This window comes from Triturus cristatus, chromosome 4_2, assembly GCF_964204655.1.
Source record: "Triturus cristatus chromosome 4_2, aTriCri1.1, whole genome shotgun sequence".
Taxonomy (NCBI): domain Eukaryota; kingdom Metazoa; phylum Chordata; class Amphibia; order Caudata; family Salamandridae; genus Triturus; species Triturus cristatus.
In genome coordinates, this window is record NC_140586.1 from 185,774,095 (window position 1) to 186,927,527 (window position 1,153,433).

At 48.7% G+C, this 1,153,433-nt stretch overlaps 2 protein-coding genes across 8 annotated transcripts; both read right to left on the reverse strand.

Moving 5' to 3' along the window:
- Positions 1 to 353,023: 353,023 nt before the first annotated feature.
- Positions 353,024 to 873,911, reverse strand: EP300 (EP300 lysine acetyltransferase). 7 transcript variants are annotated; one of them, XM_085601052.1, is made up of 31 exons: positions 872,836 to 873,911; positions 841,453 to 842,075; positions 803,554 to 803,730; positions 802,880 to 803,141; positions 693,390 to 693,503; positions 692,238 to 692,474; positions 691,930 to 692,023; positions 690,851 to 690,988; positions 659,711 to 659,828; positions 647,104 to 647,278; positions 608,691 to 608,768; positions 583,211 to 583,362; positions 520,486 to 520,641; positions 489,856 to 490,887; positions 488,997 to 489,173; positions 488,224 to 488,386; positions 436,146 to 436,264; positions 433,981 to 434,220; positions 429,253 to 429,341; positions 427,290 to 427,370; positions 424,473 to 424,529; positions 424,045 to 424,122; positions 421,229 to 421,296; positions 406,531 to 406,681; positions 361,566 to 361,712; positions 360,850 to 360,963; positions 359,418 to 359,583; positions 358,596 to 358,760; positions 357,979 to 358,140; positions 357,476 to 357,757; positions 353,024 to 356,490 (listed from the first exon to the last, which is right to left on the reverse strand). In XM_085601052.1, the coding sequence occupies exons 1-31, from the start codon at positions 872,927 to 872,929 to the stop codon at positions 354,229 to 354,231; spliced, it is 7,971 nt and encodes a 2,656-aa protein (XP_085457178.1). In that variant the 5' UTR covers positions 872,930 to 873,911; the 3' UTR covers positions 353,024 to 354,228. The 7 variants fall into 7 exon arrangements, with proteins under 7 accessions (XP_085457178.1, XP_085457177.1, XP_085457174.1 ...); XM_085601051.1 differs by having other exon boundaries at positions 357,979 to 358,143; XM_085601048.1 differs by having other exon boundaries at positions 357,979 to 358,143; positions 427,290 to 427,400.
- Positions 873,912 to 1,111,697: 237,786 nt separating this feature from the next.
- RBX1 (ring-box 1) lies at positions 1,111,698 to 1,125,543 on the reverse strand. The gene is made up of 5 exons (XM_085601054.1): positions 1,125,385 to 1,125,543; positions 1,118,248 to 1,118,326; positions 1,117,918 to 1,117,988; positions 1,112,623 to 1,112,708; positions 1,111,698 to 1,111,880 (listed from the first exon to the last, which is right to left on the reverse strand). The coding sequence occupies exons 1-5, from the start codon at positions 1,125,460 to 1,125,462 to the stop codon at positions 1,111,868 to 1,111,870; spliced, it is 327 nt and encodes a 108-aa protein (XP_085457180.1). The 5' UTR covers positions 1,125,463 to 1,125,543; the 3' UTR covers positions 1,111,698 to 1,111,867.
- Positions 1,125,544 to 1,153,433: the final 27,890 nt, after the last annotated feature.

Here is a 1,153,433-nt window from a genome sequence, read left to right on the forward strand (position 1 = left end):
CCCCCAGCGCAGACATCCGCGTTACTTTCACAAATCATTGGGATGCAATCCATGGAGGGGGGGTCCTGGAGGGTGGCAGGGGCTGGAAATCCGCTTCAGAAAATAAGGCGTTATTTTACGCCATTGGGATTCAAATTAGAGTTAAAAGATAGTTTTTTCTCAATGTGTACCGCATTATTAAAAATATTTTAGTTAATTCGATTTCCCCAGACTGACATGGAGAAACACTCAATAAAACGTCTAGCGGCATATAGTATGGGCCCATGAACACACCCAGTTCGCAGGGGAGAGAGAGGGTGTGTCAGTTTATGAACTCAATCTGTTTGTTTAGTAAAGCGCCAACTTGCGACAACAATAAGCTTGACTTTGGAGCGCTGCAAAGTAAAGTGGCTTTAGCAAAGGATACTAGCGACCCTTGGGAGCCACCCTGCAAACCTTCCCCACTGTCAAGATCTCCAGCGCCGTGAAGCCAACGGAGAGAAAGGGAGACACACACATACAGAGCGAGAGACAGAGAGAAGTGTGAAGTATGGGAGAGTAAAAAACAATATATACACACACATATATATACATACAAGCATACATGCAGGGAGAAGCTAGATAAAAGACAATTGTTTACAAGTCCACTCGAGAGGAAGTGTATTTTAACTTAAAGGGCGACCTTGGAGTAGCAGAGAAAGAGGGCAGCTCCCAGGCTCCTTGAAGGGCGCGTAGACCGGTTTTGGCGCTAGCACAAGGGCGTGCACGGGGATGGGAAAGTAAATGAATGAGCAGGGACTGGAATGCGTTACCGAAGCCTGGCGGTGGGAGGTGGGGGGGTGAGTAGTAGGTGAGACAGGGACTGAAGGAGCACTGTGGCAGTGTAGGTGAGAGTGGCACAGAGAGGGTTTTTGATGGGTATTTGAAGGTATATTTGGATTGAGAGAATAATGGTTGATGCCCGGGGTCCTACGTGAAGTATAGCGCTCTCCTCTTCAGATCACCGAACCAAAAAAAGAACAAGCATTTACAATGCAACGGTCTCGGCATTGTTAAAGTTAGAGCTATTGGCATTGCTCATGACATTTTTTTTGTTTATGTTTTTGTTTTTAAAACATGTAGAGAAACTGCATTGTTGTTTACAATGTCAATAGCTTAATCAGTGTGTGTGTAGGTGGCTCTGTGTGTGGGTGCAAATGCAATAGGTCTCGCATTTGAGAGTGATTAAGCTATTGACATTGTAAATAACAATGCCGTTTCTTTAAATGTTTTAAAAACAAAAACATAAACAAAAATATTGTCATGAGCAATGCCAATAGCTCTAACTTTACCAATGCAGAGACCATTGCATTGTAAATGCTTGTTTTTTCCTTTTTTGTATCTTTTATATAGCGCGAACTCGACCCGAAGGTATTGGAGCGCTGTACATAAGCACCGTATTTACATTACATATTCAGGCACGGGGACATTAAGATCTCAGGTAATGCAGTGAGAATCTGGAACTCGCTTCCTCCTTCGCTCCATGCCACCACCTCCATCCGGATCTTCAAAGCGGACCTCAAATCTCTTCTATTCTAAAGACACTTTCAGAACTAATTCCTTCATTCTCAGACCCCGCCAGGAAGTTCGTTAGTCATTGTAAATTTGTTATATTTATTTATTTTTTGTACATTCCTTGCTTGCTGTGTTTAATATTGTGTTCCTCTTGCCTGCTGTGTTTGATTCTGTGTCCTGCTATTTTTGTACGTTCTATTTTGTAACATTTCTCTCATGTAACGTAACTGGTTCTATTGTACAGCGCTCTGACACCTTCGGGTAAAGTCTGCGCTTTATAAAAATGCATAAATAAATTAAGTGATTTGCCCAGAATCACAGGATGTGGACGCGACCCCGAGGCTCGAACCCTGGTTTCCAGCACCAAAGTCAGCAGTCTAGCCAAGGGACCACATCCTCTATAAGTAACCCAGATTAAGTTCTCAAGTGGAGTATTCATGATGCGCAGCAACAGGATCACTGCACTAGAAAGGACAAGCGAAGCCCCAAGCATTCACCTGGTATGCTCCTAGGATGTACAACGCTATGCCAGTTCAGGTCTGCTAGGCTCCTTCTCTTTGCTATTCAAGCAAGACCTCATAAATGGGTGAGCACCTAGATTACCTCTTTCAGAGACTTCCCATTACCATACCAGCACTATTTTACTCCCCTCAGCTCTGCCACACCCCTGGCTTCCAAGCACTATATAATTTATTTGGGAGTTTCCCATACCCACTGCAGAGCACTAAACTTACAGAAACACCAAATCATTGCAGATTATCAAATCCTATTATGCGTGTAGTAGAGGATTGTGGCGTTACAGCCAGATCTCCTGACTCTGGAACTGGGTTCGAGTCTCGACAGTCATTTCAACATCCTGTAAATCTGGCCAAATCAATTATTCCTTCCGTGCAAAAAAAACAAACTTGTGTAATATCTGATGCCAAAACCTTAGGGTCGAGTTTGCGCTATACAAAACTTCAAAAAATAAAAATACATATAAAATCCAAAGGTTTCTACAGCTCAATTGCTATGAGGTTTAGGAAACAGAGAGAAAAGATAACTCTGGGTTTAAATGGAAACTGATATTTCTTCAGGAATTAAGTATGTAGCTGCAGGAACAGTGATCACCTAACGACAGTGGTCATAGAACCGAGGCATCTGTGCGTTTCTTATCTGTTGACAACATCATCAATTTTAGGCCTTTCTCGCGCTGAATGCTATGTACAATGGGACATAGCAGGCCAAAGCGATTTCTTAATGACAGCTTTACTTGCCACCAGACACATTGTTACCTGCCCATCCTTGTCTTGGCGTCTTCTGTTGAGACCAAGGCCTTCGCGTGGACCCAGAAGATGCCCTCTGTGTCATGTCTGGGGTGTGCCTCGTCCTTTGAGGAGTAAACCCCACTTGTGCCTCCCAGCAAGGGCGCGGGCGGATAGAGGGCACAGAGAGCGTGGAGGAGTACGTTTGTAGAGTACTTCATGCCAGACGTGTAGCCCCAAAGCACTTTCCAAGCAGTTACGGGACTATGTAAGTTTGAGGGAGTGAGTGCGCCTCGCTTTCGGTGGTGGTGCCGGAGTGGGAGGCAAACCTAAGAGGGGGGAGGTGTTGGGGTCACAGAGGGAGTTTACCTCACGTGTGTCATTCATTGGGTGGTGGGGGCTAGGGCAGAAGTGGGTGAGCGACAGGAGCCAATGAGAAGGGGAGAGGGGGGAAAGAGTGCGGTTTATGGGGAGAAATGAATGGGGAGGGTTGATACGGGAAGAGAATCGAGGGGAGGAAAAGGGAAGGCTTGAGAGAAGAAGGAAGCAGTCGGAGAGAGAGGGTGAGGGGACAAGGAATAGCGGGGTGTGAAAAGAAAAGGAAGGGGTGAGAGAGGAGCAGGTGGACTCAGAGAAAAGAGAGGTGGGAGGGAGAGAGAAGGCATTGATGGGTGAAAGAACAGAGTGAAGCGAGGTAGCGAGCATAAGCTGGAGTGGATGCAAGAGTGAGAGTCCTCCCCCACCCTCTGCAGGTGGACACGAGAATAACACAGGGAGCTGGAAGCGGGGGTGTACAGGGAGAGCCCAAGGAGGAGGGGGCAACACCGGTGAGTGGGAGAGTACGAATAACAGGACTCATCAGAGGCAGATGAAGGCAAACGCATCGAGAGAGCGCAAAATAAATGAGGGAGGAAGTGAAGGTTAAGAAATAACAGAAGAGGCGCAGGGACAGGAGGTAGAAAGGAGTGAGAGGCAGTGGATGGGGAGAGGGAGGGATGCTGGAGAGCTGTTTGGAGTCTGGGATTTTTAGAGAAGAAATGGGGCGCACCAGAGGGTCCTTGAGTCTGCAGCGCTTCTTAAGGTACGTAGTGAGAAATACAGTATTCATGAACACGGTCAAACTTTGCGATCTAATTTGAAGATTTAATTTTGATTGAAAGAGGGATAAAAACAAAGTTGAAATAAGCGTGGGCGGGAAAGCGACCATGCTTTGTTTACTTAGGAACATGAGCCAAGATCAAGATAAGGGAGGTATGCAGCTGGTACAATGTGCGCTGCTGCTCGCTCCAGAGACCCCTGGCCAGGGGAGAGAGAAGGCGGAACATGCACCCGCCTTTGGCCAATTGCGTGCTGTCTTTCTTAGAAAGACGCACGCAAAGGCCAATAGTGAGAAAGCAAACAAAAAGCACACGCACAAGCGTGTGCTGCGAGTTTAAAGTCCTTACTAGAAGCCTCGCAGGGCAGCACATGCGCGCTGGCTCAGGCGGGACCTAAAAATAGCTTTCATAAAACAATATAAAATTAATTCTAAAGTCTATTGCATAAACGTATAGTAGGAGCAGGAACACTTGGCAACAATAGGCTTCTGCAATCATGCTTAATTCAATTCTATTCTGGCATGCCGCAGCGGCCGGGCCTGAGTCTTGCAGCAGCTGCAATAAAGTTGCTGGCAGCGCAGCTATCTTAGCCCCCAGGCCAGCACATGTAAGCGTAATTTTCTGCACAGTGTGCAGTACTAGTCGGGGCACAAGTCCTAAAAACAGAAGTGGGGGGACTAACCTAGTTAATCAGAATGCAAGTGGCATCACCATACATGCCAACATTTTAAGACACGGAAGTGGGAGATTTTGAAATAGAAATAGGGAGAATGTAATTTACCAATTGCCTTCTATTGAACAAGATACAGTTTCAGGCGGGAGATAGTTCAAAGAAACACATTTTTGGCTTGAAAAATCAGGAGTCTCCCGCCTGAATCGGGTCTATTGGCATGTCTGCATCGTGACATCGCGGAGTGTGACATCATTGTGGAGCAGGTAGAGCAAAATTTTGTATACCTCCTCTATTTTGCATGAGAACGCTAACTATATAACCTACTGATTATAATTTTACTAATGGAGTGCAGTGTGAAACTAAACCAACCATTTGCAGACACCAATTACACGTGGGAAATTGCTATTTGCATGGCAAAATAACTCTATTAACTAAAATATGCACGCATATTAATAGTAGTACATGTGGTAATAGGATATCGCATGATTTATTTTGCTTATGTGATGTTTGCGTTCCTGTTTGGATCTTAAAGGTAAATATTATCACTTTAAATGTCGCTATATGCTAGGAAAATACTAATACATAAAGGGATTAGTGAGGGTTTAACCTTAGAATCATCATTTCTTTGTATTAATTATTCTTTTGTGTTTGTTTCGCTTAAGTTGACATTTGGGCCTACCGGAAAATGGCGTCCGTAATGGAGTTCAGAAGTGGCCACCGTCTTGTGAGCGCAATGCCTACTGCGCAGACTCGGATGGCTCCTTGAACTTCCTGACGACCTCAGCTCACCATGTTCCTGGTCAAGGATAGGATCTTGGTGGACTGACAAACTTCAGTCAGTAAAAACTGGTCTAAATGAACAATTGGATCATACAAGCAAACCTTAAACATTGTTGCATAAGGATAACATGAGCTACGGAAATGAACCAGCAAAATCCATGAGAACCTCATAGAATAAAAATCGGACGTTTTCCAATCAGCCAATCACAGCTCGTCGTCACCTAAAAATGTTTCATGTTATTCCGAAATTTATTATAAAAAAAGAGTAGTAGAATAGGGAGGGGCTGGCATTCAGCGGTTTCGATGACTGCACACCCACTTTGACCCCACAGGCGATGACAGATGCTTGCACGATTTCTGGTCCTTTGGAGAACTTTGAGACTGTAACGTGCTGAGCAAAGAACTTTGGACTTTGAGCTTTGGTTTGCTTTATTTGGACAATTAACGGCTAAATTCGGTTATTATTATTATTATTATTACAGTCATTTGTAGAGCGCGCAGCTACCTCCAACGGAGGTGTCCCGGCGCTAGCAGAAGAGCAGGGAAGTCGTTAGGGCGCTGCAGGGTACTAAATCCGGTCGAACAGCCATGTTTTCAGGGTTTTCCTGAAAACCCGTTCTGATTAGGATTTTCGCAGATGTTCTGGCATAGAATTCCATAACATGGTTGTTCTTACCGAGAAGGCCCTGCCTCCAATCCTAGATTTCTTAAAATGAGGGATTACCAGTAACTCCTGATGATTTGAGCGAAGAGTTCTAAGTTGGTGGTATTTCTGGAGTCTTTTCTTAAGGTATATTGGGCCCGAGTCTCTGGATGCTCTAAAGGCCAAGGTTAATGCCTTAAATTCAATGCGTCTTTTTACAGGCAGCCAGTGAAGGCTCCGGAGATGTGGAGATATGTGATAGCGAAAAGGGACATTCCTAATCAGTCTTGCTGCCGCATTTTGTATAACCTGCAGCTTTCTGACAAGATACTCTGGCATTCCAAGATATAGACTGTTCGCATAGTCCAGCTGGGAAATAACCAATGCATGGACTACTGACTTTCTACAGCTGATTGGAATACTACAATATCTCAAGAGGCATGTGCCCTCTGTGATCCTTTTACAAGAAACTCACTTAGTGGGATGCAGAGCCAAATGAATTAGAGGAAAATCCAGGTAGCAAGAATAGGTAAATATAAATGTCCTGCGATCTGTACTAATTGATTAAATTTCTAAACTTTGATTAATCATAATTGTTGAAACTAATTGCAAACCATATTTAGATAAACAAGTATTTGATTAACAGAAAATACGAGTTTGTGGTTTTTCTGAGTCTTAAATGTGTTTTAGCTGGTTCTAAATCACCATCAACCAATCCAACTAATTGGCCTGTCGACCAAGTGGGTGGAGTGCCTTGATGTTTAGGATTAGGAATCTATAGGTGGCGAATGCTAATGTATATTCTATAAAATACATTTTCTTCCCTATAGGTAATAAGGTACCCCCCCACATGTCCAGCGCTTGAATTATTCATCCCTCCTGTGTGCAGACTCGTGAATGGAGACGTGTGAGTGTTGGTGTTATGGGCCCCACCAATGACTGCGTGTGTGAATGAGTTAGTGTGACGACGAGTCTGCGACGCAGGGAGGATAGTTGTATATATATATATATTTGCTGCTTTCGCCCCGGTCTCGCACAGGATCAGTTTTTCTGGTAACAGAATGGTGGTTTTATTGCATTGGTTTGGTGATTATTGCTTATAGATTTGATCACTGCTTATTGATTTCTTATTTTTTTAATATTGATTATTGGTTGCGGATGTTTGGATGAGTATTGGTTTATGTATTAACACTCTATGTTGAGTCGCGTTGAGTTCTATGTTGTTTTTGAAGACTTCCTGGTTGTAGGAAGTCTGATGCCTGTGGCAAGAGAAGTCACATGGTGAATTGTTTGTTGCCCTGTAGGTACACGGGGAAAACGTGTGACGGTTGAAGTTGCACGACGCATTGTCTGGGTTCGATTTGGTAACATCATCGTGTGTTACTGTTAGGGACATTTCTGTGTGAAAGAGGTGTATGGGTAGCGAAGGCCACCTGTGAAATTTTGGTCTTAAGTACCAGGAGTCCACATGAACTCTGATTACGCTTATCACTGGAAAGGTAACAGGTGTTCCCTAAGCTTGATAGAAGGGTAAAGTAGATGCTACTTTATTAACGAGTGTAATAATTCTGTAGTAGGGCAGATTGTAGCGCTGCTCTCGGGAAAGACAGGATTCTGTGTGAATGAACTACATTTTCCGTATGAAAGTGTGAAAATGAAATAGCATTCAACTCACTTGTGAAACTCTGGTTTTATTTCTCAGGAGCAGAGCGTGTCCAACTAGGTGTCTTATTTCCAGAGAAACGGTTAGTTAATGCTTGCTAGAAGGGTAAGGTAGAGGGAAGTGCTACTTTATCCACGGAAGTAATGATTCCGTAGTAGGCCAGATTGTAGCGCTGCTCTCCGGGAAGATGGAATTCTTGTGAAAAAGGTCAAGACTATTCTTTTTGTTAGTGAAACAGATAATGGTGGCGTATTTATGTTGTTACTAACAGAATTTGAGTAAAAAGTGAATGTAAGAGAGTTTGCCGATACATTTTGTAAAGGGGGGGTCAGCAGAAGCAGGAGTAGCAAGAAAAGCTGACGTCAGAAAAGACCGCGCTGGGATTGGTCAGTCAGTAAGAAACGTAGACGCTCCTGATTGTGCGCTGGTGTGCACCGCGCTAGGAGTGGAGAATTGCAGGGTGACGTAGACGTTCTGGATTGGTGCGGTAGTGTGAGTCGCGCCGGGGTTGGAGAATTGCAGAAGTGACATAGACGCTCCGGATTGGTGCGTAAGTGTGAGTCACGCTACGATTGGATAAGACAACAGAATAGTCGTAGAGAAATCTAGCGATACTAAAAAGAGAAAATGATGTATTACGATCCACCAGAGAAAGAGAAAAAGTCCTGGTTCGGAAAGATCAAGAACTTATTTAAAAAGGACAAACCGATTGTGACTAGAGAGGGATAGTTGCTTCCTCCACCGAAATCACCTGCATCCTTTATGGTTGCGAAATATGACTATCATACATGTATTTGGTTAGACAATTGGGCAAAGTATACAAAAGATGATGGAGTTTTAGCATTTCCGGAACATGGTTCATTCAATTTAGCGGTATTGAGGAATTTAAGAGAAAGAATGACGAAATTAGAACCGAGACCTAGACCTACTCAGTTTGAAGCACTGACAGAATGGAAAGATGAGATGTATGACAGAGAACGGCAGCGGAGTGGCGGAAGGTACAAATATATGTTTGGTAGATCGTATGGACAAAAGAATCATGATGATAGAATGAGGAGATGGCGAAGTGAAAATATGACTGATGGTATGTTCCCTATGAGAAATGTTGAAGAGACTAGTAGTAGAAATTGTACAGAGAAGAGAAATAATACAGGATCGACAGGTTATAAGTATGGTGTGCATGAGTCGGAGGATGATGTTCTTGAGGATATGGTCTATAAAAATCCACCCCTGTATCAATCAAATTCCACATTGTTGACACCAAGTGCCCCAGTAAAAGAATCACCACAAAAGATAAAGTTCGAATCAATACAAAATGAGGTAGGAAGAAATAATCCCTTCAGAGAAGCAGAAAATACACAACCTGGTAAAATGGCAAATGAAAATTCAGCTGAATTAGCCAGAACTACTTTAGAATTAACTGAAAAGATTAGGGAATTGACTAAAAACATGGAAGCTGTAACTGTTCCTGTAACAATAGGACCTGTAATGCCAATTTTTGATAAACAAAAGGATAGTGAGCATTGTCTGACGATTCCATACAATAGTAATAGAGAAAATTAAATGCAAAGAAGAGGTTCAAGAGAAAATCCATGGGGACAAGCGGTAGGTATTTCTGAACAGAGTACTCCTAAAAATTTGACAGTAAATCAGAGTCTAGTGAATAGAGCAATAATGACGACAGAATCAGTACCAGGGTCACCAAAAGGTTTAGAACAAACACAAAATGAAATGATTCCTATAGGTCCTACTTCTGAATTAATTAAGTGAATGTTTAAGGAGTTTACAGCAAAAAGATACTGAACCTCGACCTCTAGATGTGGCTAAATTGAAAATAGTTTTGGAAGAATTAATAGTAGGAACTATTCCAACTGAAAAACTAAAAGCCTATCAGGATGAAGAATTAATGTTTCTATGCAAAAGTATAACATGGAGAGCAAGAAATTTACACGAAAGGCTAGAAGAAGTAGCAAGTGAAATGAGTATCGACTTTGAAAAAAAAAGTCATTACAAAAACCATACAGAGTAGACTTTTCTGAAAAAGATATTGAAAATTTGAATACTACAGGACGAACAACTCAGATTAAAGACTTAATTATTTTACTGAGAAAATGGGGCGATGTAGACAAATGGAAAAGTAGATGGTTTCGAAAACGAGACGATGCAACACACAAAACGTTTGCAGCTTATCCTGTAAGAGAAAAATAAAAGGTAGTGACTGAATGTCCTATGAGGGAAATTGCAGGTGGAGGCTATGTACATGTCCCCTGGACCAGACAAGATATTTTATCATTCACCAATGACTTTCCTCGTTTGTGCGAGAAGCCAGTTGAATGGTACAGGCAGGTAGACAGGTTTGTAAAATTATCAAAAGTACTATGGATTGATTTGAATAGTTTATTTGACATAATTGTACCAGCAGACCTATGGGCAGAATGTAAAATTACAATAGGTTGGCCTACTCAAGAATACCCTAGAGATCCAAAAACAGGTGCCCCTGATCCAGAAGTAATGAGAAAATATGAACAAGTAGTTACCTTTCTGAAAAATAAAGTACCTCCTAAAGAAACTGATTGGGTATAAATTGATAGAACTCATCAAGAAGTGAAGGAATCCGTACACGCATATTACGAGAGGTTGATACTCGCTTTTAAGCAATATAGTGGTGATGAAAATTTGAGTGAGAAGGACTTGAGTAATTTTGTATATCGATTTGTGTATGGGTTGCGACCTGAAGCAAGTGAAATGATTAAACAGCATACAGTAGAGTGGCAAAATAAAAAAATAGACGAAGTACTGAAACATGCAAAATATTTTAGTGATGAGATTGAAGCAAAGCAGCGTAAATTAAAAGAAAAAGCCATGTGGGCTCAAGTAAAAGTGGCGGAAAGACAGGCAGCTCAATTGATTGAACAAGCAAATGGTACGGGCATGAGAAAAAAGCCTAACATTGGGAAAGGGAAAGGACAGATTAGTTTAGACGAAGCCAAAAAGAAATGGCCATGTCACGATTGCGGAAGAATAGGGCATTGGAGAACCGAGTGTAAATTTTCCCCAAATGCTAATGGTGATAATGCATCATTGAATTCACAGGTGCAGAATGAGGTGAGTTGTCAACCGCAGCGACAGCAGCAGGTTGTTGCCCAACAGAATCAGGCGCCAAAACCGCCTTTTCCACAGAGAGTAAATCCTCAGAAATACAGTAATGAGACAGGATTCTACAACGAAGAACAGGTAACTAAGCTGCCGCACGCTAGTGCTGTTTCGCAGTATTGGCTACAACGCGATGAGAGTGAGTCAGAAGGAAGCTATTGACGGTGCCGAGGGGAGGAAGAAGAGTGCGTACTTGGCGCAACTCTAGAAGTAGACCAGACAGGCCCTTTTGTGGATGGAAAGGTAAATGACAAAAACATTACTTTCCTAGTAGATACTGGAGCTACTTGTTCAACTGTTAGGTCAGCTGATGTTAAAAATCTTCCTCTCTTGGATGAAACGATCCAAGTAGTTGGAGTATCCAACAGACAGATAAAAACGTATCTCACTGAACCAGTTAAAGTTAACATAGGGAAATTTTCTGAAATGCATCGCTTTGTCGTGTGCGATTCAAGCCCTGTAAATTTGTTAGGGAGAGATTTGTTGTGCAAAATGAATTGCACAATATTCTGTCCTCCTGATGGAATAGCTTTTGAGACTCCTGATGAGGACGTACTGTACAAAATGACCATAGCTAATATGGAACCTGAGATTACCGAGGCATTTGCTGTATTTGACCCTGAGGAATTGCCTCAGGAGTTGAAGAAAACAGTAAAGACAGAGGTATGGGATTTCACAGGAGAAGATGTGAGATTAATGAAAAATTTAGATCCCGTAAAAATTGCTGTAAAGGAAGGAGTAAGTTACCCAAATATTCCACAGTACAATTAACACCCAAGATAATTGCAGGAGTCACTCCTATAATAGAGAGAATGATTAAACAAGGAATTTTTGAGAGAAATAATGAGCAGCCTATGTAATTCACCAATTATGGGTCTGAAAAAGCCTAACGGAACTTTTAGAATAGTACAAGACCTGAGAAAAATAAATAAAATCGTTGTATCATGTTGTCCCATTGTACCGAATCCATCTGTGATTTTGTATCAGATCCCTCACGATACAGAATGGTACACAAGTGATTGATTTGTGTCATGCTTTCTTTTCCATTCCATTGCACCCTGACAGCCAACAGATTTTTGCGTTCCGGGTTGGCGAACGTATTTTGGTATGGTGCCAAATCCCACAGGGGTATACAGAGAGTCCCTCAATATTCAATCAGAGTTGCACGAAAGTTGAGTATTGGTCCAATATATCGATGACCTGCTTGTGGCATCGAGAACACAAGAAGCTTGTGTAGTGGATACAATTGCATTGCTGAATCATTTGGCAGATGGCGGACTTAAAGTATCCCCATCGAAATTGCAATTTTGTCAGAAAGAAGTACAATATTTAGGCCACAAAATTGAAAAAGGATTGAGGAAAGTAACTGCAGATAGAATCAAGATAATAAAAGGAATGAGAGCCCCATTGACTCAAAGAGAAGTGAGAATGTTTCTTGGAATGGTTGGATATTGTCGTCAGTGGATTAGTAATTTTTCCCTGATTGCAAAACCTTTGGTAAGTTTGACAAGGAGTGATGTAAAAGATCCCATTTAATTAAATAAAGAAGAGTTGAAGGCTTTTAAACAATTGATAGTTTGTGTGAAGCACCAGCACTTGGCATGCCTGACTATGAGAAAGAACTCGAGCTCTATTGCAGCGAAAGGAATGGATGTGCACTTTCTGTGTTAATACAGAAACACGGAAAATTGAGGAGACCAATTGCATATTTTTCAGCTATATTAGACCCTGTAGCTGTAGCACTGCCTGGTTGTTTGAAAGCTGTAGCAGCTACTTGTAAGAGTCTGGAACAGAGTGAAGGAATTGTGATGGGATATCCTGTGCCAGTGTTTGTACCTCATGATGTGGCAATCCTTTTAACAAGGAGCCGCACTCAGTTCATGACGCATAGTCGTCTGACTAAATACGAGAAAGTCATCCTAGGTGCAACGAATGTGAGCCTTGTGAGATGTCTGAATGTGAATCCTTAAACATTGCTACCCGATGCTGAGAATGTGGAAGTCAGAGATGATGTGGATCATGACTGTTTGGAAGTGCTTGATTTCTGTACCAAACCACGTCCTGATATAAAAGATGTACCTCTGACAGAAAGTGACTATGTGATGTTTGTGGATGGATCATGCTTGAGAACAGATGAGGGAATTCTGAGTGCAGCGTATGCAGTATGTACGGTAGCAGCTGTACTGGAAGCATCTTGTCTGAAAGGAGTAAAATCAGCTCAGGTTGCTGAACTGTTTGCATTAACAAGAGCATGCAAGTTGGGAAAGAATGTAAGAGTGACAGTGATAACCGATAGCCAAAACGACTTCGGTGTAGTGCATGACTTTGGGCAAATCTGGTCCCAAGGAGGGTTTTTGACATCGAGTGGAACTCCTATAAGGAATGCTGAAGTGGTTGGAAAATTGCTTGAGGCGATACAGCTGCCTAAGCAGTTAGCAGTGGTGAAATGTGCTGCACATTCTAAATCCAATGATTATATTTTAGCTGGCAACCAATTTGCCAACGATATGGCTCAGTATTGCACACGTAGTTAGAACTCAGTCAATCGCGGGAGAGAAAAAGAAATGAATTCATGTCCCTTGTTGTTTACTAACACTGTGAATACATGGGAAGAAGTGAGGCAGTTGCAGGAAGAAGCAGGAGATGAGGAAATGAGACAGTGGGTAAAAGCAGGATGTGCACCACGGGAAACAGATCATGTGTGGGTTTATCGGGATGGAAGACCAGTTATGCCTGATAGCATGGTTTCTACCATGGCACGGATGTATCATGGACAAGCACATGTAGGAAGAGATGCTATGATCAGACTTTTCAAACAGACATGGTATAATGCAAAATTTAGACTTGTAGCTGAAAGCCTTTGTCAAAGATGCCTTATATGTCAGCAGTTCAATCCTGGAAGAAAACAGTGGTAAGTCTGGGAACTATAGGACGAGAAGGAGGGCCTTTCACAAGAATGCAGATTGACTTCATTGAAATGCCCCCCTGCAACAGGTTGAGGTATGTTCTAGTGATGGTTTGTCTGTTCTCTCGATGGGTGGAAGCATACCCAACAAGAAGAAGTGATGGAATCACAGTAGCCAAGCTATTATTAAGAGAGTTCATTCCTAGGTTTGGTTTTCCAGTCACGATCGACTCAGATAGAGGAAAACATTTCCATAATGAAATCATGAAATTAATTTGTGAAGCATTGAATGTACAACAGAAACTACATTGTGCCTATCGCTCAGAGGCTTCTGGTGTGGTGGAACAAGTAAATAACACTATTAAAAACAGACTGGGAAAAATGTGTTTAGCCACAGGTTTGAAATGGCCTGATGTCTTGCCTCTGCTACTCATGACTATAAGATCTATTCCAGATAGGAATACAGGCTTGAGTCCCCATGAAATTGTGATGGGGAGAGCAATGCGACATGTTTTCATACCAGTCAACAAGCTATTGCCTATATCTGATGACTTGGTGTTGGATTATTGCAAGGGGTTGGCTGATTCCGTTCCTTCTGTGTTCCATCAGGTTGGATCGGATGCCACCTCTCTTGAAAAGAAGCCAGCTCATGATCTGAGCCCAGGTGACTGGGTGAGATTAAAAGTGCATAGAAGACAAAACTGTTTGGTCCCACGGTGGGGTAAACTATGTCAGGTGATCCTGACCACGACAACAGCCGGAAAATGTGCAGGAGTGAAGAACTGGATTCATGCTAGTCACACCTTGTGAATTCCAAATCCAGTGGATAACTAGGAAAGAGAATACTTTGAAGAATCAGATACAAGTTCTGAATCAGATACTGAAGAAGTAAGAACAAGACAAACTCCTGAAAGGGGGGAGTCAGAACCAAGTACAGCTATAACACCAGAGAATATTCCATTAAGGAGAAAATTGAAGATTTCTGACACCAGTTCAGAATCAGACACCGAACCAGTACAAGCACATAAGGGAAAAAATAAAAACAGTGAAGAAACTGTCAAAGAAATTCTTGATAAAGAAGTTCCGTATGAAAAGTCAAGAGAAATTGCACCTGAAATAACAGAAGTAGATGGTAAGGTACCAGATACAGAGAGAGAGGGAAAGATTGTCGCGGAAGACCCCCGAGGAGATGTAGGGAAATCATACATCCAGGTAGAAGAACGGACAGTTAGTCAGCAGGAAGATTGTGTGGAAAAACCACGAGGAGGGACAGAAGTAGGTAAGAAAAAGGAAGTGGTGGAAAGAAAGACTACTGAAAGTAAAAGTCAAGTTGGAACTGAATCGGAAGACAGTGACGAAGAAGTACCAGAAGGTCGAGTCCTGAGGAAAAGAGCATGGAGAACTGAGAGTAATGAAAAAGGAAATAAGCAAAAAAGGCCAGCAAAGGATGAGATTTGGCCAAACAAGTTTAAGAGATTGAGATACAGATTGACACGAGTAAATTCACCTAGAGCTGAACAAGTGAATGAGGTGTCTAACCAAGAAAAAACAAAAGACATTGAACAAACACCATCAGAAGAAAACAAGCGAACGAGAAGACCTAACCAGAAGTATAAGTCACCAGAATGGTTGTATGTGGCACTTCCTGAAGTACGAGAAGAGGCAGATAGCCGAGGAGATCTAGAGGTCACTGTACCAGAAGTGGTTGAGGAAGACGAAGAATCGGAAATCCTAAGAGTTATCTTGTCCGACATCGGGGAAGAGACGGATGTTCAGGAAATTCTGAATCAAGATTGTGAAAGAAAAGTGAAAGACGATCAAATGCCAAACTGAAGAGACAAAAGTGCTCTAAAAGGAGAAACTTGAAATCTACCGGAAAAGATATAAACTGAAAGAACCAAGTAGGTGCTTGGAGACTTGGGTTAGACAAAACTAGTTGTGAAGTAGAAGAGGCTAAGTCAAAAGACACTGATCATTTTTCGAAATGACATACACAGAAAGTAGAAATTCTAAATGTGTGTTCCTTAGAAGACGGTTCAAAATGTGTTGTTGTTGTACAGGATTACTAATGCTTCTGTGGAGTGCGTTAGCTTTAATGGTCTCATTTAAGGTTACATTAGAAACAATAGAAGGTCATAGGGAGAATAAAACTAATGTAGAAAAGATTCAGAAGATTTATCCGACTAAAATAGATAAAAATTACTTACATAAAGATAGGTCAATAACTGATTTTTCTAACAATGTTTTCTCAAACTTATTGTATGAATATGTTAAAACAATGGAGGTGAGAGACTGCTACGTCTGTATGCAGTTGCCTACATCTGTTTCTGAGGGAGTGACTTACCATCACCTTCCAGTGACATATGGAATAACATGTAGTGTATTAGCAAGTTTGTTTTACCAAATAGGGAACTTAGAATATTATTTTTCAGATGTAGATAACATTTTTTCACAAGTACCTGTAGTCAATAAACTGAATAAAGTAAAACCTGCTAAAGTGTTAGGTGAATTTTTCTTAGAAACTAAAGAATTTACATTAGAGTCCATATTTAGAAATACTCTAACTTGTAGTCTGAAAAGAGAGGAGAAGACTTTCTTAGATATGGTAGAAGAAAGGAGACTAAAAATGCAAAGGAAGGTACCTGAGGGAAAAGAAGAAAAGACAGTTTGGGATGTTGAAAGGGAAAAACATTTGAAAGGAGAAGCTAGTCCAACAATGGCTCTACATTGGCCTCAGAAAGGAAAGTTGTGTAATAGAAGAAATCAAACTGTATATGATAATTATTTTGTATGCACGGGTGATTGCCATGATACTTATAGAATCATGGGTGGATGGGGATTTAAAGGAGGAAATGATCCAGTATTTCCTGGATTATATTTTATCTGCGGGAACAAAGCTTATTATCGATTACCTGACCATTGGTATGGCACATGTTATCTAGGCCTGGTTTTCCCAAAGATATTTCATGTGGGGAGAGAAAAAGATGGTGCACATGAGATAGGCAGACAACTAACACGTAGGAGAAGAGAATCTTGGTCAGAAATTGTAGGAGACATTTTTGGAGCACTGATACCAGCAGTTGGAATATCTCTGAATGCACATAGAATTAGAAAATTATCAACGGTAGTGGATCGCTTGTCAACAAGCACTGCTGGAGGATTTTTATTGGTAAATTCCGAAATGGTTGCCATGAGAGCTATGGTAATGCAAAATCGACTTGCCCTTGATATAATTTTAGCAAAGGAGGGTGGAGTCTGTGGAATGCTGAAAGTTCAACATTGTTGTACTTACATTCCTGACGAAAGTCAAGATTTAAAGACGTACATAAAGAATATAACTGATTTGCATGAGGAGATTGTTCCACTGGAGGTTGAAGGTATTTGGGAAAAGATTGGGAAAAAGTTTTCTACTATCAAAGACTTTTTACTAAAACTAGGTAGTACCTTTATTGGTAAGATTTTATTTCCAGTAACATGTGTGATTATTCTAGTATTAATTCTGAGATTAGGATGTTTATGTAGCAAAAGAAGGAAAATACGAAATAACATAAAAAGAGAAACTGTAAAGTAAAAGAGAAAGAAAGAAAAGAAAGAGAATTTGAAGAGGTAGAATTAGAAGAGTGGAAAGAGAATATGTATAAAAAGACAAGATAAGAAGAAGAGACAGGAGAAACAGTCATGTGATCTAACAAAATATTAAGACAACTTAATTCCTTTCTATTTACAAATTTTATAAACATTTTAGGTAATGTGGTGATGTTAAAAATCACCAAAGGGGGGATTGATGGAGCAGATAGAGCAAAATTGTGTATACCTCCTCTATTTTGCATGAGTGCAGTGTGAAACTAAACCAACCATTTTCATACACCAATTACACGTGGGAAATAGCTATTTGCATGGCAAAATAACAATATTAACTAAAATATGTACTCATATTAATAGTAGTACATGTGGTAATAGGATATCGCATGATTTATTTTGCTTATGTGATGTTTGCGTTCCTGTTTGGATCCTAAAGGTAAATATTATCGCTTTAAATGTCGTTATATGCTAGGAAAACACTAATACAAAAAGGGATTAGTGAGGGTTTAACCTTAGAATCATCATTTCTTTGTATTAATTATTCTTTTGTGTTTGTTTAGCTTAAGTTGACATTTGAGCCTACCGAAAAATGGCGTCCGTAATGGAGTTCAGAAGTGGCCACCGCCTTGTGAGCGCAATGCCTACTGCGCAGACTCGGATGGCTCCGTGAACTTCCTGACGACCTCAGCTCACCATGTTCCTGGTCAAGGATAGGATCTTGGTGGACTGACAAACTTCAGTCAGTAAAAACTGATCTAAATGAACAATTGGATCATACAAGCAAACCTTAAACATTGTTGCATAAGGATAACATGAGCTACGGAAATGAACCAGCAAAATCCATGAGAACCTCATAGAATAAAAAGCGGATGTTTTCCAATCAGCCAATCACAGCTCGTCGTCACCTAAAAATGTTTCATGTTATTCCGAAATTTATTATAAAAAGAGTAGTAGAATAGGGAGGGGCTGGCATTCAGCGGTTTCGATGACTGCACACCCACTTTGACCCCACAGGCGATGACAGATGCTTGCACGATTTCTGGTCCTTGGGAGAACTTTGAGACTGTAACGTGCTGAGCAAAGAACTTTGGACTTTGAGCTTTGGCTTGCTTTATTTGGACAATTAACGGCTAAATTCGGTTATGCAGAGCCAAATGAATTAGAGAAAAATCCAGATAGCAAGAATAGGTAAATATAAATGTCCTGCGATCTGTATTAATTGACTAAATTTCTAAACTTTGATTAATCATAAATGTTGAAACTAATTGCAAACCATATTTAGATAAACAAGTATTTGATTAACAGAAAATATGAGTTTGTGGTTTTTCCATGAAGAGGATAAAGGATTCTGAGTCTTAAATGTGTTTTAGCTGGTTCTAAATCACCACCAACCAATCCAAGTAAATGGTCTGTCGACCAAGTGGGTGGAGTGCCTTGATGTTTAGGATTAGGAATCTATAGGTGGCGAATGCTAATGTATATTCTGTAAAATAACTTTTCTTCCCAATAGGTAATAAGGTACCCCCCTCACATGTCCAGCGCTTGAATATTCATCCCTCCTGTGTGCAGACTCGTGAATGGAGACGTGTGAGTGTTGGTGTTATGGGCCCCACCAATGACTGCGTGTGTGAATGAGTTAGTGTGACGACGAGCCTGCGACGCAGGGAGGATAGTTATATATATATATATTTGCTGCTTTCGCCCCGGTCTCGCGCTGGATCAACATCATAAGAAGTGACATCAGATCTTAAGAACTCACATGTATGTTTAGCAGGTCTATCATGAGTACATTGGAGCACATTTCGAGTACACAGGGAAACCCTCCTGATTTAGACAGAAGATTTACACTTTTGAAAGCTACACATAAAAACATGTTGCATTTTTGTCAGCGTAAACTTCCTCTACCCATTGTGCTTTACAAGTAAAATAAATTATTTCATAGCCTCCTCGGGGGTAGTAAGCACTATATAAATTACATTTATTTTGTGTAAATACAGAGAAAGCCCAACGCATCTGACATTCTTATCGTGCATGTTTATCTCCTAAACAGGGACTAAACAAAAGTGAAAAGCTGCCTCTCAAGTATGTGTGAAGTGCTAACAAGGTGTGAGCCTTTGTTTCCCCTCCGCTTCATTGGCATCTAGGTGTGAGGCTCCTGACTGCTCCCAGCCAGGAGACTCGAACAAAAGGAGGCCTGATGACCTCTCAGATTCGGCCCAACAGGAGTCTGAACTAAGAAAGCCCCCTCCCACCTGCACGTTGTTGCGATCGAAAGCAGACAACAACGTGCAGGTGCTGCTGAATGTGTCCCGGTGTTTGCAAATTACACTGGGACGAATTCAGCCTATTTTTCAGTGGGGCCCAACTTCTTGGCAGGGTGGACGGCATCCACCCTGTGAAAAAAGTGGGTGGACGCCGTACAGGTGTACCCCCCCGACTCGTGCCCTGGTACTAGTGCTGCAGTCGCACACTCTGCCAGAGCAGTCTACGGTTACTCATCATGAAGTGCTTGTGTCAGCATGTCGGTGCCGGTGTTGTGAGGAGCTATAAAGGCGTGAATCTGCATTTTAGTGCGGTGCTGCGGACTACCTCAATAAGTGTGTTTGCCTCACCCCTTATGAATGGTACTTGGCAGGGCTACCTGGAGAGACTAATTTGTTATGCAGGTGTCACGAAGAAGCTAATCGGAAGATACGATCACCTGTTAGTGATCTGAAAGTGCAAGCCATGGAGATCCGCAGGAGGTGTGAAGGGCAGAGCACAGGCTCTACATTTAACAGGTCTACAGTGATTAATGCTGCTGCATGGGCAGCCGCTGCCAAGTACCAGCTTCTAGAATTTTTTTCAAGCCCACAATAAATACAAGTCTTTTCCATATAGTTTTATTTAACTTTTCTAATGGCGTGGTAAAGTAATTTCACATTATCATAATTATAGAACTGAATAATTTTCACTATTATATACCACAAAGTAATTGTTGTTACATATTCATCTTCTGCAGCTAACAACCATTGATAAAGCCAATAGTCTGGGCCTGTTGTAAGTGCATGCCAGTTCTAGTATATATCTGAATGCAATAACAGAAAGAGGCAGCAAAATGACAGTCAGGCAGCAGAGATTTTTACCTTAAATGTTTAAGCCACACCCTTTATTACATAGGATACGCCCCTTTGAGAGACCCCCTCCTCCCAGTTTTTTTCAATTCAGTTAAAGCCCTAGGTGTACCCTTTACCTATTAAATTCACAGCAGACACCATGTGTACTCCTTATTTTTTAGGAGTGTTTACTAACACATCCTTATGTATATTTGTTATTAAACTGCTAACATGTTCTGACCAGTAGCAGTTTCTTTAAACTAGGGTGACCAGAATTTTAAAGTAAAAAACCGGGACATTTCCCAAAAATAAAAGGACTACAATCTTTACTTCAACCCAGCGCTCCTTAGCAGAGAATTACAGAAGTAGTCTGAACATACATAAATTGCCATTTTTTTTTAAATTCTTTTTATTAAACCAATTCGACAGTCAGACAGCAGATATTCATTGGCAGGCGTCGTCGGTTACAATCGGTCACTGAGTACACAACTCAATACATGTTTCAAACAGAGTTTTGTAGCGGTTAGGGGGTTACATGAGCCTCATCAGCAGTTACTCTGCTCGGTGGGGGACATACATCACCTCTATAGTGGTTCCAAGCTCCCAACACTTTACTCCACTTTCTGGGGCAACCCCTGGCCACAAACACCGCCTTTTCTCTCCACATGCACCAGTCTAGGTCCTCCCTCCACTTCCCCAGACCGGGTGTTTGTGCCGCGCCCCACAATTGCGCGATGTTTCTCTTCGCTATCATGAACGCCAGCGTAGCCCACTGTGTAGTGCACACGTTGAGGTCAGTAGGCTCCCAGACATTGAGCAGGCACCTACGTGCCTCTGGGTGGATGTTAACCCCTAACACAGCCCGCATAATTCGGTGTATACCTCCCCAATACTCTGCTATCCGCTGGCACTCCCAAAGGACATGGAAGAAAGTCCTTGGCTCTCCGCACCCCCGTCTACACTCCCCACTTTCCGCCCGCCCCAAACGAACCAGCCCGGGACCAGTTACATATGTCATATGCAAAATATTGAGCTGTACCAGCCTAAGCCGGGCCTGAGTTGCCACCACCCTGGGGGAGGAGACTGCCTCCTGCCAGTCTTCATCGTCAAGTTCGAGGCCTTCACTATTCCACTTCCCCCTGAGGCGCACCAGTGGATCTACCATATTGTTAATTAGTTTCTTATAAATAAGGGAAATGGTTTTCTCAGGGATATGCCCATCCAACACCCTAGCCTCCAATGGTGAGGCTTCTGGCAGTGACTCGCCCCCCGGGATCCGCGCTAATAACGCATGCCGGATCTGCAGGTACCGGAAGTGCTCAGCGTCCGCCATGCCATACTGCTCCTTGAGGGCAGCAAACGGTAGGACCGTGCCCTGTCCCCACATGTCTTTGATCTGCGCGATCCCTATAAGATCCCACCTATCAAAGCCCTTGGATTTCCAAAGGCTCCCTAATTTTTCGGATTCCCACAGAGGCGTTGCTAGCGTCAGCTTTCTGTCCCATCCCAAATGTTTGTTGACCGCATGCCATGTTTGGATTGCGTGTGCAGTAGGGCCTGTCAACGAAAATCTACCCGGCCTAGCATACAACGGCCTAGTATAGTCTCCCCCCCCGGGAGCAGCCACCTATCCATGGCGTAACCGGGATCGTCAGGGCTGCAATGCATCCCATGGTTAATCGCAGCCAACTGGGCCGCCCAATAATATTTCCGAATGTCAGGGAGACTAATCCCCCCGTCATACCAATTCAGGGTCAATTTGGTGAACGCAATCCGGGGTCTGCCATCCCAAAGAAGTTTCCTTTGGAGGCTCTCAACCTCTTTAAAGTAGGACCCCGGGACCGGATCCATCGTGTTATGGAGCATGTACAAGAAACGCGGAAGTGCCATCATTTTAAAGAGGACCGCCCTCCCAAGCATAGAGAGAGGAAGGGACCTCCAACGTGCAACATCCGCTTTGAGTCGCTGCAGGGGCGGGTCCAGATTACAAGCAAAGCACCGCCTCGGATCCAGGGACACATAAATCCCGAGGTAACGGAAGCCGTCTGTGGCGATTGTTATTGGGCAACCCGGCGGTACCGCCGGCGGTTCGCCTGCCAGCACATAAATGACAGACTTGGACCAAATAACTGTGTACCCGGAATACCTACCAAATATAGCTAACACGTCTAATAAGCAAATCAGTGACGCCCTAAGAGTGGCAATTTAGAGCAGAACATCCTCCGCGTATAGGGAGATCTTGTCCTCCCATTCATTGGTCCACCACAATCCCCGAATAGATTGGTCTTGCCGAATCCAAGCTGCCAGCGGTTCGAGTGCCAGCGCATAAAGCAACGGCGACAGGGGGCAACCCTGACGCGTGCCTCTGCTCAGCTGGAAATCCTTGGACTTCCGATTATTCACTACTACCCGGGCCATTGGGTCAGAATATAAGAGACGGATCCAGCTCAGGAACACCGGGCCGAATCCGAATTTGCGCAATACTGCAAATAAATAAGGCCATTCAACCATGTCAAAAGCCATGGTGACATCCAACGAAACCAGGGTCGCCGCTTCCTGTATCGTCGATGCCCTACTCAGCACCCCGTGCAAGCGGCGCAGGTTAAGGGCCGTATTGCGATGTGGCATAAAGCCCGATTGATCCGGATGCACAAGAGCAGTGATTACCTTCCTTAATCTCGTGGCCAACAACTTTGCCGGAATTTTAGGCTCCGCATACAGGAGCGATATTGGCCTGTAGGATCCGCGGTGTGTTTCAGGTTTACCCTCTTTATGAATGACGACTGTATTGGCGACCCGCTGATCGTATGGAAGCGTAAAATGCCATTTTTAAAGTCAGTAGCATGCCTGTTAATTAATTTGCTTTCTTATAACAGTGCTAACTATCCCTGCTTTGCAAAACATAAAAAGATACCTCCCACAGATTTCAGCCGACCCTCTCTGAAAACCAGGACATGTGCTTAATTTCCTGAAATCTGCCGGGACAGCTGGCGGAAAACCAGGACTGTCCAGGCAAATTCGGGATGCCTGGTCAGCCTACTTTAAACACCCACTCCCTTAAGCGTTATGTGAATAGGCTCTAACAAAACATGTGAAATAAGTCCTACCATTCCTTGCACATTCAGTCAGTTCTCAACACAGTTTTTGGTGTTTAGGCATTGTTTGCACACGTGCTATAATAACAATGTACAAAGAAATGGTCTATTTAACAAAAGAAAAGAGCTTGATTGTGCACAGCCGGTAGAAACATTCAGGAGTACACTGTAACAGTATCGGAATTGAGGGTTTTTTGCCCCTTCTTCCCTTAAAAGAACTGGCCAGGTTCGAGAAGCACCGGGTCAAATCTAAAGTTAAATTAACTACTAAGTTGCACTGGATTCCCATCCCAGGAACTAAATCCAATATGCGACTAGGGCAGGAGACCTCACATCCAACACGAGGCATCTTGAACTCTGGGACCACCTCTTACTAACTCCAAGGACACGCTGATGGCTGCTTACATGCATACTACCTGCAACGCAGGTGCGCCCTGGGGCAGAGCAAGCAAGAAAACCCTCCATACCACGGGCCTTACCTCCCACCAACCAACAGCAGTTCTCCCACACTATTGGGGGCAGGCCAGCCGCATTTAGCATGGCCATCAGTAAGTAAGTAAGTAATTTATTGACTGTTCGATTATTTAAAATCTGTACAGGAAAGCATATTAAAATCAGTGCCCACTCCCCTTGACTCCCCCCACCTATGGGCCATCCATCTGCCTGGACCTCTGTTTCCGACAGTCAGGTGCCAATTACGATCCTGTAAAAACCGGGTACGAACCGTCGGACGGAGCATATTCTCCGTCCGACGCGTACCCGGTCGTACAAAAATACAAACATGGAATTACGATTCGCACGGGAACACCATTTCCGTACGAATCGTAAAAAACCCCGACCGAACAAAATAAACCTACAAATGCGATCCGGGAAAGCGCCGACCTGACGTCGGGACGCTCGCAGCCTGCCATTCACGAACCAGGAATTACGATTCGCACCGACGTCATCCCGCACGGTGAATATTTTCCGGCTGCCAAAAACTGCCGGGAAATCAGGACGACGCGAACCAGGACCACCAGTACGCGACGGACAGACAGGACGACGCAAACAAGGAGGACCAGTACGCGACGGACACACAGGCGAACAAGGAGGACCAGTACGCGACGGACACACAGGACGACGCGAACAAGGAGGACCAGTACGCGACGGACACACAGGACGACGCGAACAAGGAGGACCCGTACGCGACAGACAGACATGGACCCGAACCTACGTGTCATCCCGGCCCTCATAGCAGTCGACCTCCTCTACAGGTTCCGACGCAGACGCCGCAGAAGGTAATAACAACTAAGGGAGGGGGGAAAGGGGGGTGGGGGGGGGGGGGTGGCAGGACCAGGGCAGGCCACAAACCCCCCACCAAAGTCACACAGCACACATGCCCTGGACATACCTGACTCCCAGGCCCTGGTCACTACGAGGGGGTGGGGGCGTGTCCAGCTAAGCCAGCGACCGCCACAACGGAAGTCCGTCACGACGCGAACCCGCAACACAACCAGACATGTACGTCCCGTACCCACGCCTGAAGAGCGTGGGTACGAGTCGTACCACGCCCACACCCACGTCACCCCAACAATGGCGGGACGGCTCGTACCCACGTGGCAAAGGCCTGGGTACGGGCCGCACAAGCATCACATAGCGTGGGGACGGACATGTACGGACCGTACCCCCACCCCGTATGCATGGAGCGTACCCCCACCCCAACAGTGTAAGTACGACACGTACCCTCAGCCGCGTACGTATGGAGCGTACCCCCACCCCCAACAGTGTAAGTACGACCCGTACCCACACCCGCGTACGTATGGAGCGTACCCCCACCCCAACAGTGTAAGTACGACCCGTACCCTCACCTTGAATGCATGGAGCGTACCCCCACCCCAACAGTGCAAGTACGACCCGTACCCACACCCGCGTACGTATGGAGCGTACCCCCACCCCAACAGTGTAAGTACGACCCGTACCCACACCCCGTATGCATGGAGCGTACCCCCACCCCAACAGTGTAAGTACCACACGTACCCTCAGCCGCGTACGTATGGGGCGTACCCCCACCCCAACAGTGTAAGTACGACCCGTACCCACACCCGCGTACGTATGGAGCGTACCCCCACCCCAACAGTGTAAGTACGACCCCTACCCTCAACTCGAATGCATGGAGCGTACCCCCACCCCAACAGTGTAAGTACGACCCGTACCCACACCCGCATACGTATGGAGCGTACCCCCACCCCAACAGTGTAAGTACGACCCCTACCCTCACCTCGAATGCATGGAGCGTACCCCCACCCCAACAGTGTAAGTACCACCCGTACCCTCACCTCGAATGCATGGAGCGTACCCCCACCCCAACAGTGTAAGTACCACCCATACCCACACCCGCGTACGTATGGAGCGTACCCCCACCCCAACAGTGTAAGTACCACCCGTAGCCTCACCTCGAATGCATGGAGCGTACCCACATCCGTGCATGTCATGAGCGTACATATCGTGACATTGGAGAGGTGGGTGCAGAGTCCTCCCAGCAGTGCCCTGAGACAGGAGGGGTGGGGGCCTATCACTCCCAGCAGTGCCCTGAGACAGGAGGGGTGGGTGCACAGTCCTCCCAGCAGTGCCCTGAGACAGGAGGGGTGGGTGCAGAGTCCTCCCAGCAGTGCCCTGAGACAGGAGGGGTGGGGGCCTATCACTCCCAGCAGTGCCCTGAGACAGGAGGGGTGGGTGCAGAGTCCTCCCAGCAGTGCCCTGAGACAGGAGGGGTGGGGGCCTATCACTCCCAGCAGTGCCCTGAGACAGGAGGGGTGGGTGCAGAGTCCTCCCAGCAGTGCCCTGAGACAGGAGGGGTGGGGGCCTATCACTCCCAGCAGTGCCCTGAGACAGGAGGGGTGGGTGCAGAGTCCTCCCAGCAGTGCCCTGAGACAGGAGGGGTGGGTGCAGAGTCCTCCCAGCAGTGCCCTGAGACAGGAGGGGTGGGGGCCTATCACTCCCAGCAGTGCCCTGAGACAGGAGGGGTGGGTGCAGAGTCCTCCCAGCAGTGCCCTGAGACAGGAGGGGTGGGTGCAGAGTCCTCCCAGCAGTGCCCAGAGACAGGAGGGGTGGGTGCAGAGTCCTCCCAGCAGTGCCCAGAGACAGGAGGGGTGGGTGCAGAGTCCTCCCAGCAGTGCCCAGAGACAGGAGGGGTGTGTGCAGAGTCCTCCCAGCAGTGGCCAGACACAAGAGGGGTGGGTGCAGAGTCCTCCCAGCAGTGCCCAGACATAAGAGGGGTGGGTGCAGAGTCCTCCCAGCAGTGCCCAGACACAGGAGGGGTGGGTGCAGAGTCCTCCCAGCAGTGCCCTGAGACAGGAGGGGTGGGTGCAGAGTCCTCCCAGCAGTGCCAAGACATAGGAGGGGTGTGTGCAGAGTCCTCCCAGCAGTGCCCATGGAACGCAAAGGGTGGAGTAGTCACATATACCATGCCCACAAATGTCAGTCAGGTGCACAAAGACCCTGCAGTACATGTACCACATGTGTGCGAGGATGGAAGTATACGCATGCATAGGGCCAAAAAGAAAACATGTACACATGAAGTCATGTCAATAGTCCACATACACAAGTACAATGACTACCAAGGATGCCACGAATGATGCAGCTGGAGAATGGCTCAGCATGCATGTGCCAAGGTGAAGGAGTCCGTCACACACCCAGTTAATGTACTCACAGCTCAGCACTAAATTTTGGGAACACCCTGCAGGGAAGAAGTCAGGGTACACAGAGGAAGGAAAACACATTGGGACAATTGCAACATGCAGCAACTGCTTACATGAATGGAGAAAGGTAGCTAACACCGTGTGAGGCACACTGATCCCAGGGTCCCCCCTATGAGCAGCACACCACTACATTTCCCACACACCCAACACATGACCAACACCCACAACCATGTAGCAGCCCCACCAACAGCAATGCCAGCAATGCAGGAGTGTTCCAAGGGCAAAAAATAAATTGGTTTATTCAGCATGAGCAAAAAACTAGTATGACGTAAGTCCCATCATAACAAAGGCCATAGGGCAGTCCAGGAGTCCGAGCTGGATGGGGGACACAGTGGGATGCGTGTCCCCTAGCTTGCCTGCACAGTTACGAGTCGTCGTCTTCCACAGGGGTGAGGGCATCATGTGGGGGGGAAGGAACAGGCACCGCAGGGACAGGAGGGCAAAGGGTAGGCGAATTGGGTGCAGGGATGGAGGACTCCACCACAGGGGGTGGGGCAGGGCCAAAGGTGGATTCTAGGATCTCACTGCACACCTTGGCAAGGTCCTCCAGGGACTCCCCTGCACCCGAAGGAACCACAGGCCCCAAGGAGGGGGGGGGGGGTCAGAGGGATGGGTCGCAGCGCCACTGGGGGAGGATGTGGACAGGGGGGGGACTCAAGCACCCTGACCGAGGACTTCCTTGACCGCTTGCGTGGTGGCGTCACTGTGGGGCTCAGGGACAGAGCGGCCATGAACGAGTCTTTGGGGGAGATGTGGCCAGGAGAGCTGAGGGGAGGGGATTTGGAGGGAGTGGATTGGGTGGAATGCGGACTCCCACTCTGGCTGTGTGTCACACGTTTGCCCCCCGACCCAGTGGGTGTGCCTACTGCACCCTGTGTGTGCGTGTCAGGAGGTGTGCGGCGGACCTTCCCTGCTGGTGTGGTGCCCGTGTCTGTTGTGGTGGGTGCATGCTTATGTCTGGGTGTATGGGGGACAGGCATGGGAGTGGGAATTTTGGAAGGGGTAGGGGGTGGGACGTAGCGCTGCAGGAGACCCACTGCTGCAGTCAGTGTGGAGTCTATGGACCTCAGCAAGTTGCGTTGGTCAGCCTGCGATGAATGAATGCCCTCCAAGTATGCCTCCATGTTGTTGAGGACCTGGCTGTGGCCATGGAGGACATTAAGGATCGCAGTCTGACCAATCTGCAACTGCCGCTGGATGTCCACAGACTCAGCATTGGCGGCAGCAGTGGAGACAGGGGCAGGGGGTGCGGTGCCTGGCAGGAAGGAGACATGTGGGGACCGGGCACGCTGGGAAGGGACACAAGCACGTGGGAGGTGGCTGATGGCAATGGAGGGGGCGGTGCCAGATGTAGGGCTGCTGTCAGATGGTGGTGCAGCCACCGCGCACTCGGAGTGATCCTCCTCGGACCCGTCGGCTTCATACCCTGTTGTGCCAGTCGACAGGTCCCCGGGTTCACTCTCCATCGCCTCAGTCCCACTCGAAGTGCCAGCCCCGATGTCACCGCTGGCACTGGTGCTCCGTCCCTCCGCGCCGTCTGTGTCCATGTCTCCCTCCGTGTCCCTCGACGATGCTGTGGGCAGGGTGAAGAGACAGAAAGTAATCATACACCTGTATACATATGTCACATGAGTCAAATCTACATAGGTTACAGTGCATAGCCTGATACAAAGGAAGAGTTACATCTACAAAACAAGGTACATATGTAGGGCATGCAAGACACAGTACCTCTACCCACCATGCCATGGAATAACTATGGAGAGCATGACACACTAGCAAATGAGATGATATGGAATTTTGACTGAGGAGCAAGGCCCTGGGGACAATCCAGCACTGCATCAGCACCACACAGCGTGGCAGCAAATAGGGATGAGCAGGGACCATAGGCAGGAACAAGAGGCACATGCAGCATAGGTAATACTGATAACATGCCCACCCTGACTGGCACACTGCACCTTGAGTGTATGTCCAGGCAAACATCACACACTGGCCAGTCCTAGCAAGGAGATGACAGGTCTTGACATGTAGGCCATGCCCGCACCACCCACCCCCTACATGAGACAAATCTATGGAGACACATGAAGCACGTACATCTCTTAGTCTGGGTGAAATACACATGGGATGCAAGAAATCAAGGTTGCACACCAAATACCCAAGGTGAGCCTGTCCAAAGAATCATGTACAAATGGGCATCATCAGATGATTGCTACAAGACACACAGGCAATGGCCACCGTGAGTATGTACTTGGAAAATCAGGTCAGGCTGTACAGTGGACACTTGTAATACATCGCACGTAAATATACATGGTGCCAGGGGACAATGGCACAGAGCACAACCTATGCTGTAGACACAGAGATTGTCGACATATTCGGATTGCACACATGATACCTAGGAAAAGATGCCCCTGGGGACAGTAGTGGCCACACAACTCCATGCTCCTGAATGGGAATGACTGCAACACACGCTATCATCCCTGCACTATGCGTAACGCACACTCATGCACATCATGTCACAGGCCACCACATAGGACATGCGTACTGTAAGGCCTCACACTTGAGAGACTAACTCCCATGTCTGGACTCAGCATTAGTGCCAACTGACATGGAACCCACAAGTCCAGAACTGTACAGGGCACAGGTAAGGTCCCAAATCCTGTTACACACCACCCCCAGACATTATGCTGCAGGCATTGTACACTTGTAGAAGGTGTCAGGCTACATGACCTTGTGATGGAGCGACTACACACAGACCAGGGAACACATTGCAAGGAGGGGAAGGGAGGCAGGAGAGCACAGCAAGTCTGTGGGGGATAGGATCAGCACTGCACCATAAACCCTGGAAGTGTATCCATGGAACATTGCACTTACAAATGCTGGTGAAACACAACAAACACACACATGTACCTACCCCCTTCCGGCTGCTGCATGTCCTGTAGACGCCTGTCCAAGTCAGGAAAGACCACCGCCAGCACATGTTTCTGGATGTGGGAGAGACGGCGGCGTCCACGGTTCTTGTGGCTCTCAGGTGAGTCCCCCAGCAGGACCCGTGCGATCCTCCGCGTCCAGCTCCGGATATCCTGCCAGCGTTTCCTCACCTGGGACATGCGCCGCCTCCGACCTTCCGCACTCCTCACGGCGCTGACGGCGAGGATGGACAAGTGACACTACATCAATACACCTGGCACATGTCACAGGGACACAGATTAGAACACATTCGCTGTTTACAACAAGGCCTAGTATGCATCCAACGCATTGCACCTTTGTCATAGGGACATGATCCTCTGGGGAAGGGCAACAGCAGTACGTGCCATTGAAAGTACACAGGTGGAATGAGGGCAACGACACAATCAAAGATCCAGGCTCACACTGTGCATCACACCCACCCCACCTGTCTCAGGGCACTGCTGGGAGTGATAGGCCCCCACCCCACCTGTCTCAGGGCACTGCTGGGAGTGATAGGCCCCCACCCCTCCTGTCTCAGGGCACTGCTGGGAGTGATAGGCCCCCACCCCACCTGTCTCAGGGCACTGCTGGGAGTGATAGGCCCCCACCCCTCCTGTCTCAGGGCACTGCTGGGAGTGATAGGCCCCCACCCCACCTGTCTCAGGGCACTGCTGGGAGTGATAGGCTCCACCCCTCCTGTCTCAGGGCACTGCTGGGAGTGATAGGCCCCCACCCCACCTGTCTCAGGGCACTGCTGGGAGTGATAGGCCCCCACCCCTCCTGTCTCAGGGCACTGCTGGGAGTGATAGGCCCCCACCCCTCCTGTCTCAGGGCACTGCTGGGAGTGATAGGCCCCCACCCCTCCTGTCTCAGGGCACTGCTGGGAGTGATAGGCCCCCACCCCACCTGTCTCAGGGCACTGCTGGGAGTGATAGGCCCCCACCCCACCTGTCTCAGGGCACTGCTGGGAGTGATAGGCCCCCACCCCACCTGTCTCAGGGCACTGCTGGGAGTGATAGGCCCCCACCCCACCTGTCTCAGGGCACTGCTGGGAGTGATAGGCCCCCACCCCTCCTGTCTCAGGGCACTGCTGGGAGTGATAGGCCCCCACCCCTCCTGTCTCAGGGCACTGCTGGGAGTGATAGGCCCCCACCCCACCTGTCTCAGGGCACTGCTGGGAGTGATAGGCCCCCACCCCTCCTGTCTCAGGGCACTGCTGGGAGTGATAGGCCCCCACCCCACCTGTCTCAGGGCACTGCTGGGAGTGATAGGCCCCCACCCCTCCTGTCTCAGGGCACTGCTGGGAGACATCAGGCATTCCCCCCCCCTTGGGACCCCCCCTACAGTACATGGCATGTGTGTCACACCTGGACACAATGGCAGGAATCACAGTCACAAAAAAGGGACACAGTCTGTGGCAGTGGACACTGCACTCACCTGATAACCTGGTCGCCCATACAGCATGGGGTACCGTGGGAGGATCACATCCACCAAAGCCATGTTCTCCTCCAGGGTGAATGGCTGTGACCTCTCCACAGCCCTTGACATGGTTCCAGGGAATCAGTAGCAGCAGCTGGGTCGTGGAATACAGAGATGTGCAGGCAAGTGCTCCCTCATGGGACCTGGCTGCCTTATATCTGTCTTGCTGGCCCATCTCATGCACAGGAGTACAGAGTGATTGGTCACTCACATTTGCATCCTATGTTTCCTCCAATCCCTTCAAACCTAGCAGTCTGTGGGTTCTCTATCGGTTTCATTCTCCTGCATGATGTCAGCCCCACAAACACATTGCAACAAAGTAGAAGTATTCCAACTGACATCTGCTGTGCACCTTCCAGAACAATTTCGAAATTTGAACTTGGTCTCCATGACAACCAGCATTCATGTAGGCCTTAATACTTGTCCCCTATGTAATTTTCTGCGTCACACACAGGTACGGTGCGTTTCTGGGCCCTAGGGCACCCCAAATGCATTGCAACGGCCCCTACACGCGTGCCTACGTTCACTATCATTATGGGTGTCCTCGCGTATGCGTACTCGTAGTGGTACGGGCCGTACACACGCATCTACGCTCACTATCAGTATGGGTCTGCTCGCATATGCGTACTCGTAGTGATAGTGAGCGTAGATGCGAGTGTACGGCCCGTACCACAACGAGTACGCATACGCGAGGACACCCATAGTGATAGTGAGCGTACATGCGTGTGTACGGCCCGTACCACTACGAGTACGCATACGCGTGTACACCCATAGTGATAGTGAGCGTAGATGCGTGTGTACGTCCCGTACCACAACGAGTACGCATACGCGAGGACACCCATAGTGATAGTGAGCGTACATGCGTGTGTACTGCCCGTACCACTACGAGTACGCATACGCGTGTACACCCATAGTGATAGTGAGCGTAGATGCGTGTGTACGGCCCGTACCACAACGAGTACGCATACGCGAGGACACCCATAGTGATAGTGAGCGTACATGCGTGTGTACGGCCCGTACCACTACGAGTACGCATACGCGTGTACACCCATAGTGATAGTGAGCATAGATGCGTGTGTACGGCCCGTACCACAACGAGTACGCATACGCGAGGACACCCATAGTGATAGTGAGCGTACATGCGTGTGTACGGCCCGTACCACTACGAGTACGCATACGCGTGTACACCCATAGTGATAGTGAGCGTAGATGCGTGTGTACGGCCCGTACCACAACGAGTACGCATACGCGAGGACACACATAGTGATAGTGAGCGTACATGCTCGTGTACGGCCCGTACCACTACGAGTACGCATACGCGTGTACACCCATAGTGATAGTGAGCGTAGATGTGTGTGTACGGCCCGTACCACAACGAGTACGCATACGCGAGGACACCCATAGTGATAGTGAGCGTACATGCGTGCGTAGGGCCCTATCACTATGGGTGTCCTCGCGTATGCGTACTCGTAGTGGTACGGACCGTACAAATGCCTGTACGCTCGCCATCACGATGGGTACACATATGGCAGCACTCCCATAATGATTTGGGAACGTACACAAGCCCTCTTAGCAGCAGTACGGCGATTTTTACACATCACAGTGGTGATAGGCGGCACACAGGTAGGAATAGGGCGGACATACCTGTCCATGGATGGACATCAAGCCATCGTCTGTGCATTACTACATGTGTGGGGCACAGGTGTGACAGGCTGTGATGTGGAACATTACTCCTGAGTGGAGAATGCACCAGATGTATGATGAGATGTGTACAGGTGTACTGTGTGACGGTGCAATGTGTGCCAGGCATGCCCTTGACTCCTTTGACATGTGTGCATGTCGTACTGCACCCTTGGGGTGAGCGTCAATGGCATGGCACGGACACCAACACACGGAAGTGTCCCCTGATGCCCGGTACAGGGGTTACCACACCTGCCTTGTCACTACCCATGGTGCACAATGTGACTATGTCATGTATGTGTGGGGGCTTCCCATCAGGTTGATGTTGGAGCACCCTCAAAAGCAGCAGCTGTTGCAGCAACCAACATGTGTCTGTGTGTAGATTGACATTGCACACTGTTCCGCACACCATGCCACATGTGGTATCGGATGTGAGGTGCACATGTATGCATGGGACACGGAGTAGCGTGACAAGGACATGTCTGCATCCTCACAATGATTGTGTGGTGAGTCATGACATGTGCACCTTCATGGCAAGGTGTGTGGGCTGTCCTAGTGTAATGTCATGTGACCTGTGGCTCTAGTGTTCCGCTGCCAGTCTCTGCAATCGGCATCCTACTTCTGCTGATGTGTCGGCGTATGTCACTCCTGTCTTGCGTCTGGCTGTTCACTTGCACTGGGACACAGCTATTCCCATGGCATGGCATGGGGAGGTTCTCAATCTCTGTGTGTAGCTGGGTCTTGGTAGGAGTGTCACCTGGCAGCCATACGTGTCCTGGGCATGTAGCACATACCTGACTCCCTATGTAGCATATGTGTATTGACAGATTAACATGTGCTCAGTACAAATGATTTGTTGTTGTGGTGCACTCACTCTTCCTTGTCACTTCCAAATTACTGCAGAGCGCCGCCTCTTCCCCGAGCAATGCCGGACTTGGCTGACATGCAGGAGAATGATCGGATCCGGTGCTACCGCTTCCCACGACGGTTGATTCTGGAGTTGACGGCGAGACTGGCACCACACCTGCAAACGCAGCACAGGTATCCTACGGCACTGACACCCCAGCTGAAGGTAATGGCAGCCCTACATTTTCTTGCCACGGGTACCTTTCAATATACCATAGCTCATGTTGGTGGCATGTCCCAGAGCATGTTCTGCCGTGTGCTGCATGCTAGAGGCCATGTTGATTCACCTGGATGACTTCATCAAGTTCCCAACCCCTGAACAGTTGACTGCGGTCAAGCGTGGATTCTATGCCCTGGGAGGGATGCCCCATGTCATTGGGTCCATTGATGGGACACATGTAGCTTTGGTATCACCACACGCACGGGAGGTAGCGTACCGCAATCGGAAGCACTACCACTCCATCAATGCCCTTGTGGTGTGTCAGTCCAACATGTTGATTTCACATGTCTGTGCTCGTTTTCCAGGATCAGCACACGATGCCTACATCATGAGGTGTAGCAGGATTCCTGAAATGATGATGCAGCTGCGCAACGAAAGAGCATGTGTTGTTGGTGGGTACAGTCTGTCAGTCCTGTATTTTGCATAGCCTACCAGTACGACCGCTTCACCAGTTCTAACGATGTCCATGTGCTTCCCATGTAGGGGACGCTGGCTATCCCAACATGCCATGGCTGCTCACACCTCTCCGCAACCCCATCACGCCGGCCCAGCTCCGCTACAACACCGCCCATGGCCGGACAAGGCGAGTGATAGAGAGGACGTTTGGCATGCTGAAGAGCCGCTTTCGGTGCCTCCACAAGACCGGCGGCGCCCTCCCATATGCCCCTGCGAAGGTCTGCAAAATCTTCATGGTCTGCTGTATGCTGCACAACATGGCAGTTGAGAAAGCTGTGCCACTCATCCTAGATCAACATGACGAGGACCATCCACCCGTGGAGGACGAAGGCCTTGGCAATGGGGCTAGTGATGTGGAGGATGTGGAGCCGCAGGAGGACATCCGGACTCGGCTCATACGCGACTTCTTTGCTTAGTGGTGAGTACCAGTGTCTGTGTGTGCACGCATTTGTCCCCGTGTGGCATGTGTTGTGATGTGTGTGTCCACCTGCATGTATGGCACGTGAGTCAGAGGTGTGTGTGGGTGTGTCACTGGAGTGATGGCGCCAGTGATGGTTGTATTTCCCCAGTCATAATTGTGACCTAGCATGTTGTCATCCTAACATGTGTCGAGTACATGCACATGCAAGTGGCTGTGCTTTTTGTGGCTGACTTCTTGTGTGTCTCTCTTCCCCAGGTACTTGCGCATGCCGTCTGCTGGTTGCATTGTTGTGGCACTGCTATTCCTCATGGACACGTCATCGTGGGCTGACTCAGCGTTACAGGCACGGACACGTTTGGAAGTCTCCATAGGGTAAGCGATGCATCAGGGGTGTATTGGGTGTGGCAGTTGTTCACGATGTATGCACGCTGCCCCTGTCGATGTTTGGTTCCTCTGCAGCCATGTAGCATCAGCATGGGACACGACATGCAGCTGGGTACACCTGAATAGATGGTCTGACTGATTGACAGTCATCAGTGATGGGATAGTGGATTGTGATGATGGCATCAATGTGTCTGACACTGCCCTCGGACACATACGGTTAGCATTGGCTTGACATGGTGTGGGACTTCCACATCAGCGGATCTATGGTGTATGGCAGGCTCTCCGTGAGCAGGTTGTGGGTGTTTAGCTGTTAGCCGACGCTTGTGTGCCAGTTCCATGGCTAACACGCATTTGTGCTGCAGAAGGGGGGTGCCAGTGTTGGACCCACATGTTACTCCACAAGATGTGTTCATGTGTACTTCAAGTTGCCTCTGCACTCCCGAAAACATGACTAATAAAGGTGTCCCTATGCCTCCAAGGTGCCTCTTCTCAGTCAATGCTGGTGTGTTGCCACGGTGCATCCAGCATATCTGGCATGGTATTCCCTGATTGTGGCTATGTGTCAATGTGTCTAGTAGCAAGATGCAAGCTGTGTGTGTGGGCTGAGACTGTGTAGTGGGCACGATGTCCATGACTGTGTGGGTATTGTGACATGTGCCATCCCCATGCATCCAACGTTGGCCAGGCCCCCATTCTCTGCATCCACCGGACTCAAGCTTGCAGGACATGGTTCTGCCACCTGTCTACACATACCTGGGTGCCCCCCAGGACACTCGACATGATCCCTGACCTCTGCGCATGTCTGTTGCTGTACTCAATGTGTCTGTCAGCACGGTTGTGCGGCCACCCCCTCAGCTGGTTGGGCCCATCACGGGTGTGTATGGTGCTCCATGTCTGTCTTGCCTAATACACTGTGACCCATGTGTCCTGTGCCAGACTCAGGCCCCAGGGTGTGGATGGTTGAAGACAAAAGATGACTCAGGCATGTTTAGACTTTACAAGACACATGTTAGGTAATAATGCAACCAGCAGGCATCTTCTCTTCATAGTGTGATTTATTATTGGGGGGGGGGGACAAAGTGAGGGGCTTTCCGGGAGTTTGGAATCCAAAGTTCAGTAGGGGAGTTGGTGTCCTTGCCATTGGAAATCCTCATAGTCCATGCCACAGTCTTTGTCAACATTGGTCAGACAGTGACCAGCAGGGCCATGTGGCAGAGAATGTCTCTTGATGCTGTGATGCTGTTGCTCCAGTGGGCCAGGTGCCAGGCCAGGTGTCCTGGGAGATGGTGATGTTGCGCCGACCCTCACGGTCTTTTCCGTGGACGACCCGCCCTCCTGCGGGGACCCTCAGAAGCAGGCCGTGACGACGTCTGGGATGCTCCATCGGATGTTTCCTCCTCTTCCTCCTGATCCCTCCCTGTGGGTGGTGATGTTCTCCGCCTTCTGGCACAGGGAGGGTCGGCCATGTTGTCGGCCATCCGACGGAGTGTATCGTGAATCCCCTGGAACGCCGTCACTTGCTCAGCCTGTCTGTCCTCCATCCTCCGTTGGTGTCGCAGTAGACAGGCATGTTGCTCCGCATGTTGCTGGGCCTGCTGGGTCTTTATCTCATCGAGGGTCCCCTTGATTTCATTGAGGGTGGACACAACCTGGGCCATGCCCGTGGTGTCCTGCCGGTATGTGTCCATGATGTTTCGGACATAGGCAAATACCGGTTCCCGAGCCAACTGGTCAGGCTCGCGCCTCCGCCGTCCTCCACTCCCACCACCCCTGCCCACTTGCACCTGGCCTGCCCTTGTGGGCACATCGGGTCTCCGGGACCCCTGAGGGGTGGCATTGGCGTTGTCGCCTGCCTCCTCCTGGGTGCCCGGGACACCGTGTCCCTCCTGGCCAGCCTGGCTGCATTGTGGTGTTGGGGCAGGGATCCTGGGTGTCTCCTGGGATGTGGCAGGAGTGGGGGTGGTGGTTGGCACAGTTGTACCTGACGCAGGTGCTGCAGGTGGTTGGACACCAGAGGGGCCAGGTCGGTCGGGGTCGTCCACAGAGTGGTGAGAGTGGTCGCTGCCGGTGGGATCGGGCTCCTGCAGATCCGGGTCCTGTGAGTCTTCCCCCCAGTGTTGGGGGGTGAACCACGACGTTGACCTGTGTGTGAGAGAGACAATGTTAATTTTGGTCCATGCAACATCCATGTTTCATCAGTTTCAAAGTTGGGACATTTCCTCTTGGAATTGGGATCTGTCTTGCATTCCACTCACAGTGCACTTGTGCATGGGTGTGTCCCTTGGGCACCACTTTGGCCCCTTTAACTATGTGTGGCACGGTCTTACTTGCTGCGTCAAGTGTGACTGCAGTCAGCAGTGGAGTGGGCAGGTGTGGCGAGCCATGCATTGGCGCCTTCCGTGTAGCACTGTACATGTGCACATGGAGTGGATCCACACACTTATATGATCCAGGTAGCTGTCGTTGTGCTCGTGAACAGGTTGTGACATGGCCCTGTGTTTTGCCATGGGGAAGAGGGGGGGTTCTGGGACTGGCCACCCTTGTCTACATGCACGCAGTCTACCTGCTGACGAGCAGACATTCGCACACGCCACACGGCTGATTTGCTCTCCCTGTGTCTCGCTCCCTCTCTGTCCCCCTCTCGCTCCCTCTCTGTCCCCCTCTCCCTCCCTCTCTGTCCCCCTCTCCCTCCCTCTCTGTCCCCCTCTCCCTCCCTCCGTGTGTCAGCCTCCTCCCTCTGTCCGTCTCCCTCCCTCTCTGTCCCCCTCTCCCTCCCTCCGTGTGTCAGCCTCCTCCCTCTGTCCGTCTCCCTCCCTCTCTGTCCCCCTTTCCCTCCCTCCGTGTGTCAGCCTCCTCCCTCTGTCCGTCTCCCACCCTCTCTGTCCCCCTTTCCCTCCCTCTGTGTGTCAGCCTCCTCCCTCTGTCCGTGTCCCTGTGTCTCCCTCCCTCTCTGTCCCCCTCTCCCTCCCTCTGTGTGTCACCCTCTGTCACCTCAGCCCAGCTTCCTGGGCACACACTGTTAGCAGATCTTTGAATGGCCCTTGGCTTGTTGAAGTGAGTTTGTTTCTGATCTCCAGGCACCCATTGGGTGTAGTGTCTGTGTGTGCGCTGCTGCTGTGGTGGTGTGTGCTGCCACTCTTTCACAATGTTGGCTGTTCATCAGCTGCTGTCATGTGCAAAACAGTGCCTTCACCCCCATGTGTTGATGCAAGGCATCCGCCATTTGCTGGCGAGTCTTTCCTGTGTGGGGACACAGTGTTTGTCTGGCTGTGACCTAGGCCATATGGGCAGAGGGCATTGTTGTCTGCTTCGGAGTTGCACTATGTGATTTTTGGGGCCCAGCCTCCCGCCATCCGGGTTACCGTGTCATGTGTTGGTGTCTTCTGTGGCCTGTGACTTGACATTGTCCAGCTGGGTGCATGGGGCATGGTGGCAGCAGTGGCATGTGCGTGTTCATGGAGTGTGGTTGAGTCATGCGATGGCTTGGGGTAGTTGCGTGCCTGTTAGTGATTTTGGTTGTGGATGCCGTTCCCCCCATGTGAGGTGCGTTGTTTGTGTACTCACCCGGGTCTCGGAGTCCTTCTAATCCGTCCACTGCCTCCACCGGCAGTATGGCCATCACCCTCTCCTCCCAGGGCTGGTAGTGTACGGGTCTGCGGGAGGGCCCTCCTCCAGTGGCGTTGGCCTGGTTGTGTTCCTCCTGCATCTTGGCTCGGACCCTCCTCCGCAGATCGTACCACCTGGATTGGCATTCCTGCCTGGTCCTTCTGGTGTCCCCAACAGCATTCACAGCATCGATGATGGTCTGCCACATGGCTGTTTTTGCTGCCATGCTGGTGTTTCTGACCAATGTTCCAAAGAGCTGTGGCTCGACTCTGAGGATTTCATCGACAAGAACCTCCAACTCTCGGTTACTGAACTTTGGATTCTTGGTAGTGGGCATGGTGAGGGGTGTGGGTGTGGATGGTGGGGGGGGTGTGTGGATGGTGGGGGGTGTGTGTGGATGGTTGTGGGTGTGTGGGTGTGGTTGTGCAGGTGTGTGTGTGTGTGAATGTGATGAGGGTGTGTTTGTGAAGGTGGTTGTGTGAAGGTGTGCAAGTGTAAGGTGTGGTGAAGCTTGTAGTAAGGTGCTGTAAGTTGTCTGTGGTGTCTGGCAGCAGTGAGTCTGTTGCAAAGGCTCATGGTTTGTGTGTGTGGGCCCTTTTTATTGGTCCATTGGTGGGTGTGGCTGTGTTTGAACTTTGGGTGGGTGTGTTATAAGGAGTGGTGGTGTTTAGGGCCTCTGTTTGTATTTGGCAGTTGCAGGTCAGTGTATGTGTTTTTTTAGTGTTTGTTGGCCATGTTTAGTGGCTTTGTGCCATTCGAATAGTGTATTCTTGTGTTGTTTTGTTTTGTCCTGGTTGTGTACGTGCGTTTTGAGCGTGTGTACGGTGTGTAGATGGGCCATTTGGTTGTACGGTGCTGTCCTTGTGTGTGGCTTGGTACGACTCATACATGCGGTTGTGATGTTGGGGCATGGGGTGCGCTCCGTACTTAGGAGGTTGTGGTGAGGGTGCGACTGGAACGTACTGGGGTGTACATAGACGGTGGTACGACACGTACAGGGGTGGGGGTAGGACTCGAACGTACTGGGGTGTAGGTACACGGGGGTACGACACGTACAGGGGTGGGGGTACGACTCGTACGTACTGGGGTGTACATAGACGGTGGTACGACACGTACAGGGGTGGGGGTAGGACTGAACGTACTGGGGTGTAGGTACACGGGGGTACGACACGTACAGGGGTGGGGGTACGACTCGTACGTACTGGGGTGTACATAGACGGTGGTACGACACGTACAGGGGTGGGGGTAGGACTCGAACGTACTGGGGTGTACATTGACGGTGGTACGACATGTACAGGGGTGGGGGTACGACTCGAACGTACTGGGGTGTACATAGACGGTGGTACGACACGTACAGGGGTGGGGGTAGGACTCGAACGTACAGGGGTGTGGGTACACGGTGGTACGACACGTACAGGGGTGGGGGTACGACTCGAACGTACAGGGGTGTGGGTACACGGGGGTACGACACGTACAGGGGTGGGGGTACGACTCGAACGTACTGGGGTGTACATTGACGGTGGTACGACACGTACAGGGGTGGGGGTATGACTCGAACGTACTGGGGTGTACATAGACGCTGGTACGACACGTACAGGGGTGGGGGTAGGACTCGAACGTACTGGGGTGTACTTAGACGGTGGTACGACACGTACAGGGGTGGGGGTACGACTCAAACGTACTGGGGTGTACATTGACGGTGGTACGACACGTACAGGGGTGGGGGTACGACTCGAACGTACTGGGGTGTACATACACGGTTGTACGACACGTACAGGGGTGGGGGTACACGGTGGTACGACACGTACAGGGGTGGTGGTAGGACTCGAACGTACTGGGGTGTACATTGACGGTGGTACGACACGTACAGGGGTGGGGGTACGACTCGAACGTACCGGGGTGTACATAGACGGTGGTACGACACGTACAGGGGTGGGGGTAGGACTCGAACGTACTGGGGTGTAGGTACACGGGGGTATGACACGTACAGGGGTGGGGGTACGACTCGAACATACAAGGGTGTGGGTACACGGTGGTACGACACGTACAGGGGTGGGGGTACGACTCGAACGTACAGGGGGTGTGGGTACACGGTGGTACGACACGTACAGGGGTGGGGGTACGACTCGAACGTACTGGGGTGTACATTGACGGTGGTACGACACGTACAGGGGTGGGGGTACGACTGGAACGTACTGGGGTGTACATAGACGGTGGTACGACACGTACAGGGGTGGGGGTACGACTCGAACGTACTGGGGTGTACATTGACGGTGGTACGACACGTACAGGGGTGGGGGTACGACTCGAACGTACTGGGGTGTACATAGACGGTGGTACGACACGTACAGGGGTGGGGGTACGACTCGAACGTACAGGGGTGTGGGTACACGGTGGTACGACACGTACAGGGGTGGGGGTAGGACTCGAACGTACTGGGGTGTACTTAGACGGTGGTACGACACGTACAGGGGTGGGGGTAGGACTCGAACGTACTGGGGTGTACATACACGGGTGGGGGTTCGACACGTACACGGGTGTACATACAGGGGGGGGGTGTACATTAACGGGGAGTACGACTCGAACGTATGGGTGCTGGGGGGAGTGTTTGGCGCGTATTCGGGCACATATCTCCATGGTTGCAATGGGAGTTCGGTGCGGACGGTGTTTTTACCATACGGTTGTGAGTTCGGACGCACGGGTGGGATCGTGATTCCTCGGTCGGACTTGACTTTTCACGTTTGTACGGTAAATCGTCCGAGGACGTGTCGGACACATTTTCCGACCCGAGGACGTGTGGGGAATAATTCCAAATGCGGTTCGTATGGACTTTTTACCATGCGAATCGTGATTGCCAGTTCGTACGGCACTTGTACGATTCGTACGGTAAAAAGACCGGATACGAGTCGCACGGGGAATTTTTCTACCGGATCGTAATCGGCACCTCAGTCTTTTGTTGCGAGGTCCCTTTTGCCATTGAGCAGGGAGTTGGTTTCATGTTACACAGATTTTACAATAAAACCGATTAAAAGTGACTGTCTGTCTCTTCTTTGCCCATTGATGTGATTGCCAGTCCCTTGTAGTCCTTTAAACAGTCTCTGAATGAAGTTCTAAGGGCGCGTGAGTTTGTACAGCCGTTCTATATGATAGTGCATTTATAAACTCACTTCTAAAGCCTGTCTAATCAAATGTATAAACTTTGCCACTCTTGCGAGAATATATGTTTTTGTTTCCGAGAGACACCAGTCTGATGCCTCCTTACACGACCTTATGCCAAGTTCCCTTAAAATGGGGCGAAGCAACCTTTGTCGTTCGCTGACCAGTTTAGGGCAGCAGCATAATAGGCGAAGCCAGGATTCTCTTTGATAGTTGCATTGCCGACAGGAGATTGCGCCGTCTTCTTGCGCCCATGCTGGGTTTAAGTTCGAAATTTTAAGGGCTGTGAGCCTCACAAAAATAATTTTCTTGTAAGCTTGGACCCCTAGTGCTTCCCGTAGGAACTGTTGGGCTTTCCCCAGAGTATACGATTCATCCAGTGCCGTCCTGATGGTGTTGTAGCGGAATGCAGCTCGATCCTTTTTATACGAGATGGAGTGGACTTGCCGCTTCATGGCATTTGACCAGGCCTTTTGTGGAATGTCAGGTATAAATAAACTATCTGCTTCAATGTTTAGGGTTCCTAGTGCTTTGCCCAACTTATTGTGCCAAGGGGAGTCCACTTGCCTGAAGATTGTTTCCAAGTGATGTTTAAGGGTGTTATTCGAGGCTTTGAGGACCCTGATGTAATACTTAATTAAGTCCCCCTGAAGGGCCGGGTATGCTCTGCGAAGCACTAATTCCAGTCGTAGCCTAGTGTTCCTTGCATGCCTGGGTGCTTGCAGCACAGTTTTGTAGGCTTTGACCTGAGCGGCTGCTATGAATTTGTCTAAAGCTCCCGGGAAGGCCAGGTGGCCATAGTTAATGGCCGGTATTAGTTTTGCCTTGAGGACCATCAGCATGGGATCTGCTGTCGGGCTTGACAGGTGTTGGCCTAAGTGTCTCAGTGTAAGGATTATACAGTTGGTTTTGGCGATATGTTTTGTGTGTATTGCAGGCAGGAGTAGCCCTCTCAGATAGCCAAACCCCAAGGTAGTTAGAGGCTGTTGTTGTCCCAATTTGATGGTCTCCCAGTTTCCAAGTAGCTTGCTTTTTGTTGGGATATCTACAAAATACCATTATCTTTGTTTTGCTCTGATTGACAGTCAAGCAGTTTTCCTTGTTGTACTTTCCCAGTTTCTTTAAAGCTCTTTGGAGACCCACCCTGATGTGATCAATCACGGTGAATGACCAAAATATAGAATCCAAAATATAGACAGGACAGAATATCGATTCTAAAATATGGATAGGACAGAATATCGAATTATCAAAATATAGATAGGTCAGAATATCGAAATTGGGGTATGAAATATCGATTTCCATAATATAGAATGTAAAAATATAGAATTCCATAATCTCGAATTTTAAAATATAGATTCCCATAATATCGAATTAAAAAATATAGATATCTATAATATCGATATTTTTTTGTGTTATGTATGGTAGTATATGTGTTAAAATTATGTATTATTTTTGTAATGTATGTTTAATTTTTTTAAACTAATGAATGTTATGTAATTTAATTTTTGCGTAATTTAATTCCGTAGCGGGTTGTGGGTTTATAGGGGAATAGGGTGGGAAGTAATTTAATTATGGCTAATTCAATATTAATTATATTTATATGTTTTGATAATTAATTGATTGATAATTAATTTTTAATTGGTAATTAATTTTTATTAATTGGTAATTAATTTATATTAATTGATTAATTGATAATTATGTTAATTGTATTTTTTAATATTAGGAGCGGGGTGTGGGTTTACAGGGGAATTGGGTGGGAAGTAATTTAATTGTAATAAAGTAAAAAAAAATTTTATTTTATGTGTATTGACAATTGATAATTAATTATTAATTGGTAATTAATTTGTATTAATTGCTAAATATGTTTTATTAATTTATTAATTGATAATGTTAATTGTATTTTTTATTATAGGGAGTGGGTTGTGGGTTTATTCATTTTTATTTATATGTATTGATAATTAATTGATAATTAATTATTAATTGGTAATTAATTTTTATTAATTGGTAATTAATTTTTTCAATGGTAATTAATTTTTAATAATTGGTAATTATTTTTAATTAACTTTTTATTGGTATTGATAATTAATGTAATCTTATTTTAAAATTAAATCATTACTTTCCCTACTTTTGCACTCTCAGGAGTGGGAATAGTATTTTTTACCCTCCCGCTATCCAACTCTTTCCCTACTGTTGCACTCACTGGAGTGAGAAGAGTAATTTTTACCCTCCTGCTATCCAACGCTTTCCCTACTGTTACACTCTTTGGAGTGGGAATAGTAATTTTTACCCCTACACTATCCAGCGTTTTCCCTACTGTTGCATTCACTGGAGTGGGAATAGTAATTTTTACCCCTACGCTATCCAACGCTTTCCCTACTGTTGCACTCACTGGAGTGGGAATAGTAATTTTTCCCTTCCCGCTATCCAACACATTCCCTACTGTTGCACTCTCTGGAGTGGGAATAGTCAATTTTATCCTCCCGCTATCCAACGCTTTCTCTACTGTTGCACTCTTTGGAGTGGGAATAGTAATTTTTACCCCTACGCTATCCAACGTTTTCCCTACTGTTGCACTCACTGTAGTGGGAATAGTAATTTTTACCCCTACACTATCCAACGCTTTCCCTACTGTTGCACTCATTGGAGTGGGAATAGTAATTTTTCTCTACCTGCTATCCAATGCTTTCGGTACTGTTGCACTCTCTGGAGTGGGAATAGTAATTTTTACCCCTACGCTATCTAATGCTTTCCCTACTGTTGGAGTCACTGGAGTGGGAATATTAATTTTTCCTTTCCCGCTATCCAACGATTTCCCTACTGTTGCACTCTCTGGAGTGGGAATAGTAATTTTTACTCTCCCGCTATCCAACGCTTTCCCTACTGTTGCACTCTTTGGAGTGGGAATAGTAATTTTTACTCCTACGCTATCCACCGTTTTCCCTACTGTTGCACTCACTGGAGTGGGATTAGTAATTTTTACCCTCCTGCTATCCAACGCTTTCCCTACTGTTACACTCTTTGGAGTGGGAATAGTAATTTTTACCCCTACACTATCCAGCGTTTTCCCTACTGTTGCATTCACTGGAGTGGGAATAGTAATTTTTACCCCTACGCTATCCAACGCTTTCCCTACTGTTGCACTCACTGGAGTGGGAATAGTAATTTTTCCCTTCCCGCTATCCAACACATTCCCTACTGTTGCACTCTCTGGAGTGGGAATAGTCAATTTTATCCTCCCGCTATCCAACGCTTTCTCTACTGTTGCACTCTTTGGAGTGGTAATAGTAATTTTTACCCCTACGCTATCCAACGTTTTCCCTACTGTTGCACTCACTGTAGTGGGAATAGTAATTTTTACCCCTACACTATCCAACGCTTTCCCTACTGTTGCACTCATTGGAGTGGGAATAGTAATTTTTCTCTACCTGCTATCCAATGCTTTCGGTACTGTTGGACTCTCTGGAGTGGGAAGAGTAATTTTTACCCCTACGCTATCCAACGATTTCCCTACTGTTGCACTCTCTGGAGTGGGAATAGTAATTTTTACTCTCCCGCTATCCAACGCTTTCCCTACTGTTGCACTCTTTGGAGTGGGAATAGTAATTTTTACTCCTACGCTATCCAACGTTTTCCCTACTGTTGCACTCACTGGAGTGGGAATAGCAATTTTTACCCCTACGCTATCCAACGCTTTCCCTACTGTTGCACTCACTGGAGTGGGATTAGTAATTTTTCCCTTCCCGCTATCCAATGCTTTCCCTACTGTTACAGTCTCTGGAGTGGGAATAGTAATTTTTACCTTCCCGCTATCCAACGCTTTCCCTACTGTTGCACTCTTTGGAGTGGGAATAGTAATTTTTACCCCTACGCTATCCAACGTTTTCCGTACTGTTGCACTCACTGGAGTGGGAATAGTATTTTTTACGCTCTCACTATCCAACAAAATCTCTACTTTTTTTTACATTACTTTTATTATGTTTACATTTTAAGCTTTTTTATATTATATTATGTATGTTTTATTTAATTGTTTTTAATATTTAATTACTTTTATATCATTTTTAATACATTTAAAAAAATCGATATTTTAGCTAACTATATTTTAACATGCTATATTTTGGAATCGATATTTTAGTACTTACCTGTTTGTAGATAGGGAGTCGATATTCTGTCCTTCTATATTTTGGCGTCGATATTTTGGGCATTCTATATTGTGTCCCTCGATATTTAGTCACTGAACCATCAATCACTAGTGTATTGTAAGCATACTGGATGATTGCCAGTCTCACTGTGCCCAATCTCGGGGAAACTAGAATAGCCACTTTCAGGTCACTCCCCCTGATCTGCAGTATAAAGATTGAATAATAATGGGGCTAGGAAGCAACCCTGCTGCAGGCTATTGTCGGTTTTGACTCTTGATGATAAGGCTGTGGGGTTTATCTTGACTTGGACCCAGGTCCCCTCATAGAGAGCTATCATTGCTTTCAAAAGCTTTGATGGAATTCCCCAGGTTTTCTGTTTTCCCCAAAGTCTGCCTCTATCAACTCTGTCAAAGGCTGTGCTGTAATCTATGAAACAGCAGAACAGCAGTGAATGCCTGTCTTTGACAGCTTGTTTAGATAGGTAAGCCAGGGCCATGATTTTATCCATTGTTGAGCTGTTTGCCCTGAACCCGGTCTGAAAGAATGGGAGAATTTTGTTGCTTGCCCAAATCTCCAACTCTTTCAGTAGTAATTTCACATAGGCTTTGGCTTCTACATCAAGCATGGCCACTAGCATGGCCATCAAAGGTAGCGCGTTCACGTTACAAATCATTGACGGCCCTGCTCTGCAGAATTAGGGAGCCGTGCAACACTTTGATTGGTGGTGGTGCCGCCGCATTCAGAATTTTTGCACACACAGGGCATAATAAATCCCAAATTTGTGCACCCCCGCCAGGAAAGTTATTATTGGCTCTCTGTCGGGAACAAGGCTGCTCAGTTTATCTTCTCTTCCCTTTTCTTTTGGCCTGGCTGCTTTGCTCATGTTCATCAGCTTTGGAGCGGGAGACGGACGCACCTGCACACGTTTTCTTTCACGCTGCATGCCGGTGACTCTCTGGCCATTTTGAATGGGTCTGCAATGTTAAGTTGAGAAGTAAAGTCTGGACAGAGTTCTAAAAGATGTTTTAACATTTCTTAGCTATGGAGAAGGGAAGTGTTAAGTCTATTAATAACAGGGCGGTGAGGATGATGAATGTCTTTGTTCTGTTTATTTAAAATTACAGTCATTTGCAAGGTTATTTTTTACTAATAAGAAGTACAATTTCCCAAGAAATTTAAAGAAATCACAATTGCAAAAAAATAACCTTATAGTCCCCCTGTCTCAGTAACCAGTCTTGTATATTGACCTCTGTCTATGCCTCGTCAGAGGCGTAGCAAAGATGCCATTGGCCCTCATGCCAGCAAGGAAAATGGTCACTTTGACTGCTGATGTGGTAGTGAAAAAGAATGATTGTCAGAGCTAAGTGGCCACGGTGTCACTGCACCTGCTGCACCAATGGCAGCTACGCCCCCTGCTCTTTATCTTCCTCTTCTCTCTCGCAAGGAGATTCAACCTCTCCTCTCACTAGTCATTCTTCTGATCCCAACCTAATAAGGCAATGCAAACCTGTCATCTAGTTCTTTCACTAAGCCTCTATTTGTTGGAAACAGCCCCACTCCCACTCCGCAGGGTGGTGGAGGGCCTTCCCGACACAATGGGGTAGCTTGGCTCGAGTGGTCAGGAAACAGGCGCAGTGCTAAGCATACAATATACCCGTACAATAACCATGCGTGCATCCGTTCCAAAAACGACTCTACACCGTAAAAATTATGAAAATATTCTTCTTTATCTTTTTCTCTTAGTTGCTGATTGGGAAAATAAATAACAATCACAATATACAAATTCTTAAATAGAGCAGGTCAAATAAATATTTGCTGTTTGCTGAAATAAATAGGGGTGATCATAAATAACAGGGCATAAATACAAGTGCAATATATACAGACAATTAAATACTTTGAGGTAATAAATACTGTACCAATAAATACTGTACCAATAAATACTGTACACCAACAAGTCCTGTGGACCTATAAATACAGTGCAGCATTAAATAGATAAGAATTTAATAAATACAGTTTCCCCAATAAATAATTAAAAGTATACAGTAACACTCATGAATCAGATGACACTTCAATACTTAAGGGCTGATTTGGCCCAGGCACAGCTTGTAGGGTGTGGAAGGCTTGGGGGGTCCTACTCCCTGGCTGAGGCAAAGGCTGAGGCCTAAACTGAGGTAGATCAAAGGGGGGAATTCCAATGCCCTGGCTTTCCTCTCCACACAACCTCTCTAGGTTAGTCCCAGTTCACCCCAGGCACAGTCAGGTGGGTTTCAGCACCTCCCTAGCCCCTTAGAGTAGTCTCTCAGGTCTCCACAGGGCCTTAGGCGCCCTCTACTCCACTTACTGCCCTTTTCTGATGTTCCGACGCCGCTGGAGTCGTGTCGACGCCGTGAGGCGGTTCCGGTTCGGTCTCGGCGGCCTCGGCACAGTGTCAGTTCTTTGTCGACGCCGGTAGGCGGTTCCGGTCCGATGTCGGTGACCTCGGTTCGATCTCGACCTCCGATTCGATGGCGTCGGGCAGTCTCTTCACGATGTCGACTTCGGGCGGCTCCGGTCCGATGGCGCTCTCGGCTCCGATGACGTCGGCCGGCCTGGCCTCGCTGTCGACTTCCGGCGACTCCGGGGTGCGATCCTCACCCCCGACCTCCGGTGCTCCTCCTCTCAGGTTCCGGGCGACTCCGGAGTGCGATCCTCACTCCCGACCTCCGGTTCACCTCTACCTCGGTCTCCGACGACTCCGGAGGGCGGACTTCACTCCTCTGATGACGCCGCTCGCTCGACCTCGGTTCACTTCCTCCTCGACCTCTGGTATTCCTCTCGACCCCCGTCGGCGCCCTCTCACGACCTCTGGCGGCTCCGGGTACGACGTCTGCTACTTCAGTCAGCGCCGCTTCTCCACCTCGGGCTCCAGGTCTTCAGGCTACTCGACGCCGGACTCCAGGGAAACCAGTTCTCAGGTCAGAAACTTGCTGTTTTCTTGGTTCTAAGGCCTGTTCCTGCTGTCCAGGTCCTTAGGATGGTTTTCTTCTGTCTTCTTCCCACACAGGGCTATAGGCTGGGATCCATCAGTAGGGACAAGTATCAAGGGTGGGTTTATGGACCCCACTCCAGGCACAAGTTTCCACCCCTGCTGCTTCACTCCTTCCTCCTTCACTGTTGTGCTCCTCTCCCTTCACCAGTCAGGTGCCAACTGCCAGCTCCAACTGCCAACTGCCTCTCTTATCCTCCCAACATTCTAAACCGCCTCCAACGGTCACAGGGTTCTGGAAGCTCCTGGAATGTTCTGGAAGGTGCTGGTAGGTTCCAGTGGATGCTGGTGATGTCACAGGTGGCCACCATTTTGTGCTTCAGGCCCACAGACAGAAGTTTCAGGGGTAGCTAAAATGGCTCCCTGAATCTGTAGCAACACGAAAAAGTCTGGTGGTTCCCAAAAAGGAAAAATTCAAACAGGGTTTGAGGCAAAAGTGGGACAAAATAAATAATGATGAGGAGGGACCACCCAAAGGGCTGACAGGTCTAACACGCGTCCCCCCCAGCTGAAAGTGGGGAGAGCTACCCAACCCCTTGGGAGTTCTCATCACTAAGGCGGAAATACCTTGAGAGACCGTCTGCATTGGCGTGGTCCACTCCAGGCCGATGTTCCACCTGAAAGTCCATCCCCTGTAGGGAAATAGACCACCTCAACAACTTGGGATTCTCCCCCTTCATTTGCATCAGCCAACGAAGGGGTCGGTGGTCGGTCTGAACCAGGAAGTGCGAGCCAAACAGGTATGGCCGCAACTTCTTCAGAGCCCATACCACTGCAAAGGCTTCACGCTCTATTGCACTCCACTTCTGTTCCCTGGGAAGTAGTCTCCTGGATAGGAAGACCACGGGTTGATCCAGACCCTCTTCGTTGAGTTGCGATAACACTGCCCCAATGCCATGTTCTGATGCATCTGTCTGGACAATGAACTCCTTGGAAAAGTCTGGGGCCCTTAAGACCGGGGCCTCGCACATGGCTTTCTTCAATCTCACAAAGGCCTGCTGACAGGCCTCCGTCCAGACTACCCGTCGAGGTTGTTTCTTGGACGTGAGCTCCGTGAGAGGGGCTACGATGGTACCGTACCCCTTCACGAAGCGGCGGTAGTATCCCGTGAGGCCCAAAAATGCTCGGACCTCAGTCTGAGTCTTGGGGGGTTCCCAGGCCATGATGGCCTCGATCTTCGCCTGGAGGGGTTGCACCGTTCCCCTACCCACCAAGTGTCCAAGGTACACTACCGACCCCTGCCCGATCTGGCACTTGCTGGCCTTGATCGTCAATCCAGCTTGTCTCAGGGCCTGGAGAACAGCTTGCAGGTGACGCAAGTGATCCTCCCAGCTGTTACTGAAGACGGCTATGTCATCCAGATAAGCAGCAGAGAAACTCTCCATTCCGGTGAGGATCTGGTTTACCAGGCGCTGAAACGTGGCAGGTGCGTTCTTGAGCCCAAAGGGCATCACACAGAACTGGTAGTGGCCATTGGGCGTGGAGAAGGCTGACCTTTCCCTTGCTCCATCAGTCAATGAGATCTGCCAGTACCCCGAAGTAAGGTCAAAGGTACTTAGATATTGGGCAGCTCCCAGCCGGTCAATCAATTCATCCGCCCTTGGGATCGGATGTGCATCAGTCTTTGTCACTGAATTCAGTCCCCGGTAGTCCACACAGAACCTCAGTTCTGGTTGGGCACCCGGTGGTGCAGCTTTCGGTACTAACACCACCGGACTAGACCAGGGGCTGCTAGAAGGTTCAATCACTCCTAGCTCCAGCATCTTAGTGACTTCACTATGAATGCTGGCCTTCACCTTGTCTGACATCCGGTAGATCTTGGACTTCACAGGTGGGCTGTCTCCTGTGTCCACGTCATGGACGCACAGGTGAGTCCTACCCGGGACAAGGGAGAACAACGAGGAGTACTGCCCCAGGACCTGGCGACAGTCCTCCTGCTGTTCAGGAGTTAGAGATGGGGAGAGAATCACTCCCTCCACCGACCCATCCTTTTCTTGAGACGCAAACAGATCAGGGAGAGGCTCGCTTTCCACGTCCTCTCCTCCGTCAGTCACCATCATCAAGATGACTTCGGGCCTCTCGTGGTGGGGTTTGAGGCGGTTGGCATGCAGCACCCGCAGGGGCTGACGAGGGGTCTTCAGGTCCACCAAGTAGGTAGCCTTACCCTTCTTCTCCAACACCTCAAAGGGTCCTGACCAGCGATCCTGGAGGGCGCTAAGCTCTCCTGGTTCGATCACCCACACCTTCTGGCCAGGCTCCAACTCCACCGGGTGAGCGTTGTGGTCATACCACGCCTTCATCACTGCTTGGCTGGCTTCCAAGTTGTCAGAAGCTTGCTTCCACAACTTAGCCATTTGGCTCCGGAAGGCCAGCATGTAGCTCACCACATCCTGGGGAAGCTTTCTGGGAGTTCTTTCCCATCCGTCTCTCACCAGGTTAAGAGGTCCACGTACAGGGTGCCCATACAGAAGCTCGAAGGGGCTGAAGCCCACTCCCTTCTGTGGCACTTCCCTGTAAGAAAAAAGTAAACAGGGTAGGAGGACGTCCCATTTCCTCCGCAGGCTTTCAGGCAGACTTCTGATCATGCCCTTCAAGGTTTTATTAAACCTCTCCACCAGACCATTTGTCTGGGGGTGGTAAGGAGTGGTGAACCGGTATGTCACTCCACACTCCTTCCACATTGCCCGCATATACGCTGACATGAAGTTGGTCCCCCTGTCGGACACAACTTCCTTGGGAAAACCCACTCGGGTAAAGATTCCCATCAGGGCCCTAGCCACAACAGGTGCTGTTATGGTCCTCAGAGGTATTGCCTCTGGGTACCGTGTGGCATGATCCACCAGGACCAGGATAAACCTGTGACCAGCTGATGTTGGTGGATCTAACGGACCCACAATGTCGATGCCCACCCTTTCAAAGGGGGTGCTAACGACAGGAAGTGGTTCCAGGGGAGCTTTCAGCTTCACCCCTGTTTTCCCACTGGCTTGGCAAGACACACATGTCCGGCAGTAGGTATCGGACGACACTTTCATCTGAGGCCAATAAAAGTGTGGGACAAGACGGGCGAAGGTCTTGTCTTGCCCCAGGTGTCCTGCCAATGGTATCTCGTGAGCCAACTCTAAAAGGAAGGCTCGATAACGTTGAGGGACTACCAAGGCTCGTGACGATCCATGTAGGGGTGCCTTGGGTTCACTGTAGAGGAGGCCATCCTCCCAGTAAACACTGTAGTTCCCTTCAACGTTCCCTGCTGCCTGGGCTTCGGCCTGTCGCCTCAGCCCCTCAAGGGTAGGGCACTCCCTCTGGCCCTGGCAGAATTCCTCCCTGGACGGGCCTCCCTCCACGTGCCACTCGGCCGGGATGGGTAGGTCCTCCAGGTTGGTAACGTCCCCCTCCGCAGACTCCTGGTCCACCACCTCCGGTGGCCTATCCGTCCTACGGGGTGGAGACGCCGAGGCAGGCTCCTCCTGTCCTCGGTTCTTCCCTTGACTGGCAGCTGGCTGGGCCTTTGTTCCAGGCTCCAGCCGGAATGAACTCCCTCTTCGGGTAGTCACGGACCTTGTGCTAACACAGGCCCAGTCAGGTGTACCCAGCATCTCGGTATGAGTCCGGTATTCCACCTCCTTCCAAGCGTTGTGCTCCATGTCATTGCCCAGCAGACAATCGACTGGCACGGCAGGGCTTACGGCAACTCGAAGTGAACCTGCAACCCCCCCCCATTCAAAGGGAACCTCAGCCACGGGATAGTGGCCGGTTCTGCCGTCAGCCATCGCGGCTGGGTGGAGTACATCGGGAATGACTTGCTCTGGAGACACCAGTTGGCTACGTACCATAGTCATACTGGCTCCTGTGTCTCTCAGAGCCTCCCCTCTTTGGCCATTGATGGTGATCCACTGCCCATACTTTGCAGTATTTGCGGGCACCTGGATCTTAGGAACCATCTCCCGTTCTCCCAGGGACACTAAAGTGACACCCGCCCACTCCCTTCCCCTAGTTAAGGGCATCTCCTCCCCGAGCACTACACTAGCTACTCCGGGGGGCTTTCCTCCAGTGGGAGGGGGTGAGCGTTTCTGACACTTCGGATCTCCTTTATAGTGTCCAACGCCACCGCACTCTTAGCAATGGACAACCCTTGGCTGCTGACTCTGGCCAGGATTAGGGTTTCTGGGTGGGTTAGCCTTAGAGGTGAATCCTGTTCCCTTCCCTTGGAAGTTATTTTGGGGGCCTTTGGAGAACTCCTTTTTCTTTTCCCCTCCTTCTTTCTTCTGGGGGGCGCCCTGTCCGGCCTTTTGAGTATCCCCTCCAGTCCCCCTTGTGGACACCCGGGTACTAGCCCAAATGTCCGCCTCCTCAGCAAGCTTCCGGGGACTGGTCAGCTTGCTATCCACCAGGTGTTGCCGCAGTTCAGGGAAACATTTCTCGAGTAGGTGTTCCTTCAACACTAGGTCAAACAGCTCCTCGTAGTTCCTTACTTCACTGCCCTGAATCCAACCTTCCAGTGCCTTCTTTGCATAGTCCAGGAAGTCCACCCAATTCTGTGTGCCCAGTTTGTGACTACCCCTGAACTTCTGTCTGTACTTTTCCGGAGTAAGTCCAAACTTCCTGATGAGCGCCAGTTTCATGGTGGGGTAGTGGGTTTGCTCATCCTCTTCGAGGGCCAATAAAGCATCCCTACCAGCTGGAGGCATGTATTTATACAGTCCCCCTCCCCAATACTTCGCTGGAACCCCATGGGCCCTCAATGAGACCTCATAGGCTGCTAGCCACTTGGCGATGTCGTCACCTGCCCCATAGCTCGCTACAATGTCCTTTGGCAGGTAAGGTTTGGATTCCCTGGTGGACTCTTGGTTTTGGCTGCCACCATTGGGAACAGGTTGTGCCCCGATTCGCAAAATCTGAAGATCTATTTCTTTCAGGCGCAATTCATGGGCCATCCTCTGCTCCTCCTTTTCCTTCTCCAGCTTTGCTAAGTCCCATGTGAGCTGTCTTTTCTCCCTCCGGTCTGCTAACTCCACTTCAGACAAGCCCCCGCTAGAGGCACGGCTGCCCCCCCTAGAAAGTGTCCTGGGCCCTGCGGACAGGTTCCCCACCTCAGGTTGGTACATCTCAGCCCCCTCGGGGTCAGGCTCTCCATCCCTGTCTTCTTCCTCAGCCTTGCTTTCCCTGCGTGCCTCCCCCCAAGCCCTTAAGCTGGTTTGAAGTGCACCCCTCTTTGCTCCTGGGGGACAGTACACCCCCTCTCGCTGGCAAAACTCCCTGAGTTGGGCCACAGTGTACGTGTCTAGATTTTCAAGAACAAACTCCATCTTGCCCACTCAGGTTAGAGGACAGGTTTTGTGCAGTAACAATGCAGGGGGGTACCTTTAGTAATACCTCCTCCCACCACCAGAGTAAATTTGGAAAAAACAAAAACCCACAATTAGGAAGGCCGCTGTGAGAAAACTCCCGGTGTAGGCCTATGGACTACCCACAGTTATTGTTGAGTATATGTAGGCACAGCTCTATCCCACCACTGAACACCAATTTATGTTGGAAACAGCCCCACTCCCACTCCGCAGGGTGGTGGAGGGCCTTCCCGACACAATGGGGTAGCTTGGCTCGAGTGGTCAGGAAACAGGCGCAGTGCTAAGCATACAATATACCCATACAATAACCATGCGTGCATCCGTTCCAAAAACGACTCTACACCGTAAAAATTATGAAAATATTCTTCTTTATCTTTTTCTCTTAGTTGCTGATTGGGAAAATAAATAACAATCACAATATACAAATTCTTAAATAGAGCAGGTCAAATAAATATTTGCTGTTTGCTGAAATAAATAGGGGTGATCATAAATAACAGGGCATAAATACAAGTGCAATATATACAGACAATTAAATACTTTGAGGTAATAAATACTGTACCAATAAATACTGTACCAATAAATACTGTACACCAACAAGTCCTGTGGACCTATAAATACAGTGCAGCATTAAATAGATAAGAATTTAATAAATACAGTTTCCCCAATAAATAATTAAAAGTATACAGTAACACTCATGAATCAGATGACACTTCAATACTTAAGGGCTGATTTGGCCCAGGCACAGCTTGTAGGGTGTGGAAGGCTTGGGGGGTCCTACTCCCTGGCTGAGGCAAAGGCTGAGGCCTAAACTGAGGTAGATCAAAGGGGGGAATTCCAATGCCCTGGCTTTCCTCTCCACACAACCTCTCTAGGTTAGTCCCAGTTCACCCCAGGCACAGTCAGGTGGGTTTCAGCACCTCCCTAGCCCCTTAGAGTAGTCTCTCAGGTCTCCACAGGGCCTTAGGCGCCCTCTACTCCACTTACTGCCCTTTTCTGATGTTCCGACGCCGCTGGAGTCGTGTCGACGCCGTGAGGCGGTTCCGGTTCGGTCTCGGCGGCCTCGGCACAGTGTCAGTTCTTTGTCGACGCCGGTAGGCGGTTCCGGTCCGATGTCGGTGGCCTCGGTTCGATCTCGACCTCCGATTCGATGGCGTCGGGCAGTCTCTTCACGATGTCGACTTCGGGCGGCTCCGGTCCGATGGCGCTCTCGGCTCCGATGACGTCGGCCGGCCTGGCCTCGCTGTCGACTTCCGGCGACTCCGGGGTGCGATCCTCACCCCCGACCTCCGGTGCTCCTCCTCTCAGGTTCCGGGCGACTCCGGAGTGCGATCCTCACTCCCGACCTCCGGTTCACCTCTACCTCGGTCTCCGACGACTCCGGAGGGCGGACTTCACTCCTCTGATGACGCCGCTCGCTCGACCTCGGTTCACTTCCTCCTCGACCTCTGGTATTCCTCTCGACCCCCGTCGGCGCCCTCTCACGACCTCTGGCGGCTCCGGGTACGACGTCTGCTACTTCAGTCAGCGCCGCTTCTCCACCTCGGGCTCCAGGTCTTCAGGCTACTCGACGCCGGACTCCAGGGAAACCAGTTCTCAGGTCAGAAACTTGCTGTTTTCTTGGTTCTAAGGCCTGTTCCTGCTGTCCAGGTCCTTAGGATGGTTTTCTTCTGTCTTCTTCCCACACAGGGCTATAGGCTGGGATCCATCAGTAGGGACAAGTATCAAGGGTGGGTTTATGGACCCCACTCCAGGCACAAGTTTCCACCCCTGCTGCTTCACTCCTTCCTCCTTCACTGTTGTGCTCCTCTCCCTTCACCAGTCAGGTGCCAACTGCCAGCTCCAACTGCCAACTGCCTCTCTTATCCTCCCAACATTCTAAACCGCCTCCAACGGTCACAGGGTTCTGGAAGCTCCTGGAATGTTCTGGAAGGTGCTGGTAGGTTCCAGTGGATGCTGGTGATGTCACAGGTGGCCACCATTTTGTGCTTCAGGCCCACAGACAGAAGTTTCAGGGGTAGCTAAAATGGCTCCCTGAATCTGTAGCAACACGAAAAAGTCTGGTGGTTCCCAAAAAGGAAAAATTCAAACAGGGTTTGAGGCAAAAGTGGGACAAAATAAATAATGATGAGGAGGGACCACCCAAAGGGCTGACAGGTCTAACACTATTATATAATAATTCATGCAGTTTCAAGAATAACAGCATTACCTGCAGTATAATCACACAGTATAATAGCAACATCAGGTTTTAGAGATAACAATTTAATCGAGGAAAATTACAAGTCTAATCACTTCAACATGAAGAAACTTACTCTTAATAGCATGATTCCTAGGAGAGAAGAATCTTCCTCTTTTAAAATATTTGGATGGCATAATACCTGCCTCCACGTCCTTAATAGAAATGAAGTGTTCTTTCCCAATAGCTAGTGAAGTTTACATTCAATATCAGGACCTGGGGCAAAGATAAAGCATGCTCAAAACCCACTTATTACCAGGGACACTGCCTCAGAAAGGGTCTTGAAACACAATTTCTCAAAGGTCGACCAATCCACAGTATTCATAATACCTACCAGTCTCCCTCCCACTAAAACTGCTCTGGATGCCATAGCACCTCACGCTGAATGTGCTCCAAAACATGACACATCTACACTTGTTTTGTGCACTATCTAGCCCATGTGGCGCTGGATGGAGAAGAAACCACTGTGAAAGGTTTCTTCAGGGCAATCAGGCGTTGCCTCTCACCCAGCTTGTCTGTGCGGTCATATTCTCATCGGCTTTCAGCTATCTAACCACACACAGCTTTGGTTTGTCGTCAAAAGGTGGATACAAAGTGGACCTGGGATTTGTCTTAGTTCTCCTGGAAATACTAAAAGTGTCCCAATCCAGCGTGAATCTAATCCCAGAAATAATCCAATGCTCTGGCATCACAAACCCTGCAACATGCCACTAGACATAACAACATAGGCAGTTTTGCTGATAACTCCTTTCTATATAAAAAAATATGTTGTGCTGCCAAGACAACAGCAGTTTTAGAACTTTGTCCACATGCCATAGAAATGAATATCTAAGTTCAGAAGGTTTCCCTAACCTGATTGATTTCATTTATCACTGGCCTAAAGGTATTTGCTATTTTATAGGGGAAACAACCTTTACAACGCAGTCATTACAACGCACTACCTTTACAAAGCAGTCATTACAACGCAACATCCTTTACATCGCATGCCATTACAATGCAGCCATTACAACGCATGTCACTACAATGCACGTCATTACAACGCATGTCACTACAACGCATGCCACAACAACGCATTATAAGGTAAGTAATGTGGAAACGTAATTATTAACCCTAAAATATCCAACACTTACCCTACTGTTGCACTCACTGTAGTGGGAATAGTAATTTTTACCCCTACACCTATCCAACACTTACCCTACTGTTGCAATCACTGGAGTGGGAATAGTAATTTTTACCCCTACACCTATCCAACACTTACCCTACTGTTGCAATCACTGGAGTGGGAATAGTAATTTTTACCCCTACACTATCTAACACTTACCCTACTGTTGGCCTAAAAGTAATATGTGTTGTAATGGTATGCGTTGTAATGGTATGTGTTGTAATGGAATGCGTTGTATATGTAGTTTCTAAAAATGAGTGGTGATGGCATGTGTTGTAAAATCATGCGTTGTAATGGATGTTGCGATGTAAAAACTGCATTGTAAAGGCATGCATTGTAAATGTTTGCATTGTAACGTCAAAACAGCACCCTGCACCCGTCCGCCATAGTGCCGCTGAGGGTGCACCTTTGGTGCTACTTTGTTTCTCCATTTGCGCTGTGCTAAAGTCCAGGAGCTTTACTCTCACAACCCAGTGGCCTGCTTGCCAGCAGCCACCAACCAGAGGCCCCTATCCCCCATTGGATAACATAGGGCCTCAGCACTCTGCACCCGGCTGCCCTAGTGCTGCTGAGGGTGTAACAAGAGTGCATCCTTGACCCTGAGGGAACCCTTATTCTAACCCCAGAAGCTCAACTCCAAAGAACGATTACCTACTGGTAACCGTTAACTTCATTTCTCTCCATAGGAATCCATTGACTGTTTTTTTCTTAAAAATGTTCTAAGTGTGGAGTTGTTTTGTATGGAAACCTGAAAAATAACAGTTGTGCAAAACTGATTTTACTTACCTTTCTCTAGGAAATGTCCCAGTGAGATATCTAGGCATATCACACTGAGTAGAAAAAGTAATCTAAAAAGTAGTCTCAAAAGTAACGTAAAAGTAACTTACCTGTAATTCTTATTGCAAAATCGATAATCGATAAAAAGTATAGGTACAACATTCCACAGTATTGCATTAACAATAATTCAAACTGTAACCATTTCAAAGTACATTTACAATTGCATTTCAAACTGTATATTTACTGCAAAGTATTTATCAACTTACCTGTGCCCGGCTTGCTTGGTTCTAGGAAATAAAATAACTAAAAGAATATTTTTTATACAAAAACAATTGGTCTGAAGTTCAGTCTTTGAGTGTGTGAATTCATTTGCTGACTGATTGTGTACAACAAATGCTTAACACTGTCCTCTGATGCTATCTAACTTTACCTCTGCCTACCTTTGGGGATCCACTGGAGTCTGTGCACACTCTACCTCACTTTGGTATAGTATATACAGAGCCAGCTTCCTACAGCTACTGCAACAAAGGACCGTTTTTCTACAAAACAGTTCCTCCCCAGCCAACAGGCCAGGAGACTCAGCCACAACCTGGAAGAGTCTTCCTAGTCTGTCAGGAGAGTAAGAGTGAGGGAACAGGCTGGATTGTTGCAAGGCCTACTCTGCCTTACATCCTCCTGTCTAGGTCACTTCCTTTGGGAAGCTAACCTACCTCAACAGTGTTAGAACCCCATTTAAAATGCACATGTCTGCTTCTTTAGTTTCCTCGCCCGTTCTTTTGGATTAGATGTGTACACTTCTGCCAACCCCTTCTTAGCCAAGCAACCCTCAGCTTACCGAAAGAGGTTATCCACAACCTGAGTTGCTATTTGACATGGGGCCAGTCCACCATCCCAAAGACAGTGCAGTCATAAAGGCTAACACCCAGCAGAAGCCGCTGACAGCTGTCAGTACCCAGAACCACACCTTTAGCTCTTCACTGACAGGTTAAGGAGCTAACTTACAGGCGTTTATGGGTTCTGGGGCCTGTCTGCTGTTTTTGAGTGGGGGATTACTACATCCTGTAGAAAACACCCTCCTTGCCCTCTCTCTTTTGTTAGTTGAGGAGCCATCATCTCATACTTAACAGTGGCCAACTATGGAGTCCTGGCCAGCTGGAGCAGGATCTCCTTGGCTTACTGGAACATAGGCTAAAAGTTGGTCTCCTTTCCTACACTTTCTCCTTCGGGGGCCTAATTGTACTAACTGCAGGTTCAGCACGTCTAGAATCCATGGGAGAGGACTGGCACTGGACCAGTACATCTTTTGGGCTCAGACCAACATCTGGGTAGTCATTTCCAAAGAGACAATCAAGGGGGAGATCTGTACTGACTACCACCCTTCTCCAACTAAGGGACCCAGTTATTTATACAGTTACTAAAGCCACAGGCCTATCAGTAACCTCCCCTGGGATAACCCTTACTCTTCTAGTATCACCTAGGATATCCTTGTTTGAGAGTACCAATCTGTCATGCACAATTGTGTGAATGGCACAGGTATCTTTCGGGGCAGTGGCTGGGATTCCGTTTACTAGTATGTGGTAGAAGTGTCTGCTTCCCTCTCGAATCACCAACTTACCTTCTGGTTCCACTTTCTAGTTTAGAGCCACAAGGACTTCCTCATCAGAGGAATCACCATCAAAGGCCACACAGGCAACCCCTGGGGGTACACTAGTGGGTTTGTTTTTAGAACAGGAAGAGTCCTTGGTCCGATGCCCTGTCTGTTTACAGTCAAATCACCAAGCCTTTTTGGGATCCCAGGCTTTACCCTGGTACCCATTCTTGTTTTGTGAGGTGTCTGGAAGCCCACCTCCTGGTCAGGTTTTTAGGGGCCTACATAGGACTCCTTACTTTTATCTTTAGAGTGGCCCACCTTTTTCTCTTGGGCTGGGGTGCTTCGCAACCCATTCCTATTGGTCACTCCCTCCATAACTCTTTTTGGACACTCTTATCTTGACTCAATGGCCAGTCTTCCTCCCCAACTCCTGGGGAGAGACCAAACCCAGATCCACCACGTATTCATGCAACTTTTCAGAAGTACAGTTTCTTAACAGATGTTCCTTCATAAGTAAATTATAGAGCCCATCATAATTTTACAACTGACTTCTTTTCAACCAGCCACCTAGTGTTTGTACTGAAAAGTCTACAAAATCAACCCAGGACTGACTCGAAGTTACCTGAGTCTCCCTGAAATAATTCTATATTCTTCAGTGGTGAGTCCAAAGCCCTCAATCAGGGTTCCCTTCATGAGGTCATAGGACTCAGCATCTGTCTCATCAAGTGTCAGAGACTATCCCTGAACTTTCCCGGTCGGATTATATCAACCCACTAGAACACATCCTCAGCTGGTTGGCAGACCTATGGGCCCAATCCCCTCGCCGGCCATCAGTCTGATACAGGGCGACTCTTGAGCTGAGAAGTTCCCTCACGCCCTACCGTCTATTCTATTAACAGAAGAGGCCCCTTCCTTCATCCCTATAACTTTGCCACCTGCTAAGCTGGAGACTGGACAACGGTCCTCCTTGGTTCCTGATCAGCCAAACCCACTCTCCCTGTGAACCACTTGACCGTTACAAGGTGACTCTTGAGCTGAGAGACCCCTTCACGCCCTCTCGTCTCTACTCCTAACAGACGATCCACCCTCCTTCATCCCTACAACCACCTCACCCGCTAGGCTTGAGACCTGGCATAGGTCCTCCTAAGATCTTAAACAGTCAAACCCTTCCTACCCTCATTTGACCACCCCCGACATACAGGCAACTTGCCCGCCTGTCCTCACACATTTTCCTGCCCCTCTTTGCAAGCTTTCAGAATCATCCCAAATTCGCAATGACCAACTCCCCCCCCGGATCTTAGTAGTACCACCTTAGACCTCTCTGGCTCCCCTCATGGACTCACTCCTCGACCTGATCCCCATACACATCCATTAGCCCTCACCCAACCTTTAGACCTAGCGGCACGCCTTGATGATTTATCTCTCCAGCTGCACCTTCTTACGGCCGAACTCCAGGTCTTGAAAGCCCTGTCAATCGAGCATCTCCCCTCGGACAGCTCCCTTCTCTCCCTCCGAAATTTGCCCGTAGTCCCCTCTAGCTTGATATCCCGCCCTGTCCAATATCCTCTCCTCTCCACATTTAATACCTTACCTCTCCCAAACACAGACTCCCGGCCCAGAAGGACGAAGACCGATCTCGCATATAAAGACATCAAGGATCTACTCTCTTTTTACTACCTTAACTTAGTCACCAACAAGACTCTTCTCGGTCACATTCAATCCATTCACCCATTCACCCTAACCTGAACAGAGAACCCCCACTCAACCTCAGAGTCATGAATAACGACAACCTCAAAAGAGTGAACATCACACAAAACACCCCCCCCCCCCCATTCACGGGGACGACTCAAATGTCTACTTCTCAACTGCAGATAAGCCAGTAAACACGTCTCGGATATCTTCGACCTCATTCAATATCAGGAGATAGACATCATCATCCTCACCGAAACTTGGTTGAATTCCACTTCCTCTCCCCCTTTCCATGACATAATTCGTTTCGACAGAGCGAAAAAGCAGGGCGGTGGCCTTGCTTGTTTTCATCGGAGCACTCTCTCTGTCTCTCACTCTGAGATCTCTATGCCTCCCCCAGTGAATACCTCTGTCTCAACATTTTAAGTAACCACCTCCCGATATGCAAACTACATACTTTCTATCACCCCCGGGGGACAATCTCTCCTTCATCAAACAATTACTGGAAATCATCTCCGGTAATGTCGATTCCGCAATACCCCAAATCTTCCTCGGTGATTTCAACCTTCATTGGTCTAATCCCAATGACCAAGCTGTTACATGCCTTAAATTCTTCTTAGATGATCACAAGCTGACCCAATACTGTGACAGGCCAACGCATAATAAAGGAGAAATCCTGGATCTCACCATCTGCAAACGAAACACCATATCACTGGATAACATCTCCCCTTGTTACTGGTCTGACCATCACATCATCCTCTTTTACATTAACCGGCAGATGTACGCAAGGAAGCCTCAATCGAAGAAGCTAAAGGTATGGAAGGGGGACCTTAGACATATCAATACAGCTGAACTAGCAACCCAATGTAAACTTGCCCTTTCCGTCCAAGTTGTCAAGCCAGAGGTTCACTTACTTACAGACTTTTACAACTCTACTATCTCAAGTATCATGGATTCTGTTGCACAAATCCAACAAAAAAATGCATAAACCAAAATCTCCAAACCATGGTTTAACGACAACCTAAACTCCGAACGGCGCAACCTAAGGGCAACTGAACGATCATGGAAATCCAATCCTTCCTCGGATCAGCTAAAAGTCCTCAGAATGGTAAGGAGCTCCTATAACATACAAATCAAGAGCGCCAAGGCGGACTACCTAAGATCTCAACTTAACCAAGCTTCAAACTGTCCCTGGAAACTCTTTGAAATTGTTAAACAACAATCATGTGATGCACCCACTCGGCCTGACCCAGGACACAGCCCACCCTCTTGCGACGCTTTGGCTATGTTTTTCTCTGAGAAATCGAGACTAATCAATATTGAATTGGAATCTAAAAAGGTCTCTCTACCATCCTATTGGCTTGCGCTCCCTCCATCCCTCGCAGAACAGCCCAAACCAGCTAGCCTGAGCACCAAAAATAATGCCTCTTGGGACACCTTCACCCCTTTTAGCGAAAGAGACATTAACAAGATCCTTCAGAGTATCAACCCATCCAATCACTTTAATGATCCACTACCACCCTCTGTCTTCAAAGAAATCAACGAAGTCATCACCCCCCTCTGGCCAAAGATTGTCAATGCCTCACTGTCTCAAGGTATGATCCCTGACTGCCTAAAAGCAGCTCAGGTTTCCCCTATTTTTTTAAAAACCTAATGCTGATAGTGCAGACCTTAACAACTTCCGTCCTATCTCCAACATCACTACCCTGGCCAAACTCCTTGAAAAATGTGTCCAATCTGAACTTTGTGCTCACATTGAAAATTTCCAACTCCTAGACCATCACCAATCTGGCTTTTAGAGTGGACACAGCACTGAATCGGCTCTCATTCATGTTTTCAATGACATCTTAAAAATGCTCGACCACAACGAATCCTGCCTCCTGATCCTCCTTGACCTTTCCTCTGCATTTGACACTGTAAATCACGACAACCTATTATCTGTTCTGGAACACAGGATGGGCCTTTCTGGTCTGGTGCTGCAATGGTTCTTGTCCTTCCTCCACCACAAATCCCAAAGAATAAAGGTGAACCACTCCCTTTCCCAGCTCACGCCTGTATCCATGGGTGTCCCACAGGGGTCTGCCTTATCCCCCATACTATTCAACCTATTCTTGGAACCACTTGCAAATGCACTAAACTCAATGAATATTCTCTTCCACATGTACGCAGATGACACACAACTTTACCTGAAAATCTCCTCCCCTGACAATCTTACATTACTCAACACTACCCTCATGAACACCCAAAACTGGCTAACGGAGAACCACCTCCTACTCAACACTTCCAAAACGGAATTCTTGCTCATTTCTCTTTCGAATCATACCCCCAAGGTAGACCACTGGATGAACCATCTCACTGCCTTCAATTGCCCCCCCCCCTCCATTATTGATTCAGCCAAATCGATCGGAATCACCCTGGACAAACACTTTAATTTGAAGAGCCACATTAGTAAGGTTTGCAAGGGAGTGAATCACCTGATGAGACTACTCAGGAATCTCAAACCTTTCCTACCACAAGCTGACTTCAAGCAGGTGGTTCAAGCGCTGGTTTTGCTGAGGCTAGACTATGGCAGTGCTACACTATGTGACTCCCAAAATATACCTTGGCCCCACTTAGGGCTGTATTGAATGCGGCGGCCAGACTGACCACTGGCACAAAAAGATCTGCGCACATTTCCCCAGTCCTAAAATCTCTAAATTGGCTGCCTTTTGAAGCAAGAATATAGCTAAAGATCGCCTGCCTGACTCACAAAGATTTCCATCTCAAAACCCCCAATTATCTATGCCAAAAGCTAGAACTATCTGGAGGTGGTAGACCCTTAAGAAGTGCTAACACCTTCCTTCTGAAACCACAGATATTTCGCAAAAAGAGAACTTGTTAAAGAGCTTTCTCCGGCTCCGTTCCACGGATCTCCCTCCTAAAGTTCGCAGACACAGCTCCACGGTTGCCTTCAAAATGGAAGTAAAACGATTCCTTATGTGCAAGTTCTTACCTTAATTGGGCCCCGATCACTTGCTTGAAGATACTGGACTTACACCTTCATCTCTTGTACGGATGTATTATTCCCCTTACTTAATCTTTTCTTCCCCTTCCAGTGCCGCTATTTTTGTTTGTTTGTTAATTATTGTGATGCTGTGTTACACCCGTTGTAACTGTTTCCTTTGATATGTATTTGTCGCCTGCCTATCCCTGATCATACGTAATTGTGAAGCGCTCTGATATCCCTCGGGATCATGTTCGCGCTATTTAAAACTTTATAAATATATAAATATATGAAAAATTCCTGAAACAGCTCCCAGAGTAGAGAGACCCAATCGTTTTGGTTGAGTTTCCTCATCCTACAGGCCCTCTCACATGCTGTACACCCTTTGGTGACATCATCACCTTCTGCATATTTAGCGAAAATCCCCTTTGGGGAATTTAGGGTCAAAAGCTACTTCTTTCTACCTATTTAATTTATCGCTGCCACCAGAGATGGGCAAAATTCTTTCTTTTTCTATAGCTAAGGGGTAGTCTTTTAGCTAAATTTTGACAATCTGCATCTTACTCATCTATTTCTTCTAGGGTACTCTTAGAAGTACTCCCACTATTAGAAGTATTCCCAGTAGAGGTATTGTCAGTAGGTGAATTGGAATCTTCTTCATCATACTCACTATCATCTCCCTCTCCTGTTTTATTTGCCTTTGTTTTCAGTGCCAATTAAAAAAAATATTTTGGAAAATAAAGTCAGGTGTGGATTCCTCTGTGGAATCACATTACTGACAGAGTGGTACAGTAAATACAAAGTATTATATCCCACAGTTGCCATCAATGTAAGAATCTGGTTCTTCATATAGTGGACCAAAAAGAGATACACTGTGTTAAGAGTCCAAGCAAACCACAACTGTTTCACAGAGGCACAAATGACACTCCAAATGCTCGGCTTTTGTGGTAGTTGGGCAAGCAGTTAGGCATATCAGAAGATAGTGATCTGCATTTACTGCACATCCAAAGGCAGTAAGTGTTATACACACTCAACAAAGAAATCCAACACAAATGTGTGTATATATATATATATATATTCACTGAAAAAACCATAGGTTTCACACACGTTATAGTTAGGAATTAGCATTTAAAAAACCTTGCAAATTCACTGAAAAAACCATAGGTTTCACACATGTTATAGTTAGCGGAAATTTTACTGATAAAAAACCAATGAAATTGCCCCGTTATAGTTAGTGCTGGCAACTATAACTCACGCGACCGCAATCCTCTGCTGATGCTAATACTGTATTTAGACACTTATTTGCCCATGTCTTCTTCCATACATTTTTAGCTATACATATATTACAAATATTTTTTTTTCATAAAGACACATATGTCATCAGCAGAAGATTGCGGTCGCGTGAGTTATAGTTGCCAGCACTAACTATAACGGGGCAATTTCATTGGTTTTTTATCAGTAAAATTTCCGCTAACTATAACATGTGTGAAACCTATGGTTTTTTCAGTGAATTTGCAAGGTTTTTTAAATGCTAATTCCTAACTATAACGTGTGTGAAACCTATGGTTTTTTCAGTGAATTTGTACGGTTTTTTAAATGCTAAGTGACTTTACGCCATTCGTGGCGTGCGCGCCCACTTAACGCAGTTCGTTCCGTGCGCGCACGGTGCGCTTCGCGCACCGTGCGCGCCGCGCACCGTGCGCGCACAGTGAGCACGCGGTGCGCTTCGCGCACCGCGCACCCACTTTACGCAGTTAGTGCCGTGCCCACGTTACGCTAGATGGGCCATGTACGCACGATGCGCTTCGCGCACCGTGCGCACATGGAGGACATATTATGCGCTTCCTTGTGATAGGTAATCTGTTGAAATTTTTTGGGAAATTTCTGTGCTCTGATAAGCCATGCACAAATGGTGGCATTCGGCCACCATTTGCACAAGGGGTGGAGAAAGTGTGGATAGTGTTTTTTTTATTTTTATTTTTTTACCGTACGCTTACGGTAAGCGTACGGTAAGCGTACCCCGCGAAATTGCCGAAAAAAAAATAATGCCGTTTTTGCTCTTGGGGGATGTTTGGGGACTCCCTCAACATGACTATGTGAGAGGGAGTTGTCAAAACATCCCCATAACATGTTTTTGGCCATCATGTTTGAAACATAACACTCAGTGCGGTAGACAAAATGGCGGACGCCGCTTCCTGGTTTCTGCCGATTCGAATGTTTACTAAGATCTAAGAGCCAATCAGAATCGCGCTCGCGCACGCCACCGTACGCTTACCGTAAGCGTACGGTAAGCGTACCGTAAGCGGGCTCAGATATATATATTGATTTAAAGGCTATTTTCTAAGAATCTACTGAACAGATTTACACCAAACCTACAAAAGGCACTTCCTTGACCTAGGGACTACCTCTCTGCCAAATTTCTAGTAATTCTGTTCAGCCGTTCGGGCTGTAGCTCGTTCTAAAGGTCCTATGGAAAAATGCATGGGAAAAACGCGTTTTGGGACCCCCCTTTTATCTCAGCCCCCGCTTGACGAATCCCCCCGAGACTTTCAGGGTAGGAGCGGAGCGTAGCGCCCCACCTATTTTGAGAAATTCGCGAGGATTCGTCGACCGGCGCCAAAGTTATTCAAAATAGAATGTTGAGGTTTTCCTATGGAAACGTGGTCCTAACTATAACTACCTACTGGCGACCGCCAGTAGGTAATATATATATATATATATATATATATATATATATATATATTCACTGAAAAAACCATAGGTTTCACACATGTTATAGTTAGCTGGACATTTTACTGATAAAAAACCAATGAAATTCCCCCGTTATAGTTACTGCAGGCAACTATAACTCACGCGACCGCAATCCTCTGCTGATGCTAATACTGTATTTAGACACTTATTTGCCCATGTCTTCTTCCATTAAATTTTAGCTTTACATATATTACAAATATTTTTTTTTCATAAAGACACATATGTCATCAGCAGAAGATTGTGGTCGCGTGAGTTATAGTTGCCTGCAGTAACTATAACGGGGGAATTTCATTGGTTTTTTATCAGTAAAATGTCCAGCTAACTATAACATGTGTGAAACCTATGGTTTTTTCAGTGAATTTGCAAGGTTTTTTAAATGCTAAGTTACTTTACGCCATTCGGGGCGTGCGCGCCCAGTTAACGCAGTTCGTTCCGTGCGCGCACGGTGCGCTTCGCGCACCGTGCGCGCACAGTGAGCACGCGGTGCGCTTCGCGCACCGCGCACCCACTTTACGCAGTTAGTGCCGTGCACGCACAGTGGTCACGCGGTGCGCTGCGCGCACCGCGTGCCCACGTTAAGCGGGATGGGCCATGTACGCACGATGCGCTTCGCGCACCGTGCGCACATGGGGGACATATTTTGCGCATCTTTGTGAAATGTATTCATGGTTAACTTCTTAGATGTTATATGCCATGCACAAATTGTGCCCTTCGGGCACCATTTGCACACGGGGTGGGGAGAATGTGGATAATTTTTTTTTTTTTTACAATTTTTTACCGTACGCGTACGGTAAGCGTAATCGGCGATTTTCCGAAAAAATTTTTTTATTTTTTTTTGGGCTTGGGGGTGGTTTGGGGACCCCTGTATCAATGCTGGGTGGTTAGGATCTCATGAAACTGCCTCTTTACACATTTTTGGGGTTCGTTTTTGCTGCCCAACTCAGGAAGCGAGAGAGAAAATGGCGGCCGGCGCTTCCTGGTTTCGACCGATTCGAATGTTTACTAAGATCTAAGAGCCAATCAGAATCGCGCTCGCGCACGCCACCGTACGCGTACGGTAAGCTTACGGTAAGCGCACGGTAAGCGCACCGTAAGCTGCCACAGATATATATATTGATTTAAAGGCTATTTTCTCAGAATCTACTGAACAGATTTACACCAAACCTACAAAAGGCACTTCCTTGACCTGGGGACAACCTCTCTGCCAAATTTCATTAAATTCTGTTCAGCCGTTCGGGCTGTAGCCCTGTTTAAAGGTCCTATGGAAAAATGCATGGGAAAAACGCGTTTTGGGACCCCCCTTTTATCTCAGCCCCCGCTTGACGAATCCCCCCGAGACTTTCAGGGTAGGAGCGGAGCGTAGCGCCCCACCTGTTTTGAAAAATTCGCGAGGATTCGTCGACCGGCGCCAAAGTTATTCAAAATAGAATGTTGCGGATTTCCTATGGAAACGTGGTCCTAACTATAACTACCTACTGGCGACTGCCAGTAGGTAATATATATATATATGTATATGTATATGTATATGTATATGTATATATATATATATATATATATATATATATATATATATATATATATATATATATATGTATGGAGGACAAAAAACCCAATACCACCATACTGCCCCATTATCCCCCTTTTCCTAGGTTTTTGCTGTTATGTACCGGGTCACCTCGGCCTATAACGGCTTTTATAAACCATGATTCTTTTCTGACCTGTAGTGACAATAATGGAGTCTTCCTTCATATTACCCCTGATATAGTCTGGATCTTGGAAAAATTATTTAAAGTTTTTTAAACCCTGAGGAGGCACAACCTAAGCGGTGTCTGGCTCCTTGAAAGCCTCACTTCCTTGGTCCAGAATGCTAGGTAGCACTGGAAGGTACTGGTTCTTTCTTTCAGAAGGCATGAGTGTTTCCAAGAGAAAACAGGATTCAGTTTGAGCCTTTTCTAATTTTAGCCCTCTCTAATTTTTGCCCCTACTTTTATGCAACTCTCTTGATGACTGCGTTGCATGTGGCAATGTCATCTGGTGGTGAAGGTGTTGAGGGTATGTGTTTATTCCCTCTTCAAGAGAATCTGTCTCGACATTCTGCCACCCTATACTTCTATTGACCTCTGTTCCCCAAAGAACGACCTGTAGGACTAGTTTTGTAGCTTGAAGAATTATATGGATTCACATGCTGTGCATTATTCTGCCATCTAACGGTTGGGTCAGGAATTCTCCTCTTGCATAGTAGGTTTTTTGGGGGCGGTGGGGAGCGTTGACATTCTTCACCACTTGGTGCTTATTTCAGCCTCTCCTAACGTCAGACGTCCTCCCCGAAAGTCTCCACATGTAATCGCCATCTTTGGATTCGTTTTTTGTTGTTGTGGGGGGGGGGGGCGATTGTTGGTCTGTTTAATGTCCTGTCTTGTGACACATTTGAATTGTCTGAGTTATCCACCTTGCAATGTTTTTCTTGGTGACTGGTTCGGCTTTGTTATTGTCTGCGAATGATATGAAGAGTTGCTTCCCCTTTTTGATTGATTTTGTTTGTTCCATTTAATACATTATCACCGTGCAGGTGTCCAGTGTGTTCAATATTCTTTCCGCTTAAGTAGTCTTTGGCTCTTGGGAAAACTCTGTATGTGGATAGCTTGGTGTAGGAAAGTAGGTTTCTGTTGCAGAACCTCCCCCCACACACTTTTTGCCAGACTACTGATGACTTGATGTGCCCTGGGTCCCTGCCATTCTGGTTCCCGGGGCCTGTGTTCTTTCCCCAAACCTAACCCAATTGGCATCTCTGGCCACAGGTCAGCCCCTGGTAAATGTTACCACAGGTACCCTGGGCACTGTGACCACGGAAGACCTCTATGGGCTGCAGCACTTATTGTGCCACCCTTAGAGGCCCTGTATCTTTACAAACACACACTGCCTTTGCAGGCTGTGTGTTTTGTTGCAGAACGAAGTGAAGACTCGACGTGGCACATATCCCTGTGTGCCATGCCTACAACCCACTGCCCTGGCATAGATCAGTCACCCCTCTAGCTGGGTGCCTTATACCAGTGATGAGGGTACACGTGCATGTGCCCTGTACTCCTACAGTGTCTAAGTCCATTCTTAGACATTGTAAGTGTAGTGCTGCCATTAAGAGTATATGGTGGTGTGCTTGTCATTACGAACTCCACAGCACCACAATGGCTACACTGAAAACAGAGAAGTGTGGTATCAAACTTTTCAGCACATTAAACCCACACTGATGCCAGTGTGGGATATAATGAAAAATGCACATAGAGGGCATCTTAGAGATGCCCCCTGAAAAACGACCAGCCTCTGGTGGCTTCCCTGACCGGTACACACCAGCCTGCCACCCCGAGACATGTTTCTAGACCCCTAGGATGGAAGCCTTCGCTCCCTTAGCCCAGAAACAAAGCCTTTCCTGGGCGGAGGTGTTCACACCTCCCCCAGGCCAGGAAGAGCCATCTGTGGCTGGGGAGATTCAAAGGCCTGGCAGCCTTTGTAATGCGACCCCCCAGCCTCTCCTGCTAGCAGGAGCAAGCCCCCTTCCTCTCTCCCCTCCTTTTCGGCGGGAAGACAGGCGGAAAAATCTATCCAGCCCAGAAGGTGTTTCCACCTCTGCCAACTCCACCCCTCAGGTGGGGGAGACGAGGTGAAGCCCTCTCTTCAGTGCTCGCCATTTTGCAGATGGCAGGCACTCCCCAATCAGGATAAGGGATTGTGCTCACTCCCCCACATGGGGTGAGCACACCAAGGGTGTAGTCACCCTAAGGTCAGTAGCCCATAGGCTACTGACATCAAGACCCCTAACACGCCCCCTAAATACAGTATTTAGGGGGTATCCCTGAACCAAGAAAGCAGATTCCCACAACCTAAGAAGAAAAAGGACGAAAGAAGACGCCCAGCAGAGGAGACTGCAGAGAACAACTGACTTGGCCCCAGCCCTACCGGCCCGTCTGCAGTTTCCGGAGATCCTGCGCCAAAAATCATCTTGTCCTGCAGCCAGCGACCTCCAGAACCCAGAGGCGGACTGACTGCCTTCAACAAAGACTGGATCTCCTGTGAACAGCAGCTCTGTTCAAAAGAAACACCAAACAAAGACTATGAGCCTGCTGAGGAAAAAGAAACCCGACGCCTGGAACCACCACTGCACCCGTCGCCTACAGCCCGAGTTCAAGTGGCCCACGGGTCCCAGCGAGGTCCCCCAGCGCTCCAGAGTCCGAGTCCACCGTGGGTTGGCCCCTCCAGGACTCCCCGACGTCGCCTGCAGCCTCTGCACGGAGACCCCCCCCAACCGCGAGTGGCCCGGTAAGGTGAAATCTGAACTCAAAGACACCCATGCATCCCTGGAGAAAGGAGGCCGAGGTGCACCTACGTCCCCGAACCCTCCAACTTACCTGCCCAGCTGTTGGTTTCTCCCGGAAGTCTTGCTGGACCAAACATGCAGCTGAAAAACAAAACTGAAAATCCCCATTGAAAACAACATTGCACCCAACGCCAAAACAGCACCCTGCACCCAGCCGCCCCTGCGGGTGCACTTTGCATGCTAAACAGGATCCCCCTTTGCCCTGAGCCTAACACCAGGAGCTTGGCTCCCACAACCTTGTGGCCTGCTCGCCAGCAGCCATCAACCGGAGGACCTCTTTCCCTCATTGGATAACATTGGGGCTCAGCACTCTGCGACCGGCCGCAATAGTGCCGCTGAGGGTGTAACGAGCCTGCATCGTTGACCCTGGGGGAACCCTTGTTCTAACCCAGAAGCTAAACTCCAAATACCGATTACTTACCTGGTAATCGTTAACTTCATTTCTCTCCATAGGAATCCATTGACCGTTTTTCCCTGAAAATTTTTCTAAGTGTGGAGTTGATTTGTATGGAAACCAGAAAAATAACAATTGTGCCAAACCGATTTCACTTACCTTTTCTCTAGGAAATGTCCCAGTGTGATATCTAGGCATATCACACTGAGTAGAAAAAGTAATCTCAAAAGTAATCTCAAAAGTAATGTAAAAGTAACTTACCTGTAATTTTCATTGCAAAGTCGATACAAAGTATATGTAGAGCATTTCACAGTATTGCATTACCAGTAATTTAAACTGTAACCATTTCAAAAGTACATTTACAATTGCATTTCAAACTGTATATTTACTGCAAAGTATTTCTCAACTTACCTGTGCCAGGCTTGCTTGGTTATAGAAAATAAAGTAACTAAAACAAAATGTTTATACAAAACCAATTGGTCTGAAGTTCAATCTTTGATTGTGTGAAATCATTTGCTGATTGAGTGGGTACAACAAATGCTTAAAACTGTCCTCTGATACTGCCTTACTGCTCGACCACACTACCACAAATAGAGAGTAACGTTCTATCTAACTTTGCCTCTTCCTACCATTGGGGATCCACTGGACTCTGTGCACACCATACCTCACTTTGATATAGTATATACAGAGCCAGCTTCCTACACTTGGTCTATATGGAAGTGGGATATGACCTTCAGTAGGAAGAATGGGTGAGTCATCACAAATACTCTGTCCTTGTGTATTTGAAGTATGGTGAGTGCTTGTAGTTTGCTTACTCTGTGAAGTGATGTCATAGTAACTAGAAATGCATTTTTATGTATGACGAATTTCAAGGTGGCCCTAAGGAGTGGTTCGAATGGATCTTTGATCAGTTGTGTCAGTGCGACGTTAAGTTTCCATGTGGGTGTAGGAGCACTCCTTGGTGGGGCTATCCTATTTGCTCCCTCCAGAAAACTTTTTATCACTGGTGCAGTGAAAAAGCTTCTTCCTATGCATCTCCTTGTATAGGCCTCTATCACTGCTAGGTGTACTTTAAGTGACATAAAAGTTAGTTTTTTTTCTAATAGATGTTTAAGGCATTTGATGACTGAAGTTTCCCGTGTCCGGTCCTGAAACAGTCCTAATCTCTGGTATCATTGTATGTATCTTTCCCATTTGGCTTTGTAATGTGTCCTAGTTTTTGGTCTTCTTGCTTTCCTGTGGTGACATTGCTTTCTCCGGTAATTCCAGATGACCAAATCCTGTCTTTATGAGCCATGCCGCTAGACTCAGTGTGCTTGGTTCTGGGTGAAGAACCTTTCCTTTTTGCATAGAAAGCAGGTCCTGTGACACTGGTAGTCTCCGTACATTGGGTGCCATTTCTATCAGATCCGAGAACCAACTTTGTCTTGCTCACTGGAAATAGATGAGTATCCGCGTCATCCATGGTTATTTTCATTTACTGATCACCATTGATAACAGAAGGATCAGGGGGAAAACATAGGCAAATATCCCTGACAAGAAAATCAACTGCGCATTCCCTAGAAAGCATGGGGGGGGGGGGTGGAGGAAAGTGCCCCTTTTTGACATGGTCACCCCACTTTTTGCCCACTGGTACGGAGGTTCTTGACTGGGTCCATGCTAGACAGGCCCCAGTGCTCTTTCCCAAAAAAACTACAATACGCTCAATTGTACCCCAATTGGCAAAGACTTTAGCACCCTTGTAAGTCCCTGGTACATGGTGTCTATGGTGCCCAGGGCACGGGTACACTCAAGAGGGTCCCTACGAGCTGCAGCCTGAATTATGCCACCCAAAGGGACCCACACCAATACTGCATGCGGACTGCCATTGCAGTATACGTGAAAGGGCGCAAGCCCTTCTGAAAACACAACATTGCACACTCCCTGTGTGCAACGACCAAGTACACTGCATGTCTTATATGTCAGTCACCTCTACAGCAGGCCTTAGAGGCCTAAGGCAGGGTGCATTACATTACACGTGAGGGCACCTCTGCATGAGCAAAAATGCCCCTGTGATGTCTAGTCCCATTACTAAGATACTGCAAGCGATCAGGAACAAATAGTTTCTTACCAGTAACTCAAGTTCTCTCATAGGGGAATTTCCAATATAATCATAAGCACTGTGCCCTTTAAGGTGCGCGCACGCACCTCTCTTCCCCCGAGCGCGCACTGCCATGTGTGGAGTGTGAACACACACACGACATCCAGCGAGAGTGTTCGCACCGATGCTTTCAAAAAGCGAGCTACGCGAAAAACTGGCATTTCCTGGTTGGGGTGGGGACAGCAGAGGAAGAGTCGGGAGCGGCAGATAAGTCTGTCTCAGCTCGGGGCTAGGGGCTGTTGGGCTGAGGGCACTTGCTGTACTCTTGTGTTACTAAAGAGCGGCTGCGGGGCAGATTGTGTGCTTTTTTTAAGTATTCATGTTAATTGCAGCACCTTCACGAGCTGTGATTAACATGAATACTTAAACAAAAGTCACTGGCTAAACAGAATTGGGCAGTTATTGCTTCACACTATCTGATGCACTGAAGGGAGTAATTGACTTCTCCCCATTAGAGATTCACCTCTATAATCTTTCTGTACGAATAATTGAATGTTCTTGCAGTATAGCAGTCTCTGCCTTTTTGACTACGGTATTAGTTCAGATAAATGTATTTTTTTTTCGGTATTGTGGGCTTATTTCTATAAACCGCACTTCAGTTCCATCTGGAGAAGATAGGCAGCATGTATTTGTATCTGAATTACATCAACAAGATGAAATATAAAAGGTCTGCGATCTGCCAATACCCCTCCAGCTAAAGAGGGTACCGATCAAAACGTATTTCCCTGTTCTTTTTGCATTGCTATTCATGTTAAAGCACACTGTGTGTAAAAAATAATTGCCTTTGCTGTTCTCTTTAAAGACGTGCCTAAAATTTCTGTTGTGTCCTCTTGCATGTGTGACTAACATGCGCAGTCGATGACTTTTAAATACATAAAAACTGTTACTCATTAGTGGAGCTTCCTTAGCATAAGGTGAAATTGGCAGCAGGATAGCCAAAGCAAACAGAAGGAAACCCCAATGGAGGCGAGCTACTCGGGCGAAGGCACGCATTTCTTGAACTGTTTTCTATGGCAAAATAAGATCAAAGCATCTCTGGGCAATGAGACCGTGCCACCAAAGCAAATTTTCATAGCATAGCAGGTCATTGCAACAGTAGGAGATCACACTGAGTTCATCCTGGCCACAGAAGGATAAATTACTTAGCTGTAATCCTAGTTCTCTTCCAGGGGTATTCTCAAAGTCATAAGCACTGAATAGTCCCGCCCATGTGCGGGGAACCCGGAGCATTAACAAAGATATATTCATATTCTCTCTCTCTCTCTCTCTCTCTCTCTCTCTCTCTCTCTCTCTCTCTCTCTCTCTCTCTCTCTCTCTCTCTCTCTCTCTCTCTCTCTCTCTCTCTCTCTCTCTCTCTCTCTCTCTCTCTCTCTCTCTCTATATATATATATATATATATATATATATATATATATATATATATATATATATATATATTACCTACTGGCAATCGCAAGTAGGTAGTCATAGTTAGGACCTAGTTTCCATAGGAAAAGCGTTTTTTGATTTGCCAATATCTTTGGCGCCGGTTGATGAATCTTCACCAAATTTTCAAAACTAATGGGGCGCCACGGTCAGCTCATGTCTTGACAGTTTCAGGGTGATTCATCAAGTGGGGGCCGAGAAAAAAGGGGTGGTCCCAAAACGCGTTTTCCCCATGTTAATTTCCATAGGAATTTTTAAACAGCCTACAGCCCAAATTGCTGAACGGATTTACACCAAATTTGGCAAAAAGGTAGGCCTTGGTCCAGAAAGCATGTTTTTTTTTTTAAATTGTTTAAATCCGTTCAGCAGTTGCTGAGCAATGAAAAAATATATATACCGATATCTGAGCACCGAGGAGGATTTGCGAACCCTCCTGAGCACGAGCTGACTTCTGATTGGCTGCCAACACTCCATACCAGGAAGTGTTGGCAGCCATCTTGTGACTCGGTAACCGAGTCACAAGAAAACAGAAAAAAAAGATGAAAAAAAAGAAAAGGGGGCAGATTAGAAACACCTTGACCCCCTAGGCCTGCTCATGGGGTCCCACAAGGATCCCCAGGGCCACAAAAAGCTTTTTGTTTTTTTTTAAATCATCTGACCGTGCTGGGTGTGGGAATCCGAAGCGTTGGCTCCCGCACTTTGTTATTGTTAAGCCCCCGGGTAGGCCAGGCCCCGTGGGCAATGAGTAAATATATAGCGGGGGCCCCCGCAGCCCCGGGGACAACCACCTCCCCAGGGCAATCTGTAAATATGGGCGGGGCAAGCCCCGGGGACCGCCACCTTCCCTATTGTAATAGGCAGAAATGAGAACTGGGTAGGTAGCACAAAGGTAACTTAGAGAAAGGGTGTTATCTACAGGGATCGGAAAAGCGTTAGAAAGTGAACAGGAACCAGGTGAGCGTAAAAATAGAAAGAGAAGGATGGGATGAGAAGGAGATAGCGACAAGGAGAGGTATAGTAACCGGAGGGCGCGACAATAGGAGAGTGAGGAGACGTTAACTCCAGACTTCCAGAAGCTCAACCTGTCTCCAGAGTGCTGAGGGGGGAAAGTCAGAGGGAGAGGACGGAGAGGAGAAGGTAGGGTGGGCTGGGGGCCCGCGCTCCTTCCATCCTCTGAAGATCGAGGCACCACACTGAGCACCAGAGGAGGGGGAGATGGGGCAGCAGATGCACCTCGCCCTGACCTCTCTCCTCTTTCTTCCCTCCCTAACCTCGGACAGTCAGACCAGGAAGGAGCGTCCCTCCGCTCCCACCACCTGTCATGGGAGTCGCTCCGAGGTGCGCCAGGTGAGCTTCAGAGAGGGCCGAAAACCAGAGCTGGACAGTAACACTTGGTTTCACTCCTCTTTTTGGGCTTTGCCTCTGCTGGGCAGTGGCAGTGCATCCATTAGGGCGCTTGGGCGTTGACCCACTAAGAGTCAGCAGCAAACAGTCAAGACACTCTGAAGGGGGTGAGGCAGCAGGGTTTGACTGACAAGTTCATGCATTGCAAGCAAGGATTGCTTGCAATGCATGTTGTCTTAGCAAGGGTGGTCTATCGCAGCAGCAAGACAGAGTGCGCATGTTCTGTTTTGGGCTGGTAATATTTCTGACCTGCCCGAACATGCGTATTAGCCTGCACATTAGGAGAGCGAGGGTTGCCTCATGCCGCAGCCCCTGGTCTCCTAATAAGCGGGGAGTATCCCTGCTCAAGCCAATCCTGGCGCTGCTGGAGCAGCGTCTGGATTGGCTGAGAGGCACGCGCGTTTGCCAGGCCTCTTCCGCTCTCCGGCACAGTCCTGAGGCATTGGGTGCCGCGCTGCACACGCACCTCGGCAGCCACAGCTCAATCCACTGAGCTGCATCCACTGATGAATCAAAAATGTTTCATTAATTATTTGGCATTAATTTACAACTAACTAATGTTTGGTGCATTGCGCAGCTCCCTCTGAGTGCGATGTCTCATTAGGTGCTCCACTTAAGGGGGTCTCTTTTTGGCGGGGCCCGAGTGCGAGGTGTGCGGGCAGAGTTAGGTTTGGTTCTAGGGCCTACGGGGAAGGGACGTGTTGATATGCGGAGAGGTTTTTGGTCTGAGGCCCGATAAGTGTGCCAAATGGTCGACTTAAATTGGCTTCCTTCTTTCATTGCGGCTAAAATGTAAGTTATTTAACCATTACCCCCAGGTCCCTCCGTCCTCGACACCGTCATGGACAAGTGAGATCTTCTATCATACTGACAGAAAAAAGAACGAAGGAATGCTGGACCTACCCTCCCCCTCCCACTGGGAGTACTTAAGGAGTACCATCCCAGCATTCCTCCTGTTCTTTTTTCTGTCATCCTGACAGTGTGAGGACGCGGCAGGAGCGTGGGCGCTCCTGCCTTCTTTCTGGATGTAGCGTTGTGGCTGCTGGGTCTTACCTGGTGCCGGCGGTCCTTCGCTGTTTGCCTCTCCCTCCCTGCTGGGCTTGGGGGGAGTGGCGCGGGCCTCTTCATTTTCCGGACCTCGCGGCGGTGTAATACCGCGTTGGTTCTCTCCTGGCCCGATGGCCGCCTCTCCCGGCCTGCTGGGCTTGCTGGGGGGCGCGGCCGCGCTGCTCCTCTGATTGGTTGGCGCTGATTCCCCGGCCGGATGTGGTCATGCCTGACTTCCGGTTTTTGAGCGTGGGGACGGAAGTCAGGCGCCTCGTGATTGCCGGCTTTGGGGAAACTCGTTTAAAAACGAGCGTTTGGGGTGAGTACCGCATAGCGGTTATTTTCTCTGGTAATATTGCTGTTGTTGGTGTGTTTTTGTGATGGGAAAGCATTCCAGGAAACGTCATCACCGGGAGAGGTCGTCCTCTTCCTCTAGTGCTTCCAGGTCTCCCTCTCCTGCCAGGTCCAGGCGCCGTGAGACTGGTGCTGATGCACATATTAAGCGCCTGATCAGGGAGACTTTGTCTGAGATGGGTGATGCTGGATCCCGTCGCAGGTGTCCTGCTCCTGTTTCTTCAGACTCTAGTGGCGATGAGTCTGCGGGTTTGGGAGAGGAGGAGTTGAAAGGCAAATATGTGGACAAGGAGACTATGTCCGCAATTGTGCAGCATGTTAAAGAGAACATGGGGTTCCCTGACGGAGACGCGCCTAGTACCTCTAGGGGCCCTTTGTTGCGACAATTTCAGAGTGCTGCCACTGTCGATGTACCTGTCCATCCCTTCATCCGAGATGTTTTGAAGCGCGAGTGGGCTGATCCAGATCGCATCCTGATTCCGCGATTCATGACTAAACTCTATCCTCTGCAGGATATGGCTACTGAACTGCCTGATTCAATTCCTATTGACTCGTTTGTGGCTAGTTTGGTGGGGCGTACTTCCCTTGCTGAGGATGCTGTACTGAAGGATCCGGTTGACAAGAAGGCGGATGTGGCGCTCCGTAAAGTGTATTCTGGTTCCCACCTGGCCTTACGAGCAGGCATCTACGGGACTTATGTGTCGCAGTCACTGTTGTCTGACCTGAAGTCCCTCTATCAGTCTATGGATAATGCCACGGACTGTTCTGGTTTGCTGGAGCAGATTGAGCGTCAGGTGGAACTGCTATCTGATGTCTCCTTTGACGTTGTGCGTGCTTCGGCTCTTTCCGGGGGAGCTTGTGTGGCTGCACGGCGCAGTCTTGTCCTTAAGGACTGGAAGACTGACTCTGCGCAGAAAGCATGCGCTTTGAGGTTGCCCTTTCAGGGTACTATGTTGTTTTGGGGGGAGTTGGAGGCGAAGTTACACAAATTGTTTAAGGAAAAGAAACATTCCTCTTCCTTTAAGATCTCTACTACTGCTCCTGTCCCTTCAAAACCCAAATCTTTCTTTCGCCCTGCTTCTCGCAGACAGTTTGTGAGAGGCCAGGGTAGGTTTGCTTCTGGCCGTGGTCGGGACCGTAAGGCTAAATCCCCTCCTCCTGCCAAGCCACGTTCCTGACTCTTTGGCGGTGGTTCCCGGGTTGTTGGTTGGAGGGCGGCTGCGCTTCTTCCTGGCTGCCTGGGTTCAGTCTTGTTCCGACGTCTGGGTGTTGGACATCATTCGCCAGGGTTATGTTCTGGAGTTTACGACTCCGCCTCCGGACTCGGGTGTTCGGCCGACTCCTTGGCCTTCGAGTCACGTAAAGCGGTCTCATCTCTCTCTCGGGCTTCTGGACCTTCTTCGAAAAGGTGCCATTCAGGAGGTTCCCCCGTTGGAGACGGGGTTGGGTTTCTATTCCCTGGTCTTTCTGGTTCCAAAGAACACGGGGGGTTTCCGCTTAATTTTGGATCTGCGGGTTATGAACAAATGGGTGGCGAGAATTCCTTTCCGCATGGAGACTTTACAAAGGATAATTCCGTTGGTACTGCCGGGGCACTTCATGTGTACCCTCGACCTTCAAGATGCGTACTACCATGTCCCGATCCATCCTCGGTCCCGCAGGTTTCTGAGGTTTTGTGTTCAGGGACGTCATTTCCAGTTCATGGTCTTGCCGTTCGGTCTCCGGTCGGCACCACGGGTGTTTACGAAGGTGGTGGCGCCTTTGGTCGCATGGCTTCATCTCCAAGGGGTGATGGTATACCCCTATTTAGACGACTGGTTGATCCATGCTCCATCTCGGGTCCTGTTGCTGGAGGCCAGGGAGGTGGTGTGCTCGGCGTTGCGGGCCCATGGTTTCCTGATCAACTTGCCCAAGTGTCAACTGACTCCGTCTCAGGACATGGTTTTTATTGGGGCCCGATTCCGTTCGGATCTGAACCGTGTGTTCCTCCCCGAACCTCGGGTGACGACGTTGGTGTCCCTTGCTCATCGTTTCTGGTTGGGGGGAGCCTTTCCGGTGCGCCTTTGGTTGCGTCTTATGGGTCTGATGGCGGCGACTGTTTTTACAGTAGCATGGGCGCGGTTTCATCTGCGCCCCCTTTGGGTGTACCTTCTGTCTCTTTGGGATCCCCGGTCCCTCGCTTTGGAGATTCTCATTCCTGTGTCTCCAGTGGTCCTCCCGGTTCTTCTTTGGTGGTCTGTGAGGGATCATCTGTCTTTAGGTCTGCCCCTGCAGTCTTCTCCTTCTCTGGTCTTGACTTCGGATGCCAGCGCCTTGGGTTGGGGGGCGACCTTGGGGTCTCGCTCCCTTCAAGGTCGTTGGTCCCTCCTGGAGAGCCGCCGGTCGTCCAACTGGAGGGAGCTCACGGCGGTGTCCCGGGCTGTGATGGGTTTCCGAGCTCTGTTGCTCGATCGGAACGTGTTGGTGCGGTCCGACAATATGGTGACGGTGGCCTATCTGAATCATCAAGGGGGGATTCGTTCGGCGTCTTTGAATGCGATAGTGGTGCCCCGGTTTTGTTGGGCGGAGGGCCATCTGCTGTCTCTGACGGCGGTTCATCTTCGGGGAGTGGACAACTTTGTGGCGGATGCCCTGAGTCGGTGCTTTCCGGATTCTCTGGAGTTGTCTCTCACCCCGGTTGCGTTTCGGCTTGTGTGCGGGAGGTTTGGGCGTCCCTTTCTGGACCTCTTTGCCTCCCGGCACAATGCTCAGCTCCCTCGGTTTTGCTCCCGGTTTCTGCAGGAGGGTTGCTGGGGGGTGGACGCTCTGTCTCTCCCGTGGCCGTCGCGTCTCCTCTATGCCTTCCCCCCCCTGGCGCTGGTTCCCAGGTTTCTGGCCCGGTTGTGTCAGGAGGATCGGGAGGTGGTGGCGGTGCTACCGTTTTGGCCTCGGAGGTCTTGGTTTCTGACGGTGCGGCTTTTGGCGGTGCAGGGTCCTTGGTTTCTTCCCCTGTCTCCGTCTCCTCTGCGGTCTTCCCCGTGCCTGTCTCTTCTCCGGTTGCGGTTGTCGGTGTGGAAGTTGAAAGGCAGGGTTGGCGAAGGCGCGGGTTTCCGGAACATTTAGCGATGGCTCTTCAGCGTTCCCGAAGGCCTTCTACCCTTAAGGCTTATGATCGGCATTGGGGTAATTTTAATCGCTGGTGTTCTGCGTTGGGTGTCTCCCCTTTGTTCTGTTCCGTGCCGGTTGTCCTTCAATTTTTGTGGGAAGGTTTCAAGAAGGGTTTGGCTGTTTCTACACTGCGTGCCCAGTGGGCCGCTGTTCGGGCTTTTCGTTCCCCGTGGGGGAATCTTTCGGATGTTGAAGATTTGGTTTCTCGTCTTCTTCGCAGTTTTACTGTTTCCCGGCCTGTGCCTCGCCCTTCTTTTCCCCTGTGGGACTTGCCTTTGGTCCTGCGGGTTTTGGTCGGTCCTCCTTTTGAGCCCTTGGATACGGTGGATTTAAAATTTCTCACCCTCAAGGTGGTTTTCCTGGTGGCTGTCACCTCTGCTCGACGTCTTGGGGAGTTGGGGGCCTTGATGGCTCGTGCTCCCTTTCTGTCTTTCACGGAGGGTGGGGTTGTCCTCCGCCTGGATTCTTCCTTTGTGCCGAAGGTTTCTTCGCAATTTCACAAGTGCCAGGAGTTGGTGTTGCCCTCCCTGGGCTCTGTCTTGGATTCTCCCGGTGGTCCCCGGTGGTCTTTGTTGGATGTGTGCAGGGCTCTGCGCATTTATCTTGACCGAACTGCGGGATTTCGCAAGTCGGACTCCCTTTTTGTCTCCTTTGGTGCGGCTTCTCTGGGGTGTAAGGCTTCTTCTGTGTCCATCGGCCGTTGGCTGAAGCAAGCCATTTCTTTGGCCTACTCTCTGTCTGGTTCTCCTCCTCCTTTGGGGGTTCAGGGTCGTTCTACAAGAGGGGTGGCTGCTTCTTGGGCGGAGGTTCGGGGTGTTCCTCTCTCTGAGATTTGCAGGGCTGCCACGTGGGCCTCTTCTAATACCTTCATCAGGCATTATCGTCTCCTCAATCTTTTGGGGGATGATGGAGGTTTTGCATTGGGGGTGTTGAGCTCTGTTCGCTCCTAAATGTTTTTTTCTGCTTTATTTCCAATAAATCTCTGGGTTTGTTTGCTATCCTGGTGGTTTGTTGTGTTTTCTGGTATGAATGCCGGTGTTTGCTTTGGTATTTCTCACTTGTCCATGACGGTGTCGAGGACGGAGGGACCTGGGGGTAATGTCCTATTACTTACCGGTAATCTTCATTACTCCGGGTCCCGTAGTCCTCGACACCGTCATGACTTCCCTCCCTCCCTCCCTGTCTGCCGGCCTTCATTGGTGCTTGGTATTTCAGGAGGAATGCTGGGACGGTACTCCTTAAGTACTCCCAGTGGGAGGGGGAGGGTAGGTCCAGCATTCCTTCGTTCTTTTTTCTGTCAGTGAGATAGAAGATCTCACTTGTCCATGACGGTGTCGAGGACTACGGGACCCGGAGTAATGAAGATTACCGGTAAGTAATAGGACATTAACCCTGAGTGTTTACGCATGTGTCCCAGCTTGGAATCGCAGGCTGGCTTTTGGACTGTTGTAAAATAATGTAACGTTATTAACCATGATTGGCAGAGACTTTAATTTTAAGTACAAATCCAGCTTGAATACGAAGCGGTGGAATCGTCCTGAATATGTAGAGTGGATTTTACTGCTGAAGTCATTTCCTGTCCTGTAAATAGCTCTCGGTGCCCGTGGAAGTCTGTTGCCAGTGGCACGTTTCTTTTAAACAGAACAGCGAGCTTTTTATCTGCGCAGCCGAACCGGCCGAACCACCTTTTTCAGATAGTGTATTATTGTTATTTTAGAAAGAAACTAAAATCCAGCACATTTTATGCCTGTAAAGTTATGTTTTTTTCCCTAAAAGAATCTTGCATTTCAGAGTGTTTAAAAGTTTTGTTTTATGCCACCGTTGACCTGCTTGTGATCTGTCTTTCTCTGTGTGTAACTGATAGCCGTGTTACAAAGGTGATTGTGTCTGTAGCAGGTAAAGTGGCCGGAGGGCTTTGAAAGAAAGGGGGAGTATTCCTCAGAGCACATTTTGAGTAACACTCCTGCGCCTTTTGCTGAGATGAAAACTTCTTCTCAGGCAGTGTTGGCTTAACTGCTCCTGTTTCCATACTCTTCTTCTTTATGGTGCCCATATACTCATAAATCAATGTGTGTTGCAGACATTAACCCTTTGGCTACTGCTGAGGAGACATTTCACTCCTTACCATGGACAAGTGCTGGTGTGTCCTTCACGGAGTTATCATGTGCTCAGAGTATTAGTCAGAAGTGTTCTTCACGGCACTATCATGGATATGCAGCCCCAATAGTCATCACACCACATTTCATTATCATACGAAATCTCTTTATTGATGTTTGTAAAAACTTAGGTTAAACTATAAATCTGAGGTCGAGAGACGCAAGAAGGAGCTGCAGCAAGAGGCCTGGGACAAATTGACCCAGGCTGCGGAGACGCATAATTGCGCTCTCTTCTGGGCTACAGTCAACTGCCCTTTCCTTAAAGACGATATGGTCCCTGAAATTACTTCTAATGTAAATAAGGCTACTTGGGTTGCCCATTTTTCTACCATCTTTAATTCTAATTTATTGCCTGAAGATAGTAGTGGCTTATGGCCATCTATCCCGCTGAATGTTTCTACCGCGGAGGTTATTCTGAGTATCAATACCAGTAAAGGGGTAAGGCACAGGGCCCAGATGGAGTCCCTATCAATGTTTATAAAGCTGTGCCTGACATGTGGGGACCGCTGTTAGCCAATGTATTTAATGCTGCTATTGGCGCTGGGGTCCCACCTACATGGGAGGAATCAATTATTATACCTATCTATAAAAAAGGTGACAGAGAGGATGCAAAGAACTATCGCCCTATCTCCCTATTAGATTCCTCGGTTAAAATAATGAGTAGGGTTTTATTGTTAAGGCTGGAACAATGGGCCGAAGATAAAGGGATTCTGGCCAGTACGCAGTATGGCTTCAGGAAGGGGCGTGGAACCGTGGACCAGTGTTTAAATTTAAACCTTCTTATAGGAAAGTACACTCAGGCCAAAACGGGCTCCCTCTATCTCTGTTTTGCGGATCTGAGTAGTGCCTTTGATATGGTAGACCACTCGATTCTCTGGACCAAACTGCTAGAAATGGGCGCGCCAGAAGGTATAGTGGTTTTTCTCGCCCAATTATATTCTAATCTTCGCACTTGTATTCGATATGGTCCCTCAGGGGAGTTCACGACAAAGTTTAGGATTCACCGGGGAATCAGACAAGGATGTGTTCTTGCCCCACTCCTTTTTACGCTTTTTATCAATGAAGTAGATGCTGTTTTAAAGGGAGTGACTGCAGATGTCCCTAAGATTGATGGCCTTGACGTACCGGTATTGTTATATGCTGACAATGCCGTGTTATTGGCAAGGACTCCACTAGGGCTCCAACGTTTGATGGATAGTTTTTCTATCTTCATTGGCAATAGAAAATTACTCATCAACAAAACCAAAACTTTTATTATGACCTGTGGGGCAGGGGCTAGGAGATCCCAATCATATTTTTTAGAAGGGGTCAAGGTCCAACAAGTAGATAAATTCTGCTATCTGGGAATTACTTTTGCTAAGGATAGCAGATGGACCCATGAAATCACCAATGTATGGACTAAGATGGTGAAAAGTGCCCATGGTGTTTTTAAGTTCGCGGCAAAATTAGGGGAAAGGCGCATCTGGGATATGTTACAAATTTATAAAGCTCGTAGATTGTCTACCGTCCTCTATGGCGCTGGGGTTTGGGGATATTCCCCTACCAGCATTTTACAACTAGAGGAAAATCTTTTTCTCAAAAGGTTGTTATGCCTGCCCAAATCCACCCCAAATGAATTAATCCATAGAGAGTTAGGGATTTATTAATTATCCGATCTGATTTCCTTAAAGCCATTGATGTTGTGGCGATCTGTTTGGTTGAAGGACGAGACCCCCTTTAATAGGGCAGTAATTACGGATTGTCTTTCACTTGATAAGTATTTCAACATTCCTTGGCTAAAATATGTTGTCTCTAGTTTTAGAGATATCTATGGATTGGACGTTATTAAGGATTGTCATGTTGCCTCAGTTTTGTCTAAAGCTGAGATGAAGAATATTTTCATGACTTATTGGGGGGACAAAAGGAAGGTGAGGGCTGATCTTTTAGTTACCAGCACTTTTTATGATAAACATGTGGAGGGAGAAGGGTTTCAATTATATCTAAGTAATGTTACCAGAGCTTCCCACCGGTTTGTGTTGACAAGACTAAGACTTGGTATCGTACACAACTTGGTAGCCTTCCCCTCTCTTAATTCACACCCGGTTGGACCCTGTCCCTGTGATGGCACTTCTGCACAAAGCACTTTGCATCTACTTTTAATTTGTAAATTTTACTATTACTTGCGAATTTACCTTTTAAAACCAATTTTTGTGAAATATGGTGTACGTACTGTGCACGATTCCATGAAATAGCTTTTTAATATGTGTGAAGTAGATATCTGCTTTTTTACTGCTACCTACCTTTTTAAATGTATCCAAACAAGGAAAAGCTTGATGTTTTATTTATTTATATGACTGATCTGTACCTCTGTATTCTGTATGATGTTTTGTGTTTATAAATTGTATGTGCTTTTATGGTCATTGATGCAATGTACCGAATAAAGCTTTATGAATTGAATTGAATTGATGTCATTCTTAGTTGCTTTATTATCTCAGATTTGCTTATAAATCCACCATTTACCCACACTTTTTTCTAAATTTTCTCTGGCATAGAACCCTCCGAACCTTCCTTTTGGCAGTCTGGGTTGCTCCCTACACTTGCTCGCCACCAGCCACTCACCCAGACCTTTTACGCCCCACCACTTTCAAATGTCACCAGCTGCCAGTGCTACTGGGCACCCCTCCTGTGTGTTCCCGGGGGAGGCAACGCAATACAGCAAAAAAGTGCCTACAAGAAAGTCCTCTTGGCACTCAGGGATGAAGAGGGAACGGTCTAGGTTTGTGTAAGGAGCTCTGTTGGGACGTTTTTGCACCCCAAGAACGTTTTCAAGGTGCGGGGTTCCCCTGAAGAAGAGTAGAGGTCTTCCGCACCCCCTTTGCTTGTTGTGACCCTTTGGGCTCTAGCAGAAGGGAAACAGATCTGTACGTGCGCCCCACCTGGCCAGCGCTCACCCACTGGGTGCCACAGATTGGACGCTGAGCGTGTCTGCAGCCCTTTCACCAACTTTGACCTTTAAGAGTTACAGAAGACTAGCGGAGCAAGGCTGTGCTGCTTTTGCGAGCTTGGTCCAGTTGGACATCGACCAGGGAGGGCAAGTGGCCCTGTTTGCCCTTGACTTGCTTGACTCCGTGGGCATCACGAACAGACAACCCCCTCTTCAATCACACCAGAAATTGGTCATTGAGAGCACCTGCTCCGCCGAAGCCAGCTTGGGCACTTTGGACATCAGAAAGGGGTTATTACGCGTACTCGGGTGAGGGCACTTCATGTGAAGCTGCGTCTTCTTCGCCAGCTTGGACACGTGGGGCATCACGGTGGGAAGGACAAGTGCTTTTGCCTACCCAGGGGCGTAACAAAGGCCCCCGCAGTCCCCGTGGTGGTGGTGGTGGGGAGGGGGGGGGGGCAAGGTCCAGGGGGCCCCTCAGCACATTGCAGACTGGTTCGAAATATGAGCTTCCACTACGGACCCGCCCACATCCCAGACATGACAAAACATCTCACAAACCTCAAGTAAAGGGGGAATAAACCTCTCAGCAGGCAGTGTAACGTTAAAACAAAAAAAGATGTAGCGAGGAAGAATACAACATTGCCAAATATTTGACTGAAATACGACTTCTACTTTTCGAGTGACAGATTGGTAAGAGTTGCAAGTTAACCCCTTCCATGCGGGGCGGATTCCCCCGCGGTGCTGACCGTTGCTTGCGCGGGCGTGGTCATGACGGAACGGTTCCGTCATGAGCACAGCTCAACCGACGCTCATGACGGAACCGTTCCGTCATGAGCGTCGAAGGGGTTAAACCAAACTTGGCAGCGTCGGCAACTGTGAATTTTAGGAGTGCTACGAGCACGCAGAGGAGCAGATGATCGGGTTTCGCTTGTAAGCCAGCATTACAGACACGTAGTATTACCAAATTATAAATGGTCACTACTTGCCATAGATGCCGGTTTACACTTTTCTGATCTCAAACGTCACGCTGTCCTGCAGCTGTGCCAGTATCAGTAGTCCGTCCTAAAACGCCCCTCCTGTTTTACAGAGCACCACCAGCGACTTACCTGGTATTTATGAGTACATACTGGGGGAAAATAGTTAGACTTTGATTACACAACATCAATGTTACACTTCCTGTTAGCGTGGTTTTACTGCCGCCATTTTCTGTGGCTCAGTCAGCACTCGCCCTCTCCCGCACCAGTTTTGTGTAGTGATTTCTGACCCAACTGAGTGACAGTTACTTCTTCTCTCAGGCACTCCCTCCATGGTCTGTTTTAGTGCCTCTGCTTCCTTTACTGGTGTCCTGTCCTCCCCATTTGGCGGGTACACGAGCATTGTAAGGCTATGCCGCCTTCCAAAGTACACCTCACCTGGTGTCCCAGTTCTACAGCTGCACCCCCATCGAGGCTGTGGTACTTCCAAACCCTGTGTAGCCTCCCACAAATGAGCCCAAAGCATTTTTTTACAACTACAACGGTTTTGTATCCCTCCATTACACTGCTGTGTACTTTCCATTATTTTATTTATTTTACAGATTTATAAATCTCCTAATCAGCACCTGGAAAGCAGTCCCGATACCCTGGTTCAGAGCAAGCCCAACTACAGGAACACCACTAAGCCAAGATCAACAAAAACCATACCAGAAGGCTGCAGACCATTCATAACTCAAAGCCCAGAATCCCTCTGAACCTCCCACGCCGCTCTCACACCAGCCACACCTGAAGGAGCTCCACTGTCTGCCCACACGCAAACAAGCACAATTCAAGCTCCTCACCCACACTTTCAAGGACGGATATAACACTGGCCGAGTATATCTCAACAATTGCATCGGCTTTCACTAACTGTCGGGAGTTCAACTTGCACGCACCACACGCATGTGGAAAGCATGATATGACATAGTTTTGGAGGAGTACAAGAGTTAGTGGGGAGGGCGTTTGAGGAATTGAGACATAGATATGGATCCAAAAAGGGTATAATGTGGAAGCATTGGGCATCATTTGGATCTTAGCAGGGTGATACAGATGACTTTTTATACCAGATTTTTTTGCAGTGGGGCAAAGTGGTAAGCCGTGGGTGGGGGGCCCCTCTATGTACTTTGCAGGGGGGCCCACTCAGGTTTCGTTACGCCACTGTGCCTACACCTTAAACACCTGGAGCCACTGGGCATTACAGAAGGAACATGGAATGAAGGATTGGCTGTTTAGGGAAATAGCAAGGTTGTCTGTTCCCCGTTCACCAGCCTGGACCTGCTGGGCATGGGGGAGCTCAAGACGAGGGCAGATGTGTTTTCTTCACCAGCGTGAGCCAGTTGGTTATTCTGAAGGGACCATACAATAGGTATGTATGTGGCTCCTTTTACCGTTTCTACACGTTTGGCATCGCAGACCAAAAATTAAGTGCGTCTGTGGCCACACCCCCATCAGCCTCCTGGACTTCCCACAGCAGAGTCGCGTGCGCCCAGATTCAGGTTGCATCCATCAGGTGTTCTAGAGGGCAGGCCAAGCACCCTTGGGTGCCTTTGCCAGGTTGTTTCCATCACCAGGATAAAGCCAAGCGTCTTGGAGCCGGCTGCTTCTCTTTGTAACCACTGGGTCAAGCGCTGCGACGAGGATAGCGCACAGGTGGGAGACGGAGCGAGAATAGCGCCTACAAGAAAGAGAAGACTATGAGTGACTCAAAGTGAAGGAGCGAGCGATCTCAAAGAAGGAAAGAAGAGGCAACACAACTTTTTACCCTGTAGCCTGCCCACTGAACACTGGATATTTGCCACTGAAGTGACTGGGAAAGATGCCCCACATCTTTGTAGCGGCTGGCATCACACTTGTCCACAAGCATCAACCACACAGTTCATGCCATGCTGCACACACGCCTCCTGTTATTGGTGATGGTAGTCCTTGCGCTGTGAGCAACCAGAGCTGCCAACACAAGCGGGCACTGGTGATGGGGGCAGACCGGAACTTGCTGCCTAAGGAGGGGGAATGCTGCCGCCTGGGGAGCAGAAGCAGGCAGCCTCCCCAGGCCCCCCAGCACCAGCCTTTCGGAGTTTACCCTAGAAGCCTTCCGTCGACACTTGGGGGCCTTATGAAGTGAGATGCAACAGGGCTGCAGAGAAGGGCATCCAAAGAGGAGTCACCAGTGGGAAATGCTCCCAGCCAGGGTCTGAGGAGAGTAACGAGAAATGTTCTGTCCATATGGTCCCTTCGTAGCGGAGACGGCGCATCTGCAACAAGTTGGCATGGCCACAGCAGATGAGGAAGCAAACACAGTCCTCTAAAGGGTCGCGCGCAAAGCAAACTGAGCAAGGGCATTGGCCACGCCAGCTTGGAGAACGGTGGAAATGGCGGGATTGGCAGCCAAGTTGTGCCGAAGCACATGACAATGAGCAAATTGAGGTATTTGACCCGTGGCACGAGACTCAGCACACTGGGCACGGACCTAAAGAGTGGGACGAGCCACTGAAGCTTTGGCAGCCCTTTACTTGTCCAGAAACCAAGAGGAAGTGCTAGTGGTGAGACCGGAAGTGCTGGACAGGAAGCTACCCAGACAGTAGTTCACAGTGGACGTCTGGGTTAAGCCGGAAGGAGGGAAGGCAACCCTGCCAGCATTGCAGGTAAGGCTTGTATCAACACGTCAAACATAGGCTATGTCCCTCCCCAGAATAATGCTCCACTTATCATGCGGCCCGCCCCTCCTTAACCCTACATTGTTACGAATACCCCTCTGTCCCTAACACCACAAGCACAGTTTACATTGCGGTCAAACGACTTTACGTCTCCAGGAAAGCATGCTCTAATCTTGCACATTCCTTTCACAAACTATTGTAATCTGGTACTTTAATCTGAATGGTTTGTGATACAATTTCACTTCCCCTAGACTGCGGCTGTCCGTGGCCCCCACAAGGGGCTATTCCAAAAAGGGCGGCCCTTTAGTGCCATTTGGGCACCAGCGCACCCCTCTCTAGTGATTGGGCTCCTGTAGGAGTCAACTCGCCAGGGCGCCATATGGGTGTTACATCCAATGCGCCGAGGTGGGGGGAGGGTATATTTTTATTTATTTTTATTTATTTAGTGCATTTTTATAAAGCGCGGACATTACCCAAAGGTGTCAGAGCGCTGTACAATAGAGCTAGTTACGTTACAAGAGAAAAGTGGTACAGAATATAACATTACACAGACTAAAAATGAAGGGTACACAAACACAAAGTCCAACACAGCACACAGGGGTGAGGAATGTACAGGAAAAAATACAAATTTACAACGAAGAGCGAACTTCCAAGAGGGGCCTGAGAATAAAGGGTGCACAAACACAAAATCCAACACAGCACGCAGGGGTGCGGGATGCACAGGAAAAAATACAAATTTACAATGAAGAGCGAACTTCTAAGAGAGGCCGGAGTATGAAAGTATTAGTTCTGAAAGTGTCTTTGGAAGAGAAGAGTTTTGAGTTCAGCTTTGAAGATCCGGGTAGAGGAGGTGGCACGGAGCAATGGGGGAAGTGAGTTCCATATTCTCACCGCTTTGCCTGAGAAGGATTGCGCCATCGATCTTTCCCTTTTGAAGACGGGCGGCTCAAGCAGAAGCTTTTCCGCATTACGAGAGGGTCGAGAGCCTCCGGTCAGTTTAAATTTATTTGCCAGGTAACGAGGGGAGGACGTGTGCAAGGCTTTGTGTGTGATGCAGGCAGTTTTGTAAATAGATCTTGCCTCAATCGGAAGCCATCGAAGAGAGGACAGGATAGGAGTGATGTGGACGCTTCGTTTAGACCCTGAAATGAAGTGAGCTGCTGAATGGAGGATGGATTTGAGAGGGGAGAGGAGGGATTTGGGTAGGCCCATCAGAAGAGAATTGCAATAATCCAGTCTTGAGAGAACCAGCGATTGTACCAAGGTTTTTAAGTCATTCTCCGGGAAGAACCGATGGATCCCCCATAGAAGGTGTAACTGGTACCGTGCGTTCTTGGCAATAGAGTTGATGTGCGAGATTAAGTTGAGTCTTTTGTCAAGAATGACACCTAGAGATTTAGCGCTGTCGACAATGATGGGTTTGTTGTTGAGCAGGTTGAGCTGATCCATCCACGATTGAACAGGAGGAGGTGAGAGAGAGGTCGAAAGGAGGAGGAATTCAGTTTTGGAGGGATTTAGAATGAGTTGGTGAGCTAACATCCAGTTGTGGATGGAGTTGAGAGTAGAGTCGAGTAAAGAGAGATCGTGTGCGGAAGACACCTTGAGGTAGATTTGAGTGTCATCCACATAAAGATGGTAATGGATCCCAGATTTGCTTAGGATGTTACCTAATGGTTCCAGGTAGAGATTAAACAGAGTGGGTGCCAAAATAGAGCCATGAGGGACACCTTGACCTACAGCCAATGGAGATGAAAGACTGTTCGCTATCTTAATCATTTGGGATCTGTCTGAGAGGAAAGAGGCAAACCATTTAAGCACTGTGCCATCCAATCCCATTCTCTGTTGAAGAGTGTTGAGGAGGGTGCTGTGATTAACAGTGTCAAAGGCTGCAGAGAGGTCAAGAAGAATCAGAAGACAGGATTCCTCGGAATCGAGTATATGCAACGCATCATCAATCACTTGCAGCAGGGCTGTTTCAGTGCTGCAATTTTGGATGAAGCCAGATTGGAAAACATTGAGGAGATTATTGTCCATAATATGTAGGGAAAGTTGTTTCGCAACACATTTTTCTGTGATTTTCGAAAGAAAAGGGAGGTTGGTGATTGGGCGGAAGTTGTTGAGGTCGGTTGCATCAGCGGAGGTTTTTTTTTAGAAGAGGGGTAACCTGTCCTGATTTAAGGGCAACAGGGAGGGAGACTTGACTGAGGAAGAGATTAACTAACCCAGTCCAGTAAGAGAGAGTATGGGTGTAGAAATCGATGGCGATGATGCTAGGGATGGGGTCAGAGGAGTGGTTGGATGGTTTGGTTTCAAGGATGCATTTGAGGAGGTCATCTTCCGAGATGACGTCAAAGTATTGCCAGGTGACTAAGGATTTCCGCTCCTCAAAGGGGGTGGGGTGGGCGACTTGATCCACCAGTGCTTTGACCTTTTCATCAAAGAAAATGGCGAAGTCGGCTGCTTTCTTTGTGGATGCCTCCCCCGCTCCTCCTGGCATCCTCTGTTGCTCCAGCCTTGCCGTCTCCCACCCCACCTCTTACCCGGCGGACAGGCTGGTGGACAAGGTGCTCAGAATGTTTTAATGTTTTCTTTTTGTGTTGCAGGCGGAGTAACAGGGTGATCTGGAAGGAGACTGGTACAGTAAGGATACCTCTGCAGCAGACGGGTACAGTAAGGGTACCTCTGCGTGGCACAGTAGGGGTGCCAAAGACCAGGAGCCTCAGGGCAGGTTCCTGGAAAACCGCGACGAAAAAGATGTAGCACTGACTGGGTGTCCCACAGTGCTGGCTCATCAGGCGGGCGGGGGCAGCATAGGTTGGTACAGCTGCCTGCCCTTGGATCGCCCGTAAGATAACCCACCATATTGCATACTTTTGTATGGAATAAACCTGCAGCAATATTTTCCCGTAACAAAAGTTGTCTTGTGTATTTATTTATGCATGCATGCTTAGACTGCGGGTGGGGGATGTTGCCGATAATGGCACTATGCCCTGGCCTGAATTAGTGGTGACTTGAGCCCAGAGATCTTCTAGCCTGGGATGCCTAGTTGGAGTAAGTAAAGCAGTGGTTGTACTGCATCGGCTCCCACAATGTGCGTGCAGGTTTGTCATTTACTATTCGACAGTCTTGAGTTTTTTTCGGACATCAGTGCTAAACATGCGGGTACGTTCCGTTTCACTTATTACATAGGTGAGTGCGTTCTGTTGACTGAAAAACCTAAGACTGGCTGCACGTCACCCTCGAGGCATGAGATCAGTTGACAGCGATGTATGCGCTACCTAAAGTCCACCTGTGGTAATTCTGGTGTGCTGGACGACCCTACCTTTTTCAGGGGTCGGTAAAAATTAGTGTAACACGATCCTAGATATCGGCAGCGTCGCGCTAACTGTATGCAGACACATACAGCGCTCGAGACAACGAGTATACACTGTTCTCATTTCGAATCTGAGTGTAAGGAAACTCGTTTACAGCGCCTTGAGGCGGTTGCGTTTGTAGCGCTCTCGACACTAGAGTGATAAATGCATACCATGGCGCAATATCAGCCGCTTTAACTCTGATGTACTTGGGGAGGAAAAGCCATCTTCTAGGAAATTGTGCACTGAACAAGGTGACCCCCAGTGGCCCGCGGAAAGATCGGGGCTGCACGTCTGAGTCACACTCATGATAAGGCTTCTTTTGTGGGAGGGAGATAGGTTGGCGTTAAAACGTGTGGACTATCCATAAGCACACCCCCAAACTGATGGATTGAACACCTTATTATAAAAAAATCCTTGTTATTTCCGAGCGAGGAATAAAGACAATGGGTAATAAAGTGATTTGCCCAAGATCACTCACCATGTTTAAGTGGGGAAAGCAAGATTAGAACAGCTCAGGTCTCTTGCTTCCATCAAAGTCAATAGGTTAACCAATAACGCACGTCAGCTTCCAGGACACACATGCACTACACTTTACTGAGTAATAATAATAACAGAACATTGTTTTTACATTGAACTTCATATCACCGTTTTATCGTTTCTAGGCGATATGAAAGGTGTTGCCATTACTCACATTATTTCAGTCACTTTAGAGACTGGTTTTGCACTCGTGACCTCGAGGTGACACCTGCTGGTCATGACTGTGTTTTCAGTGGTACCTTGCTTCAGTCCTGGGCTTTTATTTAAGAACTTCTAGAACTCTGTATTTTAGAAGATGCAGTCGTAGGTAAAACAATTGAAGCAAATATATAAAGAGCAATCCCAGAAGGGGTTGTAGAAGGAAAAGTTGTACTGGAATGTAGTGTCTCTGAAGACGTAGAGGAGGTATATCCAACATAGGTCCAGAAGGCTGGATCCATGACTGATGTTCACTATCCCTAGCCCCATTCTTTTTTTTTTGAAAATCTTTTTTATTTTGCAGCAACAAAAGAACAAATTGGTCACGTCATATACATCACTTTCAGCAAATCTCTGGTTACAGTTGTCGACAGATAAAGGCCAATATGGCTTGATTAATACTGTAGCGCAGTGTCCGTTCAGTCTTCGGTTCCCAGGCCAGATCGGCGGGCCTGCGGAGGCTCACATATGTCCCCTCTGAATGTGTTCCATTTTGACCACACTTCCCCCCATTTTCGGGGGCACTCCCGCACCGTATATACAGTCTTCTCCTGCAGCATACACCAGTCCATGTCTCTTTGCCAGTCAGCCAGTTTCGGTGGAGCCGATGCCCCCCACAGGCGCGCGATGTTTCTCTTTGCCACCATTTGCCCAAGTGCGACCCAGAGTTTCCCCCTTGCAGGTAAGTCCGTGGGTTCCCATATGTTCAGAAGGCATCGCTTGGCCTCTGGGCGTATGTCCACCTCCCACACCTCCTGCATACAAGACATCACACGCCTCCAGTACCTCCGCACACCCGGACATTCCCACAGTATGTGGAAGAAAGAGACAGCCTCCCCGCAGCCCCACCTGCAGAGCCCCTCCCCCCCCGTCCCATCGCCTGCAGTCTCGTGCATGATATATACACTCTGTGCAGTATTTTAAGTTGTATGAGTCAAAGTCTTGCCGATATCGCCACCTCCCTCGGGGACGCCAGCGCCTCCACCCACTCCTCATCGTCTATTTCGAGGCCATCCGCTATCCATTTCTCCCTGAGGGACTCAAGGGGATCAGGGGGATTATTGATCAGTTTCTTGTATGTGAGTGAAATGGCATGTTCCGGCATGTAGCCATCGAGCAGCCTGGTTTCAAGGGGGGATGCCTGTGGGGGCCTGGTCCCTAGTGGTATATTGGCCTGAAGGGAGTGCCTAATCTGCAGATATCTGAAATATTCGGTGGGCGCCTACTCATACGTGTCCTGTAGGTAGGCAAAGGATCTAACCCCCTCGGGCCCCCACAGGTCCTTGTCCTGCGAGATACCGATAAGGTCCCATTCCCGGAACCCCTTTGTATGTCCTAGGCTGCCCAGTCTTTCAGAAGCCCACAGTGGAGTTGCCATTGTAAGCGTGTCAGCCCAACCGAGCTTGCGGTGCGCCGCGTGCCATATCTGCACAGAGTGTTTTGTCGACCCCGTAAGCAAGTATTTACCGGGCTTAGAGTAGAGTGCAACTTCATAGTTCCCACCCGGGAGTAACCATCTATCCATCCCGTAACCGGTGTCGTTGCCGTCCCTATATGTCCCTTGGTTTATCGCCGACAGGTGGGCTGCCCAATAGTATTTGCGGATGTCCGGGAGGGCAATTCCCCCGTCGTACCATCCCAGTGTGAGCTTGTGCAGCGCAATCCTAGGCGTACCTGCCCAGAGGAGGGACCGCTGCGCCGCCTCTATAGCCACGAAATAGGAGTTCGGCACCAGATCTGGGTAGTTTTGGAGGGCGTAGAGACACCTCGGGAGCGCAAACATTTTGAAGAGGGCCGCTCGGCCCAGCAGGGACAATGGGAGTTTCTGCCAAGTAGTAGAGTCTCGTTGAAGCCGTTGCAGGGGCGGTAGTAAATTCCTCTCGTACGTTAGCGTTTTGTCAAGTGAGACAAAGACTCCAAGGTATATGAATCCGCCCTCTGCAAAGGTAAGTGGGCAGTCATTGGGAAGCCTGGGGGGGCTGCCATGAAGGACATAAATTTGGGACTTGCCCCAGTTGATGCGAAACCCCGAATTTTCCCCGAAGCTCGTAAATATATCCATGGCTACCACGATTGACTTCCCCGGTTTGGTTAAATAGAGGAGGATATCATCGGCGTAGAGAGAGATTTTGTCCTCCCAACCGTCTGCCCATCGCAACCCCGTGATGGAGATGTCTTGCCTAATCCATGCTGCGAGAGGCTCCAAGGTGAGCGCAAACAGTAGGGGCGAAAGCGGGCAGCCCTGCCTGGCCCCTCTTTCTAGAACGAAGACCTCCGAGACCCTATTGTTAACCACAACCTGCGCCAAGGGTTCCGAGTACAGCAGACGAACCAATGCTATAAAGAGGGGGCCGAAGCCCAGTTTACGGAGCACCGCTATCATATAGGGCCATTCGAGGGTGTCGAATGCCATGGTGGCGTCAAGGGACACCACCACCGCGTCCTCTCTTATGGTGGGGCACCTCCCAATACACCATTAAGGCGGCGGATGTTGAGAGCCGTATTACGATGGGGCATGAAGCCTGACTGGTCCGGGTGGACCAACGCGGGTAGGACGGCGTGTAGTCTATTAGCGAGAGTTTTTGCTAATATTTTCGGTTCCGCATTAAGTAACGAGATAGGTCTATATGAGGAGCATAGCTCCCTCGGCTTCCCCTCCTTCGGGATAGCCACAATAGTTGCTATGCGCTGGTCTCGCGGCAGTATTCCCCTATCTTTGCTCTCTTCGAACATTCGTTGGAGATGCGGACTAAGGGCGTCAGGTTTTAGCTTGTACAGCTCGATCGGGAGGCCGTTAGGTCCAAGGGCTTTGCCCGGGTGAAGGTCGACTATCGCACGCTCTAATTCGGCTGCGGCGAGTGGAGCCTCAAGTGCTTCCCTGTCGACTTCCGACAGGCACGGCATACGGATATCCGTCAGAAGGGCAATGGAGTCCTCCTCGGAACGGTCCGTCCCTTTACTGTATACCTGTCGGAAATGCCTCGCAAATTCCGCGGTGATCTCACGGGGTTCCGTAACCAGAGGCCCCGCTGCCGTTTTTATTTCCGGTACCACTTTTATGGCTCTCTGTTTTTTCTCGAGCCAAGCTATGAGTTTACCTGCTTTATCGCCCTGATCGTAGATCCTACCCGCCTTGTGGTGGGCCACCGCTTGGGCCGTCTGCGTGACCAGCTCCCTATATTCCGCAGTTTTGAGTCGCAACCGATGTTGCGCCTCAGGTTCACGATCCACGCACGCCGCCTCTTCCAACGCCCGTAGGTCAGACTCTACGGAGTTTAGTTGTGCCATCCTCTCCTTACGGCTTCCTGAGATGGCTGAGAAGGCCTCTCCCCTAAGAACTGTTTTAAAGGCTTCCCACAGAGTAATTGCGGAGCCCACCGATCCGACATTTTGTTCGAAGTATTGCGTTGTGGAATGGGTCAGATTTTCCCTGAGATCCTCATTTTTAAGGTACCAGGCATTGATTGGTAGCACAAATCCCTCCAGGCCCCGCCCCATCGTGATATGTATCAGGACTGGCGAATGGTCGGAGATTCCGCGTGCCAGGTGCGAGGCCTCCCGTATCACCATGTCGTGCTGTAGTGGCGCTAGTATATAATCCAGGCGGGAGAATGAGTGATGTGGCCCGGAGTGGAATGTAAATTGCCTGCCAGTGGGGTGCACTAGCCGCCATAAGTCCATGAGCCCAAAGGCATCGAGGAAGTCGGTCAGCCACTTCTGCCCCGGAGGCGTTTCCCTCGGGGGATGCCGGTCCAGAGTCTCGGAGACCACCGCATTGAAGTCTCCTCCTATGAGCAATTAACCCTCCGGTAGGGAGAGCAGGAGCTTACCCAGATCCGCGTAGGACTGCGTTTGGAGGCCTGGGGGGACATATGCGGATACAAGATTTAATCTACGGCCCTCCCACCTCCCTGACATTGCTGCGAAGCGGCCCAGCGGGTCCATCTCTGTGCGATCAATATGAAGGGGCAGGGAGCGACGCAGAAGGATTCCCACTCCCCTGGAGCCAGAGGTGAAGCCGGAGTGTACCGCCAGAGAGTATCCCCATCTGTTGAGGGCCTGGCATGCATTCCCCATCAGGTGTGTTTCTTGTAGTAACACTACATCAGGAAGGTGTCGTTTAATAAACTGCAGTACAATCGTACGTTTGAGCCCATCCCCCAGCCCGTTCACGTTCCAGCCGAGGACCTTCAGACTTTTCTCCCAGTTACTAGCCATAACCATTATTGTAGAAGCTAGCCAGCCCCTGCGCAACTCTGTAGCTGCTGACCCTGTAAAAAGTGCCAATGTGTGACCATAAAGCCGTCCCAACTCCCCTCCCTCCCATCCGCCCCCCAACAGTCCAAAACAGAACATAACATACACGGGACCCAAAACCTTGAATCTGGTCCCGACTTTCAAACAAGCCTGAACGACAAGTCCCGTCCCACCCTGCTCCCTAGGTTTCAAACTACCCACCACCCCAATTAGCAGAGCGCCTGTCGCCCAACCACTTCCCAGAGAGAGAGAGAGCCACCCCTCCCCTGGAGAAACATCTTTAAGGGGGAGCGTGAGCCGGCTCCAACTCCGATCGCAGTACCCATGTCGACCCAAACTGTAAGTCCCTTAAGTTATGAAGCGTTCGAGGATCAGTTACTGCCCCACTTAGGCGAGAGGCAGAGGGGTCCACCTCCCACACCGTTGACATTACCCCGAACCCTGTGCATGTCTCATACTTTACTGTTCGGAGAGACGTGGTACCGCATTCTGAGGCCTCCTCATGCTGCCGTGCCATGGGGTGAGTCCCAGCGGGGACTATTCGATCTAGAACGCCAGGTCCGTTGACTCCGCTCGTCGTCCACCGGTCTCCCCGTCATCGAACCCGGGGAGGCGGCCCCGTCCCGTCCCCCGTGATTGCTGGCACGCTCACTCTGCTCGTCCGCTGTCGTCGTGTCGAGCCACTCCTGAACCGCCGCCGGCGAGGTGAAGAAGTGGGACCTGCCCCCCGCGAGTATCTTCAGCTTGGCGGGGAAGAACATCATATACTTGATGCCCCGCTCCCTGAGCGCCGCCTTGACCCCCAGGAAGGAGCGTCGCTCTTGCTGGACTTTCAACGTGAAGTCAGGAAAAAACCGGATGGTGGCTCCTTCGCAATGCAGGTCCCCATGTTGTCTGGCCACCTGGAGGATGGCATCACGGTCTCGATAGTTTAAAATTTTTGCAATGATTGTTCTTGGCGGAGCCCCTGGTTTGGGTCTGGGGAGCAAGGCTCTGTGGGCACGTTCAATGGTAAAGAGCTTGGACAGTCGTTTCGGCTTTAGGTGCCTGAGGATTAAGTCTTCAAGAAATAACTCCACACTATGCCCCTCCATGCCCTCCGGCACCCCAACGACGCGGATATTTCTCCTTCGGCCCTCCCTTCCTGGTCCTCGAGCCGAAGGGCCATTTGGCGATACTGGAAGACGAGCTCGTTCACTCTCCCCTCGAGACGTTTTTCGGTGGCCTGCAGCGCCTTGATGTCTGCCTCATTGGTTTTCGATCTCTCCGTGGTCTTGCCAAGGTCAGTGCGGAGCAGATTAACCTCGATGGAGATCTTGTCCAATTTTGTCTCTAGGTTGGTGCCCAACGTCTGTATCGCGGCCATTATGGATGTTAGGGAGGGCTCCTTCTGGTGCGCGGCTGTGTCCAACGCCGCTTCAGATTGCGACGGACCCGTAGGCACCTCATATTTGTCCAGGTTATTAGTCTGCATTTTTGTTCCCACCTTGGGCCGCATGTTGGTTCTTTGGCTCCACACACCAGGGTTGGCCACCCAGCCCAAGCGACAACAGTAGTTGGCGGGTCCTCAGCACCACCGCGGCGCCGGGCCGTGCAGTACGTCCGGACCAGAGGCCAGGCTCCGCCGCCGCACAGGACGTTGCGGCACACCACCCCGTCCACTCGTCAGCCGCTCAGGGCACCTCTCGCAGCAGAGACGGGCTCAGCCCACAAGGCCGAGCCGGATCACAACTGGGGCCAGCGAGCCCTGCACTCGAACGGATAGCACAGCCCCTTACGTATCGTCGTACCAGGGCGCAATCCCCGGAGGTAGGCCTACAATCGGCCCTTCACAAATCCAATCCGTGGCCCCTTGGGCCGCGCCGCACCTCTCCTCGCCACCAACCTCGATTGGGCCTGCACAAAATGGTCGCCGGGGCCTCTCCCCCTCACACGGGTGACTCGGAGCTCCCGCAGCAGATCGGCCGCCACTCAGGCCGGGGCCCACGCCGCTCCTCCCGCAGGCCCCCGAGGTCTCTCTCCGCTGTGGCCGTCGGCTCCCGCGGGGCGGAAGGCAGGAGCGCAGCCCGTCCTCCACATCAGGCCCAGCAGCAATTATAGGCCTCGTCTTGGTCCCGCGCGAGGTGCAGGCCGCACCCGGCCCTCAGGCTCCAGGCCGTGGTCCCAGGCCGGCCGCCGTGCAGGAGAGCGCCGCGATCAGGCACCGTCGGACACCCAGACCCCGCTCAACTCACGGAGCGGGAGCGATGCAGTTAAGGGAGCTGGTGCTGCCACAGGAGTGCGTACCAGCTAGGATTCAGTGCCGCATATTAGGGAACAACAGCGGTCCCGGCGGAGCTCAGTTTCTAGGCGGCCATCTTCATCAGCGCCTGGCCACGCCCCCTCCCTAGCCCCATTCTACTACCATGATCCCCAGAATAACCCTTTCTAGACTCTTCCCTCCTCTGCCACTACTTACATCATCTCATACCTGTTTTACTATTTAGATCTCCAAATCAAGCCTTTTTAAACCCTTACCTTGGACTCTCCCCCTTCCACCTCCACTTTACTCATCCCAAACCTCTTATTATTACTATGAGCTCCACAAAACACTTTCTAGACCCTTCCCTCTTCTATCCCTACACTATCCTTTTTCAATCCAAATAACAAACTCACATGTCAACCGCTCACATTAATCTCATATCTCCCTATATTAATCCACCACTAATCCTCTTTGGGTTCCAGAGTTGCGTGCTACTCGCCGGAAAAGCACTTTGACGCCTCATCACAGGTAGTAAGCGCTGTATAAATACAATTACAATAACAACAATATCTGGATAAGATATATTTACGTGCAATCTCACCAGAAGTGATTTACATAACCAGTGGTTATTTAGAAAATCTAGATGCGATCCATCATGCTACGATCTACATTTAACACTCCTCCACACAGTGGTGTGGTGACTTTACCCAAAAGACACGAGAGAAAAATTAGCTCACTGAGCCATCTTGGCGGCAGAGCAAATGCAAAGGTCATTGCCTAACGAGAACCTGCGTTTGAGGGAAAATGTGCAAGCTGTCAACTGGCAATTTTCCCACCTGTGAATTATGCTCAGGTGTGCCTTTTTAGGTTACAGTGTTTTGCATGCCAGGAATTCCAGGCCCACACTGTTAATAGAATAATTCAAAATTACAGGTCCCACCATGCATACTACTACTGGCCACTACCCAGCATTGAAAATAAATATGTGGCTCAGTCAGGAAATGAGTCGCAGAAATTACCGTTCACTCACCAGAGCCATTGCATAAACAACGTCAGCAGGTGGGAGACTACGTCACATAGACTTCCACATGTTTGCGCTATACAACATCGATATGCGTAGTTCAATTAAACATACCAAGCCAGCTGCAGGCTCATACTGAGCTCACAGTTTAAAGTTTGTCTATGGTGTTTAAGCAAGCCGCTCTGCGCATACCGGGATATGTGGATCTATATTACCTACTGACGGTCGCCAGTAGGTAGTTATAGTTAGGACCTAGTTTCCATAGGACTTCCTCGCCCAACCAAGAGCGCGTTTGCACAGTGGTGGAGAAAGGGGCCTGTGTCCACCTCTCAGCAATCCCACTGTGTGGGGCCTACTGGAGGTAAGAGGTAGGCTAGTTGGCCCCTAAGGACCCCCAGCAGTGAAGGGGATTTCAATTCTCATGGACGAGTGCACCAGAGAGAGCATTTGCAGAGTGGTGGGCAAAGGGGCGTGGCCTGTTATGAGAACTTAGCAATCCTGCTGTGTGGTACTTACTGGTTGTAATAGTAGGGGTAGTTGCCCCCCAAGGATGTCCTTGGGGGCCAAGTACTCCTCTTGTTACCTCCAGTAAGTCTCACACAGTAGGATTGCTAAGACGTCTTCGAAGGCCATGCACCCTTTCTCCACCACTCTGCAAACGCGCCTCCTGGCAGACTACGGGATGGGGGATGAAGTCCACTTTACTCCCGAGGGACTTTGGGGGCCAAGAATCCCTCCGGGTACCTCCTGTAAGTCCTACGCAGTGGAATTCTAGAGCGCTGGTCGGAGGCCAAGCACCCTTTCTCTACCACTACGCAAACCCGACTACTAGTTAAAGTAACATGTTTCTGGACCTCTGACTTAGAGGTAGTTTTAATCCCCCTGCCCTATTATATACTAGGGCCTAACAGGGGAAATCATACCAATCATAGGGGTACCCCAACCCATAGTGTACCCTAGGGAATGTAGGCGGTTTCACTATATTCTAAGTGTCTTTTAGCATAGTACTGGCTCTAGGCCTGGTTAGTCAGAGTCAGTTACCACCAGTACTCAACAGCAAAAAGTTGAATGCACAGGATGACTTTGCAACAAGGCCTCTTTCTGTACCTCTGTTGGTTCTTTGTGCACATCTCTTGCTTCTTTCTGCATCTTTCTTTGTCTTTCTGGACTTCTGTTGCCTCTTTCTGTATTTCTCTTGATTCTTTCTGCGTCTTTCTTTCTCTTTCTGCACATGTCCTACCTCTGTAGGTATAGTTAGAAATTAGCATTTAAAAAACCTTAGAAATTCACTGAAAAACGAAAGGTTTCAGGGACGTTATAGTTAGAAATTAGCATTTAAAAAACCTTTGAAATTCATTGAAAAAAACATAGGTTTCAGGCACGTTATAGTTCGAAATTAGCATTTAAAGAACCTTTGAAATTCACTGAAAAAACCATAGGTTTCAGGGACATCATAGTTAGTTGGACATTTCACTTGCACAAAACCAGTGAAATTCGGCCGTTATAGTTAGTTCAGCTAACTATAACTCGCGCCCCGCAATGCACTGCTGATGACGTCACAGATTACGTCATTCATGACATGGTCACTGACATCACTGATGACATCTGGGGAAGAGAGAGGGTTGCTTATGACTTTGATGAGTATACCCCTGGAAGAGAACTAGGATTACAGGCAAGTCACTTATCCTTCTCTTCAAGAGGATACTCATCAATAGTCATAAGCACTGAATAGAGTAGCAAACCCCATCCCTGAACCCTGCAGACGAATACCTGCATATCAGCAAATTCTGAATAATTCAAATATCCAAACCAATTCCTCATGGATGCTTTCCCAAACTGAGCATCCGCTTGAGAATCAGAATCTAAACAGTAATGGCGGGCAAATGTGTGGACCGACCACCATATAGCTGCCTTACATATCTCTTGAATAGGTAATTTTTTAAGCAGAGATGTTGTAGCGGCTTTACCCCTTGTAGAGTGAGCCCTCGGCTTGCCAAGGAGCTGCTTGTGAGCTAGCTGATAAGCTAATGTGATGCAAGATACTATCCATCAAGCGATAGACCTCTTAGAAGAAGGAAAACCAGGTGCATAGGACCATAGTTAACAAAGAGACGGTCCAACTTTCTTATATCCTTTGTTCTATCAGATAGCATTTTAACACCCTTTTTAGATCAAGTGAATGCAATGCCCTCTCAGGAGGCATAGTAGGATTTGGAAAAAATGTGAGTAGAGTGATAGACTGATTAATGAATATCCAAGATCACCTTAGGTAGGAAACTCGGGTGAGTTCTCATAACTTCTCGATTAGCATGGACAACGAGATAAGGCTCTGTAGAACATAAGGCCTGAATCTTGCTTACCCTGCGAGCGGAGGTAATTGCCACTAGAAAAGCGGCCTTCCAAGAGAGGTGCTGTAGAGAAGCTTTGTGAATTGGTTCAAAGGGGGAGCCCATTAATGTAGAAAGGACCACATTAAGTTCCCAGGCAGGGGAAGGTAACCAAACCTTTTTTAGCTCTTCCAGGAAGTCTTTAACAACTCGCATTTGAAAGAAAGAAGCCTGAGTGGGAGACTTTCCATAGACTGTAATTGCTGCCATATGCACTCTGATAGAGGAAAACTTTACGCCTGGTTTAGCTAAGTACAGAAGATATGCAAAATAACCTGTTTGTGACCCATGATAGGGTCATGACCATTAGCTGTGCAACATAGATTAAAATGCTTCCATTTAAAAGCATATGACTTTCTTGGCGAAGGCCTTCTCGCCTGCGAGAGGCCTAGGGTGACAATATTGTAAGAACTCAGGAGCCATGCTCAGTGACGGGAGGTTGGGGTGAAAAACCTTCCCTCCTGACTTGGTTAACAGATACGTAAGACATGGCAACCTCCTCTGTGGTGTCTTGGAGAGGTGTAACGGGTCAGTGTACCACCACTGGCGAGGCCACTCTGGTGCAATCAGGATCATCTCTGTTCTGGATTTGTAGAGCTTGCTGATCACCAGTGGTATGAGAAGGACTGGTGGAAAAGCGAAGAGTAATTTCTCTGACCAGTCGATCAACAGTGCATACCCCCTGGAGCCTGGTTGAGGGTACCGGGATGTGAAGGTGCAGCATTTTGTGTTTGCCGCATCTGCGAATAAGTCAATGTCTGGAGAACCCCATCTCCGAAAGATGTCTTGTGCTATTCCGTCTTTTAGCACCCAGTCGTGTGCTTCGACAAAGTTTCGGCTTAGGTCATCTGCCGGTGCATTGAGGGCGCCTGGAAGGTGAACTGCAGATATGGACATGTGGAGGGGAAGAACGCTTTGAGAGCCAGATGCACAGCTCTGAGCTCTAGCATGTTGATGTGGTAAGTTTTTTCCTTTTCCGCCCACATCCCCAGCACCTGAAGTGATCCCATGTGAGCGCCCCAGCCCTAAAGAGACGCATCTGTGACAATATTCTGTTTGGGAATTTCCTGGTGGAAATGAACCCCTTTCAGAAGATGAGATCGTTACATCCACCATTTTATTGAGATTTGGACTGAGTGAGGAAGAGTTATGGTGTACTCCCAGCAGTTGGAAACTTGAGACCATTGATCCTCTAGAGCTTGTTGTAAGGGTCTCATCTGTAACCTGGTGTTCGGAACAATGAATATGCATGACGCCATCGAGCCTAGCAGAGAGGACACCTGCCCGCCGGTTGGGCGAGTTGTTCTTAGAAGAGTGCGACCTTTGTGGAGTATCGATAATAGTCTCTCCTCCGAAGGGAACGCTCTTGCGTTTGCAGCATCTAACATAGCGCCCAAGTAGTGAATCGTCTGAGTAGGGTTGAAGATAGATTTGAGGTTTACACACATGCCCAAATGGTTTAGGATTTGGATACAGTAATTCAGATGATCCTGCAAGAGACTGGGAGAGGCACTCTTGAGTAACCAGTTGTCTAGGTAAGGATAGACAAAGATTTTTTACTTTCTCAGGAAGGCAGCCACCACCGCCATGCATTTTGAAAAGGTGCAAGGGGCAGACTTGAGTCCGAAAGGAAGAACTTTGAACTGGAAGTGGTCTGATTCCATTCTGAATTGAATAAACCTCCGGCTCCTCTGAGAAATTGGGATGTGAAAATAAGCATCCTGAAGGTCTATGGAACACATCCAGTCCCTTTGATGGATGTGTGGAATGATTTGGTGTAAGACCAACATTCTGAAGCTCTCTCTGAGAACTTTTTTGTTTAGGAGTCTGAGATCTAGTATGGGCCTGAACTCCTTTTTTGGACCTTTCTTTGGGACCAAGAAGGTAAGGGAATAGATTCCCTGTCGATGTTGGTGCCAGGGAACCTTTTCAATGGCATGTTTTTGTAGCAGAATGGAGACCTCCCCTCGCAGCAGGTCTATCCGACTGACTGGGATTTTGCGAGGAGGTACAGATGGTGGCGGAGACTTGAATCTGATTGAGTACCCATTCCGCACAATATTGAGTACCCAGCTGTCCTGCGTTATTTTTATCCACTCTTCCAAATGAAATCCTATACGTGCTCCCATCGGAGTGGGTAACAGAGTTGGGGGAAGCAAGAAATCACTGCTTAGGCTGCTGTTTTGCTGCGGGGGGAGTTGTCTAGAGCACCCTCTTCCTCTACCAGGTCGTCGCTGGTGGAAAATCTTGCGTGGTGTTGCTTCGAAAAACAATGAGGGGTATGAACCCTCTGCTGGTACTGACTGTAGGAGAGTAGGGTCTGCTTTCTATGTTCACCCCCACTTTTTGCTTTTTTGCTTTACTGGTTTTCGACTTAGATGTGGCTGTGGGCCTGCTAATCAGACCCACAGCCCTGCAGTTCTCTCTCTAAATTAATACTATGTACTTTAGGTGCATAACCCATTTGGATAGGATCACCTTATTGGCCCCTGTACAGTGTACCTTAGGTACCCAGGGCATAGGTGTACCCTAGGCCTACCAGGGGCTGCAGCATGTTTTATGCCACCCCTGGGCTGGCCTTCCAGTATGACACAACTGGCTGATCACTCAGCTGGGGCAAGGTCGTGTAATCACCCCTTGCTTAGGTGTAGTATTTGTGGGAGAGTAGGGTCTGCTTTCTATGTTCACCCCCACTTTTTGCTTTTGCTTTACTGGTTTTCGACTTAGATGTGGCTGTGGGCCTGCTAATCAGACCCACAGCCCTGCTGTTCTCTCTCTAAATTGATACTATGTACTTTAGGTGCATAACCCATTGGAATAGGATCACCTTATTGGCCCCTGTACAGTGTACCCTAGGTACCCAGGGCATAGGTGTACCCTAGGCCTACCAAGGGCTGCTGCATGTATTATGCCACCCCTGGCCTGGCCTTCCATTATGACACAACTGGCTGATCACTCAGCTGGGGCAAGGTCGTGTAATCACCCCTTGCTCAGGTGTAGTATTCCTATACCTAACTTACATATAGACACATGTGTACCTATCAGCCACTCCTATGGCAGGCCTTAACAATCCTGGAGGCAGAGTGCTTGGTAACATGTGAGATAGTGCTCTAGCATGAGCTGAGCCTGTCTGCAGCTTTCGGAACCATGTCCTTATATCTGATTATATATGGTATCACAGCTGGCTTCACATGCCATTCAGAGTTTAGCCTAAGACTGCTCTTGTCCATGCTACCACTAGGATAGCTGGTCTATAAGGTTGACTTTACAACCAATCACCATAAGGGTATTTGGACTGATATAAGGTGTACACTAGAACTAGTGACATCATACATCAGGCCAACTTCTCACAGTATTCCTATACCTACTTTATATATAGACACATGTGTACCTATCAGCCACTCCTCTGGCAGGCCTTAACAATCCTGGAGGCAGAGTGCTTGGTAACATGTGAGATAGTGCTCTAGCATGAGCTGAGCCTGTCTGCAGCTTTCGGAACCATGTCCTTATAGCTGTTCTATGATATAGCCTACCATATACTCTTAAAGTGCCTTATAATCTTAAACGGTTATGGTAACTATGGTTTGGCTTTATCAAAACATGTCGTGTAAGGTGTCTAACACTTTGGAATAATACCCCCATCCCATTTCTGGGGATGAGGATATTATCCCTCCCTTCTAGAGGGAGAAGACATGTTGTAACCTACTTACCCGGTTAAAGTTAACAAGAGCCCCAGCATCACAAAATGGATGCTGCTGCCACAGACACGAGTCTGACCTCCTCCTGCTGGGAGTGATCCCGGCAAGGGAGGCTTGGACAATAGGTTTCCTGCCTTAGGAGGTGCGAGCACCACCCCAGACAGGCCTTAGTGTATTGGGGCAGGGAGGGATGAATAGAATGAGACATGACTGGGGCACACAAGGTGTCCCGTGCATAGTCCAGTTCAAACCGGTGCTGGGGCACTCCAGCCCCAGTCCTGGCGCGAAACTGGACAAAGGGAAGGGGGTGTAACCACCCCCCTCCCAGGTCCCACCCATAAGGCGTGACCTAGCAGGTATCCCAGCCCCCCAGATTAGTATAAGAGTGGGAGTTGGGCCTCAAGACTTTAGATTATCCTGAACCTACAACTTGAACAGAAACTCTGGACCTTCGACATTCGACGAAAGAAGAAGACTGAAGAATCTCCCTTGTGGCCAAGGAGTGGCTACCCTGTGCAAACAGGCACCATCAAGAGACTACCCTTTGCTTTGCTAAAGTTCTACGAGGGACCGACTGCAGAGCCCGACCAGAGCCTTGACTTCCAGACTTCTCCGACCCTGATCCACATCCACAGCCGTGCTGAGATCCGTGGAGGCGACGAGAGACGTGGGACCGGCTACCTGGGAAAAGTGGCTAGTATCTTCAAGCGCAGCTTCTGAGGCACCCTCGAAGTTGTGCACCGGGGATTGAGAAGCCCCAACCCCAAGCACCATCTGCACCGAAGATCAGCCCCCCACACTCCACGAGTCCTGCGTGGGGCCCTTCTGCATTTTCCTGCTTGCCGCGTCTGTCCGGTTGCTTGCCCGCTGGCTAGTGGCCTTTGAGACGACGCACCCTGAAATCTTCAGCGCTGGTTTGGCTCCTCCAGACTGGCTCCCGCTTCTTTGAAAAAGAGAAGCACCCCAGACCTTCCTGGTCTGCACCAGAAGCAAGTCCTCCGTTCTTCGTGGGTTCCGCTTGCCAAGGCTTGGTGAGTCCTAGTCCAACTTCGACGCCGCCGACAGCAAGAGCCTTCGTGGGACAGCTCGCCTCCTGGTCCTGGTCGTCCTCGACGTTCCCTGGTCCTCGTGGCTGCAGCGACAAGCTTCACCTCCACCTGCAATCTACACGACATCGCCTGGTTCCTTCCTGGTTCCACGTGGTCACTGGCTAGTGACCTTGACTCTGTCCCTTCTGCTTGCAGGTCTCCTCTCTTCTTGATCCCAGCCTTGGGATCCACCGGACACTCTTCACTGACTGCCTGTCAGCAACTTTCCTTCAGGCATCCATAGAAGTCCATGACGAAACCCGACGCAAGTTCACACCTATGCACCCACAGCCTGTGGGCTAGGTAACTTGGGTACTTCGGTGCTCACAAGGGTATTGACTATCCTAGGGTCTAGTTTCCGAGTCTCGACTTTCTAGCTATACCAGAAGTGTCCTAAAACTGTTTATTTCTAACTGCTAGTAATTCTATCGACTTTTACGCATTACGCGTGAGTGTTTCCACTCTGCACCTGAATCCCGTGGGCCTCCCACTTCCTAACTGTTGCTAGTGTAGTGTAGCCCCAGCGATTCCCTAGGCCTAGGCCTATCCTATTTTCGTGACAGTGGTCCTTATACCACTTACTTAGTATATGGTTTGCGTGGCCCCTAGGGCCTAACTGTATTACTTACCTGTGTGACTTAATGTATGCTTAAATAAGACTGTGTTGTACTTACCTCTAATCTCATAAAGAGTGCTGAGGGTTTGACTAGAATAAATACACTTTATTTTATATATATATCTGTTGTGGTGTCCTTTCATTTGGTATTCAAGGGTTTATATATGGTATCACAGCTGGCTTCACATGCCATTCAGAGTTTAGCCTAAGACTGCTCTTGTCCATGCTACCACTAGGATAGCTGGTCTATAAGGTTGACTTTACAACCAATCACCATAAGGGTATTTGGACTGATATAAGGTGTACACTAGAACTAGTGACATCATACATCAGGCCAACTTCTCACATTGGTGAGCAGCGGTTGGGATCTGAGCTTGCTGTTGTAATACCATTGTAATCTTGAGATACTAAATTGAAAGATCACACAGATATTGTCTAGGTACATATAACATAGATTATAATACTTAAGTCCTACTGGACTTAGTGGTTGTAGGTTGAAGGGAGTAACACACCCGGACTACAACTACCAGAGAGGTTTAGTAGAAACAACTAGTGTAGGTAGGTGCACACACCACACCCTCACTAGATCATGTCTCTGGGAAGAGATCAAGAAGATGCTCTCTCAGGAGGGGCAGGTCTGAAGAAGACCCCCTCTAGATATGATACCCTAACTTTTCAGGAGATGAGACAATTGTGTACCTCCAGAAAGTTAAAACAGGGTGCAAACCCTACCCTCCTTCAGCTAGTGCAACTCCTAGAGGAGTATGATGCTCTTAGGGCCTCAGAGGCCAGTACCCTAGGTACCAAGGAGGGTCTACCCACCACAGAGGAGTCAGATGGGGCTTCAGATGAAGAGGTAGACAGCAGGGCCAAGTAGGAAGACTTAGCCAGGCTAACCTAAGCTTACATGGGAGTTTGCATGGGGTCCCCCCATACAGACCCCCAAGTGGGCTTAACCAGAGAAGCAGGAGGGACAGATCCCCTTCAAGGGAATCCATCCACTCCCATGTCTCTAGCATCTCTAGTGTTTCCTCTCACAGGGGAATGACTTCCCCTGAGAGAAAGGAGCATGAAGCCAGAATGAGGGAAGCTAATCTGAGGATTCAGAGGGAAGAACTTGCCCTTGCCAAAGAGAAGCTTGCTCTGGCTAGAGAGCAAAAGTTAAGTGGGTCAGAACCCACTGGTGGCAGCAATATCCCTAAGGATAGAGACAGGCACTATGATAATAGAAACCTGAGCAAGATTGTCCCTCCCTACAAGTGTGGGGATGACATCCACAAATGGATAACTGCTTTGGAGAGAGCTTGCAAAGTACAGCAGGTACCCCAAAGTCAGTGGGCAGCTATCTTGTGGCTCTCCTTCTCTGAGAAAGGCAGAGACAAGCTCCTCACAGTTAGTGATGAGGATGCAGATAATTACACTGTCCTGAAGAGTGCTCTAATTGATGGGTTTGGCCTAACCACTGAACAATACAGGTTGTTGTTCAGGGATACCCAGAAGACAAAGACTCAGGACTGGACTGACTTTGTAGATTGTGCCACTAAGGCTCTGAAAGGCTGGCAAGTGGGAAGTAAGGTTAAGGACTATACAGGATTGTATAATTTGATCATGAGAGAGCAAATCCTTAACAACTGTCAAAACCAGCTACTGCATCAACACCTGATTGATTCTGATCTGACTTCTCCCCAAGAATTGGGAAAGAAGGCAGATAGATGGATCAGGACTAGAGTTAAGCAGAAAAACCAGAACCAGGGCGGTGATCAGAAAAAGGCAGACCAGAAGGGTAATGATCCGAAACAAAAAGACCAGAAGTCTTCACCAGGCCCCCAAAAGGCTCAGGGGGAGGGTGGTCCCAAAAAGGATAAAAAGAAAGATGGCCAAAAGAAACCATGGTGCAACTATTGTAAGTCCAACTCACATTGGTTTAGTGAGTGCACCAAAAAGGATAAGCCCCCAGCCACCATTGCCCCTAAGGCAACTGTACCCCCTAGTCCAGCTGTAAGTGGTGGTTCCCAGCAAAAGGGTGTAGTAGGGTTAACCCTGGGAACTGAGGAGGATTCTGGCCTAGTCAGAATACCTACTCAGGCTGTTCTGATCTGTGATGGGGACTTAGCTTTGTCCTCTACTGTAGGCCCCAGTAACCTGGGCAAGTACAGACAGACTCCTTTTATCAACCAAAGAATGGCTCAGGCCTACAGGGACACTGGGGCTAGTGTCACAATGGTGACACCTGCCTTTGTGGACCCTGGACAGATCATACTAGGTGAGAATTACCTAGTGACCAACGCTAGCAATGCCACTACCTCCCATAGTGTGGCTAGTGTTAACTTCTCCTGGGGAGGGGTAACTGGCCTCAAGAAAGTTGTTGTTAGTTCAGACCTTCCTGTAGAGTGTTTACTGGGCAATGATCTTGAAACTTCAGTTTGGTCTGAAGTGGGGTATAGGACCCATGCAGAAATGCTGGGGATAGATGCACATGTCCTTGCTGTGACCAGGTCACAGGCCAAAAAGTGCACCACTGAACAAGTGCTGGATCCTGAAACTATGGACCAGTCACAACCCAAGAGAAAGAGCAGTAGGGTTAAGGCGGTGCCTTCCCCCCTGCCTCAGGTGGTGGATCAGCCCTCCCAGGAGGATGATTCTGAGAGCCCTGAAGGAACTGTCCTAGAAGAACTTGAACCTGATCAGGTTGAGTTTCTTGGGACAGGGGGACCTTCAAGGGCAGATCTGAGGCAGGCTCAATTAGACTGCCCCTCTCTTGAACCCCTCAGACAGCTGGCTGCTGCTGAGGCTGCAGGGAATGCTCAAGGTACCCATAGAGTGTATTGGGATGAAGGGCTACTGTATTCAGAGGCTAGAGACCCCAAGTCTGGTGCGTCCAGGAGGTTGGTCATACCACTGAAGTTCAGAGGCTTCCTTCTTACCTTGGCCCATGATATTCCCCTTGCAGGACATTTAGGCCAGAACAAGACTTGGGACAGACTTGTCCCTCACTTTCACTGGCCCCATATGTCAGAAGATACTAAGGAGTTTTGTCGCTCCTGTGTCACCTGCCAAGCCAGTGGCAAATCAGGCGGCACTACAAAGGCCCCCCTCATACCACTGCCTGTGGTGGGGGTCCCCTTTGAAAGAGTGGGCATAGATATTGTAGGACCAATGGACCCACAAACAGCATCTGGGCATAGATTCATACTGGTGATAGTGGACCATGCCACCAGGTATCCAGAAGCTATTCCCCTGAGGACCACAACAGCTCCTGTTGTGGCAAGGGCCCTGCTTGGAGTATTCTCCAGAGTGGGCTTTCCAAAGGAGGTCATTTCTGACAGAGGTGCCAACTTCATGTCAGGATACTTGACTGCAATGTGGAAGGAGTGTGGTGTGAACTACAAGTTCACCACACCCTATCACCCACAGTGCAATGGGCTTGTTGAGAGATTCAACAAGACCCTAAAGGGAATGATAAAAGGTTTACCAGACAAGCTTAGGCGAAGATGGGACATCCTTTTACCCTGCCTTCTGTTTGCTTACAGAGAGGTCCCACAAAAGGGGGTTGGCTACAGCCCTTTTGAGCTTTTGTTTGGGCATCCTGTAAGAGGACCCCTGTGTTTGGTAAGGGAAGGATGGGAGAGACCTCTCAGACAACCCAAACTTGACATAGTGGATTATGTACTTGGTCTCCGCTCCAGGATGGCAGAGTATATGAAGAAGGCTTCTAAAAACCTTGAGGCAAGCCAAGAACTCCAAAAAGCTTGGCATGACCAAAAGGCTGTGCTGACTGTTTACCAGCAAGGGCAGAAAGTGTGGGTGTTGGAGCTAGTGGCCCCAGCAGCACTCCAAGACAAATGGTCTGGACCCCACACTATTGTTGAGAAAAAGGGAGAAGTCACCTACTTGGTGGACCTTGGGACTCACAGAAGCCCCCATAGGGTGCTTCATGTCAACAGATTGAAGGCATATGTTGACAGGGCAGACATGGGCTTACTCATGGCTACAGATGAGGGGCAGGAGGAAGAGAGTGACCCTCTCCCAGACCTGTTGACTCAGAACCCTGATGATGGCTCAGTTGATGGTGTGGTCTTTTCTGACAGCCTCACTGTCCATCAGCAACAGGACTGCAGACAAGTTCTGCAATCCTACAGACATATGTTCTCTCTGACCCCAAGTCAGACAAACTGGTGCACCCATGAGGTGGACACTGGTGACAGTCTGCCTGTGAAGAGTAAAATCTACAGGCAACCTGACCATGTCAGGGACTGCATAAAAGTTGAGGTACAAAAGATGTTGGAGCTGGGAGTCATTGAACCTTCAGAGAGCCCTTGGGCTAGTCCTGTAGTTCTTGTGCCAAAACCTCACACCCAAGATGGTAAGAGAGAGATGAGGTTTTGCGTGGATTACAGAGGTCTCAATGCTGTCACTAGGACAGATGCCCACCCAATACCTAGGGCAGATGAGCTCATTGACAGCTGGCAGCTGCTAAGTTTTTGAGCACATTTGACCTAACAGCAGGCTACTGGCAAATCAGACTAGCTGAGAGTGCAAAGGCCAAAACTGCTTTCTCGACCCCAGGAGGACATTATCAATTTGTGGTAATGCCCTTTGGTTTGAAGAATGCACCTGCCACTTTCCAAAGGTTGGTGAATCAAGTCCTTACTGGGTTGGATGATTATTGTGCAGCTTATCTTGATGATATTGCTGTCTTTAGCTCCACCTGGGAGGATCACCTGGTCCACCTGAGGAATGTTTTAGAGGCCCTGCAAAAGGCAGGCCTCACTATCAAGGCCACTAAGTGCCAGATAGGGCAGAGCAAGGTTGTATACCTGGGCCACCTAGTTGGTGGGGGTCAGGTTCAACCACTGGAGAGCAAGATCCAGACCATAAAGGACTGGGCTCCTCCAACTACCCAGACTCAGGTCAGAGCTTTCTTGGGCCTGACTGGGTACTACAGAAAGTTTGTTAAGAATTATGGGTCCATAGTGACACCACTTAATGACTTGACCTCCAAGAAGATGCCAAAGAAAGTTCAGTGGACAGTAAGCTGGCAAAAAGCATTTGATGACCTGAAGCAGGCCATGTGCAGTGCACCTATTCTGAAAAGTCCAGACTACTCCAAAGAGTTCATTGTCCAGACAGATGCTTCTGAGTTAGGTTTGGGAGCTGTTCTTTCACAACTGAATGTAGATGGTCAAGACCAGCCCATTGCTTTTATAAGTAGAAGGCTGACCCCTAGAGATAAACGTTGGTCAGCTATTGAGAGGGAGGCCTTTGCTGTGGTTTGGGCCCTGAAGAAACTGAGGCCATACTTGTTTGGCACTCACTTCAAGATTCAGACAGACCATAAGCCCCTCTTATGGCTAAATCAGATGAAGGGTGAAAATCCCAAACTTCTTAGGTGGTCCATTTCCCTACAGGGGATGGACTTCACAGTGGAACATACACCTGGGACTGACCATGCCAATGCAGATGGACTCTCCAGATATTTCCACTTAGAACATGAAGACTCAACTGGTCAAGGTTAGTTTAATGTCCCTAAGTTTGGGGGGGGGGGGTTGTGTAGGAGAGTAGGGTCTGCTTTCTATGTTCACCCCCACTTTTTGCTTTTGCTTTACTGGTTTTCGACTTAGATGTGGCTGTGGGCCTGCTAATCAGACCCTCAGCCCTGCTGTTCTCTCTCTAAATTGATACTATGTACTTTAGGTGCATAACCCATTTGGATAGGATCACCTTATTGGCCCCTGTACAGTGTACCCTAGGTACCCAGGACATAGGTGTACCCTAGGCCTACCAGGGGCTGCAGCATGTATTATGCCACCCCTGGCCTGGCCTTCCATTATGACACAACTGGCTGATCACTCAGCTGGGGCAAGGTCGTGTAATCACCCCTTGCTTAGGTGAAGTATTCCTATGCCTAACTTACATATAGACACATGTGTACCTATCAGCCACTCCTATGGCAGGCCTTAACAATCCTGGTGGCAGAGTGCTTGGTAACATGTGAGATGGTGCTCTAGCATGAGCTGAGCCTGTCTGCAGCTTTCGGAGCCATGTCCTTATAGCTGTTCTATGAAATAGCCTACCATATACTCTTAAAGTGCCTTATAATCTTAAACGGTTATGGTAACTATGGTTTGGCTTTATCAAAACATGTCGTGTAAGGTGTCTAACACTTTGGAATAATACCCCCATCCCATTTCTGGGGATGAGGATATTATCCCTCCCTTCTAGAGGGAGAAGACATGTTGTAACCTACTTACCCGGTTAAAGTTAACCAGAGCCCCAGCATCACAAAATGGATGCTGCTGCCACAGACATGAGTCTCACCTCCTGCTGCTGGGAGTGATCCCGGCAAGGGAGGCTTGGACAATAGGTTTCCTGCCTTGGGAGGTGCAAGCACCACCCCAGACAGGCCTTAGTGTATTGGGGCAGGGAGGGATGAATAGAATGAGACATGCCTGGGGCACACAAGGTGTCCCGTGCATAGTCCAGTTCAAACCGGTGCTGGGGCACTCCAGCCCCAGTCCTGGCGCGAAACTGGACAAAGGGAAGGGGGTGTAACCAGCCCCCTCACAGGTCCCACCCATAAGGCGTGACCTAGCAGGTAACCCAGCCCCCCAGATTTGGATAAGAGTGGTAGCTGGGCCCCAGGAGATTAGATTATCCTGAACCTGCAACTTGAACAGAAACTCTGGACCTTCGACATTCGACGAAAGAAGAAGACTGAAGAATCTCCCTTGTGGCCAAGGAGTGGCTACCCTGTGTAAACAGGCACCATCAAGAGACTACCCTTTGCTTTGCTAAAGTTCTACGAGGGACCGACTGCAGAGCCCGACCAGAGCCTGGACTTCCAGACTTCTCCGACCCTGATCCACATCCACAGCCGAGCTGAGATCCGTGGAGGCGACGAGAGACGTGGGACCGGCTACCTGGGAAAAGTGGCTAGTATCTTCAAGCGCAGCTTCTGAGGCACCCTCGAAGTTGTGCACCGGGGATTGAGAAGCCCCAACCCCAAGCACCATCTGCACCGAAGATCAGCCCCCCACACTCCACGAGTCCTGCGTGGGGCCCTTCTGCATTTTCCTGCTTGCCGCGTCCGTCCGGTTGCTTGCCCGCTGGCTAGTGGCCTTTGTGAGGACGCATCCAGAAATCTTCACCGCTGGTTTGGCTCCTCCAGACTGGCTCCTGCTTCTTTGCAAAAGAGAAGCACCCCAGACCTTCCTGGTCTGCACCAGAAGCAAGTCCTCCGTTCTTCGTGGGTTCCGCTTGCCAAGGCTTGGTGAGTCCTAGTCCAACTTCGACGCCGCCAACAGCAAGAGCCTTCGTGGGACAGCTCGCCTCCTGGTCCTGGTCGTCCTCGACGTTCCCTGGTCCTCGTGGCTGCAACGACAAGCTTCACCTTCACCTGCAATCTTCCCGACATCGCCTGGTTCCTTCCTGGTTCCACGTGGTCACTGGCTAGTGACCTTGACTCTGTCCCTTCTGCTTGCAGGTCTCCTCTCTTCTTGATCCCAGCCTTGGGATCCACCGGACACTCTTCACTGACTGCCTGTCAGCAACTTTCCTTCAGGCATCCATAGAAGTCCACGACGAAACCCGACGCAAGTTCACACCTATGCACCCGCAGCCCGTGGGCTAGGTAACTTGGGTACTTCAGTGCTCGCAAGGGTAGTGACTATCCTAGGGTCTAGTTTCCGAGTCTCGACTCTCTAGCTGCTTCAGAAGTGTCCTTAAACTGTTTATTTCTAAACTGTACTATTTCTATCGACTATACGCATTACGCGTGAGTGTTTCCACTCTGCACCTGAATCCCGTGGGCCTCCCACTTCCTAACTGATGCTAGTGTAGTGTAGCCCCAGCGATTCCCTAGGCCTAGGCCTATTCTATTTCCGTGACAGTGGTCCTTATACCACTTACTTAGTATATGGTTTGCGTGGCCCCTAGGGCCTAACTGTATTACTTACCTGTGTGACTTAATGTATGCTTAAATAAGACTGTGTTGTACTTACCTCTAATCTCATAAAGAGTGCTGAGGGTTTGACTAGAATAAATACACTTTATTTTATATATATCTGTTGTGGTGTCCTTTCATTTGGTATTCAAGGGATTATATATGGTATCACAGCTGGCTTCACATGCCATTCAGAGTTTAGCCTAAGACTGCTCTTGTCCATGCTACCACTAGGATAGCTGGTCTATAAGGTTGACTTTACAACCAATCACCATAAGGGTTGTTTGGACTGATATAAGGTGTACACTAGAACTAGTGACATCATACATCAGGCCAACTTCTCACATTGAGTATCCATTGTTGACAGACTATCTTTGCCAGTAAACTGAAAACTTGCATTCGATTCACAAACAGGTCCTGGACACCCTGCCAGATATACCAGAGGGGCCCGGACACAACATCCAACCTAGTGATTGGAGTCTTGTGCACCATTTTCAGTGGAAAAAGAGTTTGGAGCCGCACTGGAAGGGGCCTGAGCAGGTCCTTCTAGCAACATGTACGGCGGTCAAGGTCACTGGATGAAAGAATTGGATCCATGGCACTCATTGCAAATAAGTGCATCTGCCCTGGCCCTATGATCAGTGGGTGAGGGATGGCATTGGGGACACTGAGTGTGAGAAGGTACCACAGTTTGTCCCCCTCAGCAACACAAAGTTAACGTGGACCCAAACGGATGCAGAGAATGATGATGCACTAAATGCAGCAAAATCCAGAAATCCAAGCCATTAAGGAGCCGCTGTTTGTTGACCCCTCTGTGCCTGGAGTTACCAGGTACAATTTGCGCCCTCGGCTGAGGAATAGTGCACCAAAGGAGAAGTCAGATTAGTCAGGGATGGACTGTGTAAGTTAGGGTGTACTTTGTCATAGTATCAACGGTGTTAGTTCAGGGTGTCATGAGATTGGTGCACTGTTTTGACAATGAACAGGATAAATTGAATGTGCTCCATAGGAAGGGGGTACCTTATCCTGAGCGATGTGGGATTCATCATGAGATTAGGACTGAGCAAGCTCCACCGCCAGTGCTCAAGAGCACCAACGTTGATGAACAATAGGAGCCTGTACCAGTGAGGCTCTGACGGACACTGGGAACACTTACCTTTGCTATCAGTTTTATTGCATTCCTCTTCTTGTTCTATAATGTATCCGTGTGGTCAACCTATTGAGGAGGAGGAACAGCCATTTGCTGCACCGCTTTTAGCGCCGGGTTGGTGAACAAAGAGTAAAATAGTTTGCATAGTAATTGTTGCGATTATGCTAATAACAATACTTGGAATAACCTGGTTTCTAGAAGAGAAATATCCTGTACATTCCTTGGTTGGTACAACGCCCACTCCCCTGAACCCATTTTTCTTACTTTGGCCTCTCACAAAGAAGAGCATAGAAAGTCTTACACAGACAATGTATTTATGCAAATGTTGCATCAAGCCCATAATGTGTCCAATACAACTAATTGTTGGGTTTGTGGATTGCTCCCCTCAGTTACTCATAAGAGCGGAAATTTGTTGTCCATGCCATTGTCATATATTGGTAGCTGTGAAGGTTGGTTTGAATTGTTAGTTATGGTGCACTACCATTTTCAACTCTCTACTCTGGTTATGACACCTGCTGATTCTCGCACTGTGGTGGAGTATATAAGTTTTCATCACAGGTTTACTCCCATAGGACTGGCAGGACAAGGGACCTTCAGTACGTTGATCCCAAAATCCAGTATAAGCACATATGAAAAAGTGAAAAACTAAACATGGCTTCGAATGGAAATGGCTGATTTCCAAAGGTTCAACACCTCTGAGAATTTTCAATCTTGTCAAGCTCGCAACATAAATAAGGACAAACTGATGCCGGTGTCCGTGGTCAACACAACAGCTAGTTTCTGTGTCCATGGGGCTGGGGAGGTAAAGGTGGGGGGAGAGTAAATGCAATTTCACTTACAGACTGAGAACGATTAATAGTCATCCTTTGATCCTGCCCCATAATGTCCATTTTGTCTGTGGATTCCAAGCTCATGTCTGGCTTCCGAGGGGATGGTCAGGCAGTTGTTACCTCTCTTTCCTCCTTCCCCCTGTGTATGTTGCCCCATCCAATTATCATAAAGATCATCAGTTGCAGCATAGGAGTACATACATGCCCAGAGTAAGAAGGGTTGTTGACACAAAGGATATAGATCAGACAGTTACCACCGCACAACAGTTTGGGGATGCCATAGAGGGTTTCATACCTTTGAGGGGCACCATGGCTAATAGTCTTAAACTTCATAGGCTAACTAGAGTTGTGGATGGGGTTCTTAATACAACTGCTAAAATACTGACAAACATCACTGCTGAGCTTCAGGCTACGAGATTAGTCACTTTGCAGAACCGGATGGTGTTAGACGTCATACTTGCAGATAGGGGTGGGGCTTGTTGCGTCATTGGCAGCAGCTGTTGCGTTTACATACCTGATCACGCCGCCAAAGTGTATGCAGCTATACACAAATTGCATAGACTTTCGTCTGACATACGGACCCTAACGGGGTGGTTCTGGAATATGCTAACAACATGGCGTTGTGAGACCCTCACCTTTTTGATTGTGGTTGCCAGTATTATTTTTACATGTTGTCTCCCGGCTTGTTGCACCCATTGTGTAAATGTTCTCACCCCTAAACAGAAAATATCAGTCCATGATACTAGTGCTGTGATCATGTTGCAGAAGGACATTGAGGTCGTGCTGGGAGTTTGTCATTACGAACTCCACAGCGCCATAATGGCTACACTGAAGACTGGTAAGTTTGGTATCAAACTTTTCAGCACATTAAACACTGATGCCAGTGTGGGATTTAATGTAAAATGCACAACAGAGGGCATCTTAGAGTTGCCCCCTGAAATTCGACCAACTAGTAGTGACCTGAGTGAGTGGCTGCTTAGGCTGCCACCACCAGACATGTTTCTGGACCCCTGGGTCAAGAGCCTGCTGCTCTCGGGGGCCTGAAACAATGCACATCCTGGGACGAGGTGCCAAGCCTCCTCTCCCAGGATGTGCAGGGTTCACGAAGGAGAGGCTTCAAAGGCATGACGCCTTTGTGAGCCTCTCCAGACAAATTGCTGCTTTCAGCAACTGCTCCCCACTAGTTTTACCCCCCACTTTGGGCGGAAGAACCAGCGGGAAAAACAAGTGAGGAAGAGAGTGTTGTGTGCCCACCTCTGCCAACTCCACCCCTCAGGTGGGGGAGGCGAGGTGAAGCACAACCTCGAGTCCCGCCATCTTGAGGATGGGGGGACCCAGCCAACCAGGGACAGGCTTCTGCTCCCCTCCCACTGGAGAGTGGCACGATAGGGGGTGTACCCACCCCATGGAAGGGACCCATTGGTCTCTGCCCTTACCTACCTGTAACGCCCCTAAATCTAGTATTTAGGGGGCACCCTGAACCTTGCTATCTCAGATCCAGACAAGAAAAAAGATAAGAAGAAGGACTGAAGAGCCGTGCAGAGCTAACAAGAGGATGACGCCCACTGACTTGGCCCCAGCCCTACCGGCCTGTACCCCCCTCGAACCTGCAAAATCCCGGTGTGTCCTGCAGCCTGCAACCTCAAGAAACCCGGAGGACCTGCCTGCCTTCACTTATAAAGACTGCAACTCCCGTGAACACAAGATTTGTTCAAACTGCAGCTTCTGGCACCAGCCAGAGACCGCAAATCCAGCCCACTCAGCACCTCCCGAACCCGGCCCGAGCTCAAGTGGAAAAATACCACGAGGAGGTCACCCCGGCAATCCTGACCTGAGATCCGGTGACTCCTGACCTGCCTCAAGCCAATGTCTGCAGCCGAAATCCAGAAGGCCCCCCTAACCACGACCAGGAGCTGGTAAGAAGATCTGACCCCAAAAGGCACCCCTGCACCCGATGCCCCACGGCCCTGTGTGCCCAAACCGACTGTGCCTAACCAACCCTTAACTTCCCAACGTACCTCTCCAAGTGGTGGTCGCACCCAGAAGTCCTTTGTCTCCCTGCCTGCAGTGCTTTTGTAAACTGGAGGTTCTCCATAGAAAACAGGGCGCCAGATGTCGAAACAGCACTCTGGACCCAGCTGCCCCCGTGCCGCTGAGGGTGCACCTTTTGTGCTACTTTATTTCCCCATTTGCCCTGACCTTAACCCTAGGAGCTTTGCTCCCACAACCCAGTAGCCTGCTTGCCAGCAACCACCAACCGGAGGCCCCCTATCCCCTACTGGATAACATTGGGCCTTAACACTCTGCACTCCCCGCCCTAGTGCCGCTGAGGGTGCAACAACAGTGCATCACTGACCATGGGGAACCCCTGAGTCTAACCCCAGAACCTTAACTCCCACAGTCGATTACTTACTTGTGAACCATTAAATTGTTTTTCCTCCATAGGATAACATTGACAATTTTCTTCCAAAATGTTTTCAAGTGTGGAGTTTTGAAATCTAAAAATATTCTTTAAAAATCGCACAAATAACCAAAACGTATTTACTTGCCTGTTTACAGGAAATGTCCCAGTGCCGAATCCAGGTATCCAGCACTGAGTAAGAAAAGAAACCTACAAAGTAACCTACCTGTAATTTACTGAAAAAGCCAATTCATTTCAATGCACTGTTTTTCTTCCAAAACACGACCAAGTGTGAAGTTTTGGAATCTAAAAATATTCTTTAAAAAATCATGCGAATAACCAAAACATAATTACTTACCTGTTTCCAGGAAATGTCCCAGTGCTGAATCTAGGTATCTAGCATGAGTTAGAAAAGTAACGTAAAAAGTAACTTACCTGTAATTTACTGAAAAAGCCTATTCATTTCAATGTACTGTATTTGCTAAGTGTTGCAACCTACTGCATCCCCAGTAAATCAAACAAAGTACAATTGCTACTGCATTTTCAAAATGTTCTATATCCAGTAACTTATTACTGAAAAGTATTTAATGCTTACCTGTGCCAGGCTTGCTTGGTTCTAAAAATAAAACAACAGTATATATTTTTATACAAACACAATTGGCCTAGAGTTCCGTTATTGAGTGTGTGAATTAATTTGCAGAGGGTGTACATTAAATACTTAACACTGTCCTCTGATACTGCCTTACTGCTCGACCACTCTACCACAGTTAGGCAGAGGTGAAAGTTAGATAGAACCTTATTCTCTATCTCTGGGGTCACTTGGTCTCTATACACACTATACCTCATTTTGGTGTAGTATATATAGAGCCAGTTTCTTACATCTGCTGCTAAAAGGAAGGTGTTTTAGAATAAAAATGTCGTAGCTGTGTCGTTTATATTTTGTTCTGCCTAAGATTGCATTTACAGCACCATTTTATGTTTGGCCGCCATTTTGATCCATGTACGAAACTAATCTCTCTCTCTGCCTCTACGAGTAGCAGCTTTGGTAATTTTTCTTTTCTCCAAGGTTGGGCCTTGCTGCACTAATGAATACACTGTTCTTATTAGCACACACCTTTCCCACTAGATTGAGGCCTGCTCCCACTAGTCCAGCGATGGGAGCAGGCAGAAAGACCTTGGCATAGAGATAGTGTGTGCCGGTCCCAGGATCGAAACGGATACTTCTGTACCTCCTTTGTGTAGCTGCCTTCATCTGGAAATTTCCAGTCTGGGCGTGCCTTCATTGGTTCTGAATCGTACATAATGAATCACCATGCTTTCTGATGTCAGTCCTCTCTGCAGCACCCCTAAGCTACTGGGCAGGCGGGGCTTTGCTCGAGTGTATCTGAATAAATATATACTTGGTTTGTATTCTCTACTGTCTGACCAACTCTTCATTTGTATTGAAGGCTGAGAGGTGGTCGCAAGTGATCTGGGTGGCCCTAATCGGGTCACTTCCTTCAAATAGAAGGGTAGACAGAGGGCAGCCCTGCCTGGTTTAACAATATATGGGAAAGGGTTCGGAAATGGAGCCATTAATCCAAATACGTGTCATAGGGTTCAAGTACAGCAGGGAAAAGAGGGCAGTGAATCTATTGGGTATGCAGAGATTACGTAATGTCGAGTGGCGAAAGGGCCTTTCAAGAGAACCGAACGTCTTCTCTGTACCCAGAAGGGCAACCACCACAGGAAGTTCAGGGGAAACCCTATTCAGGACAGAGAAGATAGCCCAACGATTGAGTGAGGTGGATCTGTGTGGTTTGAACCTGGTCTCGATAGGGGAGAGCATTTGGTCAAGCAACAGTGATAGTCTATTGGCCATTTCTTTGACGAGGATTTTATCGAAGTTGAGTAAAGAAAGGGGTCTATTACATGAGCAGTGCGGGGGGGTCTTTACCTGTTTTAAGCAGTAAGGAGATCGCAGCTTCACCCAATGTGGGAGGGAGAACCCCTTTATCTAGGGCTTCGTAATAGACATCAAGCAAGTGTGGTATCAGAACGTGTTTATACACCCTGTAAAAGGCCCCCGGGAGGCCATCTAGACAAGGAGTCTTCATGTCATCTAGGGAGTCAATTGCTAGGGCAATTTCCTTGGTGGCAAAGGGCTCACTTAAGAACTGGGACTGACCCATGGTGGGCCACACCATGGCCACCTCTTCAAGGTAAACCTGGCAAGCTGCTCAATCTAAAGATAGTCAAGTAATATACAAAGGTTTATAACATGAAACAATTTCATGGATATCTTAATTTGCTGTTACCTAAGAGCAGCCGTCAAGGCTAAGGTTTGTAATATGTCCGGTTCCCCGTGGGGAGCAAAAAAGGCGAGCTAATGTCTAACCGGGGCGTGTTTACCTAGCAGACTGGCCTCTCTATCGACCAGTTCATTAAATTCTTCCATAAGGACTGAGCATTTGTGTAGTGATAGTGGGGAGGGTAGGGGGTATTTTCCCTGTTGATGGTTGCCAATTCGGTTTCCACCCGTGCTACACTGTTATGAAGATCTCTCAATACTCCGGTGCGTTTTGAGATGCAGACCCCACGGACATATGCCTTGAAGTTGTCCAATAGGGTGGTGTATTGGCTGACAGATCCTGCATTAATTTTAAAATATTCTATAATGATGCTGCTGATGGCATAGTCAAAGCGTATGTGGCAGCAACTGTACATTACGAAACCATGGGTTAGAGGCTGCTGAAAGGAACTAATAGTCCAGATGCGTCCATACTGAATGCGGGGCAGAGTAAAAAGTCTAGCCCGGGTGCTAGGGTTACACAGGCACCAGACATATTTGAGGATGTGCGTGTGGATGGTATCCTCAAAGCAACCCAAATAGCTCGGAAGAGCAAAAGATAACGGGATGCAAGACATCACAAAAATGTCAGAATGGCGCTACACCATACCTGTATAAGCATGAGAGGTAGAAACGGCACCAGCCATATACCACAACAAAAGAAAGAGAGAGGAAGAAGGACCACTCTCAGCTTAATGGCGCACTATGTGAACACCGACCAAAGGTTGAGAAGAAACATGGAGAGAGGCAACCAGAGCCTACCAGGCTAGCCCACGGAAGGAAGGCCGGAGAGGCTACAGCCAAGAACCAAAGGTCAAGCGTAGAAATCAGCAATGTTTTTAGAACTGTAGGCGGAGACAGGAAACACGCCAAGTGCACACCCAGTCCCAAAAGGGGAAACAGGGGCGAACAGTAACAATCTTAAGCACGCTGATGCAGGCCACCACAGAAACATGCCCAGAGCAAACAGCCACAGAGACCATAAGGTGGCGTAGCTAAAACCATAAGGTGGTGTAGCTAAAATAAGCATGAGGTTGCTCGACCAGGCAGCTGGAAGACCAAGGTGAGAAGCAACACACGAAATACATATAGGCAGGGTGTAGACGTAGGACTTTTGACACCAGAAGAGCCGTACCGCATGCCCAGCTGATGTAATATAGGGTGAACTTAAAGAAGAAGGCACATCCGAAGGAAGGTGCAGCAGAATTTCAGACCACACCCTCCGACTGGAAGGAAAGTAACCCTTGTCCAGAAAAGAGAATCGTTCAGTAACTGAACACGAAGAAGGGAGCAGTGTAAAACCGGGGAACCACCCCAGTAAGTGGGACGTAAAAAGGGCCTTATTGGCAATGCCGCATGCAGCACTGAAAAGTTCCCTGAAACATGGAGATTTCGGACCAGACCTTGCAGCCTCGAAGAGAGGTGAAGAGTTAGGAAGAAGAGTACCCATGGAACTTGTATATATACATAAATACATATATATATATATAGCAAAAACGGGTAAACCAGTCACGACTATGCAACATGGTTGTAGAGGAACACACCTGGTGCAGTAATCGGAGATGGAAGCTGCCTTTAACCCCTTGTGTGCCACGCCCTTTCCCCACCCTGTGCCGGGCGTTGCATTAGCGGGCGGGGTTCATGACGAGCTGGACTCGTCATGGTCACAGCGCAACCGCGGCCCATGACGAGTCCAGCTCGTCATGGGCACAGAAGGGGTTAAAGCGCGATGAACACCCCGAAAAACCTCCCAAGGAGGAGAATGAAGCAAATAAGCAAGATGACCCATGACGTATAGAAGATGTCTCCAAGGCACAACACTGAGCACTGTACAACGGCAGATAACATTGAGCACCGTACAACGGCAGATAAGAGCACCAGAGGACGCATAGAGGCCAAGGGATCTCTTAGGCCCAGTCGACATAAACAGAGCTATATAGTAGCAAACAAGTACCCCACACAGAGTATGCACACCCCAACAACGGGGAACACCTATTAGGACAAGCCACAGTCAGAGGAACAATCTGTGGAACACTGCCACAGTAGGTTAACTGCCAGTTTAAAACGCATAATGCATCCAAAGGATGCTAAATGAAAGGGTAATAACCCCTGACCATGCGAAAAGAAGACCTGAGGCTTACTACCAGCCTAAAACACGTAAAGCATCAAAAGGATGCTAAATGAAAAGGTACCACCCCAGAACAAACGCCTGAGGAACACAGGCCTAAGGGGGGAGGGGGGCGGGGGGGGGGGGGGTGAAGGTCCGCAAGGAGGCGCTGAACAGCCAAGTCGGTGTGAGCATCAAACAATAAAACCCCATCAAAGGGTAAATCAACAACTCTCCCGGATATTCTCCGGGAAGACGCTATCCCGTAACCAAGCATCGCGCCGCAAGGCGACTGAACCAGCCATAGCCCAGCCTAAGGAATCAGCAGTATCCAAGGCAGAGCGGATTGTAAACTCAGCAAGGTCATGGCCATCCCGGAGAAGATGAAGGAGGTCAACACGAGCGCCTTCAGTGCTGGTGGAGAGCAAAGACTCTGCAGAGTCCCACAGGGCAGAGGTAGCCCGAGCCAGGACACACACTGTATTTAGTGACCATAGTGCAACACTAGTGGAGGCAAAGATGTTCCGACCACATGACTCAAGCCATCTGGACTCCCGGGAGGGAGGAAGCATTAGCCGGGGCAAGGGAGGGAAGACAGTTTGCAAAACAAACCCTTGCACGTCTGGATGCACAAATAAGCAGACCGGATCATGTGGAGCAGGACGGTGGCGGTGCAAGACCGAATGAGCCACTGGATCACCAGAAGCTGGCCGAACCCAGGTACCCAAAAGGGCATCATAAAGAGAAGCTTCAAAGGGCAGAAGCGGCTCCCCATTCCCTGAGCCACGGTGAAGGACATCAAGTAAAGGGTCCACAGACAAGGGCGCTGAAGGGGGATGCATGTTCAAACTCCGAGTGGCCAAGGAGACCACTCTGAGAAAAGCCGCACCAGCCTCGGCAGCCCTCCAAGGAGGGGATAGTAGCTCATCAGTAGGTGAGGGCTGTAAGTTAACCCTCCCAAGACAGTGAGGGTGCGACCAATGACCAACTGACGGGAGCCCCATTGACGAATGGGGGTCCTGATGAGCCTCTTGAGGAGGCGAGGAGTCTGCTGTGTGCGGGTACACTTGAGGAGGTGGGGATCCTGCCGGATCCACATATTCTAAGGGAGTCACAGGCAAGAATACATCCGGCATCGCTGGACATGAGGCCGACGCCAAACTGTCTCCGGACGCTTCCGGAGAAGAGGAAACAACCCGGTGTCGATGCGGTGCCAAAACGACTTTAGTCGGCGCCAATCGAGCTTCGTCTGGTGCCGACTCGACTCCATCCGGCGTCGAGTCGGCCCCGCCCGGCGACGAATCCACGACAAGCTCCCCTTCCGAAGGAGAAGGCGCTGGAGCCGGGGATGCAAGACTCCGGGGCTGTACCGGCGCCGACTCAGCCTCAACCACAACTGGCTCCGAAGGAAGAAGCGGAGACAGGAAGCAACAAGCTCTCCTTCAGAAGAAGAAGGCGCCGGAGCCGGGGAGGCAAGCCTCCGGCGCCGACTCAGCCTCAACCACAACAGGCTCTGACTCCGAAGAAAGAAGTGGAGGCGGGGAGGTGAGTGACCCCGGCTCCGGACAGGCGGCCGCCTGCCCAGAAGGCCGAGGCGTGCACAAAGTGAGGCTTTGAGCACCAGCAACCGCCTGCGATGCCACAGGGAGCCCCACGGGACTATGCGGTGCGGCAGGGGTGCAATGGGTCGTAGAGGGGGACCCAGCCGGGCCACACCCTGACGACGCCATATGGATCATAGAGGGGGACCCAGCCGGGCTGCACCCTGACGATACCACATCTCCGACGTCCCTGGAGGGCAAGGGCTCATTTGACGACGGGGGCGAACCCACCGGCGAGTCCGTCGGGGACCCCACAGGTAGGGGAGGCCCCAAGGACGCCCCAGGGACAGGAGAGGACCCAAGGGAGGCCTGCAGAGCCATGGCATAGGCCTCCATCTGGGCCCGAGTCGCCCCTGCACCGGATAGGGCGGATAGAGGGTGGATGACTGCCTGGGGCACACGTCCGGAATATTCCGGGAACCAGTGCCCCTGACAACAGATGAAAGTGAGGTCGAGGACCTCAGCGACATGCGCCGCGACTTACCAAGAAGTGGTGAACGACGGCCCCGGGCCCCAGAGGGTGATCGACAACGGAACTGTGTTGAAGAGGCCGGGGGACGAGACGACTCCGACCGGGACAGCCGTGCCGAAAGAAGTTTCATCCGGCACTCCCGCCGGGACTTCGGCTTGAGGTGTTGGCAGGCGTCGCAGTCCGTGGAGTCATGGTGCTCGCCCAGACACCACATACAGATGAGATGTGGGTCAGTTGGGGGCATTTGCCGCGAACAAGAAGTACAAGATAAAAAGCCTGAAGGCATAGCACACTGTTCCAGACGCGAAGCGTTGAAAAAGGGTCTGAAAACAGGCCAGAGGAACCGCTCACTCCGGATCCGCGTTGCACGCAGAAAAGAAGGAAACTGACATCAGCGCGCCGGGAGGTACTTATATGACCTCGCTGACGTCACGTAAGTGGACGTCATCAGGGTGGGGTCGTGTGGCGCTGTCCTCCGGCGCGCAGAGGTGCTGCTGCAAAAAATTCCGGATCCAGTCTGACGCCTGGGGATATTCTAAGCTAAGGAATCTGCGGCTAGATATTTATCAGATATAGAAGTGCACTGTAAGGGCCATACTATATGTAAACCATGCTTGGTTTATATGAACAAATGGATGAACACAATACTGTAGTGTACTGTGTATGGAATAAGTGACCTCAGATAAACAGACACTAATGCTGAAAAATGACATTGTTACAATAAACGGATCAACCAGTTTATCATCTGTACTGACCCAACAATAAGTAAAATTGTGCAATAAGGTTACATTGTGGTAAACCTTATGATGCCATGAATATGTGGATATACATTCCTCACTTAACCCTGTGTGTATATAGTATTTTTCCCTTTTTTAATCATATTCTCTTTTTGTTCATCTCTTTTCTTGCAAGTGGCTCAAGAACTCTTTTTATATATATTTTCCTTATCTTTATTATTAAATCTGTGCCTCTTTCTTTCTATTTAATTAAACAAACAAACCCCGATTCCCGCGAATGACGACGCTTGCCATGTAACACTGTGGGGACCTGGCAGGTGTGGCTTCTTACTCACCTGAGAAGCGTGCGCTGCTGTCTAACTCACATTCTGCATTGACGGCTTCAAAGGAGAAGGGCGCATTGTCTCGCCCTCTCCCGGTTCCGAGGGCTGATTTCTGCTGCCACGTCCTGTGGTTTCTGGATGTCCGTCAATTACCGGTTAGCATTTAGTGCCAATACAACCTCTTGGCAGGAGTTTTCACTAACGGCTCATACCCGTCTGTCAATTTCATTTATGGCTACTGTATCGAGAAGATTGTTACTTTTCCTACCGCGGTTGCAGTTTACCATAACCTATTTAATTAAACAGTGGTAGCTCCCTCGAGTGAATGGTTAATAATTACTATCGTGGCTGACAAACACTGTGCCCGTAATAATTTAACAGTAGTTGCCGTTTGAACAATATAAGTATCACTGACAATCGCGGTTTATAACTACCGCTTCCTTAACAATTGTACAGTGGTTGGCGTATTTATAAATCAGTTACTATATTTTTTTTCTAGATTTAGGAATTATTTATACTAGGCAATCACATGTTGCCCTTAATCCCTTCCACAGATAATTATTGGAGGAATTATGGATCTATAGACCAATATCCTGGTATCAAGCTCTATCAGCCAGATAAACCACTTTGCATATGGATTAACATCTCCCCACTGGGTGATTGCAAAGGCTTCATTTCTCCCTCCTCTTTTAACAGCATCAGAATATTGCTGGAGCCTCAAGTAATAGCCTATTTCATCTCCACTTTTAGATGGACAATTGACACCTATATCGTGTACCAACTCCTGCATGGGAATCTGCGCCCACACGTAATAGGACTGTCGGCCTCTTTTTTTTCCCCTCCCTCACTTTGGGGTGAGTGAGTAAATTGGCTACATAAAACATTGCAATCATTAGCAATGGGGCAATATACTTAACTGTTCCATCTTCTTTCTCTTTCACGGACAGCGCCCGGCTGGGCCCCTCTGCGAGTAACCCGTTTTTCTTATTCTGGTCTTAAACCACACCTTTTTTGGTGTGCACCATTCACACGGACAGTCCATTGCTCTTATTCTAGGTAACTCCCTATCTGGTACTCTTCCACCAAATATGTTTTCCTCTTCCTCGGTTCCAGTTATTATACCTATTATTCTCTTTCAGATGTTTCGTATTGCTTGGTCTTGAGGAGACCCCTTAATTGCTCTTGGGGTCGAAACGCCGTCGACACTTGTAGCAAACGAACCACTCTTCCAGACTTTATCAATGTATTAGAGGACTGTTAACCCGTCAAATACACTTACTACCTGTGGACGTTTTGTACAACTGAAACCTTTTTTTATATGTCACCTACGGTCACTCTCTTCCCCCCTTTTTTTGGTTCTGTTCACTTGAGACACTGAGCACACGGTCTGATTTTATGATGCAAAAAGTAAAGGCTTAGTAAAAAATACCTCTGAAAATCTATGGTGCGTTATAATTTGACTCTCTAGCTGACATTCCACTTTTCTTATGCTGTCTTTGCACTTCTGGGCGGAGCTTGCCCTCACCAGCCAGTCATCTAAGTAGGAGTACACATGTATTTCCATTCTTCTCACATGCATGTCTAAGGCCCCCCCCTGTGAGAAGTTGGCCTGATGTATGATGTCACTAGTTATAGTGTACACCTTATATCAGTCCAAATACCCTTATGGTGATTGGTTGTAAAGTCAACCTTATAGACCAGCTATCCTAGTGGTAGCATGGACAAGAGCAGTCTTAGGCTAAACTCTGAATGGCATGTGAAGCCAGCTGTGATACCATATATAATCCCTTGAATACCAAATGAAAGGACACCACAACAGATATATATATAAAATAAAGTGTATTTATTCTAAGCAAACCCTCAGCACTCTTTATGAGTTTAGAGGTAAGTACAACACAGTCTTATTAATGCATACAGTAAGTCACACAGGTAAGTAATACAGTTAGGCCCTAGGGGCCACGCAAACCATATACTAAATAAGTGGTATAAGAACCACTGTCACGGAAATAGAATAGGCCTAGGCCTAGGGAATCGCTGGGGCTACACTACACTAGCGTTAGTTAGGAAGTGGGAGGCCCACGGGATTCGTGTGCAGAGTGGAAACACTCACGCGTAATGCGTAAAAGTCAATAGCAATGTTACAGTTTAGAAAACGGTAGATTTAGGACACTTCCGGAGTACCTAGGAAGTTGAGACTTGAAAACTAGACACTAGGATAGTCACTATCCTGATGAGCACCGGAGTACCCAAGTTACCTAGCCCACAGGCTGCGGGTGCATAGGGGTGAAGATGCGTCGTTTTCGTCGTCGACTCCTATGGATGCCTGAAGAAAGATGCTGACAGGCAGTCAGGGGAGAGTGTCCGGTGGATCCCAAGGCTGGGATCAAGAAGAGAAGAAACCTGCAAGCAGAAGGGACAGAGTCAAGGTCACTAGCCAGTGACCACGTGGAACCAGGAAGGAACCAGGCGATGTCGTGAAGAGTTGCAGGTGAAGGTGAAGCTTGTCGCTGCAGCCAGGAGGACCAGGAAGCGTCGAGGACGACCAGGACCAGGAGGCGAGCTGTCCCACGAAGGCTCTTGCTGTCGGCGGCGTCGAAGTTGGACTAGGACTCACCAAGCCTTGGCAAGCGGAACCCACGAAGAACAAAGGACTTGCTTCTGGTGCAGACCAGGAAGGTCTGGGGTGCTTCTTCTTTGCAGAGAAGCGGGAGCCAGTCTGGAGGAGCCAAACCAGCGCAGAAGATTTCAGGGAGCGTCGTCACAAAGGCCACTAGCCAGCGGGCAAGCAACCGGACAGACGTGGCAAGCAGGAAAATGCTGAAGGGCCCCACGCAAGACTCGTGGAGTGTGGGGGGCTGATCTTCGGTGCAGATGGTGCTTGGGGTTGGGGCTTCTCAATCCCCGGTGCACAACTTCGAGGGTACCTCAGAAGCTGCGCTGTAAGTTACTAGCCACTTTTCCCAGGTAGCCGGTCCCACGTCGCTCGTCGCCTCCACGGATCTCAGCTCTGCTGCAGATGTGGATGAGGGTCGGAGAAGTCTGGAAGTCAAGGCTCTGGTCGGGCTCTGCAGTCGGTTCCTCGTAGAACGGTCGCAAAGCAAAGGGTAGTCTCTTGATGGTGCCTGTTTGCACAGGGTAGCCACTCCTTGGCTACAAGGGAGATTCTTCAGTCTTCTTCTTTCGTCGAATGTCGAAGGTCCAGAGTTTCTGTTCAGTTTTGCAGGTTCATGATAATCTAAAGTCTTGAGGCCCAACTCCCACTCTTATACTAATCTGGGGGGCTGGGATACCTGCTAGGTCACGCCTTATGGGTGGGACCTGGGAGGGGGTGGTTACACCCACTTCCCTTTGTCCAGTTTCGCGCCAGAGCTGGGGCTGGAGTGCCCCAGCGCCGGTTTGAACTGGACTATGCAAGGAACACCTTGTGTGCCCCAGGCATGTCTCATTCCTTTCAGCCCACCCTGCCCCAATACACTAAAGGCTGTCTGGGGAGGTGCTAGCACCTCCCCAAGCAGGAAACCTATTGTCCAGGCCTCCCTGGCTGGGATCACTCCCAGCAGCAGGAGGTCAGACTTGTGTCTGTGGCAGCAGCATCCATTTTGTGATGCTGAGGCTTTGGTTAGAGATAAACAGCAAAGTAGGATTTTAACATGTCTCTCCCTCTAGAAGGGAGGAATAATATCCTCATCACCAGAAATGGTATGGGGGTATTATTCCAAAGTGTTAGACACCTTACACGACATGTTTTGATAAAGCCAAACCATAGTTACCATAACCGTTTAAGATTATAAGGCACTTTAAGAGTATATGGTAGGCTATATCATAGAACAGCTATAAGGACATGGTTCCGAAAGCTGCAGACAGGCTCAGCTCATGCTAGAGCACCATCTCACATGTTACCAAGCACTCTGCCTCCAGGATTGTTAAGGCCTGCCATAGGAGTGACTGATAGGTACACATGTGTCTATATATAAGGGCAGATATAGGCATACTATATCTAAGCAAGGGGTGATTACACGACCTTGCCCCAGCTGAGTGATCAGCCAGTTGTGTCTGATTGGAAGGCCAGACCAGGGGTGGCATAATACATGCTGCAGCCCCTGGGAGGCCTAGGGTACACCTATGCCCTGGGTACCTAGGGTACACTGTACAGGGTCCAATAAGGTGATCCTTACCAATTGGTTATGTACCTAGGGTACATGGAGTCCATTTTACAGAGAGAGCAGACAGCCTGAGACCCTGAATGGCAGGATCTCAGGCCAACTAAGTCGAAAAACCAGCTAGACACTAGGCAAAAAGTTGGGGGTAACCATAGTCAGATATCCACCTTCCTACACCCCCCAAGCACTTTCTGAACACTCTAGGAGCTGATTTTATGCCAAATGGTAGCACTCTGAATTGGTAGTGCACTTTCTCCACTATGAAGCACAAAAACTTCTTGTGATTCATTGGAATGTTCAGACAGGCGTCCTTTAAGTCTATGGTTGCCATGTAATCCCCCTGCTGGAGTTAAGGTATGACCTCTTGTAGAGTCGTCCATTTAATTTTGTGTTCTTTTTTTTTTGTTTAAACTTTTTTTATTATTTTCGTACCAACAACCAATACAATTCCCTCAGGTGCCCCAGCACCCCATCGGAGAGTGTTACATACAACAGTTCGACTATTTATGCATAGGAAAAGTTACCCTTCCCGCTTGGGCTCCCCCCTCCCACTCCCTCCCGCAACCCATGTCAGTGTGCCCCCATCTTCCTGTCCTCCCCCTGATGCGGCCTCCCCTCCTACTATGACTCGTGTAGAGGTGCTCAGACCCACCCATGGCAGCTTGGGCTTTCCCCCAGGGTCAGCCGTGTCGAGCGTGTCCACCCACCATCATGGCCCCCTTCCTACTCCCCACTGATGGCTTCCTCCTGTCCGTCAGGTATGTTCCCTTCTCCTCTATTGTCCGACCCCAGCCCCTGAAGTTCAACCACCAATGACTCCCATGCACGGGCCGATGCCAAGGCCTTTTCGTCGTTCCTCCTATGTGCCAACTGCAAACGAAGTGTGCCCTCCGCACCTGCCCATTTCACAAAAGCCGTCCTCCACCTCAGAAAGCTAGGCCCCGCCCTCGACTTCCAATGCATGGTTAGCTCCCTCTTAGCCATAATCAACCCTAAGTCATAGAACTTGCTAGTAACCTTCGTTCGGTGGGTGTGGGGGAACCAAAGCAACAGGCAGGCCCCCATCTCCGAAGTAACTGTGCGATCTGTCACGTGATTCAGGCAGTCGATGACGTCGTCCCAGTAACCACCCAACACCGCGCAGGACCAAAACATATGCCGGAAGTCTGCCCCCTCTCCCCCACAGCGCGGGCACTGAGCATGCGTACCCCCAAAATATTGCAATATTGTAACTGGCGTCAGGTAAGCCCTGTGCAGTGTGAAAAACTGAACTAGCTGAAACCGGGCGTTACGCGTTCCCTTCCAAGCCCACCGCACCAGCGTTGGCCACGTCGACGGGCTTCCCAAGGTCCCCTTCCCATTTATCCTTCAACGTGTCTAAGGGCGGCAAGCGCTCCATCGAGAGCCTCCGATAGAGGCAGGTAATAGCCTTGGACGTCCCTGCGGCCATAACCACGTATTGGCAGCTCGCGGCGACCGGCGGCTCCGAGAGCCCCACATTCCAATGCTTCTGGAGGCCTGCTACAAGGGCCGCGTGAAGTAAATAGTCCCCCCGTGGGAGCCCATAAGAGTCCTGCAGGTCTTGGAAGGGCAAAAGCACCCCCTCCCTAAAAAAGTCGCCCACCATTTGTATGCCGAGATCCTCCCAGGCGGCTAGTCCCGACCAATCGCCCCCATGCGGAAGCGCCGTGCACATTCCCAGGGGAATCTCCGGGGCATAAGGGTGGACTATGGCGGCCCTCTTCTGACACCGGTTCCAGCACAGCCGGAGGGTGCGTTCCTCCAGAGTGAGCTGGGCGAGGTCCATCCGCTGTTGGAGGACTATGAAAGCAAGCACATGGCGAGGGATCAACCTGCCCTGCGGGCCCTCTGGGCCTCTATATTCCCTTGCCACCGCCTGTGTGAGCCATTGTAGCTGTGCTGCCAGGTAATACCACTCGAAGTCCGCTCTTGGCTGCCGTAATGTGGTCAAAACCACCCGCCGCCTATCCGAGCCCCATATGAAGCTCGTGGACGGAGCACGAAGCCGCTCAAAAAACGATGCCGGTATCCATATGGGCAATGTACGAAAAAAGTACAGGAGGCGCGGCAGCGCCACCATCTTCAGCAGCGCTACTCGCCCAGCACTTGACAGTGGGAGCGTGCTCCAGAAGCCCATGCTGCCACTCAAGCCCCGGATTGCTCTGCTAATGTTCCCTTCCAGCAAATCCGGCTGGGTGTGATAGATATTAACCCCCAAATAACGCAGACAGCGGTCCTCCCAACGTATCACTCCCAGCGCTTGGGGGGCCTGTCCATTAGGCAACAACGGGAACAAGCATGTCTTGCCCCAATTTACTTTGAGCCCCGACAGGCGACCAAAGATATCCAGCAAGGCGGTCGCTCCGTGTAGTGCGCCATCCGCATCTGCCAAGAACATCAGCAGATCATCCGCATAAAGGGATATATAGTGAGCCTCCCCTCATAGCCATAACCCAGCATAGGAGCGCCCCAGTCGGGCATGAGCTGCCAATGGCTCAATGGCCAAGGCGAACAGCAATGGGGACAGCGAACAGCCCTGCCTCGTCCCTCGTCACACCCGGTAGGGCGCTGAGATGGTAACCCCCGTCTTCACGCAGGCTGTGGCATCCTTATATAGCAAGGTGGTCCAGCGTACAAAGCCGTCCCCTAGGCCAAATGCCTACAACACTCTAAATAAATATGGCCACTCTACACTGTCAAAGGCATTTTCGATGTCGACCGAAAGCGTTAGGGCCTCTGGGTATTCTTCTCGATCCACCTCCATTACCCGTAGTAGACGTCGAACGGAGGTTGCCGTGCTACGTCGGGGAATAAAGCCCGCTTGATCTGGGTGTATCAGGGCAGTCATGTGGGTCAACAGGCGCGAGGCTAATATTTTACTCAGGATGTTATAGTCCACCGTCAACATGGAGAGCGGGCGATATGCCGCCCGGGTACTAGCATCTCCTCCGGCTTTCAGCAAGGGCACTACAATCGCCTCTCGGGCGGAGGTGGGCAGGCGCTCCACTCTCCAGGCTTCACTGTAAAAGGCCTGCAGCTGCGGGGCCAGCAACTCCATATACGCCGCATAAAACTCAACGGGCAGCCCGTCCGTACCCGGGGTCTTTTTACGCGCCATTTGCTTAATCGCGGCGCGGATCTCGCCCAATGATATCGCGGCCCCCAAATCTTTCCCCAGCTCCGGGTCCAATAGGGGTAGCCGAGCCGCCAATAAAAAGTCGTCCAATTCTCCGGGTACAACCTGCATCGTGCTATCATACAACCCCTCATAGTAACTGAAGAACTGCCTATTAATTTCTGTCTGGGAGTAGACCGGGGTCCCCCCGCCACGGCCAGGGAAAGGACTGGGGTGCCTCGAGTTGTTGGAGACGCCAGCCAGGCCAGGAGAGATCCCACCTTATCGCGCTCCGCATGCGCCCGGGTAAGGTAGTCCTTATGATCAAAGCAGCGAAGCCTCTCAACTCGCACTGCCACTCCCTCACGTGCCGTAACAACCGCAGCGAACATGTCCTCCCCTGCCTGATGCGCGCGTTCAGCCGTACGCAGTCGGGCCTCCGCTCCCTCTATGTCCTTTAACAACGTCTTCCGAACCCCAGCGGTGGACGATATGCATGCCCCCCTAACGACCGCCTTGAACGCATACCATTCCAATGCCCGACTCGACGCTGTTTCCGTGTTAACCGCAAAATACTGCTCTATACAATCGCTGACCTCAGCCCGGAAGACCTGATCCTCCAGTAGCAAGGGGTTTAGACGCCAAGTAGGAATCGCCTGACGCTGCCTTGTCCATTGTAGCGCCACCAAGCATGGGTTATGGTCTGAAATAGTTCTCGCCAGGTACTCACTATGCCGCATCAACGCCTGGGCATCCTGCGAACACAATATGCTATCTAACCTGACATGCAGCTCATGGGGGGCCGAATAGAAAGAATAATCCCTGTCTGTTGGATGGTGGGTCCGCCAAGTGTCAACCAACCCCCAGGTGTCCTGCCAGGCCCGTCTACTGTTAGCCACCCTACGGACAACTGACTGAGCAAGGGGCGGGTGGGACCTAGCCAAACCAACGTCAGTCACCGAATTAAAGTCCCCTCCCAACACAACCGTTCCCGTCAAATACGACGCTAGCTTCCCCGATAGTCTGGAAAAGAAGGCGGTCTATTCTATGTTAGGTGCATATACACTGCATAACGCCACGTCCCTCCCGTCCAGGCGCCCCTGCACTACTACAAACCTTCCCTCCGGATCCACCAGCGTCGTCAATGGTTGGAAAGGGACCCCCGCTCTCACCCAAATCAAGGCCCCCCCGTGCAAACTTCAAGAAGGTAGTATAAAACAATTGGCCCCTCCAGCGCCGATGCAATGCCTTCCCTTCCGCTTGATCTAAGTGGGTTTCTTGCAGGAAGGCCACCTGTATCCCCCTCCGCACCAAGTATGCATGGACTTTATATCTCTTCGCCATAGAGGTGAGCCCCCTCACATTCCAAGTTATGAATTTCAATTTAGGTGGGGTCCCCATCTAGTAATCGGACCAAAATCCACCCTTTCCTGACCCTCCTGGGCACACTGACATCACCCACAAACCTTGCATCTACCCAACTCCCCGTACTCCCTCCCTCCCCCAGAACAGGTGCTAAACCGCAGTTACCCATCCAAATACCACCCCAATTAACCAAACACTCTGGTAGCCACCAGGGTCTCACAACGTCCGTGAGGTTGAGGTGGCGGCTCTGTGCCTGACGGGCTTGTCTACAGTCCCCCTTTGTGCATCCATGCCCAGTCTCTATGAATCATTCCCCGGTGTCCCTTGCCCCTCAGGCCGCCCGCCCCAGCGTCCAGATCCCCTCAACATACGACACCCGCATTCCTCTGCTATCTGCTTCCAGCACCCCGTTGAACACCGGCCGAAGCCCCCCTCCCCAGACGTCGCCCACACAGTTCGTGTCCTCCTTACGGTACACAGGCAGAGCCCGGAAGTGTCAAGCGTCCAACATTTCATCCGCCGTCCCTGGAGTAACATAAGGCAGCGACTCTGCGTCCCTCTCAGCGCCATCAGAGGGGGAAGTCTCAGATCCCTTCTGGGACCCCGAGTCCTCGCCGAGCTTGGAAACTGCTGCGCCGGAAATGACAGATACTGCCCGCAACGCTGCCTGTCGCTCCAGCGCCGTCTGGGATGACACCGGGGATCTGATCCCCACAGTCCGCTTCCTAGTGTGCCGGCTGCGGCGGGACCCCGCCGAGGCCCCTGACGTCTCCCCCCCGTCCGCGTGGGTCGCAGCTCCAGTGCGGTATGTTTCCAACCAACTCCAGGCTGCCTCGGGATCATTGAAAAAGGATGTTTTGCCGTCCAGCACGACTCGGAGACGGGCCGGGAACAGCAACGAGTACTGCAGGCCCTCGTCTCGCAATGATTTTTTCACCGCTTGAAATGAGGAGTGCCTGCGCTGGACTTCCATGGAATAGTCAGGGTAGATAGAGACTGAAACATTCTCAACCTGGTAGGGGCCCATTGTTCTAGCCTTCTGGAGGATAACATCGCGGTCCTTGTAATGTAGAAGGCATGCCACCACCGGCTGGGGGGGCCGCCCCGGGTCCGGCGGGCGAGCCGGGACCCTATGCGCCCGCACCAAGGTGTAAAACTGCGTGAGCCCCTCCGGCGCCACCACCTCTCGCAGCCAGGCCTCCAGATAGGCCAGCATGTCCCCCCTTCAATCTTCTCGGGCAGTCCCACCACTCGGATGTTGTTAATTTTGTGTTCTTATGAACTGGTTTACGAAGCGGAGGCTTAGTATAGGCCATAGCTACTGTCTGGTTTTGGTATCAGAAAGTATGTTGAGTAGATTCCCTGGTTGATCTCCTTTAATAGCACTTTTTTGATTGCTTGTTTTTGCAATTATTCTTTTGCCTCCTGTCAAAGACAGAGTTTCTCTTCTTCTGTATGAGTTGTATGGTTTTGGGCCACGACTTAGTGGGAGTTTTTCCAGCTCTATACAATAGCTGTGCTGGATGATTTTGATTATCCACTTGTCTGATGTGACCTACCGCTAATTCTGGAGGAAGGCCCCTATTCTCCCCCCCCAGTTGGTATGTGTGGGTGGGGCACCTGTTTTTGATGGTCACTTGGCTTGCCGCTGCCATCACTCTTGAAGGCTGTCCTTAGCCTCTTGCTCGTCCATGAAAGGGCTGTCTCTGTGGCGCCTACAATTGCCAATGCTGTGCTGGTGTTTGTGTCTGACCTATATGTTGGGAGGTTTGGTGTGTCATGAAGATTTGGAAACCTCCTCTCCAGGGTCTTCTAATGGAAGTGATTCCCTATCTCTACCGTCCTCTGAACTGTAGGGCTCACATCGACTTTGCTGTCTCATTATTCTTTTTGAGTTGTTGCAGTGGGTCATCTGCTGCACTACCGAACAGGTGTTCTTCTACTTGAATGGGGTGTTGATGTTGGCTTGAACCTCATTCTTGAATCCAGAGATTCGCAGTCAAGTGTGTCACCTTAGGGTTGTTCCTGTTACCAGTTGTCTAGCTGCTGTGTCTGTGGCAATCAAGTGCTGACTTTAAGCATGTGTTAGCTATGTTCTTCCCTTCTGCGAGGTTGCTTGCCCTCTTCTGATATTGTTCTGGAAGGTATTTAATTTGGCCATCTTCTCCCAGTTCGGATGGGCATATCTGGGTGTTGGAGTTGGATATGCACCACTATGTTGCTTCTCCTTGCCTGAATTTCCTTCCCACCATTTCTATCCTTTAAATTTCCTTATTCTGAGGTGGTTGGTATATTAGCTCTTACTGGCAGTTGCTACAATGATGGAGTTTGCCACCACATTGCCTAGAATGTATGCCGGGTCCTTTGAGAAATGCTTGAATGTTTTGTCGACCTGAGGGGTCACTGACCTGCAAGTTGCTGGCTCCTTAAAAGCCTCTTTCCATTGGTCCAAGATGCTTGGGAGCATCAGAAGGAAACAACTCTTACTTTGCGAGGGTAGGAGGGTTTCAAGAGGAAGCATGTCTGACTTCTCATCTAGTTGGACCCAATACTGTTCTTTGCCGTCTTCGGACCCCTCAACATACTGGTACTAGCCATGTGACTCTGGGTCGTCCTCTTCATACAAGAGTTCTTGTTCCTCTTCTTGCAGCTATAGCATTAGAGGGGCTTCATCCGCCCCCACCCCTCCCCGAGTCTCTCTTCATGTGTGTTTTCTGGTGAAAGTTTACACGGTATTCCAAATCCCTGGAAATAGGTGTGAAGTTACTTTTTTGTGGCCATTTTGGCTTAGAGCTGTCTTTTCTTGCAGTCTGTTTCGAGGGTTCATTCTTCGGCGTTTGTTATGGTCACCAATCTCTTCTTTGGTGTTGAAGCTTTGGCTGCTGTTTAAGGAGCTGCCGTTTTTAAAAATCTTTCTCTCTACCTCAATCCTCTTTTGACATCAGTGTCTTCTCTGAGGCTCTTCCACGTGTGGTATCCTTTGTATGGGACCCAAGTAGATCTTTTTGGCTCAACTTGCTTTTGGTCTGCAAGAATTTAAGCACTCAGGCAGTCTTATGTGGTCTAGCGTCTGAAGTTTTCAGCTCGACCGCTCCCATTTTTTCGGCGTTACCTGTGTGTGCTTCTGCTCGGGTCTCTTGAGCTCCATCTCAACGTCGATCAATTTTTCGGTTTGATAGCCCTCTCCTTTCGCTTCTTCGGTGACGTTATCCTCTTCTATGCTAGATAGTCTGAGGTCTCTCAGCTAAGTTGTTTCCTTCTGCCTCTGCATGGCGTAGTGCGAATGCCTTCGTTTTTCTTGTGCCTTCGACATTTTCAGTTTAAACTCTGCGCACGCCTTGCAGATATCGGTGTTGAATTGTGCACCTGATTGGTGTCCCTCTGGGTGAACTTGTGGTGACACTCCTGCAGAAACTGTTCTCTTCATCTTATTCAGAGCCGGAAGCCACACGTCTGTCCTTCGCTCAACGCATGTTTACTTCAGTGCTCTTTCCATGGAATTCAGTGGGAATCACTGGTTAAAACTCAATTGCTTTGTTATGGTGATCTTCTCTGTTCATCGGCAAACTCCTGATTTCTTTCCTCTTCTTCCCCTTGATGACTGGAGAGCTTCAGCAATGCTTCCAGACCAAACGGCGGGAAAAAAAAGAATCTGAAGATGGCAACCACACGTGGAGAATTCTGGGAGGGTGTCTGACGTCAGGAGGCTGGAATAACCACCAAATGGTAAGGACTGTCGAGGCCCCCCCCCCCCCCTCCTTTTAGGTGAAGTTAGTGCAGAGGGTTAATATGCCTGCTGCATAGAACGTGTACCAAGTAGATTATAGAGTGCATATGATGTAAACAGATCAGCAGATTACTGCTTTCAAAAGAGACATCCTTTTGTTACTTGCAATATATAACGTAAAGTCCTAATATAGAATAGTGAGCTAATAACTTTCATCCCAGAACTGCATACACACTGCAAAGTATACATTATTAGAACATTAATTAATGTTGCAAAATGTTGCAAAAAGGGTTAATTTGGCTAGAAATCGATTCTTATTATTAGAGAAAACTCCCAACTATGCTGTTTCTTTTTTGACTCTGCGTTTATGCTTCTCCACACCAAGCACTCTTAAACTATACTGCTTACCAGTATGGATTACATGTGACTCCTACACTTTCAGTCCTTTGGCTTATGTAACATTTCCTATACACTGATTTACACACGTATGATTGATTGTCTGTGTAATGTGTGTGTGATGCAAAGTGCTCGGACACCCTACACTGGCATGAGTGGCACTATATAACTAATTCAATGCATCTAATAGAGTGTGGTTATGGTGACTTGGTCACTGTTAAAGGGTGCTAGTGAGAGAATCCGTGGTGTAGGTGGTCATTGGGGGGCGCCAACAAACATTGTCGCACAGGGCGCCACCAGCACTAAAGCCGGCCCTGAACATGGTATAGGAAGCTGGCTCGGTATATACTATAGCAAAGTAAGGTATACTGTGCACAAAGTCCAGTGGATCTCCAGAGGCTTTACAGAGGCTATAGTAGATAACACTAATGCTCTCTTTTGTGGTAGTGTGGGCGAGCAGTTAGGCTTATCAGAGGGCAGTGCTAAGCATTTGTCGTACACACACGCATGCATTAAATGACTAACTCCGAGACCAATGGTTTGTAAAACTATTACTTTTAGTGTATATTCATTTTAAAGAACCAAAGATACTTTGTTGTATGCAACTAAGTTTTGCAGTACCAATGATTTTCAATGTAAAAAGTGTACACAGTGAATTTTTCAACAAAGCAATGTTATATGGGAGGAAACTAAATCAGCAATATGCAGGTAAGTAAACTATTTACGATTTTGAGTTTCTGGATAAAGAATCCGTACCAGGTAATTGACAAATCTGCACCACCAGCGGCACTGGAGCAGCCGGGTGCAGAGATCAAACTCGGAATGTGGTGCCAATGTTATCCAATAGAGAAAATTGGCAATCTAAATGGCACTACTTGCAGATAAGTAGCACGGTTTTGTAACCCAGTCTCCGGGGGTTAAGATAAGCACAGGGGAGGGCCACAAGGCATCACCAAACTTACATCTCCAGGGGCACAGGGGCAGCCTGGTGCAAAGTGCCAAAGCAGCGTCGGTTGCCCAATGCAAACCAATAGGGAACCTCGAAGTTGGAAAAAATCTGCAGGCTCAAGCCAGGGGGCTGATCGAAGGAGACCTACAGATGCACAGTTAGGTTTGGAGGTGCTGGAGTATCAGTACACTATTGATTGATCTCCACAAGTCTCAGGGGCTCCGTGTGCGGGGGTGCCCTTTGGCATTGGAAAACAACTTACTGGTGCATGTCATAGTGGGGGGGGGGTCATCGTGCAGAGGCTGCAGGCACCGACGTGAAGTCCAACATGGGGCAGCCCATGGTGGGCTCTTGCTCAGGAGCGTGGAGAACCTTTGTTTGATTTGATTTGATTTCTTATAGAGCGCCTAAAGCACAAGTTACTTGTCAGGATCCGAGAAGTCGCGCGCCACCTATTGTGTACGGCAGACGCGGTAGTCAGACCACGGCCGCTCTGAAACATCAATTCCCGGCGGGCGTTGCGGGAGACGCACCACGTGACTTACGCAACACCCGTCGCGAACGTAAAAAGGGGAAAGGTCGACTCCTTCGGAGCCGATAATTCCTCTGGATGAGACGTGCCAGCGATAACCCTGTGTTCGGAGTAAGGAGCGGAGGCTGCCCGCGATAACCCTGTGTTCGGAGTAAGGAAACGAGGGCTGCACACCCCTCCCAGGAGTCTTCCACACACCTGAGGTAGGCGTGTTGTCACTAGTTCTTCCTGCGGCTTCTTGGACCGTGTTCAGAGACCAAGAGTCTCAGAGAACCGGAGTGTTTGAGCGCCTCCCTGAGCAGCATAACGTTTGAACGATTACCGCCCCTCTGTTGGAGTGACCGGCTGGTCACGTGCAGTGGAGCAGTACTACCTTACGGCCACTTAATCCACAGTGAGTAGGTCTCAGACCTGACATTTCTCTCGTGGAGTGAGAGCTTCAGAACTAGTAAAAACCTGTTGCAAGGTTCCCTAATGTCTATTCACGATCTTGTGAGACAGTAAATACCAACTATAACTTGATGTGCATAGACGAGTGTGGGATTTCTGATGCATGTTTCATGTAAATACTGGCAGAAGCAAGACGTGCGAGAAGGCACGGTACCGCAGCCAGTCCTCATTATTGTTTCTTTTCTTGTGTTTCGTTTAATAGACATAGGAGAGAGCCACAACATGAAGGGGTGGTGACATACCCGCTGGGTTTGAGAATAATGGTTCAGACACAAGTGGGTACCTGCAAATGAAAGTACTAAGACATGTCGTGTTCCATGTGTTTTTCTCATTGACGTGTTGATCCATATATATGGTCTTTCTTTTTGTGTGTATTAGTTGCCTGAAACCTCTGGCCACTGCCTATTGCTCTCCCCTATAAGTGTAGCAGTACCTTCTTTGCTTTACAGGTGAGATAGCGCGCCAGAATAGGTAATGCTGGTGTTTATGGCTACAGCGCATATCAACATATATATATATATATATATATATATATATGGGTCTCATATAGTGTTTTGCCTGTTCTTTGCTTTTCAGATCTCCCTCCCTGCAGTCCCCACCCTTTCCTTCCCCCGCTTGATTACCCCAAAAGCCCGTGTTCACTCTCAAGCCGGACTTGGGGTTATCCAGAGGTGGGCCCCTTTAGAGCATCGGAACGGAGGAACCTGACAGAATTATCGGCCCAAGAATTCTCTTCTCCTCCTGGTTGTGTTGAAGGCTAAAGATGGCTACCTTGGATGACGTAATGGCTGCGTTAGCACAGATGCAGACAGAGCTAGCGGCATCCCGTCAGGAAACAGCGTCCTTACACTCCCGCGTAGATTACATGCAGAGAAACCCATTTAGCATGGGAGGCCCCTCACAACCAACTTCGGTAGTGGTGGAAGTACCATCCTCAGTGCCCTTGGCCCCACCGGAGAGGTTTCATGGGGATAGAAAAAAGGTTCAAGTATTCATGACCCAGGTATTGCTTCATTTCACCTGCAAGCCCAAAATGTTCGTTACCAACCAAGCCAGAGTCGCCTTTCTGATCTCGTATTTGGGGGGGGGTGGGGGGGGGGAAGCCGCCCAATGGGCAGTCCCTATCGTTAGGAATGACAACCCACTGCTCTACGATTGGGACGCCTTCAGAACAGCCTTCGAGAAGACGTTTGATCGGCGAGCAGAAACGTTCTCGGCAGATAAGGACCTCCTTGAGCTGCGGCAAGGATCCCTGGATTTGGTCAGCTACCTAAACAATTTCAGAAGACTGGTAGCAGAAACCGATTGGCCTGAAACCAAACAGTCGGTCATTTTTTATCACGGCCTCACAGAAGAACTGAAGGATGTCCTGGCCCAAATCGAGCCTCAACCCAGCACTTGTGCTGCCCTCATTGACTTGACGCTCCGGTTGGACCATCGGTTGAAAGAGCGAAAAGGAGAGCACGCCAGAAGAGAGAAGTCCAGCCCATGGAGCGAACGAACAGGGCCACCAGAGAAAACCCCTAACAAACCAGAGCCTATGGAAATCGGAGCAGTACGGGCATCATTAACCCTGAGTGAGAGAGACCATTGGCGCAAACAGGGATTGTGTCTGTATTGTGGCAAGAAGGGGCACTTCATAAGGAAGTGCCCGGTTAAACCCGCGTACGGGCGTTCTCGTCCTGGCCAAATGGTGACGGTAGCGACTGACAAGGGGGAGGAAAACTACCGCGCCTGAGAACGATGGAAGGGAAGCTCTCAGGCAGACGTACCATCCCTTCAGTGGATCATGCCATCTTCAGGGAAAAAGAAAATGTTTTCATAACGATGCACCTTGACATAAAACAAGTACGACGATCTATCCGAACCATGGTTGATTCCGGGGCTACCGGCTGTTTTATGGACAGACAAGAAGCAGCAAGGTTGGGAGTTCGGCTCATTCTCAAACCCACCCCGGAATTGTTCTATGCGGTGGATGGCAAGGAGTTGGAGTCCGGACCTATACAGCATCACACTCCTGAGTACGAACTCACGTATGAGGGGTATCACCGCGAATGGGTGTCCTTTAATATCATCCAAGCCCCCCAGTACGGAGTCATCCTGGGGCTCCCATGGCTGCAGAAACATGAGCCCAGCATCCACTGGGCAACTAAGACCTTACAGTTGAGGTCAGCATACTGCCAGGAGCATTGCAATCTGGAGCCAACCCGCCCGTCGAAGGTGTTAGCCACCTGGCATCGAATAGCAACCGCAGCCGAGAAAGAGGTAGAGTTAACAGAATATTACCGATCCTTTTTAGTGGTGTTCAGCGATGCTAAGGCGGAAGAGCTCCCTCCCCATCGAGAGTTCGATTGCCGCATCGATTTAGTTCCTGGAGCAGTGGTACCCTGCGGGCGGATATACGCTCTGACCACACCAGAAAATCAGCACCTACGAACTTACCTGGACAAATACCTAGGATTAGGGTTCATTCGTCCTTCACGGTCTCCCGCAGCCTCCCCACTTTCCTTCATTCCGAAGGCCAACGGAGAATTGAGGTGCTGCATCGACTTCCGGGCGTTAAACGCCATCACGGTAAAAAAACGATATCCACTCCCGCTAATTCCGGTTCTCCTGGAGCAGGTGAGAGCTGCGAACATATACACCAAGCTGGATTTGAGGGGAGCGTATCACCTGGTGCGGATGCGTGACGGCGATGAATGGAAGACGGCCTTCAAAACGCGGTACGGGCTCTTTGAATATCTGGTAATGCCCTTTGGGCTCTGTAACGCCCCTGCCGCGTTTCAATTCTTCCTCAACGAGGTGTTACGAGAATTCTTGGATGTCTTTGTAGTCGCTTATATCGACGACATTCTCGTATACTCCGTTACAGAAGAGGAGCACATCTTCCATGTGCGGCAAGTATTACAGGCCCTACAAGAAAACCGGTTATTCTGTAAACTCACGAAATGTGAATTTCACGTTACCACCGTCGAATTTCTCGGGGTCATGCTTACTCACTCCGGACAGGTCATGGCAGAGAGGAAGGTGAAGGCCGTCGTCGAGTGGCCCCGTCCTCACAATGTTAAAGACATCCAAAGTCTACTGGGGTTCGCGAATTTCTACAGGAGATTCATAAAAAACTTTTCCAACACAGTAGCACCCCTGACAAGGTTGACCAGATTGAAAGTACAGTTCATATGGTCCACCGAAACCCAGGAGGCGTTCGATCGTCTAAAGGAGGCTTTCACAACCGCTCCAGTTCTTGTTCATGCGAAACCGGAGTTGCCCTTTTTTGTCGAAGCAGACGCTTCCGAAATAGCGGTGGGAGCGGTGCTGTCACAGAGACACGAGACCACGGGGTACCTCCACCCCATAGCCTTTATGTCCCGGAAACTGAACCCGGCGGAACAAAACTATACTATCGCCGAAAAAGAACTCTTGGCTATCAAAGACGCTTTCCTGGAATGGAGGCATTGGCTTATGGGGGCAGCACATCAGATCACGGTATACACTGATCATCGCAATCTTCAGTTTTTACGAGCAGCTCGACACCTCACACCAAGGCCACTCCGTTGGATGCTTTTTTTTGCTGAGTTTAACTTTATAGTGACCTTCCGCCCAGGAGTGAACAACAGGAAAGCCGACGCACTCACTCGACAGGAAAGTCCTCAGCCCAAGGATACGGTTACTGTGAAAGCCATCATCGAACCTAACCGAGTAGTGGGGGTAGTGGCCACCGACAACTTCTTGGAAAGTACCAGACGAGGAATACGGACTGTAGAGTGGAGAACATGGCTTCGGTTCCACCCCGAATGGCGGTTACGTAAAGGCCTCCCCATGAAAGGCCGACAAGTACTCATCCCCACCAAATCGCTTAGAAAGACGGCATTTAGGTGGTGTCACGACCTTCCTTGTGCAGAGCATGCTGGACGTGAAAAGACCCTAGAAGAACAAGTTACTTACCTTCGGTAACGATGTATCTGTAAGAAACATTAGTTAGTTAGATTCCTCACCTTAGAATATCCCCAGGCGTCAGACTGGATCCGGAAGATTTTTGTAGCAATACTCCTTGCGCGTCGCTAGGCGTCGTCTGCAGCTCCGCGTCCGTCGTTGGCGTCGTGCGCCGGAATGACGTCGGAGTACTTAGACGCCGCCCTCGCGTGCTGACGTCAGTTCTTGTACATAGCTTTCCGCACCAGGAACGCAGAGCCATGCAAGAGACCGACACTGGTGCCAAAAAATCTAGGGCCCTGAAAGGGATAGCCTTAACCCTAGATGTCAGTTCGCAGAACGGGGAGGATGGGTGGGTCGGTGAGGAATCTAACTAACTAATGTTTCTTACAGATACATCGTTACCGAAGGTAAGTAACTTGTTCATCTGAAAGAAACACGTTAGTTAGATTCCTCACCTTAGAATAGATACCCAAGCAATACCAACCCCGGAGGTGGGTCTGCGAACCAAGATCACACCAGAAAGTCCTGGAGGACAGAACGGCCAAAGAAGCCATCCCTCCGGACTTGGCTGTCTAGGCAATAATGCCTGGCAAACGCGTGCAGCGAAGCCCACGTCGCCGCCTGACAGATGTCCTGCAAAGGGACTCCCCGTCCCAAAGCAGTAGTAGCCGCCGTGGCCCGAGTAGAATGGGCTTGCAGCCCAACAGGAGGGTCCTTTTTTGCCAAGGAATAACAGATTTTTATACCCAAAACGACCGACCGGGAGATGGTCCGTTTGTGTACAGCTTTTCCCTTCTTTGCACCCACGTAGCCAACGAAAAGCTGGTCGTCCACTCGGAACTGTTTTGTGCGGTTCAAATAAAAGGAGAGCGCACGTTTTGGGTCCAGACGGTGGAGCCGCTCTTCCTCTTTGGAAGGTTCCGGAGGCGGAAAGAAGGTGGGCAAGGTGACAGATTGCCCAAGATGAAAGGGGGTCCCCACTTTCGGTAGAAAGGAAGGACGAGGCCGAAGGACAACCTTGTCCGGATGAACAGATAGAAAAGGAGGCTTGGACGATAGAGCCTGGAGCTCACTCACCCGTCTAGCCGAGGTGATGGCTAACAGGAAAGCAGTCTTAAGAGTTAGAAGACGAAGAGGACAATTGTGAAGAGGCTCAAAGGGAGCACACATCAGGAATGTTAAGGCAAGATTCAAGTCCCACTGAGGCATTACGAAAGGGACAGGAGGGAACGTGTGAGTAATGCCTTTAAGAAAGCGTGACACTACAGGGGACTTGAAAAGAGAGGGCTGATCAGGAAGCCGTAAGAAGGCAGAGATGGCAGCAAGATAACCTTTCAAGGTGCCCAGGGCAGAGCCCTGCCGGGCCAAAGAAAGAAGAAAGAGGAGAACCTCAGAAAGAGGGGCGGAAAGGGGATCCACAGCCTATGCTGTGCACCATGCCACAAACTTGTTCCACCGGCAGGCGTATACCGTCTTCGTGGAGGGACGCCTGGCTGCCAGAATGACATCACAGACTTCAGGAGGCAAGTCAAATGGCATCAACTGCCGCCGCTCAATCTCCACGCATGGAGGTGGAGGCTGGACAGGTTCGGGTGAAGGACCGTCCCCTGCTGCTGCGACAGAAGATCCTCCCGAAGGGGCAGACGTATCGGAGGATCGGTCAACATACTGAGTAGCTCGGGATACCAGTACCTTCGTGCCCAATCCGGAGCCACCAAGATGACTTGGGCCCGGTCGCGCCTGATCTTCTTCAGCACTCTGGGCAGAAGTGGTATAGGCGGAAAGGCGTACAACAGACCGCAACTCCACTCGCGACGAAAAGCGTCGCCGAGCGAGTGCCGCCTTGGAAATTCCAAAGCGCAGAACTGCTGACATTGCGCGTTCTCGTCGGTGGCAAATAGATCTAACCAAGGCTCTCCCCACTGCTGAAAGAGACCTTGCGCCACCTCGGAGTTCAGACGCCATTCGTGATCCATCATGCACCGGCGGCTGAGTTCGTCTGCTCTGGCGTTCTGAGAGCCCGCCAGATGTTGAACCACCAGGGTGATGCCCTGGTGTTCCAGCCATGTCCAGAGGCGCAGAGCCTCCTGACAAAGGGTCCACGACCCCACCCCGCCCTGTTTGTTGCAATACCACATGGCGGTGGTGTTGTCCGTGAACACCTGCACGACACTTCCCCGGACAGAGGGAAGGAAGGGACCCAATCGCGGTCCGTGAGCCACCACTGCAACTGCTGTGCAGTGCCCTCCGAGATCAAGACATGGTCGGAAAGGTTGCCGTGATGCTGGGCCCACTGAAACTTCAGGTCCCACTGCAGAGTCCGCATGCGCCGCCTGGCGTGATGCACTAGTAGGATGCAGGAGGCCATCAGCCCCAGAAGCCGCAACACTAGCCTGACCGAAACCCAGGATAGAGGCCGAAAGATGGGAATCAGGGCCTGTATATCCCGGACCCGCTGTTCCGGTGGATGGACCCGGAACTGCGCCGAATCGAGAACCACTCCGATGAAGAGGAGCTTCTGAGAGGGGCTCAGGTGTGACTTCGGCATGTTGATGGAAAACCCCAGCAAATGCAGGAGATCCGCCGTAGTCTGGAGGTGGGAGATGACTGTCTGGGGCGAGCCCGCCTTCAACAACCAGTCGTCGAGATAGGGGAAGACTGGAACCCCTGATCTGCGCAGATGAGCTGCGACCACCGCCATCACTTTCGTGAACACCAGAGGGGCACTGGTAAGGCCAAAGGGGAGCACGGTGAACTGAAAGTGCTACCATCCAGTCTCCAGGGTCTAGGGTAGCTAGAACCTGAGCCAAAGTCAACATTTTGAACCGTTCCTTCCAGAGGAAGGCATTGACGTTCCTGAGGTCCAAGATAGGACATAGGCCTCCTTTGCCCTTCTTGGGAACCAGAAAGTAGTGGGAATAACAACCACAACCTACTTCTGGGCTCGGAACGCGCTCGACGGCCTCTTTGGCCAAGATGGCCGAAACTTCCTCTCGCAGGAGATTCAAATGATCCCCCGAGATACGGTGGTGCTGCGGTGGCATGGCTGGAGGGGTCGTCTCGAAGGGGAGGGAGTAGCCCCTTCGGACGATTTGCAGCACCCACCTGTCCGAAGTAATGGTACGCCAGTGGAGCAGGTGATGGCGAACCCGGCCTCCCACTGGCGAGGAATGGGCCTGAAAGCTCGGACTAGGAAGGCTTTGAGGCGGATGCTGCCGGGGTGGATGTGGACTGACCGCGGCGTCCTCCAGTACCGCCTCGGTGGAAACCACGTCCGCGACCGCGTGCAGGCTGGATCTGCGGCCGGTGGCTAGGCGGACGTGAGGAGGTGCACCTTCCTTGGCCACAAAAGGAGCGAAAAGCGGAAGTTTGTGGCCGCGGGGCCGAGAGGCCCAAGGACGTGGCCGTAGCCCGGGAGTCCTTGAAGCGAGCCAGCGCACTGTCCGCTTTCTCACCAAAAAGGCGAGCGCCATCAAAAGGCATGTCCATGAGTGTGCTCTGGACATCCCCTGAAAAGGACGTGGACCGTAGCCAGGCGTGATGTCGAAGCGCCACCGTGGTAGAAATCGCCCTACCCAGCGAGTCCGTAGTGTCGAGTCCACATCGGATTGCATGGCGCGCTGCATCTCTCCCATCGGCCAGAGCCGAGGAAAGCCGTGCCCGGGCCTCCTCCGGGCACAGTGGCAGCACGTCCTCCACCGAATCCCACAGAGAGTGGGAATAACGGTCCAAGAGACAGGCGGTGTTTAAAGACCGCAGGCCTATACTGAGCGAGGAGAACAGCTTCTTACCGAACTGTTCCAGTCTTTTGGAATCCCGGTCCGGAGGAGCGGACGGGAAGGAGGATTGGGGGGTAGAGGCCTGGATAACCAGACTCTCGGGGGTGGGGTGTTGGGACAGAAAACTGGCGTCGCCCGGAGCAGGGCGGTGGCGCCTGGCAACGTTCCTATCCACAGGAGGGACTGTGGAGGGCTTGGACCAGGTGCCCTGCAGAACGTCAGTGAGGGCCTCATTGAATTGCAGCAGAGGCTCAGTGGAGCATGCGGCAGACTGAAGCACCTCAGTGAGGATGTTAGTCCTCACAGCCACGGCAGGCAGCTCAAGCCCGAGGGCCACGGCCGCCTTGCGCAGCACCACAGAAAAAGCTGCACCCTCCCCCGAAGCCACAGTCGGAGGAGAGATGAATCCAGTGTCCGGTGAGGTATCCAATCCACTGGCCTCCCCCAGTTCATCTGCCCAGTCCTGCGAAAGTTGCCCTTGAAGGGCCATAGGGTCCTCAGACCCCCCCCAGTCGCCCCCGTCATCCGATTCCTGGTAAACAGGAGGAATGATCGGAGCCGGTCGATAGACATAATGTGTCTCAAGCGGCGCCGGATGCGGCGTCAGGCGGCGCCGCATCGGCGTCGGGACCGGACAGGGGCTGAACCGGGGATCGACGTCGACCGGAGTCGGCGTCGGAGGTGGCACCGGTGTCGACGCCGGCGGAGGAGGCGTGACGAGGTCGACCGGCGTCGATGGGGGCCCAGGCTCGGGCCCCTCGGGGACCTGCGGCGTCGGGGCCGGAGCCTCGAACGGGACCGGAGCAGCCGGCACGCAAGGTCGCCCAGTCGAGTCCGCGGTGCCCGAAGGCGCGCCAGCGGGCGTCAACGGCGGGGCCAGGCTCCTCATGGCCGAGAGGAAGGCACTGACCTCCGCCGGCGTGGCGTCAGTCCCAGGGACCGGCGGGTATGGGGACTTGCGCGGCACCTGCGGCTCCTGCGGAGCCGTGGGGGTGGAACCACCCTGACCCTTGGCCGAGTCGCGCGACCGGCGAGGGGAGTCCGAAGAGCGGTGTCGCCTCTTGGACTTCTTGGAGCGCTTCGACTTACCCGAAGACTTTGAGCCAGACGAGCGACGATGTCGAGTGCGGCTCCACGACCGATCCTTGGACCTCCTCCTGGACCGGGATCGAGAGGGGCGCGGAGCCGAGTGGCGAAGCTCGAGAAGCTTGCGGGACCGCTCCCGCCTAGCTTTCGAGGTCAGGGCCATACAATCGGAGCACGACTCCGCGTCGTGGTCGAAGCCCAAGCAGTACAGGCACCGGCGGTGATGATCGGTCACCGACATCAGTCGGTGACAGTCATCGCAGGCCTTGAAACCAGGCATCCTACCGGCACCAGAGTCGAGAAAGTGACCAAAAGAGTCGAAAAAGTTAGTCAAATATTGACTAAAGGGGTAGCTCTCCCGGATCGGCGCTTACTGGCGCGGAAAAAAGAAGAGAACTGACGTCAGTGCGCGAGGGTGGCGTCTAAGTACTCCGACGACGTCATTCCGGCGCACGACGCCAACGACGGACGCGGAGCCGCAGACGACGCCTAGCGACGCGCAAGGGGTATTGCTACAAAAATCTTCCGGATCCAGTCTGACGCCTGGGGATATTCTAAGGTGAGGAATCTAACTAACGTGTTTCTTTCAGATAGGGTGTTACGACACTTCTGGTGGCCTTCCGTCCGTCCGGATATTAAGACATGGGTACAGGAGTGTTCCATCTGAGCCCAAATGAAGACAGATCACCAATCGGCCCAGGGATTGCTACAAATGATGCCAACTCCCGAGCGACCCTGGGAAAGAATATCAGTGGACTTCATAGTGGGGCTCCCCCGAGACCACAGAATGACGGCAATCATGGTGGTGATAGACTATTTCACCAAAATGTGCCACTTTGTAGCCTGCAAACAGGCACCCACAGCAGGACAGTTGGCCGTTTTACTGCTTACCCATGTTGTCCGCCTACATGGACTTCCACAAGTGACAGTGTCTGATAGGGAGCTCAGTTCACTTCAGGCTTTTGGAAGGCTTGGTGTTCCAAGCTTCAGGTCACCTCTTCCCTGTCAACGAGCTTCCATCCCCAGACAGATGGCCAAACTGAGAGGCTGAACCAAACCTTAAAGCAATACCTTAGGTGTTATGTGGACTGCAGAAATTGCTTACAACAGCGCCTCACACTCATCCACTAAACACACCCCGTTTTTCTGTACGTACGGGTTCCATCCCAGGTTTACCCCTTTACTCCTGCCAAACACTGACACCCGACTTCCAGAACTACGAGAAAGGCTAGTGCTTATGCGGAAAATACAGGCGCAGGCTAGGGCCCATTTACTGAAGGCTAAGGACCAGTATAAAACACAGGCGGATAAACACCGCAGACCAGGTCCTGTCTACAAGCAAGGGGATTGGGTGTGGTTGTCGACCAGGCATATCCGGTTTAGGAAACACAGCGTGTTCAACCCTAGATATATCGGACCTTATCGGGTCATAAAGCACATAAACCCCGTAGCCGTAAAACTGCGGTTACCTACACACTTCAGGATACATCCGGTGTTTCATGTCTCCCTTCTAAAACCTTCAAGACGACCTATGAAGCAGCGTCCAGCACCTATCTTGGTGCAACAAGAACCGGAATACGAGGTGAAGACCATTATGGATGCCAAGACTGTGCGAGGCAGATTATAGTACCTCATTTCATGGAAAGGTTATGGGCCAGAGGATGATTCGTGGGAACCAGTGTCGGCAGTCCATGCGCCCCGGCTGGTTGCTAAGTAAGTTTCATAGGTTACACCCACACAAGCCCACCGACGGTCGGTGACCCTCGGAAGAGGGATGTGCTGTCAGGATCCGAGAAGTCGTGCGCCGCCTATTGTGTACGGCAGACGCGGAAGTCAGACCACGGCCGCTCTGAAACATCAATTCCCGGCGGGCGTCGCGGGAGACGCACCACGTGACTTACCCAACGCCCGTCGCGAACGTAAAAAGGGGAAAGGTCGACTCCTTCGGAGCCGATAATTCCTCTGGATGAGACGTGCCAGCGATAACCCAGTGTTCGGAGTAAGGAGCGGAGGCTGCCCGCGATAACCCTGTGTTCGGAGTAAGGAAACGAGGGCTGCACACCCCTCCCAGGAGTCTTCCACACACCTGAGGTAGGCGTGTTGTCACTAGTTCTTCCTGCAGCTTCTTGGACCTTGTTCAGAGACCAAGAGACTCAGAGAACCGGAGTGTTTGAGCGCCTCCCTGAGCAGCATAACGTTTGAACGATTACCGCCCCTCTGTTGGAGTGACCAGCTGGTCACGTGCAGAGGAGCAGTACTACCTTACGGCCACTTAATCCACAGTGAGTAGGTCTCAGACCTGACATTTCTCTCGTGGAGTGAGAGCTTCAGAACTAGCAAAAACCTGTTGCAAGGTTCCCTAATGTCTATTCACGATCTTGAGAGACAGTAAATACCAACTATAACTTGATGTGCATAGACGAGTGTGGGATTTCTGATGCATGTTTCATGTAAATACTGGCAGAAGCAAGACGTGCGAGAAGGCACGGTACCGCAGCCAGTCCTCATTATTGTTTCTTTTCTTGTGTTTCGTTTAATAGACATAGGAGGGAGCCACAACATGAAGGGGTGGTGACATACCCGCTGGGTTTGAGAATAATGGTTCAGACACAAGTGGGTACCTGCAAATGAAAGTACTAAGACATGTCGTGTTCCATGTGTTCTTCTCATTGACGTGTTGATCCATATATATGGTCTTTCTTTTTGTGTGTATTAGTTGCCTGAAACCTCTGGCCACTGCCTCTTGCTCTCCCCTATAAGTGTAGCCGTACCTTCTTTGCTTTACAGGGGTGAGAGCGCGCCAGAATAGGTAATGCTGGTGTTTATGGCTACAGCGCATATCAACATATATATATATATGGGTCTCATATAGTGTTTTGTCTGCTCTTTGCCTTTCAGATCTCCCTCCCTGCAGTCCCCACCCTTTCCTTCCCCCGCTTGATTACCCCAAAAGTCCGTGTTCCCTCTCAAGCCGGACTTGGGGTCATCCAGAGGTGGGCCCCTTTAGAGCATCAACACAGCCCTGGGGACATCGGAACGGAGGAACCTGACATTACTACTTGTGTAGCGATATATCTGTAAGAGACATTAGTTAGTGATAGATTCCTTACCATAGAATATCCCCAGGCGTCAGACTGGATCCGGAAAGTTTTTCGTCAGCAGTACCCCTGCACGTCAGTAGGTGGCGTTGTGCGCCTCCGCGTCCGTCGCTGGCATTGTAAGCGCCGAGATGACGTCACGGAGACTACTTAGGCGCCACCCATGCGCGCTGACGTCAGTTCTGCACACGACTTTCCGCGCGAGGAAAGCAGAGCCATGCAAGAAACTGACACTGATGCCATGAAACTAGGGCCCTGAAAGGGATGACCTTAACTCTAGAAATCAGTTTGCAGAACTGGGAGGATGGGTGGGGTGGTAAGAAATCTATCACTAACTAATGTCTCCTACAGATATATCGTTACACAAGTAGTAACTTGTGCATCTGAAAGAGACACGTTAGTGATAGATTTCTTACCTTAGAATAGATACCCCAGCAATACCAACCCTGGTGGTGGGTCTGCGAATAGATTACACCAGAAAGTCACGGAGAACAGAACGGCCAAAGAAGCCATCTATCCGGACTTGACTGTCAAGGCAGTAATGCTTGGTAAACGTGTGCAGCGAGGCCCACGTAGCTGCCTGAAAAATATCCTGCAAGGGAACGCCGCGTTCCAAGGCAGTAGAGTGGCTGCCGTTGCCCTGGTAGAATGGGCACGCAGCCCCACAGGAAGCTCCAACGAGTAACACGCTTTGATGCACAAAACGACCCACCGAGAGATGGTTCGTTTGCGCATGGCCCAACCTTTTTTCGCGCCCAAGTAACCAACAAAGAGCTAATCACCCAACCGGAACTGTTGTGTGCACTTCAGATAGAACAAGAGCGCACGTTTTGGGTCCAGACGGTGGAGCCTCTCTTCCTCTTTTGAAGGATGCGGAAAGAAGGTGGGCAAAGTGATGATCTGCCCGATGTGGAAGGGTGTGACAACCTTTGGCAAGAAAGAAGGACGGGTCCTTAAAACCACCTTGTCCGGATGAACAGAAAGCAAAGGAGGTTTAGAAGAAAGAGCCTGAAGCTCACTCACTCTTCTGGCAGAGGTGATAGCTACCAGGAAAGCTGTCTTTAGAGTGAGAAGATGTAAAGGACAGTTATGAAGGGGCTCAAAAGGAGCGCACATCAGATAGGTCAAGACAAGATTTAAGTCCCATTGAGGCATTATGAAAGGCACCGGAGGAAACGTGTGTGTAATGCCTTTCAGGAAACGGTTAACAACCAGGGACTTAAAGAGAGATGGCTGATCTGGAAGACTTAGAAAGGCGGAGATGGCCGAAAGATAACCTTTGATAGTGCCCAGAGCAGAGCCCTGCTGGGCCAAGGATAGTAGGAACAGAAGGACCTCAGAAAGAGTGGCAGAAAGGGGATCCACAGACTTTGCTGTGCACCATGCCACAAACTTGTTTCACTGGAAGGATACCGTCTTAGTGGAGGGCCGCCTGGCTGCCAGAATGACTTCACAGACTTCGGGAGGAAGATCGAAAGCTGTCAACTGTCGCCGCTCAATCTCCGCGCATGGAGGTGGAGGCTGGACAGGTTCGGGTGGAGGACCATCTCCTGCTGCTGCGACAGAAGATCCTCCCGAAGAGGCAGACAGATCGGGGGATCGATTGCCATGCTGAGGAGCTCGGGATACCAGTATCTCCGTGCCCAATCTGGAGCCACAAGAATGACTTGGGCCCGGTCGCGCCGAATAGTCTTCAGCACTCTGGGCAGAAGTGGTATAGGCGTACAACAGACCGCAACTACACTCGTGATGAAAAAAGTCGCAGACCGAGTGCCGCCTTGGAAATTCCAAAGCGCAGAACTGATGACATTGCGCGTTCTCTTCGGTGGCGAATAGATCTAACCAAGGCTCTCCCCACTGCAGAAAGAGACCTTGCGCCACGTCCGAGTGCAGATGCCATTCGTGATCCATCAAGCACTGGCGGCGGAGTTCGTCCGCCCTGGCGTTCAGAGAACCTGCCAGGTGTTGAACCACCAAGGTAATGCCTTGATGTTCCAGCCATGTCCAGAGGCGCAGAGCCTCCTGAAATAGGGTCCACAACCCCACCCCGCCCTGTTTGTTGCAATACCACATGGCAGTGGTGTTGTCCGTGAACACCTGCACTACACTTCCCCGGACAGAGGGAAGGAATGCCTTCAGTGCAAGAAGGATCGCCCGAAGCTCCAAAAGGTTGATATGGAGCCGGGACTCGGCCGGAGACCAGAGGCCTCTGATCTCCGCCTCTCCCAAGTGGCCGCCCCATCGAAGGAGGGACGCATCCATCACCACTGTGTGCTCCGGTTGGAGAAGGGAGAGGGTTCTGCCATTGACCCAATTGTGATTCATGAGCCACCACTGCAATTGTCTTGCAGTGCCCTCCGAGATCTGGACATGATCGGACAGGTTGCACTGATGCTGTGCCCACTGGAACTTCAGGTCCCACTGCAGAGCCCGCATATGCCATCTGGCATGTTGCTTGCACTAGCAGGAGGCCATCTGGCCCAAGAGCCGGAGGGTCATCCTGACAAACCCGGTATAGAGGCTGAAAGATCGGAATCATAGCCTGAATATCCCGGACTCGCTGCTCGGGAGGATAAACCCGAAACCGCGTTGAATCCAGAACCGCTCCAATGAAGGGGAGCTTCTGAGAGGGACTCAGGTGCGACTTCGGCACGTTGATGGAGAACCCCAGCAAATGCAGGAGTTTGGCCATAGCCTGGAGCTGGGAGACGACAGCCGGGGGCGAGCCCGTCCTCAACAGCCAGTCATCGAGGTAGGGGAAGATTGACACCCCGGACCTGCGTAGATGAGCTGTGACCATCGCCATCACTTTTGTGAACACCCGAGGGGCGCTGGTAAGGCCGAAGGGGAGCACGGCAAACTGAAAAGGCTCCTGGTCTACCGTGAACCGCAGGTAATGCCGTTGGGCCGCCAGGATGGGAATGTGAAAATATGCGTCCTGCAAGTCCAGCGCTACCATCCAGTCTCCAGGGTCGGGGGGCAGCCAAAACCTGAGCCAACATCTTGAACTTCTACTTCCGGAGGAAGCGATTAACGTTCCTGAGGTCCAAGATGGGGCGCAGGCGCCCTTTGTCCTTCTTGGGGAGAAAGTAGTGGGAATAACAACCACGTCCTACTTCAGGCCCAGGAACGCGCTCGGTGGCCTCCTTGGCCAGGAGGGCCATGACTTCCCGTTGGAGAAGCGCAAAGTGATTCCCCGACATGTGGTGGAACTGAGGTGGCATGGTTGGGGGGGTAGACTCGAAGGGGAGGGAGTAACCCATTCTGAACGATTTGCAGCACCCACCTGTCTGAAGTGACAGAACGCCAGTGGGGGAGGTGATGTTGGATCCTGCCGCCCACTGGCGTGGGATGTACCACAAAGCTCGGACTAGGAAGGCTTTGAGGCGGATCCTGCGGAAGTGGAGGTGGGCTGACCCGCACGCTGGCCCCCTGTGCCGCCACAGCGACCTCCACACCCACGGCTGCCCTGAGTTTGGTTCTGCACAGGCTTCTGGCTGAACGAGCATGCAGGGGCGCCCCTTCCGTGGCCACGAAAGGAACGAAAGTTAGACGTGTGGTGGAGAGACCCAAGGACTTGGGCGTTGCCAGAGAGTCCTTGAAACGCTCCAGTGCACTGTCTGCCTTATCGCCAAACAGGCGAGTACCATCAAAAGGCATGTCCATGAGGGAACTCTGGACATCCCCCAAAAACTCCAGTGGACAGCAGCCAGGTATGGCGACGCAGGGCCACTGTTGTGGAGATCGCTCTCCCTAATGAATTCGCAGTGTCCAGCCCACATCAAATGGCAAACTTCGCGGCATCCTTCCCCTCCGCAACAGCTTGGGAAATTATAACCCGAACCTCTTCCGGGCACTGGGGCAGTGGCTGCGCCACTGTGTCCCACACAGCGTGAAAATAGTGGCCCAAAAGGCATGCGGTGTTGACTGACCGCAGCCCCAAGCTGGCAGAGGAAAATAACTTCTTGCCAAACTGCTCCAGCTTTTTCGATTCCTTATCCGGCGGGGCAGTAGGAAACGCATTTTGGGAAGAGGAGGCCTGAATGACCAGGCTCTCCGGAGTCGGATGATTTGTCAAAAAGGCCGGGTCACCCGGTGCTGGGCAATGATGCCTGGCCACGTTCTTATCCACAGGAACCCCTGTGGCTGGCCTAGACCAGGTGCTCATCAAAACATCCGTCAAGGCCTCATTAAACGGAAGCAGAGGTTCCATAGAACTTGCCGCCGGCTGAAGCACTTCAGTAAGGAGGTTCCTCTTTGGAGTGACAGTAGGCAGATCAAGGTCAAGGGCCTCAGCTGCTCTACGGAGCACCACAGTATATGTGGAGCCCTCCTCCATGACAGCAGGACGAGACATAAATCCAGGCTCAGAGGAGAGGTCAAGGCCACCTGCATTCTCCGAGTCCTCCGCTCACTCATGTTCAGACTCGCACTGCCGTGCAAGAGGATCCTCTGACCACTCCCAAAATTGCCCGGAAACTCGGGCAAGGGCGGAGGTGGGACGAACAGAACCCATGGCGGCGCCAGGAATGGAGCCGCAGTGGGAACCGGGCCGGAGCCGCCGGCGGAGAACTTTGCGGCGCTGGGGCTGGAGCCACCGGTGGCAAGCAAGGGCCCTCAATAGGGACCGCGGGGCCCGAAGGCACGCCGGCGGGAGCCCTAGGCCTGAAAAGGCGGTCCATGGCGGCAAGAAACTCTTGCACCTGGGCCGGAGTCGCAGACAGACCCAGATAGGGCGGGTAGGCCGCGGGACTCCTAGGCTCCTACGGAGCCGCAGGGGAAGGACCCCTGGCCCCCTCATGCGCATCTGGAGACCGACATGGGGGACGTCAGAGAGCGAACACACTTCTTCGACTTTTTCTTGTGACGTCTCTTACCCGATTCCGAGGGTGAAGACTTTGACCCCGAGAAGCGATGATGATGGCTCTGCAGTCGGTCCCTTGAGCGACCCCTGGACCTCAAGCAGCACGGAGACGACTGCCTGGCCTCCATCAGCTTTCGGGACCGCTCCCGCAAAGCCTTCGGAGCCATGGCCAGACAGTCGGAACATGACCGGGAGTCATGGTCGCGCTCCAGACAGTAGAGACAGATGACATGGGGGTCGGCCACCGACAACGTACAGTGACAGGCCCCACAGTATTTAAACCCAGGCATCCCTACGCGGCACCAGGTGTCAAGTCTCAAGAAGTCAGTCAAAAAGTGACTAGGGTACGTGCTCTAACCGGATCTGCTCTTGCTGGCGCGGAAAAAGAAAGAACTGACGTCAGCGTGCATGGGTGGAGCCTAAGTAGTCTCTGTGACATCATCTCGGCGCTTACGATGCCAGCGACGGACGCAGAGCCGCACGACACCACCTACCAACGTGCAGGGGTACTGCTGACCAAAAACGTTCCAGATCCAGTCTGACGCCTGGGGATATTTTAAGGTAAGGAATCTATAACTACAATACTAAACTCCAACAACAATGGGATACTACCCCCCTCTGTAACGATACACTTAGAAAATTCCGCACTTTGAACCACCTCCCCGCCTCTGACCTACCTAACCTCTGTAATCCCATCCCCCTGGTCTTGGACTACTGGTCCCTCTTATCCCACAGGCACCTATCCCCGTGATCCTTGGGACTAGCAGAATTTCAACTTCCCCAGCTTCACCAAGACTTCCCCCATAATTTAGCACTATCCACTGCTGCCCCCGCCTACAACCAACCCTATACCCCTGACTTGCATGCTGGTTAACTGTCGCTCGGCTGTCCAACATGCGATTGAAATTTCAGAAACCATCCTTAGTGAATCCATTGACATAGCCTTTCTTACTGAAACTTGGCTTAAAGATCACTCTTCTTCCATTCTTGATAAGCTCTCTCCCCCTGGCTATTCCATCCTCAGAAAAGATAGACCTGTCAAAATTGGAGGCGGTCTAGCAATAATCTATAAAAACGAACTCCAACTCTCCCCTGTGTTTAATTCAGATCATTCTACTTTTGAATACCTTGGAGCTGAACTTAAAGTGCAGGGCTCCCCCTCCAATTCGACTACACAATATCTATCATCCTCCTGGCAACGCTCTTCCTTTTGTAGATGAATTGTCCGACCTCCTTACCCAATCCTCACTTTCCAACTCTAAAAACCTCTTTCTCTGAGATTTAACCTTCATTGGAACAAAAAGGACAATCCTATGGTTAACCTCCTCACTGATCTACTTGACATCAATGACCTAAAACAACTATGCCACTCTCCTACTCACTCCAAATGAGCCACTCTCGATGCTATCATTACTAGCAATGAGCTGGCCTCCCTTTCCTCCATCGTTCCCATCGACTGGTCCGACCACCACCTCATCCTTTTCTCGATCACTAACACTGTACTTCCCCCTCCACCCAAAACCATCAAACAGATGAAACTGACCAGGAATCTTCATCTTATCTCCCCAGGCGAACTTGAGACCAAAGTCAAAGCTCAACTTCGACTCTCCCCTCCCTCCCAAAATGCCAATGACCTCACCGAACACTTTAATAAATCCATCATTGAGATCCTTGACCAAATTGCCCTAGCCAGACTAAAACAACAGAAAAATTCCTCCTCCAAATCCTGGTTCAATCCAGATCTCAACAATGAGAGGCACGCACTTAGATCGACTGAACGCATTTGAAGGCAAAACCCTTCCCCCTTTAATCTCTCTACCCTCAGATCCGTTAGGTCCAACTATAAAAACCACATCCTCAATGCTAAGACTTCCTTCTTCTGCTCACAACTCGACCGAGCCAAAAACAGACCTGGGGAACTCTTCAGCATTGTTAAAAACCAAACATCCTCTGCACCCCCTGAGGTGATTGCCACCACTGAGAGATGCAAAGAAATTGCCAACTACTTCTCAGAAAAAAATCTCCAAAATGTATCAATCCTTCGCCCTAACTCCCCTCCCTCTTAACCCTCTTAACTCCCCGGACAATCCCTCCAACTCTCCTTCTCTCTCCACGCTTCCTCATGACTCCTCATCGTTCCCTCCTATCGTCTCTATTCTTGAACCCGTCCCCATCATACTTGAGCAAAAAAATAATGCTTCTTGGCACGACTTCCAACCAGTAACTGAACTTGATGTCCTTAACGTCATTTCCAGACTTAAACTGTCATCTCATTCTAAAGACCCTCTCCCTTCCAACCTTGTCCAAGATCTAAAACATATCATTGCCCCCGATTGGACCTCTATCATCAACTCCTCCCTGCTTCCCTCCAATTAGGACAAATCACTCCCATCCTCAAAAATCCTGCTGGTGACCCTAATGACCTAAATAACCTTCGTCCTATCGCTATCCTTCCTCTGCTCTCATAAGCCCTTGAAAAATGCGCCCTGCTCCAACTAGATAGACACATTGATTCATTAAATCTTTTAGACTCCTTGCAATCAGGCTTCAGAAAGGGCTGTAGTACAGAAACGGCAATGCTAAACATAATTGATGACATCCATCATGTCCTCGACAAAGGCGAATCCTCCCTTTTCATTCTCCTTGATCTCTCCGCTGCTTTCAACACTGTCAACCACTCTACTCTACTTAACACACTGAAAGATTGCTTTGGCCTCAACGGTTCAGTGCTCAAATGATTCACCTCCTTCTTCCGACACAGAATACAGCAAATTAAAATCCGTGACTGCCTTTCCAAACCTTTGCTCATCTACCTAGGGGTCCCCCAGGGCTCTATCCTATCCCCCTCTCTATTTAATCTCTTCATGGAACCCCTCACCTTTATCATTAAACAAGAGGGAATCAATTACCACCTATACGCCGATGACATCCAACTTTACTACAAGATTTAATCCCGCTCGGATGTTCTTCACCTCAATGATGCCTTGACTAAGATTCAATCCTGGTTCCACTACAACCACCTCCAACTCAACCCAAAAAAGACCGAAATCATTCTTTTCTCCTCTAAAAATAACTCGCTCCCCATTCCTTCATGGATCTCTGACCTTACCACACTCAACTGCTCTCTCACTATATCAAACTCAGTTAAATCCCTCGGTTTTAAAATTGACCAGAACCTTACCCTTATCCCCCACATAAAAAATTCCGCCAAAAGCGCTCTCTTCACACTCCTTCACCTCAAGAAAATAAAACCCTTCATTCCTGCAGACGACTTTAAATTAGTCGTCCAATCGCTGGTCTTGTCGAAAATCGACTATGGTAACGCCATCCTCGCTGGAACCCCTAAAGCCCACCTAGCCCCAATCAAATCTGTTCTGAACCTGGCTCCTAGGCTCATTACCGACCTCAAATGGTTCGATCACATCTCCCCTACACTTAAAGCCCTCAATTGTCTTCCCGTTGAAGGTAGAGCTTCCTACAAGACAGCTTGCATCACACACAAAGCCCTGTATCAATGCTCCCCGCCGTACCTCTCAGACAAACTTCACAAAGCTGGCTGCTCTAAAGCATTGAGGAGCTCCAACACCCTCGCTCTTGTCCCTCCTCTGTTAAACAAGAAAACCACACAATCTCGCTCCTTTTCCGGGAACGTGCCTAACATCTGGAACTCCCTCCCTAAAGATCTTTGTTGCAACCCTTCTTATATCAGCTTAAAAAAAGACCTCAAACTTCTCCTGCTCAACGAATATTGGGGTCCTTAATCCCTTCGCTGAGCACTCATCCCACCCGACCTCCCACTGTCCTCCTCCCCCTCTCTCATTTTCTTTCCCTCACTAACTCCTCCCACTAACCTTTCCCATATGACTTGCTTCTTCCCACTTGGCATTGCCTTAACCTCCCCCCCTCCTCAGCCTCGCTCCATTCCCATACCCTTCCCCCCTCTTCTCCATCCTTTCCCTCCCACGCTAGGCTAATCGCTCTGGACTTGTTGTAGCTCATTGCAATACATTTAATTTGATCATGTATAACTCGAGTTGTTTTTTAATTGTCCGGATGGGTTTTGAGTACAACCTCATTGTAATTCTGTTACATTACATTTAATTATCCATGTATAGCGGTATGTTATTGCCTTTAACCTACCCCCCTCCCTAGTCTCTCCCCATTCCTATACCCGACCTCCCTCTTTTCCATCCTTTCCCTCCCTCACTAGCCTAATCTCTCAGGATTTGCTGTAGCCCATTGCAACTTTTGTAATTTGATTGTGTAATATTTATGCTGTCTTCCTACTGTTGAATACTACCTCATTGTACTATTTTACCTTATTTGCAAATAACACCCATGTAAAGCGCTGATACCCTCGGGTCTAGCCAGCGCTATATAAAACCTTTTTAAATAAATAAATAATGTGTATCTTTCAGATTCACCCCTTCAGGGGTATCTCCGCGCTGTTGGATTGCTGCTACCAGTCACATATAGACCGAGTTAGAACAGTAGGGTTTTAAGGTGTTTTCTAAACTGTAAATACTCTGGACAGAGTCGAAGGTGCACTGGTAGTGCATTCCAGAGGGTTGGGGCTACATAGGAGAAAGCTTTTCCTCCCAGGCGCTCTTTCCTATAACGAGGAGTGACAAGGAGAAATTTGGATCCTGAACAGAGGGATCGGGTCAGCAGGTAGTTGGCCAACTTCTTCGTTAAGTAGCTGGGGCATTTACCACTCACAGATTTGTGCTTGACCAGTGAGACACTTGGACTCAGGCCGTGGACATGAAGTGCAAAGGTTTTCGGTTTCACTGTTCTACAGGCAGGCCTCTGTCTTTAAAGCTGGTTTTCTTTTGGACCGGTCCACTGTCAACGGGAGATTAGGAGTCTTTGTAGAAGGCAGGCAGTACTCCCAGGGTTCTGGAGGTTGCTGGACTGCGGGAAGAGTCTATCTTTAGCCGGATCTTTGAGGGCTGCAGACAGGTCAGTAGGGCTAGGCCAAGTCAGTTGATGTCTTTAGTCTTCGCTTCTGCACAGCCCTTCTTTGTCCTCTTCTTTGTAGATCGCCGGTTAATCTGAGGAGCAAGGCACAAAGGTGCCCTTAAATACTAATGAACAACTTACTCTACCAGATACATCGTTACCGAAGGTAAGTAACTGTTTATCTGATAGAGACATCTAGCCGCAGATTCCTTAACTTAGAATAGATACCAAAGCCATACCGCCATACCCCTAGAGGAGGCGGGACTGCGACTGAACCCCACGAAGGTCCAGAGAGAACCCAGACGTCAATAACATGACCAAAAGAGTGTTGTCAACCAAAGGGCGAAACACAGTGGGGACAGAAGTGACAGCGCAGCCAACCACCAGACCCCTAAGCCCTGAAGAGGACAGGGAATGAAGGGGAGGCGAGGGCACCACAGCCCATCCAGAATAACACGAAAACCCCCACATGTAGAGGAGATGAGAGAAGGAAAACACCAAGCCAGAATGCTTGTGCCCGATTGAAAAAATGCTGAACTTTGAAAGAAGACCAAGATGCATGAAGGATCCACAGTATCCAAGGTGTAGACAAGAAGGCAGAGCTAGCCCCATCTAAACAACTTGAACAGCTTAAAACACTGTTAAACCTGCTCCCATAAAGATACGAAAGCAGCAGGATACTGACCCACGCCCAGCATGGGCCAACATGGAAGAAAAACACACCCAGCAAGAAACTGGCATGAAAAGATAGTCCAGCACCTTGCAGGACGAAGAACTGAACCTTATGGCGCGAAAGAACCGCAGGATGCGGCAGTGGACAAGCCAACCCAAAGGACTGGTTAAGTGGTATGGTGGAGAGAACGCATAGCGCCCTCACATGTACCACAGAGGAAGAGCACTGTGGAAACCCTTGCCAGTCAGACATGTGGAGAGCATTGAAAGGATGCCCCTACACATCCCGAAAGACGCTCATACGCGGCCAGGAGGAACACCCGGAAGCAAGACAGCAGGAACAGCTGAGATTCGTCCAATAGCAAGGAGGCAACGGGCCGCACGAGCCATTAGGAAGAATATGACGCAGAAACAGCCTCAAGAAGATGCTGAAACCTGGACAAACCCAGGCACTAGGGTAGGCTCAAAAGTACCCGCAGTTACAAAGAAAGTGGAACTAGGCCAGGCTACAAGCAACGTCAGCCGGCAGTCCGGAACGGAGAGAACAGTCCCCTCGCAGGACAATTTAGAAGAAAAGACGAGCCTAACAAGGGTGTACTTAGGACCAACTAGATGCCAGGAAGGGCGGGGTTCAAGGAGAACCATCTCCACGAGTCCGCCACATTTAAGAATGCTAGTGGAACGTAGACATCCCTGCGCGAAAGCAGCGGGGATGTGGCGAAAACTGTTGGGGAATAAGCCAAAAGGCCATAACAACCTACAACAGAGAGATACACGGCAACTCCATACTTGGGAGAACAACCCAGTAGGGGCTGGCACGAAAAGACGGACGAGAGGACAAAAGCAAGATGCCAGGCTATGCGAGGTAGATACCACACAGCATAGACCTAGACCCGGAGTCCAAGCACTACAGACAACAGAGCGATGCGACCCACAGGAAACGCTGTAAAAGGAGGTATATGAGCTCCAGAGGGAGACCCATAATGGAAACTCCACAGACCCATACAAAGGCAGACACCTGCCACCAGCCAATACCCCACATAGGGCAAGGGTCAACCCCTGGCAAGAAGGGGGGTCCTCTTGGCAAAACAGACAGTCAGAGGACTTGAAACAAAAACAACCCAGCCATACGGCTATACAGACAAAGAGAGGCACCAACCTGCCTCTGATAAAAACTGGCCCGTAAAGGAAGACCGCAATGAAGAAGAAAAGTCAAGCAGTCAGTGGCACGGTAGAATTACGGTAGCCCTGACAGAAGCCTGTAGATCGCCAAATCAGCGTGGGACCCAAAAAGGTCTATTCCATTAAACGGCATGTCTTGGAGGCTCTCCCGAATATTATCAGGGAAGCGACTGTCACGCAGCCAGGAGCACAAGTTACTGCTTGTGTAATGATATATCTGTAAGAGACATTAGTTAGTGATAGATTCCTTACCTTAGAATATCCCCAGGCGTCAGACTGGATCCAGAAAGTTTTGCTAGCAGTACCCCTGCACGTCATTAGGTGGCGTCGTGCAGCTCCGCGTCCGTCGCTGGCGTCGAAAGCGCTAAGATGCCGTCACGGAAACTACTTAGGCGTCACCTATGTGCGATGACGTCAGTTCTGAACACGACTTTCCGCGCCAGGAACACAGAGCCATGCAAGAAACTGACCACTGTTGCCAAGAAACTAGGGCCCTGAAAGGGATGACCTTAACCCTAGAAATCAGGTTGCAGAACAGGGAGGACGGGTGGGGCGGTAAAGAATCTATCACTAACTAATGTCTCTTACAGATATATCGTTACACAAGTAGTAACTTGTGCATCTGAAAGAGACACGTTAGTGATAGATTCCTTACCTTAGAATAGATACTCCAGCAATACCAACCCCGGTGGTGGGTCTGCGAACAAGATTGCACCAGAAAGTCACGGAGAACTGAACGGGCAAAGAAGTCGTCTCTACGAACTTGATTGTCAAGGCAGTAATGCTTGGAAAACGTGTGCAGCGAAGCCCACGTAGCTGCCTGACAAATGTCCTGCAAGAGAACGCCGCGTCCCAAGGCAGCAGAGGCTGCTGTTGCCCTGGTAGAATGGGCACATAGCCCCACAGGAGGCTCCTTCATGGCCAACGAGTAACATGCTTTTATGCACAGAACAACCCACCGAGAGATGGTTCATTTGTGCACAGCCCGACCTTTTTTGGCGCCCACGTAGCCAACAAAGAGATGGTCTTCCACCCGGAACTGTTGTGTGTGCTTCAGATAGAACGAGAGCGCATGTTTTGGGTCCAGACGATGGAGCTGCTCTTCCTCTTTTGAAGGATGCGGAGGCGGAAAGAAGGTGGGCAAAGTGATGGTCTGCCCGATGTGGAAGGACGTGACAACCTTTGGTAAGAAAGAAGGATGGGTCCTTAAAACCACCTTGTCCGGATGAACAGAAAGGAAAGGAGGTTTGGAAGAAAGAGCCTGGAGCTCACTCACTCTTCTGGCAGAGGTGATAGCTACCAACAAAGCCGTCTTAAGAGTGAGAAGATGCAAAGGACAGGTATGAAGGGGCTCGAAGGGAGCGCACTTTAGATATGTCAAAACAAGGTTTAAGTCCCATTGAGGCATTATGAACGGTACGGGAGGATAAGTGTGCGTAATGCCTTTTAGGAAACGGTTAACAACCGGGGACTTAAAAAGAGAAGGCTGTAAAAAGGCGGAGATGGCCGAAAGATAACCTTTGACAGTGCCCAGAGCAGAGCCCTGCTGGGCCAAAGAAAGAAGGAACAGAAGGACCTCAGAAAGAGGGGCAGAAAGGGGATCCACAGCCTTAGCTGCGCACCATGCCACAAACTTGTTCCACCTGCAGGTGTATACCGTCTTAGTGGAGGGACGCCTGGCTGCCAGAATGACATCACAGACTTCGGGAAGAAGATCGAAAGCTGTCAACTGTCGCCGCTCAATCTCCACACTTGGAGGAGGAGGCTGGACAGGTTTGGGTGGAGGACCGTCCCCTGCTGCTGCGACAGAAGATCCTCCCAAATAGTCAGTCAGATCGGGGGATTGATTGCCATGCTGAGTAGCTCGGGATACCAGTATCTTCGTGCCCAATCCGGATGACCTGGGCCCAGTCGCGCCTCATCTTTTTTACAGCACTCTGGGCAGAAGTGGTATAGGTGGAAAGGCGTACAATAGACCGCAACTCCACTCGCGACGAAAAGCGTCGCCTAGCGAGTGCCGCCTTGGAAATTCCAACGCGCAGAACTGAAGACATTGCGCGTTCTCTTCGGTGGTGAATAGATCTAACCAAGGCTCTCCCCACTGCTGAAAGAGACCTTGCACCACGTCCGAGCTCAGATGCCATTCGTGATCCATCAAGCACCGGCGGCTGAGTTTCTCCGCCCTGGCGTTCAGCGAACCTGCAGGGTGTTGAACCATCAAGGTGATGCCTTGATGTTCCAGCCATTTCCGGAGGCGCAGAGCCTCCTGACATAGGGTCCAGGACCCCACCCCACCCTGTTTGTTGCAATACCACATGGCGGTGGTGTTGTCCGTGAACACCTGCACCACACTTCCCCGGACAGAGGGAAGGAATGCCTTCAGTGCAAGTCGGATTGCCCGAAGCTCCAACAGATTGATATGGAGCCGGAACTCCGCCGGAAACCAGAGGCCTCTGATCTCCGCCTCTCTCAAGTGGCCTCCCCATCCCAGGAGGGACGCATCCGTCACCACTGTGTGCTCCGGTTGGGGAAGGGAGAGGGATCTGCTATTGACCCAATCGCGGTTTGTGAGCCACCACTGTAATTGCCCTGCAGTGCCCTCCGAGATCTGGACATGATCGGACAGGTTGCCCTGATGCTGCGCCCACAGGAACTTCAGGTCCCACTTCAGAGCCCGCATATGCCATTGGGCATGTGTCACCAGCAGGATGCAGGAGGCCATCAGGCCCAGAAGCCGGAGGGTCATCCTGACAAACCGGGACAGAGGCTGAAAGATCGGAATCATAGCCTGAATATCCCAGACTCGCTGTTAGGGAGAATAAACCCGAAACAGCGTCAAATCCAGAACCGCTCCGATGAAGGGGAGCTTCTGAGAGGGACTAGAGTGCGACTTCGGCACGTTGAAAGAGAACCCCAGCAAATGCAGGAGGTCGGCCGTAGTCTGAAGGTGGTTGACGACTGCCTGGGGCGAGCCCGCCTTCAACAACCAGTCGTCGAGGTAAGGGAAGACTGACACCCCTGACCTGCGCAGATGAGCCGCAACCACCGCCATCACTTCCGTGAACACCCGAGGGGCGCTGGTAAGGCCGAAGGGGAGCACGGCAAACTGAAAACGCTCCTGGCCTACCGTGAACCGCAGGTAACGCCAGTGGGCCAGCAGGACGGGGATGTGAAAATATGCGTCCTGCAAGTCCAACGCCACTATCCAGTCTGCAGGGTCGAGTGCAGCCAGGACCTGAGCCAGAGTCAGCATTTTGAACTTCTCCTTCTGGAGGAAGCGATTGACGTTCCGGAGGTCCAAGATGGGGCGCAGGCCCCCTTTGTTCTTCTTGGAGGACTAGAAAGTAGTGGGAATAACAACCACTCCCTACTTCCGGCCCAGGAACGCACTCGATGGCCCCCTTGGCAAAGAGGGCCATGATTGCCTGCTGGAGAAGTACCAAGTGATCCCCCGACATGCAGTGGCATCGAGGTGGCATGGCTAGAGGGGAGGACTGAAAGGGAAGGAAGTAACTCCTGCGGATGATCTGCAACACCCACCTGTCCGATGTGATATCGCGCCAGTGGGGGAGGTGGTGGCAGATCCTGCCACCCACCGGCGTGGGAAGCACCACAAAGCTCGGATTAGGAAGGTTTGGAGGTAGAAGCAGCGGGGCGGAGGTGAACTGACCCCCATGCTGATTCCCAGACCTGCCCCTGCAGAAGTCGCATCCGTGGCCGCGCTGAGGCTGGTTCTGCACAGGCTTGCTGAAGAAACATGCCTGGGTGCCTCTGCCGTGGCCACGAAAGGAACGAAAACCAGGAGTGGCCGGGCTCTTTGCAGAAAGACCCAAGGACTTGGCCGTGGCTCGCGAGTCCTTAAAATGCTAAAGTGCCATGTCAGCCTTATCGCCAAACAGGCAAGTGCCATCAAAGGGCATGTCCATGAGCGAGCTCTGGACATCAGGCGAGAACCCGGTAGATCCCAACCAGGCATGGCGACGCAGCACCACATGCATAGAAATCGCCCTACCCAGTGAGCCCACGGTGTCCAAACCACACCGAATGGCGAACTTGGCCGCATCTTTACCCTCAGCAACAGCTTGGGACAGCACAGCGTGGATCTCCTCAGGACACTGAGGCAACACCTGCGCAACTGGATCCCACACCGCGTGGGAATAGCGCCCTAATAAGCAGGCGGTGTTCACTGACCGCAGCCCCAAGCTGGCCGAAGAGAACAACCTCTTACTGAACTGCTCCAGCTTCTTAGAGTCCTTAACCGGCGGGGCCGTGGGAAAAGCACTCTGTGACGTCAAAGCTTGGATGACCAGGCTCTCAGGCGTAGGATGAGTGATCAGAAACGCGGGGTCGCCAGGCGCCTGGCGATGACGCCTGGCGACATTCTTATCCACAGGGGCGCCTGTGGCTGGCCTCGATCAAGTGCCCAACAAGACGTCAGTGAGGGCATCGTTAAAGGGGAGCAGGGGCTCCGACGAAGTGGACGCCATCTGGAGCACCTCAGTGAGGAGATTGGTTTTGAGGGCCACCGTAGGAAGATCGAGGTTGAGAACCTCAGCTGCCCGACGGAGCACCATCGTGTAGGAGGCGCCCTCCTCCATGGTAGGCGGGGGAGAGGCAAACCCCGGGTCAGAAGAGACGTCGAGGTCGCCGGCGTTCAAGTCATCCACCCAGTCCTGCTCGGAGTCACACTGATGGGCAAGAGGGTCCTCGGACCCCTCTCAGTCGTCCTCCACCTCTGTTGCATGGGGAACAGACCGTGGTGGCAGAGCTGGATTCGGAGAAGGAACATACGGAGTCGGAAACGGCGCTGGCCGGGGCCGAACTGGTGCCGTGTCGCAATGCGGATCCCAGGTAGGAACAAAATGGTCCTGGAACCGGGGCAAGGGTGGGACAAACGGCACCCACTGTAGAGCTGGAGGCGGAATAGAGGGTGGCGCCGGGGCCGGAGCCGGCAGCGCTGGACCTTGTGGTGCTGGGGCCGGAGCCAACGGCGCAGGATCCTGTGGCGCCGAAGCTGGATCTGCTGGCGGCCCCACAGGATCCGGACACGGGACCTGTTACGGACCCCGGTAAGGTGGGTAGGTCGCGTGACTCCCAGGCTCCAAAGGAGCCGCAGGGGCAGAACCCCTGTCCCCTTCGTCCTCATCTCAGGACCGACGGGGGGACGTCGGGGAGCGAACTTGCTTCTTCGACTTCTTTTTATGTCGTCGCTTACCTGAAACCGAGGGCGAAGACTTGGAGCCCAAGGAGCGACGACTGCGGCCCCACGAACATTCTCGGGAACGGTCCCGGGACCTGGAACGGCGCTGGGACGAGTACCGGACCTCCAGCAGCTTCCGGCGCCGCTCCCTCAATGCCTTCGGAGCCATGGCCCGACAGTCCCGGCAGGACCGGGAGTCATGGTCGGTCTCCAGGTAGTAGAGGCAAACATGGTGGGGGTCCGCCACCGACATATTGCGATGGCAGGCCCCACAAGACTTAAGTCCAGGCATCCCTACGTGCACCAAGGAGAAAAGGAGACAAAAAGTCTCAAAAAGGGTAGTCAAAAAGTGACTAAGGTACGTGCTCTAACCAGATCAGCGCTTGCTGGCGCGGAAAAAGAAAGAACAGAACCTCGGTGCTTACAACGCCAGCGACGGACGCGGATCCGCACAACGCCACCTAATGACACGCAGGGGTACTGCTAGCAAAACTTTTCAGATCCAGTCTGACGCCTGGGGATATTCTAGAGTAAGGAATCTATCACTAACGTGTCTCTTTCAGATATGACGTCGCAAAGCCAGCGACTGTGCAAGAGCACGGCACACAGAGTCTGTGGTATCCAGGGAGGAGCGTATTGTAAAATTAGCCATTTCCTTGCCGTAAAGGACAAGACGGAGTAACTCAGGGCGCAACTCCTTTGGAAGGGAATGGAGAAGGTTAGCCATGGAGTCCCAGAGTGCAGAGGATGCATGTGAAAACACGAATGTAGTGTTTAAAGCGTGGATGGCCGCGCTAGCAGAAGCAAAAAGCTGTCTTCCACATGCATCCAGCCACCTGGATTCCCAGGTGGGAGGAAACAAGGACAAAGTGGAGGATTCCTGCAACCTAAAGGCCGCCTGAATTACCAGGCCCTGAGTAGCAGGGTGGAGGGACAGACAAAGAGGATCCCCCAGGGCGGGACGGTGCCTACCAGCAATGGTCTGATCAACCGGGGCTCCGGAAGAGGGCCGTGCCCACGCGCCATGCAGGGCTTCTAATAAAGCACCCCTAAGGGGTAACAAGGGCTCCACGGTAATGGGCTTGAGATGGAGCAGATTCATTAAGGGATCGGGGATGAGGGGTACCACAGGGGGCTGAAAGCCGAGGATAGCAGCTGCCCGGTTGATAGTCCGCGCATAGGCGGCCCCTAGCTCAGTGGTCACCCTAGGAGGGGACAAGAGGCCATCTGTAGGAGACGGTTGGAGGCTTATTCTCCCAGTTGCCATAAAGAGTGGGGCTGGGGAAGGACCCGAAGGCCAAGCCACACTAGGGACCTGCACCAGTGGCCCCCGACCAGGGGAAGCAGCAGCAGCCTCCGAAAAGGCTGTAGCGAATACCGGAGTCGCCCAACCCTGCTGAGGGGACAGAAACGAGGAATCCGGAGGGAGGTCAACCCCAGGTATGGACGCCGGCGGCGATGGATGCGTCGACAGCGGCGTCGGCTGGCGCCGTGTCGGAGTCGACTGGACATCGACGGCCTCCACGATGGACACTACCTCGACCGACGTCGGATGATGCGTTGCCCCAGACGTGGGATCAGGCTCAGAGCTTGGTGTGGTTTTGGACGTCAAGCCCGTAATTGGGTCCAACGTGGTGCCCGGTTCCGAGCCCGGCGTCGCTGATGCCGCTTCCGCTGTCCACACAATAAGCCACACAGGGCTATGCGTTGACTGGCGGTGTGAGCCTGGCGTCGAGCCCGGCATCGCCGACGCCGCTCCCGCCATCCGCGCAGGAAGCCGCCCAGGGCTATGCGCTGACTGGCGGAGTGTGCTGGAGCGACCAGGATGGTCTGGGCCACGGCCCAACGTCGCCGCCTCGGCTCCGGAGTCGGTGCACACAACCCTGGTCGGGGAAGGATCCGCCGACGAGGGCCCGGCCGGAGTACCCTCCGCCTCTGTGAGGCCCGAAGGCGCGCCAGGGAAAGAGGAGGACTCAAAGTAGGCCTGAAGAGCACAGGAGTATGCCTCCATTTGGGCGCGCGTCGCTCCGACTCCTGGAAAAGGAGGGTATGGAGGAGTTGACCTCCGGGCACCCGTAGCTGACCCCTTACGAGAGGAATGGGCGCCATTGGCACGCCTCCGAGAGGTGGACCTCAGTGGACGCTTGTGACTCCGCTTACCTATTTTGGGCGCCGGTTGCGGGAGCGGCCTCGGGAACGAGCTCCCTCTGGAGAGGGAGAGCGGCGACGAGAAGAAGCTGGGCCGGACAGCCGTGCGGCCAACAACTTCATACGGCGTTCCCGTAGGGACTTCGGCTTCATCTGTTGACAATCGCTGCATTGTTTGGAATCGTGGTGCACACCAAGGCACCACATGCAAATAAGGTGCGGGTCAGTGCCCGACATCTGACGCGCACAGGCCTCACAGGATTTGAACCCGAAGGGCATTGCACACTGTTCCGGTATGACACCAACGGTGCCGAGAAGGCCAAAAACAAGGCCAGGAACTGCTGGTTTTAAGGGCCGCGTCATGACGTGGAAAAAAAGAAAACTGTCGGCGTGCTGGGGCGGCGCATATATGGCTCTGCTGACGTCATGTCCATGGACGCTGTCAGGGCAGAGTCATACGGCACTGCCCCCCGGCGCGCAGAGGTGCTGCTGCGCAAAATATTCTGGACCACTTTGACGCCTGGGGATATTGTAAGTTAAGGAATCTGCGGCTAGACGTCACTATCAGATTTTAGAGGCGTTACAGTGGTCAGAAGGTAGTAGCCAATGGGCTGCTTACTTTTAGGGTGATTATACCCTTTGTATGTCCACACCCTCTGGGGAGGGTGCATATCCAAAACCCCATTGGCTAGAGTGCTCTAAAACAATATGGGGGATTCTGAAATGGGGTGTCACTTCAGCTCAGGGCACCTTAGAGGTGGCGCTGGCTGGGAGAGGGCGCACCTTTCTTGCTTACTAACTTTCCCACCAACCTTGCCAACAAAAATGGGGCTAGGTCAGGGCAGCAGCCATCTCCACTAGCTGGAGGCGCCCTGGTCAGCATAACAAAGGACTGGAGAAGCTTTTGAGGTCCACCGATGTTTTATGCTGTTCCTGGTTGGGGGTAGGTGTGAAGCATCTCCACCCAGGGCAGGCTTTGTTTCTGACCCACAACAGCAAAAGGCTCCCACCTCAGGGGGTCAGAAACATGTCTAGAGATAGCAGGCAGGTGGGGACAAGTCAGGGACATACTAGTGAATTGGTAGGATTTCAGGGGCCACCTCTGAGGTGCCCCCTGGGTGCATTTCTTAATAAATCCAAGACGGGCATCAGTGAGAGTTTATTAAGCTGAGATGTTTAGTACAAAACATCTTGGAATTCAGCTAAGCCATCATGGAGCTGTGGAGATCATAAAGACAAGTTTACTGGCTTCACTATACACGTATAATGCCCTAGAATTGACTTAGACACTATAGGGGCATATCTACTCATGCAGTTATGCCCTCACATGGGGTTCAGTGCACCCTGCCACAGGGATGTAAGGCCTACTGTAGGGGTGACTTACCTCAGCCTCCTGCAGTGGCAGTAGGCCTGGTACACAGGAGGGCCAGGTTGACTCTTAACTCATCTGCACCAAAACAGGCAGAGTGCAGTGGCAGTATGCCTGTATTTGGTGAAGCGTCTCTTAGGATGGCACAATACATGCTGCAGACCTTATAGATCCTCTCTGGTCACAAGGCCCTTGGTACCACTGGTACCTTTTACAAGGGACTTACATGTGTGCCAATTGTGTAAACAAAGGTACAGTTTTGGGAAAAAACACAAGCACTGCAAACCTGCTTGGCAAGAACCCAGTGCACATTCAGTCAAAGATGCATCAGAGTCAGGCACAAATTGGGGTGTGGGTAACCATGCCAAAAGGAGTACTTCTCTACAGTCAAAGTTGCATCAAGAGCCAGGCAAAAGTGTGTGTGTGTAGGGGGGGAAGGGGGTACTGCAATTGAAACCCATTTTCCTATACATGGTGCCCAACATGTGAGCATTAGTCAATGAAGGCTTGCTGAGGCACTCATCCAATGCTCCCGGGGCCGCTAAAGATGCCTGACGTTCACGGAAAGTGAGGAAGGGTGATGGGTGGGGTGGATAGTCCCAGGGACAGCTTCAAACATCCTGGTTGACGCATACAATGGGTGCATGATGGCAGTCACACTTCATTTATAACTTAACAGCAGGAGAGAGAGGGAAATTATTTGGAGCCACTCTTAGTCCCCCAGGGCTGGTATAAGTAAACAAAAGAAGAGTGTATCCGTCAAGGTTGAACAAGTGAAAAAGTGTTAGGTAAGGTGAATCACTGTGTTTTAAAAGAACCCTCACTCACCAACCTAGTTGGTGACATGCTTCATCATTGGGTTCCCACCGGAGAGACCGAATGTCTCCCCGGTGTGCTACGACGCCTGATTTACAGCGGAGCTGGTTTTTTGTGTGAAGACAGTGCAATCCGTGAAAGTGCTGGTTTAAAAAGGTGTCACAATTTTAACCAATAGATAGCTTTAATGGTGGTAAACTGGACACGGTTAAAAAGAGTGAGGTGGACGTGTGAACTCTGGTGGTAATTGGACCAGCTACGTCCTAATCAAGGTGCAATGTGGTCAACATGTTTCTGCTTCTAACGATACTACATGAAGCATTCTTCAGGACCTAATTGTGGACAACCACAGCGGTATACGCTTGCTAAGGCGCACCCTAACCAGTGGTGTCTAAAACCGCTAACACTTACGGTTATGGTAAAAAAGCCCTTCAGGATTTCTGAAAGCTTTCGGTTCTGTTGAAGCAAAAAAGATGTGAAGAGACAAAACAAAACAAACAGTGATTCACAACATACATGTATATTCACAGAAAACAAAGCATGGAGAAAATCCCAGTTTGTGAACGAACTTCATGTACACAAATGGTGAGTTTCCATAGTACCTGGACAGATGGGAATAAACACTCGTATCAGTCCATGCCGGTATAGTGAATTTTCGTGGTGTAACTGTAGTGATGCTAATAACACTAACAGGAAAGTAACTGTGCAAAGAGAGCTACACCCTAGTTGGCAGTGATTACGACAGAGGTGAAATTTTCACGTGGCGTGCACTCTATGCAGATAGAAATGGCCATCAGACTATGAATCAGTGACATACTCTGGCTGACTGTAGGAGGCAAAAGAAAACGCTTGGATATAGAAATGGAGGAGAAAGGCATTATCAAACTGATTCGTAAACACCAAAACGGAACAGTGAGTTTGGTAATTGGTGCTTACGTGATGTTGGATTCAACGTCACAGCATGAGTCCGGGTGGGGGGCGGGTCTTATAGTCACACTCTAAATAGAGAAGGGTGAATAGTAAAGTTAAACATGACTTACGAGGTAATGGTGAAACAGCAGGGTTAAGCAAACCGGAGCCTCTACTTACTACGCCAAAGCCTCTAGCCCACAGGAAACCTACTTATCCCTCCTTCGGACTCGAATGTTGTCGTTCGGCCCGTGAGCGATACAGATATAGGAAGTGCTTTGCCTCGGAGACACGTAGCATCATCACGCAGGTCACGTGGTGCGTTAGACGTGAAAGCAAAGACTAGACCGCTTAGGTGGCCAATGGAGGCAGACTCGTGATCGAGGTTTTGCTACCGTGACTGATGGAGCAATTAGACAGGAGGCGAAAGGAGTTCTATTCAGAACGGAGAAACACCAAGAGGTCTATGAGTGTAATCTTATGAAATAAGCATAACGACATCACGTTAGTAATGTGGTATATCTAACGGAAAATGACTATTGGTGGTAGTCTGATAGTCTGGGAATACCCTGCCAAGATTAATAAAGTTTTGGCAGTAAGAGGTGAAAAAAAGGGGTGTTTTTTCTTAAATGCAAATGAAGTACCAACAGGATCTGCGGCTATTACAAGCTTACTGAAAGGGCAATCATGAAAGGAAAAGTTTACACACATGATCGTACAAGTTAACGAAGGTCTGCGATGCTTCATAAAAGGTTAATAAAGCATCATGGTGATTTGATCCCTTTCTATAGGTAGCAAGGAGGATCAAGCTTGAAAAAGGTCATTCTTGCCAAAAGGCAATGGTATCATTAACGTGGGTCAGATCAGCCCATTAGGTTCTTGATCACATTATGAAAGTGTGTTAAATAATTTATCAAATTGGAAATGGGACTGAAAAGATGGAATTCTTTGCACACTGGTACCTATACATTTCAAGGTAGTGTAATGTCTAGCGTTTTAGCACCGTGCCCCAAGGGATATTGTCATTAAATCCCATAGTGTGAGTAGAAAGGCGGTAAATCCATCTTTGTTCTTTCTCAAACAAGATGTTCGCTGACCTATTGCCTGGTTTGATTTGTTCAATTACTGTCCAGTTTAGGTCGTCGGGGGTATGTTTGACATGTGCATAATGTTCAGTCAGTTTGGTGATATTTTTCCCACATCGGATGTTGCTCCTATGTTCGACAATACGCTGTTTTATTTTGCGTGTAGTCATACCAACGTATCTAATACCGCACGGGCATGTTAACAAATAGACTACGTTGGATGAGTTGCAATTTGTGTGTGCACGTTGAGTCCAAACTTTGCCTCGTTCAAGGTCTAGGGTTTTGCTGGCTTTCGTGAGGTGACAAACACTGCATTGACCGCATGGGAAATGGCCTGTCACTTTTGGGAGCCCCCTGGCCTGAAGTACAGAGGGAGTGTTGTCATTTAGTGCTGGCCTTGGTCTAGTGTGTACCAGGGCATCCTTGATGCTTCTTGCTTTCTTGAACGAGAAAAGGGGTTTCTCCCATTTCAAGTTGTTGCTTACAAGGATGCCCCTATGTTTACGAATGGATTTTGTCACAGCATTAGATGCAGTGCTGTAAGTCGTAACACAAGTCAGGGGGACTTCCTCCGCTGGTCTTACTGATTCCTCAAGGAGGGCTTGTCTGTGTTGGTTCTTTGCCCTCTTGCAGCTCCGTTTGAGGATTTTATCAGGGTAACCTCTCTTCTTCAGTTTCTTAGATAGACTGTTTGATTGAGAGCGATAGACTTCCATACGACTGCAGTTGCGTCTGAAGCGCAGAAATTGCCCAAATGGGAGATTTTCTCTCAGTGGTCGCGAGTGGAAGCTGGAAAAAGCTAAGAGATTGTTTTTCGAAGTTGGTTTATAGTGAGTTTTTGTCAGCAGTTTTCCTTCCCATTTGGTAATGACCAGATCCAGAAATATTATTTCATTCTGATCATAGGAATTGGTGAATTTTAAGCTGGGATCGCATTTGTTGATCCAATCGAAAAAATTCACAAGTTGGTTCTCGGGTCCTTGCCAGATCACAAGAATATCGTCTATATATCTTTTCCAGAAAGATATATAGGACGAAAATGGGTTGTTGGCAGTCAGAATATACTTTCGTTTGAAATCGTAGACGTAAAGACCTGCCACACTAGGGGCAAAGGTACTCCCCATAGATGTACCGGTGGATTGAAGGAAGAGGGTCCCTTTGTATTCAAAAAAGTTATTTTCCAGAGCAAGGGTGGCACAGTCTATAATGAATTGTTTCGATGTCTGGAACTCCCAGGGGGTAGCTTCCAAAGTATCATGAATGACCCTGATGGTGTCTTCCTGGGGTATGCTGGTATACAGACTTTCAATATCTAGAGAAACCAGAAAGGTTGGGTCGTCTGCCAGAGTTATATCTTGTAGGAGTACCAACAGACTTTTAGTATCCTTCAGGTAGGTTGGTGTGGCCTGGATCAATGGTTTGAGAAAAAAATCACAATAGATGGATAAAGGCTCCAAAAGAGATCCGATGCCTGAGACAATCGGTTGGCCAGGAGGTGGAATCTTGTTTTTATGAGTTTTTGGCAACGTATAGAAATGGGGAATAATGCCCTCGCTCTTAGTGAGAAAATCGGCCTCATGTCTACTTATGTACCCGTTAGACTCAGCATCTTCCACTAGATTGAGGATCATCGCTTTTTATTCAAGTGATGGATCAGTGGTTAACGGGGTGTAGCTGATTCTGTCATCGAGGAGGCGTCTACATTCTTTGTCATAGGCAGAAGCGTCTTGAATAACAAGGCCGCCACCTTTATCTGCTGGTTTTATAACAACCGAGGAATTTGACTGGAGTGTTTGTAGAGCCTGGAATTCAGCGGCACTCATGTTCTTAAAAGCGCCGGTATCTTCATACGTCTCGATGTCGTTGAACACTGCCTGCTCAAAGGCAATAAGTTCTGCCGGGACAGTGTGAGGGGGTGGTGTGAAAGTGGATTTCAGGCGTAATCCTGTATCACTATCTGATGTAGAAGGATTGTCAGGCTGTTGTTTTTCAAAGAAATGTTTGAGTTTTAGTTTCCTGAAAAAGTCCGCTAATTCACAATTTAGACGGAAACGGTCAAGACGTGCTGTGGGAACAAATCCTAGTCCCTTTTCTAAGACTTGTTGTTCTACGTTCTGTAAGTACAAGAGAAGACAGGTTGGTCACTAGGGTCTCTGATTGCTGGGCCCTGCTTGTTGTGCCCCTGATTTGCTCCTCGTGTTGATCCCCATCTCTTCGTCTTGTCCCCAGTGTACCTGGCTTCTTCTCTTTCCCCGGCCCCTTCGGCCCCTCTCTAAAAAAGGGGGGCGATACATATTAGGAGTGTAAGGGGGAATTGGCATGAAAGCCGGGTTCCAACCCATCATTGGGAACTGTTGGGGTTGGTGATATTGGTTGGAAAGATTTCCACCCTGATTGGGAAAAATAGGCCAGTTTTGCTGGTAGTGCTGGTATCTGCCCCTTCCTCTACCCCGTTGCCTATTCTTAAAGCTCCCGCCACTCGAGCCACTAGTAGTGGATGTATCATCATCTGAGGTGTTATCCGAGTAGTTAGAACTACGCTGAGGTGGTGTGTAATTTGGTTCAGCATAGGGGTAAACTTTCGTGAAGGCGAAGCGTTTGAGATCTTTCTGAAATTTTTGTGCCTTGGATTGTGTGAGATTGTCCTTATATTCGTTCATTTCTTTATTTAGTTCTTCAAGTTTTTTCTTGTACCCTGTCAAGGTTGTTCTGAAGTGGGTTTCAGTAAGTTGGATCTCGACCATTAGAGCTTCGGATAGTCTGAGGGCTGTCTTAATGATCAGAACCAACCAATCGCGGGTACAATGCCATGCTATTTGGGCCCACTCCTTTCTGAAGACAGAATCTTCCAAAAAGATATGCGGGGCATTAGTCACTAATAAACCTCTTGGTGCTATGTTATTCCGTAGATATTCAGTCAGAATAGTGCCGTGTAGAATAGTACGGATACAGTCACGTTTTTGCTCAGACAACTTATCCCATTCAGTTGTTTGTGAGATGGTCTGGGCAATGGAAGGATCTGAGAAAAGTGAGGGATCAGCCAAAAGGGCATTCACTTCCTCATCAGTGTATGATAAGCCTGGGTTCTCAGTGGTCACACTTCATTGACAGCACTGCTAGGAAGCGGAGGCTCCGCCCAACATCAGGGGACCCTACGTGTGCAGCAGCAGCTCACCACTGGACTTTTTTCTTTCCTGCCTGCAGGACTATTGCAGGGCCCCAGGGATTGTGGAGCACAATGCGAAGAGCCGCACTAAAACCAGAGGAGACGGCCGCAAGCCACAACATTCCCGAGCTTTGCCCTAAGACCCCTTTCTGGGTCCTGGTGACAAAGACACACCATCGGGTGCCTATATAACAGCAGATGCATCATCATCCCAAATCGGGAGTATGGCCATTGCATTCCAGGTACACACTGAGACCCAGGAGATGGGTGCACTTCAACAGAGAGAGCTATCATGATATGGCGATGAGGGGCACAAGTTGGCCCATTTCAATTGGGTGCAAAAAAACACCATCAAAAACATCGCAGAGGCCAGTGGATGGGGCCCCCTAGAAGTGGAAAAGTGTGCAGATGCGTAGGACCAGGGCCCAACACTTGGAACACTTCTCTAAGCTATTAAAGAATCCAGAATGGCACTCAAAATGAAACCAGACACAGTGGTGGTGGATGTCACCCTGATCCAGAACAACATGGATAAGATTGTGAAACAGATAACCATCGTAGATAACTCTCTGAAGGACTATGAGGCCTCCATTAAGAAGTTAGTCAGCTCAAAGAAATCACACAATAAAATGCCAGGGTGGGAGACATGGTAGGCAGATCCCGCCGTAATAACCCACGATTTGTAGGGATACCCGAGAAATTCGAGGGAATGAATGTGGAAAAATGCACTGAATACTTAGTGTCCACCAGGGGAAATACCAGCAAACTATCCCCATGCTTCACAGTGGAAAGAGCGCGCAGTGCTCAGGGTGCCACCCAAGTCAGATGTAAAATCCAGAGCTAAATAGCCCAAAGATCGAAATACACTACTCCATGCAGCTCATTAACAAGGCCTGCTACACTCTAAAAACCAAACGGCCATGGATTTACTGGACTTTATGCCCCTCTGTTCTCACTCATAGCTAACTGGGGAATGAAGGTGTTATACGCCGACGATACACAGCTGGTGTTTTCCTTCAAAGACCAGACGGAGGACTACTTCAAGAGTTTTAAGGGATGTCTGAAAGACATCGCCCAGTGGATGAATAACAATAAACTTAAACTTAATGCTGAGAAAACTGAAGTGTTGTTCTTCGGCAAGGATTTGCCACCAGCAGCTGATTTTTGGTGGCCGGCTGAAATGGGCCTGCCTAGCACCCCTGCAACAATGGCAAAAAACTTGGTAGTGAAGTGGTAAGCAGATCTTTCTTTTTCTGCTCAAATTCGGCAGGTGACAGCCTCTTGTTTCAGCAAATTGAGAAATCTGAGAAAAATTTTAATTTGCTGCCGGAGGATTGTCGCAGAGTCATAGTCCATGCCACGGTGACTTCTAGGCTGGACTATGCAAATGGCCTTTACCTAGGTCTGCCTGTGTACCTAGTCAGAAGAATGCAGATGGTACGGAATGCGGCTGCGAGATTGATTAGACGTGTACCATTTCGTCGTCATATCTCTCTGCATATCAGACAGCTCCATTGGCTACCGGTAGCAAGAATGATCGAGTTTAAGGCTTTGACTTTGGCATTTCGGACAATTCATGTTAAATGTCCTAGTTACCTTAAACTACGGCTATGTCGATTTAAACAGGACCGTTCATTGAGGTCTAATTCTCAAAACTTATGTACTCCACGCTTTGCTAAAGCTCGCTTAGGAGGTAGATGTTTCAAAGTGGGGGCGACTAAGCTGTGGAACACTCAGCAAACAATATTCGACAAATTGAATCAGAGCCATTACTGAGGAAGTCTGTAAAAACTTGGCTCTTTAGTCTAGGTTAGTGTTCTTGGGGTCTGCGTTTTTCTTGTAACTTTCCCATGCTGCCTACTGCTATAGTGCCCGAACACCTCTGTTTGAGGTAGCTGTTCGTGCTTCATAAATGTCGGAATTATTATTATTATTACTATGCAAGAGATACAGGCCAAAAGACGAATGTTTGATAAGGTCAAACAACAACTAAGGAAATGCAACTTGTAATATTCAATGCAATTCCTGGCACAACTGTGAATCCTGAACGATGGGAAGGTGCGAGAAAGTGCCCTCTTTCTTGCATGGTATGCCCCTCACTTTTTGCTGAATTGCTGATGTGCATTGACTGAGTGTGCCCTGAGTGTTAGACCTATGTCTAAGGGGGTAGCTTGGCTCAGGTCACTTGGCTCAACACTCCATTTGGCTTTTTCAGGCCTGCATCCCACTCAGCTCGCAATCCTGCGCCACATCACTCAAAAAGAACACTACACCGATTTTTGTACAAGAGTTACTGTAACTTTATAACATTTCTTTTCTGATCAGGATTCAGTTTTCAATTTGACATTACAATTGGAACCAGTTCATTTCATTTGCATAAGAACCTCTCTCTATTGTCTAAGGTCAAACCTGTACGTTACGGTTCTAGATAAACTTGTCTTCCTCTACAAGAATCCTCAATTCCACATGTCCACAATGTACCTTAAACTTGCAGAGGAAATAACAATTCACTCCAAACAATACGTTTCATACAGTAATCTTGGAATCGCCCTTTTGAGCTTCTCCCACCACAGTTAACAAGAGAAAGGGATACAATCCCCAATTATCGCTGGCTGAGAGACTTTCCCTCCCCACACTGAGCAACAGGACTGTATCCCCCAATAGTCAGTTCTAGTCACCTTCTTCGTGCTAGTCCGAGTGCTGGTGTTCCCCAGGAACTGACCTCCCCCCTCCCGGGATACCCTGCTTACTGTAATCGCGCTGACCGACCTGCGCGTAGTAGGGCACAATCCTGCACAAGAGGAACCAGTTCCCGGGTGGCTGTCCTTACAATCTCTGAAGGAGAATTCCTGTCATCCGGTTAGGGGGCGTCTCCCTAGGCACCTCCCCGCTGAAATACCTCACCCGGCGCTTACAGCGGATGTCCTCTGATGCCACGGGCCGTCCCTCGACGCTTCCTGGCTTTTTACACTTGACAAGCGCACCCGCCGCTGCCGACTGCAGTGCGACCTGCGGGGGCGCGGCCCTGACTCCGTCAGGCTCTCTCACTCGACAAGCGCTCCCGCCGCTGCCGACTGCAGCGCGACCTGCGGGGGCGCGGCCCTGACTTCGTCAGGCTCTCTCACCGCTGCGCAACTCGTGAGGGGTGCGGCCTCATCACCCGGCTGCTGGGAGGGGCGGCGCTTCTCTGTTGGTCCGGCACACGTGACCCGGGGGACAGCTTCACAGCCCGTCAGTTTCCTGGCCGCCGCTTCTTCAAGCGATTGATCGGCGCGATGACAGCTCTACACTCAGCTGACGCGCGCGATGCCCCATCAGAGTGTCCCAGCACCCCACCAGCCTTCACTGATCCCTCAGGACTCCACCGGGGTCTCACAGATAGGCCCACGCCTCCAATACACGAAGGTGAGGAACTTAGATCGGCCAGGCGGGCAGGCAGTGATTAAGGGGCTTGGTTCACAGCAGTTCAGACGGGCAGGACCACTAGCCCGGGGTGTATTTAGCACAGCTCCCTGCCTTGAAGTCCACGATGGGGCGCTGTCGCTGTCACCACTGGGGGGAAGTTTTGGATTCCCAAATGTCATCCAGGGAGGTCTAGGCAGTTCCAATGGCAATTCCCGCCCGGAATCCCTCTTCAGGCCTCCAGGTTACGTTAGGGATCCTTAACCAGAACACAATGCCTCCCAGGGTCGATGGCTGAGTTCAGGGATTGGTCAAATGATAGAGGGTGATGTCAACTAGGTAGGGGGGGTTCGCGCAGACCCTAGGGTCTGTCCTCTCCCAATCCCGCGCAATCACCTCACCACTCAGGTGCCTCACTCCTGACTACTCCACAGCCCAGCTTGATTCTAAAATGGCCGCCCTCCTGCCACCTCTATTTATCACCTTGGGCTGGACTTGCCAGAGGGGTCCAGAAGGTTCTGGAAGCTCCCATGGCAGTCATGGCCCAGGTGCTGAGGTGACAGTTGGAGCCACCATTTTGTGAATCCTACCTTCCTCCTTTATCTACCTCAGTGGAGCACCTTGCGCCTTTTCCTCATGTGAGGGGGAAAAGGCGCCCAGAACCTCTACATCAGCACCCCAAAAAGTTTAGTAGACAGAAAAAAAAAATGAGAAGGGGACAAAGGACAAAAATAATATGAGGAGGGAACTGCCAAAGGGCTGACAGGTCTAACACGCGTCCCCCCCAGCTGAAAGTGGGGAGAGCTACCCAACCCCTTGGGAGTCCTCTTCACTAAGGCGGAAATACCTGGAGAGACCGTCAGCATTGGCGTGGTCCACTCCTGGGCGATGTTCCACCCTAAAGTCCATCCCCTGTAGGGAAATGGACCACCTCAACAGCTTGGGATTCTCGCCCCTCATTTGCATCAGCCACCTGAGGGGCCGGTGGTCGGTCTGAACCAGGAAGTGCGAGCCAAACAGGTATGGCCGCAGCTTCTTCAGAGCCCACACCACCGCAAAAGCCTCCCTCTCAATTGCACTCCACCTCTGTTCCCGGGGGAGTAGTCTCCTAGATAGGAAAACCACCGGTTGGTCTAGACCCTCATCATTGAGTTGCGACAGCACTGCCCCAATACCGTGCTCCGACGCATCTGTCTGGACGATGAACTCCTTAGCGAAGTCAGGGGCCCTGAGAACAGGTGCCGCACACATGGCCTTTTTCAAGGTGTCAAAAGCTTGTTGACATCCCTCGGTCCAGATCACCCGTCGAGGGTGCTTTTTGGAGGTGAGCTCAGTCAAGGGGGCTACGATGGTACCGTATCCCTTGACAAAGCGTCGGTAGTAACCAGTGAGGCCCAAGAAGGCCCGAACCTCTGTCTGTGTCTTGGGGGGTTCCCAGGCCATGATGGTTTCGATCTTGGCCTGGAGGGGTTGCACCTTGCCCCGACCCACCAAGTGACCGAGGTACACTACCGACCCCTGCCCGATCTGGCACTTACTGGCCTTGATCGTCAGACCTGCCTGCTGCAACGCCTGAAGAACGGCCTGAAGGTGTCTCAGATGGTCCTCCCAGCTGCGGCTGAAGACAGCAATGTCATCCAGGTACGCAACTGAAAAGGCTTCCATTCCAGAGAGGACCTGGTTCACCAATCGCTGGAACGTAGCAGGGGCGTTCTTGAGCCCGAAGGGCATCACACAGAACTGGTAGTGACCCTCGGGTGTGGAGAAGGCTGACCTTTCCTTGGCTCCATCCGTCAGGGAAATCTGCCAGTACCCAGATGTGAGGTCAAAGGTACTGAGATATTGGGCAGCTCCCAACCGGTCAATGAGCTCATCCGCTCTCGGGATAGGATGAGCATCTGTCTTTGTCACTGAATTCAGTCCCCTGTAATCCACACAGAACCGGAGTTCTGGGGTAGTGCCCGGTGGGGCAGCTTTGGGTACCAGTACCACCGGACTGGACCAGGGACTTCCTGAAGGCTCAATTACTCCTAGCTCTAGCATCTTGGTAACTTCCTCATGGATGCTAGCCTTCACCTTATCCGACAGTCGGTAGGACTTGGACTTCACAGGTGGGCTGTCCCCTGTGTCCACATCATGGGTACACAGATGAGTCCTTCCCGGAATAAGGGAGAACAAGGAAGCAAACTGCTCCAGTGCCTGGCGACAGTCCTTCCGTTGTTCAGGAGTTAGTGACGGTGAAAGGATCACTCCCTCCACCGATCCATCCTTCTCTCGGGACGCAAACAGATCGGGAAGAGGTTCACTTTCCTCTTCCTCTGACCCATCAGTCACCATCATTAACGTGACCTCGGGTCTCTCTTGGTGAGGCTTGAGGCGGTTGACATGGAGCACCCGATGGGGCTGCCTGGGGGTCTTAAGATCTACCACGTAGGTAACCTTGCCCTTTTTCTCAACCACCTCAAAGGGTCCTGACCAGCGATCCTGGAGGGCGCTAAGCTCTCCAGGTTCCATCACCCACACCTTCTGGCCAGGCTCCAGCTCCACCGGGTGAGCGTTTCGGTCATACCATTCCTTCATGACCGTTTGGCTGGCTTCTAGGTTTTCAGAAGCTTGCTTCCACAACCTAGCCATTTGGCTACGAAAGGCCAGCATGTAGCTCACCACATCCGGGGGAAGTTTTCTGGGAGTCTTTTCCCATCCATCCTTCACCAGGCTGAGGGGTCCACGCACAGGGTGCCCGTACAACAACTCGAAGGGGCTGAAGCCCACTCCCTTCTGTGGTACCTCCCTGTACGAAAACAGCAAACAAGGTAGGAGGACGTCCCATTTCCTCCGCAGGCTCTCGGGCAGACTCCGGATCATGCCCTTTAAGGTTTTGTTAAACCTTTCCACCAGACCATTAGTCTGGGGGTGATACGGAGTGGAGAACCGGTAGGTAACTCCACACTCTTTCCACATGGCCCGCATGTAGGCCGACATGAAGTTGGTACCTCTGTCCGACACCACTTCCTTGGGGAATCCCATCCGGGTAAAAATTCCCATAAGGGCCCGTGCCACCGCAGGTGCAGTAATGGTCCTCAGAGGGATAGCCTCTGGGTACCGTGTGGCATGATCCACCAGAACCAGGATAAACCTGTGACCGGCTGACGTTGGTGGATCCAATGGCCCGACAATGTCCATGCCCACCCTTTCAAAGGGGGTACCAACGACAGGCAGTGGTTCCAGGGGAGCCTTCAGCTTCACCCCTTTTTTCCCACTAGCTTGGCAGGTTACACACGTCCTACAAAAAGTATCTGACGCAATCCTCATCTGAGGCCAATAAAAATGAGGGACAAGTCGAGCAAAGGTCTTGTCTTGTCCCAAGTGTCCTGCCAAGGGTATTTCGTGAGCCAGTCCTAATAGGAAGGCTCGATAACGCTGGGGAACTACCAAGGCCCGGGATGAACCATGCACCGGAGCCTTGGGTTCGCTATACAGGAGTCCATCTTCCCAGTATATGTGGAAGTTCCCCGAATCGTTACCCGCTGCCTGGGCTTCGGCCTGCCGCCGTAAACCCTCAAGGGTAGGGCACTCCTTCTGGGCCCGACAAAACTCTTCCCTAGTAGGTCCTCCCTCCACCTGCCAGTCTGCAGGGGTAGGCAAGCCCTCCAGGGACGTTACATCCCCCTCCGTAGACTCCGGGACCACCTTAGTGGCCCCATCCACCTTTGGAGGGTCAGATGCCGGGGCAGGCTTTCCCCGTCCCCGTCTACCCTTTCCGGCAGCTGGTTGGGCCTTTGTCCCAGGCTCCAACCTCTGTGAATCCCCTCTTCGGGTGGTCACGGACCGAGTGTGGGCACACGTCCACTCAGGGGTCCCCAACATTTCCATGTGGGCCCTGAACTCAACCTCCTTCCACGCCGAGTGTTCAAGGTCATTTCCCAACAGGCAGTCGACCGGCATGGCAGGGCTGATCGCAACTCGTAGAGGACCCGCAACCCCTCCCCACTCGAAGGGAACCTGGGCCACCGGATAGTGACCCTCTCGGTTGTCAGCCATCACAACCGGGTGGACTACAATGGGGACCACCTGCTCTGGGGACACCAGCTGACTCCTTACCATAGTCATGCTGGCTCCTGTGTCCCTCAGAGCCTCCACCCTCTGGGCATTGATGGTGACCCATTGCCTGTACTTAGTAGTATTCGAGGGCATCTGGGTCTTAGGAACCATCTCACAATCCCCTAAGGACACTAAGGTTAGCCCTGCCCACTCACCTCCCTTATCTAGGGGCAACTCCTCCCCGAGCACTACACTCGCCACCCCAGGGGTCTTTCCTCCAATGGGAGGGTGTGGTCTCTTGGGACACTTGGCATCCCCCTTATAGTGCCCAACCTCACCACACTCGTAACATCGGACAACCCTAGGCTGCTGACCACGGTCAGGATAAGGGGGTTTGTGGGGACCAACCTTAGGAGGGAATCCTACTCCCTTCCCTGGTGAACTCTTTTGGGGGCCTTTAGAGAACTCCCTCTTTTTGTCTTCCCCCCCCTTTCTTCTGGGGGGCGCCCTGTCCAGCCCCTTGGAAATTCCCTCCAGTCCCTTTTGAGGATACCCGGGTACTTGCCCAGATATCTGCCTCCTCTGCAAGCTTCCTGGGATTAGTGAGCTTGCTGTCTACTAGGTGCTGACGCAGCTCTGGAAAACTTTTCTCGAGGAGATGCTCCTTTAAGATTAAATTGTACAGTCCCTCATAGTCCTTGACTTCACTACCCTGCACCCAGCCCTCTAAGGCCTTCCTGGCATAGTCCAAGAAGTCCACCCAATTCTGAGTGGACAACTTCTGACTACCCCGGAACCTCTGCCTGAATTTTTCAGGGGTCAGCCCAAATTTCCTCACTAGGGCTATCTTCATAACGGGGTACCGGGTCTGGTCTGGCTGTTCTAGCGCTAACAAGGCATCCCTCCCCACCGGAGGCATATACCTATACAGGCCACCCCCCCACTGGGCTTCGGGGACCCCATGGGCTCTTAGAGAGACCTCATAGGCAGCCAGCCATTTTACAATATCATCCCCTATACCATAGCTAGCAACCACATCTTTGGGCAGGTAGGGCCTGGACTCTCTTGGGACTTCTCTCGGTATGCTGCCACCATTAGGACTGCTGGGGGTTCCAAGTTGAAGGGCTTTGAGCTCTAACTCTTTTAAGTGAAGCTCATGGAGGAACCTCCTCTCCTCCCTCTCCTTTTCCAACCGGGCCAGATCCATTCTAAGCTGTCTCTCTTCCCTCCGATCAACTAGGTCAGCAGAGGACAGGCTCCCCCCTGAGGCGCTACTTCCCACTCTTGATGGGGCCCTGGACCCAACGTCCATATTACCGCTCCCAGGGGGAAGAAGGACTTGCGGTTCTTCTAGGAGATCTAGTCCTGGTTCTTCTTCCCGTTTCCCGCTAGGGTGGGCCATAACCCAGGCTCTTAAGCTTGCCTGGAGCTCTGTCTTCTTCGCCCCCTGCTTAAAGAATACCTCCCGTCCCTGGCAGAACTCCTTCAATTGGGCCACTGTATACTCCTCCAGCCTACCCAATTCGAATTCCATCCTGCCAGATGGGACCCCAACACAGTTAACAAGAACTTTGCTCAAGAAAGGGAATCCACAGAACAATTTTAAAAACCTCCAATTAAGAAAACAATCTGGAGAAAACTCCAGTCAAAACAATACAGTGTAGGTGGTGATGCGCGCAAAACTGCTACCAAGCGGATGCAAGCACTGAATAACGATCCCACCGCTGCCACCAATTTGTTAGACCTACGTCTAAGGGGGTAGCTTGGCTCAGGTCACTTGGCTCAACACTCCATTTGGCTTTTTCAGGCCTGCATCCCACTCAGCTCGCAATCCTGCGCCACATCACTCAAAAAGAACACTACACCGATTTTTGTACAAGAGTTACTGTAACTTTATAACATTTCTTTTCTGATCAGGATTCAGTTTTCAATTTGACATTACAATTGGAACCAGTTCATTTCATTTGCATAAGAACCTCTCTCTATTGTCTAAGGTCAAACCTGTACGTTACGGTTCTAGATAAACTTGTCTTCCTCTACAAGAATCCTCAATTCCACATGTCCACAATGTACCTTAAACTTGCAGAGGAAATAACAATTCACTCCAAACAATACGTTTCATACAGTAATCTTGGAATCGCCCTTTTGAGCTTCTCCCACCACAGTTAACAAGAGAAAGGGATACAATCCCCAATTATCGCTGGCTGAGAGACTTTCCCTCCCCACACTGAGCAACAGGACTGTATCCCCCAATAGTCAGTTCTAGTCACCTTCTTCGTGCTAGTCCGAGTGCTGGTGTTCCCCAGGAACTGACCTCCCCCCTCCCGGGATACCCTGCTTACTGTAATCGCGCTGACCGACCTGCGCGTAGTAGGGCACAATCCTGCACAAGAGGAACCAGTTCCCGGGTGGCTGTCCTTACAATCTCTGAAGGGGAATTCCTGTCATCCGGTAAGGGGGCGTCTCCCTAGGCACCTCCCCGCTGAAATACCTCACCCGGCGCTTACAGCGGATGTCCTCTGATGCCACGGGCCGTCCCTCGACGCTTCCTGGCTTTTTACACTTGACAAGCGCACCCGCCGCTGCCGACTGCAGCGCGACCTGCGGGGGCGCGGCCCTGACTCCGTCAGGCTCTCTCACTCGACAAGCGCTCCCGCCGCTGCCGACTGCAGCGCGACCTGCGGGGGCGCGGCCCTGACTTCGTCAGGCTCTCTCACCGCTGCGCAACTCGTGGGGGGTGCGGCCTCATCACCCGGCTGCTGGGAGGGGCGGCGCTTCTCTGTTGGTCCGGCACACGTGACCCGGGGGACAGCTTCACAGCCCGTCAGTTTCCTGGCCGCCGCTTCTTCAAGCGATTGATCGGCGCGATGACAGCTCTACACTCAGCTGACGCGCGCGATGCCCCATCAGAGTGTCCCAGCACCCCACCAGCCTTCACTGATCCCTCAGGACTCCACCGGGGTCTCACAGATAGGCCCACGCCTCGAATACACGAAGGTGAGGAACTTAGATCGGCCAGGCGGGCAGGCAGTGATTAAGGGGCTTGGTTCACAGCAGTTCAGACGGGCAGGACCACTAGCCCGGGGTGTATTTAGCACAGCTCCCTGCCTTGAAGTCCACGATGGGGCGCTGTCGCTGTCACCACTGGGGGGAAGTTTTGGATTCCCAAATGTCATCCAGGGAGGTCTAGGCAGTTCCAATGGCAATTCCCACCCGGAATCCCTCTTCAGGCCTCCAGGTTACGTTAGGGATCCTTAACCAGAACACAATGCCTCCCAGGGTCGATGGCTGAGTTCAGGGATTGGTCAAATGATAGAGGGTGATGTCAACTAGGTAGGGGGGGTTCGCGCAGACCCTAGGGTCTGTCCTCTCCCAATCCCGCGCAATCACCTCACCACTCAGGTGCCTCACTCCTGACTACTCCACAGCCCAGCTTGATTCTAAAATGGCCGCCCTCCTGCCACCTCTATTTATCACCTTGGGCTGGACTTGCCAGAGGGGTCCAGAAGGTTCTGGAAGCTCCCATGGCAGTCATGGCCCAGGTGCTGAGGTGACAGTTGGAGCCACCATTTTGTGAATCCTACCTTCCTCCTTTATCTACCTCAGTGGAGCACCTTGCGCCTTTTCCTCATGTGAGGGGGAAAAGGCGCCCAGAACCTCTACATCAGCACCCCAAAAAGTTTAGTAGACAGAAAAAAAAAATGAGAAGGGGACAAAGGACAAAAATAATATGAGGAGGGAACTGCCAAAGGGCTGACAGGTCTAACAGTATGCCCCTCACTTTTTGCTGAATTGCTGATGTGCATTGACTGAGTGTGCCCTGGGCTCCTGCCAATCAGGTACCCAGGGCCTGTGTTCCTTCCCTAAAACTGCATTGAAGCCTAGACCCAATTGGCATCTCTAGGCACATGTCAGCCCCTGGTAAATGGTACCATAGGTACCCAGGGCACTGTGACCAGAGAAGGCGCCTAAGGACTACAGCACTTATTGTGCCACCCTTGGAGGCCCTGTACACTGAAACACACTCACTGCCTTTGCAGGCTGAGTGTCTGGGTGCAGAACAAAACAAAGTCTACATGGCACACATACCTGTGTGCCATGTCCACAAACCACTGCCCTGGCATACATCACTCACCCCTCTAGCTGAGTGCCCTATGCCAGTGGTGAGGGTACAGGTGCATGAGCCCTGTACCCCTACAGTGCCCAGGTCCATTCTAGGCCCTGTAAGTGCAGTGCTGCCATTAAGAGTATATTGTGCTGGGAGGTTGTCATTACGACCTCCACAGCACCATAATGGCTACAATGAAGACTGGGAAGTTTGGTATCAAACTTCTCAGCACATTAAACCCACACTGATGCCAGAGTTGGATTTAATGTAAAATGCACCACAGACGGCATCTTAGAGATGCCCCCTGAAAAACGACCAACTACCAGTGACCTGACTGAGTGGCTGCGCAGGATGCCACCACCAGACATGTTTCTGGACCCTGGGTCGAGAGCCTGCTGCTCTCGGGGGCCTGAAACAATGCACATCCTGGGAAGAGGTGCCAGGCCTCCTACCCCATGATGGGCAGGGTTCACAAAGGTGAAGCTTCAAAGGCATGCCGCCTTTGTGAGCCTCTCCAGATCATTTGCTGCTTTCAGCAACTGGTCCCCACTGGTTCTACCCCCCCCCCCCCACTTTGGGCAGGAGAACCGGCGGGAAAAACAAGTGAGGAAGAGAGGTGTGCCCACCTCTGCCAACTCCACCCCTAAGGTGGGGGAGGCGAGGTGAAGCACAACCTCGAGTACTCGCCATCTTGAGGAGGGGGGGACCCAGCCAACCAGGGACAGGCTCCTGCCTCCCTCCCACTGGAGAGTGGCAGAATAGGGGGTGTACCCACCCCAGGTAAAGGACACATTTGTCCCTGCCCTTTACCTACCTGTAACGCCCCTAAATTTAATATTTAGGGGCACCCTGAACCTTCCTTCCTCAGATTCAGCAACCACAAGAAAAGAAGAAGGACAAGAAGCCCTGCAGAGCTAACAAGAGGACGACGCCCACTGACTTGGCCCCAGCCCTACAGGCCTGTCTCCCCTCGAACCTGCTCCTGCAAAATCCCGGCGTGTCCAGCGGCCAGCAACCTCAAAAACCCCGGAGGACCTGTCTGCATTCACTTTCCAAGCTGCTTTTCCCGTGAACACCGGACGTGTTTGAACTACAGCTTCTTGTGCCAGGCAGGAACTGCGAATCCAGCCCACTCTGTACTCGCCGAGCCCGGCCTGAGCTTGAGTGGAAAAACACCACGAGGAGGTCCCCCCAGCGATCCTGACCTGAGATCCGGCGATCCTGACCTGAGATCCGGCGACTCCTGACCTGCCTCAAGCCTCCTGACGATGCCTGCAGCCTCAATCCAGAGGACCCCCCCTACCTCGACCAGAGCAGGTAAGAAAATCCGACGTCCCAAGGCACCCGACGGCCTTGTGTGCCCAACCCAGCGGTGCCTAAACAACCCTCAACATCCCAACTTACCCCTTGAAGTGGTGGTCACTCCTGGAAGATCCACGTCCCAGAGCCTGCAGTGTTTCTTTGTCCCGGAGAATCTCCATTGAAATCAACAGGGCACACAACCTCAAAACAGCACCCTGCACCCGGCCGCCCTAGTGCCGCTGAGGGTGCCCCTTTTGTGTAACCTGGTCCCCAACTTGCCCTGAGCTTAACTCTAGGAGCTTGTCTCACACAACCCCGTGGCCTGCTTGCCAGCAGCCACCAACCGGAGCCCCCCTATCCTCCATAGGATAACATTGGGCCTCAGCACCCGGCCGCCCTAGTGCCACTGGGGGTGCAACAACACTGCATCACTGACCCTGGGAGACCCCGGAGTCTAACCTCAGAACCCTAACTCAAAAGACCAATTACCTACCTGGAAACCAATAACCTCTTTTTCCTCATAGAATAACATTGACACTTTTTCTCCCAAAAAGTTTCTAAGTGTCGGCTTTTGTAAATTACAAATATTCTTTAAAAATCAGCCGAATAACCAAAACGCATTTTTTCAACTGTTTTCAGGAAATGTCCCAGTGCAGAATCTAGGTATCCAGCCCGGAGTAAGAAAAAGTATCGTTAACATAACTTACCTTCTAAGTGAATTTCCTCCCATAGGATAACATTGGTGATTCTATGTGAAAAAGTTTCCAAATGTCAACGTTTGAAATGCAATAATATTTTAAAATCGTACCTCTATCTAAAACGCATTTACTCACCTGTTTTCAGGAAATGTCCCAGGGCTGAATCTAGGATCCAACCCTGTGTTAGTAAAAGTAATCTGAAAAGTAATTAACTGCATTTTACTTAAAAAGCCAATTCATTTGAATGTACTATACCTGCAATGTGTTGCAAACTGCCTACTTAAAACTGTAACCAAAACCAGTACAAGTTATACTGCAATTTTGCACTGTGTTCATACAAGTCATTTACTACTGCAAAGTATTTATATGCTTACCTGTACCAGGCTTGCTTGGTTCTAGAAATAAAACAACAGTATAGTTTTTTTTTATACAAAACAATTGGCCTAGAGTTCAGTTCTTGAGTGTGTGAATTAATTTGCTGACTGAGTGTGTACATCAAATGCTTAACACTGTCCTCTGATACTGCCTTACTGCTCGACCAAGCTACCACTTTAGAAAGTAAGGTTCTATCTAACTTTAACCTCTGCCAAACCTCTGGAGACCCTTGGACTCTATACACACTGTACCTCACGTTGGTGCAGTATATATAGAGCCAGTTTCTTACATTGGTGGATCAGCGGTGGGATACAAACTTGCATTTCTTGGACTACTTGGTTACCATCTGAGCACACAACAGAACTCTTAAATTGCCTTTAGAATTCGGATTTTTACAAATTGGCATTTTTTTTTCCAAACTACTAAAAGTCTTGTTAAGGTCTGGCTTAAGTCCCTTTAGAATTGTAGAAAATAAAGTCACTATAGTCAAGGTTAGAGGGGTTAGAACTTTTTGTTAGAATGTCTTAAAAACAGAACCCAGCTATTAGTGAAGATAACCAAGATAACAGAGGACATGGTTGAGGAGCTCGACCTCACCCCTTACCTTCACTTGTCTTTCAAGGAGTTAAGGTCCTTATGTAAAATTAAAAATATACCAATGGGCCAGCATCCAACCAAACAAGGGCTCCAGGAGCTCCTGGCTGAGTATGCATAGGCCCACCCATCTGAGAATGGTGATGACCAGTCAGATTAGGAGAGGGATGAGGAGGACAGGGCTGGCAGCCCACCCCCAATAATCCCTAGGGAGGAAAGGGTCTCCAGACCCTTAACTCCAGGAATCAACCCCTGGGGACCTAGAGGCCACACAGGTGGTAGAGGTGCCAGTGAGGACATTGAGGGCAGCCTCAATGAGGAGGACAGCCTTTTAGCAAGGCTGGCCAAAAGATTGGATCTAGAGTCCAGACTCCTGGCTCTAGAAAAAGAAAGAAAGGAGATGGGTTTAGCACCCATCAATGGTGGCAGCAATCTAAAAACTAAGGACAGGGAGGAATCCTCTGATCCTAAAATCCCCAAAGGATTGTCCCTAAATTTGAGGAAGGTGATGACATCACCAAATGGTTCACAGCCTTTGAGAGGGCTTGTGAAATGAGGAAGGTGAAGAAATCTCTCTGGGGGGCACTCCTGTGGGAACTGTTCTGTGGTAACTGCAGAAACAGGCTTCTGACCCTCTCTGGGCCAGATGCAGGGTCCTATGATCTCATGAAGAGAACTCTGATTGAGGGATTTGGACTCACCACTGAGGAGTACAGAATTAGATTCAGGGGGGCTCACAAAACCCTGATCCAGTCCTGGATTGATTTTATAGACGACTCAGTAAAGACACTGGATAATTGGTTAACTGGACACAATGTGCATGACTGTACTGGACTTTACAATTTGTTTATGAAGAAACACATATTAAGTAATTGCACAAATGAAAAGTTGCATCAGCATTTGGTAGACCTAGGTCTAATTTCTCCCCAAGAATTGGGAAAGAAGGCAGACCACTGGGTCAAGACTAGGGTGACAAGGACAACCACTGGGGGTGACCAGAAGAAAGTGGTTACAAAACCTCCCCAGGGGAAAGGTGGTGAGAATCCCCAAGATAAAAAGTCTGAGTCTTCCAAAGGGCCCCAAAAACCTGCACAGGGGGGTGGGTTCCAAACTACTCCCTATGTGCCACAGCCCTATAGGGGGAAGAACGTTGACCCCTCAGAGGCCTAGTGTAACAACTGTAAGAAGTTGGGACACTTAACTGTTGACAAGTCTTGCCCTTACAACAAGGCCCCTAGTTCAACCAGTACTGCGACTCCTGGGGTAACAAGTCTACAGATGGGATCAACAGTGTGCCAAGAGCAAATCAGGATGCACACTGAAGCAGTTCTAGTTTCAGAGGGGGAAGTTGAGTTTGCCACTGTAGCTGTGTGGCCACCCAACTTAAAGAAATACTTACAGTACCCTTGGATCAATGAAACTAGGATAGAGGCTCTGAGGGATACAGGTGCCAGTGTCACTATGGTGAAAGATAGACTGGTTCCCCTGAGCAATATTTGATTGGACGTACTTACCCAGTCACCAATGCTGACAGTGTTACCACTAATCATGCAATGGCTATGGTGACATTAGACTGGGGGTGGGGGGGTTACTGGCCTGAAACAGGTAGTGGTCTCTCCAAAGCTACCAGCTGCATGTCTGCTTGGCGATGACCTGGAAACCTCAGGCTGCGCTGAGGTTGAACTAAAAACCCATGCAGCAATGCTGGATATCCTTGAATTGGTGTGTGTAAAAACAAGAGCACAGAGCAAAAGGCAGGGTGAAAAAGTGTTGGAGCCTGAAAGAATGGCCCAACCTACCAAGAGAAAAAGCAAGAAGACTGGGGAACCAGCTTCTGTTCAGCAACAAGATCAGTACCCCTCTCCTCAGGGAGAGGACTTGGACACCCCAGAGGGAACTGAGCCTATGGAGCTTGACCCTTACCAGGTTGAACTCTTGGGCCCAGGGGGACCCTCTAGGGAAGAGCTGTGCCAGGGTCAGCAAGACTGTCCCACTCTCGAAAATGTGAGGCAGCAAGCTGTTTCAGAAGCAAAGGGAGATGTCAGTGGTACCCACAGACATCCCCCTAGCTGGACATCTGGGCCAAACCAAAACTTGGGAAAGGCTAGTTAGCCACTTTTACTGGCCCCAGATGCACGAAAAGGTGAAGGAGTTTGTCAGCTCCTGTGTTACCCGTCAAGCCAGTGGCAAGACAGGTGGCCACCCAAAGGCCCCCGTATACCACTGCCTGTGGTGGGGGTTCCCTTTGAAAGGGTAGTTGTGGACATAGTGGGTCCACTTGAACCTCCCACAGCCTCAGGGAACACATTCATTCTAGTGGTAGTGGATCATGCCACTAGGTACCCTGAAGCAATCCCACTTACGACTACTATAGCCCCTGCAGTAGCCAAGGCCCTCATTGGTGTCTTCACCAGGGCAAGGTTTCCTAAGGAGGTGGTTTCAGACAGAGGTTCTAACTTTATGTCTGCTTACCTGAAACACATGTGAAAGGAATGTTGTGAAAGGAATGTGGAGTGCAGTACAAGTTTACTACACCCCATCATCCACAAACCAATGGCCTTGTTGAAAGATTTAACAAGACATTGAAGGGCGTGATTATGGGGCTCCCTGAGAAACTCAAAAGGAGATGGGATGTCCTCTTACCATGTCTGCTTTTCGCTTACAGAGAAGTGTCACAGAAGGGAGTAGGTTTCTCACCCTTTGAACTTGTTTGGCCATCCTGTGAGGTGACCACTTGGTCTTGTAAAGGAGGGCTGGGAGAGGCCTCTCCAAGAACCCAAACAAGATATTGTGGACTATGTGCTTGGCCTAAGGTCCAGAATGGCTGAGTACATGGAAAAGGCATCCAAGAATCTTGAGGCCAGGCAGGAGCTTCAGAAGCACTGGCATGACCAAAGAGCTGCACTGGTTGAATTTCAACCTGGGCAACAGGTGTGGGTTTTGGAGCCAGTGGCACCAAGGGCACTCCAAGATAGATGGAGTGGCCCTTACCCTATCCTACATAAAAAGAGTGAGGTCACTTACCTAGTTGACCTGGGCACTAGCAGGCCACCCAAAAGGGTTATCCATGTGAACCGCCTTAAGCTCTACAATGACAGGGCTAACATCACCATGCTGTTGGTGACTGATGAGGAACAGGAAGCAGAGAGTGAACCTCTCCCTGATCTCCTCTCCTACAGCCCATAAGATGGGTCAGTAGATGGAGTTGTCTTTTCAGACACCCTCTCTGCCCAACAGCAGACTGACTGCAAGCAAGTCTTGCAACAGTATGCTAAGCTCTTTTCCCCGATCCCTGGTCTGACAAACCGGTGTACCCATGATGTGGACACTGGTGACAGTGCACCTGTCAAACACAAGATCTATCAATAGTCAGACCAAGTCAAGTAAAGCATCAAAGCTGAAGTCAGCAAGATGCTGGGGGCACTAGGTGGTGCACATCCAAGATGGCCGCACACCTGCGAGGCTCGGGAAGCTTGGTGATCCTATCCACCAATTGTCCTTCCTTCTACTGCCAATTTAACGCTATGCCACTGGTTACATGCTCCTTGCACCTGTTGGACCACCTGTGACAAAAATCGCAGTTCTCCTAGCCTCGGAGACCGTCCGGAGCGACGTTCTGAACTTGGCCGCTCTGCGGGAGCATTACGCCGGAAGACCTGAGCGGCCGCCACTGTCACCAGAATCGCGGGGATTCCACGTGGCTGCAGGCCTGGATTTTACCAAGCCCGCTCCCTGCATGATAACGCTTGTGAGGAAAGACTCCCTATCGCTTCCTCCTACCTCGGGGCTGCTGCTGTACTAAGCAGGGACACATCTGCCTGTGTGAGAGCGACGTGGCGGAGGGCTGCTGATTACCTGAGAGCGCGCCATTTCTTCATCTTCTCCCTCTGCCTCGTGTGCTGCCACCAGCGTTGGCTTGGGTGCCCTCTCCGAGGCGGATGCTACTTGCTGTGCCCTTCTGGGACCCCAGTGCACCGGCGCAGCTCTTCCACCCCTAGGGGCCACCTAAAACGATCACCCGGGCCGCGAGACAGCTGCTGAGGCGCGCACAGTCAGCTCCGCCCGACCACTGCTGCCACCACCACCCCGGGGATTTTTCACACAGTTGCGAGCCCTGCTGATGCCGGGTCCGCTATCTCTCCGCTCTCACGGGCACCGACTACCATCCCCTTATGCCCGCCTTCATCGGGGAGTCTGGTGAGACGGCCGGGATTTTGACCATTGCATGCGTGAGTAGGGAGGATTCGACTTGCCATAAACTGGGGAGTTGTTTTCTTTTTGGCTGGTGAGACGCACCCCTACACTCTTCCCCTTAGGCCGCTGCTTCGCAAAAAAGCACCTGCGCGGGCGGGCCTGATCTTTGGGCTTGTGAGGCCTGCTGCGACATATCGAAGGGCCAATACCGGCTTTACACTACTGCGGGCAACGGCATACACTGGGACTGTCGTTCTACATACTACTGCGGTGATGGCACCATTTTGATGAGATGAAGGGCCGCTGCACGGTGGATTGATCGCTACTGTCTTGCTGCATTCCAATTTTGGTGAGTTCTTCCTTTGGCATTCAGCAGCCCTGCCTGCCTGCCAACACACTGGTGTGCCACACACCGCCACAGCCTTTACCGACGCTGCCGCCTGGGGCCCTAGAGAGACAGGGCCGTAAGCCATCCACAAGGGGCCACTCCACCCCTGGTCTGCATCCTGAGAGACCTCTGCTGAATGTACACCGCTACAGGAGCCAGTGCACACTAGAATTATTGCCTAACCGACTACAGTGATTTATTTTATTTTTTTAAACCGTTTTTATTGCAGAACAATATAATAAGCAGCTTACATACATAATGATCCTGCACCGCCAGTACCAGTGCCATTCCTTGCGTGGCCATTAGGCTTTCGCACACAGCTTGTTAGCCCACATCCCAGAGGCCGGGCAGCGGTGACAAGTAGGCCATTGTACCGAATCATAGTTCAACCTGTACTTTTGCTACGAACATAATAGGGTGTCTGCGTTCCGCTTTAAAGTTTCCTCCCCCCTTCTCCCCACCCCGTCACTTCCCCTCCCCAGTCCCTATCCCCCAGCCCCCTCCCCCTCCACCCTCCAGTGCCCACGCCCACGACTGTCCCCGGCCTTAATGTGTAGTCTGGGGTACATATCAGAAGTAAATAACCATCTACTGTGTGTGTGTGGTTGGGATGCTCCGGGGAGCAACATCAGGCTCAGAGGGCGCCTCGTCCTCCTCCGCCACGCTGCTGCGCAGGGCCTGTACCAACACATCCCACGCTGTGGCCGCCGCCAGTGCCCGATCATCAGCCCTACAGATCGCCAGTTGGTATCTAAGTGTACTTTCACTTGCCGCCCACTTCTGTAGTTCTTTAATCCACCTCCCATGTGTGGGGCCCACCTTCGACTTCCAGAGTCTCGTCACTTCTCTCTTTGCCAAGAGGAGGCCCATATCTATGAATTTACTTGTGGTCTTGTTCTTGGGTGTATGAGGAAACCAGTGCAGGACACAAACCACCTTAGTGTATTGCAATTCCCTGTCCGTTACCTCAGCCAGCGTTTCGCCCACTTCCCTCCAGTATTCGCGCAGGTGAGGGCAGTCCCATAACATATGTCCGAGCTCCACTCCCATAACGCCGCATCTAGGGCACGCCGCATCTGCCACCCCGAAATGCCTCCCGAGTTTACCCGGTGTGTGGTAGGCCCTGTGGAGGATATAAAAGTGTATCAGCTCGAAGCGTGCGTTTCTGGTACTTTTCCTGGCCCTCCTCACTAACCCCGCCCACGTGGTGTCAGGGATCTCCATTTGTTTTTATGTAAGATCCTTTATTCGATAAAAGTTCATCATAAAAGGAGACAAATACAATACAATGTTTAAGCAAAAGCACATCAAAACAAAGATAAAAAAGAGGATATCAAACACAAAAAACATCCAATCCAAAGCCCTATTGCTGTTAGGTGGCAATAGAGAGAGCCTTGACACGCCTCATGCGTAACCGCCAAGCACTACCTAAGAATTTAGCAACTCCGCAGACCATAGCAATGGAAGACGTATCGGTACAGAGTATCCGCAGAGCCATTTTGTGGCATCTAAGGCCCAGCCCCTTACATAGCGGTTTTAACCAAATCCTCCTGGGAACCCTATATGCTGGGCAGGCAAAGAAGAGATGCGCCACAGACTCAGTGGGTGCTGCGAAACCAGGGCATGGGTTCAGTAGGCCGACCTGCTTTTTCCACCCCGAAGTGAAATCATGAACTGGGAGGATCCCGAACCTAACCTTAAGGTACAGTGCTCTATCCAAGGGGATCTCAATATAATCCAAAAATGGTTCTAAGCACCTAATCCATTTGAACGACAAAAATCGCTCAGTTAGGGATCCCCCTGAACATCTGGTGATGGTCTCCGTCTGAACTAGGTCCCAGTACAGCTGTTTGATCACTATCTTGGGCGGTGGGGTTTGGCTTTCCCAAGAATCACACAGACCCAAATGAACAACCATCTGTCTCAGGTTGCACAACCACTTGATTTTGTTATTAGAGTTGAGCAAAATTAGTTCGTCCAAGGCAGCGGCGTACTTTTGGAGCTCCCTGGTTCTTCGCAAGCGAGCCCAAAACAGCACCGGGCGCAGGCGCACTAAATCCTTGAGCGGACGCCTGCCCAAATCAGCCCTTAAGGGGATTAGCGGAGTAGAGGCAGGAAGGGCAACCACGTCTCTCAAAAACTTATTTTCGCACCTAACTAGCTCAGAAGTGTCTTCGAACCCCCAAAGTTCAGAGCCATAAAGAGCAGACGGGAGGACTTGGCCCTCGTAAATAGCTAGAAGTGGTGCTACAGGCTTACTCCTGGACTTCCGGTGTTCTCTCATAACCGCCCCTGAAACTCTTTTATAGTTTAGCAACATCTTGGCCAAGTGATCCTTCCAGCTCATCCGATTGTTGACCCTAATACCCAGGTAATCGAAGGAATCCACCAATTCCAGAGGCTCACCATTAAGCAAAAAGTTGTTTCTAAATCTGCTAGATGGTGCTAAGGCCATGAGCTTTGTTTTTGTAGTGTTAATAGTAAGGCCTCTATCAGTACAAAATGTGCTAAACCGATTAAGGAGCTTTTGGAGGCCTGACGGGGTATTGGAGATCAGGATGGTGTCATCCGCGAAGAGGAGTGTGGGTATTTTTTCCCCAGCCAGGGATGGAGCATCGGCCGGATCCTCTCCCAGATGATCCACCTGTGAGGGAGTCACCACCATGTCTATTAAATCAACCCACAGTGTCACATCTATTAAAATATAATCAATTCTCGACGGGCTACTGAGCCTATTAAAGGTCATCTCACCGTCGGGGTCTGAGGGAGTTCTGCCGTTAAGAGCTCTAAGGTTGTGTTCCACGGTTAAGGCGTTGATCTGTATTACCTTTGAAGACCATTTTTTTATTGGGGATAGGGACAAAGCCGGGATGGACCATCTAGAATCTACCTCCTCAATACCCAAGGGATCGTCACCACCAAGGGGCTCAAAGGTGCAGTTGAAATCCCCCCCCCCACAATAATTTTGGAGGAGGGTAAGCAATTGGCTAAAGCCTGGTCTAGAATAGAAACTGTGCCTAAAGTGTTGTCTCCCGTGGTCCCTCTTGCATAAATATTAAATAGATCTATCCTGTTACCCTTAGATGGTCCCTCGAATGAAATATGTTGGATGTCCCAGCTCTCCGAGACATAATTGGTCACAACCCAATTCAGAGAAGTTTTTATCCAGATATGTAGACCCCCGGCTGGTCTACCCCTGCCACAACATTGAGCAGGTGAAAAAAAAGTGGTATATCCAGATTTGTGAATTGGGACTATGCTCCAGGTCTCCTGGAACATACAAACATCGAACTGCTCGATAAGAGAGTTCCACTCAGGGAGAGCCAACTTTCTTTGCAACCCCGCCACATTCCACGACATTATGTGAATAACCTTGTTATCTACTACGTGCAGACCAGAAGCAACCCCCATGAACTCATCTAAACTGTGTAGAGTAGGGGTTTTTATGCAATCTGAATGGTGTATTGGGCTTTGCGAAGAGAGATCTACAGTACTGAAGCACCAAGAGATGGATGTGGTGAGGGACGCGTTCCTACCAGAATCCTGGCCAATAGGTAGAGTTAAGCCCATAGAACCGGGGTCCAACCCTGGGCTCTCAATAAGCGACTCGCGAGTACTGGTCTCAGGGTTAGCCATGTCAGCTCGTCCCGTCAAACCCTGAGAGACCTGTAGTCTTCAGTCGCAGTCTTCCAAGCTGTTCAAGACCTCAAACCGATTCCCTACCTCCAGAGGAGTGAATGGCCTCGGGTAAGCCCAGTTCTTCGTATGGTTCCTGTTGAGTCTGGGGGGAACAAAGTTCCACCTTGAGGAGTCAGCTACCATTGTTGTATAAGGGTCTTGTGTCAAATGGCTAGATGTAAAAGCTCCCATAATATTGGGGTAAGATAGAGCCTGCTTAGTTGAGGAGGAAGAGGGGAACACCAAGGATCTCGGATAGAAATATGTTAAAGCACGTGGAATAATGCGGTTATTCTCATTTCCTGGGTACCAATCCAGGATGTGATTGTGATGTGATTAACCGCTCGTGGGTCTCTAAAGTTTACTAAAACAATATCGCCTTCAATGATTTTGGTTCTGCCACCCAACCAAGAAATGCGCCTAACGTGCAATATCTCCCCATTGATGTTCTCCTCAATCGGTCTATGGGTACTGAGCCAATGCGTTATTTTATTTTTCAACTGACTATACCCTTCACTTTTGTTGTTAGCCAATGGTGGCAACCCCGTCAGTACAACCACCAGTGGCGCTGCTTCAGGGGGCAAGTCGACTTGCGGCGTTATTTTTGGTAGGGGCCTATTAATACATGGTCTTTCCCTCTTTTCCCACGTGAGCCCTATAGGTGTAGTTTCATGTCCCTCCCCTAAAACGCTGGGAACAGACTCAGCCGGGATACTTACGGACGTAGGAAGAAGTACACTACGTTGGTTAGAAGCTAGCTGATTAGTGGGCTGGACTATAACCTTAGTAGGAGGGGGATTGGGGTTAGGTACCACCGGGATGGGTATTGAAGCACTGGAAAGGGTCATGTTCATATGGCCTGTAGTCGAGTCTGTTATTCTACTTATGGCAGTATCTATGACCGCGAGTCTTTTCTCAACTCTTAGTAAACTTTCAATTATGGGTGAGATGAGAGACTTTATCAAGTGACCCAATACGTCAGTTTGGACAGCAAGGGGAGCTGTTGCCAGTGCAGGATCAGCAGGGGAAGCAGCAAGGGAAGGAGGTAACACCATTTGTATGTCCAGCTCCCATTTGGCCTTTAGCGCCGCAAGCGGCTGCAGGGTTTCGCGCAACATTCTGGAGTACAGACAAGTCACCGCTTTATAAGTGCCGGCAGACATCATGGTATACTGGCAAGCCGCAGATGTAGGAGGCTCCAGGAGCCTCTCTCCCCAATGCGCCTGCATCACTCCTGTCACCGCCGCGTGCAGCAGATAATCTCCTCGCGGTAGATCGAACCGCTCCTGCAGGGTTTGATAAGGGATCAGCGCTCCCTCCTCGTATAAGTCGCCCAACATTTGGATGCCCGCCTCCTCCCACACCTGCAATCCCGACCAGTCTCCACCGTGCGGGAGCGCCGTCACCATTCCTAGCGGAATCTCCGGCGCATATGGGCGCCGCACTCCCGCACGACGTGGCGACCGATTCCAGCAATGCCGGAACGTCTGCTCCTCCAGGGACAAGTCTCCAACAACCAGCCTCTGCTGCAGCGTAATATACGCCAGCACATGGCGAGGGGTGCCTCTCTCCCTGTCCTGTTCCGGCCCCCGATATACTCTTGCCACCTCCTGTGTAAAGATCTGTAGCTGCGCCGCCAGATAATAAAACTCGAAGTCCGGGACAGCTAGGCCTCCCTCATCCTTTGGCCGGGTCAGAGTCACCAGCGCAACTCTGCGCCGTCCCGTGCCCCAGAGGAACGTGACTAATAGCGATCGCAGCTGTCGGAAAATAGAGCCCGGTATCCACACCGGGAGCGTGCGGAAATAGTACAGGAGACGTGGCAACGCTATCATTTTCAGCAACGAGATTCGCCCCGTGACCGAGAGTGGCAGCGTGGCCCAGAAGGACATGCCTAACTGACTACAGTGATGATAGCGTCATTTGTAACGAAATAAAACAGGTGCTGCATGGAGGTCTGACTCCTGCTACCTTGCCGCTTTCCAGTCCTGGCACGCACCGTCTTTGGCTTTTGACGGCCCTGCCCGCTTATCTCCACATACCATCACAGCCTCTACTGACGCTGGCGCCATGGGTCCTGGGGAGGAGACCTCGAACGTTTGATCATTGCCTGCCTCACATACCTGGGGACGCTGTCCACAAATAATCTATTTGCTCCCAGTCCGTGCCCTGGCCCTTCTGTCTGGGCAGACATAACTTGTGGATCGCCTACACACCTGTGACGTTGTGGCAGCTGTTCACCATGCAGGAAAATGGGGAACCTGATGGGCGACAACCCAGACTCACCTTCGAAAATAAGAAGGCTTCCACCAGATCCACCTCTGCAGACTCCGGGTCAAGCAGTGCGGAGCAGATACCGGCGCCCTCGACCTCCTCTGGAGATGACGTCAAGACATTGCTCCTGGCCGTTCAGCACCGCCTCTCTGACCTCTCCGGGAAAATGGATACTATGAACACTCGATTAGAATTCCTGGTTCAGAAAGTTGATAAGCACAACAGTCAGTTGAAAGAAGCCGAGCGTCGAATCTCTGAGACTGAAGATGCCACCTCGCAGATGCAACAACAGATGTCGCAAATGGATAAACTTCTTAAAATAATCACGGCCAAGAATGAAGACATCGAAGCGAGAAGCCGCCGGAACAACATTTGCATCATAGGCATTCCTGAGAGCACTAAGACAGGGCGCATGGAGGACTATGTTGAACGACTCTTAACTACTACCTTTGGCGCTTACTCCTTTTCGCCACACCTGGTGGTGGAGCGTGCCCATCGCTCCCTTGGCCCTCGACCGCCACCAGGTGAGAATCCCAGGTCCATCATAGCGCGGCTTTTGAATTATTGTGACCGCGATGCAGCATTAAAAAAGGCCCGAGAGCAGAAACCACAACAATATGATGGCACTACGTTTAGCATATATCCCGATTTTACTATAGCGGTGCAGGAGGCGCGCCGCAAATTCCTCCCTGTTAAACAAAAACTGCGCAAAGCCAATATTGAATAAGCCCTCATGTACCCTGCACGCCTACGGATATCGAGTCATGGTAAACATATCTTCTGCACAAATCCACAGCAGGCGGAGGATTTTCTGAAGGCCAACCAGAGGCGTTCCCTGAGACGGGAGGGCATTTCCCGGTCCTCTTCTCCATCCTTTGACTGACCAGCAGCTTCATGGACCTGTACTGCATTGACCCAGGGAATGCCTTCTCACCCTCGCAAGTTTCGCTATGGAGATTCCCGTTGGGGACGGAAGACATCGCCTTGACTTCTACATTGCCGGGGGCCTGCTTCGCTCCCACGCTGAGACTCCAAATCCACGAGATGATCGCGGACAGCTAAGTGCCCTGCTGGGCTTTGACTGCTTCTAATCCAATTTATGTTGTTTTCCTTTTAGTCCTTAGGTAGATTGGTACTATGTATCTCCAGGCACCCCCCCGCCCAGTCACTTCGCGGCGAATGGGGACTATGCAGCAGATGGAGCTATTGGGAACGGGAAGGTTTATGGCCCGCTGGTGCCCTCCCACTTATGGGAGATCCCCTGAAGTGTTCTGTTTTCCTCGTTTCTTATGCTCATTTACTCGTATTACTCCACTGGGCCTCATTGGCTCTATCGGACTGTCAACATAGTTTGATGGCTTTGGGTGGGTGACCTAATATCAGCACGTTTGGGGTGCTGTTGTGGGTGGGGGTGGTTTGGGGATTTATTGACTGCGCCAATATAGTCATTCAGACGATGCCGTCAGAAAAAGATGTGGTGAGAATGTCGAGCCTTCTCATTCTGTATCTCATGCAACATCATACACTCATGTTTATAATCAAGATTGCACAGATGTTTGGGTTATCATTGGGGATGGGGGTGGTTTCGTTATTAGCAGCTTGCTCTGACACTAACTCACTGTGGGTTTTAATATCTGTTTTTCATAGGGGGGGGGGGGGTGGCCCGACATGTCAATATCGTTATTGCTCAGCATACTCAATCGTACGTGAGAGGACACCATACTCTTCAACACCGACACCCTTGTCAAATACAATTCCACCCTTTATTATGACAGCATAATCTGATCGATCATGCATCAAAACGCTCACATGGAATGTCATGGGTCGCCGAGACCCGGGTAAACGGAGGCAGATAGCGTATCTGGACAGACACCACATACAAATCGCTATGCTCCAAGAAACACATATAGACCTTCGCCAACCTTCCTGCCATGGCAGTAGGCGGGCCTCTGCCTGCACATTCTCCTCCTACTCGACCTACTCACGGGGCACACACATACTAGTCATGCAGAACACACCATTCGTACTGGGCAGCACATACAGTGACACGGCCGGTCGCAGCTGCATGCTCTGGGGTACCTTGGGTACACAATCGGTCATGTTCGTCTGTAGCTTTGGCCCCAACTTAGATGATCCCGACTATTTCACCTCACTCTGGGGACAAGTACTCAAAATTGGCTCCACACATGTTATATGGGGGGACGATCTCAACACAGCTCTATGTCCTACTTTGGACCGTTCCAACCCCCTTCCTCACCACTATACCAATACTCGGGAGGCCTTATCAGGGTTAATTGCAGAACAGGGACTGGTGGATGCATGGCGTTATGCCCACCCCACTGATCGGGAGGGCACATATTACACAGCAGACATGCCACGTTGTCCCGATTAGATTACTGGCTTTGCTCACGTGGAGTGGCTCCCTGGAATCACTCAGTCAAGCACTTGGCCCGCACGTACTCTGATCACGCACCGGTTTACCTAGAATTAATTCCCCCTAACTCAATTGACACCACACGCTGCTGGAGACTGGTGCCTGAGGTGCTGTTAGATACCGTCTTCCAAACCAAACTAGGGGAAGGATTTCTTTGCCAGGAATAAAGGCTCTGTTGATCACGTAGGCATGCTGTGGGAGGCTTTTAAGGTCACTGTGCGAGGCATAGGTATATCCAAAAGTTTTGGGGTACTCCGTGACATTAGAAGAAACTTGCGCCGTTTGGAGACTGAAATCAAACAGCTGGAAGCTGACATGTGGTCTGCTAATTCAGGTGCTCAGCGTGCTGCGCTCCATGAAAAACTCACGAACTATACTGCTACAGGAGACTGTGAAGTGAGATTTATAGGGAAATATTTTGTTGCTCGACGCTATGGGGAGGGCGAAAGACCTGGCCGTGCATTGGCAAGCACTATTAAAAAACCACGCTTCTCCAACTACGTGTTGGATGTGATTGACAATGCAGGGACACATCACAGAGATAGTCTCGAAATTCTTAACACATTTGTCTCTTACTATGCGGATCTCTATAGTTCAAAACGTACCTCCCCTCCTGACTTTACTCCCTATTTAGATGACATAGCTCTTGGGTGGCTAGGTGACTCACAGCGCGAATTCCTGGCAGCGCCATTTGAAGATGATGAGCTGAGGGAAGCAATCATGCAGATGAAGTCGGGGAAAGCACCAGGATCTGATGGCCTTCCCATCGAGTTTTATAAGACTTACATTGACCAGTTGCTCCCAGTACTGAAAGAGGTATTTCTCGAAGCCTGGGAGGTGCGAATCCTGCCTGCCTCGATGAGAAAGGCACTATTCACATCATTATCAATACCAGGTAAACCCGCAGACCGCTGAGAGTCCTACAGGCCTCCCTCTCTTATAAACACAGATGAAAAAATACTTGCTAAATTAATAGCGAACCGCCTTAGCCTCCTGATGGATAAATTGGTCCTCCCGGACCATGCAGGGTTTATTCCCGGGAGGGCGACATCACACAACCTCAGGACATTGTTTTCCATCTTGTAAGCGGTAGATCCTAAGCTTGCGCTGGTAGCTGTATTCCTGGATGCCTCTAAGGCTTTTGATTCGGTGGAGTGGGACTATCTGTTCGCCATTTTACAAAACATGGGGCTCCCTGCGAGCTTTTTATTCTGGATCAGACTACTTTACACTTCACCAACTATGAAAGTCTTGATCAACGGACACACGTCATCCCCTATCTCTCTCTCTCGCGGCACTCGCCAGGGCTGTCCGCTCTCCCCTATCCTTTTCGCCTCGGTAATGGAACCACTAGCAGCCAAGATTAGGCAACACTATAGCCACGTAGGTCTACATTGTCTCTTTCATCCAATTCTAATTTCTCTATACGCGGATGTCACCCTCTACATCAAAGACCCCCACCAGAATCTGAACCCACTATTGCGCGAATTTGTTAAATTTGGCGGTCAATCAGGTATTCATATCAACTGGTCCAAATCACAGATTTTCCCGCTGACCAGCTCTGCCACTCCTTTTGAGCTTGACTTTCCCATTGTGTGGTGTGATGAAGATGTTAGATATTTGGGGATCCGCATAACAGCAGACCGAGAAGAGCTGATGCGGCTAAATTATGGGTGCGCAATGGAACATGTCACAGGCTGCATCAACCGTTTGATCACACTCCCCCTAACCATGGCTGGTCGTATATCCCTTATCAAAATGGTAATACTTCCCAAATTCTTATACTTATTCCTTAATATTCCCTATGACCCCGGAAGGCATTTTTTCGCTACCCTCCGATCGGAGCTGATTAGATTAGTGTGGGGTGGAAACCAGCCGTGTATCCAGTTGGACACGCTTGTGCGGCCTTATGCACACGGTGGCTTTGACGTGCTGAACCTTGAATTATATTACATAAGCGCTCAGGCACACTTCGCCCATTTCTGGTTTAACGCACCCTGCTATACTTCACACATTTCCACTGAAGATTGGCTTGCAGATCCAATCCCACTAAATGGCATCCTTCTCTCTAGAGTCGCACCCCGTGATCGATGCCCCACTTCTGTAGACTGCACGATCAGGGCCTGGTCCCACATCTTGGCTCGCACGCCTGAGTCCTGCCTCTATTCCCCTCTTCCACCACTCACCTATCATACAGAGGTGTTGTTGCTACAAGAAGGTATTTTTATGGTTTAAATCTTTTATTAATTTTCAAGCAAGAGAAGAAACAAGACCCCCAGCTCCATGGAATCAATGCAATATAGACAACAGGTGTCGCAATTGGTAGCATTACCGAGGTAATATGTGGGAATAAACAATGAAGGGGAAAAAGGGGAAAATCAAAAACGAACAACTGGAACCCAACATTACCACCCCCCGCCCGCCCCTTGTCCACCAGAAAAGGGGAAAAAGAATAATCTGGGAATCAACGTGGTGGCTTACGACGCCGTGAGGAATCAGCATGTGGGAGCTGTGTATCTGAAAGGTGGAGAAGTCTGAGGTATCGGGGCATGTCAGTTCTCGGAACTCAGGGCCAAGAAGGGCCGCAACATCTCTGGGAAGTCAGACCCCTTGCCAGCTAACGTGAGTGTTAATTTCTCCATACCTAACACCATCCAGAATCGCTGTAGCCATCCAGAAAGTGTTGGGAGCTGGGCGGTACGCCAGTGCATCAGGGTGTTCAGTGTGGCCGCACCTAATGCGATGGCAATCAATCAGCCCCTCCGGGACTTTAACGGATATGTTATGGGATCGGGTAAGCCCAGGAGAATGTATGTGGGAAATCTCGGGAGCTGCGTCTCAAAGTGGGTGTCTATTTCATCGAGCACCTGGGACCAGTATGATTGAATTCGGTCACAGCCCCATAGGATTTGCACCAGGGTGCCCACCTCCCCTCAACCCCTCCAACAAAGGGCGCTTTGTCGCGAGTCATATTGGTGTAAACGGTCCGGCGTATAGTACAGTTATGTGGCTATCTTAGTCAGTGTCTCAGTGAGTCCCGTGTGGTATGCTGAATGGTGGGCCCTTTGATATATGCCTTCCCATTCCTTGTGGCTGAGTGTCCTCCCTAGGTCTCGTTCCCAGCGCGCTCGACCGGCATTGTATGTATGCGTGGAGGATGTTAATAGCATTTTATATAGATCGGAAATGATTTTTTTTATCTAATGTGCGGGTGATGAGCCATTTATCGTAGGGGGTCAGAAAGTGCTGAGCTCCACGTTTGATGTGCGGATGGAGTGCCCAGTGTCGGAGCTGTAGGTAGGGCAGGCGCTCTGATTCAGGAAGGCCATCATCTGACTTGAGTTGTGGGAATGGGATGATCCCTTTCAAGCCGAAGAGGTGACCGAGAGACCGACATGAGGTAGAGCGCCAAGCAGTAAAGGCCTTAGTGTCCATGCCAGGTTGGAATTCTGGGTTATCCAACAGTGGCGTGAGGGGGGAGGGATAGGTAGTCAGGTTATGGGCAGTGTTGGTGCAATCCCAAGTCTCCATAATCGTACCTGTGATATATGATGCATAGAGACTGGGTGGTCTATGTGATTTACGGAGAAAGGGAATGCCCTGTAGAGGCATGGCTGCCACTGCCTGGTCCTATAACAACCAATGTTTCTCCAACTCCAGGCGGTGCCATTCCACTAAATACCAAAGCTGTGAGGCATAAAAATAGAGCTGGAGGTCAGGAACCCCTACGCCTCCCCTCTCCGGCGGAAGAATGGCGATAGCATGTTTAAACCAGGGTTTGCGGCCTTGCAATATGAAGTGTGCTAGGTCTGATTGGGTCTGTTGAATCCAGCCTGAAGGAGGGCGAAGGGGGAGGGTCTGAAAAAGATATAGGATCTGGGGGAGGATGGTCATCTTAGTGGCCGCTATCCTACCGAGCAAGGAGAGAGTGTAGTGCTTCCACTGGCCTAGTTCCTTACGTATGTGCGCGCGGAGTATGGGAAAACGAGAGGACGTATGGCCATTAACCCGAATTGTCGCCTTGGGCGAGCGGTAGCAATTGAGGATCCGAGTGCGTAGTTTCTCACCGAAGCCGACATGCGTCAAGACCTGCTCCAAGTAGGGCCAGTGCACCCTATCGAAGGCCTTCTCCACATCAATGGCCAGTAGCATGTATTCTCCCTGAGTGCAAGACGCTTTTTCGATTAGGTGCAAGACCCGTTTGGTGTTGTCACTCGTTTGTCTCTGCGGGATAAAGCCTGCTTGATCCGGCTCGACTAGTTGGGACATGTAGGGTGCGAGACGGGTCGCCAATATGCTCGTATAGAGTTTAATATCTATGTTCAGTAGGGAGATCGGCCTGTATGCGCCGCATGATGTCCTGTCTTTCCTGGGTTTCGGGATAACCACTATTGACGCTTCAAGCATCTCTTCCGGGATAGCCCCGGCCTGTGCAAAGGTGTTGAACAAGTCCCTCAGGAGGGGGGCCACCTGGCTGCAGAATGTTTTACAGAAGGCCGCCGAATAGCCATCTGGCCCGGGTGATTTGCCCAGCTTGAGGCGAGAAATCGCTGCTATGACTTCTTCTGTCCCAATGTCCCTATCCAAATAGTCGGCCTGTGCTTGAGTGAGGAAAGGTATGTGTGCTGGCTCCAGATAGTCGGCACTACGGTGGGCATCTAGTGGGTCACTCGAATAGAGCGTCGCATAGAAGTCTCAAAAGACTTCCGCAATTGCAGCATCGTCGTTGACGAGGTCACCCTTAGAAGAGCGTAAGGCTTGAACACCCTGTCCCTGCCTGGCTTCCCATAGTTTGTGAGGTAGGTGGCGACCACATCGGTCACCGCCCATGTAGTATGAGTGGCGGAGGGCTGCATATTCGGCCCTGTCCTGGTCTAATGCAGCGAGTTGCTTCCGCTCTATACACAATTGACGCCAGGCCTGGGAAGCGCCGGTCCGCTGGTGCATTTGCTCCAGTTCAGCAACCCGCTGGGAGAGTTTGGCCCGTTTACGACTACGTTCAAGGTTGTTGGCTGTGGAAATGGCTATAAATTCCCACCGTATAACTGCCTTCAGTGCCGCCCACTGTGTCGCTAGAGAGGTGTTGGAATTGGCGTTGAGGGCAAGGTAATTTGTGATAGCTTTCTGAATCTGTTCAACTACGGAAGCTTAATGGAGCAGTGTATCGTGTAGGCGCCAGTGTCTAAGAGGCTGCTGTGTTGGCGGGAGCTGAAAGGTGGCAATGACTGGGGAGTGGTCTGAAAGAGAGGCTGTCAGGATCTCGGTGTCAGTCGCAAGCGCGTGCAGTGAGGAAGAACTAAGGAGATAGTCCAGGCTAGCATATGTTTTGTGCGCACCTGAATAAAAAGTGTAGGCTCGACTGCGGGGGCGGAAGTGGCGCCAAAGATCTACAATCCCCAGGTCTTGAAGACGGGCCTGCCCAGCAGGCGAGAGAGAACCGGTCTGGCCTGTCCTCTGGCATCAGTGGTCACTAACGTTGTCGAAGGTATTCAGTCACTGGGCGAAATTGCCGGCGGCGTGGAAGCGTAATTAGGGCCAGGTCTTGGAACAGCACCGGAGAGTGTCCCTGGAAAGAGATGGGGTGGAGAGATCGTAACTTAGTGAGGATGGCCTCCTTGGTTCTAAAGTCCTGCACGCATACGAGAATGTCTGCTGGGGGAGCAGTAGGCGCCCGGGGTGGTCCGACCCTGTGCGCCCTGTCCAGGACGATCTGTTTCGTGGGAGGCACCTAGTATGTGATGGAATAGGCCCTTGGCGAATGCAAACAGGTCTCTAGTGTCCTCCGTTGTCTTCACTCCCCGGATCTTGTGCCTGCGGGACCTGTTTTCCAAATCCTCCAGGTGAGTTTGCATGTCAACGTGCTGATCCTGTAATCGGATTACCTCCTGCTGGAGCATAGTTGACTCGGCCACTGCAGTGTCGCTCTTCTCCTCAAGGGCGGCCACCCGATCCCCAACTTCGTCCACATCCCGTCGGATCTCCTTGATCTCTGCTGTGAGGTCATTTTTCACAGATTGCAAATCTTCCCTGAGAGTTAGGAACAGCGACTCCAGGAATGCCTTCGTGATAGGCTCAGCGCCAGTGCTTGCAGGCTGTAGTGAGGCCGCAGCCTCGGGAGCCGCAGACGCCATGTTGGGGATGGAGTGTGAGCGTCCAAAAATGTCCTTCAGGGGTTTCACCGTCTTCGCCCTGGAAGGGGACATGCTCATCGGGGGGACATGCTCATCGGGCACCCCCGACAAGCTGTGGAGTTATGTTATGTTAGTAGTACTTCTATAGCGCACGACTCACCCGGGGGCATCTCGGCACTTACATAGAGAAAGAAAAGGCTAAAAAGTGGAACCGGAGTCAAGATAACAACAAAGTTTAGAACAGGAAGGCTTTTAATTGTTTCCTTAAGATACTATATGAGGCACATTCTCGCAAGGCAATAGGTAGTTGGTAGTGAGGTTGGGAGTGAGATACGGGAGGTGGAAAGACCACAGCCGAGTAAGAGTGGTGTAGGTGTGTCAGATCAAAGTGGGCGCTAGGCGAACTGCGTGTGCTACCGTGACTCTGCCGTGACTCGACGTGTAGCTCCATTGCTGACCACTGTAAAGGTGTCCCAGAGGCGAAGGCAGGTGAGCGCACTCTATTCCGGGGCGAGAAATCCAGATATCCTCGCTGGGTCCAGGCACCCCGCGTGGGGCCACAGCGTCTATGGGTTGCCGTCTTGTGATATGGAATTAGGGCCCAAGGCATCCACCGCGAAGCCTCTGGAACACAGCGTCCCAGGCCAGAATAGTCCGAGGAGGCCCCAGCTTTCCAGCGCCTCTCCCAATGCTCAAGATGCGTGGTGCTCGACCCCAGCACGCCCGACAGCCACCGAGATGCCGGGGTAATCCTGTCGCAGGTCGCGTGGCCTCCCTCCCAACACAGCTGCAGAATGCGCGTTCTTACCGGGCATCAGCAGGTTGAAGCATCCTTCGGAGGCAGGGCCCACCTCCACATGCACTGTGGGGCGCAGGAATCGACGGAGGGCTTGACCGGCAGAGTGCGTAGTTGGGGGGCAGGGTCACGGGCTGCCCCCGACCCCAGAGCTGATGGCAAGGTGCAGGGCGATGCGGCCGCTCCCCGGGAGCCCCAAGGGCCCACCACCCCGGGCTCAAGGCAGCTGTGGACAAAGACTCGCCAGGGGGGCACTCCGAAGGCGCCCCAAGCCAGTTCCGTGCCCCGCAGGGAGTTATATACACTAATTTGGCGGACGGCGGGCAGGAGCTCTGAGCAATGCATCCTACCTCACCGCCATCTTGGCTACGCCCTGCCCAAGAAGGTATGCACAAAACATTCTCTGCTGGGGAGACCTGTATGTAGGTGGCAAGTTCCGCACTCTCCAACAACTATGTCATGACCCCCCACCTTGTACCATGGAAACTTTTTTATATGCCCGCCTTTGTCACGGCATCCAAGCGAGTCACTCCACATACCTCTCTGATCCAGCAACATTGGCCCCACTGCACCAGACCTTGCGCGCATCCTCTGCCTCACACTTAGTATCCACACTCTATCATAAGTTATATACGGACGCTGTCTATCCCCCCAGCGCAGCCCGTGCCAAATGGGCGATAGAACTCGGTCAAAACGTCACTGATGAGCAGTGGTTGTTCTGCAGCAAACAGATGGAACATGTCTCCTCCAATAGCAGACTTCGTATTATTCATTATCGATTCCTGCACCGCAGTTATTACACTCCAGTCAGGCTCCACAACCTTGGTTTACGGAACACACACAGATGCGATAGATGCAAAGCAGAACATGCAGATTTCCTATACCTTGCTTGGGGTTGTCCTGAGGTACTTACCTATTGGCGACAGGTCCTCACGGCCCTCAACTCTATGACGTCTGCACCTATCTCCCGGTTACCACTCATAACTCTCCTTGGGTACACTGAACATATCCCTGTCAAACATCGGACGTTTGTGTCCTTTTGCCTTGTGCTAGCTAAGTGGCGAGTGGTCTGCAGATGGGGCCGGGCACCTAAATTTAAGGACTGGCTGGGAGACCTGACTCTCTGGCAGGACCGACTCTGAACATATGCTGAATTACTCCCTCACTCCTCACGTCCCAGCGACATCTGGGGCCCGCTACAGACATACCTGCAAGAACACTCGCTTCATGCTATGGACGGGTCCTGAGAACTGCTCACACTGCCCCTCGGACCTATTCACATTTGTGCGCACTCTGACCTGTGCTCGCGCCGGCCTTGTGAGCTACGCCGTCTCTTCTCCAACCTCCCCCAGATAACCTGTGCTCGATCCCCCCTGACATTCCGCATATACTAGCACTTGTCCTGGTGACTCTATGAGCTGCTTCCTTATGCCTCCTTACTGGCCTCTGGCAATGTGCATCTGTCTCCATTGATTGCTGTCACTTGTTCTTATTCCTGGTGTCTTTTGATTTGTGATATTGTACTACTGTCCGTGTTACAGCTGTACATCTGCTGCACCTGCTGAGACCTTGATTGTATGTCATTGTTGATCATTTCAATAAAATCAATAAATTAAAAAAAAAATGTAGAGAACACAAACAATCATCAGCAAGATGCTGGAGTTAGGGGTTATTGAACTTTCTGAGAACCCCTGGGCCAGCCCAGTGGTTCTGGTCCCCAAACCTCATCCACAGTGTGAAAAGAGAGAAAGGAGGTTCTGTGTGGACTATAGAGGACTCAACTCTGTCACCAAGACAGATGCTCACCCTATCCCAAGAGCAGATGAGTTGATAGACAAATTAGGGGCAGCCAAATTTCTAAGTACCTTTGACTTAACTGCAGGGTACTGGCAGATTGGCATGGCCCCAGGAGCAAAAAAGAAAACAGCATTCTCCACACCTGATGGTCACTATCAGTTCACTGTTATGCCCTTTGGTTTAAAAAATACCCCTGCCACCTTCCAGAGGTTGGTGAATCAAGTCCTTGCTGGGTTGGTTGGAGTCCTTTAGTGCAGCTTATCTTGATGATATTGCTGTCTTTAGTTCCACCTGGCAGGATCACCTGCAAACTGCAGTTCTAACTATCAAGGCATCCAAATGCCAGATAGGGCAGGGCACTGTGGTGTACTTGGAACTCCTTGTTGGAGGAGGCAAGGTACAGCCCTTACAGCCCAAGATCCAGGCCATCCTGGACTGGGCAGCTCCAACAACCCAGACTCAAGTCAATGCATTCCTTGGCTTGACTGGGTACTACAGGAGGTTTGTGAAGGGAAATGGGTCCATTGTGACTCCCCTCACAGAACTCACCTCCAAGAAAATGCTCAAGAAGGTTAACTGGACAGTTAATTGCCAAAAGGCTTTTGACACCCTGAAAGAAGCAACGTGCTCAGCACCAATTCTAAAAGCTCCAGATTATGCCAAGCAGTTCATAGTACAGACTGATGCCTCTGAGCTAGGGATAGGAGCGGTCCTATCACAGACCAATGATGAAGGCCAAGACCAACCTGTTGCTTTTATAAGCAGAAGGCTTCTCCCCAGGGAGCAGCGTTGGAGTGCCATTGAGAGGGAGGCCTTTGCTGTGGTTTGATCCCTGAAGAAATTGAGGCCATATTTGTTTGGTACTCACTTCCTAGTTCAAACTGACCACAGACCTTTCAGATGGCTAATGCAAAGAAAAGAAGAAAATCCTAAACTGTTGAGGTGGTCTATCTCCCTACAGGAAATGGACTTTGTAGTGGAACACAGACCTGGGACTGCCCATGTCAATGCAGATGGACTTTCCAGGTTCTTCCACTTAGACAACGAAGACTCTCTAGGGCAAGGTTAGTCTCATCATCTTTCGTTTGTGGGGGTTGTGTGAGAAAGTGCCCTCTTTCTTGCATGGTATGCCGCCACTTTTTGCCGAATTGCTGATGTGCTTTGACTGCGTGTGCCCTGGGCTCCTGCCAATCAGGTAGCCAGGGCATGTGTTCCTTCCCTAAAACTGCATTGAAGCCTAGACCCAATTGACATCTCTGGCCACATGTCAGCCCCTGGTAAATGATACTAAAGGTACCCAGAGCACTGTGACCAAAGAAGGCCCCTAAGGACTGCAACACTTATTGTGCCACCCTTAGAGGCCCTGTACCCTGACACACACTCACTGCGTTTGCAGGCTGAGTGTCTGGGTGCAGAACAAAACAAAGAGTCGACATGGCACACATCCCTGTGTGCCATGCCCACAAACCACTGCCCTGGCATACATCAGTGACCCCCCCCCTAGCTGGGTGCCCTATGCCAGTGGTGAGGGTACAGGTGCATGAACCCTGTACACCTACAGTGCCCAGGTCCATTCCTGGGCCCTGTAAGTGCAGTGCTGCCATTAAGAGTATATGGTGCTGGTTTAACAGTGGGGGAAAACATGGCGGCCGCTAGCTAGAACGGTTCGCACGCTCCAAGCAGCCTCCTGAAACCCGCACCGCTGCATCACAGATCGCAGGCTATGCCGACACTTTCACTCGCGAAGCGCTTATGAGACGGAGTGCGGTTGTTCACGGAACCTCCTAAGGATTCAGTGAGACTTACAGAGAGCTCCTCACAAGAACGGAACGGCAGGTACTGGCGAATGTGCCTGCCGGCGAAATCCTTCTCTCCTGCTCCTGCTCCCGCCTTTCTCCCGTGTTGGAGATGGGCAGCCGTGGAATATAGGCGCGGCCGTTGCTCGAGGGCTTCATACTACCATATCAGCCAGCAGAGTCAGAGGGAAACTGACATAGAGGGATACAGTATTGCATAGGTTCCGCCTTACTGGAGATACACCGGCATCAGTTTCAGCTGGAGCTGGTTCAGAGGAGCTGGAAAGACCGGGACGACTTTCCCTCGGCTCGGGTGAGGCGGTTGATTTGATTAGGGATGGATTAAAGGCACTCAGCAGTAAAAATAAAGACCCTCAACTAGGAACCACAAGGAGCAAGACTGGTAATCGAGGTAAGGGGCTCAGGTTGGAAGAAACTAAACTACAACTCCCAGAGTTCACCTTGGTGCTGGCTCCAAAAATAAGTCAGGAGACCAATTCAAGTCCAATTGAGATTAAGCAAGAGACTGTGAAAGAGGGAAAAAAAAAATACTAGGCAAAAAAAGACTAAAAATAAGAATCTGAAAGCCCCAGGAGGTATAACTCCATCACTACGCTCTTACTTTAAAGTCTTGCCTCAAGTGTTAGAGATTACACAGGATATGGCAGCATTTAGGGGGAAAAGTTTGCAGCAGGATAAACAAGAAAAGCAGGGTATATCTAATGCTAATGCTACTGCTATTTCCAGCCCAATCTCCCCCTCTAATTCGTCCTCGGAAGTGGCAATGCCCGAGGGACCTCTATTACCTATCCTCCCTGACTCGGCTATGATCACAGAGACGGCTACTGTCAGCAAAATATCTAGCCAACAAGACAAAATACCTGATGAGAAGACACAAAAGGCAACAGCAGCAGGAAAGGCGTCATAACAGGATATAGTAGACCGGGATCAGGAAGATCTGGGAGTAGGTAATACACTTGAGGCCCTAGTCAGCTCTATTGCTGCAATGAGGGAGGAGATTAGACATGATTTTGCAGTCTCTAAAACTAACCAAAATGAAATAAGAGTAACTTGTGAGGTATTAGGTCAGAAGCTGGATGGCCTATGTGAAAGAACTGTAATATTGGAATCTTCCGTAGGTCTTTTGACCACAGACCTAGAGACTGCTGGATCTAAAATAGACACTCTCCAAAGAGATGGGGATAACATGAGAGAGAGGATAGAAGTTCTAGAAAATCATTCAAGGCGTAATAACATCAGACTTTTGAAAATTCCAGAAGGCAAGGAAGGTGCTGACCTTAAAGGCTTTATAATTCGGACATTAAAGGAATCCCTTAACCTTGAGGAGACAGTTGAAGAGTTAGACAAAGACATCCAGAGAATCCACAGAGATCCGTTTCGCATGAACCCAGCTAGAATTAAACCCAGAAAGGTGTTAATCAATTTCCTGACCTATGCACTTAAAGAAAAAATTCTGAATCTGGCTCTGAAAGCTAGAACAATGAAGGGCCCGGATTTCTCCTTTGATATACGTTCAGACCTTTCTAAAACCACACTGGATAGACAGTGGGAGCTTGGGTAGCGTATGGATAAATTTAGGTCATTAGGTGCCACAGTGCAGATGAAGTTTCCAGCATTCCTACGGATCATGTACAATAACAAGATGCACAATATCCGTTCTATTCACGACGCTGATGCATTACTAGAATCTATCAGAGGACACGCCCAGGCCCAGAGTGCAAAATAACTCGGGTGTGACTAGTAATATGGAAGTCTCTTTGGTCCCCAAAAAGGGAAAATCTACATAAAGAAGAAGAGGAAGGATGAGAGATGTAAAGGGAGAATAAAGATAAAGGAAAAAGGGGCGGAAAGACGAAAAAAGGGAGGAAAGAGGGGAAAAAAAAAAGAAAAAGGAAAAAAAGAATAGAATGGGAAAGAAGGAGGAAGGGAGAGAGAAGGGGAAGAGAAAAGGAAAAAAGAAAAAAAAAAAGGGAAATAAAGGTGAAGGTTGTGCATATTGGTTGGCAACAGCAACTTCTTACCTTAACATATAGCAGCGGGGGGGTCGAGGGGTAGGGCTGTAGGTGGGCGTAAATCTGGCCAGACACCAGGCCGGAATAACTAGGGGTGGGTTTTCCAGGGGGGGGGGGAAGGTTTTATAGCAAAAAATCCTCATTTGTCTAGCCTCTTTATTTTTTCAGGGTGTTCTTTCTTCCAAAACCAGATTTCTTACATGCTAAAACTAAGATGTCACCAAATAGGGTATAAAATAGTTTCATGACAGCTATCCATTATATGTCCTGGAACGTTAATGGTCTGCGTGTGAGAGATAGACGAGATTGTATCTTACAATATTTGAGGGATTCCCCGGCGCAGATCATAGCTCTCCAGGAAACACATCTCCTCAAAACAGAGGCCACTACCCTGCTTAAGAAACAGAGGTGGATTGATAAATTTTGTTCAACAGACCACAACGCTAATATCAGGGGGGTAATATTCATTTTCAAAAAATCTGTAAAAGCTCAGATCCTGGACTGTAAAGAAGACCATACAGGGAGATGGCTATTAGTGAGAGTCTCGCTGGATGACCAGATTCGTATCTTAGTGGGTTACTATGGTCCTAACTCAGATGATCCCTCGCACTTGGATGATGTTAGAAACCAACTAGTATTACTACAGGATCCAGTGATCTGGATGGGAGACTTTAACATCGTCCTAAACCCTAAGCTGGATAAATCAACGAAATCTAGAAACTGTAGTTCCGTCAAATCTAGGCAAACTCTTATTACAATTATGTCACAACTTGGCCTGGCAGATCTATGGAGAGAAAGAGTGGGCAACAAGTTAGGGGTGTCTTTTCGAAATAGTCGTTTTAAACATAAATCTAGAATTGATTATGCGCTTTTTAGCTATTGCTTAAAAGACACTGACAACGATAGAATATTTACCATCACACCTGTCAGACCATTCTGCATTAACGTTCACTTTGAGACCTGAAAACATCATCAAACATTCATCTTGGTCCTTCGACCGGACACTTCTGCTCGAAGAGGAAGAGGTAAAATTTCTGCTAGCTGAGTCCTCAGTATTCTTTGATATAAATAGGGACTCTGCAGGTTTGGCAGTGGTCTGGGAAACCTTTAAGGCCTTTTTAAGGGGTCAGATCACTAATAGAGCCTCATATAGGCTGAAAATGTATAGAGAGAAGGTAGCCACCCTAGAACAAGATATGAAAACCCTAGAGTTAAGGATTGACCCATCCTCAGTAACATCAGAGGGACAGGGAAAACTGGATGAGTTAAAAACACAATTGAAAAACATCTTACAGGAGAGAGTAAATAAAAGGTGGGAAGCGACTAAGATTTCCCAGTTTGAATTTGGAGAGGCCGCAGGGAAAGTGTTAGCATGGAAAATAAAAACAGACCAAGCCCTTAAATATATTAAGGAAATCAAGATAGAGGGAGAGGCGATGGTAAGATCCACTAACCTAGATATAGGTAAAGCCTTCTTTGAATTTTTTGAGGCAATATATAGGGAAGATCTCCCCAACGATCAACAGGCAAGGGATAGAGGGCTGGAAGCTATCACACTTCCAACCCTCTCACTGACACAGAGTCAGGCACTAGAATCGGAGATAACAGAGGCCGAGGTGAAAAACGCCATTAGCAAATCTAAAAAAGGGAAAGCGGCAGGCCCAGATGGGCTGCCGGGGGAGGTTTATAGATCATTAGAAACTGTCATTGCCCCCGTGCTGATGGATCTATTTAATGGCATCCTAATAGAAGGAAATTCACCACCTAAATCCTGGGGGGAGGCTACAATTGTACTCATCCCGAAACTAGGTAAATATCCCCTTGAGTGCGGGTCATATAGACCAATATCATTATTAAATAACGATTATAAAATCTTTACAACAATTATTTCAGCAAGACTGGCTAGTGTTATTGGTACTATAATTCATTTAGATCAAAAAGGATTCATTAAAGGTCGACAATTATCCGATCTAACACATGAACTGATAGGGGCTATAGATATCGCTACAGCCTTTTCCCTACCTTTAGCTACCTTAACCTTAGACGCAACTAAGGCTTTCGACAGAGTCAATTGGCTCTATCTGAATGATGTACTTAAAAAATTTAATTGTGGGGAGGGTTTTCGTAGAACTATAATCCTGCTTTACGGTGCACCTTCAGCCAGGTTATTGGTCAATGGGGTTCTAACGGATGCCTTTAATATAACCAGAGGCACAAGGCAGGGCTGCCCGCTTTCCCCTCTCCTCTTCAACTTATATATTGAACCATTTGCCCAGCTTTTGCGTGAGGAGGCTAATATTCCATCTTTTAGCTTTGGAGAGTGGGAAAGGCGGGTAGCACTCTATGCTGACGATATCTTGGTCTTTACATCTGATCCACTAAAGGCTTTTCCAGTCGTTATTAAACGGGCAGAAGAGTTCGGTCACATTTCGGGCTACGATATTAACTCGAGTAAAAGTGAAATAATGGTATGGAACCTATCAGATATACAACTGGGGGTAAACATCTCGACCTCCATGTGTAATCTTGGCATAAAAGTTACCCAAGAAGTGGGTAGCATTGGACAAACTAACTTGAATAGAATATACATTGAGACCAAAAGTCTGCTAAAATCTTGGACTCACTTGCCACTTTCTATAATGGGCAGGGTAAACTTGGTCAAAATGTGTATTCTTCCAAAGTTTATGTTCATTTTTAATGCTATCCCCATCGCATTTGACCTTAAAACAATCGAAAAATCTCAGCGAGAAATTAACTCTTTTATATGGAACTATAAACCCATCAGAATAGCATGGAAAAAGTTGAGGAGAAGAAGAGAGAAGGGTGGGCTTGCTCTGCCGGATCTATTGCACTATGCATGGGCCTTCCAGATGTCATTCTAGGATGCTTCTAAAAACGCCATCTAATCTTCCTACTGGGTCAATGTATAAAGCTATGTTAACAGGGGCGAATTTAGCAGTAGACGGATTTATGTTCAAATTTGGGAGTCAGAAATTCTTTAAAAAAAAAACCAAACTTAAAATTCTACAGTCATGGACCAAAACCTGGCTTATCATTAGAAAAAGATCGGGTTTGTCATACTACTCTAATTTCGCCCCAATTTGGGACTCACCTGGTCTTCCACTATGTTTGAGAGATAGCCTGTCTTCCATAATAGAACATGCAGGCATTACGAGATGGAGTCAGCTTTTTAAGGAAGGATCATTAATAGCTTGGGATGAATTATACGAGCAGGTTGGCCTTGGGCTTTCTAGATTCAAATACATTCAACTGGAAAGCTGGGCGAGATCACAACGTCGTATAGATGCTCAGCTAGGGAAGGTCAGCATACTGGAGCAACGGTTAGTGGAACGACCACCAGGAGGGAAAGAAGTAGCTATATGGTATTGGCAGTTGTTGGAGGAAATCGATGGGGAGTTTCTTCTTCCGGATGAACTCTAGGGGAAGGCGACTGGCCTCCAATGTGAAGAGATGTGGTCAAACTCCTTCGGCCTCCTTCATAAAATTGTCAAGCCATCATGGTTAAGACAAAATCATCTATTTTCAGCACATCGTGCATATATAACACCGTTGAAACTGTCCAAATTTCTCCCTGATAAAAAGTGCAACAAATGTAACTTCATCGGAGCATGTAATGTTCACATGTTCCTGGAGTGCCCGGACATTGCCAAATTTTGGGAGGAAGTGAAAAATACTTTAAATTCCATTTTAAATGCATCCTTGTCAATAACTCTAACACTTGTTATCTTTGGGCTGGAAGATACTATCATCGGCAAAGCAAGGTCCTTCCTCTTTTATGCAATTCTATTGGCCGGAAGGCAAATTCGTATACATTGGGTAGAGAAAATAGCCCCATCACACTCTGGGTGGCTTTCGTCTTTATACAAAACATCTAAAGCTGACCTTAATAGAACATGTAGCAAACGTAACTTGGCTTTTTGGAATCTGTTGATCGAATGGAGATATCCCGTTTTTTTTTTTTCTCCCCCGGGTCCCATGATTATGCCCTGAACACTCCTTGGACCGGGTCTAGCCTAGTTACGATAATGGTCCTGCAGGTTGAAATATACCTAGATGGAGTCAGCGATAGTCCTTCTGGTTTTGGGAAATGGCCACCACAATCATAACAACCCACGCCTCCGTGTTGTGTAAAGTGGTTGGAATCTCCCATACTGAGGGTAAGGCAAATGAGGACAAAAAAAAAAAAAAAAAAAAGGAGTATATGGTGCTGGGAGGTTGTCATTACGAACTCCACAGCACCATAATGGCTACACTGAAGACTGGGAGGTTTGGTATCAAACTTCTCAGCACATTAAACCCACACTGATGCCAGTGTAGGATTTAATGTAAAATGCACCACAGAGGGCATCTTAGAGATGTCCCCTGAAAAACGACCAACTACCAGTGACCTGACTGAGTGGCTGCGCAGGCTGCCACCACCAGACATGTTTCTGGACCCCTGGGTCGAGAGCCTGCTGCTCTTGGGGGCCTGAAACAATGCACATCCTGGGACGAGGTGCCAAGCCTCCTCCCCAGGACGGGCAGGGGTCACGAAGGAGAAGCTTCAAAGGCATGCCGCCTTTGTGAGCCTCTCCAGACCATTTGCTGCTTTCAGCAACTGGTCCCCACTGGTTCTACCCCCCCCCCACTTTGGGCAAGAGAACCGGTGGGAAAAACAAGTGAGGAAGAGAGGTGTGTCCACCTCTGCCAACTCCACCCCTAAGGGGGGGAGGCGAGGTGGCGCACAACCTTGAGTCCCCGCCATCTTGAGGATGGGGGGACCAAGCCAACCAGGGACAGGCTCCTGCCCCCTCCCACTGGAGAGTGGCAGAATAGGGGGTGTACCCACCCCAGGAAAGGGACCCATTGGTCCCTGCTCTTTACCTACCTGTAACGCTCCTGAAGAACAAGTTACTTACCTTCGGTAACGATGTATCTGTAAGAAACATTAGTTAGTTAGATTCCTCACCTTAGAATATCCCCAGGCGTCAGACTGGATCCGGAAGATTTTTCGTCAGCAATACCTCTTGCGCGTCGCTAGGCGTCGTCTGCGGCTCCGCGTCCGTCGTCGGCGTCGTGCGCCGGAATGACGTCGGAGTACTTAGACGCCGCCCTCGCGCGCTGACGTCAGTTTTTGTACATAGCTTTCCGCGCCAGGAACGCAGAGCCATGCAAAGACCGACACTGGTGCCAAAAATAAAATCTAGGGGCCTGAAAAGGATAACCTTAACCCTAGATGTCAGTTCGCAGAACGGGGAGGATGGGTGGGTCGGTGAGGAATCTAACTAACTAATGTTTCTTACAGATACATCGTTACCGAAGGTAAGTAACTTGTTCATCTGAAAGAAACACGTTAGTTAGATTCATCACCTTAGAATAGATACCCAAGCAATACCATCCCCGGTGGTGGGTCTGCGAACCAAGATCACAAAAGAAAGTCCTGGAGGACAGAACGGCCAAAGAAGCCATCCCTCCGGACTTGGCTGTCAAGGCAATAATGCCTGGCAAACGTGTGTAGCGAAGCCCACGTTGCCGCCTGACAGATGTCCTGCAAAGGGACACCCCGTCCCAAAGCAGTAGTAGCCGCTGTGGCCCGAGTAGAATGGGCGCGCAGCCCAACAGGAGGGTCCTTTTTTGCCAAGGAATAACAGATTTTGATGCACAAAACGACGCACCGAGAGATGGTCCGTTTGTGCACAGCTTTCCCCTTCTTAGCACCCAAGTATCCAACGAAAAGTTGGTCGTCCACCCGGAACTGCTTTGTGCGGTCCAGATAAAAGGAGAGCGCACGTTTTGGGTCCAGACGGTGGAGCCTCTCTTCCTCTTTGGAAGGAGGCGGAAAGAAGGTGGGCAAGGTAACAGACTGCCCAAGATGAAAGGGGGTCACCACTTTCGGAAGAAAGGAGGGACGAGGCCGAAGGACAACCTTGTCCGGATGAACAGAGAGAAAAGGAGGCTTTGAAGATAAAGCCTGGAGCTCACTCACCCGTCTAGCCGAGGTGATGGCTACCAGAAAAGCAGTCTTAAGCGTCAGCAGACGAAGAGGACAATTATGAAGAGGCTCAAAGGGAGCGCACATTAGAAATGTGAGAACAAGATTCAAGTCCCACTGAGGCATTACAAAAGGGACAGGAGGGAACGTGTGAGTAATGCCTTTTAGAAAGCGTGTAACTACAGGGGACTGGAAAAGAGAAGGCTGATCAGGAAGCCGCAAGAAGGCAGAGATGGCAGCAAGATAACCTTTCAAGGTGCCCAGGGCAGAGCCCTGCCGGGCCAAAGAAAGAAGAAAGAGGAGAACCTCAGAAAGAGGGGCGGAAAGGGGATCCACAGCCTTTGCTGTGCACCATGCCACAAATTTGTTCCACCGGCAGGCGTATACCGTCTTTGTGGAGGGACGCCTGGCTGCCAGAATGATATCACAGACTACAGGAGGCAAGTCAAATGGCATCAACTGCCGCCGCTCAATCTCCACGCATGGAGGTGGAGGCTGGACAGGTTCGGGTGGAGGACCGTCCCCTGCTGCTGCGACAGAAGATCCTCCCGAAGGGGCAGACGTATCGGAGGATCGGTCAACATACTGAGTAGCTCGGGATACCAGCACCTTCGTGCCCAATCCGGAGCCACCAAGATGACTTGGGCCCGGTCGTGCCTGATCTTCTTCAGCACTCTGGGCAGAAGTGGTATAGGCGGAAAGGCGTACAACAGACCGCAACTCCACTCGTGACGAAAAGCGTCACCGAGCGAATGCCGCCTTGGAAATTCCAACGCGCAGAACTGCTGACATTGCGCGTTCTCTTCGGTGGCGAATAGATCTAACCAAGGCTCTCCCCACTGCTGAAAGAGACCTTGCGCCACCTCGGAGTTCAGACGCCATTCGTGGTCCATCATGCACCGGCGGCTGAGTTCGTCTGCTCTGGCGTTCAGAGAGCCCGCCAGATGTTGAACCACTAGGGTGACGCCCTGGTGTTCCAGCCATGTCCAGAGGCGCAGAGCCTCCTGACAAAGGGTCCACGACCCCACCCCGCCTTGTTTGTTGCAATACCACATGGCGGTGGTGTTGTCCGTGAACACCTGCACGACACTTCCCCTGACAGAGGGAAGGAAGGCTTTCAGTGCAAGTCGGATCGCTCTCAACTCCAACAGGTTGATGTGGAGACGAGACTCCGCCGGAGACCAGAGGCCTCTGATCTCCGCCTCTCCCATATGGCCACCCCATCCCAGGAGGGACGCATCCGTCACTACGACATGCTCCGGTTGGGGAAGGGAGAGGCTCTTGCCCGTGACCCAATCGCGGTCCGTGAGCCACCACTGCAACTGCTGTGCAGTGCCCTCCGAGATCAAGACATGGTCGGACAGGTTGCCGTGATGCTGGGCCCACTGAAACTTCAGGTCCCACTGCAGAGCCCGCATGCGCCGCCTGGCGTGATGCACTAGTAGGATGCAGGAGGCCATCAGCCCCAGAAGCCGCAACACTAGCCTGACCGAAACCCAGGATAGAGGCCGAAAGATGGGAATCAGGGCCTGAATATCCCGGACCCGCTGTTCCGGTGGATGGACCCGGAACTGCACCGAATCGAGAACCGCTCCGATGAAGAGGAGCTTCTGAGAGGGACTCAGGTGTGACTTCGGCACGTTGATGGAAAACCCCAGCAAATGCAGGAGATCCGCCGTAGTCTGGAGGTGAGAGACGACTGCCTGGGGTGAGCCGGCCTTCAACAACCAGTCGTCGAGATAGGGGAAGACTGGAACCCCTGATCTGCGTAGATGAGCTGCGACCACCGCCATCACTTTCGTGAACACCCGAGGGGCACTGGTAAGGCTGAAGGGGAGCACGGTAAACTGAAAGTGCTCCTGACCCACCGTGAACCGCAGGTAACGCCGGTGGGCCGGCAGGACGGGGATGTGGAAATATGCGTCCTGCAAGTCCAACGCTACCGTCCAGTCTCCAGGGTCTAGGGCAGCTAGAATCTGAGCCAAAGTTAACATCTTGAACCTCTCCTTCCGGAGGAAGGCATTGACGTCCCGGAGGTCCAAGATAGGGCGTAGGCCCCCTTTGCCCTTCTTGGGAACCAGAAAGTAGTGGGAATAACAACCACGACCTACTTCTGGGCTCGGAACGCGCTCGACGGCCCCCTTGGCCAAGAGGGCCGAAACTTCCTCGTGGAGAAGATTCAAATGATCCCCCGAGATACGGTGGTGCTGCGGTGGCATGGCTGGAGGGGTCGTCTCGAAGGGGAGGGAGTAGCCCCTTCGGACGATTTGCAGCACCCACCTGTCCGATGTGATGGACCGCCAGTGGAGCAGGTGATGGCGAACTCTGCCGCCCACTGGCGTGGAATGGGCCTGAAAGCTCGGACTAGGAAGGCTTTGAGGCGGATGCTGCCGGGGTGGATGTGGGCTGACCGCGTCGACCTCCAGAACCGCCTCGGCGGAAACCACGTCCGTGACCGCGCGCAGGTTGGTTCTGCGGCTGGTGGCTAGGCGTACGTGAGGAGGCACCCCTTCCTTGGCCACGAAAGGGGCGAAAAGCGGAAGTTTGCGACCGCGGGGCTGAGAGGCCCAAGGACTTGGCCGTAGCCCGGGAGTCCTTAAAGCGATTCAGCGCACTGTCCGCTTTCTCACCAAAAAGGCGAGTGCCATCAAAGGGCATGTCCATGAGAGTGCTCTGGACATCACCCAAAAAGGACGGGGACCGCAGCTAGGCGTGACGTCTAAGCGCCACCGTGGTAGAAATCGCCCTACCCAGCGAGTCCGTAGTGTCAAGCCCACATCGGATAGCATGTCGCGCTGCATCCCTCCCATCGGCCAGAGCCTGGGTAAGTCGTGTCTGGACCTCCTCCGGACACAGGGGCAGCACGTCCTCCACCGTATCCCACAGAGAGTGGGAATAACGGTCCAAGAGACAGGCGGTGTTAAGGACCGCAGGCCCAAACTAAGGGAGGAGATTAGCTTTTTGCCAAACTGTTCCAGTCTCTTGGAATCCCGGTCCGGCGAAGCAGTCGGGAAGGAGGATTGGGAGGTAGAAGCCTGGATAACCAGGCTCTCGGGGGTAGGGTGTTGGGACAGAAAACTGGGGTCGCCCGGAGCAGGGCGGTGGCGCCTGGCGACGTTCCTGACCACAGGAGGAACTGTGGAGGGCTTGGACCAGGTGCCCTGCAGAACGTCAATGAGGGCCTCATTAAATTGCAGCAGAGGCTCAGTGGAGCTTGCTGCAGACTGAAGCACCTCAGTGAGGACGTTAGTCCTCACAGCCACGGCAGGCAGCTTGAGCCCAAGGGCTGCGGCCGCCTTGCGCAGCACCACAGAGAAAGCAGCACCCTCCTCCGAAGCCACAGTCGGAGGAGAGATGAATCCAGTGTCTGGAGAGGTATCCAGACCACTGGCCTCCCCCAGTTCATCTGCCCAGTCCTGTGACAGCTGAGCCTGAACGGCCATAGGGTCCTCGGACCCCTCCCATTCGCCTCCGTCATCCGAGTCCTGGTAAACAGGAGGAAGGTGTGGAGCCGGACGATAGACATAATGTGTCTCCAGCGGCGCCGTACGCGGCGTCCATCGACGCCGTAACGGCGCCGGGTCCGGACCGGGGCTGAAGTGGGGCACGATGCCGAGCAGAGCCGGCATCGGAGGTGGAACCGGTGTCGACGCCGGCGGAGGAGGCGTGACGAGGTCGACCGGCGTCGGCGGGGACGGGTCCCTCGGGCACTTGCGGCGTCGAGGCCGGAGCCGTCGACGGCGCCGCCGGCAGGCAAGGTTGCCCAGTCGGGTCCGCGGGGCCCGAAGGCGCGCCAGCGGGCGTCGACGGCGGAGCCAGGTTCCTCATGGCCGAGAGGAAGGCACTGACTTCCGCCGGCGTCGCGTCAGTCCCAGGGACCGGCGGGTATGGGGACTTGCGCGGTGCCTGCGGCACCACTGGAGCCGCGGGGGTGGAACCCCCCTGACCCTCGGCCGAGTCGCGCGACCGGCGAGGGGAGTCCGAAGAGCGGTGTCGCCTCTTGGACTTCTTGGAGTGCTTCAACTTACCCGAAGACTTGGAGCCAGACGATCGATGATGACGTCGGCTGCGGCTCCGCGACCGATCCTTGGACCTCCTCCTGGACCGGGATTGAGAGGGGCGCGGAGCCGAGTGGCGAAGCTCGAGAAGCTTACGGGACCGCTCCCGTCTAGCCTTCGAGGTCAGGGCCTTGCAGTCCGAACACGACTCCGCGTCGTGGTCGAGGCCCAAACAGTAAAGGCACCGGCGGTGATGCTCCGTAACCGACATCAAGCGGTTGCAGTCAGCACAGGCTTTAAAACCAGGCATCCTACCGGCACCGGAGTCGAGACAAGAGCAAAAAGGATCCAAAAACTTAGTCAAAAAAGACTAAAAGGGGTAGCTCTCCCGGATCTGCGCTTACTGGCGCGGAAAAAAGAAGAACTGACGTCAGCGCGCGAGGGCGGCGTCTAAGTACTCCAACGACGTCATTCCGGCGCACGACGCCGACAACGGACGCGGAGCCGCAGACGACGCCTAGCGACGCGCAAGGGGTATTGCTGACGAAAAATCTTCCGGATCCAGTCTGACGCCTGGGGATATTCTAAGGTGAGGAATCTAACTAACGTGTTTCTTTCAGATTGTAATATTTAGGGGCACCCTGAACCTTCCTTCCTCAGATCCAGCAACCACAAGAAAAGAAGTAGGAGGACGAAAAGCCGTGCAGAGCTAACAAGAGGACATAGCCCACTGACTTGGCCCCAGCCCTTACAGGCCTGTCTCCCCTCCAACCTGCTCCTGCAAAATCCCGGCATGTCCAGCGGCCAGCAACCTCAAAAATCCCGGAGGACCTGCCTGCATTCACTTTCCAAGCTGCTTCTCCCGTGAACACCAGACGTGTTTGAACTGCAGCTTCTGGTGCCAGCGAGTCCAGCCCACTCTGCACCCGCCGAGCCCGGCCCGAGCTTGAGTGGAAAAACACCATGAGGAGGTCCGCCCGGCGATCCTGACCCGAGATCCGGCGACCCCTGACCTGCCTCAAGCCTCCTGACGACACCTGCAGCCTCAATCCAGAGGATCCCCCCCCTACTGCGACCAGAGCGGGTAGAAAAATCCAACGTCCAAGGCACCCTGGCGCCCCACGGCCTTGTGTGCCCAACCCAGCGGTGCCTAACCAATCCTCAACTTACCCCTCAAAGTGGTGGTCACTCCTGGAAGATCCACATCCCCGAGCCTGCAGTATTTCTTTGTCCCGGAGAATCTCCATTGAAATCAACAGGGCACCTGACTTCAAAACAGCACCCTGGACCCGGCCGCCCTAGTACCGCTGAGGGTGCCCCTTTTGTGCTAACCTGGTCCCCAACTTGCCCTGAGCTTATCCCTAGGAGCTTGGCTCCCACAACCCTGTGGCCTGCCTGCCAGCAGCCACCAACCGGAGCCCCCCTATCCTCCACAGGATAACACTGAACCTCAACACTCTGCACCCAGCCGCCCTAGTGCCACTGGGGGTGCAACAACAGTGCATCACTGACCCTGGTAGACCCGAGTCTAACCCCAGAAACCTAACTCAAAAGACCGATTACCTACATGGAAACCGATAACCTCTTTTGCCTCATAGAATAACATTGACACTTTTTCTCCCAAAAAGTTTCTAAGTGTCAACTTTTGAAATGCAATAATATTCTTTAAAAATCGTACCTCTAACTAAAACGCATTTACTCACCTGTTATCAGGAAATGTTCCAGGGCTGAATCTAGGATCCAACCCTGTGTTAGTAAAAGTAATCTGAACAGTAATTAACTGCATTTTACTTAAAAAGCACATTCATTTGAATATACTATACCTGCAATGTGTTGCAAACTGCTTACTTAAAACTGTAATCAACACCAGTACAAGTTATACTGCAATTTTGAACTGTGTTCATTCAAGTATTTTACTACTGCAAAGTATTTATATGCTTACCTGTACCAGGCTTGCTTGGTTCTAGAAATAAAACAGTATATTTTTTATACAAAACAACTGGCCTAGAGTTCAGTTCTTGAGTGTGTGAATTCATTTGCTGACTGAGTGTGTACATCAAATGCTTAACACTGTCCTCCGATACTGCCTTACTGCTCGACCAAGCTACCACTTTAGAGAGTAAGGTTCTATCTGACTTTAACCTCTGGAGACCCTTGGACTCTATACACACTGTACCTCACTTTGGTGCAGTATATATAGAGCCAGTTTCATACAGAAGGAAAACGCTACTTACCCAGTATGCATCTGTTCTTGGCATGTAGGGCTGTAGAGTCACATCCTGTGCATAGATCGCCATCTAGTGTTGGGTCCGGATGTTTACACTTTGTTTTTCTTCATAGAAGTCTTTCCAGTCACAAGATGGGTGACTCCTCCTTTTGGTGATGGTGTGCATGAGCATTGACTCCATCTTCCGATTGTTTTCCCACAGAGGGCGAGAATGGAGTAGTAGTAAAGAATAGAGATGTCCATGCATATGTAGGTATAGTAAAAGAGAGAACCACAGCAGCTACAGGTACCCGGGGAGGTGGGTGGGCGCATGTGACTCTACAGCTCTACATGCCAAGAATAGATGCATACTGGGTAAGTAGCATTTTCAGTTCGAGGCATGTGAGCTGTAGATCACATGCTGTGCATAGACTATACAGCAGTATCCTCCGAAAGCGGTGGCTATCTTGTAGCAGTTGGAGTTGTCTGAAAAAGTGTTTTAAGTACTGCTTGGCCCACATTAGCTTGTGGTCTTGCTAATACATCCACACAATAGTGCTTGGTGAATGTGTGTGGTGTAGACCATGTTGCAGCTTTGCAAATGTCAGCTATGGGGATGTTACCTAAGAAAGCTATAGTGGCCCCTAACTTGCATGTGGAATGTGCTCTAGGGGGTACAGTTAGAGTCCTCTTTGCTTTTGAGTAAACATTTGAATACATTTAACAAACTACCTTGCAATACCTGATTTGGAGATAGGAATGCCCTTGTGAGGTGGTGCAAAAGCAACAAAGAGTTGTTTGGTCTTATGAAATGTTGTTCTTTCAATGTAATAAAAGACTGCTCTTCTGACATCTAAGGTGTGTAGAGCTCATTCTGCAATAGAATCAGGTTGAGGGAAGAATACAGGTAATTCAGCCAACTGATTTATGTGAAATGCAGATACCACCTTAGGTAAAAATTTGGGATTGGTACGAAGAACCACTTTATCTTTGTGTAGTTGGAAAAAAGGTTCTTCTACGGTTAGTGCCTGTAGTTCACCCACTCTCCTCAATGAAGTTATCGCAATGAGGAAAGCTGTTTTCCAAGAGAGGAACTGTGGTTCACATTTGTGCATGGGTTCAAAGGGCGGGCCCATTAATCTTGTGAGGACTATGTTAAGATTCCACGCTGGGGCAGGTTGGAGTCTTGGTGGTATGACTCATTTTAGTCCTTGAATAAAAGCTTTGATTACAGGCACTCTAAAGAGCGACAAATGTTGTGTATTCTGAAGATGCGCAGCTATTGCAGCAAGATGTAGTCTGATGGAGGTATAAGCCAATGCGGACTGTTGCAAGTGTAACAGATAATGTTTGGTATGGAAGCATCAAGAGGATTGATATGATTGTTATTGCAATAAATAACAAAACGCTTCCATTTAGCTGCGTAACAGACTCTTGTGGTAGGTTTTCTGGCCTCCCTAATGATGTTTCTACAGTCTGGTGGAAGATTCAGAGAGCCAAACTCTATGACTTCGGGAGCCAGATCGCGAAGTTCAGTTGTTTGGGATCTAGGTGTTTGATTTCTCCATGGCTCTGTGTGAGGAGACTGGAGGTTAAATGCAATTTTTGATGCAGGACCAGAGAGAGCTCCAACAGATTTGGGAACCAAGGTTGATGTGCCCATGTAGGAGCTACTAGGATTAGTGTGAGAGATGTTTGTCTGAGCTTCTGAACCACTAACGGAATGAGTGGGAGAGGCGGAAAAGCGTAGGCAAATATCCCTGACCAGTTCATCCATAGTGTATTGCCCTTGGATAACGGGTGTGGGTACCTGGAGGCAAAGCTTTGGCATTTTTCGTTTTGGTGCGTGGCAAACATCTATCTGAGGGACTCCCCAAGCTTGGAAGTATGGGAGGAGAACTTGAGGGTGAAGTTCCCATTTGTGTATTTGGTGCCTCTGCCTGCTGAGGAGGTCCACAATCTGGTTGTTCTCTACTGGGAGTTGTTCCGCTAGGAGATATTTGGTGGTGAAAGCCCACCTCTAGCTGTCTTGGGCTAAGGGGGACAGTTGGAGAGTGTGTGTCTCCCCCTGTTTTTGTATGTAATACATAGCTGTCATGTCGGTACGAACCAAGACAGTTTTGCCTACTATGTGGGTCTGAAAAGCTTTAAGAGCTAGAAATATTACCATCAGCTCTAAATGGTTGATGTGGAACAACTTTTGCTGTTGGCTCAATAGGCCTTGTACAGTGTGTTGGTGAAGATGAGCTCCCCAGCCAGTTCGGGATGCGTCCGCTGTTAGTATTATCTGTGGAATCGGGTCCATAAAGGGCCGTCCTTTTGATACATTTTGTGTGTTCCACCACTGCAGAGAGCGATGAGTACGGCAGCTTACCAACACTAGATCGGTTAATCGACCGTGTGACTGGTTCCACTGACTGGCTAAGCATTCCTGAAGCGGAGGCATGTGCAGCCTGGCATGGGGAACGATCATGATGCAAGATGCCATCATCCCCAGCAGCTGCATATAAACCAGAGCTGGAAGTGATGAACAAGTTACTTACCTTCGGTAACGATGTATCTGTAAGAAACATTAGTTAGTTAGATTCCTCACCTTAGAATATCCCCAGGCGTCAGACTGGATCCGGAAGATTTTTGTAGCAATACCCCTTGCGCGTCGCTAGGCGTCGTCTGCGGCTCCGCGTCCGTCGTTGACGTCGTGCGCCGGAATGACGTCGGAGTACTTAGACGCCGCCCTCGCGCGCTGACATCAGTTCTTGTACATAGCTTTCCGCGCCAGGAACGCAGAGCCATGCAAGAGACCGACACTGGTGCCAAAAAATCTAGGGCCCTGAAAAGGATAGCCTTAACCCTAGATGTCGGTTCGCAGAACGGGGAGGATGGGTGGGTCGGTGAGGAATCTAACTAACTAATGTTTCTTACAGATACATCGTTACCGAAGGTAAGTAACTTGTTCATCTGAAAGAAACACGTTAGTTAGATTCCTCACCTTAGAATAGATACCCAAGCAATACCAACCCCGGTGGTGGGTCTGCGAACCAAGATCACACCAGAAAGTCCTGGAGGACAGAACGGCCAAAGAAGCCATCCCTCCGGACTTGGCTGTCTAGGCAATAGTGCCTGGCAAACGTGTGCAGCGAAGCCCACGTCGCCGCCTGACAGATGTCCTGCAAAGGGACTCCCCGTCCCAAAGCAGTAGTAGCCGCCGTGGCCCGAGTAGAATGAGCTCGCAGCCCAACAGGAGGGTCCTTTTTTGCCAAGGAATAACAGATTTTTATACACAAAACGACCCACCGGGAGATGGTCCATTTGTGCACAGCTTTTCCCTTCTTAGCACCCACGTAGCCAACGAAAAGCTGGTCGTCCACCCGGAACTGTTTAGTGCGGTCCAAATAAAAGGAGAGCGCACGTTTTGAGTCCAGACGGTGGAGCCGCTCTTCCTCTTTGGAAGGATGCGGAGGTGGAAAGAAGGTGGGCAAGGTGACAGATTGCCCAAGATGAAAGGGGGTCACCACTTTCGGTAGAAAGGAAGGACGAGGCCGAAGGACAACCTTGTCCGGATGAACAGATAGAAAAGGAGGCTTGGACGACAGAGCCTGGAGCTCACTCACCCGTCTAGCCGAGGTGATGGCTACCAGGAAAGCAGTCTTAAGAGTGAGAAGACGAAGAGGACAATTGTGAAGAGGCTCAAAGGGAGCGCACATCAGAAATGTTAAGACAAGATTCAAGTCCCACAGGCATTACGAAAGGGACAGGAGGGAACGTGTGAGTAATGCCTTTAAGAAAGCGTGACACTACAGGGGACGTGAAAAGAGAGGGCTGATCAGGAAGCCGTAAGAAGGCAGAGATGGCAGCAAGATAACCTTTCAAGGTGCCCAGGGCAGAGCCCTGCCGGGCCAAAGAAAGAAGAAAGAGGAGAACCTCAGAAAGAGGGGCGGAAAGGGGATCCACAGCCTTTGCTGTGCACCATGCCACAAATTTGTTCCACTGGCAGGCGTATACCGTCTTTGTGGAGGGACGCCTGGCTGCCAGAATGATATCACAGACTTCAGGAGGCAAGTCAAATGGCATCAACTGCCGCCGCTCAATCTCCACGCATGGAGGTGGAGGCTGGTCAGGTTCGGGTGGAGGACCGTCCCCTGCTGCTGCGACAGAAGATCCTCCCGAAGGGGCAGACGTATCGGAGGATTCGGTCAACATACTGAGTAGCTCGGGATACCAGTACCTTCGTGCCCAATCCGGAGCCACCAAGATGACTTGGGCCCGGTCGCGCCTGATCTTCTTCAGCACTCTGGGCAGAAGTGGTAAAGGCGGAAAGGCGTACAACAGACCGCAACTCCACTCGTGACGAAAAGCGTCGCCTAGCGAGTGCCGCCTTGGAATTTCCAACGCGCAGAACTGCTGTCATTACGCGTTCTCGTCGGTGGCGAATAGATCTAACCAAGGCTCTCCCCACTGCTGAAAGAGACCTCGCGCCACCTCGGAGTTCAGACGCCATTCGTGATCCATCATGCACCGGCGGCTGAGTTCGTCTGCTCTGGCGTTCAGAGAGCCCGCCAGATGTTGAACCACCAGGGTGATGCCCTGGTGTTCCAGCCATGTCCAGAGGCGCAGAGCCTCCTGACAAAGGGTCCATGACCCCACCCCGCCCTGTTTGTTTCAATACCACATGGCGGTGGTGTTGTCCGTGAACACCTGCACGACACTTCCCCGGACAGAGGGAAGGAAGGCTTTCAGTGCAAGTCGGATCGCTCTCAGCTCCAACAAGTTGATGTGGAGGCGAGACTCCGCCGGAGACCAGAGGCCTCTGATCTCCGCCTCTCCCATATGGCCACCCCATCCCAGGAGGGACGCATCCGTCATTACGACATGCTCCGGTAGGGGTAGGGAGAGGCTCTTGCCCGCGACCCAATCGCGGTCCGTGAGCCACCACTGCAACTGCTGTGCAGTGCCCTCCGAGATCAAGACATGGTCGGACAGGTTGCCGTGATGCTGGGCCCACTGAAACTTCAGGTCCCACTGCAGAGCCCGCATGCGCCGCCTGGCGTGATGCACTAGTAGGATGCAGGAGGCCATCAGCCCCAGAAGCCGCAACACTAGCCTGACCGAAACCCAGGATAGAGGCCGAAAGATGGGAATCAGGGCCTGTATATCCCGGACCCGCTGTTCCGGTGGATGGACCCGGAACTGCACCGAATCGAGAACCGCTCCGATGAAGAGGAGCTTCTGAGAGGGGCTCAGGTGTGACTTCGGCACATTGATGGAAAACCCCAGCAAATGCAGGAGATCCGCCGTAGTCTGGAGGTGGGAGACGACTGTCTGGGGCGAGCCCGCCTTCAACAACCAGTCGTCGAGATAGGGGAAGACTGGAACCCCTGATCTGCGCAGATGAGCTGCGACCAACGCCATCACTTTCGTGAACACCCGAGGGGCACTGGTAAGGCCGAAGGGGAGCACGGTGAACTGAAAGTGCTCCTGACCCACCGTGAACCGCAGGTAACGCCGGTGGGCCGGCAGGACGGGGATATGGAAATATGCGTCCTGCAAGTCCAACGCTACCATCCAGTCTCCAAGGTCTAGGGCAGCTAGAACCTGAGCCAAAGTCAACATTTTGAACCGTTCCTTCCGGAGGAAGGCATTGACGTTCCTGAGGTCCAAGATAGGGCGTAGGCCTCCTTTGCCCTTCTTGGGAACCAGAAAGTAGTGGGAATAACAACCACGACCTACTTCTGGGCTCGGAACGCGCTCGACGGCCTCTTTGGCCAAGAGGGCCGAAACTTCCTCTCGCAGAAGATTCAAATGATCCTCCGAGATACGGTGGTGCTGCGGTGGCATGGCTGGAGGGGTCGTCTCGAAGGGGAGGGAGTAGCCCCTTCGGACGATTTGCAGCACCCACCTGTCCGAAGTAATGGTACGCCAGTGGAGCAGGTGATGGCGAACCCGGCCTCCCACTGGCGAGGAATGGGCCTGAAAGCTCGGACTAGGAGGGCTTTGAGGCGGATGCTGCCGGGGTGGATGTGGACTGACCGCGTTGTCCTCCAGTACCGCCTCGGCGGAAACCACGAGGAGGTGCCCCTTCCTTGGCCACAAAAGGAGCGAAAAGCGGAAGTTTGTGGCCGCGGGCCAAGAGACCCAAGGACTTGGCCGTAGCCCGGGAGTCCTTGAAGCGAGCCAGCGCACTGTCCGCTTTCTCACCAAAAAGGCGAGCGCCATCAAAAGGCATGTCCATGAGTGTGCTCTGGACATCCCCTGAAAAGGACGTGGACCGCAGCCAGGCGTGACGTCGAAGCGCCACGGTGGTAGAAATCGCCCTACCCAGCGAGTCCGTAGTGTCGAGCCCACATCGGATGGCATGGCGCGCTGCATCTCTCCCATCGGCCAGAGCCGAGGAAAGCCGTGCCCGGGCCTCCTCCGGGCACAGTGGCAGCACATCTTCCACCGTATCCCACAAAGAGTGGGAATAACGGTCCAAGAGACAGGCGGTGTTTAAAGACCGCAGGCCCAAACTGAGCGAGGAGAACAGCTTACCGAACTGTTCCAGTCTCTTGGAATCCCGGTCCGGAGGAGCGGACGGGAAGGAGGATTGGGAGGTAGAGGCCTGGATAACCAGACTCTTGGGGGTGGGGTGTTGGGACAGAAAACTGGGGTCGCCCGGAGCAGGGCGGTGGCGCCTGGCAACGTTCCTATCCACAGGAGGGACTGTGGAGGGCTTGGACCAGGTGCCCTGCAGAACGTCAGTGAGGGCCTCATTGAATTGCAGCAGAGGCTCAGTGGAGCATGCGGCAGACTGAAGCACCTCAGTGAGGATGTTAGTCCTCACAGCCACGGCAGGCAGCTCAAGCCCAAGCGCCGCGGCCGCCTTGCGCAGCACCACAGAAAAAGCTGCACCCTCCTCCGAAGCCACAGTCGGTGGAGAGATGAATCCAGTGTCCGGTGAAGTATCCAATCCACTGGCCTCCCCCAGTTCATCTGCCCAGTCCTGAGAAAGTTGCCCTTGAAGGGCCATAGGGTCCTCAGACCCCTCCGATGTCGCCCCCGTCATCCGATTCCTGGTAAACAGGAGGAATGATCGGAGCCGGTCGATAGACAATATGTGTCTCTAGCGGCGTCGGATGCGGCGTCGGGCAGCGCCGCATCGGCGTTGGGACCGGACAGGAGCTGAACCGGGGATCGACGTCGACCGGAGTCGGCGTCAGGGGTGGTACCGGTGTCGGCGGAGGAGGCGTGACGAGGTCGACCAGCGTCGACGGGGGCCCTCGGGGACCTGCGGCGTCGGGGCCGGAGCCTCCAACGGCGCCGGGGTCGGAGCCGCCGGCACGCAAGGTCGCCCAGTCGAGTCCGCGGGGCCCGAAGGCGCGCCAGCGTGTGTCGACGGCGGGGCCAGGCTCCTCATGGCCGAGAGGAAGGCACTGACCTCCGTCGGCGTCGCATCAATCCCAGGGACCGGCGGGTATGGGGATTTGCGCGGCTCCAGCGGATGCGTGGGGGTGGAACCACCCTGACCCTCGGCCGAGTCGCGCGACCGGCGAGGGGAGTCCGAAGAGCGGTGTCGCCTCTTGGACTTCTTGGAGCGCTTCGACTTACCCGAAGACTTCGAGCCAGACGAGTGACGATGTCGAGTGCGGCTCCGCGACCGATCCTTGGACCTCCTCCTGGACCGGGATCGAGAGGGGCGCGGAGCCGAGTGGCGAAGCTCGAGAAGCTTGCGGGACCGCTCCCGCCTAGCTTTCGAGGTCAGGGCCAGACAATCGGAGCACGACTCCGCGTCGTGGTCGAGGCCCAAGCAGTACAGGCACCGGCGGTGATGATCGGTCACCGACATCAGTCGGTGACAGTCGTCGCAGGCCTTGAAACCAGGCATCCTACCGGCACCAGAGTCGAGAAGTGACCAAAAAGAGTCGAAAAAGTTAGTCAAAAATTGACTAAAGGGGTAGCTCTCCTGGATCGGCGCTTACTGGCACGGAAAAAAGAAGAACGGACGTCAGCGCTCGAGGGCGGTGTCTAAGTACTCCGACGACGTCATTCCGGCGCACGACGCCAACGACGGATGCGGAGCCGCAGACGACGCCTAGCGACGCGCAAGGGGTATTGCTACAAAAATCTTCCGGATCCAGTCTGACGCCTGGGGATATTCTAAGGTGAGGAATCTAACTAACGTGTTTCTTTCAGATTGACTGGGTTGAAACTGAAGAACTAAAGCCGGACTGTTGCAAATTCTGGCTGCGTTAGGAAACGCAAGAGCCTTTTGAGTATCTAAAGTGGCTCCTATATAGTTCTGAGTATTGGCTGGCTGAAGATGTGATTTTGGCACATTGACTGTGAACTCTAGTTGATGCAGTAACTGATTGGTTATGGAAGTATGCTTGAGACATTGTTGGTACGTGTTGGCTTTGATTAGCCAGTCGTCCAAGTATGGGAAGACATGGATGCTTTGTCTTCTCAGATGAGCAGCTACTTCCACCAGACACTTTGTGAAGACTGGGGGCAGTGGTGACTCCGAATCGAAGTACCTTAAACTGGTAATGTTGACCTGCTAACACAAACCTGAGAAATTTGCGATGAGCAGGGTGGACTGGAATATAAAAGTAGGCGTCCTTTAAGTCTAGAATAGACAGAAAGTCGCCCTCTTGCAAAAGAGGTAGTACCTGTTGAAGTGTTACCATGCGGAAATGGTCTATGTAAAAATTTAGTTCCCTGAGATCTAATATTGGTCTGAGAGAACCGTCCTTATTAGAAAGTAAAAGGAGTACACGCCCGACCCTTGGTGTTGTAGCTGTACTGGTTCTATAGCTCCTTTTAGAAGTAGAGACTGTACCTCTTGTTTGAGGAGGTGTAGGTGGTCCTGTGAAAGTTTGTGTGCCTTTGGAGGAATGTTTGGAAGAGTGTTGATAAACTCCAGGCAGTAACCGGAACTGATAATCTGTAGAACCCACTTGCCTGTTATTGACTGCCAGGTTAGTAAGAAATGGGAGTCTTCACCCGGCAGGTGTTAAATGGTCGAGAGGAAGTATAGGTAAGTCACTGTTTTGTATTGGGGGGGGGGGGGGGTACGTGTGTTTGATCCTCTACCTCTGCCTTTGTTTCCTCTAAAGCCCCCTCTGAAGTGATTTTTAGAGCCAGAGGGTTGGTTATTGCCCTTGTAGGTAGATGTAGTGTCTGAGGAAGTATTTTTGGACCCTGCTTGATAGAATGAGGGCTGAAAGGAACCACAGCCTTGTGTTGACTGAAGGGCTCCCATGGGTTTGGCCACTTCAGCGTCCTCCATCTTTTCCAGCAAAGAATCTACCACTGGGCAAAAGAGGTGTTCCTTATCAAAGGGTGTATTTAGTATGGAAGTCTGGTCCCTTAGGTTTGAATCCAGATATGTGAAGCCAAGCCTGCCTTCTTAACAGGACACTGGTGTTTACCGCTCTGGCAGCTGTGTCAGCAGCATATAGGGAGCACCTGATTTGATTATTTGAAATTAGTTGTCCCTCCCTCACTAGGTCTTGAGCCTTATCTCTATACTCTTGGGTTAGAAATTGGATTAATTGTTCAATTTCGTCCCAGTGCGCACAGTCGTATCTAGCCAACAAGGCTTGTGTGTTAGATATGCGCCGGAAGCTTTCTGCCTGAGAGGCCACCCTTTTCCCAGAAGTATCAAGAAGCTTAGATTCTTTATCTGGGGGTGGGGCATCTCCTGTAGTTTGGGAGTTGGCCCTTTTGCGTGCGTTGGACACCACCAATGAGTCCAATGGTAATAGGCCCTTTATGTAGACTAGGTTGGATGGTGCTGACATTTTATCTACCCTAGGAGTAAGGATACATGCCCTGACAGGATCATTAAAGATATTGACTACATGCCTAGTCATCCCTTTGAGCATGGGTAACTTATGTGATGATTGTTGTGTACTGCTAAGGGTTTCAAAGAGGAAATCTTCAAGAGAGACTCCTTGTGGTGCTGCACCCCAAGGTAATTCGATGCCCTACCCAGCAATTCAATGTAGCCTACACGGTCGTCCAGTGGAGAGGGCTTGGTAGGGTATATGCCAGGATCATTGCCTGTGGGCAAGTTAGTGTTTTAGACGTCCCATAGGTCTGTAGGTATATGCTGAATATCATCATCATCCTGATTGTCCGGTGTAAGTGGTGGTGAATGTTCAGGTGAAGTTGGCACAGATAGAAACTGAGGAGAAGGGGGTGATGGAAGAGTAGGAGGAAGAGGAGGATATTCCTCTTCTGTATCAGTCCTTTTTGGAGTCACTTTTGTGATAATATGTCCAGTCTGAGGATTAATAAACACCACCGCCTGTTTCGGGTCTGGTTTATCGAGCGGCTTGTCGAAACGGTGCTTTTTTGGTGACTTCGCTGCATCAGTCTGTTTCGGCGTGAAGGTTTCGATGCCGACATTTTTAGAGTTGGTGTCTTCGGATCCGAAGTATGTTTCGGTGCCGAGTAATGTGGTTCGGAGCCGGACTTTGGGTTCGATCCCAAAGATTTCGGCTCAGTGCCTGATTTAGAATGGGGATTTTCGGAGCCGGAAGGCTTTTTTTGCAGGCTTCGGTGCCAAGCCCGAAGGTGGGGCGTCAGAAACGTGGTCTAGGGCCAACCGGGGCCACATGGCGCGGGTTGGTCCAAAGCCACCTTTTTCGGTTGAGATGGATGTCGGGGCGAGGGAGATTCTGTACTTACAGTACACTGTTCATGCGGGATGTCTTCATCCTGGTCGGAGCCGTACTCGGAAATGGAGATCGGTTCCGGTTCCTCTTTGGCCCCGATAGCGTCGCCAGCTTCTTCATCCGATTCTGGTCCGAAGAGGTCCTGAATAGAGCTTGTGTGTTAACTCTGCATGTTGTGATGTCGAGCCCAATGGTCGCAAAGCGGATTCTTGGAGTGGAAAGCCTGGCATGCATCGCAGCCCTATTCTCTGTGCACAGGTTACACACTCCGAGTGAGTCGGTGAGCGGGTACTTCGTGTGGCACCAAGGGCAGAATTTGAAGGGAGTTCGTTCCATCGACTGCTAGTCAAACCAACGGAGGTAGGCCCGACGACCTACCACAAGCTCGCCGAGCACCGGAGCACAGCGACTAACATCCGAACCCAATGGCAGAAAAAAATCTGAAGATGGAGTCGATGCCCATGCGCACTATCACCGAAAGGAGGAGTCACCTATCTCGTGACTGGAAAGACTTCTTGGGAAAAAAACAAAGTGTAAACTTCTGGAGCCAACACTAGATGGCGATCTATGCACAGCATGTGATCTACAGCTCACATGCCTCGAACTTCCTATTTTACTGCATACCACAAGGAGGCCTGCGACTGGCTGGAGGTCTGCAGCCCCTCATGTAAAACAGGGGAGCCCCGGAATTTCTCTACCACAGCGGACCACAAGATGGCACCATCGTGAGGAAAAAGCAAAACCTGGAGGGGAGACGGGACTGTCTGTAACTAACAGGATAGTCAAAAGCCGTGGTGGTAAGAGGTGAGAAACGTGCTGGGGTGAGATCACACATCAGACTTCGATCAGTCAGCCCAACTCTTGAGGAATGGGAAGGAGGGTGATGGACACTATAATTTACACCAGCAGGCACACATGTGGGGAGGCAGACAAGGGCAACCAGAGGACTACATATTGACCTTTAGAGAAGCAAAGGGGGACAGAGCCAACAACCAGAGACAGGGACTTACAATCCTCTCCTGGACGAGCTAGGAAGCAAACTTTAGAGAGGGGTAGTGTCCCATTTTCTGTTTAGACACAACCCGGACATAATACTGCTACAGGAGACCGATAAATAAGTGTGCCTTTCTGGGGAAAGGCAGATATATGGTCCTGGTGCATTTGGGGCTCTCCACTAGTTCCAGGGGCTTGGGTATATTAGCCAGGATGTCCGTCCCACCTACGGTATTAAGGAGGCCCCTCCTGCTTCTGAGGACGTCCCTGATGCTTATGGTATTAAGGACTTGGAACGACCTGGAGGGCAGGGGGGATATGGGGGGGGGGGGGGGGGGATTGCCTCATGATATTTCCCACCAGGATTCAAATCTCAGATGATCCAGAACATGGGGGACAAGGTTGGTGAAGGCCTGTACCACTATAGGAAGGGACCTCAATCTCACCATGAAAGTGGAGTTAAATAGGCTCTCACACGGCGATAAGCACCTGGGGGAGACACATTTGCATACATCCGCAGAGGTGATGGGACCACTTGACATATCGAGAAACACACTCCATGCAGCAGCACAACTCTTATGCAGCTTGGTCAACCGGATCGATGTCCAGATTGCAACAGTCCCATAGAACAGTTCAATAGGTTAGACCAATGGGAGTTGGGCCACGAACACTAGACAGCTGTTGACGACCAATAAGAGGGGTGGATTGAGGGGGGGGGGGAGAAGAGGTGTACTCTCTCAAGTCCTGTCCAGAATTCCTACACCGTATCACCATGGAGAAGCATAGATGTCTGGTGGTCCACACCACAAATTATATGAGGTAGGAAACACAGCTGCGAAGTTGTTAGCATGGTTGACGAGGTTGGAGGAGGAGACCATGGTAAGTGAGGTGTTGAACGGGGGTGTTTGTGCACTCCACAAAGGAAATCTCATGTGCCTTTGACGCTCATCTTGCGGAACTCTGGAACTTTATAGCTCTGGGTCAGGCATGAGGGGTGCGGACTTTTGGGAAGGACTTAGCTACCCCGGTGTTGGACTGGGATTATCCAGAGGCACTGGACAGAGAGATCACTATTGAAGAAATCCGGGATGCCAAACACCTACGAAGGGGGAAAACTCCTGGGCGAAATGGCATCACTCACAAGTTTATTTGTTGCATAGGGAGATTTGTATGTGACTCAATATGGAAGATGCTGTACAAGGACAGGGGTACCTTCCCCAAGATGCCAGTAAAAGCCACTATCGTCCTTAATCACGAGGAGGGAAAGCCACCAGATCAATGTGCTTCCTACAGGCCAATTCCTATATTAAACCGAGAAGTAAAAACCTGGCCATTGTACTGGCTAATTGCCTGATATAGGTGATTGATAAACGAGTAGCTCCCGAGCAGCAGAGATTAATGGCCATGCACTCATCCTAACCCGAGACGGCTCTTTGAGTGCCTGGCAAAGAGACAGACCCTGGGAGAACCCGCAATCTTTAAGGCTTTGGATGCTGAAAAGGCCTTTGGTTCGGCTAAATGGAATTGCCTACTGGAGGTGTTGGGCAAGATGGGGTTTGGGAGGGAGTTCATCTCTGGAAAAAGTCTTCGATACACTTGGCCAGGGGCTAAAAGTGTGGGCTATTGCGTTTCTGTCAGGGGAGTTTGCCTTGGGGGGAGGGACGAGGCAGGGATGCCCACACTCCCTTTTGTTGTTTGCCCTAGCGCCCCAGGCTTGCTGGGTCTGAAAGGGCACCCAGATTCTGGGGCTGAAGTGGAGATCATCTCCCTCTATGCGGATGACCTGTTACTGTATTATAGTCGATCTGTTGCATTCCATACTCAGAGCTCTGGAGGTTTTAGACACCTTAGGCAGGTACACTGGGATTTGAATCAACAAACATAAGTCGGTGGTTTATCCACTAGAGTCCTTCTGTGGACTGGCCAAACCAACTACGGTGGTCCCCAGAATGATTGACGCCTGGGGTTCCAGGTTATCTTGACCCCAGGAAATTCCAGAGGAATAACCTTTATTGAGTCCTTGATGAGTACAAGAGCGACATTTGGAACTGGAGGACTATCCCTCTTCCCCTGATGGGTAAAGCCACTCTGTAAAAAAATAGACTGTGCTGCCTAAGCTCCTATACCTGCTACAGAACACATTATACAAAGTGCCAGAAGAATATTTCAAAGCAGTGGACAGTGTAATCTTGTTTCTGCTGTGGGCTGGGGGATCCACGGTACTGCGCTCCAAACACTGACCAGGGGCCCAGAGGAGGATAGGGGTTGCAGGAAAGTGTCCCTTTTTAGGTCTCGCTGAGCCAGCGCATGCGCTGCTCTGCGAGAAATTTAGTGTGTGGGTTTTTCAAAGTGCTGCCACAGGCTTTTGGTGGCATAGCGCCTGCGTTCAGGCGAGCATGCACGTGCGCAGCCGCCATCTGCCTTTGATCGTGATCACTTTCACGGGCCGCGCGGCCGTGTCACTTTCGCGGGCCGCGTGGCCAATTCTTGTTATTGCTTTAAGCTAGTATATAACATCGAGGGAACTGGATAAGTCAGAGAATCGCGATTATAGGAGTTTGCTAATGAAACAGTTTTAGTAGCTGGCTTATTCTATTAAGATGCAATATAAAACAATACTTTAGGGCAATCCCAGCGTCTGTACCAAAGCCCTTCTATTTCAGCGACTCACCGTATATACACTCATTTTAAAATCCCAATTAGATTTTTAATGTAGCTGAAAAACAAAGGCTGCGATGTAGGCGTAAAGCAGGTTATTTTTGGTAAATACTTCTCAAGGCTCAGATGCAAGCAAGTACAAGTGTATCAGTCATCGCGCCTAAACTATCATTTTCAAAGCAACGTGACGTCATACAAGAAGTCCCGCGCGTGCGCCACGCTTCATTTTAAACCTCACAGGGGTTTATGTAATTCAATAAATCCCTCGGATGAATTCCACGAGTTTTAGCAATATCAGTGCGTAACCAAAAGGTTTTTTTCTTACTTCCTTTTCCAGTCAGTGTAGTAGAGCTACAACACGAACACTACTACAAAACAAGTTGCCGGACTGTGTCACCAAAAACACCAAAAAGTTGGTTGGCCTACGTTTGTGATGAGTACAAGTTGTATTAGAATATGCATATTTTTGCTCAAGCTATTAATTAAAGAAATGATGGCGCAATTACGTTTGCAATAATGAAACATCTCTGTAATGTAATTACTCATCATGATATTCCTGCTTTTTTACATACCACTCGTTCATCTCCTTGATAAATAGCTTAAGATAGCCTACTTTTTTGTTCCTTTTAATGGGAGAATTTAGTTTATGTGCAGGGGTGGGAGGCAACTATACTCAATCCTTCTGGATAATTCACAACATCCCCTCAAACCTTTTTTTTGCATTACTTTATTACCATGAAACCCTCCTTCCTCTCCACATTGAGAATAGAGAGATATGGTCAGCACCTTCTCAACTCAGTTACATAAACCTCTAAAATGTCAAATAATGATGTCGAATAATGCCAGCATTGCATGGGAGAAGGCAGGATGTGTATGTTTAAGGCTGAACTCCTACCTTCCAAATATAAAATGAACCAATGTAACACAGGGAGCAGCAGCAGTGCTGTACAAGCCTCCCTCAAACACACATTTAACTGCACAGCGTAAAATGACAGTAACAGCATAGGCAACCATGGCCATCACAAGGGCAGAGCAGGTGGAGTTCTTTACCCTAGGCCCAATCTTTTCAGGGACCTGTGCTTAGAGTAAGAGAGAACAAGCATTGGCATAGCCAATAGGTCTCGCTTTTGGGACCTTATAAGTATTTAGTTATGCAGCACAATATCCTTGGTGCAACAACATCAACTGTTGTATGGCTAAGCACTTATAAGGTCCCAAACGCGAGACCTATTGGCTATGCCAATGCTTGTTGACATGGTCACCCTCCACTGTTTACCCTAATACTGATGCCTATTGACTGAAATTGCCCTGGGTCCCTGCTAACCAGACCCCCAGTGTCCGTGCTCTTTTCCTTAAAAAGGTAAAATGTCTAATTGTAACCCAACTTTAGCACCCCTGTAGGTAGCTAGTAAAGGGTACCCCTAGTACCTGGGGCACAGGTGTTAAAGAGGATCCCCAAGGGTTGTAGGATGTATTCTGCCACACTTAGGAACCCAACACAGCATGCAGACTGCCTCTGCAGGCTGCGAGAAATGGCGCAAACTATTCCAAAAACAAGACATGTCATACTCACTGTTCACTATACCAAGGTACTCTGCATATACTATATGCAAGTCCCCCCTACAACAGGCCTTAGAGCTCTAAGGCAGGGTGCATTATATTATGTGTGAGGGCCAAACTGCATCAGCAGATAAGCCCCTGTAATGTCTAGTTCCATTACTACATATTGCAAGTGAACGGGAAGCCATCTTAAGGACATGCACTGGTCATCACAAGTTACTCAGCAACATGATGGCCGCACTGAGACCAATGGTGTTTAGTATCAAACACCTCATCTGAATAAATCTATACTAATGGCACTATCATATTTATTGGGACATGCACCCATAGGGCACCTTAGAGGTGCCCCCTGAAAACCCTACTTGACCTCTAATGTGATGGCTGACTGATGTTGTCCAGCCTGCCACCACAGACGAGCTTCTGAACCCCTGTAGGCGAGAGCCTGCGCTCTCAGAAGCCAGACAAAAAGCCTGCTCCGGAGGAAGGTGGTAACACCTTCTCCAACAGGATGGATAATGATTTAGCATCTCAAGGCCAGAGGCTACAAAGCCTCTGCTGCCTTTGATATGCAACACTGGCTTCCTGCAGACCTGGGGGAACCCTACAGCCTGCCCCGAGGCCCCTTTGGCAACAGAGCAGGTGTGCAAATTAGATAAGTAAGAATGTGTGTCACACTTTCAGGCTAGGCACACCCCTAAGGTGGGCCCTTTGAGGAACTCTTTACTCTAGACGACCATAGAGGTGAAGATGACAACGATCTATTATAACGGGAAATGGCCGCTAAGTGAACTTTTATTGAACTATGTGCCAAACCTGTTTTTGCGAGAAGCAGAAGGTAAGGTAGGATCTGTTTTGGAGAGGAAGACAGTGGATGTACACTCTCCTGATGGCACCAGATGCAGAAATGCTTCCACTTGAGGCGGTACATTTTGTTGGTACTGTCCGCCCTCGCTTTGGCCAGGATATCTCGGCATGCACTAGAAATGTTTAAGTGTCGGAACTCATTGTATTCAGGAGCTAAGCTGACAAATGCAGGCTCTTGAGGAGCGGGTGTAGTATCTGCCCCAGGTTCATGGTCAGGAAAAACTGGAAGTTTGAAGTGTGGGGCTTGCCTTGGAGAAGCAGTTCCATGTACCAGTGTTGACATGGCTATGCCGGAGCGATGAGGATCAGTTTGCAAGGTTCGATCTTCATCTTTCTCAGGACTTTTGGAATAAGAGGAATGGGAGGAAAAGCGTAAGGAAAGATGCCGGACCATGCAATTTTAGAGGCATTCCCTATGACCCCTGTTGGGGATGCCAACTTGCATAGTACCGTCATTTGCGGTTCTAGGGAGTTGCGAACAAGTCCAAGTCCGGTGTGCCCCAGCGCAGAAATACGTTCCTCAGGGTTTGGCGGTGCAAATCCCATTCGTGACACAATGTCAGTCTGCTTAGCGTGTCTGCAATCGTGTTCTGTCGTCCTGGAACGTGTTCTGCTCGGAAGAAGAGTCTTTCCGATATATGGCCCATTCCCACAACTTTTGGACTTCCTTGGAGAGATGGTGAGCTTTTGTGCTACCTTGCTTGTTTATATAGTGCATCGTCGTGGTATTGTCCGTTAGGACTAGCACTGATGAATTCTGTATCCTGGGAAGAAATGTCTGGAGGGCTAGATGCACAGCCTTCAGCTCTAGCAAATTCATGTGAGATTGAGTTTGAGCTTGATGCCACTTTCTGCTTACTTGGAGCTCTTGAAGGTAAGCTTCCCATCCCTCTAAGGACTCATCTGTTGTGATCACTAAGGGTGCGGCTTCTTGATGCAAGGACATTCCTACAGATAAATGGTCTGTGTCTAACCCCCCTCTAGGGCCTTCACCATACGTGGAGTTACTCTAAGGATGTCGTCAAAGGAGCCTACTGACTGTAATCACTGATTGTCCAGCTCCACCTGAAATGGGTGCATTCTGAGACGACAAAACTGGATCAGTGGTATGCATGACAACATTATCCCTAACAGGGATTTAAAAAGTCGGAAAGAAAGACTTTCTTTTTTTGATGGAATTTGCCAGAACGAGAAATCGCCACTTACGTTCCTCTGCCTTGTATGCTTTTAAACAGACCGTGTTCAATTGCGCTCCTAGGAAGACAACCTTTTGTGACGTATTCCGATTGGGATTTTGTTGATTTAAAGTCAGACCCAAACTTTTGAACAGAGTTGTGCAGGCCTTTGTGGACGCTCTCGCTTCTCGCTCGGACGGACGGAGACTTGATGAGCTAGTCCTTCAGATTCGGGAAGACTTGATGTTTCCGCTGTCTGAGAAATGCTGCAATCAGAGCAAGACACTTTGTAAAAATTCTGGCCGCAGACTTGAGGCTAAATGGGAGCGCTCTGAACTTGTAGTGGCATCTGGCTACCACAAATCTCAGGTATTTTCTGAGTTTTGGGTGAATGGGTACATGGAAATAGGCGTCTTGAAAGTCTAATGTCATGAAATCGTGTTGGTTTAGGAGCTTAAGTGCCTCTTGCAATGTTATCATTCTGAAATATTGTTTTTTCAGATATAGATTGAGATTTCGAAGGTCCAAAAATTGGTCTCCACTGCCTCAACTGCTTTTTGATTAAGAAAAGGGAGTAGAAACCTGTGCCCCTGCTTGAGAATGGTACTTTCTCTGTTGTCCCTTTGTTCAGCATGTTCTATACCTCTTGCTGAAGAGACCTGAGATGCTTGTGGTGGGAGGCTTGAAGGGATGTTGTAGGCGGTTTTGAGTGAATTCTAGTGTGTCCAAATTGAACTAGGTAGAGAACCCACTGGCCCGTAGTAATGATTTCGTGGAGGAAGTATGAAATGTTGCCTCCCAGGCTGGCAGGATGAGAGTGAAATGATTGGCTTGGTGAACTGAGAGTTGGAGCCGGAGCCAGAGGTATATCATGGACGGTGGTTAGTATCCTTGCCGGCCAGTGATGTATTTCCTTTATTCGCTCTGACATAGGATGCCTGAGGTGGTTTTCTTTGTTGGAACTGAGGTCTGTATGACTGTGACGTGGAAGAATATACTGGATAACGGTACTGCTAATATCCTCCTCTATAGGAAGGTTGACCTCTACCCTTTGACCCCCCAAAAGGGAACTTTTCTGAACTACAGCGTCGCCAAAGACTTGGCAGTGTCTATGTCTGCCTTGATGGTTTTAAGGGCTGTGAGAAAGTGCCATCTTTCTTGCATGGTATGCCCCCACTTTTTGCTGAATTGCTGATGTACTTTGACTGAGTGTGCCCTGGGCGCCTGCCAATCAGGTGCCCAGGGCCTGTGTTCCTTCCCTAAAACTGCATTGAAGCCTAAACCCAATTGGCATCTCTGGCCACATGTCAGCCTCTGGTAAATGGTACCATAGGTACCAAGGGCACTGTTACCAGAGAAGGCCCCTAAGGGCTGCAACACTTATTGTGACACACTTGTGGCCCTGTACCCTGACACACACACTGCCTTTGCAGGCTTAGTGTCGTGATGCAGAACAAAACAGAGTCAACATGGCACACATCCCTGTGTGCCATGCCCACAAACACACTGCCCTGGCATACCTCAGTCACCCCTCTAGCTGGATGCACTATGCCAGTGGTGTGGGTACAGGTGCATGAGCCCTGTACCCCTACAGTACCCAGGTCCATTCTTGGGCACTGTAAGTGCAGTGCTGCCATTAAGAGTATATGGTGGTGGGAGGTCGTCATCACTAACTCCACAGCACCATGATGGCTACACTGAAGACTGGGAAGTTTGGATGCACGACAGAGGGCATCTTAGACATGCCCACTGAACCTAACCAAAAACCAGCGTCCTGACTGAGAGGCTGCCTAGGCTGCCACCCAGCAGACATGTTGCTGGACCCCTGGGTAGAGAGCCATCTGCTCTCGTGGGTCTGCAACAATGCACATCCTGGGTGAGGTGCTTGGTCTCCTCCCCCAGGATGGGCAGGGGCAGCTTCAAAGGCATGCCGCCTTTGTAAGCTTCTCCAGGCCACTTGCTGTACTCAGCAACTGGCCTCCACCGGTTCTGACCCCCACTCTGGTGGGAAGATCGGCGGGAAAACCAAAGTGAGGAAAGAGGGTGTGCCAGCCTCTGCCAACCCCACCCCTCAGGTGGGGGAGGCGAGGTGAAGCACAACTCTGGGCTCTTGCCATCTTGAGGATGGGGAGCCCTACCCAATCAGGACTAGGCTCCTGCCCCCCTCCCACTGGAGAGTGGCAGGCTAGGGGGTGTACCCACCCCAGGGAAGGGACCCATTGGTCCCTGACCTCTACCTACCTGTAACGCCCCTAAATTTAGTATTTAGGGGCACCCTGAACCTTCCTTCCTCAGATCCCGAATCCGAAACAAGAAAGAAGAACAAGAAGAAAGAAGACCTTCTGTGCAGCTGCTAACAAGAGGACGACACCAACTGACTTGGCCCCAGCCCTACAGGCCTGTCGACCCTCGAACCTGCTCCTGCTAAAACCCGGCATCTCCAGTGGTCAGCAACCTCAAAAACCCTGGAGGACCTGACTGCCTTGCTCATCTACCAAGACTGGGACTTCCACGAGCAGTGGTCCTACTCAACAACAAGCAACAACCCCTGGTGCCAGCCAGGAACCGCAAATCCAGCACACACTGCTCCCGCCGAGCCCGGCCTGTGTCTGAGTGAACAAAGACCACGAGGACGTCCTCATGGCGACTGTGACAAAGAATCCAGCACCCAAGGACCCCCCCTCGACGCTCCTGATGACGCCTGCAGCCTCAGAACCAGGGACCCCTCCAACCACGACCAGCAGAGGGTAAGATTTCCCCGACACGAAAAGACACCCCTGCACCCGGCGCCCTGCGGTCCCCTGTGCCAGCTCCTGGGTGCCTACCTAACCTACAGCTTCCCAACTTACCTCTCTAAGTGGTGGTCGCGCCTGAAGAATCTCCGTCCCCAAGCTTGCAGCCTTTGTTCATCTTGTAGCTTCTCCACTGAAATACATTCAGCGCCCGACGGCTCAAAAGCACCCTACACCCAGCCGCCCGGGTGCCCCTGGAAGTGCAACATCTATCCTATCTTACTTCCCCACTTGCCCTGTGTGAGTGACCAGGAGCCCAGCTCCCACAGCCGCGTGGCCTGCCTGCTAGCAGCCACCAACCAAAGGCCCCCCTGCCCGCCATAGGCTACCATTGGGCCTAACTCTCTCTTCACCCGGCTGCCCCTGTGCCACTGAGGGTGTAACAACTGAACCTACCTGACCCTGGGAGACCCCTGAGTCTATGCCCAGAACCATAACTCTGCCAGTCGAGTACTTACCTGAAAGCCGATAACCTACATTTTCTCCATAGGGCAACATTGACTGGTTTCACTTGCAAATTCTTCTAAGTGTCGAGTTTTGAAATTTTAAAATATTCACTAAAAATCAGCCGAACAACAAAAACGAAATTACTCACCTGTTATCAGGAGAGATCCCAGTGCTGGATCTTGGTGCCCAGCACTGACCCTGAAGTACGAGTTACTTACCTTCGGTAACGACGTATCTGGTAGAGACGATTCTAGCCGCTGATTCCTTCACGTAGAATTATCCCCAGGCGTGAGACTGCATCCGGAAATCTTTTGCCACAGCATCCCTGCACGCCGGGGCGACATCACGCGACTCCGCCCAGGCGTCGTCCGCGTACGTGACGTCAGCGAGGTCACATAAGACCCACCCGGGAGCGCCCATGTCACTTTTCCGCACCACAACGCGGAACCACCAGATAAAAAACTGTGGGAGCATGGAAACAGTGTGCGAAGAGCAGAAAAATTGGAAAGAAACGGTGACTGACAACACCACCAGGGTAGTGCCAACACCGCAGACCCCAAGGGCAGGGAAAGAAGAACAAGCAGAAACATGCACAGCCACCCTGCCTGCACATAGGAAACCTCCCATCCCTATGCCCCGAAGGGAAGAACAGGCATAGAAGTCATGGCACACGTAGGAAGCCCATCCCCTCATCCTGAGCAAGGAATGGGAGCAGTCCCAAGACAGACAGGGACAACAAACCACCAAGCCACTCCAACCTAGAGGGCAACCACCCACAAGGGCAAGATCTGGCCAGAGGACCCTCAAACCAGAGGATATCAATGGAAGGAAGGGAGGGAGGGGAGGGAGGACAAGGAGAGAAGCCACCCCCCCCCAAACCTGGAGTAGCCAGAGCAGCAGGGTACCGGCGCACGAAACCCCATCCTCCAAAGAACCAAGGAAGGAAGGAACCGCCCCCCAGGCGGAGCCACCCATCAAGAACAAGGAAGGCACTCACAGGAGTCACAGCCCCCCACCGGGAGGCGAGTACCGAAGACCAACCCAAGGATCCTCGCAGAATAGGGGAGGAAGGGCAGGCCGTAAAGGAATCTGTGGCTAGAATCGTCTCTACCAGATACATCGTTACTGAAGGTAAGTAACTCGTACATCTGATAGAGACTACTAGCCGCAGATTGCTTAACGTAGAATAGATACCCTAGCTATACCACCTGGGAAGGAGGGTCTGCGAAAGGACCCCACCAGCCAAAGCAGAACAGAGGGCCCCCCAGGGGACCAAATCTGTGGACCAGGTAGAACCTTGCCCCTCCCAGGCCAAGGGAACCCCCACAAGCAGAACCCCACCGACCCCAAGGGGACGTAGGAGGGAAGGATTGCTACACTCACAGCAGAGGAACCAAGGGCAAGGACGGAGAGGCCGAAACACACCACTCCCTCACAAGGCAACATAGCTTCCGCCGAATGCCAAGACAGGAAGACAGAAGAAGAAGAAGAAGCCTAGAGGGCCCAAGGAAACCAAGGAGAAGGCGGCGAGCCCATTCCAGATGGAGAGCAGCCTGCCAGCCAGAACAATGCCGGCAGTCAAGGCCAGAAGAACAGCCAGAGGCCCCAGGAAGACCAAGTAGGCAACGCCTAGCAAGGGAGAACACAGGGACATCCAGGACCCAGGACCCAGGAGCAGGGAGAGGAGGAAAGGCCTGGGCCACCACCACGAGTCGCCGCGCACACGACCTCAGGAAGCAAAAGCAACCTACGTAAACACCATGGAGAACAGGTACCCAAAGGCGACCAGAACCCTCCAGCAGAGCGTAAGCCATATGACAGCTACCATAACCCCACATAGGGAACGCGAAGTCCCAATATAAGGGAACCCTCTTTGGAAGAACTTCCACAGCAGAGAAAGAAACAAAAGAACCATGGGGAAAAAAAGGCACCCCCGCTACAGACTTGACAGCAGCCCAAGCACAGCAGAAGGCCCAACCTCAGTGCCAAGTCTGCGCAACAACTCCTGCAGAACTCACATACAACAACAAAGGGGCCGTCCAGCAGCCAACAATGCTAAAGTCCCAAGGAAGGACGTAAATGGCCAAAAAAACATACTCCACAACCATAACCACCAGCCTAAGAAGGCCCAAAAGCAACCCTAACTCAGAAGTCATTGAGGAGGGGACGGAGGAGGAAGCCCTGCCAAGAGCCTCTGGATGGCGGAGTCGGCCGGGGCATGAAACAGCAGACTGCCATCAAATGGGAGATCAAGGAGCCTCTCCCGAATATTTTCAGGGAAGACGCCGTCCCGAAGCTAAGCATGGTGACGGAGAGCGACCGAGGAAGCCATGGCCCGGCCCAGCGCCTCAGATGTCCAGAGCGGAGCGGAGAATAAACGCAGCAAGCTCCCGGCCATCCAATGCATGGTGCCATAAATCCACCTGAGCAGACTCCTGGGACGCTGCAGACCCCAGAGACTCAGCCGAGTCCCACAAACAGGAGGAGGCCCTAGCCAGCACACACAAGGTGTTATGGGCTCGCAGGGCCGCGCTGGTCGATGCGAAAATGTTGCGTCCCCAATTGTCCAGCCAGCGGGCCTCTCTGGACAGCGGAGTCAACAGGAAGGGAAAAGCAGTCCGCGGAAGGGGACTGGCGGCTGAGGGGTGAACGGACAGGCACGCTGGGTCACGCAGCGTCGGAGGGTGTCGATGCTGAGGCACCGGGTCCCCAAAGGCAGGATGCCTCCAAGCCCCTGTCAAGGCAGAAAGGAGCGAACCTTCAAAGGATCCTTGATGAGAGCTGACACTGCTTCTTTGCTCCTGCACGCTGCTCCTTTGCGCTTTGCACACTTGCACATTTGTTTTTAAAATTGATAATTGAAACTGGTGCGGTTCATTCATTTTTAAAATCATTGCCATTTTATTTTACATTGTGGGAATGGAAGCGGGGGGTTGCTATTTTCGTCGGAAACAAGCGGGGCTTTTTCTGGGGGTGATTGGTGCCGACGACTCCATCGAGCCACAATTTTTCCACCTGTGAGCGGTCTAGACGCTCTGGAGGCTTTAAAAAGGACGCTGCACCAGCGCGCGCGCCGCTGGTGCGCCGATGGCACGCCTAAGGCAAGCCCGTCTGCGCCCGCCAGCATCCCGACGGCGCCCGGCGCAGGGAATGCTGCTCTCCCTCCAGGTAAGTGTCACAACGCTGAAATATAGTAAAGATCGCTTTACAATGATAGGAAATCAATCACTCTGTTGTGGCCCCATGGAATTAGCAGTTGCATCGGATAAGCTGTTGCAACATTTGCAACTGGAAGGCAGCTCCTTTAGACATTAAAAGAGAGATTGATGAAGGAAATGACCATACTCCCAGGACACATTCTCCACTGAGTAACATAACCAGAAAAAATCTTAAAGCCTTTCTTGTTAATGCTAGATCTATGAAGAAGCAGGCATTTCAATTCCATGATCTCCTTGTGGAGGCCAAGCCGGATCTTTTATTCATCACCGAAACTTGGCTTCACGAAGGATCTAATCCCACTCTTGCGAATGCTATACCCCCTGACTACAAGATCATTAGGAAAGGTAGAATCGGAAATAGAGGCGGGGGTAGCCATTATATATATATAAGAGCTCCCTTCTGTGTTCAGCTATTCCTGTGAACGATCTTGAAGGAGCAGAGGGTTTAGGATTTCGTCTTTCTATCTCTGCCCATCAGTCAGTCGCAGGGATGGTCATATACAGATCGCCGGGGCCGGCAGGACGCTTCTTAGAGTCTATCGGCCAGGCTACAGCATATATTGCCACCAGAAATAATCACGGCATGGTCCTTGGTGATTTGAATCTGCATTTTGACCAAAAAGAAGATCCCGAGGTCAAGAAGCTATGCGAATCGTTAAACATTTTTAGTATGACTCCGAATGTGACTACTCAAACTCATGATAAAGGTCATATCTTAGACCAGATTTTTTCTACACACAATATTGACTTGGAGAATCCTCGCCAGATTGTTTGGTCTGACCATTTCTTGCTCACCTTCTGGTTGTACAAAGAGCATAACAAGACTCGCTCTCATAGTACCAAACAAAAGAAGGAAGCTAGATCTTTAAGGCTATCACACCTGACTCTTTAGCAGAAATAATAAGCCATCATCCGATACCTGTGGAAGGGCCTCTAGAGGATGCAGCATTTGCTTTAGAAAGCTGGCTGCATAAATGGACATTATACCTTGCCCCTCCTAAGGTACAAAGGGCCACTCGGGGAAATCCTTCGGCTCCTTGGTTTTCCGGGGCGCTGAAGAAGAGCAAAAGTGCCTGTAAATGCCTTGAGCACTTATGGAGGAAAAGTTATGATCTTCTGAGCAAACTCAATTACAAACAGGCACTTAAAACACATTATTCGAAAGTGCGCGATGAGAAAAAAAGCTTTCTGGCAAAAAAAATTGACTCTGCGAATAACTGCAGTAAGGAATTATTCAAGATCGTGAAAGATTTTGTCTCCCCTAATGTTACCCAGAGTCTTTTTACTCCCACTCTAGAATGGACTAATCATATTGCAAAGCTTTTTTATGACAAGATAAAGTCCATCCAAGACTCATTTGATGTATCCATCTGTACAAGTCTGGCTGATGTACCGGACTCTATAGACCTTTTTAGGGCGGATGCCCTGCTGGAGTTTCTGCCTATCTCCTTGGATACCTCACTTACCATCTTGAGGGCGCTTAAATCTGGGTCGCCTACAGACCCTTGCCCTGCTAAAATAGTAGCTTCTGTCGCCGAGGTTTTAAATCCCGCCGCCAACCAAGTCATGAATCTTTCTTTGGTCACAGGCAAAGTTCCAGTAAGGTGGAAACAGGGTAAAATCCTCCCTCTTCTGAAGAAATCTACAGCTGACCCAGCCGTTGTTAGCAACTATAGGCCCATAACACTGCTGCCTGTTTTTGCCAAGGCGTTAGAGAAATATGTGAACTCAGTCATTACCAACTATATAGAAGTCACAAATGCCCTCCATCCCAGTCAATCGGGTTTTAGAGCTAATTATAGCACCGAAACAGCCCTATTGGAAATTACAGAAAGCATTAAAGTCACCCTAGATAGAGGAGGAAAGGCAGTTTTAATACTGCTCGATCTCTCGGCTGCTTTTGATACCGTGCCCCACGACCGTCTCCTTCAGAGACTTAGGGAATGTGGTCTTGGGGGCACGGTTCTTAGCTGGTTCGCCTCCTTCTTGAATGACTGTCAACAATCTGTCTGGTCCCCACCATTTTCAGCGGATATCCCCTCACTGAATGTTGAAGTGACACAGGGCTCAGTTCTGAGCCCGACTCTTTTTAATAACTATATGGCCCCTCTGGCTTCACTCGCTGAAAAATTTGGTGCCAAGATTATAACTTACGCGGACGATTCACAACTTCTGATCACATACGGAAAGGATGAACCTTTTAACGAAAGTGAAATTAACCAATGTTTGTCCAACATCTTTGACTGGTTTCGCCGGAATCAACTTTCTTGTAATTCTTCTAAAACCGAAATCATCTTTTTTGGACATACACCGGGTGATGAATGGAGGAACTGGTGGCCTCAGGACCAACCTTCCCCCCCCTAGCCGTCACCACTGTGAAGAATCTTGGAGTCTTACTAGATTCGGATCTCTCTATGAAGTCGCAGGTTAAATCGGTGACTGGCATGTGCTTCAGGCTCCTAAAAATGTTGAGAAATTTTCTCTCACTACTACCTCTGTCTCACAGGCAGACGGTAGTTCAAGCCTTGATCACTTCAAGGCTGGACTACGCCAATGTCTTGTACTTGGGCATCCCGAAATACTTAGTAAGTCGCCTCCAGCTGGTGCAAAATGCGGCTGCCAGGGCTATCTTGATGGTCGGGCCTAGGACCCATCTGGCAAGTCACCTGAAAGCTCTACACTGGTTACAAGTGAAAAACAGAATTAATTTTAAGGCGTTGGTACTAGCTTTCAAGGCCTTGCATGATAGCGGGGCCCAGTATCTCAGAAAGAGAATTTATCCCTACTGTCCGGGTAGGACGCTAAGATCTTCAACCCAACATCTGTTGGCGATGCCAAAATTTCTTCTAGCAAGGAAGGGAGGACGTTCCTTTCAGGTGACCGTAGGCAGATTATGGAATTCACTGCCTCTCCCCCTCAGACTTTAATCTGAACTCCTTAGTTTTAGACGCCAACTTAAGACCTGGATGTTCCATCAATAATCTCGCCGGGTAGGATGGAAGCTTGCAGGATCTCTCTTCTTTCGAGGTACTTCTTTAGCGCCGGGACACTCTTTTGAGAAGCCGTGTGTGAGAAAGTGGCTCTGTATATACTGTTCCCAAATAGGTACAGGGTGTACAGAGTCCACAGTCCCCAGAGGCTTGGCAGAGGCTAAAGTTAGATATAACCTTACTCTCTAAAGTGGTAGCTTGGTCAAGCAGTAAGGCAGTATCAGAGGACAGTGTAAAGCATTTGTTGTACACACTCAGTCAGCAAATGGTCTCACACACTCAAGAACTGAACTCTAGGCCAATGGTTTATATATAAAATATATATGCTTGTTTTATTTTAGAACCAACAAGGGGTATTAAAATATACTTTCTCAGAATAAGATGCTTTATATAAATACTTTTGCAATATGCAGTTGACTTTTGTAAACAGTTACAAGTGGTTGCAATAGGCAACACAATTCTAAACACAATGCATTGAGTTCAATGGAAGTTTCAAGTTATTTGTCACAGATTACTTTTAGGCTTACTTTTGGAATTTCAGGACTGGATCCTAGATTCAGTCCTGGGTCAGTACTTGGAATCAAGTGATAAAAGTCGACTTAATTACTGTGATGATTTTTAGACAATATTTTGCTATTTTGAAAGCTGACACTTAGAAAATATTTCATAGAAAACAGTCAATGATTCCCTATGGCAGAAAATTCAAATTGCAGGTATAGTATGTTCTCGTTACTTTTGTAATCCAGTACTGGGTGTCTAGACTCAGTACTGGGACCTTTATCCAGAACAGGTAAGTAATTACGTTTTCAGATATTGTACGATTTTTTTTTTTTTTTTTTTTTTTAAACCGTTTATTACAATCTCAAATATATACAGGTATGGGCCTACAACCTTCCGGCCGGCCGCTAAAGTGACAGAAATAAATGACATATATACAATAAGGCACTTGGCGTTACAGAGACGCTAAAGCAGGAGGTATCAACAACGTGGGCCACATGACTCTGAGCCCACAATACGGTTTCGTTTTATACAACACAACAACATAAAACCACACCCGCAAGGCAACCCGAGAGCGAAAGTGACAACATATGCTCCTCAAATGGGGGGACCCCAACCATACACTAAAATCGAAGGAGGGGAAGGGGAATAGGTCCGGGACTGGGAAAACACTGTGCCCGGGTTTGAGGGAGGGGGTCATCTAGGGGGACGGAGCTGGTGAAGCGGGAGGCAACAACGGCGGCTCGCAAATACCCCCGCGGTAGGCGTTCCAGGGGCCCCACACCTTCAGCCACGCCCCAGGCTTGCCCCGCGCCACATACACCACCTTCTCTCGGAACATGCACCAATCCATGTGTTCTTTCCAGGCCGACACTACCGGGGGCCTCTGGGATCCCCACAGTTGAGCGATGTCACGTTTAGCAATCATATAACCCAGCGTCACCCATCGCGTCTGCGGAACCGAGTAGTCGGTCGGTTCCCACACATTCAGCAGGCATCTCCTCGCTTCAGGCACCAGCGCGACATGCGTAACCGCTCGCAGGACCTCATGCACACCACGCCAGAATCGCTCCACCCTCGGACATTCCCACAGAATATGTAAAAAAGTCGCCAATGCACCGCACCCACGCTTACACAGTCCATCCTCGGCATAGCCCATACGCAGAAGCCCTGGCCCCGTCATGTACACCCGGTGAAGTATCTTAAGCTGGACGAAGCGAAGGCGAGCCGGGATGGCCACCTCCTTCGGGAGGCCACCGCAGAAATCCAGTCCTCGTCGTCCAGCTCCAACCCATCGGCAACCCAAGCCTCGCGGAGCCCAGTCAGTAAGCCCGAGCGGTCATTAATCAACTTCTTGTAGATGAGGGAGATCGTGCTGTCTGGAACGTGGCCATCTAGCACTCTATCCTCCAGTGGGGAGGACTCCGGGATGGCGGCCACGTCTGGGAAGACAGAACCCAGTGCGTGACGGACCTGCAGGTATCGAAAGTATTCACTGCCCTGCAGCTGAAACTCCGCCTGCAGTGTCTCGAATGTTTTGAATCCTACCCTCGTCCAGAGGTCCCCCACTGTACTAATGCCTATCGTGTCCCACCTATCGAAGCCCTTCGAGGTCCATAGGGAGCCCAACCTCTCAGACGCATACAACGGTGACGCCCGGGTCAAACGGTCCTTCCATCCCATAGCTGCATTGGCCGCGTGCCATACTCGCACCATGACACGCGTGGGTCCCGTCAGGCGGGAATCGGGCACGCTAGTGTAGAGCGCTCGATTGTAATCGCCACCGGGCAGGAGCATCTTGTCCATTTCAAATGCCGGGTTTAAGGCGGGCCCGTAAAGGCCGTGATTAATTGCAGCTAATTGGGAGGCCCAGTAATACCGCTTAATATCCGGGAGGGCAATCCCTCCGTCATACCACGGGAGCGTCAACTTTGCCAGGGCTATACGCGGCCTCCCGTCCCAGAACAGGCGGCGCTGCAAACTCTCCACCTCACGGAAGTAACGCGCCGGGACCAGGTCCATCGAGTTCTGGAGAGCGTACAGAAAGCGCGGTAATGACATCATCTTGAACAATGCCGCCCGGCCGAGCGGCGAAAGCGGCAAGCGCCGCCAGCGCGCGACGTCCTCCTTCAAGCGCTGGAGGGGGGGAAGCAAATTCCGCTCGTAGCGGGCCACCGGGTCCAGCGTAATATAGACGACCAGGTAACGAAACCCCTGCGAGGCAATCTGGATCGAGCAGCCCCGCGGGAGAACAGGAGCCTCCCCGGAAAGCACATAGACACAGGATTTAGCCCAGTTGATGACAAGACCTGAGTTACGGCCGAAGGAGCGCAGAACATCGACCAGGACAATCAGTGATTTACGCGGGGAGGCTAAGTACAACAGGATGTCGTCGGCGTAGAGGGACACGCCGTCCTCATACTCAGGGGTCCAACGGAGACCACGGATAGAAGGGTGCCACCGCAGCCACTCCGCCAGGGGTTCCAAGGCCAGTGCAAACAGGAGCGGCGACAGGGGGCAACCCTGTTGCGTGCCCCGTCCCAGCACGAATGGGGCCGAGACTCGACCATTCACCACCACCTGCGCCAATGGGTCAGAGTACAACAATTTGACCCAGCAGATGAATCCCGGGCCAAATCCAAATTTCGCCAACATCGCCCAGATGTACGGCCACTCGAGCGTGTCAAACGCCATGGTGGCGTCCAAGGACGCCAAGATGGCCGGCTCCCGCACGAACGGAACACGCGCGAGCACCCCGTGCAAGCGCCGCAGGTTAAGGGCCGTGTTGCGATGGGGAATAAAGCCGGACTGGTCTTGGTGGACCAGATCGCCCACCACGCCGACCAGCCGGTTGGCAAGCACCTTGGCGAGGATTTTAGGCTCCGCATTTAAGAGCGAGATCGGCCGATAGGATGTAACCCGGTCTCGCGGTCTCCCCTCCTTGTGGATAACCACGATGGTAGCTAGACGTTGGTCCGGCGGGAGGGACCCCCGCGAGTGGGCCGCAAGGAACATCGCGCGGAGGTGAGGTGCCAGTACATCCGGTCGCAGCTTATACAATTCGATAGGAAGGCCATTCGGGCCCATGGCCTTGCCCGAGGCGACCGAGCGTATGGCGAGGGCGATTTCATCCGAGGTGGGAGCGGCATCCAACGATTCCCTGTCCTCCACTGAAAGCGAGGGCAGCGCGATGTCCCGCAGCAGGGCATGGGAATCCTCCTCCGAGCAGGGAGAGACCGGAGAATATACCTCGCGGAAATAATCCGCGAAGCAAGAAACAATGCCGTCCGGCTCAGTAATTCGTACACCATCCATCCTCTCAATCAGCGGGACCACACGACTAGCTCTCTCCTTCTTATCCAACCACGCAATCAGTTTGCCAGCCTTATCACCCACATCGTACAGTCGCCCCTGTTGCTCTCTGCTAAGGCCCCTGGCCGCCTCCGTGACGAGGGCCCTATAGGCCGCCTGTTTAAGGTGTAGAACATGCAGCGCCGCGTCAGTCACCCCACTCCCCAGACCACCCTCCAATTCAGTAATTTCGGCCTCCACCCGGGTCACCTCCTCCTGTGCGCGTCTGCGGGCATGGGAGATAAAGGAGAGGGCCTCCCCTCTGAGAACTGTTTTGAAGGCTTCCCACAGGGAGATAGCCGACGGAACGGACCCCACATTCTCCTCAAAATACCGTTGCAATGATTTAATCAGGTCAGCACGAATAGTGGGGTCACGCAGGTACCAAGCATTGATTGGGGCTACCCTGCCCTCTCCCCTCGGGACGACACCCAAGTGCAACAGGAGCGGGGAATGATCTGAAATACCCCGCGCCAGATGGCGCACCTCTCCCACCCTCCCAGCATAGGCCGCAGGGACAAGGACATAATCAAGCCGCGAGAGGCTACCATGGGCACCCGAATGGAAGGTGTACTGCAGCTGGGTGGGATGCTTTAAACGCCAGCAGTCCACCAATCCCAGTGTGTCCAAAAGGCCCGCTAACCACGCCTGTGCCCGGGGGAGGTCCCTAGGGGGATGACGATCCATAGTCCCAGAAGCCACCGCATTGAAATCCCCCCCAACCACCAGAAGCCCCCCCGGGAGGTCAAGGAGGAGGCGTCCCAGATCTGCAAAGGTGGTGGACTGTAGCCCCGGTGGGACGTACACAGAGACAAAGACAACTACCTTGCCCTCCATCCTCCCCACCAAGACAGTGTAGCGTCCCCTCTCATCATGGCGCACCTCGTCTATTTCTAGCGGGAGCGAGGTCTTGACCATGATGCCTGTAGGAAGATGGATATCTGACTATGGTTACCCCCAACTTTTTGCCTAGTGTCTAGCTGGTTTTTCGACTTAGTTGGCCTGAGATCCTGCCATTCAGGGTCTCAGACTGTCTGCTCTCTCTGTAAAATGGACTCCATGTACCCTAGGTACATAACCAATTGGTAAGGATCACCTTATTGGACCCTGTACAGTGTACCCTAGGTACCCAGGGCATAGGTGTACCCTAGGCCTCCCAGGGGCTGCAGCATGTATTGTGCCACCCCTGGTCTGGCCTTCCAATCAGACACAACTGGCTGATCACTCAGCTGGGGCAAGGTCGTGTAATCACCCCTTGCTTAGGTGTAGTATTCCTATACCTACCTTATATATAGACACATGTGTACCTATCAGTCACTCCTATGGCAGGCCTTAACAATCCTGGAGGCAGAGTGCTTGGTAACATGTGAGATGGTGCTCTAGCATGAGCTGAGCCTGTCTGCAGCTTTCGGAACCATGTCCTTATAGCTGTTCTATGATATAGCCTACCATATACTCTTAAAGTGCCTTATAATCTTAAACGGTTATGGTAACTATGGTTGGGCTGTATCAAAACATGTCGTGTAAGGTGTCTAACACTTTGGAATAATACCCCCATACCATTTCTGGTGATGAGGATATTATTCCCCCCTTCTAGAGGGAGAGACATGTTAAAATCATACTTTGCTGTTTATCTCTAACCAAAGCCTCAGCATCACAAAATGGATGCTGCTGCCACAGACACAAGTCTGACCTCCTGCTGCTGGGAGTGATCCCAGCCAGGGAGGCGTGGACAATAGGTTTCCTGCTTGGGGAGGTGCTAGCACCTCCCCAGACAGCCTTTAGTGTATTGGGGCAGGGTGGGCTGAAAGGAATGAGACATGCCTGGGGCACACAAGGTGTTCCTTGCATAGTCCAGTTCAAACCGGCGCTGGGGCACTCCAGCCCCAGCTCTGGCGCGAAACTGGACAAAGGGAAGTGGGTGTAACCACCCCCTCCCAGGTCCCACCCATAAGGCGTGACCTAGCAGGTATCCCAGCCCCCCAGATTAGTATAAGAGTGGGAGTTGGGCCTCAAGACTTTAGATTATCCTGAACCTGCAAAACTGAACAGAAACTCTGGACCTTCGACATTCGACGAAAGAAGAAGACTGAAGAATCTCCCTTGTAGCCAAGGAGTGGCTACCCTGTGCAAACAGGCACCATCAAGTGACTACCCTTTGCTTTGTGAAACGTTCGACGAGGAACCGACTGCAGAGCCCGACCAGAGCCTTGATTTCCAGACTTCTCCGACCCTCATCCACATCTGCAGCAGAGCTGAGATCCGTGGAGGCGACGAGCGACGTGGGACCGGCTACCTGGGAAAAGTGGCTAGTAACTTACAGCGCAGCTTCTGAGGTACCCTCGAAGTTGTGCACCGGGGATTGAGAAGCCCCAACCCCAAGCACCATCTGCACCGAAGACCAGCCCCCCACACTCCACGAGTCCTGCGTGGGGCCCTTCAGCATTTTCCTGCTTGCCGCGTCTGTCCGGTTGCTTGCCGCTGGCTAGTGGCCTCTGTGACGACGCTCCCTGAAATCTTCTGCGCTGGTTTGGCTCCTCCAGACTGGCTCCCGCTTCTCTGCAAAGAAGAAGCACCCCAGACCTTCCTGGTCTGCACCAGAAGCAAGTCCCTTGTTCTTCGTGGGTTCCGCTTGCCAAGGCTTGGTGAGTCCTAGTCCAACTTCGACGCCGCCGACAGCAAGAGCCTTCGTGGGACAGCTCGCCTCCTGGTCCTGGTCGTCCTCGACGCTTCCTGGTCCTCCTGGCTGCAGCGACAAGCTTCACCTTCACCTGCAACTCTTCACGACATCGCCTGGTTCCTTCCTGGTTCCACGTGGTCACTGGCTAGTGACCTTGACTCTGTCCCCTCTGCTTGCAGGTTTCTTCTCTTCTTGATCCCAGGCTTGGGATCCACCGGACACACTCTCCTGACTGCCTGTCAGCATCTTTCTTCAGGCATCCATAGGAGTCGACGACGAAAACGACGCATCTTCACCCCTATGCACCCGCAGCCTGTGGGCTAGGTAACTTGGGTACTCCGGTGCTCATCAGGATAGTGACTATCCTAGTGTCTAGTTTTCAAGTCTCAACTTCCTAGCTACTCCGGAAGTGTCCTAAATCTATCTATTTCTAAACTGTAACATTGCTATTGACTTTTACGCATTACGCGTGAGTGTTTCCACTCTGCACACGAATCCCGTGGGCCTCCCACTTCCTAACTAACGCTAGTGTAGTGTAGCCCCAGCGATTCCCTAGGCCTAGGCCTATTCTATTTCCGTGACAGTGGTTCTTATACCACTTCTTTAGTATATGGTTTGCGTGGCCCCTAGGGCCTAACTGTATTACTTACCTGTGTGACTTACTGTATGCATTAATAAGACTGTGTTGTACTTACCTCTAAACTCATAAAGAGTGCTGAGGGTTTGCTTAGAATAAATACACTTTATTTTATATATATATCTGTTGTGGTGTCCTTTCATTTGGTATTCAAGGGATTATATATGGTATCACAGCTGGCTTCACATGCCATTCAGAGTTTAGCCTAAGACTGCTCTTGTCCATGCTACCACTAGGATAGCTGGTCTATAAGGTTGACTTTACAACCAATCACCATAAGGGTATTTGGACTGATATAAGGTGTACACTATAACTAGTGACATCATACATCAGGCCAACTTCTCACATTGGTGAGCAGCGGTTGGGATCTGAGCTTGCTGTTGTAATACCATTGTAATCTTGAGATACTAAATTGAAAGATCACACAGATATTGTCTAGGTACATATAACATAGATTATTATACTTAAGTCCTACTGGACTTTGTAGTTGTAGGTTGAAGGGAATAACACACCCTGACTACAACTACTAGAAAGGTTTAGTAGATACAACTAGTGTAGGTAGGTGCACACACCACACCCTCACTAGAATCATGCCCCTGGATGGAGATCACACTGATGCTCCCTCAGGAGAGGAGAATCCTAGACAGGTTCCCTCTAGGTATGATGCATTCACATTCCAGGAGATGAGACAATTGTGTACCTCCAGAGGAATAAAACAGGGTGCAAACCCTACCCTTAGACAGCTAGTGGAGCTTCTGGAGGCCTATGATGCTGAAAGAGCTGCCAGGGATGGTGCCATAGCTGTAGATAAGGGTCTACCCACCACAGATGAGTCAGATGGGACTTCAGATGGGGAGGTAGACAGCCAGAGCCAAGTAAGGAGACTTAGCCAGGCTAACTTAAGCTTACATGGGAGTTTGCATGGGGTCCCCCCATACAGACCCACAAGTAGGCATTCACAGAGAAGCAGGAGGGACAGATCCCCTTCAAGGGAATCCATCCACTCCCATGTTTCTAGCATCTCTAATGCTTCCTCTCACAGGGGAATGACTTCACCTGAGAGAAAGGAGCATAAAGCCAGAATGAGGGAAGCTAATCTGAGGATTCAGAGGGAAGAAATTGCCCTTGCCAAAGAGAAGCTTGCTCTGGCTAGAGAGCAAAAATTGTGTGGGTCAGAACCCACTGGTGGCAGCAACATCCCTAGAGATAGGGATAGGTCTTATGACCATAGAAACCTAAGCAAGATAGTCCCCCCCCATATCAGAATGGGGATGACATCCACAAATGGATGACTGCTTTGGAGAGGGCCTGCAAAGTACAGCAGGTACCCCAAAGTCAGTGGGCAGCTATCTTGTGGCTCTCCTTTTCTGACAAAGGTAGAGACAAGCTCCTCACAGTCAGTGATGAGGATGCAAACAATTACAAAGTCCTGAAGAGTGCTCTGATAGATGGGTTTGGCTTAACCACTGAGCAATATAGGTTGTTGTTCAGAGACACCCAGAAGACACAGACACAGGACTGGTCTGATTTTGTGGATTGTGCCACTAAGGCTTTGGAAGGTTGGTTAAATGGCAGCAAGGTGCAGGACTATACAGGATTGTACAACTTGATTATGAGGGAGCAGATCCTTAGTAATTGTCAGAACCAGCTTCTCCATCAACACCTGGTAGACTCAGATTTGACCTCTCCCCAAGAATTGGGAAAGAGGGCAGATAAATGGGTCAGGACCAGGATTAGGCCTAAAAATCAGGGTGGTGACCAAAAGAAAGATACCACCAAGCCTCAAGAGAAGGGTGGGGATAAAGCAAAAGAGAAATCTTCCTCAGGGCCCCAAAACTCCACACAGGGTGGTGGGTCCCAAGCTCCCTCCTCTACCACAGTTAAAAAGCCTTACTGCCATGTGTGTAAAACACCTGGGCATTGGAAAACTGACAGCAGTTGTCCACAGGCTAAAAACAAAACTGTTCCTCCAACTACTCCTGTCACACCACCTATTACTGTCAGCAGTAATCCCCCAGGTGGTGGGAGTGCCCCCAAAAATTTGGTTGGGTTTTCTTGGGGAACACAGGGGGATCCTGGCTTAGCCAATTCCCCTGCAGCAGCTACTCTTGTCTGTGATGGTGGCATGGGGTTTGCCAACTTCACTGCCTGTCCCAACACTTTGGGTAGGTACAGACAGGAACCCTACATCAATGGTAGAAAAGCTGAGGCCTACAGAGACACTGGAGCTAGCATCACTATGGTGGCCCATAGGCTAGTTCCCTCTGAGCAGCTTTTGCCTGGTTTCTCATACCAGGTAACTAACATTGATGGCAAACAGAACAGTCATCCCATGGCAGAGGTAGGTCTCAGCTGGGGAGGTGTCACTGGCCCTAAAAGGGTGGCAGTGTCTCCAACCTTGCCTGTGGACTGCTTGCTGGGGAATGACTTAGAACTCTCAGCTTGGGCTGGAGTTGAACAAGACACCCATTCTAAAATGGTAGGCCTTTCCAAAAAGGGTAGTGGGGTTGTGCCAGTCACAACCCCTGTCCAAGTAGCTTTCCTCCCTGAAAAGGTTGGAAGGGCAGTGGTAGCCACAGCCCAGGCACAGACAGACTTCCCTGTAGAAATTGGCAGAGCTGTGACAGTCACAGCTCAAACACAAACTGAGTGCCTTCCTGAAAAGGTTGGCAAGGCTGTAATGGTCTCAGCCCACACTCAGACTGATATAGGTGTAGTGAAGCCTGAAACTATGGATCACTCCACACAAACAGAGAGTAGTGGGGAGGAAGAAAAGTCTCCCTCTCCCCAGACATTAGGAAAAAGTCAGCCTCCTCAGGGATCTGACCTCACCCCTTGTGAAGGAACTGCCCCAGAGGTAGCCAGGCCTGGCCTGGCAGAGCCTCTGATGTCAGTGGCCCCTTCCAAGGTGGGACCCAGTCTGGTGCAGGTAGCCTGCCTCTCTCTACCCTGCCTCAGTCAGCCCAGGGCTGCAGAGGCCAGGGAGGCCAGTGGACCCCAAGAGGGCCCCTGTCCACAAGAACCTCCCCTTCAAAAGAATGAGGATTGCCTGGTTAGTTGCCCTAGCCAGGTGATGGGTAAAAACATTCCTGAGGGATCCCCTTCACAGGTAGTTAGGGACCTCCCCCAGAGGGATTCTGTTGGGCACAGGCAAACATGGGACCTTAGGACCCCAAACCTGACCTGTCCCTCCAGTAAGCCCACAAAAGGGACCCAGCCTCCAGCTTTAGGTAGCCAGAGGCTGACCCTGAGAGCACAGTGCAACTCAGTTAGAGAAAGAAAGGCATCCAGGGTGGAGGATGATTGGAGGAAGCTGAGGCCTCACTTGGAGGACACTCACTTCAGTACTCCATCTCAACACCAGCCTTTTACTTTGCAAAGACACACCAAAGGTAGAGATTCCCTATGGTGGAGACCCTATGATATCTTTAGGATGAGGGATTGCTTAGTGGACCATGAGACAGGGGGTAACCATGCCAGTGCTGGTTCTTCCTTATATGGCCACTCAGGCAATAGAGGCTTACCTTGTCAAGGCCAGCCTTATCTCCTTTCGTTTGGGGGGGGGGTTGTGTAGGAAGGTGGATATCTGACTATGGTTACCCCCAACTTTTTGCCTAGTGTCTAGCTGGTTTTTCGACTTAGTTGGCCTGAGATCCTGCCATTCAGGGTCTCAGACTGTCTGCTCTCTCTGTAAAATGGACTCCATGTACCCTAGGTACATAACCAATTGGTAAGGATCACCTTATTGGACCCTGTACAGTGTACCCTAGGTACCCAGGGCATAGGTGTACCCTAGGCCTCCCAGGGGCTGCAGCATGTATTGTGCCACCCCTGGTCTGGCCTTCCAATCAGACACAACTGGCTGATCACTCAGCTGGGGCAAGGTCGTGTAATCACCCCTTGCTTAGGTGTAGTATTCCTATACCTACCTTATATATAGACACATGTGTACCTATCAGTCACTCCTATGGCAGGCCTTAACAATCCTGGAGGCAGAGTGCTTGGTAACATGTGAGATGGTGCTCTAGCATGAGCTGAGCCTGTCTGCAGCTTTCGGAACCATGTCCTTATAGCTGTTCTATGATATAGCCTACCATATACTCTTAAAGTGCCTTATAATCTTAAACGGTTATGGTAACTATGGTTGGGCTGTATCAAAACATGTCGTGTAAGGTGTCTAACACTTTGGAATAATACCCCCATACCATTTCTGGTGATGAGGATATTATTCCCCCCTTCTAGAGGGAGAGACATGTTAAAATCATACTTTGCTGTTTATCTCTAACCAAAGCCTCAGCATCACAAAATGGATGCTGCTGCCACAGACACAAGTCTGACCTCCTGCTGCTGGGAGTGATCCCAGCCAGGGAGGCCTGGACAATGGGTTTCCTGCTTGGGGAGGTGCTAGCACCTCCCCAGACAGCCTTTAGTGTATTGGGGCAGGGTGGGCTGAAAGGAATGAGACATGCCTGGGGCACACAAGGTGTTCCTTGCATAGTCCAGTTCAAACCGGCGCTGGGGCACTCCAGCCCCAGCTCTGGCGCGAAACTGGACAAAGGGAAGTGGGTGTAACCACCCCCTCCCAGGTCCCACCCATAAGGCGTGACCTAGCAGGTATCCCAGCCCCCCAGATTAGTATAAGAGTGGGAGTTGGGCCTCAAGACTTTAGATTATCCTGAACCTGCAAAACTGAACAGAAACTCTGGACCTTCGACATTCGACGAAAGAAGAAGACTGAAGAATCTCCCTTGTAGCCAAGGAGTGGCTACCCTGTGCAAACAGGCACCATCAAGTGACTACCCTTTGCTTTGCGACCGTTCTACGAGGAACCGACTGCAGAGCCCGACCAGAGCCTTGATTTCCAGACTTCTCCGACCCTCATCCACATCTGCAGCAGAGCTGAGATCCGTGGAGGCGACGAGCGACGTGGGACCGGCTACCTGGGAAAAGTGGCTAGTAACTTACAGCGCAGCTTCTGAGGTACCCTCGAAGTTGTGCACCGGGGATTGAGAAGCCCCAACCCCAAGCACCATCTGCACCGAAGACCAGCCCCCCACACTCCACGAGTCCTGCGTGGGGCCCTTCAGCATTTTCCTGCTTGCCGCGTCTGTCCGGTTGCTTGCCGCTGGCTAGTGGCCTCTGTGACGACGCTCCCTGAAATCTTCTGCGCTGGTTTGGCTCCTCCAGACTGGCTCCCGCTTCTCTGCAAAGAAGAAGCACCCCAGACCTTCCTGGTCTGCACCAGAAGCAAGTCCCTTGTTCTTCGTGGGTTCCGCTTGCCAAGGCTTGGTGAGTCCTAGTCCAACTTCGACGCCGCCGACAGCAAGAGCCTTCGTGGGACAGCTCGCCTCCTGGTCCTGGTCGTCCTCGACGCTTCCTGGTCCTCCTGGCTGCAGCGACAAGCTTCACCTTCACCTGCAACTCTTCACGACATCGCCTGGTTCCTTCCTGGTTCCACGTGGTCACTGGCTAGTGACCTTGACTCTGTCCCCTCCGCTTGCAGGTTTCTTCTCTTCTTGATCCCAGGCTTGGGATCCACCGGACACTCTCTCCTGACTGCCTGTCAGCATCTTTCTTCAGGCATCCATAGGAGTCGACGACGAAAACGACGCATCTTCACCCCTATGCACCCGCAGCCTGTGGGCTAGGTAACTTGGGTACTCCGGTGCTCATCAGGATAGTGACTATCCTAGTGTCTAGTTTTCAAGTCTCAACTTCCTAGCTACTCCGGAAGTGTCCTAAATCTATCTATTTCTAAACTGTAACATTGCTATTGACTTTTACGCATTACGCGTGAGTGTTTCCACTCTGCACACGAATCCCGTGGGCCTCCCACTTCCTAACTAACGCTAGTGTAGTGTAGCCCCAGCGATTCCCTAGGCCTAGGCCTATTCTATTTCCGTGACAGTGGTTCTTATACCACTTCTTTAGTATATGGTTTGCGTGGCCCCTAGGGCCTAACTGTATTACTTACCTGTGTGACTTACTGTATGCATTAATAAGACTGTGTTGTACTTACCTCTAAACTCATAAAGAGTGCTGAGGGTTTGCTTAGAATAAATACACTTTATTTTATATATATATCTGTTGTGGTGTCCTTTCATTTGGTATTCAAGGGATTATATATGGTATCACAGCTGGCTTCACATGCCATTCAGAGTTTAGCCTAAGACTGCTCTTGTCCATGCTACCACTAGGATAGCTGGTCTATAAGGTTGACTTTACAACCAATCACCATAAGGGTATTTGGACTGATATAAGGTGTACACTATAACTAGTGACATCATACATCAGGCCAACTTCTCACAATGCCCACCCCCCGCGAGCCTGATGTGAAGCCCGAGTGGGCCACCAAGCGAAAGCCACGGCGATTCATGGCACAAAAGGAGTTACCAATAAGGTGTGTCTCCTGCAGAAAGACCACATCAGGCGAAATCCGTTTCAGATACTGCAGGACCACACCCCGCTTGATCCTATCACCCAGTCCGTTAACATTCCAGGACAACAAAGTCAAATCCCTACCCCCCAGCACATAACGAAGCCATCATTTGTCCCCCCCAGAGCATCTCAAAAACAACAATACAATAACGGGTTTGCCTTGCGGTAGAAACGAACCACACCCCACCCCAACCCACCCAACCCAACAGAACTCCCCCCACCCTGCACCCCTGCATGAGCCCAAACAGCCCCCCCAAAGTGCAGTGTGCCTGTCGCCCCATAGATAAGAAAACTAACTAGTCCCCCAGAGGAGGAGGGAGATCCCCCAAGAGACCCCACACGACCTCCACAGGAGGGGAACTTACCCTAACAGTCAATAGTGACAACAACGCAGTCCAGAGCAAGGCCTACCATTAGTCCCTCAGTCCTGATCCGGCGGGCCCTCCCCACCAACCGCACCCCCCCCACCCCCCCGGCCCCGATCTCCGGGCAAAGTGTCTAGCCAGTCCCCGGCCACCTCGGGTCGATCAAAAAAGTGCGTGTGGCCATCCACCTCCACTCTCAGCTTAGCTGGAAAAAGCATCGCATATTTGAGATTCAGGTCCCTTAGGCGACGTTTAACACCAAGAAAGCTCAGTCTCTGCTTTTGGACTGCCGGAGTGAAGTCAGGATAGAAATTGATGTCCATATTGTCAAGTTTGACCGGCCCTTGTAGCCTGGAAGTCTGTAGGATAGCGTCTCTGTCCCGAAAATTGAAGATCCGGGCGATGAGAGGCCTCGGAGGGGCTCCAACCTTAGGCCTACCCCCGGGGACCCTGTGGGCACGCTCCACCGCAAAGAATTTACTCAGCCCCCGAGGCTGGAGATGGGTGAGAACCAGGTCCTCAACAAATAGATCCGCCGCCTCCGCCTCGCGTCCCTCCGGCACCCCGATAATGCGGACGTTGTTCCTCCGGGCCCGACCCTCGGAATCCTCCAGCCGACGATTCATCAGGGCGCTCGCCTGGCCAAGCCTGCGCACCTCCTGTTGGAGGGCCGCCACGTCCGTTGTGAGGCCCGTGGTAGAGTGGGCCAAAGAGTCGACCCGGTCGTTGGTTTTAGACAAATCAGCCCTCACGAGGCCCACGTCCACGAGGACCGAGTCAATCTTCTGCGCCAGAGTGTCGAAGCGCTGGTCCACCGAGGCCTTCATCTCGGCGATGGCGCCCATGACGTCTCGGAGGGTCAGGTCCGTGGGCAGAGCGGAAGCATCAGTCGGGCCCGTAGGGGACCTACGCGGCGCCTCTGGGGATCCCTTCTGGAGGGTGTAGCGGTCCATACTGTTGGATTGCTGGGCAGCGCCACGGCGGGTCGATTTTATCTTAGCCCGATCGCCATCTTGTTTTGTGGACATGGTTTCAATCCCCAAGACGAGTCAGTCTCCTCAAGAAAGGGGGGGGGCCGACAATCCAGTTCAAGGGGTCCAGGGGGGAGCGACCACCGCTCCGCAGGACGGACCGCAGCTGGCGGACCGGCAGGGCACCCCAGCGAGACCACACCACCGCACACCGCCCCGCAACCCAACCTCGCCTGGCAGCAAGGAGGGCGCAAAAGCGAAAGTGAAAGTGCGGGGTACGCGAGTCACCCAGCCTTGCCCGCCGCTGTTGTTCACTTTGTGTCCGGATCGCCCCACAACTCCAGTACGGGGGGCCGGTGTGGAGAAGGCCGCAAACCTCAATCGATGCTCCTGCCGGTGTCCGAGGTCCGATTTAAAAACGGAAAACGGGCGTCACCTCTGCTCGGGCTCACAAATACAGTCCCCTCATCTGGGACAGGATTCTGTCAGGATTTATGCAGGAGGTCGCGGAGGTCCTCGGGAGCCTCGCACCTACGCGGCCATCTTGGTTGCGCTCTAGGCTCCTCCCTATTGTACGATTTTTAAAGAATATTTAAAGATTGCAGAAATTGACACTTAGAAGAAATTTCACAGAAAAACTGTCAATGATTTCCTATGGAAGAAAATTGGGTTACTGGTAAGTACAGTTGTAAGTATTTTTCAGAGTCAGTGCTGGGCACCAAGATCCAGCACTGGGAGCTCACCTAAGAACAGGTGGGTATTTTCGTGTTCGTTACTCAGCTGATTTTTGGTGAATATTTTAAGCTTTGAAAAATCCACACTTCGAAGGAATTTCAGGAAAAAGCCAGTCAATGTTACCCTATGGAGAAAATTGAGCTATCGGTTTCAAGGTAAGTACTCGACTGGCAGAGTTAAGGTTCTGGGCATAGACTCAGGGGTCTTCCAGGGTCAGGTAGGTACAGTTGGTTTAGCCTCAGCAACACAAGGGCGGCCGGGTGCAGAGAGAGTTAGGCCCAACGTTATCCTATGAGAGGTAGGGGGGCCTTGGTTGGTGGCTGCTGACTAGCAGGCCACGAGGCTGTGGGAGCTGGGCTCCTGGTCACTTACTCAGGGCAAGTGGGGAAGTAGATAGGTGTAGAGGTTGCACAGCCAGGGTCACTCGGGCGGCTGGGTGCAGGGTGCTTTTGAGCCTTCGGGCGCTCAATTGATTTCAATGGGAAATCTCCGGTTTAGAAAAAGACTGCAAGCTCGGGGACGAAGATTCTTCAGATGCCACCACCACTTCGAGAGGAAAGTTGGGTAGTTGGAGGATAGGTAGGTACCCTGGGATTGGGCACAGGGGGCCGCGGGCGCCGGGTGCAGGGGTGCCTTTTGGTGTTGGGAAATCCTACCCTCTGTTGATCGCGGTTGGGGGAGCACCTTGTTCTGAGGCTGCAGGCTTCTTCAGGAGTGTCGAGGGAGGTCCTTGGGTGCCCGACTCGGGGTCACAGTCACCGTGGGGTCGTCCCCGTAGTCTTTGTTCACTCCGCCACAGGCCAGGCTTGGCTGGTGCAGAGTGTGCTGGGTTCGCGGTTCCGGGCTGCTGCCAGGGATTAGAAGTAGATTTTGAGTAGAGCCTCTACTCGTGGGAGTCCCAGGGGTTTAGAGTCAAAAGGTAGCCAGGTCCTCCGGGGTTTGTGAGGTTGCTGGCCACAAGAGATGCCGGGTTGGGGCAGGAGCAGGTTCGAGGGTCGACAGGCCGGTAGGGCTGGGGCCAAAGCAGTTGGTGTCTTCCTCTTCTTAGCAGCTGCAGGGAAGGTCTTCTTTCTTCTAGCTCTTCTTCGGATTTTGGAATCTGGAATCTGGGGAAGGAAGGTTCAGGGTGCCCCTAAAGAACAAGTTACTTACCTTCGGTAACGATGTATCTGTAAGAAACATTAGTTAGATTCCTCACCTTAGAATATCCCCAGGCGTCAGAGTGGATCCGGAAGATTTTTCGTCAGCAATACCCCTTGCGCGTCGCTAGGCGTCGTCTGCGGCTCCGCGTCCGTCGTCGGCGTCGTCGTGCACCGGAATGACGTCGGAGTACTTAGACGCCACCCTCGCGCGCTGACGTCAGTTCTTGTACACAGCCTTCCGCGCCAGGAACGCAGAGCCATGCAAGATACCGACACTGGTGCCAAAAAATTCTAGGGCCCTGAAAGGGATATCCTTAACCCTAGATGTCAGTTCGCAGAACGGGGAGGATGGGTGGGTCGGTGAGGAATCTAACTAACTAATGTTTCTTACAGATACATCGTTACCGAAGGTAAGTAGCTTGTTCATCTGAAAGAAACACGTTAGTTAGATTCCTCACCTTAGAATAGATACCCAAGCAATACCATCCCCGGTGATGGGTCTGCGAACCAAGATCACACCAGAAAGTCCTGGAGGACAGAACGGCCAAAGAAGCCATCCCTCCGGACTTGGCTGTCAAGGCAATAATGCCTGGCAAACGTGTGTAGCGAAGCCCACGTTGCCGCCTGACAGTTGTCCTGCAAAGGGACACCCCGTCCCAAAGCAGTAGTAGCCGCTGTGGCCCGAGTAGAATGAGCGCGCAGCCCAACAGGAGGGTCCTTTTTTGCCAAGGAATAACAAATTTTGATGCACAAAACGACCCACCGAGAGATGGTCCGCTTGTGCACAGCTTTCCCCTTCTTAGCACCCATGTATCCAACGAAAAGTTGGTCGTCCACCCGGAACTGCTTTGTGCGGTCCAGATAAAAGGAGAGCGCACGTTTTGGGTCCAGACGGTGGAGCCTCTCTTCCTCTTTGGAAGGATGCGGAGGCGGAAAGAAGGTGGGCAAGGTGACAGACTGCCCAAGATGAAAGGGGGTCACCACTTTCGGAAGAAAGGAGGGACGAGGCCGAAGGACAACCTTGTCCGGATGAACAGAGAGAAAAGGAGGCTTTGAAGATAAAGCCTGGAGCTCACTCACCCGTCTAGCCGAGGTGATGGCTACCAGAAAAGCAGTCTTAAGCGTCAGCAGACGAAGAGGACAATTATGAAGAGGCTCAAAGGGAGCGCACATTAGAAATGTGAGAACAAGATTCAAGTCCCACTGAGGCATTACAAAAGGGACAGGAGGGAACGTTTGAGTAATGCCTTTTAGAAAGCGTGTAACTACAGGGGACTTGAAAAGAGAAGGCTGATCAGGAAGCCGCAAGAAGGCAGAGATGGCAGCAAGATAACCTTTCAAGGTGCCCAGGGCAGAGCCCTGCCGGGCCAAAGAAAGAAGAAAGAGGAGAACCTCAGCAAGAGGGGCGGAAAGGGGATCCACAGCTTTTGCTGTGCACCATGCCACAAATTTGTTCCACCGGCAGGCGTATACAGTCTTTGTGGAGGGACGCCTGGCTGCCAGAATGATATCACAGACTTCAGGAGGCAAGTCAAATGGCATCAACTGCCGCCGCTCAATCTCCACGCATGGAGGTGGAGGCTGGACAGGTTTGGGTGGAGGACCGTCCCCTGCTGCTGCGACAGAAGATCCTCCCGAAGGGGCAGACGTATCGGAGGATCGGTCAACATACTGAGTAGCTCGGGATACCAGTACCTTCGTGCCCAATCCGGAGCCACCAAGATGACTTGGGCCCGGTCGCGCCTGATCTTCTTCAGCACTCTGGGCAGAAGTGGTATAGGCGGAAAGGCGTACAACAGACCGCAACTCCACTCGTGACGAAAAGCGTCGCCGAGCGAGTGCCGCCTTGGAAATTCCAACGCTCAGAACTGCTGACATTGCGCGTTCTCTTCGGTGGCGAATAGATCTAACCAAGGCTCTCCCCACTGCTGAAAGAGACCTTGCGCCACTTCGGAGTTCAGACGCCATTCGTGATCCATCATGCACCGGCGGCTGAGTTCGTCTGTTCTGGCGTTCAGAGAGCCCGCCAGATGTTGAACCACTAGGGTGACGCCCTGGTGTTCCAGCCACGTCCAGAGGCGCAGAGCCTCCTGATAAAGGGTCCACGACCCCACCCCGCCCTGTTTGTTGCAATACCACATGGCGGTGGTGTTGTCCGTGAACACCTGCACGACACTTCCCCGGACAGAGGGAAGGAAGGCTTTCAGTGCAAGTCGCCTCGCTCTCAACTCCAACAGGTTGATGTGGAGGCGAGACTCCGCCGGAGACCAGAGGCCTCTGATCTCCGCCTCTCCCATATGGCCACCCCAACCCAGGAGGGACGCATCCGTCACTACGACATGCTCCGGTTGGGGAAGGGAGAGGCTCTTGCCCGTGACCCAATCGCGGTCCGTGAGCCACCACTGCAACTGCCGTGCAGTGCCCTCCGAGATCAAGACATGGTCGGACAGGTTGCCGTGATGCTGGGCCCACTGAAACTTCAGGTCCCACTGCAGAGCCCGCATGCGCCGCCTGGCGTGATGCACTAGTAGGATGCAGGAGGCCATCAGCCCCAGAAGCCGCAACACTAGCCTGACCGAAACCCAGGATAGCGGCCGAAAGATGGGAATCAGGGCCTGAATATCCCGGACCCGCTGTTCCGGTGGACAGACCCGGAACTGCGCCGAATCGAGAACCGCTCTGATGAAGAGGAGCTTCTGAGAGGGACTCAGGTGTGACTTCGGCACGTTGATGGAAAACCCCAGCAAATGCAGGAGATCCGCCGTAGTCTGGAGGTGGGAGACGACTGCCTGGGGCGAGCCCGCCTTCAACAACCAGTCGTCGAGATAGGGGAAGACTGGAACCCCTGATCTGCGCAGATGAGCTGCGACCACCGCCATCACCTTCGTGAACACCCGAGGGGCACTGGTAAGGCCGAAGGGGAGCACGGTGAACTGAAAGTGCTCCTGACCCACCGTGAACCGCAGGTAACGCCGGTGGGCCGGCAGGACGGGGATGTGGAAATATGCGTCCTGCAAGTCCAATGCTACCATCCAGTCGCCAGGGTCTAGAGCAGCTAGAACCTGAGCCAAAGTTAACATCTTGAACCTTTCCTTCCGGAGGAAGGCATTGACGTTCCGGAGGTCCAAGATAGGGCGTAGGCCCCCTTTGCCCCTCTTGGGAACCAGAAAGTAGTGGGAATAACAACCACGACCTACTTCCGGGCACGGAACGCGCTCGACGGCCCCCTTGGCCAAGAGGGCCGAAACTTCCTCGTGGAGAAGATTCAAATGATCCCCCGAGATAAGGTGGTGCTGCGGTGGCATGGCTGGAGGGGACGTCTCGAAGGGGAGGGAGTAGCCCCTTCGGACGATTTGCAGCACCCACCTGTCCGATGTGATGGACCGCCAGTGGTGCAGGTGATGGCAAAATCTGCCGCCCACTGGCGTGGAATGGGTCTGAAAGCTCGGACTAGGAAGGCTTTGAGGCGGATGCTGCCGGGGTGGATGTGGGCTGACCGCGTCGTCCTCCAGAACCGCCTCGGCGGAAACCACGTCCGCGACCGCGCGCAGGTTGGTTCTGCGGCTGGTGGCTAGGCGTACGTGAGGAGGCACCCCTTCCTTGGCCACAAAAGGCGGAAGTTTGCGACCGCGGGCCGAGAGGCCCAAGGACTTGGCCGTAGCCCGGGAGTCCTTAAAGCGATTCAGTGCACTGTCCGCTTTCTCACCAAAAAGGCGAGTGCCATCAAAGGGCATGTCCATGAGAGTGCTCTGGACATCACCCGAAAAGGACGTGGACCGCAGCCATGCGTGACGTCTAAGCGCCACCGTGGTAGAAATCGCCCTACCCAGCGAGTCCGTAGTGTCAAGCCCACATCTGATAGCATGTCGCGCTGCATCCCTCCCATCGGCCAGAGCCTGGGTAAGTCGTGTCTGGACCTCCTCCGGACACAGGGGCAGCACGTCCTCCACCGTATCCCACAGAGAGTGGGAATAACGGTCCAAAAGACAGGCGGTGTTCAAGGACCGCAGGCCCAAACTAAGGGAGGAGAACAGCTTTTTGCCAAACTGTTCCAGTCTCTTGGAATCCCGGTCCGGCGGAGCGGTCGGGAAGGAGGATTGGGAGGTAGAAGCCTGGATAACCAGGCTCTCGGGGGTGGGGTGCTGGGACAGAAAACTGGGGTCGCCCGGAGCAGGGCGGTGGCGCCTGGCAACGTTTCTATCCACAGGAGGGACTGTGGAGGGCTTGGACCAGGTGCCCTGCAGAACGTTAGTGAGGGCCTCATTGAATTGCAGCAGAGGCTCAGTGGAGCATGCGGCAGACTGAAGCACCTCAGTGAGGATGTTAGTCCTCACAGCCACGGCAGGCAGCTCAAGCCCAAGGGCCGCGGCCGCCTTGCGCAGCACCACAGAAAAAGCTGCACCCTCCTCCGAAGCCACAGTCGGAGGAGAGATGAATCCAGTGTCCGGTGAGGTATCCAATCCACTGGCCTCCCCCAGTTCATCTGCCCAGTCCTGAGAAAGTTGCCCTTGAAGGGCCATAGGGTCCTCAGACCCCTCCCAGTCGCCCCCGTCATCCGATTCCTGGTAAACAGGAGGAATGATCGGAGCCGGTCGATAGACAATATGTGTCTCTAGCGGCGTCGGATGCGGCGTCGGGCGGCGCCGCATCAGCGTCGGGACCGGACAGGAGCTGAACCGGGGATCGACGTCGACCGGAGTCGGCGTCAGGGGTGGTACCGGTGTCGGCGGAGGAGGCGTGACGAGGTCGACCAGCGTCGACGGGGGCCCAGGCTCGGGGCCCTCGGGGACCTGTGGCGTCCAGCGGAGCGGTCAGGAAGGAGGATTGGGAGGTAGAAGCCTGGATAACCAGGCTCTCGGGGGTGGGGTGTTGGGACAGAAAACTGGGGTCGCCCGGAGCAGGGCGGTGGCGCCTGGCGACGTTCCTGTCCACAGGAGGAACTCTGGAGGGCTTGGACCAGGTGCCCTGCAGAACGTCAATGAGGGCCTCATTGAATTGCAGCAGAGGCTCAGTGGAGCTTGCTGCAGACTGAAGCACCTCAGTGAGGACGTTAGTCCTCACAGCCACGGCAGGCAGCTCGAGCCCAAGGGCTGCGGCCGCCTTGCGCAGCACCACAGAGAAAGCAGCACCCTCCTCCGAAGCCACAGTCGGAGGAGAGATGAATCCAGTGTCTGGAGAGGTATCCAGACCACTGGCCTCCCCCAGTTCATCTGCCCAGTCCTGTGACAGCTGAGCCTGAACGGCCATAGGGTCCTCGGACCCCTCCCATTCGCCCCCGTCATCCGAGTCCTGGTAAACAGGAGGAAGGTGCGGAGCCGGACGATAGACATAATGTGTCTCCAGCGGCGCCGTACGCGGCGTCCATTGACGCCGTAACGGCGCCGGGTCCGGACCGGGGCTGAAGTGGGGCACGACGCCGAGCGGAGCCGGCGGCGGAGGTGGAACCGGTGTCGACGCCGGCGGAGGTGTGACGAGGTCGACCGGCGTCGGCGGGGACGAGCCCCTCGGGCACTTGCGGCGTCAAGGCCGGAGCCGTCGCCGGCGCCGGGGCCGCCGGCAGGCAAGGTTGCCCAGTCGGGTCCGCAGGGCCCGAAGGCGCGCCAGCGGGCGTCGACGGCGGAGCCAGGTTCCTCATGGCCGAGAGGAAGGCACTGACTTCCGCCGGCGTCGCGTCAGTACCAGGGACCGGCGGGTATGGGGACTTGCGCGGCGCCTGCGGCTCCGCTGGAGCCGCGGGGGTGGAACCACCCTGACCCTCGGCCAAGTCGCGCGACCGGCGAGGGGAGTCCGAAGAGCGGTGTCGCCTCTTTGACTTCTTGGAGTGCTTCGACTTACCCAAAGACTTGGAGCCAGACGATCGATGAGGACGTCGGCTGCGGGATCGAGAGGGGCGCGGAGCCGAGTGGCGAAGCTCGAGAAGCTTACGGGACCGCTCCCGTCTAGCCTTCGAGGTCAGGGCCTTGCAGTCCGAACACGACTCCGCGTCGTGGTCGAGGCCCAAACAGTAAAGGCACCGGCGGTGATGATCCGTAACCGACATCAAGCGGTTGCAGTCAGCACAGGCTTTAAAACCAGGCATCCTACCGGCACCGGAGTCGAGACAAGATCAAAAAGGATCAAAAAACTTAGTCAAAAAAGACTAAAAGGGGTAGCTCTCCCGGATCTGCGCTTACTGGCGCGGAAAAAAAGAAGAACTGACGTCAGCGCGCGAGGGCGGCGTCTAAGTACTCCGACGACGTCATTCCGGCGCACGACGCCGACGACGGACGCGGAGCCGCAGACGACGCCTAGCGACGCGCAAGGGGTACTGCTGACGAAAAATCTTCCGGATCCAGTCTCACGCCTGGGGATATTCTAAGGTGAGGAATCTAACTAACGTGTTTCTTTCAGATTACTAGATTTAGGGGCGTTACAGGTAGGTGAAGGGCAGGGACCTTTGGGTCCCTGTCCTGGGGTGGGTACACCCCCTATCCTGCCTCTCTCCAGTGGGAGGGGGGCAGTAGACTAGTCCTGATAGGGTAGGGCTTCCCATCTTCAAGATGGCAAGAGCCCGGAGATGTGCTTCACCTCGCCTCCCCCACCTGAGGGGTGGGGTTGGCAGGCTGGAACATCCCCTGTCCTTATTTGGGGTTTCTGGCCAAGCTTCCCGCCAGAGTGAGGGGTTGCAGTGGCCTGGGGAAGCTCACAGAGGCGGCATGCCTTTGAAGCTTCCCCCTGCCCATCCTGGGGGAGGAGATTTAGCACCTCGCCCACGATGTGCATTGTTGCAGGCCCAGGAGAGCAGGGGCTCTCCTACCCAGGGGTCCAGCAACATGTCTGCTGTGTGGCAGCCTAGGCAGCCTCAGAACAGACGTGGATTGTAGGTTAGGTTTTAGGGGGCATCTCTAAGATGCCCTCTGGGGTGCTTGGTACATTAAATCCCACACTGGCATCAGTGTGGGTTTAATGTGCTGAGAAGTTTGATACCAAACTTCTCAGTCTTCAGTGTTGCCATTATGGTGCTGTGGAGTTCGTGTTTGACGAGCTCTCAGCACCATGTACTCTTAAATGGCAGCACTGCACTTACAGTGCCCAGGAATGGACCTGGGTGCTGTAGGGGCACAGGGTTCCTGCTCCTGTGCCCACACCATTGGCATAGGGCACCCAGCTAGAGGGGTGGCAAATATATGCCTTGGCAGTGTAGGTGATGGGCATGGCACACAGGGATGAGTGCCATGTCGACTTTGTTTTGTCTTGCACCCAGACACCCAGCCTGCAAGGGCAGTGTGTGTGTGTAAGGGTACAGGGCTTCTAAGGGTGGCACAATGAGTGCTGCAGCCCTTAGAGGCCTTCCCTGGTCACAAGGCCCTGCATTTACTAGGGGCTGATATGTGACCAGGGTTTGCCAATTTAGGTTGTGTGTGTTTAGGGAAGGAACATAGGCCCTGGGCACCTGATTGGCACGAGTCCAGGGCACAGTCAAAGTACATTCAGCAATTCAGCAAAAAGTGGGGTCATACCATGCAAGAAAGACGGCACTTTCTCACAGCCACTGACCCCTGTGGCGCCGCACAGTCCAGCTGCTGCCGGCGCCGTAGCGGCGTCACCTCGGCCTTAGACAGGACCACCCTGCCAAGGGCCTGAGAGGGGCTTGGGGATGCGACCCGAGCCCCGGCGACCTCCCGCGACACCACAGGGACACCCGCGGGGGTTTGTGGCGAGGCAGAGATGCCGTGGCCTGAAGGAGGTGCTCCAGAGGAGCCGCATCCCAGCAGCACCACATCCTCCAAGCCTGGATCCGACCCAGTCGGCGCCGGACCCACCGGCGGCACCGCGGAGGGCCCTGCGCAAGGCGAGGGATCCGCCGACTCCCCAGGAGGGGAAGGAGGAGACGCCAGCGAGGCCTGCAAAGCCGCTGATTAAGTCTCCATCTGGACTCTCGATGCCCCAACACTGGGAAACGGTGGATAGGACAACACGCGGGCCCCCTTCACCCGCGGAGATTCCACGCCCCCGGTAGGCCGGAAACCAGCCCCCGGGGACGAACTGCGACGCTTCCCCACCAGGGAGCGACGCTCACGTGACATCGGAGAAAGGCGAGGACGGCTACCACGGCCGGATCTGAAGCCGTCTGCCGAAGCAGACCGAGGGGAGGACGTCGACCTGGGGAGACGCGCCGAGAGAAGTTTCATTTGGCGCTCCCGCCGTGACTTCGGCTTCAACTTTTGGCACACCGCACAATCTGAGGTGCCGTGATCCTCCCTCAAACACCACATGCAAATGAGGTAAGGGTCCGTCGCCGACATAAGACGTCCACAAAACGTGCAAGTTTTAAAGCCCGAAGGCATTCGCACACTGTTCCTACCAAAAAAGAATGGAAGAAAGGCCTGCAGCAAGGAACGGATCCGCGTTGCATGTGGAAAAGGAAAAAAACGACATGGGCGGGGCTTATGTGACCTCGCTGACGTCACGTACACGGACGACGCCTGGGCGGAGTCGCGTGATGACGCCCTGCCCCCGGCGCGCAGGGATGCTGTGGCAAAAGGTTTCCGGATCCAGTCTCACGCCTGAGGATAATTCTAAGTGAAGGAATCTGCGGCTAGTAGTTTCTATCAGATAAGTAATTATAACTGTACTTACCGATAACTTGATTTTGCTCCATAGGATAACATTGCCTGTTTTTTGCCAGAAATTCTTCTGTCGATTTTTTAAACATACAAATCTTAATCGCCTGTGTAACAAAAACAACTTCTTTCCACTGTTTACAGGAAATCCACCAGGGCTGAATCCAGGATCCAACTCTGAGTAAGAAAATCATACGCAAAGTAATTGAAATTGCATTTACTTAAACATTCCCATTGAGCTCAATGTTATAATTGTGTTTGAATTGTGTTGCCTATTGCAACAATTGTAGCTATTTCGTTTAAAAGTCTATTGCTTATTGAAAGTACTAAACAAGAGCATTTCATTCTGAGAAAATATTTTGATACCTACTTGTAATTCTAAAATAAAACAACTATATATTTTTATATACAAAACAATTGGACTAGAGTTCAGTTCTTGAGTGTGTGAGACCATTTGCTGACTTAGTGTGTACGACAAATGCTTTACACTGTCCTCTGATACTGCCTTACTGCTCGACCAAGCTACCACTTTAGAGAGTAAGGTTATATATAACTTTAGCCTCTGCCAAACCTCTGGGGACTGTGGACTCTGTGCACCCTGTACCTACTTGGGTACAGTATATACAGAGCCACTTTCTTACACTGGTGGATCAGCGGTGGGATACAAACTTGCATTTGTTGGACGACTTGGTTACCATCTGATCACACAACAGAACTCTTAAAATTGCCTTTAGAATTCTGATTTCCGAAATTGGACTTTCCAAAATACTAAAAGTCTTGTCAGGGCCTGGCTTAATTATAGAAAAATAAAAATCACTGTGGGCATGGGTAGAGGGTTAGAACTGTCTGGTTAGAATGTCTCAAAGAAACCCAGCTATTAGTGAAAGTAACATCATGCAGGACCTGGTGGAGGAGCTCGACCTCACGCCTTACTTACACTTGTCTTTCAAGGAATTGAGGTCCTTATGAAAACAAAAAATTTTACAAACGGGCCAGCATCCAACCAAACTAGGGCTCCAGGAGCTCCTGGCTGAGTATGCAAAGGACCACCCATCTGAACACGGTGATGACCAGACAGAAGAGGAAAGGGATGAGGAGGACAATGACCCCCCTCCAATAATCCCTAGGGAGGAGAGGGCCACCATACCCTTAATTCCAAGAATCAACCTCTGGGGACCTAGAGACCACATAGGTGGACCAGGTCCCAGAGAAAACACAGAGGAACTCCCCAGTGAAGAGGACAGCTTTTTAGCACAGCTGGCCAAAAGATTGGATCTAGAGTTGAGGCTCCTAGCTCTAGACAAAGAAAGAAAGGAGATGGGTTTAGCACCCATCAATGGTGGCAGCAATACGAAAACTGAGGTTTGAGCGGAAACCTCTGATCCTAAAATCCCCAAAGGGACTGTCCCTAAAGTTGAGGAGAGTGATGACATCACAAAATGGTTCACAGCCTTTGAGAGGGCTTGTGAAATGAGATGGGTGAAGAAAACTCTCTGGGGGGCACTCCTTTGGGAACTGTTCTCTGGTAACTGCAGAGACAGGCTTCTGACCCTCTATGGGCCAGATGCAGGGTCCTATGACCTCATGAGGAAAGCTCTGATTGAGGGATTTGGGCTCACCACTGAGGAGTATAGAATTAGATTCAGGGGGGCTCACAAAACCCAGACCCAGTCCTGGATTTATTTTGTAGACTACTCAGTGAAGACACTGGATGGTTGGTTAACTGGACACAATGTGCATGATTTTACTGGACTTTACAATTTGTTTATGAAGCAACATATACTAAGTAATTGCACAAATGAAAAGTCGCATCAGCATTTGGTAGACCTTGGTCTAAGGCAGACCACTGGGTCAAGACTAGGGTGACAAGTACAACCACTGGGCGTGACCAGAAGAAGGGGGTTACAAAACCTCCCCAGGGGAAAGGTGGTGAGAATCCCCAAGTTAAAAAGTCTGAGTCTTCCAAAGGGCCCCAAAACCCGGTTCAGGGGGGTGGGTCCCAAACTACTCCCTATGTGCCTCAACCTTATATGGGGAAGAACTTTGATCCTACAAAGGCCTGGTGTAACAACTGTAAGAAGTTGGGACACTTAACTGTAGATAAATCTTGCCCCCACAACAAGGCCCCTAAGACAACCAGTGCAGCTACACCTGGGGTGGCAAGTCTACAGATGGGATCAACAGTGGGCCCAGAGCAAATCAGGATGCACACTGAAAGAGTTCTAGTTTCAGAAGGGGAAGTTGAGTTTGGCACTGTAGCTGTGTGGCCACGCAACTTAAAGAAGTTGTTACAGTACCCCTGGGTTAATGGAATTAGGATAGAAGCTCTGAGGGATACAGGTGCCAGTGTCACTATGGTGAGAGACCCACTGGTTTCCTCGGATTAATAATTGATGGGGAAAACCTACCCAGTCACCAATGCTGACGGTGTTACCACTAATCATCCAATGGCTATGGTGACATTAGGCGGGGGGAGGGGGGAGGTTACTGGCCTGAAACAGGTAGTGGTCTCTCAAAAGTTACCAGCTGCATGTCTGCTTGGAAATGACCTGGAAACCTCAGACTGGGCTGAGGTTGAGCTACAGGTCCATGCAGCCATGCTGGGTATCCCTGAATTGGGGTGTGTGCAAACAAGAGTACAGAGCAAGAGGAAGGGTGAAAAAGTAGGATTGGAGCCTGAAAGCATGGCCCAACCAACCAAGAGAAAAGGTAAGAAGACTGGAGGACCAGCTTCTGTACAGCAAACCACTCATGACCCCTCTCCACAGGGAGAGGACTTGGACACCCCAGAGGGAACTGAGCCTATGGAGCTTGACCCATACCAGGTTGAACTCTTGGGCCCAGGGGGACCCTCTAGGGAAGAGCTATGCCAGGGTCAGCAAGACTGTCCCACTCTTGAAAGCCAGAGGCAGCAAGCTTTTTCAGAAGCAAGGGGAGATGTCACTGGCACCCACAGAGCTTATTGGATAGAGTGATTACTGTATGCTGATGCAAGAAGCCCCACTCCTGGAACCACCAGGAGGGTGGTAGTGCCACAGAAGTACAGGGAGTTCCTCCTAACTTTGGCTCATGACATTCCCCTAGCTGGACATCTGGGGCAATCCAAAACTTGGGAAAGGCTAGTGAGTCACTTTTACTGGCCCTAGATGCACCAAAAGGTGAAGAAGTTTGTAAGCTCCTGTGTTACCCGTCAAGCCAGTGGCAAGACAGGTGGCCACCCAAAGGCCCCCTGATACCACTGCCTGTGGTGGGGGTTTCCTTTGAAAGGGTAGGTGTGGACATTGTGGGTCCACTTGAGCCTCCCACAGCCTCAGGGAACAAGTTAATTCTAGTAGTAGTGGATCATGCTACTAGGAACCCTGAAGCAATTCCACTTAGGACTGCTACAGCTCCTGCAGTAGCCAAGGCCCTCCAGGGTGTCTTCACCATGGTAGGGTTTCCTAAGGAGGTGGTTTCAGGCAGAGGTTCCAACTTCATGTCTGCTTACCTGAAACACATGTGGAAGGAGTGTGGAGTGCAGTACAAGTTTACTACCCCATACCCTCCATAAACCAATGGCCTTGTTGAAAGGTTCAACAAGACATTGAAAATGTACAATGCACGACAGAGGGCATCTTAGAGATGCCCCGTGAACCTAACCTACAATCCACTTCATGTCTGAGGGGCTGCCTAGGCTGCCACACAGCAGACATTTTGCTGGACCCCTGGGTAGAGAGCCATCCGTTCTCCTGGGTCTGCAACAATGCACATTCTGGGCGAGGTGCTAGGTCTCTTTCCCCAGGATGGGCAGGGGAAGCTTCAAAGGCATGCTGCCTTTGTGAGCTTCTCCAGGCCACTTGCTGTACTCAGCAACTGGACCCTACCGGTTCTAAACCCCCACTCAGCTGGGAAGACTGTCCGGAAACCCCAAGGAAGGACAGGGGGTGTGCCAACCTCTGCCAACCCCACCCCTCAGGTGGGGGAGGCGAGGTGAAGCACATCTCCAGGCTATCGCCATCTTGAGGATGGGAGCCCTGGCCAATCAGGACTAGGCCACTGCCCCCCTCCCACAGGAGTGTGGCAGGATAGGGGGTGTACCCACCCCAGGGCAGGGACCCAGTTGTTCCTGCCCTTTACCTACCTGTAACACCCCTAAATTTAGTATTTAGGGGCACCCTGAACCTTCCTAACCTTAGATCCAGATTCCGAAACAGCAAAGAAGAACAATAAGCAATAAGACCTGCCATGCAGCTGCTAACTAAAGGAAGACACCAACTGCTTTGGCCCCAGCCCTACCGGCCGGTCGACCCTCAAAACTGCTCCAGCTAAATCCCGGCATCTCCCATGGCCAGCAACCTCACAAACCCCGGAGGACCTGGCTACCTTGTGACTCTAAGCATCTGGGACTCCCACGAGTAGTGGTACTGCTCAAAGCAAGTAACTGACCCTTGGCATCAGCCAGGAACCGCGAACCCTGCACACACTGCACCAGCCAAGCGTGGCCTGTGCTGGAGTGGACAAAGACCACGAGGACGTCCCCCCGGCGACTGTGACCCTGAATCCAGCACCCAAGGACCCACCTCGATGCTCCTGACGACGCCTGCAGCCTCAAAAACAGGGACCCCCCCAACCGCAATCAACAGAGGGTAAGATTTCCAGACACCAAAAGGCACCCCTGCACCCTGCGCCCCCCTATGCCCAACTCCTGGGTACCTACCTATCCTCCAACTACCCAACTTACCTCTCGAAGTGGTGGTCGCACCTGAAGCATCTTCGTCCTCGAGATTGCAGCCTTGGTTAGTTCTTCAGCTTCTCCATTGCAATCCATTGAGCGCCCGACGGCTCAAAAGCACCCTGCACCCAGCCGCCTGAGTGCCCCTGTGTGAGAAAGTGGCTCTGTATATACTGTTCCCAAATAGGTACAGGGTGTACAGAGTCCACAGTCCCCAGAGGTTTGACAGAGGCTAAAGTTAGATATAACCTTACTCTCTAAAGTGGTAGCTTGGTCGAGCAGTAAGGCAGTATCAGAGGACAGTGTAAAGCATTTGTTGCACACTCACAGCCAGCAAATGGTCTCACACACTCAATAACTGAACTCTAGGCCAATGGTTTATATATAAAAAATATATGCTGGTTTTATTTTAGAACCAACAATAGGTATTACAATATACTTTCTCAGAAGGAGATGCTTTATATAAATACTTTTGCAATATGCAATTGGCTTTTGTAGAAAGTTACAAGTGGTTGCAAGAGGCAACACAATTTTAAACACAATAATGCATTGAGTTCAATGGAAGTTTCAAGTTATTTGCAATAGATTACTTTTTGGATTACTTTTGGAATTCCAGGACTGGATCCTAGATTCAGTCCTGGGGCAGTACTTCGAAACAAGTGATAAAAGTCGACTTAATTACTGTGATGATTTTTAGACAATATTTTGCTATTTTAAAAGTTGACACTTGGAAAATATTTCATAGAAAACAGTCAATCATTCCCTATGGCAGAAAATTCAAGTTGCAGGTATAGTATGTTCTCGTTACTTTTGTAATCCAGTACTGGGTGCCTAGACTCAGTACTCGGACCTTTATCCAAAACAGGTAAGCAATTACGTTTTCAGAAATTATACGGTTTTTAAAGAATATTTAAAGTTTGCAGAAGGTTACTGGTAAGTACAGTTGTAAGTATTTTTCAGAGTCAGTGCTGGGCACCAAGATCCAGCACTGGGAGCTCACCTAATAGCAGGTGAGTATTTTAGTTTTCGTTACTCGGCTGATTTTTGGTGAATATTTTAAGTTTTGAAAAGTCCACACTTCGAAGAAATTTCAGGAAAAACCAGTCAGTGTTACCTTATGGAGAGAATTGAGTCATCGGTTTAAAGGTAAGTACTCGACTGGCAGAGTTAGGGTTCTGGGCATAGACTCAGGGGTCTCTCAGGGTCAGGTAGGTACAGTTGGTTCACCATCAGCGGCACAAGGGCGGCCGGGAGCAGAGAGAGTTAGGCCCAATGTTATCCTATGAGAGGTAGGGGGGCCTTGGTTGGTGGCTGCTGACTGGCAGGCCACGCGGCTGTGAAAGCTGGGCTCCTGGTCACTTACTCAGGGCAAGTGGAGAAATAGATGGATGTAGAAGTTGCACTGAATGAAAGTGTGGAAAACCACTACATCAAAATTAAATCAAAACAGAAAAGTGAAACAAAACCAATATCTAAACCCAATAGACATGTCTTTGGGCATATCTCTTTATAGGACGAAATCCCTCACTCACCAAAGATGACATGATTCATCATTTGGGATTCTCCTCCCAGAGGAAAAACCTAGTTCCTCTGGGGGCAACAACCCCCTCTCTGAGAGGGAGGAGCTCAGGGATGTTTTATAATATGGTATTGATTATGCTAAATCCACAAATGTAGAGCTAGAAGTATGAGTGAGGGCGCAGCGCAAAAATAAATATTTTGAAAAATGTGAAGGAGAGTGAAGTTTAAAACTAGCTCAGGAACGTAAAAGAACCTTTATTATAGTACGTTCTTGGCCAGGATTAAGAAATCGTGCACCAGCAGTCAAAAGATTTTTAGACCGCGGTGATGGAATAATTGCTCAACATGTTTCAGCCATATAGCCTATAAGAAGGCTCAGCTTTCGTCAGGACCTGTAATACTACTGCGTGCAAATGAAAAATATGTTATTGACACAAAGAAGGATACAAGGACATTAGTGGTGAAAATTACCTATAAAAATAAAAAACATAAATGTAAGAATAACAAACGACTGGTAGTGTTCCACAAGAAAAAGTCTTAAAAATAAAAATAAAATAGACTTACCCGTGAACCACACCTCAACCTGGCAACCGCTCAGGAAGGGAGCACCGCTCTAGAAAAGACGGTGGTAACCCATTGTTAATAAAGATGTCTACATACAAAAGGGGAATTATTATACTAATTTCTAAACCCTTTAGTGAGCATGTGAAAAGGAGCCAAAATTAGTGAAGGGAGACTGATATTATGTCAGAGAGGAAATATAAAGTGAACAGCTCATGTAGCGCTTTCAAAAGTGAGCTAAACACTAAGTTAAAAATACAAAACAATATTGTAAACCATGGAATAATCACATGGTTAGACATGAATAACAAAAACCATGTTCGTGTAGTTCTTTCAATAATGAGCTACACGCTGTATTTGCAATGAAAAACAGAGTTGGGGTAAAATAGATGTTCAAAGCCATGCAGTAATCACATGGTCAAACATAATCTGTCCATTGTCAGTAATGGAGGCTGACACCAGCAATATACCAACTCGAAATCAAGAATATAGTCTATATACCAAAACCTAATGTCGATTCAGCAGAAGACAAAGTTGCTTAAAATGAGTCAGGCAAAGAAGCTACGTGTAATGGTCAAAAATACAGGCTATACACGATTATAAACAGGAGGAACTAACAAGGCTTACCTGTCCGTCGGTGCCGTATTGAGCCTGAAGCCGGAGGTACCGAGACAGTGAGGCCACTTCCTCTAAAAGCCCCTCCTTGACAAAGTGTAACCAATCACGGCACAGAACGGCCATAGTTGCAGCGCATGTTAATAGCGGGAGACACTATTTGTTGAAGCATGCGCATTGTGATGAATGGCACGGGTGCGTCAACGCGCATGTGCAAAGATAAGACATCTCCATTAATGTCATTCGGTCTTATTATGCAACGTAGCGGCCACACCACAATAATTTAATCAACGAGAAAAATCATGGAAAGTATGTAAAGCACTGCTTGTAAATCAAATAAGTCAGCAAAAAAGGGGGGAACACAACTAAGTATATTGAAGGTGAGAACACCAATCGCAGGTATAACAAAGTTGTACTCTGTGAGCAAACAAATTTGTTCTGTAAAGATGCTTGGAAATACTCAAACCAAATCAACAACCACAAGACTGACGATGATCAGTGTGTGTACCATAAAGAATAAGACAAATGTTTCATAGTGAACCAGGGTCATCAAAGGTAACCACTACAATTCCTATAATCAGAGGATGAATCAACGGAGGGACAGACTGAACTAGAAATGTGGACAGATGTCTACAATAGCAACCAAGGAATGTCATCATTCAAACCACAAGTGTCTGTCTGTAACTTGTGTACCCACCATTGTTCTCGCCTAAACAGAAAAGCAGTAATGTCAGTGAGATGAGGCGGGATAAACGGTTTATCTAAAACGGTCCACTTTAAGTCACTGGGACTATGTTTGATTGTGAGAAAGTGGTTAGTCAGTTTAGTTGAGGCCCTACCGCAACGGATGGTTTGTAACCCACTAGAGGAACTAGGTTTTTCCTCTGGGAGGAGAATCCCAAATGATGAAGCATGTCACCTTTGGTGAGAGGGTTTTCGTCCTATAAAGGGATATGCCCAACGACATGTCTATTGGGTTTAGATATTGGTTTTGTTTCACTTTTCTGTTTTGATTTAATTTTGATGTAGTGGTTTTCCACACTTTCTTAGCATTTAATAGACTCCGGGGTTTCGTATTGTTGTTTGTCTTGATTTTGGGGAACAAACCCTGTGCTGTCTTTAAACTCTCCATTAGACCCTCCGGCTTTGAACCGTACATTGTTATGGTAGAAGTTGCACTGCCAGGGCCACTCGGGCGGCTGGGTGGAGGGTGCTTTTGAGACTTCGGGCGCTCAATAGATTTCAATGGGAAAGCTCCGGTTTAGAAAAAGACTGCAAGCTTGGGGACGAAGATTCTTCAGGTGCCACCACCACTGCGAGAGGTAAGTTGGGTAGTTGGAGGATAGGTAGGTACCTCGGGATTGGGCACAGGGGGCCGTGGGGCGCCAGATGCAGGGGTGCCTTTTGATGTCGGGAAATCTTACCTTCTGTTAAACACGGTGGGGGCACCTGGTTCTGAGGCTGCAGACTTCTTCAGGAGTGTCGAGAGAGGTCCTTGGGTGCCGGACTCGGGGTCACAGTCGCCGTGGGGTCGTTCTCGTGGTCTTTGTTCACTCCGGCACAGGCCAGGCTTGGCGGGTGCAGAGTGTGCTGGGTTCGCGGTTCCGGGCTGCTGCCAGGGATTAGAAGTAGATTTTGAGTAGAGCCTCTACTCATGGGAGTCCCAGGGGGCTTAGAGTCAAAAGGTAGCCAGGTCCTCCGGGGTTTGTGAGGTTGCTGGCCACAAGAGATGTCGGGTTGGAGCAGGAGCAGGTTCGAGGGCCAAAGCAGTTGGTGTCTTCTTTCTTCTAGCTCTTCTTCTGATTTCGGAGTCTGGAATCTGGGGAAAGAAGGTTCAGGGTGCTTCTAAATACTAGATTTAGGGGCGTTACAGGTAGGGGAAGGGCAGGGTCCTGGGGTGGGTACACCCCCTATCCTGCCTCTCTCTAGTGGGAGGGGGGCAGTAGCCTAGTCCTGATAGGGTAGGGCTTCCCATCTTCAAGATGGCCTGAGCCCGGAGATGTGCTTCACCTCGCCTCCCCCACCTGAGGGGTGGGGTTGGCAGGCTGGCACATCCCCTGTCCTTATTGGAGGTTTCCAACCAAGCTTCCCGCCAGAGTGGGGGGTTGCAGTGGCCTGGGGAAGCTCACAGAGGCGGCATGCCTTTGAAGCTTCCCCCTGCCCATCCTGGGGGAAGAGATTTAGCACCTCGCCCAGGATGTGCATTGTTGCTGGCCCAGGAGAGCAGGGGCTCTCCTACCCAGGGGTCCAGCAACATGTCTGCTGTGTGGCAGCCTCAGAACAGACGTAGGTTAGGTTTTAGAGGGCATCTCTAAGATGCCCTCTCGGGTGCTTGGTACATTAAATCCCACACTGGCATCAGTGTGGGTTTAATGTGCTGAGAAGATTGATACCAAACTTCTCAGTCTTCAGTGTTGCCATTATGGTGCTGTGGAGTTCGTGCTTGACGAGCTCTCAGCACCATGTACTCTTAAATGGCAGCCCTTGCAGTGCCCAGGTATGGACCTGGGTACTGAACGGGCACAGGGCTCCTGCTCCTGTGCCCACACCACTGGCATAGGGCACTCAGCTAGAGGGGAGGCTGATGTATGCCATGACAGTGTAGGTGGTGGGCATGGCACACAGGGATGTGTGCCATGTTGACTCTTTGTTTTGTCTTGTACCCAGACACCCAGCCTGCAAGGGCAGTGTGTGTGTAAGGGTACAGGGCCTCTAAGGGTGGCACAATGAGTGCTGCAGCCCTTAGAGGCCTTCCCTGGTCACAAGGCCCAGGGTACCATTTACCAGGGGCTGACATGTGGCCAGGGTTTGCCAATTTGGGTTTTGTGTTTTAGGGAAGGAACATAGGCCCTGGGCACCTGATTGGCAGGAGTCCAGGGCACACTCAGTCAAAGTACATTCAGCAATTCATCAAAAAGTGGGGGCATACCATGCAAGAAACACTTTCTCACACAACACCCCCTCCCCTTCCCCCACCCCCCCCGAAAGGTGATGAGACTAACCTTGCCCTATGGAGTCTTCATTGTCTAAGTGGAAGAACCTGGAAAGTCCATCTGCATTGGCATGGGCAGTCCCTGGTCTGTGTTCCACTTCAAAGTCCATTCCCTGTAGGGAGATGGACCGCCTTAGTAGTTTTGGATTTTACCCTTTCATCTGCATTAGCCATCTGAGAGGTCTGTGGTCAGTTTGAACCAGGATGTGAGTACCAAACAAATATGGCCTAAACTTCTTCAGGGACCAAACCACAGCAAAGGCCTCCCTCTCAATGGCACTCCAACGCTGCTCTCTGCGGAGTAGGCTCCTGCTTATAAAAGCAACAGGTTGGTCTTGGCCTTCATCATTGGTCTGGGATAGGACCGCTCCTATCTCTAGCTCAGAGGCATCAGTCTGCACTATGAACTGCTTGGCATAATCTGGAGCTTTTAGAATTGGTGCTGAGCACATTGCTTCTTTCAGGGTGTCAAAAGCCTTTTGGCAACTAAGAGTCCAGTTAACCTTCTTGGGCATCGTCTTGGAGGTGAGTTCTGTGAGGGGGGGGGGGGGGGGTCACAATGGACCCATATCCCTTCACAAACCTCCTGTAGTACCCAGTCAAGCCAAGGAATGCCCTGACTTAGGTCTGGGTTGTTGGAGCTACCCAGTCCATGATGGCCTGGATCTTGGGTTGTACTTGGCCTCCACCTACAAGGTGGCCCATGTACACCACAGTGCTGTGCCCTATCTGGCATTTGGATGCCTTGATAGTGAGACCTGCATTTTGCAGAGCCTCTAAAACCTTCCCAAGGTGGATCAGGTGATCCTGACAGGTAGAGCTAAAGACAGCAATATCATCAAGATAAGCTGCACTAAAGGATTCCAGCCCAGCCAGGACATGGTTCACCAGCCTCTGGAAGGTGGCAGGGGCATTCTTCAGCCCAAAGGGCATTACAGTAAACTGATAATGCCCATCGGGGGGGAGAATGCTGTCTTTTCTTTTGCTCCTGGGGCCATGCCAATCTGCCAGTACCCTGCAGTTAAGTCAAAGGTACTGAGGAATTGGGCTGCCCCTAATTTATCTAGCCGCTCATCTGCTCTTGGAATGGAGTGAGCATCTGTCTTGGTGACAGAGTTGAGCCCTCTATAGTCCACACAGAACCTCATCTCTCTCTTTTCACTTTGTTGATGAGGTTTGGGGACCAGAACCACTGGGCTAGCCCAGGGGCTCTCAGAGGGTTCAATGACCCCTAACGCCAGCATTTTGCTGACCTCAGCTTTGATGCTTTCCTTGACTTGGTCTGACTGTCGATAGATTTTGTTCTTGACAGGTGCACTGTCACCAGTGTCCACATCATGGGTACACCAGTTTGTCAGACCAGGAGTCAGGGAAAAGAGGCTAGCATACTGTTGCAAGACTTGCTTGCAGTCAGTCTGCTGTTGGGCAGAGAGGGTGTCTGAAAAGATCACACCATCTACTGACCCATCTTGTGGGCTGTAGGAGAGGAGGTCAGGGAGAGGTTCACTCTCTGCTTCCTGTTCCTCATCAGTCACCATCAGCATGGTGATGTCAGCCCTGTCATTGTAGAGCTTAAGGCGGTTCACATGGATAACCCGTTTGGGTGTCCTGCTAGTGCCCAGCTCAACTAAATAGGTGACCTCACTCTTTCTTTCTAGGATAGGGTAAGGGCCACTCCATTTATCTTGGAGGGCCCTTGGTGCCACTGGCTCCAAAACCCACACCTGTTGCCCAGGTTGAAATTCAACCAGTGCAGCTTTTTGGTCATACCAGTGCTTCTGGAGCTCCTGGCTGGCCTCAAGGTTCTTGGATGCTTTCTCCATATACTCAGCCATTCTGGACCTTAGGCCAAGCACATAGTCCACTATGTCTTGTTTGGGCTCTTAAAGAGGCCTCTCCCAGCCCTCTTTTACAAGACAAAGTGGTCCCCTTACAGGATGACCAAACAGAAGTTCAAAGGGTGAGAACCCTACTCCCTTCTGTGGTACTTCCCTATAAGCGAAAAGCAGGCATGGTAACAGGACATCCCATCTCCTTTTGAGTTTTTCAGGGAGACCCATGATCATACCTTTCAATGTCTTGTTGAATCTCTCAACAAGGCCATTGGTTTGTCGGTGGTAGGGTGTAGTAAACTTGTACTGCACTCCACACTCTTTCCACATGTGTGTCAGGTAAGCAGACCTGAAGTTGGAACCTCTGTCTGAAACCACTTCCTTAGGAAACCCTACCCTGGTGAAGACACCCAAGTAGGGCCTTGGCTACTGAAGGAGCTGTAGTAGTCCTAAGTGGAATTGCTTCAGGGTACCTAGTAGCATGATCCACTACTGCTAGAATACATTTGTTCCCTGAGGCTGTGGGAGGTTCAAGTGGACCCACAATGTCCACTCCTACCCTTTCAAAGGGTACCCCCACCACTGGTAGTGGGATGAGGGGGGCATTTGGGTGCCCACCTGTCGTGGCTGGCTTGACAGGTAACACAGGAGCTGACAAACTCCTTCACTTTTTGGTGCATCTGGGGCCAGTAAAAGTGACTCACTAGTCTTTCCCAAATTTTGGATTGCCCCAGATGTCCAGCTAGGGGGGATGTCATGAGCCAAAGTTAGGAGGAACTCCCTGTATTTCTTTGGCACTATCACCCTCCTGGTGGCTCCAGGAGTGGGGTTTCTTGCCTCAGCATACAGTAATCCCTCTTCCCAATAAGCTCTGTGGGTACCACTGACATCTCCCTTTGCTTCTGAAACAGCTGGCTGCCTCAGGCTTTCAAGAGTGGGACAGTCTCGCTGACCCTGGCACAGCACTTCCCTAGAGGGTCCCCCTGGGCCCAAGAGTTCAACCTGGAAAGGGTCAAGCTCCATGGGCTCAGTTCCTCTCCTTGTGGAGAGGGGTCCTGAATGTTTTACTGTACAGAAGCTGGTTCCCCAGTCTTCTTACCTTTTCTCTTGGTTGGTTGGGCCATTATTTCAGGCTCCAGACCTACTTTTTCACCCTTCCTCTTGCTCTGTGCTCTGGTTTGCACACACACCAATTCAGGGATGCCCAGCATGGCTGCATGGGCCTTTAGCTCAACTTCAGCCCAGGCTGAGGTTTCCAGATCATTTCCAAGCAGACATGCAGCTGGCAACTTTGGAGAGACCACTACCTGTTTCAGGCCAGTAACCCCCCCCCCCCCCCCGCCCCCGTATGGGATGACTAGTGGTGACACAGTCAGCGTTGGTGACTGGGTAAGTCTTCCCAATCAAATATTGCTCAGGGGAAACCAGTGTGTCTTTCACCATAGTGACACTGGCACCTGTATCCCTCAGAGCTTCTACCCTAGTTCCATTCACCCAGGGGCATTGCAAATATTTATTTAAAGTTGGGTGGCCACACAGCTACAGTAGCAAACTCTACTTCCCCCATTGAAACTAGACTTGCTTCAGTGTGCCCCCAGATTTGCTCAGGGCACACTTCTGATCCCATCTGTAGACTTGCTACCTCAGAAGTAGCTGTATTGGGGGCCTTGTTGTGGGGGCAAGATTTATCTACAGTTAGGTGTCCTGACCTCTTACAGTTATTACACCAGGCCTTTAAGGGATCAAAGTTCTTCCACCTATAGGGTTGAGGCACATAGGGAGTAGTTGGGGTCCCGCCCACCTGAACAGGTTTTTGGGGCCCTTTGGAAGACTCAGACTTTGTATCTTGGGGATTCTCACCACCTTTCCCCTGGGGAGGCGTGTAACCACCTTCTTCTGGTCACCCCCAGTGGCTGTCCTTGTCACCCTAGTCTTGACCCAGTGGTCTGCATTCTTTCCCAATTCTTGGGGAGAAATTAGACCTAGGTCTACCAAATGCTGATGCAACTTATCATTTGTGCAGTTACTGAATATATGTTCCTTCATGAATAAATTGTACAATCCAGTAAAATCCTGCACACCATGTCCAGCTAACCAACCATCCAGTGTCTTTACTGAGAAGACTACAAAGTCAAAGCAGGACTGGGTCTGGGTTTTGTGAGCCCCCCTGAATCTAATTCTATACTCCTCAGTAGTGAATCCAAATCCCTGAATCAGAGCTTTCCTCATGAGGTTATAGGATCCTGCTTCTGGCCCAGAGAGGGTCAGAAGCCTGTCTCTGCAGTTACCAGAGAACAGTTCCCACAGGAGTGCCCCCCAGAGAGGTTTCTTTACACTTCTGATTTCACAAGCCCTCTCAAAGGCTGTGAACCATTTGGTGATGTCATCACTTTCCTCAAATTTAGGGACAATCCCTTTGGGGATTTTAAGGTCAGAAGTTTCCTCCCTATCCTTGTTTGTATTATTGCTGCCACCATTGATGGGTGCTAAACCCATCTCTCTCCTTTCTTTTTCTAGAGCCAGGAGCCTGGACTCTAGCTCTAATCTTTTGGCCAGCCTTACAAGGCTGTCCTCTTCACTGGTGGGTCCCCCCCGTGATCTCTCTAGTACCAGAGTCACCTGTGTGATCTCTAGTTCCCCAGATGCTAATTCTTGGGTTGAAGGGTATGGGGGCCCTCTACTCCCTGGGGAATAGTGTGGGGGGCTATTATCCACCTCCTCTTCTTCCCCTTCCTCATCTGACTGGCCATCACCATGTTCAGATGGGTGGTCCTTAGCATACTCAGACAAGAGCTCCTGGAGCCCTAGTTTGGTTGGATGCAGGCCCATTGGTGTATGTATTTTTAAGTTTGCATAGGGACCTCAATTCCTTGAAAGACAAGTGTAAGTAAGGCGTGAGGTCGAGCTCCTCCACCAGGTCCATGTTATTATTGTCACTAACAGTTGGGTTTGTTTGAGTCATTATAACCTGACAGTTCAATCCTCTAGCCTGACTATAGTGACTTATTTTTCTAAAATTCTAATGGGACTTAAGCAAGGCCCTAGCAAGACTTAGTAATTTTGGAAAAGACCAATCCGAATTCTAAAGGCAATTTTAAGAGTTCTGTCGTGTGATCAGATGGTAACCAAGTAGTCCAACAAATGCAAGTTTGTATCCCACCGCTGATCGACCAATGTGAGAAAGTGGCTCTGTATATACTGTTCCCAAATAGGTACAGGGTGTACAGAGTCCACAGAGGTTTGGCAGAGGCTAAAGTTAGATATAACCTTACTCTCTAAAGTGGTAGCTTGGTCGAGCAGTAAGGCAGTATCAGAGGACGGTGTAAAGCATTTGTTGCACACACTCAGCCAGCAAATGGTCTCACACACTCAATAACTGAACTCTAGGCCAATGGTTTATATATCAAAAATATATGCTTTTTTCTTATTTTAGAACCAACAATAGGTATTAAAATATACTTTCTCAGAAGGAGATGCTTTATATAAATACTTTTGCAATATGCAATTGGCTTTTGTAGAAAGTTACAAGTGGTTGCAAGAGGCAACACCATTTTAAACACAATAATGCATTGAGTTCAATGGAAGTTTCAAGTTATTTGCAACAGATTACTTTTAGGATTACTTTTGGAATTCCAGGACTGGATCCTAGATTCAGTCCTGGGACAGTACTTAGAAACAAGTGATAAAAGTTGACTTAATTACTGTGATGATTTTTAGACAATATTTTGCTATTTTAAAAGTTGACACTTAGAAAATATTTCATAGAAAACAGTCAATGATTCCCTATGGCAGAAAATTCAAGTTGCAGGTATAGTATGTTCTCGTTACTTTTGTAATCCAGTACTGGGTGCCTAGACTTGGTCCGGCGACCTTTATCCCAAACAGGTAAGCAATTACGTTTTCAGAAATTGTACGATTTTTAAAGAATATTTAAAGTTTGCAGAAATTGACATTAGAAATTTCACAGAAAACAGTCAATGATTTCCTATGGGAGAAAATTGGGTTACTGGTAAGTACAGTTGTAAGTCAGTGCTGAGCACCAAGATCCAGTACTGGGAGCTCACCTAAGTGTTTTCGTTACTCGGATAATTTTTGGTGAATATTTTAAGTTTTGAAAAGTCCACACTTAGAAGAAATTTTAGGAAAAACCAGTCAATGTTACCCTAAAGAGAAAATTGGGTCATCGGTTTAAAGGTAAGTACTAGACTGGCAGAGTTAAGGTTCTGGGCATAGACTCAGGGGTCTCCCAGGGTCAGGTAGGTACAGTTGGTTCACCCTCAGCGGCACAAGGGCGGCCGGGTGCAGAGAGAGTTAGGCCCTATGTTATCCAATGAGAGGTAGGGGGCCTTGGTTGGTGGCTGCTGACTGGGAGGCCACGCGGCTGTGGGAGCTGGGCTCCTGGTCACTTACTCAGGGCAAGTGGGGAAATAGGAGTAGAGGTTGCACTGCCAGGGCCACTCGGGCGGCTGGGTGGAGGGTGCTCTTGAGCCTTCGGGCGCTCAATTGATTTAATTTTTTTTTTTTTTTTTTTATTTGAGTACAGGCTGAGGGATATAACATACATTAATACATGTATTTATCTTTACAATCAATAAGTTGTTTTCATAATTGAAGAAAGCATACAAAAGTAAAAAAAAAAAAAAAAAAAAGAAAAAAAAAAAGAACCAATCAAAAACAGAGGAGAGGAACCACACTATTCCATAAACGTGCCCCAGTTCTTTTTATGTTTGGTCAGAGAGCGTGCCCCCCTAAGATTTGCTAATGCTAACTCCATCGAGTGGATCTCGGTTACAAGCGCCCACCAATCCCACACCGTGGGTCGGGGCGAATCCAAACTCTGGCCAAAGTTAGTTTTGCACAAGACATGAGGATTGAGGCCAGAGCAGGCTGTGGGAAGAAAGTAGAACCGAAGCGGCAGAAAATGAAGGCAGCTGAATATGTTTGATTTCAAGAACCTTCTGAATGTCCCTCCAATAATCTACAAAAGTGGGACAAGAAAACAACATATGATCCAAGTCGACTGCAAGAGCGGAGCATTTGGGGCATTTTGTGCGCTCGTTGATAGAATTATTAGAGGACCATCTAGATATAATTTACACCGAAGGAGATAGAACGATCTTTTTCAAATATTAACGAAAATGTACGATCCTCAAGTTTAAGGCTACAACAATTTAGAACGAGTTGTATGTTGTATCACGCGCTCAATTGATTTCAATGGGAAAGCTCCGGTTTAGAAAAAGACTAAGCTCGGGGACGAAGATTCTTCAGGTGCCACCACCACTTCGAGAGGTAAGTTGGGTAGTTGGAGGATAGGTAGGTACCCCGGGATTGGGCACAGGGGGCCGTGGGGCGCCTGATGCAGGGGTGCCTTTTGAGGTCGGGAAATCTTACCCTCTGTTGATCGCAGTTGGGGGGGGCACCTGGTTCTGAGGCTGCAGACTTCTTCAGGAGTGTCGAGGGAGGTCCTTGGGTGCCGGACTCAGGGTCACAGTAGCTGTGGGGTCGTCCTCGTGGTCTTTGTTCACTCCAGCAGAGGCCAGGCTTGGCGGGTGCAGAGTGTGCTGGGTTTGCGGTTCCGGGCTGCTGCCAGGGATTAGAAGTAGATTTTGAGTAGAGCCTCTACTCATGGGAGTCCCAGGTGGCTTAGAGTCAAAAGGTAGCCTGGTCCTCCGGGGTTTGTGAGGTTGCTGGCCACAAGAGATGCCGGGTTGGAGCAGGAGTAGTTTCGAGGGTCGACAGGCCGGTAGGGCTGGGGCCAAAGCAGTTGGTGTCTTCCTCTTCTTAGCAGCTGCAGGGCAGGTCTTCTTTCTTCTAGCTCTTCTTCGGATTTCGGAATCTGGAATCTGGGGAAGGAAGGTTCAGGGTGCTCCTAAATACTAGATTTAGGGGCGTTACAGGGTAGGGGGTTGCAGTGGCCTGGGGAAGCTCACAGAGGCGGCATGCCTTTGAAGCTTCCCCCTGCCCATCCTGGGGAGGAGAATTAGCACCTCGCCCAAGATGTGCATTGTTGCTGGCCCAGGAGAGCAGTGGCTCTCCTACCCAGGGGTCCAGCAACATGTCTGCTGTGTGGTAGCCTAGGCAGCCTCAGAATAGACGTGGATTGTGGGTTAGGTTTTACGGGGCATCTCTAAGATGCCCTCTGGGGTGCTTAGTACATTAAATCCTACACTGGCATCAGTGTGGGTTTAATGTGCTGAGAAGTTTGATACCGAACTTCTCAGTCTTCAGTGTTGCCATTATGGTGCTGTGGAGTTCGTGTTTGACGAGCTCTCAGCACCATGTACTCTTAAATGGCAGCACTGCACTTACAGTGCTCAGGAATGGACCTGGGTACTGAACAGGCACAGGGCTCCTGCTCCTGTGCCCACACCACTGGCATAGGGCACCCAGCTAGAGGGGTGGTTGATGTATGCCATGGCAGTGTAGGTGGTGGGCATGGCACACAGGGATGTGTGCCATGTCGACTCTTTGTTTTGTCTTGTACCCAGACACCCAGCCTGCAAGGGCAGTGTGTGGGTGTGTAAGGGTACAGGGCCTCTAAGGGTGGCACAATGAGTGCTGCAGCCCTTAGAGGCCTTCCCTGGTCACAAGGCCCTGGGTACCATTTACCAGGGGTTGACATATGGCCAGGGTTTGCCAATTTGTGTTTTAGGGAAGGAACATAGGCCCTGGGCACCTGATTGGCAGGAGTCCAGGGCACACTCAAAGTACATTCAGCAAAAAGTGGGGGCATACCATGCAAGAAAGATGGCACTTTCTCACACCCTGGCAGTGCAACCTCTACTCCAATCTACGTCCCCATTTGCCCTGAGCAAGTGACCAGGAGCCCAGCTCCCACAGCTGCGTGGCCTGCTAGCCAGCAGCCATCAACCAAGGGCCCCCTGCCTTCCATAGGATAACATTGGGCCTAACTCACTCTGCACCCGGCTGCCCCAGTGGGTGTAACAACTGTACTTACCTGACCCTGGGAGACCCCCGAGTCTATGCCCAGAACCTTAACTCTGCCAGTCGAGTACTTACCCAAAAGCGGATAACTCACTTTTCCCCCATAGGGTAATATTGACTGGTTTCACCTGAAAATTCTTCTAAGTGTGGAGTTTCTAAACTTGAAAATATTCACCTAAAATCAACCGAGTAACGAAAACACTCACCTGCTATTACGAGAGATCCCAGTGCTGGATTTTGGTGCCCAGCACAGACCCTGAAAAGTAATTACAACCATACTTACCGCTAACTCAATTTTCTTCCATAGGAAACCATTGACTTTTTCTGTAAAATTTCTTCAAGGTGTCGATTTTTGCAAAATACAAATATTATTTAAAAATCGTACCAACTGTGAAAACGTAATTACTTACCTGTTTTAGATAGATGTGCCAGTACTGAGCCTAGGAGCCCAGCACTGGATTACAAAAGTAACAAGAACATACTTTACCTGCAACTTGAATTTCCTTCCATAGGATAACATTGCCTGGTTTTTGCTGAAAACGTTTCTAAGTGTCGATTTTGCAAACTTACCAATATTCGTAAAAAAAAAATCGCCTGTATAACCTAAACGCATTCTCTCAACTGCTAACAGGTGGTACACTAGTGCTGGATCCAGGATCCAACACTGAGCTAGAAAAAGTAACAATAACCCCCACTTACCTGCTAAGTGAATTTCCTCCCATAGGATAACATTGGTGATTTTATTAGAAAAAGTTTCTAAGTGTCAACTTTTAAAATACCAAAATATTGCTTAAAAATCACAACAGCAACTAAAACGTTTTTACTCGTCTGTTTCGAGTAACTGTCCCAGGACTGAATCTAGGACCCAGTCCTGGAGTTGGAAAAGTAATCTTAAAAGTAATCAATTGCATTTACTTAGAATTTCCCATTGAGCTCAATGTATAATTGTGTTTGAATTGTGTTGCCAATTGCAACAAACTAACTATTGTATTCAAAAGACTATTGCCTATTGAAAAGTATTTAACTAAAGCATCTTTCTGAGAAAGTATATTTTGATACCTATTGTTAGTTCTAAAATAAAACAACCATATATTTTTATATACAAAGCATTGGCCTAGAGTTCAGTTCTTGAGTGTGTGAGACCATTTGCTGACTGAGTGTGTACAACAAATGGTTTATACTGTCCTCCGATACGGCCTTACTGCTCGACCAAGCTATCACTTTAGAGAGTAAGATTATATCTAACTTTAGTCTCTGCCAAATCTCTGGGGACTGTGGAGTCTATACACACTGTACCTATTTGGGAACAGTATATACAGAGCCACTTTCCTACACATGATCATGGGGCTCCCTAAAAAACTCAAAAGGAGATGAGATGTTCTGTTGCCATGCCTGCTTTTTGCTTACAGAGAAGTACCACAGAAGGGAGTAGGGTTTTCCCCCTTTGAACTTCGGTTTGGTCATCCTGTGAGGAGACCACTGTCTTGTGAAAGAGGGTTGGGAGAGGCCTCTCCAAGCACCCAAGCAAGACATTGCGGACTATGTGCTTGGCCTAAGGTCCAGAATGGCTGAGTACATGGAAAAGGCAACCAAGAATCTTGAGGCCAGCCAGGAGCTTCAAAAGCATTGGTATGCCCAAAAAGCTGCACTGGTTGAAATTCAACCTGGGCAACAGGTGTGGGTTTTGGAGCCAGTGGCACCAAGGGCAATCCAAGATAGATGGAGTGGCCCTTACCCTATCCTACAAAAAAAAGAGTGAGGTCACTTACCTAGTGGACCTGGGCACTAGCAGGCCACCCAAAAGGGTTATCCATGTGAACCGCTTTAAGCTCTACAATGACAGGGCTGACATCACCATGCTGTTGGTGACTGATGAGGAACAGGAAGCAGAGAGTGAACCTCTCCCTGATCTCCTCTCCTACAGCCCAAAAGATGGGTCAGTAGATGGAGTTGTCTTTTCAGACACCCTCTCTGCCCAACAGCAGGCTGACTGCAAGCAAGTCTTGCAACAGTATGCTAACCTCTTTTCCCTGACCCCTGGTCTGACAAACTGGTGTACCCATGATGTGGACACTGGTGACAGTGCACCAGTCAAAAACCAGATCTATCGACAGTCAGACCAAGTCAAGGAAAGCATCAAAGCTGAAGTCAGCAAGATGCTGGAGTTAGGGGTTATTGAACCCTGTGAGAGCCCCTGGGCCAGCCCAGTGGTTCTAGTCCCCAAACCTCACCTACAGGGTGGAAAGAGAGAAATGAGGTTGTGTGTGGACTATAGAGGGCTCAACACTGTCACCAAGACAGATGCTCACCCCATTCCAAGAGCAGATGAGTTGATAGACAAGCTTGGGGCGGCCACATTTCTCAGTACCTTTGACTTAACTGCAGGGTACTGGCAGATTGGCATTGCCCCAGGAGCAAAAGAGAAAGCAGCATTCTCCACACCTGATGGGCACTTTCAGTTCACTCTGCTGCCCTTTAGTTTAAAGAATGCCCGTGCCACCTTCCAGAGGCTGGTGAATTAAGTCCTGGCTGGGTTGGAGTCCTTTAGTGCAGCTTATCTTGATGATATTGCTGTCTTTAGCTCTACCTGGCAGGATCACCTGATCCACCTTGGGAAGGCTTTAGAAGCCCTGCAAACTGCAGGCCTAACTATCAAGGCATCCAAATGCCAGATAGGGCAGGGCACTGTGGTGTACTTGGGCCACCTTGTTGGTGGAGGCCAGGTACAACCCTTATAGCCCAAAATCTAGGCCATCCTGGACTGGACAGCTCCAACAACCCAGACCGAAATCAGGGCATTCCTTGGCTTGACTGGGTACTACAGGAGGTTTGTGAAGGGTTATGGGTCCATTGTGACTCCCCTCACAGAACTCACCTCCAAGAAAATCAACTGGACAATTAGTTGCCAAATGGCTTTTGACACCCTGAAAGAGGCAATGTGCTCAGCACCAATTCTAAAAGCACCAGATTATGCCAAGCAGTTCATAGTGCAGACTAATGCCTCTGAGCTAGGGATAGGAGCGGTCCTATCCCAGACCAATGATGAAGGCCAAGACCAACCTGTTGCTTTTATAAGCAGAAGGCTTCTCCCAAGAGAGCAGCGTTGGAGTGCCATTGAGTGGGAGGCCTTTGCTGTGGTTTGGTCCCTGAAGAAGTTGAGGCCCTACTTGTTTGGTACTCACTTCCTGGTTCAAACTGACCACAGACCTCTCAGATGGCTAATGCAAATGAAAGGGTAAAATCCAAAACTACTGAGGTGGTCCATCTCCCTACAGGGAATGGACTTTGAAGTGGAACACAGACCTGGGACTGGCCATGCCAATGCAGATGGACTTTCCAAGTTCTTCCACTTAGACAATGAAGACTCCATAGGGCAAGGTTAGTCTCATCATCTTTCGTTTGGGGAGGTGTGTGAGAAAGTGCCATCTTTCTTGCATGGTATGCCCCCACTTTTTGCTGAATTGCTGATGTACTTTGAGTGTGCCCTGGGCTTCTGCCAATCAGGTGCCCAGGGCCTGTGTTCCTTTCCTAAAACTGCATTTAAGGCTAAACCCAATTGGCATCTCTGGCCACATGTCAGCCCCTGGTAAATGGTACCATACATTCCCAGGGCACTGTGACCAGAGAAGGCCCCTAAGGGCTGCAGCACTTATTGTGCCACCCTTAGCGGCCTGTACCCGGACACACACACACACTGCCTTTGCAGGCTGTGTGTCTCGGCGCAGAACAAAACAGTCGACATAGCACACATCCCTGTGTGCCATGTCCACAAACACTGCCCTGGCATACCTCAGTCACCCCTCTAGCTGGGTGCCCTATGCCAGTGGTGTGGGAGCAGGTGCATTAACCCTGTACCCCTACAGTACCCAGGTACAATCCTGGGCACTGTAAGTGCAGTGCTGCCATTAAGAATATATGGTGTTGGGAGGTCGTCATCACGAACTCCACAGCACCATGATGGCTACACTGAAGACTGAGAAGTTTGGTATCAAACCTCTCAGCACATTAAACCCACACTGATGCCAGTGTGGGATTTAATGTAAGATGCACGACAGAGGGCATCTTAGAGATGCTCACTGAACCTAACCAACAACCAGCGTCCTGACTGAGAGGCTGCCTAGGCTGCCACCCAGCAGACATGTTGCTGGACACCTGGGTAGAGAGCCATCCGCTCTCTTGAGTCTGCAACAATGCACATTCTGGGCGAGGTGCTAGGTCTCCTCCCCCAGGATGGGCAGGGGAAGCTTCAAAGGCATGCCGCTTTTGTGAGCATCTCCAGGCCACTTGCTGTACTAAGCAACTGGCCCCCACCAGTTCTGATCCCCACTCTGGCAAGAAAATTGGCGGGAAAACCTAAGTGAGGAAAGGGGGTGTGCCAGCCTCTGCCAACCCCACCCTTCAGGTGGGGGAGGCGCGGTGAAGCACAACGCCAGGCTCTCGCCATCTTGAGGATGGGGAGCCCTACCCAATCAGGACTAGGCTCCTGCCCCCCCTCCCACTGGAGAGTTGCAGGATAGGGGGTGTACCCAGCCCAGGGAAGGGACCCATTGGTCCCTGACCTCTACCTACCTGTAACGCCCCTAAATTCAGTATTTAGGGGCACCCTGAACCTTCCTTCCTCAGATCCCGAATCCGAAAAAAGAAAGAACAAGAAGAAAGAAGACCTGCCGTGCAGCTGCTAACAAGAGGACGACACCAACTGACTTGGCCCCAGCCCTACAGGCCTGTCGACCCTCAAACCTGCTCCTGCTAAAACCCGGCATCTCCAGTGGTCAGCAACCTCGAAAACCCCGGAGGACCCGACTGCCTTGCTCATCTACCAAGACTGGGACTCCCATGAGCAGTGGTCCTGCTCAACAACAAGCAACAACACCAGGTGCCAGCCAGGTACCGCGAATCCAGCACACTCTGTACCCGCCGAGCCCGGCCTGTGCCCGAGTGAACAAAGACCACGAGGACGTCCCCCCGGCGACTGTGACCAAGAATCCAGCACCCAAGGACCCCCAAAATCATACGCAAATTAATTGAAATTGCATTTAATTAAAAATTCCCATTGAGCTCAATGTTCTAATTGTGTTTGAATTGTGTTGCCTATTGCAACAACTGTAGCTATTGCATTTAAAAGTCATTTGCTTATTGAAAGTTTACAAAACACGAGGGAGGGAGTGGTGGTATATCAGGTAGCACATCAATTCTGTTCAAAGTGCAAGAAATCTATAATTATCTATGACTTTTTATTAATAATGGTGCCTCTCAAGGTGACAAGAACCCAACACCCCACTACCAAGGATGTCACTACAGGGGGTTTCAAAGAAATCCCCTGTTAAAGTGTAAACAACGCAATAGCACCTCGGCACTCTTGATTTAAATATTCCCATTCATGTATAGTAGAACATGTTTCAATTTCTGATTAATTTTACAACTCACAGGAAGAATAACTACAAATTTGCATTTATTTTCTATCCAGAAAATGTTGTCACTTCAAAAGGTGAAAAACAAAGATACAATATGCAACATAAACCAATTTTATACATGAAGATCTCAAATTCAAATCCTCTTGATTGACATAAAGGGATGGCAGCTGACACGTATTTCGTTACTAATGTAACTTCTTCAAGGCTTCAAGAGTGATTTAATATGTACATAAATATCACAACACAATAGCAATGATTTTATATAGTAGTGTGGACATCTTTGATAGATACAATTCACAAATCACCTTAAATTCCCAAACCAAGTCAAGATTAAAAGTGACATCGCTGACCTATGAAACATCACCCGAAAAAAGGAAGTGCCAGTGTATGTAAAGGAAAACAGAAAAGAAATTGTAGAAGTCATTAAGAATACCTAACAAGTTGTGATTTGACAATGTCTTACGAGTGCGAAACAGAACGGAATAAGCAAAAGGTGCAAATCAAGTCAGTGTATGGTTTAGCAGCCCATATGAGTCAGATGGGCTGTTACACAATACATACAAAATCACTAGGAATATGATAAAGATATCTAACTTCTATTCTTTACCAATTGTAAACTTGAAATGAGAAGGGAGAATTGTTGTACCAATTACAAGTCCTGAGAAAAGGAAAAAATATCAAGTATAACGAAAACTGTATTTGACCCAAAGACTCAATACCAACTAAGTTGTTACATAAATATATCTCCATTTGTTAGTATCCAAGCACCTGTTAATCCAGATTGCCAATGTCTATTCATACATTGAAGGGTATCCACGTCCCGTTGTAGTGGACCCTGAACACAATAAAATAAGCCTCCAGTATTGGGCAGATATTCCAGGAAGTTCTTATGGAAAGAAGAATAAGCGAAAACATAAATTTAAAAAGACTGTTAGCTGAGAATGTTCATCCTATCCATCTAGAAACATTCTATACCTTGTATGTAGTTCGTTCCTTTTCTCAAAACAGCTAGCGAGGAAAGGTTTGCAAGGACAAGTCCATAACATATAGGATGAATAGAATACACTGAGCCTGAGCGTGGAAGAGAACAAAAACGTTGGACCCAACAATGGGTCCCATGTAAATGAATGAAGAAACTGGACAGCTATTATGTTTAAAAAAATTATAAAAGAAATAAACTATGATTTATTAGTCTGTGCACCTGTTAGTCCAGGTAGCCAATATCCATTGGTTCAAAATGAATCATATATGTCCACTCAAAGTGGATCCTTGAGAATAAGGTAACAGGTCTCCAGTGTCAGGCCAATATTCTTTAGCGCACTGATGAAAAAAGATCTAATAAAAGTTATTTTATTAAAAGAATGTTATATGTATAACCATAATAGAGAAGAGAGGAGGAGAACCTATCACGTCAATGTAAAGTCAAGTAATACCTTTTACGTAGCACGTCCCCTTAATTTTTTATTTTTTAGAAACAGCCAGCAAGTACCAATCCTCAGGGACAAATCCGTGCTACAGCGTAAGTATATTGCACCCTAGTAAGAACAATAAAGAGTACGTTAGTGACCTTGTATCGGGTCCTATATATGCTAGCATTGCCATGTGTTAGACCAGAAGGGTATTGTAAAAATGCTCTTGCCAGAAAGCATGCAGACTATTGATTAAAAAGAAAAGAAAAAAGTAAAAAACAGAGGAGACTTCTCGTAAGCACTCACTTCAAATTCGATCTATGAAGGTATAAAGAAACTGTAGTGCAATCCTCCTAAAATAGTATAAAGAGGAATATAGGCTGTTGTATGCCCCTAGAGAGTAAAGAGAAATGCGGCATGTGTAAGTCAGCAAGTTTATTTCACCGAGATTGAGAGTTCCCAAACTAACATTATCCATTATTGAAACACTTACTTCCAATAAGTCATGGGTATGCGTGGGCTATGTCTCGCCTCTGCATGGAAGGGAAAGAGAAAAAGAGAGAAACATGCGCCCATAAGTATTAAGAGAAACGATGGAGAAAAAGGGCTATTTATTCTTGGTAAATTAATCTAAAAGCCTTCCTAAAAAAGGGAGGAAAGGCTGCTACAGTGGAGCATAATTTCAACCAACCTGATTTCGGCGGTTCCGCAGTATACCAGTGTCTCTTCTTAGGTCCTAGGGAAGTGAAGTGCGGTTCAGTTATATATACGCTGACTAATGTTCACATAATTATCCACAGCTATGCAGAAAACCGAAAATTGCAACCCATTTCGAGTAAACACAAACGAAGGAAGTAGAATTCTTCCTACGTAAAGCGTCCTTTTAAAATTAAAGCAGAGAATCCCAAAGTCTTTATAAAATGGAGAGTTGCCCAATATAAAAAAAAGGGGGAGTATCCTTAATTATAAGGTATTTCTACGTTTGCCCATACATCCGCTGTTCTCTCTATAAAGAAAGTGGCTAGTGAAAGGATAGTCCACCGATAGGTGATTATTTTCAATAGTTGATACACATTTATGTAGTGATGTCTTTGTCATACATATATATCACAAGAGTGTTCACAAAATTGTCACATATACACATTTAAGTTCTTAACAAAAATAATGGTCATTCATATACACATTTAAGATCTTCACAAAAATAACAATTATGGTGATGAATAAGTGACAAAGGGAACATAATTTCAATTGCAACCACCAAAACAGCATTTCTGTATTATTCTATAGGAATACATGCATCTCCCTATCGATATTCAGACCCAGCTCTATCGCACAAAGGCGTAGAATCCATTGTGTTTCAGATTGTCTCAAAGCCAAAGTCCTATCCCCACCCCTGGGATCACAGTATGTATGTGAGATTCCATGGCTGGTTAGGGTCATGTTTGGATGATTGGTATTGTAATGAACGGCTAGGGGATAGCTGGTGTCATTATTACGCATTGCACAAATGTGTTCCTGGATTCTCTTTTTTAAAGGGTGTATAGTGCTCCCAATATAGATGAGCCCGCATTGGCAGCGAATACAATACACAACAAATTTAGTATTACAGTTTATAAATTGTAGTATCTAATATGTGGTGGTGGTGTATTTAAATTCCTTCATCTTATTGCAGGCAAAGAGGCACATATTGCATTTAGTACATCCCTTGGGTTTTTCCGATAACCAAGTGCCTACTGGTGCTTTAGGTGGTAAGTAGCTCGAGCAAAGGATGTCCCTGAGAAGTTTCCCTTTCCTATAGACTGTCCTCGGTTTTCGTGGAATGTATTTCTCTAATGTTCTATCCATCATTAGCAAATGCCAATGTTTCAGCATTATTTTGTAGATAACATGACTGTATGTGTTTTAACCAGTCATAAAAATCTATTGTTCCTCTTCTTTTCTTTGCTTTTTCTTGCCCTTTTTACAGCCTAGTAATGCGTGTCTAGATGTCCTAAGGATTCTTTTTTTGGATTGGTCAAGAACTGAGGAGGCATAACCCCTATTACTGAAACGGTGCTGTAGCTGTTCTAGTTCCTGAAGGAAAAGGAGTAGTTTCTTTTCTGTAACTCCAGTTCTGTAGTAGGAGTATCTCTGTTATAGTCATAATCTAGTGAATAGTCCCGCCCATGTGCGTGGACCCCGGAGCAATAAAAATAATCTCTTAAGTTGTCAAGCCATGCAGACCTGCATCTACACTTGAGAGAATTTCAAAGACAGATAATGCAGCCTATATGGATTAGTTACTTACCTGTAATCCTAGTTCTCTTCCAGGGGTATCCTCATCAAAGTCATAAGCATTAGAATATTCCCGCCCATGTGCGGGATCCCGGAAACAGTATATTATATGTGCCCCACATATACATATCCATACATATATACCTATATGTATACACAAGCAAATGCAGCCCCTAACACCCTAGAGCTGAATCATGCTGTAAGGAATTTCCACTACACATTAGAAAAATAGCATTAGAAACATGAGAAACAACATTATAACTTGTTTGGAAACTGTTTTAATGCTTAGAAAACAGCAGAAATTCTTAGAAAACACTGAAAGCATAGGAAGCTCCCAGGCTGCATTGCAAATACCCAGTCTAAAAAGACTGAAAAGCTAACTCATAGCTGTATAGTAAAAACTGACACCGTGCCTTTAAGGCACACCTGACCCCCACCTTCCCATCATGCCTCAGGGGTGACAGTTAGGTCAGTTGTTCTTTGCGGAGACTGAAAAGTCATGGCACAAAGAAAATAATAACCTCTGAAAACTATCACACCTTTGCCCGGGGAGGCGGGAGGGTTGCTTATGACTTTGATGAGGATACCCCTGGAAGAGAACTAGGATTACAGGTAAGTAACTAATCCTTCTCTTCCAGGGGATCCTCATCAATAGTCATAAGCATTAGAATAGAATAGCGAGCCTCACCTCATCTCCCTGCGGGCAAAGGAAAGAAAAAACAGAGAAGGGACAGTATGCTCAGATAGCTCAGCTACCCAAACAGGTTCCTCAAGGAGGCTTGGCCTACTTGGGCATCCGCCCTGGAATCGGATTCGAGGCAGTAGTGCCTGGTAAAAGTATGGACCGATTTCCAAGTGGCCGCCTTGCAGATCTCTGCCATAGGAACGTCATGCAGGAAAGCTACTGTGGCCGCTTTCCCCCTAGTAGAATGGGCCTTAGGGGCCAAAGGTAAGGGCCTTTTCGCCAGCTGGTAGGCTAGGGTAATGCAAGAAACAATCCATCTGGAAATGGATCGCTTAGCTGCTGGGAAGCCTGTTCTCATGGCGCCATAGTTGACAAACAGCTGGTCCGTCTTCCTAATGCCTCTGGTACTTGCCAGGTAGAATTTAAGTACCCTTTTGAGGTCTAAGGAGTGGAGCGACCGCTCAGCCGGGGTCGCTGGATTCGGGAAGAAGGATTGCAGAGAAATGGACTGATTAATATGAAAATCAGACACTACCTTAGGGAGAAAGGATGGATGTGCCCTTAAGACCACTTTGTGCTGGTGAAAAACTGTGTACGGCTCTTTAGTACACAGAGCCTGGATTTCGCTTACTCTGCGTGCCGATGTAATGGCTACCAGAAAAGCCGCCTTCCACGACAGATGCTGTAAAGAAGCTTTGTGGATCGGCTCAAAAGGTGGGCCCATCAACTTGGATAACACTAAGTTCAACTCCCACGGAGGTGAAGGGTTTCGAACAGGGGGGTAAACTTTTTTCAACCCCTGCAAGAAGTCCTTGACCACCTGCATCTGGAAAAAAGAAGGTTGACTGGGAGACCTCCTGTAAGCTGTAATGGCAGACAAATGGACCCTGATGGATGCATACTTCAAGCCTGATCTAGCTAAGTGAAGGAGGTACGGAAGGATGACGTCCTCCTGCCCCTTTGTAGGATCATGGTGATTCTCCCTACACCAAATGAAGAACCTCTTCCACTTAAACGCATAAGACGCTCTTGTGGAGGGTCGCTTCGCTTCCTTGAGAATATGCATGCAGTCAGGAGGTAGACCTAAATGTCCGTATTGCAGGACCTCAGGAGCCATGCCGTTAAGTTCAGTGAGGGAAGGTTGGGATGCAGAATCCTCCCGCCCATCTTGGACAGCAAGTCCGGCCTGCAAGGCAGCCGCCTGTGAGGTCGAACCGAGAGATGAAGAAGGTCCGGGTACCACCACTGGCGTGGCCAGTCCGGAGCTATGAGGATCATCTTCATGTCGGATCTGAGCAGCTTGGATACCACCTTCGGAATCAGAGGCAGGGGCGGAAAGGCGTAGGCAAATGTCCCTGACCAGTCCATCAAAAGAGCATTCCCCCTGGTCCCTGGACGGTGGAATCTGGACGCGAAGGCGTGGCATTTTGAATTTTCGTCGTCTGCAAACAGATCGATGTCTGGACGACCCCACCAACGGAACAGGTCCGCCACCACGTCGTCGTGCAGCACCCAGTCGGGCTGATCTTCGAAATGCCTGCTGAGTGCGTCTGCCTTGATATTCAATTCCCCTGGAAGGTGTACTGCCACCACCGAGAGGTTCCGGGCAAGCAGCCAGTGCCAGATCGCCTGCGCCTCCAGGGAGAGGGGCCGTGACCGAGTCCCGCCCTGTTTGTTCAGGTAAAACATGGTCGTGGTGTTGTCGGTCTGCACCAGGATTGAGTTGGTCTCGATTGCTGGGAGGAACGCTTTTAGAGCAAGGTGGACTGCTCGAAGCTCTAGCATATTTATGTGGTAGCCCTGTTCTTTTGCAGACCACTGACCTTGTATCTGGAGGCACCCCATGTGGGCTCCCCATCCTTGTAGCGACGCGTCTGTCACCACTGATTGCACCGGAAGTGGCTGGTGAAACGGGACTCCCACCAACAGATTGTTCTGACGAGTCCACCATGTTAGGGAAGATTTCGCTACCTGGGGGAGAGAGATCCGATCTCCCCAACGACCTGTGGACTGATCCCATTGATCCTCCAGAGCTTGCTGCAAAGGTCTCATCCGCAGCCTGGCGTGGGGAATCAGAAAAATGCAGGACGCCATGGAACCCAGCAGAGATGCTACCTGCCGAACTGACGGCCTCCGAATCTGCTGCATAAGCCTGCATTTTTTCTTCATTGAAGACAGTCTCTCCTCCGAAGGATACGCTCTTCCCACGCTTGTGTCCAGAACGGAGCCAAGGTAGTGGATGGACTGAGTAGGCCGCTGCACGGACTTCGCCATGTTGACGTGAAGGCCGAGAGCGTGCAACTGCCTTAGACAGATTTGGAAGTCTTTCTTCACCTGTTGCTGGGTTGGAGCCTTCAGTAACCAGTCGTCCAGGTACGGGTAGACGAAGAGACCCTGCTTGTGTAGGCAGGCCGCCACCACTGCCATACATTTGGTGAAGACTCGCGGGGCCGACTTGAGTCCGAATGGAAGCACTTTGTACTGGTAGTGCTTGTCTCCAACCACAAACCGCAGGTACCTGCGGTGATGCTTTGCTATTGGAATGTGAAAATACGCATCTTGGAGGTCCACCGAACACATCCAATCTCCGACTTGTAGATGTGGACATATTTGGTGAAGCGCCAACATACGGAACTTCTCCTTGACGATGACTTTGTTTAGGAGACGAAGGTCCAGAATCGGCCGAAACTTGTGCTCTTGATCTTTCTTGGGCACCAGGAAGTACCGGGAGTACACTCCTTTTCCGACCTGTGAAGGAGGAACCCTTTCTATGGCATGCTTTTGCAGAAGGGACCTCACTTCCTGCTTGAGTAGGTTTAGGTGGTGAGGACGGGACCTCTTTGGCGGGATGTCTCTGGGAAGCGCTCGAAAACGTAGCGCATATCCATGACGCAGTATATTCAGCACCCAGCGATCTTTTGTGATGCTGACCCACTCTGCTAGATGTTGCGACGCACTTCCTCCCACTGGAGTGGGCAACGGTCGTAGAGGAAGCCACAGCTCATGACTTTCCTCCTCTTGTGGCAGTGGAGGACTGTTGTTGGTGTCCACCTCTGCTTCTGCCAGACTTTCCGCCTCGAAACTGGGTTTTCCCTTGGGGTTTGCTCTGAGACCACTGAGGGGTTTGAACCCTCTGTTGAGGCCCCTTGCGTTGGGTGGGTCGAAAACAGCGCTTGAACTCCTTTTTCTTCTCCAAGCCCACGGCTTTGAGAGTGTCCAGCTCAGTTTTCATGCGCCCCATCTCCTCATCCGTGTGAGTGCCGAAGAGGGAGTTGCCAGAGAACGGGAGGTTTAAAATCCGTTGCTGTGCGTCTGGCTTGAGCCCTGTCAGACGCAACCAGGACGACCTCCTGGCGCAGACGCCGTGTGTATAAGAGTGGGCTGAGATTAGCGCACCATCCGCCGCTGTGCTAATCGACTGATTAGCCACCAGTGCCCCTTCAGTAACAATCTCCTCAAAGTCCTTTTGGTCCTCCTTGGGCAGCTTGGATTTGAAACGTTCCATCGAATCCCAGAGGGCCCTATCGTACCTGCCCAGAAGCGCCGCCGCGCTGGAGATCTTGAGGGCTGCCGCCGCCGAAGAGCAGGTCCTGCGTCCCCATGAGTCCTGGGTTCTGCCCTCCTTGTCTGGAGGGACGGAGGAGGAGGCCGACGCCGTCTGACCCTTCCTGGCAGCTGCCACTATGACGGAGTCCGCAGGTGGGTCTGTCTTTACAAAGACGGGGTCAGAGGTAGCTGGCTTGTATTTTTTTAGGATACGAGCCGGAACGGCTTTGACAGTCGCCGGGGTGAGAAAAGTGTCCATGACTGGTTCCATGATTCCTGGGACCAAAGGCAGCAGCGGACGAGAGGCAGACTTTTGGTGAAGTGTTTCAAAAATCACCGAGGTTGTGACTTGGGGGACTGACATCTCAATCCCCAGCTTCAGTGCTCCCCGCTGCAACACTTCCTGGTAGGTGTTGATGTCGTCTACGGGAGAGACCCTGGACACTGGGCTGTCCGTGAGCGTGGGAGAATAGTTTCTGATGGAGGACTTGGAGGACGAGGAAGAGGACGATGATGGAGTCCTTTTGCGCTTCCGGTGATGATCACGCGCCCTTGACCCAGGTGAACGCTCCTCCCATCTGGGGGAGCACGATCTGCGTCGCCTGTAGTCCGGAGATCTCGGACGTGCTGGCCTGGGGGGACTAGCTCTGTCCACAGCCGCCACCAGGCGTTGCAGCGGAGAATCATGCACTGGGCTGATGTAATCCCGCATCCTCCTTGTAGGCCCTGAGTCTAGCCAATGATGTGCTGGTAGTAGCCATCTGGGCGACAGAGTAACGGTCTGAGTCTGAGGAGAAGACCTACGGGGTTGAGCTGCAGGTTCTCGTGGCTTTGCTGGTCGTGGAGAGGCCTCTGAGTGGGAGGAGGAGTGGCGAGAAGCCGACTCCGTAACCAGGACCACCGACTTGTCTGAGGCCTGTCTCGACGTCGAGCGCGGTCTTGACGACGATCCGTGGTGTCCTCTCCTGTCTCGCTGGGACTCTCTCGACGTCGAACGCCGTCTCGACGTGGACCAGCGGCCATGTTCCGTGGGCGAAGCCTGCCGCCTCGACGTCGAGCGGCGATGTGAAGCCGACGACGGAGGCTCTCTCTCCCTCGACGCCGGACGCCGCGGGGACGCCGGCGGAGATGCTGCCACTCTCGACGTCGATACCGATGCCAACCTCGACGCCGAACGCCGCTTGGAGGATGACGGCGGAGGATCCTGCTGCTTCGACGTCGAACGTCGATGAAGCCTCGACGACGGTGGGGATGGTGCCCTCGACGACGGAGGGGTGACACTCCTCGACGCCGGTCGTCGCCTGGTTGACGACGGCGGAGGGTCCCTGCTCCTCGACGCCGATCGACGTCGAGATGTCGACGGCGGAGGGTCCCTGCTCCTCGACGCCGAACGCCGCTGGGTTGGCGACGGCGGAGGCTCTCTGCTCCTCGACGCCGATCGTCGCCGGGTTGACGACGGCGGAGGCTCTCTGCTCCTCGACGCCGATCGTCGCCTGGTTGACGACGGCGGAGGTTCCCTGCTTCTCGACGCCGATCGTCGCCGGGTTGACGACGGCGGAGGGGGGGTGTCTCTCGACGCCGAACGTCGCCGGGTTGACGACGGCGGAGAGGATCTGGATCTCGACGCCGCTCTGGATCTCGACGCCGATCGTCGCCGAGTTGACGATGGCGGTCTGGACTTCGACGTCGACGTCGTACCTGCTCTCGACGGCGAGCCCGCTGTCGAGAACTTCTTTTTCGAAATATGACCTACCGGAACATCTTTTCCCAGCGCCGAGCCCGACGCTGAGGCGGAAGGACGAGAGGACTTGCTTCTAGATGATTTTTTATGCCTCTTGGAGCCCTTCCTCACCGGAGATCGGCCTCTAGATGGTTGTGCCAGGCCATAAGCGCGACTTCGCTCTCTGTCCTTCAAAGTTCTTTTGGACAGGCCCTGGCAGTGAGGACATGTGCTGGAATCATGGTCCTCCGGCAGACACAGGATACAGACCCTGTGAGAGTCAGTCGCGGCCTTTTTCTTGCCACAGGCAGGGCAAGGATCGAAAAGAGAAGGCATTTTAAGTGGAAAAAATGCCCAAAAAAGCCTAAAAAAAGGCAGCCTCTTACTGACTTAGCTGTGAAACGTCGAAGTAAGGGAAAAAGAATTGAAAAAATAGACAATATTTTCTGACAAACTCAGAAAAAAGTGGAGCTCTGTTGCCAGGATCCTTCCAGAAGGAGCCGGAAAGAACAACTGACCTAACTGTCACCCCTGAGGCATGATGGGAAGGTGGGGGTCAGGTGTGCCTTAAAGGCACGGTGTCAGTTTTTACTATACAGCTATGAGTTAGCTTTTCAGTCTTTTTAGACTGGGTATTTGCAATGCAGCCTGGGAGCTTCCTATGCTTTCAGTGTTTTCTAAGAATTTCTGCTGTTTTCTAAGCATTAAAACAGTTTCCAAACAAGTTATAATGTTGTTTCTCATGTTTATAATGCTATTTTTCTAATGTGTAGTGGAAATTCCTTACAGCATGATTCAGCTCTAGGGTGTTAGGGGCTGCATTTGCTTGTGTATACATATAGGTATATATGTATGGATATGTATATGTGGGGCACATATAATATACTGTTTCCGGGATCCCGCACATGGGCGGGAATATTCTAATGCTTATGACTATTGATGAGGATCCCCTGGAAGAGAACCACAGGCTACACTGTCCAGTACTTCAACTAGAAAAAAATCCACCAACAAACACCAACAGCACTGCCTGCCCAGCTTTTTCCACAGAGAAAAACCTGCCTCTTCCAGCAAAAACCTCTGGAATGATAGAGAGGAAGGAATGGACAGACAAGCCCCACAGGCTGCCATTATGTGGCTCAGAACAGGATACTGTGCCTTTAAGAAAACTTTCCAGAACTTTTCCAGTATCCCAGAATGCACAGCAGGTCCCTTTCACTTTCAGTTCTTTTTGAAGGCGTAGCACGCCAGACCTGTAGCATTCCTTATATTAACATTCATCTCTCCACCGGGGAGGAGGGCGGGCGCTTATGACTATAACAGAGATACCCTACTACAGATGAACAAGTTACTTACCTTCGGTAACGATGTATCTGTAAGAAAAATTAGTTAGTTAGATTCCTCACCTTAGAATATCCCCAGGCGTCAGACTGGATCCGGAAGATTTTTGTAGCAATACCCCTTGCGCGTCGCTAGGAGTCGTCTGCGGCTCCGCGTCCATCGTTGGCGTCGTGCGCCGGAATGACGGTGTACTTAGACGCCGCCCTCGCGCGCTGACGTCAGTTCTTGTACATAGCTTTCCGCGCCAGGAACGCAGAGCCATGCAAGAGACCGACACTGGTGCCAAAAAATCTAGGGCCCTGAAAGGAATAGCCTTAACCCTAGATGTCAGTTCGCAGAACGGGGAGGATGGGTGGGTCGGTGAGGAATCTAACTAACTAATGTTTCTTACCGAAGGTAAGTAACTTGTTTATCTGAAAGAAACACTTAGATTCCTCACCTTAGAATAGATACCCAAGCAATACCACCCCCGGTGGTGGGTCTGCGAACCAAGATCACACCAGAAAGTCCTGGAGGACAGAACGGCCAAAGAAGCCATCCCTCCGGACTTGGCTGTCTAGGCAATAATGCCTGGCAAACGTGTGCAGCGAAGCCCACGTCGCCGCCTGACAGATGTCCTGCAAAGGGACTCCCCGTCCCAAAGCAGTAGTAGCCGCCGTGGCCCGAGTAGAATGGGCTCGCAGCCCAACAGGAGGGTCCTTTTTTGCCAAGGAATAACATATTTTTATACACAAAACGACCCACCGGGAGATGGTCCGTTTGTGTACAGCTTTTCCCTTCTTTGCACCCACGTAGCCAACGAAAAGCTGGTCGTCCACTCGGAACTGTTTCGTGCGGTCCAAATAAAAGGAGAGCGCACGTTTTGGGTCCAGACGGTGGAGCCGCTCTTCCTCTTTGGAAGGATGCGGAGGCGGAAAGAAGGTGGGCAAGGTGACAGATTGCCCAAGATGAAAGGGGGTCACCACTTTAGGTAGAAAGGAAGGACGAGGCCGAAGGACAACCTTGTCAGGATGAACAGATAGAAAAGGAGGCTTTGACGAAAGAGCCTGGAGCTCACTCACCCGTCTAGCCGATGTGATGGCTACAAGGAAAGCAGTCTTAAGAGTGAGAAGACGAAGAGGACAATTGTGAAGTGGCTCAAAGGGAGCGCTCATCAGGAATGTTAAGACAAGATTCAAGTCCCACTGAGGCATTACGAAAGGGACAGGAGGGAACGTGTGAGTAATGCCTTTAAGAGAGCGTGACACTACATGGGACTTGAAAAGAGAGGGCTGATCAGGAAGCCGTAAGAAGGCAGAGATGGCAGCAAGATAACCTTTCAAGGTGCCCAGGGCAGAGCCCTGCCGGGCCAAAGAAAGAAGTAAGAGGAGAACCTCAGAAAGAGGGGCGGAAAGGGGATCCACAGCCTTTGCTGTGCACCATGCCAAAAACTTGTTCCACCAGCAGGCGTATACCGTCTTTGTGGAGGGACGCCTGGCTGCCAGAATGACATCACAGACTTCAGGAGGCAAGTCAAATGGCATCAACTGCCGCCGCTCAATCTCCACGCATGGAGGTGGAGGTTGGACAGGTTCGGGTGGAGGACCGTCCCCTGCTGCTGCGACAGAAGATCCTCCTGAAGGGGCAGACGTATCGGAGGATCGGTCAACATACTGAGTAGCTCGGGATACCAGTACCTTCGTGCCCAATCCGGAGCCACCAAGATGACTTGGGCCCGGTCACGCCTGATCTTCTTCAGCACTCTGGGCAGAAGTGGTATAGGCGGAAATGCGTACAACAGACCGCAACTCCACTCGCAACGAAAAGCGTCGCCGAGCGAGTGCCGCCTTGGAAATTCCAACGCGCAGAACTGCTGACATTGTGCTTTCTCGTCAGTGGCGAATAGATCTAACCAAGGCTCTCCCCACTGCTGAAAGAGACCTTGCGCCACCTCGGAGTTCAGACGTCATTCGTGATCCATCATGCACCGGCGGTTGAGTTCGTCAGCTCTGACGTTCAGAGAGCCCGCCAGATGTTGAACCACCAGGGTGATGCCCTGGTGTTCCAGCCATGTCCAGAGGCGCAGAGCCTCCTGACAAAGGGTCCACGACCCCACCCCGCCCTGTTTGTTGCAATACCACATGGTGGTGGTGTTGTCCGTGAACACCTGCACGACACTTCCCCGGACAGAGGGAAGGAAGGCTTTCAGCTCCAACAAGTTGATGTGGAGGCGAGACTCCGCCGGAGACCAGAGGCCTCTGATCTCCGCCTCTCCCATATGGCCACCCCATCCCAGGAGGGACGCATCAGTCACTACGACATGCTCCGGTAGGGGTAGGCTCTTGCCCATGACCCAATCGCGGTCCATGAGCCACCACTGCAACTGCTGTGCAGTGCCCTCCGAGATCAAGACATAGTCGGACAGGTTGCCGTGATGCTGGGCCTACTGAAACTTCAGGTCCCACTGCAGAGCCCGCATGCGCCGCCTGGCGTGATGCACTAGTAGGATGCAGGAGGCCATCAGCCCCAGAAGCTGCAACACTAGCCTGACCGAAACCCAGGATAGAGGCCGAAAGATGGGAATCAGGGCCTGTATATCCCGGACCCGCTGTTCCGGTGGATGAACCCGGAACTGCGCCGAATCGAGAACCGCTCCCATGAAGAGGAGCTTCTGAGAGGGGCTCAGGTGTGACTTCGGCACATTGATGGAAAACCCCAGCAAATGCAGGAGATCCGCCGTAGTCTGGAGGTGGGAGACGACTGTCTGGGGCGAGCCCGCCTTCAACAACCAGTCGTCGAGATAGGGGAAGACCGGAACCCCTGATCTGCGCAGATGAGCCGCGACCACCGCCATCACTTTCGTGAACACCGGAGGGGCACTGGTAAGGCCGAAGGGGAGCACGGTGAACTGAAAGTGCTCCTGACCCACCGTGAACCGCAGGTAACGCCGGTGGGCCGGCAGGACGGGGATATGGAAATATGCGTCCTGCAAGTCCAACGCTACCATCCAGTCTCCAGGGTCTAGGGCAGCGAGAACCTGAGCCAAAGTCAACATTTTGAACCGTTCCTTCCGGAGGAAGGTATTGACGTTCCTGAGGTCCAAGATAGGGCGTAGGCCTCCTTTGCCCTTCTTGGGAACCAGAAAGTAGTGGGAATAACAACCACGACCTACTTCTGGGCTCGGAACGCGCTCGACGGCCTCTTTGGCCAAGAGGGCCGAAACTTCCTCTTGCAGAAGATTCAAATGATCCTCCGAGATACGGAGGTGCTGCGGTGGCATGGCAGGAGGGGTCGTCTCGAAGGGGAGGAAGTAGCCCCTTCAGACGATTTGCAGCACCCACCTGCCCAAAGTAATGGTACACCAGTGGAGCAGGTGATGGCGAACCCGGCCCCCACTGGCGAGGAATGGGCCTGAAAGCACGGACTAGGAAGGCTTTGAGGCGGATGAGGACTGACCGCGTCGTCCTCCAGTACCACCTCGGCAGAAACCACATCCGCGACCGCGTGCAGGATGGTTCTGCGGCCGGTGGCTAGGCGGACGTGAGGAGGTGCCCCTTCCTTGGCCACGAAAGGAGCGAAAAGCGGAAGTTTGTGGCCGCGGGGCCGAGAGGCCCAAGGACGTGGCCGTAGCCCGGGAGTCCTTGAAGCGAGCCAGCGCACTGTCCGCTTTCTCACCAAAAAGGCGAGCGCCATCAAAAGGCATGTCCATGAGTGTGCTCTGGACATCCCCTGAAAAGGACGTGGACCGCAGCCAGGCGTGACGTCGAAGCGCCACCGTGGTAGAAATCGCCCTACCCAGCGAGTCCGTAGTGTCGAGTCCACATCGGATTGCATAGCGCGCTGCAACTCTCCCATCGGCCAGAGCCGAGGAAAGCCGCGCCCGGGCCTCCTCCGGGCACAGTGGCAACCAGTCCTCCACCGTATCCCACAGAGAGTGGGAATAACGGTCCAAGAGACAGGCGGTGTTTAAAGACCGCAGGCCCAAACTGAGCGAGAACAGCTTCTTACCGAACTGTTCCAGTCTCTTGGAATCCCGGTCCGGAGGAGCGGACGGGAAGGAGGATTGGGAGGTAGAGGCCTGGATAACCAGACTCTCGGGGGTGGGGTGTTGGGACAGAAAACTGGGGTCGCCCAGAGCAGGGCGGTGGCGCCTGGCAACGGTCCTATCCACAGGAGGGACTGTGGAGGGCTTGGACCAGGTGCCCTGCAGAACGTCAGTGAGGGCCTCATTGAATTGCAGCAGAGGCTCAGTGGAGCATGCGGCAGACTGAAGCACCTCAGTGAGGATGTTAGTCCTCACAGCCACGGCAGGCAGCTCAAGCCCGAGGGCTGCGGCCGCCTTGCGCAGCACCACAGAAAAAGCCGCACCCTCCTCCGAAGCCACAGTCGGAGGAGAGATGAATCCAGTGTCCGGTGAGGTATCCAATCCACTGGCCTCCCCCAGTTCATCTGCCCAGTCCTGAGAAAGTTGCCCCTGAAGGGCCATAGGGTCCTCAGACCCCTCCCATTCGCCCCCATCATCCGATTCCTGGTAAACAGGAGGAATGATCGGAGCCGGTCGATAGACAATATGTGTCTCTAGCGGCGTCGGATGCGGCGTCGCATCGGCGTTGGGACCGGACAGGGGCTGAACCGGGGATCGACGTCGACCGGAGTCGGCGCCGGCGGAGGAGGCGTGACGAGGTCGACCGGCGTCGACGGGGGCCCAGGCTCGGGCCCCTCGGGGACCTGCGGCGTCGGGGCCGGAGCCTCCAACGGCACCGGGGCCGGAGCCTGCCGGCACGCGAAGTCGCGCCAGCGGGCGTCGACGGCGGGGCCAGGCTCCTCATGGCCGAGAGGAAGGCACTGACCTCCGCCGGCGTCGCGTCAGTCCCAGGGACCGGCGGGTATGGTGACTTGCGCGGCGCCTGCGGCTCCTGCGGAGCCGCGGGGGTGGAACCACCCGGACCCTCGGCCGAGTCGCGCGACCGGCGAGGGGAGTCCGAAGAGCAGTGTCACTTCTTGGAGTGCTTCGACTTACCCGAAGACTTCGAGCCAGACGAGTGACGAAGCTCGAGAAGCTTGCGGGACCGCTCCCGCCTAGCTTTCGAGGTCAGGGCCATACAATCGGAGCACGACTCCGCGTCGTGGTCGAGGCCCAAGCAGTACAGGCACCGGCGGTGATGATCGGTCACCGACATCAGTCGGTGACAGTCGTCGCAGGCCTTGCAACCAGGCATCCTACCGGCACCAGAGTCGAGAAGTGACCAAAAAGAGTCGAAAAAGTTAGTCAAAAATGGACTAAAGGGGTAGCTCTCCCGGATCGGCGCTTACTGGCCCGGAAAAGAATAACTGACGTCAGCGCACGAGGGCGGCGTCTAAGTACTCCGACGACGTCATTCCGGCGCACAACGCCAACGACGGACGCGGAGCCGCAGACGACGCCTAGCGACGCGCAAGGGGTATTGCTACAAAAATCGTCCGGATCCAGTCTGACGCCTGGGGATATTCTAAGGTGAGGAATCTAACTAACGTGTTTCTTTCAGATCTTTCAGATCTGGAGTTACAGAAAAGAAACTACTACTTCTGTAGTAGGGGATCTCTGTGTATAGTCATAATCTAGTGAATAGAATGGCAAGCCCACCCCCACACAAAAACGGCGGTGGAGAAGATTACAAAATAATACCACTACTGTGCGAACAAATTTCGCAGCGAAGCCTGCCCAACCTGAGCATCTGCCCTGGCATCCGTGTCCAGACAGTAATGCGCAGCAAAGGTATGGACCGACTTCCAAGTGGCCGCCTTGCAGATTTCTGCAATCGGAACATTACGCAGCAAAGCAGTCGTGGCAGCTTTGCCCCTGGTGGAATGAGCCTTAGGTGTACCCCCTAAGGTCTTATTAGCCTTTTGGTAACACAACTGTATACAGGACACAATCCACCGAGAGATGGACTGTTTGGAGGTAGCAAGACCGGTCCTGACTGATCCATAATTGATAAACAATTGGTCTGACCTACGAATATCTTTGGTCTTATCATGATAAAACTTCAACGCCCTCCTAACGTCCAGGGAATGCAGAGACCTTTCCGCTGGAGAAGAAGGATTCTGAAAAAACGTAGGTAAAGTTATGGTCTGGTTGACATGAAAATCAGATATAACCTTAGGAAGAAATTTAGGGTGAGTACGCATAACAACCTTAGCAGCATGAAATACAGTATAAGGTTCTCGGCAACACAACGCCTGAAGTTCACTCACCCTGCGGGCCGATGTAATGGCCACTAGGAACGCCGCCTTCCAGGACAGGTGCTGCAACGAAGCCTTGTGAATAGGTTCAAAAGGCTCCTTCATCAATCTGGACAGCACCACATTCAATTCCCATGAAGGCGAGGGAAGTCTGACAGGAGGGAACACCTTCTTCAAACCTTCCAAAAAATCCTTGACCACAGGGATCTGAAAGAAGGAAGTCTGTGAAGGGCATTTCCTGTAAGCAGTCAAAGCAGCGAGATGAACCTTAATGGAGTGGAAATTAAGGCCAGACTGCGCCAAATGTAAAAGATATGGAAGGATGACATCTTCCTTACAGGTCGTCGGGTCAAAGTTCTTGGATTTGCACCAGATGCAGAATCTCTTCGACTTGTAAGCATAGAAAGTCCTAGTGAAAGGACGTTTAGCCTCCTTCAGTATGTCCATACAATCTTCTAGTAGATTCAAATGGCCATATTGCACTATCTCAGGAGCCATGCCGCCAAACTCAAAGACGAGAGGTTGGGATGCACCATCCGCCCCCCGAACTTCGTGAGAAGGTCCCGCCTGCACGGCAGCCGCATGTGAGGAAGGAGAGACCGGTGAAGCAGGTCCATGAACCACCACTGCCTGGGCCATTCAGGGGCAATCAGGATCATCCGCGCCCCGGATTTGGACAGTTTGATGAGCGCCGCCGGAATCAGGGGAATGGGTGGAAAAGCGTACAGAAAGCTGTTCGACCAGTCGATTCATAGCGCATTCCCCAGCGTCCCCTTCTGGTAGTACCTGGATGCGAAGTCTCGGCATTTGCTGTTTTCGGCGGTGGCGAACAGATCTACGTCTGGAGTTCCCCACCTTGCGAAGACTTCTCCTAGTACCTCGTCGTTTATGACCCATTCGTGGTCCTCCTGAAGCAGCCTGCTCAGTGCGTCCGCCTGAACATTCTGCACCCCCGGCAGATGCATGGCCGTGATCATCAGTCCTCGGGCCAGAAGCCAGTGCCAGATCACCTGCGCCTCCTGCGACAGAGTGCGCGATCTAGACCCTCCCTGCTTGTTGAGGTAATACATCGTGGTTGTATTGTCCGTCTGTATCAGCAACGAGTTGGTCTGGAAGGACGGATGGAAGGCCTTTAATGCCAAGTAAACGGCTCTGAGTTCCAGGAAATTGATGTGGTACGTAGACTTCAACAAGGACCACGTTCCTTGTATCTGTAAGTCTCCGGAGTGCGCTCCCCAGCCTTGGAGAGACGCATCCGTCACGATACTCGTCTCGGGAATGTCCTTGTGGAAGGGAACCCCCCTGAGAAGATTCTCCGCCGAACACCACCATCTCAGAGACTGAAGAGCATGCAGAGACAGCCGTATCTTGTCGTCCCAAGAACCTGTCCTCTGATCCCACTGATCCTCCAAGCACTCCTGCAGTGGTCTCATGTGCAGCCGTGCGTGAGGAGTGAGGCCATCGACCCCAGCAGCGAAGACACCTTTCTCACTGTCGCCGATGGAGCGGCCATGAGGTCCTGAGCCTTCCGAAGGAGCGATAACCGTCTCTCCTCCGAAGGAGACACGCTTGCTGACCGTGTATCGATGGAGGCCCCCAAGTACTGTATGCACTGGACCGGAGTCGGGACAGATTTGGACATGTTGACGTGTAACCCCAGCTTGTTCAAGAGAGCGCACGTCCTCCGGAAGTGCGCCTGCGCTTCCGAGAAAGATGAGGCCTTGATCAACCAATCGTCCAGGTACGGGTAGACAAACACCTTGCTCCTCCGCAGGTGCGCCACTACCACTGCCATGCACTTCGAGAAGATCCTGGGCACAGACTTTAGCCCGAATGGCAGTACTGTGTATTGATAATGATTGGCGCCGACTTGGAATCGCAGGAACTTCCTGTGTTTCCGTGCAATGGGCACATGGAAGTACGCGTCCTGTAGGTCTATGGCACATAGCCAGTATCCCCGTTGCAGCGGATGGTAAATCTGATGCAACGACAGCATGCAAAACTTCTCTCTGCGAATCCATTTGTTTGCTTGCCACAAATCCAGAATGGGCCTGAACTCGTTCTTGTCCTTGCGAACCAGGAAGAACCGAGAGAACAGATCTCTTCCCCTTTGAGACAGAGGTACGTCTTCCACCGCCTTTTTCCTCAACAGGATGTCTGCCTCCGCCTGGAGCTCTCGCAGTTGATACCGCGAGCTTACCGGCGGAATCACTGGAGGCGGCCTGATGAACCGAAGACTGTAGTCATTGCAAACAATATTCAGCACCCACTTGTCCGGAGTAATTTTTCTCCACTCTGCCGGAAAAAATTCAATGCTTCCCCCCACTGGAGTGGGTAACGGTTGCAGGGGAAGTAGACGCTCAGGGCCGAGACCCGGCCGGGCCCTTGGTAGCAGTAGCTGGCCCCCTCTACCCTTCTGGCGTTTCTTGAAGGGTTTACGGAACTGCTGCTGCTGGTGTTGCTGCTGTCCCGAGGCCTGCCCACGCCCCCTGCCCGCAGACCCGAACCGTCTCTGGAACAGGCGCTTCTTCTTTTCGGGCTTCTCCAACCCGACAGCCGTCAGGGTCTCTGCCTCCGTCTTCATGCGGGCCATTTCGTCGTCCGCATGCTGGCCGAACAGGGTTTCCCCCGAGAAAGGCAGATTGGCCACTCTATGTTGAGCCTCCGGCTTGAGCGAGGTAAGGCGAAGCCACGCGTGACGTCGTTGGTGGACGCCATGACAATACCCATGCGCCGCCAGCAGAGACACATCCTCTGCCGCACTGATAACCTGGTTGGAGACCAGCATCCCCTCATGCAAAGTCTCCAAGAAGTCCTCCTTGTCGCGAGGCAGCAGCTCCGCGTACTGCTGGAGAGACTCCCACAGGGCACGGTCGTAACGCCCCAACAGAGCCCCGGCACTTGCCGCCTTCATGGTGGTAGCAGCCGTCCCACAGACCTTCCTGCCCGCCGAATCTAGCCATCGGCTCTCCTTGTCGGGCGGAACTGTCGATGAAGGGGTGGTAGCATGCTGCTTCCTCGCCGCCGTCACAATGACTGAATCCGGCTTAGGGTCCATCCTCAAAAAGGTCAGGTCCGAGTCCAGGGCCCGATACTTCATGAGCCAGGAGGGGGCGGATTTCGTCACCGCCGGAGTGAGGAACAACTCCATAGCGGGCTCCACCAGTCCCAGCACTAGAGGCAGCAGGGGGCGAGACAGGTGCTTCTTGTGCAGCGTCTCGAATATCACGGACGTCGTAGGTGTCGGTACCGTCACCGTGATTCCCAACTTGGCTGCACCCCTCAGTAGTACCTCCTGGAAGGAGACTAGATCGTCAACCGGCGACACCCTCGTCCCGAGCGAGTCCGACAGCGTCGGTGAGAAGTCCCTGGCATATGATCGAGTGCGCGATCTGGATCTGCGCCTCCTGTGGCGTCGCCTCGATGTTGACGACGAACGCCCACGGCTCCGCGATCTTCCACTCCGTCCGGAGCGGGAGCGCAATCTCCTTGGCTTCGGTCTGTCCGCCGGCCTCGGCGGGCCTGGCGACGGTGGCTGACCCTGGCACCGCGGCCTAGGCGTTCACTGCGGCAGCGTCGGATACCTGGGCAACGAGACCGATCGTGTCGGAACCGCTGGTGGGCCCGAAGGCCTGCGAGGCGGAATAGGAGGAGGAGGAGGAGGTGGCAGCGGCGGTGGAGGAGGCGGCGTATACACCACTGAGTACCCCGAGCCCGGGGACTCCGTCGAGGGACTCCTGGTGTCCGGGCGCCCCCTGCGCCTCCTAGACGTCGATGAATTCCTCTTCGACGTCAATCGCCTCCGTGACGTCGATCGCCTCCGTGACGTCGATCGCCTCCGTGACGTCGAACGCCTCGACGGCGAGTGCCTCGACGGCGACCGTCTCCTCTACGGCGACAGGCGACCTCCCCTCGACGGTGAGCGCCGACGCCGGGCCTGATCTCGACGTCGATGACTCGACGGCGAAGTTGACGGCGTCGACGCAGACGATGCCGAAGTAGTCGACGGCGGCCTGGTCAGCTCCCTCGACGTTGAAGTCGCTTCTCCCCAGAGCCCTGGGGAGAAGGTGAACAGACCGTAGTCATCCCTCTCGACGCCCTAGTCGACGTCATCGACGGAGGTGGATAGTGGGGGCATTTGCCGGTCTTCCTGCCCCTGGTGAGCCCCCCAGAGGCCTCAGCATGGGCAGAATCAGCCCCTCCTGACCCACCTTGTGCCTTGAGCCTTCTGTCCTCCAGGACTTGGAGCCTGATCTTCATTCTTTCTCTCAGGGTCCTGGCTGAGAACGAGTGGCAGATCTCACACTCTTCCGGCACATGGGACTGGGGAAGGCAGACGATACACACCCTGTGTGGGTCTGACTTAGCCTTTTTCCTATCGCACTCTGGGCACTTGTCAAACAAGCCAGGCATGTTGACAACACCAGAAGGAAGTTCCCCAACACTAAAACACTTGAAAAATGACAAAAATCACCAATAAACCCTTGAAAAGGGAGAGCTAAGTGCTCCAGGATCCTGCTAGCAGGAGCCGGAAAAAAGAACTGAAAGTAAAAGGGACCTGCTGTGCATTCTGGGATACTGGAAAAGTTCTGGAAAGTTTTCTTAAAGGCACAGTATCCTGTTCTGAGCCACATAATGGCAGCCTGTGGGGCTTGTCTGTCCATTCCTTCCTCTCTATCATTCCAGAGGTTTTTGCTGGAAGAGGCAGGTTTTTCTCTGTGGAAAAAGCTGGGCAGGCAGTGCTGTTGGTGTTTGTTGGTGGATTTTTTTCTAGTTGAAGTACTGGACAGTGTAGCCTGTGGATATAGGCTGCATTACCTGTCTTTGAAATTCTCTCAAGTGTAGATACAGGTCTGCATGGCTTGACAACTTAAGAGATTATTTTTATTGCTCCGGGGTCCACGCACATGGGCGGGATTATTCACTAGATTATGACTATACACAGAGATCCCCTACTACAGAACTGTATCTTCACTACAGTTTCTCCTTATTCTAGTCATTTCGCCCAAAGGAATAGCATTGATTTGTGTATTCGGATGAGCACTGGAAGCGTGCAGTATAGAATTGCACACTGTCGGCATCCTGTATAGGCGTGAGATGATCTTTGATGTATAATGTCACATCCAGAAATTCTCTCTCAAATCTATTGAAATTAGAAGTGAATTTCAAATTGTAACTGTTTGTATTGAGATACTCTGTTAGACTCATGAACTCCGTTTCGTTGCCTGCCCAGACGATGAAGACATCATCTATGTACCGACCCCAATATACTATCTGTCCTGTTAAATGGGGTGGTCCATAGATGTTTTGACTCAAATCTACCCATGTACAGATTGGCATACGACGGCGACAACTTACTGCCCATCACAACGCCCATAACTTGTCTGTACCATGTTCCTTGATGTAGATGTAGGAAAACATTGTTTTCCAACACCAGACGTGTGAGATCTAGTATCATTTCTGTGTGCTCAAATAAAGGTCGCATCCCTCAGAGAGGGTGTCTGAGGGTTTGGATGCCTAGTTCTAGAGGTATACTGGTGGATAAAGAACGTACATCTAAGGTTGCAAAGGAGAATTCTGCATTCCACTCAATGTCCTCCAATTTGTTCAACAAATCCCCAGTATCCCTGAGGTATGAGGGGAGATTGATAACCAAAGGTTGTAAAAAAATGTCAATATACTCCGACAGATGTTCCGTCGGTGATCCTATGCCGGAGACAATTGGTCTCCCAGGAGGGAAAGGGCCTGGTTTGTGTATCTTCGGAAGCACATGTATGCAAGGCGCCCTTGGTGAGGAAATAAAGAGATATTTATATTCTATTTCTGAAATGAGGCCTTGTTGCTTCCAAAAATTAAGCCCGAGTTCGATAAGTTGTGTGAACTCAATCAGTGGGTTGTCTCTAAGTTTGATATAGGCCATATCATCTCCAAGCTGTCTCTCTATTTCTTGTATGTAGTCTACATCTTGCATAACCACTATATTTCCCCCCTTATCAGCTTCTTTGATAACAATATTGAGGTTATCAGCTAATGACCTTAGGGCAAGATGTTATTTTCTAGTTAAGTTAAAGGCATGTTTGTTAATCACACCACTTTGTTTGTCCTCTAATGTCTAGAGGTCTTCGGTGAGAGCCTTGTAAAAGAAATCTACAAGGTTATCGGACGGTAATGTGGGAACAAATTTTGATGTGTGTTTAAGGTCACTGTCAGTGTTAAGGTTAGGTATCACCTCTAAGTCTGTCTGTGTGTCCAGAACAGTGACTGTTTCTTCTTCCAGTGACAACAATAGATGAACATTTTGTATATCACTTATGGTTTTATTGCATAATGGTACAGGAATAACTGCATGATGGACAGGCATTGGATTCTCCTCCAAAAACTTTTTCAATTTGGCAAGACGAGTAAATTTAAACAGATCAATGTTTAAATTGACAAAGTCTGGTGTGGTTGTGGGACAAAAATTGAGGCCTTTAGTAAGAACATTGGTGTCAATCTGAGAAAGAGCAAGATTCGACAAGTTAACAATGTTGACATCTTTTACAGGAGTCATACACAAAGAATCCATCCCACATAGTTTAGTGTTTATAGCTGCACTCAGTTTTTCGCACCCGGGAAAAGGACCTGGTGTTTGTTGCACCCTCCCTTGCACTTGTGGTGGCGCCCGCCCCGTCTTGTCTTTTTGGGTTGGCCCTTGTGAAATTGTTTCTGGAGCCTTTGCGAAAGCGTGTTAGCTCCTCTAAAAAAAAAAAAAAAAAAGAGGATGAGGAGGGATCCTGTGCAGTGCAAAGGTTGGCCATTTCTAATGCACCCCCTGCGATGGCTTCGCTATGAACACTCAAGATATCTGACTCACTTGTGGAGGATGCAACAGCGGAAGCAATAGTGTTTCCGCTGAATAAGGGTGCTCTAAGCTTTGCCTCATCAAATCGTTTGGCAAAGGTAAAAATTCTTCAGTTTTTGTAATCATTGTCGTCACGTTTTAATTTGCCCATCTTCTTCTCTTTAATATAGACCTGATGTCTATCCAGGACATCCTTCAATATTTTGATATTTTCTTTTTTTTCTTTTGAAATAGGATAGTCTACAGGAGAGGGAAAACTCTCAGGGACATCCTTTGCTCGAGCTACTTACCACCTAAAGCACCAGTACGCACGTGGTTAACGGAAAAACCCAAGGGTTTTTAGAGATGTACTAGATGCAATATGTGCCCCTTTGCCTGCAATAAGATGAAGGAATTTAAATACACCACCACATATCAGATACGACAATTTATAAACTGTAATACTAAATTTGTCGTTATTGTATTCGCTGCCAATGCGGGCTCATCTATATTGGGAGCACTATACGCCCTTTAAAATGGAGAATCCAGGAACACATTCGTGCAATATGTAATAATGACACCAGCTATCCCCTAGCCTTCATTACAATACCAATCATCCAAACATGACCCTAACCAGTCTAAGTTTCCATGGAATCTCACAAACATACTGTGATCCAGGGGTGGGGATAGGACTTTGGCTTTGAGACAATCTGAAACGCAATGGATTCTACGCCTTCGTGCCGTAGAGCTGGGTCTGAATATCGATAGGGAGATGCATGTATTCCTATAGAATACAGAAATGCTGTTTTGGTGGTTGCAATTGAAATTCTGTTCTCTTTATCACTTATTCATCACCATAATTGTTATTTTTGTGAAGAACTTAAATGTGTATATGTGACAATTTTTTTTAACACTTGTGATATATATATATAGGAAATATGACAAAGACATCACTACATATATGTGTAATGTGTATCAACTATTGAAAATAATCACTTATCGGTGGACTATCTTTTCACTATCCACTTTATTTATGGAGAGAACAGCAGATGTATGGGCAAACTTAGAAATACCTTATAATTAAGGATAATCTCCCTTTTTTATATTGGGGAACTCTCCATTTTTATAAAAACTTTGGGATTTTCTGCTTTAATTATGAATTGTTCTACATCTATTTAGAACTTTGCATATTGGGGAACTCTCCTTTTTTAAAGGAACTTTGGGACTCTCTGCTTTTATTTAGGAATCGTTTTAAATCTATTTAGAACTTCACGATTATTCCAAAAAGGCCACTGTTTTCGAATGGCATCTCTAATGATATTCTCTTAGTCCTTCAACTGTTTTTTTAAAAGGACGCTTTACGTAGGAGGAATTCTACTTCCTTCGTTTGTGTTTACTCGAAATGGGTTGCAATTTTCGGTTTTCCGCACAGCTGTGGATAATTATGTGAACATTAGTCAGCATATATACAACGCTGTGCAGAACCGCACTTCACTTCCCTAGGACCCAAGAAGAGACACTGGTATACGGTGGGACCGCCGAAATCAGGTTGGTGAAATTATGCTCCACTGCAGCAGCCTTTCCTCCCTTTTTTAGGAAGGCTTTTAGATTAATTTACGGAGAATAAATAGCCCTTTTTCTCCATCGTTTCTCTTTATACGTATGGGCGCATGTTTCTCTTTCCCTTCTATGGAGAGGCGAGACATAGCCCACGCATACCCATGACTTATTGGAAGTAAGTGTTTCAGTAATGGATAATGTAAGTTTGGGAACTCCCAATCTTGGTAAAATAACCTTGCTGACTTACACATGCCGCATTTCTCTTTACTCTCTAGGGGCATACAACAGCCTATATTCCTCTATATACTAATTTAGGAGGATTGCACTACAGTTTCTTTATACCTTCATAGATCGAATTTGAAGTAAGTGCTTACGAGAAGTCTCCTCTGTTTTTTCTTTTCAATCAATAGTCTGCATGCTTTCTGGCAACAGCATTTTTACAATACCCTTCTGGTCTAACATGGCAATGCTAGCATATATAGGACCCGATATGGGGTAACTAACATAATCTTTATTGTTCTTACTAGGGTGCAATATACTTACGCTGTTGCACGGATTTGTCCCTGAGGATTGGTACTTGCTGGCTGTTTCTAAAAAATACAAAATTAAGGGGACGTGCTACATAAAAGGTATTACTTGACTTTAGATTGACGTGATAGGTTCTTATCTCTTCTCTATTATGGTTATACATATAACATTCTTTTAATAAAATAACTTTTATTAAATCTTTTTTCATCAGTGCGCTAAAGAATATTGGCCTGACACTGTAGACCTGTTGCACAAGTTACTACTTGTGTAACGATATATCTGTAAGAGACATTAGTTAGTGATAGATTCCTTACCTTAGAATAATCCCCAGGCGTCAGACTGGATCCGGAAAGTTTTCTGCTTAGCAGTACCCCTGCGCGTCAGTAGGTGGCGTCATGCGGCTCCGAGTCAGTGGCATCGTACGCACCGGAATGACGTCACGAAGACTACTTAGGCGCCACCCATACGCGCGGACTTCAGTTCTGTACACGACTTTCCGCGCCTAAAAGCAGAGCCATGCAAGACACTGACCATAGGTGCATAAAACTAGGGCCCTAAAGGGATGACCTTAACCCTAGTAATCAGTCCGCAGAACGGGGAGGATGGCTGGGGCGGTAAGGAATCTATCACTACCTTATGTCTCTTACAGTGATATCGTTACACAAGTAGTAAGTTGTGCACCTGAAAGAGACACGTTCGTGATAGATTCCTTACCTTAGAATAGATACCCCAGCAATACCAACCCCGGTGGTGGGTCTGCGAACAAGATTACACCAAAAAGTCACGGAGCACATAACGGCCAAAGAAGCCGTCTCTCCGGACCAGACTGTCAAGGCAGTAGTGCTTGGTAAACGTGTGCAGCGAGGCCCACGTAGCTGCCTGACAAATGTCCTGCAAGGGAACACCGCGTCCCAAGGCAGTAGTGGCTGCAGTTGCCCTGGTCGAATGGGCACGCAGCCTCACAGGAGGCTCCTTCTTGGCCAAGGAGTAACACGCTTTGATGCACAAAACAACCCACCGGGAAATGGTTTGTTTGTGCACAGCCCGACCTTTCTTGGCACCCACATAACCAAAGAGTTGATCATCCACCCGGAACTGTTGTGTACGCTGCAGATAGAAAGCAAGCGCACGTTTTGGGTCCGGACGGTGGAGCCGCTCCTCTTGACTGGAAGGATGCGGAGGCGGAAATAAGGTGGGTAAAGTGATGGTCTGCCCGATGTGAAAGGGCATAACAATCTTTGGCAAGAAAGAAGGACGGGTCCTTAAAACCACCTTGTCCGGATGAACAGAAAGGAAAGGAGGTTTGGAAGAAAGAGCCTGGAGCTCACTCACTCTTCTGGCAGAGGTGATAGCAACCAGGAAAGCAGTCTTGAGAATAAGACGCAAAGGACAGTTATGAGAGGCTGAAAGGGAGCACACATCAGAAAAGTCAAGACCAGATTCAAGTCTCACTGAGGCATTATGAAAGGCACGGGAGGAAACGTGTGTGTAATGCTTTGAGGAAACGGTTAACAACCGGGGACTTAAAGAGAGAAGGCTGAACAGGAAGCCTCAGGAAGGCGGAAACGGCAGAAAGAAAACCTATGATAGTGCCCAGAGCAGAACCCTGCTGGGCCAAAGACAGAACAAACAGAAGAACCTCAGAAAGAGGAGCGAAAGGGGGTCTACAGCTTTCGCTGTGCACCATGCCACAAATCTGTTCCATCGGCAGGCGTATACTGTTTTAGGGGAGGGACGCCTGGCTGCCAGAATGACATCACAGACTTCGGAAGGAAGATCGAAAGGGTTCAACTGTCGCCACTCTATCTCCATTCATGGAGGTGCAGACTGGTGCAGACTGGACAGGCTCAGGTGGAGGACCGTCCCCTGCTGCCGCGACAGAAGATCCTCCCGAAGAGACAGACGGAGCGGGGGATCGATGCTCATACTGAGTAGCTCGGGATACCATACTCTTCGGGCCCAGTCCGGAGCCACAAGAATGACTTGGGCCTGGTCGTGCATGATCTTCTTCAGCACTCTGGGCAGAAGTGGTTTAGGCGGAAAGGCGTACAACAGACCGCAACTCCACTCGCGACGAAAAGCGTCTCCGAGCGAGTGCCGCCTTGGAAATTCCAACGTGCAGAACTGATGACATTGCGCGTTCTCTTCGGTGGCGAATAGATCTAACCAAGGCTCTCCCCACTGCTGAAAGAGACCTTGCGCCACGTCCGAGTGCAGACGCCATTCGTGATCCATCATGCACCGGCAGCTGAGTTCGTCCGCCCTGGCGTTCAGAGAACCTGCCACGTGTTGAACCACCAAGGTAATGCCGTGATGTTCCAGCCATGTCCAGAGGCGCAGAGCCTCCCAACATAGGGTCCACGACCCCACCCCGCCCTGTTTGTTGCAATACCACATGGCGGTGGTGTTGTCCGTGAACACCTGCACTACACTTCCCCGGACAGAGGGAATGAATGTCTTCAGTGCAAGCCGGATTGCCCGCAACTCCAGGAGGTTGATATGGAGCCGGGACTCCGCCGGAGACCAGAGGCCTCTGATCTCCGCCTCTCCCATGTGGCCACCCCATCCCAGGAGGGACGCATCAGTCACCACTGTGTGCTCAGGTTGGGGAAGGGAGAGGGATCTGCCACTGACCCAATCGCGGTCCGTGAGCCACCATTGCAACTGTCGTGCCTCGCCCTCCGAGATCTGGACATGACCGGACAGGTCGCCCTGATGCTGTGCCCACTGGAACTTCAGGTCCCACTGCATAGCCCGCATATGTCATCTGGCATGCGTCACCAGCAGGATGGAGGAGGCCATCAGGACCAGCAGCCGGAGGGCCATCCTGACCGAAACCCGGGATAGAGGCTGAAAGATCGGAATCATAGCCTGAATATCCCAGACTCACTGCTCGGGAGGATAAACCCGAAACAACGTTGAATCCAGAACCGCCCGATGAAAGGGAGCTTCTGAGAGGGGCTCAGGTGCGACTTTGGTACATTGATGGAGAACCCCAGCAAATGCAGGCGTTCGGCCATAGCCTGGAGGTGGGAGATGACAGCCAGGGGCGAGCCCGCCGTCAACAGCCAGTCGTCGAGGTAGGGTAAGACTGACACCCCGGACCTGCGCAGATGAGCTGCGACCACCGCCATCACTTTCGCGAACACCCGAGTGGCGCTGGTAAGGCCAAATGGGAGCACGGCAAACTGAAAATGCTCCTGGCCCACCAAGTACCGCAGGTAAGGCCGGCAGGACAGGGATGTGAAAATAAGCGTCCAACGCTGCCATCCAGTCTCCAGAGTCCAGGGCAGTCAGGACCTGAGCCAGAGTGAGCATCTTGAACTTCTCCTTCCGGAGGAAGCGATTTACGTCCCGGAGGTCCAAGATGGGGCGCAAGCCCCCCTTGTCCTTTTTGGGGACCAGAAAGTAGTGGGAATAACAACCACGTCCTACTTCTGGCCAAGAAACGCGCTCGATGGCCCCCTTAGCCACGAGGACCGAGACTTCCTGACGGAGAAAGGGCCAAATGATCCCCTGACATGTGGTAGTACCGAGGCGGCATGGCTGGAGGGGGAGCGAGTAACCTTGGCAGATTATCTGCAGCACCCACTTGTCCGACGTGATCTCGCGCCAGTGGTGGACATGGAGGTGAACCCTGCCACCCACTGGCGTGGGGTGCCCCCTGAAGCTCAGATTAGGAAGGTTTCGAGGCGGAAGCAGCTGGGGTGGAAGTGGACTGACCCACACGCAGGTTACCAGACCCACCCCTGCGGAACCCAAGTCCGCGGCCTCGCTGAGGCTGGTTCTGCATAGGCTTGCTGGAAGAGAGCGCCTGGGTACCCCTGCCCTGGCCACGAAAGGAACAAAACCCCGTTGTGGCAGGGTTTTTTGAGGAAAGACCCAAAGACTTAGCCGTGGCGCGAGAGTCTTTAAAGCGCTCCAGGGCATTGTCACCCTTATCACCAAAGAGGTGGGAGCCATCGCAGGGCATGTCCATGAGCGAGCTCTGGGCATCGGGTGAGAACCTACTGGAACGCAACCAGGCGTGGCACCGCAATGCCACTATTGTGGAAATCGCCCTGCCCAACGAATCAGCGGTGTCCAAAACACAACTGATGGCAAACTTCGCCGCATCCTTGACCTCTGCAATCGCTTGGGAAAGGACAGCCTGGACCTCCTCAGAGCACTGAGGCAGAACCTCCGCCAGCGAATCCCACACTGCGTGTGAGTAACGGCCCAATAAGCAGGCAGTATCAACTGACCTCAAACCCAAACTGGCTGAGGAGAACAACTTCTTGCCATATTGGTCCAGCCTCTTAGAGTCCTTATCCGGCTGAGCCGAGGGAAAGTCACTCTGTGATGTCGAGGCCTGAATGACCAGGTTCTCAGGCGTGGGGTGAGTGGCCAAGAAGGCGGGATAACAAGGCGCCGGGCGATGACGCCTAGCAACGTTCTTATCCAACGGCGCGCCCCCGAGGCTGGCCATAACCAAGTATCCAAGAGTACTTCGGTAAGGGCCTCATTGAAAGGGAGCAGCGGCTTCGACGACGTAGACGCAGTCTGGAGCACCTCCGTAAGGAGGTTGGTCTTCAGGGCCACCATATGGAGGTCGAGATGGAGAGTCTCCGCGGCTCGATGCAGCACCATAGTTTAGGAAGCACCCTCTTCCATATTAGGCGGAGGCGAGGCAAACCCTGTGTCAGAAGACACATCAAGTTCACCCGCATCTTGAAGGTCATCCACCCAATCCTGCTCTGAGTCACACTGCCGCGCAAGGGGGTCCTCGGAGCCGTCCCAGTCCTCATCCGGCTCCGGGGTAGAATGAGCTGGCTGCGGCGGTAGGACCGGAGAGGGGGGCAGCGGCGCCGGCCGGGGCCGACCCGGAACCAGATCTCAATGAGGATCCCAGGTCGGAACGAAATGGTCTGAGAATCGGGGCAGGGGCGGGATAAATGCGGCGCCTGTGGTGGAGCTATGGGCGGCGCTGGGGCCGGAGGCCTAAACAGGCGGTCCAAGGCAGCAAGAAACTCTTGCCTCTGTTGGGTAGTCGCCGACGGACCCGGGCATAGTGGGTAGGCCACAGGACTCCCAGACTCCAGAGGAGCCGTAGGGGCGAGGCCCCTGTCCCCCTCGTCCGCCTCCGGGGAGCAACGGGGGGGTCATCGGAGAGCGAACACGCTTCTTCGACTTCTTATGGTGTCGCTTACTGGAATCTGAAGGTGAAGACCTAGAGTCCGAGGAGCAACAGCTCTGGTCCCACGAGCGGTCCCGCGAACGGCCCCTAGACCCGGAGCTGCGGTGAGAGGAGTGCTGGACCTCTAGCAACTTTCGTCGCTGCTCCCGTAATGCCTTTGGGGCCATGGCACGGCAGTCCCGACAATCCCGGGAGTCGTGGTCGTTCTCCAGGCAGTAGAGGCAGACATCATGGGGGTCGTGCCACCGACATATTATGGTGGCACGACCCACAAGACTTAAAGCTGGGCATCCCTACGTGCACCAGGAGACCAGAGAAGGAGACAAAAAGTCTCAAAAAAGGGGTAAAAAACATGACTGAGGTACGTGTTCAATCCGGATCTGCGCTTTCGGCATGGAAAAAGAAAGAACTGACGTCAGCGCGCATGGGTGGCGCCCAAGTAGTCTCCGTGATGTCATTCCGGCGCGTACGACGCCACTGACGGACGCGGAGCCGCACGGCGCCACCTACTGGCGCGCAGGGGTACTGCTAAGCAGAAAACTTTCTGGATCCAGTCTGACGCCTGGGGATTATTCTAAGGTAAGGAATCTATCACTAACGTGTCTCTTTCAGATACCTTATTCTCAAGGGTCCACTTTGAGTGGACATATACGATTCATTTTGAAACAATAGATATTGGCTACCTGGACTAACAGGTGCACAGACTAATAAATCATAGTTTACTTCTTTTTAAATATTTGTAAACATATCTTTGCAGTTTCTTCATTCATTACATAGGACCCATTGGTGGGTCCAACATTTTTCTTCTCTTCCACGCTCAGGCTCAGTGTATTCTATTCATCCTATATGTTATGGACTTGTACTTGGAAACCTTTCCTCGCTTGCTGTTTTGAGAAAAGGAACGAACTACATACAAAGTATAGAATGTTTCTAGATGGATAGGATGAACATTCTCAGCTAACAGTTTTTTTAAATTTATGTTTTCGCTTTTTCTTCTTTCCATAAGAACTTCCTGGTATATCTGCCCTATACTGGAGGCTTGTTTTATTGTGTTCAGGGTCCACTACAACGAGACTTGGATACCCTCGAATGTATGAATAGACATTGGCAATCTGGATTAACAGGCTCCTAGATACTCACAAATGGAGATATAATATTTATGTAACAACTTAGTTGGTATTGAGTCTTTGGTCAAATACACAGTTTTCGTTATACTTGATATTTTTTCAGGACTTGTAATTGGTACAACAATTCTCCCTTCTCATTTCAAGTTCACAATTGGTAAAGAATAGAAGGTAGATATCTATCATATTCCTAGTGATTTTGTATGTATTGTGTAACAGCCCATCTGACTCATATGGGCTGCTAAACCATACACTGACTTGATTTGCACCTTTTGCTTAGTCCGTTCTGTTTCGCACTCGTAAGACACTCTGTCAAATCACAACTTGTTAGGTATTCTTATTCTTGATGACTACAATTTCTTTTCTGTTTTCCTTTACATACACAGGCACTTCCTTTTTTCGGGTTATGTTTCATAGGTCAACGATGTCACTTTTAATCTCGACTTGGCTTGGGAATTTAAGGTGATTTGTGAATTGTATCTATCGAAGATGTCCACACTACTATGTAAATTCATTGCTATTGTGTTGTGATATTTATGTACATATTAAACCACTCTTGCAGCCTTGAAGTTACATTAGTAACGAAACACGTGTCGGCTGCCATCCCTATATGTCAATCAAGGGGATTTGAAATCGAGATCTTCATGTATACAATTGGTTTATGTTGCATATTGTATCTTTGTTTATCACCTTTTGGAGTGATAACATTTTGTGGATAGAAAATAAATGAAAATTTGTAGTTATTCTTCCTGTGAGTTGTAAAATGGATCAGAAATTGAAACATATATGTTCCTCTATACATGAATGGGAATATTTAAATCAAGAGTGCCGAGGTGCTATTGCGTTGTTTACTGCTTATTGAAAGTACTCAACTAGAGCATTTCATTCTGAGAAAGTATTTTGATACCTACGTGTGGTTCTAAAATAAAAATATATTTTTATATACAAAACAATTGGCCTAGAGTTCAGTTCTTCAGTGTGTGAGACCATTTGCTAACTGAGTGTGTACAACAAATGCTTTACACTGTCCTCTGATACTGCCTTACTGCTCGACCAAGCTACCACTTTAGAGAGTAAGGTTATATCTAACTTTAGCCTCTGCTAAACCTCTGGGGACTGTGGACTCTGTGCACCCTGTACCTACTTGGGTACAGTATATACAGAGCCACTTTCTTACAAGGGCTTCCTCGAAATGGCTGCCAAAAAGAGCCTCTCCATCATATGGAAGGTCCAATATTTTGTTTTGAACTTCAGGACGAAAAGGAGGTGGCTTTAAGCTAGCCCTGTCTTTGTATAACTGCTGCTCCAGCTAGTGGTCTAAAACCTTTTACAGCAACATCCATCACTGAATTCATTGTCTCGTTAGATGTTCTCTCTCCTTCATGCAATATCTTTTTTGGCTCCTCTTTAACATCTTCCGGCAGTTGATTAATATAAGAAGCGATGTCAGACAACATTTGTCGATCATAGCGCCTTAAGATCGCCACGGAGTTTGCTGCCTTTACTGTTAGAGCCGACATTGATGAGAATCTTTTTCCAATAGAATCTAGACGCCTGCCCGCTCTATCTGGAGGCGCAGAAAGAAGTACTGTAGGATTTTGTGAGCGGCCTGCATCACTACCGAGTCCGGTTTGGAGTGCCCTGTGAGGCACGTTGGGGCGTCATCAGTTGTCTTATATTTTGTATCCAGACGTGGAAGCACCGCTGGCACAGAGGCTGGGCTCTTCATTATTCTAACACCTTCCTCCCAAATATAATGAATTATGGGAATAGCTCTGACTTACGAAATGTTTCTTTGAGGTCATAAGAAGCAGTCCGCTTGCTTAGAAGGCATTGGTATGGCAAACCTTTTTGCTGCATGCTCCAACAGATCGTGAAATCCCCCAATAGCTTCTGGTGGGGAATCTACCGGAGGAGGTATTGGTAAAGCTGGTGAAAACATCCTGTAGACATCCCATTCTGAAGCTGTATCATGAAGTTCCCCTTCCTAATCCAAAGAGGCTGGTACCTGGAGGGGAACAGGTTGTGGAGTATTCGGCACTGAAAGCACCGTAGGAGCACTAACTCTTGCTGGCAATGTCACCGGAGGAGGTGTATTAGACGGGTCTGAACGGAAGTCCTGCAGCATAAATTGAAAATCAGATAGTAATGCAAATGGCATTGTGACCATTTCTTTATGATACTGCTGATGTTGTTCAGGCTGGGTAAAATATGCTTGACCATAGCATTTCTGGTCATCATCATCTGGCTGGTACTTGACGTGCAATTCTGACGGGCTATATGTGTCCCTAAAGAGACTTTCTTCTTCTTCCTCCTCTTCTTCGAATCTCCCTCCTCTAAAAGGTGAGTGGGTAAAAGAGGAGTAGTTTTACTGGGTGAGGTGTGTTCAGGCGTGATTTCCGATGCCAGAATCTTTTTGGGCGTAGCCAGCTTTACAGATATAACTTTCGTCGGCTATTGCGTTGACGGATGCGTCGGCGACTTCTCTTCCACAGCTTTAAATGTACTTGACATAGGTGATGTCGTAGACTATGAGGATTTCGTCGAAGGGGACTTCATCGACACATGTGGAGTCGACGGTAAAGACTTCGTAGAGGCCAGTGACTTTATCTTCGTCGACAGCAACGTGTCCGTCGACGGTGTTGCACTCGACGACGATAAGCTCGCCGACCGCTGCTGCGTCAATCTTCTTTCCGTCTGCGGTGGCTATGTCGACGATGACCTCGTCGGCGGTATTTTCTTAGACTATGTAGTCGACTTGGACGTCGACGATGTGTCAACCTACTTGTGTGATATTAAGGAAATGGTCGATGAATCCGGATGTCAACGTCGTCTTCGACGATGAGAGCCATAGAGCATGTCGTCGACGTGCCAGAAATGCATCCTCTTGTCATCAACAGTGCTGGGATACTTTTCTTCACTGATTGAGAACTGCCTAACGGAATGTCAGAAGTAGTTTTTTTTTTAAAAGTCAGTTTAAGTGCCACAGGAGGTGTTTTTGGTTCATAAACATTCTTTGATGGCTGTTTTTTTTTATGAGAACCTTTGTGCTCAGAGGAAGAATCAAAAGAGGACTTTTTGGCGCATTTTTTTTTAGCAGGCTCCTTATCAGACTGTGATTAATCTCTTGCCCTTTACAGATTTTTGCAGAGGTAGGCTGGTCACTCTTGGGAGTCTGACACAGGGTCTGATCTAGTTTTCAATTTCTGAAGCCAGATGAGAAGACGCCCTTCCCTGTATTTAAGGGTCTTATTTGAAAAAGTAGGACAAATCTTGCATTCTGACGTCTTATGAGATGGATATAGGCAGTAAAAGCAAATTTTGTGAGGATCATCAACGTAAAGTCTCTTCTTCAGGCAAGTGGCACATTCTCTGAAGAGAGCCTTCTTAGCCCTGTCGGACATAGTCCAGATAGAATGAAGACCCACCAAAAGTAGGAAAAAGGAAGATGTCTAACAAAAGATCATACAATTGTACTTTTCTGTAGAAAAAGTCCAAATCCATCATCAGATGAGAAAGCCGAGCAGAGCTCAGAGGAGACTCCCTTGCACAACGTGCGGTAGAAAATCTAAGGCACTGAGCATCCCTCAGGAGTGTTCTAGCGAGTGATTGATGCGGATTGGTTGGGGCATAATTTTGGCCTTTTTCTTTATAAAGACTATGATAGGTTATTAAACTAAGAGGCCTAGGCCTTCTTTAGTCTATACCTATTAGTGTATTACGACTATTTAAATCTACTACTACTTTAAGTACCAGGGACTCCCATCAGGACGACGAGGAATAATTCAAGAATGTGAATCTATGAAAGTTCCAATACTGGAGTAACAAGGCTTGTTGCGTGTCCAGTGCGAACACCACCGACTCCAACACCGACCCGCTGTTGGGGGACTTCAGGATCCATGAGGCCTTCATTCAGTGGCTCTGATGCCTTGTTTTCTCCCCTTTCCAAGTCACTAAAGCCAAGTGAGAGCCTCTAACTAAAGCAAACCCACCGGACAAAACATTTATGCACCACACCCCCCAGCCGAGGTTCACGTAAACACATCTCCACAAAACCTTAAGAGTTGAGACCATTCCCCCTCCCCCCCCCCCCCCTTGTCCTTCTGCAGGACTTGTCCCCAAATCCAACACTTGGAGCCTTTCTTTTGCCGGCACTTTGTCCATAGGCTTTAAAGTATAGCGCTCAAGGCTACTGATGCAACCAGCACTTCCGCACCCGGACACGCCAGATAAAACTGAACTGCTGGTGGTTTCATGGACTTTGGCCCTAAAAGCACCTTAAGTTTTAGAAGGCATCCTTCAAAACCATTTGCAAGTATATTTATGCAAGGTATGTTTCTCCCACAGGTTAACATTACCCTGTTCGAGGTTCATACTTCAAAAGTTAATCAACTGTATTTTTTTATTGCTACAATAATCCATAACGCCAAAAGAACTTACATGATTCATATGATCTTGGGTGTCTAAAATTATATAGAAATCTGCGTTATTTTTCCAAATTGGTCTCGATTTTCTTCGAGTGTGTCTCATTTATTGACTCTGTGTGTACAACAAATGCTTAACACTACCCTCTGATAAGTCTAAACTGCTCGACCACACTACCACACACAGAACACTTGGGTTTATTAATTTAAGCCTTGTAAACCAATAAGGGTCATCTGTACTTTCTGCACAGTCTCTCCTTACATTGGCACTACTACATAAAAAGCGAGCTTCTTACAGAGGTGACCTCTGCTTATATTATTGGGCCACACAGCCACGACTTGCTCCCTTATAGGAACCCTTCCATCCCTTAAGGCAGACAGGCAATTCCAGGAAACACATGGGAGTATAAAGAAATGGTATGACAGAACCAGGCCGGCCCGTCATCAACCTCTCACAGACCTGGTGGTCAAGCAGCAGTCACTGGAGAGCCCGCTATGGAAATCTGCTGTCCGGCAGGACCTCCAGGGGCTAGAATGTAGGAAACAGTGGAATATGACTGGATAACAAAGGTGGGTGACCTTTGAGGTCCACAGGATCTCCTTCTATACATGGAGATGCAGGGTCAGTATGACCTGGCCGCCACACAGCTCTTTAGATACGGGGACGTTTAACACGCTCTTTAGGGGAAACAAGGATCTGCTTCACAATGTGGCGGACTGTTAGCAGCAACCTCGCACAAACATGCCATTTCACAAATTTACCAGACGCTGGTGACCATCAACCAGCCAACCCTCGATGCATTACAGGGTACATGAGCAGGTGACTTGGGTGTACTGTTCGATGAAGACTGGAGGTGGCACTCCCATTACTCCAGAGAGGCTGCCATTAAGTCAGGATTTATGTTAGTGCAACAAAAAATACAACATTGTGCATACTATACTAGCACCAGACTTTTTCACATAGGTTAGGCAGAGGATTAAAGGTGTTGGTTGGGATGTGGGCGGAGTGGGACATTGTTACATATCCTATAGGAGTGCTCCAGGTTACAACCACTTTGGTCACAGGTGGATCATGCCTCTCAGCAGTCACTGAAGAATCAGTGGGATTAACCTGAACCTGGCCAAGACTAGGGATGTGGGAGATCATACCATGCCCAAGTACACTGATCTGTTTTGTAACATAGCGCTCATGATGGCCAGAAGGGATCTCCTGGATGTGGGGAAGCAAAGAGCCATCTTACGAATCACAGTGGATGTCCGGGCTGGACTGGTGTATGCAGGCAGAGCTCACAGTATACAAGGTCATGTGCTGTTCCAAGAAAGTTGATGAAGTGTGAGGTCAATGAAGGGAATACAGGGATTGGGACTGATTTCAGGGGCTGTCAGTGCATCTGCTTATTTTGAATTTCAACAGTGAATTGCAATCTAACTGGTGTCATGCCAGTGGCACAATTTTTTCTGTTTTCTTGTTCTGTTACCAACAAAATAAAAAGATTTCCACAGTTTATCAACTGCCTCTTATTCAGGGTTGAATGTTCAGTTTCACGGATTTTCTCCTCTCTCCCATGCTCTCGATCACCTTTTGGAGTGGAAGCCGCATTTGAGGGTGTGCAGTCAGCAGTATCCACTGCTTTGAATCATTAGGGTCTTTGAGTTTTAGTTTCCCCTAGACAGCCAAAGCTTTCAGAGACAGGGTGGGCTTTGGAGTATTTCAACGCAAGATTGCTTGGCTCAATGCCTAAGCGTTGTCGTGGTGCTGCCTTAAGTTTGCTCCCATGGGTTGACTTCTTCAGCGGTTTCTCACTTTCAACATGGACTTTCTTAGACGTCTGAAGATTCTCCCTATGCCAGCTCAGTTCCCTTCATGTTTTTTTCCTTACAGGAGATTCTAGCTCTTCCACAGGAGTGTGCGTCTGTGCCATCTCATGATGAGCCCACCTTTGTTTGCCTCTCTCCTTCAGCGTCTTGGGCTGATATTTGCAGCCTGAAGATTGACGGTCTCATGGCAAATAGACGTAATAGACACCGCAGCTGTTCTACTGGGATTTGTGATGGAAGTTAGGGCAGGACCAGAAAGTGGTGTGCTTGTTACCTTTTCTTTTTCTGACCCACGTGGTCAATGTCCTTGTGGGCACTCCGAAAGTATATGGTGTCTTCCAACATTTTTCCTTGACGTCCATTGTTAAATGCTGCATCTTCACCGTAATCCAGTGTATCCTCCCCACTGCCAAGTGTTTTTTCAAGCTTTTGGCTCTGGATCGGCTATTGAGATTTCCAGACCCAACTAGGGAAAAAAAGAATCTAAAGAAAAGCAACGGAAAGGGGCTTCGGCGTATGTCTGGTGTCATTGAAGTAGGGACATATCACCAAATGTTCGACATCTATAAAAAATAATGACTATTCCAGATGCAACCCCTAGATGGTGGAATAATGCACAGCATGCAAATCCAAAAAAGATACATGCTGCAAAACTGAATTTGCTCACGAACACCAATATACTTATTAGTTACCAAAATCCAGGCTCCAGGAACTCGTAATATCCACTGCACTTCAATGTCTTGGCATTGCACAATTTCCGCACCCACACCAAAGGCACAAAAATAATATTGGGGCAGTCAGGGGATTGGGGGGGGGGGGGGGTTGGTGTTCGAGCTGGTTGATATATTTAAGAGGTCTGATAACAGCCAAGCCCTGAATCAATACCCCAATAAGACACACACACACAAAAACTTTAACTCTTTTGCATTCACCCAATGAACAGTAGGATTATGTAAAGCAAGCAAGTCTTTACCAAATCTGCAACACCACCCAGAGATCAGACCAGTTCTGTGAATTCCAAGAGAATAGGACTACACTAAAATAGTCACAATGTGCTTTGCAGGACAGAGGCTGCAGAGAAAGCAGTAGTACTTCAACACTTTCTGGTAGGGGAGGAAAAGAGGATGTCAGTAACTGCAGCAACGGGAGGGGAAGAAAGACCAGCGTCATCCAGAATTCGATCTGTCTCACACAGTTTATTTAGCAATAGGTAATAAGAAATCAATTGTAACATCTATACAGTGATTCAAAGTTCATATTTATAAGTAATCGATCGCACTGCATGATTTACAGCTGGGTTAGGCCTTGCGCCTTTTATTTAAGTTTTTTTTTTGCTTTCCAAGTTCAAGTTTTTCAGAAAGTGGAAGGGAGGGGGAGGGAGTAAGGCTGAAATGTCCAACAACCCTCCCTTGGGCTCTGCCCATCTCCCCCGAGGATTTTCCCCCGAAAATCCATTCCCTCAGGATCCTTTTTACCCCCCAACCAAACTCCGGCCCCTCCACAACCCAGATCTGGGGAGGGAGGGGAGGAGGAGGGCGGACTTTTTTTTTTTCCTTTTTTCCTTGTTAGATGTAAAAATAACAAAAAAAAATATCTGCAAGAAACAGAATGATCCACAATATATATATAGACTCTCCATTGGTTTGGCAGCTGCCGTAGTATTCCAGAGGACTTTGAGGAAGGGGTCAGGAGTCTTCTCTACATTTACAAATTTAATACTTCACACTTCATTCTCAGACAACTTTATATAGAAAATGCTCAAAAAAGGATGGGGAGTGGTGTATCCGCGGTGACTTTGCTTGGCCAGTTGGGTTTTCTGTGGGGGGCAGATTCGTGTTTATTCTGTGTACAGATTTTGCTCGAGAGCTGACATCATTTTTTCCAACCAAGAGAAATATTCTTTGATATAAATTTATACATATATATACTGTTTTCCCCTTTCTTTCTTCAGAAAGGCTCTTCCTGCAGCAACCGTGAGGGAAGGGGTGAGGGGGGGGGGGGGGGGGGGAGTGGAAATGCGAGGAGAGCAAAGGATGGGGGGGTGGGGAAAACCCAAAATATTTGTCAAGAGACAGTCCATAAAAGCTATCGATATAACATTTTTTTCATTAATTTAAAAAAAATATATAATAATAAGTAAAACTTAACAAGACATGGGTAAACAGGAAGAGGTCTGACAGCGAGGAAATCTGAGCGTGCTCTCAAACCCGCCAAGCACCCCACCCCCTCAAAAACAAAAAAAACCCTTTCCAAGTGGGTGGAGAATCGGACTCCTACCGACCAGTCATAACAAAAATAAGACTCTTTGCGCAACGGTCTGCACTGGAGGGAGTTTTCGCCGCAAATGGGGCCATCTCGGCCTGAATCAGTTGCGGGCTGTTCGGAGGTACAAGAGGGAGGTACTTTGGGGGCAGGTGTGACAAAAACAGAACGTTCTTGCACATTAATGAGTCCCAAAAAAACTGTCTTCGGTATAAAAAGTTTTGAGAAGAACAAGGTTTGCGTCTCAGTCTGCTCCTCCTACACAGAGGGTGCTCTTAATGCCGCCACCTGCCTAGTGTATGTCTAACGTGCTCTGTGAAAGGCTGGAATTCAAGTCTGAGTTGTCCAGTTCAGAGGGTCCAGGCCCATGCAGGCCAGCCATACCAGGGTTACCCGCGAGCTGCGAGAGCATTGCATTCTGGTCTGGGCTGACAAAGTGTCCTTGATCCATGGAAAGACCCTGGGCTGCAGCCATGCCTGGGTGGGGGGAGTTTGTCTGTGGGGAAACGTGGTGGGGCGAGGGCTGAGGTTGCATCCTTGGCGAAGGGCTGGAATGGGGAGGCTGCGATTGGGGACGGGGCGAGGGCACAGGCTGAGGAGAGCGCACCTGGCTGGTGAGCGAGGAAGGAAGTTGCTGGCCCTGTAGGTGGGGGGACTGTGCCTGACCGGACAGCATGTGCTGCTGGGGACTCATGGGGTTGGGCTGGGCCGGGGATCCCATCTGCTGCTGCAGGAGCCGCTGTTGGAATGCCTGCTGCAGGCTGGCATCTGTACTCATGCCTGGTGGCAGCTGCCCCATTTGTCCCATGCTCCCTTGTTGTTGCTGCTGCATCTGCATTTGGTGCTGTAGCCGCTGTTGTTGCTGCTGCTGAGAGTAGCTGAGGCCCTGCGGCTGTTGAAACTGGCTATGGTTCGGGATCCCGGGGCCCAGCACTTGTCCTGCTCCTTGTTGCTGATGTTGTTGCTGCTGTTGATGTTGTTGCTGCTGTTGCTGCTGCTGCTGCTGCTGTTGCTGCTGCTGCTGTTGCTGCTGCATCATCTGCTGCCGACGCATTAAAAGTTCACGAAACTGCGGTGGCATAGTAGCATGGTTCATGCTCATAGGCTGGCCTTGGGGATTCATACCTGCCATGCTCTGCTGCGGCTGCTGCTGTGGCTGAGGCTGCTGGGGCATGGTGGGTCGCTGTACTGCTGCCTGCATGGGGTTCATTCCCTGTTGTCCCTGCATGGCAGTCTGCTGCTGCAGCCCCGGTGGCATGCCTTGAGGCATTCCCTGAGGCATGCCCTGTGGGTTCTGGTTGCCCACATACTTGGCAGCTCGCTGCTTAATGAAGGCAGCCAAAAGCTGTGGGTTGGAGTGCAGGATGTTGAGCACTTGTTGCTGCTGCATAGGAGAGCTGGGAGACCGGAGAGTCCTCAATAGGTTCTGCAGAGCAGCTTGTGGCACAGAACCGGGCTTTGGTTGGCCAGCCCCAGGACCCATACCCTGCTGTTGGGGCATGTTCATTGGCTGCCCCTGAGGGGGCACCATCATGGAAGATCGCTGCATGCCCTGTGGCATCTGTTGAGGCTGCGATAGCCCTCCCTGTACCCATTGCGCCTGCTGTTGTGGCTGTTGCTGCTGCTGCATCATTGCCTGTGCAGCCATTCCTTGCTCGACATGCACAGGCCCCCGGGGTGGTTGTGGAGGATTCATGCCAACCGGTGCCATGGTGTTCATGTTTGACATCTGGTGTGCGTTCATGATGGGCCTTGGGTATATCTGCCCATGTGCCATCTGCCTCTGGGTTTCTGCAGCTCGTTGGATCTGGAGTGCCATTTCCACAGCAGCAGGTGGTGGGCCCTGCACCTGCGATACCTGCGGAGGCGTAGGTGGAGTTAGCTGCCCACCAGCCTTACCTTGTGACACAGGGCCTGCAGGCTGAGTCCTCTGCATAGCATAGGGAGGCATGGTATTAGGCGGGGGTGGCTGCGATACTGGCTGAGGTTGGGAAGGAGGCTGTGGAGTCTGTGGCGTTGTAGGCTGCTGGCCCGTGGGAGTGGTAGGCCCAGCAGATGTGGGTGATGGCAAACCCTGTTGTGGAGGTTGCCCACCGATGCCTGTCCTTTGCATGCTGGCCATGCGCCGGCGGAGCATCTGAGCCTGCTGCAGACGGTGCTGTAGCTGTTGCTGCCGAAGTTTGTGTTTGATGTTGAGGCAGAAGGGCACAGGGCACTTGTTCTCCTGGCAGTGCTTGGCGTGATAGCAGCAAAGTGCAATGAGCTGTTTGCAGATGGGGCAGCCACCATTTGTCTTTCGCTTGCAGCCCTTGGTGTGCTGTACCACACGCTTCATCTTCTGACAGGACGGCAGTGAACAATTGGCATTGCGGCACTGGCAGGCATGCACCAGTGATTGGATGCAGCGCTGGATGCTGAGGCGGCGCGAGTCGCCAGGGCTCTGTGTTGCAGCCGCCTGCTGGTTGTTGCTTTCATCATCCAGGCCAAGGCCGAGCTTTTCCATCTTGTGCTCATGGGTCTTAGTGTTGTAGCAGGTGATGCACAGGTCATAGTCCTGTAAGAAAGAATAGGTATGTGAGTAGGGTAGTGGCAATGCTTGTGAAGAGGGGACGTTATAATACAACAGCGAGTAGATAGGAGCAAACTAGTCAATGCCAGCCGGTAGGGAGGAAGAATGGGCAGGGTCATGAAGGGGAGTGGTATAGTTAAGTCCATACAAAGGATAGCAGGACAGGAAATACAAGAGACTGCATGATGGGTGGTGCTCAGAAGAGCGACAATGTGCAGTACTTCAGAAAGGGAGCCCTATGGCCAATGGAAGCAAGAGAAAGTAGATCGGGCAGAGCAATTGAAGGACCAAGAAGAACCAATAATGGCAGACAAGGTAAGCAGAAGAAATAGTCCCAATGAATTAAAGTGAGGGACAGAAGAATTCATAACAGCAGGGAAGAGAAGAGAGGAACAACAACAGGCAAGGAATGAAAAAGAGAGCACAAAAGAACTGCTCAATGGTGGTACAGAGTAAAGGTAACAAGAAGGGGCAGTGCCAGTCTGTTAAGGTGCTAATCACAGTATGTGTAGAGCAACAGCATCCATTGTTTTCACTGAAGTGGCTACAGGTCTATCAGCAGATTGGTTTATAGTCTGAAACGCCACATGATACAACTATACATCTTACCTCAAAGGCTGTGGAGTAACTGGACAAGTTACAAGAGGGATAGCAGATAAGACATGCTACGTACCCCAGATAGTGCTCAATTCTGTATTGGAGGGAGAGTACATTTAAGGTAACTTACGGCACAGATTTTGAAAATCCTGTACTGTTGACAAATGGATGGAAAAGACCGTTACTTACTTTACAGTGTGTGTAGCATCTACACACGGGACAAAAAGGAGAGCAAATACAAGCATGACTTGTGCCAACACTGGGAAGATGGGAATGGAGGGCAACATGGACAACACTGACTTACGTCACCAGATCCCATAATACCAGCACTCACTGGTGGGAGACAGGATGAGCAGACTAGCAAGACACTTACCTCGCAGACCGTACAGTGCCAGCGCGTCTCCACATGGTGTTTGCACTCATTGCATGTGTACACAAAGCGATCCTGGCTCTGTGTGTGCAGTTCCACCAGCATGCACATGGTGGACCACTTGGCTCGACGCAGGGAAGAGAACTCCAGGTGCTTGTCGCGGGCCAGGGTGAGGAAGGCATCCCGACCATCCATGAGGTCGCAGGGGATAAGGGGATCTGGCTCCACTATTGGTGGCAGAGAGTTAGCAGTAGGGCCAGCAATCAGACGGATCACGAAGAAAACCTGCAACAAACATGACAAGTAAACAAATAGGAACTTGTAGCAGGAGCATGAATATGAGCAAAGAACTCAGACTAAAGAGTAGGTATTACTGGCAATGCACAGGCATTACTGGTAATGCGGAGAACAAGCGGGTACCATTGGTAAGTAATGGAAGACTGTCTACGGAGCTAGCGGGTCAGGCTAGAAGTACAGGCTCACCTAGCAGTAAAGTGCGTTCTCACCTCCTTGTGCTTCTCCATGGTGGCGTACAGCTTCTGGGACAGGTCGTTGGACACGTTAGGCATCCCTGGCTTCTTTTTATTGCCTCGGCTGAGGCTACTTTTGTTCTTACTCGTCTTCTTGTTGTTCTTTTTCTTAGCATTCTTACTATCGCCCTTGATCACCTGCTGAGCAGCATGAAAAAAGGGTTTCAGAAACCTGGATTCCATGGGGCTGAGATTTCACCTTGATGTAGCAAAGGCAACTACATGAGTGTTCAATTCAATAGCACTTTGGCAAAAAAAGGTGTTTTAACCCCATTTGAGCTGGTTGACTACAGTAGCCAGGAGAGAGCAAACCCAACCAATGTCCCAATGTACTCTGCAGACCCAAACTACTTCACAACACTGTCAGCACCCCAACACCTCAATAGCCCAACTTCATCTTGAGCACCCCCACCCTCTCGCTGACCCAATGTCATTCCAAGCACCCCCAAATCACTATCAATTACTTCAACATCACCCCCTGCATCCGCACCATCCACACTAGTGTGTAACCCCCAAGACACGTGTCTCCTGTGCCTGTTCTGTACTGCCGTCCAAATGCACCTTTGGGCCACACCACTGGCTCCCCCTCTTACATCAATACTTTCAATGCTGGTGTTCTCCTCCCGTTTCCTTTCTTCCTCCTCCTGTTCCAACTCCTTGATGCTCTCCTCAAGCACATTGGGCCAGAAGTCACCCTCAAAGTATGGAAGCTCATTAGCACTAGTCAGGCGGTCCTCAGTTGCTTGTTTAAACACATCCTGGCAAGACAAATCGAACATGCGGTCAAAAACAGGTTGAGATGTCAAACATCATCAACAACAGCAATCTGCTCTGTGCACAGAGGTTAGCACCAATACATGGTGTTACCCTAGTTCCTCCCAAGGACAGTGCCTCGACTTCATCTACCCTCAAAATGTTCCCTTTGTATAACCGCACAGTAGAAGCCTATGACTCCAGTAGCAAACCTTTGAGTGTGTTCAACTGCATCTAGAAAGTACTGGTAAGAGTGACACTATACAATGCACACCAGCAGGACTAGGATACATGTTAAAGATGTGACATCACGTTCATAGCACCCTAAATGGTCACGTTGAAGCAACAGCTTTTTTAACAAAATGTTACCAAAAGGTATGACAGTTTGCGGTTATAATAAACCCTAAAATATTTTTTTTAAACTAAACCGCTCTCAGGAAATCAGCATCACCAACATAGGAACTGACAGCAAAGGTACCAGCAGCCATGCTGAACCAGAATGAACCACAGAGCGAGATGGAGGTTCACGGCATCAATGTGGTCGCCGGAAGAAATACTCCAGAGATGGATGCAAGCAAACACACAAGACAAACCTTACAAACAGACCACATTATCAGAAACACACAAGTCCAGCACCATCCTTAAATCAAATCAATATGTACCTTGTAGTCATGAACAATGCGCTCAGACACACACTTGTCCAGCATCTTCTTGTACCACTCCTGCAGTCGCTTTGGCTTGGGGATCTTCTGATCCATGGGGTGACAGTGGAAGATATAATCGTCTCCCTCACTGGGCGGGCAGGCCCAGATGTGCCCGGTGGTGTACCTGACGAGAAAGAAAGCCTTTAACATCTTTAAGGGAAGAAAAATATTTTGCATCTCACTGACCAAGCAGAAAACTAACAGATGATACGGAAGAAAGACCAATGGAGGATTTGACTGCTTCTAACTCTGGTTTTTACCTCAACTACTCAGCCTTCTGTGGTGACAATATAGGTACAGTTAGCGAACACACACAGCTCTTCTCTCCGGCTTAAGAACTCAAAACACAAATACTTTTAAAACATCCCCGCCCAGAAACGGACCAGTGCAATGCCAAGACTGTACAATCCGTAGTTGCTTTGAGCCACTGATTCCCTTAGGGTTTTCCTACTACAGCCATATCGCTCAAATTTTCTCAGAAACATTTAAAACAAGCTCCTTCTTGTGTTACTGCAGTTGTCCAAGTTCTGGAAAAGATATTAAAAGATCTATATATGAAAGACAGACTGTTAGAGGTCTCAGATGTCTACTGCAGAAAACACACAAGCTAATCACAGCACATGTTACATAGGAATTACACCTCAAAAACACAAAAGGTGACAGGAAGAATGCTTGCAATAACTCTGACCACTGGCAATCACTTGGGGTAGAATTCCAAAGCCTTTGCTCTTTTGCTCCCCAGACCGCCTTAGTATGGACCCAGCCACATTCAAATCAGTCTTGACCCTACTCCAATAGGAACAGTCTGGCCTGAACTGCCAAGCCAGGTCTTCTACACATGCAAACCAAGATTATTTTCTCCCTAATTGGAGCTCTTCAGTCAGGTGTAGATTGGTTCCAGAGGCACAGTGAGCAAGGGACCCACGTCTGGGCATACCCTTGACCATTTATGGGTTTACATCAAACACGCAAAAGGTGATCAGAGTAATGCTGGCTCAAGGCGATAGTTGGGGGAAAGGCTGGGTTTAAGCTGATCAGAGCAAAAGACACTTGTCCCAGTGCAGAAGCAGTTGAAAGTAGGAGAGACTTACAATGGGACACTCACTGCAGAGAGCAGGAGGTACTCGCTAAAGAGCATACACAGAACAGCAGACATTCATCCCATTGCGGACAATGGCACAGAGTAGACTTACTCCCTCATTTCAGATGATGAATACACCACAAGGGACTCTAACTTTTTGCTTTCTCCCAAGTGGTGCTGAGCAGGGGAGAATAATCCTGGGACTTAAGCTGCACGGAGCAGAAGCCATGTCAAGGCAGATGCTACATAGAGCAAAATACATTCTTATCCTTTTGAGTTTAGTATAGGTGAAAAGCAAAAGTTACTCACCCCAACCTCTTCACATACTCCAAGTACCCGATGAGGATCTCGTGGTACACCGCAGTCCGCAAAGACTTGGGGCGGAAGAAATGAACACTGTCAAGGTAAGAGATATAGACCCGCCTAGAGGGAGACAAAGAGGCAGAACTCAGTGAGAGTAGAAACGGTGCAGGCTTCAAATGAACTTGGGACAGCAGAGGCGGCTCCTAAGGAGGGCAGTCACAGCAGAAACTAGTCTTTAAGAAAAAAGGAACTTATCTCAGAAGGAGAAAGGCAGAACAGAGGAGCCAGAGTTCAAGAGGAAGATGTGCAGAAGAAGGAGAGGGCTCGATTATAGGAACATTTTTGGACCTGGAGGAGGATGGGAAGAGCAGTAGGCAGAGACTGCAGTAATGGTCAGGCGGTGATAGGACATAAAAGATTCCTCACTGTGATTGGTCAACAAGTTCACATGAGGGGGAAGTGACTAAGTCAGGGGAAGCATTAGGTGATAAGGAGAGGATCTGAACTTGAGGAATGCTGTGCGGTCATCAAGAGGGTTGCACTTAATACAAGTCCTGGGAAGTTCTGTTCTTGGGTTGGCAGTCGAAGTCTGAGGGAGAAAAGTGGATAGTTCTCACTGCTGGCTGAGCAATGGAGTTGCACAGGATAGGGGCAGAGGTGGAATCTCATCTGATTGAGATGTGGCACCACTTGGGAGCATCAGGAGGACAGGGCATTCTCACCTCTGGTTAGGCTGCGGACAGTCAGACCCGTATTCCTGCACATGCATGCCAAAGAAACACAGCTCCACTCCATCCACCTCCTCGAAGGCAAAAAGTGCTTTTGTTCGATAAGGGAAGGATTCAGGCATCTCGCCGCTATCTACAAACCTGGAAAGAAACACAAGACACAGTCAATCAAGTTCAAGAACAAGCATTTAAAGTATTGAATATGACCAAGTTATTTGTGTGCAACAAATAATCAGATGCTTGTATATGGCTCTGCACTCAACTAAACAAATAAATGCTTTATATATGGATATTAGTGTCTATAGTCCGTCACACAGGAATAAAGTGGTATCTGCCGAATGAAACACATCGTTAGGCGTCTTTGCTGGAAAATATGTTTTTTATTCTTCTATTCAATGGAAATTCCGTAAACTCACAGCACACATTTGACAGCTGACGCGTTTCGTCCCTCTTGGGACTTCTTCAGGGCTTAGCATGTAACAGACACGTTCCACAAGTTCTTGACGTTTCGTTTTAAAATAGCAAGAAAGGTTGTAAGATGAGTGAATCTTGTGCAGCCTCTGCCGGGAGCTGCTGTCTCTGTTCGAGTGGTTGCTCCCGGCAGGTTCCCTAACAGGGCACCAGACGCCAAAACAGCACCCTGCACCCAGCTGCCCCTTCGGGTGCAGTTTGAGTGCTAAAACCAGACCCCCCTTTGCCCTGAGCTTGGCTCCCACAACCTTGTGGCCTGCTCGTCAGCAACCACCAACTGGAGGCCCCCTATCCCCCATTGGATAACATTGGGCCTCAGCACTCTGCACCCGACCACCCTAGTGCTGCTGAGTGTGTAACGAGAGTGCATTCCTGACCCTGGGGGACTTGAGTCTACCCCCAGAACCTCACTCCCACTACTGAATACTTACCCTAAAACCGATAACACTATTTTACTCCATAGAATAACTGACTTTTTTTCTTGGTGTGGAGTTTGAAAACTTAAAGAAATTCTTTAAAATTGTACTATTTAACAAAAACGCTTTTACTTACATGTTTACAGGAAATGTCCCAGTGTAGTATCCAGGTATACTACACTGAGTAAGAAAAGTAATCTAAAAAAGTAACTTACCTGGTATTTTACTGAAAAGCCCATTCAAGTCCATGTACTGAATTTACAAAGCATTGCATTTCTCTGAAGTCAAAACAAAGTACACTTACAATTGCAATCCAAACTCTGTTACAATCTGTATATTTACTGCAAATTACTTATCACTTACCTGTGCCAGGCTTGCTTGGTTCTAGGAATTAAAATAACTAAAAGAATATTTTTATCCCCAAAAATTGGTCTGAAGTTCAGTCTTTGAGTGTGTGAATTAATTTGCTGATTGAGTGTGTACAACAAATGCTTAACACAGTCCTCTGATACTGCCTTACAACTCAACCACACTACCCCAAATAGAGATTAAGGTTCTATCTACTTTTACCTCTGCCTACCTTTTGGGTTCCACTGGACTCTGTGCACACTATACCTCTCTTTGGTATAGTATATACAGAGCCAGCTTCCTACACACAAACTAGAAAAGTAACCAGAAAGTAATCTAAAGTAATTACAAGTATTATAAGAGCTTACAGCCGATTTCCATTTTTGTTTCCTACTGCAAAAGCAACTTGTATTCTTCTACAAAAGCAGTATGCACCGTATCTTTTCAAGTATTATTGTACTGAAAGTATCACTTACCTGCTACTGGTTTTGATGCTGCCTTGGTTTCCCCTTTATCCTCACATAAACCCCTAAAGATATTCGCTCCAGCCCCATTGGCCTGCCCATGGGCAGCCCCATTGGCTAGCATTGGCCCAGTTACAGAATTTTACACTCTGTACCCGGTCGTCCCAATGTGCCGCTGGTGGTGCAATCTCAGTGCAGAACCAAACCTTGCTGAACCCTGGTTTAGGACTCAAAAGTTATTTACTGTAAACCGTTTTACTTAATCTGCAATTGCTAACTTAATTTTCCCCATAGGTTTGCATGGTGTAGTTTTCGTTTGAAAAATTTTCTACGTGTTGACTCTTGTACTGCAACAAAGTAACTTAGTGTTTTCAAAAGAGTTAACCTGCTTACGGATGTACTGTGATGGCTAGACTGTTATTAGTTTGTTTCACTCAAACTAGAAGAGTAACTACAAAGTAATTAGAAAGTAATCTAAAATAATAACAAGTAGTATAAGAGCTTACAACCCATTTTGTCTACTGCAAAGTAACTTGTATGCTTCTACAAAACCAGCTTGTACTGTATTTTGAAAAGTATTATTGTATTGAAAGTATCTCTTAACTGATACTAAGTACATCTTGGTTCTAGTTATAAAAATAACTAAGTAACAACTTGTTATACAAACAATTGGTCTTGATTCAGTCTTTGGGTGCAACATCATTTTTTGCCTGAGTCTACAACAAATGCTTAACAATACCCTCTGACAACCCTAACTGCTCAGCCCAGCTACCACTAAATTGAAAATAAGGTACTATCTACTTTAACCTCTGCCATACATTTGGGGACTCACAGGACTCTGTGCACACTATACCTTACTTTGTTATAGTATATATGAGCCAGCTTCCTACAGAGGCTACATTTATTTAATGTGGGATTACCAACAGTAAATCTCAAGCAGTGTTTACCGAGAATTGTCCCTAAACGAAAAATGGGAAAAATACAGCACAAGTTTTCAAAACCGTGAGCAGTGCAAGCTAAAAGACAAAATGTAATCCATTAACTGTGACTGTCAATTAGACTGCAGTTTGCTGCCTGGCTAAAGGATATGCAAGAAGGAATATGCTACTGAATATGCTACTTACCAGTATGCATCTGTTCTTGGCATGTAGGGCTGCTGACATTCATATCTGTGCATAGATCGCCGCCTAGTGTTGGGTCCGGATGTTTGCACGTTGTTGTCCTGGAAGAGTCTTCGAAGTATCCTGAGATAGGTGACTCCTCCCCTGGACCACAGTGCGCATGGGCATCCTCTCCATTCTCAGATTGTTTTTCGCCATTGTGGCAGTGATGGAGTAGATACAGAAAGTGATGACCATGCTTACAGTAATTCTGAGAGCTGCAGCTGCTACAGGCGCCGGGGAGGAGGGTGGGCGATATGAATGTCAGCAGCCCTACATGCCAAGAACAGATGCATACTGGTAAGTAGCATATTCAGTTCGAGGCATGTGGGCTGCTGAATTCATATCTGTGCATAGAATATATAGCAGTACCCTGTATTAGCGGCGGCTACCAGTGCCAGCTGCAGCGGTCTGAAAAAGAGTTTTGAGAACAGCCTGTCCTACAGCTGCCTGCTGTTTTGATTGCACATCTACACAATAGTGTTTGGTAAATGTATGTGTAGTGGACCAGGTGGCTGCTCTACATATATCATGCAAAAGAATGTTTCCCAGGAAAGCCATGGAGGCCCCTAACTTACGTGTTGAGTGGGCTCGTGGGGGAATCGTTAATGTGCGTTTAGCTTTTTGATAGCAAATTTGAATACATTTAACGATCCATCTGGCTATACCTGCTTTGGAGATGGCGTTACCTTTGTGGTGTGGGGCAAAGGCAACGAAAAGTGGTTTTGTTTTCCTAAAGACTTTAGTCCTGTCTATATAGTACATGAGGGCTCTCTTTACATCCAGTGTATGGAGTGCTCTTTCTGCGACAGTTTGTCGGTTTTGAAAGAAAACAGGCAATTCAATAGTTTGATTCATGTGGAACTGCGATATCACCTTGGGCATGAATTTGGGGTTGGTACGTAGTACGACCCTGTTGGCGTGAACCTGTATGAATGGCTCTTGAACGGTTAGTGCCTGGAGTTCACTAACTCTCCTCAAAGAAGTGATCGCTACTAGGAAAGCTACTTTCCAGGTGAGTAATTGAAGCTCGCATGAGTGTAGAGGTTCGAAGGGTGGACCCATCAGGCGTGTGAGGACCAAGTTGAGGTTCCACATTGGAGCTGGTGGGTGGCTTAGAGGAATTACACGTTTGAGTCCTTCAAAGAATGCTTTGATGGCAGGCACTCTGAATAAAGAGAGGTGCTGCCTGTTCTGGAGATAGGCTGATATTGCGGTCAAATGGACACGTATTGAGGTGTATGCCAGATTGCATCGGTATAGGTGTAAGAGGTAACAAATTATGTTTTGGATGAATGCGTCTAGCGGGTTAATGTCATTGTTATTGCAATAAATGACGAACCTTTTCCATTTGGCTGCATAGCAAGCTCTGGTAGTGGGTCTTCTAGCTTCCTTAATGATGTCCATACAGTCAGGTGGTAGGTTTAGGTAGCCAAACTCTAGGACTTCAGGAGCCAGATTGCCAGGTTCAGCTGTTGCGGATCTGGGTGCTGAATCTCTCCATGGTTCTGCGTCAAATGCGCGGGTTTGATCCGCAGCCTTTGATGTGGCACCACGGAAAGTTCGAGAAAGGTGGTGTACCATGGTTGGCGTGCCCATGTTGGAGCAACCAGGACGAGTGTTAGTGAGTGTTGTCTGAGTTTGCGTGCCACCAGCGGTATCAATGGTGCTGGGGGAAAAGCGTACGCAAATCTGCCGGACCAGTTCATCCATATCGCATTGCCCTGCGACTGCGGATGTGGGAACCTGGCGGCAAAGCTTTGGCATTTTGCGTTTTCGCTTGTGGCGAATAGGTCTATCTCTGGATGACCCCACTGCTGGAAGTACGGGTGGAGTACTGATGGGTGTAACTCCCACTCGTGCATCTGGTGGCTGTGTCTGCTGAGCAGATCCGCCATCTGGTTGTCCTTGCCGGGGAGGTGTTCCGCCATGAGGAACATGTTCCTCTGAATGGCCCACTTCCACATGCTCTGAGCCAGATGAGACAACTGTGGAGAGTGTGTTCCTCCCTGCTTCTGTATGTAGTACATGGCAGTCATGTTGTCCGTCCGGATCAACACGACTTTGTTGCACAAGTGTACTTTGAATGCTTTCATTGCCAGGAAGATTGCCATCAGTTCTAGAAGGTTGATGTGCATCTTCTTTTGTTGTATTGTCCATAGTCCCTGCACTGTGTAATTGAGTACATGAGCTCCCCATCCCTGGAGAGACGCGTCCGCTGTCAGTATTATTTGTGGAACAGGCTCTTGGAACGGTCGGCCCTTGCAAAGGTTTTGTGGATTCCACCAATGCAGAGAGTTGTATGCACGACCGCTCACCAACACTAGGTCTTTTAGTTGCCCGTGAGCCTGATTCTATTGACGTGCTAAGCACTCCTGAAGCAGGCGCATATGTAGTCTCGCGTGTGGGACTATGAAAATGCAGGAGGCCATCATGCCTATCAACTGCATGAACACTCGCGCGGGAAGGGAGTGTTGGTTTTTGAACTTGGAAATCAGCATTTGCATGCTGTTGATCCTCACTAAATTTGGCTGAGCTGTGGCTGCCAGAGTGTCTATGGTCGCACCTAGGTACTGTTGTACGTGTGCGGGTTGGAGATGTGATTTCGGGTAATTTAGTGAGAACCCTAGACTGTGAAGAAGGTGAATGGTGCGGGACATGTGGCTGGCACATTGCTGGGCTGACTTTGCCTGAACAAGCCAGTCGTCCAGGTAAGGGTAGACGTGAATGTGTTGCCTCCGTAGATGTGCAGCCACAGTAGCTAGGCACTTTGTGAAAACCCTGGGTGCTGTTGTCACGCCGAAGGGAAGAACCTTGAATTGGTAGTGCTGCCCCTGAATAGTGAACCTGAGATATTTTCTGTGCGAGGGGTGAATGGGTATGTGGAAATACGCATCTTTGAGGTCTAGCGTGGCCAGGAAGTCTCCCTGTTTGAGAAGCGGGAGGACTTGTTGTAGGGTGAGCATGTGGAAATGCTCTGAGAGAATGTAGCGGTTGAGGGGTCTCGGGTCTAGTATTGGTCTGAGTGACCCGTCCTTTTTTGGTATTAAGAAGTACAGGGAATAAACCCCCGTACCTTGCTCGTGGACGGGTACGACCTCTATTGCGCCTTTTTTCAGCATACTTAGCACTTCCTGCTGTAATAGCGCTAAGTGCTCTGAGGACATAGGACGGTGTTTTGGCGGTATTGTGGGTGGAGTGGAGGTTAATTCTAGGCAGTAACCGTGTTTGATAATATCTTTGACCCACCTGTCCGTGGTGATGGAGTTCCACGTGGACAGGAACCTTTGTAGCCTTCCCCCGACAGGTGTTATGTGGTCGGGAGGAAGGGAGAGGGCATCACTGTTTGTTCTTGGGGGAGGACCTGGTATTGCCGTATCCGCGTCCTCTGCCTTTTGTGCTGGAGCCACGATATCCACCCCGGGTGTTTTTATCGTAGGTACTTTGTGTGTTGCCCTTGTTGTAGGTTTGCTGTGACCCCTGTCCTCTACCTGCTCCTCTATTTCCGGGGCGACGAAAGGAGCCACACCGAAAGGTCTGCGTTTGGAGAGCCCCCATGGACTTTGCAGTGTCTGTGTCCTTTTTTATTTTTTCTAGGGTGGTGTCAACCTCTGGTCCGAATAAGTAGTCGGGGTTGACCGGTTGATTGAGAATGTTATTTTGAACCTCAGGTTTGAATCCAGAGATTCGTAACCAGGCGTGTCGTCGTAACATGACCCTGGTGTTTATTGCTCTGGCAGCTGTATCTGCGGCATCCAGTGCACACTTAATGGATGCGTTTGTGAGGAGTTGTCCCTCCCTGATGAGGATCTCTGCTCCCTCTTTGTATTGGTCAGGGAGATGTTGGAGTAGGGTTTCTAATGTGTCATAGTGTGCGCGATCGTAGCGAGCTAGGAGCGCCTGGGTATTGGCAATACGCCATATGTTAGCTGCCTGGGCTGCAACCCGTTTGCCGGAGGTCTCTAGCACCTTGGACTCTTTGTCCGGGGGAGGAGCATCCCCAGTTGTCTGCGAGTGCGCCCGTTTGCGAGCATTTGAGACTACGATGGAGTCCAGAGGCAACTGGCCTTTAATGTACGTAGGGTCCCCAGACGCCGACCTATATTTCTTGTCGATCCTGGGGTTTATTACTCTTGCCCTGGTGGGTTCTTTGAAAATGTCCTTTGCTGGTTTGAGGACACCTTTCAACATGGGTAGAGTTTTGATATTCCTTTCTGAGGATGCGAAAGTATCCATTAGAAAATCGTCCTCGATTGTGTCAGAGTGGAGTTGCACACCATGATTGGCCGCAGCACGTTCAATGAGGGCGTTGAATGCGGCAGTGTCCTCTGTGGGGGACGTTTTCGCGCCATATAGCTGCGTGTCCTGTGTATCCATAGGTGCACCCGGGTCTACAGGGTCATCCCAAGCCTGGTCAGGGTCCTGTTGGCCTTCAGGGTCCATCTCTCTGGGGTAGGGGACGTCGTCACCCATGTAGTCCTCCAAAACGTCGGTTTCGGAGGGTGTCGGAGAGAAGGACTGTGGATCTGGGTAAGAGGTATGGAGACGTTCGTAAAGAACTGGTTCCGAATCCGCTGGCAGCTTTTTCTTTAGCGGGATCCGGTAGGAGTCCAAAACTTGTTCGGAAGATATTTTCCACTTGTGGAGCATAAGTCTGCCGGTGTCGGCATCGATGATGTGGGACGGTGACATCTCCGTAGGAGAGCGTTCGGCAGGTGTGATCCTAGTTTGGGTGACACGTGTTCTTATTTCAAACAGTTTGGGCGCCGTGGATGGCGGCAGGCCAAAAATGATGTGGGGTGGTGCTGGAGAAGCTTTTTGAGCTTTTTCGGCTCGGAGCCTGACGTGTCCTGGAGGGCTGCCTTTTCTTTGATGCGTTGCAAGGACGCTGCAACTTGTCGCACCTGGAACGCCGACGGTTCTTTGGCGCCGAGCGGTTCTGTAGAGGCAGGCGTGGACTTCTTTGGGGCCACGAGGTCATCGAGTCGAGGAGAGGTAGTAGCTGTCGAAGGCGTCGATGATTGGGCCTTCGGTGCCGCTTTCGAAGTGGTGTGCAACGCAGCAGCCATTTTGACCTTTGTGGCCGGAGCAGATTGTTTCGGTGCCGGGGGCCGAGGCGGTTTGTCGGTACCGATGGCCTTTTTCCGTGTGTCGGCGCCGACGTCGGCTGCTGCGAGTTCGGCACGAAGTCCCGTTTGGTGCGGTCGGTGCCGACGGGTTTAGCTGGCGTCGAAGGTGTAGTGGGCTTCGATCCGACCAGTGTCACTTTCAGTTTCGGTTTCTGTGGAACCGATACGACTTTCGGTTTTGGTTTCGAGGAAGGGAAACCAGTCGTTTTGGGTACTAATGGCTGTCGCTGAATGTCCGAGGCCGGGCCCGAAGAACTGCGGGGTAGGTCTTGGGTAAGGCCCGAAGGCGATCCCTCGACCGGAGCCATAGACTGACGCACGGGGATATCCTCCGTCTGTACGGGTAGGCCTTGCTCGTCACCGGAGCTACTTTCTTCGGCCCCTAAGGCCTCATCGTAGTCTCCTACCTCGGTGTCGGCTTCATCCCTGTGAAAGAGTTGTTCTTCGATGTCTTCCGATCCGGAATCGTGTTCGGAAGCGGGGCTGGAGGGTAGGTTCTCCACGCCTTCCACATCTTCGTCCTCGGCGCTGAAGATGTTGGTCGGGGCCGGTGCCGCTTGCTGTGCTTCAAGTCTCGCAGCTCGTCGATTCCGGAGAGTCTTTTTGGATCGGAATCGGGCACAGGCCATACATGTGGATTCGTCGTGATCTGGTGAAAGGCATTTGTTGCACACCGGGTGGACGTCGACATGGGGATATTTCGCATTGCAAACAGGACACCGCTTGAATGGTGTCCTCGATTCCATCGTCGATGTGGGGTCGATGGTCGGATATGATGCGAAAAAGTTGTATTTGAAGTCAGTAAACTAACAAGTAACTGTCGATACCGATCGGGAACAGTACCGACGCGAACTAAAGGCCTTTTGGCCTGAAAAAAGTTTTCCCTAACTTGAGTCAAGATAAGCACATCCGAACCCAATGGCGGAAAAAAACAATCTGAGGATGGAGAGGATGCCCATGCGCACTGTGGTCCAGGGGAGGAGTCACCTATCTCAGGATACTTCGAAGACTCTTCCAGGACAACAACGTGCAAACATCCGGACCCAACACTAGGCGGCGATCTATGCACAGATATGAATTCAGCAGCCCACATGCCTCGAACTTACCAGTATGCATCTGTTCTTGGCATGTAGAGCTGCAGATCTACACACTGTGCATAGATCGCCATCTGGTGTTGGGCCCGGATGTTGCAGTTGTTTTTCTCTTGGAAAGTCTTTGGAAGTCACGAGGTATGGGACTCCTCCTTTGGATCGTATTGCGCATGGGCTTCGGCTCCATCCTCAGATTTTTTTTTCGCCAGCAGGGAAATGACGGAGCTTTGTAAGAAACAGGAAAGATGTCCATGTGTGCTGTATCTAAATAAGATAAACTGGAACAGATAAAGGTAGCCGGGGAGGCGGGTGTAGATCTGCAGCTCTACATGCCAAGAACAGATGCATACTGGTAAGTAGCATATTCCGTTTGAGGCATATGTGCTGCAGATTACACACTGTGCATAGATTGTGTAGCAGTACCCCCTCCTAGCGGCGACCACCAGTATCTGTTGCAGTCGTTTGAAACAGTGTTTTGAGGACAGCCTGGCCCACACTAGCTTGTTGCTTAGTTTGCATATCTACACAATAGTGTTTAGTGAACGTGTGCGGTGTAGACCATGTAGCTGCTTTGCAGATATCATATAAGGGGATGTTCCCTAAAAATGCCATGGAAGCCCCTATCTTACGTGTAGAGTGGGCTTTAGGGGGAACAGATAGCGTTCGTTTTGCTTTGCGGTAGCAAATCTGTATGCATTTAACAATCCACCTAGCTATTCCAGATTTGGAGATGGGGTTGCCTTTGTGTGGTGGTGAGAAAGACATGAATAGTTGTTTGGTGTTGCGAAAAGGTTGGGTTCTCTCAATGTAGTAGAGTAAAGCTCTTTTGACGTCTAGGGTGTGTAGAGCTCTTTCTGCAATGGTTTGTGGCTGCGAGAAGAATACGGGCAGTTCCACAGATTGATTGAGGTAAAAGGGAGAAATTACTTTAGGAAGGAATTTTGGATTAGTGTGGAGAACAACCTTATTATGATGCATTTGAAGAAAAGGTTCTTGAATGGTGATTGCTTGTAGCTCACTGACCCTTCTGAGGGAAGTAATGGCTACAAGGAAAGCTGTTTTCCATGTTAAAAATGTAATCTCACTTTTATGTAGATGTTCAAATGGAGGCCCCATTAGTCTTGTGAGAATGATGTTTAGGTTCCACACCGGTGAGGGTGGCACTCTGGGAGGAATTGTTCTCTTAAGGCCTTCTATGAAGGCATTTATGGCAGGTACCCTGAAGAGTGATAGATGCTGTCTATTTTGTAGATACGCTGCTATGGCAGCAAGGTGTAGTCTAATAGACGTGTAGGCTAGGTTGCATCTTTGTAGGTGTAGTAAGTAGCCTATGATGTGTTGGATAGACACATCTAAGGGATTGACATTATTGTTGCGACAATGAATCACGAAACGTTTCCACTTGGCTGCGTAGCAAGCTCTAGTGGTAGGTCGTCTAGCTTTTTTTAGGACGTTCATACAGTCAGGGGGAAGATTAAGGTAACCAAATTCTAGGATTTCAGGAGCCAGATCGCAAGGTTGAGCTGAGCTGGGTCCGGGTGTCTGATCTCTCCATGGTTCTGGGTTAAGAGGCGTGGAGAGAGGTGTAATTTTTGGTGCGGAACTACGGAGAGTTCCAGCAATGTGGTGTACAACGGTTGTCTGGCCCAAGTTGGAGCAACTAGGATGAGAGTTAGGGAATGTTGCTGTAGTTTGCGCACCACTTATGGAATGAGTGGGAGAGGCGGAAAAGCGTACGCGGACAATGGGTATGGATATCTGGCGGCGAAGCTTGGGCATTTGGCGTTTTCGTGGGTGGCGAAGATGTCTATCTGTGGTTGCCCCCACGTTTGAAAGAATGGTTGAAGAACTTGTGGATGAAGTTCCCACTCGTGGATTTGTTGCGTTTGACGGCTCAACAGATCTGCAATGGTGTTTTGGACTCCTGGGACATGTTGTGCTAGGAGAAAAATGTTTTGAGGAATGGCCCACCTCCATATGGTCTGTGCTAGCTGAGAGAGCTGCAGAGAGTGTGTGCCGCCCTATTTTTGGATGTAGTACATTGCTATCATGTTGTCTGTGCGGACTAAGACAGCCTTGCCTGAGACGTGTGTTTGAAAGGTTTTTAGGGCTAGAAATATGGCCAGTAACTCCAGATGGTTGATGTGGAGTAACTTTTGTTGAGGTGGCCACCTGCCCTGCATGGTGTGATGTAGTAGATGAGCTCCCCAGCCGTAGAGCGATGCGTCCGCAGTTAGAGGAACCAGCTCTAGGAACGGTTTCCCTTTGGAAAGGTTTTTGTTGGTCCACCACTGCAGAGAGCGATGGGCACGACCGTCTACCAACACCAGATCTGTTTGCTGACCATGAGCCTGGTTCCATTGGCGTGCTAGGCACTCTTGGAGAGGACGCATCTGGAGTCTTGCATGAGGTACTATGAATATGCAAGAGGCCATCATCCCTATAAGTTGCAGAAACACTCGGGCTGGAAGAGAGTGTTGTGGTTGAAAATTGGTGCCAAGAGCTTGTATGCTTGCTATCCTGGCAGGGCTGGGGTAGGCTAACGCTCTTGAGGTGTCTATGGTGGCACCAAGGTATTGTTGTACGTGGGAGGGATGCAGATGGGACTTGTCGTAGTTTACTGTGAAGCCCAGGTCGTGAAGTAGTTGGATAGTGGCGTGAGTGTGTTGTACACACTGGTTGTATGAGCTGGCTTTTATGAGCCAGTCGTCTAGATATGGGAAGAGGTGGATGTGTTGTCGTCTTAGGTGTGCTGCCACTACTGCTAGGCACTTGGTAAACACTTGTGGCGCTGTGGTGACTCCGAAGGGGAGTACTTTGAATTGGTAGTGGTGACCGTCCACTACGAATCTGAGAAACTTCCTGTGAGCGGTGTGACCGTGAATGTGGAAATAGGCGTCTTTGAGGTCTATGGTGGTCAGGAAGTCGTTTTGGGAGAGCAGAGGAAGCACCTGCTGGAGTGCGACCATGTGAAAGTGGTCTGAGTGTATGTATTGGTTTAGGGGTCTGGGATCCAGAATGGGCCTTAGAGAGCCGTCTTTCTTTGGTATGAGAAAATATAGGGAGTAAACTCCCTTGTTGGTGGGTATGAACTGGTTCTATTGCATTTTTTTGTAGGAGGGAGATTACCTCCTGCTTTAGAAGTGACAAATGTTCCTGTGACATTGGGCGCTGTTTGGGTGGAATGGTTTGGGGGGGGGGGGGGGGAGGTGTTAGCTCATCTGTCTGAGGTGATGGTAGCCCAGGCAGGAAGGAATTTGTGGAGTCTGCCCCCTACTGGAGTGGAATAGTCTGGGGGAAGTGGAGGGAAGTCACTGGGTGGGGGTGGAGGCAGAGCGGGAGGTGTTAGTTTTGCCTCTGCCTTTGTTGTTGTTACCCCTGTAACTGCCTCTTTGGTAACCCCTAGTGAAGGTGGATTGGGTAGGGGTTTTGTAGGAAGTGGAGGCGCTGTCGGAGGAGTAGCCTCTAGTGTCGTTTCTAAAGGAGGAACGGCGAAAGGAGCGCCTGGGAGCTTGCGACTGCAAGGCTCCCATAGATTTTGCCGTGTCTGTGTCCTTTTTCATTTTTGAGGGCTATATCGACATTAGGGCCAAACAGATGTTTCTCATCAAAGGGGTGGCTGAGGATGGAACTTTGAACCTCAGGTTTGAACCCTGAAATGCATAGCCAGGCATGCCTACGCAGAAGGATGCTGGTATTTATTGCCCTGGAGGCGGTGTCAGCTGCATCGAGGGCACAACGGATGGAAGTGTTCATGATGGTTTTACCCTCTTGAATCAAGTCGTTGGCCCTATGTTTATATTTGTCAGGGAGGTGTTGCATTATTGAGTCCAGCTCATCATAGAGGGGTAAAGTTCATCCTGCGAGACATTAGGGACGTCTGGAATGTTGTAGCCGTCCCATGGGTCTGGGGAGCCCGTAGGAGTAGGGTCCCCTATTGGATGGTCATCCGTTCCGTCCCCTGTGTCGTAGGGGATGTCAACATCCTTATCTGGAGATGGTGTGGGAGAATGATGGGGTGGGGGGGTGGAGGAGGAGGAGGGGGTGGAGGAGGAGGAGGAGGAGGTGAAGGACTCCTTAAAGGGGAGGTGGCGAAGTCTCTCCTTTTTGGTGGTGGAGCTGGTGCAGGCTTGTCCAGTGATCTTTTTCTGGTGCAAAGCGTTAAATGCCCAGTCTTAGGATCCTTTGCGACGGATTTTTGGTAAGGATCGGGGCGAAACAGTTCCTCTGTAAGGGGCAGATCTTTTGGCGCCGATGGTGTCGGAGCCGTGGGTTTTTTAGGTCCTTTGATTTCCTCGGTTCCTCGGTGGGTTTCGGCTTCGAGGTTTGGGAGTCGAGGCTTTTGGGCTTCTTGCTCGGTTTCGAGGATGTTATCGGTGCCGAGGAGCCAGTGCCAGTCTTCGGCGCCGAGTGCTTCGGTGTCAAGCTCGGCGCGGACGAGGAAAGGAGCGTTTTCTTTTTGGGTGCCGATGTTGAAGCGAGGTATGGGAAGCAGTCTTTTGGTGCATACCTAGGCCCGAAGGCGTGACCGAAGCCTTTTTCAATGGCGTGGAGGGGGGTTTAGGGTCGGGGTCAACGTCTGTACTCACGCCCCTCTGTGCCGGAGTGATGTCCTCGACGGAGTAGCCAGCTTCGGAGCCGCTGACTAGGCTCTCTTCGGTGTGCTGTTGTTCCGGAACATCGACGCCTTCTTCGAATATGTCGTTGGGTATCGAAGTAGACGAGTGAGCCATTGTTCTCCTTGCTTGTCGGTCCCGGATCGGCGTCTTTGATCGGAAGGAGGCGCAAGCTGGACAGTCCCTTGCCTCGTGTTCTGGAGAGAGGCATAGGTTGCACACCTCATGGAGATCGGTGTGGGGAAACTTCGACCTACATCGAGGACACTTTTTAAATGGCGTCCTTTCCATCAGCCAGGACCGGAGCCCAGGTAGGCCCGAAGGCTTTCGTCGACGACCAGAATCGAAGACTTCGATTGTTGAGAGTCGCGTCGAGTGTGGTGAACGTGATCGAGACAATACCGTCGAAGGGGGAGGATTGCGCGCCGAACAGGAAAACTGGAACAGTTCCGAACTGGAGCGCGAAGAACACATCTGAGCCCGATGGCGGAAAAAATCCAATCTGAGGATGGAGCCGAAGCCCATGCGCAATATGATCCAAAGGAGTCACATACCTGGTGACTTCCAAAGACTTTCCAAGAGAAAAACAACTGCAACATCCGGGCCCAACACCAGATGGCGATCAATGCACAGTGTGTAATCTGCAAATCATATGCCTCAAACACATATTTCTCACTGTAGAAAAGGAATATGCTACTTACCAGTATGCATCTGTTCTTGGCATGTAGAGCTGCAGATCTATACACTGTGCATAGCTCGCCATCTGGTGTTGGGCCCTGATGTTTGCAGTTTGTTTTTTCTGTTGGAAAGTCTTTGGAAATCACGAGTTCGGTGACTCCTCCTTTGGTTCGTATTGCGCATGGGCTTCGGCTCCATCCTCAGATTGTTTTTCGCCAGCAGGGAAAGATGGAGCGTAGTAGTAACAGTAAAGAAACCCATGTGTATTGTATCTAAATAAGATTAGACTGGAACGGATACAGGTAGCCGGGGAGGCGGGTGGGCGTGTATAGATGTGCAGCTCTACATGCCAAGAATAGATGCATACTGGTAAGTAGCATATTCCGTTCGAGGCATATGAGCTGCAGACTATACACGGTGCATAGATTATATAGCAGTACCCAACCCTAGCGGCGACACCCGGCATCCGTTGCAGTTGTTTGAAACAGTGTTTTTAGTACAGCTTGGCCCACACTAGCTTGTTGCTTGGTTTGCACATCTACACAGTAATGTTTTGTGAAGGTGTGCGGTGTTGACCATGTCGCTGCTTTGCAGATGTCATCTAGTGGTATGTTCCCTAGGAAAGCCATAGAAGCCCCTATCTTCCTTGTAGAGTGGGCTTTAGGGGGAACAGATAGCGTTCGTTTTGCTTTATGGTAGCAAATCTGTATGCATTTTACAATCCACCTAGCTATCCCTGATTTAGAAATAGGGTTGCCTTTGTGTGGTGGGGAGAAGGAGACAAATAGCTGTTTGGTTTTCCTGAAAGGTTGTGTCCTTTGGATGTAGTAAAGTAAAGCATTTTTAACATCCAGTGTGTGTAAAGCCCTTTCCGCAACAGTTTGGGGTTGCGAGAAAAAGACTGGTAATTCTACAGACTGGTTTAGATGGAATGGAGAAATGACTTTGGGTAGAAATTTCGGGTTGGTGCGGAGTACAAACTTGTTCTGATGCATTTGGAGAAAAGGTTCCTGTATAGTGAGTGCTTGTATTTCACTAACCCTTCTGAGGGAAGTGATGGCTACTAGAAAAGCTGTTTTCCATGTGAGAAATTGCAGCTCACATTTATGTAATGGTTCGAAAGGGGGTCCCATTAACCGTGTGAGGACTATATTCAAGTTCCAGACAGGTGAGGGTGGTACTCTGGGTGGAATTACTCTTTTTAGGCCTTCCATAAAGGCTTTGATGGCAGGCACTTTGAAAAGTGAGAGGTGTTGCCTGTTCTGTAAATAAGCAGCAATTGCAGCGAGGTGTAACCGAATGAAAGTATATGCTAGGTTACACCTTTGTAAATGGAGTAAATAACATATAATGTGCTGTATGGATACATTTAAAGGATTGATTGTGTTGCTGTGGCAGTAAACAACAAATCTTTTCCACTTTGCCGCATAGCACACTCTAGTAGTAGGGCGTCTAGCTTCCCTGATAATGTTCATGCAATCAGGGGGAAGGTTAAGGTATCCGAATTCTAGGACCTCAGGAGCCAGATCGCAAGGTTGAGCTGAGCTGGGTCCGGGTGCCTGATCTCTCCATGGTTCTGGGTTAGGAGGCATGGTGAGAGGTGTAGCTTTTGGTGTGGTTCTACTGAGAGTTCCAGCAGTGTGGTGTACCACGGTTGTCTGGCCCATGTTGGAGCTACTAGGATCAGCGTTAGGGAATGCTGTTGTAGCTTTCGCACCACTAATGGAATTAGTGGGAGAGGTGGAAAAGCGTATGCAAATTTGTTTGACCAGTTCATCCATATCGCATTGCCTTTGGACAATGGGTGTGGCTATCTGGCGGCGAAGCTTGGGCATTTTTTGTTTTCGTGGGTGGCGAATAGGTCTATGTGTGGATGCCCCCACTTCTGAAAGAACGGGTGAAGAACTTGTGGGTGAAGTTCCCACTCGTGGATCTGCTGTGTCTGCCTGCTGAGCAGATCTGCCACGGTGTTTTGGACTCCTGGGACGTGTTGGGCTAGGAGAAAAATCTTTTGGGCAATTGCCCATCTCCATATGCTCTGTGCTAATTGAGAGAGCTGTGGAGAGTGTGTGCCCCCTGTTTTTGAATGTAGTACATGGCAGTCATGTTGTCTGTGCGAATGAGGACTGCCTTGCCTGAAATCTGCGTCTGGAAGGATTTTAGGGCGAGGAAGATTGCCAGTAACTCCAGATGGTTGATGTGGAGTAACTTCTGTTGCGGCGTCCATGTGCCTTGTGCTGTGAGATGTAACAGATGAGCTCCCCAGCCGGAGAGCGATGCATCTGTTAGGATTATTTGTGGGACCGGGTCCAAGAACGGTCGACCTCTGGAAAGGTTTGTGGTGTTCCACCACTGCAGAGAGCGATGGGTGCGACCGTCTACCAACACCAGATCTGTCAGTTGTCCCTGGGCCTGGTTCCATTGGCACGCTAAGCACTCTTGGAGTGGACACATTTGGAGTCTTGCATGGGGCACTATAAAGATGCAAGAGGCCATCATCCCTATGAGCTGCATAAACACTCTTGCTGGGAGAGAGTGTTGACATATGAATTGTTGACGCAGAGCCTGTATTTTTGCAATCCTGGCAGGATTGGGATAGGCTATGGCTTTTGAGGTGTCTATGGTGGCTCCGGGGTATTGTTTTGTGTGTGATGTTATCAGGTGGGATTTTTGATGGTTCACCGTGAAACCTAGCGGGTGAAGTAGTTGGACCGTAGCGGCGGTATGTTGCACACATTGTTGGTAGGACGTGGCTTTTATTAGCCAGTCGTCCAGATACGGGAAGACGTGAATGTGCTGTCTTCTGAGGTGTGCAGCCACTACTGCTAGGCACTTGGTGAAAACCCTTGGTGCTGTTGTTACCCCGAACGAGAGCACCTTGAACTGGTAGTGTTGTCCGTCCACCACAAATCTGAGGTACTTTCTGTGAGACTGGTGTACTGGGATGTGAAAGTATGCGTCTTTCAAGTCCAGAGTGGTGAGAAATCGTTCTGGGAGAGGAGTGGATGAACCTGTTGAAGGGTTACCATGTGAAAATGGTCTGAATGTATGTAAGTGTTTAGAGGTCTGAGATCTAGGATAGGTCGTAGAGTCTCGTCCGTCTTTGGAATCAAAGTACAGGGAGTAGACCCCTAAATTTTGTTGATTTATGGGGACCTGCTCTATTGCTCCTTTTTGCATGAGGGAGATCACCTCTTGTGTAGTAGCGCAGTATGTTCTTGAGACATAGGGCGGTGCCTGGGTGGAATGTTTGGGGGGGTAGATGTTAATTCTAGGCAATACCCTGACTGAATAATTTGTGTCACCCATCTGTCTGAGGTGATTGTCTCCCAGACGTGAAGGATGATGTTGTATTCTGCCTCCGACCGGAGTGGAATGGTCTGGAGGGAGCGGGGGAAAGTCATTGGGCAGGAGGTGTGGCAGAGCGGGCGGTATTTGTTTTGCCTCTGCCCTTATTATTATTGCCTCTGTATCTGCCTCTTTGATAACCCTTTGTGAAGGTAGATTGAGGAGGGGATTTGTAGGACGTGGATGCACTATCCGAGGAGTAGCCTCTGCCCGTGCCCCGAAAGGAAGAGCGGCGAAATGAGCGCCTGGGAGCATGTGACTGCAGGGCTCCCATGGATTTCGCCGTGTCTGTATCTTTTTTCATCTTTGAGGGCTTCGTCTACTTTGGGGCCAAATAAGATGATCTTGGTCGAATGGGTGGTTTAATATAGAGGCTTGTACCTCCGGTTTAAACCCTGGAACTCTGAGCCAGGCATGGCGACGGAGAAGGACACTGGTGTTTATGGCCCTGGAGGCTGTATCTGCTGCATCTAGGGCACAGCGTATCGAAGTATTAGTTATTGTGTTTCCCTCTAGAATCAGTTCATTAGCCCTAGTATTGTACTTTTCAGGGAGATGGTGCATGATGGTCTCTAGCTCATCATAATGCGCCCTGTCGTATCGGGCCAACAGTGCTTGCGTATTGGCGATATGCCATATATTGTCAGCTTGTGACGCAGTGCGCTTCCCTGACGCGTCTAGGAGCTTGGACTCTTTGTCAGGTGGTGGTGCTTCGCCGGACGCCTGAGAATTTGAGCGTTTCCTAGCTGTAGATACCACTAGGGAATCCAATGGTGCAGGGCCTTTAATGTATGAAGGGTCTGTGGGGGCGGCTTTGTATTTCTTCTCTATACGAGGGTTTAGGACCCTGGCCCTGACCGGGTCTTTAAAAACCTCAGGTGCATGTTTAATTACACCCTTTAACATAGGTAGAATGGCAGTAGACCTGTGTGCATCGTCAAAGGTGTCTAGGAGAAAATCTTCCTCCACTGGGTCAGTATGTACCTTCACTCCGTGGTAGTGTGCCGCCCTTTGTAACAAATGGTGAAAGCCCAAGGAATCTTCAGGTGGGGATGGCCTAGAGGGGTAAAGGTCATCCTGTGGGACATCTGGGATGTCCGGATTGTTATAATCATCCCATAGGTCTGGAGATCCAGTAAGGGTGGGGTCTTGTGACACATCTGCTGGATCATAATAAGGGTCTCCCAAATCGTCTGGGACAGGAGACAAGGTGGGGGAACGATGAGGTGGAGGGGGTGGAGAGGGTGGAGGAGGTGGAGAAGGCACCCTGAAAGGAGAGGTAGCAATGTCCTTTCTCTTTGGAGGTGGAGGTGGAGCTGGTTTGTCCAAGTGTCTCTTTTTTGAAGACAATGTCAAGTGTCCAGTTTTTGGATCCTTGGTGAGTGTTTTTTGCAGAGGATCCGGTGTAAAAAGTTCCTGCGACACTGGTTGTTCGGTCGGCGCCGAAGTTTTCGGGGCCGACGGCTTTTTAGTCTTATCGAAGCCGTGCTTCTTTGGAACCTCCGATTTTTTGGTCGGTGCCGAAGAAGGCCTCGGCACGGGAGTGTCGGTGCCGAGGGTCTTGTGATGTTTGGTCGGCGCAGGTTTCGACACCGAAGACTTGGGTGCCGGGTTCGGTGTGGAGGTGGAGGCAGATTTTTTCTTCGGTGCCGAAGGGTGTTTTTCAGCACCGGTGGTCGGCTGGCTCGAGCCCAAGCTGCCGGAAGGCTTAAAAGGCTTCTTTACCGGGCCCGAAGGTGGGGTGTGAGAAGCAGTGTCCTTGGTCTTACCTAGGCCCGGAGGCGAAGGTGTGACCGAAGCCTTTTTGGGTATCGACGTGGGAGGGGGTATAGTACTCACGACCCGCTGCGCTGGGGTGATGTCCTCCACATCTGAGTCGTCAGCCTCGGAAGCGCTGACGAGGTCATCGTCCTCCTGTTCGATGTCCTGCTGTCCCGGAGCTTCGACGTCGTCCCCGAAGATGTCGGCTGGAGCGGAGGTCGAGGAGTGCGCCATGTTGCGTCTAGCCCGATCTCGAATGGTCTTTTTAGAGCGAAAAGACTTGCAGGCGGAACAGTCTCGGGCCTCGTGTTCTGGGGAGAGGCAGAGGTTGCACACCTCATGAAGATCGGTGTGGGGAAACTCGGACCCACATCGAGGGCACTTCTTGAAGGGAGTTCTTTCCATCAGCCGAGACCGGAGCCGGATTAGGCCCGAAGGCCGCCGTCGACGACCGGAATCGAAGAAGTGCCGAAGAGAAGGTGAGTACGATGATTTATTATCTGAAGAAGCTCGAGGAGCGAGGATTTTTGCGTCGATCGTGTAACTGGGAAGTTCGGAACCGGAGCGCGAAGTATTCCATCCGAGCCCGATGGCGGAAAAAAACAATCTGAGGATGGAGCCGAAGCCCATGCGCAATACGAACCAAAGGAGGAGTCACCGAACTCCTGACTTCTAAAGACTTTCCAACAGTAACAACAAACTGCAAACATCCGGGCCCAACACCAGATGGCGAGCTATGCACAGTGTGTAATCTGCAGCTCATATGCCTCGAACACATTGTTAAACCCACCTTAACTGTTAAAAAGGGAGCCAGGTAGCTTGGCTATATACAAGCATCTCACAAAAGCACAGAGAAAGGCCAGGGCAACAGAACCCTGCACCAGTCGTTTACTGTGTCGTGGCTATAAGGGTGAATTCAAACGTGGTGCAATGAGCCGGGGATGTGACCCCTCCTAATAATGGTTTACAAAGGCACTGCAGGCTTGGGGATGAAGGTATTCTGGGTGCGACCACCACTTCGAGAGGTAAGTTGGGATCTTGGGGGTTGGTTAGGCAGCGTCGGTTTGGCCACCCAAGGCCGTAGGCCGTCAGGTGCAGGGATTACTTTTAGGGTCGGATCTTCTTACCAGCTCCTGGTTGCGGTTGGGAGGACCTTCCGGTTTGAGGCTGCAGGCTTGAGGCAGGTCAGGGATCGCCGGATCTCGGTTCAGGATCGCCAGAGAGACGACCTTGTGGTGTTTGCGCACTCGAGCTCGGGCCGTGGACGGCGGGTGCAGAGTGGTGCAGATTTGCGGCGTCTGGCCTGAGCCAGAGGTTGGAGATGAACAAATCCGGTGTTCAGGAAAGAGACACAGTCTTTGTGGCTGAAGGCAGGCAGGAGCTCCGGGGTTTTTTCAGGGTTGTTGGCTGCAGGACACACCGGGATTTCGCAGGAGCAGGTTCGAGGTGGAGACAGGCCGGCAGGGCTGGGGCCAAGTCAGTTCCTCTTGTTAGCTTCGGCACGGCTGTTTGGTCCTTTTCTTGTAGTTTCTTCTGGTCTGAGGAAGCAAGGTTCAGGGGCGCCCCTAAATACTAGATTTAGGGGCGTTACAAGTAGGTAAAAGGTTAGGACCTATTGGTCCCTCCTCTGGGGTAGGTACGCCACCCTTCAGTGGAAGGGGAGCATAAGCCTTTCCCTGGTTGGCTGAGTCCCCACATCTGCAAGATGGCGTGGACTGAGAGTTGTGCTTCACCTCTCCTCCCCCACCTGAGGGGTGAAGTTGGCAGAGGTGGGCACACCTCTCGTCCTCACTTGTTTTTCCCGCCAGTTCTCCTGACCAAAGTGGGGGGGGGGTCAGAACCCGTGGGGACCAGCTGCTGAAAGCAGCAAGTGGCCTAGGGAAGCTCACAAAGGCAGCAAGCTTTTGAAGCTTCCCCTTCGTGGACCCTGCCCATCCTGGGGGAGGAGGCTTGGCAGCTTGTCCCAGGATGTGCATTGTTTCAGGCCCCTGAGAGCAGCAGGCTCTCGACCTAGGGGTGAAGAAACATGTCTGGTGGTGGCAGCTGAAAGCAGCCACTCAGCCTGGACACTAGTGGTAGACGTAGGAAACTGGCTCTATACATACACCACCAAAATGAGGTATAGTGTGTATAAAGTCCAGGTGACCCCAGATCTAGGCAGAGGTTAAAGTTAGATAGAACCTTACTCTATTTGTGGTAGAGTGGTCGAGCAGTAAGGCAGTATCAGAGGACAGTGTTAAGCATTTGATGTACACACTCAGTAAGCAAATGAATACACACACACTCAAGAACTGAACTCTAGGCCAATTGTTTTTGTATAAAGAAACATACTGTTTTATTTTAGAACCAAGCAAGCCTGGCACAGGTAAGCATTAAATACTTTACAGTAGTAAGTTGCTGATTGTAGAACAGTTTGAAAATGCAATAGGAATTGTACTTTGTTTGATTTACAGGGGATACTTAGCAAATACAGTACATTGAAATGAATAGGCTTTTTCAGTAAATTACAGGCAAGTTACTTTTTACGTTACTTTTCTAACTCAGTGCTAGATACCTAGGGGAGGCTTTATATTTTTTGTCTACCCTAGGAGTTAAGGTGCGGGCTCTGATTGGGTCTTTAAAAATCTCATCAGCGTGTTGCATCATGCTTTTAAGAATGGGAAGTGTTTGTGATGACCTGTGTGTGGATGTTGACGTTTCAAACAAAAACTCTTCTAGTGATTCTTTCTGCAATGCCACGCCATGATATTGTGCAGCCTTGGTAATGAGTTGTTGAAAGGATGCGTTGTCGTCTGGAGGACATGGTTTGGCTGGGTAAAGGTCGGGATAATTATCACCTGGGGGTTCAATTGAATAATCTGTCTAAGGATCTGTTGGGAGATGTATCCCTGCATTATCAGCATCGTCATCCTCATGGTGGGATTGAGGGGAATACGGAGGTGTAATTTGCAAGGGGCTCTCAGGTGGAGAAGGAGGTGTTGGAGACATTGGTGATGGTAGATGAAAGACTTGTAGCCACAGATTTTTTCTTTAAAAGGATCTTGTAAAAAGTGTACTTATCCTGAATCTTGCGTTTTTGAGGCGGCCTAGTCTGAATATGGCCAGTCACGGGATTAACATATATCTTCTTTTGCTTAGGATCTGGAGTTAATGGAATAATGTCTGTAGTAAGCTGGCTCTGTATATACTATACCAAAATGAGGTATAGTGTGGGTAAGCAGAGGTAAAAGTAGATGGCACCTTACTCTCTATTTGTGTTAGTGTGGGCGAGCAGTAAGAATGTCCACTTTCAGATCGGAAGGGGTCTCTTTCTATTTTGGCGCCTACGTTTTCGGTGCTGGTGTCCTCGATGCCGGAGGAAGCTGGCCTTTATGCGCAGAGGGTTTCGGCTCTGAAGGTTGCTTGGTTTTTGACACGGAGGATTTCGTCTCATAGCTAGATTTATGTTTGGAACTGGAGTGCTTTGGTTCCGAGGAGGACTTTTGACGACTGTACTGAGCCGGAAGGCTTGACTGGCTGTTTCAGAGCAGAGCCCAGAGGAGGGGTGTCGGAAGGCAGAGGTGGTGCCAAAGCCTTGTGTTTTTTCAGAGTTTGTAGGGGCAAGGGGTCTTCTGTACTCACGTCACCTTATCCCTGCGGGAGTTCTACGGCGTTGAGGTCTATCTCGAGCTCAGATTCAGAGTCTAGTTCAGAGAATGCTTCCTCCTCCTCTGCCGCTGATGTATCGATGTCTTCTTGGCCAGACTCTTGGCTGAAGATGTCCGGTGCATCTTCAATGATCTGAATCTCTTGACGTCGAGCCCGACGATCGCAAAGAGTTTTCTTTGATCTGAATGATCTGCAAGCATCGCAGGATTCTTCTTTGTGCTCGGGTGTTAGAAGGTGGTTCTGACACTATTGGTCGCCCGGATTTTTCGCTTTTTGAGCACCTAATAGTTGAGCTTTTACTGTGGGAGAACCTCATAAGTTGGGACTCACCCACAGTGAACTCAGGACGAAAGAGACTGCATGGGGATTTTACTGGTGTCCCCCTGGCTTGACCAGGCCACTGCGCAGCAGCTGGAGTAAGGGACACCGGGCTGGTTACATGCAGACACAGGTGTACATGCGTGTGCACACGTGTAGGGGCTGCACAGGGGAGATTCCAAGCGTGCGCAGTCCAGGAGCAGCTACCAAGTGAATGGTGTGGCAGGACTTATGCAGAATTGGGTGGTGACATGGAATATGCTTTATACACTGGGAAGGAACATGCCAGGGAAAGTCAGTGCGTTTTACTGTTTTTCACTTCATTATTCCCCTACGGGGGATGTGGAGCCAATGGGCTAGATTAACTTTCATAAGGCCTACGGATTCCAGACACGCACTAAAGTCCACTGTAACGGATGTGGGAAGGAGTATTCTGCAGAGTCCAAAGTCATATTTGTACTGCTTTTGGGTCATCCAGAAATGTCACATTTCTTGGAGTCAGTCATGACCAGGGCCTGGCTGAGGGCTGACCTCAGCAGGATGGATTGATAACCTTTCTTCCACAAGCTAAGGCCTCCTCTCCACGAAGAGAAGATGGGTGGGGCTACAGGTTCGTCCATCAGCAGCTATCACTGGGTGCCAGGCACCAGGGTGCACCAAAGAGGGAAGGCAGCAAGGGGGGAAGGGGCTTTTTCAGAGACCATGTGGCAAGAGACCCTGGACAACGCCATTTTGAACAAACCCAGAGACTGGGCAGGAAGGAGGGAGCAGGGGCAGTGAAGTGATGTGTCGCTGTTTGATAGGACAAACTGAGACTTCCTGCCAGCCACCTACTCAACTTTTAAAAAGTGCTTGCACAGGAAGAGAAGCCCTCTCTGGGGTGTGGTCTGCTGAGGCAGAAGGTGCTGGAGCCTGGCGCAATGGGCAGTTGGAAGGAGGAACCCCTTGACTGCCCCCAGGGTCCTGAACAGCACCGGAAGAAGAGTGCAGGACCATTGCACAACAGCCTCTGTGCAGGGAGAAGAGAGGCCCAGGAGGAGAACAGGCGAAAGGCTGGCACAGGGAGCCAGTGAAGACCGCTCCCTGCAGAGTGCACCCTCTTGGAGACAAGGAGGGCGAAGGAGAGTGCTCCCAGTGGCTGGGGGACACCACCAGGAGCAATAAGAGGCCAAAATGAAGCCGATTGGACCCCTGGGGGCCGAGATATGCCCCCTGGAAGGTAGGCGACCTTTGACCCCTAAGAAGACAGACGAAGTACGTGGGGCTCCGCCGCCGGTGTCAGGAGTCCAGCAGGGGGTGCGGGGGGGGGGGGGGGGAGGTGCAGTCGCCCTCCCCGTGAAGGTGACCAAAGGGGCCATACCCGGGCCCCGCAGAAGAGCCAAGTCGGGGATCGCCATCGCACTCCCCGGGAAGAGGACACTGAGGAGGAGGGGGGGGGCACAACGTCTTGCTACCCCCCGCACGGCCAGTAAAGCTGGGGAGCACCGTTGCGCTCCCCGTGAAGAGTGCCCAGGCGGAAGGCCAGGAGCCCACCCTGGCGCGAAGAGTGAAGTCAGGGGGGTGGCGGGGTTTCCTGTGCCGATTGCCCTGGGGCCCGGGACCCCATCCGCGGGTCCTGAAGTGAGGAGGAGGTGGGGGGAGTGCCGTCGCACTCTCCTGAAGAATCGTCAGCGAGGGAGCAGCCTCCGCGTCTGCCCAGGCAGAACAGAATGCACACGCCGGCTCCCACAGCCGCACACGAGAGTGCGGGTCAGGAGGGAGCCGGCAGTGGGCTCCCTGGACTGCCCTTCAATAAGAAGGCAGGCGGGGGTCCCGGGTGGGACCGGTACCCCGGAAACCACAGTGGAGCACCCCCGCGAAAAGTAAGTGGATCGACAGGGTGGGGGCCCCGAGCCGCGCACTCACCGCCCAGGAAGGCGGCGAAGCGCCAGCACCACCAGCGCGGCTCTCTCCGGCACAGCGGGAGAGACGCTCATGTGATATTCACGGAAAGGAGCCTGAAGCGCCCCCATAATGCCTTGCAAGGCATGGGGAAATTCATCGTTTTTGGTGCCTGGTGGCCCCCAGAGGAGGGGGGGGTCACCCTCAATTGTGAAAAAGGTGCTGGGGGAGCTGCTGGAGAAGCACAGTCTCCCCCCCAGCATGAAGAGAAGTCCCTCCCTAAGTCACCTGGGGACCTGAAAAGAATAACCCCTCAAGGGCTCAGCCAGCATTTAACACTTTCTGGGCTGGGACTTTTGTTCTACAGCTGAGGGTGTATAGAGAAGTGCATCAAGGAGTGAAGGGCCGAGTTGGGGATGTTTGGTGAAGGGCATCCCCTGGAGGTGAAGAGGTGTAATTGCACCAGAAATGCATTTACTGAGGTTATTGCTTTTAGAGGGACTGAAGGTTACATGTGTAATGTGAAGTACCTGTGTGAGGTGATGTCATAAGTGGGGTTATGTTGTCAGACATTCCTGCTAGGGTGTCTGGCTGTATATGCGTAATCATAAGATTTTATCTGTGAGGCCTCTAGGGGCTGTAATTGCAATGCATTCTAATGATGCACAAATGTGATGAGTACTGTCATTCTAAAGTGATGCTTAAACATGTATTCTTGCTACTGCGCTTAGGTGAAGAACACAGACTGCTGGCCCTTAAGATGTAGAGGTGTATCCTTCATGGTCAGTAGGAAATGCTCAGTCAGAGTTGTGTGTCACCAAGGCAGGGTTACCTATTTTAAATGCTTGTTGAGATAAGGGGGGGGGTCTCCACTGGGATGGTGCCAGTGCGCAGGGGCCTCGCTCCAGATTATATTCAACTAACTGCATTGTGGGCAAGATGATGTGCATACATGGGAGTGGTGGTATTAGACCCCACCCCCCCTGCGGGAGGGGTAGAGATGTTATGCAATGTCACAAAGTAATTCCAACAGCTTATGTATATCTCTTAAATTGGTGCATAGTATTGAGTAGTGTTTGTGTTTAATACATGTACTCTTACTTTTATAAAGCAAAGTACAGACTGGACAATCAATTATTGAGTGTTATTTCTGCGCGCATGCAAATGGCGATTACTAGCCCACACCACCCCCCTTGAGTAAGCCTCAGGCTGCTCTGCAACGCTACCCTCTTAGAGTCAGGCGCTACAATTGGGTGTTTGGTTCCCAGTGAAGGACAAATGTAGTCATGTTATTTGTGCAGGCCTCACAGATACTACCTCGTTTTCCAACATCGGGAAACAAGCACAAGTTGCACACTTCGTGTGAGTCGGTGCGCGGATACTTCGTGCGGTACCGAGGACAAAATTTAAATTGAGTCCGATCCATTAACTGAGAACTGATTCAGCGCGGTTAGGCCCTAAATCCGTCCAAAAAGCCTTCTGTGAGAAAGTGTCATCTTTCTAGCATGGTATGCCCCCACTTTTTGCTGAATTGCTGATGTACTTTGACTGAGTGTGCCCTGGGCTCCTGCCAATCAGGTGCCCAGGGCCTGTGTTCCTTCCCTAAAACTGTATTGAAACCAAAACCAAATTGGCATCTCTGGCCACATGTCAGCCCCTGGTAAATGGTACCCTAGGTACCCAAGGCACTGTGACTAGAGAAGGCCCCCAAGGGCTGCAGCACTTATTGTGCCACCCTTAGAGGCCCTGTACCCTGACAACACACACTGCCTTTGCAGGCTGAGTGTCTCGGCACAGAACAAAACAAAGAGTCGACATGGCACACAACCCTGTGTGCCATGCCCACACCACACTGCCCTGGTATACCTCAGTCATCCCTCTAGCTGGGTGCCCTATTCAAGTGGTGTGGGTACAGGTACATGAGCCCTGTACCCCTACAGTACCCAGGTCCATTCCTGGGCACTGTAAGTGCAGTGCTGCCATTAAGAGTATATGGTGCTGGGAGGTCGTCATCACGAACTCCACAGCACCAGGAGGGTGTAACTACTGTACCTACCTGACCCTGGAAGACCCCCGAGGCCATCCCCAGAACCTTAACTCTGCCAGTCGAGTACTTACTTGAAAGTCGATAACCTACATCTTCTCCATAGGGTAACATTGACTGGTTTCACTTGGAAATTCTTTTAAGTGTCGAGTTTTGAAACTTTGAAATATTAACTAAAAATCATCCGATCAAGGAAAACGAAATAACTCATCTGTTACCAGGAGAGATCCCAGTGCTGGATCTTGGTGCCCAGCACTGACCCTTAAAAGTAATTACAACTTTAATTTTCAGATAACCTGATTTTCTCCCATAGGATAACATTGCCTGGTTTTCACCAGAAATTCTTTTAAGTGTCGATTTTTGCAACTTACAAATATTCCTTAAAAATCGCCTGTTTACTACAAACTATTTCTTTCAACTATTTACAGGAGATGCACCAGGGCTGAATCCAGGATGCAGCCCTGAGTAAGAAAAACATATGTAAAGTAATTGATATTGCATATTACTTAAAATTCCCATTGAGCTCAATATTATTGTGTTAGGATTGTGTTGCATATTGCAACAACTGTATCTATTGCATTGAAAGGAATATGCTACTTACCAGTATGCATCTGTTCTTGGAATGTAGAGCTGCAGGGCCACGCACTTAGGATAGTAGATTGCCATCTGGTGTTGGGCTCGGATGCTTGCAGGTTGTTGTTGTCTTCGGAAGAAGTCTTTGGTCACGAGATAGGGAACTCCTCCCTTGGACTACAGTGCGCATGGGCATCAACTCCATCCTTAGATTGTTTTTCACCATGATGGGAAATGATGGAGTTTGTAGAAAAGAGATGTCTATGTGTGATGTCTAAGTAAGACAATGCTGGAACAGATACAGGTCCCGGGGAGGTGGGTGGGCGCGTGTGGCTCTGCAGCTCTACATGCCAAGAACAGATGCATACTGGTAAGTAGCATATTCCGTTCGAGGCATATGAGCTGCAGATCACACACTTAGATTAGACTATATAGCAGCGTCTCCCCTAGCGGTGGTCACCTGTATCGGTTGCAGCCATTTTAAATTGCGTTTTAAGGACAGCCTGACCCACAGAAGCTTATTGCTTTGCTTGCGCGTCATCACAATAGTGTTTAGTGAAGGTGTGTGTTGTAGACCATGTGGCTGCCTTACAAATATCTTCTAAGGGAATGTTTCCTAAGAGTGCCATGGAAGCCCCTATTTTGCGTGTGGAATGCGCTCTAGGAGGAACTGTTAGTGTGCGTTTAGCCATATATGGATACATTTAACTATCCACCTAGCTATCCCAGATTTGGAAATGAGGTTGCCTTTATGTGGTGGAGAGAAAGCAACAAAATTGTTTTGCGGAATGACTTGGTTCTGTCAGTGTAGTAAAGAAGGGCTCTTTTAACGTCTAAGGTATGAAGAGCTCTTTCAGCTACAGAGTCTGGATTTGGGAAGAACACTGGTAACTCTACTGATTGGTTAAGATGGAACGGCGATATGACTTTTGGAAGTAATTTCGGATTTGTTCTAAGAACCACTTTGTTGCGGTGTAATTGTAAGAATCGTTCTTGTATGGTTAAAGCCTGGATTTCACTTACCCTTCTGAGAGATGTGATAGCGATAAGGAAAGCCACTTTCCATGTGAGGACCTGTAGGTCACATTTATGCAGAGGTTCAAATGGGGGTCCCATGAGCCTTGTAAGAACAATGTTTAGATTCCACACTGCAGAGGGTGGTAATCTGGGAGGCATAATCAGTTTAAGTCCTTCCATGAAGGCTTTGATCGCAGGTACTCTAAATAGTGACAAGTGTTGTCGATTTTGTAAGTAGGCTGCTAATGCTGGTAGGTGGAGACGTATGGATGAGTATGCCAAATTACATCTTTGCAAGTGCAGTAAGTAGCAAATGAGGTCTTGGATGGATGCATCCAGTGGGTTTATATGATTGTTAGTGCAGTAAATAGCAAATCTCTTCCATTTTGCAGCATAGCAGGCTCTAGTGGTAGGTCTTCTGGCCTCCTTTATAATATTCATGCAGTCTGGTGGCAGGTTTAGGTAACCGAACTCTAGGACTTCAGGAGCCAGATGGCTAGATTCAGTTGACCTAGATCTGGGTGTCTGATTTCTCCATGGTTCTGGGTTAATAAGGACGGGGGAGGTGTAGTTTTTGGTGTGGAACTAGCGAGAGTTCCAGTAGTGTTGTGAACCACGGCTGGCGTGCCCATGTGGGAGCTACAACGATCAGTTTGAGAGACTGTTGCCTGAGCTTGCGTACCACTAATGGAATGAGTGGGAGAGTGTGAGAAAGTGGCTCTGTATATACTGTTCCCTAATAGGTACAGGGTGTACAGAGTCCACAGTCCCCCAGAGGCTGATAGAGGTCAAAGTTAGGTGTGACCTTACTCTCAAAAGTGGTAGCTTGGTCGAGCAGTAAGGCAGTACCAGAGGACAGTGTAAAGCATTTATTGTACACACTCAGTCAGCAAATGGTTTCACACACTCAATAACTGAACTCTAGGCCAATGGTTTATATATATAAAATATATGCTTGTTTTATTTTTAGAACCACAAAGGGAGTAAAAATATACTTTCTCAGAATGAGAGGTTGAATATAAATACTTTTGTCTTAAGCAATAAATTTGTGTAAACAGTCACAGTTGGTTGCAATAAACAATCCTATTTCCTAAACATAACAATGCATTGAGCTCAATGGTAAATTCAGGTTATATGTAATAAATTACTTTTCAGATTACTTTTGGAATTCCAGGTCTGGCTCCTAGAACCAGCCTTGGGTCAGTATTCAGAATCAAGTGATGAGTCGACTTAATAACTGTAATAATTTTTAAATAATATTTAGCTATTTCAAAAGTTAGCACTTAGAAAATATTTCAAAGAAAACATTCAATGGATCTCTATGGCAAGAAATTCACATTGCAGGTAGAGTACTTTATCGTTACTTTAGTAATCCAGGACTGGGTGCCTAGACCCAGGACTGGGGTCCTTATCAAAAGCAGGTAAGTAATTTCGTTTGCAGAAATGGTACGATTTTAAAAGAATATTTCAAATTTGCAAAAATAGACACTTAGAAGAAATTTCACAGAAAAGCAGACAATGGTTTCCTATGGGAGAAAAATGAGTTAGAGGTAAGTATAGTTGTGAACACTTTTCAGGGTCAGGGCTGGGCACCAAGATCCAGCACTGGGAGCTCACCTAGGAGCAGGTGAGTAAATTCGTTTTTGTCACTTGGCTGATTTTTGGTGAATTTTTGCAGTTTTGAAAAGTTCACACTTAGAAGATTTTTGAAGAAAAAGCCAGTCAATGTTGCCCTATGAGGAAAATGAAGTTAGCGGTTTAAGGGTAAGTACTCGACTGGCAGAGTTGAAATTCCGGGCATGGACTCAGGGGTCCCCCAGTGTCAGGTAGGTACAGTTGGTTCACCCTCAGCGGTTTCAGGACGGCCGGGTGCAAAGAGAGTTAGGCCCAATGTTATCCTATGAGGGATAGGGGGACCTTGGTTGGTGGCTGCTGTCTGGCAAGCCACGCGGCTGTGGGAGCTGGGCTCCTGGTCACTTACTCAGGGCAAGTGGGGAAGTAAGTTAGTGTAGAGAGGGCACTGCCAGGGCCACTCGGGCGGCTGGGTGCAGGGTGCTTTTGAGCCTTCGGGCGCTCAATGGAAATCAATGGGAATGTTCCGGTTTGGAAAAAGGCTGCAGGCTCGGGGACGAGGATGTTTCAGGTGCCACCACCACTTCGAGAGGTAAGTTGGGTAGTTGTAGGTTAGGTGGGTACCCCGGGATTGGGCACAGGGGGCCGCAGGGCGCCGGGTGCAGGGGGGCCTTTTGACGTCGGGAATCTTACCCTCTGGTTGATCGCGGCTGGGGTGGCACTTGGTTCTGAGGCTGCAGGCTTCTTCCGGGATGTCGAGGGGGGTCCTTGGGTGCCGGACTCGGGGTCACAGTCGCCGTGGGGTCGTCCTCAGGGTCTTTGTCCACTCCGGCACTGGCCAGGCTTGGCTGGTGCAGAGTGTGTTGGGTCCGCGGTCCCGGGCTGCTGCCAGGGGTTAAAAATAGGTTTCTTGAGTAGAGCCTCTACTCATGGGAGTCCCAGGGGCTTAGAGCCAAAAGGTAGCCAGGTCCTCCGGGGTTGGTGAGGTTGCTGGCCACGAGAGATGCCGCGCTGGTGCAGGTTCGAGAGTCGACAGGCCGGTAGGGCTGGGGCCTAAGCAGTTGGTGTCTTCTCTTTTTAGCAGCTGCAGGGCAGGTCTTTGTTCTTCTTGCTCTTCTTGTAGTTTTCTATCTGGAATCTCAGGAAGGAAAGTTCAAGGTGCCCCTAAATACTAGATTTAGGGGCGTTACAGGTAGGTGAAGGCCAGGGACCAATGGGTCCTTGTCCTGGGGTGGGTACACCCCCTATCCTGCCTCTCTCCTGTGGGAGGGGGGCAGTAGCCTAATCCTGATAGGGGAGGGCTCCCCATCTTCAAAATGGCGAGAGCCCGGAGATGTGCTTCACCTCGCCTCCCCCACCTGAGGGGTGGGGTGGGCAGGCTGGCACATCCCCTGTCCTTGTATGGGGTTTCCGGCCAAGCTTCCCGCCAGAGTGGGGGGTTGCAGTGGCCTGGGGAAACTCCAAATGGCGGCATGCCTTTGAAGCTTCCCTTTGCTCATCCTGGGGGAGGAGATTTCTCACCTCACCCAGGATGTGCATTGTTGCAGGCCCGGGAGAGCAGGGGCTCTCCCACCCAGGGGTCCAGCAACGTGTCTGCTGTGTGGCAGCCTCAGAGCAGACATGGATTGTAAGTTAACTGTAAGGGGGCATCTCTAAGATGCCCTCTGGGGTGCTTAGTACATTAAATCCTACACTGGCATCAGTGTGGGTTCAATGTGCTGAGAAGTTTGATACCAAACTTCCCAGGCTTCAGTGTTGCCAATATGGTGCTGTGGAGCTCGTGTTTGACAAGCTCTCAGCACCATGTACTCTTAAATGACAGCACTGCACTTACAGTGCCCAGGAATGGACCCGGGTACTGTAGGGGCACAGGGCTCCTGCTCCTGTGCCCACACCATAGGCGTAATGCACCCAGCTAGAGGGGTGGCTGACATATGCCTTGGCAGTGTAGGTGATGGGCATGGTAGACAGTGATGTGTGCCATGTCGACTCTTTGTTTTGTCCTGCACCCAGACACTCAGCCTGCAAGGGCAGTGTGTGTGTAAGGGTACAGGGCCTCTGAGGGTGGCACAATGAGTGCTGCAGCCCTTAGAGGTCTTCCCTGGCCACAAGGCCCTGGGTACCTAGGGTACCATTTACTAGGGGCTGACATGTGGCTAGGGTTTGCCAATTTGGAGTTTGTGTGGTTTAAGGAAGGAACATAGGCCCTGGGCACCTGATTGGCAGGAACCCAGGGTACACTCAATCGAAGTACATTCAGCAATTTAGCAAAAAGTGGGGGCATACCATGCAAGAAAGATGGCACTTTCTCACAACACATCCCTGTGTGCCATGTCCACCACCTACACTGCCCTGGCATACATCAGCCACCCCTCTAGCTGGGTGCCCTATGCCAGTGGTGTGGGCACAGGAGCATGAGCCCTGTGCCCCTACAGTACCCAGGTCCATTCCTGAGCACTGTAAGTGCAGTGCTGCCATTTAGGAGTACATGGTGCTGAGAGCTCGTCAAACACCAACTCCACAGATCCATAATGGCAACACTGAAGACTGAGAAGTTTGGTATCAAACTTCTCAGCACATTAAACCCGCACTGATGCCAGTGTGGGATTTAATGTACCAAGCACCACAGAGGGCATCTTAGAGATGCCCCCTGAAACCTAACCTACAATCCACGTCTGATCTGGGAGGCTGCCTAGGCTGCCACACAGCAGACATGTTGCTGGACCCCTGGGTAGGAGAGCCCCTGCTCCTGGGATGGACAAGGGGAAGCTTCAAAGGCATGCCGCCTCTGAGCTTCCCCAGGCCACTTGCAGCCCACACTCTGGCGGGAAGCCTGGCCGGAAACCCCAAATAAGGACAGGAGATGTGCCAGCCTGCCAACCCCACCCCTCAGGTGGGGGAGGCGAGGTGAAGCACATCTCCGGGCCCTCGACATCTTGAAGATGGGAGGCCCTGCCCAATCAGGACTAGGCTACTGCCCCCCTCCCACAGGAGTGGCAGAATAGGGGGTGTACCCACCCCAGGACACGGACCCATTGGTCTCTGCCCTTTACCTACCTGTAACACCCCTAAATCTAGTATTTAGGGGCACCCTGAACCTCCCTTCCTCAGATTCCAAAATAGAAAGAGCAAGAAGAAAGAAGACCTGCCGTGCAGCTGCTAAGAAGAGGAAGACACCAACTGCTTTGGCCCCAGCCCTACCGGCCTGTCGACCCTCGAACCTGCTCTTGCTACATCCCGGCACCTCTTGTGGCCAGCAACCTCACAAACCCCGGAGGACCTGGCTACCTTTTAGCTCTAAGCACCTGGGACTCCTATGAGCAGAGGCTCTGCTCAAAATCAGCTTCTAATCCCTGGCATCAGCCCGGAACCGCGAACCCTGCACACTCTGCACCCGCCAAGCCTGGCCTGTACCGGAGTGAACAAAGACCACGAGAACGACCCCCCCGGCGAATGTGACCCAGAGCCCGGCACCCAACGACTTCCCTCGAAGCTCCTGACGCCGCCTGCAGCCTCAGAACCAGGTACCCCCCCAACTGCGATCAACAGAGGATAAGATTTCCCAACACCAAAAGGCACCCCTGCACCCGGCGCCCTGCGGGCACCTGTGCCCAACTCCTGGGTACCTATCCAACCTCCAACTAACCTCTCGAAGTGGTGGTGGCACCTGAAGAATCTTCGTCCCCGTGCGTGCAGCCTTTTTTCAACCTGGAGCTTTCCCATTAAAATCCATTGAGCGACTGAAGGCTCAAAAGCACCCTGCACCCAGCTGCCCGAGTGGGCCTGGCAGTGTAACCTATACACCTATCTCCTTCCCTATTTGCCCTGAGCAAGGGACCAGGAGCCCAGCTCCCACAGCCGCGTGGCCTGCTAGTCAGCAGCCACCAACCAAGGCCCCCCTGCCTCCCATAGGATAACATTGGGCCTAACTCACTCTGCACCCGGCTGCCCCTGCGCCGCTGAGGGTGTAACAACTGTACCTACCTGACCCTGGGAGACCCCCGAGTCTGTGCCCAGAACCTTAACTCTTCTAGTCAAGTACTTACCCAAAAGCCGATAATGAATAGTTTTTTACCTGTGGGTGTAGTTTTGCAGCTTTAAGATCTTTCTGGATTCACTATGCTGTGCATTATTCCACGATCTGGTGGTTGGGTCCGGATTCGTAGTCTCTTTTCTTTTTTTTGTAGCCCAGGTGGGCGTCGACGTCCCACCATTTGGTGCACCTCTCGTGACGCCGTCGTGCTTCCTGCGGAAGTCCCACCTTTGGGGCGCCATCTTTGGGTTCTTTTTTCCTCTCGTTTTTTTTTGTTTTTTAACCCTAGGCGTTCTATTAATTTTCCTTTTCAAATTTCCTTTAGTATTTCAATTATTCTGTTCTTCCTTGTCCTTCCACCTCTTTCTCCAGCCTCATCTTCCTGGCGGAGGTGGGTGGGTTCGCTAGTGAATCCAGAAAGATCTTCAAGCTGCAAAACTACACCGACAGGTAAGAAACTATTTGTTTTGCAGCGTGAATCTTTCTGGATTCACTATGCTGTGCATAGACTTTGTAGCGGTTTGTTATCTTTGTGGCGGCTGGGTGGTAGAGGAGTGTTGGCCGTTGAATATATGTTGAAGCAACTTCTGTCCTACCTGTGCTTCCTTGTTCATCTGTATGTCCACGCAATAGTGCTTAGTGAACGTGTGCATTGAAGCCCATGTTGCCGCCAGGCAGATGTCTTGAATGGGCGTATTTGCCAGAAAGGCAATAGTTGCTCCCTTCTTCCTTGTGGAGTGGGCTCGTGGCCCATCCGATAGCTCCTGCCCTGCCTGTTTGTGGCAGAATTGTATTGTCAGTGCGATCCATCGTGCAATGGTGGCTTTTGTCACCGGTCTACCCAGGAAACTAGTTGCAAAGGAGACAAAGAACTGCTTGGTCTTCCTGTGCTCTTTGGTCCTCGTAATGCACTGCCCTTCTAGCGTCTAGAGTGTGCAGTGCCCTTTCTGCGCTTGTTGTGGGGTTTTGAAAGAAACTCGGTATCTGAATTGTCTGGTTCATATGGAATGCCGACACCACCTTAGGCATGAAGTGTGGGTCCGTTCTTAGAACCACCCTATCCTTGTGTATCTGGATGTAGGGCTCTTGCAGTGTCAGTGCTTGCAGCTCGCTCACTCTGCGCAGCGAGGTTATCGCTACCAGGAAGGCTGTTTTCATTGTCCGCATTTGCAGCGTGGCCTTGTGGATGGGCTCAAACGGCGCCTTCATAAGTTCGGTTAGGACCACGTTGAGGTTCCATGCCGGCGGCGGCATCCTCTTTGGTAGCGCAATTCTTTGCGCCCCTTCCAGGAACCTCTTTACTACCTGTGACGTAAAGAGACTTCCTCCTCTCTCCCCTCGTGTGTAAGCTACGATTGCCGCTAGGCGTACCCTTAGGGAGGATGACCATAGATTACTTTTTAGTAGGTGTGTGAGGTATCTAAGCACCGTTGACTCTCATGTCATTTTATTCTGTAGTTTATTTCTGCTGCACCATATTGTGAACCTTTTCCATTTCTCCCCATAGCATTTGCGTGTTGTAGGTCTCCTTGCCTCCCGCAGCACTCGCATAGTGCTTGGAGGTAGGTTCAGGTGCGCAAACTCTAATTCTTCAGGAGCCATGCCGCCAGGCTGAGGCTCTCTGGCTCTGGATGCAGGACCTCTCCGTTCTGCATGGAGAGCAGGTCCTTTCTTCTTGTGAATTTGTGAGGAGTGCCTTGTGCCATTTCCACTATTTGAGAGAACCATGTCTGTCTTGCCCACTGTGGTGCCACTAGGATCAGTGTCATGCTGGTCCTGCACTTGTCGAGCACCCTGTGTAACAGCAGTATCGGTGGAAAAGCGTAGGCAAATGTCTTTGACCAACTTATCCATAGGGCATTCCCTTGGGATTGCTGTTCTGGTTGTCTGGATGCAAAGTTTTGGCATTTTGCATTCGGGCGTGTTGCAAACAGGTCTATTGTCGGTGTTCCCCACCTTTGGAATAGCCTCTGCGTTTCCTGTCCATTGAGCTCCCACTCGTGGGATGCCGATGTCTGTCTGCTGAGCCAGTCTGCCTCCACATTGTCCTTCCCTGGTAGGTGTATGGCCAGCAGGTCTATCTTGAGTGGGATGGCCAATCTCCTGTGCCAGAGTGGAAAGGGGGAACGATTGTGTCCCTCCCTGCTTGTTGATATAAAACATGGTAGTAGTATTGTCCGTCTGTATCAACACTTTCTGGTTGTATAGCTGCTTCTGGAATGCCTTCAGGGCTAGCAGGACAGTCTTCAATTCCAGGTAATTGATGTGTCTGACCGCATCTGCCGGAGTCCACAGACCCCTCACCCTGAGCTTGTTCATGTGTGCTCCCCATCCTATTTGTGATGCGTCCGTGGTGATGGTCACAGTTGGGTTTGGTGGTATCAAGGTCTTTCCTGTAGTTATGTTCTCCCTGTTCCACCATGCTATCTCCTCCTGCACTGCATGCGTAACAACTACTAGATCCTCCCAACTCCCGCTTGCTTGTGACGATTGCTGTTGCAGCCATTCTTGGAATGGTCTCATGTGAAGCCGTACATTGGGGACTAGGTGGATGCATGACGCCATCATCCCCATGATCTTGCTCACTGTTCTCACTGTCAGAACTCACCCCTTCTGGTAGAGACGCGTCTCGTTCAGCAGGGCTACTGTTCTTCTGTCGCTGGGCATGACCGTTCCGTCTATGGTGTTGATCTTCGCCCCCAGGAAGATCTTCACCTGTTCTGGTTCCATCAATGACTTCCCCCAGTGTATCGAGAACCCCAGGTTTGTTAGTGTTCTTGTCACCCGTTCTGCGTGCTCCTTGCACTTGTCGTGAGTGCTTGCTTTGATTAGCCAGTCTTCTAGGTAAGGATACACATGAATCCCTTCCCTTCGTACATACGCTGCTACTGCTGCAAGGCATTTTGTGAAAACCCTTGGGGCGGACTTTAGACCGAATGCCAGGGTTGTAAACTGAAAATGATCCTGGTTGATGTTGAACCGTAACAGGTTTTTGTGTTGTCTGTTCATTGGGATGTGCAGGTAGGCGTCTTTGAGATCCACGGTGGACATGAAGTCTCCGTCTCGTATTTGGGGTAGCACTTCTTTTAGTGAGGTCATCTTGAATTTTTGCGTCTTTATTAATTTGTTTAGGAATCTTATGTCCAGGATGGTCTTAGTGATTCGTCCACCTTTGATACCAGGAAGTAGTTCGAGTACACTCCCTTGTTCCTTTCTCTGCATGGCACTGGTTCTATGGCCCTCTTTTTCAGTAGTTGAAGTGTCTCCTCCCTGAGTTGAGCGAGCTCTTGACCCGAGCGCTGTCTTCTCTTTGGTTTCTTGTTTGGAGGCCTTTTCTCTAACTCTATGCAGTATCCGTGCTGTATGACGTTGAGAACCCATTTGTCTGAGGTTATTTCTTGCCATTGTTGAAGGTAGAGGCCCAGTCTTCCGCCTACCGGTGTTGCATGCTCGTAGGCGCTTGTTTTGTGTAACCCCCTTGGTGTTCTTACATTGCGCTTCACCCTTCGGGGTATGCTGGGGGTGAGCATCTTTTTGCGTGTGAAGTCACTTAGATGAGGGTTGGTCTCCCCCTCTCCTCCTTTGGCCACGTCTATTTCCCCTCCCGCGAAAGGACTGGCCTCAAGGCTGGTACTGCCAGTTCTGCTTCTGCTGTCCCTGCTGGCTGTGACTGTCACCCTGCTGCCCTTGCTGGAATGTCTGGTGCGACGTACCCTGCTGGATTCCTCCCATTCCGTAGGGTCACCGATTTGGGGTGCCTCTTCGCAACCCTCTGAATTGCAGGGCCCCCATGGATCTTGCCATCTCATTTTCCTTTTTCAGTTGGGTGAGCTTCTCGTCCACAGTTTCCCCGAACAGCGTTTCACCGTGGAAAGGGGTTTCAGTATGTTGTTCTGGACTTCCTGCTTGAATCCAGAAATTCTGAGCCAAGCCTGTCTCCTTTCATTGATCCCTATGGCCATCATTCTGCTCGAAGTTTCCACCCCGTCCAATGCAGTCTTAATGCATGAGTTGGCGATATTCTTCCCTTCCTCCACTAGATGGGAAGCCCTTTGACGGTACTCTTCTGGGAGATGCTTGACTACTTCCCCCATCTCATCCCAATGCTGGTACTGGGGTCTGTTCAGTAGCGCGTTTGAGTTTGCCATGCGCCAATGCATTGCGGCGTTTCTTTCTACCTTCCTTCCAGTGAGGTCCATCCTTCTGCTCTCCTTATCAGGAGGTGGGCCAGAGGTCGCCGGCACATTGGCTCTTTTCCTGGCCGTGGAAGCAATGATGGAGTCGGCAGTGACCGATCCCTTGATGTAAGGAGGATCCTGCGAGGAGTGCTTGTACTTCTTTTCCGTTCTGGGTGTGATGGACCGGCATGTTCCTGGGTCCTTAAACGCCTCCTTCCCTTGGTTCATCACGCTTTGAAGCATGGGGAGGAACTGGCTTCTCGTCTGGATGGGGAGCAGAGTTTCGAGTAGGAAGTCTGCTTTCGGCTTCTCCTCGTCCAATTTAACACCAAAGGCTGCTGCAGCACTCTTGACGACCATGTTGTAAGCCCCGATGTCGTCTGGCGTCGAAGGCCTCGAAGGATACGAGTCCACGGGCTCTTCGGGATTTTCGGCGTCGATGTCCTGCTATTCCAGCTCCTGAGTCGTCGACGGCGCCGAGCCGTAGAACGACTGCTGATCCTCTTCATCATCTTCTCCCTCATAGTAGGGGCCTTCTTCCTCCTCTTCAGGACCTCTCGACTGCTCTTCGGCATCGAAATCTCCCTGCTCCTCGATCTTGACAACATCTGTCGACGGGGCCGTTGGGATTTTGAATGTTTTCATTCTTTCGTCGAACTCCTCCTTCCTCTGAAGGATGCTCTCCATCTCCGCCTCGAGCCTTCTCATTTTCATTTCCATGTCGGAGATGTGCTCGGCGTCGACCGCATGTCTCTTCGACGGAGCTTGCGTCGACGCGGCCTTGTCTTTCGTCGCCGAACGTCCCACCTCGTGGGTCTGTTTCGACGAACTCGGTCTTTCGGCGATCTTCGGCACCTGGGAGTCCTTCTCGAAGGATCCGCTCGGCCTTCTGTCCTTTGAACCACTGGCGGACGTCGAAATTTTCGGCTCTGGTGTTCCCTTCGAGGACTTGGATTCATTTTTCGAGAGTCACCTTCCGATTTTCAGGGCCCTTTTGGTGGTTTTGTACTCGACGTGTCTCTTACCTCGTCAGGCGTTTTCTTATCGGTCTCTGCGACCGTGAAGACATCAGGTCCCCCGGCGATGTTGTCTTCGTCGTCGGTGGGGAGGCCCAGATCGTACAGTGACGGGGCCTTACCCTTGCCTTCCATGCTGAAGTTGGCTCTCCTCTGTCGTTCTCTCACCCGAAGAGTCTTTGGCGCGAAAGCGGAACAGGCGTTGCAGTCCTTGCTCTCGTGGTCGATCGGCAGGCAAAGGTTGCAGACCGGATGTTGGTCCTTCTGCGCGTACTTGTGGTGGCAGTTAGGGCAGAACTTAAATGGTGTCTTGTCCATTGCGCTCAGAGCGCGCATTTTCCTATGGGCGTCGAAGAATTTCGAGGATCCCCTCCTTCGTCGTCCCGGCTGTAATACCTTTCTCTCTGTAGTCTTCTAAAAGTTCTCTTTCGATGAAACTCGCGTATTTTCCTTCTTCCTTCGTCTAAAACTCTGGAGCTTCTCGATGACGATCCAGACCCAACGGCGGAAAAAAGAATCTGAAGATGGCGCACGAAGTCGTCACGAGAGGTGCACCAAATGGTGGGACGTCGACGCCCACCTGGGCTACAAAAAACCAAAAACGAAAAAAAAAAGAAAGACTACGAATCCGGACTCAACCACCAGATCGCGGAGTAATGCACAGCATAGTGAATCCAGAAAGATTCACGCTGCAAAACTCAATATTCTCCATGGGGTAACATGGACTGGTTTCTTCAGAAATTTCTTCTGTGTGTGGTGTTTCTAAAACTTAAAATATTCACCAAAAATGAGCCGAGTAACGAAAACGAAAATACTCACCTGCTATTAGGAGAGATCCCAGTGCTGGATCTTGGTGCCCAGCACTGACCCTGAAAAATATTCACAACCGTACTTACCAGTAACCCAATTTTCTTCCACAGGAAATCGTTGATTGTTTTTCGGTGAAATTTCCTCTAAGTGTCGATTTTTGCAAACTTCAAATGTGCTTTAAAAATCGTGCTAACTGTGAAAGCGTAATTACTTACCTGTTTTAGATAGAGGTCCCAGTACTGAGTCCAGGAGCCCAGTACTGGACTACAAAAGTAACGAGAACATACTTTACCTGCAACTTGAATTTTTTTCCATAGGGAATCATTGACTGTATTTCTATGAAATTTCTTCTGTCAACTTTTAAAATAGCAAAATATTGCCTAAAAATCACAACAGTAACTAAGTTGACTTTTATCACTTGTTTCTAAGAACTGTCCCAGGAATGAATCTAGGATCCAGTCCTGGAGTTACAAAAGTAATCCTGAAAGTAATCTATTGCAAATAACTTAAATCTTCCATTGAGCTCAATGCATTATTGTGTTTGAAATTGTGTTGCCTCCTGCAACAACCTGTAACTATCTACAAAAGTCAATTGCATATTGCTAAAGTATTTAACTAAAGCATCTCATTCTGAGAAAGTATATTTTAATACCTACTGTTGGTTCTAAAATAAAACACATTTTTTATATGAACCATTGGCCTAGAGTTCAGTTTTTGAGTGTGTGAGACCATTTGCTGAGTGTGTGCAACAAATGCTTTACACTGTCTTCTGATACTGCCTTACTGCTCGACCAAGCTTCCACTTTAGAGAGTCGAGTAAGGTTGTATCTAACTTTAGCCTCTGCCAAACCTCTGGGGACTGTGGACTCTGCACATACTGTACCTATTTGGGAACAGTATATACAGAGCCACTTTCTCACACCTATTGCAACAACTGTAACTATTGCACTTAAAAGTATATTGCTTATTGAAAGTATACAACTACAGCATTTCATTCTGAGAAAGTATTGTGATACCTACTTGTGGTTCTAAAATAAAACAACTATATATTTTTATATACAAAACAATTGGCCTAGAGTTCAGTTCTTGTGTGTGAGACCATTTGCGGACTGTACAACAAATGCTTTACACTGTCCTCTGATACTGCCTTACTGCTCGACCAAGCTACCACTTTAGAGAGTCGAGTAAGGTTATATCTAACTTTAGCCTCTGCCAAACCTCTGTGGACTGTGCACACTGAACCTTACTTTGGTGCAGTATATACAGAGCCACTTCCTTACATACGTGTAGTCTGTAGATTCATGCTGTAAGGTCATGCTGCTCTTTTTCCCCATGATAATGTGTTTTAAAGGGTTTAACACAAGCACCTACAAGCTGTTTCTTTCGTACGAAGAGGTAACCTACATATCTTTTTCACTCTAGTCGTTATCTCTCGGCTTAGCCCACGGACGGTGAATCGTTCGACATTCAAGACGATTTTCTGTCTAAGGTCACGAGGTTTCGTTTTTAATTTGTTGATTTGCGCCACCTACAGTTGGTCTTTGGTAAACACATTGTTCAGAACTGCTAGCAGCTCATGTCACGACGCTAAACTCCATCCCAGTACTTATATTTTTTCGGGAAGGCAGCACTTGGAGTGGGACTGAGTCACTCGGGACTCGAGAGGCAGGCAGACAGACAGTATTGCGGAGTGCGGACGAGAAGATGTTGAAGTTGCACAACACAACACACTGTGCCAGTAGTGAGGTAAATAATTATTATCCAAAATAAAAATCAATGACGTGCGTGCACTGCAGCAATGCATGTAGACCCGGTCCTAGCACCGGCACAAATTAAGCACTGGGCTTGGGGGTCGCATTACAAAGGCAGCAAGGCCTTTGAAGCTCCCCTGCCACAGATGGCTCTTTCTGACCTGGGGCAGGTGTGAACACCTCCGCCCAGGAAAGGCTTTGTTTCTGGGCCCAGGGAGTGAAGGCTTCCACCACAGGGGTCCAGAAACAGGTCTCGTGGTGGCGGGCTGGTGTTTACCAGTCAGGGAACCCACCAGAGGCTGGTCGTTTTTCAGGGGGGTATCTCCAAGATGCCCTCTGAGTGCATGGTAGTATAAATCCCACACTGGAATCAGGGTTTATTATTATGCTGAGCAGTTTGATACCCAACTTCCCAGAAGTCAGTAAAGCCATTATGGTGCTGTGAAGTTCGTAATGACAAACTCCCAGACCATATACTTTTTTATGGCTTTACTGCACTTACAATGCCCAAGAATGGACTTAAGACACTGTAGGGGTACAGTGCTCATGCAATTGTACCCTCACCAGTGGTATAGTGAACCCAGCTAGAGGGGTGTCTTACCTATACCATAGGCAGTGGGATGCAGGCATGGCATACAGGTATGTGTGCCATGTGTGGAGAAGTGTAGCTCACTGGTTAGAGGAGGCATACCCTGAAGCAGAGGTCAGACCCAGGACCAGGGTTCGATTCCCGACGCGGCAGAGTCTGGAGCCCAATTGTCCACGGACTCGATAATTCTTGCTTCGGTGCCTACTCTAAGCACGAGTTCACACTATGCAGCTCTGGGCAACAAGCTTGCTTAATCTCCACAACGGCCCCCCGCGGCGGGATGCCTGGCTTTCACCTTGGGGATGCCCAGTACGGGTTATCTCACAGGGAAAAACCAGGACGGGTTCCCAATGCAAGCGCCAAGATGCCCAAGGGTAATTTGAGCGCTATACAAGACCGCACATACATACATACATACATGCTGATTGTTCACTTTTCTCTGCACCAAAACATGGAGCCTGCAATGGCAGTGTGTATATGTTAAGGTACAGGACCTCTAAAGGTGGCACAATATGTGCTGTAGCCCTTCCTTGGTCACAGTACCCATGGTACCTTTTACAAGGAACTTGCATGAGACAAGAGTTTCCATTTGGGGGTACAAAGGTACAGTTTTGGGAAAGAACACAGGCCCTGGGAACCTGATTGGCAGGGACCCAGGGCCCATCAAGTCAAAGTGCATCAGAAACTTGGCAAAAAGTGTGTGTGTGGGGGTTACTGTAACAGAAACCCAGCTTTCTACACCTGTCTGCTCACGCAGATAGGTCCTTGAATGTGGCTTAGGGAACCCTTCCTAGAGGGTGACTTACCTATGCCTCATGCAGTGTTGGGCAGACATCAAGTCAAAGTTCATCAGAAATCTGGCAAAAAGTGGGGTGTTACTGCAACAGAAACACACTTTCCTACACATCACAATTGGTGGTATATGCCCAGCTTGGTTGAGACAAAATATACATTTCATGTGTGGGTCCTCAGTAAAGATCTTCCTTGCCCAAACACCTCACATGGCTTGAAGAGACCTCTTGGATGAACAGCTTTAGGCATGGCGCCAGTTGAACAAAAACATTTTACCTCCACTGTTCAGTGCAGTGAAGAGTCAACACTGCCTCCTCCTTTCATGCCAGATGACAAAGGTCTCTTCAGAGAAAAAGTTCAAAAGGTAGGACAAAGAGCAAAAATGTGCAGAGATCATAGGATTCCTTGTTGCTTCATACTATGCACCACAAAATCTGACGGTTGCAGCTTCAGGTGAGGGTTGGAACCATGGGCCTCTCCACCGTGGCTAGCGTTTGGTTAATAAAAAGAGGTTGCTTGTGTTGTTGCATTGTTTTCCATTTGTTTTCAATGTTAATTGAGGTGTTAAAACACTGCTATGTTAATACTAAGATGACTCACCACCTGACCTTGGGGAATAATTTGCACATGTACATCTAAGGAAAAACAATACTGGGGAACTTCAATGCTAATAACTGACGACAAATGCCCGGTCTGTTCATACATTACTGACTACCCACCCCTTGAATCTTTCCTTAGCGCCATAATTTTATAATCCTTCCCATTCTATTTCTGAAAACTCTGCAGTCTGGTTCCTTGGAATACTCTGCAGTCTGGTTCCTTGCTTCCCAAGTACACTACACAACTTGGAGTACCCCATTTCAATATGATTTACATAATGTACTTCTACAAGATTTACATGATGCAGGTCTATAGTCTATAAGCAGTAGTGAATTCTTACTGCTACAATTTGCGTTGCACTCCTTAACCTTCTCTTGTTCATTTCATACACTATAGCCACTTTTTAGGAGCACAAAAACCTATAACTTCATAAACTAAAAAAACATTTGTGAGCACCAGGAAAGCATGAATCAATAGCTGCCAGACAAGCTTCACACTTCAATGAAATATGGAGAGGGACTCTCCCAGTTCAGTTAAGCAAAAGCTACCTCATACTTGCATGAAGCTGGGAGAAGAAGCAGTTGTGCCTCCTCCACATTTGCACTGTTAAATCCTCAGAAAAGACACAAATTTGTATTCACCCTATCCTACTTACTTTGCTTTCATCCCAGGCTTCACTTCTACAGTCTTGTCCGAGGCATGGACCACCCTGACAGTCACCTCACCCGCCTCGGGATGGCTTTGCCGCCTGAGGTAATCATTAACTCTGTTCTCCAGGAAGGTTCCCAATCTGGTAGTTGGTAGCCCTGAAATATAGAAACAAATGGCATGACTCAATGCAGTGGCGGACCTCAATTTGTTCAATAGGTGCAGCACAAAGGTTGGGATTGCACTGGGCCTTCAATGAAAATCTTTTCAACGAGGTGGCACCTGTGTCTTCGATGCTTTAAACAACATAAGTAGTAACGGTTACTTCCCAATGAACAGAAAGGAATATATTACTTAGCGTGTAAGAATCAGTTTGTGGCGTGCAAAGCTGTAGATTCACATGCACTGCATACTCCTGCAATCTAGTGTTGTGCTCCGAAGTGTACAAATTATTTTTCTCCAATTAAGTCTTTCGAGTCACAAGTAGGGGTGGGCGAAATGTTTTGTTTCACCTGCAGAATTGGTGGAATTGGGGTCACTCTGTATATATAATCTACTGGCGGTCGCCAGTAGATAGTTATAGTTAGGACCGTGTTTCCATAGGAAATCTGAAAATTCTATTTTGAATAACTTTGGCGCCAGTTGACGAATCTTCGCCAAATTTTCAAAACTAATGGGGCGCTCCGCTCAGCTCCTACCCTGAAAGTCTCGGGGGGGATTCGTCAAGCGGGGGCCGAGAAAAAAGGGGGTCCCAAAGCGCGTTTTCCCCATGCATTTTCCCATAGGACCTTTAGTCGAAGGTACAGCCCGAACGGCTGAACAGAATTACTTGGAAATTTGGCAAAGAGGTAGTCCTCAGGTCAGGGAAGTGCCTATTGCATATATGGAGTCAGTCTGTTCAGTAGTTCCTGTCCTGAGAAAATGGAGTTAAAAGCACATAAATATCTATAGCCGCGCACCGTGCACGCACCCTACGCGCACCCTAACGTGCGCGAGCGTAATTCTGGTTGGTGGTTACATGTCAGTCAACGTTCGAATCGGCCGAAATCAGGAAGTGTCGGCCGCCATTTTGTTTGTTTTGAGTGCGAGAGTGAAAAAAGAAGGTGGCGAGCGTGAAAAGGGGGCAGGGTAGAGAGTTCCTGACCCCCTAGCCTCCTAGCCTTTGTCAGGGGTCCCTGAAGGCAGAAAAGGACATTTTAATATATTTTTTTTTTTTTTAAATAACGGGGTGCGCGCACGGTGAAAAACCATTAACTTTTTTTTTTGAAACTTAAGACGTACTTTATTGTAAAATAATTAAATAAAAAATATAATAATAAATACATAACTTCGCATTTAAAAAACCGTACAAATTCACTGAAAAAACCATAGGTTTCACACACGTTATAGTTAGGAATTAGCATTTAAAAAACCTTGCAAATTCACTTAAAAAACACCATAGGTTTCACACGTTATAGTTAGGTGGACATTTCACTCGTAAAAAACCAATGAAATTCCCCCGTTATAGTTAGTTGAGATAACTATAACTCGCGCGACCACCACTCTATAACAAGGATGATGTCCTTTTTTTTTTTAAACGGGAAGATGCGCTCAGGGTGCGGGTGTGTGGGTATCTGGCGGCAAAGCTTGGGCATTTGGCGTTTTCGTGGGTTGTGAAAAGGTCCATCTGTGGTTGCCCCCATATCTGAAAGTATGGTTAGAGAACTTGTGGATGGAGTTCCCACTCGTCAATCTGTTGTGTTTGACGACTTAACAGATCTGCTATGGTGTTTTGGACTCCTGGGACGTGTTGGGCTAGAAGAAATACATTCTGAGGTATAGCCCACCTCCATATGTTTTGAGCTAGCTGGGAAAGCTGCAGAGTGTGTGTCCCACCTTGTTTTTGGATGTAGTATATGGCTGTCATGATGTCGGTGCGGACCAAGACAGCCTTGCCCGATATTTGTTTTTGGAATGCTTTAAGGGCTAGGAATATGGCCAGTAATTCCAGGTAATTGATGTGGAATAACTTTTGTTGAGGTGTCCACTTGCCTTGTATGGTGTGATGTAATAGGTGAGCTCCCCAGCCAGAGAGCGATGCGTCTGTTGTCATGACAATCTGAGGAACTGGCTCTAGGAACGGTCGCCCTTTGGAAAGGTTTTTGGTGTTCCACCACTGCAGAGAGCGGTGAGTGCGACAGTCTACCAAAACCAGATCTTTTAGCTGACCTTGAGCCTGGTTCCATTGTCGTGCTAAGCACACTTGTATGGGACGCATCTGGAGTCTAGCGTGAGGCACTGTGAAAATGCAAGAGGCCATCATTCCTATGAGCTGCATGAACACTCGAGCTGGCTGAAATTTGGGTAAGAGCTAAAATGCTTGCTATCCTTGCTGGACTGGGATAGGCAAACGCTTTTGAGGCATTTATCGTGGCACCGAGGTATTGTTGTGTGTGTGAGATTTACAGATGAGACTTGGTGTGGTTTACTGTGAACCCCAGGTCGTGGAGTAATTGGATAGTCGCATGAGTGTGATGAACATACTGGTTGTACGAGCTGGCTTTTATGAACCAGTCGTCGAGGTATGGGAAGATGTGAATGTGTTGTCTTCTTAGATGTGCTGCGACTACTGCTAGGCACTTGGTGGATACCCTTGGTGCTGTTGTGACTCCGAAAGGGAGTACTTTGAATTGATAGTGCTGCCTGTCCACCACAAACCTGAAATATTTTCTGTGAGCAGCGTGTATAGGAATATGGAAATAGGCGTCCTTGAGATCTAAGGTACCCAGGAAGTCTCCCTGTGAAAGTAGTTGGAGGACTTGCTTAACTGTAACCATGTAGAAGTGGTCTGATTGTATGTACCTGTTTAGTGGTCTGAGGTCTAGAGTAGGGCTCAAGAGAGCCATCCTTCTTTGGCATGAGAAAATATAGGGAGTAAACTCCCTTGTTTTGTTGGTGCAGGGGAACTGGTTCTAGTGCACTTTTTTGTAGTAAGGAAATTATCTCCTGTTTGAGAGGTGACAAATTGTCTGCTGACATTGGACGCTGTTTGGGTGGAATGTTTGGGGGTAGAGGTAAGTTCGAGACAGTAACCTGATTGCACTATTTGTCGCACCCACCTGTCTGTAGTGATGTTGGTCAAGACAGGAAGGAACTGCTGTAGTCTTCTCCCGACAGGAGTGGAATGGTCTGGGGGAAGCGGAGGGAAGGGCAGGGGTGGTAGCAGAGCAGGTGTTGTTCGTCTTGCCTCTGCCTTTGTTATTGTTACCTCGGTATCCTCCTCTGTGGTAACCTCTGGTGAAGGTGGATTGGGTGGGAGTCTTGTAGGAGGTGGATGGGTGTCAGACGAGTATCCCCCTGGAGTTGCCCCTGTAGGATGAGCGACGAAAAGAACGTCTGAGAGCTTGCGATTGCAAGGCTCCCATTGATTTGGCTGGATCTGTGTCCTTTTTCATCTTCTCAAGGGACGCATCAACATTGGGGCCAAAGAGGTGCTGCTGGTCGAATGGTTCATTTAGTATAGAGCTTTGCACCTCAGGTTTAAACCCGAAAATGCGTAGCCACGCGTGTCTGCGAAGAAGGACGCTTGTGTTCACTGCTCTGGACGCGGTATCTGCTACATAAAGAGCACACCGGATAGAGGTGTTGGTGATAACTTTACCCTCTTGTATTAGGTCGTTGGCCTTACGTTTGTATTTGTCAGGGAGGTGTTGGAGCAGGGACTCCAACTCATCATAGTGAGCCCTATAGTATCTGGCTAACAGGGCTTGAGTATTTGCAATGCACCAAATATTAGCTGCCTGGGACGCTGTTCTTTTGCCAGAGGCATCCAGGAGTTTAGACTCTTTGTTGGGTGGAGGTGCATCACCTGTTGTCTTCGAATTAGCCCGTTTCCTAGCATTTGAGACGACCATGGAGTCTAATGGAACAGGGCCCCTAATGTAAGCTGGGTCTGTAGGGGCAGCTTTGTATTTCTTTTCAATTCTAGGATTGATGATTCTAGTCCTGACAGGGTCTTTAAATACTTCTGTAGCGTGTTTAATCACCCCTTTGAGCATGGGCAAAGTGGATGTGGACCTTTGGGTGGTATCGAAAGTCATCTTCGACTGGATCTGTATGGAGGTCGACCCCATGGTAGCCTGGTGTATTAGCTGATTAAACCCCATGGTATCTTTTGGTGGTGAAGGTCTAGAGCGGTAGATGTCCTCTTGTGGTACATTAGGGACATCAGGCGTATTATAGTCCTCCCATGTGTCAGGGGAGCCTGGAGGACTGGGGTCATCTATTGGCATGTTGTTGTCACCGTCCCGTGTCATCATGAGTGTCGTCATCTACTGGTGGAGGGGATGGCGTAGGAGACCAAGGTGGGAGGGGTGGAGGTGGTGGTGGAGAGGGTACCGTAAGAGGTGATGTTGCTTTATTCCTCTTTTTAGGTGGTGGAGCTGGTGCAGGCATGTCTAGTGCTATTTTCCGGGAACAGAGTCAATTGACCGGTTTTAGGGTCTTTAGTTAAAGTTTTTTGTTGAGGGTCTGGTTGAAAAAGCTCCTCCGAAGAAGTTTGGGTGTTCGGTGTCGGCATCGAGGGCTTTTTCGGCGCTGGCTGTGGTGCTGTTTTGGGCTTGGAGCCATGCAATTTGTCGGATTCTGTGTGTTTTTTCAGTGTCGATGTCTTTTTCGGCTCCGAAGAGCGCGAGTCCGAACTTTTGGGGAGTGGCTTCGTCGGCTCAGAGTGTTTTTGTCGGTGCCGGGGAATCACTAGTTGGAGTCTTCGGTCCCGAAGGCTTCGGGGTTGAAATAGCAGTCGGTCCCAAGGATGGGTGCGGCTTCTTTATCGGTGCCGATGATTGGGTTTGGGCACCGGTAACAGGCAGACTCTAGCCCGAGTCGCCGGAAGGCTTGGTAGGCTTCTGTGCCGGGTCCGAGGGCGGGGCATGGGAAGCAGTGTGTCGGTGTGCACCTGAGCCCGAAGGCGAAGGTGTGACCGAAGCCTTTGATGTTGTAGGGAGTGGGTCGGGGTAGACGTCAGTACTTACAACCCGTTGAGCTGGAGTCACTTCTTCGACGTCGGAGTCATCGGCTTTGGAGGCGCTGATGAGCTCTTCTTCAACCCGCTCCTCTGGCACATCGACACCCTCGTGGAAGATGTCGTTGGGGATCAAACTCAACGAGCGAGCCATGGTCCTTCGAGCTCGTCGATCCTGGATAGTGGTCTTTGAGTGGAGGGAGGCACAAGCGGGACAGTCTCTGGCCTCATGCTCGGGAGTGAGGCAGAGGTTACACACCTCATGCAGATCAGTGTGGGGAAACTTCGACCCACATTGAGGACACTTCTTAAATGGCGTCCTTTCTATGAGCCAGATGCCAAGGCTCAGGTCGGCCCGAAGGCCTGCTTCGACGACCGGAATGGAAGATTGGTAGAGATGCGCGCCGATTAGGGGTCGCGTTCGAGACAATACCGTCGAAAAGGTGAAGGATTGCGTGTCGAAACTGGAATCGGTAACTGTTCCGAACTGCAGCGCGAGAAACGCATTCAAACCCAATGGCGGAAAAAAACAATCTAAAGATGGAGCCGATGCCTATGCGCACTATGATCCTAAAGAGGAGTCACACACCTTGTGACTTCCAAAGACTTTCCGGGACAAAAACAAGTGCAAACATCCGGACCAAACACCAGATGGCGATCTATGCAAAAGTGTGTAATCTGCAGCTCATATGCCTCGAACAGTATGTTCTCGTTACTTTTGTAATCCAGTACTGGGCTCCTAAGCTCAGTACTGGGACCTCTATCTAAAATAGGTAAGTAATTACGTTTTCACAGTTGGTACGATTTTTAAAGAATATTTGTAGTTTGCAAAAATCGACACTTAGAAGAAATTTCACAGAAAAACAGTCAATGATTTCCTATGGAAGAAAATTGGGTTAATGGCAAGTACGGTTGTGAGTACTTTTCAGGGTCAGTGCTGGGCACCAAGATCCAGCACTGGGATCTCTCCTAATAGCAGGTGAGCATTTTCGTTTTCATTACTCGGTTGATTTTAGGTGAATATTTTAAGTTTTAGAAACTCCACACTTACAAGAAATTTCAGAAGAAAGCAGTCAATGATACCCTACGGAAGAAAATTAGGTTATCGGCTTTTGGGTAAGTACTCGACTGGCAGAGTTAAGGTTCTGGGCACAGACTCAGGGGTCTCCCAGGGTCAGGTAAGTACAGTTGTTACACCCTCAGCGGCACAGGGGCAGCCGGGTGCAGAGTGAGTTAGGCCCAATGTTATCCTATGGGAGGCAGGGGGGCCTTGGTTGGTGGCTGCTGACTAGCAGGCCACGCGGCTGTGGGAGCTGGGCTCCTGGTCACTTGCTCAGGGCAAATGGGGAGGTAGATAGGTGTAGAGGTTACACTACCAGGCCCACTCGGGCGGCTGGGTGCAGGGGGCTTTTGAGCCTTCGGGCGCTCAATGGATTTCAATGGGAAAGCTCCAGGATGAACAAAGGCTGCAAGCTCGGGGACGAAGATTCTTCAAGTGCCACCACCACTTTGAGAGGTAAGTTGGGTAGTTTGAGGATAGGTAGGTACCCAGGAGTTTGGCACAGGGGGCCGCAGGGGTGCCTTTTGATGTCGGGAAATCTTACCCTCTGTTGATCGCGGTTGTGGGGTACCGGGTTCTGAGGCTGCAGGCGTCGTCAGGAGCGTCGAGGTGAGTCCTTGGGTGCCGGATTCGGGGTCACAGTCGCCGGGGGGACGTCCTCGGGGTCTTTGTTCACTCCGGCACAGGCTAGGCTTGGCGGGTGCAGAGTATGCAGGGTTTGCGGTTCCGGGCTGATGCCAGGGGTTAGAACTTGCTTTGAGCAGAGCCACTGCTCATGGGAGTCCCAGATGCTCAGAGTCACAAGGTAGCCAGGTCCTCCGGGGTTGGTGAGGTTGCTGGCCACAAGAGGTGCCAGGATTAAGCAGGTTCGAGGGTTGACAGGTCGGTAGGGCTGGGGCCAAAGCAGTTGGTGTCTTCCTCTTCTTAGTAGCTGCACAGCAGGGGAATCTAGAATCTAAGGAAGGAAGGTTCAGGGTGCCCCTAAATACTATATTCAGGGGCGTTACAGGTAGGTAAAGGGCAGGGACCAACGGGTCCCTGCCCTGGGGTGGGTACACCCCCTATCCTGCCACTCTCCTGTGGGAGGAGGGCAGTAGCCTAGTCCTGATTGGGCAGGGCTTCCCATCTTCAAGATGGCGAGAGCCCGGAGATGTGCTTCACCTCGCCTCCCCACCTGAGGGGTGGGGTTGGCCGAGGCTGGCACATCCCCTGTCCTTATTTGGGGTTTCCGGCCTAGCTTCCCGCCAGAGTGGTGGGTTGCAAGTGGCCTGGGGAAGTTCACAAAGGCGGCATGCCTTTGAAGCTTCCCCCTGCCCATCCTGGGGGAGGAGACCTAGCACCTCGCCCAGGATGTGCATTGTTGCAGGCCCAGGAGAGCGGGGGCTCGCCACCCAGGGGTCCAGCAACAAGTCTGCTGTGTGGCAGCCAAGGTAGCCTCTCAGACCAGACGTGGATTATAGGTTAGGTTTCAGGGGGCATCTCTAAGACGCCCTCTGTAGTGCTTTGTACATTAAATCCCACACTGGCATCAGTGCGGGTTTAATGTGCTGAGAAGTTTGATACCAAGAAATGGACCTGGATACTGTAGGGGCACAGGGCTCATGCTCCTGTGCCCACACCACTTGCATAGGGCACCCAGCTAGAGGGGTGGCTGATGTATGCCAGGGCAGTGTAGGTTGTGGGCATGGCACACAGGGATGTGTGCCATGTCAACTCTGATGTGTCTTGTACCCAGACACTCAGCCTGTAAGGGCAGTGTGTTTGTGTTAGGGTACAGGGCCTCTAAGGGTGGCACAATAAGTGCTGCAGCCCTTAGAGGCCTTCCCTGGTCACAAGGCCCTGGGTACCTAGGGTACCATTTACCAGGGGCTGACATGTGGCCAGGGTTTGCCAATTTGGGTTTTAGGGTTTAGGGAAGGAACACAGGCCCTGAGCACCTGATTGGCAGGAGTCCAGGGCACACTCAAAGTACATTCAGCAATTCAGCAAAAAGTGGGGGCATACCTTGCAAGAAAGATGGCACTTTCTCACACATTCTCTTTATAAGAGCATATCACCTTCATAGTTTGCAGCATCATCCATGAAGCCAGACACCTGGAACAACCACACTACCTGAGGAAAAGCTATCAAAAGTTGGAGGGTCGACAAACAGTCAGTGCAAATCCAACTTGAGAAAGAAAGGAAAACCAGCAAAGACTCATATGGTTTGCCGCAAGAATATGATCCAAGCTGCTGGAAATTATCTGCATTAAAACCAACACTGCCAACTAGCATAACAACATGCCGATTTGCATTCCGTGTAATGTTGGAACTTCAGCCTAGTACAAGGGCCTAGAAGGCTCCTCCCCGTTGTTTCTATTTACCTACTGTAATTCTTACTTCTTTTGTTACTGCGATATTAAATGTCAATTATTATCTCCAAAGCCTTCTTCTATCACACAATGCGTGCTCTCTACAAATACCGCAAAAAATAAACGCATTCATTCCATCTCATTGAAATGGGCTCCTCTACTGACTCTCACCTTCACCAATCCGACTTGACTAAGCAGTGGTGGCTCCTGGGAGAATCCTACAAAACTTGTTCAGTGTGAAGATAAACTCCACTTTAACGACTGTCAGAGAAATACAAATTGGGACTGATTTTGATTGGGTGTTATCACTTGGCGCACCTTGTGTTAATGCAAGGATAAGACAAATACGACCGCCGGGGCATGGGGGAATTTATGCCCTCTTGATTTTCAAGTGGGAGGGATACAGGGGACAATGCCTTACCCCACATTTTGAAGTAGAAACTGGAGCTTGAACAGTGGGAGACTGAGACCATCTCCCTGAAGCCATGCTGCACATCACCTAAATCTCATTAAAATCTACCAACCTAAGGAGCAAACTGTGTGTGGCTCCCAGACCTCTCTGTTCTGATAATTATGTAATTGTGGTCGCTGAGGTGTTGAGCCTCTTTGAGAACCATGCCAGGTAAGAGACATTGCAAAGGAGAGCAGGAGATGCTATTTTATGCTAAAGTTACAGCTGACTCTGCATTTTGGAAGAGGCAAACGCCTCAAGGACAGCAATTAAACAATCAGCAAAGACGAGGCTGGAGCTCCCAGAGTTCTCTACATCAGCACGATTTCACTGTGTTTGATCTTCAGTGTCTGTGGAAACATTTGTGAGAAAGTGCCATCTTTCTTGCATGGTATGCCCCCACTTTTTGCTAAATTGCTGAATGTACTTCGATTGAGTGTACCCTGGGTTCCTGCCAATCAGGTGCCCAGGGCCTATGTTCCTTCCTTAAACCACACAAACTCCAAATTGGCAAACCCTAGCCACATGTCAGCCCCTAGTAAATGGTACCCTAGGTACCCAGGGCCTTGTGACCAGGGAAGGCCTCTAAGGGCTGCAGCACTCATTGTGCCACCCTCAGAGGCCCTGTACCCTTACACACACACACTGCCCTTGCAGGCTGAGTGTCTGGGTGCAGGACAAAACAAAGAGTCGACATGGCACACATCACTGTGTACCATGCCCATCACCTACACTGCCAAGGCATATGTCAGCCACCCCTCTAGCTGGGTGCATTACGCCTATGGTGTGGGCACAGGAGCAGGAGCCCTGTGCCCCTACAGTACCCGGGTCCATTCCTGGGCACTGTAAGTGCAGTGCTGTCACTTAAGAATACATGGTGCTGAGAGCTGGTCAAACACGAGCTCCACAGCACCATATTGGCAACACTGAAGCCTGGGAAGTTTGGTATCAAACTTCTCAGCACATTGAACCCACACTGATGCCAGTGTAGGATTTAATGTACTAAGCACCCCAGAGGGCATCTTAGAAGATACCCCCTTACAGCTAACTTGCAATCCACGTCTGCTCTGAGGCTGCCCAGGCTGCCACACAGCAGACACGTTGCTGGACCCCTGGGTGGGAGAGCCCCTGCTCTCCCGGGCCTGCAACAATGCACATCCTGGGTGAGGTGAGAAATCTCCTCCCCCAGGATGAGCAAAGGGAAGCTTCAAAGGCATGCCGCCAGTTGGAGTTTCCCCAGGCCACTGCAACCCCCCACTCTGGCGGGAAGCTTGGCCGGAAACCCCATACAAGGACAGGGGATGTGCCAGCCTGCCCACCCCACCCCTCAGGTGGGGGAGGCGAGGTGAAGCACATCTCCGGGCTCTCGCCATCTTGGAGATGGGAGGCCCTACCCTATCAGGATTAGGCTACTGCCCCCCTCCCACAGGAGAGAGGCAGGATAGGGGGTGTACCCACCCCAGGACAAGGACCCATTGGTCCCTGGCCTTCACCTACCTGTAACGCCCCTAAATCTAGTATTTAGGGGCCCCCTGAACCTTCCTTCCTGAGATTCCAGATAGAAAAACGACAAGAAGAGCAAGAAGAACAAAGACCTGCCCTGCAGCTGCTAAAAAGGGAAGAAGACACCAACTGCTTTGGCCCCAGCCCTACCGGCCTGTCGACTCTCGAACCTGCACCAGCGCGGCATTCCACGTGGCCAGCAACCTCACCAACCCCGGAGGACCTGGCTACCCTTTAGCTCTAAGCCCCTGGGACTCCCACGAGTAGAGGCTCTACTCAAGAAACCTACTTGCTATCCCTGGCACCAGCCCGGGACCGCGGACCCAACACACTCTGCACCAGCCAAGCCTGGCCAGTGCCGGAGTGGACAAAGACCCAGAGGACGACCCCACGGCGACTGTGACCCAGAGTCCGGCACCCAAGGACCCCCCTCGACATCCCGGAAGAACCCTGCAGCCTCAGAACCAAGTGCCACCCCAGCCGCGATCAACCAGAGGGTAAGATTCCCGACGTCAAAAGGCACCCCTGCACCCGGCGCCCTGCGACCCCCTGTGCCCAATCCCGGGGTACCCACCTAACCTACAACTACCCAACTTACCTCTCGAAGTGGTGGTGGCACCTGAAACATCCTCGTCCCCGAGCCTGCAGCCTCTTTCCAAACCGGAATATTCCCATTGATTTCCATTGAGCGCCCTAAGGCTCAAAAGCACCCTGCACCCAGCCGCCCGAGTGGCCCTGGCAGTGCCCTCTCTACTCTAACCTACTTCCCCACTTACCCTGAGTAAGTGACCAGGAGCCCAGCTCCCACAGCCGCGTGGCTTGCCAGACAGCAGCCACCAACCAAGGCCCCCCTATCCCTCATAGGATAACATTGGGCCCAACTCTCTCTGCACCCGGCCGTCCTGAAACCGCTGAGGGTGAATCAACTGTACTTACCTGACACTGGGGGACCCCTGAGTCCATGCCCGGAATTTCAACACTACCAGTCGAGTACTTACCCTTAAACCGCTAACTTCATTTTCCTCATAGGGTAACATTGACTGGCTTTTTCTTCAAAAATCTTCTAAGTGTGAACTTTTCAAAACTGCAAAAATTCACCAAAAATCAGCCAAGTGACAAAAACGAATTTACTCACCTGCTCCTAGGTGAGCTCCCAGTGCTGGATCTTGGTGCCCAGCCCTGACTCTGAAAAGTGTTCACAACTATACTTACTTCTAACTCATTTTTCTCCCATAGGAAACCATTGTCTGCTTTTCTGTGAAATTTCTTCTAAGTGTCTACTTTTGCAAATTTGAAATATTCTTCTAAAATCGTACCAATTCTGCAAACGAAATTACTTACCTGCTTTTGATAAGGACCCCAGTCCTGGGTCTAGGCACCCAGTCCTGGATTACTAAAGTAACGATTAAGTACTCTACCTGCAATTTGAATTTCTTGCCATAGAGATCCATTGAATGTTTTCTGTGAAATATTTTCTAAGTGCTAACTTTTGAAATAGCTAAATATTATTTAAAAATCATTACAGTTATTAAGTCGACTTTCATCACTTGATTCTGAATACTGACCCCAGGCTGGTTCTAGGATCCAGACCTGGAATTCCAAAAGTAATCTGAAAAGTAATTTATTACAAATAACCTAAATTTACCATTGAGCTCAATGCATTGTTATGTTTAGGAAATAGGATTGTTTATTGCAACCAACTGTGACTGTTTACACAAATTTATTGCTTGAAACAAAAGTATTTATATTCAGCCTCTCATTCTGAGAAAGTATATTTTTACCCCCTTTGTGGTTCTAAAAATAAAACAAGCATATATTTTATATATACAAATCATTGGCCTAGAGTTCAGTTATTGAGTGTGTGAAACCATTTGCTGACTGAGTGTGTACAATAAATGCTTTACACTGTCCTCTGGTACTGCCTTACTGCTCGACCAAGCTACCACTTTTGAGAGTAAGGTCATACCTAACTTTGACCTCTATCAGCCTCTGGGGGACTGTGGACTCTGTACACCCTGTACCTATTAGGGAACAGTATATACAGAGCCACTTTCTCACAACATTCCAAACGGAAAACACACCATCAAATCTTATAACATGTAAACAACTACTAAAAGCATGGCTCTTTAGACAAGCCTACAACTAATACCGCGAGCTGCTGACTTGACTGGCCTTAGCGCTAAGAAACCGACTGGTGTACGTGCGCTCCACAAATGTCAGTAACATAACGTGTATATATGTGCGTATAGTGCCAGCTTGATTCAAGGTGTGGTAGGTGTATTTACTGAACTCTGTATACTGCCACTAGTTGTATAACAATAACTAAGCACAAAGCATGGACCTCTAGAGTTAATTGGAAGAGAGAAGGTGTAACCCTATAGTCTGTGTACTGCACAATATGCAATCCTAGTGTCAAATCCCGGCTTCCCCGCTTGATCAAATTGTGTGATCCACAGGCCACCGCTTTACCTAATAATGTATCATTTTCCTTAACAATTCAGTTGAGAGCAAAGTAATTCAGTTCGCGATAAACGCTCTGTAAAAACGCCACTTCTGTATGCTTAATATAAAATAATTTGCTTCACTCATGTTTCATAACAATATAGGTTATATAAATAAGCAACACGACAAGCTTACATGTCTTGGCTATCCCAGCAACCTCATCAAGACAAGGAGGTTTTCTTGAATGTTCCATGTTTAAAAAGATGCTTACTTTCAATAATTGTTACCCAATTCGATGAAAGAATCGTTTGTACTAATGGAGAAACTTAGAAATGTTGAACAAATATGTTTATTTATAAGCCTTTATCCTATTTATATATGTTAATATTTATTTACTCATTAGAATTCGTGGCCTGACCTATATCCTTTAATGTCTCGACTCGTTATTTGGGTGTTATAGCAAAGGGCTCCGCTCTTCCCCAAAGTCCCCCACGAAATGTAGTGCATCCTTCACCCTAGTACAGCGGATTCACGCTACAACACAAACAGCATGCACGAGCAGAACTCCAACAAGCATTGGCCGTGCGGCAGTAAAAGTAAGGCCACGCGGCCGTAAAAACTAAAGTCATCACGATCGCTCTGAAAGCGAAAGTGATCGCGATGACGCGCTAAATTGCAAGTGGATTTTTCAAGGCCTGTGTTAGTTACCTGTGTTGCACCCATTTCACATGTGAGTGAACCATGTGATGTTCCCACTGCTACTTGTTCTTTATTTGTTCTGATAGGCAATGTTGAACTGCTATATTGTACCTTTTTCTATTGTGAATATTGGTATAATAATTAACAATACACAACGCAAGGTTTTGCATTGCCAGAGTGAACATTTTTGACATGGACTAGACAACATTAGAACATAAATATCCTTCACAAGTGGCTCCATGTCACATATAACACCTTCAACAAATTCTAACACTTTAGCCAATAGCAAGTCACATGCTATGGCTTTGAGCCCATAATGTCGTTCTTAAAAGTATAACTAGAAGCACAGCAATGCAATATGCAGTAGGCTGAAAAGCCATGAATGGCTAATGTTATCATATCTCACATCAAACTTGTGAATGCAAAATAAAATTCAGTTACCAAGTGTCTAACTTGATTACCTACAAGCCCTGAGGACAGAGGGAGTAGATAGCCTTTCAAAAGCACATGCGAGGTTCTCACTGCTCATGAGATGTATTTACCACTCATTGGAAAAACAGACAGGCACAGTAAAAGTACACTATTTAGCAGAACAGCGCAAGCAGTAGCAGCTGCAAGTGTTTTAAGATAGTTTGCGTCTCTCAATCCCATCCTTTGCCTAAAGGTTTTTGCGATTTAAATGGAGTTTGTGATATGCCTTGCACGGGTGCAGCACATGCTGCCAGGCTAGGGCCACCAGTGACTAAATGGTGCACGTAAAGGCTAATACGTCACAAGCTAAGCTTCTGAACCTGATGGGTTGAAGCGAAAGTGCCTCTGGTTTTTAGGTTACAAGCACATCCTGTACTGATTATCTATAAGACGCTTCCCTCTGCCTGTCTACTCTTGATAGTTATGTAAAAGCTCCTCTGAGCTTATTGGCCACAAGCACTGTCTCTTAAAACTGCTTTGTCACAACAAATGTTTTTACATTATATTTTGTAAGCAAAGACCCTCTGCTTCGTGGCTGGACACCAGCAAAGAGACACTTGCCTTGATGAGTGGCACAAAACCGCAAACTGACAAGACACCGAAAGCGGATGTCCTTCAACAGGATACATCAATCACTATCCTTCAAAAAGCCACAACTAAAGTGCATGTTCCTAGATGGGCCACCCCAAACTGCTGTGCACTGATGGGTACCCTCCCAAGACTTACTTTTTGCTGAGAACTTGTTCTCTTTTCTAGTGCGCCCACTCTTCTTCAGGCAACCGTCACAGACAAAACTGAAATAGAGCAAAAAAAGATGCTGGGCTGTGTCTAAAAATTAGCTCAGAGGAAAAGAGGTGGAGGAGGGAGATGAGGAAATGCAGTGGACATTAAACAGACGATTTGGGCATCAGGAGTACAAGTTTCCCCCCAACTAACAGTAGGGGAGAGAAAAGTTGGGGAAATTAAAATGGAGGAGTTGGGTGACAGGAGTAGGAAGTGGTAGGAGAGGGGGATACAGGGAGAAGTAAAATTAATAAACATGGCTACAAATGAAGTGCATCTCCTAGAAAATGACAGAAGAGTAAGAACCGGTAAAGGGAACAGAAGTTACTTAACTGTAACAGTTCAATAGCATTAGAATCTGTTAAGACCCACTGCCTCTGTCAAGTTGAGAATCTGTGCAACACATTTAACAGAGCATCAAGTTCACCTCTTTGTTTGGGGTTTGCCGATTGCCCAAAGTGGTGTACAGGCTCAATTTACACCTCCAGGGGCTCTCTTCTAAAGCACTAGTCTAGAAAGTAGAATAATGACTGACCGTGGATTAGTGTAGGTTGCATGTCAGTCAATGAATGATATCTACATCTGAGAACTGGGATAAGTAATATGGAGCTGAGTGCAATAACTTAAAATTTCAAGCAGAATTATAATCATGGGTAGAAGGAAAAGGGCTCAGCGGGACAATCTGGCAGCATATTCATGCAGTAGTCCTTATTGAATGTGAACAGCGGGGCAGCCATGTGACAATCCACAGCAAGCAGTCTACACCAGAGCAATTCTTGTCAAACACTCACTATTTTATGACAAGACAAGGAATCTATCTGGCAATCCCTTGTCTGCAAGCCCTTTGACTCTACGAAGCAACACCAAAAGAGACAATTTATGGATTCTGTACATGTAATGCAGACAGACCTCACATCCACCTAGTAGCAATTTCCCTGCCAAAGAGGAAAGGTCTTGAAAAAAATTGGTAGATTATCACTTGGTGTAGGTACAAATGAGTGATACCATTGGGATGAATGAAGGAGTAGTCCAGGCGACTGTCATAGAAAAATCTAACCTGAGAGGGCACCTGAAGATCAATGCCTTAGGTTGCATATGTAATCAAAAGAATAAAGGTCATATTTCAGGTCATAAAATTTAATTCAGATTTTAGCACTAGTTGAAAAGGATGCCTCTTTTGGCTAGACATGTATCAAAACTCCTATGTAAGGATTTTTTCAAAGATCATATGGAAGACTTAAATGGCTCTTTAATGAACATCTTAATCCTCTGAAAACAAATGTGCACCAAGATGCATTTAGATTCTGGAGATCACTGTTGGATGAACTCTCAGGGTATAGTATCTGATTAGGTAACCTGATGTGTGGCAGTAATGGAAAACCTCTACCATGCCTCGAGATGTGTTCCCCTACTGGCAAAAGTGCTGATCAATGGCATTATCTTCTTTAAGACACTGCCTGGCATTCAGGCTCTTGCAGTGGCCCAGTTCCAGGATGGGCACGGACTAGTGGCCCAGAAACAGTGAGTTCAGCAAAAAGATGTGATCAAATGTAATTAACACAGTCAAAAAAACAACTGTGTCTCCATCCCCTTCCCAACTAACCTCTGCCCAGCATTTTCAGTCACTACAGTCTGCTGACATAGTTGTGTGCTGTATTTGCATTTATAGAACTATATAACCCTAGCAAGAGCCAATGTGCACATGGCCTATGTGGGAACCATTTTGCTAACAAGCATGAGGTCTTGGTAGTAAAGCTGATATTTCAACAGTCTTGTGGCTGCACTTAAGCATGGCATGTACAGAACATTTTGGAGGAATAAGCACTAATGTGTATAGATTTACTAGTTACTGTACTACGTATTTTTTTATAGGTGTGAGGTGCTGGAGTGAGAAAGACTGTCTCGTGGCCACCTTATGAGCAACAAAACACTTCATACTACCATCAAAAGCAACAGGCTGCCAGAAAGAGGAGGGATAAGTAGCACTCAACAGCTTCAGGAAAAGTGTGTATTCTAGCAGGTCAATTACTTCTGGGGGTCATTAAGCACAAAAGCAAATCTCCTGAAGATAGCTCTGCTTTTACAGTTTCACTCTTATTTAAGGATGAGAACTAAAAAAAAAAAAAACAGTAGTTCGTAGGGATCAGAACACTGAACTCAACTTGTGGCCTTGGAACAAAAGAGCAAAATTCTGAGGATAGTAGCAGGATACGCGCTTATGCCGGTCATCATCTGTGATCACAAGCCAAAGAAAGGCACACTCAAGGAAGTGGATAGGCTACTGTGTTAAGTGTTTTGCGCCTTCTGAGTCCAACCACAGAGATTCGGTCGAAACATTGAATTTATGAAGGCTCCAATATGGGAGGAGTGTAGAACAAAGGCAAGATGGAATGGATATTGTGAGAATAGGCGATGAAAGGAGTAGGTAAAGGAGAGTTGGCTAGGATGGGTAGGACTGTACAGGAAACTAAGCTATGCGATATAAGAGGGCAAACTGGGAGTAAGGAAACAGGAGAAGGGCTGTGGAAACAGAGGGGAGGCTTAAAGGAAGAGGATGACAGAGCACAGGTAAGAAAATGAGTTGTATAGAAAGAGTAGAAGAGGAGCGATACCAAAAGGACATGATGGGAAAAGATAGCAGAGGAAAGAAATTGATGACTGAGTCAGGCAGAGAATAGACATGGAGCAAACATACAAGGATATGGTGGAAAAACAGAATTGAGAAAAGGGCTTGAAGGGGGAGAACAGCAAATCCTTACCCTGTTGGCCAGATGGTGTCATTATGAAGCACACAGATTTGATGCATCTTACGGCTGCATTCTATACATTCAACAAAGCTGAAGAAAGAAAGAAACTGTGTTATAACAGACTACAACAGCTTCTTCCGGCCCACACATTCATGGCCAGAGATCAGGGCTTAGTGGGTCCCACTACTAAACAGAGGATAATTCCTACTGGTCATGCAATGCATGCTCTTGTATAGACATCAGCAGTTACTCCCCTGATAGTTAAATGAATCACAGGCTGATACACAGAGGCCAGGACCCTGGTTTCACCTGCTGCTATGCGGAGGCTATGTCCTTGGCCACTTTGCATAAGGAAGGCTTGTTAAAGTTGACTGCCACATGCTAGGATATGGCCAAACCACTCACACTTCAACCAGATGAGAGGTTACAGCATCACTTACAGCTCAGGGTCCAGCGTGTCGTTCTTCCGCTTGGAAAATTGCTCTTTGCCAATAGTCCTAAAGAGAGAATACAGTTGCATTTAATCTAATAGCAGGCCCCTAGTCAGCCTAACACACACAGTTCACAGATCCAACCACAAACCTTCATGCGCAATACACAGGTATTCCAAACACCTAATACACATTTTCCATGTCTGACAGAGGACCAGTTTCTAACATTCTCAAGTTAAACTTAAGTTATCCAATCACATGATAAACATTTACAAGATTGGACACAAGTGACCACTTACACAGCAAACCATCTTGAGGTCACAAATGTTCTAACACAATCCTTGGCAAGATCTAATACTGGACACCAATCACTTACGAGACCCAATCAAAAGCATCCTTGAGGGATAAGGATAAGTTACTTACAGTGAAGGCCCACATCCATACTACTGGTATTTTGCTCAACCTCTGAATACTTTCCACACTATAAGGAAGATCCCACAACAGTATTGAAAAAGTCAAAATACACCAGAGCACTGAATTTAAGACGGTTACGGTTATGGACAGTAGTCCCACAATGCTTTACTCTTTAGGAGCCGTTTTTAAACAGGTAACCCACACAAGTAAAACCACAGTGAATGGAAGGGTCAATAACTTCAGAGGAAGATGACCACTTGAACAGCAAATACACTTCTAGTCTTCACTATAATTTTTTAATCTAATTTGAAGGAGTAAAAACAATTGGAAGGGTATACTTCAGGGATCTATGTGGTATGGGAGATTTGCCTGCTGTACCTGCGAGTGAGCGTCTGAATCCACACAATATTTTAATCTGAAATCTGGGCAGAAAACCATGCAGTGGTCCTACAGACCTCTGCCAGGACTTAATTTCTTGTGGGTGCTGCAACTCAAGTTCCACCTGATAAAGCCCTGAGAAAAACAACCTTATAGTAGAGGGAATACTCATATCTAGCAATAGTCCTTCTGTTGAAATTCAGAACAGTTCAAAGCATAGTTTTCTGCTTCTGATCCAAATACAAAGAGGGAGCCAAACTTAAGATTATTCAGCAAGGCTATCTTTATTCATTTTCACTAAAACTGTACATTCCAGTCAGCCCAGCCATGTAGATATAGTGATCCAAAATAGTCCTTGTGAATTTGATGGCAATCAGTCACTCCCTAATAGGATTTTGCCATTTGTGCATGCAGTGGTCAATACTAGATCAGTACTTATCTGTTAAAAGCGATCAGTCACTCCCTAGTGAGCTGTGTCGAATCATGTCCAAGAGGCGTGCAATAACGCCAGCGCCGAATACAAGTCTCTCGGGGAAAAAACATCAATGACTAAATTTATTTCAAAATAGAAGAAATCTAGCCACCTCACCATCAGAAAATATCCTATAAAATCTGCTAGATACTCACAGATTGTCTCCTCTTGATGGGATTTAAGAAACAAGTTACTTACCTTTATAATAGTTTTTAAGATTGAATGGTAAGAAGTATGCATCCTGTCCTTATCTTGTCTTCTGGTAGATGGGCCTGGAGGTTTAGTTTGCTTTGAATAAATGGGATCTTCCATCATCCGAAACCTAGTCACCTTCCTAATGATAGCTACTACTTCAACATCACACATCGGATGTCAAGAATCTGTTCTACTTTAGCTTGAAGACAACCAAGAGACTGGGCCAATGACAGCATGATGCAGTAAAGGGGGTGAACGCCTAAAGGGCCACAAGTACATAATGCAGGATTCCCAAGGGACAAGAGATGCTTTTTCAAAATGTGAGCACTTTCCCTATGTTACTCAGCAGTTCAGTAGTGGATGGGGGTGCCTGCACAAATCATGACAGAGCGTTCGTCCAAGGCCTCTACTCAAGAAGGCATTTGCTTTTGAAGAGACACTCTGCTGGGATTTCCACAAGGCTCCATCTTTCCAAATCTTTAGTGAACTGATAGGCAAAAAAGAAAGAACTGAATGCACTCAGTAGTCACAGAGTGGGGCTGAGACTACTTTCATGCCCTGCTTTAAAAGGGCTTCTCGAGTGTCCAACGGTCTCAAAAACACAAATGGAGTTCAGAACCATTAGATATACATCAAGAATCCTCAGAAACAGCATGTTGCTTTGGACACAAAAAAAAAGATTTAAAAAAAATGTAAAGTCCGGAAAACAAGACCTGCACAAGAAAAACAACGAAGCAGCTACAAAACCTAAAATAAGGTAATAGACTACTCAAATGATGCAAAATTAGGATCAAGTTTTCAGAGATCCTTAAGTTGTTTAGAAACAAATTAAGCTCAGAAGTCTCCTGAGGATCAAAGCATTGTGGGAGACTTTGACAACACACCTCTACCATATAGAGGCAAAGACTTTTTAATTGTCAGTGGAGTCTCCTACTTGTACTCACTCTTTACATTTCATTGGACTCTCCATCAGTGACCGAAAAGGGCTAAGCCCCTGCTGAAAAACAAGCAATCCAGTTTACAGGCATACACAGCTGAATGAATCACTAGCCATACCAAGGACAGACAAGTGGCTCAACCATAACCCATGTTAGCAGATTGAATCACAAGACATTAAAAGGACAGAAAAAAAGGACTCAATCACAAGCCAGCCATGAGACAGGCACGATCCAATCACTGGTCACTAGACACAGAAACACATTTTATCATAATACATGAGGAAAAGCTTCAATAATCTATACAGAGACTGTAGGCTCCCTAAGGGACCACACATACATTTGAAATAAAACTAGACACTGAGCATCACAGACAATGCTCTCACCATAATGTTCATGTAAGAGAAAAAAAAACTAATTTGAGATACTCACGTCTGCGGCTGGGTGGGGTCATCCCCCAGAGAAACACTTTCCCCCTGGATTTCGTTGAAGCATTTCTCGCAGAAGTGGTACCTGTCAGCGATAAGGCCATATTTGGGTGAACTGTTCCGTCCACACAAGCACAGCCAGCAATCAGAGCACGCCGCGGGAGGGGACAGGAGCACACACCAGGTCGCCACGCCAATGGGGACATTCACCGTTTGTCGCAGGGCGTCGAGATTTTTTTGGACCGCGTTTGCAACATTTTTTGAAAAATTTGCAATCAAAAGCCAGTGCCGGACAGGACAAGCAAGAGATGGGAGGAAAAAAAACACAACGAGGAGAGGGTAGGAGGGGCAGGACAGACAGAAGCAGGACAAGACAACACAGAGCAGAAAGCCAAGCAAAGCACAGATTAGCATTGATTCTGACCATGGGGGTTACAAGCAGCAAATAATCGGCAAAACAGGGCGCATCAAGGAAACACCCACGATCACCCTTTCCCCTTCCATGAAGGAAACAAACAGATCATGCACCCTTCTTACTACGGAAACGGTTCCCCTGCATTCAATGTGTTATTTCTGTAAAAACGGTGAACCTTTCCCAGATGTTCCCCCATGGAGAGGGAAGGATACTCCAAGACCTCGCCTCAATGAAGCCCCAGCACCCTCAAGCCCTCTCACCACAATATTGGGAAGGCTTGTCCAAGACATGCACATTTCTTGCCACTGTTAAATGAAAACTTAACGTAAATCTATACTACGTCTGAGTGGGGGCCTGCATCCTTCACTGCAGAGGGGAAATGGATATAAGACCACACTACAAAACATACAGGCTTTCTTGCATAGGTCCCCTACATATGGCAATTGCATTTCCAAGACTACCTGCCGCCATGTCTACCAGATTTCACAGGTCAGGTACCCTAAGCAGAGAATTAATCAGTACCAAGCATGTGCCCTTCTAGTTACCAACATCAAGTGAAGAATAAGGATTATTCAGAGAATCCCTAAAACACCTCATGGTGTCAGGTCAGGTACTAGAGAAATTAGAAGCTTTCTAAAATCCTTCATTACCCTAAGCAAGACTTTTATTTAAGAAAAAGACTCTAGGAAGACATATGTGTTCCATGGCCAAGCCTTTGCTAATGAATGAAAACAACCCAGCTCCCCTAACTCACATGTCAGGTATCTTTATTAGATAGTGTGCAAAAGACATAAGAGCGTCTATGGAATTTTACACAGATGCAGGGGATCCTGCTGTAACGAATGTGACTTTTAAACAGGAATGAGACCCAACGAGTTAACAGAAGAACAGTGCAGCACAGCAGACAAGGGTAGTTTGCAGGAAATAGTCAGTTAACATAAAACAGCCCCTTACAAATTTCATCCTTCCAAGCAAAAAGAATGACCAACCACCAGGAAAGGGAATGGGAATGGGACACATTGCAGCCTGAATATGCACGGACTGCTCTTTCTGCCACAATGACAGGATAAGTGTGCTTGCGTACATTCCTGTACAGTAGGTAGGATATCAGAAAGGAATGTATAGATATTAAGTGTACTTCGATACAGAGATCAGAAGCCTTTCAGGGACTGAACTAATCAGGTTCACAGGCATATCCCATTTTGCTAGGTTTGATTAATGTCTGAAAGTGAAGTACAGCATTGACATTTGTGTAATACTCTCGTACCACTTACAAGACATATTACAGCTGTTAACTGTGAAGAACACATGGAGTATGGTGCACCAAAGGTCTTATCGCTGCACCTTTATAATTTAAGAATGGATTTTGGGTGAGTAGGAGTTGGAAACAAAGCAACACACACTTCAGTGACTATGCCTGATTGGATAGTTGGGACTTTGGCATAGAAACAGGATGGCACCCATGCCTTGATGTTACTAGTCTTGCAAGCACACTTCCCATCAGCAGCCTGAGTGTGCATGCACTGGAGACAGGCCGTGGTGTGGTTCTTACCTGTTTTGGTAACTGTAGTAGGTGGCATCCCGAGGGATGGTGCAGAGCTGTTTCCCATAACAGCAGAGCGTCTGCGGAGAAAATTCCAGCTACATGGGAGAAGAACAAGGAGGAACTGAGAAGCATTCTTCAGGCACAAGAATATTTTAGTTTCCACTTAAATAAATACAAAATTAAACTATCCAGTACTTGGAGGGTAGAAAGGACCCTTATTCATGACACTAGTTCTCCAGCAAGGGAACTGTCCAAAGAATCACCATCTTAAAATATAACCCACAATTGTGGAACACTTCTGTAGTCCTCTCCTACAACAGAGACTTTTTCAAGCATAAGCAGGGCCACTGGAATTGTGTGGCAGGGAAGGACCAAATTAGGCAGCAGGATTTACTAGATTATGTGGCAAGAAAGGGGGAATTTTCTGGAACAATGCGGCACATTCTGTGATAGTATTACCTCATTATTTTGTCATTTGTACATGTTAACGCTGTCTGGGTAAAGGTTTCACCTCATTAGAACCAGTCTACGACTTGAAAACAGCAATAAACAACAGAAAGACAACCAGTTACCTTTGCAAATGGCCTTACACTGCACAGTAACACATGTAGCCACGTGTTAATACATTTTGATCTTTTTGAGCTAGAAACAGTTTTGTTAAGATCTGCAGATTATGGAGCACATGATGGATATGACAATTGTGGAAAATCCATAAGTATGTGAAAAATGCTGTGACAGCAAAACAGCATAATTCCAATGGCCAAAGGACAACATAATGCAGAAGTTGCTACAGATTTCTATTGCTTATCTCTAAAAGAATTAGATGTAGCACTGTGAAAGTTAATGGGACCGATGGTAACAAATCTTGATTCAAAAGAGGTTACCTTTATCCCCAAGACCTGCCAGTTACGAGGTATGCAAAATTCTTGTATTTTGATTTTGCAGCAATTGCACAAAATGCGTACAAAATGATGGAAATTATATGTAATTACGCAAAATATAAACTACCATTTGGCATTGTATCTTGGTGCACATGCACAATGTGTCTTTGCGTCCATTTTGGATGCATTTGGCAAACAACCAAAAGCACTGCAAACAGCAGCTCGCTCTGTCGCCCACTTTGTTCCTGTACATTCGCAGTAAATTTATCACGTAGTTACACTGTGGTATAATAGCGCATTTTCAGTATTTTCGTAACACAAGAGTAACACGAAATTCCTTAGTTAAGCTAATACACCAGTTCAATGCAAATTTCACCAAGGCTTACTTTCAGTTGGAAAAGCAAACCCTGATCTTGCGGCATTAAAATGCTGATCGAGCAATTTTTTTCACAGTGGAGGCGCATGATAGCACCCAAAAACAATAGAGCAACACACTCATCAGCAATGCATATTACCATCATTGTTTAAATTAGAGGCCTTCACTCGTTTTTAGGTCTCGCCTGACCCAGCGCATGCGCTGGTCTGGCGAGACTTATTGAGAGCGCTCCAAAAAGTGCTACCAGGCCAGCCTGGAGCTACAGTGCATGTGCGCGGGCACGCGCGCCGCGCTTTACCACGATTACTTTCACTTTCCCGGCCCGACGGCCTGTTTGATCGCGATCACTTTAACCTTCGCGGCCGCACGGATGCTTGGCATAGCCAATAGGTCTCGCTTTTGGGACCTTATAAGTATTTAGTTATGCAACTGTTGCATGGCTAAACACTTATAAGGCCCCAAAGGCGAGACCTATTGGCTATGCCAATGCTTGTTTAAATAGGTCTCTAAACCAAACTTTGCCAGAATGCATGAAGCCAAAGAGTACCGCAGTGTCAACAAAATTACCAGTACCCTAGCAAGTCTTTAAAAAGATCAATACCAGGTCCTTCTGAAGAGGGGACGTCGCATAGAACAAAGCCTTAAAACCAAAAGAAAAAACAGTAATGGGGCTTCAAAGTCAATGATGACCTAGTTGCTGCAGATGCTAATGAAAAATGATGGAACAACAAAAGTGCTTCCAGTAACTGAAACCGGCACTAGAAGTTCCGTATTCAGGCCTCGAACTGCATGGAATTCAAGCGGTGTACAAGTGTTAAAACTAAAGATTAGAAGAGGCAGAGATCCAGCCACTAGGATAAGCACCAAATGAAAATATACTTCATGGAAAGCCACCCAAAGCCCTAATCTATCTGTGCGAACGAGCACACTCCTTCAACCTATGCCAGGAGTCTGATTTCCTTACATGTATGTTTGGCAGTCTGAGAGCAGTCATGCAGTCGCTGACCATGCAGACTGTGTATAGACATCCAGCAACCACATAAATCGAGAAATACCTGGAGAAGTGCAGAATAAACTTTTGGGGAGCTATGCCCAACATTGCCAGGTTACTTTGCAATTTATTTTATTAGATAGAAGTTTGAGTCCCTAGGTTCAAATCCTCTCAGAACTGCTATGTGATTAGCATCCTTAAATATTAAACTATGAAATCAGTGCACGATGTCCCGGTGCTTCGAGCAGCTAGGAATCTGGTATATCGTTCTATGGCACTGGAAACATGGGGTGTTTCACGCAGCACCCCAGGTGTATGAAGCGCAATAGATTTTATATGTTGAGATAATGTCAAATATACAAAACAGGACTCGATGCATAGTAACAATCTGTGTATGTGCAATGACGGACTTATTTTGTGCGTGTTCACTAAGAGTGAAGTGCATTAGGCCTGAAACTTAAGCCTATAACTAAATGTCAAGCTCTTTGCTTTATTTTGTGCAAGCTGATGGAATGTTGTCACACATTCAGTTATTTTTTGTATCAGCTTATGATAATGATTCCCTTTACCTGCTGAATACTAGTAGCGGTTGCACCTAAGCTCTGCAGGACAACCCTGTTAAGGCTTTCGTAGTTATACGGGGCAACGTAACAAGAACTAATATTTCCACAAAGCTAGCAAAAAAGCTTTGTTTTGCAAGCATCCACCTGATCCATAGAAATACATTAGGGAGTAAAGTCGACAAACTCTCGCTAATTTAGGAGCGACAGGGTGAGAGAAAGGAGTTGCTGAGCAGCATGCTGTCAGCTGGGCTGATTAAAAAAAGTTCTTTTGGTCTTCCTTTTTCCTTCCCAAAAAATGGGGTCCCTAAAACAATTTGTTCATACTTCGAACAAGGGGGTGTCTCAATAAGGCACAATCACACCACCGACAAAGGCCTCCATTTATGTTCAACAGGCACCATAAGACTAAGCTTCAATTTATGTCCTGATGGGACGGCAAAGCCAGGCATTAATTTACAGTTAACTGCCACCTCTGGCCAATGCCTAAAATCATCATAATGTGGCTGATGCAGCTGTTCTGAATTGAACATACCCAAATAGAGGCCAAAAAGTTAATAAAAGTTTGTCTGGAAGGAAGTGAGTGCAAAACAGCTCTTGAAAACTAATTTTCCTTCTTGGCTTGCAAAATACAAACATCTTCAATATCTGGAACTTTTTACCAGAACACCTTCTAGTGATGCAAGCAGGCATGGAGGTTCCTAAGAGGGAAACCAAAATCTGGCGTGAAGTACCCAAACCAGAAAGCTACTACAAATTTGGATCTGAGGCCAGAGTACTAGAAGCCCTTGGCTCGTACTCTAGCAGCAAAGAATAGCAGACAGACAACAAAGTAACCTGAAGATGGATAGTGTGCGTCGGTAAAATAGGAGATGCCAAGCTAAGCTCAGTCCAGTGATCAGACACACCCAGTATCGGAAATTAATCTGAGATTGTATAGAAGCAAAGAAGGGAAAATTAATACCAATTCTCCATCATGGAAATATTTACTGAATTCACGAACACTGAACAGCTCACATCCTAAACCCCCACTCTTGAAGGAATATAGTGTTGATGGAAATCTTCACAGAAGAAAAATCTTTAGTGAATTCATAAATTACGAATCTCTCAGCCAAGAGCAGGTTCACTGTTACAAATATATTCAATGTTCCTTAGTATCAGTGAAGGTGCCATGATGGAGAGAATGATGCACTGGAGCCTGTTTGGGCAGTTCGGCTTAATTAAAATTATTATTATTTTTTTTAACTGTCTCATGGCCCGTGACCCACAACCCAAGCCCAGTTCCTAGCAATAGCAAGTATGACAATCTGTTGAAGATGCCATGCTAGGAATCACATGTTGTGCAAGAATGAAGCTCTAACCTCCACATATCTCACCCCGACCTGTGCTCTTCTCTTGTAGGGATGGGAGGATTACCACATTCACCCTGCTCCTGTTCACCTTCTTCCTCAGATGTGCAGTTCAATCTCCAAAGGCACACTCTCTGGTACAACCCTTTTTCCAGGGGCACTACAGCTCCTTGCCCAAACATGCACCAGACCCTGGAACGGACGTCAATCCTGCAAAAATGCTAATCTTTGCACACAAATGCCCCACTTACAAGGACATTGATCAGCATCTTTCTACTGTAACAGTAAACCTCTTTCTCTATACACAACTACTCTGGTATGTGCAATTCTCCTCATGCTATGAACCTTTCTTTCAGAAGTTCCACTCCCCTGATATGCACACAGCATCAGAACATCTGATCACCAATGCATGCAGCAAAGTCTGGTATTCACTTTCTTCAACAGCAGTAAAGATTCTCCCACATATAACATTTTTTATGGTATGCATATTTATCATGCACTAAAGACTCACTGCACCATCAAATGGCCGACTCTAGCACACACTTCTTTCCACCACCAAGTTGCCCCTTATACACACCTTTCTCCCACAGCAGTACCCTAGACTCTGCATGACGGGGTCGATCTCCTGCTCGAACACTTCGGCCAGCTTGGAGCAGTACTTGTAGACACGAGACGTCTTCCGATTGTACAGCCAGGCATTGTTGAACATCAACCAGATGTCATCGACGTACTGCCAGGGCTCCTGGTACTGGCCAGTGTCCAGCTTGCGCTTGATGGTGGAAAGGTCCATGGGATTCTTCACTATATCGAAGTAATCCTGCAGGACAGAGGCATTTTTCTGAATCATAAGAGGTTAAGGAATTACTGAATCTGTCTGAGCGGAGATGTGGATATAAATAATATATATAGATCGAAAAAAATCAGATTTGACAGTTTGTGCCATCTGTGTGTGCCGTACGCTGTCCCAGCCACCATTCCTGCCAATGAGTGTCATTCGCTGTCTGGTCACCTTCCTGCCAGTGTGTGTGGTATGCAGACTAGATCACCTGTCATGTAAGCCTGTTTGTGAGAGACGCTGTCCCAGTCAAGTCCTGCCAGAAAGAGAGCCTTGTATGCCGTCCAGTCACCTGTCCTGCAAGCCTGTCAGCGCTTGTGGTACATTGCCCCAGTATTGCATCCTGCATGTGTATGAGGCGTTGAACCAGGCTAGTCACTCGTTCTGGCAGTACGTATTGTATCTTGCTCAATCACGTTTTCTACCCATAACAACAGATATCGCATGCCATTCACTATCCTGATAACTATTTTGGTGTTTTCTCTACATTGTCCGGGGCACTTTTCTTGCCTGGTGAGTATTCTGCACTGTGGTTTCCAGTGTCCGTATGTGTGGCACTGTCCTTTCCAGTGTGGCTGGCACAGCCCTTTTATGTGTGGGTCTGTGTGGCTAGTGTTGCCCGTTACCGTGTGTGTTCACTTTCCAAGCATCATCCTGGTCTGAAATCAAAGTATATTGTTTTAGCATGCCTCTTGGTCAGGGGTGTACATAATATACGGTCAGTTGCACAATGTCCTGGTTACTGATTTTGCTCTATGTCTGTGTCATAACCTGGCTGGCTCCGTTTCCTTTAAGGTACAAATAGCTGGTTTCCATTCCTGCATTCTGTGTGTATCTATGGCATTACAGCTAGGGTTCCATAGGGGAGGAGACAGACAGGGCACTGGACAAGTAGACAGAGGCTTCCTCCAGCAAGCTCAGCTCTGAAGATTACTGGACAAAATGCTTGGAATAACACAGACAATGTAAGGTGTGCACTGTGGCCTCCAAGTAGCACAGAAGCAATGAATGCCCAACCCAGGAGCAGGTCTCTAATGTGAGAATAGTGAAAGGTGCGAGGCAAGGGTACCCAGGACGTGCGAGTCTAAGAGACACAAGGCAATGAGTGGAAGGCAGCAGACGTCACACAACAGGAGTAGCAGCCCGACACACAATACAGAGAACACAAGCAGCCCTCCCAGGCACCTCCCCTCCGCCCGGCCCACTCAGCAACCTGCCACAGAAAGCCCCAACACCACGGACAAGAAGCCAAGCTGAGGGATTGTATGCAGGGCAGCAGGGTCCAGAGCAAGAGGCGTCATTGGCAGCTTTCATATCCCACCCCCTCCCCATCAAATCACTGCCCTGCCCACAAATAAAATCATGGCTACTCCACAACTGAGCATCACAAGCATGGCTCAGTGGCCCTCTGTGCAAGGTCTGAGGACTGCTTCAGCTGCACTGATAGTCCTGACCACCAAGTGTCACTGCAAGAGTAGTACTTGGCTTTACCACCCAGGAACTGACTTGCATTACCAGAATTCCCAACTCAATTCAACAGGTGTTAGATTAAGAGCAAAACTATGTCTCAGTCTTACCTGGAGCGGATGCTACTTCTCCAGTACTCCCTTCAGGTGTAATTGTAACAGCACTTGACTATCCCTCCCAGGGGCTATTACTGCATCAGCTTTCCCCAGCCATGATCAGCAGGTGTCACTGTAAGAGCAGTACCTTGCGCTTCATCCCTCCAAAGACGGTCTCTGACTTCAGCAGCACTCCCAACCCTTCCAGCAGTTGTCACTGCGCAGGGCATACAGAGCAGCAGCTACAGCCCCTCTAAATCCCCAACAGAAAGCAATAAAAGCCACTTCCCACCTCATACCCTCCACCCACCACAAAAGATAATTCCTCGAGATGGAAACACTTACCGGGATTCCTAAGACCTGGGGATCTACAGGCTGACGAAAGGGGAGGGACTCAGGATCCTGGCGATAAAGTGCCTCTAGTGTGGGCATCAGGGCCTGCCGCAACTCCTCCGGCTTGAATACTATTGGAAATAAGAAAACAATTCCAAGGCATGAACAGTGTTACCGTTACTCAACTCAGGCTAGGTGTACCTAAAATCTTAGCTTAAGATGGTCAATTCTTGCAACAATGCAATATTAAACTCAAACTTCCTAAAGTCACAGTAAAGCGGGTCCAACAGATATTTTTTTATCTATTCACTGTGCAAACTTATCCTTGGCCACCTGGGCTCGCGTCAACCTGCTACTTTGCCTATACAGAATCAGGTAGGTTTCAGCTCAAGAAGCTGAATCACTGGCACAGCTTCCTTTGAAGTAGAAGTCCTTGAATATATATTTATAACAACTAGAACGCTTGTCTATAATTAATGAAGCACTAGTAAACTGAATGGAGCAAGAACAAAGTTTGGTCTAGTCTAACATTCGAATTGGATATGGTCTCTTTTTGTCAAAGTAAGAGCTGTATTGTCTCCCTTTACAGTTGAAAGCAAAGAATAGAGCTACTTTCCGCATCCCACTTTGGGAACGCACACTCCTTTTGCACAGTTTCAGCAGGCGCCATGTTCCACACTTGGGTGTCCGTCTATAGACAGGGCTGTTAAACTAACAGGATGTAAGAAAGTGCCATCTATTTGCAAGGTTGCCCCCACTTTTTTGCCAAACTGCTGATGTACTTTGAGTGTGCCCTGGGTTCCTGCCAAAGAGGTACCCAGGGTCTATGTTCTTTCCCTGAACTGCATTGAGACAAAACCCAATTGGCACTCTTCGGCCATACGTCAGTCCCTTGTGAATGGTACCACAGGTACCAAGGGCATTGTGGCCAGGGAAGGCCTTTAAGGACAGCAGCACTAATTGTGCCACCCTTAGAGGCCCTGTACCTTATGTCTGCCTCTCACGCTCTCTGCCCCTGCGCCCCCCACGCTCTCTGCCCCCGTGCCCCCCAAGCTCTACCCCTGCGCCCCCCACACGCTCTGCCCCCCCCCGCCCCCCACACTCTGCCCCCCCACGCCCCCCACACTCTCTGCCCCCCCACGCCCCCCACACTCTCTGCCCCCGCGCACCCCACACTCTCTGCCCCCGCGCCCCCCACACTCTCTGCCCCCGCGCCCCCCAAACTCTCTGCCCCCTCGCCCCCCACCTTCTCTGCCCCCGCGCCCCCCACCTTCTCTGCCCCCGCGCCCCCCACCTTCTCTGCCCCCGCGCCCCCCACCCTCTCTGCCCCCGCGCCCCCCACCCTCTCTGCCCCCGCGCCCCCCACACTGAAGGTGAGAAAGTGTCATCTTTCTTGCATGGTATGCCCCCACTTTTTGCTGAATTGCTGAATGTACTTTGACTGAGTGTGCCCTGGACTCCTGCCAATCAGGTGCCCAGGGCCTATGTCCCTTCCCTAAACAAAAACCTCCAAATTGGCAAACCCTGGCCAGATGTCAGCCCCTGGTAAATGGTACCCTAGGTACCCAGGGCCTTGTGACCAGGGAAGGCCTCTAAGGACTGCAGCACTCATCGTGCCACCCTTAGAGGCCCTGTACCCTAACAGACACACACACTGACCTTGCAGGCTGAGTGTCTGGGTACAAGACAAAACAAGGAGTCGACATGGCACACATCCCTGTGTGCCATGCCCACCACCTACACTGCCCTGGCATACATCAGCCACCCCTCTAGCTGGGTGCCCTATGCTAGTGGTGTGGGCACAGGAGCACGAGCCATGTGCCCCTACAGTACCCAGGCCCATTCCTGGGCACTGTAAGTGAAGTGCTGCCATTTAAGAGTACATGGTGCTGAGAGCTCGTCAAACACGAACTCCACAGCACCATAATTGCAACACTGAAGACTGAGAAGTTTGGTATCAAACTTCTCAGCACATTAAACCCACATTGATGCCAGTGTGGGATTTAATGTACAAAGCACCACAGAGGGCATCTTAGAGATGCCCCCTGAGACCTAACCTACAATCCACGTCTGGACTGAGAGGCTGCCTAGGCTGCCACACAGCAGACATGTTGCTGGACCCCTGGGTAGGAGAGCCCCAGGTCTCCTGGGCCTGCAACAATGCACATCCTGGGCGAGGTGCTAGGTCTCCTCCCCCAGGATGGACAGGGGGAAGCTTCAAAGGCATGCCGCCTCTGAGAGCTTCCCCAGGCCACTTGCAACCCCCTCTCTGGCGGAAAGCCTGGCCGGAAACCCCAAATTAGGACAGGGGATGTGCCAGCCTGCCAACCCCACCCCTCAGGTGGGGGAGGCGAAGTGAAGCACATCTCCGGGCGCTCGCCATCTTGAAGATGGGAGGCCCTACGCAATCAGGAATAGGCTACTGCCCCCCTCCCACAGGAGAGTGGCAGAATAGGGGGTGTATCCACCCCAGGACAGGGACCCATTGGTCCCTGCCCTTTACCTAACTGTAACGCCCCTAAATCTATTATTTAGGGGCACCTCTGAAAAAGCAAAGAAGAGCATGAAGAAAGAAGAGCAAGAAGAAAGAAGACCTGCCGTGCAGCTGCTAAGAAGAGGAAGACACCAACTGCTTTGGCCCCAGCCCTACAGTCCTGCCGACCCTCGAACCTGCTAAATCCCGGCACCTCTTGTGGCCAGCAACCTCACAAACCCCGGAGGACCTGGCTACCTTGTGACTGAGCATCTGGGACACCCATGAGCAGTGGCTCTGCTCAAAGCAAGCACTAACCCCTGGCATCAGCCATGAACTGTGAACCCTGCGCACACTGCACCCGCCAAGCCTGGCCTGTGCTGGAGTGAACAAAGACCCCGAGGACGTCCCCCCGGCGACTGTGACCCCGAATCCGGCACCCAATGACTTACCTCAACGCTCCTGACAACGCCTGCAGCAGCAGAACCAGGTACCCCCCCAACCGCGATCAACAGAGGGTAAGATTTCCCGACATCCAAAGGCACCAATGCACCGGCGCCCTGCGGCCCCCTGTGACCAACGCCAGGGTACCTACCTATCCTCCAACTAGCCAACTTACCTCTCGAAGTGGTGGTGGCACCTGAAGAATCTTCGTCCCCGAGCTTGCAGCCTTTGTTCATCCTGGAGCTTTCCCATTAAAATTCATTGAGCGCCCGAAGGCTCAATAGCACTCTGCACCCAGCCGCCCGAGTGGCCCTGGCAGTGTAATTTCTACTCCTACCTACTTCCCCATTTGCCCTGAGCAAGCGACCAGGAGCCCAGCTCCCACAGCCGCGTGGCGTACTAGTCAGCAGCCACCAACCAAGGCCCCCCTGCCTCTCATAGGATAACATTGGGCCTAACTCACTCTGCACCCAGCTGCCCCTGTGCCGCTGAGGGTGTAACAACTGTGCTTACCTGACCCCGGGAGACCCCCGAGTGTGCCCAGAACCTTAACTCTGCCAGTCGAGTACTTACCCAAAAGCCGATAACTCAATATTCTCCATAGGGTAACATTGACTGGTTTGTTCTAGGGCTTTCTCTGGTCACAGTGCCCTGGGTACCTATGGTACCATTTACCAGGGGCTGACATGTGACCAGAGATCCCAATTGGGTTTAGGCTTCAATACAATTTTTAGGGAAGGAACACAGGCCATGGGCACCTTATTGGCAGGAGCCCAGGGCACACTCAGTCAAAGTACATCAGCAATTCAGCAAAACGTGGGGGCATACCATGCAAGAAAGATGGCACTTTCTCACAAAACTGTTTACAAACTGCATTACTACTGTAAAGTATTTATTGCATACCTGTGCCAGGCTTGCTTGGTTCTAGAAAATAAAATAAAGTATTTTCATACAAAAACAATTGGTCTGAAGTTCAGTCTTTGAGTGTGTGATTCGGTGAGAAAGTGAGCTTCTCCAGGCCACTTGCTGTACTCAGCAACTGGCCCCTACCGGTTCTAAACCACCACTCTGGTGGGAAAACTGGCCAGAAAGCACAAGGATGGACAGGGGGTGTGCCAGCCTCTGCCAACGCCACCCCTCAGGTGGGGGAGGCGAGGTGAAGCACATCTCCGGGATCTCGCCATCTTGAAGATGGGGAGCCCTGCCCAATCAGGACTAGGCCACTGACCCCCTCCCACAGGAGAGTGGCACCCACCACTCCTTACCAACCCCAGGGCAGGGACCCAGTGGTGCCTGCCCTTTACCTACCAGTAACGCCCCTAAATTTAGCATTTAGGGGTACCCTGAACCTTCCTTCGATTCCGAAACAGCAAAGAAGATCAAGAAACAAGAAGACCTGCCGTGCAGCTGCTAACCAGAGGAAGACACCAACTGCTTTGGCCCCAGCCCTACAGGCCTGTCGACCATCGAACCTGCTCCTGCTAAATCCGGGCAACTCCCATGGCCAGCAACCTCACAAACCCCGGAGGACCTGGCTACCTTGCGACTGAGCATCTGGGACTCCCATGAGCAGTGGCACTGCTCAAAGCATGTAACTGACACCTGGCATCAGCCAGGAACCGCGAACCCTGCACACACTGCACCCGCCAAGCCTGGCCTGTGCTGGAGAGGACAAAGACCTCGAGGACATCCCCCCGGCGACTGTGACCCCGAATCCAGCACCCAAGGACCCACCTTGACGCACCTCACGACGCCTGCAGCCTCAGAACTAGGGACGCGTTTACAAAAATCGACACTTAGAAGAAATTTTCCAGAAAAACAGTCAATGATTTCCTATGGAAGAAAAATGTGTTACTGGTAAGTATGGTACTGAATATTTTTCAGGGTCAGTGCTGGGTACCAAGATCCAGCACTGGGATCTCACCTAATAGCAGGTGAGTATTTTCGTTTTCGTTACTCGGCTGATTTTTGGTGAATATTTTAAGTTTTGAAAACTCCACACAGAAGAGATTTCAGAAGAAACCAGTCAATGTTACCCTATGGAGAAAGGCAAATGCTACTTACCAGTATGCATCTGTTCTTGGCATGTAGAGCTGCAGATCTACACACTGTGCATAGATCGCCATCTGGTTTTGGGCCCAGATGTTGCAGTTGTTTTTCTCTTGGAAAGTCTTTGGAAGTCACGAGGTATGTGACTCCTCCTTTGGATCGTATTGCGCATGGGCTTCGGCTCCATCCTCAGATTGTTTTTTGCCAGCAGGGAAATGATGGAGCGTAGTAATAAACAGTGAAGATGCCCATGTGTGTTGTATCTAAATAAGATAAACTTGAACAGATAAAGGTAGCCGGGGAGGTGGGTGGGCATGTGTAGATCTGCAGCTCTACATGCAAAGAACAGATGCATACTGGTAAGTAGCATTTGCCGTTTGCGGCATATGAGCTGCAGATTACACACTGTGCATAGATTGTATAGCAGTACCCATCCCTAGCGGCGACCATCAGTATCTGTTGCAGTGGTTTGAAACAATGTTTTGAGTACAGCCTGGCCCACACTAACTTGTTGCTTAGCCTGCACATCTACACAATAGTGTTTAGTGAAAGTGTGCAGTGTTGACCATGTAGCTGCTTTGCAGGTATCATTTAAGGGGATGTTCCCTAAGAATGCCATGGAAGCCCCTATCTTACGTGTAAAGTAGGCTTTAGGGGGAACAGATAGCGTTTGTTTTGCTTTGTGGTAGCAAATCTGAATGCATTTGACAATCAACCTAGCTATCCCAGATTTGGAGATGGGGTTGCCTTTATGTGGTGATGAGAAGGAAACGAACAGTTGTTTGGTCTTACGAAATGGTTGTGTTCTCTCGATGTAGTAGAGTAAGGCTCGTTTGACATCTAATGTGTGGAGAGCTCTTTCTGCAACGGTTTGTGGTTGCGAGAAGAATACAGGTAGTTCCACAGATTGGTTTAGGTGAATGAGAAATGACTTTAGGGAGGAATTTTGGATTAGTACGGAGAACAGCCTTGTTATGGTGCATTTGCAGAAAAGGTTCTTGAATGGTGAGCGCTTGTATCTCACTGACCCTTCTGTGGGAAGTGATGGCTACCAGAAAAGCAGTTTTCCATGTTAGGAATTGAAGTTCACATTTGTGTAGAGGTTCAAACGGTGGCCCCATTAGTCTAGTGAGAACGATGTTTAGGTTCCACACAGGTGAGGGTGGCACTCTGGGGGGAATTATTCTTTTGAGGCCTTCCATGAAGGCTTTTATGGCAGGCACTCGAAAGAGTGCTAGATGTTGCCTGTTTTGCAGGTAAGCTGCTATGGCTGCAAGGTGCAGTTGTGAGAACGTGGGTTTCTGTTGCAGTAACCCCCCCCTTTTTTGCCTAATAGCTGATGCACTTTTCCTTGTTGTGCCCTGGGCTCCTGCCAATCGGGTGCCCAGGACCTGTGTTCCTTCCCTAAAATACAAACTCCCAATTGGCAAACCCTGGCCACATGTCAGCCCCTAGTAAATGGTACCCTAGGTACCCAGGGCCTTGTGACCAGGGAAGGCCTCTAAGGGCTGCAGCACTCATTGTGCCACCCTTAGAGGCCCTGTACCCTTACACACACACACTGCCTTTGCAGGCTGAGTGTCTGGGTGCAGGACAAAACAAAGAGTCGACATGGCACACATCTCTGTGTGCCATGCCCATCTCCTACACTGCCAAGGCATATGTCAGCCACCCCTCTGGCTGGGTGCCTTATGCCTATGGTGTGGGCACAGGAGCAGGAGCCCTGTGCCCCTACAGTACCCAGGTCCATTCATGGGCACTGTAAGTACAGTGCTGCCATTTACAAGTACATGGTGCTGAGAGCTCGTCAAACACGAGCTCCACAGCACCATAATGGCAACACTGAAGACTGGGAAGTTTGGTATCAAACTTCTCAGCACATTAAACCCACACTGATGCCAGTGTGGGATTTAATGTACTAAGCACCCCAGAGGGCATCTTAGAGATGCCCCCTTACAGCTAACCTACAATCCACGTCTGCTCTGAGGCTGCCCAGGCTGCCACACAGCAGACACGTTGCTGGACCCCTGGGTGGGAGAGCCCCTGCTCTCCCGGGCCTGCAACAATGCACATCCTGGGTGAGGTGAGAAATCTCCTCCCCCAGGATGAGCAAAGGGAAGCTTCAAAGGCATGCCGCCAGTTGGAGTTTCCCCAGGCCACTGCAACCCCCCACTCTGGCGGGAAGCTTGGCCGGAAACCCCATACAAGGACAGGGGATGTGCCAGCCTGCCCACCCCACCCCTCAGGTGGGGGAGGCGAGGTGAAGAACATCTCCGGGCTCTCGCCATCTTGAAGATGGGAGGCCCTACCCTATCAGGATTAGGCTTCTGCCCCCCTCCCACAGGAGAGAGGCAGGATAGGGGGTGTACCCACCCCAGGACAAGGACCCATTAGTCCCTGGCCTTCACCTACCTGTAACGCCCCTAAATCTAGTATTTAGGGGCCCCCTGAACCTTCCTTCCGCAGATTCCAGATAGAAACCTACAAGAAGAGCAAGAAGAAAGAAGACCTGCCCTGCAGCTGCTAAAAAAGAGGAAGACACCAACTGCTTTGGCCCCAGCCCTACCGGCCTGTCGACCCTCGAACCTGCTCCTGCTCCAGCGCGGCATCTCTTGTGGCCAGCAACCTCAAAAACTCCGGAGGACCTGGCTACCTTTGAACTCTGATTCCCTGGGACTCCCATGAGTAGAGGCTCTACTCAAGAAACCTACTTTTAACCCCTGGCAGCAGCCCGGGACCGCGGACCCAACACACTCTGCACCAGCCAAGCCTGGCCAGTGCCGGAGTGGACAAAGACCCTGAGGACGACCCCACGGCGACTGTGACCTCGAGTCCGGCACCCAAGGACCCCCCTCGACATCCCGGAAGAAGCCTGCAGCCTCAGAACAGAGTGCCACCCCAACCGCGATCAACAAGAGGGTAAGATTCCCGACGTCAAAAGGCACCCCTGCACCCGGCGCCCTGCGGCCCCCTGTGCCCAATCCCGTGGTACCCACCTAACCTACAACTACCCAACTTACCTCTCGAAGTGGTGGTGGCATCTGAAGCATCCTCGTCCCCGAGCTTGCAGCCTTTTTCCAAACCGGAACATTCCCATTGATTTCCATTGAGCGCCCGACGGCTCAAAAGCACCCTGCACCCAGCCGCCCGAGTGGCCCTGGCAGTGCACTCTCTACACTAACTTACTTCCCCACTTGCCCTGAGTAAGTGACCAGGAGCCCAGCTCCCACAACCGCGTGGCTTGCCCGACAGCAGCCACCAACCAAGGCCCCCCTATCCCTCATAGGATAACATTGGGCCTAACTCTCTCTGCACCCGGCCGTCCTGAAACCGCTGAGGGTGAACCAACTGTACCTACCTGACACTGGGGGACCCCTGAGTCTATGCCCGGAATTTCAACTCTGCCAGTTGAGTACTTACCCTTAAAACCGCTAACTTCATTTTCCTCATAGGGTAACATTGACTGGCTTTTTCTTCAAAAATCTTCTAAGTGTGAACTTTTCAAAACTGCAAAAATTCACCAAAAATCAGCCAAGTGACAAAAACGAATTTACTCACCTGCTCCTAGGTGAGCTCCCAGTGCTGGATCTTGGTGCCCAGCCCTGACTCTGAAAAATGTCCACAACTATACTTACCTCTAACTCATTTTTCTCCCATAGGAAACCATTGTCTGCTTTTCTGTGAAATTTCTTCTAAGTGTCTACTTTTGCAAATTTGAAATATTCTTTTAAAATCGTACCATTTCTGCAAACGAAATTACTTACCTGTTTTTGATAAGGACCCCAGTCCTGGGTCTAGGTGCCCAGTCCTGGATTACTAAAGTAACGATAAAGTACTCTACCTGCAATTTGAATTTCTTGCCATAGAGATCCATTGAATGTTTTCTTTGAAATATTTTCGAAGTGCTAACTTTTGAAATAGCTAAATATTATTTAAAAATCACTACAGTTATTAAGTCGACTTTCATCACTTGATTCTGAATACTGACCCAGAGCTGGATCTAGGAGCCAGACCTGGAATTCCAAAAGTAATCTGAAAAGTAATTTATTACAAATAACCTGAATGTACCATTGAGCTCAATGCATTGTGATGTTTAGGAAATAGGATTGTTTATTGCAACCAACTGTGACTGTTTACAAAAATTCATTGCTTAAGACAAAAAGTATTTATATGCAACCTCTCATTCTGAGAAAGCATATTTTTATCCCCTTTGTGGTTCTAAAAATAAAACAAGCATATATTTTATATATATAAATCATTGGCCTAGAGTTCAGTTATTGAGTGTGTGAGACCATTTGCTGACTGAGTGTGTACAATAAATGCTTTACACTGTCCTCTGGTACTGCCTTACTGCTCGACCAAGCTACCACTTTTGAGAGTAAGGTCATACCTAACTTTGACCTCTATCAGCCTCTGGGGGACTGGGGACTCTGTACACCCTGTACCTATTAGGGAACAGTATATACAGAGCCACTTTCTCACAGCAGTCTAATAGACGTGTAGGCTAGATTGCATCTTTGGAGGTGTAGTAAATAGCCTATGATGAGTTGAATGGACACATCTAGGGGATCAAAGTTATTGTTGTGACAATAGATCACAAAACGTTTCCACTGGGCTGCGTAGCAAGCTCTAGTGGTAGGTCGCCTAGCCTCTCTAATGACATTCATACAGTCAGGAGGAAGATTCAGATAACCGAATTCTAGGATTTCAGGAGCCAGATCGCAAGATTGAGCTGAGCTGGGTCTGGGTGCCTGATCTCTCCATGGTTCTGGGTTAAGAGGCTTGGAGAGAGGTGTAACATTTGGTGCGGTACTACAGATAGTTCCAGCAGTGTGGTGTACCATGGTTGTCTGGCCCACGTTGGAGCTACTAGGTTGAGAGTGAGGAAGTGTTGTAGTTTGCGCACCACTAAGGGAATGAGTGGGAGAGGCGGAAAAGCGTACGCAAATCTGCCTGACCAGTTCATCCATATCGCATTGCCTTTGGACAATGGGTGTGGATATCTGGTGGCGAAGCTTGGGCATTTGGCGTTTTCGTGGGTGGCGAAGAGGTCTATCTGTGGATGCCCCCACATTTGAAAGTACAGGTGAAGAACTTGTGGATGGAGTTCCCACTCGTGGATTTGTTGTGTTTGTCTGCTCAGCAGATCTGCTATAGTTTTCTGGACTCCTGGGACATGTTGGGCTAGGAGGAAGATTTTTTGGGGTATGGCCCATCTCCATATGCTCGTTGGGAGAGCTGCAGAGAGTGTGTGCCGCTTTGTTTTTGTATATAGTACATGGCTGTCATGTTGTCTGTGCGGACTAGGACGGCCTTGCCTGATATGTGTGTTTGAAATGCCTTTAGTGCTAAGAATATTGCTAGTAGTTCTAGATAGTTGATGTGGAGCAACTTTTGCTGAGGTGTCCACCTGCCCTGCATGGTGTGATGTAGTAGGTGAGCTCCCCAGCCGGAGAGCGTTGCGTCCGCTGTCAGTACTATCTGAGGAACAGGGTCCAGGAACGGTCGCCCTTTGGAAAGGGTTTTGGTGGTCCACCACTGCAGAGAGCGATGGGCACGACCGTCTACCAACACCAGATCTGTCAGTTGACCCTGAGCCTGGTTCCATTGGCACGCTAAGCATTCTTGGAGAGGACGCATCTGGAGTTTTGCATGAGGTACTATGAATATGCAAGAGGCCATCATTCCTATGAGTTGCATGAACACTCGAGCTGTAAGAGTGTGTTCTGGTTGAAATTTGGCTCGTAGGGCCTGAATGTTTGCTATCCTGGCAGGACTGGGGTAGGCTAGCGCTCTTGAGGTGTCTATCGTGGCACCTAGGTATTGTTTTATGTGGGACGGTTGCAGATGGGACTTCGTGTGGTTTACTGTGAAGCCCAGTTCGTGAAGTAGCTGCATGGTAGCGTGAGTGTGTTGTACACACTGGTTGTATGAGCTGGCTTTTATTAGCCAGTCGTCTAGGTATGGGAAGACGTGTATTTGTTGTCTTCGCAAATGTGCTGCCACGACCGCTAGGCACTTGGAAAACACTCTCGGTGCTGTGGTGACTCCGAATGGGAGCACTTTGAATTGATAGTGTTGACCGTCCACTACAAACCTGAGATACTTTGTGAGCTGTGTGAACGGGAATGTGGAAATAGGCGTCCTTGAGGTCTAGGGTGGCAAGCAAGTCGTTTTGGGAGAGCAGGGGAAGTACCTGCTGAAGTGTGACCATATGGAAATGGTCTGAATGTAAATAGTGATTTAGGGGTCTGAGGTCCAGGATGGGCCTTAGAGTGTCGTCCCTTTTTGGTATGAGGAAATATAGGGAGTAAACTCCCATATTTTGTTGTTGGGTAGGAACTGGCTCTATCGCACTCTATTGTAGGAGGGAGATTACCTCCTGCTTGAGAAGTGACGAATGTTCCTGTGACATTGGGCGGTGTTTTGGTGGAATGTTTGGGGGACTGATTTTAGTTCGAGGCAGTAGCCTGACCGAATTATTTGTGTTACCCATTTGTCTGAGGTGATACAAGCCCAGACATGCAGGACATTTTTTAGTCTGCCCCCAACTGGAGTGGGATGGTCTGGGAGGAGTGAAGGGAGTCATTGGGTAGGAGTGGAGGCAGAGCGGAAGGTATTAGTTTTGCCTCTGCCTTTATTGTTGTTACCCCTGTAGCCACCTCTCTGGTAACCCCTAGTGAAGGTGGATTGTGTAGGGGCTTTATAGGAAGTAGAAGCGCTGTCGGAGGAATAGCCTCTAGATGTGCTTCGAAAGGAAGAACAGCGAAAGGAACGCCTAGGAGGGTGTGGCTGCAAGGCTCCCATAGATTTTGCATCGGTGTCCTTCATTTTCTCAAGGGCAACGTCTACGTTTGGGCCAAAGAGATGTTCTTGGTCAAAGGGGTGGTTAAGGATGGAAGCCTGTACCTCTGGTTTAAAACCGTAAATGCGCAGCCAGGCATGCCTACGGAGGAGGACGCTGGTGTTAATTGCCCTAGAGGCGGTGTCGGCAACAGAGGGCGCAGCGTATGAAGGTGTTGGTGATGGTTTTTCCCTCCTGGATTAGCTCGTTGGCTCTATTCTTGTACTTGTCAGGGAGGTGTTGCATGATTGCTTCAAGCTCATCATAATGTGCCCTGTTGTATCGTGCTAAAAGCGCTTGTGTGATCGCAATGCGCCATATGTTGGCCGCCTGGGATGCTGTTCGCTTGCCAGAGGCATCTAGGAGTTTGGACTCTATCAGGTGGTGGTGCCTCGCCTGATGCCTGGGAGTTTGCACGTTTCCTTGCAGTGGAGACTACGAGGGAGTCTAGTGGTGCGGGCCCTCTGATGTAGGTGGGGTCTGTAGGGGCGGCCTTATATTTCTTTTCGATACGAGGGTTGACGACCCTGGCTCTGACCGGGTCTTTAGACCTCTGGCGCGTGTTTGATAACACCTTTAAGCATGGGCAGAATGGAAGTGGCCCTGTGGGTGGTATCAAAAGTGTCTAGGAGGAAGTCCTCCTCCACGGGGTCTGTATGGAGATCAACTCTGTGGTAGTGTGCAGCCCTATGTAGCAGCTGGTTAAACCCCATAGAGTCTTCTGGGAGGGACGGTCTTGAAGGGTAAATGTCATCCTGCGGGACGTTAGGGATGTCTGGGATGTTGTAGTCGTCCCATGGGTCTGGGGAGCCTGTAGGAGTGGGGTCTCCTGTGGGTTGGTCATGGGGTCCCTCTCCTATGTCTTCATAGACATCGTAATCATCCTCATCTGGAGAGGGTGTGGGGGAATGATGAGGGGAGGCTGAGGACATGGAGGAGGTGGAGGAGTAGGTGGAGGAGGTGGAGGGGGTGAGGGTAGTCTCAAAGGGGAGGTACGACAGTCTTTTCTTTGGAGGTGGAGCCGGGGAAGGCTTGTCCAGCGGTCTCTTTTTGATGCTGATCATCAAATGTCCAGTTTTAGGGTCTTCATTAAGAGTTTTTTGGAGTGGATCGGGACGAAACAGTTCCTCTGTGAGTGGTCGATCCGTTGGCGCCGAAGGGGTTGGAGCCGGTGGTTGTTTAGTCTTGGAATCATCAGATCGTTGTTTTGAACTGTGTGGTTTAGACATGTCCGGTTGTGTCCTCGGTTCCGAGATGGCTTTCGACTTCGAGCTGTGGGTGTCAATGGCTTTTCCTTTTTTGCTCGGTTCCGAAATGGCGTTGGTACTGAGGAGCTAGTGGGTGTCTTCGGCGTTGATTCTTTCGGTGTGGAGCTCGGCGCGGAGGAAGCCATTTTCTTTTTCGGTGCCAGAAGGCTTGATGGGCTTCTTAACCGGGCCCGAAAGCGAGGTATGTGAGGCAGTGTCTTTGGTCGTGCCTAGGCCCGTGGGCGAAGTCGTGACCGAAGCCTCTTTCGATGTCATTGAGGGTGGGGATCGATAGTAGTACTCACGCTCCGCTGTGCCGGAGTGATGTCCTCGACATCTGAGTCGTCGGCTTCGGAGGCGCTGACGAGGCCCTCTTCGGTGTGCTGTTCCTCGGGAACATCGACACCTTCTCCGAAGATGTCGTCTGGGATTGCAATCGTCGCGTGTGCCATGGTTCTCCTCGCTCTAAGGTCTCGAATAGTCTTCTTGGACCGGAAGGATTTGTACACCGGACAGTCTCAAGCCTCGTGTTCTGGGGAGAGGCAGAGGTTGCACACCTCATGGAGATCGGTGTGGGGAAATTTGGACCCACATCGAGGACACTTCTTAAATGGAGTCCTTTCCATGAGCCAGGACCGGAGCGGAGGTAGGCCCGAAGGCCTGCGTCGACGCCTGGAATCGAAGTTTATCGATGAATCGCGTTGAGTGGGGAGATCACGATCGAGAACAATACAGCCGAAGGGAAGGATTGCGCGTCGATGAGAAGAACTGTAACTGGAAACGGTTCGGAACCAGAGCGCAAAGAACACATCCGAGCCCGATGGCGGAAAAAAACCAATCTGAGGATGGAGCCGAAGCCCATGCGCAATACGATCCAAAGGAGGAGTCACATACCTCGTGACTTCCAAAGACTTTCCAAGAGAAAAACAACTGCAACATCCGGGCCCAACACCAGATGGCGATCTATGCAGTGTGTAATCTGCAGCTCATATGCCTCGAACATTGAGTTATCGGCTTTTAGGTAAGTACTTGACTGGCAAAGTTAAGGTTCTGGGCACAGACTCAGGGGTCTCCCAGGGTCAGGTAGGTACAGTTGTTACACCCTCAGCGGCACAGGGGCAGCCGGGTGCAGAGTGAGTTGGGCTCAATGTTATCCCATGGGAAGCAAGGGGGCCTTAGTTGGTGGCTGCTGACTTACAGGCCACGCGGCTGTGGGAGCTGGGCCCCTGGTCACTTGCTCAGAGCAAATGGGGAAGTAGATAGGTGCAAAGGTTACACTGCCAGGGCCCCTCAGGCGGCTGGGTGCAGGGTGCTTTTGAGCCTTCGGGCGCTCAATTGATTTTAAAGGGAAAGCTCCGGTTTGGAAAAAGACTGCAAGCTCGGGGACGAAGATTCTTCAGGTGCCACCACCACTTCGAGAGGTAAGTTGGGTAGTTGGAGGATAGGTAGGTACCCAGGAGTTGGGCACAGGAGGCCGCAGGGCGCCGGGGTGCCTTTAGGTGTTCGGGAAATCTTACCCTCTGTTGATCGCGGTTGGGGGGGGGGGGTACCTGGTTCTGAGGCTGCAGGCGTCGTCAGGAGCGTCGAGGGAAGTCTTTGGGTGCCGGACTCGGGGTCACAGTCGCCGGGGGGTCGTCCTTGTGGTCTGTGTTCACTCCGGCACAGGCCAGGCTTGGCGGGTGCACAGTGTGTAGGGTTTGCGGTTCTGGGCTGATGCCAGGGATTAGATGCTGAGTTTGAGCAGAGCCTCTGCTCATGGGAGTTCCAGGTGCGTAGAGCCAAAAGGTAGCCAGGTCCTTCGGGGTTTGTGAGGTTGCTAGCCACAAGAGGTGCTGGGTTGTAGCAGGAGCAGGCTCGAGGGTCGACAGGCCGGTAGGGCTGGGGCCAAAGCAGTTGGTGTCTTCCTCCTCTTAGCAGCTGCACGGCAGGTCTTCTTTCTTCTTGCTCTTCTTTGTATTTTGGAATATGGAATCTGGGGAAGGAAGGTTCAGGGTGCCCCTAAATACTAGATTTAGGAGTGTTACAGGTAGGTAAAGGACAGGGACCATTGGGTCCCTGTCCTGGGGTGGGTACACCCCCTATTCTGCCACTCTCCTGTGGGAGGGGGGCAGTAGCCTAGTCCTGATTGGGTAGGGCCTCCCATCTTCAAGATGGAGAGCGCCCGGAGATGTGCTTCACCTCGCCTCCCCCACCCCCCACCTGGGGGGGGGGGGTTGGCAGGCTGGCACATCCCCTGTCCTTATTTGGGGTTTCCGGCCAGGCTTCCCGCCAGAGTGGGGATTGCAAGTGGCCTGGGGAAGCTCAGAGGCGGCATGCCTTTGAAGCTTCCCCCTGTCCATTGAGGGGGAGGAGACCTAGCACCTCGCCCAGGATGTGCATTGTTGCAGGCCCAGGAGAGCAGGGGCTCTCCTACCCAGGGGTCCAGCAACATGTCTGCTGTGTGGCAGCCTAGGCAGCCTCTCAGACCAGACGTGGATTGTAGGTTAGGTTTCAGGGAGCATCTCTAAGATGCCCTCTGTGGTGCTTGGTACATTAAATCCCACACTGGGATCATTGTGGGTTTAATGTGCGGAGAAGTTTGATACCAAACTTCCCAGTCTTCAGTGTTGCCATTATGGTGCTGTGGAGTTCGTTTTTGACGAGCTCTCAGCACCATGTACTCTTAAATGGCAGCACTGCACTTACAGGGCCCAGGAATGGACATGGGCACTGTAGGGGCACAGGGCTCATGCTCATGTGCCCACACCACTGGCATAGGGCACCCAGCTAAAGGGGTGGCTGGTGTATGCCAGGGCAGTGTAGGTGGTGGGCATGGCACACAGGGATGTGTGCCATGTCGACTCAGTTTTGTCTTGTACCCAGACGCTCAGCCTGCAAGGGAGGTGTGTGTGTGTGTGTTAGGGTACAGGGCCTCTAAGGGTGGCACAATGAGTGCTGCAGCCCTTAGAGGCCTTCCCTGGTCACAAGGCCCTGGGTACCTAGGGTACCATTTACCAGGGGCTGACATGTGCCCAGCGTTTGCCAATTTGGGTTTGAGGTTTTTGTTTAGGGAAGGAACATAGGCCCTGGGCACCTGATTGGCAGGAGTCCAGGGCACACTCAGTCAAAGTACATTCAGCAATTCAGCAAAAAGTGGGGGCATACCATGCAAGAAAGGTGGCACTTTCTCACACCCTGGCAGTGCAACTTCTCCTACCTACTTCCCCATTTGCCCTGAGCAAGTGACCAGGAGCCCAGCTCCCACAGCCGCGTGGCCTGCTATTCAGCAGCCACCAACCCCTGCCTTCTATAAGATAACATTGGGCCTAACTCACTCTGCACCTGGCTGCCCCAGTGCCGCTGAGGGTGTAACAACTGTACTTACCTGACCCTGGGAGACCCCTGAGTCTATGCCCAGAACCTTAACTCTGCCAGTCGAGTACTTACCCAAAAGCCGATAACTCACTTTTCTTTCATAGGTTAACATTGTCTGGTTTCACTTGTGTGTGGAGTTTCTAAACTTTAAAATATTCACCTGAAATCAACCAAGTAACAAAATCGAAAATACTCACCTGCTATTCGGAGATCCTAGTGCTGGATCTTGGTGCCCAGCACTGACCCTGAAAAGTAATTACAAGCATACTTATCGCTAACTCAATTTTCTCCCATAGGAATCCATTGACTGCTTTTCTGTGAAATTTCTTCTAAGTGTCGATTTTTGCAAACTACAAATTTTCTTTAAAAATCGTACCAACTGTGAAAACGTAATTACTTACCTGTTTTAGATAGATGTTCCAGTACTGAGCCTAGGAGCCCAGCACTGGATTATAAAAGTAAGGAGAACATACTTTACCGGTAACTTGAACTTTCTCCCATAGGAAACCATTGACTGTTCTTCTGGGAAATTTCTTCTAAGTGTCGATTTTGCAAACTTACAAATATTAGTTAAAAATCACCTGTATAACCTAAACACATTCTATCAACTGCTTACAGGTGGTATACTAGTGCTGGATCCAGGATCCAACACTGAACTCGAAAAAGTAACCATAACCCCACTTACCTGCTAAGTGAATTTCCTCCCATAGGAGAACATTGGTAATTTGATTAGAAAGTTTCGAAGTGTCAACTTTTAAAATACCAAAATATTGCTTAAAAATCACAACAGTAACTAAAACGTATTTACTCACTTGTTTGCAAGAACTGTCCCAGGACTGAATCTAGGATCCAGTCCAGGAGTTAGAAAAGTAATCCTGAAAGTAATCAATTGCATATAACTTAAAATTCCTCTTGAGCTCAATGTATTATTGAGTTTGAAATTGTGTTGCCTATTGCAAACAAACTATTGCATTCACAAGCCAATTGCCTATTGCAAAGTATTTAACTAAAGCATCTCATTCTGAGAAAGTATATTTTGATACCTATTGTTGGTTCTAAAATAAAACAACCATATATTTTTATATACAAACCATTGGCCTAGAGTTCAGTTCTTGAGTGTGTGAGACCATTTGCTGACTGAGGGTGTACAACAAATGCTTTACACTGACCTCTGATACCGCCTTACTGGTCGACCAAGCTACCACTTGAGAGTAAGGTTGTATCTAACTTTAGCCTCTGCCAAACCTCTGGGGGCTGTGGACTCTGTACACACTGTACCTATTTGGGAACAGTGTATACAGAGCCACTTTCCTACAGAATCAATTTGCTGACTGAGTGTGTACAACAAATGCTTAACACTATCCTCTGATGGAGGAGACGAACGGCCACCGGACTCACAAAGATCACTAAGACCCCGACAGCCCCGGAGGGGTCGCCTTCTGGAAGCAACTCCATATGCCCCAAAGGATACAGGCAGATTTAGAAGACGAAGAGAATGTTCACTGGACTCTCGGAGGGTCCGCGCACGCTCCGTCCCCTTGCTCACCCCCAACCAGACACCGAACATGAACATATAGACAGAAACTCTTGACTGAGGCGGAATATCTGGTACGGGGGCTCTCGGACTACTCTCCCCTTCCGGTTGGGTTAGGGGGAAGGCACAGGGCGAACGGTGGAAACTGGAGGTTAACGGCTTGGGATCTGCAGAATACCGAGATATTGCGAGGTCTTAGGGCTGACACGACAGTGTATTTTGCAGAAAATGTAGGATAGGTGCAATCGGGCGTTGTAGTATGGGAGGCTCACAAGACAGTCCTCCGGGATAGGGCCCAGAATCGAATATCATGGGAGAAGCGGAAAGCACAAGAGGAGCTTACGGCCTTGGAAACCCAAATGTTAGAACTAGAACGACGCAATCTGGCAGGACGTGACCCACAGGTCCTCCGACGCCTGACTGACACAACAGCGCTATAGAGCCCTGGCAAGGAAAGAGGCCAAAACGCAAGCACAGGCGACCCTACATAGATTATATGACGTTGGGGATAAATCTGGTAAACTCTTAGCCTGGCTAAGCCGTAAGGAAATGGACACCTGATGGATTGAAAGCATAGTGGACCGACGGGGGCAGCCGCAGAAGAGAGACGCCCAGATTGTTCAGACATTTGCCTCCTATTTTAAGGAATTCTATGAGGCCAGAGATTTGGGTGAACCGGAAGAGATTATGGCCTATTTGGCCACTATTCAAAACCCGATTTTAACGGACGAGTATAAGGAGACCCTCAAAGCCGACATATCGGTCACTGAAATTAAGGAGGCAATAACTAGACTACGCCCTGGGAAGTCCCCAGGCCCGAATGGACACCCAGACATATTTTTTAAAACAGGGGTAAGACCTCCTGACGGTGCATTTGCCAGCGCTGTTTAGGGACGCGGCCCAAGAGGGTATCCTCCCGCTAGATCTTCGGCTGGCCACGATCATACCTATTCATAAACAAGGAAAGCCCCCCGAGGATTGCGCGTCCTATTGTCCAATTTCTCTCCTCAACGTGGTGGTTAAGCTACTAGCGACGATATTGTCCCTCTGCTTGCGCCAAGTAATCTCAGGCCTGGTACATCAAGACCAGACAGGATTCTTACCGGACAGGGTGACCAGACAGAATTTACGGCGGACCCATAACTGGCTCATGGCGGTACAGGGACGGGAGGACCCACACATGTTCCTCTCCCTAGACGCTGAAAAAGTGTTCAACGCCGTACACTGGCCCTTCTTGGAGGCGGCTCTGGTCAAGTTTGGCATTGGACCCAAATTCAGGAAATGGGTGGGACTCCTATATGCAGACCCCAGAGTCTGGATTAAGGTAAACTGGATATTATCTGAGGACTTTCCTATTAGAAGGGGGACCCGACAGGGATGCCCTCTATCCCCACTATTATTCGCCCTCGCCATTGAAATAGTAGCCTGTGAGGTCAGACAGACAGTAGAGATACGGGGGTTCCAAATATCGCAGACTGACACAGGGGAAGAAAAAATCTCGCTATATGCGGACGATATCCTGTTGTACGTTGCTCAGCCGGCTACTACGGTCCCCGCACTGTTCAGGCTTCTGGGCAGGTATGGCTCCTTCTCGGGCTATACGATAAATTGGCATAAATCGATCCTGTACAGCCCACGACCGCAGACGTGGCCCCCTATCCCTGGGGCTCTCCGGGTAACGCAGACGGGATTCAAGTACTTGGGGATCTATTTAACTACGGATAGAAACCTCTCCTACCAAAGAAACATTCCGCGAGTTGTTACAAACTTTGCAGATGATGCTCTCTGATGGAAAACCCTCCCCCTTACGATACTTGGCCGTGCTGCAATGTTTAAAATGATTACATTGCCTCGTTTCTTGTATGCCTTACAAAATGAGTACTTCCCTCTTCCTAGGCGTACGTTTAGGGTGATAGATGCGGAAGTGCGCTCCTTCTTGTGGTTGGGAAAGCAACTAAGGATAGCCCTGAGCACGTTAGAGAAACCAATATAATGGAGGGATCTCTTTGCCAGACATTGAGGCATACTACTGGGCAGAGTATTTGGCGCCGGTGAATGAATGGCTCCATGCACCAGCTGATCACCCCACTTACATGTTGGAAAGGGACACCATGGCACGCCGCACCTGTTTGTTCTATTTATATGGGGGCACAGGTAGGAGACGACTACTCCGGGCCACGCAGATAACTATAGACGTACGTATGGGATAGGGCGACAAAGATATTGGGATGGACACATAGGCCGAAAAGCAGACGCCGATATGGAACTGCACCTGGTTGAAGGAGCTCCACAAACTCGGGAGCTTTGGAGGGTGGGATGACATCGGAATCTCTTAGTTAGGGGATCTGGTGGCGAAGGGGAATCTTAAACCCTTTAGGACCCTGGCAACAGACTATGGGTTGCACCCCACCCAAATTTTTAAATACGCGCAATTGCGACATGCATGGAGGGCCGAGAGATTGCTCTCCTCTCCCCTGCCAGAATATGCCCCGTTAGAGGGTCGCCTACTGCAAGAATAGATATCCAACAAGATAGTATCTTTTACGTACAAGAACCTGAACAATAACATGCCAGATAGACTGGGGAAACCTCGAGAAACTTGGGAAATGAACCTGGGTACGATGGACACAGAAGATTGGGAGGCTGCCCTGATGCACCATAGAGAAGTCGCGATTAAATCCTGCCTCCGACAAATCCAATACAAGATACTACACAGGGTGTATTATGATAGGGTTCGACTACACCACATGGGCCGGGCCAGTGACTCCAGTGGTCTCTGTTGTGGACACCCGCAGGGGGACTTCTATCTTATCATCTGGGACTGCCCCACCATCCACACTTACTGGGTAAAAGTATTGGGAGAGATGAGTAAGGTGCTAGAGGCCACACTTCCAATGAAACCTAAATTTGTACAACTGGGAACAATCAACGATATAGACCTGAGCCGCTCACACTTGATCTTCGCATTGCTGGCCTTGGTGGTGGCAAAGACGTGGCACGAGCGTGGGGGCGTCATCTCCCCCTCAATTAGGAGAATGGAGGAGGGGAATGGATATGTATATGGCGGCGGAAAGGGTTACATATAATGCAAGAGGATGCCCCCGGAATTTTCGCAAAGTATGGGGAAAATGGAGAAGGTACCATGGCCTGGATGGGGGGACTGGGATCTGATTGACACGCTGTGGGCCCTATTGGGTGCGGCTGTACTCTGAGGGTGGCTGGACATGGGACCTGGACCCAGGGGGAGCCTCTGTGGGGGAAAAAAGAGGACTGTCAACAGTGTCATTTATGACAGAGCCGGATTTCCTTAGAGAGCAACTGATCCTCTACAACCCCCCGAGAATGCTCAGATCCACCTCTCTTAAGCAACTGGTGATACAACGCAGTCGAACAACCTCCTGGGGCGATCGCCGCTTTTCAACTGCGGCCCCTAAACTCTGGAACACTCTGCCTATCCACATAAGAACTAGTTCCACTCTCCTTCAGTTCAGAAAAAACCTGAAGACTTGGCTGTTCAATCAGTGATTTCCATCTCCGCATTTCTGTTCCAGGGCGAAACCTCTATGCAATTTCAGCGCCGAGACGCCTAAGGGTAATTGTACGCGCTCTATAAATGGCATTAAATAAAATAAAAAAAATTTCGATAGGTTGATGGACATGGAGATGTTAATGTGGGTGGTTTTTTTCCGGACGCGTGGATGACTATTTGTGACATGCCAGTTGTTTTTGTATTGGTTAAAAATGCAAATAAAAATATATTTTTTTTTAAAACACTATCCTCTGATGGACGAGATACTTGCCTTCAGTAACAATGTATCTGGTAAAAACACAGTCTAGCCGCAGATTACTTAACTTTGAATATCCCCAGGCGTCAGACTGAATCCAGAAAACTTTCTGCAGCAGCACCTCTGCTCGCCGGGGGGGGGGGGGGGGGGGGGCGGCACCGCCCTGACTTCGTCCACGGACGTGACGTCAGCGGAGCCATATATGGCCCTCCCGGTGCGCGGATGTCAGTTTTCGTTGGAGAAACGTTTCCACGCCACAACGCAGAGCCACCACTAAAAACTGTGAGATTATGGGAACAGTGTGCAAAAAGATGAAAAAGAAAAAGAATTTGAATGGTGAAAAATAGCACCATAATGGACAGCGCCAGGCACTGTATATTGAAATTAGTGAAGGGAAGAGCAGAGCACCACTCTGAGAAGCACCCACGCAAAAGCAAAGGCTAAACCTCCCCCGGAGGTAGAGGATGATGTGAAAAAGCATTATGTCAGACAGAAAGTCTGCAACTACAATACAGAATTGTGAAGGACAAGTCCAGAACACACGAGCAAGGACAACACCAGAAAGGGATGCGGTATCCCTAGTAATAGACCCATAGACCGAGGCAGAGCCAAAAGACTTGAAACAAATGGACTGCAGGGGAGGTAGGAGACACCCAAGGCAATTGAGAATGGGATAGCGGGGGTGGGGGGGGGGGGGAGAGACATGAGTGGATTCCACAATGGACAACACAGCTAGAAGGGATACCAAAGGCACATATCGCATGAGCATACCGCCCGATTCCGAGAATGGGCGGAGTAGCGCAAGCAAGCAGAATTAAGTGTAAGACGTCACCCTGCAGAACACCAGCCACCTGGAGGGAGGCGAATGCAGGAAGCCGAACCTGAAAAGGCCCTCGCAAAACGGGGAGGACGGGCGGGCGTTAAAGAATCTGCGGCTAGACTGTCTCTACCAGATACATCGTTACCAAAGGTAAGTAACTCGTCCATCTGATAAGAGACATCTATCTGCAGATTCCTTAACTTAGAATAGATACCAAAGCCATACCCATAGTGGAGGCGGGCCTGCAACTGAACCCCAACAAGTTCCCGAGAGAACGTAGCAGTCAGCAAGGTGACAAAACACAGTGGGAACTGCAAGCCAGCACAGCCACACCCGCCCATGAAGCTCTGAAAGAGCGGAAAACAATGGGAGGCAAAGGCACTACAAGCCGTTAAAGAACAGCTCGAAAACCCCCATATGTATACCGGGTTGAGAGAAGGAAAGCATAAACCTAGGAAAGTCGGTGCGGAGGTGAGAGTTCATGGCTTCGTAAAGAGGACTGAGCCAAGGGTCCCATGGATCCGCAGGATCCAATGTGTGGGCTGAAGTAAAACCCAGAGAAATGACTAACTGGTATGACAGCAGCGCATACTGGTCCACTATGCACAACAGTGGAAAAACGCACAGTCAAACCCGCACCAGCCAAGATACGTGGGGCAACATTGACAGAATGCCGACCCCTGGCCAGGAAGCGATGGTAGTACCAGAAACACAAGACACTTCAGCACGCAGCCTCTCCTTCACAAGACATGTGAGAGGGAGGGCGGCAAGAATCATAAGTACCCAAAACAGGACTACAGTAGAATGATAGACATGTGGAAGACAGGAACACACATAGCATGGCGTGTGGATGGCAGAACCACACGAAGCATAGGGAAAATAAAGTCCTGTAAGGTAGCATGAGCAGTCCATAGGTAAAAGATGCATCAGTAAGGTAGGCAACTGGTAAAAAAAGGCAGGGGGGATATCTGGCAAGCTGGACACCCACAGAAGAGCTCGTAGGACGAGCAGACTAGAGCGAAGACTACGGACACCACAGGAAGGAACGTTGCCGGAGCGACACTGCTGTGTGAAGAACAAAGAGAAGAAATAGATTAAGGAAACTTGTAAAACAACGTTTTACCTGATCAAATACTAGATGAAGTGAAAAGTACCAACAGTCATATGAAAGCAGAAGTGGACAGGACCATGTCCAGAGATGCAAGCGACATCAGCCACCTGCCCGGGAGGAGCCACGGTCCCCCACTAAACAGATGAGGAGATGGAGCCAGGCACAATAGTGAATCAGTGAGGACCAATCTAAAGGCCCAGGGACCCAAGAAATGAGTATCCTAAAGAGAACACCCTCCTTGAGAGTGTTACAGCAGGAATCTAATGCCGAAGCGTGGCAAACACCTGTGCGGAAGCAACAAGGAATGTTCAGCCAGTCCCATATGGAAAGTGCCCAGAGAATGAGGGCATAAGGCAGTGTACATCAAAGACGTACGCATAAAAGCAGCCACCTCTAAAGACAAGCCCAGTAAAGGCTGAGGATAGAAGCGGTAACGCAAACAAACTAGAACAGTAAACATACCAGGGTGTACTCCAAATTGGCGCCAGCTCCAATAAACGTGCCACCCAGTGTAAGAAACTGGCAGTAAGGCAGTATCAGAGGACAGTGTTAAGCATTTGATGTACACACTCAGCCAGCAAATTAATTCACACACTCAAGAACTGAACTCTAGGCCAATTGTTTTTCTATAAAAAAATATACTGTTTTATTTCTAGAACCAAGCAAGCCTGGTACAGGTAAGCTATAAATACTTTGCAGTAGTAAATTACTTGTATGAACACAGTTCAAAATTGCAGTATAACTTGTACTGATTTTGGTTACAGTTTAAGTAAGCAGTTTGCAACACTTAGCAGGTATAGTACATTCACATGAATGGGCTTTTTAAGAAAAATACAATTAATTACTTTTCAGATTACTTTTGCTAATACAGGGCAGGATCCTAGATTCAGCACTGGGACATTTCCTGTAAACAGTTGAGTAAATTCGTTTTAGTTAGAGGTTCGATTTTTAAAAAATATTATTATATTTCCAAAGTTGACACTTAGAAACTTTTTCACATATAATCACCAATGTTATCCTATGGGAGGAAGTTCACTTAGCAGGTAAGTTACTTTTGCAACCCAGTGCTGGACACCTGGGTTCAGCACTGGGACCTTTCCTGCAAACAGTTGAGAAAATTCGGTTAGGTTATTTGTGCGATTTTTAAGGAATATTCTTAGTTTTCAAAAGTCCACCCCAAAACTTTTTGGGAGAAAACGTGTCAATGTTATCCTATGAAGAAAACCAGCTCATAGGTTTCGAGGTAAGTATTCAGTCTTTGAAGTTAGGGTTCTGGGGCAAGACTCAGGGGTCTCCCAGGGTCAGTGATGCATTGTTGTTGCACCCCCAGTGGCACTAGGGCGGCCGGGTGCAGAGTGTTGAGGCCCAATGTTATCCTATGGAGGATAGGGGGACTCCGGTTGGTGGCTGCTGGCAAGCAGGCGACGAGGTTGTGGAAGCAAAGCTCCTAGGGTTAAGCTCAGGGCAAGTTGGGGACTGTGAGAAAGTGCCATCTTTCTTGCATAGGTATGCCCCCACTTTTTGCTGAATTGCTGAATGTACTTCGAGTGTGCCCTGGGCTCCTGCCAATCAGGTGCCCAGGGCCTATGTTCCTTCCCTAAAAACTGTGCTGAAACATAAACCCAAATTGGCAAATCCTGGCCACGTCCACCCCTGGTAAATGGTACACGAGGTACCCGGGCCTTGTGACCAGGGAAGGACCCTATGGGCTGCAGCACTTATTGTGCTACCCTTAGAGGCGCTGTACCCTGACACCCACACACTGCCCTTGCAGGCTGAGTGTCTGGGTACAAGACAAAACAGAGTAGACATGACACACATCCCTGTGTGCCATGCCCACCACACACACTGCCCTGGTATACATCAGCCACCCCTCTAGCTGGGTGCCCTATGCCAGTGGTGTGGGTACAGGTGCATGCGCCCTGTGCCCCTACAGTACCGAGGATCATTCCTGGGCACTGTAAGTGCAGTGCTGCCATTTAAGAGTATATGGTGCTGGGAGATCTTCAACACGAACTCCACAGCACCATGATGGCTCCACTTAAGACTTAGACGTTTGGTATCAAACTTCTCAGCACATTAAACCCGCACGGATGCAGGTGCAGGATTTAATGTACAATGCACGACAGAGGGCATCTTAGAGAAGCCCCCTGAACCTAACCTACAATCCACGTCTTGTCTGAGGGGCTGCCTAGGCTGCCACATAGCAGACATGTTGCTGGACACCTGGGTAGAGAGCCATCCGCTCTCCTGGGCCTGCTTCAAAGGCATGCCGCCTTTATGAGCTTCTCCAGGCCACTTGCTGTACTCAGCAACTGGCCCCTACCGGTTCTAAACACCCACTCTGGCCGGAAGACTGGCCGGAAAGCCCAAGGAAGGACAGGGGGTATGCCAGCCTTTGCCAACCCCACCCCTCAGGTGGGGGAGGCGAGGTGAAGCACATCTCCGGGCTCTCGCCATCTTGAAGATGGGGAGTCCTGCCGAATCAGGAATAGGCCACTGCCCTCCTCCCACAGAAGTGTGGCAGGATAGGGGTGTACCCACCCAAGGGCAAGGACCAAGTGGTCCCTGCCCTTTACTTACCTGTAACACCCCTAAATTTAGTATTTAGGGGCACCCTGAACCTTCCTTCATTAGATACAGATTCCGAAACAGCAAAGAAGATCAAGAAGCAAGAAGACCTGCCGTGCAGCTGCTAACAAGAGGAAGACACCAACTGCTTTGGCCCCAGCCCTACCGGCCTGCCGACCCTCAAACCTGATCCTGCTAAATCCCAGCATCTCCCATGGCCAGCAACCTCACAAACCCCGGAGGACCTGGCTACCTTATGACTAAGCATCTGGGACTCCCACGAGCAGTGGTACTGCTCAAAGCAAGTAACTGACCCCTGGCATCAGCCAGGAACCGCGAACCCTGCACACTCTGCACCTGCCAAGCCTGGCCTGTGCTGTAGTGGACAAAGACCACGAGGACGTCCCCCCGGCGACTGTGACCCCGAATTCGGCAACCAAGGTCCCACCGTGACGCTCCTTACGACGTCTGCAGCCTCAGATACAGGGACCCCCCAACCGTGATCAACAGAAGGTAAGATTTCCCAACACCAAAAGGCACCCCTGCACCCGGCGCCCTGCAGCCCCCTGTGCCCAACTCCTGGGTACCTACCTATCCTTTAACTACCCAACTTACCTCTCGAACTGGCGGTCACACCTGAAGAATCTTCGTCCCCGAGCTTGCAGCCTTTGTTCGTTTTTGAGCTTCTTCATTGCAATCCATTGAGTGCCCGACGGCTCAAAAGCACCCTGCACCCAGCCGCCGAGTGCCCCTGACAGTGCTACCTCTACTCCTACCTATTTGCCCTGAGCAAGTGACCAGGAGCCCAGCTCCCATAGCTGCGTGGCCTGCTAGCCAGCAGCCACCAACCAAGGACACCCTGCCTTCCATAGGATAATATTGGGCCTAACTCACTCTGCACCCGGCTGCCCCTGTGCCACTGAGGATATAACAACTGTACTTGCCTGACCCTGGGAGACCCCCGAGTCTATGCCCAGAACCTTAACTCTGCCAGTCGAGTACTTACCCAAAATCCGATAACTAATTTTTCTTTCATAGGGTAACATTGGCTGGTTTCACTTGAGTGTGGAGTTTCTAAACTTTAAAATATTCACCTAAAATCAACCGAGTAACGAAAACGAAAATACTCACCTGCTATTAGGAGAGATCCCAGTGCTGGATCTTGGTGTCCAGCCCTGACCCTGAAAAGTAATTACAACCATACTTACCTCTAACCCAATTTTCTTCCATAGGAAACCATTGACTGTTTTTCTGTGAAATTTCTTCTGTCAATTTTTGCAAACTACAAATATTCTTTAAAAATCGCACCAACTGTGAAAACGTAATTACTTACCTGTTTTAGATAGATGTCCCAGTGCTGAACCTAGGAGTCCAGCACTGGATTACAAAAGTAACGAGAACATACTTTACCTGCAACTTGAATTTCCTTCCATAGGATAACATTGCCTGGTTTTTACTAAAAAAGTTTCTAAGTGTCGATTTTGCAAACTTACAAATATTCGTTAAAAATAGCCTGTATAACCAAAACACATTCTTTCAACTGTTTACAGGTGGTGCCCCAGTGCTGGATCCAGGATCCAACACTGAGTTAGAAACTCACATACCCGCTAAGTGAAATTCCTCCCATAGGATAACATTGGTGATTCTAGGAGAAAAAGTGTCAACTTTTAAAATACCAAAATATTGCTTAAATATCACTACTGTAACCAAAACGCTTTTACTCAACTGTTTAAAGGAACTGTCCCAGGACTGAATCTAGGATCCAGTCTTGTGGTAAGAAAAGTAATCCATAAAGTAATCTATTGCATTTTACTAGAAATTCCCATTGAGCTCGATGTACAATTGTGTTTGAAATTGTGTTGCCTATTGCAACAACTATCTATTACATCCAAAGTCTATTGCCTATTGCAAAGTATTTAACTAAAGCCTCTCATTCTGAGAAGGAATATGCTACTTACCAGTATGCATCTGTTCTTGGCATGTAGAGCTGCAGATCTACACACTTTTGCATAGATCGCCATCTGGTGTTGGGCCCGGATGTTTGCAGTTTGTTTTTCCTCTTGGAAAGTCTTTGGAAGTCACGAGGTCGGTGACTCCTCCTTTGGATGGTATTGCGCATGGGCTTCGGCTCCATCCTCAGATTGTTTTTCGCCAGCAGGGAAAGATGGAGCGTAGTAATAACAGTGAAGAAACCCATGTGTGTATCTAAATAAGATAAACTGGAACACATACAGGTAGCCGGGGAGGCGGGTGGGCGTGTGTAGATCTGCAGCTCTACATGCCAAGAACAGATGCATACTGGTAAGTGTGAGAAAGTGGCTCTGTATATACTGTTCCTTAATAGGTACAGGGTGTACAGAGTCCACAGTCCCCAGGGTTTGACAGAGGCTAAAGTTAGATATAACCTTACTCTCTAAAGTGGTAGCTTGGTCGAGCAGTAAGGCAGTATCAGAGGACAGTGTAAAGCATTTGTTGTACACACTCAGTCAGCAAATGGTTCCACACACTCAATAACTGAAATCTAGGCCAATGGTTGATATATAAAAAATCTAGGCTTGTTTTATTTTAGAACCAACACTTGGATTTAAAATATACTTTCTCAGAGTGAGATGTTTCATATAAATACTTTTGCAACATGCAATTGACTTTTGTAAACAGTTACAAGTGGTTGCAATAGGCAACTATTTTAAACACGACAATGCACTGAGCTCAATGGAAATTTCAAGTTATTTGCAACAGATTACTTTTTGGATTACTTTTGGAATTCCAGGACTGGATCCTAGATTCAGTCCTAGGTCAGTACTCAGAATCAAGTGATGTAAGTCGACTTAATTACTGTGATGATTTTTAAACAATAGTTAGCTATTTTAAAAGTTGACACTTAGAAAATATTTCAAAGAAAACAGTCAATGGTTCCCTATGGAAGAAAATTCAAGTTGCAGGTACAGTAGGTTCTCGTTACTTTTGTAATCCAGTACTGGGTGCCTAGACTCAGTACTGGGACCTTTATCCAAAACAGGTAAGTAATTATTTTTTCAGATGTTATACTATTTTTAAAGAATATTTAAAAATTGCAGAAATTGACACTTAGAAGAAATTTCACAGAAAAACAGTTGATTTCCTATTGAAGAAAATTGGGTTACGGGTAAGTACAGTTGTAAGTATTTTTCAGAGTCCGTGCTGGGCACCAAGATCCAGCACTGGGTGCTCACCTAAGAGCAGGTGAGTAATTTTGTTTTCGTTACTCGGCTGATTTTTAGGTCTCGGCTCGAAGGCTGCGCTTGCGCAGTCTCGATCCGAGATTTAATGACTTGGAGAAGAGGGGCTTGAACCCGCCCCTCTTCTCCCCTGTTCTCCATTGGCTGGCCTCTTCAATGCTGGCCAGCCATTGGAGAAGAGGTCCCGTCACACCGATCAGGCCCCGTCCTTTTCGGATTGGGGGGCGTGTTTTTTTAAGAAAGTCTAATTATCTCCTCCAGCCAATGGCAAGAGGAGATAACAGAAAAACACGCCCCCGAATCCGAAAACAACACTGCGTTTCTCCGAGGCATTTCTGCTTCGCCTCGGAGAAAGGCAGTGGTGTCCAGGCGCATTTGTTAATTTCCAATACTTTGCCTATGGGTTTTGTGGACAGCCTGCTGTGAATAGACTCGCTTGTGAGCTGGGTTTTTTTTAGCGTTGGAAGATTTGTCCATTTGTGCGCGGTCGGAGCGGGACGTGGGGTCGCCTCTTCCTTGCTGCTGGATCGGCGTTTCAAGTCCGGTGAGTACAAGCGTTAAGGTAACTATGTTGTTCCTGCTTGCATTTCACATGGCCCCTGCGAGGTTTTGTTGCTCTGGTGAGGACATCGAGTAAGACGCGCGGCTACAATATTTCTCTCTCTGTCCCCACTTTTCATTTTTCGCTCCCTCCTAAAAGCCCAGCCCCTGGGAACCAGCCCCAACAAGAGCGCTGACTAACAGCCCCCTCCACCAATCCCCGCTCAGGCTTCCCCTTCCCTCCCACCCACACATCCTCGCACGACTGGGAAAGTTTGCTCCGTTGTTGTTGCAGCCATGAGTCGGGTCTCAGGGTGGGTCTAAAGGCGGCAGCTTGGATATACAGTGGCCTGCTTCGACCCAGTGAATTTATTTACAGCCAGACCAGTTCCTGTGAGAAAGTGGCTCTGTATATACTGTTCCCTAATAGGTACAGGGTGCACAGAGTCCACAGTCCCCCAGAGGCTGATAGAGGTCAAAGTTAGGTATGACCTTACTCTCAAAAGTGGTAGCTTGGTCGAGCAGTAAGGCAGTACCAGAGGACAGTGTAAAGCATTTATTGTACACACTCAGTCAGCAAATGGTTTCACACACACAATAACTGAACTCTAGGCCAATGGTTTATATATATAAAATATATGCTTGTTTTATTTTTAGAACCACAAAGGGGGTAAAAATATACTTTCTCAGAATGAGAGGTTGAATATAAATACTTTTGTCTTAAGCAATAAATTTGTATAAACAGTCACAGTTGGTTGCAATAAACAATCCTATTTCCTAAACATAACAATGCATTGAGCTCAATGGTAAATTCAGGTTATTTGTAATAAATTACTTTTCAGATTACTTTTGGAATTCCAGGTCTGGCTCCTAGAACCAGCCTTGGGTCAGTATTCAGAATCAAGTGATGAAAGTCGACTTAATAACTGTAATTATTTTTAAATAATATTTAGCTATTTCAAAAGTTAGCACTTAGAAAATATTTCAAAGAAAACATTCAATGGATCTCTATGGCAAGAAATTCACATTGCAGGTAGAGTACTTTATCGTTACTTTAGTAATCCAGGACTGGGTGCCTAGACCCAGGACTGGGGTCCTTATCAAAAGCAGGTAAGTAATTTCGTTTGCAGAAATGGTACGATTTTAAAAGAATATTTCAAATTTGCAAAAATAGACACTTAAAAGAAATTTCACAGAAAAGCAGACAATGGTTTCCTATGGGAGAAAAATGAGTTAGAGGTAAGTATAGTTGTGAACACTTTTCAGGGTCAGGGCTGGGCACCAAGATCCAGCACTGGGAGCTCACCTAGGAGCAGGTGAGTAAATTCGTTTTTGTCACTTGGCTGATTTTTGGTGAATTTTTGTAGTTTTGAAAAGTTCAAACTTAGAAGATTTTTGAAGAAAAAGCCAGTCAATGTTACCCTATGAGGAAAATGAAGTTAGCGGTTTAAGGGTAAGTACTCGACTGGCAGAGTTGAAATTCCGGGCATGGACTCAGGGGTCCCCCAGTGTCAGGTAGGTACAGTTGGTTCACCCTCAGCGGTTTCAAGACGGCCGGGTGCAGAGAGAGTTAGGCCCAATGTTATCCTATGAGGGATAGGGGGGCCTTGGTTGGTGGCTGCTGTCTGGCAAGCCACGCGGTTGTGGGAGCTGGGCTCCTGGTCACTTACTCAGGGCAAGTGGGGAAGTAGGTTAGTGTAGAGAGGGCACTGCCAGGGCCACTCGAGCGGCTGGGTGCAGGGTGCTTTTGAGCCTTCGGGCGCTAAATGGAAATCAATGGGAATGTTCCGGTTTGGAAAAAGGCTGCAGGCTCGGGGACGAGGATGTTTCAGGTGCCACCACCACTTCGAGAGGTAAGTTGGGTAGTTGTAGGTTAGGTGGGTACCCCGGGATTGGGCACAGGGGGCCGCAGGGCGCCGGGTGCAGGGGTGCCTTTTGACGTCGGGAATCTTACCCTCTGGTTGATCGCGGCTGGGGTGGCACTTGGTTCTGAGGCTGCAGGCTTCTTCCGGGATGTCGAGGGGGGTCCTTGGGTGCCGGACTCTGGGTCACAGTCGCCGTGGGGTCGTCCTCTGGGTCTTTGTCCACTCCGGCACTGGCCAGGCTTGGCTGGTGCAGAGTGTGTTGGGTCCGCGGTCCCGGGCTGGTGCCAGGGATAGCAAATAGGTTTCTTGAGTAGAGCCTCTACTCGTGGGAGTCCCAGGGGCTTCGAGCTAAAGGGTAGCCAGGTCCTCCGGGGTTGGTGAGGTTGCTGGCCACGAGGGATGCCGCGCTGGTGCAGGTTCGAGAGTCGACAGGCCGGTAGGGCTGGGGCCAAAGCAGTTGGTGTCTTCTTCTCTTTTTAGCAGCTGCAGGGCAGGTCCTTGTTCTTCTTGCTCTTCTTGTAGTTTTCTATCTGGAATCTAAGGAAGGAAGGTTCAGGGTGCCCCTAAATACTAGATTTAGGGGCGTTACAGGTAGGTGAAGGCCAGAGACCAATGGGTCCTTGTCCTGGGGTGGGTACACCCCCTATCCTGCCTCTCTCCTGTGGGAGGGGGGCAGTAGCCTAATCCTGATAGGGTAGGGCCTCCCATCTTCAAGATGGCGAGAGCCCGGAGATGTGCTTCACCTCGCCTCCCCCGCCTGAGGGGTGGGGTGGGCAGGCTGGCACATCCCCTGTCCTTGTATGGGGTTTCCGGCCAAGCTTCCCGCCAGAGTGGGGGGTTGCAGTGGCCTGGGGAAACTCCAAATGGCGGCCTGCCTTTGAAGCTTCCCTTTGCTCATCCTGGGGGAGGAGATTTCTCACCTCACCCAGGATGTGCATTGTTGCAGGCCCGGGAGAGCAGGGGCTCTCCCACCCAGGGGTCCAGCAACGTGTCTGCTGTGTGGCAGCCTGGGCAGCCTCAGAGCAGACGTGGATTGTAAGTTAGCTGTAAGGGGGCATCTTCTAAGATGCCCTCTGGGGTGCTTAGTACATTAAATCCTACACTGGCATCAGTGTGGGTTCAATGTGCTGAGAAGTTTGATACCAAACTTCCCAGGCTTCAGTGGTGCCTATATGGTGCTGTGGAGCTCGTGTTTGACAAGCTCTCAGCACCATGTACTCTTAAATGACAGCACTGCACTTACAGTGCCCAGGAATGGACCCGGGTACTGTAGGGGCACAGGGCTCCTGCTCCTGTGCCCACACCATAGGCGTAATGCACCCAGCTAGAGGGGTGGCTGACATATGCCTTGGCAGTGTAGGTGATGGGCATGGTACACAGTGATGTGTGCCATGTCGACTCTTTGTTTTGTCCTGCACCCAGACACTCAGCCTGCAAGGGCAGGGTGTGTGTAAGGGTACAGGGCCTCTGAGGGTGGCACAATGAGTGCTGCAGCCCTTAGAGGCCTTCCCTGGCCACAAGGCCCTGGGTACCTAGGGTACCATTTACTAGGGGCTGACATGTGGCTAGGGTTTGCCAATTTGGAGTTTGTGTGGTTTAAGGAAGGAACATAGGCCCTGGGCACCTGATTGGCAGGAACCCAGGGTACACTCAATCGAAGTTCATTCAGCAATTTAGCAAAAAGTGGGGGCATACCATGCAAGAAAGATGGCACTTTCTCACAGAGTAGACCCCCATATTTTGTTGATTGACAGGAACGTGTTCTATTGCCTGTTTTTGTAGGAGGGAGATTACCTCCTGCTTTAGTAATTTTGAATGTTCTTATGACATTGGGCGTTGCCTGGGTGGAATGTTTGGGGGGGTAGATGTTCGTTCTAGGCAGTAGCCTGACCGAATTATTTGGGTCACCCATTTGTCTGAGGTGATGGTCGCCCAGACATGAAGGAAATTTTGGAGTCTGCCCCCGACCGGAGTGGAATGGTCTGGGGGGAGCAGGGGAAAGTCATTGGGTAGGAGGTGTGGCAGAACGGGCGTGGTTTGTTTTGCCTCTGCCCTTGTTATTGTTACCCCTGTAGCCGCCTCTTTGGAAACCTTTTGTAAAGGTGGTCTGAGTAGGGGATTTGTATGATGTGGACGCTGTGTCTGAGGAGCAGCTTCTGGATGTACTCCGAAAGGAGGAGCGGCGAAAGGAGCGTCTGGGCGGGTGAGACTGTAAGGCCCCCATGGATTTTGCGGTATCCGTGTCTTTTTTCATTTTTTCTAAGGCCTCATCCACCTTTGGCCCAAATAGATGTTCCTGGTCAAAGGGATGGTTAAGGATGGAGGCTTGTACTTCTGGTTTAAAACCAGATACCCTTAGACAAGCATGGCGACTGAGAAGGACGCTGGTGTTGATGGCCCTGGAGGCTGTGTCTGCTGCATCTAGGGCACAACGTATAGAGGTATTCGTGATTGTTTTACCCTCTTGAATTAACTCGTTGGCCCTAGCTTTATATTTTTCAGGGAGATGGTGCATTATACTTTCTAATTCGTCATAATGAGCCCTGTCATATCTGGCCAGTAGTGCCTGAGTGTTTGCTATACGCCATATGTTGGCTGCCTGGGATGCTGTGCGTTTGCCTGGTGCATCTAGTAGTTTTGATTCTTTGTCAGGTGGTGGTGCATCACCTGACGCTTGCGAATTTGCCCTTTTACGTGCCGTAGATACTACTAAAGAATCTAGTGGCGCTGGTCCACTGACGTAGGAGGGATCTGAGGGAGTAGGTTTGTATTTTTTTTCAATACGTGGGTTAATGACCCTGGCTCTAACTGGGTCCTTAAAAACTTCTGCCGCATGCTTTACCACTCCTTTGAGCATGGGCAGTATGGAGGTGGGCCTATGTGAGGTATCAATTGTGTCTAGGAGTAAATCTTCCTCCATGGGGTCGGTATGCAAGTCCACCCTGTGATAATGTGCCGCCCTTTACAGAAGATGGTTGAACCCTAATGAATATTCTGGTGGAGATGGTATAGAAGGGTAAAGATAGTCTTGTGGGACGTTGGGGATATCTGGTATATAGCACTCGTCCCATGAATCTGGAGATCCTGTAGGGGTGGGGTCTTGTGGCACATCCCCTGTATCATAATATGGGTCCCCGTAATCATCATCGTCTGGAGACGGAGTAGGATAACGATGAGGTGGGGTTGGAGAGGGCGGAGGGGGTGGAGGTGGGGAAGGAGAAGGAGGTGGAGGGGGAAGGTATTCTGAAGGGAGAGGCAGCAGAATCTTTCCTCTTTGGAGGCGGAGCAGGCTTTTCCAAATGTCTCTTTTTGGTAGAGAGTGTCAAATGTCCGATTTTGGATCCTTGGTCAGAGTTTTTTGCAAGGGATCCGGTGTAAATAGTTCTGGTGAGGTTATTTTGTCCGTCGGCGCCGAAGGCGTCGGGGCCGATGTCTTTTTAGGTTTTTCTGTGCCGGTTTGTTGCTTAGAAGCCGGTTTGTGACCCTCCGGTCTCTTGGTAGGCGCCGAGATGGGCTTCGGGTTGGCAGTGTCAGTGCCGGTGGCCTTGTGTGGTTTGGTCGGTACCGAAGATGGCGTCTGTACCGAAGAGCTGGGTTTCGACCCAGAGGGCTTCGGTGCGGAGCTCGGTGTCGAGGTGGAGGCCAGTTTCTTTTTCGGTGCCGAAGTGTGTTTCTCGGCACCACTGGTAGGCTGGCTCGAGCCCCCAAAAGGCTTACTTGGCTTCTTCACCGGGCCCGAAGGTGGGGTGTGTGAAGCAGTGTCTCTGGTCTTGCTTAGGCCCGGAGACGAAGGAGTGACCAAAGCCTTTTTGGGTGTCGGCGCGGGTGTGGGGGGGGGTGGGATAGATTTGTACTCACAACCCTCTGCGCCGGAGTGATGTCTTCCACATCTGACTCGTCGGCCTCGGAAGCGCTGACGAGGTCCTCTTCGATGCGATGATGTTCCGGATCGTCGATGTCGTCTCCGAAGATGTCGACTGGAATGGACGTCGAGGAGTGTGCCATGTTCCTTCTGGCTCTTCGGTCCCGAATAGTCTTTTTAGACCGGAAAGACTTACAGGCCGGACAGTCTCGAGTCTCGTGTTCAGGGGAGAGGCAGAGGTTGCATACCTCATGAAGATCGGTGTGGGGAAATTTGGACCCACATCGAGGGCACTTTTTAAATGGAGTTCTTTCCATGAGCTGGGATCGGGCTTGGGTAGGCCCGAAGGCTGCCGTCGACGACTGGAACCGAAGGTTTGCCGATGAGGAGGCGTGTTGATTGAAGAGATCGCGATCGAAACAATACTGCGAATTGGAGTCAGGATTGCGCGTCCATCGTCAAACTGGAAGCTGTTCGGAACCGGAGCGCGAAGATTACATCCCAGCCCAATGGCAGAAAAAAAAAATCTGAGGATGGAGCCGAAGCCCATGCGCAATACCATCCAAAGGAGGAGTCACCGACCTCGTGACTTCCAAAGACTTTCCAAGAGGAAAAACAAACTGCAAACATCCGGGCCCAACACCAGATGGCGATCTATGCAAAAGTGTGTAATCTGCAGCTCGTATGCCTCGATCAGTATATTTTGATACCTATTGTTGGTTCTAAAATAAAACAACTACATGTTTTTATACATTAACCATTGGCCTAGAGTTCAGTTCTTGAGTGTGTGAGACTATTTGCTGACTGAGTGGGTACAACAAATGCTTTACACTGTCCTCTGATACTACCACTTTAGAGAGTAAGGTTATATCTAACTTTAGCCTTTGCCAAACCTCTGGGGACTGTGGACTCTGTACCTATTTGGGAACAGTATATACAGAGCCACTTTCCTACAGGGACCAAGTTAGCACCAAAGGGGCACCCTCAGCGGCACTAGGGCAGCCGGGTGCAGGGTGCTGTTTTGAGGTCAGGTGCCCAGTTGATTTTAATAGGGAGTCTCCGGGACAAAGCAACACTGCAGGCTCGGGGACGAGGATCTTTCAGGAGTGACCACCACTTCGAGGGATAAGTTGGGATGCAGAGGGATGGTTAGGCACCGCTGGGTTGGGCACACAAGGCCGTGGGGCGTCGGGTGCAGGGGTGCCTTCGGACGTCGGATTTTCTTACTCACTCTGGTCGCGGTAGGGGGGTCCTCTGGATTGAGGCAGCAGGCGGCGTCCGGAGGCAGGTCAGGGATCGCCGGATCTTGGGTGAGGATCGCCGGGGGGACCTCCTCGTGGTGTTTGTTCACTCAAACACTGGCCAGGATCGGAGGGTGCAGTGTGTGCTGGATTTGCGGTTTCTGGCTGGCACCAGAAGCTACAGTTTAAACACGTCCGGTGTTCACGGGAGAAACAGCTTGGAAAGTGAATGCAGGCAGGTACTCCGGGGTTTTTGAGGCTGCTGGTCGCTGGACACGTCAGGGTTTCGCAAGGAGCAGGTTTGAGGGGAGACAGGCCTGTATGGCTTGTGCCAAGTCAGTGGGCGTCGTCCTCTTTTTAGCTCTGCACGGCTTCTCATCCTCCTTTTCTTGTGGTTGCTGGATCTGCCTTCTTGGTTGAGGGCTGCCCCCTAAATACTGAATTTAGGGCGTTTTAGGGGTCTTGAGGTCAGTAGCCAATGGGTTACTGACCTTAGGGTGACTACACCCATGGTGTGCTCACCCCACGTGGAGGAGGGAGCACAATCCCTAGTCCCGATTGGGGTGTGCCTGCCATCTGCAAAGGCAGTATGTGTGTGTAAAAGTACAGGGCCACTAAGGGTGGCACAGTAAGTGCTGCAGCCCTTATAGGTCTTCCCAGGTCACAGTGCCCTGGGTACCTAGGGTACCATTTAGCAGGGGTTGACCTGTGGCCAGAGATGCCAAATGGGTTAGTTTTGGGGAAAGAACACAGGCCCTGGGAACCTGATTGGCAGGGGCCCAGGGCACACCAAGGAAAAGTGCATCAGTAGTCTGGCAGAAACCCACTTTCCTATACCAAGCGGCTTTTTCGGGGCGCAAAACGATGACAGTACATCATCCGTGAAAGAACTGTTCCTAAAGTGAACACAACAAGGACCCCAAGAGGCAGTGGTCAGCAGATGAAAGCAGCCATCACGGATAAGAGGAGCTCTATGATGCTGAAAAAAGGGGCCTTGGTAGGGCATGCGAAGCATAGGCTGCATGGTACGGAACCCATACTGAGACATAGAATATGCTACAGGCAACTGGAGCCTACTGTAACCGAAAGTGCAATAGAGCGATATGAATGTTAAGATCGCAAAACATTAGAGAAGATGGACAGCCTGACCCAGAGAAGGATGCCTGTGAGGAAGACTCCATAGGAGCGTACCAAGGCTAAGTTAACCACTGAATAGCCAGCAAATACCCCACACATAGGGTAAATTTCAACCCCTGCACGGGGATCCCTCTTGGGCGACGTACACAGTCAGAGGGCTGAAATGAAGACAGAACCAGCCGTCCGGCCGTACTGAAGACAAACTGAAATGGCGGAACCACCACCTACATTAACGGCGTACTATGCATAGAAACTGGAATATCTTTGAAAACCAAAATAACAAGGCCACATCTCCTATACAGAAGATACGGACACTTTAATGCAGAAAGTCGATAGTTACGGTAGTCCTGACATAAGGCGTGACACCGCTGAATCTGCGTGGTTGTCGAAAAGTTCCACGCCATTGAATGGTAGATCTCTAACAGCATCCCGAACATTGTCTGGCAAACGACTGTCGCACAGCCATGCATGGCAGTGAAAAGCTACAGACCAAGCAAAAGCTCTACCCATAGAGTCAGTGGCATCAAGGGAAGACCTCAGGGAAAACTGTGCCATTCCCCTGCCATCATGAAGAAGACTATGTAAATCTGGCCTTTGCCCTTCAGGTAGAGAAGGCAGAAGGGCCTCGACCAAGCCCCAAAGGGCAAAGTAAGCGCGTGCGAACACGCAAGTCTTATTCAATGTGCGGATGCTCGCCCTGGCAGAGGGAAAAAACTGGCGACCACATGCGTCAAACCACCTAGACTCCCTGGTGGGAGGTAACAACGGCAAAGCAGAGGAAGACTAAGTCAAAAGCCCCTTGAACAACCAGACCCGGAGCCCTAGGGTGAAGGGACAGGCATAGTGGATCACCCGGGGCAGGAAGGTGTCTGCGAGCAATGGCCCGATCAACAGGGTCACCATTGGAGGGCCTCGCCCACGTGCCAACCGGGATGTCAAATAAAGAACCCCCAAGGGGTAGCAAAGGCTCTACCTTAACAGGCTCCATGTGGAGAAGATCCAGTAAATTATCAGAAGGCAAGGAAAGCATTGGGGGCTGAAAGCGAAGAATAGCTGCCGCCCTGTGAATAGCTCGTGCGTAGGCAGCACTAGCCTCAGTCGCCATTCTGAGAGGCAATATCAAGCTGTCAGTAGGAGAGGGTTGGAGACTAACCCGTCCGCTAGACAGTAGAAGTGGAGGAGCCTGAGGCAGGTCTGAAGGCCACGTCACACTAGGTACCTGCACCATGGGGCACAGAGGCGACCTCGGACCTGGAGAGTCCAATGGGACGTCAACCTCTCACAGATGAAGAGGCATAGGCGCCTGCACCTGCTTTGACCGCCGCCGCGTGGGAGTCGCATCAACATCCGAGGAGTCCAGAGGATTATCCTCATACAAAGGATGAGGCGTCTACATCGGTACCAGTGTCTACCGACGCCGAGTGGGAGTCGAACCGACTTAGACTGCCTCCAGAAGGGACCCGGCCAGGGCGCCGGCCGATGACAATCCCACCGCAATAGGTGGAGAGGAACGACGCAGACAGGGCATCGAGCCCGACGCCGCCTCCGACATCAGCGCAGGAAGCCGCGTAGGGCTGTGCGGTGACCGGGCGGTTGGGCTGGACTGCCGACTGGGATGGCCCTCTGGGCTATGTCCCGTCGGCGTCGTGTCGACTCCTGAACCGGAGTCGACAGCTGGTGCCGAGGACTAATCCGCCGCCGAGAATCTGACATGAGTGCCTTCCACCTCTTTGGGACCCGAAGGCGCACCAGGGAGACAGGGTGACCAAAAGAAAGATTGGAGGGCCCTCAAATAAGCCTCCATTTGGGTCCACATCGTTTCGACTCCCGGAAAGGGAGGGTATGTAGGAGACCAGTGTCTGGCAAGGAGAGAGAGGAACAGGCCCCAGCGTCACGCGTATGGGCGGAAGATCTCCGTGACTTATGCTTACCCGCATCAGAACGACGTCCGCGGGAATGACCTTGGGAACGGGCCCGATTCTGAGAGGGAGAAGGTTGACGCGAAGGTGCCGGACCGGACAGTCGTGCGGCCAGCAATTTCATACGACGCTCCCTCAAGGACTTTGGTTTCATTTGTTGACGGGCGTAGAACTCTTTGGAGTCGCGGTGCACTCCCAGGCACCACATACAGACGGCGTGTGGGTCCGTGACAGACATCTGTCGTGCACAGGACTCGCACGCCTTAAAGCTCAAAGGCATTGCACACTGTTGCGTGACACCGAAGGCATCAAAAGGCCGAAACATAACAGGCCAAGGAACCACTGGTTTTCCAGGAACCGCTGGTTTTCCAGGAACCGCGGTGGGACGCGGAAAAGAAATAAACTGACGTCAGCGCTCCGGGAGGGGCAGATATGGCTCCGCTGACGTCACGTCCATGGACGACATCAGGGCGGAGCCGTGTGGCGCCGCACCCCGGCACGCAGAGGTGCTGCTGTCGAAAGATTTACGGATCCAGTCTGACGCCTGGGGATATTCTAAGTTAGGAATTTGCGGCTAGAGGTCTATCAGATACTGCCTTACTGCTCGACCACACTACCACAAATAGAGAGTGAGGTGCTATCTAACTTTACCACTGCCTACCTTTGGGGTTCCACTGGACTCTGTGCACACTATACCTCACTGTGAAAGTGGTCAGATTGAATGTATAGATTTAGTTCTCGGAGTTCTAGTATAGGCCTGAGAGAACCGTCCTTCTTGGGAATTAAGAAGTACAGGCATCGGGTGCAGAGTGATGCAAACCCGCGGATTTTGCGGAGCTGGAGTCCGTTTGAACAAATCCAGTGTTCATGGGAGACAGTCTTTGGGATTGAAGACAGGCAGGTCCTCAAGGTTTCTTGAGGATGCAGACTGCAGGACACACGGATTTCGCTGGAGCAGGTTTGAGGTGGGGACAAGCTGGTAGGACTGTGGCCAAGTTAGTGGGTGTCCTACTCTTGTGAGCTTCGGCACGGCTGTTCTTCTGGCTTCTTCTCTGAGGAGGCAAGGTTTAGGGGTGCCCCTAAATACTAGATTTAGGGGTGACCAATGGGTCCGTTCCCTGGGGTGGGTATACACCCTATTATGCCAGTGGGGACCAGTTGCTGAAAGCAGCAAGTGGGTTGGGGAAGCTCACAAAGGCTGCAAGCCTTTGAAGCTGCCCCTTTGTGGACCATACCCATCCTGGGGGAGGAGGCTTGGCACCTCATTCCATGATATGCATTGTTTCAGGCCCCAGAGAGCAGCAGGCTCTCGACCCAGGTGTCCAGAAACATGTCTTTTGGTGGCAGCTAAAAGCAGCCACTCAGCCTCACTATACCTTGTGAATCAAAAAAATTCCTTAATCAAAAACAAGTTGCAAATGTCAGAGTACAACATTAGATGGCATGAGTATGCAGAGCAAATGTATCTACAGCCTCACACAAAGCCAGCCACCACCATGGAGCACTAACACTTGGTGTCTGGTGGACTGCGACAACAATCTCTTCAGATGCATTTGTGAAGCCAACACACACACGCACAAGTGTATGAGGTATTCCTCATGCACGAGGACCTCACAAAACGACAAAATACGCATTCGATGTAAAAGGAGTTAGTAAAATGTGCTTGCAGCTCAGCTCATGAGTGGAGGTAACTGAAATAGGAAATTAAAGTTTCACATTCTCTACAAATCAAAGCCGGGCGATCCAGCAAGGGGGGGGGGGGGGGGGGGAGAGAAAGAGAAGAGAGAGAGAGACACACACAGCAGAAGTGTTCCTGGACACTCGCAGGAATTGTTCGTAAATATGTTTGCTCATGACTATCAGTCTATTCCATTGCGACAATTCCTGTTGTGAAATCCATCTGCGTAGGTAAAGCAATACTTTTGTTCTCTTGCCACAACTGCAACGTTTAAGAAACACTTGTCCAAACAGTTTGCCGGTGCAATCAATGAGCAACCTTTGGTAGACAACAAAACCGACCTCCCAGCCATTTAACATGAGAAGAACTAGCTCTCAAGACTCGGTTGCATGCTTAGCAGCTCAAACATTTCAGAGTATTACAACAGCCTGCGATGGATTGACTCAAGTTTATTGACTGGCTAAATGCTGCATTTGAGGACCCCAACAATCATTAACAGAAGCAACTTGTTTGCTCATGTGAAGTGATGTACGTCTATAGAAGAACTGAGGCTAAGGAATCTGGGATGTACAAATCCTTGTCATACACCCACCCTCCAACGTTTTGCCCAGATAAAGAGTAACAAGAACATCTGGCCAATGTAATGGAGAATCATTAACCAGGAGCCTGATTCATAGTTTTGGCATTTGGCCCCTTCAAAAGATTCTGAAGAGATCACATGACCTAAGCTACATATGTGAATATAGCTGAACCACTGCAGACAGAATGATGTGAGAAGAGTTACTCAGACTCAGACTCGGGCAAATTATATACTACATTGTTTAGGAAGAGTAGCGAAAGGAACTGAATATGCTACTTACCAGTATGCATCTGTTCTTGGCATGTAGGGCTGCTGACATTCATATCTGTGCATAGATCGCCGCCTAGTGTTGGGTCCGGATGTTTGCACGTTGTTGTCCTGGAAGAGTCTTCGAAGTATCCTGAGATAGGTGACTCCTCCCCTGGACCACAGTGCGCATGGGCATCCTCTCCATCCCCAGATTGTTTTTCGCCATTGTGGCAGTGATGGAGTAGATACAGGAAGTGATGACCATGCTATACAGTAATTCTGAGAGCTGCAGCTGCTACAGGCGCCGGGGAGGAGGGTGGGCGATATGAATGTCAGCAGCCCTACATGCCAAGAACAGATGCATACTGGTAAGTAGCATATTCAGTTCGAGGCATGTGGGCTGCTGAATTCATATCTGTGCATAGAATACATAGCAGTACCTCCTATTAGCGGTGGCTACCAGTGCCAGCTGCAGCAGTCTGAAAGAGTTTTGAGAACAGCCTGTCCTACAGCTGCCTGCTGTTTTGAGTGTACATCTACACAGTAGTGTTTGGTAAATGTATGTATAGTGGACCATGTGGCTGCTCTACATATTTCCTGTAAAGGAATGTTTCCCAGGAAAGCCATGGATGCCCCAAACTTACGTGTTGAGTGGGCTCGTGGGGGAATCGTTAATGTGCGTTTAGCCTTTTGATAGCAAATTTGAATACATTTAACGATCCATCTGGCTATACCTGCTTTGGAAATGGCGTTGCCTTTGTGTTGTGGAGAAAAGGCAACGAAAAGTTTTTTTGTCTTCCTAAAGTGTTTAGTTCTGTCAATATAGTACATGAGGGCCCTTTTTACATCTAGTGTATGGAGCATTCTTTCAGCGACATTTTGTGGATTCTGAAAGAAAACAGGCAGTTCAATAGTTTGATTTATGTGGAACTGCGATATCACTTTAGGCAGGAATTTGGGGTTGGTACGCAGTACGACCCTGTTTGCGTGAACCTGTATGAATGGCTCTTGAATGGTTAGTGCTTGGGAGTTCACTAACTTTTCTTAACGAAGTGATCGCGACTAGGAAAGCTACTTTCCAGGTGAGGAATTGAATCTCACATGAGTGGAGAGGTTCGAAGGGTGGGCCCATTAGTCTGGTGAGGACCAAGTTGAGGTTCCACACTGGTGCTGGCGGGTGTCTTGGGGGAATTACTCGTTTGAGTCCCTCCAAGAAGGCTTTGATGGCAGGCACTCTGAATAAAGAGAGGTGCTAACTGTTCTGGAGATAGGCTGCTATTGCGGTTAAATGGATGCGTATTGAGGTGTATGCCAGATTGCATCGGTATAAGTGTAAGAGGTAACAGATAATGTTTTGAATGGATGCGTCTAGCGGGTTGATGTCATTGTGGGTGCACTAAATGACAAACCTCTTCCATTTAGCTGCATAGCAAGCTCTGGTAGTGGGCCTCCTGGCCTCCTTGATGATCTCCATACAGTCAGGTGGCAGGTTTAGGTAGCCAAACTCTAAGACTTCAGGAGCCAGATTGCCAGGTTCAGCTGTTGCGGATCTGGGTGCTGAATTTCGCCACGGCTCTGCGTTAGGAGTGCAGGTTTTATCCGCAGCCGTTGATGCGGCACCACGGAAAGTTCCAGAAAGGTGGTGTACCATGGCTGGCGCGCCCATGTTGGAGCAACTAGGATGAGCGTCAGTGAGTGCTGTCGCAGTTTGCGTGCCACCAGCGGTATTAACGGCGCTGGGGGAAAAGCGTACGCAAATCTGCCGGACCAGTTCATCCATATCGCATTGCCCTGCGACTGTGGATGTGGGAACCTGGCGGCAAAGCTTTGGCATTGTGCGTTTTCGTTTGTGGCGAATAGGTCTATCTCTGGATGACCCCACTGTTGGAAGTACGGTTGGAGAACGGACGGATGTAGCTCCCACTCGTGCATTTGGTGGCTGTGTCTGCTGAGCAGATCTGCCATCTGGTTGTCTTTGCCCGGGAGGTGTTCCGCCATGAGGAATATGTTCCTTTGAATGGCCCACTTCCACATGCTCTGAGCCAGATGAGACAACTGTGGAGAGTGTGTTCCTCCCTGCTTTTGTATGTAGTACATGGCAGACATGTTGTCCGTCCGGATCAACACGACTTTGTTGCACAAGTGTACTTTGAATGCCTTCATTGCCAGGAAGATTGCCATCAGTTCCAGAAGGTTGATGTGCATCTTCCTTTGCTGTGTTGTCCATAGTCCCTGCACTGTGTAATTGTGTACATGAGCTCCCCATCCCTGGAGAGACGCGTCCGCCGTCAGTATTATTTGTGGAACAGGCTCCTGGAACGGTCGGCCCTTGCAAAGGTTTTCTGGATTCCACCAATGCAGAGAGTTGTATGCCCGACCGCTCACCAACACTAGGTCTTTTAACTGCCCGTGAGCCTGATTCCATTAACGTGCTAAGCACTCCTGAAGCGGGCGCATATGTAGACTCGCGTGCGGGACTATGAAAATGCAGGAGGCCATCATGCCTATCAACTGCATGAACACTCTCGCAGGAAGGGAGTGCTGTGGTTTGAACTTTGAGATCAGCAGTTTCATGCTGTTGATCCTCACTAAATTTGGCTGAGCTGTGGCTGCCAGAGTGTCTATGGTCGCGCCCAGGTACTGTTGTACGTGTGCAGGTTGTAGATGTGATTTTGGGTAATTTAGTGAGAATCCCAGACTGTGAAGGAGATGAATGGTGAGGGACATGTGGCTGGCACATTGCTGGGCTGACTTTGCCTGAACAAGCCAGTCGTCCAGGTAAGGGTAGACGTGAATGTGTCGTCGCCGTAGATGTGCAGCCACTGTAGCTAGGCACTTGGTAAAAACCCTGGGTGCTGTTGTCACGCCGAAGGGGAGGACTTTGAATTGATAGTGCTGTCCCTGAATAGTGAACCTGAGATATTTCCTGTGTGATGGGTGGATGGGTATGTGGAAGTACGCATCTTTGAGGTCTAGTGTGGCGAGGAAGTCTCCCTGTCTGAGCAGCGGGAGAACCTGCTGTAGGGTGAGCATATCAAAATGCTCTGACAGAATGTAGTGGTTGAGGGGTCTGAGGTCCAGTATAGGTCTGAGCGACCCGTCCTTTTTTGGGATTAGGAAGTACAGGGAGTACACCCCTGTCCCCTGCTGGTTGACGGGCACGACCTCTATTGCACCTTTTTGCAGCATACTTAGCACGTCGTTTTGCAATAATGTTAAGTGCTCTGCGGACATAGGACGGTGTTTTGGCGGTATTGTGGGTGGAGTGGAGGTTAATTCGAGACAGTAACCGTGCTGGATAATATCCCTGACCCACCTGTCCGTGGTGATGGCTTTCCACGTGGACAGGAACCGCTGGAGTCTCCCCCCGACAGGTGTTATGTGGTCGGGGGGAAGGGAGAGGGCGTCACTGTTTGTGCTTGGGTGAGGACCTGGTGTTGCCGTAACCGCGTCCTCTGTCCTTGGTGCTGGAGCCACGATATCCACCTCTGTTGGTTTTATCGTAGGTGCTCTGTGTGCCCCCTTTATTGTATGGCTGCTGTGACCCCTGTCCTCTAGCTGCTCCCCTATTCCCGGGGCGACGAAAGAAGCCACTACGAAATGTCTGCGTTTGCAGCGCCCCCATTGACTTTGCAGTGTCAGTGTCCTTTTTTATCTTTTCTAAGGTGGTGTCAATTTCTGGACCGAATAAGTAGTCGGGTTGACTGGCTGATTGAGGATGTTGTTCTGAATCTCTGGTTTGAATCCGGAGATTCGTAACCAAGCGTGGCGGCGTAACATGACGCTGGTGTTTATCGCCCTCGCGGCTGTGTCGGCAGCATCTAGTGCGCACTTAATGGATGCGTTTGTAAGAAGTTGACCCTCTCTGAAGAGGAGCTCCGCTGCCTCTTTGTATTCGTCTGGCAGATGTTGGAATAGCGACTCTAGCGTGTCGTAGTGTGAACGATCGTAGCGAGCGAGGATGGCCTGTGTATTGGCAATGCGCCAGATGTTTGCTGCTTGAGCTGCAATCCTCTTGCCCGAGGTCTCCAGCACTTTGGACTCCTTGTCTGGGGGAGGAGCATCACCTGTTTGCGAGTGTGCTCGTTTGCGAGCGTTAGCAACCACCATGGAGTCCAGAGGTAACGGACCTCTGATGTACATAGGGTCCCCGGGTGCAGGCTTGTATTTTTTTTCAATCCTGGGGTTTAGCACCCGTGCCCTGGTTGTTTCCTTGAAAATGTCCTTTGCTGGCTTGAGGACACCTTTCAACATGGGCAATGTCTTGACAGTCCTCTCAGAGGAGGCGAAAGTGGCCACCAGGAAGTCGTCCTCAACTGTGTCAGAGTGGAGTTGCACTCCATGATTGGCTGCAGCACGTTCTATGAGGGCATTGAAGGCAGCAGTGTCCTCTGTGGGAGATGTTTTTGCGCCGTAAAGCTGCGTGTCCTGGGTATCTGTTGCAGCACCCAGGTCTGCCGGGTCATCCCAAGCTTGATCTGGGTCCTGCTGCTCCTCAGGATCCATATCCCTGGGGTAGGTGGTATCATCACCTATGTAATCCTCCATTGCGTCCGTGTCGGAGGGTGTTGGAGAAAAAGACTGTGGATCCGGATAGGAGGTGTGCAGGCGTTCGTATAGAACCGGTTCCGATTCTGCTGGCAGCTTCTGCTTCAGAGGGATTCTGTAAGAGTCCAAGGCCCGCTCTGGCGTGGCCTTCCGTTTTCGGAGCATGAGTCTGCCGGTGTCGGCGTCGATGAATTGGGACGGTGAAGGCTCAGTAGGAGAGTGTCCAGTAGATGGGGACCTCGTCTGGCGGACACGTGTTCCGATCTCGAACATCCTCGGTGCCGTGGACGACGGCAAACCAAAAGTGATGTTGGCTGGTGCCGGAGGTGCCTTTGGAGCCTTTTTCGGGTTGGGGCCCGATGTGGACTGGAGGGCTGCCCGTTCTTTGATGCGTTGCAATGACGCTGCAACTTGTCGCACCGAGAACGCCGAAGGTTCTTTGGTGCCGAGTGGTTCCGTAGAGGTATGCGTTGACTGCTTCGGAGCCACATGTTCATCGAGTCGAGGAGAGGTGGTAGCGGTCGACGGAGTCGATGACCTGACCTGTGTCGCTGCCTTCGAAGTGGACTCCGATGTAGCGGCCATCTTAACTTTGGTAGTCGGGGCCGACTGCTTCGGTGCCGGGGGCCGAGGCGCTTTCGTGGGACCGACGGCCCTCTTTTTCGGGTCGGTACCGACATCCGCTGCAGCGAGTTCGCCACCGAAATCCTGTTTAGTGCGTTCGGAGCCGATGGACTGTGCTGGCGTCGAAGGAGTGGAGGTCTTCGAGGGCTTCGAGCCGACCACTGCCAGTTTCACTTTCAGTTTCTGAGGAACTGGTGCGACGATTGGTTTCGGTTTCGTTGAAGGGAAACCAGTCTTCTTCGGTATTAATGGCTCTTGCTGGATGTTCGAGGCCGGGCCTGAAGGCGGGGCCGAAGAACTTTTGGATTGATCTCGGGTAAGGCCCGGAGGCGATCCCTTGACCGGAGCTGTAGAATGACGCACATTGATAGCCTCCGTGTCGACGGGCAGGCCCTGCTCTTCACCAGAGCTATCTCCTTCGGCCCCAAAGGCCTCATCGTAGTCCCCTACCTCGTCGTCGGCTTCTTCCCTGTGAAAAAGCGCTTCATCGGCGTCTTCCGATTGGGAATCGTGTTCGGAAGCGGGGCTGGAGTTTATTTCTTCCACGCTTTCAACATCTTCGTCCTCGGTGCTGAAGATGTTGGCCGGTGCCGATTGCTGCGCTTCTAATCTCGCTGCCCGTCGATTCCGGAGAGTCTTCTTGGATCGGAATCGGGCACAGGCCATACATGTTGATTCGTCGTGATCCGGCGAGAGGCATTTGTTGCACACCGGGTGGACGTCGATGCGTGGATATTTGGCGTGGCATAAAGGACACCGCTTGAATGGGGTCCTCGATTCCATCGTCGATGTAATATCGATGGTCGGATGAAACGGATCCGAAAAACTGGAAGAAGTTTCTAAACTAAGTAAGAAAGCTGTCGACACCGAGCGGGAACAGTACCGACGAAAGCTAAAGGCCTTTTGGCCTTAAACAAAATTTTTCCTAACTTGAGCTAAGATAAGCACATCCGAACCCAATGGCGGAAAAAAACTATCTGGGGATGGAGAGGATGCCCATGCGCACTGTGGTCCAGGGGAGGAGTCACCTATCTCAGGATACTTCAAAGACTCTTCCAGGACAACAACATGCAAACATCCGGACCCAACACTAGGCGGCGATCTATGCACAGATATGAATTCAGCAGCCCACATGCCTCGAACACACTATTACGTTACTCAAGCCACCATCCCCGGAACCTAAGGGACAACTTACCCTTCGGACAGTTTCTGCGGATCCGCAGGAACTGTTCGAAAAAAGAAGATTTTTTTTGATGAATCAGCAGGTTCACTGGCTAGACTAATAGATCGTGGCTACCCGATCAGACTTCTGAAAAAAGCACGCAAACGTGCCTGGCACAATCACAGGGAATTCCTGTTAACCCCTAAATCAAAAGAAAAGAACAACGAGGAACGGTTGGCATGTGTGACCACGTTCAACACTAAGAGTAACAGCATCAAGAAGGCCATTAACCAGCACTGGCACTTAGTGGCTGACGAACTAGGTAATATACCAACTCCACTACACGCTTTTAGAAAAGGTAAGAACATTAGGGATTATTTGATAAAATCCCTACTATCTACCAATCAGACGTCAGGACAGACCACCTTATGGGGTACCCCCATCATGGGACACCACAAATGTGCTTCGTGTAAAGCGTGTGCTCTGACTAAAACTATCAATGAATTTACACACAATAATCAGACTTACACACTTAAGGAACACAGCAACTGCAATACATCTGGGGTTATTTATGTGATCGCCTGCCCATGTGAATTTTTATATGTGGGCTAAACTATCCAGAAAGTGAAGTGCCGGATACTGCAACACTGCAGCCGTATTCGTTGCAGGACACCCGGGGCCCCTTTGGTGGAACATTTCACCAGTTTTGAACACAATGCAGATAGCCTGAGGTGGTGGGTTTTGGAAAAGGTAAAGCCTAACCCTAGAGGAGGTGATTTTACTGACATACTAAACAAGCGAGAGTGCAGATGGATCCATTCTTTAGACACTGTCACGAGACGTCTGAACGAACTTGAGGAGATTAGCAAACAAGTTTCCATCATGAGTTGTAGATAAAGCTAATCTCTCACACTGGCCTTCCCCTTGCAGCCTCCACTCTCATTGTAGCAGGCCTTAGTAAGATCGTCTAGGCAATGGCTGATAATTAGAACGTCCGATCAGTCTTATTTGAACAGGTTCTATTACATAATGTCTTAGATGAACTAAAATGTGACCTATCTTAGTATGTGTCATTTTACACTTGGATTGAGCTTTGTTCTATAGATATAATTACCTTAATTGCTTCTATGGACTCCCAAGTGTTCTTGTCAAATGTGACCTTTGTAAGAACTGTCCATTAATGTATGTTAATTTATGTTTGTGTATTGTGTCATTTTATATGGTAACACGGTATTGTCAATTTAATCTATCATTCAATAGATGTATTCGTTTTCCTTGACTGTGGTATGTACCCCTGTGTGTCTTTTATTAAGTATGTTATGTTAGCAGATTTGTCCAGTGAAGTATGTGAGCCTCGTAATTTATTGTCAACCGATAATGTCCCAAAATAATTGAAATCATGATTGAATCTGATAATGTGTACACTGCAATAATTTACGGTCCCTCGGGAGCCTTGCAGTTACGGTAGTCTTTCAACTCTGCCCATGCTTCGGGAACCGTCATGAATACGTAGACGGTTGCCCCGGTAATCGTACGTACACGCGGTTGAGCTCACACAGAGCTGGTGACTCAATGGAGATGGATGGCCATTACTAAGCACATACATTGTGGCTCTCTCGGTAAGATATCCTCCTTTTAAGCCCTAAACCGCACACCCCGATCCGTTTCCGAGCTTCATTGTAACTCCCCAATGTCCATTCCCGTTATAGCCCTGATTGAATTACACGTCTCGGCGACCCATCCAATTAGTGGGTGATCCAACGAAGACGGATTACCGGCAGGCGAACGCATACATTTGCGCCCGACGCGGTAAGATGTTCAGCTCTAACAATATTCTTCATGAATCACGTCACTCATATCCAATTGATTTCCCTAATTGTAATCTGTTTGTAACTCACAGCCCGGGTTGAAATATACGCCACGATCTCAGTTCCATTACTAAGGCTAAGAAACTCCTATGCGGCGTTGTTCACCCTTTCACTGTGTACTCGGCGACACGATTCTTCCACGGTGATCCCCTTACTTTAGTTAATACTCGCAGGTTACACCCCCCAAACCTTGATTCCAGTTTCATTATTGATCTTTCTTAACAGCTTGAATAGAATATCATGAAGTCCCTGACCCGTGACATTTAGTCCTCCATCTATGGAATGTGGGACACCTCCTTTGAATTAATTGACTCTGAATCTGATCAGGTACATGACCCATGAGACTGATCTTTCGTTTTTTAATAAATCGTTTATTTTAGGACAACATCCTTATACCTCCCTGTTTTAATGTTCTAGGTGCTTGATTAATACCACCATCCAGCCAGGTTGCCCCCTTTGGTCCTGATGAAGACCCGCACGGCCAAGGCTTAAATTCCCTTAAGGCCACCAAGACGGGTCGAAACGTCGACGCCCTCCCTTTACCACCTGGGACACAACAGTTCTCTGTGCTAGACCACTCTTTGGGTCGCTTATTTGAATCCTAACAATATATTTTGGCAATTGATGAATGTGACCAGGTTTTGGATTTTGGACGGTGAATTATAACCGATCCCCATTGTTAACTCAATTGAATGTTCTTACTACTATGTATCTACCATTCCTTGTCTCAATCACTCACCCTTTAATGACGTTCTTTTGATGCACGTTCCCTCTGGAGCAACCCCGTACTGGCTTATCAGTAAATGAATTATTTCAAATTATTTCAAATTGGTGAAAACAATAAACATATGTATAGTGATTTACAATTTTTGGATGTTGCCCTTTGATTGAATTGGCATATTGAATATTGTGAGCCCCTTTTAAAAAGATTTCTGTTCCTGAGCTCATGATTAGGTAAATCATTTAACTAAGTGCGAAGCATATTGCTCTGATGTATTACTAATTGGTCTAGGACCACTGTTTTTGGTATCAAGATTACACCCAGGTCCTTCAACCATGGGTTACCCCATTTTTGTAATGGTGAGAAGAGGTACAGCACTAGATCTTGCCCAAAGAATGTGTTGTGACTGAAAAGGGTGGGGATAAAATACACTTGATGCTTCCACATTTGTGCTCAGGCAAGTTTAAAGAGGCCCCTAAATCTTTTCACAGTAGAGCTTGTACAGGACTGTGAGCACACAATTCAGCCCCAAGGTAGTTCTGGGCCAGAAAAAAGCTTCTCAATCTGCCCCAGGGCAGTCTTAAGATTGGAAAGAGAGCACCAGATTCTGGCCAGGAGAAGTGTCAAAACTAAAGGGGACTCTTACTTTTCCTCTTCGACTGCCCAGAAGGGGCAGGTGAAGACTGGGTGGCCGGAGTGCTTGGACCATCTCCCTCCTCCTCCTTGACTTCAGTCTTGACTTCCGGTTTCGTGTCATCCATCTCCATGGGCTCAGTCTTACACTCCTCCTTTAGGGGCTCGCTCTTTACCTGGCAAGGAGAATGTAAAGTTTACCATTCTGTAATCTTGAGCAAACACTGCCTCTTCACATCATCAAAAAAGACAAGCCTGGGTCTTCCTCCACCTACCTCAGAAAGCTGAGGCTCCTTATTCTGCGGGGCCAGTATGATTCCTCCCAGCCACCAAAGACAGCTGCTAAATTCTTACAGCATACAGAAATCATAGGCTCACCCTACCCACTCAGAAACAGATGTAAAGGTCTTTCATCTAGTAGGACAAGCAGGACTAGTACCGAACCTACTACAGAAAGAGGAAATTAAGTATTTATCTACTACAATAGCTAGTTTTTTCACACAAAAAAAACCAGACTCATTTACACGTTAGTAGGGGCCCTAATACAATAAAGTAGGGCCCCTCTCACCTACCTAAGGAAGTGCCAGCCAAGTGATAGCTAACCGTTACCACTGCAGAGAGAGCAGAGGCTCACCTCTTGAAGAGAACAGGCTAAATATCTCCAAAGAAAAATGCTTATCTTAGCATCTCAGTACACAGGAAATAACGCCCCTTCATTAGAAGTCATACGTAGTCAAACCACCACTACCCTCACAGAAACAAAAGACCCATCGCACTATAATTCACCTCCGGTTTCTCCTCCACCTCCGCCTCAGATTGATCCACCTCTGGCTCCTCCTCTTCCTGTTTAATCTCTTGCTTCACCTCCTGCTCGGGCAGAGTCTGCTGAGAGTTCACTTCTGTACTGCTGGTGGAGGGTGGGTTGGATACTGGTCCATCCAGGTTTGCTGTTGCCTGGGAAAGCTAGCAGAAAGCCATTTCAAGAATTAATACGGACTTCATTTCATCCTGCCAGTGACATTCCTGCTTAGGAGTTTCACTTCAGGATGCAGCAACAACTAACATCACCTGTTATGACAAAAACGATAAAACAAATCATTCACCCCACCAATTTAATTAAACTCTTGCTAAACATTAAAGCTGAAATAATCAGTCTTGCTCTAGACTTCCTCTTGGGGATCAACTCTAGACCACAAATACATCAGAGAACCCACCAGTTTAACATAATTTCTAATTAGTCTATCAAAGATATACTGAGACTAGAGCTCTGGCTTTGTGGTCTCTTCTCTTTCCTCTTAAGGATGCACTTTAAGTACACTGCATCTTGCACACAGATCTCGGCAGCACAGACCATACTCTAAAAAAACAAAAATGATTTGCTGAAATGACTAACAGAAAAAAAACAGTTTCAGTGCATTCTCTGAGTGACATTGAGATCTTCACATTAGCAACCACATCTCAGACAAGCCCAGAAAACAGATCTTTGTAAACCTCTCCCACCCATGTGTGGCCATTAAAATAATTCCAATTTCTGTTAACTAAACCTAGCATTCTGTTAGCAATATACAATTCAAAATAATCACTAATTTAACTTTAGTTTAACACAAACGCAGAAGTCATTTTGCAATTGCAGTCATATGCTTACAGGAGTGCTGGGGTGATGCACCGGTGCCGGTGGAGAGGGTACCGATGTACTCATAGTGCTAGGCTGAGATGGAGGCCGTGGCGGAGATGGAGGTCGTGGGAGGGATGGAGGCCTTGACTGTTGCTGTGGTAGCTGGTGTTGCTGCAGTGGTGACTGATGTGGTTGTTGCTGTCCTGCTTGTTGATGCAGTTGTTGCTGCATCGGGGACTGATGGGGCTGCTGCAGTGGGGACTGATGAGGCTGCTGCTGCACTGGCGATTTCAGTGGCTGCTGTAGTGGTGATTGTTGCGGCTGCTGAAGCTGGGACGGGGGTTGCAATGGGGATGGATGTGAATGGGGCTGCTGCGATGGTGGGCGATGCTGTTGCAGCTGCTGTGTGGGTGGTTGCTGCTGCAACTGCTGTGAAGGAGACTGATGCTGCAACTGTTGTAATGGCACCTGATGCTGTTGCAGCTGATGACTCGGTTGATGTTGCTGAAGCTGCGATGGGGACTGATGCTGTAATGGTGGCTGGTGGTGTGGAAGCTGCTGCGACTGGGGCTGATGTTGCTGTAGCGGCTGTGATGAAGGTTGGTGATGCTGCTGCATTGGAGATTGGTGCTGTTGTGGTGGAGGTTGATGCTGCAGTTGCTGCTGCATTTGCTGCAGCTGGTGCTGGAGCTGCAGTGGTGCTTGATGCGCCTGTGACTGGTGGTGAGGAGGTTGCTGCATTGGTAGCAAAGGCTCAGATGATGGTGTGACTGGGCCGTGAGGTGGCGTAGGCGTCTGGCGGGACTGCATGGGATGCGCTTGCAACTGGGATCCCTGAGGCATGGCCTGTGAGGGTGGTGCAACACTAGAGGTGCCCTGCGGTTGTGTTGGCTGAGATCCTATACTTGGCGGTGTATGATGAGGAGTAGGTGTACGGCTGGAAGCCGGAGAAGGAGAGTTGCGGTGCATGGAAGGCTGCGATGGACAGTGAATCTGATTCCCAGGTGGCCCAGAAGCCATGATGGGCGAATGAGCTGGATGAGACTGGTTAGACATTTGTGCCTGTGAAAAGAAATAAGAGTATGAAACTCCAAGTGGCATAGGAACACTGACAGAAAGGAAAGAAGAATAAGACATTGATAGAAAGGTTTTTAAAGTAAATAAACATTGTAGATCCCCTCAGGTCAGACACAACTGACCTAAGGAGATAATGATCACACTTGCAATAAAGAGCAATACCACTCAAAGCTGCTGTACAAAAACAGACATTACAAACAGGAAGCACCGATCAAGACCTACTGAAAGCACAGCTGATGTCATAGTTCACATTGTTTTCAATCCAAAAATAACCAGATGAGTCTACTAAAGTTGAGCACACAAAACAACCTGGATGAAAGCAAGAACTGAGTGTAAGGTAAGAAAGACCACATACAAAAGAACGACCATCTTCAGAGTTTTATATAGTGCGAACTTGACCCGAAACGGGTTTCAGAGCCCTTTACATAGCACCAGTTACGTTACATTAGGACACACATTCATTTTTGTTAGGCGCGGGGAGATTAAGTGATTTGCCCAGAATTACAGGATGTTCAGCGTCATTGCAGAGGCTCGAACCCAGCTCCCCAAGTTCGAGGTCGACCACCCTAGCCGTTAGGCCAACTCCTCGACCATCAAGTCCCCGTGTGAGCTATTGTTTGTGTGAGTGTAAGAAAGTGCCCTCTTTTTGCAAGGTTGCCCCCACTTTTTATAAAACTGCTGATGTACTTTGCTGAGTGTGCCCTGGGTTCTTGCCAAATAGGTACCAGGGCCTATGTTCTTTCCCTAAAACTGCATTAAGATAAATCCCAAATGGCACTCTTTGGCCACAGGTCAGTCCCTTGTAAATGGTATCCCAGGTACCAAAGGCACTGTGGCCAGGGAAGGCCTCTAAGGGCTGCAGCACTTATTGTGCCACCCTTAGAGGCCCTGTACCTTTACACACCCACACTGCCATTGCAGGCTGTGTGTTTTGGTGCAGAACAAAGTGAAGTTTCGACCAACGCTCAGTGAACCAATAGTGCAAGTGTATACAATAGTGTGTTAGTGCCTTCAGCAGCGAGTCATCAAGGTTAGTGAAGGCTAGGACCACTGACCTCTCTCTGATGGAGTGTTAGAACCACCACCATCACTTTCGTGAACACCCAAGGGTCACTGGTGAGGCCAGAGGGCAGCAGAATGAACTGGAAATGCTTCTGCCCCTATGTAAACAGCAGATAGCTTCTATGGGCCGCTGGATGGGGAGATGAAAATAAGGGTCCTGCATGTCCAATGCTACCACCCAGTCTACAGGGTCTAGGGCAGACAAGACCTGGGTTAAAGTGAGCATTTTCAATTTGTCCTTTTGCAGAAAGACAATTAGAGGTTCAAGGTCTAAAATAGGGTGGAGGCTTTGGTTCTTTTTCAGCACCAGAAAGTAGCTGGAAAAACAATCCCAAAACCTACTTCGGACGTTGACACCCTCTCCATGATTCCAAGGGACAGACGGTCCTCCATCATTCATTCTGGGGACAGTGGAGAGGGAAGGCGGTTGAGGCGTAATAAGGCATAATCCTGCAGGCCGATCTGCAACACAACGGTCCGATGTGATGCTTGCCACCCTGGCATAAAGTGCCAGAGGGTGGCTGTTTGTCACTAAAGACATGGTAAACATATTTGGAGGCAGCCCACAAAAGGGCTGAGGGGAATGCTGAGCCAGCTGCGATGTTGAAAAGCCCTACCGAAGCCACAGAGAAGGCGAACTGTTTCTATAGCTGGTATGGAGGGTAGCAAACACACCAAAGGAAGGCGTTGTGGACCTATTTTTTTTTTTTAAAGCTTCTCAAGGGAAGCATGTGCCTAGTCCCCTAAGAGATGGGAACTGTCAAATGGCATATATTGAATATGCTACTTACCAGTATGCATCTGTTCTTGGCATGTAGGGCTGCTGACATTCATATCTGTGCATAGATCGCCGCCTAGTGTTGGGTCCGGATGTTTGCACGTTGTTGTCCTGGAAGAGTCTTCCAAGTATCCTGGGATAGGTGACTCCTCCCCTGGACTACAGTGCACATGGGCATCCTCTCCATCCTCAGATTGTTTTTCGCCATTGTGGCAGTGATGGAGTAGATACAGAAAGTGATGACCATGCTTACAGTAATTCTGAGAGATGCAGCTGCTACAGGCGCCGGGGGGGAGGGAGGGCGATATGAATGTCAGCAGCCCTACATGCCAAGAACAGATGCATACTGGTAAGTAGCATATTCAGTTCGAGGCATGTGTGTGAGAAAGTGGCTCTGTATATACTGTTCCCTAATAGGTACAGGGTGTACAGAGTCCACAGTCCCCCAGAGGCTGATAGAGGTCAAAGTTAGGTATGACCTTACTCTCAAAAGTGGTAGCTTGGTCGAGCAGTAAGGCAGTACCAGAGGACAGTGTAAAGCATTTATTGTACACACTCAGTCAGCAAATGGTTTCACACACTCAATAACTGAACTCTAGGCCAATGGTTTATATATATAAAATATATGCTTGTTTTATTTTTAGAACCACAAAGGGGGTAAAAATATACTTTCTCAGAATGAGAGGTTGAATATAAATACTTTTGTCTTAAGCAATACATTTGTGTAAACAGTCACAGTTGGTTGCAATAAACAATCCTATTTCCTAAACATAACAATGCATTGAGCTCAATGGTAAATTCAGGTTATTTGTAATAAATTACTTTTCAGATTACTTTTGGAATTCCAGGTCTGGCTCCTAGAACCAGCCTGGGGTCAGTATTCAGAATCAAGTGATGAAAGTCGACTTAATAACTGTAATGATTTTTAAATAATATTTAGCTATTTCAAAAGTTAGCACTTAGAAAATATTTCAAAGAAAACATTCAATGGATCTCTATGGCAAGAAATTCAAATTGCAGGTAGAGTACTTTATCGTTACTTTAGTAATCCAGGACTGGGTACCTAGACCCAGGACTGGGGTCCTTATCAAAAGCAGGTAAGTAATTTCGTTTGCAGAAATGGTACGATTTTAAAAGAATATTTCAAATTTGCAAAAATAGACACTTAAAAGAAATTTCACAGAAAAGCAGACAATGGTTTCCTATGGGAGAAAAATGAGTTAGAGGTAAGTCTAGTTGTGAACACTTTTCAGGGTCAGGGCTGGGCACCAAGATCCAGCACTGGGAGCTCACCTAGGAGCAGGTGAGTAAATTCGTTTTTGTCACTTGGCTGATTTTTGGTGAATTTTTGCAGTTTTGAAAAGTTCACACTTAGAAGATTTTTGAAGAAAAAGCCAGTCAATGTTACCCTATGAGGAATATGAAGTTAGCGGTTTAAGGGTAAGTACTCGACTGGCAGAGTTGAAATTCCGGGCATGGACTCAGGGGTCCCCCAGTGTTAGGTAGGTACAGTTGGTTCACCCTCAGCGGTTTCAGGACGGCCGGGTGCCGAGAGAGTTAGGCCCAATGTTATCCTATGAGGGATAGGGGGGCCTTGGTTGGTGGTTGGTGGCTGCTGTCTGGCAAGCCACGCGGCTGTGGGAGCTGGGCTCCTGGTCACTTACTCAGGGCAAGTGGGGAAGTAGGTTAGTGTAGAGAGGGCACTGCCAGGGCCACTCTGGCGGCTGGGTGCAGGGTGCTTTGAGCCTTCGGGCGCTCAATGGAAATCAATGGGAATGTTCCGGTTTGGAAAAAGGCTGCAGGCTCGGGGACGAGGATGTTTCAGGTGCCACCACCACTTCGAGAGGTAAGTTGGGTAGTTGTAGGTTAGGTGGGTACCCCGGGATTGGGCACTGGGGGCCGCCGGGTGCAGGGGTGCCTTTTGACGTCGGGAATCTTACCCTCTGGTTGATCGCGGTTGGGGTGGCACTTGGTTCTGAGGCTGCAGGCTTCCTCCGGGATGTCGAGGGGGGTCCTTGGGTGCCGGACTCGGGGTCACAGTCGCCGTGGGGTCGTCCTCAGGGTCTTTGTCCACTCCGGCACTGGCCAGGCTTGGCTGGTGCAGAGTGTGTTGGGTCCGCGGTTCCGGGCTGCTGCCAGGGGTTAAAAATAGGTTTCTTGAGTAGAGCCTCTACTCATGGGAGTCCCAGGGGCTTAGAGCCAAAAGGTAGCCAGGTCCTCCGGGGTTGGTGAGGTTGCTGGCCACGAGAGATGCCGCGCTGGTGAAGGTTCGAGAGTCGACAGGCCGGTAGGGCTGGGGCCTAAGCAGTTGGTGTCTTCTTCTCTTTTTAGCAGCTGCAGGGCAGGTCTTTGTTCTTCTTGCTCTGCTTGTAATTTTCTATCTGGAATCTAAGGAAGGAAGGTTCAGGGGGCCCCTAAATGCTAGATTTAGGGGCGTTACAGGTAGGTGAAGGCCAGGGACCAATGGGTCCTTGTCCTGGGGTGGGTACACCCCCTATCCTGCCTCTCTCCTGTGGGAGGGGGGCAGTAGCCTAATCCTGATAGGGTAGGGCCTCCCATCTTCAAGATGGCGAGAGCCCGGAGATGTGCTTCACCTCGCCTCCCCCACCTGAGGGGTGGGGTGGGCAGGCTGGCACATCCCCTGTCCTTGTATGGGGTTTCCGGCCAAGCTTCCCGCCAGAGTGGGGGGTTGCAGTGGCCTGGGGAAACTCCAAATGGCGGCCTGCCTTTGAAGCTTCCCTTTGCTCATCCTGGGGGAGGAGATTTCTCACCTCACCCAGGATGTGCATTGTTGCAGGCCCGGGAGAGCAGGGGCTCTCCCACCCAGGGGTCCAGCAACGTGTCTGCTGTGTGGCAGCCTGGGCAGCCTCAGAGCAGACGTGGATTGTAAGTTAGCTGTAAGGGGGCATCTCTAAGATGCCCTCTGGGGTGCTAAGTACATTAAATCCTACACTGGCATCAGTGTGGGTTCAATGTGCTGAGAAGTTTGATACCAAACTTCCCAGGCTTCAGTGTTGCCAATATGGTGCTGTGGAGCTCGTGTTTGACAAGCTCTCAGCACCATGTACTCTTAAATGACAGCACTGCACTTACAGTGCCCAGGAATGGACACGGGTACTGTAGGGGCACAGGGCTCCTGCTCCTGTGCCCACACCATAGGCGTAATGCACCCAGCTAGAGGGGTGGCTGACATATGCCTTGGCAGTGTAGGTGATGGGCATGGTACACAGTGATGTGTGCCATGTCGACTCTTTGTTTTGTCCTGCACCCAGACACTCAGCCTGCAAGGGCAATGTGTGTGTAAGGGTACAGGGCCTCTGAGGGTGGCATAATGAGTGCTGCAGCCCTTAGAGGCCTTCCCTGGCCACAAGGCCCTGGGTACCTAGGGTACCATTTACTAGGGGCTGACATGTGGCTAGGGTTTGCCAATTTGGAGTTTGTGTGGTTTAAGGAAGGAACATAGGCCCTGGGCACCTGATTGGCAGGAACCCAGGGTACACTCAATCGAAGTACATTCAGCAATTTAGCAAAAAGTGGAGTCATACCATGCAAGAAAGATGGCACTTTCTCACAATGTGGGCTGCTGAATTCATATCTGTGCATAGAATATATAGCAGTACCCTGTCTTAGCGGCGGCTACCAGTGCCAGCTGCAGCGGTCTGAAAAAGAGTTTTGAGAACAGCCTGTCCTACAGCTGCCTGCTGTTTTGATTGCACATCTACACAATAGTGTTTGGTAAATGTATGTGTAGTGGACCCGGTGGCTGCTCTACATATATCATGCAAAGGAATGTTTCCTAGGAAAGCCATGGAGGCCCCTAACTTACGTGTTGAGTGGGCTCGTGGGGGAATCGTTAATGTGCGTTTAGCCTTTTGATAGCAAATTTGAATACATTTAACGATCCATCTGGCTATACCTGCTTTGGAGATAGCGTTACCTTTGTGGTGTGGGGCAAAGGCAACGAAAAGTTGCTTTGTTTTCCTAAAGACTTTAGTCCTGTCGATATAGTACATGAGGGCCCTCTTTACATCTAGTGTATGGAGTGCTCTTTCTGCGACAGTTTGTGGGTTTTGAAAGAAAACAGGCAGTTCAATAGTTTGGTTCATGTGGAACTGCGATATCACCTTGGGCATGAATTTGGGGTTGGTACGTAGTACGACCCTGTTTGTGTGAACCTGTATGAATGGCTCTTGAACGGTTAGTGCCTGGAGTTCACTAACTCTTCTTAAAGAAGTGATTGCTACTAGGAAAGCTACTTTCCAGGTGAGGAATTTAATCTCGCATGAGTGCAGAGGTTCGAAGGGTGGACCCATCAGGCGTGTGAGGACCAAGTTGAGGTTCCACATTGGAGCCGGTGGGTGGCTTGGAGGAATTACTCGTTTGAGTCCTTCCAAGAATGCTTTTATGGCCGGCACTCTGAATAAAGAGAGGTGCTGCCTGTTCTGGAGATAGGCTGATATTGCGGTCAAATGGACACGTATAGAGGTGTATGCCAGATTGCATCGGTATAGGTGTAAGAGGTAACAGATTATGTTTTGGATGGATGCGTCTAGCGGGTTGTCATTATTATTGCAATAAATGACGAATCTTTTCCATTTGGCTGCATAGCAAGCTCTGGTAGTGGGTCTCCTGGCCTCCTTAATAATGTCCATACAGTCAGGTGGCAGGTTAAGGTAGCCAAATTCTAGGACTTCAGGAGCCAGATTGCCAGGTTCAGCTGTTGCGGATCTGGGTGCTGAATCTCTCCATGGTTCTGCGTCAAATGCGCGGGTTTGATCCGCAGCCTTTGATGCGGCACCACGGAAAGTTCGAGAAAGGTGGTGTACCATGGCTGGCGTGCCCACGTTGGAGCAACCAGGACGAGTGTCAGTGAGTGTTGTCTGAGTTTGCGTGCCACCAGCGGTATCAATGGTGCTGGGGGAAAAGCGTACGCAAATCTGCCGGACCAGTTCATCCATATCGCATTGCCCTGCGGATGTGGGAACCTGGCGGCAAAGCTTTGGCATTTTGCGTTTTCGCTTGTGGCGAAGAGGTCTATCTCTGGATGACCCCACCGCTGGAAGTACGGTTGGAGTACTGATGGGTGCAACTCCCACTCGTGCATCTGGTGGCTGTGTCTGCTGAGCAGATCCGCCATCTGGTTGTCCTTGCCGGGGAGGTGTTCCGCCATGAGGAACATGTTCCTCTGAATGGCCCACTTCCACATGCTCTGAGCCAGATGAGACAACTGTGGAGAGTGTGTTCCTCCCCGTTTCTGTATGTAGTACATGGCGGTCATGTTGTCCGTCCGGATCAACACGACTTTGTTGCACAAGTGTACTTTGAATGCTTTCATAGCTAGGAAGATTGCCATCAGTTCTAGAAGGTTGATGTGCATCTTCTTTTGTTGTATTGTCCATAGTCCCTGCACTGTGTAGTTGAGTACATGAGCTCCCCATCCCTGGAGAGACGCGTCCGCTGTCAGTATTATTTGTGGAACTGGCTCTTGGAACGGTCGGCCCTTGCAAAGGTTTTGTGGATTCCACCAATGCAGAGAGTTGTATGCCCAACCGCTCACCAACACTAGGTCTTTTAGTTGCCCTTGAGCCTGATTCCATTAACGTGCTAAGCACTCCTGAAGCGGGCGCATATGTAGTCTCGCGTGTGGGACTATGAAAATGCAGGAGGCCATCATGCCTATCAACTGCATAAACACTCGCACAGGAAGGGAGTGTTGGGGTTTGAACTTGGAAATCAGCATTTGCATGCTGTTGATTCTCACTAAATTTGGCTGAGCTGTGGCCGCCAGAGTGTCTATGGTCGCACCTAGGTACTGTTGTACGTGGGCGGGTTGGAGATGTGATTTTGGGTACTTTAGTGAGAACCCCAGACTGTGAAGAAGGTGAATGGTGCGGGACATGTGGTTGGCACATTACTGGGCTGACTTTGCCTGAACAAGCCAGTCGTCCAGGTAAGGGTAGACATGAATGTGTTGCCTCCGTAGATGTGCCGCCACAGTAGCTAGGCACTTTGTGAAAATCCTGGGCGCCGTCGTCACGCCGAAGGGAAGAACCTTGAATTGGTAGTGCTGCCCTTGAATAGTGAACCTGAGATATTTCCTGTGTGATGGGTGAATGGGTATGTGGAAATACGCATCTTTGAGGTCTAGTGTGGCCAGGAAGTCTCCCTGTTTGAGCAGTGGGAGGACTTGTTGCAGGGTGAGCATGTGGAAATGCTCCGAAAGAATATAGCGGTTGAGGGGTCTCAGGTCTAGTATAGGTCTGAGTGACCCGTCCTTTTTTGGTATTAAAAAGTACAGGGAGTACCCCCCTGTACCTTGCTCGTGGACGGGTACGACCTCTATTGCGCCTTTTTGCAGCATACTTAGCACTTCCTGCTGTAATAGCGCTAAGTGCTCTGAGGACATAGGACGGTGTTTTGGCGGTATCGTGGGTGGAGTGGAGGTTAATTCTAGGCAGTAACCGTGTTTGATAATATCTTTGACCCACCTGTCCGTGGTGATGGAGTTCCACGTGGACAGGAACCTTTGTAGCCTTCCCCCGACAGGTGTTGTGTGGTCGGGAGGAAGGGAGAGGGCGTCACTGTTTATTCTTGGGGGAGGACCTGGTGTTGCCGTATCCACGTCCTCTGCCCTTTGTGCTGGAGCCACGATACCCACCCCGGGTGTTTTTATCGTAGGTACTTTGGGTGTTGCCCTTGTTGTAGGTTTGCTGTGACCCCTGTCCTCTACCTGCTCCTCTATTGCCGGGGCGACGAAAGGAGCCACTCCGAAAGGTCTGAGTTTGGAGAGCCCCCATGGACTTTGCAGTGTCTGTGTCCTTTTTGATTTTTTCTAGTGTGGTGTCAACCTCTGGCCCGAATAAGTAGTCTGGGTTGACCGGCTGGTTGAGGATGTTATTTTGCACCTCAGGTTTGAATCTGGAGATTCGTAACCAGGCGTGTCGTCGTAACATGACGCTAGTGTTTATGGCTCTGGCAGCTGTATCTGCGGCATCCAGTGCACACTTGATGGATGCGTTTGTGAGGAGTTGTCCCTCTCTGATGAGGATCTCTGCTCCCTCTTTGTATTGGTCAGGGAGATGTTGTAGTAACGTTTCTAGTGTGTCATAATGCGCTCGGTCGTAGCGAGCCAGGAGCGCCTGAGTATTGGCAATACGCCATATGTTAGCTGCTTGGGCTGCAACCCGTTTGCCGGAGGTCTCTAACACCTTGGACTCTTTGTCCGGGGGAGGAGCATCCCCAGTCGTCTGCGAGTGCGCCCGTTTACGAGCATTCGCGACTACTATGGAATCCAGAGGCAACTGTCCTCTAATATAGGTAGGATCCCCAGGCGCTGACCTATATTTTTTGTCGATTCTGGGGTTTATTACTCTTGCCCTGGTGGGTTCTTTGAAAATGTCCTTTGCTGGTTTGAGGACACCTTTCAACATGGGTAGAGTTTTAATATGTCTTTCTGAGGATGCGAAAGTATCCATGAGAAAATCGTCCTCGATGGTGTCAGAGTGGAGTTGAACACCATGATTGGCCGCAGCACGTTCAATGAGGGCGTTGAATGCGGCAGTGTCCTCTGTGGGAGACGTTTTTGCACCATATAGCTGCGTGTCCTGCGTATCCAGAGGTGCGTTTGAGTCTACAGGGTCATCCCAAGCTTGGTCAGGGTCCTGTTGGCCGTCAGGGTCCATTTCTCCGGGGTAGGGGACGTGGTCACCTATGTAGTCCTCCAAAACGTCGGTTTCGGAGTGTGTCGGAGAGAAGGACTGTGGATCTTGGTGAGAGGTATGGAAAGGCTCGTAAAGAATCGGTCCCGAATCCATTGGCAGCTTTTTCTTTAGTGGGATCCGGTAGGAGTCCAAATCTGGCTCGGAAGTTACCTTCCTCTTGTGAAGCATCATTCTGCCTGTTGCGGCATCGATGATGTGCGACGGCGACGTCTCCGTAGGAGAGTGTTCTGCAGGTGTGAGCCTGGTGTGGGTGACACGTGTTCTGATTTCGAACAGTTTTGGCGCCGTGGATGGTGGCAGGCCAAAAGTGATGTTGGCCGGTGCCGGAGAAGCTTTTTGAGCCTTTTTCGGCTCGGAGCTTGATGTGTCCTGGAGGGCCGCCTTATCTTTGATGCGTTGCAAGGATGCTGAAACTTGCCGCACCTGGAACGCCGACGGTTCTTTGGCGCCGACCGGTTCTGTTGAGGCAGGCGTGGACTTCTTCGGTGCCACGGGGTCATCGAGTCGAGGAGAGGTAGTAGCTGTCGAGGGCGTCGATGATTGTGCCTTTGGTGCTGCTTTCGAAGTGGTGTGAGATCCAGCAGCCATTTTGACCTTTGTGGTCGGAGCAGATTGTTTCGGTGCCGGGAGCCGAGGCGGTTTGGCGGTACCGATGGTCTTTTTCCGTGCGTCGGCGCCGACGTCGGCTGCTGCAAGCTCGGCACCGAAGTCCCGTTTGGTGCGGTCGGTGCCGACGGGTTTGGCTGGCGTTGAAGGTGTGGTGGGCTTCGATCCGACCAGTGTAACTTTCAGTTTCGGTTTCTGCTGAACCGATACGGCTTTCGGTTTCGATGAAGGGAAACCAGCCGTTTTGGGTAGTAAAGGCTGCCGCTGAATGTCCGAGGCCGGGCCAGAGGGCGGGGCCGAATGGATGCGGGATAGGTCTTGGGTAAGGCCCGAAGGCGATCCCTCGACCGGAGCCATAGACTGACGCACTGGGATATCCACAGTCTGTATGGGTAGGCCTTGCTCGTCACCGGAGCTACTCTCTTCGGCCCCTAAGGCCTCATTGTAGTCTCCTACCTCGGTGTCGGCTTCGTCTCTGTGAAAGAGTTGTTCTTCGACGTCTTCCGATCCGGAGTCGTGTTCGGAAGCGGGGCTGGAGGGTAGGTTCTCCACGTCTTCCACATCTTCGTCCTCGGCGTTGAAGATGTCGGTCGGGGCCGGTGCCGCTTGCTGCGCTTCGAGCCTCGCTGCTCGACGATTCCGGAGAGTCTTCTTGGATCGGAATCGGGCACAGGCCATACATGTGGACTCGTCGTGATCCGGTGAAAGGCATTTGTTGCACACCGGGTGGACGTCGACATGGGGATATTTCGCATTGCATACAGGGCACCGCTTGAATGGCGTCCTCGATTCCATCGTCGATGTCGGGTCGATGGTCGGGTATGATGCGAAAAAGTTGGTCTGGAAGTTAGTAAACTAACTAATAACTATCGATACCGATCGGGAACAGTACCGACGCGAACTAAAGGCCTTTTGGCCTGTAAAAAGTTTTTCCTAGCTTGAGTCAAGATAAGCACATCCGAACCCAATGGCGGAAAAAAACAATCTGAGGATGGAGAGGATGCCCATGCGCACTGTAGTCCAGGGGAGGAGTCACCTATCCCAGGATACTTGGAAGACTCTTCCAGGACAACAACGTGCAAACATCCGGACCCAACACTAGGCGGCGATCTATGCACAGATATGAATTCAGCAGCCCACATGCCTCGAACTTACAAACTAGCCTAACATCACCCAAACACGCAGTGGAACAAATTCAAGCATGCCAGCAGAGGGCCACACTGGTGCCAATGGCCCTACCAAAAGAATCAGTTGTCACAAGCTCTTAACATAATAAATGTCGCCAGGCTACGGCCATCATGAATGGCTTGACAAAGAATGGCATGGGCCTTCTGAGGCACAACTGGTAGAAACTGGGTGATTGAGGTGTTGGGCATGCGTTTAGAGGGCTCAGGAGGAAACTGACATTTGAAGACCGCAAAGCAAGACTGGTAGAAGATAAGGAAAATGCTACTTACCAGTAGGCATCTGTTCTTGGCATGTAGAGCTGTAGAGTTGCATACTTTAGCATAGATCGCCACCTGGTGTTGGGCTCTGATGTTTGCAGTTTGTTTTTGTGGAAGTCTTTGTTAGTCACGAGATAAAACTAGTTACTTACCTGTACACTATGGTTTTCCAGTATTATCTTTCATAGATTCACATGCTTGTATCTTCCCCGTCGTCATGGTGGGAGTCTCACGGTAACAGAATGACCACAGCAGTACAAGAAAACTGCATACCAAAATCCCATAGGGAATCATCTTATTTGGTAACCAAATCTCATCATTATGTGGTCCAAGACTCAGCCAATCGGCTGCTAGCCCTGCCCTCACACTCCCCAGCAGAGCCTTCCTGCCTCAGATTTCCAGCCCAGAGTGCAAGACTAAAATACATCTAGAGACAATGAGGTTCTGCCTGAGAAATGGGGATGTGGGCGGGCCGCATGTGAATCTATGAAAGATAATACTGGAGAACCATAGTGTACAGGTAAGTAACTAGTTTTTTCTCCAGTATTGAATCTTTCATAGATTCACATGCTTGTATCAGAATAGTAAGCAGTACTTATCCCAAACTGCATTTCCAGGCTAGAACCCCAATAACCGCGGGCTCTGCTCATTTGTATAGATTGTTAACATACATTGCAGTATTTGAAACATTCGTGTCAATAGACATATATTTGTACATTCAATCGTCATAATTCATGATAAATACCTTAATAAAATAGGTACCGTAGAACTGCTTGTCCCACTGCTGCATCCTTTCTCCACGCTGCGTCCAGACAATGTCTAGTAAAGGTGTGCGCATTCTTCCATGTCGCAGCTCTACAAATGTCTGGCAGTGGCACCCCTGCAAATAGAGCCGTAGAAGTTGCCATCTTCCTTGTGGAGTGCGCACGTACTTTAGATTGTAAAGGTTTACCAGCTTTGCTATGACAAGGATATTGCTGACGATATCCACCACGAGATACTAGACCTAGAAAGTGCCACCCCTTTCCTGGGACCGGCAAAGGCTACGAAAAGCTGATTTGTCTTTCTGAATGATTGGGTCTTGTCGATATAGAATTTGAGACATCGTTTCATGTCTAAAGAGTGCAACGCTCTTTCTGCCGCTGTTGACGGGTCTTTAAAAAATGTAGGCAAAACTACTGGGTCATTCAGATGAAAGCTGGAGGGGACTTTAGGAATAAATTTGGGATTCGTCCTGAGAATCACTCTGTCCTGCCTGAATTGTAGGAATGGTTCTGCAATTGAGAAAGCTTGAATCTCGCTGACCCTTCTTGCCGATGTGAGCGCCAACAATAACGCTGTCTTCCATGAGACAAATCGTAATTCCGCCTTATGGATTGGCTCAAAGGGCGGTTTCATTAACTGTGTAAGAACTGTATTCAGCTGCCAAGGAACAACTGGTCTTTGAACAGGAGGGAACATTCTGAAGAGCCCTCTGAGGAATTCCTTAATAACTCTTTGGGACCAAAGAGAGGGTCGGTCAGGCACTCTTGTGTACCTTGAAATCGCAGCTAGGTGTACTTTTATGGACATATGAGAGAGTCCAGATTTTGCCAATGTCAGTAGATATGGGAGAATCTGATCAGAAGAGACCCGAAATGGATGCAAATCGTTAGATGCACACCACTGACAGAACCTTTTCCATTTCGCCGCATATGTTTTGTTTGTGGAGACTGCCCGGGATCGTGATAGAATGTCTCTGCAGTCCTGAGGGATCTTTAACAGGTGGAATTCATGCTCGTGAGGTTCCATGCTGACAAGCTGAGCGATTTCAAATTTGGATGCAGTATCTGTCAGTTGTTCATAGTTATCAGATCCTGCACTAATGGGAACTGTATCCTGGGTGTCATTGAGAGTCTGAGCAGTTCGGAGAACCACGCTTGTCTCGGCCACGCTGGTGCAATCGGAATCAGATGGCACGGCTCTGATTTCATTTTCCTTAAGACTTTCAATATTAGAGGAAAGGGGGGAAAAGGCATACGCAAACATTCCTGTCCAGCACATCTGTAGCGCATTGCCCCACGATCCCTTCTGCGGAAACCTGCTTGCAAAGTTTTTGCATTTCGATTTGTGGCGGTCCGCGAATAAGTCTAGCCTTGGAGTGCACCATACCTTGAAAACTTTGGAAAGGTGCTTCCGATGTAGTTCCCACTCGTGAGAGATTTTGGGAGATCTGCTCAGAATATCTGCTCTTGTGTTGTCCACTCCTGCAATATGTTGCACTTGAAGCGAGATGTTGTGAGCTAGAAGCCATTTCTGAATGTCTTGTGCTTCCTTTGACAGAAGTTTCGACTTTGTGCCCCCTTGTTTTAGCAGGTAAAACATAGACGTTGAGCTGTCCGTCTCCACCAGAACCGTAGATCCGCGAATTCTGGGTAGAAAAGCCTTGAGTCCCAAGAACACGGCCCTGAGCTCTAGCAAGTTGATGTGGAGCTGCGTTTCGGACTTTGACCAGTGGCCCTGAATTTCGAGCTCCTGGAGATGCGCTCCCCAACCTTGAAGAGAAGCATCCGTCATCACGAAATTGTAGGTCTGTGATTCGAAAGTCAGTCCTTCCGCCAAATGATCCCTGATCTTCCACCATGACAGGGCGTCTCTGATCTGAGGAGTGATTACTATTCGATCCTCGAAGGATCCCTGCGACTGAAGCCATTGCTCGTCTAGCAGCTCTTGTATAGGCCTCATGCGGAACCTGCAATTTGGGAGTAGGGGGATACAAGAGGACATCATTCCCAACAATGACTTGTAGATCCTTACTGAAACGGACTTTATTTGCAATTGTGTTGACAACCGTATGATCTTTCGAATACGCTCCTCTGACGGGTAAGCCTTTGCCTCCTCCGTGCAGATTAGAGCACCCAGAAATTGAAGGGACTGCGCTGGTCTGAGATGTGATTTCTCTAGGTTGACTCTGAGACCTAGCTGATTGAAAAGCTCCATGCAAACGTGAAGGGAGCGGTGGGTGTGTCTGAATGAACTTCCTTTGATAAGCCAATCGTCCAGATAAGGGAAAATCTGGTGACCTTGGAGTCTTAGGTGGGCCGCAATTGGCGCCATACACTTTGTAAAGATTCTCGGTGCCGACTTTAGTCCGAAAGGAAAGACTTTGAATTGGTAATGACGCCCCGCCACCATGAAGCGTAGACATTTTCTGTGTTTTACGTGGATTGGGACGTGAAAATAAGCATCTAAGAGGTCCAGGGATGCCAAAAAATCTCCTCTTCCAATCAGGAGAAGAATTTCCTGCAGGGATAACATTCGAAATGATTTCTTTTGAATGAATTTGTTTAGACCTCTCAGGTCCATTACCTGCCTCCATTTTGATGTGTCCTTTTTTATGAGAAAGAAATGCCAGTAATAGCCTTTCCCGCGTTGAAGCCGCGGAACTTCTTCTATCGCCTCCTTTTGTAATAACGCTATCACTTCTGCCTTGAGGGCTGATAGATGTTCTTGTCTCCTGTGTATAGGAGGCTGAATTGGAGGCTTTTCTACGAACTCCAGAGTATGGCCATGTTGTATTACATCTAAAACCCATCTGTCCGTTATTGACAGCCAAGCTGGGTAAAATGAAGTCAGGTAATGCGTGCTGCTTCTCGGACAAGTGGCGGATGTGTTGAATAAGTCACTGTCGTCGATTGGATTGCTGCGACTTCCCTCTCGCAGATGATCTTCCCCTGGACTGTTGCCGATAGTTATTTGAGGATCGAAATTGTTGATTGCTCGAGTACTGACGATATCCCTGCTGCTGGTATGGCTGATATCTGTTCGATTGGAACGAGGATATTTGTGTAAATTCTCCTCGGGATCCTCTCTTCCGAAAGGACTGAAACCTGCCCTGTTGAAGAGATCCCAGTGCCCGCGCTGTATCTGTGTCAGTTTTGATGCTTTGGAGAGCCTCATCGACATGCTTTCCGAACAGGTTCTCTCCATCAAATGGCATGTCCACTATTTTGGCCTGTACCTCCGGTCTGAACGAGGTGGCCTTCAACCATCCTTGTCTTCGCAGAGATACTGCACCTGCCATTTGTCGAAAAGCCACTGAGGACAAATCCATAGCGATGTCTATGGATTCAGATGCAGCCCTAGCCCCATCCTGTAGAATAGCAGTCGCTTCTTTTTTATCCTCTGGAAGATGGGAGAGCAAGGGTGCTATATTGCTCCACATCTGCCTATTGAATCTGCTGATGAGGGCTAATGCATTAGAAGCCTTTATGGAAGACGCTGCCATCACCGCAAAGTGCTTCCCTGCGCCATCCATTCGTCTTCCGTCTTTGTCCGGTGGAACCATTGTTGTTGAAACCGGATTTTTTGAGTTTCTTTGGGCGGCCTGCGTCACCACAGAGTCTGGTCGAGGATGACCAATCAAACAGGCTGGAGACAATTCTGGAGCTCTATATTTCTTGTCTATTCGAGTAACTGAAGCAGCCACTGAAGCCGGGTTCCTCATTATCTTCAAGCCTTCCTCCCAAATATGGGCGATTATCGGGATAGATCGCATAGACTTGCGTGACTCCTCTTTAAAGTCATAGAGAAAACATTCGGCTTCCTGAACTGGAAGCGGAAGGTCAAAGCGCTTTGATGCTTTCTCCAGGATATCATGGAACCCTCCTATATCTTGCGGCGGAGAGTGCGCGGGTGTTGGAGATGGCGACGGCGTAGTTGGGAGAATATATTGGTCCCATTAATCGACAACCTGCTTATCTTGAAGTAGTTTGCCTTCTTCCAGTTGATAGGCGTCACTGTCTTCCAAGTCATCTCTGATTGTCATAATCGGTGGAGATCGTATCTTCTGAGTGGAAGTTTTGGGAGAAGAATGAGGTGGTCGTACCTGTGTCGGCTTCTCCACTGTCTGTGGCGCTTGAGAGTTAGCGTCCGGGATAACGCCGATAGTAGTCGTTTATCATCAGCCGCAAGTCAGTCACCAAGGAAACAGGCACGGAAATAGAGTCCTCCCTAGAAGTATGTTGAGGCTCTTCCTCGTAGTCATAAGCCTGCTGAAAAGATTCATATATCCGTGAATCTCTCGGAGGGCGATCCTGAAATGAGAAGACTTCTTGAACGTCATGAAATTCTTCCTCATCCGTTTCCTGACTCTTAATGCGAAGTTGGGAGGGACTATAAGCCACTCCTGAAGACTCATCATCTGACTGTAAGTCTAGTAGATTTGAAGGCGGAAGCGGAGACATTTTTGTCCATGTTGTAAAATCTGTAGACTTGGTCTGCTTCGTCGCTGAGCCCGTCGACGACGCCATAGACTTCAATGTTATTTTCTTTACTTTAGGAGATTTAAAAGTTCCCGTCGGCGGGGCTTCCGTCGGCGGAGATCTCGTCGACTGGGAAAGCTGTATTATCGTCGACACCGTAGTCGTCGACGACCAAGTCTTCGTCGAAGAAGGTAATGTGGCCGTCGACGGGATCGTCAACTGGCTTTTCTTCGACGACGAGGTTTTAGTCGCCGTCGATGCCGCTGTCGTCGTCGATATGGTGGTCGTCGACAGTCGTCGTCGACGGTTTCAAAGCAATAACAGCCGGCGGTCTAATTTTCGTGGACGGGGCTGAGGAAACTTCTCTTGACTCTTTAGATTTTTTAAGAGGAGTATGAGGTAATGAAGACACAGGGGCCCCTTTGTCTTTTGCTTTTTCAGCTCTGAAATATCTTCCGAAGTTGAAGATTTTCTCTTCTTTGAAGACTTAGATTCCTCCTCAGAGTCCGATTCTGAAGTGACCTTTTTCTGAAGCCACAGCAGAAGACGTGCCTCCCTGTCACGTAGGGTTTTCGCAGAAAAGGTTCTGCAATGTTTACAGTCTTTAGGCACATGTTTTGGGTGCAAGCAATATAAGCAGTCCTTATGTGGGTCCTCAGAAAACAATCTAGGCTTTCCACAGGATCTGCAGGGCCTGAAAAGCCTCTTCTTACAGCTTTCAGCCATACTGAACAAGAAAAAATGAAGCACAGTACCTTAAACCAGCAAAGAGAAGGAAATTTTAGATGAACCAGAGGTCAAAAGTTCACACAGGAACAAAAATGAGCATGACTCAGGGAGACTCCTCCTCACACGAAGGCGGTTGGAAATCTGAGGCAGGAAGGCTCTGCTGGGGAGTGTGAGGGCAGGGCTAGCAGCCGATTGGCTGAGTCTTGGACCACATAATGATGAGATTTGGTTACCAAATAAGATGATTCCCTATGGGATTTTGCTATGCAGTTTTCTTGTACTGCTGTGGTCATTCTGTTACCGTGAGACTCCCACCATGACGACGGGGAAGATACAAGCATGTGAATCTATGAAAGATTCAATACTGGAGAAAGAGGACTCCTCCTTATGGTGAGTGCGCATGGACATCAACTCCATTCCCAGATTGTTTTTCGCCATGAAGGGTAACGATGGAGTTAGTAGGAAAGGATGTGCATGTGTAATGTATACAAGTACGATAATACTGCAACTGATAAAAGTATCCGAGGAGGTGGGTGGGCGTATACAACTCTACAGCTCTACATGCCAAGAACAGATGCATACTGGTAAGTAGCATTTTCTGTTCTAGACATAGGAGCTGTAGATTGTAAACTTTAGCATAGACTATATAGCAGTTTCCCTCCTTAGCGGTGGCAACCCGTATCCGTTGCAGTGGTCTGAAAAAGTGTTCTCAATACAGCTTGGCCCACACTAGCTTGTTGCTTTGTTTGCACATCTACACAATAGTGTTTAGTGAAAGTGTGTGGTGTAGACCAAGTTGCTGCTTTACAGATGTCATCTAGAGGAATATTCCCTAAGAATGCCACAGAAGCCCCTAGTTTGCATGTGGAATGAGCTCTAGGGGGAATGGTTAGCGTGCGTTTAGCTTTGAGGTAGCAGATTTGTATGCTCTTGACAATCCATCTTGCAATTCCTGTTTTTGAGATGGGATTGCCCTTGTGAGGTGGGAAGAAAGAAAGATACAAAGAGGCGTTTAGTCTTTCTAAAAGGTTTAGTTCTTTCTATGTAGTATAGTAATGCTCTTTAGACGTCTAGCGTGTGAAGAGCATGTTCTGCCACCGAGTCTGGTTGAGGGAAAAAAACTGGGAGTTCAACAGGCTGATTAAGGTGGAAGGCAGAAACTACCTTGGGTAGAAATTTTGGGTTAGGCCTAAGAACCACTTTACTATGATGCATTTGCAAAAATGGTTCTTGTATGGTTAATGCCTGGAGTTCCCAAACTCTCCCGAGGGATGTGATAGCTACCAGGAAGGCTACTTTCCAAGTAAGGAACTGTAACTCACATTTGTGTAAAGGTTCAAATGTGGGACCCATGAGCCTGGTAAGGACAATATTGAGGTCCCAGACTGGAGAAGGTGGAACTCTAGGTGGAATTATTCTTTTAACTCCTTCCATAAACGCTTTGATAGCAGGAACTCGAAATAAAGACAGGTGTTGTCTGTTTTGGAGGTAAGCAGCTATTGCAGCTAGATGTAGCCGTATAGAGGTCTATGCCAAATTCCATTGTTGTAGATGCAAGAGGTAACAGATAATGTTTTGAATGAAAGCATCTAGTGGGTTGATTTGATTATCTGTACAATAAACAACAAATAGTTTCCACTTTGCTGCATAGCATGCTGTTGTTGTAGGACGCTGTTGTTGTAGGACGTCTAGCCTCTTTGATCTTCTTACAATGTGGTGGGAGATTGAGGTAGCCAAACTGACCTCAGAAGCCAGATCGCAAGGTTGAGTTGATTGGGATCTGGATGCATTATCTCTCCATGGTTCTGTGTAAGGAGTTTGGGTGAGAGGTGTGTGAGAAAGTGCCATCTTTCTTGCATGGTATGCCCCCACTTTTTGCTTAATTGCTGAATGTACTTTGACTGAGCGTGCCCTGTACTCCTGCCAATCAGGTGCCCAGGGCCTATGTTCCTTCCCTAAAACAAACAAAACCCAAATTGGCAAACCCTGGCCACATGTCAGCCCCTGGTAAATGGTACCCTAGGTACCCAGGACCTTGTGACCAGGGAAGGCCTCTAAGGGCTGCAGCACTCCTTGTGCCACCCTTAGAGTCCCTGTACCCTTACACACACCCACTGCCTTTGCAGGCTGAGTGTTTGGGTGCAAGACAAAAACAAAGTAGACATGACACACATCCCTGTGTGCCATGCCCATCACCTACACTGCCATGGCATACATCATCCAACCCTCTAGCTGGGTGCCTTATGCCAATGGTGTGGGCGCATGAGCCCTGTGCCCCTATACTGCCCAGGTCCATTCCTGAGCACTGCAAGTGCAGTGCTGCCATTTAAGAGTACATGGTGGTGAGAGCTCGTCAAACACGAACTCCACAACACCATAATGGCAACACTGAAGACTGGGAAGTTTGGTATCAATCTTCTCAGCACATTAAACCCACACTGATGCCAGTGTGGGATTTAATGTACCAAGCACCCCAGAGGGCATCTTAGAGGTGCCCCCTTAAAACCTAACCTACAATCCACGTCTGCTCTGAGGCTGCCTAGGCTGCCACCCAGCAGACATGTTGCTGGACCCCTGGGTAGGAGAGCCCCTGCTCTCCTGGGCCTGTAACAATGCACATCCTGGGCGAGGTGCTAAATCTCCTCCCCCAGGATGGGCAGGGGGAAGCTTCAAAGGCATGCCGCCTCTATGAGCTCCCCCGGGCCACTGCAACTCCCCACTCTGGCGGGAAGCTTTGGCTGGAAACCCCAAATAATGACAGGGGATGTGCAGGCCTGCCAACCCCACCCCTCAGGTGGGGGAGGCGAGGTGAAGCACATCTCCGGGCTCTCGCCATCTTGAAGATGGGGAGCCCTACCCTATCAGGACTAGGCTACTGCCCCCCTCCCACAGGAGAGAGGCAGGATAGGGGGTGTACCCACCCCAGGAAAGGGACCCATTGGTCCCTACCCTTCACCTACCTGTAACGCCCCTAAATCTAGTATTTAGGGGCACCCTGAACCTTCCTTCCCCAGAATCAAAACTACAAAGAAAAGCAAGAAGAAAGAAGACCTGCCCTGCAGCTACTAAAAAGAGGAAGACACCAACTGCTTTGGCCCCAGCCCTACCGGCCTGTCGACCCTGATCCTGCTCCACCCGGCATCTCTTGTGGCCAGCAACCTCACAAACCCCGGAGGACCTGGCTACCTTTTGGCTCTAAGCCCCTGGGACTCCCATGAGTAGAGGTTCTACTCAAAACCTACCTCTAATCCCTGGCAGCAGCCCGGAACCGCGAACCCAGCACACTCTGCACCAGCCAAGCCTGGTCAGTGCCGGAGTGGACAAAGACCACGAGGACGACCCCACGGCGACTGTGACACCGAGTCCGGCACCCAAGGACCTCCCTCGACACTCCTGAAGGAGCCTGCAGCCTCAGAACAAGGTGCCCCCCCCAACCGCGATCAACAGAGGGTAAGATTTCCCGACACCAAAAGGCACCCCCTGGGGGACCCCTGAGTCTATGCCCAGAACCTCAACTCTGCCAGTCGAGTACTTACCCTTAAACCGATAACTCTATTTTCCTCACAGGGTAACATTGACTGGCTTTTTCCTGAAATTTCTTCTAAGTGTGGACTTTTCAAATCTTAAATTATTCACCAAAAATCAGCCGAGTAACTAAAACGAAATTACTCACCTGCTCTTAGGTGAGCTCCCAGTGCTGGATCTTGGTGCCCAGCACTGACTTACAACTGTACTTACCAGTAACCCAATTTTCTCCCATAGGAAATCATTGACTGTTTTTCTGTGAAATTTCTTTTTTCTGTGAAATTTCTTCTAAGTGTCAATTTATGCAATTTTTAAATATTCTTCAAAAATCGTATAATATCTGAAAACGTAATTACTTACCTGTTTTGGATAAAGGTCCCAGTACTGAGCCTAGGCACCCAGTACTGGATTACAAAAGTAACGAGAACATACTGTACCTGCAACTTGAATTTTCCATTGAGCTCAATGCATTGTTGTGTTTAAAATAGAGTTGCCTATTGCAACCACTTGTAACTGTTTACAAAAGTCAATTGCATATTGCAAAAGTATTTATATGAAACATCTCATTCTGAGAAAGTATATTTTAAATCCAAGTGTTGGTTCTAAAATAAAACAAGCATATATTTTTATATATAAACCATTGGCCTAGAATTCAGTTCTTGAGTGTGTGAGACCATTTGCTGACTGAGTGTGTACAACAAATGCTTTACACTGTCCTCTGATACTGCCTTACTGCTCGACCAAGCTACCACTTTAGAGAGTAAGGTTATATCTAACTTTAACCTCTGCCAAACCTCTGGGGGCTGTGGACTCTGTACACACTGTACCTATTTGGGAACTGTATATACAGAGCCACTTTCTCACAGTACCGCACTATTAACTCTTATAGATCGGCGATCTCTGCGGGGCATCTTTCGGTCGATGGACACCCGGTAGGAGAACATCCTCTGGTGTGCAAACTCTTACGGGGTGTCCGTCTTTCACTCCCACCAGAGCCCAGGTATTCTTCCTTGTGGGATGATAACAAGGTTCTGCAACTTTTCCAATCCTGGCAGTCTAATAGGTATCTTTCCCGCAAAGAGCTGTCAGCGAAGTTGGCCATGTTTGATATCCTGTCGACGCGTGTCGGATGTCAGGGCACTGGACATCACTAACCGTATTTTTACCCCAGAGGGGGTTACCTTCCACGTTATGCGCAGGACTAAGTCTGATTCTAGGATCATTTGCTACCCAGCTTTTGACAAATCCCCAAAGCTGTGTGTGGTTCGATGCCTCAAGGAATATGAAGCCATGATAGAAGAGTTTCGCCCTACGGGCGAGCGCCAGCTTCTCATTTCCCTACGGAACCCTTTCAAAGCTGTTTCACCACCAACAATTGCTCGCTGGATCAGATGGGTGATGCAGGAGGCGGGTATCAATATCTCGCAGTTTGGTGCACACTCAGTAAGGGGAGTGATGGCCTCCAAAGCTTTCGCCTTGGGCGCTAGATTAGAGGACATTCTCAACGCTGCGGATTGGTCCTCAGACTCAATGTTCAAAAGGTTTTATTTTAACACAGTTGTGAATATGGCATCGTTGGTGGTGGATAAGCTTTGAACGAGCATAATCCTCGCCTCCGGTCCTGACATAGAATGAAATATTTCCTAGTAACCATGACGGAAAGTTTCAATTCTATTAAGGACGCGGAGGCGAGGATTATTCCCGTCCACGGCTCGCAGAGACCGCGCCCTACCCTTTGGAATGATCTTTATGCCGGCTGATCTCCTTGCCGTATGGGATAAGTATAACTATTTGGCATCTGTATTGCAGCTCTGATATTGTCTGCTTTTCTCTTGTATGTTCTGGTTGTGGTGTTACCTTTTACGTAGCAAGGATCGTTTCATTAATTTCTTTGGCTTCTCCTAGGATCTGAAGGTTCCAAAACGGATTAATATTCTCTTGGCGGCTGGATGATCGCAGTCAAGAAAGAGGAGGTGTGTTGGTGACAGCATGCCCTCAGGGACCAAGGACACCCCTGATTGGAGGATAGAGACTACCTTTGGGACTACAAAAACGATGGATATTGTAGTTTTTGTTGTTAATCTTGAAGTGCTGAGTTATGGAAATAAAGAAAGTACAGCATAATCCTCGCCTCCGCGTCCTTATAGAATTGAAACTTTCCATCATGGTTACTAGGAAATTGTTCATTATTACAGTGTTATGAAAGAGGTGTATTGTCATGGATTCTCTATACTTGGCCAAGGGCACCTTAAGTGCAGCTAGAGGAGCTAGATTTCGGCCTGGTCTCCACTCCAGCTGTGTGGCATTTTGTAGAACGAATAGTTTACCTGTGGGTGTAGTTTTGCAGCTTTAAGATCTTTCTGGATTTACAATGCTGTGCATTATTCCGCGATCTGGTGGTTGGGTCCGGATTCGTAGTCTTTCTTTTTTTTGTTTTTTGGTAGCCCAGGTGGGCGTCGACGTCCCACCATTTGGTGCACCTCTCGTGACGTCGTCGTGCTTCCTGCGGAAGTCCCACCTTTGGGGCGCCATCTACGGGTTCTTTTTACCTCTTTTTTTTTTTTTTTTTAACCCTAGGCGTTCTATTAATTTTCCTTTTCAAATTTCCTTTAGTATTTCAATTATTCTGTTCTTCCTTGTCCTTCCACCTCTTTCTCCAGCCTCATCTTCCTGGCGGAGGTGGGTGGGTTCGCTAGTGAATCCAGAAAGATCTTCAAGCTGCAAAACTACACCGACAGGTAAGAAACTATTCGTTTTGCAGCGTGAATCTTTCTGGATTCACTATGCTGTGCATAGACTTTGTAGCGGTTTGTTATCTTTGTGGCGGCTGGGTGGTAGATGAGTGTTGGCTGTTGAATATATGTTGAAGCACCTTCTGTCCTACTTGTGCTTCCTTGTTCATCTGTATGTCCACGCAATAGTGCTTAGTGAACGTGTGCACTGAAGCCCATGTTGCCGCCAGGCATATGTCTTGAATGGGCGCATTTGCCAGAAAGGCAATAGCTGCTCCCTTCTTCCTTGTGGAGTGGGCTCGTGGCCCATCCGATAGCTCCTGCCCTGCCTGTTTGTGGCAGAACTGTATTGTCAGTGCGATCAATCGTGCAATGGTGGCTTTTGTCACCGGTCTACCCAGGAAACTAGTTGCAAAGGAGACAAATAACTGCTTGGTCTTCCTGTGCTCTTTGGTCCTCTCAATGTAGTGCATCACTGCCCTTCTAGCGTCTAGAGTGTGCAGTGCCCTTTCTGCGCTTGTTGTGGGGTTTTGAAAGAAACTCGGTATCTGAATTGTCTGGTTCATATGGAATGCCAACACCACCTTAGGCATGAAGTGTGGGTCCGTTCTTGGAACCACCCTATCCTTGTGTATCTGGATGTAGGGCTCTTGCAGTGTCAGTGCTTGCAACTCGCTCACTCTGCGCAGCGAGGTTATCGCTACCAGGAAGGCTGTTTTCATTGTCGGCATTTGCAGCGTGGCCTTGTGGATGGGCTCAAACGGCGCCTTCATAAGTTCGGTTAGGACCACGTTGAGGTTCAATGCCGGCGGCGGCATCCTCTTTGGTGGCGCAATTCTTTTCGCCCTTTCCAGGAACCTCTTTACTACCTGTGACGTAAAGAGACTTCCTCCTCTCTCCCCTCGTGTGTAAGCTACGATTGCCGCTAGGTGAACCCTTAGGGAGGATGAGCATAGGTTACTTTTTAGTAGCTGTGTGAGGTATCTAAGCACCGTTGACTCTTGTCATTATATTTTGTAGTTTATTTCTGCTGCACCATATTGTGAACCTTTTCCATTTCTCCCCATAGCATTTGCGTGTTGTAGGTCTCTTTGCCTCCCGCAGCACTCGCATAGTGCTTGGAGGTAGGATCAGGTGCGCAAACTCTAATTCTTCAGGAGCCATGCCGCCAGGCTGAGGCTCTCTGGCTCTGGATGCAGGACCTCTCCGTTCTGCATGGAGAGCAGGTCCTTTCTTCTTGTGAATTTGTGAGGAGTGCCTTGTGCCATTTCCACTATTTGAGAGAACCAAGTCTGTCTTGCCCACTGTGGTGCCACTAGGATCAGTGTCATGTTGCTGGTCCTGCACTTGTCGAGCACCCTGTGCAACAGCGGTATCGGTGGAAAAGCGCAGGCAAATGTCTTTGACCAACTTATCCATAGGGCATTCCCTTGGGATTGCTGTTCTGGTTGTCTGGATGCGAAGTTTTGGCATTTTGCATTCAGGTGTGTTGCAAACAGTTCTATTGTCGGTGTTCCCCACCTTTGGAACAGCCTCTGCGTTTCCTGTCCATTGAGCTCCCACTCGTGGGATGCCGATGTCTGTCTGCTGAGCCAGTCTGCCTCCACATTGTCCTTCCCTGGTAGGTGTATGGCCAGCAGGTCCATCTTGAGTGGGATGGCCCATCTCCAAATCTCCTGTGCCAGAGTGGAAAGGGGAAACGATTGTGTCCCTCCCTGCTTGTTGATATAGAACATGGTAGTAGTATTGTCCGTCTGTATCAACACTTTCTGGTTGTATAGCTGCTTCTGGAAGGCCTTCAGGGCTAGCAGGACAGTCTTCAATTCCAGGTAATTGATGTGTCTGACCGCATCTGCCGGAGTCCACAGACCCCTCACCCTGAGCTTGTTCATGTGTGCTCCCCATCCTATTTGTGATGCGTCCGTGGTGATGGTCGCAGTTGGGTTTGGTGGTATCAGGGTCTTTCCTGTAGTTATGTTCTCCCTGTTCCACCATGCTATCTCCTCCTGCACTGCGTGCGTAACAACCACTAGATCCTTCCAACTCCCGCTTGCTTGTGACCATTGCTGTTGCAGCCATTCTTGGAATGGTCTCATGTGAAGCCGTACATTGGGGACTAGGTGGATGCATGACGCCATCATCCCCATGATCTTTCTCACAGTTCACTGTCAGAACTCGCCCCTTCTGGTAGAGAAGAGTCTCGTTCAGCAGGGCTACTGTTCTTCTGTCGCTGGGCATGACCGTTCCATCTATGGTGTTGATCTTCGCCCCCCAGGAAGATCTTCACCGTTCTGGTTCCATCGATGACTTCCCCCAGTGTATCGAGAACCCCAGGTTTGTTAGTGTTCTTGTCACCCGTTCTGCGTGCTCCTCGCACTTGTTGCGAGTGCTTGCTTTGATTAGCCAGTCGTCTAGGTAAGGATACACAAGAATCCCTTCCCTTCGTAGGTACGCTGCTACTGCTGCAAGGCATTTTGTGAAAACCCTTGGGGCGGACTTTAGACCGAATGCCAGGGTTGTAAACTGATAATGATCCTGGTTGATGTTGAACCTTAACAGGTTTTTGTGTCGTCCGTTCATTGGGATGTGCAGGTAGGCGTCTTTGAGATCCACGGTGGACATGAAGTCTCCGCCTCGTATTTGGGGTAGCACTTCTTGTAGTGATGTCATCTTTAATTTTTGCGTCTTTATGAATTTGTTTAGGAATCCTAGGTCCAGGATGGGTCTTAGTGATTCGTACACCTTTGGTACCAGGAAGTAGTTTGAGTACACTCCCTTGTTCCTTTCTCTGCATGGCACTGGTTCTATGGCCCTCTTTTTCAGTAGTTGAAGTGTCTCCTCCCTGAGTTGAGCGAGCTCTTGACCCGAGCGCTGTCTTCTCTTTGGTTTCTTGTTTGGAGGCCTTTTCTCTAACTCTATGCAGTATCCGTGCTGTATGACGTTGAGACCCATTTGTCTGAGGTTATTTGTTGCCATTGTTGAAGGTAGAGGCCCAGTCTTCCGCCTACCGGTGTTGCATGCTCGTAGGCACTTGTTTTGTGTAACCCCCTTGGTGTTCTTACATTGCGCTTCACCCTTCGGGGTATGCTGGGGGTGAGCGTCTTTTTGCGTGTGAAGTCACTTAGATGAGGGTTGGTCTCCCCCTCTCCTCCTTTGGCCACGTCCGTTTCCCCTCCCGCGAAAGGACTGGCCTCGAGGCTGGTACTGCCAGTTCTGCTTCTGCTGTACCTGCTGGCTGTGACTGTCAACCTGCTGCCCTTGCTGGAATGTCTGGTGCGACGTACCCTGCTGGATTCCTCCCCTTCCGTAGGGTCTCCGATTTGGGGTGCCTCTTTCGCAACCCTCTGAATTGCAGGGCCCCCATGGATCTTGCCATCTCATTTTCCTTTTTCAGTTGGGTGAGCTTCTCGGCCACAGTTTCCCCGAAAAGCGTTTCACCGTTGAAAGGGGTGTTCAGTATGTTGTTCTGGACTTCCTGCTTGAATCCAGAAATTCTGAGCCAAGCCGGTCTCCTTTCAGTGATCCCTATGGCCATCAGTCTGCTCGAAGTTTCCGCCCCGTCCAATACAGTCTTAATGCACGAGTTGGCGATATTCTTCCCTTCCTCCACTAGATGGGAAGCCCTTTGACGGTACTCTTCTGGGAGATGCTAGACTAGTTCCCCCATCTCATCCCAATGCTGGTACTGGTGTCTGTTCAGTAGCGCGTTTCAGTTTGCCATGCGTCAGTGCATTGCGGCGTTTCTTTCTACCTTCCTTCCAGTGAGGTCCATTCTTCTGCTCTCCTTATCAGGAGGTGGGCCCGAGGTCGCCGGCACATTGGCTCTTTTCCTGGCCGTGGAAGCAATGATGGAGTCGGCAGTGACCGATCCCTTGATGTAAGGAGGATCCTGCGAGGAGTGCTTGTACTTCTTTTCCGTTCTGGGTGTGATTGACCGGCATGTTCCTGGGTCCTTAAACGCCTCCTTCCCTTGGTTCATCACGCTTTGGAGCATGGGGAGGAACTGGCTCCTCGTCTGGATGGGGAGCAGAGTTTCGAGAAGGAAGTCTGCTTTCGGCTTCTCGTCCAATTTCACACCAAAGGCTGCTGCAGCACTCTTGACGACCATGTTGTAAGCCCCGATGGATACGAGTCCACGGACTCTTCGGGATTTTCGGCGTCGATGTCTTGCCATTCCAGCTCCTGAGTCATCGACGGCGCCGAGCCGTAGAACGACTGCTGATCCTCTTCATCATCTTCTCCCTCATAGTAGGGGCCTTCTTCCTCCTCTTCAGGACCGCTCGACTGCTCTTCAGCGTCGAAATCTCCCTGCTCCTAGATCTCGACGATATCAGTCGACGGGGCCGTTGGAATTTTGAATTTTTTCATTCTCATGTCGAACTCCTCCTTCCTCTGAAGGATGCTCTCCATCTCCGCCTCGAACCTTCTCTTTTTCTTTTCCATGTCGGAGATGTCCTCTGCGTCGACCGCAGGTCTCTTCGACGGAGCTTGAGTCGACGCGGCCTTGTCTTTCATCGCCGAACGTCCCACCTCGTGGGTCTGTTTCGACGAACTCTGTCTTTCGGCGGTCTTTGGCACCTGGGAGTCCTTCTCGAAGGATCCGCTCGGCCTTCTGTCCTTTGAACCACTGGCGGACGTCGAAATTTTCAGCGCCGGTGTTCCCTTCGAGGACTTTGACTCATTTTTTCGAGAGTCACCTTCCGATTTTCGGGGCCCTTTTTGTGGTTTTGTACACGACGTGTGTCTTACCTCGTCAGGCGTTTTCTTATCGGTCTCTGCGACCGTGAAGACATCAGGTCCCTCGGCGATGTCTTCGTCGTCGGTGGGGAGGCCCAGATCGTACAGTGACTGGGCCTTACCCTTGCCTTCCATGCTGAAGTTGGCTCTCCTCTGTCGTTCTCTCACCCGGGGATTCTTCGGCGCGAAAGCGGAACAGGCGTTGCAGTCCTTGCTCTCGTGGTCGATCAGCAGGCAAAGGTTGCAGACCGGATGTTGGTCCTTCTGCGCGTACTTGTGGTGGCAGTTAGGGCAGAACTTAAATGGTGTCTTGTCCATTGCGCCCAGAGCCTCTGAGTGCGCATTTTCCTATGGGCGAAGAATTTCGAGGATCCCCTCCTTAGTCGTCCCGGCTGTAATACCTTTCTCTCTGTAGTCTTCTAAAATTCTCCTTCGATGAAACTCTCGTATTTTCCTTCTTCTAAAACTCTGGAGTTGCTCGATGACGATCCAGACCCAACGGCGGAAAAAAGAATCTGATGATGGCGCCCCAAAGGTGGGGCTTTCGCAGCAAGCACGACAACATCACGAGAGTTGCACCAAATGGTGGGACGTCGACTCCCACCTGGGCTACAAAAAAAAAAAAAAAAAAAGAAAAAAAAAAAAGAAAGACTACGAATCCGGACCCAACCACCAGATCACCGGAATAATGCACAGCATAGTGAATCCAGAAAGATTCACGCTGCAAAACTAACTATGGGGTCCCTTCAACTTCAAACTACGATTAAGTGGGTAGCAGCACTATGGCCTATTGGATTGAAAGGTGGTGGGCCTTCATTGAGGGAGTTTATCACAGACACATTTTAAGATGGATGAAGGACAGAGTTTAGAAGGTACTACATTACCGATCTGGTAAAGTATTGCCTTAGTAAGCCAAAAACCAACATTCATCTACTTAAATAAACTCCCGATGATCGGAGATTAAGTGGAGCAGCACAGTGGGTGGTGCAAGATGACAACCCCTACCTGCTGTCCTGGTGCTTGGTTGCTCGCCTGTCCCATCTGCATGCTCTGGGTGTTCATTCCTGGGGAGGACGATGGGAACTGGTTCTGCTGTAAAAACTGTGGGTGGCCACTAGGCTGTCCCACACCAGGCTGTTGCATGCGCTGAGCGAAGCCAATCTGTTGAGAAACCAGAAAAGGCACGAAAAACATTTATTTTCATATTCAAAAGTGGGCCAAAGGAATTTATAGGGTACATGTAAGCATGAAAAAGAAATCCACTTACAGTCACCCACGCACAGAGACCAACAAACTTACAGGTAACAGTTCACAAAGACATACGGGATCCTGTGGCCAGAGAAACAAACCAACTGGTGTTGAATCACGCATGCCATGAGACCAACACACATGCAATTATTGTTTCACACAAATGTACTGTAAACATACATGCGACCACCCTAGTTCAGAGTCACTATCAACCCACTGATGCATAATCTGTAAAATCACTGGGGGAAAATTAAGTCATTGGTTACAATAGTTAAGCATCTATGAAACTGAAATGCTTATTACCCTCATCTACTGTTTAGGGTATGAAGTTATGACAATCAAAAGTGAGTGTGTGTACATTTTGACACTGACAGCTTCAAAGCCACAAAGATAGATTCCTTACCGTAGAATATCCCCAGGTGTCAGACTGGATCTGGAAAGTTTTGCTTAGCAGTACCCCTGCGCGTCAGTAGGTGGCGTTGTGCGTCTCCGCGTCCGTCACTGGCGTCGTAAGCGCTGCGATGACGCCACGGAGAGTACTTAGGCACCACCCATGCACAATTACATCAGTTCTGTACACGACTTTCCGTGCCAGGAACGCAGAGCCATTTAAGATACTGACCATTGGTGCAGAAAACTAGGGCACAAAGAGGGATCGGTGGGGCGGTAAGGAATCTATCACTAACTAATGTCTCTTACAGATATATCATTACACAAGTAGTAACTTGTGCATCTGAAAGAGACACGTTAGTGATAGATTCCTTACCTTAGAATAGATACCCTAGCAATACCAACCCCGGTGGTGGGTCTGCGAACAAGATTACACCAGAAAGTCACGGAGCATGGAACGGCCAAAGAAGCCGTCCCTCCGGACTTGACTGTCAAGGCAGTAGTACTTGGTAAACGTGTGCAGCGAGGCCCACGTAGCTGCCTGACAATTGTCCTGCAAGGGAACGCCACGTCCCAAGGCAGTAGTAGCTGCCGTTGGCCTGGTGGAATGGGCACGCAGCCACATAGAAGGCTCCTTCTTAGCCAACGAGTAACAGGCCTTGATGCACAGAACAACCCACCGAGAGATGGTCCGCTTGTGCACGGCCCAACCTTTTTTGGCGCCCACTTAACCAAAGAGTTGGTCATCCACCCGGAACCGCTGAGTGCGCTTCAGATAGAACGAGAGCGCACGTTTCGGGTTCAGACGGTGGAGCCTCTCCTCTTTTGAAGGATGTGGAGGCGGAAAGAAGGTGGGCAAAGTGATGGTCTGCCCGATGTGGAAGGGCGCAAAAACCTTCGGCAAGAAAGAAGGACGGGTCCTTGAAACCACCTTGTCCGAATCAACAGAAAGGAAAGGAGGTTTGGAATAAAGGGACTGAAGCTAACTAACTCTTCTGGCAGAGCTGATAGCAACCAGGAAAGCAGTCTTTAAGGTGAAAAGACACAAAGGACAGTTGTGAAGCGGCTCAAAGGGAGTGCACATCGAGTAAGTCAACACACGGTTCAAGTCCCACTGGGGCATTATGAACGTAACTGGAGGGAACATGTGTGTAATGCCTTTCAGGAAACGGTTAACAACCGGAGACTTAAAAAGAGAAGGCTGATCAGGAAGCCGGAGAAAGGCGGAGATGGCAGAAAGATAACCTTTGATAGTGCCCAGAGCAGAGCCCTGCCGGGCCAAGGAAAGAAGAACAGAAGAACTTCAGAAAGAGGGGCAGAAAGGGGATCCACAGCCTTCACTGTGCACCATGCCACACATTTGTTCCACCGACAGGTGTATACCGTTTTAGCGGAGGGACGCCTGGCTGCCAAGATGACATCACAGACTTTGGGAGGAAGATCGAAAGCAGTCAACTGTCGCCGCTCAATCACCACGCATGGAGGTGGAGGCTGGACAGGTTTGGGTGCAGGACCGCTCTTGCGACAGAAGATCCTCCCAAAGAGGCAGTCGGATCAGGGGAATCGATTGCCATGCTGAGTAGCTCGGGATACCAGTATCTTTGTGTCCAATCCGGAACCACAAGAATGACTTGGGCCCAGTCGCGCCTGATCTTCTGCAGCACTCTGGGCAGAAGTGGTATAGGCGGAAAGGCGTACAACAGACCGCAACTCCACTCGCAACAAAAAGCATAGGCGAGCGAGTGCCGCCTTGGGAAAAAAAAAAACTTATGACATTGCGCGTTCTCTTCGGTGGTGAATAGATCAAACCAGGGCTCTCCCTACTGCTGAAAGAGACCTTGCAGCACGTCCGAGATCAGACGCCATTTGTGATCCATCAAGCACAGGTGGCCGAATTAGTCCGCCCTGGCGTTCAGAGAACCTGCCAGGCGATGAACCACCAAGGTGATGCCTTGATGTTCCAGCCATGTCCAGAGGCGCAGAGTCTCCTGGCATAGGGTCCAGGACCCCACCCCGCCTGGTTTGTTGCAATACCACATGGCGGTGGTGTTGTCTGTGAACACCTGCACCACACTTCCCCGGACAGAGGGAAGGAATGCCTTCAGTGCAAGTCGGATCGCCCGAAGCTCCAATAGGTGGATATGGAGCCGGGACTCCGCCGGAGACCAGAGGCCTCTGATCTCCCCCTCCCCCAAGTGGCCTCCTCATCCTAGGAGGGACGCATCCGTCACTACTGTGTGCTCCAGTTGGGGAAGGGAGAGGGATCTGCCATTGACCCAATCGCGATTCGTGAGCCACCACTGCAAGTGTCGTGCAGTGCCCTCCGAGATCTGGACAAGATCAGACAGGCTGCCCTGATGCTGCGCCCACTGGAACTTCCGATCCCACTGCAGAGCCCGCATATGACACCTCGCATGTTGCACCAGCAGGATGCAGGAGGCCATCAGGTCCAGAAGCCGGAGGGTCATCCTGACTGAAACCCGGGACAGGCTGAAAGATCGGAATCATAGCCTGAATATCCCAGACTCGCTGCTCGGGAGGTTAAACCCGAAAACGCGTCGAATCCAAAACTGCTCCGATTAAGGGGAACTTCTGAGAAGGACTCAGGTGCTACTTCGGCACGTTGAAGGAGAATCACAGCAAATGCAGGAGGTCGGCCGTAGTCTGAAGGTGGGCGATGACTGCCTGGGGTGAGCCCGCCTTCAACAACCAGTCGTCGAGGATGGGGAAGACTGACTCCCCTGACCTGCTCAGATAAGCTGTAACCACCGCCATCACTTTCGTTAACACCCGATGGGCGCTGGTAAGGCCGAAGGGGAGCACGGCAAACTGAAAATGCTCCTGGCCTACCGTGAACCGCAGGTAAAGCCGGTGGGCCAGCAGGACGAGAATGTGAAAATATGCGTCCTGCAAGTCCAACGCTACCATCCAGTCTCCAGGGTCGAGGGCAACTAAGACCTGAGCCAGAGTCAGCATCTTGAACTTCTCCTTCCGGAGTAAGCGATTGACGTCCCGGAGGTCCAAGATAGGACGCAGACCCCCTTTTGTCCTTCTTGGGGACCAGAAAGTAGTAGGAATAACAACCACTCCCTACCTCCGGTCCAATAATGCACTCGATGGCCCCCCCCCTTGGCCAAGAGGGCCATGAGTCCCTGTCGGAGAAGAGCCAAGCGATCCCCCGACATGCGGTGGCACCGAGGTGGCATGGCAGGAGGGGAGGACTGAAAGGGAAGGGAGTAACCGTGGCAGATTATCTGCAGCACCCATTGGTCTGATGTAATCTTGCACCAGTGAGGGAGGTGGTGGCGGATCGTGTCACTCACCGGCGTAGTGTGCTCCCCGAAGCTCAGATTTGGAAGGTTTGACGGCGGAAGCAGCGGGGGTGGAGGTGGACGGACCCGCACGCTGGTTCCCCAACCCGCACCTGCGGAAACCGCGACCCCGGCCGCACTGGGGCTGGTTCTGCACAGGCTTAGGGGACGGGCGCACCTGACAGCCTCTACCTTGGGCACGAAAGGAACGAAAATCAAGAGAGGCCGAACTCTTAGTAGAAAAGCCCAAGGACTTGACAGTAGCCCGCGAATCCTTTAAGCACTCCAGGGCACTGTCAGCCTTGCCGCCAAACAGGCTGGTGCCATCACAGGGCATGTCCATGAGCGAGCTTTGGACATCCGCCGAGAACGCAACCAGGCGTGACATCGCAATGCCACAGTGGTAGAAGTCGCCCTGCCCAATGAGTCAGCAGTGTCCAACCTACACCGAATGGCGAACTTAGCAATTGCCTGAGAAAGGACAGCCTGCACCTCTTCAGGACACTGAGGCAACACCTGAGCAACGGCATCCCACACCGCAGCCCTAAGCTGGCCGAAGAGAACAACCGCTTCCCAAACTGGTCCAGCCGTTTAGAGTCCTTATCTGGCAGGTGTGAGAAAGTGCCATCTTTCTTACATGGTATGCCCCCACTTTTTGCTGAATTGCTGAATGTACTTTGACTGAGTGTGCCCTGACTCCTGCCAATCAGGTGCCCAGGGCCTATGTTCCTTCCCTAAAACAAACCAAACCCAAATTGGCAAACCCTGGCCACATGTCAGCCCCTGGTAAATGGTACCCTAAGTACCCAGGGCTTTGTGACCAAGGGAGACCTCTAAGAGCTGCAGCACACCTTGTGCCACCCTTAGAGGCCCTGTACCCTTACACACACACACTGCCTTTGCAGGCTGAGTGCTTGGGTGCAAAACCAAAACAGTTGACATGGCACACATCAGTCACCCCTCTAGCTGGGTGCCTTATGCCAATGGTGTGGGCACAGGAGCAGGAGCCCTGTGCCCCACCAGTGCCCAGGTCAATTTCTGAGCCCTGTAAGTGCAGTGCTGCCATTTAAGAGTACATGGTGCTGAGAGCTCGTCCAACACGAGCTCCACAGCACCATTATGGCAACACTAAAGACTGGGAAGTTTGGTATCAAACTTCTCAGCACATTAAACCCACACTGATGCCAGTGTGGGATTTAATGTACCCAGCACCCCAGAGAGCATCTTAGAGGTGCCCCCTTAAACCTAACCTATAAATCCACGTCTGCTCTGAGGCTGCCACCCAGCAGACATGTTGCTGGACCCCTGGGTAGGAGAGCCCCTGCTCTCCTGGTCCTGCAACAATGCACATCCTGGGCGAGGTGCTAAATCTCCTCCCCCATGGTACCTACCTATCCTCCAACTACCCAACTTACCTCTCGAAGTGGTGGTGGCACCTGAAGAGTCCTCGTCCCCGAGCCTGCAGTCTTTTCCCAAACCGGAGATTTCCCATTGAAATCCATTGAGCGCCCGAAGGCTCAAAAGCCCTCTGCACCCAGCCGCCCGAGTGGCCCTGGCAGTGAAAACTCTACACTTTCCTACTTCCCCACTTGCCCTGAGTAAGTGACCAGAAGCCCAGCTCCCACAGCTGCGTGGCTTGCCAGACTGCAGCCACCAAACAAGGCCCCCCTATCCCTCATAGGATAACATTGTGCCTAACTCTCTCTGCACCCGGCCGCCCTAGAGTCGCTGAGGGTGAACCAACTGTACCTACCTGACCCTGGGAGACCCCCGAGTCTGTGCCCAGATCCTCAACTCTGCCAGTCGAGTACTTACCCTTAAACCGCAAACTCTATTTTCCTCATAGGGTAACATTGACTGGCTTTTTCCTGAAATTTCTTCCAAGTGTGGACTTTTCAAATTTCAAATATTCACCAAAAATCAGCCGAGTGACAAAAACGAATTTACACACCTGCTCTTAGGTGAGCTCCCACTGCTGGATCTTGGTGCCCAGCACTGACTCTGAAAAGTGTTCACAACTATACTTACTTCTAACTCATTTTTCTCCCATAGGAAACCATTGTCTGCTTTTCTGTGAAATTTCTTCTAAGTGTCTACTTTTGCAAATTTGAAATATTCTTTTAAAATCGTACCATTTCTGCAAACGAAATTACTTACCTGCTTTTGATAAGGACCCCAGTCCTGGGTCTAGGCACCCAGTCCTGGATTACTAAAGTAACGAGAAAGTACTCTACCTGCAATTTGAATTTCTTGCCATAGAGATCCATTGAATGTTTTCTGTGAAATATTTTCTAAGTGCTAACTTTTGAAATAGCTAAATATTATTTAAAAATCATTACAGTTATTAAGTCGACTTTCATCACTTGATTCTGAATACTGACCCCAGGCTGGTTCTAGGATCCAGACCTGGAATTCCAAAAGTAATCTAAAAAGTAATTTATTACAAATAACCTGAATTTACCATTGAGCTCAATGCATTGTATGTTTAGGAAATAGGATTGTTTATTGCAACCAACTGTGACTGTTTACACAAATTTATTGCTTGAAACAAAAGTATTTATATTCAACCTCTCATTCTGAGAAAGTATATTTTTACCCCCTTTGTGGTTCTAAAAATAAAACAAGCATATATTTTATATATACAAATCATTGGCCTAGAGTTCAGTTATTGAGTGTGTGAAACCATTTGCTGACTGAGTGTGTACAATAAATGCTTTACACTGTCCTCTGGTACTGCCTTACTGCTCGACCAAGCTACCACTTTTTGAGAGTAAGGTCATACCTAACTTTGACCTCTATCAGCCTCTGGGGGATTGTGGACTCTGTACACCCTGTACCTATTAGGGAACAGTATATACAGAACCACTTTCTCACACCTACTGCAACTACTTGTAACGGTTTACTAAAAAATCTATTGCATATACAAAAGTATTTTTATGAAACATCTCCTGTCGAGAAAGTATATTTTAATTCCAAGTGTTGGTTCTAAAATAAAACAAGCATATATTTTTTATATATAAACCATTGGCCTAGAGTTCAGTTATTGAGAGTGTGGAACCATTTGCTGACTGAGTGTGTACAACAAATGCTTTACACTGTCCTCTGATACTGCCTTACTGCTCGTCCAGGCTACCACTTTGGAGAGTAAGGTTATATCTAACTTTAACCTCTGTTAAACCCTTGGGGTCTGTGGACTCTGTAAACCCAGTACCTATTAAGGAACAGTATATACAGAGCCACTTTCTCACAATACCAAAACATCCCAGGACGCGGTAAAGCCATCATGGTGTTGGTAAACTCCCAATGACTAGTTTCCAGACCATATACTCAGGATAGATTTGCTGGGCACTTATAGAATCTAAGAATGGCCTTAAATATTACTGTCTGCTCATGCAGATAGGCCATTGCATGAGGTATAGGTCACCCTGCTTTAGGCCTCATGAAGTGCTGGGACAGGCATGGCACATAGGGATGTCAACATTTCACTTTTAACTGCACAAAAACACGCAGGGAGTTGAAAGAAGAGCTTCTGTTCCACGAAGGACACACAAAAGTCTAAATGATATAAGAGCCAATGGGTGGAACCAGTTTGCACCTCTGTTATTGCTGAAGATGGGGCAGAGTCTGATAGCACCACCTACAAGTGCGCAGGAGCTACGGATTAATAATTTCCGAGTGCAGTCTGGTGCCTGGGAAGATTCCAAGGATGAGGAATCTCTTGGATTTAAAAGAAAAAGCCAAAAACAAATCCAGACTCAACCACTAGTTGGCATGATGAAACAATTGAATTCAACAGAGTGATACTATGCAAGCTTAGTATTCTGCATCTCAAGATTATCCTCCGACAACAGGAAAATAGCTACGACCACTAGGAAGACATCTCTGTAGCATTAGAAAGTTAGATGACTTGCAGGCTACCAAAGAGACGTAAAAGCAACATGCGCTAAGACCATACAATTTGAGGACTGGACATAACAAGCACTGGCATAGCCAATAGGTCTCACCTTTGGGACCTTTTAAGTATTTAGTTATGCAGCAGGTCCCAAAGGCAAGACCTATTGGCTATGCCAATGCTTGTTATTCTATTGTGCTGGCCACATAGTGCTCTGAAGTATGCAGTGGAGAATTTTGCATCTCTGAATCTTGGTGCCGGGGTTGTGAATTAAGTGTTTAGTGCTGCTGAAGAGTAATACAGAATCCTCCTAGGAAAGCCTGCTTACAAGCCACTTCCGGTGGATGCTTGTTTGCCTATTCAGTTTCTTTACTCGCATGACCTACCCCTTCATTGTCCTCTCCCATTTTATATGATTTGAAACATTAGCAAGGAGGTCTAAGCGCTATTGAAACATAAATAAATGAATAAGGAATATGCTACTTACCAGTATGCATCTGTTCTTGGCATGTAGATCTACACACGTTTGCATAGATCGCCATCTGGTGTTGGGCCCAGATGTTTGCAGTTTGTTTTTCCTCTTGGAAAGTCTTTGGAAGTCATGAGGTCGGTGTCTCCTCCTTTGGATCGTATTGCGCATGGGCTTCGGCTCCATCCTCAGACTGTTTTTCGCCAGCAGGGAAAGATGGAGCGTAGTAATAACTGTGAAGAAACCCATGTGTGTTGTATCTAAATAAGATAAACTGGAACAGATACAGGTAGCCGGGGAGGCGGGTGGGCGTGTGTAGATCTGCAGCTCTACATGCGAAGAACAGATGCATACTGGTAAGTAGAATATTCCGTTCGAGGCATATGAGCTGCAGATTACACACTTTTGCATAGACTATATAGCAGTTCCCAACCGTAGCAGCGACCACCGGTATCTGTTGCAGTGATTTGAAATAGTGTTTTTAGTACAGCCTGGCCCACACTAGCTTGTTGCTTAGTTTGCACATCTACACAATAGTGTTTGGTGAAAGTGTGCGGTGTTGACCATGTAGCTGCTTTGCCGATATCGTCGAATGGGATGTTCCCTAGAAATGCCATGGAAGCCCCTATCTTTCGTGTAGAATGGGCTTTAGGGGGAACAGAAAGCGTTTGTTTTGCTTTGTGGTAGCAAATTTGGATGCATTTTACAATTCACCTAGCTATCCCTGATTTTGAGATGGGGTTGCCCTTGTGTGGTGGAGAGAAAGAGACAAACAGTTGTTTGGTCTTTGGGAAAGGTTGTGTTCTCTCGATGTAGTTAAGTAAGGCTCGTTTGACATCTAGCGTGTGCAGAGCCCTTTCTGCAACGGTCTGAGGTTGCGAGAAAAATATTGGTAGTTCAACAGATTGGTTTAGGTGAAAAGGGGAAATGACTTTGGGTAGGAATTTTGGGTTGGTACGCAGAACAACCTTGTTATGGTGCATTTGAAGAAAAGGTTCTTGTATGGTAAGTGCTTGTATCTCACTGACCCTTCTAAGGGAAGTGATGGCTACAAGGAAAGCTGCTTTCCATGTTAGGAATTGCAGTTCGCATTTATGCAAAGGTTCGAAGAGAAGCCCCATCAGCCTTGGGAGAACGATATTTAAGTTCCACACAGGTGAGGGTGGTACTCTGGGGGCGAATTATCCTTTTCAGGCCTTCCATGAAGGCTTTAATGGCAGGTACTCTGAAGAGTGATAGATGTTGCCTGTTTCGTAAGTGAGCTGCAATTGCTGCGAGGTGTAATCGAATAGACGTATAGGCTAGATTACACCTTTGTAGGTGGAGTAAGTAGCCTATGATGTGTTGTATAGACACGTCCAGAGGATTGATGGTGTTATGGCAATAAACAACAAATCTTTTCCACTTGGCAGCGTAGCAGGCTCTAGTGGTAGGGCGTCTAGCTTCTCTGATGACGTTCATACAGTCAGGGGGAAGATTTAGGTACCCGACTTCTAGGATTTTAGGAGCCAGATCGCAAGGTTGAGCTGAGCTGGGTCCGGGTGCCTGATCTCTACATGGTTCTGGGTTAGGAGGCATGGTGAGAGGTGTAGCTTTTGGTGAGGTACTACAGAGAGTTCCAGCAGCGTGGTGTACCACGGTTGTCTGACCCATGTTGGAGCTACTAGGATTAGTGTGAGGGAGTGCTGTTGTAGTTTTTGCACCACTAATGGAATGAGTGGGAGAGGTGGAAAAGCGTACGCAAATTTGCCTGACCAGTTCATCCATATCGCATTTCCTTTGGACAATGGGTGTGGGTATCTGGCGGTGAAGCTTGGGCATTTTGTGTTTTCGTGGGTGGCGAAAAGGTCTATCTGCGGATGCCCCCCCATTTGAAAGAACGGACGAAGAACCTGTGGGTGAAGTTCCCACTCGTGGATTTGTTTTGTCTGTCTGCTGAGCAGATCTGCCACGGTGTTTTGGACTCCTGGGACATGTTGAGCTAGGAGAAAGATTGTGGGGAATTGCCCATCTCCATATGCTCTGTGCTAATTGAGAGAGCTGTGGAGAGTGTGCCGCCTTGTTTTTGTATATAATACATGGCCGTCATGTTGTCTGTGCGAATGAGGACTGCCTTGCCTGAAATCTGTGTTTGAAAAGATTTCAGGGCTAGAAAGATTGCTAGTAACTCCAGATGATTGATATGGAGTAACTTTTGTTGAGGCGTCCATGTGCCCTGCACTGTGAGGTGTAATAGGTGAGCTCCCCAGCCGGAGAGCGATGCGTCTGTTAGTATTATTTGGGGAACCGGGTCCAGGAACGGTCGACCTTTGGAAAGGTTTGTGGTGTTCCACCACTGCAGAGAGCGATGGGTGCGACCGTCTACCAACTCAAGATCTGTCAGTTGACCCTGGGCCTGGATCCATTGGTGCGCTAAGCACTCTTGGAGTGGACGCATCTGGAGTCTTGCGTGGGGCACTATAAAAATGCATGAGGTCATCATCCCTATTAGTTGCATGAACACTCGTGCTGTAAGGGAGTGTTGAGGTATGAATTTTTGTAGCAAAGCCTGAATGCTTGCAATCCTGGCGGGATTGGGGTAGGCTATGGCTTTTGAGGTGTCTATGGTGGCACCGAGGTATTGTTTTATGTGGGATGGTGTTAGCTGGGACTTTTGGTGGTTCACCGTGAAGCCTAGTTGGTGAAGTAGTTGGATTGTGGTGGCGGTGTGGTGTACACATTGATTGTATGAAGTGGCTTTTATCAGCCAATCGTCCAAGTATGGCAAGACATGAATGTACTGTCTTCTCAGGTGTGCCGCCACCACCGCTAGGCACTTGGTGAATACCCGTGGTGCTGTTGTGACTCCGAACGGGAGCCCTTTGAATTAGTAGTGTTGTCCGTCCACTACAAATCTGAGGTACTTTCTGTGAGCATGGTGTACTGGAATGTGGAAGTATGCGTCTTTCAAGTCCAGTGTGGTGAGAAAGTCGTTCTGGGAGAGGAGCGGAAGTACCTGCTGAAGCGTTACCATGTGAAAATGGTTTGAGTGTATGTATGTGTTTAGGGGCCGGAGATCTAGAATAGGTCGTAGAGTTGCGTCCCTTTTCGGTATTAGAAAATATAGGGAGTAGACCCCCAAATTTTGTTGATTGGCAGGAACGTGTTCTATTGCCTGTTTTTGTAGGAGGGAGATTACCTCCTGCTTTAGTAATGTTGAATGTTCTTGTGACATTGGGCGTTGCCTGGGTGGAATGTTTGGGGGGGTAGATGTTAGTTCCAGGCAGTAGCCTGACCAAATTATTTGTGTCACCCATTTGTCTGAGGTGATGGTCTCCCAGACATGAAGGAAATTTTGTAGTCTGCCCCTGACCAGAGTGGAATGGTCTGAGGGGAGCGGGGGGAAGTCATTGGATAGTAGGTGTGGCAGAACAGGCGTTGTTTGTTTTGCCTCTGCCCTTGTTGTTGTTACCCCTGTAGCCGCCTCTTTGGTAACCTTTTGTAAAGGTGGTCTGAGTAGGGGACTTGTACGATGTGGACGCTGTGTCTGAGGAGTAGCCTCTGGATGCACTCTGAAAGGAGGAGCGGCGAAAGGAGCGTCTGGGCGGGTGAGACACTAAGGCCCCCATGGATTTTGCGGTATCCGTGTCCTTTTTCATCTTTTCTAAGGCCTCAACCACCTTTGGCCTGAATAGATGTTCCTGGTCAATGGGATGGTTAGGGATGGTTAAGGATGGAGGCTTGTACTTCTGGTTTAAACCCAGATACCCTTAACCAAGCAGGACGACGGAGAAGGACGCTGGTGTTAATGGCCCTGGAGGCTGTGTCTGCTGCATCTAGGGCACAACGTACAGAGGTGTTTGTGATTGTTTTACCCTCTTGAATTAACTCGTTGGCTCTACTTTTATATTTTTCAGGGAGATGGTGCATTATGCTTTCTAATTCGTCATAATGAGCCCTGTCATATCTGGCCAGCAGTGCCCGAGTGTTTGCTATACGCCATATGTTGGCGGCCTGGGATGCTGTGCGTTTGCCTGATGCATCTAGCAGTTTTGACTCCTTGTCAGGTGGTGGTGTATCACCTGACGCTTGCGAGTTTGCCCTTTTACGTGCCGTAGATACCACTAAGGAATCTAGTGGCGCTGGTCCTCTGATATAAGAGGGATCTGAGGGAGCAGGTTTGTATTTCTTTTCAATACGTGGGTTAAGGACCCTGGCTGTGAGAAGTTGGCCTGATGTATGATGTCACTAGTTCTAGTGTACACCTTATATCAGTCCAAACAACCCTTATGGTGATTGGTTGTAAAGTCAACCTTATAGACCAGCTATCATAGTGGTAGCATGGACAAGAGCAGTCTTAGGCTAAACTCTGAATGGCATGTGAAGCCAGCTGTGATACCATATATAATCCCTTGAATACCAAATGAAAGGACACCACAACAGATATATATATAAAATAAAGTGCATTTATTCTAGTCAAACCCTCAGCACTCTTTATGAGATTCGAGGTAAGTACAACACAGTCTTATTTAAGCATACATTAAGTCACACAGGTAAGTAATACAGTTAGGCCCTAGGGGCCACGCAAACCATATACTAAAGAAGTGGTATAAGGACCACTATCACGGAAATAGGATAGGCCTAGGCCATCGCTAGGGCTACACTACACTACCAACAGTTAGGAAGTGGGAGGCCCACGGGATTCAGGTGCAGAGTGGAAACACTCACGCGTAATGCGTATAATCGATAGAAATAGTACAGTTCTGAAATATGCAGTTTTAGGACACTTCTGGAGTAGCTAGAAAGTCGAGACTCGGAAACTAGAGCCTAGGATAGTCATTACCTTTGTGAGCACCGAAGTACCCAAGTTACCTAGCCCACGGGCTGCGGGTGCATAGGTGTGAACTTGCGTCTGGTTTCGTCGTGGACTTCTATGGATGCCTGAAGGAAAGTTGCTGACAGGCAGTCAGTGCAGTGTCCGGGAGATCCCAAGGCCGGGATCAAGAAGGAAGGGTACCTGCAAGCAGAAGGGACAGAGTCACGGTCACTAGCCAGTCACCACGTGGAACCAGGATGGAACCAGGCGATGTCGTGAAGATTGCAGGTGAAGAGGTGAAGCTTGTCGCAGCAGCCACGGGTACCAGGAGACGTCGAGGACGACCAGGACCAAGAGGCGAGCTGTCCCACGAAGGCTCTTGCTGTCGGCGGCATCGAAGTCGAACTAGGACTCACCAAGCCTTGGCAAGCGGAACCCACAAAGAATGGAGGACTTGCTTCTGGTGCAGACCAGGAAGGTCTGGGGTGCTTCTCTTTTGCAGAGAAGCGGGAGCCAGTCTGGAGGAGCCAAACCAGCAGTGAAGATTCGAAGGTGTGTCTTCGCAAAGGCCGCTAGCCAACGGGCAAGCAACCGGACAGACGCGGCAAGCAGGAAAATGCAGAAGGGCCCCACGCAGGACTCGTGGAGTGTGGGAGGCTGATCTTCGGTGCAGATGGTGCTTGGGGTTGGGGCTTCTCAATCCCCGGTGCACAACTTCGAGGGTACCTCAGAAGCTGCGCTGGAAGATACTCGCCACTTTTCCCAGGTAGCCGGTCCCACGTCTCTCGTCGCCTCCACGGATCTCAGCTCGGCTGTGGATCAGGGTCGGAGAAGTCTGGAAGTCAAGGCTCTGGTCGGGCTCTGCAGTCGGTCCCTCGTAGAACTTCAGCAAAGCAAAGGGTAAGTCTCTTGATGGTGCCTGTTTGCACAGGGTAGCCACTCCTTGGCCACAAGGGAGATTCTTCAGTCTTCTTCTTTCGTCGAATGTCGAAGGTCCAGAGTTTCTGTTCAAGTTGCAGGTTCAGGATAATCTAATCTCCTGAGGCCCAGCTACCACACTTATACTAATCTGGGGGGCTGGGTTGCCTGCTAGGTCACGCCTTATGGGTGGGACCTGGGAGGGGGGTGGTTACACCCCCTTCCCTTTGTCCAGTTTTGCGCCAGGACTGGGGCTGGTGTGCCCCAGCACCGGTTTGAACTGGACTATGCACAGGACACCTTGTGTGCCCCAGGCATGTCTCATTCCTTTCAGCCCTCACTGCCCCAATACACTAAAGTCTGTTTGGGGAGGTGCTAGCGCCTACCCAAGCAGGAAACCTATTGTCCAAGCCTCCCTTGCCGGGTACACTCCCAGCAGCAGGAGGTCAGACTCGTGTCTGTGGCAGCAGCATCCATTTTGTGATGCTGAGGCTTGGGTTAGAGTTAAACAGCAAAGTAGGATTTTAACATGTCTCTCCCTCTAGAAGGGAGGAATAATATCCTCATCACCAGAAATGGTATGGGGGTATTATTCCAAAGTGTTAGACACCTTACACGACATGTTTTGATAAAGCCAAACCATAGTTACCATAACCGTTTAAGATTATAAGGCACTTTAAGAGTATATGGTAGGCTATATCATAGAACAGCTATAAGGACATGGTTCCGAAAGCTGCAGACAGGTTCAGCTCATGCTAGAGCACCATCTCACATGTTACCAAGCACTCTGCCTCCAGGATTGTTAAGGCCTGCCATAGGAGTATCTGATAGGTACACATGTGTCTATTTTAAGGGTAGATATAGGTATACTATATCTAAGCAAGGGGTGATTACACGGCCTTGCCCCAGCTGAGTGATCAGCCAGTTGTGTCTGATTGGAAGGCCAGACCAGGGGTGGCATAAAACATGCTGCAGCCCATGGGAGGCCTAGGGTACACCTATGCCCTGGGTACCTAGGGTACACTGTACAGGGTCCAATAAGGTGATCCTTACCAATTGTGTATGTACCTAGGGTACATGGAGTCCATTTTAAAGAGAGAGCAGACAGCCTGAGACCCTGAATGGCAGGATCTCAGGCCAACTAAGTCGAAAAACCAGCTAGACACTAGGCAAAAAGTTGGGGGTAACCATAGTCCGATATCCACCTTCCTACACTGGCTCTAACTGGGTCTTTAAAAACTTCTGCCGCATGCTTTACCACCACTTTGAGCATGGGCAGTATGGAGGTGGATCTATGGGAAGTATCGAAAGTGTCTAGGAGGAAATCTTCCTCCACAGGGTCATTATGCATGTCAACCCCGTGATAATGTGCTGCCCTTTGCAGAAGATGGTTAAACCCTAATTAATCTTCTGGTGGAGATGGTCTAGAAGGGTAAATATCGTCTTGTGGGACGTTGGGGATATCTGGAATATTGTAATCGTCCCATGGATCTGGAGATCCTGTAGGGGTGGGGTCTTGTGGCACATCCCCTGTATCATCATATGGGTCCCCCTGATCATCATCGTCTGGAGACGGAGTAGGAGAACGATGAGGTGGGGGTGGAGAGGGCGGAGGGGGTGGAGGTGGGGAAGAAGGAGGAGAAGGAGGTGGAGGGGGAGGGGAAGGTATTCTGAACGGAGAGGTGGCAGAGTCCTTCCTCTTTGGAGGTGGAGGTGGAGCAGGCTTCTCCAAATGTCTCTTCTTAGTAGAGAGTGTAAAATGTCCAGTTTTTGGATCCATGGTGAGATTTTTTTGCAAGGGATCCGGTGTAAATAGCTCTGGTGAGGTAATTTGGTCCGTCGGCGTCGGGCCGATGATTTTTTAGGTTTTTCCGTACCGGTTTGATGTTTAGAACCCGGCTTGGGACCCTCCGGTCTCTTGATCAGCGCCGAGATGGGCTTCGGTTTGGAAGTGTCGGTGCTGGTGGCCTTGTGTGGTTTGGTCGGCACCAAAGATGGCGTCGGTGCCGAAGAGCTGGGTTTCGACCCCGAGGGCTTCGGTGCGGAGCTCGGTGTCGGGGTGGAGGCAGGTTTCTTTTTCGGTGCCGAAGTGTGTTTCTCGGCACCGCTGGTAGGCTGGCTCGAACCCGAGCCGCCGGAAGGCTTACGCGGCTTCTTCACCAGGCCCGAAGGTGGGGTGTGTGAAGCAGTGTCTCTGGTCTTGCCTAGGCCCGGAGGCGAAGGCGTGATCGAGCCTTTTTGGGTGTCGGCACGGGTGTGGGAGGGGGTAGATTGGTACTCACGACCTTCTGCGCCGGAGTGATGTCTTCCACATCTGACTCGTCGGCCTCGGAAGCGCTGACGAGGTCCTCTTCGATGCGATGATGTTCCGGATCGTCGATGTCGTCTCCGAAGATGTCGACTGGAATGGACGTCGAGGAGTGTGCCATGTTCCTTCTGGCTCTTCGGTCCCGAATAGTCTTTTTGGATCGGAAAGACTTACAGGCCGGACAGTCTCGAGCCTCATGATCAGGGGAGAGGCAAAGGTTGCAAACCTCATGAAGATCGGTGTGGGGAAATTTGGACCCACATCGAGGGCACTTTGTAAATGGAGTTCTTTCCATGAGCCGGGACCGGAGCCTGGGTAGGCCCGAAGGCCGCCATCGACGACTGGAACCGAAGGATTGCATCGATGGGAAGGCGCGTTGATTGAAGAGATCGTGATCGAAACAATACAGCAATTGGGGTGAGGATTGCGTGTGGATCGTCGAACTGGAAGATGTTCGGAACCGGAGCGCGAAGATTACATCCGAGCCCGATGGCGGAAAAAAACAATCTGAGGATGGAGCCGAAGCCATTGCGCAATACGATCCAAAGGAGGAGTCACCGACCTTGTGACTTCCAAAGACTTTCCAAGAGGAAAAACAAACTGCAAACATCCGGGCCCAACACCAGATGGCGATCTATGCAAAAGTGTGTAGATCTGCAGCTCATATGCCTCTAACATATAAGTTTAACAATGTAACATGCTCAGTCATGGGTTTAATGAGGGCCCTTCAGACTTTGTACCTGTTCCGGAAGGGGCATTCCTGCTCCACCCAGGGTCTTTGCATATATCTTACTTGCATTTTATTTGAGATGTTTACTATAGTTCAGGCCCAACTCAAAGGAGCAACAATAATGCTACAGTGGAAGCATCTCCTAAAAACGATGCTGTACTCAGAACAATAATGGTGGAGGAGCCCTTTGGAGAGAAGATCATGGATTACATGACATATCGAGAGCGTCTGTGACAAGTATCTGGGACAGCAGACCAAAGGGTTTAAACACTGTTATACAACTGCAAATATTGTAATCTAGCGTACATGTACATTATTACACCTGCCCCTGAAAAAATTCTTTTGAGTCAGCTTGATGTCCTGTTTGTTGACGGATGCACATGTAACACACTACATACACTACACAACATACAACCAGTAGTGGACTAGCCTGCAGGGAAAGCATGATATTTCTACACACTCTCGTCCCTCTGACAGAACAGGAGGGCTGGGGAAGTAGCAGTCACATGTCGTGTCCCGACTTTCGGGAGTTCATCCGATTTTTCCGCCAACTCGCTAGAAAACTATTGCTCATCAGTTATGTTTACTCCTTATGGTGCACATTCAGACTTTAAGCATAAATGACAAGTTAAAAAAGAAAACGGTTCCATCTTCAAATTAACGCTTGTAAGAAAGTGCAATCTTTCTTGCATGGTATGCCCCCACTTTTTGCTGAACTGCTGAATGTACTTTGACTGAGTGTGCCCTGGACTCCTGCCAATCAGGTGCCCCAGGCCTATGTTCCTTCCCCAAAACCCAAATTGGCAAACCCTGGCCACATGTCAGCCCCTGGTAAATGGTACCCTAGGCACCCAGGGGCTTGTGACCAGCGAAGGCCTCCTAGGGCTGCAGAACTTATTGTGCCACCCTTAGAGGCCCTGTATCCCAACACAAACACGCTGCCCTTTCAGGCTTTGTCTGGGTACAGGACAAAACAGAGTCGACATGGAACACATCCCTGTGTGCCAAGCCCACAACATACACTGCCCACGCATACATCAGCCACACTGCCCTGGCATACATCAGCCACCCCTCTAGCTGGGTGCCCTATGCCAGTGGTGTGGGCAGAGGAGCATGAGCCCTGTGCCCCTACAGTACCCAGGTACATTCCTGGGCACTGTAAGTGCAGTGCTGCAATTGAAGAGTATATGGGGCTGGGAGATCGTCAACACGAACTCCACAGCACCATGATGGCTCCACTGAAGACTGAGAAGTTTGGTATCAAACTTCTCAGCAAATTAAACCCGCACTGATGCCAGTGCAGGATTTAATGTACAATGCACGACAGAGGGCATCTTAGAGATGCCCCCTGAACCTAACCTACAATCCACGTCTGGTCTGAGGGGCTGCATAGGCTGCCACACAGCAGACCCCTGTTGCTGGACCCCTGGGTGGAGAGCCCCCCGCTCTCCTGGGCCTGCAACAATGCACATCCTGGGCGAGGGGCTAGGTCCCCTCCCCCAGGATGGGCAGGGGAAGCTTCTCCAGGCCACTTGCTGTACTCAGCAACTGGCCCCTACCAGTTCTAAACCCCCACTCTGGCGGGAAGACTAGCCGGAAACCCCAAGGAAGGACAGGGGGTGTGCCAGCCTCTGCCAACCCCACCCGTCAGGTGGGGGAGGCGAGGTGAAACACGTCCCCGGACTCGCGCCGTCTTGAAGATGGGGAGCCCTGCCCAATCAGGACTAGGCCACTGCCCCCTCCCACAGGAGAGTGGCAGGATAGGGGTTGTACCCACCCCAGGACAGGGACCCAGTGTTCCCTGCCCTTTACCTACCTGTAACGCCCCTAAATTTAGTCTTAAGGGGCACCCTGAACCTTCCTTCCTCAGATTCCAAAACAGCAAAGAAGATCAAGAAGAAAGACGACCTGCCGTGCATCTGCTAAGAAGAGGAAAACACAGACTGCTTTGGCTTGTAAATATTCGTTTAAAATCGCCTGTATAACTAAACGCAGTTTCTCAACTACTTACAGGTGGTACACTCGTGCTGGATCCAGGATCCAACACTGACCTAGAAAAAGTAACCATAGCCCTACTTACCTGCCAAGTGAATTTCCTCCCATAGGATACCATTGGTAATTTGATTAGAAAAAGTTTCCAAGTATCAACTTTTAAACTAGCAAAATATTGCTTAACAATTACTCACTTGTTTCCAAGAACTGTGCCAGGACTGAATCTAGGATCCAGTCCTGGAGTTAGAAAAGTAATCAATTGCATATAGCTTAAAATTCCCATTGAGCTCAATGTATTATTGTGTTTGAAATTGTGTTGCCTATTGCAACAAACTATTACATGCAAAAGTCAACTGCCTATTGCAAAGTATTTAACTAAAGCCTCTCATTCTGAGAAAGTATATTTTGATACCTATTGTTGGACTGTGCACACTGTACCTATTCTGGAACAGTATATACAGTGCCACTTTCGGACAACCGCTGATTGTCCACAGTCCCCACAGGTTTGGCAGAGGCTAAAGTTAGATATAACCTTACTCTCTAAAGTGGTAGCTTGGTCGAGCAGTAAGGCAGTATCAGAGGACAGTGTAAAGCATTTGTTGCGCACACTCAGCCAGCAAATGGTCTCACACACTCAATAACTGAACTCTAGGCGAATGGTTTATATATAAAAAATATATGCTTGTCTTATTTTAGAACCAACAATAGGTATTAAAATATACTTTCTCAGAATGAGATGCTTTATATAAATACTTTAGCAATATGCAATTGACTTTTGTAGAAAGTTACAAGTGGTTGCAATAGGCAACACAATTTTAAACACAATCATGCATTGAGTTCAATGGAAGTTTCAAGTTATTTGCAACAGATTACTTTTAGGATTACTTTTGGGATTCCAGGACTGGATCCTAGATTCAGTCCTGGGTCAGTACTTAGAATCAAGTGATAAAAGTCGACTTATTGTTATGATTTTTAGACAATATTTAGCTATTTTAGAAGTTGACACTTCGAAAATATTTCATAGAAAACAGTCAATGATTCCCTATGGAAGAAAATTCAAGTTGCAGGTATAGTATGTTCTCGTTACTTTTGTAATCCAGTACTGGGTGCCTAGACTCAGTACTGGGACCTTTATCCAAAACAGATAAGTACTTACGTTTTCACAATTTATACGATTTTTAAAGAATATTTCAAGTTTGCAGAAAACGACACTTAGAAGAAATTTCACAGAAAAACAGTCAATGATTTCCTATGGGAGAAAATTGGCTTACTGGTAAGTACAGTTGTAAGTATTTTTCAGTCAGTGCTGGGCACCAAGATCCAGCACTGGGAGCTCACATAATAGCAGCAGAGTATTTTCGTTTGTTACTCGGTTGATTTTTGGTGAATATTTAAGGTTTTGAAAATTTCACACTTGGAAGAAAATTCAGGAAAAACCAGTCAATGTTACCCTATGGAGAAAACCGAGTTATCGGCTTTAAGGTAAGTACTCGACTGGCAGAGTTATGGTTCTGGGCATAGACTCAGGGGTCTCCCAGGGTCAGGTAGGTACAGTTGTTACACCCTCAGCGGCACAGGGGCAGCCGGGTGCAGAGAGAGTTAGGCCCAATGTTATCCTATGGGAGGCAGGTGGGCCTTGGTTGGTGGCTGCTGACTAGCAGGCCACGTGGCTGTGGAATCTGGGCTCCTGGTCACTTGCTCAGGGCAAATGGGGAAGTAGATAGGTGTAGAGGTTACACTGCCAGGGCCACTCGGGCGGCTGGGTGCAGGGTGCTTTTGAGCCTTCGGGCGCTCAATTGGTTTCAAATGGAAAGCTCCGGTTTAGAGGGGGCGTGGCTTCGGCGCGAAGCGGAATGGCTGCCATCTGAGGGAGCTCCGCCAGACAGATCATAATCCGCATATTCCCATCCTATTTTCGACCTGTGCACGGCCCGGACCCGGTGGATCCAACCGCACTGACAGTGCACATTAGAGGTAGAGCCCTATTTCTGAAGGCGTGAGCGACCTGGCACGAAGAACCGGACTCAATGTTGGAACGGCCGGAGGGTAAAAATGGCGCCTGCGCTGGATTAACGGGGCGAGCAGCGCGCGACTGCAACTACGTAAGGGCGACTGATCTGCAGTGCCTCGCTGCTGCTGTGAGGATCGGCGTGTCGAGAAAGGGTGGCGCGCTGGTGCCTGCTGGTCACGTGTGCCCGGCGGCTCCCGCCCTGTTGTGACGGCGGAGGGCCGAGGAGCGGGCGAGCGCGGCTGTGGAGGCCATGACGATGGGACTGCCTGTGGGCTGGATGACGATCCTCCATGCGCATGATATCAGCCTTAGGCTCTGAATGGCGAGCTGCGGTGGCTGCTGCCTGCAATCGGGGCTGCTGTATCTTTGATCTGCACTGAAATAGAGAAAGGGGACTGCAGATTCCACTGGTATAGCTCTGCACGAACGAAGAGGCGGAGGACGCAGTGAGATCCCGTGCTGCGGTGTGGATGCTGCAGGACTCACCCGGATACGCCGTCGAGACCCACTGCGGAGCAAGGGGAAGACGAAGAGGCCCTACGAGCGCAGTAAGTGGGGTGTGGGGCGGCTGCTGGGCCGGGTGCTGGTCGGGCGGTGTGGTCTCGCTAGACGCTGGCAGCGCGGGCCGTCACATTTCCCCCAGGCGCCAGGAGTGGGGGCCCAGGGCTCTGTGGTGAGAGGTCCTCACCGGAGTACTCCAGAGCTCTGGTCAGCCTGTTAAGGTGGACTGGTGGTTGTGGGAGGTCCCGGCGGGGCCCGTTCTGCTGGGCGTCGGGTCACTATCCGGAGACTGTGAGGCTGACCGTTCGACCTGTAAGGCTCCTGGGTGTGCAACCGACATGGGTCCTGTGATGGGTGGAGACTAGGTCCCTATGTGACAAGAGACATCCCACTGCAGAGTGACTTCACTTTGAGGCTGGATTGGTGCTCGAGCGGAGAGCTACGTGGCGACAGGTCCTGGTTGGCACGGCGGGGGACGCTTGCAGTGTACTCAGGGGAGCTTTTTCCTGCGAAAGCGACAGTTCTTGAGTGGCTGAATAAAAGCTCGCGGAGGGGACAATTGGGCTGGCGAGACCGCTAAACCTGGTGGCGTGCTAGATCATTGCGTGGCATTGCCCACTGGGCGCTGTTGCTTAAAAATGGGAAAATCTGATCATAAACAGCCTAAACGAATAGTTTGTTACCTGTCGGTGTAGTTTTGCAGCTTGAAGATCTTTCTGGATTCACTATGCTGTGCATTATTCCGCGATCTTGTGGTTGGGTCCGGATTCGTAGTCTTTTCTTTGTTTTTTTTTTTTTGTAGCCCAGGTGGGCGGCGACGACCCACCATTTGGTGCACCTCCCGTGACGTCGTCGTGCTTCCTGCGGAAGTCCCACCTTTGGGGCGCCATCTTCGGGTTCTTTTTTCCCTTCTCTTTTTTTTTTTTTTTTAACCCTAGGCGATTGATTAATCCTTCTTGTCCATTATTCTGTACGTTTTCATTTCTTTCGATCTTTTCCATTTTACCCCCTCTTCCTCCAGCCTCATCTTCCTGGTGGGTGGGTTCGCTAGTGAATCCAGAAAGATCTTCAAGCTGCAAAACTACACCGACAGGTAAGAAACTATTCGTTTTGCAGCGTGAATCTTTCTGGATTCACTATGCTGTGCATAGACTTTGTAGCGGTTTTCCTAATTTTGTGGCGGCTGGGTGGTAGATGAGCGTTGGTCGTTGAAAATGTGTTGAAGCACCTTCTGTCCAACCTGTGCTTCCTTGTTCATCTGAATGTCCACGCAGTAGTGTTTCGTGAACGTGTGCACAGATGCCCAAGTTGCCGCGAGGCATATGTTCTGGATGGGCGTGTTCGCCAGGAAGGCCACGGTGGCCCCTTTCTTCCTTGTGGAGTGAGCCTGAGGCCCCTCCGCTAGCTCCTGTCCAGCCTGTTTGTGGCAGAATTGAATAGTGAGGGCAATCCACCTAGCGATGGTGCCCTTAGTCACTGGCCTACCCATGAAGCTAGTAGCAAAGGACACAAACAGCTGCTTCGACTTCCTGAGTTCCTTGGTTCTCTCAATGTAGTGCATCACCGCTCTTCTTGCGTCGAGGGTGTGCAGGGCCTTTTCTGCGTTTGAAGTCGGGTTTTGGAAGAAACTTGGTATCTGAATACTCTGATTCATGTGGAACGCCGACACCACCTTGGGCATGAAGTGTGGGTCTGTTCTCAGGACTATTCTGTCCTTGTGAATCTGAATGTAGGGTTCCTGTAGTGTTAGTGCTTGAAGCTCGCTCACCCTGCGTAGTGAGGTTATGGCCACCAGAAAGGCCGTTTTCATCGTCAACATCTGCAGTGTGGCCTTGTGGATGGGTTCAAACGGTGCCTTCATGAGCTCCGTCAGAACCACGTTCAGATTCCATGCCGGCGGCGGCAACCTTTTCGGGGGGGCCATCCTTTTGGCTCCTTCCATGAATCTCTTCACCACCTGCGAGGTAAAGAAACTTCCACCCTTTTCACCTCTGGTGTAGGCCACGATTGCCGCTAGGTGTACCCTTAGGGAGCTCGAGCAGAGGTTACTCTTTAGAAGGTGTGTGAGGTACCTCAGTACTGTTGAGTCTCTTGTCATTCTGTTTTGCAGGCCCTTTTTCCTGCACCACACAGTGAATCTCTTCCATTTTGCGCTGTAGCATTTTCGTGTAGTTGGTTTCCTTGCCTCCCTTAGCACTCGCATAGTGCTCGGAGGCAATCTTAGGTGTGCGAATTCTAGGTCTTCAGGAGCCATGCCGCCAGGTTGAGGGTCTCTGGCTCTGGGTGCAGGACCTCTCCGTTTTGCATTGAGAGCAGGTCCTTCCTCCTCTCGAACCTGTATGGATTGCCTTGTGCCATTTCTTGAATTTCTGAGAACCATGTCTGCCTCGCCCACTGCGGAGCCACTAGGATCAGAGTCATGTTGCTGGTTCTGCACTTGTCGAGCACTCTGTGCAACAGGGGTATCGGTGGAAAGGCGTAGGCAAATGTCCTCGACCAGCTTATCCATAGGGCATTTCCCTGGGATTGCAGATCTGGTTGCCTGGACGCGAAGCTTTGGCATTTTGCATTGTGGCGTGTTGCAAATAGGTCTATTGTGGGAGTTCCCCATCTCCGGAAGAGTTTCTCCGTTTCCTGGCCATTGAGCTCCCACTCGTGCGATGCCGAGGTCTGCCTGCTTAGCCAGTCTGCCTCCACATTGTCCTTCCCCGGTAGGTGAATTGCCAGTAGATCTATCCTGAGAGGTATGGCCCATCTCCAAATCTCCTGAGCTAGAGAGGAGAGAGGGAACGACTGTGTCCCCCCTTGTTTGTTGATGTAGAACATTGCCGTGGTGTTGTCTGTTTGAACCAACACCCTCTGGTTGTACAGGTGCCTCTGGAATGCCTTCAGAGCTAGCAGGATTGTTTTCAACTCGAGGTAGTTGATATGGCGAACCGCATCTGCTGGAGCCCACAGACCCCTCACTCTGAGGTTGTCCATGTGCGCTCCCCATCCCTTTTGCGATGCGTCCGTGGTAATGGTCATTGTTGGGATTGGTGGTGTCAGGCTTCTCCCTGCTGTCATGTTGTCTCTGTTCCACCAAGTTATCTCCTCCTGCACTGCGTGCGTAACAACCACTAGATCCTCCCAACTTCCGTTTGCTTGTGACCATTGCTGTTGTAGCCATTCCTGGAATGGTCTCATGTGCAGGCGTACATTCGGCACCAGCTGGATACACGACGCCATCATCCCCATCATCTTGCTCACAGCCCTCACTGTCAGAGCTCGCCCCTTCTGGTAGAGCCGCGTCTCCTTCAGTAGTGCATCTGTCCTCCTGTCGCTGGGCACTACTGTACTGTTGAGGGAGTTGATTTTCGCCCCCAGGAAAATCTTCACCTGTTCCGGTTCCAGCGATGACTTGCCCCAGTGGATCGTGAACCCCAGATTCGTGAGGGTGTCTGTTACGCGTTTTGCGTGCCTCTCGCACTTCTCGCGTGAGTTTGCCTTGACCAGCCAGTCGTCTAAGTAGGGGTAGACATGGATTCCCTGTCTTCGTAGGTGGGCCGCGACCGCCGACAGGCATTTTGTAAAGACCCTTGGTGCGATTTTAATCCGAAGGCCAGGGTTGTGAACTGGTAGTGTTCCTGTTCGATGTTGAATCTTAGAAGGCCCTTGTGTCTTCTGTTCATTGGGATGTGAAGGTAGGCATCCTTGAGGTCCACGGTGACCATGAAGTCCCCGTCTCTTATTTGGGGCAGTACCTCCTGCAGCGAAGTCATTTTGAACTTCTGCGTTCTGATGAACTTGTTTAGGTAACGCAGGTCCAGGATGGGTCTGAAGTTTCCGTCTACTTTCGGGACCACGAAGTAGTTTGAGTAGACCCCTTTGTTGCGTTCTCTGAACGGCACTGCCTCTATGGCTCTCTTTTCTAGAAGTTTCCGTGTTTCTTCTCTGAGTAGTGCCAGTTCTTGGGCCGATCTCTGTCTTTCCTTTGGTTTCCTGTTTGGAGGTCTTTTCTCCAAATCTACGCAGTATCCGTACTGCATGATGTTCCGTATCCACTTGTCTGTGGTTATACGCCGCCACTCCTGAAGGTAGAACCTCAGTCTCCCGCCTACTGGTGTTGTATGCTCGTAGGCTTTTGAATATTCTCTTCACCCTGATGTTACTTTTTTGCGCCTCACCCTTGGGGGAATGACGAGGGTAGGCGTCCTCTTGCGTGCTGAGTCACTTTGATGAGGGCTGTTCGCCCCTCTCCTCCTTTGGCCACATCCGTTCCCTCTCCCGCGAAAGGACTGGCCCCGAGGTTGGTACTGCCAGTTTTGCTTCTGCTGACCTTGTCCGTGACTTTCACCCTGCTGACCCTGCTGGAACGTCTGGTGCGACGGCCCCTGCGGGCTTCCTCCCCTACCGTAGGGTCTCCTCGAGGGATTGCCTCGCCTCATTCCCCTCAGCTGCAGGGCCCCCATGGACCTCGCCGTTTCGTTTTCTTTTTTGAGCTGGGTGAGCTTCTCGTCCACTGTTGCTCTGAACAGTGTCTCTCCGTTGAAGGGGGTGCCAAGGATGTTGTTCTGCACCTCCGGTTTGAATCCCGAGATTCTTAGCCATGCATGCCTTCTCTCGGTGACCCCTATGGCCATGAGTCTTGCTGAAGTCTCTGCCCCGTCCAACGCCGTCTTTATACAGGAGTTGGCGATGTTCTTGCCTTCGTCTCTCAGGTGTGAGGCTCTCTGGCGGTATTCTTCGGGGAGGTGCTTTACTAGCTCCCCCATCTCATTCCAGTGCTGGTACTGGTGTCTATTGAGGAGTGCGTTGGTCTTCTTCCTCGGCTTCTCCATCATAATAGGCCTCTTCTTCCTCTTCGAGATCCCTTGTTAGGCCTTCGGTGTCGAATTCGTCCTCGACCTCGACGACGTCCGCCGATGAAACCGTTGGAATCTTGAATTCCTTCATCTTGGCGTCGAACTCCTTCCTTTGAAGGATGTTCTCCATTTCGGCCTCGAGCCGCCTCTTCTTTTTCTCCATCTCGGAGATGCTTTCGGCGTCGACCGCGGGTCTTTTCGATGAAACTTGCGTCGACGTCGACCGTTCTTTCAGCGTCGATCGGCCCGTTTCCTGGGTTGTCTTCGACGACCCTTGCTTTTCGGCGTCTTTCGGCACCAGGGAGTCCTTTTCTAAGGATCCGCTCGGCCTCTTGTCCATGGTTCCCCCTTTGGTCGTCGAAGTTTTCGGCGCCGGGGCTCCCTTCGTGGACTTCGACTCTGATTTTCTGGAGTCACCCTCGTGTTTGAGGTACTTTCTGTTTTGCGCTCGACGATTCTCTTACCTAGTCTTCTTTTTTCTTGTCGGTCTCTACGACCGTGAAGTTTTCGGCTGTCTCGGCGACGTTGTCCTCGTCGTCCGTGGAGAGGCCCAGATCGTAGAGCGACGGGGCCTTACCCTTGCCATCCATGCTGGCGTTGGCTCTTCTCTGCCGATCTCTCACCCTGAGCGTCTTCGGCGCGAAGGCTGAGCAGGCGTTGCAGTCCTTACTCTGGTGTTCGACCGGTAGGCAGAGGTTGCAGACCGGATGTTGGTCCTTCTGCGCGAACTTGTGGTGGCAGTTTGGACAGAACTTGAATGGAGTCTTGTCCATTGCGCTCAGGGCCTCTGAGTGCGCATTCTCCAAGGTCGTCGAAGAAAAAGGGCGCTGAACCTCCTTTCTTCGCGCTCCTGATGAAATCTCTTCCTTTCCTGTGATATCCTCTAGTATTTATCGACGAAACTCGCTTTTCTTTCTTCTTCCTACGAGTGTAATTCTGGAGCTTCCCGATGACGATCCAGATTCAACGGCGGAAAAAAGAATCTGAAGATGGCGCCCCAAAGGTGGGACTTCCGCAGGAAGCACGACGACGTCACGGGAGGTGCACCAAATGGCGGGTCGTCGCCGCCCACCTGGGCTACAAAAAAAAAAAACAAAGAAAAGACTACGAATCCGGACTCAACCACAAGATCGCGGAATAATGCACAGCATAGTGAATCCAGAAAGATTCCCGCTGCAAAACTACGGTTTGAGAACAAGCGCAGCACACGTGCCACTGAATCAATGGGGGAGCAGGCCGGAATGCAAAGTGCCCCGGGATCGTCTGCTGATGTTGTAGAGGACACTAGATCTATACTATTGGAACTGCGTGCTGGCATGAGGTCGATTGATAGCAAGATAGATGCGCTGGCGACCGGCTGAGACATAGTCAAGAAGAAGGTAGATAAGCACGAGAATAGACTGGATGCCTTAGAAAATAGACTGTCTGATAGGCAAGATTCCCAAGCCGAGAACAGAACTCAGATATTACAGATGGAGAAGGTTTTAGAAGTTATAAGGGCAAAGAATGAGGACTTGGAAGCGCGCTCTAGGCGCAAAAACCTTCGCATTATAGGTCTGCCGGAATCCACTGCTATTACCAGGATGGAGACTTTTATAGATGGGATGCTTAGAGATCTGTTTGGCACCGTGTTATCTGCAGTGATGATAGTGGAGAGGGCACACCGCTCTCTGGGACCTAGACCTAGGCCGGGCGCGCCGCCGCGGCCGATAATTGCGCACCTCCTGAACTATGCTGACAGACGCTATTACTATGGGAGGCGAGGTCGCGAGCGCCAGTTACGTATAAAGGAGACACGTTGTCCTTTTTTCCAGATTACACCCCTGCCGTACAGGCGGCTAGAAAAGAGTTTATTTCAGCGAAAAAAGTACTGCAAACTGCCTCAATACCTTACGCTATGCTATACCCGGCTAAACTAAAAGTAACACATGATGGTCAAAAACACTTTTTCACTGACTCAAAATCAGCTCTGATATTTGCAAAGCATGCCAGTAAGTCTGCACCTCGCCGGAGCAGAGAGGAGACCGTGGTTGCAATGTCAGGTCTGGAGGACGCGGATTAGTTTTGATACACTGCATTAGACCGGCCACAGTGGTCGGGGAATTGGATTTTGACTCGAATAGCATTGGAACTACACTTATACCTCTGTTTTCTATTCCTCCTTGACTTCCTGAAATGTTTTTGGGAATGTACTGGTTTATACCCCCTGGGCGACTTCGCAAGGAGTGGGCAACACTATTTTAGCTGCGTGATGCCTGGCTAATAGGTTAGTTAGCGACTTTTTACAAGGCGGGTACTGAGTCGTGGGTCACAGATAGATTTTCTTTTCCATGCGTGATATTAGGTGCCATAACGCACAGGCGAAGTTTATAGCTTTAATCTGGCAACCACACCTCGGTGTGAGCAATCGCGGCTGGTCCACGTTCCCAAGTGGGTACCCCCCAACTGTTGTGTTACATGGGTTACGGGGAGAATGGGTGGGGGGAGGGTGGTGTTCGAGCTCGGCCTAATTGGGAGGTTGAGTGGGAGGGGGGCGGAGAGGGTTAGGGGGGGGGGGGGGTTGTGTTGCAATTGTGTTTTTTTTGTTATATATGAAGCACTGAAGTCGGTTGGAGTGTGGTATGGGATACATAAGAGTGTGCCTGGAGGGGGGGGCTGTTGGTGCCCCTCTGCGGCTGTCCGAGGGATTACTAGGTCGATCACTTCAGCTAAAGATAGATATGAGTGACGCGATCAGATTGTTGACGTGGAATGTGAGGTCTCAACTCACCTAAAAAAGTAAGACATGTATTAGCCTACCTAAACAGGCATTCAGTGCATATAGCCTTATTACAAGAGACACACTTGACAAAGTACGAGGAAAGGGGTATTGCGGGAAGGTGGACGGGGTTTAAAATAGCGGCTTCGTACTCCTCTTACGCGCGGGGCACGATGATCTTGGGTAAAAGAGGGGTGGAGTTTCAGCCAGTCCATATGCACGCAGACGAGGAGGGCAGATGTGCGATGGTGCAAGGAAAGCTACGAGGATCACTGGTAAGGTAAATGCTACTTACTAGTATGCATCTGTTCTTGGCATGTAGAGCTGCTGCAGTCACATTATTGCATTAGATCGCCGCCTAGTGTTGGGTCCGGATGTTGCACGTTGTTGTCATGGAAGAGTCTTCGAGGTCTCCCGAGATAGGTGACTCCTCCCCTGGACTACAGTGCGCATGGACAGCACCTCCATCGTCAGATTGTTTTTTCGCCATTGTGGCAAAGATGGAGGATAGTAATAGAAAGAAAGGTGTCCATGTAAATGTATCTAAGTAAGATAGTACTGCAACTGTGCTCGGCACAAAGGAGGAGGGTGGGCATGTGACTGCAGCAGCTCTACATGCCAAGAACAGATGCATACTGGTAAGTAGCATTTACCGTTCGAGGCATATGAGCTGCTGCAGTCACATTATTGCATAGACTGTATAGCAGTTCCTCCTCTAGTGGTGGTTACCGGTGTCAGTTGCAGTAGTCTGGAAAAGTGTTTTAAGGACAGCCTGACCTACAGAAGCTTGTTGCTTGCTTGCACATCAACACAATAGTGTTTAGTGAAGGTATGTATGGTAGACCATGTAGCTGCCTTACAAATGTCTTGTAAGGGTATATTCCCTAGAAAAGCCATGGATGCCCCCATTTTGCGCGTGGAATGTGCTCTTGGGGGAATAGTTAAGGTGCGTTTAGCTTTTTGATAACATATTTGTATGCACTCAACTATCCATCTGGCTATCCCTGCCTTTGAAATAGGGTTACCCTTATGAGGTTGACAGAAAGACACAAAGGAATATGCTACTTACCAGTATGCATCTGTTCTTGGCATGTAGAGCTGCAGAGTTGTACACTTAGCATAGATCGCCATCTGGTGTTGGGCCCGGATGTTTGCAGTTTGTTTTTGTTCTTGGACAGTCTTTGGAAGTCACGAGTTTGGTGACTCCTCCTTCGGTCCGTACTGCGCATGGGCTTCGGCTCCATCCTCAGATTGTTTTTCGCCAACAGGGAAATGATGGAGCTTGGTAATCACAGTGAGAAACCCATGTGTGTAGTATCTAAATAAGATGTACTGGAACGGATACAGGTAGCCGGGGAGGCGGGTGGGCGTGTACAACTCTGCAGCTCTACATGCCAAGAACAGATGCATACTGGTAAGTAGCATATTCCGTTCGAGGCATATGAGCTGCAGATTGTACACTTAGCATAGATTATATAGCAGTACCCAACCTTAGCGGCGACCACCGGTATCCGTTGCAGTGGTTTGAAATAGTGTCTTTAGTACAGCCTGGCCCACTCTAGCTTGCTGCTTGGAATGCACATCTACACAGTAATGTTTTGTGAAGGTGTGCGGTGTAGACCATGTGGCTGCTTTGCAGATGTCATCTAAGGGTATATTCCCTAGAAAGGCCATAGAAGCCCCTAACTTTCTTGTAGAATGGGCTTTAGGCGGAACAGATAATGTTCTTTTAGCCTTTTGGTAGCAAATCTGTATGCATTTTACAATCCACCTAGCTATTCCTGATTTAGAAATGGGGTTGCCTTTATGTGGTGGAGAGAAGGAGACGAACAATTGTTTAGTCTTCCTGAAGGGTTGCGTTCTTTGTATGTAGTATAGCAAGGCCCTTTTTACATCGAGTGTGTGTAAGGCTCTTTCTGCAACAGATTGAGGTTGCGAGAAGAAGACAGGTAATTCCACCGATTGATTGAGATGAAAGGGGGAAATGACCTTGGGCAGGAACTTCGGATTTGTGCGAAGTATGACCTTGCTGTGATGTATTTGTATGAAGGGTTCTTGTATAGTGAACGCTTGTATTTCACCAACCCTTCTAAGGGAAGTGATAGCTACGAGAAAAGCTGTTTTCCAGGTGAGAAACTGTAGCTCGCATTTATGCATTGGTTCGAAGGGCGGACCCATTAGTCGTGTAAGAACTAAATTTAGGTTCCATACAGGGGAAGGTGGTGCCCTGGGAGGAATTACTTGTTTAAGGCCTTCCATGAAGGCTTTAATAGCAGGCACTCTGAAGAGAGATAAATGCTGTCTGTTTTGTAGATAAGCAGCGATCGCTGCTAGGTGTAGGCGTATGGATGAATATGCCAGGTTACACCTGTGAAGATGGAGCAGATAGCATATGATGTGCTGTATGGATGCATCTAAAGGGTTGATTGTATTGTTACGGCAGTAAATAACAAATCTTTTTAACTTTGCGGCATAACATGCTCTAGTGGTAGGACGTCTGGCTTCCATGATGATGATCATGCAATCAGGGGGAAGGTTAAGGTATCCGAATTCTAGGATTTCAGGAGCCAGATCGCCAGGTTGAGCTGAGCTGCGTCCGGGTGCCTGATTTCTCCATGGTTCTGGGTTAGGAGGCATGGGGATAGGTGCAGTTTTTGATGTGGTACCACTGATAGTTGTAGTAGCGTGGTGTACCACGGCTGCCTGGCCCACGTCGGAGCTACCAGAATGAGTGTGAGGGAGTGCTGTTGTAGCTTCCTGACCACTAATGGAATTAGTGGGAGAGGTGGAAAGGCGTATGCAAATCTGCCTGACCAGTTCATCCATATCGCATTGCCCTTGGACAATGGGTGTGGGTATCTGGCGGCGAAGCTTGGGCATTTTTTTTTTTCGTGGGTGGCGAAGAGGTCTATCTGAGGATGCCCCCACTGTTGGAAGAATGGTTGAAGAACTTGCGGATGCAGTTCCCATTCGTGTAGTTGTTGCGTTTGTCTGATGAGCAGATCTGCCATGGTGTTTTGTACGCCTGGAACGTGTTGTGCCAGGAGAAAGATGTTTTGGGGAATTGCCCATCTCCATATGCTCTGGGCTAAGCGGGAGAGCTGGGGAGAGTGTGTCCCCCCCTGTTTTTGGATATAATACATTGCAGTCATGTTGTCTGTGCGAATGAGGACTGCTTTGCCCGAAATCTGTTTTTGGAAAGATTTTAGGGCTAGAAAGATCGCCAAGAGCTCCAGATGGTTGATGTGGAGCAATTTTTGCTGTGGCGTCCATAGACCTTGCATTGTGAGGTGTAGGAGGTGCGCTCCCCAGCCGGAGAGCGATGCGTCCGCTGTTAGAATCACCTGAGGAACCGGGTCGAGGAACGGCCGCCCTTTTGAAAGGTTTGTGGTGTTCCACCACTGCAGAGAGTGATGTGTGCGGCCGTCCACCAACACCAGATCCGTCAGCTGACCCTGGGCCTGGTTCCACTGTTGTGCTAGGCACTCTTGAAGTGGACGCATGTGTAGTCTTGCATGGGGCACTATAAAGATGCAAGACGCCATCATTCCTATGAGCTTCATGAACACTCTTGCTGGAAGAGAGTGTTGGGGAAGGAATGTTTTGCGTAAGGCTTGAATGCTTGTGATTCTGGCTGTGTTTGGATAGGCAATACCTTTGGAGGTGTCTATAGTGGCCCCGAGGTATTGCTTTGTGTGAGATGGTATGAGGTGGGACTTTTGGTAGTTGACCGTGAAGCCTAGCTGGTGGAGCAGTTGGATGGTGCTGTTTGTATGCTGCACGCATTGATGGTGAGACGCGGCTTTTATCAGCCAGTCGTCTAAGTAAGGGAAGACGTGAATGTGTTGACGTCTGAGGTGTGCTGCTACTACCGCTAGGCATTTGGTAAACACCCGTGGTGCGGTGGTGACCCCGAAGGGGAGAACCGTGAATTGGTAATGTTGCCCGTCCACCACGAACCTGAGGTATTTCCTGTGAGAGGGGTGTATTGGAATGTGAAAGTATGCGTCTTTCAGATCCAATGTTGTGAGAAAGTCTCCCTGACAGAGGAGCGGGAGGACTTGTTGTAGGGTGACCATATGGAAATGGTCTGAATGTATGTAGGCATTTAGAGGCCGGAGGTCCAGAATGGGCCTGAGGGTCCCGTCTTTCTTTGGTATTAGGAAATATAGGGAGTAAACCCCTAGATTTTGCTGATTGATGGGGACCTGCTCTATAGCGTGTTTTTGGAGGAGGGAGAGTACCTCCTGTTTGAGCAGTGTGGAATGTTCTTGAGACATTGGGCGGTGCCTTGGTGGGATATTGGGTGGGGTAGATGTTAGCTCGAGACAGTACCCTGACCGAATGATTTGGGTCACCCATTTGTCCGATGTTATGGACTCCCATGCGTGGATAAAGTTTTGTAGTCTGCCCCCGACCGGAGTGGAATGGTCTGGGGGGAGCGGAGGGAAGTCATTGTGTGGGCGGGGTGGCAGAACGGGTGTTGTTAGTTTTGCCCCTGCCCTTATTGTTGTTGCCTCTGTAACCACCCCTTTGGTTGCCCTTTGAAAAGGTATTTTGAGGAGGGGATTTGTAGGAGGTAGAGGTGTTATCGGTGGAGAAGCCTCTGCCTGTGCCACGAAAGGAGGAGCGTCGAAAGGAACGTTTAGACGCTTGTGTTTGGAGTGCCCCCATAGACTTTGCTGTGTCTGTGTCCTTTTTCATCTTTTCCAACGCTTCGTCTACCTTGGGCCCAAAGAGCGTTTGTTGGTCAAAGGGGTGATTGAGTATGGACGCCTGGACTTCAGGCTTAAACCCTGAGATCCTGAGCCAGGCATGGCGACGAAGCAGGACACTGGTATTTATGGCTCTAGCAGCAGTGTCGGCTGCATCGAGGGCACACTTAATGGAGGTGTTTGTAATGAGTTTACCCTCCTGTATTAGCTCATGAGCCCTACGCTTGTGTTTCTCGGGGAGGTGCTGCATAAGAGCCTCAAGTTCATCGTAGTGTGCTCTGTCATAGCGCGCAAGTAGCGCTTGTGTGTTTGCAATGCGCCACATGTTTGCAGCTTGAGAGGCGGTGCGCTTGCCAGACGCGTCTAGGAGTTTGGATTCCTTGTCTGGCGGTGGGGCTTCTCCTGAGGACTGGGAGTTAGCCCGCTTTCTAGCTGTAGAGACAACTAGGGAATCTAAGGGAGCAGGGCCCTTAATGTATGCAGGGTCTGTGGGTGCCGCCTTATACTTTTTCTCTATTCTAGGGTTTAGTACCCTGGCCCTGACAGGGTCTTTGAACACCTCTGCGGCATGCTTGGTGACACCCTTAAGCATGGGTAAGATAGAGGTGGATTTGTCCTGTATGTCGAATGTATCCAGTAAGAAGTCGTCTTCCACTGGTTCAGTGTGCATGTCCACCCCATGGTAGTGTGCTGCTCTCTGCACTAAATGATGGAACCCTAAGGAGTCCTCTGGAGGAGACGGCCTGGATGGGTATAGGTCGTCCTGAGGAATATCGGGTACATCAGGGTTATTGTAATCCTCCCACGGGTCTGGGGTCCCTGGTGGAGTGGGATCCATTGGGGCGTCCGCCGGATAATTGTCCGGGTCCCCGTCGTCCGGATCTGGGGACGGGGCCGGAGAGTAGTGAGGTAAAGGTGGCGGAGACCTGGGAGGGGGAGGGGGTGGAGGAGGTGGAGGAGGTAGGGGAGGTGGTAGTGGGGAGGGCACTCTGAGGGGAGAAGTAGCAGAGTCCTTCCGTTTGGGTGGTGGAGGAGGAGCCGGAGTATCAAGGCGTCTTTTCTTGATAATTAAAGTCAATAGTCCAGTGTTTGGATCTTTGGACAGAGTCTTTTGTAGAGGGTCTGGTGTAAACAGAGCCAGTGGCGTCGAATCGTCCGTCGGCACCGGTGATTTCGGAACCGAGGACTTCGATGGTTTGTGTGCGCCATGCTTTTTTGGGGCCTCCGGTTTTTTCGGCGAAGGAGTTTTCGGCGCCGGAGCGTCGGTGCCGACAGATTTATGTTTGTATTTGGTCGGCACCGAGAGTCCAGGCTTCGGCACCGGTGGCTTCGGAGTCGAGCTGGATATTGCTTTCTTCGGTGCCGGATGCTGTTTTTCGGCACCGGGCGTCGGCTGGCTCGATCCCGAGCTGCCGTGAGACTTTGGATGCTTCGACACCGAGCCCGAAGGTGGGGTGATCGAAGCTTTGGTCTTGGTTTTGCCCAGGCCGGCAGGCGAGGGAGTAACCTGAGTCTCTTTGGTTTTGGGCGCGGGGGTGGGAGGGGGTACAGTACTCACGGCCCGCTGCGCCGGTGTGATGTCCTCCACGTCGGAGTCGTCGGCCTCGGAAGCGCTGACGACGTCTTCTTCCTGCTCGGTGTGTGTTTGCCCCGAAGCTTCGGCGCCGTCTCCGAAGATGTCCGGTGGAGCTGCAGACGATGAGTGCGCCATGGTGCGTCGAGCTTTTCGATCCCGGATGGTTTTCTTCGATCGAAAAGACTTACAGGCGGGGCAGTCTCTGGCCTCGTGTTCTGGAGAGAGGCAAAGATTACACACCTGATGGAGGTCAGTGTGGGGAAATTTAGACCCACATTTTGGGCACTTTTTGAACGGAGTCCTTTCCATCGGCCGGGACCGGAGTCGAGGAGGGCCCGAAGGCCGGTGCCGATGTACGGGATGGAGAAAAGTGCCGCTTCGAGAGATGAAGATAATGATGAAGAAACTCGAAGAAACGAGGATTTTCCGTCGAGGCTGGAACCGTAGAAGTTCGAAGCCGGAGCACGAAGTATCACATCCGAGCCCGATGGCGGAAAAAAACAATCTGAGGATGGAGCCGAAGCCCATGCGCAGTACGGACCGAAGGAGGAGTCACCAAACTCGTGACTTCCAAAGACTGTCCAAGAACAAAAACAAACTGCAAACATCCGGGCCCAACACCAGATGGCGATCTATGCTAAGTGTACAATCTGCAGCTCATATGCCTCGAACCAATTGTTTTGTCTTCCTAAATGGTTTAGTTCTGTCTATGTAGTAGAGTAGAGCCCTTCTGACATCCAGTGTGTGGAGTGCTCTTTCAGCTACTGACTGTGGTTTTTGAAAAAAGACAGGTAACTCAATTGATTGGTTAATGTGAAAACTAGTTATGACCTTTGGTAGGAATTTAGGGTTTGTTCTGAGAACTACCTTATTTTGATGTATTTGCATGAAAGGTTCTTGAATTGTTAGTGCTTGCAATTCACTCACTCTTCTGAGTGAAGTGATTGCTATTAGAAATGCCACCTTCCATGTTAGGAACTGTAATTCGCAAGAATGTAGAGGCTCAAAGGGTGGACCCATAAGTCTAGTTAGTACAATGTTAAGATTCCAGACTGGGGAAGGTGGAAATCTTGGAGGGATTATTCTTTTGAGCCCTTCCATAAATACTTTAATGGGTGGTATTCGGAAAAGAGACACGTGTTGTCTGTTCTGGAGGTATGCTGCAATAGCCGCTAGGTGTAATCTTATAGATGAATATGCTAGATTACATCTTTGTAAGTGTAGTAGATAACAAATTATGTTTTGTACAGAAGCGTCTAGTGGATTGATTTGATTATTTTGGCAGTAAATAACAAATCTTTTCCATTTGTTTGCTTAACAGGCTCTGGTAGTGGGACGTCTTGCCTCTTTGATGATATTCATACAATCAGGAGGCAGGTTAAGGTATCCGAACTCTAAGACTTCAGGAGCCAGATTGCTAGGTTCATTTGATTGGGGTCTGGGTGTTGTATCTCTCCATGGTTCTGTGTGAGTTGTTTTGGAGAGAGGTGTAGTTTTTGATGAGGGACTACAGAGAGTTCTAGGAGTGTTGTGTACCATGGTTGTCGTGCCCATGTGGGAGCAACTAGGATCATCGTGTCTGTTGCTTTAGTTTGCGTACCACTAATGGAATGAGTGGGGTTGGCGGAAAAGCGTATGCAAATCTGCCTGACCAGTTCATCCATATCGCATTGCCCTTTGACTGCGGGTGTGGGAACCTGGCGGCGAAGGATGGGCATTTTGCGTTTTCCTTTGTGGCGAACAGATCTATGTCTGGGTGTCCCCATGTTTGAAAGAATGGGAGTAGGACTTCTGGGTGAATTTCCCATTCGTGGATCTGTTGACTGTGTCTGCTCAATAGGTCTGCAATCTGGTTGTTTACTCCTGGGAGATGTTCTGCTAGAAGATGGATGTTTTGTGGAATGGCCCATCTCCATATACTTTGCGCTAGTTGTGATAGCTGCAGAGAGTGTGTCCCCCCCTGTTTCTGTATATAGAACATTGCCGTCATATTGTCCGTTCGGACTAGAACAGTCTTGTTGGCTATGTGTTTTTGAAAAGCTTTCATTGCTTGAAAGATTGCCAGTAATTCGAGATAGTTTATGTGGTGTATTTTTTGGTGCGGTGTCCATAGACCTTGCACTGTATGTTGAAGTAGATGGGCTCCCCACCCTGTGAGTGATGCGTCCGTTGTCAACACTACTTGTGGAACTGGCTCTTGGAACAGTCGTCCTTTTGAAAGGTTTTGTGTGTTCCACCACTGCAGAGAGCGATGGGTACGACTGTCTACCAACACTAGGTCTTTTAGTTTCACTTGAGCTTGGTTCCATTGTGTTGCTAGGCATTCTTGTATGGGACGCATTTGTAGCCGAGCATGTGGGACTATGAATATGCAAGATGCCATCATGCCTATGAGTTGCATAAACACTCTTGCTGTCAAAAAAATTTGAGGTTGGAATTTTAGGATCATTGCTTGAATGTTTTGTATTCTGGCTGGAGCTGGGTAAGCCTTTGCTACTGTGGAGTCCATAGTTGCTCCCAGATACTGCTGTATATGGGAGGGTTGTAGATGGGATTTTGGGTGCTTGAGGGAAAATCCAAGGTTGTGTAATAGATGGATTGTGGTCACTGTGTTGCAGGCATTGTTGATGTGATTTGGCTTTTATCAGCCAATCGTCTAGGTATGGAAACACATGAATATGTTTTCTCCTTAGATGTGCTGCCACTACTGCTAAGCATTTTGTGAACACCCTTGGTGCTGTTGTTACTCCGAAGGGTAGGACTTTGAATTGGTAGTGCTGTCCTTGCACTACAAATCTGAGGTATTTCCTGTGTGCGGGATGAATAGGTATGTGAAAATAGGCATCTTTTAGATCCAGCATGGCGAGAAAGTCGCCTTGCTGTAGTAGTGGTAGTACTTGTTGGAGTGTGATCATGTGGAAATGAGCGGGGTGTATATATCGATTGAGGGGACGAAGGTCGAGAATGGGCCTGAGGGAGCTGTCCTTTTTGGGGATTAGGAAATAGAGAGAGTAAACTCCCTTCCCTTGTTGTTGCAGAGGAACTGGTTCTATAGCATGCTTTTGTAGCATTGCTAAGACCTCCTGTTGTAATAGTATGGTATGTTCCTCCGACATTGGTCTGTGTTTGGGTGGTGTGTTGGGTGGGGTAGATGTAAGTTCTAGACAGTAACCAGAATGGATAATTTGCTTCACCCACCTGTCTGTCGTGATGGATTCCCAGACAGGTAGGAACTGTGAGATTCTGCCTCCGACTGGTTTTAAGTGGTCTGGAGGCAGGTGTAAGAGGTCACTGTTTGGGAGTGGTGGAGGTACAGTTGTTGTTGTTAACTCTACCTCTGCCTTTAGTATTGTTTCCTCTATATCCTTCTATGCCTCTGGGAAATGTGTTTTGGGAGGTAGTTTGGAAAGTTTGAGAGGTTTGTGTATTATTTCCTCTCCCTGTACCTCTATAGGAGAATCTACGAAAGGAACGTTTGGATTGGTAAAACTGCAGTGCACCCATAGATTTAGCGGTGTCAGTATCCTTTTTCATTTTCTCTATTAGGACATCCGTTTCTGGCCCGAACAGGAAATCTTGGTTAAGGGGTTGACTGAGAATAGTGGTTTGCACCTCTGGTTTGAAACCTGATATGCGAAGCCATGCGTGTCTCCTCAACATCACGCTTGTATTCACTGTTCTAGAGGCTGTGTCAGCTGCATCTAGAGCACACTTTATTGAAGCATTAGTGATGAACTTTCCTTCTTGGATAAGGTCATTTGCCTGTTGTTTATATGGCTCAGGGAGATGATGTAGTAGCTCCTCTAACTTGTCGTAGTGCGCTCTGTCATATCTAGCTAACAATGCTTGTGTGTTAGCTATTCTCCAGGTGTTGGCTGCTTGTGAAGCTACCCTCTTCCCAGATGCCTCTAGTAGTTTGGACTCTTTTTCTGGTGGTGCAGCGTCACCAGTGGTTTGTGAGTTAGCCCTTTTTCTGGCATTAGCTACTATTAGAGAATCAAGCTGTAGGTGACCCTTGATGTATGTAGGGTCGGAGGGTGCTGCTCTATATTTCTTTTCTACCCTAGGGTTGAGTATTCTAGCCCTAATTGGGTCTTTGAATATTTCTGGTGCATGTTTTAAAACTCCTTTGAGCATGGGTAATGTGCGCACACTTCTTTCTGTGGTTGGGAAGGTGTCCAGCAAGAAATCCTCTTCCATAGGGTCAGCATGCATATCTACCCCGTGGAAATTAGCAGCTCTGTCTACCAACTGATGGAATGCAATGGTGTCGTCAGGAGGGGATGGTTTTGAAGGATATGGTGTGGGTCTAGAATAGGTGGGTTATTGTCAGGTGAATATGGGTCTCCCCATGTGTCCTGGTTGGGATTTGTGTCATCAGGATCTACATAAGGGTCTTGTGGATCATTATTTATGTCATCATCTGGGTCCACATCAGGCTGTTGAGGCATGGGAGGTGTGTATGGCACATAAGGCATAATAGGAGAGAGAGGAGGAGGAGTAACCGGTCTAATAGGAGAAGTAGCAATGTCTTTCCTTTTAAGAGGAATAGGAGAGGGTAAGGCAGGAGGGATTTTCCTCTTGTGGAGCACCATATGACCTGTTTTAGGGTAAATGACGAGTTTTCCCTGTTTTGGATCGACAGGATCCGGATAAAACAGTTCCTCCTCTGTATTTGTTGGTTTCGGCACCGAAGATTTGTGGTTTTTCTTATTGGGAGTCGAAGGTTTTGTAGGCTTTGGCTTCGACTTGTTTGGCTCGGGAACCTTGTTTTTGTTCGGTTCAGGAGCTTTATTGACCTCAACGTCCTTTCTCGGATCGACCGTTTTCTTGGGTTCGATCTGTTTTTTAGGCTCGGTGACCTTTTTGGAGTCGTTTGTCTTTTTCGGGTCGATTAACTTTTTCGGGTTGATATTTTTCTTGGGATCGACCGTTTTCGGCTCGAGATGCTTCGGCTCGACGTTTTTAGGAGCGGTCGAGTCTCTCGGTGCCGGAGCCGGAGTTGGTGCCGTATGTGTTTTTCTCGGCGCCGAAGGCATTTTTGGAGTTTTGGAGTTGGGAGATGCGGTTTGCTCGGTCCCGAGCTACCGGAAGGCTTTTCTATTATCTTCGGAGCCGGGCCCGAGGGTGGGGCTTCCGAAGGGATTTCTCGATCGTGATGAAGGCCTTGTGGCGATGTCTTGACCAGAGCCTTATGTGGGGTGATTGGGACAGGGGCTTCGGTACTCACTTGCTGCCCCGCTGGGATTGGGTCATCTGAGTCAGATTCTTCGACTGTGACGAGTTGTAGGTCGTCCGAATCCTCGGCATCTGAGGGGTCGTCGAAGATGTCGTCCGGTGCCGGTGCTGCTGCTTGTCGATGCATCGCTTGTCGAAGGGCCCTCCGGTTCCTGATTGTCTTTTTGGAACGGAAGAGTGCGCAAGCTGAAAAGTCTTCTTCCTTATGCTCCGGAGACAGGCATCTGTTGCACACTGGGTGATGATCCGTGTGTGGGTATTTAGCACCGCACTGGGGGCATTTTTTGAAAGGGGTCCTTTCCATGGGCCCGAGGCCCACGTGGCGTCGATAGGCCCGGAGGCCTGCGTCGATGAAAATATGGGAAATAAAGTCTTGTAAAGTTGTAGGGTACCGACTGGAGAGCAATCCCGTCGAGATACTTTTGATTTGCTATGAATAAAGTTGAAATCTTCGGAGTCGAAGTTGGCGTCGCAGAAGTACATCCGAACCCGATGGCGGAAAAAAACAATCTGACGATGGAGGTGCTGTCCATGCGCACTGTAGTCCAGGGGAGGAGTCACCTATCTCGTGAGACCTCGAAGACTCTTCCAAGACAACAACGTGCAACATCAGGACCCAACACTAGGCGGCGATCTAATGCAATAATGTGACTGCAGCAGCTCATATGCCTCGAACCTATAATTATTATGTACGGTCCGATTGTGGACGACCCGATATGTTGCCCCCGGATGTATACTGTACTCAGGAGCTGGCCAGCGGCCACTGTGTTATGGGGTGGCGACCTGAATACATATTTAAACTCAGATTTAGATAAATCTAACCCACTGACTCACCGTACTCACTGGGTTGCTAGGAGCATAGCTTGCACACTTGAAGAGTTTGGCTTGAGAGATGGGTGGCGTGCGAGACATCCCCTAGGGAAAGAAGGCACACATGTGACACCACTGCATGGAAGTTGGTCGAGGTTGGACTATTGGCTGTTGGGGGAGGAGGCCATGAGCTGGGTGCGTGAGGTTGTGCATCTACCACGTACGCTCTCCGATCATAATCCTGTCCAGTTGGATCTAGAGATACCATCGGCTATACGTCGTCCATTCACCTGGCGATTACATTCAGAGGCATTACTGGACCCGAGCTATGATAAAACTATAAGGGAAGCAATCATACAATACTTTGCAACAAATACGGGCACGGTTGACAAGGCCTCCATGCTGTGGGAAGCCTTTAAGGTCACGATTAGGGGAGTATGTATCGGCACGGCGGCGGGTATACATCGCGATATACGGACGCAGCTGCTAAACAAGGAGAACGCCCTAAGGGAATTAGAACGCGAGTATGAAATGTCACAGTCGGCAAGGGTACTGGCTCACATACAGGACACACTCACTGAATATGAGAAATTGGCGGAAACTGAATTAAAATACTTGTCCCGCAGACACACAGTGCGAAGCTATGGGGAAAGTGGCAGACCGGGGTGCATATTGGCGACTAAGATCAAGGAGCGTCAAGGTCACGCGCGATTAGCTATGATTACTGGTGAGGACGGGGTAGAGAACTATCATCCGTTAGCTATTACTGAGCAATTCAAACGGTTCTACGAAGACATATACACATCAAGGGGTGGCTTAACAGAGGCCGAGATGGAGGAATACTTAGAGGAGGTGGCGTGCGCCTGGCTCTCAGACGCCGTTAGGAAATATATATGCAAGCCTATAGATGAGCAAGATGTTAAAACAGCAATTTCGACTTTATCCAATGGCAAGGCGCCAGGGCCTGACGGTCTTACAGCGGAGTTTTATAAGAGATATGTAGACTTAATTACGCCTCACTTACTCGAAGTATACGCTGAGGCGCATGAGGTTGGAAGTTTGCCGCCGAAAATGCGTCGAGCGCTAATAATGACTGTGAGAAGTTGGCCTGATGTATGATGTCACTAGTTATAGTGTACACCTTATATCAGTCCAAATACCCTTATGGTGATTGGTTGTAAAGTCAACCTTATAGACCAGCTATCCTAGTGGTAGCATGGACAAGAGCAGTCTTAGGCTAAACTCTGAATGGCATGTGAAGCCAGCTGTGATACCATATATAATCCCTTGAATACCAAATGAAAGGACACCACAACAGATATATATATAAAATAAAGTGTATTTATTCTAAGCAAACCCTCAGCACTCTTTATGAGATTAGAGGTAAGTACAACACAGTCTTATTTATGCATACATTAAGTCACACAGGTAAGTAATACAGTTAGGCCCTAGGGGCCACGCAAACCATATACTAAGTAAGTGGTATAAGAACCACTGTCACGGAAATAGAGTAGGCCTAGGCCTAGGGAATCGCTGGGGCTACACTACACTAGCGTTAGTTAGGAAGTGGGAGGCCCACGGGATTTGTGTGCAGAGTGGAAACACTCACGCGTAATGCGTAAAAGTCAATAGCAATAGTACAGTTTAGAAAACGGTAGATTTAGGACACTTCCGGAGTAGCTAGGAAGTTGAGACTCGAAAACTAGACACTAGGATAGTCACTATCCTGATGAGCACCGGAGTACCCAAGTTACCTAGCCCACAGGCTGCGGGTGCATAGGGGTGAAGATGCGTCGTTTTCGTCGTCGACTCCTATGGATGCCTGAAGAAAGATGCTGACAGGCAGTCAGGGAAGAGTGTCCGGTGGATCCCAAGGCTGGGATCAAGAAGAGAAGAAACCTGCAAGCAGAAGGGACAGAGTCAAGGTCACTAGCCAGTGACCACGTGGAACCAGGAAGGAACCAGGCGATGTCGTGAAGAGTTGCAGGTGAAGGTGAAGCTTGTCGCTGCAGCCAGGAGGACCAGGAAGCGTCGAGGACGACCAGGACCAGGAGGCGAGCTGTCCCACGAAGGCTCTTGCTGTCGGCGGCGTCGAAGTTGGACTAGGACTCACCAAGCCTTGGCAAGCGGAACCCACGAAGAACAAAGGACTTGCTTCTGGTGCAGACCAGGAAGGTCTGGGGTGCTTCTTCTTTGCAGAGAAGCGGGAGCCAGTCTGGAGGAGCCAAACCAGCGCAGAAGATTTCAGGGTGCGTCGTCACAGAGGCCACTAGCCAGCGGGCAAGCAACCGGACAGACGCGGCAAGCAGGAAAATGCTGAAGGGCCCCACGCAGGACTCGTGGAGTGTGGGGGGCTGATCTTCGGTGCAGATGGTGCTTGGGGTTGGGGCTTCTCAATCCCCGGTGCACAACTTCGAGGGTGCCTCAGAAGCTGCGCTGTAAGTTACTAGCCACTTTTCCCAGGTAGCCGGTTCCACGTCGCTCGTCGCCTCCACGGATCTCAGCTCTGCTGCAGATGTGGATGAGGGTCGGAGAAGTCTGGAAGTCAAGGCTCTGGTCGGGCTCTGCAGTAGGTTCCTCGTAGAACGGTCGCAAAGCAAAGGGTAGTCTCTTGATGGTGCCTGTTTGCACAGGGTAGCCACTCCTTGGCTACAAGGGAGATTCTTCAGTCTTCTTCTTTCGTCGAATGTCGAAGGTCCAGAGTTTCTGTTCAGTTTTGCAGGTTCAGGATAATCCAAAGTCTTGAGGCCCAACTCCCACTCTTATACTAATCTGGGGGGCTGGGATACCTGCTAGGTCACGCCTTATGGGTGGGACCTGGGAGGGGGTGGTTACACCCACTTCCCTTTGTCCAGTTTCGCGCCAGAGCTGGGGCTGGAGTGCCCCAGCGCCGGTTTGAACTGGACTATGCAAGGAACACCTTGTGTGCCCCAGGCATGTCTCATTCCTTTCAGCCCACCCTGCCCCAATACACTAAAGGCTGTCTGGGGAGGTGCTAGCACCTCCCCAAGCAGGAAACCTATTGTCCAGGCCTCCCTGGCTGGGATCACTCCCAGCAGCAGGAGGTCAGACTTGTGTCTGTGGCAGCAGCATCCATTTTGTGATGCTGAGGCTTTGGTTTAGAGTTAAACAGCAAAGTAGGATTTTAACATGTCTCTCCCTCTAGAAGGGAGGGATAATATCCTCATCACCAGAAATGGTATGGGGGTATTATTCCAAAGTGTTAGACACCTTACACGACATGTTTTGATAAAGCCAAACCATAGTTACCATAACCGTTTAAGATTATAAGGCACTTTAAGAGTATATGGTAGGCTATATCATAGAACAGCTATAAGGACATGGTTCCGAAAGCTGCAGACAGGCTCAGCTCATGCTAGAGCACCATCTCACATGTTACCAAGCACTCTGCCTCCAGGATTGTTAAGGCCTGCCATAGGAGTGACTGATAGGTACACATGTGTCTATATATAAGGGTAGATATAGGCATACTATATCGAAGCAAGGGGTGTTTACACAACCTTGCCCCAGCTGAGTGATCAGCCAGTTGTGTCTGATTGGAAGGCCAGACCAGGGGTGGCATAATACATGCTGCAGCCCCTGGGAGGCCTAGGGTACACCTATGCCCTGGGTACCTAGGGTACACTGTACAGGGTCCAATAAGGTGATCCTTACCAATTGGTTATGTACCTAGGGTACATGGAGTCCATTTTAAAGAGAGAGCAGACAGCCTGAGACTCTGAATGGCAGGATCTCAGGCCAACTAAGTCGAAAAACCAGCTAGACACTAGGTAAAAAGTTGGGGGTAACCATAGTCAGATATCCACCTTCCTACAATGACTGCTTAAAAAAGACAGACCCCCGGATAGATGTGATTCTTACCGTCCTCTGTCGTTGATTAACATAGACGCGAAAATATTGGCCAAAATTCTAGAGACCAGGCTGCATCCGCTGATGCCACGACTGGTGTTGCCTGATCAGTCAGGCTTTATACCAGAGAGGTCCACATCACATTATCTTTGAACCATCTTCTCTATGTTCCACATACTTGATCCAAACCTGCCAGCAGCGGCCGTATTACTAGACGCTGCAAAAGCGTTTGATTCTGTGGAATGGAAGTATCTGTTTTATGTCTTATGACGGATGGGCTTTCCTCCGTTATTCTTACAGTGGATAGCGGTGCTATATGTGGAACCGTCGGCAAGGGTAAGGGTTGAAGGTTTGACCTCAGGACCCTTTAGTATAGGGAGAGGAACACACCAAGGATGCCCATTATCCCCGTTGCTATTTGCGATTGTCTTAGAACCATTGGCGTGTATTATTAGGCAGCGATATAGACAGACGGCACTCAACTTCACCTATCGCCCGGTGGCCATATCACTATACGCAGACGACATGGTGCTTTTTGTTCGCGAGCCATCTCGGTACCTGTCTCAGTTACTCCGCGAATATATAAGATTTGGCCACCTATCGGGCTTGACTATTAATTGTGATCAGTCCATTATCATTCCACTAACGGAGTCCACCCTGCTTGACGTGGAATATCCACTTGTATGGTCTACCGACCAAGTTAAAAATCTGGGGGTGTGGATTCACAGCGACCCGAAGACGGTGATACGCGAAAATTATGGCAGAGCGCGCACGAAAATAGAACAGCAAGTAGAGCTATGGCTCTTCTTGCCACTGGTGGATCGAATTGCTCTGATTAAAATGGTGGTACTGCCGCGCTTTTTATACTTATTCGATAATATTCCAGTGGTGCTCGCGAAGGAGTTTTTTCACAACGTTCGGCGACTGTTGGTACGGTTGGTCTGGGGCCGCAAGAACGCACGGGTGAAATGGTTGACGCTCACTGAAGGATATGATGGGGGAGGGGGGGGGGGGGGGGGGGTAATCGAGGCACCAGACTTCTATATCTACTTTCTGAGCGCACAGGCCAAGTACGTGTATTACTGGCTCAGGCCACATGCATACACTCCGCACATTGCGGTAGAGGAAGGGGATGCTCACCCGGTTCCATTGCACAGTGTAATAACGCATCGAGCGAGAGGTACCCCGAAAACTGAAATCAATTTGGTCGATTCGACAATAGCAGCCTGGCAGGCGATAGGGCGACTGGCGCAGAAACTACAGATTTATGCACCAGCCATGTACATTGAGCATCACGCTGCAATGACAGGGACTCATGAGGCACCATCAATGTGCCTGCTCTGCGAAGCGGGGTTTCAGCGAATGCAGGACCTCTATCCGGCAGGTTCGTTTCTTACGTCGGACGATCTGCAGTATGTGAGCAATCAGACATTGTTATTTAAATTTGCGCTGCATAGACTGCGACATGCGACCAAACTACATTACACCACATACCCTCTAGAGCCGCCTGCACTTAAGTCATTGCAGTTTGCTCTCACTACCGCTACTAACAGAAAAATGGTCTCCAGACTCTATAAACTGAAAGAGTGAATGCAACCCTGAACCAGATAGAAGTAGGGAAAGGTGGAATTTGTGTCTTAGAGAGCCCATAGTTGAAAAGAATTGGAAGCACATTTGTGAACTGACAGGGGCGCTAAGTACGAATGGTAACTTACGCATTATACATTTTAAATATATACATCGGGTATACTATACGTCTAAACGTTTGCACAGCTTTGGGATAAGTGAAACTGATTGCTGTACACGATGTGGTCAAGGAGGTGCTGATTTCATGCATTTAGCTTGGAGATGTCAAAAGGTGAATTAGTTCTAGGAAGAAGTAGTGCAGACTTTATGAACATGACGGCGGACATACAATGCACCCCACTTGTTTGTCTACTCTGTTGTGTGCCACACCTCAGGAGTGTGACAGGGAGATTTGTGCGATTGGCACTAATGCTGGCGGTACGCAGAGTGGCAGTGGTCTGGGGGGGTCGGCGTAGGCCTAAAACGGAACAATCGTTAAAAGACCTAGTGTATTGTAGAGAGCAAATGGAAATCTATGTGGAAGAACTGCCAGTAATGGCCAGACCCCGAGATATCTGGGAACCACTGCGAGCCTTCCTGCTAGCCAGGACGACTGATGGTGAGTGAGGAGTTTTGATAAGGATGCCGAGGGCACTGATGGGGAGACGGACATTCTTACTAGGGGATGTGACCGCACTCTGATACGACCATGTAATTCTTGATTACGTTTTGTAAACAGATGTTCGTGGTATGTTTTTCTTTTCTTATTTTTGTGCATCTTTTTTGGTTTTTATTATTTGATTCGTTATTTTTAATGGTATACATTGCTCTCTGCCGGGAGTCTTGAGAATATTGGAAGATATGCGTTTATGGTCATTGCTATTTTATGTTTGATTTGTAAACGTGTTCAATAATAAAAAATGTAATGAAGAAAAAAAAAAAGCTCCGGATTAGATAAAGACTGCAAGCTCAGGGGACAAAGATTTTTCAGCTGCCACCACCACTTCGAGAGGTAAGTTGGGTAGTTGGAGGATAGGTAGGTACCCCGGAGTTGGGCACAGGTGGCCGCCGGGTGCAGGGGTGCCTTTTGGTGTCGGGAAATCTTACCCTCTGTTGATTGCGGTTGGGGGGGGGGGCACCTGGTTCTGAGGCTGCAGGCGTCGTCAGGAGCGTTGAGGGCAGTCCTTGGGTGCCGGTCTCGGGGTCACAGTCGCCATGGGGTCGTCCTCTTGGTCTTTGTTCACTCCGGCACAGGCCAGGCTTGGCGGGTGCAGAGTGTGAAGGGTTCACGGTTCCGGGCTGATGCCAGGAATTAGAAGCAGATTTTGAGTAGAGCCTCTACTCATGGGAGTCCCAGGTGCTTAGAGCCAAAAGGTAGCCAGGTTCTCCGGGGTTTGTGAGGTTGCTGGCCACAAGAGATGCCGGGTTGGAGCAGGAGCAGGTTCGAGGGTCGACAGGCCGGTAGGGTTGGGGCCAAAGCAGTGGTCTTCCTCTTTATAGCAGCTGCAGGGCAGGTCTTCTTTCTTCTAGCTCTTCTTTGGATTTCAGAATCTGGAATCTGAGGAAGGAAGGTTCAGGGTGCCCCTAAATACTAGATTTAGGGGCGTTACAGGTAGGTGAAGTGCAGGGACCAATGGGTCCCTGTCCTGGGGTGGGTACACCCCCTATCCTGCCTCTCTCCTGCGGGAGGGGGGCAGTAGCCAAGTCCTGATTGGGCAGGGCTTCCCATCTTCAAGATGGCGAGAGCCCGGAGATGTGCTTCACCTCGCCTCCCCCACCTGAGGGGTGGGGTTGGCAGGCTGGCACATCCCCTGCCCTTATATGGGGTTTCCGGCCAAGCTTTCCGCCAGAGTGGGGGGTTGCAGTGGCATGGGGAAGCTCACAGAGGCGGCATGCCTTTGAAGCTTCCCCCTGCCCATCCTTGGGGAGGAGATCTAACACCTTGCCCAGGATGTGCATTGTTGCAGGCCCAGGGGAGCAGGGGCTCTCCTACCCAGGGGTCCAGCAACATTTCTGCTGTGTGGCAACCTAGGCAGCCTCTCAGACCAGACGTGGATTGTAGGTTATGTTTCAGGGGGCATCTCTAAGATGCCCTCTGGGGTGCTTGGTACATTAAATCCCACACTGGCATCAGTGTGGGTTTAATGTGCTGAGAAGTTTGATACCAAACTTCTCAGTCTTCAGTGTTGCCATTATGGTGCTGTGGAGTTTGTGTTTGACGAGCTCTCAGCACCATGTACTCTTAAATGGCAGCACTGCACTTACAGTGCCCAGGAATGGACCAAAGTGAGGTACAGTGTGTATAGAGTCCAAGGGTCTCCAGAGCTTCGGCAGAGGTTAAGGTTAGATAGAACCTTACTCTCTAAAGTGGTAGCTTGGTCGAGCAGTAAGGCAGTATCAGAGGACAGTGTTAAGCATTTGATGTACACACTTTCCTACAACGCTGGCTGGCCAGTAATCACCCACCTGGAGTGTGTACTTCACCTCACAGGCACTGCCTTCCAATAATGTGGAGGAGAGTGCATATTTCAAGAGCTACAAGAAGACAACACTGTGCGTGCATTGTGCACTGTATACCACCTACCGAGAATAAAAACTAAAACGTCTTCTTTAATAAACACATTGAGCAGGAAAAATAAAATGCCAGACATCGTTATATCCCATTTATCCGCGAAAGGCAAATCAAATGCCTGCATACTGGTAGTCCGCTGGGTGTCACATGCGTTGTTTTGAATCTCTGCCTGTCAGTGTTGGTATTTCAGGCGTGGGCGCTGTCAGTGCCCCGGTTTCCCAGTACCACTTGGCAGCCAGTACTAGCGAAACTGTCGAACTGCTTTGAACTGTAGCCCGGGAGGGCCTCGGATGGTCATAGTTTCAAGTGACATTTCTAAGAGTGGACGTTAAACTGCAACCGGCAACTGCCAATCACAACCTCAAACCGACTGAAGTAGGTATTATGCAAATGAGGACATCCCTGTCAGTCAGGCTTTCACAGGACCTTTCTGGGTTCTCTGCAATAAACATCTTGTGCTGTCATGCACAAGCAGCTGCAACCCAAATTACACAGCAAGGCATAGCAAAACATAGCATAGCAAATAGCATAAATTGCAATGACACTTTATATATGCTTTGCAGTGCCCATATGCACAAGCCGCTGAGCACTGGCATGGGAGTCTTTAAACAGTAACGAATAGTTTCTTACCTGTCGGTGTAGTTTTGCAGCTTGAAGATCTTTCTGGATTCACTATGCTGTGCATTATTCCGCGATCTTGTGGTTGGGTCCGGATTCGTAGTCTTTTCTTTGTTTTTTTACGTAGCCCACCTCCCGTGACGTCGTCGTGCTTCCTGCGGAAGTCCCACCTTTGGGGCGCCATCTTCGGGTTCTTTTTTCCTTTCCTCTTTTTTTTTTTTTTTTTTTTAACCCTAGGCGATTGATTAATCCTTCTTGTCCCTTTATCTGTATGTTTGTATTTCTTTGATCTTTTCCATTTTACCCCCTCTTCCTCCAGCCTCATCTTCCTGGCGGAGGTGGGTGGGTTCGCTAGTGAATCCAGAAAGATCTTCAAGCTGCAAAACTACACCGACAGGTAAGAAACTATTCGTTTTGCAGCGTGAATCTTTCTGGATTCACTATGCTGTGCATTGATTTTGTAGCGGTTTTCCTAGTTCTGTGGCGGCTGGGTGGTAGATGAGCATTGGTCGTTGAAAATGTGCTGAAGCACCTTCTGTCCAACCTGTGCTTCCTTGTTCATCTGAATGTCCACGCAGTAGTGTTTCGTGAACGTGTGCACAGATGCCCAAGTTGCCGCGAGGCATATGTCCTGGATGGGCGTGTTCGCCAGGAAGGCCACGGTGGCCCCTTTCTTCCTTGTGGAGTGAGCCTGCGGCCCCTCCGCTAGCTCCTGTCCAGCCTGTTTGTGGCAGAATTGAATAGTGAGGGCAATCCACCTTGCGATGGTGCCCTTAGTCACTGGTCTACCCATGAAGCTAGTAGCAAAGGACACAAACAGCTGTTTCGACTTCCTGAGTTCTTTGGTTCTCTCAATGTAGTGCATCACCGCTCTTCTGGCATCGAGGGTGTGCAGTGCCTTTTCTGCGTTTGTAGTCGGGTTTTGGAAGAAACTTGGTATCTGGATAGTCTGATTTATGTGGAACGCCGACACTACCTTGGGCATGAAGTGTGGGTCCGTTCTCAGGACTATTCTATCTTTGTGAATCTGAATGTAAGGTTCCTGCAGCGTTAGTGCTTGAAGCTCGCTCACCCTGCGTAGTGAGGTTATGGCCACCAGAAAGGCTGTTTTCATAGTCAACATCTGCAGTGTGGCCTTGTGAATGGGTTCAAACGGTGCCTTCATGAGCTCCGTCAGGACCACAATCAGATTCCATGCCGGCGGCGGCAACCTTTTCGGGGGGGCCATCCTTTTGGCTCCTTCCATGAATCTCCTCACCACCTGCGAGCAAAAGAAACTTCCACCTTTTTCACCTCTGGTGTAGGCCACGATGGCTGCTAGGTGTACCCTTAGTGAGCTCGAGCAGAGGTTACTCTTTAGAAGGTGTGTGAGGTACCTCAGTACTGTTGAGTCTCTTGTCATTCTGTTTTGCAGGCCCTTTTTCCGGCACCACACAGTGAACCTCTTCCATTTTGCGCTGTAGCATTTTCGTGTAGTTGGTTTCCTCGCCTCCCGTAGCACTCGCATCGTGCTCGGCGGCAATCTTAGGTGTGCGAACTCTAGGTCTTCAGGAGCCATGCCGCCAGGTTGAGGGTCTCTGGCTCTGGGTGCAGGACCTCTCCGTTTTGCATTGAGAGCAGGTCCTTCCTCCTCTCGAACCTGTATGGGTCGCCTTGTGCCATTTCCTGAATTTGTGAGAACCATGTCTGCCTCGCCCACTGCGGAGCCACCAGGATCAGGGTCATGTTGCTGGTTCTGCACTTGTCGAGCACTCTGTGCAACAGGGGTATCGGTGGAAAGGCGTAGGCAAATGTCCTCGACCAGCTTATCCATAGGGCATTTCCCTTGGATTGCTGATCTGGTTGCCTGGACGCGAAGCTTTGGCATTTTGCATTGTGGCGTGTTGCAAAAAGGTCTATTGTGGGAGTCCCCCATCTCCGGAAGAGTTTCTCAGTTTCCTGGCCATTGAGCTCCCACTCGTGTGATGCTGAGGTCTGCCTGCTTAGCCAGTCTGCCTCCACATTGTCCTTCCCCGGTAGGTGAATTGCCAGTAGATCTATCCTGAGAGGTATGGCCCATCTCCAAATCTCCTGAGCTAGGGATGAGAGCGGGAACGACTGTGTCCCCCCTTGTTTGTTGATGTAGAACATCGCCGTGGTGTTGTCTGTTTGGACCAACACCCTCTTGTTGAACAGGTGCCTCTGGAATGCCTTCAGGGCTAGCAGGATTGTTTTCAACTCGAGGTAGTTGATATGGCGGACCGCATCTGCTGGGGCCCATAGACCCCTCACTCTGAGGTTGTCCATGTGCGCTCCCCATCCCTTCTGCGATGCGTCCGTGGTAAAGGTCACTGTTGGGATTGGTGGTGTCAGGCTTCTCCCTGCTGTTATGTTGTCTCTGTTCCACCAAGTTATCTCCTCCTGCACTGCGTGCGTAACAACCACTAGATCCTCCCAACTTCCGTTTGCTTGTGACCATTGTTGTTGTAGCCATTCCTGGAATGGTCTCATGTGCAGGCGTACATTCGGCACCAGCTGGATACAGGACGCCATCATCCCCATCATCTTGCTCACAGCCCTCACTGTCAGAGCTCGCCCCTTCTGGTAGAGCTTCGCCTCCTTCAGTAGAGCCTCTGTCTTCCTCTCGCTGGGCACTACTGTACTGTTGCGGGAGTTGATCTTTGCCCCCAGGAAAATCTTCACCTGCTCCGGTTCCATCGATGATTTTCCCCAGTGGATCGAGAATCCCAGATTTGTGAGGGTGTCTGTTACGCGTTTTGCGTGCCTCTCGCACTTTCCGCGTGAGTTTGCCTTGACCAGCCAGTCGTCCAAGTAGGGGTAGACATGTATTCCCTGCCTTCGTAGGTGCGCCGCTACCGCTGACAGGCATTTTGTAAAGACCCTTGGTGCTGATTTTAATCCGAAGGCCAGGGTCGTGAACTGGTAGTGTTCTTGTTCGATGTTGAATCTTAGAAGGCCCTTGTGCCTTCTGTTTATTGGGATGTGAAGATAGGCATCCTTGAGGTCCACGGTGACCATGAAGTCCCCTTCTCTTATCTGTGGCAGAACCTCCTGCAGTGAAGTCATTTTGAACCTTTGCGTTCTGATGAACTTGTTTAGGTAACGGAGGTCTAGTATGGGTCTGAGGTCTCCGTCTACCTTCGGAACCACGAAGTAGTTTGAGTAGGCCCCTTTGTTGCGTTCTCTGAACGGCACTGTCTCTATGGCTCCCTTTTGCAGGAGTTTCCGCGTTTCTTCTCTGAGTATTGCCAGTTCTTGGGCCGATCTCAGTCTTCCCCTTGGTTTCCTGTTTGAAGGTCTTTTCTCCAAATCTACGCAGTACCCGTACTGCACAACGTTCCGTATCCACTTGTCTGTGGTTATACGCCGCCACTCCTGAAGGTAGAACCTCAGTCTTCCGCCTACTGGTGTCGTATGCTCGTAGGCTCTTGAATTTTCTCTTCCCCCTGATGACACTTTTTTGCGCCTAACCCTTGGGGTCCTGACGAGGGTAGGCGTCCTCTTGCGTGCTGAGTCACTTCGTCGAGGGCTGTTCGCCCCCTCTCCTCCTTTGGCCACGTCCGTTCCCTCTCCCGCGAAAGGACTGGCCCCGAGGTTGATATTGCCAGTTTTGCTTCTGCTGACCTTGTCCGTGACCTTCACCCTGCTGACTTTGTTGGAACGCCTGGTGCGACGTCCCCTGCTGGCTTCCTCCCCTACCGTAGGGTCTTCTCGAGGGATTTCCTCGCCTCATTCCCCTCAGCTGTAGGGCCCCCATGGACCTCGCCGTCTCGTTTTCTTTTTTCAGCTGGGTGAGCTTGTCGTCCACTGTTGCTCCGAACAGTGTCTCTCCATTGAAGGGGGTGCCAAGGATGTTGTTCTGCACTTCCGGTTTGAATCCCGAGATTCTTAGCCATGCATGCCTCCTCTCTGTGACCCCTATGGCCATGAGTCTTGCTGAAGTCTCTGCCCCATCCAACGCCGTCTTTATACAGGAGTTGGCGATGTTTTTGCCTTCATCTATCAGGTGAGAGGCTCTCTGCCGGTATTCTTCGGGGAGGTGCTTTACTAACTCCCCCATCTCATCCCAGTGCTGGTATTGGTGTCTATTGAGGAGTGCATTTGAATTCGCCATGCGCCAGTGCATTGCGGCGTTCCTCTCGACCTTTCTTCCTGTGAGGTCAATCCTCCTGCTCTCCTTATCCGGGGGTGGGCCCGAAGTTGCTGGTACGTTGGCCCTTCTCCTGGCCGTGGAGGCTATGATGGAGTCCGCGGTCACGCTACCCTTGATGTAAGGGGGGTCCAGGGAGGAGTGCTTATATTTCTTCTCTGTCCTGGGCGTGATCGACCGGCAGGTCGCAGGTTCCTTGAAGGCTTCTCTCCCCTGATTCATCACGCTTTGTAGCATGGGGAGGAACTGGCTCCTTGTCTGGATGGGGAGCAGTGTCTCGACGAGAAAGGAATATGCTACTTACCAGTATGCATCTGTTCTTGGCATGTAGAGCTGCAGAGTTGTACACTTAGCATAGGTCGCCATCTGGTGTTGGGCCCGGATGTTTGCAGTTTGTTTTTCTTCTTGGACCGTCTTTGGAAGTCACGAGTTTGGTGACTCCTCCTTCGGTCCGTACTGCGCATGGGCTTCGGCTCCATCCTCAGATTGTTTTTCGCCAACAGGGAAATGATGGAGCGTAGTAATAACAGTGAGAAACCCATGTGTGTTGTATCTAAATAAGATGGACTGGAACGGATACAGGTAGCCGGGGAGGCGGGTGGGCGTGTACAACTCTGCAGCTCTACATGCCAAGAACAGATGCATACTGGTAAGTAGCATATTCCGTTCGAGGCATATGAGCTGCAGATTGTACACTTAGCATAGATTATATAGCAGTACCCAACCTTAGCGGCGACCACCGGTATCCGTTGCAGCTGTTTGAAAGAGTGTTTTTAGTACAGCCTGGCCCACCCTAGCTTGCTGCTGGGAATGCACATCTACACAGTAGTGTTTTGTGAATGTGTGCGGTGTAGACCATGTGGCTGCCTTGCATATGTCATCTAAGGGTATATTCCCTAGAAAAGCCATAGAAGCCCCTAACTTTCTTGTAGAGTGGGCTTTAGGGGGAACAGATAATGTTCTCTTTGCCTTCTGATAGCAAATTTGTATGCATTTTACAATCCACCTAGCTATCCCTGATTTTGAGATGGGGTTGCCTTTATGTGGTGGAGAAAAGGAAACGAACAACTGTTTGGTCTTCCTGAAGGGTTGCGTTCTTTGTATGTAATATAGCAACGCTCTTTTCACATCTAGTGTGTGTAAGGCCCTTTCCGCAACAGATTGGGGTTGCGAAAAGAAGACAGGTAATTCCACTGATTGATTGAGGTGGAAGGGGGTAATGACTTTGGGCAGGAACTTCGGATTAGTTCGAAGTATGACCTTGCTGTGATGCATTTGTATGTAAGGTTCCTGTATGGTGAACGCTTGTATTTCACCAACCCTTCTAAGGGAAGTGATAGCTACAAGGAAAGCTGTTTTCCAGGTGAGAAATTGTAGCTCACATTTGTGCATTGGTTCGAAGGGCGGACCCATTAGTCGTGTAAGGACCAAATTTAGATTCCATACAGGGGAGGGTGGTGCCCTGGGAGGAATTACTCGTTTGAGGCCTTCCATGAAGGCTTTAATAGCGGGCACTCTGAAGAGTGACAAATGCTGTCTGTTTTGTAGATAGGCAGCGATCGCTGCTAGGTGTAGGCGTATGGATGAATACGCCAGGTTACACCTGTGAAGATGGAGCAGATAGCATATGATGTGTTGTATGGATGCATCTAGAGGGTTGATTGTATTGTTACGGCAGTACATTACAAATCTTTTCCACTTTGCGGCATAGCATGCTCTAGTGGTAGGACGTCTGGCTTCCATGATGATGTTCATGCAATCAGGGGGAAGGTTAAGGTACCCGAATTCTAAGATTTCAGGAGCCAGATCGCCAGGTTGAGCTGAGCTGGGTCCGGGTGCCTGATTTCTCCATGGTTCTGGGTTAGGAGGCATGGGGAAAGGTGCAGTTTTTGATGTGGTACCACTGATAGTTGTAGTAGCGTGGTGTACCACGGCTGTCTGGCCCACGTCGGAGCTACCAGAATGAGTGTGAGGGAGTGCTGTTGTAGTTTCCTGACCACTAATGGAATTAGTGGGAGAGGTGGAAAGGCGTATGCAAATCTGCCTGACCAGTTCATCCATATCGCATTGCCCTTGGACAATGGGTGTGGGTATCTGGCGGCGAAGCTTGGGCATTTTTTGTTTTCGTGGGTGGCGAAGAGGTCTATTTGAGGATGCCCCCACTGTCGGAAGAATGGGTGAAGAACTTGTGGATGCAGTTCCCATTCGTGTAGTTGTTGAGTCTGTCTGCTGAGCAGATCTGCTATGGTGTTTTGTACGCCTGGAACATGTTGTGCCAGGAGAAAAATGTTTTGGGGAATTGCCCATCTCCATATGCTCTGGGCTAAGCGGGAGAGCTGGGGAGAGTGTGTCCCCCCCTGTTTCTGTATATAATACATCGCAGTCATGTTGTCTGTGCGAATGAGGACTGCTTTGCCTGAAATCTGCTTTTGGAAAGATTTTAGGGCTAGAAAGATCGCCAAAAGCTCCAGATGGTTGATGTGGAGCGTTTTTTGCTGTGGCGTCCATAGACCTTGCATTGTGAGGTGTAAGAGGTGCGCTCCCCAGCCGGAGAGCGATGCGTCCGCTGTTAGAGTCACTTGGGGAACCGGGTCCAGGAACGGCCGTCCCTTGGAAAGGTTTGTGGTGTTCCACCACTGCAGAGAGTGATGTGTGCGGCCGTCCACCAACACCAGATCCGTCAGCTGACCCTGGGCCTGGTTCCACTGTTGTGCTAGGCACTCCTGAAGTGGACGCATGTGGAGTCTTGCATGGGGCACTATGAAGATGCAAGACGCCATCATCCCTATGAGCTTCATAAACACTCTTGCTGGTAGAGAGTGTTGAGGAAGGAATATTTTGCGTAAGGCTAGAATGCTTGTGATTCTGGCTGAGTTTGGATAGGCAATACCTTTTGAGGTGTCTATGGTGGCCCCGAGATATTGCTTTGTGTGAGATGGTATGAGGTGGGACTTTTGGTAGTTCACCGTGAAGCCTAGCTGATGAAGCAGTTGGATGGTGCTGTTTGTATGTTGCACGCATTGGTGGTAGGACGCGGCTTTTATGAGCCAGTCGTCTAAGTAAGGGAAGACGTGAACATGTTGACGTCTGAGGTGTGCTGCTACTACTGCTAGGCATTTGGTAAACACCCGTGGTGCAGTGGTGACCCCGAAGGGGAGAACCTTGAATTGGTAATGTTGCCCGTCCACCACGAACCTGAGGTATTTTCTGTGAGAGGGGTGTATTGGAATGTGAAAGTACGCGTCTTTCAGATCCAGTGTTGTGAGAAAGTCTCCCTGGCAGAGGAGTGGGAGGACTTGTTGTAAGGTGACCATGTGAAAGTGGTCTGAATGTATGTAGGCATTTAGAGGCCGGAGATCCAGAATGGGTCTGAGGGTCTCGTCTTTCTTTGGGATTAAGAAATATAGGGAGTAGACCCCTAGATTTCGTTGATTGTCGGGTACCTGCTCTATGGCGTGTTTCTGGAGGAGCGAGAGTACCTCTTGTTTGAGCAGTGTGGAATGCTCTTGGGACATTGGACGGTGCCTTGGTGGGATATTGGGTGGGGTAGATGTTAGCTCGAGGCAGTACCCTGACCGAATGATTTGGGTCACCCATTTGTCCGATGTTATGGACTCCCATACGTGGATAAAATCTTGTAGTCTGCCCCCGACCGGAGTGGAATGGTCTGGGGGGAGCGAAGGGGAGTCATTGTGCGGGTGGGGTGGCAGAACGGGTATTGTTGGTTTTGCCCCTGCCCTTATTGTTGTTGCCTCTGTAACCACCTCTTTGGTTGCCCTTTGAAAAGGTATTTTGAGGAGGGGATTTGTAGGAGGTAGAGGCATTATCGGTGGAGGAGCCTCTACCTGTGCCACGAAAGGACGAGCGTCGAAAGGAACGCTTAGAGGCTTGGGTCTGGAGCGCTCCCATAGACTTCGCTGTGTCTGTATCTTTCTTCATTTTTTCGAGCGCTTCGTCTACCTTTGGGCCAAAGAGTGTTTGCTGGTCAAAGGTGTGATTAAGTATTGATGTCTGGACCTCAGGCTTGAACCCTGATATCCTGAGCCAGGCATGGCGGCGAAGCAGGACACTGGTGTTTATGGCTCTAGAAGCAGTGTCTGCTGCATCGAGGGCACACTTAATGGAGGTGTTTGTGATTAGTTTGCCCTCCTGTATCAGGTCATGAGCTTGGCGTTTGTATTTCTCTGGAAGGTGCTGCATAAGAGCCTCTAATTCATCATAGTGTGCTCTATCATATCGCGCAAGCAGTGCTTGTGTATTTGCAATGCGCCACATGTTTGCAGCCTGGTAGGCGGTGCGTTTACCAGACGCGTCCAGAAGTTTAGATTCCTTGTCTGGTGGTGGGGCATCTCCTGAGGATTGGGAGTTAGCCCGCTTTCTAGCTGTGGAGACAACTAGGGAATCTAGAGGAGCAGGGCCCTTGATGTATGCAGGGTCTGTGGGTGCCGCCTTGTACTTCTTCTCTATTCTAGGGTTTAGTACTCTGGCTCTGACAGGGTCTTTGAATACCTCTGTAGCGTGCTTGGTGACACCCTTAAGCATGGGTAAAATAGCAGTGGAACGATCTTGTAAATCAAATGTATCCAGTAGGAAGTCTTCTTCCACTGGTTCCGTGTGCATGTCCACCCCATGGTAGTGTGCTGCTCTCTGCACTAAATGGTGAAACCCTAAAGAGTCCTCTGGAGGAGACGGCCTTGATGGGTATAGGTCGTCTTGAGGTACATTGGGTACATCAGGGTTATTATAATCCTCCCATGGATCTGGGGTCCCTGGTGGAGTGGGATCCATTGGGGCGTCCCCTGGGTCATTGTCCGGGTCCCCGTCATCCGGGTCTGGGGATGGGGCCGGATCGTAGTGAGGTAAAGGTGGAGGGGGTGGTGGTGGGAGGGGGGGTGGCAGTGGGGAGGGTACTCTAAGGGGAGAAGTAGCTGAGTCCCTCTTTTTGGGTGGAGGAGGAGGAGCCGGAGCCTCAAGGCGACGCTTCTTAGTAATCACAGTCAAAAGGCCAGTCTTTGGATCTCTGGACAAAGTCTTTTGTAAAGGGTCTGGTGTAAACAGAGCCAATGGCGCCGAGTCGTCTGTCGGCACCGGCGATTTCGGAACCGGAGGTTTCGATGTTCTGTGTACGCCCTGCTTTTTGGAGGTCTCCGTGTGTTTCGGCGTCGAATGCTGTTTCGGCGCCGGAGCGTCGGTGCCGACCGATTTCTGTTTGTGTTTGGTCGGCGCCGAGTGTCCAGGCTTCGGCACCGGTGGTTTCGGAGTCGAGCTGGATTTTGCAGGCTTCGGTGCCGAGTGGTGTTTATCGGCACCGGGCGTCGGCTGGCTCGATCCCGAGCTGCCGTGAGACTTTGAGTGCTTCGACACCGGGCCCGAAGGTGGGGTGATCGAGGCTTTGGTTTTGGTTTTGCCCAGGCCGGCAGGCGAGGGAGTAACCGGAGTCTCTTTGGTTTTCGGTGCGGGGCTGGGAGGGGGCATTGTACTCACGGCCCGCTGTCCTGGTGTTACGTCCTCCAGGTCGGAGTCGTCGGCCTCGGAAGCGCTGACGATGTCTTCTCCCAGTTCGGTGTGTGTCTGCCCCGAAGCTTCGGCGTCGTCTCCGAAGATGTCCGGTGGAGCTGTCGAGGATGAGTGCGCCATGGTGCGTCGAGCCCTTCGATCTCGGATCGTTTTCTTCGATCGAAAAGACTTGCAGGCGGGGCAGTCTCGAGCCTCGTGTTCCGGAGAGAGGCAAAGGTTACACACCTGATGGAGGTCGGTGTGGGGAAATTTAGACCCACATTTTGGGCACTTTTTAAACGGAGTCCTTTCCATCGGCCGGGACCGGAGTCGCGGAGGGCCCGAAGGCCGGTGTCGATGTACGGGATGGAAAAAGTGCCGCTTCGAGAGATGAAGATGATGAGGAACTCGAAGAATCGAGGATTTTCCGTCGAGGCTGGAACCGTAGAAGTTCGAAGCCGGAGTACGAAGTATCACATCCGAGCCCGATGGCGGAAAAAAACAATCTGAGGATGGAGCCGAAGCCCATGCGCAGTACGGACCGAAGGAGGAGTCACCAAACTCGTGACTTCCAAAGACGGTCCAAGAAGAAAAACAAACTGCAAACATCCGGGCCCAACACCAGATGGCGACCTATGCTAAGTGTACAATCTGCAGCTCATATGCCTCGAACATCGGCTTTCGGTTTCTCCTCGTCGAGTTTGACGCCGAACGCCATTGCTGCGCTCCTGACCACCATATTGTAGACCCCGATGTCGTCGGGTGGTGAAGGCCTCGAAGGGTACGTGTCCACGGGCTCCTCCGGGTTTTCGGTGTCGAGATCGTGCCATTCGACGTCGTTGCTGGTAGATGCCGCCGATTCGTAGAACGACCGTTGGTCTTCTTCCTCGGCTTCTCCCTCATAATAGGGCTCTTCTTCCTCTTCGAGTTCTCTTGTCAGCCCTTCGGCGTCGAACTCGTCTTCGACCTCACCGACGTCCGCTGATGAAACCGTTGGAATCTTGAATTCCTTCATTCTGGCGTCGAACTCCTTCTTTCTTTGAAGGATGTTCTCCATTTCGGCCTCGAGCCGCCTCTTCTTTTTCTCCATCTCGGAGATGCTTTCGGCGTCGACCGCAGGTCTTTTCGATGAAACTTGCGTCGACGTCGAACGTTCTTTCTGCGTCGATCGGCCCGTTTCATGGGATGCTTTCGACGACCCTTGCCTTTCGGCGTCTTTCGGCACCAGGGAGTCCTTATCTAAGTATCCGCTCGGCCTCTTGTCCGTTGTTCCCCCTTTGGACGTCGAAGTTTTCGGCGCCGGGGCTCCCTTCGTGGACTTTGACTCAGATTTTCTCGAGTCACCCTTGTGTTGTCGAGGTACTTTCTGTTTTGCGCTCGACGATTCTCTTACCTCGTCTTCTTTTTTCTTGTCGGTCTCTACGACCGTGAAGTTTTCGGCTGTCTCGGCGTCGTTGTCCTCGTCGTCCGAGGAGAGGCCCAGAGCGTAGAGCGTCGGGGGCTTCCCCTTGCCATCCATGCTGGCGTTGGCCCTTCTCTGCCGCTCTCTCACCCTGAGTGTCTTCGGCACGAAGGCTGAGCAGGCGTTGCAGTCGATACTCTGGTGATCGACCGGTAGGCAAAGGTTGCAGACCGGATGCTGGTCTTTCTGCGCGAACTTGTGGTGGCAGTTTGGGCAGAACTTGAATGGCGTCTTGTCCATTGCGCTCAGGGTTTCTGAGCGTGCATTCTCCAAGGCCGTCGAAGAAAAAGGGCGCTGGTCCTCCTTTCTTCGCGCTCCTGATGAAATCTTTTCCTTTCCTGGTATCTTCTAGTGTTTCTATCGACGAAACTCGCTTTTCTTCCTTCTTCCTTCGAGTGTAATTCTGGAGCTTCCCGATGACGATCCAGACCCAACGGCGGAAAAAAGAATTTGAAGATGGCGCCCCAAAGGTGGGACTTCCGCAGGAAGCACGACAACGTCACGGGAGGTGCACCAAATGGTGTACGTCGACGCCCACCTGGGCTACGAAAAAAAAAAAAAAAAAAACAAAGAAAAGACTACGAATCCGGACCCAACCACAAGATCGCGGAATAATGCACAGCATAGTGAATCCAGAAAGATTCACGCTGCAAAACACTCCTTGCGGGACTCACCTGCTGGAGAGGACGGGCCTGTGCGTTAGAAACATCCAATCTGAGAGGTAACGGGAGCCATCTATTCGTGAGACACATCCAAGGCTGGGGAGTTGTAGCCGGAGCGGCCGCACCGGCTGCTGCCTCACACTGCGCGAGCTGGGAGCTTTCTGCTCTCACGGAGTTTCTCGCTCCATGCCTCGCGCTGGAGGCAGCTTCTCTTAAAGAGAAAGTAGCTGTACACGCAAGCTCACGGCAGGGTACGGGGCCAGGGACACTGAGCGTGATCGGATGAGGCAGCATTTAAAACAAGCGGTCACCATTCCCGCTGTTTATTTTTGCATCGCGCTTTCACTTTAAATTTCCAATGGAAATGAGGGGCGTGGCTTAAAGCCCTTTTCGGAAACTGCTCGTTCACAATCAATCTCGCTGAGGCAAACAGCGCTTTGCGCTGCAACGCCACGCAAGACCTAAAATTAACAGAGCTCTATAACCAAGCTCTGAAGAGCACCCAAAATGTAACCCTACCACCTTTTGCTTTTAAAAACTGGTCAACAGGTGGCACAGTTCAAGCCAGTGTTACCCTTGCCACTCACTGCAAGAGGATATTTTACCCACATTAAGTAGCTGTAACTACCATAGCTATGGGATCCTAGGCTAGCCGCATGGCAAGTTACCAAAGTGAAATTAACCCAGATTCCTGCATTTCAGTCATACATTTTAAGGAGAGCCGAGCCAGCAGAGTAAGCTTGTCTGGTCACCAAAGTGTTTCCTGCTACATTAGAGGGTCAGAATTCTACCCAGACTTCACAAAGGAGGTGGTGTGCAAACACTGACCTGCTGCTGAGACATAGGCATCACCTGCCCAATTTGCGATGGGTGCTGCGGACCAGGTCCAGGATGTTGAAGTCCAGGGTGCTGGAGTGGTGCCGCTGTCCGGGGTCCCATAGATTGCATTGGCATTCCCATCTGACCAAACTGGTTTATACCTGCAAACAACAAAGCAAAGGCGGCAAGATGACAATAATGCAAGGGGTAAATGTAAGAAAGTGGGTTTCTGTTGCAGTAACCCCCCCCCCCCTTTTTTGCCTAATAGCTGATGCACTTTTCCTTGTTGTGCCCTGGGCTCCTACCAATCAGGTGCCCAGGGCCTGTGTTCCTTCCCTAAAAACTGCCTAACAGCCAAAACCCAAATTGGCAAACCCTGCACATGTCAGCCCCTGGTAAATGGTACCCTAGGTACCCAGGGCCTTGTGACCAGGGAAGGCCTCTAAGGGCTGCAGCACTCAATGTGCCACCCTTAGAGGCCCTGTACCCTAACACACACACTGCTCTTGCAGGCTGAGTGTCTGGATAAAAGACAAAACAGAGTCAACATGGCACACATCTGTGTGCCATACCCACAACCTACACTGCCCTGGCATACATCAGCCACCCCTCTAGCTGGGTGCTCTATGCCAGTGGTGTGGGCACAGAGGCAGGAGCCCTGTGCCCCTACAGTACCCAGGTCCATTCCTCGGTCCTGTAAGTGCAGAGCTGCCATCTAAGAGTATATGGTGCTGGGAGATTTTCAAACACGAACTCGGCAGCACCATAATAGCAGCACTGAAGACTGAGAAGTTTGGTATCAAAATGCTCAGCACATTAAATCCACACTGATGCCAGTGTGGGATTTAATGTACCAAGCACCAGAGAGGGCATCTTAGAGAGGCCCCCTGAAACCTAAACCTACAATCCACGTCTGTTCTGAGGCTGCCTAGGCTGCCACACAGCAGACATGTTGCTGGACCCCTGGGTAGGAGAGCCCCTGCTCTCCTGGGTCTGCAACAATGCACATCCTGGGCGAGGTGCTAAATCTCCTCCCCCAGGATGGGCAGGGGGAAGCTTCAAAGGCATGCCGCCTCTGTGAGCTTCCCCAGGCCACAGCAACCCCCACTCTGGCGGGAAGCTTGGCCGGAAACCCCAAATAAGGACAGGGGATGTGCCAGCCTGCCAACCCCACCCCTCAGGTGGGGGAGGCGAGGTGAAGCACATATCCGGGCTCTTGCCATCTTGAAGATGGGAAGCCCTGCCCAATCAGGACTAGGCTCATGCCCCCCCTCCCACAGGAGAGAGGCAGAATAGGGGGTGTACCCACCCCAGGACAGGGACCCATTGGCCCCTGCCCTTCACCTACCTGTAACGCCCCTAAATCTAGTATTTAGGTGCACCCTGAACCTTCCTTCCCCAGATTCCAAAATACAAAGAAGAGCAAGAAGAAAGAAGAGCAAGAAGAAAGAAGAAAGAAGACCTGCCCTGCAGCTGCTAAGAAGAGGAAAACACCAACTGCTTTGGCCCCAGCCCTACCGGCCTGTCGACCCTCAAACCTGCTCCTGCTCCAACCCGGCATCTCTTGTGGCCAGCAACCTCACAAACCCCGGAGGACCTGGCTACCTTTTGGCTCCAAGCCCCTGGGACTCCCATGAGTAGAGGCTCTACTCAAAACCTACTTCTAATCCCTGGCAGCAGCCCGGAACCGCGAACCCAGCACACACTGCACCAGCCAAGCCTGGCCAGTGCCAGAGTGAACAAAGACCACGAGGATGACGACCACACGGCGACTGTGACCCCGAGTCCGGCACCCAAGGAACTCCCTCGACACTCATGAAGAAGCCTGCAGCCTCAGAACCAGGTGCCCCCCCCCCCCACCCCCCCACCGTGATCAACAGAGGGTAAGATTTACCGACACCAAAAGGCACCCCTGCACGCGGCGCCCCGCGGCCCCCTGTGCCCAATCCCGGGGGTACCTACCTATCCTCCAACTACCCAACTTACGTCTCGAAGTGGTGTGGCACCTGAAGAATCCTCGTCCCCGAGCTTGCAGTCTTTTTCTAAACCGGAGATTTCCCATTGAAACCAATTGAGCGCCCGAGTGGCCCTGGCAGTGCAACCTCTACACCTACCTACTTCCCCACTTGCCCTGAGTAAGTGACCAGGAGCCCAGCTCCCACAGCGGCGTGGCTTGCTAGTCAGCAGCCACCAACCAAGGCCCCCCTATCCCTCATAGGATAACATTGGGCCTAACTCGCTCTGCACCCGGCCGCCCTAGAGTCGCTGAGGGTGAACCAACTGTACCTACCTGACCCTGGGGTACCCCAGAGTCTATGCCCAGAACCTCAACTCTGCCAGTCGAGTACTTACCTTTAAACAGATAACTATTTTCTTCATAGGGTATCATTGACTGGCTTTTTCCTGAAATTTCTTCTAAGTGTGGACTTTTCAAATCTTAAAATATTCACCAAAAATCAGCCGACTAACGAAATGATTATGCTACTTACCAGTATGCATCTGTTCTTGGCATGTAGGGCTGCTGACATTCATATCTGTGCATAGATCGCCGCCTAGTGTTGGGTCCGGATGATTGCACATTGTTGTCCTGGAAGAGTCTTCGAAGTATCACGAGATAGGTGGCTCCTCCCCTGGACTACAGTGCGCATGGGCATCCCCTCCATCCTTAGATTCTTTTTCGCCATTGTGGCAGAGATGGAGTGTAATACAGTGAATGATGACCATGCTAACCAGAAATTACTGAATGCTACAGCTGCTACAGGCGCCGGGGAGGAGGGTGGGCGATATGAATGTCAGCAGACCTACATGCCAAGAACAGATGCATACTGGTAAGTAGCATAATCAGTTCGAGGCATGTGGGCTGCTGAATTCATATCTGTGCATAGATTATATAGCAGTCCCTCCTGTTAGCGGCGGCTGCCCGTGCCAGCTGCAGCAGTCTGAAAAAGAGTTTTGAGAACAGCCTGGCCTACAGCAGCCTGCTGTCTTGAGTGTACATCTACACAGAAGTGTTTGGTAAAGGTATGTATAGTGGACCATGTGGCTGCTCTACATATCTCCTCTAAGGGAATATTTCCCAGGAAAGCCATGGAGGCCCCCAACTTTCGAGTGGAGTGGGCTCTCGGAGGAATCGTTAGTGTGCGCTTAGCTTTTTCATAGCAAATCTGTATACATTTAACGATCCACCTAGCTATCCCTGCTTTGGAAATGGGGTTGCCCTTGTGCTGTGGGGAAAAGGCAACAAACAGTTGTTTTGTCTTCCTGAAAGTTTGTGTTCTATCAATATAGTACAAGAGAGCTCTTTTGATATCAAGGGTGTGGAGCATTCTCTCCGCTACATTCTCGGGATTAGGATAAAACACTGGTAGTTCTATAGATTGGTTCATATGGAACTGCGAAATGACCTTGGGCATGAAAGTAGGGTTGGTGCGTAGCACGACCCTGTTTGGATGAACCTGTATAAATGTCTCCTGAATGGTGAGTGCCTGAAGTTCTCTAACTCGTCTTAGGGAAGTAATGGCAACGAGGAAAGCTACTTTCCAGGTTAGAAATTGAATCTCACAGGAGTGTAGAGGTTCGAAAGGTGGTCCCATCAGTCTGGTGAGGACCACATTTAGGTTCCAGACTGGTGACGGGGGGTGTCTAGGGGGAATGACACGTTTGAGGCCCTCCAGGAAAGCTTTGATGGCAGGCACTTTGAAGAGTGAGAGGTGCTGCCTGTTCTGAAGGTAAGCTGCCAATGCGGTTAAATGTATACGGATGGAATTGCTAGATTGCATCTGTAGAAGTGTAATAAATAACAGATAATGTTCTGGGTTGACGCATCCAGTGGATTTATGTCATTATTTTTACAATACATGACAAATCTCTTCCACTTGGCCGCATAGCATGCTCTGGTAGTGGGTCTCCTAGCCTCCTTGATGATATTCATACAGTCTGGAGGCAAGTTTAGGTAGCCAAATTCTAGGATCTCGGGAGCCAGATCGCCAGGTTCAGCTGTTGCGGATCTGGGTGCTGAATCTCGCCACGGCTCTGCGTTAAAAGAGTGGGTGTGAGCCGTAGCCGTTGATGCGGCACCACGGAGAGTTCCAGAAAAGTGGTGTACCATGGCTGGCGTGCCCACGTTGGAGCAACCAGGATGAGTGTCATCGAGTGTTGCTTGAGCTTGCGTGCCACCAGCGGTATTAATGGTGCTGGGGGACAGGCGTACGCAAATTTGCCGGACCAGTTAATCCATATTGCATTGCCTTGCGACTGTGGATGTGGGAACCTGGCGGCAAAGTTTTGGCATTTTGCGTTTTCCCTTGTGGCGAATAGGTCTATCTCTGGATGACCCCACTGTCGGAAGTACGGTTGGAGTACTGATGGATGCATCTCCCACTCGTGCATTTGGTGGCTGTGCCTGCTGAGCAGATCTGCCATCTGGTTGTCTTTGCCCGGGAGGTGTTCCGCCATGAGGAAGATGTTCCTCTGAATGGCCCACTTCCACATGCTCTGAGCCAGATGAGACAACTGTGGCGAGTGTGTTCCTCCCTGCTTCTGTATGTAGTACATGGCGGTCATGTTGTCCGTTCGGATCAACACGACCTTGTTGCACAAGTGTATCTTGAAAGCTTTCATTGCAAGGAAGATCGCCATTAGTTCCAAAAGGCTGATGTGCATCCTCCTTTGCTGTGTCGACCATAGTCCCTGCACTGTGCAATTGAGTACGTGAGCTCCCCATCCCTGGAGAGACGCGTCCGCTGTCAGTACGATTTGTGGAACAGGCTCCTGGAACGGTCGGCCCTTGCAAAGGTTTTGTGGATTCCACCAATGCAGAGAGTTGTATGCCCGACCGCTCACCAACACTAGGTCTTTTAACTGTCCGTGAGCCTGATTCCACTGACGTGCCAAGCACTCCTGAAGCGGGCGCATATGTAATCTTGCGTGTGGGACTATGAAGATGCAGGAGGCCATCATGCCTATCAACTGCATAAACACTCTTGCTGGGAGTGAGTGTTGAGGTCTGAATTTCTTTATGAGCAACTGAATGCTGTTGATCCTCACTGAATTTTGTTGTGCCGTGGCTGCCAGAGTGTCTATGGTTGCACCTAGGTACTGCTGTACGTGGTTGGGTTGAAGGTGGGACTTTGGATAATTCAGTGAGAAGCCCAGGCTGTGAAGAAGGTGAATGGTGTGGGACATGTGGCTGGCACAATGCTGGGCCGACTTTCCCTGGATAAGCCAGTCATCCAGATAAGAATAGACATGGATGTGCTGTCTCCTTAAGTGTGCCGCCACTGTAGCCAGGCACTTGGTGAACACTCTGGGTGCCGTCGTTACCCCGAAAGGGAGGACTTTGAACTGGTAATGCTGATTGAGAACAGTGAACCTGAGATACTTTCTGTGTGAGGGGTGTATGGGTATATGGAAATACGCATCTTTGAGGTCTAATGTTGCGAGAAAGTCTCCCTGACTGAGCAACGGTAGCACTTGTTGCAGAGTGAGCATGTGAAAATGCTCTGACAGAATGTAACGGTTTAGAGGTCTTAGATCTAGTATGGGTCTGAGAGATCCATCCTTCTTGGGGATCAGAAAATACAGTGAGTACACCCCTGATCCTCGTTCCTTTGCAGGCACGAGTTCTATGGCTCCTTTTTGGAGCATACTGAGAACCTCCTGTTGGAATAAGTGCAAGTGCTCTGCGGACATATGACGGTGTCTTGGTGGTATGTTGGGTGGAGTGGATGTGAACTCCAGACAATAACCGTACTGGACAATCTCTCTCACCCACCTGTCTGTAGTAATGGATTCCCAGACTGGCAGGAACCTCTGTAGTCTCCCCCCGACAGGTGTTACGTGGTCGGGGGGTAGTGCCAAGGCGTCACTGTTTGTTGGTGGCGGAGGACCTGGAGCTGTTTCCTCGGCCTCTGCCCTTGACGTTGTGTCCACGGTATCCACCTCTGTTATTCTTATTATAGGTGGTATGTGTACCTCCTTTAGTGTACTGCGACTGTTGGGAGTTCCGCGTTTTAGATGGTCCTCTGTTGCTAGAGCGACGAAAGGACCCACTCCGAAACTGCTGGGATTGCAGAGCCCCCATAGACTTTGCAGTCTCTGTATCTTTCTTGAGTTTCTCTAGGGTGGTATCAACCTCGGGGCCAAAGAGGGAGTTAGGGTTGACCGGTTGGTTGAGTATAGTTGTTTGTATCTCTGGTTTGAATCCCGAGATTCTCAACCAAGCATGCCTTCTTAACATGACGCTGGTGTTGATAGCCCTAGCTGCAGTGTCAGCTGCGTCAAGAGCGCATTTAATGCAAGCATTACTGATGAGCTTTCCTTCTCTAATAAGTGTCTCCGCTCCTTCTTTATACTGATCTGGGAGGTGCTGCATCAGTGTCTCTAGGGTATCATAATGCGCCCTGTCGTATCTAGCGAGAAGTGCCTGAGTGGGAGGCCGAACTTGATAGGCGTTGACGCGATGTGAACCGCGCTGACCGTTTTCGGCTGCGGGCCGTCTTCGCACCAGTTGTGGAAGCCTTGTCGTGGATGCGTAATAACGACTCCGACACCTTCTGCTTGACGAAGGGCGATGGCGTCGTGGATTGGGCATGGTCCTTCGACGCCTTCTTCGTTGTGGCATCAAGCCCCGTACCAGATGACGTCTTCTGGACCGGAATAGTGGAATGGGTTGGCTCTCGATGGCCGCCCTCCATATCGGTGTTGACGCTCTTCGGCGCCGATGCTTTGGGGTCGGCGACCTTGGCTTTGAGTTTCGGCGCCCCCTTTGGCTCGCCGTCCCAATGACCTCTCTTGGCGTCGACAGCCGTCTTGTGTGTCTTCGGCTCCGAGGGCTTCGAGGCCTTGTCGCCGTGGAGAGACTCTTTTACTTTTGGTTTCGATTTCGGTGCCGTTGCCTTCAGTTTCGATTCTCGTTGATCGAGTGATGGCGCTTTGGATACCGATGGCTCTTTAGGATAGTTCGACGCCGGGCATTTAAACGGGGCGGAAGAACGAGAGGAATGATCTTGGGTAAGGCCTTGTGGCGATCCCGCGACCTGAGCCTTAGAGTGCCTCCATCGGCCCTGTTGCGACCTGAGGGCCTAGCTCATGTTCTAAGCCATCCTCCTCGGCCCCAAGGGCCTCTTCGTCGTCTCCTACCTTCAAGGTTCACGACCTCCTCATCTTCGGTCCCGAAGATGTTGTCCGGGTGCGGCGCCGCTTTCTGCGCCTCGAGCCGAGCTGCTCTACGAATGCAAAGGGTCTTCTTCGATCGAAACCTGGAGCACGCCATGCAGGTGGCTTCGTCGTGGTTTGGAGAGAGGCACTTGTTGCACACCGGGTGCACGTCGAAGCGAGCATACTTAGCGTTGCAAAGAGGGCAACGCTTGAAGGGGCTATTCGATGTTTTTGATTCCATCGTCGATCTTGATCGGGCCTCGGACGTAGAAGGGCAAATTGCTAACTTCGATGAAACTACTCAGCCCCGAACGAAAACAATACCGACGAATGAAGGCCTAAATACTCTAAGAGCTAAGATTAAGACATCCGAACCCAATGGCGGAAAAAAAACAATCTAAGGATGGAGGGGATGCTCATGCGCACTGTAGTCCAGGGGAGGAGCCACCTATCTCGTGATACTTCAAAGACTCTTCCAGGACAACAATGTGCAATCATCCGGACCCAACACTAGGCGGCGATCTATGCACAGATATGAATTCAGCAGCCCACATACCTCGAACACGAAAATACTCACCTGCTCTTAGGTGAGCTCCCAGTGCTGGATCTTGGTGCCCAGCACTGACTCTGAAAAATACTTACAACTGTACTTACCAGTAACCCAATTTTCTCCCATAGGAAATCATTTGACTGTTTTTCTGTGAAATTTCTTCTAAGTGTCAATTTCTGCAATCTTTAAATATTCTTTAAAAATCGCATAATATCTGAAAACGTAATTACTTAGCTGTTTTGGATAAAGGTCCCAGTACTGAGTCTAGGCAACCAGTACTGGATTACAAAAGTAACGAGAACACACTGTACCTGCAACCTGAATTTTCTTCCATAGGGAATCATTGACTGTTTTCTTTGAAATATTTTCTAAGTGTCAACTTTTAAAATAGCTAAATAATGTTTAAAAATCATCACAGTAATTAAGTTGACTTTCATCACTTGATTCTAAGTACTGACCCAGGACTGAATCTAGGATCCAGTCCTGGAATTCCAAAAGTAATCCTAAAAGTAATCTGTGGCAAAAACATGAAACTTCCATTGAACTCAATGCATTATTGTGTTTAAAATAGTGTTGCCTATTGCAACCACTTGTAACTGTTTACAAAAGTCAATTGCATATTGCAAAAGTATTTATATAAAGCATCTCATTCTGAGAAAGTATATTTTAATTCCAATTGTTGGTTCTAAAATAAAACAAGCGTATATTTTTTTATATATAAACCATTGGCCTAGAGTTCAGTTGAGTGTGTGAGACCATTTGCTGACTGAGTGTGTACAACAAATGCTTTACACTGTCCTCTGATACTGCCTTACTGCTCGACCAAGCTACCACTTTAGAGAGTAAGGTTATATCCAACTTTAGCCTCTGCCAAGCCTCTGGGGACTGTGGACTCTGTACATCCTGTACCTATTTGGGAACAGTATATACAGAGCCACTTTCTCGCAGTAAAGGGATGGGACAGGTATGCAAAGAGAACATGTGTCTAAAGGGCATACTGGAAGAAATGGCTTATGGCAAGCAAAGTGATGAATGAAACAAGTCATGCAATTACAATCAAAGAATTCTGACGACATATAGTTCTACGCTAAACAGGAATATTTTGGCTGCTTTTCTCAAGGTCCACAGATTTGGTTGTTTTATAGATTCAGGCAGAGTTGCATATGTTCGGCCACAACACTACTAATCTATCATCTCAGTGCTGGCTTCAAAAAACTTGTAGGCCAAAGGGGTCAACCCACACACAAGTCTGCTGTGACAGGAGAAGACAGCCTGCTGTGAAAGCAGATCTAAGGGCCAGCCAATCACAGAGTGAAGGCAAGAGGGATCACGGACATGCTGTGAAGGAAGTAAGGCTAATGGGAAATCAGATCCTTACGGTCATATTAATAGTAATGCTAATACAAAAAAGCTAATGCTGACCTGATTTAAATACTAACCCAAATCATTGCTTCATTTTCATGCTAAAACAGCAGAAAGAAATTGAACCTTTAAGCAATTTTTTTAATTCTACATTTTGGACTTCCCTCAATCAGGTTTTGGCTTGCTTACAAGGATACAACAGTGCTTGTAACAGGAGAAATTTACAGATGTTGGATTTTAGACAGAGGATTGTCACTTGCTTGTGATATCTGTCAGCAACATCTGATACCATATCACATTCTGTTCTAATACGATGGCTCAAGGAAATTTGTAACAAAGATTATACTTAACTGGAATAGTTTACTGGCAGGATGCCAATGACATTTTATTTAAAAATGTAAAATTAAACTTTGTGGTGTCCACTTTATCATCCATGTGGAACTATTAGTCAATTTAAAAGGAATATGCTACTTACCAGTATGCATCTGTTCTTGGCATGTAGAGCTGCAGATCTATACACTGTGCATAGATCGCCATCTGGTGTTGGGCCCGGATGTTTGCAGTTTGTTTTTCTTCTTGGACAGTGTTTGGAAGTCACGAGTTCGGTGACTCCTGCTTCAGTCCGTACTGCGCATGGACTTCGGCTCCATCTTCAGATTGTTTTTCGCCAGCAGGGAAAAGATGGAGCGTAGTGATAATAGTAAGAAACCCATGTGTGTTGTATCCAAATAAGATAGACTGGAACGGATACAGGTAGCCGGGGAGGCGGGTGGGCGTGTATAGTTCTGCAGCTCTACATGCCAAGAACAGATGCATACTGGTAAGTAGCATATTCCGTTCGAGGCATATGAGCTGCAGATTATACACTGTGCATAGATTATATAGCAGTACCCAACCCTAGCGGCGACTACCGGTATCCGATGCAGTGGTTTGAAACAGTGTCTTTCATACAGCCTGGCCCACACTAGCTTGTTGTTTGGCGTGCACATCTACACAGTAATGTTTTGTGAAGGTGTGCGGTGTTGACCATGTGGCTGCTTTACAGATGTCATCTAAGGGTATGTTCCCTAGAAACGCCATAGAAGCCCCTATCTTTCTTGTAGAGTGGGCTTTAGGTGGAACAGATAATGTTCTTATTGCTTTGTGATAGCAAATTTGAATGCACTTTACAATCCACCTAGCTATCCCTGATTTTGAGATGGGGTTGCCTTTATGTGGTGGAGAGAACGAGACAAACAGCTGTTTAGTCTTTCTAAAAGATTGCGTTCTTTGTATATAGTAAAGTAAAGCCCTTTTAACATCAAGTGTATGTAGAGACCTTTCTGCAACAGATTGAGGTTGCGAGAAAAAAAACGGTAATTCCACCGATTGATTGAGATGGAAGGGGGAAATGACCTTGGCAGAAATTTTGGATTTGATTGTAGAAAAGGTTCTTGTGTAGTGAACGCTTGTATTTCACTAACCCTTCTAAGGGAAGTGATAGCTACCAGAAAAGCTGTTTTCCAAGTAAGGAACTGTAGCTCACATTTATGCATTGGTTCGAAAGGCGGTCCCATCAGCCTTGTAAGAACTACGTTTAGATTCCACACGGGTGAGGGTGGTGCTCTGGGTGGAATTACTCTTAAGGCCTTCCATGAAAGCTTTAATAGCAGGCACTCTGAAAAGTGATAAATGCTGTCTGTTTTGCAGGTAAGCAGCAATTGCTGCTAGGTGTAAACGGATGGATGTGTATGCCAGGTTACACCTTTGTAGATGGAGAAGGTAACATATGATATGCTATATGGATACATCTAAAGGGTCGCTTGTATTGTTACGGCAGTAAATAACAAATCTTTTCCACTTTGCGGCATAGCATGCTCGAGTGGTAGGACGTCTGGCTTCCCTGATAATGTTCATGCAATCAGGGGGAAGGTTAAGGTATCCAAATTCTAAGATTTCAGGAGCCAGATCGCAAGGTTGAGCTGAGCTGGGTCCAGGTGCCTGATTTCTCCATGGTTCTGGGTTAGGAGGCATGGGGACAGGTGTAGTTTTTGGTGTGGTACCACAGAGCTGTAGTAGTGTGGTGTACCACGGCTGCCTGGCCCATGTTGGGGCTACCAGAATGAGTGTGAGGGAGTGCTGTTGTAGCTTCCTTACCACTAATGGAATTAGCGGGAGAGGTGGAAAGGCGTATGCAAATTTGCCTGACCAGTTCATCCATATCGCATTGCTTTTGGACAATGGGTGTGGGTATCTGGCGGCGAAGCTTGGGCATTTTGTGTTTTCGTGGGTGGCGAAGAGGTCTATCTGAGGATGCCCCCACTTGTGAAAGAATGGGTGAAGAACTTGTGGATGCAGTTCCCATTCGTGCATTTGCTGCGTTTGTCTGCTGAGCAGATCTGCCATGGTGTTTTGTATCCCTGGGACGTGTTGTGCCAGGAGAAAGACTTTGCGGGATTGCCCATCTCCATATGCTCTGTGCTAACCGAGAGAGCTGTGGAGAGTGTGTGTCCCCCCCCTCGTTTTTGAATGTAGTACATTGCAGTCATATTGTCTGTGCGAATGAGGACTGCTTTGGCTGAGACTTGTTTCTGAAATGATTTCAGGGCTAGAAAGATCGCCAATTACTCCAGATGGTTTATGTGGAGTAACTTTTGTTGTGGCGTCCATATACCTTGCACTGTGAGGTGTAATAGATGCGCTCCCCAACCGGAGAGCGATGCGTCCTTTGTTAGAATTACCTGAGGAACCGGGTCCAGGAAAGGTCGCCCTTTGGAAAGATTTGTGGTGTTCCACCACTGCAGAGAGCGATGGGTGCGACCGTCCACCAACACCAGATCCGTCAGTTGCCCCTGGGCCTGGTTCCACTGGCGTGCTAGGCACTCTTGGAGTGGACGCATGTAGAGTCTTGCATGAGGCACTATGAAGATGCAAGATGCCATCATCCCTATTAGCTTCATAAACACTCTTGCTGGGAGAGAGTGCCGAGGAATGAATCTGACGCAAGGCTTGTATGCTTGCGATTCTGGCTGAATTGGGATAGGCTATAGCTTTTGAGGTGTCTATAGTGGCACAGAGGTATTGCTTTGTGTGAGACGGTATCAGCTGGGACTTTTGGTGGTTCACTGTGAAACCTAGCTGGTGAAGTAGTTGGATGGTAGTGTTTGTATGTTGCACACATTGGTTGTAGGACGTGGCTTTTATTAGCCAGTCGTCCAAGTAAGGGAAGACGTGAACGTGTGGTCTTCTGAGGTGTGCCGCCACTACTGCTAGGCATTTGGTGAACACTCTTGTGACCCCGAAGGGGAGAACCTTGAACTGATAATTTTGGCCGTCCACTACAAATCTGAGGTACTTTCTGTGAGAAGGGTGTATTGGAATATGAAAGTATGCGTCTTTCAAGTCCAGTGTGGTGAGAAAATCGTTCTGGCTGAGGAGTGGGAGAGTTACCATGTGAAAATGGTCTGTATGCATTTAGAGGCCGGAGGTCTAGAATGGGTCGTAGAGTCTCGTCTCTTTTGGTATCAAAGTACAGAGAGTAGACCCCTACATTTTGTTGATTGATGGGGACCTAATCTATAGCCTGTTTTTGCAGGAGGGAGATTACCTCTTGTTTGTGGAATGTGGTATGTTCTTGCGACATTGTACGGTGCCTGGGTGGAATATTTGGGGGGGGGGGTGGATGTTAATTTGTGACAGTACCCTGACCGAATAATTTGGGTCACCCATTTGTCTGATGTTATTGTCTCCCAGGTTTGAAAGAAGTTTTGTAGTCTGCCCCCGACTGGAGTGGAATGGTCTGGGGGGAGCGGGGGAAAGTCATTGTGTGGGCGGTGTGGCAGAACGGGCGGTGTTGGTTTTGCCCCTGCCTTTATTATTGTTTCTTCAATATCCACCTATTTGATAGCCCTTTGTGAAGGTAGTCTGAGGAGGGGACTTGTAGGATGTGGAGGCGTTATCGGCAGAGTAGCCCCTGCCAGTGCCTCGAAAGGAGGAGCGACGAAAAGAGCGTCTAGGAGGGTGGGACTGTAATGCTCCCATAGACTTCGCCGTATCTGTTTTCATTTTTTCCAGGGCTTCGTCTACTTTTGGGTCAAATGTTGCTGGTCAAAAGGGTGGTTTAGTATAGATGCTTGTACCTCTGGCTTAAAGCCTGAGATTCTGAGCCAGGCGTGGCGGCGAAGCAGAACACTGGTGTTTATAGCCCTGGAAGCTGTGTCTGCTGCGTCAAGTGCACATTTAATAGAGGTGTTGGTAATGGTCTTTCCCTCTTGTATTAGTTCATGAGCCCTATTTTCATATTTTTCTGGAAGATGTTGCATGATAGTCTCCAGCTCATCATAGTGCGCTCTGTCGTACCTTGCCAACAGCGCTTGCGTGTTGGCGATACGCCACATATTGGCAGCTTGCGAGGCAGTGCGTTTGCCTGACGCGTCTAGGAGCTTGGACTCCTTATCGGGTGGTGGCGCCTCACCCGATGACTGAGAATTGGACCGCTTCCTAGCTGTGGATACCACTAATGATTCTAAGGGTGCAGGTCCTTTAATATAGGCAGGATCTGTGGGGGCGGCCTTATATTTTTTCTCTATTCTGGGGTTTAAGACCCTAGCCCTGACTGGGTCTTTGAAAACCTCTGCCGCATGTTTGGTCACCCCTTTAAGCATGGGTAGTATGGCAGTAGATTTATCTGCGATGTCAAAGGTATCAAGTAGGAAGTCTTCATCAACTGGATCACTGTGTAACTCCACCCCATGATAATGTGCCGCCCGTTGTAGCAAGTGGTGGAACCCCAAGGAGTCCTCTGGTGGAGATGGCCTGGATGGATAAAGATCATCCTGAGGTACATCTGGGACATCTGGATTATGATAATCCTCCCATGGATCTGGTGTTCCCGGAGGGGTGGGGTCTTGTGGGGCATCTGTTGGATCATAGTATGGATCCCCTTGGTCATCAGGGTCTGGAGACGGGGTTGGAGAGCAATGAGGCAAGGGTGGAGAAGGTGGAGGGGGCGGAGATGGGGGAGGTGGAGGCGGTGGGGTGGGTACTATGAATGGGGATGTGGCAGAGTCCTTCCGTTTTGGCGGTGGAGGAGGAGCTGGTTTGTCTAAATGTCTTTTCTTTGAAGACAAAGTCAAATGTCCAGTCTTTGGATCCTTTGTTAAAGTCTTTTGTCGAGGATCTGGCGTGAATAGTTCCTCCGGCACCGATTGATCTGTTGGCGCCAATGTTTTCGGGGCCGACGGCTTCTTTGGTTTATCTGTGCCATGCTTTTTCGGGGCCTCCTATTTTTTGTTCGGTGCAGAGGCAGGTTTCGGCACGGGAGTTTCGGCGCCGAGGGATTTATGTGTGGTCGGCACGAGAGGCCAGGTTTCGACACCAATGGCTTCGGAACGGAGTTTGGTGTGGTTTTCTTCGGTGCCGAAGGGCGTTTTTCGGCACCGCTAGTAGGCTGGCTCGAGCCCGAGCCGCCGGGAGACTTATGATGCTTCTTCACCGAGCCCGAAGGTGGGGTGATGGAAGCGGTATGTTTGGTTTTGCCTAGGCCCAGATGCGAAGGTGTAACTGGAGTCTCTTTCGGTGTGGGCGCGGGAGGGGGTAGAGTACTCGCGACCCTCTGCGCCGGTGTGATCTCCTCCACGTCGGAGTAGTCGGCCTCGGAAGCACTGACGAGGTCGTCTTCCTGTTCGGTGTGCTGCTGTCCTGAAGCTCCGATGTCTTCTCCGGAGATGTCAGGTGGAGCCGAGGTTGAGGAGTGCGCCATGGTGCGTCTAGCTCTTCGATCCCGTATAGTCTTTTTCGATCGAAAAGACTTGCAGGCGGGGCAGTCTCGGGCCTCGTGTTCGAGAGAGAGGCAGAGGTTGCACACCTGATGTAAATCGGTGTGGGGAAATTTAGACCCCCATTTAGGGCACTTCTTAAAGGGAGTCCTTTCCATCAGCCGAGACCGGAGTCGAGATAGGCCCGAAGGCCGCCGCCGATGCCTGGAATCGAAGAAGTGCCGAAGGGAGAGATAAAGAAGATGATTTTGTCTGAAGAATCTCGATGGACGAGGATTTTTCGGCGAAGGTCGAACTGGAAAGGTTCGAAGCCGGAGCATGAAGTATTACATTCGAGCCCGATGGCGGAAAAAAAAAATCTGAAGATGGAGCCGAAGCCCATGCGCAGTACGGACCGAAGGAGGAGTCACCGAACTCGTGACTTCCAAACACTGTCCAAGAAGAAAAACAAACTGCAAACATCCGGGCCCAACACAAGATGGCGATCTATGCACAGTGTATAATCTGAACATAACTTTCAGCGTGCTTTTTTATTCCTTTGCAGGCTACAATCCCTGTACAGTTAGATTCTGCAACTATTCAACCATGTAACAATTTCAAGGATTGTCTTTGCTCAAAGACCTCTGGGATGAATAGGAACACATGACAAAATATTGGCAGGGTATGAGAAAGTGCCATCTTTCTTGCATGGTATGCCCCCCCCCTTTTTGCTGAATTGCTTAATGTACTTTGAGTGTGCCCTGGGCTCCTGCCAATCAGGTACCCAGGGCCTATGTTCTTCCCTAGCAACTGTGCTGAAACCTAAACCCAAATTGGCAAACCCTGGCCACATGTCAGCCCCTGGTAAATGGTACACTAGGTACCCAGGGACATGTGACGAGGGAAGGCCCCTAGGGCTGCAGCACTTATTGTGCCACCCTTAGAGGCCATGTACCCGACACACACTGCCCTTGCAGGCTGAGTGCCTGGGTACCGAACAAAACAGAGTCGACATGGCACATATCCCTGTGTGCGATGCCCACAACACACACTGCCCTAGCATACATCAGCCACCCCTCTAGCTGGGTGCCCTATGCCAGTGGTGTGGGTACAGGTGCATGAGCCCTGTGCCCCTACAGTACCCAGGTCCATTCCTGGGCACTAAGTGCAGTGCTGCCAATTAAGAGTATATGGTGCTGGGAGATCATCAACACGAACTCCACAGCACCATGATGGCTCCACTGAAGACTGAAGTTTGGTATCAAACTTCTCAGCACATTAAACCCGCACTGAAGCCAGTGCAGGAATTAATGTACAATGCACGACAGAGGGCATCTTAGAGATGCCCCCTGAACCTAACCTACAATCCACGTCTGGTCTGAGGGGCTGCATAGGCTGCCACACAGCAGACATGTTGCTGGACCCCTGGGTAGAGAGCCATCCGCTCTCCTGGGTCTGCAACAATGCACATCCTCGGCGAGGTGCTAGGTCCCCTCCCCCAGGATGGGCAGGGGAAGCTTCAAAGGCATGCCTCCTTTGTGAGCTTCTCCAGGGCCCTTGCTGTACTCAGCAACTGGCACCTACCGGTTTTAAACCCCCACTCTGGCGGGAAGACTGTCCAGAAACCCCAAGGAAGGACAGGGGTGGGCCAGCCTCTGCAAACCCATCTTGAAGATGGGGAGCCCTGCCCAATCAGGACTAGGCCACTGCCCCCCTCCCACAGGAGAGTGGCAGGATAGGGGGTGTACCCATCCCAGGACAGGGACCCAGTGGTCCCTGTCCTTTACCTACCTGTAACACCCCTAAATTTAGTATTTAGGGGCACTCTGAACCTTCCTTCCTTAGATCCAGATTCCGAAACAGCAAAGAAGATCAAGAAGCAAAAAGACCTGCCGTGCAGCTGCTAACCAGAGGAAGACACCAACTGCTTTGGCCCCAGCCCTACCGGCCTGTCGACCCTCGAACCTGCTCCTGCTAAACCCCGGCATCTCCTGTGGCCAGCAACCTCACAAACCCCGGGGGACCTGGCTACCTTGTGACTAAGCAACTGGGACTCCCACGAGCAGTGGTACTGCTCAAAGCAAGTAACTGACCCGAACCCTGAACACACTACACCCGCCAAGCCTGGCCTGTGCTGGAGAGGACCAAGACCCCGAGGACGTCCCCCAGACGACTGTGACCCCGAATCCAGCACCCAAGGACCCACCTCGACACCCCTGCACCAGGGGCCCTGCGGCCCCCTGTGCCCAACTCCTGGGTGCCTACCTATCCTTCAACTACCCAACTTACCTCTCGAAGTGGTGGTCACACCTGAAGAATCTTCGGCCCGAGCTTGCAGCCTTTGTTCGTTTTTGAGCTTCTCCATTGCAATCCATTGAGCACCCCAAGGCTCAAAAGCACCCTGCACCTAGCCGCCCGAGTGCCCCAGGCAGTGCATTCTCTACTCTACTTCCCCATTTGCCCTGAGCAAGTGACCAGGAGCCCAGCTCCCACAGCTGCGTGGCCTGCTAGCCAGCAGCCACCAACCAAGGGCCCCCTACCTCCGATAGGATAACATTGGGCCTAACTCACTCTGCACCCGGCTGCCCCCGAGCCGCTGAGGGTGTAACAACTGTACTGACCTGACCCTGGGAGACCCCCCCGAGTCTATGCCCAGAACCTTAACTCTGCCAGTCGAGTACTTGCCCAAAAGCCGATAACTCACTTTTCTTCCATAGGGTAACATTGACTGGTTTCACTTGAAAATTCTTCTAAGTGTGGAGTTTCTAAACTTCAAAATATTCACCTAATATCAACCGAGTAACGAAAACACTCACCTGCTATCAGGAGAGATCCCAGTGCTGGATCTTGGTGCCCAGCACGGACATTGAAAAGTAATTACATACTTACCGCTAACCCATTTTTCTACAATATGAAATCATCTGTGAAATTTCTTCTAAGTGTCGATTTTTGCAAACTACAAATATTCTTTGAAAATCGCACCAACTGTGAAAACGTAATTACTTACCTGTTTTAGATAATGTCCCAGTGCTGAACCTAGGAGTCCAACACTGGATTACAAAAGTAACAAGAACATACTTTACCTGTAACTTGAATTTTCTTCCATAGGAAACCATTGACAGTTTTTCTGTGAAATTTTTTCTGTCGATTTTGCAAACTTACAAATATTCGTTAAAAATCGCCTTTATAACCAAAACCCATTCTTCCAACTGTTTACAGGTGGTGCCCCAGTGCTGGATCCAGGATCCAACACTGAGTTAGAAAAAGTAACTATAACCCCACTTACCTGCTAAGTGAAATTCCTCCCATAGGTTTACATTGGTGATTCTATGAGAAAAAGTTCTAAGTGTCAACTTTTAAAATCCCAAAATATTGCTAAAAAATCCCTACTGTAACCAAAACGCTTTTACTCAACTGTTTACAGGAAATGTCCCAGGACTGAATCCAGTATCTGGTCCTGTGGTTAGAAAAATAATCCTCAAAGTAACTAATTGCAATTAATTAGAAAATCCCCTTGAGCTCAATGTATTATTGTGTTTGATATCGTGTTGCCTATTGCAACACCTGTGTCTATTGCATTCAAAAGCCTACTGCTTATTGAAAGTATTTATATAAAGCCACTCATTCAGAGAAAGTATATTTTGAAATCTATTGTTGGTTCTAAAATAAAACAACCATATATTTTTATACAAAACCATTGGCCTAGAGTTCAGTTCTTGAGTGTGTGAGACCATTGGCTGACTGAGTGTGTACAACGAATAGTTTCTTACCTGTCGGTGTAGTTTTGCAGCTTGAAGATCTTTCTGGATTCACTATGCTGTGCATTATTCCGCGATCTTGTGGTTGGGTCCGGATTCGTAGTCTTTTCTTTGTTTTTTTTTTTTTGTAGCCCAGGTGGGCGGCGACGACCCACCATTTGGTGCACCTCCCGTGACGTCGTCGTGCTTCCTGCGGAAGTCCCACCTTTTGGACGCCATCTTCGGGTTCTTTTTTCCTTTCTTTCTTTTTTTTTTTTTTTTAAATCCCTAGGCGATTGATTAATCCTTCTTGTCCATTTTTTCGTGTACGTTTTCATTTCTTTTGATCTTTTCCATTTTACCCCCTCTTCCTCCAGCCTCATCTTCCTGGCGGAGATGGGTGGGTTCGCTAGTGAATCCAGAAAGATCTTCAAGCTGCAAAACTACACCGACAGGTAAGAAACTATTCGTTTTGCAGCGTGAATCTTTCTGGATTCACTATGCTGTGCATAGACTTTGTAGCGGTTTTCCTAATTTTGTGGCGGCTGGGTGGTAGATGAGCGTTGGTCGTTGAAAATGTGTTGAAGCACCTTCTGTCCAACCTGTGCTTCCTTGTTCATCTGAATGTCCACGCAGTAGTGTTTCGTGAACGTGTGCACAGATGCCCAAGTTGCCGCGACACATATGTCCTGGATGGGCGTGTTCGCCAGGAAGGCCACGGTGGCCCCCTTCTTCCTTGTGGAGTGCGCCGGAGGCCCCTCCGCTAGCTCCTGTCCAGCCTGTTTGTGGCAGAATTGAATAGTGAGGGCAATCCACCTAGCGATGGTGCCCTTAGTCACTGGCCTACCCATGAAGCTAGTAGCAAAGGACACAAACAGCTGCTTCGACTTCCTGAGTTCCTTGGTGCTCTCAATGTAGTGCATCACCGCTCTTCTTGCGTCGAGGCTGTGCAGTGCCTTTTCTGCATTTGAACTCGGGTTTTGGAAGAAACTTGGTATCTGAATACTCTGATTCATGTGGAACGCCGACACCACCTTGGGCATGAAGTGTGGGTCCGTCCTCAGGACTATTCTGTCTTTGTGAATCTGAATGTAGGGTTCCTGTAGGGTTAGTGCCTGAAGCTCGCTCACTCTGCGTAGTGAGGTTATGGCCACCAGAAAGGCCGTTTATCGTCAACATCTGCAGTGTGGCCTTGTGAATGGGTTCAAACGGTGCCTTCATGAGCTCCGTCAGAACCACGTTCAGATTCCATGCCGGCTGCGGCAACCTTTTCGGGGGGGGCCATCCTTTTGGCTCCTTCCATGAATCTCTTCACCACCTGCGAGGTGAAGAAACTTCCACCCTTTTCACCTCTGGTGTAGGCCACGATCGCCGCTAGGTGTACCCTTAGGGAGCTCGAGCAGAGGTTACTCTTTAGAAGGTGTGTGAGGTACCTCAGTACTGTTGAGTCTCTTGTCATTCTGTTTTGCAGGCCCTTTTTCCTGCACCACACAGTGAATCTCTTCCATTTTGCGCTGTAGCATTTTCGTGTAGTAGGTTTCCTTGCCTCCCGTAGCACTCGCCTAGTGCTTGGAGGCAGTCTTAGGTGTGCGAACTCTAGGTCTTCAGGAGCCATGCCGCCAGGTTGAGGGTCTCTGGCTCTGGGTGCAGGACCTCTCCGTTTTGCATTGAGAGCAGGTCCTTCCTCCTCTCGAACCTGTATGGATTTCCTTGTGCCATTTCTTGAATTTGTGAGAACCATGTCTGCCTTGCCCACTGCGGAGCCACTAGGATCAGAGTCATGTTGCTGGTTCTGCACTTGTCGAGCACTCTGTGCAACAGGGGTATCGGTGTAAAGGCGTAGGCAAATGTCCTCGACCAGCTTATCCATAGGGCATTTCCCTTGGATTGCTGATCTGGTTGCCTGGACGCGAAGCTTTGGCATTTTGGCGTGTTGCAAATCGGTCTATTGTGGGAGTTCCCCATCTCCGGAAGAGTTTCTCCGTTTCCTGGCCATTGAGCTCCCACTCGTGCGATGCCGAGGTCTGCCTGCTTAGCCAGTCTGCCTCCACATTGTCCTTCCCCAGTAGGTGAATTGCCAGTAGATCTATCCTGAGAGGTATGGCCCATCTCCAAATCTCCTGAGCTAGAAAGGAGAGAGGGAACGACTGTGTCCCCCCTTGTTTGTTGATGTAGAACATTGCCGTGGTGTTGTCTGTTTGAACCAACACCCTCTGGTTGTACAGGTGCCTCTGGAATGCCTTCAGGGCTAGCAGGATTGTTTTCAGCTCGAGGTAGTTGATATGGCGAACCGCATCTGCTGGAGCCCACAGACCCCTCACTCTGAGGTTGTCCATGTGCGCCCCCCATCCCTTTTGCGATGCGTCCGTGGTAATGGTCATTGTTGGGATTGGTGGTGTCAGGCTTCTCCCTGCTGTCATGTTGTTTCTGTTCCACCAAGTTATCTCCTCCTGCACTGCGTGCGTAACAACCACTAGATCCTCCCAACTTCCGTTTGCTTGTGACCATTGCTGTTGTAGCCATTCCTGGAATGGTCTCATGTGCAGCAGGCGTACATTCGGCACCAGCTGGATACACGACGCCATCATCCCCATCATCTTGCTCACTGCCCTGTCAGAGCTCGCCCCTTCTGGTAGAGCCGCGTCTCCTTCAGTAGTGCATCTGTTCTCCTGTCGCTGGGCACTACTGTACTGTTGGAGTTGATTTTCGCCCCCAGGAAAATCTTCACCTGCTCCGGTTCCAGCGATGACTTCCCCCAGTGAATCGAGAACCCCAGATTCGTGAGTGTCTGTTACGCGTTTTGCGTGCCTCTCGCACTTCTCGCGTGAGTTTGCCTTGACCAGCCAGTCGTCTAAGTAGGGGTAGACATGGATTCCCTGTCTTCGTAGGTGGGCCGCGACCGCCGACAGGCATTTTGTAAAGACCCTTGGTGCCGATTTTAATCCGAAGGCCAGGGTTGTAAACTGGTAGTGTTCCTGCTCGATGTTGAACCTTAGAAGGCCCTTGTGTCTTCTGTTTATTGGGATGTGCAGGTAGGCATCCTTGAGGTCCACGGTGACCATGAAGTCCCCGTCTCTTATTTGTGGCAGTACCTCCTGCAGCGAAGTAATTTTGAACTTCTGCGTTCTGATGAACTTGTTTAGGTAACGCAGGTCCAGGATTGGTCTGAGGTTTCCGTCTACTTTCGGGATCACGAAGTAGTTTGAGTAGACCCCTTTGTTGCATTCTCTGTACGGCACTGCCTCTATGGCTCTCTTTTCTAGAAGTTTCCGTGTTTCTTCTCTGAGTAGTGCCAGTTCTTGGGTCGATCTGTCTTCCCTTTGGTTTCCTGTTTGGAGGTCTTTTCTCCAAATCTACGCAGTATCCGTACTGCATGATGTTCCGTATCCACTTGTCTGTGGTTATACGCCGCCACTCCTGAAGGTAGAACCTCAGTCTCCCGCCTACTGGTGTTGTATGCTCGTAGGCTTTTGAATATTCTCTTCCCCCTGATGTTACTTTTTTGCGCCTCACCCTTGGGGGCATGACGAGGGTAGGCGTCCTCTTGCGTGCTGAGTCACTTTGATGAGGGCTGTTCCCACCCTCTCCTCCTTTGGCCACGTCCGTTCCCTCTCCCGCGAAAGGACTGGCCCCGAGGTTGGTACTGCCAGTTTTGCTTCTGTTGACCTTGTCCGTGACTTTCACCCTGCTGACCCTGCTGGAACGTCTGGTGCGACGGCCCCTGCTGGCTTCCTCCCCTACCGTAGGGTCTCCGCGAGGGATTGCCTCGCCTCATTCCCCTCAGCTGCAGGGCCCCCATGGACCTCGCCGTTTCGTTTTCTTTTTTCAGCTGGGTGAGCTTCTCGTCCACTGTTGCTCCGAACAGTGTCTCTCCGTTGAAGGGGGTGCCAAGGATGTTGTTCTGCACCTCCGGTTTGAATCCCGAGATTCTTAGCCATGCATGCCTTCTCTCGGTGACCCCTATGGCCATGAGTCTTGCTGAAGTCTCTGCCCCGTCCAACGCCGTCTTTATACAGGAGTTGGCGATGTTCTTGCCTTCGTCTATCAGGTGTGAGGCTCTCTGGCGGTATTCTTCGGGGAGGTGCTTTACTAGCTCCCCCATCTCGTCCCAGTGCTGGTACTGGGGTCTATTGAGGAGTGCATTGGAATTCGCCATGCGCCAGTGCATTGCGGCGTTCCTCTCGACCTTTCTTCCTGTGAGGTCTATCCTCCTGCTCTCCTTATCAGGTGGTGGGCCCGAAGTTGCTGGTACGTTGGCCCTTCTCCTGGCCGTGAAGGCTATGATGGAGTCGGCGGTCACGCTACCCTTGATGTAAGGGGGGTCCAGGGAAGAGTGCTTGTATTTCTTCTCTGTCCTGGGCGTGATCGACCGGCAGGTCGCTGGTTCCTTGAAGGCTTCTCTCCCCTGATTCATCACACTTTGTAGCATGGGGAGGAACTGGCTCCTTGTGTGGATGGGGAGCAGGGTCTCGAGAAGAAAATCGGCTTTCGGCTTCTCCTCGTCGAGTTTGACGCCGAAGGCTGTCGCTGCGCTCCTGACCACCATATTGTACACCCCGATGTCGTCGGGTGGCGAAGGCCTCGAAGGGTACGTGTCCACGGGCTCCTCCGGGTTTTCGGTGTCAAGATCCTGCCATTCGATGTCGTGGCTGGTAGATGGCGCCGAGTCGTAGAACGACTGTTGGTCTTCTTCCTCGGCTTCTCCGTCATAATAGGGCTCGTCTTCCTCTTCGAGATCCCTTGTTAGGCCCTCTGTGTCGAATTCGTCCTCGACGACGTCCGCCGATGAAACCGTTGGAATCTTGAATTCCTTCATCTTGGCGTCGAACTCCTTCTTCCTTTGAAGGATGTTCTCCATTTCGGCCTCGGAGATGCTTTCGGCGTCGACCGCGGGTCTTTTCGATGAAACTTGCGTCGACGTCGACCGTTCTTTCAGCGTCGATCGGCCCGTTTCCTGCTTTTCGGCGTCTTTCGGCACCAGGGAGTCCTTTTCTAAGGATCCGCTCGGCCTCTTGTCCATGGTTCCCCCTTTGGTCGTCGAAGTTTTCGGCGCCGGGGCTCCCTTCGTGGACTTCGACTCTGATTTTCTCGAGTCACCCTCGTGTTTGAGGTACTTTCTGTTTTGCGCTCGACGATTCTCTTACCTAGTCTTCTTTTTTCTTGTCGGTCTCTACGACCGTGAAGTTTTCGGCTGTCTCGGCGACGTTGTCCTCGTCTTCTGTGGAGAGGCCCAGATCGTAGAGCGACGGGGCCTTACCCTTGCCATCCATGCTGGCGTTGGCTCTTCTCTGCCGATCTCTCACCCTGAGCGTCTTCGGCGCGAAGGCTGAGCAGGCATTGCAGTCCTTACTCTGGTGTTCGACCGGTAGGCAGAGGTTGCAGACCGGATGCTGGTCCTTCTGCGCGAACTTGTGGTGGCAGTTTGGGCAGAACTTGAATGGCGTCTTGTCCATTGCGCTCAGGGCCTCTGAGTGCGCATTCTCCAAGGTCGTCGAAGAAAAAGGGCGCTGAACCTCCTTTCTTCGGGCTCCTGATGAAATCTCTTCCTTTCCTGTGATATCCTCTAGTATTTATCGACGAAACTCTCTTTTCTTTCTTCTTCCTTCGAGTGTAATTCTGGAGCTTCCCGATGACGATCCAGACCCAACGGCGGAAAAAAGAATCTGAAGATGGCGCCCCAAAGGTGGGACTTCCGCAGGAAGCACGACGACGTCACGGGAGGTGCACCAAATGGTGGGTCGTCGCCGCCCACATGGGCTACAAAAAAAAAAAAAAAAGAAAGAAAAGACTACGAATCCGGACCCAACCACAAGATCGCAGAATAATGCACAGCATAGTGAATCCAGAAAGATTCACGCTGCAAAACAAATGCTTTACACTGTCCTCTGATACTGCCTTACGGCTCGACCAAGCTAACACTTTAGAGAGTACGGTTATATCTAACTTTAGCCTCTGCCAAACCTCTGGGGACTGTGGACTCTGTGCACTCTAACTATTTGGAAACAGTATATACAGAGCCACTTTCCTACACAGGGTCGGACTGGTTGACTCTGGGAATCTTCCTACTGGTCTTCTTAATGGTGGCCAACAGAACTAAATCCACCTCCTTCTCTTCAATCGTTTGACACCAAGCTTTCCTTCAAAAGTTGCATTTATAAGCTTTTTAACAACTGCTTCCTTACAATACACACCTTACGGAAAATCCTATACCCGTTTCCGGATATGCACAGAAAATCAGTTGTCCAGGCTTTAGCGATTTCTTGTCTGGACTACTTCACCTCACTATACACTGCTCACCCAGTCCACCTCAGGAACTGCTCTCAGCATATTTAAACTGCCTTAGCACAGGTTATTCAGAGGCAGAGGAAACATTTGCAGGTTTCAGATCATCTTGATTTTGTTCAATGGCCTCTTATTAAGAAGTGTATCTTTAAGGTTTTGAGTCTATATCAAAGTTATTTCAAGCCCTGTCACTCACTGCGAGTAAACATTTTAGACAATATGCAACAAAGTTAACTTTGTGATATCCCATTTCCCTAAGGCTCACCAGGGTGGTTGTGCTTTCTCTGCTTACTGCCACATCCAGGAGTGCTCTTTATTAAGAACTGATATCTTGCTTAATGTTTCCGTAAGCAATTATACACTCACTTATTTTACACTCGCATATGATTTTTAGTTTTTTGCAGCTTTTGATGAACTCCTAATTACCCTCAATTTGCTCATTCTGGGTAATTTACACACTAAAATCAGTAATAAAATGTATCGAGGTAGAACAGGGCTGCTCAGTGATGGGTAACCCTAGAATCCAGAGCAGGAAAGCTGTAAAGGCAGGCCAACTTCAGCAAAGGTACACAAAGAGGGCAGGCAATGTGGGTGAAAAGTGGGCATAATAAATCTTAGAATAAAGAGTGTTTTGGCACACTGTACGGGAATCCAGTTAGGCATACCTTGCTGGCTCTGGATTCTATTCATCATCTGGCTGGGAACGTTGGCCCGGATCATTCCTGGGTCCGGCAGAGGGCCATCTGGAAAAAGAAAACAAGCAAGTCAATGGCTAAGTTTCATCATGCCAAAAACCTGAATGTCAATAGGGCCAGGGAAACTGGTGCATTCTAAGCAACAGCGTGTTTGATAGTCTGTAGTTTATAGTATTGAAAAAGGATTATGTTACTCACCCTGTAAGCAAATGTTCTTGGCATGTAGGGTTGTAGATTCACATGCTTTACACACTCCTGCCATCTAGTGTCTGGATGTTTGCAAGTAGTTTTTCTTCGAAGGAGTCTTTTCCAGTCACAAGGTAAGGGGAATCATCTTTTCGGTAATACTGCGCATGGGTATTGACTCCATTGTTGTATTGTTTTCCCGCATGAGGGTGAGAATGGAGTAAGTGTACTACAGAGATGTCCATGTGTGTACAATGTGAATAATAACTCCAACGACCATTAGGTATACGGGAAGGAGGGAGGACATGTGAATTTACAGCCCTACATGCCAAGAACAGATGCTTATAGGGTAACAATCCTTTTCAGGCATGTGCGCTGTAAATACACATGCTTTGCATAGACTGTATAGCAGTACGGTCCCAAAGCGGTGGTTAACCCAGTGGGCGTTGCATTTGTCTAAAATAAAAGTGTTTTTTAGCACTGCCTGTCCTACATTAGCTTGTTGGCCTGCTAATACATCCACACAATAGTGTTTGGTAAATGTGTGTGGTGTAGAACACATTGCAGGTTGCGTGTTTTGAAGCAAAATAAAGCGAAGAGTCGACATATAACACATCACTGTGTGCCTTGCCTACAACCCACTGCCCTTGAATAGGTCAGCCACCCCTCTAGCTGGGTGCACTATTGTGAGAAAGTGGCTCTGTATTGAATATGCTACTTACCAGTATGCATCTGTTCTTGGCATGTAGGGCTGCTGACATTCATATCTGTGCATAGATCGCCGCCTAGTGTTGGGTCCGGATGATTGCACATCGTTGTCCTTGAAGAGTCTTCGAAGTATCACGAGATAGGTGGCTCCTCCCCTGGACTACAGTGCGCATGGGCATCCTCTCCATCCTTAGATTGTTTTTCGCCATTGTGGCAGTGATGGAGTAGATACAGTAAGTGATGACCATGCTATACAGTAATTCTGAGTGCTGCAGCCGCTACAGGCGCCGGGGAGGAGGGTGGGCGATATGAATGTCAGCAGCCCTACATGCCAAGAACAGATGCATACTGGTAAGTAGCATATTCAGTTCGAGGCATGTGGGCTGCTGAATTCATATCTGTGCATAGATTATATAGCAGTACCTCCTATTAGCGGCGGCTACCCGTGCCAGCTGCAGCAGTCTGAAAAAGAGTTTTGAGAACAGCCTGTCCTACAGCTGCCTGCTGTTTTGAGTGTACATCTACACAGTAGTGTTTGGTAAATGTATGTATAGTGGACCATGTGGCTGCTCTACATATTTCCTGTAAAGGAATGTTTCCTAGGAAAGCCATGGACGCCCCTAACTTTCGTGTTGAGTGGGCTCGTGGAGGAATCGTTAATGTGCGTTTAGCTTTTTGATAGCAAATTTGAATACATTTAACGATCCATCTGGCTATCCCTGCTTTGGAAATGGCGTTGCCCTTGTGTTGTGGAGAAAAGGCAACGAAAAGTTGTTTTGTTTTCCTAAAATCCTTTGTTCTGTCTATATAGTACATGAGGGCCCTCTTTACATCTAGTGTATGGAGCATTCTCTCTGCGACATTTTGTGGACTTGGAAAGAAAACAGGCAGTTCAATAGTCTGATTCATGTGGAACTGCGATATCACTTTAGGCATGAATTTGGGGTTGGTACGTAGTACAACCCTGTTTGCGTGAACCTGTATGAATGGCTCTTGAATGGTTAGTGCCTGGAGTTCACTAACTCTTCTTAACGAAGTGATTGCCACTAAGAAAGCTACTTTCCAGGTGAGGAATTGAATCTCACATGAATGGACAAGTTCAAAAGGTGGACCCATTAATCTGGTGAGGACCACATTGAGGTTCCACACTGGTGCCGGTGGGTGTCTTGGGGGAATTACTCGTTTGAGTCCCTCTAAGAAGGCTTTGATGGCAGGCACTGAATAAAGAGAGGCGCTGCCTGTTTTGAAGATAGGCTGCTATCGCGGTTAAATGTATACGTATGGAGTTGTATGCCAGATTGCATCGGTATAAGTGTAAGAGGTAACAGATGATGTTTTGAATGGATGCGTCCAGCGGGTTAATGTCATTGTTGTTGCAGTAAATGACAAACCTTTTCCATTTAGCCGCATAGCATGCTCTGGTTGTGGGTCTTCTGGCCTCCTTGATGATATCCATACATTCAGGTGGCAGGTTTAGGTAGCCAAACTCTAAGACTTCAGGAGCTAGATTGCCAGGTTCAGCTGTTGCGGATCTGGGTGCTGAATTTCGCCATGGTTCTGCGTTAAAAGTGCGGGTGTGATCCGCACCCTTTGATGTGGCACCACGGAAAGTTCTAGAAAGGTGGTGAACCATGGTTGGCGTGCCCATGCGGGAGCAACTAGGATGAGTGTTAGTGAGTGTTGTCGCAGTTTGCGTGCCACTAGCGGTATTAATGGCGCTGGGGGAAAAGCGTACGCAAATCTCGCCGGACCAGTTCATCCATATCGCATTGCCCTGTGACTGCGGATGTGGGAACCTGGCGGCAAAGCTTTGGCATTTTGCGTTTTAGTTTGTGGCGAATAGGTCTATCTCTGGATGACCCCACTGTTGGAAGTACGGTTGGAGTACTGACGGATGTAGCTCCCACTCGTGCATCTGGTGGCTGTGTCTGCTGAGCAGATCCGCCATCTGGTTGTCCTTGCCCGGGAGGTGTTCCTCCATGAGGAATATGTTCCTCTGAATGGCCCACTTCCACATGCTCTGAGCCAGATGAGACAACTGTGGAGAGTGTGTTCCTCCCTGCTTCTGTATGTAGTACATGGCAGTCATGTTGTCCGTCCGGATCAACACGACTTTGTTGCACAAGTGTACTTTGAATGCCTTCATGGCTAGGAAGATTGCCATCAGTTCCAGAATGTTGATGTGCATCTTCTTTTGCTGTGTCGTCCATAGTCCCTGCACTGTGTAATTGAGTACATGAGCTCCCCATCCCTGGAGAGAGGCGTCCGCTGTCAGTATTATTTGCGGAACAGGCTCTTGGAACGGTCGGCCCTTGCAAAGGTTTTGTGGATTCCACCAATGCAGAGAGTTGTATGCCCGACCGCTCACCAACACTAGGTCTTTTAATTGTCCGTGAGCCTGATTCCATTGACATGCTAAGCACTCCTGAAGCGGGCGCATATGTAGTATCGCGTGCGGGACTATGAAAATGCAGGAGGCCATCATGCCTATCAACTGCATGAACACTCGCGCTGGAAGGGAGTGTTGAGGTTTGAACTTTGTGATCAGCAGTTGCATGCTGTTGATCCTCACTAAATTTGGCTGAGCTGTGGCTGCCAGAGTGTCTATGGTCGCGCCCAGGTACTGTCGTACGTGTGCGGGTTGAAGATGTGATTTTGGGTAATTTAGTGAGAATCCCAGACTGTGAAGAAGGTGAATGGTGACGGACATGTGGCTGGCACATTGCTGGGCTGACTTTGCCTGAACAAGCCAGTCGTCCAGGTAAGGGAAGACGTGAATGTGCTGTCTCCGTAGATCTGCAGCCACTGTCGCTAGGCACTTGGTAAAGACCCTGGGCGCCGTCGTCACGCCGAAGGGAAGAACCTTGAATTGATAGTGATGCCCCTGAATAGTGAACCTGATATATTTCCTGTGTGATGGGTGAATGGGTATGTGGAAATACGCATCTTTGAGGTCTAGTGTGGCCAGGAAGTCTCCCTGTTTGAGCAGTGGGAGGACTTGTTGCAGGGTGAGCATGTGGAAATGCTCCGAAAGAATATAGCGGTTGAGGGGTCTCAGGTCTAGTATAGGTCTGAGTGACCCGTCCTTTTTTGGTATTAAAAAGTACAGGGAGTACACCCCTGTACCTTGCTCGTGGACGGGTACGACCTCTATTGCGCCATTTTGCAGCATACTTAGCACTTCCTGCTGTAATAGCGCTAAGTGCTCTGAGGACATAGGACGGTGTTTTGGGGGTATTGTGGGTGGAGTGGAGGTTAATTCTAGGCAGTAACCGTGTTTGATAATATCTTTGACCCACCTGTCCGTGGTGATGGGAGTTCCACGTGGACAGGAACCTGTGCAACCTTCCCCCCGACAGGTGTTGTGTGGTCGGGAGGAAGGTAGAGGGCGTCACTGTTTGTTCTTGGGAGAGGATCTGGTATTGCCGTATCCGCGTCCTCTGCCCTTTGTGCTTGAACCACGATATCCACCCCTGGTGTTTTTATCGTAGGTACTTTGGGTGTTGCCCTTGTTGTAGGTTTGCTGTGACCCCTGTCCTCTACCTGCTCCTCTATTGCCGGGGCGACGAAAGGAGCCACTCCGAAAGGTCTGCTTTTGGAGAGCCCCCATGGACTTTGCAGTGTCTGTGTCCTTTTTTATTTTTTCTAGTGTGGTGTCAACCTCTGGCCCGAATAAGTAGTCTGGGTTGACCGGCTGGTTGAGGATGTTATTTTGCACCTCAGGTTTGAATCCGGAGATTCGTAACCAGGCGTGTCGTCGTAACAGGACGCTAGTGTTTATGGCTCTGGCAGCTGTATCTGCGGCATCTAGTGCACACTTGATGGATGCGTTTGTGAGGAGTTGTCCCTCTCTGATGAGGATCTCTGCTCCCTCTTTGAATTGGTCAGGGAGATGTTGTAGTAAGGTTTCTAGTGTGTCATAATGCGCTCGGTCGTAGCGAGCCAGGAGCGCCTGAGTATTGGCAATACGCCATATGTTAGCTGCTTGGGCTGCAACCCGTTTGCCGGAGGTCTCTAACACCTTGGACTCTTTGTCCGGGGGAGGAGCATCCCCAGTCGTCTGCGAGTGCGCCCGTTTACGAGCATTCGCGACTACTATGGAATCCAGAGGCAACTGTCCTCTAATATAGGTAGGATCCCCAGGCGCTGACCTATATTTTTTGTCGATTCTGGGGTTTATTACTCTTGCCCTGGTGGGTTCTTTGAAAATGTCCTTTGCTGGTTTGAGGACACCTTTCAACATGGGTAGAGTTTTAATATGTCTTTCTGAGGATGCGAAAGTATCCATGAGAAAATCGTCCTCGATGGTGTCAGAGTGGAGTTGAACACCATGATTGGCCGCAGCACGTTCAATGAGGGCGTTGAATGCGGCAGTGTCCTCTGTGGGAGACGTTTTTGCACCATATAGGTGCGTGTCCTGCGTATCCATAGGTGCGTTTGAGTCTACAGGGTCATCCCAAGCTTGGTCAGGGTCCTGTTGGCCTTCAGGGTCCATTTCTCCGGGGTAGGGGACGTGGTCACCTATGTAGTCCTCCAAAACGTCGGTTTCGGAGTGTGTTGGAGAGAAGGACTGTGGATCTTGGTGAGAGGTATGGAGAGGCTCGTAAAGAATTGGTCCCGAATCCACTGGCAGCTTTTTCTTTAGTGGGATCCGGTAGGAGTCCAAAGCTGGCTCGGAAGTTATCTTCCTCTTGTGAAGCATCATTCTGCCTGTTGCGGCATCGATGATGTGTTTTGGCGACGTCTCCGTAGGAGAGTGTTCTGCAGGTGTGATCCTGGTGTGGGTGACACGTGTTCTGATTTCGAACAGTTTTGGCGCCGTGGATGGTGGCAGGCCAAAAGTGATGTTGGCCGGTGCCGGAGAAGCTTTTTGAGCCTTTTTCGGCTCGGAGCTTGATGTGTCCTGGAGGGCCGCCTTATCTTTGATGTGTTGCAAGGATGCTGAAACTTGCCGCACCTGGAACGCCGATGGTTCCTTGGCACCGACCGGTTCCGTTGAGGCAGGCGTGGACTTCTTCGGTGCCACGGGGTCATCGAGTCGAGGAGAGGTAGTAGCTGTCGACGGCGTCAATGATTGTGCCTTTGGTGCTGCTTTCGAAGTGGTGTGAGATCCAGCAGCCATTTTGACCTTTGTGGTCGGAGCAGATTGTTTCGGTGCCGGGAGCCGAGGCGGTTTGGCGGTACCGATGGTCTTTTTCCGTGCGTCGGCGCCGACGTCGGCTGCTGCAAGCTCGGCACCGAAGTCCCGTTTGGTGCGGTCGGTGCCGACGGGTTTGGCTGGCGTCGAAGGTGTGGTGGGCTTCGATCCGACCAGTGTGACTTTCAGTTTCGGTTTCTGCTGAACCGATACGGCTTTCGGTTTCGATGAAGGGAAACCAGCCGTTTTGGGTAGTAAAGGCTGCCGCTGAATGTCCGAGGCCGGGCCAGAGGGCGGGGCCGAATGGATGCGGGATAGGTCTTGGGTAAGGCCCGAAGGCGATCCCTCGACCGGAGCCATAGACTGACGCACTGGGATATCCACAGTCTGTACGGGTAGGCCTTGCTCGTCACCGGAGCTACTCTCTTCGGCCCCTAAGGCCTCATTGTAGTCTCCTACCTCGGTGTCGGCTTCGTCTCTGTGAAAGAGTTGTTCTTTGACGTCTTCCGATCCGGAGTCGTGGTCGGAAGCGGGGCTGGAGGGTAGGTTCTCCACGTCTTCTACATCTTCGTCCTCGGCGTTGAAGATGTCGGTCGGGGCCGGTGCCGCTTGCTGCGCTTCGAGCCTCGCTGCTCGACGATTCCGGAGAGTCTTCTTGAATCGGAATCGGGCACAGGCCATACATGTGGACTCGTCGTGATCCGGTGAAAGGCATTTGTTGCACACCGGGTGGACGTCGACATGGGGATATTTCGCATTGCAAACAGGGCACCGCTTGAATGGCGTCCTCGATTCCATCGTCGATGTCGGGTCGATGGTCGGGTATGATGTGAAAAAGTTGGTCTGGAAGTTAGTAAACTAACAAATAACTATCGATACCGATCGGGAACAGTACCGACGCGAACTAAAGGCCTTTTGGCCTGTAAAAAGTTTTTCCTAACTTGAGTCAAGATAAGCACATCCGAACCCAATGGCGGAAAAAAACAATCTGAGGATGGAGAGGATGCCCATGCGCACTGTAGTCCAGGGGAGGAGTCACCTATCCCAGGATACTTCGAAGACTCTTCCAGGACAACAACGTGCAAACATCCGGACCCAACACTAGGCGGCGATCTATGCACAGATATGAATTCAGCAGCCCACATGTCTCGAACTTTCGAGGATCCCCTCCTTCGTCGTCCCGGCTGTAATACCTTTCTCTCTGTAGTCTTCTAAAGGTTCTCCTTCGATGAAACCAGTGTAATTTCCTTCTTCCTTCGTCTAAAACTCTGGAGCTTCTCTATGACGATCCAGACCCAACGGCGGAAAAAAGAATCTGAAGATGGCGCCCCAAAGGTGGGACTTCCACAGGAAGCACGACGACGTCACGAGAGGTGCACCAAATGGTGGGACGTCGACGCCCACCTGGGCTACAAAAAAACAAAAAAAAAAAAACAAAAGAGACTACGAATCCAGACCCAACCACCAGATCGCGGAATAATGCACAGCATAGTGAATCCAGAAAGATTCACGCTGCAAAACTTAATGAGTCTTCCGGTGGAGATGGCCTGGAAGGGTAAAGGTCATCTTGTGGGACGTCTGGAATATCTGGGTCATTGTAGTTGCCATGGGTCTGGGGATCCTGTAGGGGTGGGGTCTTGGGGCACATCCCCTGGATCGTGATATGGGTCCCCCTGATCATCATCGTCTGGAGACGGGGTCGGAGAGCGATGAGGTGAGGGTGGAGAAGGCGGAGGGGGCGGAGGTGGAGACGGTGGAGGAAGTGGAGGAGGTGGGGAAGGTATTCTGAAAGGGGAGGTAGCAGAGTCCTTCCTCTTTGGAGGTGGAGCTGGTTTGTCCATATGTCTCTTTTTGGAAGAGAGTGCCAAATGTCCAGTTTTTGGATCCCTGGTGAGAGTTTTTTGTAAGGGATCCGGTGTAAATAGTTCCTGTGACAATGTTTGGTCCGTCCGCGCCGATGTCTTCGGGGCCGATGACTTTTTAGGCTTATCCATGCCAGTTTGCTTAGCACTGGGCTTGGGAACCTCCGATTTCTTAGTCGGCGCCAAGGTGGGCTTCGGCGTGGAAGTGTTGGTGCCGAGGGCCTTATTGGGTATGATCGGTACCGAAGATGGCGTCAGTACGGAAGCGAAGGGTTTTGACCCCGAGGACTTCGGTGTGGAGCTGGGTGTCGAGGTAGAGGCCGGTTTCTTTTTCGGTGCCTAAGTGTGTTTCTCGGCACCGCTGGCAGGCTGGCTCGAGCCCGAGCCGCTGGAAGGCTTATGAGGCTATTTCACCAGGCCCGAAGGTGGGGTGTGTGAAGCAGTGTCTCTGGTCTTGCCTAGCCCCGGGTGCGAAGGCGTGACCGAAGCCTTTTTGGGTGTCGGCGCTGCTGTGGGGGGGTATATTACCCTCTGCGCCGGAGTGATGTCCTCCACATCTGAGTCGTCTGCTTCGGAAGCACTGACCAGGTCCTCTTCGGTGCGCTGCTGTCCCGGATCTTCGATGTCGTCTCCGAAGATATCGACTGGTACGGAGGCCGAGGAGTGTGCCTTGTTTCGTCTGGCTCTTCAGTCCCGAATAGTCTTTTTCGATCTGAAAGACTTACAGGCCGGACAGTCCCGAGCCTCGTGTTCACGGGAGAGGGAGAGGTTGCACACCTCATGAAGATCGGTGTGGGGGAATTTGGACCCACATCGAGGGCACTTCTTGAAAGGAGTTCTTTCCATCAGCCGGGACCGGAGCTTGGGTAGGCCCGAAGGCCGCCGTCGACGACTGGAACCGAAGATTTGTCGATGAGAAGGTGCGTTGATTGGGGAGATCGATCGAAACAATACCGCGATGTGAGGTGAGGAATCCACTTTGATCGTCGAACTGGAAATGTTCGGAACCGGAGCGCGAAGATTACATCCGAGCCCGATGGCGGAAAAAAACAATGAGGATGGAGCAGAAGCCCATACGCAATACGATCCAAAGGAGGAGTCACCGACCTCGTGACTTCCAAAGACTTTCCAAGAGGAAAAACAAACTGCAAACATCCAGGCCCAACACCAGATGGCGATCTATGCAAAAGTGTGTAATCTGCAGCTCATATGCCTCGAACAATTGAGTTATCGGATTAAAGTTAAGTACTCGACTGGCAGAGTTGAGGTTCTGGGCATAGACTCAGGGGTCCCCCAGGGTCAGGTAGGTACAGTTGGTTCACTCCCAGCGGCACTAGGGCGAACGGGTGCAGAGCGAGTTAGGCCCAATGTTATCCTATGAGGGATAGGGGGGCCTTGGTTGGTGGCTGCTGACTAGCAGGCCACGCGGGTGTTGGAGCTGAGCTCCTGGTCACTTACTCAGGGCAAGTGGGGAAGTAGATCGGTGTAGAGGTTGCACTGCCAAGGCCACTCAGGCGGCTGGGTGCAGGGTGCTTTTGAGCCTTCAGGCGCTCAATTGATTTCAATGGGAAATCTCCGGTTTAGATAAAGACTGCAAGCTCGGGGGCGAGGATTCTTCAGGTGCCACCACCACTTCGAGAGGTAAGTTGGGTAGTTGGAGGATAGGTAGGTACCCCGGGATTGGGCACAGGAGCGCCGGGTGCAGGGGTGCCTTTTGGTGTCAGGAAATCTTACCCTCTGTTGATCACGGTTGGGGGGGGGGCGCACCTTGTTCTGAGGCTGCAGGCTTCTTCAGGAGTGTCGAGGGAGGTCCTTAGGTGCCGGACTCTGGGTCACAGTCGCCGTGGGGTCGTCCTCGTGGTCTTTGTTCACTCCGGCACAGGCCAGGCTTGGCTGGCGCAGAGTGTGCTGGTTTCACAGTTCCGGGCTGCGCCAGGGATTAGAAGTAGATTTAGAGTAGAGCCTCTACTCATGGGAGTCCCAGGGGCTTAGAGTCAAAAGGTAGCCAGGTCCTCCGGGGTTTGTGAGGTTGCTGGCCACAAGAGATGCCGGGTAGGAGCAGGTTCGAGGGTCAACAGGCCGGAAGGGCTGGGGCCAAAGCAGTTTGTGTCTGCCTCCTCTTAGCAGCTGCAGGGCAGGTCTTCTTTCTTCTAGCTCTTCTTCGGATTTTGGAATCTTGGGAAGGAAGGTTCAGGGTGCCCCTAAATACTAGATTTAGGGGCGTTACAGGTAGGTGAAGGACAGGGACCAATGGGTCCCTGTCCTGGGGTGGGTACACCCCCTATCCTGCCTCTCTCCTGTGGGAGGGGGGGCAGTAGCCTAGTCCTGATTGGGTAGGGCTTCCCATCTTCAAGATGGCAAGAGCCCGGGGATGCGCTTCACCTCGCCTCCCCCACCTGAGGGGTGGGGTTGGCAGGCTGGCACATCCCCTGTCCTTATTTGGGGTTTCCGGCCAAGCTTCCCGCCAGAGTGGGGGGTTGCAGTGGCCTGGGGAAGCTCACAGAGGCGGCATGCCTTTGAAGCTTCCCCCTGCCCATCCTGGGGGAGGAGATTTAGCACCTCGCCCAGGATGTGCATTGTTGCAGGCCCAGGAGAGCAGGGGCTCTCCTACCCAGGGGTCCAATGTCTGCTGTGTGGCAGCCTAGGCTGGGTTAGGTTTCAGGGGGCCTCTCTAAGATGCCCTCTGTGGTGCTTGGTACAATTTTATCCCACACTGCCATCAGTGTGGATTTAATGTGCTGAGCAGTTTGATACCAAACTTCTCAGGCTTCAGTGCTGCCATTATGGTGCTGTGGAGTTCGTGTTTGACGAGCTCCCAGTACCATGTACTCTTAAATGGCAGCACTGCTCTTACAGGGCCCAGGAATGAACCTGGGTACTGTAGGGGCACAGGGCTCCTGCCTCTGTGCCCACACCACTGGCATATAGCACCCAGCTAGAGGGGTGGCTGATGTATGCCAGGGCAGTGTAGTTTGTGGGCATGGCATACAGGGATGTGTGCCATGTCGACTGTTATTGTCTTGTACCCAGACTTTCAGCCTGCCAGGGCAGTGTGTGGGTGTTAGGGTACAGGCCCTCTAAGGGTGGCACAATGAGTGCTGCAGCCCTTAGAGGCCTTCCCTGGTCACAGGCCCTGGGTACCTAGGGTACCATTTACCTGGGGCTGACATGTGGCCAGGGTTTGCCAATTTGGTTTTGAGGTTTTTGTTTAGGGAAGGAACGTAGGCCCTGGGCACCTGATTGGCAGGAGTCCAGGGCACACTCAGTCAAAGTACATTCAGCATTTCAGCAAAAAGTGGGGGATACCATGCAAGAAAGAAAGATGGCACTTTCGCACAGCGAGCCATGGTTCTTCGCGCGCGTCGGTCCAAAATGGTCTTCTTGGTGCGGAAAGAGGCACAAGCTGGGCAGTCTCTAGCCTCGTGCTCTGGTGAAAGGCAGAGGTTGCACACCTCATGCAGATCAGTGTGGGGAAACTTCGGCCCACATTGAGGACACTTCTTGAACGGCGTCCTTTCCATGAGCCAGAAGTCAAAGCCCAGGTAGGTCCGAAGGCCTTTGTCGACGATCGGAATCGAGGACCTCTGTAGAGATGCGCGATGATTAGGATTCGCGATCGAGACAATACCGTCGAAGAGGTGAAGGATTGCGCGTCGAAAGTGGAATCGGTAACGGTTCCGAACTAGAGCGTGACAAACACATCCGAGCCCGATGGCGGAAAAAAACAATCTGAGGATGGAGCCGATGCCCATGCGCACTATAGTCCAAAGGAGGGGTCACCTATCCTGTGACTTCCAAAGCCTTTTCCAGCACAAAAACAAGTGCAAACATCCAGACCCAACATAGATGGCGATCTATGCTAAGTGTGTGATCTGCAGCGCATATGCCTCTAACATTGTATTTCACATCTATGCAATGGCTCAAAGGGTGGACCCCATTAGCCTGGTGAGGACAATGTTGAGATTCCACACTGGAGCAGGAGGAAATCTTGGAGGAATGATTCTTTTAAGTCCCTCCATAAATGCTTTAATGACAAGCACTCTAAAAAGAGACAGATGTGTTCTGTAGATATGCAGCTATTGCAGCAAGATGTAAGCGTATGGAAGAATATGCTAAATTGGAACGCTGCAGATTTAGTGAATAGCAAGGAATATGCTACTTACCAGTATGCATCTGTTCTTGGCATGTAGATCTGCAGATCTATACACTTTTGCATAGATCGCCATCTGGTGTTGGGCCCGGATGTTTGCAGTTTGTTTTTATTCTTGGACAGTCTTTGGAACTCACGAGTTCGGTGACTCCTCCTTCGGTCCGTACTGCGCATGGGCTTCGGCTCCATCCTCAGATTGTTTTTCGCCAGCAGGCAAACGATGGAGCGTAGTGATAATAGTAAGAAACCCATGTGTGTTGTATCTAAATAAGATAGACTGGAACGGATACAGGTAGCCGGGGAGGCGGGTGGGCGTGTATAGATCTGCAGCTCTATATGCCAAGAACAGATGCATACTGGTAAGTAGCATATTCCGTTCGAGGCATATGAGCTGCAGATTATACACTTTTGCATAGATTATATAGCAGTACCCAGCCCTAGCGGCGACCACCGGTATCCGTTGCAGTGGTTTGAAATAGTGTCCTTAGTACAGCCTGGCCCACACTAGCTTGTTGTTTGGAGTGCACGTCTACACAGTAATGTTTTGTGAAGGTGTGCGGTGTTGACCATGTGGCTGCTTTGCAGATGTCATCTAAGGGTATGTTCCCTAGAAAAGCCATAGAAGCCCCTATCTTTCTTGTAGAGTGGGCTTTAGGTGGAACAGATAATGTTCTTTTTGCTTTGTGATAGCAAATTTGTATGCACTTTACAATCCACCTAGCTATCCCTGATTTAGAGATGGGGTTGTCTTTATGCGGTGGAGAGAAGGAGACAAAGGAATATGCTACTTACCCGTATGCATCTGTTCTTGGCATGTAGAGCTGCAGAGTCACACACTGAGGATAAGATCGCCATCTGGTGTTGGGCTCGGATGATTGCAGGTTGTTGTTGTCTTCGGAAGAAGCCTTTGGTCACGAGGTTGGTGACTCCTCCCCTGGACAACAGTGCGCATGGGCATCCACTCCATCGTCAGATTGTTTTTCGCCATGATGGGAAAAGATGGAGTGTATAGAAAAGAAAGAAAGGATGTCCATGTGTAATGTCTAAGTAAGACGGATGCTGGAACAGATACAGGTCCCGGGGAGGCGGGCGGGCGTGTGTGACTCTGCAGCTCTACATGCCAAGAACAGATGCATACTGGTAAGTAGCATATTCCGTTCGAGGCATATGAGCTGCAGATCACACACTGAGGATAGATTATACAGCAGTGCTCCCCTTAGCGGTGGTCGCCTGTATCCGTTGCAGCAGCTTGAAATAAAGTTTTTAGGACAGCCTGGCCCACGGAGGCCTGTTGTTTGGCCTGCACGTCAACACAATAGTGTTTAGTGAAGGTATGCGTGGTAGACCATGTGGCTGCCTTGCAAATGTCTTCTAAGGGAATATTGCCTAAGAAGGCCATAGAAGCCCCTATTTTACGCGTGGAGTGCGCCCTAGGGGGAACTGTAAGTGTACGTTTAGCCTTGAGGTAGCATATTTGGATGCATTTAACTATCCACCGGGCTATTCCTGATTTGGAGATCGGGTTGCCTTTGTGTGGTGGCGCGAAAGCAACAAAGAGTTGTTTTGTCTTTCGAAAAGGTTTTGTCCTGTCGATGTAATAAAGCAAGGCTCTTTTGACATCTAAGGTATGTAGGGCCCTTTCAGCTACCGAGTCTGGATTTGGGAAAAAGACCGGTAGTTCTACTGATTGGTTAAGGTGGAAAGGGGAAATCACTTTTGGAAGAAATTTAGGGTTTGTCCTAAGAACCACTTTGTTACGGTGTAGTTGTAAGAAAGGTTCCTCAAGTGTAAGGGCTTGTATTTCACTTACTCTGCGCAGGGAAGTGATTGCGATAAGGAAAGCTACCTTCCATGTTAGGAATTGCAATTCACATTTGTGCATAGGTTCAAATGGGGGACCCATGAGTCTTGTTAGAACCACATTGAGATTCCACACTGGTGCAGGTGGCAATCTTGGGGGAAGAATTCTTTTGAGACCTTCCATAAACGCTTTGATGGCTGGTACCTTAAAAAGGGACAGGTGTTGCCTATTTTGCAAGTAGGCTGCCAAGGCTGCTAGGTGTAAACGTATAGAGGAATACGCTAGATTGCATCTTTGCAAGTGTAGTAGATAGCAAATGATGTTTTGGATGGAAGCATCCAATGGATGTATGTCATTATTGGCGCAGTAGATGGCAAATCGTTTCCATTTAGCGGCATAACACGCTCTAGTAGTAGGGCGTCTGGCTTCTTTTATGATATTCATACAGTCTGGAGGGAGATTGAGGTAACCGAACTCTAGGACCTCAGGAGCCAGATCGCTAGGTTCAGTGTTTGAGGATCTGGGTGTCTGATTTCTCCATGGTTCTGGGTTAACAGATCCGGGGAGAGGCGTAGCTTTTGATGTGGAACTAAAGATAGTTCCAGAAGTGTGGTGAACCACGGTTGACGTGCCCAAGTGGGAGCCACTAGTATTAGTGTTAGTGACTGTTGTTTCAGTTTGCGTACCACAAATGGAACTAGTGGGAGAGGCGGAAAGGCGTACGCAAATCTGCCTGACCAGTTCATCCATAGGGCATTGCCCTTCGACTGTGGGTGTGGAAACCTGGCGGCGAAGGTTGGGCATTTTGTGTTTTCGGGAGTGGCGAACAGGTCTATGTCTGGTTGTCCCCACTTTTGGAAGAAGGGGAGTAGAACCTTGGGGTGTAGTTCCCATTCGTGGATCTGTTGTGTGTGGCGACTTAGGAGGTCGGCCACTTGATTGTGGATCCCTGGGAGATGTTCTGCTAACAGGTAGATGTTTTGGGGAATTGCCCATCTCCAGATTTGCTGTGCCAGTTGGGACAGTTGGAGAGAGTGTGTCCCTCCCTGTTTCTGTATATAATACATTGTCGTCATGTTGTCTGTGCGTATGAGGACAGTTTTGTTCTTTAGGTGAATTTGAAAGGATTTTAGTGCTAGGAACACTGCTAAGAGTTCCAGGTGGTTGATGTGGAGCAGTTTTTGTTGACTGGTCCATCTGCCCTGAGTGGTATGGTGAAGGAGGTGGGCTCCCCACCCCGTGAGAGATGCGTCTGTAGTTAGCACAACTTGTGGAAGAGGCTCTAAGAACGGTCTCCCTTTGGACAGGTTGATGGTGTTCCACCATTTCAGTGAGCGAAGTGAGCGACTGTCCACCAACACCAGATCGGTAAGTTGTCCGTGAGCTTGGTTCCACTGTTGTGCTAAGCATTCCTGTAAGGGACGCATTTGAAGTCGTGCGTGTGGGACTATGGAGATGCATGACGCCATCATGCCTAGGAGCTGCATGAACACTCTTGCTGGAAGAGATGGATGAGTTTGAAATTGAGAGATGAGATTTTGTATACTGGCTATCCTGGCAGTGCTGGGATAGGCAATGGCTTTGGATGTATCTATGGTTGCTCCTAGATACTGATGTAAGTGGGAAGGTTGTAGGTGGGATTTGGGGTAGTTGATAGTGAATCCCAAATCGTGGAGAGTTTGAATCGTGCGATGAGTGTGGAGAACGCATTTTTGGTATGTATTGGCTTTTATGAGCCAATCGTCCAGATAGGGGAAGACATGGATCTGTTGTCTTCTGAGATGCGCTGCCACGACTGCTAGGCACTTGGTGAACACTCTGGGTGCCGTTGTTACTCCGAATGGGAGAACTGTAAATTGATAGTGTTGCCCATCTACCACAAATCGTAGATATTTTCTGTGAGCGGGATGCATAGGGATGTGAAAGTATGCGTCCTTGAGGTCCAATGTGGCGAGGAAGTCTCCCTGTTGTAAAAGTGGGAGGACTTGTTGGAGAGTGGTCATATGAAAATGATCCGAATGTATATACTGGTTTAGTAGTCTGAGATCCAGTATGGGCCTTAGTGTTTTGTCCTTTTTGGGAATGAGGAAGTATAGAGAATATACCCCTTTTCCCTGATGTTGAAGGGGGACTGGTTCTATCGCATGTTTTTGTAACAGGGATTGAACTTCTTGTTTGAGGAGAGAGAGATGATGCGAGGACATTGGACGTTGTTTGGGCGGTATGTTTGGGGGGGATTGTATGAGTTCGAGGCAGTAGCCAGACTGGATAATTTGTCTTACCCACCTGTCTGTGGTGATGGAAGTCCAGACAGGTAGGAATTGTTGGAGTCGCCCCCCGACCGGAGTGGAATGGTCTGGGGGGAGTGGTGGCAAGTCACTGTTTGGTGGCTGGTGAGGTGCGGGTGTTGTTGTTGTTGCCCCGCCCTCGACCTTTGTTATTGTTTCCCCTATAACCTCCCCGGAAATAACCTCTGTTAGGGGATGTTTGTCCAGAATTTTTAAAGGTGGACGTGGTCTCAGTTGATGTGTTTTTGGAGCCTCCTCTATAAAAGGAGCGACGAAAGGAACCCCGGTTTTGAGGAGACTGCAGTGCTCCCATAGACTTGGCAGTTTCATTATCCTTTTTCATTTTTTCTAATGCAGTATCCACTGCAGGGCCAAATAGCTGCTCTTGGTTGAAAGGTTGAGCTAGAATTGCGGTTTGAACCTCCGGTTTAAAACCGGAAATACGGAGCCAGGCATGTCGTCTGAGTAAGACGCTAGTATTGACCGCTCTAGAAGCAGTGTCTGCTGCATCTAAGGCGCATTTAATGGAGGCATTAGATATTAATTTGCCTTCTTGGATGAGGTCAGAGGCCTGGGACTTAAAGGGTTCAGGCAGATGTTGCATAAGGTCCTCAAGTTGGTCATAATGCGCTCTATCATACCTGGCTAACTGGGCCTGGGTATTCGCAATACGCCAATGGTTAGCCGCCTGCGCGGCGACCCGTTTGCCTGAGGCTTCTAAAAGCTTAGACTCTTTGTCTGGGGGAGGCGTTTCTCCAGTTGTCTGTGAGTTAGCGCGCTTCCTGGCATTTGATACGACTAAGGAGTCTAAAGGGAGCTGGGCCTTAATGTATGCAGGGTCTTGCGGGGCTGGTCGGTACTTTTTTTCGATGCGTGGGTTGAGAACCCTAGCTCGAACAGGGTCCTTAAAGACTTCAGTAGCATGCTTTATAACCCCTTTGATCATGGGCAGTATGTGAACAGTCTTTTGTGACTGCTCAAAGGTATCAAGGAGAAAGTCCTCTTCAAGGGCGTCTGTGTGCATTGTGACGCCGTGGAATGTTGCTGCCCTATTTATAAGTTGGCCGAACCCTAGGTGGTCATCAGGAGGGGAGGGCTTGGAGGGGTAGGTAGTGGGGTCAGGCATGTCAGGTATAGGATAAGACCAGTCATCCATGGGTGCTGGGTCTGGGAACGTAAAAGGGTCGTTTGGATCAACAGGATCATTAAATAAATCAGGGTCCGCCCCTCCCCCTAAGTCATCATTATCATCCTGTGGAGGAGGTGAATGATAGGGAGATGGGTAAGGTAAAGGTAAAGGAGAATCAGGAGGAGGAGGGGGGGACGGGTTAGGAGGTAAAACAGGAGAGGAAGGACGAAGTGGTGAAGTAGCACAGTCCTTTTTCCGTATGGGAGCTGGGGGAGGTGTAGTGTCCAGCTTCCGCTTTTTATATGGGATGGCAGTCACATGTCCCGTGTTAGGATTGATGTAGATCCGCTTTTGAGTAGGATCTGGTCGAAAAAGTTCATCTGGCTCCGAAGGTGGTGGCTGCGATGTCCGCTTCGGGTCTTTATGAGCTTTTTTCGGCGGGGGCCGACTGAGTTTTCGGGGGCCGACTGAGTTTTCGGGGGCCGACTGAGTTTTCGGGGGCCGACTGAGTTTTCGGGGGCCGACTGAGTTTTCGGGGGCCGACTGAGTTTTCGGGGGCCGACTGAGTTTTCGGGGGCCGACTGAGTTTTCGGGGGCCGACTGAGTTTTCGGGGCCGACTGAGTTTTCGGGGCCGACTGAGTTTTCGGGGCCGACTGAGTTTTCGGGGCCGACTGAGTTTTCGGGGCCGACTGAGTTTTCGGGGCCGACTGAGTTTTCGGGGCCGACTGAGTTTTCGGTGCCGACTGAGTTTTCGGTGCCGACTGAGTTTTCGGTGCCGACTGAGTTTTCGGTGCCGACTGAGTTTTCGGTGCCGACTGAGTTTTCGGTGCCGACTGAGTTTTCGGTGCCGATGGACTTTCAGGCATCGATGTTGAAGAACGTTTCGGCGCCGGTGGAGACTTCGGTGCCGAGGAACGTTTCTGTGCCGAAGGAGATTTCGGTCTTGGAGCCTGTTTCGGTGCCGACAGTGGGTGTTTGGGTGCCGAGGGTGTTAAAGGCACAATCAGGTGAGGTTTGCTCGAGCCCGAGCCACCCACAGGCTTAGATGTCTTCGGAGCCGGGCCCGAGGGCGGGGCTTCTGAAGAGGATTTCCGGTCGCGACTGGGCCCAGCTGGCGGAGTCTTGACCAATGCTTTTTTGGATGGGGCAGGGGCAGGGGGGGTGGTACTCACACGCTGCCCTGGAGTGATGAGGTCATCGGAATCGTCGGCCTCGGACACGATCTCGAGATCTTCGGTGTCGTCTTCGGGAACATCTTGAGCAAAGATGTCCTCCGGTTCTGGAGCTGGTTTGGCCATAATATGGCGTCGAGCTCTTCGGTCCCGGAGGGTCTTCTTCGAACGGAAAGCGGAACAAGCTGGACAGGTGGACTCGTTGTGTTCCGGCGACAGGCAGAGGTTACAAACCTCGTGGTGGTCACTGTGGGGGAACTTCGCTCCACACTGGGGGCATTTTTTGAAGGGTGTCCTGTCCATCAGCCGCTTGCGGAACCGGTCCGAGTTGAGTTTGACGTCGATGGAATGAAGATTAAGTATTTAAAATGATTGCTAGAAGTTTTCTGCTGGAGCGGAAAAAAGTTCATCCGAACCCAATGGCGGAAAAAAACAATCTGACGATGGAGTGGATGCCCATGCGCACTGTTGTCCAGGGGAGGAGTCACCAACCTCGTGACCAAAGGCTTCTTCCGAAGACAACAACAACCTGCAATCATCCGAGCCCAACACCAGATGGCGATCTTATCCTCAGTGTGTGACTCTGCAGCTCATATGCCTCGAACATGATGTTTTGGATGGAAGCATCCAATGGATGTATGTTATTATTAGCGCAGTAGATGGCAAATCGTTTCCATTTTGCGGCATAACACGCCCTAGTAGTAGGTCGTCTAGCTTCCTTTATGATATTCATACAGTCTGGAGGGAGATTGAGGTATCCGAACTCTAAGACTTCAGGAGCCAGATCGCTAGGTTCAGTTTTTGAGGATCTGGGTGTCTGATTTCTCCATGGTTCTGGGTTAATAGATCCGGGGAGAGGCGTAGCCTTTGATGTGGAACTAAAGATAGTTCCAGAAGTGTGGTGAACCACGGTTGACGTGCCCAAGTGGGAGCTACTAGTATTAGCGTTAGCGATTGTTGTTTCAGTTTGCGTACCACAAATGGAACTAGTGGGAGAGGCGGAAAAGCGTACGCAAATCTACCTGACCAGTTCATCCATAGGGCATTGCCCTTCGACTGTGGGTGTGGAAACCTGGCGGCGAAGGTTGGGCATTTTGTGTTTTCGGGAGTGGCGAACAGGGCCATGTCTGGTTGTCCCCATTTTTGGAAGAAGGGGAGTAGAACCTTGGGGTGTAATTCCCATTCGTGGATCTGCTGCGTGTGGCGACTTAGGAGGTCGGCCACTTGATTGTGGATCCCTGGGAGATGTTCTGCTAACAGGTAGATGTTTTGGGGAATTGCCCATCTCCAGATTTGCTGTGCCAGTTGGGACAGTTGGAGAGAATGTGTCCCTCACTGTTTCTGTATATAATACATTGTCGTCATGTTGTCTGTGCGTATGAGGACAGTTTTGTTCTTTAGGTGAACCTGAAAGGATTTTAGTGCTAGGAACACTGCTAAGAGTTCCAGGTGGTTGATGTGGAGCAGTTTCTGCTGACTGGTCCATCTGCCCTGAGTGGTATGGTGAAGGAGGTGGGCTCTCCACCCTGTGAGAGATGCGTCGGTAGTTAGCACAACTTGTGGAAGAGGCTCCAAGAACGGTCGCCCTTTGGACAGGTTGATGGTGTTCCACCATTTCAGTGAGCGAAGTGAGCGACTGTCCACCAACACCAGATCGGTAAGTTGTCCGTGAGCTTGGTTCCACTGTTGTGCTAGACATTCCTGTAAGGGACGCATTTGAAGTCGTGCGTGTGGGACTATGGAGATGCATGACGCCATCATGCCTAGGAGCTGCATGAACACTCTTGCTGGAAGAGATGGATGAGTTTGAAATTGAGAGATGAGATTTTGTATACTGGCTATCCTGGCAGTGCTGGGATAAGCTTTGGATGTATCTATGGTTGCTCCTAGATACTGATGTAAGTGGGAAGGTTGTAGATGGGATTTGGGGTAGTTGATAGTGAACCCCAAATTGTGGAGAGTTTGAATCGTGCGATGAGTGTGGAGAACGCATTTTTGGTGAGTATTGGCTTTTATGAGCCAATCGTCCAGATAGGGGAAGACATGGATCTGTTGTCTTCTGAGGTGCGCTGCCACGAGTGCTAAGCACTTGGTGAACACTCTGGGTGCTGTTGTTACTCCGAATGGGAGAACTGTAAATTGATAGTGTTGCCCATCTACCACAAATCGTAGATATTTTCTGTGAGCGGGATGCATAGGGATGTGAAAGTACGCGTCCTTGAGGTCCAATGTGGCAAGGAAGTCTCCCTGTTGTAACAGTGGGAGGACTTGTTGGAGGGTGGTCATATAAAAATGATCTGAATGTATATACTGGTTTAGCAGTCTGAGATCCAGTATGGGCCGTAATGTTTTGTCCTTTTTGGGAATGAGGAAGTATAGAGAATACACCCCTGTTCCCTGATGTTGAAGAGGGACTGGTTCTATCGCATGTTTTTGTAACAGTGTGAGAAAGTGCCATCTTTCTTGCATGGTATGCCCCCACTTTTTGCTAAATTGCTGAATGAACTTCGATTGAGTGTACCCTGGGTTCCTGCCAATCAGGTGCCCAGGGCCTATGTTCCTTCCTTAAACCACACAAACTCCAAATTGGCAAACCCTAGCCACATGTCAGCCCCTAGTAAATGGTACCCTAGGTACCCAGGGCCTTGTGGCCAGGGAAGGCCTCTAAGGGCTGCAGCACTCATTGTGCCACCCTCAGAGGCCCTGTACCCTTACACACACCCTGCCCTTGCAGGCTGAGTGTCTGGGTGCAGGACAAAACAAAGAGTCGACATGGCACACATCACTGTGTACCATGCCCATCACCTACACTGCCAAGGCATATGTCAGCCACCCCTCTAGCTGGGTGCATTACGCCTATGGTGTGGGCACAGGAGCAGGAGCCCTGTGCCCCTACAGTACCCGGGTCCATTCCTGAGCACTGTAAGTGCAGTGCTGTCATTTAAGAGTACATGGTGCTGAGAGCTTGTCAAACACGAGCTCCACAGCACCATATTGGCACCACTGAAGCCTGGGAAGTTTGGTATCAAACTTCTCAGCACATTGAACCCACACTGATGCCAGTGTAGGATTTAATGTACTAAGCACCCCAGAGGGCATCTTAGAGATGCCCCCTTACAGCTAACTTACAATCCACGTCTGCTCTGAGGCTGCCCAGGCTGCCACACAGCAGACACGTTGCTGGACCCCTGGGTGGGAGAGCCCCTGCTCTCCCGGGCCTGCAACAATGCACATCCTGGGTGAGGTGAGAAATCTCCTCCCCCAGGATGAGCAAAGGGAAGCTTCAAAGGCAGGCCGCCATTTGGAGTTTCCCCAGGCCACTGCAACCCCCCACTCTGGCGGGAAGCTTGGCCGGAAACCCCATACAAGGACAGGGGATGTGCCAGCCTGCCCACCCCACCCCTCAGGTGGGGGAGGCGAGGCGAAGCACATCTCCGGGCTCTCGCCATCTTGAAGATGGGAGGCCCTACCCTATCAGGATTAGGCTACTGCCCCCCTCCCACAGGAGAGAGGCAGGATAGGGGGTGTACCCACCCCAGGACAAGGACCCATTGGTCCCTGGCCTTCACCTACCTGTAACGCCCCTAAATCTAGTATTTAGGGGCACCCTGAACCTTCCTTCCTTAGATCCCAGATAGAAAACTACAAGAAGAGCAAGAAGAACAAAGACCTGCCCTGCAGCTGCTAAAAAGAGAAGAAGACACCAACTGCTTTGGCCCCAGCCCTACCGGCCTGTCGACTCTCGAACCTGCACCAGCGCGGCATCCCTCGTGGCCAGCAACCTCACCAACCCCGGAGGACCTGGCTACCTTTTAGCTCTAAGCCCCTGGGACTCCCACGAGTAGAGGCTCTACTCAAGAAACCTATTTGCTATCCCTGGCACCAGCCCGGGAACGCGGACCCAACACACTCTGCACCAGCCAAGCCTGGCCAGTGCCGGAGTGGACAAAGACCCAGAGGACGACCCCACGGCGACTGTGACCCAGAGTCCGGCACCCAAGGACCCCCCTCGACATCCCGGAAGAAGCCTGCAGCCTCAGAACCAAGTGCCACCCCAGCCGCGATCAACCAGAGGGTAAGATTCCCGACGTCAAAAGGCACCCCTGCACCCGGCGCCCTGCGGCCCCCTGTGCCCAATCCCGGGGTACCCACCTAACCTACAACTACCCAACTTACCTCTCGAAGTGGTGGTGGCACCTGAAACATCCTCGTCCCCGAGCCTGCAGCCTTTTTCCAAACCGGAACATTCCCATTGATTTCCATTGAGCGCCCGAAGGCTCAAAAGCACCCTGCACCCAGCCGCCCGAGTGGCCCTGGCAGTGCCCTCTCTACTCTAACCTACTTCCCCACTTGCCCTGAGTAAGTGACCAGGAGCCCAGCTCCCACAGCCGCGTGGCTTGCCAGACAGCAGCCACCAACCAAGGCCCCCCTATCCCTCATAGGATAACATTGGGCCCAACTCTCTCTGCACCCGGCCGTCCTGAAACCGCTGAGGGTGAACCAACTGTACCTACCTGGCACTGGGGGACCCCTGAGTCCATGCCCGGAATTTCAACCCTGCCAGTCGAGTACTTACCCTTAAACCGCTAACTTCATTTTCCTCATAGGGTAACATTGACTGGCTTTTTCTTCAAAAATCTTCTAAGTGTGAACTTTTCAAAACTGCAAAAATTCACCAAAAATCAGCCAAGTGACAAAAACGAATTTACTCACCTGCTCCTAGGTGAGCTCCCAGTGCTGGATCTTGGTGCCCAGCCCTGACCCTGAAAAGTGTTCACAACTATACTTACCTCCAACTCATTTTTCTCCCATAGGAAACCATTGTCTGCTTTTCTGTGAAATTTCTTCTAAGTGTCTATTTTTGCAAATTTGAAATATTCTTTTAAAATCGTACCAATTCTGCAAACGAAATTACTTACCTGCTTTTGATAAGGACCCCAGTCCTGGGTCTAGGCACCCAGTCCTGGATTACTAAAGTAACGATAAAGTACTCTACCTGCAATGTGAATTTCTTGCCATAGAGATCCATTGAATGTTTTCTTTGAAATATTTTCTAAGTGCTAACTTTTGAAATAGCTAAATATTATTTAAAAATCATTACAGTTATTAAGTCGACTCATCACTTGATTCCGAATACTGACCCAAGGCTGGTTCTAGGAGCCAGACCTGGAATTCCAAAAGTAATCTGAAAAGTAATTTATTACAAATAACCTGAATTTACCATTGAGCTCAATGCATTGTTATGTTTAGGAAATAGGATTGTTTATTGCAACCAACTGTGACTGTTTACACAAATTTATTGCTTCAGACAAAAGTATTTATATTCAACCTCTCATTCTGAGAAAGTATATTTTTACCCCCTTTGTGGTTCTAAAAATAAAACAAGCATATATTTTATATATATAAACCATTGGCCTAGAGTTCAGTTATTGAGTGTGTGAAACCATTTGCTGACTGAGTGTGTACAATAAATGCTTTACACTGTCCTCTGGTACTGCCTTACTGCTCGACCAAGCTACCACTTTTGAGAGTAAGGTCATACCTAACTTTGACCTCTATCAGCCTCTGGGGGACTGTGGACTCTGTACACCCTGTACCTATTAGGGAACAGTATATACAGAGCCACTTTCTCACAAACAGGGATTGAACTTCTTGTTTGAGGAGAGAGAGATGTGAGGACATTGGACGTTGTTTGGGTGGTATGTTTGGGGGGGATTGTATGAGTTCTAGGCAGTAGCCAGACTGGATAATTTGTCTTACCCATCTGTCTGTGGTGATGGAAGTCCAGACAGGTAGGAATTGTTGGAGTCGCCCCCCGACCGGAGTGGAATGGTCTGGGGGGGAGTGGTGGCAAGTCACTGTTTGGTGGCTGGGGAGGTGCGGGTGTTGTTGCCCCGCCCTCGACCTTTGTTATTGTTCCCCCTATAACCTCCCCGGAAATATCCTCTGTTAGGGGATGTTTGTCCAGAATTTTTAAAGGTGGACGTGGTCTCAGTTGCCGTGTTTTTGGAGCCTCCTCTATAAAAGGAGCGACGAAAGGAACCCCGGTTTTGAGGAGACTGCAGTGCTCCCATAGACTTGGCAGTCTCATTATCCTTTTTCATTTTTTCTAATGCAGCGTCCACTGCAGGGCCAAATAACTGCTCTTGGTTGAAAGGTTGAGCTAGAATTGCGGTTTGAACCTCTGGTTTAAAACCGGAAATACGGAGCCAGGCATGTCGTCTGAGTAAGACGCTAGTATTGACCGCCCGAGAAGCAGTGTCTGCCGCATCTAAGGCGCATTTAATGGAGGCATTAGATATTAACTTGCCTTCTTGAATGAGGTCAGCGGCCTGGGATTTAAAGGTATCAGGCAGATGTTGCATAAGGTCCTCAAGTTGGTCATTATGCGCCCTATCATACCGGGCTAACAGGGCCTGGGTATTGGCAATACGCCAGTGGTTCGCCGCCTGTGCGGCGACTCGTTTGCCTGAGGCCTCTAAAAGCTTAGACTCCTTGTCTGGGGGAGGCGTTTCTCCAGTTGTCTGAGTTAACGCGCTTCCTGGCATTTGATACGACCAAGGAGTCTAAAGGGAGCTGGGCTTTAATGTATGCCGGGTCCTGCGGGGCTGGTCGGTACTTTTTTTTCGATGCGGGGGTTGAGAACCCTCGCTCGAACAGGGTCTTTAAAGACCTCAGTGGCATGCTTTATAACCCCTTTAATCATGGGCAGTATGTGAACAGTTTTTTGTGACTGCTCAAAAGTATCGAGGAGAAAGTCCTCTTCAAGGGGGTCCGTGTGCATAGTGACACCATGGAATGTTGCTGCCCTATTTATTAGTTGGCCAAACCCCCAATGGTCATCAGGAGGGGAGGGCTTGGAGGGGTAGGTAGTGGGGTCAGGCATGTCAGGCATTGGAGAAGACCAGTCATCTACTGGTGCTGTGCCTGGAAATGTAAAAGGGTCGTGTGGATCAACAGGATCATTAAATAAATCAGGGTCCGCCCCTCCCCCCAAGTCATCATTATCATCCTGTGGAGGAGGTGAATGATAGGGAGATGGTAAAGGTAAGGGTAAAGGAGAAGGAGGAGGAGGAGGGGGGGGGGACGGGTTAGGAGGTAATACAGGAGAGGAAGGACGAAGTGGTGAAGTGGCACAGTCCTTTTTCCGTATGGGAGCTGGAGGAGGTGTGATGTCCAGCTTCCGTTTCTTATATGGGACGGCAGTCACATGTCCAGTGTCGGGATTGATGTAGATCCGCTTTTGAGTAGGATCTGGGCGAAAAAGTTCATCTGGCTCCGAAGGTGGTGGCGGTGACGGCCGTTTCGGGTCTTTATGAGCTTTTTTCGGTGTGGACGTAGTTTTCGGTGCCGGTGAAGTTTTCGGTGCCGAAGGAGGTTTCGGTTCCGATGGATTTTTCGGAGCCGATGGAGTTTTCGGTGCGATGTATGTTTCGGTGCCGAGGGACTTTTAGGCATCGATGTGGAAGAACGTTTCGGCGCCGGTGGAGACTTCGGTGCCGAGGAACGTTTCGGTGCCGAAGGAGATTTCGGTCTTGAAGCCTGTTTCGGTGCAGACAGTGGTTTTTTCGGTGCCGAGGGTGTTAAAGGCACAATCACATGAGGTTTGCTCGAGCCCGAGCCACCTACAGGCTTAGATGTCTTCGGAGCCGGGCCCGAGGGCGGGGCTTCTGAAGAGGATTTCCGGTCGCGACTGGGCCCAGCTGGCGGAGTCTTGACCACTGTCTTTTTGGATGGGGCAGGGGCAGGGGGGGTGGTACTCACACGCTGCCCTGGAGTGATGAGGTCATCGGAATCGTCGGCCTCGGACACGATCGAGCTCTTCGGTGTCATCTTCAGGAACATCTTAAGCAAAGATGTCCTCCGGTTCTGGAGCTGGTTTGGCCATAATATGGCGTCGAGCTCTTCGGTCCCGGAGGGTCTTCTTCGAACGGAAAGCGGCACAAGCTGGACAGGTCGATTCGTTGTGTTCCGGCGACAGGCAGAGGTTACAAACCTCGTGGTGGTCACTGTGGGGGAACTTCGCTCCACACTGGGGGCATTTTTTGAAGGGTGTCCTGTCCATCAGCCGCTTCCGGAACCGGTCCGAGTTGATTTCGACGTCGATGGAATGAAGATTAAAGAGTTAGATCGATTGCTGGAAGTTTTCTGCTGGAGCGGAAAAAAGTTCATCCGAACCCAATGGCGGAAAAAAACAATCTGACGATGGAGTGGATGCCCATGCGCACTGTTGTCCAGGGGAGGAGTCACCAACCTCGTGACCAAAGGCTTCTTCCGAAGACAACAACAACCTGCAATCATCCAAGCCCAACACCAGATGGCGATCTTATCCTCAGTGTGTGATCTGCAGCTCATATGCCTCGAACCAATTGTTTAGTCTTTCTGAAAGGTTGCGTTCTTTGTATGTAGTACAGTAAAGCCCTTTTAACATCAAGTGTATGTAGAGCCCTTTCCGCAACAGATTGAGGTTGCGAGAAAAAAAACTGTAATTCCACCGATTGATTAAGATGGAAGGGGGAAATGACCTTGGGCAGAAATTTTGCATTTGTGCGAAGTATCACCTTGCTGTGATGTATCTGTAAAAAGGGTTCTTGTATAGTGAACGCTTGTATCTCACTAACCCTTCTAAGGGAAGTGATAGCTACGAGGAAAGCTGTTTTCCAAGTAAGGAACTGTAGCTCACATTTATGCATTGGTTCGAAAGGCGGACCCATTAGCGTTGTAAGAACTACGTTTAGATTCCATACAGGGGAAGGTGGTGCCCTGCGTGGAATTACTCGTTTAAGGCCTTCCATAAAGGCTTTAATAGCAGGCACTTTGAACAGTGATAAATGCTGTCTGTTTTGTAGGTAAGCAGCAATTGCTGCTAGATGTAGACGGATGGATGAATATGCCAGGTTACACCTTTGAAGATGGAGCAGATAGCATATGATGTGCTGTATGGATGCATCTAAAGGGTTGACTGTATTGTTACGGCAGTAAACAACAAATCTCTTCCACTTTGCGGCATAGCATGCTCGAGTGGTAGGACGTCTGGCTTCCTTGATAATGTTCATGCAATCAGGGGGAAGGTTAAGGTATCCAAATTCTGAGATTTCAGGAGCCAGATCGCAAGGTTGAGCTGAGCTGGGTCCGGGTGCCTGATTTCTCCATGTTTCTGGGTTAGGAGGCATGGGGCAGGTGCAGTTTTTGATGTGGTACCACCGATAGCTGTAGTAGTGTGGTGTACCACGGCTGCCTGGCCCATGTTGGGGCTACCAGAATGAGTGTGAGGGAGTGCTGTTGTAGCTTCCTTACCACTAATGGAATTAGCGGGAGAGGTGGAAAGGCGTATGCAAATTTGCCTGACCAGTTCATCCATATCGCATTGCCTTTGGACAATGGGTGTGGGTATCTGGCGGCGAAGCTTGGGCATTTTTTGTTTTCGTGGGTGGCGAAGAGGTCTATCTGAGGATGCCCCCACTTGTGGAAGAATGGGCATAGAACTTGTGGATGCAGTTTCTGTTAGATGGCGACCTCAGAGGAGCCTGGAAGGGGTCCCGACTACCCTGAGACCCACCCTCGAAGTATCGTAGCCGGGCACTGGCGGGAGACTCCCCAGGGGGAAGGATCTCGTATCTAGGATCGTACTTCTGGCACCACACGACACAGAGTGACCACACCGGGTATTCTTAGAAATCAATCTTTATCAAGTAGGTTATCACTGCAAATATGTACAAGGTGAGCACGGGCTCAATGAGTCTCGGAAGGGGTAGGGGGTAGCGGGACAGTCTCTGGTAAAGGTTCAAGGCAGGGACGTATCCGGCGCACAGCTCACAATCCTCGAGCTGGGGGATACGTTGTTGTAGTCGGGGTCCGGCGGGACCATGAGAGTCTGTTGGAGCCGCGAGTCACTCAGCGGGCTCAGGTACAGGTTCGGAGGTCTTACGAGCTTCAAGGAGCCGCGAGTCACTCAGCAGGCTCAGGTACAGGTTCGGAGGTCTTACGAGTTTCAAGGAGCCGCGAGTCACTCAGCAGGCTCAGGTACAAGTTCGGAGGTCTTACGATCTTCAGGGAGCCGCGAGTCACTCAGCAGGGCTCAGGGGGGTCCAAGTTTCAGGAGCCGCGACCACGTCGGCAGGCTCTTGTTGTTCCAGCGTCGAATCTGCGGACAGACCCAGAGCACCCCTTGTTATAGGTCGACCCCTCTTTGATGTCCGGAGTCTGTGCAGGCAGGGGTTTTGTCACCTGGGGGTCGCTTGTCGGGATTTCCTGCTATTGTCTTTTGATCCTTGCCGGGTCGGGGAGAGTCCCAGACACCCAGCAGGCACGGAGCCAGCCCTCAGGGAGGCCGGAGGGCCGATCGAAACCCATCGTCCCAGGGGAGTTCAGAGGTGCGATAGAAACTGCTCCTCCCTCTCTCATCCCCTGGAAGCGTGATGTCCTCCAGCCGGAGTGGCGCCTCTAGGCCCGGGTCGCGCTGGGGCCGGGCGGCCATCTTGGTGCATGAAGTGGGCACGCGGGCCCGGGGTGGCCGAAAGGGGAGAGGCCATGGACGGGGATGTCCGGGTCGGTGCGTGTGTCCTGGTGGGGAGGGTCGGCTGGGCCGTGTGCTTGGGGCTGCAGGTACCAGGTTTAGGTGGTGCGGGGGCACGTCTGGCCATTCTACGAGGCCGGGTCCAACAGTTTCCATTCGTGCATTTGCTGCGTTTGTCTGCTGAGCAGATCTGCCATGGTGTTTTGTATGCCTGGGACGTGTTGTGCAAGGAGAAAGATTTTTTGTGGAATTGCCCATCTCCATATGCTCTGTGCTAAGCGGGAGAGCTGGGGAGTGTGTCCCCCCCCCCCCTGTTTTTGAATATAATACATTGCAGTCATATTGTCTGTGCGAATGAGGACTGCTTTGGCTGAAATTTGTTTCTGAAAGGATTTCAAGGCTAGAAAGATCGCCAATAGCTCCAGATGGTTGATGTGGAGTAAGTTTTGCTGTGGCGTCCATAGACCTTGCACTGTGAGGTGTAGAAGGTGCGCTCCCCAGCCGGAGAGCGACGCGTCCGTTGTTAGAATCACCTGAGGAACCGGGTCCAGGAACGGCCGCCCTTTGGAAAGGTTTGTGGTGTTCCACCACTGCAGAGTGTGATGGGTGCGGCCGTCCACCAACACCAGATCCGTCAGCTGTCCCTGGGCCTGGTTCCCCTGCCGTGCTAGGCACTCTTGGAGTGGACGCATGTGGAGTCTTGCATGGGGCACTATGAAGATGCAAGATGCCATCATCCCCATTAGCTTCATAAACACTCTTGCTGGGAGAGAGTGCTGAAGAATGAATGTTTGGCGCAAGGCTTGTATGCTTGCGATTCTGGCTGAATTGGGATAGGCTATAGCTTTGGAGGTGTCTATAGTGGCCCCGAGATATTGCTTTGTGTGAGATGGTATGAGGTGGGACTTTTGATGGTTCACCGTGAAGCCTAGCTGGTGGAGCAGTTGGATGGTGCTGTTTGTATGTTGCACACACTGGTTGTAGGACGTGGCTTTTATCAGCCAGTCGTCCAAGTAAGGGAAGACGTGAATGTGTTGTCTTCTGAGGTGAGCTGCTACTACCGCTAGGCATTTGGTAAACACCCGTGGTGCGGTTGTGACCCCGAAGGGGAGAACCCGGAATTGGTAATACTGACCGTCTACCACAAACCTGAGGTACTTCCTGTGAGAAGGGTGTATTGGAATATGAAAGTATGCGTCTTTCAAGTCCAGTGTAGTGAGAAAGTCTCCCTGACAGAGGAGTGGGAGAACTTGTTGGAGGGTGACCATGTGGAAATGGTCCGAATGTATGTATGCATTTAGAGGCCGGAGGTCTAGAATGGGCCGTAGGGTCTCGTCTCTCTTTGGGATTAGAAAATACAGAGAGTAGACCCCTAGATTTTGCTGATTGATGGGGACCTGCTCTAGAGCTTGATTACCTCCTGTTTGAGCAGTATGGTGTGTTCTTGTGACATTGTACGGTGCCTGGGTGGAATATTGGGTGGGGTAGATGTTAGTTCGAGACAGTAGCCTGACTGAACAATTTGTGTCACCCATTTGTCTGATGTTATGGTCTCCCAGGTGTGAAGAAAATGCCGTAGCCTGCCCCCCGACTGGAGTGGAATGGTCTGGGGGAAGCGGGGGAAAGTCATTGGGCGGGTGGTGTGGCAGAACGGGTGTTGTTGGTTTTGCCCCTGCCTTTATTATTGTTTCCTCTATAACCACCTCTCTGATAGCCCTTTGAAAAGGTGTTCTGAGGAGGGGACTTGTAGGAAGTAGAGGCGTTATCGGCAGAGTAACCTCTGCCTGTGCCCCGAAAGGAGGAACGACGAAATGAACGTCTAGGGGTATGGGATTGTAATGCCCCCATAGACTTTGCTGTATCCGTGTCCTTTTTCATTTTCTCCAATGCTTCGTCCACCTTTGGACCAAATAGGTGTTGTTGGTCAAAGGGGTGATTTAATATAGATGCCTGGACTTCTGGCTTAAACCCCGAGATTCTGAGCCAGGCATGACGACGAAGCAAAACACTAGTGTTTATAGCTCTAGAAGCTGTGTCTGCTGCGTCGAGGGCACATTTAATTGAGGTGTTGGTGATGAGCTTTCCCTCCTGTATTAGCTCATGAGCCCTGTGTTTATGTTTGTCTGGGAGGTGTTGCATGATAGCCTCCAGCTCATCGTAATGTGCTCTATCATAACGTGCAAGCAGTGCTTGTGTGTTGGCGATGCGCCACATATTTGCGGCTTGCGAAGCAGTGCGTTTACCAGACGCATCTAAGAGCTTTGACTCCTTATCTGGTGGTGGAGCCTCCCCTGAGGATTGAGAGTTAGACCGCTTCCTAGCTGTGGATACTACCAATGAGTCTAAGGGAGCAGGTCCTTTAATATATGCAGGATCTGTGGGGGCTGCTTTATATTTCTTCTCTATCCTGGGGTTCAATACCCTAGCTCTGACTGGGTCCTTGAACACCTCTGCAGCATGTTTGGTTACTCCTTTTAGCATGGGCAATATTGCTGTGGCCTTATCTTGTATGTCAAAAGTGTCCAGTAGGAAATCGTCCTCAACTGGCTCGCTGTGTAATTCTACCCCATGGTAGTGTGCCGCCCGCTGTATTAAGTGGTGGAACCCCAGGGAGTCCTCTGGAGGAGATGGCCTGGATGGATAAATGTCATCCTGAGGCATATCTGGTACATCGGGGTTGTGGTAATCCTCCCATGGGTCTGGTGTCCCTGGAGGTGTGGGGTCTATTGGGGCGTCTGCCGGATCATAATCTGGATCTCCATAATCAGGGTCTGGAGATGGGGTTGGAGCGGTGAGGCAAAGGTGGCGGAGAAATGGGAGGTGGAGGAGGTGGAGAAGGTGGAGGAGGTGGAGGAGGTGGAGGAGGTGGTGGGGAGGGTACTCTGAAGGGGGATGTGGCAGAGTCCTTCCGTTTTGGCGGTGGAGGAGGATCTGGCTTGTTTAAATGGCTCTTTTTGGAAGACAAAGTAAAATGACCAGTCTTTGGATCCTTTGTTAAAGTTTTTTGATAAGGATCAGGCGTAAATAGTTCTCCTGGCACCGAATCGTCTGTCGGTGCCGACGTTTTCGGAGCCGAGGGCTTCGATGGTTTCTCCATGCCATGCTTTTTCGGGGTCTCCGATTTCTTCGGTGCCGAGGCAGGCTTCGGCGCCGGAGCGTCGGTGCCAAGGGGCTTATGCTTAGTCGGCACCGAGAGTGCAGGTTTCGAGCCCGATGACTTAGGAGCCGAACTGGGTGTGGTTTTCTTCGGTGCCGACCGGTGTTTTTCGGCACCAGGAGTAGGCTGGCTCAAGCCCGAGCCGCCGGGAGACTTATGATGCTTCGACACCGGGCCCGAAGGTGGGTGATAGAAGCTGTATGTTTGGTTTTCCCTAGGCCCGGAGGCGAAGGTGTAACCGGAGTCTCTTTCGGTGTGGGTACGGGAGTGGGAGGGGGTAGAGTACTCACGACCCTCTGCGCCGGTGTTATCTCCTCCAGGCCGGAGTCGTCGGCCTCGGAAGCGCTGACGAGTTCTTCCTCCTGCTCAGTGTGCTACTGCCCCAAAGCTCCGGTGTCGTCTCCGAAGATGTCAGGTGGAGCCAAAGTCGATGAGTGCGCCATGGTGCGTCGAGCTCTTCGATCCCGGATGGTCTTTTTCGATCGAAAAGACTTGCAGGCGGGGCAGTCTCGGGCCTCGTGTTCGGGAGAGAGGCAGAGGTTACACACCTGATGCAGGTCGGTGTGGGGAAATTTAGACCCACATTTTGGGCACTTTTTGAAGGGAGTCCTTTCCATCGGCCGAGACCGGAGTCGAGGGAGGCCCGAAGGCCGGTGCCGATGTCTGGAATCGAGAAGTGCCGCCAAGAGAGATGAAGAAGATGATTTTTGTCTTAAGAATCTCGATGGACGAGGATTTTCCGTCGAAGGTCGAACTGGAAAGGTTCGAAGCCGGAGCACGAAGTATCACATCCGAGCCCGATGGCGGAAAAAAACAATCTGAGGATGGAGCCGAAGCCCATGCGCAGTACGGACCGAAGGAGGAGTCACCGAACTCGTGACATCCAAAGACTGTCCAAGAAGAAAAACAAACTGCAAACATCCGGGCCCAACACCAGATGGCGATCTATGCAAAAGTGTATAATCTGCAGCTCATATGCCTCGAACATGATGTTTCGACCTGGAGCGTCCAGTGGATCTATTTGACTGTTATTGCAGTATATCACAAATCGCTTCCACTTTGTTGCATAGCATGCCCTTGTGGTAGGACGTCTAGCCTCTTTGATAATATTCATGCAGTCTTGCGGAAGATTAAGGTAGCCAAACTCTAAGATTTCAGATGCCAGATCGCAAGGTTGAGATGGCTGGGATCTGGATGTCTTATCTCTCCATGGCTCTGAGTGAAAAGATTGGGAGTGAGGTGTAGTTTTTGGTGAGGAACTACTGAGCTCCAACAGGGCTGTGAACCAGGGTTGTCGCACCATTTGGGAGCAACTAGGATTAATGTCAGGGACAAATGTATGAGGTTCCGAACCACGAATGGAATGAGTGGGAGAGGCGGAAAAGCATAGGCAAATATCCCTGACCAATTCATCCATAGTGTATTGCCCTTGGACAATGAGTGTGGATGTCTAGATGTGAAGCTTGGGCATTTTGCCTTTACTCCTGGAGGGTGTTATGCAAGGAGAAACATTTTGTGATGTATGGCCCATGTCCAGATGGTCTGTGCTAGTTGTGACAGCTGGAGAGAGCGTGCCCCCTCCCTGTTTTGTATGTAGCACATTGCTGTCATATTGTCTGTACAGATAAGGACAGCTTTGCCTACTAGATGAACATGAAACACTTTAAATCGCTAGAAAAATTGGTAGCAGCTCTAGATGGTTTATGCGGAGCTGCTTTTGCTGCAGGCTCAACATGATCTGAATTGTATGTCTGGTGATGAGCTCCCCAACCAGTGCGTCTGCTAAGTCTATGAAGAGCCGCCCTTTTGAAAGGTTTTGTGCACTCCACCACTGCAGCAGGCAATGAGTACGTCCGTCCACCAACACTAGATCTGATAACAGACCCTGAGCCTGGTTCCACTGACGTGCTAAGCACTCCTGAAGGGGAGGCATGTGAAGTCTTGCGTAAGGAACTATTAGTATGCAAGACGCATTCATCCCTAATAACTGCATGAACACTAGAGCTGGCAATGAGTGTTGAGGCAGAAACTGGCAGAGTAGAGTCTGCATGTTGCGGATTCTGGTCGGAGGGGTAAGCCAAAGCTTTTTGGGTATCTATTGTAGCTTCCAGATATGCATGTGTGTTGAATGGCTGTAGATGGGACTTGGACAGGTTTACTGTGAAACCAAGATCATGGAGCAACTGCACTGTTTTGTGAGTGTGACGGAGACCGCTTTCTTGCAAACTGGCTTTTATGAGCCAGTCGTCCAGATATGAGAAGACGTGAATGTGTTGTCTTCGAAGACGAGCTGTGACTACTGCCAAGCCCTTGGTGGAAACTCTGGGTGCGGTAGTTACTGCAAATGGGAGCACCTTGAACTGATAGTGCTGGCCTGCTACTACAAACCTGAGGCATTTGCGGTAAGCAGGATGTATTGGCATAAGGAAATAAGCATCCCTTAAGTTTAGAGTGGACAGAAAGTCGCCTTGTTGAAGGAGCGGGAGAACTTGGAGAGTGACCATGTGAAAGTGGTCCGGCGCAGGTAGGCCCAATGGTCCTCCAAGAGTTTTCCGATCAAAGAGGTTTGATTGGAAACTATAAGCTGAGAATGGGAAACGCGATCGAGAAATACCGTCGAGGGTAGTGGATTGCGCATTGAAGGGAACCTGAGAAACAGTGCCAAATCGGAGCGAAGCAATTCACATCCGACCCCGAAGGCAGAAAAAACAATCTAACAATGGAGTTGATGCCCATGCACACTATCACCAAAAGGAGGAGTCACCTACTTTATGACTGGAAAAGACTTAGAACAAAAAAAAGAGCAAACATCCAGACCCAACACTAGATGGCAGGCTATGAACAGCATGTGATCTACAGCTCACATGCTTCAAACCCCCATTTTCTCACAACCATGCTTTTCTTTTGGTGCCCAAACAGATGACCGAAGGGTTCTGGTCTCCGATTTGGAGGTGGAGGCCTTTACTGAAGGTCAAACTTTCGGAGCGGAGAACGAGGCTTCAAAATCAGTTTTTCACTGAGCACCATGGCCTTTTTGGAGAGGCTGGCTGGAAGCAGTCTTTTCGGATGGCGACGATGTTTTGAGCTTTGGTTCAGGGATAAGTGTACTCAATGTTCGATGCTTCTGTGCCGGCTGGAGGGTTTTCAGAATCTTGTTTGAAGTCAGACACTGAATCATGTATCAACAGTGATTCCTCTTGTGCATCCAATGTTATCTCGCGTTCTCTTGTGGTCGACTGAAAATATCGGGTAAATATCCACTTGTTTCCGCTGCATTTGTTGGTATCTGGCGCGTCGAGTTTTCTTCGATTGAAACGACTTACAGGATTCACAGCTTTCAGGCGAAAGGCATAGATTACAGACGGAATATTGGTCGGAATGGGGATTTTTAGAAAGACAATTAGGACAAACTGAACGGACTGTGTTCCATTAGCAGGTCATTCTCTGATAAAGACTTAGTGAAAGAGGCACGGGCGGATGCATCCCGAAGGCCGAGAAGGCGACTCGAAATCCCATGATGCAGAAGGGTAATGGCTCGGAATGGAACAGTAACTACACAATCGAGACAATGCCATTGTCTGAATGAACTAGCTAACCGAAGGGAGCCCAAAAGAGTTAAACCAGGGTGCAAGAGATTACATTCGAAGCTGTGGGCGAAAAAAAAACAATCTGGCAATGGAGTTGATGACCATGCGCAGTATTATCAAGGAGTCTCACAGCCTTGTGACTCGCAGAAAACGTATTGGAACCAAAACAACTTGTAATCATCCAAGCCTAACACTAGATGGCAGACTTATGCCCAACATGTGCATCTACAGGACACATGCCTCGAACAAGAAGACTCTTGCAGGTCCAAAGATACCACCTAATCTCCTGGGTCCAATTCTGACAGGATTGGAGCATTTTGAACGAGTCTTTCAGAAAGGCATTCAGTGGGAAGAGATCCAATTTATGCCTCAGCAGTGTTCCACTCCCTTCTGCGAGCTCAGCACCCATTTGATGGTACAACTCGGCAACAGAAGGTTGACTACTGCACCATAGCTGCAGAGTGCTTCTTCAAAGTCGCTTCAGTGTTGGAGAGCAGGGGTGGAGGAAATGAATGAGGGGGCATAGCCACCTTGTCCAATGTGATGTATCTTCTGCAACGGAGCAAATACCATAATCTGCCTATTACCAGCAAGGAATGAGCTTGAGAGGAGGGCTAACTGGCGGAACTGGCGGAACTTTGTTGCCGCACCAGCAAGTGATAAATAATTGGAGTATTGCTGTCCCCTTTTATTGCAATATTGTTTTGCCGGTGCCAAGCTCTTGGCCTCTAAAGGACTGGGTGGTTTGTTATAATGCAGGCTGGGAGGACTGGTGTTGTCTGTAAGCTGGCCTCCTGGAAAAGCCTCTGAATATTCTATTTTAGAGGAAAAGCTGGTTAGCTGGCATCCGTAGTCTCAATGATCGTGCTGTGGCCTGATTTATTACTGTTCTAGCGCCAAACCAGCTTTTCTCCAAATAAGCTGGAAAAGTCAAAGGGCATGTCCAGTAAGGCAGATCTCCAGAAAATCCTGCTTGCCACATCGACACCATCTGGGCAAGACACTGGTGCCAATAGCTTTGCCGATGCAGGCTTTAGGCTGGTGTGAACCACCATTGAAAACAAAGCACTTTCTTCAGAAGGTAGCCTAGGAGACAAGTCTAGTTCTGGTTTGGGAGATGGATATAGAACACTTGCATTCTCCAAGTCTGCAAACAATGAATTCTCAGTATAATCCGGGAGAAGAAAACTGTCCCCTCCATCATCATCATCTTAGTCATCTTGAGGGAAATCAGTCTTCATGCATCGAGTCAAACTCAAAACCCCCAAAAAAGTGTGAATCCACTGCAGATACTGGATTCAACTCTGGATTGGAGTAAACGTTTGGTGCTGGAACCGGATCATTGATCAGCACCAGTAGAGTTGCTGTCACTTTAGTACGGATGTAACAGGCGTGCACCTTGGCTTCAGGGTTGAAGTGTGAGTTGGCACCAGCACGGTGTCCGGCTCTGCGGGGGTAGACTATGCCAGGGGCAGACCCACCAACCGAAGTCTTGAGACCACTATGGGGCCAATGAAAGGCTGTCAGAGGGAGCTGGAATAGCACCAAAGATCTGCAGCTCGGCTTCTTTGAAGGCCACTATTTACTGTGGGGTTGATAAAAAGCCCAGATCATTTGCATCACACCAGGAGCAGCTGCATGATCGATTTGGATTCAGGGACCATGGGAGGAGTGCAGTCTCTATCTAGACGCCATTGCGCCTTCTCAACTGATGTGAACAGGTGTAATGAGGTTGAGTTCCGCTTGACTTTCACATGATTGTGTCTAGACTTCATACTTACAAGACTAGTGCGTTACTTTATTTGCAAACGCCGAGTAATCCCCGGGATATTTTTAATATTGCTTGTTTCCTTGTTGCTGCTGTAAGGCTCAGAAAAAACAGATACCCCTTGTTAATCAATGTATAAATCTTAATGATAATATTTCATGGAACCTTTTTAACTTTGAGATATCTGGCTATGATGAAATACACACGTGTTTATACATCTTGCTCAAATGTTTTTATAGAAATGTGTTTTTCGTATGTTGTGTATTGTGCTTTTATGATTTTAATTCATCGGATAAAGTGGATTGACTTGCTACCAGACTACTTTGAATAGGAAGTGGATTTTTCACAGGAGTAGCTTTGAGACTGTTACTACGGCTGCAACTTTCATCTTCGCCTACACCTTGCTATTTTCAGCAATGCAGAGTTTTGGATCCAGGTCCCAAATCACCTTCAGGTGCATGAAAGCATACTTGAAAAGCGTGCAGGGAGCTGAAGTACAACAAACATACCTTGTGCAGTCCCATGACACATCTGCATCCTGCTGTCTAGGCACAGCTGCAGTTTTCTGTGATGACATCGTTCCTTAGCACACAATGATAAGTTCTAGGAGTTATCCATTAAAGTTGGCAGTGGGGCCCAGAATCTGTGTCGAAGGGCATGGAAAGAAAAGAACTATGTCGGTGTACAAGAGTGGTGCTATATGCTTTTTCAAACCCATCTCTTACAGGGCAGATCAGAGTCACTGTGAACCCACAGGGTGACACCTACTGACCAGCAGGAGCATTGCTGAACATTTTGCTGAATCTAGTCTAGCCCCTGGGGATATTCTAACAAGGAAGAATTACCTGTAAAAAAATATATACATCAGAAATTAATAGCTTTCAGGACTCCAGGTGTAAAGGTTCACAGATGTATACTTACTAGTAGGTATCCCTTGTTGCGGTTGCCCCATGCCTGCTCCTGGGTTCATCGGAGATGTTGGCATTCCAGGGGCATTGGGCATCATGTTCTGCTTCTGCAACCGGGTCCTCCTTTTCTCCTCTAGCTCCTTCTGAATCTTGTAGATCTTTTCAGCCAGCAAGTGGTAATACTCGGCCTGGGAAGAGATAATATGGTATAAATCCACAAAGAAGGACTCCGATTTGCAGAGCACCAGACATTCTAGGGAGTGCACTCCAGTACCCCAACCAACCGTGACACTGTTGATTACATGCTTGCAGGAAGGAGAGCCAAGCAAAGATAAAGATTCACACATTATATGCTCATCACTGTGCAGCACATATTCAATCAGTCAATTCATAGCAGAGAGGCCATGAATATTGCACAGGAAAACATGTACAAAAGAAGAGCAACAAAGACAGAATGGTATAGAACTCTCATGCACAGCATTGCTCCATTTGAAGCATAAGTATTGAAAGAAATAACACAAAAGTATCTAGCAGATCATTCCGAAATCCAGACCTGACATTTGGGGAAACCTAAAGTTCAGTTTTGGGGGCAAGTAAATGTTGCCCGAGACACAGTGGAGAGAGTGTGTGTGTGTGTTTGTTATTGTAAAAGTAAATTCCACCTACCTAGAACGGTAAAGTTCTACGGTACAGAATGTGAGACAAATTATCAACACCGTCTATAAGTTGTCCATCACTTGATTGAAAAATGTCCTTGCTGGCAAGAGTCTGGTTTTAGCCTCAATAATACTGAGTTACCACAGATCGCCCAGTCTATGCACCTAACAAACCTACAACCTTCAACAAAGAACTCATGTGAATCTCAAGCAGATAACCAGACTCGCAGATAATTTAAAGTTCCTTTTATCAAAACTAGGTCCTTGAACAGTATACATAGCTTGTTCATCCCATAGCAGCTGCATGCAAAGGAGAATGAAGAGAATAAGGAGAACACAGGGTGACATCATCCCTAAGTGTAACCGTATCAATGAACTTAAGTGGAGGACATCCTCTGGAATCACTTTACAGTCTGCTAAATTTTCTGGACGCACTCTTCGACTGGGAAAGCTTTTCCCTCTTACAGAGTCTACTAAAGCGCAGTGAGGACATGGGGTGTATTAGATAGTGTGGGTGTGTGACTTCACAGTGTAATACATCTACCAACCCCTTTTGGGCCCATAGATTTCATTTTTCAGGCTTTCAGCTCAACCCTGGGTAGTTGTGGCTCTGAGCTTACACAAGGGAACACGTTTAAATGCACAGCACCAAAACAATTGGAGAAGAAATTGATAAGACACCAAATAAATCCGTCACCAATTTATAAAAATAGACTGCAGTTTTTGACACCACAACGAAAAAGATCACCCGGACAGTTTCAGAGAAAGAATTTACACGGTATAGTAATGAATATGCTACTTACCAGTATGCATCTGTTCTTGGCATGTAGGGCTGCTGACATTCATATCTGTGCATAGATCGCCGCCTAGTGTTGGGTCCGGATGTTGGCACGTTGTTGTCCTGGAAGAGTCTTCGAAGTATCACGAGATAGGTGACTCCTCCCCTGGACCACAGTGCGCATGGGCATCCTCTCCATCCTTAGATTGTTTTTCGCCACTGTGGCAGTGATGGAGTAGACCCAGTAAGTGATGACCATGCTATACAGTAATTCTGAGTGCTGCAGCCGCTACAGGCGCCGGGGAGGAGGGTGGGCGATATGAATGTCAGCAGCCCTACATGCCAAGAACAGATGCATACTGGTAAGTAGCATATTCAGTTCGAGGCATGTGGGCTGCTGAATTCATATCTGTGCATAGAATACATAGCAGTACCTCCATTAGCGGCGGCTACCCGTGCCAGCTGCAGCAGTCTGAAAAAGAGTTTTGAGAACAGCCTGTCCTACAGCTGCCTGCTGTTTTGAGTGTACATCTACACAGTAGTGTTTGGTAAATGTATGTATAGTGGACCATGTGGCTGCTCTACATATTTCCTGTAAAGGAATGTTTCCTAGGAAAGCCATGGACGCCCCTAACTTTCGTGTTGAGTGGGCTCGTGGGGGAATCGTTAATGTGCGTTTAGCTTTTTGATAGCAAATTTGAATACATTTAACGATCCATCTGGCTATACCTGCTTTGGAAATGGCGTTGCCCTTGTGTTGTGGAGAAAAGGCAACAAAAAGTTGTTTTGTTTTCCTAAAGTCCTTAGTTCTGTCTATATAGTACATGAGGGTCCTCTTTACATCTAGTGTATGGAGCATTCTCTCTGCGACATTCTGTGGATTTTGAAAGAAAACAGGCAGTTCAATAGTTTGATTCATGTGGAACTGCGATATCACTTTGGGCATGAATTTGGGGTTGGTACGTAGTACAACCCTGTTTGCGTGAACCTGTATGAATGGCTCTTGAATGGTTAGTGCCTGGAGTTCACTAACTCTCCTTAACAAAGTGATTGCCACTAGGAAAGCTACTTTCCAGGTGAGGAATTGAATCTCACATGAATGGAGAGGTTCAATGGGTGGACCCATTAATCTGGTGAGGACCAAATTGAGGTTCCACACCGGTGCCGGTGGGTGTGTTGGGGGAATTACTCGTTTGAGTCCCTCCAAGAAGGCTTTACTGGCAGGCACTCTGAATAAAGAGAGGTGCTGCCTGTTTTGGAGATAGGCTGCTATCGCGGTTAAATGGATACGTATTGAGTTGTATGCCAGATTGCATCGGTATAGGTGTAAGAGGTAACAGATGATGTTTTGAGTGGATGCGTCCAGCGGGTTAATGTCATTGTTGTTGCAGTAAATGACAAAACTCTTCCATTTAGCCGCATAGCAAGCTCTGGTTGTGGGTCTCCTGGCCTCCTTGATGATATTCATACATTCTGGAGGCAGGTTCAGGTAGCCAAACTCTAAGACCTCAGGAGCCAGATTGCCAGGTTCAGCTGTTGCGGATCTGGGTGCTGAATTTCGCCATGGTTCTGTGTTAAAAGTGCGGGTTTGATCCGCAGCCTTTGATGCGGCACCACGGAAAGTTCTAGAAAGGTGGTGTACCATGGTTGGCGCGCCCATGTGGGAGCAACTAGGATGAGGGTTAGTGAGTGCTGTCGCAGTTTGCGTGCCACTAGCGGTATCAATGGCGCTGGGGGAAAAGTGTACGCAAATCTGCCGGACCAGTTCATCCATATCGCATTGCCCTGAGACTGCGGGTGTGGGAACCTGGCGGCAAAGCTTTGACATTTTGCGTTTTCGTTTGTGGCGAATAGGTCTATCTCTGGCTGACCCCACTGTTGGAAGTACGGTTGGAGAACTGACGGATGTAGCTCCCACTCGTGCATCTGGTGGCTGTGTCTGCTGAGCAGATCCGCCATCTGGTTGTCCTTGCCCGGGAGGTGTTCCGCCATGAGGAATATGTTCCTCTGAATGGCCCACTTCCACATGCTCTGAGCCAGATGAGACAACTGTGGAGAGTGTGTTCCTCCCTGCTTCTGTATGTAGTACATGGCAGTCATGTTGTCCGTCCGGATCAACGCGACTTTGTTGCACAAGTGTACTTTGAATGCTTTCATTGCCAGGAAGATTGCCATCAGTTCCAGAAGGTTGATGTGCATCTTCTTTTGTTGCGTCGTCCATAGTCCCTGCACTGTGTAAGTGAGTACATGAGCTCCCCAACCCTGGAGAGAGGCGTCCGCTGTCAGTATTATTTGTGGAACAGGCTCTTGGAACGGTCGGCCCTTGCAAAGCTTTTGTGGATTCCACCAATGCAGAGAGTTGTATGCCCGACCGCTCACCAACACAACACTAGGTGTTTTAATTGCCCGTGGGCCTGATTCCATTGACGTGCCAAGCACTCCTGAAGCGGGCGCATATGTAGTCTCGCGTGCGGGACTATGAAAATGCAGGAGGCCATCATGCCTATCAACTGCATGAACACTCGCGCGGGAAGGGAGTGTTGGGGTTTGAACTTTGTGATCAGCAGTTGCATGCTGTTAATCCTCACTAAATTTGGCTGAGCTGTGGCTGCCAGAGTGTTTATGGTCGCGCCCAAGTACTGTCGTACGTGTGCGGGTTGGAGATGTGATTTTGGGTAATTTAGTGAGAATCCCAGACTGTGAAGAAGGTGAATGTTGAGGGACATGTGGCTGGCACATTGCTGGGCTGACTTTGCCTGAACAAGCCAGTCGTCCAGGTAAGGGAAGACGTGAATGTGTTGTCTCCGTAGATGTGCAGCCACTGTTGCTAGGCACTTGGTGAAGACCCTGGGTGCTGTTGTTACTCCGAAGGGGAGAACTTTGAATTGATAGTGATGTCCCTGAATAGTGAACCTGAGATATTTCCTGTGTGATGGGTGTATGGGTATGTGGAAATATGCATCTTTTAGGTCCAGTGTGGCTAGGAAGTCTCCCTGACTGAGTAGCGGGAGAACCTGCTGTAGGGTGAGCATATGGAAATGCTCTGACAGAATGTATTGGTTGAGGGGTCTCCGGTCTAGTATAGGTCTGAGCGACCCGTCCTTTTTTGGGATTAAGAAGTACAGAGAGTACACCCGTCCCCTGCTGGTTGACGGGCACGACCTCTATTGTACCTTTTTGCAGCATACTTAGCACTTCCTGCTGCAATAATGCCAAGTGCTCTACGGACATAGGACGGTGCTTTGGCGGTATGTTGGGTGGAGTGGACGTTAATTCGAGACAGTAACCGTGCTGGATAATGTCTCTGACCCACCTGTCTGTGGTGATGGTTTTCCACGCTGACAGGAACCGTTGGAGTCTCCCCCCGACAGGTGTTATGTGGTCGGGGGGAAGGGAGAGGGCGTCACTGTTTGTTTTTGGGGGAGGACCTGGTGTTGCCGTAACCACGTCCTCTGCCCTTGGTGCTGGAGCCACGATATCCACCTCGGTTGGTTTTATCATAGGTACTTTGTGTGCCCCCTTTAGTGTACTGCTGCTATGACCCCTGACCTCTAGCTGCTCCTCTATTCCCGGGGCGACGAAAGGAGCCACTACAAAACTGCTGCGTCTGTAGAGCCCCCATTGATTTCGCAGTGTCAGTGTCTTTTTTAATTTTCTCGAGGGTAGTGTCAACTTCAGGGCCAAATAAATAGTCTGGGTTTACCGGTTGATTTAAGATATTGTTCTGAATCTCCGGCTTGAAGCCTAAGATTCTCAACCATGCATGCCTTCTCAACATGACGCTTGTGTTGATTGCCCTCGCCGCTGTGTCGGCTGCATCCAGTGCGCACTTGATGGATGCATTGGTAAGGAGTTGTCCCTCTCTGATGAGGAGCTCCGCAGCCTCTTTATATTCATCTGGCAAATGTTGGAGTAGTGATTCTAGTGTGTCGTAGTGGGACCTATCATAACGGGCCAGGAGTGCCTGTGTATTGGCAATGCGCCAGATGTTTGCTGCTTGCGCTGCAATCCGTTTGCCTGATGTCTCCAGCACTTTGGACTCCTTGTCGGGGGGAGGAGCATCACCTGTTTGCGAGTGGGCTCTTTTGCGAACATTAGCAACCACCATGGAGTCCAAAGGTAACTGACCCCTAATGTACATAGGGTCTCCGGGTGCAGGCTTGTATTTTTTTTCAATCCTGGGGTTTAGCACCCGTGCCCTGGTTGTTTCTTTGAAAATGTCTTTTGCAGGTTTGAGAACTCCTTTTAACATGGGCAGAGTTTTGACAGTTCTTTCGGAAGAGGCGAAAGTGTCCACCAAGAAGTCTTCTTCGACAGTGTCAGAATGGAGTTCTACTCCATGATTGGCAGCAGCCCGTTCTATGAGGGCATTAAAGGCAGCAGTGTCCTCTGTGGGAGATGTCTTTATGTTATAAAGCTGCGTGTCATGGGTATCTGGTGCGGTACCCTGGTCTGTGGGGTCATCCCATGCCTGATCTGGGTCTTGCAGGTGATCATCAGGATCGACATCCCCAGGGTAGGTGGTATCATACCCTACATAGTCCTCTACTGCGTCTGCCTCTGAAGACGTAGGAGAAAAGGACGGTGGATCCTGATGGAAGGGTTGATTTGTGTTTGAGAGGAATTTTGTAGGAGTCCAATCCCCTCTCTGGCGTGATTTTCCGCTTGCGGAGCATCAACCTACCAGTGTTGGCGTCGATAAATTGTGGCTGGGAAGGCTCGAAATCGGTTTGTCCGGTGGATGGGGACTGTGTCTGACGGACACGTGTCCGAATCTCGAACAGTTTCGGCAACCCAAACGTGATGTTGGTCAGCGCCGAGGATGCTTTCGAAGCCTTGTGCGTGTCGGGACCAGACGTAGAGTGGAGGGCTGCCCGTTCTCTGATGCGTTGCAACGATGCCGAGACCTGTTGCACGGTGAACGCAGATGGCTCTTTGGAGCCGGTCGGCACCTTGGAGGTAGGCGTCGAAGCGGCACCCGACTTCTTTGCAGCCATGGGGTCATCGATCCGAAGGGAGGTATTGATGACTTGGCAGGCACCGCCGTCTTAGACGTCGACGCAGACGGGGTGGCCACCTTGACTTTGGTGGTTGGGGCCGATGTCTTCGGTGCCAGAGGCCGAGGCGCCTTGTGGGGACCGAGGGCCTTCTTCTTTGGCTCGGCACCCGTATCCGCTGCGGTTAGCTCGGCACCGAAATCCCTTTTTGCGCGGTCGGAGCCGATGACCTTTGCCGGCGTCAAAGGAGTGGAGGGCTTCGAGCCGATCACAACCAGTTTCACTTTCGGTTTCGATGGATGGTTTCGGTTTCGCTGAAGGGAATCCAGTCGTCTTCGATAATAATGGCTCTTGCGAAATGTTCGAGGCTGGGCCTGAAGGCGGGGCCGAAGAACCGTGAGATTGATCTTGGGTAAGGCCCGAAGGCTATCCCTCGACCTGAGCCTCATGACGACGTATGTTTTCGGCCTCCGTATCGACGGGTTGGCCTAGCTCCTCGCTGGAGCTATCCTCCTCGGCCCCAAAGGCCTCATCGTAGTCTCCTACCTCTTCGACGACGACTTCTCTCTGAAAGATCACCTCATCGTCGTCTTCCGATCGGGAGTCGTGTTCGGAAGCGGGGCTGGAGTCTACATCTTCCACGCTCTCGGCGTCCTCGTCTTCGGTGCTAAAGATGTTGGCCGGGGCAGGCGCCGATTGCTGCGCCTCCAATCTCGCCGCCCGTCGATTCCGGAGAGTCTTCTTCGAGCGGAATCGGGCACAGGCCATACATTTCGACTCATCGTGATCCGGTGAGAGACATTTAATGCATACCGGGTGGACGTCGATGTGTGGGTATTTCGCGTGGCATAAAGGACACCGTTTGAATGGAGTCCTCGATTCCATCGTCTATCGAAGTTCGATGTTCGGACCAAGCGGATCCGAAAAGCTGGAAGAAGGTGCGAAAGCACTAAAGAAACTAGTCCATACCGAACGGGAACAGTACCGACGATAACTAAAGGCCTTTTGGCCTTAAACTGAATTTTCCTAACTTGAGCTAAGATAAGCACATCCGAACCCAATGGCGGAAAAAAACAATCTGGGGATGGAGAGGATGCCCATGAGCACTGTGGTCCAGGGGAGGAGTCACCTATCTCGTGATACTTCGAAGACTCTTCCAGGACAACAACGTGCAAACATCGGGATTCAACACTAGGCGGCGATCTATGCACAGATATGAATTCAGCAGCCCACATGCCTCGAACATATAGAGCCAGTTTCTTATTTCGGGTGGCTGGCTCGAGTCGGAAGGCTTTTCTTTGTCCTTCGGAGCCGGGCCCGGAGGCAGGGCGCTCGAAGTCTTTGTTCGGTGTGGACCTGGGCCTGGATGCGAAGGTGTCACCAGAGCCTTTGGTAAGGGCTTGGGTGGGGCAGGGGTCTCTTGTACTCACGGCCCGTTGAGCTGGGGTGACGTAATCTTCGGCAGAGTCATCTGCATTGGAGACCGAGACCTGTTCTTCCTGTTCTGGTTCAGGAAGGCAATCGGGACCTGGAAGGAAGATGTCCCGAATGTAGCCGGTGCCTCGGGACATCTTGTAGCGTCGAGCCAGACGATCCCGGATGGTCTTCTTGGACTTGAAGGATCGACAAGCCTCACAGTTGTCCTCTCGATGTTCTGGAGAGAGGCACAGATTACAAACGGAATGGAGGTCAGAGTGTGGGAACTTAGCACCACACTGGGGACATTTTTTAAAGGGAGTCCGTTCCATCGATGTCTGTCGTTACCGGCACGGGTAGGCCCTGCGGCCTGCAGCACAGTTCGCAAGTTTTTGAAGCTGTTCGAAGTTTTCGTCGAGGGTGCGCATCGAAAGGTACACAACACAATACCGTCGGTTAGCAGTGATTGCGCGTCAAAAGGGGGTTTGATAACGACACCGACTTGGAGCGCAGCAAGTCACATCCGAACCCAATGGCGGAAAAAAACTATCTAGGGATGGAGTCGATGTCTATGCACACTGTCGACCGAAGGAGGACTCACCAACCTCATGACTACAAAGACTTCTTCGACAAAAACATGCAAACATCCGAGCCCAACACCAGATGGCAATCTATGCAATAGTGTACAATCTGCAGCTCATATGCCTCAAACATACTATACCAAAATGACGAATAGTGTGCACCGAGTCCAGTGGAACCCCAAAGGTAGGCAGAGGTAAAAGTAAATAGGACCTTACACTCTATTTGTGGTAGTGAGGGCGAGCAGTAAGGCTTGATCAGAGGGTAGTGTTAAGCATTTGTTGTGCAGACTCAGGCAAGAAATGATGTCACACTCAAAGACTGAACTCAGACCCATTTGTTTGTATACAAATATTATTTCGTTATTTTATTTCAAGAACCAAGCCAAGCGGAGGTAATTGAAATAATACTTTGCAATATTTATGCAATAAATTACATTTGAATGCAGGTTTAAATGCAAAAATTACTCTTAAGTTACTTTGTAGATCACAGTACACGTAACTTCTTAGATTACTTTTTAAGTTACTTTTACTAATCAGTGTGATTTGCCAAGATATCACAATAGGACATTTCCTAGACAAAAGCTAAGTAATTCACTTTTAGTACATTTATAGTTTCAGTGTTTCATACATACCAACTCCACACTTACAAGAATTTTCAAGAAAAAGCAGTCAATGCAATCCTATGGAAAGTAATGAATTTAACGGTTTGCAAGTAAGTTCTTATTTGTGGGAGTTGGTATTCTGGGGTTAGAACCAGGATCACCCCAGGGTCCAGTTTGCACTCTCAGAACACCCTCAGCGGCACTAGGGCGGCCGGGTGCTGAGGCCCAATGTTATCCAATGTGGGATAGGGGGCCTCCGGTTGGTGGCTGCTCACGAGCAGGGCACAAGTTTGTGGGAGCGAAGCTGCTGGTGTTAGGCTCAGGGCAAAGGTGGATCAGAGTTAGCACACCAGGTGCACCTGCAGCAGCAGCTCGGCGCAGGGTGCTGTTTTGGTGTTGCGTGCCCTATTTTCAATGGGATTAGCCGGTTTTGGATTTAGGTTGCAGGTTCGGTCCAGGAAGACTTGCGGGAGGAACAAACAGCTGAGCAGGTAAGTTGGAGGACTCTGGGACGTAGGTGCACCTCGGGTTCTCTTCTCCAGGGTGGCTGGATACAGGGGTATCTTTTGAGGTCGGATTTCACATTACCAGGCCACTTGCAGTGGGGGGGGGGGGGGTCTTCGTGCAGCGGCTGCAGGCGACGGGGACTCCTTTAGGGGTCAACCCATGGTGGACTCAGGCTCTGGAGCGCTGGGGGACCTCGTTGGGACCAGTGGACCAACCAGATTCCGGCCATAGACGTCAGGTGCAGTGGTGGTTCCAGGAATCTGGTTTCTTTGGTCCTCAGCAGGTTCAAAGTCTGTCTTGGGAGTTTCTTTTGAACAGAGCTGCTGTTCACAGGCAATCCGGTCTTTGTTGAAGGCAATCAGCCCTCCCAGTGGTTCTGGTTGAAGTACAAGTCAACTTTTGGCGCAGGAACTCTGGATACAGCAGACGGGCCGGTAGGGCTAGGGCCAAGTCAGTTCTTCTCTGCAGTCTCCTCTGCTGGGCATCTTCTTCCGTCCTTCGTAAGCTGCGGCAATCAGTCTACTTGTTTCAGGGTTGCCCCTAAATACTGTATTTAGGGGGCGCTTTAGGGGTCTCGAGGTCAGTAGTCAATAAGATACTGACCTTAGGATGACTACACCCTTGGTATGCTCACCCCACGTGGGGGAGTGGACACAATCCCTAATCCCGATTAGAGAGTGCCTGCCATTTTGCACTGAAGAGTGGGCTTCACCTCGCCTCACCCACCCGAGGGGTTGGGTTGGCAGAGGTGGGCACACCTTCTGGGCTGTGCTAATTTTTCATGCCCGTCTTCCCACCAAAAAGGAGGGGAAACAGGAAGAGGCTCTGCTCCTGATAGCAGTGGAGGCTGGGGTAACTTACAAAAGCGGCAAGCCTTTGAAGCTTCCTGTTCGTGGACCCTGCCCATCCTGGGGGAGGAGGCTTGGCACCACGTCCCAGAATGTGCCTCGTTTCAGACCCCCGAGAGCAGCAGGCTCTCGACCCAGGCATCTAGAAACTAGTCTGGTGGTGGCAGCTGGCGAGCAGCCATTCAGCTTGGACTCTCGTGTGGGGTCATTTTTTTAGGGGGCATCTCCCAGGTGCCTTCTGAGTGCATTTTTCATTAAATCCCACACTGGCATCAGTGTGGGTTTAATGTGCTGAGAAGTTTGATACCAAACGTTCCAATTTTTAGTAAAGCTATTATGGTGCCGTGGAGTTCGTAATGACAAACTCCCAGTACCATATTCTCTTAATGGTTTTACTGCACTTACAATGTCCAAGAATTGGCTTAGACACTGTAGGATGACAGGGCTCAGCACCTGTATCCTCATCACTGGTATAGTGCACCCAGCTAGAGGGGTGGCTGACCTATGCCAGGGCAGTGGGTTGTAGGCACGGCACACAGGGATGTGGGACGTGTTTTGTCACAAACAACCTATATTGCCGGAGGACAGAGCCGCATTATTTGACTAGCTGCTCAGATTAATGTTTGGTACAGCATGAAGCACAGATTATTGACTCTCCAAGCCAGAATTGTGGTGGTCATCGATACTGGAGCAGGGTGATTTTTAGAAACCATTGAAATTTTCCAGCCCCCGAAAAAGGAGTAACTAAATGCATTGGGCTAACTGATTCTGTTGTCTTTGACACTGGAAATGGCCACAGTGCCCTTGGTACCCTTTGTACCTTTTACGAGGGACTAACATGTGGCCGGAGAGGTGACAACTGGAGTTACAAGGTACAGTTTTGGGAAAACACAGGTCCTGGGAACCTGAATGGCAGGGACCCAGGGCACATCAAGTCAAGGCGCATCAGTAGTCAGGCAAAAAGTGGGAGAGTTACTGTAATAGAAACCTAGCTTCCTACACGGGTGACTTGTAGCCCAGTGACGACTGGACTTCTACGAGCACCAAGAGGACTTGAAGGGACAGCGACCATGTGGCAGGATCGCCTCACCTCCTTCGAGGAGCAGCCACAGGAATATCCCTGTTGACCACATCACATCCACAGAATCCTTGAGCATCTTCAGCATCCATTGCATCAGGGCCACTTCCATAGGAATCCATTGCAAATAGGATAAAGTGCCTGGAACTGCCTCAACCTATAAAGCTGGCGCTCTACTGGAGTTGGTTGTTTAAGTGACTGCAATACAACTAGCCCAAATTTTTGGTGAAATTTGTTGAATTTGCCAGTGTTTATTCATGGTTGAGTTAAATGCTTTGATATACTATACCTGTAAATTCTCTATCTCTGGAACCCTCCGGTGGATCTTTTCCATTGGGGGGTCTAAAAATACATTAAAATATAGTCTATTTTTATAACTTGGTTCTGGATTTCATTAGTGTCTTAGTGATTTCTTCTTCAATTGTTTTGGTGCGGTTTGCATGCTTTAAACTTGTTCCTCTATGTAAGCCTTGCTGTTCAGAGCCACGGCTACCAAGGGTTGAGCTGAATGTTTGACCAACGAAACCTAAGGGTCCTAAAGGAGTTGGTAAGTATTGCACGTTAAGGTCGCACAACCACACCATATAGTACACAACTTTTCCTCTCAGCAAAAGCACAGAATATTAAGAGGATGGGTGTATTGAAGGACTTCCACCACACGGCATGTGGTAGAATTCTGAACTATGATGACCTCTTCGGAAAGTGAACATCCAAGCACGATCACCTCATTGACTTATGTTTGAATGCTCACTGACTTAAGTTTGGATGCTTTTCAACAAGGTGAATTTTGCCATTAGGTAAAAAGTGGTTTGTATAATGTCAAGCAATTTAATGCTATTTACTGTTATTGGCATTACCCATTGAACAACGAGGAATGATTTAGGCTTATGAATCTATTAATAAGTGGAGAAGAGGCAGCAACTATAAGAGGAAGAGATGTAAAAGGAGTAGGGGGTGGGGGGACATGAGAAAAATGAGTGAAAAGATGCCAATGAAGTGATGGACAGGTTAAGGAGTGACTAAGGTAGCGACTTGAAAAATACTAGTATGCTAGAAAAATATCCAGTAAAAATCGTATGCCTCTGGTGAATTGGAAGGATCCCATTCCATCTCCCAACGGAGGCCTGTGCACTGTAGCTTTGGGCATAGGTTCTTACCCTACTGTTTGCAGACTCATACATGTCCCCTTCCACCTTCCTGGCATACGCCACCAAGTTCTCCATGCGTCGGTCCTTCAGTGCTGCTGGATCAGGTGTTGGGAATATGGCCTGAACTCTAGAAAAGGGAAGAGAGGCATGTGTTAAAATCAAGATGAACTGCCATCTCTCTAGTAAGGGGGTAGCGGGATAAAGGTAAAATGCTTGGTGTGCACATACCAGTCTTGATCATGCTAGACTAACATCCATTCATGCTATTTCCTGTGAGATCAAATCAGTCAACCAATATGCTAACTCTTAAACCTGTTTGTTGCATTAAAATCAGATAACGCTCGGAAGAGGGGGGATTTCTTCAGGATAAGCCAGTTAATGAAATCAACCACTGACCCACCAAATTCTCCCCTTTGCAATCACAACTAAGACAGTTTTAGCCCACACACGTAAACCAACCAATGACATGCATGCCAAAAGCCATCCTGTCTTTTATACTCCCCTTGATGAATCGCTTGTGTGAATTAATATCCATCCATTCAACCACACCTTCCAACCTATCTTACTTATGCATAGCAACCCCTAATCGGGAACAGCAGCCCAAAGACATGCCCCACCCAACACGCACAGAACACAATCTAATCAGCCAGCAACTGAAATACTACAACCAGGGTCATCCTACTCCCTTCTTAGCACATTAATTTAGCACATGGGCAAATCAATAGTGGCACAACCTCTGAACCCTTACTGTGCATGTAAGCCACAGACATGCCGCAATATCATATCTTGCTATTAAGAACTGTGCACTTCGTGGATAACCCCCTATATCGCACTCCATTAGGCTGGGGGAGGCATCCATATTCAGGAGGGTGGAGTCTGTTAGAGCTCTGTAACTCACAAATGCTGGCCACAGTGTGAGCGCGCAGCGGATCGGCCAAAGGCAAGCCCATCTGCACTCGTCCCAGGGCCTGTCACTATGCTCATGAGCTGCTCTACCCGTCTGGGAAATTCCGAAGTCTCTTTTCTGGAAGCTACTGTAGGAGAGTAGGGTCTGCTTTCTATGTTCACCCCCACTTTTTGCTTTTGCTTTACTGGTTTTCGACTTAGATGTGGCTGTGGGCCTGCTAACCAGACCCACAGCCCTGCTGCTCTCTCTCTAAATTGATACTATGTACTTTAGGTGCATAACCCATTTGGATAGGATCACCTTATTGGCCCCTGTACAGTGTACCTTAGGTACCCAGGGCATAGGTGTATCCTAGGCCTACCAGGGGCTGCAGCATGTATTGTGCCACCCCTGGCCTGGCCTTCCATTATGACACAACTGGCTGATCACTCAGCTGGGGCAAGGTTGTGTAATCACTCCTTGCTTAGGTGTAGTATTCCTATACCTAACTTACATATAGACACATGTGTACCTATCAGCCACTCCTATGGCAGGCCTTAACAATCCTGGAGGCAGAGTGCTTGGTAACATGTGAGATGGTGCTCTAGCATGAGCTGAGCCTGTCTGCAGCTTTCGGAACCATGTCCTTATAGCTGTTCTATGATATAGCCTACCATATACTCTTAAAGTGCCTTATAATCTTAAACGGTTATGGTAACTATGGTTTGGCTTTATCAAAACATGTCATGTAAGGTGTCTAACACTTTGGAATAATACCCCCATCCCGTTTCTGGGGATGAGGATATTATCCCTCCCTTCTAGAGGGAGAAGACATGTTGTAACCTACTTACCCGGTTAAAGTTAACCAGAGCCCCAGCATCACAAAATGGATGCTGCTGCCACAGACACGAGTCTGACCTCCTGCTGCTGGCAGTGATCCCGGCTAGGGAGGCTTGGACAATAGGTTTCCTGCCTTGGGAGGTGCGAGCACCACCCCAGACAGGCCTTAGTGTATTGGGGCAGGGAGGGATGAAAAGAATGAGACATTCCTGGGGCACACAAGGTGTCCCGTGCATAGTCCAGTTCAAACCGGTGCTGGGGCACTCCAGCCCCAGTCCTGGCGCTAAACTGGACAAAGGGAAGGGGGTGTAACCACCCCCCTCCCAGGTCCCACCCATAAGGCGTGACCTAGCAGGTAACCCAGCCCCCCAGATTAGTATAAGAGTGGTAGCTGGGCCCCAGGAGATTAGATTATCCTGAACCTGCAACTTGAACAGAAACTCTGGACCTTCGACATTCGACGAAAGAAGAAGACTGAAGAATCTCCCTTGTGGCCAAGGAGTGGCTACCCTGTGCAAACAGGCACCATCAAGAGACTACCCTTTGCTTTGCCCACGTTCTACGAGGAACCGACTGCAGAGCCCGAGCAGAGCCTTGACTTCCAGACTTCTCCGACCCTGATCCACATCCACAGCCGAGCTGAGATCCGTGGAGGCGACGAGAGACGTGGGACCAGCTACCTGGGAAAAGTGGCTAGTATCTTCCAGCGCAGCTTCTGAGGCACCCTCGAAGTTGTGCACCGGGGATTGAGAAGCCCCAACCCCAAGCACCACCTGCACCAAAGATCAGCCCCCCAAACTCCACGAGTCCTGCATGGGGCCCTTCTGCATTTTCCTGCTTGCCGCGTCTGTCCGGTTGCTTGCCCGTTGGCTAGTGGCCTTGGTGACGACGCATCCAGAAATATTCACCGCTGGTTTGGCTCCTCCAGACTGGCTCCCGCTTCCTTGCAAAAGAGAAGCACCCCAGACAAGTCCTCCGTTCTTCGTGGGTTCCGCTTGCCAAGGCTTGGTGAGTCCTAGTCCAACTTCGACGCCGCCGACAGCAAGAGCCTTCGTGGGACAGCTCGCCTCCTGGTCCTGGTCGTCCTCGACGTTCCCTGGTCCTCGTGGCTGCAGCGACAAGCTTCACCTTCACCTGCAATCTTCACAACATCGCCTGGTTCCTTCCTGGTTCCACGTAGTCACTGGCTAGTGACCTTGACTCTGTCCCTTCTGCTTGCAGGTCTCCTCTCTTCTTGATCCCAGCCTTGGGATCCACCGGACACTCTTCACTGACTGCCTGTCAGCATCTTTCCTTCAGGCATCCATAGAAGTCCACGACGAAACCCGACGCAAGTTCACACCTATGCACCCGCAGCCTGTGGGCTAGGTAACTTGGGTACTTCGGTGCTCACAAGGGTAGTGACTATCCTAGGGTCTAGTTTCCGAGTCTCGACTCTCTAGCTGCTTTAGAAGTGTCCTTAAACTGTTAATTGCTAACAACTACTATTTCTATCGACTTTTACGCATTACGCGTGAGTGTTTCCACTCTGCAACTGAATCCCGTGGGCCTCCCACTTCCTAACTGTTGCTAGTGTAGTGTAGCCCCAGCGATTCCCTAGGCCTAGGCCTATCCTATTTCCGTGACAGTTGTCCTTATACCACTTACTTAGTATATGGTTTGCGTGGCCCCTAGGGCCTAACTGTATTACTTACCTGTGTGACTTAATGTATGCTTAAATAAGACTGTGTTGTACTTACCTCTAATCTCATAAAGAGTGCTGAGGGTTTGACTAGAATAAATACACTTTATTTTATATATATATATATCTGTTGTGGTGTCCTTTCATTTGGTATTCAAGGGATTATATATGGTATCACAGCTGGCTTCACATGCCATTCAGAGTTTAGCCTAAGACTGCTCTTGTCCAAGCTACCACTAGGTTAGCTGGTCTATAAGGTTGACTTTACAACCAATCACCATAAGGGTATTTGGACTGATATAAGGTGTACACTAGAACTAGTGACATCATACATCAGGCCAACTTCTCACAGCTACCAACTCCAGCCATACGCACTTTTAAAACTCAATATTTTAGGCATTCTTAATCAGTATATAACAATGGTTTTGTTGCCTAACCAGATTTTTACTACAAAACTAACTAGCGGTATCAAGATTATTCTTGCGGTAAAGCATCAACTAGAGATTTTCCATTTGCTTAACTGTGAATCTCCTGCCATTCCATTTCAGGCAGAGACCTGACTGACGGATGATTCTGTGCCAGATATCTTGGCAGCCCTCTCTGAATATTTCTATCTACTTAATACAAATCATCCGCTGGGGGGAAAAAGGTGTAGGGGTTGAAGCTATCGTCAAAAAATCCCTTATATTTGACAAACGAACCCAGATATCGTGATCAAACTGGATTCCCCTACCTTCTCACTGATATTGTATGTATAGACCTCTGGGACAGATGCAGAACTTCCGCCAGCTTTTGGCCAAGTCACTTTCCGCGATGGCCATTGATCACACAAAATTTCTTCTCCTTGGTGTTTTAAACTGCTAGGCGAATAAGGTAGCTGGTAGTCAAACGTCTTTAGACGTGACTGATATTAACCGACCCGACCCACCCACCGACCGACCCAACCCACCCACCCACCCACCAACCGACCGACCCAACCCACCCACCCACCCACCCACCAACCGACCGACCCAACCCACCCACCGACCCAACCCACCCACCGACCCAACCACCAACCCACCGACCCAACCCACCCACCGACCGACCCAACCCACCCACCGACCCAACCCACCCACCGACCCAACCCACCCACCGACCCAACCCACCCACCGACCCAACCCACCCACCGACCCAACCACCAACCAACCGACCCAACCCACCCACCCACCCACCCACCCACCCACCCGACCGACCGACCCAACCCACCCACCGACCCACCCACCCACCGACCCACCGACCCACCGACCCACCCACCGACCCACCCAACCAACCGACCCAACCCAACCCACCCACCGACCCAACCACCGACCCAACCCACCCACCGACCCACCCACCAACCAACCAACCGACCCCACCCACCAACAAACCGACCCAACCCACCCACCAACCGACCCACCCAACCGACCCACCCAACCGACCCACCCAACCGACCCACCCAACCGACCCACCCAACCGACCCACCCAACCGACCCACCCACCCACCCACCAACCAACCGACCCACCAACCAACCGACCCACCCACCCACCGACCCACCAACCAACCGACCCACCCACCGACCCACCCACCAACCAACTGACCCGACCCAACCCACCCACCGACCCAACCCACCCACCCACCGACCCAACCCACCCACCCACCCACCCTCCCAACCCACCCACCGACCGACCCACCCACCCACCCACCGACCGACCCACCCACCCACCGACCGACCCACCCACCCACCGACCGACCGACCCACCGACCGACCGACCCACCCACCCACCCACCAACCGACCCAACCCACCCACCGACCCACCCACCGACCGACCGACCCACCCACCCACCCACCAACCGACCCAACCCACCCACCGACCCACCCACCCACCGACCGACCCAACCCACCGACCCACCCACCGACCCAACCCACCGACCCAACCCACCCACCCACCGACCCACCCACCGACCCACCCACCCACCCCCCAACCGACCCAAGCCATCCCCCAACCGACCCACCCACCGACCCAACCCACCAACCCACCAACCAACCCAACCCACCCACTGACCCACCCACCCACCAACCCACCGACCCAACCCACCCACCCACCCACCAACCGACCCAACCCACCCACCCACCAACCGACCCAACCCACCCACCCACCCACCCACCCACCGACCCACCCACCCACCGACCGACCCACCCACCCACCGACCGACCCACCCACCCACCGACCGACCCACCCACCCACCGACCGACCCACCCACCCACCCACCAACCGACCGACCGACCCACCAACCGACCCACCCACCCACCAACCGACCCACCCACCAACCGACCCACCGACCCAACCCACCCACCCAACCCACCCACCCACCAACCGACCCAACCCACCCACCCACCCACCAACCGACCCACCCACCGACCGACCCACCCACCCACCGACCGACCCACCCACCCACCGACCGACCCACCCACCCACCAACCGACCCACCCACCCACCAACCGACCCACCCACCCACCAACCGACCCACCGACCCAACCCACCCACCGACCCAACCCACCCACCCACCGACCAAACCCACCCACCCACCGACCCAACCCACCCACCCACCAACCCACCGACCCACCAACCCACCGACCCACCCACCAACCAACCCACCAACCAACCGACCCACCCACCCACCCACCGACCCAACCCACCGACCCACCCACCGACCAACCGATTCAACCCACCCACCGACCCACCCACCAACCAACCGATTCAACCCACCCACCGACCCACCCACCAACCAACCGATTCAACCCACCCACCAACCAACCAACCGACCCAACCAACCAACCGATCCAACCCACCCACCCACCCACCCAACCAACCGACCCAACCCAACCCACCCACCGACCCAACCACCGACCCAACCCACCCACCGACCCACCCACCAACCAACCAACCGACCCCACCCACCAACAAACCGACCCAACCCACCCACCAACCGACCCACCCAACCGACCCACCCAACCGACCCACCCAACCGACCGACCCACCCAACCGACCGACCCACCCAACCGACCCACCCACCCACCCACCAACCAACCGACCCACCAACCAACCGACCCACCAACCAACCGACCCACCCACCCACCGACCCACCAACCAACCGACCCACCCACCCACCAACCAACCAACCGACCCAACCAACTGACCCAACCAACCAACCGATCCAACCCACCCACCGACCCACCCACCAACCCACCCACCAACCCACCCACCAACCCACCCACCGACCCACCCACCGACCCACCCACCCACCGACCCACCCACCCAACCCACCGACCCACCCACCAACCCAACCCACCGACCGACCCAACCCACCGACCGACCGACCCAACCCACCCCACCGACCGACCGACCCAACCCACCGACCGACCCGACCGACCCAACCCACCCCACCGACCGACCGACCCAACCCACCGACCGACCCAACCGACCCAACCCACCAACCGACCCAACCCACCAACCGACCCAACCCACCAACCGACCCAACCCACCAACCGACCCAACCGACCCAACCAACCAACCAACCAACCAACCAACCAACCAACCAACCAACCAACCGATCCAACCCACCCACCGACCCACCCACCAACCAACCAACCGACCCAAGCCACCCCAACCGACCCACCCACCAACCAACCCACCCACCGACCCACCCACCCACCAACCCACCCACCCACCCACCAACCGACCCAACCCACCAACCCACCAACCGACCCAACCCACCAACCGACCCAACCCAAACCCACCCACCGACCAATCCAGCCTCCGACCCAACCCACCGACTCAACCCACCCACCAACCCAACCCACCCACCGACCCAACCCACCCACCGACCCACCCACCGACCCAACCCACCCACCCACCGACCCAACCCACCCACCCACCCACCGACCCACCCACCGACCCACCCACCAACCAACCCACCGACCCAACCCACCCACCGACCCAACCCACCCACCGACCCACCCACCCACCGACCCACCCACCCACCCACCGATTCAACCAACCCACCGACCGACCCAACCCACCGACCGACCCAACCCACCGACCGACCCAACCCACCGACCGACCCAACCCACCGACCGACCCAACCCACCGACCGACCCAACCCACCGACCGACCCAACCCACCGACCGACCGACCCAACCCACCGACCGACCGACCCAACCCACCGACCCAACCCAACCCACCGACCAACCCAACCCACCGACCGACCCACCCCACCGACCCACCCACCAACCCAACCCACCCACCGACCCACCGACCCACCCACCAACCCAACCCACCCACCGACCCACCCAACCCACCCACCGAACCAACCCACCGACCGACCGACCCAACCCACCGACCCGACCGACCCAACCCACCGACCGACCCGACCCACCGACCGACCCGACCCACCAACTGACCCGACCCACCAACCGACCGACCCAACCCACCTACCGACCCAACAACCGACCCAACCCACCGACCGACCGATCCAACAACCGACCCAACCCACCGACCGACCGACCGACCCAACCCACCGACCGACCGACCCGACCGACCCAACCCAACCCACCGACCCAACCCAACCCACCGACCGACCGACCCAACCCACCGACCCAACCCACCGACCGACCCAACCCACCGACCGACCGACCCAACCCAACCCACCGACCGACCCAACCCACCCAACCAACCCACCGACCCAACCCACCGACCCAACCCACCCAACCGACCGACCGACCCCACCGACCCAACCCACCCAACCAACCCACCGACCCACCGACCCAACCCACCCAACCAACCCACCCAACCAACCCACCGACCCACCGACCCAACCCACCCAACCAACCCACCCAACCCAACCCACCCAACCAACCCACCCACCCACCCACCCCACCCACCGACCCCCACCCACCAAACGACCCCCACCCACCCCACCCACCAAACGACCCCCACCCACCCAACCCACCAAACGACCCCCACCCACCCAACCCACCCCCACCCACCCAACCCACCAAACGACCCCCACCCACCCAACCCACCAAACGACCCCCACCCACCCAACCCACCAAACGACCCCCACCCACCCAACCCACCAAACGACCCCCGACCGACCGACCAAACCGACCCAACCCACCCACCCCAACCGACCCAACCACCGACCCACCCAAATCACCCACCCACCGATAGACCCAACACACCCGACCGAACCGACCCAACCCACCCGACCCAACCCACCCGACGCGACCCACCCGACGCGACCCACCCGACCCGACCCACCCGACCCCACCCGACCCGACCGACCCGACCCACCCGACCCGACCCACCCGACCCGACCCGACCCACCCGACCCAACCCACCCGACCCGACCCACCCGACCCAACCCACCCGGACCGACCCGACCCGGACCGACCCGACCCGACCCACCCGACCCAACCCACCCGACCCAACCCACCCGACCCAACCCACCCAACCAACAACCCCAACCCAACCCACCCGACCCAACCCAACCCAACCCCCCGACCCACCCAACAACCCCAACCCAACCCACCCACCCCAACCCAACCCACACCCGACCCACCCCGAACCCACCCACCCGACCCAACCCACCCACCCAATACCCGACCGACCCAATGACCGACCAAACCCACCCACCCGACCGACTCGACCGACCGACTCGACCGACTCGACAGACTCGACCGACTCGACCCACCCTCCCGACCCACCCAACCCACGCACCCACCTAACACGACCTGACCCACCCACCCGACCCAACCCCCTGACCCACCCACCCATTTACCAACCCACCCGACCGACCAACCCACCCACCCACCCACCCGAACAACACACCCGACCGACCGACACACCCGACCGACCGACACACCCGACCGACCGACACACCCGACCGACCGACACACCCGACTGACCGACTGACCGACTGACCGACTGACCGACTGACCGACTGACCGACTGACCGACTGACCGACTGACCGACTGACCGACCGACCGACCGACCGACCGACCGACCGACTGACCGACCGACTGACCGACCGACTGACCGACCGACTGACCGACCGACTGACTGACCGACTGACCGACTGACCGACTGACCGACTGACCGACTGACCGACTGACCGACTGACCGACTGACCGACTGACCGACTGACCGACTGACCGACTGACCGACCGACCGACCGACCGACCGACCGACCGACCCACCCGACCGACCGACCAACCCACCCGACCCACCCACTCACCCCAACCCAACCCACCTGACCGAGCCAACCCAACCCACCGACCGACCCAACCCACCGATCCAACCCACCCACCCACCGACCCCACCCACTGACCGACCGACCCAACCCCACCCACCGACCGACCCAACCCCACCCACCGACCGACCCAACCCCACCGACCGACCCAACCCCACCCACCGACCCAACCCCACCCACCCCACCGACCCAACCCCACCCACCACCCACCCCACCGACCCAACCCCACCCACCCCACCGACCCAACCCCACCCACCGACCCACCGACCCACCAACCGACCCAACCCACCGACCCAACCCAACCCAACCCAACCCACCGACCCAACCCAACCCACCGACCCAACCCAACCCACCTGTAGGAGAGTAGGGTCTGTTTTCTATGGTCACCCTCACTTTTTGCTTTTGCTTCACTGGTTTTTGACTTGGAGGTGGCTGTGGGCCTGCTAATCAGACCCACAGCCCAGCTGTTCTCTCTAAATTCATACTATGTACTTTAGGTACATAACCCAATTGGTAAGGATCACCTTCTAGGGCCCTGTTCAGTGTGCCTTAGGTACCCAGGGCATAGGTGTGCCCTAGGCCTACCAGGGGCTGCAGCATGTATTATGCCACCCCTGGCTGGCCTTCCATCATGACACAACTGGCTGATCACTCAGCTGGGGCAAGGTCGTGAAACCACCCCTTGCTTAGGTATAGTATTCCTATACCTACCTTATATACAGACACATGGGTAACCTTTCAATCACTCCTATGGCAGGCCTCAACAATCCTGAAGGCAGAGTGCTTGGTAACATGTGAGATGGTGCTCTAGCATGAGCTGAGCCTGTCTGCAGCTTTCGGAACCATGTCCTTATAGCTATTCTATGATATAGCCTACCATACACTCTTAAAGTGCCTTATAATCTTAAACGGTTATGGTAACTATGGTTTGGCTTTATCAAAACAAGTCGTGTAAGGTGTCTAACACTTTGGAATAATACCCCCATACGATTTCTGGTGATGAGGATATTATTCCCCCCTTCTAGAGGGAGAGACATGTTAAAATCCTACTTTGCTGTTTAACTCTAACCAAAGCCTCAGCATCACAAAATGGATGCTGCTGCCACAGACACGAGTCTGACCTCCTGCTGCTGGGAGTGGTCCCGGCAAGGGAGGCTTGGAAAAAAGGTTTCCTGCCTTGGGAGGTGCGAGCACCACCCCAGACAGGCCTTAGTGTATTGGGGCAGGGAGGGATGAATGAAACGAGACACTGCCTGGGGCACACAAGGTGTCCCATGCATAGTCCAGTTCAAACCGGTGCTGGGGCACACCAGCCCCAGTCCTGGCGCGAAACTGGACAAAGGGAAGGGGGTGTAACCACCCCCCTCCCAGGTCCCACCCATAAGGCGTGACCTAGCAGGCAACCCAGCCCCCCAGATTAGTATAAGTGTGGTAGCTGGGCCTCAGGAGATTAGATTATCCTGAACCTGCAACTTGAACAGAAACTCTGGACATTCGACGAAAGAAGAAGACTGAAGAATCTCCCTTGTGGCCAAGGAGTGGCTACCCTGTGCAAACAGGCACCATCAAGAGACTATCCTTTGCTTTGCTAAAGTTCTACGAGGGACCGACTGCAGAGCCCGACCAGAGCCTTGACTTCCAGACTTCTCCGACCCTGATCCACATCCACAGCCGAGCTGAGATCCGTGGAGGCGACGAGAGACGTGGGACCGGCTACCTGGGAAAAGTTGCGAGTATCTTCCAGCGCAGCTTCTGAGGTACCCTCGAAGTTGTGCACCGGGGATTGAGAAGCCCCAACCCCAAGCACCATCTACACCAAAGATTAGCCCCCCACACTCCACGAGTCCTGCCCCTTCTGCATTTTCCTGCTTGCCGCGTCTGTCCGGTTGCTTGCCCGTTGGCTAGCGGCCACTGCGACACACCTTGAAATCTTCACTGCTGGTTTGGCTCCTCCAGACTGGCTCCCGCTTCTTTGCAAAAGAGAAGCACCCCAGACCTTCCTGGTCTGCACCAGAAGCAAGTCCTCCGTTCTTCGTGGGTTCCGCTTGCCAAGGCTTGGTGAGTCCTAGTTAGACTTCGACGCCACCGACAGCAAGAGCCTTCGTGGGACAGCTCGCCTCCTGGTCCTCCTCGACGTCTCCTGGTACCCGTGGCTGCAGCAACAAGCTTCACCCTTCACCTGCAATCTTCACGACATCGCCTGGTTCCTTCCTGCTTCCACGTAGTCACTGGCTAGTGACCTTGACTCTGTCCCTTCTGCTTGCAGGTCTCCTCTCTTCTTGATCCCAGCCTTGGGATCCACCGGACACTCTTCACTGACTGCCCGTCAGCAAATTTCCTTCAGGCATCCATAGAAGTCCACGACGAAACCCGACGCAAGTTCACACCTATGCACCCGCAGCCTGTGGGCTAGGTAACTTGGGTACTTCGGTGCTCACAAGGGTAGTGACTATCCTAGGGTCTAGTTCCCGAGTCTCGACTCTCTAGCTGCTTTAGAAGTGTCCTTAAACTGTTAATTGCTAACTGCTAGTAATTCTATAGACTTTTACGCATTACGCGCGAGTGTTTCCACTCTGCACCTGAATCCCGTGGGCCTCCCACTTCCTAACTGTTCCTAGTGTAGTGTAGCCCCAGCGATGGCCTAGGCCTAGCCTATTTCCGTGACAGTGGTCCTTATACCACTTCTTTAGTATATGGTTTGCGTGGCCCCTAGGGCCCAACTGTATTACTTACCTGTGTGACTTAATGTATGCTTAAATAAGACTGTGTTGTACTTACCTCTAATCTCATAAAGAGTGCTAAGGGTTTGACTAGAATAAATGCACTTTATTTTATATATATATATATCTGTTGTGGTGTCCTTTCATTTGGTATTCAAGGGATTATATATGGTATCACAGCTGGCTTCACATGCCATTCAGAGTTTAGCCTAAGACTGCTCTTGGCCATGCTACCACTAGGATAGCTGGTTTATAAGGTTGACTTTACAACCAATCACAGGGTTGTTTGGACTGATACAGGGTGTACACTAGAATTAGTGACATCATATATCAGGCCAACTTCTCACAGGTGTAGCCACCCCCCTCCCTGGTCCCACCCCTAGGAGGGACCTAGCAGGTAACCCAGCCCCCCAGATTAGTATAAGAGTGGCAGCTGAGTCCCTAGGACTTTGGATTATCCTGAAAACTGCAACTTGAACAGAAACTCTGGACCTTCGACATTCGACTACGGAAGAAGACTGAAGAATCTCCCTTGTGGCCAAGGAGTGGCCACCCTGCGCAAACAGGCACCATCAAGCGACCTGCCGTTTGCTTAGCCCAAGTTCTACGAGGAACCGACTGCAGAGCCCGACCAGCGCCTTGACTTCCAGACTTCTCCGACCCTGATCCACATCCACAGCAAAGCTGAGATCCATGGAGGCGACGAGAGACGTGGCACCGGCTACCTGGGAAAATTGGCTACTAGCTTCCAGCACAGCTTCTGAGGCATCCTCGAAGTTGTGCTCTGGGGATTGAGAAGCCCCAACCCCGAGCACCATCTGCACCGAAGATCAGCCCTCCACACTCCATGAGTTCTGCATGGGGCCCTTCTGCATTTTCCTGCTCGACGCGTCTGTCCGGTTGCTTGCCCGTTGGCTAGTGGCCTCAGTGACGACGAACCCTTAACTTTCCACCGCTGGTTTGGCTCCTCCAGACTGGCCATTGCTTGCCTGCGAAGGAGAAGCACCTCAGGCCTTCCTGGTCTGCAACAGAAGCGAATCCTTCATCCTGCGTGGGTTGCGCTTGCCAAGGCTTGTTGGGTCCAAACTTGACATCGACGCCGCCAACAGCAAGAGCCCTCGTGGGAGAGCTCGCCTGCTGGTTCTGGTCGTCCGATGCCCCCTGGTACCCGTGGCTGCTGCGACAAGCTTCACCTCTTCACCTGCATCTTCACGACATCGCCTGGTTCCTTCCTGGTTCCACGTGGTCACTGGCTAGTGACCTTGACTCTGTCCCCTCTGCGTGCAGGTACCCTCCTTCTTGATTCCAGCCTTGGAATCCACCGGACACTCTTCACTGACTGCCTGTCAGCACCTTTTCTTCAGGAATCCATAGGAGTCGACGATGAAACTCGACGCAAGTTCACACCTATGCACCCGCAGCCCGTGGGCTAGGTAAACGGAGTACTCCGGTGCTCACAAGGGTATTGACTATCCTAGGGTCTAGTTACCAAGTCTCTAACTCCTAGCTCTTTCCAAAGTGACCTAAAACTCTTTATTTCTAAACATCACTATTTCTATCGACTTGAACGCATTACGCGTGAGTGTTTCAACTCTGCACCTGAATCCCGTGGGCCTGCCACTGCCTAGTAACTGGTAGTATAGTGTAGCCCCAGCGATTCCCTAGGCCTAACCTGTGTTCGTGACTGTGGTCCTTATACCACTTACTTAGTATATGGTTTGCGTGGCCCCTAGGGCCTAACTGTATTACTTACCTGTGTGACTTATGTATGCTTAAATAAGACTGTGTTGTACTTACCTCGAATCTCATAAAGAGTGCTGAGGGTATTTTGACTAGAATAAATACATTCTATGTTCATATATATCTGTTGTGGTGTCCTTTCATTTGGTATTCAAGGGATTGCAATTGGTATAACAGCTGGCTTCACATGCCATAGAGAGTTTAGCCTAAGACTGCTCTTGTCCATGCTACCACTAGGATAGATGGTCTATAAGGCTGACTTTACAACCAATCACCATAAGGGTTGTTTGGACTGATACAAGGTGTACACTAGAACTAGTGACATCATATATCAGGCCAACTTCTCACATTGGTGAGCAGCGGTTGGGATCTGAGCTTGCTGTTGTAATACCATTGCAATCTTGAGATATCAAATTGAAAGATCACAATGATATTTGTCAGGTAGATATAACATAGCTTATAAATACTTAAGTTCTACTGAACTTAGTTGTTGTAGGTTGAAGGGCCTAGCACACCCCTACTACAACTACTAGAGAGGTTTTAGTAGATACAACTAGTGTAGGTAGGTGCACACACCACACCCTCACTAGATCATGTCTCTGAGAGGAGATCAAGATGATTCTCACTCAGGAGGGGGATATCCTAGAAAGATACCCTCTAGATATGATACCCTAACTTTTCAGGAGATTAGACAATTGTGTACCTCCAGAAAGTTAAAACAGGGTTCAAACCCTATCCTCGTTTATCTAGTGGAGATCTTAGAAGAGTATGGTGCTCAGAGAGCCTCCCAGGATGGTACCTTACGTACCAATGAGGGTCTGCCCTCGACAGAAGACTCCCCTCACAATACTGATCTAGAGGAGTCAGCAGGGACTTCAGAAGATGAGGTAGATAGCCAGGTCCAAGTTAGGAGACTTAGCCAGGCTAACTTAAGCCTTCATGGGAGTCAGAATGGGGTCCCCCCCATTCAGACCCTCAAGTGGACTTAACCAGAGAAGCAGGAGAGGAATATCCCCTTCCAGGAAATCTATCCACTCCCATGTCTCTAATAGCTCCAATGCCTCTTCTCACAGGGGAATGACTTCTCCACAGAGAAAGGGGCATCAGGCCAGAATGAGGGTTGTCAATCTGAGGATTGAAAGGGAAGAACTTGCCCTTGCCAAAGAGAGACTTGATCTGGCCAGAGAGCAAATGTTAAGTGGGTTAGGACCCACTGGCGGCAGCATAATCCCTAAAGATAGAGACAGGTCCTATGACAATAGAAACCTGAGCAAGATTGTCCCTCCCTACAAGTGTGGGGATGACATCCACAAATGGATAACTGCTTTGGAGAGGGCTTGCAAAGTACAGCAGGTCCCCCAAAGTCAGTGGGCAGCTATCTTGTGGCTCTCCTTCTCTGAGAAAGGTAGAGACAAGCTCCTCACAGTAAGTGATGAGGATGCTGACAATTACACGGTCCTGAAGAGTGCTCTGATTGATGGGTTTGGCCTAACCACTGAACAATACAGGGTGTTGTTCAGGGATACCCAGAAGACACAGACTCAGGACTGGACTGACTTTGTAGATTGTACCACTAAGGCTTTGGAAGGCTGGTTATTGGGTAGTAAGGTTAAGGACTATACAGGATTGTATAATTTAATCATGAGAGAACAAATCCTTAACAACTGTCAAAACCAGCTGCTGCATCAACACTTGATTGACTCTGACCTAACTTCTCCCCAGGAATTGGGAAAGAAGGCAGATCGGTGGGTCAGGACTAGATTTAATCAGAAAAACCAGAACCAGGGGGGGTGATCAGAAGAAGGCAGACCAGAAGGGTAATTAGCAGAAATCAAAAGACCAGAAGTCTTCACCAGGCCCCCAAAAGGCTCAGGGGGAGGGTGGTCCCAAAAAGGATAAAAAGAAAGATGCCCAAAAGAAACCTTGGTGTAACTATTGTAAGTCCAATTCCCATTGGTATGGTGAATGCACCAAAAAGGACAAGCCCCCAGCCACCATTGCCCCTAAGGCAACTGTTCAGCTGTAAGTGGTGGTTCCCAGCAAAAGGGTGTAATAGGGTTAACCCTGGGAACTGAAGTGGATTCTGGCCTAGTCAGAATACCCACTCAGGCTGTTCTGATCTGTGATGGGGACATAGCTTTGTCCTCTACTGTGGGTCCCAGTAACCTGGGCAAGTACAGACAGACTCCTTTAATCAACCAGAGAATGGCTCAGGCCTACAGGGACACAGGTGCTAGTGTCAACAGTGGTGACACCTGCCTTTGTGGACCCTGGACCCTGGACTAGGTGAGAATTACCTAGTGACCAACGCTAGCAATGCCACTACCTCCCATAGTGTGGCAATTGTTAACTTCTCCTGGGGAGGGGTAACTGGCCTCAAGAAAGTTGTTGTGAGTTCAGACCTTCCTGTAGAGTGTCTGTTGGGAAATGACCTTGAAACTTCAGTTTGGGCTGAAGTGGAGGATAGGACCCATGCAGAAATGCTGGGAATAGATGCACATGTCCTTGTTGTGACTAGGTTGTAGGAGAGTAGGGTCTGCTATCCTATGGTCACCCCAAATTTTTGCTTTTGCTTCACTGGTTTTATGACTTAGTGTGGCTGTGGGCCTGCTATTCAGACCCACAGCCCTGCTGTTCTCTCCCTAAATTAATGCCAATGCACACTAGGTGCATTACCAATTAGAACTGGTTCACCTTATAGACCCTCCAACAGTATACCCCAGGTACCCAGGGCATAGGTGTATCCAAGGCCTACCAGGGGCTGCAGCATGTATTATGCCACCCCTGACCTGGCCTTACTATTTGACACAACTGGCTGATCACTCAGCTGGGGTAAGTTGGTGTAATCACCTCTTACTTAGATATAGTATATCTATATCTAACATATATGGACACATGGTAACCTATCAGTCACTCCTATGGCAGGCCTTAACAATCCTGGAGGCAGAGTGCTTGGTTTCATGTGAGATGGTGCTCTGGCATGAGCTGAGCCTGTCTGCAGCTTTCGGAACAACGTCCTTTAGCTGTTTCCATGATATTGCCATACTATATACTCTTAAGTGCATTATGGACCTCGCGGTCAAATGTTAACTCTGGTTTGGCTTTATCAAAACATGTCGAGTAAGGTGTCATAAGAGTTGGAATACTACCCCCTCGCCAATTCTGGTGACGGGGGTAGCATTCCACCCTTCTAGAGGGACATGACATGTACCTAACCTGAAACCCGGGTTAAGTTAGAAGGAGCCTCAGCATCACAAAATGGATGCTGCCACCACACACACAAGTCTGCCCTCCTGCTGCTGGGTGTCCTTCCAGCTTGGGAGGTTTGGACAAAGGGTTTCCTGTCAGGGGAGGTGCTTGCACCACCCCAGACAGGATTTTGTGTAGTGGGTTAGGGAGGGCTGAATAGACTGAGACATGCCTGGGGCACACAAGGTGTCCCCGTGCATATGCCAGTTCAAACAGGAGCTGGGGCTCTCCAGCTCCAGCCCTGGCGCGAAACTGAACAAAGGAGAGGGGGTGTAACCACCCCCCTTCCTGGTCCCACCCAGAGGAGGGACCTAGCAGGTAATCCAGCCCCTAGATTTGGAATAAGAGTAGGAGCTGTGTCCCAGGACTTTAGATCATCCTGAAACTCGACTTGAAGAAGAAGAATCACTGGACTTCGACGTTCTGCTGCACAGAAGACTGAAGAGAATCTCCCTTGTGGTCAAGGAGTGACCACCCTGTGAACACAGGCAACATCCAGCAACTCAACGACTGCTTTGCCGCCGCCTTCCGCCGGAGACCGAGCCCAGAGCCCGACAAGACCCAGACTCCCAGACATCTCAGAGCCTGATCCACAGTCCCTGCAAAGAAGAGACCCGTGGAGGCACCGAGAGACGTGGGACCGGCCATCTTGAAACGTCCACGACAAGCTGACTGCGCAGCACCCGAGGCATCCTCATCGTTGAGCATAGGGCCCTGAGAAGCCCCAACACCGAGCAGCATTTGCACCAAAGACCAGCCCTCCAGAATCCACGAGATCTGCGTGGGGCCCTTTTGCTTTTTGCCACTCGACGCGTCATCCCGGTTGCTTGCCCGTTGGCTAGTGGCCATCTTGGCGACGAAATCTACGAACACTGCTGGTCTGGTTGCTCCAGACTGGCCCTTGCTCCTGTGAAACGGAGCAGCCCCTCTGACCTTGCTGGTTAGAGCACCAAGCTTTCATCGACTCCTGTGTGGCTTGCATTAGCCAAGGCCTGTTTGCTCCAATCGAGAAGCCGACACCGCCATCAGCTAGAGCCTTCGTGGGACAGCTCGTGAGTGACTCCTGGACGTCGTCATCTTCACTTCCATGTGGCTGCAGAGACAAGCTTCACTTTTTCACCTGTTGGCACCTGACATCGCCTGGTTCCTTCCTGGTTCCATGCCGGTCACTGGCTAATGACTCTGAACAGTGTCCCCTCTGCTTTCAGGTCTTCTACTCTTCACATCCACCCCTGGATCCACCGGAACTCTTCTCGCCTGGCCGCCTGCAGTATCTTCATCTTCAGGCTCCATAGACCTGCACGACGAAACCCGACACCTATGCACCCGCTTCCTGTGGGTGAGGTAACGCTGGCACTCCGGTGCTCCTGTGTAGAGAAATATCTCTAGTGTCTAGGTTTCCAGTTGTTAGGTTCTGGTCCATCCGGAAGACTCCCTTTGCTTTAACTTTGTGACTTTTACGCACCCATTGAATCCAATAGGTGCACGCGTGTAACTTTCAACACTGCACACGCATCCTGTGGGCCTCTTGGTCACTAACTACTGTTAGCTCCTTGTAGTCCCAGCAATTCTCAAGGCCCTAGGCCTTCTTACTTTTCTATACGTGGTTCTTATACCACTATTTTAGTATATGGTTTAGCGGGCCACCCGGGCCCATCCATAATTGTGCAACTTTTGTATATTTAAACATTGCCTTGTTTTAACGAATGTGCTTCTGTGGTCATAAAGAGTATAGGGGATACTTTTAGTAAATAAATACATATATATTTTGAATATATATCTGTGTGGTGTCCTTTCATTTGGTATTCAAGGAGGTTACATATGGTAAAACAGCTGGCTTCACATGCCCCCAAGAGTTTAGCCTGCAGACTGCACTGTCCACGCTACCACTAGGATAGCTGGTCTATCAAGGTTGACTTCAACCACCACCATAAGGGTTGCTTGGTATGGTATAAGGTGATCACTAGAGATAGTGAGCAGCATATACCAGGCCAACTTCTCACATAGGTCACACACCAAAAAGTGCAATACTGAACAAGTGCTGGATCCTGGGACAATGGACCAGACACAACCCAAGAGAAAGAGCAGTAGGGTTAAGGCTGTGCCTTTCCCCCCTACCTCAGGTAGAGAATCAGCCCTCACAGGAGGATGATTGAGGGCCCTAAAGGAACTGTCCTAGAAGAACTGGAACCTGACCAGGTTGAGTTTCTTGGGACAGGGGGACCTTCAAGGGCAGATCTGAGGCAGGCACAATTAGACTGTCCTTCTCTTGAACCCCTCAGACAGCAGGCTGCTGCTGAGGCTGCAGGGAATGCTCAAGGTACCCATAGAGTGTATTGGGATGAAGGGCGGCTGTACTCAGAGGCTAGAGACCCCACGCCTGGTGCGTCCAGGAGGTTGGTCATACCATTGAGTTTGAGGCTTCCTTCTTACCTTGGCCCATGATATTCCCCTTGCAGGACACTTAGGCCAGAATAAGACTTGGGACAGACTTGTCCCTCACTTTCACTGGCCTCACATGTCAGAAGATACCAAGGAGTTTTGTCGCTCCTGTGTCACCTGCCAAGCCAGTGGCAAATCAGGTGGCACCACAAAGGCCCCCCTCATACCACTACCTGTGGTGGGGGTTCCCTTTGAGAGAGTGGGGATAGACATTGTTGGACCAATGGACCCCCAAACAGTATCTGGGCACAGATTCATACTGGTGATAGTGGGCTATGCCACCAGGTATCCAGAAGCTATACCCCTGAGGACCACAACAGCTCCTGTTGTGGCAAGGGCCCTACTTGGGAGTATTCTCCAGAGTGGGTTTTCCAAAGGAGGTTGTCTCTGACAGGGGTGCCAACTTCATGTCAGGATATTTGACTGCAATGTGGAAGGAGTGTGGTGTTAACTACAAATTCACTACACCCTATCACCCACAATGCAATGGGCTTGTGGAAAGGTTCAACAAGACCCTAAAAGGGATGATAAAAGGTTTACCAGACAAGCTTAGGCGAAGATGGGACATCCTTTTACCCTGCCTTCTGTTTGCTTACAGAGAGGTCCCACAAAAGGGGGTTGGCTACAGCCCTTTTGAGCTTTTGTTTGGGCATCCTGTAAGGGGACCCCTGTGTCTAGTAAGGGAAGGATGGGAGAGACCTCTCAGACAACCCAAACTGGATATAGTGGATTATGTACTTGGCCTCCGCTCCAGGATGGCAGAGTATATGAAGAAGGCTTCTAAAAACCTTGCGGCAAGCCAAGAACTCCAAAAAGCTTGGCATGACCAAAAGGCTGTGCTGACTGTTTACCAGCCAGGGCAGAAAGTGTGGGTGTTGGAGCCAGTGGCCCCAGCAGCACTCCAGGACAAATGGTCTGGACCCCACACTATTGTTGAACAGAAGGGAGAAGTCACCTACTTGGAGGACCTTGGGACTCCCAGAAGCCCCCGCAAGGTGCTTCATGTCAACAGGTTAAAGGCATATGTTGACAGGGCAGACATGGGCTTACTCATGGCTACAGATGAGGGGCAGGAGGAAGAGAGTGACCCTCTCCCAGACCTGCTGACTCAGAACCCTGATGATGGTTCAGTTGATGGTGTGGTCTTTTCTGACAGCCTCACTAACCATCAGCAACAGGACTGCAGACAAGTTCCACAGGCCTATAGACATATGTTCTCTCTGACCCCAAGTCAGACAAACTGGTGCACCCATGAGGTGGACACTGGTGACAGTCTGCCTGTGAAGAGTAAAATCTATAGGCAGCCTGACCATGTCAGGGACTGCATAAAGATTGAGGTACAAAAGATGTTGGAGCTGGGAGTCATTGAACCTTCAGAGAGCCCTTGGGCTAGTCCTGTAGTTCTTGTTCCAAAACCTCACACCCAAGATGGTAAGAGAGAGATGAGGTTTTGCGTGGATTACAGAGGTCTCAATGCTGTCACTAGGACAGATGCCCACCCAATACCTAGGGCAGATGAGCTCATTGACAGATTGGCAGCTGCCAAGCTTTTGAGTAAATTTGACCTGACAGCAGGCTACTGGCAAATCAGACAAGCTGAGAGTGCAAAGGCCAAAACTGCTTTCTCAACCCCAGGAGGACATTATCAATTTGTGGTAATGCCCTTTGGCTTGAAGAATGCACCTGCCACTTTCCAAAGGTTGGTGAATCAAGTCCTTACTGGGTTGGATGATTACTGTGCAGCTTATCTTGATGATATTGCTGTCTTTAGCTCCACCTGGGAGGATCACCTGGTCCACCTGAGGAATGTTTTAAAGGCCCTGCAAAAGGCAGGCCTCACTATCAAGGCCACTAAGTGCCAGATAGGGCAGAGCAAGGTTGTGTACCCGGGCCACCTAGTAGGTGGGGGTCAGGTTCAACCACTGGAGAGCAAGAACGAATAGTTTCTTACCTGTCGGTGTAGTTTTGCAGCTTGAAGATCTTTCTGGATTCACTATGCTGTGCATTATTCCGCGATCTTGTGGTTGGGTCCGGATTCGTAGTCTTTTCTTTCTTTTTTTTTTTTTTTTTGTAGCCCAGGTGGGCGGCGACGACCCACCATTTGGTGCACCTGCAGTGACGTCGTCGTGCTTCCTGCGGAAGTCCCACCTTTGGGGCGCCATCTTCGGGTTCTTTTTTCCTTTCTGTTTTTTTTTTTTTTAAACCCTAGGCGATTGATTAATCCTTCTTGTCCATTTTTCTGTACGTTTTCATTTCTTTTGATCTTTTCCATTTTACCCCCTCTTCCTCCAGCCTCATCTTCCTGGCGGAGGTGGGTGGGTTCGCTAGTGAATCCAGAAATCTTCAAGCTGCAAAACTACACCGACAGGTAAGAAACTATTCGTTTTGCAGCGTGAATCTTTCTGGATTCACTATGCTGTGCATAGACTTTGTAGCGGTTTTCCTAATTTTGTGGCGGCTGGGTGGTAGATGAGCGTTGGTCGTTGAAAATGTGTTGAAGCACCTTCTGTCCAACCTGTGCTTTCTTGTTCATCTGAATGTCCGCGCAGTAGTGTTTCGTGAACGTGTGCACAGATGCCCAAGTTGCCGCGAGACATATGTCCTGGATGGGCGTGTTCGCCAGGAAGGCCACGGTGGCCCCTTTCTTCCTTGTGGAGTGAGCCTGAGGCCCCTCCGCTAGCTCCTGTCCAGCCCGTTTGTGGCAGAATTGAATAGTGAGGGCAATCCACCTAGCGATGGTGCCCTTAGTCACTGGCCTACCCATGAAGCTAGTAGCAAAGGACACAAACAGCTGCTTCGACTTCCTGAGTTCCTTGGTTCTCTCAATGTAGTGCATCACCGCTCTTCTTGCGTCGAGGGTGTGCAGGGCCTTTTCTGCGTTTGAACTCAGGTTTTGGAAGAAACTTGGTATCTGAATACTCTGATTCATGTGGAACGCCGACACCACCTTGGGCATGAAGTGTGGGTCCGTCATCAGGACTATTCTGTCCTTGTGAATCTGAATGTAGGGTTCCTGTAGTGTTAGTGCTTGAAGCTCGCTCACCCTGCTAGTGAGGTTATGGCCACCAGAAAGGCCGTTTTCATCGTCAACATTTGCAGTGTGGCCTTGTGAATGGGTTCAAACGGTGCCTTCATGAGCTCCGTCAGAACCTCGTTCAGATTCCATGCCGGCGGCGGCAACCTTTTCGGGGGGGCCATCCTTTTGGCTCCTTCCATGAATCTCTTCACCACCTGCGAGGTGAAGAAACTTCCACCCTTTTCACCTCTGGTGTAGGCCTGGATTGCCGCTAGGTGTACCCTTAGGGAGCTCGAGCAGAGGTTACTCTTTAGAAGGTGTGTGAGGTACCTCAGTACTGTTGAGTCTCTTGTCATTCTGTTTTGCAGGCCCTTTTTCCTGCACCACACAGTGAATCTCTTCCATTTTGCGCAGTAGCATTTTCGTGTAGTTGGTTTCCTTGCCTCCCGTAGCACTCGCATAGTGCTCGGAGGCAATCTTAGGTGTGCGAACTCTAGGTCTTCAGGAGCCATGCCGCCAGGTTGAGGGTCTCTGGCTCTGGGTGCAGGACCTCTCCGTTTTGCATTGAGAGCAGGTCCTTCCTCCTCTCGAACCTGTATGGATTGCCTTGTGCCATTTCTTGAATTTGTGAGAACCATGTCTGCCTTGCCCACTGCGGAGCCACTAGGATCAGAGTCATGTTGCTGGTTCTGCACTTGTCGAGCACTCTGTGCAACAGGGGTATCGGTGGAAAGGCGTAGGCAAATGTCCTCGACCAGCTTATCCATAGGGCATTTCCCTGGGATTGCTGATCTGGTTGCCTGGACGCGAAGCTTTGGCATTTTGCATTGTGGCGTGTTGCAAATAGGTCTATTGTGGGAGTTCCCCATCTCCGGAAGAGCTTCTCCGTTTCCTGGCCATTGAGCTCCCACTTGTGCGATGCCGAGGTCTGCCTGCTTAGCCAGTCTGCCTCCACATTGTCCTTCCCCGGTAGGTGAATTGCCAGTAGATCTATCCTGAGAGGTATGGCCCATCTCCAAATCTCCTGAGCTAGAGAGGAGAGAGGGAAGGACTGTGTCCCCCCTTGTTTGTTGATGTAGAACACTGCCGTGGTGTTGTCTGTTTGAACCAACACCCTCTGGTTGTCCAGGTGCCTCTGGAATGCCTTCAGGGCTAGCAGGATTGTTTTCAACTCGAGGTAGTTGATATGGCGAACCGCATCTGCTGGAGCCCACAGACCCCCTCACTCTGAGGTTGTCCATGTGCGCTCCCCATCCCTTTTGCAATGTGTCCGTGGTAATGGTCATTGTTGGGATTGGTGGTGTCAGGCTTCTCCCTGCTGTCATGTTGTCTCTGTTCCACCAAGTTATCTCCTCCTGCACTGCGTGCGTAACAACCACTAGATCCTCCCAACTTCCGTTTGCTTGTGACCATTGCTGTTGTAGCCATTCCTGGAATGGTCTCATGTGCAGACGTACATTCGGCACCAGCTGGATACACGACGCCTTCATCCCCATCATTTTGCTCACTGCCCTCACTGTCAGAGCTCGCCCCTTCTGGTAGAGCCGCGTCTCCTTCAGTAGTGCATCTGTCCTCCTGTCGCTGGGCACTACTGTACTGTTGAGGGAGTTGATTTTCGCCCCCAGGAAAATCTTCACCTGCTCCGGTTCCAGTGATTACTTCCCCCAGTGGATCGAGAACCCCAGATTCGTGAGAGTGTCTGTTACGTGTTTTGCGTGCCTCTCGCACTTCTCGCGTGAGTTTGCCTTGACCAGCCAGTCGTCTAAGTAGGGGGTAGACATGGATTCCCTGTCTTCGTAGGTGGGCCGCGACCGCCGACAGGCATTTTGTAAAGACCCTTGGTGCCGATTTTAATCCGAAGGCCAGGGTTGTGAACTGGTAGTGTTCCTGCTCGATGTTGAACCTTAGAAGGCCCTTGTGTCTTCTGTTTATTGGGATGTGCAGGTAGGCATCCTTGAGGTCCACGGTGACCATGAAGTCCCCGTCTCTTATTTGGGGCAGTACCTCCTGCAGCGAAGTCATTTTGAACTTCTGCGTTCTGATGAACTTGTTTAGGTAACGCAGGTCCAGGATGGGTCTGAGGTTTCCGTCTACTTTCGGGATCACGAAGTAGTTTGAGTAGACCCCTTTGTTGCGCTCTCTGAACGGCACTGCCTCTATGGCTCTCTTTTCTAGAAGTTTCCGTGTTTCTTCTCTGAGTAGAGCCAGTTCTTGGGCCGATCTCGGTCTTCCCTTTGGTTTCCTGTTTGGAGGTCTTTTCTCCAAATCTACGCAGTATCCGTACTGCATGATGTTCCGTATCCACTTGTCTGTGGTTATACGCCGCCACTCCTGAAGGTAGAACCTCAGTCTTCCGCCTACTGGTGTTGTATGCTCGTAGGCTTTTGAATATTCTCTTCCCCCTGATGTTAATTTTTTGCGCCTCACCCTTGGGGGCATGACGAGGGTAGGCGTCCTCTTGCGTGCTGAGTCACTTTGATGAGGGCTGTTCGCCCCCTCTCCTCCTTTGGCCACGTCCGTTCCCTCTCCCGCGAAAGGACTGGCCCCGAGGTTGGTACTGCCAGTTTTGCTTCTGTTGACCTTGTCCGTGACTTTCACCCTGCTGACCCTGCTGGAACGTCTGGTGCGACGGCCCCTGCTGGCTTCCTCCCCTACCGTAGGGTCTCCTCGAGGGATTGCTTTTCCTCATTCCCCTCAGCTGCAGGGCCCCCATGGACCTCGCCGTTTCGTTTTCTTTTTTCAGCTGGGTGAGCTTCTCGTCCACTGTTGCTCCGAACAGTGTCTCTCCGTTGAAGGGGGTGCCAAGGATGTTGTTCTGCACCTCCGGTTTGAATCCCGAGATTCTTAGCCATGCATGCCTTCTCTCGGTGACCCCTATGGCCATGAGTCTTGCTGAAGTCTCTGCCCCGTCCAACGCCGTCTTTATACAGGAGTTGGCGATGTTCTTGCCTTCGTCTATCAGGTGTGAGGCTCTCTGGCGGTATTCTTCGGGGAGGTGCTTTACTAACTCCCCCATCTCGTCCCAGTGCTGGTACTGGTGTCTATTGAGGAGTGCATTGGAATTCGCCATGCGCCAGTGCATTGCGGCGTTCGTCTCGACCTTTCTTCCTGTGAGGTCTATCCTCCTGCTCTCCTTATCAGGTGGTGGGCCCGAAGTTGCTAGTACGTTGGCCCTTCTCCTGGCCGTGGAAGCTATGATGGAGTCGGCGGTCACGCTACCCTTGATGTAAGGGGGGTCCAGGGAAGAGTGCTTGTATTTCTTCTCTGTCCTGGGCGTGATCGACCTGCAGGTCGCTGGTTCCTTGAAGGCTTCTCTCCCCTGATTCATCACACTTTGTAGCATGGGGAGGAACTGGCTCCTTGTCTGGATGGGGAGCAGGGTCGCGAGGAGAAAAATCGGCTTTCGGCTTCTCCTCGTCGAGTTTGACGCCGAAGGCTGTCGCTGCGCTCCTGACCACCATATTGTACACCCCGATGTCGTCGGGTGGCGAAGGCCTCGAAGGGTACGTGTCCACGGGCTCCTCCGGGTTTTCAGTGTCGAGATCCTGCCATTCAATGACGTGGCTGGTAGATGGCGCCGAGTCGTAGAACGACTGTTGGTCTTCTTCCTCGGCTTCTCCGTCATAATAGGTCTCGTCTTCCTCTTCGAGATCCCTTGTTAGGCCCTCGGTGTCGAATTCGTCCTCGACCTCGACGACGTCCGCCGATGAAACCGTTGGAATCTTGAATTCCTTCATCTTTGCGTTGAACTCCTTCTTCCTTTGAAGGATGTTCTCCATTTCGGCCTCGAGCCGCCTCTTCTTTTTCTCCATCTCGGAGATGCTTTCGACGTCGACCGCGGGTCTTTTCGATGAAACTTGCGTCGACGTCGACCGTTCTTTCAGCGTCGATCGGCCCGTTTCCTGGGTTGTCTTCGACGACCCTTGCTTTTCGGCGTCTTTCGGCACCAGGGAGTCCTTTTCTAAGGATCCGCTCGGCCTCTTGTCCATGGTTCCCCCTTTGGTCGTCGAAGTTTTCGGCGCCGGGGCTCCCTTCGTGGACTTCGACTCTGATTTTCTCGAGTCACCCTCGTGTTTAAGGTACTTTCTGTTTTGCGCTCGACGATTCTCTTACCTCGTCTTCTTTTTTCTTGTCGGTCTCTACGACCGTGAAGTTTTCGGCTGTCTCGGCGACGTTGTCCTCGTCGTCCATGAAGAGGCCCAGATCGTAGAGCGACGGGGCCTTACCCTTGCCATCCATGCTGGCGTTGGCTCTTCTCTGCCGATCTCTCACCCTGAGCGTCTTCGGCGCGAAGGCAGAGCAGGCGTTGCAGTCCTTACCTCTGGTGTTCGACCGGTAGGCAGAGGTTGCAGACCGGATGCTGGTCCTTCTGCGCGAACTTGTGGTGGCAGTTTGGGCAGAACTTGAATGGCGTCTTGTCCATTGCCCTCAGGGCCTCTGAGTGCGCATTCTCCAAGGTCGAAGAAAAAGGGCGCTGAACCTCCTTTCTTCGCGCTCCTGATGAAATCTCTTCCTTTCCTGTGATATCCTCTAGTATTTATCGACGAAACTCGCTTTTCTTCCTTCGAGTGTAATTCTGGAGCTTCCCGATGACGATCCAGACCCAACGGCGGAAAAAAGAATCTGAAGATGGCGCCCCAAAGGTGGGACTTCCGCAGGAAGCACGACGACGTCACGGGAGGTGCACCAAATGGTGGGTCGTCGCCGCCCACCTGGGCTACAAAAAAACCCCCAAAAAAACAAAGAAAAGACTACGAATCCGGACCCAACCACAAGATCGCGGAATAATGCACAGCATAGTGAATCCAGAAAGATTCACGCTGCAAAACCTCCAATTACCCAGACACAGGTCAGAGCTTTCTTGGGCCTGACTGGGTACTACAGAAAGTTTAAGAACTATGGGTCCATTGTGACACCACTTAATGACTTGACCTCTAAGAAGATGCCAAAGAAAGTTCAGTGGACAGTAAGCTGTCAGAAGGCATTTGATGACCTGAAGCAGGCCATGTGCACTGCACCTATTCTGAAAAGTCCAGACTACTCCAAAGAGTTAATTGTCCAGACAGATGCTTCTGAGTTGGGTGTGGGAGCTGTTCTTTCACAACTGAATATAGATGGTCAAGACCAGCCCATTGCTTTTATTAGTAGAAGGCTGACCCCTAGAGAGAAACGTTGGTCAGCTATTGAGAGGGAGGGTCTTTGCGGTGGTTTGGGCCCTGAAGAAGCTGAGGCCATACCCGTTTGGCACTCACTTCAAGATTCAGACAGACCATAAGCCCCTCTTGTGGCTAAATCAGATGAAGGGTGAAAATCCCAAACTTCTTAGGTGGTCCATTTCCCTACAGGGGATGGACTTCACAGTGGAACATAGACCTGGGACTGACCATGCCAATGCAGATGGACTCTCCAGATATTTCCACTTAGAACATGAAGACTCAACTGGTCAAGGTTAGTTTAATGTCCCTAAGTTTGGGGGGGGGGGGGGGGGGTTGTGTAGGAGAGTAGGGTCTGCTTTCTCTGGTCACCCCCACTTTTTGCTTTTGCTTCACTGGTTTTCGACTTAGAGGTGGCTGTGGGCCTGCTAATCAGACCCACAGCCCAGCTGTTCTCTCTCTAAACTCATACTATGTACTTTAGGTACATAACCCAATTGGTAAGGATCACCTTCTAGGGCCCTGTACAGTGTGCCTTAGGTACCCAGGGCATAGGTGTACCCTAGGCCTACCAGGGGCTCCAGCATGTATTATGCCACCCCTGGCTGGCCTTCCATCATAACAACTGGCTGATCACTCAGCTGGGGCAAGGTCGTGTAATCACCCCTTGCTTAGGTATAGTATTCCTATACCTACCTGAAACCTACCCACTCCCAACCGACACAACCGACCTATCCGAAACCCACCCCAACCGACCTAACCGACCCACCCACCTGACCGACCCACCCACCCACCGACCCACCCACCCACCGACCCACCGACCGACCCACCAACTGACCCACCCACCCTTCCACTCCACTCCACTCCACCAACCGACCCACCCAAACCAACCAACCAACCCACCCCACCTCACCGACTCACCCACCCCAACTCACCCACCTACCCCCCAACTCACCCACCCATCCACCCCCAACTCACCCACCCACCCCACCCTCCAACTGAGCCACCCACCCCACCCTCCAACCGACCCATCCAACCCACGCACCAAACGACCCACCCAAACCAACCACCCCACCCAAACCAGCCACCCCACCCTCCCAACCGACCAACCTAACTGACTCACCCACCCCCCCAACCGACCTAACCGGCCCGACGCCCCCCCACCCCCCAACCGACCCACCCACCCACCCCAACAACGATTCACCCACAACGATCCACCCACCCCACCGACGCACCAACCGACCCAACCGACGCACCGATCCGACCGACCCACAACCCGACCTACCCCCAACAGACCCCGACCCAACCAAGCAGCCGACCCAACCAAGCAGCCGACCCAACCAAGCAGCCGACCCAACCAAGCAGCCGACCCAACCAAGCAGCCGACCCAACCAAACAGCCGACCCAACCAAGCAGCCGACCCAACCAAGCAGCCGACCCAACCAAGCAGCCGACCCAACCAAACAGCCGACCCAACCAAACAGCCGACCCAACCAAACAGCCGACCCAACCAAACAGCCGACCCAACCAAACAGCCGACCCAACCAAACAGCCGACCCAACCAAACAGCCGACCCAACCAAACAGCCGACCCAACCAAACAGCCGACCCAACCAGCCAACCCACAAACAGGTTGTGAGACAGCCAGCCAGCCAACCCAGCCAACCCACCGACCCAACCAACCAACCAACCAGCCGACCCAAGCAACCAACCAGCCGACCCAAGCAACCAACCAGCCGACCCAAGCAACCAACCAGCCGACCCAAGCAACCAACCAGCCGACCCAAGCAACCAACCAGCCGACCCAAACAACCAACCAGCCGACCTAAACAACCAACCAGCCGACCCAAACAACCAACCAGCCGACCCAAACAACCAACCAGCCGACCCAAACAACCAACCAGCCGACCCAAACAACCAACCAGCCGACCCAAAAAAACAACCAGCAGACCCAAAAAAACAACCAGCAGACCCAAACCAGCAGACCCAAAAAAACAACCAGCAGACCCAAACCACCAACCAGCAGACCCAAACAACCAACCAGCCGACCCAAACAACCAACCAGCCGACCCAAATAACCAACCAGCCGACCCAAACAACCAACCAGCCGACCCAAACAACCAACCAGCCGACCCAAACAACCAACCAGCCGACCCAAACAACCAACCAGCCGACCAGCTGACCCAACCAACCAGCCGACCCAACCAACCAAACAGCCGATCCCAACCATCCAGCCAACCAGCCAGCCAACCAACATGTGAGCCAGCAAGCCGACCGACCGACCGACCGACCCAACCAGCCAACCTACCAACCCACCCAACCAGCCTACCCAACCAACCAGCCAGCCGATCCACTAACTGGTTGTGAGCCAGCCAGCCAACCTAACCAACTAGCTGTAGGAAGGTGGATACAGCCAGCCAACCCGCGAACCCAACCCACCAACAGGTTGTGAGCTAGCCAACCAACCAGCCGACCAATCAACCAACCAACCAACCCACCCACCCACCTTTTCCACCCACGGACAGGCTGCTTGCCAGCCAACCAACATACATTAGCCAGCCAGCCCACACAACTGCACAAGCAATCTGAGCAACACACCAGAGACAGTGAACAAATTAAATGCCTAGGCGAGAGCTCCACTGACACACCAAGTATCCTTTGTTAGGCAACCAGCTCATCCCTTCCCGGCACAGCCAGCAAACTATGAAATCCGTTCATCGATCCTACCACGGACAAACCTGCACATACAACCTGTCACCTACAAAAACACTTGCACATCAGCAAAATGCAAAATAACCCAACATGTTTCAAGTACACACAATTCAACAAATGGCATGCCTTCTACTTGCAGGTCTAAGCTAGTTGATGGTATGTGTGATCCAGCCACTCTTTGCAAACCGGTCAAGATGACAAACAAGTTGTCCCTGCAGAGACAAACTAGGTAACACAAGAAACCAATCCCATTCCTCACGAATCAACTAATCCTCGAGCATGCCAATAATATGGCTTCCTATTCATTCTACACCAGGTAGCTGCAATATAACCACAATATTCACCAACATGCTGTTCATCCAATGTACATGCTACTTACAGTTTATGAACAAGGTGATTGCGCAGGTCCTGTGTGATGTCTTCATGCCATTGCTTGCGAACCCCGGTGCTTGATGGGGGAGCTGCGGTGGGCATTGAACCAAGATTGCCCACTCCTGCACTCTCAGTCATGATTGGGCTTTAAAGGGGAAGAGATGGACAGGAGGTGAAGAAATGTAACCAAATACACCCAGGGCAAATCTCATTAACGACATGTAACTCTCTAGCAGTAAACCACAGTAACACTAGTGCTACTACACAATATAAATACTATCGAAATTAGAAGAAAGGGGGGGGGGGGTGTCTGTCAGAGTAAGCACAGCACCAATGCCTATGCACATCAATCAGTTCAAGGAAAGCCAGGCTCCTTTCCCACAGATGTAGTCCGTTGGGATGTTAGGTAGGTGCTCGTAATAGAAGGATTACAACAGTCAAGTTATTTTCATTGACTGCTAGAGTAATTGTTGTAGCCAACTTGTGGTAACAGATCAACAGGTAATGGAGACAGTGTGGACCAGTGCAGTACGAGGTGAACAGGTTTTAAACAAGTCTCTGTTCAAGCTCAGCATGACCCCTTAATTGTACATCTAGAATATATTTTAAAAAGGCATAAATTGCTTTAATCTAAAGTATTAGGTCTTACTGGGTGGCCCAGACAAGCACTCTAAAGCACTGGAAAGCTTACTAAGCACAAAGGAGAAACATGAGGCACATTTACAAAAGCTGATCCAGGATGCACTGAAAGGGAAACAATTTCACTTCAAAGGACAACCTTAACTTACAAATGAACTTTGTTAATGACAACCCTTGTCAGAACCAAGCAAGATCTACTTCACTGAATACTAGGAAAACAGCTTATTTACAACACTGCAGAGTAGGTATTTTTCTTGTGATGCCCTAACTTGCTGTATAGCCCCATCTTGCAGCAAAGTTAACACTTCCTGAGTGGGAAAAGGCATACTATCTCCAGTATTACGCCCTATTCTTGTACATGCATATGAAGTACCAGCTGCCGTAAGTCACTGTAAAAAAAGACAGAAGACCATCCGCATGAAGGAAAATCCAGATAAAAAGTCTTACTTTTGGGAATTCATCGCTGAGTGTAGCATGGCGTCAGGCATTAGGCTGGAAGCTGGACCCCCTACACCACCGTTGACACCCAGGGGATTGCCACCTGCCCATGAAAAGAGAAGAGATAAAAAGTTCTAAAATGCAAGCCAAGCAAATACTTCGTTAGACAACACCAACTTGCTAATGATATACAGACATCTTACAAAAGAAAACATCCAGACCCTGTTGAACTGGACAAGAATTATAAAGCTCTGAAGCAGGAAGGATAGCGGGTCAGACGGAACAAAATAAGTGAAGATGCCCAAAGATGGACTTACCCATGGTGTTCATGGATCGCATTCCTTGAGGTGACAACCCGGTAGGCTGGCCCTTAACCTGAGCTTGAGGCTGCGTCTGCATTTGGCTCCCATGGTAGGTTAGTCCCAGTGCTGCATAGGCCCTCTCGATCGAGCTGGGGTCGATCTGGTTAGTAGTGTTTATAGTCTGAGCATTGGGTGGTCCTACACCCACAGAGCTGGCATTGCCCAGGCCGACAGCTGCTCCCACTAGTAAAGCTACAAATGAGAAAAGGGTAACACATTAGAAGATGGGTTGGTGTAGAAGTTTCTTATACACAAATAAGTTTCATGCTGCTACAGAAAGAATCTGGGTCCAAGCAACTTAATGCATACTGTCCTGCAGACACTACATGGAACAAAGAGTAGCCCTGTAACAGAACCTCAGGAGCAAGCCGTGCTGCTGCCCAAACCCCCTTCGGTATGCAGAAGACCACTGCACTGAGCCTCTTCTGAAGGCAGTAAGGCTGTTTAACATCCTCTGGCAATACAAAGCTGCAAAAGACATTATGAAGGTTAGTGCCACCCACTGCAAGTAGTAAGGATGCCAATGTCCTCTACATTAGACAGTACTGACGCTCATGGAAGTTGTATGGATGCACTGGTCATCCCGTGAGGAGGAATCTCTGCACCAGATGCTCTTCCCAGCAAATGTACGGATGGCTCTGTCCTACTCAGCCAACCACAACGATGCCCTCAAATTTCCTTTAAGTTGGTAAACATACCCACAATTGCGACAGAGGCAGTACAGACGCAGTTGCCCTAACTCGGCAAATATTAAAGATGGTTCCATAATACTCAACAAGTTGCACAGTGATCCATGTACTCCCCAGCAAATTTATGGCAAATGTATCCCTTAAACCAGCAAGTGATACAATGCTGTGGCCCACCCCAGTAAGCATACTGATGTCCCAGACCTTACCTTCAAGGAGGCATGGATACTCTAGACCTTACTTTCAGGTAGCACAGCTGCCAGAGATTTTGTCTTTAGGGTATCTCGATCCCCGCACTATCTCGATGTCAGTCTGAATGACACTGCCCAACCTCCCCCCATCAAACACCACCAATGCGGTCTCAACCTTGTGCAGTTGTTAGGGATACCAATGCACTGCCCACAGTACTCTGTAGTCTTACATTGCTGGTTGCGCTTGTCACCGGCATTCTTCAATGGCAGGCAAACAGGGCAGTCGTGCCGCGTGCAGTTCTTCCAATGTGAGATGATCTGGCGGGAGGATGCGCAGTGTGCCACTGTGAAGAAATGAGAACACACCAGTTATAAGGAAGTCCCAACCCTTAAAGTCCTGACTTTAGATGAAAAGACCAAAAGAGTAAGGGGACAATGAAAAGGAAAATATGCCTTCCACTTAGAACCAGCTCAAAGCAACTGTTGAACCAACACGCACATATTTTCCCACTAATCCTTTCTCAATTCAGATCTAGGAAAAGTAACCATGTTGCAGGTCTAGTACTCTGGTATGCATTCTATTTCCCAACACAAAGTCTTCCACATACAAATAGGCTTGCAGCAAGCATATACTTATGGATCAGAGAGTTGTAAACAAACCACACAAGGCCAACCGTAGACCCAGTTAGATCTGGGCAATTAGTGTAAATATCAAGTAAAGTCTCAACAGGTAATGATAAAAGAATCTCAGAAAACGAAATGGTTACTTACCAGTAGGCTAGTTTTCCAGCTTGAAGAATTTTCTGGATTCACACGCTGTGCATAATTCCACCATCTATTAGTGGGATTAGTCCTTGTTTTTTTGTTTTGGGTTTTGTCCACCACCATTTGGTGCCAGGTACGTCCCCTGTGTGTCGGCAGACGGCACCCTGGAGGTCGTTGTGCGTGGTAGCCATCTTCAGATTATTTTTTCTTTTTTACGGCTTGTGTTATTAGTTTGTAGTCCTTTAGATGGTCATTTAGATAATTATTGTAACTTGCTTCCCCACCTGTTTGTATTACTTGCAGGGGAGGCCAGGTGGGTCGCATGTGAATCCAGAAAACTCTTCAAGCTGCAAAACTACTCATGCTGGTAAGTAACCATTTCGTTTTTGTGGGAAAGTACCCTCTTTCTGTATGGTAGCCCCCACTTTTGCTGAACTGCTTTGACTGTGTGTGCCCTGGGCTCCTGCTAATCAGGTACCCAGAGCCTAAGTTCTTTCCCTAAATCTGCATTGCAACCAAAACCGAATTGGCATCTCTGGCGACAGGTCAGACCTTGGTAAATGGTAAGACAGGTACCCAGGGTACTGTGACCAGGGAAGACCTCTAAGGGCTGCAGCACTTATTGTGCCACCCTTAGAGGCCCTGTACCTTTACTTACACACACACACACACACACTTTTTGCAGGCTGCATGTCTTGGTGCAGAACAAAGTGAAAAGTCAAAATGGCACACATGTGTGCCATGCCTACAACCCACTGCCCTGGCATAGATCAGTCACCCCTCTAGCTGGGTGCACTATACCAGTGGTAAGGGTACAGGTGCATGAGCCCTGTACCCCTACTGTGTCTAAGTCCTTTCTTAGACATTGTTAGTGCAGTGCTGCCATTAAGAGTACACGGTGCTGGGAGTTTGTCATTACGAACTCCACAGCACCATAATGGCTACACTGAAAACTGAGAAGTTTGGTACCAAACTTCTCAGCACATTAAATCCACACTGATGCCAGTGTGGGATTTAATGAAAAATGCACATAGAGAGCATCTTAGAGAGGCCGCTGAAAAACGACCTACCACTAGTGTCCAGACTGAGTGGCTGCTTCCAGCTGCCACCAACAGATATGTTTCTGGACCCCTGGGGCGAGAGCCTGCTGCTCCAGAGGCCCTGAAACAAGGCACATCCTGGGACACGGTGCCAAGCCTCCTCACCCAGGATGGGCAGGGTCAACGAAGGGGAAGCTTCAAAGGCTTGCCACCTTTGTGAGCCTCCCCAGGCCACTTGCTGCTTTCAGCAACTGGTTCTCACTGGTTCTGATCCCTACTTTCGGCGGGAGAACCAGCAGGAAAAACAAGCGAGGAAGAGAGGTGTGCCCACCTCTGCCAACTCCACCCCTCAGGTGGGGGAGGAGAGGTGAAGCACAACTCTCAGTCCTTGCCATCATGCAGAGGGGGGGGACCCAGGCAACCAGGGAAAAACTTATGCCCCCCCCGCTGGAGGGCGGCATAACAGGGGGTGTAACCACCCCAGGGCAGGGACCCATTGTGTAGGAGAGTAGGGTCTGCTTCCTATGGTCACCCCCGCTTTTTGCTTTTGCTTCACTGGTTTTCGACTTGGATGTGGCTGTGGGCCTGCTAATCAGACCCACAGCCCAGCTGTTCTCTCTCTAAATTCATACTATGTACTTTAGGTACATAACCCAATTGGTAAGGATCGCCTTATGGGGCCCTGTACAGTGTACTTTAGGTACCCAGGGCATAGGTGTACCCTAGGCCTACCAGGGGCTGCAGCATGTATTATGCCACCCCTGGCTGGCCTCCCATCATGACAACTGGCTGATCACTCAGCTGGGGCAAGGTTGTGTAATCACCCCTTGCTTAGGTATAGTATTCCTATACCTACCTTATATATAGACACATGGGTAACCTTTAAGCCACTCCTATGGCAGGCCTTAACAATCCTGGAGGCAGAGTGCTTGCTAACATGTGAGATGGTGCTCTAGCATGAGCTGAGCCTGCCTGCAGCTTTCGGAACCATGTCCTTATAGCTGTTCTATGATATAGCCTACCATATACTCTTAAAGTGCCTTATAATCCTCGCGGTTATGGTAACTATGGTTTGGCTTTATCAAAACATGTTGTGTAAGGTGTCTAACACTTGGAATACTACCCCCACACCATTTCTGGCGGTGAGGATAGTATTCCCCCCTTCTAGAGGGAGAAGACATGTTAAAATCCTACTTACCCGGTTAAAGTTAACCAGAGCCCCAGCATCACAAAATGGATGCTGCTGCCACAGACACAAGTCTGACCTCCTGCTGCTGGGAGTCCTTCCAGCGCGGGAGGCTTGGACAATAGGTTTCCTGCCTTGGGAGGTGCTAGCACCACCCCAGACAGGACTTAGTGTATTGGGGCAGGGAGGGATGAAAGAAACGAGACACTTCCTGGGGCACACAAGGTGTCCCATGCATAGCCCGGTTCAAACCTGTGCTGGGGCACTCCAGCCCCAGCCCTGGCGCGAAACTGGACAAAGGGAAGGGGGTGTGACCACCCCCCTCCCTGGTCCCACCCATAGGAAGGACCTAGTATAAGAGTGGGAGCTGAGTCCCTAGGACTTTGGATTATCCTGAACTGAAACTAGACACGAAACTCTGGACCTTCGACATTCGACGACAAGAAGACTGAAGAATCTCCCTTGTGGCCAAGGAGTGGCCACCCTGTGCAAACAGGCACCAACAAGCGACCTGCCGTTTGATTTGCCCAAGTTCTACGAGGAACCAACTGCAGAGCCTGACCAGCGCCTTGACCTCCAGACTTCTCCGACCCTGACCCACAGCCAAGCTGAGATCCGTGGAGGCCACGAGAAACGTGGGACCGGCTACCTGGGAAAATTGGCGAGTAGCTTCCAGCGCAGCTTCTGAGGCATCCTCGAAGTTGTGCTCTGGGGATTGAGAAGCCCCAACCCCGAGCACCATCTGCACCGAAGATCAGCCCTCCACACTCCACGAGTTCTGCATGGGGCCCTTCTGCATTTTCCTGCTCGACGCGTCTGTCCGGTTACTGGCCCGTTGGCTAGTAGCCTCAGTGACGACGAACCCTTAACTTTCCACCGCTGGTTTGGCTTCTCCAGACTGGCCCTTGCTTCCCTGTGATAGAGAAGCACCTCAGACCTTCCTGGTCTGCACCTGAAGCGAATTTCCATTTCCGCGTGGGTCGCCTTTGCTAAGGCTTGTTGACTCCAATCGGGACGTCGACTCCGCCAGCAGCAAGATCCTTCGTGGGACAGCTCGTACCCTGGTTCTGGTCGTCCATGACGCCTCCTGGTCCACGCAGCTGCAGAGACAAGCTTCAAGACATCACCTGTGTTCTGCACGACATCGCCTGGTTGCTTCCTGGTTCCACACGGTCACTGGCTAGTGACCCAGACTTTGTCCCCTCTGCTTGCAGGTGTTCTTCCTTCAAGATCCATCCTTGGATCCAGCAGACATCGTCCTCTTGGCCGCCTGCCAGCATCTGTTCTTCAGGCATCCATAGGATCCAGCGACGACACCAGACACATCTTCACACCTATACACCCATCTCCTGTGGGTGAGGTAACGCGAGTACTCCGGTGCTACAGTGGATATTGACTATCCAAGTGTCTAAGTCTTGAGTTGCTTCCTCCTAGTTACTTCGGAAGTGTCCTTATTCTTCCTATTTCTAACTGTTACATTCCCATTGACTTTAATGTAACCCGCGTGTTTCCACACTGCACACACTTCGCGTGGGCCTCCCACTTCCTAACTATTGGTAGGGTAGTGTAGCCCCAGCGACCCTAGGCCTACTCCCTGTTCGTGACGTGGTACTTATACCACTTTCTTAGTATATGGTTTGCGTGGCCCCTGGGCCTAACTGTATTTTCCTGTGTAACTTAACGTATGCTACTTAAGAAATTGTTTGTACTTAGACCTCTGAACTCATAAAGAGTACTGAGGGCATATGTTAGAATAAATGCATTCTAATTTTATATATACCTGGTGTGGTGTCCTTTCATTTGGTATTCAAGGGAGTATAATGGTATAACAGCTGGCTTCACTTGCCATACAGAGTTTAGCCTAAGACTGCTCTTGTCCATGCTACCACTAGGATAGCTGGTCTATAAGGTTGACTTTACAACCAATCACCATAAGGGTTGTTTGGACTGATACAGGGTGTACACTAGAACTAGTGACATCATATATCAGGCCAACTTCTCACACATTGGTCCCAACCTTTTTATCTACCTGTAACACCTCTAAATCTAGTATTTAGGGGCACCCCTTAACCTTGCTTTCTCAGACAAGAATAAACTACAAGAAAAGAAGAAGGACCAAACAGCCGTGCCTTAGCTAACAAGAGGAAGACGCCCACTGACTTGGCCCCGGCCCTACCGGCCTGTCTCCACCTCGAACTTGCTCCTGTGTATTCCCGGTGTGGCCTGAAGCCAGCAGCCTCGAAAACCCCGGGGGACCTGCCAGCCTTCAACCAAAAAGACAGTCTCCCGTGAAAACCGGATGTGTTCATCAACAACCTCGGACCCTGGCCAGAAACCGTGAATCCGAACTTGCACCCGCTGTCCACGGCCCAAGCGGGCAAACATCAAGGGGATGTCTCTCCAGCGATCCTGACCAGAGATCCGGCAACCCCTGACCTGTCTCAAGCCTCCAGCCAACGCATGCAGCCTCAAACCGGAAGGTCCCCCCCAACCATGACCAAGAGCTGGTAAGGAGATCCGACCCTAAAAGGCACCCCTGCACCAGACGCCCCACGGCCTTTGGTGACCCAACCGACGGTGCCTAACCAACTCCCAAGATCCCAACTTACCTCTCCAAGTCGTGGTCGCACTCAGAAGACCTTTGTCCCAAACCTGCAGTGCTTTTGCAAACTGGATATTCCCTATTGAAAGCTACAGGGCTTCAGACACAAAAACAGCACTCTACACCCGGCGGCCCCAGTGCCACTGATGGTGCATCTTTTGTGCTGGCCTAAACGCCCATTTGCCCTGAGCTTAATTCCAGGAGCTTTCCTCCCACAACCCAGTGGCCTGCTCGTCAGCAGCCACCAATCTGAGGCCCCCTATCCCCCATTGGATAACATTGGGCCTCAGCACTCTGCACCTGGCTGCCCTATTGCTGCTGAGGGTGTAACGAGTGCATTCCTTGACCCTGGGGGGAGGGGGCTGAGTCTAACCCCCAGAACACCAACATCCACAACAAAGTACTTACCTTGAAACCGATAACCGATAACACTATTTTCCTCCATAGGGTAACAGACTGTTTGTCTATGAAACGCTTTTAAGTGCAGAGGACCTGCCTGCCTTCATCTACAAAGACTTTGTCTCCTGTGAACACCGGATTTCTTCATCTGCAATCTCTGGCTCCGGCCAGACACCGTGAATCCTCCCCACACTGCACTCGCTTTCCACAGCCCAAGTTCAAGTGGGCAAACACCATGAGCTGGTAACCCTGGCGATCCGAACAGGAGATCCAGCGACTCCTGACCTGCCTCAAGCCTCCAGCCTAAATACAGGCAGGCTGAGTGTCTGGGTACAAGACAAATCATCAATGTGTGCCATGCCCACCACCTACACTGCCTTGGCATACATCAGCCACCCCTCTAGCTGGGTGCCCTATGCCAGTGGTGTAGGCACAGGAGTATGAGCCCTGTGCCCCTACAGTACCCAGGTCCATTCCTGGGCACTGTAAGTGCAGTGCTGCCATTTGAGAGTACATGGTGCTGAGAGCTCGTCAAACACGAGCTCCACAGCTCCATAATGGAAACACTGAAGACTGTGTGATTTAATGTACCAAGCACCACAGAGGGCATCTTAGAGATTCCCCCTGAAACCTAACCTACAATCCACGTCTGGTCTGAGGGGCTGCCTAGGCTGCCACACAGCAGGCATGTTGCTGGACCCCTGGGTAGGAGAGCCCCAGCTCTCCTGGGCCTGCAACAATGCACATCCTGGGCGAGGTGCTAGATCTCCTCCCCAGGATGGGCAGGGGGAAGCTTCAAAGGCATGCCGCCTCTGTGAGCTTCCCCAGGCCACTGGCAGCCCCCACTCTGGCGGGAAGCTTGGCCGGAAACCCCAAATAAGGACAGGGGATGTGCCAGCCTGCCAACCCCAACCCCAAGGTGAGGGAGGCGAGATAAAGCACATCTCCGGGCTTTCGCCATCTTGAAGATGGGAGGCCCTGCGGAATCAGGACTAGGCTACTGCCCCCCTCCCACTGGAGAGTGGCAGAATGGGGGGTGTACCCACCCCAGGACAGGGACCCATTGGTCCCTGCCCTCTACCTACCTGTGACGCCCCTAAATCGAAAAGTTTCTTACCTGTCGGTGTAGTTTTGCAGCTTGAAGATCTTTCTGGATTCACTATGCTGTGCATTATTCCGCGATCTTGTGGTTGGGTCCGGATTCGTAGTCTTTTCTTTGTTTTTTTTTTTTTGTTTTTTTGTAGCCCAGGTGGGCGTCGACGTCCACCATTTGGTGCACCTCCCGTGACGTCGTCGTGCTTCCTGCGGAAGTCCCACCTTTGGGGCGCCATCTTCGGGTTCTTTTTCCCTGTTTTTTTTTTTTTTTTTTTTTTCTTTTTTTAACCCTAGGCGATTGATTAATCCTTTTGTCCATATTTCTGTACGTATCCACCTATTTGATCCTATCCATTTCACCCCCTCTTCCTCCAGCCTCATCTTCCTGGCGGAGGTGGGTGGGTTCGCTAGTGAATCCAGAAAGATCTTCAAGCTGCAAAACTACACCGACAGGTAAGAAACTTTTCGTTTTGCAGCGTGAATCTTTCTGGATTCACTATGCTGTGCATAGACTTTGTAGCGGTTTTCCTATTTTTGTGGTGGCTGGGTGGAAGATGATCGCTGGTCGTTGAAAATGTGTTGTAGCACCTTCTGTCCGACCTGTGCTTCCTTATTCATTTGAATGTCCACGCAGTAGTGCTTTGTGAACGTGTGCACAGATGCCCAAGTTGCTGCGAGACAAATGTCTTGGATGGGCGTGTTAGCCAGGAAGGCAACTGTGGCCCCCTTCTTCCTTGTGGAGTGAGCTTGTGGCCCCTCCGTTAGCTCCTGTCCAGCCTGTTTGTGACAGAACTGAATAGTGAGGGCAATCCACCTAGCGATGGTGCCCTTGGTCACTGGTCTACCCATGAAGCTAGTAGCAAAGGACACAAACAGCTGCTTCGACTTCCTGAGTTCCTTGGTTCTTTCAATGTAGTGCATCACCGCTCTTCTGGCATCGAGGGTGTGCAGGGCCTTTTCTGCGTTTGTAGTCGGGTTTTGGAAGAAACTCGGTATCTGGATACTCTGATTCATGTGGAACGCCGACACTACCTTGGGCATGAAGTGTGGGTCCGTCCTCAGGACTACCCTGTCCTTGTGAATTTGAATGTAGGGCTCCTGTAGCGTTAGTGCTTGAAGCTCGCTCACTCTGCGTAGTGAGGTTATGGCCACTAGAAAGGCAGTCTTCATCGTCAACATTTGTAGATTGGCCTTGTGAATGGGTTCAAACGGCGCCTTCATGAGCTCCGTCAGAACCACGTTTAAATTCCATGCCGGCGGCGGCAACCTTTTCGGGGGTGCCATTCTTTTGGCTCCCTCCATGAATCTCTTCACCACCTGCGAGCTGAAGAAACTTCCACCCTTCTCACCTCTGGTGTAGGCCACGATCGCTGCTAGGTGCACCCTTAGGGAGCTCGAGCAGAGGTTACTCTTTAGAAGGTGTGTGAGGTACCTCAACACAGTTGAGTCTCTTGTCATTCTGTTGTGCAGGCCCTTCTTCCTGCACCACACCGTGAATCTCTTCCACTTTGCGCTGTAGCACTTTCTTGTAGTAGGTTTCCTTGCCTCCCGTAGCACTCGCATAGTGCTTTGAGGTAACCTTAGGTGTGCGAACTCTAGGTCTTCAGGAGCCATGCTGCTAGGTTGAGGGTCTCTGGCTCTGGGTGCAGGACCTCCCCGTTTTGCATTGAGAGCAGGTCTTTTCTCCTCTCGAACCTGTACGGATTGCCTTGCGCCATTTCTTGAATCTGTGAGAACCATGTCTGCCTCGCCCACTGTGGGGCCACCAGGATCAGAGTCATGTTGCTGGTTCTGCACTTGTCGAGCACTCAGTGCAACAGGGGTATCGGTGGAAAGGCGTAGGCAAATGTCCTCCACCAGCTTATCCATAGGGCATTTCCCTTGGATTGCTGATCTGGTTGCCTGGACGCGAAGCTTTGGCATTTTGCATTGTGGCGTGTTGCAAATAGGTCTATTGTGGGAGTCCCCCATCTCCGGAAGATTTTCTCCGTTTCCTGGCCATTGAGCTCCCACTCGTGCGATGCTGACGTCTGCCTGCTCAGCCAGTCTGCCTCCACATTGTCCTTCCCTGGTAGGTGAATCGCCAGTAGATCTATCTTGAGAGGTATGGCCCATCTCCAAATCTCCTGAGCTAGGGATGAGAGGGGAAACGACTGTGTCCCCCCTTGTTTGTTGATGTAGAACATCGCCGTGGTGTTGTCTGTCTGTACCAACACCCTCTGGCCGCACAGGTGTCTCTGGAATGCCTTCAGGGCTAGCAGTATCGTTTTCAACTCGAGGTAGTTGATGTGGCGGACCGCGTCTGCCGGAGCCCATAGACCCCTCACTCTGAGGTTGTCCATGTGCGCTCCCCATCCCATCTGCGATGCGTCCGTAGTAATGGTCACTGTTGGGCTTGGTGGTGTCAGGCTTCTCCCTGTTGTTATGTTGTCTCTGTTCCACCAAGTTATCTCCTCCTGCACTGCGTGCGTAACAACCACTAGATCCTCCCAACTTCCGTTTGCTTGTGACCATTGCTGTTGCAGCCATTCCTGGAATGGTCTCATGTGCAGGCGTACATTCGGCACCAGCTGGATACAGGACGCCATCATCCCCATCATCTTGCTCACCGCCCTCACTGTCAGAGCTCGCCCCTTCTGGTAGAGCTGCGTCTCCTTCAGTAGGGCATCTGTCCTCCTGTCGCTGGGCACTACTGTATTGTTGAGGGAGTTGATCTTTGCCCCCAGGAAAATCTTTACCTGTTCCGGTTCCAGCGATGATTTTCCCCAGTGGATGGAAAATCCCAGATTTGTGAGGGTGTCTGTTACGCGTTTTGCGTGCCTCTCGCACTTCTCGCGTGAGTTTGCCTTGACCAGCCAGTCGTCCAAGTATGGGTATACGTGTATGCCCTGCTTTCGTAGGTGTGCCGCTACCGCCGACAGGCATTTTGTAAAGACCCTTGGCGCTGATTTTAATCCGAAGGCCAGGGTTGTGAACTGGTAGTGTTCCTGTTCGATGTTGAATCTTAGAAGGCCCTTGTGCCTTCTGTTTATTGGGATGTGAAGGTAGGCATCCTTGAGGTCCACGGTGACCATGAAGTCCCCTTCTCTTATCTGTGGCAGTACCTCCTGCAGTGAAGTCATTTTGAACCTTTGCGTTCTTATGAACTTGCTTAGGTAACGGAGGTCCAGTATGGGCCTGAGGTCTCCGTCTACCTTCGGAACCACGAAGTAGTTTGAGTAGACCCCTTTGTTGCGTTCCCCGAACGGCACTGCCTCTATGGCTCCCTTTTGTAGGAGTTTCCGCGTTTCCTCTCTGAGTATTGCCAGTTCTTGGGCAGATCTCTGTCTTCCTTTCGGTTTCCTGTTTGGAGGTCTTTTCTCCAAGTCTACGCAGTATCCGTACTGCACGATGTTCCGTATCCACTTGTCTGTGGTTATACGCCGCCACTCCTGAAGGTAGAACCTCAGCCTTCCGCCTACTGGTGACGTATGCTCGTAGGCTCTTGAATCTTCTCTTCCCCCTGATGACACTTTTTTGCGCCTCACCCTTGGGGACTTGACGAGGGTAGGCGTCTTCTTGCGTGCTGAGTCACTTCGAGGAGGGCTGATCGCCCCCTCTCCTCCTTTGGCCACGTCCGTTCCCTCTCCCGCGAAAGGACTGGCCCCGAGGTTGATATTGCCAGCTTTGCTTCTGCTGACCTTGACCGTGACCTTCGCCCTGCTGACCTTGTTGGAACGCCTGGTGCGATGTCCCTTGTTGGCTTGCACCCCTACCGTAGGGTCTCCTCGAGGGATTACCTCGTCTCATTCCCCTCAGCTGTAGGGCCCCCATGGACCTCGCTGTCTTGTTTTCCTTCTTGAGCTGGGTGAGCTTTTCGTCCACCGTTGCTCCGAACAGTGTCTCTCCGTTGAAGGGGGTGCCAAGGATGTTGTTCTGCACTTCCGGTTTGAATCCCGAGATTCTTAGCCATGCATGCCTCCTCTCTGTGACCCCTATGGCCATGAGTCTTGCTGAAGTCTCTGCCCCATCCAACGCCGTCTTTATACAGGAGTTGGCGATGTTCTTTCCTTCATCCACCAGGTGAGAGGCTCTCTGGCGGTATTCTTCGGGGAGGTGCTTTACTAGCTCCCCCATCTCATCCCAGTGTTGGTATTGGTGTCTATTGAGGAGTGCATTCGAATTCGCCATGCGCCAGTGCATTGCGGCGTTCCTCTCGACCTTTCTGCCTGTGAGGTCGATCCTCCTGCTCTCTTTATCCGGAGGTGGGCCCGAAGTTGCTGGAACGTTGGCCCTTCTCCTGGCCGTGGAGGCTATGATGGAGTCTGCGGTGACGCTACCCTGGATGTAAGGTGGGTCCAGGGAGGAGTGCTTATATTTCTTCTCTGTCCTGGGTGTGATCGACCGGCAGGTGGCAGGCTCCTTGAAGGCTTCTCTCCCCTGGTTCATCACGCTTTGTAGCATGGGGAGGAACTGACTCCTAGTCTGGATGGGGAGCAGTGTTTCGACGAGAAAATCGGCTTTCGGCCTCTCCTCGTCGAGTTTGACGCCGAAGGCCAGTGCTGCGCTCTTCACCACCATATTGTATACCCCGATGTCGTCGGGTGGCGAAGGCCTCGAGGGGTACGTGTCCACGGGCTCCTCCGGGTTTTCGGTGTCGAGATCGTGCCATTCGACGTCGTTGCTGGTAGATGCCGCCGATTCGAAGAACGACTGTTGGTCTTCTTCCTCGGCTTCTTCCTCATAATAGGGCTCCTCTTCTTCTTCGAGATCCCTTGTCAGCCCTTCGGCGTCGAACTCCTCTTCGACCTCGACGACGTCCGCCGATGAAACCGTTGGAATCTTGAATTCCTTCATCCTGGCGTCGAACTCCTTCTTCCTTTGAAGGATGTTCTCCATTTCGGCCTCGAGCCGCCTCTTCTTTTTCTCCATTTTGGAGATGCTTTCGGCGTCGACCGCGGGTCTTTTCGATGAAACTTGCGTCGACGTCGAACGTTCTTTCTGCGTCGATCGGCCCGTTTCATGGGATGATTTCGACGACCCTTGCCTTTCGGCGTCTTTCTGCACCAGGGAGTCCTTTTGTAAGGATCCGCTGGGCCTTTTGTCCGAAGTTCCCCCCTTGGACGTCGAAGTTTTCGGCGCCGGGGCTCCCTTCGTGGACTTTGACTCAGATTTTCTCGAGTCACCCTCGTGTTGTCGAGGTACTTTTTGTTTTGCGCTCGACGATTCTCTTACCTCGTCTTCTTTTTTCTTGTCGGTCTCTACGACCGTGAAGTTTTCGGCTGTCTCGGCGACGTTGTCCTCGTCGTCTGAGGAGAGGCCCAGAGCGTAGAGCGTGGGGGGCTTCCCCTTGCCGTCCATGTTGGCGTTGGCCCTTCTCTGCCGCTCTCTCACCCTGAGTGTCTTCGGCGCGAAGGCTGAGCAGGCGTTGCAGTCGATACTCTGGTGATCGACCGGTAGGCAGAGGTTGCAGACCGGATGCTGGTCTCTCTGCGCGAACTTGTGGTGGCAGTTTGGGCAGAACTTGAATGGCGTCTTGTCCATTTCGCTCAGGGTCTCTGAGCGTGCATTCTCCAGGGCTGTCGAAGAAAAAGGCTCGCTGGTCCTCTTTCTTAGCGCTCCTGATGAAATCTGTTCAATTCCTGATGTCTTCTCTTGATTCTATCGATGAAACTCGCTTTTCTTCCTTCTTCCTCCGAGTGAATTTCTGGAGCTTCCCGATGTCGATCCAGACCCAACGGCGGAAAAAAGAATCTGAAGATGGCGCCCCAAAGGTGGGACTTCCGCAGGAAGCACGACGACGTCACGGGAGGTGCACCAAATGGTGGACGTCGACGCCCACCTGGGCTACAAAAAAAAACAAAAAACAAAAAAAAAACAAAGAAAAGACTACGAATCCGGACCCAACCACAAGATCGCGGAATAATGCACAGCATAGTGAATCCAGAAAGATTCACGCTGCAAAACTAGTATTTAGGGGCACCCTGAACCTTCCTTCCTTAGATTCCAGATTCAAAAAATACAAAGAAGAGCAAGAAGAAAGAAGACCTGCCGTGCAGCTGCTAAGAAGAGGAAGACAACAACTGCTTTGGCCCCAGGCCTACCAGCCTTTTGACCCTCGAACCTGCTCCTGCTACAACCCGGCACCTCTTGTGGCCAGCAACCTCACAAACCCCGGAGGACCTGGCTACCTTTTGACTCTAAGCCCCCTGGGACTCCCATGAGTAGAGGCTCTACTCAAAAACTACTTCTAATCCCTGGCAGCAGCACGGAACCGTGAACCCAGCACACTCTGCACCAGCCAAGCCTGGCCTGTGCCAGAGTGAACAAAGACCACGAGGACGACCCCCCGGCGACTGTGACCCCGAGTCCGGCACCCAAGGACTTCCCTCGACGCTCCGGACGACGCCTGCAGCCTCAGAACAAGGTACCCCCCAACCGTGATCAACAGAGGGTAAGATTTCCCGACACCAAAAGGCACCCCTGCACCCGGTGCCCTGTGGCCCCCTGTGCCCAACTCCTGGGTACCTACCTATCCTCCAACTACCCAACTTACCTCTCGAAGTGGTGGTGGCACCTGAAGAATCTTCGTCCCCGAGCTTGCAGCCTTTTTCCAAACAGGAGCTTTCCCATTGAAATCAATTGTGCGCCCGAAGGCTCAAAAGCACCCTGCACCCAGCCGCCCGAGTTGCCCTGGCAGTGTAACCCCTACACCTATCTACTTCCCCATTTGCCCTGAGCAAGTGACCAGGAGCCCAGCTCCCACAGCCGCGTGGCCTGCTAGTCAGCAGCAACCAACCAAGGCCCCCCTGCCTCCCATAGGATAACATTGGGCCTAACTCACTCTGCACCCGGCTGCCCCTGTGCCGCTGAGGGTGTAACAACTGTATCTACCTGACCCTTGGAGACCCCCGAGTCTGTCCCCAGAACCTTAACTCTGCCAGTCAAGTACTTACCCAAAAGCCGATAACTAAATTTTCTCCATAGGGTAACATTGACTGGTTTCTTCTGAAATTTGTGGAGTTTTCAAAACGTAAAATATTCGCCAAAAATCAGCCGAGTAACGAAAACTAAAATACTCATCTGCTATTAGGAGAGATCCCAGTGCTGGATCTTGGTGCCCAGCACTGACCCTGAAAAATATTCACTACCGTACTTACCAGTAACCCAATTTTCTTCCATAGGAAATCATTGACTGTTTTTCTGTGAAATTTCTTCTAAGTGTCGATTTTTGATAACTTCAAATATTCTTTAACAAGCATTTACAATGCAATGGTCTCGGCATTGTTAAAGTTAGAGCTATTGGCATTGCTCATGACGTTATTTTTGTTTATGTTTTTGTTTTTAAAACATATAAAGAAACAGCATTGTTATTTACAATGTCAATAGCTTAATCACTCTCAAATGCGAGACCTATTGCATTTGCACCCACACACAGAGCCACACACACAGCCACCCACACACACACAGCCACACACACAGAGCCAGCCACACACACAGAGCCACCCACACACACAGAGCCACCCACACAGAAATAGAGCCACCCACAGAGCCACCTACACACACACACATATTAAAAGGTGTTTCTGATGGCGTGACAATCGTGTGCTCTAAATACACAATAAAAATACACTTAAAATAGGTATCATCCACCCAAAATAGTTAGACAAAAATATGTACTTAAAACAGCATCAAAATATTTAACTGTTCAAAACGTTAACATTAAATGTACTACAATGCAGGAAAATGGAATAGGGTCCGACTCTATAAGTATCATATTCCACGCAAAAATCAATTTTTAATATATAAATTGCAAACACATGAAGGATAAATAATATATTTCCAAATGTTAACAGTGTAGCCTGGCGCATGAGTGACATGCAGAACGAGAACCGCCCTGCTCAGCCTAAAAGCCAGGCGAGGAGCAGGTAGCTGCAAAGCACTCCTACCGTGCCATCCAATTTTGGTGACATACAAGTGGAGTAAACCTAAAGATTTTTTACTTAGGGAAAATCTCCCGATAGGCCAATTTTTGCGCATTCGCAGGAACTGTGCTGATCTGGGAGAATACAAGATAGAAGCGGAGAATCTGGCCAAAAAGTTACATGAAAGATCATACCCAAAAAAATTTATTGAAACTGCAAAAAAACGATCCCGTAACACACCCAGAGAGGCTCTACTCGAAACACATCAAAAAGAAGAACCAGACGCTCTCATATGTGTTACCACTTTTAATGCATCATCAAATGTGATTAAGAAAATTATCAATAAAAAGTGGACAGTTCTTACTTCCAATCAACTGAAATTTGAGAAACCAATGTTCTCTTTTAAATGGAACAGAAGTCTGAGGGATTCCCTCATTCACACTGATTTCATGAAACCAAAAACACAATCAAGAAATCAAACAACACTATGGAATTTACCAATGGTCACCGGACACTACCCATGCGGGACTTGCGTGGTCTGTCCTTTTACAGAACAGACTAAGGAAATAGACCTGGGAATGGGATACCCGTGGGAACAGCGATCACACACAAATTGCAATACAGATAAGGTCATTTATCTCATCAAATGTCCCTGTCAACTAATGTATGTAGGAATGACAGGAAGGAAAGTCAAAGTGCGTATATGTGAGCATAGAAGCACGATCAGAAGGGCCATTACATCTACTAAATTGACAGCACACTACATTGAGCAAAAACACACAGATTCAGATTTGTGGTGGACATTTATTGAGAAAGTGAGTGGGGAGGGCGATATGTCCAGAACCCTATTGGAACGCGAACAACGATGGGTGTATAGACTCAAAACCCACATTATAGGATTAAACGATTCAATACCATGGAACCAACTCAATCAGAGATAACCCACATTATGAGTAATAAGACTGGAATATAATCGAATGTCCTGACCCCATAATCATTGTCTCAGAGATATGGTCGCACCTGAACTAAAAACTACTAAAACTAGAGAGGGTTCTGATGATTTTACCTTGTAGGCAATGTCTCTTAAATTATTGTTTTGACACTACTTGCTTCTAACCCAGTAACAACTTAAACCAACTAGTTCCCCGATGGATATATCCCATAAGTAACATCAGTAATTTTAAACTTAAGATAGCAACCAGCCATACGAGAGCCGGCCATTTTGGCGTCCCTGGACGCCACTATGGCGTTTGATACGCTTGAGTGGCCATATATTTGGGCGACACTGGCGAAGTTTGGGTTTGGCCCAGGATTCATCGGTTGGGTGAAATTGTTGTATTCCGGACCGATGGCGCAGGTGGCGGTGAACGGTAGAGTGTCGGCTCCGTTTGAGCTGGGCAGGGGCACGCGGCAGGGCTGCCCGTTATCACCGCTCCTCTTCGCGCTTGCCTTGGAGCCCCTGGCGGAGTGGCTGCGGTGGCATCCTTCTATCCGTGGTCTCCGATGGACCCCCGAGTATGAAGATCGCGTATCTCTTTACGCTGATGATATTCTTCTATACCTGGCTTCCCCGCGTAAATCACTGATTATACTAGTTGATGTATTGCACTCATTTGGCCTCAACTCCGGCCTAGTCATCAATTGGGCTAAATCTTGTGTGTATGTCCTTTCCGGGGAGGCTCCTATCCTTCCGCGGGGTTGTCCTATTCAGATCGCTCCGCAGGGATTTAGGTACCTGGGTATCTTCATTACCCTGGACGCGGAGGCCCGCTATAAACAGAACTTGCTTCCCCCCCTCCAGCGCCTGAAGGATGACGTGGCGCGTTGGAAGCGCTTGCCGCTCTCGACGCTCGGCCGGGCGGCATTGTTTAAGATGATGTCGCTGCCACGTTTCCTGTACGCTTTACAGAATACAATGGACGTTGTCCCGGCGCGCTACTTTCGCGAGGGGGAGAGTTTGCAGCGCCGCCTGTTCTGGGAGGGTAGGCCGCGTATCGCCCTGGCGAAGCGGACGCTCCCGTGGTACGACGGGGGGGGGGGTCGCCCTCCCAGACATCAAACGGTATTACTGGGCCTCCCAGCTGGCTGCGATGAATCACGGCCTTTACGGGCCCGCTCTAAACCCGGCATTTGAGATGGATAAACTGTTACTGCCGGGTGGCGACTATAATCGGGCGCTTTATTCTAGCTCGCTCGACGCACGTCTGACGGGCCCTACGCGGGTCATGGTACGAGTGTGGCACGCGGAAAACTTGGCGATGGGGTGGAAGGATCGGTTGACCCGGGCGACGCCACTATATGCATCTGAGCAGCTGGGCTCCCTGTGGACCTCGAAGGGCTTTGAGAAGTGGGACATGATAGGCATCAGCAAGGTGGGCGATCTCTGGACGAGGGGGGGATTCAAAACGTTCGATGTGCTGCAGACGGAATTCCAGTTGCAGGACAGGGAGTACTTTCGATATATGCAGATCCGTCACGCGTTGTGCTCCGTATTCCCGGACGTTGCCTCCATCCCGGAGTACTCCCCTCTGGAAGATACAGTGCTAGATGGGCATGTACCGGACGGCACGATCTCATTAATTTACAAAAAGCTCATCAATGATCGCTCGGGACTGCTGACTAGCCTTCGTGAGGCGTGGGGGGCTGATGGACTGGAGCTGGATGACGAGGACTGGGTGTCTGCGGTGGCCTCCCCGAAAGAGGTGGCCATACCGGCTCTCCTTCGCTTCGTCCAGCTCAAGATACTCCATAGGGTCTATGTTACTGGGCCGAGTCTGATGCGTATGGGCTATGCCGTGGACGGATTGTGTAAGCGTGGGTGTGGTTCTTTGGGGACCTTTCTCCATATTTTGTGTGAATGGCCGGAGGTGGTGCGATTCTGGCGTGGTGTGCATGTGGTTTTGCAGGCAGTCACGCATGTGCCGCTGCTGCCCGAGGCGAGGAGAGGTCTCCTGAATGTGTGGGAGCCAACCGACTACTCAGTGCCGCAGACGTGGTGGGTGACTCTGGGATATATGGTGGCCAAGCGTGACATTGCGCAATTGTGGGGTTCCCAGAGGTTACCAACTGTCTCGGCGTGGAAAGACAACATGGATTGGTGTATGTTTCGGGAAAAGGTGGTGTATGTTGCGAGAGGTAAGCCTGGGAAATGGGTGAAAGTGTGGGGCCCCTGGAACGCCTACCGTGGGGGAATCTGTACCCCGCCGCTGGCGCCTGATCCGTCACCAGCCCCATCTCCTTAGCCTGCTTGTCTCCCGGGTTCTGGGCATCGATTCCACTTTGTCTCCGTCCCGACCTATCCCCCCCCCTGCTATTCCTGTGGATCGGTAGGATCCCCCCCTGGGGAGCACATGCGGCTGTTTCGATTGTGGGTTGCCTTGTGGACTTGTTTTCTCGTTATTTATATAAAAATGAAACCGTTGTGTGGGGTCCGAATGGTGCGGCTGCCGACGCTTCTCTCCACTCCTGTGATCTCTCTTCTGCCGCAGCGTGTGTTCCACTGCTTGTATTATATGCTCTTCCTGTTTGCTAGCGGCCGGCCTGAAGGTTGTAGGCCCATCTTTGTATATCTTTTGGATTCTGTAATAAACGGTTTCAAAAAAAAAAAAAAAGATAGCAACCAGCTTCAAAAAAACCCAGTGGCTGAGTACATATCAGAGATTACACACTCTTGACATCTAGACCGTCTGCAGGTGATCGAACGATACTGACAGCCTGATGTTATACCTGTCACCGCGCTGCCTGTGCTGGTATCGTATTGATCATTACTGACAGACCGGCGACATATAGATATATACACATTTTGAACCCATAAATATGTTTCTTTATACTGATAAAGCTTTGTTTGTTTAAATAAATAAAAAAATCTTTGTAGACGCGCATTCAGCCTAACACTACAACTCCCATGATCCCTATTGTCCATCGTCCAAGTCGGAGACAGGATGCGGAAGTAGGCGGGTCGGTATCCAATTGCAATCGGTGTGCTTAAAGCGTTACAAGGAAACGGAACAGCACCCCAAGCAGTGGAACTACCTCCGAACAGGTTGATACGAGGGGCAGGACCCTTGATGGCGTAAGTAATGCTGATAAATGACTACAACCCTAAGGTATGAGGAAGAAGCGGGTCCCCTTGTGGGATCCTGCACCGAACATAACTCTGACGGACTTTGTCCTGCGTTTATGTCTTTGTGTGTCTATCTATTTGTATGTGTTTTTTACTTTATGGGCCCCCTCCATGACTATGGAACAACAACGCGGGATATTCATATCTCACGGGGGTGATGAAATATACGCTTACGATTATGAAGTGTTTGACTACAGGGCTACCCCGCAGATGGTAGTTTTCCACTTGGAGTCGATACCCCTCTCAAAACGGGGTAAGAATGAGTGTATGAGAGAAATATATAGATGTATGCATGAGCGTGAAAGGTGAGCATGCAATCACGCGATCATGTTACATGTACATGTGTATAAAAACCACGGCGATTATCAAATTTTATAGTGTATTACCACGAGAGAATTACACGGGTGTTAGACCAATATGTATAGACTTACACCTAAGAACAAAAGGTGATAGGATGTGGCGCAATGCCACAAATAGGAGCGTGTGAGAAACTTGGAGTGTTTTTTCACCCGCCACCCGGATATATCTGTTTTCACCATTAATGAGTTGAGACGCACGCATGTAGATATGAACATTCCTGGATCTCCATATATAAATATATGTGGTTTCTCTCTTTTTCTTTCTTGTCTCCTTGTTTCTCTACCCAGATGGAGTGACATACAAGACTAATCAGTCTACGTGAATTGATAAGGAGCGTTGGTTGCCCTTATCCCGAATAGTGCAGGGAAATCTTCTGCCTTACCCATTCCAGGGGGCATTATTTTCCGCCCTGAAGAAAGTCCAGCACCCTTCATGGGGCTTAGCAGGACTGAAACATGTTGGCTATAGGGTCTTAGGACCATAATATCCCAATTGACCCTTAAACTTTATTTTATTATTACCCCTGACAGTTCCAAGAATAAAAGGGATACTGGGAACTGCTGTGGGTTTTTAATCTTTATCCCCCTGGACAAAAACATCTTCTTAAGAGCTCCCTGAGATATGGTCGAGCCCACCTCGACTTGTAGGCGTCGAGGTGTCCCAATGATGAAGTGTGAGAAAGTGGCTCTGTATATACTGTTCCCTAATAGGTACAGGGTGTACAGAGTCCACCAGGGGCTGATAGAGGTTAAAGTTAGGTATGACCTTACTCTCTAAAGTGGTAGCTTGGTCGAGCAGTAAGGCAGTACCAGAGGACAGTGTAAAGCATTTGTTGTACACACTCAGTCAGCAAATGGTCTAGGCCAATGGTATAATATATATATATATATATATATATATATATATATATATATATATATATATATATATATATATATATATATATATATATATATATATATATATATATATATATATATATATATATATATATATATATATATATATATATATATATATATATTACCTACTGGCGGTCGCCAGTAGGTAGTTATAGTTAGGACCACGTTTCCATAGGAAAACCTCAACATTCTATTTTGAATAACTTTGGCGCCGGTCGACGAATCCTCGCGAATTTCTCAAAATAGGTGGGGCGCTACGCTCCGCTCCTACCCTGAAAGTCTCGGGGGGATCCGTCAAGCGGGGGCTGAGATAAAAGGGGGGTCCCAAAACGCGTTTTTCCCATGCATTTTTCCATAGGACCTTTAGAACGAGCTACAGCCCGAACGGCTGAACAGAATTACTCAAAATTTGGCAGAGAGGTAGTCCCTAGGTCAAGGAAGTGCCTTTTGTAGGTTTGGTGTAAATCTGTTCAGTAGATTCTGAGAAAATAGCCTTTAAATCAATATATATATCTGAGCCCGCTTACGGTACGCTTACCGTACGCTTACGGTAAGCGTACGGTGGCGTGCGCGAGCGCGATTCTGATTGGCTCTTAGATCTTAGTAAACATTCGAATCGGCCGAAACCAGGAAGCGGCGGCCGCCATTTTGTGTATTTCACTCTGAAAAAAAAGAGTGAAAACAAGGAAAGGGGGCAATAAGGAGAGTTATAGACCCCCTAACATTTGTAAGGGGGTCAAAGAAGGACAGAAAAGTACAAAAAAAACATTTATTGATTTTAAAAAAAATCACGGGGTACGCGTACGGTAAGCTTACGGTAAGCGTACGGTAAAAAAATAAAAATAAATAAATGAAAAGCAGATTTAAGAGTTTAGATATTAGGGAGCTCTAAAAACTGCGTAAAGTGGGCGCGCGGTGCGCGAAGCGCACCGCATGCTTACTGTACGGAACGAACTGCGTTAAGTGGGCGCGCACGCCACGAATGGCGTAAAGTAACTTAGCATTTAAAAAACCGTACAAATTCACTGAAAAAACCATAGGTTTCACACATGTTATAGTTAGCGGAAATTTTACTGATAAAAAACCAGTGAAATTCCCCCGTTATAGTTAGTGCAGGCAACTATAACTCACGCGACCGCAATCCTCTGCTGATGCTAATACTGTATTTAGACACTTATTTGCCCATGTCTTCTTCCATACATTTTTAGCTATACATATATTACAAATATTTTTTTTTCATAAAGACACATATGTCATCAGCAGAAGATTGCGGTCGCGTGAGTTATAGTTGCCTGCACTAACTATAACGGGGGAATTTCACTGGTTTTTTATCAGTAAAATTTCCGCTAACTATAACATGTGTGAAACCTATGGTTTTTTCAGTGAATATATATATATATATATATATATACATTCACTGAAAAACCATAGGTTTCAGGGGTGTTATAGTTAGCTGGACTTTTCACTTGTACAAAACCATTGAAATTCCCTCGTTATAGTTAGTTCAGCTAACTATAACTCGCGCGCCCGCAATGCACTGCTGATGACGTCACATATTACATCACTCATGACATGGTCAGTGACATCACTCATGACATCACTGATGACATCTCAAATGACATCACTGATGACATCATCCAGTGAATGTGTGTTTTTCTGAAAATTAAATATGTTTTATATATGTATATCTCAAGGTTGATGGAAGAATAAATGGGTATATAAGTGTCTAAATGGATGATTTGTTTTTGAAAAATTGATTGTGTAACTGACTGATTAAGTGTATCATAGTGAATACATGGCTTAGTGAGTAATGTTTAAATTTGTAAATATCTGTATCAGTGGCTGCATGGGTTGGTGAGTAGCTACAGGGGTGTCTATATAGGTTATTAGTTGGTTTTTTGAGTATCAGTCTGAGTGTCTGCATGGTTCGGTGGAGGGTATTACGTGGTGCATAGGTGCATGAATGAGTGACTCACTGTTTGTTTGTGTTGAAGACAGCATGTGTGCAGGACTGTATGGGTGGATGAGTGTGTGTATGGGTGTGTTAGTGAGTGAATGACTGTCTCAATAGTGTCTTTATGAGTAACTACATATGTTTTAAACTAGTATATGTGAATATTGGTGTATATAAGTGAGTATATGTGAGAGTGGGAGATTGAAAGAGTTCCTGTATGAATAAGTATGTGTTTCTATAAGTGATTGTTTAAAAGACTAAGTATGTGTAAGTTTCCGTAGAAGTAAGTGTGGTGGTGTGTGTATAACTGTATATGCAAGTAAATGTATGTTTGATTCTTTATTAGCATGAGTGACTATGTGTGTAAGTAACTCTATGGATGAGTGGCATTGTGCAACAGGATGTATAGGTGTATGAGTACATATGATGAGTGAGTACATGTATGAGTGACTGTATAGGACTGTTGGTGAATGAGTGGATGTGTATGTGGATCTTAGAATTACTGAAGAGGTTGTTGTAACTGGTATTGGTATGTCCATAGTTTTGAAAATTTTAGTCTCTATTTTTGAATGTGTGTATCAAAGGTTATATTAGGGTGAGAGGAGGTCTGCCACTCTATCACAAGGATGATGTCATCAGTGATGTCATTTGAGATGTCATCAGTGATGTCATGAGTGATGTCACTGACCATGTCATGAGTGATGTAATATGTGACGTCATCAGCAGTGCATTGCGGGCGCGCGAGTTATAGTTAGCTGAACTAACTATAACAGGGAAATTTCAATGGTTTTGTACAAGTGAAAAGTCCAGCTAACTATAACACCCCTGAAACCTATGGTTTTTTCAGTGAATTTCTGAGGTTTTTTAAATGCTCATTCCTAACTATAACGTGCCTGAAACCTATGTTTTTTTCTGTGAATATATATATATATATATATATATATATATATATATATATATATATATATATATATATATATATATATATAAAAAATATATGCTTGTTTTTGTTTTAGAACCACAAAGGGAATACAAATATACTTTCTCAGAATGAGAGGTTGAATATAAATACTTTTGCAATAAGCAATGGATTTTTGTAAATAGTCACAGTTGGTTGCAATAAACAATCCTATTTCCTAAACAGAACAATGCATTGAGCTCAATGATAAATTCAGGTTATTTGTAATAAATTACTTTTCAGATTACTTTTGGAATTCCAGGTCTGGTTCCTAAATCCAGCCCTGGGACAATATTCAGAATCAAGTGGTGAAAGTCGACTTAATTACTGTACTGATTTTTAAATAATATTTAGCTATTTCAAAAGTTGACACTTAGAAAATATTTCAAAGAAAACATTCAATGGATCACTATGGCAAGAAATTCAAGTTGCAGGTAGAGTACTTTATCGTTACTTTTGTAATCCAGGTCTGGGTACCTAGACTCAGCACTGGGGTCTTTATCAGAAATAGGTAAGTAATTACGTTTGCAGAAATCAAACGATTTTAAAAGAATATTTCAAGATTGCAGAAATCAACACTTGGAAGAAATTTCACAGAAAAGCAGTCAATGGTTTCCTATGGAAGAAAAAGGAGTTAAAGGTAAGTGTAGTTGTGGGTACTTTTCAGAGTCAGTGCTGGGCACCAAGATCCAGCACTGGGAGCTCACCTAAGAGCAGGTGAGTAAATTCGATTTTGGTACTCGGCTGATTTTTGGTAAATATTTTGAGTTTTGAAAAGTTCACACTTAGAAGAATTTCCAAGAAAAAGCCAGCCAATGTTACCCTATGAGGAAAATGAAGATCGCGGTTTAAGGGTAAGTTCTCGACTGGCAGAGTTGAAGTTCTGGGCATAGACTCAGGGGTCTCCCAGTGTCAGGTAGGTACAGTCAGTTCACCCTCAGCGGTTTCAGGACGGCCGGGTGCAGAGAGCGTTAGGCCCAATGTTAGCCTATGAGTAATAGGGGGGCCTGGTTTGGTGGCTGCTGACTAGCAGGCCACGCGGCTGTGGGAGCTGGGCTCCTGGTCCCTTACTCAGGGCAAGTGGGGAAGTAGGCTAGTGTAGAGATTGCACTGCCAGGGCCACTCGGGCGGCTGGGTGCAGGGTGCTTTTGAGCCGTCGGGCGCTCAATGGAAATCAATGGGAATGTTCCGGTTAGGAAAAAGGCTGCAAGCTCGGGGACGAGGATGCTTCAGGTGCCACCACCACTTCGAGAGGTAAGAAATGCGTTAATTACCTGTAACAGCAGTTATCCAGTATTGGTGTCTTTCATAGATTCACATGCCTGAATCATTCCCCGTCGTCGAGACGGGAGCCTCCGGTACATAGAAAAGTAATGTCCTATAGACATACATAGAGAAAAATAGGCCTAAGGGCCTCCCCTTAGTAGCCTATCCTTGTCCTTATGTAAAAAGGACCAAACTCTTAGAGCCAGCCAATCAGCTATCACCTCCCTCTAGAACCTTCCTGACAGGAGCCTCAGTCCCTCAGATTTTCGTACGCACCAAGCTAGGTAGGCGTAATATAGTTAGAGAGAGACGTGAGTCCTTCCAGGGGAGGCGGAAGGGTTGCATGTGAATCTATGAAAGACACCAATACTGGACAACTGCTGTTACAGGTAAGTAACGCATTTCTTATCCAGTATTAGGGGTGTCTTTCATAGATTCACATGCCTGAATCAGAGTAGTCAGCAATACATTATGCACATTTCTGATGTAATTATGCCATATAGCCATTTTAGATAAAAACATATTACTATGCGAGTTTAAAACATTGGCATACATCAATACAATATATCAGCAAGAGATGTGCATACCAGGATGGCGGGATGTTGGAAGGCTCACCTCACTGGAATAGATGGCGAAGCACCGCCTGGCCCACTGCCGCATCCTTCGTAAGCTCAGCATCCAGGCAGTAGTGTCTGGAGAAGGTGTGCGGTGACTTCCACGTCGCCGCTCTACATATGTCCAAAATCGGCACTCCAGCGAACAGTGCTGCTGATGTGGACATCGCTCTGGTGGAATGCGCTTTCACCCTGTCTCTCAAAGGCCGACCGGCCCCGTCATGGCAGAATGCTATCGCTGAGGCGATCCACCGTGAGATGCTCTGTTTCGTTAGAGGCATACCCATCCTTGGCCTACTGTAGGCCACAAATAGCTGAGATGACTTCCTGAAGCTCTTTGTTTTGTCCATGTAAAACTTTAGACACCTTTTGAGGTCCAGAGAGTGGAGCGTCCTTTCTGCTGCCGTGGTAGGGTTTGCAAAGAAGGAACGGAGAACCACCGGTTCATTGAGGTGAAAGTCTGAAGGCACTTTCGGTATGAATTTGGGATTTGTCCTCAGCACTACACTGTCCTGTTTGAACTGCATGAAGGGTTCCTGAATGGAGAGAGCTTGAAGCTCGCTGACTCTCCTGGCAAATGTTAGAGCGAGCAGCAGAGCCGTTTTCCATGAAATGTACTTGATGGAAGCTCGATGAATGGGTTCAAAAGTGTGCCTCATGAGTTGGTTAAGGACCAAATTGAGGTGCCACGTCGGTGGGACCCGTCTAGGTCTTGGGAAGGACCTATATAGTCCCTTTAGGAACTGTTTGATAAGCCTACTGGACCAGAGAGACGGGCCTTTGTAAGTCCTGGTGAAGCGTGAAATGGCCGCCAGATGCACCTTTATAGATGCATGCGCCAATCCCGACTGTGCCAAGTGTAGTAGATATGGCAATATCTGTTCCGGTGTGATATGGAGTGGGCGCAGGCATTTCTCTAAACACCATACGCAGAATCGTTTCCATTTGAGAGAGTAGGTTTTGTTGGTACTGTCCGCTCTCGCCTTTGCCAGCACGTCCCTGCATTCCTGCGGGATGTTTAAATGACAGAACTCTGTGCTCAGGAGCCAGGCCGATAACCTGAGCGATTGCAGGTTCGGGTATTGCACCTGCCCGTTGGACATTGTCAGCAGGTTCGGGTGCTGTTTGAGACTAATCGGTGTCCTGATGGAGAGGCGATGAAGATCCGAGAACCAGTGCTGCCTCGGCCAGAACGGAGCAATTAGGATCAGGGTACATGGCTCTGCCTTCATCTTCCTGAGGACCCTGGAAATCGGAAACAGCGGAAAAGCGTACGCAAATACGCTGAACCAGCCTATGGAAAAGGCATTTCCGAGTGACCTTGGTTGGGGATGCCAGCTTGCGTAGTTTGGGCATTTGGCGTTCTCCTTGATGGCAAACAGGTCGATTCCAGGGACCCCCCATTCCGAGAATATCTGAGCTAGCGTATTCTCGTCGAGCTCCCATTCGTGGGAGAGGGATTTCTGTCTGCTTAGGGCGTCTGCAATGGTGTTGTCCTTGCCCGGGACATAGTCCGCCCTGAGAGTGATCCCATGGGGAACAAGCCAGTTCCAGATCTTTTGCGATTCGCGTGATAGAGTGAGCGAACGCGTTCCTCCCTGTTTGTTGAGATAGTGCATCGTCGTGGTGTTGTCCGTTCTGACGAGCACCTGGGAGTTCTGGATGCGTGGTAAAAAGGCTTGTAGCGCCAGATACACAGCTCTCAATTCCAGAAGATTGATATGGAGATGCTGCTCCTGATCTGTCCATTTGCCGCTTACTCGGAGGTCCTGCAGGACGGCCCCCCAGCCTGCCAGAGATGCATCGGTGGTGATCACCAGCGGTGCTGCTGGAAGCAGGAATGGCAGTCCTATAGACAAATTCCTGTGATCTTTCCACCATTCCAGGCTCTTGGATATTTGCGGTGTTATCCTCACAATGTCTTCGAACGAACCTGTACTCTGAGTCCATTGGCTCGCGAGGGCTTCTTGCAATGGACGCATCCGAAGTCTGCAGTGAGGGATGAGGAGTATACAAGAAGACATCATTCTTAGGAGTGATTTGTAGGCTCGAACTCTTAGGGACTTCCTTGATGCCACAGCCGTGGCCAGAGATATTATCTTGTTTTTCCTTTCCTCTGAAGGGAATGCCCTTGCGCATTCCGTGTTCAAGGTCGCCCCGAGGAAGGTGATGCTTCTTGTTGGGGACATATAGGATTTCTGGAGATTGAGAGTCAATCCTAGATGTTGAAAAAGATTGGTGCAGGCGTTGGAGGATTTGGTTGCGCCTGCAGCTGAAGGTGCCTTTACCAGCCAGTCGTCGAGGTAGGGGAAGACTTGGTGACCCATTTGACGCAGGAAAGCTGCCACAGGTGAAAGGCACTTGGTAAAAATCCGCGGAGCGGATTTGAGGCCAAACGGCAGGACCTTGAATTGGTAGTGCTGTCCTGCCACCTCGAAGCGTAGAAACTTTGTGCCCCCTGAGAATCGGGATGTGATAGTAGGCATCCTGAAGATCCAGCGATGTCATGAAATCTCCTTTTTCTAGAATGCCTAGTATTTCTTGGATCGTCACCATCCTGAACGACTGACTCATGAGGAAAGAGTTGAGTGCCCTGAGGTCTAGAATGGGCCTCCACTTCTTCTCCTTCTTGCGTATAAGAAAGAAGCGGGAATAGAATCCTTTCTCCTTCTGAGACGATGGAACCCGCTCGATCGCTCCTTTCTTCAACATCGCAGATATTTCTCGGAGTAGCAGTCGCAGATGTTTGTGTGGGAACCTGCGGGGAGGGGTTGCAGGTGGGATGGTGGTAAACTCCAGGGAATGGCCGAATCTTATTAATTGAAGTACCCATCGATCTGTGGTGATGAGATGCCAATTTTTTAGGAAATGGGTCAATTTGCCTCCAATCTTTGATGAGGGAGATAGTCGCTGGAGTAACTGGTCACTGGCGTCCGCCGGTGCCCCTCTTCTGGTTTTTACCCCTGAAGGTTGATCTCCCATAAGAGGTCTGACGACCTTGTTGTTGTTTCTGCTGGTACTGGGATTTATTCTGGGAAGAATACGAGGACCTATTCTGATAGGATCCCCTGTAGGAGGACTGGCCTCTGGACTTGTTGCCTCGAAAGGACTGATTCCTTGCCTGTAAAGTACCAAGCGCTCTAGCCGTATCAGTGTCTTTCTTGATTGCTTGGAGCGCCTCGTCAATTTTATCTCCGAAAAGGTGTTGGCCGTCGAAGGGCATGTCCAGCACATTTGTCTGCACTTCCTGCCTGAACGATGTTGCCTTCAGCCATCCCTGACGGCGCAGGACTGCAGCCCCAGCCATTTGGCGAAAGCCTGTCATGGCCACATCTATGGCACAATCAATGATCTCGGCCGCCGAGGATTGGCCCTCAGTAAGTAGTGCCTTGACCTCCGCTTGAACTGCGCTTGGTAGCTCCGCTATATATGGGGCTATATCTTCCCAAAGTTGGCGGTTATAACGCCCTAATAGGGCTATGGAGTTGGCTACCTTGATGGTCATTGCCGACGTGGTAGAAAACCTTTTACCAATCGTGTCCAACTTCCTGCCTTCCTTGTCTGGTGGGGCTGACAGAGGAGAGGAAGGGTTTCGAGAATTCTTCTGGGCCGCCTGGGTTACCACCGAACCCGGTTTCGGGTGCCCATTGAGGCAAGCTGGCGCCGTGGATGGAGCCTTGTACTTTTTATCCAGGCGTGGAACAACCGCAGGTACGGAGGCCGGCGTCAGCATAAGTTTCTTTCCCTGGTCCCAGAGAAAGTCAATAATTGGGATTGACTTCGTCGTCTTCTTTGTCTGCTCCTTGAAGTCATGCAGGAAGCACTCAGTCTCCGGCGCTTCCATCACCATATGAAACCGCGTCGCTGCTCTTTCTACTATCTTATGGAAACCGCCAATATCCACTGGCGGTGAATCTGCTTGGCGCGGTTGCGGGGAAGGTGGAGAGGATGCCACATACTCCTCATCCTGATCCGTCTGGTCTTCCTGGACTTCCCCCTCTTCCCTCTCTTCAGCCTCCTCATCCGAGGACTCTATCACTTGAGGAAGCACTTTCTCCTGGCGGACCTGGGTAGCTGGTCGTGTTTGAGTTAGAGCTGTCCTTGGTGGGTTTGAAGTAGGCATCGGGCCCCCTGTATCAAGCGCCGGTGATTCCGGGAACCGTTGTTTGTAGTACCGGATAAGGTATTTGAGGTCATTAACAATCGACAGGGGAAGGCATACCATCGGGGTGACCTCCGTGCTAACCTGCTTCCAGACAGGGAGTTCCTGGTAGATCATCTCCTCCTGTTCTTCGTCCGTGCTCTGACATTTGACGTGCAGCTCAGAAGGGGAAGTAGCCTGATTCAGGAATTCTTCTTCAGACTCCTCACTCTGAAGAATCTCCATAGGCAAATGAGTCTGCACCTTACTTGGAGACGTTGTTTCTGGCGTAATCTGTTGCCTGGTCAGTTTACCAGATCCAGAACCCTGAACAGGATCCCCTGCCGTCGTCCGTGTTGTTGTCGACGGTGGTAGGGTCATAGACGACGTTCCTACTAGTTTAGATTTCTTCCATGGCTCAGAAATATCTATGGACGACGACGATTCCCCCGTCGTCGACGACGACGCCTTAGTCGTCGACATCTTCGACGTCGACATCTTCGACGTCGACTCCCCCGTCGACGGGGGGCTCCTCATCGACGATGTCGTCGTCGACGGAATAATCTTCGTCGTCGAGGTCTTGGACGTCGACAGCGGCTTTAGCAGTATAACAGATGAAATAGGTGTACCTGCTGACGATGATGAAGGGGTGGTCGTCGTCGACGAGAAGACTGACGACGCAGTCGTCGTTGACACAGTTGTCGTCGCTGTGGAGACATGACCTGGCGCCCCAACTCTTTTTTGCACCGAGGAGGTTGTCGCAATTTTGCTGGCCGACTGTGTAGGCTTCTTAAAAGTCTGAGAGTCCTTGTCAGACACTGAAGATTTTGAAGATTCTGAAGACTTCTTGTGTGCCTTCATAGGAGGAGTGTCTGAGGGGCCAGGAGACGGAACTCTTGGACTCTTCAGGGAGACTTGAGAGGTTCTTGAAAAGCTTTCCTCTGAGGATACCACACTCTCCCTGTCCTTAAGCCTGTCTAGCCAGATAAGAAGACGACCTTCTCTGTCCCTCAAGGTCTTGTGAGGAAAAGACCTGCATATTTTACAATCCTTAGGCACGTGGTCTGGATAAAGGCAATATAGGCAGAGGTCATGTTTGTCGTCCACATGGAGCTTCTTTTTCCCACATGAAGAACAGGCCCTGAAAAGGGCTTTCTTCTGGGATTCAGACATGCCCGAAGTTTTAGAAGAAAAATCACTCACTGCAGTAAAAAGTGGCCTGAAGCAATCTCAGTTCAAGTCCTTGAAGAAATAAGTTGTGAGAAGTTGGCCTGATGTATGAGGTCACTAGTTATAGTGTACACCTTATATCAGTCCAAATACCCTTATGGTGATTGGTTGTAAAGTCAACCTTATAGACCAGCTATCCTAGTGGTAGCATGGACAAGAGCAGTCTTAGGCTAAACTCTGAATGGCATGTGAAGCCAGCTGTGATACCATATATAATCCCTTGAATACCAAATGAAAGGACACCACAACAGATATATATATAAAATAAAGTGTATTTATTCTAAGCAAACCCTCAGCACTCTTTATGAGTTTAGAGGTAAGTACAACACAGTCTTATTAATGCATACAGTAAGTCACACAGGTAAGTAATACAGTTAGGCCCTAGGGGCCACGCAAACCATATACTAAATAAGTGGTATAAGAACCACTGTCACGGACATAGAATAGGCCTAGGCCTAGGGATTAGCTGGGGCTACACTACACTAGCGTTAGTTAGGAAGTGGGAGGCCCACGGGATTCGTGTGCAGAGTGGAAACACTCACGCGTAATGCGTAAAAGTCAATAGCAATGTTACAGTTTAGAAATAGATAGATTTAGGACACTTCCGGAGTAGCTAGGAAGTTGAGACTTGAAAACTAGACACTAGGATAGTCACTATCCTGATGAGCACCGGAGTACCCAAGTTACCTAGCCCACAGGCTGCGGGTGCATAGGGGTGAAGATGCGTCGTTTTCGTCGTCGACTCCTATGGATGCCTGAAGAAAGATGCTGACAGGCAGTCAGGGGAGAGTGTCCGGTGGATCCCAAGCCTGGGATCAAGAAGAGAAGAAACCTGCAAGCAGAAGGGACAGAGTCAAGGTCACTAGCCAGTGACCACGTGGAACCAGGAAGGAACCAGGCGATGTCGTGAAGAGTTGCAGGTGAAGGTGAAGCTTGTCGCTGCAGCCAGGAGGACCAGGAAGCGTCGAGGACGACCAGGACCAGGAGGCGAGCTGTCCCACGAAGGCTCTTGCTGTCGGCGGCGTCGAAGTTGGACTAGGACTCACCAAGCCTTGGCAAGCGGAACCCACGGAGAACAAGGGACTTGCTTCTGGTGCAGACCAGGAAGGTCTGGGGTGCTTCTTCTTTGCAGAGAAGCGGGAGCCAGTCTGGAGGAGCCAAACCAGCGCAGAAGATTTCAGGGAGCGTCGTCACCAAGGCCACTAGCCAGCGGGCAAGCAACCGGACAGACGCGGCAAGCAGGAAAATGCTGAAGGGCCCCACGCAGGACTCGTGGAGTGTGGGGGGCTGGTCTTCGGTGCAGATGGTGCTTGGGGTTGGGGCTTCTCAATCCCCGGTGCACAACTTCGAGGGTACCTCAGAAGCTGCGCTGTAAGTTACTAGCCACTTTTCCCAGGTAGCCGGTCCCACGTCGCTCGTCGCCTCCACGGATCTCAGCTCTGCTGCAGATGTGGATGAGGGTCGGAGAAGTCTGGAAATCAAGGCTCTGGTCGGGCTCTGCAGTCGGTTCCTCGTCGAACGTTTCGCAAAGCAAAGGGTAGTCTCTTGATGGTGCCTGTTTGCACAGGGTAGCCACTCCTGGGCTACAAGGGAGATTCTTCAGTCTTCTTCTTTCGTCGAATGTCGAAGGTCCAGAGTTTCTGTTCAGTTTTGCAGGTTCAGGATAATCTAAAGTCTTGAGGCCCAACTCCCACTCTTATACTAATCTGGGGGGCTGGGATACCTGCTAGGTCACGCCTTATGGGTGGGACCTGGGAGGGGGTGGTTACACCCACTTCCCTTTGTCCAGTTTCGTGCCAGAGCTGGGGCTGGGGTGCCCCAGCGCCGGTTTGAACTGGACTATGCAAGGAACACCTTGTGTGCCCCAGGCATGTCTCATTCCTTTCAGCCCACCCTGCCCCAATACACTAAAGGCTGTCTGGGGAGGTGCTAGCACCTCCCCAAGCAGGAAACCTATTGTCCAGGCCTCCCTGGCTGGGATCACTCCCAGCTGCAGGAGGTCAGACTTGTGTCGTGGCAGCAGCATCCATTTTGTGATGCTGAGGCTTTGGTCAGAGGCTAACAGTTGAAGTATGATTTTAACATGTCTTTCCCTCTAGAAGGGGGGAATAATATTCTCATGTCCAGAAATGGCATGGGGGTATTATTCCCGAGTGTTAGACACCTTACACGACATGTTTTGATAAAGCCAAACCATAGTTACCATAACCGTCTAAGATTATAAGGTACTTTAAGAGTATATGGTAGGCTATATCATAGAACAGCTATAAGGACAAGGTTCCGAAAGCTGCAGACAGGCTCAGCTCATGCTAGAGCACCATCTCACATGTTACCAAGCACTCTGCCTTCAGGATTGTCAAGGCCTGCCATAGGAGTGACTGATAGGTACACATGTGTCTATATGTAAGTTAGGTATAGTAATACTACACCTAAGCAAGGGGTGATTACACGACCTTGCCCCAGCTGAGTGATCAGCCAGTTGTGTCAAAATGGAAGGCCAGGCCAGGGGTGGCACAATACATGCTGCAGCCCCTGGTAGGGCTAGGGTACACCTATGCCCTGGGTACCTAGGGTACACTGTACAGGGGCCAATAAGGTGATCCTATCCAAATGGGTTATGCACCTAAAGTACATAGTATTAATTTAGAGAGAGAACAGCAGGGCTGTGGGTCTGATTAGCAGGCCCACAGCCACATCTAAGTCGAAAACCAGTAAAGCAAAAGCAAAAAGTGGGGGTGAACATAGAAAGCAGACCCTACTCTCCTACATAAGTCACTAAAAAGTGAACAATCTGGTTTGAAAGAAATCCTGAGGAGAACTCAGGCTGGAGACTCCCTAGCACAACGTGCGGTAGAAAATCTGAGGGACTGAGGCTCCTGTCAGGAAGGTTCTAGAGGGAGGTGATAGCTGATTGGCTGGCTCTAAGAGTTTGGTCCTTTTTACATAAGGACAAGGATAGGCTACTAAGGGGAGGCCCTTAGGCCTATTTTTCTCTATGTATGTCTATAGGACATTACTTTTCTATGTACCGGAGGTTCCCGTCTCGACGGCGGGGAATGATTCAGGCATGTGAATCTATGAAAGACACCCCTAATACTGGATAAGTTGGGTAGTTGTAGGTTAGGTGGGTACCCCGGGATTGGGCACAGGGGGCCGCAGGGCGCCGAGTGCAGGGGTGCCTTTTGATGTCGGAAATCTTACCCTCTTGTTGATCGCGGTTGGGGTGGCACTCTGTTCTGAGGCTGCAGGCTTCTTCCGGAATGTCGAGGGGGGTCCTTGGGTGCCGGACTCGAGGTCACAGTCGCCGTGGGGTCGTCCTCAGGGTCTTTGTCCACTCCGGCACTGGCCAGGCTTGGCTGGTGCAGAGTGTGCTGGGTTCGCGGTTCCGGGCTGCTGCCAGGGGTTAGAAATAGGTTTCTGAGTAGAGACTCTACTCATGGGAGTCCCAGGGGCTTAGAGCCAAAAGGTAGCCAGGTCCTCCGGGGTTTGGTGAGGTTGCTGGCCACTAGAGATGCCGCGCTGGTGCAGGTCCGGGAGTCGACAGGCCGGTAGGGCTGGGGCCAAAGCAGTTGGTGTCTTCTTCCCTTTTTAGCAGTTGCAGGGCAGGTCTTTTTTCTTCTTGCTCTTCTTGTAGTTTTTCGAATCTGGAATCTCGGGAAGGAAGGTTCAGGGTGCCCCTAAATACTAGATTTAGGGGCGTTACAGGTAGGTGAAGGCCAGGGACCAATGGGTCCTTGTCCTGGGATGGGTACACCCCCTATCCTGCCTCTCTCCTGTGGGAGGGGGGCAGTAGCCTAATCCTGATAGGGTAGGGCCCCACATCTTCAAGATGGCGAGAGCCCGGAGATGTGCTTCACCTCGCCTCCCCCACCTGAGGGGTGGGGTGGGCAGGCTGGCACATCCCCTGTCCTTGTATGGGGTTTGCGGCCAAGCTTCCCGCCAGAGTGGGGGGTTGCAGTGGCCTGGGGAAACTCCAAGAGGCGGCATGCCTTTGAAGCTTCCCTTTGCTCATCCTGGGGGAGGAGATTTATCACCTCACCCAGGATGTGCATTGTTGCAGGCCCGGGAGAGCAGGGGCTCTCCCACCCAGGGGTCCAGCAACGTGTCTGCTGTGTGGCAGCCTGGGCAGCCTCAGAGCAGATGTGGATTGTAGGTTAGTTGTAAGGGGGCATCTCTAAGATGCCCTCTGGGGTGCTTAGTACATTAAATACCACACTGGCATCAGTGTGGGTTTAATGTGCTGAGAAGTTTGATACCAAACTTCCCAGTCTTCAGTGTTGCCATTAAGGTGCTGTGGAGCTCGTGTTTGACGAGCTCTCAGCACCATGTACTCTTAAATGGCAGCACTGCACTTACAGTGCCCAGGAATGGACCCGGGTACTGTAGGGGCACGGGGCTCCTGCTCCTGTGCCCACACCATAGGCGTAAGGCACCCAGCTAGAGGGGTGACTGATATATGCCTTGGCAGTGTAGGTGATGGGCATGGCACACAGATGTGTGCCATGTCGTCTTTGTTTTGTCCTGCACCCAGACACTCAGCCTGCAAAGGCAGTGTGTGTGTGTAAGGGTACAGGGCCTTTAAGGGTGGCACAACGAGTGCTGGAGCCCCTAGAGGCCTTCCCTGGCCACAAGGCCCTGGGTACCTAGGGTACCATTTACCAGGGGCTGACATGTGGCTAGGGTTTGCCAATTTGGAGTTGGTGTGTTTTAAAGAAGGAACATAGGCCCTGGGCACCTGATTGGCAGGAGTCCAGGGTACACTTAATCAAAGTACATTCAGCAATTTAGCAAAAAGTGGGGGCATACCATGCAAGAAAGATGGCACTTTCTCACATGAAGCATGACACCACTAGGGTGTGTGAGGGAATATAAAACAAAAGGAGTTGCCTCCTTCCCCACTTAGTAGTGGTGTTCTGTCCTGTCTTCATTTAGGGACCTCAACGTCTGGGAACTCTAGGTCTGTTCAAATACAACTCGCAATCTCATTTTGAGTTGCTGATGGGGAGTACTTCTGGTATAATAGTAAACCTAAAGATACCACACGACTTGCACCCACAGTCTGATGTCAGTCCCCACAACAAGCCTGAGCTCCCCTACGTGGGCAGCAGTGCAGGCAGCTAGGGCAGTCGGGCAGTCGGGCAGCTGTCAGTCGTTGCTCAGTTCCCTCTCATTGACCGACTTCCCCCGGGGCACCCCAGTGGACAGCTGGACCGAGACGTGCTGTCATCCCGCGGGCTTGGATCCCCCGCCCGTGATTGACTCACCATGGGTCCTCCAACAGCCAGACCGGGCCCGCTCTACGCTGCGTGGCGCCCGCCCACTGGCGGAGACCGGGGACGGCTCGGTGAGTGTTTTGTACACCGCAGGGGCACGTGCGGACCCCATGGCCAATCAGCGCCTCTGGAGCCTGTGCAGCACGCTGGGATTGGTGAAGGTGCCAACGATGATCCAATCCCATGTATTGTTTTTTTTTTGCTGCATAAGATAAGAAGCAGCAACTAAGGCTTGTGTATGATCGTCGCACGCTTTGCGCCAACAGCAAACAAGATGATGCACAACTTTGCATTCCTTACACTTTGCTGGGCAAAATGCCTGCTCAACGTCTGCCACACTTGGTTAGGCACCCCGAGCCGTTTACTCGGACACTCCTAATCCTGATGGGGGAGGGAAGTCCTCTGGTGATTACTAGCCGTACGCAAAGATGAACGCATGGCCTGGACAGTCAAGGTTGTACTATCGTGCCCAAACAATCCCGCCTACTGTGTTATTCGTTCCCAAAGCAAATGCGGGGGGGGGGTATACCCTGTTCAGACGTACTGTAACTAGCGTCCCCTTCGCTGAAGAGCACCCGGGGGGGAGGGGAGCACAATGAACGCCATGCTTACATTACAGGCAAAGTCAGAGCACGGCGGGTGAGTCGTCCTGAGAGCGCATGACCAGGACTAACCTTCGCTCCAGAGTAAGTCCGTCCGTGTCCCGAATTGCCCAGTGAGCGTGGCACCGATGCCTTGTGTCCCCATTTTTTTTTTTTTTTTTTGCATGTATATAGACCCGAAAGGATGGAGCAATTTCATGAGCCCAGTTATTACATAGCATCTATAGTATAGGCACGGGAGAGTAGGAGATTTGCCCAGAAACACGTGAAGGTGACCCCGAGGCTCGAACCCTGGTCCAAACACCAAAGTCGGCAGCGCGAACTCGTCCCCCAGTATGGAGCACTAAGTGAGCACTGTTATACATTATACATTCAGGCACATGAGGCGCAAGTAATTTTCCCTGAATCACCGTATGTGAACGCGACCCCGAGGCTTGGACTCTGTAGGGGGGGTCACTATGGTACCAGCCCGAAAGTCGGTAGCGCGAACTCAAATCGCAGAAACTCATATTCTGTTTGAGGTAAAAGGGTGAGGCCCTCCCCGCAAGCCCGGTGACTGCCGCGGGTCGCTGTGCCGACCCCTCCTAAGAGGAAACTACCCGGGCCGCTCCGGAGCAACGGTCACTAGTCTGGGGGGGGGGGGAAGGGGAGGCCCAGCGATGCTGACGCATCCCTGCTACCCCGATCGTTACGAGGGAAGTTATGGGGGGGGGGGGGATGTCAGACGGAGCCCCAGCGCATCTCGTGGGGCCCCCCCACGTGTGCGCGACCAGGTGCCAACTCCAGTCACCCTTTGTGGGCAGAATAAGCCCACTCCATACTACTGCAAGGGCCAGGGCTCGCCCCGTAGTGCACATAGCCTGCTTTGCATCGGCGGACCAAACGGCACCTCTGCCCGTGTCCCCCTGCTGCCCCATGCACAAGCCAGCATATTAGTGTGGGGAAGGGGAGCGATGCGAGCACGCAGCCCCCCTCCCCCGTTTGCTCAACAGTGGACATCCCACGCCTGCACAGGAACCTGAATTGGCGGGAGGAGAAACCCTGGTCTTCTGAGCAAATCAAGCCTGTGCTCCATGGCAGACACGGCCAAGTGGAGCAAGGAATCGATTCCCCGTCCCGTGTGTGAACGTCGCCCAACGCCCAAAACCCCACCGTTCCGCAGGCAGCGGTAGAATGGTGATACCAACACCAGCCACCCCCGGACAATTGTCCTCGTGACAGGCGGGGGGTGGGGGGGTTGGAACTAATCTTGTTTAGGCTGCTTTGTTAGGGGTTGCGACGATCGCTGCCCTCCTCCAACCCAACAGTCGAGACCAGGGCCGGACTGGGAACCAAATCCGGCCCTGGGAAAGTGCTCGGCAGCCCTATGCTGAGGGTTGAAAAGCATGCTAGAGGTGCGGGAAGCGTGGTGTGATCAGCGCCGAGTGAAGATGTCAGTGGGGTGAAGAAGATAAGAACAGTCTTACCACTCGATAGGGACATCTTCAGCAAGATCAGCACCAGAGGTGAGCAGGGTTGCCTGAGAGCAGGGGGAGAGGACGAGCACACCACTGCCTTTCTCCGAGGCGAAGCAGAAATGCCTCGGAGAAACGCAGCGGCGGTTTCGAATTCGGGGGCGTGTTTTCCTTTTCTCTCCTCTTGCCATTGGCTGGAGGAGATAATTAGAAAAGTTGCAAAAAACACGCCTCCGAATCCGAAAAGGACGGGGCCTGTTCGCAGAGACAAACCTCTTCTCCAATGGCTGGCCAGCATTCAAGAGGCCAGCCAATGGAGAAGAGGGGAGAAGAGGGGAGAAGAGGGGCGGGTTCAAGCCCCTCTTCTCCAAGTCATTAAATCTCGCGAGCGAGACTGCGCAAGCGCAGCCTTCGCTAGCCGAGACTTAAAATGGTACAAACTGTGAAAACGTAATTACTTACCTGTTTTAGATAGAGGTCCCAGTACTGAGTCTAGGTACCTAGTACTGGATTACAAAAGTAACGAGAACATACTATACCTGCAACTTGAATTTTCTCCCATAGGGAATCATTGACTGTTTTCTATGAAATTTAAGTGTCAATTTTTAAAATAGCAAAATATTGCCTAAAAATCATAACAGTAATTAAGTCGACTTTTATCACCTGTTTCTAATAACTGTCCCAGGATCCAGTCCTGGAATTACAAAAGTAATCTATTGCAAATAACTTAAAACTACCATTGAACTCAATGCATTATTGTGTTTAAAATTGTGTTGCCTATTGCAACAACCTGTAACTTTCTACAAAAGCCAATTGCATTTGCAATAGTATTTACCTAAAGCATCTCATTCTGAGAAAGTATATTTTAATACATATTGTTGGTTCTAAAATAAAACAAACTTTTTTTATACAAACCATTGGTCTAGAGTTCAGTTCTTGAGTGTGTGAGACCATTTGCTGACTGAGTGTGTACAACAAATGCTTTACACTGTCCTCTGATACTGCCTTACTGCTCGACCAAGCTACCACTATAGAGAGTAAGGTTATATCTAACTTTAGCCTCTGGGGACTGTGGATTCTGTACACACTGTACCTATTTGGGAACAGTATATACAGAGCCACTTTCTCACACGTACTGGCTTTGATGAGCCAGTAGTCCAAGTATGGGAAGGACATGGATGCTCTGTCTTCTCAGGCGAGCAGCTACTACCGCCAGACACTTTGTGAAGACTCTGGGGGCAGTGGTAACTTCAAAGGGAAGCACCTTGAACCTGAAGTGTTGACCCGCTACCACAAACCTGAGAAATTTGCCAAGAGCAGGGTGGATTGGAATATGAAAATAGGCGCCTTTTAAATCTGGAGTAGACAGAAAGTTGCCTTTCTGCAGAAGAGGTAGTACTTGTATAAGGTGTTACCATTTGGAAATGATCTCACTGAATGCAAAGATTGAGTTCTCTGAGATCTGTCTGAGAACCATCTTTTTGGGGTATTAGGACGTAAAAAAAGAGTACACGCCCGACCTGCAATGTTGTGGTGGTACGGGCTCTATAGCCCCTTTTAGAAGTAGAGACTGCACTTCTTGTTTGAGGAGGTGCAGGTGATGTGGTGAAAGTTTGTGCAACTTTGGTGGAATGTTTGGAGGAGAGTTTATGAACTCCAGGCAGTAACCAGAACAGATAATTTGTAGTACCATATTGTCTGTTGTTATTGACTGCCATATGGATAGAAAATCTGAAAGTCTTCCCCCGAAAGGTGTTAAGTGGTCGGAGGGAAGAGTAGGCAAGTCACTGTTTTGTATTGGAGGGGGAGGTGCGTGTGTTTGAACCCCTACCCATGCCTTTGCCGTTACCTCTGTAACCCCCTCTGAAGTAACCCTTAGAGGGAGAGGGTTGATTATTGTCCTTGTAAGTGGAGGTGGTCTCCGAGGAGGTATTTATGGCGCCTCCATGGTAGAAAGAGCACCAAAAGGAACCACAGCTTTGTGTTGACTGAAGGGTTCTGTAGGAAAGTGAGTTTCTGTGGCAGCAACCCCCCCCCCCCCACTTTTTGCCTGGCTACTGATGCACTTTTTGTTGGTGTGCTACTGCCATTCAGGTTCCCAGGGCCTGTGTTCTTTCCCCAAAATAAACCCAATTGGGATCTCTGGCCACATGTCAGCCCCTGGTAAATGGTACCACAGGTTCCCAGGGCACTGTAACCAGAAAAAGGCCTCTAAGAGCTGCATCACTTTTTGTGCCACCCTAAGAGGTCCTGTACCCGGACACTCACACCCTGCCTTTGCAGGCTGCATGTCTCAGTGCAGAACAAAGTGAAGAGTCGCCATGGCACATACCCCTGTGTGCCATGCCCACAAACCACTGCCCTGGCATACATCAGTAACCCCTCTACCTGGGTGCCCTATGCCAGTGGTGAGGGTACAGGTGCATGAGCCCTGTACCCCTACAGTGCCCAAGTCCATTCCTGGGCCCTGTAAGTGCAGTGCTGCCATTAAGAGTATATGGTGCTGGGAGTTTGTCATTACGAACTCCACAGCACCATGATGGCTACACTGAAGACTGGGAAGTTTGGTAGACTTCTCAGCACATTAAACTCACACTGATGCCAGTGTGGGATTTAATGTAAAATGCACGACAGAGGGCATCTTAGAGATGCCACATGAAATTCGACTAAATGCTAGTGACCTGACTGAGCGGCTGCTTCCAGCTGCCACCACCAGACATGTTTCTGGACCCCTGGGTTAAGAGCCTGCTGCTCTTGGGGTCCTGAAACAATGCACATCCTGGCACGAGGTGCCAAGCCTCCTACCCCAGGATGGGCAGGGTTCACGAAGGGGAGGCTTCAAAGGCATGCCGACTTTGTGAGCCTCTCCAGACCATTTGCTGCTTTTAGCAACTGGTCCCCACCGGTTCTACCCCCCCACTTTGGCGGGAGAACCAGCGGGGAAAAAAGTGAGGAAGGGAGGTGTGCCCACCTCTGCCAGCTACACCCCTCAGGTGGGGGAAGCGAGGTGAAGCACAACCTCGAGTCCCCGCCATCTTAAGGATGGCGGGACCCAGCCAACCAGGGACATGCTTTTGCCCCCTCCAACAGTAGAGTGGCAGAATAGGGGGTGTACCCACCCCAGGGAAGGGACACATTGGTCCCTGCTCTTTACATACCTGCAACACCCCTACATTTAGTACCTTGCTTCATCAGACTAGAAACCACAAGAAAAGATAAGAAGGAAAGAAGAGTTGTGCAGAGGTAACAAGAGGACGACGCCCACTGACTTGGCCCCGGCCCTACAGGCCTGTCTCCCCTCGAACCTGCTCCTGCGAAATCCCGGCGTGTCCTGCAGCCAGCAACCTCACAAACCCCGGAGGACCTGCCTGCCTTCACTTCAAGGACTATCTCCTGAGAACACCGGACGTGTTTAAACGAATAGTTTCTTACCTGTCGGTGTAGTTTTGTAGCTTGAAGATCTTTCTGGATTCACTATGCTGTGCATTATTCCGCGATCTGGTGGTTGGGTCCCGATTCGTAGTCTTTTTTTGTTTTTGTAGCCCAGGTGGACGTCGACGTCCCACCATTTGGTGCACCTCTCGTGACGTCGTCGTGCTTCCTGCGGAAGTCCCACCTTTGGGGCGCCATCTTCGGGTTCTTTTTTCCCCTTCCCTTTTTTTTTTTTAACCCTAGGCGTTCTCTTAATTTTCCTTTTCCAATTTCTTTTAGTATTCTAACTATTCTGTTCTTCCATGTCCTTTCGCCTCTTCCTCCATCCTCATCTTCCTGGCGGAGGTGGGTGGGTTCGCTAGTGAATCCAGAAAGATCTTCAAGCTGCAAAACTACACCGACAGGTAAGAAACTATTCATTTTGCAGCGTGAATCTTTCTGGATTCACTATGCTGTGCATAGACTTTGTAGCGGTTTGTTCTTTGCGGCAGCTGGATGGTAGATGAGTGTTGGCTGTTGAATATGTGTTGAAGCACCTTCTGTCCTACTTGTGCTTCCTTGTTCATCTGAACGTCCACGCAAAAGTGCTTAGTGAACGTGTGCACTGAAGAACAAGTTACTTACCTTCGGTAACGATGTATCTGTAAGAAACATTAGTTAGTTAGATTCCTCACCTTAGAATATGCCCAGGCGTCAGACTGGATCCGGAAGATTTTTCGTCAGCAATACCCCTTGCGCGTCGCTAGGCGTCGTCTGCGGCTCCGCGTCCGTCGTCGGCGTCGTGCGCCGGGATGACGTCGTCGGAGTACTTAGACGCCGCCCTCGCGCGCTGACGTCAGTTCTTGTACATAGCCTTCCGCGCCAGGAACGCAGAGCCATGCAAAGACCGACACTGGTGCCAAAAATAAAATCTAGGGCCCTGAAAGGGATAGCCTTAACCCTAGATGTCAGTTCGCAGAACGGGGAGGATGGGTGGGTCGGTGAGGAATCTAACTAACTAATGTTTCTTACAGATACATCGTTACCGAAGGTAAGTAACTTGTTCATCTGAAAGAAACACGTTAGTTAGATTCCTCACCTTAGAATAGATACCCAAGCAATACCATCCCCGGTGGTGGGTCTGCGAACCAAGATCACACCAGAAAGTCCTGGAGGACAGAACGGCCAAAGAAGCCATCCCTCCGGACTTGGCTGTCAAGGCAATAATGCCTGGCAAACGTGTGTAGCGAAGCCCACGTCGCCGCCTGACAGATGTCCTGCAAAGGGACTCCCCGTCCCAAGGCAGTAGTAGCCGCCGTGGCCCGAGTAGAATGGGCGCGCAGCCCAACAGGAGGGTCCTTTTTAGCCAAGGAATAGCAGATTTTTATACACAAAACGACCCACCGAGAGATGGTTCGTTTGTGCACAGCTTTCCCCTTCTTAGCGCCCACGTACCCAACAAAAAGCTGGTCGTCCACCCGGAACTGTTTTGTGCGGTCCAGATAAAAGGAGAGCGCACGTTTTGGGTCCAGACGGTGGAGCCTCTCTTCCTCTTTGGAAGGATGCGGAGGCGGAAAGAAGGTGGGCAAGGTGACAGACTGCCCAAGGTGAAATGGAGTCACCACTTTAGGAAGAAAGGAGGGACGAGGCCGAAGGACAACCTTGTCCGGATGAACAGATAGAAAAGGAGGCTTTGAAGATAAAGCCTGGAGCTCACTCACCCGTCTAGCCGAGGTGATGGCTACCAGAAAAGCAGTCTTTAGAGTTAGAAGACGAAGAGGGCAATTGTGAAGAGGCTCGAAGGGAGCGCACATCAGGAATGTCAATACCAGATTCAAGTCCCACTGAGGCATTACAAAAGGGACAGGAGGGAACGTGTGTGTAATGCCTTTGAGAAAGCGTGTAACCACAGGGGACTTGAAAAGAGAAGGCTGATCAGGAAGCCGCAAGAAGGCGGAGATGGCAGCAAGATAACCTTTCAGGGTGCCCAGGGCAGAGCCCTGCCGGGCCAAAGAAAGAAGAAAGAGGAGAACCTCAGAAAGAGGGGCGGAAAGGGGATCCACAGCCTTTGCTGTGCACCATGCCACAAATTTGTTCCACCGGCAGGCGTATACCGACTTTGTGGAGGGACGCCTGGCTGCCAGAATGATATCACAGACTTCAGGAGGCAAGTCAAATGGCATCAACTGCCGCCGCTCAATCTCCACGCATGGAGGTGGAGGCTGGACAGGTTCGGGTGGAGGACCGTCCCCTGCTGCTGCGACAGAAGATCCTCCCGAAGGGGCAGACGTATCGGGGGATCGGTCAACAGACTGAGTAGCTCGGGATACCAGTACCTTCGTGCCCAATCCGGAGCCACCAAGATGACTTGGGCCCGGTCGTGCCTGATCTTCTTCAGCACTCTGGGCAGAAGTGGTATAGGCGGAAAGGCGTACAACAGACCGCAACTCCACTCGTGACGAAAAGCGTCGCCGAGCGAGTGCCGCCTTGGAAATTCCAACGCGCAGAACTGCTGACATTGCGCGTTCTCTTCGGTGGCGAATAGATCTAACCAAGGCTCTCCCCACTGCTGAAAGAGGCCTTGCGCCACTTCGGAGTTCAGACGCCATTCGTGATCCATCATGCACCGGCGGCTGAGTTCGTCTGCTCTGGCGTTCAGAGAGCCCGCCAGATGTTGAACCACCAGGGTGACGCCCTGGTGTTCCAGCCATGTCCAGAGGCGCAGAGCCTCCTGACAAAGGGTCCACGACCCCACCCCGCCCTGTTTGTTGCAATACCACATGGCGGTGGTGTTGTCCGTGAACACCTGCACGACACTTCCCCTGACAGAGGGAAGGAAGGCTTTCAGTGCAAGCCGGATCGCTCTCAACTCCAACAGGTTGATGTGGAAACGAGACTCCGCCGGAGACCAGAGGCCTCTGATCTCCGCCTCTCCCATATGGCCACCCCATCCCAGGAGGGACGCATCCGTCACTACGACATGCTCTGGTTGGGGAAGGGAGAGGCTCTTGCCCTTGACCCACTCGCGGTCCGTGAGCCACCACTGCAACTGTCGTGCAGTGCCCTCCGAGATCAAGACATGGTCGGACAGGTTGCCGTGATGCTGGGCCCACTGAAACTTCAGGTCCCACTGCAGAGCCCGCATGCGCCGCCTGGCATGATGCACTAGTAGGATGCAGGAGGCCATCAGCCCCAGAAGCCGCAACACTAGCCTGACCGAAACCCAGGATAGAGGCCGAAAGATGGGAATCAGGGCCTGTATATCCCGGACCCGCTGTTCCGGTGGACAGACCCGGAACTGCGCCGAATCGAGAACCGCTCCGATGAAGAGGAGCTTCTGAGAGGGACTCAGGTGTGACTTCGGCACGTTGATGGAAAACCCCAGCAAATGCAGGAGATCCGCCGTAGTCTGGAGGTGGGAGACGACTGCCTGGGGCGAGCCCGCCTTCAACAACCAGTCGTCGAGATAGGGGAAGACTGGAACCCCTGATCTGCGCAGATGAGCTGCGACCACCGCCATCACTTTCGTGAACACCCGAGGGGCACTGGTGAGGCCGAAGGGGAGCACGGTAAACTGAAAGTGCTCTTGGCCCACCGTGAACCGCAGGTAACGCCGGTGGGCCGGCAGGACGGGGATGTGGAAATAAGCGTCCTGCAAGTCCAACGCTACCATCCAGTCTCCAGGGTCTAGGGCAGCTAAAACCTGAGCCAACGTTAGCATCTTGAACCTTTCCTTTCGGAGGAAGGCATTGACGTTCCGGAGGTCCAAGATAGGGCGTAGGCCCCCCTTGCCCTTCTTGGGAACCAGAAAGTAGTGGGAATAACAACCACGACCTACTTCTGGACTCGGAACGCGCTCGACGGCCCCCTTGGCCAAGAGAGCCGAAACTTCCTCGCGGAGAAGATCCAAATGATCCCCCGAGATACGGTGGTGCTGCGGTGGCATGGCTGGAGGGGTCGTCTCGAAGGGGAGGGAGTAGCCCCTTCGGACGATTTGCAGCACCCACCTGTCCGATGTTATGGACCGCCAGTGGAGCAGGTGATGGTGAACTCTGCCGCCCACTGGCGTGGTATGGGCCTGAAAGCTCGGACTAGGAAGGCTTTGAGGCGGATGCTGCCGGGGTGGATGTGGGCTGACCACGTCGGCCTCCATTTCCGCCACGGTGGAAGCCACGTCCGCGCGCATGTTGGTTCTGCGGCTGGTGGCTTTGCGGACGTGAGGAGGCGCCCCTTCCTTGGCCACGAAAGGGGCGAAAAGCGGAGGTGTGCGCCCGCGGAGCCGCGAGGCCCAAGGACTTGGCCGTAGCCCGGGAGTCCTTAAAGCGGTTCAGCGCACTGTCCGCCTTCTCGCCAAACAGGCGAGTGCCATCAAAGGGCATGTCCATGAGGGTTGTCTGGACATCCCCGGAAAATGACGTGGACCGCATCCAGGCGTGGCGGCGGAGCGCCACCGTGGTTGAAATCGCCCGACCCAGCGAGTCCGTGGTGTCAAGCCCACATCGTATGGCGTGCCGTGCTGCATCCCTCCCATCGGCCAAAGCCTGGGTAAGACGCGTCCGGACCTCCTCCGGACACAGGGGCAGCACGTCCTCCACCGTATCCCACAGGGAATGGGAATAACGGTCCAAGAGACAGGCGGTATTTAAGGACCGCAGGCCCAAACTAAGGGACGAAAACAGTTTCTTGCCGAACTGCTCGAGTCTCTTGGAATCCCGATCCGGCGGAGCGGTCGGGAAGGAGGATTGGGAAGTAGAGGCCTGGATAACCAGACTCTCGGGGGTGGGGTGTTGGGACAGGAAACTGGGGTCGCCCGGAGCAGGGCGGTGGCGCCTGGCAACGTTCCTATCCACAGGAGGAACTGTGGAGGGCTTGGACCAGGTGCCCTGCAGAACGTCAGTGAGGGCCTCGTTGAACGGCAGCAGAGGCTCAGTGGAGCTTGCTGAGGTTTGAAGCACCTCAGTGAGGATGTTAGTCCTCACAGCCACGGCAGGCAACTCGAGCCCAAGGGCCTCGGCCGCCTTGCGCAGCACCACAGAAAATGCTGCACCCTCCTCCGAAGCCACGGTCGGAGGAGAAGTGAATCCAGTGTCTGGCGAGGTGTCCAGCCCACTGGCCTCCCCCAGTTCATCTGCCCAGTCCTGAGAAAGCTGTGACTGAACAGCCAGAGGGTCCTCGAACCCCTCCCAGTCGCCCCCTTCTTCCGATTCCTGATAAACAGGAGGAATGATCGGAACCGGACTGTAGAGATGGTAGGACTCAAGCGGCGTCGGATGCGGCGTCGGCGGACGCCGTGCCGGCGTCGGGTCCGGATGAGGGCTAAACCGGGGTGTCGGCGTCACAGGCGTCAGCGTCACAGGCGTCGGCAGCGCCGGTGACGGCGTCGGTGGTTCAGGCGTCGGCGCCGGTGGAGGAGTGACTAGGTCAACCGGCGTCGACTGGGGCCCAGGCAAGGGCCCCGCGGGGACCTGCGGCGTCGAGACCGGAGTCGTCGACGGCGCCGGGGCCGGAGCCGCCGGCACGCGAGGTCGCCCAGTCGAGTCCGCGGGGCCCGAAGGCGCGCCAGCGGGCGTCGACGGCGGGGCCAGGCTCCTCATGGCCGAGAGGAAGGCACTGATCTCCGCCGGCGCCGCATCAGCCCCAGGGACCGGAAGGTATGGGGGCGGACGCGGCACCTGCGGCTCCGCCGGAGCCGCGGGGGTGGAACCACCCTGACCCTCGGCCGAGTCGCGCGACCGGCGAGGGGAGTCCGAAGAGCGATGTCGCCTCTTGGACTTCGAGCGTTTGGACTTACCCGACGACTTGGAGCCGGACGAGCGATGGCGTCGGCTAGGGCTCCGCGAGCGATCCTTGGACCTCCTCCTGGACCGGGATCGCGCACGACGCGGAGCCGAGTGGCGAAGCTCGAGAAGCTTGCGGGACCGCTCCCGCCTAGCCTTCGAAGTCAGGGCCTGACAGTCGTTGCACGACTCCGCGTCGTGGTCGGGGCCTAAGCAGTAGAGGCACCGGCGGTGGTGATCGGTCACCGACATCAGTCGATGACAATCCTCACAAGCCTTGAACCCAGGCATCCTACCGGCACCAGATGTCGACAGACAAGGATCAAAAATGATCAAAAAAGATTTAGTCAAAAAAGACTAAAAGGGGTAGCTCTCCCGGATCTGCGCTTACTGGCGCGGAAAAAAGAAGAACTGACGTCAGCGCGCGAGGGCGGCGTCTAAGTACTCCGACGACGTCATCCCGGCGCACGACGCCGACGACGGACGCGGAGCCGCAGACGACGCCTAGCGACGCGCAAGGGGTATTGCTGACGAAAAATCTTCCGGATCCAGTCTGACGCCTGGGGATATTCTAAGGTGAGGAATCTAACTAACGTGTTTCTTTCAGATGCCCATGTTGCCGCCAGGCATATGTCCTGAATGGGCGTATTTGCCAGAAAGGCAATAGTTGCTCCCTTCTTCCTTGTGGAGTGGGCTCGTGGCCCCTCCGATAGCTCCTGCCCTGCTTGTTTGTGGCAGAATTGTATTGTCAGTGCAATCCATCGTGCAATGGTGGCTTTTGTCACGGGTCTACCCAGAAAACTAGTTGCAAAGGAGACAAAGAGCTGCTTGGTCTTCCTGTGCTCTTTGGTCCTCTCAATGTAGTGCATCACTGCCCTTCTAGCGTCCAGAGTGTGCAGTGCCCTTTCTGCGCTTGTCGTGGGGTTTTGAAAGAAACTCGATATCTGAATTGTCTGGTTCATATGGAATGCCGACACCACCTTAGGCATGAAGTGTGGGTCCGTTCTTAGAACCACCCTGTCCTTGTGTATCTGGATGTAGGGCTCTTGCAGTGTCAGTGCTTGCAGCTCGCTCACTCTGTGCAGAGAGGTTATCGCTACCAGGAAGGCTGTTTTCATTGTCAGCATTTGCAGCGTGGCCTTGTGGATGGGTTCAAACGGCTCCTTCATAAGCTCGGTTAGGACCACGTTAAGGTTCCATGCAGGCGGCGGCATCCTCTTTGGAGGCGCAGTTCTTTTCGCCCCTTCCAGGAATCTCTTTACTACCTGTGACGTAAAGAGACTTCCTCCTCTCTCCCCTCGTGTGTAAGCTACGATTGCCGCCAGGTGTACCCTTAGGGAGGATGAGCATAGATTACTTTTTAGTAGGTGTGTGAGATATCTAAGCACCGTTGACGCTCGTCATTTTATTCAGTCGTTTATTTCTGCTGCACCATATTGTGAACCTTTTCCATTTCTCCCCATAACATTTTCGTGTTGTAGGTCTCCTTGCCTCCCGCAGCACTTGCATAGTGCTTTGAGGTAGGTTCAGGTGCGCAAACTCTAATTCTTCAGGAGCCATGCCGGCAGGCTGAGGCTCTCTGGTTCTGGGTGCAGGACCTATCCGTTCTGCATGGAGAGCAGGTCCTTTCTTCTTGTGAATTTGTGAGGAGCGCCTTGTGCCATTTCCACTATTTGAGAGAACCAAGTTTGCCTTGCCCACTGTGGTGCCACTAGGATCAGTTTCATGTTGCTGGTCCTGCACTTGTCGAGCACCCTGTGTAACAGCGGTATCGGTGGAAAAGCGTAGGCAAATGTCTTTGACCAACTTATCCATAGGGCATTCCCTTGCGATTGCTGTTCTGGTTGTCTGGATGCGAAGTTTTGGCATTTTGCATTCAGGCGTGTTGCAAACAGGTCTATTGTCGGTGTTCCCCACCTTTGGAATAGCCTCTGCGTTTCCTGTCCATTGAGCTCCTACTCGTGGGATGCCGATGTCTGTCTGCTGAGCCAGTCTGCCTCCACATTGTCCTTCCCTGGTAGGTGTATGGCCAGCAGGTCTATCTTGAGTGGGATGGCCAATCTCCTGTGCCAGAGTGGAAAGGGGGAACGATTGTGTCCCTCCCTGCTTGTTGATATAGAACATGGTAGTGGTATTGTCCGTCTGAATCAACACTTTCTGGTTGTATAGCTGTTTCTGGAAAGCCTTCAGGGCTAGAAGGACAGTCTTCAATTCCAGGTAATAGATGTGCCTCACCGCATCTGCCGGAGTCCACAGACCCCTCACCCTGAGTTTGTTCATGTGTGCTCCCCATCCTATTTGTGATGCGTCCGTGGTAATGGTCACAGTTGGGTTTGGTGGTTTAAAGGTCTTTCCTGTAGTTAAGTTCTCCCTGTTCCACCATGTTATCTCCTCCTGCACTGCGTGCGTAACAACCACTAGATCCTCCCAACTCCCATTTGCTTGTGACCATTGCTGTTGCAGCCATTCTTGGAATGGTCTCGTGAAGCCGTACATTGGGGACTAGGTGGATGCATGACGCCATCATCCCCATGATCTTGCTCACTGTTCTCACTGTCAGAACTCGCCCCTTCTGGTAGAGACGCATCTCGTTCAGCAGGGCTATTGTTCTTCTGTCGCTGGGCATCACCGTTCCGTCTATGGTGTTGATCGTCGCCCCCAGGAAGATCTTCACCTGCTCTGGTTCTATCGATGACTTCCCCCAGTGTATCGAGAACCCCAGGTTTGTTAGTGTTCTTGTCACCTGTTCTGCGTGCTCCTCGCACTTTTCGCGGGCGTTTGCTTTGACTAGCCAGTCGTCTAGGTAAGGGTACACATGAATCCTTTCGCTTCGTAGGTAAGCTGCTACTGCTGCAAGGCATTTTGTGAAGACCCTAGGGGCTGACTTCAGGCCGAATGCCAGGGTTGTAAACTTAATAATGATACTGGTTGATGCTGAACCTTAGCAGGTTTTTGTGTCGCCTGTTCATTGGGATGTGCAGATAGGCGTCCTTGAGGTCCACGGTGGACATGAAGTCTCCGCCTCGTATTTGGGGTACCACTTCTTGTAGTGATGTCATTTTGAATTTTTGCGTCTTTATGAATTTGTTTAGGAACCTTAGGTCCAGGATGGGTCTTAGGGATTCGTCCACCTTTGGTACAAGGAAGTAGTTTGAGTACACCCCCTTGTTCCTTTCTCTGCATGGCACTAGTTTTATGGCCTTCTTTTCCAGTAGTTGAAGTGTCTCCTCCCTGAGTTGAGCGAGCTCCTGACCCGAGTGCTGTCTTCTCTTTGGTTTCTTGTTTGGAGGCCTTTTCTCTAACTCTATGCAGTATCCGTGCTGTATAACGTTGAGAACCCATTTGTCTGAGGTTATTTCTTGCCATTGTTGAAGGTAGAGGCCCAGTCTTCCGCCTACCGGTGTTGCATGCTCGTAGGCGCTTGTTTTGTGTAACCCCCTTGGTGTTCTTACATTGCGCTTCACCCTTCGGGGTATGCTGTGGGTGAGCGTCCTTTTGTGTGTGTAGTCACTTAGATGAGGGTTGGTCTCCCCCTCTGGCCACGTCAATTTCCTCTCCCTCGAAAGGACTGGCCTCTGGTACTGCCAGTTCTGCTTCTGCTGTCCCTGCTGGCTGTGACTGTCACCCTGCTGCCCGTGCTGGAATGTCTGGTGCGACGTACCCTGCTGGCTTCCTCCCCTTCCGTAGGGTCTCCGATTTTGGGTGCCTCTTCGCATTCCTCTGAATTGCAGGGCTCCCAGCTGGGTGACCTTCTCGTCCGTTTCCCCGAACAGCGTTTCACTGATGAAAGGGGTGTTTAGTATGTTATTCTGGACTTCCTGCTTGAATCCAGAAATTCTGAGCCAAGCCTGCCTCCTTTCCGTGATCCCTATGGCCATCAGTCTGCTCGAAGTTTCCGCCCCGTCCAATGCAGTCTTGATGCATGAGTTGGCGATATTCTTCCCTTCCTCCACTAGATGGGAAGCTCTTTGACGGTACTCTTCTGGGAGATGCTTGACTAGTTCCCCCATCTCATCCCAGTGCTGGTACTGGTGCCTGTTCAGTAGCGCGTTTGAGTTTGTCATGCGCCAGTGCATTGCGGCGTTTCTTCCTACCTTCTTTCCAGTGAGGTCCATCCTTCTGCTCTCCTTATCAGGAGGTGGCCCCGAGGTCGCCGGCACATTGGCTCTTTTCCTGGCCGTGGAAGCAATGATGGAATCTGCCGTGACCGATCCCTTGATGTAAGGAGGATCCTGCGAGGAGTGCTTGGACTTCTTTTCCGTTCTGGGTGTGATGGACCGGCATGTTCCCAGGTTCTTAAACGCCTCCTTCCCTTGGTTCATCACGCTTTGGAGCATGGGGAGGAACTGGCTCCTCGTCTGGATGGGGAGCAGAGTTTCGAGTAGGAAGTCTGCTTTCGGCTTCTCCTCGTCCAATTTCACACCAAAGGCTGCTGCAGCACTCTTGACGACCATGTTGTAAGCCCCGATGTAGTCTGGCGGCGAAGGTCTCGAAGGATACGAGTCCACGGGCTATTAGGGGCTTTCGGTGTCGATGTCCTGCCATTCCAGCTCCTGACTCGTCGACGGCGCCGAGCCGTAGAACGACTGCTGATCCTCATCATCACCTTCTCCCTCATAGTAGGTGCCTTCCTCCTCCTCTTCAGGACTGCTCGACTGCTCTTCGCCGTCGAAATGCCCTTCTTCCTCGATCTCCACGACCTCCGTCGATGGGACCGTTGGGATTTTGAATTGTTTCATTCGTTCGTCGAACTCCTTCTTCCTTTAAAGGATGCTCTCCATCTCCGCCTCAAGCCTTCTCTTTTTCTTCTCCATGCTTGAGATGTGCTCGGCGTCGACCGCAGGTCTCTTCGACGGAGCTTGCGTCGACGCGGTCTTGTCTTTCGTCGCCGAACGTCCCAACTCGTGGGTCTGTTTCGACGAACTCTGCCTCTCGGCAGTCTTCGGCACCTGGGAGTCCTTCTTGAAGGATCCGCTCGGCCTTTTGTCCTTTGAACCACTGGCGGACGTCGAAATCTTCGGCGCCTGTGTTTCCTTCGAGGACTTTGACTCATTTTTTCGAGAGTCACCATCCGATTTTCGGGGCCCTTTCGGTGGTTTTGTACTCGACGTGTCTCTTACCTCATCAGGCGTTTTCTTATCGGTCTCTGCGACCGTGAAGAAATCAGGTCCCTCGGCGATGTTGTCTTCATCGTCGGTTGAGAGGCCCAGATCGTACAGCGACGGGGCCTTACCCTTGCCTTCCATGCTGAAGTTGGCTCTCCTCTGACGTTCTCTCACCCGGAGAGTCTTCGGCGCGAAGGCGGAACAGGCGTTGCAGTCCTTGCTCTCGTGGTCGAACGGCAGGCAAAGGTTGCAGACCGGGTGTTGGTCCTTCTGCGCGAACTTGTGGTGGCAGTTAGGGCAGAACTTAAATGGTGTCTTGCCCATTGCGCTCAGAGCCTCTGAGTGCGCATTTTCCTCTGTGCGTCGAAGAATTCGAGGATCCCCCTCCTTCTTCGTCGTCTCGGCTGTAATAACTTTCTCTCTGTAGTCTTCTAAAGGTTCTCCTTCGATGAAACTCGCGTATTTTCCTTCTTCCTTCCTCTAAAACTCTGGAGCTTCTCGATGACGATCCAGACCCAACGGCGGAAAGAAGAATCTGAAGATAGCGCCCCAAAGTTGAGACTTCCGCAGGAAGCACGACGACGTCACGAGAGGTGCACCAAATGGTGGGACGTCGACTCCCACCTGGGCTACAAAAAAATAAATTAAAAAAACAAAAGAAAGACTACGAATCCGGACCCAACCACCAGATCGTGGAATAATGCACAGCATACTGAATCCAGAAAGATTCACGCTGCAAAACTGCAGCTTCTGGTGCCAGCCAGGAATCACAAATCCAGCACTCAATGCACCCGCTGACCCAGAGCTCGAGTGAACCAACACCACGAGGAGGTACCCCCGGCGATCCTGACCCGAGAGCCAGTGACCCCTGACCTACCTCAAGCCTCCAGACGACGCCTGCAGCCTCAAACCAGAAGACCCCCGCCTACCGCGACTAGAGCAGGTAAGAAAATCAGACGCTAAAAGGCACCCCTGCACCCGACGCCCCACGGCCTTGTATGCCCAAACCAGCAGTGCCTAGCCAACCCATGACATCCCAGCTTCAAACCCCTGACGACCCCTGCAGACCTCGCCGCACCGGACCTACCACACCCCACGACACCCTGACAACCTGGGTCAACGTGAGCATCGAGGACACATTGAAGACCATGAGCACAATCCACTCCGGGTCCCCATCCGACCCTCTCCCACACCACATCTTCAACAAAGCCAGCAATTCCATCGCACCCCACCTGCACAAAATCATCAACCTTTCCTTCGAGACCGCTACCTTCCCTGAGAACTGGAAGAACGCTGAGATCAACGCCCTACTGAAGAAACCCAAGGCGGATCCGAGCAACCTCAAGAACTTCCGACCCATCTCCCTGCTTCCGTTCCCAGCAAAGGTCATCGAGAAGATAGTTAACACCCAGCTCACCAGTCACCTCGAAGACAACAACATCCTGGACCCCTCCCAATCGGGATTCCGCAGCAACCACAGCACCGAGACCGCCCTCATTGCCGCCAAAGACGACATCAGGATCCTTCTTGACAATGGCGAGACAGCGGCCCTCATCCTCCTGGATCTCTCCGCCGCCTTCGACACCGTCTGCCACCGCACACTACGCACGCGACTCCAAGACGCAGGGATCTGGGAGAAGGCCCTGGACTGGACCACCTCCTTCCTCTCGGGCAGAACTCAGAGTCCACCTCCCCCCGTTCCGGTCTAAGGCCTCCGAGATCATCTGCGACGTCCCACAAGGATCTTCCCTCAGCCAGACGCTGTTCACCATCTACATGGCACCACTAGCATACATCGCCCGACAGCACGACCTCAATATAATCTCCTACGCCGGCGACACTCAGCTGATCCTCTCCCTCACCAAGGACCCTCTCACTGCCAAAACCAACCTCCACCAGGGAATGAAGGCAGTCGCCGACTGGAAGAAGGAAAGCCGACTCAAGCTGAACTCAGACAAGAAGGAGATCCTCATTCTCGGGTCCAACCCCTCAGCATGGGACGACTCATGGTGGCCCGCATCACTGGGGACCCCCCTGGCCCCCACCGACCATGCACACAACCTGGGAGTCATCCTCGACTCAAAACTCACCATGACCAAACAAGTCAACGCTGTCTCCTTGTGAGAAAGTGGCTCTGTATATACTGTTCCTTAATAGGTACAGGGTGTACAGAGTCCACAGACCGCAAGGGTTTAACAGAGGTTAAAGTTAGATATAACCTTACTCTCCAAAGTGGTAGCCTGGTCAAGCAGTAAGGCAGTATCAGAGGACAGTGTAAAGCATTTGTTGTACACAGTCAGTCAGCAAATGGTTCCACACACTCAATAACTGAACTCTAGGCCAATAGTTTGTATATAAAAAATATATGCTTGTTTTATTTTAGAACCAACACTTGGAATTAAAATATACTTTCTCGACAGGAGATGTTTCATAAAAATACTTTTGTATATGCAATAGACTTTTTAGATTACTTTTGTAATTCCAGGCCTGGATCCTAGATCCAGTCCTGGGTCAGTTCTCAGAATCAGCTGTTGAAGGTCGACTTTGGTACTGTAATGATTAACTAATATTTAGCTATTTCAAAAGTTAGCACTTAGAAAATATTTCAGAGCAAACAATCAATGATTCCCTATGGAAGGAAATGTAGGTTACAGGTACAGTAGGTTATCGTCACTTTTGTAATCCAGTACTGGGTGTCTAGACTCAGTACAGGGACCTTTATCCAAAACAGGTAAGTAATTACATTTTCAGATGGTATACGATTTTTGAGGAATATTTAGAAATTGCAGAAATCAACACTTGGAAGAAATTTCACAGAAAAGCAGTCAATGGTTTCCTATGGAAGAAAAAGGAGTTAAAGGTAAGTATAGTTGTGGGTACTTTTCAGAGTCAGTGCTGGGCACCAAGATCCAGCACTGGGAGCTCACCTAAGAGCAGGTGAGTAAATTCGTTTTTGTCACTCGGCTGATTTTTGGTGATTATTTGAAGATTTGAAAAGTCCACACTTAGAAGAATTTTCAAGAAAAAGCCAGTCAATGTTACCCTATGAGGGAGGAAAATGAAGTTAGCGGTTTAAGGGTAAGTACTCGACTGGCAGAGATGAAGTTCTGTGCATAAACTCAGGGGTCCCCCAGTGTCAGGTAGGTACAGTTAGTTCACCCTCAGCGGTTTCAGGACGGCCGGGTGCAGAGAGAGTTAGGCCCAATGTTATCCTATGAGGGATAGGGGGGCCTTGGTTGGTGGCTGCTGTCTGGCAAGCCACGCGGCTGTGGGAGCTGGGCTCCTGGTCACTTACTCAGGGCAAGTGGGGAAGTAGGTTAGAGTAGAGTTTTCACTGCCAGGGCCACTCGAGCGGCTGGGTGCAGGGTGCTTTTGAGCCGTCGGGCGCTCAATTGATTTCTATGGGAAATCGCCGGTTTGGAAAAAGACTGCAGGCTCGGGGACGAGGACTCTTCAGGTGCCACCACCACTTCGAGAGGTAAGTTGGGTAGTTGGAGGATAGGTAGGTACCCCGGGATTGGGCACAGAGGGCCGTGGGGCGCCGGGTGCAGGGGTGCCTTTTGGTGTCGGGAAATCTTACCCTCTGTTGATTGCGGTTGGGGTGGCACTCTGTTCTGAGGCTGCAGGCTTCTCCAGGATTGTCGAGGGGGGTCCTTGGGTGCCGGACTCGGGGTCACAGTCGCCGTGGGGTCGTCCTCGTGGGTTTAGTTCACTCTGGCACCGGCCAGGCTTGGCGGGTGTAGAGTGGGCTGGGATCGCGTTTCCGGGCTGCTGCCAGGGGTGAAAGGTAGGTTCTGAGTAGAGCATCTACTCATGGGAGTCCCAGGGAATCAGAGTTCAAAGGTAGCCAGGTCCTCCGGGGTTTCTGAGGTTGCTGGCCACAAGAGATGCCGCGCTGGAGCAGGAGCAGGTTCGAGGGTCGACAGGCCGGTAGGGCTGGGGCCAAAGCAGTTGATGTCTTCCTCTTTTTAGCAGCTGCAGGGCAGGTCTTTGTTCTTCTTGCTCTTTTTGTAGTTTCGAATCTGGGATCTGGGGTAGGAAGGTTCGGGGTGCCCCTAAATACTAGATTTAGGGGCGTTACAGGTAGGTGAAGGCCAGGGACCAATGGGTCCTTGTCCTGGGGTGGGTACACCCCCTATCCTGCCTCTCTCCTGTGGGAGGGGGGCAGTAGCCTAATCCTGATAGGGTAGGGCCTCCAATCTTCAAGATGGCGAGAGCCCGGAGATGTGCTTCACCTCGCCTCCCCCCACCTGAGGGGTGGGGTGGGCAGGCTGACACATCCCCTGTCCTTGTATGGGGTTTCCGGCCAAGCTTCCCGCCAGAGTGGGTGTTGCAGTGGCCTGGGGAAACTCCTAGAGGCGGCAGGCCTTTGAAGCTTCCCTTTGCTCATCCTGGGGGAGGAGATTTATCACCTCACCCAGGATGTGCATTGTTGCAGGCCCGGAAGAGCAGGAGCTCTCCCACCCAGGGGTCCAGCAACGTGTCTGCTGTGTGGCAGCCTGGGCAGCCTCAGAGCAGACGTGGATTGTAGGTTAGTTGTAAGGGGGCATCTCTAAGATGCCCTCTGGGGTGCTTGGTACATTAAATCCCACACTGGCATCAGTGTGGGTTTAATGTGCTGAGAAGTTTGATACCAAACTTCCCAGTCTTCAGTGTTGCCATTATGGTGCTGTGGAGCTCGTGTTTGACGAGCTCTCAGCACCATGTACTCTTAAATGGCAGCACTGCACTTACAGTGCCCAGGAATGGACCTGGGTACTGTAGGGGCACAGGGCTCCTGCTCCTGTGCCCACACCATGGGCATAAGGCACCCAGCCAGAGGGGTGGCTGACATATGCCTTGGCAGTGTAGGTAATGGGCATGGCACACAGATGTGTGCCATGTCGACTTCATTTTTGTCCTGCACCCAGACACTCAGCCTGCAAAGGCAGTGTGTGTGTGTGTAAGGGTACAGGGCCTCTAAGGGTGGCACAATGAGTGCTGCAGCCCTTAGGGGCCTTCCCTGGTCACAAGGCCCTGGGTACCTAGGGTACCATTTACCAAGGGCTGACATGTGGCCAGGGTTTGCCAATTTAGAGTTTGTGTGTTTTAAGGAAGGAACATAGGCCCTGGGCACCTGATTGGCAGGAGTCCAGGGTACACTCATTCAAAGTACATTCAGCAATTTAGCAAAAAGTGGGGGCATACCATGCAAGAAAGATGGCACTTTCTCACACTCCTCCACCTGCTTCAACACCCTCCACATTCTCCGCAAGATCTACAGATGGATCCCGACAAACACAAGGAAAACAGTCACCCAGGCCCTAGTCAGCAGCAGACTCGACTACAGGAACGCCCTCTACACCGGAGCCTCGTCCAAGCTCATCAACAGACTGCAAAGAATCCAGAACGCCTCTGCATGCCTGATCCTCGACGTCCCGCGCCGCGTCCACATCACCCCCCACCTGAGGAACCTGCACTGGCTCCCCGTCGACAGGAGAATCTCCTTCAAGCTCCTGAGCCACGCACACAAGGCACTCCACAAGACCGGACCAGCCTATCTCAACAGTCGACTCTCCTCCTATGTACCCAACAGGAAACTCCGCTTTGCTGACCACGCCCTGGCCACGGTCCCGCGCATCTGTGGAACCACTTCCGGAGGCAGGTCCTTCTCCCACCGTGCTGCCAAGACCTGGAACACCCTCCCCCCTCTACCTACGACAAACCAAAGACCTGCTGACCTTCAGGAGACAACTCAAGACCTGGCTCTTCGACCAATAGCAGCAGCACACCCCCCCCCCCCCCCCCCAGCACCTCGAAACTCTTACGGGCAAGTAGTGCGCTTTACATATTAAATGATTGATTAAACTTACCCCTCATAGTGGTCGCACCCAAAAGGTCTTCATCCTCGAGCCTACAGTTTCTTCTAACCGGAGGATCTCCATAGAAAACCACAGGGCACCCGATACCGAAACAGCACTCTGCACCCGGCAGCCCCAGTGCCACTGAGGGTGCACTTTTGGTACCTGCTTGTTTCTTGCTTTGCCCTGGCCGAAACCCTAGGAGCTTTGCTCCCACAGCCGTGTGGCCTGCTAGCCAGCAGCCACCAACCGGAGACCCCCTATCCTCCATAGGATAACATTGGGCCTCAACACTCTGCACCCGGCCGCCCTAGTGCCGCTGAGGATGCAACAGTGCATCACTGACCCTGCCCTGGGGGACCCCTGAGTCTAACCCCAGAACCTTAACTTCCACAGTCGTTTACTAACCTGCCAACCGATAACCTGTTTTTCTTCCATCGAATAACCGACAATTTTCTTCCAAAAAAAAGAAAGTGTGGAGTTTTTAAAATTTGAAATATTTTAAAAATTGTAACAATAACCTAAACGCATTTTCTCAACTGTTTTCAGGAAATGTCCCAGTGCTGAATCTAGGCATCCAGAACTGAGTTAGAAAAAGTATCGTAAAAGTTACTTGCAATTATTGAAAAAGCCCATTCATTTGAATGTACTATACCTTCGAAGTGTTGCAAACTGCTTCCTTAACTGTAAACCAAAACCAGTATAATTTCTACAGTAATTTTGAACTGTGTTCACACAAGTAATTTATTACTGAAAAGTATTTTTATGCTTACCTGTACCAGGCTTGCTTGGTTCTAGAAATAAAACAGTATATTTTTTTTATACAAAAACAATTGGCCTAGAGTTCAGTTTGAGTGTGTGAATTCATTTGCTGACTGAGTGTGTACATCAAATGCTTTACACTGTCCTCTAATACTGCCTTACTGCTCGACCAAGCTGCCACTTTAGAGAGAGTAAGGTTCTATCTAACTTTAACCTCTGCCTACCTCTGGGGACTCTTGGACTCTATACACACTGTACATCACTTTGGTGTAGTATATATAGAGCCAGTTTCTTACAAGCTCCCATGGATTTGGCCACTTCAGTGTCATCCTTCATCTTTCCTAGTGGTAAATCTACCACTGGGCCAATTAGGTGCTCCTTATAAAAGGGTGTTTTTAATATGGAGGCTTGTGAGTTTGAAACCAGATATGCGGAGCCAGGTGTGTCTTCTTAAAAGGACGCTGGTGTTTACAGCTCTAGTAGCCGTGTCTGCTGCATCTAGTGAGCATCTGATTGCGCTGTTAGAAATAAGTTGTCCATCATGAACTAGTTCTTGTGCTTTAGATCGAGGTTAATGGGGCAAAAATTTGATTAACTGCTCCATTTCGGCCCAGTGCGCAGTCGTATCATGCTAGCAACGCCTGAGTGTTGGGAGATACGCCAGAAGTTTACTGCCCGAGAGGCCACCTGTTTCCCCCAAGCATCAATAAGTTTGGAATCTTTATCCGGGGGTAGAGCATATCCTGTAGTTTGGTAGTTGGCTCTTTTCCTTGCATTGGACACATCCATAGAGTCTAATGGTAATTGTCCCCTTATATATACTGGGTCCGATAGTGTTGGGTTGCATTTTTTATCTACTCTGGGGGTGAGAATACGAGCCCTGACAGTGTCGTTGAAGAGGTCATCTACATGCCTGATCATCCCTTTGAGCATGGGTAGTGTGTGTGTGTGATGACTTTTGCGTGCTACTAAGGGTTTTAAAGAGGAAATCCTCTTCTAGGGATTCTTTATGTAGTTACACCCCATGCTAGTTGGCAGCTCTACCCACTAATTCAATGATGCCTACACTGTCATCTGGCTGAGAGGGCTTGTTAGGGTACAAGTCAGGATCATTGCCTGTGGGCGAATTGGTGTTATAGTCGTCCCATGGGTCTTGTAGTGGCTTATCATCCCCTTCCCCATTGCCATTCCAATCATCCTGGTTGTCAGTTATATGTGGTGGTGAATGCTCTGGGGAAATTGGATGAAAATGAGGGTAAGGAGGTGATGGAAGAGGAGGAGGGCAAGGGTTAGTTCCAACAGTTCTCTTCTTCAAAGGAAAGTGATATTCTTCTCCTGTATCAGTCCTTTTTAAAGTCACTTTAGTGGTGATGTGTCCTGTCTGTGGGTTAATATACAACACTCTGTTTCGTATCCAGTTTGTCGATTAGAGTGTCGAAACCGTGTTTTTGGGGGGATTTCAGCACATCTGACTGTATCGGTCTTGAAAGCTTCGGTGACGGAGTCTTGGGCATTGGTATCGTCGGATTAGAAGTGTATATCAGTGCCGAATGGTGGGGGTCGGAAGCGGACTTGTTTTTCAACCCCGAAGGTCTGGGCTCAGAGCTCGATTTGGGGATAGTCTTTTCGGCGACGGAAGGCTTTATCGTAGACTTCGGTGCCGAGCCAGAAAGCAGAGCGTCGGAAGCGTGGTCTCGGTGCCAACCGGGGCCCGAGGGCGTGGGTTGGACGGGAGCCTTCTTTTTATGTGGAGTTGGATCTTGGGATAAGGGGGGGGGGGGGTCGAGCTCTAAGAAGGGGATCGGCTCCTGCTCCTCCTCGGTTCCCATGGCCTCCCCGGCCTCTTCGTCTGATTCGATGATATCGGAATGGAGCTTGAGTGCTCTGGCTCTGCAAGTGTCTTCTTGGAGCAGAAAGCCTGGCACGGGCCGCAGTCCTGTTCTCTGTGTTCGGGAGACAAACACAGGTTACACACTTCGTGTGAATCGGTGCGCGGGTATTTTGCGTGACACAAGGGCAGAGTTTGAAGGGAGTTCGTTTCATCGACTGCGGGTCAGCCCGACGCGGGTAGGCCCGATGGCCTTCCACAAGCTTTGCAATTGAAAGACAGTTTTAATAAGTAAATACAATACGTAATAGAGAGACACGATCGGAAAAAACACCGTCAAGGTTGAGTGTTTTGTGCACCGAGGGAAACCGAAGGAACGGCGTCGAACCAGAGCGTAGTAATTCACATCCGAACCAGATGGTGGAAAAAACCAATTTAACAATGGAGTCGATGCCCATGCGCACTATCACCGATAGAAGGAGTCACCTACCTAGTGACTGGTAAAAACTTCTTTGAAGAAAAAGAAGTGCAAACATCCAGACCCAACACTAGATGGCGGGCTATCCGGACCCAACACTAGATGGCGGGCTATGCAAATCATGTGATCTGCAGCTCACATGCCTCAAACATAGTGTTATCGGTATCAGGGTAAGTATTCAGTAGTGGTAGTTGAGGTTCTGGTTGTAGACTCAGGGGTCCCTCAGGGTCAGGGATGCACTCTCGTTACACCCTCAGCGGCACAAGGACGCCGGGTGCAGAGTGCTGAGGCCCAATGTCATCCAATGGGGGGGAAGGGGGGCCTCCGGTTGGTGGCTGCTGACTAGCAGGCCACTTGGTTGTGAGAGAAAAGCTGCTGGACTTTAGCTCAGGGCAAATAGGGAAACCAAGTAGCATCAAAGGTGCACCCTCAGCTGCACTAGGGCGGCTGAGTGCAGGATGCTGTTTTGACGTTGGGCGCTCTGTTTGCAATGGGGACCTCCGGTTTGCAAAGGCACTGCAGACTTGGAGACGAAGGAATTCTGGGTGCGACCACTACTTCGAGAGGTAAGTTGGGATCTTGGGGGTTGGTTAGGCACCGTCGGTTGGACCACCGAAGGCCGTGGGACGTCGGGTGCAGGGGTGCTTTTTAGGGTCGGATCTTCTTACCCGCTCCTGGTCGCGGTTGGAGCGGACCTTCCGGATTTAGGCAGCAGGCGTCGGCTAGCGGCAGGTCAGTGGTTGCCGGATCTCGGGTCAGGATCGCCAGGAAGACCACCTCGTTGTGTTTGCTCACTCGAGCTCGGGTCCTGGATAGCGGGTGCAGATTCGCGGTGTCCGTCTGGAGCCAGAGGTTGGAGATGAACAAATCCGGTGTCCACAGGAGAGACAGTCTTTGTGGTTGAAGGCAGGCAGGTCCTCCGGAGTTTGAGGTTGCTGGCTGCAGGTCACACTGGGATTTCGCAGGAGCAGATTCGAGGTGGAGACAGGCCGATAGGGCTGGGATCAATTCAGTGGGCGTCATCCTCTTGTTAGCTTCGGCATGGCTGTTATGTCCTTCTCCTGTAGTTTCTTCTGGTCTGAGGGAAAAAGGTTAAGGGGTGCCCCTAAATACTAGATTATGGGGCGTTACAGATAGGTAAAAAGGTTGGGACCAATGGGTCCCTTCCCTGGGGTGGGTGCACCCCCTATGCCCCCCTCCAGTGGGAGGGGGGCATAAGCCTTTCCCTGGTAGGCTGAGTTCCCCCATCTGCAAGATGGCGGGAACTGACAGTTGTGCTTCACTTCGCCTCCCCTACCTGATCGGTGGGGTTGGCAGGTGGGCACACCTCTCTTCCTCACTTGTTTTTCCCACCGGTTCTCGCGCTAAAAGTGGGGGTCAGAACCGGTGGGAACCAGTTGCTGAAAGTAGCAAGTGGCCTGGGGAAGCTCACAAAGGCAGCAAGCCTTTGAAGCTTCGCCTTCATGGATCCTGCCCATCCTGGGGGAGGAGGCTTGGCACCTCGTCCCAGGATCTGCATTGTTTCAGGCTCCCAAGAGGAGCAGGCTCTCGACCTTGGGGTTCAGAAACATGTCTGGTGGTGGCAGCTGAAAGCCCACACTGGCATCAGTGTGGGTTTAATGTGCTGAGAAGTGTGATACCAAACTTCTCAGTTTTCAGTGTAGCCATTCTGGTGCTATGGAGTACGTAATGTCAACCTCCAAGCACCATATACTCTTAATGACAGCACTGCACTTACAATGTCTAAGAATTGGTCTAGACACTGTAGGGGTACAGGGCTCATGCACCTGTACCCTCACCACTAGTATAGTGCACCCAGCTAGAGGGTGATGGATCTATACCAGGGCAGTGGGTTGTAGGCATGGCACACTGGATACACTTCTACAAAGAAAAACAACTTGCAGACATCCAGACCAAACACTAAATGGCAGGAGTATGCAAAGCATGTGATCTACAGCTCACATGCCTCGACCCAGTAGTGCTCCAGTATTGGAATCTTTCACAGATTCACATGCTTGAATCATTCCCTGTTGTTGAGATGGGATTCCCAGGTACATTTAGAAAAGCAATGTCACAATAGACATAGAAGTTAAAGGCCTTTGGTCTTATAATTTAGTAACATGTCCGAGTTCTTATTTAAACAAGCATTTGCAATGCAATAGGTCTCGCATTTACGCGAGTTTGAGCTTATTGGCATTGTAAATGATAATGCCTTTTATTCACGTTTTAGTTTTTTAAAACAAATAAAAGGCAGTCATTTACAATGCCAATAGCTTAAACTCTTGTAAATGCGAGACCTATTGCATTGCAAATGCTTGTTGTTTTTATGCATTACAACCGCTGCTTCTGTCTCCAGTTTGTGGGTTCACTGCTCCACCCAACCTCCAACCCCTGACACACTCTTAATGTTAGGGATCAACAAAAATCTTTTTGTGGCAGACCTTTATTGATACTTCAGTGCATAATGTACAGACCTTAGTAACGCCACCGAGCTTCAAACATAGCTCCTATTGAAACTAGCAGTTAGAGGAGTCTTCTCGGTGTGAGACACATGTAACATTGAGCCATATTTGTAACAACGGTTTCAGGAGTGAAATTCCAACCATTTTGAGTCTGAGTCACTTTCCAAGGAGAGCCACAAAGTCCTTCAGTAGTGAAGTCTGGCTCCAGCTATAGTTGGCACCCTTATACCTCTGCTAGTCTCACCAACTGGTGGGTGAAATGCTTGATGTAACAAATTGCAGCTATAGCTCTTTGACATAGTACATATGTGGTGCCACAATGTGCAGACATGATTTATAGTGCTACCTAAATTTCTACATTTTTGGGCTGTGAGAATCTGACAAAGTTCGATAATTTGTGATCCCATGCCAAGTTCTTCAAGCAGCTGTCTTTTTGGTTCTACAGCGAGTCAGGGCCAGATAGCTGGCGTCCATCTTGGCCTGGACAGACTAAAGGCGATTAAAAGCTTAATAATCATCCACATGATTAACAAATGAAAGTAGAACTGCGTGTCTTTAGCACAGATGTGAAATCCATATAGTGAGCCCTTAGGAAGATATGTAGGGGTTGCTGATGCAAACTGAACGGGTGGAGCGACAGTGTTTGTAGTGGAGGCGGAACTAGAGATATACACATTGCTATGTTAGCATAAGCGTCTTAGATATTAAAACGCCATCTTGCCACTTTTGCACACAACACTGTAGATAGATATTATATGAAAACTGCTTGCTTGCTCTTTCTTCACATGAGAACGGTCTGTTGTTCACATCCCTAGACGTGCACCGCGACCTTGGTCTGAACATTGTGTGCAGAAACAGGCATTTCTAATTCCCACCATTCCTGAGAGTACTCGAAGTCGCATGTTCTGGGTTGTCTAATCATTGGTAGCTTTGAGATGATACGAAGAGCGAATGAGACACTGATGCTAGTCGGATAGGGGTTCCTGGGTACTGAGGTGAGTTTTTGGTACACCGCAAATCACTGAGGTCCTGGTTTTCTGTGCCTAGTTCTGTGCATGAGCAGAATCCCTGCAACATGGCGCACCTAACGCTTGGTCTTATGATTTGAGACACCTTAGTAGTGCTTATTAGTCCACGACGCCCTCACTCTTGTTTCCGAATAGCGGGAGTGACGGTTTTAACCTACCTGATAGTTACTCTATAGGTTCAAACAAGCGTGTCAATTAAAAAGGTTTTTATTTTTGAACCCCTTTTTGTGCTACTGTTATAATAGATTGTTGTTCCTCTCTGTGTCCTTATGGCTGCAGTCGCTATTGCGGCGCATAGCCGCGAACCTCTCCGGCGACATTTGACGCTGTTCGGGGTGCCGGATGATGGGATGGCTGTTATCTTTGTGGTGAGTGCTAATGCATCATATCCCTACGAGTTGTTTTACTCTTGGGTTACTATGCCGGTGGTGAATGCGGACGATAGTATGTTTTACTCCTATACTCCCACGCAGGTCCCGGCGGATTATACGCCATACAGGACACAGGAGATCCCTATTTCGGCTTGGCAGCATCGTATTTGGTTTAATGGCGCCCTCCCCCACACGGTTACGCCGGTTCGTTTGGGCCCTTAGTCCATTCCAGGGGCCACTTGGCCGGTACTGGCCGGTTTTACACCTCACCCTCGTTATTTAACTGTTGCAGTGGATGAGTTACGCGTACTCCATACTGCCCTGATTACAGTACATCGGGCTTTAGTGCAATATGTTTCACGCAAAGTGCAGGTAGGGGCACCTGTTGTTGCGGGGCAGCCAGCTGGCACGGCCGGGATTGTAATTCGTCCCGTCATGGTTAATTCGGTAATGGGCAAGCGCCCCGAAAATAAGGACGATCTGCCTTATTGGCTTGCTGAGAAATTTGACCAGCTGGAAGCAGTATTTCCGCACACTACTCCTGTGGAGAAACACAGGATACTCACCATTAGTTTGCAGAAAGACTTAGTCCCAGAAGTGGCCGATTGTGAGAACTGGGGTAATGTTTTTGCGGCGGTCTACTCGAAGTGCTTTGGCACCCCATCTATGGCTGTGCTTCCTTCCGTGATCAAACGTGTTCAAGATCAACACAGTCCGGAGGCAGCGGTCGAGTTGGGAATAAGGCTCGTCGGTGTGTTCTACGTTGTTGCCACTCTCATCCTTGGCAACCTCAAGGGAGATGCGGTTCACTTTCAAGTGGCGAACGGTCTAGCTATCATGAACGAAGACGATAAGCCCCGAGAATTACCTAAAATTATTGCGGAAGTGTATAGAACCATCGACCGCAGTAGTTTAGGGATTAAGCCTTCTGTTCCAAACGCAGATGTGCAACAGCAAACTAAGGTGGGTTCGTCTTTCAAAGATGATCGTCCAGCTTTTCCTAAACAAAGTTGGTGATCTAAGAAACAAGGGAAGCAGCAACAGAAACAGGGGTCACGTCCCACGTCACCTGTACAGGCGACTAGTGAACGCACATGATTTGCGCGATCGTACTAGAATTACCTGATAGATTTCAGGTTACTGAACAATGTTCTCCTCGTTCTTCACAGGAAACATCGGTCTCGTAGTCCGGTGGCGGAGAACGTGGCAAAGGTCGGGGTGCCCAACAAGGACGAGAGCAGCCCTGTCAGCCTGACGGTAAGAGCAAGCAGGACGAGTTAGCACGTCAACATCCCCCATTTCTGAAGAAGAAAGTTGCTGCACTAACTGCGAGGTATGCCACAGATACTGAGAACGCAGCTTCGGAACCGGACATAGGCACTAACGCTGCTAGACAGCGCAGCGGAGGTTACAGAAGTGCGGCAATCACTGCGTCCATATCTGGAGGCGACAGCAACTGATACGTTCATTACTGTAGAAACTGCGGATACTAGAGTGGCTCCCCCTGATAGACAATATGACATAGTCCTTTAAATAGAAGGTGACATACAACGCAACATAAAGGGGATTTTGGAGGAAAATCTGACATCTACATATGACATTCTGATAGCGGAGGCAGACTGGCCCCCAGCTTTCATTTTAGCCGCTCCTAGAGGGGAGGACGTAATCCTCCCGTCCTTCGCGCACACAGTGCCAAAGGATCACGCTCAAAAGTTTGCAGAAGAGTGTGCTCAGGTGCTTGCTCCGGCTCTGTACCGTACTCAGATTGGGTGGGATAAATTGTCGCCAAGCCATGAGATTCCTTTACGGTCTATGCCCCACCCACAACCGCAATATCCCATGCGCCACGAAGCTAGATCTCACGTCGCAGAAATCCTTGAACAATTGGAATATCAAGGTGTAATTGAGACATGTGTGTCACCCATGAATAATCCTTTATTCACTGTAACTAAACCTGATGGGTTGTACCGCCTAGTTTTGGATTATCGGCATTTGAACTCTCATTGTCGGAGTTGTGCTGTACAGAATACCCACAGTTCTGCCCTTGTTGATTGTCTAGTGAGGAAAAGGTTTAAGACCACACTTGACATATCTAATGGCTTTTTCAGCCATAATCTGTCCTCTATTAGTAGTCAATGGACAGCCTTTACTTCGGGCGGCAAACAGAAACAGTTTAAAAGATTAGCCATGGGCTCCAAAAACAGTCCTGGCGTCTTTGCCGCACATGTAGTCTCTCTGTTGGACAGCATTGACCCCGATGCGTACTCGTATGTTGATGATAACTATCTCACAGACTATGAATTATGGCCGCATCTGTGTCACGTTGACCGCAACATTGTTATGTTTGCAGACTTCGGTTACAAATTCAACTTTGTGAAGTCTCACATTGCAGAGTATACAGTGTTGTTTTTGGGCTATGAACTAAACAATGAAGGTCGAGGATTAGCCCCTCACTTCCTGGAGAAGTGCGCATGTTTGCGTGCTCCGACAACTCTGAAAAAACTACAATCTCTGCTGGGTTTTCTAAATTTCGGGAGTACTTACATTCCTGATTATGCCCAGCGTATCAAGCCGCTATATGCCTTGGTACAACCTAATTTTTCCAAATCGAGCTGGCTGCCAGAACATTCAGCTATCTTGCAATCTTTGCAGGCTGACCTTCTTGCTTCGAAATACCTACTGACATGTGATAACCACACTAACCTGGTAATAATAGTTGTGCCTGGCGCAGTGGGTTTCACGTACTTAACGTTCAATGAGGGCGACAGTCCCCATTGCTTACAAATCACACCTGTACACTTAGGCTGAAATGCGCTTTTCCACAGTCGAAAAAGTTTTGACTGCGGTGCAGATGGCGATTCTTAAGGAGAGAGCGCGGTCACAGGGGAAACGCATGTTGGTCGTCACACCGTATCCTGCTCTAGAGGCAGTGACGAAAGCCAGTGTACCTAATTCTAAAATCTTTGCATCCACGTTGGATACAATGGGCCACTTTCTTGACATCACCGGATGTCACCTACATCTTTGATGCCTCATTGCAGACGCAGGAGTACTTGCAGTATGAATTCGTTCATCCAGCTCCTCTGTCTTTGCGTCCGCTTGAAGATTACCATGGTGTCATTTATAATGATGGTTCGGCGCAACCGGCGACGGAATCAAAGCATGCTTATTCAGCCGCCTCCGCAATTGTAGCGGGTACTTTCGTGGATGGTGAATTCAAGTCTGATGTTGTGCATACGCAGTCATTGGGTGATTGTACCGCACATTTGGCGGAGCTACGTGCTCTTGTGCTTGCTGATCCACGAGTTACAACTCTTATAGTGAGTGACTCGTTTTACTGTAATCAGTCTTTTAATGACAATTTATTCTTTTGGTCTCAAAATGAATATTGCGATTCCAAAGGCAGCACAATTAAGCATAAAATGCTTTGGGTTCGAGTGGCAGAACTTAAACAGAATCTGCCTCTCGTGAATGTAATTCACACTCTTTGGCATCAGCGAGTTGGTGTCCAAGCTGTCGGTAACAGCTTAGCTGACGAAGCAGCGAAAACAGCAGTGGCAACATATCTAGTAGCAGCAGTTACAAGATCCAAAAGTAAGATTGATGAGGACATCGTGGCAGCTATTGCTGCAACAGAGAAGTAATTATCCTAGAGGTTTCCCTTCTCGGTACTCTTATTTAAGTCCTGATAAAGTTCCCTATGTGAGAATTAACGACGTTGGTGACAAATTGATTCCCAACGCGGACTGCAGACTTTCCTTGACAACAGCGGCTCACAAAGGTATGGCTTCTGCCCATGCTGGCATTTCAGCGACTGTTATTCTCTTACAACAACGTTACTGGTGGCGCGGGTTGTATAAACAGACTCGCGCTTATGTTCTTGATTGTGACATTTGCCAGCAGATTAAAACCTTCGACTGCTGCGCGCCCACCACAAACTTAGTTGTACATATCTAATAAACCACTTAAGTGTGTTTATCAAAATCATTGCAGTCCTTTCTCCTCGGATACGGTGTATAAGTACATCTTAGTTGCAGTGGATTCGTGCACACGTTTTCTTTGGGTATGGCCACAAAGGAGTGCTGATGCTCGAACTGTCATCAGGGATTCGCGTGTCTTTGTGGGAATTTTCGCATGTGGTACCCTTCATTCTGACCAAGGTCCTGCGTTTGCCTCTAATGCGTACAAAGAAGCCATGAGATCTTTGGGGGTGCAAGTCAAATTTTCGTCTCCATACAGGCCTGAGGGCAATAGTGTTGTGGAGCGAATGAACCGTGACTTAAAGCAATCCCTGACAGCTAGAGTTTTAGGTACTGGCAAGAACTAATTAGCCCATCTGTATCACGTACAACGTGCACTTAATAATCACCCTAGAAGGTCTCTGGGTGGGCGGACCACATACGAAATGCTCTTTGGCATTAAAATGTTTGTCCCGGTCCTTGATGGTCTAGACATGGAGGCGTCAGCCGCACCCTTTGACGTAGATGATCACTGTGCTGTATTACAGAATCTACAAGAGACCAGAGACAGTCTTGCAAAGGAACACTTGCCCTCCACAACTGATGCTGAGCTTCAGATTCCGGTAGTCAGCTGGCTACCTCGAGTTGGTGACCTGGTCCGTGAGAAGGTGGAGAACAAGGAGGAGTTCGGCCCCTCTTATCGTGCACCAGTGCTTGGCGTGCAGGGTACAAGAACAGTAATTTTACCTCCACTTTCTGGTCGCAAGGATAACCGGTACATCTCCATTGACAATGTCAAACTACAGCGAGTGGCCGATTCTTCTTAGTATGACTCCAGCGGTCTCTTGTCCAGCGATGCTGAGAAATTCTGTTTTGGCTCCGGCATCTACAACCAGGCCTGACATTGCTACTGAGATGCATACAGTTACTAATCCTTTGTTGCCTCCACCGGCTGGTGGTCAATCTGAAGATACAGAGTATGCTTATCCCACAGATGTGTCGTTGCCTGGTTTACAATCTACTGCAGTTGACCAGTCACGTTTTTCATTTGACACTAACTCTATGACTTTCAATCCCCATCGAAAGTTTCTATTTTTGCTACTTGGTTTAAGAGACATTTTTTAATAGCCCCTTGGACTTACATTTGGCTATTGCTAATAAGTATTTTTTTGTTTATGTCCATTGGCTTTCTGGTGGTATTTTTTCGTCTTATAAATGAACACTATCTCACCGAAAGGTCTGCAATCAGACTAAATGAGGGAACTTTGGCCCCCCCACTCCTCATCACACATCATGAAAGGGACCAGACTTTTGTGAATACTAAGGCCTGGCCTGTGTTGGATGGGATTGTGTGGGATGCGGTTAAATTTCAAATTCATGGTCCTACGGAGGTGATTAATGATCCCAATGTACTTCGTGTTTCTATGGGAGATGTTGTGAAACAAAACATCCGCTCTGATTGGGACGTGCAGGCCATAGAGGCACTCTTTTCTGATTTGAAATATTATGCTGCTTTTGATGCTGAAGATCTGTATTTAGACACTGCTAATTATGGGGAGCTATTTTGCTACCAACACCATGGCAATCATTTCCTACATAAAGCAAATACATTTAGAAATGTTGTTAATTATACGCAATGGGAACATTGTCCGTCACCGGTTGAAGGTAGCTCCAGAACCTTGGTGAACAAATTTACATATTTTACTGATTTCAGCATTTCTGCACCTGAAGCCTTTTATTTTAAGGTGGCAGCGGAGTCAGCTTCCAAAGTTAGACTGACCCACACTAAATTATTATATTCCAAGTCCTTTATGGATGAATTAGCTATTGGGGGATTTGAGCTGTGGAAAGATACTATTGATCTTAAATCTGTTTGGGGTTCAAAGACATGGCAGGTGCGAGGGACTGAAGCTCTGCATCGCGCTTGCCTTATCCCAAACCACGTTATTTTTTAATTCTACCATATTTCAAACCACCTGCTTTGGATTGGCTACTTCTAAAAAGATGAATTCCCCCCCTATTCCTGATCTGGGTGCTTATCAGAGTTTGGATAATCATACAGATCTGTCCCTTGATGCGTTGGAGTCGTACATTACTAATACATCCTTCAACATTTCCGATTTAGATCACGAAGGATGGTTGATGTGGCAAAAGAGCTCAGATCCCTGTCAACAGCGTTTCCTGGGTCTACACCCTGGATATACACAGGTCCGAGTGGACCCCCTTTTTTAATCTTCCCATTCGGTTACTACCTACTCTGAAGGGAAGTTATGTCAGAACTGGCTGCAACATTCCACATTGGCATCTGTTAAGCTGCATTTATCAAAGATACATGACAACATAGATTTGAATGATTTTGTTAAGGGTCCTGTGGGTGGCAGATCCAAAAGGTGGGTGTATGCTATTTATAACGAAGTTTGGAAATTATCGCAAATTGAAGCTGCTTCCAGATTGAGAGCTATTGATCAAGCGAATTTGGAAAAAGTGCTAGCTGTCACCGAGAATAGCATTAACACCCTTTCTTCCAGAATAAACACATTGGATAATATTGTTTCGTCTGTTGTGGATATTGTACAGGATGATATATCTGTTTTATATCATGGTCAAAATCAATTGCGTTTTATAATGCAGTTTGCATGGACTTTGCAAACATTGAAGGCTGGGAAAGTTCCCTGGGACTACATGAATACATTGTCTTTATTTTTACCTTTTAATCTGACTGCAAAGCAACACTTCATGTCCATGAAAGATGCAACATATTCATTACTGCATATTGAAACGTTGGAACCTTTGCCTTTCTTTGTGGCCGAATTGAACTCCGCTGTGTGGCTTATCCATGGGTTAATCACCTTGCCGTTTCCTTTGTTTAAGTTCAGTTCCTGTATGAAACATTATGCCCTAGGCAGATATGAACCATTGGGTACCGCCTTCCTGCATGAAGTTTGGTCACTCTCATTTACATACAGATGCATGAGGGACGGAAAGGAGGTTTATTTGAAAGGTGAAGAATGCACTTCCACACCTGATCACTCAGTAGTCTGTAAGCACATCCAATTGCATGGTGCATGCAATGTTCAGGCACCGAATTTGGCTTGCGTTCTAAAAGGAATTCCTGTGCCAGCTATCACGCCCATTTTTACATTGTTAGCTAACGGTAGTTATTTGTTTTTGAATAATGAGGCTTGCTGTGGGATGCTGGTGGGAATTCCTTACATTGTGATTCTCTCAACGAGTAGTCTGCTGTAAAAATGTCATTTTCCCACCCCTGCATGGGAGACTGGATGTATACATCTGGCCTTCCATCCCGACCTTGAAAGCAGAGTTCAACAAGATGAGCAGAATAAGGGCTCTATTGTCTCAAAAAGAAGTCGCTCGGACTTCTTCCCGTGAAACATTCGTGCTTCACGTGGCTAACACCCGCACCGAGGTGCATGCACTTTTGAATACTGATCTTCCCCTTCATTTCGGTGCTCTGATTCATACTATATTCAATGCCTCGTCAACAACTGGCTTGGCGCATTTTTTCAAAGTTGTGGGCTCCAGCCTCGTGACCTCCTTCCAAACAATCTTTGGTATGATACCGGCATTTTTTTATTCTATTTTTTCCAGCATCTTCGGCGGGCTTCCGTTGATTCTCGCCCTCACAGCTGGTGTGCTCCTGTTGGTCTGCTTGCTGCGCAATAGCTGCACGATTTGTATCACACGACAGCCTGCCCCGGCTGCTTCAACTGCGTAACCGGATGCTAGAATACTATGGAACATTACCACTGGCCACTTTAAGCGCAGCCTATGGATTGTCCTTCCGGTTCTCCTACTTTACTTGCGTGCAACCTGTGTTTCATTGCCTAGTTTGTCCTTTCGAATGGGCTCTGGATTTGTGCTTGTCGAACTCGGTGTCTCCTGCCCCGGATTATGATCGACGGATGAGTCCCTTAGTGGCTCATGAGTTGGACTGTTCTCGTATCGGGATTATGGCCTGTGGCGCTGCACATTGAGACCTAGGAAATTGGGATATCTATGCCGCAGCGTATAACTTCTTGGTGGGAAGTTATCTGGAAGAACACGCAAGTTGTCCTCTGATTGTACTAGAGGCTCCAGTTATCGAAGAACATGTATGTTCCTTTACTTTGCTAGACTGGATGGCGGAATCTTTTACGGAACATTATAATGATTTCCTTTTGGAGGCGGTTGCTGCTTATTGTGCTTACACGTTGATGGATTGACTGTGTCGGGCTTTCCAACAGTTTAAGTTTTTTTTTCTTCTTTTTTTCTCTTTTTCCCCTTTTAACTCAAAGATTGGCCTCTGTCGAGCCTTTGCGTGCTGTTAGGTATTTTTTTCTTTTTCAAGCGGGTTTTTCGAACTTTCACTACCAATCGTATGGATGGTCTATACATGCACTTGGTTCTGTCTCTGTCGAACTTGAACTCTGCGTTCCTAATTTGTATCCCTGTTTGTTCGTGGTCCGATCAAGGGAGGGTGTAGTGGAGGCGGAACTAGAGATATACACATTGCAATGTTAGCATAAGCGTCTTAGACATTAAAACGCCATCTTGCTACTTTTGCACACCACACTGTAGATAGATATTATATGAAAACTGCTTACTTTTTCTTCACATGAGAACGGTCTGTTCACATCCCTAGACGTGCACCGCGACCTTGGTCTGAACATTGTGTGCAGAAACAGTCAGGGCCAACAAACAATGTATGCTTTTGAATTCACGTTTGTTCGGCCCACGCTCTAGCCATAACACGCACACAGCTGCAAATATCTGAAACTCGAGCACCTTTAATATTGCAGTTTGCATGCAGGAGACACATTCTGGAGAAGACTTTTTCCAGACACAGAGCAAAGTTGATCCTATGATGTGATTCACCTAAGCTGTTTTTTACGGTATGGGGTTCCCCAGTCAAACTTAGAGACCTTCTATTATTTTAATACTAGCTTACTAGCGAAGGGAGGGTGATTGTATTCCACTATCATTTGTAATATGATTTCTCCCTTCATTTTCTATGGTATTGTAACAATGCTGATGGTTTTATTTTTAATCATTTGTCTGCTTATGTTAGCCAAAGTACTGCATCTTAAGACACATAGTTTATAAAATAAACATTTTAAACTTTACTGTGTCTCTGAATACTCTTGTTGTGGACGGATATGCGAATAATACCGAACAGGTATTTCTAATTCCCACCATTCCTGAGAGAACTCTAATTCGCATGTTCTGGGTTGTCTAATCATTGGTAGCTTCGAGATGATACGAAGAGCGAACTGAGACACTGATGCTAGTCAGATAGGGGTTCTGGGTACTGAGGTGAGTTTTTGGTACACCGCAATTCACGGAGGTCCTGGTTTCCTGCGCATAGTTCTGTGCATGAGCAGAATCCATGCAACATGTTAACCTGGTTAAATCCATAAAGGGTGCTTTAGAGGCCTCCAAATAAAACGCACATTCTAAGCCCTTCTGAGATGAAAAGATGCAAATCCTTACATTATATGTGAAATGGTTTAAGAATCACTGAACTCACGAATACTGGGAGTAGTGGGCCAGCAAGAGACAAGGACAGTCAGGTAAAGAGAATATGTGAAAGCGGCCACAGGCTGCTGAAATAATTCCCTCAAAGGCTAACAAGAGAAGCTTTCAGAGTAAAACACAGCCAATGAACATAGCACTCTAAGGCCACATGATTTCAACTGTGGAACATATGCCTTTCAACAAAGAGAGCCAACTCCTGGTGACATTAGATATAGAGTCCCTCTATACTAATATACCCCAAGATCGAGCCCTAGAGGCAGTGGCAACTCTTTTGAATAGAGCACAGGGTGAGAGACCCAATGCTTTCATCTTGGAATGCTTAGATATAGTACTCCATCATAACTACTTTGAATTCAAAGACAAACTATACAAGCAAGTACAAGGTACCAGCATGGGTGCTTCATGTGCACCGAGTGTAGCCAATACATACATGGGGGAGTTTGAGCTAAAACATATCTACAACAAAATGGCTCCCTTCTATGAAAATATTAACACCTGGCATAGATTCATAGACAACATCTTCTTCATTTGGACAGGAACTGTAGATGATCTTAAACAATTTATCGATTGGCTAAACCATAGTGAATACAATCTAAAATTCACCGCACACTACTCACCAGAAAAGGTGGAATTTCTGGACATATGGATAGAAAGCAGCACTGGAAACATAGAAGTTAGCCTATATCGAAAACCTACAGCAAAGAATACTATCCTACAACACACTAGCTTCCACCCTTCCTGTCAAAAGGCTTCTATCCCCTTTGGGGAATTCCTAAGAATCAGACGCAATTGTACTAACATACATGACTACAATAAACATGCAGAAGACCTAAAGAAAAGGCTCTTACTCAGGGGTTATCCTAAACGCCTCATTAAGCAATCTATGAAAAGAGCAAAGTATTACAATCGTGATAGTCTCATCCTGGGTCATGAAAAAAATCCCATGGAGCGATTAGTCTGTGTGGTCAATCACACTAACTACAATCAGAAAGTCCAGCAAATCGTGGATGAAACTCTGGGGCCCCTGGAACGCCTACCGCGGGGGTATTTGTGAGCCGCCGCTGCTACCGACTGCCTCGCCGGCTCCGTCTCCCTAGATGGCCCCCCTCCCTTGGCCGCGGGCGCGCGGTCCCCCAGTCCCTGATCTACTCCCGTCCCCCTCTTCAGAGTTTTGCTGCTGGTTTGGATCCCCCACTTGTGGAGCACGTGTTGTCACTTTGGATCGAGGGTTGCCTTGCGGTTGTGGTTTGTTTATGTTGTTTTGCTTTAAGAAAATGGAACCGTACTGTGGGCCTGGAGCCGTGAGGCCTGCACCATTGATTACTCCTGTTTTCCTACTTTGCACCGCTGTGAGACTTTTTGCTGTATGCATGTAATATGTTTTTGATGCTCTAGCGGCCGGCCGTGTGGTTGTAGGCCCATACCTGTAACTTTTCAAACTGCAATAAACGGTTTCAAAAAAAAAAAAAAAAAAGAAAGTCCAGCAAATACTTAACAAGAATTGGAAAATTCTTAACACGAATGAAAGCAGTAAATCTCTGGTAAAACCCATAGTGGCTTTCAGAAGAAACGCCAACCTCAGAGATAAGTTAGTACACAGTAGAATGCGACAAACTAACACCTCAGCTGTTCAAAGCACCATAAATGGACTACCCCTAATTCAAGGTAACCATAGATGTAGTACTTGCCATGCATGCCCGACAGTCATTACAACAGAGACATGGACATATGGAACCAGAGGAGGTAGGCTAAAAAGCCATACAAACTGCAGAAGCAGCAATGTTATCTATCTTATCCTCTGTCCATGCGGCTTGGGTTACATAGATGAAACTGGCCGTGAATTCCGAATTCGACTCTTGGAGCATAAATCGGCCATTCGAACTCGAAAGGAACACGCACCCATGGTCCAACATTTCCTTGAACATAACCATGGTGAACAAGATCTCAAATGGTTGATTCTATAAAAAATAATTTCGAAACCAGGACAAGATATAAACAAGGTGCGAAAAAATAGAGAAACCTTTTGGATTTTCCATTGTGACACCGTCCGTAAGGGCCTCAATGAGGAGATAATCTGGATAACTACATAACATCTCCATGTAGCCTGAATTATTTATCTACACATACAACCCTCGCTGCTATTAGCTTAGTCTCATATAACACACTTAGACTTACCGTTTCTTTATTTAGTGGAATTATTGGAACCTCGTTTTTCAAATAAACAAAAATTTTTGGTGCAAAGTATCTCCACTAATTCCCATATGTGTGTCTTTGACCTTAAGCTATGACGTCTTACTGCTTTCTCAAATGATAACTAGGAATTCATACTCCGATATGGTGCTATCTTTGCAAAAGGAAATTTGTGTCAGAATATCGGGGCTTGAATCGCCTGAGCATCTCTCCATATCCATATTCTACCTATATTTTCATCCAACTCGTAGATTTTGTGATACAGTCTGAAGGAGAAAGATGTAACTTATAATACATATATTGGTCATTATATGAGAATAATTAGACCCAAGCTCCCGTCAGGGCGCCATGCCTCGCATATAGAAATCCTTTGTGGAAACCATGCTTTCTCTCATTACCATACTAATTGAATTTTCTCACTCTCAAACAGCCTGAAAGATTCGCTGACACCCTCTCTCAGCGTTACTAATATGAGAAATAGTAAGAAAAAAAACCCCTTCCAAGATGGCGCTCCGATAGACATGCAAATACATTCTATTCATTCTGCGTAGGTCCGTTATCTCGCGAGATTAGCAACACGTTTAAAGTTCGGCAGTTTCTCATTTCTAATCTTCGACTGATCGTTACGGAGGGTCTACGGCAAATACAGGTACGCATTAACCATTTCTATGTGGAATTAACTCCGGTTACTAGAGACTCAACGATTGATGCGCAAACTCAGGCTATCCAAGACCTAGCGTGCAATGTGCCCTCTGTCCTAATCATTCAACAAAATCTTCTATGTCTAATGGCCCCTATATACCTACCTTCTTTTCAAAAACCGGCTGTTTAGTTTTCAACAGCAGTCATATTATCACTAAAAGACTGATTTCTGACGTCCATATCCATATTCTACCTATATTTTCATCCAACCCGTAGATTTTGCGATACAGTCTGAAGGAGAAAGATGTAACTTAGAATACATATATTGGACATTATATGAGAAAAATTGGACCCAAGCTCCCGTCAGGGCGCCATGTCTCGCATATAGAAATACTTTGTGGAAACCATGCTTTCTCTCAGTACCATACTAATGGCATTTTCTTACTCTCAAACAGCCTGAAAGATTCGCTGACACTCTCTCTCAGCGTTACTAATATGAGAAATAGTAAGATAAAAACCCCCTTCCAAGATGGCGCTCCGATAGACATGCAAATACACTCTATCCATTCTGCGTAGGTCCGTTATCTCGCGAGATTAACAACACGTTTAAAGTTTGTCAGCTTCTCATTTCTAATCTTCGACTGATCGTTACGGAGGGTCCACGGCAAATACAGGTACGCACCAAACCACTTCTATGTGGAATTAACTTAGGTTACTAGAGACTCAACGATTCATGCGCAAACTCAGGTTATCGGAGACCTAGCGTGCAATGTGCCCTCTGTCCTAATCATTCAACAAAATCTTCTATGTCTAATGGCCCCTATATACCTACCTTCTTTTCAAAAACCGGCTGTTTAGTTTCAACAGCAGTCATATTATCACTAAAAGACTGATTTCTGACGTTTGCCAACTATAGAGACCCCATAGATCTGGCTTTAACATCACCAGGCATCAAACTCGAGAGAGTTAGAAAAGCCTCAAATTTCCGTGGGATCGCTACTACGTTGTTATTATGCTATCCACTGTCTTTCAGGACATTTTGTCAGCCCATAATAATATATACCTGCTGCACTTACGTGCCCGTCTAAAACACACTGCCATGTAATGCTTCTTTTTCCTGTGAAACAAAAACTGATCGGTATCCCTCTAGACCTCTATTTCTTTCACTTAATAATTGATTTCTTGTGGGTTCACATGAAAAAGAGACAATCAGTTGTGTTTAAGCATTTCAACTCATATATTTATTTTTTTGTTTTTTATATAAATTATTTTTATGATACGTCTTTGCTCATATTCATTTTTTTATATACATACATTATTTACAAATTTCATCTTGTTCATAAACACGCCTTGTACAATGATGTATTCAATTACTGTGCTTAATTCATATTCTCAACAATATACTTGAAGATATAAACTAATACTCATTATAAAAACCTCTCCCCTATAATTTTGAGAGAAATCCCCACAGCAATCACTCCTCTATTCATACCACATACATGTCACTGTCATACAACGCATTCACACTCCACCCCAGATGTGCACCATCGATGTTGCTGGACTGGCCAGAGCTCGGCTGATTACTCAACCCTTAGATTATGGTGCCAATTACTAGGGTGTGACACTCTATCTTGGTCGACGCACGTTTCGGTGGATCTAATTTCTTTTCTTGCCACCTGCTTCAGGACCTTTATGTTTGCGAGTTTATCGGGGGCAAAGATGAGGGGATTAGTGTTCTGTATTCTGGTATTGCGCACGTAGTGAGAAATTTCCCCACAAACGATGTAGCTGATGACGTCCTTTTCCTTTTTACAATGTAATCAAATACTTAATGAGACCGTATTACGATCCTAATAGTCGGTTGCACATTTCCTCATGTATTTATTTGGATCATATATTCGGATTTGCTTTTCAAAGCCTTTCTCGTAGTGCTGATGGCTCACTAGCCCCTAGGGGCTGCTCATGAAGCTCCACAAGCGTTTTCTAAGGAACAGCGTAGTATTGGTCTATCCCGTTAATTCTTTTCGTAGCGTAGTACAGTTACCGTGTTGACTGATATCTATCTTTCTTCTCTGGTGCTCTGTCGGCTATTTCATGGTCTCTTTCTGTAACTCGCATCACGGGCTTCAGCATCCAGTCCAGCTTCTTTTTCCTTACAGCGTCATGACGTGATAGGATGCACCTACCTAAAATAAATGAATAGCGTCTGTCTTAGCATGAAGAGAAAGAGGAGTCCCAGGATTGCTGTCGGACCCTACTCCCAAATATTAACCATTGTTCTGAAAAGGTAATGAAACATGTGGCACTTGACTGGCCCTTTAACTTCATACTTCTTTTGCTATGATTTAACCTGGTATGGTATGGTACAAAAGTTCTTCTATTTCGTAGATCCGCCGCAGTCGATTTTTCAAAACTACTGGGAGATGTTCATATAAACTTCTGAGTGTGAATGTACGCCTACATTTCGACCTGCTAAGGTACTATGGCCACTATCTCAGTTTTAGCCTTTAGAATTCCACCCCAAACCAGGTTTAATAATTGGAATTTAAATTTCTTCTCTTCCAGAAAAATCTACTAACTGTACTATTGACACAGATGACTTTCTCAGCTGGAGACACATGCTTTGCCTGACGAACTTATAGGTAGTCTCTCTAAACACTACCCATTAGGCTGTGCACACCTATCTCTGGGACTCCACATCTAGAATCCCTTCTTGGCACTTCTTCTTTCATGTTATTCACAAAACACCAATGGGCTTTACCTGTTGTCCCATATCTCACTTTAATGTGCACGTACCTTATGGCCCCACTTCATATATATCTATGGTGCATGATAGTTTGAATTCGAAAACATAAGGAAGTTTTTCCCTCCTAGAAAAAGAAATTATGTGCATTCCCGATTGAGTGTCAATGTTATTTCCTTTTGTTTACCTTGCAGACACCCAGACATCTTTTATATGCATCTCATTCGTTAACACTTGGCAGTTGGTCCTGAAGAAGGTGGTTCCCCACCGAAACGCGCGTTGACCGCGACACTGTTAACATCAGAGACATTGAAAGTTAACATCTTTTTCATTTTGTCAACTGTAGAAATCTGACCAATCTAAAAAGTTTTAACTTTCCTCTTATCTCTAAACTACCCTTTCTATTCTTTATTGTTTGAATGCAAGTATGAATGATTAGCAAATGTTTTTTTATATCACAGATGTCTAGGATGTTATTCTTTTCTTTTATATTAAATGTGTAATATGTTTGTATGTCAAATCACAAGTGTAAAACTAGATAAATGATACCTTTTGTCCTAAATTATGTGTAAATTATAAACACAAAAAAAGGAAAAAACAAATAAAAACATTTTTTGTATATAACATTTTAGTGGATTGAATCTATAAAAACAATATCACAATATGAAATATAATGTATTGTTGACAGCTTGATTGGGAAATGCAGAATCTCTAGAGATCAATTGAAAAAGTGAATAGGCCGGTTTAGAGGTTTCTACTTGATATTTTTGGGCAACCAGGAAAGCTACTTTCCAGGTGAGAAATTATAATTCGCATTTATGATAGCTGGCACCCTAAACAAAGACAATTGTCTGTTTTGGAGATAGGCTGCTATAGCCGCAAGATGTAGTCTAATGGTTATATACGCTAGGTTACATTGTTGTAGATGCAAAAGGTTACAGATGATGTTTTGAATGGAAGCATCTAATGGGTTGATTTTGTTATTTGTACAGTAAATTACAAATCTTTTCCACTTTGCGGCATTGCAAGCTCTAGTGGTGGGAAGTCTAGCTTCTTTAAGGATGTTCATGCAGTCTGGCGGGAGATTAAGGTAGCCAAACTCCAAGGCTTCAGGTGCCGGATCACAAGGTTGAGTTGATTGGGATCTGGATACCTTATCTCTCCATGGTTCTGAGTGAGAAGCTTGGGTGAGAGGCGTAGCTTTTGATGAGGAACTACTGATTGTTCCAAGAGGATTGTGAACCATGGTTGTCGGGCCTATGTTGGAGCAATTAGGATCAGTGTGAGGGAATGCTGTTTGAGTTTCCGAACCACTAGCGGAATGAGTGGGAGAAGGGAAAAGCATAAGCAAATTTGCCTGACCAGTTCATCCATAGCGCATTGCCTTTGGACAATGGGTGTGAATACCTGGATGCGAAGCTTGGGCATTTTGGTGTGTGGCGAACAGGTCTATTTCTGGGTGGCCCCACATTTGGAAGAATGGAAGCAGGACTTGAGGGTGAATTTCCCATTCATGGATCTGCTGTTTTTGGCGAATGAGTAGATCCGCAATTTGACTGTGTACTCCTGGGTGGTGTTCTGCAAGGAGATATACGTTTTGAGGAATGGCCCATCTCCATATGCTTTGATATTTTTTATCAACCCTGAGATTGAAAATTCTAGCCCTGACAGGGTCTTTAAACACATCAGGGGCATGTTTAATCATACCTATTAACATAGGTAAAGTATTTGTTGACTTTTGTGATGGTGTTAAAGTCTCTAATAAAAAATCTTCCTCCAAGGGTCTGAATGTAATTCTACCCAATGATATTTGGCTGCTCTATTTAGGAGTTGAGCAAACCCTATGTTGTCGTCTGGAGGGGATGGTTTAGATGGATACGAGTCTGGTTCAGGTATATCTTGGATATTAGTATAATCCTCCTATGGGTCAGGTGGTGGATATCATCATCATCATCCTCCCCTTGTGGGTCTCAATCCCCCTCACCACCCCCACCCCCAAATTCTTCTTCATCTTCTTGTGGTGTAGGTGAAGAAGGAAGCTGTGGAGAGTGTGCTGGAGAAAGTGGTATAGTTGGAAGATTTGGAGGGGGAGAGGAGGGTCTGAAAGTTGAAGTTGGTATGTCTTTCTTCTTTAAGGGTATCTCAGGTGCCTCTGAGGTGTCCAATTTCCTCTTTTTATGTGGTATTGTGAGGACCTGGCCTTTAACAGGGTCAAGGTGTCGAGTTTTTTTGTTTCGGATCCGAGGGATCTGGTTGAAACAGTTCCTTAGAGGTATTGTCTTTTTTTGGCACTGACGACTTTGGTTCTGAGTGGTGCTTTGGTTTAGGCTCTGTAGCGTTAGGAGGGGTATTGATCTCCTTATGCTTCGGTGGAGTCTGAGTCCAAAATCTTTTTCGGCTTCGAAGTTTTATGGACTTGTGTGTTTTGGTGCCAAAGCAGTCAGCGTCGAAGCCATCTTCGGTGTCGATAGAACCGGGTGGGGCAGTCTCTGGTTTCGACTTTAGTTTCAGTGCCGGAGATGGTTTTTCGGTACCGCTATGTGGCTGGCTCGATCTCGAGCCGCCTGAAGGACTGTCTCTGGACTTCGGAGCTGGGCCCGAGGGCGAGGCATCTGAAGTATTGTCACGGTGTCAACCTGAGCCCCAAGGCAAAGGTGTCACCAGAGCCTTACATTTGGTTTTAAATGGGGCAGGTGCTGGATCTGAGTACTCACGATCCGTTGACCTGGATTACAAGTCTGATCCTCGGAATCCGATTCATCGGCCTAGGAGACGCTGATGTCTTCATCCTCCAGTTGTTGTTCTTCTGAAAACATCTGGGCCTGCATCGAAGATGTCATCCGGCGCCGAGGTAGTTGATTGATAGATTACGTGACGTTGAGCCTGGGGATCACGTATGGTTTTCTTAGATCTGAAGGAAGCACAGGCCTCGCAGTCTTTGTCCTTGTGTTGTGGAGAGAGGCAAAGTTTACAGACCTCATGGAGATCAGTGTGTGGGAATTTAGCACCACACAGGGGGATTTTTTTTTGGGAGTTCTTTCCATTGACCACAGGGCCTGATGGCGCAGATAGGCCCAACGGCCCGCGTCAACAACCGGAATCAAAGGTGTTGCTGAATTTTCCTGGATGCGCGTCGAAAGGGAACGCGATCAAAACTATACCGTCGAGCGGTGAGGGATTGTGCGTCAGAGGGGGATAGAGTACAACACTGACCCGGAGAACAGCAATTTCCATCCGAAGCCAATGGCGGGAAAAAACAATCTGGAGATGGAGTCGATGCCCAGGCGCACTATCGTTCTAAGGAGGAGTCACCTACCTCGTGACTACAAAAAACTTCTCCAAGACAAAAAGTGCAAACATCCGAGCCCAACACCAGATGGCGATCTATGCACAGTTATACGATCTACAGCTCATATGCCTCAAACCTACAGTTCCTCAGATTTTTTTCAAGCACCCTGTGTACATAGGAAGTAACTGAGACAAAGATGAGCCCTTCCAGGGGAGGTGGGTTGAATGTATGAAAGATTCCAATACTGGAGAACTACAGTTACAGGTAACTCGTTTATTACTCCAGTATTGGAGCTTTCATAGATTCACATACTTGAATAAGAGTAAAAAGCAGTAATTAGCACATTTCGGTATATAATAACCAAAAGTATATAAATGGTCGGTAAAGTAATTTTTTGTGTATACATAACAGCAAACATACACTTCAAACAGTGGAAAAGAAAAAGAAATGTGCAACAGAACGGTTGGTGGGAAATAAGGAAGGCTTATCTTAATTGAAATAGAGGTCTCAACACCTTGTCCAAACGCAGCATCTCGTCTCATAATCCAAGCAAAAATGCTTAGTAAATGTATGTAGCATCTTCCAGGTTGCTGCCCTACAAATGTTTGATAGGGACATGCCAGCAAACAACGCCATGGAGGTAGATACCGCTCTAGTAGAATGAGCACAAACCCTTGATAACAGAGGCTGCCCTGTTTGTTGGTGACAGAAGAGAATTGCACTAGAGATCCATTTTGAGATGCTTTGTTTTGTTAAAGGGAAACCTTTTCTAGGCACGCAATAAGCAAAAAACAATAGATTGGTTTTGCGGAAGGACTTGGTCCTATCCAGACTTTAGGCAGTGTTTTAAGTCCACAGAATGCAGAACTTATTCAGCTGCCGTCTGAAGATTTGGGAATAAAGACTTCAAAACTATTGGTTTGTTCAAATGAAAGTACAAGGGGACTTTAGGGATTAATTTTGGATTGGTTCGTAGGATTACTCTATCGTGTTTGAACTGCAAAAAGGGTTCATGTATGGTTAAAGCTTGAAGTTCTCCAACTCTTCTTGCGGATGTATGGGCCAGAAGAGCGATCTTCCATGAAAGAAACTTTGCATCAGTTCTGTGTATTGGTTGGAAAGGCTGCTTCATAAGCTACGCAAACACCGTGTTGGGCTGCCATGTTGGAGGAGATTATACAGGCGGAAAGGTCCTGAACAGTCCATTAGGGAACTGTTTTACCAGTCTGTTAGACCATAAGGATAGGATCTCAGACGATCTTCAGAAACAGGAGATAGCCGCTAAGTGTACTTTAGCCGAAATAGGAGCCAAACCTGAATGTGCCAGTTGGAGGCGATATGGTAAAACTTCCTCTGGAAATGAATTGAGGGGATGCACCTTAGTCTATCTACACCAAATACAAAATCGCTTCCATTTTAAACAAGCACTGGCATAGCCAATAGGTCTCGCTTTTGGGACCTTATAAGTATTTAGTTATGCAGCACAATATCCTTGGTGCAACAACATCAACTGTTGCATGGCTAAACACTTATAAGTTCCCAAAGGCGAGACCTATTGGCTATGCCACTGTTTGTTCATATTTGGGGCCTCGTTTCGAAGGCTGAGCAATTTCCGGTGCGAATTGTCTTAGCAGTTACACAACAAGCATTGGAGCCGCTCTTTCATACACGTGCCCTCAATACAAAGTCTGAGCAATTTATGATGAAAACTGCACATCTGGTAAACACCAAAACAACACGGTATTACATTTCAGAGGCACACAATTTATACATTATTCTAAGTTTCAGACTGGAAAGAAGATATGCCTGTGATTTCCCCCCTGTTCTGAGGTGCGTATACTTAGATTTTGTGCAGTTTGCACACACTATTTATTGGTTTTGCCTGGTGAGCATTGTGCGCAGCTGTGTCCCAAGTCAGAATCCATACTTGGGTGCAAATTACTGGGAAAACCTGCATAGGGGGCGGGGGAGAAAGTGAAGAAAGAGGCATGGCACGGAATCAACTCTAGGCAGGCACAGTATTCGACAACCTCAGCATTTCGCAGCTCTGCAGGTCGCTTCCTAAGAAAACCTAGAGACTCTGCAACATTACGTACCTGTTGGTCTATTTATTCATTCATTCATTTATACAAATTATGCACACTTTTCCTGTATTTGTCCCTAGCGTGGAGTTCCATGCATCCCTGAGATTCAATGCGGTCTCTCGTTTTCTAACCTAAGAACCTGCTCTTAACAGTGCATTTTCTTAATAAAATTAGCTAACGGTGGGACTGATTTATTTTTTCGTTTATGGAATGGTCTTTTCCCGCTTACGTTCCGCGCGCCCACAGTACTTAATACACCAAAGTTTCTTCCATCTCCCACAGCCCCACCCCTGCCTGAATATATTTCCAGGTAATAACGCAAAAGCTTTGCTTTCACCTTGTAAGCGTGCTCGGATACAAGCCTGTCTCTCGGCTTCAAGTAGAAACCGCCCATCTCGACAAAATTATTTATTTCCCTTTGCTTGCCCAATTCCTCTGCAGTGCAATTCGAGTTAATTTAGAGTTCACGAAACATAACTATGGGACTGTTTTCCTAGGCATGTGTCATATTTATGTGCTGAAGTTAAATATTTTACGCGGATTTGATTGTTTTGAAAGCGCTCGAGAGCGCAGAGGGCTCTCTGCTGGCACGCACCTCCAGGCCCCTGCAGCTAAGGTCTGCAGGGCGAATTTTAATAGCAAGTGAAGATCAAAGGTTCGGGGAGGGAACCTCTGCCAAAGCTCGCATGATTACCACATACAGACAAGGTGAAGGTTCAAATAAATACGATAGTTTAATACTTTGATCTTGTCTTTATATTTGTGTGTTTATGCCTTTTGAGTGAGTGGGGTTCTAAGGCTGTTTGTCTCTTGAAACTGATGAGGTTCCTACAAATCCTGTCTACTAAAGAAAAGCAATGCTTGTTGAAAAACTATAGGCAACATTACAATTTCTCTATCCCAACCCAAAACAATTAAAACTATGCAGTTGTCGGGAAGCACGGCTGAAGGCATGGCTAAGACTTGGCAAGCGCAGGGAAGCACTACTCCCAGCTCAATAGACTAGTGCGGAGTCCATCTCAGAGATAAAAAGCATTGGCCGCACGCGTGCTAAAAGAAAAACAAGCACGCGAGTGGTGCGTGCGTGAAAAGAAGCCCGGAGTTGTGTGCACGCGCGCACCGCAAAAGTGATCGCGATAGGGGTCAATATCGGGGTACCAGAGTCCCGTACACTTCCTGGAGTTTGTTTCTAAGGGAGCAGGACGACGCTCAGTGTTTTTCCAGGGACCGATACAATGGCTCGCATTTCGCGAGGATGTTGTGTAGCAAGGCTTTCTGAAATTGCCCAAGTACCAAAACGCTTGCAATTACTTTTACAATTACGCGCGGCCACTAAACATCAAAGCGGCGCGCGCACCATTTGTCAGCCGCGTGATCACTTTCGCGGCCGCTTTGATGTTCCCAGTGAGCCGCGCTGCCACTGAACATCAAAGCAGCCGCGAAAGTGCACACCATTTACCAGCCTGCGTGCCTCTCGCCGCCTCAGTGCGTGCGACGTGCCCTACCCTCCTACCTTATCCCACTTACTGCTTGTTTTGGGGGTCGTGCTCCTCAGTAGTTCGCACATACTTCAGTTATGCTTAGATCCACTATCTGAAAGATGGAAGGTTTTCCCCCTCCTTAAAAAATTTATTTGAGTGTGGGATGAGGAATAGACCACCCTTTCGATATCCCTCACTCTCCCACCTATAGGATGTTACCCCTACGCTTCTTAGAAGAGGAGTGGGCGAGGCTAACTTCTGAATTGAAATAAAACACATCTCTGTATCATGGGAGTGCGTCGTGTTCTTGCCCGCCCACGGGGAAAGGCCGCTTCTGACTAGGTTGCTGCAGACATTGCAAGGGGTGTGCCCTCTCTTGAATGAGATGGTGAAAGGACATCTTCTCGCAGACTTTGTTTTGCAGTTGGTGGTGTTTCAGGCGAATTCTGCGTAACAATCAATCAACCAGAACTAGGTAAGAGCTGCAAATAGAGTAACCGAAGCGTACGGATTCTGCAATCTTTATCGTGATCAATCACATGTGACATGGCCGACGCTTTTAAATAGAACGGTAATGGATTCGGCTTTATGCAACCGGTTGCTTTGCGCGCTAAAGAACATTTGATAGTACAGTACCCATTATAATGTGCTGCATTTCCTAAATACTTATAAAGGTCCCAAGGGCGAGACCTATTGGCTATGCCAATGCTTGTGTAAAACTTTATTTTTGATGGAGCGGCCTACCTTCACAATTAGAAAAGAAAAGATTGTCTAAAATTACATTATTTTTGGGGTTCCAGGAAGTGCAGATAGTCATAGCAGTCCAACTACTTTGTGTGCAGATGTGCTACATGTGAAACAGAACGCAGACACCCCAGTGAAGTTATCCAGAGCTTTAGGTTGGCTGACCCATTCCCCAAGCTGCGTGCTGCATAGGACAGACGAAATGCCACGCCATGCCAATGCGGCGGTTAATGGAGTACACTTCTCGATCCTGCAGGGGGCAGTGTTGGATGACTCTAGCGGCCCTCTCCCAGGTCCTGATCCCATTAAGAGAAGGCTGCCGAATTAAAGGAATGTCCTCTGTCTTCTGGACTGTGACATGCAAATGGAGAGAGGTCCCAGGTCATGAGGAGATCGTAAAGCACCGCTCCCTCATCTAGGGACCTAAACAGATCCATTCCGCACTCACGATCGCCACGAGGAAACCCAAAAAGATTTATCAGAGGGGAACGAATTGCGTAGTAACGAGTACACTACAACCGACAGAATGATGGCATTCAGCTCATTGCGATCGCAATTTTGCGCCATGGGCATCTGGGCACCCCGGAGCTGGATATCGGATAGACGGTGGATCAGAAGGGGCAAAAATCCATTAGAAGGGCCGTGCCAGAGGTCTGACTTGTAGCTAAGAGCCAAAACACTGGGCAAGCCAGAAGAAAAACGGTTGTGTGAATACTGGAAAAAAAAAATCATCACAGAAGTGCCATAGGTTTGGTAACTGATGTGTAATACGGCATGACCCCTGGAAATACATACATTTATTTATTGAACATGTGTGGCTCAATTTTTATGGACAATGGCATGAGTTTATCGAGAGGCCCTGCTCTCCGGCAAGGTTTACGGCAACATTACAATTTCTCTATCCCAACCAAAAACAATTGCATGCAGTTGTCGGGAAGCACGGCTGAAGACATGGCTAAGACTTGGCAAGTGCAGGGAAGCCCTACTCTCAGCTCACTAGACTAGTGCTGAGTCCATCTCAGGGATCACAAGCATTGGCCGCGAGACGCGATCTGCTGTTGTGGGGGGGGGGGGGGGGGGGGGGGAGCGGGAGTTGTGTGCGCGCTAAAAGAAAAACAAGCACGCAAGTGGTGCGTGCGTGGAAAGAAGCCCGGGAGTTGTATGTGCACGCACCGCAAAAGTGATCGCAATCGCGATACACTTAATGACCAGTGACGGCGGGTGCACGCGCGCGTTTACGCAAGCTCGTGGCCAAAGCCAGAGGTAGCAGCACTTTGAAAACCCTCTTTCTAAATGTCCCGCAGAGCAGCGCATCCGCTGGCTCAGGCGAGACCTAAAAATACATTTTGTTGTTTCTGTCTGCTCGAGCACAAGCCAGGATCTCTCTGCACTCCTGTGAAATATTTAGGTGTGGAAATTCCTGGAACCTAGGAGCCAAGCAGATAATTTCAGAGAACCTGGGTCCGGATGTTGAACTTGTCCCGGATTCATGGCTTGAAGGGGAATCGACAGTCGCAGGGACAGGAGATGGTGTTCCGTGAACCAATGTTGGCGAGGCCTCGCTGGTGCCATTAAGATTACTTTGCAGCGTTCCGCCTTCATCGCCTTCAGCAACCTGGGAAGGAGAGGAATTTGAGGAAAAGCGTAGGCAAATACGCCAGACCATGGTATTGAAAAAGCATTCCCCCACTGAACGAAGACTGGGTTGAGAAAACCCTAATTTAATTACCACTCGTGGCAGGTTGTCCGCCATCTGCTCAGGGAATGCGCTATGGTGTTTTGTTTCCCTGGCACATACTCTGCTGTCATGGAGATTTTGCGTCAAATTGCCAAGTTTCAAATCAGTTGAGAGAGATGGGGGACAGACAGAGTTCCTCCTCATTTGTTTAGTGCATTGTCGTAGTGTTGTCTGTTCTGACAAGCACTGAAGAGTTCTTTATTCTGGGTAGCAAAGCATGTAGAGCTAGAACCACCGCTCTCAATTCTAGGAGATTTATATGTACGTTCCGTTGAGATTGAGGCCACTTGCCACTGATCTGAAGCTCCTAATGGAAGGCTCCTCAACCTTCTAGGGAAGCATCTGTTATTACCAGAGGAGATGCTTGCATTAGGAACGGGAACCCTAGAGACAGATGATGAGGCAGAGTCAAACAGGCCAGTGAGGGGATAATTTGAGGGGTCACTTGGATTAGGTCAAATGTTCCGTTGACTTGCACCCATTGGGTGTCCAGAACTTCCTCAAGAGGACGTATGTGTAGGTGGCAAAGAAGGATCAGGAGGATACATGAGGACATCATGCCCAGTAAAGATTTGAATAGGCGTACAGAAAGACTTTCTTCTTCGTATGCGATTCACCAAGGTCAGAAGTTTGTTGTCTTTACAATGTAGGATAAGCCTTTCGTAGAATATAATCCAGCATGGCCCCTAGGAATGTTAGTTTTTGGAAAGGTTGTAGAACTGATTTTTCAGAGTTTAGAGGGAGACCCAGCTGATGGAGACGTAGACAGGCCTTGGAAGACACTTTTGTGGCTTTTTAAGCAGGGGCCTTGACTAGCCAGTCGTCGAGATATGGAAAGACTTGGTGGTGGTGCTTTCTGAGGTATGCAGCCACTGGCGCTAGACATTTTGTAAAAACGAGGAGCTGATTTGAGCCCGAATGGCAGTACTCTGAACTGGTAATGCCTGCCGGCTACGGAAAACCTGAGAAACTACATGTGATTCTTGTGTATGGGTATATTGAAGTATGCGTCTTGAAGGTCTAGAAATGCCATGTAGTCTTTTCCATTGAGAAGCTGTAAACCTTCCTGAATGGTAATCATGCAGAATGACTGACAAATTTGTCTAGGTTTCTCAAATCTTAAAATTGGTCTCCACCTCTTCCCCTCTGATGAAAATGAACATATTCTATCTTTCCCTTTTGATTCATGGAAATGATTTCTAGCTGCAAATGTTTGTGAGACATTGGTTGAGGAGGGGTCAGTGGGGGTGTTTTTGTATGAATTCTAGGGAATGCACGAATTGTACCAGGTCTAAAACTCAACGATCCATTGTAATTTGTAGAAAGTGGGAGATTTTACCACCTATTTTGGGTGGAGGTGAAGAAATAGTCACCGGCAGTAGTGGGAGGTCACTGACGTAGAATAGACTTTCTGTCCTCCTGTTTTCCCCAGAAAGGAGGACTTGTTGTAGGCAGTTACAGGTTGTTGCCTCTGGGCAAACTGTGTTATGTATTGTTGGTTTGAGGAGGTATAGATTGGATACCGGTATTATTGGTAGCTTGCCCGGTAGGATGGTGGACCTTTGCCTCGAGCACCATGAAAAGGCATTCTTTTGTATTGAAGGGTACCAAGAGCTTTAGCCGTATCCGTGTCATTCTTGATTCCCTGTAGGGCTTCATCGATATGCTTCCCAAACAGTTCCTCACCGTCATAGGGCATATCATGGTTTGTACTACTGACCTAAATGTTGTGGCATTTAGCCATCTTTGGCGCCTCAAGACTGCAGCCCCAGCCAGTTGACAGAACCCGCACAATCAATTCTCTCCGGAGTGTTCACCCTCCAGTCGAATCTTTTTTGCCTCATCTGTGACATCTGATGGGAGATTGTTGATGTAAGGAGCGATATCCGACCACATTTGCCTATTGTAACGGCCCAACAGAACTAAGGAACTAGACACTAACAGTTAAACGCAGACATAGCTGAAAAACGTTTGCCAATGTTGTCTAGTCTCCTACTCTCCTTGTATGGAGGTGCTGATAACAGACCCGAGGGGTTCATAGACCTGCTTGTGCCACCTGAGAGACCACAGAGTCAGTCCTTGGGTGACGCGTGAGGCAGGCAGGTGTGTGGTCAAGGGCCTTATATTTGTCAAGTCTTGTTAAGACTGGTGGCACTGTTGCTGGATTCTGCATTATTTTGACTCCTTGATCTCAAATATAATCAACAATGGGCATTGATCTAAATTTCTTAAAGGGTTCCTTGAAATCAGAAAACAATCCTTTTGGTGAACAAGCATCAGAAGCTCGAAACGCCTGGCTGCTCCCTCCCATTCGTCGCCTTGTTGCTGTACGTCTCATATTTCCCCTTCTTCCTGCTGATCCTCTTCCTCTTCATCCCTGGATGGAAACTGTTGTACAGGTACTTGAGGCAGAGGAGGAGATGGGGGACGACTGCACCAGATGAAGTGGAGGAGGTGCAGGAGACTGGGTCGACGGATGAAATCACTTTTTATAATCCGACATAAACTGTAAGTCTGTAACAAGGGTGGAAGGTAGGCATACCATCTTTAGTTGCAATTGCTGTTTACATCGTTGATCAGGATAGGAAAATAGTAGGTCATAATATTCTTCATCATCAGAGTCTTCTTGATATTTTACATTCAGCTCTGAAGGACTTTGCGTAGCTCCAAACAAGCTATCCTTGTCATAACCATCCTCATCATCCAAAAGATGAGCTGGTAACAGAGGTTGGACTCTACTTGGTGAAGTTAGTTAAGGTGTCAGCTTCTCCCGCTGAAATTTTGGTTGAAAAAGGTACATTCCTGTCCCAGAACTAAGGGTCGTCAACATAGTAGTCGTCACCGGAATACAAATCTTCGACAGTCGTCGACGAACGACAGTAACACACCTGTTGACAAAACTGCAGTCTGCAATGCATCCCTAGTCAACGAGGCAGTCCACGAAGAAATGGGGGGGGAATCGTTGACAAGAGATTAGTCGATGGTAAACTCATAGACGACGCAGGAAGTACTGTCGACAAAAAACTCGTCATCTGGATCTTCATTGTCAGAGCCTTCAACGACAGCTTAGAGACTTTGGTAATCTTTACCGTGGACGATAACGGGACTTGACGAGATTGGCGCCGAGATTGGCGCCAACAGTGGCGACGGTGGTCGTCGCGATGTCACCCCAATGACTGTCAATGGCGATTTTACCGTCAGAGCTGTCCATCGACAGGGCTGAGCAAGGCTTCTTAAAACCATGTTTTATCAGTCAGTCAGTCAGAAAGTCTTTATTCGATTGACATCATAAAAGACATACTATACATATTTTTAAAAGATTCATATAGAGTACAATATCTATAGCAGTACAAGATAAAAATATTAAGATCATGTAGAATATTTCATAGTAGTCAGATTATTAAAACATGATGACTAAACATAGTAAAAATTTATAAAACACACCAATCTAACCTAAAACCATAGTGATCACACTAATTTAAAAAACAACAAGATCCAAGTGGGACACATATCAAGGATTGAGTTTCCGTAATCTAAGAATCCACGCACAGCTGATAAATTTGGCAACATCTATTACAACAGGTTTAGATGTATCCGTTTTCAAAATTCTACTGGCAGCCTCTGCAGAACGGGTACTCATCAATCTGCATACGGGACGAAGCCATATACGGCGTGGAAGGTAAGTTGGACAACAAAAAAAAGTGATCCATGGATTCGATCTTATCCACACAAAAGGGGCACTTATCACTACCAAGAGGGCTCCAGCTTTTAGTGAGCCCTCGCAGTGGTAGGGCTCCCACTCTAAACTGATGTTTTATCTTCGTTGGAGGATTAGAAGGATCTGAAACTGATTTCCTGAGAGGTTTACTGACAAAAAAACGAACTCTGATGTGGGGGAGCAAATTTGAAAGGTAAATCCTGCTTCTTAGTGCCTTCTGAAGACTTTTTGTGCATCTTCTTTGGAGGTTGCTGCGGGGAATGACCTGGAGAGTCAGTCATCCAGTGGTCTTTTTTGAGGCGTCTTGGAAGAGGACCGTGAGGAATCTTCACTCTTCTCAGAAGAAACAGGGTCATCTTGGTCTTTAAGCCTCCACAGCCATAATAAAAGCCTCCCCATACGATCTTTTAAGGTTTTTGATGAAAAGGTATGACATACCTTACAGTCCTTAGGCTTATGCTCTGGATAGAGGCAACAGAGTCTTTATGGGGGATCATCGATATGCAGCCTTTTCTTCCTGCAGGTACAACAGGGCCTGAAAAGGCCTTTAGGTGTGTCTAACAGGGAAGTTAATAAGAACACCTAGGAACAGATAAAGTACCTGAGAATATGTCAAGAATAAGAAAAAACCTAAAGACAAGGTGATTCCAAGAGTTGTGAAGAAAAACTGAGCAGAGCTCAGTGAAGACTCCGTAGCACGACGTGCAGTAGAAAATCTGAGGAACTGGAGCTCCTTTCAGGAAAGTTCTAGAGGGATGTCAGCTGACTGGTTGTCTCTTAAGTTTGATCCTTTCTTAAATAAGGACTGGGATATGTTACTAAATTAAGAGGCCTTAGGCCTTTAACTTCTATTTCTATTGCAACATTGCTTTTATAAAAGCACCGGAAACTCCCATCTCGACGACGGGGAATGATTCAAGCATGTGAATCTATGAAAGTTCCAATAATGGAGTAACCCTATGTGGCGAAAGAGGCTTGGAGTACTAGACAGTTTAATATCCCTTTCAGGCACACACTTGGTCAAAGCCCGCTGGCAGCCTCGGCCTTCAGCCATTCCAGAACTTCTGAGCTGCAGTTACTATAACAGGGCTGGCACTGCACGCAGCTGATTGAGCACTGCCACAATAAAATAAGGGAAATGCTACTTACCAGTATGCATCTGTTCTTGGCATGTAGAGCTGCAGATCTACACACTATGCAAAGATTGCCATCTGGTGTTGGGCCTGGATGTTTGCGCTTGTTTTTGTCCTGGAAAGTCTTTGGAAGTCACGAGATAGGTGACTCCTCCTTAGGATCATAGTGCGCATGGGCATCGGCTCCATACTCTGATTGTTTTTTTGCCAGCAGGGAAATGATGGAGCTTTGTAAGAAACCGGAAGATGCCCTTGTATGCTGTATCTAAATAAGATAATACTGGAACAGATAAAGGAAGCCGGGGAGGCGGGTGGGCGTGTGTAGATCTGCAGCTCTACATGCCAAGAACAGATGCATACTGGTAAGTAGCATTTCCCGTTCGAGGCATATGAGCTGCAGATTACACACTATGCATAGACTGTATAGCAGTCCCCCTCTTCACACTAGCTTGTTTTGATTGCACATCTACACAATAGTGTTTTGTGAACGTGTGCGGTGTAGACCATGTTGCTGCTCTGCAGATGTCATCTAAGGGAATGTTCCCTAAAAATGCCACAGAAGCCCCTATTTTTCTTGTAGAGTGGGCTCTAGGAGGCGCAGTTAAAGTAAGTTTTGCTTTGTGGTAGCACATCTGTATGCATTTAACAATCCATCTGGCTATCCCAGACTTTGATATGGGATTGCCTTTGTGTGGTGGTGAGAAAGAAACAAAACGTTTTTAAAAAGTTGTGTTCTCTCAATGTAATAAAGCAATGCTCTTTTAACATCTGAAGTATGTAGAACTCTTTCTGCGACTGTGTGTGGTTGCGAGAAGAATACGGGCAACTCCACAGATTGATTGAGGTGGAAGGGAGAAATTACTTTAGGGAGGAATTTAGGATTAGTTCGGAGAACAAACTTATTGTGATGGATTTGTAAGAAGGGTTCCTGAATAGTTAGTGCCTGTAGCTCACAAACTCTTCTTAGAGAAGTAATGGCCACTAGGAAAGCAACCTTCCATGTTAAGAATTGTAGCTCACATTTATGTAGAGGTTCAAAGGGAGGCCCCATTAGTCATGTGAGAACGATGTTTAAATTCCATACAGGTAAGGGTGGAACTCTGGGAGGAATTATCCTTTTAAGTCCTTCCATAAAGGCTTTGATGGCAGGTACCCTGAATAGTGATAAATGTTGTCTATTTTGTAGATATGCTGCTATGGCAGCAAGGTGTAGCGAGGTGTAGCCTAATAGACGTATAAACTAAGTTGCACCTTTGTAGGTGTAGAAGGTAGCCTATGATGTGTTGGATACACACATCTAGGGGATTGATGTTATTGTTATGACAATATATCACAAATTGTTTCCACTTTGCTGCGTAGCAGGCTCTAGTGGTAGGGCATCTAGCTTCCTTATGGACGTTCATACATTCAGGAGGAAGGTTAAGGTAACTGAATTATAAGATTTCAGGAGTCAGATCGCAAGGTTGAGCTGAGCTGGGTCCGGGTGTCTGATCTCTCCACGGTTCTGGGTTAAGAGGCGTGGTGAGACATGTAATCTTTGGTGCGGAACTATGGACAGTTCCAGTAATGTGGTGTACCACGGTTGTATGGCCCAAGTTGGAGCAACTAGAATGAGAGTCAGTGAGTGTTGCCGTAGTTTGCGCACCACCAGTGGTATGAGTGGGAGTGGCAGAAAGGCATACGCAAATCTGCCTGACCAGTTCATCCCTATCGCATTGCCTTTGGCCAATGGGTGTGGGTATCTGGCGGCGAAGCTTGGGCATTTGGTGTTTTCGTGGGTGGCAAAGAGGTCTATGTGTGGTTGCCCCCATATTTGAAAGAATGGTTGAAGAACTTGTGGATGAAGTTCCCACTCGTGGATCTGTTGCGCTTGACGACTTAACAGATCGGCTATGGTGTTTTGGACTCCTGGGACATGTTGGGCTAGGAGAAAAATGTTCTGAGATATTGCCCATCTCCATATGTTCTGTGCTAGCTGAGAGAGCTGCAGAGAGTGTGTCCCTCTTTGTTTCTGTATGTAGTACATGGCTGTCATGTTGTCCGTGCGGACTAGGACAGTCTTGCCTGATATTTGTTTTTGGAATGCTTTTAAGGCTAGGAATATGGCCAGTAATTCCAGGTGATTGATGTGGAATAACTTTTGTTGAGGTGTCCACCTGCCCTGCATGGTGTGATGTAATAGGTGTGCTCCCCAGCCAGAGAGCGACGCGTCCACTGTCATGACAATTTGAGGAACTGGCTCTAGGAACGGTCGCCCTTTGGAAAGGTTTTTGGTGTTCCACCACTGCAGAGAGCGAGGAGTGCGACCGTCTACCAACACCAGATCTGTTAGCTGTCCTTGAGCCTGGTTCCATTGACGTGCTAAGCACTCTTGTATGGGACGCATCTGGAGTCTTGCATGAGGCACAATGAATATGCAAGAGGCCATCATCCCTATGAGCTGCATGAACACTCGAGCTGGGAGAGAGGGATGCGGCTGAAATTTGGTGAGGAGAGCGAGAATGCTTGCTATCCTGGCTGGACTGTGATAGGCTAGCGCTTTTGAGGCGTTTGTGGCGCCGAGGTACTGTTGCGTGTGAGGGGGGATGCAGATGAGACTTGGTGTGGTTTATTGTGAACCCCATGTCGTGGAGTAATTGGATAGTCGTGTGAGTGTGATGAACACACTGGTTGTACAAGCTGCCTTTTATGTGCCAGTCGTCGAGGTATGGGAAGAGGTGAATGTGTTGTCTTCTTAGATGGGCTGCGACTACCGCTAGGCACTTTGTGAACAGCCGTGGTGCTGGTGTGACTCCGAAAGGGAGTTCTTTGAATTGATAGTGCTGCCCGTCCACTACAAACCTGAGATATTTTCTAGGAGCTGCGTGAATGGGAATATTGAAATAGGCGTCCTTGAGATCTAAGGTAGCCAGGAAGTAGCCCTGTGAAAGCAGAGGGAGGATTTGCTGAAGTGTGAGCATGTGGAAATGGTCTGATTGTATGTATAGGTTTAGTGGCCTGAGGTCTAGAATAGGTCTCAGAGAGCCGTCTTTCTTTGGTATGAGAAAATACAGAGTAAACTCCCATGTTTTGTTGATGCAGGGGAACCAGTTCTATTGCACTTTTTTGTAGTAAGGAAATTACCTCTTGTTTCAGGAGTGTCAAATGTTCTGTTGACATTGGACGCTGTTTAGGTGGAATGTTTGGGGGGTAGAGGTAAGTTCGAGACAGTAACCTGATTGCACTATTTGTCGCACCCACCTGTCTGTGGTGATGTTGGTCCAAACAGGAAAGTACTGTTGTAGTCTTCCCCTGACCGGAGTGGAATGGTACGGGGGAAGCGGAGGCAGAGCGGGTGTTGTTAAGTCTTGTCTCTGCCCTTGTTATTGTTGCCTATGTATCCTACTCTCTGATAACCTCTGGTGAAGGTGGATTGGGTGGGAGTCTTGTAAGAGGTGGATTGGTTATCAGATGAGTAGCCCCTGGAGTTGCCATTGTAGGATGAGCGACGAAAAGAACGTCTGGGAGCTTGCAATTGCAAGGCTCCCATTGATTTGGCTGTGTCCGTGTCCTTTTTTCATCTTTTCAAGGGATGTGTCAACATTAGGCCAAAAAGGTGTTGTTGGTCGAATGGTTGGTTGAGGATAGAGCTTTGCACCTCAGGTTTAAAAACGGAAATGCGTAGCCACACATGCCTGCGGAGAAGGACACTTGTGTTTACTGCTCTAGATGCTGTATCTGCCACATCGAGAGCGCACAGGTTGGAGGTGATGGTGATAATTTTACCCTCCTGTATGAGGTCGTTGCCCTTGTTTTTGTATTTGTCCGAGAGGTGTTGTAGTAGGGACTCCAACTCATCATAGTGAACCCTATTGTATCGGGCTAACAGGGCCTGAGTGTTTGAGATGCACCAAATGTTAGCTGCCTGTGACACTGTTCTTTTGCCAGAGGCGTCCAGGAGTTTAGAGTCTTTGTCAGGCGGAGCTGCATCACCTGGTGTTTGTGAGTTAGCCCTCTTTCTAGCATTTGAGACCACCATAGAGTCTAATGGAACAGGGTAAGCTGGGTCTGTAGGGGCAGCTTTGTATTTTTTCTCAATTCTAGGATTGATGACTGTAGCCCTAACAGGGTCCTTAAATACCTCTGTAGCGTGTTTAATAACCCCTTTGAGCATGGGTAAAGTGGATGTGGACCTTTGGGTGGTGTCAAAAGTGTCCATTTAAAAATCCTCTTCGACCAGTTCTGTATGTAGGTCGACCCCGTGGTACTGGGCAGCTCGGTGTACCAGCTGATTAAAACCCATGGTGTCTTCTGGTGGGGAAGGCCTAGAGGGATAGATGTCATCTTGTGGGACATTAGGGACATCAGGCGTATTATAGTCATCCCAGGGGTCAGGGGAAGTTGGTGGACTGGGGTCCCCTAGTGGCAGGTCGTCTGCACCGTCCCCGGTGTCATCAGATGTGTCACTTTTTCCGACACCACCGACTCAGACAGCGAAGGCCCCAATTACAGCAACCAACAAGCTAGACAGGCAACCGATAGATCGACATCTGACAATCGTTTTTTAGGCAATCGCCGAGGCAACTTTCGCCCAAGATTCCAGAATCGTTACCAAAATCAATCTCTAAACTCACCTTACAGAGGTCAGTATCAGGACCCGCCCTCGAACCCACAATACAGGAACCAATACCAGGAGCAAGCTCCTCCGCAACAATACATTCAGACTCGTCAGCGCCAGTATTGGAGAACATAGACAAAATTCCTGTGTTTAATCTTTCATCCGTACCTATCGACCGTTCCACTCTATCTTTGCTCTCCAAGGGCCTTTCTTTTGTTCCATCTGTGGGCATCAACAAATTTGAACTCCTAAAAGATCTGCACACTTTGTTCCGCAAGGTTAGACTGAAAAAATACTTTGCAGATAGAAACATGAACACCGACACTGAGAATCTCTCAGGCCTTAAACCACCGTCCTCTTTCACACCTGGACTTGATATGGTCGGAACAGAAGTCAGTATTTTTGAAAAAGCTGTTCTTAATAAAGTTCAGAAGGCGATCAAATTTGTCCCTACTCCCACTCATAACATCACGAAAGAGGAAAACCTTGCATTCAAGTCCCTTAGTTCCAACAGGGACCTTACCATTTAACCCTGCGATAAGGGAGGGGGCATCGTGATCTTCGATAGTCGAAACTATAATGAGAAAATGTTAGATCTCCTTGATTCTCCAAGACACTACCGTAAGATCATGCTTAACCCAGAACCTAGAGTGAAATGCAGAATCTTACAAGCAGTGGAAGCAGCGATTGAGAGAGAAGAAATTTGTACCCTTGAAGCACAATTTCTCACCCCTATGCATACTCGCATTCCAATAATCTATGGAATTCCTAAGACACACAAGGATCAAACCAATCCTCCCCTGAGACCCATAGTTTCCACAATAGGCTCTGCAACCGAACCTCTATCCAAATACATCGACAAATTCTTGCAACCTATGGTGGAATCCTTACAATCCTATGTAAAGGATACAGGACACTTCATTTCGAAACTAGAAGGATCAGAGTACAACCCACAACAGGAAATCTTGGTCACACTGGATGTTGAATCTTTGTATTCAAACATTCCCCAGACAGAGGCATGCAGTGTTGTGACCAACATTATTGAAAAACATCCTGCTTTACACAATGCTCACTTCCTGGTCCAATGTCTCAATATAGTTCTGGAAGAAAATTTCTTTGAATACGATGGAAAATACTACCAACAGGTCCAGGGAGTCAGTATGGGGGCGGCCTGTGCCCCCGAGTGTAGCCTGCTTGTATATGGGGCATTTCGAGCAATGCAACATCTTTAATGAAATTGCCCCATTCTTCGAAAATGTGCGTCTTTGGTCCCGGTACATAGACGATATTTTCTTCATTTGGACCGGTGACCAAACAACTTTGGGAGAATACATTGAATGGATCAATTTAGCAGATGTCAACCTTAGATTCACCGCCCACACAAGTACCATCAGACTAGAATTCCTTGATGTGTGGGTTGAACATCGGGACTCTAAAATCTGCTTCTCTCTCTATACCAAACCTACCGCCAGGAATACTCTCCTTCATTTCAACAGCTATCACCCGAGAAGCCAAAAGGATGGAATACCATTCAGCCAGTTTCTACGCTTGCGTAGAAACTGCACCACTGTCGACGATTTTCTCATCCATGCAGAAACTATGAAAGAGAAGTTCATTCAAAGAGGATACCCCCGTAGAATGGTCAGGAATGCCCTTAAGAGAGCTCGCTACTATAATCGTGATGCCATGTTTTTACCCAAACCACAAAACCAACCGGACAAGCTGGTTTGTGTTACCAAACATTCTGTCATGAACGACAAACTCAGGCAAATATCAACGCGCAATGGCACCTACTCAATCTAGATCCAGAGAACGCCCATATCCCCAAACCTCTTTTTGCCTTCCGCAGAAATAAGAAACTGGGTAGTGAAAGCCAAACAACCAGAAGCCAGAAACTGGACACAAAGGTCTATCGAGGGATCGGATCCCATTAAAGGAAATCACAAGTGTGGCACGTGCCATGCCTGCGCTCACGCCATAGTCGGTGACAATATCTGCATAAATGACTACCAGGTCAATATGAAAGATATGACCAACTGCAGGACGTCCAACTGTATTTATGCCATCCAATGCCCCTGTTCCCTCACCTATGTAGGCGAAACAGCCAGAGAGGTACGAATACGCATAGGTGAACATAAATCCAATATCAGGAGGTTAAAACATGGAACACCCCTAGTCGATCACTGGGCCCAAAAGAATCATTCTGAAACTGACCTTCGCTGGACAATTCTTGAAAAGATCCGTACCCAAAGAGGAACGGACAGCAACAATACACGGAGGAAACGAGAAGTTTTCTGGATTTTTGTCCTTAAATGCAAGGAGAAGGGCTTGAACGAATCCATCCCTTGGGAAAATGCCATTGGCTAAATCTTCCCCTAACTATGTCTCTGCTTCATGAATGCCACAGTAGAAAGCGCAGATAGGCATGTGACCATTTTGGTCTCCATTCGTTTTTTATCTGCACTTCTGTGCCCATTCTATAGTTGGCTCCCTTGCCTTCTAAATCTTTTTATATCTTTCATATTACTGTTTTTGGCATCCTGGTCAGTATTTTCATTCTTTTATTTTATTTTTATTTCATCTTGAATTTATTCATATTCTTTTGACCTTTGACCAGGCCCACGACTTTCTTTCACTCTTTTTCCCACGTTTTTCCTTGCAGAAAGACTCGCCACTCATTGTCCCCTCCCCCCGCTGTATTTTGTTTAACACGCTCTGACCATGACGTGTCCACCTATTGGCCTATTTAAACAGCGCCAACTCCGCGCGTTTACTCTCCGGAATGATGTCTTCCACCTGAGCCTTTTTGCCTGGAGTCTTCTGGATCCCGCGCCTCGTACCGTTTCCTTACATAGCAGCAGTTTGACCCTCCCGAACAGCGCCTTTCTTTCGCGTTTGCTCCTCGGACAGACCCATCCTTCCTGAACCCGCTGCCTCTGCCCGGAGCATATCGAATCGATTGCTCACTTCAGTTACTTCTGGTACGTCTTATAGTTGCGACTCTTTATATAATTTTCTTTTAGCACGCTCGCAACGTTATATAAATTCTTTATATGCCATTTAAATATATATATACTTAATTTTACTTTTAGCGCTACTGCCCGGTCCATTTTCTTCGCACGGAGCTTTCCCGCGGTTTCCATTATGAAGACGCCTTCCTAGGCTCGTCCAATCCTATTTATTCAGGTAGATATAGTTTGATTTCTTTATCTGTTTTCTACTTTTTTCTTTCCCCCTTTTTCCCTTACGAATCATTCGTTTGTCCTACCACTCTATCCGATGTTATTTAATATCCGCAGGATCGACTGATTCCCCCTCGCCACACCCGGAACTCCTTTAATTAGCCTCCTGCAGTTGAGTACGGGGACATACCCTCGACCGTTAGGTAAATTCTCTATATTTTTTCTATTTTCTTTTATGTGCCACCGGCAGCTTTTCTGCAGTCTACCAGTGTCGTGCTTTCTTGAACTGAGTCGTTATTCTGCAGACACTTAAAATCGCAGTGCAGCTATTTTGTACTCTGCCAATATTCTCACATGCCTCTCATGCTCTACGTGACCCTCAGTGTTATGCATTTTTGAACAGAGATGTGACCTTACTAATACTCAAAATCTCAGCGTTTTCCACACATTTCTTTACTAGAGACTCTCTGGATTCTCTCGATTATGACCTGTTTTGACCACTTGAATCCCCCCCCCGCCCCCCCAAGACCCGCATGTCCAATCTTGTTGCTTTTTTGTTTTTTTGTATGTACTCCCTGGCAGAAGCACCCCAGCACTAGCGTTGAATGACTACCACCATAACTATCCTGTATTCATTTCGTATGTGACTACGCAGGTGAGCGTTAACGATCCTTTAAGCCCTCCTGTGAAAAAATCCTCTTTCTTCTTTCTCTTTTTCCCCTCCCCCCCCCGCCTCCTTTCTACCCCCCCCCCCCTTTATCTACTTTTCTCTTCCTGTCTGGCTACATGTCTTGGCTTATCTAGTGTATTCTCCTATTTATCCTTTACCCCTCCATGTAGGGATCAAGAGTTCCATTTATTGTCAGTGTACCGTCAACACTTACGACTAAGGATTTTGGTTCACTTATGTTTTTTTTACTTTTGGACAAGCAATGTTATCTATTTATCTATATAATATAAGCACTTCATCATTATTATGTTTTTTGATAGGTCCCAGCACGTAACTATATTCAGTCCAAGACTCTGTTTCGCCCTGAGGAAGGTGGCACCTACATTTCGGTGCTTTCACCGAAACGCGCGTCGGCGTCTACATGTGGTACACACAAGTTCCCATTCCTCAAAACTGAACATATGTCGCCTAATACGATTTTGAATGTTCATTTCATTTTGTGTACATACGGAGTCATGCTCTTCTTTTGAGCATCCTTTTTATATGTGAATGTATATTTTGAGTGCTGATTCTGTGGATTGATCCTGGTATGAATGTGTAAGTGTGTGATTCTTTGAGTACGCCTGGGACCCTGTCCAATATTTTCATTGTTATTCTGAAAATCTCTTTTGCTTTAATTATGCAATTGATTATGTATTGAATTCATTCATCTGAAACTGGTTTAATATATTCCCCCAAAAACTTTTTTTCAAAAATTAAAAAATATTATTACATTTAAATTGTGTTTTTTTGATTATGTTTTGACTTCATTGTTTGTTCCCTCCCCTTTCCTTAGTCCTAGTGTTGATCTATTCAATAACAATACGTTGTACGTTTGCAAAATTACGGGTAGAGACCCTTTCTTTGTATTCATTATGTCATCAGATGTGTCGTCATCGTCTACTGGTGTAGGAGATGGTGTAGGTGAACGAGGTGGTGGGGGAGGTGGTGGAGAAGGGACTCTAAGAGGTGATGTGGCTATGTCCCTCTTTTTAGGTGGTGGAGCTGGTGCAGGCATGTCCAGTGGTCTTTTCCTGGAACTCAGAGTCAATTGACCAGTTTTAGGGTCTTTAGCTAGAGTTTTTTGTTGAGGGTCTAGTCGAAAAAGCTGTTCTGAAGAAGGTTAGGTGTTCGGTGTCGACATCGAGGGCTTTTTCGGACCCGGCTCCGGAGCGGTTTTGGGCTTGGAGCCATGTGATTTACCAGTCTGTTTGCTTCTTCGGTGTCGATGGTTTTTTTGGCTCCAAAGAGTGTGAGTCCGAACTTTTGGGGAGTGGCTTCTTCGTCGGCTCAGAGTGTTTTTTCGGTGCCGGGGAATCACTGCTTGGTGTCTTCGGTGCTGAGGGCTTCGGGGTGGAAGTAGCGGTCGGCCCGGAGGATGGGTGCGGCTTCTTTTTCAGTGCCGATGATTGGGCTTCGGCGCCGGTGGCAGGCTTCTTTGCTGGGCCCGAGGGCGGGGCTTGGAAAGCAGTGTGTCGGTGTGCACCTGAGCCCAAAGGTGAAGGTGTGACTGAAGCCTTTTTTGCTGTAGGGAGTGGGTCGGGGTCAACGTCTCTACTTACGACCCGTTGAGCCGGAGTCACTTCTTCGACATCGGAGTCATCAGCTTCAGAGGCGCTGATGAGGCCTTCTTCGACTCGCTCCTCTGGCACATCAACGCCCTCTTCGAAGATGTCGTCGGGGATCAAAGTCGACAAGCGAGCCATGGTCCTTCAAGCTCGTCGATCCCAGATGGTCTTCTTGGAGCGGAAAGAGGCACAAGCTGGACAGTCTCTAGCCTCGTGCTCCGGAGAGAGGCAGAGGTTACACACCACATGCAGATTGTTGTGGGGAAACTTCAACCCACATCGGGGACACTTTTTGAAAGGCGTCCTTTCCATGAGCCACATGCCAAGGTTCAGGTCGGCCCGAAGGCCTTCTTCGACAACCGGAATCGAAGACTTGAATTCACGGCAGGGTCATTTCTGTGATTTTAAATTTACTGTAGTTAAGAGGCAGTGCGAGCAGCGCTGCCATTATTTGCCACATAAACCTACTAGAGAGCCTTCCACAAATGGCAGCAGCACTAGCAGGATGTTACGTCCCGCAGTGGCTAAAATAAGACTATTACACAACCTGATTCGGCTGATGTCTCGGTAGTAGCCACTGGGCACTACCTCCATGTGACGTCAATCAGAGCCGTGGCAGGAATCTCCTATTGATAGATTGTAGCAGCCAGCTGGTACTAACTCAGCCAGATGAGCCACCAAGCCTGCGTTAGCAGCGTGCGCACACCACAGCACGTTGCCAGCCACTCCAGCTTTAGTTTAGCAGTAGGCCACGTGAACGGCTTAACAGCTGAAGTGCTATGCCTATAATGCGTGACAGTGCAGTGATGCAGAGCACCACACCAAATCGAGTTAGTCTAAAGCCTGATGGGCGGTACTTGGCAGGACTGCAAATGGTTCTATGACACATCTCACCAGATCCCAAGACTTGGAACCAGCTCCCAATCGACATCAGAAGCGCTCCCTCCCTGAACCTCTTCAGGAAGACACTCAAGACCTGGCTCTTCGACTGAACAGAGCTGCTTAACACCCCACCCCCTCCCCCCCGAAACCCTCACAGGTGAGTAGTGCACTTACAATTCCCCTGATTGATTGAGCACATGGTCACTAGTAACAGAGGTGGGGTTAGGCTGCTGTAATTGTTCATGACAAAGTTGGAGGTTTAAAATGTCTTACCATTGTAGCGTTGCTTGTATTCCACCACTGTATTTGCTTTTGTACCTTGTCTGGGGAGTACAAAGGGGGATGCAAGAAGCCATCATGCACACAATCGTTCCCAGCATCCTCAATGTCAGGTGGTGACCTTTCTAGTAAAGGCAAACTTGGACCACTGTTGCTCAGACTCTTTGGTACTAGGAAAGTCTGAGTTTAAGATTGACCCCAGGAAATTATTTTCTCGTTCCAGCTTTTGAGAAGATTTCTCATAATTGACGTAGAACCCCACTTTGTGAAGTGTTCTTATTACTGTGTTTATGTTTCCTTTACATTACATGAAAGTCGGACTTCACAAGCCAATCATGCAGACAGGAGTATACAGTATTACCATTATTCTTAGGTGCGCTGCCACAATGACTAGACATTTCGTAAACTCTCTTGGCGACTATTTTATTCCAAATGGTAACATCTTAATTTGATAGTGTACCTTCTCCACTATGAATCAGAAGAATGTTCGGTGTAACCTGTTCTCAAACCCACACTGAAGGTAAGAGAGAAAAAAATAAGTGCAAAAAGAAAAAACACACGAGCTACTCACTGTTGACATGCCAGCATCCATCTTAGCTAACAGCAAAACACAATTCATGGGTAAACAACTGACCAGGATAGTACAAAAAAGAGGAAAGTGCAAGAACTGGGAGCCTAAGGAATGTAATGGAAATCCTAGAGGTGCTAGTAGTCTGTGCTTTTTAAAATCCTGTGAAATAGTTTGGCAGAAAGTACAAAATATAAGTGGGTGAAATATGTTCAAGGGCGCCTGCAGAAAATGAAGCTTTGTTGACCGTCAAAGTGCCACAACTGCTCTATTGCCACTGCCTTGCTCGTCACAGAAAAAAAAGATGCCAGCTCTCCCCTCAACTTTGTTTAAATTGTTTTATTGTGTCGCTGAAGATATCAAAAAACAATTCCTGACTTGGGGTCAACATCCCCTCAACTTTAACCACAACACAGACCCCACACACAGTAAAGCAGAAATAATTTCAGGTCTACCTTTCACTTTATCCATTACAGTCTCTACTACAACAGGAAAGAAAATGCTGGTCTCAAGCTCCAATCTAACCTATATAAAGCACAAAACACCTTCACTAAGCTAACCAACTATTCCTATCCTTATTTGCTCTACATGATCATGCACCAAACCTCCGCATTTACAGTGGCTTTAGACCACTCACTTCAGTTTCCTTCATGAAAGTCAGTTTTTCCTTCAACAGTTCGGATGGCTTTTTAATATGGGGCACTGTAGACTTAACTTTCCTACTCAATCAGCTCACAATACCGAATCTCAATTGAACAAAGCCTTGTGCTTAAATAACTATCAGCCAAAACAATGCTTCCACACTATCAGTCTATTGTTAGGCAAAACATGCATACTGGTTATTAGTCACTGAGAATGAACTTCTAATATCAATTTAGACAAAAAAAGAAAAACCAGACTAGTATTCCAAAATGGAGTCGATGAACCACTGGCATCTCATTTCAACTAACTAGCATTTTTGGACTATACGTTAACATATCTAAAAAACGTTCCCAAAAAACCTCAATCATACGTCATACTCTCAACCACTTGGATGTTCAAGGTCCTCAACTGATTCAGACAATTTCTTAGGAACCTCTCTAAGGGCACTTCTGAAACAAATATCAGACAAAAAGAAATAAAAAGAGGGGCATTGTGGGCTTACAGTAAAAGTATTCAGGCTCTGGCCAAACCACTTGATGGCAGTATATTACATAACATGTGAATCTAAAAGATAATTTATGCTTCAAAACTGGAGATTGTGTTCTACTGCATGGGCCAGGGCAGACTATAAACACTGAAGAGAAGCAATGATCAGGATAGTAAGATTAGTTTCAGTAAATGAGAACTGTGAACAGCACAGGATTCTTTTAATGTAGGACACCAGAAAACACTTTCTAGTCTGCTCCACATGATTCAAAAAGAACTGTGGAGGATTCACTAAGGGTGCTTAGAAGAACACGATTCATTTCTGCAGGGAGTCTAGGAAAATGGTAGTTTGTAAACAGAGGCCATGTGGGTGGCTAACGGCAAGTGAGCAAGGAGAGAACGTCCGATTATCAGCCAAGCTCACCTTCGCAAATCTGAATGTCAAAACGTAACCAGTGACTGGAATAAAGTAGTGGGTTTGGACGAGCGTGAACTTTTTTGTGACCTTTCTTTCAAAGACCTCTGTGAGAAAATGAGGGCTGGAAATGAGGTGGAACAGTAGAGGTATTTAGATTGAGTCTATGCTTCATCATATATGTTATCTATACAGGACTGGCACCCAATAATAATCCAGACACCTAGAGTAACGCTGTACAATTCTTGATGATTGCTAGCATTCAGGGTTAAAATGGTAGATGACATTCTTCGATTGAATGTCCTGAATAGAATTATGAGATAAGAGTTGAAATAACAGACTAACAGATTGAAGCTATATAAAATAATTCCAGATACTACATCTCTTGTTCCAGCATACCAGTTTCAGGATGGACAAGGAATTCAGAAAAACTAAGGCATGGGTAACCGTTGGGCACACAATGCCGATAATCCCAATGTTGTGAATAGGATGTATGCTTTTCTTACCACTTACATACAAGAAATATGCTGGTCATTCTCACGTCGCGCAGAGAATATATGCCCATAGTGCCCACATATGGCATTCCTCCCTTTCCCATGACCAGGATTATAAACTTTTCTGGATGACGGCAAGCACCAAATATATGCCTATTGAGCATGGATTATAGGCCCGGCAAGTTCATTTCATGCACAAAAGTTGAGCGCACACAAAATATATGGGACACTTAATCACAATGGGCATTTCCATGCATGATCAGAGATTTATGATGCATGCCGTCTGCTCAATTCCCACACAGAAATTGCTGGTCATAATCATATTGTGCGCGAGATAGAACTGACATACCCACACCATACAAGAGAAATGCTAGTGCACTGGATGTTTCCGATTCTGCATAATAGGAATGGTCATTGAAATCAAAAGCCCGTCTGCCTCCCCGGTTGCTTTATCTCATGCATTTGAGAGACATGATACTGCAAAAAAAAAAAAAAAAAAAGAAAAAAAAGACTGCAAGGCAACTGCCAGTACCAAGCATCATGGGTAATGGAAGCTTCCTTGAAGGCACAGGTGTTTTTTTTCCACAATTTTACTATGTAAGCTGATCAGGCTGCAATTATCCACAAAGGGTAAGCAGATTTTTAACATTATGTACATCATATGCTGCAATGCAGTAATAAAACAGTCTCCTCTGACATTCCAACAATCGAAATTTTGGAAAACTTACATTAGATATGCTTCAGAAGGGTGCTGCTCAATGTTTTGACATAAGGACAATGTCATCTTGTTTTTATTATTCTATGGACAAATATTTAATATTAAGCATTCTGGAGTCAAAGTATACAGCAGAAAATGTTCTAACATCACTGACTATCAATGAAAAATAAACTATGCAGAATTAGGTTTTCATTGGTGCTTTTCTTCTCTGATCAGTGGGTGATCCTCAAAAGTGTATTTAGAAGCTGTGTGGGTTTGATTAAGTTACAGCCAGAATGGATACTATGAGTTTGATAGAGGCAAGAAAAAATGTGTTTAGACTGGACAGGGTGGCAAGTTACACCAGGGGGTGAAAAAAACAGGACTATTTTGATTCACGTCTAGTTGGCAGAGGAGCTCTTTGTACTGACTTTTTAAAAACAAACATATCTGGAAGCCTTTAGTTATTGTCCCTGGATTGTTCAACTCCAAAAACGCAGATGACCAAGTCCCATGGGATTGTTGTCAGTGTTCATCTGGTTGTCTATCTTTGCACCTATGGCACCTAGACTGATTTTGATACTGAAAGGGTGGCGCCCAAGTTTTACTTCCAGTTCCCAATGCCAACCATGTGGAAAACAAACCTGATTATCATTTCGCATCAGGACTGAAACAAGATACCAAGTCTCCATCCTCAAATGCACACCACCATAGGCTCTAGCTAATCAGCACAGTCTGTTCCACCAGGTCACACAGTATCTGTTCCATCAGATCACAGAGTACATGTTACCCTGGTCAGTCTTTCACTTAGACTGCCCATTCACAGAAGGCCTGCAACACAGGCTATTAACAGCAATCAATACCTGTTCTCCAGCAGGGACCAGGTACACTGCACTCAGTCCACCAATGGTGGCCATCTACCCTCCCTTTATCCACAAGCAATAGTTACCCCTCTGCCCCCCACACCCTAATCACTTCCCATTTTTTACTCCACCATCGAAAAGCAGCAACTCACCCTGGCAAGATTTGCCAGCTTGGCAGTGGGTCATGTGATTGAGGACATTCTTCATGGTGCGACAGTGTGGGAGGTTGCACTGCCGCACCTCCCCATTGGCCTGCTCGCGTCGCTGACACTTGTGTGCATGAAGCAGGAGCACAAGCTGCTGCTGGATAAGTTTGCGCTTCTCTGGGTCGGCAGTAGGTGCTCCGGAGCCCATGCCTGGAGGGGCAGCAGAAACCATGCCAGCCTGCTGGACCTGAGGAGACTGCTGTTGGGCCTGCAGAATGGAGAAAGAAGATTATAAACAAGCAGTTTTGATACACTATCAGTTCCTCATTCCAAGCACGCTAGAAGATAGAGTCAATAAAAGGAAACAAGTAACTTAAAGTATGGAATCCCTGGCTGAGTGGTGCTGTAGCTATCACTTTAGAGTGCCCCTGATGATATCCCTTGCAGCAACACCTGCTGGAGGCAGTTAGAGTCCTGCTGTGAAAACCTGAATCTGGGAGAAAAGTCAGGATTCCATTTGCAGCAGCACCTGCTGGTTAGCTCTGAACCGGGTGCTGAAGTAAAACCCCATGGGGAGGAAGAGCCCAGTGCTGCTCCAGACTTAGATTTTAGCACAGGTGGGGTGGGTGGGGGGGGGGGTTAGATACAAACATTAACATAACACTCAGCATTGTACTCACCATGGTCGCCAGACCTGTTCCAGGGACGTTTTTCTTGTCCATGTTGAACTGCGGTAAGCTGTTCTGCAAGCCAGACTTGCTCTGCATCTGTGGCCCCAGTGAACCTGGTCCCATCTGTGGCCCTGATGCCTGACTGTACTGAGAGCCATAGGGGTTGGGAGCATTGACCATTGCCATCTGAAACAAACAGTAATGAAGGCTCAGACAGATCTAGGGAGGGTAGGCACAGATGCCTTCTAAAAATAAAAAAAAACTTAAGGCAGAAAGGCTTCACAGACAAAGCGCCATAATAGCTCAGTATTCGGGGGAAGGCTAAGGAGGCAACCCCAACAGTTTTGCTGATGCACCTCCAGAAGCCTGCTGCCATTTTCCAGGACTCCGACAAATCTCTGCCAATGCTCCACAGTTCTTACTAACCATCTTATTACAGAAGATTCAACGTCACGCAATCCAGCTTTTCCCACTTAATTCCCTATCCTGTGCAAATCAATGTAATGTTACAATCACACATTTGTAACTGCCCTTTAGAAGCAAGAAAGCATTAACTGCTATGATTCTGTAAAAACTAGTTAAAACTGTCATTAAACAGAAAGCCTACACAGTCACTCTTCCCAAGACTAGTAAAGAAAAAAAAATAAGTTTCCTCAGGAATGTAATCGACGAGAGATCACAGTTATTTCTGCCACATACCAAACAAACTGGACTGGCAGCCGGAGATTGGGTACTGTAGAACCATGGAGTTTGACATTAGAGTGCAACTGTGTGAGTTACTACCAAGACAGTGGCAGAGGGATGGTCATGCAAAGCCCCAAATTACTATATAATAAAGAGGGATGGAGGGTTCTGAGGTACTGAGCAGGAGATGGCTCCATTAGGCGTTATGCTAAAGGTGGGTGGGCCTCTTAGAATTGTCCGGGTGGGGTGCCCCAATGTTCTGTGCTGGAAGACAGGGGTGCAAATTGAAAATGTCTGATAATTAACTCACAGAATTTAAAATTATGTTGAGAAAGAGGAAAGGGTAAAGGGAATATGTGAAAAGGGCAATGCTAAGATGAAAGTATGTCTTTAAGGGAAAAAAAGGGCTAGGGGAGGAAATAAAGAGGGATATGTGAGTCTCTCCCCGTAAATGAAAAAACAGGAGCAGTAAGTACAATGGTTAAAGTGTAAAAATTAACAAGGTTTACATTAACGCAAATTAAAGGTGATAGGAGGGCATTTCCATATATAGTAAAGAAGAAATCTCAAGATTTACCTACTAACTCTTAAAGCAAACAGATAAATGCAAAATTAATTTTAAAAAATGAATTGCCACTCGAGTACAGCAAAAGGAACCAATGCCACTACAGGCATAGGCGCAGACACTGTGCGGTAGAAATTGACCACTGAAAAGTTAGTAAGGGACCCAGGTGGACTCCAGGTACAGCAGTTCCGTAAGCACTGGGCCTGGGTTGCAAACTGATTAGGAGGCAAAGGCAGGTACAGTAGTGTGATGGACAGAATAACTGAGTAGCTATGCAGAAGGTGAGGTATCCAAGACTTTCTGAAGAAGTCAGGACCCTAGTGTGCTGGGCAAAAAGACTGGGGCACTGGAGTGTCCCTTGTAGGCATTACGCACTATAAAAGATCTGCCATTTTTTCCAAAAAGCACATATTCTGCATCTCAATGTATAAGTCATGAATCTGGGCCTGCAAAAAAGCAGATGGAAAGGGAGGGCCGTGTAGAAGAGAACAATAGATGCAGGACCCTCCCTACTTGGACCAAGGCCAGCAGGAGCAGTGCCATAGTTTGGAGTCATCCGAGTGCACCGTAATGGGTCCTTCACACTTCTGCTCTCCTCACTCTGCTTTCAGAATACTGTAAAGCAACATGCTACACCCACTTACCCACACAAACACTACACAGCTTATTTCTGCACTCCTACAGGGTCACTCCTGCTCTTCACAAACAAACCACAACCTACGGTCAAACACCAGGCTATGGGGCATGGCTTAGCAGGCCAACATGGCGGACGTGAGCTGAGCGCACTCCGTCCAGCCGCACATTGATCCTGTCTTTATCCTGCCTCTTCGGCGTTCTGCTTAGTCCCTGGGCTGCCGTGCTTACATAGCCCGCTGAGGTATGTCCCCCGAGGGGGTTCTTGGAGCAGTCGGAGGCTCGCAGGCGGTGGTGCGGCGATCGCCAGCCCATGTATGATGCGGCCGTCTTCTGAGCTGCCGCGTTGCTTGGACGTCCTGCCGCGGTGTTTGACTGCAGCCGCTGAGAGGGCTCGTCTCAGCTGAGACTTGCAGTGCAGGGCCCACTCTGCGGCATTGGTGGCCCTTTGGTCCGTGGTCGGAGGAGAGGATGTCGTGGGCGGCCTGATCAGGTTGCAGTGTCGAGTGGCTGGGACACCGGGAGAGCGGGACGCTGCTGATGCTGTAGCTCCGGCCCGAGCAGTCCCTGGTGGAGAGGGGGCCTCTCGCGACGGCCGGGGTATCCTCTATCCAGGTGCCCAATGAAGTGAGTACTGCCGCGCTACCTGTGCCTCCCGCTTCTTCATCTTCTCCCCCCCCCACACTTCTCAGTGTTTGAATCTCCTGGGGGCCCGGGGGGAGGACCTTGTGTGTGGGTCAGGTTGGAGCGGCCCATCGTGTCTCAGCCCCCACAGACTATTTGTTCGCCTCGACCGGTTGCCGGCCGGACAGCGCGAGTGCTTGAAGAGTGGGCATTTATGCTCATCTGTGCACAGCCGGTGAGGCGTGTTGTGGACATCGGCTGAGTGGGGAGCGTCGCTGAGATTGGTGCCCTTGAGCCCTCGTTGGGGCCCCGGCGTTCCCGGGAATATGGAGCGGTTACTTACGGACTGGCTCGAGGGCTGGCTCCCAACTGGGGAACTCTCAACTTGCTTTGTGGTGGAGCATGCACATAGGGCTCTAATGCAGAAGCACCCCCCCCCCGCGCTCGGGTGCCCGTCTGCGGCCTGTCATCGCCAAGCTACTCAACTACCACGACAGGGACACTATCCTGAAACAGGCCCGGGCTAAGGAACCGTTGATGTTCAATAACTCGCGCATCTTAATCTTTCCAGACTATACTAAGCTGGTGCAGCAACTGCGGCAGTCGTTCCTAGCCACCAAGGCCCGCCTCCGTGAACTCAAACTCCCTTATGCTCTACGTTATCCGGCCAGGCTGCAAGTAGTCTACCGATCCCGCACCCACTTCTTTGACTCACCTGAGGAGGTGTTTCACTGGACAGATTAAACTGTGCGGCTGAGTCCTCATTCTCCTCCGGGAAGAGACTCCGACTCCTCTTCGGGTGGGCCTGCCCGGAACCAGCACGGGCCGAGGGGGCAGACGCTCCAAATCCAGGCGTCGATCGTAGTCTGCAGGTGCTGCGGCCTGAAAGGGGTCGGTTTCTCAGCCACGGGTCTCAGCGGACTGACACCAGGTTGACCATGCAATTTTCAGAGGCGTGCATGTTGGCCAGTCTCTCCGTGGGGCTCCACTGAAGGAGAGGAGGCCACTAGACAAAGGGCTGTGGCTTGGGGATCCGTTGGTGGGTGAGGGGTGGGACCTCCTGTTGGGGTCAGCCTGCTCTGCCTGCCGCGACAGGTACTTCATTGTTCTGTAAGTACAGTGAGGGGGGGAGGGGGTTGTTGGGTTGCTGCACTGTCTACCTGCGTTCTGGACTCTGTTTTATCTTATGGAAGATTCTTGCTGCTGCCATCGTACTGTATGGGTTCTGCACAGAGTGGGAATGTCTGTTGATGCATGGGAGTCCCCTGGTCTTGTTAGGGTCCTTAGTTGGAATGCTAGGGGGGCATTAGACAAGATCAAACGGGGGGCTATTTTGAAGTCTGCCAAGCGCGTCCGCGCGGATGTTTCATTGTTGCAGGAAACCCACCTCATGGGGACTAAGGCATTATGCTTTCAGCGCTTCGGATTTACACAGGTCTTTCATTCCGGGTTTGTGAGGGGTTCCAGAGGGGTTGCTATTTTAATACACCTTAGGGTTGCATACACACATACTAAGACCTGTGGAGATGTTCAGGGAAGGTACTTGTTTGTGCAGGGTAGGAGGCGAGATGTTGGAATTTGGGAGCATCTATGCCCCCCGCCTCTTTCCTGGGGGAAGGCGGAAAAAATTATGACCCCGTGGACAGATATACCAGAGGGCCTTGCTGTGGTGGGAGGGGATTGGAACGATGTGATGGATTTGCCCAGAGATAGATGGATGTCGGGGGGCGGGTTTGCCTGAGGCCCGCCATCCTACTAAACTCTACTCCTTAGTGACGAGCCTTGATTGGGTTGACCCCTGGCGCAGGATGCATGGTAATACACAGGGCTATACATATCTTTCGTCAGTCCATGGTTCCTTCTCCCGCCTAGATTATCTGTTCATTCCACGGGTCTTCGACAGTAGAGTGGCGGCGGACATTCTCCCGCGGGGACTTTCTGACCACTCTCCAGTGGCACTTACTATACGAGCCGGGGTAGCCTGTGGGCCATTCCGATGGCGCTTATCAGTCTGGAACCTTCAGAGGGAGGGTTGCAGGGAACGAATGGCAGATGCCCTTGATCAATATTTGGCAGTCAACCCGGGCTCAGTGTCCGGGGCTGGGACTCTTTGGGAGGCCTTGAAGCCCACTATTCGGGGGCTGGACATCTCATTTTGCGCTGCTGCCCGAAGGCTGCGTAAAGAGGCCCTGGTTCGAGGCGGATGGCTCGACATCAATTATTGCTAGCTCAGCAGCAATAGTCTCATATCCTCTTGGATGAGGCTCGACAGACCTGGCTTGCTATTCGTAGTAGGATTTATCAATGGGGCGACAAATCTGGTAAAATGCTGCATCGATTGTGTCAAGGTTCGCTGCACCCCCAGGTCCTCCCCGGGGTGGTGGGATCGGGTGGGCTACCTGTGTCAGGCGAGTCGGCTATTGCGTGTAGTTTTGCAGAGTATTATGTTCAGTTATATGTCCCCGTGGAATGTCTCCCAGCGGACGTCATTGACAGTTTCTTGGATGATCTTCCGCCGAAAGCACTCTCAGATGCGGTTAGGGAAGAATTGGAGGGCTTGCTTACTGAAGAACTGGGGGCGGACCTGGAAGATCTTAATTCCGGCAAGGCCCCCGGCCCTAATGGTTTTCCATGTGAATTCTTTAAGAAATACTTTCTGCAGCTGGTGCCCCACTACCGCAGGGTGGTGGAGGAGGCCAGGGACCTGGGGTTTCTGCCAAGTGACTGGAGAAATGCCGAGATAGTAGTTTTTCATAGGCCTGGTAGACCGCCAGGGCACCATGCCTCGTATCACACAATCTCCCTCCTGAACGTGAAGGCCAAGATATTGGCTAAGGCCTTGGCAAACCGCCTCCACTCTCAGATAGCCTTGCTGGTACACCTGGATCAAGCTGGGTTTATGCCCCAGCGTACAACCCGTCATAATATTAGGCGGGCGCATGAGGCAGTCTCGACGATCCAGGGACTGGGGGAACGGGCGGCGGTTCTGTTGGCAGATATGGACAGGGAGTTAAATTCCTTGAGCTGGGTCTATTTATTTGCGCTCCGGCGGCGGCTGAATTTCAGACCGCGTTTCCTGTCCTACCTCACCCTGTTATATACTGACTTGACGGCATCAATGCGAGTGGCGGGCTTGGTCTCTTTTGCATTCTCTATTGGGCAGGGCACCAGACAGGGTGTCCGCTATCTCCGCATCTCTTTGCTCTAGCAATGGAACCCTTGGCTGCTTGGGTGCGGATGGACGCTCAGGTGTCCGGGTTTGAATGGGCACATGGCCTGCACGATCGGATCGCCCTCTATGCGGACGATGTCTTGATTTTTTCTTACCAACCTGGAACGAATAGTTTACCTGTCGGTGTAGTTTTGCAGCTTGAAGATCTTTCTGGATTCACTATGCTGTGCATTATTCCGCGATCTTGTGGTTGGGTCCTGATACGTAGTCTCTTTTTTTTTTTCGTAGCCCAGGTGGGCGTCGACGTCCCACCATTTGTGTACCTCTCGTGACGTCGGCGCGCTTCCTGCGGAAGTCCCACCTTTGGGGCGCCATCTTCGGGTTCTTTTTTCCCTTGTTTTGTTCTTTTGTCTTCTTTTTTTTTTTTTTTTTTTTGAACCCCAGGCGGTTTTAGTCTGGTTTATTCTCCAAGTCTCTTTTCAGTATTTTATTCTTCTCAACCTCACTTGTTATTCCACCTTGCCCTCCGGCCTCATCTTTCTGGCGAAGATGGGTGGGTCCGCTAGTGAATCCAGAAAGATCTTCAAGCTGCAAAACTACACCGACAGGTAAGAAACTATTCGTTTTGCAGCGTGAATCTTTCTGGATTCAATATGCTGTGCATAGACTTTGTAGCGGTTTGCTATTTTTGTGACGGCTGGGTGGTAGATGAGCGTTGGTCGTTGAATATATGTTGGAGCACCTTCTGTCCTACTTGTGCTTCCTTGTTCATCTGTATGTCCACGCAGTAGTGCTTAGTGAACGTGTGCACTGAAGCCCAGGTTGCCGCCAGGCATATGTCCTGAATGGGCGTGTTTGCCAGAAAGGCAATTGTTACCCCCTTCTTCCTTGTGGAGTGTGCCTGTGCCCCCTCCGATAGTTCTTGTCCTGCCTGCCTGTGGCAGAATTGTATTGTTAGCGCGATCCATCGTGCGATGGTGCCCTTGATCACTGGTCTACCCAGGAAACTGGTAGCGAATGACACGAAAAACAGTTTTGTTTTCCTATGTTCCTTAGTTCTCTCTATGTAGTGCATCACCGCCCTTCTGGCGTCGAGATGTAAAGTGCCCTCTCTGCGCCCGTTGTCGGGTTTTGGAAGAAAATTGGTATTTGAATGGTCTGGTTCATATGGAAAGCGGACACCACCTTTGGCATGAAGTGTGGGTCCGTCCTCATGACGACTCTGTCCTTGTGGATCTGTATGTAGGGCTCCTGTAGTGTTAACGCCTGCAGTTCGCTTACCCTGCGTAGCGATGTTATTGCTACCAGGAAGGCTGTTTTTATCCTCAGCATTTGTAGAGAGGCTTTGTGTATGGGCTCAAAGGGCGCCTTCATGAGTTCAGTAAGGACTAAGTTGAGGTTCCATGCCGGCGGCGGCATTCTTTTCGGTGGTGCTAATCTTTTAGCTCCTTCGAGGAATCTCTTTACTACCAGAGAGGTAAAGAAACTTCCTCCCGTCTCCCCTCGTGTGTATGCTACAATCGCCGCTAGGTGGACTCTTACTGACGACGAGCATAGATTAGATTTCAGTAGGTGTGTGAGGTATCTAAGCACCGTTGATTCCTTGGTCATTTTGTTTTGCAGTTTATTTCTGGTGCACCAAATAGTAAACCTTTTCCATTTATCTCCATAGCATTTCCATGTCGTTGGCCTCCTAGCCTCACACAGCACTCGCATAGTGCTTCGAGGTAGCTTAAGGTGTGCGAACTCTAGGTCCTCAGGAGCCAAGCTGCTAGACTGAGGATCTCTGGCTCTGGGTGTAGAACCTCTCCATTCTGCATCGAGAGTAAGTCTTTGATTTTTTTGAATTTGTGTGGAGGGCCCTCTGCCATCTCCACTATCTGAGAGTACCACGTTTGTCTTGCCCACTGTGGTGCTACTAGGATCAGCGTCATGTTGCTTGACCTGCATTTGTTGAGTACCCTGTGCATCAGTGGTATTGGTGGAAAAGCGTAGGCAAATGTTTTTGACCAGCTTATCCATAGGGCATTCCCCTGGGATTGTTTTTCTGGTTGTCTGGATGCGAAGTTTTGGCATTTTGCATTCTGGCGTGTTGCAAATAGGTCTATTGTAGGTTTCCCCCACCTTCTGAATAGTTTTTGCGTTTCCCATCCATTGAGCTCGTGGGATGCCGAAGTCTGCCTGCTGAGCCAGTCTGCTTCCACATTGTCCTTTCCTGGAAGGTGTATGGCCAGCAGGTCTATTTTCAGTGGGATTGCCCATCTCCAGATCTCCTGAGCCAGTTTGGATAGGGGGGGGGGGGGGGGGGGAACGATTGCGTTCCTCACTGCTTGTTGATGTAGAACATCGTCGTAGTATTGTCTGTTTGTATCAACACTCTTTGGTTGTACAGCTGCCTCTGGAAAGCCTTCAGGGCTAGCAGTACGGTCTTCAATTCCAGGTAGTTGATGTGTTTGACCGCATCCGTTGGAGTCCACAGACCTCTCACTCTGAGCTTGTTCATGTGTGCACCCCATCCCCTCTGGGATGCGTCTGTGGTGATGGTCACAGTTGGGTTTGGAGGTGTCAAGGGTTTCCCTGTTGTGATGTTTTGCCTGTTCCACCAGGTTATCTCTTCCTGCACTGCGTGCGTTACAACCACTAGATCCTACCAACTTCCGTTTGCTTGGGACCATTGTTGTTGCAGCCATTCTTGGAATGGTCTCATGTGTAGGCGTACATTGGGGACTAGGTGTATGCATGACGCCATCATCCCCATGATCTTGCTCGCCGTTCTCACTGTCAGAGCTCGCCCCTTCTTGTCGCGAGTACTTGCTTTGATGAGCCAGTCGTCCAGGTAAGGGTATACATGGATCCCTTCCCTCCGTGTTGTGGACATCGGCTGAGTGGGGAGCGTCGCTGAGATTGGTGCCCTTGAGCCCTCGTTGGGGCCCCGGCGTTCCCGGGAATATGGAGCGGTTACTTACGGACTGGCTCGAGGGCTGGCTCCCAACTGGGGAACTCTCAACTTGCTTTGTGGTGGAGCATGCACATAGGGCTCTAATGCAGAAGCACCCCCCCCCCGCGCTCGGGTGCCCGTCTGCGGCCTGTCATCGCCAAGCTACTCAACTACCACGACAGGGACACTATCCTGAAACAGGCCCGGGCTAAGGAACCGTTGATGTTCAATAACTCGCGCATCTTAATCTTTCCAGACTATACTAAGCTGGTGCAGCAACTGCGGCAGTCGTTCCTAGCCACCAAGGCCCGCCTCCGTGAACTCAAACTCCCTTATGCTCTACGTTATCCGGCCAGGCTGCAAGTAGTCTACCGATCCCGCACCCACTTCTTTGACTCACCTGAGGAGGTGTTTCACTGGACAGATTAAACTGTGCGGCTGAGTCCTCATTCTCCTCCGGGAAGAGACTCCGACTCCTCTTCGGGTGGGCCTGCCCGGAACCAGCACGGGCCGAGGGGGCAGACGCTCCAAATCCAGGCGTCGATCGTAGTCTGCAGGTGCTGCGGCCTGAAAGGGGTCGGTTTCTCAGCCACGGGTCTCAGCGGACTGACACCAGGTTGACCATGCAATTTTCAGAGGCGTGCATGTTGGCCAGTCTCTCCGTGGGGCTCCACTGAAGGAGAGGAGGCCACTAGACAAAGGGCTGTGGCTTGGGGATCCGTTGGTGGGTGAGGGGTGGGACCTCCTGTTGGGGTCAGCCTGCTCTGCCTGCCGCGACAGGTACTTCATTGTTCTGTAAGTACAGTGAGGGGGGGAGGGGGTTGTTGGGTTGCTGCACTGTCTACCTGCGTTCTGGACTCTGTTTTATCTTATGGAAGATTCTTGCTGCTGCCATCGTACTGTATGGGTTCTGCACAGAGTGGGAATGTCTGTTGATGCATGGGAGTCCCCTGGTCTTGTTAGGGTCCTTAGTTGGAATGCTAGGGGGGCATTAGACAAGATCAAACGGGGGGCTATTTTGAAGTCTGCCAAGCGCGTCCGCGCGGATGTTTCATTGTTGCAGGAAACCCACCTCATGGGGACTAAGGCATTATGCTTTCAGCGCTTCGGACTTACACAGGTCTTTCATTCCGGGTTTGTGAGGGGTTCCAGAGGGGTTGCTATTTTAATACACCTTAGGGTTGCATACACACATACTAAGACCTGTGGAGATGTTCAGGGAAGGTACTTGTTTGTGCAGGGTAGGAGGCGAGATGTTGGAATTTGGGAGCATCTATGCCCCCCGCCTCTTTCCTGGGGGAAGGCGGAAAAAATTATGACCCCGTGGACAGATATACCAGAGGGCCTTGCTGTGGTGGGAGGGGATTGGAACGATGTGATGGATTTGGCCAGAGATAGATGGATGTCGGGGGGCGGGTTTGCCTGAGGCCCGCCATCCTACTAAACTCTACTCCTTAGTGACGAGCCTTGATTGGGTTGACCCCTGGCGCAGGATGCATGGTAATACACAGGGCTATACATATCTTTCGTCAGTCCATGGTTCCTTCTCCCGCCTAGATTATCTGTTCATTCCACGGGTCTTCGACAGTAGAGTGGCGGCGGACATTCTCCCGCGGGGACTTTCTGACCACTCTCCAGTGGCACTTACTATACGAGCCGGGGTAGCCTGTGGGCCATTCCGATGGCGCTTATCAGTCTGGAACCTTCAGAGGGAGGGTTGCAGGGAACGAATGGCAGATGCCCTTGATCAATATTTGGCAGTCAACCCGGGCTCAGTGTCCGGGGCTGGGACTCTTTGGGAGGCCTTGAAGCCCACTATTCGGGGGCTGGACATCTCATTTTGCGCTGCTGCCCGAAGGCTGCGTAAAGAGGCCCTGGTTCGAGGCGGATGGCTCGACATCAATTATTGCTAGCTCAGCAGCAATAGTCTCATATCCTCTTGGATGAGGCTCGACAGACCTGGCTTGCTATTCGTAGTAGGATTTATCAATGGGGCGACAAATCTGGTAAAATGCTGCATCGATTGTGTCAAGGTTCGCTGCACCCCCAGGTCCTCCCCGGGGTGGTGGGATCGGGTGGGCTACCTGTGTCAGGCGAGTCGGCTATTGCGTGTAGTTTTGCAGAGTATTATGTTCAGTTATATGTCCCCGTGGAATGTCTCCCAGCGGACGTCATTGACAGTTTCTTGGATGATCTTCCGCCGAAAGCACTCTCAGATGCGGTTAGGGAAGAATTGGAGGGCTTGCTTACTGAAGAACTGGGGGCGGACCTGGAAGATCTTAATTCCGGCAAGGCCCCCGGCCCTAATGGTTTTCCATGTGAATTCTTTAAGAAATACTTTCTGCAGCTGGTGCCCCACTACCGCAGGGTGGTGGAGGAGGCCAGGGACCTGGGGTTTCTGCCAAGTGACTGGAGAAATGCCGAGATAGTCGTTTTTCATAGGCCTGGTAGACCGCCAGGGCACCATGCCTCGTATCACACAATCTCCCTCCTGAACGTGAAGGCCAAGATATTGGCTAAGGCCTTGGCAAACCGCCTCCACTCTCAGATAGCCTTGCTGGTACACCTGGATCAAGCTGGGTTTATGCCCCAGCGTACAACCCGTCATAATATTAGGCGGGCGCATGAGGCAGTCTCGACGATCCAGGGACTGGGGGAACGGGCGGCGGTTCTGTTGGCAGATATGGACAGGGAGTTAAATTCCTTGAGCTGGGTCTATTTATTTGCGCTCCGGCGGCGGCTGAATTTCAGACCGCGTTTCCTGTCCTACCTCACCCTGTTATATACTGACTTGACGGCATCAATGCGAGTGGCGGGCTTGGTCTCTTTTGCATTCTCTATTGGGCAGGGCACCAGACAGGGTGTCCGCTATCTCCGCATCTCTTTGCTCTAGCAATGGAACCCTTGGCTGCTTGGGTGCGGATGGACGCTCAGGTGTCCGGGTTTGAATGGGCACATGGCCTGCACGATCGGATCGCCCTCTATGCGGACGATGTCTTGATTTTTTCTTACCAACCTGGAACGAATAGTTTACCTGTCGGTGTAGTTTTGCAGCTTGAAGATCTTTCTGGATTCACTATGCTGTGCATTATTCCGCGATCTTGTGGTTGGGTCCTGATACGTAGTCTCTTTTTTTTTTTCGTAGCCCAGGTGGGCGTCGACGTCCCACCATTTGTGTACCTCTCGTGACGTCGGCGCGCTTCCTGCGGAAGTCCCACCTTTGGGGCGCCATCTTCGGGTTCTTTTTTCCCTTGTTTTGTTCTTTTGTCTTCTTTTTTTTTTTTTTTTTTTTGAACCCCAGGCGGTTTTAGTCTGGTTTATTCTCCAAGTCTCTTTTCAGTATTTTATTCTTCTCAACCTCACTTGTTATTCCACCTTGCCCTCCTGCCTCATCTTTCTGGCGAAGATGGGTGGGTCCGCTAGTGAATCCAGAAAGATCTTCAAGCTGCAAAACTACACCGACAGGTAAGAAACTATTCGTTTTGCAGCGTGAATCTTTCTGGATTCAATATGCTGTGCATAGACTTTGTAGCGGTTTGCTATTTTTGTGACGGCTGGGTGGTAGATGAGCGTTGGTCGTTGAATATATGTTGGAGCACCTTCTGTCCTACTTGTGCTTCCTTGTTCATCTGTATGTCCACGCAGTAGTGCTTAGTGAACGTGTGCACTGAAGCCCAGGTTGCCGCCAGGCATATGTCCTGAATGGGCGTGTTTGCCAGAAAGGCAATTGTTACCCCCTTCTTCCTTGTGGAGTGTGCCTGTGCCCCCTCCGATAGTTCTTGTCCTGCCTGCCTGTGGCAGAATTGTATTGTTAGCGCGATCCATCGTGCGATGGTGCCCTTGATCACTGGTCTACCCAGGAAACTGGTAGCGAATGACACGAAAAACAGTTTTGTTTTCCTATGTTCCTTAGTTCTCTCTATGTAGTGCATCACCGCCCTTCTGGCGTCGAGATGTAAAGTGCCCTCTCTGCGCCCGTTGTCGGGTTTTGGAAGAAAATTGGTATTTGAATGGTCTGGTTCATATGGAAAGCGGACACCACCTTTGGCATGAAGTGTGGGTCCGTCCTCATGACGACTCTGTCCTTGTGGATCTGTATGTAGGGCTCCTGTAGTGTTAACGCCTGCAGTTCGCTTACCCTGCGTAGCGATGTTATTGCTACCAGGAAGGCTGTTTTTATCCTCAGCATTTGTAGAGAGGCTTTGTGTATGGGCTCAAAGGGCGCCTTCATGAGTTCAGTAAGGACTAAGTTGAGGTTCCATGCCGGCGGCGGCATTCTTTTCGGTGGTGCTAATCTTTTAGCTCCTTCGAGGAATCTCTTTACTACCAGAGAGGTAAAGAAACTTCCTCCCGTCTCCCCTCGTGTGTATGCTACAATCGCCGCTAGGTGGACTCTTACTGACGACGAGCATAGATTAGATTTCAGTAGGTGTGTGAGGTATCTAAGCACCGTTGATTCCTTGGTCATTTTGTTTTGCAGTTTATTTCTGGTGCACCAAATAGTAAACCTTTTCCATTTATCTCCATAGCATTTCCATGTCGTTGGCCTCCTAGCCTCACACAGCACTCGCATAGTGCTTCGAGGTAGCTTAAGGTGTGCGAACTCTAGGTCCTCAGGAGCCAAGCTGCTAGACTGAGGATCTCTGGCTCTGGGTGTAGAACCTCTCCATTCTGCATCGAGAGTAAGTCTTTGATTTTTTTGAATTTGTGTGGAGGGCCCTCTGCCATCTCCACTATCTGAGAGTACCACGTTTGTCTTGCCCACTGTGGTGCTACTAGGATCAGCGTCATGTTGCTTGACCTGCATTTGTTGAGTACCCTGTGCATCAGTGGTATTGGTGGAAAAGCGTAGGCAAATGTTTTTGACCAGCTTATCCATAGGGCATTCCCCTGGGATTGTTTTTCTGGTTGTCTGGATGCGAAGTTTTGGCATTTTGCATTCTGGCGTGTTGCAAATAGGTCTATTGTAGGTTTCCCCCACCTTCTGAATAGTTTTTGCGTTTCCCATCCATTGAGCTCGTGGGATGCCGAAGTCTGCCTGCTGAGCCAGTCTGCTTCCACATTGTCCTTTCCTGGAAGGTGTATGGCCAGCAGGTCTATTTTCAGTGGGATTGCCCATCTCCAGATCTCCTGAGCCAGTTTGGATAGGGGGGGGGGGGGGGAACGATTGCGTTCCTCACTGCTTGTTGATGTAGAACATCGTCGTAGTATTGTCTGTTTGTATCAACACTCTTTGGTTGTACAGCTGCCTCTGGAAAGCCTTCAGGGCTAGCAGTACGGTCTTCAATTCCAGGTAGTTGATGTGTTTGACCGCATCCGTTGGAGTCCACAGACCTCTCACTCTGAGCTTGTTCATGTGTGCACCCCATCCCCTCTGGGATGCGTCTGTGGTGATGGTCACAGTTGGGTTTGGAGGTGTCAAGGGTTTCCCTGTTGTGATGTTTTGCCTGTTCCACCAGGTTATCTCTTCCTGCACTGCGTGCGTTACAACCACTAGATCCTACCAACTTCCGTTTGCTTGGGACCATTGTTGTTGCAGCCATTCTTGGAATGGTCTCATGTGTAGGCGTACATTGGGGACTAGGTGTATGCATGACGCCATCATCCCCATGATCTTGCTCGCCGTTCTCACTGTCAGAGCTCGCCCCTTCTTGTCGCGAGTACTTGCTTTGATGAGCCAGTCGTCCAGGTAAGGGTATACATGGATCCCTTCCCTCCGAAGGTATGCTGCTACCGCTGCCAGGCATTTTCTGAACACCCTTGGCGCGGACTTGAGGCCGAATGCCAGGGTTGTGAATTGGTAGTGATCCTCGTTGATGGTGAACCCTACCAGGTTCTTGTGTCGACCGTTCATCGGGATGTGCAGGTAGGCATCTTTGAGATCCACCGTGGACATGAAGTCTCCTCCTCGTAACTGGGGCAGCACTTCTTGCAGCGATGTCATTTTGAATCTCTGAGTTTTTATGAATCTGTTTAGGAACCGTAGATCCAGGATGGGTCTTAGTGTTTCATCCACCTTTGGGACCAGGAAGTAGTTTGAGTACACTCCCTTGTTCCTTTCTCTGTATGGCACCGGTTCTATGGCCTTCTTTTGGAGCAGTTGCAGAGTCTCCATTTTGAGTTGAGCAAGCTCCTGCCCGGAGCGTTGCCTTCTTTTTGGTTTCTTGTTTGGAGGCCTTTTCTCTAGCTCTATACAGTACCCGTACTGTATGACGTTCAGAATCCATGTGTCTGATGTTATTTTTTGCCTTTGTTGAAGGTAAAGTTTTAGTCTTCCGCCTACTGGTGTTGCATGCTCGTAGGTGTTTGGTTTGTGAACCCCCCCTACTGTGTTCACTATGCGCTTCACCCCCTGGGGTATACCGAGGGTGAGCCTCTTCTTTCGATGGAAGTCACTTTGAGGAGGGTTGGTCTCCCCCTCTTCTTCTCTGTCCACGTCCGTTTCCCCTCCCGCGAAAAGAATGGCCCCGAGGTTGGCACTGCCAGTTCTGCTTCTGCTGGCTGTGACCTTCACCCTGCTGTCCTTGCTGGAAAGTCTGGTGTGACGTACCCGGCTGGTTTCCTCCCCTTCCGAAGAGTCTCCGAGCTGTGGTGCCTCATCGCATCCCTCTGAATTGCAGGGCCCCCATGGACCTAGCCGTTTCATTTTCCTTCCTCAGCTGGGAGAGTTTTTCGTCCACCGTGGCACCGAACAGCGTCTCACCGTTGAATGGTGTGTTCAGTATGTTGTTCTGGACCTCCTGTTTGAAGCCAGAAATTCGGAGCCAGGCTTGCCTCCTCTCCGTGATACCAATAGCCATCAGCCTGCTAGATGTCTCTGCCCCATCCAATGCCGTCTTAATGCATGCGTTAGAAATGCTTTTCCCTTCCTCGACCAGATGGGAAGCTCTCTCTCTGTACTGCTCTGGGAGATGCTTAATTAGGTCTCCCATCTCGTCCCAGTGTTGGTGCTGGTGCCTGTTCAGAAGGGCATTGGAGTTGGCCATGCGCCAGTGCATGGCAGCATTTCTCTCCACCTTCCTCCCGGTGAGGTCCATTCTTCTGCTCTCCTTGTCGGGAGGCGGCCCTGAGGTAGCCGGCACATTGGCCCTCTTCCTGGCCGTGGAAGCAATGATGGAGTCAGCTGTGACTGATCCCTTGATATATGGAGGATCCTGTGAAGAGTGCTTGTACTTCTTTTCAGTTCTTGGAGTGATGGATCTGCAAGTTCCGGGCTCCTTGAATGCCTCCTTCCCTTGGTTCATCACGCTTTGGAGCATGGAGAGGAACTGGCTCCTAGTCTGGATGGGGAGCAGTGTTTCCAGTAGAAAGTCTGCTTTCTGCTTCTCCTCGTCCAATTTCACCCCAAAGGCCGCTGCTGCGCTCCTGACGACCATGTTGTATGCTCCAATGTCGTCTGGCGGCAAAGGCCTCGAAGGATGTCTCCACGTGCTCCTCGGGACTTTCGGCGTCGCGGTCTTGCCATTCCATCTCCTGAGTCGTCGACGGCGCCGAGCCGTAGATCGACTGCTGCTCGTCTTCTTCTCCCTCATAGTAGGCTTCCTCCTCCTCCTCTTCAGGATCTCTCGACAGATCATCGGTGTCGAAGTCCTCCTGTTCCTCGACGACCTCGGTCGGCGGCCTTACTGGGATCTTGTACTGTCATTTTTTCGTCGAACTCCTTCTTCCTCAGAAGGATACTCTCCATCTCCGCCTCGAGCCTTCTCTTTTTCGTCTCCATTTCGGAGGCGGGATCGGCGTCGAGCGCTGGTCTCTTCAACTAAGCTTGCGTCGACGCAGCCTTTTCCTTCGTCGGGCGGCTCACCTCGAGGCCCTGCTTCGACGAACCCTGCTTTTCGGCGGGCTTCGGCACCTGGGAGTCCTTCTCGAAGGATCCGCCGGGCCTTTCGTCCTTGGATCCACTTGCGGTCGTCGAAATTTTCGGCGTCGGTGTTCCTTTCGAGGACTTTGACTCTGTTTTTCGAGAGTCATTCAGGTTTTCGGGGCCCTTTCGGGGCTTTCGTACTCGGAGTCTCCTACCTTGTCAGGCGTTTTCTTATCAGTCTCTGCGACCGTGAAGACGTCGGGTCCTTCGGTGATGTGGTCATCATCGTCGGTGGAGAGGCCCAGCTCGTATAGTGACGGGGCCTTACCCTTGCCTTCCATGTTGAAGTTGGCTCTTCTCTGCCTTTCTCTCACTCGGAGCGTCTTCGGCGTGAAGACGGCGCAGGCGTTTCAATCCTTGCTCACGTGGTCGATCGGCAGGCAAAGGTGTCAGACTGGATGCTGATCCTTCTGCGCGTATTTGTGGTGGCAGTTACGGCAGAATTTGAATGGTGTCTTGTCCATTGCGCTCAGAGTCTGAGTGCGCATTTTCCAATGGGCGAAGTTTCCGTGGTACTCCACCTTCTTCGTCGTCCCAGCAGTATGTTCTTCTTCTCTGTAGTCTTGAATACTTTCTCCTTCGATGAAACTCGCGTATTTATCTTTTCCTTCGTTCAACTCTGGAGCTTCTCGTTGACGATCCAGACTCAACGGCAGAAAAAAGAATCTGAAGATGGCGCACCCAAGGTGGGACTTCCGCAGGATTCGCACCGACGTCACGAGAGGTACACCAAATGGTGGGACGTCGACGCCCACCTGGGCTACGAAAAAAAAAAAAAAAAAAAGAGACTACGAATCCGGACCCAACCACAAGATCGCGGAATAATGCACAGCATAGTGAATCCAGAAAGATTCACGCTGCAAAACTAATGTTTATATATGAATCCTTGGAAATCCACCCTGTGGGTGTTGGGAGGTCGGGGCAAGCTCGGTTCTTGGGCATCATCTGTACAGGTGGTACAAAGGGGCATGAAATATTTGCGGGGGGCTGGCAACCTCCGATATTTGGTCTTATTATGTTGCGTCGCATCTACTTGAAACAAGTGGTGGTACGGAGACAGGGTAGACCCAGCATACGCCGTGGAGCAGCGCTGCATGGGGGACCAGTCCCTCCACACCTTTCTTTATTCTGCGCCGCTGAGGCGTCCCCTTCCATCTGCCACGTGGATTGTTTTCCAGATTTGGAGGCAAGCATTGCGGGAGATGGGCTGGTGGAATAGATTGACTAGGGAGACCCCATTATGGCACAATGGCCGCTTTCCGCAGCTGCAGTGTCTCTCCGGGTTTCGTGACCGGGATAGCTACTCTGGGGGACGTTATGCGCGGTACGGGGTTGAAATCCTTTCACGACATCCAGACGGCCTTCCAGATGCCAAAGACTTGGTTCTTAAAATGTTTACAATTTCGGCATGCTATCGCTCCCAGTTTGGAGGGTCTGGACTCACTGCCAGAGTTTAGCCCAGTAGAAGCTAAAGTATTCATGGGGGGATCTCCTTGATCAGAAGATTTACAAAATGTATCATTCCCTAGTTACGCACTGTTCCCCCTCTTTGCAGCGTCTGAGGGAGGCCTGGGAGGGTGATGTAGGTCAGATGAAGGAAGAGGACTGGACAGAAGCGTTGGCTTCCCCGCGAGGGCCGGCTATTGCAATGAGCCTGCGGCTTATTCAATTTAAATAACTCCACCGGGTTTATTTTACCAGGATTAGGCTTTGGAGGGCGGGCTTGATGGCTTCCCCGGTGTGTCTCTGCTGCGGGCTTGAAGCTGGGACCCTGATGCATACTGTATGGCACTGCACAGAGCTAGCACTCTTCTGGAGGGGGGTTCTTGCTTGCCTCACTGAAGTTCTGGGGTGGGAGCTTCCTCACTCACCGAAGCTTGTTCTCCTTCATGTGATGGAAGGGATCGGGGGCAACATCTATAGGCGACATCTCATGCTACTAGGCTTTACCATAGCAAAGAGAGCTATAGCTAGAGCCTGGAAGGCGGTAGTCGCCCCCTCGGTCTCGATTTGGATAAATGGACTGGACTTTTGTATGGGCCTCGAGCTCCCCATCTTTGAGGCTAGAGGGTGCCCTCGGAAGCACTAAGATCTGGAGGCGCTGGGTGGAATATTGAGGCCTGGAGCTGGAGATGCCACGGGGCGAGGGGAGGGGGGAGCCCTGAGGCCGTGACCCGGAGTAACCAGTTGGCTCTCCCGTTCCTTGCACTCCCTTATGTGTGGCTTGCGATTCCTCAGTAGAAAACGGTCTTGTGGATGTTGAGTTCTTGTGCAGATTGATGGCAGCCTGGGTCAGTAATATGTTGTTCCGGAATAAGGAGACGGCGCGCTGGGGAGGGAGGTGGGGAAGTTAGGTGTTTGCAGGAAATGATTTTATTTGTATTGCCTTTCATATTCTCCGGTCCTTAAATAAGCAAAATGGTCCAAGTCAATTTTTGGCTTTTTGCATGCGGCAGCTCTCTCTGGGATTCAGAGGTCTGCATCAAATGTGTAATTTTTGACAAGTAAAATCAGTTTAAAAAAAAAAAAAATGAACCACCAGACTATGATGTCCAGGCACACTTCTGCTCTCCACACACTAACTACAGTCTTCTGAAGCACTGTCACGGCCAGCACTTCCACATCCAGCTTCCTATCAAACAGCAGGTGACAGAGCTAGTTCTCTGGCACGCGCCTGCTCTCCACACACCACCCACAGCCCCAATAGAACAGTGAGCTATGCACAACAAGCACATCCTTCTCACACAGTTTTCAATCCAACAGGACCCAAACATCTGTCAGTCTCGCTCCTTGTCACCACATTTCACCTGTAGCTTCTTAAGCAAGCTATAGCGCCGGTCAAATCTTTTGGGAACACACCCACTCGACAAATACCAACTGTATGAAACAATGGCCCCGAAACACAACCTCAACACACCAACTACCGATGTATATCAAAGAGCAGGGTAAAAAAACTTTACAGGCATCTCCTCGGCAAGACAGATGTACACAACAGTACACATCTAACTTTAAAAGTGTGTTAAGATATGACCAGTTACGCTCTGTGCCAAAATAGCCCTCTCCTACTCACTTAAACTATTCATTAGAGCCAGAGGATGAATAAACAGCAGAAGCCAGTTTGTTGAACATATGAACACATGAATTGAGGCATGCTGATTTAGCCAAATTCCAATATGATGTTTGTAGTCGCCATGAAACACAAACTTAGCTAACAAAAACACAAACTTATTTTAACACTGTAGCACATACAAAAAACAGAAGGAAAGACACACAGATTATCTACCACTGCATAAGGTAATATCAAGAAGCATGTAGCAAATACCAAGTTGCCTTTACACACACAGCTTGGTGACGATTCACCCTCCCAATCGATTTTCACCACACAAGTCTTGTAGCTGGTCTTTGCCCGCGTCAACCACTCAACAGGTTACCTTTAATTGAGATAGTAGTGATACTACACCTTGCAGTATATGTTGCTTCTAGTTCTTCAACCTCTGAGCTTGCCCTCTATCTTGATAGAGTGGGGTTTGCATCTGTGGTGGTTTCGCCATTTGCACCTAATAGCAGCCTGTGGGACAGAGCTTTAACTGCAGTCTTGTGGAGGGGTTAAGGGGGATCGTTTGGAATCCTGACAGAAAAGTGGAACTTCAAAACAAAATAGTGACTAAAGCCCCACAGGCTCTTCTGCGAGTACTTTTATACAGCCCAATTCTACCCTACACAGAAGGCCAGAGCTCTCTCCACCTAGCACAGGCCAAGCATACACGCTTTACAGCTAATGCTTAGAAGCTCCTTATGCTGCACATGGTTTTAGTGTTTCAAATTTTCGCCAAGATCGAGAGGGCTGATGCTTAAGGGTTTTCCCAGATTCCAAGAGCCAGTCTATGCGGTCAGAGTTTAGCCGGAATAAAAAGAGCCTTAAATTGCACATACGCACAATAAATAAAAAAAACAAGAAGGCAGCAAACCTATGCCAACAGCAAGAAGATAAAAGTGTGCTACAAAAGAGTATTTTTTATTAACTATGAGGCAATTTCAAGAAAACATCTACACAGAATCAAGAGGTACAAACGGCAATAACGAGCAATGCAAACTTACTGATAAAAATATATGCTAACCTGTGGGCAATTTTCCAATGAACAAATTACAAGACAGCCACTCTTAAGTATGGAAGAAAACAGAACGTTACAAGTAGATCAAACTGAGACAAGGATCAGACCACTTTTGGGGCACTAGGAAGCTAAATCTTCCTTATAATGTCTGAAAAGGGTGCTAACAACTACTCAGGTTTACAACTTCACGGGGGGGGGGGGCAATACTTCCTCTACAGAGTGGACCCTACAACACTGCTTCGAGTGAAACCCTGTAAGACAGTAATGTAATCATGAGACAGACCACCCCCACCCCTTTTGTTTCTCTTTCCAATCTTTATCATGACAGAAAGAATTATATTATCTTCAAAAGGCACTCTTAGCAAAGAATGAGGATTTCAGTATTCAGAGATACTATTTGGAACATGCACAACATCTATTTTAAGTAAACCCTCGCCATAAAGATCTATGTTCACCAACAGATAAGTGCTTGCACCTGTGACAGGCCAACTGAATTGAACACGTACACCTTCCTCCCTGGAAAGATTGCTGCACTCTACCAGGTACCAAACGTGTAAGAACCTATACTGCGCAGTACATAGTTCAGGATTCTCCTCAGCTGAGGAGCTCACCGGTCATTTTCTTCACATACAAGACTATTTAGCCTAAATAGTTGCATATGTAGAAAGTTATCTAGAAATGGGGCACTGTTTGCCAAGTGAATTCAAAGCTGTAATTCTACCAAACAGACACTCTGTCACTGCGGCAGCAGTCGCTGATCAGCAAGCGGAAACACAACACACTAATGGAAGGATAACACAATCACAAATTCCAGCTCTCAAAATAATATTTATGGTGGGAAAGATGAAAACCACTGAAGATTGCATCCACACTAGTGTAGCTTGTGCCACTAAGCATTCTCATGCCCCTTATGGGCTCCAAGAACAGGGTGCACTATATTCAACGTCTTTACATTTTGTGCATCCTTTAAAAGGAATTAACTTAAATTTTTCTGGTGGCAGACAACTTCGACACAATGCTTCACTTAGTTCCCTGAAGAAAAATAACTACTTCACCTAAAACTGTCACTCATTCCAGACAAAAATGCCATTAATTTTTAACAAGCGTTGGCTAAGCCAATAGGTCTTGCAATGGCTTTGCTGTTAAACACCCAAGCAAGTACAGCAATAGGCAACTAAAAGATGACCAGCTAACCTTTGTAAACAGTCTTCTACTGCATAGCAAAGTTGCATTAGCGTTTTATTAACTTTTGAAATAAAAACAAATTTGCACACTCAAACAATCATGGTCAATGAAAACATGTCTTACTTATGAATAAGTGTTTCATCAGTCATCGATGGCCTTAGGCATTTAATAAGTAATCATATATGCGCTGTACTGGGTTACCTATTGTGCGAAGAAAAAGCCTGGTGTATGTGTGCGCGCCAGTATTGGGATTTTCCTCACATTCTGAAGCCCACCATTATAGGCACATTCAAACCCTCGTGAGCACCATTGGGAGGCGGCAACTGACAGAGGGAAGCTCGTAGCCACGGACGTTCACTTCAAGCACACAAAAAAAATAACAAAACCTGCCCACTCCCAGCCAAACACAATGAAACCGTATTCAGGATGACACCTATGCCCAGCAATACTTGAAGAAAGGGTGTGGCGTAAAATTTAGAGCTGCCGACATTGGAACTGGGGGACAGGGTTCGAGTCTGAGCCTGCCCTTCCCGTGCAAAAACAAAAAATGCGGGGGACATGCTGATCAGAAGGGGAAATAAACTGCGAAATTCCCCCAAAAAATGCAGATGGATTTAGAAAGGATGTGGTGTAACATCCAGAGCTGCTAACTTTGGAAACTGGGGAACTGGGGAACTGGGTTCGAGTCTCAGCTCTTCCCGTGCCTATATTTAAAAAAAAACATTGCAGAGAAATGTCGATTGGAATAAAACAATGGAGAAACAAAAAAAAAAATGCAGATTGGAAACAAAAAACTTAACTGAAACAAAATGCCAAATGCCGATAGGTAAGTTTATTACCACTACTGTTATCTTTTCTGAACTCCCGTCGGGTGAACACGTACAGTTAGAAAAGCCAACAGTTCGAAAACATGGCCAGAAACAAAATAAAAAAATATTGCGACATATAACCAACATTGACCACGTTGAAGCAAGTCTTTGCGAAGGACATGAAAAGCAACATTTTAAAAAAGATGAGCGGTCTGTAAGCCCAAAGAGTAGATACAGCATGTCTCGAAAAGAGAGCACATGAGCTGCCTAGTAAAGGCCTAAAAAGATGATAAAGTCAAAACAGGCCTCCACTAATAAATGTGTGTTTGGTTTAAGGGAGCATAGTAACACTAATTATAAGACTCTTGAAGTCAATGGGGAGGCTGGGTGGGCGGTATACAAATATTGAACCGATACAAGCGTCAAACCTACTGCTACAGGTAAAATGTCCTTTCCAATTATAAATCTTTACACATTTCACAAGAGCAATGATAAACATGAAGCAGCAACCGCTATTTTCAGTATGTCTTACCAAATACTTCAGATTGTGTTTGTACACAGAGGAATACTATTAACAAGACCACTTTTAGATCAGGTTTTTAATCAGGCATTTCATCCTAAAAACATGTCGACATGAATGTAGTCAGAACTAAGTGCAGATGACACATTGGAGGAGGCATGGGGATCAATCTCTTATGCCATTATCAGGAGGCTCTTATTCCTGCAATTGCATTTGTTACTTGCATACGCTGGCAAATGTATTTTCAGGGATGTGCACCATGAACCGTTGTAACAGGTATTGCAATAGGCCTTGTAGTTTGTGGTGCAACGCTTGATCTGGTAGAGACTATCTAGCCACAGACATCTTCCCATAGTTACCTTACAATTATCCCCCCCAATGTCAGACTGGATTTGGAAATTCTTGAGCAGTACCCCCTGCACACCAGTAGATCGTGTCATTCTGCACAGTGTCTGCTGCACTGAATGTGATGTGCACTGTGTCTATATAGACGCTACCTCAGTACACCGACATTTTCTTTTGGCAACTTTCCATGCGAGAAACAAGGAGCCGCAAAGAATGCTAACGCACTGCTGTGTAGTGCTAAGGGTCTTAGAAAGGCAACCCTATACAAAATGATTACGCAGAGCAGTAAGAAACTTGCAGCTAGATAACAGTCGATCAATACGTTCAGTTCAGTAACGTCTAATCTGGTAGAGACTTCTAGCTGCAGATTCGTTACCTTACAATAGAAACCCAACAATGCCTACACGGAGGTGGGCCTGCAAGCAGATTAGACCAAAAGTCCTGTAGGACCAAACAGGCAAAAGGCTCATCACGGTAAATCTGAGTGTCCAGTTAGCCGTAATTTTCCTCACCCCACTACTCCTATCTTATCAGTTTTGTAAACATTTATTCTCAATTCCCGGGGCCGTGTGTTTCTCATTTGGACCACCAAAGGTTGTGCCCCGTAGAGGATTAATTTAGCTTGCGCCTCCACCTATCGTCCTCCTCCACAAGCATCCTCTTGCCCAGACCCCCTCCCTCCAGACCCCCCCATGCCACTAGCAGTATAGCTTGTTTCTGTCATCAACTTACAGCCATCAGGACGTTATGCATATAAAATTAATTACCCAAACGAATCTATTAAAAATAGCATCCAAGTTCCTTAAAACAGACTCCTCAAATCTCATACAGAAACCTTGTTTTCCGACCCCTACTTTTGCACAAACAAATGAACTACAATAAGGGACTTAATTTTCTATACAAATAGAAGAGCTCAAAGGAGGAAAGCCTTGCTCTCACTGGTCTCTAGCTCATCATCCAGGAAAACACCTCCGGTCATAAACTGTCAGTAGTCCCTTCCGGGCTTGTAGAGCAGCAGTCACTATCTACAATAATGGTATTATCCTCATCCAGTCCTCAGATCACCACCTTAAATTATTCAAGGAATTCTCCCCCATCATAATGGAAACTGCATTAAATTCTACTTTCCCCACCACTACAATTCCTCCTAATGTTGTAGGCATCTATAACCCACCTCCGTCACCCAGTGGGTCAGATTCCGCTGCTCACCACACTAGCTTGCAGTACTATCCCACAACCCGAACTTCTACTTCCGAGTTATACAGTCAAACTACCTAAACTATACCCTGGACCTCCCACCCGCTTTAACCACGGTCACACCAGACTGCTGATCCCCCATTTACAACCAATGACTTGCCATTGACACTCCCTTTCTCACATCTCTTGCAGTCTCTCCCCCTAACGTCCATTCCAACACTACCCCCAATCTACTCTCCCTTATGCCTTCTCCCTCCGTATTGCAGCTTCCAAACCACACTGTCTTCTCCCCGTTACCCCGCTGTCCACTGCTTCAAGACCTGACATCTCACCCCTATACCATACTTGAGTCCAGACTGGACAAGATTTCAAAAACCCTGCGAGAACTCAAAGTAGACTTACATAAACTCCTTCACTTCACTACAGAGATGAACAAACTTCAGTTCCCCAATAGGTACCATAGGTTAAATATCACTCAGGACCAACCTTTTATCCACCCCACCTCATCTCCAGCACACCTCCCTTACATCCCGACCTTTCTGGCCACCTTGCCCATGCAATGGACATGGAGAACTGGATCCTATCCCAATGCGCCCCCATGACCGATTAGATAGAAAGTACCTCTATCCAACGACAATATCCAAACTCCGCACTTGTCATAACTCTCCTCACTCTGACAACAGAGATAATCAATGAAATATCCATGCCGTCCCGGTAAACCCTCATACAACTCCTAGGCTCAACTTTAGAGCAGTCAATAAGCAAAAACTCAGAAGAGTTATCCTCACACAATCTACCCCAACACACCTCAAACCACATCTGAAATGCACGCTCATCAATTGCAGATGAGCTTCAAAACATGCAGGAGATATTGCTGACCAGATTCTCACACAAGATTTTTACCTTCTCAGACAAACCTGGCTAAAAGAATCCTCTGCATCCATCAAGACATAGTAGTCCCTCCTAACCATGGCATTTCCAGATCGGATAGACCAAGTAGACCAGGCGGTGGCATCACCTGCATTCACCGCCTCAAACTGTCAGTCAAACATGCACAAACCCCTGCTCTATCCTCCTTTGAATATCTAGGCCTCAATGTCGCTAGCAACAACAGACTTCTCTGCAAACTACACATGACCTACCACCCTCCATGAGAGATCTTGGAAACCACTGTAACTAACACTGGACAAGTGTACTCAAATCTTCCTCTGAGACTTCAACATCCGCTGGAATGACATGAACGTTTCTGCAGTCAACAGCTTCCAGACCTTCATTGCTGACCTTAACCTGACTCCATTTTGCAGCAGGCCCAGACATAACAAAGGGTTGGCTTAAGATCTTATCACTGCGAAGCCCAACTCGATCCAATTGAAAACTATCCTCCCCTGTGACTGGACCGACCACCTCCGCATCACATTCCTCATCATGCAAGCTGGGAAAACCAGAACAGCTCAACTAACAAAACCTAGAATCTGGGAAAGGAGCATGCACAACATCAACCGCAATTAAATGACCTCTCTCTGCCACAACATCCTACCTCCTCCTTGTGAGAGGTCAGATGTCCCTGATCTTACAAATCACTACACTTGTTCCATGGAGACTGTCCTTGACTCGGCCGCTCCTCTACAATTAAAATGTGTCCGTGCAAAAGATTCAAACCTTGGTATAATAGTAGCCTTAATACATAAAGGAGCAACTTGAGGCTTGCTGAACATCAGTGGAGATCAGCTCTGTCCCTTGAGCACCTCTAGCACGGGAGATCATTAAGAAACAGATGCTACATAAGCATCAGAACACAGAAAGCACATTTCTCCAGAATCCAGCTGAATCAAGCCAGTAATCGTCCCAAAAAATGTTGCGCTTTTAAAGGTACAATCAAACTGCACACCCAAACCGTCCCCTGCTGGATCTAGTCCACTACCAAACGGAGAAATTTGCCTCTTTCTTCCTTCAGAAGACAGAAAACAGGAGAAAGGACCTGCACGCAGCCTTGGACCGGGGCACTTCCCCACCTCAACCCATCATCTCTGCTTCCAGGTCTACTGTTCCCTCATGTCCCTCCCCAAAAACAAAGCATCGTGGAACTCTTAAAACCTTTGAGGAAAGGGCCATCCTCAAGATTCCAACATTGCTGAAACCTTCAAACCACTTCAATGACCCTCTACCGCCCAACTTCTTCAAGGATATCTTATCCTCGATACTCTCATTTTGGACCAAGATTGCTAATGCCTCACTCCTTCAATGCACTATCCAGGACTGCCTAAAAGCAGGTCAGGTTTCTTCTACTAAAAAAAACCCCAAAAAGAGCAGCAGATCAAACTGGAAACCAAATTACGACCCATCTTCAATATTCCTAACCTGAGGAAGCTCCTTGAAAAATGTGTTCACATCCAACTCTGTAACCACATCAAACAATTCCGACTATTAGAACATTTTCAATCTGGCTTTCCTCCAGTGCACAACAATGAATCCGCTATCACACACAGAGGACGATGCACTAAAAATGCTGGATCACAACAAGTTATGTCTCTTAATCCTCCGTGACCTATCGTCAGAATTCGTAATGTTTAAGCATGACAACCTACTAGTGCTCTTGAAGCACTGCATGGGGTTATCAGGAACAGTCCTTAACGGTTTTATCTCTCATCTCCAAAACAAGACTCAAAGAGTCATGGTTAATCACTACCACAGACCACTTCCGTCACATTATGCGTCTCCCAGAGTTCCTCACTCTTGCCCACTCTTCAACCTGGTCATGGAGCCTCTAACAGAACTTCTGAGCTCAGCCAACCTCCACTACCACATGTACGCGGACGATACCCAACTTTACCTAAATGTTGCCTCCCCAGAAGACATCAGCTCCCCCAACACAACTTTACAGAAAACGTACAATTGGCTAACATCCAATCACCTCAAGTTAAATATTCAAAGAAACGGATTCCTCCCAATCGCACCACCCAACCAGTCACTAAAGAATGGTTGAAACATCTTACAGTCCTCAACTGCATTCCACAGGTCATTGATTCAGCAAGATCACCTCAACATGCAGAAACACATAAGTGCTGCCACAAAAGGGGCGAATCACCAAATGCACACCCCCCTACAGTTTCAAACAGGCAGTGCAAGCCCTAGTGCTTCCAGGCTGGACTATGGAAGCGCAACTCTCTCTGGATTGCCCAGATACAAGTTGGCTCCTTCAAGAGCTTTGCTCAACGCTGCTGCATGGCTCATCACACGCTCAAAAATAAACAACCGGGGGAGGAGCCAAGATGGCGACCGGGACGGCAGCGTAGGCTCCCGGCTCCGTGAACCTCCACATCCCGCACAGATATCCTGCATGGGATCCTCAGCCTGCGCTACATGCCCGTGTTGGTGATCGAGAGCGGCAACCGATCGTGTGATCCTGAAGCTTCCAGCGGCGGTACCGCCCGAGAAATGCTTATTTGAAGTTGGCGGCCTGTGCAGCCCTGGGGCCGGGACCTCGGGTGGACAACATGGCCGGGTGGCAGTTCAACAACAGCGGCCATTGGTGACCGGGTGGAGTCGGACTGCCGAAGCGGCGCGAATATTGGCCTGAATCTCGCAGTGGTCGCTCCTATCACCGAGAGTAGCGCGACGGGTGCATACCCGGGGTGACGATTCCAGGGGTTTATCGGCGATCGCCTGGGCCCTCGCCAGTGAACTGATCGGACGCGGCCTGTGGCTCGTCCCGATTTGCGCGGGCTGCTCCCGGTTTTCGCGGACACTGGCCCAGGGGGAGAACGAATGTTGCCTGTGGCCGCACACTGTATACACATTTTGCCTGCCTCCGGACCTTTGTTTGCAGGGATATGGAACTTGCTGCGCCCGTGCCTGAGACCCGGTCCCCATCTGGGATGGCCCTGCCCTGCGGCCATCTTGATGGGATGGACTCTGTCATCCTGTACACTGGGTCACAGCAAGATTGGGAGTGTGTGGCGCAAAGGAGCGTGGCGGAGCGAGCGCGGGGGACCGTGCTGGGGTACGGTGACCTTCTAGATGCTCTCGGAGCCCTTCATTCCACCCTGGTCCACGGCGCCCTGGTATTGGGGAGGAAGCTGGATGGTATTGCGTCAGCGTCGGAAAAGTTGCGGTCTGCCTGTCCCCAGGTACATAAGGCTCTGTCTCACCTTCCACAGGAGGAAAGTACCGTGACCGCCTCTGTGGATAAGGGACGGATGGAAACTTTGGACACTGTGGCAGCGTGTGGTCGGCTGGCTGTGGGGTCGGTCTGTTTCGGAGGTTTTGGACTTGAGCAGACGGTGGTGACTTTGTCCCATGCGCGGCCTCCGGCGACCCAGGCAATCTTCACGCAACGATCGCCTGCTCTGGCCGATTTCTCCTTCCTGGACCTTGTGTGCGGCGCGGGCCCTGGGGCAGTACTGGGAAAGGTGATCTTCCATGACGATGACTGTGCTGATGTTTCGAAACGCCCTCCCCACATGTGTGTGTCCCTTCCTAGTCTTCTCTGGACGCTCCTCTTCCTTGTAACTTTGGACATGATGGTGGGTCGATGGGTATGCACTGGTGGATTCGCAAAGAGTGGCCAAGGATAAGGTTGATCCTTCAGAGGTGGTCAATTAATAGGCGGGCGGGCTGGGGGGTTGTGTGCTTTCACGACGTAACTAATAGTGTAGCCAGTGCATAATGCTCCCCATTTCTCTTAGATGTGGCCGAATTTTTGCTGTTTACTGTTTGCGCTGGGGAGGAATATATTGTGCGGGAGGGAGAAGCCGGGGGCATGGTTGAAGGCCCTCCTCCAGTTTATTATTTCTCTCTCCCCCTTTTCTGTTAGGGGGGGTTTCCTCTCTTTCCCCTTTTTCTCTGTTTCTTCTATATTTCGGGTCTGGTTCTGGGGCGACAGGCACGCTGCGGGGGGGGGGGCCGTAGTCATCTGCAGAGGTGCAGGGTGGGGGAGGGGCTTCTTTAGTCCTTTACTTTGTTTCTATGGCCTCCTTTTTCTTTTCTTACTCTTCTTTGTCTTTTTCTGGGGTCAGTGCGGTAGGTGTCCTTCGTGGCCAATCATTGTTTTTTCATTTGTGCCTCATTTCAGTGGGGTTTTCTGGGTCCTAGGGCAGGAGACTGCAGGCGCACACGGCTCGTGATATTCCTCCACATCCTGAACCTTCTGTTTCTGCGCCAGTGACTTGATAGCTTGCCATTTATTGGTGACGTTCATTATTCTGCCTGCCTTTTTCGCTGCTGAGAACTTGATTGGCACCTGATCCTTCTATCCCTTATTGTAAAATGAAAACCTTTTATATCCTGGTTCCCCTCTTGGGCTATTCGGTGGACAAGAGAATACTAGCATGGAAAATCTGCTTCCCGAGGTGCTATATGTGATTAAAATCTGTTTGCTGTTTTCATTGCTTAGCGGCCGTCCCCGAGGGTTGTAGGCCCATACTTGTCTTTATTTGCAATGTCAATAAAGGTTTTCCCAAAAAAAATAAAAAAAAAATAAACAACCACATCACCCCTGATCTGAAATCCCTCAACAGGCTCCCATACAAAGTGAGAATCCATTTAAAAACTGGGTGTATGACACAAAGCCCTCTACTTCAAAACCTCTAGTTATCTTGCTCAGAAACTGAACTTTTTGGTGGCTCCAGATCATCAAGACGGTCCAACACCCTTTTTCTGAAACCACAGAGATTCTAAAAGAAAAGAACTTACTACCACTCTTCCTCTGGCATGTCCAAGAATTTGGAACAGCTTGCCCACTGAAGTCAGAATGAATCCCTAAACTATTTCCTTCAATAAAGAAGTCAAAGCACGCCTTATGAACAAATTTCTTCCCTAGATGCTTCGATACTGTTCTTTCCTCATTCACATTCAGGACTACTCTCTCCAGCAACTGCAGCGTTTTAAACTTAGTGGTCCTGTCTCTACCCTCCCGTTTCTTGACATTGCCTGATCCGACTGTTTTAATGTCTATGATATATTGCCTTTTATGGTCATATCTCCTTTACCGTTGAACATTGTAAAGCATACCCTCCCATCTATGGGTGCTACCTATAGCCTGTATCTTTTTTCTTTGTATATGATTTTATTATCATCACTATGCTGCGATCTACAAATTTGTAAAGCACTCTGATACCCGCACAGGTCAAGTTCGCGCTATAAAAAACTAGCTAAATAAACATATGCAGTGTTATCCATGTTGCTGCTTGACAGATGTCCAGGACAGAGACTCTACGAGCTAACACAGTGGTCGCAGCCTTGGCTTTTGTGGAATGAGCGCCCAAGCGCTCATGGGCGAAGGGGGTTTGCTTTTTGGCCAATGCGTAGCAGATTTTTATGCAGAGCACTATCCATCATGAGATTGTTCTTTTCTGCACAGCCTTTCCCTTCTTCTCCCCAAATTATCCAAAGAACAGTTGGTCGTCCACCATGAACTCTTTGGTACAATGAAGGTTGAATAGCAACTCTTTTTGGAATCACTCAGTGGAGTCTCCTTCTTTAGAAGGGTGAGGCAGAGTAAAGAAGGTAGGAAAGGTGATATTCTGGCCTATGTGAAAATGAGTCGCAACCTTCGGAAAAAATAAAGCACAGGTCTTCGGAACTAGTTTGTCTGACAAAGATGTGTAAGGAGGGTGCACAGCAGTTCGCAGAACCTCCTGGCCGATGTTATGGCCACCAGAAAAGCAGTTTTGATGGGGGTATGGCAAACTGGGTAGTTGTGGAGGGAATCGAAGGGCACGAACATGAGAAATGTCAAGACACGGTTACGATCCCACTGGGACATAATGAATGGTCTGAGAAGAAATTATGTTAAAAGTCCCTTGGTTAAAGTCCCTTAAGAAACCGAGCCCCAACAGGTGACTTAAACAAAGAAGGCTGGTCCCACAACCACAAGGAAACAGAGATGGCTGACAAATTAAAGGTGCTGTTGGTAGCTGCTCCTGTAGACACGAAAAAGGCGAAAGCAGACTGGGGCTGGAAAGAGAGTATGGAGAGACCCAAATATCTGGCCATAGCTCTGCTGTCTTTAAAGTGTTCCAGAGCTGAATCTGCCTTTTTGTCGAAAAGGCAAGAGTCCTCAACGGGCGTGGGTGGGAAGATTGGACACCCACTGAAAAGCCAGTTGTTCTTAATCAGGCATGACGACTAAGTACCATGGACGACGGAAACACTATGTCTAGCGAGTCAGTTGTGCCCATCCTACATATGATGGTGAACTTTGTTGCCTCTTACCAGTCAATTACTTGGGCGAGTATGGCTCGGGCCTCAGAGACCATGGGCAGCACTGGGACAACTGAGTCGCACACAGTGTGCGTGTATCAGCCCGAAATGCATGCGGTATTAACCAATCGCAATGCTAGGCTGGCAGAAGAGAACATCCTCTTGCCAAAGGTACCCAGCCTTTTCGATTCCCTATCCAGTGGAGTGGCAGGGTACGAGCCGGGGTTGATCCTGGAGGTGATGGCTTGGACCACCAAGCTCTCTGGGGTGGGGAGCTGGATGAGAAAACTGGAGCCCTCAGTAGCAGGGCGAAGGCGGACAATCGCCCTAAGCACAGGAGATCGTGAGCAGAGGTTAGACCAGGCCCCAAATAGGATATCTGGGAGGGCTTCACTGAACGGGAGGAGAGATTAGGAAAGTGTAACTCCCAGTTAAAGCCCATTTGTCAAAACATTAGTCTTGCCTGCCACATAGGGCAACTGAAGGTCCACAAACTCAGCCGCCCACAACACCAGTGAAAAGGAGGCTCCATCCTCTAGAGCAATAGTAGAAGGGAAGACCAAGACAGTGAGATGTCTAGCCCACTGGCATCAATCAGTTCCTCATACCAGTTGTCCCCTGCTTCATCCAGGGGGTGATGGAATAAATAAGGTTCCTCAAACACCTTCCAAGCATATCCCTGTCCAGGTCTATCAAAAGAAAAAGGAACTGGCCACAGCTCGGAGGGCATGGTACGGCTGGCGCCGGAGTCGACATTGGGTGACACCGATCCGCCCCGTACCAGAGTCGGGAATGATGATGGGATCGTTGCTGCCGTGAGGCTATGGTAGCGCTGGGAAAAACAGCAGGCTCCGTAGAAGGATGCGGTCTTTCAGGTGGAGTCACTCTGGATAAAAACATCCAATCCATGGGGTCCAACTGGTTTCAATGGTGAACCCAACGCGGACTAGTGAGGCCTCTAGCATGGTTGTTCCTGCATCTCGTTCGGTGACTCAGACTGGTGCAAAGAAGTCAAAGAATGCTTCAAACTTCTTGCCCTCCAAGCAATTACCCGAGGATTTAGATTGCAGCAATGATCATGGGAAGCATCTCCACAAGCGGTCCCGGGACCTTTGGCGCAACCAGGATCGAGAGCATTGCGGGTTTGTCAAATGCAGGGCAATCAGGTTCAGGGAGCGGTTCCCTCAGCACTTTTGTGTTCATGGCAAGGGGGTCCTCGCAGGCCTTGAAGTCATAGTCTCACTCCAAGCACGACAAACAAAAAGCGGGTCTGTCATGTCTGTCATACATCTGCACATAACACGCAACACAGGGTTCAAAAGCCACTGCATTAATTGATGAAATCTCACACACCAGGAGAAAGAATTCCCATAAAGTTCTTCAATAAAAAAGTTGGGAAAAAACATTCAGTCGAAAAGTGACCGGATTTAGCTCTTCCAGATCCGTGCCGACCGGCAAGGAAAAAAAATAACAGATGTCAGCGCATTGGGGTGGCTCTGCACACGGCACTTCCAGCATGGCTGATGCGGAGTTGAAGGATTCCAGCTACCGGCGCACAGCAGAAGAAAGAATTTCCAGACCCAGTCTGACACCTGAGGATAACTCAAAGGTAAGAAATCGGTCACTAGGGGTCTATCAGATTGAAGGATGTGACAACACTCTTCCACTTTCTTGTGTGACATATCTTTGTAGGAGGATATCCAGACAGCCTGGTGGTCACTAAAGCATCCAAAAGCTAGTGTCTCAATCAAATTATTAAGGGAACTGGGATTCAGATTAAACACAGCTGGCCTTAACTTGGCCCACTAACCAGCTCTGTCTGTCAAATGTCAATCCATATATCTCGGCTGATTGTTGCAACTATCTAGGAAATTGGTATTGCAATTAAAAACAAGCATTGGCAAAGCCAATAGGTCTCGGCAATGTCTGAGCTATTGTCCTTGTCAATGTGATTCTTTGAGCCATGTTGTCTAGCAGCACACTTTTACTGCTCTGCATTGTTAAATGTCAAAAAAAGCACTATGATGCGGTCAGCGCAGGCCACTTCATAGTGCTTTTTGGTATGCGAGGAGAGCGGAACAATGATCTGAACATAGGCATCGAAAAAGACCCCGCACCGGCTTAACATCCTGTGATTCTTGGCAACTCACTCTTCCCTGCCTACGACAATGAACGTACTATTGCGCAATGTAACGGGTGAGCACGTAAAGCGGTCCTATATCTTTGGATCATGTTTCTTGCTATAGAAAACTGCAAAGCAAAAATGTAAAAAGCAGCAGCGAGGAGGGATGTATTGGGGGGGGGGGGGGGGGGGGGGAGACAGGTGAAGCAGGAGGGGATGGGGAAATGGGCAAGCAATGATGTGAGAGGGCGGGTGGAATCAACAATGATGGGGAAACCAAAATAAAAAGATCACACACATACTCAGGAACTGGAAAGATCACACAAGTGGATCGCACTCAAGAAAAGTCCTAAATAGACAGACTGCAAATACACTGGGTGGCTACCTTTCAGTGTTGTAATGGATTCAGTAAAATCACTCTGCAAAGATGAATCCTAGTCAATAATTTGACACATTCGCTTTAGTTAATAAACAGACGGTCCAAGTTAATGTGCATTAAGCGATTTGTCTGTTAAGTCAGTAGACCATAGTGCATCTCTTTAAGGGAAGTGAACCTGACTGACTCGGTAAAGATTTATCCAAAGGCCCACAAGTACGGCACAACACGGTTGGTCTACGGTCAGACTGTGCACTTCTATTGCTCAAATACACGCTTGCATTAAAAACCTGTGAGGTGCATGCGTCTTTACAACAGTGAAATTATTCAGTAGCCTGAAAGTATGCATCCAAGTAAATTGATGTTTTACAGTACAAATATCATGCATGCTTTAGTATGGCTGGCGCAGAGCACTTTGTTACATTAATGTGCTCGATGATCATGGCGCTGTATTTTAAAGGATGTACACCAAATTCGACACGGAGTCTTTGTAGATAAATTAACATACATGCATGCATGCATTAGTTGATACAGTTTAAATTAGTGTGCAGTGAGCAATTGTCTACGACTTCAGGAGACTAAAGTGCTTCTCTTTAAGGGAAACCGTTGGGACTCTATGAAGAATGATCCAACAGCCCCGAGGTGAAGCATAGCACGGTTACACCATAGTGCAAATTGTGTATATCTTCTAATGCAATACATGTTTTCATTGATAAGCAACGAACCGCTCGTGTATTTGACGCAGAAACGTTATTCAGTGGCCCAAGTGTATGCATCTACTAGAATTCAGTTATAAACACGCACACTTTAGTGAGATTCTGTATAAAGCACGCAGAGCAGTTTGTCTGTTACATTAATTTGCTCAATGACCATAGCACATAATTTTAAAAGAAGTAAAATAAATTGAATGTTATGAATAATTAGCAGCCAACATATTTGGTGTGGCGACAGGTCTTCATAGCAGGAATGTCTATGTAAGCTATACCGTATGTGGGGAAATAAAGCAATTGGAATGTAAACTTACCTACATGCACAAAAAATACATTTGGCTAGAAGCAGTTAAAATCTTAAACGGCAAAAGTGAGAACAATTTGGCGATTTTGCAAGTACCCTATGGAAACGAAGTTAACCTACCTAGAGAGAGTTGTATTCACAGGGAAGCAATGTTTTTCCTCGGAGATCATCAAGGCTGATCTAAGGCTGGTGTACAAGGACTCCCGGCGTAGGATATGTGCGCTGAGGTGTGGTATTTTATATCAAGCCAATTTAGACTGCTAACTGATGTCTGCCATGTTGGAAATTAATTTTTCAGCATACAGCAGTGCTACGACTAATTGGCCGAGGCCTGCACTGTGCATAGCACTCCTACCTATTTTGGGGGCAAAGGGAATGAAGCACAATAATAAGGTCTGCTGGCCTAATTCTGGATGCTTACAACTAAATAAGTGCGGCACTCAGGCAGCCATACTGCCCTGACAGGAGGGGGAAAGCAGCGATTGGGGCGAGGGGTTGGGACAGCTCAAGCAGGGAAGCAGGTGTGTGGAGGGGCTGGGCACGGGCAAGCAACCCTGGGACATTCCAACTTTGAAGTCCGAGGAAGAAAAGGCGCACTCATAACAGTGTCTAACATTGCTCTTTGAATGCACAGCAAATGTGACGAGATAACACAATTTATAGGCCTGTTTACAGAAATGGAGGTTAGAGCAAGTGAAAACATGAGCACTCGTGTTAAGTGCTGTTAAAGAAAAGTAGTTACTAAAACAAATTCCAAATTCTGATCAGTAGATGGATAGTTGTAATTGGTCCATGCTCTCTGGGACGGCTAAACACAGGAAGAGGAGTGACGCATGCATGCCATGGTCAAATGGCGAGAAATAATAAGAGCGTTCGAGCCGGCAAAATGGGAAGCCCATGGGCGGGCTGAACCCCTCAATGTAGATACAGCACGTCTCTTCGAGGCAGAGCATGTGCAGTCTAGAGCAGAGACCTAAAAATAGCAAAGATTAAACAAACACCATATACCAATCAAACAGTGAATTCCTACTCACTGGCATCTAGATGCGTAATTTGGTCATTTTCTGTTTAAACCTGTTGCAAATTAACGGATAGTGGGTGCACCCCTATCCAGGGAAATGTGATTTAGGAGCTCTTATTCCATTTTACACTAATAAAGTATAACAGTTTCAATATATGGACTCCCCTGCAGATTACTGGTCAGTGTTAGACCCACCCCCAGTAAAAGACATAAATTACAAGATAATCTTTGGTCTTCTCCTAAAGCCCTGCAAAATTGTGAATACAGATGAAAGGGTAAAAAAGTAACTCAATCTTGAGCAGGGATCTAAAGTTGGAGCACTATGGGCTTCGGGTTGATAAACGTTATTCTCAGTCTTCGACAACCACAGTTTTCTTAGCTAAAAAATAAAGTGGCAGCCAAAGCACAACCACCATTCTCACGTTTCACTAATATTTACCTAACATTCTGCAGGCACACAATTCACCAGCAACCTCCATGAAATAGTGCAAAAAAATAGTTATGTACAAAAAAAATATATACGGAGAAGGCTAATGTGTACTAGACAGATTTGTAGACCATCTCCTCCAATATTCATATTGATGTTACTATACGAAACAAGACACTACTGCTTCCTTGCAAGTATGCAGATATAACTTTAATGCATTTTATCTGCATATGGTGTCAAGAGTGCTCCTTTTCTTCATGCTCTGCCTCCTCCCTCAAGGATTTTCAGGACTTCAGAGGTTTCTACAAGGATACATTAACCTTCCAGGGGTAAAGTAATGTGAGAGAGAAGATCATAATCTGCCCAGAAACCAGGAAGATATCAGTGGGCTCAGCCCTGAAAAAGCATGAAAAAGGCCTGAAAGCACATAAAATACCAACAGTCCCCATGAGGTGAACAGGAGGCAACGGAGCAGCTCCTGACATAATTAAGGCAGATTTCTTACTCGCGGTTTCCAAGAACGTACCTCCCTCCAAACATATTGCCGCTGTGTACGACAATCAGTATCCAGAACAAAAATTCAGCACTAGCTTGGTCGTAATTCAGAACATCAGTGAACCACTTACAAGCCTCACACGATTACTGAATGATGTGGACATGAAATTTGCTGAAAGGAGCTCTGAAGCACCACTTTGAACAATATTCACTGAGCTTTCCAGGCCTCAAATTATTTAAGGACAGAAAAGACGCTGGATCTTATCCCTTGCACAGTCAGTTGTTTTGGGTTAGAGAAAGGGAATCCACAAGAAGATTTATTAACCTGTGACTTTATATATATACACGCTCAAACAGAAAACAAGTCACAGCGCTCTTGACTTCAAACTTTCAACACCAAGTCATTTGGAATAATTCCTGTTCTGCTACAGCCCATAGACACTGTTGTTTCCTTTCTGTGTCCCACAATAGTTTACCCCTGACAAAGGGAAGCAGTAGTACTGGTGCAGTTCTGAAAATCTGGAGTCTTGTTCATTCTCCCCGTTTCCCTCTAAATGACAATGCACAATAGGAGAACATAAATACACTAAATGCAGGCTTCTTACCTTGTTCATGCTGCCGGGCTGTGGGCCTCTGAGTCCTACCTGGCCCATCTGGGGTGAGCCTTGCTGCAGTGTCTCAGCCAGAAGGTTCCCAGTGTTGCTCATGCCAGAGCTTGGGTAAGGCATGTTCGGCCGTCCTCTGCCAGCACCAAGAGAACCGTTCATAACCTGTCCCTGCATCATGCCCTGTCCATTTCCAGCACCCATCATGCCAGGGCTCATGCCCATTCCAGGTTGGCCACCCGGGCTGTTCACGCCAGACATCATGCCCGTGGCCTGCACGGCGTTCATGCTTTGCCCTCCTTGAACTGGCCCACCACCCATACCCAAGCCAGGCGAGGTCAGGCCCGCCTGCGACATTGGACTCTTCACCATGCTGTTGAGCAAGCCCATACCAGGACTGTTTTGCTGAGGAGGCCCCCCCATTGCAGGGCCCATGCCCATGTTTGTGGAGCTTCCAGCTCGGAGCAGTTCCGACAGCTGCTTGTGCTTGGAAGCTGCATCCTGCACCATGCCAAGACTGGTGTGCAACTGGCTCAGGTCCCCACCGTTGGTCAGGCCCAGCTCGTTTGAGTTGATGAGTTCATCAGGCAGGTCGTGCTCCAAATCAAAGAGGGAACCAAAATCTGCAAAGAAGAAAATCAGACTTATTCTTCCAAGATTTTTAAGTTTACACATTCAACAACAGAACTGCCTTCAGGATAGTCAAAGCACAAGATAGCAGGGTGCAGATGATGGATATGGTGGAATAGGCAAGAGACATATACAGTCATGGAAGTGCAGAAAGATCAGGAAAGGATGGCAGGGGGGGAAGAGTGGATCTGACGTACACAGTGGTAGAGTGTGGACCTGAGATTCAGGATTAGTATTCAAATAATGAAAAATGGCTTTCTTCTATATATTGAAGAATTACATTCTCAGTGACCGGATTTCAAATACATCCTATTTGCTGAATGGCAAATATAGATGCTGTTCAGAACCGCAACAATGGAAATCCAATTGTGACATCAACCTGAATCCAGCTACCCATCAATGCTCCACCATAATAGAAAGGAAAACTCCAAGAAGAGTAGACAGAGAATACCGTGGTGGAAGAGGGGCACATGGACACACTCCACACGACAAACACATCAAACCTGAGTCCATTAAGAACTCTGCACTTGTGAGACCATGTTAAAGGGCCTTCTGTTTCGTGACTGCCAAAGGCAATCCAGCTTCCCTCCCATCCTCCTGAAAAGCTCTCTCCACATTCCAGTTTGAACACAATAAAGTCATCTTTCCTGTGCACCCTCTGCAATTCTCAAAAACGATTCTCCCTACCGGCCCATCCTTTCTTACATATCCTCGCCTCCTGGAATCTTCCCTCCTACCTGTAATACCATGGGGCCCCTCTCTCCTACTGGTCATCTCTTCCAGGAAATGCACTGTATATACTCCATGTTCCATGGAATGTTACACCTTTTGTCAAGGAATTGTGTTCGATCTCGATTCACTTCTCCTTTCTACACTCGCCACAATCATTTCCACTTCTCCTACCCTTCCTGGAATGCTGTCCTGTCAGTCCATTCTGCAAATGACTCTTCTTTGCTTCCAAAATCTTCTCACTAAGAATTTCCCCCTTCACCTCACAATCTTCCCTAGAGGCCAACATCCCCTCCTATTTACTAATACTAATTCTTCCAACTCCTTAAAAGGAGGACAAGACCTGCCCCTGTTGAAGCCTTTACCAATCAACCACAGTGTGATCCATGGTGCAGTGCCAAGATTGCAACCATGCATGCAGAAGACGATGCCATGAGTGAGCCACATGTAATTTCTCGAGGCACTATTAAGAGACTGACCCTTCTGATGGAGGACAAGGACATGAGTGACCTGGAATTCTGCCCTTTGGTGCAGGGGAGAGAGAGCATCCTTTCTAGGGGGTGACACTGCCAAATTTACCTAAGTCTGTTCTTGCGCACTAGAGGACTGGACGTCTTTGTGCTCAGAAATGGATGCCTTTGTACTCCAACTGGATGCCTTTGTACTCAAACTAAACCTTAAGAAAAAATAGCTCATACTCATTTCTCCATCCTTATTTTGGAATTGCATTTCTCGTCTGTCTAATAAATATTACGATGTGCACTCTCTCTCCTGGTATATCACTAGGTTTTGTTTTAATTTTTTGTCTCTGCTTTAAATGTCATGCTCCAAATCCAAGTCCAGTTTAGACGTGGCAAAATGCATCCTTGACATGTAGCCACTAGAACTGTTGCCCCATTTAAGTTTGCTTTCTTTCCTGCTGTTTGTTATACCCAATACCTGCTTGAGAACATCACTCTCCTACTGATTCACTTTATTGCAAGTCGTTTTATTCCCAACATCTGAGGCTTCATCATATCACTCTTGCACTGATGCATTTTCTGCTTTTCAAAGCCTGATCACTTCACTTCTGTACCAGATATAGTGTTTAGTTGTGTTTCATACCTCAGGGTAGCCATGAGCTATATAAATATAATTTCATTCATTATGGGGACTGTGTCTTCCCCTCTGTTGCTTCAGTGCTGCTAACTTACAGGGTACTAAAGAACGGAAGACAAGGGATTTTGGAGCATTTTATCAGATGGTCGTCAACAATATCCAATGTGCCTCGATTGTAAACCTTAAATAGCTAAAAAACGGTTTCCACTGAGGTACCCGGGAGTTCATTCACCTTGTTTCTACATTTTCTGCTATACAGAAATGACTTAAAACCCACCATTTCCAACTTGCACATTAGTTAACTCTGAACTATTCCTCTTTGTTGTATCTTTGTCAGCATAACTCATGCACCGCTTATGACCTCACATATTACGTCACTCATAACACATTCCATGACATCATCGATAACGTCACTGATGACATCTAAATGATATCACTGATAACACTATGCATTGCAGAGGGGAGAGTTGGTTATTTATCATTGTTCTTTAGCTTAAAATGTTACGATTAAACTGAATTTTCCACACATCTAAAACATCACCCTAACCTTTGTTTTTACAGTGAATATGTATGTACAGAAACACAAAAACAACGATAGGGTGGTTTGGAGCTATACCATCAACTAAACAAATGTGAAAACAACTCCTAAATAGAATTGCTTAGCTACAATTAGATCAGAGCTTCCATAGAAATAGGTTTTTTTTTGTTTCACTGACAACTTTGGCGCTATTCGAAAAATCAGCAAACTTCTCTATAACAAGCATTGGCACAGCCAATAGGTCTCGCCTTTGGGACCTTATAAGTGTTCAGCCATGCAACACTTGATGTTGTTGCACCAAGGATATTGTGCTGGATAACTAAACACTTATAAGGTCCCAAAGGCGAGACCTATTGGCTATGCCAATGCTCGTTTGCATTTCCTCTGGCAACCCTGCCTGATTCACTGAGGTGTCTGCTGCTTCTATTCTTGCATAGGGGGGGCACTATTATAATCCAGTATAATGTCGTCACATAAGTAGCTCTTATTACAGCCACGTGCCCGGACTCTCCGTAAAAAGATTATTCCCTAAGCTGATGTTGAACCAAAGATTGTTCCTCATGAACCTGAAGGAGATCAGTCACAGGTGAAGCTCCATGACACTATGTGAAGGTGTATTCTCTGGAGACACAAGACTAGCTGACCAGAGCTTGAATACAAGCATTTGCAATGCAATAGGTTCCCCATTGACGAGAGTTTGAGCTATTGACATTGCAAATAATGCCTTTCTTTTTAAAACAAATAAAATGCATTATTTACAATGTCAATAGCTCAAACTCGTGTAACTGCGAGACCTATTGCATTGCAAATGCTTGTTCTCATTGGAGTCTAAATGAGAGTCTTAATCTGTAGCTGCATGTTTATTCTGACCTAATTTTAATTACTCCTGAGCATTTCAGACTTTTTGTTTTCTTTGGCCGTTCACACTGTTACTCGTGCTGCATTTTCACACCAGACAACTGCATTTTGCTTTCTAACTAGTTCCAAGGAAGGAGCAACAACGAGCGTGTCGGAACAGCAACATAAGAGGGACAGTAACGTCAAAGAGGGAGGCAGAGACGAGGGGCGAGAATAAAGGAGAGGACCCGGTTCCCTCTGGAGGCTTGAGGTTCAGCAGAGGAGAGGACAAGGGAAGGGAAGGGACACTAGAGGGTGCGCTGCGATCCAAGGGAGTGGTTGAGACCGGGGAATAGTGGATCGAGCAGATTGCTGAGAGAAATGAGTAACACATTAATGGAGGCGGGGTTGAAATGGATGTTAACAGGGAGACCGTGGGAGAGGAAGATGTGAAAGGAATCGACTGATGAAAGTAAATTATGAGATCTGGAGGGACAGTGCAAGGGGAGAAAGCTATGTCAATACAGAGGGAGAGATGGGGAGAGGCCGCATAAGGGGGGGGGGGGGGGGGGTGTCTGACAGCTAATCCCATGGAGCCCTGGGAGAGAGGTGAAGAGCACAGCATACTAACAGCAGGCCCTGGGGGACTAACAGGTGAGGGATGAGGAGAGCCATCCACTGAAGGCAGCCAGAGGATGCGACAGTGGAGCAGAGAGGCAGGCATCAGATCACCGAAAGCCACACGATAAGGCAGGGATGGGATGAGGGGAGGACAGAGATCGAAAGAGAGGAATGGGGCAGATAGTGAGATACAGACAAATAGATAAAATTTAATAGGGGAATACTAGCGTCATGAATAGAGTGAGTTAAGGAGAAATCCACGCCAGGCAATCAACAGCCATGAAAGAGACAATAGGAGAGCGACAGAAGCAGGGAGGGAGACAAATGGACAAGAAAGGGAGACAATAGACAGGAAGAGCAGAAGAGCGCATGGAGAGAGCCAGTGACAGGAAAGGAGACAGAGGGATAGTGGCAGGCAGAGACGGGGACAGGTAAAGCAGCAGGCAGAGTGTGTTGTACAAAGAGACAAAAGATAGCAGGCACAGTCAACAGCCAGGCAAAGACGGGATAGCCAGGCAAGTGTGCAAGAGGGGACAACCCTTGTTGCAGGTGGGAGAACAATTTCATTAACATATGAATGCTATCCACTGATTTAGATTTGCAATTTGCAAAATTTCCACTCTTAGGCGAGTTTAGTCCATTAGTTAAATGATTTATTGGTCATTCAAATGCATTAAGCACCATGCAAATTCGTCCAATGTAATCAACAAGTATTGTTTTCGTAGAATGTATTACTCCATTACATTTTCCAAAACCCAATGCATTTCGGGTCAAACTGCGACCCTTCGTCAGGGGTCCTTCATTACAATGCTATAATATAAAGGAAACAGAAGGCAGTTCAACTTCCAGTCCATAACACAAAAAATAGCTTAAAGTGTCACTCAAAGATTAAAGAAGCCTGAAACCATTCTTGCCTACTAATAAACCCATTGTGAAAAGTGAAGCAACTGAATAACAACATGCAGTTGCACTGGTCGATATTGACACTGATCGATGTAGGTAGAAGAAAAAGAAAAACGAGCCGTGATATTTGTGTGATAAAAGTCGGTGACGTGAAAGGCAACTGTGTAAATGAGCGGTTTCTGATAATGGTGTGCCGTTGCTCAAGGGTACACTGAACTTTCCACCAAGCTCTAGGAAGAATCCAGCCGAGCTATCAAGGCACTACGTGATAGTGGCGTAAACATGCAAAACATTGCGAGGTGCACGCAAAGTTATCGGGTGTTTTCTAACTGTGCCAAGACGCTAGGTGACACTACGCGCATGGGATTTAAACTTGCAAATACAGCAAGGTACTCGCAATCTTACCGGATTGCTTTCTCATGTTTCCTAACTCTGCACGAACGTCGGTGATGCGGTGAAACACACCCATTTAAACGTCTTACTGACGCATTAAAGAGACAGTGTCTTAATGTTCTAAGACTGTGCAATAAAGTTACAATTGAAACAAGCATTGGCCGCGCAGAATGCATAGATGGGGCTGCAGCGGGAGAGAGAGGCGGAGGGAGTTGTGTGTGCGCGCACGCTGCGAGCGAAAGCACTTAATGAGCCATGACGGCTCGTAACTATAAAACAAGGCTTAATGAGATAAGAAAGGCAGATGGTGGCTGCGCACGTTCACACGCACATGCACACAAGGTTTAGGCCAGGAAAAGCTTGTGGGTAGCACTTTGAAAACCCCCTTACTAAAAAGTCGAGCAAGCAGCGCATACGCTGCTCTAGGCTCGACCTAAAAAGGAAGTTTACTCAGTTTGGTTCTTTCATGGAGTTTTCGGCTGATCTGCTAAGGCGGGGCATAGAAGAAAGAAAAAAAAGAGGAGTCCCAAAACATCAATTTCCGATTTTAATTTCCACAGATAACTGATCTCCAACTCATAAAAAAAAAAAAAACACAGCTGAACATAGTTCCACCAATTTCTGCAAAAAGAAAGACCTTTATTGAAAAAGGCGTGCGGTTTGTGATTTGGTTTAAACGAGTTCATCTATTTGAGAAATTAGCATTTAGAGAGGGGCCAATGCTCAGAAGAAGTTGGATATATCTGAACGAGTGGTCTACTGGGGCTCACAGCCCCAAAAAATTGAAAGGGAAAAAATAAAAAGCACACACACTGGGGCTTTCTGAGTCCCAAGGGAGATTGGTCTTCTCAGCCATTTAATTACTATGGTACCAAGTGATCTGAATGGCTAGCTACAACTCTGAAGAAAATGTTTGGGACACATTAACGCAAAATTGGTCCTGGTGTCTTGGGGAAAAAACGGAAATGGGTGAGCACAGCCGCAAAGTTAAGGCCATTTGGGGCAGGGGACCAACCCTCTGCTGCTCACCATTGAAGACTGAGGGTGTTATAGGCAGGCCCTGTCAAGAAACTGTGCTGTGCATAGTCAAAGTCAGTGCACAGAGTAGGTTTGTGAAGTAGTGACAGGCAGAGAGAGGGTCTAGTCAGAGGCCAGGCCATGCAGCCAACCCCCATTGTGCGTATCTAGAGTTGGAGGATGGGCCTAAACAGACAACAAATTCCAGATTTGTAAAGCGTGACTATCGTGGCGCTAGGAGGCCGTTGTGGAAATTGAGTGATCTATTGCCCAGAGTCACATGATGGTGAGCAGCCGCTAGCGATAGAACCGTGAGCTCCCTCACTCCAGAGTCAGCCACTCTAACCACTGCGCCACACCTCTCTCTGTCATTTAATGTTAATGTGTTATGATGAAGAAATACATGAACTCATGTGTGGAAGAAAGATATTTAACAGAAAAATTTAATATACAAAAAAAATTAAATAAAGATGCTGTGGGAGGGTCGAAATTAAAACCCAGATATTTTTGTCCAATGAATAATACACCTAGGAAAATAACGCAATTGTAAACTGTTTTTGAAAAGTCGTTTTTGCAAGAGGTTTTGGGAAACTATGTTATTACCTGGAATCGCTTCTGAGTTACATTCCCACCATAGAAAAACCACCAAAGCTGGCAAACTGTAAACAATGACCGCCTCTGCACTTGAATGTCCAAGTTTCGCCACCACACTGTAAATAGTGGCACGATGCATGTATGGCCATCCCGCAACCAAACTGCATCTTATTCAAGGGCAAACTACAGAAAACCTGGTTTGGTCATTGCTATCCAATCTCCCTGCACATGAAACGGAACTTCTTCATAGTTTGGTCCTGGATTACTGCCTAGAATAAAGGGCATACACAAGCATTTTACCCATCTTACTAGATCAGTACATGCAGAAAAGATCGCTTTGATGCCTCGGTACATTACTAAAAGGAATGTAAATGCATGAATGAAAACTGCACAACATTTTTTTTTTTATCTATGGGTTATACCAAAAACAGGCTGAGAACAAAGAAGAGACAAACAGTTACATAAAAACAATATTTAAGCAATAATGCACACAGTTGACCAGACTGCCCTCAAACATAACTGGCAAAACATTAAGTTTACCCACCCCAAAACTGGCTTACTCTTCATCACCATAATTCTATATGTCAAAAAAGAAAATGTCATGGATTAACTTGAAGCACTTCTATCTAAATGAATCTACAATTGGCCCCATAGTATCATGAAAGAAACTCAAAAGATCCAGAATAAAGAGAACTAGCATATCCCTAGGCACTGACCTTAAATATACTGACACTCTTCATTTACAACAAAGGCATGTGAAGTAATTATAATATGCATTTTTTTTCAATCAAATAACACTTTTACAGTAAAACTGATCAGAGACAGGCTAGATACGCCATATTTCTTTTTCAAGTTCCCACTCATGAGGGCTCCCTCTCTTGCCCCATTTGTCGACTGGCAAATTATTGGACTAGTAACTAATTACTTGCTAGGTATAATGAACATTGCAATGATGAGAAACCTTACGGTTAGGACACGTTTAGTGAGCTAATGTTAGAAGTCTCTCTATATTGAAGTTAATACCAACTCTTATTTGAGTGGCAAACCGCCCAAAGAACAACAATTTGCATAAAGGAATATTTCTACAAATCAGATGAGAAACTACAGCAAGATGTTCTGAAGACTGTGGCAGCAAAAAGTGAAACACTTTGGAAGACATGAGAAATACTTTTCAACCGCAGGAGTAAAAAACTTAAAAGCAAGTACATTTAATTCTGATGCATTCATGCTTGAGTTTGGTTCCACTCAAGAACTACTTAACACAACAGATTTTGTCTCCTACAAAACTTTCCGCACTTCAAGGAAAACAGCTCAGGATCAACTACAAGAACAAAAGACTTGCACACAACATCCAAATATTCATGTGCCAAAAATCGTTCCACATGCTCGGATTATGCAATCAATGCTCTCAACACAATTTAAAGGGGTTTGATTTATTTTATTTCAACATCCCACCAGTTTTAATACCAACATATCTGTGTGCATAAATAGAATACTATACGCAGTAACCATCATCAACTGTAGAACTGTGGCTCACTAAAGTTAAACAAGAAATGGACACAAAATATCTATTGGTGGTTTTGTGTGTCAAGATTTCGGCAACTCCCTCCAGATGAGGTTGTGCATCTGGCGGGTTGGCCATTTGGGTAAATATCTTGGCAGGGGGTTGTCAAGGCAAAATAAACTGAAAATGATAATTTATATGTACTGAGGTACAAAAGGGGTCCAACTCTATACAATTTTTATAATAATGATGTTATTAATATTTCCAATACTACATTTCCTAATTTATTTAAAATCACTTCCTTACAAAACACTGTTAGTGATAGTGGGCAACTGGAGGTGATGTTAATGCTAGGCTTACTGCACAGGGCAACGTTTCGGACACGCTTAGCATAGTCACTGCAAATAACTGCACTCATGCCCAGAATAGTACTGATACCAGGGGTTCAGAGTCATTCATCTAGCGGCTTATGACTTAGAATATATAATGGATTTTGCTGTTCAAAGTGAAGCATTTTTATCCACTTATAGGAGTAGAGGCTGGGCATCTACAATTGATTATTTCTTTATACAATCCAATTTGGAGGAACAACTGCTGTATGGCGAAGTTGTTTCATCAAATTATAAGGATCATAACCCTATCGAGGTTGCATTTACAATGTCCCCAAAGCCTTATTATAGAGGGGAATATGGAGCGAGACACAATGATCCGTCTACCGGTGGTTTTAGACTAAAATGGAAAGCAGTTGGTCCAGCCATTTTATTTCACAAAGTGATTAAGGACAATTTAGACCTGGTCCTGGCTTGTCTGAGAACACATTGCTTACCCAGCGACTGAGGCATTTACTCAGCTCTGTTTTCACATTAATTAAGAGTTAATGAGACCCTCAAATCCAGCAGTCAACAGACCTATATGGTTTAGTCACAAATGCTCGGTTGCCAACCGCCAACTACGAATGGCCCTTACGCCCAACCCTAGGTACCCCCTTGAGGTAGCAGCCGTTTTACCTACAAAATATGAAGAGGTCACCACAGCACGGAGGAAAAAAAGTACTGGACCAACTGTGGGGACTATTTGTTTTGGTGGCACATAAAAACAGTCAACTCTTTTGGACGGCTGTGAAAGACTTGCGACAAAAAGTATCTGGCATTAACTCCTATTAGTTGTAATATGTGGCGTCTGTCTATAAGGCTGTACACCTGACCTTGGGTGAGGTTGGAAACACTATAAGCCTAAATTCTGGGCTCTGTTATTAATGAACGTTTTTAACAGTCTGGCCCATTTTCCTTTACTTAGCACATGATAAACCTCAGTTCTAGTTCCTAATTTTTTTTAAAAGGAGACCGCTCACAACCTGTCTGCTATAGGCCCACTTTATTAATAGATACTACATTGAAAATTATGGGAAGAGTCCAATCCAACAGGATAAAGGAATGGGCTGAGGACAAGCCCATCCTATACCAGTGTCAATACGTTTTTTTTTACTTAATTTAATTGAGTTTCAAAGTGATAACAGATAGAAACGACAGTTCATAGCACAAGAACGTACACTGCATGACGTAAATAATGTGCGATAAGCAGAGGGATACACTCTTACAGTACATTGAGTGACAGTATATCAAAAACATTAAACCAAAGAAGGCCACTACACACCTCTCCTGCGTATTAGCCCAAAAGGCCCAGCCATTTGCCCAACACGCACTCATACTTGGTTGGACACCCTCATGCCACATTCACCGGTTTTAGGAACAAGGTCGGCACAATCGAGCAGTGCCTTAATCTCAATCTGACTATTTGGAAATAATACACTGTAGCCCAGCAGTCCCCGCTAAATTTGGAAAATGTGGATTTGACCTCAGCTTCTGACTCCATCAATGGCTCAAATGTGTGCTTGAACCTTATAACATGTGGGATGGATGAAGCAACGGTGCACTTTTTTGCGTATTTGTACAGGGACATGAAGACCAGAATTAGAATGGGATAAGTTGGCCTGATATATGCTGTCCACTAGTTATAGTGGGCACCTTGTATCAGTCCAAACAACCCCTTATTGGTTATAGGTTAAAGACAACCTTTATTGAAAGCTATTCTAGTGGTAGATATGGAGAGCAGCCTTCAGGCTAAGTCTTGAAGAAATGTAAAGCAGCTTGTTTTACCAGTCTATAATCTCTTGAGTTCCTAAATGAAAGATATCCACACCAGATATATACATAAAATATACGTATTTATTACTAAACACACCCTCCTAGTCTCTCTATGAGACTAGAGGTCAAAACACAAGTTACACTTCAATAATCACAGTAAAATAGCACAAATACACGTCAGGCCCTAGGGGCGAGCCAAACCATATACTAAAATAGTGGTATAAGAACAACGACTTAACTAGACACAAGGCCTAGAGCCTGTAGAATCGCTGGGACCCCAAGGAACCACCCAAAGAAGTGACACAGGGGACCCACAGGGGTCGTGTGCAGTGTGTGAACACAGCCGCGAGCTCCTGTTAGCTTCTATGGGGAAAGTCGCGGTTAGATTTTTAAAGATTAGGGACACTTAGAAATGAGTCAGGACCAAACCCTTTTGGACTTAGGAAGTTTTAGGGCTAACACCCACGGTAGCACCAGAGTACTCGTGTTACCTCACCCAGGGAAGCCGGGTGCATAGGTGTCAGATCGCGTTGTCTATTTCAATGGGAGCTGGCGAAGAAGTGCTGCTGCCGGGAAGATGCGAAGTGTCCGAAAAGATCCAAACCTGGATCGAAGATGAGAAGAACCTGGAAGCAGAGGGGGACAGAGTCTGGGTCACTAGCCAGTGACAAGGAAGGTGATGGACAGATGTCCACCGATGTCGGGTGATTTCAGGTGAAAGAGGTGAAGCTTGACTCTTCAGCCACGAGGACCAGGAGCTGGATTAGAGCTGTCTAACGAAGGATGTCGAGTGCTGCAGCGCCGGTGCCCGGATTGGACACAACAAGCCTTGGCAACAGCAACCAGCAAGGTCTGAGGGACTCACCACTTGGTAAGGAGTTGGGGCACGTCTGGAGCAACCAGGGAAGCCCAAGGAAATTCAAAGTTACCCCCTCAGTGACCCACCAGTCAACGGACCAGGAATCGCGAAGAGACCTCGAGACGAAACACAAAATGGCGGCCCAAGGGCCACTCGGAATGACCAGACCGACAATCTTCGGTGGATTCAGTGCTCGAGGTGGGGGTTACAAGTCAGCCCAAGCACCACTTCAAGAGACGTCGAGAAGTCAATGCACTTGCAGAAATGCACAGTGACCAGGAGTTCCGGTTCCACGCTACTCAAGGGGGTTCCGGGTCTCAGCTTTGCTGGGGACTCGGGTCGGCCTCTGAGATGTCTGGAAATCCTCTTCCTGGGCTGCAAATACTTCGGAGTCCAGCGGGAGCTTTGGAAATGCAGAACGGCAAATTGCTTTGTTGGTGCCTGCCAAGCAGGGGAGTCACTCCTTGACCCCAAGGGAGATTTCTTCAGTCCTCTGATCTTGAGCAGAGCGTCTAAGGTCCAGGATTCTGCTTCAGAGTTTCGTCCAGAGTAACCTAAAGTTCTGGTTACCGAGGTTCCTTACTTATACCCAAGGACGGGGTTGGACTAGCTCTGGGGACCCACCTATGGGAGGGTTTGGAAAGAGGGGTGGCTACACCCATTTCCTTTGTCCAGTTTCGTGCCAGAGCAGGGGCTGGAAGCCCCTGAACCGGTCTGAGCTGGACTATGCACAGGGACACCAAATGTGCCCCCAGGGAGGACTTCAAAGCACTCCGAGAGTGCTCCCACCCAGCCCCAATACACAAGCCTGTCTGGGAGTTGGTTACACATCCCTGTGACAGGAAACCTATTGTCCAGGCCTCCCCTGCCGGAGTTTCGGTCAACAGTAGGGGGCCAGACTTGTGTCTGTGGCTGCAGCTTTATTAAGTTTCTACCAGGTATACCAATGCTGTCATGCCTCTCCCTCTAGAAGGGTGGGATCATACTCCCACACCAGTTACTGGTGTGGGGGTATGATTCCAAGGTGTTTGACACCAAACACGACATGTTCCCGTGCAGCCAGCCCAAAGTTAGCATTTACCGTTTGGTTATAATGCACTTAAGAGTATATGGTCAGGCTGCACTACAAACAGCATCAGAGAAGGGTCTCCGAACGCTGCAGAGGGGCTCTGCTCTTGCAGGGGCACCCTCTCACATAAAAACCAAGCACTCTGCCTTCAGGATTGATAAGGCCTGCCATAGGAGTGACTTATAGCAGATCCTACTCTCCTACATAGAATAAAAATTCAGGGGGAGGTTTCTAAAGATGTTGGCATTTTTCAGGTGCGAGACAAGGGTGCGTTTTGGCTCTCATTTTGTAGAGTAACAACCTCCACCTTTTTTTATTAACCATCACTTCTGATGTTTCTAAAGAAAAAGAGTCCTTGTTACCATCCTTGCTGTATGCGGATGATGCAGTGTTGATGGCTCGCACACCTAGGGCCCTGCATCGTTTAGTCCAAGGATTTGTGAATTTTATGGCCAAGCTCGACCTACTAACTAATTTTGCATAATCTTATATCATGGCTTGTGGCCAGAGGAAATATAATTTGTCCTAGCTTACAGATGGCTACCATAGTTTAAAATACACTTGCACTTCCTCTTACCTCGGCCACGTTTTTGCTGCCAACAGATCTTGCACAGCCTATTGCAGCCTTATGGCGGAGGGGAGGGGGGGGGGGGTGGGGTGTCTCATGCCCTTTTTGCTAATTTTCACAATGCAACATCTTCTGATGGCTACATAAGGGCTGAGGTATGGGGCGTTACCAAATACAACACGATTCTAGAATACAGATTTTGCCGTAGGGTTCTGGCGGCTCCCATTTCCTCTCCTCATTTTCAGTCACCGTGAATTGAATTTTTCCTTAATAGACGTTTATACATGTGCCCGGCCTCCCCTGCTATGGTTTGCAGTATGGAAAAATAAGGAGGCAAGTCTTACAACAGATATTATGACTGATTGTCTTAGATGAAGTAAAGGCATGAATATCCTATGGATAGCCAGGGTGTAAAATTGTTTGCGTAAGATTGGTTACCAGCATCTCCTTAAAAGCCCAGAGGGAAATTATGCAACTGGTAAAAGTCAGTTACCGCTAGCTCTGTACAAATTTTTTCTTGATGGAAGATTGACCAAAGATTAGATTAGGAAGACGTGTGGCTGTATATTGGAACCTTAGAACAGCTTAATTGCAGGGTACCAACTAAATCTTGGGGCTGTTGGGAGCACCGTTTACTGTTCCACTATAGGGCTGGGACCGCCAAGCATTTGTTATACTCCCCCCTCCGGCTTTCAAGCAAACCTTGACTCCTTGCCGTGCCCAAGCAATGGGAGCTCAGGTCAATCCACATTGCTCTTTCTATTCTTTTGTGGTTTTTAATTCTATGTACACAAAGAACTTTTTGCTCACCCCGATGAAGAGGCGCAATATTACAAACTTTAGGGCAGAATTTAAAATGCTGCTTCAACTTAAAGAGTCAATCGCTCATACAGGTGCTTTTTGAGACCTGCTGTTTGAGCCCGAATTTCGATGAATAGCAACTAAATCTGAATATAATCATGCAGCATTTTTTCTTGTATGGTTGACACGGAAACTAATTAGGTATCTTGAGAACTGTCTTCATTATTTATAAGTTTTACTGCACACAGTGTGTTTTTATTGTGTATGTCTGAACTTTAGCACCAGAATAAAGAGGAATGAAATCGAATGTTACCCAAGACATTCCCCAACAGTTGGCGCCAATATTGCCTTCCACTTCCATAACCACACATCTAAAGTGGTGAAGAGAACAAAACAAACATTTTATTTTGTATTCTCGCTCTGCACCAAAGAAAAATGGCTCACAGCTATCCATAACAAAAGTACATCTAAGAATCTATATCCTAGCTCATAGTTTCAGTGCATTAGATAAAGATGAACCATAGACATTTATATCCTCTTTGACTGCACTGGATAAAACTCGCCTCTAGATATTTGTATCGCTCCATCATGGCATGGCAGAAAGAAGGTCCTCTATGCACCTTTGTTCAATTTCAGTGTACACAATAAAGAAAGCCTTTAGCCATTTGTAATCTCTCACTGCACTAATTAAAGATCGCCTGTAGACATTTGTATTCCCTCTCTGTATCACTGTGTACAGAATAAGGAATGACTAGAAGCAATAACTATTGTTTATCACTGCATCAAGGCATTTGTATCCTCACACTGTACTGAATAAAGGCGAAATCTAGGTATTTATATTCTGTCACTGTATTGCTAAATAGAATAAGGAATGCCTTCATACCCTCTATGCAGGGAATGCATTGATATGCAGGGACTGCATTGATTGCATCCCAACTTCACTGAATCAGTGCAGACACTAAAGAAAACCACTAGGCCGTTGTATCTGCTCTCACTGCCCACAATAAAGAATACCTCTAGATATTGATGTCTTCGCACTGCAACGCCAAAGAATACATAGAGGCAGTTCTATCAAATCACACTGCAGGTAATAAAAGGCCAAACAACACACTTCCATTCTCTCCGACTGCAACAGTTGATTGGTTGTAAAACATGTCCAGACATTACCATCCTTCTACCTCAAATGCAACAGTTGCACACTTTCTCCGGCCAGTTTATATAGAAATCTAGGATCAACTGTCCTGCTCAGAACACAAACCTAACGCCAGTGCACATTGTGGTCAGCCCTAATATCACTAACTCAAATGCAATATGCCAGGCCACCCACATACTAGATCATTAGGGAAGATTCAATCAGGCCGAGTTCCATAACTAAACTGGGAGGCTGTGTCCAGAAGCAGGTATAAATCGCAACAAAAAAACTAAGCTGTGAATATCACACAGGTTACCTTACTATCAACAACCTTATAGGTTGCTGATAGTCGCCTCGGAAAGCAGTTTCAGTCGCCTCGTAAAGCAATATCAGTTTCTGCCCTAACAAGGTACAAATGGGTACGGTTTCTATGAAGGGACAATATGCCTCCTTCTGCCTACACTGGAATCCATCTCAATAAGAATGACTTGATAAATTCTCCTTTAATTATAGCCTAGACCTAGCTGTACAAGTTCAAATGTATTTTACACAGAATACTTTGACTGCTGCTGGTCATCCAGCACTCAGATGAGGGTGGCGCGTGAAATCGTAATACTGAACACAGTATAAGGAAGCTTGATAAAGCGATTACCAGTGTTACATGATTGTTTGTCAAACAAAGTAGGATTAGCATCCAGGCCTCTCAAGGTCCAGCACCATAAGGGGTCCTTGGGCGAGACTAACATGCACGTAATTAATGTCCATGGTGCCCAATTATTAGGCAGTAGGAGCTCTACCCAAATTAATGTGCGTATATTTAAGAAGGGGGGGCGGAGCTCAAAACTGCTCCCACTCCATAAGAGAGCAACAGTGACTCCTAATGGAGGCGGAGATAACTTTCAGTGTAACATTAATACAGAAATAAACTGTTGCCACTGATCCAAAGGTTTGATCTAGTAATATTGTTAAAGCCCCAAGTACATTGTGGTCTAAATTCCTTGAACTTCATTTAGGGCACAGTGTTGAAATCAAACCTGAATCTTGACAGTTCGGGTGTCTATCCAGAATAGTGAATGTGTTAAATAAAGAGCGCAAGAGTAATCCCAGGAGCTAATTAGCTAATGGGTGCTGTCAATGCTCCAGTCGCTGGGGGGAAAATTCTCAGATTTCCACTGCAGGAATTAACTGTTAGGACAGATAAGTACACAATAAGACATCAATCCTGATATTAATAAATGGCCTCTTGTACTTTACTTTCTAGTGTGGTGATGGGGCCTCTTGCCCAATGAATTCGCCTTATATTTCCAAAATTACACCATTAATAAGCTATGGATGTGTGGCCTGGGTTTCCTCCTCTAAGAATGAACCATATCTAACAGAAAGGACAGATTGGTCCAGGCCAAAACCAAACGCTCCCATAGAGGCCATTCGTCAAGCATTAAATTTGAACTCAAGCTCGGCAAGAGCGCACCAACAAGTTTTAACTTGTGTTTTCATAAATTTAGAAGCCGGGTTGAAGATCTTGCAGCATGGATAAGAACAAAATTAAGACCAAGGTGGGGCCCTATAATAAATGTGTAAGATTCAGCAACAGATGAGTGAAATTGTTACATGTAGAACCATTTAAGCATTCTGCGATAAGAGCAGCTGGAGTCAGATCTCTGACCAATGAGTATATCAAGGTATAGCATATGCAGGATGATTTGAATATAATAGTACTTAAACTCGCATAAGCACTTTTATTAAAAGTTGAACAGTCTACGACATTCAGTGTGTATCTTATAGAAGGTAGATCTCCAAAAGCAACAAATTTAAACACAAGTTGCATTCCTGCTCTTTTCCACCATCCCTCCATCAGTCTGCAACATCTTTAGAAGAGAAAAGTATGTTACAATCACCCCTCTGTACAGTTTGCCGACGGTTCCTGTCATACTATGGATATTCCTGGCCTAAGTGACCATCAAAAACCCAATGCCAGCCCATCTGGAGTATCATTTCAGACTACATTACTCCCAGATATGCCACGAGTCCTTTCAGCACCAAACCATTAGGTGCTCCATCCGGATCTTTAATACTCCTGGACAGATCAGACACTTACTTGATACTGGAGGACATTGCGACTGTGCAGCCCGAAAGCATTCAAGAACGAACAGATAATTACAATTGCTTTAGGACAGTAACACACTTACAAGCTGTGTCTCAGGTTCACTCATACTTACAAATATATAAATAGGCCAACACATTTCAGACTGTCTTTTGCACTCCATCGCTAGATAACCAACTCTAAAGCTGGGCTCTAGACAGAAAAACAAAACTGTTCAGGATAAGGGACAACTTTTCCTCCATTGAAGGAGCATGCAGCTACTGGTCTGGGTTTTGGGTGCACAAAAAGAAGTAACAAAACATGAGCATCAGGTATAGCATACAAACATCAGAAATCTCTCGCAAGCTATTGTAACTGTATGCAAATACATTAATTCACCCCTTACCAAATCAAAGACTAGTGCCAGGGCACCAGACGTTTGATATCAGAGAACACAACCAACATCAAAACCATCAAGATTAAAAAGCAAACCATATTGTGACAGGATAAATGGCCGAGTGGCATCTTTACCCTAAATTAAGGTTCTTTCGAGTGAAAGAAATAACAAAAAGTTATTAAACCCTCCCAATAACCTCAGTGACGGAGAAGCAGTGTGGCCGAAATCAATAAGTGACCAGCAAAACCAGTAACATTAAAGAAACCATTAGCCATCCACACATGTTGAATGACACTGGGACATCAAGGAATAAATATTTTTGTTATTCAATTGAGGAGATTGCAGAAAAAGCAGGTTGACCAGGGACATCATTAGCATTACAAAAATATGCATCACAATATCAATGCATAACAAGTTTCAATAAAAACCCAAAACATTTAGTTAGAGAGCCAGTTCAACTCTCAATTACTGAAACCAAACAGGACCAAGGAACAACCAGTGAAACCAGTAACAGCGAAAGACAGCCATGGCGACACCAGGTACCGCGGACAATTTAAGAGGGCTGGGCCCCGGCCTATAATGGCTGCAAAAATCACTCTGTCCTGGCTTGACCAGACACTCATGTACCAGGACATGGGACGTGACACGTTCGGTGGTGAGACAAACAGAGTCTGGCATGTATCACCCAGAGAGGACAGCTGCTATCAGAATCCATTTTGCTGGGTTCTACGTGCAAACACACCAGGTGCATGCATTTTAAAGGAGAGGGGTGGAGGAAAGCCTCTACTAAACAAAACAAAAAAAACTCATGAGAGAGGGGTGGGGAGAGGGGGTGGAGTCGACAAGGGCCACATGACCCATCCTCAGCAGCTGAGTAGCGAGTGATAGGGCTGGGAGCAGTACAGAAGGCAGTGTGAATACAGAGGACAGAAGCAACCCCCACATCCACCACCTCCCCTCAAGCAATATGCGCATGCATCATCAGGGGGGGGGGGGGGCGCGCGACAGCGAGACGCTGTCCCTGCGCACCTCATGAGACACAACTGAGTAACAATGACAGGCAGCCCTAAATCAGGAGAGAAACTACCCACCGACCGGCAAAGGACGCGGGGGCAAGAGAACCAAATAAGTAGGCGGGGAACAGAAAAAAAAGCCAAGTCAGGGCTGAACGGGGTGTGGAGACATAGGAAGTAAGGGAAGTTCAGGCACACAGCCACCCGACGGGCACAGATCAAGAATAGGACAACCAGGGGAACGACCCAAGGTAAATCACCATGAAGGAAGGATCTACTGTAGGAGGCAAGCTAAACAGAGCAACAATTGACAATTGGGCAGCACAGAGAGGAAAGGATAGGACTAGACACCACACCCTAGAACGAATGTAGGATGCGACTTAAACATGAGAGGAAAAGCAAAAGGAAACTAACTCACAATAAAATGGCCAGAAAAGACCAGCGAAGAAGCTGAAAAAGAGAAACTGGACAGAGACGCAAGTGCGAAGCAAAAGCAGAGGGTAAGGATGAGCTAAACCAGAAGAATACATTAAGAAATCAATCCATTTATGATCAAACACGTAAGTGATGATAGCACGCGACTAAACCAAATGGTGCAAAGAATGGGCCAGAACCAAGAGACAAGCACAGACAGACCTGAAGAGAGCCAAAAGTGACGGAATGCACGGCAAAGATAGTAATTAAAAGTAAACAGAATAAGGAAAGGGTGCAACTGAACATGGGCAGGAAAGAATGTCACCGGGGGGCAAAATAGCACACGATCCGCTAAACAAGGAAGGCAAAAACTGAAAAAAGAAAAGCCAACAGACAAAAAGATGGCTGAGATGCAACAATTAAGAAACAAACCTGACCCTCCATCAACAGACACTAAGAGAGACTACTTGAGAACTTAAAAGAGCCAAAACAAAATACTGCAAAAAGGAAAGGAAATAAAATGAGAGGATAGCACGAACTACACCAATAAAGAAATTACCGGGCAAGTGAACTATTCCATACTAAATTTAAGAATGAGGCTAGAATGCTGCTGAACAAAAGCAAAGGATGGAATGACCTGAAAGAGGTTAAAGATATCTACAAGCTACGAAATAACACAGGGGACAAGGTGAGCTGAAGTAGAATCAAAACAAACATAAGGAAAGAGAAAGACTAGAGAAGAAGTTGCTGCAAGGTAAGATCAGCACCTGACCTACTGAGAAAGAATCCAAGGAGCAAGAAAGACTAAGTCCACAACCAACTCAGTAGTTAGCAAAAACAGATGGCAGATGTGCTGTAAATGCAGAGGAAATTAACTTGAACACCACTTACCAAAGAGTAAACACAAGACAATAACTGAACAAAAGGAAGGAAAAATATCACCCCCAGTCAACTGAGTAGCAGAGGGGCTATAACAGCAGAACCATAATAAGCCTGTAAGTGAATTTATAAGCGGAGGACAAGCAGAATTGAAAAAGGGGATTTACCTAGCACAATTGCCCAAAAAGCATATCTCGGGTAATGAGGATATGACTGAAGTAGAGTGGAAACAGGCCAATACCTGACGAGGAAAGCAAATACAAATATTGAAACAGACCTACGAGTAAAGAAAAGATAAAGACAGAATGTAACTAGACCAGTGGAGGAATGTGCAGTCCACAAATGACCAACAAGCAAAGCCATGGACAGGATGACAATCAGGACAGGAATGAATAGATGAGCACCACTGCTGAGCAAAGACAGGAGAGAACCACAGGATGACTCCACCGGGGAGACATTATTAGAATTACAATCAATGAGAAAAGTCGACGGAATGAGGACTTACAAGGTTTACCCAGGTAAGTAAACAACATACCTAGACACAAGCCGAGAGCAACAGCAAAATAGATGACTAAGATGACTTGAAAACGAGATAAAAAGAACAGAAGCACAAATAAACTATAAGCAAAGATGAGAGGCACGATGGAACTGAAGCAGTGTAGTGAAGTACAGACCAATGCTGTACTGACTGCCAAAGAAAAGGTATGGCTAGGATGACAGACCTACAGCCAAATGACTGAAGCACTGCAGAAAAAGATGATGTGCCGAATTAAAGGATAAAAGAAAAGAACATTGGGTACCCAGTGAACAAGCAAACATGACAAAAACTAAGCAGAGAAGGAAACAAGCCTTGGCATAGCCAATAGGTCTCACCTTTGGGACCTTATAAGTGTTTAGCCATGCAACAGTTGCATAACTAAATACTTATAAGGTCCCAAAAGCGAGACCTATTGGCTATGCAAAGCGGCCGCGAAAGTTAAAGTGATCGCGATCGGGATCACGATCAAACATCAAAGCGGCCCTGCGGCCACGAAAGTGAAAGTAATTGCGGTAAAGCGCTGCGCGCGCGCCCGCACACATGCACTGTACCTCTAGGCTGGCCTGGTAGCACTTTTTGGAGCCCTCTCAAGAAGTCTACCCAGACCAGCGCATGCGCTGGGTCAGGCGAGACCTAAAAACAGACCAATGACAGACGAGAACAGCTGGTGTGAACTTGGCTAGAACAAGACTGACGCAGGGGAGTAAAGCATGGACCCCCAATCAACTGACAACCAAAGTCAGAAGATGGTAAGGAAAGAATGGGACTAACCGGACGAGAAAAGCAAACCCCAACAATCAACCAGCATTCAAAGAAATTATAATGTATGACAAATATGGCCCTGCAACCAACTGACAAGCAGAGACAAACAAAATATAGAATGAGCTGAAACAGAATTTTTTTTACTGAAACAGACCATAAACAATAAGGATGGAATTAATCCAGGAGTAACAGATCAAGGAAAAGCCACAAAACATACAACAGGAGGAGCTAAGATGATACAGCAAGGCTTAATAGACCGGCATTGGCATAGGCCAATAGGTTTCTCCTATACAAGCGCTATGGACTATGCCAATGTCCTTTAGCTATGTTGTACAGAACCGCGGCTGATGTGCAACATGGCTATATGTTAGGGAACAAAAATGACAGCCCGTGCTGTCTGCATCATAGCGATTTCCCCCTCAGGGTGGGTGGGAGGTAAGGGGCGCAAGGACAATTTAGGAACAGGCAACGGTACATGGGGGAAAGTGATGTAATGTGGCCAGCGTTGGAAGGGATATATTGATTTTCCCCCCCTTATGATTAGTGGGGGAACAACTCTGACAACTTGAGGGTGGGAAGGAATAACCTACATGAATAGGAGTGAGGGACTAGGCAACAGGAGGGAAGAAGCAAAAACAGTGTGGAAAAAAACTAACACCTTACTCATGGTGGCAGCAGTGTAAAATAAAGCAGCTAGTACTTGGTTCATACTCCACACAAAAGTTAAGTGGAGAAAACATGCGGACCAATTGTGAAGCAGCAAATAAGAGGGACAATGAAGCCAACAAATGGTAAGTAGTGTTCAGGCTATAAACCCGTTGTAGAAAACATCTTTCTCAAGAAAGAGTGTGGTCGCAGGCAAGACCTAACAAAGTTCTCTCTGAGCAAAAACTAGAGGTGGATAGGAAGGGACTGAAAAAAAGAAAAAACAGACTTCCAACTTTAATATAAGTAATGACAAAGAAAGTAGAGCAGCATGGGAAATGAATGGAAGAAGTTGATCAAAAAATCAAATACCGTACAAAAGAAGGGTTATATAGGGTACTGGGTTATAAACCAGAGGAAGAACGAACACACCCACAATCAACTGACACAGCAACAATCAAAGCTAAGACTGACTATAGGGCATGGCCACAAAAGACCAGAATAGCTAGAACGGGCAGTCTTAGAGCAAAGACAAAACTGGATAAATATAGGAATGAAAAGGGAAGATGGCCAGCCCAATAGGCTGCAACTAAATGCAGGATGTGAGGGTGTAAGTACATGTACACTACACAAACAAAATAAGGACATTTTACTGGGAAGAGGGGCCAGTGGCCTCAAAGACTACTCTGCAAGCTCAATGTTCACCATCTCCAACAGAGATGTTCATAGAGTCAAGGCCTACCAACCAGACTCCTTTAATCACATCGAGGATCGTGCAATAAGAAAAACACTTGACGTAAAGAGAGCAACAAAATGGAGATCAAAAAATATCTGCAGGAAACCACATGCAGAGATGTGTGAAAAAAAGCCATAAAACAGACAAAACCAAACCTGGAAAAAAGACAACACTAACATTTGTCAACAAAATAAAAAAAAATTGCTGAACCAACACCTTAACAAGCCTTCTTTCTTTCCTGAAGATTCCGATGGCTCGAATGTCTGCAAGTGACTCACTTGCCTGAATAACGTGCATGTGCATAACAGCATAACCAAGCCACATTTATACTTTGAGAAGTTAACAAATATCACAAAAACAATGAAAATAATTTCTGATTAGTGGAACAATCTAAAAACCGTAAAAATAAACAAGACATCAGTTCTCTTGAAGAATTTACACAAAACCAAGAAGTTATAAAAACATTAATGCCCAGCGAAAAGAGGGAGCCTAGTTTCAGAGTGCTCTACTAGCAGCATTTTCTTTACCCAACAGGACATCTAAAATTCAAAAAGCGAGTTTCCAATGTAGCTTTTATATAATCATGATACAAACAAATACAAAACAATTCTATCAACACCCTCTTGCAAACCCAAAGAGTAAAGACACCTAAACTGAAAACATGTGGACAAGTATATCAATTTGATTTAAAGAAAGGCAGGAGCGTATTTTTGGCCCTAGGAGGGTCAACTGAATAAATATGTAAACAGACTACACAGCAACAATATAACCATGCAAAACTCAACAATTTTGAGTCGTGAATGGAATAATCATGGAAATCTGTCTCTTAAGTTAGCAGGGTTACAAGACTGCAGAATCCAGAAACAATCAGTAATCTTTTGAAAGGGACTGGAATTTTCAGATGAAGCACTAGATATTTTCGGGAAGAAAGCAATCTCTATTGACCATGCGAGCCTCTCTAACTGCAGCAAACCATGGCGGCTTCCGAAAGGTTTATAGGGCGGATGTAGGCAGATGTGTGGAAAAATCACTAGCAGCAGAAGCACGACAGGAAAGAGCTAGATGGCAGACCTTCACAAACTGAGGTGATAAAAAGCAGATAATATAAACGATGAACAGAAAAAATCGTATAATAAGATGAGCTGCTTCCAAACACAGAGGAACAGAGCCTGAATAAAGTCCTAGAGTGGTAATAGCAGTCTTAATGAAAAATGGCTCCAACTTCAAGTTTGAGACGCAGATGGTCCATGGAAACATGCTATGGTCAAGGCCTTATTGAAAAAACCTAGCCTAGACCCCAGAGGACTTAGGCAACTATCGCTGAATTTCGCTGTTTCCGGCCATTGTAAAAATAAAAAAAATGAAAATAAGTAAATTCTCTTCTTTCCAACTTCTTGGAAACCCAGGACCTCCTGCATGCCACTCAGACTGGGTTCCGTCCTAAACACAGAACCGAGACCGGCCTTCTTGCTGTGGTCGAGGACTCTAAACAGATCCTGGATCAGGGAGGAGTAGTTGCCATCAACCTCCTTGATCTAAGCTCTGCCTACGACACAGTTAACTTTTCAATTCTAGTAGAGAGACTCAGGAGACTGGGGATACAAGATGAGGCGATCTCCAGGATACAATCTTACCTAGATAAAAGAACTTTCAGGTTTTTCAGGGGATGCAACATCCAAGAGACTAGAGCTCAGCTGTGCAGTCCCGCAGGGATCCTCGTTGAGCCCTACACTTTTTAATGTGTATATGCGGCCACTGGCCGATATCCTCTTAACTCACAGCATTAAGATTGTCACCTATGCGGATGAAACAGCTGGTGATAACTCTTAACCCCTTCAGCGTGGCGCGGATTTCCGCACCACGCTGAAGGTTCCGTGCGCGGGCGGGGCCATGACGGAACGGTTCCGTCGTGCGCACAGCGCAACCGACGTGCATGACGGAACCGTTCCGTCATGCGCGTCGAAGGGGTTAATGGGCCCCGCAACTTCCCCTCGGACATCAAAACGTCTGGAGAAAGTTGCCTCCTGGATGGAGCACTCCTGTCTCAGACTTAACGAAGGCAAAACCGAACTCATGCTCCTAGGCAACCCCTCTAGCATAGACCTTAGTCAGATATGGCCTAAATGCCTAGGTGCCCCTCCAACCCCCCAAACCAGGATAAAGAGTCTGGGTGTCCGGTTATATAACTCTCTCAAGTATGACTATCAAGCAGTGAAGGTGACAGGGGCCAGTTATGGCACACTCAGATCACTCTGAAATGTTCTTCCGCTTCTTCCAATGGCTGCAAAAAGAATCTTGATTCAGGCCTTGGTCCTATCACGTTTGGACTATGGCAATTCCCTCTATTTAGGGGCTCCTAAGGCAACACTAAGGAAACTCCAGGTTGCTCAGAACTGTGCTGCCATGATGCTACTTCGAATTCCAAAAACCCAGTCAGCTAAGCCAGCCTACACTAGCTACCAATCCTTGAAAGAGTAAAATGTAAGGCCCTTTGCACTGCCCATAAGACTATGTGGGGAACGGGCTACGAACAAACCCCTCATATCCCCTATCGCCCCAAGAGGGATCTGCGATCGCTCAATCTTAATCTTGCAGTTGTCCCCAAAATCAGGAGGACAAGAAGCAGAGAAAGATCCTTTGCCTCGACATCTGGTGGAAATCACTACAGCATATAGGCGACTCACTAGATACGTTCGTGATTGAGCAATAGTATCCCGAAATTTCAATCAGAGCGCTAACTGGCTCCATTCCATACAAATGTGAATGTCAAATAAGTATCTAATCTCGGATAAAGGCTTTCTTGGCCAAGCAAGACAGTGCTCATGGATAAGGAAAGTCTGAATATTGACGGTCAGGACCACATAAGTGTCTTAAGGGAAGTGGGGAGTTCCCAGCCAAATGATATATGCTATTTGCTGTAATGCCACCACCAATGCACACCATTCAAGAGTGTCCATATGTTTGCAGCTCAGAAGAGAAACTAGGTTTACGTGTGCACTGCTGATTTTTGGCATTCTTTGCATCCGTGTAGAAGGTGCGTTCTCAACTAAATTGCACTACCTACTACAAGTTCAACACATCATTGCTCTTCTCTCAACTAAGAGTAACTCAAGCACCTAAGCTCACAAAGGCTTCTTTAAAAGGAAAACAAGGATATGGAACCTTAGAATACTGTGAGGAAGCATTGCAGTTATGGTGGCATTACCATCTCCAATGACATTTCTTAGACATGTTGCACCCCTTAAGTAATTTACTGTGGATTGTGAAACTTCACCTGGTGGTCGTTGATAAACAGCTGCAGCACGGTGGAACAATGACTTCACAGGTACGCCAAGGAGTGATAACAGGAAGGCATCAAACCATTAACATTGAAAGTTTATGGATAATAAATTGGGAACTCCAATGGAGATTTTTTTATTTTACAACTCAATAGAAAGGGGCAAGTTGTACAACCCTTTGGAATCAATAGTGCTGTGCGTTTAGCTATCCACTGTGTAGTTCTGACAATTCTAAATAATAGTGATATTGAAGTATAATTTGAGGAATACTGAGGAAATAGACGCAGGTTAAACTATAAGAAACCAAAGCCTTCATTTGTCCAACTACATGATGTCAGACTTAGATTCACTTGGTACAAGATTATGAATCTGGTGCACTCCACTTCTGTCAAACTGGTTCACGGTGGGTCCCTTGGGCATCACATCAGAATCTGAACCGGCTCTCATTTCACTTAGCTCTGCAGCAAATAAAAATGCCCCCAGAAAAGAGAAATGATGCTCGACGATGACATTACAAGTTAACTTGGTATGAACAGTCCCAATAATAACCATAGGAACAAGAAATGCTTTTAGAAGTATCAGGGCATTGAAATAGAATGTATCTGAAGGGCTGCACACAAGACCTACACTCAGAAATCCTCGGCTCAAACAGGCAATGTTTAGCACCACTGCATCCTCTGCCCCATGCAGAGCCATAGTATGGTCTAACTGCAGAATCACTATAGCAGCCACCTGAGAGCCTAGGTTCAGGGCAAATTTACTATCAGTACAGCAACAGAGCCCATCTACTCTTATACTCTTAACCTGATATGGCCCATGTCCCAAACCCCCGTTTCCCTATACTCGTAGAAGCCTAAAGTAGAGAAATGAAATTGTAAACCACAACAATGGCATCTTAACTCAATTTGACCAGTATAGTCACTATTCGAGAATTTAAAATAATTTATCGTACACCATATTGTGTTCTAAAAAAATGATATGAAATAAAGTTTAAATAAAAAGGTGAACAACAACGGATCATTTAGTGTCTTTCAATGCTTATACAACTTTTGTGGTGCGCAAAGCATTAGCTAAAGGGATAATATTGACAGACTTATTTTTGACAATCAGTGCAAGTAGTACAATTCTTCAGGTGTACCTTATTCATTTAGTGTGGACAACCATCAAGTTTGAATTAAGGGCATAGTGATGTAGTAGTGAAAAGAGAAGAGATTGATGATAATGGGTCATTTAGCATCTTTCTTTGCCCTAGCCACTAGATCGGGGTGGGGGGAATATAATCTTACCAGGCCATCATAGGGGGTGAGGAGGGTCTTATTAGGTAATAAAAGAGAAGCCCAAATCTTGACTGTGTACCCTGTCCATGTGATGGTGTGAGCAGACAATCTACTCTACATTTTTTGTTTCTCTGTAAAGACTATTTAATACACACCAAGTGGCTTTTAATTCCATTTTTTTTTAAAAGACAATGCCTATTAGCCTGGATAACGCCACTTTGTGGCTGGCTACTCATCCTGGCCGATGAAGAGTTGGCCTTCCACACAAGTACGTTTCTGAGAATTGCCACCCACGCACGCAAGACTATGTCCAACCACTGAGCTTTATATTAATATATGAACACTTTGTTTAAATTGATGTATGAACTGGTATTTTAAATAATTATAAACTGTTTATTGCTACTGAATATTATTACTCTCCATTTGTCAAATAATCTGTTATGCTGTTGTACTTTTATGGATACAAAGTTATCCGAATAAAGTTTTATGAACTGAACTGAGAAGCCCAAAGATTAATTGAAGAAAAAAAAGAACACACCTTTCATGGCTGGGTGCTACTGGATTCAACGGTAGGTCACTTCTCACTCCAGAAAAGAAGCCCACCACACACAGCATGTCGCAAAGCAGGAAAGGGCATGCCATTTGAAACACACGTTTTGGCGTCAAACCCAGGTAGCAACAATAACTTTAAGACGAAACAAAATCCTGAACTGGCAATAAGAAAACAAAAGGAAAAACCAAAGCTAATGACGACATGGATCAATGAGAAAAAGCAATCAACAAATGTGCAATGAAAAGAAAAGTCCAAAAATGACAACAACACGCTAGGCACCAAAATAGAGCAGCGTACCACCCACGATAGTTAACATCAATATGAACAACAAAAACTAACATTCATAACCAAAAAGAAATCATTTACAAAAAACTTTAATCTCAAAAGTCAATACAAAACCCTCCATGTGTACAAATCTGAGCAAAACCCAAAACGTCATCAACACCACAGTAAACTATCCCACAAATGTCACCAATGCAAAAAAAAAAAAAAACTAAATTCGGTTTAACCAACACAGGTGAACAGGTAGGTAATGCCATCAGTGGGCCAACATGAAACTTAGAATCCCAAACCTAACCTCTTGCAAGAGAAAAACTATTAAAACAGAGCACCCACATTTTTTTTTCCTGCCAGCAGAACATGTCTTAAACAAAATAAAAGTGTCCGGCAAAACCAACCAATCGCACAACCATCAGGGGTACAAGGCAACCCGTATCAACCAGCACGGAGCAACTTATTCCAAACACAGAATAACTTTCAACTGAATACTAAAAAAGAATAAAAGTCTATCCAATGCCGGAACATATCTCTGCAGCCGCCAAAGCGGAGTAACTCTAGCCAATGCCGAACAGCAAAAGTCCAGAAACAAACGCAGAGAAATGCAAAACCAAAATGCGAGGACAAACATAAAAGCAAACAGTAAAGACGCTCTTAGAGCAATATACAAACTACTAGACTTCAAAGTAACAAGAACAGACCCACTCAAGGAGCAACACAAAACAAACGAGTGAAATACGAAACCAACAGGGCAACACAAAAGATAACACAGCGTAGATTGACCCCAAAAAGAAATACCCATGCAAAGCACCACAAAACCAAGTATCCACCCCGAGCGAAACCATCCACACCGAACAAGAACCTGACCATCCAAAAAGCACAATACAAAACCATCCAACGACACACTGTAATCATATGTAGTGGAACGTACAGACCCCTCATGGGACCGTATAGGATTTAAACCTAAACGTCGACCGAAAACAATCGAGACATTCAAAATTAGAAACATACTAAAGCACTAGATATACAAAGGCTCAGCAGTGTAGGTACGTGGCAGTGCCCAAAGTAATGCAAAGGTGGCTGGGTTTAGCACACAGATGAGGAACAGTATTTTCAGAAAGGGATGTGGATTTTATGGTTAGATAGAAAACAGAATTCATACTCCATAAAGTACTTTATGGTGTACGAGTCAACCATCCGAGATGTTAGAAGATAGTAAGCATTGATTAATTGGTCAATGTATTGGTTATTGCTCACATCTCGTATTGCTTCCGAACGGAACCAAAAAGCAAAGTTACAGATGTTTGGTAACTGACTGCTTTGCTTTCGATAACCGATATCCAGGAAGTACTGTTTGACAATATGTCACATCACTGTCAAAGGCGGACGGTGGCGCATGAAAGGTGTTCCCTAACCACAGTAACACGTCTACGGCATTCAGAACAAACGGCGGATTTAAAGGTCCGAATCTGTGAAGCGTATGAGGGGGGGTAATGGAATTATCGATGGGACTTCAAGGAGTCGAAGTATTTACTTGGTGCCTCCATATATCAATGGACAATGAGTGGGAACTTCCAGTCAGTTCCCACGTGCCATCACTACTGGACAAAGACTGTCACAGAGTGCAAGCGTGGACAGATACCTTCAGCTGTCAATCGCTGCAACTCGACGGGCTCACCTTACCCACTCACTTCGCATACAGGTATGCAAGTAAGCACAGGGGTACAGAGTAGCCCAAGATATTGATTTAGACTGTTGCTATTCCCCAGCTCATCGCTTATTTGTTTTACACGCAGAACGAAGTACTATTTATCCACAAGTACCGTTCTGTGTGTTCACTATATTTTTTGATGTTGGACATGACAACTGGGGGTTAGGGGCGCTCACAGCATGCGAACCGTACACGGCAAGACAACATAAGGGGACAATGAGCAAAGTATACTTGCCACTCTGTTGAATACATTCCCCTCGTCTCTTCTAAAGAGATTTGCGCTTGATAAATAATTGTACATTTAGACAGTTGGCATGCAAACGGAATCCATACATGCATCACTGCCAATATCACAGGTGAGCGGACTGGGTTATTCGCCGATACTGGTGACCACATTTCAACAGATAGGTACGAGTGTATACAAAGCCACCTCGTATCTGACAACAGAAAGTTGTGGTCTGACAGCAATACGAATAGAAATCGAACGCCTCTTAAAGGAGAGATGTGACAGTGCTGCTAGCAACTGACATAGAATATGGTTGTGTGGGGAGGATCATTACTAAACGAAGCTGTCGAAATATTCTCACCTGATGGCACCAGTCAGAAGGGTGGGGTCAGGGTATTAGTAGATATCGCTCATTCGCAATCAGTGGGTAATAATATGCCCTCCCGTCAAATCGCTGTTAAAACCAGACGAATAACAGGATAGCGATCATTAGTAAGGACAGGGTATTAATACACTCGCCCCCAATCGCTTTTTAAACGATCAGGTGGATTTGATTATTGGCGGGTAATTAATTATCAAACGCTGGATGTTAACATACCGCCCGAGCAGTAAAGGAGAGTATGGTTATAAATGGGCATGCGACTGGGTACTATAAAATAGTACATATTGCTTACAGCAGTCATCATGTCCCACAGCTTTCTTGGCAAGATTGGTTGGGCTAAAAAGGTGGATACAGACTCAAACCAATGACTGCAAAATATCGGGAAAGGTTTCACTCAATAGGGTGGATAGGAGTACAGACAGGATATTGGTCAGTATAGGTGATGAATGGGTATTGTACCTCCTCAGATTAACCACCGGCTAAGGAAAGCAGCAACATATAAGGTATATTAAAAACTCGTGGTCGGTATTATAAATACGTGGGTAACGACACATCATCTTAACCCCCCCCCCCCCAACCCAGTTGAAACTGGCTGGCTAAAAGAGCGTCGAGGTTCCTGATCTTGGGCAAGAAAGTGACAGCTAGCGATTGGTGTATGTGCCGCACAGATAGCAGTTCATTTTAGCACCCACTGATGTTGAAAGAGCAGGATTTAATGGCAAAGTATTAATAATTTCATCTGTACTGATATGCATCAGGTATCTATATTGCCTCACCTGTTCCATCGCTATTGGAACCCGACAGGGCGGGCGAGTTGAGCTTGGGCCTCTTGGCGGACGGTGGTCCCTGCTCCACCACATTCTCCGCCATCCTCGGTGAATAGGTGCAGTTTTCTTCCAGCGAACGAATGGGCGTAACCCCTGCTGAAGACTTCTTGGTGGAGAGAATGAAGGGGCCTTTCCTAAAGCTTTACTCTATGTGCTCTGCAATTTCTGACGTCTCCTCTCGTGCGGCTCCGGGTCCTAGGACTGCATATGATATCGAGGCTTCTGACGTGCAGAAATGGTCTAAGATGTCGGTGAGAGCAATTACCCTGGGGTGCAGGTATGGCCGGGCGATCCTACGGTTGCAGTCCCAGCGAAGGATGCTCCTGCTGGATGGTTGGGTGAATAACCCTGCACCAGTGGAGGAATTGTTGCGGCAGGCCTGGGCCTCCTTGGGCTGCAGGCAACAGTACTTGATCAAGCCCAGGGTGCAGGTGAACGATGCTCCTCTTCCTGCTGAGCTTAGGTGGGCTACTGCAGGCCCTGGAGCTACTTTTCCTACTGCAGGCTTATTTTTCTGTGAAGGCCAGGGCTATACTTACTACATGACTACTGCTATGGAGCTGCAATCCTGTGGGGAGGTGTCCTTTAAGCAGATAGGGGGTCTCTTTCAACAGGCCCAGAAGAGCAGTCCTTGTAACAAGTGATGAGAAGTAGCTCTCTTCTCTAAGGGCCGGTGTCCGTAGCCCCCCTCTCCAGACCACCTGCTGAGACTCTGGCCTCTCCGCAGACTGGAGGGGGTGCCCGGGGGACTCGGCCTCCCCCGGCAATCAACGCCGTTCCCGTCAGCTGGCCTCCCCCGGGGGCGGCACCATCCTGCTTGCCGCTGCGTTCTATCGGGACCCCGGGATGGGGCTGCGGAGGTTCATGTCCCCCAGCTCCTAACTTCTTGGCGCAGCCCCCTCTCCCGGCCCTCAGCTGTCCCGGGCCCGGCCTGCCCGCTCCGCCTCGGCCGCTCGGACACAAACAAAATGGCGGCTGTTGTTCCTCTCTCGGCTCCGCTTCGGGGAAGCAGCTTCGGCAGCAGCGGCCGGAAGTGACGGATGCGGCAGAGCGTAGGGGGGGGCTGGGGGGATTTGCACGCAGACCGGAAGCACAGCACGGAGCGGCGCGGCGCCCCATTGGACGACCAGGTGAGGGGGCCCGTCCCAGGTACGTCACATGCGGCAAAAGACGGGTACCTATTGGTCATGACCCTGGGTACTGCATCATTGCATCCCTGTGATCTTAAAGGGTAGTAAATGGGGCCTTGTTAGTGTCGGCATAAAAGTGGGAAATTGAGAGAATAGGGCAAAAAAAAAAGGAATCAGGCCCCAAACAATGGGGGACAGGAGCGATGAACTCCGTAATAAAAACCTAAAAGGAGCGAATGAACGCCATAATTAAAGTAGGAATTCAGAGGTAATATGAATCACAGAAAAAACCAACCTGCGACGAAAGCCACCCCCCCCCCCCCATTATAACCTTAATGTATATGAAGTACGGCCCGTATATTAAAAGCATAATAGAAGAGGCAGAATGGACCACATATAAAAAAAAAACGACACGGGTATCCATAATATAAAAAAGTTAGAATTAGGTGGTGTTATATTCTCATGATTACAACTTAATGGGTTACGATCGGATAGTGCCGCATACAAAATCCAAGAAAGGGTTGGGGATTTAAATCCCCTAACTAAAGCATGTCATCAGAGGTAGAATTAACCTCAAAATAAATGAGAAGGGGGATGGATCTTATATTAAAAACTTAAAATGAATGTTGGTTGGGGCATGATGCCCGTAATTCAGCCTAATGGGGAGCCTTTAATGAACCCCTTAATGAACAATATCGCAAGGGGGGTGGGGCGCATTGGTAAAGCGAAAAGGTCTGGGCTGCACAAGCTGGTGTAATAGTTACTTTTTTAATTGAATCATATGCTCCGATATAAAATGCAAAAACACTGAGCCACCCGAACATGGCTGATATATGCCTGCAATAAAAATGTAAACATTAATAAGCACTCACTGATGTGGTTACTTTACTATTGAAGTATTTTTTAAATAACAAGTCTTTCAGAGGTGCCAGGCATTTCGTTATTATTTCTGAAGAAGTCAAAAATAAGTAAACCACCAGCCCAAGGACTCAAAACACAAGCAGCAACAATATTTAAACAACATGGTGGAAAATAAAACAACATTTAACTGGTCACACACAAAGAAGGCAAAATAAATAGCTGGTATTTAAAATGGATGTAAAAAACATAGTTTGCACCAGTTTTGTTACTGAAGAGAAAAAACCTTTTGAGGCAGATGTGTACAATGCGTACATGCTTTGTGCAGTCACTCAAAGTGAAGGGAGTCAGTGTGTCAAATGGGCTGATAAATTGCCCTGTGCAGCATGTTGTAGTGGACAGAAGCAAATTGTAAATGACAATTTAACCGACCAATTGACGAAGTTTACTAATCAAAAGCCTCTCTATATACGCATATTAGGTATGACCAGGGCACACGTCCTTAAAAAATAAGTGGGGGGGACTAACCAGGTTAGGCAGTATGCAAGTGAAATCATGACGCGTGCCATAATAGCTCATGATGTAACAACGTGTGACATTGCACATGACATCACAGAAGTGACAACACAAGAAGTCACATCAGATATTAAGACCTCACAGATATGTTTATCATGTATATAATGAGTATATTTAGGTGCATTATGAGATTTAACAAATGAGATTTGGGGTTGTGCCAAAAAAGTGGCACAATCCCGACGCAAAATCTGGGCTTCAACTAAGACATTTATTCTTTAAAACCCTGACACAATGAAATTGGCAACAAGGAGCACCATGGTCGTAGATCTGTTATGCTTAATTGGTTGCAAAGTCTACATTTTAAAATATTTGATTGGGTTACGGCACCTGCTGTGAAGGTGCCCAGTAAATCTCAGGGAATAGTAATATTGGTGAGATAACTCTGGTGGTTAATGCACTTGCTGGAGATATCTGTGTTTTGCGAAGTCCCAGATTTGAATCAAAGTAGTGGATAAGGTAAATGTGTCTCCCTCAAAGCACATCATCTAACATGCAGATGACAGATTTTTATTTTATGTAGATAGTAAAGTGGGTTACTGCTTTTAACACAGCCATCCTTTTGTTACCTGCAGATCATCAACTGTAACCCTTCTAATAGACCTCAGTGAGGTATAAAGGGCATGTGACTCCTATACCTTGTAACCCACACTGTCTCACGTAACTCATCTTGTACATTGATTTATACATGTACATGATTTATTGTCAATGTATAATGTGTATGTTATGTAAAAAACTCTGACTTCCTGCATTGGGTTGCATAGCACTATAAAAGAACTACAATTGTGCTATTGAAATTGTTATTTATGCAAATACTGGGCAGACCAACACACCTGACATTCTTACAGTGCATGCATCTCTTAGATTCAAGGACTGAACAGGGGCAAAAGCTGCCTCTCTAAGTACTTGTGAAGAGATAACAAGCTGTGTGCTTTTGTTTCCCCTCAGTGGCATATGCATGTAAGTATGAGATTCCAAGACGTCTCCCGTCACTATATTCAAACAAAAGGACACCTGATGCCTCTTAACCTCGGCCCAGCTGGAGGTGAAAAAAGCTCCCTCACTGCCTGCATGTTGCTGCTGGGAATCAAAAGCAGACAATGTGCAGGGACTGCTGAACGTGTCTCGTGTCTGAAAATTACTCCGGGATAAGTTCAGCATATTTTTGTAGGGCCCAACTTTTTGGCAGGGGGGACGGCATCCACGTGTAGAAATAATGTGTTGACGCCGTGTACCTGCGTGAACCTGCGTGTACCCCCGACTTGTGCCCTGGGTATGACTATTTTGGAAAACAATAGTATGTTGAAGTAGCTAGGCCAGATTAAAAAATGGAGCATGGGTGCAAACCCTATACTTAAAGCAAAAAAGAGTAAGAATCCATAATACGAACTTCCACGCAGTGATGAACATGAACCCAAACCTAAAAACCTAATTCCGGTTGAGGGTCTGAACCCCATAATTAAAGTGTGCAAAAAGAAAGGATAGAAAGAACACCATAAAAAAAGTCTGGGGAGCAGATGAACTCACAAAGTGAAGAACCAGGGCCTTATAGGCCCGGCGGCGCAGGGTACGCCTTAATCTCCTGAGTTCACCTGCTTTGTTGAACAGAGACACAGGACACTCTGTTGAGCGTAGAAGATCAGGTTTATTAGCTGGAGCTAAGTACAGTTGTCCCAAAAGTACATTCAGTATGTTCTTAGGAGACTGCCACTTTACTCCATGGCGCACAATCTTTTATAGCACATAGATTCACCAAGAACACTCCCACTGCATACATGATTAGCCAATGAGAAGAGTTTGAAAACAAGGTATAAACAATGAAAAAAGTTTGAAAACAAGATATCAAGTAACCCAAATAAACCTTTTTTCCAACTGTTTTTGTCACCCCTCCCCACAAGTTAATCAGTGGTAGTATCTACAACTCAACTTGCAGGTGGCAGGACACATTTGTATGCTTTGGAGGACAGTTGTGAAATGAGAGAATACAAGTAGAGAATAGCGAAGGCCAGAAGATAAGATAAAGTCAGGAAAGAATGGTGCGAACCAACAGACACTTGAGACAGGGATCAGTCGGACCAGACGGGGATTAGTGGGCTCAGCCAGTCCCTGACATCAGTCTTGTAAACAGAGGCAGGAGGTTATTTGACACGTTGCAGTGAGATCAGCAGAAAAACTTCGTTTATTGTGCTGCCTGAGTGAGGGCAACACAAAATGGCGGTGGAACACAAAATGGTGGCTAAATACAAGCAAGATCGAAAATCAAATTTCCTCAGACCCTCCTTTTGCCATTACTCAGGCAAATCCTAATTCATTGCTAGGTGAGCATTTTCCATTCTACACATTTCATTTAAGCAGGTATATGTAAGCTATCAACAGGGATACAAAGAGAACAAAGCATCGGGTCATAATTAACATTCAGATAGCAGAAGAAAGTAATGACCACTATTACAAACAGGATTATCATTTTTTTCACAACCCTAGGCAAAAGCAAATCCTAAAATTATTTAGCGAACCTTTTCAGGGCTCCTATGCATTTCAGTGACTATTGTATACTCAGGTGAAACAGTGGCGATCCTTATCATGCTCTCAGGTGAAATGGAGATACTCTTCAACAGAGGATAGACTTCATTCTGCTTTTACTAAACAGAAAACTACTCTAAAACAATGCCAGCAAAACAATAAGAATCAGTCTCCTAACACCCATTCTATGCAATTGCACGGGAACCGCTTGTGCAACCATAACTATGCCAAAGTCCGTTCTAAGCCTCTCTGGTATGCTTCTATCGTCCATCAAATCTGCTTCTGTTGTTTTCTTCCGCATTGGGCCTCTTCATTCAGGCCTTCCATGAAAATAGTGCTTTTCAGTATCCGTTGGAGTGCCCTCCTGGCAAACACTCACAGCTCACTCGAAAGTCTCAATGTCTCAAGGCAGTGCACCAATATATTTCCTCTGCGGCAGGCACTACAGATATTGTGCTCTCCGTTGGTCATGGGCACAGATCATCTCGTGCAGATCCAAGTACTATTAATTGGAAAGAGCAACAGACTTTCATGCTCAGCAACACTTTCAGGCTCCAACACTCGCTATTCAGTGTCAGAGGATGTTCGGGCTGCTCTTTCATTTAATTTTCCTTTCATCATGTAGTGCCCTAGATCCTCCGGTGCACTGCCCTTCCGTTGGAGCAAAGAAAAGAGGGGGGGTGACCAAAACTCAGGCCAAGGGGCTCAAGGGACTGCACACTGTCAGAGGTTACCAGCACATGACAGGTAGAAAACTGAAGCCTCAAACCAGCCCTGCTATCAACAACAGGGATCCTTCTCTTTCGCTCTTTTACACTGAAACTCTGGTTTTGTGATGCCCAATGCTGTCTGATGGAGCAAATACGATGCTTTTGGAGATACCATTGATGGCGCGCTGGCGATCGCTGTCCAGCCTTGCTACTTTCTGGGTGCTGGGACTGTAGGGCCAAGACGTCCGCCTTTCATCTGTAGCTGTCACTGATGGGAATTAGGCTTAAATCAGTGTTCTGCAGGTTATTATGACTTAATTCCCGCAGAATCTAGTGACGTAGGGAATGTGACACAGTTGTTAGTTTCCTTCAGTTTAGTATAAAAACAGTTCATTGTATTTAACAATAGGACTGCAGGCAGGTGGCCTGCAATCTTCAAGGGAGTGGCCAGAAGCCATGGGACAACTCTGGTTTAGAATGCACTGTCACTCTCATAAGATGCAAAGGCAAAGGCAGTACTTCTAGTCCAGGGGTCTCCAACGAGTAGCTCGGGAGCCACTGGTAGCTCGCCAGTACCTTCAAAGTAGCTCTCTGAGGTGAAGTTAAGCCCAGAATCAATTTCAGAGTAGGTGCCTATTAAAGAAGGCAGCACTGATCATCTCAAGACCCTAAGAGTGACAGCCAGCCAAACGTATCACAGTAACTCATCCTAACACTCAAACACACAGTGTGCCAGCCTATAGGATCTGCTACATGACAGTCTGTATCCAATCTCAATATAATTAAGCCACAAGGAGATTGACCATGTTGCAGTCTCTCCTTTATCAGTCACAACATGTGTGTGAACAGTGCACCATCAAAAAGGTATGGCAGCTGTAATCAGTGCTGACCCACCAAAATGTGGGACTGCAGGAGTCAGAGTGAATATGTGTCAGTTTAGATGCATGATCAGCTCAAAACCTGAGGAGAACAGGGTATGATACAGACCAGAGAAAACTAAGAGACTTTTAGAACAGATCACCATATTAAATGCTCCTAATAGAGAAAGAGGTTGCTCCAAGGGGAGTGTGAAAAAAAAAGAAAGTGCTCATGAGGTAGGACAGATATAAAGGAGGGGAATCCAAAAGGCAAATTCAATAACCAATCAATTAAACATTCTGGTATCATCAGTAAAACTGGACGTGGTTCATAGTGGCACCCGTTTTACAGAAAGGCCAGTCCCTTATGGATTTGCAAATATTCATTTCATGATTTTCTAATGGCATAAACATCTCTTAAATTACTACATCTGTGTGTTCCTACATTCCTTATCTAGAACACCTCAAAAGGGAAAACGCATGATACAAATTATCAGGGGCATGCCTTTAATAATTGTGCAGCAAGTGCACCATGCAATACACAGGCTAAACAATATCTCTTCATGATCACTGAGAATACCTGTCACCCTAGTCTAATAATTCTTAGGTCTCTGGTGTCTGATCTACAATTTTTCCTTTCCCTAGTCACCTGTCCGGAGTGGGCACTATACCCACTTAAAATCACAATCCTGCTACTCAGGACAGCAAATAAGAAACTCTTGGTGTCTCTTATGACTCCATGTAGAAGTGCAATATCATAAGGAAAGTTAGGTCACCTTTAGCAAGAGCCACAGATTTATAGTTCATCCTTAGGGTCTAATCAGGGAACATCAATCTAGGCTGCTCGTCCCTTAAAGGAAGGAGCAGTAACATGACTTACTGCAGGTGACACACTTTTAATCCTGTATATCTCTTTTTTTTTTTTTTTTCAATACCATTATAGCCAAATAGACATGCACTGGTGAAGTGTTGTCTATCATATTCACAGCATGAAATATCATATCTGTGAAATTTAGTAACCAGAACAAGTCCAACCAACTGTTGCGTAGCGATGGGCATCGTCATGACCATCCCCTCACAACACAGGGGAGCTTGTAACAGTATTAAAAGCAAAAGCGTAAACACAACGCAAAAACAAAAAAAACGTGCATAAAATAAAAACACACATGCCAAGCCATCAGGTATACTTGCTGTATACCAAGCACAGAAAGCATAGACAAATTTCAATATCATATGTAAACGAACGGTGACGCACAACACTATGTCATGCACTTTATGCACAATGAACCTGCAACTCAACAACTAATATTCTGGCCTGCTTAATTTGTCAGGCTGCACAAAAATAAACACAAACATTTATTTCCAAAGAAGTTATGCAAAAACACATCTGTTTCAACACACAGCTGACAGCACCTTCCTTTTTGCAATTTGCACATTGATTAGGTCCCACAGGGACATATGGAACACTCGTTCCACCACCTCATGATATGGACCATCGCTGTTTCGTTGGCTGTTAACCCCTGCTTTTTCACGACTCCTCTTCACCTACTGTAACATTCTCAGTCCTTTCTAGTCTTCTCTCACCATGATTTCCTGCCTATAGCCATTCAGGGCACTCATTTCACCATTATTCCTTCACAACCGACTTCTTCGTCAAACCAACTCACGTGGCCAACTGTAGTCTTGTCAGCTCTCGAACCACCCAGAACAATCCATGAATGATCTGTGGGCAGAAGCAAAAAAAAATACACAACACACAAAAGAAAAACACTTCACATAACACACAAAAATATCAACTATAACTTTTAATCAGGAGACAAAACATAATACACATTAACAAAACACACAAAAAATAAAAAAAAATACAAACCTAGTGGTACTTAACTGTAACCATCTTGTCAACTTTGCAATGACTAAAACATGTAAGCATGTTAAGCCACCTTAATTTTTAACTGTCTAAAAGGAAAACATTTTCACAGACACTCTGTGTTCCCTTGCGCCATAATCCCTCCTGTGGAAAATGATTCTTAATTTGCTGATCATTTTTACCTAGGCATGTAGCCCACAAAATTCTAAGAAAGAGCTTCATCTTACTTTTTGTCTGAGGCTAATGCCACATTTGTTAAATGAAGGCAACTACGTGGACATTATTTTTCAAAAGCAGAAATACCAATGTATCATTTTCTTCTCAGCACCCCTTTTTTTTTTATTTTGTCTTGAACAATATGAAAACTGACAGGGCTCCGTAACAATTCTCGGCTGTCCTATCTTATCAGAAAAGCTAATAATAGCACCTCAGCACGGAACCAGCCACTGCGAGCACTCCTGGCCCCCACCTCTTTCCAAGGCTCTCCTGCTGCAAGCATTACACATTTTCATGTCAGAGAAGCTTTCTAAGCAGTGATTTCACCTCCTGGTTTACTCGCTCCTATTTCTAGCCCCCACCTTATAGGCTTCAAGGTCAAAATCTGCCTTCAATTTCTGCATCGCATTCTGCGCTCTTTAGTCCTGTCTCTCTCCTCACCCTGAAGCTTGTCACAGACAAAAAAACCTTCCTAACTCTTCCTAACCTGCAATAATTAACCCTATTTAAAACACATGTTATATATATATTACTTCTTTTAGGGGCTACAATTTATTTCTATTTTTAAATTATTGAAACATTTACTGTGAATAACTCACAGAACATAATAACATAACATACTAGCTTTAGAACAAATGTTTGTTACTACCCTATGCAACGGTACTTAGTTCATCAACCTTAAAAGGATGAACGTCTCAGTAGGTCTAGCTAGAGTTAGAACCTTCAATCTTGATATTAAACTCAAACCTCTGCACTGGGCACATTGGCTCACTGAGACATTAAAAGCAACCCCAAATGGGAACAACCTGCAAATTTGTATTATACCTAAATATATGCATTTACTGAAGCCTAAGGCGCTTTAAAGCTATTGTAAAGGGCAAGAATGCTGTTTAAATAGTCTATTTTACCCAATTTCGACTTTGATATTTGAGGCACTTAAAAATAAATATCCTATAATTGTTCTACATATTAATCATCCTCAGAATGTTCTTTACAGATTGCAGATATTGGATATTAGACATATCACTTGCAAATCTTTTAGAAAAATTAGTTTTTTAAAGCCTGCGCCAAGTGAAATTCCATATACAAATGTCCTCATTATGCAGTACAACACAACTTAAATTAAAACCAAGAATATTCTTATAAAAATGCTTAAAGAGAGGAAACCCTTAATTGAAATGTCTTCCTGTAATACAAAATAATGAACCTTAGTTTTGGAACCTTTTTAAAACAACATTTTGAAATGCAAAGTTTCACCCATGTTCAACTGAGGGCAAAGTCCTGGCTGAGTAAACATTCCTGTCTATTAGAGCTACTTGCTTAGCGACAATAAAAGCATGTCTCTCAGTGTTGTAACATGAGTACGGTGGCAGTCTTTTTCAAACAAAGACATATCAATGCGTGTTGCGTTTGAGTTCAGCAAAAATTTACTTCAGCTGAAGTGTTTGCCTGTTAATATCTAATACAATGTATGTAAGTAAAAAAAATACTATACATTTATTTTTCTACAAAACACACAATTTCGTTTTTGAGGCCATTGTATTCCTAGTGAATGTGAATTTTAATTTTATTTTTTAAGCATTTAACAGTTTGTACATGTGCATAATTGCTTACTCTATAAATTATATAGCAACATATAGCTATTTAGCATATCACATGGTTCATTTCTGGATTTTTATTTAATTTCTATTTAATATTAATTAACTGACATTTTGCTTAACAGACTGAAAACATCAAGAAAAACCACAAACACACATTAAGCTCATTTCAGACATAAACAGAAAGGGGTCAAACACTCAGGACACACACATTTAACCCACAGATCAACACTTAGGACAGAAACAAAGGACAGCCCACAGACTGTACTTAAACCAAACCATTTGTAAATACTAGTTGCAAGTCATATTTACAAGAAACGCTTCTTAATAGTGTTCCAAAAGACTGCAAAAAAATCAGCCCAACAGACTGCTATATGTCCAAGAAGCCAAAATACACTCCATTCATAAGATTGCGCAGAACAAAGGATCCTTGTATGTATTATGTCCATATTTGAATTCCCTGGGGATACAGAATCACCAAGGAAGAAATATGTTTTTATACCTAAACTTATTTAGGTATTCCCTCAAGGGAGCCGGCTAATTTAATTCACATAGTTCCAACCGGAGGAATTGGACAAGAGTCCTCCAGCCGGGAATCCCTATCACAACCAAAACAACAAAACTTTCTAAACTTACTCAGACCAGGCATCGTTATTTCACTGGACTGTTCACAAACATCAAGGGGTTAAATCAAATAACACAGCACAAATGTACTCACCCCTCGGCTTTGGCTTTTGCAATAGCCAAATCAAAGACCCAAATCAAACAAAATTGTGGGAGCTACCCACCAATACTTAACTAAGTGTCTTCTTACGCCAACAGAGGCCCGTCTAACATCTCGCATTACCATACATCACCAAAAAGGGCCAAAGCAAGGCGGCAGTGAGGGCAGCAGTCAGCAGCCGACAGGAAGGAGAAACCGCACTGAAAAAGACCTTCGGACCACTTCGACATACAGGGGTCGCTTGACGTGGTTCGCGATTCCTCCAGAATTTTCTTGCGGGGTTCCTCACGACCTTCAGGCAAAACCGCTACCTCTGAAGCCGCCTCACAGAGGGCACCAATTGAAAAACCAGGGCCTTATAGGCCTGGCGGCGCAGGGTACACCTTAATCTCCTGAGTTCACCTGCTTTGTTGAACAGAGACACAGGACACTCTGTTGAGCGTAGAAGATCAGGTTTATTAGCTGCAGCTAAGTACAGTTGTCCCAGAAGTACATTCAGTATGTTCTTAGGAGACTGCCACTTTACTCCATGGCGCACAATCTTTTATAGCACATAGATTCACCAAGAACACTCCCAATGCATACATGATTAGCCAATGAGAAGAGTTTGAAAACAAGGTATAACCAATGAAAAAAGTTTGAAAACAAGATATCAAGTAACCCAAATAAACCTCTTTTCCAACTGTTTTTGTCACCCCTCCCCACAAGTTAATCAGTGGTAGTATCTACAACTCAACTTGCAGGTGGCAGGACACATTTGTATGCTTTGGAGGACAGTTGTGAAATGAGAGAATACAAGTAGAGAATAGCGAAGACCAGAAGATAAGATAAAGTCAGGAAAGAATGGTGCGAACCAACAGACAGTTGAGACAGGGATCAGTCGGACCAGACGGGGATTAGTGGGCTCAGCCAGTCCCTGACATCAGTCTTTTAAACAGAGGCAGGAGGTTATTTGACACGTGCAGTGAGATCAGCAGAAAAACTTTGTTTATTGTGCTGCCTGAGTGAGGGCAACACAAAATGGCGGTGGAACACAAAATGGTGGCTAAATACAAGCAAGATCGAAAATCGAATTTCCTCACAAAGTAAAACCTAATATGCAGTGTCTCAACCCTATATTAAAAGCATAACTGGGAAGGTAAAACCTGTAATAAAAACATAACATTAGTTGGAAAGTGACTCACATAATTAAAGCATGAATGGAAAGGTAAATTGGACCCCGTAATTAAAAACCAAATTTGGAATGGGGTGTGAACTCCTTGGTTAAAACACACAGTGGAGGGTGCTAGAATGATACCCAAAATGAAATCCTAATGTGGACTGGGGTTGTGCTCCTATAATGAATCCCTAGACCTCTTCCAGGCACTTTCTCCAATTTTTGGATGGAGCTTGTACAGATGCTGAAGGGGCAGTTCCCTTAACATGTGCATCTGTTCCCATGACATATATACATCATGAAGATGTATTTGCTACTCCTTTATGATGTATGTGTACATCTGTAGGGCAGTTAAAGGGTTCAAGCAAACAGAGGGAGATATGATTAACATAATGTGCAGTGGGATGTGAACCCCACCATTAAAGGACAAGCCCCGCAATAGAAATGTAATGGGAATTAGCATGCAACCCTTATAACTAAAGCATGAATGCAAATGTAAAATGAATCCCTTAATGGAAAATAATGTGTGGTGGGTTGTTAAAGTAATAATTAAAATGCAGATGGTGCTAGAATGAACTCCGAATTGAAAACGTTACATGAGATTGGAGTATGAAACCCCTAATTAAAACATAACATGGGTCAAATGATCCCCTATTAAGACCTTTGATGTGTGGTGAACCACATGATAATATTTACTAAGCATACTTTAGGAAATGTGTTAATAACCAAACTTTTATGGCCCACCTACTGATTTCCACACATAATGCAGCTTGGGTGTGGATTGGACAAGGGTACCATGTGCACAATCTCACTACACTCTCACACATAATGCATCTTGGGTTTGCATTGGACAAGGGTTCCATGTGCACAATCTCACTACACTCTACCCTACCAAATTCCTTTAAGTGCGGGGAACAATGAATCCCATAATAAAAGCCTCAAGGGCGGCAATGTGCCACACAAATGATATTGAGGGCAATCAAACCCAAAACAAAAAGTCTAAACAGGGAATTGAGGTAGTGAACGCCATACGAAATGTCAAACAGGGCAACACAAGCCATAATGAAAGCCCAAGCAATGGAGAAGGCAAGAACCCCCTACAAAAAGGGCATCCCCAAATACACTATTTTAGGTTTGGGAATAGGGGGAAACAACATATCTTTATATGAATAAACATTCCCACTTAACACATAATTCATCCAACTCACTGACCCAAACACCTCTTTCAAATATTTATTACATTATTCATAGATTACTTTTGATTACATATATTTCATATCTTTATACACATATTGCAGAACATTTTTTTGTATTGTATGTAAAAACCTCCTTATTGCACTTTTTTATCCCACCTCAATTACATCCTTTAAATTACCCAATGACTACATCAGCGCAAAATAGGTCACAAACCACCCACTCTTTATTCACTGACTCTACTTTATACCTGACTATCACACTCATAACCACTCCAAACACACATTACCCATAACCCAGAGTAGCCCAACAAGGAGACCACTCCTTTTAGTCTTCCCTTTTTGATTCTTGGGCTGGGGTCTCCAAACAACCTTGGTCAACATACATTTAAGTGGCTACAGAATTCTCTTGACCACCTTCTGTAGGACCTATGTCCGATAATTTATTTCGCCCAGCACAACAAGTGGTGTGTGTTAACTTGTATACTGGTCCTATGTCAATACTTTCTGACAGACTTTGCTTTAGTAAACTCTTCTCTTTCAATACTAGATCACTGCTCCCCTATGATGTATATGACATTAAATAGTCACGTCACCAGATCGGCCTGAGATGTAGGTCCAAAGTTCAAATTAATAAGACTTGAGTCCCATAATGCACTACAAATAGATGTTGAATACCCTCCTCTTCTTCCTTCTCATGGTTAATACTTTAGAAAGCTTTTTTACACCACTGTGTGTTTTGTATCTACTGAAACGTATGTTGACCAAGGTTGTAGATTTGGAAATCAAGACCCTATCGTACACCACATGTTAGTAAACAATCAGGGACCTACATCAGTTTTAATTTCAGAATATTTGGGCATTTGCTATTATATTTTTCCTCTACCATTGCCAACTATGGCTGTATTTGACTAAGCATTTTTATTATTTCAGCACCAACTTTCTTGCAATCTTTAGCCTGCCAATACCTTTCCTTGCTCAGTTCTTGTCTAATGGAGTTACACACTCGGTTCTCTTCGGGTTTTTGATTAATGTGTGATATCCTCTTCAATAGGGATGTTAACAAACCTGATCATGGAACCCGTCTCTGCAACACTTGGGTGTTTTTCTGTTCCCCCAATTGCTTTTAAGCTTTGCACCTGGTCTTGGATTGACTCGATTACAGCTGCAATCTTATCACTCACTATATTTATGTGCTTTCTGCAGCTTTGAAAATGAACTCAGGTGAATGGGCCATAAGGGGGCGAAACATGTGCTGGCTGCTTTGGGCTGCTCTGGTACTTTTTTCTATGTTGAATACTCCAACAATGATGTACTGTGAAAAATTCTCATTGTGAATAAAACTCACAACTGCAAAAATGTACAAGTTGCTTTTGGAATTTTTACATTGTGGAATAACCTGAAACAAATGCATTAACAAATACGGTATATGAGAGGAAGGACGCACTCATCCTTTTCTACAAATTTGCTGAGGCAACGTGGCCCGGTAGCTGAACCTGAACAGACTTGTCAGAGGCAAAGGAAGGTCCAAACCTCGAGTAGCAACCCATCAGCAACAAAAATGGTATTGCACAAACAGGGAGTGAGAACTGGACCTTGCACCACATCAACTAATGTATTTATCATACTCCCTCACCTGCATCACCCAAGTTTGGATCATTATAATAAATTAATAAATTAAAACGAAGAATTTCCAAAACCCCTAAACTAATTTCTTGCGGAAAATATGGCAGATTATAGAAACTGAAGAGAACGCAGGAACAACAGACTAAGGGGCACATGCATCAAGGTATGATTTTGCGAGTCCTTAATTGCGATTATTAAGGAATCGCAATTAAGGACTCGCAAAAGCCTATGCATGTAGGAATCGCTATAAAAATAGCGATTCCTAAACAATCCTTAATTGCGACTCGCAAATTGCGAGTTGCAATTAAGGAATGGATCCCCATTCATTCCTGTGGGTCTACAGGCTCATAGGAATTAATGGGCGATTGCACGCGCAACTCGCAAATTGCGCATGCAATTTCAAGGGTGCAAGGGTGTCAAAAGGACACCATATTGCACCCCTAAAATTGTGATGTGCACCCTGGGGCATGTGTGTGCACAACATGAAACTTTGAAAAAGGCACTTTAGCGCATTTTTTAAAGTTTTTGCAAATTACCGACCAGTTTAATTGCTCGGTAATTTGCGGCCCCAAATAGCGAAATCGCTATTTTAAAGTGGTTCTTGCATTGCATTTAAGGAATCGCAAAATGTGATTCCTTAAATGCAATCGCAATTTGAGAAATCGCAATTAATTGCGAATTCTTAAATCGCGAGTGCCTTGAACTTTGATGCATCGCAAAAGCCCTTTTTGCGGGCGCAAACGGCCGAGTTTTGAGAATCGCACCGTTTGCGCTTGCAAAAATGGTTGATGCATGTGCCTGCAAATGAAGTCTTTGACATATCCGGTGCTGGTGCTTCCCAGCCAACCCAAACCAATCCTCTATCAGCAAAGAGCACCTTTCAAGCCTTAGAGAGAGCTGTAAAGATTAAAACTTCAAAATGGTGGGAAAGGGCCTAACTCAAAAAAGACATAGAACATGATCTTATTCCCAGGGGCTTAAGAATTCTCATATTCCCACCTATACAAAACAACAGCTTCAGAAAGATTTAAAAAATGTGAAGATACCTTACAAATGACATCAAATAGCATGCTCCATCAATTAATAGATATAGCACAAGAAGAATTAGAAAAATACAAAATGGAAGTAGACTATTTGACAAAAAGAATTGAGGAGGCCAGCTGGGGGGGGGGGGGGATAAATCCCAAAAGAACCATGAAATTCTCAACAAAGTTGTTGATGAATACAAGAAGGACATCATACAGAGAGAAAATAGGAAATTCAGGCGTGACCTCATAGTTTAGCAGCTTGGCAGTGTCTAAACGTTTGCCAAAAAGTTTTACAACATTAATACCACCACCACTACAATTAATCAAGCTAGTTCCTCTGAGACTATTCCTTCCTCAGAAGTGGAATCAGTTGGTGATATTGACAATACAAGAACCACACATCTAGCGGTAAAGTTTCACGATGAAGTACGAAGAAACTGCCTAGAAAATGCACAGGACAACCGTACAAGACTGCCAAATATAAAAAACCATGATCCAAGTAGCCCAGGGGTTCAGACAAGGGCCAGAAGCAAAGAACAGGTCAAGAACCAGTCCCTGAAAATAAACTAGTGGTTAATTATCAGCTTGAACATTGCACCAGACTCACACTCAAATATTGAACAAAGGTCTCTCATTTTGCCTAATGGCAGGATGTGACCTGTTACAGACTAAAATTGATCTCTTTAAGTTCACCAGGAGGTTGAAATTACAATCTTTCTTTGCGGAGAAGCCACAACACAAACCACCAACCAAAAACAAGCAACCTGACCGCTCAAGAGTTCGAAATCATACTCTTATGAGAAGTCTATCATAAGAGGAAGAAGGAGATCAGGCTGTTTCATTATTTGAATATATATCCCACATTCAAAACCATCCAATTTACCTATGAAATCATACTTCATGCCTATTCTACCATCTGGAAACACAATTGACTCTTTCTTTGTGGCCACGATGAGGGATATTGATAAGGAACATCAGAAATACCTGTCTAAGAGGAAATACCTACCCTCAAATATTACATTAAAACAACAAGCACTTGCAGAACTTTGACAAGACCAAGACACAATAATTAACAGAGCTGACAAAGGCAGAAATCACTGAACGACTATGACAAAGAGGGCACAACACAACCAAACTGGTCCAGACCCAACAATATTTTTCTCAAATCAATCGAAACGCTATACTGCACGCCAGAAAAATGTGAAAAAATAAGCCAGCTATTGCTTTACGACTAAATATAGCAATGGCCACCACCATAATCACAAGACACTACAGAGACATTAAATGGTGTCTGCACGCCTTACCGACAATACGCTAGTGCTCAAACACTTTAGGGATTTCACCCGGGAAGAGGTAAGAATATTGAACCAATACGATAGACCTGTCAGTGCTACTCTATGCTGCTAGAGAATTCTTGCAGTACCATTCGAACTTATTATAATTTCCAAGTCATTGGAATCACACTGTATTATAAAAAATGCAACCATTCCTTGCAAAAATGGAAGGCAATTCAATTTGTAGTAACATTGGCACTTACCTATATTTCTATGTTGTCAAAACGTTCGCTTATAGATTAATGCAACCAATTTTCGGACCATGGAACGTAACCGTTCAGTGTCCTATGTTTAACGTCCAGTGGTCATTCATGTAGCAATTTCATACCCAGTTACAACTTGGGATGTGCTCATACAGAAACCTTTCTCAAATACTCTATCCCGTAACAACTTAAGACATGATAGAACCAAGATGGAGTTTATAATACTGAAGTGCTTGGCAAAGACACAATCTCTGTATGCATCTGCCCCCCTACTGTTATTGAACATTTGTCTTTTTTGAATATTTGTTCTCATATTTCCAATCTGATAACTTTGTCCTGCGTTTGCCAAACCATAGTACCAAAGAAAAGGCATAACTGACAATTCACACGCTTTTTTGTTAGATTTAATACTAACTTGAAAACTTGAACATTTACATACTATTAGTGGCATATATTTTCTTGCCACAATGGCTAGTTCACTGGTTGCATATACTGTTCCGTTTTTGTTCAGATGGAATTCACCAAGTCACCCATCACAAATGATTGTTGTGGAAAATCTATCTAAGGCACCTAGACAACTGAATTCGCACTTGTATTTATGAGGTATTTTGCTCTGTTTGTCCTGCTGTAATACTTTCTTTTGCTCCAGAAGTGCACTCATATATATTTCTTACCTCTCTGCTCACTATCAGTTCTAATTTCAGAATATTTGGGTGTTTGCTATTATATCTTTCCCTCTACCATCGCCAACTATGGCTTTATTTGACTAATAATTTTTATCTTTTCAGCACCAACTTTCTTACAATGTTTAGCCTGCCAGTACATTTCCTTGCACCGTTCTCGTCTAATGGAGTTACACGCTTGATTCTCTTTGGGTTTTTAATTAATCTGTGACATCCTCTTAAATAGGGATGTTAACAAACCTGATTACAACTCGTCTCTGTAACACTTGGGTGTTTTTCTGTTCTGTTCCCCCTAGTATTAATTTTTACGTTTTCAATTTTTCTTTTTTACTTTGCACCTGGTGATGAATTGGCTCGATTACAGCTGCAATCTTATCACTCATTATATTTTATGGGCATTCCGCAGCCTTGAAAAAGTCCCAGACAAATGGGCCATAATGGGGCAAAACACACGTCGGTTGCTTTGGGCTGCAGTGGTACTTGTTACTATGTTTAATACTCCAACAATGGTGGCTTGAGGAAAATTCTCTTAGTGAATAAAACTCACAACTGTAAAACGTACAAGTTGCTTTTAGATCTATTACATCGTGGAATAACTTGAAACTAATGTATGAACAATTACGGTATATGAGAGGGAGGACGCACTCCTTTCTACAAATTTTCACCTAGAGGCAAAGGAAGATCCAAACCTCGAGTAGCAACCCACTGCAACAAAAAGGGTATTGCACAACCAGGGAGGGAGAGCTGGACCTTGCACCACATCAACTCAACTAATTAAGAGAACATGTATGCCAAGGACTACGCAAAATTAATTAGGCAACTGAATATGTTTTTACCTCAATAGAATCAATGGTTAAATTAAAGTTACATCCTGACAATTTCAAATCATTTCAGTTGAAAGCAGCATTTAAACAATGGCTCAAAAACGCTCTGCAACAATGTGGTTATAAGAATCAATCTTACTTGGTGCCTGTTGCCTCATTCTTGCCGCCACCGCCAGGAGAGTCATTTGGGCAGCCAACAGTCCCGGTTCCGGCTGCGATTGGGGGACGTCGGCCGGGACTACAAGCCCCAGCATTCTCAGCAGTGCGCACGCCGCCCACGCACGCACGCCCCAAAGTGCCCGGAGGTGCGTAAGAACACCGCAGGGCTCCCGCAGCGCGGGAGTCAATCTTACTTGGTGCCTGTTGCCTGTTGCTTCATTCTTGCCGCCAGCGCTAGGAGAGTCACTCGGGCGGCCAACAGTCCCCTTCCGGCTGCGAGTGGGGGTCGCCGGCCGGGACTACAAGCTCCAGCATTCTCAGAGGCGCGCACGCCGCCCACGCATGCCCCCAAAGTGCCGGGAGGCGCTTAAGAACACCGCAGGGCTCACACAATGCAGGAGTCAATATTACTTGGTGCCTGTTGCTTCATTCTTGCCGCCACCACCAGGAGAGTCACTCGGGCAGCCAACAGTCCCGGTTCTGGCTGCGAGTGGGGGACGCTGGCCGAGACTACAAGCCCCAGCATTCTCAGAGGCGCGCACGCCGCCCACGCATGCCCCCAAAGTGCCGGGAGGCGCTTAAGAACACCGCAGGGCTCACACAATGCGGGATGCGTGCGGGCCGCGCCCGGGCCAAGGGAGGGCTCGTCCGAGCCCGTCAGTGACCGGAGGAGACTGGGCTGGGCCCCCCCCCTCTGAGTGTCCGATCAACCGAAAGTCAGTCTCGCTAATATATTCATATTCCGTCTATATTAAAGCTTGCAAATAACAAGGGCCTTCGAATAGATAACAAAGAACGTTCTAAGATGTCCAAGCGCGGGGGAAAGGTGAGAAGCGCTCTACCCAGTGGATGCGTGGCGGGGATATTTGACCAATTTTTAGTGAGAGCGGGCTCTGTTCTTGAACACGAGATAGCAATTACAGAGCGCCGCCTATCCCTTGAACCCTTATTGACTAAAAGATCATCTCTGGGTGCCCTGGCCTCTGCACGTACCCCCAACTGCTGCCCTAATACTGCTATTGGTAATACTAATAATATGGCGAGTAACCTTACACAGCCTCTTAATGGGTTACTGGAAGTAGCTATCACACAGCCATCTGCGGAGATCGTGCAAAAGAGTGCTGTAATTTGCCCACTCCTACGAATTTCTACGAGGTCTGTGCCCCTAACTAAAAATAAAAGTTTTGAAGTAATCTCAGAACCCATAGTAAAGAGGAAGAGGGGAGGGGGTCCACAGAGACCAAAGACCGCAAAGATTCCCGGGATAAATAAAATTGGAGGAGGTGCCACATTAGATCCATCTATTACAGCAGACAGTGCCCCCCCCCACTGCTGGAGCTCTGAATTTTGACCCACCAGGCAACTTATGCCCCAAACGTAATGAGGCTATGTGGAAGAGATTGGAAAACCTACTCCAGCCATCTCTAAACCCTATTATCTGTAGACTGAGCCAGATTGAGGAAAGACTCAACAATCTTGAACTACAGGCTAAGTCAAATCTCTGTGCCACTGACGGACTATCTTCTCAAACTAAGTTCCCATCAGTGCCTATACCCTGTAAGTCGAGCAATACTGCCCCAGTTAAACCCAAATCTAAAGACGTATCTGCAATGAATTCGTCACCCTCCAGGAAGACCCCTACCACAGCCACCAATCTAGATCTTTCTATGGCTGCTATGATTCAGAACACCACAGAGAAAGGGAACATGTCGAGTGAATTCGCTCAAACCATCTTAAGTTCACCGGGCGATGAACGCTCCTCTGTAGTGGTAGAAGCTAATATTGTGCCAATGGCAAATCCTAACAGTAGCAACGCTATAGCAATACAGGCCAGCTCTTTACCAGGAACATCTGGTCCAGAACCCTCAACGAAGTATGGAACATCGGATCATAGTACAGCTTTAGAGGGTCCTCTGACCCTATATCTTCCTCCAGCAGCCGCTTCGCTGGTGGTGGTCCTGAGGAATGTCCCAGTATTGCGGGAAGGCCAGACCGAAACAACTCAACAATTATTATTTAAAGTCAGGCACTGGTTAAACACACAATTGAAGGGTGTTGGGATTTGGGATGGGGATATTCATAATCAGATGATCATGGCCAGATGATCAGCTTGGATAGGACCCTCTAGGAAAGAAGGGAGGGGAGATTGTGTAGTTGGCAACTTTAATAATGTGTATGCTGTTAGACTTCTCTTGGATCGATTGGGTAAAAACTCAGGAAGTTATTCTGACAAAATCTCAGTCTTGCCACTAGGATTTTTTATAGACCCCATTTCCACCCCCTAATAGGGAAGGGTCCACCAAGTGCAGCGAGACCGCCGTGGTGCCCCCCAAGAATCATATATAGGTCTTCAGATTTAAATCTTGCAAATAGATTTGCCCCTCTGTTGGACCTAGATGCATATGATTGATTACAATCAGTCACCCCATCTCTGGCAGAGAACACCGTTATTCTGCCTACTCTCTCTCCCGTTATTAACTCAGGACAACAGATAATAAGTTCCAACTATCCAGAGAGCATGGAGATACTGTCACCCCTAGCTCTGGGTGGTAGTCCAACCACTTCCTTGCTAACATTGATATCTTGGAATATTGCCGGCCTACCATCTAAGATTACGTCATCTGATTGGTCATCTTTCATAGAGGGGCACGATATCATTGTTTTTCAGGAGACGTGGTCATTGAATATGATTTTGCTTCCTGGTTATCTGGCCTTTGGTAAATTGGCAACTGCTATAAATAAAGGGAGACCCTGTGGGGGGCTGATTATTTGGGTTAGACAACAGATAGGCTATCAGGTCGAAGAGATAATAATCGATAGCCCTGACATTCTGGCCATCAAAGTCCGATCGGAATTTGAGCCAGATCTTAAATTGATCAATGTGTATGCGAGAGGGATAGCGGGTGGGAAAGCATCAACTGTCTCCCAATTGGATACGTTTATTCAAACCATGAAAGGGGTAAAACATTTGGTAATTGCAGGTGATGTTAACTGCACTCTTGAGCCCCTCGGCCATGAAGATTGCAGTCTTAGCAGTGATGAGGACTCTAATTGGGGGATTCTGCTTTTAACGCTGCCCCCAAATAATAAATGGACTGAGGCGGCCCTTCAGTTAAAAAGCCTATGTCTGGAGAGGGGACTAAGGGCTGTAAATGGGAGGTCGATATCAGACAGCGAAGGCACCCACACTTATAATAATGGGATAAGAAGTAGCAGGATTGACTACTTTCTTATTAATCTAGAATTATGGTCAAGACTTCTGGATATGAAGATTTTACGTAGAATGAAGAGTGACCATGATCCGTTATTGCTAACCCTACAGTTAAAGGGTCAGGACCCGCCAAGGGCAAGTACCGAAACAGTGACAGCAGATGTAATTATGTCCCAAGATTGTCGTCGGTTAAAATGGGCAGTGATATCAGAAGATGACAGTACTTTAGATCTCATAAAGCTATCTCTTGAAAGTACATTAACAACTCTCTCCACTTTAGATACTAATGAGGACTCTTTATTTTCTTTTATGAAGGTACATGAGGACCTCTTTACTAAGCTTAAAGTTTTCTTTACTAAAAATAAAAGACCTACTAGGCATGTAATTAAAAAATCAGCCAAATGGTATGATGGGGCATGCAGGACTGCTTTTAGGCACCTTTCTCAAGCTATTAGGCTGGGAGTACCACAGGAGGTCAAAAATGCAAGGTTAGTTTATAAAAAAAAAAGTACAACATAGGGCAAAGAAGAATTTCGACGAAAATAGATGGAAGGATCTGCTACATGCTAGTAATGGTAAAAACTGGCGGCAATTTTGGCAAACAGTCAAATGGGGCAGCGGAGATATAGGGCCTGTTCCAGTTAATAATGTGCCACCAAAACAACGGGTTTAGCACTATCAGGCCCAATATGCTTCCACAATAGGTACCCCTATACACTATCCTGAAATAACCTCTGATAATGTTCTAACTTTTGGTATAGGGGAGATTGAAAGAGTTTTGGACGGTGTCCCTGCAGGCAGGGCCCCTGGTCCGGATTTTATTCCGGCCGATATATATAAACATGATAGGAAAAACTGGCTTAGATACATCCATATTATATCCAATGCCCTGGCTAGAGGTGCCCCATACTAGAATCCTGGCGGGGGCAGAAATAATCCCAATATACAAAAAAGGGGATCGTGCCAGTCCAAGTAATTACAGGCCAATAAGCCTTATTGACACATTACAAAAGATTGTGGCCAGATTTGTATTGGGTAGAGTAAACATATGGATAGATGATCATGAAATTCTATCCACCTATTAAGTGGGTTTTCGCCCCCATATCAGTACTATTGACCAGGTTTTTAGATTCATGATGATTAATTGGAATACTTTGATTTTAGCCGGGGGGACTTTTTATGCTGCATTTATAGACCTAAAATCAGAATTCGATCTAGTGCCCAGATACAAGCTATGGGACACATTAAAGAAAGCAGGGATGCCCCGAGCTCCTACTTTTTATCATTAAATTGCATGAGTCTAACTATGCCCTGGTATGCTGGGGACAACAGGGCGAAGTAACGGATCGCTTCCCAGTTAATAAGAGGATACGGCAATGGTGTGTTCTGGCCCCTACACTTTTCTCCCTGTTTATAAATGAGGTTATTTCATATTATACTGCCTACTGATGCTCCTACTCTTGCCGGTTCGAGGGTTCCATTGTTAATGTTTGCTGACGATATTTTAATTCTGTCTAAAACTCAATCTGGTTTGCAACGTGCCCTTGACAGATTTACTGTTTTCTGCAACGACCAAGAGCTAGTAGTTAACGTCGACAAGACCAAGTTCATGGTGTTGCATAAACATAAAATAGTAAAAGGCAGAGTAATGATGAACAATGTGTCCTTGGAGCAAACTGACACCTTCACATATCTGGGTGTAACAATGGGCAAGAAGATGAACTGGAAGACCCAGATAGATCTGTTAGTCCTCAGGCATAATCAATTAGCAGGTGCCCTACTGAAAGAACATCGACTCTCCCTTACCAAACCGGTAGGGCCAGCTCTAACAATTTATAAAGGGAAGATTAGGGCATCGATAATTTATGGTTCAGAACTTTGGGGTTTTGAAAACCTATCTCCCCTAGTCCTTGCCCAATATAAGTTCCTGAGATTACTAACTGGTCTTCCTCAATCGACTCCTCTCAAACCCTTATTATTAGACTTGGGATGTACCTCATTTGAGGAGGCAGCGGGTTTTAGACCCCTGGCCTACTGGAGACGATTATGGACAACACCGGAGCTAGCACCATATGTTAAGGCAGTAAAGTATATTAGAGAAGCAGATACGTCTTCAAAAATTAATTGGTTACAAAAGATCAAGGGCACATTATTTGAAATGGGGCTTCGTAATTTGTGGGAAGATCCAGAAGGGAATTTGTTTCCAAGTAAAAATGATTATAAAGCACTTTATAGGGAAATGGTCTGTTACAAGACCATGTTGTTGTTGAGAAGTACTTCCCTGACAGGCATCTTTCTAGAACATAAGTTTGAATTCAGGCCTGAAGCATACTGGGATTTCATCGCAAGACCCTGTGATAGGAAATTATATCACCAATTTAGAGTGGGTACCCTCCCCATTAAATCCTTCACATCAAAGTGGCATAATGCTTTAGACACCAAATGCCCTATGTGCCTAACTATGGAAGAGTCTATAGCCCATGTATTGTTTGTATGCCCAGCATATAACGGTCCTCGACACAAATGGCTCAAGCTGATCTGTTCAAATCTTGGCACAAGATCTTGCCAAATAGCATTGCGTATTTTGAAAACAGATACACGCGAAGAAGTAGCTATAGCTATGGCAAAGTTCTTGAGCTGGTCATGGGCCCTTAGAAGAACCTGTCTGGAGGCTACCGTAGTTACTAATCTGCATTAATTAATCTGTATATATATTTAGTGAGGTGTATCCTCTGTGTACTGTACTCCCATGAATAACCAGATTTTTGCTTTCTTTTATATGGTGATTCGAATTTTTCCTTTTAACATTAAGGATATCAATCATAGTTACTATTTTTACTACTATTAAATGTTATTAAATTTCATTCTTTTACATAGAATCGTACAATTTTAAACAAAAAATTCCCTTTTTAATGATATTTAAGGAATTTTAAATTGCAATGACTATTTCCTAAGGCATTTTATGGTATTTTATGAAATTGCATGTATTATATTTGTGTCTTTTATGATTGAAAATATCAAATAAAGACTAAATTGGACTAGATTGGTTATAAGAATGATTTTTACCACAATAACTGGTAAAGAACAATTAAAAACAGTTTGTACTGCAGGAGGAAATAGGCTAGGTACAATTTTATCTTCCTGCTAAATTATCTCCTGTTGTGAGAACATTTATGAATAACTGTAGGACAGGTGGTAGGAAAATAAAATTAAATGCAGGTGCTTGCAAGTGATTACTAAAGAAAAGCAAATGTGATTTGTGTGAATTTGATTTGAAACACATGTTTATGTATTGTTTTCTAACTTAGCATTAGATTAATTAAGAAGAAAGTATTTATATTGAATGCTTTCACTATGAAGAAGTGAAACAATTTTAACTGCACTTCTAGTTTTATATTCGGACTCAGCTAATGTTTTCTACTGTTTCTACAAATTTTAAAGTATTTTATAAGGATGTAGTGGTTGCCTTAAAAAGTGTATAAAATCCTTTCTTTTTGTAGAAATTATTTTTATGTTTCTATGAAGGCTGCATAGTTAACTGATGTTTATTAGACTTGGCATCTTTTGGCATGTTTCCACTGAGTTTTTGCTTTCTGCCCTCCCGGTTTTGACTCTGTTTCTGCTGGCGTAGTGTTTCTGCGCACCTTTCTCACTGCTGATCAGTGGTAAAGTGCAAGTGCTCCTGTAGTAAATTGTGTTATGGATTGGTGTTTCCATGATTGGATATTTGATTTACTTGTTAGTCCCTAGTAAAGTGCACTGAATGTACCAGGGTCTGTAAATCAAATGCTACTAGTGGGCCTGCAGCACTGATTGTACCACCCACGTGAGTAGCCTTAAAAAGATAACCCCAGACCTGCCATTGCAGAGTCTGCGCGCAGTTGGTAACTGCCTTGTTGACTTGGCCAGTGCACACACTTGCCAGTCCCTAACCTTCCCTTTTCTTACATGTCAGGCACCTCTAAGGAAGGCCCAAGGTACCCCTGTGGGCAGGGTACAGTGTATTTGAAAGGTAGGACATGCCCTGGTGTGTGTGTGGCATGTCCTGCTAGTGAATCACAGCCCATTTTGTTTATCACTGTTGTAAGGCTACCTGTTCCCCATAGGACAGAATGGGAAGTTTATTTATCACATCTTATAAACATAAATGGCCCTGGGAACTAGGTAGGGAAATACCATTTAGTATGCCTGAACTCAGAATCTAAAGATACATCTTTTAGTTAAGGTGATTTTTACATTCTGTGTTTGAAAAGACCACTTTTTGAAAGTAGGCATTTTCTTGCTCAGTCATCCCATGTGCCTCTGTTGGAATGTGGATTGCCTGTCTGGGGTTTGGATGACAGAAGGCTGGGGGAGCAGGAGTGGCTCCAGATAGTCCAGGTGGGTCAGGAAAGGGCTGAATAGACCTGGGCTGCGATGGGGAAAGAGGGAGGAGATTTCCTTGCACCTCAAAGGGCCTGGTCTGCCTCTGACAATGCCGTCTCCACATCCTGCCAGGAAATCACACCAGAGAAGGCAGAACTGGTTCTGGCTAGGCACAGACACTCTTTGCCTAAGAGATCAAAGGATTTTGGGATATAAATATTGAGGCCCAGACCCCTGAACTTTAGAACTCTTGGATCAAGAAGACTGCCAAGAAGAAGAGCTGGAGAAGCTGTGAGGAGGACCTAACACTTTGCTGTGTGCTTTGCTGTGTTGGCCTGCAGTGCCTGCTTCTGTCTTGGGCAGTGAAAGGACTGGACTGAACTTTCTGCAATCTGCTTTTTGAGTTTCTCCAAGGGCTTGAGGTAGAGCTTGCCCCCTGTTCACAAAGTCTCAGGAACAACAAAGACTTCAAGCTCTTCTACCCGCAGCACTGGGGTCTGTGTGTTTTGTGCTGCAACAGAGGAAAAGCAACTTGACAACGTCTGCAACGCCGCTGCCGACTCCGTGTCCTGACGGCACCGCAGAGGGCACCGCTGCCACGCCGCAGTGCCGCACCACGACCTTGGTCTCACCGACGCCGCCTGCTGACGCCGCCACCGAGCCGCTGCTCGCACCACGACCTGTGGGCACCGCACTCCGCACCGCTTCACTTCACGATGACGCCTTGGCACTGCAGAGGGCACCACCGCAATGCCGCACCACGACCCTGGTCTCACCGACGACGCCATCCGACACCGCCACCGAGCCGTTGCTCGAACCACGAACTGTGGGCACCGCACTCCGCACCGGCTCGCTTTCTGTCGACGCCTTGGTATCCCTGACAACGAAGCTCCACGCCGAAATCGACGCCCCTGCTTGCACCGTGGCTCGAGAGCACCGCTCGTAAAGTTACACGACGCACCGCCCTCATCCCGCATCGCAGCCTTGGCCTACCGACGCCGGCGCCATCGACTCCTGTTTGTCAGCCGACGAAAGCGCCGCTGCTTGCACCGTAACCTGCCAGCACCGTGACGAGCATCACCTTCATCTCGCATCGCGACCCTGAACTCACTGACGATGCCATCCGCCGCCGCCACCGCGCTGCTGCTCGCACCGCACGCCGCACCGCACGCCGCACCGCTGCACTTCGCACCGCAGCACACGTCGCCTGCCGAAGCCAGCACTCCTGATCTCAACAGAGAGGAGATCGACCTGCAACGCGTGTGACTTCAAGGGCCCCGACGACTCCTGCGCCAACCTCCAGAACCGACGCCTGCGGACGCAGTGTTTTCGGAAGCTCAACGAGAGGTCGCCGACGCCCTGCACTTATAAAAGGTACTGTTTGCGGATCTTCCCACCACCGTAGCTGGCCCGTGAGGCCACGGTCAGCCAGAATTATTTAGATTTGTTTGCTCACGACGCCGTGATAGCCCAGAACGGAGCTATCGACATCAAAGAACTGTTTTTAAAGCTTATTTTGACAACTGTAGATTTTTAAGTACTGTATTGTGGATTTTTATCATTTTTGGTCTTGTCTTAAAGTATATAAAAAATATTGGCTATTTTTCGAAACTGGTGTAGGGTCCTTTTGTAGTGCTTACACTATATTACTGTTGGTTATGTGCAATTGCTTTACACACTGCCTCTTAGATAAGCCTGACTGCTCGTGCCAAGCTACCAAGGGGGTGAGCAGGGGTTATTTTAGGAGTGTAACTCCCTTATCCTGACTAGGAAGAAGGGTCCCTATTTGGACAAAGGTGCAAGCCCTTGCCAACTAGAGACCCCCATTTCTAACACTGGTTGTCAGCGGTGAGGAAATGACTTGCGTTTGTACTTGACTTACAGTGATTGGTGTGCACTACTACCATATCGCAGACCATTACGTGCCACATACTAGTTCTTTTTTTTTTTGGCCTATTTTTGACCTTGCCAGGTTGAACTTGCTACTTCATCATGCCGGAATCAAGAGCATCATCTGTTGCATCCCTAGAAATTGCCTTTGAGGAGGATAGGTTGGAAGCCTACAATGTTAGGGCCTCACTAGGAAGGACGAGCTACAAAAGGCGCTGAGGGCCTGGTTAGCAGCCAGAGATGCAAGTGGGCAATATGGTGATCTCAGTGGAGAGGCGGAGGAGCCTATTCCTAGGGTGGATGTGCTTTTGAGGGGGGGAACCCTCCTGGCCAGGCAGCAGTAGCCTGTCCCCAGAGGAGCTGGAGAACAGGCGGGAAGCAAGGAAGTTTGAGTTGGAAAAACTCAGGATAGAAAGTGAGAGGGAAGACAAAAGAATAGCCATGGATGAAAGGAAGATGCTCTTAGACCATGAGCGAGGTCTTAAGGAGCTGGAGCTAAGAAGTAGGCCCAGCTCAGATGTAGGCAGCAATTCGTCAAGACAGGCAGACAGAATTGTACACATCCCTAAGAATATAGGCAAGGAATTCAAGAAGGGGGATGACATACAAAGGTGGTTTCAAGGATACGAGGCAGTAATCCACATGAATGGGGTTCCTGAGGAGAATTGGGGAGCAGGATTGTGGCCTCTCTTCCCAGAAAGAAGCAAGGGATACTTTAATAGCTTTGGGTAAGGGGAATCATCTCCCCTATCCAGACATGAAGGACGCCCTCCTCACTAAGTATGGTCTTACCCCTGAAAAGTTCAGGGATCTGTTCAGGTCCAGTAAGAGGTCTGATGCCAACACTTGGTTGGAATGTGTGGATGTATTTTGCCGGTCACTGGATGGCTGAGTGAAGGGCAGCAATGTGACAGATTTTCAGTGGCTCTACAGTTTGATTGCATGGGAGCACTTGTCTAGTCTATGTGTTGCAGATCTGCACCAGCACCTAGTTGATAGTAAGCTGACTGTCCTTAGGAAGCTTGCTATCGAGGCGGACCGCTGGGTGAGTACAAGGGTCCACAAGAAAGCGTTTGGGGGAGACTCAGCCAAAGGTGGGCAGGGTCCCCAGCAGAAAAGTAGGAGGGGACAAGGGTAAAGCACAGGAGTTCTCTAAAGGGCCCCAAACTAACACCCAGGGTAAAGGTTCCCATCCCCCCAGAGATAAGAAACAAGGGGTGTCATCAGGAAAGCCTGTTGAGACCAGCCCCTGCAAGTGTTTTGATTGTGACCAGCTGGGGAACATGAAGGGGGACCCCAGGTCCTCAAAGGGGGCTTAGCCACCCACCGGTGGGCTGTCCAAAGTGTTGGCTAGTGTAGCACTTGGGAAGGAGTACCCACAGGAGGGTGGGGACCCCGCAGAAATGACCCTCGTCTCACTAGGGGACAGTGAGATGGTCCCAGGAAACCAGGTGCCCCCTAACACAAAGAAATACAGCACCTGGGTGACCATCAATGGGAAAAGGGTAGAGGATCTCAAGATACTGGAGCCAGTGTGACCTCAGTCCGGTGTCACCTGGTCTCTGAGAAGCAGGTAGTCCTAGGGGCATTCCACCAAGTAATTGAAGTAGATGGTTCAGAGCGCCATTGTCTGGTGGCGCAGGTTCTCTTCGAATGGGGGGGGGGGGTGTCTCAGGTCACTTGAGGGTGGTTGTGAGCCCTTCCATGCCTGTAGATTGTCTGCTAGGTAATGACCTGGAGCAGTCCTTGTGCAAGGATGTTGAGCACAGGCCTCACTTGGAGATGCTTGGGTTGCCAGAGTGGGCATGCGTGTCCACTCGGTCAATGGCAACCAGAGAGGGTGGTCAAGAGGACTTGGAGCCTGAAACAGTGGCCCAAGTCCCTGCCAAGAGAAAGGTCAAGGGGCGCGGTAAGCCGGCCCCTGAAGTTCCCACGAACCGGGAGAAGGTGGACCTTGAGGGGGACGCCCCGGTGCCTACAGTGGAGCAGGTAGCTGAACTGGGGGACATCTCTGAGCTGACCCATTGGCAGCAAGAAGGGGGTCCCATCAGGGAGGAATTCTGCAAGGAGCAGAAAGAGTGCCTTTCTGTTGAGGGTCTGTGGCGGCAGGCTGCAGACAAGGCAGCTGGTTGTTGGGATTTAGGGCTTTGTAGGGTCAGGTGCTGTCATCCTCCCCTTCTCTCTCCTTCTGTTGGATTTACCTCTTGGATGCATGCATGATTGGGTGCACATGTGGAAACAAACTGGCTCACTTACGACATGTATTTAAGTCCCTGTCTTCCGGACACCGGCGCTTAGTTTCATTTCCGGTTCCGTGCCTCTGGGATTCCCGCTGTCGTCAGTTCCTGTTTCACATGTGACCAGCTTCTGGATTTAGAGTGTGCTTGGTTGTATCCTTGTTGGGATTACTTGTCCCTCTATTTATTCACTTTTTCGGATTCATAGAGGATTTCTGTTGGGACCGGGAATGCGAATAAGCGAAAGAAGGGAATAACGCGGCTGCGTCCATGTCTTCCCTATCAGGACTTCCTACAGTTTTGCATCCTATCCACCTCATTATGTGAAATTCAGGTGGAATAACAGAGTAGCTTCAAGACGGGCGTTTTTTATGCTCTCCGTTCCTTTGCACTCTTGTGTGTTTGTTTTTTTATTCCCTTCGTGTTTCTTTTTTCCCCCCTTCCTCCCTCTCGTGTTAAGAAGGTGTTATTTGTTGGGGATTTATACTTTTGGACTTACTACCTTCGCTTTCACAAGAAAGGATTCTTCCTTCGTGTATTGGAGTCTCGTGTTCCTCCTGTTCTAAGACGACTCCACCTGCCTAAAGGGGTAAGATGGCTATATATGTTTTCCGTATGCACCTGATTATGTGTGGGTGTTGGAAAGCGATTTTCCACTTCTTTACCATGATTAATTCTCCTTTTCTTTCTTACCTATAAGGGCCAGCTGTGCTCTCCTGACGTTGTGTGGGTGGTAGAGAACAAGAAAAGGAGGTCCTGCCTGGCTACAGTGTTTTGTTTTTTCCCCCACCTTCTCCAGGCGCTGGGGTTACCTGTCACCCTGATATATATATGTTGGGTGCGGGGTGACTGCGGTGAGGGTAGAGGAGTGGGAAATTCTTCGCTCCTTCAGTGCTGGGCATATTGGCAGCGTGGTAATGGAAAACTGGTGATTAGTCCGGATCACATTGGATCTACTGGGAGAATGATCTCCTGTATAGTGAGCCTAAGGTCACTGAGCCTGGGTCAGCTTGTGTGCTGGTGGTACCCCAGCGTTTCAGGACTTTCCTACTGGGTCTGGCTCATGACGTGCCTTTGGCAGGACATTTTGGGCAGGACAAGACCTTTGACAGGCTTGTCACCCACATCTTCTGGCCCCAAATGCTAAGGCAGCCAGATGGACATTGCCAGTCTTGCCAAACTTGCCAGGCAAGTAGTAAGAGTGGGAGGTAGGTCAAAGCTCCTCTCCAACTGTTTCCAGTTGTTGGAACACCCTTTGAAAGGGTAGGGATGGACATTGTGGGGCCACTGGATCCCAAGACCGCCATGGGCAACAGGTACATCCTGGTCTTGGTGGACCATGCAACCTGGTACCCAGAGGCAATCCCTCTCTTAGGACAACGACGGCGCCAGTGGTGGGCCAGGCGTTAATGGGGATCTTCTCCCGAGTGGGGTCCCCAGAGAGGTGGTTTCTGACAGGGGAACCAACTTCACATCCAAGTATATGATATCCCTGTGGAAGGAGTGTGGTGTAACTTACAAATGTAACTTACAAGTTCACCACTCTTTACCACCCACAAGGTAACGGTCTGGTAGAGAGATTCAACCAGACCTTGAAGGGCATGATTATGGGTCTAACAGAACCCATGAGGCATAAGTGGGACGTCCTCTTGCTGTGCCTTCTCTTTGCATACAGGGAGGTACCACAGAAGTCTCTTGGGTTCAGTCCCTTTGAGCTTCTGTATGGTCACCCTTTGAGAGGACCTCTGAGTATGGTGAAGGAAGGCTGGGAGGCAGCTCCAAGGAAAACTCCCCAGGATGTGTTTAGTTACTTGCTGGCCTTCCGAAACCAAACTGCCCGCTTCAGGAAACTTGCTCAGGTGAACCTGAAAGCAAGCCAGGAAGAAAAGAAGAAGTGGTATGACCAGAATGCCACTCTGGTCGAATTTCAAACTGGACAAAAAGTATGGGTCATGGCCCCAGTGGAACCTTGTGCCTTGCAGGACAAATGGACTGGGCCGTTTGAGGTGGTGGAGCGCAAAAGTGATGTCACCTACCTGGTGGATTTGCAGGCTCCCAGGAACCCTTTGAGGGTCCTCCACATGAACAGCCTCAAATCCCACTTCGAGAGGTCCCAAGTGAGCATGCTCTTGGTGACAGATGACAGGGTGGAAGAGGAGAGTGAGCCTCTCCCTGACCTCCTGTCTGCCAAGGAAGGTGATGGGTCAATAGAAGGTGTGATCCTCTCCCCTACACTGACCGCGAGCAGCAGAGCGACTGTCACCAGTTGTTGTGACAGTTTGCCCCACTTTTCTCCCTGACCCCCGGTGTTACTCACTGGTGTACCCATGACATGGACACTGGTGACAGCCCGCCTGTGAAGCACAAGATTTACAGGTTGACTGACTGGGTCAAGGCCAATATCAAAGAGGAGGTCTCTAAGATGTTGGTGTTAGGGGTGGTCGAGCTTTCTAACAGTCCTTGGGCCAGCCCAGTGGTCTTGGTCCCAAAGGCTGCTGCACCCGGTGCCACTCCAGAACTGCGGTTTTGTGTGGACTACCGTGGGCTCAATGCCGTCACCAGGACTGACGCACACCCCATCCCCAGAGCTGATGAGCTCGTTGATCAGTTGGGAGCTGCCAAGTTCCTCAGCACGTTTGATTTAACGTCTGGGCACTGGCAGATTGCCTTAACCGATGTGGCCAAGGCGAGGTCAGCATTTTCAACCCCAGAAGGACATTACCAGTTCCAGGTGATGCCCTTTGGGTTGAAGAATGGCCCTGCCAACTTTCAGAGGTTGGTCAACCAGGTGTTGGCTGGGTTGGAGGATTTCAGTGCCGCCTACCTGGATGACATCGCAGTGTTCAGTTCCAGCTGGGAAGAACACTTGCAGCACCTTGGTGAAGTGTTGAAGGCGCTGCAGAGGGCAGGCCTCATGATCAAGGCCAGTAAGTGCCAGATCGGGCAGGGTTCGGTGGTGTACTTGGGACACCAGGTAGGAAGCGGCCAGGTGGCGCCCCTACAACCCAAGATTGACACCATTCTGGCTTGGGAGCCCCCCAAGACCCAGACAGAGGTGAGGGCGTTCTTAGGACTCACCGGGTACTACAGGAGGTTTGTTAAGGGGTATGGCACTATTGTTGCCCCCCTAACAGAGCTGACTTCCAGGAAGCAGCCCAAGAAGGTGATCTGGTCAGAGTCCTGCCAGAAGGCTTTTGATGCCCTGAAGGCCGCCATGTGCATGGCACCCGTGCTCAAGGCACCCGACTTCTCCGAGGAATTCGTCGTGCAGACTGATGCTTCGGAGCATGGTGTGGGAGCGGTGCTCTCACAACTGAACGAAGAGGGCCTAGACCAGCCTGTGGTCTTCCTTAGCAGGAGACTACTCCCCTGGGAACATAGGTGGCAAGCCTCTCTGGGTTTCTTGTTGCTAGAGCTTCTTGCTTAGTCATTGGATAATTCTTTCTTTAAGGATTCATCAAGTCGGCTTTCTCTGGTTTTCCTTAGTGATGTGGTATGGGCTGATCATGATGCTATTAGGTCTTCTCCTAAAATAATTATTTCTGGTGACAGGGGAATTGGAGGGGATGTTCTTACGTGGCTTTCCTCACTCTGGCTGTAGCTACTGAGGGCCATGCCTCCCATAAAAGAGACTGCTTGCATAGGCTTTCGTATTTTCTTAGTTGTCAAGTCAAGATAGTCTCTGATATCTATGTTGTTGTTTTTGTTGTTATTTAGATTTTTAGTTGGAGTTGGAGTGTTTCCTAATTGGAGCTCCTCTTGCTTTCCTTCAGTTGGGCACGTCAGCTGATTTCCTCATCTTCCTCCTTGAGGGTACAGCTTCTTTTTTTTTGTCTTTTGGCAGTCTTGTGTGGGCGGTGGGACCTTTGTAGCTGCGTAGAATTACTTGTTCGCATTGTTTCCCAGCCCTTAACTGATGATTTTCATATGACGTTACCTTTCTCTCAGAGGCAGATAGCAATTGACTGCAGCAGGTGGCAGGCGGCGTACAACATGCTAGACAGCTCAGGGGCAAGAGAGAGAGAGCAGGATGCGGGTAGATGAGTGAGCGCATAGACTGAGGGCTGTGGTGCACAAGCTCTTCCAAGCCCTTCCCAGATTAAAGATTTAAAACAGTCAACACACTCCTTCCTCACCTCAGGTCTTCCTTGGTCTGCTCACTAAGCTCAGCTCAGCTCCTTAGCTCCTCCACTCTAGTCCCCTGGGCCCTCTGCTGGATCCTCCGAAGCGAAAGACATTTTCTTTCTCCTCCTCGCTCTCACTCGGTGCCACAGCCAAGTACTGGGTTGGAGGTCAGGCCCCGTAGAAGGTTAAGGGCCCCTCCAGCCCTCACTTACCTGCAATTTGGGTCCCGGGCTTCCTGGTTCGACATCTACGGGGGTCTGTAGGAGGGATTGTGCAGCCCAACGTGGCGCTGTGCTGAACTCCCATGAGGCTCCCCCCTTGCACTAGTCCTCGCAGCAGTCCTCGCTCTAGTTGGGGTGCGTCTCAGCTATCTCACATTCAAACTGTCTGTGCTATGTGGTGCGGGTTGCGGGGTTGGGTGGAGCCCGAGCGTTAACACACCAGGCCTCCTGCAAGCTGCACCCAGACCTAGCTGGGCCGCTTCTGCCTGGGCCCGGGTTCCCGCTCAGCAACTGGTAGATACTACCGCTGCAGCTCGGGCACCTCTCCTCCTCACCTCCTCCCATTCGCCACACCTCTCTTTCTGCCTTATCTGGTGGGGCCTGGTACAAGTCTGATAAGCTTGGGAAGAGCCAGGTGAGAGACCAGTGAGAGCAGAGGACCAGCGGCTGTAAGCTTTAAGAGGGAGGGGTGGTGGCAACACTGGCTTGCAGTGAGAGTCAGGGGCAAGTCAAGTGCAGTCCGGAGCGAGTCACAGGACGGGGGCACCAGACTACCCACAGGTCCACCGGTGATGTTGGGGCCCTCCGTTCGCTGCTTGAATACTGCCTGATCCGCTCGTACACTTTCCCTGCTCCACACCACACACCTCCACCTACGCCGTTACCCGCTCTTCCCGCCTCGGCGCTCTGCGCTCTATGTCTCTCACAACACACTGCACACTGTCAGCCGGTTGCCTTCATGTCTTCAGGTGACGCTGAATGGCAACCACCCTGTCCCTACAAGCCTTCCCCAGGGAATAGAGGTGGAGTGCCAAAGAAAGGGAAGCTTTCGCTGTGGTCTGGGCACTGAAGAAGCTGAGGCACTACCTGTTTGGGACTCACTTCCGGGTTCAGACAGACCACAGGTCCCTCAGGTGGGTAATGCAAATGAGGAGTGAGAATTCAAAACTGCTGAGGTGGTCCATCTCCCTACAGGGAATGAACTTTACGGTGGAACACCGTCCTGGCACAGAACACGCCAATGCAGATGGTCTGTCCAGGTTCTTCCGCCTTAGTGAAGAGAACTCCCAGGAGGTTGGGTAGTTCTCCCTACTTTCAGCTGGAGGGGACATGTTTTAGACTTGGCATCTCTTGGCGTGTTTCCCCTGAGTTTTTGCTTTCTGCCCTCCTGGTTTTGACTCTACTTTTGCTGGCGTAGTGTTTCTGCGCACTTTTCTCACTGATGATCAGTGGTAAAGTGCAAGTGCTCCTGTGGTAAATTGTGTTATGAATTGGTGTTTCCATGATTGGATATTTGATTTACTTTTTAGTCCCTAGTAAAGTGCACTGAGTGTGCCAGGGCCTGTAAATCAAATGCTACTAGTGGGCCTGCAGCACTGATTGTACCACCCACGTGAGTAGCCTTAAAAAGGTAACTCAGACCTGCCATTGCAGAGCCTGCGCGCAATTGGTAACTGCCATGTCGACTTGGCCAGTGCACATACTTGCCAGTCCCTAACCATCCCTTTTCTTACATGTCAGGCACCCCTAAGGAAGGCCCAAGGTACCCCTGTGGGCAGGGTGCAGTGTATGTGAAAGGTAGGACATGCCCTGGTGTGTGTGGCACGTCCTGATAGTGAATCACAGCCCATTTCGTTTTTCACTATTGTAAGGCTACCTGTTCCCCATAGGACAGAATGGGAGGTTTGTTTATAACATCTTATAAACAAACCTGGCCCTGGGAACTAGGTAGCGAAATAAAATTTAGTATGCCTTAACTCAGAATCTAAAGATGCATCTTTTAGTGAAGGTGATTTTTACATTCTGTGTTTGAAAATACCACTTTTAGAAAGTAGGTATTTTCTTGCTCAGTCATCCCGTGTGCCTCTGCTGGAATGTGGGTTGCCTGTCTGGGTTTTGGATGACAGAAGGCTGGGGGAGCAGGAGTGGCTCCAGATAGTCTAGGTGGATCAGGAAAGGGCTGAATAGACCTGGGCTGCGATGGGGGAAGAGGGAGGAGATTTCCTTGCACCTCAAAAGGCCTGGTCTGCCTCTGACAATGCAGTCTCCACCTCCTGCCAGGAAATCACACCAGATAAGGCAGAACTGGTTCTGGCTCGGCACAGACACTCTCTGCCTAAGAGATCAAAGGATTTTGGGATATAAATATTGGGGCCTAGACCCCTGAACCTTAGAACTCTTTTGGATCAAGAAGACTGCCAGGAAGAAGAGCTGGAGAAACTTTGAGAAGGACCTACCATTTTGCCGTGTGCTTTGCTGTGTTGGCCTGCAGTGGCTGCTTCTGTCTTGGGCAGTGAAAGGACTGGACTCAACTTTCTGCAATCTGCTTTTTGAGTTTCTCCAAGAGCTTGAGGTAGAGCTTGCCCCCTGTTCACGAAGTCTCAGGAACAACAAAGACTTCAAGCTCTTCTACCCGCAGTACTGGGAACTATGTGTTTTGTGCTGCAACAGAGGAAAAGCAACTCGACGACGTCTACGACACCACTGCCGACTCCGTGTCCTGACGGCACCATAGAGCGCACCGCGGCCTTGGTCTCACTGACGACACCTGCTGATGCCGCCACCGAGCTGCTGCTCGCACCACGACCTGTGGGCACCGCACTCCGCAATGCCTTGCTTCACGATGACGCCTTGGCACTGCAAAAGGCACCGCGACCATGGTCTCACCGTCGAAGCCATCCGACGCCGCCACCGAGCCGTTGCTCGCTCCACGACCTGTGGGCACCGCACTCCGCACCGCCTCGCTTCACGACGACGCCTTGGTATCCCCGACGCCACCGCTCCACGCCGAATTCAACACCGCTGCTTGCACCGTGGCTCGAGGGCACCACTCGTAAAGTTACACAATGCACCGCCCTCATCGACTCCAGCTAGTCAGGCGACGACAGCGCTTCAGCAACGACGACGACGCTGCTTGCACTGTGACCTGTCAGCACCGTGACGAGCACCGCCTTCATCTCGCACCGCAACCCTGGGCTCACCGACAACGCCATCCAACGCCGCCACTGAGCCGCTGCTCGCACGTGACCTGGGGGCACGCACGCTGCACTTCGCACCACAGCACACAACGCCTACCGACGCCAGCGCTCCTGATCCCAACAGAGAGGAGATCGACCTGCAACACATGTGACTTTGAGGGCTCGATGACTCCTGCACTGACCTCCGGAACCGACGCCTGCGGACGTCGTGTTTTCGGAAGCTCAACGAGAGGTCGCCGACGCCCTGCACTTCTAAAAGGTACTGTTAGCGGGTCTTCCCGATACCGTAGCTGGCCCACGATGCCACGGTCAGCCAGAACTATTTGGATTTGTTTCCTCACGATGCCGTGATAGCCCCGGACGGAGCTATCAACATCAAGTAACTGTTTTTAAAGCTTATTTTGACAACTGTAGATTTTTAAGTACTGTATTGTGGATTTTTTTCGTTTTTGGTCTTGTCTTAAAGTATATAAAACATATTGGATATGTGGGGTCCTTTTGTAGTGCTTACACTGTATTACTGTTGGTTATGTGCAAATGCTTTACACACTGCCTCTAAGATAAGCCTGACTGCTCGTGCCAAGCTACCAAGGGGGTGTGCAAGGGTTATTTTAGGAGTGTAACTCCCTTATCCTGACTAGGAAGAAGGGTCCCTATTTGGACAAAGGTGCAAGCCCTTGTCAACTAGAGACCCCCATTTCTAACAATGTTCTTATTTAAACAGAAAATAGACCGCACCATGTGACGGGATCCTCAAGAAGGGTGTGATGCTACCTGATCCGGACAGTGCTTGCTTCAAGGACATAGTAACAGCAATACAGCACTATACAAATCTGTGTTATCATAACTTGACATAAATGCATGTATACACACATACACACATCTGTTTGCTACCAAACATCCCTTTACGTGTTCCAAAATATTGATATGTGTAGGTATGACATAGCAATTTCAGAGATTTGTCTGGAATAGCGAAGATATAGCAGCACACCCACAATTTCACCTCCAAAAGTCTTCTGATAATTGTGGACTCAAAGAGTAGTGCCAAAAGCCTCTGGTTGTCTAAAGAGTTTGCATAGGTTTGATTACCTTGGGTTAAGGCTGGACAACACATAGTGCTGGAAATTGCACATACACAGAAGTAGTATTACCGTATTACACAGAGCTTCTGCAGTCACTAAACTATATAAATCTAGAACACCTAGATCACCTTCACTGGCTAAAGATGTTTCTTAGGCCAATGTTCAGAGGGTTGCTCATTACGGTGCAGAAATTTGGGGACCTGGGAATACGAAAGAGTCAACAATCACAGAAAATACATTCCTACGGTTTCTATTCAGCCTGCCCCAAAGCACCCCTACTGTTCTATCATGTGTTTCGTATAGGCCTATGTTTTTTTCCCTATGTTAGCCTGAGTATGTTGTAGGCTGCACCCTGCTTTGCACACCTTACTATACAAACGTACTTTGATTTGTGCCACGTTGTACTTTCACACAGAACCTGCAGATGTTTCTGCGTTGTTCTTTCCTGGGATTTAGTCTGAACAAACAACAATGCCCCTTGTTATTCTGTTCTGGTCAGGCTCTAGCACCTAGACAAAACACACGAATGCAGCTGTTGTTGGGGAAAACATACTCTTTGTCATATAGGTATGCACAGACATGCAATAACACACTTGGAGAGAGATTTTTTTCGCAGAGGAGATCGCGACTACACCAGAGATGTAGAACTTTCATCTTTGCATGCTAAGGTATGGGGTCCACTGCAAACACCTAGAGCTCTTTAGATGTTTATATACACATATATAACCCATTTGCTTCTGTAGAAGGGAAGGGGGGGGTTAGTCTACCCTGTCTAATATAATGACAATTCCTTTTATGGTTTAACAATTACTTACTATGCTGACCGTATGTGTGTTTGGCATTTTCTTACTTATTGTGGCACTTATACTGCATTCTAGAGCACGAAAGTTAAAATAAATATTTTAAACATTTCTCGTGTCTCTGTCAGATCTTATTATAGACAAGTACAAGTGTGAGAGCGAAAGGGTGTGTCCTGTCACCGTGATTCCTGAGAGTGTCTGGAGTGTTGTGTTCTGGGGTGTCTAATCACTTGTTCCTCTGTGAGTGAGTAAGTGACGCACTATAGCTAGTCGGTTCCGGGCTCATGGGTACTAAGGTGGTAGGATACCTCAGTCCCTGCCTACTAAGGTTCTATTGTCCCAAGCATAGTTCTGTGATTTTGCAGAATCCCTGCAACATGGCGCCGCCAACATTTGGTCTGGCACTTATATGCCGGACCCCTGAGTAGCGCTTGTGCTTGTCCACAAAACCTTCACACCTTTTCCCAGAGACTTCCGTGGTGTGGGGGCTTTACCTCTTCAGTTTGTAGGGTCTTCCTATTGCCGTAGGTTTTTCAAGCTTGGATTTTATAAGGTTTTTACACACTTTTGTGCTTCCGTTTGCATCCCTTGCTATTGGCTTATGGCTAATCATGTTGTGATTCCGGCTCAATGCCGCACAGCGGTTATTCAACACTTGTTACAGCATGGAGTTCCCAATGCGGGATCTGCTGTTGTTTTTGTGGTCGAGGCAGACCCTGCATACCGCTTTGAGTTTTTTATTCCTGTGCTACTTTCCCCGTGGTTGACGCGAATAATAATAATACTTTTCATTTTTATACAGTGGTTGTTGTGCCTGTGACTTATTGACCTTATGCAGTAATTGAGCTTCCTCTTGCGGCCTGAGAACACCAGATTTGGTTTAATGGCACCCTTCCCTATCCTATTACTACTGTTCAAAAGGGCCCCTTAAGTATTGGCTGGGCCACATGGCTTGTGTTTGCCGGTTTTACTCTGTACCCACATTATGCCAACAACACTGTGGCGGTGGTTCGTTTGTTGTATGCTCACGTAGTCCTTCTTTATAGACACGTAATTCAATTTGTTGCCCTACCTTTCTAGCGGCTCCACCCTTGGCTGCACCTCCGGTGCAGGCTTCCCATTTCACATGGTAGGGGGCTTTTTATAAGCCCTGTCATTATCAATTCTGTTATGGGCGTTCTCTTAACAGTGAAGACTTTCCATTTTGGATTGCTCAGAAAATTGATCAGCTTGATGCTGTTGTTCCCCTTACGGGTCCTCTAGAAAAAAATAGGATCCTTACTATGTGTTTTCCTAGTGGTCTGGTTCCCCATTTGGCCTACTGCAACACCTGGGAGACATTGTTCGCTACAGTGTATACACTTTGTTATGGCACCCCCTTGATGAGCGTTCTTCCAAACTTTCTCAAACATGTACAGAGCGAACATGGGGCAGGTCCTGCCCTAGATTTGGGAATGAAGCAACTAGGTAATTTTCCAGTAGTCTCTGAAATGATTCTTTCTAATGTCAACGGTGAGGCAGCCTCCTTAATTATACAACAGCGATTTTCCGTAGACGTTGTTGTCGACGCATGCATGAGTTGCCTGTTATTATGCCTGATGTTTATACATCCTTGTGTCGTTGCAATCTCAGTTCCAGGCCATCGGTGCAATGACTAGGCAAACATCCTCCTGAAAAGGAGAGTCGTCTGTTTTTTCCTAAAAGTATTGGGACAAATATAAGCAACAACAGAAGCCTAGGTCTCGTGTCAGATTACTGCCACCAGACGCTTCTGAGCGTCGATATGATTTGTCTGTTCACACTAAAATTACGACTATGGAGCATTTTTAGGTTCCTGATCCTCATTCTCCTCGTATCTTTCAGGAGAAAGATACTATGAACTATGACATAGGCGGAAGCCAAGATCGCAGACAAGGCGAGTCCGTGCAGCCCAAAAGGGACACGCAGTGCTCTTTTGTCATGAAGGTCAAGAGAGAGAAACAACCTCCTTATAGAGCCCCCTTCCAGAAGGAAAAGGTTGCTGCTTTAACAGCGAAATATGCCCTAGACTGTGAGAACTGTTTTTGTGGACAGGAGTAGGGCGGTGACTCGCCTCGACATCCCGGCGGAAGTCACCATAGTGCCCCAGATACTCCAACAGTTTCTGGTGTTGAAAGTAAATGACACCTTTCTTACAGTTGAGCCCGTAGAACCCACGTTGCACCCCTGATCGGCTTTATCATTTAGATATTCAGATTGAAGGTGATATTAAATGAACCATTAAGGCTATTTTTTTGGGACAATTTCAATTCTTCTTATGAGATTTTACATGTGGAGGTCGATTGGCCTCCTGCCTTTGTCCTCATATGTTCTCATGGAGAAGATGTAATGGTTGCTTCTTTTTCGCATTTTGTCCCAGATGAAATGAAGCAGACTTAAGCTTCTGAATGGGCCCTGGCTTTGGCCCCTGCCTTATATCGCAACCAGGCTGGTGGGGATAAGAATTCTACACTACATGTTATGTACCACCCATCAGCCTCAATCTCAATATCCAATTAAACGTGATGAAAAAGCGCCCGTTGAAGAAATCCTTACTCAGTTAGAGTAACAAGGTGTTAGTGAGCCTTGTGTCTCTCCAATGAAAAACCCTCTTTTTCCGGTTTTAACACCTGACGGTTCTTATCGTATTGTTTTGGATTACAGACATTTAAATAGTCATACACGCACCTTTGCGGTGAAAAACACACAGAGTACGGCCCTCGTTAATATTATCAACTGTAAAAAATTCAGGACTACGCTTGATATTTTGAATGGTTTTTAATTCATAACCTGGCTCCTGAGAGCCGGGGTTGGTCTTCTTTTACCACCCTCGGCTGTCAAAAGCGATACGCCTGTTTGCCAATGGGGTATAAGAATAGGTCAGGGATCTTTGCGGCACACATTATTTTCCTTTTACACAACATTGATCCTGACGCTTTGTCCTATGGTTGACGATATATACCTTGCACATGATTAATTAAATCCCCATCTGGTGAGAGTAGATCACATCATTGCACTATTCACTGAGTTTGGCTACAAATTCAATTTTGCAAAGTCTCACATTGCATTTCTTGCTGTCCTTTTTCTTGGTTATGAGTTAACAAACGAGGGTAAGGGTTTAGATACCCATTTTTAGTGAAATGTGCACAATTCCAACCCCTTCCTACCTTCAAGAAATTGAAGTCTCTTCTTGGTTTCTTAAATTTCAGCGGGACTTACATTCCTGATTCTGCTTAGCAAATTAAATGTCTTTATGCCTTGATACACCCAACTTTTTCTGCTTCCTCCAGGCTTCCGGAACATATTGCTGTCTTATGCGCTTTACAGTCTGATCTCCTTGCAATGCAATATTTACAGACCAGACTGAATACCACGAATGTGGTCATCTGGATTGTCAAACAAGTCAAAATGGGTTTGGGTCTCAGGGATTAATTTTAATGACCACTCAGCACTACACTCCCCGAAAGTAACTAAACACAATACAAAAAGTAATGGAGGGTCAAAGGTATGAAATTCACAAGATACGACTATGTAATGGAGCTAGTGATATTGGTTCGCTAGACAGGGTACATCATTCATAGTTTTTGAAAAATACCCATCAGTAGCTCTTCCTGGGCGCCCTTTTCATCATGTGGGTTCCTTCTAACCATGAAGGATAGGAAAAGAGTTTAGTCATGAATGACAACATAGGAACCAGTGATGGTATAACTGGGTCGCAGGGGGCTACTGAAAAGCAGTGCGAGAAAAAAGTGAAATAGTGCAAAAGTGCAAAGTAGTGATATTAAAATTAGATGGCTCTGAGGAAAGTACTTATTTATTTGAGACCTCAAAGTCTCTAAAGCTTAAAAAGAGCGAAATTGGTAGTTTTAACTAATAGCTACCAACAGGTTGGTCGACATGTTTCAGCAGGAATTACGGATCACACTGGTATCCACTGCATTCTTCAGGACCTGTGTCGCTACTGCTAGTGTTGTGTAAAGAAAATATGAAAAAGGAAAAGGTATCACCTGGGTATTAGTGAAGGATCATTCTCCCAGCTGTGAAGTCCGAAGGAGAACAAACATAGTCGAAAACAAGGGAAAAAACATATAATTAGTATATCTACGGTATCCAAAACATTTACATGGTATACCATATCTATAAAGAGAATTTATGAAGCAATCCTCTTGGTAGTGCTTTAATTACTACATGGAACTACAATACCTACATATGATATGTAGTAGGGCTCCCACTTACCATATTGTGCAGGAGAGTACTGCCTCACCTCACCTGGCAAACAGCTCAGGTAATTGAAGCACCGCTCTAGTGGAAAGAGAGAGACACATACAGAGACACGTCAGCGAGCAGCTGACTTCACACATAATCACAAATTGTACTGGTGTTAATAGTAGGTCAGAAAAGCCAAAAAACCCTGGCTAAGGCAATGGCCGCAATTGAACAAATGGCAAAGATCAGACCCTCGATGGCCTGAAAATGTGTTTAATGACAATTAAGCCAGTGCAAAGAACAAGCATATCTGTTCCTAAACATTGAGGTATGGGGTCCGCCTGCACCTCATTTTATAATTACTTATGCATGTATCACTTAGTCATTAGAGAACTGCCACTAGTACACATCGTGACAGGATCCCTGCTTGTGAGGTTATATTTTAGCAGGTTATATTTTAGCATCAACACTCCAGCTATTATATTAGAGCGCATTTCGTTAGTAATACCATCATCTGGGCGGTATCTGGTTAAACTGTAAACACATAGGCAGAGCGCCAGTACACAACACCCGCAATGACGCTTTTTGAACATTTTCTGAAAACTGCTCGCGTGTGGGTCATAACCAGCAGCCCAACGCGAGAGAACAAACAGAGCTCTAGTGCGCCGTGAGTCAAATGTCAATTACCGCGCTGAGGGTTTAAACTCCACAAAGGCAGCAGAGCTCGATAGTTAATGCAGAGCTCTGGTCCTCCGTAAAACAAATAGCTCTTACCGCGCTATGGGATTGAACTCTACACTGGCAGCAGCGCTCAATGGACTCTGGATAAACAATGCGCACACTGGTGGCGAGCGCGCACAATGGCATCCTGCTACTAGGATTGCTGACAGACAGGCAAGAAGAGCGTGTCTCTCACCTGTCCGTCGGTACTTCCAGCGTCCCTCTGGCTGTAAGGGGAGGTAACGCGCGGAGTCAAACACTACAGTTTTACTTCCTCAACTGGGCGTGTCAATTGTCATCACATGACCACTAAGGATTCTGGGATATGTAGTCCTATTGAGAGAAAGGACGCTCACAGGTAGATTAGAGCTTATGAAAGCTCACAAATTTATTAATTTATTTATTAATACTCAGTCTCCAGAAACATTGATATTTGCATGTATGTTTAAAGCAGGGGCATCCAAAAGAAATGGTTTTTTTGGATTTTTTTTTTGGAGGTACTGTTGTTTGTAAAAGCTCAGGTACAGCGCACTAGCAGCTCTACATGTTACTATGGCTACCAATGTTGTAAGGCTCTATTTTAAGCCAAGCAATACCGCACTGACAAGTGGAACGGTAAAAAATAAATAACAAATAAAGATCCACTGAAATTTTCTTTATTATTTATTTTTATTTTAGACAAGTGAGCACTTGTTGATCAGGCAGAGGGGCTCCAATATGTGTTAGATATAAGTTGACGAAGGCAACGGGGTGTTTATGCCCGACAATGGCCTAGAAAACACGTGTGAGGCTACACCATCACAAGGAATGGAAAGATTATGGTGAATCCTACATTGAACCTCACAAGAAATGGCGAAGTATGGAGAAAAGCAAACGTAGCCTGTAAACTGGTCAGAATCAGTGCCAGACCCCATATAAATGTTGAGATGACTAATACGCTAGAGGAGTGCATCTCACAGAGACATCCACGGGATGTCATCATTCAACCCGTCCTTGTCTGAGTTCAGAGTGTACACCCATTTTTGTTCTTTCCTGAACAGAAACTTGCTAATGTCTGTCACATGGTTGGGTATCAGGGGCTGTTCTAGAATGGTCCATCGAAATTCATCAGGGCCATGTCCCACCTCCAAAAAGTGATTGATCATTTTGGTGGACTGTTTACGACAGCGGATGGTGCTCCTGTGCTCGGAAATGCGCGTCTTGACCTTCCTGGTCGTCATACCCACGTATTTGTATTCACAGGGGCAGACTATCAAATAGATGACATTGAGGCTGTTACAATTTGTGAAGCGCCTTTGTTCCCATAGACGCCCGCCTCCAATGTCAATAGTGGTAGATTTGACGGTCTGGGGGCAGGCGGCGCAATTCCCACAGGGATGGTGACCTGTCACAGCTGTCATACCCCAAAGTGTTCCTACTGCTCTCGGAGTCGCTACTCTGGGTCTTGTGTGGACAAGTTGGTCTTTGAGGTTCCTACCCCTTTTGAAGGCAAATAGAGGCGGGGGCAGATTATCATTCCCCGTGTTCAAGATACCCCAATGTTTCTTGATGATCTTCTGGATCTGATTGGAACGAGTGCCAAACGTGTTGACACAGATGATCCGAGATTCTTTGGCTTTTGGGAATGTAGGCTCCAGAAGGCTTTCACGGTTATTATTGAACGCCCTCTTTTTTGACCGGCGTATTAATTGCTTCGGGTACTTTTTTTCAAGCAAGTTGTTCTCTAGCAATTTGGCATGATGAAAGAAGCCCTCCCTGGTGGAGCAGTTCCTCTGAATTCTCAGGAATTGCCCATAGGGCAGGTTGTCCCTTAGAGCTTTCGGATGGCAACTCTCGTAGCTCAACAGGGAGTTCCTTGCCATAGGTTTCCGAAAGAGCTCAGATTGAAGACCAGTTGGAGTTACATTAATTTTGAGGTCTAAGAAGGCCAGATGTGTATTACTGTACTCGACAGTGAAACGGAGGAATGCATTCCTACTATTCAGCCAATTGTGGAAAGTATGAAGCTCATCCACAGTCCCTCGCCACACCACAAGGACGTCATCGATGTAACGTTTCCAGAGGCGGAGCGATCCGAGAAAGGGGTTGGTATCGGTAAGGATGGTTTCTTCTTCGAACCGATGGACGTAAAGGTTCGCCAGGCTAGGGGCAAAAACGCTGCCCATGCTGGTCCCAGAGACCTGTAGGTACATGGACTCCTCGAATTGGAAATAATTCTCCGTCATAGCCAAATTCGCCAAAGTCATAATGAAAGAGACCGGGGTGATGGAATCTAAATCATGTGCTCTTAGTAGGGTCTCGATCACATCAAGAGTCTCTCTTTGTGGAATTGACGTATAGAGAGATTCTACGTCGAAGGATACCAGTAGATCTATGTTGGCATCAAACTCGACGTCAGGTAGAATCTTCAGGACATCCTTAGTATCTTGTAAATATGTGGGCATCTTGTGCACCATCGGTCTCAAAAAGTGGTCTACAAAAGTTGAGAGGGGTTCAAGAAGAGACCCAATGCCTGATATTATTGGGCGTCCAGGGGGTGGCCGCTGTGGTTTGTGCACTTTAGGAAGCACGTAAAAGTAAGGGACAATGGGGTGTGCCAGTTGTAAATACAATGCCTCCTTTGATGTTATCCATCCCTCAGATAAAGCCTCTTCAACGTGTTGTTTGATGGCCAATAATAATCTCTCTGTAGGGTCCTCAGTGAGTTTACAATATGACTTTACATCACTGAGTTGTCGAATGCATTCCTCGCGGTATGTAGTTGTATCTAGGACCACTATAGCACCGCCTTTGTCGGCAGGTTTGATCACTACCGAAGGGTCCTCTGCTAGTTTTTTCAAAGCTAGCCGTTCTCTCTTAGGGAAATTGATGAATGGCTTGCTGGTTTGTTGTAAAAGATTCGTGATATCGCAGTCCACCGCCTCCTCAAAGGCCAAAACCTTCGCTGGCAATCCGGTGGTAGGTGGATTGAAGGAAGAAGGTCGTTTCAGACCTGTATTCTGGTCACTCAGAGTCAGATCACTTCCACCTTCATTCTCTTTTGCAAAAAGGAAGTGCAAGCGGGGCAATTCCTGAGAATTCAGAGGAACTGCTCCACCAGGGAGGGCTTCTTTCATCATGCCAAATTGCTAGAGAACAACTTGCTTGAAAAAAAGTACCCGAAGCAATTAATACGCCGGTCAAAAAAGAGGGCGTTCAATAATAACCGTGAAAGCCTTCTGGAGCCTACATTCCCAAAAGCCAAAGAATCTCGGATCACCTGTGTCAACACGTTTGGCACTCGTTCCAATCAGATCCAGAAGATCATCAAGAAACATTGGGGTATCTTGAACACGGGGAATGATAATCTGCCCCCGCCTCTATTTGCCTTCAAAAGGGGTAGGAACCTCAAAGACCAACTTGTCCACACAAGACCCAGAGTAGCGACTCCGAGAGCAGTAGGAACACTTTGGGGTATGACAGCTGTGACAGGTCACCATCCCTGTGGGAATTGCGCCGCCTGCCCCCAGACCGTCAAATCTACCACTATTGACATTGGAGGCGGGCGTCTATGGGAACAAAGGCGCTTCACAAATTGTAACAGCCTCAATGTCATCTATTTGATAGTCTGCCCCTGTGAATACAAATACGTGGGTATGACGACCAGGAAGGTCAAGACGCGCATTTCCGAGCACAGGAGCACCATTCGCTGTCGTAAACAGTCCACCAAAATGATCAATCACTTTTTGGAGGTGGGACATGGCCCTGATGAATTTCGATGGACCATTCTAGAACAGCCCCTGATACCCAACCATGTGACAGACATTAGCAAGTTTCTGTTCAGGAAAGAACAAAAATGGGTGTACACTCTGAACTCAGACAAGGACGGGTTGAATGATGACATCCCGTGGATGTCTCTGTGAGATGCACTCCTCTAGCGTATTAGTCATCTCAACATTTATATGGGGTCTGGCACTGATTCTGACCAGTTTACAGGCTACGTTTGCTTTTCTCCATACTTCGCCATTTCTTGTGAGGTTCAATGTAGGATTCACCATAATCTTTCCATTCCTTGTGATGGTGTAGCCTCACACGTGTTTTCTAGGCCATTGTCGGGCATAAACACCCCGTTGCCTTCGTCAACTTATATCTAACACATATTGGAGCCCCTCTGCCTGATCAACAAGTGCTCACTTGTCTAAAATAAAAATAAATAATAAAGAAAATTTCAGTGGATCTTTATTTGTTATTTATTTTTTACCGTTCCACTTGTCAGTGCGGTATTGCTTGGCTTAAAATAGAGCCTTACAACATTGGTAGCCATAGTAACATGTAGAGCTGCTAGTGCGCTGTACCTGAGCTTTTACCAACAACAGTACCTCCAAAAAAACCATTTCTTTTGGATGCCCCTGCTTTAAACATACATGCAAATATCAATGTTTCTGGAGACTGAGTATTAATAAATAAATTAATAAATTTGTGAGCTTTCATAAGCTCTAATCTACCTGTGAGCGTCCTTTCTCTCAATAGGACTACATATCCCAGAATCCTTAGTGGTCATGTGATGACAATTGACACGCCCAGTTGAGGAAGTAAAACTGTAGTGTTTGACTCCGCGCGTTACCTCCCCTTACAGCCAGAGGGACGCTGGAAGTACCGACGGACAGGTGAGAGACACGCTCTTCTTGCCTGTCTGTCAGCAATCCTAGTAGCAGGATGCCATTGTGCGCGCTCGCCACCAGTGTGCGCATTGTTTATCCAGAGTCCATTGAGCGCTGCTGCCAGTGTAGAGTTCAATCCCATAGCGCGGTAAGAGCTATTTGTTTTACGGAGGACCAGAGCTCTGCATTAACTATCGAGCTCTGCTGCCTTTGTGGAGTTTAAACCCTCAGCGCGGTAATTGACATTTGACTCACGGCGCACTAGAGCTCTGTTTGTTCTCTCGCGTTGGGCTGCTGGTTATGACCCACACGCGAGCAGTTTTCAGAAAATGTTCAAAAAGCGTCATTGCGGGTGTTGTGTACTGGCGCTCTGCCTATGTGTTTACAGTTTAACCAGATACCGCCCAGATGATGGTATTACTAACGAAATGCGCTCTAATATAATAGCTGGAGTGTTGATGCTAAAATATAACCTGCTAAAATATAACCTCACAAGCAGGGATCCTGTCACGATGTGTACTAGTGGCAGTTCTCTAATGACTAAGTGATACATGCATAAGTAATTATAAAATGAGGTGCAGGCGGACCCCATACCTCAATGTTTAGGAACAGATATGCTTGTTCTTTGCACTGGCTTAATTGTCATTAAACACATTTTCAGGCCATCGAGGGTCTGATCTTTGCCATTTGTTCAATTGCGGCCATTGCCTTAGCCAGGGTTTTTTGGCTTTTCTGACCTACTATTAACACCAGTACAATTTGTGATTATGTGTGAAGTCAGCTGCTCGCTGACGTGTCTCTGTATGTGTCTCTCTCTTTCCACTAGAGCGGTGCTTCAATTACCTGAGCTGTTTGCCAGGTGAGGTGAGGCAGTACTCTCCTGCACAATATGGTAAGTGGGAGCCCTACTACATATCATATGTAGGTATTGTAGTTCCATGTAGTAATTAAAGCACTACCAAGAGGATTGCTTCATAAATTCTCTTTATAGATATGGTATACCATGTAAATGTTTTGGATACCGTAGATATACTAATTATATGTTTTTTCCCTTGTTTTCGACTATGTTTGTTCTCCTTCGGACTTCACAGCTGGGAGAATGATCCTTCACTAATACCCAGGTGATACCTTTTCCTTTTTCATATTTTCTTTACACAACACTAGCAGTAGCGACACAGGTCCTGAAGAATGCAGTGGATACCAGTGTGATCCGTAATTCCTGCTGAAACATGTAGACCAACCTGTTGGTAGCTATTAGTTAAAACTACCAATTTCGCTCTTTTTAAGCTTTAGAGACTTTGAGGTCTCAAATAAATAAGTACTTTCCTCAGAGCCATCTAATTTTAATATCACTACTTTGCACTTTTGCACTATTTCACTTTTTTCTCGCACTGCTTTTCAGTAGCCCCCTGCGACCCAGTTATACCATCACTGGTTCCTATGTTGTCATTCATGACTAAACTCTTTTCCTATCCTTCATGGTTAGAAGGAACCCACATGATGAAAAGGGCGCCCAGGAAGAGCTACTGATGGGTATTTTTCAAAAACTATGAATGATGTACCCTGTCTAGCGAACCAATATCACTAGCTCCATTACATAGTCGTATCTTGTGAATTTCATACCTTTGACCCTCCATTACTTTTTGTATTGTGGTCATCTGGATTGTGCCTAGTACAGTTGGTTTTACTTATGTAACATTTAACAAAGGAGACACTGTCCCCATTGCTTTTAAATCTCATTTTTACACTGCTGCTGAAATGCATTTTGCTTCTATTGAGAAAATTTTTACTGCAGTGCAGATGGTCATCCTTAAAGAATGGCCTCTGGCTCAGGGTAAACACATCTTTGTCGTTTCACCTGTGCCTGACTTGGAGGCGGTTACAAAGGCAAGTGTTCAAAATTCTAAAGCCCTGAACCCCTATTGGATTTAATGGGCGACATCTTTAACATCTGTTGATGTTACATTTGTTTTTGACCCTTCCTTGCAAATGCGAGAATTTCTGCAATGTGAACACGTTCATCCTCTGCCTTCTTCGATTCTTCCCCTTGATCAGTATAAATGTATTGTTTACACTGATGGTTCAGCACAACAAAGGCATTGGTTCTAAGCAGACCTATTCTGCTGCTTGCGCTATCATTGTAGGCACTATGACGATGGAGTTTTCCACTCTACTTTGATTCATACCCAATCCCTTGGTGACTGTACGGCTGAGTTGGCCGAGTTGAGGGCTTTGCTTTTGGCCCTCGCGCATTCTAATCCTGACTCAACCACTCTTGTTGTATGTGATTCTTTTTATTGCGTTCAATCCATTAATGAGAATTTGCATTTTTGGAAACAAAATGACTTTCAGAATTCTAAAGGTAGCACAATGAAGCATAAAAGGCTTTGGGTTAAGGTGGCTGATTTAAAAGATAGCCTACCACTTACCCATGTTGAACATACATTGGGCCATCAACGTACGGGTATGCACGCTGCTGGGAATTCAATGGCTGATGAAGCAGCCGAATGTGCAGTTGCCACAACTAAAGTAGTACCAGTTACACGTTCCATATCTAAAATTGATGCCGACATTCTGGCTGCCATCGCCGCATCTCAGGATGGTGGTTCCTTTCCTCAAGGATTTCCTTCTAAATCTACTAATCAGTTAGCTGCCAACAAAGTTCCCTTTTCACAATTCCAGGGGTTGGTGATCATCATATTCCCAAACTTGCCGCAGACACTCTTTGACAGTGGCCGCTCATGAGACTCTGGCTTCTGCTTATTCAGGAGTTGCTGCCACTGTTTCACTCTTACAGCACCATTATTGATGGCAAGGTTTTTACCAGCAGATTCATCGATATGTGTTTTGTTGTGATGTTTTTCAATACATTAAGAGTTCTACTGTGTCCCGTCCACCTCAGACACACCTATATAGTTCAAATTAGCCGTTTGGCTGTCTTTATCTTGATCAATGCGGTTCCTTTGTTTCAAATAGTGCATTCAAATACAGTTTGGTTGCAGTCAATGCATGCTCTAGGTTCCTCTGGGTCTGGCCACAATGCTCAGCTGACACTCGGACTGTTATTAAGGATTTGCAAGTCTTTATCGGGACTTATGTCTGTGATTCAATGATGTCAATGGGGTTGCAGCTGCATTTCTTGTCTATATATAGGCCCAAGGGCAATTCTGTTGTGGAGCGGATGAACTGTGACTTAAAGGAGTCTTTAACAGCAAGGGTATTAGGTACGGGGCATGGCTGGTTTACTCATCTTTATGAGGTTCAACGAGTGCTTAATAACATACCTAAAAGATCACTGAGTGGGCGGACCCCGTATGAAATGCTCTTTTGCATCAAAATGTATGTTCCAGAACTTGATGGTCTAGATGTTGTGGTGGCAGCTGCAACCTTTGACGTAGATAACGACTGTGCTGTCTTTATGGATCTACAAAAATGTTGTGATGCTCTGGCCAACACTCATTTGCCTTCTACTCAACCATCGGATGCAGCTTTTCAGAGTCCTGTTTCTGGCTGGATTCCTAAAGTTGGTGATCTAGTTCATGAAAAAGTGGCAATCAAGAAAGAATTTGGTCCCTGCTACCGTGCTCCTGTTCCAGTGCTTGGTCTTCAAGGTACCCAAACTGTGATTTTACCTCCAGTTCCCAGATACAAAGACAATCACTTCGTTTCAATTGAACATGTCAAGTTATACCATAAGGCCAATCCTAAATAGTGTGCCCAGAGGTGTTCGGACACAAAAAAATATTTTACAGTTAGTGTGCTCCACTGTTGCTAATTCTCCCCGACTGCCGGAGGGATATCGAGTCTTCAGTTGACCTGGTACCTGTTTTAACTTCTTTACTTTCCACAATGGAAACTGTTTATTCTGATCCTCCAGTTGAGGACCCTTCTGCAGTGCAAACTTTAAGTCTCCATCCAGAGTGACAGTCTCCTTTATTTCAGCCGAGTTCTTCTGGGTACTGTATCGATCAAGAGGACTTTTCTTCAGACAGTTCTTCGTCATCTTCTGTTTTGCACCCAACACCAGCGCTGATTGGTGTTTTCATCTCCTGGTTAAAACGCACGTATCTGGTTCACCCTTGGATATAGATCTGGATCGTGTTTTCTATGGTATTTTTGTTCATGTGTTTTGGATTCATGACTGTTTTTTCCTTTGATCAACGGTCATTCCCTCCCAGAATGTTTTGCTGCAGAACTGGTCGAAGGGGTGTAAGCCCCACATTTTTCCTCACACAAAATGAAAAGAGACTAGTCCCTTGTTAACATTTCATCGATCCCAGTCACTGATGGAATTGTTTGGGAGAAAGTACCATTCAATACATTTGGTCCTACAGAGACCATGCAGATACCATATGTGTTCAGAGTTTCCATGGGGAATGTAATAGTACCTGAGTTGCAATGGGATGATTGGGATGTTGATACTGTGAATTCGATGTTTTTTGACCTGCAATACCACACTTTCTTTGAAACTGAGGATGTATATTTAAATTCCGCTAACTATGCAGAATAGTTTTGTTATCAACATTATGGACATCATTTTCAGCATAGAGCAAATGGACAGTGTCCCCCTAACCATTATACTCAATGGGAACAATGTCCAATCCCGCCTCAGGGTAGCTCCAAAACACAAAAGATGAAGTACACCTATTTCACGTGTTATAATGCTTAAGACCTGAATTCATGCTATTTTAAATCGGTATCCACTGCCTCAAAAAAATATATGCTTACTCAAACCAAGCTAATATGTTCCGCCTCCTTCATTGATAACCTAACCCTGAGAGGCTCTGTTTATTGGAAAGACACATTTATTTGAAATTGATTTGGAGCTGTTGCAGGGATTCTGCTTATACACAGAACTATGCGTAGAACCCCAGGACCTCAGTGAATTGTGGTGTACCAGAAACTCACCTCAGAACCCAGAACCCAGTATCCGGCTAGCATAAGTGTCTCATTCGTTATCCGAGATTTAGCTCGGCGGTCCCAATGAAAAGACAACCCAGAACAAGCGACTCAGTATACTCTCAGTAATGGTGGGAATCGGAAATACCTGTTCGTATATTATTCTCACATCAGTCCACAACAATAATCAACAGAGACACGGTGTAAATAAAAAGAGTTTATTTTTATAGACCACGTGTCCTAAGATGCAGTACTTTGGCTAATACAAGCAGACAAATGATTAAAATCAAAACCATCAACATCGTTACAATACCATAGAATATAAAAGGGGTGATCATGTTATAATGACAGTGGATACTACCACCTTCCCTTTACTAAGAAGCTAATATTATTATTAGACTAGTAGAAGGTCTCTTAGGCTTGAATAGGGGACCCCATACCTCAAAGATCAGCTTAGTGAAATCACATCACAGGAGCATCAGGAGTCTTCTCGCAGGAAGGCTCGTCTTCGGTCTGAATAATAAACATGATGTCTGTGATATTAAAAGCACCAACTTTCAGGTATTTGCAGCTGCTCGTGTGTTATGACTAAATAGTGGGTCGATCAACCTAGAGTGGAAAACATGCATTGTCTAACAACTCAGACTGTTTGTCACATCATGTGCAGACCAAGGTCGCTGCGCAGAGCTCGGGATGGTAACAACAGATTGCTCTCGTGTGAGGCAAAACTCGAGTCAGCAGTTTGTTTAAGCAAAAACATGTGAACACAGTGTCATGCGCAAAAGCAGCAAGATGGCTTTCTAACCTCTAACATGGTTATGCTAACTTAACAATGTATGTACGTATTAAGGGAGTCCTTACTACATGCCCCCTTGATCGAAGCACTACTTAGTATGCAAGAAAAGAGAGAACGCAGAGTTCAAGCGCGACAGAGCAGAACAAGGCGTATTCAACTTAAAAAACAAGGGTCAGTTCAGGCAAAGTCCGAGAATGAAAAAACCAAAAGTGGAAAGAAAAAACAAAAAACCTCAAACGTGCAGTGGGGGGGTGAAAAAAAAATGAAAAAACGCCTCACCGGGCAGAAGTGCAGACGCACAGGGACTGTTCAAGACACGTGAGGAAAACACAGTGGACGACAGTTCACTCAATCCATGAATGTATATGCAGCATATGTGGCCACTGCTTCCAGCAGAAAATCATTGGCACGGCCACTGAAGGTTTCAGCCATCCAGTTAATCAAAGAAAAGGAACATACATGTTCTTCCATTAGCGGAGCCTCTAGCACCATCAGAGGGCAACCAGCGTGTACTTCCAAATAACTCATATCCAAGAAGTCATATGCCGCTCTCGCGATGTCCCAATTACCCAGGATACCATGCGCCGCACCGCAGGCCATAATCCGAACACCAGAACAGGCGAACTCGTGAGACACTAAGGGCCTCATCAGTCGATCATAATCCGGGTCCGGAGACACCATGTTGGTTAAGCACAAATCCATAGGCCATTCAAAGGGACAATCTAGGCAGTGGAAGACAGGTTGCACGCAGGTGAAGTAGGAATACCGGAAGGATAATCCATATGCCAGGCTCAAAGTCGCCAATGGCAGGACGCCACAGTATTCAAGCATCCTGTCACGAAGAAGCTGCAGACGGGACAGGCTGTCGTGTGGCACAGAATGAGCAGCCATTCCGTAGGATGAAAAGTAAAAGTAGCACACCTGCCACCAGCGCCAGAATTAAAGGGACACCTCCAAAGACGCTCGAGAAAATAGAATGAAAAAATGCCGGAATCACACCAAAAATAGTTTGGAAAGAGGTCACGAGGCCCGAGCCCACAAGTTTAAAAAAATGAGCCAGGCCAGTCGTGGACGAGGCATTGAAAATTGTTTGGATCAAAGCTCCAAAATGCAGGGGGAGGTCAGTATTCAAAAGCGCCTGTACCTCAGTGCGCGTATTTGCTACGTGAAGGACAAATGTTTCCCGGGAGGAAGTCAATGGCACCTCCTTTTGGGACAATAGCGCTCTTATTCTGCTCATCTTGTTGAACTCTGCTTTCAAGGTTGGAATCGAAGGCCAGATGGAAGCATCCAGCCTCCCATGCGGGGGAGGAAACAGAACATTATTGCAGCAGACAACCCTCTGCGATACAGTTACTATATATGGGATTCCCACTAACATCCCGCAGCAAGCTTCATTATTTAAAATCAAATAACTACCGTTTGCAAGCAGCGTGAAAGATGGCGTAAACACTGGTACCGGGATACCTTTGAGGACGCAGGCCAAATTCGGGGCGTGTACATTACAAGCACCGTGCAACTGAATGTGCCTACATACAACAGAATGATCAGGTGTCGTTGTACATTCCTCACCCTTCAGATAAACCTCAGTACCGTCCCTTGTACATCTATACGTAAAGGGGAGGGACCAGACTTCATGTATGAAAGCGGTACCCAGCTGTTCATATCTACCCAGAGCATAGTGTTTCATACAAGAGGTAAACTTAAAAAGTGCGAACGGGAGAGTTATCAATCCGTGTAATAGCCACACTGCTGAATCTACTTCCGCGACAGAGAAAGGTAACGGCTCCAACTTCTCAATATGTAACAAGGAATATGAAGCATCTTTCATGGACATGAACTGCTGTTTGTCAGTAAGGTTAAAGGGAAGAAATAACGATGTTGTATTCAGATAGTCCCAAGGGACCTTCCCTGCCTTCAATGTTTGTAATGTCCATGCAAACTGCATAACAGAACGCAACTGGTTTTGACCATTATACAATACAGACATATCATCATGCACAATATCAACAATTGAAGAAACAATATTATCTAACGTATAAATTCGAGAAGAAAGAGTGCTAATGCTGTTATCAATAACTGCTAATACTTTTTCCATATTAGCCTGATCAATAGCTCTCAATCGTGAAGTTGCCTCAATTTGCGACAGGTTCCATACTTCGTTGTAAATAGCATACGCCCATCTTTTGGATCTGCCACCCACAGGACCTTTAACAAAATCATTCAAATCTATTTTGTCATGTAATTTTGATAAATGAACTTTGACAGATGCCAAGGTGGAATGTCGCAGCCAGGACTGACATAATTTCCCTACAGAGTACGTAGTTACTGTATGTGACGACTCAAACCGTGGGTCTACGCGTTCCTGAGTATACCCCGGTTTCAGTCCCAGAAAACGACGTTGACAGGTATCAGAACTGCTTTGCCAAATTAACCATCCCTCACTATTAAATTTCGAAATATTGAAAGATGAATTAGAAACTAATGACTGCAAAGCAGGAAGGGAAAGATCTGTGTGGTTATCCCAATTTGGGTAAGCGCCCAGATCCGGCACAGAAGGCGAATTTAGTTTTTTAGAAGTGGCCAATCCGAAACAGGTGGTTTGGAAGATGGTTGAATTTAAAAACAACATATGATTTGGTACTAGACAGGCACGGTGTAAAGCTTCAGTTCCCTGAACCTGCCACGGTTTGGAACCCCAAACCGACTTAAGATCAATAGTAGCCTTCCATAGATCATAACCTTTGATTGACAACTCATCCATAAAGGACTTAGAATAAAGCAATTTGGTGTGTGTCAGTCTAACTTTGGAGGCAGACTCAGGCTTAACTTTAAAATAAAAGGATGCCGGGGCTGAAACACTGAAATCAGTAAAATAAGTAAACCTATCAACTAATGTATGTGAACTGCCAAACGAGGGGGTGGGACAGTGTTCCCATTGGGTAAAATTTACAAAATTTCTAAATGTATTCGCTTTATGTAGGAAGTGATTGCCATAATGTTGAAAACAATACTGTTCTGCATAATTAGCCGCATTTTCATACAAATCCTCAGCATCAAAAGCGGCATAATATTTCAAATCTGAAAACAGTGCCTCAATGGCGTGTACATCCCAATCATCAGAACGTATGTTCTGTTTAACTACATCACCCATAGAAACACGAAATACATTAGGTACATTAATGACCTCTGTAGGCCCATGAATTTGAAATTTAACTGCATCCCATGCGATTCCATACATGACGGGCCAGGCAGTAATATTCACAAAAGTCTGGTCCCTTTTCATGATGAGGGACGAGGAGTGGGGGGCCAAAGTTCCATCGATAAGTCTAATTGTCGATCTCTCTTTGAGATAGTGGCCATCCACCAAACGAAAAAAAACTATAACAAATCCAATGGACATAAACAAAAAAATACTGAAAAGCAGCAACCAGATGTATGTCCAAGGGGCTATCAAAAAATGTCTCTTAAACCAGCTTACAAAAACAGCAATGTTCGATGGGGGAGTTGAGGGCAAAGAGTTAGTGTCAAAGGAGAAACGGGACTGGCCAAGTGCTGTAGATTGTAAAACAGGCGAGGGTCCACGTGTAGGATAAGCATACTCAGTATCTTCGGGCAAACCACCAGCCGGTGGTATCAACAAGGGATCAGTAACTGATTGCATCTCGATGGCAACATCAGACAAGGTGTTAGAAGCAGGAACCAACATTGAATTTCTTTGCATCGTCTGGCATGAAACTGCCGGAGTCATACTAAGAAGTATCGGCCACTCGCTGAAGTTTGACATTGTCAATAGAGATGTACCTGTTTTCTTTGCGACCAGGAAGTGGAGGTAAAATGACTGTTCTTGTACCCTGCACTCCAAGCACTGGAACTGGTGCACGATAAGAGGGGCCGAACTCCTTCTTGTTCTCCACCTTCTCACGGACCAGGTCTCCAACTCGGGGTAGCCAGCCGACTACCGGAATCTGAACCTCAGCTTCAGATGTGGAGGGCAAGTGTTCTTTCGAAAGAGAGTCTCTGGCTTCTTGTAGAGTCTGCAAAACAGCACAGTGATCATCTACGTCAAAGGGTGCGGTCGACGCCGCCATGTCTAGACCATCAAGGTCTGGAACAAACATTCTGATTCCGAAGAGCATCATGTACGGGGTCCGCCCACCCAGAGACCTTCTAGGGAGATTATTAAGTGCACGTTGGACGTTATACAAATGGGCTAGCCAGTTTCGGCCAGTGCCTAAAACACGTGCTGTCAATGATTGCTTTAAGTCACGGTTCATTCGCTCCACCACACTATTACCCTCAGGTCGGTAGGGGGACGAAAATTTGACTAGGACCCCCAAATTTCTCATAGCCTCCTTGTAAGCCTTTGAGGCGAACGCAGGGCCCTGATCAGAATGGAAGGTACCACACGCAAAAGTTCCCACAAAGACACGCAAATCGATGATGACAGTCCGCGAGTCAGCACTCCTTTGTGGCCATACCCAAAGAAAACGTGTGCACGAATCCACTGCAACCAAGATATACTTGTACGCAGTATCTGAAGAAAAAGGACCGCAGTGATCTAAATAAACACAACCAAATGGCTTATTAGAGATGTACAGCTGTGTCTGTGGTGGGCGCGCAACAGTAGAAGGTTTAATCTGTTGGCAAATGTCACAATCAAGAACATATGCGCGTGCTTGTTTATATAAACCAAACCACCAGTAACGTTGTTGTAGCAGAGATATTGTAGCTGACACACCGGCGTGGGCTGACGCCAACCCCTCGTGCGCAGCTAGTATCAGTGCTGGTCTGCAGTCCGCGTTGGGAATAATTCTGTCACCAACGTCGTTAATCCTCACTAATGGGACGTTATCAGGACTTAAATGATAAATATAACGAGAGGGAAAACCCTTCGGGTAATCACTTCCCTTCTCTGTAGCAGCAATAGCCGCCAAGATGTCATCATCAATCTTACTTTTGGATCTTGTAACTGCTGCCACTAAGTATGTAGCCACTGCTGTTTTCGCTGCCTCGTCAGCTAAGCTGTTGCCGACAGCATGGACACCAAGTCGTTGGTGACCAAGAGTGTGAATAACATTCACGAGAGGGAGACGTTCTTTAAAGTCTGCCACTCGAACCCAAAGCGTTTTATGCTTAATTGTGCTACCTTTCGTGTCTCGATAATCATTCTGAGACCAGAAGTGTAAATTGGCATTGTAGGACTGGACACAGTAGAAGGAGTCACTCACTATGAAAGTAGTGACTCGGGGATCAGCAAACTCCAGTGCAAGCACCAGAGCCCGAAGCTCCGCTAATTGCGCGGTACAATCACCCAATGACTGCGTATGCACTGCGTCAGATTGGAATTCACCATTTACGAATGTACCTACGACAATTGCGCAAGCCGCTGAATAAGCGTGCTTTAATCCAATTGCGGGCTGCGCAGACCCGTCAGTGTATATGACACAATGGTATTCTTCGAGCGGGCGCAAAGACAGAGGTGCCGGATGAACGAATTCATACTGCAAGTACTCTTGAGTCTGTAATGAGGCATCAAAGATGTAAGTGACATCTGGCGACGTCAGTGTTGTGGCCCATTGTATCCACCGTGGATGCAAAGCTTTAGAATTTGGTACACTTGCCTTAGTCACCGCCTCTAAGGCAGGATATGGTGTTACAACCAGAATCTGTTTCCCATGCGACAGTGCGCGTTCCTTGAGGATCGCCATCTGCACAGCAGTCAGAACTTTTTCGACCGTGGAAAAACGTAATTCAGCAGAGGTGTACAAGTGGGATTTGTACGCAATGGGGACTGTATCGCCCTCATTAAACGTCAAATACGTGAACCCCACGGCGCCTGGTACTATTCTTATTACCAGGTTAGTGCGGTTATCACGTGTCAGCAAGTATTGAGAAGCAAGAAGGTCAGCCTGTAAAGACTGTAAAATTGCAGAGTGTTCTAGCTGCCAGCTAGACTTCGAAAACGAAGGTTGTACCAAGGCGTAAAGCGGCTTGATACGCTGGGCATAATCAGGAATGTACGTACGGCCGAAATTCAGAAAGCCCAGCAGAGATTGTAATTTCTTCAGTGTCGTAGGAGCACTTAAGCGTGCACACTTCTCCAGAAAGTGGGGGGCTAACCCCTTACCTTCATTGTTGAGCTCGTAGCCCAAAAACAACACCGTATATTTTGCGATGTGAGACATCGCAAAATTGAATTTGTAGCCATAGTCAGCAAAACTCACGATAATATTGTCGACTCGAGACAGATGTGGCATCAGCTCATCATCCGTAAGATAGATATCGTCAACATAGGAGTATGCATCGGGGTCAATTCTTTCTAAGAGAGAAACCACGCGAGCAGAAAAGACGCCAGGGCTATTTTTGTAACCCATGGCTAATCTTGTAAACTGTTTTTGTTTGCCGCCCGAAGTAAACGCCGTCCACTGGCTACTCAGTGTGGACAGGTTGTGGCTAAAAAAGCCATTGGAAATGTCAAGTGTCGTTTTAAACCTTTTACGCACGAGACTGTCGACTAAAGCCGAGCTATGTGTATTTTGTACACCTAGAGATCTTTTGATTATATATATATATATATTATATATATATATTACCTACTGGCGTTCGCCAGTAGATAGTTATAGTTAGGACCTATTTTCCTTAGGAAATTCACAACATTCTATTTCCAATAACTTTGGCGCCAGTTGATGAATCTTCGCAAAAATTTCAAAACTCGTGGGGCGCTCCGGTCCGCTCCTATTCTGAAAGCTTCGGGGTGATTCAGCTAGCGGGGGCTGAAAAAAAAGGGGGGTCCCAAAACCTGTTTTCCCCATGCAATTATCCGTAGGAATCTTTAGACACAGCTCCAGCCCGAACTGCTGAACGGAATTACACCAAATTTGGCAAAGAGGTAGTTCTTGGTTCAGAAAGAACCCTTTTTGTTAAATGGTGTAAATCCGTTCAGTAGTTGCTGAGAAAATCAAAAGTAAAAACACATATATATCTATGGCCGCGGAGGATCCGCACACCCTCCCGATCACGAGCTGTATGCTAATTGGCTGTCAACACTCCAAACCAGGAAGTGTTGGCAGCCATCTTGTGCCTCAGTAGAACCGAGGCACAAGAAATCAGTCATACAAGTGCACAAAACGCACAAAGTGGGCAGGGTAGAAACACCCTGACCCCCTAGGCCTTTAGGTTTTTTAAAAAAAAACTGGAAAATCTGCGGAAGATCCCCTAATCCAGCTGCAAAAAAACACACAAAAAAAAACGAAGCGTGGGCTCCCATGCTTCGATACTATTTAGCCCCCGGGGGGGGGGCAAGTCCCGGGGGCAATATCTTTATGTAATGGGGGGCCAGAGGGGCCCCCCAGCCCCGGGGCTCTACTTAATTGTGATTGCGGGGGGCACACTGCCTCCCCGCAGCCCCAGGGACCTCCACCCCCCGGGGCTTCTTAGTTTATTGTTGGGGGCCTCTAAGGCCCCCCTAAGCCCCAGGGACCGCCACCCCCCGGGGCTCTACTTAATTGTTATTGCGGGGGCACACTGCCCCCCCACAGCCCCGGGGGCTTTTAAAAAAATAATAATAACCTGTGTGGGGGGGCTCAAGCCCCCCCACACACCCCAGGGACTGCCACCTCCCTGGGGCTCTAAATATTAAAATTGGGGGGTCCGGACCCCCCAGCCCCGGGGATACCACCCCCGGGGCTTTGCAAATTGTGGGAAGGGGCCGTGCGGCCCCCTCCTGGAGCCTTGTCATGGCCCTGGGTACCGCCACGCCCCAGGACCGGCTCCTGCAGTTTCCCAGGGTGCCCACCCCAGGGACACTGTAGTTTGCTATGGCAGGGCAGGAGCCTCGTGGCTCCCGCCCTGCCATAGCAAACATTTTTTTTTTTAAATATATATATTTTTTTTCCGTAAAATAACAATAACCAGGCAGCACATAAGTAGATCATATAGACAGCCAGATATCCCTTCTTACATTTAACGTGTTTTTTACATCCATCGATTGAGTTATAAACTTCAGTCAACAGCGTGCCGTCACATACATGTATGTAATACCTCACATGCAAAGCACAGTATTTTGTTACAGAGATCTGCTTCATATTGTTCCTTCTGGGTCTTATGGTATAAGCGGTAAGGTGCATAGCTCCCCCCTGTATATGTTCCACCCGTTCCACAGCCGTATCCATTTTTTCGGGCACCCCCTGCGTACATATACAGTCTTTTCAGCTACCATAGCTATATCAGTGTCCTTACACCATTCTGCGAGTGTGGACCTGGCCGCTGCACTCCAGTGTCTTGCGATATTCTTTTTTGCCATCATCATTCCCAAGGTTGCCCATGTCTGTCGTGTGATATTAAGGTCTGTGGGTTCCCAGATGTTTAAAAGGCAGCGCTTGGGTTCGGGTGGGACTGGGCTACCGCTGAGTCGTGTGACTTTTCCCATTACCAATTTCCAATATTTCACTATCTCAGGGCACTCCTAGACAGTGTGGAAAAAAGTACCAGGCATCCCACATCCCCTCAAGCAAAGTGGCATGTCCGCTCTCCCCATGTGGTGGAGTGTCAGTTGTGTATAGTACACTCTATGTAGGATCTTAAGTTGTACCAGACGAAGTCGGGATGGGATTGCCACTTCCCTGGGTGAGGCTAATGCGTCCTGCCAGTCTGAGTCGTCAAGGTCTCCCAGTTCCGCGACCCATTTAGAACAGAGCTTTTGCATGGGGTCAGGAGCGTTGTTAATGATTTTCCGATACGTCATGGAAATTGCCCTTTTGTCCATGTGCTCTGTGAGTAACATGTCTTCTAATGGCGATGCCTCGGGTAAGTTGGTGGCGGGCGGGATTGCTGCATCTAAGGCGTGCTTTATTTGATAATATCGGAAACGCTCCGTTGGTGCCATCCCATATTTGGATTGGAGTTGCTCGAATGTAATCATCTTCCCCCGAACCCAGAGATCCCCGACCTTGGAGATGCCGATAGCATCCCATTGTTGGAATCCCTTACTCTTACTCAGTCTACCCAGTCTGTCCGTAACCCAAAGTGGTGTGGCCTGTGTGATTTTGTTGTGCCAGCCCAGTTTTTTATGTACTGTTTGCCATATTTGGAGGGTGTGTTTCGTCAGGCCCAGCAGGGCCTGCGGCTTGCCGTGGATTGCACGATACGGACCTTCGTCTCCCATTCCCACCCTATCTAGCCCGTAAGCCGGGTCTGTGTGTGGGACATGCAGCCAATTGTTTATTACCGTTAGTTGGGAAGCCCAATAGTAGGTCTGGATACTAGGGAGTGCAATTCCACCATCATACCATGTTCGACACAGTTTCACCATTGCTATGCGAGCCGGCTTGTTATCCCAGAGGAGCTTAGTGACCTCTGCTTCTATAGCTCGGAAGTAGGATTGGGGAATCTGGAAAGGGGTATTTTGGAGGAGGTACAGGAAACGTGGCAAGGCCATCATTTTAAAGAGCACCGCCCTGCCTAAGAGTGTTAATGGTAGCGATTGCCAGTGCTTAGTGTCTCGCTGCAGCCGCTGCAGTGGGGCGTGTAGATTGAGGGCTGTGAATATCTCGGGGCTGTGCGTTATATATATCCCTAGGTATTTAAAGTGGTCTGTCACTATTTGAACGCTGCAGCCAGCTGGTAGTCGAGGCGGGGGGCCATGTAAGACATAGAGCACTGATTTCGCCCAATTAAGTGTGTATCCTGAGAATCTCCCATAGGATTCACAGATATCTAGGAGGCATGACAGAGATCGGCTCGGAGAGGCCAGGTATAGGAGTATATCGTCTGCGTACAGCGATATACGGTCTTCATATTCGGCAGTCCATCAGAGCCCACGAATGAGCGTGTTCCTGCCGCACCCACGCTGCCAGAGGCTCCAGTATAAGGGCGAAGAGCAGTGGCGATAGTGGGCATCCCTGTCGTGTGCGGCGATGCAGTGAAAATTCTCTGGAGATGTGGCCGTTCGCCACCACGTGCGCCAGGGGGTTAGTGTAAAGGAGTTGTATCCACGCGCAGAACTTGGGGCCAAATCCTAGCTTTTTGAGGACAGCAAATAGGAAAGGCCACTCGACCATATCGAAGGCCATTCTTGCATCCAATGAGAGTATAATGGCGTCCTCTTGGATCGTGTGTCTGCGCCCCATAACTCCATGGAGGCGTCGTAGGTTTAGAGCCGTATTTCTCCCTGGCATGAAGCTCGATTGGTCGGGGTGTATTAATTTAGCTAGATACGGTGTTAGTCGGTTGGCCAAAGTTTTGGCCAAGATTTTGGCCTACGCATTTATCAGGGATATAGGCCTGTTGGAGGTGCAGTTTGCCTGGGGTTTCCCAGGTTTGCAAATGGCCACTAAAGTCGCCAAGCGCTGGTCACGTGGTAGTTCTGCTGCTTCCAGACCCGCCTCGGACATCGTTAAGAGATGGGGTGCCTAGGTCGTAGCGTTGCGCTTAAACCATTCCATGGGGATTCCGTTGGGGCCAGGGCCTTCCCCTACTGAATTTTATGAATTGCTAAGGCCAGTTCGTCTGCTGTAAGCTTTGCTTCTAGGAGCTGAGATTCCTCCTCCGCTAGTTTAGGAAGACGGATGTCACGGAGGAAGTCATCCAACTCCTCCTGCGTGTGTGAATGTGCGGAGGCATAGACTTGTTCATAATGGTGTGCTAGGAGATCTATCACCTCTTGTGGGTTCTGCGTGGTAGCTCCCGTGGGCATGCTGAGTTCTGCCACCCATCTGTCCGCCTTCTCGCGCTTATCAAGCCAGGCCAGCAGTTTGCCTGCTTTGTCGCCCATTTCGTATATTGTATGCTGTATTGCCGATAGTCGTGTCTTAGTGTCTTCCCATAGATAGCCTTTGTATTCTTGTTTTTTGAGCAATAGCCTATGTGTTACATCATGTGAGGGATCTGGGCCCAGATCCCTCACGAGATCATCGATCTCTCCTTCAAGTGTCTCCATTTGCTGGGTTTTTTCTCTCTTATGTTGTGTTATGAGGGAGATTGCCTGCCCCCGGAGTACAGTTTTATATGCCTCCCACAGGGTAAGCGGTGAGGGGACTGAGGTTTCGTTTTCGGTAAAGTAGTGCATGGTAGCATCTAATAGTCCCTTTGTTATTGCTGGGCTTTTCAAATATCCGGGGTAAATCGGGTACGTTCTACGTGTAGCTGTTGTATGCCATGTGTAATTAATGCTAAGTTGGGAATGGTCGGAGAAACCTCTTGCCAGGTGGGAGACCTCCAAGAAGTGAGCTATTTCACCCGCCGGTGCCAGTATGTGATCTATTCGTGAGAAGCTATTATGGGCGTCCGAGTGGTATGTGTATTGGCGCGCCTGTGGGTAACGGTGCCTCCAGACATCCGCGAGGCCCAGTGTCTCCATGAAGTCCGTAAGCGCCGAGTGTGCCCTATGCTGGTGTCGCGGAGGTGTGCGGTCGATGGTGTCGTCTAGCGTGGTGTTGAGATCTACGCCAATAATTAAATTGCCCTGGGGGAGCTGTAGCAAGAACGCTCCTAGCGCCGGGTGAGTGAAGTGCTGGGGGGAGATAAACAGAGACTACGTTAAGTAGACGGCCCTCCCATTGGCATGTCAGTGCCGCGAACCGGCCCTGGTCATCTGTATATGTCTTTTAGACTACGATTGGGTACTGTTTTTTGATGTGAATCCCCACCCCACGAGAGCCGGTCGTAAACTCTGAGTGGACCGCTAGTTTGAAGCCCCATCTGTCAAGTGTTTTGCATGTCGTCCCCGTCAGGTGAGTCTCTTGTAACATTGTTATCGCTGGCGCCTTATGCTTTAGGTATTAGAGGACTAATCCGCGTTTCAGCTTGTCTTGGAGGCCATTAACATTCCAGGAAATCATGGGCAGGGCTTGCATGCGCATTCGGTCTTGCTGAGGTGCATCAGGAGTAGTGAGCATGTGGTGTAGGGACGGTGTAAAAGGTACAGTTTTAATAACAGTGGAATTCCGGTGAAGTTGTCAACTTAAACTGAGAGTGTGCCTGAAAACATAACAAAACAAGCAAATGAGCCAAACTAAAACTTCCCATGTTAACCCTGGATCCCTCCCCCCTCCCTGCTTCCCTGCAAGACAGTATAGAAACTTCCCGCCACCCCAACTTTGCAGAGGGTCTACATCCCTTTACCCAACACATCTGTAGGGGGAGAAGAGCATCCACCAGATGTCCCCGCTTATGGGCCGCAACACAGGATTAATGTCCCAATTTGCCTGGTGTGAGGAGGTCGTAGGTAGATGGAAAGTGTCTTTGGTTCTCCACTTTTGTCTCACATATCGAGGCCCGGCTGCAGTCAGTATCAACTGGGTTCGGTCTTTCCTGCCTTAATATTCACTTACTGCATGCTTGTCCGGTTTGTCGCCTCTTGGATATCACCATTGAGTCTGTACTTGGCTGTCGCATTCGACTTGTGACCACATATTTCTCCGGGAGTGTCCAGACTTCAGGGCGAGGTCCGCTGTTTGGCAGCCTGGCTGCTCACCGCTGTTGCCCGTTCCAATTAGTCGAGAGGTTGTGACCCTGGCGGTGGACGGCTATCGCCGTTCTTGGCTCGTCCGGATCCGTTACGGCTGGAGACTCGTCGCCAGCCCTCCAGCCATTCCTGTGCCTCCTCTGGTGTGGTGAAGAACCATGCTTTCCCTTCTGCCTCCACTCTCAACTTAGCCTGGAACATCATGGAATATTTGAGGTCTCGACTCCTGAGTTCCTGCTTTATGGGCAGGAAAATCCGACGCTGCTTGGCGACAGACGCGGTGTAGTCCGGAAAGATGTAGATCACCGTGTGCTGGTACCTTAAAGGGGGCGCCGCCCTCGCCGTTTGAAGGATGAGATCCCGGTCGTGAAAGTGGAAGAGCCTCGCCAGGATTGGTCGGGGGGGCACCCGTTCGCGGTTTGCCCCCAGGAACACGGTGAGCCCGTTCCACTGAGAAGTAGTTGGAGAGTCCTTTGGGCTGCAAGTGATTCTTAATCAAATCCTCCACAAATATATCCATGGCAGGACCCCCCGTTCCCTCCAGCACACCTACGATGCGGATGTTGTTACGACGAGAGCGACCTTCGAAATCATCCAGCTTCGCCGCCATTTGTTTGTTATCCAACTCAAGCTGCTTCATTTGGTTCTTCAGTGTATTTGTGTCTGTGCTTAATTCTTTCGTCGTCTTTTCCGCTTCCGTTATACACGAACTAAGGTTGCGAAAGTCCGCACGTATGAGGGATAGTTCGGTGGTGACTGTATCTATGCGGGATTCCAGTGACGCATGGACGTTGTTGAGCGTAGCCATAGTGTCTTGCAATGTAACATCATTTGCTGGTGTGGGGCCTTTACCTGCTGCGTCATCCGTCGCAGCCCCCTCGGGTCAGTAGACTCGCTCTTGGAGAATGCATATTTCTCCAGTCTGTTCTGTTGGGTCCCTCTTTGGCCCCGGCCCCCCATGGTGCCCCGACCAGGATCACTTGGCTTTGCTCACCCGGAAACAGCAGGTGATATTCACCGCCGCCTGCCTACGCCTTTCTATCTGGCGCACGGCCTGTCGGGTTTCTAACCAGCCGTAGGGTGTCACTGATCCCAGGGGTTGGGCGATCCCAGCTGCGTCAGTGTAGTATGACGCCTTCGAAAGTCACTGGTGGTATTGCACGGGTCACGCCGCCCACAGTATGATGGTTGCTGCCAGTAGGTTCGCCGGTCACTTGGAGTGGGGGCTCTCTCAGGCCCAGAGACACCCCCCTGCCGCCACTGATATTCTATGCTGTATGGAGGTGGGGGCTGGGTAGTAGGCGCCTTGGACAGTCACTGGTGCCCCCAAGCGGAGCTTGTCCCCTGCAATGTGGTGGCTGCCGCCAGCAGGCCCACCCGACACTCAAAACGGTGTCTCTCTCAGACCCAGAGGCCCCCTCCTGTTGCTGCTGCTATTGTGTGGCATATGGGGGTGGAGGCTGGGCCCCGAAGACACACACGGGGTCACACCCCCTCACTGTGTCCCCCGCAGTTGGGCCGCCTTCACTGGAGCGGCGGTGCCGATGAACGGGCGCCCGCTCCCCCACCGCAGGCCCAGGATGGTGTCAGTCCGGGCGCCAGGCTGGCCACCACCGCTGCTCCCCGCCTCAGCGCCGTCCGCAGCACTCAATCCGCAGGGCCAGCCAGCGGGGACCCCCAGCGCTTATGCGGCCCCGTATCTCATTAGGTGGCAGAGCATCATGAAGCCGCGATGGGAAGGAGGCGCCCCCCAATCCGGGCCCGGCCGCGCCGATGCCGCGGCGCTGGTGTCAATCTCTAGGGTCTCCCGCCGGGCCGGCCCGCACCCGAGTCCCCGGCTTAGCGCGCAGTCTCAGGTCGCTCCGTGAGCTCACCGCAGGTCTTCGCTCCACGCGCCGACGGGGGTCTGTAGATTTGTTCCTTGGATGCTGCCGGAGTTCCGACGGCTAGAGCAGCCGATATTACCGGCTGCGGGCACGGATCAGTGTTCGGAGTTTAGCTCCTCTAAGCTGCGGCCATTTGCAACGGCAGCAAGCCACGCCTCCCCCTGCCATAGCAAACTTGGTTTGGATTTTGAAAGGTTTCCCTGCTCTCTCTTTCAAAATGCAAACCAAATTGCTTTTCCACACGGGTAGCTGCATCTTAGCAGCTCCCCATGTGGAAAAGCAGTGCTGGCTCCCGAGGGATGCGGGGAGCCGGCGGGACTGTGGGGGGATTGGGGACCCCCCCACAGTCCCCAACAGAGAGGGCCAGCCCCAGGGGAAGGGGTCCCAGGGGCTACAAGTGACCCGGGAGGCCCCCCTCTCCAAAATTTTAGAAAAAAAATACATACATAAAAAACAAAGGCTGGCCCCGGGGGATGGGGTCCCCGGGCCGATTAAGGCCTCGGGAGGGGGGCCACGCGGCCACCTTCCAAATTGTTTTTTTTTAAAAAAACAAATTAGGGGGCAGGCCCTGGGGATGGGGTCCCCAGGGCCAATAAATTAGAAAAAGAAGGGGGGTCACACAGCCCCCCTTCTTATAAAAAATAAATAAATAAAATACCAGCATCGCGCCGGAGGCCACGCCCCCTCCTTGCAACACTCTGCAAACGCGCCCCCTGGCGCATTTACAGATGGGGAACGAATTCCCCTTGAATACTGGGGGTCCCTGGGGGCCAACTAGCCCACCAGGAACCTCCAGTATGCGCCAGGGGGCTGCGTTTCAGAGAGGTGTTCAGAGGCCACGCCCCTTTTTACACCTCTCTGCAACGCAGCTCTGTGGCGCTTAATGGAGGTAGCTGGTGGGCTAGTTGCACCCCAGGGACCCTCAGGATTCAACGGTAGTTAATCCCTCAACTTAAAACGCACCACGGGGCGCGTTTGCACAGTGGTGAAGGGAGGGGGCGGGCCTGAGGTGACGTGTGCAAACACGCCCTGTGGCGCGTTTTAGGTTGGGGAAATAATTCCCTTTCAATCCTGAGGAACCCTGGGGGCCAACTAGCCCACCAGGTGCTTCCAGTAAGCGCCACTGCGCTGCGTTGCAGAGAGGTGGTGCAGGCCGTGCCCCTTTTTACACCTCTCTGCTATGGCGCTTACTGGACGTACCTAGTGGGCTATTTTGCCCCTAGGGACCCTCAGGATTCAGGGGGACTTAATCTCCCAACTTAAAACGGTCACAGGGCGTGTTTACACAGTGGGGAATGGAGGGGACGGGGCCTGAGGTGACGTGTGCAAACACAACCTATGGCATGTTTTAAGTTGGGGAAATAATTCCCCTTCAATCCTGAGGGCCCCTGGGGGCTAACTAACCCACTAGGTGCTTCCAGTAAGCGCCACTGCGCTGCGTTGCAGAGAGGTGGTCCAGGCCGTGCCCCTTTTTACACCTCTCTGCAACGCAGCTCTGTGGCGCTTACTGGAGGTCCCTAGTGGGCTAGATGGACCCTAGGGACCCTCAGGATTCAAATGAACTTAATCTCCCAACTACAAACGGCCACAGGGCATGTTTACACAGTGGTGAAGGGAGGGGACGGGGCCTGAGGTGACGTGTGCAAACACGCCCTGTGGCGCGTTTTAATATGAGGAATTAATTCCTCCTCAATCCTGAGGGTCCCTGGGGCCAACTAGCCCACCCGGTACCTCCAGTAAGCACCACGGAGCTGCGTTGCAGAGTGTTGTAAAAAGGGGCGTGGCCTCTGAACACCTCTCTGCAACGCAGCTCTCTGGTGCATACTGGAGGTACCTGGTGGTCTAGTTGGCCCCCAGGGACCCTCAGGATTGAGGAGGAATTAATTCTCCAACTTAAAACGCGCCACAGGGCGTGTTTGCAGACATGTCACCTCAGGCCACGCCCCCTTCCTTCACCATTGAGCAAACTCGCCCCCTGGCGAGTTGTAAGTTGGGGAATTAATTCCCCTTCAATACTGAGGGTCCCTGAGGGCCAACTAGCCCAACAGGTATTTCCAGTATGTACCAGGGAGCTGCGTTGCAGACAGGTGTTCTGAGGCCACGCCCCTTTTTACACCTCTCTGCAACGCAGCTCAGTGGCGCTTACTGGAGGTACCTAGTGGGCTAGTTTGACCCTAGGGACCCTCAGGATTCAAGGGGACTTAATCTCCCCAACTTAAAACGGCCACAGAGCGTGTTTGCACAGTGGTGAAGGGAGGGGACGGGGCCTGAGGTGACGTGTACAAACACGTCCTGTGGTGCGTTTTAAGAGGTAGTTTTAATCACCCTGCCCTATTATATACTAGGGGCTTACAGAGGAGGTCATGCTAATCACAGGGGGACCCCAACGCATAGTGTTCCCTAGTGTATGTAGGTGTTTTCACTGTATTCTAAGTGTCTTTTAACATAGCACTGGGTCTAGGACTGGTTAGTCAGACTCAGTTACCACCAGTATCTGTCTGAAAAAGTTGAGGGTAGAGGATGATTTTGCTACAAGGCTTCTTTCTGCTCTTCTGTTTGTTCTTTCTGCACGTTTTCCTTCTTCCTGCACTTTTCTTCGTCTTTCAAGAATTCTGTTGCTTCTTTCTGTATTTTTTTTTATTTCTGTGCGTTTTTTCTTCTTTCTTCACATGTCCTATCTCTGTAGGCATAGTTAGAAATTAGCATTTAAAAAAACTTTGAAATTCACTGAAAAAACCATAGGTTTCAGGCACGTTATAGTTAGGAATTAGCATTTAAAAAACCTTAAAAATTCACTGAAAAAACCATAGGTTTCAGGGGCGTTATAGTTAGCTGGACATTTCACTCGTACAAAACCATCGAAATTCACCTGTTATAGTTAGTTCAGCTAACTATAACTCGCATTCCCGCAATGCACTGCTGATGATGTCACATATTACATCACTCATGACATGGTCAGTGACATCACTCATGATATCACTGATGATATCTCAAATGACATCACTGATGACATCACTGATGACATCATCCTTGTGATAGAGTGGCAGACCTCCTCTCACCCTAATATAACCTTTGATACACACATTCAAAAATAGAAACTAAAATTTTCAAAACAATGGACATACCAATACCAGTTACAACAACCTATTCAGTAATTCTAAGATGCACATACACATCCACTCATTCACCAACAGTCCTATACAGTCACTCATACATGTACTCACTCATCATATGTACTCATACACCTATACATCCTGTTACACACCACCACTCATCCATAGTTACTCACACACCTAGTCACTCATGCTAATAAAGAATCAAACATCCATTTACTTGCACATACAGCTATACACACACCACCACACTTACTTCTACAGAAACTTACACATACTTAGTCTTTTAAACAATCACTTATAGAAACACATACTTATTCATACAGGAACTCTTCCAATCTCTCACTCTCACATATGCTCACTTATATACACCAATAGTCACATATACTAGTTTAAAACATATGTAGTTACTCATTAAGACACTATTGAGACAGTCATTCACTCACTAACACGCCCATACACACACTCATCCACCCATACAGTCCTGCACACATGCTGTCTTCAACACATACAAACAGTGAGTCACTCATTCATGCATTTATGCACTACGTAATACCCCCACCGAACCATTCAGACACTCATACTGATACTCAAAAAACCAACTAATAACCTATATAGACACTCATGTAGCTACTCACCAACCCATTCAGCCACTTATACACAAAAAAGTGAGAGACTGATACAGATATTTACATATTTAAACATTACTCACTAACCCATGTATTCACTAAGATACACTTAATCAGTCAGTTATACAATCAATTTTTTTTTTGAAACCACATCCATTTAGACACTTATATACCCATTTATTCTTCCATCGACCTTGAGATATACATATATAAAACATATTTAATTTTCTAAAAAACACACATTCACCGGATGATGTCATCAGTGATGTCATGAGTGATGTCCCTGACCATGTCATGAGTGATGTAATATGTGACGTCATCAGCAGTGCATTGCGGGCGCGCAAATTATAGTTTGCTGAACTTACTATAACGGGTGAATTTCAATAGTTTTGTACGAGTGAAATGTCCAGCATATATATATATATATATATATATATATATATATATATATATATATATCTATCTATATATAAAAAAAAAGTTTTCAGCACTTAATGGTGGTCCGTATCCGTTTGTTTGTCCTGGAAAATAAAATACATGCCAACTGAGCCGAGTATTTGGATATATATATATATATATATTATCTACTGGCGGTCGCCAGTAGATAGTTATAGTTATAGGACCGAGTTTCCATAGGAAATCTGAAAATTCTATTTTGAATAACTTTGGCGCCGGTTGACGAATCCTCGCGAAATTTTCAAATCTAATGGGGCGCTCCGCTCAGCTCCTACCCTGAAAGTCTCGGGGTGATTCGTCAAGCGGGGGCTGAGAAAAAAGGGGGGTCCCATAACGCGTTTTCCCCATGCATTTTCCCATAGGACCTTTAGTCGAAGGTACAGCCCGAACGGCTGAACAGAATTACTTGAAATTTGGCAAAGAGGTAGTCCTCAGGTCAGGGAAGTGCCGTTTGCAGGTCTGGTGTCAATCTGTTCAGTAGTTCCTGCGAAAATAGCATTTAAAAGCATATAAATATCTATAAGCGCGTACCGTGCGAGCACCCTAACGTGCGCGAGTGTAATTCTGATTGGTGGTTACATGTTAGTCAATGTTCGAATCGGTCGAAATCAGGAAGTGTCGGCCGCCATTTTGTTTGTTTTCAGTGCGAGAGTGAAAAAGGAAGGTGGCGAACGTGAAAAGGGGGCAGGGTAGAGAGTTCCTGACCCCCTAGCCTAGTGTCAGGGGGTCCCTGAAGGACCCCGAAGGCAGAATTTTTTTTTTCCATTTTTTTTAAAAAAAATCACGGGGGTGCGCGCACCGTGCGCGCATGGTGAAAAACCAAAAATAAAAAATAAAAATAATAATAATAATTTAATACGTAGTTTATTGTAAAATAATATATAAAAAAATAATAATACACACATTACTTAGCATTTAAAAAACCGTACAAATTCACTGAAAAAACCATAGGTTTCATACATGTTATAGTTAGGAATTAGCATTTAAAAAACCTTGCAAATTCACTTAAAAAACCATAGGTTTCAAACATGTTATAGTTAGGTGTATATTTCACTCGTAAAAAACCAATGAAATTCCCCCGTTATAGTTAGTTCAGATAGCTATAACTCGTGCAATTTCCCATAGGATCTGTTGTCGCAGCTACAGCCCGAACCGCTGAACGGAATGACACCATATTTGGCAAAGAGTTAGTCCTCAGTTCGGACTCATGCCTTTTGCATATTTGGTGTGAATCTGTTCAGTAGTTCCTGAGAAAATTAGGGTAAAAAAGTTAGTGATATCTATGGCCGCGGAGGATCCGCGGACCCTACCCGCACCGTACGCGAACCCTCCCCGAAACGAGCGCGCACCCTCCCGATCACGTGCTGAATGCTAATTGGCTGTCGAGCGTCTCTCTACATTCGAAACCAGGAACTGTTGGCGGCCATTTACTGCCTCGCTTGAAGCGAGGCTGAAGAAGCAAGGGGAATAAGTGTGTAAAACATATAAAGGGGGCAGAGTGGGAAAACTCTGACCCTCTAGAGGTGCTTAGGGGGCCCCACTTTAAAAAAAAAAAAAAAATAAGCGGCGAAATGCGCGCACGGTGCGCGCATCCTATCACGTTGGATGCACGGATTCTCTCGTGGTGGGTGCGCGGATCCACGGCAACGTTTTTTGAAAAACGACAAGAAATCATTGGTTGTATAACAACTTTCTACACTGAAAGGTAGGGTGTATATTTTTGTTTTTTAAAGGTATGATTGTTATTGGTTAACAAAAACAGGAACATTATATATGATAAGCTGATATGTTGAAAAGTCAAGCACACTTCCTGTCTTGTGTAGGAACATTGTGTGCTGAACTTGTGACCTGTGAGCTCAGTGCAGTGTTCCATGACCTGTTTCTATGGTAACAGGCAGAAGGCAGATTGGGGGAAGGGTTGAAATGTATTTCAGTTGGAAAGGGTTGAAATGTTTAACCAATAGAAATGTGTGTTTGCTTTTGAGTTTTTGTGCGAAGGATTGTGATTTGATGTTTACATGTATATGTGTGGAAAATGAAAGGGAACCTTTTCCATTCTTTGATTTTGCTGAGAGGTGCACAGTGCAGAGATTCTGTAAAAGAAAATATGGTGAGTGATTGATATACTCCTTAATCTACAAAAGAACTTGAAAGATGAGTTATGTAATTGTGAGGGGATGTATGTGGACTATTTTGAGTACTTTTTTTCTCTACAATGTGTGTGCATGTAGAAATCATTCTGTGATTGGCATTTGTGTTTTTCATGTGTTTGTAGAGAGATAACTGTGCAGTTTTTATATTTCGGTAGAATTAGAAACCAGTCATTATTTATGAATTTGTGAAATGAGTAATGTTATGTTTCTATACTAAAATGTAGTACTACTTCTAGATGAAGAAATGTGTTTTCATATAGTGCAAGGGATAGTGTTGTTTGTCTAGAATCACACAGTGTGTCTGTGTGCATTTGGGAACCACTGTGAGAGAAGCATTTGGTAATATTGTGTATTTGCTGACAGATAAGCGTTTAAAAACCAGTCAGGTTGTCAAGTTTTAGTAGCATTAGAAGCCAGTCTTTGCTTATGTGTTGATTAAATGAGTCAGGCATTGACACTAAAGTGCAGTCGTGAAATATGTAGATTGTGTGCAGTTCCCTTATCACTTCCAGTGTAGTGAATGAGTTTTGGTAAACTCCTAGGAATACTGGTGCTTGTCTATAATAACACTGTGAGTCTTTGTGCATTTGGGAACCACTGTGAGAGAAGCGTTTGGTAACATCGTGTATTTGCTGAGAGAAAACTGTTTTAAAACCTGTCATGTTGTCAAGTTTTAGTAGCATTAGAAGCCAGTTTTTGCTTATGTGTTGATTAAATGAGTCAGGCATTGACACTAAAGAGCAGTCGTGAAATATGTAGATTGTGTGTAGTTCCCTTATCACTTCCAGTGTTGTGAATGAGTTTTGGTAAACTCCTAGGGATACTGGTGCTTGTCTAGAATCACACTGTGAGTCTTTGTGCATTTGGGAACCACTGTGAAAGAAGCGTTTAGTAACATTGTGTATTTGCTGACAGCAAACTGTTTTAAAACTTGTCATGTTGTCAAGTTTTAGTAGCATTAGAAGCCAGTCATTGCTTATGCGTTGATTAAATGAGTCAGGCATTGACACTAAAGTGCAGTCGTGAAATATGTAGATTGTGTGCAGTTCCCTTACCACTTCCACTGTAGTGAATGAGTTTTGGTAAGCTGCTAGGGATAGTGTTGTTTGTCTAGAATCACACTGTGAGTCTGTGTGTATTTGGGAACCACTGTGAGAGAAGTGTTTGGTAACATCGTGTATTTGCTGACAGATAAGTGTTGTAAAACATGTCATGTTGTCAAGTTTTAGTAGCATTAGAAGACAGTTATGGCTTATGCTTTCATTATATGAGTCAGGCATTGACAGTAAATTGCAGTTGTGAAATATGTAGATTGTGTGCAGTTCCCTTACCACTTGCACTGTAGTGAATGAGTTTTGGTAAGCTCATAGGGATAGTGGTGCTTGTCTAGAATCATACTGTGAGTTAGTGTGTATTTGGGATCACTGTGAGAGAATCATTTGGTAACATCATGTATTTGCTGACAGATAACTGTTTTAAAATCTGTCATGTTGAGAAGTTTTAGTAGCATTAGAATCCAGTCTTTGCTTATATGTTGATTAAATGAGTCATGCTTTGGCACTGATGTGCTGTACTTAAATATGTAGATTGTGTGCAGTACCATTAACTCTTCTAGACTAGTGAATGAGTTTTGGTAAACTCCTAGGATAGTGTTGCTTGTCTAAAATCACACTGTGAGTCTGTGTGCATTTGGGTAAGGATTGTGAGAGAAGCATTTGGTAACATTGTGTATTTGCTGACAGATAACTGTTTTAAAACCTGTCATGTTGTCAAGTTTTAGTAGCATTAGAAGACAGTTATGGCTTATGCTTTCATTATATGAGTCAGGCATTGACACAAAAGTGCAGTCATGAAATATGAAGATTGTGTGCAGTTCGCTTACCACTTCCACAGTAGTGAATGATTTTTGTTAAACTCCTAGGTACACTGTGAGTCTGTGTGCATTTGAGAACCACTGTGAGAGAAGCATTTGGTAACATTGTGTATTTGCTGACAGATAACTAATTTAAAACCTCTCATGTCAAGTTTTAGTAGCATTAGAAGCTAGTCTTTGCTTATGCATTGATAAAATGAGTCAGGGTTTGACACTAAGGTGCAGTACCATGTACTATTCTGTTCACTGTGGCAGAACTGAAAATTTTAAAATTTTACCTAAGCACTGTCCTTGAAGTAGTCTGATTATTTAGTCAGTTTCTAAGTACCAAATAGATTGCTTCAAATAAAAGTGTTCTGACATACTATACACCTTCGATTCCCTAGTCAGTATCCATACACTTCCAGGAAACATCCTGTCACTTCCTTTGCAGTCCTCTAGAGACCCATTCAACAGCATGTACTAATCCATTGACTGTGCCAAAACTCAAACACTTATAAATTCACCTAGACACTCTCTTTCCAGTACTCTAATGATTCAGTCACTGCCTAAGTATTCATGCACTGAGCCAGTTCTTAGCACATGGACTACGTCAAACCCATATCCACTATGCATGCAGTCCTCTAACCACCTATACACTTGTCTTTCACACCTTCAATTCCCCAGTCAGTATCCGTTCACTTCCAGCAAACACCCTGTCACTGCCGTTGCACTCCTCTAGTGACCCATTCAGCATCATGTACTAATCCATTCACAGCGCCAAATCCTAATAAATTCACCCAGGCACTCTCCTTGCAGTACTCTAATCATTCAGTCAGTACCCAAGTACTCATCCAGTGACCCAGGCCTTAGTATATGGACTGCTTCAAACCCTTATCCTCTATGTATGCAGTCCTCTAACCACCTACACAATTGTCTTTCACACCTTCAATTCCCTAGTCAGGATCCATATACTTCCAGGAAATACCCTGTGACTCTCTTTGCAGTCCTCCAGTGACCCATTCAGCACCATGTACTAATCCATTCACTGTGCTAAAACCCAAACACTTATAAATTCACCAAGATACTATCTTTGCAGTACTCTAATCATTCAGTCAGTGCCTAAGTATTCATACACTGAGCCAGGCCTTAGCACATGGACTGCTTTAAATGCCTATGCAGTATGGATGCAGTCCTCTAATCACCTACACAGTTGTGTTTCACACCTTCTATTCCCTAGTTAGTATTCATACTCTTCTAGCAAACACCCTGTGAGTCACCAAGTGTGTCTCCTTATACTACTGTAATCATTTAGTCAGTTAGCATGTAGTGTTTTAGTGAGCTAGGCTTTAGGGCATGAACTGCTTCAAAGTAGTATGCACTATGCATGTAGTGTTTTAATGATCGTCACACTTGTGGTTCAGGGCTATAGTTTCATAGTCAGTTTTTATATAAAATGTGTTTGTACCGTAATGGACTAGTATAAATTTGAAAGTTATTAATATACATTTATTTGTGATTCTTTTTTACAGATACAGAACAGGAGTGTTTCTCATCTGTTTGCACTCTTCTCGTGCAAGATTGTTTGGATGAAGGGTCCTTAGGTGTTTCATCATACTTGCTGTGCCGCACAAGTATTTTTTGTTAGGATCTCCTCGTAACAGAACTCTTTGGCAAATCTTGCGAGTGACGAAGGTGGCATTGGTCTTTGTTTGCTCCTTGGAAATAGTAAAAAATTTCCTCACCACTGAAGAAAAACGTTGTTTGTGTGGTGCCTTCTGCAAAACATTTTCTTCAGATTCGGTAAATATTTTAAAGCGGCAACATTTACAGTTTTTGTAAGTTAAACTTATAAAATTTTGTTAGCTGTATGCATTTTATATATCTGTGATTTGTTTCTTGTGGTATTTTGTTGAGAATACCATGTTGTTTTTTTTTTTAACAATCTTTCTTATTTTCCAGGTCTGTCGTCGGCATCCATTGTCCCCACAGTAGTGCTCCGCCTTGTTGTTTTTTATTATTGTTGTTACATTTTGTTTATTAGTTTATTGTTCATATATATGTTAATAAAAAAATAAAGTTTGAAAATAGTTTTTCGTTTATATATTTATTATTATAAAAAAATAAAGTTTGAAAAAAAAATTAACGTTTTTGGTTGTTCTCTTAACTGCTGTGTGACTCTTTCTTGTTCTTATTACTGTTATTTGATGGAGTCCACCATGGTGTTAAATTTGGGGGGACTTATCGCTGGAATACTGGTGATATCTGCAGTTTGCACTAACTTCTGAATAGCGTGTTAGATTTATCTCAACTTTACTTCCGTTAAAGTGCTGATAATGAAATGGAGAGTAGCCGTTCCCAAGCAAAAAGACACAAGGTGCACCTTTCCGATTTATTCTAAATACTAAAATCCTGTATTGAATTGCACTGAGGTATTGACTGCAGTTACAGTGTACACGCAAAATCTATTAAGAAATCTCATTGTGTTTATATTGATTGAGAATAGTGCGTCAGGTGCTGGATCTTGATGAGATACACTGCTCAGTTCGTATATTGTTCTGCACACGAAAAAAATCACATCACAACTTTCACACCAATTGCAATGCAAAACAAATTCCGGCGATAAGACACGTTAGCACTAGGGATTTTACACCTGCTTTCTGCTGGTGTTAAGCAGGACAACTACCTGCACCATGAAAGGGAACACAGTCAAGAGCCACACCAGAACACCCACAGGTACCATAGAGTCAATGAGCATGATACAGGGATACCCATGAGGGACAGAAGACTCATCTCAACAACTCCAGGACCGCCAATGCCCCCCAAACCCACATCTTAGTAAGTGTGTCCCTGTGGTCATTGTCTTAGCATGATAGGCACGAGCCCTGCAACATCACAGTGTGCTGTCACCTCAGCGTTGGCAGTGAGCCTGGATGTGTAGCTACGCACGCATCCTCCTGCATGCACAACTGGCGTGTGCTGGTCTGGGGTTCACAGGTCAGTGCAGGGGTGTGCCTATCCGGCAAGGGGAACGGGGTGTCTCGGACATGTCCGTGTACAGGAAGTGCGGTAAGTGTGTCTCTGTGTTCTGGTGTGGCCTGCTACAAGAGCCGCAGCAGTTGATGTTGTAAACTGGCATGCACCACCTCCAAACGGCACTGTGATGTTGTAGTTGGAATGTAGCAGGACATGCGCAAATAGGCATTACAATGGTGTGCTGTACGAGTGCACGAGATACAACAGCGCACCGTACAAAAGTGTGGGGGCTCGTGGGAGGGAGGTGCAGCCGTTTGGCAACATAACACACAGTGAACTCGACCATGTGCCACATGCTGGGCATCTCATCCATGATGACCACGGTTGCAGACATCCCACAACACCAACGACTGGCCTTTGTACACATCCTGTATGAATGCAGCGTGGTTTTCACTTCTATGCTTGTTCAGTGGTGTGATGTTGGCGGGTTGTGTGACTTGTGCTGCTTGTTGGTGTGTTTCATTTTGGCCATTGTTAGTCTATATGTGTGTTGTACTTAATTGTGCATGTGTGCCATTCTGCCCATCTCCCCCCTCCCCGCTTCTTCCTCTTCCTACTGCTGTTGTGTCTATAATTTTGTTGCTGCACACATAAATACATGTAAAGAATAAATTAGAATAGTTCCTTGATTCTTTTAGGTTTCAAAACTTCTCTATTGGTTTCTTATTAATTTTCCATATGAACCGTTTTTTTAATATTGAACAACACATAGAAGTCAGAAGTGCAACGTATTCTATCAACACACTTTCTAGAACATTCCACAACACGTGCAGGTTAAAAGTTCATCAATTTTTTAAAACTTAACAATATTTTTTTGTAACATTTTCTTGAATATTTAACAACACGTGCAGGTTAAAAGTTGACGATTGTTTTAAGTTCGAACAGTGCCTTTCAAATGCAAGTAGCAGGTGTGGTTGATCTGAGCGAATTTTATCCTTTGATATGTACTCCACGTTGAAACTGCTTTTTCTTAACCAATCACAAAGATGCTTTTCCACAAAACTAATGTGCACCCTACTTTTAAAAAAGAATGCTTTTCATGATATCTTCAGAGATAAGTTATAGATAGGAATTAGCATTTAAAAAACCTTTGAAATTCACTGAAAAAACCATAGGTTTCAGGGGCGTTATAGTTAGGAATTGGCATTTAAAAAACCTTAGAAATTCACTGAAAAAACCAAAGGTTTCAGGGGCGTTATAGTTAGCTGGACATTTCCCTCGTACAAAACCCTAGAAATTCCCCTGTTATAGTTAGTTCAGCTAACTATAACTCGCGCCCCCGCAATGCACTGCTGATGACGTCACATATTACATCACTCATGACATGGTCAGTGACATCACTGATGACATCACTGATGACATCTCAAATGACATCACTCATGACATCACTCATGACATCGTCCATGTGATAAATTAGTGCATCTTCTCACACCCTAATATAACCTTTGATACACCGACTCAAAATTTCAGACGGCCATTTTGAAAATAATAGATACTCCAATACCAATTTATTGTGGACAAGTACTAATGATAGAACGAAAGAGTGTGTCCTGAGAGAGTCGGGAGTGTTGCGTTCTGGGATGTCTAATCACTTATTCCTTGTTCCGGGGTCATGGGTACTAAGGTGGTAGTATAACTCAGTCCCTGCCTACTAAGGTTCTATGGTCCCAATCATAGTTCAGTGATTTCACAGAATCCCCGCAGCAGTTCCATTATTTTGTGACACAGGGCTCAAGAGAGTAGGTGGTTATAGCTACCCTAAAGCCCTTTTTTTCCTGTTGTGGTCAACCCCCCAAATTTGCACCATATAAGAAAGCCTTAACTAAGATTATTGGCATGGATAAGTCTTTATATATCATGGTTAAACCACATAGAATCTTACTTTCAAGTTTTAGGAATGGAAACACTCTGGAGTGATCCACTATCAAGAAAGGGTGGAACTAGGGATATTGTAAAATGGACCTATTGGAATTATACGATTCAGCAATGCCATAGAAATGTCAAACCTAATAGCTTGTCGGATGGTTTTCTATCCCATACATTTATGCCAGCATTGGAACCCTGTATGGACGCTGTTACACCCGACCAAGCTAGAACCTTGTATATTCAATTTAGGTTGTGTTAATTGCAGGTAGGCCGGTATACCAGTAAATGGAAACAAATTTAGATGCCCAGGCCCATTGTTTAGTTTGTGTAGACAAAACTGAAGGTATAGAACATTTACTATTCTTCTGCCCGTTGTATAAAAAGGGTAGAGGGATTTATTCTGGGCATAAGGCATTATTCAATTGCTTCCAGGATATTTCGGACAGATAGCAGCCACCTAATCCTTTTTACCTTCAGCAGATATCTCTATACAGTCTGGCTGCAAAGGAAACGGCTGGGATACTTACTCTGATTTATGTCCATTTGCTTTTATAATTCATAGTATTGTAATGATCTATGGTACGCAGTTTTTAATTTATATAACTATTTTTAGCCGTATTTCAACGTTTCTAAGGAGTTGCTCACCACAGTATGAATTTGAAACTGGGTTGTAAATATAGGGTTTCATACAATGTTTTAATTTATTTATGTGCTACAGTGTAATGCATTTTTATGCTGTTTTATGGGATATTTAACCCCCAAATAAACAACTAATAATAAAGAATTACTTTGCAGTAGCGTGAGCTCTAAAAAATCTTACACCTTTCATTTTTGCCACTCACTTATTTGTCCTGGTGGAACACTTTCGTCTGATGTGATTAAAGACAACACTGGGAAAATTCATAACTATTTATGTAGTCGATTGTATTGCAAAGCCTGAACAAAAAGTTGTGTGCTGTCCAGTTGTGGAGTATGAGAATGGTGATGAACTGTTTGCAGTTCATGACAGATTAATGGATATGATGTTCTCTAAATGAAAACAGGTAATAGATAGTAAGAGTAAGGGGTGAGAGATGTCCAGGTTCCAACAAGTGACACCCAGATGTGTTTGGTTATTGTTCTATGATTTCTTTTGACGATGATCAATCAATCAGTTTTTTTTTCAAGTGCGCTACTCACCCGTGAGGTTCTCAAGGATCTCTGCAGCTCCGGATCAGTCAAAGAGCCAGGTCTTGAGGCTCTTCCTGAAGGTGTGCAGAGTGGGGGAGCGTCTGATGTTGACCGGGAGCTCGTTCCAGGTCTTTGCTGCAACGTAGGAGAAGGCTCTTCCACTTGCTCTGGTTCTGTGGATGCGTGGGGTCTCTGCCAGGGCAAGGTCGGCAGAGCCTAGGTTCCTTTTGGGTATGTAGAAGGAGACTCTTTCATTGAGGTATTTGGGTCCGATGTTGTGGAGGGATTTGTAGGCATGGGTGAGTAGCTTGAAGAGGATGGTTTTCCTGTACACAATTCGAGTCACTTTCCTGCTAACATCTTTTTTGCTTATTTTGATTTTATTTTTTATTAATTTATAAGGCACACTTTACAAACCTAATTATGTCTAAGGGTCAGGATCCAATTAGAAAATATTTTGATACGGGGCGTAGCTACGATGAGGACCCATGCAGACAGATCCTCGCCGAGCTCCTCTGGTGTAACAGGCCTCCTGGCCATGATCCCCACTTTAGCAAAGCGGAGCTGATGAAGATTGGTGGCTTGAGGGAGGGAAAGCTCTCCCTCGAATTCCTAAACAGGTGTGGACCGCCCGGGCCACGAGGATCCCAAACTCTGGGGCATCTGTGGTTGACACACCTTTCATTACGATGGCACCTGCCAGTGCGTTCAACCCAGAGGTGGAGTCAGCCTGAAGCCGCTGTAGCTGCGGCGTCCGACGAACGGCTTGGGAGAACGGGTACAGTTTTGGTGCGGACCCCATCTTCCACCATTTGTACTGAGACGTGTTCCCAGTGATTGAGGGGGTTGCTGGGGGCCGCTGAGAACCTGTTCTCACCAACGTGGTTGAGGGGCCTGCGCCCGATAGCGCTGAATGCACGACTCTCTCCTCCTTTTTTGGCCTGCAGAGAACAGGGCCAGTGAGACCTTTGAATTTAGCCCAGGGACTTAAAGCGGCCGCGCTGCTCCATTTCACAGTGTATCTGGATGTCTCCTTGCTGCCCCCACTACAACCACAGGACATGCTCTCTACGCTGCAGCTTGAAGTTTCATGTAGTTATTCTTCTTAGATGCATCGGGACCTTGCTTTTTTCTAACCTGGGGAGAGGGGTTTGATGCACTATGCTTGATACCACGCCGGGCCTCTTCCTTTTAGAGATATTGACACTGCCTTCAGATGAAGGCCCCCTATGAGAGATCATAGTTCCCCTGGAAAGGGAGAGACGCATTGATACAGTAGCAGCTGTTGTTAGATGGAGGAGGCCTAGGGGGAGGACTGCTGTTCTGAGCCCATCATATTGCCTGGGACCCGACTGTTGCAGCTCCCGGCTTTGTTGATTGATGTGCATGGCAAATTCACTGGTTAATGCATGGCTGGTCACCCTATTCTATGGCTGGGAGACACAGGTTGCAGATCCTGGAACTTTGAAATGGTGTCTTTACCACATTAACGTCTCACGTGGTATGATGGATGTTGTTTTGTCTCTCTTGAATTCGCCATAACAGTTTAAGTTAACATCCCCATCTCTCTCCTCATCTTTCATCACCGCTGCAGGGCATGCACACTGATGCCTGCTAAGAAGGTGAAACTACCTGAAGGCCTGAGCACTGCTGAACTCCCCCAACATTCATCTAAACCCGGTACTTTGGCATTGGAGGTGATGACATCAGTTCCCTCCCAATCGACTGTACATGAGGGGATGGCTTTGATGTCCAAGGCTGACAATCGCAAAACCGTGGAAGTTTTCTGTAAAGACCTGGGAGGGATCAAAAAAGAGGTTCACACAGCAGTTACTAAACTGAGCCAGAACCTACAAAAGATCGACCCTAGGGTGGATGACCTTGAGATCGCGATGACAGACGAGAAGCACGTATCGGGTGTTCTTAACAACAGAGTCCATGAGCTTGAATGGCGTTAAAAGCTTCTCCAGGACAAACATGATGATAATCAGAATAGGTCTTGCAGAAATAATGTCCACATTGAAAGTATACCAGAAGCCATCACTGTCTTGGAGTTATACAACTATGTCCTGGGCCTGTTTCACACTCTGTTAGCCATTCCTGAAGCTGAATTGATTGAACATGATCAGGTTCATAGAGTTACCAACGCCTACCAAGTTTGTAATAAACTCACTCCTGATGTTCTGGTCTGGCTTAACTTCTTTCGCATCAAGGTGACATCTTGAAAGCAGCTCAGGACAAACATCCATTGGTCTACCAGAGTTCAACGTTACACCTTTACCAAGACTTATCAACACACACCTTGATGAATCGTAGGTCATTTAAGCCTGTCACAGACCATCTTCGCAGTCTGGACATTTCCTACCACTGGGGGATGCCCTTGAAGATCCTTTTTTGCTACCAAGACTGACACCTGGCACTCACCTCTGTTGAAGAATCCCTGCAGTTTTGGAAGTATTGTCTGCAGAGGGGAACTTCACGGGCTCTCTGTTCTGAGTGACAGACGCAATGTTCCTGAAAATCACAGAGGTGTCAAGGAGAGCTTCCTGACAAAACATGAACATTCCATTGTAGATGGACATGAAAGGGCATTGCTGGCTCGTCTTACTGGTGTAGTATGCTACGGATGTACCTTGATTGTTTATGTCTTCTCTTCTCCTCCTTTTATCACCCTCCTTCTCCCACTCCCGCCATCCCCCTATTTTCCCCCTCCCTCTTCTTTACACATGTGGTTATACTATACAGCTCCTTAACTACAGTTTTTTTACTCTTTCTCCTTAGATGGGTTGGCGGAGAGCCAGATACCATTAGGAGCTAGCCTCCTTCTTTCTTCTTCCCAGAGACGGGATGCCTCCTTGGAGAGATTACGTTGGAAAAATATTGTGGTGGTTTTTGAGTATGTTATTGAAAGGTTTGCAATTTTTTATTTAGTTTTTGTATTTGTTTCTTTTTTTGGCTTATGGGTTTTATTGGAGGGTGGAGGGAGGCAAGACCAAACTTTTGTTGATTTTTAAGTCATTGTGGATGACGTTTTTATATTGGTATTATTTTTCTTTTTCATTTTTGTTATTATTGATAGTTGTCTTATTGTTTATTGTGTTGATTCCACTGGGACAGGAGACAGAGACCTGGGTGGGGTGGGGTTGCCCACGTAGATGTTAGCTCGCAATTTTCCATCTGGCTTTGTTGCTCCCATGGCAGTTAATTTGCCGCTGCATTTTTGGTCTGTCGATGTCCAGGGCCTTAATTCCCATTGTAAACGCAAAGCATTGTTCCACTGGCTGTCTTCCAGAGGCGCAGATGTGGTCCTCCTGCAGGACGTTATCCACTTCGATGTCATCGCAGCCCCACAGTTTGGTGTAATAGTCGGTATGCCATGGTTGACGGAACATAATCAGTTAATAGACTGGACCAAAATGCATATTACCTTTACATCTGACCGGTGTCTCAGGAAATGTTTAAACCATTCATCCCCAAGAGGTCCTACAAAACAAAAACTGAAATCATGTGCCATTTAATAACCATGGCAACGATGTCTCTAGGCTCAAGTCAAGCATTTACACACATCAGATTCATTCTTCCTCTTCAACCAAAAGCAAAGGGGTTGCGATTCTTATTCGGGCAGGCAACCACCTTAGGGTGACCTCCTTACTTAAGGACAAGGAGGTGAGATGGGTAATGATTTGTGTCTCAGACGATATCCCCTCATACACCATTGCTTCCATTTAGGCTCCCTTCTTTGCTGCTTTGTTCCCAGATGTGGCGGTTACCCCTGGCCATCAAATGAATCTGGGAGGAGACTATAATGCGACTTTAGATTCACCCATGGATCGCTCAACCTCTATGTGGGGTGAGTCCCATCCTCTGCAGTCTCTGACTTGGGGCATTACTGATGTGAATTTAGTGGATGTCTGGCATCATCTCCACCCACACAATCGTAAATATTCCTACTTCTCAAATGTGCATAATCTTATTCTCGTATTGATTTCTTTTTGATTTCTGTAGCCCCTTGTCTAGACTAGATGGCGCAACAATCAGGTCTCAAATTTTATCAGACCATGCTTCAGTCACACTGGTGTTTTTAACTGAGCTGCCACAGTCACAATCGTACTGTCTGTGGAAAATGAATGAGATCGCTTTCCGTGATCCAGTCCTCCATTCCAATATCAAAGAAGTACTTTCTTGAGAATCTGTTGGATGATCTCTCTTTGGTCTAGGTCTGGGATGCTGCTAAGGCAGTGATAAAGGGTGAATTTGTAGCACATACTACTGCCTTTTTCAGTTTTTCACAAACTCCAACAGGTAGAACTGTAAGATACTATCCAGTAATATGCAGAACATAAAAAAACAACCTTGCGCCTTGTCTATAGGAAACTATGTAAGGTGAGAGGGGAGTTGGAAGCCCTTATGAATAAGGATGCTGCCTATGAATTATTGGAGACCAAAAACTTGTGCTATGAGAAGGGGAATAAAGCTAACAGACTGTTGGCATATAGAATTAGACAAGGCGAAGCTAGCAACCATATTAGTGATTACAATAGAAGAAGGTCTGTATTTGTCTTTTGATGCAGACGTCTGCAAGATCTTTGTCTCCTTTTATAGGGAACTGTAACCGTGGGAGGCTTTAAACCCCGCTAAACAAGATAATTACTTAGCTTCTCTTCATTTTCCAGATGTCCCTTAAGAAGCCGGGGAGGAACTAGACTCCTTTATTGCAGAAGGGGAGGTACGGCCCACCATTAAGTCCTTGTCAAATATTAAAGGCCCGAGTCCTGATGGATTCCTCAATTCTTTTTACAAGTCCTTAAGAGAGTTGCTAGTCCCTCATCTGGCAAAAGCCTTTAACTCTGGCCTAGACTCTGGCTCGGTTACTCCACCATGATGAAATCTACCCTCTCTATGATACCAAAACCATCCAAACTTCTGGATCAATGTGGGTCGTATCGACCAATTGCACTCTTGAATAGTGACATCAAGATATTTACTAAGATTTTGGCAAATCGTTTCGCCAGGATTTGGCTCACCCTTATATCCCCACTCCACAGTGATTTTATACGGGATCGTCAGATGGGAGCAAACACCTGACTTCCGATTAATGCAATTGAGCAGGCCACGTGAGACGGGGTACTGGTGCTTCTCCTATATTTGGATGCAGAGAATGCATTTGACCGGATAGACTGGCCATTTTTGACCAAAGCCCTATCCCTGGTGAACTTGGGTCCATGGTTGAGGTTCTATAACTTGGCCAATTTTGTGTCACCATCTACAAAGATTAAGACCCGGAACATTCCGTCCAACCCAATTACATTGTCCAGGGCCACTCATCAAGGGTACCCCCTCTCCACAGCATTATTTACCCTTTGTGTTGAACCTCGTATGCAGAAGGTCCAGGTGAATCCTGATATACGGGGGCTCCCTGTGTGTGACACACAGCTAAAAATAACGATGTTTGCTGATGATAAACTCTGTTTCTTAACTTGCTTCCTCGGATGCACTTGAGGCTACGCTGAGTGCCTTTAGGGAAGTTTCTAGTTTCCAAATTATTTACCAAAAAAAAGTCGGTATGAGGGTGGGTCCTGCATCGTCTTATTTACAACAACAAGTTGAATTCAGAGGCTTTGCTTGGACCCCGACTCACTTCCAATACTTAGTGGTGTCTAATTCCTAGAGTTCCTTCAGATGTCTTCCTTTTTAATATCCACCACTCTTAGATGTTCTTTTCAAAGACCTTTATAGATGGGGTTGGCTACAGAGTTCTTAGATAGGTAGAGTCAACTGCCTTAAAATGAACTTCTTGCTACACCTTCTTTATGTTGTTAGGGTCATCTCCCTTCAGATACCACAGTTGGTGGTTGCACTGATCCAGTGGAAGCTATGGTCCCTCATATGGAATGATAAACCTTCCAGGGTGACCAAAGTAGTTTTGTACTGTTCTTTGTGGAAGGGTGGGTTCGGGGTCCTGAATGTAGCCTGTTATATCATGGGTGCCCAGCTTTTCCCTGCATTGGCTTGTACTTCTGCCCCCTCTAAATACTGGGTTCGCTTAGAACAGCTTGCAAATCAAGTCCCACTTAAACATTTACCATGGTTGCTACTCCACAGCCTGTCTTCAGTTGGTACACTGTTATCCTCCACCTTGTCCACTCTCACCACTGGAGAAAAGCTGCTCGTACGCATCAGTTCAAGCCTGGCTTGCTCTTTTTTGCTGTTTCCCTGCTGCTTGGTGACACTGCCTTATCACCGCAATTCCTGGTGGGGCCAGAGTCCCAGGGATTCCATCTGCCCGCATTGCCTTGTCGCCCATCACCCTGGTAGGGGACTACCAGTCCCAGGGTGCAACGCTCCTCACACAGGTGCCACTAGCGAGGGGGAGGCGCCAGAATCCACACCACGCATAAAGCAATGCTTCTTTCCACGCGGCGTGGGAGCCTGTCTTGCTCTTTTTTTACTGTTTCCCTGCTGCCTGGTGACATTGCCTTATCGCCACAATTCCTGGTGGGACCAGAGTCCCAGGGATTCCATCTGCCCGCATTGCCTCGTCGCCCATCACCCTGGTAGGGGACTACCAGTCCCAGGGTGTAACACTCCTCACACAGGTGCCGCTAGCGAGGGGGAGATGCCAGAATCCACACCGCCCATAGCGTGCTGCCTCTTCCCCCGTGGCGCGGAACGCGCCCGGGCCAAGGGCGGGCCCGTCTTTGCCCGTCATTGCCAGGAAGAGGCAGGGCATGGCCATCTCTCTTTCATCTGGCATTTTGACTTTGGATTGTTCCATGGACTAGCATCAGCTGCTGAGGTACGAGTTAACCTTGTTTTATCTCGTTACATCCCCAAACGGAGTTTCCACATTGAATTTAGAAGGGGCCTATACTGTCTTTATCTACTGTGGGCCCATGTGCCAAATGCTATCCGATTTCCTTTTGGTTGTAGATTAGACCTGTGGGCACTTGAGCACAAGCTGGTAGGTTTGGCTTGCTTTCTCTAGAACTCAGAAATATGGGGAAAAGAAAATCCATGGAGGGAAGTGGGGGTGGAGCCGGTGGTACTGGTCGGGTTAACAAAGGGGAAAAGGCCAGGAAGTTACATAAACACGCAGGTAGTAATTGTGTCCTAGACCGTATAGACACTCTCATCAGTGAGTGTGAGGACATATTAGAGGTAGAGCCAACCGAGCAACCCAGCACTGACAAGTCCCCCCTCAGATCCATTCAATCCACTAACCGAAGCCCATGCCGCTATCCCGCTATCCCAGCCATGTTCCTCAAACTACAGAAAAAAAGGGTCAGTCACATCAAATGTAGAGGGTAAGCGAGACACAATGAGGACAGAACAGTCTCTTACCAGTTCTCCTGGAGACAATTCTCAACAATCCGATCGTGTAATTACCTGTACAAACAGGTTTTCCCCCTTGCTGGAACTGACTAATACTGATAGGGAAGAGAGTCCCCAGCCATGCCAATCACCTCTGACTAACAGTTCAGGGACAGTCTTATGGTCTAACGTAGAATCCCAGGATATGACTCAACTTGTTAACACGCTTTGGCTGGAAATAGGGACTATGAAATCTATGATCGAGGACCTAAACTCTATGGTTAAGCTACTATCGCAAAGGGACTCCTCCCGTACAGAGGGTGTAAATGTCCTGATAGGACACCCTCCCAAATGTTGTCAGGTTAATCATGCCGGTAGAGAAACAGGCACCTTTGTTAAAGGCACTAGTCATAATGGTCGCACGACGTCACCTCTAGCTGTCACGATCCAAAAGACAGCGCAACTACCACCTATAGCCAAGCACCCACCTCATTCCAACGTAAGCAATTTTATTGATCACTGCAGCACAGCAGCAACGTGGGACCACTCAATGCTAGGTAGACATAATTATTCATCTCAGGTACAACATCCCCCACGCAGTACACAACTCCAGCCGGCTGAACTGAACATTCCTAACATGTCCCAAACCCCTAGAATTTACATGGTGAATGTACCTAAATATGACACCAGTAAAGGTATACAAAATGCGGACCCCCTGACTAACAAAGCCATTCATTTGATAAGGTATGTTAGGGGTTGCCACTCAGTCATAAGGGAGGACATCGTTAGGGCTCGTAGGCTCACCCCTCCAGCCCAACAATCAGATTGTATCGAGCTCACCCTGAATAGGGCGGATCTCACTGAAAATCTTCTTGCTCTGGAGTTTTGAACCAGCCCTCCGAAAATTGTAATCTATTCAGTTTAGACGATTCCTACCGAGTAGCCAGTGTAGACAACCCGCTAGGCAGACACACACCCTTTTAGCAGGAAGTTCCTCATTGGAGTCTAATGACTGACTTGAGAGTGAGCCCCATTTGCACCAAGGATCCCATTGTGTCCCCATAAATAGCAGGGTCCGCCCTCCTAGTACTAAGCTCTCAAGTAATGGCTCCGGCCTGACTTCTAGAACTACAACTATATCATCATCCTTGCCAGAGGGCACGCGGGCTGCTAGAGGCCCATCTCCTAACAGGTCAATTGGGCTATTGCCATCTTGTCATACCCCTCTAAGGGAAACTGTGATATCATGGAATATCGCAGGGTTGGGCTCGAAGGTCACATCGCCCGAATGGCATGCCTTTATTGAGTGCTATGACATCTGCCTTTTCCAGGGAACCTGGTTGGTGGATCCCCTCTACTGTACAGGCTATCTAAACTACCACATTCCAGCTATCAGAGGGGCGAATGGCCGCCCATCAGGAGGACTGGCAATTTGGGTCCGACAAGAAACAGGCTATAACATACAGGGTCTCCCGACCCATAGCAATGACATCCTGGCCTTAAGGCTGAAGATGGGTTCACAAGGGTATGTAGACATTTACAATGTTTATGTGAGAGGAACTAGGGGGAAGAAGTCTGAAGTTTTAGCGGGTCTCGATGATCTTCTTGACCTACATTCCGGGGATTCCTAAGTTTTAACTGCGGGTGATTTTAACTCGTCTTTCCATCCCCTTGTCAACAAGGAGTGTTGCCTCACAGAAGAGGAAGATGCCCAGTGGGGCATCCCAAAACTGGAACGTGCACCCATGAAAAAATGGACGGATGTGGCAATTCAACTTAATTCCATTTGTTTGGAGAAAGGCCTACAGGCGGCAAATGGAAGATCCCATTAGATAAGTTTGGGGCGAACACATTCAATAATGGTCATAGTGCTAGTCGCTTAGATTATTTATTAATTAGCCTGAAGCTATGGCACACTTTTAGAGATATGATTGTGAGGGACCGGCCAGAGAGCGATCATAATCCCTTAAGTGCGATCCTGGAGTTACTGCCGCAGAGGGCGTCTACACAGATAGGTAGCGACCTGATCTCTCTTGATGTTGTCCCAACTATTGACATGAGATGCTTAAAATGGATGAAGATACTAGAGAAGCCCAAACTCATAGATAACATCACCAAGGACATCGACCACGCCGTAGCCGAGCTTGAGGCTACCAGGGCCAATATCGAGGTTCCCGAACTTATAATTCATACCCATAACAAATTCTTCGCCCTGCTATGCACTTACTTTGTCAAGCAGTGCAAGTCTAAGAGCATTGAACATAAGAAAGCCTGTCATTAGTTAAAGCAGAAATGTAGAGTCGCACAGGAATCCCTAGGGAATGCTATCCTGTTAAAGTCCGAGCTGCTAGACAAATATACAGGAGTACCCAGAAAAAAGCTAAGAAAGCCTGGGATGAAAACAAATGGCAGGACCTCAAGCAGGCTTGTGCCATGAGTAACATCAAGTACTTCTGGAACACAATAAAATGGGACAGGGGAGGGCAGCCACAACAGCCAATAAACCATGTAGCCCAGGAAGAATGGGTTAATCATTTTAAACCTCAATATACCCGTAGCCCATCTGAGAAAGACTTGGTCGAGCCTACCTACCCGTTCTAGCAAGATGAGGCTTTTTGCATGGCTGACGTTGACACAGCCCTTAGATCAGTAACGGGAGGTACAGCGCCAGGCCCAGATGGCATCCCGGCAGACATATTCCTTCATGACAAAGCCAGATGGTGTCGGTACATTCTCCTGTTGGCTAATGCAGTTGCTCACGGAGCACCAGTCCCCGATTCGTGGAAAGGGGCAAAAATTATACCCGTCTTCAAAAAAGGGGATAAATACCATCCAGGTGACTACCGGCCCATTAGCCTCATAGACTCCTTGCAAAAGATAATGGGGCGGCTAGTTCTCAACAAGGGTCAAGATTGGATAGATGAACATGGTATTTTATCCCCATTGCAGGCTGGCATGCGGGCGCACACCAGTACCATCGACCAGGTGTTTCGTTTTATTTTGTTATACTGGAAGACGGAGATTCTGGGTAAGGGCAGCTTATATGCTGCCTTTGTTGACCTAAAGTCAGCATTCGATCTCGTCCCCCGTAGTAAACTATGGGTGGTGCTGCAAGAAATGGGGATGTCTCCTGAACTGTTAACCCTCATTACTAGATTAAACGAGGATAATTATGCCCAAATCCGATGGGGTTCACAGGGTAATGTTACCAATCCCTTTCCTATTGAGAGAGGTGTATGCCAGGGCTGCGTCATGGCACCCGCACTATTTTCGTTGTTTTTTAATGGGATAGTGAATTGCATGGAGCTACTGACGCCCCAATTTTAGCAGGTGTAAAAATCCCTATTTTAATGTTCGCAGACGACAATTTGATTATTTCAAAGACTTCGAGTGGCCTCCAGCGTGCCCTGTTAAACTTTGAGGAGTTCTGCTCCTCGCAGGGCTTGGAAATTAATGTGCTGAAAACAAAATGTATGTCTTTTAACCCACATAGAGCATTCAAAGGGAGCATCCTTTTGAATAACGGCCCCTTGGAACAAGTCAGTCCCTTTACATACCTGGGTGTCATTATACAGAGTGACTTGCTGTGGAAATGGCAGCTTGATTTGGCAACGTTGAAGCATCGGCAACTATCTGGAGCTCTCCAACTGGAGTTTAACACCTCACTCACAAAACCAGGTAGTCCGGTGCTGCAAATATACAATATCAATCAATCAATCAATCATAACATTTGTATAGCGCACTACTCACCCGGAAGGGTCTCAAGGCGCTTGGGGGGGAAGGGTCCGCTACTGCTCGAACAGCCAGGTCTTGAGTTGTTTCCTGAAGGCGAGATGGTCCTGGGTCAGCGGAAGGTGGATGGGGAGGGAGTTCCATGTCTTGGCCGCCAGGTAGGAGAAGTATCTGCTCCGGCGGTGGCTCTTCGGATGCGTGGTATGGCGGCGAGGGCGAGGCTAGTAGACCGTAGCTGGCAGGTGGGCGTGTAGAAGGTCAGGCGGTCGTTGAGGTACTTGGGGCCCAGGTCGTGGAGAGACTTGTGTGCGTGGGTGAGGAGCCGGAACGTGATCCTCTTCTTGACGGGGAGCCAGTGTAGGTCTCTAAGGTGGCCGGAGATGTGGCTGCGTCGGGGGATGTCCAGGATGAGTCGGGCGGAGGCATTCTGGATGCGTTGGAGTCTTTTCTGTAGCTTGGCTGTGGTTCCGGCGTAGAGGGTGTTTCCGTAGTCCAGTCGGCTGGTGACGAGTGCCTGGGTGACCGTCTTCCTGGTTTCGGTCGGGATCCATCGGAAGATCTTGCGAAGCATGCGTAGGGTGTGAAAGCATGATGAGGAGACGGCGTTGACTTGTCTGGTCATCGAGAGTGAGGAGTCCAGGATGAAGCCCAGGTTGCGTGCGTGGTCAGTCGGCTTGGGAGTGGTGCCCAGGGCGGGGGGCCACCAGGAGTCGTCCCAGGCAGAGGGCGATGGTCCCAGGATGAGGACTTCCGTCTTGTCTGAGTACAGTTTCAGGCGGCTGTTCTTCATCCACTCGGCGACGTCTTTCATCCCTTCGTGTTGGCTGGTTCTGGCGGTGTCGGGGTCTCTGGTGAGGGAGAGTATCAGCTGGGTGTCATCGGCGTAGGAGATGATGTTGAGGTTGTGTTGGCGTGCGATGGCTGCAAGAGGTCTCATGTAGACGTTGAAGAGGGTGGGGCTGAGTGAAGATCCTTGCGGAACGCCGAAGATGACTTTGGTGGCCTCGGATCGAAACGGGGGGAGGCGGACTCTGTGTTCTTCCGGCGAGGAACGAGATGATCCACTCCAGTGCCTTCTCTTGGATGCCGATGTTGCTGAGGCGTTGGACTAGGGTGCGGTGGCAGACAGTGTCGAACGCTGCAGAGAGGTCCAGGAGGATGAGCGCCGCTGTTTCCCCGTTGTAGAGCAGGGCTTGGATGTCGTCGGTGGCTGCGATGAGGGCGGTCTCGGTGCTGTGGTTGGCTCTGAAACCGGACTGCTGTCTGTTGACGATCTTCTCGATGACTTTAGCAGGAAAAGGGAGGAGCGAGATGGGGCGGAAGTTTTTGAGGTCGGTAGGGTCCGCTGTTGGTTTCTTCAGTAGAGCGCTGAGCTCAGCATGCTTCCAGCTCTCCGGGAAGGTGGCGGTGTTGAAGGAGGTGTTGATGATGTTCCGGAGTTGGGGTGCGATGGTGGAGTCGGCCTTGTTGAAGACGTGGTGGGGGCAGGTGTCGGTTGGAGATCCGGAGTGGATGGTGTTCATCGTGCGGGTTGTGTCTTCGGTGGTCACCGTGGTCCAGGTGCGGAGGGTGGTGGTGGGGGGCGTTGGTTCGACGGTTGGGTGCGTGGATGGTGCGCTGAAGCTGTTGTGGATGTCGGCGATCTTGCGGTGGAAGAACGAGGCGAGGGAGTCGCAGAGATCTTTTTTTTTTTTTTTTAATTCTTTTTATTGAGAGTTCATAAGAACAAAATCTTCAATACAGAACACATATGTAGAAAGATTAATACGGTACAAGGCACATAGGTGTGAAAGCATTTTACAAATTCATCAGTTCGAAAACTTGATTATAAAGTGCAAAGTGTAAAGCCAAAAAACAACAACGAATTTCGACAATTCAAATCTCAATTGTAAAGTGTAATGTGCAATTATAAAGTGCAAAATGCATAGGGAGAAACACTCTAGCAGACTATTAGCTAAGAAGATATAGTTACAATTAAATGCTGTCAGGAAATACAGTAAAAAGGACTACGATTCAAACACACTCCAGAACTTCTCATATTTCTTGAGTGCCCCAGATCTCAGTGCATATTTTCTTTCCCTGCCCTGGATTCGTAATAATTTTGCCTTCCAAGCCTGAAAAGTTGGTACTTGATCGGTTTTCCAGGACTGTAAAATAAGAGATTTGGCTATTAAAGACGCTATGAAAAGGGACTCATCATATGGAGTGTGGCACATAGAACAGCCTAGTACAGGAACTAAGTCATCGAATATTATAATGGTTTTAAGCTCAGAGGAGAGGTATTTTTCAATTTCCTTCCAGAATGGCTGGATTTTAGGACATTCCCAGACAATATGTTTCCAGTTCCCTTTCTCCTCGCACCGAAAACATTTATCAACAACTAGGGGAAAGATACTATGGAGATAAGCGGGAGTTCTATAGATCAACCATTTATTGTAAAATTGCATGCGTCTAAAATTAGCGCCACGGAAAATTATTTTATTAAATTTATTTATCTTGTCCCATACAAACTTGTTGATTTCAATGTTTTCCCTCTTTTTCCACCTCTCAATGATCCTACTGGAACATTCCTGCCCTTTATCCTCTTTTAATAATTTGATCCAGATGCTCATCTTTTTTGGAATTTTATTATTCATAGCTGTCGAGATAGTTTCTTTGTGGTATAGATTTCCTATATCCAACCCTCTGAGCCTTTGATTGAGCATACAGAAAGACCAATTCAAGGTGGAATGTGAATAATGTGCCTGTCTGGAGATTTCATCCCATGACTTCCACCTATTGCCAATGAGGAAGTCTTCAATCTTCACAAAGCCGTTTTCTTTCCAGAGATTTATTATTTTACTCTCCATACCTCCCTCTTCTCCAAAGTTAAAGTTGTTCAAATCCGTTGTATTACTTATTCTAGGGATGGAGTAGAATTTCAAAAACTGAATTTTCTGTTTGAAAATCCACTGAAGGGACTTGTAGCGAACTTTCTTTGGATCTTTTATAATTCTAATTGGATCAATTATTTTTATTTCTGACAGCATCTTCCTCATAAAAAAATTGTCTGCTTCGTTAGTGTCTGAGAAAAAAAACCTAAAACTATGATGTGCAAAAGATGCAAAGTAATATTCTCTAATATTTGGAAGGGACAGCCCTCCTTGTGCAAAAGGAAGATATAAAGTGTCACGTGCAAGCCTAGGAGATTTTTTAGCCCAAAGAAAAGAAGAAATCAGAGCATCCACTTTATTAAAAAAAGAGACCTGAATTGGGCAAGGTGCGGTATCAAACAAAAAATTAAAAAGAGGTAAGACCGACATTCGTATTAATGCTGCTCGCCCCATCAAAGATAGGGGTAATAAGTTCCAACGATCTAAAAGAGACCCCACCTTTTTTAACAATGGTGAGAAGTTCAATGAAAACAGATCTTCCAGATTATCCGATATAAATATTCCTAAATACCTCTTTGGGGATAGATTATATATTTGCCTAAATTCTGGTATTAAAGTGTCTACAGTGCAGTTTACTAAAATAATTTCTGTCTTGTTAACATTAATTTTATAACCCCCTAGATTCTGGAAATCTGAGAATATTTTTAGAATCTTCAATTGACTAGAGGGTTTGGAATCTAAGAAAAGGGCAATATCATCAGCGTATAATTTTATATTAGTCATACCAACTATTGGGGCTGTGTCGGTGTGTATATTCCTAATCGCAATCGCCAAAGGTTCAATGAATAGCGCAAATAAAATTGGCGACAAAGGGCATCCTTGGCGCGTGCCTCTAGTGACTAGACATGTCCCAATATTAGATTTGTTAATGATAATCTGTGCCTTAGAATCCATATATAGTTGTTTTAAAAGTATGATAAAAGCATCCGGGAAATTGAAACTGTGCAAAATAGCAAAAAGGTAGTCCCATGACACTAGGTCGAAAGCCTTCTCTGCGTCTAGAAACCAGATTTGAGCCTTCACTTGATTAGTTTTAAAAAAATCTAGTGCTTCCAATACAAACTTTGTGTTTGAGTGGAGATGTCTGCCTGCAATAAAACCGCACTGATCGTTAGCTACGAGGTATCCCACTATTTTATTCAATCGGTTTGCTAAAAGTTTTGTAAAGATTTTATAATCTGTATTTAGGAGACTTATAGGTCTATATGAATTTATATTCTCCTTGTCCTTCCCTTTTTTTCAAAATGCTAACCACCACAGCTGAATGGAAGGAGTCTGGCGGGGGACCTCCTTGGAGTAAGTTGTTCAATAAAAGTAAAAGTTCTTTATGTAGGGTTCCTCCAAATTTTTTAAAAAATTCAATAGGAAAACCATCATCACCGTTTGCCTTACCGTTAGGAAAAGAGCTGATTACGTCATCTAATTCTGACATTGAGAAGTCCTCTGTAAGGCATTTCTTGCCCTCATCGTCTAATTTCGGTATTGCCAGATGCTCTAAGAACTCCCCAATGGAATCAGATGATGTAACGCCCTGAACATCTCAGGATCGTTTAACAGACACGACAATGAGGACGCAACCACTTGTGAAGGGTTAGTTCTTTTAATGAAGGCAAATAAAATACAAAGAACAAACAAAAGTTATAGTCACTGGAATCCTCCAGGCTAAGTACGTTACCAGCCCACAGCACGGATGGTCCTAACCGTCCTCTGCATATACGCCGATCCCGGCGTATGCCAACAGAGGGCAGAAATGAAATGGCCGACAATGCCAATCGGTAGGCTGTGAGGGGCACGAAGAGTGTTGGGGAGAATCGAGGAGTCAGGGAAACACCCAGCCGGGGTCTCTACCTGAAGGGAGCAGCCGCTCAACCTCTTCCTCAGACTGCACCGGGACGCGGAGTCACCTCCTGGTGATGTGTCACCGATACCCCAATCACAAGCAAGAAGACTGAACCGAGAGCAGCCGCTCGATCGATCCTGTGGACTTCCGAGTCTGTAACGCGGCAAACACCTCCTGGTGTGCGTTACAGCTGGCAGTCCCTGTGTCTCTGGTCGGGCTGGGAGTTACAACTCCAACCAGCAAAAGCGCCACTGCGCTTGGACTCAGCCGAGTCAAAAAGCGAAGCTCAATGGTTGACCGGTAGAGCTTCCGGGTCCTTCACAGGTGACGATGGGGCAAGTCACGGCCCAGGGAGTAACGACTCGACCTACCTCCGTTCTTGCCTTACTGGAGCACCACTCCGGAACACTGCTCTTTACGAAGCAGGTACGTCGGTGTAAACACAATATCCGACAGCCTTGTACCTCCCGGTTCCTCCCTTTATAGGGAGTGTTTTCCTTGAGTTATGTAACAGCTCTCCTGTTTACATAAGGGCGTGTTTTCCTTGAGTTATGTAACAGCTCTCCTGTTTACATAAGGGCGTGTTTCCCTTGAGTTATGTAACAGCTCTCCTGTTTACATAAGGGCGTGTTTCCCTTGAGTTATGTAACAGCTCTCCTGTTTACATAAGGGCGTGTTTCCCTTGAGTTATGTAACAGCTCTCCTGTTTACATAACCTCTCAACCGCTAAGCATCCTGGGAGATGGAGTCCGTTTTCGCTGGTTACCGTTTTCCTCCCCTCGTATGACAGGAATTCTTGACAGATGAGGCCCCTTCGATTGCTTGATAGACTCCCTCATAGTGTTTTAAAAACAACTCGCCAATAGAGCCTGTAGTCTTAGCATATGATTTGGTGATGGGATTAATTAATTGATCTATTCTATTGCGAGCCTGCTTTTCTTTGGCTTGCCAGGCCAAAAGCTTGCCTGTATATTCGCTCTCCTCATAGATCTTCTGGGCATAGAGATTGCTATTAGTTTCACCCAGGATGTAATAGAAATCCCTCATCCTGCCCTTAGCCTCATTAAGCTTTTGCCCTGAGTGCGCTGATCTAGTCTTGTAGTGTTCTTGAGTTGCTTCCGTGAGATCGGTTTGAAGTTTTATTTTCTCCTCCTTTCTTGCCTTCTGCTTTGGTATTTCTTTAGATGTTATGAACCCACGGAGTGTAGCCTTGAAAGCATCCCAGATCATATTTAATGGGGCAGTACCTCTATTCTGTGTGAAAAACTGCTCAATAAATTCTTCAATGTCTGTACACCATTTAGGATCAAGGAGGTTAAGATTGTTAAAAAACCATCTTCTAATAGGGCTTATATCTTGTAGTCCCAACTTTACCTCCATGCAAACTGACACATGATCAGAGAAAGCATTGGACAGATGTAAATAGTTATATAACTCTAAGTCATGAGAAGTTAAAAAAAAATCTAATCTGGATGCAGAGTTATATTTTGCTGAGTAACATGAATATTCTCGTTTAAGAGGATTGGAGAATCGCCAATGATCCATGATATCAAGATCTAATTTACAAGATTGAATGGCCAAAGCAGTTTGGGGTTTATTTTGACGGCGATCTTTTTTGGAGGAGTCCAATTGAGGGATATGAAGAAAATTAAAGTCTCCCCCCCATAATATTAACCCAGGGAGCCCTGTTATGGCGTTCTTTAACTGTAAAATTGGCAGAGAGTTATCTAAAATTGGTGCATATATTGTAGCGAGGATTATGTCAATATTATTTAATTTACCATGTGCAATTGCCCATCTACCTCTATGGTCTATGGCTGTGCCAGCCAGAGTAAAACCTACATGTTTTCCTATTAATATGCATACTCCTCTCTGTGCCAACCCAGCTGAAGAAGATATCCTATGGCCGGCCCAATTCTTCAGAATTTTATCTGAGTCCTCCTGATCTTTATAATGGGTCTCTTGTAAGTAGATGATGTCTGGGTTTAAATTCTTTAACCAACTTTCAATAGCATTTTTTTTCGAACATTGTTAAGACCATTTGTATTAAAAGAAATAAACTTCACCATATTATTAATTCTTCAAGAAGAGGAGGATGGAACATGCGACAAGGCAGCCGAAATAAATAAATATGGCTAAGGGAATTTTAAATTTCAGCCTGTAAAAATAAGCATTAATCAACAAACCAGCAATAAATAATCATACAAAAATTTTCAATAGTAAACTCTTTGTGCAAATAGGCAGATAGGGAGTACCGTTGTATAATGAGAATAGCGAAACCTCACTTTGTACAAATATGCAACTAAAGAACAGGAACATCTCACTGAGCAAATAGGCAAATAAGCAAAGTGGTTGTATAATGGCAGCAGAGCCTTTAGCAGTAGAGTTATATGAAAAGAGCGAAACCCCTCTTCATGCAAAAAATGGGTAATATGGTTGTGCAAATAAGCAAAATGGTTGTACAATAGCAGCAGAGCCTTTAGCAGTGAAGTTAAATGAAAAGAGCGCAACCTCTCTTTATACAAACAATGGGTAATACGGTTGTGTAATAATTTTGCAAATAAGTAGCAAAAAACCTCTCTCTGTGCAAATGAGCAAATATACAGTGCAGTTATATAATAGCAGCAGAGACCTCTCTTTTGTGCAAAAAAGGCAGAACATCAATGTGATCACATAGTAGCAGCAAACCCTCTCTTTGTGCAAATAAGCAAACCATAAGGGAACTTATCAGACCAAATAATAAGGCAGAAGGCCTTGTCCGTACCAAAACTGTGTTGAATTTAGAATTAGAACAGAAGATTCTTCAATAAATGAACTCTCTATTTTTCCCCTGCAACACCCCCCTTCACCTCCCCTCCCATCCCAACCCCCCCTTAGAGCGGACGGTACCCCCCCCGTGTCCCACTTCCGTCCTTCTCTTGGATGTCTTCTTTTTGGATGCCATGTCGTTGCATCCTTGTGTGCTTCCTGGCCCTGTCGTAGACTCGCCCATTAAATAGAAAAATAATTAGCCGTAAGCTATGGACCTAGACCTTCAAGGAGTGCCTGAGCTTCGTATATGTTCGTAAAAATAAAAAACTTCCCTTTGGCCAGTACTTTAAGTTTTGATTGCTGCACAATCGTAGCCTGGGCTCCCTTGTTTTTAAAAGAGTCAATCAGTTTAACAAAGTCCCTGCGTCTATGAGCAGAAGCTGCCGACATATCTGAAAAAATTCGAAAATTATTCGCGCCGTCAGCATTGAATAATTTCTTAGAATAGGCAGTGCTTAGAATTTTCTCCTTCACCCTAAAATCAGAGAAATTAAGCAAAATTGTACGCGGATATTTCAGATTGATTGGTTTATGTGCAGGGACTCTGTGCGCTCTTGTGATCGTTAAATCTCCTTGGAGCTCAGGTATGGCTTTTTTCAAAAGGGACTCAGACCACTTAACTACGTCTTTATCTTCCAAACCCTCTGGTATGCCTACCAAGCGTAGATTCGACCTCCTATTATAATTTTCAAGGTCCTGCATTTTTTCCGCTAGCTGGATTCTCCCTTTGTTGGCCACCAAGAGGTCTTTCTGTATTGCCGATAGGGAGTCCTCTAAGGATGAAATCCGCGTTTCAGCTTCAGTGACTCTTAAGGGAAAGTTGCCAAAATTTTCTTCCATTTTTGTGAGCCTGCTGTGCAGCTGAGAAATTTCCTGAGCCTGGGAGTTTTTGAAATCCCTTAATTCCTGAAGGATAGTCCCGAGCAAAATTTCAATAGAGTTTGCTTTTGTAGCACTCGGGAGGGGAAACAGTCCATCCTCTTGAGAGGCCTGAGAAGCCTGTGGGCTTAGCTCTTGGCTTGGAGTTTTCGTAATGCGAATAAGGCAAGGACTTGAGAACAACTGAGCCGGAGGGGGAGAAGGGACCTGAGACAGTGCAGTGTGGGAAGAATTTCCATTTTCTGAAGTTAGTGCTGCAGGAGTTGCTTCTTCAGAACCTTCAAGGCCCTCCTGACCTAGCGCCACCCTCTGCACTGCTCCTTGCTCTGACTTGCCACTTCCCCCCCCTTTGATTCGCCCCTTCTCATATAGGAGTGCTCGAAAGTTGCCCCTGTTTTAGAAGGGGTTTAGAAAAGAGAGGGTATTGCTTAGGGGCTGACTGACTTCCAATCTCCTTAGCTGGGGATAGATCATTGACCATGTTGTCTACCCGGCACGTCTTTGTTCCTTTGTTCTTCCCATTCACTTCGCCTCTCGCGTCCTCTTCACCTTTCTCGCCTTTCTCACCGTTAGCGGCAGTTAGTAAGCTCAATTCTATTGAATGTTCAAGCTGGGACAGAATATCTGCATCTTCACCCCCCTTGCTCTCGACCCGATCGTCTTCATTATCCTCGTCATCTTCATCTTCGTCACTTTGTTCTCTCAGAACGTTATATTTGTTTTTACCAGCATGTAGCTCAGCGTGTAACTCGGCAGTCTTTTGTCTCGGAGCAGCTTTTTGAGTTTTCCTTTTATTTCTCCTCCCTCCATTAGGCACTGGCGAGATCTTAATCGTCGACTTCGGGAGTTCCCTGGCCAATTCCAGCTTGGCCTGCCTACTCTTTGCTTTTGTCGCCATTGCTGTGTGGGGATTATCTAATTCAGGTAGAAACACTGCCGTTTTAGGAAAAAGATAAAACAGAGATGAAACAATGTAATCTGAGAGGATTACGAAGGCTCCTATATTTCCTTGCCTCTCATTGCCTCTCCGTTCCTCTCCTCCGAAGCGTGCCGCCTGGACCACCACACAGCATCCGTTTCACCAATACAGTCCCAGAGCAGTAAGGAGCAGGCAAAATAGCGAACAACGAAATGGCAGAATGGAGGACAAGCAGGCTATCGGCAAAAAGAAAAACTCTGCGACTCACAAGGCGCCAAACAGGTATGATAAATAAGGCTGGACGATAACCTGGACGCTAGATGCTGGGTACGAGCAGATGAAGAGATGAGCAGGCGAGCAAGCAAAGGAGGCGAGGAGGCGAGCAGGCGTGCAGGTATAAGCAAAAATAATCCCCGTAGTCCCGTATACCTTAATGCTTCATATCTACGTAGTCTCAAAACCCCCGTAGCAATCCTGTGTAAGGCATTACGGGATTACGGCAGCACAGTAACAGATTTTTTCGCATGGCGACAGCGTGGTGAACAGCACTCCGCCGGCGGCTTCTTTTCTCAGCAGCTCTGTAACTCCATAGCTTCGGCGTTACCTTCGTGGGCGGGGCCAGGAAGCACAGCGGCTGTGCGTGGGATCGCGTCAGCCGTCCATCAGCTTCCGGAGTCGCAGAGATCTTGTGACGGAGTGATGTCGTTGTTGCCGGTGCTGGGGTTGGAGAACTCCTTCACGATGGTGAAGAGTTCCTTGCTGTCGTGGGTGTTGTTGTCCAGTCGTTCCTTCAGTGAATTCTTCTTGGTGGTGCGGATAAGCTGGTGGTGCTTGTGGGTGGCGTGCTTGAGGGCGGTCATGTTGTCAGTGGTCCGGTCGAGGAGCCAGGTTTTCTCTAGGGTGCGGCAGGTCTTTTTGGAGTCCTTGAGTTCGTCGGTGAACCAGGATGCCTTCTTGCTTCTGGGTCTGCTGGGAGGGTTCTTCAGTGGTGCGAGGTCGTCGGCGCAGGTGGTCAGCCACTGCATGAAGTTGCGGGCTGCTTCGTTGGGGTCCTTTGTGCAGGCGGGTGGGCTCTGGCTGAGGGAGGTGGTGAGCTGGTCGGGGGTGATCTTGCTCCAGCTTCTGTGGGGAACCTGTTGCGGGTGGTGGTGGGTCGTGGTTCTTCTGAAGGTGAAGTGGACGCAGCTGTGGTCGGTCCAGTGGAGTCCGGTGGAGTGGCTGAAGGTGATGTGCTTGCTGGATGAGAAGACGGGATCAAGCGTGTGGCCGGCGTAGTGGGTGGGGGTGTTGACCAGTTGCTTGAGTCCGAGGTTGGCGAGGTTGTCCAGCAGGGCGGCGGTGTTGCGGTCCTTGTTGTTCTCCAGGTGGAAGTTGAGGTCCCCTAGGAGGATGTAGTCGGCGGAGGGGAGGGCGTGCGGGCTGATGAAGTCCGTGATATCTTCGCTGAATTGTGTGCGTGGTCCCGGGGGTCTGTAGACGAGGGTGCCTCTGAGAGTCGTCTTTGGGTCGGTGTGAATCTGGAAGTGGAGGTGCTCGGCGGCGGCGAAGGCGTCGTTGGAGTTGGTCGTGATGCGGATGGTGTTCCTGTGGACGATGGCGATGCCTCCTCCGGTCTGGTTGACGCGGTCCCTCCTGATGATCTTGTCCCCGTCCGGGATGGCGATGTCGGGGGCCGAGGAGACGTTCATCCAGGTTTCCGTGAGGAAGGCGACGTCTGGTGATGTTGTGTCGAGGAGGTTCCACAGTTCCACGGCGTGTCTGTGGACGGAGCGGGTGTTGAGTAGGATGCACTTGAGGTGGTTGTTGCTGGTGTTCGGCTTGGCGGGTGCGGTGCCGGTTCGGAGACAGGTGAACTTGCAGGCCTTGCAGGTGAAGGGTCCGTGGATGCGTCTCGGGGTGGCCCGGCAACAGGCGGGGTTCCGGCCGGCGTTGAGTGCGTTGAGGGCGGCGTCGTCGTAGGTCTGTCGGGTCGTCTTGCATCGGCGGGGGCCAGGGGTCCTGGCACTGGGCGCGGTCCAGGCGCGGACGGGCGTAGACGGTCTTGCCTTTGGCGCACAATCGGCGCGCCCGCTGCGCTCCCACGCGGCGACCTCCATAAATGGCCAAGTGGGAGGGAGGAGCAGCTGGGAGGCGGGAGCGGGGTGGCCAATGGGCGGGCTACAGAAAGCAAAAGGGGGCGGGGCCGCAGGGGAGCAGCGGCGGGGATCGGGGACGGGGAAAACGGCGGGAAAGGACAATGGGACGGCGACAACTTCAGGGGCACAGAAGGCACGAAAATACAATCACAGGCACGAAAATAGAAGGCACGAAAATATGAAAGTGGTCAGCTCAGTCCTTTATGGGGCAGAGCTCTGGGGTTGTGAGAATCCGTCCATGCCAGCCAGAGATCCCATTTCTAACACTACGCAAGATCACTAATCTCCTGCAAAGCACTCCAGTGCGCCCCCTAATTCATGACCTCGGTAGAAAAGCACTGGCTGATATAGCGAGATTACGCCCCTTACTATACTGTTGTAGAATCTGGTGCACACCTGAATTAGCAACCTACGCTGCAGGCTTCAAAGATCTAATAAAGGCAGATAGCTTTCATAGAATTAAATGGTTGCAGGAGGTTAGAGCCACTCTAGTAAGCATTGGCATGACCACATTGTGGGATGATCCAACAAGCTCCCTGTTCCCTTCGAAAAAGATTTAAAAAGAAAAATACTGGGACATGATGTTACAGAACATACAGAGAAATAATGATACATCCTCACTAACGGGAGGCTTTCTGGGGGCCAAACCAACCCCTAGTCTAGAGCAGTACTGGGACACAATAACAAAACCACATGACCAAGTTATACTTCCAATTCAAGGTGGGTTCACTGCCAATAAGATCCTCCACAGCTAGATGGGCCAATTTAGGTGACAATACGTGTTCCATATGCCAGGCCAACCTGGAGTCGCTGGTCCACTTATTGTTTGCCTTCCCAGCATATGCTGCCCCGCGCTGTGCATGGCTGAGGCCAATTTGTAAGTAATTAGGCATTAGAAGGAGTGGTGAAGCACTAAGAATATTGCGCACAGACACGTCAACCCCTATAGTAATTGCACTAGCAACATTTTTGGGTTGGTCTTGCGCTATAAGATCTCAATTTCTCCCTGCAAATTGTAGGCCATATCTGTTATTACTCACTTGCACACGTACTAGTGGAGTCGTAAGCCACATACTATGTATTGTAGCTATGTTTAGCATCCAAGCGTCTTGATTAATTATTTGTGGCCAAATAATTGTACCCCTTTATTAATGAATTCCAGTAAATGCTGTTGTTTTTATAGTTCGAGCATATACAGTAATTTTAAACGGTTTTTACTCAAATCTATTATTTATGATGACAGATTCCAATTTCCTCAAACAGGCTTTAACTATATCTTTATACTGTGTTTTATGAAATATTCATGTAATGTGTTTTTAGGACTAATCTGTCGAATAAAGCTTGTTTGGATTGCATTAGTTGAAAGCTGTATCCATCTCCACATACCCCGGTTTCTGGCAATCCGGAGGAGTGAGGAGCTAAAGAACATCTTACATTTTTGTAAAAAAAATTTATAACTGTGTTTATGAACCTTAGCGTTTAAGGATTTTTTTAAACTACCGCAGGTGGGGAATACATTCTTTTCTAGCTGACACACCAAGAATTTTCAATTCTATTACGTACACGGAAGCGAGGATTATGCTTCTCTATCTTTACTGCACAAAAAAAACAGCAGCCAATCAAAACATTACAAATATAAAAAAAAACTACATTTCCCATGACCATCTGCTACCAAGAGACAAAGAGAAACTGAACCATAATCACGGCTACTATCTATCATTTATTACGATATCAGGGAAGGTCAATTAGCACATATATCGTTCTATGAAGAACATTGCATCACATCACAATACAGATAAAGCAAAATGGGGTGGGATAATCATCACGTCCGTGTCCTTAATAGAATTGAAAATTCTTGACGCTTCAACTAGAAACATTTTTATTCTATCGGGACTGGAGGCTCCTATTATGTTTGTCTAAATCTGTCCCACAACAAAATAAATAACATCAACAATTGGTTTATGATAGAATAATCTAAACATGGACTCTGACGACCAGTAGACTGCATTCATTATATGTTCGAGTCGAGCCCCCAATGAGATAAGCCTTAGAGGCCTTAGCATCCAAGCTGACAGAGCTCTGAATTTTGAAACGTCAACACCTGCTTCAGCAAACAACCATCTCATCCATAAAGCCAAGGTTGTCACAGTCACTGGTCTGGAGGGCTTTTTTAGGACAATTAGTAATTGCCCCCTCAGTTCTTGTCTCAGCTCCCTGGTACAGGCCTCATAAACTTTCAAACATTGCACAACACACAACCTACAATTATCTGGGAAAGCTGGATAAGATACAGAACGTGAATTTGTTTTTGTCCTTTTCAAAATCATAAAACAAACACCATTCAGAGTAAATACTCTGCCTGCTAGGTTGATGGCACGGACGTCTGAAACCCTTCTCTATGAAATGGAGCATAACAGAACAGTCAATTTGGCTGATAATTGTTTTCATGACAAGTCTTCATTATCAGGCCATCTTTCTAAAATCTTCAGCACCGCATTGTCATCCCACAGTACAGGGTATTTAGGTTTGGGTGGATAAGCCATTTCAATACCTCTCATCAACTTGCATACCAGAGGGTCTTCTCCCACCAGTTTACCCCCCATTAAGGGGGCAATGCCCCCCTGAAATAGCAGATCGAAAGTTGTTTACCGACCTGTAGACCAAACAACTCTCCACTAAATGCGATAGAAACCTCACCACCAAATGCTGTTCTGCACCCAGGGCATCCACACCCCATTCGTCATACCAGCCAACCAATCTTTGCCTGGCTGAAGAATAACTCATATGGGTATTGGCTGATCAAGACAGATAGATGTAGAAACTAACCTGTTGCGAAGTTTGTGAAATTTTCCACCATTCTCTGAAACCCTCTATGCCATCAGGGAAAGTTGCATTAACAAGATGAAGGGGTGTGGTGTTGTGTTGTTACATTCTATATCGGATGAGAATGTGATGACGTGAGGTAATGTACTGGGACAGAATGAAGCTGGAGGGAGAAGACCCTTTTTTTGGTTATGCGGGTTTTACACTGTTGGGGTCGTCTTTACTAGGAATAAAATATATCGCGTACATACCTGTGTGTGAAGATTAATCATTACAGAATGGCGACAAGTTGGAGCTGATCCCCTACCACTCCTTTGGTTGATCTACGCTAGGTTTTACAAAACCTCCTCTAGGAAGCTCTATGAGAAGTCATTATGCTCCAAAGTTTCAAACTCATGTGTATGGATTTGCATGATCGTGAATACTAGCTGAAATATTGCTGATTTTGTACCACAGCACACTGATGACTTCACTGCCAGTTCAGCGAATGCACTGCATATTTAAATTTATGGAAATTTATTTGAGTTGTCCTCGCATTGACTTGGAATGTGCTTGCTGCTCCTCATCACCATCAGAATTCTTTTTCAGGACTAGAGGCTCTGATTATGCTTCTTTTCCTTTACTGCAAAAACACAGCAACCAATAAAAAAAACGTTTTACATACAATATACACTACATAGCCCAGGATACTTTGCTCTTAACCACCAATCATGACCCAATAGCCCTTATAAATACAGATAACACCATCTTGAGAGCCCCTTTCTTTGCTGCTCGGCAGTCAAGATAAGTGCCTCTATTTTCTTGCCTTGTGTGTGTTGTCATGCTTTGGATGTTTATACTTATGTGAAAGTGTATTTTTGCTGCATTACTTGGGTTATTACATACCTTTGTTTATTGCAGCAGTCATTCAGTTGCACCCCTCCGGGTCATCTGCCAGTGTATTGCTCTTGGTTCTCTCGAGCAGGACAGGGTCAGCGGCTACACCGAATTTCTTGCGTGTGCCTGGAGCATTTTTGTTTCCCGATTGCAGTCTACACCCATTGAAGCTTTGCCTAGCCACTTACAGTGCAGCGTTTTCCCTAATTGGGCCAGAGAATGTGAACCTAGGACACGTGTAGCCCAAGTGGGCTGAACTTGGTTGATTTTGGGCTACGCGCAGTCCTCTTTTTACCTTCGCCGATGCGCTCTTTTAACACTCGGCGCCTCGCAGCCTTTAATGCTTGAACAATGTGGTCTGGTTCGCTGGCTCGGGCTTGAATAAAATAACTTTGCCCTGATTTGAGCGGTGTGCACGCTCTTGCTAATATATTTACATCATGACTGATTGGGTGCCTTTTGAGGAGGAGGAGGAGTATGAATCCTACTTTGATGAGGATCAAGGGCACCATTTGGAGGACAATTTAGTTGATGCACTCAGTGCTTCAGTGCAGCAGTCATTCAACAGGGCAATTGAGGTTGCTGTGCCCCATACAGTTAACCAAGCATTGGAGGCTGCCTTGAAGCACATTATGGCCCAACTGGAGTGATTTGCCAAATGGAATGGATATGACCAACAGGTTGCACCAAGTTCTCCGGAGGGCAATGTTGACCAACCTCGCAAGGCAAAAGCCAAGTCATATAAGTGGCCTCATGCTGATGCCTTGTCCAACCTTTCTCAGAGTTCTCTTGGAGACCATGAATATTGTGCGACCCCTTCTACCTCCAAAAGGTCACAGTCCAAGCGTAAGGATGACACCGATACAGATTCGACGCATAAGGACTCCACCCATTCAGACCACGATACCACCCCAAAACGCAAAAAGGCCAAAATGTTGGTCTCTGCCAGACCTCCACTCCCTTCCCGATCCCTTTCCAATTCATTCAACTTCATCCCAGAGAATATAGTGCACCCAAGAGCGTCTTATTGGGCCCCAGCTCCGGCGGTGTCAGAATGCCTACACGATAAATTATGTAAAGGGTTTGATAAGGAAGTTCACAAATGTCTCAGAGCGGAATCTCCGAGACCAGACCTCCCCAACAAGGCTGTAGAAACCCCTGAGATCAATCCTACCATGTTGACCTTTCTAAAAACGTTTGCTAAAGTTCCCAAGAAGGGCATCGACCGGCCTGGCGTGGGTGCCAGGATAAGATGCTAGACCTCACAGGGCTGCTTGTAAAAATTCTAAGAATGGCCGTAATGGCCAAGGAGACTGGCTCCCTGATTGACCCTGATAACCTGGCATGGTGGGCCCAGCGAGCTATTTGCCTACTGGGCATCACCAACTGCACTATGTTCTCTGAGAGACAGAAGACCCTTCTGATACGCGTGGACACAAACTTGACAGACCTTCCGTTGGCTAGGGCATCGACCGGCCTAGCGTGGGTGCCAGGATAAGACACTAGACCTCACAGGGCTGCTTGTAAAAATTCTGAAAATGGCCGAAATGGCCAAGGAGACTGGCTCCCTGATTGACCCTGATAACCTGGCATGGTGGGCCCAGCGAGCTCTTTGCCTACTGGGCAACGCCAACCGCACTATGTTCTCTGAGAAACAGAAGACCCTTCTGATGCACATGGACACAAACTTGACAGACCTTGCTTCGGCCAATGCCGGTCCCTTAGACGAAGAGCATCTCTTCGGGAACAAATTTTTTAAGGACATCTCCAAGAAAGTTAATACATTTACGTCCCTTGATGAAGCACAATCCAACCTCAAAAATGTATTCCAAGCTGGCCTTTTTGCGCGGGCTGGGTGAAGCAGGGGCCGCTTGCCAGGCTGCTGCTACTACCAGGGCCCTCCCAGGGTAGCTTACGGACGTGGCAGAGGAGACCGGCAAGATTCCACGAGAGGGAGTACCTTCTTCCTGGCCAGACAACGTTTCTCCCGACGCCACTTTTACAGAGGCGGCCCAGGGCAGGGATTTCAGTCTAACATTTCCACTGATAAGGGTTATCGATGCCTCCCAGGTTCCACTGGGGTGTCGTGTTCAACTATTTCTTCACAATTAGAGTCTTTTGACTCATAATGCATGGGCACTACAAACCATTCAGGATTTCCTACTGGAGTTTTTATCAGACACCCTAGCAAATGGGGCCCCCTAAACAGTTTCATTTTTCCCTACAAGAGTCCACTTTTATAGACACTGAACTAGAAGACTTTCTGCAGAAGCAAGCAGTAGCCTATTGCGACCCTCATCCCGTGGGTTTCTGCAGCAACATCTTTTTAGTACAAAAGAGAGGGGGGTCAACGTAGTTCAGTTCTGCATCTGAGGGAGTTCAACTACTACATCATTTACAGACATTTCAAGATGGAGGTTATCTATCTTCTGGCAGACTTGTTGAAGAAAGGGGACTGGATGGTCTGTCTGGACTTCAAAGATGTTTATCTAGCCATTCCTATCTTTCCCCCACACAGACAGTTCCTACAATTCTGATGGAGAGACAGGTGGCTGGAATATTTGTCCTTCCTTTCGGGCTTTTTTCTGCACCATAGTGCTTCACCAAGGTGATGAAACCGGTGATAGCCTACCTCAGGGAGAAGGGAGTATGAATGAATGATCCTTTACTTAGATGACATCTTGATCATGGCACACTCCCAGGAATTAGTCACTCTGCATCTGCAGATGACAGTGTCTCTCTTACAGGACATGGGATTTGTCATCAACAGGTCTAAGTTGGTCTTTTGTCCTTTCCAAACCATAGAATTTCTGGGGTTTGTGATCGACTCTCAGTTAGCTCAGCTGAAACTCCCAAAGTCAAGTTGAGGGACAGAAAAAAGGAACTGAAATCTGTCTGTTCCCACCAGGTGGTCTCTCTGCGGATGATCATTCGCCTGGTCAGTGGTCTGTTAGCCTTCTCCATCCAGGCAATCTTCCCGGGGTCCCTTCACTACAGGGCCCTCCAGAGATTAAAAATCCAACACTTATGGAAGTGTTTGGCTTACACAGATCAGGTACCTCTGATGGAAGATGTGAGAGAGGAGCTCCGATGATGGCTGGGACACGTAGATGTGTGGAATGGCAGAGATATCTTCAGCTCTCAGACGGAAGTGGTGATTGAGTCAGATGCCAACCATTGGGGAGTGCGTTGTGGCGATATCTCAACAGGTTGGGGTGGTTTCTCCAAGAGTTAGAACTCCATATCAACTGTATAGAGATTCTGGCAGCGTTTTTGCCATCAAGACCCTTTCCCCCAAGAAGATGACTTGCTGCATCCTCCTCAGGATGGACAACATATCTGCGGTGAGGTATATCAACAAGTTGGGGGGCACAAGATCATCTCTGTTGGTGGATATAGCCAAGGACTTTTGGCACTATTGCCAGAGTCACAGGATAACTGTGATAGCAGAATACATTCCAGGTCAATCCAATGAAGTAGTGGATTGGAACTCCAGATGCCTAATAGATTATAGCGATCGGCAGCTCCATCCTCAGCTATTCGTATTGATACAGACTGTTTTGGGTCCCTGAAAAGTGGACCTCTTTGCCTCCAGACTGAACTGCCAATTGGAGGACTTCTTCAACTGGAAGCCGGATCAGTTAGCGAAGGCAACGGATGCTTTTGCACAGGATGGTTCAAAGTCCCAGAATTATGCATTTCCCTCATTTGCTATGTTCCCAGGGTAGCAACTCAGATCAAGCAACAGGTAGCGCAGGTGGTGCTTTTTACTCATGTGTGGAAAGCGCAGCCCTGGTTCCCATTTCTCCTGGAGCTGACATGCAAAATTCCTCTCCTTCTTCCCTATGTCTCAAATGATGCTCCAGGGCTCTCACAGGTAACGACATCTGATGGTAATTCGGAGCAGTTGTCCCTGTTGGCATGGAGGCTTTCCGGTAGCAGTGGAGTATGCCAGGCATTTTGGATGCAGCTTCAGAGTTCATCAAATGAGCCTGGGCCCACTCCAACAGGAAGAGTTATTCTTCAGCATGGTGATGCTGGATGGGCTAGTGCATGGAACGGCACGTGGATCCCATGGCGGCGGACTTACCTCTCATAGTGAATTTCCTGTCTCAGAAAGCCACTGAGGGCTTACCATACAGGTCAGTCAACAATTTTCGTTCTGCTATTTCAGCGGGACATGTTCAGGTGACGATAAACCTGTAGGAATGCACCCTGTCATCTGTAAACTTTTTAAAGGTACCAGGGTTACTAATCCTCCCAGGCCTAAGTATTCCTTATTATGGGATGTGAATTTAGTCTGAAACATTTTTGAAAGGTGGCCGGATAATGACCACTTGTGTAAAAAAGAGCTGTCAGCTAAATTAGCTATGCTCTTATGTCTCTCCGCATGTAAGAATACTTCGGATGTGAGAGTTCTGGAGATTGCAGGTAGAATATTTAATCCTGAAGGAGTTTCCTATTCAATTACTGGCAGGACAAAAATGTTTACAAAGTTTATTGAGTATTGTGCATTTCCTAATAATGATAAAATGTGTGTCGTAAAATGCTTGAAAGCTTATGAAGACTGCACTTATTCTTTGAGAAATGATACCTCTGGTCAATTGTTGATCACTTTACAAAAAACCTTTAAACCAGTGTCATCTGCCACTATAGCCAGGTGGTTAAAGTTGGCGATGGCAAAAGGTGGTAAAGATACTCAAGTGTTTGGAGCTCATTCTGTTCGAGGTGCTATGGCCGCCAAATCCTTTATGTTAGGCTCCACTATTCAAGATATAGTGAAATCGACTGACTGGTCATCTGATTCTACTTTTAAGAAATTTTATCACAAACCAGTAGGTAATAATGCCTCTGAGGTGTTCAATAAGCTTTAAAATAGCATAATTGGAGGCTCCGATCCTGAAATAAAATACAAAATTTGCTAGCATTATCACCAAGAATTTTCAATTCTATTAAGGCCACAGAGGCAAGGATTATCCTACTCAGGAATATCAGTCATTGGTTTGGGATGTCAGGATTTGACTGTACTTCTTTTCAGGTTTACCCTACCCACCTTTAGCCCCGTGAGGTATATGGATATTACAGTGCCTTTTTTTTTTGTAGGTTCCGATTAGAAAGTGGATTGAGCATGCTCCAGTCTTGTCTCTTGATATGGCGCTTTACGCCCCTGTTGCTGGTTGAGCTGCTACTTGCAAGTTGAGGATGCCCACTGGAGTTTTCCCTGCAGATGCTGTTGGTTGGCGTTGATGTTCAAGTTACGATGGACTGTTCTGAGCAAAGAAAGAGGCTCTCAAATTGGAGCTATCTGTACTTATCTGGTCTATTGGGCCATTATTGGTGGTTGAGAGCAAAGTATCATGGGATATGTAGTTTATATTGTATGTCATGGGATATGTAGTTTATATTGTATGTCAAATGTTTTTTCATTGGCTGCTGTGTTTTTGCAGTAAAGGAAGAGAAGCATAATCCTCACCTCCGTGCCCTTACTAGAATAGAAAATTCTTGATGTGAATGCTAGCACATTTTTGATTCCACATACAGTGTTGCACCCCATAATTCTTAGCTCAACGCAACATACTACGAGTTCACACAGCGTGACCCTAACGCTCCGCCAAACTGGAAAAGTTATGTTTGCAATGATTGGATTGTGCTTCACAGATTTACTTCACAAATCTGCGTTGTTAATTACAGACAGCTGAGTAAACATTACTCTAAGTTGAAGCACTGTGCAAACATTTATATTGACAGCTTTTCTCTTAAGTCATAGTGAGTGAATATACATTCTATATGGTAACTTATTATTTCAAAATTATTTTGTTCCTTACTTAAACATGCTTGCCCAAACCTTTACATTAACGCTTCCGCAGACATTTTTACTCGCTCCAGGTGAACCAGTCATGAAGTGGCCCTAATGGAAAGCTTATCTCCTTCATTATATTGCTGCTATTGAAGAAGACTTCGGAGAAGAACTCCCACAAGATTATTTTGTATACTTTAGGGACAGAAGTCTTAAAAACGTTTTCCAATGCCATGGATGACCTTGACAATCATTTTTCACCTTCAGTGTGCCCTCTCCATAGACCATTCCAATTGTTTCCAGCTCAAGCAGGGTTCTCAGGAAACAATTGAGGATTATGTGGCTGACCTTAAAAAAACTTGCTATTTCCTGTCAGTTTCAAAACCTATATGATGATCTTATCAAAGATCAAATCGTAATGCACAGTAATAATTCCAATGTACAAGAAAGACTGTGGACAAATTGTGAAACCAACTTATAGGAAGCTGCCTCTTTATATAGTATATCAAAAAGAGATACACTGTGCTAAGAGTTCAGGTATTCCCTTATGAGTGGACAGGGGCTTGCTCTAGCAGTCCCAATGTGAACTTCTAGGGGGTAGTGTGGTCGAGCAGCCTTAGGCTTATCAGAGAGTAGTAGACATCACACTAGTCAACAAATAATGCACACTACTCAAGAAGGAGATCCACACCAATTTATATAAATAACACATATCTTTATATATGTTTAGGCACCAGAATCAATATGATCAGGTAAGTACATTTTTCCAGAGAAATACTTTTATGTTTAAAAAGTCGACAGTGCATTTTTCAGAAACTGCAATGTTATCCTATGAGTGGAAAAACAAGTATTCCATTCAGTTATAGTACAGCAACTTACAAGACCAAGCTCCTGGACTTAAGGTGAGTATAGGGCAAGGTCTAAGGCAGCACCAGCAGGTCACCTCTAGCGGCATTAGGGAAGCTGCGTGCAGTGGTACAAAACAGAGTCAGGTGCCCAATGCAAGTCAAAAGGGTTTGGCCTCTGTGAACAGAAGTTGCAGGTTTGAATTGGGGGTCCAGTCGGGTTGAGCCAACAGGGTGGCTCAGGCCTCACGATGCTAGGGGACATGGGGACACCTTTGCTCCTCTTCTCCACAGCCCAGGGGCAAGGTGTGCAGAGGTGTCTTAAGGCATCGGGTTTTCCTTACTGGGAGCAATTTCGATAGAGAGGGCCTGCAAACAGAGGCTGCAGGCGGCGTCGAGAAGTTCGCAATGGGGCAGGCCAAGGTAGGCTTCAGGTCTGAAGGATCGGGACGACCACTTTGGCACTGTTGTCCTACTTCAGCTCAGCTTCAGTGGTGATTTCCAGAGTTGGGTTTTCACAGTCTTGGAGCCTCACAGTTCTTGTCTTGGTACAAGAGGTGCAGGACAACAGCCCACTGCTCCACAGGAGTTACTGAGTCTTTGGAGACATGCTGGTAGTTCTCGTAGGCTCAGGAGGATCAGCAGCTTGCAGGGTGAGATTACTATGGCGCAATTGTCGAGAATAGGCGAGCAGGCTGACAGGGCTGGTGCCAAGTTAAACAATAATGGGGTGACCCTGTGTACCTCAGAACATGGGTATGGAGATATAAACAAAAACAATGGTTCTGTCGGGTTTAACAACTATTTCTTATGAACACATTTATTGTTTATACGCTATTCTCTAAAGTCTTCAAAAAAACATATCTCGGCTGTCTTGACATATGGAACACATTGCAAATAGTAACACACGTGACACAAATTGCTGAATACTCTATTGTTTTATATAAATTGAATCATTCATATACATCTACACATTTGTAAACAAAGGGGTGTCAATACAAGGTGAGGTTTTTAAGTGATGTGTGATTAAGTGACATTTGTGCTCAGTGCTAGAGTTTAGTGTGCAATATATACAGCGTGATAATAAAATATGTACATGGGAAAGGAGGCCAGAAAATTAGGGAAAAACACAATGACTTTGTTGCCTATACATTAATTAGTGTTTTGCACGCAGAGCCTTGGTCAATCTGGACCGCGTAAGATCTTCGACGTTTCAACCCAAACTATGCTCTATTAAGTAGTCGATGCGGATCTTCATCAGGACAGAAATGGGGGTGGGGATGACAGCCCACAAAGAACCAGAGTTAATCCTGGTTAATCAGTCATCTTGGGATACCTGGTGGTTAGATCATGTATGATCTTGGCACCGGTGATGTAGATCGAGTCAATAGATCGCCAGAGTGGTGAGTCTAAACGTCTTTGAAATGGCAGCAAAGTGTGATTCAGTGCTACAACACGGAAACAGGTAGGAGTCCTGTAAAGTTGCAGCCGTCTGTCAGCTTAGCTGGTGCCAAGTCAGTTGCTTCTTCTGCTGTTCTTGCTTTTTGCGGCTCTTCATTCCTTCTTCGTCTTTTGGTCAGCAGGATCTTATTCTCTGGTGCCAGGGGCTTCCCTAAATACAGAATTTAGGGGTGTTAGGGGAGTGTAGGTTAGTAGCCAATGGGCTACCTACCCTTTGGGTCACTACGCCCTCTATATGACCACTTTCTGTACAAAGTGGGCATAACGCTGTCCCAAAATTCCAACGTTTGCCATCACCAAGATGGCTAACTTTCAAAAGTCATCTCCACTTTAGGTAGCTCGCCTTGGGGATGGCACTAGCCTGAGGATGGACACGCCTACCGGACTATCTAATTGAACCACCTGTCCAGGTGCCAAAGGACTCTGAACAAAAGGGGTTGGCTTCCTCTCCTGTAAGAGAAGCCAGATTCGGTGGGCTCTTTGAAGCTTCCCTGCCTTGGAATGCTAATCTTCAGGTCATTCGGTGGCTGGGGTTGTAAAACACCCTCTCCCTGAGCAGGCTTTGTTTCTGACCTCATGAGAGCAAAGGACCTCACCCTTGGGGGTCAGAAGCTCATCTCTGGTGGCAGGCTGGCGAAATCCAGTCAGTCAGCACACTAGTAGCTGGTAGGTTTTCAGGGGGCAGCTCTAAGGTGTCCTCTAAGTGCATGTATTACTGAATACATTAATAGAATCAGTGTGGGTTTATTAATACAAGATGTTTGATACCAAACATTCCTATTTTCAGTGAGGCCATCATGTAGCTGGATAACTCGTTTTCATCTTTGTCCAGCACATGCTTTGAAATGGCTTTCCCGATCGCTGTTACTGGCAGTAATGGAACTGCCCAGCACAGGGGCATTTCTGCTCATTCAGATATCTCCTCACATGTAATATAATGCTCCCTGCCTTAGGGCTGTAAAGCCTGCTCTAGGGGTGACTTACAAATATTACATGCAGTGTTTAGGGGACATGGCACACAAGTGTGTGCTATGTTGTGTTTTCACTTTTTAAAGCAACTTGTCATGCAGCCTGCAGTGGCAGTCTGTGAGAGTTTGGTGCCGAGTCCCTTAGAGTGGCACAAGCTTAGGGACCCTTTTTAGTACCTATGCCCTCGGTACCAGAGGTACCTCTTACTAGGGACTTAAAGAGGTTCCAAAGGCTTGGCCACTTGGGGATAAAGTGAAATGAAATGAAATATTAATTTATAAACGCTCGCTTCTATCCTAGGGTGTCTAGGCGTGAGATTCCACATGGTGAAAAACCGAACTGATTCCAAAATTACAGTTTAAAAAGCCACGTTATAAGGACCTTCCTGAAGGTAAGTAGGTCAGTTTCCTTTTTTAATGTAAGCTGGAGACGGTTCCAAAGACGTGAGGTACCACCAGCAAAGCTTTTCCCTCCCCACTGAACTTTGTTATCCCTTGGAATGATCAGGTTAAAGGCTGTTTCTGAAAGCAGAGGTCTGGGGGGATGTCCCAGTGAACGTTTTGCCTGAAGAAGTCTGGACCTTCTCCATGGAGGGCCCTGAAGGCAATACATAGTGCCTTAAAATTCATATGTTTCTCTACAGTGAGCCAATGCAGAAGGGGAAGAGAGTCAGAGACAGATTTTTTGGGGATGCCTAATGAAAGGCATGCTGCTGAGTTCTGTAAAATCTGCATTTTTTTTTTTAGAGTTTCCTATCTGCTGTTGACGAAAAGCGTATTGGCATAATCTATCTCTGAGAGCCCCGGCGAAGAGATTACCATTTTTTGCAAGTCTTTGGGTATAAAAGGGAAGATTTACCTGAGAAGATTCATGATAAAAAAAGAGGCTGATGTCATAGAGTTGACCTGTCCTTCGAGGTAAGTTGGTGGTCAAAAACTACTCTCAGGTATTTTACCTTCTTGACTGTCGTGAGGGGCTGACCCAGTACTGATGGCCACCAGTCTTAGGAAGAGAAGGAGCAATCTTTCCCAAAGAGCAGAACTTCAGTTTTACCTGAGTTCAGCTTTAAACAGTTTTGGGCCATCCAGTTCCCTATCTCCTGCATGCAGTTGTGAAAACGCCTTGCTGTGTCTGCAGGATTTGTTGACACTGAGACCACTATTTGGATGTCGTCTGCGTATGTTACAGCTGAGAATCCAAAAGACCTGATAAATTTGGCCAGAGGATGAAAATCACTTTAAGTATATATGTAACGTATGTAGTTGTGGGAAGGAGACTTAAGGCTGAGACAACTAATAAGGAGGTGTCCGTTATTAATAAGGGGGTAACATGTATCCTAATCGGAGGGATGCTCTCTGTGGGCCACGGACCAATGGGCAGGCTCAGTGCCTCGGCCTCACCAATTCGCCGGGACCTGAGCTCTTTGCTAACAGCGGGAGATGACATGGAGGCCATTGCCTCTTCAGGGGGTATGGGGCAGTGTATCCTGTGTGAAGACTACATTAGGGTGGGCTCTTCAGTTTGGCCACACTGCCCGAGGGAGGGGGGGATGTTTTGGAGATTGTTACAGTTTTAGGGGGGAATTTGTGGCTCAGATTGACCGTCAGGTTGAGATTCCAGAGTGTGCGAGAAGCAGGGAGGGGATCAATGGGGAGGGGCTGAGAGGGGGAATCCAAAGATGGCTAACGCTTACAACAGCTCAGATGGCCTCTGATAGGAAATGTATGACCTGGAATATCCGGGGACTGGGTAAATATGTCAAAATGCAGAAAGGCAACTCTTACATGTGTAGGTATGGTGTATTAATAGCCTTCTTGCAAGAAACGCATATATGGGGAGCATGCTTGCCCGCTTTACGATGTAGATGACAGGGGCAAAGTTTTGCGGCCAAGTATTCTAGTTATACCCGAGGAGCGTTGATTTGGGTGGCACCTAAAGTTCCATTTGTGGCGAGGTATGTTCAAATAGACCCGGGAGGCCAGTATGTGATTGTGGCTGGTACGCTGGATGCCAGGGAAATATGCTTTGTGAACGTTTATGCCCCAACCAATGATGATCCCTCTTTCTGTAGTGGAATCCTAAAAGCAGTTCTGGAACACACACGGCCAGTAGTAGTCCTAGCAGGGGACTTAAACTGTGTGCCAAATGGCACAGTAGATCGCTACCCCCAATGTGGCCACTACACCAGCAATGAGAGGTGCATTCCTTGAACTGATTAAAGCCATGGGGCTACATGAAGTCTGGAGGGTGCGCCATCCCCTCAGTAAGGAGTACTCATGCCATGTGCCTGCCAAAGGCACATACAACTGAATAGACTACTGTCTGGTATCAGATGTGGTTTTGCAATGGATTACAGCATCCTTGTATCTTGCTCACTGTCTTTCGGATCACTCCCCCCTGTTGGTCTCTTTTCGTATGCTGAGACAGATACCTGCAGTTCCACTATAGAGAATGAGTGTGGAAGCATTATCAGATCAGATATTGTGCTCGAGTTAACAGATGTGTTGGATGGCTAGTTCAAAGATAATTGGGGTAGTGCCTCATCTGGGGCAATGGATTGGGATGCCATGAAGGTAGTGCTGAGAGGGGAGTGTCTGAGAATAACTTATGGTGTTAAGCGACAACTTCTCGGTGACCTCAAGAGGTGCCTAGGCATATTAGAGAAAGATTTGATTGAGTGACCCCTTATTCTACAAGCCTGGCAGGAGTGCAGGGCTGAAATACTGGATACTTGGGACAGGCTTTATAAGTTCTCCTGTTCCATTTACAGAAAGCGGGAGGGTGATAAAGCGAGCCACCATGCTTGTAACACTCATTCGCAGCAAGAATAGACACCCACCAATATCGGGGCTCCGAGACAAACAGGGCAGACTACAGTCCTCGTAGCAAGCGATACTGGAAGTGCTTACGGAACACCTGCGGGGCTGTACAGAGCCCCGGAGACAACAAGCCCTCTAGCGATTCAGTCATATCTGGAGAGGTTACTTATGCCTCAGCTTTCTGAAAAGGACAGTTTGCTCTTGAATGCCCCCATTACGAAGGAGGAGATATTGACAGATATTAGAACCTTTAAAATCGGCCAAGGCCACCGGCGGAGATGGCCTGCCGGCTGAGTTTTACTGATGTCAGCAAGAGAAATTGGCCGAGCGATTACAAGAGGTCTATCAGGAACCTATGAGAAGAGGGTGCTCGTGGAGCCCTTGACGGAAGGGATAATAGTGATGTTACCAAAGCCTGACAGACACAGTCAGGTAGTCTCCTCTTAACGTCCATTGTTGATGCTAAACTTGGACCTGAAAATCTTAAGTAAAGTACTGGCTACGAGATTGCTGAGTTATCTACCACTGTTAATAGCTGATGACTAATGTGGATTCATCCCAAACAGGAACACACAATGTAGTCTGCGGCGGCTATCACTGTCGCTCCATTCCCCTGCACTACGCAAAAGGCAGTACGCTTTGGCGCTACTTGATATCGAACAAGCGTTCGATTCACTCTCATGGGAATTCCTCTGGGAAGTATTGTATAAGACAGGCATCGGAGACCACTATATAACATGGTGCAATTATTGTATAAGGGTACCCACAGCCAGGATATGAATAGGCGGGTTGGTGTCGCGAAGCATAGTGGGACCCAGCAGGGATGCCCACTGTTGCCGCTACTCTTTGCGATAGCCATGGAGCATCTTGCTAGCTGCCTTCAAGATGTGTTATACAAGTGGGGAATGCAGATTGGGGACACAAGGCATGTGGTATCGCTCTATGCAGATGATGCATTGGTGTATATTTGGAAGCTCTTGTCACTCGGCCAGGTGATGCTGACCGCCCTAATGGAGTTTTGTGATCATACTGCTGGTGATCTTCACCATGATCAGGATACCGATGAACTCGGTGTAGATGGTGAGAACCGCAGACCGACCACCGGCGACGCTACGTCCTGCTTTTGTTTTTGCCTTTGTTTTGCCCTCTGGTTTGGTTCTGGTGATCTCTAAGCCCCCCTGCCACCCGCAACGAGGCGGCCGCCGCCGTGAAGGGTATGCCGCACAACCAACCTGGACGCATCGGCTCAGTTGCTTGTGAGCCCGTTGCCGCTCCTGCCATTGATTGATTTGGCGGTCTATGCAAATCGGCCCCCCCACGACTCACGAGATCCCTGCCTAAGTTCCTCAGGCCCCCTGGACTTCCACTCCTCTCGCAAGATAGGGTAAGTGCCCTCGCCCTGCTTTTGTACTTTGAGCTAATATGACCGCTCACAGGACCCTACATTTCAGGAAACTTTAGACATCTAAAATGGCTGCTCCTTAAATACTCGCACATCCTTAGGCCAAAAAGACCTCGCTGGAGGCCTCCCCATCCTGCTGAGCTCCAATCTCCAGGGTCTGGTGGCTGGCCAAGTGAGTGTCACTAAGACCGCTGAGCTCTCCCTATGCCCAACTAGTTGCTTATCTCTCACTGGAGTTGGAAGGATGCTCACTCCTTCATTCCTGCATGATCCTGCGCCTCCACACGCCTCAGGCCCACTGGACTTCCATTCTCCTGGCAAAATAGGGTAAATGCCCTCGCCCTGCTTTTCAACTTTGGGCTAAAACGACCAATTGCAGGATCCTGCCATTTCATAAAACTTTAGACATTTAAAACGGCCGCTCCTTAAATACTCACACATCCTCAGGCCCAAAGACCTTGCTGGAGGCCTCCCTCTCCTACCAATTTCTCAGACTTGAATAGAGGCCCCCACTCAGTCTTTCCTTCCTTGTCCCCTGACTTCCAAGCCTCACTTATCACTGCTCCCACTAGCCACACTTGGCAAGGGCACTACCCCACCCCTGCCCCCCATACTCATAGCATCATTTATCTATGCTCCCGCTATTCATACAGGGCAAAAGCACAGCTCTGCTCCTTAGTTCTTGATCTGAAAGTGCACAGGCATGTCCCAGCCAGTCTACGAAGGTTTTTACCTTCGGCCTTCTGCGAATCACTCCCCACTAACTACCTCACTCATGTGGAGACCGTCTTATCCTGGAATGACACTGCCCACTACTGATCCCGCCTTACCTTACAAGACCCACCCTCAGTGAGGATTTTACTCTGGTATCCTGTACACTCCTGCTTCTCATCTTATACTCGCAATCTAATCTCTCTGCACCATGCCCCCCCTCGCCCAATGCAGACTGGATGCCAGACTTGAGAAGCTAGGTATAAATAGCTACATAATTAGTTATCCGACCAACCTCTCCAAAAACGCGATTAAATCTATGAAACATAGAATACTCAAAGCGAATACAGAAACCCTTATCTCTGACCCATATTTCTGTCCAAAAAAAGGGGCTATTACTAGTGACCTGATCTTTTATACTAAAAGAAGAGCGCAGTGGAGAATGGCATTCCATTCTTTACTCGCCTCGACTAAGGAATTTCCCCACGGTCTAAGACTCTTAGCTGTGACGGCACCCACATTCAGAGCAAATGCTACCATATCCATATACAACAATGGGACTATCCTAATTCAAGCGTCCGATCGGAACCTGGGCATCTTTGATGACAGATTCTCCCTTGTTAAAAAATCGCTTGACCGAAATGACACTCCAAATCACTCTAGGAATGTCCTTCCCCTAACTTGGACACAGGACCGTCATGATCTCTCTCTAATGTGCTACAACCACCTGTTGATCGCCCGCCTACATTGAACAACACACATACACATAGGGGCCCAGTTCCACCAAATCTAGGCTCCGCAGACTCTCCCACTGTCTCCCGACCACCCAGACCAGACCAACGCCATTCCCTTAATGCTGGAGCAAAGGCTATCCTGAACTCCGACCGCCTCTCCTATACTTCCCTCACCCCTACCCTTCCTCCTGTCTCTCTCATACATAATTCCCTCTCTACACAGCAGGCTCGCCCACTCTCCTCCATGAATCCAATTCCCCCTAACCCCCGCAACACCAAAAGACCCCACTCTCTCTCCAACCCTCAACTCTCAAACCCTTCCCCCCCTTTTACCCAAACTCCTGCCTCGCACCAATTCCAGCGCTATGTAACCTTGCTCTCCTGCACAGCAGAGATGGAAAATCCTCCTCAGGGGACGCCCACCAGCCTCATCGGCCCCCTTTCTTGCGACCCACCGGCCTCCACCCTAGCGAACAACCCTCCTCCTCCCCTCCACAAGAACCATGAACCACAATGTGATCCTGCAGCTAAGCTCAAGGAAATTAACAGAGAACTTCTAAAACTCAAAATTGACATCACCTCAGAGCTGGCCCTTGACCTCTCCTCCAACAAGTCATCTCAGGTGATCCAGTATATGATCCAACATCTCCTTCCACTTGGTTACCGAGTGACCTTGAGCAGAAACCCCCAGGCCAAGACTAGAATACCACTCCCTACGCCAACGATCAATCTAGACCCGCCAGATCCAATAATCATTTATCTGAACCAGATATTCTCTCCCTCCTCCGAGCTTACAACTCCTCTCTTACAGGCATCTCATTTCCTACTGGAACGACACAAACCGCCCCTTTAATGGTGCCTGGAGTGACTAATCCCAAGCTTGGCAACTCAGAGGCTGTACAAAGCATCATTTCCAACCAGCATAGAGCTCCCAGTCTCAACGCCAATGCCTTAAACATTAATAACCTCATGCAGATCCCCATTACACAGCCCTCACTCACTGACCACAAATCACACCTAAAATGCATGTTACTCAACTGTAGATCAGCGGCGAAACATGCCACGGATCTTGCCGATTTCATCCTTGCCCAGGATCTAGAACTCCTTATCCTCACCGAAATTTGGCTCACCGACTCCTCAGGTCCCATCCTTGACATTCTAGTCCCTCCAAGTCACAACATTATCAGACTCGATCGAGTTAAGAGAACGGGTGGTGGCACAGCCTGTATCTACCACAACTCTCTCTCAGCAAAACAGTCCCCTTCGGCAAATCTCTCATCCTGCGAATATTTATGCATAGACATCACTAGCAATCACAGACCCTTATGCAACCTGCACATCTTCTACCACCCTCCGGGAGACAACCTCCCTCTAATTGAGCAAACTATGGAAACCATATCCTCCAACCAGAGACGACACTGCTCCCAGACTTCAATCTCCATTGGAATAACCCACATGACCAGGCGGTTAACAGTCTCAAAAACCTCCTAACTGACCTCTACCTGACTCAATTCTGTGACAAACCCACGCACAATTTAGGCTTGACCCTCGAACTATTCATCTCCAATCCCAAATCCATAAAGCTCGAATCTGTTCTTCCCTGTGACTGGTCCGACCATCACTATATCACCTTCTGTATCCTAGAAAGTTTGAACTCCAAAAGATCACAACCATTAAAACAAAAACACTGGAAAAGAACGCTCCAAAATACAAACGTTAATGAGCTCATATATCGCTGCAATATCTCCCTGCCTGCAAACATGGCTGATGTGCACGCCCTCATGGAGCACTACAACAACTCCATGTTGTCTGCCCTGAATGCAACTGCTCCCCTTCAACTAAAAAAAATATCCATCAAAGACTCCAAACCATATTTCAATGACAGCCTAAATGCTGACAGACGCAGCATGAGATTAGCAGAATGCGCTTGGAGATCCACTCCATCCACTGCACTGCTAAAAATTCTAAGACTAAAAAGGAGTAGATCCAACAAACTAATCAGAATGACAATAGCAACTTTCTTCAAATCCCAACTGGACAAAGCCAAAAATCGCCCTAAAAGGCTGTTTAAGTTAAGTTACAATCCAATAACACGCCTATCCAGTCTCCTCTCATCTCCTGCCCTCAGCCAAACTGTGATGCCGTTGCCGACCTCTTCCTTGAAAAGGTGAGTAAGATCAAATCAGATCTAAAGTCTGCCCTGATCGATCTCTCACCCTCTCCTGACTCCTCCTTACCTTCACCTCCTCCTACACCGCCCTGCCCCTCCCCTAAAAACACCTATTGGAGTCAATTCACACCCCTCAACGACACTGCCATCTTCAGCACTCTCCCAACTCTGAAACCTTCAAATCACTTCAATGATCCCCTCCCCCCCAACTTCTTTAAAGACATGATAGGATCACTAGTCCCACTCTGGTCCAAGATCATCAATGCTTCTCTTCTGCAAGGTGAGATCCCTGACTGCCTGAAGACAGGCCTAGTTCGCCCCATTCTTAAAAAACCCACGGCAGACCCTGAAGACCTGAATAACTATCATCCAATCACAAACATCCCTACCCTGGCAAAACTCCTTGAGAAATATGTACATGAACAACTGCGCAAACACATTGAGCAATTCCAACTCCTTGACCTATTCCAATCGGGCTTCAGTCGCGGACACAGCACTGAAAAGGCCATCACTCATATAGTGGACGACGCGCTCACCTTGCTTGACAAGAATGAATCTTGCCTACTAATACTACTTGATCTCTCATCAGCATTTGACACTGTCAAACATGACAATCTACTTAGCCTTTTGGAATGTAGGGTGGGGTTCTCAGGCACTGTACTAAATGGTTTGCCTCTTTTCTCAACAACAGAATTCAGAGAGTCAAATCCAATCAAACCCTATCCAACTCCAGTCCCTGCACACTGGGTGTGCCCCAAGGGTCCTTGCTCTCCCCCACACTCTTCAACCAGTTCATTGAACCACTTACTGTAATCCTCAAAGCCTCAAACATCCAATATCACATGTATGCGGATGACACCCAACTGTACATGAAAATCTCTTCCCCTGAAGATATCAAGTCACTCAACGGAACTTTACACAGAACAATTAATTGCCTAACATCTAACCTCCTTAAAACGGAATTCCTCCTCATTTCACCCACTAGGCAAACCCGGATTGTTGAGAAATATCTAAAAAACCTCTTAGCTCTCAACTGCACAGCACACATCATTGACTCCACGAAATCACTAGGAATTGTGCTAGATAAGAACCTAAACATGCAGGATCACATCAGAGCATCTACCAAAGGAGCGAACCACCAACTGAGCATTTTAAGAAAACTCAAACCCTACCTTCCCCAAGACGACTTCAAATCTGCTGTGCAAGCACTAGTCATCTCAAGACTAGAATACAGCAGTGCTACTCTATGCGGGCTTCCGAACCTCAGTTAGCCCCCCTTAGAGCATCTTTGAATGCTGCAACTAGACTCATCACTGGCCGAGAAAACCAACCACATCTCTCCAGACCTGAAATCACTCAACTGGCTTCTGTTTGAATCAAGAATCCAGTTAGAAATTGCATGTATGACTCATAGAGCTCTACACTTCAACACTCCCCTTTACCTGGCAAATAAGCTCGGACTATCAGGAGCCTTCCGGCCCTCTAGGAGCACCAGCACACTGCTACTCAAGTCGAAGATATTACAAAAATGAAAACCCACAATCGTACATTCTCTGGAATTGCCCTGAGAATAGGGAACTCCCTACCTGTGGAAACAAGACTGATTTCTTCAACATGTGCCTTCAAAAGGGAAGTGAAAGTCTTACTGTTGAACACTGGGCTGAACTAGAAGTTTCTCTACTTTTGTCTCCTATCCTGTTTAGTTGATTAATCTGCTTCCTGGCATTTGCTATGGCCTCAGTGTTGCACGCTGTCAGTGTGTTCCTGATGTATATTTTTCTACTTCTTCTCCCACAGCTATCTACCTATCTCTTCCACAAATCGTATGTAAAGCGCTATGATACCCGCTTGGGTCATGTTTGCGCTATATAAAACTTTAAAAATAAATAAATACTGGACTGCGCGGCAACCGCTCCAAGTCCATGCTGTTCCCTCTGGGGACTCTGGTGGAGCGATCAGAGCCAGATATGCCGGCACTGTCCTTACCCTGGGAGACGAAGAGCATGCGGTAACTAGATATAAAGGTCACACAAGACACCAAAAATTTGAGGACACCAATATGGGAAGAGTCATAGATGGTTTGAAGCGTAACAAACTTTTGGAATACTCTCAGACTATCATTGATGGGGAAATTGCCTTGGTAAAAACAGTAGTGCTCCCTAGGTGTTTATATCTATTCCAGGGCACCGTGTATGGTATACCTAGGCGAGTCTTTACAGAATTGGAAAAAATTATAGTGGAACTCCTTTGGCACACCGGGAGGAAGCGAGTGAGCTTGACAACATTGAAGCGTGAATGGCGGATGGGTGGACTAGAGGTGCCTTGTATGAAATATTACTACTTGGCAGCACATTTCCAGCACACAGTGCATTGGATGGATGGGGAGGATAACTGGGAGAGCAGATTGCTGCGTGGCATGTGTGGTAGATCTACACTGCTGGAGGTCCTGATGATGGGGGCAGGGGCCCCAGATTGGTTACCGTACATGATTGGCATGCTGTGTGGGGCTTGGGACAGAACAGTTCGGACGGTGATAAAATGAGCCCTGTTTGCCGTAGGAATGGCTATATGGGAATTACGCCCGTTTTGCAATATTGAGAGGTCTATGTCTTCGCAGAAGTGGCGGTGGGGGGCTGCATGACTCTGGGCGTTCTGTACCCTAACAACAGATTTATAACATTAACGGACGCATCAAAGACATTCCAGCTGGGATCAGGACAGTTTTTGCAATATGCAAAGATTGCAGCCACAACTCAAGAGTTCGGGCCATCGTTTCCTTACGCACCACCTACATCTTGAAAGCTAGAAGTCATTCTAATGATGGCAGGGGGCTAAAGGCTGATCCCGCACATATATCTGCACTGAGGGAGGATGCCCCCAGGAAAACACTCTCAGTGCAGGAGCAGTGGGAGGCGCAGGTGGAAAGGCCCCTCACTGAACAAGATCAGGAAAAGATCCATGAGGGGGTCAAGAGCACATCCACAAACGTCTGGTTAATGCTCCTTCAATACAATGTGGTACACCAGGTATACTTGGCTCCCAGTTGGCTACAATCCATATATCTGGAACGCTCGATGGAGTGTCCTAGATGTAGGCGGCAGCCAGCGGATTTCCTACACATGCTATGGAACTGCCCAGATATTGATGAGTACTGGCGGACCGTCCTTCTGAAACTCAATACTGCCACGGGGTAGGAGATCCCTAGGGAACCGTCACAGTGCTTACAGGGGCTAAAACCGTTTCGCAAGAAAAAGAAGCTAAGCAGATGGTTTGTGGTGCTGGGGCTGTTGTTGGCCAAACGTAGGATTGTAATTGGATGGATGTCCCCCAAACGTCCGAAGATAGAGGATTGGATAAAAAATATGGCCGAGTGGATTAATGCAGAGGGATGCCATATGAAGGCAACCTGGTGGGATGAAAGAGTGAGTGATGATATGAGGGCCTGGATGGCAGTACTAACGGAACTGCTGACACCTCCAGATAAATTACCCCATTACCCACGTAGATTACAGGGGACTGACGGCAGGTGGAGCCGTAGTTGGGCTACACCAGGGGTCTTGGGAGGCAGGTGGTACAATATGCTAGATTTCTCCATGCATTGATATACTGACGAAATATGTGGTCATCTAAGGATTCCATGTGAGCAAGGTAATCTGGAGTCACCTGAATCTGGTCCATGTTAACTGAGCCCGGGGGTTGGGGGGGGGGGGGGTTGGAGTAGGAAGACGGGACGTAAGAAAATGACATATATATTCAAGAGGATGGGATGATAACCTGACCTTATCTGTGAAATGTATACAATGTCGTTAAAGTTTTAATATGCCAATAAAAACATTTAAAAAAAAATGTTTGGCCAGAGGAGCTACATTTATATTAAAGAGGGTTGGGCTAAGTGACGACCCCTGGGGAATGCCACATGGGGAAGGGAAAAGGAAGGGAAGTTTAAAATGCCTACTGCGACAAACTGAAATATTTGAGAAGAAGTTAAGCTTTGTCCTTTATTCCTATGGCAGAGAGACGACCAGTAGGATGTCATGGTTGACTGTGTCGAAAGCTGACGATAAATCCAATACAATAAGTGCAGCCTTTCCAACATCAGCCAACATTTGTCTGATTTGTTCTGAGGCACTTAGTAAAGCCAGTTCAGTACTGTGATATTTTCTGACGCCAAACTGGCAGGGGTCTTGATGGCAATGGTCCTCGATAAAGGATGCCAGCTGAAAATTTATTAGTTTACAAGGATACAAGGGAACCCATTTAAGTCGAGAGGGACCGAGGGCTTACAAACTGTTTTTAGAGACAGTGGTCCCTTTCACAAACAAATACAGAAAGAGTAGTATAACACTGAACTACACAGTGAACTGTATAGGTTTTTTCCATTTGGACAAATATATTTATTAAACAAATATTCTGAAGGAAAAACAAAGTATAAAAGTGCAGTGGGTAATTACAAGGTTGGAAATCACCAGATTTCCAGACCTCAGGCAATTACTTTCATAGTGACTTCACATATATATTTTTACATCAGTCACAATTGCAAAAAACATCTTCTGCTCCGCATGAATCATAATAATCAAATCTGAGTCAAGATGTGGTTGCCGACGACGTTTCGATCCCGGCTAGAATAGCGGGATCATCATCAGGACAGCAAAACATGTCTGAGAGTTAGCCTGTATAAGGCCAGAGAATGAAGTAAGGGAAGGGGCAAAGAAGGGGAAGAAATAAAGAAGAGAAAAAAAGGTTAGGAAGGGTACGGCGATGAGTATTATACATATGTCAATGTTACACAAACAATTTCTGACAATGCGAATAGGCAAGGTGACATCTGAACTTCTCGGTGTGATACTGGAAACTGTTAGAGCGGGGGATACTCACAATGAATGACTCCCAATAGAAGCAGAACAAGACAGTGCTCGGAGTGGTGTGGTCTAAAAATCAAGTGAACAGGATAATGGACTATACGAGAGTGATGGTGATCCGATAGTGGCAGAATGTAAAGGAAGTGCAAACACAGCGCACTCACAAGGTGTGGCTGATGCTCCTGCCTCAAGAGTGGTGGTCCGAGGGAGGGCCAGGTCCAATGTTGATAGTTCCAACCAGTTCCATTACCTCTGGCATGAATTGGAGTCTAGAGAGACAACATTGCAAGATTGAGAACGGTATAATGAAATTGCCCGTGTAGTAAAAGTGATAGAGTAATGAAAAACTTTCAAGGAGGTCAATGACCAGGTACAGCGATCCAATATGATTGTCATCAACCACTTGTAAAACCTCTGGAATGAATTAAGGCCTAGAGGGACAACCATATGTAATTAGTGCCAACCTAGATACTTGGCCGTGTAGTAAATTTGAGAATGTATTAAGCAAACTTACATAGGGGCCAAGGCCCCTTGCCAAGGGCAGCGTTCGAAAATCAAGGAACCGAGTGAAGATATAGTGGTCACCGTCTCTATCCAGTAGGTTTCAAGGAAATTGAAGCCTGGAAGAATACATAAGCTGTAAGACCCCTTCTAGTGCGGGGCGTGGCTAACCGAGCCAAGATGGTGGACGCACTCTAAGAGTGCTCCGGGACCCCTTCACCATCCGCTTGTAATCTTGCCCACAACGAACCATCGGAGCCGGTTTCTCCCCTCCTTACCTGGCGGAGTGATCTGGCGGAGTGTCTGGAAGGGGGCCGGCCCGCCGACCGCCGAGGACAAAATGGTGGCTCCCGGTCTGTGACTACATCCTCCTTTGCTGGATGCGGTGCCTGGCCTCGGGAGCGGTGGGGCTCCTGGATGTTGACCCCTCCTCTGGTCCGCTGTGGCCGTGGGCTCGACCTGCTGGGTGAATCCGCAGTGCATCTTCCCTGTTGCTTTCCACACGGCAGCTTCACTGCCTGCGGTGCCGGGCGGTCCCGGGAGAGGAAGCTGAACTGTGCCGCCTTCCGGGCCCATCACCGCGATCCCTGGGGGCCCAGAGCTATGCTGCGGTGTGCGGCGCCGGGGTGGCGCCTGAAGCTACTGAGCCCGCCTGCACATCGGATCCGCCTGCGGTGTGTCAGCTGAAGCGGCTGCCATATCAGGCGGTGGGAGCTGAGCGGCCCTGCGGCATGGGTGGCCTCCTGTCTCCCTCTAGTCTCCCCCCGCTGGTTTGCTTGCAGCTTCTGGTGCCCGGCCCTCCGGTGGCGCGGGAGGACCCTGGGAGGAGGCAAAGGACGTTGTTGCCTTCGCGGGCGCTCCGGCGCGCTCTCAGGGGGCCTGAAGATATATGGTGACGGACGGCAGCGGAGGTGACGCCTGGAGCCCTCGGGCCTACCCGCGCTTGTTTCCACTTGTAGCCTGACTAGGGGAGCGGCCGCCATATCGGGCGGCGGGAGCTGCAGTGATCGGTTGCGGGCATTGGAGCGTGGAGAGGAGCTGCTGGTGCCTGAAGAGCTGGGTGAGTCCCGCACTGAAGCGGCTGGGTCCTAGCAGCGGTGGGGTCTGGGGACAGTTGATTTGGGGACCCCCGTGTGCGCAGGCAGCCACGGTTGGGGGGGCCGGCCCTGTGTGGTCCCCCTCGTTGCCCGGCTGACTCTCCCGCCCATAGGGTACGCTGCTGGACTTTGAGTGGACGGGACCCTGACTTCCCACCCGTGGGTGCGGGCGGACCTGGGACCCCATTTCGGCCGCAGAACCGAGCGGCGGGGTGCCTGGGGTGGATCCTCCGCCGTCCTGGTGCATACGGCTGGACTGTTCTTGTCCTCGAGCCTGCATTGGCGTGGGCCTGATGGGGGGTCTTCCCTGGCCCACTGCTGCGCCCTGATTGCTTTCTCTCCCTTCAGCCCCCCCAGGACACATTATCACTTGCGGCCCTCCTGTTGGGGCCTTCGGCTGCTTGCCCCAGGTGGTGTTCAGCTGTCTGTGAAGGCTCGTTGGTTCACAATTGCAGCGCTGAGCAGTGAGGGCCTTCCCCCCGCGCAGTCCCACGTGCGGAGATCTGGTCCTGACGGTGCTTTGCCACTGATTGTTCCACCTGCTTGACTTCGGGCCGCCCACAGAGGTGCGTGGGTTGCCAACTGTGGGACTTACCTGCAGGGGGCCCGTGTGCTCAGGCTCTCAGAGGTGCTATCATGGGCTCTCAGAGGTGCTATCATGGGCAGGACGGACAGGTCATCGAAGGCTTCTGCCACCCAAACCAAAATGGACCGTTTCACCACCTTGGAGGCGGGTGCTCTCGGGGGGGCAGCGGAGCAGGAACCTCCGCCCTCAGCTGAGTTATCTACCATCCTGCAAGCCATCCATGCTTCGCAAACCTCGGTGGAGGGGAGGATCGCGGAGGTGCGTGTGGACGTGACTCTTATCCGGCAAGACCTCCGCAACGCCAACGCCCGGATCAAGGAAACCGAATCCCGTATCTCCACCATTGAAGATGACGTCCAGCAACTCAAAAGGCAGGTTGCTCGCCTTCAATCTCACGCTCAGGAGCCGCACCGCCGGGCAGAAGACGCAGAGAATAGGTCCCGGCGTAACAACCTTCACCTGGTGAGTTTCCCGGAGGGGGCGGAGCAGGGCCGCATGGCAGACTTCTGGTTCGTGATTGAGCGGGCCCATCGGTCCCTGGCTCCCTGGCCTCCCCCTATCACAATGCGGGTCCTGACCTTCAAAGACCGGGACGTCATCCTGTCGGAAGCCCGCAAACAGCAAAGGCTCTTGTACGAAAATCGCACCATCATGATTTTCCCGGACTATACCCGCGAGGTTCAGGGCCAGCGCTGCTCCATTTGATGATGTGAAACAAAAGTTGAGGGCACTCAATATCCAATATCGTCTTCTCTTCCCGGCACGCTTGCGAGTGGTGTTCGCCAATAAGACCTTGTTCTTCGATAGTCCAGCTGAGGCCTGGACCTGGGCGACGGAGGAACACCCGCTGCACACTGATGATCGAGCCCCGAGACAGGAAGGGGCCGGGGGTGGTCCGGCTCACCTACCACTCTTCAGCCCCAACGAAACCGCTCCCGCAGGTGCCGTGGACGGAGACGGACGCGTTCAGACTCTCCACCCAGCCGCCCCCTTCAACCGACACTACTCTCTGATGCTCCATCACCTGGGAGACGCTCTGGGTCATCTGACCATTTGGCTCCTGGGGGCACTTTGCCCCGTCCTTCCTTGCAGGTCCCCCCGGACACAGACCTCTCATGTAGCCCAATGCTTCTGAATGACCCTGTTTGAATTCGTCTCTGCCTGCCGGACCTGGCTCCACAGCCGGAGGGCATATCTACTCTAATCTTATTCCTTTCTTTCTGATGGTTCGTTAAAGCACATCCTGAAATGAGGAGGGGTCCTCCACGCTGTCCCATTGCCAAGCGTTTTAGTTTGGGTGTTCACTCTTAGGTTTGTTGTTTGGGCGACAGATGCTTCCGTTCCTGAAGTGTAGGGTGGGGGCGGGATCATTGTCCCGAGTTTTCTTCCCAGTTTTGTGTTTCTTTATGTCTCTTAGTTTGTACTCACCAGCACTCATGCAGGACCTTGCCATACACCCGACGTGACAGACAGACTGGATCTCCCCCTTCCGGCTTGTAGTTTCATTGGCAATCCAAGTACCATGTTTGACACACCATTAATAAATGTCCCCCTGTGTATCATGTCTTGGAACGTTAATGGGCTCCCGGATCGCCTTAAAAGCATGGCTGTCCTCAAGTACGCGCAGCGCACAGGGGTGGACATTTTACTTCTACAAGAAACCCACCTGCTGGGTAATCGCTGCCCCTTTCTAATGCGTTACGGCTATGACAGAGTGTGGCACTCGGGGTTTACCAGGGGTTCCTGGGGGGTGGCAATCCTAGTAAGACGCTCCCTTCCTCTGGTGACTGTTCAAACGACCCTTGACCCTCAGGGCACTTTCGTGGCCATTAGTGGCACAATCAATGGCAACCCGCTCAACTTGGTGTCCATTTATTCTCCCCCCTCGATGCTGACGACGACTTTAGCTAAATCCGTTGAGCTCTTGGAGTCACTGCCCCCCCGGCCCAACATTCCTTGGGGGTGACTTTAATGCGGTCTTGTCACCGGACCTCGACACGACAGGCCCGCCATCCCCAGGTAGAACTGCGCAGGCCAAGCAGCTGCGGTCCTGGTCTGCCTCACTAAGTTTGTGCGAAGCCTGGCGACTGTGGCAGCCTCACGCTAGGCAATTTACACACACCTGAGTGGCACACCATACACAGGCACGCATTGATGCCATTTTCGTTCCGTCGACGGACTGCCTTCTGATTCAGGACGTCTCGCTTCTTCCGCGAGGTATCTCTGACCACTCGCCAGTGCTGATTCGTGCGGGGCCCCTTCCGCCTCTGTCCGACAAACATGGAGGTTAAATGCCTGGTTTCTTCACAACAAAGAATTTAGGAAGGTGGTGGGTGTGGAGCTCAAACAGTACTTTATTTCCAACGAGGGCTCGGTGTCCTCTCCGGGCACCCTGTGGGAGGCGGGCAAGGCCACGATTAGGGGGGTCGCTAAGGGCCAACTCAAGCTCCAGCGACAAGCCCAGCTGGAACAGATTACCTCGCGAGAGGCACAGGCCCTGTGTCTCGAACGTGCCGTGGCCCAATCCCCTGATGTTTCCGACACGAGACTTCTGACCCGGCTCCGGCTGGAGATCAAACAGCTGTCGCTAGATGCCACTAAACTCCTTTGGCGCTCCTCCGTGGCCAGAGTATATGGCTGGGGCGACAAGAATGGCACACTCCTTCACCGCCTGGCAACGTATCCAAGAGCGAACCGTATAATCCCTGAGATAGTGACACCGGATGGATCACAGTGCCGTGCCCCATTGGAAATGGCGCAGGCCTTTGCTGCCTACTACCGCAGGCTATATGAGGCCCGGGCCCCGACCCTCTCCCTTACGGATCTGATGGACGGAGAGGGTGGCCGCCTCCCGCGGATAGATGCCGCCGTCCAAGCCAACCTGGACCGTCCCATTTCCCGTGAGGAAATTGGAGATGCTATCGCTCTCGTTTCTTCTGGCAAAACTCCGGGCCATGATGGCCTTCATCAGGAATTTTACGCCCACTATCGGGATGTTCTCATCCCTCATCTAGAAGCGTTGTTTCACGAGGCCGTGGAGAAGGGTTCCTTTCCTCAAGGAAACAGATACAGCCACCATTGTGGTCCTTCCGAAATCCCAGCCCCCTTCGCCGCAGTGTGCGGATTACCGCCCCATCTCCCTCATCAATACAGAGGTCAAACTGTTCGCCACCCTCCTTGCCCAGCAACTCAAGCCCCATCTGTCTACCGACCAATGTGGGTTTATGCCCTCCCGCGGCACCCGAGACTGTCTCCGTAGACTGCACTCCGCCTTGGCCCATCGCCACCTCCTCACTCCTTACCTCGCGCTTCTCCTGGTGGACTTCAAGAAGGCCTTCGACTCGGTGGACTGGGGCTTCCTTCAAGATGTTCTCGACATGATGGGACTTGGCTCCCGCTTTCGGGCCATGGTCAAGGTTCTGTACGCCCTCCCGAGGGCTCGCGTCCTAGTTAACAGGGTCCTGTCGGAGCCCTTCTCGGTCTGCAGGGGAACGAGGCAGGGTTGTCGCCTTTGCCCCCTGCTTTTTGCTTTAGTGATGGAGCCTTTGGCGTCATTGATGCAGTCGACCGGATGCGGGGATGGGAATGGCCCAGCGTTGAGCCGGATAAAATCGCCCTTTACGCGGATGACGTTCTCATCTACTTGGCAGATCCTGCCCAGTCGGGTCCCCATTGTCTTCGTATCTTGCAGTCCTTCGAGCAGGACTCCGGCCTACGTTTGAATCCCAATATATCGGCCCTGGTTCCCTTGCACCTCTCTTGGGAATGCTTTGACTGGCAGTCCGACATACCTCTACGCCGTCAATCATTCAACTCAGCTGGGCCCTCAATGTCACTCCTCTGGTGAAGCGAGCCAAGGCGGATCTCCAGCGGTGGCAGTCGTTGCCCCTCAATCCCATTGGGACGGTGGCTCTTTTCCAAATGATGGTGCTCCCCCGCTTCCTTTATATGCTTCAGAATACCCCTACGTGTTTTCCCTGGGCCTGGTTCCATGCACTTTATGGTTTAAACAGCAAGTCCCTATGGGGGAAGGTAGGTCCAGATTAGCGCTCAGTACCTGCAGGATCCCCTCGTTTGACGGGGGTTTGGGGATGACTAACCTCTACCTCTACTATTTGGCCACGCGAGTCGCACACTCTCCATACACGATTGGTTTAATGGGGGGTGGTCCAACCCGGCCTACAGGCTTGAGCTGGGGGAGCTGGACCTCGACAGAATACATTCCTTTCTCTACGGGACCCCGATTCCATCCCGTCTTCCGGAGGTGATGCGTTCCGTGCTACTGGCTTGGCGGGCTGCACTGCGGCATACCAACTGGACACACACACTGACCCGCTGTACGCCCCTGTGGCGCGGGACCTGGCTCAGGGAGGTGTCCGGGCTTCGGGGCCTCGAGGCCTGGGACCTCATAGGCATCTCACAGCTTGGGGACGTTTGGGTGGGGGACCATATGCGCTCCTTTGAAGATCTCCAAGCCAGGTACTCGCTGCATCACTCGCAATTCTTTCGCTACCTCCAGCTGTGGCATGCCATCCACTTACACCTAGCAACAGGCACACGATTGCCTGACCATAGCCCACCTGAAGCACAGATTATGTTCGGGGACCTGGGGAAGGATGGCATTTACCGTATTTACCGCACACTGATTAACAACACCCCGACTTCCTTGGACAGACTGCGGACACAATGGCAGGACTGGGTGGGCCCCCTGGAAGAGGAGGACTGGCGAGATGCCCTTATGGCCCCTAGAACGGCCACCACCTCTGCTAGGCTGCACTTAGTGCAACTCTACTATCTACATGTCGCATATCTCACCCCTGTACGTCTTCATCGCGCGAAGGTTAGTCCGTCCTCAGTCTGTACCAGGTGTGGCCATGATCCCGCTGACTTCCTACACATGGTGTGGGCCTGTCCTCTCCTGGCGGGATTCTGGAGGGGCATCGAGGTTGAGCTCTCTGAGGTGGGGGGTTCCACATGACCCTAAGCACATGATCCTGGGCATCACTGATAGGTTGGATGGGTCGCGAAATGAAAAACAGTTTTTCAATACAGCCATGGTGGTAGCTAAAAGGGACATTGCAGCCTCATGGAAGTGTCCTGATCTCCCTACCGTGGGACGTTGGCGGAGTGGGGTGGACTGGTTTGCCACACAGGAGAAAGTTATGTATGCAGCACGTGGTTGCCCCAAGAGATACCGTAGAGTTTGGGGGAAGTGGTTGGGGGGAGAGGTCTAATCACAAGGGGCTTGATTGGTTCCATCGTATCTTTGTTTCGTTAATGTCTGTCTGCTGGGTGATGGGATTCTGTGACTGTAATTCCCGATCATTGAATTATGGTGTGATTTGGCTGGTGCATTCTTTCTGTAAAACAAATAAAAATGTGTTTATCAAAAAAAGACCCCTTCTAGTGTGCTGCTCGATACGTGGCTAGAACAAAAATGCTTACCTATTCTTACACGGTGAGCGAAAACTGCAGTGTTGCCGGGCTGTGCCTTCCGTTCTCGATGTGCGGAAGTGTGGTATTCGAGAGTGATATAATTGGCTAACGGCCACATGTGACGCACATGTGTGCGAATTGTACCGTGAACACGAAAGTGACCGAATTGTAAGCGCCATTTTGAAAGATGCACTTTAGTGATAGGATAAACAGGATAAAAAGGAAAATTAAGAATGAGGATGTCAAAAGCCTTACAATTGTCATCATTTTGCAACCAAGGTGAGTCTCCTAAGATTAGTGTGCTAAAGCAAATTAATCATCATAGAGAATTTAAACATACTATTTGTAAATATTTCAACATGAAATGGTAAATTTGCATGGATGCTCTCCAGAGAATATACGTCAATATGTTTATACGGTCCTCAATTTATGCGAGTATAGAGATCCACACACAGAGAGAAGATGTGGGTCCCATTATCACCTACTAACCAAAAATGATGTTACAGATGCGGCAATAAAATGCTCTTTCTGTGGCATGGCAGGGCATTTTGCTGTATACAGAAACCTAATTTTATGGTAACCTTTTTTACCAATGGTTCTGAATCACCTTCAGACAATGATAGAGGATGTGAGAAACAATGTGTTTTGAGTTTAGAGTCTGATGTTCCTGGGTTAAATTCTTACACAAGATCCAAACTAAAATGTACTCTTACACTAGGAAGTGCTACTGTTGATATTACAGCTGATTCTGGTTCTCTTCACTATAATTAAAAAAAAACCTGTGTAGGTTGAGAAGTTTGTTAATACATTAATAGAGGATTTAATTCCTACAGACATCCACCTTGAAAGTTTTACTGGTGAATCAATACCTATATGGAGTATTGAGTTCTTAATTATTATTTTTTGTTTTAAAAATATTTTATTTGTTTTAATAGAAGGACAAACATGCAAATATCATTGCAATACAGGTAGAGGATGGATACCTGAAGCAATAATGCCAACCATATGATATACAAATTACATACAGAATGTTGTGGGTCAGCAAAACACTCACATCTACAATAACGCTGAGAGATGGGTATATTAGTTATACAAGCGCGAACAAGGTTATACATGTTGCAAATATGAGAATGCTGTGGATCTGGGTCTACTCCTAGGGTTAACTTCTATAAAAGATCTAGAAAACTATGCAGAAAAGTCGGTGGTAAGCTGATGCAACTTGTACGTTTAGTAGCTATCGAGTATATGTTGCAAAGCAATGTGTAGCATAAAGATGTATCACCTTGATGGCCAAGCGAAACCAACTTGAGAAAACTGGAATAGAAGGGTGAGGGGAGGAAGGTAAAACCGTTCTTGAGTTGAGTTCTTAAATTTTAATTCAGGGGTAGAGAATCTGAAGGCAAGCTTTATGTTGCCGAAAAAGTGCCAGCGGTGTTGGCATGGTTGGATCAAGGGCATTTAGGCATCACACTAAACTCAAATAGTCCTGAACAAGTGTTGTTGCATAACAAGGAATAATACTTCTCACAACACATATGTAAGGAATATCCTAATGTATTTTCAGATAACGTTGGTGAACTGCATAGATTTCAATACAAAATAATTTTTGAAGGGAAATCATAATACGGTTACACACAAAGCTAGGAGGATACCATTCTCCATTATGAAGGAAGTTAAGGATGACTTCGATAGATGTGGAGGATTGTGAGAGTTAGCTCCTTGAGAGGTGGCATGGTCAGACTTTGCTTTAACTTATTTGACCTTAATCAGAACATCATCGGTAAATTTCCATTTCCCAAAAGTAGTAAGATGTTGGCATTAGCAAAAGGAGCTAGTTGGTTTACTTCCCTTGATCTAGCCTCAGTGTACCGTCTTCTAGTACTACATCTAAAGAGTATGAAATTAACTGCCATTATGCCATTTGTTTGCTTCCAGTTTAAATGCATGCCGTTTGGCTTGGCATCTGCTGCCACTGTTTTTCAGCATTTAATGTTTCAATTATTTAAAGATCATGAAGGTGTTATTTTTTTCAGGACAATGTCCTTAACATGTTTAAGAACCGTGCTGAACACGACCAAAGGGTAAAGGAGGTGTTATCAATTTTGGGCATCGGTAAAATCAGGTTCCCCCCTTGATACTATCCCGGCCAAAGTTGTTACCTCTCTGGCCTGTCAACTGTCTCCTTCCATCAAATATCTCCTCAACCTCTCATTGAGAGAGGGTCACGTTCCGTCAGAATGGAAAGCAGCACAGGTTATGCCTATCCGTAAGAACGCCAAGGTTCCTTTGATGGATTTCTCCAATCTTCGCCCCATCTCGCTCCTTCCCTTCCTGAGCAAACTATTGGAAAAGCATATCAATCAACATCTCTCCAACCATGTCGAACTTACTGGTAGTCTAGACTCCTCCCAGTCAGGCTTTAGGCCTAAATACAGCACAGAATCAGCTCTGCTAGTGGTCACAGATAACATCAGGGTGATCCTAGACAAGGGCCAATCTACGATTCTGGTGCTGTTGGACCTATCTGCCTCGTTCGACACTGTTTCACATCAGATATTTCTCAGGAGATTGAAGGAGATCGGACTTAGAGACTCTGTCTTCCAGTGGATGACAAGCTTTTTATCTTCTCGCTCTCAGACCGTCAATCTTGGCCCGTATTGCTTGGCACCTATGGAACTGTCCAAGGGGGTGCCTCAGGGTTCCTGCCTGAGCCCCACATGGTTTAATATCTATGTTGCTCCCTTGGCCAACCTCCTCAGGGTGCATGGGTTCATCCCCATATCTTATGCCGACGATACACTGCTGCTTTTTTCTTTTGATAAATTTACTCCAACGGTACAGTCGGCCTTCTCCTCTGACATGAGAGCTATTTCAAATTGGATGAAGAGCAACTTCCTCCAATGTAATGTTGGGAAGACTGAGATTCTGCTCTTTGGGGATGCCCCCTTATTATGGACTCCTGAATGGTGGCCTGCCGAACTTAGTGCTCCCCCTGCCCCAAAATCCCTTGTTAAGAACTTAGGCATTCACCTGGATCAGGCCCTTACTCTGAAGGAGCATGCTGCTCAGACAGCTGGCTCCTGTTTCCATACGCTGGGCTTACTTCGCCGAGTCTTTCCCTTGCCCCCCGATTCAACTCGGAAGACTCTGACTCAGGCACTTATATTAAGCTGTCTGGACTACTCCATTGGTCTGCTGGTCTCTGCTAATGAGTCCTTGCTTAGCAGACTGCAGGTAGTCAAGAATACTGCAGCGCGATTGGTCCTCGACGCCCCTTCCAGGACTGCCTCCCGCACTCTTCTTTGTCAGCTTCACTGGCTTCCAATATGCAAACGGGTTAAGTTCAAAGTTTGCGGCACCATCCATAAGGCTTTATTCAACCTCAGTACAGCCTATCTTTCGGAGAAATGTACACCTTACCTGCCTTCTAGGTCCCTTCGCTCGGGATCTAAGTCTCTTCTTGTGCTTACCCGAGTCAGGAAAGCTGGACTGTGTGGGAAGGCCCTTTCCCACCTCGGCCCCCGCTATTGGAATAATCTCCCTCTGCACTGGAGACAATGTCCAGACCACCTACAATTTAGAAAGCAGCTTAAGACTACTCTCTTCTGTCTCTGACTTTGCTGTAGAAGCTCTACTTTCCTGTTGCCCGTCCGTAGCGTAGAGATAACCCTTCCGGGGACAATTCAGGCGCTATACAAATAAATAAATTATAACAATTACTGCTGAGTTGAAGAAGTGTAAATTTGCGATGAGATCAATCACATATTTAGTTCATGAAATTTCTGAATGTGGTGTGCTACCTAAAAAAGAGAAAAGAGGTGGTAGAAGCCTTCCCCAACCTCCAAGAATGATGTCAGGTTCTTCCTTGGGATGGCAGAATTCTATGTTTGCAACTGGTACATTTGAAAATAGCCGATTGTTAAAGAACTCCTGTAAGTTTGAATAGAATAGCGTTCACCAAACTTGTTTTGAACTGATCAAAGATGAGATAGCTGGTGCCATACCATTGCATGATTTTGATATCTGTACCAAAACTGTTAGCAAAACTGGTGCTAGTGGAAGGAGTTTAGGTGTAGTTCTTTCACAAATTGACAAGAATGATCAAGAAGTCACTATTTCTTGTGCCTCAAGTTCACTTTCATAAGCTAAAGAAAAGTTCTCCACAACTGAAAGAGAGATGCTAGTGTGTGTGTGGGGTATTGGCAAGTTCAGACAATATATTTAGGGATCAGAATTTTTAACAATATATTTAGGGATCAGAATTTTAAATCTGTACTGATCACACACGTTTAACCAAAATATTGAACATGGCAGGAATGGAAAAAGCTTCTCCCCGCCTCGCAAGGTTATCACTAAAGCTATTGGATTACAATTACAAAGTATAATATTTACCTGGTGCAAACAGCAAGATGCTGACTATTTGAGCACGTCACCATTGCAGGATGCAGAAAATAACAGCAACTAGGGTGTGTTGCTATGATGGATGAAGTGTCTAGTTACAGCATTTCTAAAGATCAATGGTTGGATGGATATGAAGAAGATGCTATTTTAAAAGAAGTTGAGGACTACATAAAAGAGAGATGGCCTTAAAAGAATATGATGAATGCAGATATAAAACCCTTTTGGGAAATCAAGGATGAGCTATCATGGGAAGATGATGGGTTCCTTTTGAGGGGTTTACGGGTATTTCCACCCTCAACACTCAGGAATAAGATTTTAAATATCTATCAAGAAAGGCATCTGGGAATAGTTAAGCGCAAAAGAAATGTGAAGTCTCAATATTGGGGGGCAGGTATGGATATTTAGAAGGAAAGGTGTGTACATGAGTGTATTGAGTGTACAAATGCTAATAAAAGTTTAATTACATTTAGACCACCATTGCCTGCATTAGCTTGACTGGGTGGACCATGGGAAAGCATGGCCATTGATATACTTGGGCCTATACAGGATCAGCATTGTGTTGGCCAGTATATTATGGTGTTATATTATATATTCTCCAAGTGGCCTGAATTAAGTAGTCTCGAGATAGCTGATGCAAATGCAGCGGTATGTTTCCTGGACAAAGTATTCCTAAGGGAAGGAATTCCGAAATTCTCAATGACAACGGTCCACAGTTTTTTTCTAATGTGTTGCAGCACTATTTGGAAATAAATAAAACTGGATGGAAGCACAGCTCAGTATATTATTCAGCTGGTAATGGTACTCTGGAGCGCTTCAATTGAGTTTTGACGTTTAGCATACTGTGGCGGGGCTGAGGATGGACTGGGAGGAATGATGCCCTACTTCCCGATAAGCGATGAGACTGAGATACTGGTACTCCATACACAGGCTTCGGAATGTCCCTTTAATTCCTCGCTGAGGGTCCTCGGGGAGGAACCCCGTATGACGTACCCCAGATGACGTCTTCCCCGACAGCCCTATCAAAAGAAGGCAGCGTAAGCAAGGGGGAGGAGAACACGCTTCGGAGAGAGGAAGCGAACGCGAACACCGGAGGACGCGAAGAAACGGAGCCCAAGCAGATCCTGTGGACGAGGCCCGGACCCCTGTGGAAGAGTGTAGGAAAGTGGGTTTCTCATGCAGTGGTGAGGGCACAGGTGCATGAGCGCTGTACCCCTACAGTATCTAAGTCCATTCTTAGACATTGTAAGTGCAGTGCTCCCATTAAGAGTATATGGTGCTGGGAGTTTGTCATTTCGAACACCACAGCACCATAATGGCTACACTGAAAACTGAGAAATTTGGTATCAAACTTCTCAGCACATTAAACCCACATGGATGCCAGTGTGGTATTTAATGAAAAATGCACACAGAGGGCATCTTAGAGATGGTCCCTGAAAACTAACCTACCACTAGTGTCCAGGCTGAGTGGCTGCTTTCAGCTGCCACCACCAGACATGTTTCTGGACCCCTGGGTCGAGAGCCTGCTGATCTCTGGGGCCTGAAACAATGCACATCCTGGGACGAGGTGCCAAGCCTCCTCCCCCAGGATGGGCAGTGTTCATGAAGGGTAAGCTTCAAAGGCTTGCCACCTTTGTGAGCTTCCCCAGGCCACTTGCTGCTTTCAGCAACTGGTTCCCACTGGTTTTGACCCCCACTTTGGCCGGGAGAACCGGCAGGAAAATCAAGCGAGGAAGAGAGGTGTGCCCACCTCTGCCAACTCCACCCCTCAGGTGGGGGAGGCGAGGTGAAGCACAACTCCCAGTCCCCGCCATCTTGCAGATGGGGGGTCTCAGCCAACCATGGACAGGCTCATGCCCCCCTCCCACTGGAGGGAGGCATAATAGGGGGGTGTACCCACCCCAGGGAAGGGCTCCATTGGTCCCTGCCTTTTACCTACCTGTAACGCCCCTAAATCTAGTATTTAGGGGCACCCCTGAACCTTGCTTCCTCAGACAAGAAGAAACTACAAGAACAAGAAGAAGAAGGACCGAACAGCCGTGCAGCAGCTAACAAGAGGAAGACGCCCACCAACTTGGCCCCAGCCCTACTGGCCTGTCTCCCCGTCGAACCTGCTCCTGCGAAATCCCGGTGTGTCCTGCAGCCACAACCTCAAAAACCCCGGAGGACCTGCCTGCCTTCAACGCCAAAGACTTTGTCTCCCGTGAACACCGGATCTGTTCATGTGCAGCTTTTGGCTCCCGTTGGACACCGCGAATCACCCCACTCTGCACCCGCCGTCCACGGCCCGAGCTTGAGTGGGCAAACATTACGAGGAGGTTACCCTGGCGATCCTGACCCAAGATCCGGCGACCCCTGACCTGCCTCAAGCCTCCAGCCAACGCCTGCAGCCTAAATCCAGAAGGTCCCCCCAACCGCGACCTGGTAAACCGATGGTGCCTAACCAATCCCTAACTTTCCAACTTACCTCTTGAAGTGGTGGTCGCTCCCAGAAGACCTTCGTTCCCAAGCCTGCAGAGCCTTTGGAAACCGGAGGTTCCTCATGGAAAACAGCATGGCATCCGACGTCGAAACAGCACCCGGCACCCGGCCGCCCTAGTGCCGCTGAGGGTGCACCTTTGGTGCTACTTTGTTTCTCCATTTGCCCTGAGCTAAAGTCCAGGAGCTTTGCTCGCACAACCAAGTGGCCTGCTTGCCAGCAGCCACCAACCGGAGGCCCCCTATCTCCGATTGGATAAAATTGGGCCTCAGCACTCTGCACCCGGCCGCCCTAGTGCCGCTGAGGGTGTAACTAGAGTGCATCCATGACCCTGGGGGACCCCTGAGTCTACCCCCAGAACCTCAACTCCCACTACCAAATACTTACCTCAAAACCAGTAACACTATTTTCCTCCAAGGGATAACATTGTTTTTCTGTGAAAAGTTTCTAAGTGTGGAGTTTGAGAAACTAAAGTTTAAAATTGCATAATCTAACAAAAACAATTTCACTTACCTGTTTTCAGGAAATGTCCCAGAGGAGTATCTAGGTATACTACTCTGTGTAAGCCTAGTAATCTCAAAAGTTACTTTCCTGCTATTTTACTAAAAAGCCTATTCAAGTCTATGTACTGCATTTACTAAGTATGGCGTTTCTCTGCATCCATACTGTAAATCAAACCAAAGTGCATATACAATTATCATTCAAACTATATTTCAATTGCATTACTACTGTAAAGTAATGATTGCTTACCTGTGCCAGGCTTGCTTGGTTCTAGAAAATAAAATAACTAAAAGAATATTTTTATACAAAAACAATTGGTCTGAAGTTCAGTCTGAGTGTGTGAATTCATTTGCTGGCTGAGTGTGTACAACAAATGCTTAACACTGTCCTCTGATACTGCCTTACTGCTCGACCACACTACCACAAATAGAGAGTGAGGTGCTATCTGACTTTACCTCTGCCTACCTTTGGGGATCCACTGGACTCTGTGCACACTATACCTCACTTTGGTATAGTATATACAGAGCCAGCCTCCTACATTGGTGGATCAGCGGTGGGATATACAACTTTGCATTTATTGGACTACTTGGTCACCACCTGATCACATGACAGAAATCTTAAATTGTCTATAGAATTCTGATTTTTTCAAATTAGCATTTTTTTTTGCAAAATTACTAAAAGTCATGTTAGGGCCTTGGTTAAGTCCCTTTAGAATTTTAGAAAACTAGAAGTCACTGTAGCCAGGGTTAGAAGTTTTTTATAACTATGTCTCAAAACAAGAACCTAGCTGTTAGTGAAAATGACAGAGGACTTGGTTGAGTAGCTCGACCTCACCCCTTACCTTCACTTGTCTTTCAAGGAGGTACAGTATGGGACTGGCTAGAGTCATCAGGGAGATTTACGGCCCCTAGGCCCACCGGAAGGGGAGATACGCAAGGAGATGCTGCGAATACAGACAGGAGGCGTCGCCGCCGGAGAACATCTCGGACATCCCAGTGAGCTGGGGTCCCCAATGTGGAACAAATGATCGTAGAACAAAGTCAAGCAATCCAAGAGGTGGAAAAGATTTCAGAACTGTCTAAGGAACTGGACAGAGACTTGAGGTAGACCCGAACATCTGAAGACGGTGACTCCTCAGTGGTCTGCCCCTCGGATACTAACTCCCCGAGGCTACTTGAAGTGACCCCACAAACATCAGACGGAATCATCTGAAGACTTTATATATCCTTTCCTTTATTGAGTGTTATATGTGTGGATATGATATGCCCGTGGGGGGGTTGCTGTAAAGTGAACATAAGGGTGCTGCGGGTGGAGGGGGCAAAAGCCACTTTCAGGGAAGACTGGGACTGGGAGACTGGGATATCTGTTAACAATATGTGCACCATCAGAAGTGAAACACATTTATTAAGGCTATGGGTGGACATCACACGCAGACGGGCTTCTGAAAGTCACACACCCAAATATCAACACAACCCCAGGGGTAGCACACCGAGTTAGATATAAGTAGGGGTTTGGGCAGTTCTACGCAGTTGTGGGATCCTCTCGGTTGGTATTACATATTTATAAATTTGTTGTTATGTTTTGTAAGAGGATTCCCCGGTGCCGTTATGTTCCAACATGGTCACCCTCACAGGACAGTACAACCAACGCAGGTCCTATCCTCCTCTGCCAAAATACACACATATACCTACGCTATGTTGTCACAGCGAATCATCTCATGGAATGTAAGAGGCGCACACACCCCCTCCTTTAGATATGCAGTTTATTCATACCTAAAACGTCACAATGTACAGATAGCTTTGCTGCAGGAAACTCACATGACGCACCCTGAGACAACCAGACTGCAGCGTAAATTAAACCCGGACTACTCCGCTTTTGCCCGTGGGGTGCTAAATTATGTGCGCCTTGGTACCCAATTTTTAATTGAGGGTGCAGAGAAGGACATGAAGGGGAGATACATTTTCCTCAGAGGTAAGCTTGACGGCAGGTGTATCCTTATTGGAAACATATACGCACCAACCACGGACCAACGGCCCTTCTGGAACAAACTATCTACGGTGCTATCTTAATGGTGCCACATTCCTTGGGTGATAGGAGGCAATTTCAACAATGTATTGGACACGACATTGGACCGTTCGTTTCCACCTCTTACCTGTATGGTACTAGACCTGGAGAAGGCCTTCGGCTTGGGTCTATACTTCATTTCATTAATAAAACTACTATATAACAACTCAAAGGTGAGAGTCAAAATTGACAGCTTGCTATCGGAAACCATTTCGGTCTGCAGAGGCACTCATTAGGGCTGCCCCTTCTCTCCCCTTCTTTTCTAATTAGCTCTTGAGCCATTGGCTTCAGCTCTGTGGTCATCAGCAATTCAGATGGGTGAAGATACACACGCAATCTCTCTCTATGCGGACAACCTTCTTCTGTACCTACGTGATATCGGGGAGATACCTGACACTATACCCACCATACTTGGTCGCTTTGCTTATCTTTCAGGACTGCGGATCAATTGGTAAAGGTCCTGCCTATTTCCATTTCTAACCAGCACACTGACCCTAGGCTTGTCATCAATGACACCCCAGTTATCTGGCAGCCAAGCATGTTCCGTTACTTGGGAATCAGGATATACCACAGTGATCAAGCTCTCCTGGAGGGCAATCTTATTAGGGCACTTACCTCCTTGGCATCACAGATGGTCTTTTGGAGGACGCTGGCTTTAGAAGCTGGGGTCTCACTAATTAAGATGATTGTGCTCCCCCGCCTACTTTATTATTTTACAAACCTGCCCTTATATTTACCACCTTCCTTTTTCAAGCCAATTGAACAATTGATTCGTAGTCTCATATGGAACACCTCATGTTGCAGAGTTGCACTCACAAAACTGTATCTACCATCAGGCCAGGGGGGGGCTGGCCGAACCCAACCTAGAGCACTACTGCTCTGCTGAAGATTGGCAATATATGTATGCAATAATGCTGTTTGGCATGGTAGATGCTACAGATGTCATACCTGTAAATATGAATATAGGATCATTGCCTGCAATGTATGATGTAATAGAGTCTCCTGAGGCTCACATGTTAGGATGCTTTGTATGCATGGGGTAAACACTGGGGGGTATTTACTGTTTTGTTACCAGACACCCTCACGCCCAGCTCCAAAGACTTTAAACCCAATATCCAAAATTCTTTGACTAGGGGCACTATGACAAGACTGTCATGTCAGTGAGGAAACCTTTGGGGATGTATGAACATGTGTGCGTATGAATAGGATAAATGTGTATGGGTGAGAGCCTATGTCATATGTACTTGTGACACTGGAATAACTTTCGTCATATGTGGCACCATTACATGTACAACACAAACATACAATTCTTTACAATGGAGACATTTAATGTGCAGAAAACGTTCTGCACATATGTTCACGATATGGAACATTTTTCTCCCACTTAAAACAGTGGCTGTATTTTTTAGTTATAAATATGGCACCATGTCTACCAGCCACTTGGAGCAAAATGCCTGCTGTTTGTAATTGTGACACTTTGAAATGGGAGAAAATTAAAATGAAGTTAACTTAATCATTAAGGTAACTTTTCATTTTAACTTTCTACCATTTAAAAGCATTCCATCTGAAGCATCATTTTGTTCTCACACTCACTTATTGAGTTGACATGGACTTTTGCTTATGAGATAAATTCCTCAGTGCTTCGGTTCTTCACCTCTGTGCCCTAGGTCATAAATCTGACTCCAGCACTGCTTATTATCAGGCCCTGCTATCTGCAGCTTGAAGATAATAATGTAAAATAAACACAGCCATTCCTTAACTTTAAAAGAAAAATGTGACCCTGTGCTTTTAAAAAAAAATTAACTTAAGGTTGTGAGCTACTCTGAAGGTGTCAACGAGCTACTGGTAGCTCGCGATGGACTGGTTTGAGACACCTGTTCTAGTGGCTAGAACTGTTATAAGTGTTTCCTTGCTTCTTGATCCTGTACCATTTAGCAGTATTTTCTTATTTCCTGAGATAACAGTGTTTTCAGTGCACCCTTATTTCTTGAGCTTCTGCTACCTTAAGTGATGACCTTTTTTTCAGGCCTCGCTTTCTTACTCTGGCTGATTAGTCTTCAGTGCACCTTTCCGCTGCCGTCCTATCCCTGCTACTTTAGTACCTAGTTTTGTAATGTTCTGTGTTTCCTTGTTTTCTGCCAATTGCACTAAAGTTTTGCCTGCTTTCCTGCTTGATCATTATTCCTCTCTCAGTTCTTGTCTATTGTGACTGTGTTTCAAGATTTCTGCCCTTGCGGTTACTGCCTTGCATGTTTTGTGTGATCAACAGGATGGTGGGCACGACTCCTAACTCAGATCGCATTCTCACCCATTGTCAGTATTATCTGTATGTTTCTTTTATAAAATCATCAGAGTTATCAGCTCCACAGTACCTGCTTCTGCATATATGCCGTAAAGGCGCATATTTTACAAACAGTATTTGTAACAGCAATTAAGGATGAGAAACTTAATGAGCTTCAGTCTTTTCACATGGAGCACCTCAGTATGTTGCTATCTGTATGTGTTGCATACCCTGGATGTTAGCTATTCTTTTTGTCTTTTTGTAACCACATTTGTATTGATTTTTGCACAGAAACATGACAAAAACAACCAAATCAAGAAAAAGGAAAGAAGAATGCAGTCCATTGAATCAACATTATTATGGCAAACAGTACCATCTCTCAGTCAGTCACCACGCCCAAGCCATGATATGTCCACCACCTGCCCCAGGTCTTCTCAAATTTACGGGAACAGCCTCAGGCCTCATATATCGTCGTTCCAGCTGTGCACACCAATCTCATCCCCTCCTCCATCAATGGGGGTTTTGTGGCCTATGAACGATATCTCTTTTAGCCACCAGTGTTGCCACCCCCAATAAAAATGTGTGCGCTGGGGGTACGGCGCGTACATACGGGGGCTGGGGGTATGGCGCGTACATACGGGGGCTGGGGGTACGGCGCGTACCTACGGGGGGCTGGGGGTACGGTGCGTACCTACGGGGGGCTGGGGGTACGGCGCGTACATACGGGGGACTGGGGGTACGGCGCGTACATACGGGGGGCTGGGGGTACGGCGCGTACATACGGGGGGCTGGGGGTACGGCGCGTACATACGGGGGGCTGGGGGTACGGTGCGGACGTACGCGGGAGGGGTGGGAGGCTGGGGGGGGGCCGTACGACTCGTACCCCGGGCCCAAGTGTACCCGGGGTAGGGGTCGTACAAAGTTCGCTCCGTACGGGACGTTTTCCATACGCTTGTGTATTCGGGATGCCGGTACGGATCGGACTTGTGCGCTCGGACTTCAGTTTTACTACTCGTACGTAAAACTGTCCGGGGACGTGTCATAGACCTTTCCCGAGGTCATTCGTATGTATTTTTCATGTACGAATCGTACTTCGCCGTTTGTACGGGACTTGTACGATTTGTACGTAATAAAATACGGATACCAGTCGGTCGGTAAATTTTTTTAACGGATCGGAATCTGCACCTTAATGTATATAAAAGCGATAATTTTTTGGTACCCTACCACAAGAAATGTCAATGCTAATGAGCTATTGCCGTTATACAATACTATATAGACTCTTAACTCAATTTCTTTTGCACACTTTAATGGCTGTCCCAGCAAGGACAGCTCTAGCAGAACAATCACAGTTGCCTGTTGTACCACAAATTAGTTCTGTACTTATTAATTAAATTATTGGTAAACTTCTTAAGAAAAGTGATGAAATTCCATTTTGGATGGCTCAACATATTTTTAATTGGTATTTGTTTATTGGTATTTCCAACACAAACAACATAAAAACAAGGCAGTAGACTCAGTCAGTTGTACATAGTAGCAACACAAGTGATATGCGTAAATCATACAGTTATGCAAAGCAGCGTGGATACATCACAGGCAACAGCTTGTTCAGGTGCATAGAATTAGTACCACGCCTATAACGGTTTTACAAGTATTACAATGTGACTCCAACCCACTTTGTACAGGGGGCCAGGTGCTCCAACATTCATGGCGAACCAAAGAAGAAAAACCACTTGGTTAAAATACCACTTAGTTTGCCTATTCCACACCTAAGCAACACCACAGAGATGTGTTAGCATGCCAACGGAAGACTAGTTTGGATCGGCTTGTATCTCCCTCGCCCCTTGCTGTAAAACGGGCCTAAGTCAGAAACGGCTGCCATATGTCTTTTGGCCTAGATGCAGATGTCATTAGCTCCCAGAAAGTTGTTAATTGTGTCTGACGAAGGTGACATCCCGCAACCAAGCTTCCAACGTGGGAGCCTCGTTCCTGCCCCAATGTATGGCTACTCTGCGTTTGGCAAAGAGTAAAAGCATTGCATGCAACTTTGTGTTCCGCCGCTGTGTCTCTCGCATAGCCCAGTAGGCCAACGTGGGGTTCGGGGTTGACTGGTGTACTGATATCATAAATTGAAGTGAATATCCTGGCCCAGAATATTGCCAGCCGAGTACAATGCCAAGCCTTGTGTATAAAAGTGGCCAGCCTGCAACCACACCTCCAGCAGCTATAATCTTCCTTGACCCCCATACTATGCAAGTGAACAGGCGTTCTATAAACCCGGCGGAGGAATTTAAAGCATAATTTATTGTTGGGCGATAAAGCAGTAAGCTGCCCATAGCAGAATGTCCACTGGTCTTCCGTTAGGGGGACTAGCAGGTCTGAGCTCCATCCCTGGATTGCTTTTAGCGTGATTATGGGAGCAGTATTTTGCATATTGCTGTAGAGGTGTGTAATGAGCCTGCGAGGGGAGGTCGTCTTAATGATATTTTCAAGTGCCTGCAATGTGGGCGGGGGAGCGGAGAAGGTAACATGTATTGGCTTACAGGTAGCCCTTAGTCTGTAATAAAAGAAGAGCTCAGAGAACGACCCAGGTCTCCCAGCGGATCTCTAAAAGTGTCTCCAGGATATAGATCCGCAAAGGTGTATAGGTCTAAATCTCTTGCCAAGGATCTGCTGGCGCCCTCTGTCATCAAAGGGAGCATGGGATTGTGCGCCAGAGGGATGGAAGGGGTGTACAATATTAATAGTTTGGCTCTATCTCAAAGTATTTCCCACACCCATCTCAGGGTCTCAACTGTGTCAACGCCATCACGCTGACGTTTGTAAGTCTGGCATATCGCCACTTGGAGGGGGACCGGTGCCACCACATCCATCTCCACAGCAGCATGCGGCTGGAACGGGACAGGGTGAACCCAGAATTGTAGAAATTGTGCTTGTGCACAAAAGGTGTACAGCTGAAAGTCTGGGGTGCCCTACCCCCCCCTGTGAGAGAGGTTGTGTTAGGAGTTCCCATGAGATCCGGTCTTGCCCGCCCGCCCAAACCATGGCTATTAATAAAGACCGGAGTTTACTAAAAAAATACCCGAGTGAGTGGAATCGGGATATTAACAAATAGATATAAACATTTAGGTAGGACCACCATCTTAGCCATCGCAATCCTCCCGGCTAGAGAAAGAGGGAGTTTAACCCAAGCGTTAATTCTCCCTTCCAGCCATGTAATGGCTCGCCCGAATTTCATGGCCCAGATCTCTTGCACGTCCCTACTCAGCCAAACGCCCAGGTATTTTACTGGACCATTGGCCCACTGTAGAGGATAATCGACTGAGAATGGGGTTGTGGCGTCAGAGAGGGGAAAGATAGTAGATTTACCCCAATATATGGAGAAGCCGGATACTTCTCCAAAGTTTATGAGTTTGCGCAACAGGGGGCCAAATTAGTCTCAGAACTGATTATGTATAGCGTGATATCGTCCACGTATAGTGCGATTAGTAATCCCCTTGTACTAAATCCCAACAAAACGCAGCGTGGTGCTGCCTGATCCGTGCCGCTAATGGCTCCATAGCTATAGCAAAGAGTAGGGGGGGGATAGAGGTCAACCCTACCTTTGTACCCCGAGTGATATGGAAAGGTCTGGGGAGCATGCAGTTGAGCAGGATTCTAGCGGGAGGCGCTGTGTATAATAGTCATATCAGGCGCAAAAATAACGGGCTGAAACCCATTCTTTTTTTTTTTTTTTTTTTTTTTTTTTTTTAAAAACCTTTATTCGTGCATCTTAAAAGAACAAATACGGGCCTACAACCGTCAGGCCGGCCACGATACAATGAAGCACTGATACCCACATTAAATCCCCCGTGCGTCAACAGTCAGGATTAACAACAAGTTATGGATCACATACTGGAGATATCTTTGACACCCGGGGAAGGAGAAGTGAAGGTTAATTTTAAGTTTTTTAGATAATTTTATCAAGAAAAAAGTCAATGAAGGATAGGAACAAAGGAGATTCGAGTCCGCAAGATAGCCTCACCACACGGGAGAGCAGCAACAGCAGTAAGAACAACAATTGAAGTAAAAACTCAAACAGTGAGGCGGTGCAGAAATATAACAGGAGTCACATGAGCAAGTACGCACCCCTCCGGAGCTGCCCCCACTCGATCCACCCCACACCCGGACCCCGAATCGAAGAAAGTAGAACGCAGAGACATAAAGGAAAAAAGGCCCATAGAACTAATTAAGAACAGAGTATTACCCCCCCACCCTACACCAATGCGGAGGCTACGGCCTACCCCCCCCCAGCATAGTGCCTGTCGCCCAATGAACCCGAAATATAGAGGAGAAAGAAAGTAGGAATAGAGGAAGAAAGTAAGAAAACAGAAAAGAAGGCGGGGAGGAGCCCACGGGACACCAGAGCGCCCCAAACCATCAGCCAATCATGGCCCCCACACACAGAGCCCACTACGCCAAAAAACGGCATGCGAAGATACCATGGCACCACAGTGTAAGCGAAGGGATACAAGTCGCAACGAGTGCGCGCATAACATACATACAGTTCCAGTCCCAGGCCAGCCCGTCCATAAACCATGGCAATAGAAGTCAGTCTAGCCCTGGCCCGATCGCGGGCTTGGGATTAAACCAGCCCCTGCATGAAGGCCCCGTGTCCCGAGCAGACAAAAACAAGATGGCCGCTTGTGAAAGGATGGTGAAGTAGGATCACGAAATGGCCGCCGCCCATCAATTAAGGTCCCTCTTTGCACCACATAAAATCCAAACCTGGCAAGTAAGGTACAGGAGTTCCACAAAAAGTAAGCAGTGGGCCACCGCGGACGGTTCCTCGAAGCCGTTAGGCATCGCTCAACAGGATAGTCCAGTGGACGCGGTGAGGCAGGCAACAATGAAGCAGGCAGCCATGACCAGGGGGACAAAGCATCCGCAGTTGAGGTGTAGAGCGGTGTACCCTGGGCGCCGGGAGCGCCAGGTGAAGGCACCAGTGTAACACAGTCACACACCGCCGTTGCGTCCCCGCAAGCGGACAAAAGCACCGGGAGACCCACGCCCTGTAGATGGCACACAGTGCGCTCCCGACCCGCGGCCGACAGTATGGGGTCAAACCGCTCACTCAGCGCCTGCAGGCCAGCGCACATCTGTAGTTGGAAGTCCCGCAGGGCAGCCAGAACGGAGCCGCATGTAAGCGGAGGCTGGGCCCCCACAGCGGCAGCAATCCGGGACGGCACCGTGGAGCTGGTGTCCGGAAGAGGGGGGGCGAAGTGGGCAGCGGGCGAGACCGGAGTATCGCCCCCCAGCCGCAAGCAGGCACTCAACGCCATGTTTTGCCGCTATACGGTGCAATGGCCGGGGGGGGTCGTAGCAAGGAGTCAATTCCCCTCAGGTCTACGCCGCAACGGGAAAGGCCGACAGTCGCTTCTCTTCTCGCAGGTTCCCTCCGCCGCTGGCTAGGCAATAGGTGAAGGGGGCAGCAGCCTCCCACAGCGCGGTCCTCAGAGCGGGGCAGGGGACCCGCCGCACCGGGGCCCACCCCACAGCTCCAGCCCGTCCGGCACAGGGTGCAGAAGGTGTCCGGCCGTCCCTCTCCGGGCTCGTCCGGCAACGATCCGTGGTGCGAGGTGAAATCGGGACCGCGGGGCTCAGGTTAGCGCTAGCTGGTCCGGCAACTGCGGAGCTTCCAGGGGGCCAGCAAAGGCCGTAATGGCGCAGGGTTTCAGTGCAGAGGACAAAAGCACCCAGAACTCGGGCATCCGGGCGGGCTGAGACTCCGGGAAAGCGGCAGCGCGGTCAGCGCGTCTTCGCACACGTTGCACCTCGAAAATCGGCGAGGATGGGCATCAGGATAGTAGTCCGAGGCCACGGACCGACGGAGCCGGGCGCTCAAGCGTCTGCTCCGGTCGCCATCTTGGCTCCTCCCCCCTGAAACCCATTCTTGCAAGAGTTGCGAAGAGGTAACCCCACTCGAACGAGTCAAATGTTTTTGTGGCATATAAAAAGATGGCGACTGCTTTCGTATCAGGGTGTAGATAGGATTGCTCAACAAATTATTCAGATTGAAGTCGTGTTTGCCCTTATGAGACCACAAGATAAACATAGATTACTAACTATGTGCTTAACCTTTGTGATGGTTTCCCAAATAGGTGGCTGAGCCACTTGGGGCAAAGTCTTTGCTGCAGTCTATACCATGACGCATGAAACTCAATCTATGGCAGTCTTGTCTGAGATGTTGAAACAAATACAAAATGAACACAAGGCAGCTTCTGCCCTGAATTTGGGGATGAAATTAAAAGGAATTGTTTCCATGGTCTCCTCAATGATTTTAGCCAACATTAAAGGCGAAGCAGCGGGGACGTGGCCAGCAAGATGGCCAATCGGCAGCATTAGAAGCACACTCCGGTCCTGAATAAGTGATCCTTCTGCATCTTGCTGCCTCTGAGACCTCACGGTGCCCAGAAACGAGACATAGAGGGGTGCAAGCGGGGTTGTGGTGGCAGAGCTCCCCGCAGTATTCCGGGGCCGTCCTAATTTGATCCTGAGGTAAGCCCCAGGACACTGACGGTGAAAGTGGTGCACTGGATTGTGGCGCTGATTCACAGCAAACAGCCTGTATGGACTAGGACTGGTGCCTACCCGCATGGTGACAGTCCGAGGAAACGTCTGTGGGCCTGACTCGGACTGCTGGAGACTGCTTGTACCCATCAGACATTAGCCTACATAAGGCCGCAGAAGCCACTTTGCCTGAGGACTCCCCTCCTCCCGCAGCAGATGAAGTGGTAAGCTGCGGCCTGGTCCTGCGCTCTGGGGTGTACATGGTGGCAGTGCTGAGCATGGTGGGCCCCTTATGACCCCATCAACAAGCTGGGGCCCATCCGTTGCTTGTGAGGGAGACTGCACAGCCGTAATTACTCGGCTGCGGCCTGGCAGACGCAGATAGCCCCGGGGTGGACCCAGACCATGACGAAGGGATAAAATGGTGCACCAGACCACAGTACTTGCTCGCCAGTACTGCAAACCGTGAGTAGAGACTGGCGCACTCGTGGCTGTGAGGGCCTGCAGGAGCAGCCTATGAACCCGGCGCAAGTCTCCAGTGGTCCCTCCCTAGAAGTGGGTGCTAATGTCATTTGCCAGACGGGGGATGCCCGCTTATTGTGCAGCACACAAGATTGACAATCACTGCATATGAGACCAGCTATATTGGATGACCCCAGGAGGCCCTCATGCTTTTGAGCGTACTCAAATTGGGCAGAGGTGTGGGCTGGCCCACCCTTGTACTGGGAGCATGTGCGAGCTTCTGGTTCTGTGTGTTACCCACCCCACACATTTGTACTTTTCCTGGCATGCTATAGTCTGCCCCTGTAATTGGGGGCCTTGGGGAGATGGTGGATGAGGCTTCGATGGGCCGCCCTTCTCCACGGCAGAGACTTAGCTGCAGTGGTGATGCACACGTTCCCTCATGGTGTGCTGTTAGCCTGGACTGCACTCACACAATTGCATGGTTGCCAGCAGTTAACCCTTGGGAGCCCCTCTTGCGTATGCTGTGAAGACCTGCTGCTAGTTTGGGGTCCCTTGCAGAGGGTGGTTGCTGTTTGGTTTGAAGTCACAGCAGTTGGGGAACTGTTTATTGGCCATCACTGGTGGACCGGCTGGAACTGTTGGGAAAGGCCCTGAAGTTAACTGCGTCTTGTGACGGCAGAGAGGGACGCCGTGTTCTCGGCAGCGCGAATGGCTGTGCCTGGTCAGTGGATATAAGCAACCAATACGTTGCATATGACCGGCTCGCCCCCAACACACCATGGGAAAAGACAGACCCACTAGGTGCACCCAACAAATGAAAATGGACCAATTCACTGCACCTGGTGCGGTAGGTGGACCCCAGACTGAGGATGGTGAAAGACCGAAGGGCGCAAATGAGCCATCAGGGGCCCAGATCCTGGCGGCTATAGGGCTATTAGCGATGCAAGCAAATATTGAGTCCATGTCACTGTTAATCTGCTAAGGACTGATCTACACACGGTAGCAGAAAGATCCTTGGAAATGGAGTGCCATGTCACTGAAATGCGGGAGGAGGTTTCTCAGCTGAAGGCTGCAGTGACCACACTCGAAGCTCACTCAAGTAAAATGGAGGCAAGGCTGGAAGATGCGGAGGGGTGCTCCTGTTGATGTAACCTCAGGTTTGTGGGATTTCCTGAGGGCACTGAGGGCGGAAATCCATAGAGCTTCCTGGAGCAGTGGATCAAGACAACGCTCCCAAACGCAAAGCTATCGAAGTTCTTTGCGGTGGAGAGGGCACATAGGTCGTTGGCCCACGCAATAGCCGGGAGCCCCACCCAGGACCGTTATAGCAAAGTTTCTCAACTACAGAGACTGCGACTAATTCCTGCTGGTGGTCTGCAAACATGGAGACCCAAAGTTGGAAAATGTCATCATACACATCTTCCTGGATTATACTAGAGCTGACTAACTGCAGAGACAATCCTTTAGCAGCATCAAGCAAAAACTGAAAGCGATGGGTTTAAAATAGATGTTACTCTACCCCACCAGGGGATTGGTTGGAGATCTGGGGAAGTGACCAAATCCCAATGACGCTCTCGGGATGGAACTCAACGAGGGGAGGTTAGTGCTTTCATCCAGGAAGAGAAGCAGATACAGGTGATGTTCGAGATCCATTGCAAGAGTTGTGGTGTGGCTGGATGGCACCCTGAGTTAGTGTTAAGAGTGAGAGGACGCCAGGGTGCTGGGTGAGACAGTCACCTCCGCTGCGTCCTCCTGTACCGATACAGATCTTATGGACGACCCAGCCAGAGATACCGTGAACTGGAGAGGGTGATCACGGAGCAGACTATTGGTGAGGGTGCGGGCCTTCCTGTGATGAGTGAATGCCAGATAAGGTACTGTGTACATCCATGGGCATTCATCACCCTGATACGGGGCTGGTTATTACACTTGGACTGCTGAGGTTCCTGGGGTTGCTGGGCCAACGTTGTGTTATGCTGACGAGAGCAGTGTGGGACATGAGTGCAGCATTATACACAAGACCTATATGCATGCTCGTTGGCTTGACCCCCTCCTCTCCTAGTCTTTTGTTCTTACTGCTTTTTCTTGCCCTTAACTTTTTTCCCTGTTCTCTTCCCCTTTTATTGTGGTGTATGCTTTGACTGAGCGTAGTGCAGTGAGGTTCATAGGGCACATAGGACTTAGTGCTAACTTCATTTCAATGCCCAATACTGAAATTAAGCACACACTAAAGTTCTATTGGAATTGCTAGATTGGGTGGATGGGTACGTTACATTGCTTGGGAAGACACTTAGTTGAGTTATGGGGTGTTTACCTGGGGTGGGTGATTGGGAGCTGTTATGGGGTTTTGGTTATTGTTTGTGCAGTAGCAATTGAGTATCATTTATTGTAAAGCACAGGGTGGAATTGGGGTGGTGGTGGGACGGGGGTGATGGATATAGCTGGTGTCACCCTTTATAATGACTGACTTAGTGGGCATACTCACATGGAACGTGCCAGGGTTGAATTCTTTTGTCAAGCGATATAGGACCCTCACCTATCTTGGAAGGACAGAAGTACACATTTTGTTCTTCCAGGAGACACACCTGTTGGAGGTCAAAGCCCAGAAGCTCCATTAAAAATGGCAAGGACAATTATTTTTCTCCATTTATTCCTCCTATGCCAGAGGGGTGTCTATATGGGTGGCCTGGGTGTCCTGTTCCAGATGCGAGAGCAGGTAGCTGATGTGGCCAGACACTATGTAGTGTTAGATGGTATACTGGATGGATGGGAACTTTGCATGCTTAATGTATATGCACCTAAAATTGATGATTAAGAGCTCTTCCGAGCTCTACAAACTGAGTTGCTACCCTACGTTGAACTACCTATCATTTGGGCGGGTGATTTAAAAATTTCAAATGTGTTTTGAATGGTCACCTAGACTGCCATCCGCCCAGGATAGGCACAAAGCCCCGTATGGTGGCAGGGTTGCGGAAAACCATGATACGACTTCAACATGATGATATATGAAGGGATTAAAGAATATTCTTGTTACTCGCCCACTCACGGTGCTCATAGCCGGTTGGACAGTTTCCTCCTTACACACAAGGGTGTCCTCAATATCGAGAAGGTGAGCTATCGGATACTCCTGTGCTATTGGAGTGTGGAGTGAGGGGTCACAGGCCCTGCATCCCCTTGTAGAAGCTGGAAGCTGCGGGCGTTGTTAGATCTGGAATAAAACATATGAAGGAAACTCTACAAGGCTTCTTTACTACAAATTGGAACACTGCCCAAACACACAGTGCAGAATGCAGGCCTCTTAAGGTGGTTGTCTGAGGTGTAAGCCTCAGCAAGACCTATGGTATCAGAAGGAAATTAGAGCAGGAGCTGAGGGAAGGGGAAGAGTGCCTCGTGGGGCTACAGAGACAAGCACTGAGACATGAGGCAGGTGAATTATCTTTGGCAGATGTGCATAGGAGAGTAGCGGCCATCTGGGACAGACAGGACTGTCCTGTCTGGAAGGACTATAGACAGCATATTCATACAGAGGGTGATAGGTCAGGCCACATGTTGGCCTGGCTGCTCAAACAAGAACTGCTGCTGCTTATTTTCACCTACTGCAGGCCTGATGGTACGGTAACCACAGGTCAAGCGGCAATTAACCAACTATTACGGAACCACCTCACTGGGGTGTATGAGCCCCAGCACACACGGAAGCCCCCGGTGTCAAGAGTTTTCTAGATCAGGTGGACATACCCAGGTTGGCAAAGGCACGGGCAGAGGGACTTGGAGAGGTCATCACACTGGAGGAATGAGGCGAGGCCCTTAGGGATAAGGCCAGAGGGAAATGTCCGGGACCAGATGTTCTCCCGGTTGAATATTTCCAGGCATACTCCGCCTCCTTCACTCCTCAAAACCTTCCACGAGGCACGTAAGATCGGCAAACTACCGGCTCATGTGCAGGAAGCGCATATCATTATGCCCCCCAAACAGGACAAGGACCCCTGTGGCCCAGGGTCTTATTGGCCACTTTCAATGCTTGATGTAGATGCTAAATTACTTGCCAATGTTCCTGGCGCTAAGGTTGAGCCGGGTGATCATGCACCTAGTTCAGGTTATCAATGTGGCTTTATGCCAGCAAGAGGTACACATATGAACGGGAGAGGACTATCTCAAGTGATGCACAAAACTGAGCCACTGACATAAGAGAGGGATTAATAGCCTTAGACATAGAGAAGGCGTTCAAAACCTTGTCCTGAATATATCTATGGGAGGTCCTCCACCGGATGGTGTAGGAAAGTGGCTCTGTATATACTGTTCCCAAATAGGTACAGTGTGCACAGAGTCCACAGTCCCCAGAGGTTTGGCAGACGCTTAAGTTAGATAGAACCTTACTCTCTAAAGTGGTAGCTTGGTCAAGCAGTAAGGCAGTATCAGAGGACAGTGTAAAGCATTTGTTGTACACACTCAGTCAGCAAATGGTCTCACACACTCAAGAACTGAACTCTAGGCCAATGGTTTGTATAAAAAACATATATGGTTGTTTTATTTTAGAACCAACAATAGATTTCAAAATATACTTTCTCTGAATGAGAGGCTTTATATAAATACTTTCAATATGCAGTAGGCTTTTGATTGCAATAGACAGTTGTTGCAATAGGCAACCTAATTTCAAACACAATAATACATTGAGCTCAATGGGAATTTCTAATTAAATGCAATTAGTTACTTCTCGGATTACTTTTCTAACCACAGGACTGGATCCTGGATTCAGTCCCGGGATATTTTCTGTAAACAGTTGAGTAAAAGCGTTTTGGTTACAGTAGTGATTTTTAAGCAATATTTTGGTATTTTAAAAGTTGACACAAACTTTTTCTCATAGAATCACCAATGTTATCCTATGGGAGGAATTTCAGTTAGCAGGTAAGTGGGGTTATTGTTATTTTTTCTAACTCAGTGTTGGACCCTGGATTCAGCACTGCGGCACCACCTGTAAACAGTTGAAAGAATGTGTTTTGGTTATATAGGCGATTTTTAACGAATATTTTTAAGTTTGCAAAACCGACACTTCGAAACATCTTCAGCAAAAACCAGGCAATGTTATCCTATGGAAGGAAATTCAAGTTGCAGGTAAAGTATGTTCTTGTTACTTTTGTAATCGAGTGCTGGACTCCTAGGTTCAGCACTGGGACATCTATCTAACACAGGTAAGTAATAACATTTTCACAGTTGATGCGATTTTTAAAGAATATTTGTAGTTTGCAAAAATCGACACTTAGAAGAAATTTCAAAGAAAAACAGTCAATGGTTTCCTATGGAAGAAAATTGGGCTAGCGGTAAGTATGGTTGGAATTACTTTTCAGGGTCAGTGCTGGGCACGAAGATCCAGCACTGGGATCTCTCCTGATAGCAGGTGAGTTTTCGTTTTCGTTACTCGGTTGATTTTAGGTGAATATTTTAAAGTTTAGAAACTCCACACTTAGAAGAATTTCCAAGTGAAACCAGTCAATGTTACCCTATGGAAGAAAAGAGAGTTATCGGCTATTGGGTAAGTACTCGCCTGGCAGAGTTAAGGTTCTGGGCATAGACTCAGGGGTCTCCCAGGGTCAGGTCAGTACAGCTGTTACACCCTCAGCGGCACAGGGGCAGCCGGGTGCAGAGTGAGTTAGGCCCAATGTTATCCTATGGGAGGCAGGGGGCCCTTGGTCAGTGGCTGCCGGCTAGCAGGCCCCGCGGCTGTGGGAGCTGGGATCCTGGTCACTTGCTCAGGGCAAATGGGGAAGTAGAGTAGAGATTGCACTGCCAGGGGCACTCGGGCGGCTGGGTGCAGGGTGCTTTTGAGCCGTCGGGCGCTCAATGGATTGCAATGGAGAAGCTAAACGAACAAAGGCTGCAAGCTCGTGGATGAAGATTCTTCATGTGTGACGACCACCTCGAGAGGTAAGTTGGAGAATAGGTAGGCACCCAGGAGTTGGGCACAGAGGTCCGCAGGGCGCCGGGTGCCTTTTGGTGTCAGGAAATCTTACCCTCGGCTGGTCACGGTTGGAGGGGTCCCTGGTTCTGAGGCTGCAGCCGTCGTCAGGAGCGCCGAGGTGGGTCCTTGGGTGCTGGATTCGGGGTCACAGTCGCCGGGGGGATGTCCTCGGGGTCTTTGTTCACTCCAGCACAGGCCAGGCTTGGCGGGTGCCGAGTGTGCAGGGTTCGCGGTTCCTGGGAGATGCCAGGGGTCAGTTACTTGCTTTGAGCAGTATACCACTGCTCGTGGGAGTCCCAGTTGCTTAGAGTCACAAGGTAGCCAGGTCCTCCGGGGCTTGTGAGGTTGCTGGCCACTGGAGATGCCAGAGTTTAGCAGGAGCAGGTTCGAGGGTCTACAGGCCGGTAGGGATGGGGCCAAAGCAGTTGGTGTCTTCCTCCTGTGAGCAGCTGCACGGCAGGTCTTCTTGTCTCTTGATCTTCTTTGCTGTTTCGGAAACTGGATCTAAGGAAGGAAGGTTCAGGGTGCCCCTAAATACTACATTTAGCGGCGTTACAGGTAGGTAAACGGCAGAGACCACTGGGTCCCTGCCCTGGGGTGGGTACACCCCTATCCTGCCACTCTCCTGTGGGAGGGGGGCAGTGGCCTAGTCCTGATTGGGTAGGGCTCCCCATCTTCAAGATGGCGAGAGCCCAGAGATGCGCTTCACCTCGCCTCCCCCACCTGAGGGGTGGGGTTGGCAGAGGCTGGCACACCCCTTGTCCTTCCTTGGGGCTTCCGGCCAGTCCTCCCGCCAGAGTTGGGGTTTAGAGCGGTAGGGGCTAGTTGCTGAGTACAGCAAGTGGCCTGGAGAAGCCCACAAAGGCAGCATGCCTTTGAAGCTTCCCCTGCCCATCCTGGGGGAGGAGACCTAGCACCTCGCCCAGGATGTGCATTGTTGCAGGCCCAGGAGAGCAGATGGCTCGCTACCCAGGGGTCCAGCAACATGTCTGCTATGTGGCAGCCTAGACAGCCCCTTGGACAAGATATGAATTGTAGGTTAGGTTCAGGGGGCATCACTAAGATGCCCTCTGACGTGCATTGTACATTAAATCCTGCACTGGAATCAGTGCTGGTTTAATGTGCTGAGACGTTTGATACCAAAATTCTCAGTCTTCAGTGGAGCCATCATGGTGCTGTGGAGTTCATGTTGATGATATCCCAGCACCATATACTCTTAAATGGCAGCACTGCACTGACAGTGCCCAGGAATGGACCTGGGTACTGTAGGGGCACAGGGCTCATGCACCTGTACCCACACCACTGGCATAGGGCACCCAGCTAGAGGGGTGGCTGATGTATGCCAGGGCAGTGTGCCATGTCGAATCTCGGTTTTGTTCGGTACCCACTCAGCCTGCAAGGGCAGTGTGTGTGTGTCAGGGTACAGGGCCTCTAAGGGTGGCACAATAAGTGCTGCAGCCCTTAGGGGCCTTCCCTGGTCACAAGGCCCTGGGTACCTGCTGTACCATTTACCAGGTGCTGACATGTGGCCAGGGTTTGCCAATTTGGGTTTAGGTTTCAGCACAGTTTTTAGGGAAGGAACATAGGCCCTGGGTACCTGATTGGCAGGAGCCCAGGGCACACTCAGTCAAAGTACATTCAGCAATTCAGCAAATAGTGGGGGCGTACCATGCAAGAAAGATGGCACCTTCTCACACAACACCCCCCCCCCCTCCAAACGAAAGGTGATGAGACTAACTTTGCCCTATGGAGTCTTCATTATCTAAGTGGAAGAATCTGGAAAGCTCATCTGCGTTGGCATGGGCAGTCCCTGGTCTGTGTTCCACTTCAAAGTCCATTCCCTGTAGGGAGATGGACCACCTTAGTGGTTTTGGATTTTCCCCTTCCATCTGCATTAGCCATCTGAGAGGTCTGTGGTCAGTTTGAACCAGGAAGTGAGTACCAAACAAGTATGGCCTCAACTTCTTCAGGGACCAAACCACAGCAAAGGCCTCCCTCTCAATGGCACTCCAACACTGCTCTCTGGGGAGTAGCCTCCTGCTTATAAAAGCAACAGGTTGGTCTTGCCCTTCATCATTGGTCTGGGATAGGACCCCTCCTATCCCTAGCTCAGAGGCATCAGTCTGCACTATGAACTGCTTGGCATAATCTGGAGCTTTTAGAATTGGTGCTGAGCACATGGCTTCTTTCAGGGTGTCAAAAGCCTTTTGGCAACTAACTGTCCAGTTAACCTTCTTGGGCATCTTCTTGGAGGTGAGTTCTGTGAGGGGAGTCACAATGGACCCATATTCCTTCACAAACCTCTTGTAGTACCCAGTCAAGCCAAGGAATGCCCTGACTTGGGTCTGGGTTGTTGGAGCTGTCCAGTCCAGGATGGCCTGGATCTTGGGTTGTACGGGTTGTACCTGGCCTCCACCAACAAGGTGGCCCAAGTACACTACAGTGCCCTGCCCTATCTGGCGTTTGGATGCCTTGATAGTGAGGCCGGCATTTTGCAGAGCCTCTAAAGCCTTCCCAAGGTGGATCAGGTGATCCTGCCAGGTGTTGCTAAAGACAGCAATATCATCAAGATAAGCTGCACTAAAGGACTCCAACCCAGCCAGGACATGGTTCACCAACCTCTGGAAGGTGGCAGGGGCATTCTTTAGCCCAAAAGGCATCACAGTGAACTGATAATGCCCATCAGGTGTGGAGAATGCAGTTTTCTCTTTTGCTCCTGGGGCCATGCCAATCTCCCAGTACCCTGCAGTCAAGTCAAAGGTACTGAGGAATTTGGCTGCTCCGAATTTATCTATCAGTTTATCTGCTCTTAGAATAGGGTGAGCATGTGTCTTGGTGACAGAGTTGAGCCCTCTATAGTCCACACAGAACCTCATCTCTCTATTTCCACCCTGTTGATGAGGTTTGGGGAGCAGAACCACTGGGCTAGCCCAGGGGCTCTCAGAGGGTTCAATGACCCCTAACTCCAGCATCTTGCTGACTGCAGCTTTGATGCTTTCCTTGACTTGGTCTGACTGACAATATATTTTGTTTTTGACAGGTGCACTGTCACCAGTGTCCACATCATGGGTACACCAGTTTGTCAGACCAGGGGTCAGGGAAAAGAGGCTAGCATGCTGTTGCAATACTTGCTTGCAGTCAGCCTGCTGTTGGGCAGAGAGGGTGTCTGAAAAGACTACACCATCCACTGACCCATCGTGTGGGCTGTAGGAGAGGAGATCAGGGAGAGGGTCACTCTCTGCTTCCTGTTCCTCACCAGTCACCATCAGCATGGGGATGTCAGCCCTGTCATTGTAGAGTTTAAGGCGGTTCACATGAATAACCCTTTTGGGTGTCCTGCTAGTGCCCAGGTCAACTAAGTAGGTGACCTCCTCTTTTTTTTTAGGATAGGGTAAGGGCCACTCCATCTATCCTGGAGTGCCCTTGGTGCCACTGGCTCCAAAACCCACACCTGTTGCCCAGGTTGAAATTCAACCAGTGCAGCTTTTTGGTCATACCAGTGCTTCTGAAGCTCCTGGCTGGCCTCAAGATTATTGGATGCCTTCTCCATGCACTCAGCCATTCTGGACCTTAGGCCCAGCACATAGTCCACTATGTCTTGTTTGGGCTCTTGGAGAGGCCTCTCCCAGCCCTCTTTTACAAGACAAAGTGGTCCCCTCACAGGATGACCAAACAGAAGTTCAAAGGGTGAGAAACCTACCCGCTTTTGTGGCACCTCTCTGCAAGTGAAAAGCAGGCATGGCAACAGGACATGCCCATCTCCTCTTGAGTTTTTTAGGGAGCCCCATGATCATGCCTTTCAATGTCTTGTTGAACCTCTCAACAAGGCCATTGGTTTGTGGATGGTAGGGTGTAGTAAACTTGTACTGCACTCCACACTCCTTCCACATGTGTTTCAGGTAAGCAGACATGAAGTTGGAACCTCTGTCTGAAACCACCTTCTTAGGAAACTCTACCCTGGTGAAGACACCCAGGAGGGCCTTGGCTACTGCAGAAGATGTAGTAGTCTTAAGTGGAATTGCTTCAGGGTACCTAGTAGCATGATCCACTACTACTAGAATGAATTTGTTCCCTGAGGCTGTGGGAGATTCAAGTGGACCCACAATGTCTACACCTACCCTTTCAAAGGGCACCCCCACCACTGGCAGTGGGATTAGGAGGGCCTTTGGGTGGCCACCTGTCTTGCCACTGACTTGACAGGTAATACAGGAGCTGACAAACTCCTTCACCTTTTGGTCCATCTGGGGCCAGTAAAAGTAACTAACTAGCCTTTCCCAAATTTTGGTTTGCCCCAGATGTCCAGCTAGGGGGATGTCATGAGCCAAAGTTAGGAGGAACTCCCTGTACTTCTGTGGCACTACCACCCTCCTGGTGGTTCCAGGAGGGGGGTTTCTTGCCTCAGCATATAGTAATCCCTCTTCCCAATAAGCTCTGTGGGTACCACTTACATCTCCCTTTGTTTCTGAAACAGCTTGCTGCCTCAGGCGTTCAAGAGTGGGACAGTCTTGCTGACTCTGGCACAGCCCTTCCCTACAGGGCCCCCCTGGGCCCAAGAGTTCAACCTGGCAAGGGTCAAGCTCCATGGGCTCAGTTCCCTCAGGGGTCCTGAGTTGTTTGCTGTACAGAAGCTGGTTCCCCAGTCTTCTTACCTTTGCTTTTGGTTGGTTGGGACATTATTTCAGGCTCCAAACCTACTTTTTCACCCTTCCTCTGGCTCTGTGCTCTGGTTTGCACACACACCAATTCAGGGATACCCAGCATGGCTGCATGGGCCTTTAGCTCAACCTCAGCCCAGGCTGAGGTTTCCAGATCATTTCCTAGCAGACATGCAGCTGGTAACTGGAGAGACCACTACCCGTTCACCGGGCTGTCGGCTCGACGGCGGATCCCCTCCCCTCCCCCCCCCCCCCCCCCCCCTCCGCTGGGTACTGATCGAACTGCCTTGTGTATAGCTGCTGCGACCTGGGTGACGGTCCTGGAGGCTGGAAACACACGCACCGTGGTGCGGACTTCTGCTAGGGGGACGGAGCGGTGGAGGGGGGCGCAGGATCGTCGTGGGACCTCTGGGGAGCCACTGGTGGCGAGCTCACTGCTGGCGGTGGTTGGACCTGCGGCGCTACTCGTGTGTGCTGGTGAGGCGAGGCCTGCTGGCGCTGTGTGGTGAACACCGCGTGGGCCCCCCCCTGGAGCAATTACGGGCGGCGGACGCTGCTCCCCTCCCCCCCCTGATTGGACCCTGCCATCGCCTGGTGCTTTGCTCCTTCCTGGCCTGGGGGCACGCCTCCTTCCCCCGTTAGCCCTGCTGCCCCTGTCGTGCCCGGGTCGGTGTGGGCTGAGGGGCGACCATGGGCAAGCCGGACAAGGCTCAAGCGCGGCTCACGTTTGAGACGCGCAAGGGAGGCAAGTCATCGCACTCACTGACTTCGGACTCGGAGTTGGAGTCTACCACGCCGGCCCCCACTGCCTTGGAGAAAACGCTGTCGGCAATTCAGGCCAGCCTGCAATCCATAGATGGCAAGATAGAGGCCCTCAGTGGACGCATGGACTCCATTTCCGCCAAGTTGGACAGGCAGGGGGTGCGCTTGGGCGAGGCGGAACAGCGCATCTCAGATAACGAGGATGGCCTCAGGCAGGTTTCTGACAAGACCACGGACATTGCGACGCTGCTGGCGGTGATACAGGCCAAGATTGAGGATATTGAGGCGCGCTCTCGGCGCAATAACGTACGGATTTTGGGTCTGCCGGAATCTACAAATGTGGGCAGGTTTGAGGATTACATCGAAACCATGATACGGGACGTCTGTGAGCCCACGAATCTCTCAGCCATGTTTGCCGTTGAGCGCGCCCATAGATCCCTGAATGCACGTCCGCCGCCGGGCGCTCCACCGCGCCCCATCATAGCTAGACTGTTGAACTTCAGGGATAGAGACACACTGCTCCGTATCACTCGCCAGAAAGGCACGATCAACTACCAAGGCAATGTCCTCTCCTTCTTCCCTGACTTCACTGCTGCAGTCCAGGCAGCCCGTAAAGAATTCCTAGGGGTTAAAAAACTGCTCATGAAAGACCATGTCCCTTATGCGATGCTGTATCCGGCGCGTCTCCGTATAGGCGCTGATGACACGGCTAAAATATTCACTAGCCCAAAATCGGCCATGGACTATGCTAGATCACTGAGGAAAAGGCAACAGCACTCCGCTCCTACCTCCGAGATTGATGATTGACTGAGATTTCACCTCTCCGCTGCTGGGTCCACGTTGAGGCCTGCTCGGATTGCACACTATGTGGATGCCTTGAGTCGCATGTCGGCTGACCTCTATCTGCTGTTTGCTGCGCTGCTGTGCTGCGCTCGTGCTATCTCTCTTGTGATTTCCTATCGGCTATTGCTATGTACTGTTGCTTAGGTACGCGGCCATGGCTGGCTCAGGGTCCGGCTAGGTGTCACCTTCATGTACTTTCAGCCCTTGGCTATCATGGTGCGAGATGCGCTACTGGGTCTTGTTGACTGCCACACACGTGGAGATACTGTTGTACTGCGGCTGGGCATCTGAGCCGCACGCTGGGCGGACATATGGCACCTCGGGTGCTGGGCTACTCACTGGGAGCATTAGACACAGAACGGCGGCCCCCTCCCCAAAAGACTGGGAGGTGTTTGCGGCCGCTACGTTCCCCCAATGGGTGCTCCCCACTTTTCTTTCTCACTGTTGAGCAATGGGTTTGTTTTTGGTTCTGTTTTTATATTATGTTGTGCAGGGGCGGGGATTCTCTTTGGCAAAGTTGGGCTGCTGAAGTGGGTGGTGGGCGGGGGTTTAATACAGTTCTGGATGCAAAAGGAGTACGAGCCTGGAGCGTGGGTTTGGATGATGAGGCAAGGTACGAATGGTGATGCGCTGTGGACAATGACAGCTGGGGTTGCAGTGGGGCCAATACTTAGGGACAATGGGTGAAGACTACAGATGCTTAACCTGGAATGTCCGCGGACTTAACACCCCAAAGAAAATCAGACAGGTCCTGCACTACTTAGACAGGCACAGTGTCCAGGTGGCGTTGCTGCAAGAGACGCACCTCACTAAACACACAGAGGCCGCGATGGCGTGTAGGTGGGCGGGGTTTCGGCTCGCTTCCTCGTACTCAGCCTATGCGAGAGGGGTGGTCATACTGGTCAAAAAAGGTGTCCCTTTCCAACCTGTGCGAACGTCTGACTCAGAAGGGCGCTGGGCGGCGGTACAGGGCAGACTAGGCATGACTTATGTTACGATTCTAAATATGTATGGCCCTGTGGTGGATGATCCCTCCCCCTTTGCGCAGATGCTCGCTGCGGTGCGCTCTTGGCCGGATGATGCGATACTCGGGGGGGAGACCTCAACACACATCTCAATCCACAGGTTGATAAATCAAACCCGACGGGTGCTCGCACGCTTAGAGTGGCTCAGTGTGTTCGGGAGGCGATGGGGGAGTTGGGATTGGTGGATGTTTGGCGGTTGAGGAATGAACGGACTTGCATAGGCACGCACATCACACCGGCCCACAACAGCTGGTCCCGACTGGATTATTGGTTGTTAGGAGAGGAGGCTAACAGATGGGTGCTCGATGTCCGCAACCTACCACGCACACTGTCAGATCACAGCCCTGTATATCTGCACCTGCGGATTCCGGCATGCCCCCACCGCCCCTTCACATGGCGCTTTCGCGCGGAGGCGCTGCATGACCCGCTATACGTAGATACTATTAGGGAGGCCATAGTCAACTATTTCGCTGAAAACACAGGCTCCGTGGCTAGCCAGGCGTTCAAAGTGACGATCCGGGGGGTCTGCATTGGCACCACCGCAGGCATTCTGAAGGACATACGGGGGCAACTTGCTAAAATTGAGACTGCTCTTGCTGGGTTGGAGAGGGACTACTGCGCGGCGCCGTCTACTGCCACGCTGGCAAGTATACAGGAGCTGCTTGTGGAATATGATAAATGGGCAGACACAGAAGTAAAATATAAGGGGGAGCGGCATGTGGCTAGGGCATATGGTGAGGGCGGGCGACCTGGCAGAAATCTGGCAGCTAAATTACAATTTCGAGCGAATCATCAACAAATAGACAAGATTGTGGATGCTGCTGGAATGGAGCATTTCACGCCACAGGCCATTGTTGACCAATTTAAAGACTGTTATCAGACACTTTACACGTCGCAGGGGGAGGTTGGCGGATCGGCTCTGTCGGACTACTTGTCAGACATAGCGTGTGCGTGGCTCTGCGACTCCCATCGGGAATATCTATCACTGCCAATAGATGTACACGATGTCCGAGAAGCTATTATTTCTCTTCCCAACAAAAAGGCCCCCGGGCCTGACGGCCTGTCGGCCGAATTCTACAAGACTTACGTCGACCTACTTGCCCCACATTTCCTGGAACTTTATGCTGAGGCACACGAGGCTGGCGTCTTGCCTCCGTCTCTGCGCCAGGCCATGATCATTACTCTCCTTAAAAAGGATAAGCCACCCTCCTGTTGCGACTCCTATCGTCCCCTATCGCTGATTAATATGGACGCAAAAATATTTGCTAAAATTCTGGCCACAAAACTGCAGCCGCTAATGACCCGACTGGTACTCCCCGATCAATCCGGGTTTATACCGGAGCGATCCACCTCTCACAATCTGCGGACTATCTTCTCCATGTTCCATATCCTTAATCCTGAGTTGCCGGCGGCTGCTGTCATGCTGGATGCGGCTAAAGCCTTTGGCTCCGTTGAATGGCACTATATGTTTTACATACTACGTAAGATGGGTTTCCCGGAGGTCATGCTGCAGTGGATTCGGCTTTTGTACACAGACATATCTGCGGTGGTGCGCGTGGGTAACCACACGTCTGGGCCTTTCCGAATTGCGAGGGGTACGAGGCAGGGGTGCCCGCTGTCCCCTTTACTGTTCGCCCTTGTTCTTGAACCGCTGGCTTGTAAGATTCGGCAATGTCACAGGGCGTCTGCCCTCAACTTTAACCATCGGCCAGTTGGAATATCAATGTACGCGGACTACATGGTCTTGTTCGTCAGACATCCCCAAACACACTTAGCCCCGGTCCTCCGGGAATACATTAAATTTGGTCTGTACTCAGGGCTCACGATAAACTGGGATAAATCGGTCGTCATTCCACTTACGGCGATTACGTCCCAGCCCCACCTGGAATACCCTTTGATTTGGACGTCAGACCCAGTAAAATATCTCGGAGTATGGGTCCATCGTGATCCCGAGGTAGTGATCAGGGAAAATTACGGTAGAGCTTATGACACGCTGGTGCGGCAGGTGGACGGCTGGCTGCGTCTCCCCTTGTCCCTGGCAGACCGCATCGCTGTGATAAAAATGGTTGTCCTTCCGCGCTTTCTATACTTATATTGCAATATACCGATTAAACTTTTTTCACAATTTTTCACACTGCTGCGTGCCCAACTACTGCGCTTAATCTGGGGGGGGGGGGGGACACCCTAGAATTAGCTGGAGAACACTGACCTTGTCGTACGACAGGGGGGGATTTGCGGCGCCAGACTTCTATGTGTATTATCTCTGCGCACAGGCGCAATATGCGTACTATTGGTATGGACCACACAACTTCATCCCGCATGTGGCGGTGGAGGATGGGGACGCCCATCCCACCCCGCTTCGAGGTATGCTCACACACACTGCCCGACACACGCCTCGCGCTGAAATTAACACACTGGACATGACAATTGCAGCCTGGCAGGCGATAGGCCGTAGGACGCGGAGGCTGCCGCTGTATGCACCGGCCCTGCCACTGGCGCACCACGCTGCCTTGTCGGTCACACGGGAGGTGGGTCCTCTAACATCGCTTAAAGAAGCTGGTATCACTCATATGCAAGACCTGTATCCACAGGGACACTATCTAGAACAGAACGATCTAGCATACATACAAAACCCCACGCCTTTGTTTGTGTATACTTGTCACCGTCTCAAAAAGGCCATGAAAGCTCACTACCCCTGTTTCCCAGCTGAGCCCCCCACACTCAAGGCACTGCAGTTGCTGCTGGTAGCTCCCTCTAAGAAGAAACTACTTACTAAATTGTACAGAGCTGTACAGGAGGAGACGGCCAGCGGCCCCGATGCTAGTCTCGCAAAATGGAATGCTATTCTAGATCCCCAGCTCACGGATGCGGATTGGGAGCGGATTTGTCAGCTGACGGGCCGCCTGACCCCCAATGGCAACCTGCGAATTATCCACTTTAAATTCCTCCATCAAGTATACTACACCCCGGCCCGACTGTACAGAATGGGGTTGAGGGAGTCGGCTCAGTGCAGACGTTGTGGACAGGCAGATGCGGATTTTCTGCACCTCGCCTGGAGCTGTGTGCCAGTGTTTGAGTACTGGGGAGAGGTGCTGACTCACATTCATAAAATGACGGGGGCTCTGCTTCCATGTGTGCCTGCGATGTGTCTGTTGGCTCATGTGCCTCAGTTGAAGGGCGTGGTGGGCAGATTTGCGAGGATCGCTCTTCTGCTGGCTAAACGGCGCACTCTGTTTACGTGGGACGGTGTGGCCAAACCAAAATTGAGTAAGTGGCTGTCGGACATGGTATACTGCAGGGAAAACTTGGAACTGTATGCAGAGGAGTTGCCCGCCTCATCCCAACCGAAAGATATCTGGGGGCCGCTCAGACATTTCCTTGCTGAGACAACGCTGGCTGCTGCTGAATGATTGCGGTTATGTCACGTATATTGATAGGGGTACTGCTGCGCTGTTATTAAGGCGGGCCCGCAGCGGGGCGCGCGCCGTGTTTCCAAAGTGCACACTGTGATTTATGACTCTATCCGGAACTGTACTGTTGTTACAACGTTTGGTTCTTCTGTATGCTGCTCACAGATGACTGTGAAATGTACTTTATTTTACCTAATAAACAGATTTAAAAAAAAAAAATCATGCACACTATTTCCAGCTAACCAACCATCCAGTGTCTTTACTGAGTAGTCTACGAAGTCAATCCAGGACTGGGTCTGGGTTTTGTGAGTCCCCCTGAATCTAATTCTATACTCCTCAGTAGTGAATCCAAATCCCTCAATAAGATTCTTCTTTATGAGGTCATAGGACCATGCATCTGGCCCAGAGAGGGTCAGAAGCCTGTCTCTGCAGTTACCAGAGAACAGTTGCCACAGGAGTGCCCCCAGAGAGGTTTCTTTACTCTTCTTATTTCACAAGCCCTCTCAAAGGCTGTGAACCATTTGGTGATGTCACCACCTTCCTCAAATTTAGGGACAATCCCTTTGGGGATTTTAGGATCAGAAGTTTCCTCCCTATCCTTATTTTTAGTATTGCTGCTACCATTGATGGGTGCTAAACCCATCTCTTGCCTTTCTTTCTCTAGAGCCAGGAGCCTGGACTCTAGATCCAATCTTTTGGCCAGCTTTGCTAAAAAGCTGTCCTCTTCACTTGGGGGTCCCCCAGTGAACTCTCTGATAGCTGGTCCACCTGTGTGGTCTCTAGGTTCCCAGATGCTGATTCTTGGATTCAAGGGTATGGGGCCCTTTCCTCCCTAGGGATGACTGGAGGGGGATCATCATCCTCCTCAGCCTCACCCCTTTCCTCATCTGACTGGTCATCACCATGTTCAGATGGGTGGTCCTTAGCATACTCAGCCAAGAGCTCCTGGAACCCTAGTTTGGTTGGATGCAGGCCCATTGGTACTTTTTTAAGTTTGCATAAGGATCTCTGTTCCTTGAAAGACAAGTGTAAGTAAGGTGTGAGGTCGAGCTCCTCCACCAGGTCCTGCATGGTATTATTGCCACTAATAGCTGGGTTTCTTTGAGACATCCTAACCTGATAGTTCTAACCCTCTACCCTTGACTACAGTGACTTATTTTTCTAAAATTCTAATGGGACTTAAGCAAGGCCCTGACAAGACTTTTAGTATTTTGGAAAGACCAATCAGAATTCTAAAGGCAATTTTGAGAGTTCTGTTGTGTGATCAGATGGTAACCAAGTACTCCAACAAATGCAAGTTTGCATCCCACCGCTGATCCACCAATGTAGGAAAGTGGCTCTGTATATACTGTTCCCAAATAGGTACAGTGTGCACAGAGTCCACAGTCCCCAGAGGTTTGGCAGAGGCTAAAGTTAGATATAACCTTACTCTCTAAAGTGGTAGCTTGGTCGAGCAGTAAGTCAGTATCAGAGGACAGTGTAAAGCATTTGTTGCACACACTCAAGAACTGAACTCTAGGCCAATGGTTTTGTATAAAAATATATGGTTTTATTTTAGAACCAACAATAGATTTCAAAATATACTTTCTCTGAATGAGAGGCTTTATATAAATACTTCCAATATGCAGTAGGCTTTTGTTTGCAATAGACACAGTTGTTGCAATAGGCAACACAATTTAAAACACAATAACACATTGAGCTCAATGGGAATTTCTAATTAAATGCAATTAGTTACTTTGAGGATTACTTTTCTAACCACAGGACAGGATCCTGGATTCAGTCCCGGGACATTTCCTGTAAACAGTTGAGTAAAAGCGTTTTGGTTACAGTAGTGATTTTTAAGCAATATTTTGGTATTTTAAAAGTTGACACTTAGAACCTTTTTCTCATAGAATCACCAATGTTATCATATGGGAGGAATTTGACTTAGCAGGTAAGTGGGGTTATTGTTACTTTTTCTAACTCAGTGTTGGATCCTGGATCCAGCACTGGGGCACCACCTGTAAACAGTTGAAAGAATGTGTTTTGGTTATACAGGCGATTTTTAACGAATATTTTTAAGTTTGCAAAACCGACACTTCAAGACTTTTTCAGCAAAAACCAGGCAATGTTATCCTATGGAAGGAAATTCAAGTTGTAGGTAAAGTATGTTCTCGTTACTTTTGTAATCAGTGCTGGACTCCTAGGTTCAGCACTGGGACATCTATCTAACACAGGTACGTAATTACGTTTTCACAGTTGGTGCGATTTTTAAAGAATATTTGTAGTTTGCAAAAATCGACACTTAGAAGAAATTTCAAAGAAAAACAGTCAATGGTTTCCTATGGAAGAAAATTGGGCTAGCGGTAAGTATGGTTGTAATTACTTTTCAGGGTCAGTGCTGGGCACGAAGATCCAGCACTGGGATCTATCCTGATAGCAGGTGAGTATTTTCGTTTTCGTTACTCGGTTGATTTTAGGTGAATATTTTAAAGTTTAGAAACTCCACAGTTGGAAGAATTTCCAAGTGAAACCAGTCAATGTTACCCTATGGAAGAAAAGAGAGTTATCGGCTATTGGGTAAGTACTCGCCTGGCAGAGTTAAGGTTCTGGGCATAGACTCAGGGGTCTCCCAGGGTCAGGTCAGTACAGTTGTTACACCCTCAGCGGCACAGGGGCAGCCGGGTGCAGAGTGAGTTAGGCCCAATGTTATCCTATGGGAGGCAGGGGGCCCTTGGTCGGTGGCTGCCGGCTAGCAGGCCCCGCGGCTGTGGGAGCTGGGATCCTGGTCACTTGCTCAGGGCAAATGGGGAAGTAGAGTAGAGATTGCACTGCCAGGGGCACTCGGGCGGCTGGGTGCAGGGTGCTTTTGAGCCGTCGGGCGCTCAATGGATTGCAATGGAGAAGCTCAAAAACGAACAAAGGCTGCAAGCTTGGGGACGATGATTCTTCAGGTGTGACCACCACTTCGAGAGGTAAGTTGGGTAGTTGGAGAATAGGTAGACACCCAGGAGTTGGGCACAGGGGGCCGCAGGGCGCCGGGTGCAGGGGTGTCTTTTGGTTCGAAATCTGCAGGCGTCATCAGGAGCGTCGAGGTGGGTCCTTGGGTGCTGGATTCGGGGTCACAGTCGCCAGGGGGGACGTCCTCGGGGTCTTTGTTCACTCCAGCACAGGCCAGGCATGGCGGGTGCAGAGTTTGCAGGGTTCGCGGTTCCTGGCTGATGCCAGGGGTAAGTTACTTTCTTTGAGCAGTACCACTGCTCATGGGAGTCCCAGTTGCTTAGAGTCATAAGGTAGCCAGGTGCTCCGGGGTTTGTGAGGTTGCTGGCCGCTGGAGATGCCGGAGTTTAGCAGGTTTGAGGGTCGACAGGCCGGTAGGGCTGGGGCCAAAGCAGTTGGTGTCTTCCTCTTGTGAGCAGCTGCACGGCAGGTGTTCTAGTCTCTTGAACTTCTTTGCTGTTTCGGAATCTGGATCTAAGGAAGGAAGGTTCAGGGTGCCCCTAAATACTAAATGTAGGGGCGGTACAGGTAGGTAAAGGGCAGGGACCACTGGGTCCCTGCCCTGGGGTGGGTACACCCCTATCCTGCCACTCTCCTGTGTGAGGGGGCAGTGGCCTAGTCCTGATTGGGCAGGGCTCCCCATCTTCAAGATGGCGAGAGCCCGGAGATGTGCTTCACCTCGCCTCCCCCACCTGAGGGGTGGGGTTGGCAGAGGCTGGCACACCCCCTTTCCTTCCTTGGGGTTTCTGGCCAGTCTTCCCGCCAGAGTGGGGGTTTAGAACTGGTAGGGGCCAGTTGCTGAGTACAGCAAGTGGCCTGGAGAAGCACACAAAGGCGGCATGCCTTTGAAGCTTCCCCTGCCCATCCTGGGGGAGGAGACCTAGCACCTCGCCCAGGATGTACATTGTTGCAGGCCCAGGAGAGCGGATGGCTCTCTACCCAGGGGTCCAGCAACATGTCTGCTGTGTGCCAGCCTAGGCAGCCCCTCGGACAAGACGTGGATTGTAGGTTAGGTTCAGGGGGCATCTCTAAGATGCCCTCTGTCGTGCATTGTACATTAAATCCTGCACTGGCATCAGTGCGGGTTTAATGTGCTGAGAAGTTTGATACCAAACTTCTCAGTCTTCAGTGGAGCCATCATGGTGCTGTGGAGTTCGTGTTGACGATCTCCCAGCACCATATACTCTTAAATGGCAGCACTGCACTTACAGTGCCCAGGAATGGACCTGGGTACTGTAGGGGCACAGGGCTCATGCACCTGTACCCACACCACTGGCATTGGGCACCCAGCTAGAGGGGTGGCTGATGTATGCCAGGGCAGTGTGTGTTGTGGGCATGGCACACAGGAATGTGTGCCATGTCGACTCTCCGTTTTGTTCTGTACTCAGACACTCAGCCTGCAAGGGCAGTGTGTGTGTGTCAGGGTACAGGGCCTCTAAGGGTGGCACAATAAGTGCTGCAGCCCTTAGGGGCCTTCCCTGGTCACAAGGCCCTGGGTACCTAGTGTACCATTTACCAGGGTCTGACATGTGGCCAGGGTTTGCCAATTTGGGTTTAGGTTTCAGCACAGTTTTTAGGGAAGGAACATAGGCCCAGGGTACCTGATTGGCAGGAGCCCAGGGCACACTCAGTCAAAGTACATTCAGCAATTCAGCACAAAGTGGGGGCATACCATGCAAGAAAGATGGCCCTTTCTCACAGATGGGGCTTGGTGAAGAGTTCCTAGCGTGGCTGCAACTCCTGTATAAGGCATCTAATGCGAGAGTGCGCGTTGGTAATGAAGTGTCTGACGTCTTTTGCATAGAAAGGGGTACTCGACAGGGCTGCCCGCTGTCGCCACTTTTGTTCGCCTGAGCTATGGCTCCCTGGCGATGCATCTCAGAGCTAAGATCTGAGATTGGGGCATACGGGTGGGAGACAAGATGCACGTTGTGTCAATATATGCTGACAATACATTGATTTATGCGAGGGAACCGGAGTGCTCTGCGCCCCCTCTCTTGCGACTGATGGCGGACTTTGGGGCAGTGTCGGGCTCTGCATTAAATGTCATAAGACTGTGCTGTAACCCTAGACGGCCCCGGTTGACTCGGATGAATCCTATCTCCCTGCAGTGGGTTTAAAATGGGAAACTCAGAGTTTCTGCTGTCTGGGTTTACAGATAACACATGACCGCCATCTACAATAATAGTTGAACATAGGAAGAGTATTAGGAAGCCTTACAACCTTTGTTTGGTTCCGGATTATGCTGCCTTTGTCAGTGATAGATATAGTAGCCTTAAGCAAAATGGTCTTATTACCCTGCTGCCTTTATGCAATGCAATATTTGTTCTGTGTGCTGCCATCCACGCTGTTTCGGCAGATCGATATGTTGTTGGTGAACCTAGTGTGGGTGGGTAAGAGGAGCTAGGGTCAGTTTGGAGATCCTGAAACTGGACTTGGTCTCCTGGATCTTCAACTACATTATCTGTTGGGACTATTGCAATACACTCCACTCTGGTGCGACGACAGCCCTAACTGGGAGAAGGAATTACTCTCTGCATCAACTGTGGTTCCCGAGCTTACAAAGCTGCTCATGAGCAGCAGTACGCTCCCAGTGCGGACGCAGTTTATTGTCACTCGGGTGCCTCAAGCATGGGAGAAAGCGGTCACCAAGGTTCTAAGCAGGTGCTCTATGCCAGGCTCCTCCCGATTTGGTGGCTGCGCCCCTCCTTGCATATTCAAGACTCCATGGATGTTACTAAATGGCCCGTGGGTGGTTGCCAGACAGCATGAAACCTTTTTCTAAATGGCAACTTTATGTCCATGGAGGATGTTGAAACTCACTACAGCATAGATCGGGGATAGTTTTTGCAATATGCAAGTATATCTCGCACAACCCGCGAGATCTGGACATCATTCCTGGAAGAGCGGGAGCAGTTCCAAATTCTACAGGAGATTCTAGATTACGGCTCCTTCAAAGGTATTATCTCCTGGTTAAATGCAGCCCTAAAAAATGACAGGCAGATGAATATTGCACTGAAGTGCTCCTTCTGGGAAGGAGAGTTGGGGACCCAGCTTACGGACAGGGAATGGAACAGAGCTCTTGCAGAGGTGCAGGGAGTAGCCATCAATGCCTGATTTAAGTTATTACAATTTTATTTCCTATGCAGAGCATATTTGACACCACAGCACTTGCGGAGGGCTTATTCAATGCTTGTGGTGGGTTGCGCTAGGTGTGGTGCAGTCCCGGAAGATTTTGTGCATGTTGTGTTGGATTGTAAGCAGTTACAGATATTTTGGGGTGAGCTACTGCAGGAGGTGCATAGAGTGACAAAGGTGAATGTAGAATTTATAACCCAACACTGCCTGTTGGGACTGTTGCCTCTTCCCAAGAAGGGAATAAAATGCTGTACAGATTCACTCAACTGGGCTTAGTGCTGGCACAACGATGCATAGCCATACACTGGGCTAGCCAGTCCACTCCGACTATGTCTAAAAGGCAGGCTGACTTCCTGGAATAGGCAGCAGTGGAGGAGTGCCGGTATTCGGAGGGTTCGCACTGATAATGCATAAACAGACCTTGAGAATTGGGGTGACATGCTGGACAGGTTGGGTGATCATGGCACATCCCTGGGGACGAATCTGTTTCTACCACACAAAGGGGACAATGCAGCCCCCACTGTGATAGCTGATACTGGGACTAAACTAGATGAACCGATGACCCCCCCCCCCCATGCCGACATTCTCCTGCTCACTCATCTGCTAGTGGACGCACTTAAAAATACGCATAGCACAACGGTATGCAATTTTCCCTCATGTAGCACCTGAAAGTATATGGATGCCTTATGTTGATCTGTCCCTCTTGTTTCCGTGTCCTCAACTGGGTAACTCCTGTTTCCATACCTACCGCACCAATAATGTGATAGTACTTAATAATGCACTATCTTGTTTTGTATTGAATTGAAAAATGAATAAAATGATTTAAATAAAAAAAAAGGTGAAGCAGCATCTTGGGCTATATGCCAACCGCTCACGCTGGTCACACCAGTCAACCAGGAACGTGAGCTACCTATAATTAATGCAGAGGTGTACACCTCTATAGGTCACAATAATTTGGGGGCCAGACCAAATAAACCACATCTTGTCAAACCTGGTTCTGACAAGGATACTGTCAAGCAGATACTGGAGTTTGCTAAATAACCATGGGACAAACCCAAACCTAAAGAAAAAGCTAGGTCGCAAGGACGTTCTCCGCAACAGGCGCTCTCTGACAGACGCTATAATTTGCGGCATCACACACAATTGAAGCCATCTGAGAGGTACCAGTGTTCTGATACCCGTACTTCTTGTTCCTTTCAGGATTCATAGGATAAACAATACCAGAGAGTAGGGTATTCTGAGCGCAGACAGGGGTACGTACGTGAAGCCAAAAAACACTTGTCAGATGTGTAGATAAAGAAGGAAGAGGAACTTTCTCAGTTTAAACCAATTTTAGAAAAAGAAAGTTGCGTCTCTAACTGCAAAATATACACTAACACTGAGAACTCTCCTCCTGAACAGAAGATATGCGTTGACTCTCCTCGACAGTGCAGCATAGATCACTGTAGTGCGCTAGAATCTTCAGGAGCTTCTAGTGGTGAAAGCAACTGATAAATACATTACAGTTCAAAGCCCAGAACGACGCGTAGGCACTTCAGATAGATTATATGATATGGATATACAAATTGAGGGCGACATACAGAGCACCATATTGGTAAAATTCTAGGAAAATGTAACTTTATCATATGACATTCTCTTGGCAGAGGTCGATTGGCCCCCGGAGTTTGTACACACATCACCACAAGGTGAGGATGTAATAATACCATAATTTTCTGGGCTTGTCCCTGATGAAGTCAAACAAGCCTACGCATCTGAATGGGCTCTAGCACAAAGCCCCAGCGTTATCCCGCATCATATCGGTTGGGATAATAACTCTCCTTATCATATCATACCCATACAGTCCAGCCCGCAAGTCAACCACAACACCCAATTAAATGGGATGCTAAAGCTCCTGTTGTGTAAATACTCTCACAAACGGGAATACCAGGGTGTCATTGAGTCCCGTATCCCCAAAATGAATAACCCTCTTTTTACAGTGGTAAAGTCAGACCACTCTTATCGTATTGTTTTAGACTATAGACATTTAAACAGTCATACATGCACATTTACAATACAAAATACACATAGTACAGCACTTATCAATAATATAGTCCTTAAAGAATATAAGACAACCATGGATCTTTCCAATGGGTTTTTCTGCCAAAATATAGCGCCTGAAGACAGGGATTGGATTGCTTTCTCGGCACTAGTCTCTCAATGTTGCTTTTTCCAACTCCCCATGGGATATAAGAACAGTCTTGGCCTGTTTGCTGCATGCATCTGGTCAATTCTACATGATATTGATCCAGGCGCATTGTACTTCATAGATAACCGCCTCACTGATGATGAGTTAAATACACATTTAGCCAGAGTGGATCGCATAATATTGGGATTTGACGAATATGGCTACAAATACAACTTTAAGACATCCTTTTAAGCATTTCTCAGTGTCCTGTTACTTGGATACAAACTTAACCATGAGGGAAAGAGCACTGGACCACACTTCCTAGAGAAGTGTGCTCTGCATGACCACAAAATACACTTAAGGGACTGCAATCCTTACTAGGTTTCCTACATTTTGGCAGGGGGTACATTCCTAATTATGCACAATGCATTAAACCATTATATCAATTAATACACCCTCACTTTTCCAACGTACATTGGACATGAGACCATACAGAAATACTTCGATCACTACCATCTGACTTTCTTGCTACACAACACCCACATACACGTGTCAATACCACAAACCTGGTCATCTGTATAGTTTGGATGCCATTGGCTTTACATATGTTACCTTTAATGATGGTGAAACAGTGCCAATTGCATATAAATCACATCTATATTCAAATTCTGAAATTGGTCCACTGACTGCAGTTCAGATGGCTGTTATGAAAGAGCGGCCACTTGCACAGGGGAAACACATTATTGTGGTTACTCCCATTCCAGCCTTAGAGGCCATCACAAAAGCAACCACCCCAAATTCAAAAGCCCTACATCCACATTGAATACAATGGGCAACATCCTCAACAGCTACAGATGTAGACTTTGTTCCCATCTTTACAAACACAAAACTTTCTGCAATATGAGCATATCTATTCCATGCCTAGGAATATTTTGCCTCTTGAGCAGTACAAATATATTGTTTTTACTAATGGTTGAGCCCAGCCTGCTACAGGCATCAGGCACCAATTTTCGGCAGAGTGTGCCACAGTTCATGGTGTAATGTTGGATGGTAAATTCCAAACACAAAAAAGTGCATGCAGTCCTTAGGGGACTGCACGGTGCAGTTGGCTGAACTGAAATCATTAATTCTTGCACTGGAGAATACGGATTCTGAGTTTACAACTCTTATAATGTGTGATTTGTATTATTGTGTCCTGTCTTTTAATGATAAATTTGCATTACTGGTGCCAGTATATACTGCTTTGGATGAATGTAGAGGACCTCAATGATAGGTTACTGCAGGCTCATGTAATTCTTACATCAAGTCATCAGCGTGTGGTAATACACATTGCTGGGAATTTTTTGGCAGATGAGGCTGCCAAATCTGCAGTTTTGACTGTGACCATTGTTGAGATTACTTGTTCTCATACGAGGGTGGATGAGGGTATACTGGCTGCCGTTCATGCTACATGTGACGGCACCCCTTTGCCTAGGGGCTTTCCAGCTAAATATACTTGCCATTTGAGGGAACAAAATGGTCACTTTGCAACAATTTCAGGAGTTGGAGACCGTGTGATTCCCAACCAACACTTCCATGGAACCCCTGGCCACCCTGGTCAGATCCCACAACATGAATATAATCTCCTATGCTCATGACACCCAGCTCATCCTCTCACTCTCCCCAGATCCGGCTAACACCAAATCTAATTTCCACAGGTGCATGACCAGCGTCACAAGCTGGATGCATAGTAGATGCCTCAAACTCAACACAGATAAAACAGAAATACTCCTCTTCAGGAGCAGCAACTCCCTGTGGGACCACTCCAGGTATCCAAAGGAGCTCGACCCCGCACCCAGCTGCCAGTTCAAACTGTTCACCCACACCCATGCCTACAAAGTCCTTCACAATAAGGGCCCAGTCAACCTCAACCAAAGAGTGAACTTCCCCCAACCTGCCCGCCAACTTTGTTCCTCATCCCTCTTCCTGGCCCACAACCCCCGGGTCCACAGAAGCAGGAGTGGTGGCCATATCTTCTCACACCTGATGGCCAGGTCCTGGAACGGCCTCCACCTCTACACCCCTCACCCTTCGGAAGTTCCAGAAGGAACTGAAGACCTGGCTCTTCGACAAACTCATCTCAGCAGCAGCTTACCCCCTCCAGAGTCTGGATAGCCACAGGGATGAGAAGCAGCGCTCTACAAATCCTATTTGATTGATTGAACCAAGACGGAAGGATAGCAGAGGTCACGTGATCGGGGAACATGGCGGCTGGTTGACGCCGGTCATGAGAGCTCCTGTGTGGAGGAGTGGAGAGTTCATCGGTGTGAAGCTCGTGGTTAGGGGTAATGACTTGGTTGGCGGTGGCAAGGAACAGTGGTGAGCATAAGTGAACTCGGCAGTTCTGTTCAGTGTTAGCGGTGCATATGGGCACAGGCATGGACACGGCAGCCAGCCCCGCCCCTCAGGGGAATTGGTGCTGAGCTGCGGCATTTCTGCGAAGATCCCGGGCGGTGATGGCGTTGACTGGGCTCAGGCGGGGCAGAGCCTGTACAGCTCCCACTGAATCTGGATCCGGATCCTTGGAGGTAAAGCACAGTAGAGGCTGCAATTCAGATTTCAGGGAGCCGTCAGGAAGTCGAGAGGTATCTACTTTAAGTCTCTCTGACGAGACTCGGCCACAGCAACCGTGTTACAGCAGCAAGGTCAAGGTAAAGCAGGGTTGAATGGAAATCAACCTTCCCTTCCTGCGTGAATTTGACAAATGAGGAGTTGGAGGGTGATAGTTATAGAGAGTCACCCCACAAGTTCTTACAGGGAGAAAAAGTTTACAGAGTTTGCTGCCGCTAGAGAGGCGCAACTTCCGCCTGTTAAGAACAGGTATCTTTTACACTCTGTGCCCAAGAAGAAAGTTGTTGCTGGAAGAGCAAAAGTCCCTGTAGCCAGAGAGCCCCAAGCAGTAACCCCTGTTAAAAAAGTGGCCAGAGGGACTGGGAGAACCAAGAGGTGCGGGCCAAAGGAGACACAGCAATTTCCTAAGACTCCCCCTCCCTTAAGGTCTTACTTTAAAATCATGGAGCAGGTTGCGGCTTCCTGGGGGGGGGGGGGGGGGGGGGGGGCAAGTAAGGCAATGGAACGGCCATCCCAGTCTGAATATTTGCAGTTGTAAAATCGTTTTTCCCCACTGGCAGAAAATGGAGACAATATCATACCCAATACCCAAGTAGCTCAGGATGGTATAATGGGTAGGGGAGTTGAAGGTAACAGTCCTACCCAGGGCAACGGTGAGAGCTCTGGGTCAGATCATCGTCTTCAAGAAAAGTCTCTCTCAGGAAACCAGCTGGCAGATCTACTTTTTAACCTGAGACAAGATATCCTGGTTGAATTCGAGCATTCTGAACATAAATAAAAGGGCATTCAGGAAAAATGTGGGATACTCGAACAGAAAATAGATGGAAATGCCCAACAGACTTCAGCTTTAGAAGGCGAGGTGAAGTTATTGTCAGCTGTGACAGATGTGAACACCAGTGAAATCGTGGGTCCTAAAAAGCAAAATAAGCTGTTGCAAGAGGACCTAGAGAGGCTTGAATTGCAGGCTAGGTGCAATAATGTGAGACTTTTGAATAGCCCCGAAAATTCTGAAAATAATGACCTCCAAGTTTTTGTGTGTAAGCTGTTGGGAGGTCTACTTCAGGATAGGTTGGATATTGATTGGGACAGAGAGATACAAAGGGTGCATAGATACCCGTTCAGGTTAAACCCTGGGAGGAAGACCCCAAAGAAAATACTGATAAACTTTCTCTCTTTCTCGGTTAAGGAGTTAGTTTTGGGGCGTGCCTTGAAGGATTGTTCCTTGAAGTTTGGAGACCTCAGTTATCAAATACGATCCGATGTGGGTAAGCGAACAGCCCAGAGGCAGTGGGAGCTGGGCACAAAAATGAATGATTTACGCAGTAAGGGGGCCCAGGTACAGATGAAGATCCCTGCAATGCTGAGGATAATGTGGCGGAATAATATGTACTACATTAGAGATCCAGAAGAGGTGGACTCTCTTTTGGCGCAGATGGAAGGCTAAGAATAGGGAGTTGAGGATTTATCTATGTATGGGTAGAACTCTGACTCCCAGTCATATTTTTTTTACTAGTATTAGTTATCTTTTTCTAAGCATTTTGGTTTGGATTCCCCCTCCTCTAGCTCGGGGGTTCCCAAAAGGTGATTTCTTCACCTAGGGATAGGAAGGAGGGTTCCCCAAGATGGGTGAGTGGTGGGGTGGTGGGAGCATGGGGGAAAAATAGAAAGAATTGTCTTTGTTCTGTCATACATCAGTGTGGTCCAAATTACTGGGGTCAGTGGATTCTTTTCAGAGGGGGAGTGGACTATGAAGACAGGTCAAGGTGGTCTTTCTAGAGCTGGGGGTCGTACAGTAGAAATGAGTAAAATAAACACGGTTCATTTTATATCCTGGAATGTGAATGGTTTGAGGTCCAGGAAGAAGTTGGCTCGAGTACCTGAATTCTTTATGAATAGCGAGGCTAGTGTTATTCTGCTTCAGGAAACTAATTTAGAACGGGATGAGTGTGGTACCGCTTTTAATAAATTGAGCTGGGTCCAGAAAGCAGTTTGTCTGGACCAAAGAGGCAGCGCAAGAGGTGTGGGGGTTATTATATGAAATAATTTAGATAAAGTTAGAAAGCTATCAGACAGACTCCTCCGGGAGATGGTTGGTTGCCAATCTGAGGATACAGGGGCTGTCAATAGTCTGCGCCAATTATTATGGTCTGAATGATGATGCTACAGATGCTTTAATTAAGCTTGAAGCATGCCTAATATTGGCTATTGCTCCGGTTATAATCAGAGGTGACTAATATTGTACAAAACAAGGATCTGGATAGAACTTCTAAAGTTAAATATGCCAGTCCCCCTAGAACATCGGCGGTAGTTAAGACCATGATTCGAGAGCTGAATTTGGTAGACATTCAGAGAAGTAAAAAATATGGCCACCACTCCTGTATTTCATGCCCATACCTGAACCATCCCTGACTTTGCTAGATTGACATTGCCATGGACGCGCAGCGCAAGGTATGCCTAATGTGTACTGCTTCATTGTGTTTGCAATGTGAACATTTAAACAGTAGACTTTACATGTTTTGCTTAGCATTTATTTTCATGCGTTCAAACAGTGCATGTAGTGCTTCACGTTTATTTTGTGATCCTGTACCATCTTTATTTTCCTTTAGGCAAGTTCGCATATTGCCTAAATTGGTCGCATTGCAACCACCGTAGCTTTGCCTCTGGCTATAAAGCCAGCCATGCCCAGCTGCACCCTGCGGATTATTCTGTTTGGCAGCGCTGGAGTTCGGAAGCAGCTCTGTGTCTTCGTCACTTTCCAGAAAGGGCAAATTCCGGTGACACATGTAAGTTGTTGGCAGCAGGTAAGAGACGGCAGGGTTCTTTTATAAATCATTCCCCAGTCATACGGAATCGCTGCTGGTAACATCAAAGGAACTAGGAAAAGACATTCCGGTTAATTTTGGACTCGCACAGAATCTCATTAGTGTGCTCTTCACCGTCATGTATGGAAAAAGCTAAATATTTGATTTATAACTTGGCAAAATGCTTTGGTTTGAATTTTTTGTATGTTTATAATTTACATGACATGAACATAGAGTTTCAAAAGCTAAAACTGCAAAGGTCAAAAGGTTCCCTCAGATTACGGAGAGAAAAGCTTTTCTGTTTTATTGAAGAACTGTGTACTTGTTAGTTTTTTTAAATCATTCGCCTGCACCTTCTTTGAACTATATTGTACTACCTTGCTACTGGAAACAGAGACTATGTTTTATTGATGGTTTTAGAAGTCGAAGCTTGCATCTTCTTTGAACTCAATCGTAATACCTTGCAATTGAAGACAGTGACTATGTTTAATTAATGGTTTTGGAAGCAGATGCTTGCATCTTTTTTTAATCTTATTTGTAAAACCCTGCAACTGAAGCCAAGCCTTAAATCCTTCCAAGGACATTGAAGAAGGTATACTTAAAGACTATTGAAGATGTTTATATACCTACTGTTTATTTTATTTCAGGAAAGGTTTAACTAAAGTGCACAATTAATTTATATATTTTTTATGCAACATAGACAAGAAGGTAGATTGGAACTCACTGTACTCAGCTGTCGTTTCCAGGTCTCCCTCCCTGCAGTACCCTCCCTAATTTCCCTTACCTTCATCTGGCCACTTTGATCCTCTGGTGTGTTTTAACTCAGTCAGAGCTGCCGGAAGGTGGGCCTCTTAAGGGTACTGCTCCTGAGGAACTACGACCCTGACGAATTGATTATTTCTTAGTAGATCAGGAGTTATTAGCATTGGTTGAAGAGATTAAACATCTGCCCGCCATTCTTTCAGATCATTCGGCTGTGTTCTTGTCCCTCAGGAATTATTGCAAGTCTGGCATGAACCTTAGATAGAACTATACTGTTAAATTAAGGGGTGGTATTAAGTATAAGAGATGAGGCTTGGGTTTTTTTTCAAGCTAATATGGGATCAGCGAAAATTAAAGTCATCTGGGATGCCTTCAAAGCTTTTCTAAGGGCTATAGGAACTTCTATAATGGTGGGAGAGAGGCGAGCTATGAAACAGCAAGAGGAGGAACACTCCAAAAAGATCAAGTATAAGGAACAGGAGCTCCAAAAGGCATCATTGGAGGGCTCCAGTAAAGTTTCTCTGCTCTAAAGAGTTAGAACAGCTCCAAGCGGAATTTTAAGGGGAACTTGATAAAAGACTATTGGCTAGATGGAGGGTCAGTAAGTTGCAGCATTTTGCGTATGGAGAGAGGAGTAGCTCGCTTCTGGCTTGGAAAGCCAAATCTGATAACTCTAGAAATTTAATTTGTATTCTAAGGGATGTTGAAACGAGCAAGTTACTTACCTTCGGTAACGCTTTTTCTGGTGGATACAGTATCTGCCTGTGGATTCCTCACCTTGTGAATATCCCCTGCGCCAGCAACATTCGGAAACTTTTGTAGCAGTCCACGCCAATGGGGTCGACGACGACGTCACAGAGACACGGCTCCGCTCGCGACTCCGCTGACGTCACCGGCTCCATAAGAAGACCTCGTCGGCGTGATGACGTCAGTTCCGCCCCTTTTTTCCGTGCCTTCGAGGCACACGGAACGGACTGACAGCAATGTATATACACAGTATACAATATGCATATCAACACACTCAGTGTGGAAAATAAATAAAGCACAAGAAATAACATAATGCCTTTGACAGTGATAAACACATTGGAAACCCATCAATAGAATTACAGGCATAGAAATACCGGTATAGAAGGATGGACAACGGGGAGGCGGGTGGGTCAGTGAGGAATCCACAGGCAGATACTGTATCCACCAGAAAAAGCGTGACCGAAGGTAAGTAACTTGTTCTTCTGATGGATACATCTGCCAGTGGATTCCTCACCTTGTGAATAGATTCCCACAGCAGTCCCCACTCCCGGAGGGTGTCCACCCTTCTATACCAGAAAATCCTGAAGGACGGAACGAGCAAAATGTCCGTCCCTCCTCACCTCGGTGTCTAAGCAATAATGCTTTGCGAAGGTGTGGAGGGAGGCCCAAGTTGCCGCCCTACAAATGTCCTCCACCGGAACACCTCTAGCTAAGGCCGAGGTGATTGCAACGAGGAAAACTGTCTTAAAGGACAACAACCTCAAGGGACACTTGTGTAAGGGCTCGAAGGGAGAACCCATAAGATAGGTTAGTACAAGGTTTAAGTCCCATTGAGGCACAATAAAGGGAGTAGGAGGAAACTTGTTTGTATGGCCCTTTATAAAACGAAGAACAATAGGTGACTTGAACAGCGACGGCTGATCCGGCAAACAAAGGAAAGCCGATAGAGCCGATAAATATTCTTTCACAGTAGCCACAGCAAAGCCTTGCTGAGCAAGAGAAAGGGCAAACTGTAGAATATTAGACAGACGAGCCTTCAAAGGATCAATGGACCTCTCTCCACACCAGAGAACAAATTTAGACCACCTATATGAATAAATAGATTTGGTGGAGTGTCGCCTGGCCGATAAAATAACATCCACCACATCCGGCGGGAGAGAGAAAGAATTCAGGTTGCCCCGTTCAATCTCCAGGCATGAAGGTGTAAGCTCTGGAGGTGGGGGTGTAGAACCTGCCCCTCCGACTGTGAGAGGAGGTCTGCCCTCAGAGGGAGACAGAGCGGAGGGCACGAGGAGAGGTGGAGAAGATCTGTGTACCACACCCTTCTTGGCCAATCCGGGGCGATCAATATGACTTGGGCCCGGTCTTGGCGAACCTTCCTCAGAACCCGAGGAATCAAGGGTATGGGAGGAAACGCGTAAAGGAGTCGTGAGCCCCAACTCAGCTGAAACGCGTCCCCCAACGCTCCCTGCATCGGATACTGGAGACTGCAGAACAACGGACAGTGCGCGTTCTCGCGGGTGGCAAATAGATCCACCCGAGGAGTTCCCCACGTCCGAAAGACGTGACGAACCACCTCCGGATGGAGCCACCACTCGTGGTCGGCGGAGAACTGCCGACAGACTGTCCGCACGCACGTTCAGCACCCCGGCCGGATGATTTGCCATCAGACAAATCTGATGGTCCTGAGCCCAGGACCATAGACGCAGGGACTCTCTGCAGAGACAAAGAGACCCCACTCCTCCCTGTTTGTTTATATACCACATCGCGGTAGTGTTGTCCGTCAGGACTTGAACAGACTGACCGCGAAGGGAAGGGAGGAAGGCCTTGAGCGCCAAACGGATCGCCCGCAATTCCAGAAGCAACCTTTCCTCTGGTGACCAAAGACCCTTGATCTCCAGATCCCCCGGATGAGCACCCCACCCTAAGGTGGATGCATCCGTCATCACTGTGGCCACCGATGGAGGAAGATGGAAAGGCTTTCCTTGAGACAGATTGCCCTCCATGCCCCACCAAGATAGATCCGCCGCAGCTTCTCTGGAGATCCTCACAGACTCCCTGAGATCTCCCTTGTGCTGATACCACTGCTTGCAGAGGCACCACTGGAGCGCCCTCATGTGCCAGCGTGCATGGTTGACCAACAGAATGCAAGAAGCACACAGTGAGCAGGCGAAGGACCTTCAGGACCGGAACAACCGCTCCGTTGTAAAATAAAGGAATCATTTCCTGTATGTCGAGAATCCTTTGAGGAGGAGGGAATGCTCGACAAACAGTAGTGTCCAGTACCGCACCTATGAACAGGTTGTGCAGAGAGGGCACCAGGTGAGATTTGGGCACATTTATCGAAAAACCCAAGTTGTACAACAGTTGAGTTGTATCCCGCAGATGATGCAGCACCTTCTCTGGAGACTCCGCCTTGATCAGCCAGTCGTCCAGATAGAGGAAAACCGAGACCCCTGACCTTCTGAGATGGGCTGCCACCACTGCCATCACCTTCGTGAAGACCTGAGGTGCAGAAGTAAGACCAAACGGGAGGACCGCAAACTGATAATGTTGCGACCCTACCGTGAAACGGAGATACTTTCTGTGCGACTTCAGGATTGGGATGTGAAAATACGCATCCTGCAAGTCGATGGACACCATCCAGTCCTCCTGATTCAGCGCTTGAAGAACCTGAGCAAGGGTGAGCATCTTGAACTTCTCTTGTTTTAGATAAAGATTCAAGATCCTGAGGTCCAATATCGGACGCAATCTGCCGTCCTTTTTCGGAATCAGGAAATACCGGGAGTAGCATCCCTGACCCCTCTCCTGCTCTGGAACCACCTCTATCGCACCTTTCTGAAACAACTTCAGGACTTCCTCCTGCAGGAGAAGACGGTGGTCCTCCGAGCAAGCCCCTTGGCAAGGAGGGTAATTTGGAGGGAATTCCCGAAAGGGAAGGGCATACCCATTTTCCAGAAGATCTAGAACCCAGAGATCTGTAGTTACAGATTCCCAATCTTGTAGAAAATGGGTAAGCCGGCCCCCCACAGGACCAGCATGATCCGGAATGGCGGATCTAGGGCTGTTTTGCCGTGGTGGGAGGGGCTGAGGAAGAGGAGGAGGAGAGCTGACGGCCACGTGTGCGACCCCTGATTCTTCCTCTGTAACCTCTCGACGAGGAACCTTGCTGCTGCTGCTGTTGCTGCTGCTGAGTCTGCCTATAGGTTCGAAAAGATGTCCTTCCAAAACCTCTGTACCTCTTAAAAGACCCTCTCGACAGACTGGAGTCCCAAAGAGTTAGCAGTTGCCTTGCTCTCTTTGAATCTTTCCAGAGCAGCATCTGCCTTTTTTCCAAACAGGCCAGACCCATCAAACGGTAGATCCAATATGGTTGCTTGCACATATTGAGAGAACTCCGAAGTTCTCAACCAAGCACTTCTTCTAGTTGCAACAGACGACCCCATGATCCTTGCAACAGAATCTGCAGTGTCCAGCCCACTTTGGATCACTTGCCGCGCAGCTGCCTGAGCATCAGCCAAGATGTCGTTAAAACCAGATCTATCCTCATCAGGTAGCTTCGGCACCAGTTTCTTAGCTGAATCCATCAGCGCATGTACATAGCGTCCCAAAAGACATGTGGCGTTAGTCGATTTCAAAGCCATGCTGGCTGATGAAAACACCTTCTTTGGCGACTGGTCCAGCCTTTTTGCCTCTCTGTCCCCAGGGACCTGTGGAAAAGCTCCTTTAGACTTCCCAGAACAAGCAGCCTGAATTACCAAGCTCTCAGGCGATGGATGAGACGACAAAAGTTCTGGATCCCCTGGGGCCGCTCTGTATCTCCTAGCGATAGTCTTAGACACCGCAGGAGCAGAAAAAGGTTTGCGCCACACCTCCAACACAGGTTCTACAATGGCCTCATTAAATGGAAGCAAAGGCTCGGATACCGCTGTGGGAGAATGCAAGACTTCAGTCAAGATGTTCGACTTAAACTCCGTTGTTGGAAGTTGGAGATCAAGCAACTCCGCAGCTCTTCTTGTGACTGCATGGTAGGGTGCAACGTCCTTGGATGGCTCATCTGATGGCGGAATAATCTCCCACTCAGGAGACCGGTCCAAGCCACTAGCCTCCTTAAGCTCGTCAAAAACCTCATCCGACTCCACCAATTCTCCATCTTCCGCTTCCTCCTGAAGGTATCTCTGCTCCTCAACAATCCTTTGGGTCTCCCTTCTGGAGCGAATTCGAATCCTCGGCGGCGCCGTAATCGACTCAGACAGCGCCGGTGCCGGCGTCGACCGTGGATCCGGCGGAGCCATCGGCGTCGAACGAGGTCGAGCCGGAGCCGGCGAGGATGGAAGCGGCGTCGACGTTCTCGGAGCCGGAGGATTCCAAGACGGCATCGCTGGATAAAATGGATAGAAAGGGGCCTGAGGATACACTTGCGGCACCCCTAAGTTAAATGCCAAAGGACCCGTCGGACCCGCAGGTGGACCAGGGACATACATGGCACGAGCAAATACCCCATACATCGCATTTAAGTAATGCGAGGGGTCCTGACCTGGCCCAGGGAAAGCAGGATACTGGCCAGGCCCCACCGGACTCGGGCCAACCGGCGCAGACGGTGGAATCAACGGCGTCGCAGGCTCACCCGGGGCTTGAAGATCTTCCGGGGCCGGAGATGGAGCCGGAGACGGAGCCGGAGATGGAACCGGCGTCGGAGTCCGGGGTGGAACTGGCGAAGCCGGAGACAAAGAGACCACCGGAGATGAAGGACCAGCAGGCAAACCCGGCACAGGAGAAGGAGAAACAGAGTCCCTTCGACGCCGAGCAGGTGACTTCGGCTTCGGCGCCGTGCTCTTATCTGAATGGTGCCGAGAGTCGTGTCTTCTCTTTTTCTTGTGCTTCTTAGCTCGAGAAGCATGCCCCGAAGTCGACTTCGACGCCGACCTCAACTTCGATCGAGACCTCGATCTCCTTCTCCCTCTCCCTCTCTTGTCCTTCTTCATTCTGGCAATAAAGAGCTTTGCCTCCCGTTCCTTCAGAGCCTTCGTGCTCATCTTTCGGCAGCTGGTGCAGCCATCCACGTCGTGGTCCGAGGATAAACACAACACACAGTCCTCATGTGGGTCAGTGATGGACATATGCTTGCCACACTCCCGGCAAGGCTTAAACCCAGACTTCTTTGTCGACATCTTCAAAGAAGACAGGAAAAACAACGAAAATACACAAAGTATCAACGACGCTAACAACAGCGATTCCCGAAATTCGTTGGCTTCGACGGCGCGGAAAAAGGGAACTGACGTCATCACGCCGACGAGGTCTTCTTATGGAGCCGGTGACGTCAGCGGAGTCGCGAGCGGAGCCGTGTCTCTGTGACGTCGTCGTCGACCCCATCGGCGTGGACTGCTACAAAAGTTTCCGAATGTTGCTGGCGCAGGGGATATTCACAAGGTGAGGAATCCACTGGCAGATGTATCCATCAGAAAGGAGTTTTACTAGATACCAACTCAGAAATAGGCACGGAAGCCTGTAGATATATGAGTGGGCTATACAAAGACGGTATTTTGCCGGGGAGAGAGAATATAGAGGGTTGGCTGGGGAAGATTGAACTCCCTAGTTTAAATGATGATCAAAAGAGGTCCTTAATGGCTGAGATAATGGAAGATGAGGTCCGGGTACAGCTGAGAAAGATGGCAAGGGGGAAGGCGGCCAGCCCCAATGGTCTGCCTGTTGAGATCTACTCTAAACTCCTTGATAGTATAGTACCAGTGTTGAAATGGCTATTTAACGCAATATTTCTGGAAGGGGAAAAATCTCTGTTGTCTTGGGCTGAGGCCATGGTAACGCTGATCCAGAAACCCAAAGACCCTTTGGCAGTGGATTCCAATAAGCCAATATCACTTTGGAACACCGATTATAAGTTTTTTTCAGAGATATTGGCCTCTAGGGTCACCCAGGTTATTAAATGGGTCATCCATCAGGATCAAAGAGGATTTATCCTCGGGAGGCAGCTCAATGAACTTACCTTCGGGATGCTTGGAATTGAGGATCTGGCGGAAGCTTATAATCTACCCGTAACAGCTGTAGCTGTTGATGCCGCTAAGGCGTTTGATCAAGTTCACTGGCCCTATCTTTGGGAGGTTTTAAAGATCTTTGGGTTTCCGCAGAACATAGTAAGGGCTGTCCAAAACTTTGCCTAGAGCCAGGGTTTTGGTCAACGGGGAGCTATCAGATTGGTGCCCCCTGTCCCTGCTTCTATTTAATCTTTATATTGAGCCCTTCACCTTCCTGATTAGAGCGGATTCTACTATCTTTCCGTTCAAGTTTGCGCGTTTAGTGGCAAAGCTGGCTTTGTATGCAGACTATCTTATACTTCATACAGTTAACCTTGAGGTGGCTATTCCAAATCTAATGGCTAAGGCGGAACTCTTTGGGAAGATAGCAGGCTATAAGGTAAACAGAGGGAAGACCGAAATTATGGAATGGAACCAGCCTAGGCAAACCCCGGGGGCCAAGTCGCAAATGCGTTATTTGGGTATTAAAATTACGCAGAAATTAGCAGATGTTCTTAGAGTTAATTGGAAGAAGGCAAGTCAGGAGATTCGGAAGTTGTTAGTAAGGTGGGCGAACCTACCCTTAAATATATACGGTAGGGTTAACCTTATCAAAATGATTGTTCTCCCCAAGATCACTTTTCTTTTTAATCCTATACCCTTATCTTTTGACAAAGGAGAGGTAGCTAAATTGCAGGGGAAGATTGGTAGCTTTATCTGGTCCTCCAAGGGATCAAAGATATCCTGGAAAAAGCTGAGGAGGAGGCTGGAGAAGGGGGGCTGGCCCTCCCTGATCTTATGACATATTGGTATGCACTCCATTTAAAGAACTTTCCTATGATTCTAAATAATGTGGACAGGTCCCCCTTAGGAATACGTTTTGGGGCAATGTTAAGTCTACTGAGGGAGGGACAGGGTCAGTTTCTTTTTAAGTATGGAGATCCGAAGTTCTTTAAAAAAGTGAGGCTGAAGATTTTGCAGGGGACCTTAAGAACCTGGGTGGTTATTCAGAAAAAAACTAGGAATTCCTTACTATTCTTCCAGGACGCCAATTTGGGATTCACCAGGAACCCCCGAGTGTCTAAGAGGTCTTCCCTTAAAATCTGCAGGGCTGTTCCGGTGGGGGGGGACCTCAAGTTGGCGTCATCTTTGGTCAGCTGGGAAGTCCTGAGTCATTGCACCAGGGGTCAATTAACTAGATTTAATTACTACCAAGTCTCCTCCTGGTGGGCAAGACAGGTTTGGAGGAGGAGGAAGAGGGCTCCTGGCTAGACCAGGCCCTATTAAAAAGGAAGTTTCTTTGTGGTATCTCACTCTGCTAGAGGCTGATGATGACATAGATACAGATATTTTGAAGCTTTGGGCAGAAGATTTAGTCGATCTAAATGTTAAGGAGGTCTGGCTTGATTCTTTTGCGATACTCCGATAGGTGGTGAAACTCGCTTTTCTCAAGCGTAATCACCTTTTTACTATGTATAGAGTATATTGGTCTCCAGCAAAGTTATCAAGATTCACAGGAACTCACTACGCATGCCCAAGATGTATGTACCCTTTGGCAGATGATATGCATATGTTTATGACATGCCCCAGGATCACTGACTATTGGACCGAGCTGTGTAAATTTTTGACTGGAGTAACGGGCCTGCAAGTCAAGGTAAGCCCCATGCTTCTATTTTTTGGGCTTCGTCAGGAATGTCCCACCCGACCCAACACTGTCATCTCCAGATTTATTTTGTACACGATCCTTTTGGGGAGACAAGGGATTTGCAGGTCTTGGAAAGCTGGAGTCTCTCCCCGTTTTTCTGACCGTGTTAAAAATATAATTTCTACAGGTCAGTTTGATATGGCCTGTGATCCTTGTAGTCAGGAGAAAGTGTGGACAATGCTGGTTGATTGGAGTCAAAGTTCCAGGAGGTCCAATGATTAAGCCAAATAATTGCTGTCGGCCCTGGTCCCCTCTCTGCTAGGGCACACCGGTGAAAGGTTGGAAGAGGAAACAGCTTTTTTCTTGGATGGAATGGCTCTACCCCATGCTTTGGCAATTGGGAAAAGAGGGCTACCAACAAGAGAATTAAAAAAAAAGACCACAGGCTAGCACTAGTGATAACTGCCCATGAAGGTTTGCTTCTGCACAAGCAGGCGTGGTGGCCACAATTTCCTTATTACAACAGCGTTCTTGGTGGCATGGCTTGTACAAACAGGCCAAGAAATATTTTCTTTGTTGTGACATTTGTCAACATATTAAAAGCTCCACTGTGGCTGGCCCCCACAGACACACCTGTTGATTTCCAACAAGCCTTTCAGCTGCATTTATTTAGACCATTGTGTTCCTCAAAATCTGGATGGTGCTTTTAAATGAATCCTACTTGCAGTTGATTCTTGCTAAAGGTTTCTCTGGGTTTGGCCACAACATTTGTCTGACGCTCGCACTGTTCTTAAATATTTGCAAATCTTTACCGGAACATATGCATGCACTGCATTCCACTTGGATCAGGGCCCTGCTTTTGCCTGAAAAGCATATAGGGGTAAAATGGCTTCCCTCCCTGGGTGTAGAGGTGCATTACTCCTCCCCCTACCATACTGGGGGAAATTCAGTGGTTGAGAAGATAAACCATGACTTAATGCAATCCATAACAGCTAGAGTATTAGGTTCAGGACATAGCTCGATCCATCACTTATATGGGGTACAAAGAGGACTTAATAATCTCCCTAAAAGATCTATGGGTGGCCGGACCGCATATGAGGTCCTCTTTGGCATCAAAATGTATGTTACAGACTTCATGGAGGCAGCCACGCCCTTTATGTAACTGTTCAGTCTGCTGTCTTACAGGATTTGCAAAACTTCTACGATGGCCAGGCTAACGAACACTTAAATACGCCTACCTCTGCAGGAATCAAGGAGCAGCCTGCGCCTTCCAGATGGATTGCACACATTGGTGAACTGGTACATGAGAAGACGGTGGTGAAGAAGGAATTTGGCCCATCAAACTATGCACTGTCAGTCCTTGGCGATAAAGTTACAGGAATCATAATACTGCCACCGCCCGCTGGTTGTAAAGACAATCATTTTGTCTCCATTGATCAAGTAAAGTTACAAGGGGTGTCCCACAAGTGGGGTGACCCACTTGTGGGACACCCCCGCGCCGCACGGCCACCAGCTGCTGCGTGTGCCCCTTGCCTGCCCTCTGCCTCGCTGCTGCCTCGTCCGCCGGCTGCCGCCCCTGCAGTTGTTTTTGCCCTTGTCTTGACGTGAATCTGTGCCTGCTTGGTCTAACTCTCTTTTTTTTCCCTTGTTTATCGTATTTTTGCCTGTTCTGCTGTTATTTCATTTTCCCCGTGTTTGCTTTCCGCCCCGTTTTGCCTTCTGTAACCCTCCCCGCTCCCGCCACCGCCGCCTGTCCCCGCCCCCTTTGCCTTCTGTAACCCTCCCGCTCCCGCCACCGCCGCCTGTCCCCGCCCCTTTTGCCTTCTGTAACCCTCCCCGCTCCCGCCTCCCAGCTGCTCCGCCCACCCGCGCACTTCGCCTATAATGGCGACCGTGCGAACGCGCAGCAGCCACGCGCAGCGGGTGCGCCGATTGAGCGCCGAAGGTGCGCCAAAGGTAAGCCCGTCTGCGCCCGTCCGCGACCGGATTGCGTCCAGCGCCAGGACCCCTGGCCCACGAAGACCCCGACCTACCCGCCTGACGTACTCCGCCGCCACCCTCATCGCTCTCAACACCGGCCGACTCCCAGATTGCCACCAGCCACCACGATGCACCCACGGACCTTTCAGCTGCCACGCCTGCAAGTTCTCCTGCACCCAGACCAGCCTCACACCAGCACCCGCCAAGTCGAACACCAGCAGCACCCACCTCAAGTGCATCCTGCTCAACACCCGCTCCGTCCACAGACACGCCATCGAACTCTGGAACCTCCTAGACGCCACAGCCCCTGACGTTGCCTTCCTCACGGAGACCTGGATGAATGCCTCTTCAGCTCCCGACATCGCCATCGCTATCCCAGAGGGCTACAAGATCGTCCGGAGGGACCGAAACGCCAACCAGATGGGAGGAGGCATCGCCATCATCCACAGGAACGCCATCCGTCTCACGACCAGCACCGACAACACCCTGACCAGCGCCGAACACCTGCACTTCCAGATCCACACCAACCCGAACACCACCCTCAGAGGCACCCTGATCTACCGACCCCCTGGACCACGCACGCAATTCAGCGAGGACATCGCCGACTTCGTCAGCCCGCATGCCCTCCCCTCCGCTGACTACATCCTCCTGGGAGACCTCAACTTCCATCTGGAGAACAACAACGACCACAACACCAGCACCCTGCTCGACAACCTCGCCAACCTGGGACTCAAGCAACTGGTGTCCACCCCCGCCCACCTCGCCGGACACACACTCGACGCCGTCTTCTCATCCAGCACAGACATCGTCGTCAGCCACGCCACAGAGCTTCAATGGACGGACCACAGCTGCGTCCACTTCACCTTCAAGAGAACGACGACCCACCAACACCAGCAACAAGCCGCCCGCAGAAGCTGGAACAAGATCACAGCAGACCAGCTCGCCACCTCCCTGAGCCAGCACCCTCCTGCCAGCTCAGCGAACCCCAGCCAGGCCGCCGACAACCTCACGAAGTGGATCAGCAACTGCGCGGACGAGCTCGCCCCGCTGAGGACTCCGCCTAGCAGACCCGGCAGCAAGAAGGCCCCATGGTTCACCGACGAACTCAAGTGCTCCAAGAAGAACCTCCGAGCCCTCGAGAAAGTCTGGAAAAGGGAACCGACACCGGACAACAGGACCTCCTACAAACTTGCCACCCGGAAACACCACCAGCTGATCCGCGCCGCCAAGAAAACAGCATTCAAGGACCGGTTGGACAACAACGCACACAAGGCAAGGAACTCTTCAACATCGTGAAAGAGCTCTCCAACCCCAGCGCAGGAAACAACGACATCACCCCATCGCAAGACCTCTGCAACTCCCTCGCCTCATACTTCCACAACAAGATCACGGACATACACAGTAGCTTCAACAACCAACCAACGCACACCATGACCGACCAACCACCCCACCCACCACCACCCTCCACGCCTGGACCCCGATCAGCACCGAAGACACCACCCGCACGATGAACTCCATCCACTCCGGATCACCGACCGACCCCTGCCCTCACCACGTCTTCAACAAGGCCGACGCTGTCATCGCACCCCACCTGCGAGACATCATCAACACATCCTTCGACACCACCATCTTCCCCGAGAGCTGGAAACACGCCGAACTCAGCGCTCTACTCAAGAAACCAACAGCGGACCCCACCGACCTCAAGAATTACCGCCCCATCTCGCTTCTCCCGTTTCAAAGTCATCGAGAAGACCGTCAACAAGCAGATGGCCGCCTTCCTCGAGACGAACGGATCCCTCGACCCCTCACAGTCCGGCTTCCGAGCCAAACACAGCACCGAGACCGCCCTCATCGCCGCCACCGATGACATCCGAGCCCTGATGGACAATGGAGAAACAGCGGCCCTCATCCTCCTAGACCTCTCCGCGGCATTCGACACGGTCTGCCACCGCACCCTAGTACGGCGCCTCAGCAACATCGGAATCAAGGACAAGGCGCTGGAATGGATCATCTCCTTCCTCGACGGAAGAACACAGAGAGTCCGCCTACCACCGTACAAATCAGAGGCCTCCGAAGTCATCTGCGGCGTCCCCCAAGGATCATCTCTGAGCCCCACCCTCTTCAACGTCTACATGAGCCCCCTCGCGGCCATCGTACGCAAACACAACCTCAGCTTAATCTCCTACGCCGACGACACCCAGCTGATCCTCTCCCTGACCAACGACCCCGCCGCCGCCAGAGCCAACCTGCACGAAGGGATGAAAGAGGTAGCCGAGTGGATGACGACCAGCCGCCTGAAACTGAACTCGGACAAGACGGAGGTTCTCATCCTGGGCTCTTCACCCTCCGCCTGGGACGACTCCTGGTGGCCTCCCGCCCTGGGCACCGCACCCAAACCGACAGACCATGCACGCAACCTGGGCTTCATCCTGGACTCCTCCCTCTCCATGACCAGGCAGGTCAACAACGTCTCCTCGGCGTGCTTCAACATCCTACGCATACTTCGGAAGATCTTCTGGTGGATCCCCACAGAGACCAGGAAGACCGTCACCCAGGCCCTCGTCACCAGCAGACTGGACTACGGTAACGCCCTCTACGCCGGTACCACCGCCAAGCTCCAGAAGAGACTCCAGCGGATCCAGAACGCCTCAGCCAGACTCATCCTCGACATCCCACGATCCAGCCACATCTCCGGACATCTGAGAGACCTTCACTGGCTCCCCGTCAACAAGAGAATCACCTTCCGCCTCCTCACCCACGCACACAAAGCCCTACACGACCAAGGCCCGAGCTACCTCAACAGCCGAGTCAACTTCTACGCTCCCACGCGCCACCTCCGATCAGCCAACCACGCCCTCGCCGCCGTCCCCCGCATCCGAAGAGCGACTACAGGAGGAAGGTCCTTCTCCTACCTGGCCGCCAAGACCTGGAACTCCCTCCCGACCGACCTGCGCCTGACCCAAGACCACCTCTCCTTCAGGAAGAAGCTGAAGACCTGGCTATTCGAGCAGTAGCGGCACCCCCCCCCCCCCCCCCCCCAGCGCCTTGAGACCCTACGGGTATGTAGCGCGCTTTATAAGTGTCACTGATTGATTGATTGATCATGTAGCCGATTACAAACAGTAGGCCCCAAGGACTCCATGGTAGTTCCCCAACTCCTCTCACTACCACACAGGAATTTCCTCTACAGCTTGTGAGCATCATCAAAGCTTTTTCTCCCCAAATGGGTATGGGGAGTGAATGAACTTCAGTGGATTCCTGATGCCGCTACAATTGCCAGCTATATGACTGAAATGAGTACTTTACTTGCTACTACGGCTCTTGCAGATTAAGTCGCTTATAATGATCCACCCTCCAAGGAAACTACCAGTTATTTTTCTAAACCTGTGGCCCCTATTTTTCAACAAACTGCTTCTGGGTATTTTACAGGAATAGATGATTTTTCATCAGACTCTTCTAACACTTCTAACATTTTAGACACTACACCTACGCATATCTGTGTTTTCCTTTAATGGCTGAAATGCACTTATCTGGTCCCTCCTTAGACATATGTTTGGATAACAGTCTACTTGGTTTTCTTATTTCTTTGGATTGGATTTTCTTCCTGCTAATAAATAGCCATTACCTTCCAGAATGCTCTGCCACAGAACTGGTGGATGAGGTGTTAACGCCTCACTCATCTTCATATTAACTGAGAAGAGACTTGTCCTGTGTGAACATTTCAGCTGTCCCAGTAACCGTGTTTGGGATAAGGTCCCCTATGATATTTTTGGTCCTAAAGAAATTCTGCAGATTCCTTATGTATTCAAGGTATCTATAGGTGATGTCATTATACCTGGGTTACATTCTGATGACTGGGGCGTTAACACTGTTAACTTCATGCTCTCAAAGCTGGAATATTATAATGTTTTTGAAAGTGAAGATTTGTATCTTAATTGTGCTAATTATGGGGAACCGTTCTGCTATCAGTGCGCACATCATTATTTACACAGAGCTAGTGTTTAACGCACACTTTTCAATTACACACAACGGGAACATTGTCCAATCAACAACCCCCCCCAGAAGGGAGTTAAAACAAATACAGGGATACATGAATATATTTTTTGGGCCACAATTCATCACTCACAAAATCTTTCTATTTTAAACTTGTCCCCACACTACCAAAGAAATATATGCGAACGCAAACCATGCCAATATATACAGATTTGTATGTCACACAACTAGCTTGGAAAGGCTATGAGTATTGTAAAGATACCATTGAATTAAAATCAATTTGAGGTACCAAACATTGGCACATTTAGGGAACAAGCCACCTTATTTAGAGAGTGCTTGATTCCAACACAAATGATTTTTCCAAATGACAGTTAAACAGACTACATGTCTAGGACTTGCTAAAATTAAAGACATGAATACACCTAATATTCCTTCTATTGCCTGATTTGACAATTGGCAACATTTAACAAACTACAGTGAAGAACATCTCCATATTATGGTACAGAAAGATGCATTCAACTCCACACTTGCAGGTTCAAGTGGGTGGTTATTGTAGCCAGTGCCAAATGGTTGTAATGCTCGTCAACACTCCGGGATAGTCGCCACCTATTCGGTAGGTAAATTGTGGCATAAATGCTTGGAATATTCCACACTGTCTGCAGTTAAACAACATCTCTCCCTCCTGTCAACTGAGATGGATCTATCAGATTTCTTGTTGGGTCCAAAATCCCTGTATTCTAAAAGATTAATTTAGGTCACTTACAGAAATTTAGAAATTCCCACAGCTAGAAGTTGCTGCACGTTTAAGACAAATTGGTCAAGATAACTTGGATAAAGTACTTGCTGTTGTCTATCATAGCATATTTTTTGGGGGGGGGGGGGGGGGGGGGTTATATAGGTGAACAAGACCCAAAGGAATCCGGGAACTTTACCTGAGCACCAGTTGAGTTACAGACAGACACATTCATTTTTTGTTAGGTACGGAGAGATTAAGTGATTTTCACAGAATCACAGGATGATGAGCGTCCCTGCCAAGACTCTCAACTGGTTGCCCAGCTTCAAGGTCGACAGCTCTAGCCGTTAGGCCACATCCTCTCCCCATAGCATTAATATCTTCTCTTCTCACATTTACAGCTTGAATAACATTGTTTGGTCTATTATTGATATTACTCAAAATGAAGTCTTCATTATACCGTGGCCAAAGTCAGATTAGATCTATTATGCAATTTAGTAGGACGCTTCAGGTATTAAAATCTAGCCGGGTGTCATGGTGTTATATAAACTCTACGCACCTATTCTTGCCTTTTAACCTTGCACGTAAATAGCGACTAATAGTAAAAAAGATGCCACTTACACAATGTTACATATCAAGAAGTTCAAACAACTCCCTTCCACAGTATCTGAAACACCTTTAACAGTCTGGTTAATTCATGGCGCAATATATTTGCCATTTTCAACATTCCAGTTCATATCTTGCATGAAACATTGTCCAGTAGAAAGATATGAACCCCTGGGAGGGAGCTTTATTCACAAACTGTGGTCACTTCCCTTTGATTACCCTATGTGATAGGCGGACAGAGCAGTATTCCTTACTGGAAATGAATGCGATTCTTCAGTCATCCACTCACTTGTTTGTAAACATTACAATTAACGGAGTATGTAACACTTCAGTAGCTAATTTGGACTGTTTTCTAAAAGGATAACCAGCACCATCAATTCTCCCACACATTATTGTATTTTCCAATGGAAGTTATTTAATGCTAAACGACCAAGGTTGTTGTGGGATGAGAGCCAGTATTCAGTTTTGTCCTTTCTGTTTCACAGACAGTGACTTGTTGTAATAACATGCTTTTTCCTCCAATGCAGAAGGTTTCTGATGTTTCCATGTGACCTATAATTCAAACATTGTAGACCAATTTTAACAAGCTAAGCAGACACAAAGTCTTATTGTTTCAAAAGGATGTAGAATTAACATCTGTCCGAGAAACCTTTCAACTACATATTGTAAGGACATCCAGCGAAACAGTTGCTTTTAAGCACTAACCTCCCAAAGCATTTTGGTGAGCTTGTGCTTCAAATTTTTAATGCTTCCAATACTGCCTGTATAGCGTACTCTTTTAAAGCCATTGGGACTGGCTTAGTCAGTACCTTCCAGAAACTCTTTGAAATAATACCGGCCTTTATACATTCTTTATTTCCAAGTGTTTTCAGGGGCATACCCTTGCTGTTATTTCTAATTTGCTGCATTTTGGTTCTATTTTTGCTTCTCCGCAATGGATGTTTCGTTTCAAAGCCCACTGGCAAAAGGATTACTACTAGTCTAGCTGTGCCGTGAACGCATATTACGATTCTTTGGAGCCTCACTGCTCGGGGAACTGAACACAGACTGGTCATTGTCTTTCAGACCCTCCTGGTTTACCTGCGTGCAACCAGTGTTTCATTGCAGTCGTCTTTCAAACCCGCCTGGTTTACCTGCGTGCAACCTGTGTTTCATTGCATATGGTGTCTCTTTGAATGGGCACTCTATGTTTGTCTTGCAATGCAATTGACTGTTCCTATGGACATGGATCGATTGATTCACCCCACCGAGAATATGTGGGGCTTTTGTTTTTACTGATTCTAACTAGGACTGTAACCATACACTTTTATCCCCTATGTTCCCAGCACCCCTGCCCCTCGCCAAACTTTTTTGTATATTTCTGTACTTTAGACTTTGTTTGTTCATCTCTGTATACCACGTAAAGCGCTCCGATACACTCACGGGTCAAGTTTGCGCTCTACAAAACACTAAAATAAATAAATAACGACCTATTTTCGGAGTTGTCCTATGAATTTGCAGTTGATTCAGATGCCTGCTATGAGCCACTCCCTTCTTATGAGATGAATGCTTCGGGTCCTAGACTTTCCAACTCAGACTCTAATAACATGGACGCAGCATGGGAAACTGCTTTTCAGAATCTGCTGATAACAAGGATCACACTGTTCTTTGGATCTTTTCAATGGGGCTATTGTGGAATAGTCTGTGGAGGCTGAATCCATTCTGGATTTAATAAACAATGTCTATGAGGAAGATATCTTGGGTGCTTCCATTTCAAGTTGATTCAGCCCCTTTTCTACATTTTCAATTTGATTTATTAAGTTTATTTTTTATAGCATCACATTGAATTTGATTGGCTTGTGATTTCTATTATTTTGTTAGTAGCCGAGTTGCTTTCACGACCAAGATGGGAGTGTAGTGAATTCCCTTCTGGGCCCACTTTGGTTGTCCTTTAATTTTGCGTCTCAGACGTTTTAGGTTGCCTCTGCTTGTTCTGCATAGCCACATCCATTTGTTTTTGCAACATCATTCTGAGAATACGCTATGTATGTTTGTTATTAGGGACTCTTCTTGGGAGCTAGTCTACACATTTTGTACAAGGTTGCTTGGAATACATAACATAATGTACGGTTTTCTTTGCTCGTTCAGCAAACGATCCTAACGTTTAGACATAACACAATCACACAGCTGCATCTCCAGCACAATCGTTTTATCATATATACTGTGTTCCTTCCCCTGGGAAGCCGGAGAGGAGAAGTCCGGCAGAGAGAACTGTTCTGGAGTAAGTTTACACTCATGATGCAGATCACGTAGCTGCATTCAGCAGGTATGAGGCCTTAGGCCAATCCCAGAGATCACAAATATATCCCACTGCTTACATAATAAATGTAGAGGGGTCTCTAAACTTTTATGTACTGAGAGCTACTGATGTTCAGTGAAATGCATTGAGAGCTTGTAATATTATTAGTTTTAGTGTTATATACTTTTTTTATATGTATATTAATTCAACCAAGCAAAAGCTTTCTAATTTAATAAGCTGGGCTGCACACATGTAAGCTGCTCAGAGGTAGCTGGAGAGCTACAGTAGCTCACAAGCTACTGGTTGGAGAACCTTGGTAGACCTAGATAGATATATAATTTGCTGTGGTTGGGATGTTTATCCTATATAGTCTGATGTAATGCTAATTATTTTGTTTAGTTGCATCTGCCCATGATCGCAGCACATTTGCTTCATAATAGACTACGATAATTTCAATAAATGTATTGTAAACTTTCTTTGTTTCTTTCTTATGTTTCTACGGGCATGCATGAGTAAGTGAGTAACGAAATGGGAAGATCTGTTTCCACAGATCCATTGGGGACTAGAGGGTCATGTTTGAGGTTGCAGTAATCACCTGTTACACTGGGAAGGTTAAGAGTTCAGATGAGGCACTGTGAACTAGCCAAGATTGGGCCAACAGGTACTGATGTCATAGAGAGACTCAGTACCTACACTCTGATGTCCTGTCATCCTGACACGGTTCTGCTTTTCCAGCAGAATCTGCACAACTCAAGCTTTCAGCAGGTTTGTCTGTGTATCTGGTCATCTACCTGAACAAACCAACAAAAGACCTAGCCTAAAACTCATCCTTTTGATGTTCAAGAAATAATTTATAATGCATTCACATATTTTAATTCTGTGACCATACTTCTTGATAGGTCTTGGGGAGTCTTCTGAAGGTCAGTAGGTCTTGGGTCTGCCGTAGGTGGATGGGGAGGGTGTTCCAGGTCTTGGCGGCGAGGTGGGAGAACGATCTACTGCCGGAGGTCGCTCTTCGGATGCGAAGGACTGTGGCAAGGGCGGCGGAGTGAAGCTGGCAGGTGGGGCAGTAGAAGCGGAGTCGTTGTGAAAAAGTGCCATCTTTCTTGCATGGTATGCCCCCACGTGTTGCTGAATTACTGATGTACTTTGAGTGTGCCCTGGGCTCCTGCCAATCAGGTACCCAGGGCCTATGTTCCTTCCCTAAAACTGTGTTGAAGCCTAAACCCAATTGGCATCTCCAGAGAAGGCCCCTAAGGGCTGCAGCACTTATTGTGCAACCCTTAGAGGCCCTGTACCCTGACACACAAACACACACACACACTGCCTTTGCAGGCTGGGTGTCTTGGTGCAGAACTAAACAGAGAGTCGACATGGCACACATCCGTGTGTGCCATGCCCACAACACACACTGCCCAGGCATACCTCAGTCACCCATCTAGCTGGGTGCCCTATGCCAGTGGTGTGGGTACAGGAGCATGAGCCCTGTGCCCCTACAGTACCCAGGTCCATTCCTGTGCACTGTAAGTGCAGTGCTGCCATTAAGTGTATATGGTGCTGGGAGGTCATCAACACGAACTCCACAGCACCATGATGGCAACACTGAAGACTGAGAAGTTTGGTATCAAACTTCTCAGCACATTAAACCAGCACTGATGCCAGTGTGGGATTTAATGTACAATACACGACAGAGGGCAACTTAGAGTTGCCCCCTGAACCTAACCTACAATCCACTTCTTGTCTGAAGGGCTGCCTAGGCTGCCACACAGCAGACATGTTGCTGGACCCCTGGGTAGAGAGCCATCCGCTCTCCTGGGCCTGCAACTATGCACATCCTGGGCAAGTAGCTAGGTCTCCTCCGCCAGGGTGGGTAGGGGAAGCTTCAAAGGCATGTCGCCTTTGTGAGCGTCTCCAGGCCACTTGCTGTACTCCGCAACTGGCCCCCACTGGTTCTGACCCCCACTCTGGCAGGAAGACTGGCGGGAAACCCCAAGGAAGTAAAGGGGGTGTGTCAGCCTCTGCCAACCCCACCCCCTCAGGTGGGGGAGGCGAGGTGAAGCACATCTCCGGGCTCTCAACATCTTGAAGATGGGGAGCCCTGCCCAATCCGGATTAGGCTACTGCCCCCCTCCCACAGGAGAGTGGCAGGATAGGGGGTGTACCCACCCCAAGGAAGGGACCCATTGGTCCCTGCCCTTTACCTACCTGTAACGCCCCTAAATTTAGTATTTAGGGGCACCCACAACCTACTTCCTCAGATCCAGATTCCGAAACAAGCAAAAAGGTCAAGAAACAAGACCTGCTGTGCAGCTGCTAACAAGAGGAAGACACCAACTGACTTGGCCCCAGCCCTACCGGCCTGTCAACCCTCGAACCTGCTCCTGCTAAACCTCGGCATCTCCAGTGGTCAGCAACCTCAAAAACCACGGAGGACCTGACTGCCTTGTGACTCTAACTAACTGGGACTCCCCCAAACAGTGGTACTGCTCAAAGCAAGTAACAAGCCCCAGTCATTCAGCCAGGAACCGCAACTCCTGCACACTCTGCACCCGCCAAGCCTGGCCTACGCGGAGTGAACAAAGACCACGAGGACGTCACCCCGGCGACTGTGACCCCGAATCCAGCACTCAAGGACCCACCTCGACGCTCCTGACGACGCCTGCAGCCTCAGAACCAGGGACCCCATGAACCGCGCCCAGCAGAGGGTAAGATTTCCCGATGTCAAAAGGCACCCCTGCACCCGGCGGCCCCGTGTGCCCAACTCCTGGGTGCCTACCTATCCTCCAACTTACCTCTTGAAGTGGTGGTCGCACCTGAAGAATCTTCGTCCCCGAGCTTGCCGCCTTTGTTCGTCCTTGAGCTTCTCCACTGAAATCCATTGAGCGCCCGACGGCTCAAAAGCACCCTGCACCCAGCCGCCTCTGTCCTAATCTACTTCCCCATTTGCCCTGAGCAAGTGATCAGGAGCCCAGCTCCCACAGTCGCGTGGCCTGCTAGCCAGCAGCCACCAACCAAAGGCCCCCTGCCTCCTAGGAGAATATTGGGCCTAACTTCCTCGGCACCCGGCTGCCCCTGTGCCGCTGAGGGTGTAACAACTGTACCTACCTGACCCTGGGAGACCTCCCCCGAGTATATGCCCAGAGCCTTAACTCTGCCAGTTAAGTACTTACCCAAAAGCCGATAACTCACTTTTCTCCCATAGGGAGACATAGAAAACTTTCCAAGTGAAACCAGTCAAAGTGTAGAGTTTTGAAACCTTAAAATATTCATCTAAAATCAGCCGAATAACGAAAACGAATTTACTCACCTGCTATCAGGAGAGATCCCAGTGCTGGATCTTGGTGCCCAGCACTAACTCTGCAAAGTAATTACAACCGTACTTACCGCTAACTTGATTTTCCTCCATAGGATAACATTGCCTGGTTTTTGCCAGAAATTCTTGTGTGGCGATTTTGCAAACTTACAAATATTCGTTAAACATCGCCTGTGTAAAAAAAAAAAAGCATTCTTTCAACTGTTTACAGGAGATGCACCAGTGCTGGATCCAGGATCCAACACTGAGTTAGAAAAAGTAACAATAACCCTACTTATCTGCTATGTGAATTTCCTCTCATAGGATAACATTGGTGATTCTATGTGAAAAAGTTTCCAAGTGTCAGCTTTTAAAATACAATAATATTCCTTAAAAATCACAACTGTAACCAAAACATTTTTACTCGACTGTTTACAGGAGATGTCCTAGGACTGAATCTAGGATCCAGTCCTGTGGTAAGAAAAGTAAACCATTGCATTCAACTAGAAATTCCCATTGAGCTCAATGTATAATTGTGTTTGAAATGGTGTTGCCTATAGCAACAACTGTATCTATTGCATTCAAAAGTCTATTGCCTATTGAAAGTATTTATCTAAAGCCTATCATTCTGAGAAAGTATATTTTGATACCTATTGTTGGTTCTAAAATAAAAAAAAACGATATATTTTGATACAAAACCATTGGCCTAGAGTTCAGTTCTTGAGTGTGTGAGACCATTTGCTGACTGACTGTGTACAACAAATGCTTTTCACTGTCCTCTGATACTGCCTTACTGCTCGACCAAGCTACCACTTTAGAGAGTAAAGTTATATCTAACTTTAGCCTCTGCCAAACCTTTGGGGACTGTGGACTCTGTGCACACTGTACCTATTTGGGAGCAGTATATACGGAGCCACTTTCTTACAGTCTGTTGAGGTACGTGGAGTGCCTTGTGTGCGTGGGTGAGGAGCTTGAAGGTTATCCTCTTGTTGATGGGTAGCCAGTGTAGGACCTTTCAGGTGGTGTGTGATGTGGCTGCAGCGAGGGATGTCGAGGATCAGGCGTGCAGAGGCGTTCTGAATGCGTTGAAGTCGTTTCAGGATTTTGGCCGAGGCTCCTGCGTAGAGGGCTTTTCCGTAGTCCAACCTGCTGCTGACGGATGGATGGATGAGTGAAAGGGTGGATGGAGGATGAGGGAAAGGATGGATGGATGAGTGAACAGGTGGATGGACGGAGTGAAAGGGTGGATGAATGGAAGGAGTGAAAGGGTAGATGTATGATGGAGTGAAAGGGTGCATGGATGGATGGATAGGTGAAAGGAAGGATGGATGGGTGAAATGCTGAATGGATGGATGAGAGAAAGGATGGATGGATGGAGGATGAGAATAGGTGGATGACTGAAAGGGTAAATGAATGGATGGATGGGGTGAAAGGATGGATGAATGGACAGAGTGAAAGGGTGGATGTATGGATGGAGTGAAAGGATGGATGGGTGAGTGAAAATCTGGATGGATGGGTGGGTGAGAGTATGGATGTAAGGATGGTTGAGTGAAAGAATGGATTGTTGAGTGAAAGGGAAGATGGAGGGTGGCTGCTTGAAAGGTGGACGGATGAAGGATAAAAAGAAAGTGTGGATGGATAGAGGAGTGTTAAAAGTATGGATGAATGAGTGAACAAATGGATGCAAGGATGGTTGAGTGAAAAGGGGGAAGAATGAATGGATGAGTGAAAGGGTGGATGGATGAGTGAACTGGGTGGATGGATAGAGGATGAGAGAAAGGATGGATAGATGGATGAGTGAAAGGATAGACAGATGGATGACTAAGGATGTTTGTAAGGATGGGTGAGTGAAAGAATAGGTAGATGAATGAAAGGGATTTTAAATGGGTGGCTGGGTGGATGGATGAGTGATAGGGTCAATGGATGGACAGATAAGTGAAAGCATGGATGAATGAGTGAAAGGATGGATGAGTAAAAGGATATATAAATGGACGAGTGGATGGATGGGTTGAAGGGTGGGTGGATAAATGAAGCGATGGGACAGATGAGTGAAAGGGTGGATGGATGAGTGAAAGGATGGAAGGATGAGTGAAAGGGGGATGGACGGAGAAAAAGTGGATGGAGGAGTGAAAGATGGAGGATTAAAAGGATGAATGGATAAAAGAGGGAAGGGATAAGTTAAAGGATGGATGATAAGTAAAAGGATGGATGGATGGATATGTTTGATGGATGGATTGCAAGACGGATGGATAGGTTTGGATACCGGTGGGTGGGTGTATGGACGAAATGATGACACTGATTGTTGAATAAAAGACTGAATAGATGACTGAATAAACAGGTAAAATAGTGGATATCAGTGGGTGGATGAAAGGATGAATAGATAGATTCTTGGATGGAAGACATAAACAAACTCTTCTACGGAGGGTCGCGATGACTAGCTTCGCTGCTTGGTGCCATAAGAGCTTTGGCTCAAAGTGAGGGGTATTTTAATTTTCTGGCTTCTCTCTTGTTGCTGTGCCCCCAACAAACTGAGGGTCAGAAGTCTGGAAGAGCAATGCTGAGATTTTAGATGCTAGATACACACATGATTTTGCATTCTGTTTCCGTTCTGTGTGCCCCAATTGTCAAATGAAAAACCCCAGAAGATCTGTTAAGCCGGTCTTGATACACTAGCAGGATTTGACACTGCTCGTGACAGGGTAGGAGGCCTCCTGAAGTCCTCGAGTCCAGCCCAGAAGCCATCCTGTCAAGAGAACAACACTACCTCACCACGCCCAAGGCCTTTCGTTCCTGTCCTGGGAGCTACAGCTCATTCACACCCATTAAAATGCTAATCACTGGCTAGCAGAAGGGAGGGAGCAAAATGCAGATTTTGTTTCTAGAGACTTTAGGCAAGGCAAATTTGACTTTTAAAAAAGTCATCTTTCCAGAATATGTATACATCAAACTTTACCGGAGTTTCTTTGAGCCCCCATCCACAGTGTGTACTGGAAAAGTAGTGCCAGCAGAAGTCTATTAGACCCCCCTAGAAAATTTTGGCAGTAGGAGAAACCATGCGCAAGACAGTGAGGTCCGTCTCTCAATACATATTAGCAAGAACAAAAGTGCCCAAGATTAACATACAACCACTGCCAATAGTTGTAAAACAGATAGAAAAAGTCCACCCTAAATACAAAACAAATAGAAATCTGAGCAACAGTTGTAAATGTGAAGTTTCGTATAAATTCACAACTCTCCAATAAGTAAGATTTATTTTGTTTCTTTTAATATTCAATTTTCATATATTCTTCAGTAAAAGGAGTTCTTGTTGGATGCTTTTCAAACCACAGGGTAACCACAAGATTGGCTTATTTGCCTGACGAAACACGTGTTGGCAATCGACTTCATCAGGGCTAAAACAGACATAGAATAGCCTTAATATCACATAACTCACCCTATGCACATGTAGTATATACAAAACCATTGTACTATCTACAATGCATCTTCAGTAAAAGAGAAACAGAGCTCACTATTAACCAGGAATTAATTTGTTATTTAAAAAGAAGAAAGCAAAAAGGAGGAATTTGAAATAAATAGATATGCTCAAGAAAATATCACCGTGCTCTCAGTGAGTCAAAGTGCACATAAAAAGAAAGAAAATAAATAAAACCAAAAACAGAACCCACTACTCGCGACACCACAATGTGAGTAACTAATACCCTATACACTTACCAAGAACAAACATGTGAGAAAAAAGTCACTTAAATAGTTTATCCCATAAACTATAAATTCAAACAAGTAGCATTCCTGCAGAAAAAAGACAAGTACTAAAGCTATTAAAGCAAGCAATATAAATTATGTTGGGCACTATCATGATATCATCAAGCAAAAGTTAATTTATAAACTGAAAAAATGATGAGTTAGGTAAAGATAAGCAAACAATCAAATCTGCACGTACAAAAAAAGGAAAGTCAGAGCCCGCAAAGACCTAAATAGGTCTATCAGCAAAGAAGAGGCTACAGAACAATATTAAATAAACCCACAAATAGCGAGGGTAAAAGAGAAAAAAAAAAAAAAAGAGTGCGATTAAGGACATTAGTCAACTGTCAAGAGGCCTAACACAAGAAATAGTTATAGACATGACAAATAGCTTAAGCAGTGTAGTGCCAAGTGTCATATAACCCAAGAGCAATGTCAGACGCTTCATATTATTTAACAAATATTACAAAAGGAAAAAATATATACTCCTAATGTAAAAGTAAAATTCACATATAAGAGGGATATCTCAAGAAATGGGCCAACTAAATGTTAAAGAATGACAAGAGATTAGTAAAGAGTACATAGTAGCGCAAGTAAGACAAAATACCAAGCTAAAATACTGGCGGCCACTATGTTACAAAATAAGGTCGAATCATAATATTGCAGAGAGGTGATCATGTTGATAGTGGCTTCAAACCCAGGTCCAAATGGACACCACAACTCTCTAGTGGTAACAACATTGATGCATTAACAAAGAACTTGACAGATGTGAAGCCCATATCGATGATCATAATCTTATGCCACATGTAGATAACCTTACACCTTCAGAACGTATTGCCCTTAAACAGCTCATATCAAATAATGAAATTATCATAGAAGAAGACGATAAGGGTGGACATATTGTATTTATGGACAGGGAATATTATGAAGGTGAAATTGTGTCAATTGAACAACGAACAATGTTATAACACATTGTATTTTAATCCTGTATTTAAAATCACCAAACTGATTAATGAACAGCTTAAACTATGGTTTACTTCAGGTTTGCTGAAGGAGGATGAATATAAATATTTGGTAATTGATAGACCTCGTTACCCATGTCTGTATTCCTTACCTAAAATTCACAAGAATGCCACTAGGCCACCTGGGAGACCAACTGTTCGTTTTTGGTAAGTGTATAGGGTATTACTTACTCACATTGTGGTGTCGTGAATAGTGGGTTCTGTTTTTGGTTTTATTTATTTTCTTTCTTTTTATGTGCACTTTGACTCACTGAGAGCACAGTGATATTTTCTTGAGCATGTCTTTATTTATTTCAAATTCCTTCTTTTTGCTTTCTTCTTTTTAAATAAATTAACTCCTGGTTAATAGTGAGCTCTGTTTCTCTTTTACTGAAGATGCATTGTGGATAGTACAATGGTTTTGTATATACTACATGTGCATAGGGCGAGTTATGTGATATTAAGGCTATTCTATGTCTGTTTTAGCCCTGATGAAGTCGATTGGCTTATTTGCCTGACGAAACACGTTTTGGCAATCTTGTGTTTACCCTGTGGTTTGAAAAGCATCCAACAAGAACTCCCTTTACTGAAGAATATATGAAAATGGAATATTAAAAGAAACAAAAGAAATCTTACTTATTGGAGAGTTGTGAATTTATATGAAACTTTACATTTACAAATGTTGCTCAGATTTCTATTTGTTGTTTTCTATTAGACCCCCCCCCTCATAGCTGCCACCATCCCAGGCTTCAAATAGATCACATGTCTGCTATGCCCGTACTCCGTTCGTCAATGCGCTTGGCTTGCTCGTGGAAGCGAGCAGGTACAGGTGGACAGCAGGGTTGAGGCGGGGTCGTTTATGGTCTTAGCGTTTGTTTCTTTGTGGTCTATGGTTATAGTGCCACGTGGGAGGGGATCTTCCTGCTTATGCCTCTGCCTCCGACTTCACTTCTGTACCGAGACCGGTTGCCCCTACATTCAGTGGAAGTCTTATGACATTGGCCTTAACATTGATTTGGAGCTGGTTGATGCTGAGTGAAGCAAAGTTTGGTTTTATTTTCTTGTCTCAGCTCGAACTTTGTAAAGTTTCCTAACTTTCTGTACTCCAGTTTGTGGCCCCAACGTCCCATCGTTACTGCTGCTGCTTATAACTGAGAAGTTTACCAAAGTTTGTGTGAAATTTATTATGCACAACATCTTCCTGCTTCCATAGTCCTTGTGTGGGTGGAGGCGGCAGCAGAAGACCTGGGGAGGAGGTAAGTGGCAACTGTTACCTGCATGCTGTTGCTTGCTAAAGTGTTACATGGCAGTCTCTTCTATTTTTGTTTGTGGCCATACTCCTCCTTTTCTGGCCTTCCTTGGGAACATAACCTGTGATAGCTGCTGGAGGTTATTGACATTGTGGAGCGAGGCACTAACTTCTTCTGATTGTTTGCACTAATATGGATAGGTGTTAATGGAACCTAATGCCGCAAAGGGGAAGGTACATCAGTTAGGGAGATGTCCCACTGGTTGAGGTTTCATTTGTGGGTGTAAGTGTAGGGAAGTTGGAAGGTGTTAAAACTTTATTTTCGATAGTATCTTGTATGAATGAACTACTTTGAATTTCTTTAGTGGAGCAGACAAATGTTATTGATGATGCTTGCTTAGCGTGTAGAAATAGTGTATGGAAAAACTTTAAAGGAGGGTGAACAGCTGCAAGGAGTGAAGAGTTATGTTATAAAGTGCCGAGTTGGGATAGGTCAGCTGTTGTGGAGTGCTACATGAGATTGGTTGATGAAGTCATCAAATATTAAGCTGCGATAGGTCTGATCAAAAATGTTTTGACAGGATTAGAGGAAAGTATTGAAGCATAGGGAATTGCGAACTAAACCAAAACATTGAAAACCTGAGTTTGATTACCATTTATTCATAGTTGAATTGCAAAAATTAAAGGTTTCAAAGCTCAGAGTTTTGATGAGGGGAGATGTAAAAGTCCCAGTTCAGGAGAGCGAGGTGGCACTACCAGAAGGTAGGTCAGTTCATTACATGACAACAATTATAGGGCTCCATTCATGTTTGTGGCTCTGTCAATGATGCAAGATCACTAAAAGTGAAGGACCATTACAATTTCCACAACATGGTACTTTTGATTTAAAAATTATTGAAAACGTACGAGAAAGGTTATATGAAATTAAGCCACCCTCTAGACCTAGCGTTAAATGCTTGGGGGAGAGAGTCTCAAGCTAAAGAGAAAGGAAGGAACCAGATTAAAGCAAGAATACCAGTCCCAAATTATGCAGATGCTCAATGGGATGAAGGACAGGAAAGGTGGAGAAAGTATGTAGTTGAGGGAGCTAGAATGTATCCAGCCATAATAGAAAAGGCTAAAGAGAATCAGAAACAGGGAAATGATGAGGAAATAGCATGGAAAAACAGACACTGAGTGATTCAAGGGACGACATTTTAGATGCTTTGTCCTCACGTCTACCTCCATATGTGGCTCCTCCAACAAATACAGATGGTGTTATAACCACTAGCGCTACAATGGTTACAGCCCCTGTTGATCCAAGCATGATTCAGATTCAAAGACCACTTCCACTTATTCCTACACCTATTAAAGCAACCTCCAGACTTGAATAATTGCGCCAGGTGTTGCGGCTTCGATTGTGACTGTACCAGCCCAAGTATCACAAGCTGTGACAGCACAGACATTGACAAGGCAGAGTGCTACGGCACCAATAAATATTGTTCCAAACACAGTAGTTCAAGGTGCTGTAGAATAAGTAGCTGCAACAGGGTTTATACAGACATTGCAAAATTCACAGATTGTTTCCTGGACACCACCACAGAACATTCAATCATTGAGAGAAGGGAGAAAAATGGTCTTCTAGACACCAATTGTGCAGGAGAAAATCATTCGAGGATGGGCTCAAAAGGTGTTTCAGAACGAATCACATGGTGGAAATGTTGGTGGAATGCAGGGTGCCTGTTTTTGCAAGCCATAAGTCAAATGAAGCAAGGTGGAATTGGTGTTTCACAGGATAGAGGTTGGAGTATTTCAGTTGATCCAAATTCCAAAACAGACGTTGCAACACTGAAGAAAACAACTCCATATCATTATTGTAACAGGCTCAGGCATTGGAAGAGCGAGTGTACACAGAATCCAAATCGAGTGAGTGGCGAGGGTCAAATACAGTGTGTAAATCGAGAGTGGATGCAAAATATCCCAGTTTAAGTACCAACCAAAGTATGCAGATGCCATTGCAATCACAAAGTCCCATGATGCAAGTCACACAAGCTCTGATGGCCCCACAGAATATGGGCAATATCCAGTGCTTAATTTGTAAAATATTAAGTACAGGTGCTCAAATTTTTGTAGGAAGCCACACTCCCTTCCCCTGGATCCACCCACTTTCTCCAGTGGCTCCACCCACTTACTGTATTGGCTCCACCCACATCCTCAACTGGAACGGACACTGAAAGGCAGATGTAATACCCGAGCTGAATTTCAGCAAAGAAGGTTGTTAATAAAATCAAGGCAACCCCACAAAAGAGACTGGATGTCATAACTTTTGGAACCAAAGATAATGAACTTTTTTCTAACCATGAAAGGCCTGACTCTAAAGTAATGCTGGCATTACTATCTACTTATATTGTGTTTTGGGTCAACCCAGGCTTGATTTTCAAATAACACCCTAAACTGCCCAGGACTAGTCTACTAGTAGAAGAGAGTACCACACCTTACCCACTTCTCAATTAGTTTGCTCTGAGAATTTGGGGAACTCGCACTACACTGATATATGTACATCTTGTTACCAAATAATAAATGGTATTATAGAGCTGAGAGGTACGAGCCTACAATGAAGGCATTTATCACATGAACATATTGGACTCTGCTAGAAGTACAGTATGCACCTCTCTGGCATATGCACGGTCTGTAACTGAATTATGCACATCATTCAGTGCTGCAATATGCCCAATAAGGACATCTAAAACCTCTGACTATATGCAAATATCAGGTTTCCAAAATGTGCATACATCATAGGCTCATGTAAAATGTAATGCCACAGTTATGCCTAAATTATACAATTCAGACAATTTCTTTATGCACAGCATGTAATACTGTGGTATGGCATCTGAAAATTACATGTTTCAGATGTGCAGAAAACTTGAGCATTACAGCGCATACAATGAAGGTCTGCAAACCTCACATACCCAAGTCAGAAATGTCCACATGTGCAGGCTTCTGTTTTGTTGGTCTATTATTATATGGCAAGTTGTGAAAGCATCTACATATGTACATCATATGGGCAGCTGATATTTGTCCAATACTACTAGCCTCTGGGATATTCATATTATATGGCCAGCTGATATTAGCCTAGTGCTTCAAACCTTCGGCAAATGCAATGAGTGCCCAGTAGTGCAGGCTTCAGGTTTACATATATTTAGGGATACCGACTTCGGTTTTCAATATTTAACACAACAGCAACACACTAATACTGCTGCAAATAATCTCTGTGACGTCCTCCCATTTCTCATTTGAGAGGAGATGCAGGTCTAAAAGAAAAATGTATACATTTATATGAAACAAACACAGCATGTCTCTACAAAATGTCCCTAATGTAATAAACTCACATACCACATTAAAAAGAAAAACGGTATTTAAAACAATTTGTTTAAGAATTAGTCAAGGTAATCAGGGTAAGACTCTCTGCAGAACAGAGCTGGATTTATAAGGGCGCCCCTGAAATGCTGGGGGCCCTGTGCCAGAGCCCACTTTGCCCATGTATTTAAACGTCTCCACAGGTGGGTAGGCCAAGGGTTTCTGACTCTGTAGGGGTAGTGCTGCTGAAAGATCTTCAACAGCATGTGCACCAGAAAGGGGACCTGAATGTACAAGTAATGTAAGAGGATACACAGATGTGTATAGCAAAACAAAAAGCAAAATAGGAAGCCAAATGGAGGGGGGGAAACTGAATTAATGGGAGTCAGAAAGGGATGGAATGAAAAAAAAGAGACAGTATGAGTGGATGCGGATGAGGTGGAAGCATAGAATGCAAATCGAGATAGAGAACAAGAGAGAGATAAGACGGACCCTGAAAGAGAGAGACAAACATAAAGAAGAGAAAGAAATCGAGGTAATGAGATGGATGAAGACAGAACGAATGCTATGAAGGGTGCAAGCAAAAGAGAGAGCTAGAGACATATGAGAGAAAGAGAATGAGGGTCTAAAAAGAGGGAAATTGAGTACATCTGTTGGAAAAAGTGGAAGTTGGGGCAAATTGAGCTGGCAAAGAAAGACAGACAAGAGTGGATGGACAGAAAGTAAGGAAGGGGCGGATACACAGGAATGGAGGCAGAAAATTATTTATTGTTTTGCCAATAACACCATTTTTGTAAAGAATATTGATACCCTCTTTGAATCTGTGGAATGCTGGCTAAAATAAACCAATGATACTCATGACGTGGTGCGCTCTGGTTTTGTATGGAGCAAAAGTTGATGGCCAGATCAATTGATTGTTTGCCTTAATCGCAGGGAAAAATCACCCCCACATCACCCATGGAAACCAAGGTACTTTACTGGTTATGCTAAAAATCCATCCAAAGGGACGCTGCTGTGTATTTACTTAATGGCTCTACATCATTGGGGAAAGGCTAATACAGTTGTGTGCTTTTGTTTTAGTAAACTGTGTGATCTCGTTTTAGTACAATGGGCATAATTACAGTAAACCAAGATTACAGATCCCAGAATGCAATGGGATGTTAAAGAAAATCCAAGGTGAGAGTCCCGTCTCTCAAGTTACTAGAAGTCATCCAAGTCCCCTATAAATGGACCATGTATTAAACTGTATAAACGCCTGAGCCATGCCTCTGGTCGGCATGGTGAAAAAAAGCAGGGTCATTCGAATCGATGTTCGTGATCAACCCGCCTGCCCACCTTTCCAAATATTCAGAACTGATGAATAAGCCATAAGAATAGTTTAGGGCACACTTTTAATGTGGTTACTATTGCTAGGGAAACCACTTCCTTGGTAACTATACTACACCTGACAGTAAAGCCGGAGTTTTTTCATTCTGAAACCTATGTCCTGATCAAAAAATGAAAGTCATTGTGATTAGAATTTATAAAATGTGCCTTGTATTTCATTAAACCGATTCCAAGACACATTTTTGACATACTCCATTTCACTCACGTCTACCAAATGTGCGTATTGTACTATTGTTTAATACGTTGTAATATAATAGTTCAAACCTTAACTGCAATTAAGGTCATAGTTCAAACCTTAACTGCAATTATGAGGGGGGTATTTATCGTTTAGTAATTTAAATCCTTGTGCCACAAATACTGCAATCTCCAGCATTCATGTTTCAAGCAAACTAGTCTTCTTCATTCCCTAGTACCATTAGTTTCACTTTCTCTTTATATTTATAAAGTCCTAACTCATGGCTAGGCGTGCTTTTTAACCCCTTCAGTGCCCATGACGAGATGGTCTCGTCATGGAGCGCGGTTGCGCTGTGCCCATGACGAGACTATCTCGTCATGAACCCCGCCCGCTAATGCAACGCCCGGCACAGGGCGGGGAAAGGGCGAGGCACTGAGAGGTTAAAGATCTCTGCAAAATACAGTTAGAAAAACCACAACACTGTGTGAATCAAGAAATATAAGAGGGTATGCAGCTAGAAAAACTAGTTGCTGTAGAAACAGTATGCAGGCACATAATTTATGATCACTTGGGTAGCCCGGCAATCAGGATTGTAGGGCTGGTTATCTTCAGTATAATTTGCAAACTAATTTACGCTACTTTTACATAAAAATAAGCACCAGAAATGACAGGTTACACGTTTCTGAGCATGTACCTCAACCATTAAACACGTCATACTTGTGCATGTTACGAAAAATAAATAATCACTTACTGCCTTTCGGTTTTAAAACTTTTCATGATAGGCCTGCTGCTGCGTGACATGCTGCTTGTTTCTTAAATTGACTGACAAGTGCTGCAGCTGCGTAGTGTGCCGGGGCGGGTGGAAAGTGGAGACTCTAATCCCCATTGGTCCGACTCGGGAGGAAACACTTGACAATTCTTCAAGGACGGACGAGGCCGGGCTAATAATCCATTTCTGGCAGTCATTGGTAGAGCACTAGCCCTATGATTGCTGGGAGTTAGGCTGAGACAGGGACCTAACCCAGGCAGTTTCGGAGAGGTGGGTGTGTGCCATCCGTGTGTCTCATTATAAGGTGGGCAACCGCTGCATCTATATTTCAATATTTTATGCAAAAATCCCCAGGTATGGATGTACCGTGCAAGATCATCGCTTCACTGAGGAGACAATGTGAACGTAGTAAGCTGATCTCGTGTAGACCCGGCCCTAAAAAATAAGTGCCGGTGCTAAGCACCGGCACAAATTAAGCACCGGCAAGATCACATTCAATACATCTCATGTACCAATAGCAAATTCAAATCCATTCCAAAATCAGAACCCATTTCAACAATTTCCAATGTTCAAAAATGAGTTTTGATTTTGACAATTCCCAATGACGGTGCCTGAGTGGGGAGGCAGATTGCATGCTTGGCACAGTCAAAGAAGTAGACCAAAGTGGACCATTTGTAGAAGGAGAGGTTAATGTCATTCCTTTTTGACACTGGAGATACCCGTTTCACTGTTAGAACAGCAGAAGTCCCCGACCTACCCCTTTCGGGAAAGAAGATTCAAGTTGCAGGTGCCACAAATAAGCAAATTACATATACTGTTTCAAAGAAAAGGCCTGTAAAAAAGGTTAATTTGAGGAAGACCATCAGTATGTGATTAAAGTCCTGTAAATCTGTTAGGAAAGGATCTATTGTGCAATCTAAATTCCATCATTTGTTGCACACCAGATGGTGTTGAATTTAAAATGGCCAAACAGGGAACAGCTGTATGGTTATATCCTGTGAGAACAGTGGAGGATTTACCTCCTGATTTGAGAGAGTGAAAACAGTATTATCGGATTTTTCTGGAAATGACATCGGGCTAATCAAAGGTATAGAACCAGTCCGACTAACAATTAAACCAAATGTAGTGTTCCCAAGAACACCTCTATATAATTTAACACCAAAGACTGTTTTTGGAATAACACCAGTACTTGAAAATATGTTAAAACAAAGGATGTTGCCAGCCTTTTTGGTGAAACTTAGGCATTTTGGGGAGGCTGCAGGCTTTAGGCTTTCACCTGAAGAAGTCAAAAGCCCTAAACGCTTTTCATGCTACATCGATGCTACTAGCAGCCCAAGACCCACTGCAGTGGTCAACTACCTCGATCCCTTACCTTGGGGGTCCAAATAGATCAGATGGTGAAAGCGCCGGCGGATATCAATTACCGGACTTTGATTCAGCAGGTACGGAGGGACTTGGCCCAAAGGAAACATTATCTTCTTTCATGGCTCGGAAGGGTGTTGGCATTAAAGAGGTCTGTTCTACCGAGGGTCCTGTTCCTATTTCAGGTCCTCCCGCTTGTGCCCCACCAGGAATCTGAGAAACACTGGCTATTCATGGACAGAGCAGTAATGGGCGATCACCTATGGAAAATTCAATTTGAGACTTGGCATAGGGCATGGGGGCTGTACTCTTCACTCATCCCCAGGACCACCCTTGAGGTGTGGGGCCAGGTGGCTTAGCGAAAGTCCCTGGCATTGTTCCCATCCCCACTGTCCCCAAAACTAGAGAATGGGGAATTCACTCTGGGGATGGATCAAACTACCTTTAAGCCTAGCAAACGGCAGGCTGCAGATCTTTTTGGCCACCTCTTCGACACCCAGGTCCCATCTCTTTTGAGCAGCTCCAGAAGGACTTGGTGCTGCAGAAGTCAGAGAGGATGCGTTACCTTCAGGTCCGTCACTGGGTCACTTATCTGTTCGCTCAGGGGCACCGCGGCCATTTACACCGTTTGAAAAGCGGCTTTTGGCTAAGAGTACTGACAGCTGCCTTTTAACTGAACTCTACTCTATCCTTCAACAGGCCAAACTGGTGGTTAGAATGTCAGGACAGAAACAAATGGGAGCTTAAACTGGGGCAGACATTGTTACACAGGGAGTGGTAAGATGTATTTAATGGCAAGACATACAGCGCACAACACTGCAAGCATTGAGACAGCTACTAAAATAGCCACCTACTGGTTTCTCACCCCAGTACGACTCCATAGGAGTAATCCCTCGTGCAGCATGGACTGTTGGTAAAGCTGCAGGTCCCCTGAAACTCTGCTTGATCTTCTATGGAATTGCCCAAAGCTTACATGCTACTGGGACGCTGTCTCCTCGAACACAGATGCCCAGTTTGACACGCAACTACCCTGCTTTGCTCCATGTTATCTTGGGATTACCGAACGTCCTCACATTCCCACTCAAATCTCACTGGGGGTGCATCGTTGGTCAGGCACTCTGAGCAGCCCTCCAAACCATCCTCTCCAAAGGGGGTACAGAGAAACTTTCATCCCATACTGGATGGCGCCACAGACTATGGCATATTTTGGGAATGGAGCAATTAACATTTACACTGACTAACCAGGGGGACTCCTACAGGGAGCTTTAGTGCCCTTACATTGCTCTTCCATCCACGGAGTTTTGAGAACTGACCTACCCCAAATGCCTTTGTTTGCTATGCCGGTAGGAGCCCGACTTCTCAGACACAGACGAGGAGCGGTCCCTGGGTTGGCACTCAGGGGACACTTAGATCTCTTAGTGGCGGTGGGTTGGTGGAACTGCTGGTTCCTTTTTAATGTTGATTGGATTTATTTTTGGAGCGAGGTTTTGTTTATAGTTACGTGGTATCTTCTGGTTTGTACTATTGAAAAGAAATAAAACCGATTTGAACCTAAAACAAGGGATTTTGAAGGAAATTGTAGGAACCCACTGGGAAATACCAGATTGTAGAGGACCTTCAAAAGATTAGCAACATAGTTGTTCCATGCTGTCCTGTGGTACTGAATTCAGGACCAATAGTTTCAGATTCCCTGCACTGCAGAAGGGTTTACTGTTGTGGATCTTGGTCAGGCCTTCTCTGTTTCATTGCATGAAAACAGCCAATTTCTGTTCTCATTTGTGTTTAGAGATAGAGTTTTGGCATGGCGCCGAGTACCACAAAGGTATACAGAAAGCCCATCACCTTTAATTGAATCTTGAAAAAGAACCTCAAGACTCATCAAATGCCATACAGTTCTTGTGCAGTACATTGACAACTTACTTGTGGCATCAGAAGACAGGACATAGTTGCTCTTTTAAATCACCTAGCTAAGAATGGAAACAAGGTGTCCTCTAGCAAACTGCAATACTGTCAAAAAGAAGTCCTGCATCTGGGACATATAATTGAGAAAGGAATGTGAAGGGTATCGCAGGAAATAGAGAAAATTCTAAAGAGGAGTCCACTCAGAACTCAGAGAGAGGTCAGAATGTTCCTGGTAATGGTTGGCTACTGTTGAGAGTGGATACCAAACTTTTCTATAGTGGCTAAGCCTTTACTGAAGCTTATGCACAAAGATGTGCGTGATCAACTTCCAGAGGACGATTGCTTGTGCTGGAGCAGAGTTTTCATTTAGAAAATTCAGGGGCTTTTGAAGCTCTAGTAGGTCTATGCGTTTTATTAATTATTAATAAATAACAATTAATTATTTGTCTTGTGTAAGTGTGTTTTTATTAATCAATCCGTTTGTTTTAACATAAGAGAAAGTTATACGAGGGTTAGCATGTGTGTGCTGTTTCTGTTTCCTAAAAAATAATGTGCAAGTTTTCATGTTTAAACGTTGCTGTGTGCTGTTTATTTTGAGCACAAAACGCTGTCTGAATTAATGCTTTTTATGTCGCGAGAGCTAGATAAATGCATACACATAAGGGTATTAGTGGGGTTAACACTGTTTAATCATTATGCTGTAGTAACGTTGTTTTTATTTCTTTTAATTGAGATGGTCTATTGTGGCCTATGGAGGCCTAGTCCATGATGGCTGATTTTGTGAGCCTGGCCTCGAATGAATATGTGAAAACTGAGACGAGGGAGACCCCTGCTGGAAATGGTCTTGAAGCTAACTGACCATGGTCCATGTTGAGAAACTTTCCATGAGGACAGCAGCAGTTTTTGGGAGTTCTCCAAGAGAAGTGAAAGTGTCCTTGGCAATTTTGAAAAACAAAGGAGCCTTAGAGGGAAACTCTGAACTGTGGCTCGATAGCCGAGGAGAAGCCGGATTAATGTGATACATGTTTTATTTTCTTGGTTCCTGTTCCGTAGTCTTCGATGTGTGTATTTTTCCTGAGCGGAGGTTGACAAATGTTGCAATGTTGCATCCTTTCCTTCTCGCTCTGCTCAGCAAGTCCGGCGGACATAATGATTTTTCCTATGTTCCAATGTATCTTTCCTTTGTTCAATTTATTATAAAAACGGTTAGCTTAGAGAGGGTTCTGGCCACCCTTTTGCCACTTGCCATTTTGCCTTTGCCGCGTGAATCTGCGTTGCTGAGGATCGATGCTGAGGACTTCGTCTTGAGAGACTTTACCGAGAGACTTGTCCTGACCCGTTCTGACACTTAGTTAGAATAGGTAACTATGAGAAATGATTTATTCTGATTGATTTACTTTGACTAATTTTAGATAAAGCAATATAATTTTAAACATGGTGTTGAATTTTCTTTCTTGTCAATTATTGGGTTTATATTTCTGATCATTATTGTATATGTTTTGTAGATTATGTTATTGATTAGGACAGTCACAAAACCAGATCTGATCGACCTGATATCGATGCAGGGTGTTTAGGTGTTTTCTTTCCACAGGTTTATTGCTGGTAGAGTATTTGAGCGTATGTTAGTGAAATGGGCCCTAGCGTATGATGTGTATGTGCGTGTAACTGTGTGATTACTCTATCCGTGGTAGTGGGCATATTTTAGATACCCTGATCCCTATCAATTGAAAGCTTTCCTAGAGCTGAGAGAAAGTCTGTCATGCCCAGGCGCTAGGAATGCTGATCACAATAAGATGTTCACATTGTTTTGCAGTGAGAGGGAGTGCTGCGCTTTCTTAGTGCTCACTCAGATGTATGGAGATTCATGAAGACCTGTGGCATATTTTTCAACAACACTTGACCCTGTTGCCGCAGGACTGTCCGGCTGCCTAAAGGCGGTTGCAGCAGCTGGTGTTAGTTTTGAGAGATGAGAGAGCATGGTGATGGGACGTCCTCTTACATTTTGCTCCCCCATACATACACAGTATTTAACAAACAGTAGACTTACAAAGTATGAACAACAAAAAGTTGACGCAGAGAACGTATTATGATGTTGTTAGGCGCTAAATCCAGCTAGTTATTACCATTACCTGAGAATTAAATTGATAGCGAGGAAATTGAACAGTACTGTCTAGATGTTACGGATTTATGCACCAAGCCAAATCCAGATAATAAAGATGCACCTTTTGATGAGCTCAACTACGTAATCTTTGTGGATGGCTCATGTTTAAGAAACAATGAAGGAACTTTGAGAGCAGCTTATGAAGTTTGCACAATCCAAGAAGTGGTAAAAGCTTTCTAGCTTCAAAGGGTTACTTCTGAACAGCTGGCAGAATGGACTGCCCTCGCAAGAGCTTGCAGTCTCTTTCTGCTCAATTGAGAGAGACTATATTTACAGGCAGCCAATAACGCTTTGGTGTGGTCAATGACTTGACAGTTATGGTCACAAAGGGGATTATGACATCATCAAGAACCCCAATATGTAATGAGACTTCTGTAAGCTTTGTAGCTACCCCAAGAAGTTGCAGTAATTCAATGTGCAGCTCACAGGAGTGGCAATGATCAGGTCACTGTTGGAAATCGCTATTCTGATGAAGTTGGAGGATATTGTGCACTTGTGGCCTGCGCATTGAACTGAGAATACGCAAAATAATCTGAAGACACTACCTTTTCAATGTTGATGTCAGTAGATACTTGGGAAGAAATCAAAAGATTACAGGAAGATGTTTTAGAGGCAGAAAGCAAGGATGGATCAGAGCAGGATATGCTAAAAATGCAAATGACATTTGGGTTTCAGCAGATGGAAGACCAGTGTTGCCAGATATTGTGTTGTTTCCTATGACATGACAATTCATGTTCCCGCACATATTAGAAGGGATGCAATGGTTAGGCTGTTTAGGCAAAATTGGTTTATTCCCCGATTCAGAGTTCTAGCAGAAGAATTTTGTCATACATGTGTAAGAAGTCAGCAAATGAATGTGAGAAGGAAAATACCAGTAACAATGAGTCACATTGGAAGATCAGGAGGACCATTAATAAGGCTGCAGTTGGACTTCGAGAAGCTGGTTTATAACAGTCTGAGGTATGTCTCGGTTAGTGTGCATTTTCTCCCGATGGGTGGAAGAGGCCACATCATGATCCCACTGAGCAGGTCCCTGGGCCAGCTAACCCACTCACTGCACCATGTGTTCAGCTACCCTGCTGCTAATTTACCCTGTCAGCTGTGTTAGGTTTACCCGCTTGTACTTGCCGTCTGTTTCACCGCATTGCGTTTACCCACTTTTGCTGTTGTAATATGCCCTGCACGGTCAATAAATATCCTTTTCTCTATTTCACAGTTTGTCAGTCATTATTCACTGGTGTTAATCTTGTACTGTTAGTCTTTTTCTGTTAATCTTTTTCTGTGAATAACTTTAGTTAATTAGTATTTACCTTGTTTTGCAGTACTGCATTGTTTTGTCTTTGAGCCGGCCAGCAGCGCTCGCTCTTTTCCCACCTTAATAACGCTCCTGCTTCCCGCCCCTCCCAGGACCTATTTAATGGAGGCCACAGCGGACCCCGTTGAGCAGGTCCTGGGACAGCTCCCCGTCGCTGCACCGTGTTCAGCAGGTCTCCCGACCCTTCAACTCCTTTTTCCTCTGCTGCCCCCATCTGCCAGCTGTATTGTTCCGTTTACCCGCTTGTACCTCCCACACATGTTGCTGTATTGGGTTTACCCACTTGCGCTGTTGTAATCTTGTCCTTGTCAATAATTATTATTTTCTCCCTTTCATTGTTTGTCAATCATTATTCACTTGACCTTTCACTGTTAATCTTTTACTGTTAATCTTTTCTCTGTATTCATACTGTGTGTAACTTTAGTTAATTAATATTTAGTATTTCCCCTGGTGTTTTGATGCACTACATGGTTTTTTCCTTGTCCTGAGCTGGCCAGCCACGCCACATACTCTTTTCCTGCCCATTTTGCCACTCCTTCTTCCCGCCACTCAAAGCCCCGCCCTCCTTCCAGGACCTAATTATTGGAGGCCGCAGGGCCTCCGCGCCGCACTAAATGCAAGCCATTCGGCGCCAGTCCGTGCTTGGAGCGCACCTAGTGTCAGGCTCCCTTGCGCTACACACAGCTACCCCTCCAGAGAACTCCAAGCACTGGACCCCAGACTCTGCAACTGCTGCCGCATTTCTCACCAGTCAACAGCAGGACCTTCTACCTGCTGACACAGTTTATTCTCCTGTAACACAGGAGCACCTGTACACACGAATACCCCTGCACCTACCACAACTGCCTCTGACCCACTCCACTGCCACCTGTTCAATGCATGATCGCTCTGCAAGCATGCCGCAAAGCTATGGGAAACCATCACCTCCCCCACATCGTCACCATCGAAATCTGGCTCAACCCTGCCTCCACTCCAGACATCGCCATACCCACTCCTGACAGATGCAAGATAGCACGCGGAGAATATATCAACAAATACAGAATCGCAATCATTCACAAAGAAACCATCCGTTGCACCACCTCTGCAGAAGACACCACCCTGATCATGTAACACCTCAACTTACAATTCCAAACCAATGGCAGAACGACCCAGAGGCACCCTCGCCTACTGAACTCCTGGACTACGCCCCAATTTCTGTACGACCATCCATGACTTAATCGTCCCACTTGCCATCAACTGCAAACACTACATCTTCCTCGGAGACCTCAACTTCCACCTCGACGACCTTAGTGACTCCAACACCGCTAACCTCCTAGAAAGTATGAACAACATTGGACTCAACCAACTCATTACCAACCCCACCCACAACGCAGGACATACACTTGACCCCCATCTTCCAGCGAAATAGTCAAATACAGTCATGTCACTGAGCTCACCAGGAAAGACCACGCCATCACGGGACCATACCATCACGGGACCCCCCCACACCACCACCTACCACCACAGATGGGTCAAAGTGTCAGAGAGCCAGGGGACAGACACCCTCAACACCACCCACCCTTACCCAACAGCTAACCCAAACAGGCTGTCAAAAGCTTCCCCACCTGGATCACCAACAGCACCGACAGTCGCCGCCGTCAAGCCCTTCAGTTTCAAGACAACCACCAAACACACCAGCTGGTACACCACAGAACTGATCACCTCGAAACGCAACTGCAAACGACTAGAAAGGAAATGGGGCGCCAGCAAGGACCCTACAGACCAAGCTACCTTCAAGACAAACCTCAAACAATACAACCAACTCCTGAAAGACATGAAAAGGAGCACCCTGGCTGACCACAACGAAGCCAGTTCTAACCACAGCAAATTTCACCATACTGTTCAACTCCTAAATGACCCCCTTGGGTGACATCAGATCCCACGGACTAAACATCATATCCTACGCAGGAGACACCCAGCTCATCTCCTCGCTATCAGAAGACCCATCTACTACAAAGACCAACTTCCACAGGTGCATGACGAATGTCGCAGACTGGATGAAAAACTGCCTAAAACTCCGACACAAAACTGAAGAGCTGATCTTCGGGAACAGCACCTCCCTGTGGAACGACTCCTGGTGGCCGTCCAAACCGGGACCCTCACCCACACCGACAGACCATGACTGCAACTTTGGCATCATCATGGACAGAAAGCTCACCATGTAAAACCAGATCAATACAGTCCCCTCCCCACTCACTCTTCGCATGCACCGGAAAATCGTCAATTGGCTCCCTGTCAACACCAGATGTACAGTCAAGTCACCAGCAGGCTGGACTATGGCAACACAATGCGCAGGAAATCACCACTCGCCTCCTGTAGAGACCATACAGAACTCCGCAGCTAAACTACTCCTCGACCTCCCCAAACGAATCCACACCACACCCCACCTCCGGAAGCTCCACTGGCTCCCCATTTAGAACAGGTGTCAATCCAAGATGCTGATCCACACTTACAAAGCCCTTCACAATCACGTACCAGCATACATAAACGACTGCTTCAATTTCCACAGCCCTCCAGACACCTGCGCTCAGTCTTCCTTGCTCCCACCCCCAGCATCAGTCGAGGACGCACCTTCTCCTACCTCACTGCTAAGTCCTGGACTGGCCTTCCACTCCACTCTCTCCTAGAATACAGGAAGGGACTGAAGACCTGGCTGTTAAACTGATCCCACCCAAAGCAGCAAGGCCCTCAGCGCCTGGATACCCTCTCGGTGATTAGACGCGCTATACAAAACAAGATTGATTTAACCCTACCCAACATGGAGAAATGATTGACTGTAGCTAAGCTTCTGCTGAGAGAACTCATACCAAGGCTCAGATTCCTGGTTTCTCTGGAGTTAGACTAAGGGACCCATTTCAGTATTGAGTTCCTTAGCATGCCTTATGGCTCTTCAGGTGGAACAGAGACTACACTGTAGCTATAGTCCGGAGAGAGTAAAGCACGTAAACTGAACCTTAAAATCACGATTGGCCAAAGTTTGTGTATCCACATTATTGAAATAACCAGATGGTTTATCATTGGTTTTGAGGAGTCTTCAAAGCACCCCAGACAGGAGAAAGGGATGATCACCTCATGAAATTCTCATGGGTACAGATAGGATTCTACCAGCTGTACCTACAAATGCATGTGTAAACATTACAGAAGACATACTTTATTAGTGTGGGATTTGCTGATGTGGTGCGTTCTGCTTCTCATTCGGTTGGAGCCATCTCTGCCAGTCCACATCAGGAGACTTTGAACCAAGTTAGAGATCTCCCGTACCTACACATCTTGAAGGACTAGAAGGGGGCGAAGGACCGCACAATCTTACAACAGTGCAAGTTCTGAAATCTTGAAAGTGATGTTGAAGTACACACTGAAGAGCAATCAAATGATCCAGATGATGTAACTAGTATGAGAAGAGAAAGACCCCCATGGAGATCTGAATGTCCAAATAGCAGGAGGCAATTGATATCAGACGTCAGTTGAACAAATACCACAAACCATAGTCGAAGAAACAGAATCTAGGATGAGGAAGAGAGGGGCTGGTTGAGCATTCCCCTCACAGATGGAACTCATGTAGTCTCTCATTCTGATCTGTGACCTCCTGGGAGACCACTCGGTGAGTGCAGTGATTCTGAGGAACTTAGCAATGATCTGCAAGTCACCTAGCAAAAATCATGCCTCGTCTCCCTCCTAGAGGCAACGGAGATCAGTTTGGAGGAACCCCTCAAATACGAGAGAACTTGCTTTCACTATCAAGATCTACCACTCTGACCTTGAACTCATTGATAGCAACCTCAGAGGTGTTCGCTCTCAGATCCCAGGTTGCGTTCTGAAAGTTGGTTCTGCTTGAGCTCACAGGATGGGTTGCCCTCTCCAAGATGGTGGTTCTGCCCCGGCTCCTGCACTACTTTACCAAATTTCCCCATGATGCTTTGCAGAAGCTTTTTTTTTTTAGCAATTTAGATATGCTACTGGGTGAAGTCTTTTAGCTCACAGGAAACAGTTGTGATGGCCAACTTGTGCGTCCCAGTCGAGGTGGGTGGACTTGGATCTCAGTGTTTTGAGCGATATTACTTAGCGGTCCAACTGCAGTGGCTCTTCTGTTGGCTAGCTGGACTGTTTCTTGAGGAGATTTGCGAGTCAGATAGCCAGTATCCCCTAGGGAGCACATACGCCATAAAATTTCCGGAAGCGGGGGAGTAGTCTGGCATGTGGTTCCCAGTGCTTGCTGTGTATGTCATTAAGCAGCTATTCTCCAAGCCTGTCCATTATCAAAGTAGGCTGCTCTTCTTCTAGGGCTCCATCTCTGTTGGAGACTTGAGCCCCTTGCATAACATTAATTTTCCCGTGCTTGGTGACCCGTTTCAGTATTGCAATTATTGCTCCTTTAATCAATTACAGGAACAATCGATCTACGAGCGTCATTTCGTCTCACACACCCTCTGCCACATTTTCCCGGAGATGCATAGCCTGGCTCACACCCCCTCCCACCTCCATACTGTTCTTTTTTGCTGTCATTTATAAAAAAAAAATTAAATGCTAAAAAAGATTTTTAAAATATTATTTACAACAAAAAAAGCGTACAAATCTAAAATCTCACAAGATTAGTATTTTGGCTATCAAAATATCAATTAGAGCGGTTTGCCCAAATTTTACAAAGAGAAAAAAGCAATACAAAAGCCTGTTGCTTACAAGATAAAAGCATGAATCTTCCAGTACATTTATTTTTAAAATGGGACAGACGACATTCAGGTAACCAACATCTACAATGTTACCATTTAAACAAACCAACACCATTCAACTCTCCCCAACTAGGAACACCTTTTCCCCCCCGCTGGTTACATTCAAAAGCGGTGTAGTAATTTCAACCTGGAGCCCAAACCACTACGAGAAGGATGTAGTTTTTAGGGTTGTCCCTACGATGTCTATCGCAGTAGGGGATAACTAATGTGACTCTCCTATAACCAGGATTGCTCTAATGCTGCTCTACGATGGGGGCCATTTGCTATAGTTGGGTTATTCACAGACACTCCTGAATGGACTCGGAACATAAACCATGGCTTAGTTCAGATCCAACACTATAGTAGGTATCGAACTGCACCTACTAGTAACACCATTTCACCAACCAGTGCCCAATGCTGCATATTTAGTACGAGTGTATGATACAGCCCACTCTAAATATGGTAGGCACCTAGATGTGCAAACATCTATTCACAATGTTCTGCGATGCTCATGCACCACTTGCTGCAACAATGTTTGAGAAGTCTTTGCCATTCACTGCCAACACCAACCAGAAGGGCCACATTCAACTCAAACAATTTCTATCACCTTGAGGGGAGATTCTTTGAATACGTTTTAGTGAACGCGTTCTTTTGACTCTTCATGACTTCAATTGTAAAAACTGTAATGTTCCATTTACAGTAGTTCCTCATGCCACAATTTATCAAACTGAAAATAATCTGGTTAATTTCCTCTAAGTCACCTTTAATCACTAAGCGGGTCAATAAATTAATCTAAAAAGTCTTTACCATTCACAAGCGCAGTCGTACGCAATTTTACACAGGCCCTACTAACACCTGTAACTTCATTGTCCCTATTGGCAAAATTAGATTGACAAAATCTTGCCGATAAAACTGCATAGCACAAACTTAAGTACTCTTAAAAAACAACTTGTGACAAATATAAAGAAACACTGTACAAAAAAAATAGTAACTGGGGCAGAACGATCACTTCAGTACAACTTATTCTAGACAGCCATGCCATGCTCACAAGATTAAAATTTCTGGAGCTTGTAAAAATTGGATTCTCAATTCGCTGAATATAAACTTCTAATAACGGCAGTTGCAAAAATTCTTCAATATTTCACCATCCATTTAGCACAGTTCAGCACTCGCATCATCAGGAAATGCATTTCCAAAATCTGGGTTGTCTCACTACTCATGTACTGTTCAGATAAAGGGGAATACTCTTCCACGTTCACCCTAACCCACCCAACTGGTCTTGATTTGTACCAAAGACGACAAAGTAATCTGCATGAAGAGAGAAGTGGGGATTTCAGTTATTTCAAACTTTGATCCTTAACGCGAGTGCTTGTTCAGGTCCAACAATATGTGAGCATTGAATTTGGAAAAGAAAGATTGCTACAGTGCAGGGCAAGCATGTATATTAAAAAAGTGCAAGGCTAATAAATAAAGAGCCTGCCTCTTACTAACCAACCTCATTAGATGGCGTTAAAGCCATAAGACACGATAATTTCAATACATTGAACTTGTGCTTGGGTACAACCAGGGATAATCATCAATATTAAGCTCTCATGCATCATTTGGAATTCTCAATAGGTTTCGAAAACTTTATGAAGATCTTTTCAAGGCTGGTACAGGAAAAAAAAAACTCTTTCTAACAGTGATCGATCTTACAAATAATATTCTAGACCAGACCTCGATACAAGCAGCACATGAGGTACAATGTCTTCTGACTGACAAAGAGGCTGTGACCTTTCTTAGAGGGCAAAGCACGTCCTCTGCTACGGTCTTATCCCTTCACTGGAGACTTGTGGGTCATCTAGGAACAAGTGTAGGCAGGATTTAAGCGCCAGGTTGCAAAGCTCAACAACAACTTTTAGTAAAAGAGCTTTCCAAATTGAACTCCCATCCTGCCTGCACAGTTACCTTCCGTGTGGAGAGCTGGCTAGCTGTACAATACTGGACATCACTAGTGGTTAAGCTCGTCTGTAGTTTTTGACCTATTGAATTTCTGTACACCGATGATTAGGAAAGGGGTAGTTAAGATTCATTTATGGCATCCACCAGAGACTGTGAAACATGGTAGAATGCCACGGTGAACAACTCTCCCTTCAGAAAAGCTCACCGATCCAAAATAGCTACGGGTACCTAAGAACTCACCCATTTTAAGAGTGTACCATGGACTTTTGGGCTCTTGAAATAAGTCTCAAGGCCACAGACCTAGTTTCATTATCTATGCAAGAGTATTTGCCCACACACCCCACAAATAGTTGCAGTGTTGTTGCGGTTTGCTTCTGGATTCACAATACTGAACGCGTGCACCCAAGTTGTATTAGTACAGATATTAGACAGTTGTAGGAAACGTAGCGGAGCAGGATACACGAGTGTGCTAACAGATTTCTATGGATATTTGTTACTGAATAATTCCTTTGACTAGTTTTAGACCCATTGCCCCTGCAAACTCCGAGGCATGAAAGAATGTATGAGAGCATGTGGCGACTGTCTTTCCACCATATGTGAACAGCTCCTGACAAGGCCATACAGTTTTCGGTGGGCTCCCCTGTTCAGCTGCTTTGCTACAGTATCCTTGATCTGCCCCATTCACAACAGGCCCAAAGCCTGCATTATAACACTCCAAGTCACCGGTCATCTCAGCATTAGGTTGTCGCAAGAGCGGATCTCCTAATCTGTCCCCCGTAGGGAACTATTATATGCATTAAGAGCATCCACCACACTTATTAACTTCTGGAAGTATCTTAAATGTTTGTAATGATGGGTTGTTGATGGGCAGTATCAATTCGCTGCGCTCAATGTTCAGTTGGTGTGCAAAAAGCTCTCCTGCAAACCATGCATGGTAACCACACTTCGCAAGCACTGTCCGGGTCATGCAGCACTCTCCCTTAATCTGTCGTAGAAGCAGTGACTGCTATTTACCTCGGCTTGCATTGAGGGTGAAGTGTTACTGGGAGTCACAGCCATGGCAGTTTCAGTTTTGTATCCAAGCAAAACCAGCACTGGACCCTGGTGGCTCAGACAGTACAAACGCGGTGTGGGCATATTGCTCCTCACATGCAGACCTGGGCACAATGAAACTGCAGCAAAGAATGGAACCGCACACGCCCTCATGCACAGGTCAGCAGTACTCACAAGTGAAACAATGAGGTGGCATGGTGGTTGGACAGCTCATGAACGCCAAGAGTATAGGATGCGTCTGCTCGTGGTTTCAGTTCTTGGTCATGGTAAGCAGTCGTCACAGGTCTCAGTTTAGGTAGATGTGGTGACACCAAACTCCAACGGCTGCGGACTGGACAGCTGAATTCAAGCTAGAGGTTTAGGCCAAGTTGGAAACAAAAGGCTGTCCACCTCCTCCCCTCTTCAGATGGCAGCAGTGAAGTCTTAGCCTCAAGCCTAGATTCTATTGCCTACTCATCTAATGGAGACATCCAGTTTCTTCAACCAGGCCTCATCCTTCCTCTGCGCAGATAGAGGTCTCCCAAATCTTTTAGTAAACAGAAGTATGGTATATTGTAGGAAAAGATCGTACATTAGTAATTTAAACATTTATCTACCAAATAAAAAAGTAAATAGTGTAAATAACGAATGTACAATCCTTTCCGACAATATACCATATTTTTGTTTACTTGTATTTTGCCCAGGTATTGTGGGGTCACTAGGGTAGCCCCCTAGATAGGAGTCTTTAGACATGCCCCTAGAAAAGGGCTTTTCTTAAGGTGTTGCTCCTCTTACACAAGAGGTGCACATCGTGGAATTGGCTCCGTGCAGGGATGGGGAAAGCAAAAGATGCTTCCTGTGCCATTGAAGTTGTATGCAATTTCCAACCAATATATACAGTTGGATTTAAAACGTGTTCCAGGAACATTGTTCATCTTATATTAGTTTCTTGCATTTTCCTCTTCATCTATATGCACATGGGGCTTGGACTGCAAACGGGTGCTAGCAGATAAGAGGGGTGTGGTTGCTTATGACGCAAGAGTCGGTGTTCTTGGGACGCTCCTGTATAATGGCAAACTAATTTGTGCTTGCCCTGGTCCCAAGTGTTTTGAACTTAAGATTTGTGAAATGGGTGTGGATGCTAAGAAGTGCAAAGCAGGGGGGACAGAAGACAAAAGAAGAGAGCTGCTCCGAATTCTAAAACCTATGGAGCATCTCACAATCTTATAGGCTACATATATTTATTGGGGCATCCCATGGATATACTTCACTCACGCACACAAACTTTCTTTTAATTGGGAAGGTGGAACAGCGAGAAGTGGCAGGCAGTCTCCCAAATGTGGTACAAGTGTGCTACGATTGCTCATCAGCTGCACCCAAACGTTAGCCATGAGTGGCCTAGTCATGGAGGCTTCCCACTCATCTTTAAAAGGAATACCACCTTGTACGTAACGCTATCACCCAACAGACTAGCACGGTTGGCAAACTCTGGTCAGGAGATTGGTCCAAACAAGAAAATGAGTAGCAGGATACCACATGGCTACGTCAACAAGGACTTCTGACCCTACAAATGTGTTACCACATAAAACTGCTATGTAAAGAAACTCAGGATCTCCTCAATTATAAGACAAAGCACGTTAATCTACTTAAGAGCCAATGCTAGAGCACCATCAAACCGAAGCAGATACATACTAAGAAAAGTAAGATAACGGCTATGTCGTATATTAGAAGTCCAGCATCATACTGAAAGGAAAGAACCTAAGATGCATACACAAACCTTGCGGGAACTACAACAAAAATAAGTGTAAAGTTAGAAGAAACCCACAGACAAAAATGGTAGGATAGATACATATTTTATTTAAAACAAAGATCTAGACAAAAACATGTTAAACAAAGAGCAAATCTGGCACCACTGTTGCAGATTCCGACACAGCCCAAACAAGGAAGTCTTAATTAGAGAGACAAGCAGACTATGAACTGTATGGAGGCAAGGGTTCCTAGTACAGCTTAGTGTCCATACCTGGGAAAGAAAAGAAAACGATTAGGATATCACAAATAATTGCCATGATCATGGTCTTACAGAATGCTGGTCAACTACCCATGTCAGAAACATACACCGGGACTAAAGGCACCCTACATTAAAGCTTTGCCCGTGGGACTTATAACAGCAGTCTCAATGGCCCGAATGCACCAAACCAGGGTACAGGGGCCAACTGAACATAGAAGAAAACCGCTTCATATAGTGAAAATTGCTCATGCCACAGATACCAAGAAATGATAGGCAAGCTAGAGTTAAACAGCTATGCCTTGTCAGCTCCAGACAAATCACCATGTGTTAAAGGATGGATTTTGTTGTGCAAGCACTACGAGGAGGTTGGAATTGCCCCGTGTCGTCGACGTATTTCGTCTATAACTAGGCCCAAGTTCTCATATTATAGTTACTCATAACCCAGTGCCAAACTGCCCCTACCCGGGGATAACATGCAATATTCAATCTTGATAAACTGTTGTGGCCCGTCAACGAAGGCTCCAGCTCCTGAGCCACTACAGAACATAAATCTGGAAAGGACACAGAAGTGGGCACATCTTCCAGGTGCTGACGCTGGGAGGATGTAGGCAATGGTGTCACAGACAGCGTTGCGGTAAAGGGAATCCTTCAAGGCCAACATTGTGTGGTGCGAAAATACCCCCCGCACCCATCTTTAGCCCTGGGTGTTCCCAGTCTTCCCACTATGATAAGCCACCCACACACTAGATCTTACTTTTGGAATTCCCACTCTCTGTTGTCCAGTGGACACACCTGTCGGGTCTTCAACCAGCGCGAGATACAGTGGAAATGAAAAGCATGCTGGAAAAAGGAGAAAAAAAAACAGATGTTACTCAGCTGCTTTTTAACCCGGTACTTCTCCAGGAAAGGAGAGGGTTTGAGAAGGACTGAGATAAGTAATACAGAGGTACTAAAGGGGGTCGGGAGAGAGGGGGGGCTAAGCAAGAGAGGCCAAAGAGCCAGAAGGTTTTAAAGATGGGAAAGTGGCATAAACGTTCCAATCCAATGCTTAAGGCACAGTGAATGAAAACATGAATGAGAGGAATGGTCTCATCTTTCAGTCTTGAGGGCAAAAATGCAGCAAAGGAAAAGGAACTAAAGAGAAAATGGCTTTCAAACTAGTATACCAGGGGGTGCCTGCAGTGGTACCAGAACCAGAAGCTCACAGATCACTGCTAGCTTTTTCAAAAACTGTACCTGTTGTGACTTCAGACTGAAAGTCAGACACCTAGCGTAATAGAACCACATTGCATTAAGAATGTGACAGAAGCCGAAATGTTGCAACCCAAGAACACATGATCTGAGCAGCAGCAGAATAGGATCACAAGGATCTCTCTACTAATCAAATGGGAGAGTGGGCTGGGCAAGCAAAAGGCACCAACCTTCCTAAGGGGAAACACACCACCCGTCCTAAGGGACCTGCACACAGGTCCCAACAAAAACCATGACAACCTTAACCATGAACGAGCAGAACCACCCCAGTCCTGACAAAAGACTAAATGAGGCCAAGAGCCTCCCAAAAAAGAAAAATAAATTCCAATCCAACCTCTAAGAATGTAGCAAACAAATTTCAAGCACAGACTGCCGAACGATTTACCTGGCACTCATATCGGACTCCTATTTCCACACAAATAATGGAGCCCTAAAATCTGATCTTACCTTTTTCACGTGCGGTCAAGCCCAGTGGAATGTCACTGTAAGCACTTCTGAACTCGAAGGTCAACAAAATACCCCATGGTCTCAAACTATTCCTCTGACCCTTCTTTTATGCCCCATGACAGCGCTATCACTCTGACCAGTATGGAAGCATGAACTCATACAAGCCTCAAACAAAAATCTGGAGACATTACACAAGTTAAAAGCCCGAACCTCATCTGAAGTATATGTGACCACACGCTGCATTTCTCCAGCTCACCTACAACTTAACCAGAACCATGCACCTGCACCACACACCACTGACTAGCACCCAACCTATCCCCATCACCCCAAACCCAGCCAACACAACCAAGTCAGTTTCGAGAAATGTCCTTCCTCCAGACGCAGGTACCAAGGGAGCCCCAACCCTTAGCCCACCCACCGCATGGAAAAGGACCTCAGACGAACACATGTTCCAACTCTCAAACCCCTACGGACGTAGAGGCGCTAAACATGAACTACTAATTCAATCCCATTGGGGCAGACCTCCAACGCAACCCCACGCAATCCTGCATCAAGTCACAGCAGTGTGGAAGCACACCAACCCCTTTCCATCACCGAATAGGAATCCACCAGATTCTCAGAGATACCTAAAGAGAATCGAAGGACAAAGCCCTGCACTGGACTCCGCCCTGACAAAGATATCCACAGTCAACCACCAAAAGTATAGTCTGACCTCCGAATATACCCAACATAAGCACCTAAAGGTCAAATGAATAAGCCTGCAAAAGCTGCATAATAGCAATCCAGACACACAGAAGACAGATTCCTTTACAGCAGAGAAGACCGATCTCTAGCACAAGGAGGTCCACAGATGACACACCGTGCAGTCCAGCAGTCAGAACACCAGATCTAGCCGAGGCAAACCCTGGGAACATCCATAACATCATGACGCCACACCACACTGGCAATACCGTTTCAATAGGCTAGAAAACAAAATTTACCATCTTAGCGAGGAGCACAAAAAAAATAAAAAATAAAAATCACACAACCATGATGGACACTCCCACACACCCATGCTAGAACACACTGCCCTGGCCATCCCTACTGCTAGCCAATGATAGCCACTGGCCAAGGAGATCACTCAGCCATCCGAGGAAGACATTGGAGCTCTTGTAAAATCCTACCAAGGTACTGCTCCGATCCGCTCTTTACAAACCAACGACACATCGGTTGCGACAAACACCATCACACAATAAACACACTTCAAGGCACAGAATGTAAATCCTGATCTCGATACGGCTTATCCCCAACCAAGAGAACAAGCCCCGGGATTCAGAGAGGACACAAGTTTATACTATAAAATTGTAGATAGGTGGCTAAACAAGTCACAGACACATCAGAAACTATCCTGTTTCATGAGATTGATGTTATTGCTGACCAAAACGTGGTTAAATCATTCATCCGCCCCAAAAATGGATATCCTAGCATCTCCTAATTTCATCATCAAATGTATATGTCGTCTGAAAGACACGAAGGACGGTGGGCCTGCAGTCATTCATTGCAACTCTCTGCACATCAATCCATTCCCAGTGGAGAAGTTGCCCTCCTGTGACTACGTGGGAATAAAAATCACATCAAGCAGATCCATAACAAAACTAAATCACATTTACCACTCACCAGGAGAAAACCTTTTGTTTCTCGGACAAACAGTGGAAACAATTTCGGTATAGTGCATACACAACCAGAACACCATCTTTCTATGGGATTTCAACCTTCACTGGAACGGCGAAGACGACATACAGGCCTCCACTATAAAAAACATCTTTACTGATAACCGGGTTCAAGTGTGAACAGGTCTGACTCACGCCAAAGGTACTATGCTGGATCTAATCAGATGAAAGACGGTTTCCATCAGCATCGATTGTATCAACCCAACTGGCAGGTCAGACCATCACCAAATTATATTGCACATCACCATATGCACACAGAAAGCTAGAGGTCAAGGGCTCAAACCCAAACACTAGGTGAGAGATATTAGAAACATGAAGATGGGTGACAACCTCCCCGTTCCAGAGGCACAGTCTGCCACCATGTGAACTGCAGAATGTTAAAGAACTCACTGAGGACTGCAACATCAAAAACCATGTCAAATAATATGGTGGTAGCCCCACTCTGCCTCAAAAGACAAACAAATTACCCCACCCATAAACAACGAAAGGAGGAGACTCAGACTTGCGGAAGCAGGAATCCTCTACATGGCAACTTAATCACGGGAAGTAAGAAACACCTACAAGAACACTGTATGGAATGCCAAAGCATCTTTCTTCAAATCCCAACTAGATAGAGCCACAAATAGGGCATGTAAACTCTGAGAAATTTTCAAGCAACAAACAGCACCCAACAATCCCAGAGTGATCACGAACACCTTCATAAAAAGCTGTGATACCTCGCCAACTTCTTTGAGGTGAAAATAAAGATTTTAAAAAGGTAATCGCTTCAAAAAAACAAAAGGATTGGAATCGACCATAGAGACACCTCACACTGATCGGAAAACTACAATCTTTGACAAAGCCCATATCTACACCCAACCCATAAAGACCAAAAATTAGGAAACACAGAGTTAGTTTAAAAACTTCATTTAAGATGAGATCCACAAGATGAATATCTATGAAACCAACATCCCATTTCAAGGATCCTATTCCATAAGCAATAAAGGACATCAAACTCAGTTGATAAAATAATTATTCCAGACTGTTTGAAGATGGAACAGCCGACACCTCCCCTTCAAAATACAGGGGTAGATAGATCTAAATGATTTCTGCCTGGTGTTGGGATTCCCCTTCTTTGCGAAGCTGCTTGAAAGAAGTGTGTACACAACCAACTGCCCCAACAGAATGAACAGTACAGCCTACTGGACAAGTTCCAATTTGGTTTCCTATCAGGTCACTGCAACGAATTGGCCATCTAACAAGTCATTGAGGACTCTAAATATCCTGGACCAAAATGACTCTTGCCTCCTTTTCCTACTGCCTTGATCGTTCAGCACAATCCAACAACCTCTAGGAGCTACTCAATTGCAGAATCTGGCTTTCAGGAATTGTACACAAACTGTTCACCTCTTTTTGGCAAAATCCGCCAACAATTAGTTAAACTAGGGGTATCACTAGCTAAAGAGTCGCCAGTCAGAATGGGCATCTCTTAAGGATCAACTATCTCCACATTTTCCATCATACGTATGGAACCGTTGACCGAGATTCGCAAACAAGAGAACCTGGCAACCCACATGTATGAAGATGACAAGCAGCTGTACCTGAAGATTTCCTCCATGGTAAATATTATCCAGCTCAATGACAAATGAAGACCCACCAGGCTGTCGCAAAAACATCTCAATCAGAATCCCACAAAAAATTAATTCCTGCTCTTCTATCCACTCTAGAGTTTCCACCTGAAACAAGAATGGATTTAACAAATGGCCGCTATCAAACGCAATCTAGTCTATAAACAGGAATAAGATGTTTTGAGCACATCACACCATCTATAACGTCTCTCAAACAGCTCCTAATTGATGCCAGGATCCGGCGGACGTCAGCTTGCATGACACACAAAGCCCTGCACCATGATGCACCCAAGTACCTCACAAATAATCTCGGGGTGCTGCTGCTCCCCACAAAGTGCCAACTCGCTCTTGCTGGAAACACAGATTCAGAAAATCCCCCCCCAAACACACACACACACGGATCCGCCTGACAACATGGAACTCTTTCCTGGCAATTATTTGTCTAACCCATTGATAATAAAATCCTCTTAATCTTGAAAATGGTTAAGTGGATTCTTAACCTATTTTTCTGATAGAGACCATCTGAGACACCCTTAAATTGGGGTCATTAAATTCCCTAGATGCAGCACTCAGTCTCCACAGCACATCATCAGGAAAGCGAGCTTTGACTGTGTATTATGGCTTATGTAATGGGATAGTATGTTTTATGTAATGGAATGGTGGGATGGGTCATGTTCACACTTAATAAAAATGTCAAATTAAATTATTAACCTATGCTTGGATATAGCCACTGCCAGCCTCTATGCTATTCCCCCCCCCCCCCCCCCCCCAAGTTCTCGCTGCATCTAATGCGCAGTTGAATAATTGGTCCAGAGCGTTGCAACAGGTAGGATGCACTGGAGAATTTCTGTTGCCTGAGGTCAAGTGCTGGAAGTGAAATAAGGAGGAGGGGTCTCAAAAGGGGAAGAAACCTTTGATGAGAAGGAGAGGGATTCAAAGTGAAGGAGAGAAGCGAATGAGAAGGAAACAGACCGATACCAGGGTGAGAAGAAGGAAGATTTACAATCAAACTTATATTGACAGGAGGCAACTCACATTACAGACCCCCCATGCCACAGTGCACTCCTCTGAAGTTGCGGACGCTTGGTTTGCTTGACATTCTATACCTGGAACGAAAAAATAAAAAAAGGTATAAGCTTATTTCCTGAATGGGTTAGAAACAGGGAACGCTCCTAAGTTAACAGGCTGGCTCAGCAACCACTATCCTGGAAAGTAGTGATACAAGACGAGTAGTGAAGTGTGATGTGGCATCAACAGCCATTTAGATGCATCCTGCTGCAGACAGTGTATTTGTTCCCACCTCCACTGCACACTACAGCCCTTCACATTTGCCACGATAGGCTCGAGATACAAAGTAACACTTACACAAGTCCATGATGTGGTTCCTGCAGATGGCGCAATTATCGACCACGATATCCCAGGCCCACAGTGCCACAGCATTCCACTGCAAGAGAATTGGAAATCAATAAGGAAGGAGGAGCATATCAAGAACACAGCAAAAGGAGCACTCTACACACTGACACATCAAGAAAAATCAAGCCGTTCCATTCCTACAGACGATCTTAAGACAGTAGTACCATCACTAGTCCTCTCGAAACTGGACTACAGCAACACCATCCTCACAGGAACGCATAAAAGCCACCCGGAACTCCAAAGAACAGTTCTTAATGCGGTTGCCAGGTTTAAAATAATTGAGCGGTTTGACCACATCTCACCTGCCCACAAGAGTCTCAAATGGCTCCCCACTGAAGGAAGATGCATCTACAAGAAAGCATGCATCGCCCACATAACCCTACACACAAAGAATCCCAATTACCTAGAAGTCAAACTACTGGGTGCAGGAACAGGCCGTGCACTGAGAGGTTCCAACTCACTCCTTCTCATACCTTCAAAGAGGATGAAGAAATCATCCCAGGCACGCTCCTGCTCAGTAACGCTCCTAAGCTTTGGAACTCACTCCCTAAAGACCCCCGCCACAACCCCTCCTTCTCTTGCTACAAAACGGGACCTCAACAACTACTTCAAACAAGCTTATCCATGTTTCTCAAAGATCCAGAACTCAGACAAGATAATTTGTGGTGAGCGCCTGAATACTGCAGTCTCTAATAGGTTTCCGGCCCCATTACCCATTTGCTACATTGCTATATTCTATTGTGTCCATCTGGACTACCTTACTGTTATTGTCATATATTTGTCCCACACGATTCTCCACTTTTACTTCTTTAAACGTATTCATAAAATATGTAAAGCGCTCCGATACCCTCTGGTCTAGCTAGCGATATATAAAACTCGAAAGCAAATAAATAAGTTTGTCACTTTAAAATTTGTATAGCTCCAAATCAGTATGTACCAAACAACTCTAATACAATGAATTTTAAGGTTACCTGAAGGAAGCGGCTGAAACACCGACTGCTCCAGGGTAGAGAATACCATGCTGAACCTACCTACGACTGAACAGGACACACGCTCCTACCTTTGCTATCTGCTGGTCTTTGGAGATGCTCCAATTAACCATGATAAAAATGGAGCCAAAGGATCTAGGATTGTACTCCCGGTAGGAGATGCTAGACTTCTGATTCGAACCCGCATTCTAGAAGAAGTGGTTTCAATGCTGCAGAACAAATTGGCTTTGTTTTAGTTAACCAAGAGTGGCCTAATATCACCAGTCTATTTGCACCAAGGATAGAGAGTGGTTGCATTTGGGTCATTCAATCAGCAGAGCTTTTTGCACATCTTACGGTGTTCATGGCAGCTTCTCTCTTCAGAGAAAAGAAGTCATCTTCTTCCACAGATCACAGCACAATCTTTGATATGAAAATAGAAACAACAGAGATTCTAACTATTTCAGTCTTCTTCGATTCCAGGAGACTATAAAAAGCCTCTTCTGATCCTCACTCTGTCTGCCCTCCCCATCCTTCTGATCCTCACTCTGCCTGCCCCCCATCCACACCTGCATGTCCAGAAAAGTACCTGAAACTTTGCACCGCCAAAAAAAGAATTCCACCTATTTGCTAACAATGAACTAGTCCAAACCTGGCATAACAATCCTAGATACAAAGCCAAACTTTTAACCAACACCAAGACACTTTAAATCGCCTTTGACACATAGTTTGCTTTCAAGGAAGACGCGGCTAACAAAAAAAATAACTGTGTGGTACCAGGTCCCCCAACTAAAGGAAGTAGTAATATTACTTTCAGAAAGCAAGTCTTCCAACAAACGTGTAATAATATGATCATGTCTCTTCGAAATGATAAGTCTTTCATTAACCTGCAGAAGCGTTTCACCTTAGTACATCAGATTACAAAAAGTACATTGCAATTTTTTCTCTCCAAGTGGCAGTTTTCAAACATGAATTTAAAACCATTCATGCCTCCTCTTATCCCCCTCCCCAGACAACAATGCCAATAGCCAAGTGAAATAAAAAAAAAATGCCTAGGTTCACACAGTTTGGTCAAGTGCGGAAGCCAGGATTGAGCCTAGGTGCAATTCAACCACTAGTTGTGCACGTGACACTTTCCATACACCTATCTTACATCTCCCACACACTGACTGCCACCATACTGGCATCAATGCAGTCCTCAGTCACACTACAGATTAACTTTGTGGCCCCTAAGAAAATGTTTGAGTGTACCTACCTATGTGCTAGAATCATCAGGAACATATTCCTCAAGGTCCTCTGATGTCTCAGCAAAATTAGATCATCACCTATGCCAATGCTACAATGGTGTGTGAAATTTCACTCAAGCCAAATGATGATGGTTAACTTTAAATAGACTATGACAGTGGTTCATAACCTGTGGTGTGTGGACCCCAGCGGAGTCTGCAACACCTATTCAGGGTGCCCACAACTGTTTAGAAAATAAAATATTAGTAGAAAATCAAGTATAAATAGAGCAACTGAATGTTAAAACAATATGTAAATGTGAAGGAATTTAAAATTGGAGGCTACAGTTAAGTTGGTATCCTTAGCTCGATTTGTTAGAGTAGCACAAATACAGCAAACAGAATATATTATGTATAACGAGTGTCCTCAATTGACGCACCAACAAAAAAAAAAAAAACATTAAGGGGAAGTGATCAGCTAGAGATTAACAGTTGCTCCATCTGAGATTTAAAAATTATAAAATCTCCATCTTTACCATTAAAATATGGATGTTTATATATTTGTGCATTAAAATATTTCACAATGTGTACATTTGCTTAATATATACTTGCTTGTGTATAGCTAAGTTCAAAGCCTAGAAATTGCTTATGCTGATTCCGGGATTCCAGTAATTGAGTGGGGACACAGAAGTCAAATGGTTAAGAACCACTGGTCTATAAGAGGATAGTCAAACTTGGATTTTATATAATTACTAGCCCTCTAACATGGCCAAACTCACAATAATTATTCTATGCATTTTGGATAAAAATGTAAACAGAAAAAAAAGAAATAAAAACAGAAAAGGCATGGATTTTAGTGCCCTGTGGTGATGGTGCAAAATTTACACATATGGAAAGATGTTCATCCAACATCTCATAATGTAACAAGCGCCAGAGCTACAACACAAACCTGACAGACACCTTTAGTGATTTCTGACAAACCTGTAGTCACACCCGTAACTCGCTCAGGGCCCCTTCACACAGCCTAAAACAATCCAACACATCACTGTTACACATAGCTTAAGTGACCAGTCTGGAGTGAGATATGGGGAGCCCCATTACTCAATCTCACACAGCCCAAGCAACTCTTCTACACTAACAGAACTACATGAAGTCATTGAACAAAGTTCCACAGAATCAAGCAGCCAATGAAATTGCTCCACAGACTGAGGAAAACACCCTATCTTCAGCCATTGCCAAATAGCATGTGGTTCATTACCTGTCCAGCCCTCTCAGAGGATCGCCCACTTCTCTTCTCAACCCCGGTATTCATTTGATCAAATTGGACGGACAGTCCCCCTCCCCCACATAAGTAACTTTTAGCTGCCTCTGTCAACTACTGGTCTGTGGACTGAAAGATGGGCAAATTACATACTATAATTCTGATCTTTTCCTGTGATAGCAGAGGCCTTTTTTGGGAAACAATTAGGAGAAGGTGTTTATTCGAGACTGGGTTAGCCTCTGTGGGTCGATAGATTCTTTGTTCAGAGAACGGTCATATCCCAGGTGAGAATGTCAGTTGCACATCTTCACCACCCACTTCTACATAGGGAAATACACCACCCACTTCTACATAGGGAAATACAATCAGGAAGCCATGAGGCCTTTGAAGCCCTTGGGCTGCAGAAGCCCTCCTGATCAGAGATATTGAAAAGAAAAATGATCATCTGCTGCTATAGTCCATTAAGGTGTACTATTATACCTTCATCCTAAAAAGATTCTTATTTTCTTTTCGGATCAAGTTCTAGAATCCGGTGAGGCTCTCCCCATTTGTATGATTTGCCTCAATTTTATTTGATACAGTGTATCTGCTGTACTCCCCGTATTCTTTGAACAATATGGTCTCATCTGAGTTTTTCAAACAGCAGATTGCCCTGCACAGTTTAAATAGCCACCCTTTTCTTAACCTCCCATATGCACAATTTGTTAAAGTCTTGTCCTCCAGGGGGCCTGAATAAAATCCTCTGCTAAGTGTCAGGAAAACATATGGGGGTGCGGACAGGGCACATGTCTTTCTGCCCCACCTGAGAGCAGATGAAAGGGTGTTATGCCCAACCTATCCCACAGGAAAAAAGTCCTACTAGACAAACCATCTTTTTTTTATTTCTTCTTTTGCCGGGGGTGGGATGGTCCATCCATGCAAAAGGACGTGCCACTACCCTAGAATGGGCCCAATAGTATTTGAGACTCCAGACCAAATTGGAGGTGTCCACTAGCGACCAGGGAAAAGGATTAAAAAAATGCGGGGCAGGCTTCAGGCATTGCCTCAACAGTCTCGGGGTTGGTTGGAGGATCTACATGGGACCATACAAATTCAATATGGTTGACTCGTGGTCTCTGGTTTGATCCCCTGGGTGCCTTATTTTCAGCAATGTCTGTTTAAGTGTCCCTCTTGTGGCAGCCAAGCTTGGACACAAATGCAACAGCTTCCGACGTCAACAAAATGTGTCATATTTGCATGGCGGTAAACAAGATGTTGCTGAAATTGCAATTTGGGACCAATGGTGGTGCAGGTGCTAGGCCCAGCAACACAAGTGAGTTACCTTTTTCTAACCGCAGAAGTGTGAGAATGCTGGTTGGTAGGAATTTTGTGGCTCCCCAAACACTCTGGAAAATTGCCTTAACAGAAATTAGGGAAATGTATGATTTTAGCCACAGTGTGAGGCTTGCAGGGTTCTCTCACTAAGAAAAGGGTAGTGTGATCCATGCAAGTCACAACAACCTAAACTCCTCTATGTTTCTAGTTTCCAGATATTTCTTGTCGCCAGACGGCAGCTAAGTCCAGGCCTGAATTTTACACCTCCCCACATTACCAAAAAGGGTAATTTTCCATTAGGAAAATGTTATGTCTTCACATTACGTTTTGGGGTCTTTCCTTACACCCAAACAAGTTAAACTGTTTAAATTGAGAATTGTGTGGAGAGACAAAATGGGTTATCAATTTAATTTCTTTTTAGCCTCCTAATACAAGTCAGTCTACAAGAAAACACATTTTTGCAAAATGCCCTCTGAATTACAGAACAGCACAGGTAACCCAAAATTTAGAGTCGTAGACACAATCACTGTTCTTAAATTCGATATCTAGAATACATTTTAACAAAATCAAACGTTTCCTTAAAACCCATTTTTCAATCATCAGATTTTACCATATGAATTGCTGTATAGTCAAAATAATAGAAAATCATAAGTGGCAGCTCAGTTGTTGATGTGGGTATCGCATGTTTGGACAACTAAAAAACACCATACAGCCCTATGACCAGAAGGGTCCGACGGACATACAGGCGTATTTTAGTATAAACAGACATCATAGGCAAAAAAAATAAAGATGAAATATGTCACCAATAGCGGTTTGTTCCTACTTACTTTCATTATTGCAAATGGGAAAACTATGAGTTATACACAAAAATAAACTCTTGCGGAGCTCTGAATTTTGGTCGCTTTTCAGAAATGTACAGCTTTTGTACCACAACTATGGGACTGCAAGTAAGATGAAACCAATAAACAAATGACCACCATTAAGATATTGTTTCCCCCCACAATTCAGCTTGTTCCTGAAAGCCTTAATACAGCAAGTCTTTGTTGATGCCATATTTTGAATAAAAGTTTCCTTGCAGAGCACTAAAATAAGCTACATTTTGACTCCCTCCATAATATTAACTGGGTCAATAAGGCGATGCGTACAGATGAAGATTTGATTGTAATAATATGAAGATTTAAATATAATATCATTTAATATGCAATACCGCAAATTAGATTTTAATTGTATGTACTTTTATAAATCGGGAAAATGATTAGAATAAAGTTAAATGATGATGATGATGCCTCCTCCCTCCATGGAATTCCACAAACCCAGATAGTTGTAAAATTCCCAAATTGTGGAAGGAAGGAAAATTGCGTAATTAGGCCTGGATATCTTCTGTGGAAATCAAGTTTAGACTTAAACGTGAAACGCTCAAAATAATAATAAGCACGGTGGAAAAGCCTCCCTTTGTTTTAATAACTGGCCGTTAGGTCTTTTCAACAATTCTCAAATGTATCCCCGTCATAATGGAACTTTCTCTCAAGTTCCGGTCTCTGCAAGACCTTAATCGACTATGAACGTGGGCAGTTGTATATAAGTGAATTCAGTCCCATCTTTCAAGAATGTTTTAAGCAATTGGACTCTGCACATTACGCTAGGTGAAGGCACGAGACTTCGTGGTCCACGCTATAGAAGACCTCAAATAAATTTAAGTAAAATAACATCCCTGCTTTGTGGATTTTTTCGCAGTCCTTGCTCGACACCCGCCCCACCCATTCCATCCCTTTCCTTCCTCCTCTTTTAAACAGATGTGGATGACTACCGATTCCTGTGAAAACCGGCCCTATCGACCCTCCGGGACAATGAGCAAGGCGATTAGCCACCAGCATTCAACAGACGAGGGGCACAAGCAGCGCCAATTAGGTACAAACACCTAGAGCCCGAGGCAGTTCCCACAACACTGGTTGCTCACTCCTTGCAGCCAACACCCGTTTGTTGCCCCAAACCCGTGCATCAAATTCTGACACAACCCAGCCGCACGTGAGTAATCTCGACTTCCTATTAGTCAACGCGCGGCCAGTCTTAACACCTATAGGGCCATGCCTGGGTACCTTCACTTGGAGAGGGTATTAACTGATTGGCCCGCCTACCTGTCATTCGCAACTAATGCGTGTGGGCCATTGGCCCCGAGATGCTACCAGACAGTATGTAATATACACTTAGTGGGCTGACGCTGACATTTGGAATCACACATGTCGTTCCCGAACTCCACAACTCAACTTCAGGACCCACAAATCGCGCACCCCCCCCCCCACCCCACCCCACCCCCCACTGTCACCTTCTTGACTTCGAAGCGCTTCTTGCTCAAGCCGCTGCCAGAACCGCTTGGAGTATCCACGTCCATCGCTGCCGCCATCTTGGATGAGAAAGTGTTCCGGGCTCTTTAGGACGCATGCGCTTGCGCGAGACACCACCCCTTCGGGTTTCGCCCCGCCTCCTTCTTCACTCTTAAAGGCGCGCGCGAGGGGCGTAGTTTTTATCAAGGGGCGAGGCTTGGCCCGGCCGGTAGCAGGTCCTAAAGACGTCTGAAAAAAAATAGAAAAAAAAGGTTTAGTCAGAGAAGAGACACAGAGGGAGGGAGCGAATGGACGACACCCCCTGCTTTGTGTGTATGGAGACAATAGGGCAGGAGAGAGAACAATTAGAGCCCTCCCTACAAATGAGGGTTGCCCCTTCACCGACTAAGAGCGTAAACAGAATGAGAGCCTCTCTGAATCAAAGCACCTACACCCACTTCAATGTACTCCATGTGGAATGAAAGGCCCTACAGAATAAGAAATAAACTGCTGCGAGGGAACAAGAGTCTCCTACAAGCAAGAATGATATCACTAGAAAGAGGAACATTTCCTTCACACGCCCCTTTTGGAATGAAAGTCGCACAGTGTAAGGGGCTGTTACACATGCAGAGAAGACGTTTTCTTCAGGAGAGCCCCAAGATAGGAGATGGGGCTCAGAGATTTGACTACCACTGAATTGTCATTATTACGACTGTTGGATTTGGGTATCTTCACCCCAACGAGAATCTTGTTACAGACCGTAGTCTGTTTTCTGTTTAAAAAGGGTCATCAGTAGTGTCTAGTAATAGTTAGTGCAGTTTGGTGTGTGAAAGAATAAGAGTGCCCACAATCTGAGCAGATAGGTTCAAAGAATAGCACCCTCGTGCATGTAGCTTCCTGCCAGCTTAGGCACTCACCAATAAGTACACCACACACATAGTAATTTTACACATCTTAATTCCGTTGCGTGTAAATCAGAACCCAACATTCTATGCCTGACTTCAACTCATCCTTCCAGCACTTGCGTTACAGGCCTACAGTATATAGTGGGAACACAAACTGTTCCACCGTTCTTTATTACACAACACTAACTTCATCTCCTGCTTTGTTAAATAAAAAATCACTACTTTTAAAAATAGATACATAAATACTTAAATGAATATACGAATAAATACATAGATATACACAAGCAATTCTTCAATTAAACGCCGCAGCACCTGAATCACACATCCTGATCGGACACTTGAAACTGGGAACTGGCAGTGGAAGTGTCAGTGATCAGCACAGGTGGTGTGGAATTATCAGCAGATACAGTCATCAACTGTCTGTCTAGACCCAGTCTCTAGATTGACATCGATGTGTGGTGAGTGATGGGCCACATGTCGAAAATGAGAGGAATCTCTCGTAAGAGACTTCCAGGACGCTGGGTGGACACCATGTGTCCTTTGGTCTTGGTTATAGTAATAGGTTCAACGTTAAAAGGAGCATCAGATTTCCTTCTGTATTGTCTAAAAAAACACTCTTGTAAAAGTGATGTCCTTTGCATGATGTTGTCGGTCAGCTTACATTTTACTCGGTTTGCGAACAAAGTCCTCAGTGTGAATGTTTTCCTTATTCTTAGATCTGAGGTTAGTCCATCGGGGTAGCTTGGTCATCGTGGCTCTTCCAAACACAAGAGTTTCAGGGCTTTCCACTGTAATCGAGGAAAGATTTGAACAGTAAGCTCATAGAGTAGTGTTTAAAACAGCTTTGAGGTCAAGCTTCTCCAGCGAAGCATGCTAAACAGCTTTCTTTACAGTACTCATGAACCGTTCTATAATGCCATTAGCCTGGGGCCAAAGGCGAGTGCTTTTTTGATGCTTTATAGTGAAGTGATTTAGAAAGTCTTTAAATTCTCAACTATCAAAAGGTGGGCTGTTGTTAGACTTTAATACGGCAGATACACCCCATGTTGAAAATATGCCATCTAGTTGTTGAATGACCTTTTCATGTGTAGGGGATAAAAGTTCTTCCACCTATAGAAAATGGGAGTATTTATCAACAATGACTAGAAGATGATGTCCATTCTCAAAAGGACCAAATAAATAAATAGCAATTCTCTCCCAAGCATGATGTGAAAAGTCTGACATGTTCAAATGGTGCTGAATGACTTGAGATGAAAGACAGTTGCATATGTGACAAGTCTTAAATACTTTTTTGAACCTTTTGTTGTGATATGGAAACCAGACTTGGTCACGGAGATCTCTCTAGGTGGCAACTATTCCTCGATGTCCTTCATGAGAGATATCGATTACATTACTTATTGTCGTAGACTCTCAGGAATAAAAATTAGTATATCTCGCAGAATGAGTCCTTGGGTCACTGGAAGTTCATCTCTTACATCTTTAAACTTCAAATACTCATTGTCATTAGAGAAAGGACTGGAGTGCTGATTCCCTGATTGGTGAGCAATTATGTATTTTAATCTTAACATCTTGGCACGTGGTAGTGACAATTTATTCTAAAGACATGGCAGCTGCTGTGCTCAATTTTACAATAAAATTGATGTAGTCCTCCGCTGTCTTACATGGGGTACTAGGGCATTGTAATAGCACTATTGAAAAATAATCAGTCGGATTCTGATCTTTCCTTGGACGATGAATAATCATGTAGTTGTATTCTTGTAACCTCAAACCCCAACGTTCAATTTGAGGAAGCATTTTGGCTTTAGGATTGCCAAATATTGTCAACAGTACTTGATGGTTTCCACACAAGAAAACATGAATTTATTCACAAGCCCAAACCACTGCCAAACTTTTCTTTCACAGGTTGCGAGTAAGCACGCACTGTTTGTGACAGGCTCTTACTGGCATATGCAAGGATATGTCTCTGGGCATTTGGCTGTCCACTGTGCTGTGCAAGGATTATGCCCAACCCGACAGGCCTAGCGTCAACTACAACCTGTGTATGTAATTTGGGATCAAAGTTGGCCATTTCAGTGGCATTCTTAATGGTTTGCTTGATGTGTTGGAAGCTCCTTTCACAGCCTCGTGACCAATGAAAAGACACATTCTTTTTCAATAGTTCTCATTATGTTGCACGGATCATAGCAAAGTCTCATATGTAACTCGAATAGTAGCTGGCTAGTCCAAGAAAGATCGTAACAAACATATCTTTGGGAGGATTTGCAGTAGATAGTGTTTGCACTTTTGCTGGATCAGGTGTCATATCCCCATCAGAAAAGACATGGCCAAAGAATTTCAAGCTTTTTTGGTGGAATTCGCATTTGTCCGCATTCAGAGTTAAACCTGCATTGGTCAACCAACAACATACTTGCTTGAGAGCCTTGTCATGTGTGAGAAAGTGCCATCTTTCTTGCATGGTATGCCCCCACTTTTTGCTGAATTGCTGATGTACTTCGACTGAGTGTGCCTTTTATGGTTTTTATTGAAAAACCAAATAAAGTTGTTTTTGATTTGATTTGATTTGATTTGACTGAGTGTGCCCTGGGCTCCTGCCAATCAGGTGCCCAGGGCTTGTGCTCCTTCCCTAAAATTGCATTGAAGCCTAAACCCAATTGGCATCTCTGGCCACATGTCAGGCCCTGGTAAATGGTACCATAGGTACCCAGGGCACTGTGACTAGAGAAGGCCCCTAAGGGCTGCAGCACTTATTGTGCCACCCTTAGAGGCCCTGTACCCTGACACACACACACTGCCTTTGCAGGCTGATTGTCTTGGTGAAGAACAAAACAGAGAGTCGACATGGCACACATTCCTGTGTGCAATGCCCACAAACCCACTGCCCTGGTGTAGGAGAGTAGGGTCTGCTATCCTATGGTCACCCCAAATTTTTGCTTTTTGCTTCACTGGTTTTTGACATATTGAGGCTGTGGGCCTGCTAATCAGACCCCCAGCCTGCTGTTCTCTCTACTAAATTAACACTATGCACCCAAGGTGCATAACCAATTGGAAGTGGATCACCCTGTGAGCCCCTGTACCAGTGTACACTAGGTACCCAGGGCATTGGTGTATCTGAGGCCTACCAGGGGCTGAACCATGTATTATGCCACCCCTGGCCTGGCCTAACAAATTTGACACAACTGGCTGATCACTCAGCTGGGGTAAGTTGGTGTAACCACCTCTTACTTAGGTGTAGTATACCTATACCTAACCTTAAATGGGACACATGTTAACCTATAAGTCACTCCTATGGCAGGCCTTAACAATCCTGAAGGCAGAGTGCTTGGTTCCATGTGAGATGGTGCTCTGGCATGAGCTGAGCCTGTCTGCAGTGGTCGGAACAACTTCCTTCTACCGTTTCCAGATATCGTCATACCATATACTCTTAAGTGCATTATGAACCTCGCGGTTAAATGCTATCTTTGGTTTGGCTTTATCAAAACATGTCGAGTAAGGTGTCATACAAATTGGAATACTAACCCCTCGCCAATTCTGGCGACGGGGTTAGCATTCCACCCTTCTAGAGGGACACGACATGTACAGTACCTGAAACCCGGGTAAAATCAGTCATTGCCTCAGCTCCACAAAATGGATGCTGCCACCACAGACACAAGTCTGCCCTCCTGCTGCTGGGAGTCCTTCCAGCTTGGGAGACGTGGACAAAGGGTTTCCTGCCAGGGGAGGTGCGAGCACCACCCCAGACAGGATTTTGTGTATTGGTCAGGTAGGGCTTGAAAGAAACCAGACATGCCTGAGGCTCACAAGGAGCCTCGGTGCATATGCCAGTTCAAACCGGTCCTGGGGCACACCAGCCCCGGACCTGGGGCGAGCTGGACAAAGGATTGGGGGTGTAACCACCCCCCTTCCTGGTCCCACCCTTAGGGAGGGACCTAGCAGGTAGTCCGGCCCCTAGAATCCGCTTAAAGGTAGGAGCTGTGTCCTAAGACTTCAGACATCCTGGAATCAACTTAACCACAAGAAGAAGATGGGAACTTCGACGCTCTGCTGCACAGAGGACTGAAGGAAATCTCCCCTATGGTCAGGGAGTGACCATCTTGCTAACGCAAGCACCAACCAGCTATTGAACGTCTGCTTTGCCGCCGGAGCCCAGAGCCCGACAAGACCTGGACCTCCAGACCTCTCACCGCCCGATCCACAGTTCCTGCAAAGAAGGAACCCGTGGAGGCACCGAGACACGTGGAGCCAGCCATCTTGGAAGACCGATGACAAGCTGCAAGCGCAACGACAGAGGCTCCCTCCAAGTTGTGCTTTGGGTCCTGAGAAGGCCAACCACCGAGCAGCATCTGCACCAAAGGTGAGCCCTCCAGCATCTCCACGATCTGCGTGGGGCCCCTCTGCACTTTGCATCTCGACACGCCTGCCAGGTCCCTGGCCCGTTGGCTAGTGGCCATTTTGGCGACCTATTTTGAAATCAACGACGCTGGTCTGGTTGCTCCAGACTGGCCCTAGCTGCTCTCCAAAAGAGCAGCCCCTCTGACCTTGCTGGTCAGAATAATCAGCTTTCCTCTCTTTCCACGACTCCTGCCTTTGCCAAGGCTTGTTTGCTTCTTTCGAGTCGCCGACACCGCCGACAGCGAGAGCCTGCGTGGGACAGCTCGTGAACCGACTCCTGGACGTCGTCGACCTTCAGGGACCACGTGGCTGCGGAGACAAGCTACACCTAACCACCTGTTTGCACCCGACATCGCCTGGTACCTACCTGGTGCCACGCCGGTCACTGGCTAGTGACTGTGAACACTGTCCCCTCTGCTTTCAGGTCTTCTACAACTCCGATCCACCCTTGGATCCAACGCAGCTCTTCTGGACCGACCGCCTGCAGCATCTTTGTCATCAGGCTCCATTGAATCGATAGAAGAAACCCGACGCACTTCGAGACCTATGCACCCGCTTCCTGTGGGTGAGGTAAAGCTGGCACTCCGGTGCCCAAGTGTAGAGAAACATCTCTAGTGTCTGTGTTTTGAATCTTAAGATCGTAGTCCACCCAGAAGACCCTTTCTGCAGTAACTTTTAAACTTTTACGCACCCATTGAAAACCTATGGGAGCACGCGTGTAACTTTCCTCACTGCACACGCGACCCGTGGACCTCCTGGTCACTAACTGAAGTTAGCTCCTTGTAGGCCCAGTGATTCTAGAGGCCCTAGGCCTTTTCCCTTTCCTGTTCGTGGTACTTATACCACTATTTTAGTATATGGTTTGAGTGGCCACCAGGGCCCATCCATATAAAGTGCAACTTCTGTATATTATAACGTTGTCTTGTTTAACGATTTGTGCTCCTGTGCTCATAAAGAGTCTAGGGGATACTTTGAGTAATAAATACATATATATTTTGAATATATATCTGTGTGGTGTCCTTTCATTGGTATAAAGGGGGGTTACATTTGGTAAAACAGCCTGCTTAACACGCTTTAACGAGTTTAGCCTCAAAGACTGCTTAGCCTACGCTACCACTAGGTCAAAGAGTTATCATCTTGTAAATGTATTGTTCTCTAACTTGCACTAATGAGAAATGAATTTTATTGTTAAATCGTTTTACAACCGATATGTATACAAATTACAATGTTTCTTGTTGGGCCATCAATGCCATCTATGTGGTTTGCTAGATTCTGACGGTCATTTTTAACCTACAGACACATTAACATGCATTACAAGGTTTACACTCCTGTCATTTTCTTGTATTGTAAAACTCAAAGACTTTGTTTACTTCGTGACTGCATTTTTCCAACTATAGTCTTTTCTTCATTACGTTTGTTAACCGGCATCTAGCGCCAGCACGGTAACGGAGAACACGCGTTGACCTCGCGTCTCCCTACTTAATAATATGGGCTCCGGGCGCGCCCTTTCCATTCGCTTGCGCAGCAGAAGCAGAGACTCAGGGTAAGCAATCTCAAACTCCCAAGCTGCCATCGGGGCTTTGTACACTGTCCGCGATACCCTGACCTGCCCTTTATGGCTCCCGTTTCTAGTGCGAATTGTCCGCACTTGTTATGTAACATGCTGTGTCGGCTCCCGATACTTTGTTTCGAGCCAGTGCTCCTTTATTAATAAATTTTTTATTCTCTTCGTGATCCTACTGGATTCACGCACAGGACAGAAATGTCCCACCGCAACCCTTCCTAGAATAGCTTTAAGTTTTAGAGCCATTTTTTTCGATTGTTCACTTGCAGGGTCCCCCCTCTCCTCATTCAACCGATTTTTTCTTTTCCTCTCTCTAGATTTATTCCCTGATGGTGAACTAGCGGTGTTTAATTCTCAGCAGTTCAATCGTCCAAATCACCTGGATTTATTTCCAGGCATTGCTGTTCATTGAAGTTTAAGATACAACCCCAAAGAATTGCGGTCTATGGTAAATTATTTTCGCTTACTATGGGAGCGACCATTTTTTGAACTAACTACCTTGGTTCTGTATTTTGATCCACCTAATTTCATTTTAGGTGTTCACCACTCTCTATGACCGTTTGTTACCGCCGAGGAGTTTGAACCCCTCTCTCTCTGACGACCTTCGGACGTCTTAGAGGCCTGTCCTCCGACAGACATGGTAACTTTTGCTGATATTTTAATTTATTTTAGTTCCCCTGAATAAGAGATTGATGAGTCTTATACTCATTCATATTTTGTTTCTTCAGGTGCCCATGCTCCCTTTGTGTTTACCCCAGTCCTGATGAAGACCCCACTTCGTAAGGTTGCACCCAACACCTACAACACTCAAGGGGTCGAAACGTCGACTCAACATCTTTGGCCAATATCATCAACAGTACATGATGCACTGTGATCATCTCTATATGGCATTTCTCAGAATTGTGGATATTGTGACTATGATTTGATCTGTGTATAAAATACGGCAGAGATTCAAATATGCCGTTCAATTTGATTGTAATTTAGTATATTTATCACTGTGTTCACTTCCTTTCAAATTCCGCACTAATTCACTCACTCCCTTATCCATCTCTTTGGGCACGTGTTTTACTTTTACAAATTGTTGCTTAAATTGCTGACTCCATTTGAAACATCTTAACTTATTCGATGTGATTAAATGGCATTCGAACTTTTTTGAGCCGTTTGGTCGACTGTGTTTCTTTAATGTTTTGTTTTGAATGATCTGTATGCTGGGACCACTTTTCTCTATACTACGCTACCACTAGGGCAGCTAGTCCGAAAAGGTTGACTTACAACCACACCATAAGGGTTGCTTGGCATGGTACAAGGTGGTCACTTTAACTAGAGAACATCATATACCAGGCCAACTTCTCACACCTGGTATACCTCAGTCACCCCTCTAGCTGGGCGCACTATGCCAGTGGTGAGGGTACAGGTGCATGAGCCCTGTACCCCTACAGTACCCAGGTCCATTCCTGGGCAGTGTAAGTGCAGTGCTGCCATTAAGAGTATATGGTGCTGGGAGGTCGTCAACACAAACTCCACAGCACCATGATGGCAACACTGAAGACTGAGAAGTTTGGTATCAAACTACTCAGCACATTAAACCCACACTGATGCCAGTGTGGGATTTAATGTAAGATGTACGACAGAGGGCATCTTAGAGATGCCCCCTGAACCTAACCAACAACCAGCGTCCTGCCTGAGAGGCTGCCTAGGCTGCCACCCAGCAGACATGTTGCTGGACCCCTGGGTAGAGAGCTATCTGCTCTCCTGGGCCTGCAACAATGCACGTCCTGGGCGAGGTGCTAGGTCTCCTCCCCCAGGATGGGCAGGGGGAAGCTTCAAAGGCATGCCGCCTTTGTGAGCCTCCCCAGACCACTTGCTGTACTCAGCAACTGGTCCCCACCGGTTCTAGCCCCCACTCTGGCGGGAAAGCCCAAGTGAGGAAAGGGGGTGTGCCAGCCTCTGCCAACCCCGCCCCTCAGGTGGGGGAGGCGAGGTGAAGCACATCTCCGGGCTCTCACTATCTTGAAAATGGGGAGCCCTGCCCAATCAGGACTAGGCTCCTGCCCCCCTCCCACTGGAGAGTGGCAGGATAGGGTGTGTACCCACACCAGGGAAGGGACCCATTGGTCCCTGCCCTTTACCTACCTGTAACGCCCCTAGATTTAATATTTAGGGGCACCCTGAACCTTCCTTCCTCAGATCCCGAATCCAAAACAAGAAAGAAGAACAAGAAGAAAGAAGACCTACCGTGCAGCTGCTAACAAGAGGACGGCACCAACTGACTTGGCCCCAGCCCTACAGGCCTGTCGACCCTTGAACCTGCTCCTGCTAAAACCCGGCGTCTCCAACGGACAGCAACCTCGAAAACCCCGGAGGACCTGCCTGCCTTGCTAATTTAAAAGACTGGGACTCCCACGAGCAGTGGTTCTGCTCAATACAAGCAACAACCCCTGGTGCCAGCCAGGAATCGCGAATGCAGCACACTCTGCACCCGCCGAGCCCAGCCTATGCCTGAGTGGACAAAGACCACGAGGACGTCCCCCCGGCGACTGTGACCCAGAATCCAGCACCCAAGGATCCTCCTCGACGCTCCTGACGACGCCTGCAGCCTCAGAACCAGGGACCCCTCCAACCGTGACCAGCAGAGGGTAAGATTTCCCGATGCCAAAAGGCACCCCTGCACCCGGCACCCTGCGGCCCCCTGTGCCCAACTCCTGGGTGCCTACCTGTCCTACAGCTTCCCAACTTACCTCTCGAAGTGGTGGTCGCACCTGAAGAATCTTCGTCCCGAGCTTGCATCCTTTGTTCATCTTGCAGCTTCTCCATTGAGATACATTGAGCGCCCGACGGTTCAAAAGCACCCTGCACCCAGCTGCCCGAGTGCCCCTGGAAGTGCAACCTCCATCCTATTTTACTTCCCCACTTGCCCTGTGTGAGTGACCAGGAGCCAAGCTCCCACAGCTGCGTGGCCTGCCTGCTAGCAGCCACCAACCAAAGGCCCCCTGCCCGCCATAGGCTAACATTGGGCCTAACTCTCTCTGCACCCGGCTGCCCCTGTGCCGCTGAGGGTGTACCAACTGTACCTACCTGACCCTGGGAGACCCCTGAGTCTATGCCCAGAACCTTAACTCTGCCAGTCGAGTACTTACCTGAAAGCCGATAACCTACATTTTCTCCATAGGGTAATATTGACTGGTTTCACTTGGAAATTCTTCTAAGTGTCGAGTTTTGAAACTTTAAAATATTCACTAAAAATCAGCCGAATAACGAAAACGAAATTACTCACCTGTTATCAGGAGAGATCCCAGTGCTGGATCTTGGTGCCCAGCACTGACCCTGAAAAGTAATCACAACTGTACTTACAGATAACTTGATTTTCCTCCATAGGATAAAATTGCCTGGTTTTTGCCAGAAATTCTTCTAAGTGACGATTTTTGAAACATACAAATATTCCTTAAAAATCGCTTGTGTAACAAAAACTATTTCTTTCAACTGTTTACAGGAAATGCACCAGGGCTGAATCCATGATCCAACCCTGAGTTAGAAAATCATACGCAAAGTAACTGAAATTGCATTTACTTAAAAACTCCCATTGAGCTCAATGTTATAATTGTGTTTGAATTGTGTTGCCTATTGCAACAACTGTAACTATTGCATTTAAAAGTCTACTACTTATTGAAAGTATACAACTACAGCATTTCATTCTGAGAAAGTATTTTGATTGCTATTGTTGGTTCTAAAATAAAACAACGATATATTTTTATATACAAAACAATTGGCCTAGAGTTCAGTTCTTGAGTGTGTGAGACGATTTGCTGACTGAGTGTGTATAACAAATGCTTTACACTGTCCTCTGATACTGCCTTACTGCTCGACCAAGCTACCACTTTAGAGAGTAAGGTTATATCTAACTTTAGCCTCTGCCAAACCTCTGGGGACTGGGGACTCTGTACACACTGGACCTTACTTTGGTACAGTATATACAGAGCCACTTTCTTACATCATGTTCTTACTGTGTGGCTTAGAAAACTAAAATGTCATCACTATAGTTAAATGTATTTACTACACACTGTATGATATGTCAAATGACTACTTGGAAACGTTCTGCAGCAGAGGATACACCAAAGCTCAGTCACTTATAGCGAAACAGACCAATATGCGTAGAAAATGTTGTATTGTACCTGGATTTTTCTTCAAGCTCCAATTAGTAATATCATTTATTTAAGTCGAGTCAAGAGAAGAACTTTGCAGCATTTAGTTGAGCTATCATATCAGCAATGGACAGACCGGGATTTACGTATGTATGTATGTGTGTGGGTGTGTGTATATATATATTCACTGAGAAAACCATAGGTTTCAGGGGCGTTATAGTTAGGAATTGGCATTTAAAAAACCTTAGAAATTCACTGAAAAAACCATAGGTTTCAGGGGCGTTATAGTTAGCTGTACATTTCCCTCGTACAAAACCCTAGAAATTCCCCCGTTATAGTTAGTTTAGCTAACTATAACTCGCGTCCCCGCAATGCACTGCTGATGACGTCACATATTACATCACTCATGACATGGTCAGTGACATCACTGATGACATCACTGATGACGTCATCCATGTGATAAATTAGTGCATCTTCTCACACCCTTTGATATACTCAATCAAAATTTCAGACGTCCATTCTCAAAACCATAGATACTCCAATACCAATAACTACATACCCACTCATTGACTCTTAGATCTACACACACATCCACTCACTCACCTGTATAGTCACTCATACTTACAGTCACTCAGTACAGGACTATCATATGCATTTATACACCTACATAGACACTCACACACCACCAATCATCCATAGAGGTACTCTCACACCTAGTCAGTCATGCAAATAATTAATCACACTCCCATTTACTCACCAATGCAGTTATACACACACAAGAACACTTACTCATAAAAATAGTACCACATTCTTACGCTCTTATACAATCACTGATACAAGCACACACTCATCCATACAGCCACTCTAACAATCACACACTCTCACATATACCCACTTATATACTCTTACACACATATATACTGCCTTTCACATATGTAGTTACTAACACATGGACCACTGAGATATACATTGAATCACTAACACACCCATACATACACTCACCCAACCATACACTCCATCACAGATGCACTCTTAAAAACATGCACCCATAGAATCACCCACTCACACATGTATGCACAGAGTCACACACACCCCACCCACACAAACACTCAGGCACCCAAACATACTCAGACAAGCAATCAATAACCCATAGAAACTCTCATATAGCTATTCACAAAACCATGCAGCCGCTTATACAGCAACAGACAGACAGATACAGACATTCACACAGTTTAGTCACTAGTCTGGAGTAAGATACGTTTAATGACTCACTTATAGAGTCAGTCACGCACCTACTAAATCATCCATTCACACACTTATACACCCACTCATTCTTCCATAGGTTTTCCCCTATATATATATTAAACATATTTAAAATTTACAGAAACACACACTCACTGGATGACGTCATCAGTGATGTCATCAGTGATGTCATTTCAGATGTCATCAGTGATGTCACTGACCATGTCATGAGTGATGTAATATGTGACGTCATCAGCAGTGCATTGCGGGGGCGCGAGTTATAGTTAGCTAAACTAACTATAACGGGGGAATTTCTAGGGTTTTGTACGAGGGAAATGTCCAGCTAACTATAACGCCCCTGAAACCTATGGTTTTTTCAGTGAATTTCTAACGTTTTTTAAATGCCAATTCCTAACTATAACGCCCCTGAAACCTATGGTTTTTTCAGTCAATTTCAAAGGTTTTTTAAATGCTAATTCCTAACTATATCAGGCCTGAAACCTATGGTTTTTTCAGTGAATTTCAAAGGATTTGTAAATGACAATTTTGAATGTATTAATTGTTATACTGATTTTTTTTATACTGATTTACTATATTTTTAAACTATTTTTAGATATACTTTTTTTAATTACATTATACATTACAATACAAAATATACTTTCTCAGAATGAATGACTTTAGTTTAAATACTTGGCAAATAGGCAACAGACTTTTAAGTACAGTAGTTACAGTTGTTGCAATGGGCAACACAAAGCAACATTGACCTCAATGTGAATTTCTAGTGAAATGCAATTAGTTACTTTATGGATTACTTTTCTAACCACAGGACTGGATCCTAAATTCAGTCCTTGGACATCTCCTGTAAACAGTTGAGTAAAAGCGCTTTGGTTACAGTAGTTATTTTTAAGGAATATTATTGTATTTTAAAAGTTGACACTTTGAAATTTTTTCACATAGAATCACCAATGTTATCCTATGGCAGAAAATTCACTTAGCAGGTAAGTAGTGTTATCATTACTTTTTCTTACTCAGTGGTGGATCCTGGATCCAGCACTGGCCAACCTCCTGTAAAGAGTTGAAAGAATGTGTTTAAGTCATACAGACGATTCTTTAGGAATATTTTTAGTTTGTGAAAATAGACACTTAGAAACTTTTCTGGTGAAAACCACACAATGGATTCCTATGGAAGGAAATACAAGTTCCTGGTAAGTACGCTTAGAATTACTCTTCCGGGTCAGTGCTGGACTAAAAGATGCAGCCCTGGGTTCTCTCCTGATAACAGGTGAGTAAATCGGAATTCGTAGTTTGGCTGATTTTGGAGGAATATTTGTACGTTTCAAAAATGGACACTGAAAATTTTCTGGTGAAAACCACACAATGGATTCCTATGGAAGGAAATACAAGTTACTGGTAAGTACGCTTAGAATTACTCTTCAGGGTCAGTGCTGGGCTAAAAGATGCAGCACTGGGTTCTCTCCTGATTACAGGTGAGTAAATCGGAATTCGTAGTTCGGCTGATTTTAGAGGAATATTTGTACGTTTAAAAAATGGCCACTTAGAAAATTTTCTGGTGAAAACCACACAATGGATTCCTATGGAAGGAAATACATGTTACTGGTAAGTACATTTTGAATTACTTTTCAGGGTCAGTGCTGGGCTAAAATATGCAGCCCTGGGTTCTCTCCTGATAACAGTTGAGTAAATCGGAATTCGTAGTTCGGCTGATTTTAGAGAAATATTTCTATGTTTCAAAACTGACACTTAGAACATTTTCTGCTGAAAACCACACAATGGATTCCTATGGAAGGAAATACAAGTTACTGGTAAGTACGCTTAGAATTACGTTTCAGGGTCAGTGCTGGGCTAAAAGATGCAGCACGGGGTCCTCTCCTGATTACAGGTGAGTAAATCTGAATTCGTTGTTCGGCTGATTTTAGAGGAATATTTGTACGTTTCAAAAATGGACACTTAGAAACTTTTCTGCTGAAAACCACTCAATGGATTCCTATGGAAGGAAATACAAGTTACTGGTAAGTACGCTTAGAATTACTCTTCCGGGTCAGTGCTGGGCTAAAAGATGCAGCCCTGGGTTCTCTCCTGATAACAGGTGAGTAAATCGGAATTCGTAGTTTGGCTGATTTTAGAGGAATATTTGTACGTTTCAAAATTGACACTTAGAAAATTTTCTGCTGAAAACCACACAATGGATTCCTATGGAAGGAAATACAAGTTACTGGTAAGTACGCTTAGAATTACTTTTCAGGGTCAGTGCTGGGCTAAAAGATGCAGCACTGGGTTCTCTCCTGATTACAGGTGAGTAAATCGGAATTCGTAGTTCGGCTGATTTTAGAGGAATATTTGTACGTTTAAAAAATGGCCACTTAGAAAATTTTCTGGTGAAAACCACACAATGGATTCCTATGGAAGGAAATACATGTTACTGGTAAGTACATTTTGAATTACTTTTCAGGGTCAGTGCTGGGCTAAAATATGCAGCCCTGGGTTCTCTCCTGATAACAGTTGAGTAAATCGGAATTCGTAGTTCGGCTGATTTTAGAGAAATATTTCTATGTTTCAAAACTGACACTTAGAACATTTTCTGCTGAAAACCACACAATGGATTCCTATGGAAGGAAATACAAGTTACTGGTAAGTACGCTTAGAATTACGTTTCAGGGTCAGTGCTGGGCTAAAAGATGCAGCACGGGGTCCTCTCCTGATTACAGGTGAGTAAATCTGAATTCGTTGTTCGGCTGATTTTAGAGGAATATTTGTACGTTTCAAAAATGGACACTTAGAAACTTTTCTGCTGAAAACCACTCAATGGATTCCTATGGAAGGAAATACAAGTTACTGGTAAGTACGCTTAGAATTACTCTTCCGGGTCAGTGCTGGGCTAAAAGATGCAGCCCTGGGTTCTCTCCTGATAACAGGTGAGTAAATCGGAATTCGTAGTTTGGCTGATTTTAGAGGAATATTTGTACGTTTCAAAATTGACACTTAGAAAATTTTCTGCTGAAAACCACACAATGGATTCCTATGGAAGGAAATACAAGTTACTGGTAAGTACGCTTAGAATTACGTTTCAGGGTCAGTGCTGGGCTAAAAGATGCAGCACGGGGTCCTCTCCTGATTACAGGTGAGTAAATCTGAATTCGTTGTTCGGCTGATTTTAGAGGAATATTTGTACGTTTCAAAAATGGACACTTAGAAACTTTTCTGCTGAAAACCACTCAATGGATTCCTATGGAAGGAAATACAAGTTACTGGTAAGTACGCTTAGAATTACTCTTCCGGGTCAGTGCTGGGCTAAAAGATGCAGCCCTGGGTTCTCTCCTGATAACAGGTGAGTAAATCGGAATTCGTAGTTTGGCTGATTTTAGAGGAATATTTGTACGTTTCAAAATTGACACTTAGAAAATTTTCTGCTGAAAACCACACAATGGATTCCTATGGAAGGAAATACATGTTACTGGTAAGTACATTTTGAATTACTTTTCAGGGTCAGTGCTGGGCTAAAATATGCAGCCCTGGGTTCTCTCCTGATAACAGTTGAGTAAATCGGAATTCGTAGTTCGGCTGATTTTAGAGAAATATTTCTATGTTTCAAAACTGACACTTAGAACATTTTCTGCTGAAAACCACACAATGGATTCCTATGGAAGGAAATACAAGTTACTGGTAAGTACGCTTAGAATTACTCTTCCGGGTCAGTGCTGGGCTAAAAGATGCAGCCCTGGGTTCTCTCCTGATAACAGGTGAGTAAATCGGAATTCGTAGTTTGGCTGATTTTAGAGGAATATTTGTACGTTTCAAAATTGACACTTAGAAAATTTTCTGCTGAAAACCACACAATGGATTCCTATGGAAGGAAATACAAGTTACTGGTAAGTACGCTTAGAATTACTTTTCAGGGTCAGTGCTGGGCTAAAAGATGCAGCACTGGGTCCTCTCCTGATTACAGGTAAGTAAATCTGAATTCGTCGTTCGGCTGATTTTAGAGGAATATTTGTATGTTTCAAAAATGGACACTTAGAAACTTTTCTGCTGAAAACCACTCAATGGATTCCTATGGAAGGAAATACAAGTTACTGGTAAGTACGCTTAGAATTACTTTTCAGGGTCAGTGCTGGGCTAGAAGATGCAGCACTGGGTTCTCTCCTGATTACAGGTGAGTAAATCGGAATTCGTAGTTCGGCTGATTTTAGAGTAATATTTGTACGTTTCAAAAATGGACACTGAAAATTTTCTGCTGAAAACCACACAATTGATTCCTATGGAAGGAAATACAAGTTACTGGTAAGTACGCTTAGAATTATTTTTCAGGGTCAGTGCTGGGCTAAAAGATGCAGCCCTGGGTTCTCTCCTGATAACAGGTGAGTAAATCGGAATTCGTAGTTTGGCTGATTTTAGAGGAATATTTGTACAATGGTAAAGGAAGGGGGTGGGGCCTGAGGTGACGTGTGCAAACACGCCCTGTGGCGCGTTTTAAGTTGGGGAATTAATTCCTCTTCAATCCTGCCAACTAGCCCACCAGGTACCTCCAGTATGCGTCAGGGAGCTGCGTTGCAGAGCGGTGTTCAGAGGCCACGCCCCTTTTTACAACACTCTGCAACGCAGCTCTGTGGCGCTTCCTGGAGGTACCTGGTGGGCTAGTTGGCCCCTAGGGGACCTCTGGATTGAAGAGGAATTAATTCCCTAAATTAAAACGCGCCACAGTGCGTGTTTGCACACATATCACCTCAGGCCCCGCCCCCTACCTTCACCACTGTGCAAACGCGCCCTGTGGCGTGTTTTAAGTTGGAGGATTAAGTGCCCTTGAATCCTGAGGTCCCCTGGCGGCCAACTTGCCCACCAGGTACCTCCAGTATGCTCCAGGGAGCTGCATTGCAGAGAGGTGTTCAGAGGCCACGCCCCTGTGAGAAGTTGGCCTGGCATATGCTGGTCACTTGTTATAGTGGCAACCTTGCACCAGTCCAATTCGACTCTTGGTAGATAGGTTTAAAGACAACCTTTTAAAGAAAGCTATCCTAGTGGTAGCTGTGGAGAGCAGCCTTCAGGCTAAGTCTCTGAGGAATGTAAAGCAGCTTGTTTTACCTTATAATCTCTTGAATTACTGTAACGCCCTGAACGTCTCAGGATCGTTTAACAGACACGACAATGAGGACGCAACCACTTGTGAAGGGTTAGTTCTTTTAATGAAGGCAAATAAAATACAAAGAACAAACAAAAGTTATAGTCACTGGAATCCTCCAGGCTAAGTACGTTACCAGCCCACAGCACGGATGGTCCTAACCGTCCTCTGCATATACGCCGATCCCGGCGTATGCCAACAGAGGGCAGAAATGAAATGGCCGACAATGCCAATCGGTAGGCTGTGAGGGGCACGAAGAGTGTTGGGGAGAATCGAGGAGTCAGGGAAACACCCAGCCGGGGTCTCTACCTGAAGGGAGCAGCCGCTCAACCTCTTCCTCAGACTGCACCGGGACGCGGAGTCACCTCCTGGTGATGCGTCACCGATACCCCAATCACAAGCAAGAAGACTGAACCGAGAGCAGCCGCTCGATCGATCCTGTGGACTTCCGAGTCTGTAACGCGGCAAACACCTCCTGGTGTGCGTTACAGCTGGCAGTCCCTGTGTCTCTGGTCGGGCTGGGAGTTACGACTCCAACCAGCAAAAGCGCCACTGCGCTTGGACTCAGCCGAGTCAAAAAGCGAAGCTCAATGGTTGACCGGTAGAGCTTCCGGGTCCTTCACAGGTGACGATGGGGCAAGACACGGCCCAGGGAGTAACGACTCGACCTACCTCCGTTCTTGCCTTACTGGAGCACCACTCCGGAACACTGCTCTTCACGAAGCAGGTACGTCGGTGTAAACACAATATCCGACAGCCTTGTACCTCCCGGTTCCTCCCTTTATAGGGCGTGTTTTCCTTGAGTTATGTAACAGCTCTCCTGTTTACATAAGGGCGTGTTTCCCTTGAGTTATGTAACAGCTCTCCTGTTTACATAAGGGCGTGTTTCCCTTGAGTTATGTAACAGCTCTCCTGTTTACATAAGGGCGTGTTTCCCTTGAGTTATGTAACAGCTCTCCTGTTTACATAAGGGCGTGTTTCCCTTGAGTTATGTAACAGCTCTCCTGTTTACATAAGGGCGTGTTTCCCTTGTATGACAGGAATTCTTGACAATTACCAAATGAAAAGACACCACACAGGTATATATATCAAATATATATGTATTTATTTCTAAATATACTCTACTAATCTCTTTATGAGATTAGAGCCAGGTAAACATTCAAAAGATCAACAGTTCTCAATAAATTAAGCACAAATATGGCTGTAGCCCTAGGGGCGTACCAGACCATATACTAAAATAGTGGTTTAACAAACTCGACTTGCAAAAGTAAGAGGCCTAGGGCCTTGGGAATCGCTGGGGCTTCACTTCTGCAGTGTTAGCAGGTAAGTAATCAGCCCACAGGAGACGCGTGCAGTGTCTAAACACACACGCGGGTTTTCAATGCGTTTCAATGGCAAATGTCGCGGTTTGTATTTTACAGTTCTAGGGCACTTCGCAAAAGTCAACAAGCAAGAAACTTACAGGGTAAGTATTTCGAGAGCCAACACAAACTTGGGCACCGGAGTGCATGAGTTACCTCACCCAGGGAAGCCGGGTGCATAGGTGTCCTTTGGTGTCGGGTCGCGATGCTGTTTCCAATGGAGATCACTGGATACTTGCTGCTTGCGACGACTGGAGAGGTGTCCGTTCGAATCCGACGATGGATTGGAGTTGCAGAAGACCTAGAAATTGAGGGGACAGAGTTCAGAGTCACTTGCCAGTGACCGGTGGCCAGCAAGATGGATGACCACAGCTGTCGCGTCTCTTCAGGTCGGTGATGGTGTTTTGTCTCTTCGCTCACTTGGTCCAGGAAGGCTCGACGATGACCAGCAGCTGGATTCGGGAGGTCCCACAACGTCTGCAGCTCTCGACGGTGTCAGCACCTGGATTGGAGCCAACAAGCCTTGGCAGCCGCAAGTCTTGTGTAGAGTGAAGATTGGCAATGGTGCAGACCAGCAAGGTCTGATGGACTTACCCAGCAAGGGTAAGTGAGGGCAGGCCCAGAGCAACCAGGCGAGCCCTTGAAATCGATGTGGAGGTCTTCAGGTGAGTTACTAGCCAACTGGCAAGCAACCGCGAAGACGCCTTTGCAGGAAAAGTTTAACAACAGCCCACGGTCACTCGGGACGGGGTAGGCCGCTGAAATTCGGTACTAGACCTGCTAGGGACTTGGACAACAAGTGGTCCAAAGCACAACTTCGTTGGACGTAGTTTAGGGCTTGCACTCGAAATCAGTGCATGGTTCCCTGGTATTGCTGTTCCTCCTCACTCGTGGGGTCCAGATGCCACAGCTTCGCTGGGGACTCAAAATGGCCGTCGAGAGGTCAGGAAATCTGCTTCAGGGGACGCAGGGACTTCGGGCTCCGGCGGGAGCGGTAAAGTTTGCAACCATTGTAGAGAGTTTTGGTGCCTGCCACGCAGAGGAGTCACTCCTTGACTCCAAGGGAGATTCTTCAGTCTTCCAGAGATAGTGGAACGTCGAAGGGCCAGGATTCTTCTTAGTAGAGCGTCGTCCAGGTGTAATCTAAATTGCATTGGCAATTTGTGGTATCTTATAGTGAAAAAATGGGAGGGACTAGCTCTATGACCACTCCTCTAGGAGGGTCAGGGTAGTGGGTGGTTACACCCTCTTCCCTTTGTCCAGTTTCGCGCCAGAGCAGGGGCAGGTAGCCCCTGAACCGGTTTGAGCTGGCATATGCACAGAGGAGCCTACTGCTCCCCCAGTGCAGGACTTCAAAGCACTCTAAGAGTGCACCCACCCAGCTCCAATACCCTAAATCCTGTCTGGGAGGTGGTGACACCTCCCTGTGACAGGAAACCCTTTGTTGGGCTCCCTCCACTGCGAGTTTCGGTCAGCAGCAGGAGGGCAGCCCGGTGTCTGTGCTGGTGGCATCCATTTTGTGATGCCAGGGCTCTAGAGGATTTCTACCGTGTAGTAAAGTGTGTACATGTCATCCCCTCTAGAAGGGTGGGATCCTACTCCCACACCAGTTACTGGTGTGGGGGTAGGATTCCAAGTTGTTTGACACCAAACACGACATGTTTTGATGCAGTCATTCCAAAGTTAGCATTTACCGCGAGGTTATAATGCACTTAAGAGTATATGGTTTAACCACATCCACAAACAGCAGCAGAGAATAGACTCTGCCAGCTTCAGAGGGGTCCTGCTCAGGCAGAAGCACCCCCTCACATAGTAAACCAAGCACCCTGCCCTTGGGATTGATAGGGCCTACCATAGGGGTGACTGATAGGTTTATATGTGTGTGTATGGTGAGATATAGGAACCTATACCTCAGTGAGGAGTGCTAACACTACCTCACACAGGCTGCAGAAGCAGGCCTGTGGTGTCAGATTGTGAGTGCTTCCCAGGGGTGGCATAATACATGCTGCAGCCCCTGGTAGGCCTGTGAAGTACCAATGCCCTAGGTACCTAAGGTACCATATACTAGGGGCTCATAAGGTACCACAGTATCCAATCACTAGTGCATCTAATATGCACACCAAGTTGTTTAGAGAGATCAGTTAGACTGGGGCCCTGATTAGCAGGGACCCAGCCAGACTATAGCCAGAAACCAGTGTATACATCAGAAAAAAAGTGGGGGCAACACAAGTGCAGATCCTACTCTCCTACACAACCCCCCCCCCCCAAACGCAGGGACATTAAACTAACCTTGACCAGTTGAGTCTTCATGTTCTAAGTGGAAATACCTTGCGAGTCCATCTGCATTGGCATGTTGGGTCCCAGGTCTATGTTCCACTGTATAGTCCATCCCCTGTAGGGAAATTGACCCCCTGACCAGTTTAGGATTTTCACCTTTCATCTGTTTGAGCCATAGGAGGGGCTTATGGTCAGTCTGAACTATGAAGTGAGTGCCAAACAAGTATGGCCTCAGCTTCTTCAGGGCCCACACCACAGCAAAGGCCTCCCTCTCAATAGCTGACCAACGTTTCTCTCTAGGGGTCAGCCTTCTGCTTATAAAAGCTACTGGCTGGTCTTGACCTTCATTATTAAGTTGAGACAGTACAGCTCCCACACCCAGTTCTGAAGCATCTGTTTGGACAATGAACTTCTTTTTGTAATCTGGACTCTGTAAGATGGGGGCAGTGCACATTGCCTGCTTGAGGTCATCAAATGCCTTTTGACAGCTAGCTGTCCACTGAACCTTTTTTGGCATTTTCTTGGAGGTAAGATCATTTAAGGGGGTCACTATAGATCCATATCCCTTAACAAACCTCCTGTAATACCCAGTCAGGCCCAAGAAGGCTCTCACCTGTGTCTGGGTGGTTGGAGCTACCCAGTCCATTATGGTCTGGATCTTGCTCTGCAATGGTTGAACCTGGCCTCCACCTACAAGGTGGCCCAGGTACACAACCTGACTCTGCCCTATCTGGCACTTAGTGGCCTTGATAGTGAGGCCTGCGTTCTGCAGGGCCTCCAGTACATTCCTGAGGTGGACCAGGTGGAACTATAGACAGCAATGTCATCAAGATATGCTGAGCAATAGGTTTCCATACCAGTCAGAACTTTATTCACCAACCTCTGAAATGTGGCAGGTGCAGTCTTCAAACCAAAGGACATTACCACAAAGTGATAGTGCCCACCAGGGGTCGAAAATGCTGTTTTTGCCTTGGCATCATCAGCTAACTTGATTTGCCAATAGCCTGCTGTAAGGTCAAATGTACTGAGATACTTGGCTGAGGCCAAAGTGTCTATTAGTTCATCTGCCCTTGGGATTGGGTAGGCATCAGTCCTGGTGACTGCATTGAGGCCCCTGTAGTCAACACAAAACCTCATTTCTTTCTTACCGCCCTGGGTGTGTGGTTTTGGGACAAGTACTACTGGGCTAGCCCAAGGGCTATCTGAGGGCTCAATAACACCTAGCTCCAACATTTTCTGGACTTCAGTCCTGATACAGTCCCTTTTAAGTAAGAACAATGTCCACAAGGAACTTATTCACAATAATCCATTAGCAAATACGGAGTAAAAGTTATACTCCCAGCCGATTCAATCAAGAGAGCCAAGGAAACGTACTTAGTTAGTCTGGAGAACTTATTTACTTCAACAGAAGCAAAAGCAATTTATTGCACAATTCACAATTATATCATAAACATTTTTAGTTTTTCAGGCACAAAAGAAAGATGGTGAAAAAAGTGAGGATAGAGCCCAGTGAAAATAATCGTAGCCTACAAAGTGAACTTAGTGTTTAAGAGGTCTTTAAAAAACAATGAGAGGCATGTAAGAGTGTAACGAGTCTTTTTTGCTCTCCCTTTGTTAGTGTCGACGACGTTTCAACCCACTCTGGGTACGGGGTCTCTTCAGGACAATATCTGGGGACTAAATTTATTCAAATTTGGAATTGAAGATGAGTAGTTGGTAATATGTCTGACCGACTTGCGCGGCTGGATCGGATGCTTCACTCGTTCGTTTCATAAAAAGTAGTCACTACGGGAACATTGTTCACGGTCGGACTTGGATTACGGATATCCCGTTTCCCCACGGCTGTCCTACTTCGTCAGACATATTACCAACTACTCATCTTCAATTCCAAATTTGAATAAATTTAGTCCCCAGATATTGTCCTGAAGAGACCCCGTACCCAGAGTGGGTTGAAACGTCGTCGACACTAACAAAGGGAGAGCAAAAAAGACTCGTTACACTCTTACATGCCTCTCATTGTTTTTTAAAGACCTCTTAAACACTAAGTTCACTTTGTAGGCTACGATTATTTTCACTGGGTTCTATCCTCACTTTTTTCACCATCTTTCTTTTGTGCCTGAAAAACTAAAAATGTTTATGATATAATTGTGAATTGTGCAATAAATTGCTTTTGCTTCTGTTGAAGTAAATAAGTTCTCCAGACTAACTAAGTACGTTTCCTTGGCTTTCTTGATTGAATCGGCTGGGAGTATAACTTTTACTCCGTATTTGCTAATGGATTATTGTGAATAAGTTCCTTGTGGACATTGTTCTTACTTAATAGTAATACCCAGTTCACAGGGACATATGGGTCGCTCTTGTTTGTTATAAATACTGATACAGTCCCTGACATGGTCAGGTTGCCTGTAGATTTTACTCTTTACAGGCAGACTGTCTCCATTGTCCACCTCATGGCTGCACCAGGAAGTCTGACTTGGGGTCAGGCTAAACATATGTCTAAACTGCTGTAGCACTTGTCTACATTCAGTTTGTTGATGTTCAGTGAGGCTGCTTGCCAAAGCAACACCATCAACTGACCCATCTTCAGGGTTCTGTGAGAGCAGGTCAGGGAGAGGGCCACTCTCCTCCTCCTGGTCCTCATCAGTTGCCATGAGCAAGCTCATGTCAGCCCTGTCCACATATGCCTTAAGTCTGTTGACATGGAGCACCCTAAGGGGGCTCCTGGGAGTGCCAAGATCTACCAAGTAGGTGACCTCTCCCTTCTTTTCAACAATTGTATGGGGGCCACTCCATTTGTCCTGGAGAGCTGCTGGGGCCACAGGCTCCAACACCCACACTTTCTGGCCTGGCTGGTAAACAGTCAAGACAGACTTTTGGTCATGCCAAGCTTTTTGGAGTTCTTGGCTTGCCTCAAGGTTTTTACTGGCCTTCTTCATGTACTCAGCCATCCTGGAGCAGAGACCAAGTACATAGTCCACCACATCTTGTTTGGGAGGTTTGAGAGGTAACTCCCATCCCTCTTTCACCAGACATAATGGTCCTCTAACAGGGTGCCCAAACAGAAGTTCAAAAGGGCTGTAGCCAACCCCCTTCTGAGGAACCTCCCTGTATGCAAACAGAAGGCAGGGAAGTAAAAGGTCCCATGTTCTTTCGCCTAAGCTTCTCTGGGAGTCCTTTAATCATTCCCTTTAGGGTTTTGTTGAATCTCTCAACTAACCCATTGCATTGTGGGTGATAGGGAGTAGTGAATTTGTAGTTTACACCACACTCCTTCCACATTGCAGTTAGATATCCTGACATAAAGTTAGAACCTCTGTCAGAGATGACCTCCTTTGGAAAACCCACCCTGGAGAAAACTCCAATGAGGGCTCTTGCTACCACACAAGCTGTGGTAGTCCTTAGGGGTATAGCTTCTGGATACCTGGTGGCATGATCCACTACCACCAGTATAAATCTGTGCCCAGATGCTGTTGGTGGGTCAAGGGGACCAACAATGTCAATCCCTACCCTTTCAAAGGGAACCCCCACCACAGGTAGTGGTATCAGGGGGGCCTTTGTGGTGCCACCTGTCTTGCCACTGGCTTGACAAGTGACACAGGAGCGACAAAACTCCTTTGTGTCTTCAGACATGTGTGGCCAATGAAAATGTGGTACAAGCCTGTCCCAGGTCTTGTTTTGGCCCAAGTGTCCTGCCAATGGGATATCATGTGCTAGGGTCAAGAGGAACCCCCTAAACTTCTGAGGAATTACCAGCCTCCTGGTGGCTCCAGGGGTAGGATCTCTAGCCTCAGAATATAGGAGCCCCTCATCCCAATAAACCTTATGGGACCCACTAGCACTCCCAGCAGCCTCAGCAGCAGCCAGCTGTCTGAGGGGTTCAAGAGTGGGGCAGCACTGTTGCTCTTTGCTCAGATCTTCCCTGGAAGGGCCCCCTGCCCCCAAGAACTCAACCTGACCAGGCTCAAGTTCCTCTGTGGCAGTTCCTTCTACAGGCTCTGCTTCTCCTCCCTCAGGAGGGGAATCTGAGATCTGAGACAGAGGGGAAGGCCCAGCCTTAACCCTACTGCTCCTCCTCTTGGGTAGCACCTGGTCCATAGTTTCAGGATCCAGAGCTGGTTCAGCTTTATGCATTTTGGCTTGTGACCTGGTCACAGCAAATACCTCTGCAGGTATGCCCAACATCTCAGCATGAGTCCATAATTCTACTTCAGACCAGGCTGAAGTCTCTAGATCATTGCCCAACAAACATTCGACAGGGAGGTCTGCACTGACTACTACCTTTTTGAGGCCAGTTACCCCTCCCCAGGGGAAATTCACAAAAGCCAGGCTATGGTTGGTCCTGGTGTTGCTTGCATTGGTTACCTGGTACATTTCACCCAGGATGATCTGTGTAGGGTCCACTAGGTCCTCTGCCACCATGGTGACACTAGCACCTGTGTCCCTAAATGCCAAAGCCTGTTTGCCATTTATGATAGGCTGCTGTTTGTATTTGCCCAGATTACTGGGGCTCACTAGGAAGGACATATCAAGGTATCCCTCACAAACTAGCATTGCCTGTGTTGGTACTCTGACTAGGCCAGAGTCCACATCAGAACCCAGGGTCAACCCTACTACACCCTTATTCTGAGTATTACCTCCACCACTTGCTGCACTAGGGGGAACAGTTGCCTTAGGGGCTGGAGTGGTGGTGGTTTGGTCTTTGGACTTTGTACAGTCAGAAGTCCAGTGCCCTTTCTGTTTACAGAATTTGTTCCAGGGTTTCTTTTGGCCTTTTCCCTTTGCAGATTGTGACTCCCCACCAGATGCAGATTTTTGGGGCCCTTGTGAAGACTTCTGATCTTTAGACTTATCCCCACCCTTATCTGAGCCTTTAGGATCTTGCTTCTTAGTGTCACCACCTTGGTTCTGGTTTTTCTGCCTCACCCTGGTTCTGACTCATTTGTCTGCCTTCTTTCCCAATTCTTGGGGAGAGGTCAGATCCGAGTCCACCAGGTACTGATGCAACAACTGGTTCTGGCAATTATTAGGGATCTGTTCTCTCATTATAAGATTATACAATCCCTTAAAATCAGTTACTCTACTACCCACCAGCCAACCTTCTAGAGCCTTGGTTGCACAATCAACAAAGTCAGTCCAATCCTGAGTCTGTTCTTTCTGGGTGTCTCTGAACTTCAACCTGTACTGTTCAGTGGTTAAGCCAAACCCATCTATCAAAGCACTCTTCAGGGCTTCATAATCATTAGCATCCTCTTCTCTAACAGTGAGGAGCTTGTCTCTCCCTTTGTCTGAAAAGGAGAGCCACAAGATTGCTGCCCACTGTTTCTGGGGGACCTGTTGAACTTTACAGGCCCTCTCCGTAGCAGTTATCCATTTGTGGATATCATCCCCACTCTGGTAGGGAGGAACAACCTTGGACAGGTTCCTATGATCTGGCATGTAATCTCTGCCTCTAGGGACACTGTTGCTGCCACCAGGGGTATCTAACCCCTCCTTCTTTGAAGCTCTTTGGAGCTCGAAGGCTTCCCTATCTAAGGCCAATTGCTTGGTTCTGAGGGCAAGCCTAGCTTCCTCATACTGGAGCATCTTGAACCTTCTTTCAGAGGAGGTCTCCCTGGGAAAGTTGGAGTTCCTCTGTGGAATAGATTCTCTTCCAGAGTGATATGACCTGTCAAGAGTCCCTTGAGAGGGACCTAGGCCTGTCTTCCACTCTGTCAGCTCTCTTAGGGAGATTTCCTCTATTCTCTTCAGACCCTTCTGGGTCTGGCCCTTCACCCACAGAGTCCAGGTCATCTTGATTGTCATCATCAGACCCAGAGACTATGTGTGACCCACCCCCTGATGCAGACCCAGTAGCTCCTAGAGCTTGTTTCAGGTCATCTGCTACTAGCAGATCTATCAGGTGTTGTGATGAGGGACTCCTGCCCACCCTCAGATGTCTTTCAAAGCATAAGGCCTTCAGTTCAGTGTAGGCTATATCTTTGTACTGAGATGGGGTGGACCCACTGGCTCCACCCTGGTGAGGCATACTAGTGTTGTGCAGTGTTGTACTACCTACACTAGTTGAGGCCTACTGAACCTAGCTTGAGCTGTAGCAAGGGTGTGCTTATCCCTTCACAAACAGCTCTAAGTTCAGTAGAACTTATTGATACTAGCTTGACTTTATAAGTACCTTGAGTACCTTTTTTATTTTTTTAATTTTTTTATTTATTTATAAATTTTATTCAGCAGTGTCAGAAATACAACAAAACGACGATTGACATATGAGCCAAATTAAGTACAAATCTAAAACAAAAAACAGAAATAGTTTCATGGGTTTACACACATTGTCACTATTCACAGCCAATCAGTTATCGGTGCCCATAATTGCTCCCCAAATTGCTTTCTTCTATGACCCTTCAATTTATAAAGAGCAACTTCCATATGATATAAAGCAAGAATCCTAGATCTCCATTCAGAAAAAGAAGGTGGGTCCGGGCTTAACCACTTTGTAGTGATACAAAGACGCATCACAGCCATACACAAAAATAAAAAAACCCTCAAGTCTTTCTACAGAACCCGTCAAAATTGAAGATTGTTGACAAGGGACGGACAATGATGTTTTTTGACGAGTCGTCGGCTAAGGAGTTTCTACAAACTCTATAGTTTGTTACGTTTGACTGTATTGATTTTTTTGGCCATCAGATAATCACGAGGCTAAGTCTGTTTGAGCAAAAGAAAGAAAAGTAATCATGCAGACTCAATTTTGTTGAGAGAGTGGAGATGAGGGGAGTGGGAGGTGTGGGTGCCCAACTCTGCATCGCAAGGGATCTAGATCCCAATGCCTCTTGGGGTTGGTAGGGTGTGGGGGAGGGGGAGGGTGCAGGGATGGGGTTGGGGGCTCTGGGGGTGTATGCACTGGGTGGGGGGGTGTAGGGGCAGTAGGGTAGGGTTGGCGATAAAAAATTCAGCAGTGGAGGTATACTTTCTGTATTGGTTTGGAGGGAGTCCATCAATTTTTTCTTTTGGAAATTGCCTGATATTAGTAATTACGAGTGCTAATC

Excerpts from the sequence above, each read along its gene's own strand:
- EP300 (XM_085601046.1), bottom strand. The coding sequence starts at position 872,929 with ATGGCGGAGAATGTGGTGGAGCAGGGACCACCGTCCGCCAAGAGGCCC. Across the intron at positions 427,401-429,252 it reads TACTACAGTTACCAAAACAG|TTCACCCAAATATGGCCTTA; the intron begins GTAAGAACCACA and ends TGGACGGAACAG. Across the intron at positions 358,144-358,595 it reads CCAGCATTGAAAGTATTGAT|CAGGTGATCAAGGGCGATAG; the intron begins GTAAGAGGGGGA and ends CATGCTGCTCAG.
- RBX1 (XM_085601054.1), bottom strand. The coding sequence starts at position 1,125,462 with ATGGCGGCAGCGATGGACGTGGATACTCCAAGCGGTTCTGGCAGCGGC. Across the intron at positions 1,118,327-1,125,384 it reads AGCGCTTCGAAGTCAAGAAG|TGGAATGCTGTGGCACTGTG; the intron begins GTGACAGTGGGG and ends ATTCTCTTGCAG. Across the intron at positions 1,117,989-1,118,247 it reads GAACCACATCATGGACTTGT|GTATAGAATGTCAAGCAAAC; the intron begins GTAAGTGTTACT and ends TTTTCGTTCCAG.